Source organism: Castor canadensis, chromosome 10, assembly GCF_047511655.1.
Source record: "Castor canadensis chromosome 10, mCasCan1.hap1v2, whole genome shotgun sequence".
In the NCBI taxonomy this organism is placed as follows: Eukaryota; Metazoa; Chordata; class Mammalia; order Rodentia; family Castoridae; genus Castor; species Castor canadensis.
Window position 1 is genome coordinate 34,658,533 of NC_133395.1, and position 1,153,433 is coordinate 35,811,965.

General features: G+C 38.0%; 1 protein-coding gene, 3 long non-coding RNA genes, 1 other non-coding gene and 1 pseudogene across 13 annotated transcripts; 3 read left to right on the forward strand and 3 right to left on the reverse strand.

Annotated features, from left to right (window-relative positions):
- Window positions 1-123,545: 123,545 nt before the first annotated feature.
- Klf12 (KLF transcription factor 12) lies at window positions 123,546-704,332 on the forward strand. 9 transcript variants are annotated; one of them, XM_020179159.2, is made up of 10 exons: window positions 297,497-297,830; window positions 386,988-387,088; window positions 426,350-426,413; window positions 477,765-477,854; window positions 570,368-570,914; window positions 599,649-599,784; window positions 626,699-626,734; window positions 634,145-634,207; window positions 681,472-681,629; window positions 699,413-704,332. In XM_020179159.2, exons 3-10 carry the CDS (start codon window positions 426,381-426,383, stop codon window positions 699,592-699,594), a joined length of 1,245 nt encoding a protein of 414 aa, XP_020034748.1. In that variant the 5' UTR covers window positions 297,497-297,830; window positions 386,988-387,088; window positions 426,350-426,380; the 3' UTR covers window positions 699,595-704,332. The 9 variants fall into 9 exon arrangements, with proteins under 9 accessions (XP_073899333.1, XP_073899334.1, XP_020034748.1 ...); XM_074043230.1 differs by lacking the exon at window positions 297,497-297,830 and adding an exon at window positions 297,837-298,079; XM_074043232.1 differs by lacking the exons at window positions 297,497-297,830; window positions 386,988-387,088 and adding an exon at window positions 123,546-123,609.
- On the reverse strand, window positions 129,643-142,115 carry LOC141411589 (uncharacterized). The gene is made up of 4 exons (XR_012436429.1): window positions 141,943-142,115; window positions 133,109-133,229; window positions 132,015-132,177; window positions 129,643-130,304 (listed from the first exon to the last, which is right to left on the reverse strand). It is a non-coding gene; the product is annotated as an uncharacterized lncRNA (long non-coding RNA).
- Window positions 704,333-810,781: 106,449 nt separating the features above from the next.
- LOC141413167 (small nucleolar RNA SNORA73 family) lies at window positions 810,782-810,969 on the forward strand (annotated as a pseudogene).
- A 17,972-nt stretch (window positions 810,970-828,941) lies between these two features.
- LOC141413066 (U2 spliceosomal RNA) lies at window positions 828,942-829,129 on the forward strand. The gene has a single exon (XR_012437900.1). It is a non-coding gene; the product is annotated as a U2 spliceosomal RNA (small nuclear RNA).
- Window positions 829,130-968,577: 139,448 nt separating this feature from the next.
- LOC141411450 (uncharacterized) lies at window positions 968,578-999,857 on the reverse strand. Its single transcript, XR_012436197.1, has 5 exons — window positions 999,670-999,857; window positions 985,886-985,983; window positions 975,013-975,110; window positions 974,328-974,566; window positions 968,578-973,789 (listed from the first exon to the last, which is right to left on the reverse strand). It is a non-coding gene; the product is annotated as an uncharacterized lncRNA (long non-coding RNA).
- A 117,965-nt stretch (window positions 999,858-1,117,822) lies between these two features.
- On the reverse strand, window positions 1,117,823-1,127,895 carry LOC141411590 (uncharacterized). The gene is made up of 3 exons (XR_012436430.1): window positions 1,127,769-1,127,895; window positions 1,126,461-1,126,619; window positions 1,117,823-1,118,045 (listed from the first exon to the last, which is right to left on the reverse strand). It is a non-coding gene; the product is annotated as an uncharacterized lncRNA (long non-coding RNA).
- Window positions 1,127,896-1,153,433: the final 25,538 nt, after the last annotated feature.

The window sequence follows — 1,153,433 nt, forward strand, 5'->3', positions numbered from 1 at the left end:
CCATAAAAAGAGAGCTGGAAGCCAGTAATTCCTGAAGTTGAGAAGCATATAGTTGAGTTTTATTCATTTATTTCACTTTAATTGGACAAACAAGGTGGAAAAAAAAGATCAGTTATATAGGACTTTAAGTGACTCAAAGGAGAAATAGCAAACTAAAGCCTAACCCCCAATACTCAAAAACTACGGCAAGAAGGTTTCCAAACTCAGTGTAAGAACTCCTGCCAAATAAAAATAAAACAGGTAATTTTTATCAACACTTATTTTTCTTTAGGATATAGTTCAAATAAAGCAATTACTTAGTTCCTGAAGAGCTATAGGGTCAGTTAGCTTAGGTCAGTTTCCATATCCATAAAATGAATGTAGTAATAAATAATTCCTTCCCTGTCTATCAACTAAGAGTTGCCGGGGGAATTTAATGAGATAAATTTGTCAAACTCTGCAATCACAGACAATGTAGTGTAAGCTCTCCATTCACGTTATTTAATATTTCTTCAAAGGAAGTTCCAGATTCAGTATTTATGCAGAGCATTGCTTGGATAAGATTCGTTAACTGTAGTTGCTACAATCATAACTACATGTCTACTATGTGCCAGACACATAAATCAATGTGTGCTCAATCAATTAACTAATCCCCTATGAAGTAGGTAAAATTCCCACTTTATACAAGGGGAAATTGAGGCATAGACAGATTAGTTTGCCCAACGTTATACTGCTACAGCAGATTTGTGTAAGCCTATCTCTGTGAACTCTACTAGCTCTCTTTGTCTATTTGTGTATTCTTTTGCAAATACTATACTGATTTGATTACCTTGAAGTTTTGTAGTGTCAGTCAACTGGCTTTGTTCTCCTTAATATTCTGGATTTTTTGCCTTCTATATAAACTTTGGAATCAGTTTGTCAATATTTTTCTGGGATATTGATTGGAATTATATTGAATCTATAGAGTAACTTGGGAAGAACTAACATCTTGACAATATTGAGTGAATTTCTTTATGTATATGGTCTTTCCATTTTTAAATCTGTGATTTCTGTCATCAAAGTTTTATAAATTTGCTCATATAGACCCTGCCTTTTATTAAAGGCATTTTTCTCCATTCTTTTTTATTTCTATTTCCTCAACTAAATGATCTCAATCAACTGTCTTCAAATTCACTGATTCCTTTTTCTGCCAGCTTAGTTTCACTATTGAACTTCAGTAAAACACACATTTCAATTTCAGAATTTCTACCTGGTTCTTTGCTATAATTTATATCTCTTTATTGGTAATCTGTATTTGATGTGACAACATTCTTATGATTTTCTCTACTTGTTTAGACATCACTTTTTTTTGTTCTTTGAGCATAGTTATAGCAGCTGATTTTAATGACCTGCTTACCAATTTAAACTTCCAAACTTCTTCAGGAGCTGTTATATTGATTGCTTGCCCCTGTTGCCATACAGGTCATGCATTCTTATTTCTTTACATGTTCCATAATTCTCTGTTGAAAACTGAACATTTTTATTAATACAATGTGGCAACTCTCAAAGTCAGTCCTCTTCTCTCCAGGGTTTACTATTTTTTTGTTGTTGTTTGTTGCTATTGCCTTTTTGGATAGTGACCTTCCCAAACGAACTCTATAAAAATTTCTATTCTTTGACATGTGTAGCCACTGAAGATTCTGCTCAGATAATTAAGTCATTAGTTAATAATTTAGACCAAGATTTCCTTAAAGGCCTGGATCTGGTAAGTTTCCCACCCTTGCTTCGGGTCTTTGGTGAGTGTTTGCGCATACATTCAAAGCTTGGACAGTTTACACTGCCACCTCAACCTTTAATTACTGCTTATATTGAGCCTCAAGTTCAGCCATAGGTGAAAGACAGTAACTTCTCAGGGTGGGCACGAGAACAGTCTTCTGGTTTCCCAGGATCATATGAGAATATTTCAAAGTTCTCTATGTTATATTATGCCCAACTTTTGTTTTTAAGTTTTTTGGTCTGTCTCTTTTTCACTCCAAATATTACTCTTGCTTCAGGTAGCTACAATATTAAACAGTCACCATTGATTGCTTTCAGCATTCAAACCCAGGTCAAATAAAGATAATGTAGAAATGATGTTTGGGAAAAGCTTTAAACCCTCTCTGCCCTTTGCCAGTCACTTCAAATTTGTTAGGGTTTTTTGAGGATACTTCCATTGTAAGGATGCTTGTTTTCCAGATTACCACAGAGCTGGGAGGGAGATTAGGAAAGAAACACGTTAAAATATCAAAAAAAATTTTCTATTCTTACTCAGAGTGAGTTGTCTATCTTGCATAAATGTTCATCACATTGTTGCAAATCTTTGATTAATTTCCACAGTTCTGAAAAAGTTGCTTTTGACCATTCTTGCCAGTGTCCTCACTATTTTTGTGAAAAAGTGGTATTTCATAGGCTCTTGCTTCACCATTCTAAAAGTTATTTTGTTACTATTGAGTCTTACAGCCATATAACAGTACCTATATTGCACTAAAATTGTGTGGGATGATAGAATTTTTCTCTGGGGGATATGGGAGGGAATCCAAGAAAACTTGGAAAAAAGTATGGAGTGAGGTCTAGGCACCTAGTGAATCAATATTATTCAAACCATGAAGGGAACTACTCTTTTGCTCATTTCTATTTTGTTCATTTACTCTTAGTTTCTTTCTTTCTTTCTTTTTTAATTGTTGTTCTGGGTGCAGGTACATTGTAGCATTTACAAAGCTTAATACAATATATCAAATATATCATACTTGATTAGAGCTAACTATTTTCTCTCACCTTTGTTGGAATGAGCTTTCTCTTGCTCCTGGTTATTACTGAACCTAACTGGGGCCTAACTGGGGGTGACTAGAGATTCAGAAAAGATACAAGATAGACAGATAGAAAGTGGGATTAGGTGTGTTGGGCATTCAGATGGAGATGCCCAACCCTCATTGCTTCTTTTCTCTATCTTTATTCTTTAAGGCCATGCTCCTTTACAGTTCTTTAAAACCTTGCTTCTAAAGTCTTCTTTAAAACCTTACTTAAAACCTCTTTCCTTAGACTCGCTCTGTCCCATGTTTTCTCTTAACTGTTCTTTAGCATCAAAGTCTTTGCCCCCAGATTTACACTGTCCCATGTTCTCTCTTTAGCTTTTTTAGAGTCTCAGCCTGAGGCTTGCTAGCAATTCCCCTTTAGCAATTCTTTTCCCTTCAACAATCTTTTCACTTCAGCAATTCTTTTCCCTTCCAAAAGCCTCCCACATGAAATTGCCAAAACCCCAAAATCCTTCCCCATCAAATAGTCATAAAGCAACAGCCTCAAACCAAAGGCAAAAGCCCCAAAACAAAAGCTGCAAAGCAAAAGCCTTGAGTCCTCCTTCAGCAAGTCTTTTATACCCAGTGGTAAACGGGGTGGAGCAGCGGTTCTCAGGGAGCATTGTGACATTGTAACAGGTGAAACCTGCTTTCCAGCTTCTCTGAACGTAAACAACTTAGGAGCAGCTGTTCTGCATTTCCCTCTTCTGTGGCCAGGGCTGTGCCTATCTCCGCCTACAAATAATCTTAGGAAAAACAGTTGAGCTGCATCTCACCTTGCTTATGTCTGTTAGGGAAGGGCTCAAAAGAAAGACAGAGACCTCAACTGAGTTGAATCATGCTTTATTAGCGAGACAGAAGGGCATCTGGTAATCTCCAGGGGTAAGAATGTGAGAGCATGCTGAGTGGGTATAGGCTGGGTCTTTTTAAACCAAAGCAGGAACAAAGACAGGAAGTGGATGTTCTCAGGTGATTTGGTGACTGTTAGTGTGGGAGGTTCCAAGGTTGTTTGTGCAGGCCTGTGGTTTTATTGGGTATTGGCCTGCAGGGGAACTGCAGTAGAGGATCAAGAGATAGAGTTTCTTACATTTCCAAACCCTAGAAGAATATATAAAAGACAAACAAGGAAAGGGGGCACTGTGTTCTCATCTGACTACTCCTGCTGGTTTAGGGCAAAGTGGGGGCTTGGGGGGCGCATGGCTTCTAGTAACACGAGAGTCTTAAATTGTTCCTTTGTTGTAGCATTGGAGATCACTGTTATTCTTTCTTGTAGAAACCTCTGGAAGAGACTAATAAAACAGGGGAGGAAGGTGAGTCCAACGATAATCAAAAGAAGGGGGGTAAGGAAAGGGAGTAGCCATTGTAAGTATGGAGATATGGATTTGTTGGTGTTCTGTTATAGGAGGCAATTTGCCTGGTCCCTGAGTCGTCATGCTCTGTCTTGAACCAATCCCAATTTATTGGTGAAGACCCAACAGTGTTCTTCTAGCAGGTCACAGATACCTCCTTGTACAGCTGTGAGGAGGTCCAAGCCATGCCGATTTTGCAGGACCACTGCAGCCAGGGAGTCTATCTGGTCCTGTAGATAGTCTATCTGTTGTGAGATTTCTTTAAGACTGTTAGTCAATTCCTTAGAAAGTTTGGCAAAATCAGAAATGGATATTTCCATGCCAGCCAAGCCAGTTCCTGTTCCAGTAGTGATCCCCAGGGCTAGCAAGAGGGGGACCAACTGTACCATTCTTTTTGTTTTTATCTGAGCATCAACCTGAGTGGTGACAGGAAACGAGGTGTCCAGGGGTGCAAACTCAAGTGTAGGGGACATATAAGCTAGAGTGCAGGTTCTGGTCCAATTGGTTGGTAAGATGTAGCTCTTGGTCCTGCATACCCAAAAGTGTCCAGAATTGAAGGCACCTTAATGTGTGGAATTGAGTGAGCAGGAGGAGGTCAGAAGGGTGGGTTTGAGAGCAGGTGTTTGGTGTAGGTGAATTTATGCCATATTTGGTGGGAGTATGCTAGTGAAGCAGCTGTTAATGTGGGAATGGTGTTATTGCTGGGGCCCCTGGAATTCCAATCCATTGAGTTTCAAGTTTCCAGACTCAGGGTCCATAATTGTGAGCAGAAGAAGAGTCTGATGTTTGCAGGTGTCATTGGCAGGGAATGAGTATTCACATTCTGGAATAGTTTTATGTCTCCTCCCATACAGTACTGTGAGGTGGTGGTGGGGATTTTGTGTAAGTCACCTGAAAAGGTAGAGGGGTCTGAGAGTCTGAAATAGTTGGGACCAGAAATCTTTATGTTTCTGTGGGCTGTAGGATTTTGAAGAAGGATGGTTGTGTTGCAATGAGAAGGTGGGAGTGAGCCTACCTGTTGATGTGATGGCTGGGATATATGGGAAATGCAGAGTGGGGCCTGATATGCCAATTTAAGATTAGTTTGGACAGGGGTGGTTATAGGTTTTTGTGGGGGTTTGAGGTTTTTGTGGGGGAAGGAGGTCCTGATTTCCTTGATGGCACCTACCAGGAACAAACATCTTCCCCGGATACCAGGAGCTTCCTTTATACTCATTCTGGCTGGTGAGGTGACCAGTCACACAGTGAGACTGGAAGGGTGAAGTTAGCCAGCTGTCGTAGGTGTAGGCAGACCCAACATGGAGGACTCAGGGTGGCACTGCAGTCAAGAAGGAGTGTGGAGGTTAGGGCAACAGTTTGGTGTAGGTATAAGGGTAGGATTGGCTGGGAGAGACAAGTAGAGAAGACATGAAGTAGGATGGTCATGATCCTCATAGTGGTAGCCATAAAGTCAGACACAGAGGCAGAAGGAGAAAAATTCAATTTGGTCAGGGGAGAAATCAGTGAAGGTCCCGAAAAGCCACAGGTCGTTGATTAAGTCGATAGTTTGTGATATTGACAGGTTGAGATTTGAGGCATAAAATTGGCTAAGATCAGAGGAGAGTAGGGTTACAAAGGTATGAAAATGCTGGAGGGAGGTAATCTACGAGATTGTCATTTCTCTCTTTTCCCGGATGGGAGGAAGGCAGGATCTCTTCAGAGAGGTGGTTCCTGTAGGAGTGGAATGGTAAGGCAGGGGAGATTGGAGTTTTAGTTTGGATATATGGACCCATGAGGGGTGGCCCTTAAGCTTGACTGCAGTGGGGGTTGTTAGAATTACCTGTTATGGGCCTTCCCATTTAAGCTTTAGAGAGACAGAGGAAAGAGTTGTTGAAAGGTATATCCAATCCCGGTGTGTACTGGTGTTGGTGAGTCGATCAGGGAATGAGGTTTGGGAAGAAAATAATCAGCATACTTCCAAAAGGCAGGGCATAGATGGGGTAAGAGAGAAAACAGAAGGGGAGCTAAAAGCTTGGGGGGAGGCAATAGGCAAGCCAAACAGCAGGAGCAGTCACCCATACAAAAGATCAAAGGGACTGGTTAGAAGGGACTTTCAAGGAAGAGAATGAAGCATGAGAAGAGCCAGGGGGAGAAGCTTAATCCAATCCAGGTGGAGCTCCAGGGACAGCTGTGTAAGAGTAGCCTTTAAAGTTTGTTTGGTGAGCTCCACTTTGCCAGAGGACTGGAGGTGGTAAGGGATATGAAGTTTCCAGGGAATTTGGAGATATCATGTTACATCTTAGGTGACAGATGAGGTGAAGTCTGGGCCGTTATCTGTTTGTAGAGAAGAGGAGATACCAAATCAAAGGATGATTTACTTGATCATGAGGGAGGCAACAGTGGAGGCTCTTTTATTGGTAGTAGGGAAAGCCTCCACCCATCCTGAAAGGTGTCTATCAATACCAATAGATACTTAAACTTCTTTACTGGGAGCACGTGGATGAAATCTAGCTGCCAATCAGCTGCAGGGAGGAAACCTCTGGCCTGCTGTGTTGGAAAGGATGGGGGTTGTAAGTTAGAGTTAGGATGGGTCTTTTGGCAAATGGAACAGGATCTGGTAATCTTTTGTAAACCGTGAAGGTCTTGGGGTGTCATGTGAACTTGGGACTTTAGGTAGATGGTGAGGGATTGTAGGCTAGGGTGGAAAAGATGATGGAGGCACTGAAGGATGGATTTGGAGTCTTGTTTAGGTAGAATTAGGTGATTTGGGAGGAACCACCAGTCCTGTTCATTTATGGCATGTTGAGAGTTTTGTTCTTCTTCTAGGGAGTAGTGGGTTTGATTGAGGGTGAGGCTCGGTTAGAGAAAAGGTGTTGGGGGAATAGGAAATCCCAAGGCCACTTTTTTTGCTAACTGATCTACCAGGTTGTTGGCCTGGGATAGGATTTTCCATCTTGTTGGTGTCCCCTACAATGGATGATGGTTGCCTGAGTGGGGAGAGTTGCCACCTGAAGTAATTTATCAATTAAGTCATCGTTTATAATGGGGGTTCCTCACTGGGTTAGGAATCCTCTCTTTCTCCAGATTAAACATTAGAGGGAATAATGTATGTATATTTGGAGTCAGTGTAAATGTTAATTATCTTATTCTTTAGCTAGTTCTAAGGCTTGGGTGAGGGCTATTAATCCTGCCTGCTGAGATAAGGGTCTAGGAGGCAGAGTTTTGGCTTCTATCACCTATCAGGGAGGGACGCAGTCATGCTCATTATGAAATCCCTCAATTATTGCATAGCCTGCCTGGCAGGGGTGGGCCTTATGGGAACTCCTGTCAATAAACTAGTCAGGGGCCCTAGAAAGGTGAGAATCTGTAATATGGGAAAAGGGGCTAAGAGCAAAGTCAAGAGCTTCAAGGCACAAGTGGGTGGGGGTTTCCCTGAAAGAAGTAGAGATAGTGGGGAGAAGGATGGCAGGATTTAGCATAGAACCAGTGAAAGATGTCTGGGGATCTTAAAGTAGTTGAACCCCAGAGGCAGGGAAGGACCTCTGATGGCTCAGGAGGTCTGTCAGGGAGTGAGAGGGAAGGACATGGAGGGGACTATGAAAGGTTAATTTGTTGGCCTTTGGGACAATGCGTGAGTCTGTTGCTAGAACTTGAAGGTATTGGGGCCAGCCCTGGAATATTGGGTCCAGTTGTTTGGATAGGTAGGCACTGGGGTGAGGAATGTCACCAGCCTTTTGACATAGGAGAACCAAAAGCTTGGCCTTTATCTGAATGAATATGAAGAAAGAAGGGTTTGGTAGGATCAGGGAGGTAGAGGGAAGAGGAATGGCCAAGGGTCTTTTTTAGGACAGTAAACTTAGGGGAGAGGGATAAGGGGGCTAGTCGAGGTTCCCCTAGGGTCCCTTTGGCAGCATTGTAAAGGGGCTTGGTTATTAAAGAAAAATTGGGTATTCATATCCTAAAGTAGTTAAGTAAACCCAGTAGACAGAGCAGTTCCTATTTGTTAGAAGGCAGTTTGTTAGTGGGGTGTTAAGGAGTAAAGCAAGGCTATCGGGAGAGGTGGAGCAGCAGCCAGGAGAAATGCAAAAAGTCTTAGGTAAGTAATAGATGTGGTTACCAGTTGGGCCTTGGCTTTGGAGACTGGATAACCCCAGGCAGCCAGGGCATTCAGGAGAATGACAGTATGTTGTGTACACAGTTGTTGTGTGGGACTGCAAAGGAGGAGATCATTCACATACTGGATGAGATGGCTGGGGGCCAGATGAAGGGACTGGAGGTCCTGTTGGACAGCCTGTCTAAAGAAATGAGGGCTATCCCGGAATCCTTGTGGCAGGACTGTCAAGATTAGTTGTGATGAAAATGTGTCCAGATCAGACCAAGAAAAAGCAAAGAGAGGATGGGAGACATGGTGAAGCAGATTAGTGAAAAAGGCATCTTTTAGATCTAATACAGTAAAGAATTGTGTCTGGGGAGGGATACTAGAGAGGAAATAGAGGGGACAATAGGGTGTGTAGAGAGAATAGCCTCATTGATTTTGAGTAAGTCTTGTACCAGCCAGTATTGGCCATTGGATTTGCGGATGCCCAGGATGAGGGTATTGTGAGGAGAGTGAGTAGGAATGAGAAGTCCACCTAGAAGGAGCCTAGAAATGATGGGTTTGAGTCCCCTGAGGGTAGAAGGCAGGAGGGGATGAAGGTAGAAGGCAGGAGGGGATATTGTGAGACATTAACAAATGTGGTGGGGTTTTTAAAGGAGATCATAACTGGCTTATGATGTTTGGCCACCCGAGGATGGTCAGGTACCAAACTTGAGTGTTAATGGAGGGATCATTGGGGTTTAAGGGAGAAGGGGATGGGGAAGGAGAAGAGGAAGGGGGAGAAAGGGGAAGAGGAGGAGTACCTCTGGGTTCTTTAGGGGAGTTCTGTAGGAGAAACAGGGTTGTAGAATTTAAAGGGAGAGTATGAAGGAAGGCACCCAATTTATGAAGTAAATCCCTTCCCCAAAGGGGAATGGGGCATTGAGGCATAATGAGAAAGGAATGGGTCAGGACCATTTGTCCAAATATACGTAAAACTTCAGGAGTCTTAGGGGGAAATTCCTGGATACCCAAGACTCCCACTACAGGTGTGTGGCTCTTTGAGGAAGGATCAGACCATGAGGTGAGGAGAGTAGCTCCAATATCAGTCACAAAGGAAAAGGTTTGGCCAGTTACTGTCCCAATCACCCTGGACTCCTTGGACCCCAGAAGTTCTGTCGTGAGGGCTAGGAAGTCCGGGCCTCATCATTCAAGTAGTTGGTAGAGGGGTGTTTCTGGGACATTGGCAGGAGGTACCGAGACTTGGTGGGGTGAGGGGGCAACCCTGTGGGCACTCCCATTTCCAGTGTCCCCATTGACCATAGATGGGGCATGGCTTAAAGTGGTGGCCAGGATTAGGACAGGCTTTGGTCCAGTGGCCAGGATTGCCACAGCAAAAGCAATTTCCTGATGGTGTGGCTGTAGAGTGGCAAGCAATCCCAGAACTGGGTGTTGCCCTGGAAGCCCTCTGGCTGAGGGCAGAAGCCAAGAGTTGATATTTGGCCTTGAGTCTTTTTTCTTTTTCCCACTTGGTTTCCTCATCCCTATTATTGAATACTTGGAAAGCCACATTTAGGAGCTCATGTTGGGGTGTTTCAGGTCCATGCTTTAGCTGGCAGAGCTTTTTTCAAATGTCAGGGGTAGATTGGCTAATAAACTGAATATGAAGGAAGAGGGTGTCTGCCTGGGAGGTCAGGTCTAAATTAGTATATTTAGTAATGGCCTCCATGAGGACAGCCATAAAAAGATCCGGGTTTTCCTCAGCCCCCTGAGTAATCTCTCTAATAGTATCATAATTTACTTGGGTGGGGGCATTCTTTTGCATCCCCTCAAGGAGGCAGGCCACGATTTGATTAATTTGGAGGGGGCCTGGGTTGCCCAGCTGATAGGCAAAGTTGGGTTCAGTTGAAGGGACAGTCTCATCTGCCACTGGGTTATGGGCCGATTCTGGCCATGGAGCTGATGCGCATGTTCTCAAGCCGATTGCCAGATACACTTGCGTTCATCGGGAGTTAAGGTGAAGGTCAGGATATAGTAAATATCAGATCAGGTGAGGTGGTAAGTCTGAGTGAGCCTAAGGAATTCTTTTCAAACTTTGGCAGGATTTTCAGAAAAACTGCCTAGGCAGGCCTCAACCTGGGACATATCGGACATGGGAAAAAAAAACATGATCCCAGATGGTCCCATCCACTCCCACCCTCCCGTAAGGGAAACATGGGATGGGGAAGGGCCCAGGACCGCATAAGGTGGGGGAAAGAAAGGATGGTAACCTTTGGAGTCAGTGGGGCTGTAGATTGGTGCAGAAGGGGATGGGGTAGAAGGGGATGGTGTGACAAGTAAAGGAGGGTACAGAGTTGGGGGTGTGATAGGGAGGTTTGACAAGAGGTGGGTCATGGAGGGTCATGGAGTTGGGGGACGGATAGGGGTGGGAGGCTCATCAGGGTTGAGTGTGGGGGGTTCTTCAGCTGGGTCTAGGGGATCATCAATACTATTAAGGTCTTTTGGGAGGTCAGGAGGTAGGGAGGCAAGGTTAGGTTTTATGATCCCTTTATGAGAAGGTATATCTGATAAAAGAAGTTGGTAACCACCGCAGGAGGAACAAAGGGAGGGTCTCAAACAAAGCAGGAAAAAAAGCCTGAACATAGAGAACATCTAACCATTTGCAAACCCACTGTAGGAAGTTGTCCAAATCTTAGAGAATGGTGGAGTCAAAGTGTTATATTCAGGCCAGTGATGTTGGTTATCTAACTGATATTGTGGCCAAATTTGGAAAGAGAAGTGGATGAGATTTTTGGATTTAAGGTCAGGGGTTAAACCCAGAGTTTTGAGGTTTTTTAGAAGACAGGCCAGAGGGCTGTCACTTAGAATGGATTGTTGAGACACCATGGTGGTGAGTAGGAAGGCAGAAGGAGGCGGAGAGTCAGAGCCAAGGTGTTCCCTGGCTCTGAATCAGGGCAGGAAGGAGGCTATGGATCAGTTCCAAGGTGTCCCCTGGGACTGATTCTAGCAAGCTAAAAGGAGAGTCCCAGCGTCCCTGAAATGCCCATCCAAACGGGGTTTCTGGAACCCGGGAACAGATGGAGTCTTACTCATGGGATGCCTCCAAGAGGGAGATAGGATTCTTACCTCCATGCTCACCAGGAAATGGGCCAGTGGTGGATGTGATCGATCAGTTGGCAAATGGCTTCAACTCCAGAGGTCTATGAAGGTCGGAATGGGAGAAAAGTGGAAAGGGGTGAGGTTGGGGATTGAAGTGCCAGGCAAGTTTACTCATCAAACCAATATAGATCTAGATCAAGCTCTAGCCTTCCCTATGTGGTTCAGGCAAGGAGAGCAGAATCATCCAGTTACCATTTGGTCAAAGTAAGCTGGAGGAGCCAAGGAGCTCTCATCCTGGATTGCAGTGACTAAAAGGAAATAGAAAGTAAAAAGAGAGGGGGAGGAGGAAAAGGGGGAAAGGAATCAGGTGGAAGGAGGCCCCAGCCCAGCGGGAAATGAAATCCCCATGGGAGACTCCTCCCAGGTTTCAGCACCAAAATGTTAGGGAAGGGTTCAAAAGGAGGACAGAGGCCTCAACTGAGTAGAATCACGCTTCATTAGCAAGACAGAAGAGCGTCTGGCAATCTCCAGGGGTGAGAACATGAGAGCTTGCTGATAGGCATAGGCTGCGTCTTTTTTTTTTTGGGTCATTTCTCCCCCCTGCCCCCACCCCCTCCCTTACCACCCACCCCGCCCTCTCCCTCTCCCCCCAACCCCCTCGATTTTTTTTTTTAAGCCAAAGCAGGAACAAAGACAGAAAGTGGATGTTCTCAGGTGATTTGAGCGCCATTAGTGTAGGAGGTTCCAAGGTTATTTGTGCAGGCCTGTGGTTTTATTGGGTATTGGCCTGCAAGGGAGCTGAAGTAGAAGATCAGGAAATAGTTTCCTACAATGTCCAGTTCTCATAGGGTGCTCATAACCCGCTTTCCACACTTGATACTCTTAGTTTCTAATAAAAGTTTATTATTAAAGACTTTGATCTTATCACTGAAATTCAGCTTAATTCAAACAGAAGAGGTGTTTCCCATCACAGTTGGGTGATTATCAACCCATAATTGACTAAAAGCGTGGTGACTCCCTGTGGGAAATCTGGAAGCAAGGAGGGGAAGATGTGCCATTGAAACTGGATTTCAGGCCCTAGACCCAAACTCTTGGATTTCACATGTCAGTTCAGCCACTAGCCCCTATATGCCAAAAGAAGTGATGGTAACGGTGAAAGGCAGGGAAAGGGGGTTTATTATGCCCAGACAGCTATAGGAAGAGGCAAATTAAGCAGATCAGCTCATCTTCAGCCATCTTTGGGGTACAGACTTAAGCTTTAGATTTAAATAGAGGAAGAATTAGGACAAGGGCAAAAGGTATGTGTAAGCAGTCCCAGTCATGAGTATGGCCTAGTTGACCGTGATCTCAGTCCTTGTTCTCTAAGGGTTCCAAAGTACTTGTTAACATCCTGGGGAGACTCTTCCTTTAGGGACATTTTCTCCACCCCTCCTTGAAGACAATTTGTTGATAAGTCCTTTCTTTCCTCGATTCCAAGGTGATTGCAAAGTGACTATAGAGAGAATGGCCTGGAGCAAAGATTAATATAAAATGCAAAACTTTTCTCCCACTTTTAGCCACTTTGTGGGCCCAAGTAAGGAGTCAGTGTTTTTTAGCAAAAGAAGCTTAAGTACTCACTGTGGACTCCCCAGGAGAGCAGAAGGAAAACTGAGGGAGTCTGTTCCTGACTATGTTGGTTTGTTTTCCATATTGCTGTGAGAAAAACGACTGGTAGATAGACTAGACATAAGCATTCAAATTTTTTGCCTTCACAGTGGATATGGACTTCAATTCTACTGCATTTTTATTTTCTTTTTTGTTAGGTAATCTGAAATAAAAACACTATATGAGGAGTTCTACTTTCAAATTTCTTTTAAAACGGTCTATTGAATCTGAAAGTCAAATTTCTACATTTTGATAGAGGACACAGACTTTTTGAAGAATTTTTCACCCTGGGTAAGAAAAATAGCCAATGCAAGGGCTGGGGGGCTGGGGTGTGTTCAAATGGTAGAGTGCTTGCTCAGCTTGCATCAGCCCTTGGTTTCAATCCCCAGTGCTACAAAAAAATAAGAAAGCAATAGCAATGCAAGAAGGTACACAAAACATAAGAACACTGTAAGGTCAGAGGTAAGAAAATTATTTTTTAAATGTTGATTAATCATCTTGTATGGGGCCCATCTTTCTAGGTAGGTAAGATGGAAAGATAAAAAAAGTCACAGTCTGTGTTTAAGGAATGTGCAGTCTGTGGGGGGGACATACACAAACAAATAATTATAATGCAATATGAACAGTGTTAATAGCACTGAAGCCAGCTTCTGGGCAACACAAAGGAGGTAGGAAGTAAACCTAGAGGGAACACTTCAAAGAAAGAAGATCCTTGCTCCACTTTGAGGGTAGTTTTCTCTACACGGACCTGCCCCTGACACACAGAGCAAGGTTTCAGTTCCTTTAGAGTGGCCCTTTGGAGCTCATCAATTTAAAGGTCCTTCCCTGGACTTTACAGCTCTTCCATTTAAGGAGGAAATTGGTGTTACATAATTTCAAATGAAAAAAGATTTTCATTTCACCATCTTATTTGCCCTACTTCTAGCCATATCCATTCCAGAAATGACTAAGTGTCTGGCCACACACATCCGTACAAAGGGAAAGAAGGCATCCCACCTCTGAAAGAAGATGGACAAAGGAGCATGCCCCTCTTATGTCCCTTCTTCTAGCCATCTTATAAGAGTTTTCCAAAATAAAGCATTAGGACATTTGGAGCCATAGATACTACAATAATTATTTCTTTACACCTACTCTGACATGATTTTCTTTCTTAGTCTTCAGAAGACATTTGGAAAATGATGTAAGTATACATTGTTTCTCAAAATTTACTCGTAACATTATCTGTTCACTTTAATATCTCCATAGAACTCTAATTTATACAAACTTCAGGAATTTACATAATATATGCTGGATAGACCTGTGTGAAGTTTGTCTGTTAACTTTTGAGCTCCATGTTTTTCTCAAGATATTCAAATGTGCTGTGGTGTCTTTATTACATATCACCCGCTATTTCTCCCTTGTCCAGTGTGAAGGATTTCATTTGTCTCCTCTTTCCATGAGGATACATTCCAATGCCTCAATGAAACCCTGTAGTTCAATGCCTTTTCCATCTTAACTAAGCATTTGATAAATGGCACCTTGCCTTAACTTTTTTTTCTTTTTATTTTATTGTATAGGAGGATAAATTGTGATATTTATATACGTGCTTACCTTATATTTTAGTTAGATTTATCCCCTCCATCCTTCTCCCTCTTTCCCCAACCCCCATTTTTAGAACAATTTCAATAGGCTTCATTCTTCTCTCTTCATATATGAATACAAAATACACCCATCATATTCACCCTCATTCACCCTTTCCTTCTGTCTACCCTCTCCCATTGGTACCTACCCCCAGAAAAGATTTGTTTTACTCTCTCATCCTTAATTTTTTAAGTGTTTATTGATAGTCCAGTTTGAGTTATGACCACAAAATTGGTATGAATTTTTCTTTCTTTACAATTTCATGGGTAAAAGATTCCTTTTTATCATAGGCCTTAGCAACCTCAGCATGCGATTCTTTTTCTTTCCTTATTGTCAAGAACTTTCATCTTTTCACTTCAAGGAAGCTGGGATGATTTATCTTTATTGTCAACTTGGTTGGATTGAGAAGCACCTAAGAGATTAGTGAAGGACACTTCTGGATATGTCTGCAAGGGCATTTCCAGAGAGCATTAACTAATGGGGATTAATTAATTAATTAACCCACCCTGAGTATGGGCAATACCATCCCATAGGTTAGGGGCCCAGACAGAATAAGATGAGAAAAAGGAGAAAACCTGCTAGCCGAGACATTCTGTTGGCTTCTCAGTTGCCATCCATTGAACAGCTCTTCTCTACCAGGCTCTTCTGCCATGATAAACTAAAACGTCTAAATCCATGAACCAAAATTATTCTTTCCTCTTTTAAATTATTTCTGGGGTATTTTGTCACAGCAACAAAAGTCTGACTAACACAGAAACACTTCCCAGGGTTGTTTTGTTTTTGTTTTTGACATATCTAAATTACCAGCATCACTGTCTTGTGTTTTGAGGCCATTACTAAGCGAAATGAGGATTACTGGAACACAAGCACAGTCACAACAGTGGATCGGTTAACTGAAATGACTACCAAGTTACTAACAGGCAAGTAGCATATGTGGATACACTTGATAAAGAAATGATTCCCATCCTGGGTGGGATAAGGTGTCACGGTGCAAGTCTTCATCATACTGCTCAGAACAGCATGCAGTCTAAAACTTATGGATTGGTGATTTCTGGATTTTTCATTTAATATTTTTGAAGCATAATTTCAGTAACTGATATAGCAGAAATCAAAACTACAGGTAATGGGAAACTACCATATTTTTATTACAGGGATTGTAAATTTGCCTAAAGAGTATACTCTAGCCCTGAAAGTAAAGGAATGGTATACAAAAGGAGAATGGAGGCCCTGCTTGCAGCCTGAGATTCCTTTTCAGAGGTAAAGGCAACTGTGGTACAGTGACCATAGTTTTCCAGTCTCTCCAGAATTTGTTAAGAATATTCTCATTTTTCCAAGTGTAGTGAAGGCAGAGAAGAATGTGAGTCTAGCAAAGTATCTTCTATTCTATGTAAGGTTGCAGTCTGAGGAACAGAGTGCCAGAAATTGTGTGGAGTTCCCAGATGAGTAACTGTGGAAAGACCAGCAACTGAAACCTGCCTTTGCCCAGATAGTGAAAGAGAAGAGAGGCCAAGGCGAGCCATGTTCATTAGGCATACATGGGAGCAGATGAGGGAGACCAGAAAGCAAACATACAGAAACAGGCTCACAAAAGAGACACATCAATCAATCTGTGGATAAAGGAGGCATGCCAGTCTTCACTGGTTGTTTTTCAAAGTCTGCCATATATAGTGATTTAAATACTCCCTGGACCCCAACAATCACCTAATATCTAAAGAAAGGTCAGCCTCCCTAACTGGCTGTAAATCCAGTTCTCATCAACAGAGGACCTGGCATTTCCTTTGTGAAGTCTTCACCAAGGGAAAACAGCAATATTTCCTATAGTTCTTTACTAAAAGTGTGTGTGTGTGTGTGTGTGTGTGTGTGTGTGTGTGTGTGTGTGCGCGCGCGCGCGCGCACGCGCATGCGTGCACACGTGCATATATGTATATGTGTTCCAAGCTACAGAAAAATTACTCTAAGATACACAAAATATACTTGTTGAGAGAATTTGAGAAAACATAAATTCAAAAGGGAGATTAGAGAACTAGGCTCTGAAAATTAAAGAAAAAGAAAACTTCAGATGTCTCATTAGCACATATTAGTTAACTGTGTCTTTAGGGCTCTCCCATGGGAATGAACCCACTCCAAATTCTTTGTTCTGTTTTGTTTCTCTATCTTTGCCTCATCCTTCTCAGAGTTCAGAGTCCCAGTGGATAGCCTCATTTGAATGACGATGTCCATCCCTGCTTGGGGAAGGCAAGTGACCTTTTCAGATAGCTCCACTATATTAGCTAGCTTTTCTTATTGTTGTGACCAAATACTTAAGAGAAATAACTTAAAGAAGGAAGGATTTGTTTGAGGTCATGGTTTCAAAGGGCACAGTCCATAGTCATTTGGCTCTGTGTTTCTGGGCCTATGATGAGTCAGAACATCATGGCAGCAGGAGTGTGTGGCAAAGCTGTTCACCTCATAGTGGAGAGGAAGCAGAGGGAAGGAAAGATCAGCGACCAGGCATAACCTCAAAGGCAGATCCTTAGTGGGCCATACTTCCTCCAGCCCAGGTCTAGCTCCTAAAGTTTCCAGACCTTCTCAAATAGTGCCACCAGCTGGGGACCAAGCATTCAACAAATGAGCCTGTGGGAAACATTTAATATTCAAATTTACACAAGGTAGTTATATTAGGTGGAATTCTGACCTTGTTATTGTCTTTATTTAGAGATTAAGTATGGTATCAGGAGATGTGTTTGTGTGTCAGATTGACAAGGAATGCACTTGTGACGATTAATCTTGATTGTCAACTTGACTGAATTGAGAGCTGCCCAGGCAAATAGTAAAGCACACTTCTGTGTGTGTCTGCAAGGGCATTTCCAGAGAAGATTGACAAGTGGGAGAGCAATTGAGGAAGCAAAGACTCACCCTGAATGTGGGTGATACCATCCAATAAGCTGGAGGCCCGGATGGAATAAAAGTAGAAGTGAAAGTCAGCAAGTTCATGCAAGCTCCATTTTTTGCTGAACCTTTGAATCGCTTCATCAGCATTAAACCAAAGGATATCAAGCATCTCCAGCTCACCCACAGTGGGCCATATTTTGATTGATATTTCAGCCTGCCAATCAAATAAACTATTAGCAGCTTTTTTTTTTTTAACTCTGTGAGTTCGAAATTAAGCCCAGAATCTCTGCTTAATGGGCCTATATTGATAAATTCAGTTTGATCTAATTGTATGTTCCTTTCATCATTATCTCACAGCCTTAAAATCCAATCCCATACACTTCCCCAGACCTCTGCTTGCATGAATTAGAAAACTAAAAAGTTCTTTTGAGAATAGTGCACCTTCTCATGGGTCACACTGTGTACCTTTCCATTAGGCACTCTAAGACTTGAGTCTGGTTATTTGTCCAGGGGCAAAAATATGTGGTGGGGGTGGATTCTGAATAGCATCAACCTATTCTTGCTTGGCAACTCTTGCAGGGAAAGCCATTGTTGTATCCATAGACAAAGTAGAATTAGTTCTTTCAGGTAGAGGTAGAGAGGCCAGTGCCACAGGGGGTAGAGGTAGGAATGCCACTGCCACATCCCCAACAAAATAAACCCATCAGATCCTGGGAATTCAATGTCCCCAGCCTCATCTGGGACATCCTCCCACATATCTCTGTTCCTCTAGAAAACTCTAATATACCCACCAAGTCCACACAATGGAAAGAGGTTACCCCATAATGGAAACTATCATGAAAAGAAGACAGAATAGTAACTGGAAGACAAAATTCCCACTGTTGAGAGCCAAGAATGCAGTACTGAAAACCAAGACCAACAGAATGAAAGAAAGGTATGAATATGAATGCAAAGTTAGGTGAATTAGCCTGGAAGTATAAGGTAACAGGTCAAGTCAATTACTAAAGAAGCAACCCAAGAAAAAAGAAGCTGGGAGAATGGGTTAACCTAAGAAAGATTAATAAACTCATGTTCATCACCAATTCAGTCAAAGGTACTTTGGAACAGAGAGTTGGAGTTGCAGATGAAAGGAGGTCCCTAGAAATCAATCAATGGCAGGGATGCATAAATTTCTCCTTGATACAGCATTCCAAATAATAAAAATAGAAGGATTAAGGAAATAGAAAAAATATCAAATTCTACAGTATGCAATCATTGTCACAGGTAACAGTTATCTTCTTTGGATGCTAAAGTTAGGTAACAAGAGTATGATGAAAAACAACAGTATTTGTAGAGTCACAAATTATCTTTCTGTAGTTACTTACTAATTACAGGAGAAACATTGTAACTTTAGAGTCAAAAAACCTGGCAGATACCACCTTAACCAAGTGACCAAAGTTAACATCACCAGTAATAAGGTGTATTAATACCCTCCCATATGACACACAGGGAAGAGCCCACTATCACTATTGTGATATTCTTGACAAGAAAGAAAAACTTTAATTCTAACCAAATCCTATGAAATAACTAGATAGTCATCTTCAAAACTGTCAGGTTCATGAAACACAAATAAAAAGATTTGCAAATGTCATCACATTGGAATCTAAGGAGACCTGTCTGTTAAATTCATGTGAGATTCTGCATTAGACCCAGAACCTTTCTTTGTAAAAAAGTTAGTGGGACAACTGGCAAAATTCAAACAGGCCTGCAGAAAAGTTTACAGTGTGCATCAACATTGACTTCCCAGTTTAGATGCCCAGACTTTGATTATGAACGATGCATGAAGGAGGCTGTATATAAGAACTATGTGTATTCTTTTTACAACTTTTTGTATCACTAGCTTTAGTGCAAAATAAAAAGTTTTTTTTAATGTTTAGAATATAGAGAAAAGTGGGAAAGAGAGGAGGGAGTGAGGAAGGAAGGGAGAGAGGAACAAAAGAAAATAGTCGTGTTTTCTTCCCATGTCATCTTTGCGTCTATGACTTTTCCTCTTCCTCCAGGCATCTGGATCACTCCTTACTCTCATCCCCTCCTGCATCTCCAATACATACCGCAGTATATGTTATTGAGATGTCATTTCTACTCGAACCACTACTGCTGTCCATATCAGAGGTAGTTTTTGACATTTGAAGCACAGATGCGCAGCAAGGTAAAAACCTTCTAACTGTGCGGTAGTTCCCAATGCTTCTTCTATGGTGGCCAGCTTTTGTCTGAAGTTATTGCTGCTGCTGCTTCTATTGTCTCTGGGTTTTTCCCCAATACAAACTGCAGTGGTGCCACACTATCCTCTCGGTTCCCCACTATTGCCCCTCCAACCAATCTTGCCAATACCAGCGCTCTCCATGTCTGGGTACTTGAACACTGCAAAACTGCACCTACGGCTAACCCTGCTGAGGCAGTCATTCATTCAATGCCTTGATTCTTAATTAAAATAGCAATTAACTAAAGAAGTTATTTTCAAATTTATACAATCATAGTATTTATTAATTTCTCATTCATCCTATAGAAAGAAACTCATCTGATTTTCTAACTTGGAAAGTTATTTTTATATTCCTTTTATCTAATGATTATGAGTGATAAGGGCTTTTCACTATATTTGTCTCTTATGTCTCCACTCTTTTGGCTGAATTAATGCCCAGTTTTAATCATCCTACATATACAAACACTGATAAGTTTGTGTCTGATTTTGTGTATTTTATATTTTAAATCCCCTAAATACAAGAATATTATCAGATTTTCCACTTAGTTTTAGGCTCAGTTCTCATGGTGGGTCCCCTCATTGAACATACTGACTATTTGGAAGATAGCTGGGTATTAGTTGACATTTATTCTAGGTCTGGTTCATGAACGCCAGTTTGTGGATCAAAAGCAACGAAGCATAGAAAATCCTAAGAAGGAGACAGCAGGCATCGAAAATTCTCTATAGATTCTCACAAGAAGTTCACTCGCACATTTAAAGTTTTACCCATTCTATTTTATTAGATTGTATACCTCTGACAACCTATTTCAACAGTAGCTTTAAATTTTCCACGTCTCAATTCAGTCATTAGGATCATCAGTGGGATAGGAGACCTTCATATAGGATCTGAATTGCCATGGGTCATTACCAAACAAAGCAGAGTTGACTGGCCTATGGAGTCACAGAGCTTTTCCTGCTGCTCCCATCAGCACTGTAAGCTAACCAGCTCAGCTAACCAGCCCACTGGTTGCAACACTTAAACACATCCTCACACCCAAACGCAGCCATCACCAGTAAAGTGCATCTGTGATGAATGAGATTCAATCAGCCTTGTGGCCTTCCAGGCTCAAGATAACATTTCTTCTATTGATAGTATCAATTTATAATTTAATTTCAGGTCTGAGCTCTTAAGAGATAAGACTGTTTGCAGAGCGAAAATCTAATCCATTTGAGGATATTGGGCAGAGTTCCATAAATTCTGATGACCACAAGATAGCCTGATTTCCTTAAAACTCAGCTAGAATAATTTCTCCAATGAGTCATAATGAAAATGGTGACACAAAATTTAATACTTGCTAATCCATTTATCCAGATGCAGGGACTCCCTGGTCAGCCTGAACAATATACAAGGGAGGAAGGGAGGGAGAGAGAGAGATAGAGAGAGAAAGAATTTGTACATATGAAAATGCAGGAAAAACATGGCTTCCTTTTAGGGTATTCAGTGAACATTGATTCCATGTCTTTATTAGTCTATTGTTTGCTATTAACTTAAGAAAACTATGCATCTTGTTGTGAAAGTTGCAAACCACAAATGATAAAGAGAGGTCATTATTCGCAGTTGGATATCTGGTTTCTTGTTACAGGGTCTGCCCTCTCTGCTGTTGTTTAAGAAGATCTGCAGCTGTAAGCCCAGCCACCTTCAGCTCTCCTTGACTGCTGAGTCCCTGCTGTTCCCTGATTGATGTAGGCGTAGCCTAAGTTATCAGACAGCACCTGACCCATCCAAGGAGGATAATTTTATTGCATGTCTGGTTAGCCTCTGTCTTGTGCTGTCTTGAAGGCATCAATTCTCTCAGGTGAAGAACACAAATAAAATTTAAGAAATTCTCCCTCGAGCTGAGAGGTTAGGAATCATGCCAAGATTTCTCTGAATGAAGTCACCTCCGCATAATCTCCCAGGCTCTAGCCACCGCTCACAACCGTGTGCGGCTCTTTGATTAGAGGAGAACTAAAGGCACTGTAGAGTCATTCAGGGGTTTGATCGCCAGTCATTTTCTCCTCTGATCCAGTGTCTGTTTTATAGAATAATCCCAAGATGATCTTTGCTCTTCTCTTTCTTTTGCCATTTCTCGCCTGCACATGTGTGTGTGCAAGGGTGTAGAAAATCTATGAAATGACAAATAACCATAAACAATAGGCATTTCCTCTGCCTCTCCTTTTATCCCGACACACCCTCCTCCACTCTGAACAAAGAACTTTTGAGAAACTGCCTTTCTCCCCCACCCAGTGCAGTGCAAAATCATTCAATAAAAATTATAGGGTGGTTTAGCCAGTTCCTCCACTATCCTGTGAATTCTTCAAAGCCCTTATCTAAGGGTGCTGTCTGCATGCTTCTCTTTACTCCTGGCTTCTTTCTTCCAAAGTGCAAACAACAGTGAATCAGCTTGTCAAAACAGTCATAGCTGTGGAATCTAGACCTTGACATTCAGACTCCATTCTCCCTTTTCAGGCCAAGTTTCAACTATATTAGTTCTAAAGCATTGTCCTCCTAAATAATGTCAATGTGAGTCCCTTAAAAAATAAATTTCCCCTTGTCTGAAAAGCTGGACAAGGATTTTTAAAAAACATTATTCACTCTTTGCATGTAAATACTTTAAATGTAAGCCATGAGTATAAAAAATAGTCATTATTAATTTTTTAAAAGCTACCACATTGGTGAGAAATTAAAAAAGCAAAAATTTTCCTAATCTCGAGTTCTGACTATATTTTTTAACGTAGATTAATATTTGCCAGATTGCCAAACAATTACTGAATATCATTGTACTGCCACCCACAAAAGTCAACATATGTTTTGGTTTTAAGCCTATCCCATTCTCTATCTCACTGGGATACTTGAGCTATGTAGCGTAGTCCTCCTCCTTTTCTATTTCATCAAATGGGAATATTGCATAAAGAGATCGCAAAAACCATTCCCTGCCTTCCTGGCTCCTGAGCATCAGAATAGAGCAGTCTCAACTCCTGCCTCTCCTGCTTTGCTATGGAAGAACTTCCAAAAAGGGATCAATCACCCAAGCCTGTCCCTTACCTTTCTTTTCTGTTAACTTTAATTAAATTTATTTTAACTGACACATAAAAGCATGAAAATTGTCCATATTTATGGGATAGTATGCCATGTTCTTCAGGTAGGCATTGTGTAATGTTTAAATCAGGTTAAAAATATCTGTCTCTTCATTTATCTTTTCTTTGTTGCAAAAACATCCAGTTTTTAAAAATATGCACTACATTATGGTGGTCTGTAGTCACCCTACTGTACACAGGTACACCAGAACTTCTTGCCACTATTTTACCCATAAATAAAAAATTTCCCATTGATCAACCTTTCCCCATCCATCCCTCTACCCTCCTATCTCTGCTGATTAATGAGTTTAGAAGCCCATACCTATTTAGACACCAGTTTGACCTTAGAAAGCAAAGTTTCTGTACTACTTTAAGCCTTCAGTTTTCTAGGGCAGAACTCTGCTGAGAAAAACCTATGTTTCCTAGCTCAGACTACAACTGAGTAAATAAATTATAATCCTGGGGTAAAGTATGAGCATATCTTAAGCCACATTCTTCGGAGCCTCTGTAATTAATAAAGTGGGTAATTTGATACTCATTTGCCTGACACCTGTGATTGTCTCTCCATTGGTTAAACTTGAAGGGAAGAATTCTTATATGTTAAGCCTCCTGAAAAGTCCCAATTAAAGCAGCAAAATCTACTTGTTCCTTGATGGGAACAACTAGAATTGAGAGAGGAAGGAAGGAAAAAAGGAAGAGATCAAGGCAGAGATGAAGGAAGGAAAGTTTAAAAAATTTCTTAAACCAGTGAGTTAACTGATGGACAAGTAAATGAATGACTGCTATCATATAACAGAAGAATTTTACATAGATGCTGATTTAAATACAATGATCCAATATTTATTGTATTGTGGTCTATATGTGTCAACATATATGTGTGTGTGAGTGTTTGTGTACATGTAAATGTGTTCGGTCCAAGTTAATTCCATACACAAAAGTACATTTTCAGATCTCAGTGCATAATAGTAAGATTTATTTGGAAATTTTTTATGCACAGTAATCCCGATATCACAAATTTCTCTGAAGTAAGAAAGCTATTCCTTTTAGTTGCCTAAAATCAGACTGTACTTGCATTTATTTGCTAATAGAAGTAAGAAGGTGATTTGGAGCAGCACTCCTGCACTTCTCCTGATTGAGTGCTTGCTGGATGCAGAATACTGATTATTGTGAACTCTGTTATTGACAGTGAATCGGCATAACACTTAAGAAAGAATGGAATCTCATGTTCAATTGTGTTTGTTTATGAACATCATTCATTTATTAAGATTGAAATCACAAGCACTACGTTGATATTTTAATACTAGATTTATTTCCAAATTAAAATGTCTTCAAAAATGGAAACTACTTTGTATGTTATTAGTGAGAGTGTAAACTGGTACACTCTTTTCTTGGAATAATTTGGCAAAGTTTTATCAAAAATCTTCAGAAATAACCACTAAATTTTACCTAGCAACACTGTATTTACAATTCCTCCTAGGGAAATTATGTCTACACCTGAAAACTTATGTCCAAAAAAATTTTCTTTGTGTGAGAATGGGGTTTGAGCTCAGGGCTTTTTACTTGTAAAGCAGACACTCTACTGTTTGAGCCACAACTCCAGTTAATGTCCAAAAGTTTTTAAGTGGGTATTATTTGTAATAGTAGCAATTTAAAAACATTTTCAATGCCTAACAATAGGAAATTTGTTAATTGTTTTCATTAGTAAATCTGTACTTTGAAATACAATATCCCATAAAATTATGAAGTTAAAGGCATAATATACACTTTAGAAAGCAGCATTACTGAAGAATTTAATGGTTTAAATAAATATGTATATATCCAAGATGCCAATATTTTTGCTTCCCTGTGAAGAACTGGTTTATGTAAGGTGGAACACAATTTTCCATGGGTTTTTCAAAGTTTTGCTTATCTTGCAAAAGACATATTAACTGCTCTTTCTTCCAACTGATCTTTCCAAGAATGCTGGTATTGTAAACCACCTTGGAAGCTACTGTCTATAAGTTAAAAAAAAAAAGAAAACAAGGCTCCTGAAGCTCAGAGTTTCTTTCCTGTGATAGACCCACTTTGTGTCTGTGCACCACTGGGCCCTGTAGGTATCACCCTATGGGAATTAAATTGAAATTCAAAAATTGGGTCAAAGCAGGCTGACCTGTTTTGCTGTAATCAACTGTTCTTTATCTCTCCCCTAGAAGTCTCATGTCTTTTTATCAGTATCAGTAAAACTCTGGTGTCTAACTTTTCATCTTATAACTAAATATATAGTCAATGTTACAATAATATGCCAAAAATAATGTCAGAGGATGCTGGTTTTTCATGGCAGAATGACTAGGGTTTGAGGCAACTAAAGACTTTTTTTTTTTCCATTGGCAAACTTGGGCTTTCCTGTGAATCTTTTTCTATGTCAAGAGTCTTATAGGGCTCTGCTTTCAGCTTGGAGCCTGTTGAAATTTCACAAGTTCACAACCACTTTTCATGAGGTTCATGACACGAAGAACTATCCCAACAAAATAACTAGGTCTCTTAGAAAATTGTCATCTGCATTGTCTGACAGGGAACAGGTGTTGGAGTGCATAGGATCAGAGTCAGGAGCCTGCTGCCTTTAAATATAACTGTCAAGTGATCAATGTCCATGGCAAATGGGACTGGGAACAGAGCCTTTCTTTATACAACAGATGAGACTTTATAGTTGCTGGAGGTTATAAATGTTTGTGAATATGGCTGTGTGTACATATGTTCTCTCATCAGCCTCCATTGGAACATAGAAGTAAAATGTTTATGAAAATGTCCTTGTCTGGAAGGAGTTCCATTTCTATAATATAAAGTGAGAGAAAAAGAATGGAGTGTAATCATCTGAACATTTCTTACATTTGTTATCTTCACTGTACCCTGGTACTCAGATACCATGGTTTAAGACAAAGAAAACAACAAGAAGAGAAATTCTCTCTTTGTCTCTAAGTCATTTGGAAGAGCTGAGTCCTCATCCTCTGGTAGGGAACACAGGCTTAGAATAATTAAATCAGTGCTTTTTTTTTCATTCCTAAAAGAATTTCAAAGTAATGAGTCCTATGTAAATCCAACTCATAAGAAGCCCCAATAGGTAGGAGTTGACCTCCAACAATGAAAAAAAATTAATTCATTGTAACTGATCATCAAAAAATCTAATGGAGTTCTCTAGGACACAGTTTCCTCGCATCTACTGTTTCAGACTTAGAGTGGATTTGATTCCAGTGCTCTTCATCATGGCACTATGGATACCCACAGGTCTCTTGATATGACAAGGGCAAAAACCATTAATTCTTTCCACCTACATCCATTCTCACTGTCCAAATGAATAACAGAACTCCAATTTTATTCAGGGTAGAAATGGGTCTAGTTAAAATGACTAGATTTCCCAGCTTTCTTTGCAGTTAGATGTGGCCGTGTGACTAACTTCCCACCAATGAAAAGAGGTGGGAAGTTAGTCACACGGCCACATCCCCTCCCATCTCCTCCCCTTCCTTCTTCCGCAGTGAAACAGATGGAACTCCTGCAGTGATCTTGCAGAGTGCAATTATCTTGCAGATGGAAGACAGCCAACAAGAGCAGACAGATAGAAAGATCCTGGTTCCCCTGTGATTTTGGCTTTCTCCAGACTTTCTCCTCTGAACTTTGTTTTTGTTGTTTACATGAAAGAATAAACCTTGTGTGTATAACCTACTTTGCTAGTTTCTAACTGAGACACCTGACTCTTACTGATGCAGATATGCTGGTCTATACATAGGCTCTTTCTGTATTTCCAAACTATTAGTTCTAAAGGGAACCAGATGTTCTCCAGGGTTAGTCTTTTAGAAATATTTTTCATAAATTTTATCATTTCTTATGCATTAACAATTTACTATAATAAATTCAAATTCTAAAATGGATTAGAAATTTTTACTTTTTTTGTAAATGTCACAGTGTGCCCCCAATACAACAATATGGTAATAAAAAAAATGGTGTGAGAGATAGAAAAAATATAGGCAGTGAATTAACACAGACATCTAGGCTGCTTCCAAACAACAAAATTAAAAAGGAATTCTACATTGTTCTATATTTAAAATGAATGGGTAAGTACTTATTAAAATACTTTCTTCAATGTATCAATGAAGCATTGAGGTGATATGAAATCAGATGGTCTAGGTCCTTGTCCTACTTCTTCTCAGCTAATGGTCTTAGACAAGCTCCTTCACCTCTATGTTTCTGTTTCTTCATTTGAAAATGGCACCTTCTGAAAGGTTGCTATGAAGGTTCCATGATTTAATGTGGACAAATAGCCATAGATAGTGACTGGCATGGGTTCTCATCTATAATTATAATTTTTATATATTCTCTATAATTTCAGATATAGTATATGTGTTACAAAATTTGTGAGAGTAACAATCTTTATTGTATATCTATCAAAGTGATAGAACTCTATGCTTCTGCAGAGAAAGATGAAGTGTATGGATTTGTGCTTATGTGTATTGTAAGTGGGCAGATTAGCTAATCAGACTGTCAAGAGCATGGGAAATAGTCTTCTCACTTTCTTTCTGGCCCTCCTTCAAAGGGTGCCACAATGAATGGATGAGGAAGTTTTTCAATTACTATAAGAAGTAGGCTTTCTTTTGAAGTTCCAAAATTTTATTATCTTTTTTCTGCATAGAAACACCAAAAATATAGAATTGAGGTTTGATGGTAAATGAGATTTCACTTATCTTCTACTATGTTGCTTTGATTTAGGTTTAACTATGTATTCTAAATTCTTAAAGATATCAACATTAATCAATTTGTTTCACTATGTTCATTTTTTAGGGACAATCTTACTCATGTCTAGCAATCTATGGCTATATCACCTGAATCTTTAAAGAAATAATTCATATGGGTCAAGTATTGTGGTAGACCCCTGTTATCACAGTTACTTGTGAGGCAGAAAAAGGAGGACTGATGTCTGAAACCAGCCCAAGCAAAAGTGTGAAAATCAAAACTAAAAGCAAAAGGACTGTGGGCATGGCTTAAGTGACAAAGTACTTGCATAGCAAGCACAAAGTCCTGAGTTTAATCCCCAGTATGTCCATGTTTTCATTATAGTTCTGAATAATTACTTGTCCACAGGAAATAAAATATTTTCCTATAGCTCTGTGTGTTCGTGATGTCTTCATTGCTGACCTGGCTCATATGTACCAGAAACAGTGGGGACATAACCATTGCTTTTGAATGACTTTATTTAACTTTCGTTAGATTTATTCAGTCCTCTCCCTCCAACCTTTACTGTCTCAATTCCAAGATGGCTCTATTAATTTTTATTCTTGTTAGTTTTTGGTATTTCTGTTTCATCTTCATTAAAGGTTGCATACCCTCATATTTATTATTGGCATTCACCCACACAAAAGAATTATCTCCTCATCATAAAATGATGCTCTTTTTTATTAGTTCATAATTGAGCATTGCACAATAATTCCCCTCTGTTCCTCATTCTTATGATTCAGGGTAATTCCACTGATTATTTTCCTTCTTATTTCTTATCAAGCTGGAAATATATTTTTATCTGCTATCTCAAGGAACATCAAGCCATTTAAAGCAGCAGTCAAAATTGTTTGTTTTAATAAAATGTTTCCTTATAAAAATGCTTTCTATTTCCTCTACTTAATCTACTTAGTTCCAATGTATTCAAGTTCCCTTATTTCCAAATCCTTATCTATTGACATCCTTGCCTTATCATGTAACTGTTGATTTTCAGTCATGACTATTGATCATGTTGTTAATATATCCAAAGATTCTGTCCCAAGTCTCTTTGCTTCAATAGATCATATTTCATAATGGGAAATATTTTATAAGGACTAAAAACCTAGGACATTTAGAATCAGGTTCCTGATTTATTATTTCCAAACCAAAGAAACCAGGATCCTGTTCACAAAGTAAAAAAATAATCAGAGAAAAAATTTCAAACAACTTTCCATCTTGTTTGAAATTTGTTGTATCCATCTTTCAGTATCCTCTGTGTAGTCAGACAAAAACCTTTGATTTATGAGACTCCAAACCAGAGTTCTCTTTCTTTTCTTCTTCTTTTTTATTGTTGTGCTGAGTAGGGGTACACTGTGGCATTTACAAAAGTTCTTACCATACAGCATACTTAACCTTTAACCACATCCCCTCCCATACACCATTCCTGGGACAGTTTCAACAGGTATTATTTTTCCATCCACATACATGTGTACAAGTATTTGCACTACATTCACCCTCCATGCCCTTTCCCCACCTCCTCCCCACTCCCTTCCCACGGTACCATTCTTCCCCTCTGCCACCCCCATGCAGGACTTGTTCCATCCTCCTGCTCTCCAATTTTATAAATGAAAAACATATGACATTTTTGTTTGTTTAAGATAGCTACACAGGGAGTTTTCTTGTGACATTTCCATGTATATATATATTGTAACCTGAATTGGTTCATCTTCTCTATTTCTCTTCTTTCTACCTTAGTCCCCTGCTTATGATGGCTTCAACAGGTTTAAAAATTCTATATTCGTTCTTATATAGAGAGTACAGGAGAAAGAACACACTACCTTTATTACCTGGCTAGGGTATGGAAGTATTAGACCCCACCAAAGATGATGTTTAAGCTTTTGGTTTCACTGAAATCCCTCAATAAATATTTTCAACAAAATTACTTATTAATGGAAGATTTGAATATTCTGGGATTTACCAAATTGCATTTACCTTGTTTCTCGATAGCCTTGCTTTGCTCCCATAGTGCTTTCATAATTTATTATAATTGCTTTTATTTCTCTTTCTAGAATACACTTAATACCATGTCATTGTTGTAACAATGTGGCAGGCACAAAATAGTATTTCAGTAAATACTTAAGTGAATGAATGAATGAATATAGCAGAAACTAGCAAAATTTCAAGGAGATAAGTAGAAGCAGTGACATTATGACTGTGGACAATTGCTTGTGTGTTTCAGGTTGATGTTGAATGGTTTCTTTAAGATAAAAATGAGGCTTTGGCATTTGGCTGTTGATAACTTTTAAGACATTCTGCCATTCCCCGTGTCCAGCTCTTCCTGTGTTTCTTCTATTGCATTAACATGTTAATTTTTATTCCTGCCAAAGTAGTCATCTGAGATAAGAACATTAGTTCATTGAAGCAAAAGTACATTAGTATCACTCCAAAAGAAAAAAAGGGCTATGTTCTGTACAGAACTGCACAAAAAGGCACAATTTACATCCTTCTTAAACCTCTACCATCTAGAGCATTTATTAGAATAGCAGTAAGTCTGGCAGCTTTTTAAGGTTTAGACACATTGATATATATTATCATTCTTTAATACTCACAACAACCAAGAGGCAGAAATTAGGAGGGAAAGGTTAAGAATAATGTCAAAGGGAGCCCACCGGTATCTCAATTAAAAACTATGCTTAATTAGGAGTAAGCATATCTGAGCTCTGGTTCTAATTCTTTAACTAACTCCCTCTAGGAATTTACTCAAGTGACTAGGTTCCTGTGAGATTTAAATTTTTTATCTATAAAATGAAGGGCTTAGACTGTGAGCTCAAGCTCTAAAATTCTGTGCATATTTCATCAAAGAAAATGTGTTCCAACCACTCATTTAAAAGCGAGAATTCTTATTACTAGAGATAGAAATACACTAGCGTTTTAAGCACCATGCAGTGGAGGAACTCCCTTCTTATCCCTCAGAAGGGCAAGAAAAACACAGCTACTGGTCACAGGCTACAATGGAAAGAGTTTCTCTCCACCTCTCTACACCTCTCTATTTATGTTAATAGTCAATCTGAGACTTCTAGATAAAACAGTGGAAAGACAACACACTTGGAAATTGGAAGAAGGGTGGTAAAAATGTTTAACAGTATGAAGAATGCATCTCTATACCAAAAATTTTGACATGTATGTGTCTGACCTAAAGGAAACATCATTTACTGTCAACATACCTAGAAAGTTCATGAAGGAGACACTGCAGAAATGGCCCCATATCACGTCAGTACAGTGAAAGCAAGTTAGGGGGCAGTACAGATCTTATAGAAGCAGTAAGGTCCTTCTATGAGATGGAGGCCAGACTTGTTGACAGCTGGGCAGGTTTCCCCCAGAGAGGATGCTACCTAGAGCCAGAAGCACAGCTAGAGTATTTAATATTTGGAGAATACTTTTAATACATGCAACAGAATTATTTTCAAGGGCGGGTAGAGTGTCTATGTAGCATGCATGAGGCTCTGGGTTCAATCTCCAAAACTGCTATGATTTTTTTTCAGCATACATATGTGTATTTATATATATATATATTTATATATATATATATATATATAAAATATTTTTTCAATAAATCATGAAATGAAGCAAATTATAATAATGTCCACAAAAGAATCATAGATATTGAAAACATTACTTTTGTTAAGCTTTGCCCTAAGTGAACTAATTATAAACAAATAAACATTACAGTGCCAAAAGAAGAAATAAGAAATAGAATAATAACTGTAAAGGGAAATAAAACTTAACCCTCCATATTAGTCTGTTGTAGTAATGTATGAAAACATTAATGTTTTTATTCTCAGGCCTTAACTTCTACAAATTTGCAAATATTATCTTCAAAACTATGTATGCATGTTCATTGTTGGTGCAGCCTCATCAATTTACCATTGATGAGTATCATTTACCTCATCAATGATCATTTATCATTGGTCAAAAACTTTATTAATTTTAAGTCGAAAAATTCTTCTCAAGTACTAAAACAGATATAGAAATAAGAAAAATCTTAGATTACTACTGCAGCTATTTATAAAAATCTCATTTTACAATAAATACCACCCACTTCTTTGCTTCTTCAGAATCAGTTCCAGTTGCTCTCACATCTCACTGCAGTCAACACTTTCCACTGAAATAGGTTCCCCAGAAAATTCAGCACATTCTGTTTCCTGGTGTCTGCTATTAGAATGTAGGAATGCCTACTTCCTCCAGAACTCATAACTTCCCCAAGCAAACTCAAAAGATTGTGAACTTCTACCAATTTACTCTTGAAACAAATGCATGTAGCTAATCTCCTGTGTTAGAAACTGACTACATAATTTGGAGTTCTCTGAATTACCTTCCATAGAGAGTATAATGTTTATTCAATGTCAAGTAACTTTAAATGTAAAAATGTGAAGCCATGTATATATTATTAAATCTCAACAGTAACCATTGTTTACAGCCTAGGTGAATGACATTCTTTAGGAAAGGAATGTCTCATAATTAAATCACTTAAACTTTCCTGTTCATGGTGATAATAAAAAGAAGATCTAAGCGTAAGGGTTCTTCTGTCATTTATAAGTCATTTACAATCAGCGCACTCTATTGTTTGCATCCACTCTGACCACTCCCAGAACCCAACCTTTGTAGGCACTCCCCAGCATCAGACCAACTCAATGGATAAAGCCTAGCTCTGAGCCAAGAAAAGAAATGCTGGAGAACTTAGTATAAATTACTTTTTTCAAATCAAAGGTTTTGTAAGAAACAAGAAGTGAAATTTTTCCAAATACCTTGCTTTCAGCCAAATTAAAAAGGATTTGCTGCTACATTAAGATGTAAAAAGAATGATCACAAAGATTAGAGACCTTCAAGGTCACTCCATGGAAGACAATGCAGAACCCCAAACCCAACTTTGGTGATTAAGACAAAAATGCCATTTCAAAGTATTAGAAGAAGGATATAAATGTACTTTAGATATATTTTATCTAAATCTTTATGTAAAAGAAATAAATGTGTTCCCTTCTTTATTACATACACTAAAATGGATTATAAAAAGTTAAATGTGCAAAAAATTTTTCTAAAAAAACCTCAAAACAAGAATGAAATATAGATGAATTTTTAGCAGCTTCTGGGTTGAGAAAGCAATTTCAAGGTATAAAATCAAAGACAGAAACCATAAAAAAGGACTGATACCATCAATACCATAAAAATTAATTTTCTATACTGTAAAACAAGCTATAAACAAAATTAAAAGGCAAGTGACATTCTGGGAAAAACATACATTGTGTCAAATCTGAGTGATAAATGAGCTTTCACAAATCAGTAAAAAGCAAAATAACAAAAAACTATAGTGAAGAATGGACAAAGAATAAGAAAGGCAATTCAGAAAAGTGTAAATATGATTGTCTCCCTAAAAAGTTCAAAAAGGAAAACAAGAAAATAAAACAACAATGAAATAATTTACTCCCCAATTTGGAATTTATGTTCTATCTCTCCAGTGTTGACAAGGGATCAGCAAAATAACTATTATTTGACACCATGCAGCACATAAATCACCCTTTTGGGGAGTTCTACTTGTAGTAAATATCAAAAGCTTTAAAAATATGACCTGTGACTCCACTTCTAGGAATGCACACAGAGGAAGAATTAGAGACCCACACAAGATTTATGTACAAAAATCCTCATTGCCTTGTTATTCTTCATATGAATATAGAAATAATCTAAGTAGCAACCAGACAAGAACGATTAAATAAATTACAATGTATCTGGTAAGAAAATGTGCATTTAGTCACTGAATAAACATAGTATTAAAATATATTATTATGCTTTAAATGTGCATGATTGTATTTGGGTAGAAAAGGCAGAATACAAACTGTTTAGATGAGATGATTTCAAATTTTAATAAACACAATTCCATTTTAAATATTGGTTAGTTTGGGGATGGTATTATGGTTTATTTTCCCTTGTCAATGCTCATTTATACAGTCATTCCTCAGTATCCATGGAAATGGATTCCAGAACCCCACACTCCCACACACGAACACACCTCCCCTTCATTCTTGCAGATACCAAAACCCATGGATGCTCCAGCCCAGTGTATAAAATGGCATAGCATTTGCATATAACCTATGCACATCTTCCAGTGCACTTTACATCACCTCCAGATTACTTATAATACTTAATTCCACAATGTTAATGCTATGTAAATTGTTATGCTGCATTGTTATGGGATAATGACAAGGGAGAAAAGCTGCACCTGTCCAGTACAGGTAGAATTTTTTCTGAATATTTTCAATGAACTTGGTTGAGCTCATGAATATTGATTTCTGTATGTTTTACAATGATCATATACATTTATAATTCAAACTAAAGCAATGAAGAAGGAAAAAATATAAACTTGCTATAATTCCACTGTCTCTTGTGACCATCCCTCCCTGTAAGCAGCAAGTGACACTCTGCCAAAAAGGGGAGATGGCTTCCCCAGGTTTCCTTCCCTCCCAGGGCAGGTGCGCTGAGGTTTGGTCCTGGTGATTTATTACTCAGGTTAGTCTGTGAGATGACATGATTTGCACATACTTGCTCATCACTTGGGTGCTGCATTTGAGATCAGACTCTGTGATGGGTTGCCTTATGTTTCCTAAAAATCCTTATGTTGAAATAATAACCCACAACACCTCAGAATGTGACCATATTTGGAAACAGGATGGTTGCAGATGTAATTAGATGAAATTGTAGTGGAGGAGAAGGGGCCCACAATCTTCTGTTACTAGAGTTGTTATGAAAAGGTGAAATTTAAGTGATAGAGCACCTGCCTAGCAAGTGTGAGGCCTTGAGTTCAAATCCCAGTCCTGGAAGAAGAAAGAAAAGGAGGAGGAGGAGGAGGAGGAAGAGAAGAAGAAGAAAGGGGTAAATTTGGACATAGAAGCCAAAGAATATCAAAGATTGCCCAAACCACCAGAAGACAGGCACAAGTGTACAAAGATTCTTCTTCCAGTTCCCAGTCTCCAGAAGATGAAGACGGCCTTCACTGGGGACTGGGGACCAGGTTCACATCTGTCTATATTTTTCAACAAGACACATATTTCCTCTTTGGTGGCTGGAGTGGGCTCCACATAAGAGAATAAAAATCGGAGGGGAGTCGCTTTGAGAACAGAAGTCTTTTCCTACAGGTACTCCACAGGTACTCTGGCTTCAGACCACAGGCTGGGGAGAAAGAGTGGCCCCAGATGTTAGAGTTTAGGTTCTAAACTGAGTGACTAGTTTTGGTTTCCAGTTTTCTTTCTGAATTGCAAATCTCTCCTATTACCCTCACGCCTTCAGAACAATCTTCTCAAAGATTATAGACTCACTTAACACCATGGGGGATCTGAGTCCAGAAAAAAAGGAAAGGAAGGTTAGCACCTAGGGAGAGAATCCAGTCTGTAGACCACACCTGGGGACAAAATAAAAGCTGTGCTGTGGCCAAGAGAACTTCAGTCTCTAGAGAGCTTTATTAAAGTGGTGGGAGCCCCCAGGATGACTTGGGGCTACTCAGAAAACACCTGAAAAATAAAGTGGGAAAAGATTGGACTTTCTGGACTCTGGCAGGATGGGACTGGTGTCTTTTTAGGCATTTTTTTCTAGTCTCAGAACACAGCAAGTCTGGGGCTTAGTTCTTTTGGACACCCAGAGTTGTTGAGTCGATGTTTCCAGCATTTGTTTTTCAATTTTCCTCCAGAGATTTTGCATTTGTTTTGCAAAATTTTATGAATATTATTTCTCTAATATTGTGAATTATGAATTTTATTCTAAATCATTGCTACTTTTCATAAAAACTAAAGCTTAGTGAGATAATGATAATCAGTATTTACCCATGGAGTGCCACTTTATGGTGACTTGGCAGTGTCTCACATAGGTTCCACATCTCCATCTCCCCAGCCACGGCTCCAGTACAACCCATCGTAATCTCTGATTTAGACTCTGCAGCTTCTTTAATATCCCTCCAACCCATTTTCCTTCTAGCAGTTACATTAACTAAAAATGGTAATTTAACCTTGTAACAGTACAATTAAAATTCTTCAATACTTTCCCAAAGAAAGTGAACCAGATTTGTCCACCTTGACTGTGGGTGAGACTCAAGGGCTGGTGCTGCCATACCCCTAGAACGGTGCTCAGCTCTGTATGAGAACTCTTAGCCTAATTCCTCATTTTCCTTCACGTCTTAAATATAGTGTCACTGATCCTAAATCTAACACATCTCCCTAAATCATCACACTCAGATTCTTCAAGCACAGCTATCCATTCTAATTGTGCATTAACCTGATCATTTATTTGTATATTAATATTCCCCCATTTTCAAGTAACAAAAAGGCATAGAATGCTTTTCTGTTGGGCTGTGTCTAATACACATCTAACACAATTTCTGTTATATTGCAAGTGCTTAGTAAATACCAGAATGAAAAAACTGATGCCCTTAAAATCATACTTTTATTGTTTCCTCAAGAAAACTCTCAAATATAATCTATTATTTTATATGACCAAGATCTTCTTTTCTTTTAGACAGGAGTAAATTCTGTCTACATACTTAAAAATGACATAGAGCAGATCCTTAAATCTAGATTTTTTTTTAACTTCTCAGAAGCTACCTGGCAAAGTTTATTTTGATAAAAATAAAAATGTCCAGGAATCTCTTATAATGATACACTTCACTGAAAGATGCCCAAAATAACCTAATCTTCCACTTCTAGACCTTGCTTGGACATGATTTTATCATTTTTTTCTTCAGCTTTGTATAAGAACTGGTCCGTCCATTAAATTTCTTTTCTCCCTGAAAGAAAACATAGGGCTGGATCTACCTCTGATGCCAACTCAGTATTTAACTGTGGTCCTCAACTTCCTCATTTATCAGATGGGAATAGGATCCAACTCCCTAGCTGACAGAACTGTTTCAAGAATCAAGTGATTTGTTATTAACAAGGCAAAAGCTCTCATAACACAGCAGTGTTAGGTGCAGAACCATACCATAAGCATTTACCATTACGCATTTTATTTCCAAAGATGTAGTTAATGAGATGTCATTGGTGTCTTTATTTATATTCATCCATCTGTTAGTAAGTTTTAAGCTGTAACCAATAAGGCAGTAGATCTAGGAATAAATTAAAAAAAAAAAAAAAAGAAGAAGAAGAAGAAAAGAGAGGCCAGGCATGATGGTGTATACCTGTAATCCCATCTACTCAAAAAACAGAGAACTGGAAGATCATGGCTCAAAGTCAGCCTGGGTAAAATCTTAGTGAGAACCCACCTCAACAAATAAAAGGCTTTACCTCTATTCAAAAGAATAAACCTCTTCCTCTCTGACAATGTTTCCAAATAGAGGACAATGAATTATCTATAATCCTAGCTATGAGGGAGGCAGAGGTAGGAAAAGTATGGTCCTGGGCCAGCCCAAGCAAAACCACAAGACCCTATCTTGAAAAATAACCTAAAGCAAAAAGGTATAGTAGCTCAGTGGTACAGTGCCTGCCTAGCAAGCACAAAGCCCTGAGTTCAAACTTTGCTGATGTCAAGAGACAGAGAGAGAGAAAAAGTTAAAGCAACTTTGGTTAATAAAATATAAGCAATGAATTTGTTCAGGCAGAAATAAATAAATTACCAACTCTGATTTAATGTATTCTATTTCTGAAGTTTATGCAAGTTTCCTTATATATAATCTTACTTTTCAGTTTTGACAATTTTATTAGTAATACTGAAAGATTTTAAACTCCTGTTTCTTTGGCAGTATGACATAAATTGTCATTGCCTATTCCTATTGAACTTTGAGGTATAAAACTCTTTTGCTTAACCAATCTAAATCAACCATGTAATGTAGTCCCCTTGGGTAAAAATTATACCTGAAATATGCACCTGAGTAGAAGAAAGAAAAACATCTCAATTCCAGCTTCTTTTCATTTCGTTTTATGATAACTGATTTATACATTTCTTGGGTCTCCCATTCAAAAGAATAAACCTCTCCCTCTCTCTAATGTTTCCAAATAGAGGCCAATGAATTATCTAATCCCCCATACACATACACACACAGTGTTTATTTTAATAAATTCACAGAGTTCCTGTTATATGACATTACTTGTATATGCTATATTATTCCAATAAATGTATTATTAAATCAATGACAAATAGCAAGCTTAAGTTTTAGGGCCAGCATTCTACATGTGCTGCCGAGTGTTCTACATAAGTTATTTCACTTAGCGCCTGTGTCAAAAGGTTTCCTAAGTCTTCAAAATATTTTTATTGTTGTAATGACAACAATAAATTTTTCACACCACCACTAATAACCTAGAAAATTAATACTGATAAAGACATTTTATGTTTATTGGGAAAACAGTTCTTCATTAAGCCATAAAAAGAAACTCTTAGTCAGTTTCAAGGTTCTTTTCATTATTTAATGAGAGGATTAAAATGCTGAAATAATGCTGAAATGATATTTTAGTTTTTTCATTGTTTTCAACACTAAAAAGACAAGCAATGAGATGATTCATCAGGCAATTTACTGATGCATCAGAATGTCCACCATGAGAGCAATGGTGGGGGGAAGGGGAGGAAAGCAGAATAGCTTGTGTAATTACCTATAAAGACCATTGTGTCTCTCTCCTCTCCTCTCCTCCCCTCTCTCCTCCCCTCCCCTCTCCTCTCCTCTCCTCTCCTCTCCTCTAATCTTTAACAGAACAACAGCAGTAGCAAACACCCTCTGCTGTGTTGTACCCCGCCCCCCTTTTCCTCCCATGGAGTGCAGGTACACTTTTAGAGTACCCCATTATCCTGTTTCATTAACAATACACACCTTAATGTGTGCACACTCAAAGGGTCTGAGATGCTGTCCATTTCCCTTCCATATCTGTTCTTCTGGTAATCTGTCTGCATAAGGACTAGGCACAGTGGCTCATACATATAATCCCAGCTACTCTGGATGCAGAGATTAGGAAGATGGAAGTTGGAGGCAAAAAGTTAGCTAGATCCCATTTTAACAAAAAAGCTGTGTGTGGTGGTGTGCGCTTGTCATCCTAGCTACACAGGAGGACTAAATAGGAGGAAGGATTACAGTCTAGGCCAATCCAGGCAAAAATATGATACCCTATGTGAAAAAAAATTAAAGCAAAAAGGGCTGGGATTGTGGCTGCCTAGCGAGAGAGTTGGTAGAGCAAGCTTGAGTCCTTGAGTTCAAACCCTAGTACTGTCCCCAAACAAACAAAAATCTGCTTTTATCCTTGCTGGTCTTTAGCCAGATATTCTGAATGCTATCCAGCCTTCTTTTATTTGGCATGACTTCTCCACTCTCATCTTTTCAGAAACAAGGACCTTTGGTTCCCTGTCTGTCCTCAGCTTTACCCACAGTATATCTGAGAACTATAATTAGCTACTCTCCTAACATTCTCCAGGGCTTCCCAGAACCTCACCTGTGGCCAGTTCTCTCCACAACTTGAGAGTCACAGTGAACACTGGACCATATAAGCCTTATCAACCCCAGTCACTCTGTGAAGCAGAAGGCATGGTCCCTTCCATATCTTCCCACCCAAGGGAGCTGAGCTTATAGAGTTCTACTCACTTGCAACCCAGTTCCAAGCCATCCTGTGGGACTGGCACCTTCTCAACACAACTTCCTAAAACTATCCTCTGTAGGTTTTCTCCTACAGCTTGGACAACCCTTAGTTGATCTCCAGACATGGGCTCCACTGTCTTTCCAAAGTAGCAGGAACCAGATGTCGTCCAGGGCTAGCCTTTTAGAAACGGAACATTCTGACCCTCACAGATCAAAAGCCCTGGCTTTTAAGAATCTCTCACTGCTGTGAGTCTCAAAAGTCTATTTTGGAACCAAAGGTCAAGGTGCTGACATTTTGTCCTCTATATTCTATGAATCATTCCCCTGGAGAGTGCATATTAATGAAGTGACAGAGGAAAGGTCACAAGGAAAAGAGAAATAAGAATGTCTTGTCAAGAGAATTTCAGTGAACATAATAGAACTTTGATATCTGTCTATCTACTCACCTGCCTACTTAGTTCTACATCTGTTTTTGCAGAAAGCTTCTTTTTTCTTTAGAGGATCAAGTAGGTCCATTCCTCAGAATTCTAGAATGTTCCCCACTCTGTCTGAAGCTCAACTTCAGGAGACACTTGAAGCGTTTTCCCTGCCTTCACTCTTTGGCATTACTGCACGTTACTTGCCATTGAGTTGAGTGGCCACTTTGCTTACTCCCCAAACCACAGAGTTTCGTATGAAAGACCATTGTGTCAAAAGTAATATGCTATTATTTTTTAGCAAATGAGAACATCAAAATAGGTTCTCTTTTTTTTCTTGCCACTAACCTGGGAAATCACACTGGCATACTACTCCAAAAGTTGAATTGTAGTGTCTGAAATGGATTTGGCCATAAATCAGGAACCTGCAATAAAAATTCTTTAGTGCTCCCATCACTATCTCTTCCAGTCTTTTTGCTAACCACTTTCTCCATAGTCATCATGGGACCAGGGCTCTGCAAATTTATCCTGTAAAGGGCCAGAGAGCAGGTCAGGCATGATGATACACACCTGTAATCCCAGCTACTTGGGAGACAGAGATAGGATCAAAGGTACAAGTCAACCTGAGCAAAGTTAGCGCAAGACCCTAACTGAAAAACAAACTAAAAGCAAAGGGCCTGGGGGCGTGGCTCAAGTGGTAGAGAGCTTGCCTCATTAGTGTGAGTTTAATCCCCAGTAATGAAGAAAAGAAAAAAGCAAGTTAGTTTTTTAGGCTTTGCATACTGTCTGGTCTCTACTGCAAATACTCAATCCTTCTGTGTAGGGCAAAAGTCATTTTCAAAAATACATAAATGAGTGGGCACAACTGTGTGCAAATTAAATTATTTACAAAAACAGGTGTATGACAAATATGGCTCACAAGTCAGCTTGTTGACCCCTGCTTTAGGCTATTTGATCCCTGTCCAAAAATGTCCTCCATTTTCAATCCATTCTGCATTCTCTGCTTCATTAATCTTTGGGGGACACAACCATTCCTACCGATGTGACTCAAGCTAAGTTTATTCCTATTTCTTAGCCAGTCATTTACTATCTACAATATGAGCATTAGAAAGGAAAAGGAAAGGGGACTACACAGAACAAAGAATTGGGAAAACTAATCTAACCATATATGCTGGCAAACAGTCCAAGGAGCATTTTCAAAAGATAAAGAAACCTCAGGGTTGGTCATGGTGGCTCATGCCTGTAATCTCTGCTATTAGAGAGACAGAGATTGGGAGGATTGTGATTCAAGGTCAAAAAAGTTAGCAACACCCCATTTCTATAAGCAAGGTCATGTTGGTAATCCCAGATAAGCAGGAGAATTGAGGAGGATTTCAGTTTCAGGCTAGTCTGGGCAAAAAGTGAAATCCAATCTGAAAAATAACCCAAAAGCAAAAGGAGTTGGGACATGGCTCAAATGGTAGTGTGCTTGCCCTGCAAGGCCCTGAGTTCAAGCCTCAGAATGGTATACACATATAACTTCAGCCGTAAACCAGAGGACTATCAGTACCTGAACAGGTACTACTGGACATGACAGGAGTAGATCAGAAGGTTGCCACACACTAGGAGGCCAAATGACCTCATTCAAAGTGCTTTCTTCTCTATCGAATCCACAGATGAGAGTCAAGGGAATGGGACTATCATATAGCCCCTGAACCAGGCACATGGCAGGTTTGTGAGGAATTCAGATGAATTCAGACAGGCCAGAGCCTTGTTTCTAAGCAAATGTACACCATCCAAATAGCTAGAATCATGACAGAACATGGGACCTCATAATAAGTCAAATAACTAACCAACTGAGAATTTAGGAGCAAAGAGAAACCCAGTCCTATCACAGAGCAAACAACGGAAAAATCTTTTCAGGAAGGTAAAGCTGGACATGATGCCATATGAGAAGGGCATGGCCTCAAGAGACAGGCCTCTAGTAGGTTAGCTCTTCAGGGCTCTGTGCCTCTCCTCTTCTTCATAGTGGTTGAACAGGTACTGAGAAGCTGGATGACCCCGACTCATGGGCACAGGAGACGTCACGTAAATCCTGACTTAAAAATTTCACTAAGTGTAACTTCCATGCTGAGCAGAGAGAAGCGCAGTCAAATACTTAGTTGTAGTTTAACATTGAGAAAAATCAAATATCTGAAGATCATTTTATTTATTCACCTGGACAAGTCATTGTAACAAGTAGCATTGATATTTTTTATCTATCCAAATAGCAAATGTTTGACTGTAGAAAGAACTAAGCGGAAAATCAAACCATGATTAACTGATAACTAGGTAGGCATGGAATTAGTAGAGTTGTTTAATGGCACTAGGGTAAGATGACATAGAACATGTCCACTGTTCCATAGGAATGTCCTCCTTTATAGTGGGTCCAGAGCATGCTGTACTTGTCACCTGTAGTTCTTTGCAGGATTCCTCACGGGTGGGACACCTTTCTTAAGAAAAGAAGGATGTGAGGCAAAGGCATATTTAGAAAACATTTCGTTGACTATTGTGAGATTAACTTGCCAACTCTCCTTTTTCCATACTTCGATTTCCACTCAACCCTTATTTTGATAGATGCTGTCTTTAATTAATTCCTACGGACAACTGAGCTGCAATCAAGTATTGTTAGCGGGAGAACCATTCTTTAGCTCTCCCATGATTTTGGTTATCTGTACTCTGGGTTATTACCTATAGTTTAAACTCTCCAGGAATCTTTTGTTTTATTTAATTTCCAAATTAGTAAAAATTTCCACTGTCAATAGGGAGCACCATGGAATGGAACTACAGGTATATGTGGAACACATCAGATTCCTCATTTGATTGGCTAACTGGACATTCAGGGACCCAGCTGTTGGATGCCTGCTCAATGGGTCTTTTTAAAATAACTTAATTCCAAGACTCAGTACACCAAGGGTGACTTCCTGACTCAATTAGTATTGGCTTAGGAACAGATGTGGGACTGAGCCTGTGGGGTGATTAATCGGGGCAGGGGGTTGGGAGGGAGGGTAAATGAGAGAATGGAATTATAGGTCAGCCTCTGGGCCACTGGTGAAATTAGAGATAGCATGACAAAGATGTGCCATGTAGCATTATTGGCACTCCCAGTGGGAAGACAGGGTTGAATAAAGATAAACTGGGTGAGAACAACAGGAAACCAAGTAGTAAGCCAAGAAGTGACTAAGAACTGGGAATCTGTTCTAATTGGGATACTATCTTCACAAGTGGAAAACAAAAAAAGAATGGGAGACTGTAACAGTGAGTGTCTATGAAGGGAATAATAAGTATACTGAGGTCTTCACTGATGAGTTGCTTAACATGGGCAAGTTACTGATGCTGTCCAGTTCATTTGAAAAATGAGAACAATAAAACTGCCTCACAGGGTTATTGTAAAGATTAAATAAGATAGTGCATATAGAGTGCTCATTATAATATCTGACACATGGACTACACTAATAAAAGTGATTTTCTTTTTCTCTAGTGCTGGAGATTCGTAGCCTAGAATAGCCCCAAGGAGAATCACAGCTGTGTGTCAGGGAGACTGCAAACCTCTTCACACTGTTTATAAAAATTGTGTGTTTGTGTGTTCTTCCCAATTTTCAGGAATGCCTATGACAAGAAAAAATGGTTGAGAAGGACTGTGCTGGTACACAGAAGTTAGAGATGATTTTTAAATCTCATTTACTTGTAGAGGAGAATGTGATCCTAAGATACAACCAGACCACGTTCCCACTGATTGAAACTGAATAGGAATACATCCAGGAAAGAATCCCATAATTGTGTCAGTCAGATCTGCCAACATGTTCGGGATAGAAGAGTAATCATGGAACAGAGAATTCTTTGACTGACCAAATACCCTGTTTACATCTGGCCCTTAATTGAAAATTTTCTCTCCTTCCTGGTTTTCCGTGGCCATCATTAACTAAATTGTCTTTGGCCATATAAGACCTGCCCTTCCATTCCTGAACAACAAACGTTACCATGCTTATTCTGGCTTTTCCTGGTCAGGAAACAAGACAATGGTCACTGTAAAGAAAATATAAAGATTCCAGATAACATTCTGCTTCTTCTATTCAGACCACTTGTGATCTCTTTTGCCAATATTATTTACTAGACCATACTTATCACCACAGTGATAGAGAACTGTGGTGATACAAAGCATGCTTTAATTTATAATGAAAACAATCATGCCAAAGAATATCCTACATAATGGCAGCTAAAACAACCCTATCTAACTGACAAGGTGTATAGAATTTCTAACTATTGAAGTTTCAAATTAATATAAAATAAAGAGGAGGTTTGGAAATAACCTATAAACCTTTCTTTAAATGATAAAACCATTAGTATTCTATATACATAATGAAGATAGTAAATTCATTATAAAATTATAAGATATATTTGTGAATTTAAAAAAAGTAATACACATCAATGTAAGTTCTTCCTTTGTCAAAGTTAACATTTCAAGATAAATAGAAAAACATAGAATTAATAAATATGCAAAGCATCATAACTCTAGTCCTTTAACATATTCATGAGCCGATTAAGAAAATATGGCTAACATTCCATTATTGGTGGTGGAAAGTTTGGTTCAAAGAATAATTACTCTGCTGGTTCAAGAGATATATACTGAGTTCTTTCTCATATGTAACCTGTGGATAATTAATGTTTATTTTATGCCATTTAGAAAAATAATTTTGCTGCTATAAGACAATAATAAAGCATTTCTAAGGACAAAATAATGGTTTTTGTGGGTGATTCTCAACACATGAGTAAGTAGTTAGCTAGTACTGTATATATAGAGATATCAATTCTCTTCTTTAAAGGCTGCCCTGTTGTGCATGCAGGCATTTGCATCTGCATTGCTTTGCCTGTCAATCAGTTTTACTCACTGAGCTTTAATGAAGCAGAATCAGGAGCATGGTCTTGGGGAAGGAAAACGCTAAAACTTTCAGCACATCCATTTTTGACTTAGAATCATGTGCGTTCTAGTTCAAATGCATTACAGGTAAACTATACTACTGCCTGTTTGAACTTTCACCCTCAAAACAATTTTTCTTTCAGATTTGATATAAACATCATCAGTTCAGAAATCAGTTCAAATTTAACCAGAATGTAATATCTGCTTAAATTTGCAAATGATGTCAGGAGAAGATTGGATACAATTTAAACTGATAATAGATATAGAGACAGAGAGTTTAACATATAAAACTCAGTCTAACTTTCACAAAGTCGAGAATATGTTTGTTCAGCAGTATCTCTTTTTCCTAGGACTGTATGTGTCATACACTAGGCATTAAACTAAAATTATTTTGAGTGAACTAATAAATGATACAAGTCCTTGAAGATGAATCAGATGGCATGTCACTGAACACTCCAGCAAAGACAAAATGATAAAACTGTAGGAGGGATGTTGTGTAAGAGGATCAGATTTCACTTAAGAATTTAGATTTGCCTCACCTTGTTTATGTTCCTGCTCAATTCTGAAATTCTGTGTCTTCATTTAATAAGAATATGGTGATGATCATATTCCTTCTGACAAAAAAGGATGTTCATTAAATAAGTATTTTTATATATTAAATTGAATCATTAATGCTACCTTAGTTGGGGTTTCAATTTAGCAAAACCAAAAATCAGAATGAGTTTTTCAGCAGTCAAGAAAATTGGAGTACTTGACGTGATTAAGAGATGCCTTACCTAGTTGTTACAGGTCACACATCATTACAAATCAAAACTTGAATATATATAGAATTTTTCTATAGTCAGTGTTGTATTAGGTTTCTTTTCTTTATTCCTCCTTTCTTTAAGTTTTTCTTTAAGAAAAAATCTGTTTCTTATTTGTTTGTGAAGTTTTCAACCTTTCTAATGAAATTACCTTTTTAAGATATTCAAGTAATTTGTACTATGTTGTCATGTTCGGGGACTGGTTTAAACTAAAGCCATAAATATTCAGCCTGACATCACAAAACATCTGCTCTTTTATTGCAATATGCTACTTTTATGATTTTGTTTCAAGAATTCTGAGTTTTATTTACATGTGCCAAATCACATCCTATAAAACCTGAAGTGACTGCTTAGCATTAAGACTTGCAAATAATAATAAGATACATGAAGGCACATGTTATTAACTTGCCCCTATATCTCCCACACAGCACAATAGTTCATGGTCCTAAAGTAATTCTGTACAATAAAGGCAGGGGCCCAGATGCCCGGAGTTCATTCCAGACCTGACTGTAATTTCACACATGCATAAAACAAGTTAATTGTGATAGTTCATTGTTCCAGCTAAAAGACAGAATATATGTGTGAGGGTTGTGGGGGCAGAGGGAGATACATTTCTATGAATATTGAGTTACTCAACTTAAGAAATAAATATGACTTTTTGGACTGACCTGAATCCTCTTTATAACACAAGGATTCCTGCATTTTCCATTTCTGTCTCTTTAATGGAGAGCTTATGTTTCCCTGGTTGCCAACTGAATCCAAGGTTTGACTTCTAAAGCACTATTTTCAAAGGCCTCCTTTACTTGAGAATCCCTGGATTATCAAAAACTCCCCAAACGCTATTTTTATTTTAGAGGAATTGTGTGTGCATGCTTTGTACAGTAATCACAGATTGAAAAAGTACAAGAAAATATGAGATGTTAGCAGCTAAAAATGATGTTTCAAGAACTTTGTGACTGGGAGTACTAAATAATATATCTGCACACACACTGAAAGGGAAGAAGCATGGCCACTGTTCTTTATCCAGCAGTGAAACCACCCATCTGTTTTAAAAATATTTCTCAGGAATCTTTTTTTTTTTTTAAAACAGGATGTCACTGTGAAATCCAGGCGGGTATTTTACTCCCAAGCCTCCTGCCTCCACCTACCCATGCTGGGGTTGTAGACTTCAACCTCAATGCCCATCATTGAAAATCTTACTTTTTATTTAGCCTACTTGATGATGGTTCTAATTTTCAAGCATAGGAAACAAATGGTGATGAATAAAAGCCTTTTACAGGGATGAAGTAATGTCAGGACGTGATGCCTAGTATCAGGGCTAAAAATTCCAAATGCGTTTAATACAGTTACTCCTCTACATCCACTTTTATACCTGATATAAGTTGTTTCAAATCCATTAGGAACCTGTCGCCTTTCACCTCATCCAAACTTTCCCCTCATGTGTGGTTGCCACACAGACTGACTGTATGGCAGTCATCCCACTGACTGAAAACTCAACACACCAAATGGCTGCTGACCTTGATAAAACCTACCAGTCAACACCAGATATGTAAATAAATTCCCTCACCATGAGTTTTCTTTAAACTAGCTAATTTGCAACCCCTACAAGAAAACCTATGTGCATGGACCTTAATGAAGGCAAAGTCTCTCTCTTTCTCTCTCTCTCTCTCTCTCTCTCTCTCTCTCTCACACACACACACACACACCATCCTCATCTCTCTCTTACTCTCCACCTGCTGGTTGAGCTCCTCATCACTTTAGACTCGCACAGGATTCTCCACAGCATCCCTAACCTCACTGAGCACTGTGAATAAATTCTTGTTTCACACATTTGGGGTTCACTTCCTCCTTGTGTCTCACCTGACACACACCTGAACCTAACTTTTCCCTAGAACAGGACTCACCTAGAGAGTAGCTGTCTTGGCTTATGGCCACTCTAAAGAGAGAATTAAGACCAAACTAAAAGTTAAACATAACCATAGAAATCACCACAATCAGGCTCAACAGTTCACTTCACCAATACCAACACCTCCTGAATTGGTCACCAAACACTGAGTTAGAAGATTATAAATGAAGGTCAAAGCAAGGAGAGCTTTACCAAATTGGATTTAGTTGTAAATATTTTCCAAAATTTTTTGAGTTAATGTTTGTTAGAACTTTTTCAGTTGCTGTAATTTCTGAAAAATATATTTGCATATAAAATGTATGTATAAGAAAGGTTTAAATGATGCAGGCAACTTCTCTAAAGCCTTTAAAAGAACTTAGAGTCAAGTTTTCACCATCAGGAGAATTCTTGTAATAAACTAGAAAGTGACTCTCCTAAGAATTACTGAAGTATGCAAAACTTCATAATGCATAGAGCAAAACTTTGAGTGGATACTTAGATTGGTAATCATTTTAATTCATTTTAACATCATAAACGTAAGACATACCCTCTTTCTTTAAGATGTAAAGGTAGTTACAATTTCCTTACAAGAGTCCCAACTCAGTAGTTCCTTGATCAGAAAGGAATAAATCAAGGTCATAATAAGCCGACACCCCATGTCACAAGACCGTCAGAATGTAAAGCTACTTTAGACCCATTATCTCCATGTTTGGGTGGTAATATCAAAACAGGAATTTAGCAAAATGATTGAAAGTTGCCCAGTGATCACTGATCTAGGGCAAGCTTAAACTGAACTCTCCCCACCCCAGCTAAGGATACTCCTGGGAGGAAGTTCACCCATTTGAGCACTTCAGCTCCCACTCTGCATGTCAAGGGATGCTTTCTCTTTCCTCTTTTACTTCTCCCTGTTATGCTCTGCTTTACTAATAAATTTTTGTTGGCTCCTTAAAAATAAAAAAAAACATAAGACACAGAGTAATAGCAAATAGCTACTCTGAAACTTAAGTAAAATATTTACTGATTTGAAAATATTGAACAGAATAAAGAATAATCCACTCACTTACTATATTCCTGAACACTGGATAACCAAACAAGATTCTTATATACTCATTTTATACTTATTTGAAACCTAGTAACTGTAAGATGCTGAAGGAATCAAACCTGGAAAAGTAATGTGACTGGTTATCATTGTTTACATTTCTGCTTTGAATGTAAATGCCTAGGAGCTTTCTGACAGTCCTAGGTAATGTAATGTTCAACCTCCATGCTCAACTCTCTGTTTCCTGATGAGTTGGCAGGTACCCTAATTAGATATCTTATTTCAGGAGCTCTGGATGAACAATTCTTGTTTAATCATGAGAAAGGCCCTGGAGAAAATAAAACTTATATTTACTGCTCCCCATGTGATCAAATGAAGCCTCCAACATTTGTTTATTTTTAAAGTTTCTCCAAAAATATAATTGTAGAGATAGAGTCCCAAATGGTGTATTCCAACTTGTTGTTCTTAAATGCTAAAAATATATTCACATTGTTAGTAAGTGTAAGCTAAGGGGTTTTTTTAATCCTTTTAATATAAATTTAAGTAAAAGCATCAATTTTGTGGTTACATTCCCATATTTGAGTCTCTGCTTTTTAAAATGCACTAGTGATCAACCCAAAATACACACATATGTGTTGATTTTCCCATTCAATAATTTTATTAGGAACCTCACTGTAGGGCTGGGTATTCGCCTCAGTAATAGATCACTCAGCTTGCATCTGCAAAGTCCTGGGTCCAGTCCCCAGCACTGAAGGAGGAAGAGGAGGAGGAGGAAGAGGAAGAAGAAGAGAGAAAGAGGAGGAAGATGAGAGGAAAAAGGACCTTGAACTTTATCCCACAGATTAATTTGCCAAAGTATTTTTTGTAAGTGCTCTACATTTGAAAGAACAAAGTACAGAAATTATTTAATTTGTTGAACCTTACTTACATAGTCTTAAGTTAAAACAAGAATAGCCTAAACTTTTCCTTAAGGCAGGAATATCATTAAGATATTTCAGGAGAAAAAAACAGCAACAAAGCTCACTGTAAATGGACTTGTGAAAAAATCATGCTAAGATTTTTGAACATAAAATCATGATCTTCCAAATATACCCAAGAGGCTTTGAGTTATCTGGGCCAGATTCACCTTGACCAGTCGCCCATTTTCCAGACTTTTCCACCAGTCCACTAAAACAAGCTCTGAATCCTGATTCCATTTAAGTTTGAAAATGCCAACTGCAGCAATTGTCAGGAACACCTTCTAAAAACTTATAGGTAGAAGAAGCAGTAACTTTATGTGCAGTCGAGGCAAATAGGTATCTATTCTTTTTGAACTCCAGAAAAAACTTATACAAAGACATTCAGTTCGAGGTTGAGCTTTAAAAATCTTCAACTGTATGACCAGAACTTCTTTTAATATAAAGCTATGTGTCACTTAACAATGAGATACTTTCTGCAAAATTAACCCTTAAATGATTTTTTTCATAAGGACCACAATGTCAGGAGATGATATAATTTTTTGGGACTACTATCTTATATGGTCTATTGACTACCAAATGTCATTATGTAGCATGTCATTACGCTGAAAGTGAGGTATAACTTTAATGTCTTACAGTAAAGATCCTGCATCCACGACGATGCACTGAGGAAAAGGGCAGCTAGCTTCATTAAGTGACAAAGCACATGAAATAAAGCTTAACCACCTGCCAAAATTATTTCCCTTCTTTCTGTGTATAGCTTCAGTGCTAGTTCAATTTGATATTGGAAAACCCTAAAGAACTTTCTTGTACATATACATGCATGTATACCTGTTGCTCTGCAACCTCCACTCAGTTCCTGGAGTGCCCTTCACACACCTCCTCTTTGCCTGACCTTCAGAGGAAACCATTCCACCTGTTAATCATACTGCCAGAAATCTGACATCAAAAATCCTCGAACTATGATATTGCCACTTTTGTCTCAATCGCATTCCAGTCTTCCTGCTCCTTCCCTTTTGCCTGTGACCCATGAGGTCCCTGCCCAGATCCTCTTCCCACTCCCACTTGGAAACCTTCCATCTGACTTCCTTCAGGTGTTTCACTTATGTTCATTCTTCAGATTCAGGCTGAGGCTCTGTTTTTTTTCTACACTTTCACTGGTCTGTAAATACCAACAATTCACTCCACTCCTGGGTTTCTTGAGATTGCTTATTATAAAGATTGAAAAGGAAAGCATCTGCAGTTTGATTTTAAATACATAAAATCTGTATATCAGAGAGAGAAACTAAAAGGGAACATTGGAAATGTCACTAGCTCCTCTGGTGGGGTTTGTCCTCCTTCCCTGTGTTCTTTACATTTTACATTAATGGGCATGATTTATTTTCATACCAAAATATTACAATTATTTTAAAATAAAAATAATTTCTTTAAAAAGTCCCATATTTCTGGACTTCCTTTTTTTATTGTTTTATTATTCATATGTGCTTACAAGGCTTGGGTCATTTCTCCCCCTGCCCCCCACCCCCTCCCTTACCACGCACTCCGTCCCCTCCCTCTCCCTCCCACCTCCTCAATACCCTGCAGAAACTATTTTGCCCTTATCTCTAATTTTGTTGAAGAGAGAGTATAAGCAATAATAGGAAGAAACAAGTGGTTTTGCTGGTTGAGATAAGGATAGCTATACAGGGCATTGACTCACATTGATTTCCTGTGCGTGGGTGTTACCTTCTAGGTTAATTCTTTTTGATCTAAACTTTTCTCTAGTTCCTGGTCCCCTTTTCCTATTGCCCTCAGTTGCTTTTAAGGTATCTGCTTTAGTTTCTCTGCGTTGAGGGCAACAAATGCTATCTAGTTTTTTAGGTGTCTTACCTATCCTCACACCTCCCTTGTGTGCTCTCGCTTTTATCATGTGCTGAAAGTCCAATCCCCTTGCTGTGTTTGCTCTTGATCTAATATCCACATATGAGGGAGAACATACGATTTTTGGTATTTTAGGCCAGGCCAACCTCACTCAGAATGATGTTCTCCAATTCCATCCATTTACCAGCGAATAACATTTCGTTCTTCTTCATGGCTGCATAAAATTCCATTGTGTGTAGATATCACATTTTCTTATTCCATTCGTCAGTGCTGGGGCATCTTGGCTGTTTCCATAACTTGACTATTGTGAATAGTGCCGCGATAAACATGGGTGTATAGGTGCCTCTGGAGTAACCTGTGTCACAGTCTTTTGGGTATATCCCCAAGAGTGGTATTGCTGGATCAAATGGTAGATCAATGTTCAGCTTCTTAAGTAGCCTCCAAATTTTTTTCCAGAGTGGTTGTACGAGTCTACATTCCCACCAACAGTGTAAGAGGGTTCCTTTTTCCCCACATCCTCGCCAACACCTGTTGGTGGTGGTGTTGCTAATGATGGCTATTCTAACAGGGGTGAGGTGGAATCTTAGTGTGGTTGTAATTTGCATTTCCTTTATTGCTAGAGATGGTGAGCATTTTTTCATGTGTTTTTTGGCCATTTGAATTTCTTCTTTTGAGAAAGTTCTGTTTAGTTCACTTGCTCATTTCTTTATTGGTTCATTAGTTTTGGGAGAATTTAGTTTTTTAAGTTCTCTATATATTCAGGTTATCAGTCCTTCGTCTGATGTGTAGCTGGCAAATATTTTCTCCCACTCTGTGGGTGTTCTCTTCAGTTTAGAGACCATTTCTTTTGATGAACAGAAGCTTTTTAGTTTTATGATGTCCCATTTATCTATGTTATCTCTTAGTTGCTGTGCTGCTGGGTTTTGTTGAGAGAGTTCTTAGCTATACCTACTAACTCCAGAGTATTTCCTACTCTTTCCTTTATCAACTTTAGAGTTTGTGGTCTGATATTAAGATCCTTGATCCATTTTGAGTTAATCTTGGTATAGGGTGATAGACATGGATCTAGTTTCACTTTTTTGCCCGCTGCTAACCAGTTTTCCCAGCAGTTTTTTTGTTGAAGAGGCTGCTATTTCTCCATTGTATATTTTTAGCTCCTTTGTCAAAGACAAGTTGGTTATAGTTGTGTGGCTTCATATCTGGGTCCTCTATTCTGTTCCACTGGTCTTCATGTCTGTTTTTGTGACAGTACCATGCTGTTTTTATTGTTATTGCTTTGTAATATAGTTTGAAGTCAGATATTGTGATACCTCCTGCATTGTTCTTTTGACTGAGTATTGCCTTGGCTACTTGTGGCCTCTTTTCCATATAAATTTCATGGTAGATTTTTCAATCTCTTTAATGAATGTCATTGGAATTTTGATGGGAATTGCATTAAACATGTAGATTACTTTTGGGAGTATCGACATTTTTACTATGTTGATTCTACCAATCCATGAGCATGGGAGATCTCTCCACTTTCTATAGTCTTCCTCAATCTCTTTTTTCAGAAGTTTATAGTTTTCCTTCTAGAGGTCTTTCACATCTTTTGTTAGGTTTACACCTAGGTATTTGATTATTTTTGAGGCTATTGTAAATGGAATTGTTTTCATACATTCTTTTTCTATTTGCTCATTGTTAGTGTATAGAAATACTAATGATTTTTCTGTGTTGATTTTATATCCTGCTACCTTGCTGTAGCTAGAAGCTTCTGAGTTCTGAGTAGAGTTTTTGGGTCTTTAATGTATAGGATCATGTCATCTGCACATAGGGATATTTTTACAGTTTCTTTACCTATTTGTATTCCTTTTATTCCTTCTTCTTGCCTAATTGCTCTGGCTAGGAATTCCAGTACTATGTTGAATAGGAGTGGAGATAGTGGGCATCCTTGTCTGGTTCCTGATTTTAGAGGGAATGGTTTCAGTTTTTCTCCATTAAGTATAATGCTGGCTGTAGGTTTGTCATATACAGCTTTTATAATGTTGAGGAACTTTCCTTCTATTCCTAGTTTTCTTAGAGCTTTTATTATGAAATGGTGTTGGATCTTATCAAAGGCTTTTTCTGCATCTATTGAGATGATCAAGTGGTTTTTGTCTTTGCTTCTGTTAATGTGGTTTATTATGTTTATTGATTTTCATATGTTGAACCACCCCTGCATCCCTGGGATGAAGCCTACTTGGCCGTGGTGAATAATCTTTTTGATGTGTTGTTGAATTCGGTTTGCCATTATTTTGTTGAGGATTTTTGCGTCAGTGTTCATTAAGGAGATTGGCCTATAGTTCTCCTTTTTGGAGGTGTCTTTGCCTGGTTTTGGGATAAGTGTAATACTGGCTTCATAAAAGGTGTTTGGCAGTTTTCCTTCCCTTTCTATTTCATGGAACAGTTTAAGGAGGGTTGGTATCAGTTCTTCTTTAAAGGTCTGATAGAATTCAGCAGAGAATCCATCAGGTCCTGGACTTTTCTTTTTGGGGAGACTCTTCATTGCTGCCTCAATTTCATTTTGTGTTATAGATCTATTCAGGTGATTAATTTCCTCTTGGTTCAGTTTTGGATGATCATATGTATTTAGAAATCTGTCCACTTCTTTAAGATTTTCAAATTTATTTAAATATAGGTTCTCAAAGTAGTCTCTGATCATTTCCTGGACTTCCATTGTGTTTGTTGTTATATCCCCTTTTGCATTCCTGATTCTACTAATTTGGGTTTTTTGTCTCCTCATTTTAGTCAGGTTTGCCAGGGGTCTATCGATCTTGTTTAATTTTTCAAAGAACCAACTTTTTGTTTCATTAATTCTTTGTATGGTTTTTTTGGTTTCTATTTCACTGATTTCAACTCTTATTTTTATTATTTCTCTCCTTCTATTTGTTTTGGGATTTGCTTGTTCTTGTTTTTCTAGGAGTTTGAGATGTGTCATTAGGTCATTGATTTGGGATCTTTCAGTCTTTTTAATATATGCACTCATGGTTATAAACTTTCCTCTCAGGACTGCCTTTGCTGTGTCCCATAGGTTCCAGTAGGTTGTGTTTTCATTTTCATTGACTTCCAGGAACTTTTTAATTTCCTCTTTTATTTCATCGATGATCCATTGTTCATTAAGTAATGAGTTATTTAGTTTCCAGCTGTTTGCATGTTTTTTGTCTTTACTTTTGTTGTGGAGTTCTACTTTTACTGCATTGTGATCAGATAGAATGCATGGTATAATTTATATTTTCTTATATTTGCTGAGGCTTGCTTTGTGCCTTAGGATATGATCTATTTTGGAGAAGGTTCCATGGGCTGCTGAGAAGAATGTATATTGTGTAGAAGTAGGATGAAATGGTCTGTAGACATCAAGTAGGTCCATTTGATCTATTGCATATTTTAGATCTTGGATTTCTTTATTGATTTTTTTGTTTGGATGACCTATCTATTGATGATAATGGGGTGTTAAAGTCTCCCACAACCACTGTGTTGGCATTTATATATGCTTTTAGGTCTTTCAGGGTATGTTTGATGAAATTGGGTGCGTTGACATTGGGTGCATACAGGTTGATGATTATTATTTCCTTTTGGTCTATTTCCCCTTTTATTAGTATGGAATGTCCTTCTTTATCTCATTTGATCAATGTAGGTTTGAAGTCTACCTTGTCAGAGATAAGTATTGCTACTCCTGCCAGTTTTCAGGGGTCATTGGCTTGGTAAATCTTCTTCCAGCCTTTCATCCTAAGCTTATGCTTATATCTGTCAGTGAGATGGGTCTCCTGTAAGCAACAAATTGTTGGATCTTCCTTTTTAATCCATTTCATCAAGCAGTGCCTTTTTTTTTTTTCCATGTGTTTTTTGGCTTTTTGAATTTCTTCTTTTGAGAAAGTTCTGTTTAGTTCACTTGCCCATTTTTTTATTGGTTCATTAGTTTTTAAGTTCCCTATATATTCTGGTTATCAGTCCTTTGTCTCATGTGTAGCTGGCAAATATTTTCTCCCACTCTGTGGGTGGTCAAGCAGTGCCTTTTGATGGGTGAATTAAGTCTGTTAACATTAAGTGTTAGTACTGATAGGTATGTGGTGATTCCTGTCATTTAGTTGTCTTAGTTTGTTTGAAGGTTTGATTGTGTGTACCTAAGTTGAGGTTACTCTCTACTTTCTTGGTTTTTCTTTTCCTGTGGTTTGGTGCTGCCTGTCTTTTCATGCTTAAGTTGGGTTTCACTTTCAGTGTGCAGAATCCCTTGAAGAATCTTTTGTAGTAGTAGCTTTGTGGTCACATATTGTTTTAGTTTCTGCCTATCATGGAAGACTTTTATTGCTCCATCTATTTTGAATGATAGTTTTGCTGGGTAGAGTATCCTGGGGTTGAAGTTATTTCCATTCAGTGCCTGAAAGATCTCACCCCATGTTCTTCTTGCTTTTAATGTTTCTGTTGAGAAGTCTGCTGTGATTTTGATGGGTTTACCTTTGTATGTTACTTGTTTTTTCTCTCTTACAGCCTTCAATATTCTTTCCCTAGTTTCTGAACTTGTTTTAATGATGATATGTCGTGGGGTAGTTCTATTTTGATCTGGTCTGTTTGGTGTCCTGGAGGCCTCTTGCATCTGTATGGGAATATCTTTCTCTAGATTTGGGAAATTTTCTGTTATTATTTTGTTGAATATATTATGCATTCCTTTCGCTTGCACCTCTTCTCCTTCTTTGATGCCCATGATTCTCAAGTTGGTCTTTTGATGGAGTCAGTGAGTTCTTGCATTTTCTTTTCACAGGTCTTGAGTTGTTTAATTAATAGTTCTTCGGTTTTTCCTTTAATTACCATTTCATCTTCAAGTTCTGAGATTCTGTCTTCTGTTTGTTCTACTCTGCTGGATTGGCCTTCCGTTTTGTTTTGCAGCTCTGTTTCATTCTTTTTTCTGAGGTTTTCCATATCCTGGCTGTTTTCCTCTTTAATGTTGTCTATTTTTGTCCTGAGTTCATTTATCTGTTTATTAATCGTGTTCTCTGTTTCACTTTGGTGTTTATACAGTGCTTCTATGGTTTCCTTTATTTCTTCTTTTGCTTTTTCAAATTCTCTATTTTTGTTGCCTTGGAATTTCTTGAGTGTCTCCTGTACATTTTGGTTGACCCTATCCAGTTTCATCTCTATAAAATTCTCATTGAGTTCCTGTAGTATGCCTTCTTTTAAATTATTCTTGTTGGTTTCATTGGGTTCTTTGGCATAGTTTAAATTCATTTTGTTGGAGTCTGGATCTGAGTATCTGTTTTCTTCATTCCCCTCTGGTTCCTGTACTAATTTTTTGCTTTGGGGAAACTGGTTTCCTTGTTTTTTCTGTCTTCCCGTCATTGTCCTTGGTGTTGTTACTGTCCCTGTACTGTGTGTAATTAAGTATTTTCTAGCTTGTAATTATAACAATGGTAATATTTAGAATGGAAGTGTGAGAGGAGATGGAAAGCAAGAAGTTAAAGAAAAGGGAAAAACAAATAAACAGACAAGTAGGAGAAAACAAAACAAGGAATCAAACAAGAAAGTTTCAAAGGTATAAACAGGGAGCATTAGTGTAGTAATTGACAGTAAGCTGAACAGGCATTAGAGAGACAGAGAGAGGATTGAAAATAAAAAATAAAAAGAATAAAGATAAGAATAAAAATAAAAAATAAGTAAATGAAAGAAATACATATATAAATAAAATGAAAAATAGAAAATTAAAAAATTTAAAAGTTTAAAAAACCTCCAAGTTCAAATGCAATGAAGTTTCAGTCTCCAATCTTGGAGTCCGTCTCAGTCTCCAATCTTGGAGATGGTGCCTCAGATGTTGTTCTGTAGTTGTCTCATCAAAGAGGATGCATAAAGTAGAACAAAACTGCACAAAAAAAAAAGAACCCACAAAGTGTCCCAAGTTCAAATGCAATACAGTTTCAGTAAGTTTTTCAGCATGCAGGTGTAGTTCAGTTGTTTTCTCATCAAAGGTAAGGAGAGAGAAAAAAAAAAAAGAGCCTGGGGATAGTTCTGTGAATGGTATCTGCGGCTGTGGCTTGCCTGCCCACTGCTATCAGCCTGCTGTTGCTGGAGGCGTTATTTATGCAGATTTCAGGGGTGAGCTTAGCACTCACCTGGCCCTGCAGGCTTTGTTTACTCAGATTTCTCCTTTGCATGAGCCTCTGCTACAAGCTTTCCCCTTTCCAAGCACACTGGGGGAGGTGACACTGCACCCACTTTCTCAGGCCTGCTTATTTGTTTACAGCTCACATGGGAAGTGGGTCTTCCCCCCTCTCCTGTGTAGTCTTCCTCCCACCGACACTTTTACAAGCTTTCCCACTCCTGATTACTGGACGGTGCTGCTGCTCCTGCCAACCTCCATGTTTGTTTACAGCTCATGTGGGAAGTGGGTCTTCCCCCCCCTCTCCTGTGGAGTTTTCCTCCCTCTGCCACTCTCACATGCTTTCCCACTCCTGATTGGTGGGTGTGTGTTCCTGCTTCCGCCAGAGCCTTTCTAGCCAGGCCCAGCTTGTTTATTTACAGTTCCGGGAAGGATTCCTCTCCCCTACTCTTCGGAGCTCAGGGCACCCCACCCTCTTTGCAATGTGCCTTTATTGTTCTTATTGCTTGTTACTCAGTTTCTCTTTTTTCCCCGGGTGGAAGTCAGTCTGTCCAGGGGGCTATGCTGCTCTGGCCCAGGGTTTTCTGTGGGAGTACCACAGTACCGCTAAGCTCACCTTGTTCACGTCTTCCCAAGCTGTCTGGGCAGGGGTGACTGGCAGCCCCGGGGCCCTCCTGGTTTCTCCGTTTAACGTGAAGTGGAGATGCTCTGCGCAGTCTGGAGGTGTGGAGGGGTCAGAGTTTTGCCTCTTCTCGGTGGTTTTGACTGCAAGGTGTGTCTCCAGCATCTCTCCAAGATTTCACTATAGGAAACATGCTTTCTGCTTCCTCCCTCTAGCCACCATCTTGGAATCTCCTGGACTTTCTTAAATACAAGAATGTTGTTTTAAATAGAAAAACCAATTAAATGACAAAAATATGGCAATATTATGCAATATACAACTTACCTTGGTGTATGAGTTGAAGTATAAATCAGAAATGGAACTTACATAGAAAGAGCTACAAAGAAGAACTTTATGATAGTCTTTTTTTTCTTTGGCTTTGGTACTGGCGTTTGAACCTAGGGCCTTGTGCTTGCTAATCAGGGGCCCTACCACTTTAGCCATGCCCACAACCCTTAATGTTTTAATTATTTTCAGGGAGAATGTCTTGCATTTTGCTCCCCAGACAGGTCTTGGTCCATGTTTGTCCTACCTGTCCCTTCCATGTAGCTGTGATTACAGACTTTGAACCACCATACCAGGCCTGTTTGTTGAGATGGAGTGACTAACTTTTTTGACTAGACTGATGGGAAAATCACAATCCTCATCTTCACCACTGAATAGCTGGAGTTACAGGTGTGAAACCATTCCATTTGCCCATGATAGTCATTTTCTAAAGCTAAGTTAAAACAATATCACAAAATTAGTTTATTCTTAAAGGGGAAAATTGTCCCAATTTTAAAGGATGTAGACATATAATTCTTAGCATGTACACATTTATTTCTTCATGGAAAATGAACAAGGTTATATTTGTATTTTCTACATGCAGTCATAGTTACTTTCTCAAAGTTAGCACTCTTCTAATTTTTTTCTTTCTGCTTTGTTTTATAAGATGCATATTGTAATATTTGTTAATTAACTCAATTTACCCATTCTACAATGTTTACATATGTCAAAACATCAGACTGTATGTGATAAATATATGTAATTTCACTTGTCAATTAAATAAATAATAAATAAATGAAAAGATGCATTGTGACTGACTTTTTTTAAATAATGAGGATCATCAATGAGTCACAACTACACACTCTGATGTGTTGGAAGAGCATCTATTAATCCAATCTATCCCCACATGAAAAACAGAGCTCTCCAAGTAAATGAGGCTGTAGGAACATATAAAAGAAATCCAAAATGGGAATCAAGTATACTTTGGAGTTTCTAGACTTAGTAAGAAATGTGAAATTATTACCCAACTGTTCATTCTTTGGGTGCCCTTTGTTCTGATGTTCCGTACATAAGCAGAAGTCATCCTAATTGCAAAACATTCACTAATGAACTGACACTATTTCCCAGATAACTTTAGTGTCTAGTGATATCATCGAGCATTGGTTTCTCATTAATTTGGGACATCTGATAACAACATACAAATCACTTGCTAAAGGAAATTAAAATTGAAAGACCCTTGAAATATGCACAATGACTTTGGAAAATTAATATTTAGAAAAGCTAGACTGGTCAACAGTCTAAAGAAGATGGACAGAGTGATAACTAGCACAGGATTAATAGAGATATTTATAACAACAAATCCTTAGGACAAAAGACTTTATGATTATGCTGCATAGTTAAACATGAAATGAAGAAGATAGTGTCTTAGGTCTGGGGGTATAGCTCAATGGTAGAGCATATGTAAAGCCTTGTGCTTGATCCCCAGCACTGCAAAATAAAAAATAATAAAACAGATGTCTTATGTTAATTTTTCTGAAAAAATATACCATCCAAAATTAATGCTTATTCCATTCTTAGATTAAGATTTAGCATGTAGCTGGAATTGTAGTGTATTGAATAATATAAAGTTTCATTTTTAAGAATGACATCACAATTAAATTGGTTTTCTCCCTTGACTATTTACTGTGATATTTTGGTCTATTTTAATCTATCCATTTTCTTCTTTTTTGCTCTACTGGGGTTTGAACTCAGGGCCTGGCACTTGCTAGGCAAGTGCTCTGCCACTTGAGCCATTCCTGCAGCCCTTAATTGATATATTTTTTTTAAAAAACATTTTTTTCACATGCTACAAAGACCAAAAGCATGTTGTGCACATATAAACCTCAATAAATACATCTTTTGAGGAAGAGATCATGTGCTTAACATTCAGAATTCCACTTGGAAGAAATTTTTTACAATCACAATTGCCTACCACCTTCCCCCACCTCAGTTCTTAACCTGTTCTCACACAGATATAATTAGCAAAAGAGCTTCTAAAACAGCAAATCCATTAGCATAGTTGATTATTGTCTATTAAAGTGATAGATAAAAGTTAAAAAGTGGAAAAAAGAAATAAAATGGAAGTGAAATTCATTGAAGAGAAATAATGAGGAAAAATAAAAGTGTAAAGATGTACGTTGCATAGAATTGAATTATATAAAGTACCGGTGAAATTAACTTGTCAGTACCAAGACCAATATCTTTGAATTAGAAGTCCGTGAAAGAGACTTTGTTATGTGTCACTTTACCCCTTTTCCTTTCATGTCTTTACTCACTCTAACCTTTCACCCTAAACTGACCTCTGTCCTCCCACGTCTACTTATGAAAAGTCAACCCTTCCTCCAAAATCCAAATTAGTAATACTCCTCCATGACTTCCACCATCACTTAGCTTACAATGGACATAGCACTTAGTTCTTTAACTGTAAATCCAAGTGGTCTTTTTTAGCCAGTTTCATGTTATGTTTGGATAATAATTCATTTGTAAGCTCTCTATAGTCAGGGACCAGTTCTCCTTGGTTGTAATCATGTTGGCTTGCATATTGTCTAAAAGGTACTAGTGAAATGTTTTCTTGAGTAAATGGACAGGATATATATAATTCAGAAGCTAGAACATTACAGTGCAGTATTAAGCAGAAGGAACAGATAGATGAAGTAATCAATTGATCCAACCTGAGACATATTCATGGTTATAAAGCAGCAGAATTTGAATTTAGGAAAGACTTTTCTGAAGCCCTTATATATTATTATTAAGTATAATTTTCTCGCTTGACATCTCTCATTATTTTTCTACTTTATCAATCACCAGGCAAAAAAAGAAAGAAAGAAAGGAGGGAGGTAGGGAGAAAGGAAGGGAGGGAGGGAGGGAGAGAGAGAGAGAGAGAAGAAGGAAGGAAGGAAGGCAGGAAGGAAGGAAGGAAAGAAGGAAGGAAGGAAGGATGGAAGAAAGAAAGAAATCCCTGAAGATGCATTTCTTTTACCCAATGTAGGTGTACATGATTGGTCATTTTTGCTGATCGGAGATTTATAGACAAGTCATCAGACTTCTTTCCCATTACAGTCTAAGTTTCATTTTAGTGTAAATAATTTTTGAAGTTTTAAGGGATTAAATATAGTAGTTATCAAACATAAATCTCTCATAAATTCTGAGAAAAGTCCATAAATCTCTTCAAAGACAAAACTTACACTAAATACCTCTATTAAACTTTCCATAAAAATACTTGCAGGTGGACATTTTCCTTCCTAAATCCTTACTAAATATATTTCTTTCCACTAATATGTTACTAATGATTAAATAAAATACTTCTGATACTAAAATAATCAAAGTATAAGAAAGGAATAATAAACTAAAACCTTGCCATTATGTGGAGTTAGGCATAGCCCAATTCCAATCCCATGTAGTAAAGTAGTATTTTTAAATTAAAGGTAAGAAGAACCAAGGTAGCAAGTTTAATATTATCTTAGGCTTATCATCAAATGTGAATAATAGCAAGTTCCATTATAGTTGAAAGTAAGTTATTTCTGGGGTGATTTTTAATTCAAATGTCTTCTCTAAGTTGTGAAAAGCTGTGTTTCCCTTAAGAAATAAATTTATACAAACTAAGGTCATCTCTGCAGCTGTGTCAAAAAGACCTGGAAATATAATTCACTCTTGTGTCAGCTGTTAGGAGAGTCTCCAGGAAGCAAATGGGTAAATGTCTCAAGTCAATGTTCAATTTTTCTGTGACTTGAGACTCAATATATTGTTAAACATAAAGAAAAGATTTAGTTGGATCTTAATATATTTCAGTCTCACTTGAGCATACACAAAATACGACAATCCAACTGGCATATTTAAAAAATAACTACATAGAGATATACCAGTAATATTTTGAACAGCTAGAACTTACTTCAGATTGCAAGAATGAGTTACTATGAATATTTGGGTGGGAGTCATTTTAAATAGGACTTTCAGACATGTCAGATGTCATTAAACAATTCTTCCTATGTTTTCATTAAAAGAAAAAATTAAGAAATAATCTCTTAAAATAAACCAGGATCATCTGTTTTGGCTTTTAGCTTGTTTTAAACTACATCTGATAATTATTAACCACTCAAGTTAGTAGCACAGAAAGAAGTTTTAAATTTGTCTGGAGAAAAATACTTTAAATGATGCATGCAATTACATGTGTAGCTACTCATTAAAAGCACTTTGATTCACAAAAAAATCATTTTTTGAAAGTCAGTGTTTTGACTATAAGCCAGCAGTTTCCAGATTTTTGACCTTGAGATCCAATTGCAAGCAATGAGGAAAAGCTGAGCACATATTCCAGACATCAGGAAAAAATAGAAAAATATAATGTGGGATTGTGAATCAGACCTTGGAACCAAAAAGGGACATTCGTAGGCAAGCTGGTGGAGTTTAAATGGGATCTTCAAGTTGGTAATGATATTCTATCCATGCTAATTTCCTGATCTGATAAGGATACTTTGTTATAGAAGATGTCCACATAGCAGGGAGGCAGGATGAGGGACATTTTGGAGGCTACTTAAAAAGCTGGACATCGATCTACCATTTGATCCAGCAATACCACTCTTGGGGATATACCCAAAAGACTGTTACTCCAGAGGCACCTGCACATCCATGTTTATTGCGGCACTATTCACAATAGCCAAGTTATGGAAACAGCCAAGATGCCCAGCACTGACGAATGGATTAAGAAAATGTGGTATCTATACACAATGGAATTTTATGCAGCCATGAAGAAGAACGAAATGTTATCATTCGCTGGTAAATAGATGGAATTGGAGAACATCATTCTGAGTGAGGTTAGCCTGGCCCAAAAGACCAAAAATCGTATGTTCTCCCTCATATGTGGACATTAGATCAAGGGCAAACACAACAAGGGGATTGGACTATGAGCACATGATAAAAGCGAGAGCACACAAGGGAGGGGTGAGGATAGGTAAGACACCTAAAAAACTAGCTAGCATTCATTGCCCTTAATGCAGAAAAACTAAAGCAGATACCTTAAAGCAACTGAGGCCAATAGGAAAAGGGGACCAGGAACTAGAGAAAAGGTTAGATCAAAAAGAATTAACCTAGAAGGTAACACCCACGCACAGGAAATCAATGTGAGTCAATGCCCTGTATAGCTATCCTTATCTCAACTAGCAAAACCCCTTGTTCCTTCCTATTATTGCTTATACTCTCTCTACAACAAAATTAGAGATAAGGGCAAAATAGTTTCTGCTGGGTATTGAGGGGGGGAGCGGGAGGGGGTGGAATGGGTGGTAAGGGAGGGGGTGGGGGCAGGGGGGAGAAATGAACCAAGCCTTGTATGCACATATGAATAATAAAAGAAAAATGAAAATAAATAAATAAATAAATAAATAAGCAAAAAAAAAAAAAAGAATTAACCTAGAAGGTAACACACACTCACAGGAAATCAATGTGAGTCAATGCCCTGTATAGCTATCCTTATCTCAACCAGCAAAACCCCTTGTTCCTTCCTATTATTGCTTATACTCTCTCTACAACAAAATTAGAGATAAGGGCAAAATAGTTTCTGCTGGGTATTGAGGGGGGTGAGCGGGAGGGGGTGGAGTGGGTGGTAAGGGACGGGGTGGGGTCAGGGGGGAGAAATGAACCAAGCCTTGTATGCACATATGAATAATAAAAGAAAAATGAAAAAAAAAACTGTGCAACTTCTCTGCAACTATATGAGTGCAAAATGAAAAAGATTTTAAGTTATTGAGGGTAACAAAAAGCTTTACAAAAGTTATATCTACCAATATTAGAAATCTAAAACTTGGAAATATCTAAGGTATGTATTTATTAATTCCTTTTAAAAGCAATAACCATCTAACTACATGTTATACAAAGTAATACTTTATGAAAAACATTTATATTTTCTAAAACAAAAACATTTAATTAGAGGAGTAATATTTTACAGTTTTCCAAATCTCTTTAATGTCTGGCTTAGTAGAAAACAATAGTACTCCCACATCTGTTTGTACATTCAATTTATTATAATTTGGAGGTAGTTTTGGTTGAAGAAATGTAGAAAGTCAAGCTTCACAAATACATTTGAAAATCAGGAGAATTTTATTAGATTTTCTGATAACTATAGATATTTTTCTTTAACACTACACCAAGTTCAACATGTGATGGATCTTAATTGCAAGATGGAATCTGAACCATAAAAATAAACTTTTTACTCTGCTATATTAAAATCTATTAGCCTATCTTGTACTTTGAATGTATTATTCATCCATATGAATAATATGGATTTTAATATGAATTTTGTAGTATCATGTGTCAGTCAGCTAGAAAATCTTATTTATGCAGATTTTCTAAATGTTGAAACTTCTAATTATAAAATGTAGAAAAAAAAACATGTTAACATCCTTACTTATGTCAACATAAAAATCTTTAAGTGCTGAGTTCCAGTGGCTCATGCCTGTAATCTTAGCTACTCAGGAGGCAGTGATCAGGAGGGTCACGGTTTAAAGCCAGCCTAGGCAAACAGTTTGTGAGACCCTATGAAAAATAACCAACACAAAAAAGGACTGGTAGAGTGACTCAAGTGGTAGATCACCTGCCTAGCAAGTGTGAAGCCCTGAGTTCAAGTCCAAGTACCACTCAAAATTTCTTTAAGCAATAATATTTAAAGTTTATATTAGCAAATACATGTCTTAAAAACTCTATTTTTTTTTTGCTTGAGATGTTATGAACAACATGCACTAACACTGGGTTCCTAGGATGCACCTCATTCATTCTTGAGAAATGAATTCTGAAAAACTATAGTTTGTCTCTCAGTAATTCAAGTAAAAATAGTGTTCCATATAAACCCAAGCTCATTGGCTCCCCATTAAAACAATTGCACAAGTTCGTTCTTCTCTACAGTCTTCTCTCTCAGTTCTAGGATTCAACCAATAGCATATGAAAAATAATTTTTTAATGTAGCTGTACTGAACACGTACAGCTAGATTTGTTGTCATTATTCCATAAACAATGCAATGAAACAACTGTTTTCATAGAATTTGCATTGCATTATGCAGTATAAGTAATGTAGAGATGATTTCATGTATAAAGGAGAATGTGCATAGGTTATGTACAAATGCTACTCCATTTTGTGTAAGAGACATGAGCATCTGAGGATTTTGGTGTTCACAGGGGTCCTGGACCCAATCTCCTGAGAATACCAAGAGATGAGTGCAATTATTATTGCTGATTTTTCAAGAGCAGATTCTTAGGGTAAACTGGGTGCTGTTGTTTTTATTGTAGCTTTTTGTATTCTTTTTGGCACTATTGTGGTTAAACTCACGATTTCATACCTGTGAGGTAGGCATCCTACCACTTGAGCCATGCCTCTAACCCTCTGATGTTTTTATTATTGTTTTCTGTAGCCATGAAGACAACTGCTTCTGCCAGCAGTTGGTGCCACTTTCTTTTTCTTTACTGAGTCACCAAAGTTCAATCTACCATGGCTTCTCATCATCAGTGCAAAAGTCAGCACATTGAAAGAGCTGATATATTCTTACTAATATGAAAAATAGTTTTGACTTCACAGACTTCTTAGGGAACCCCAAGGCTTCCCATAGGCCATACTCTAAACCAACAGAAGTCCAAAACCCATCATAATTGCAAAATGTATTGCTCCACACAATAATATTGGGCAATGTTGCAAAGAAGAGAAACAGTTATTGGAGATGCTGTCTGATTGAACACTCATACCTTTCCTGAGTTTATGTAACAGGCAGCTGGAACCTTGTACATTTTCAGAGCCCATTCAGAATGAGTAGGTTATAAAGAACAGAATTCTGTTTTCCTGGATAAAACAACAATGGGAAAGGATGGTGGCATAGAGAGGGAGAAACTTTACATTGATCACATAGGAGGGGTCTCACTGAATGCTGTGGAATAAGCAAACATTGACTATTAGTACAAGTGAGCTAAATACAGCCCTGCAAATATTCTCATTGAATAACTATGTTTATGGTCTACTTGAGCCAGATCTAAAGAGACTATTGCTATCTTCCTAGTAACCAAGCCAAGCTAGTGAGCCACAAAAAAATCTAATCTTTTATTTTTTTAACTCATTGCAAAGTTGAATATATGAAGAAACCTAGATGAACAAAATTCCAGAAAGCAATAAACTTTTTATGTTGTTTTTGGTGGTACTAGGATTTGAACTCAGGGCCTTGTACTTGCTACACAGGCATTCTACCACTTGAGCCACAAGCCCAACCCTGCAATAGACTTTCTATATGGGAGAAAAGACCTGAGGCCTGAGGCTGCTCTTATCCCTAGGAAAATGGCAACAGGTTGAACTAACTAGCCATGTTATTATTAAGCATTTAATGGCAAAATATGGACAAGTGTGACAGGTAAAAAACTTGAAGGAGGTGCAGACACAACAGAAGACTGTGCCCACCTGAACACTTTTGCCAGAATGTTTAGTGTTGTACACTCAAGCCTGGAAGCAGGCAAGGAAACAAGAATGACACAAGGCACGAGCCAGGGCTAGGCATGATGATGCACACCTATAATCTCAGCTACCCTGGAAACAGAGGTAGGAGGACTTCAGTACAAAGTCAGCCTGGGCAAAAGTGAGAGACCCTATCTGGAAGACTAATTAAGAGGAAAAAGGACTGGGGACATAGCTCAAGTTCTAAGCTCTGCATTCAATCCCCAGTACTAAAAGAGGGCATAAGCTAGATGACAGACAGATCAGCCCCAGAGTAATGGAAGAAAATAATCAGCAAGATAGATTTCTATACCTTGCAAAAAATATCTGTCAAACAATGAAAGCAAAGAAAACACATTTTTGGAAAAATGTGAGCTGAAAAAGCATGTTGCCAGCAGACCTGTGCTAAGAAAAATGTTAAAGGAACTTCTTCAAGTTAAAAGAAAAATGGTACCAAATGGAAATTTGGATGCTTAGAAAGTAGAGTGTTAGAAAAAAATAAAAGTGAATGAATGTGAAGAGTTGTTTTGTACTTACTAAGGTTTTTAAAAGAAAAGTGAGAGGTGAACAAAAAAATTCATTGAAAATTTCATAAAAAATGAAAAACATTTAATGCCACTAAATTAGAAAAATTAAAAGTAAAACAATATTAAGATACCATTTCTTATCAGATCTGCAAAAGTTAAAAAGCAATATTTGTTCCTGCTATGGGAACAAATATTTGTATAGATTTCTTGGGGAAAAAATTAAGCAATATTTAACAAAACTAGATCTGTATTTACCTTTTGATACCATGATTCCACTTATAGGGATGTAACTTAAAGATATTTTTCCAAAATTATGAAAATCCATATGCATAGATTTACTCCCACAGTATTATTTCTATTGCAAAAAACCATTGGGCAAATGCCACACAAATAAATGCTACAGGCAAGACCCATGGTGATTGCTAAAGTCAGTGAGCAAAATTCTCAGGAAAAATGATATTAATACAGTTTCAATGTATTACTCTCAAGGTATATTAATTACAAAAAGGAAAGCAGTACATCATAGCGAGAAACCTGGCAAACAACATTTTAGTGAAAGCATCAAATTTAATATGATCTGTAATAAGACATATTGATGTCATGTACACCCCAATACAGTGTACTGGGAAGGGGATGGCATCACTTCTCTAGTACCATATACTCAACAAAGAAGGGCTCCGTCAATCTAATCACCAGAATATATCAGCAAGACTAAAACTGGGATACTCTGCATGGCATCACTAACTCAGGAAAAAAAGTGTCAAATTCAAGAAGAATTAGCATTGATAGGAAGGCACAGAAAATAAATGCAACATGGGACACGGGTGGACCCTGGTAAAGAAGAATGCATTTGTGGAAAACTGATGGAATCCTATTAATGCTACAGTATTATCAAAGTCAGTGTCTTCATTTTAACAATTATGCTTGGTAATAGATGATGATGTAAAGGGAATGTGAGTGAAAATTACATGGATTCTTGTATAATTTTCACAACTTTTTTGTATGTACAAAGTTATTTCAAAGTTAAAAATTATAAATTTTGTTTAAAACAAAAATAGTAACAATTAGTGGAGGAAGGTTTATAGCATATGTACAAATGAAATGTATGAAAATAGTAACCCAGAGGGTATTGTAGGGAAGAAAAAATGTACTGTTGTACATTTATATTAGATGTAAGATCTTATAATCTTAAATTAGTATGAAGTGATATTATTTACAGATATGCTATGATAAGCTAAAGATATATTTTGTTAATATTGAAAAACTTTTAAAATAATAAAGCAAGTCATTATTATTAAGCCAATAATAATAGACAAAATATGGAAATGAGATAAAAGAAATTGGGTAAATAAGAAATAAAACTTAAGAGAACAGATGGAACATACAGTGAATGCTAGACATAAATACAAACATATCAATAATTATTTTTGCAATCGTCTAAACACTTCATTTAAAAGACAAAAACTGTCGAACTTTAAAGAGGCAACTAATTTTATTATATCTATGAAACACAAACTTTCTACATAAAGTCACAAACAATCCGATATATGCTGATTAAACAACATTACGCATGTGTGTGATGTATATGCTAGTTAGGCAATATCAAAGTGAATACGAATAACACAGAATCAAAATTTCCCAGGAAAGTTGTAGCATATCATAGAGACTATGTACCATTTGAGTCTGCAAACTTGAAAACTAAATAAGTGGAAAAAGAGTAAGAGAAACTTATTACAAGAAGAGAGAAGAGCAAGTGCAAGGGCAGAGGTCAGTTAATCTGGTGTTTTAGTTAAGAAAACTAGCATAGCAATGGCATTTATTTTAAGTGAATGGAAAATTAGAAGAAGAATAGGGAGAGATAAGTCTGGAAGGATGTGGAAAGAATGACAGATTGTTACGTATATTTGAATTATGCAAAAAATAAATTTTTAGCCTATGAGTAGACAAACCGAGAGTTTTCTAAAGAAAATGGTGTGATCTGGATTGTTAAAGTCCAGTCTGACAACGTTGGTTAGGTCAAGAGAAGTGTGAAATGAGGGAAAGAACAAACCAGATTCAGGGGGTTCATCTTGGGCATGGGGAAGTCAAGAATAGTAGGCTTATAGCTTAATAGCTTGAGTATACAATTAATTGGGTTATTACTCACATGACAGACTGGTTCTGGAGGGAAAAATAATTAGGCTATTGATATCGCTACAATAGTTGTTAGTCAGTTGGTGTTATTAGGGAAAGATACAACTTAACCTAAGATAAATATAAGAAGCTGCTTACTCTCAGCCCTGCCAAGAACTGGATGGATCACATGCCACCAAATGTGTCTAAACAATTGTACGTGTGTACATATTTCTGAATAAACTGGAGATTGTTCATTAATTTTTCTCCCAACACACTTTTTCTTCATTTTCTATATTTTTTGTTTTGAGTATTATGTTGCTATATTATTTTTCATAAAGGATCTTGACTACTAAAACTACAAGAATTATTCCATTTAACAATATAAAATCATGTCTTTTGTGCAATTTAATTCTTACTACCTGAATAAAGTTTGTGTGCTTGCCTTTTCTATTTGCATTTGTGTAAAAAAAAAAAAGACTTCCTAGTCCTTATATAATAAACTTTTCTGTATTACAAAATACTTTAGCTTTGTCTCTTGTTGAACAGTATACAGTTGGATTTTAAACCTGTTTTGGGAGCCTAACTCAGGTTTTAATTTCACTATTGGACCAGCACAGTGCTTTTTATACCAATATTTAGTAAAAAAATGTTTGTGCAAATACAATTTGTATGAATACAAGAAAAATTAAATGCTGATTTGATATAAAAAGGAACATTTGGAAGAGGTGAAAACTTACTAAAAATCCATTTAAGCATTTTGGTGAGATTCACCATTTTACAGAAATCCACTGAAATGACAAACACCAAGAGTAAGAATCGACTGATGGCTCACACCTGCAATTCTGGTTACTCAAGAGTCAGAGATCAGAAGGATCGTGGTTGGAAGGTAGCCCAGGCAAATAGTTCATGAGGCTCTATATCAAAAAAGTCATCACAAAAAAGGGGTGGTGGAGTGGCTCAAGGTGTAGGTCCTGAGTTCAAACATTAGTACCAAAAGAGAGAAGGAGAAAGAGAAGGGGGGGAGGGGGAGAGAGAGAGAGAGAGAAGAGGTGTCTGCTGTATGTTTTCTAGGCCTTTCAGAAAACAGGTAGTTGTTCCTTTGACTACTTTATGCAAACCCGTGAGATAGGGACACAGTAGATGTTCAGGGAACGGACCTGTTTAAGCAGGAGTACCCCACAAATGTTACATGGCAAGGAAAACTGGGTCTATAACATTACCTAGTACACTGCTTGCATTTCTATGAACCAATAAGGTAAAGGCCAGCTTCTTGCCAAGAGAATGACTGTACTTACTGAACACATTAAACACTCTCAGCACCAAAATTGCTTCCTGAAACTCATAAAGGAAATTTATCAAAAAAAGAAGAAAGCCAAATGAGAAAAGTCCCTAAGTTCAATTGACATCCCAGCCTGCTCAGAAAAAAAAAAAGAAAAAGAAAAGAAAAAGCACATTTGTGAGAACCAATGGAAAGGAGCCTGAGTTCAGCGAACTTTTTCTATGAATTTATAACATAATAGGCATAAAAAATGTACTGTATTTAAAAGTATGCAAAAATCTGTGTAAGTGATACTCAGTATTATATTTGTTTGTTTGGTTTGGCTTTGTTTCCTTTAGCTTAATTTAAAGACAGATTTCTAGGAGAACACATTTTTATTCTAAGCTAAACTGAGAACACCAATAGTGCGACTGCAGCTCAATATTCAAACAGTGGGCTTTTCTTGGGGGAAAAAAAGGCTCAAGTTGACTTAACAAATTTCATTTATTGAAGGTGCATTCTAAGCTTCATTTTCAACTAAGACTCCAGAAACTGACTTAGTTAATTGAGACAATTAAGAATCACCAAGGGTATAATTGCCCCTTTCATTTTGCTTTGGGAAAAAAGAAAGTGATTTATCTCAGAAAACAAGAGCTGAGAGGCTTACAAGGAAAGAGAATGAGGAAATTTTGAATAAAGAGGAACACTAGGAAAACTCTTGTCATCAGCTCAACTCAAGAGATGATAAAAGACATTTAGTGTCTCTCCAGGACAACAGAAATTATAGCATGTTTACAATCCATTGTTTTAAAAAACCCTACAACCTATGTTCTTCTTTGGCAAATCAAAAGATGCTGCTAAACACACTTGGTCAGTGTTTAAACACACACACACACACACACGTGTGTGAATGTGCTAGAAAAACTCATGCTGGCTTTGTTGGAATAACAATATTATCCAAATCAATAATATCAGAAAAGTCACATTCTGGATTATTTAGGGAATGTGGAGGGAATTTTAAGCTACTCTTATTGTTAGCTAGATTAGCATCGATTATCTATACAGATTGTGTCTGTATCATTGCAGAAATCTAATTTTGTAAATATCACATTTGAATACTGTTGTGGCTTCAGTAGATATGAATCTGATATAACTCTAATGATTCAAAAGTATAGATGTACTTGAATATATGAAGTTCAAGTCTTTTATTGATAAAAGATGTACTATGACACAATATATTTTGTTTACTGTTTAAAAGATAGTTACAGTCTTAAATTTTCACAAGATGGTTAGTCATATGAATCTGGAAAAGGTAAGGAATCCATTAAACCAGCCATCTATATTTGCTGTGTCCAGCTGACACCAAAGTACAAAATTGATCCAGATGTTCTACTATTTTGTCTACACAAGGCCACCCATCTGGCTATGGAATCTTTCCATATCAAATTGTTCTTCCCCTGAGGAAGATAAGAATAAAATATTATTTTTTTTGTTTTGTTTTCAAAGCATTGGAATGCCTTCAAGTCTTTCCTTCTGAGATCAACTTTAATTTTATTTTAGAATACTCTGAACTATAGAACAGGTTGGATAACATTTGACTCTTGGTTTGTTAGACCACATTAAAATACTTAAGAAACAAAAATAGTATTCTCTATGACTTCTGAAGTGTTCTGTGCAAGATGTAACATTGCAGAACTGGCATAAGCATTTAGGTAAAGCTTATTCTGCCTGATCTACCCGTGATCTGAGCAGAAATGTGGGAGATGCCCTGTGCCAAGGTATGACAAATGATGCGAACACTGAAGGAAAATTAGATCTATATTCACTATGAAGAATGAAGAAAGGAAAGTGTGAAATTGAAAAAGGCAGCACTTCTGCAGCTGATTTCTCCTGCCAGCTCATCTGTCCCAATGCAAAGAGACCTTCAAGTGAACTCTTTGAAGGCCCGCATGTATTTCAGTGTATCCGTGAGAACTGTTCATCTCCAGAGAAGGTCATATTTAAATTCTTAGATCTTTATTCAGCCAGTGTTTGGTACAGAAAATGAAAGTTTGGTCAGTCTATATAACTTTCTTATAATTTAAACATTACTTTGAATTTAGCAAGAACTAAAAATGTGATAGATATCCCTGTAGACACATTGCACCACATCACAATTTCTTTTACAGATGTTCCTTCAAAATTATTAGTATAAACCCATAGACTGACTGATCTGGTTTAACATTTCCTTTGCTTCATAAGAATACAAATTTCTTTGGCCCTCCCTACACTGTGTAAAGCATACACTGTGAGGAGAGATAATTTGAGTCTCATTAGAATCACAGTTATTACATAAGCTTAGAATGACAACCATTCATGTTTTAAAAAAACAAACATGCAACAAATATGTCTTAAAGTCTCAGATAAAATGCATATATTACCAAAAACTCCATTTTCTAGTCCTCTTATCACTTCAGCCCAGATTTATCAGATTTTATAATTTGCTTCTTGAACCATTAATAAATGAGATGCAATAATGATGGTGTTACTAACGCATAGAAAGTTCACCAAGGAAAAGATCACAGTGAGGGTGGTGACTATGCAGGACTTATCTGCCAAGACAGAGACAGGGATCTTCAGGGCTTTTCCTATGTTTTCTTAGATCCAAGGAGATTCCATTCTTCCCTAAACTCATGAAGAAACCAAAATTAACCTGGAATGAAATTATTGCCTTCATATTGTCTTAGGTCCTCGAAGTGGAGATGTTAGAATTTGGTACCGCCTACATTTAAAACAGAGGACTCTTACTTCTCTTTATTTATTTTTTTTTCATTTTTCTTTTATTATTCATATGTGCATACAAGGCTTGGTTTATTTCTCCCCCCTGCCCCCACCCCCTCCCTTACCACCCACTCCACCCCCTCCCGCTCCCCCACTCAATACCCAGCAGAAACTATTTTGCCCTTATCTCTAATTTTGTTGTAGAGAGAGTATAAGCAATAATAGGAAGGAACAAGGGGTTTTGCTGGTTGAGATAAGGATAGCTATACAGGGCATTGACTCACATTGATTTCCTGTGCGTGGGTGTTACCTTCTAGGTTAATTCTTTTTAATCTAACCTTTTCTCTAATTCCTGGTCCCCTTTTCCTATTGGCCTCAGTTGCTTTAAGGTATCTGCTTTAGTTTCTCTGCATTAAGGGCAACAAATGCTAGCTAGTTTTTTAGGTGTCTTACCTATCCTCACCCCTCCCTTGTGTGCTCTCGCTTTTATCATGTGCTCATAGTCCAATCCCCTTGTTGTGTTTGCCCTTGATCTAATGTCCACATATGAGGGAGAACATACGATTTTTGGTCTTTTGAGCCAGGCTAACCTCACTCAGAATGATGTTCTCCAATTCCATCCATTTACCAGCGAATGATAACATTTCGTTCTTCTTCATGGCTGCATAAAATTCCATTGTGTATAGATACCACATTTTCTTAATCCATTCGTCAGTGGTGGGGCATCTTGGCTGTTTCCATAACTTGGCTATTGTGAATAGTGCCGCAATAAACATGGATGTGCAGGTGCCTCTGGAGTAACAGTTTTTGGGTATATCCCCAAGAGTGGTATTGCTGGATCAAATGGTAGATCGATGTCCAGCTTTTTAAGTAGCCTCCAAATTTTTTTCCAGAGTGGTTGTACTAGTCTACATTCCCACCAACAGTGTAAGAGGGTTCCTTTTTCCCCGCATCCTCGCCAACACCTGTTGTTGGTGGTGTTGCTGATGATGGCTATTCTAACAGGGGTGAGGTGGAATCTTAGTGTGGTTTTAATTTGCATTTCCTTTATTGCTAGAGATGGTGAGCATTTTTTCATGTGTTTTCTGGCCATTTGAATTTCTTCTTTTGAGAAAGTTCTGTTTAGTTCACATGCCCATTTCTTTATTGGTTCATTAGTTTTGGGAGAATTTAGTTTTTTAAGTTCCCTGTATATTCTGGTTATCAGTCCTTTGTCTGATGTATAATTGGCAAATATTTTCTCCCACTCTGTGGGTGTTCTCTTCAGTTTAGAGACCATTTCTTTTGATGAACAGAAGCTTTTTAGTTTTATGAGGTCCCATTTATCTATGCTATCTCTTAGTTGCTGTGCTGCTGGGGTTTCATTGAGAAAGTTCTTACCTATACCTACTAACTCCAGAGTATTTCCTACTCTTTCTTGTATCAACTTAAGAGTTTGGGGTCTGATATTAAGATCCTTGATCCATTTTGAGTTAATCTTGGTATAAGGTGATATACATGGATCTAGTTTCAGTTTTTTGCAGACTGCTAACCAGTTTTCCCAGCAGTTTTTGTTGAAGAGGCTGCTATTTCTCCATCGTATATTTTTAGCTCCTTTGTCAAAGATAAGTTGCTTATAGTTGTGTGGCTTCATATCTGGATCCTCTATTCTGTTCCACTGGTCTTCATGTCTGTTTTTGTGCCAGTACCATGCTGTTTTTATTATTATTGCTTTGTAATATAGTTTAAAGTCAGGTATTGTGATACCTCCTGCATTGTTCTTTTGACTGAGTATTGCCTTGGCTATTCGTGGCCTCTTGTGTTTCCATATAAATTTAACAGTAGATTTTTCAATCTCTTTGATGAATGTCATTGGAATTTTGATGGGAATTGCATTAAACATGTAGATTACTTTTGGGAGTATAGACATTTTTACTATGTTGATTCTACCAATCCATGAGCATGGGAGATCTCTCCACTTTCTATAGTCTTCCTCAATCTCTTTCTTCAGAAGTGTATAGTTTTCCTTGTAGAGGTCTTTCACATCTTTTGTTAGGTTTACACCTAGGTATTTGATTTTTTTTGAGGCTATTGTAAATGGAATTGTTTTCATACATTCTTTTTCCGTTTGCTCATTGTTAGTGTATAGAAATGCTAATGATTTTTCTATGTTGATTTTATATCCTGCTACCTTGCTATAGCTATTGATGATGTCTAGAAGCTTCTGAGTAGAGTTTTTTGGGTCTTTAAGGTATAGGATCATGTCGTCTGCAAATAGGGATATTTTGACAGTTTCTTTACCTATTTGTATTCCTTTTATTCCTTCTTCTTGCCTAATTGCTCTGGCTAGGAATTCCAGTACTATATTGAATAGGAGTGGAGATAGTGGGCATCCTTGTCTGGTTCCTGATTTTAGAGAGAATGGTTTTAATTTTTCTCCGTTAAGTATAATGCTGGCTGTAGGTTTGTCATATATAGCTTTTATAATGTTGAGGAACTTTCCTTCTATTCCTAGTTTTCTTAGAGCTTTTATCATGAAATGATGTTGGATCTTATCAAAGGCTTTTTCTGCATCTATTGAGATGATCAAGTGGTTTTTGTCTTTGCTTCTGTTAATGTGGTTTATTACGTTTATTGATTTTCGTATGTTGAACCACCCCTGCATCCCTGGGATGAAGCCTACTTGGTCGTGGTGAATAATCTTTTTGATGTGTTGCTGAATTCGATTTGCCATTATTTTGTTGAGGATTTTTGCATCAATGTTCATTAAGGAGATTGGCCTATAGTTCTCTTTTTTGGAGGTGTCTTTGCCTGGTTTTGGGATAAGTGTAATAGTGGCTTCATAAAATGTGTTTGGCAGTTTTCCTTCCCTTTCTATTTCATGGAACAGTTTAAGGAGGGTTGGTATCAGTTCTTCTTTAAAGGTCTGATAGAATTCAGCAGAGAATCCATCAGGTCCTGGACTTTTCTTTTTGGGGAGACTCTTGATTGCTGCTTCAATTTCATTTTGTGTTATAGGTCTATTCAGGTGATTAATTTCCTCTTGGTTCAGTTTTGGATGATCATATGTATCTAGAAATCTGTCCATTTCTTTTAGATTTTCAAATTTATTTGAATATAGGTTCTCAAAGTAGTCTTACTTCTCTTTAAAGCCAATATTCAGCTTTTGAAAATTACTCAGATGAGCACTGATCATCCCATTTATGGTTTCAGAAAATCAACATGCTCTGAACTTTTGAAGAAAATAGGTTAAACTTTGGGACAAACTGCTCTAATTTTAAAAACTTCCCTTAAATTCTCTTTGGCTCTCCACTGCTTTGGAGACATCGGTAAACAGTAACCTTAAAATCTGGGCATGGTGGCACACTTGTAATTCTGCCACTTGGGATGCTGAGGCAGGAGGATAAAGAGTTTGAGGCCAGCCTGGGCCACATAGCAAGTTCCAAGCCAGCCTGGGCTATATATCAAGACCCCATCTCAAAAAGAAAGAGAAAGAAAAGAGGGAAGGAAGGAAAGGAGGGAGGGAGGGAGAGAGGGAGGAAGGAAGGAAGGAATTATTTAAAGCAACCTTAAAGCTCAAGTTCATTGTCATGTTATCAAAGCTCCAGAATAAAGTTATTGCCAAGGAGCCTGTTTGGTCGTGAAGATTACATAGGCAAGCTGATTTTTATGGTCACATCCTAAGAACTCACCTATTTCTACATCATTCTTCACTGTTACATATCTCTTAAGAACTTCAATCTCTAAAAAAGCTTCTCTTCATTCCTCTGATGAAACATTAAATTTAAGTTTCCGTGATTAGTGTGTGCCTTCTCAAGCCCACATAACATCTCAGAAACCTTTTGAACAATAAATTCATTGTGTGATGTCATCCATACAAAATTAGGGATCCAGGGAGAACTAGGGTTTGTTGCAGTAAATTATTTTTAATTGTATTTGAATAAGAGTGATTTTTGCAAACACTTTAGCAACGACCATTTCTGCTCTCCAGGATTACATGATTTATTTCCAGCTGGCATGGTTTATTAATTACATTGAGAGTATGGTTGCCTGGAGTAGCAATTATTTAAGTGTATCCCACAGAAGTCAAGCACCCAAGGAGAAAGGGATCGGCATTACTGTGCATTGACTATGGCCAAACCACTCAAGTTAGCACATTACCCACTCTTAATTACTTCACACAGCAATGCTGAGAAATAGGCACTTACTTCCATTTTACAGGACTGTAAACTGAGGCTTAGGAAGGCTTAATAACTTCTTCCATATTTGATATATTGTAAGAACTTTTGTTCATGCCACAATGTACCCCCTGCACAACAATAAAAATGAATTTAAAAAATGTAAAAGCTAATCAATATTGTGACTCAGATCTTTCAGACTTTAAAGTTTGTGCTCTTTTTTACTATAGAAGGTTGTCAAAATAAAGTGGGGTTTAGGAACACAGGTTCTGATTTTAAAAAATGGGATAGATTTTTTTAATAATTTCCAATTTTGAATTAATAATACATTTCACCTAACACATTTTAATTGACTCTTTAAGGCTAGCTTAGAAATAGCAGAGTACAATGTTCAAGAAATAAAAATATAATATTAATATATAGTTTTATTGCTTCAAAGTCAAATTTTTTCTTGCTTCTATAAACATATAGGTATTATTTTTAATGTTCTATTTTTTAACTGTAGAAAAATACTGGCTGCCTTTTACTGAACCATTTCCCTTGTCCTATTGGGTACATACACGGACTACAATTTGAAGCCACCATGGTGTTTAGATGTGGCCAGATGACTGAGTTCTTGCCAAAGGAATGTGGTGAGCATGATTGCCTCATTTCCAGGCATGGTCCATAAATTCTCCTGGATGGCAACACCCAGACCCTTGGAAGCTACATCGTGAAAATACAGCGTCTGTGTGAGCCTAGATTCACAAATAATTGTTTGGGTCAGAGTTCAAAACGCCTGCCAATGCACCAGCATCCCTTAAGTAAGAAATGGACATTTATTATATGAGATGAAGTGATTGAACGTCCCACTGATCACAGAATGGTCCCAGTTTACATCTCTTGTTTCAGTATATTTAACAGCTTTCTGTCTCCATCTCACAAGTGCTCCAGTTTGAATAATAAATATAGTCTCTGCAGTATTAGACCACCGAGATTTATATATGATGACAAATAACAATACTTTAACTAAGACATGGGTTTTATTTGTTTTATGCTGTTTATTTTCTTTCGCAGATAAAGGCTAAGCAGGCTATTTTTATGTTAAAAGCTTAAAAGCGAAGGCATGCACAATAAATTGTAGTGCATATGATTTATTATGTATATTTAAGACTCTGCACCCATTTTTCTATTGTCTCTCTCAATATGCACTCAGCAAACAATGAATATATAGAGAAACAGAAAGCAAGCCTTTGTACAGCTGCCTCCCTGGCAAACATAAGCCAAGGTTTACTGCGTGGCACACAGTAGTACTCAATTAAACATTTATTGATAATACTACTATTATTATTTATGCTATTTTAAATTTTTGTTCTATCATTTATGATTAATTGCTGATAAAATATTAATTGATCCAATTTTTAAAACTTAATCTGATGGCATTATTTAATCAGTGTTCATTACCTATGTCTAAGTAATCTAATTTCTCCAAGTCTGTCCCCCTCCATTGAAATGAGGGATCCATAATGCCAAATAATTTATGCATAAGAGGGGTAGTTATTAGTGTAATTAATTGAGAATTATAGGTATAAGTTTGCTACAGGCAAATTGTATATGGAACCAGTTAAGTTATAGAGACAGCTGTCTTTTTTTCCACATCCTTTAACCTTTTTCTCTCTTTGGGCTGACCTCATTCTATTCCCAAGGCCAGGGAGATGACCGCAATGAAACTAGATCACATCTTCACAGCTCAGCAATCCCAACATCCTAAACCTCCATACCAACAGGTTTAGCACCAGTCTCAGGAAGTCACGCTCAGTCACACCCCATCTCTGAACTATCCTTGAGTCACGAGGATGGATATTCTCTTTGGCCACCTTGATCTGGTTGCAGCAGATGTATAAACAAAGATATTTATACAAAGATGTTCATTATAGTATTGCTTATCTTGGTAAAAATTAATAACAATTTCATATTAAACAATAATTTTAAATTTATGTTATTCTTAAATGATTAATAATATATCCATAAAATTTGAGAATATACAGACAATAACATCATGGCTTTCATGAATATTTAATGGCATAAGAAATGCTCGTGAATACTTGTGTGATGGCTAATTTTATGTGTCTATTTGACTAAGCCACAAGGTACCCAGGTCTTGGATATAGATTACTCTGGATTTTATGAGGATGTTTCTGGAAATGACTAGCATTTGAAGCAGTAGTCTGAGTAAAACAAATTCCCTTCCCCAGCGTGGATGTCCTCAGCCAATTTGTTGGAGGCCTAAGGAGAATTCACTCTCTCTCTACACTACTGTCTTCAAGCTAGTCCATTCTTCTGCTCCTGCCTTTGGGGTCAGAGTTGAACTAAGACTTACATCATCAGCTTTCCCGAGTCTCCAACATGCTAACTGCAGAAGAAGGACATTGTGGGCCAGTTTCTAATTTTAAGTTAATTAGGTAATTTCATTTTTAGTTTTCAAGCTTTAGCCAGTTTTTAGTCCCTTAAAATGCCTTTAAGCAATATTAAACAATTATATATTTTAGCAGCCAAATGCTTTGTGTAATATTTTAACCCACGAGAAAACACACTGATATCTACAGTGGTGTCTGGGGTCAGTCACATCCTACTTCTCATTGAAAACGGAAATCTTCACATCCAGCTTTCTTCGACTTTCCAGGTTTATTTAATTGTCCTTTGGAAGTTATACACAAGATAGAGATCACTTGCCATCAAAGAATACCACCAAAGATCTAACATTAAATACTACCCCCAAATAGGAACTGGATATTAAGGGAAATTCTCTGTAGCTTTGAAACTCTACTTCCTTCCTGAGCAGCATGACAAAGCAATGTGATTATTAATCTCTGTAGCTGTGATATTACTGATTCACAGATGTATTTATCTCTAAGACCCACCACAGAACGGAATTGAAATAACCGGACTACACTAAAAATGTTCCCAAGTGGTGGACGCAGTTTAGACAAATGAGGACATGGAAAACAGGAAGTGATGGGAGGAGTGGAGGAGAAGTGCTCAGTGTCTTTATATATTTAGGGGTTTTATATATTTTTTTTTCTACTTTTTTATTGTGCTGGGGGTACATTGTGGCATTTACAAAAGTTCTTACGATATATCAAATACATCATACTTGAATTCACCCCCTCCATCATTTTCCTTTATTCCCCTCCCCCCATTCCTGGAATAGTTTCAACAGGTCTCATTTTTCCATTTACATACATGTGTACTCAGTATTTGCACTATATTCACATCCTCACCTTCCAATGGCCCTCTCTCCACCTCCTCCCCACCTTCCAATGGGACCAACCTCCCTCCTCTCCAGGAAGGTCCTGTTCTGCACTCCTGTTCTCTGATTTTATAAAAGAAAAAAATGACATTTTTGCTTGTTTAAGATAGCTATACATGGAGTTTCCTTGTGGCACTTCCATGTATATACATATTATAACTGGAATTGCTTCATCTCCTCTATTTTTCTCCTTTCTACCTTAGTTCCTGTATTATGGTGGTTTCAACAGGTTTAGAAATTCTATATTCATTCTTGTATAGAGAGCACATCAATCACATTCATCTTCTTAACTTCCTTCTTTTGCCCTCTCTCACATGTGAACTCCCCTTGGCATGACCTGTTTTACATAATATTGCTTTTTAAGTTTTTTTTTACGAGTGATCTGCATGTCCTGGTCTAAAGTCTCATTTTCACCTGTCATTACAATTTCACTATAATGCTTTCTAAAGGTCATATATAACAGATATGTTTGTCTGTTATTGTTCTAAAACAGTTCTTATTACATGAACAAAATTTATGATCATGAAGCAACTTTATCTTTTCTCACTTTCCTCTGGATTTGTTAGTTTTTCCTCTCAGATGAAATTATAGACAGATCCCACAGCTTTTCCAGTCCCTCTCAGACACTAGAAAAGTCTCATTTCCAATTTGAAAATAACCAGATCAATGAAGTAAGTACAATCGTTAGCATCTTTCAAGTTAAAGCTTTCGGAAACCCAGGTTGATTCAGCCATGGAAGCCATGGTACCAGAGCTCAATGTGTCCAGCTTCCTCCTTTTCTCCCAATTCCAGCATCCTCACCTACAGCAAATAGCACCAGAACAAGCAGAAGAGGCTGTCTTGGGAACTGCATACTTAGGGTGTGATGTGGTCATGGAGTGCCACTGTTCCTTCTAGACTATACAGTCTCATGGGTCATGCTTGTAGGGGGGACTGCTTTTAGGAGAAGGAAGATGCAGTAGTCTGCTGCAGCTCTTTATACAGATTTGCCACTCCTTCTGTTGACTACAGGCTGCTATCCCTCAACTGTGAGAAGTCAAGAATTATGTCCTTTGGAGGTCTTGTTCTTCCAGGTACAGTGCTGTCTGGCCTATGTGAAAACTCATCCTTGCTTATCCAGAACTTTGGTTGAAGAGAACCGTTGCTGGGGACAGCCATTTTTCTCTTTCTTATCAGATTGGGGCCTTCCCCAATACCCACTTTCAGAACATGTATGTGAAGCCATTCAGATGGTTCTCTTAAAGCTTCTTCTGACAAGTCTTTCCTAGGTAATCTTTCTCTTCAAGGAATCTCTCTGTCTTCTCTCTCTCTCTCTCTCCCTCTCTCAACTTGACTGCCCTAAGTTCAAATTAGCAGCAGGAAAGTATGCTCTGACTTTAAGAATGGGAACATTTTATTTCTTTTTGCAAAGCGTTTGTGTAGACTTGCACTAATTAGAGCACTCTCCATCATCTTCTCTATATTAACATGGGTTTAAATGATATGATATTAAATCAAATAATTTAATGGACAAAAGAAACTTTAAAAGTAATTTAGGTCCTCAATTTCAATAAGAGATTGAATTATTTGTACAAAATATCAAGAACAGTTTGTTCCTGGCAGAGTGGAAGACAGAGCACAGAATTTCTCTCAGTCCAGCACAGCAGTATGTTCCTTTCAGCAAACGCAAGGCATATCCACACTACCTCAGAGAGTACGTGCAAACCAGAGCAAGTTAAAGCTGTTATTTTGAAGATCCATGACAGAAACTATTGTTTGTAGTTTTATTAGAATAGGAGATGATCTAAAACTGTATGACTTTCATACATAATTTAAACCAAACTGGGCATACTGATTATCTGACTGAGACTGAAGCTCACAAGAGGGATTTTTTTCAAGTGTTTTAAAGGTGTCATTTAAGATATAAGTCTGATCCTGATAAAACTCTATTGCTACAACTTTGCCAGCAGTAGTTGTCTTCTGCAAACAAAAAAATAAATGAAAATCTTTTACTGTATATCTCTTAGTGAGGAGTTTTTTCTCTCCCCACAGAATTCCCATAGATATTGCAACTGAAACTAAAGACTTTCTGTAGCAGTGATGAGGTATGACTAGCTTTTACACACAGTGAAAAATGTTTCCTATACTTTTTATTAGATTATAAGTAGTGTGTGAACATTTAAAATCACTTTTGTCTTCCCATACACCTAACACAGAATAGATATCCATTAATATGTTTATTTTAAAAATACACCAACATTTAAAGTGTGCATAATTTCTCTTAGAACTACTGCTTTATCTTCTTTAAGTAGTTTATTGTAAGTATCTTAGAAAATCTAAATTTTAAAAGTAACAAAAATCCCTAGTATACTCAGAATATTTCTTTATAAATCATAATACATTTCTTCCAAATTTGACTTTTTACTACATTATGGTACTCCTAGACTATAGAAATTATTGTCCTTAAGTAAACTGTAAATGTGCAAAATTTTGTTTTGCATTTATGGAACTTGTAGAGGATGAAAAAAAATCTTTTCTCACCAATTACTAAGTTCATGACAGAGACCATTAGAACAAAGACACATTAATAAGAAAAAAACTTTATGAATTTATTTAATATAAGAGTCTTATGACACAGAAGCCCTCAGAAATGAAGACCAAGAGAAACAGGGAAACTTTTGTGTTTTGTGGTCGGTTTGATGAAGTATATAGCTACAGAGAAGTGTGATTTGACAATGGGGATATGGCTCTAATAGCAATTAACTTGAGGAGAGCTTAGCAAAGCCTATTTGTTTATATTCTTCTCTGTATCCCTGTGTCCTGTGTGTTCTTTATGTCCCTGTATTTTCCAGGAATAGGGAGGGCACCTCTGGAATGAAAGTCTTATGACCTCTTTCAGGAGAAATGGAGAGAAATAGGCAAACATGACCTACTTCTTCTCAAATGCCAAGGTGCCATATTTGGGGGTAGCATGTTTTGAATCTCATCAAAGTCATACAAAGTTATTGACATTCAATGACTTTCTGAACTTACCTGTCATACCAGTTGTTCTATTCAGAAATACTGAATCAGGAAAACATTTCGTATAATATTGAAGACATATACTGTTTATAGCTGCATGCTCTTCTTTTTACTGGTTTATGATTTGGGCAATTTAAATAATAATTAAATAATTTATCTAAATATTTTCAAATGGAAGCAATAGCATAACATTCCTCATGTGTTGAAAAAGAAAAGTAAGAACTAAAAGCATTAGACATGTTGCCTGATTTCTACTGAGTACTCAATATATCAATATGTACAAAAATGCTTGGTCACAATTATAAAAATGTAGCCATTTTCCACCATGCTGAACTATACCTTCTTGACTTAAAGGTAAAAAATATCACAAGGAATTATATAAAAATGATTCCTAGTGATATTCTAAGCACCACCATATATAAGGAATGACGATAGTCTTTTAAGAGTACATGGTTTTATAAAAGAGACTCAAACGTGCAGTCAAGAACAATTATATAAATAGTTGTCAAAGTCAAAGTTTTTAGAAACGTTGTGGCAGTTCAGAGGAAAATGGGATCACTTCATGCCAAAAAGTGGTAGGAGACAGTCCACAGATAACCTCACTAAAGAGGTTGCAAATGAACTGGATCTTAAAAGACAAATGGAACTTAGAGGAAAACAGAGGGAAAATGATGCTACCACCCAAGGAAAAGCCTAAAGGGACCTCAAGGAGTATTCACTCAGTCTCCTGAAGCTCATGGAGCATGGTGGCAGTCCCGATAGAAAAGTAGGCTGATGGGCAATGACAAAGATCCTAATGTCTTACCAAAGACACGATCTTTATTCTGAAGATAATCAGACTGCATTGCAGGTTTGGATGCACCATTCTGGTAGTAAAATGACAAACGTGGGAAGAAAAAAGTTAGGAGAAAAAAAATCACTGAAGTTATAGGAATAATACAAGTGAAGGGGGTTGAGGGCTAGAACCAAGACTGTGGCCGTGAAAACTGAGAGAAAAGTTGGACTCAGACTATAGATCCACCAACACTAGGGGTTCATGTATCTGTGAGGTACATGGATTAGATAAACAATGTCAAGTGAATGGTAAAGCAGATAAGGAGGAATAAATCAGGAAAAAGACAAAACTTTGGGTATGAGGGAAATAGGGGTAGGGAAAGAAATGATGCTGACTTGAGAAATGCAAAGTTCAAAGTGTTTACAGGAAATCCAATTGGAAATGCCCAGGAAACAGTAGGATATGACAGGTTGGAATTCTAGAAAGAGTAAGGTCAAAAGGGACATATAGATATACAAATCAACTGTATGGAAGTAACATCTAGGACCATGAGAGTAAATGAGATCAGCTCACAAGATTTAGAGTTTTAAAAAGAATTCAAATCAAGACTTTGGAATGCCTACCTCAGAGAACTAGTAAAGAAATCCAAAATGGAGATCCCAGAGAGGTAGAGATACTATCAGAAATATGAAAGAGTCTCAGGAATGAACTGGGGACAGTCTTTCCACCTCCACAGTCACTGCCATAGTTCAGTTCTCTGTGTTTCTTGCCTGAATTTCCTGCATACTAGCATAAATGCTGGCAAGTTTTTGAAAATAAAATATTTCAAGTCCCTCCTTGGCTTATAGTCCTTTACTAATTCTCCAGAATTAAGTATTTGAATAACAAAACAATCCCTTCAGCATCTGCAACTTGCTTACATCTCCCACATCATCTGGCATCATTCTCCTTTATGCTCCAAGTTCTATTTATTTTTCTCAAAAATATCTCTTCTCTCTAAGACTTGACCCTCAAACACACTCCTTTTGCCTAGCACATCCTTCCATAACCAAAAATCCTGTTCACTATTCACTTTCAAGCTTCAGCTGAAGTATCACTTTTTCTAACCTTTCCTGTCTCTACTCATACTCTTTTTATGAGAAACAGAGAAAGAGAGAGAGAGAGAGATTTGAAAGGGAAATATTTGGGATTAAACACTTCTCCAAGGTGTTTTCAGGATATCCTGTAACATGAATTTGTAGCACATTAACCTTAACAATAATTATATTTGCAGCTGCAATGACTTCGTGCAAACATTACGCCAAGCATATCTTATCACATCTGATCTTCTCAACAAGTCTGTAAAGTACTTTAGTAGTTCTTATTTTATAAAGGAAGAAAAACCATACTACCAAATGTATAATGTGACAAATGCATATAGTTATTCATGATGACATTATTTATAATGGTAAAATGTTGGAGAGAACCCAGACATCCATTGATAAAGGATTGGAAGAATAAATTATGACATATACACACAAGGAAATTCTGAGTACTATTTAAAAGTAACAAAGAACCTCTCTGTGCATTTGGAGTAAACTCTAATGTATATTTTTAAATTTAAAAAGGTCCAGAAAATTTGCTTAGGAAAACATTGGAAGAAAGATTAAAAACAAACAAATAGCAATCATATGTGAAAGGTATGGAAATTGAAATTTTTTTGTATATACTTTGCTATTTCAAAACCATATAAATAATGTACATATTTTTAAATCAGAAAGTGAGTTCCCAGGTGGGCTTGGTGCTGCATGATGGTGATCGCAGCACTGAGGGAGGATGATCATAAATTTGAGGCCAGTCTAATCTACACAGCAAGTTTTAGTCCCTGTGTCAAGAAAGAAGGGAAGACAGAGAGAGAGAGAGAGAGAGAGACCCCCTAATAACTAAAAACAAATTGATAAGAGCATACCTAGTTGTAAGCAAAATTAATAACAATGTAACAAAGTATTTATTTTAAGTGACATTAGAACACAATATTTGATTATATATCCAATTTGGGATATTTCCTAAAGACAAAAAGAGTTAAGAAAATATCTGAAACTTTGTTAATCTTACATTCATAGTAATATTGGTGTGACTACTCTAAGATTATGTGTGCAAGTACATACATATATATGTGTGTGTGTGTGTATATATATATATATACTATATGCTTGACACATACACATACAAGAACAATATACATGTCTCTCATACTGAAAACCAAGAATTTCATTGTAATGGAAAAGAAATGAAAAAGTTAAAGAAATGCAAGAAATCAGTGTGATCATTTTTTCTTTTCTGTTTTTTAGTAAGTTATTTTTATTATTGTTGTACTTGGAGTATATCATGATAGTTACAAAGTTTCTTACAATATATCATTCAACTGAATTCACCCCCTCCATCATTCTCCTTTTCTCCTCCTCCCCCACATTCCTGGAATAGTTTCAACAGGTCACATTTTTCCATTTACATACATGTGCACACAATATTTCCACTATATTAAGCTTCCCACACCCTTTCCATGTATTCTCCCCCCTACCATCACCCAGACAGGACCTGTTTTGCCTTCCTATTCTCTGGTTTTGTTTTAAAAAATGGCATTTTTGTTTGTCTAAGATAGCCATACAGGGTATTTCATTGTGACATTTCCATGTATATATGTATCATAACCTGAATTGGTTCATCCTATTTTTCTCCTTTAAACGTTAGTCCCCCTCTTCTGGTGATTTCAACAGCGTAACCTGTTTTTCATAATATTGCTTGTATTTTATTGGGTCTTTAGTCCACATATGAGAGAAAGCATGCAGCCTTTGGTTTTCTGATCCTCCTAACTTCACTTAAAATGATGTTCTCCTGTTCCATCCATTTATCTACAAACAACAAAATTTCATTCTTCTTTATAGCTGAATAAAATTCTATTATATATAAATATCACATTTTCTTAATCTGTTTATCAGTAGTGGGGCATCTTGGCTGTTTCCATAGTTTAGCTAATGTGAATAAGCTGCAATAAGCATGGGTGTACAGGTGCCTTTATTGTAACTTCACTTCCATTTCTTTGGATTTATTCCTAGGATAACATGGCTGTTCATTTTTAGATTTTTGGGAATCCTCCATACTGTTTTCCATACTGGTTTTACTAATTTACATTCCCACTAACAGTATATGAGGGTGCCTTTTTCCCCACATCCTTGCCAATATTTGTTGTAGTTTGAGTTCTTGATGGCAGCAATTCTAACAGCTGTGAGGTAGAATCTTAACTTGGTTTTGATTTGTGTTTCCTTTATAGCCAGGGACCGTGGGCATTTCTTCATATGTTTTTTGTTTTTTGTTTTTTGGTCATTTGGACTTCTTCCTTTGAAAAAGCTCTGTTCTGTTCATTTGCCCATTTCTTCATTGGGTCATTGATTTTTTTAGGAGTTTAGGGTTTGAGCTCCCTGTATATTCTGATTATTAATCCCTTGTCTAATGTATAGCTGACAAAGATTCTCTCCCATTCTGTAGGCAGCCTCTTCAATCTGGTGACCATTTCTTTTGTTGTACAGAAGATTTTTAATATTATGTAGTTCCTTTTGTCAATCATTTCTCTTAATAGTTGAACCTTTTGATTTTAGAAAGTCATTGCCTATGCCTACAAATTCCAATGTGTGCCCTGCTCTTCCCTGCACTAACTTCAAAGTTTCTGGTCTTATATTAAGGTCCTCAATCTACTTTGAGTTGATACTTGTGCAGGGTGGATATAGTATCAGCTTTCTGCATGCAGATATCCAGTTTTCTCAGCAACATTTATTGAAGAAGTTATTTTCTCCATCATATATTTTGGGCATCTTTGTCAAAAATCAGGTGGGTGTAGCTGCATGGATTCATATCTGAGTCTTCTATACTGTTCCACTGGTTCTCATGTCTGTTTTCGTGCCAGTACCATGCTGTTTTTGTTGCTGTGGCTCTGTGATGCAGTTTAAAGTCAGGTATTGTGATACCTCCAGCATTGCTCTTTTTGCTTAGTATTGCCTTGGCTATTTGCAGTCTTTTGTGCTTCCAAATGAACTTTAGGGTTGATTTTTCAATCTCTGTGGTGAATAGTATTGGAATTTTGATGGGTATTGCATTGAATATGTAGATTGCTTTTGGAAGTATAGCCATTTGCACAATATTGATTCTACCAATCCATGAGCACGGGAGATTTTCTACCTTCTGTATTCTTCCTCGATCTCTTTCTTCAATGGTTATAGTTTTCATTGCAGAGGTCCCTCACTTCCTTTGTTAAGTTTATTCCTAGGTATTTTATTTTTTGAGGCTATTTATAAATGAATTCTTTTTCTATATTCTTTCTCAGTCTTGAACTTTTTTTCAAAATATTTATTTCTTAATTATGTTCATTATAAAATCCTGGAAAAATAACAGCCCAGTAAGACAAATCTAGATATTCAGATTTTGGTCTCTAAATCACATTCCCCACAGTCAGAACTGTAGCTTCTTGGAGCAATGGCTCATTCCAGATTTGAAAAATGTTCCAATTGAGCCTGGGAGTCTTTCTATGTGGCAAGAAAAAAGGAAGCTATCAAAGGCCAATAGAATTATTTAAGAAGAACTTGAGAACCAACTTGGAAGGCTCTCTTCAGACCAACATGGAAAAATGAGAATTAAAATGAATTATGAACCAGAAGCAATGGCCCTCAAGCAGCAATGAGCACACCTAGCACTGAGATAGGTTTCTAATATCATTTTTGAAGAAAAAGAACCAGAGTCCTTAGAGAAATATCTTATTCTAGAAAGAGTACAGGAAACTTAACAGGTTAAACCTCAAGCATCTCAGATGCCAGGAAGTAAGAAAGTATCCAAAACAAATAAACAAACAAAGCCTCGTAATAATGGGAGTTTGTCAAATGGGCACAGAAGCCAATCAAAAGAACTCCCAATGGTCAAAGCTGGGAAAACTTAAGCAATAAAATAGTATTTGATTATAACACAAAATATTAAATAAATATCTGCAAGTCTTTAGAAATTCAAATGATAGAATAAATAAAGGCAAATCTCCTTTGGAGAAGAATTCCAAATAACTAATGAAAACACTCTACCCTTAAGTGTGTGTGGCATATAATGACCTCCTTCCAAAGAGTACAGTGTGAAAAGGCACTGGGGGAAATGAGTAACAACAGTTATCAAGGTTAGCTATCAAAGCTGTCTGAGACCATCATGATGATTGTACATACCTTTGATATGATGTGATAAAAAGACTTTTTACCACTATGGTCTTCCTTTCAAAAAAAATTCTCAAGCTAATCATGAGAGGGACATTAAATCCAAACTGGGGAACATTCTACAAAATATCTGACTAGTACTACTCAAATCTGTTAAGGTCATCAAAAGGAAAAGTGTTGGAAAATGTCCACACATGACAAAAGGACATGGTATCCTAGAGGGGACCCTAGAACAGAAAAACACAGTAGGTAAACACAAACTAAGGAAATGAAAATGAAGTATGGACTTTAATTTATAATAATAAATCAATTATAATACTAAATTTATTATTCTATTGATTGTGACTGTGATTAATGTAAGAGATTAATAGTAGGAAGACCTGGTATGGAACATATAAGAACTCTAGACGGTCTTTGAAATTTTGGTGTGTAAAATCTAAAATTATGGACAGATTTGTTTGATACACACAAATATATTGCCAACTTTTTAATTAATGACAAAAAAGAATGAGAGAAAAAGAGGTAAAACCCACTGTTTATTGGTAGAAATAACTACCTTATTATTTACTCTAAAAACTGTCAATTAGAAAAAAAAGAAATAGTCATTTACTTTGCATCCCTGTACAAATTGTATGTCAGGGCAATCAAGTCACCTTAAATGAAATGGGAAAGTTGTTTTCTGAGATGAATTTCAGCTAACACTCATGGTAGGAATGGTAAAATTAGAAACCACCATTGTGAAACCCTCAATGAAATAATGAATTCAAACAATAATCAACAGTGGATGAAAAACTTGGATGAAAGATAGATTGAAACTTTCCAGTGGATAATTCTAACTATCCCATTAACAGGAGAAAATCAGAAGTGGGTTTCTTCATGATATGATGCAGCATGAGGCCCATGGCATCTTCTATTAAGTACCCAGCAGAAAGAAAAAAAAAGTCACATGTTAAATTTACTCAAGCTTCTAGAGCTGGCTTCCACTTATAGAAACATTGTGTGACCCTCATTTCATTATTGCAAAGGATTTGGTCATTACATTACTATTAGATTTAAATAAAGGAGAAAAATATAAATTTTATTGTCTACCTGATAGATTTTTAAACTGTACATAACAAAATTATTCAATTATGTCTGATTCTATTAAACTTGAGCTCCTTAATCTGTGGTGTCAGTCTAATGTCTCTGAAATACTGCTGGTGGAGTGGCTGTTGATCTTGGCCATTAAATGTTCTCAGATGAAAAAACAAATGTTTTTTTGTGACATTTCAATCAATGAGTAGTGAATATTTTCTCACAATCTCAGGTAGGAGATAGAGATAAATAGCAACCTAGCTATTTTTTCCTTTTAACATGAAATAGGCAGAAATTCCAAAGATGGTGAGTTACCAAAAGATAAAATCTAAGTGTAAGATGTAAGATAAGGGAACATGAGGCATCTCTGAGATCATGTTCCCAATGTAATTATTTCCTACAATGTTTTCAGATTTAGATTCTGGCAATGGTGAAAATACTACACAAAGGTAACTTGCTGAATGCCTCGGTTGTGATTAAATTAGTCACTCACTTTAGTATTAACTAATAAATCATTGTTGATTTCTTAGTTATGTATCAGCTTATAATTGTGCAGCACCTGACAGCTTGCAAAGCACTTACACATATATTAACTCATTTTCACCTCACAACAAGCCTCGAAGAACACTTGGATTGTTGTGTTCACTTTATGCATAAGGAAATTGGTCCACATGTGGCCTGGAGAACAGTCTAGGGCCTACTGCAAATGGGAATGGGAAAAGTGGGATCCAAATTTAGAATCTGTAGTCTACAGTTCAGTCATGTTTTTATAGTACCAAGATACCCAATACAAGGAACTGTCCCTGACACAGCTGAGACACCATCTCAGAGACACAGACTCCCACACACTCTAACCTAATCTGTGGGTTACAAGACAAACAAGTGAAATTCTTGGTAATAATATAAGACAAGCCTTCAGGAATGGAGCCAAAACAGAGCAGGATGCAATTCTAGATAAATGAAGAAGAAATGCTTACTGACTTACCTTGTTTTACTGTCAATGTCCTGAACTCCATAAAATATAAAAGGTACATCGTACGTTATGTTGTTAAATTTCCTTACCTATAATAAAATACAACTGTATATTCCCATGTGATTATAATTACCATGATTACCAAAACAGTGTTCAAGTTATGCATCTTGCACAATTCTTTCTTATCTAGACCTCAATACAATCCTGAGTAGTTGCTATTTCCATTTTACAGAGAAAGAAGTTGAGCCCCAAAAAGATTAAAAACCTTTCTATACAAATATAGTTACTACTAAGTGACACTAAAGCTCAGAGCTGTTATGACAGCCACACTCCCTGTCATAAAACTACACTTTACTTCTCCTCTCCACCCCTCCCAGAAAATAGTGGTAATGGCAACATTCTAATGCGAACATAAGTATTTTTTGTTTTCTGCAGATAGAAAATGTCTTCAACTGGAATAATTCATTCATCTAATATATTTATATTGTCACTTCCTTGTGCATACACATATATATTTACATGGCTCGTGCTGAAAAAGATTTGCTACCTAAGAGGGAAAGTGGAAGAGAGGGAAAGAGAAAAAGAAAGGGAGAGAGATATATAGAGAGAGAGGAAAACACAATACAGTATTATCCTACTGCTAGCCTTATGCTATTGGTACCACTAATAGTAATTACTACTCAACACCACAATGTGACCAGATACCCAGTGATTTTAATGCATACCATATGTTAATGTGTTTAATTCTCACAGTTCTGTGATGTCAGATCATTCCACTTATCTGACTAAAAATTATGTTTGCCTCATGTTTCAGGTTAGCACCAAAATTTTCTAATTTGTGAAATGGCATAATAATTGTTCCTTTTATAATAAATCTGAACTTAAATTATAATTTTATGAAAGTCATTATAGATATGCCTATTTAAAGTAATTATCAAGTGTGTAGCTTCATAATTGCCATATCAAATTATTAATTCATGTAATAAATGCCATTGAATATTTATATAAAAACAACTTTAGGCCAGTCATTACCAAGATTACAAAAATGTGATACAACCACTTTTGAGAGGCTGATCATCTAGCAATGTAAGGACCAAACTCATATGCGTACCATCAGAAATGGCAACAGGCCATTTCCTCTTATTTCTCCTGCCTCTCCCTACCTCAGCTATCAAGGATATATCTGCACATTAGCATCCCCACAAAGCAGACTCAGGTCTCCAAGGTGTCCTAGGTTTATGATATTACCCATATGCCTTTTCTTCTTTCTTATCTACATCCTTTTAAACTTCCACTCTTTTCTATCACTTCCCAATTCCAATTTCTGCCATGTGTTAAGAACCAGTTGCACTAGGAACTCCAGGATACCAGAGGCAGACAAGGTGAAATCCCTGCCTCCAATATCTTGACCTGTCTGTAGAGAAAATCAATTCTCAAATGTCATGAAAGGTATTTCGTGTTGGAGAGGTATTTACAGGGTGCTACAAAAGCAGAGAGTGCAGCCTGGTTTTCTCAAGGAAGGAAGAATATCTCATAGGGAACGTGATAGCTAAACAGACCCTCAAAGACTGAGTACCTTGGACAACTCAACAAAGATATTTGGGTTACAGCAGATAACTGTTACTTCTCCTGCTGCCATGCACCCAACGATCAACGTGTCCATGAACACACAAACACACAGGATGTATGAACACTTCCCATTCTCTCACAACTCCTACTTTTTAGGAATTCAAGTTATTAGGAGATCTCCTAATCAGGAACATAATTTATATCAATTACTGAGAATTCTTGGAAGCTGAAGCAGCAAATTTCATTTAAAATGTGGTGTTAAGTAGCCAGTTCTTATGATTGTAGAATTACCAGAATCCATTGGTTTTCACAGCAGACCTACTGGGCTGAGATTAAGTAAACCAATATCTCAAACTTGAGAATACACTGGGATCTACATGGAGACTTAATAAAAAACCTTAGACACACAGGCATTTCATTTTCCTCTGTCCTCATTTCTGAAACCATGGGGATCTGTTAAATCAGAATTTTTGATAATAGAGATTGAGTTTGAGAACTAAGGCATAGAAGCTCCATAGAAGTTAACAGCTTTCTTGTTTAAAAAAAATTAAATTCATGTACATTTCCATTTGAATTTTTTTAAACAATAAAAGGAAATTTATTTTTCTGTGTCTGAGAAGTTTTAGAACAGGAACAAAAATGCACAATCCATTTGCATTTTTACTAAAACAAAACTTTGCTGTTTTGCAGACAGGCCCTTAGAGAATAATGAGTTTTGATATTTATGAAAGGATAGAAAAATTTTCTTAACGTTAGTAAATTAATAATGTTCTAAACCTCTGAGCCACAGGCTGTTAATTTAGTGAGATATTTTCAAAGTTTAATTATATCTAATTATAAATATTTTATGTCTATAATTTCTTAAGGTAAAATTTTACAGAATTTCTAAGTACCAAAAAACAAGCAATTTCTAAAAATTATTAGAACAGAATTTTCTCAGACTACAAATGTTTATTTTTCTTTGTGTCACTATTATTAAATGAACTACATCAAATGTCAATAGCTAATTTTAAAAACTAAGCAAAAATAGGTCAAAATAATTTTGTTGGACAGCTGACTACATTTGTTTTAAAAAGAGGCAGATTAGAAAGAAATTCATCTGTTAAAAGTGGCTCTCCAGATGGAGATGCAACATGAGATGAACTATTTGCTATTATTGTTGCATGATTCAATTACTTTAGTGAATGATTCTATTGTTTTTATCCTGAAGATTTTGGAAAATAACTCAAGGGAAGTTAGCCAGAATTTCAACCACAAAGATCCAAAATTTGTGGTTGATGGAGGGATTTTTGTTGCTGTTGTTTCTGATCCTTCTGGTTTTTCATGAAATACATCACTATCTGAATTTTATTTTTCTAAAGCTCTGTAAAAATTTATCACAGTCCTGAAACTTGCAGCCACACATATTAATTGTCTCATGGTCTGTGTAGGTCAGAAGTCAGCTTAGCTCAGCTGGGTTCCTCATGAGGTCACAACAAAGATGGTGACCTGATGTGTTCTAATTTGGAAGCTTGACTAGGGGAGAATTGATGTGCACATTCATCCTGGTTGTGTTCAGAATTCATTTCCTTGTAGCTGTATTACTGAGGGCCCCACTTTGCACTACCTATCAGCTAGAGGCCACGCTTAAATCTTAGAAGTCATCATTCAAGTTCCCAGCCACACGCTCTTCAAAGCCAACAGGAGAGTCCCTGTCTACTCCACTAGACAGAGTCTAATGTGACATGCCACAATCATGGCCAGGGCACCCCACCATCTTTCTCATACTCCATGTCTTCACACGAGTCTGGTCCTACTCACAGGAAGAGAGCTATGGAATGACATGACTCATTTAGGGCTTACCTCAGTGTGTGTCTGCCCAAGTCACAGGCTTTATTGCCTACTTTTTAATTTATTTTTATTGTCTTCTTTCCCTGTGTCCCTGGAGAGCAAGAAAATCATTTCCAGCCACCTGTTATCCTAGCTACTCAAGAGGTAGAGATAAGGAGGATCACGGTTCAAAGCCAACCCAGGCTTCACAAGACCCTATCTTGAAAAAACACAAAAAAGGGCTGGTGGAGTGGCTCAAGGTGTAGGCCCTGAGATCAAACCACAAAAGAGAAAGAAAAGAAAAGAAAATCATGTCCTAAAATAATGTTAAAAAATAAATCTTCTCTCTGTCTTTTTCTTTTTTTTTTTGCAGTACTGGTGCTTGAACTCAGGAGGGTCCCAGTGCTTAAGGCACTCTACCACTTGAGCCACTTGCCCCACCCTTTTTTGTATTGGGTATTTTCGGGATAGGGTCTTGCGAACTATTTGCTGGGGGCTGACTTTGAACAGTGATCCTCCTGATCTCTGCCTCCTGAGTATCTAGGATTACAGGTGTGAGCCAATGGCACCCAGTTTAAATAAAACTCAGCCACAGAACTATTCAAATATTTCTTTTAAGAGTTACTGATGAGACTGGGCATGGCAGCAAATGTCTATAATCTCAGCTACTTGAGACCATACCCAGGCAAAAGTGATAGAGAACCTGCCTAGCAAGTACAAAGCCCTTAGTTCAAATCCTAGTACTCCCAAAAAATAAAAGTAAAAATACTGATGAATTAACTACCAACAAACAAGCTACAGAGGAAGATACTAGTAATTTCCATAATTTATTTTTTTATGTGCATTTATACATATTGAGTCAGTACCTTGCTGTTAGGTTTCTATCAATTGTCTGGACCTTTTCAGAATCAGTCACAAAGAAATATATTTAATAATTAGACTAATTAGGGTAAAAGCTAAGTGTATATAACAAAGAAGCCAATAATACAACTAAAGTGCAGCAGAAGCTTATTTCTCATACAACAGATAATCCAGCACAGACTGGCTAGGTAGCTCAGTTACACAAAGTCATTCATGGACACAGGTTCTTTCTATCATCTAACTGTGCCCTATTACTCTTCTGTTTGGACAGCACGAAGCCAGGGACACATCTATTTTCCAGAAAATAAGAAGGAGGAAAGAGCCAAGGACCAGGACAATGACATTTGCTCACATGCCATTAACTCAAATATAGTCACAAGGTCACAGGTGACTACAAAGAAGCAATGAAATATAGTCAGTAGCTGTACAACCATGAGCCCAGGATAAAGGCAAGAATGTCCTGTAGAAACAAGAATTTTATAGTAATAGTGAACGTACTTCAGAGTTCCTGACTAAAATGACCAAATCTGGAAATGTCACAAGGAAATTCCCTGCATAACGATCTTAAACAAGCAAAAATGTCATTTTGTTGTTGTTGTTTTTTACAAAATCAGAGAACAGGAGGGCAGATCAGGTCCTGTCTGGGGGTTGGTACCAGTGAGAGAGGGGAGGAGGTGGGGAAAGGGCATGGAGGGTGAATATGGTGCAAATACTGTATCAACATGTATGCAAATGGAAAAATGAGACCTGTTGAAACTGTTCCAGGAATGGTGAAGAAGGGATAAAGCAGAATAGTGGAGGGAATGAATTCAAGTATGCTATATTTAATAAATCATAAGAACTTTTGTAAATGCCACAATGTACCTCCAGCACAGTAATAAGAAAACACATTTTAAAAAAATGAAATGGAAAAAAACCAGAACTGTTCTCTAATGATCTGGGTTGGTGCATCACACCTGGAATTACTCTAGGAAATAAAAAAACTTAGCATTCTTCTTCTTTATATAACTGTAAGAATCTCGTCTTGAATATTCATGGCTTTTAATTTTCAAATTCTTAATTTCCCAAATTGTAGCTAATTGTGATTTACCAAGTATTATGCTCTTGTTTTTACAAGTCTCATTTGGCTTGTTATACACAGTAGAAGCAAAATTCTTCCTCTGTATGCAAACGGTTGTTTTGAACAAATTATATCTTTTGTAGCACAAATTTCCAGACGAACAAAATGAGAGGTGTTTTCCTCCTTGACACAGCAAACCATTATCTTTTCCAACCTGGATATTTAACCTCCTTAAATCATCTTTGCATGTCTTAAGCAATCTTTACTATTGTAATGTATTGCATTTTCATGCAGTGAGTACGTATTTTCAAGAGTCCTGATCCTTTATAGGATCCTTTATAGAGTATTTAAAAGTTAAAAAAAAACACACACAAAAGTAGGATTGTTATTAAGACACAGGATACTATACCTATACATTAAACACAAAGAAAGAACAAGTTTGAAAAGAGGGAAATGGCCCAAAAGACTTTAAAAACCATCAGTGCTAAATCTGATCCTGATGCTCTTCACACACATACATATGTCAGGTTGTTTGAAGTTCACTCAAGAAAGAATGGGAGGAGTGAGTTCAGCAAGGGAAGTCTAATTTAACCTTCTAAATAACTCTGGGAAGTAAGTAGTTGTGGTTCATTTATAGATGAAACTGAAGTTCAAACACTTTAAATAATTGGCCTAAAGCTCTCAGAAGAGGCACAGTTGGGATCGCAATCCAAGACAAGTCTATTTCTCCAAAAGTCCTTTAATTCAGCCAGTTGGCTCTTTTGGCAATTTTAATAACTGATTCAGTTCAGTTCTACTGCACAGTAAACAATTTTTATATTAATACATAATTTATCATTATTACAGTAAAATGTGACTTTATTAGAAAGCCATCAAAGGGGTGGACACTAATTCCAACTGTTGGCAGGGCACACATGTCATGCAGAATAAACATCCTATATGGATATTTGCTCAACATCATCAGATTGAAAGGTATTTGTGCATCCCCATGCAAAGCAGTACACTCTACCCATAAGATTAAAAGTAAATTGAATCTTGGAGCAGACCTGATTTTTTATTGCTTTTCAACTTTTATTTCTAGGACCTCCATACTCTATTCCCACCCTACAAATCCAAACTGTTTTCCATTGTGTCCTCTGTTCTGGTCAACCCATTCTTTTCCCTCTCTTTCTTGATCTCACATTCTGTTTGCTTCTCTCAGATCTGAACTACCTATGCCCTTCATTCAAAACCAATGCCGCTTTTAAGATTCAGGAGACTTCCTGAAAGAGTGTCACAGAGACCTCTCCATTTCTTAACCCTGTGGGTCTTATATTTGATCTTTACCATACAAGATTTTATTACGTACACTCTCTTATGCTTATTTTCCCATTTTGATATAAAGCTTCTATAATCAAGATTATAATTTATAATAGATATATATCCTCAAGCCTAATAGCACCTAGCACTGAACTGGCTATATAGCAAGCGCTCAGCAAATATGAATTTGTTTATTAATCAATTTAGTGGAATCAATTACCTACCTGGGACTGGAAATGTTGGATTGAATTTATTTAACACTGAAGTGAATAGATTACTACCATGTAGTACATTCATTTAAATGTTCAAATTGCTAAATTCTCCTGAAGATAAATATACTAAGAGCCTACCATTTGTTACCACAATTTTAAAAAAATCAAGGCTCTACTTTAGACTCTTCAAGATATGAGATTTATCTAATCACGATAATAGTTCTGACATAGATTTCACTGGCATTTACTTCTTATGAAGTCTCTGAAAGTCATCTCTGTAAGAAGTACCAGGAGCACTTGACTGAAAACTGAATGTTCTCCCTGGCTTCTAGACAGCTCATCATAAATGCTGAGCAGGGGGTAACCCCTAAAATAGTACTACTCAATCTATTTCATTTATATTGCAAGGCATTTGAAAATGGAATATTTTTATGTGCTGAACCAATTTGATTTCTGTGTATGATTTGCCATTCATATTTTTTCTTTTCCCACTCAAGTCTGATTTTAATAGTGATGATCTATAATGACAAACATGTGAATGAAACTGATAAGGAATTTATGTCATTATTACTCTTGACAGAAACAATATGCTAGTATAAGATTTTGTTATTAAATTTTACAACATGACAATATTAGAGAATAAACTGACTGCCTTGACTATATTTATTAAAACAGCTGGAGTAGGTGTTGACAGCCATTAGTGATTATCATTTTCTAGACTAGATATTTCTACACTGCAAATTAATTTAGGGCATTTCAACTCTTATTTGGCCTTGTATCGCCCCCAAGCATAGGACATTGTCCAACATGTATGTGCTTCTTAAGTTTTATTGGGAACAATTATTGGAGTTATGATGTTAATTGAAGCTAATTTCATGAAGGGGCAAGAAAGAAGATGCCTGTCTATGATAAAATTTGCAAGAAAATGCTATCCAAGCAAACTGATCACATCTTATCTTAAATTTCAATCCCCAATAGAAAATCAGTAATGGAAAGTGGGGGGGGGTGTTGTAAATCCCAAGATGTACCATTCTCCTATCTAAAGAGCCAGAATACCAACATTGAACAACCATAGGTCTCAATCCCTACAACAGTTAGAAAAATATCTTTGTGACTCAGAATCATTAAAATACACGGTGCTACCTAAAGTGAACTGAATACATGCTATGCATCAGTCACTTCACTAACTGTTTGCAGGTCTTATCTTGCTTTAATTTCATCACAAACCTACAAGGTGGACAAAATTTTATGTCCACATTGTTACCATGAAGCTGTGGCATTAACCTATAGCCCTCACACTTGGCTTTCCTTCATACTGCCTTTGTTATTTTAAGCCTCTTCCCTCAAAATTTCTCTCCCCAGGACCTTATCTTAGTGCTTCTTTTCTGTTTGCATGCCATGATTTATATTCCAACCTCCAGTGGCCAAGTTTATAGAAACTACCACTCTATCCAGTATGTAACTCAATTCACTTGCCTGCAATCTTAGTGCAACGCATTGTCTTCCCTTGTGAAGTTTTTCATCTTTACATAATATCAGAGTCAATGTCCAACACAGATCCAAATCCTACAACTTTAAGTCTGCCTCTCTTCTCTAAATAAAATGAAATGATAATGTCTGCGTTTGTCTTTGTTCTTTCTCAAGATATAAGCAACCTATTTGTCCCATCCTTAGAACTAAGCTCTGTGTTTTAACCCAGTCTTCTAGATTCATATCCCCATGTGTATATCCCATAAGGGATACTTGTGATGTCCTAGTGCCCACTTTCCCAAGAACCCAGCCAAGTTGGTTCTGCTCCTCTGTTCACTCAGTTCCATTCTCATAGACAGGCAAAGTTACCGCTTAACTCTGGCATGATTTTCTTCTGTCTGGCTTTACATCCTATGTGGATGATACGTTAAAACTCAATATTCCCACAGTGGAAGTATTCTTGAATGAAGCTAGGAGTTTGTGCTCCAAACTTTAATACAATCAACATTCTCTTTCAGCATTCTCTGCAGACCCTCAAACAGATGATGTCTAATAAATCAAGCCAGCAGAGTCATCCTTAAATACTAGGAACAGAGGCAAAATGTGAATTTTAATTACTCTGGGGTTTCCCCTTTATCATTTTCTTCCTTCATTATGCCCTCTCCCCATAAAATAAACAAGCAAAGTCCAGACACTGCCAGGTTTGGCACCTCAATCAAGTCTTCCCTCCTTGGAATTTGTACTACAACATGAACTTCTTTTTTTCTTCTCCATTTTTCTCAAAAGAAACAAACAGAAAATTTACCCCTGGTTTTTACTCAATCAACCTGCCTGGGACAAATTGACATTACAGTGGCAATTAACTTATAACAGCTTCATGCTTTCTCCTTCTTGATAACAGCTATATATTAATGAGGTCCCTTAGAAAGCAAACACCATAAACCAATAGAATATATTCTAGTTCTGTAGTTTCAGGAAATGTGCTAAAAGATGAACTAGAATCAGGGCAATTTCCTTATGCCTCTTACTAAGGTCAACTGAAAACAGCACTGATGTTTGGCCTTGCAGTTGTAATCCCAACATTCATATAAAGATACTCTTTGTTTGATGATGAGAAATTGAAGTTCTTGAGCACTTACTGTATGCCTATGCACTGTACATTATGCAGTTCTCTTTAATTCTTAATAACAATCCTGTGCTGTGCAGTGGATATTATTATCCCTCATTTACACTTAGAGAAATCGGTCCTCTGTCAAGAGTAGGTAGATCCCAGATAAGTAGTAAACCCAGAATTGAACCTAGGTGTGCCTACTTCCCATCCACGGTGTTTCCTCACAGTATTTAGCCTTGTCACTCATTCATGGACATGTTACCTAAATGATTGCTAAACATCACTCACAAACACAGCAAGAGCTTGGCTTATCAGTCACTTCTGAGCAAAAAGATCTCCACGATTAAGAACCTTGTTCAGTTATTTTATATTCTACTGTGCCTAGAACAAACCATGAAAAATGAAGTGGCTGTGGTTGTTAGGGCAACCTAAGTGGTCTACATCCTACTCCCAGAATCTGGGAATATGTTACCTCACATAGTAGAAGGGACTTTGCAGATGTGATTAAACCTATGGACCTGAGATAGCAAGACCATGTTGGATTACACATGTGGTCCCATCCAATCACATGAATCTTAAAGTGAAGAGCCATTCCAGACTTTGAACAAATGGAAAGATATGAAGGCAAATGAGGATTAAAGAAAGATGCAATGTTTCTGGCTTTGAAAATGGACAAAGGAAGGGCTCACATGAGCTATGGATTGTAGGTGGGCCTTGGTATCTGAAGAAGGCAGATTCTCCCCTCAAGTCTGCAGAAAGGAACAGTCTGACCAACACCTTGGTTTTAGTTTAATATGACCTGGGTCAGATTTCTGAGTTACAGAACTGTAGTGTCACAAATTTATGCTATTATAAGCCACTAAACTATGGTACTTTCTTGCAGTAAAACTACAAAATTAATATAGTGGCTTAATATTTATAGATTAAATAAATTAATCTATTGGTTCATTTGCTCTTGGGAGTAGCCAGCTTCCCATGGACTTTGCTAAATCAGGATTTTGTGACTCAATGAGATCTGCATCTATTTAATTTTATTCTATATTATATGTTCCAATTGTTGTTCAAAATACATTAATCTTCTAGGGCTAGGTGTCATGGCACATGCCTGTGATGCACTTGAGAGGTGGAAGCAGGAAGATCAAAAGTTCCAGATCAGCTTGGCCTACATAGCAAGACTCCATCTTTAAAATCAAATATGGATGTATATATACACATATATACATATATATGTATATTTGCATATATATTTGTCTTCAGGTGAGTCAAAAGTCACAAATACCTATATACTGAGAGCTTTGATGGAACTGGTAGAATGGTTCAAGTGGTAGAGCACCTGCCTAGCAAGAGTAAGGTCCTGAGTTCAAATTCCAGTACCACCACCACCAAAAACAGAAAAGGCTACTGACGGCATTGAACTTGATAATACTATTTTGCTCTACATTATCTAATAATCATATAAAAAAATCTAGTGTCAGAACATGCTGATTATCTTTGTCTTTAAAGGGTGAATATGTTTTTCCTTTAATGGTGTTGAAATGAGTCTAAACACAAGAATAAACTAGAAAGATGGAAGTATTCCCACCTCTAAATGGCCTAGTCTATGGAGACAATGATATTCAAATATGACAGTTCAGTTAAGTACATGCTGTAGAAGAAAGAACTATTTCCTTGATAAGTTTGTTAGAACTTGAGACACTCTGTAGACACTTTCACACTTTTATTTGTATTTAACCAAATATTTTTAAATGAAATATTCAGGAGAATATATTCCCTGGCCCACAGATATGGCTAACAATATAAAATATGTACCACTCATAGACCTATTAGACATTTACAGAATTTCTCATCCAACAGCTGCAGAATGCACATTCTTCTCATTTGCAAATGGAATATTTTCCAGGATAGACCATATGTTAAGCCACAAAACAAGTCTCAACAAATTTTTAAAATATGAAATCATATCATACATCTTTTCTGACAACAATGAAAAAACTAGAAATTAACAACAGGAACTTTAGATATTAAACAAATAGCATGGAAACTGAATCACATACTCTTGAAGGAAAAATAAGTCATCAGAGAACATTTATCTAGCAAATGCAAAATAAGTAAAAATGAAAGAAATCATTTGTGAATTTTCAAAGATCAATAATGGTGAACAAGAACAGAAACACTTAAAAGAGAAAGTAAAACATCCAAAAAACATGTTATCTTAAACTAATATATGACTGTTTTTTTTTTTAATATCCAAGGTTTAAGTCCTGGAAGAGAGAAGAGATTTGAAATAAAAGAAGAAAAAAAACAGAGAACAAAGGGAAATAACAGGGAGGGAAAGAAAGCAGAAAAAGAAGTAAATGGGAGGGGAAGGATGAAAAGGGAAGGAGGGAAAGGAATAGAGGCACAATTTAGAAAATTTTAGGAACTGGAGTAAAGGCTATCTTAAAGACCTCTTCTAAAAATACACCTGAGATAGTTTTCTTTGTGAAAATGGCTACCAAGACTTTTCAAGTCACTGTGCTTTCATGAGGTTAGCATTAGACCTAAGCTTATTCTAAAGTCTAACATTTATTTTTATAATCCTTGGGGAGTATTACATTGGGGATATACTCTCTGCCTATATAATTCTTTACAAATTGTCTGTAATAACACTGGTACAATTAAGGATGCTTTCCATCTTTAGCACTCAAACTGCCAATGTGGAGATCAACAGAACAGCCAGGCATGGTGGTACACTCTTATAATCCTAGCTATGTGGGAGGCAGAGATGGGAGGATCATGGTTTGAGGCCAACTTGGGCAAAAAGTTAGTGAGACCTTATCTCAAAAAACAAACTGGGTGTGGTGGTGCACATTTGTAATCCAAGTTAATGGGGAAGCAGACATAGGAAGATCACAGCATGAGGTCAGCTCCATGAGTCCCTACCTGAAAAATAAACTAAAGTAGAAAGGAGTGGGGCTAAGCTCAAAGCTTCAGTTCAAATGCCAGTTCCAGTGAAAAAGAAAAAAAATGAGCAGAATGTAATGATTCAGGCCATTGAGGATTCTTCTGGTGGTTTATGCTGAATGAAAATAAAATGTATGTTTTAAGTAAAAAATGGATATGTGGGGAGGGGTTCCAAAGGAGCTAGCTTTCCCGTGACTGGAACAAGAGAAGGGAGGAGAATGCTGTGGTCCCACAAGTGGCAAAAACTCACCCAACAGACAGGAATCTCTGATAAATAGCATGGCCCCTGATTGCTGAGGGGCTGATCACAAAAAGATGAGGCCTTAGAAAGATGGCAAAGGACTCCCAAGTTCTTGAAGAGGGGTAGCTGGGTGGAATCCTGGTGACTACTACTGCCACAGGAGCTGCAACTCTGCTGTGCCTTAAGACACAACTGCAGCCCACAGATCTATATTTCATACACTGTCAGTTACTCCTGTGTTGTTCAAAATGTAATAGTGGATGGAAATTGCCCTTTGTTCCCTCCTGCCATTGCCAGCTGAGCCAGGGCTTTGAAATCCCAGGCTTCAGAGCTCCCAGAGGTGAAATTCCAAGACCAAACTCTTCTCCCATTTCTAGTACTGCTGCGCAGGTGTCAATTAGATCCAGTGTCCATGAGATAGATCATTGCCTCCATGTCATTGCAAAACTTCCAATATGGTTGCTTTGGTCACCACATATTTAAGGTTTTTGCACACATACACACACACACACACACACACACACACACACACACACATACACACACACGAGTTCTTTCTCTCAAGGATGCCTATGTACATCATGGTACCGGATCAGAGTGAACTTCCCAATCAACTGCATTGCAGCACTCTTATTCTTCTCCTCAGCATTCAGGCCTTGTTGTTCAGTCTAGCTCACTCCATTTAATGCCTTTTGTGTCTACTGCTTTTAGGAGCCTCCATTTTTCCCTCCCTCAATTATACTTCCACCAGATTCAACCCTACCCAGCAAAATTGCACATATCCAAACATCAGAGTTAAACAGTGGAAAGGGATCCTGTTGATAAAGCAGTGGATTTCAGGGATGGGGGCAAGGACAACCCTAACGTAGAGCTGTGCCCAAGATCATCAAGAAAGAAAATATGGAAACCACTGTGGCTCCAGAAGACAGACTGAAAAGAAAACAGGGATAGGGTTGATTTTCTAGAATAACTAGAAAGCAGCAAGTGTGACTAACTTACAGAAGTTAGCTACAAGGGGAGCTGAGAACACTCTGACGATGTTCTCTTTGTCCACTGAGAGAGCTATACACCTTGATATTCTGCTTTACATGCTAAATTTTATTGAATTTTTAGGTGGTCCTGGGGGTTTTGAACTCAGAGCCTTATGCTTGCTAGGCAGGTGCTCTACCACTTGAGCCACTCCACCAGCCCCTAAATTTTTTCATCAGTTTTTTTTTCTATTTGGAGGGACTAAGGATTATGATATGCATTAGTGCTGTTCACCTAATATTTCTGGTTATCTATGAGAGTATATGACAGAATTGAACTTGATTTCTCAGCAAATGAGCTCTTATGGAGTGATGCATGTGAAGCTTTAAGAATGAGTGAAATTAGAATTCATTACACTCTCCTCCAATTTTCGTTGGCCAACAGTCTTCTACATGTGTCTTCTCCATTGGCTTGGGTCTTGGAGTGAACACACGTGAACCAAGGTCTTCAGTAAACAAGTTATGTGAATAAGAAATAAACTTTTGTTTATTTCTCAAGGCTCAAGGCTAATAAGATCTCAAGACCTTTTTTATTATTTTTACTCCAGTATAACTTACTCTAACTGAATCTACATAAAAATGTAACACATGTTTTTGTTTGTAATAATACATAGAAAAGTAATAAAATGTAAAACCCAATCTATAATTCAAGTTATCTAAATAAATCACCTAAAATGAGGTTAATACTACAGTCATCCTACCAGTTGTAATAAACTACAAGAATTACATTCAAATGTTATCGCCTAAAGCCATGTCATGCTTTATGTATGTTGTATTTCATTAACCTAATCTAAGTAATAGATTTAGTAAGTAATAGATTTAGGGGAAAAATAACACTAGCCTCCAATTATATAATTTTAAGTGAAAGTAATTTTTTTAAAAAGCTATGGAGCAAGTATATTGCTAGCCTTTTAGGAAACCAAGAATCACTTGAGGGCCTTTTCTGCCTAAAAAAAATAAGTAGAATTATATATAATGTTTATAAGCAGGACTTGAATCAATCATAGTAGGGTAATTTTTGCTCTTTTACCTCCTAGTCAGAAAAAAATTCATAATCCACCTTTTAAAAATGTTGATCTTTTTAGATGATCTTTTAAACAGATATACACACTACAATCATTCATGTTGAATAGAAGGAAAGTTTCGCTTTTCATAATGTGACAAATGGACCTTCCTTAATTATAGGGAAAAACACGGAGAGAGATACACACATTCTTACAAAAGGGGCTTTTTCCATTCTCAGTTGGATTATGGTGTTCATTTTTATGATGCTATTTGATGCTGCCTAGAGCTTTCCTTGATCATTCCTTGCTTGGTTTGAAATAATTTTTTTCCATTTTTTCATCAAGGATAAAGACAACTGGTGTTGTTATTTAGTCATTGCAACCTCTTTAGATTTGAAAAACAATTCCCATTTATAGTCTGAAACTAGCAGATTTGCAGTATAAGAATCTGCTTCTTTTTATAATCCCTAGGGCCTTTGGCATGAAGTGGTGACCATTTGCAAATCATCTGCTTTATGCTAATGATCTCTCTGCTTAGTCTAAGAAATTTTCCACTGGGAGAATGAAAGGCCACAGTGCTCTTGTATTCTCTTTGGGTGGGCAGCAATGTGGACAGCAGACAGAGTGTGGAAGCTGAGTGTGTTTTGGCAGGGAGCCAAGTTAGTAGACAGTTCTTGGCCACATTGAGAGCTGCTGTGTATTTATCTGTGATTGAAAGATGTGTAAATCTTAGATTGAACAGAAGTGCTTACACACAGTAGTCACCTTGTAAAAATAAGTGATTCTTTAGCTTTTATTTGACATTGTTCTACTATAGACAGATGACCAAACTCTTATGAAAATACCAACTTAAAACACACCTGTGACACTTGTTTCATACCCTTGAAAAAATAATCTCATTGGTTATCTGATAACTCACTCCCAAGATATTTCTATTTATTTTTCTTTCAAGTTCCTCCTTTGAAAGTGGAGATCTAAGAGAGAGGATTAATCTTCATTTTTCTCAAGAATGAGGTTATCTTTCTAAATGTCTGAAGGTGGTCATTATCATAATTGTTACACACAGCAGAGAGGAGCTTGATTCTATTTGAAGATTGTCTGGGGTCCCTTCTTCTCTCCTTCTAGATGTGCAGTTTTACCAAGTATCTTCCCTTCATATCATTACCTATTCCTGTAAAGATTTAAATTATTTAATAAATATAAAGATTTTAGGGAAGAGCCTGGCACCAAGTAACTGCTACTTATGTGCTTTTCATTGTTACTCATAGAAAAAGTAACACCTTATTGCAGAACATCTACTTCCAACACAATCCTCTACAAGAAAAGATAATTATAGTGGTAAGGTGATGCTGAGGATGCTCAAGTTGCCCATAATAAAAGACTCAATTACAGACCACAAGCTGAGAGCCAGTACTTCAACAGAAAAATTAAATAGCACTCCTCCCTTGTAAATCTTTCCCAATCTACTTAATAAACCTTGATCTTCAATATCTATCACAATCCTCTGGCCACAAAGCCTTGGAAACTCACTTGAAGAAAGGCTTGACCTGCATAGCCCCACCTTGACATAATTCTTACAAGTATGTAAAAGGAGTACCGTGGTCACCTCCAAGCACAAGGAATATTGTTAAGTGTTTATTTGACAATGCAACAACCCACTGTCCCCACACTGTAAGAGCATGTCTATTACTGAAGTCAGCAGTGTGTGCAGTTATAAATTGAATAGTATAGTCATCTTTTGTTCTATTTATTTATTCAATTACTCAATTAAGATAAGAACTAAGCAAAGACAAATATTGAGATTTTCATTTCCAGTAAAGGAAAACTTAGTAATTGTTATCATCTCTCTCATTAACGATAACTAAATATGGGAGAATTTTTTTTAATTTCTTGAAAACAAAAATCTAATAAACAAGCAACTTTTCTGACCAAAATCTGAGGAAGTAAAAACCAAAAAGATAAGTCTGGTACTCAAAATTTCTCTGACCTAAGGACATTTATCAATTTGGGAAAAAACTCATCACAACAAATTTGTCCTTTTGGAGATGTCGAAGCCCAGGGTCCCAAATTTGGAACTGATAAACCAAGCCCCAATTTTGTCCCTCAAAACCTGAAATTGAAAACTCAGTGGTATATTTTTACATAAAATTAGATGCAGCTGAAGAGAGAATTCATAAACTAGAAAAAGATAGTAAGGAATTATCCAGAAAGTATGACAAGTTGACAAAGAGAGGATAATATATAATATAAAGACAAAGAGAAGGTCATAAAGAATAAAATAAAGTCAGTATTTAATGATAGAATTCATTCACAGAACTAAGGAGAAACACTAATTCACAAACCCAAGAATCTCAACAATTTGTCTATAGGAGAATGAAAAGCAATCCAGATCTAGTACATCATGGCAAAACTGTAGAAAACAAAGATACAACATAGTTTCCTCCTTCCTCCCCAGAAAGTACATAAAAATTTGGGGGGTTAGGGTAAAGAATGTAACATACATGTACCAGACTTATTTATGGTTTGTTGTATTTTGTTTTGTTGCAGTATTACAAGATCACACCCTACATACCTATCACTTCTTCCCTGTTTACTTAGGTACAAAAGAACAGGTTCACTCTTTAATTAGCTCGGCATACTTTGTGTGTCCCAGGAGAAGGCCCGGGTCTCCTAGTCTCCTGCAGCCCCCCAGGCACACAGAGCAATAGATGCAAATCTGAGAAACCATGAAAACTCTATCAGATCTCAAGAGTGCAAACATATGTCATTTACCTGTCAGAGGTCCTAAAACGAAGATTAAAACAAAAACCCTGCTCAAAGCCTTCTGAAGGAGACACACAGATGGTATCTGTCTACTTAACAGGAAACATTAAATGCAGTCTTCTTAATAAGTACAAATTCAATTTAACAAAATCACATTCAAAATATGTATCACATTTTCATTCTCAAATAAAAAACAAAACTGTATCTCATGATTCCAAATACCTTAGTACCCAGAAGAGTGTGCTACAAATAGGAAGCCGAACATACCTGATGTATAGTATACTTAAGTATAGCATAATATGAAGTTTATCATTTTTCTCATAGCAGCATGATGTATTGGACCCAGGCAACCTCTAGTTCCAGGCACAATCCTGCCATATGTAAGTTGTGTGACATGATGTGATTTTTCTCACCCTGTCTGTACCTCAGTTTCCCTACCAAGATATTGGTGTAATAAATAGCAATGGTATTAAATATATGAAATATCTTTGGGACCAACTTTTGAAGATAATATCTCTTCCCTAACTCTATATAATTCCTTCTTCAGTTACTGCCTTGTAGTGTAATACACTCTGGAATCAGACTCTTTGGGCTGGAGTCCTGGCTTTCATACTGGCTATGTAAGAATGAGTAAGTTAGCTAAATTCTCTATAACCTAGTTTTCCCATATGTAAAATGAAGATGATTATAGTATACAACTTCCAAAATTGTAGTAAACATAAATGAGCATGTAAATAAATGTATCTAAAAATATAACATCAACAATTATGTAGAAGGTAAATTTAAGAAATGACATTTGTAATAGCAGCATGAAATGTAAGATATCTAGTAATAAGTCCACTTTTAAAAATTAATACAACTGCTACCCAAATATGGCATAACATTTTCAGAGAAATTAAATAAATATTGAGGAATATACCATGTTCGTGATTCAGAAGACTCACTGACAATTACCTCCAAATTGGTCTACAATGACAATATAAACTGCCTGCAATACAATCTTAAAATGTATTTTACAGAAACACAAAATCTTTTCCTAAATAATGAATAATAACTAAAACAATCTTAAAGAAGAAGAATACAGGTGGGGGATTTGCAAGTTTTATAATGAAACCATAGCAATTAAGGCAGAGGAGCACTGGTAAAAGGATGAAAATAGCCCAGAAGGGAAAGTTCAGAAATAGAATGAATGACAAAGTCCAAAACAAAATAGAATGCTTGACTTATAATAACTAATACTCCAAAATAATAGAGTGGTTGACTTTTCAATAAATAATGCTGAGCCAATTGGATAGTGATATTGAATCAAATGACTGTTGACTCCAAACTAACAGGACAGAAAGAGTCAATTCAGATGGGTTGTTAATGTACATGTAAATGATAAAAGTCATAATGCTTAATGAAACAATATAAGATAATGCTTAATGAAAACAATATAAGAAAAATCTTATATCTTGTATCAAGATTTTGTAATAGACAAGGATTTCCTAAACAGAACCTAAGACACATTAACTATAAATTAAAATTAAGAAATTCTATTTATCAAAAGAGAACTTTAAAAGACTTAGCAGGTTAACTGCATTGGGAAGAAGACATTTTCTGAAATGTTTATAATCAACACAAATAACACTTTTGCCAAATGCAAAAAGAAACCCCTATAGAAAAATGGACAAACGTCAAAAGTGCTTTATAAGAGAGGACATACCAGTCATAAATAAACATAGGAAAACACACTATTCACCTCACAAGGGAAATGCGTAAGACAATGCTACACATTCTAAATTAAGCCAGTGTATAGAATAACTAAAATTAAGATGGGCAAAACTAGTGTCAGTGAAGGTGTGGAACAATTGGAAATATTGCATGCTGCTGGTGGGAATGTAGGTTGGAAAGAAGAGTTTTGAAAATTTTAGGACAACAGGACAGAGTAGAAGGGAGTTACAAAGCAATGATAACTTTCTGTTTCTTGATCTGCATGGTTGGTTGCTCATTAAGCTGTGTCCTCGTATGTGGGTGAGTATGATTATATATGCTATATTTAAATGAATAATATTTGGTTTAGTTTTTTTACCAGTCATTTCATTTATTTTCATATGTTGATTAGGTATTTAATAGTAAATTGATGGTAGGTTGAATTTTATTTCTTGTTTTCTACGATAATATCTCAAGTGAAAATTTGATCTTACAAAAAATACGTTGACCAAATTAGAAAAAAGATATTTACTAAACTTTTATAATGGGTAATAAAACTGCATTTTAACTTCAGCAATTCAATCATCTTCAGAAACTATACCTGTAAGGAAACTGTCAGCAAAGATAAACAGAAAAATTGACCACACATACTCTCTGATCTTTAAAACTATAAGTCAATCAACAAGTAGAGACTGAGAGCTTATACTATATAACATGAGAAAGTGTAGAGAAATCAAAGAAGCTTCAAAAAGTCTATAGCTGATCTCTTCCTAGGGAATTTGGAAGCTAATGGGAAAACAAACCTCACTCATGTATTGTCAATCCAATGTATTAAACTGTCACACGAAACTAATACTTCAGATTGCAAAGAGGAGGAAAGCATTGTAGATGAGGTCTGGGTAAGAACACATTCTGGAGGAGGTGGTTTAAGCAAGATTTATGAAGGATAAATTTAGGGGATACTGAGTTCCAAAGGCTCAGAGCTATATATGGTTGGAATGCTCAAAATTAAATTGTTATTGTGTAAATGAATCTTGGCTACAGACTGTGTCAAGGTACTAAAGAGCAGACTACTGGAGAGCTTGAGCTAATAAATGGTATGATTTGTTCATTCAAAGAAGAGTTAATCACTCATTCCAACATGTAGCTTAATCTAATTCTGATTAGAATCATAGCTTGTTCTTCCTATGCTTCTCTTACCCCCTTGACAGTAACTAGTCTTCTTGGAAGCAAGCAGCAATTAACGATCATCTTTATTTCTTCTAGAACATCCAGAATTAGAGTATTACACCTAATTTGCACTTAATAGTTGTGTGTTGAATAAATAAATCAATTAATCAATGAAGACAGGTTTCAAAAGGTAGAGACACCTATTGATGAAGATAAATAAATCTAGCGTTGAGGCAATAGAAAAAGACTCACATGTCAATAAATATATATTCATATTTTAGGTTTTTTTTTTTTCGGGGGAGGGGAGGTACTGGGGTTTGAACTCAGGGCCTCATGCTTGCTAGGCAGGCACTCTACCCCTTGAGCCACTCCATCACCTATATATTCATATTTTAGACAATCATATCTAAAACTATGTGCTGTATGTCACTCTGAATTAATTTTGAGATGATAAACTAAAAGAGATAACTGAAAATTACAGGTTTTTTAAAAACAAAACAGATTCCTAGTGAAGATGAGAAAAAAAAGGCTCTGAGTTGTCTGGGGGATGCAGAGAACTTTAAAAAGTCAGGAGAATCAGAGATTGAAGAATTTCTAGCACCAAAAATGGTAATGGATAGCAAGTGCTTTGTATATTTGGGTCTAACTCCTTTAGGACAAAGTAAGTTGACATTTATGTATGCTCACTATAACTGTACTTACTTTTTTGGAAATTAGTAGATAAATCTAGTATTATAATTAGTTTGGGAGCTCATGAGATGAAACATGCTCTGTAAGAAGCAAATTATATATATTCAAGCAGTTAGCTGTATTCAGCTTCAAATCATTACTAGTGAAAATATTCAAAAATATGCAATAAAAAGGAAGTGTTCATATTTCTTATAACTTTTAACCAAGTTAATGATCTTTAAAGTGGTTTCTGGTATATTTAAATGAAGAAGCATAACCAAGCGGCTTTTATAAAAACAGACTGAGTAAATTTTTTCTCTTGACTATGATCAAGTTGTGTTTCCTCTTTGTCTACCAGTGCTGAGATCATTAACTTCACTAACACACAGACAGAACTCAGTGTAATATGTAGCACACAGCAGGTAGTCAATAAATGTTTACTCTCTTCTTCTATGTATTCCAAACCAGGAAAAACATTAGTGAACATATCATGGATCATGTGAAGATTTGGGTTTTTTATACAGATGTTTTGCTTTCACATAACTGATCCTACTAATCAAATATTATCATGTACAATAATATTAAATTGTCTGTGATAATTAAATTTAGTGACAATAAAAATCATGTTTCAAAATGTGCAGTCTTTCATCTTTATCTTCTTGGAATCCCATACATTCCAGATAGTTGTAGTTTTTTTTTAGGGAGTCAAATGCATAATCCTACAACATGAGCATCAAAGCAGCCACTCTGGAACCTTCATCACCCTGGTAGAACTGAAATAGCAAGGAGAAACTACAACTTGTATCATGTATACAAGGGTTATAATGGGAAAGTCTGATGAAAGCCAGGCATCTATACTATCACCCGTGGATGCTATACATAGAAAGAACAGTGAATCAGATATCAAATTAGTCTTGGGATCACAAAACTTATTATGGTTAGTTGGTTCTTGTAGCCAATGTGTAACTGAAACTTACCAAAATGATAAGCACAGGACATACTTCTAACAAGAAAACACTCTCCCATTTGTTGCTTTGGTTTTCATAGGACTCAATATACTAACCATAGTCAATAATATTATAATGTCATATCTATGCAGGTTTCTAAATGTCATAAGTCTAATTTGTATCTCATCTAATTAATCATCATACTGTAGACTACTTTTTAAATTAATGTTTTGATCTAACTAAATAAATATGGAGTTACTAGAAAGCGAACTATACTGCCTTCTGGGTAATTTCTGAGATTGTTTATATGCTGCATTTTATTCCAGGTCAAACATTTTAACGTAATCATTCAAAATATGTATAGCAAGATCTCCATTTATTATGTTCAACAAAGAAACTAAGACATAGTCTATTAAAATGCAAAGTTTCGAGTTATAAATTATTTCCAGTTATTAATGGAAACAGCATAAGCATTGCCCTCCCTGCTTGTGTTTATAACAGTCCATTCTAATACATCTGTCTAACACAGCATGAGCTTAGGCTAAGCAGGCTGACAGTTATGTGTGAGGTTGCTCTTTTTCCCCTCTCTCTCTTTTCTTGACTTCAGTTGTTTGACGGATGCTGTGTGAGGAAGGACATGGTGTTGGTTGATGTGTGGTGAGTAAAGAAAGTACTGCATTCTCAAATAAATGACAGAAATTTCTTCCTGACAAAGAAGTGAACATTAGAAACGAACTCTAACTGAACTTGCAGTAGATAAACAGACCAAAACTGTATAAGAAACATCTTGATTTCCTATGACAAAAATGTGTCCATTAGTCATCAATGAGTGATGATCCCTTGGTAGGAACAAATCTCAATTTTATGGGCATCCGTGCTGCCACTGAAATTCAAAGCTCAGAAGACATTTGCTTCTCTCATGTTGAGTCTGCAACTGAAAAATAAAATCTATGTGTAGTTACCCATATCTGAAAGGCACAATTGGAATACTGTGAGCTCCTGTTGGAGAAGCAGACAATTTGTTCTGGGAACACTATGGATTTAGTCCATAAAGAACACCTGCTTTGAAATATTTACTCAGAAACTAAGAATGCTAAACCTTCTTCTACAGAACACGAATGCCAAGCCAAACTTAAAAAGCAAATTTAAATTGCAATGTCTGAAACCCCTTGTGTGATTTTGAATAATGCCTAGTGTGGAATTAATAACATTATATGCACACTATTCTAAAAAGGTTTAACATTTGATTCCAAAGTGAGAGGAGATTTCTGGAGAAAGTGTAGAAGGAGAAACTTGAAAATTAACTGCCTGAGTCTCAGAATCAGCCTTCCTGCAGTTCAGTGTTTATTCCCAAATACCTGCCCAATTCACTCCAAAGCACCAAGAGCCTTTTAAGAACGTAGCTACGGCTAATTTAGTAAAAGGAAATAATACTAATAGCATGGCTTAAACTTTTTGAAAATGGATGTTTTCCATAGGACAGGAACAGTAACATGTAGTGGGAAGGCAGGTGAACATTCCACAGTCCCCATTAGCACTGAGTACTCATGTGTGAAGAAAGGGAGGTAGCTGGACACCTGCAGTTGCTGGGATTCTCAGATGACAAATGAGAAGTAAAGTTGGCATACTGAATATACAGAAAGAAAAAAGAGAATCAGTGATGTTTAGAAAATCATTTTGCTTTTCAACAAGAAACTTTTTGCAACAGTGGGCAAAATGTCTAAGTTGGGATTTTTATTGACTATGTAGAGAATATTTTTATTTATTTTATTTTTATGAGCATAATATTGTACTGGGGATACATAGTGACATTTACAAAAATGTTCATTATATATCTTAGTTAAATTCACCCCCTCCATCATTCCTTAATCACCCCTCCGTTTCAACAGGTCTCATTTTTCTATTTTCATACATGAGTACATGATATTTCTACCATATTTACCCTTCTTCATGCTTTCTTTATGTCCTTCCTCCTCCCACTGGTACCATCCCCCAGAGAGGACCTGTTTTACCATCCTGTCATTCGTTTTTGAAAAAAGACATTTTTGTATGCTTAGGGTAGTTATACATTGGGTTTCATTATGACATTTCTAAGTATTTATGTATTATATCCTGAATTGGTTCATTCTGTCCATTTTTCTCCCCTTCTTATGATGGTTTCAATAGGTTTAAATATTGTATATTTGTTCTTGTATAGAAAGTACATCAATCATATTCACCTTCTTTACTTCCTTTTTGGCCCTCTCCCTCCCCGCCTCCCTGTTAAGTGTCCGTCCCTCAGCGTGGCTTGTTTTTCATTCTTGTCCTTCATTATTTAGGTATCTGTTCATTGTTCGGTGGAGTTTTGCCTTGATATTATATCTACACACATATTTGCTCATTTTCTTTCTTTTTTTTTGGTAGTACTAGAGATTGAATTTGAGGCCTCATAGTTACTTGCTCAGCAAATGCTCTGCCCTTTGAGCCACATCCCCACCCAACCTTTCTCGGTTAGTTTGTTTTTTAGATAGGGTCACCTGCTTTTTGTCCTACTAGGACTTGGACCACAGTCCTCCTATCTCATTCTGTCAAGTAGGTGGAATTACAGGTACGAGCCCCGCAGTCTAGTCCTAGGGTTGTTTTCTTATTTACATTACAGATCCACAATTTTTACTGAGATTGTATAGAGCTCCTAATTTTATGTTATTGACTTAGAACCTACTATAATTTCTTTTTCCATTTCATAGAACTTTGGTGTATTCTCAGGTTTATCCAGAGAAAAAGAATTAATAGAAATAAGGTATATGTATATGTCTGTGTGAGTGTGTGTGTGTGTATGAAAGAGAGAGAGAAAGAGAGGGAGAGAGAGAGAGAGAGAGAAGGAGAGAAAGGGAGAGAAAGAAGGAGAAAGAGAGAGAGAGAAAGAAGGAGAAACCCCCGGAAGATCCAATGCAGCCTTTCAAGTTCAAAGGCCATCTGCTTGAAGTATTCTTCAGTGAAGTCAGTCTTCTGTTAAGGCCTTGCACTGATTGATAAGGCTTATCTACATTATGCCTCCATAAAGTGCTTTACCCAAATACTACTGATTTAAGTGTTAATCTCATCTAAAATCCATTCACATAAACATATAGAATAATGTTTGCCCAAATATCTGGAGACTGTTCCTTGGCCAAGTTAGCACATAAAATTAACCATCTTGCCTGGCAATACAAACACCTTCTTGAGGTGTTATTGTCCTTTTTATTTTTTTTCTCCAATCTGTTCCTTGCAAGGCTCTTCAAGTAAGTACATTCGTGGCCTCAGGGGAACTTTTGTACTTAGAAATGACCATAAACGGCATGCTTCAGAAGTGATCTTTGAACTGCTCGAATGTCTGTTACAGTTGGAGCCAAGAAACACTAGTTACTAATGTCTTGTGACTGTTTTAGGATTTTCATAACCATGTTCCTAGACTCTACTGTAAGAATCTTTGGAGAACTTTATTTTTACATCATGTTCTCAATCTTTGAGATATAATCTAGTGATGCAATCTTCAAAACTTTTGTTTATTTCTTCAAAGATACTTTGGCTTATATTAAATTTCCCTTTCATTTTTACACAGTTATTGCTTTTAAAACCTTAATTTTTTCTTGCTTTAAAAAAAGCAAATTGGGAGGAGGTGGGGAAAGGGTGTGGAAGGGTAAATGTAAGGCAGATACTGTGTACACATGTATGTACATGGAAAAATGATACCTGTTGAAACTATTCCAGGAATAGAGGAAGAGGGAGTATAAAGGAGAATGGCGGAAGGGGTGAATTCAACTATGATACATTTGATATATTGTAAGAACTTTTGTAATGCCACAATGAACCTCCACTCATCACAACAATAAAAAAAATTAAATAGCAAATTATTTTCATCTATTTTAATAACTCTTATTCTAATGGTGTCTAATCATCTTTGCATTTTGACAATAATTATATTTAATTAATCAATGCATTAAATTGCTTTCTCACCTAGGATATGTATACATTAACTCAAATACAATTAGTCTCATTTCGAAACTTCCACATTACCTTTTCGGCACACCCAGACACAGTCACACACCAAAGCAGTCTTCAGAATTTACTGTGTTCAGCTGCTGGAGTGGCTCAAGTGGTAGAAGGCTGCCTTGCAAGCACAAGGCCCTGAGTTTAAGCCCCAGTACTGCAAAAAAAAACCATAGTTACTGCATCCAGTGCCACCAGACTGTGACTGTGGTGACAGCATCTGAATTCACAGCTTCCAACTGCATAAGGATTGGCTCTTGGATATCCCCTTTGGAAAGCAAAGGTCATAGGCACATAGGAATTTAGAGTGAGAAGAAGTTATCTGTATCAAACTTCCCATCTTCACATGAGTCAACTAAACTCTGAGCAGTAAAGGGACAAGCACAAAGTATTGGCTCTTGTTCTTAGAACCAGAAGCCAAAGACTAAAGATCCCTCACTCTGCTTCTGAGTTGGAGACTGGCAAGGTCAGTTAAGTGGACAGTACCATCATTTCTCTGCTTTAAAATGACTGCTTAGTGCCTCTTAGACAAGACTGTCCAGTGGGTCAATTTTATAATTTCACTTAGTTCAAAAAAACCCAATCAAGCATGTGCCAATGTAAAAGGTAAAAAACATGGTAGCTGCTGTGTGTTTAGGTAAGTATATATTGTTCTCAAGCCTCATCTCCTCTTTACAGAAATGAAACTAATAAGTAATACCTGACTTAAGTTCTCTCTGATATTTACCAGCTATTAAAATTTATGGTCATACAATACATACATAAAAGCACAAGCTAAGTATATGTGGATGACTTTCAAAATTAGATAATTTTGTATCAAAAGTTAGACTGTTCTACTGTGAAAAACCAGATTATGTATGTGAACACCTGTAGAATTTTCACTTTAGATTGTTCCATGTGACTTTAGTAAATTGTGTTTACTTTTAAACAAGCTTCTCCTGGGGCAAAAAAACAATCTTATGTGAGTGTAGAATGTTTATGAACATATATATGTATGTGTACATATATGTGTGTATGTATACATGCATGTGTGTGTATAGACATACATATGGAGAAAAACAGACTCTTAACTTGACCTATAAATGTAGGACAGTTTTTTTAATGTTAAATATTTTAGTTGACCTCCAAGTTTTATGGAAAAATATTTTGCATACTCTGTAGATAAATATGATGTACTAAGCCAGTCTCAGCATCTAAGGAAGCAGAGGTTGGAGGATCTAAAGTTCGAGCCCAGCCTGGGCAAGGTTAATGAGACCCTTTTTAACAGGGGGTGGGAGGAGCTGGGGCATGGCTCCAGTGGTAGAGCACTCGCCTAGCCTAGGTCCTGGGTTCAATCACTTCCGATCTACACTCCACTTAGGCATTACGGGCTGAATTACTCCCTCTCAAAATTCATATGCTGAGCCAGTGGATAACCCAATGTGATTGTATTTGAATATAGTATTTTTAAAGAGGTACTTAAGGTTAAATGAGGTCTTAATGATGGGTTCTTATACAATATGACTGGTATCATATGAAGAAGAAAAAACACTTAGAAAGGCCAAAGTGAAGATGCAATAAGAAGGCAGCCATTTGCAAGCCAAGGAGCCAGGCCTTGGGAGAAAACAACCCTGACAGCACCTTCACCTTGGACTTGCAGACTCCAGAACTATGAGAAAATAAATCTTTTTTTGTTTAGTTACTTAGCCTGTAGCATTTTGTTGTGACAGACTGATACATTAGGATGAACTTTTTTTAACAATAAAGTCCAAACTCTTACCTCAACAGCCTATCTTTACACCTTTCCACTTTTTTTGAAACAAGTTCTCATTATGCAGCCCAGCCTGACCTCAAACTTGAGATCCTCCACCCCCTCAAGTGCTGTGCTTGGATTACAGATGTGTACTACAATACCCAGCCAGCTTTCCACTTTTTCACTCCTTAATCGGCTCATGAAGAACTCCAACCCCTGAATGTCAATTTTTTTCTGACTTTGTTCTTTCTCCTTTAACTTCCTCAGCTGTCCATAAGAGAGTTCCAATCAGTAGGAAGCTCATTTATGTTCCTAGTGACAGCTGGCAACCCAGTCTATCCCTTTTAACAAGCTCTTAACCATTATACTTAATTCTTAACTTATTCTACTTCATGTTTTACCCTACTGTACCTGCCTACAAAAGCCCAAACCTAAATTGATCAAGCTGTTTCATTTCTCCTCTCTCACACCTACTCTGACAAGCTTGCTGAGGAAAATCAAGCAAGTTTAGTTTAGTTTTGCCACAGATTCCTGCTGTCCATGTTTCTGTTCAATTTCCTCCCCCATTTTCCTCAATTTCAAACATTTCACTTCCTTCTTCAAACTCCCTAAGTGTTATCACTCCTGCAGTGACTTTCCCATCCCCTCCTGGGAAGGGAAAATCTGGGACTTTGTGATTTGCCTCCCTCTTCACACTTGAAGGAACAAACTTTTCCATTCCATTCTGGCTTGACAAATGACTTTTTAAAAATTATTTATTCTGTCTCTTTCCTGTCCTGCTAACTTTTAAACTATCTTGATTTTATCTTATTCCAAACAAGAGTCTTTCTTTTCCTTGAACAAAAAAACAAAACAAAACAAATCAACAGCAGTGGGAAAAAAAAACCCTCAACCTTGTGTCTGCTTCCAGGTACCATCCTGAATCTTTCTTCTCCCTCATAACCAGGTTCTACAGAAGACAGCTACACTTGCTCTCTTCAACTCTTCACCACACATTCATGACTCCTCCCATTACAACCGGGCCTCGACACTACCATTCTACCAACCAGGGATCAGCAAATGTTCTGTAAATGCCCTCTTAGGTTTTTCAAGCCATAAGGCTCTGTTATAATTGCTCAGCTTTGTTGGTATAGTGTAAAGACAGACACAGACAATACATAAACAAATTATATGAGCTGTCTTCCAATAACATTTGTATGGCCACTCAAATTTCAATTTAATATAATTTTCATAGACAAAAACTATGATTTATCTTTGGATTTTTCCCAGAAATCTAAAAATATTTTTTTAAAAAATTAGCTATTGGCCACAGGCCAAAAGAAAAAAGAAAAAAAAAAGGTGGCAGGCCACATTCAGCCCATGGGCAAATAGTTTCTTAACACCTGTACTAAACCTATTCATTCCAGCATTATCAATGATCTCAATATTACATAAAAACCAGTAAGTATTTCTTCTGTTCTTTCACTTGACTTTTCTCCATAATTGACCTCTAGGCCACTCCTTTCTTGAAGCTCATCTTTCCTTGTATTCCTTTTCCTCCTGTCTCAACATTCTTTTCCCTCTTTCCTCTCTGAATTCCCTTCTCATCCCATTATACTCTCTCTCTTTGAGTGATTTCACCCACACCCATGGCCTCAACAACAATGATGTCTCCCATCTTTGTTCCTTGATTTCTCTTCTGATCTCTAGACACAGATATAATTGACATTTCTATTTATGTATGCCAAAAGTATTCAAATGGAACCTATGCTAGCCTGAAGCTAGCACATATCCTCAAAGCCTTTTTCATCAGTGAACAAACAATTATTCATTCCTCTAGACCTTTAAAACTTCACAGGTCATCCTACCTTGATGCCAGATGCCTTGATACTTCCATCCTCTGTCTCTCTCTCTCTCTCACACACACATGCATGCACACGCACATAACACACGCCCGCACATGCGCTCACCAGTACTGTCGAATCTATCTCCATCCACCTCAGCATACTTTCTCTACATTTCTCTACCTTTCTCTATGCTCCAAGAGGCTCAACTCTACTTACTCTAACATCCAGATTTCCCACAGGGTTTAGTTTCTTGGAACAGGCCTAGAGAAGTAACAGCTTCCTACTATTGTGGACTGGTGGGTGCTTTACCATCTTTTGTGGACTTCACCCCCCTAGAAACAGTCCTTTCAGTAATCTTTCTGTAGTTAGCCGTTTGAAAGTGCCACCTGGTTCCTTCCATAACTCAAATATAAACTAACTTACATCCCTGGATACAGCCCATTCCCATGCATTTCGGGCTGCTGCTAGACTAATATAGCTTAGTTACAAATCTCACTGTGAGCCCTCAGTGACCTAGAGTGGCTTTCAAGTTCAAGCCCATATCCTTTAGTTTAGTTCACAATGCCCTCCCTATCTATTTATCTAACCTTAGCTTCCACGTCATTCTTTCCTTCCACAAACATGAAACTTTCGGCTGTTTCTCAAACAAACCATACTATTAATTCTCCCCTTGGATTTGCATTCTATTTTCTCTCCATGGAATTCTTTACTTTCTCCTTTGGCTAAGCAACTCTTCTTCAAAATTCAGCTCAAATGCCTCACTTTTTAGAGCTGTCAGTCTCACTTAGATGCCCATCAATGTGTGTGTGTGTGTGTGTGCATTTTTGTATTTATCATGTTTTTAACAGATTTTAATAGTAACTATCATGTTCCTTGCCCTCAAGGAAGAAGGGCAAGGAACATACTTTGTCAATTCCAGCTGCAAAGAAACGTCTGATTGACCTATTCCTTCCTTCATTTACTGGAGGCAAAATAAGAAAGTACTCTCTCTTTCTATCTCTCTCTCATTCTTTCCATCCCTCTCTCTTCTTTCTGGTTCCTATTAGAAATGCTCCTAAATATCTCAAAACCCTTGCTGGCAGAATGACTCAAGAGGTAGAGTGCCTGCCTAGCAAATATGAAACCCTGAGTTCAAACCCCAGTACTGCCAAAAAAAAAAAATGTATATATATATATATATATATATATATATATATATTTATATATATATATCTCAAAACCCTAATCTAGGGTCTTGACCTCAGTATTACTCTACATAATTGTAAGATAACTACAAGTACTAGGTATCAAAAACCTAAGGATCAGTGATAGAAAGCAGTGTCTGGGGGCCATATTTTCAGCAGCCACTCCTTCTCTTGAAGTAGGTAGATTGGCCTCCTCCAAGACAACTCTAAGAATAACAGCATATTTTCAACAGAATTGAGCAGCCCAGACATGCACCAAAAACATATTTCTCATTTCCTAGCCCTGTGAATTTCATGACATGTTTGTTTGTGTGCTATCTGCTTGTCTTTAGGAGACTGAAGAGTCCAGTTCCTTAGGAGAGAGTGGGATGAGGTACTTTGAAGACTCCAATTTCCTCCTGTCATCACCCTGCTCCTTCCCTGCACTCCTAAACTTAAGAGAGGGACAGAGACAGATGGATGGTCAGAGAAATACATAAAGAGAGAAATTGACTAGTAATCACATTTTATTGTCATTTTCTGAATGACGAGTCTAATTGTCTAATTGTTACACTTAAAAAAAAATAATATTTTCTCCTGCATCAAATGCTTCCCTCTCAGACAGTGGAGGTGGGACAGGACAGTAAGTCCATTGCCCCATCTCTTTCACTCACTTAAAGCTCCTAACACTCTCAAATAACCCACATGGTTTTTGTTTGTAAATTACCATGGTAATAAGCATAACATAAATAACTCATAAAATTCAATAAAGAAAAAAACATCTAACAATGAAAATGAATAATTAAGAAGTAAGGACTACATTTGATACTTCCACTTAAATGGCCCCAAATAAATAAATACACTTGGGTTTGCTCCAACCTATGGGTGCTTGTCCTGTTTGCTTAGAGAGAATAAGGACAAAATAAGTAATAGAGAGGAAAATGGACTTATTGATTCAAATATAGTTTTAAAAATAAGAAAGATGCTCTAAGGAGTAACAATGAAAGAAGCCATTCACACAAAATGATACTATTCACCTTCAATTAAAAAAAAAAAGCTAAATGAAAAACAATGATTTTTAAAAAATTAACAAGAAAAAATTTCCCAACAGGTTAGAATGAAATCTAAAACTAGTGACTGAAGTGAGAGAAAGATGCCCAGGAAATGGTTAACCAGGTTTTGACAGTTCAGCCATGACAGCACTGATGTAGGAAAAGTCTTTCTTTCAATGTTTTGGTCATACCCCTGCTGAAGAACCAACAGGGGCTTTCACACAGCACCTTAAAAGCCTGTCTTATCCTTGGGGTTTCTGCAGCCAATGAAAGTTTGGCACGATGATGTAATGCTCCTGAGTTGTGCTTCAGCCCGAGTATGTGGTCACCGGGTATCATGCCTGAGAGCTAGGTAAGTTTCTGGATCATATCTTTCTTTCCAGCCTGTTCCCCTGCGTAAACTAATTTCAGCAGAAAGAGCATTTGTTTCTGGTCTATTTTACTATCTCTGAACAATTTTTTTGAAATGTGGACTGGGTTATTATAGAATTGTAAAGACAGCTGGTAAACAAAATGATGGGATCTTAGAGTCAATTTTCCTCTGTTATTAGTGTGAAGGCTTTTACTCCTCAGCAATTTATCATCACATCGGCGGAAAAGAGCAGCAAACAGTGTTATGTTTTATTTGTTAAGGGAGCTCTAGTCATTTAGCAAACAAGTTTTACTAGAAAGAGATTTTCAGGGAGATGGAAGAGATTTCTTTTTAAAGGTTGACACTGAATTTGACTGGTATCAATAAATAAGTCCCACTGAGCTGTAGGCAGTAGAACAAAGTTTCCGTATTTGTTATAAATAGATAATACATCTGTCCTGCCTCACCGAGTTTAAATCTAAAACAGACAGAGAAAGAGAGGGCTCTTTTTTTTTTTCCATTTTCAGTTAAGTTAAAAACAATGTATAAAGAAAAAACCTAATGATTTTGTGATCTTCGGTGGTCTTAGAGTTTATGAAGTTAAATGAAGAAAAGTTAATTAAAAGTAAATTAGCCATTTCCAATTCATGAATGTGCAGATTCATGAAATTTTTGAAATTGTCATATTTTAAAAATATGAACTCAGTACTCAGCATAACCAATGGCAATGGCTCTTTATTTTCCCTCCTTGGTCGCTTCTGCAGATGTGGAGATTTTAAAGAGCTGCTATTGATATCAATCAAACTGTGTATATTCTAGGAACCAGAAGAACAGAAAAAAAATTACCCAGATAATAAAAGATTTAGAAAATAATATCCTTAAAATTGCTACTGGAAAATGAAAGAAGTGTGGTGGGGGTGGCTAGTAATGCCGTATGGACTCTACTGATTGAGCTATCCAGATAACACTCAGCTTTCACCTTAACCATGACCATACAGCCCCAGACCCTGAGAAGGGCATCTAAAATCAGAGTGGGAAAAAATATCTGGTGCATGGAGAATGTTGTGCAATTTCTAACAAGAAAAGTATTTTTCTCATTTTCTAGAACTTAATGCATGGGGTCTTATTAAAAACTTCTTAACTCTCTAGCTCAAAAGTTATTCTTCTCTACTCTCAGTTGACTTTATCAAGTACACACTACTTCCCACTGCATTTTCATTCACAGCACATTACAGAGAACTTAACCATTTCCCTACCATGGTTAATAGATGCTTCCCTCCTTATAGAAAATGATTTTCCTCTCTTTATTCCACAGTTAACTCATTTTTCTCTCACATTACTAACTTCAGTGCAAAATAGTTTAGATTCTAAAAACATTCTATTTAAAAAATATTAGTCAGAGGTGGCCCAAACAATGTGTACAAATATGAACAAATGTAAAAACAATAAAAAGAAAATTAGTCAGGATAATATAAACATGACTCATTTTCTTTTTTTAAACCACAATTTTCCATGTCATTGCTTTGTTGCAGTAATTGTTACTCAAAGGAGTTAGAAGTTAAAATTCCACATTTCATTTACAGCAATGCTTTGATTTTTGCATCCTAAGTTCTGAATAAGACAACACTGCTCTAGAATGGAGTGAATGACTAAATGGTACTTTAAAATGACTGATAGAAAAAGCATTTCAAAGAAAGTAAAGCAGTATGGATAAGGTGGTGAACCAGTGAGAACAATGTGGGATGGCCTGGTTTTCTGATACATAAGTCATTGGTCCTTGGGGCGTTGGTGTGAAAGCCTGTGCCTTTATCACAGAGCTGTGGTGTGGCTCGCTGTAGCTCATTAGGCTTGGGTTCCCAATGCCTACAGCACCAAGCTGGAAGGAAAAAGGAAATCAGTGTGGAGCAAAACACAACTCATTAGTCTGCCAAGTTGCCTTCAGAGAGGCCAAGGAGGAATCTGTTTGTGGCTCTGTTTGATCTAGGAAAGCTCTGTGATCCTTGCTCTGAGATGCAACTATGCAGAAAATTTTGGGACTTTTGTAAACACTGTTTTATAAGAGAGCTGTCACTTAATAAACAATTGGGGGGAACTGAAATCTGATAGGAACCAATAATACATCCTTGTGATTAACTAATCCTGAAGACAGAGTGGGCCTCAAAAAAGATAATCCAAAGTTAATCTCTTTGCATTTATGAGGTCAGAAGATCACAGTTTAATTCCACCATACCTGAAATCAGAATGATATACCCATCCAAGAGAACAGCTATAAGATTTACAGGTTGACAAAGTCTGGGAGCCCAGAAAACAAGTTATTGCACAGGTAAATTTTTCTGTAGTTACTTTACAAATGTCATAAGATAAATATTCAGTAAAAGTCACTCACTATTAAGAACAACCTTTTAAAATATTATTTTTAAGATTGTTTTAAAAGATTGAAATCATTTTTGAAAATATTATTTAAAGATTTCACTTTCCATTTCACCAAAAAGTATTTTTTCATTAAGTAACACCATCTTTCATAAATAGAAATGGTTTAGGATCATTTAGTTTTTTATCTATGTATACAGTGGAGAGGTAGGCATACTGGATACCATTAGAAGAAAAAAATGAAAGAGGGGAAAGGATTTAGCTCTGTCCCCCAATGTGAATACTGGAAAGAACTACCCCCCAGATGCATGAAAATGTGGGTATAGGAGGAGGGGTAGGAATTTAACAATCATGTAAATTATCATTTCATAGTGAAGGTCCACAGGGCACCTGCCATGTGCCAAGCACAAGATGAGATGCTGGAGGTACAAAGAAGAAGAAGGTACCTCAAAGAACTTTCCTTGAATTTTCAAAGTTTAAAGGATGGGACAGATATTGTTCATGCCTCAAAAAGTAGAAGTACGACAAAAAGAAGCATGACCTTAAATATCAGTTTGCCAAGGGTGGCCCCAGTTCACATCTCTTATCCTGGTATACTTAGCACTAACACTAATGGTCATTCTCAAGTGTCCTGGTTTGGCTTTTACAAGTGGGGAGCCATTATAAGGTTTAAAATGTAAGTTAAAGGAGGTGTGCCATCAATCCAAGCCAGAAAATTATAAGGATTGGACCTAAGGCAGTGGTTCAAATATTGCCCTTTTCCTCCCCTGTTCTTTTGGAAACAGCACCCTCACCTCTGTGGAAGTTTCTCCTTTCCCTTTGCTGGGTATCTCTATGAGTCAGTAATTTGACAGCTTCTCCAAACAAAGGGGTAGGCATGTGGCCAATGAGTCACATGGAACGTAGTCCCTTCAACAGAACAGTGATAACAGAGAAGACAGAGGGAAGATTAGAGATCATTCAGTCTATCACTGATGATTGACAGGGCCATCATTGGTCTGCTATAGAGACCCCATAACAACATGGTCTTTGTCAACTGTGAGTCAGTTTCTTCAGCCTTCCTTTAATTCTCTGAGTTCCCTCCTCCTACCCCCCGGCTACTGATGAACACCCCATTAGCTTAAATCAGCCTGAGTTCAGTTTCTGCTACTCCCAACCAGAGAGCTCACTATGGTGCCATTGTCAATACGCTATATTTCTGAATCAAGGGCCAGAACTAAGGAAAGAGGGGTGATATACTATCCAGCATCTTCTTTCTCACTCTGTATCTTAAACCCTTGCTTTAGTAAGTGAAGTTCAGACTACCCTTTCCTCTACCACTTTAATACAGTTCTTAAGATGCTGTTTCTACTGCATTGCTTATTTTCCAATCAGGTACAATCACTCAGAAACAGGTTTGCTCTGTAAAAGATAATTGAGAAGCTCTGCTTCTGCCACTGACAGGTGACTAGCCCAGGTTTTCTGCTTCCTTACTCCTATGATGGTTCCAGTACTGCACAGGAGCTGCAAAACCAAAAGACTCACATTTCATTTAAAATCAACCAAACCAAACCATTCTTTACAAATAGACTTTTTCTTAGAGGTTATGTGTCAGTGAAACAAGCATGTGAGGGTGACCAGAAGTCAGTCTTTATTTTGGGATTGTTCTCCTTTAAACCATTAGAGGTTTGGAGCAATGCCTCTGTAGTTAGAACAGGGCTGGAGGGTGCTGGGCGGTCATCACACCAGCAGCTCACTCTAGCTTCAGGTAGGGGGACAAGGGAGACTGGGGAGGGCAAGACTGCACACTGCGATTGGCTGGATTTTGATGCAGCATGCACTTGAACGTCCTGAAATATGGTGTGCAGAAGTCTCCACAGATGCTCCTTGCTGCAGTTCTTGAAAGGCAGGGACGAATTTAAACTGGATTTTGTGAAAACAAATGACATCATTCCTGCATACTCGAAAAAAGCTGCAGCCCCAATGGAACGTTTTTCCGTTTTCTCCTCTGCTCTTTATGTGTCTGACTGCAGGGCTTCAAGGTTTTGTGCTGCACGTTTAACTGGCTAAATCTTTCAGGGAGTAACCTTTCATCACTTGCCTATAAAAATAATAAAATCCAAGAAGAAAATAGAGAGAGGCATGGAAAAGTTCATTGAAAATCACATTTAATCTGCATGTAGCTGTTATCTGAAGCCATGACAGCACATGGGAACAATTCTAGTAATTCGAAGGAAACAATAACAAAATGTGTATTGGAAATTATGGCGCTGGTCATTCTAGTATAGTGTTCAGAGCTGGTGAACAGGAAGACTAGGATTTCCATTTAGGGGATTTTCTGGTTTCACATTTTTAATTGCAGAAGTAATCAAGGATCTGAGACAATCAGCTGTGGACTAGACTGAAAGACTGTTCTAGGTATTATGCTCCTCATTGTAGAATTTTACGAAAATTAAATTAAAAATCAGGTGAGTCAGAAAGGTTTAATATTTTATTCACAGCAGAGTCACGTGACTTGAACAGGGATTAAGAAGTCATTTAGGGGCCAGGCATGGCAATGCATGACTATAATCCCAGCTACTTAGGAGATGAGGATCCAGAAGATGACAATTCAAGGCCATCCTCATCAAAAAGTTAATGAAATCCAACCAACAAGTCAGGCATGGGAGCATGTGCCTGTAATCCCAGCTATGTGGGAGGCAGGGCTACAGTCAGAGGCTGGCCATGAGCAAAAACATGAGACGTTATTGGAAAAATAACTAAAAGCAAAATGGGCTGGGGGTGTAGCTCAAGTAGTAGAGTATCTGCCTAGCAAGTTCAAGGCCCTAAGTTCAAGCCTCAGTACTAAAATAAATAAAATAGAGGAGAAGATAGTCACTTAGAAACACAGTAGCAAATCTTCGACATATCAAAACCTAATGGAAATTTTCTCATTAGGACACCATTTTTCTTAATCATTGTCCTAAGCCAAAGAATGTCCCTGGACGTTCCTTAATTGTCAATGGCAATATATAACAGCAACTGTATGGATAAGTGTGGTGGGAACTCACACAATCTCTGATTTTCTCAGTCCCATTCCAGGAACCCAGAACTTACTGTTGATTATCTATAAGCCTGTTTCCACAGATAATTCTGAAAACCAAGGGTTTTTTTACTAAGCATGATTATTAAAATCTTTTTCATTCAATTGTCCTCATTATCAGATAGCAAAAGAAAATGAATCTCAAACCACAAAGATGAAGTTTCTATAACCAGCTACAAGAGATGACTTTAGACTAAACCATGGGCACATATCTTCTCCTCCTCCAACCTGCACTGATTTATGTAGAAAGCAGAGGCAATGGGACAATGGTCTTTCTCTTGGAAATGAAATCATCCCAGGGAGAGGTTTTGTTGTTGTTGTTGTCATTATTGTTTTGGATTTGGTTCTGGATCTGGGGATTGAACCCATGGCATTACACATACCAGGCAAGCCTCTAATACTCAGCCACACTCTCAACCCTTTTGCTTTGTATTTTTGCTTTTGAGATAGGGGCTGCTGCTACCTTTGTCCAGGCTGGCCCCAAACTCCCAATCCTCCTGCCTGTACTTCCTGAATAGCTGGAATTACAGGCATGAACCAACAGGCCTGGCTCCAAGGTGAAATGAAGAAACAAGTTCATATGTCCATCTCTACCCCCACTCCCCTTAAACATGAATTTTACATCTTTGTTCTTCATGCCCAGTTCCATATAGTTCCTCTGACCTTCATACTCAGAGTTTATATTTGACTAATTCACTATTATTCATGCCATTGTGAATTGAATGGTGGCTACTGTGTAGACCCACAGAAAGTCATATGCTGGCAAACAAGACCACTCTCTATAGAAAACAAAGATAGATTACTAGTCTATTTGATTAAATAAGCAATTCTTTATTATCAATGGTGATAGAAATTTTCCATTGCCCTTCTTTTCAAATTTTTTCTTTCATTCTAAAATAAACTTTTAAAAATTTTTGCATAATTTATTTTTTTAAATTATCTGAAATTATTACTATTTTTAAAAGATACTCTGTGATCTCTTCTTACAGGACTAAAGGTGTTTTCCTTTCTCCGTAGTATTTTTTTTCCATCAAGGGTATTTTGTGCATGTAGAGAGTCAGCTTTTATGCTTCCTTGGCTGGGAACAGGAGGAGAACTTTCCTGCATTTCTCTACTTCTTTCTGAACTTCTAGTTATCCTGTCATCTTCTTTCTGATTTTGTCTTTCCTTCACCTCTTCTGAACTGTTAGCTCTGAAGAAATAGAGCTAGAGGCTTTGTTGCAGTAGGGGCAAGGGTCATCCTTTGGCTTAAAGACATTTGAACCTCAAAAAAAGAAGTAGAAAATAGGAACACTACTTAATAATATCAAAACTGTCTACAGCATATCCTTTTAAAATGTGTCCTTCTAGCACTTAAAGTTATCATGGTTTAGTAAAAAATTGGGGAAGTATTAGGAGATGATAATTGCTGTGCAATTGAAGATAAATTGATATTATTTAGAGAATACAATAGAAATTCTGCAATTAATTAAATTTGTGCAAAATTTGGAAGAACCTCCAAATGGTTAGCATGATTAATTAGATTAGTTTCAATTTATGGGTCAAAAAAATAAAAAGGGATTGAGAAAAGAGTGTGCAAGGACAGGAAATCACTTGCAAAGCCTGGGACAGGTCACATCACTCTTCTGCTCAGAATTTTCCAGTAGCTTCTCATCTCTTTCACAGAAAGCCCAATTCTTTACTAAGGCCTAGTTTTCCATCTGCATTCTGTTCTTCCTTCCTGTGAGACCACAGCTTCTCCCCTCCCCTTTCACTCAGTCAGTTCTACCCACATTAAACTCCCTGCTATTTCTCAAACAGTTCAAGCAAGTATCAGCCTTAGGACCTTTGCATAAATTACTTCATTTATTACTTCAGCCTGGAACTGAGTTCCTCCAGATGGCCACATTGGAGTTCCCACGCTTACTTCAGATCTCTGTTCAGATGCCACCTTTTCAGTGAGGCCTTCCCAACCACATTACATAAAGTAGCAAACCTCTACTATGTCAATAGCACTTGCAGCTTCCAGCATTTGATCTTTTTCCAGAGCACATAGAATACCTGAGATCCCATATATTGCTGATTTGTTTATTATCTGTCTTCCCCACCGGAAAGCATGCTCCATTAAGGCATGGATTTGGCTTTGCTCACTCTTCCATCCCCAAGTGCCACAACAATGCCACCACAAAAGAGAGACTCAGCAAACATTTGTTATTTAATGTACCTCCAAATTTTAAGAACCAAGGCCATTTCATATTTCTAAGACCTTTGTTTTTGTTTCTTCACAAAAGTCATATTTAACTTTATTTTCACATCTTAAATCTGTGAAGTAATTAGACATATTTAACACAGAAAAGCTTCTGATATTTAAATTATACATTGATGTAACACTTTCCAAATATAATCCTCCTCTTTTTATTATTATACTTTGCTATTTACATTCTGTCCTTGTTTCTTAGTTCCTTGCTAAATACCTGAAAACATAGTTGTTCTCTGGTCTTTCCAGCACACTCTCACCCAATAATTTCTTTGCTCAGCTTAAACCTGCATCTCCTTTGGCTTTAGCACCAAAAGCTCTATTCCACTCTCTTAATTGCACATAATAATTATACATATTTATGGGTTGCAGTGTGAGTTAGCATACATATATATCATGTAATAATCCAGAGACTTTTAGTTTACCTGTCACCTGAAACATTTCTTTGTGGTTAGAAACTTCAAATTTTTCTCCTCTAGTTATTTTGAAATATCCAATACATCATTGTTAGCTACAGTTACTAAACTGTGCAATAATAGAATGCCAGAAATTATTCAACTATCTATCTGCAATTTTGTACCCATTTCTCAATCTCTCCCTATCCCATTCTTCATCATACTCCCCAGCCTCTGGTAGTCACAATTCTACTCTTCACTTTCATGGGATCAACTTGAGATTTCCACCTGTGAGTAAAATCCTGCAGCATTTGTCTCTATGTGTCTGACTTATTTCACTTACCATAATGTCATCCAGGCTTCCTTATGTTGCTGCTTAGAATAGGATTTTATTCTTTTTGTGACTTAATAGCATTCCGTTGTGTGTCTGTAGCACGTTTTCTTTATTCATTCATTCATTGATAAACACTTAGGTTGTTTCCATATCTTGACTGTGGTAAATAATGCTACAATAAACATGAGAGTGTAAATACCTTTTCAACACACTCTTCATCTTTACATTTCATTTGGAGGTATATATATATTTGGATTGCAAGATCATATGGTGGTTCTGTTTTTAAGTTTTTGAGGATACTCCATACTGTTTTCCAGTATAGCTAAAACCACATTTTTTCCCCACCTCAGAAGCCCTTGAAATCATGCATTATTTACTCTTCACTCATTTCTCTAACTTCTTCCTGCTATGGTCCTACCCTTATTTACTACACTGCCTTTTCTTTCCCTGCTGGGAATTTTGCTCTTTTGGGTTATTCAAACTGTTGTCTTTTAACAAACACTGTGGACCAAGAGTCCTCATGTTACTGAATTCTTGTGTCTTCTTTTGAGCACAGAAGTCTCTAATCTCAATTAGTCATGTAAAAGATTACTGCAGAGAAGCTGGCCTAGTCCCTTCCTTAACAGTAATAAGTTAAGAAGCAGAATATGTTCGACACAGAGCTAAAGGTTCACCTGTCCCTACCCTGTTTCTTCACTCTTTGTGCTTTTTTTATTCTTAAGCATAAAACTTTTCACAGAGCTCTAAATTTTCAAAGAATTCAGGACATTGTACTTCTCCATCCCCTGCAGCTTCATAAACTACCTGATAACTCCTTGCCATTTTAGCATCTCTTCTTTTTCCCTACTTCTAACTTTCATAAGAGTCTGAAATCTGTGTACAACCACTGCTGCTCAATAGAACTTTCCACACAACAGAAGTGTTTTATTCTACATCAGCACAGTCAAATACAGAAACCAGTACCACATAGGCTATCTAGAGTTTGAAACATAGCTATTGCAGCTAAGGAAGTACATTGTTAATTTCCAGAAAAGCATCTTTAATTAAGAAAACAATTTTCCTACCAAACATGGAAAAATTTTGTATTTTACATTGATACACACATTCAAACACATGTCCTTGTCTTTTCTTGCTCCAATGTCTACTTCCAATGTCTTTCAGGCAAACTTCTTAGAAAAGCATTTGAATGCTGTAAAACTACTTTGACAGCTAACACTCAGGTATCTGTAGAGAGAAAGTACACATTTACCACCAATAATATTATAAAATCAGGACTTCATGTCTACTTTGAGTTTAGAACCTTCTTTGTTGACTCTGTTACTATAGCAGAACTTATTTCACTTCATTTCTCTTGACCACACTGCAGTGGTACTTATAGCTTGGTTTTCCAAATGGTAAGATTCTGAAGAGGAAGAGACAGTGGCACAGAGACTTTGACAGCCTAACTTCCAAAATGTCACAAATATCTGATTACATAAAATTTTATTTCTCCTATTTTTAATCAATGTTTATTATTCCCTGTCATAACTTAACACTAGTATTTTCTATACAAGAATGAATGTAGAATTTTTAAACCTTCTGAATTCACCATAAGAAATTGACTAAGGTAAAAAGGAGAAAAATAGAGGGGATGAACCAATTCAGATTACAAAACATATATACATGGAAATGTCACAATAAAACTCCCTGTATAGCTATCTTATACAAACGAAAATGTCTTTTCTCAAACACAGAAAACAAAAAGGTAAAATAGGTGTTGTACAGTCGCAGTCGGCACCAGTGTGTGTAGGTGGAGGGGACACAGGAAGGAGTATAGGAAAATGAAAATGGGAGAAATATCATGTACTCATGCATGAAAATGGAAAACTGAGACCTGTTGAAAGTGTTCCAGAAATGGGGGGAGGAGGGATAAAGGAGAATGATGAAGGGGTGAATTCAATGATGATATATTTGTAAGAACTTTTGTAAATGTCACAATGTACCCCCAGGGGCAACAATACTAATAACAAAAGAGAATAAAATTAACGGTTCTGTTAGCAATACTGTGGAGAAAATGTAAAAGGCCAAACATCATACTCACCCAACTTAAAACGTGTTCAAGGTACTACATAGAACTTTTTAATCTTCACTTTTGTATCTTTATAACTACAGAAATCCCTCAATGTCATAGGTCATACCAAAGTTTTATTTATTTTTTCCTCTTTGTATTTTTAGGTAAGATCCTTTTTATGCTACTCTAGATACCCAGTCTGCACAAGGTTACCACAATGGTACTACACCAGTGAGCAGCTAGACAAAAATCTGTTGAAAGCCTAGGGGGCAAATGGCAGTTGCCCACAGCTCTTCAGTGCTACAGGGACAGTTCAGGCTTGCATGTCCTATCCTGCAGATTTCGTACAAGGGGTGAGATAGTCCCTTAACAAAACAAACTGGAAACACAACACTACGCATCCCAGGAGAGTCAGAATACAACAACATATTAGAGGTTCTGAGAAGTCCAACAGCAATGAACTCTGTTGGCTTTTTAAACTCAGAATTTATCTGTGTATTTGGCTTTAAAATACTTTATATCTTTCACCTGATATCTCTTAATATCCCATGGAATTAGTGCTTCAGGAAATACACTTGGAGAAATCTGTTCTAAGCATTAACCTATTTCTAGAGAAGTTTCCTGTTTCCAAATATTCTGGCATATTCTAGATATCAACATGTTAAACCCTGCAGAGCTGCTACAATGCTAGGTATATCTAGGATGGAGAGTTTCACAAGGAAGGAAAGAAAAAAGGAAAGGACTTAACATCATGTCTCCCCAGCTCCCCCCTTGAGAACTTTTCTTACAGTTCACAGTCGGTTTAGCAAGAGACTTCAAACATATCTGGGATCACAAGTACTCAACAAGCTACAAATTCGCCATTCATTGTAGGTGCAATTATCTATATGATTATTCCTTACATCAGTAGACTCTTGCAGAAAAATGTTCCCTACTAAACCTATCTAGGAAGTATACACACAGCAGTTTGCATTGTTTGCTGGGTTTGAGCTTGATTTCTACGAGACTAGGGAAATGAGTGCTACCTAATTTCGTCAAGAGAGTGATATGGGTAAGGATCTCCTATGGAACCATTATGTGGTAAAAATGAAAAGTAACTTTAAAAGCCAAAAGGGCAGCTTTAAAATAGCTTTTCCCTCAGAGGCAAGATTGCTTCCTGGCTTCTTCAAAACAATAAGTGAAAATGAAAGGATTTAGAAGGTGTCTGGATTTTAGAATTTTACAGTTCTGAATTATGTTTTATCTACCTCCAAACCACTTAAATATGTGATTCCAGCAGAGATTACCTTTATCTACCTCACAAATTCTTCTCTAGCAAAGATCTCTATCCATGCTTTTAATCTACATTAGAGAAGAAATTGAAACCAGACTATGGCAGCAAATTGCATAATACCATACGGAAGGTAAGCATGGGAGGAGGAAAGATAAAGTTCAAATCCCTACCGTTACAATTATAAACTTGTAATCATACTACTTTACTTTTCTCTTTTGTGGTTTTGTTTGTTTTTTTGTTTTTTCTGCGGTACCAAAATTTGAACTCAGGGCCTTGGGCTTGCTAGGCAAATTCTCTTAGCACTTGATCTTTATCTCTAGTCCTATTGTTTTCTGAATGCCAATTTCACAATCTGTGAAATGGGTGTTATAGTACCTACAACAGAGGATAAATTGAGGGCATCAGATGAATTAGCACATACAAAGAATTTAGGATGAGTTCTGAAAAATAATTAAAATATGTTAGAAAACAGGGATTCGTATTCTAAACTATGTAGTTCTAAGAATGTTTCAGAAATATTTTTGTCTGTATATTGTTTCTGGACTATAATCCCCAAGCATACATGTCTCCAAACTCTATACCATATTATTCCAGTCCTTTCTAATAAAAAACAAATGCTTGAGGCACAAAGGATCACAAAATAAGAGGTTTGTGCCGTGGAGAGGTCACTGTCAAGTTGGAGGCCACAATCCTGAGCACAGATCATGGCACCACACCCTAAGAGGACGTCAGGACAAGCACACTCTGGGAGAGACATGACCACAGTACATTGGGAGCACAGGAAATGAGTGACAAATTCTGCCCAGTATGAAGACTTGGCCTTTTAAGGAAGGCAGCAAATGCAAGGAGATGTGCTGGGTAGAGGAGATTGGGAAGGCCTTTCAGGAGATGAATCAAAAATGGCATGCTCAGTGGGGCTGGAGAATGCATGTTATATGGCCTGTGGGGAGTGGAGTAGAGGAAAGACAAGAAGACAGAGGTTCAAGAGTATCCATGTAAGATGCTGAAAAAGTCAAAGTTGGCCAGACTGGAAAGAAAAGGGCAGGGTGAGTAATTTACTCAACATCTAGTATGGCTGGCATGGTACTGGGTGATTTCATAACAACTTTATAACTAAATCATACGGCAACATGATGAAGTTAGTAGGACTACCACTTTGTAGACGAAGAAAGTGTGCTTCTCAGAAGGTAAGCAATTTGTTCAAGATGCCATATGAAGAAATTGAAGCTGATTGGATTCCAGCCCAAGTTTGTCAAGCTGCAGAGCCGATGCCAACCTCTATTTTAAGCAAGAGGAGCCAGCAGGGGGCTTTAATCAAGCAAATGACCTCACCAAAAAAAAATTTTTGAAAGGAAAATAAAGTGAGAGAATAGAAGATGATGAACTGGGCAGAGGTAAGGCTGGGCCTTGGGAGGTAAGTTAGACATTATTATAGTTTTGCAGGAAAGATGAAGAAGGCCTCAGCCAAGGCAGCCCCTGGAGGGGGAGGAAAGAGAGAAGCATTTCTTAGAGCGACTCCAAAAGGCTTGGTTACCAGGTGGATGTGAATATATCTCAGAATAAAATCTCTCAGCCTAGGTGTGAGGGAATGTCTGAGGAAGAATATTAAAGACCTCATTCAAAATCTTTATGTTAATTTGAAGAGCAGAACCAAATGTAAGGCATTATGTTATCTTAATCTGTGCTCCCCCAGGGTGCTCCCATAGAGCAGCCCCTGACTTCACCTGGAAGTTTGCTGGAAATGGCAAACCTCCCCACACCCACTCTAGACATATTTAAATAATCTGCTTTTTTACCCATGATTGGCATATGATCAAATGTACCTTAAAGTTTCAGAAGCAATAATCTAAGAGAACTAAAACTGAGTGTCATGGAAGAAGAAGGTATCAGAAGAGAGCCAAGTACCTTTAAAAATGGGATCTTAAACCCAAAATTTTGACCAAGAATCTATAAGCTTTCAAAAGCATTCTGGCTAGTCATGATTTTGTTTAAGATCATTTTTATTGTGTTAGGAAGTTTCTAGGGTTGGAAATGTAGCTCAGTGGTAGAGTTCTTGCCTAGCATGTACAAGGCTCTGAGTTCAAACTCCAGCAATCCAAAAAGAAATTTTAAAAAAAAGTTTCTAGACGCAATTGCAGACACAGGTGCTGACATGGCTGAGATATAAAAAGCAGATGCTTGGGCAAATTTAGTGTTTTATAGAAGATTGCCAAATCCAAGCTGTATCAGAATGATTAGGTAGCATTTGAACCACTTATTTAGAATGTCAGCAGAGACGATGCTTACATAAGCTCTGTGCCATCTTATATTGTCCTTCAGTTACTGGGGAAACAGAAATCTGAGAGTCTATTTTATTATCATGATTGAGAGAGACAGAGCAGGAAAATCTCAAAATATTCTATGAGCTTTGAATCAGTTCATTGAATGCATATATGAGTGTAAGTATATGCAATGTTGACAACATCTTGAATTCTTCAATTTACTATTCTGCTCTCTAATTGTTATTGATTCCAAGTTTCTAAATGGTGCACAACAATTCATGAGAATCAAAGCTATCATGAGTAGGTTTGGGAGAGCTGAGAGGGGGAAAAATGTCAGAGCCCAAACGGGTACACTAGATAATAAACCTCACCCAGAAGCAGCCCTGGAATCTCTGCCAGACCACTGGTCCAGCTTTCCCCACCTCAGATACTCTGATGAGCACTGGAATTCTTTCTGTAGCTAGATTTGGTGGCGCATCCCTATAATCCAGCACTCAGAAGGTTGAGAAAGGTGGAGAATGAGTTCAAGGCCACTCTGGATTACAAAGCGAGTGAAAGCCTGTCATTAAAAAAATAGACATGGAAAATTACATATTGTCATTTTCTTATAATTTAATTACATACTTGTGATGGGCAAATTGAAATCTTTCCTCTTGGCTCAATAAGGAAGGCTTATATACATCTCAAAGAGTAGAATGAGGAGGGTGTTCAGATGCCTTCCTTATTAATTGTGCTCTTGTGTGTGGTATTGCTAGCCTAAAGAACTTACAGTTTCCAATGCCATCACCCTTGTGATCTTGGTTGGCTGACAACATTTTTTGAGACTTTATTAGGTCCAAGCATTTTTCTAAGCTCTAGGTCCCAGAGGTATACAAGACCACTGCTCACATGGACTTAATATTCCAGTGAGCAAAATAAATAATAAACAAGTGAGAAATACAACCATAAAGTAATGTTAAGTAGTGAAGAGTAGCAATTTAAAAATTATTATGGGGGTAAATCCATAATAATTTCATGCAAGTAATAATTTAAGGTATAAGATAATATAATTTTATACCATCTAGCTAACCCCTCAGTAGGCTCTGCAGGCACTAAGCCATGATACAGTTAGAAGACACCCCAATTTCCAAACTAGTTGGACATAGCTACTGATATTGAGATGTGAATGTTCAAAAATACTTGCTACTTTCTATTTCTTCCTAATTTATATCATATCTGCTAACTTGCATACTTGCTTTTCCAAATTTCTTTCATAATGCACAAGTCTAGTCAGAAATCTCTGTTCCATCCATATCACCCTTTCTCATCTCATTCTCCTACAAAAGAACCTCTCCCACTTCTCCCTGCCCATTCAAATCTAACTGGAGCATTTAATATACTATCCTGGCAGTGAAAAGGATTAAACTTCACCATATATGTTCCGCTTCACAACTGGCTATGGACAGCTTGACTTTGTTTTCTGTGTCTCTGAGGATCTAACTTTGCCTGGAATGACTTGCCCAGGGCCTCCCTCACCACCATGGATTCTGAAAGTTTTGAGTACCAACATTTACTTCTGAACTCCCAATCATGTTTGTATCTCACACTGCCCAAAATATTCCTTTGATTCCTTCTGTTAGTCAGATAATTCCTAACTTATGCTAACTGATTTATTTGTCACCTTCAGTACAAGGCAATATGGTTTTCGAATCTGTTTGCAAGAGTTTCCTTGGCAAAGCCCAGAAATCTGAATGACCTGAGGCATAGACTGTAATGATACAACCACTTAATTGATTTAAAAATAAAACTCATTCAGAACAAAAATAAACCAGGTGGATTTCCCTTTCTCAATGCCTTCTATCTTATGAATTGGGAAAGCTTAAATTTAGTTGTTTTTTGGTATTTTTGTTTGTTTTTTTTTTTAAGAAAGCTCTGCTCCGTGGCACAATATATTGTCACAGAGTGAATAGAAGAAGTTATATTTAGTTAAAACCGTGGCACAATATTAAACTAAGCATTCTATTTTATGATCACTTCAAAACAAGTTCTGCTCAACTTGTTTTTTTTAAGCAAAACATCAGACTTTTCTTATGCTGCTTTCACTCTAAAAAAAGGACCCGGCACCAGGGAGCAAATAAGTCAGGTATACATTATGAAGGTTGTCATATTTGTTTCAGGACAACGTTGTTTAAGATGCTCTGCATTCTCCAACACTTGGTTGAAGTGAAGAAACCGAAAAAACATCTGAACATGTAAAGAAACTGCAGTGTTTGAAACTCCCCAGAAGTACTCAAAATGACAGGGTTCTTAACCAATAAGATGTGAGATTCAAGGAACACATTGTCACCACTCAGCAAATAATAAGAAGCAGGTATAAGTATGACATCACTGAAAAACCTTCTCATTGGCGGCTGCTCTGTGTGCGGTTACTGTTCTATTTGTGGAAGCAGCAGCCTTATTCAAATTAACCTTTCCACCCGAGGGAGGAGGGAGTGGTGAGTAATACACTGCAGTCTTTTCCCTGAAGGTGATGTGCTCCCAAATTCACTTTACATTGCCTTTGAGCAGGCAAAATAAAAATAAACTCAGCTGTGGCAGTGTTTCACAGGGATAAGAGCTGCCCGAATTAGATCAGGTCAGTGGAAAGAAATGGAAAGGAATCTGTGGCAGAGTTAAAGCAAATTTCTGAATTTTTCTCTTTGCTTTTATTCCTTCTCCCTTCTTGTTTCTCCCTATTTCATACCTGGACTCAACGGCTACGGAGACTGACCTTGGTGTCCCTCCAATCGGCCATTTGAGGGAGGAATTTCTTTGAATACCAATACCTCTAGCCTGTGCTGTCTGGAGGTCTAGCAGACAGGTCAGATTAACGGATGGTTTTCTGGCATTGCAGAAATACTCAGGAGTAATGAGACTGATGAGATAGTTTAATCACATTTATTGTAGACTGTGAGGAACTGTCATTCTGTATCCTGTTACTGTTATATAAGATAGGGCCTCCAGCTTTATCCATGACACACGGGAGGGCCTGCTCTGTTTTGAACTTCGTACTTTATTCTAACTTATGAGAGCAAGCTCCAATGCAGGAAGCAGTACTTCAACCATAAATCTATTCCCTTCTCTTGGTCTCCAGAACTCTGCACAACTTTGCCTAAATAAAATGTTTTAGGTTTTCGGTCTTATTTTATTTTACTTCTTCCAACCACTGTTTCACTGACCTTCCTCACCTATGAAGAGCTTCAGGATATAGGCCTTGTACTTTGAATCTCACTTCATAATATTGGTACTTTTTCTTGTTTTCGATATTTGTTTACATTTACTTCCCTTCCTTTTTTACCTCCTTTCCTACCTCCTAGCTTTTCTACTTGTCAGAGTCAAATTAAAAATGCAAGTGACAAAAGCCTACACAATGTTGACACTGAGAGCTTAGAGCTTCCCTTGCTGCTTCTATTTACTACTCCACCAAGAGTCACAAACAGAGTGACCATGTCACCAGAAGGACATTACATTCCCATTCAGTTGCCACTCCAGCGGGTCTCTCTGTACTTGTTTGTCTCCTCTATGATGCAATTAATTCCTTAAATGTAGCTGTGTATTGTAGCTACTGTTGGGTTCTGAAAAAAACTATCAAGATTCAGAAACTTAGTAGCTTGTATGAGGAATGTTACAGCACCATGTGTCCGTCACTGCTATTTCTGAAAGGGAATCAATAATGCAGGAGAAGGCTGAATGCAGAGGAGCACTGGGAAGCTTACTGGTCAGCAAAGAGCAGATGCTGCTGGGAGGACAGGCAGACAGGCAGGAAGAAAGACTCACAGGCTCCACGTCACTACCACAATGGGGCTGAGGGCTTGGCCCTACCACACCCTTCCACTTTCTGCCAGGAATCACTTCAAGCTGTTCAGCTCTCAGTGTGTAGAGCCCATCTTAGCACAGCTCTCTGTGTGTCGCTGAAACCCACCAGCTTCAGGTTTCTTGACTTCCATTTCTTGACTCTGCACCATTCCCTGCCTAATCCCAACACTTCCTTTGAAATCAGACTTTCCTGCCCACCTTGCCAGTCACCCCTGGAGAGGCGCTCCGAGGTCGCAGTTTGACCTGGCATCGTACACAGTTCCAGTTCTTTATGTCTGAATGCTGCATTGTTCCTGTGTTGAATGAAGTTTGGAAAATGACTTTCAGATGTGATATTTCCCCGCTGGGCTTGTTTTACCCTCTTGGGCTGCTTCACTGCCATTTGGAATCCCCTAAAACTCATCATCTTTGTTTGGCTGAGGATAAAAATAAAATAACATCCTAGATGATGTGGACTGATATAAATTTGAAATGCTTCAGTTTAAGACCACTACCAAATAATTTAATTATTGGCCTTACCTTTTCAATTTGTCTGTTTGCTTCTTGTGTGGTAACTCTCAAATCCACTGACTTATTTTAGTCAATGTCCACAAATTACTGTGACCTTCTTTATCTGAACTCTGATCAGAAAGACGCCTAGTTCTCCTCAGTTTGGGGCTGTATGTGTGTGTGTGTGTGTGTGTGTGTGTGTGTGTGTGGTTCCTCCCCACCCCCTTAAACCAGAAAAGTAGCTGCCGAAAGCAGAACAGTTGTCATGGCAACCTCTTGGCAGCTTCCTCAGCGAGTAACAGTGTTGATTTCCCGGGCGGGTGGGAGGGGTGGAGCTCTAAGGAGGTAAAGGAAGGTTACTGTGCACTTAGTTAATATGCAAAACCACTTATGCAGTGCTGGATGAGCAATGAATAAGTGCAAACAGAGCCATGCTTGATCAGCTAACATGGACTTTGCACACAAGTTATCTGTCCAAGGATGCAGACATTGGCTCAGAAAGAAATTTTGCAATTGGACAGTAAAGGACAGAGGAGGTCACACTACAAGAGGTTAAACATTATTTTTGTAATGGTTGGTGAATATGGAAAAAATAAACTGAAGCAGGGGTGTAATTGCCTTGATCCTCTTTGCTTTGTTCAAAGAAAAACATAGCAATCTAAATTACAGGGATAGTGTTTTCCCTGAAAATCTAACATACTGAAGTTCAAGTTTGCATCAATTAAACTCTATGTAAGATAAACCAATATGTTCAGATATAAGCAAGTATAGCATAATTTGGTTTGTGCTTGAACAAAACATACGGCTCAAGTAGCATCTTTCACCTCGAGTTTTCAGACAAAGGCGCAGCTTAGCAACTTGGGGTTGGGCTGGGGGAGTACGGATTTCTCTCTCTCTCTCTCTCTCTCTCTCTCTCTCTCTCTCTCTCTCTCTCTCTCTTTCTCTCTGTTTCATATCTCTGTCTACTCTCTCCTTTCCCTTCTCTCCTCCTTCCTCTCTCTTCTCACCTCCCAACTCACTTTCATAGATCCCTGTTTGCTTCCTGGGGCCTGGACAGGTTGGAAATGTTTCTCCCTAGAGAGAGTACTATGGAGTCGCCAACACTCAGTTGTGCCTGAAGAGGTCACCTGCATGAGCAATGAGCAGACTGGCTGTGAAGCTAAGAAGCTGCAGCCAGCCCTCACCTTATGGCCAGCAGCTTTGCATGTTAAAGAAGAGACAGGCTGATGGAAAGCCTGCAGCAGGAGCTGAGGTCTGCCCAGCAGGTGTCACTAGGGATTTAAAGCTTGCTAGGCCTTTGGGACAAGGGCTGGGAAGTAGGCATGGAACGATTAACGAAGTTTCCTTAAAAAATATTTTTGAGAGGCTATATGTGAAATAATTCCAAGGAGTTCTCCCTGCAAGAGAAGCTAAAATAGTAGCCACAGTTTGGTTTGTATAATTTCTAGACCATTCTCTCCAAGGCTCTAGCTCCATTTCTGAGTTTCCATTCCAAAAACCAGATTGGGATAAAAAACTCACAAAGGACACTCTGAATCCAAGAACAGGGAAATATGCACACAGTGCCAAAGCCAGCTCATAAAATTATTCTGAGGGTGAAATTTCTGCTTACAAAATCAGGCTGTATGTCCTGATGACATATACGTTGATTTTGTCAGTCGTCTCAGAATTAAGATCAGAGTCCACTTTAAAAATGCAGGTACCCCAGAAGGCTCTATATTATTAAGGTCAGCTTGTATTTTATGAACGCTTTGTATTTTTTAACAAACCAAGATAAACACTGTGTCTCACTTTTCAAAAACTGCATTGAAGTTATTATCAACAGTTTATTTTCTACACCTAGGCATATGTGTATATTTTTTCCCAAAAATTAAGAGTTAGGTAAAATTCATCTCCACTGAATACTCCTTCACGGTTTCCCTCTTTGTCTTCTCTTCTTGGAAGCTCAATGTTTTAAAAAAATTCATCATGAATTTCAGTACCTTCCCTAGCTTAGATTTTTTAATGTAATTTTTCCTCCATCCATCTTATATTATTCAAATAGTGGCATCTACCTTGCTTCGATCACTTTATATTTCTAAAATATTTTGTACTTTTGACCATGGGTACTGTAAGTATATACTACCTCATATCCATATGACATGATGTACCCACTTAGAAGGAAGAGAAGAAAGGAGAGAGAGAATGAAGGGGTGAATGACCTTATTACCAACACTTTGCATCTTATGGTGAACTCATGAATCCTGGTTATCTTCAGTTTTCCTTTGGAAAATGAAGGAGGGAGCAGAGAGTGACTAGAAAAGGAGTCCTAAGCTTGTATGTGCACAGGAGGCCTCCTTGTGCCTGAGATGACAAGTTCGGGGCCTGGCATCTGAAATGACTGGGATTCATAGCTGGGAGTAGAAAAGCCAGGAGCAGAGATGTGAAAAGAAGTGCATCAGCTTTGGGCCTCTCCAAGAATGACCCGGGGCATGCTTAGAGAGCCTCGGTGAGTGTAGTTTTATCTTGCAGTCTAAACCAAATTTCCATCCAGCAGATATAACCCTTCTCACTTCACATATTTGAGAAATTGAGTCTCAAAGACATTGTCACATGGTCACCTGGCATTACATAGCAAAACCAGCCCTAGAAACCAGGTCTCCAGTTCTGCTACTGATTATAACTACAGCCTGGGAAGAAAAAAGAAAACCACAGGACACCATATGGGATTGTCATGCAAATAATCCTTTGTTTTATGTTCTCTCTCATGGGATTGCCCCATCATGCAACGCCATCAAGGATATTCCCGCAAATGAAAACCCCAGTCTGCAGTTATGCAATTGTGGCAAAATTTCATTAAGATCTTAATCAGTCATTATATTTATTTCTATTTTATGAGGGAAAGAATAAATAACTCTAGTGGTATTGATGTCTACAGGCCCATATTCTAACCACAACTCTAGCCATTTCTCTAATCACTTAACTGATGTTGTTTTAATGAGAGTTATTGTTATTATGCATTATTAATAAAAGACCACCATTACTATTAATATCACTTACAAAAGATTCTGTAAAGAGCTTTGAGACTCTAGATGCAAATAACAAGAAGCCAAATTCTCTGTGGTGTTAAAAAATCAGGTAGGTCTGGCTATACACATTTGATCTTATAAAAATGTTATAGAGGGGATTCAGAAATGGATTTCACATGCCCAAAAAAAAAGCCATGAACCTCCTGAATTGATGAATGTGTAATGTGTAGCTTGCACTCCTTCACATACAGAGAAATTTAATGGTGAGTTGAAACAAATGTTTAGAAGCCTCTAATTTTATGGACATGATGGTGGAATTTATTAGTTTACAATTTAAGGAGCTTGGGTTTACCCAAAAGATCATATCCATAATGGATAAAAATAAACATTTCTATTTTCAAGTAGGATATGGAACATTGGATAAGTAAGAATACTGCCATAATTCTATGAGATATCCTAATATCTCATATTTATACTAGGGCTTCCTAGTATATTTGAGAGCTGGGAACTTGGAAGTTGAGCAGAAAGCCCTCTTGAAAGCATTTCCAAGGGTACCCCCATAGAAAGGTCTCTCCTCCTTTCAAGCTTGCCACAGTCCACAGGCGTGGAGCCTCCTCTGTCTCTTTCCTGGGGAAGGATGATCAGAAGCCACTAGGGCACAACCAGAAGGGACAGAACTCTGGCTGTCACTTTCCTACTACCTACATGGAAAAGGAAGACTGAACTGTGTGCCCATTGCCTTGAAGGTAGGGATGAAGTTAAGGACCCTAACAAAGGGTCACTTTAGCAGAATGGGCCAATTTTGTCACGTTTCTAGAAGTCCTGTGTTCCACAAACATCATCACAAGATTTGCTCTTTGAGAAAGTGAACTTATTCCACAGTGCCTAAAGGTTACATTTTGACTAATATTCACATCTTATCCAAAGCTTTGTTTCTTAGTCTGTGGTAGGGGTTAGTCAAACTGGGGCTTGAACTCAGGGCCTACACCTTGAGCCACTCCACCAGCCCTTTTTGTAATGGGTTTTTTTGAGATCAGGTCTCATACGCCATTTCCCCGGGCTGACTTCAAACCACAATCCTCCTGATTTCTGCCTCCTGAGTAGCTAGAATTACAGGCGTGAACCATCAGCACCTGTCTCAAACCCTGATTTTTTTTTTTTACCTAGAATTGCCTCACTATAGGATTTCAGGGCATAGATAAGCTGGATGAATAGAGACCATAATGGGTGAGCCCACCTGCTATAAGATCATAGTTCTACCTGAAATTTTTCAATGGCACCAAGAAACATATAATACTTTTGCCAAAAGCCTCAATCTCAATGAAACAGAAATCATCACTTGAATTTTCAAGAAATGCATACGCTTTAGCTCTTTTTAAGTCCATAATTTAATCTCATTTGAGTCAAAAAAGTATCATGATCCCTGATTTTGGTGTTGTCATTTTGTTGGGTCAGGGCTCAAACCCAGAGCCTCTCACAAGCCAGGCAAATGCTCTACCCCTGAGCTATGTCCCCTGTATCTTCTCCCCATTCCAATAGATGTAGGTACAGAGGCACAGGGGCTGAAATTAGAGGAGAAAAAACAGAATTATTCAAACTACAACCCTAACTCCCCTGGCTTCCAGACTAATACTCAGTCTACTCATTAATGTGTGCTCCTATTAATTAGGAGCTCAAAACACCTGAGAAGGAGTGTCTGCTTGGGAATGTGGTATGAATCTTTAGTTTACACCTTGTCTAGATAAATTGATTTTTCTTTTATTAATGCAAAACTCATGGGTTATTGCATTGGTCTTATTTGCATTTTTACTTGTTTTGCTCTTTCTGAAATTATGGCTCAGCAGGTAACAGCAATGAGGTTTTCACAAGTTTGCATTATGCCAATAATTTCTCCCTAGTAGTTATAGTAATCAAAGGAAAGCATCTTATTTGCATTAGAATATTCAAGAAGTAACCATTGAAAAGATATAGTAAGTATTAAAACAAGGTAGTCTTGAATTTTGGGGGAATTTTCTACCTGGCTTAGATGATTGGCATAGAAAGGGCTTTTCTGTGCAACTTGTATTCTACTTTTCCTTTGATTCCTCTAATTGGGCATGTTGTGGACTAGTGTGCATATTATTTGTTGGTAAGGTAGAGAAATTTGGTGAGTTTTAATGTTTTAAGTCACTCTTTAAACTAATATTCTGGCTAAACCATTACAATATATCCTCAAGAATCGAGACCTATTTATGGCTTGCTAAAATAAAAGCTGTCAACATATTGAAAAGCATAATCTGAGTGTAATGAAAATGGAACACTAGGATGTTAGAATTATGAAGTATTTCATAAATCACATAGTCAAACATGCCTGTGGGGAAACTGAGACCTGGAGAAGTTAAGTGCTTTGCCCAACATCACACAGCATCAACGACAGAACTGAAACCACAATGGAAGTTCCCACAGTCTGAGACCATCCTTGTTTCATTGCCCTTTCTGTTCAGTTTTGGTTCTTTGGTTCACTCTTTCTTCTTCCATTGAAATTGTTACTTCCAGACTTTCTCTTGTGCACATGCTATTGTATGGTCACCCATAGATCTGAAATTCCATCACATTGCCTTTCCAGAGGAGCGCCTTCATCACACTGAGCCAGGATGGTGTGCAAGGATCTTAATATCATCACCCTGTAGGCCTAGTGCACATCAGACTATTAACACATCTCACCTCCTCCGTCCCCACCCCTGCAGGGTGACTCCCTGGAAAATGCTGACAATATCATGTGACCTGAACACAGATCCAATTGCCAAGATCCACAAACCATATGGCAGAGAAAAGCACTGGACTTAAAAGTCTTGCAACCAAGGCCCTCTTAATAACATTCCACCTGCTTAAGTATGCATAATCTTAAGGCCAAATTTTTTATTAAACTGTGAGCTATGAAAGTGAATATTAAATTAGGATTGGGGAAGGAATGCACACTCCTTCGTAGAAAAGCACTCTTGTTTCAACATTTCTTTATGAAGCTGTCCCACTGAGGGTTGAGTTCGTTGCTAGGGCTGAGGTTCAATTGCAGGTACCCTTCCCATCTTCCACCAGCCTCCTCTAGCAATTGACTGACCTTACTAGTGTTGACTGAGCTGAACTTTGAGATGATCCCCGGTGTTCAGAAGTTGAACTGTGCTTCTAAAAGTACGTGAGGAGAAAAGGCATTATTTGTAAAGGCAGAAGGGTGACTTCTCTGGCAAGAATGTCCAAGGAAATCTCTTAGTTGCAGAAGCTAGCAATGTTTAGTAGGAACAATTTTGCCTGTACCTGAAGAAAATGTCAACAAAGTTTCCATTTATTTCAAACCACTGTGAGAGATATTGAATTATTGTGTAGAAAAATATATTCCTTACCCACCAAGAAGATTGCAACAATCTTCCAAAATGGAGAATGTCTTGTAAGCAAGCACAGAGATCAAAAATTGATTTATGTGTACCACTGAATTTATGCACATTTCACACTATTCATTTTATAGCATTATTCCATTACCTTGACAGAAGAAAATACTTCTCTGCTACTAAATTCAAATTCTAGCTCATTTAAAATATATTTATCATTTTTACATAGTTAAAATATAGATCCTAGTACTTTATTTTTATTTATCTAGGACATGAACTGATTTTCTCTGATTAATAACTAAATATCATATCCAAGTTTTAAATGTCTTTCATCAGCACTTGCCATGACAAAGAACTTAACATTATACAAATCTTCACTATTCTCAAGCTTTGGAGAAGGAGGCAAAAGTAACCTTTCACCTTTTTCCTGGACAGTAATTGCAAAGTTACTTCATTATTCCATAATAGAGAGCAAACAGAATTCCCAGCAAGTTCAGTTTCTACTAGAAAAGTCCATGAAGTGTGGTAAGAAACAGCAAGTAGGCTTCTGAAATACTTTTTTAAAAAATAAAGAAGAAAGTTTTAAAATTATTTTTAAAGGAGTTTAAAAGAAAAGAAAAATGGGCACAAAAATACAACACAAAACAAAGCATAAGCATACAAGACCTATGTGGGAAGTAGAAGTGTACAAGAAGTATAATAACTGATTAGTAGTGGATTACAAATAGATTTTACCCAGTGTAAATTAGTCGTGGGAGAGAGAGTCCAGTCACATCAAAAGTAGTGGCTATTGAATTGTGGCTTCAGAGAAAGTTCACATATTCTTATATTTATTTCTCTTTTCTTTCTTGGCTTTTATATAGTATTTATCTGAAAACTGAGAGTGTGGTTCCTATATGCTGCTCAGTTTGTTTTCAAAAGTCTGTTAGGGAAAGGAGCAGATAGGATTACTCACAAAATCGCCTTTCTATGATTCTCACAGAATACCTTCCAGTTCTGACACCGACTACAAGATACTAGCAACTTGCAGAAAACTGGAGAATGTGCCCAGAGGTCATATTTTAATCCCAAGATGTTTCCCAGTGTCTCTCATTGTCTCCCCTACCACACCCAAAGCTGTACAGTTTTCACTACCATGAGATAGAATCCTCATACAGACTTGAAAATTTCCAGGGTGTGTTTTTATGTTAATTAAGGGTAAATCTGTTAACAATACAAGCTCACTTCCCTCACCATAACCTTTATCAACAGCCTAAGGAACAGATTTTATGTTTAACCTATTTCCAGTGGTTCAGGGGCTTCAGTATTGGGGATAGCAGGGATAAAGCTGGCCATCAGACTCTATCAAAAAAGAACATTAGATCACATCAGGTGTAGTCAAGTTTTGGACGTCAGACAAATTTCTTACCTTCTCTGAGCACCTGTGTCCTCATCTATAAAGGAAGCATGAGACTGACTTGCTCTTACCTTCTCTGAGTAACTGTGTCCTCATCTATAAAGGAAGTATGAGACTGACTTGCAGCATTAATGTGATGATTGATAATTTGTTGTAGGATGCCACATAGTTGAAATTTAATAAGTGATAATAATTATTATTATGCTTACCAACTATCAAGGAAAAATTTAGAAAGGAAGATGTGTGTCCTTATTTCAACCAGGAGATATCCCACAGTGGCTGGTAGAGAAAAACATTACTACTAAAGCCCATTCCTTCTCTCTTTGCCCAGACTGGGGAACACTTCCAGTGTTCTATACTTAAGATAGAAACCTCATGCATCTCTTAGCTTTCAGACTTTCATCTGCTCTCATATATTTGCCATGGGATACAATCTACACATAGGCTTATATAGGCAGATTCTCTTTGCCTGTGAGAATAAGTCTAAGCTTTTTAATACAGAATTTGAGGATCCTTGAGAATCTCAGACCAAATCCTTAACAACACTTCACAATTCCCATTATGCACTCCATGCTCTTTCTCTATTGAGCCCCTCTTGGGACAGCCCCCTGCTGTGTTTTCCTATGGCATGTGTTTTTGTTCCACCTAAACTCTCAGACCAGAATATCTTCCACCTTTTTGTACATTGGTTACAGACCTATCCCATTACTGTGCTTAACATGCTGAATTAAACTCTGCACTTTAATTATATTCCTCAAAGAGCACTCATGACTAAAGAAAATGTCATCAAATTTCTGTTTATTTCAAACCATTGTGAATGATACTGAATTATTGTGTAGAAAAATATTTTTTCATACCCACTAAAAGTCAGAGTATTCTTTACTAATGTGAAAGGTTTGTTTTTGAGGAGCCCATTAACATTTCTTCCATTCAGCTAAGATTCTAAGCACGACATGATCCAAATATAATACATTTAGAAAGAACTGTCTAGTGTCAACTAAAGAGCACAATGGGAGCTTCCTACATCTCATTGTGGCTTAATATCCTTGCGTTATTATGGAACAGACTGTCCTCCAGGGGATTTAAAGGACAGGTAGATACAAGAACAGAAGAGTGTGTCTAGAACTCATTTAGGCAGAGTAACCTTACCCATTAATACATAGGATATAGCCCAAAGAATGTGAGCTATGTCTGATTTCCCTAGAGTTGATACACCAGAGTTCCCTGGGTGGTAGAGAGGAAAAGAAGTATTTCCTCTTCTCAGCAGAAGCAGCTGAAATCTCCCCTCTACAGGAATAAGAGGACCTGGAGGATGAGCATTCCTTCTTAACAAGGACACTCTACTATGATTATGTAAAGGGATATTAAAATGAGACGCTCTCTCTGTTTTGACTGAGGCATGAACATAACAGATTACATATTTCAAAGAGAGATTTGAAAAACTTAACATTGCATAGCAGTTAATTATGCAACTCCTGAGATGACATCACGCCTTTAAAATTAGGAGGAAATAGCATGGTGGGACACACCTGTTACCCCAGAACAAGAGAAATGGAAACAGGATTAAAAGGTCAAGATCAGCCTGGGTTCCACAGCTATGAGACCCTGTCTCAAAAAACAAACAAACAAACAAAAATGTTAAGAGGAGCTGACACGCTAGGGGAGGTCACATACAAGAGGGGGAGGGTAAAAGAAGGAAGTTAACAAGGTGAATATGGTTGATGTACTCTCTACACAAAAATGAATATAAAATTTTTATATTTGCCAGCTACACATCAGACAAAGGACCGATAACCAGAATATATAGGGAACTTAAGAAACTAAATTCTCCCAAAACTAATGAACCAATAAAGAAATGGGCAAGTGAACTAAACAGAACTTTCTCAAAAGAAGAAATTCAAATGGCCAAAAAAACACATGAAAAAATGCTCTCTATCTCTAGCAATAAAAGAAATGCAAATTAAAACCACACTAAGATTCCACCTCACCCCTGTTAGAATAGCCATCATCAGCAACACCACCAACAACAGGTGTTGGTGAGGATGCGGGGAAAAAGGAACCCTCTTACACTGTTGGTGGGAATGTAAACTAGTACAACCACTCTGGAAAAAAATTTGGAGGCTACTTAAAATGCTAAACATTGATCTACCATTTGATCCAGCAATACCACTCTTGGGGATATATCCAAAAGACTGTGACACAGGTTACTCCAGAGGCACCTGCACACCCATGTTTATTGCAGCACTATTCACAATAGCCAAGTTATGGAAACAGCCAAGATGCCCCACCACTGACGAATGGATCAAGAAAATGGGGTATCTATACACAATGGAATTTTATGCAGCCATGAAGAAGAATGAAATGTTATCATTCGCTGGTAAATGGATGGAATTGGAGAACATCATTCTGAGTGAGGTTAGCCTGGCAGAAAAGACCAAAAATCATATGTTCTCCCTCATATGTGGACATTAGATCAAGGACAAACACAACAAGGTGATTGGACTTTGATCATAAGATTAAAGCAAGAGCACACAAGGGAGATATGAGGATAGGTAAGACACCTGAAAAACTAGCTAGCATTTGTTGCCCTCAACGCAGAGAAACTAAAGCAGAAACCTTAAAAGCAACTGAGGCCAATAAGAGAAGGGGACCAGGAACTAGAGAAAAGGTTAGATCAAGAAGAATTAACCTAGAAGGTAACACACATGCACAGGAAATCAATGTGAGTCAATGCCCTGTATAGCTATCCTTATCTCAACTAGCAAAAACCCTTGTTCCTTCCTATTATTGCTTATACTCTCTCTTCAACAAAATCAGAGATAAGGGCAAAATAATTTCTGCCAGGTATTGAGGGGGTGGGGGAGAGAGAAAGGGGGTAGGGTGGGTTGTAAGGGAGGGGTTGGGGGGAGGTGTGAGAAATGACCCATGCATTGTATGCACATATGAATAATAAAAAAATTAATATAAAATTTTTTAACTTGTTGAAATCACCATAAGAAAGGAACTAAAGTAGAGAGAAAAAATAGAGGAGATGAACCATGTCAAGCTATAATACATTTATACATGGAAGTAACACAAGGAAACTCCCTGTGTAGTTACCTTAAACAAGCAAAACGTCATCTTTTTTTTACAAAATTGGAGAGTAGGAGGGTGGTTCAGGTCCTGCAGGGAAGGAAGGGTTGGTACCAGTGGGAGGGGGAAGGAGGTGGGGAAAGGGTGTGAGAGAGTGAATATAGTACAAATAGTGTATACACATGTATATAAATGGAAAAATTATACTTGTTGAAACTATTCCAGAAATAGGATGGGGGGAAAAAGGAGAATAGTGGAGGGGGTAAATTCAAGTATGATATATTTAATATAATGTAAGAACTCTTATAAATGCCACAATGTATCCCCCAGCACAACATTAATAAATAAAATGTAAAGAAAAAAAGAAAAAAGAGGAGCTGACAAATGTGAGCTTGGAGATTGAGAAGGGTTTTTGGAGAGCTATTACATGGCACTCATCTTTGGTCTTAGTCAAAAGAGAGGGTTTTAAAGGCCCAGCATGGTGGTTCACCTGTAATTCCACTTACTCAGGAGGGGAGGTAGGAGGATTGTGTTCCCAGGCCACAAAAAAAACCAAAAAAAAAAAAAAAAACAGAAAAACCAAAAAAAACCATAAAGGGCTAGGTGTAGCTCAAGTGGTAGAGTACTTGCATAGCAATCACAAGGCCCAGAGCTCAAAACCTGTACCAACAAAAACTAAAATGATTTTTTTTTAAAGATAGAATGATGGTTTTAAAAGGACAGCTGGAAGAATTTACTATCTGTCATTGGTTGCTTGGTGCCAATGGACTGGTGCATTGATTCTTACTTGGCAGGAGACGGTAAGGGGTGGAATAGGGGGTTCCTTTGTAAAAGAATGAAAGAGAATTGTTGCTGAATTGACATCAGTAAGCAGAACAATAATTTAGAGGAGTTCGGAAGGAGAAGGGGTTAGGTGACAAACACATGAAACAAAAACAGATATGGCTACTTTTCACCTGGGTCACCTGAAGTACTAACCTAGAAAGCTACCAAAATAAGAACAGACCTAACCAGAGACAAACTGTCAGTACCACCAGAAGCCTAGGGTTGAGGGAGCAGAGATTGATCAGCCTAAATAGAAATAGAAATCTTCAAACATTAGTTGGGACAACAGGGGGAATGCTGGGAAGATGGAGAAGAAGCTCCAGAAAACCACGAGAGCACCTGTAATAGAAAGTACCAGCATGAAGCATCCACTGAGACCAAAGAACAGCACTGCATGCATGGAACACAACAATTAAGAGGTGTAGCTTTCCCTAGCCTCTCTTTTCTTCTCTCTCTCCTCTTTCTCCCCACCAGCTATGGCCCTGAAGGGGAAAGAAAATTCCGTGACTAGGAGGAGGTGAGGGAATAGATGTGCAAGGCAGAAAGGGAAAGACCATCTAGACTCCATCACTCAATCTTGGACTTCAAACTTGAGACAAATCTAATGCCTGTGAGAGACACCTCAACTGGACAGCAAGGGCATTTTCTGACACTCCATGGGACATGACCTTCTAATTACTAAACTAAAAGCGGGAGGTTGTGCCTTATGACTGAATTTTAAAACTTACAGTTTCTCACTGAGTTTTCCTCCTGGGGAAGGGAATAGCCCTGCAGAAATCATTTTAAGCAGCTCTAGGAAGCAATCTAGAATTGCTTTCGATAATATTCTCTAGTCATGTTTGTTTCAATGGATGACTTCTTGTTAATTGTGCACGCCTCTCTACCAACTCTGGCATCCCTGATGGGAGCTACTCTGTCTTGTAATTTTTTTGTATTCTCAACACCTAGTCTAGAAACTGGCACATGCTTAGCACTAAGTACTTCTTAGCTTATACAAGGGAGAATCCTATGACAACTAGGGAACAGGTAAAGAGAATGACATGATTGTAAGGAAAGGGAGTACCACATTCTTTTGCATAGATCAAGAAGACATCATGAAAACGGTCGCATGTTATGTGACCATGTAAGACTATTACCATTCTACCAGGTACTTATTTGGACCAGCAGAATTCAAGAAAGATATGACAGCAGGAGGAAAAGTGTAGAGCTAAGGATACACAGTAATGCTCAAAAACAGAAGAGGTGACCATGCTATGGACGGCAATGTGAAGACGTGTATTACCATGCAGGAGGACAACCATACTAAGACTGGAAATGCCAAGGCCACCAAGATGCTGGCAGGTCCCAAGACAGAAGCAGATGAAGTTTATTCAAAGAAAGTACATGAAGAAACACAGAGGCCCATCAAGGATGGTGCTACAAGCATCGTCCAGATGGGTCTGCAGATCAGAAGTAGCAGTGTCTACCTAACCTTAGAGAGTGAGTTCATTTTCCAGGCATAAAAGGACTGTGCTTCTCCAATCATCAACTTCTGCATGCAAAACAGAATTTACTCATCCTAACTGTGGAAGTTAAAGATAAGGCCACAAGAACAAAAGACAAGGCTCAAATACAGAGAAGCCACTGAAAAAGTATGAAAATGGAATAGCCTGACAGATGAGGTTAGGCTGAATCACACAAACTAGATTAAATAAGACTAAGAGTCACCTATCCTGTATACACTTGATACCCCAATTCCATAACCTAGTTATTATCTTGTTTTGTTCATTCAAATGTTTGACTTTGGTCTCTCACTGATACAGATGCTACTTCAGAGAACAGAAAGGCAAGGCTGTTAAGTAATGGTGGTGAAATCTTTTGAGGGAAATGGCCTCAGTTAGTGGTCACAAAAAGTTATTTCCATGAAGGGGCATGTTATAGACCACTGGAATGCCTATATTTAAAAGTTTCCTTCTGCCACCAAAGATCACTTCTCACAATATTATTTATTAACTCTTCAGAATGATTTAGAGAGAACCAGTTTATATAAGACTGAGAAAATGGAAAACAAAATAAAGAGTGAAGGCTCTGGAGAGCCAAAAGACTTTAGGCACTTAGAAACATCATCTGCTTTTTGTGTTGCAGTGAATCTGCCCTGAGAAGGTTAAATATAGACCACAAGGCTAGGAGGAAAATAGAAATCACTAGGAAAGTCAGGAAATAAAAATACACTGAATGACTATTTTGCACTATATGCTATGTAACTTACCTCATTTAATCTCCATAAAAGCCCTGCAAGAGATCATTGTTATTATTCCATTGAGAAAACAGGTTAAGTAAATATACAAAGCAATATATGTTGCAGAACCACGATTTAAATCCACATCTGTCCAAAATCAAAGACCTTGATTTTCCACTATACCAAGACACTTTTATGTACAAAATGCAAGAAGCAAAAGAAATAGAAAAACATGAGTCATTCATATAACGGTTTATTTGGGGAAAACTACTTTTTATAATATTGAAATCAGGTTAAGATAACACTGAGATATATTAAAATCATAGAATAAATCTAACAAGTAAGATTTAGATGTGATAAAACTTTATTAAATAACTTTAACTAAGGCTTGGGTTACTGACAGTATTGTACAGATTTTCTTATTCAACATAATTTGAGTAACTTATTTCAACATCAAAGTCAATGTGATTTTAAAAACTTAATCCTATTAGCTTCTATAGAGAAAATAAATGCCCCCAAGAAAAGGCAAGAAATTTTTGAGAAAAAAGGAATCTGGCTAACTATATTTCAAATGTATTTTAATGATTTAAATAGAATTGTATTTATGCAAGAAAAAATAAAAATGTAAGGAAAACAAAATGAAAATTCCAAGTGTATACTAACTCTAAGTATACATAAGGATTTAATAGTTTATGCAAGTTGAATTTTCTAAAATGAGCTTTCAGATATAGAAAAAACAGATTATCCAGCATATAATTTGAAAGAAACTGATTACACTATAAAAATATTTATCTTGTTAAAATGAAAGGCGAAGACCCTGTGCAATATGCCCCAGATTTTCTCCCTGACTTCATCTCATTCTGCTCTCACTTCATCCTAGTCCTCAAACAACACAGAAAAGTTTCATCATTTGCATTTGGGGTTCTTTCTGCCTGGAACATTTCTTCCCCAAATATGCCTGGGGCTCTGTCTATATCTCCTCAGATCTTTGTTCTTCCCCTCCCAGGGCCTGGTCATAAATCACTGAATGATGATAGTACTAAGAGAGAAAGTATAGGTTGTATTTACACACCCTTGGAGTATAAACAGTTTCCTTAACCACAGCCCACAAATTACTGATTAATAAATTTAGCAATATAAAAACTTAAAACATGTTTGTTCCAAATATGTCATAATTAAAAAGGAAGAAACAGCTAAAAGAACTATATTGCTAACATGCACCAAACAAAGGTTAATTCCTTTCCTACAAAAACCTATTGCATATAAGAGAAATGCCATTGTACAAATGAGCAAAGGAATAGGACAGAAAATTCTTACACACAAGTAAACACAAATTGCCAAGATATGAAAAAAAGTCAAACTCACTGATGAGAAAAGAATTAAAATAAAAGAGTGAGACACCAAATTGGCAAAGACAAAAAGAAATGATAATATACAACATTGGCAAGAGTGAGAAGAAAGAGACTTCTTTGTCCCATGTAGACACACATATAAGAACAATCTTTGTCAAGTGAGTTGGCAATCTGAATAAAAAATATTTAAGATATTTACCTTTTGACCCTAGAATTTCACTTCTGGAGCTTGTTCACAAGGAAACAATTAAGGACAGGTGGAAAGATTTAACTACAAAGATATAATAAAATGGTAATGAGCAACCTTTAAAGGAATAGGGAGTGTGACATGAGGCTCTGTAGTACTTTCCCCTCAGTGACTGGGAGAGAGAGAGAGGGGATATAGGAGCCGATTATATGTAAATAAGCCTAGGTCTCTTTTTCTTAAGGACCATCTGGAAGTGGCAGCTGCACTGAACCTAAAAGAGGAAGTAGTGGGCTTAAGCTTCCAAACAGGGATTTAGGTTGAATATAAGAAGTATTTCCTTACAAGATTTGTAAACATTGGTACTGGGGAAAGAGGGAGGTGGTTTACTCATATCTCCTGGCAGTCCTGCAGAATAGATTTTTATCAAATGAAGATGATTTTTGGTGCATGCCTACAAGAAGCAGGGTTTGATTTAAATCACGTTCAGCCTTCTGTTTAAAATGATACTGTAATGTCAGCACGTTTGCACATAATGTAATATGGAACCATATTAGAGTAATTGTCATTTCATCTTATTAAAATATAGTTAGAATTATGTTTATTGCCCAAATGAAATTAATTGTGTGGCAGGAATTAGGAAGAGGAATCTTTCTTCAACCTACCAGTTTCCATTCATTACATAATCCCAGTAATATTTAAATTCTTTGAGGGATCTTGGCATTTCCTGAGAACTGCAAGATTGAAACCACTTTATGGACCAAAGAAAGGCCAAAGTCCTTCCAAGTCCACTTTCCAGTTTCAGAACGAGTAATCTTTCTATGTTTGCAACTCCTTCAGGCTTTTCATAGCTATTATTGTTAGTATAGTATTTTTTCTGAGCACTTAAGATTAAGGTTATAAAAATTATTAGGTACAATCTTATTAGAGTTTAACAGAATTGAACATAACCATTGTGAAGGTCTGTTATAAAAAGAAAACTTCACAAATATGGAGAAACAATTTGTACACGCTCAAGAAAAAAAAGCTGGATATCAAAACTGTGTCACAGGAATAGATTAACACTAAGTCAGTTCTAATCATTTCTCAAGGCAGCACAGATACACTTACCAGGAGAAAAAATGAGCCCAAGGAGAAAGACTATAAATTGCTTATGTGGAAAGGAGAAAGAATATTACTGCATTATTTACAGCTAATTCTCATTTTTCAAACAAACAAAATCTGGCACTGATCCTTGAGTTTCATCATAACTATAGGCCACAAAATAAGGATTTCTGGAATGACTACCTCGCAATCATTTCTATCTATAGACATTTTTCCAACTAGAAAAGAAAACACTAAACATGAGTGCTATTTGAAAGAACGCCAGTAGAGCAGAGGCCTTCCAGGAGGAAAAGAGCCTCTGCCTTTGAGGTTTCCCAGGCTCATATGACCCAGTTTACTTAATTTATTTTAAAGCAAAATGCAGTTTCTCCTTAAGTCCTAACCTTTCCAGTTAGTCTATCCTTTTCAAAATTCCCTTTTGCTTTATTCTTTGGCCACAAACTGGCTCATCTTGCTCAGAAATCCAGGAACCTGGCATATTAAGGTCTTTTCTGTTTATAAATCAGACCTCTCTCTTGGCTTCAGGCAAATTTTCTTCCTCCAATTGCCTGAACTCAACCTGACAATATTCCTTGGATCGCTCACTCTCTTTTCTGGATACATGGCCTAATTATAAATATTTATGATTATATTTTTCAAAATGTTCATTATTTTTACCTTTCTGATAGATGGAGAATCCATTCTTGTTTCTTCTCATTCTTCTTACATTCTACAAGTGTGTCATAGATTTCTATCTGTTTCTTCCTGGGTCACATCTGACTCTGAGCCTCCTTTCTAGTCCTTCATAGCCAATATCTGCAGTCTTTTCTTCAATTCTCATGTCTAGACACATTCTGTTCTCAACTACTTTACTATGATAACTGTCATACATATAGCATGCAACATAAAGTTTTACTCACTAGCACTATGTGTTCTCAATCTGTACAATTATTTATAAGATTTGTTACACCATCCTCCAAAGAGTTTTAACTTTGTTCTTCAATGACAATCTAAGAGAGTAACTATAGTAGGAATTCCAACCAACAGAACATGATAGGAGTCCTAATTCATCCTGCATGAGTATTTAGCCATTATACAAATACCTAGTTCATTGAGTATCTATTAATCACTTGTTAAATTGATAGGAACAACAAAATAAGTCTCAGATTAGATAGCAATTTATTTGACAAGAGTAATTATAAATATTTCAGCAGAAGTTAAAGAAAACAATATACCAACTTTCTTTATAATCCTGATTTTTATTTATGATGGCAGTATATATAGCCAAATATAAACTATATTCCCAGACTCCCTTGCAGCTAGGACTGGTAAAGGAATACAATTCTGCCCAATAAAATTTAAAAGGAAGCAACTGGAGGGGCTTCCAGAAAAGCTTTATAAAAAGAGTTTACTCCATTGGCATTAGTTTTTATCCTTTATTCTTTACCCTTCTTCTTAGCTAAACTCTGGTCACTGGGCCCATCAGAATAAGAACTGTCTTAAAATCATGAGGAAGAAAGCATATGTTTGGATGGAATGTTAACAGCCTTGATTGCTAATGGTACTGTGCATAATACACCTAGATTACTTATCTCCAGATTCCTTTTACACGAGACAAGGAATTTCTTTTTATGCCTCTGTTAGATTCCTATGTCTAGCAGCTCAACATATTCTTAACTGACAACAATTTTTATATGAAATTTCAAGCAAACAAAGACATTTCAGGAAGTGCTGACAGTCCTCTGGAGTAAAAATTGTATCATTACAGATGCTACTCATTATTTTTTCTTAAGGGATTTTTTTCTGCTTCATAAATGTCTATTCTCTATGATATGAAAAATTTAAAAAACTGCAATTTTTGATGTTTTTTTTTAACTAAGTGTTGATCATGGTTAATTTAAGAAGAAAAGAAAATAAGATGATTAGAAATTTCAAATCAATGTTCAAACTTTACCCTCAGCTCCTAGTTTCTCTATTATTTCTTGTATCAGATGCTTGCAAACAACAAAAAGTTACTGTAACTAGACTAAGGAAAAATAAAAGGTGGCTCCCAGAATTGACAGGAAAGTTAGATGTAGTGCAATTCTGAGCCTCACTACACACAGCAAGGTCAAATAGGTGAAGAGTACAGTCCTCCACAAAACTCTCACTTCACACACCAACCACAAGCTCCAGGGTTCCCAGGCCACCTGCATGTCTATCTAACTAGCTACAAGTTTAGAGCTATTCTCTCAAGATCAATCATTTGCTAGAACAGTTCACAGAACTCAGGGCAAGTGGTATACTGTGATTAAATTTTAGTATAAAGGACACAAATCAGGGCCAGCTAAATGAAGAGATGGATATGGTATAGTGAAGGAATGTCCCAAACACAAAGCTTTCACATCCTCAGGTGTGTCATGCTCCCAACTGATACCACGTAACTCAAAAGTTCAAACCTCTAACTATGTGTTTATTCTTTCTGGCATTGCCAGGCTAATCCAAGTCAATAACTAGGGGTCTGCCATGAGTCACCATGTTCGCATAAACTATCATGTGTGACCTGAAGAGTCCACCAGGAATAAAAAAGACACTCATATCATATAGGAAATTCCAAGGGTTTCTCATTCCTTCTTAGTAACCAGGATAAAGACCAGCCAGATTTTATGTGACACTAAAAAACCAAGCTCAGGAAATTAGTAATAGCCAGGGTCAGAATCAAGACCATTGAACTGAAATGGCCTTCTTAAGACACACCAGCCACCTCTGTAGACTTCTCACAGAAACTCCATTGACATCACTACAACCAGAACTACACATACCAGGTGCCAACAACACCTACCACCCCTCTCAATACGACAGCACATGGCCTCGATTCTTTGCATCACTTCTCCCAAATTCAAAAGTCTGACATATGAACAATTCATGGCATCTTATTTAGGTGACACCCCCTAGATCACAGAGAAAGAGGAACATTTACTCAGGCAGATTTCTGAGGTTGTAATAAAGACACTGCCTCAAATAAGGGAATTCTTATAACTTAGGAAATTGAGTCCTTGAGCAGCAGGAATATGACAAATTTCCCTACACCACAACTCTTTCACTAATTAAAATCCATATAAAGTATACCCTTGTCCCAAAAATGTGCTTCTGCAAGATATAATGATATCATCTCTTATATAATTAAAATCTACTTTTTAACTCCTACAACAAGGAGACTATCCAAAATCTTATTAAATACAAATCCAACCACATGTCTCAGATCTCTAAGTAATTCCTTCTCTAATTTTCCTCTAGCCCATAAAATATTGTTCATCCTCCAAACTAAATATGTTCCATATATAATAGTCATATCAATAAGCAGAAAATAAAAGGTAAGTGAGTTAAATATATAAACACGTACATGTATACAGGAACAGAGACTGAAACAGGCAAGTAAGATATTGTAGAAGAGACTGCAGGACTTAACTGTTCAAAATTGAAGATACGCTGACCTTGCCTACTACTCTTTCCGTATTCCTTTAGCCATCAGCCAGCACAAAAGTTGGTTGTGTAATTTTATATCTGGAATTCCTGAGAACTCTTTGTCCTGGATGCTGCTACTATATAGGACTGAAATCACCTTTAATCAATTTTTTTTACAAGGCATAGTAATTCAGAGATCTCCACCCCCGTTCTTATCTCGGTTGCTTCAGTCTATAATCCTTTCTGCCTCCATTGTGAACTCCAGTTTTTCTTCAGTGTCAGGATTAATCACCCTGGATAGCATCACAATCCACTTTTTCAATATACTCATCTCATTGCAGGGAATCTAAAAGACCAAGTAGCAATCTCAGCCTCTCAAAAGAACTTCGTTATAATGCCAGTGTACACCTTCATCCCTTGCTTACTAAATCCTCTAAGTCAGGAGTACTTGCATTTAGCATAATTTCTTTAGTACGTTAGGAGATGTAATTTTGAGAAGTATCAAACCTTCTTCCCCATACTCATATACTCTGTCTATGAGAGAAATCATTCCATTTATCACTCTCCTGAATAGGCATTTCGGTCTCACAATGGGTTCTTCTGGACCATAGGTAGCATTCAAGAATCCATTCTGAAAGTGACTGCTTTTGGATAATAAGTGACATGATAAAATTAATAATCTCAGGAACAGTAGCACATCACCTGAGTTCCTTCACTAAAACTACTGCATAGCCAGAGAAATGCCAAACATATTTTTGTGAAGGTACCTGTTGAAACTATAATCAATGGAACTTCTAGAAGCACAACAGTCAAGACAAGAAAATCCAAACCCTGAATGTTTCCTCTACCCTCCCACCTTCAATGGCACAAATACTTGATGGAAGCCATCCAAATGAAACTGTCAAAAGTTCCACCCAGACTTCAATTCTAAGTTCAGAGTATACCAATTCTACTGGAAAATTAAGCTTTCAGCAACGGTCATGGTAAAAGAATCCTTAATGTAGAGAAATCTCAGTTCTTGGTACATTATTGCCTGTGGCTGCCATAACAAATTACCACAAACCCAGTGGCTGAAACCAACATAAATCCCTTCCATCACAGTTCCTGAGGCAAAAAGGCTAATGGAGGTGTCAGGAGAGCCTTGATTCTTAAGAAATCTTTAGAGGAGTCCTTTCTTGCTTCTTCAGTTTCTGGTGATTCAGGTGTTCTTTGCTGTTGACTGTATGACTCCAGTCTCTGCCTCCATATTCACATGGCCTTCACTGTGTCCTTCTCTTTCTTAAAAGGACACTTTTCAATGTATTTAATGCCCACTAAAATAATACAGCTGATCTCATCTCAAATTTTGTAACTTAACTACATCCACAAAATTCCTTACTCAATGGCCACATTCAAAAGTTCTGAGTATTAGGAAGTGGTTATATACTTGGAGGGCCACCATTAAACACACTACAATAAGTTTCATCACTACCACCATCATTCATGGGATCATTAATCGAGCACTGAGAAAAATGGAAGAAGAGGCAGAAAGGGAGAGGGGATTATCATCTATCCTCACCCTTAAGAGACTGTGGATAAGCACTTGTACACTAATATTTTCTCATTCTGGGTGCATTCCAACACATTTATCCACTGCCCTCAACCAAAATAGTCTTGTTATTTTCCAAATTTCTAACCACCTGCTCAAACTATTAACCTTTACCCTTTGTCTTTTGTTGTTATTTAACTCAATTTGTGACTTCTTCCAGGAAAGTTAGGCAATAAGATGTGCCTCATTTTAGAACCAACATTGAGTTGAGTAGTGTAGTGAGACTGCATATATCCACCATGTATGCTGGTTCCCAGGAAATCAGCTAGAACCATCCATAAGCTGGACTATGTATCTCTGTCTACCTATCTTCTTACCTTCCTATCTATCCCTTTATGAATCTACTTATTAAGCTTCTCATGCTACTGACTAGTCATTGAAACCTGTCCATGAAGTCATTCCTATAGTTCTGAGAGAAAGCAGCAGGGCAGCGTGAAAATACACATGGGGAAAAAGAGCACCTTTGTTCAATGTAACTTGTGCATTCAAGATTGGCTTGGTTCCATTCCTGTATGTATTATTCCATTTGATGAAGTACTGCTGTGTATTTTATTTTTTGGTCAATGGTTTCTGGACAAGTTCATAATGGAAACTCAAGTCACAAGGTCAAGCATCTAGTCTTCACAGAGGTCCATAATAATTCAAGATTTGTTTCTCAAAAGAGGAATAGTTACTGTTGAAGAAGTCAGAGATTTTATTACACAAATAACATTAGGAGTCTTAACTGTGGATTCACTACTAGGACTGCATAAAACATCCCAATCTGCCACAAACTGTTCAAGCAACATTGAATCTGCTAGGTCATATGGGCTGCCAGGTCGAGCTGATTGTACTACAGCCTGGACTGATTGCCAGGGGCTGTGTTGATTGGAGTTAGTAAAGAGACAGCATCTGGATCAGCAGCTGCACCTGGAGGCACCACCTAATTTAGCTTATGATAATCTACTCTCATCCTCCCACACCCATCTGTCTTCTGCATCAGCCTAATTGGAGAATTAAATGGAGCTGTGATGGAAATGACCACTCCTTGTCGTTTCAGTCATTCGCTGTAGCACTAATATGTGAGTTTCTATAGAAGTGTTATATTGCTTTTCATATACTCTTTTAGTAAAGAAAGTAAAATTCAGGACCTCCATTGGACCTTTCCCTTGATAATGATTCTTACTCATGAGTTCAAAAACAAATGTAAGAATGTGGTCAATTGCCCACAATTCCTTCTTCCGCAACACACACATGAAACACATGGGGAAAGAAGATGTACCTGTAGGTCCCACCAGGCTTACCATGAGATAGACTTGGGCTAAGACTCCATTTATCAATTAAACACCGTATACTTCTTCTGTGACCATTGTGACCCATGGTACCATTCTTCTTTGCCAGAAATGCATGATTTGGTGCCACTAACCCCAAATAAGTGAAAGGTCTGCATATATTCCCTTCTTCAGAATATATTTACACCAGGAAATGACCAGAGGCCTGGAAATGGTGTTTACTGTGTCTTCCTTTTGGCAAGTTCTATCTACAGACATGGAAAATTTCATGCAGATTTATTAGGAATTTTGTGAGTTGCCCACACATTTCCGATCTTTAGACTCCATGTTCAATAAATCAATGTAGAATATCCGTGTGTGTGTCTATTACAAAAAGCGTAAACACCTAGCCTCTGGAGGTTAACCATCTGGCTTTTCTTCTAGTCCTGCCCTCCAATACCATAGGAACTTTCACATCTCCAGTGTAATCAGGAAGCCCTTTTCCATATTGGAAATATCCCCAACCTACAACACTCACATTCGCTAAATATTCTAGTGACTCCCTCACCGAAGTATTTCTCGAAGCTTTAGTGAAGAGCAGTCTCAGTGTCTATTTAGGGAACATGGTGTGCAGGTGAGATTTGTATTATAAATGCAGTCTTTGATACCTTCTGCATATTGTGGCAAATAATTTATGGCATCTTAACTTTCTTTACTCTAATCATGTTTCAGTTTAGCTCCCAGTCAGTCAACCTAACTAAGCATTAAAACTATCCTGAACACAGATAATTACATTTTTAAAACCAGACTAACCTAAATCTATATTTCTCTACTTTTTGACTGGGCAGGTTCAGAATTTCTTCTATGTGTTTTCCCCCTAGGTATTTTATTAAATAAATTGGTAGATAGATTTATTTTGCTGTAAAAAAATATTATAAAGATAGACATCACAATTGAGTGTGCTGAAATCCAACTCTAGTTATTGATTTGAGATGAAGGGGAGGGAAAAGGGTTAGGACCTGAAGAAAACTGACTCGAGCAAGGGAGAAACAACCTCCTGCAATAAAGACAACTTGAGCTATTTTGAATACATCAACTGGCAAGGGAAACATAAAGATTTTGGCATTTGTAACTATTTCAAATACTCAAAATCCTCCCTAATTCAATATCCAGTACCTCATCCTGTCCCATTTAATACTTTAACTTCCCCACATGAAACCTGGAGAAAAAATGTATTAAATAGTATGCTAACTTGGCAGCTCCTGATCAACCTTTCCATTTGTTTCTTTGATATCTCAGCTCTACGACTGTCGTATTCAAAGGATTCTACTAGCATCATCAGACAGAGGCTGGGGTATAAGTTTATGACTTGAGAATTTCCAATGTGTACTGGATTCCAAGTGATAACATGAAGGTATCTGTTTCACTACTGCTCACCAGTCACCACTCATTATCTTTCCTTCACTGATTACTACATTTGTACTTTTAGCTCCAATTACGCCACATACAATCTCAGACTTCCCCCCTTTTCCCTGCGTTCTATAGAATCTACTCCTAGAACCAAGTTCCAAACTAGTTACAGTTCTTGACTTCCTAGAAAAAAAATAGGCTCTGGACATAAATGGGGGGGTGAGTTATTTGGAAGATATTGATTGAATACTCTGGAATCAGTAGAAGTGAGGAACAAGATTTTAAGATGGTCAACAACTCATGGAGCATCATATTAGCTGAGTATAGGTTTACATGCCCAGGTGACAGGGTAGAGGAAATATGATGGGGTAGAGGTAACTTGTACTTGTCCTTTACCCCCATCAGCTTTCTGTAGAGAAGAAGTAAATTCAGTGTACTACAAAAAGAGGGGAGGAGACTAGATAAAGGTGCTCTATAGCACTGTATGAGTGTAGCATAGACTGCCTATAAACTGACAGATATTTAAGATAGCAATGATTAAAAACCTAGTTCTATATGCCCTTTTCTTTTATTATTATTATTCATTTATTCACATTTACATACATTGTTTGGGCTATTTCTACCCTCTGCCCCCCACCGCCTACCCTCTCCCCTCTGCCCCCTCTCACTTCCAGGCAGAACCTGTTCTGCGCATTTCTCCGGTTCCATTGAAGAGTAGAAATAAGCAATAATAAGAAAGACATAGCATTTTTGCTAGCTGAGATAGGACAGCTATACAGAGAGATTCTTAGCATTGCTTTCATGTACAAATGTGTTACATCCCAGGTTGATTCATCTCTAACTGATCTTTGCACTGGTTCCTGATCCCCTTCTCATGTTGACCTCTGTTGCTTTAGGGTTTCTGTATTAGTTCCTCCGGAGTGGGGACATCAAATGCTTTCATGTTTTGGGTTTTCTATCTAACCCCATACCTCCCGTATGTATTCTCTCCTTGTCATGTAACCCAAGTCCTACAACATTGCTGTATTTACCCTAGATCTAAAGACCGCATATGAGGGAGAACATACAATTATTGGTCTTCTGAGCCTGGCTAACCTCACTCAGAATGATGTTCTCCAGTTCCATCCATTTACTTGCAAATGATAAGATTTCATTCTTCTTCATGACTCAGTAAAATTCCATTGTGTACAAGTACCACATTTTCTTGATTCATTCATCAGTAGTGGGGCATCTTGGTTGTTTCCATAACTTGGCTATTGTGAATAGTGCTGCACTGGGTGTGCAGGTGCCTCTGGAGTAACCTGTGTCACAATCCTTTAGGTATATCCCCAGGAGTGGGATTGCTGGAACATATGGCAGGTCTATGTTTAGTTTTTTAAGGAGTCTCCAAATTTTTTTCCAGAGTGGTTGCACCAGCTTGCATTCCCACCAGCAGTGTAAGAGGGTTCCTTTTTCCCCACATCCTCGCCAACACCTGTTCTTGGTGGTGTTTTTGATGATGGCTATTCTAACAGGGGTGAGGTGGAATCTTGGTGTGGTTTTGATTTGCATTTCCTTTATGGCTAGAGATGGTGAGCATTTTTTCATGTGTTTTTTGGCCATTTGAATTTCTTCTCTTGAGAAAGTTCTATTCAGTTCAGTTGCTCATTTCTTAATTGGTTCATTGATTTTAGGAGAATTTAGTTTCTTATGTTCCCTGTATATTCTGGTTATCAGTCCTTTGTCTGATGGATAGCTGGCAAATATTTTCTCCCACTTTGTGGGTGGTCTCTTCAGTTTACAGACCATTTCTTTTGATGTGCAGAAGCTTTTTAATTTTATGAAGTCCCATTTGTCCATCCTTTCTCTTAGTTGCTGAGCTGCTGGGATTCTATTGAGGAAGTCCTTGCCTATATCTATTTGTTCCAGAGTGTTTCCTGCTCCTTCCTGTACTAACTTCAGAGTTTCAGGTCTGATATTTGGGTCCTTGATCCATTTTGAACTGATACTAGTACAGCGTGATAGACATGGATCTAGTTTTAGTTTCTTGCAGATGGATAACCACTTTTCCCAGCAACATTTGTTGAAGAGGCTGTCTTTTCTCCATCATATATTTTTGGCCCCTTGGTCAAAAATAAGGCGGGTATAGTTGTGTGGATTCATGTCGGGTCCTCTATTCTGTTCCACTGGTCCCCTACCCTTTTCATTAATGTGTACCAATAGAAGTCAGAATCTTTACCCCAGAGTTCTTTTCTTTTAATGTCTTACACACAGTAGCAACATAAATGTGAACAAAGTCTTTAATAGTACTTTTTTCAATTTCACTGAATTTTGGATGGATTTTAGCAGATGACTTTAACTGGATCTGGTTTTTCTCATGCTTAGTAAAAGTAAAAAGAAATCCATGTAGCATTATTTTATTTTTAAATAGCTTTATGAGTTAGAAATTAAAAAGTATTTTAGCAGAAGTATAAAGAACTTCTTTTAGTAATTATTCTCTTTTGTAAATGAAAATGCCTTGTTGTCTTTAATAATATTCATTTATTTAATCATTTGTATACCAATATTTTAATTGGGGGCTATTAGGAAGTATTTAGCTTTGAAGCTAGTATTTGGTTTTCTAACACTGAAATTTTATTTTCTGCTGTAGTCTCAACCTTTTAAGATTATTATGAATTAATGCCCATTAATAATATTGGGGCATTTATAGCATGTCTACTATTATTCATACAGGATGAATTCCTAGAATGGGGGTGCTAACTGAACCTGTATCATAAAAGTATTCTATGGAAATAGTTTCTTGGCACTTAAAATATTCTTTCTACAAATCCAATGAAATTAGGATACGTCTCAGGTCCTAGGTTCTTCCGGTCAGCATTCACATGACATTAGTTCCTCTTCTTCACCTACAACTGCAACATGAGCTACACCTTTACCATGGCAAAGATGAAATAACCTCTAATTCTCTATCATTTATTCAATTCTACTTGACCAATTCTTTATGGATATCTCAAATCAATATAAAACCTGCATTTTTCATTAATCATGAAATTGTTTCTTTGTTTCCTTCCAAGTTAATTACTTACACACTCTGTAAGCCACAATTGTTCATAATTATAGACCAGACCACAAAAAATATGGCAAAAAAAAAGAGAGATCCCAAAAACAGTGAGTAGCACACCCTCATCTCAGGACAGACGTCACAGCACAGGGCTGTATGATGCTCATTGACAGAAAATGATCAATGCCATGTGGCCAGATAGGCCTCTTTAGCTAAGAGCTTCCAAAAACATCTGGAAAGCACTGTTTACCAATGTACCATGATGGATACACATCTATACATATACTGATACACATATGTATTTCCAGGAAAATACTTCAGAAACAAATAGCTTTATAACAAATCAATACCTCACAAAGAAACAAAAAGTGTATAGCTACATTTCTTGGTCTTCATATATATCTGTATCTGTAGGAAGTGTTAAAAGACACTAAATTTCAAATGATATACATGTATACATATTTATATGTGTGTGTTTATTTGTTCTTCATATATTTTTAAGTGGAGATGCATATATATCTGTATATATACATATATAAAACATCTTAGTGCTTGATATTTTGGGCTTTATCACAATCTGGTTTTTTCTGTAGATAATATTCAACAAAAACTAGTAGCTTTTTACCCAATTTTGTTTGAATACGATTATGCAAGTGAAATTTCCTGTCTTCCTCTATATAGTGACGAAAGTCGTTTTTACTTTGAAATATATTTTATTTTCATGCTTCTGTTTAGAAAAAAAACCTGCATATGTATTATAGAAATTGAGTCCATAAACATATAAGATATATCAATGTGAATATGACAATGTTCTTCTTTTCTGTTTATTATCTAATTTTGTGCTTTTGCCAGGAAAGCACAACATAGTTCAGAGGAGGTTTTTTTCTATACTGATTATTGGTATTATTCTAGTAAATGTTAGGTATTTTCAAAACTGTCTCTCCTATTTTAATGATTAACTTATTAATTTATATTGTATTTTTAAATTTTAATTGGCATTTTTCCTTCTAGTTTTCAAAATTAATGACTGTACATCTTATGCTGTCTTTTGTTCTTTAAACTAACTTGTTTTCCTTGGTGTATGAATGTTATTAAAACCAGTTGTCATGCATATCTCATTATTTCAATTTTTCCCAACATTTCCTACATATTTAAAATTAATGTCCATTTTTTATATCTTAATTACCATTTCTAATCACAAGACATTTTCCTTCATTGTTTTTATACCTAAAATACAACTTTATTAATTAGTCTTTCTCTAGCAATTGATTTACTCTATTTGAATTGTTGCTGTGATTCACCTGAGAGAATGCAACATGCCCTTGGAGGTCCAAGATATTTTTTACCAAAGTATATAGGGATGTAGCTCAGTAGTAGAACACTTGCCTAGATGCAAAAGACCCTGAGTTCCATCCCCAGCACTACAAGAAAACAAAACACAAAGCATGAGAGACCTTGGACTTGTTAATTTGGTATACAACCATTTTGAAGCTATTCCTGTAGGAGGTGCATTGGATTCAGCCTTTTAGAGGGCATGCAAGAGTGAGTCTCCACTTTTATTTATAAATTCATTAAACTGATCAGAAGTAATAGCAATGATTCTTTAACATCTCAATCAGCCAAAATGACATTGTATATTCTATGTTTCAGCACATTTTAATCACTCATACTTCATCCCAGTCACTAGGCCAAGTTTTAGGACTGCAACAATCATGGTACTAAGTCTATTGACCTTTGGAGTGTATCCTGGAAGGTTAGCGGAGCACAGAAATAAGAATGCTGAGCACAAGCAAGGGCGAGCATCACACGCTTTTGGAGCAGGCAACATGTAAATCCAGTCTAATCGTGAGATCAGTAAAGACTTCTGGGAGTGAATGATGTTTACACCAAGAAGACTAATAACACTGAGAAAGCAAAGCAAAAGGAGGAGAACACAAGGACTGAATAGGCGCTGGCTAAGTAATACTGAAATTGGTGCAACGATGACCTTTGGAAGGAAATAAGCCCTAAGGTGGTATCTAACTCAACCTGAAAAAATGTTAATGTATTCACTATGTTCCATATGAAAAATTCTGTGTAGTAGGAAGCATATGAATTAGTGTACGGAAGAACATATTGCAAGTGGAAGGAAGAGTTTGGCAAGAATGGAAGGCAAAATTGTAAGTGTCTGTTGTGTTTATCATAGAAGAGAACAATAAGTAACATAAATAGGGATGCACAAAGATGAAGAAAATCAGTAGAACCTTTAATATATAAGGGACTACATCCTAAGAGAGAGCTCTCCAAAGAGTGAGAGGGAAAGGAATTGAAGGGAGATGGGGAGTCCTTGCACAAATGCATTATTGCCTGGTTCAGGGTAGTCAGCAGATGCTGTTGATGTCCTGCCCAAATCCCTTTGGCATCCCCATTCCCATCTCCAAACACACCACCTGCTACCTCCCACAAGCATCTGTGACTCTCTGCCCTTGGGCTTTCTCTGACCACAGAGGCATGCATGGCCTATCAGGGCACAGGTCTGAAGTTTGTTAACTCCCTTAACAAATGAAAAAATGGAAGTTAGTGTATTATTGCCCCAGTTATCTTGCTCTAGCACAGGGAGACATCTCTGATGAATCTTCTATTCAATCTTCCAGAGGTCCCAGAGAGGAGAAACACCACATATGTATATTAGCCTCTTCCCTTCTTTCTATCATTTTTTGATTCTTATCAGGCTTTCTGGGATCACTCCAAATAAACTACTTGCACCAAATCCTTGTACTTGGGGTCCACTTAGGGGAAGCTCAATCTGCAGTTACTAAACTAGCCAATTCAATTTTCCCCTGGTGACAGAAACAGAGCTACTAAACTGCCTGTGTACCCACTGACTGAAGAGTTAGGGACCACATCAACACTGACAGTAACAAACATTGTCCTGTCCTTACAGAGAGTTACAGAAATATAACTTTTAGTACAATATGTAATTGTGCTCAAGTTACTGGTCTCAGCTGCCTTTTCTTACTATCCCACAGTGAATGAGCACCCAGGAATCAGGATATCTCTACATTAATAAAGACACACCTAATTGGATTACTCATTTCATACAAAGGGACCTATGGCTAGGGAAAAAGACATGACTTCAACAAAGAAGTCATGAGTGGAGGTCTGGAAATAAGATCTGGTCTCCCTGTCTCTCTGTTAAGTGTACCCCTTCCCCAGTTGTCTGGAAGAAAACCTTCAAAAACACCAGGAAGCTGTTGTTGTACTATCCATCTACACATATAGAGATATGGCATATAGAGATATAGACTCAAACAAACCGCTTTGAAGGAAGCAATCTTTATTGCTTCCAAAAGACCAGCTTTTTGGACTAGAAAGTCATAATTCATCAAATTCTGACTTTCCCTCTTGCTATGTGGTGTTTGGGAAAGATAATAGAAGTTAATGTGTAAGGGAATCATTTCAGAACCCTCTGGTGATAATAAGGTATGTATCTAGGTGACCTTGGCTATTTCTTATTAATACAGGCAAGGCTATTCAATTAATACAGAGAATAGCTGTTAGCTACTTAACAAAACAGCACTTCCCACAACTGAGAAATAAAAATAAAACAGGGAAAGGTAGGTTAGAGCTGAATACTTCTAGGAAAACTAAACAATGAAGACAACCAGCATTGCACCACTTTGGTGAATGCTAGCACAGTTGGATTCTGGATACTAATTTGGGTCCACAAATCACATGTGTGAAATGCATCACCTTTTATTAACCTATGAACTCAATTTCCCTATCAAGCTCACAATACCCTAGGTGACAAATCTTAATTTCCATCAAATCGTGACTTTCCAGGTTGTGTCTAAGTTTCTGGGGGTCTTGCAAAGTGCCCGAGCATCAGGGAGGGTGAAGTTTGGATCTTGGTTATCAGTTCATCCACTTCCTGCCCCATCCAGCTCAAACTGCCCATTATGCTACTTGAGGTATTCTGGTTTCCTATGCCATGTTTATGTACTCTGGGCCATGTGGGAAAATGGTTTGCTTTTCCTCATGCCATGCTGGAGGGGATGAGAACCGTAGGGATTGGATGCAGGTCCATCTGCAGGGACACTTCATCTGCTCCCACGGCATGGAAAAAACTCAGGGACCTTACCAATCACTACTCAGAAATGGGGCACTGGTTTCCTGCGTATTGGATTTCCAGCCACTTTAAAGCTCTGGGATTCAGGCCACAGACAGAGGAGTTTCCAGGGAACAGCCAACTCCAAAGCTCTTACCTTCCCCAGGCCACACATCTCTCCATGTATAAACTCAACCAAGAAAACTAAGCCTAGCTAATTACAGATTCTTCCAAATCTTGCTTTGTGTTTTGATCCCAGTTTTTGAAAAGCCCCCAAAGCAAAATTTTTACAGTTTTCTCTCTGTTTCTGATGCCTTAAAGATTAGCAGCCTAAACAGAGAAGATGTCATGGATTAACAACTGCAACAACAAAAAGTAGAAGATTAATGAGCAATTAATATGTGAAAATATGTCTCCAAAGACAATGATGCAAAGTTTAATTATTTTTCTATCATTTCATGTGTAATATAAGATCAAAAGTTGATTAAAACTGGGGCTGGTGTGTGACAGTGTGTTTCCCTGAAAATATAAGGTTATTTCCAAAATTGCATAACAATTATGAAAATATTAGAGAGAAGTACTACTCAGAATCTTCCACTAATAAAAGCAAAGCGTAATGCTGACAATTCATCCCCCATCACCACCACTGAGCCACAGTACTGCTAGCCACTGAGAAGCTAAATTCACTGAGAAGCTGAAAGCAGCACTATCCCATCCAGGATAATTTACCTTCTGAGGTGTGTGTCCCCTGTTGGTCATTTAATTACAACTGTTTTACTACACCAATCTTTAATACAGTCCCTCCCAGTTGAGATGAAAGTACTCAACTTTCATCTTCATGACAATGAGAAAGACAAGTTGCAGTCTCTTGCTTTGTAATGAAAGGGTACCAGACCCACAGAGCATAACAGAGGAAGAGCTGGGACTGGAAGTCTGGTGGCTTTATTTAAGTCACACGTTTTGCCTTGTTCTGTTTGTATTTTTTCTTGTTTTAACTCTGTGGGCTGTTCTGATTCCAGTGTTACCCATTATCAGAGATATGTTTCTCTAAGAGAACCAGATGTCATCTCAGTAGACAATGGTGTTAGATTAGAGCCAAACAACATTTTATTTGAATTTTATGGAAATACATTTTTTCCTCAGTAAGCAGCAACAGTCAGTGGATGGAGGTAGTTTTCCTTACACAACGATCTCATTTGGCAAGAAAGCATTTCTTAAAATATAATTTCTAGGCTAGAGACACAATTTTAATTAAGTAGAAACCATTCAATATAATAGAAGCTACAAATAACTGTTTGGTGAATATCCTTTTCAGGTCAAAAATAATTTGGTAAAGCAACTTCCTGAAGTTATATCCATTTTAGGTTTCACTACATTATCCAACTGAAAGCTAAATGAAATTCTGATTAGTAGCCTGCTGCTAAATGATACAACATAAAAGGCTAAATGTAATTTAATTGACAAGCAACTAAAAACTCAACTAGCTTTCTACCTTAAGCAAATGAGTATACTTCAAAACAATGACATGATCTCATCATTAGTACCAAAATTATACTCTGGTACAACAAAATGCTGAGTAAATTTGTCATTGTGCCCAAACGTCTTTCCTCATTAACTGGGAGACAGACTTGTTCTCCCTTGCTGCGATGTAGGTATTGAGCACCTGGGGACAAGTTATCATGTTAAGCATCATGGGGCCTCAGGACCATAAAAATTGTCTCTTCCTGAAAGTAATTTGAAGCATTTGTTAAAGAAAATGTGTTTTTTTCATGATAAATTTCTAAACATAAATTGTAGACATTAGAAAGAGTACCCAGATAGGAACTAAGGCAGCCCACTCTTGCAGGCATCAGTCTCTTCTGACATCCTCCTCCTTCACCGCCTTTTAGCAATGGTCCAGAGGGTGTCATTCTGAGGGAAGAACTGTCTGCCTTTAGCTCCATGGTCTGTTTGTGGCCACATTATCATTTCTTTTCTTATTCATAACACAGGTGAGTAAATTCTGAACATTTAAGTATGGTTTATTAACAACTAAGGGATAATAACTCTCAAACATACTGTGACACAAAATGGGATAGCTTAGAACACAGATGTGTTTTCTTCATTTAGAGCACTGCCTTTCTGCCTAGCTCCGAGTCTCATTCCACATGAAAGTGACCACCTTTAAACTTGACCACTTTGGAATCACATCCAAGGACTGCTTTGCTACATAGCTATGCAAATTTCAACTTATAAATATTTATTATTCTTGGAAAAATTGCACTGATAATGCCTCCCTTATTGGGTCCTTTTTTAGAATTAAAAAATAATAAATACTTAGCACACTGCAGACCATAAGTGGGCAATAAATGGTAATTACAACAGTCATGCATCTCTTACAATGGGGATATATTTACATTGTTAGGCCATTTCGCCATTGGGAGAACATCATAGAATGTACTTATCCAAACCTAGGTGGTAGAGCCTACTACACACCTGACCTCATGGTATAGACTATTACTTCTAGGCTACAAACCAGTACAGCATGCTACTGTACTGAATATTGTAGGCAGTTGCAATACAATAGTATCTGTGTATCTAAACATATATAAACAGAAATGGTTCAATAAAAATAGTAGGCGGTTGAAATTTTTCAGCCCCATTATATTTTGTGGGACCACTCTCATATATGTAATCTGTTATTGATCAGAATGTCACTATGGGACAGGTATGTGGCATACACCTATAATCCCTGCACTCAGGAGACTGAGGCAGGAAGATTATATGTTCAAGACCAACCAGGCTACAAAACAAGACTCTGTCTCAAAAACCAAACAGTAATTTTTATAAAACGTTGTTACGTAACACATGATTGTATTGTCATCATTGTGACAATGGTCAGCTAGAATCATAAAAGGTAGAAGCTGAGTGAATAGAGCTCCCTCTCCACTTACCTAGAGTCTGCCATCTTAATTTTCAGTTATTGCTTCAGAACCTTCTTTGTCATAAGTAATCAACACCGAGAAAGCTAACTCAGGAAAGACTATGATCACATTTAGCAATAGGCATTCTGATAGGCAAAAACAGATTAATTCTCTCAATAAAATAAACAATTCTGCATCACACACACACACACACATGTTGAGATAAGTTAATTACAAATGCATGAATGGTTAAACAGTAATTAAAAAAAATAATTCAGCTGGTGGCTCACTCCTGTAATCCTAGCTACTCCAGAGGCAGTGATCAGGAGGATCATGGTTTGAAGCCAGCGTGGACAAAATAGTTTGTAAGACCCTATCTCAGAAAAACCCTTCACATAAACGGGCTCATGGAGTGGCTCAAGGTGTAGGCCTTGAGTTCAAACCCCAGTACCACAAAAAAAATGATAATTTAAATCTTCACATGATTAAATATCAAACACAAATTAGACCAGATTTGAGGGAAGGAAGGAGAGAAATGAGAGAGAGAGAGAGAGAGAAGTGTTAATTTAAAAAAAAATTCCCTTGTCAAATAAGTTTTAGAAACCCTGATTTAGAAAGGACTAAAAAAAAATAGTCTCTTACTGCAAGACTTTACAAGCTATAACAAACTAGTCTACATTATGGAGTTCAAATAGTGGGTACAGAATTTCTAGTACTGCCCTAATCTATGTATGCTGGGCTTTTGCAAATGTGTCATTTTAGTGGTAAAAATACTTTATGAATCTGTGTCCTTTGGAACATATTTTGAAAAGCACTGGTAAATTCAACAAAGCATTATTATTCTAAAAGACAGTTCTGTGAACTCTAACACACTGTCAAGTTTTAATGGAAAAGAGATTTAATCACCTTAAAGAGTAGATAGCATAGAGCATTCAAGATAGGAATTAAGAGGGAAAATTGAAAAAAAATAATATAAGAGGAAAATCTAAACTTGTATTTAGTTATTTAAATGTATTTTACATATTTTTTTATTTAGTTCTCTCCTGTCTTTATTCACTGATGATTTTAACGTCTAGAAAGGATTGGAGATGGGACTCCCAGATGAACACTTTCCTCTCATGACCACTTAGCTACCACATCAAAACAGTCCTTAACACATCATAGATTTTAAAGCCCTACTATGCTCACAGATGCTGGAAAGGACGGCACTGGGGTGTGCTTTGTAGACGACCTTGCTCCTCCGTTGAGATCTGATGATTCAGCAAACAGGGCTAGTAATTTAACACCAGAATGTTAAGACCCCACTTCTTTAAATGATGGTTTTAATTAATGTTAATCTGAAAAGATACATAAACACAAAGTTTGATCTCCATTATGCTCTGAAAACATATATATTTTGATAGAAAATGATTGGTGGGGAAAGAATGCCAGGGATTCTAAAGTCAAAAGTTATAAACAAGGATAATCTAGACCTGAGTTTTTTTTTTTTTTTTTCATTTTTCTTTTATTATTCATATGTGCATACAAGGCTTGGTTTATTTCTCCCCCCTGCCCCCACCCTCTCCCTTACCACCCACTCCACCCCCTCCCGCTCCCCCCCTCAATACCCAGCAGAAACTATTTTGCCCTTATCTCTAATTTTGTTGTAGAGAGAGTATAAGCAATAATAGGAAGGAACAAGGGGTTTTGCTGGTTGAGATAAGGATAGCTATACAGGGCATTGACTCACATTGATTTCCTGTGCGTGGGTGTTACCTTCTAGGTTAATTCTTTTTAATCTAACCTTTTCTCTAGTTCCTTAGACCTGAGATTTTTTATCCCGTGCTGGAATACTCTGTCCTAGCAAGGTGATTCAAACTTCCAACTTATTTATTTCAAATTTAGAAATAAAAGAAGGAAGAAAACAGAAGAGAGAAGGAAGGGGGGGAAGAGAAAAGGAAAGGGAGGGAAAATCCCCTAGTGAAATGATTTAATTAAGATGGTTTAAAAGGAAGAGTTGTCCTACAGAACCATGGCGACTGGTAAATAATTTGCATTAGTACCACTGAGCCAGTGCCTATGGAAAGTCATTGTTAAGTCTTCAAGGATCCCAGCAACTTCAGTGGAATTATCCTCAGTGGCCCACCTCCCCACCTCCTCATTTTCCACATGGCATTTAGGCTCTGTGACCGGCTAAAGGTCACGTGACATGGTCAGTCTCTTATTGTGATCATTGTGCCCTGGCCAAGTGGTGCAAGCAAGGCTGAATGTAAAATGGTGAGGAAAGTGGTGTATTTGAAGCAGAGCCTGGGGCCAGAAAAGTGTACCATAATTCAATGGGCAGCCGTGCAGGAATAACCACAGCCCATGTCATGATGTCTGAAGAGTGGGAAAAACCAGCTGGCCCTGCTGGCAGTCCCATCTAAGGGTCCTTGGAAGGCCAGAGCCCAGCAACGAGAATCATCACAGGGCAAACAAGGTTTAGGAAATAGCATTCACAACATTTTTTCAATATGGTTTGTTAATAGCTAAGAGAGAAAGAAAAATAAATAAACATACAGAGAAAAAAAATCCTGGTACAAGACAGTAAACTTACTCAGTCCTTGTGTGAATCAGTCACAACAGCTGTCAATTTCAGCCTGGCCCAGCCCCCATCCCAGCCCTCCCCGCACCCAGTGATTACCTGCCATCTGCTTTCTCAGCCACTCCCATCTGAGCACCAATGAGTAACTCGGGCTAGCAGAATTAGAAGTCTGGAAACTGCCCAACGCTGTCTTAAGTCATTGAGCCTGGAGGTCAACAGAAGCCTCTGTGCCAGGAAGAATATTACATTTCAGATTCTCTCATGTCACAGCCAGCTTGTCCAACTGACCCTTCAGTTCAAGTCAGCAGGGCCTGGTCCTCTAGCAAGAGACTTTCCCTCTATGGGGAATCAGGAACCTACCTCTGAACACTAGCCAGCCAACTGGTGAGTCAGTCTTTCTCTTCTGGTGAAGGAAGGTAGGAAGACTGAGGGAGATGGGAGAAGCTAATGCCCAAGAAGAAAGTGGCCAGGGGCAAAATGGCCATTAGGAACTTAGCCAAACAAACTGTGGTACAAGCCAAGGGCCAGGTAAAAACCTGGAAAGTAAAAACCATTCTACAAAAAGTTAGAAAATCACAAATGAAGATTTCCACAAAGCCTCAACTTAGGGAGCCAATGATATGGATACCTGTCTAATTTATCCAGATATGAAAGACACCACACTTAGACCTGTGATGACGAAGCTTTCATTCAACCTGTATCCTATGGCAGGGTCAGACAGAGCAGCAGGCACTATACCCAGAGGTGGGACATCCTGAGTAACCTTGAGAAAACTGGCAAAGACTGTCTTTTCTTTGTTGTACTAAAACAGCAAAATTTTTCATTATTTGTTCTTTGAACATTGACATATTTTCTCTACTTGTTTTGGCACATCTGTCTTTTTCACTGCTTTTTCTGTGTGGTGACTAATGCACATAATGGTAGGAAGAAAAATATAAAGTTATGCAATGCTGGCTTATATTGCAGTCTTGATATTTTTTCAAGTTTGATGTAATGGGACCATCAGTCACTAGTGAGTTAAAATGGGTACCTGACAGATGTAACATGGAGCTGCCAAATTCCTTACACCAGAAAAAGGCTTAAAGCCCTCCCCAAGAAGTCTAGCTCAGGCCTGCTTTGTCCTTCCTTATTCCTCCAGTCTCTAAGGCTCAAACCCGCTCTCTAGCCTCCTCTCCTACATCCCTTCCCTCCTGAGTTATCCCTGGATCCCTTTAGCACACCTTCCCCTTGTCCCCACCCTATATGCTAAAGACCTTACAGACTATCCCTGTGTGTGATTTCAAGATCTCTCTGGCATAAGGTGACAGTGTGGTCACCTGCACACAGATCTGCTCCTTTTCCAAGCACCGGCTCTGTGTTTGCCAAACTCCCTGTTCTGAGCTCCTTCATCCCCTGAGGAGCTAATCCCACCCTGAATTCCTCAGCATTCTCTCCCAAAGCCTGACTCCTTCACTGTGTCCCTCCACTTACTTACTAGTTCTGCTTTCCCATGGATCAGATTCTCTTTCGCTTTGCACTGTCATGCTGACCTCTCATTGCTCTTTCTAAACTGAGTACTCAAACGCCTATCATAAATATGTCTCATCCTTGGGCCTAAAATAAAGGTTTCCAGCAAGGCTATTGGAGCTGCACAGTTTGGACATTGTTTAGTGACCTGGACATCAAAGAGTCACTGCTCCTTCCCCCATCCTCAGGAGCCTCCCCAGTGAAGCCCCCAGGCTCAGCCAACTTCTAGGAAATCTGCTGACTCTATTTACCTTATTAGGGAGTAACCGAAGAAACTCCTTCTCATGATTCTTATATATGAAAAAATTCTCCAAGGATCCCATACAGCATTCTGTTTTCCTTTTTGTTTGTGGTTTGTTTTTTTGTTGTTGTTGCTTTTTATTTTTGTGCTGGGTAGGTACATTTTGGCATTTACAAAAGTTCTTACAATATATCAAATATATCATACTTGAACTCACCGCCTCCATCATTCTCCTTTATCCCCTCCTCCTCCCATTCCCGGATTAGTTTCAACAGGTATTATTTTTGCATTTACATACATGTGTATACAGTATTTGCACTGTATTCACCCTCCTACACCCTTCTCATCCCTCCTCCGCTCCCCTCCTACTGGTACCAACCGGGACCCCTTCCATACCCCCCAGGACCTGTTCCATTCTCTTTTAAATCCTCCTCAAAAGAAAAGCATGAAATAACTTTTTCAAAAGTGTTTCTAAAGTATTAAAAAGACAAAACCAAAAAAAAAACTACTGATCAGAACTTTCAGGTTCCATATGTTTCCTCCAACAGAATCATAGTCCATGAAAACCAAATCCAAAAATGAGAAAGCTGGTTGTTTTCCCTACTGTGTTGAAGCTCCACCCACCCATCCCTCCTAAACCCAGCCCCTGCCCCAACCAATGTGGGGAAATCCTGAGAAGCCTCACATCAGACTAATTCCCTGCTCACACTGCACCAGGGACCAGCTTTCTGCTCTCTTTCAGCAAAAGTTTGTTGCATTGTATATGGGGACTGGGAGCGGGGCGGGGCGCTCCCGATTTTAAAGCATTTTCTGTGTGGTAGAAATGCCAGCACTGACATTTTCTAAAGCATTAGATATTTGCTGTTCATTGTGGTGAGTTCTTCACATCCATTTCAGTGCTTGATCTTTGTGGCTTTTACCTAAAGTAGACAATACTATTCACACTGTAGATTTAAAGGGAAAAAAGTGAGGCAGAAATAGACAAGTCACTGGCTCATCACCACAGCAAGTGAAGTGTCAGAAAGTAGTTTTGGACCCATGTTTGTCTTGCACCAGTGTTTATGAATTTTCTCAGTTTCAAACAACCTACTTTCATTTTTATACTAATCTTACTTTGAAATTATTTTATTAGCTTACGTTAACTATGAAGTTCCATTGTAATGTTTCTGTACATACACAAATGTACTTTGAGCATATTCACCCCTTTGTTTTTCTGTCCCAGCCCCAGTCCCCTCTTTTTTAACTTTCTTGCAAATTTTAGTGGGTTTCATTATGACCTTTTCATACATGCATGCAATGAACTTTATTCTCCTCACACATAGTCTTTCCTTTCCCCCTCCTACCTCTTACTGCCCCCCCCATGGCCAAATAGTCCCCTTTTTATGCTCTTGCCTTTTTTTTTTTTTTAACCTAGATTCCACATATAAGAGAAAACATGTGACCTTTGTCTTTCTGAATTTGGGTTACTTCACTTAACATGATGATCTGTAGTTCCATCTGTAGTTCTATCCATTTTCCTGCAAAGGACATCATTTCATTCTTCTTTGTGGCTGAATAATACTCCATCATGTATATAGGCCACATTTTCTTTATGCATTCATTCGTTGTTGGGCACCAAGGCCGACTCTATAACTTAGCTATTGTGAATTGTGCCGCACTGAGCATGGGTGTATAGGCATCTCTATTGAGTGCTGACTTATATTCCTTCGGGTATATGCCTAGCAATAGTATAGCAGGGTCATAAGGTATTTTTAGGTTTTTTTGAGGTACCTCCACACTGATTTCCATAGTGGCTGCACTAATTTACATCCCCAGCAACAGTGTGTGAGGGTCCCTCCCCCATCCGTGCCAGCATTTGTTGAAACACCCTCCTTTCTCGCCACCATGTCCCATCTTTCTATTTCACTCTTCCAGCCCAATTATGCTATGCATCCTTTACCCTCCCCAAAACCCAAAATCTATTGGTCCTACCAATTTTTCCCTCCTTACCGCGCTTGAACTCCATGGTCATTCACCCTAAACACACCTTGATCACACCCTTGGTGCTATTGTGACTTACTCCCATGGCATACTAACCCTTGCTAAGCCCAATGCTCTACCTCCTCTGTGTCTTTCTCCACCGAACCCAGCTGCTTACAACTGGAGAGAAACACATAACCAAGAGGATGGGTCTCCTGTGAACCACACACTTCAGATCAGGTTTTCATGCTGGACAGTTATGATGGATGCATATGTGTTTAAATGATTAACTGTAACATAAAACCAAACAAAATAAGCTCTATAAATTCCCAAGTATTTCCAGAGATGAAGCCAAGTTTCTATACTGATTATTGGGCATCAGTTGAATTGCACTAATTGATGAAGGCCATTTCTCCTACAGTCCTTAAGCACTCTTCATTCTTCTAGATGACGTCAGAACCTGACTTTTAGAACCAATGTCCCCACTTTTGCTCAACTAACAAAAAACAGAACTTCAATGGGCATTCCTGTAGTATGAATGGTCTTTATCTCCAGATTCAGAGCAAGGTCGGCAGAGGACGAGCTGGCTGCCTGCCAGGGTCCTTGTCACCAACATTCTACCCTCAGCATCTCAGGATCAAAACTCAAATGGTTTCAGAGCACTAGGAGTGAATACTAAGAGTGAACACAAGCTCTCAATGTAAAATCTCACAATAATCAAACTGGCAAACTAGAACCCAACTATGAATAGACTTTGCCATTACAAATTCTCCAATATCTGTATCGGCATAACCAGTTCTCCTCCCTTACATGGAAAGTCAAGTCATAATCAGAAGATTGTGGGGAGTTTGTAATCATAAGAAGGTGGTACCTTAATTTAGCTCTTAAAGCATTAATCTAAGGTCTTCTAAGGCACCCACTGCTATAGTACTGATGACCTCACCCAGAGGGAATTCTGACATGTTGAGAGGGAATGACCCCCATTCCCTCTCTTTTGCTCTGTGTTTGAATGAGCACTTGTCAGTTTTGGCCTCTGTGATCCTCCCCACCCCTCACCATGTATTGAAAATACCTTGAATAATATAGATTCATTCAACCTGGTTATCATAAATTCTCACAGACCTGAAAATCATTCTGTCTGTTTAAGATATTAAGATCTAATATCTTATTCATTGGCTTCTTATGTAAATTCCCTGTTCAGTTGTGTTCCGCTTATTTATAAATTCTCAGGAACCCCTTTCTATAGCCTCCACATAAAGGTATCAGTGGCGGATTTCAGAATCAGGAGATGAGAAAAAACTTCACCTTCCTTCTCTATCTATGCATGGGGCTAGTATTTTTTAACAAGTACCAAGAAACTGATTACAGAGGAAATTTCAGTTAATGGTAGCAAGATCCCCGCTCCCCCCCCCCGGCTACGTATCTCTCAATATTTTTTCAAAATGTTATCATTACATTGAAATACTACATTTAATCCATGCCATCCTTGTGCACCATAAAATCTGTAACAAGGAAATTATTTTCTGTCATATTATTTGGTTCAAAGCAATCTAAATTCATCTACATCATCAAGATTATTTGTGATATCATTTTACTGCAGTGCAAAAAAGCAAGATATCAAAGACATTGTTTGCTTTGTCCTTTCTGAATCTTCAATTTATTTTCTTTGAAATCTGGACCCCTCCAAAATGTAAGTTACTGCCTCCAAACTCATTATTAGGACAATAACATAATTTTCACAGAATGCAATAACTATGGATGTAATTCAGACTACTGATGTCTATATTAAGATCGTATTTTTCAACTCCAAGAGTCTCTTTTTAAATTAATTACAAAAACCAGCTTATTCCTCTGAGTATTTAGAATTTTTAACATAAGCAATTAACTTCTCCAACCCTCCTTCATTTTCTTTAACACCGTGAACTACTGTTGTTAGCACTGCGACAGATGAACTTTCTGGTGTTTGCCACACACACAGCAAAACCTCTACCACAGCTCTGGTTTCTATGTGTCTCTGTGCCTCACTGCACTAAAACTCCCTCTCCTTGGAGGCTCCCTGCACACAGACTTGGATTTTTGATGGAAACACCACCAAGGTGATCTTTACCATCTGCCTAGCCTTTCTGGGGAGCCACCACAGGTCCATGTTGGAGGGAAGGGAGCTGATACATCATCCCTCATGTTGGCCTGGCAATTTTTCAACCCACCAAAACAGTAATCTCTGGCAGGCAGCCACTTCCAGTTTTCTCAGACACAGAGAGAGTAGTTCTCTTGTATTTTAAAAAGGCAAATGCTACCTTACTCAAACTAATCATTACTTAGAGAATGACAGCAAAGAACTGTAACCATTTTCTGTCCAAAGGACAGAAAAGTAGTATAGAAATGGGCTGTCTTCATAGGAAGCCACCCACCTGCTCACTCAGCACAGCAAAGTGTTATTTCTGCTTCATCTTGGGTGCAGCATTAGATAGCACCCTTGTACCATGTGGTCCGCCCATGAATGTATGGAAAGGTATGGAACTGTCATTCATTTAAAGCAGCATGCATCCACTTAGACACAGATCTGAAATAGTTTTCTATTTCTTCTGATATTTATGACTAGAGTTGTGGGGCATTTGGAGAAGACAGGACTGGGTGTTATAACAAAGTAGGAGGATTAGGGGCTGTCATCAAAGAGGGCTGGGAAAGAGGAAATTTTTAACAATCACCGACAAGTTGACCGTGGGAACGTAAGTGACACGCTTTGCTCTAGAGATTTGAGGTTAAGAACAAAATAATTCAACCACAACGGAACTGTGAGAATGATTCATCTGGTAAACATCCTGAAGTAGATGTTTCAGATAGTCACTCTCATGAAAGCACATTCTGTTTTTCTAACCTCAACATACAGAAATTTACAACAATAAGATCATGACGTGCTTTGTGTACATATTGCATACCCAATTGCAAAACTGTGTACCAGTTCCTGCATACACATTCTGGCCCTACTGCTTAGCACTGCAGATCCTAGTCCAACTGTGGAACACTTAATCATATTTCAAAACCCATGTCAATGTATACTTCCTTAAAAAATGCTCTGTCACTGTCACTACGTTGTATCAGGAGGTGCCATCCCCATGTGCCCAGTTCTGTCTGTTGATAATCTCATGTCACTGCAATAATTACATTTTTACATACTCACCCTGTTCTACCTTTAGATGGTGGGATTGCTACAGCTAGAAATACGCCTCCTTCCCTTCGCATTCGTTGTCTTTGAATGTCTGCATAGCCAACAAATGATGAAGTTTTCCTTTCTTGAGTCCTGACTTGTCCTTTCCTCTAAAAACCTTTCTTGTTTCTGGCTTCATTCTGTTAGCTTTTGTAACGTGGATGGCTTTCAATGCACTTTGACACATTGAGGATTGCTTATTACCAATGACTGGACATTGACAGTGTGTCACACAGTGTTTTACATGATTTGCAGCAGAATCTTATTTATGAGGCAATTGTTCTTACCCATGCTGTATAGATGACAAAAACAAGATCCAGAAAAAAAATTAAAATCCTGGACTTTTGTAAATTGCAAACACTCTACAACTTGAGCAATGCCTCTATCCCTTTCTGTTTTAGGTTATTTTTCAGATGAGGTCTTGATTTTTGCCAGGGGCCAGCCTTGGACCATGATCTTTAGAACTATGCCTCCTATGTAGCTGGAATTACAACTGTGTAAAACCATACCTGACTTGTTTGCTGAGATGGGTTCCCACTAACTTTTGTCCAGATGGCCTCTTAATTTTAACAGGTTTTATTATTTTATTTTCCTACATGCATATAAAGTACTTGGATCATATTCCCACAGCATTCACCCTCTTGTGTCACTCTCTGCCTTCCCACTGGCAGTTATCATTTTACACTTATATCATTAATATTTTGTTAGGTCTAGTTTCTGTATACGAGAGAGAACCTGCAATGTTTATCTTTCTAAGTCTGGCTTATTTCACTTAACACTCTAATTCCATCCATTTTCCTGACACTTTTAAATAGTAGAATTTATCCTTATCATATGATAATCTGAAAATGCCTACAGAACAAGCTGCCTTATAAAATATCCTCTGCTCTTAAATCTAAAAGAATACTCTAGACGGAGATTATTTTTTTTATTTTGCTCATCTCATAAGTGAAAATCCCAAAGACTGAGATTATTATTCATCTATCTTCATCTAGAATACTTTATCAGCTGAAAGATTCCTGTATACATTGCACATGCAATTTTTAACTGAAAATTGTGATGGTTTCCCAAGCTACAATACATAGAAAGTGAAGGAATTCCCTTTTATTATTATAGGTGATGGATCCAAATAGACAAATGTGGTTCTAGAAGAACTGGTAACAAAACCTCCCTGAGGCACTGCCATTATCTTCTTTCCGTGGATATGTGATAGAAGCCTCAGCATCACCTCAGCAGTGACAGCTGCCCATCACACGAATGACTTTCAGGGCTTATAGTGAACGGGATAGGTTACAGCTGCTGGGCCACAGGATTCATCTGGGATGTCTTGTGCAAAAAAGGTCTTGTTACACTTTGGCTGTAGCCATTCGGGTAAAACTTGGGAATATCAAATGCAGCTTCCTGAGAATATGAGCCTGTGATTTGCTCATTTATTTCCTTCATGTAATGGGTGATCCTTGTGTATAAACCAGGTTCACAGTGGTACAGTTAAAAACTGTAGAATCAGCGAGGTGTGATAACATATGCCTGTAATACCAGTAGTTGGGAGACTGAGGGAGGAGAATTGTTCACTGCCAGCCTAAGCTACATAGTGAGACCCTGTCTCAAAGAACCAAAAAAAAAAAGAACTGTAGAACCAGAACTAGAATGAAATTATGTACTCTGCTATTTAGCTCTCCTGGAAAAAGGAAAGGTGATACCATTTTAATTGTCGGCGTACATGGGATGGCACAAATAAAAAGTACTGATGTCATACAGTGGTGGTCTATCCCTTTAATAAAAAGTTTTAAATAGCACCTAAAAATACTGTTATCCATACAGGTTCAATTTTCAGAGGTTAGAAGACCTCAAAGCTAGCTAAGGACTCTCTTCTTGGGATGGAGAATAAATTCCTCAAAAATAGTTATTGAACATCTTTTAGATTATTAATTAATTATATTAATTATATAGAGGTATGTGACTTTGATAGAGGACATGACAGGGACTGGGGAGAGGGGGTGGCTCAAGTAGTAGAGCATTTGCCTAGCAAGCTAGAGGCTCTGAATCCAATCCCAACACCACACACACACACACACACACACACACACACACACACACACACACAAGACAAAACAAGACCAAGACCATTACTGATCACAGGAATAAACTATCAAAATCAATTTTAAGCAGCAAAAGCTGACACTACCAAATGGATACATCCATAACAGAGTAGTAAATCCTGTAAATGTAATTGACCACAACTATCAATTTGAAAATAGAAAATCTATTCAGAAATGTGTTTCAATAGCATACGGTCTTCTGTCCACCTTGGGATATAGAATTTACTGTTGCTATTGTCATGACTCTTGTTGTTTAATGACTCATTCTCTAGGAGCCACATAGTGAAATTATCTCTGCCTTCTTCCTTCCCACAACTTTCTACAACTCTTTCCTTTGATGGCAATGCTCTGAAAGAAGATGATTATTTACAAAGGAAGATAAATTTATTGATGTTACTCCATCATCTTGTTGCACCATGAATTCATCTAGCAAACATAGCTTCTAGAAGTTTAATTTCAAAACATTGTACTATCAATTCAGGCCAAAAAATTAAATACTTTTGAATACCTAATTTTAATAAGTAAGATGCTTTCTGCCATTTTTTCCAGAATATACAAATATAGTATAATAATGAAAAACAATATGAAGTTAGATATCCTAGAGAGTAGACATTTTTATTACAGGATTTAAAAGATTGGTTGAGGCTATTTGCAAGCATAAAACAGGAAAGCCAGGATTCCAGATTCTGTATCGAATGACGTGTGCTCTGACGATAGTGTGAAGGAAAGAGGCTCTTACACATGTCCACTTCATGGTGCCCTACAATGTCAAAGTTTGGCCTTCACAGGAGATGTTTCCAAAGGCAACAAACATTGTGAAATCACATGTTGGGTAGATAAAATATATGGCTTAACAGAAAGAGCAAGATATTTGGAGGAAGAAGATTAAGTTCAAGCCCAATGCCCCAAATGACATGGACATTGCAACCTTGGGCTCATCCCTTACCTGTTCAAAATCTCAATTCACAGATCCGCCCTACTTTTCTACATATTGGTTTTGTTTTTCAAATAAAATTATGTTAAGAACAAAACAAGGCACTGTTAAGATGTTTGAAAGGTTAAGAAAAGGGTATTAAATAATTGACGTTTCTTCCTCCTCTTTCTTTGCTTAGTTTTAATTGTAAATATTTATGGAGTACTGTTATGTTCCAGTGAGAAATACTGGAAATATACGAAAAAAATAAGATGGTCCCTGATCTGAAGTAGTAATGAAGTGATGTGATCTAACTTAGGTTTTATAAGGATCATTCTGGCTGCTCTGAAATGAGTACGTGTGACAAGTAGGTAGAGAAGCAGAGATATCATATCAGTAAGAAGTGGTAGTGGCTTAGACAAAGGGTGCTAGCAGCAAAAGTGGTAAGAATTCAATTAAGATGAGGACTAATAACTGAGTCTTACATCTTGCATGGCAAAATACACCAAGTCTAATCAAAGTAAAGAGATCAAGGGAGTTCACATCAGGATAAAAATTCCACTGGGCTTATAAGAAAGATTTAAGAGGAAAGACAACAGGAGATGAAAGAATGAAAGGGGGGAAAGCACTAGGTTTAGAGAGGCTTGCTTTTGGAGCTCGGCACAATTATTTGACGGTGATGAATGCATGCAGTATCCACGAAGTTGGGTCAACAAGACTGTGGTGGCTCATCCCAGGTATGAGAATCAGGAAGAAATCTGTCTCCTCAGTCATTTCCATGCAAAACCAGCTGTAACCTACTTGACTAGAGGACTAATATCCACACAGTGGAACTGAAGAGTCTGGACTGAACTAGAAGATTCCACCCTTTGAATAGAAGAGGTGAAATATATACAATTAGACTTATCATTTATAGAGCACCTACGCTTGTCTAACATATTTAATCTTCAGAAGAAAAACTGAAAAGATGTTACCATCCCATGCTAACGGTGAGACAAGTGCTGCTGGGAGAAACCGTTAACACAACCACGAACCCCATCTTCTCACAGTAAGTAACTGGACAGGATGAGGATTTGAAGCTCCTGTATTCATTCTGACATGTTCTGAAGGGCCATGAAAGCATGTCGCATTTCAAAGATGGAGAATTGGAATTAGGTAGAAACCCAACATTGAGAACACTGGGGAGAAAAAAAGTAGTATGTATAAGAAACAGAACTGAATTCAGTTTAGTGACGTTCTCAGCCTTCCAAACCAAATTCACGGCTTCCTCACGCTCAGCGATTGGTTGTTAGTGACTCCCAGTCTGTGCCTTAGAGGCCTAAGAAAAATTCCAAAGTAACAGTTACCTTTTAAGTTTTGAAATTGAAAAGAAGTAGTTATTATTTTAGATAACTTTTAAAGTATTAGTACGGGTGAATACTTTAATTAAGAGCATCATCATAAGTCCCGACCTCTTTTAAATTCTCATCCTTTCAAGTTTGATTGAAAAAAAATTTTTCTACTGTGCATCACCATCTCCAGTACTTCTTTACTTTTATAGGCAGCCGTGCACTCCAGGGGGATGAGGAAAACACAGAATGCTTGCCAAGAACAGGTAGAACCTCTGAACTCAAATATTCAAAACCACAAATAATGAATCTAAGGAGTCAGAGGAACATTTTTCCTTTTCTTTTTCTTTCTTTCTTTCTTTCTTTCCTTCCTTCTTTCTTTCTTTTCTCTCTCCCTTCCTTCCTTCCTTCCTTCCTTCCTTCCTTCCTTCCTTCCTTTCTTTCTTTGTAGGCCCTGATTTTACTCTTCAGGAACATATTCTTCAGAATATTTAGGGACATGTTGCTTATTACATGTCTTTGCTTTGGTTCAAAGGTTTTCTTCCTAAAGATTGGCCCCTCATAAACTCACACTAGGGTGACATGACTTTGGCAAGGAGCTACTCCAATCCAGGAAGCTGGAGATATGGCAACAAAAGTAATTTTGCACAATACATAGTGCCATCCCAATTGGCAACATTGAAGAGGATTGTTCGTGTCCCTGTTTTACTTTTAACATTTTCTGCAGTATTGTGTGTTTTAACTTACGGATTGTTTTTTTTGTTTTTGTTTTTGTTTTTTTTCTGGGTCAAAACTCAGTTTATTTCTACGAAAAACTGGAGCACATCTGTTCTTTTTTGTGTGTGTGCTTCTTTTTTTTTTTTTTTCCTTTTTCTTTTATTATTCACACGTGCATACCAGGCTTGGTTCGTTTCTCCCCCCTGCCCCCACCCGCTCCCTTACCACCCACTCCACCCCCTCCCTCTCCCCCCCAATACCCAGCAGAAACTATTTTGCCCTTATTTCTAATTTTGTTGTAGAGAGAGTATAAGCAATAATAGGAAGGAACAAGGGTTTTTGCTGGTTGAGATAAGGATAGCTATACAGGGCATTGACTCACATTGATTTCCTGTGCGTGGGTGTTACCTTCTAGGTTAATTCTTCTAGAACTAACCTTTTCTCTAGTACCTGTTCCCCTTTTCCTATTGGCCTCAGTTGCTTTAGGGTATCTGCTTTAGTTTCTCTGCGTTGAGGGCAACAAATGCTAGCTAGTTTTTTAGGTGTCTTACCTATCCTCACCCCTCCCTTGTGTGCTCTCGCTTTTATCATGTGCTCATAGTCCAATCCCCTTGTTGTGTTTGCCCTTGATCTAATGTCCACATATGAGGGAGAACATACGATTTTTGGTCTTTTGGGCCAGGCTAACCTCATTCAGAATGATGTTCTCCAATTCCATCCATTTACCAGCGAATGATAACATTTCGTTCTTCTTCATGGCTGCATAGAATTCCATTGTGTATAGATACCACATTTTCTTAATCCATTCCTCAGTTGTGGGGCATCTTGGCTGTTTCCGTAACTTGGCTATTGTGAATAGTGCCGCAATAAACATGGGTGTGCAGGTGCCTCTGGAGTAACAGTCTTTTGGGTATATCCCCAAGAATGGTATTACTGGATCAAATGGTAGATCGATGTCTAGCTTTTTAACTAGCCTCCAAATTTTTTTCCAGAGTGGTTGTACTAGTTTACATTCCCACCAACAGTGTAAGAGGGTTCCTTTTTCCCCACATCCTCACCAACACCTGTTGTTGGTGGTGTTGCTGATGATGGCTATTCTAACAGGGGTGAGGTGGAATCTTAGCATGGTTTTAATTTGCATTTCCTTTATTGCTAGAGATGGTGAACATTTTTTCATGTGTTTTCTGTCCATTTGAATTTCTTCTTTTAAGAAAGTTCTGTTTAGTTCACTTGCCCATTTCCTTATTGGTTCACTAGTTTTGGGAGAATTTAGTTTTTTAAGTTCCCTGTGTATTCTGGTTATCAGTCCTTTGATGTATAGTTGGTAAATATTTTCTCCCACTCTGTAGGTGTTTTCTTCAGTTTAGAGACCATTTCTTTTGATGAACAGAAGCTTTTTAGCTTTATGAGGTCCCATTTATCTATGCTATCTCTTAGTTGCTGTGCTGCTGGGGTTTCATTGAGAAAGTTCTTACCTATACCTACTAACTCCAGGGTATTTCCTACTCTTTCCTGTATCAACTTAAGAGTTTGGGGTCTGATATTAAGATCCTTGATCCATTTTGAGTTAATCTTGGTATAGGGTGATATACATGGATCTAGTTTCAGTTTTTTGCAGACTGCTAACCAGTTTTCCCAGCAGTTTTTGTTGAAGAGGCTGCTATTTCTCCATCGTATATTTTTAGCTCCTTTGTCAAAGATAAGTTGGTTATAGTTGTGTGGCTTCATATCTGGGTCCTCTATTCTGTTCCACTGGTCTTCATGTCTGTTTTTGTGCCAGTACCATGCTGTTTTTATTGTTATTGCTTTGTCATATAGTTTGAAGTCAGGTATTGTGATACCTCCTGCATTGTTCTTTTGACTGAGTATTGCCTTGGCTATTCGTGGCCTCTTGTGTTTCCATATAAATTTCACAGTAGATTTTTCAATCTCTTTAATGAATGTCATTGGAATTTTGATGGGAATTGCATTAAACATGTAGATTACTTTTGGGAGTATCGACATTTTTACTATGTTGATTCTACCAATCCATGAGCATGGGAGATCTCTCCACTTTCTATAGTCTTCCTCAATCTCTTTCTTCAGAAGTTTATAGTTTTCCTTGTAGAGGTCTTTCACATCTTTTTTTAGGTTTACATCTAGGTATTTGATTTTTTTTGAGGCTATTGTAAATGGAATTGTTTTCATACATTCTTTTTCTGTTTGCTCATTGTTAGTGTATAGAAATGCTAATGATTTTTTCTATGTTGATTTTATATCCTGCTACCTTGCTATAGCTATTGATGATGTCTAGAAGCTTCTGAGTAGAGCTTTTTGGGTCTTTAAGGTATAGGATCATGTTATCTGCAAATAGGGATATTTTGACAGTTTCTTTACCTATTTGTATTCCTTTTATTCCTTCTTCTTGCCTAATTGCTCTGGCTAGGAATTCCAGTACTATGTTGAATAGGAGTGGAGATAGTGGGCATCCTTGTCTGGTTCCTGATTTTAGAGGGAATGGTTTCAGTTTTTCTCCATTAAGTATAATGCTGGCTGTATAACCTGCAGATTGTTAAAACATGAAAATCAGCTGTACTTATCTTTGACTGGCTTCCTGTGCGTAGTGTTCTTAATATTTAGTGATGGATTTTCAAATGATATTTTAAATTATTCACTAAGCAAGGAGCATCAGTGTTTGGTTTCTCTTATTTCTCTTTTTGTTGAGTTAAAGAAGACCATGAAAATTATTAATAAAGTACTAGAATTTAATCTGGGCACTGAAAAAAAAAAACCCCAAAGAGCATAAAGAAGCTATGATAAACTTAGTTATCAAGCGTTCTGATTTTGGGAAATGGTTTTGATTTTAAATCTGTTTTTGCAATGTTTCCACTTGAGTTCATTATATAGAAACAAATTTTGTATTCAGACAATACAGGCACCATCATGTGAGTAAATAGCCACAAATTTTGAAATGAGAAACTCAAACTCCCATATAAACTCTGTTACTGATTCCTCTGTGGCCTTGGAAAAGTAATTTCACATTTCACACTTTAGTATTTCTTTATCCATGAAGTGACTTCAACTGGCCTTGCAGACCTCAAAATCATGTTCTATCCTAAAATCTTATTTGAGGGGAAAAATAATTCATTGATATTATTTAAAGGATTAAAGGAATGTAATCCATTATTTTAGAATATAATATGTCCAGCTCTTACTGGTTTGCTTTTATAGAATATATAATTTAGATCCTAGTCCAATTTGTGACTTTTTTTCCAAAGTCAAGTCTTAAATTGTTTCAACTATATAACACAGTTTTACAGTTTTCAATACGTTAGTGCATGAGTATGACAAAATGTTCTACAGCAAAATGTAGTAAAAGACAGAAAACATTTCTCAAGCATAGATAATTCTGAATCTCATCCAAGTAGACAGGTAAAATAAACTTAAGGAGAAGAAAGCTGATATTTAAAATTGGTAGAGATACAAGTATTTCTGTAGAAATAACATCTTATACTTTCACAGCAATCTGTCTCTTTTTTCTTTCTTCCAAACACATTGAAAAAGGCATTTCAAGTTACTGATTAACTTTAACAAACTGATCTTTGGTTCTGTCAAAGGTTCATGAAAATTGACTAGATATTCTTTGATCAAACAGAAAAACTAAAAAAAATGAACACATTGTTTAAAAGATTAGATTCTCTATTATCTTAATATATCAACCCACATCTCATTTGTTTGAACTAAATTTGTTTGTTCCTTTTCCCAAAGAAATTGTAAAATTCTAAAAAAAGAAAAAACATTTTTTATTTCTAAATATGTGACTATACTATGTGTTCCTTATCAGAGTAAACTATAAATTTCCATGAGTTGCCCTCTTTCTCCTAATGTTTTCCACACTAGAATGAGGCCAGGGTTGTGAGGAACTGGTCTTTCCTATTGTTAGTCTGGGTTTTAAATGGAGGTAAAGAGGGAAAATCTTCAAGCAAGAAGTTAATTTGATTGTGAATAGGACAAACTTTAGTCAGGGGGTCAAAATGAATATGGCAAATGACAATTAACGTATGTGAATTTATAATGTTAAAGAGACAAAAATAGGGGCAAGTATAGACAATTTATCTACCATTATTGTGCAATTATTCTGTAAGAAACATCAAGGTTCAATTTGGAGAGATACAAAAATGACTAAGACAGCCCACTTCTCAGAAATTTGATGTAATACTAACCACAAGTCCTCTAATTTAAGGCACAATGTGGTTTAATGCTATGATAAAGGTACGACACTCTGTAGGAGTTCAGATTGCTGGCACATGAGCAATCAGAGTTGATTATTTTTTCACTGAAGCCCATAGCTTTTAACATGATCTATTTGCAAGTGGTTCCCAAACTCCATCCCTAGTCTTTCTGCCCAGCAGAGTGCATATTTTGTGTTTTTATTTTTTTTTAAATTTTTAACAACATACTCTGGATATAAGCTTTTTGTTTCATCTGGGCTTTGTAAATGTGTTCTGTCAATGAAGTTTGTCTTCTCATTTTCTCTAATAATTTTTTTCTGAACTGAGAATCTTACTGTAAATGAAGATTAGTTTTTAAATCATATTATTATTGCACTAAGGGTACATTGCAGCATTTATGGAAGTTCTTACAATGTAACTTAGTTAAATTCACCGCCACCATCATTCTCCTTTATCCCTCCTCCCTCCATTCCTGTAATAGTTTCAACAGGTCTCATTTTTCCATTTTCATAGGTGAGTACATAATATTTCCACTATATTCACCTCCTCCACCCTTTCCTTATGTCCTCCCTAATCCCACTGACACCAACCCATAGATAGTGTTTTACCTTCCTACCCTTTGTTTCTGAAAAAAAAGACCTTTTTGTTTGCTTAAGATAGCTATACAGGGAGTTTCATCATGGCATTTCCATATATGTATATATTATATCCTGAATTGGTTCATCCCCTCCAATTTTTTTTTTCCTTTCTATCCTTTCTACCTTAGTCCCCTTCTTATGGTGATTTCAACAGGTTTAAAAATTCTGTATTCATTCTTATACAGAAAGTACATCAACCATATTCACCTTCTTTACTTTCTTCTTTTACCCTCCTCCTCCCATTAGAGCCCTCCCCTTAACATGACCTGTTTTTCATTCCTGTCTTTTGTGGTTTAAGTGTGTTCATTGCTCAGTAGTATTTTTGCCTTTTAATTATACCTGCACATGCATTGTGCTGAAGTCCATGTAACACCCCTCCACTGTACTTCCTCACCCTTTCCCCCATCCTGTGTTGTTTAAGTTTTCAGTGTGATATTTTGTACTGTCTACTGAATATGTTCACATAGATGTCCTACATACATCCAAGAACAATCTCATCTTCTACTCTCTATGAACCTACTTCTATGCACTGTCTTTCAAAATTCACTCAGTCTTTGAAGCCAAAAATTCCAAAAATATCTATCATTAACTCTCTATCCAAATCATTAGCAGATCTTGCCCATTCTTGCTCAGAAATCTGTCTTGAGAATAGTTTGAAGTCAGGCATTGTGATACCTCCCGAGCTCTTTTTACTCAGGGTTGCTTTATCTATTCAAGGTCTTTTGTTGCTTCCATGTGAACTTTAAGATTGATTATTTTCTACTTCTGTTACAAATATCATTGCAATTTGGATGGTGAGTGCATGGAATATATAGATTGGTCTTGATACTATAGCCATTTTCATAGTATTGATTCTGCTGATCGAAGAACATGGGAGGTCTTCCCATCTTCTAGTGTCTTCTTTGAGTTCTTTCTTCAGTGTTTTGTAGCTTGCACTGTAGAGGTATTTCACTTCCATAGTTAAGTTTATTGCTAGGTATTTTATTTTTTTTTAGAGGCTATCATGAATGGTACTATTTTCCTGATATCTTTTGCTGCCTATTCATTGTTGATATACAGAAAAGCTAAAGATTTTTGTATATTTATTTTCTATACTGCTACTGCTGAAAATGTTTGTGAGAGCTAAGAGTTTTTAGGGTGTTTGAGGTACAGAATAATATCATCTGTAAATAGGGAAATTTTGGCTTTTTTTCTTATTTGAATTCCTATTTGTACCCTTTTTATTTTGTTCTCTTTCCTTATTGCTCTAGCTAAGAATTCCAGCACTGTATTGAATAAAAGTGGAGAGAGTATACACCCTTATCTCATTCCTGACTAGAGAAATGGTTTCAATTTTCCCTATTTAATACAATGTTGGTTGTCAGTTTATCATATATGTTAACTTATGTTAAGGTAAGTTCCTTCTATTCCTAGTTTCTACAGAGCTTTTATCATGAAAGGATATTGAATTTTGTGAAAAGCTTTGTGTACACTATGGACAAGATCACGTGGCTTTTGTCCTATATATACTTATGTACTGTATTATGTTGTTTATTTATTTATTTATATAAATTGAACCATCCTTGCACCATTGGAAGGAGATCAACATGATTGTGATATAAGATCTTTTCAATATGCTGCTGAATTTAGTTTGCAAGTTGTTTTTAACATTCGTATTATTATATAATAATTGTGCAGGATAGGATTGTTGTGACATTTCCACATATCCATATAATGTACCTGAGTATGCATCTATGTTCATCAAGGAAGTTGGTCTACAGTTTTTTTTGTCATGTCATGTGCTTATCCAGTTTTGGTATGGGGGTAAAACTGACTTCATGAGCTGGTAGTATTCCTTCCCTTTCTATTTTATGGCATAGTTTGAGGAGCAGTGGTGTTTGTTCTTCAAAGTTCTAATAAAATTCAGCAATGGATCCATCCAGTCCTAAACTTTTCTTTGTTGGGAAATTCTTTATCAGTATTTCAATTTCATTATTCATTATAGATCTGTTGATTTTTTTCTTATATCCTCTTGGTTCAATTTTGTTTGGTCATATGTGCCTAGAAATTTATCCATTTCTTCCAGATTTTCCAATTTGTTGAAGTATAAATTTTCAAAATATCCTCTGATGATTTTCTGAATTTTAATGTGATCTATAGTAACATCTCATTTTTCATCTTTAATTTATTAATTTGGGTGTTTTTCTTCTTCTTTTGGCTAGTTTATCTAAAGATAAACTCTTTATTTCATTGGTCCATTGTATTGTTCATTTTGCCTGCATTGCATTCATTTCTGCCATAGTTCATTTTATTTCTTTCCATCTACTGGTTTGGGGATAAGTTTGTTCTTGTTAGTCTAAGATCCTGAGGTACAGCACTAGGTTGTTTATTTAAGAGCTCTCGGCTTTTCCAATGTATGCACTCATAGCTATAAACTTTCTTGTTAGCATGGCTTTTGCTGTGTCCCATAGGTTCTGGTGGGTTGTGTTTTCATTTTTATTTGAATCTAGGAATCTTCAGAGCCATGCTAACCAAAACAGCATGGTACTAGTGCAAAAACAGACACATAGACCAATGGAATAGATTGGAAGACCCAGAAATAAGCACACACAGTTAAAGCCAACTGATTTTTGACAAAGGTGCCAAAAACATACATTAGAGAAAAGACAGCCTCTTCAACAAATGGTGTTGGTACTTCTGGATATCCGTATGGAGAAGACTGGAGCTAAATTTCCATCTCTCACCCTATACTAAAAACATTCAAAATGGATCAAAGGCTTTAAACTGTGAAACTATTACCAGAGGAAAACACTAGAAGATACTGACACAGACAACAACATCCTGGATAGGGAGAGCAAGGATTGACAAATGGAACTGCATTAAACCAAAGAGCTTCTGCACAGCAAAGGAAACAGTCACTAGACTAAAAAGACAGCCCACAGAATAGAAAATCTTTGCCAGGAATTCATCTGACAAGGGATAATAACCAGAATATACAAAGAGTTTAAAAAGCTAAACTCCAAAGAAGCAACAACCCACTTAATAAATGGGCAAATGAATTGAACAGACAATTCTCAAAAGAAGTACAAATGGCCAATGAATACATGAAGAAATCCCTAGTCACAAAGAAAATGCAAATCAAAACAACACCAAGACTCCATCACACTCCAGTCAAAAAGGCTATCACTAAAAACACAAACAACAAATGCTGACAAGGATGGGGTCAGGAAGAACTTCTACACTGTGAGTGGGAATATAAATTAGTGCAGCCACTGTGGAGAGACCTCAAAAACCGAAAAACAGAAGTACTATATGATCTTGCTATATCAATCCTGGCATATTTTGAAGGAATTTGTCTATATACAATAGAGATTCCTGAGCACCCATGTCTGTTATGGCACTATTCACAATAGCCAAGCTATGGAATCATCCCAGATGCCCTTCAACTGATGAATGGATGAAGAAAATGTGGTATGCATACACAATGGAGTATTATTCATCCATAAAGAAGGATGCAATTATGCCATTTGCAGGAAAATAGGTGGAACTGGAAGTCAACATACTAAGTGAAGTAAGCCACATTCAGAAGGACAAAAGTCCCAAGTTTTCTCTCATATACAGAAATGAGACCTAAAATATATGTGTGTTTGTATGTGTATTTGTGTGTGTGTGAAAAACATGATTGTGATGGTGGAACTGTTTGAGGAGGATAAAGAGAAGAGGGAAAGAGAACAATGGGGGGATGAATAGCATTGAAATACATTGTGTCTATGCATATGAAGATGCCATAGGGAAACCCACTGTCACTGATGAAAATAGGGGGAAGGAACACAGGGAAATGGAATGTGGTTAATCTGATCGAAGTACAATGTGTGCATGTGTGAAATACCATGGTGAAATTCCTTTGTACAATTAATACACACAATAAGAGAAAGAAACTCCTCTCAAGATGGTCTTTCCTATACCACTGCTTTTCCTTCTTTCAGGTCCCTATCAACTATCATCTGGATTATTCATTAGTCTTCTATTTAATCTTATTGCCCTCTCCTCCTTAAGTCACCTACCACACAGTCTCAAAGACATCTTTCTTTGAAAAAAGAAAAATCTATTTCCATTACTTATCTGCTTACAATTCTACATAAAAAACAAGACCCAAACTCCTGAATATAGCCTATTAAAGGGTGTGTGTGTGTGTGTGTGTGTGTGTGTGTGTGTGTGTGATACTGGGGTCTTAAACTAAGGGCCTCGTGCTTGCTAGGTAAGAACTCTACCACTTGAGTTGTACTCCCAGCCCTTGACTTAGTTTATTTTTTAGGTAGGGCGTCATCTTTTTGCCCAGGCCAGTCTTGGACTGTGGTCCTCTTACCCCTGCCTCCTGAGAAGCTGAGATTACAAGCATGCACTGCCATTCTCAGCTCGGGTTTGTATTTTTTGTTTTTTGTTTTTTTTTTTTTGAGATAGGGTCCCTCTAACTTTTTGTCCAGGCTGGGCTTGAACTGCCATCCTCCTATGTCTACCTCCTGAGTAGCTGGGATGACAGCTATGAACCACCACACCCAGCCCCATGAAAGAACATTTTAAATTTTACCACAATACTAGTTACCAATAGCTATTCAATATGCTCCCAGTTCAGCTGCATTGAACTTGCTACCATCTTCTATAGCTGACTCCATTATGAGGACTGCACATGTCATTTGCAGTGTCTTGAATATTATCTTTTTCTAAGCCTGAACATTTCCTTATCCTTCAAGGTACATAGGAAAAATCAACTTTTTCCCTAACTCTCCCTGACAAAACTGGTTTTCCTCTATATCCACAGAACACATTGTTTTTCCCTTTCTTTTTGCATTTACTCCCATTATATTGCAACTTTACCTGTTTATGCATCAGAGCTCTTCCGATAAACAAAATTCTCAAGGGTAGGGACTGGATTTCATTGACCTTTCTAGTTCCCATGTCTCTAATTAGCCCTGGTAAATGGCATGTGCTCAATAAATGAATGACTGATTATCACTTTTGGATGCCGTACAAACAAGTAATTACCCTTTAGGAATATTCAGAATACAGGCCAGGACTACACATACACTTCATGGAGAAGAGGTCGGAAGTAAATCTCATAGCGAATTAGTCATTCATCTGAAAGTCATGTTTTGAAAGAAAACATAACTGTGTCCTTGGTAGCAACATAGTCTTGATAGCAAAAAAATCAACTAACATCTTTACCTTAATGTGGAATTAAAACTCTGGTTGTGGAGGAGAAAGTAAGGACACTCATTCCCCCTCGTCATGGTTATCTTCTTTGCGGAGGCAGTAACGAACGCTCTGGAAGAGGATGAGGACATCGAGGCCTCAGGTGCAGGGAGAGAGCACTACATACATAATCCATGCTGACTCTCAATTTCTCCTGAAGATGCACGGTTAAAACATTTCCCTCTCTGTGTATGGTTGCAGTGTTATGTTTTAGCTTCTGCTTAATTCTAGTATGTCCTTGATATCCTCTGATTTGTATGTAATCAAGGAGAAAGCCACTTAATAGTAAGAAGGCTTGCAGTTGACTGAAAGTGCCAGTTTTCCTGAATATTCTGTTCAAATAAAAGGCAAAAGTGGAGCCAAGATCCAAATGTTGCACCTTTCCTGTTTATGCAATGTCTTCTTTTCTCATTCATCTGAGCAACTAATAATTTGAGTTCCAATTACTTGCATATTCTTGAAATTGTGTTCCTGATGAAGTTAAACTGGCATCTGGCATGCTTGGTAAAATTACCATATTCACCTTAAATTTAACTTGTTTCTCATAATAGTTATTCATTTCAGCAGTTACTAAGAGCTACTTACAAGACAGTTTGAGAGACAAAATGGCAGCAACTGAAAACAAGAAAGCACTTCCACTCTAGTAGAGCTTTTCATGCATTGTGTTCCCAATTATTTAATGGAGATTTAAAAGTCAATTGCAAGCAGTTGCATGCTGGAAAGAGCTGTGGCTCTTATGCATAACAAAACTGAGAAAGTGTTCAAGTGCTGGGAGATAGAGGAACAAATGTTTCCTCTTTTTTTTTAATTTCCATTATTTAGCATCAATTCATCACACTGTATGGTGTGATAAGTAGGTTGGTTGGTTGACTTAATATAGTGTGTTGGACTCTTCCATATAGAAAATTAACAGATCGTACGTTTTATAAATCTCACTAGTTTAGATGTGAGAAATCCAGTAGTTAGAGGTTTAAGGCTCTAGGAAACATGTTTGCATTATTCCTTCCTTTAATCCCAGTAGGTAGCCCAGGATCCATTCTTGCTAGAATGAATGCATGAATGAGTAATTCAAGCCTCTTTATGTTTCTACAGTTGATCTATAGAAGTGTTGATTGCATTGATCCTAAGTTATGAGTTCATTTGTATTGGAAACTACATGAGACAGCATGAGATTATTTGAGAAAATGTGATACCTCCCTAGGTGAGGTGAAAGGTCAATCAATGTTTGTTTTTTAGTGGAAATGCACAATAGAAGGAGCAGACAGGAGGGGCAGCCATCATTTCAGTCCTTAATTACATGACGTCCTCTTCTACCAAATGAGTGAGTTGGCCTAAGAGACATGACATTGTGGGCTTCACCCTCCTTCCTCCACAGAAGTCAAAATATGGGAAAGTTAAACCAACTGAAACATGTGGATTTGCACAAATAGTGAGTGTCACTTATTGTTCATAGACTCATTTGGAAATTGTCTTGTGTTCTTAAAGATCTGAGGAATCTAAAGTAAATGAATGCAAATGCCTAGTAACTATACTAGGATGCAGAAATCATGTCATGGGAATCTAAAAGTAGCAGATGGAGATGACTGGTGACATAGCTCAGTGCTAAGAGTGCCAGCCTGGCAAGTGCAAGACCCTAAGTTCAAACCTCAGTACCATGGGGGAAAAAAGGAGTCAATGGGGACCAGGCTTGATGGTACATGCCAGCAGTTCCAGCACTCAGGAAGCTGAGACAGGAGGATCATGAATTTCAGGCCAGCCTGGGCTCCAGGGTTCTCAATAGATTCTGATAGGAGTTCTAACCATAGACTCTTAAATTTTTTATTTGCATCATATACAGTTCAATTATCTTCATATAAAGTCATGCATTATAACGTAAGAACTCCATTGTATATTATTTAAACTGTAACCAAAGAGAACTGAGTCATTTGTAATACTACTGTTCACTCACAGAATAACTTACCTTCTTTCCTCTTTTCCATCCAGAATATCCTAACCAACAAAATGAAGTCCTTTTAAAATTTGCAAAGCAGCACAAAAAAGATCCAGATGTTCACAGAAGGACAAAGGGTGGGAGTAGGATGTTCTTGTTTCTTTCTTGGCTTCTTTGACTCAGAGTATTTTTTCTTTGTTAAATCAACTAGGATTAGCAGTTTCTTTCTCGGTCCTACAAAGAAGAATGTTATTTCTCAAAAAAACAATAGTCACTTTCATTTTAATTCAATTATTGATTCATTCAACTGTTGTTTGACTTTGTAATCTATATCAGGTACAGTGTTAGGTTCTAGGACTATTTTAAGGAATAAGACCAACATGATTACTGTTCTCATGAAACAACGTATTTTCTGCTTTGTTACACATAAGTTTTATCTGTTTTTAAAGAATGCAAAATTTATACACCATTATTTAATCTGTTAAATTTCCTATTTGAATAACTATCAAATCTCTCCAAATTTACCTAAAAAGTCAATGAACTTATTAACAAAATTCCAATATGACTGTTTCAGAATTTTCAACTGAGTGTAAAATTGTTTTGGAAAAGTAAGTGCTAGGAACTAACTAAGTGATTTTTAAGAGATAGAATAAGAGGATAGAGCCTAGAGGTCATAAAATACAACATAAAGTAGTTACAAAAGTGAAGTGGTAGTAAAGTAGTAATGCAGGTGCTGATGATCAAATCAATAAATAGAAATAAAAATTTCAGAAACAGATTAACATGCTTTGTAAAAGATAGAGGAATTTGAGTATTTACTCTGTTCCTGCCCATGAAACTTACCAAAACACCTGAAAATCCAAACCATGAACTACTTTATTAATAAAACTAAAATACAGTGTGTTAGTCAGCTTTATGTTAATGTAACAAAATACCTGCGATAATCAATTTTAAAAGAATAAAGGTTTATCTTAGCTTGTAGTTCAGAGTTTTCTGTCCATGGTTAATTGCCCTGTTGCTTCTGGGCCTTCAGTAAGGCACAGCATCATGGCATGCAGTTTGTGATGAAGCAAGCTCCTTACCTCATGGCAGCCTGGAAGTTAAAAAGATAGGAGGAGGGGTCAGCATCCCAGTCTCCCCTTCAAGGACATGCCCTCAATGACCTAACTCTCTCCCACTAGGCTCTTCCTCTCAAAGGTTCCACAACATCCTAATAGTGCCACAGCAGAGAACAAGCCTTTAACATGTGGGCCTTTGGGAGACATTTCTGTTCCAAATTATTGAACAGAGAATGCTAAATATTAATTTGTTGTCCTTCAGATCTTGTTTAAAATATAAATTTCTTGGAAAGACAATCAGAGGGCCCCAAGAGGCTGACCAACTTTTTAAACTGAAATTACACAACTTAAAATTATGGATGGGGAAGGACAAATTACCAACAAATGGTGGGCAGATAACTGAAATGCCTATGTAGACACCTATATGTTTTCTCTCTCCCCTCACCCACCTAGTTCAACATTGGTGTGGTAGAACTAGTAGAGCAGAGATGAGTTGCCAAAAACATGACTTGTGAGCTATGAGGTAGCTCCTAAAGATGTGAGCTCCTACAGGTAAGGAAGGATGGGGTCTCCAACAGGGTAGTCTTCAGTAGAAAATTGTCTTGAAACAACAAACTCAAACTGAAGCTGTTGTTTCCCAAGATCATGCTGGCCTGAGTTAATATGTCGGCAGGTAAAACTGCCTCCTTCCAAATCTAATATTGACTGTATTTACATGCAGGACCAAGTCATATAAAATGAGCCTAACAACCTGCTACAAAAAGGTATTGCCCACAGTAAGAATACAACAAGAATATAAGAAAGAAAAATAGAAGAATAGAACTATGTAAAGAAGCATACACTGACAATTTCTTCATTTCCATGTTAGAGAGTAAGTGATGTCTTTAAGGATTATGCTAAGGAAACTAGGTATAAGAAAATTACTTAGTGCTGTATGAGAACTACATACAGACTGTGGAGCCTCCGTGTGACCCAAAGAGATGGGCAGGGAAAAAATAGAGCTAAAAAGGGAAAAATAGAGCTGGAGGTGTGGCTGAAGTGGTAGAGCACCAGCCTAGTGAGTGTGAGGCCCTGGGTTCAAACCCCAGTACTGCCAAAAAAAGAAAAAAATGAGAGAGAAAAAAGAAAAAAAAGTAGAAAATAAACAATTAGAAACAGAATGCACAACTACTTTTTTAAAAAAACAACTAGAGCTGGGTATATAACTCAGGATTAGAATATTTGCCTAGCAAACACAAGGCCATGGGTTCAATCCCTAGCACCATAAAAAATTTAGCTTAATTCAATTTAATTAGAAGAACTAAAAAGACAAGTTTTCAGTAATGGCAGGCTAGACAAATCAGAACGACTAAAAGGTAAGGTCAAATATTTTGAAGATTTTGATAATGAAAATATGCTCTATACAAAATGAAATATTATTCATCTATATAAAAGAGGGACATCTTGAAGCATAACACACTCGTGCTTTAGGCATATAATACATTTTGTGTTCTTTTTAAAAAATAAAGAAGAATGAAATCCTGTCACTTGTTACCACAACGTGGATCAACCTGGAGGACATCGGGCTGATCAAATAGCCAGACACAGAAAGACAATGCCACATGAGCTCATATTTGAAATGTGAAAAGTTGATCTCATGGAAACACGGCGTAGAATGATAGTTACCAGAGGGTAGGAGTGAAGAGATCAGGGAGAAGTTGATGAAAAGACACAAAACTCCAGTTAGACCAGAGGAGTAAGGTCAAGAGATCCATGGTATATCATGGTGACTACATTTCACATGCATAAAAGTAGCTAAGAGAGTATGTTCTGTATGTTCTTACCAAAAGGGGAATAAGTAAGTGTGGTAATACATGAGTTAGATAGCTTGAAATCATTCCACAATACATACAATATCAAAATATCATTCATGTTGTATACTATAAATATATGCAATTTATTTGTCAATTAAATGAATAAATAAAAGCACTGCTTTAAAAATAACTAACTAAAAATAAAATGCAACAATTTTAAAGATTCTTGTTAACAGTATTGGGGAGATAACAGGTTAGTGACTTATTTTCAAGACAAAATCCATAATGTGAGTATTCAATAAAGTAAGGAAAGCACCCAAAGCCATTATTCTATATTATAGTAAAAATTGACAATATAAAGCATGAGTTTAATTACAGGTAGATATAATTAAATAATTGAGGGCTCAGGGCATGGATCAAGTGGTAGAACACCTGCCTAGCATGCACAAGACTGAGTTCAAACCACCAAAGAAAGAAAAAAAAGAATTGATATTCAGAAGTTTCATTAAAAAAAAATTACCAGAACAATGCACAGAGAGACAAGAAGTAGAAAATACAGAAGAAACAAACATAGACGTAATAAGAAGTTTCCAAAAGAGAAAATGGAGGTAGAAGCAATATTTTAAGAGAAAACTAAGTTCCCAAATGATGAAAGACATTAGATTTAAGGATCAAGTTTAAAAAGTAAAGGAATACATTTGAGCATGACTATAGAAAACCAAAGACAAAGACTTCTGAAAAGCAGCCAACAAAAATAGGTTCTTCAAAGAACAGTTACAATGAGAATCTACTTTTCATCAACAGCCAATTTAGAAAAATGTGAAATGATTCCTTCAATGGGCTAATCTGAACTCAGCACACAGAAGTATCATTAAAGAATAAGGACACATGATAAAAGTGAGAGCACACAAGGAAGTGGTGAGGATAGGTAAGACACCTAAAAAATTAGCTAGCATTTGTTGCCCTTAACGCAGAGAAACTAAAGCAGATACCTTAAAAGCAACTGAGGCCAATAGGAAAAGGGGAACAGGAACTAGAGAAAAGGTTAGATCAAAAAGAATTAACCTAGAAGGTAACACCCACGCACAGGAAATTAATGTGAGTCAATGCCCTGTATAGCTATCCTTATCTCAACCAGCAAAAACCCTTGTTCCTTCCTATTATTGCTTATACTCTCTCTACAACAAAATTAGAAATAAGGGCAAAATAGTTTCTGCTGGGTATTGAGGGGGTGGGGGGAGAGGGAGGGGGCGGAGTGGGTGGTAAGGGAGGGGGTGGGGGCAAGGGGGAGAAATGAACCAAGCCTTGTATGCACATATGAATAAAAAAAAAAAAAAAAGAATAAGGGCTAAGCTAATAATCCCAGCATTCAGGAGGCTGAGGCAAGGCTTACATAGAGACACTGTCTCAAAGAACCAAAGAATAAGCAAATAAGGAAAAAGGTTAAATGTGCGAGATAGGGAAAGTTGATTAATAGGCACTAATTTACAGTTAGATGGGAGTAAGTGTACAGCATAACTATACATGACAATAATGTACTCTACATTTTAAAACAAAAGAAGAAAGGATTTGGAAAGCATTCACCATAAAAAGATGATGAATATTAAAGGAGATAGAAATGTTTGAACTGGCTTAAACATTCTATAATGTATACATATGCATACCAAAATATCACATGGAACCCACCTCTAAGTACAATTTTCGTTTTTCTCTATCAGTCAAAAATAAATTTAATTTCAAAAATGATAAATGCTTTTGCAGGTGTGGGGGGGAAAGAATAAGTATTAAATAATAACATTTTCAGAGACAAAACAATAAGAAGACCCACATTGAAGAAGTTCTTTTGTAAAATTGTTGTTTTTTTTATATAAAATATATCCAACCATAGTTCCTGTAACTCCAATCCTGGGAATTTTTCTCTAAGAAATACTAAGCGTGAAAAGATAAGTTTACAAGATACTCATGGTTACTGATTTGTGCATTTTATAAAAAAAAAAAAAAACCTTGGGAACAAGTAAAATATATATCAACACAGGATTATTGAAATAAAAGATAATTTGCATAGGAGAATTATAAAGATCTTTTGTGCTCACATGGAAAAATAGTCTCAATACCACCATAGAAAAAAGCCAAACGCATTATGGAGCAGCATGTTTCATTTGATTCAGTGTAGAGATAATAATTATAAACTTTTATTTGTTTTAAGTTTCCATACTCATAAAAGTTGAGAAGAGTTTACATCCATTCATTATTCCTGTGGTTCCGGATAAGGGAATATTTTCATATTCTCTATTTATACTCTTTGCTATTATAATTTTTTCATTTGGAAAAAATTAAGTTTCTTCTGGATTACCCCACATTTATTGAGATCTTTACTATAAAATGACATTTATGCGGTCCTGCCATCATGATCGTTAGACTCGTTATCTCATTTGGTTAGGCTGTGGTGCTAATGAAGCCTACCCTGAAGCTTTCTTTCCTATCTAGGTCAATCAGCTCTGCACAGAGAACAACATGACTCTTTTGTGCATTATCTATTCTCCCAAGGAGTCAGGCTCTCAAATCTACCTGAGTCGGAAGGCAAGAGACATTGTGCGGCAGCTGCAAAAAAATAGAAAGTGAAAAAAGCAGCTCAAAGGATGGGAACCTAAAGAGTGAGTGCAGGTGTATCACTTTCACACACAAACACCGACTCATATCCTACCCTCTTTGAAAAGCTGACCTTTGCTTTCTCCAGACCACATTTCCCAGGTTTAATTAAAGTCAAATCACAACTAAACTGTGCTAAGAACTTCACATTTCTTGGTGCTCCCTGTTATTTCCTCCTACTTCCTGAGCTTCGCAATGTTTCCTCTTTGTCTTCCCATTTTCATTCTCATGACCAATAACCACACACACACAAAAAAAAAATAGAGGCAAACCAAACCACTACCTATTGTTTCCAAAAGGTGTTCCACTTTTTTTCAGTTATGATGAAGAACATTAACAATTTTGAGATTTAATCTCACAATTTTTTTCAGGCTTTCTCTTTACTACTTAACTTTGCAGCAAGCAAAACCTGGTAACACTTTTTGGAGTTTGTCTGATGTAGAGCCTGCCATATAAGCCTAGAGCTATGTTCCAATCTGAGTGTGTCATTGTCAGTTTACAATAGGAATCGCAGGAGGAATTCAGCAGCGAGTTGGGTTATTTATTTGGAATATGTGGAAGAGTTGGGGTTATACATTCCAGCCCATCACTGGAAATCATGTAGTATGTAAAATTCTAAACAATTTATTTGTGAATTCCAGAAAGAATCTCTAGCATGTGACTATGATGTAAGATCTGTGGCCTTCTCCATGATTCTTTTTCAACAAGTCTTTGTGTTAGCAACTAACAGTGTTTCAGTCTATTTAGGAAAAGCACCTTAGATTTTTAAATAGTTGTACTATCAGTCCTTACAAAGTGTATATACATATATATATATCATATTTAACATTCTAATAATCAAAAAGAAAATAAATAACCTCTTAGAAATTTACAGGAGAGGGTGAATTCAAGTATGATATATTTGATGTATTCTAAGAACTTTTGTAAATGCCACAATGTACCCCCACCTAGCACAACAATTTTTTTTAAATCCCTAGATATTTCTTCCTGGTGACTATGGAAGAAGTGTGATAAATAAAATAACTCTCAAGATTGTTTTTTCTTATAAACTGCCTGTTAAATCAATAATTAACATGAAGCCATAAATTTCCATAGAAAATTACTGCAGAGGTAAAAGTGCTGAGAGAGAAATCATTGTCAACCAATCATTTTTATTTTTAAAACTTTCCCTCCCAACAAGGTTGGTTAGGACTGCTTCCACAGATGATTTTAACTATGAGGAAAAACAGTCCAGTTTCTGAAACAGTCCTGATTAATTTAAGCCTGCTGTCCTTGTGCAATTTTCTTTTTCTTTTTCTTTCTTTTTTCTTCTTTTCTTTATTTCTTCCTCCATTTTTGCTTTTCTTTTCTTTCTTTTTTCCTGTTTTCCTTTCTTTGCTTCTTTATTAATTTTTTGACAATGCTGGGGATGGAACCCAGGACCTCACACACGATGGACCAGTGCTCTACCACTGAGCTACCCTCCAGCCTCCTCTACAATTATTGCTAGCACTCCTTTTCACTTCCACAAGTTGGAAACATCTTATATGATCACTCTAATTTAAAATGTTTGAAAACTCCTTTTTACATCTTCCTCGCCATGTACATTTCTCTTAAAAATGGCTGACAAATGGAGAATGGAGAAGCACCGTCCCATCTACTCTGGTCACGCACCCAGAACATCGACTAAAGCTCGGTCAGGGCTACATTCTTCCCGGCTCTGAAGGACGCTGCATCTTGATCAGCATGGGCCAGGCCCTTGGCCCCTTTCTGTGTACTTGACCCTGCAAATGAAACATGCATTGACATGGATTAAGATGAATTAAATAACTCTCAGCTCTGGATCTCCTTCTTCTTCTCTATTCTCCTAGGACAGAAGTTATCATCTCTTTAAAAGGAGATGGCTAAAGCCAATCTTGTCTTCCAAATGGAAAATACATTCCAAATTTCACAGTACTGGTAGAATCTGGTGTCACGTGTGAAGTCTGGTGTCTGCATTTGACTCTGTTTTTCTTGTAATTTTTAATACCAGCTAACAAAATGCATACATTATTTTCCCTCTACTGATGCTATTAAGCACTTACTGACATACAACAGCATATTAAATATGTGCTGAATATGGACTAAATTACTCTATATGAGAAAATCTGGGCATTACCGATATAGTTTATAACAAGCAGGATTTAGTTATGATAGCCTCTTTCTAATACAGTATATATGTGCAGAATACTCTACGCGAGCACTCTACCCCTTGAGATTTGCCCCCAGCCCATTTTTGGTTTTGACATACGTTTTTTTCTTTCTTTTTTTTTTTTGGCAGTACCAGGATTTGAACTTTGGACCTCAAGCTTGCTCAGCAAGCATTCTGCCACTTAAGCCATGCCGCCAGCTCTTCATTTTGCTTATGAGACGGTGTCTGGCCACTACCTTTGCCTAAGCTGAGCTTAAACCTGAGTCCTACTGCCTCTGCCTACTTCATAGCTGAGATTAAAGCTGTGTGCCACCACACTCACCCAGCCCGAATGCACAATATTCTTGATTAAGTTTCATGCATATTTCTAAATTTATATTTTAAGATGCTTGAGGATCTAAGCATGACACCCTCCCTCACACGCACACAGAAACCATGAAGGACAATATTAATATGTTTGACTAAATGTATTTTTTAAATTTCTACTTAGACATGGGAAATGCAACATTTACATGGTTTTTTTTTAGCACCTAACCCCACTGAAATGAAATTAAAAGGATTTTTGAAGTATAAATTCACATAAAAGACAACAGCAGGACCAGGTGCAAGCCAAAGGCCCTGAGTTCAAACCCCAGTACTGCCCCACAAAAAAGAAAAGGTTAAAACTATTAAAATTATTATCCTTAGATATTTAAAGGAAGATATTGCATTCATGAAATAATTACAGGATAGAGAAAAAGAAATGCTCAGATAATCATTTCATTTATACTGAGAAATAAAGCTAAAATTAAAAAGTTAATGTAGGAAGATAAAGTGGAACACTGCTACCACAAAGCATAATAAAAAGATTTTTTAAAAAAGTAATTATTGAGGCAATTAGCTAATCAGTTCAAGACATAAAATACACTACAAATCAGAAACCAAGGAGAATGCAAACTGGGTGTGGTGGCACACCCTTGTAATCACAGCACTAGGAAGATTGAGAGGCTACATAGCAAGACCTTATGTCAAAAAGAACCAAGAAAAAGGGGGAGGAAGGAGGAGGAGGAGGGAGAAAGATGAGGAAGGAAGAAGGAGAAGAGGAAGAAGAAACAGAATACAGTAGGGAAAAAGAAATACAGAAGGATATTATCAAAAATTATTTCAAGTTAGGTATAGTGGCTCAAGCTTGTAATCCTAGCTACCCAGGAGGCTAACATTGGAAGGAGCTCAGTCTAGCAAGACTCTATCTCAAAAATAACAAAAGCAAAAAGAGCTGGGAGTGTTATTCAAGTGGTAGAGCACCTGCCTAGCAGCACAAAGCCCTGAGTTTAGCCCCCAGAACTGCAAAAAAGAAAAGAAAAAAAGAAATTATCTCCAAATTGAAGAGTATGAGTTTGCAAAAGGAAACTCTATAAACTAACAGGGGAAAATGACTATTTTAATGCACATCTCTATGACATTTTGGAACACTGGGAATGATCAGTGCTTTCAGAGAGAAATAGATTTTGTAAGGAGAATCTGAAATCAGAGTATCACCAGCCAACTCTCCAGCTGATAGGAAGTTAGAAGGTGAAGAAGCAATGCCTTCAAATTCCTGAGAGAAATTTTTATTCTAAATAAAATTTTGTTCCCACCCAAACTATCAATCTACGTCAAGCTATGGAGCACCTCCCAATGGATGTTCCTAAGGGCCAGTGAATAAGGGGGATGTTGTCATTGACAAATCACCATATGTGCTTGACCCTATTGAAACTAGGATGCAAGAGGATCTTATTGGTCCTTATTGGAGAGGTTGATATAGTGAGTGTGATGTGTAAACCTAAGCAAACAAAAAATTAAAATGAAGCAATTACTAACTTTAAAAAAGCAAAAAATTGCATGATATAGAAAACATAAGTATACTACATGGTTCACCTCTAAATAATATTAATATAACCATAGTAACATAAATACTGATCAATTCAACAAAACTACTATAAAGTATTACAGTGATATAATACAAAGCATGAGATGAAGAATGCTAAATCCTCATTTTATAAGAAACATATAAAAACTATAATAAATTAACAAGATAATTGTTAAAACAGAAGTACAGAATATGAGAAAAGAAATGTCAAAGAGATTATGAAAATGAACAAAATAAGAAATTTAGGGTTCAAGGAGATGTTTTTAAATATCAGCCTTATAAAGATACTTTTTGTTAATTAAAGTATATACATGCACAACCTAGAAAGAATAAAAATAATGTTACAAATACAAGAGAAATGAATTTAGAAGAAAGAAAGAAGCCAAGGAGGGAGAAAGGGAAGAACATTTTTCCATGTATTTTATTTCATCTATCAGTTAAAGGATATAATCCATAAGGCCAATTTTCTGTGATGCTAAAACACTATTTGATAAAACCCACTATCCATCGATGATTAAATGAAGTAACAAAGAAAAAATTCATAGAAAAAAAGGAAAGACATTTTCTTTACCTGTTAAAAAATAGCTAGCAACTCTATGGTATTATTTATAAGATGTAAATAAAAATAATTTCTCCCAACATTAAATTCATTAATCAATTATAATCATAGCTTATGCCTCAGATGAGGAAAATCATATGAAATGATTATCATGAAAAATAGCTACAGTATATTGTTAAATTAAAAAAAAAAGGTGTGGTATGCTCTTATTGTGTGTGTCTGTATGTGTGTGGGGTACATGCTATCTGTTCTCTCCTATCTGATATATAAAATACAGACATATACACATATAACACACTTAATACTAAAAAGATATATATAGCAGGAAATATATATATGTGTGTAGGTATAAATAGCATTTTTGTATAGTATGTGCATACAGTATATATATATATATGTAATATATAGGTAGAATATGTGTATATATGCATATGATATACTTAGCACTAAAAAGATATAAACAAAATTTAACAAAGGTTATCTCTGGGTGGAAGAATTATAGATGACTTTTACTTTTGTTTAAAGAAATATGTATGCAGTGAATTTACTGAATATTTCTATAATGCTATATTTATATTTTTTTATTAATACCACCCTCATTTAGATTTCAGAAACTTTCTTATTCTTATTTGAAAAATATTTCCTAATAACCCATCTTCTTCTCTTTTCCTTCTATCTTTATCAATAAACTGCCACTGTAACCAAAAAAAATGGAATTAAAATGCTTATATTTATATCACTTCCATGCATTGTTGTGTACTTCATAGAAGGATTAACCCTGAGCAAAACATTCTGCTTTGTACCTCCATTTTAGTTTTTCAAGGCTGTCTCACTATCTGCTATTCTCTTCACACTAGCTGAACAAGAGAGACTCTACAAAAGCTATTCTGAATTGATTTTTGTGTATTTTTTCTGTTATTTACTTTCATCAAGATAGCTAAATTTTATTCATCTCCAAAAGTTGACGTTTCCCTTGGTTCTGTCTGGAGTCCTATTCGTTTTATAAATACTAAATTTCTCTTATATTGTGCTCCTGTGACATCTGAGCATACCTCAGTTTTAGTGCTGTAGAAGTTTTCTCAATGAAACTCCAATTGGTAAACCTACACCAAATTGAGAATGACCATCCCTTTGTAAAACACAGAGGCTGATGTTCAAGCCTGCTCAACTCTTTCAGCCTCTTGCTCTCATTTGGTATAACCATGAAATTCTTTTCCTGCCAGTAAAATGGTATGTTTACCAAAAAGTTGGTAACAATTCTTCCCACACTATTTTTCATTGTTATTTTAATTACATAATTACATAATTAAATTGTATGTTAAATATTATGTGAAAAAAGTTGTTTCTTTGAAAAACACGTGAATATTTTAAAGACTGAATAAAGATGAGTTGCTAAAAATACTACTACTGAATTAAGAGTTGGAAAGACAATTAAAATATTAGTTTAATATAAAACTAATATGATCTAGTAAGGTCTGCATTCATTATTTGGCAAGCTTTTTAGATTTTTCAATCCACTTTAAAAGTAAAAACATGAAACTATTTACCATAATTATGTTTGTCGTTTATGTAAAAAAACGCATAATTAACAGCAGAAGATCCTTTTGCAAAGAAAAGACCTTGACTTATAGCAAAAGATCAACGAAAGAGTGTACAATGTTGTTTTAAAATAAGAAACTAACAGGTATTTTTAATTCCTTCTTATAACCAATTTTTATGAGGTTAATAAACCAACTTCTGGACCAAACTGGAGTACATGAAAGAGTTTCAACTGGCCATAAAAATCTTTTATTTATACATCTTCCTCCCCTCCTGGAATGTTTGCTCCTGGAGAGCAAACACTAGACACTGGTCTTGTTATTCTTTATTCTCCAGTACCAATTAAATACTTGGGCTCTTAATAGATGTTTCCCTCTTAAAATCCTCCAATGGCTCCCCTTGAATAAATAATCTGATGTCAATGCCTCGATTCTTACATTCAAATTTTCCTGTGAAATTTTTATTAAACTCTATAAATCCAAATTGAAGCCCTTAGGCAAACTGTTCTATTTAACTTCCTTTAAAAAAAAACTTATTTATCTGGATCTCCTTATGTAGTTCTTCCATTTAAAATGCACTCTGACTAATTTCATGTGCTATCCAACCATAAACCTAACTAAGACAGTCCTGTGCACGCAGCATTCCTCTGAAGTGTTTTCCCTGACTCCTCAAGCTAACACAGTGATTCGTTAGTTTCATATTTGATACTGAAGTACCAGTCATGATAACACTCACTGTGGAAAATCTAGGGACTGGCTGAAAACCCAAACATTGACTAGCAAGAACCCCAGAGGAACTGATTTGACATAGAGCTAAATGTGGAAATTCAGAGATGCTGCTGAATAGCCAAGACACAGCATGTAGCTATGTTATAGGTTAAGTCATGATTTTTTTTTAGAGTTGTGATTTAGGTAAAAGTTAGCCCAAAATTTCCAAACAGCCCAGAGCACAAACCAAACAATTCTAGGCTGAGCACTACAATATGGATTTGAGCAGAAGGCTATCATCACTCCTGAGGGGTACTGGGATCTCACAGCCATGGACCAGAACTCAGACACTATTTGTGCCACCTCACCACACCACGCCACGCACTGGGTGTGACTCTTTTCTCCTAACCTTGCCTGGTCAGGGTTACAAAGCCAATTCGTGTAAAGAGAAGTGCAAAAGTCAGTCAGAATAGACTAAGAATTGTTGAGTCATTAGACAACAAAGACTTAGAGGTAATATTAGCGCTTAATGGGAATTCAAAGGAACACTGAATTTCACTGGACAATAACAGAAATAATTTGTCGTGGGAACCCAAGAAACCAACTTGCCTTACCAGGTCCCACTCCTGGAATAGTAACCTAATTTTAAACCAGGAAGACTAGAGAACTGTGAGGCTGGCACTTAAGTTATCTATACTTCCTCTTTGGAAAAGAGCTTAACTTGTATGGAGGGTATCAATTCAGCCAGAGAGACTGGCTAGGACGATAGAGGAGTAAATAGCATAGCCTCACAGTTGAAACCAGCTTAACTTAGAAATAATAATATTTCATAGCACAGCTAACCCAGAAGTTAATTTGCCATTCACCTAAAATAACTTGAAAAATACAGCAGACCTTATTCTTTGAACAGGTTTTGATGGTAAGCAGTTGAGTGGAGAGAACCATAATTTTACTCAGCCAACTAAGCAGCTTTCTCATTCACCATAATAATTAAGAAAAATGTGTTAGGTATCAAGGTTTTAAGAACATATATCTGAATTCCTAGAGAATGTAGTTTCCTGTGGCTTGATCAAAACCTGAGTCAACTACTATTTAGATTCATTAGCTATTAATTTAGGACATAAATAAAGTCTTTCTAAACCTGTTGCAATGGTATTTGAGCATTTTTTTTTCATTTCTGTTTCAGAATTCTGTCACATTCCCCAAGTACTGATGTCAGGAATACATTTTAACACAAATTTTACATATACAACAAAAGTCTATCTTTTTCCATAAAATACTGCCTGGCTCTGGACATTTTTTTTTACAGAGTTACAAATCAATCTCACATATTTGATCAAAGTAGGAAAAAAATAATTGTCAATTTTGTAGCTTCGTTCTTATCTCTTTTTCTAGTCATAATATCATTTTTAACTATTAGTTGCCTCAAATCTTTCTAAATGTAGGCAGATGCAAATGACAATATAGTTAATAGCTATTGAATGAGAACTTAAAGTAGGCATTTTATAGTCCATTATTTATTCTAACCTACACAAAATTCTACCAAGTATTTACTCTTAGAATTGCCATTTTACAAATGAAGAAATTGCCATTCTTGGAAGCTAAGTAACTTGACTAATATTACACAGGTAATAACAGGTGAACCTGGGAATTTTTAAGCAAGCCTTAAATTTTTAAGTTGTACATTTATCCAAAGAAGTATATGTGTATGATACTAAAATGCCCTTTCCCCTCATTCCTTTATGCAAAATGATTTTCTTTTACAGAAGTTTGTTGGATGTTAGTATATTAACCAATGTACACAGTGTCCAGACGTTGTCAGACATGGCTAAAAATCAATCCCAGTGCTCAGAAGCTTTTGGTAGAGATTAAACATTTTCCAATTAAAATGACAACTTTTAATTGAAAAATAAAGTGGACTGGGTGTTTAGTCCTCAAAATTAGCCTATGAAATTCATATGTTGCAGGAAGGAAATTAAGTGGTTCTCTCTGAAGTCACAGACAATAAGTTTAATGCTGACACACAGAATCCAGTATCTGCTGAATACAAATGGGGTTTCTGTCATTGTCCTTGGCTGTGAACATATTTTTAATATGTTTGTCTATGTGATAAGATTGTGATTTCCTTAAGTGTTGAGACTTTTTAAAAATATTTCTGTATTGTCACAGTACCTGGTGCAGTTTTTGTCACTGAAGATTATGCTTGATTGAAATGAGATAGGATCTTTTATCCATAGTCAGTGTATTCATAAAATCCTTGGAAAATTTCAGATCTTTCACAGCACTTAGGTTACTGCAAAGATAATCAAACTACAATGCACTCACAATTCCCATTCCCAGTGCAAAATAAAGCTCTGTCCCTTTCCCTTCTTCTTCCTCAAAGAAGAGTATCATATGCTTTTTCTCCCCCTGTAGTCCTAGGGGTCAAACCCAGGTCCTCGCCCATGCCAGGCAAATGCTCTACCACTGAGCTACACAACCCCAGCTACTCACGTGCCTTGCTTTGTTGTTGCTGCTTGGTTGGATTTTTTTGGTTTTGTTTTATTTTGTTTTTTTATGACAGGGTCTTGCTATGTAGCCTACTCCGGCCCCAAACTTGAGATCTTCCTGCCTCAGCCTCCCAAGTGCTGGGATTATGAGAGACACACCACCATGCCTGGCTTTCCATATGCTTTTTCTTTTTTTGGCGGTACTGGGGTTTGAACTCAGGGCCTCACACTTGCTAGGCAGGCATTCTACTACTTGAGCCACTCCACTAACCCTTTTTTGGTGTTAAGTATTTTTGAAACAGGATCTTGTGAACTATTTGGTGGGGGTAGTTTCAAACCACAATCCCCCTGATCTCTGCCTCCTAAGAAACAAGGTTTATAGGTATGAGTCACCAGCACCCTGCTCCATATACTTTTTAATACAGTTCTTTCCTAGATTCTAATAGTACTTTCCCATTACATTAAAATTTTTTTATCAAAGGATTTGCTGATGACTCATTATGATAGGGAGGTAGATTCTTGAAAGATTATCACCTGAATTTGGAGGCTCTGATTTCTGCCTTTCAGCAAAATGAGATACTATCTCCAAAAATACTAACGTTAGTAAAATTTTCAAAAAATATGTGCCTGCTTTTTAAAATATGCTTTCAATTTTGTAGTACTGTATTTTTCTTTCTTTAATTGTACCAAATTACTAATAGACTGGTCACCAAAAGCTCAAATCCTTAAAACATCAAATTGCAGTGTTCTGAATTGCCTGTGGTTTCAAGATCATGTTACAAAGTTTGAGTCAGTTCTCTATTGAGATTTCAAAGATAGAGTTTAGACAGGTTTCATAGAGAATAGATAATATCTTTGATGTGTTTGGTTCTAATAATTGAACTTTGCATGTTCACATTATTAATATAAAATATGATTTCAATGCTTCTCACCTTTTGACCCAAAAAATGATGATCTTGAATTTGTGAACGTTCATTATATCAAAAATAGAATTAACTCCTATGAACTTAAACTTATGACTGCGTTTTTTTTCTTTTTCTTTATTCTGTAAAGTCTTCATCCTGCATTTTTGGAGCACTGAGATAAAGCTGTAAAAATGTCTGGTCAGGCATGATGACACACTTGGAAGGCTGAGGCAGGAGGATTGCAAATTTAAGGCCAGCTTACATATGAAGACCTTATATCAAAACAAAGTGTAATTCAGGGGCTGATGGACTCACCAATAGAGTACTTACCGAAAATGTGTGAGGCCTTGGGTTTGCTCCTCAGGCCTGCAAAACAAAAGTTTAATTCAGTAAAGAGCAAAATTCGTAAAATACTTTTCAGAAGGATACTTAGAATTCTCACTAGTTGCCTCTGTTGTACAGCATGCAAGTAGCATAGCAAGAATTGTATTCTCTATTTTCACCATTGTTTCAGGTGGCTAAATAATTTGCCCTGATTTAAAAGATCATGATCAGATAAAAGCAGAGCAGTGAAATAAGCATATACCCTAGTGGTTTGAAAATAATGAACAGGCTGTCGCTTGGTCTGAGGATGGATAGATTTCTCCTTCTTCCGCTTATTATATGTAACCTTCCATTTCTGTCTTAAGGAATTCGGTCTATTGTTCTTTCCTGCCCCATGTTACAGGCTGTGTATGACTTTAGATAAGGTTAATAAAGCAGAACAAAAGTGCTAATTAGTATATTATTGGCAAGGAGGCAGATGCCAAATGTTTAGAAACTCTAAACAGACTGGCTTTTGATTCATAATATTCTGGGTTTTGTTCTAATACACAAGATTAAATGAATTGTCAATGTGTTAGGTTGTGTTTTGTTTTGCGGTCCATAAGCCTATGCATAGTGAATGTGCTGCCTACAAGAAAAACAAACTGTGGGTCACACTGCCAACTCTTCCTCTAGGCTTATCTGTTCTCATTCTAGAACCAACACTTTCTCTTTGCTTGATAGAAAATTCGCAATGCAGCTCATATCCCTTGGATCAGTAGATGAAGAGAAGGGATAATTTGTATAGATTACTCAATTTCCTGTGGGTGAATGAGAACACAAAGAGAAAGAAAGACCAGAGAAGAAGGAAAATACCAGAGTAGCCAGAGGCAAATGGGCCACTCAAAAGTGGTTATCTGGAATGTAAGTAATGAAACCTGAGATAATTGTTTGAAACTGAATGAGTCCATTGTTTTATGCTATTTCAAAATATTCAGAAAGTCTATAACCTCTAGGTAAAGTCAATGTTTTTGTAACAAAGATAACCAGAGCTGGGCATAACTATCACTCCTTCTAAAAACACTCGAAATATAATTATTATAGTTTGTGTTTAAAGTATATTCTGTAAATCAGCTATTGTAGTTTTTGATGTATTCTAAACTAGGAAGGGGGCCTATAGTGGATGAGTAATGAAAACAGATGGAACATTTTTTTCTTGACCGTTCCATGCCTACATTTTATCACGGTTGGGTACGGTGGTATAAACTTGAAGTCCAGATTAATGAAATGCCTCTTAACCAAGAATAGAAAGCAAAGAACAAAAGACAGAAGCTGATCTCTAGCACAACTATTTCATTCAGATGTCATATTCATAAACTTGCCTTTATTGTCATTTACCTACAAGACAACTGGACATCCAGTTCCCCACATTTGGAAGCTGTTAATTACCAGTGGCACAGTTCATATTCTCACTAAATAATCATGAAATCTCTACAGTGTGGAGGAAAACCCTTCTTTTACAACCCACTTTGGCCCTTCACCTTGGCTGCAGGCTTCAAACTCAGCTAAGCACATCTTCAACTTCCCTGTCCTGAGATGAATTCCAGTCCCTAGGTGCCTTTGTTTCTGTTGACTTTTCAGTTTTATAAATGATACAGAGAGAGCCCAGTCCTTTCTGTCTGTCCATGTGAGGGTCAGAAAATAGAATTTCACCCTCAATTATGTCCGTATGCTTTTTGCATTCATGTGGGCCCAAAAGTGTGTTTGCTGAGTCAGAGGCACTCACTGTCATATTTTAGACACTTTTTTCTCTGAACTCTATACACTTGGGTAGGACTTTTCCTATCCAAATCACACACTTTGGTGCTCACATGTTAGACTGGATGTCTCACAATTCTGTTTCCTTCTTTGCCTGCCCTGGAAGGTCAGTAAATCTCAGGAGTGAAGACTTTGGGGGAATGAGTTACTTCTCATGTTACACCAGATTTAGTCACAGAGAATTTCATCTGCCAGTTCTCCTTCTTATGTTGTTATTATGAATACACTAGGTTGGTCAATTCAACACAATGCACTTATGATTTCCCTCTACTCTGAGCAAATCTGCTGTAAGTCCATGTCGCTTAGGGAATTTGTCCTCTAGCTAGCATAGATGACCACTAGTGAAACAACTCTTAGGATATTTACAAAGCAAAATATAAACAATAACCAAAAAGAAATATAGTATAACAATGCCAAGATTGAGGGAAGTTTACTTTCCAAATAAAACTATAACGGGTAAATGGGAAGATAATGCTAAAGTCATTTTCTGCTATCAGCTTATGCCTAGTGATTTGCTTTTGACTGGTTTCTGGTTTTGTAGAAAACCCTTTGTAGAAAGGGCTGGAGACCTCTCGAAGTTTGCAAAAGCAGCAAGAAAGGAGTGACTAGCAAAATGCTCACCACCCTACATAGCCCAAAAATGCAAAACATGCAGTGATGGTGGTGTGATCACCCAGCCAACCTCAGATTTCTGAAGTTCTTCCAGCAATGCCACACAGAAACCAGGGTCTCTGACTCATCCATGTAATAGCCAGATTCACACACAAAATAGAACCTTCATCATGTTGTTAAATCTGAAAATTGCTTGAGCTTTAGAGACCAGTTGGGTTGAGTTTCTAAAAAATCTGAATGTGTTTAGTAAGAAAGATTTTGTGATTGAACAACTTCCAGACTTAAGGGCAAATGAATTAAGAAGAGTAATTTTATATGAGAAATTTTAGAGGTATTTTTGTATTTAGCCAGAAAGGTGTTTTGGTTGTTTGTCTGCTTTTGGGGGATTTTGGTTGGCTGGAGGTTTTGGTAGTACTAGGGTTTGGACTCAGGGTCTTGTGCTTGCTTGGCAGGTGCTCTACCACTTTGGCCTCGCTCCCTTTTTGCTTCAGTTATTTTTCAAATAGTATCTTACAATTATGCTCTGGCCAATCTGGACCACTATCCTCCTATTTCTATAGCTAGGATGGCAGACAAACACGACTGCACCCAGCTCTCATTGTTTAAGATGGGGTCTCACTAAATGTTTTGCCCCAGCTGTCCACCATTCTCCCAATCTCAGCCTCCAGAGTTGCGAGGATTACAGACATGAGCCACAATGCCCAGCTCTACCCAGAAATTTCTTTTGAGCTAGTAATTGCAAACACAATACCTTTCCTGTAGCCCAGGAAACTGAGGTTGCATTACCTCAGTTTTTGCAACAATGCTAAATAGCATGCTTGTTCTCCAGATGAAGTGAGGTTGCCCAACGTCATATGTCCAGTATAATAACTAGGATTTAAAACCAGAATTGTATCATTTCAAAGCCTGTTCTATAGCAGAGATAATGACGGCATGGGAGAAGGAGAGGGATGTATTGTAAAATCTCCATTCACATCCTCTGACATCTGTACATGCTTCTAGAGTTTCCCTCTTAAGCTTTCAGAAAAGGAGGATAGTCAATGTAGTGTCCATATCTTTTCAAGATCTATCTGCATCTACTTATTCAAACTGTGCTGCTTCTGAGGCTCCACTTAGGCACTGTTCAAATTAGAGTCTTTGAGGACTGAATATTCATAAAGCACTTTTACATGGGGATAAACTGCCTCCTAGATTGGTCCATGGGAAAGGGAGGGTGGTACATAGCTTGCTGTCTCTGTAACCTGTCTGCCTTCTCCTTGGCACCCATGTTTCTGCTGTAATTAACTTCCAGTGCCCTATGGCTAAAGGAAAGGCATTTTAAACTTTCTTTGCCAAGAACAGTTGCCTGCTGCCATCTTCCACCAAGTTGAATATGGATTTTCACACTGCATAGAATGATAACACTTCTTGGTTTTCAGCATTATAAATTTTGATGGCAACTGAAATTCATTGCCATTACCTTTAATTGCCTTATCCTAAAAGCCAGGTTGTCCTAGATGCTATCAACAATCATAGCGAGTCATAATGGTCTTATTAACAAAGTTAGTAGGATACTGATGGTTGATATTTACTATTCATTTATAAATCTGACAAGAGGAAATATCCTTCAAAAGAGGTAATGTTCCCTCCAAGAGATGGCTTGCCACCACCTTCTTGTATGCACTCTTATTCTATGGTAGAGAGAGCAAAGTTCCCATGACTGAGATCTACAATCCATGTAATGATGACTAAGTCAAATACTCCATCCAGCTCTCTACTCTCAGCTCTAGATAAATATTAGCATTTGCAAAGATATTAACCCTCAGCTGCCCCACACATTCTTCAAACTAAAAAGTGCTCAGAAGATATATCAAAATGAGCTACTTCTGTTGTATTTCTTGTCTTTCTTGACAGAACCCTGTCTAACCGATTCATCTAAGCCAGAAATCTAAGAATTTGATAATCACCAAGTTCTACTCTAGCATTTTTATCTCCTAAATAACTTCCAGTTAAACTCTTTCCTACCAACCTGTCTCTTGCCACTTCTTTTTGTTGGCAAACTCATAACTGAACATGTTATTCCTGCTGCCTGCCACACCCACCCAGCATTTCCTTTCCTTCCCCTTTTAGAAAAGAAGCAATAATTCATTTTTCTGCCATTAAATGGATCAGAGAAAACCTGTGCCCCAAGTGTCACACTGGTGATTAATATGGTTGCCTAACTTAGATTCTGCTCAACAGAGACAGCCATATCTAGTAGATTAGTTCCTTCCACTATTTGAATCTAGAATGGACTAGGAATAGCTTACCCATAGGAAAAGGAGAGCAGAGAAGACATACTGAGTGAAGCTAAGAAGTTTGTGTGAGAAGGATAGAGCGAAAAGTTGGTCTTTGGAGGAGCTTAAGCATAGGCAAGTTGATTAGTTCAACATATATGAAAACTCATTACTTATTATAAGGAGATTTGTTCACATGCCTTATAACCAAAAAAGAATATGGTTAATATAAATGGAGGGGTACAGAGTAGTGTTGAAGCCCCACTGTCTAGGAGGGGCATGCATTTGTATGTAGGGTTGTGGAAGATTTGATAACTCCTTCCAAGATGGAGGGGGAGACATCCATTTGCAGCAGAGATAAAGTGGATACTGACTGCACCAGCCACAGTAAGGCTGTGATGATTTTGCTTTGAAGTAATTCCAAGGAAATGAAGCAAAATTCCCTCTCCCTCTGTGTGGTTCTCCGAGCCACTGCCCCTTCTGAAAGAATGGGTTCCAAGTTTTTAAGAGGCTATTTTACATGGTGGAAATATAAGAGATATTTGAGATTATTTCAAATTACTTGTATTTTCTTTTCTTCTTCTTTTTCCCCCCAACTACATGCATGCATTGGTTTGGGGATAAAAAATGAATAAAAAGCTGAAATGAGAAGACAAAAAAAAAAAAAAACCCAGGAAAATGAAATACACGAACACCAGAGCTGGATGACTGCCTCTCAAACGATTAGACAGGCTACAGTAGAGGAGCACATGCTCCGGTCCCAGGTAGCCTGGCCGAGAGCAGATAAGGAAACACAGGACCACCATATGACTTGGCTTCAGAAAACCCTTTCTGTTTATAACCAGTTTTCTGAGACCACTTAAAATCAGATCCAAAACTAATAGTTCCCACTGCTGAATTGCAATGTCAAGCTGAATTGTCTGACTTGCCAGGTTTCTATGGTTAAAATTAATGCCCTGCTTGGCAAAGACTGTCATACTAGCAACTGGAGCCATCTGAAAGGAGCCAGAGGAACCTGGCTTTCCTGACTCCTGAGTCCCCTCTGAATTACATCTCTGCATTCATCTGCTTCTCTCAAGGGTGGAATGAAGTGCAGGCGGTCATGAGGGTTCAAATGCAGTCCAGTGACGTGCAGAGTATAGGTTAAAAAAGGAATATTTCAAGAAGAAATTATAGGTGTCTCAGGACAATGGGGGAGAACAGCATAAGGATACGCAGACGTGAATTTTCCATCCGCTTAACCAAGGAGTACATGATTTGAGAAGATCAGCTGGAGACGTGGCTTAAATGGTAGAGCTCCTTCCTTGCATATATGAAGCCCTGAGTTCAAACTCCAATACTGCCATAATTTGAGATCTAAAAATTTATTCCAAGCTTTGGATGGTAAACAAAGGGAAAAAAGAAGCAATGGCTTCTTCTAGGTAGGCACATTCTGAACTCTACGGTACCTTTCAAACAATTTATGTGACTGATGCAGACATAGATCAGGCTTTCGGACAACAAACCTTTACAAGAAATTTGAATTTGTGATAGGGTTGTGGCAAACTGAGGAACTAAATGGATGAGCCCTCCCAAACAATCATTGGGAGCTGTAGTCTATACCCAATGACTCCTGAGTCAATTATCTCCAGCCGGTGCTTACCCTGAGCAGCAGCCTTCTGTGGTTCCAAAGGTTTACTGGGCTCAGCTGTGAAGCAATCAGCCCCAGTGAAGAGTCAGGCCATCAATGACCAGTGTGAAAAAACAAACGAAAAAAGGTTTTAAAATGATGCAGAAGATAGAAAGGGTGAAATAATTATCTCTCCTGTACCCTACTCAGCTGTTCTAATAGAATCCCAATTTGGAATTCTCTTGCTCATAAAAAATAAATCTAATAAAAGAAGTCTGATTTCTCAATGAGGATTTGCAGGTAGTAAAAGAAGTCAGCTACTAAAAAGCAAATGTATCATACAAGTATAGCTTATTAAATAAAATAGTAGCATCCCAATTGGTATGGCATTTCTAGTGCATAAAACTCATAACCTATGAGCCCCAGAACTGTAGAAGGAAACCAAATAACAGCCATTCCAGTAAAGATCACCTTGGTGAGGACAATACAACATGCAAAGCACCTTGTAGAATTCAGAATCAAGGGAACTGAGAGCAGGGGCTGTATCTCCACAGAGGCTGAATGCGCATCTCAGACATCACATCAGCTGGACTTGATTTCCATTCCAGTTTGCAGGTGACACGATTTCTTTTTTCCTAGGGAGATCTGAACACTCTGGTTTCTCTTTTGATCTTATAAATAGTCCACCTTTTACCAGAAAGGTCTGAGTGAATCTGATGTGGGTACCAGAAGGTCCTGACTATCTCACCTCTTTTGCAAGCAGGTCTTACATTTTTATCTTCTACCATTTCCCACTCCACTCTACCTGCCATATAACTTTTGGAATGATATTTCTAAAACAGAATCCAGTCTGAGTGTTCTGCCTTCAAACCCTTCTGTGCACCCAGTAAGATCCTGCAGACTCTTTTAGTTCTTACTCTAAACACAGCTTATCAAGTGTTCCGTGTTCAGTCACCGCACCCTGTCAAGTCTCTCAGGCCTATGGACTCTATTGCTTTGCTAAGCTTTGCCTCCCCTCCTTGATTTCCTCCTCTGGCCTGCCTGAATCTCCAACCAGCTTTGATGAACCAATTATACAAGATTCAGTCCAAAAGATCACTCCCTTCTCCCTGAGGAGGCCTAGAGAAAGTGAAGATGTTTTCCCTCCCTTCATCTTCTAAAGCTTTCTGCTCTCTGGTTTTATGGTAATGACCACAGCATTGTCTCCTGGTGACACTTCTGACTTTCCATTTTAATGCAATCCCCTTAAGTGTGGAAAGAATCCTCTTTAAATCTGAAAAATTATCTTAATTATCTTTGAATCCCCAACACCCAGCACAGTTACTAGGCTGTTATAGATGTTAGTTAAAAAAATGATTAGTGGGCTGAGTTGTAAGCTCAGTGGTAGAGGTCTTGCATAGCAGACTCCAGGCCCTGTGTTTGACCACCAGTATCAAAAAAAAAGGAAAGAAAGAGAGAGAGTGAGAGAGAAAGGAAGAGGGAGGGAGAAAAGGAGGAAGGGAAGGAAAGGGAGAGAGGGAGGGAAAGGTAGAAAGAGAGAAACAAAATCTGACTAGTCATCATTATCTACTACTTGATGTCGCCAAAAGTCCTAGGTGATATCTAAGAGAGAACTTTCGATTGCTGAAACGAAATCTCAGTTTAGAGTTAAGGGGCAGATCACTCTCACCCTTGTATCCCACCTTTTTGGGAAGCCCAGCAAATTTTCTTAAAGGATTAATTTTGACTGTCCTCTCCTGCATTTCTTTACATGACTTGGAAAACTTCCTGTCTATCCACTTACTCAGGACTTTTATCACTAAACAACATGGCTATGATAAGCATATAATTCTGTTCACCTAAAATATTGGACAATGGAGCTGTGGTTAATGCCACCCCAATGGAGAGCACTTCTGCAGATCCTATAACATCCTAATTCTGCACGAGTGCCTATTTTTGAAATGTAACATTCTTAAAAGTTCCATTCAATATTTCACAAGCCTTTATTAAGAGTGTTCTATGCTAGGCATGATTTTTATTGTCACAATTTATTGAGTGTATGGCAGGGCCAACATTGTATGCCCTAACAGTCAGTAGTAAAAGAAAATATAGTGTCTTTACTTTGTCATTTACTCTAATTTTGCTCTCATGCTTTCACACTGCTGGGTAATGGGAGACAACGTGACTGCTGAGTGGCAGGTGTAATCACTTTTGGTCAGTTATTCTGGAGTAAATCCTTGGCCTTTCCAATCCTCTACAGCTGCATCCCCTTGGTTCTGATATAGAGACAGCCTGGAGCCATGTCCAGAGATTTCAGGAATGGATGAGCATTGTGTCCTCATTGACCTCTACAGTAATGTCCTGCCACTCACTGTATGTCCTGCGGGGCGAAGCCGCTGACATCTGGTTAGCAGACTTGTGGGCTGTTACTGTGATTCCACCTCGGCTTGGCTCTCAAAGTCACTGTGGGCCTGACTCTAGGGCCAAGCTCTACCTCTAGCTTAAGTTGCCCATTATGCAGCAGCAGGGATCACTCTGCTCTTGTGCCCACCGCTGGCTCCTGGGTTCCCCATCCAGGTACTTTCCATGCTCCCTGATGGTCAAGCACATAATTATGGATCCCTTCCATGGTACATGAGATGCCAGAACGCATACAGAAGTGAGAAGCAGAACACCCTCACTAGTCCTCTTATAACATATTCTGTAAGACAACACTTCTCGAACTTTCTGTGGTTGCTTTTACCCCTTAAATCCATTACACCGATATTTCTGTAAGATGCAATGAAACCTAATTACTAGGAAAAATAAAAATCACAGAATGCTCAATACAAACCCCAGGTTTTAAAATATTGTTGTTGGAGTCAACAGGCATAAATTTAGTTTATAAATTGCTATGAAAGTTTCTAGATGCTTTTTCTCCATTTCAGAACTTCTCTGTGGATAGAAGGTCTTCAGAAAGGATAGCATGCCAGAGCATTCTTTCTGAGAACCACACTGTGGGTAGGACAAGCCTAGCATGTACCATGTTGGAGTGAGCATTTCTCCCAGGTGCTATCTAATCTTCCAGGGAAGAGCAAGTTCCACTGTTTTGGGATTCTGCACAATTTCCCTTTTATGTTTTTTCTAATAGTCTTTAACACCACACCCAACTGTATTTGCTGTTATCACACCCCAGGGCTTTAGCCTCAGAGGTAAAGCCAGGACACATGCCTTTACCTGCCTTGGTCTGGTTCACAGTCTGCCTCCCTACTGTCTCCTCTTGTGCCTCTGCTGGGGATTTAGATTCCAAGTTCCCTGTCTATGTTTTTGATATTTGAACTAGAAGGGTTTCTTTTCCTTGTCTCTCTGTGTCTCTCTCCATCTCTTTCTTTCTCTCCCTCTCACCCTCCCTTCCTCCTTTCCTCTCCTTCTCCTTCACTTTTACTCTCTCCTTCCTTCCCTCCCTCTTTTTTTTCAGCATTAAAAAAAAAAAACCTTACTCTCCAAAAGGCTCAGCTCTCTTGCTAGGGTTTTTTTTTTCCTAAGTTGGCTTTGAAAATCAAGGCCTGTCAATGCCCTCTTTGTTCTCTATGGTATCCGCCCTCCTCCTGGAGAGACAACTGCCATTGACGAAATGGGTGGGGAGCCTCAGAGGCAAAAAGAATTTACAGGATACGAAAATATTTCATAAAATGCCTGTTACATTTACATCTAGGTGATAAAAATAGCAATAGTATGAAGGATTTAAAAAGTCTTCCTCACTGTTGAATTATACTTGCTTAATAATCACATAAAATTATGATTTGGATGAAAACCCTTACAATATTCATTTACTATATACCCATCTCACCATCTGACAGGAAGAGTATTCATGTTTTATATCTTTATGTAGTCAAAGCCAAGAATAATGTCACTAATATAAAATAAAGTTAAAATTATAAGCATTTAGTCTGTGTGTTAGTGTCTGTGTTTGTGTGAAAACACCTGGAAGAATTAGTTTTTAAGTGAATGCTCCTTATGAGCTCTGGAAATCTTAACTTTACAAACTAATTAATCTCTGCTTTACTTTCATGAAAATTGAGTTGCCCAGAGGAAATTGGGTGGTTCTTTCTCAATATTCTTACATTTCAAAAATTGCAATTTTGTAACGATGCCTGCAAATTACATTATATAATTCAAAATAGGCATCAAAAGAAACTAGAAAATTTCAACAGTGTTTGTATGTTTTCTTTGCCTGTTGATTATTTATTGTAACCATATGAACAATTCTAGTTATTATTTCTATTTCAATAACTAATATATATTTGGAAGTTGCCATAAAAACCATAAATTCTAGTTTTCTGAGACTTTACCACTTTAAGCTTAAAACTGAATGCTAGTCGTACTCACCTTACTCTGAAATTTTTGCTCAGGACCTGGAATATTAAAGAAACCAAGTAAGTTCTCACCAAATTAGTAAGTATTGGGAATGAAATCTCACCTGTCCCAAACTTCTATTGAGCGAACTTTCCCTCCAAGTACAACCATTTTAAATTAAACTAAATTAATAAAAAGATAGAGAAAGCAAGTACTTCTTTACATTTAAATTTATTTCTATTATATATATAACAGTGATTTCTTAGGATATCAGCCAGAGTCCAGATAGGAAAAACATGACATATTCACACTGTATAATTTGGGGAGAATTTAATGAAAAGGTAACTTTCAAGACTGTGGTCAGATGTAGAGACCTAAAAAAGATAGTGCAATGCCATGGGGCTGGTTACAAGGTGACATTGTTAACCATGTTCAGGCCAAAAAGTGCCTTAAAACAGGGCTAGGGGGCTGGAGACATGGCTCAAGTGGTAGAGCACCTACCTAGCAAACTCAAGGCCCTGAGTTCAAACTTCAGTCCTGCCAAAAAAAAAAAAAAGGTCAAAACAGGGCTAGGTATGGTAGAGCAAGTCTATAATCCTAGGTATGTAGGAGATGAAGGTGGAAGATTACACAAAAACAAGACCCTATCTGAAAATAAGCTATGGTATAAAGACTGGGGGCATGGCTCAAGTGGTGAAGTGATTGCCTAGCAAGTGCAAGGCCTGGAGTTCAAACCCAAGTTTCTCTTTCCCCTCTAAAAAAAAGCTGGCAGAGCAAAACCCCCAGGATGGAGAAAGCATAGAGGGAGAACACTTAATAAAACCTGAGATCCTCAGAAAGAAACAAAGCCAAAGAACACAAACATTTCTTTTACAAATACCAGTGGCAGGTTTTTTTTTATAGGTTGGGGAGGCCTAAGGTATGAACTCAGAGCTTCACACTTGCAAAGCAGATACTGTACCAATGGAGCCAACACTCCAGTCCATTTTGCTCTGGTTATTCTGGAGATGGGATCTAGCAAACTATTTGTCTGGGCTGGCCACAAACTGCAATCCTCCCTATCTCAGTCTCCCAAGTAACTAGAATTATAGACATGAGCCACTAATGCTGGGTTTAGGAATAGCATTTTAAATAACCTCAAGTATAGTCTTCTTACCCACTACTACTGGCACCTCCCCTCTGATACTATCTGTGCAAAGTGGTACAGTCAACCCAAGGTCCTCCACCCTGCCAGAAAAGAGCCCAGGAAGAAATAGCTTGTCCTTCCTCTCTTTCCTCTTTCTGATCTCTAACTGGTATTCCTCACTGGCAAATTCAACCTCTATCAGAGGCTAGCAAAGCCTGCTGAGATGTGGTTCAGAGTTCTAGTTTCCAGAGGAGGACAGAGTAGGAAGAGAAGCTACAGGGAGCAACACAGACCTGGAACACACCCAATATGCTATCTTGCAGTGTGTGCTCCAGAAGACACACAGTTGCATGTGTGCTGTTTAAAATATTTTACAAAATATATGATATGCATGTATGTAAATGTCAGATGAAACCCCTTATTGTGTACAATTTAACATATGCCAATTAAAAATCTTTTTAAATTTATTAACTAATTAAATAAAATATTTAATACCTGATGCTTGCTTTAAAAGTATAAGACTTAAGGAGGCAGAGATGGGGAGGATCAATGTTTAAGGCCAGTCCATGTAAAAAGTTAGCGAGACTCTATCTCAACCAATAAAAATGTGGGTGTGGTGACTCACACCCATTACCAGCTAGGAGAGAGGTACAAATAGTAGGATAGTAGTCCAGGGCAGCCTGGAAGAAAAAAGTGAGAGACCCTATCTGAAAAACAAATAAACAAAAGGGGCTGGGAGCATGACTCAAGTAGTCGAGAGCTCTCAGTCCCAACTCCTGCACTGCAAAAAATGATAAATAAGTAAACAAATAAAGTATGAGAGACTTGATGGCAACACCCAGGGTGTGCAGTTGTGTGGTGGCAGTGGTCCCCAAGGCCATGCCATTCTGAATTGTTGTGTTACTTTTGTTCCTATGATGATAACCGTCTTCTCATTACACTCACCTGAAGGTATTACATAACTCTTTAAAACCATTTTGCCTCATTCATAGTCCAACGCAGACTAGATAAGTTTTTCTGAAGATCAGCATGTAATTTAGACATTTGGAAAATGATTTGAAATGTTTCCCTAAATATTTTCAGAAAAATCAGTTAATTTTGTAGTTTTAGCCCAAAGTACCTGTTTTGTCACTGAATTCACCTAGCATTCACAACCTTTTTCACACAAGTAATTTAAATTGTTAAAAAAAAAAAATCATGGACTGCCTTTCTAGTTGAATTTCAGTTGAGATGTGTTTAAGGCCACAGCTCTTCCTCAGTGTTTGATTTTTCTAATATTTGATTTGTTTTAAAATTCTGAGAAGTGCTGCATTTATATCTGCTGGTTCTAGCCTTTTAGTGAGGCAAATCAGGTTTTACCTTCACTTAACTCATTGGTAATTTGGGATTTCTTATACGAAGAATAGAATTTTGTACTCACGGTAGATGGATCATTCCTTACCTATAATGTGATACTTTCTTCTCATATTATCTGTGCCAAGTATCACACATTCTTGGATTGTAATGGATAGGTCATGTTTGTGGCTGTCAGTCATAAAATAGCTCCTTAAATTTATAGACTGACCTTCTTTATGATTCTTGATTCCCAAGGGAAAAAACCAGGATTCCCAAACTCAGGCACATCCCTAGATTAAGACAATCATACTCATACAAATAAGACTAGCTTTCAAAGAGACAAGGAAGACAGACGACTGCAGGAGAGCTCCCTTTTCCCAGCAGGCATGATGAAGCATGGCACTCTGGGTAGGGCTCATAGCAGTAAGTGTCCTTGCTCTGCTTCTTATTGTGGACTCTCCTGTTCATGCCCAGAAAGGATTCAATGTATTTCCTAGCTCTGAAGCCACTGTGCCTCATTTTCTGGCCCTCTCAAAGATCCTATAAAGCATCTTTTGTTTCGTTTTGTTTTGTTTTTCTTTTTCTGAGACAGACTCTTACTATTAGCCCAGACTGGCCTGGAATGGACGGACAATCCTCCTGCCTCAGCCTGCCATGTGCTGAATGGTTATTTAAGAAGACTTAAATAATTTTAAATAAGAAGACTTAGGTAACTTAATAATTTTCTACTAAAAGTAGCCAAATTAAGCTCTGCTGCTTGTAATTTTTTTAAAATCCAGGTGGTACACATCTTAATACAATCTTATGAGCAATTCTGACTGATACAGAAACTGGAACTTGGAAAAGTGAAAATCTAACGTCAACCACAAAGGCACCTTTCTAGTGCCAAAGCCCATGTTAGCACCCTCTCCAAATCTCCTCTGGTGTGCTACCTAATTCATCTGAACAGTCAACAAACTCTCATGCAGAAGTGAGTCTGGAAGGGGTAGTTTTGAGAAACTTGAGGCAAGAAGACACTATCAGTCAAGAGGCCTTCAATACAACCCATTACATGAAAAGAGTCAGAAAAGTGCTCTCGATCAACATAGAAAGTGTAAAGGTGCTGCCTACCTCAAACTGAAACCCGTCAAGTTGCTTTCTTTTGCTTCCTCTTCTCTTTAAGTGTGAAATTCAGGGGTCATTTAGGCCCCTCTTGGTCTTTGGAATATGACACATACTTGCTGTTAGCTATGACTTGAATGTGTTTCTTTCAAAATTCAAATATTGCTAACGTGATTAGGAGGCCTGTAGACTGATTGGGTCTTGAAGTCTCCTGCTCCCGTGGAATGAGATTAGGTGACCTTGTAAAAGGGCTTGAGGAGGAAGTTTGCCTAGCTTGCTCTTCTGCCATATGAGGACACAGCATTCCTCTCCTCCAAAGGATGCAGCCCTCAACATGCAATCACACCCTCCAGTGCCTTGATCTTGGACTTCGCAGCCTTCTGGAGTATAAGAAGGTAAACCTCTAGTTTTTATAAATATCTAGTCTCTCACATTGTGTTATAGCACCACAGACTAAGATGATGCCCACTAACTCCTCAAGATGTGATGAGAAAATCTTTTTGTAAGATTTGTTTCATTTGTATTCACTCTATTCTGTTTCCTGAATCATGCCTATTCTTCTCTACGAACAAAAATTGCCTCCTTCACCAATTCTCACCTCTACCGCCATCCTAAAAAACAATTTTATCAGAGATTTGTAAGTACAATGAAGTATTATATCGTAAGCACCTTTCCCATATCTTGTCTTTCCTTCTCTTCTCTCATCCTTCCTTCTCAGAGTGACTTCAGTCCTCCGAATTCTGTTCTCTTCAGGAAAAAGAATAATTGAATCTTTCCCTTACAGCAAAGTTATACAGACTGTCCTCAACTTAAAATGATCACTTAACAGGTTTTTAACTTTAAGATGATGCAAAAAGCATAACCATATATCCATTATTTCTCACTTCTGGACATTATTAAATTAAAGTAAATATTCAATGGCTTATTATAAAATAGTCTTTCAGTTAAATGATTTTGCCCAACTGTAGGCTAATGTAAGTGTTCTGAGCACTTTAAGTTAGGTGAGGCAAAGCTATGATGTTCTGTGGGTTAGGTGGATTATCTGCATTATAGAAATGTAATATTTTCAGTTTATGATGAGGTTATCAGCTGAGATGCATTATAAACTGAGAAGCATCTGTGTATCCCAATCCATCAAATGTGCAGCAAAACAAAAGATCACCACCCACTTAATGAAACCCATTTTCTCCAAAAGTGTCTAATAAAAGATAAGCAACCAAGCCATAGAGAACAAACATACATTTTTGTTGCAAACGCAAACAGCATTTTGAATTATTTAGTAGCATAGTACTCATGATCGTCAAGACTTGAGAGAAGGGACCAGAACAAAGGAAGAGAATGGAGGGGGTGGGGAGGTTGGGGGGGCTGGGAGGATGGGAGGAGCAGGGGGCAGGGGGAAGAAATGACTCAAACAATGTATGCATATGTGAACAAATGAATAAAAATTTAAAAAAAAGGAAGAGAATGGACATCCTAAGGGTAAGTGAGGCAAGGAGGAAGAAGCTGAGGGAAGGAGCAAGAACTAGACATACAACCTGTCTTCTTCTGCATCTTTTGTAGTACTGTGGTTAAAATGCACCACCTCATGCTTGTTAGGCAGGTACTCAATCACCTGAGCCAGGCTGCTAGGCCCCAATATTTAACTTTTTTTTTTTGGTGGGACTGGGGTTTGAACTCAGGGCTTCATGCTTGCAAAACAGGCACTCTACTGCTTGAGCCACACTTCCAGTCCATTTTGTTCTGGCTATTTTGGAGATGGGGAAGGGGGGGTCTCTCAATTTGCCTGGCCTGGCCTAGAACCAAGATCCTCCTGATCTCAGCCTCCTAGGTTGCTAGGATTACAGGTGGGATCCACCAGTGCCTGGTTTTCTTCCGCATCTTTACGATCTCTTAAAGCAGGAAGCATCCTTAAAAGAAAGTGCTTTCAATCCGGTTGTAAAGGAGACAACTGTGTATCCTGTGTATGGATCTGTGACGAAAATATGAGAGATGACAGCAAAGAGTGGGGAAAAGAAAAACTTTATGTCAGCATAATTGTTTCTTTTGGATATCTACGTATTTTAAGAATTTTAAAAACAACCATTTGCCCAAAACGTCCATGGCACAAAAGCAATTTCTACTAGTGCCTTTTCTTTCATGTAACCCATCCAAATGCAGGTCATAGCTTCACCATCAAATTGGCAACTTACACCTATTTTATAAAATAAGTGTGTCAAACTATTGCAATGTAAAGTAATGCACCTGATTTCTCATGCCACATACAGAAACCCATTCATTCCCTTTAATCACATCTCACACTATATGAAACCAAGACACAGTAAACAGTCATAAATCACATTACAGAGCCCCAGTCCTCTCCACCTCACAGTATCCTTCTAGCCCATCCAATGGGGGTTTTAAAATGTTTGGAAAGTGATTTTTTAAAGCAAACCCAGGGGCAGTAGTAATCATTTGAAAGGGAAAATCAGGAACCCTACACTAGTTTAAACAGTTGCTTCTATTCTAGGAATTTAAGAATACTGTGGTTTTTTAATTAAATAACCATGCAATGTAGTTTGCCAATGTAGTTTGAAGTGAAACGACCAGTTACAGTATTTTTGTAATTTTAACTAATGGACTGCTTGATTTGCTTCTCTCTCTCACTCTTGCTCTCTTTCTTTCTTTCTCTTTCTCTCTCTCTCTCTCTCTCTCTCTCTCTCTCACCGTATATTAATTGTACAAATATACCCCCTCTATTACCCTTTCTTATCTGCCCTTGCTTGGTTTGCTTTTATTGTAGGTCCCATGTTGGCAATTTGTAGTTTTTTTTTTAAGAGAGGATCAAAATTTGGTCAGTATTCAAAGGCATTCCTCTTGATTTGTTCTCCTTGGGGAAGGATAAATTCCTCATGTGCTCATCAGCGGGCCGCCTTTTGTTTACAAGGTTTCGTTATCATAAGCGTGAATGTGTCTATGGAGGTTTTAAAATGGACCATAAACCTAAAAGCCATTGATGCCCAGTCAACACAGGTGATTTGAATTGAAGGGAGAAAACCCCCATCCATCACCATTTCTTTTAAAAATGAGAATCATAAAAATTCCAGAGAGGAACTTTAAATCATTCCTGTTTTTAAGCTAGAGCTTGTGAAAGTAAAAATATGGTATGGGGAAAAAAGGAAAAATTTTACATCTTATGGATACCACAGACCAACCCCTGAACTGGCCTTTCCAATGCTTTATGAAATGTGGCTTTCTGGAGTGATGAGGAATTGCCTTTTTCTTTTTCTGAGTCAGGGGCTCTGTACCTCCTAACAAGTCTTGTAAATTGACCTGTGGCTGGGACTCTGCAGCCACCCAGTGAGAACTTCTGAAAACCCCAAAATGTCTGATGTCCTTGTCTCAAGAGACTGGGACCCTGGGTGTGGAAGCCTGGGGCTCTGGTTAATTTCCTTAGATGGTAAGACGGAAAAGGAGAAATGAACTCCTTCCAGGATTGCAATAGAATGCATGCATTGCTGGTTTGTGAAATACAAATGGAAAGAAAATGAATAGACAAAACACTAAGTGTTTTTTTTTGGGGGGGGGAGGGTGAGAGTTCAAAGCTTTGGGCATTTATATTCTTATGGCGCTAAGAGTGGTCAAGAAGAAAAATCCTATCTTGTGATAAAGCAGCAATAAAGAAACCTCAGATGTGGCTTCCCCAGATAGGAAATGCTAAATCAGCCACCTGCGTGCCACAGACGCCAAGCTCTTTGAATTTCCTTGCTAACTCAAAGCCAGAATATACTGCTTGTCACATGCTTCACATAAAATCCTCTGAAAAGAGAATTCATTAGAGAGAGAGTTCACAATGTAACGAAGCAGACGTTTATTGCTCAAATGATTGCTGACCTGGCTTTTTAGTTATTTTGATTCACATTGTAGGTACCCCAAGCTTCTGGCTTCCAAAGCAGATTGAGTGTAAAGTAATGCACAGTAGTGCTCTGTGTTTTCAGAGGTCACGAGAAAAGTAACCTCAGACTCCACCACACATCTGGGAAGCCAAACGTAAGTGGAGGAAAAGGTTTTCGACCACAGAGGGAAGCAACTGTCACAAGACTCCCACCCTTTCTTCTAGAGCAAGAAAAGTGCTCACGTGGCCATAGGAACATTGAACTCCAGCTCTCCAATTCATAAACTATCAGTAGCCTCAGTTACTTCTTCAGGAAAATATAAATTACAATATTTACCTTATAGGTATTCTATGAAGATTTAATAGCTAACTCATATGAACATCTACCTGGAACATAAAATAGTCTTAATCAATAATAGCTATTATTATTGTTGAAAACTCTAAGACCCTCTGTCATTCCTTCCTTGAGATGATAAAATGTTACTCAAGGAGACAGGTTAGAAGCCAAAAGGATGCTTCATACATAAAAAGTTTCAGCTGAAAGAAATTAAAAAGCCAGAAGGACAATCCAGGCAGTGTTCAGAACTCAGTCCCACTCTTAGTAAAGAGTGTCACCCCTTAAAGGTGTCAACACATTAAAGCACAAAATTCATGCCTGCAATGATGACGGTGAATTAGAAAAGGAAACATTGACTTTAGAATAATATGTACGAGAAGGCACAAGAAATATGCAACATAAATGATTTCTGTAAACACATTTCAATTAAAAAAAAAAACCATTGGGGCTGGAGGTATAGCTCAGTGGTACAGCATGTGCCTATCGTTCTTGAGGCCCTGGGTTCAAAATTTTAAAAAATTGTTTTAATTTTTTAAAATTAAAAATCCTATTGCTTCTTCAAGAAATAAATTCCAAATTTAACTTATACTAAGGTGTCATTTTTTTACCTACTAGATTTTCAAATATTGACAACATTGGTACCTTGTTGTCACAGATGGAACTAAAGGAACATTTTTATATACTGTCAGTAGAAGTGCATATTGGTACAGCCAATTTCTGAGAGGATAATTTAATAATGTCTGTGAAATTACAGATATATACTTTTTACTTCCATAAGTCCACTTCAGAAATTCATACTAAAAACATGCTCGTGAACACATGAATTGATACATGTGACAAGGTTATTTTTTTACAATAATATTTGTAGTAACAAAATATTGAAAATGTTAGCTAATAATATAGTAGGTATCCCATAGGTTATTTAACTCTACACTGCACATGTAATAGAGTGGGATTTGCACATGGTAAGAAAAAGAATGTAATAATTCAGCAGCAGAGCACTTACCTAGCATGCTTGAGGTACTGGGCTCAATCCTTAGCACACAAAGAAAAAGAAGAAGAAAAGAAAGAACGAACGGAGGAAGAGAGGAAGGAAGGGAGAAAGGGAGGAAGGGAGGAAAGGAAGAAGGAAGATGTGAAAGTATGTGTAGTGTATAAATGGATGGCTAGATACATACATGAGTATATTATTCACATATGAATGAAAAATCTCTGCAGTGATACACCAGAAATGAGCAGCGCTGGTTGAACTGAGTGGCTGGAGAACTGAGATGAAGGAGGTATCTTTCATTCTTTTGACCTCTTGAATTGTCAATCATGCAAATGCATTACCTAGTTCTAAACCAAAGAAAAACAAAACCTTTTCACTTCTAAAGTTAGTACTCTGAACAATAGAAATAGAAAGAAATAGAAGAAATAGAAGAGGACTGGCCTTGGGGGATATTGAGTGAGGACAAGTCAATGCAAAGTGAGATACATGAAGTAAATAAGGCAGGTGACTCTCTGTCATTGACCTCAATAGAAAGAGAGAAGCATCTCTATGTTCTCCCAGTGAAGGACAGGTGTCAGATAGAGACATTGCTTAGGAAAGAAAGCTATTGATCTAGGATGCGTTTTTTCTTTCCTGTTATCTTACAAAAAATGGATCAAAAATTGGTTTCTCAATTTTCTTACCAGCCTTACCATGTCTTTTAATTCATCTATGTGTGTGGCAAATAACATTTTTCCAAAATGTTTGTGCATTGTGAAGCAATTGTTCTGCAAAAGGATCTGCTAGAAAGTTCCACAAAGAGGTATGGAGAATCTCGAGAGTCATTTTTATTCTTGCTTACTCAAAAGGCACGAGAGTATTTCCTAAGTCTTTTAAGCAAAAAAAAATCACTTTTAAGTGACTTTTTAAAGTTGAAGACCTATTTACAGCCCATGGAAAATCATATTCAAAAATGTTGTTTTGGAGGAACTAGGTCTCTTAACTGTACCAGGTTTCACTGTCATGTTTTGCTGGGTATAATATGTTATACCATATTTTAAGTTTTTTTTTTTTAAAGGCAAAATGACTTTAAAATGCTTTCATTATATTTTTTACTGACTAAAGATTAGGCTTAGAAACATAAAACTTTGAGTTATCAAATTTGATTATTAACTTCTTGGTATGTCGTGGTTTGGATCTAATTGTTTGTCCTCCAAGGATCTATGCTAAAGGCCTGGTCCCCAGAATGGTAATATTTGGGAGTGGTGGAATAAAAGGTGGGACCTCCTAGTAGGAGGTCCTTAGGTCATTGGAGGGCACGCCATCAAAACAGATTAAGCTAAGTCCTATATGCCTCCTTGGTAGTTCTTATGTGTGCAAGAAAGTTTATAAAAGGAGCAAACCTGGCCTCCCCCTGTCTCCCTGCTTCCTGAATTGAGATGTGATGTTTCCTTCCAAAGATGCACCTGCCATGAGGCCCCCTTCAGAGGCTGCACTATGATGGCAGCCTCCAAAGCTCTGAGCTAAAGAAACGGCTTTCCTTACCAAATTAGCATGTGTCAGGTATTTCATTATAGTGATGAAAAGCTGACTAATGCATTGTATTTTCAGAAAATTATTATCACATCAAAGTACTGTTTTGGTTTTGTTTTTAAGAGAAAACAAAGATTTATTAGGATACCATCAAAAGGGGAGAAAATGTCAGGCTGCTAGAATTATGGGCTTAGCATCCACATTTTTGTCTTTTTATGTGTGGGGGGTGGAGGGGATGAGGGTTTGAACTCAGGGCTTCACATTTGCAAAGCAGCCACCCGACTGCTTGAGCCACACCTCAGTCTATTTTGGAGATAGGGTCTCTTTAAGTATTTACCCGGACTCTGATCTCAATCTCCCAAGTAGCTAGGATTACCACATAGAAGAAATGTAATTCTGGTATGAATTTTCTATTGGACAGGCTGGATAATACAATTTTGATATGTTCTGTTCATTGGTATATCCTCAACTCCTAGAATAGTGTCTGGCACATAGTAAGTAGCTGATAAAACACACTAATTAATGTATTTAATACAAAAAATAATAATCAAGTACACCAAACACCACAGCTATACTAAACCACTTTTCTTTTCTTTTTCTTTTGTGTTAAAGACCATTCCAAGTGTACTCCCAGACCTTGTGCTGCCTCAAAGGAACAGCATTTAAACACTGTCTTTTTTATGCAGACATTTTTTAAAAAGGAGTAACTGTCACAATAAATTCTGGTCATTAGGAAGTCACATGTGTTACATTTAATAACTAATATTAAGTAACTTTATTTTCTTCCCACTACACACCTAGAGAGGGACCTAGCTTGGATTTGTCAGCATCTAAAACCAAGAAATGTGTCAGAGTTGGGATCATGTCAAAGTCAGACAGTGCCCAGCAGCTTGGCATGTCACTGTCAAGACCAGAAGGAAGCTCGCTGAGTCATCCTGGCATCCTTCTGGGGACAGGAAAATGTTATACAACCTCTCTGGCCCCCAGTCATCCCTGGGGCAAATCAAACAGGCAAATTAATTAAGTCATACTTTCATTCAGTCATTCGTTAAATATTTACTTGCTGTCTACTATGTTTCCCACGGAATGCTGGGTATTAAGTCATTCCATATAGTCTCCCGAATAACAACAAAATATGGTGAGTGGTTACTATGTACTGAGAATTGTGCAAAAACGTTACATGATGTCTCACTCAGTCTGGCAGCAACCTTCTGAGATAGCTACTCTTGTTTTCATATGTTACAGCTGAAGACACAAAGGCACAGAGAGGTGATGCAGGCTGCTCATGATCACACAGCTAGAAAGAGATGGTAGGATTTTGAATGGGCTAACTCCTGAACCCACAACCTTAACCCCTGGACTCTACCCTCCCTAGAAGTAAGCATATTGCACCAATATTTTTACATAAAGGGTGCTAAAATTTCTTGGACAACTTCTATATGTGAACCTTAGTTTATTTTTGTGTGGTATGTCAATGAAGCAATAAACAGAAGGAATTAAAATTACAAAGCTCCTTAGCTAAATTCCTGAGTTTCAACTCAGCCTCTTACTGGGTATGTTCTTGAGCAAGTCATTCTACATTCTACCTCTCTGTGCCTCAGTTTCCTTGTCTGTAAGAGGAGGAAGAGCATATCAGATGGGGCAGTATTCAATGAGTTAATTATATAAACACAACACTTGGACCATGACTGCCATATGAAAAGCACTACATATCTTAACTAATTTTTTTTTGGTATTCGGGTTTGAACTCAGGACCTCAGGCTTGCTAGACAAGCCTACTGTTTGAGGCACTCTGCCAGTCCTTTTTTATTTTGTGTCAAGTATTTTTGAAAAAGAGTCTTGCAAACTAGTTCCCCAGGCTGCCTTCGAGCCATCACCTCCTGATCTCTGCCTTCTGAGTAGCTAAGATTACAGGCATGAACTACCGGTGCCTGACTTTAAATAATTTTTACTTAGTTAAAACATGGCTTAAATAAACAACGAAACAATTTTTTAAAAATAGAGAGAAGTGGGAAGGTTAGAAGAAAGCTAAAGTCCTCTGTCAGACCCTGGTGGTTCTCTGCAGCCAGTATCCACAGCTCTCAACATCATCTGGATGATTTGTGTCTGGACCTCGGATGCTGCTGGTCTCCATCAATGCACCCTCTGCCATCACCCTGTGGAGAAGTTCCAGCCACTGGCTCAGGTTCCAGGGCTACCAACAGGGTCTTCTAGGGATGAGGATTCTGGTTCAGACCTCAGCTATCCATCCTACTACCTAACAACCAGACTTTGGTTAGGTCTTCATGGCTTCATAGAAACATCAGGGAAGGGCTAGGGAAAAGGACGTGGGAGGAGTAAATTTTAAGTACTGTGCATGATACAGTTTAAAATGAATCATTTCTAGTCTCAAAGCATCATGGTTTCCTATAAATCTCTCCTAAGGAAAAAAATCTTAAGAGAATGTGATAATTAGGATGTGTGTGTATGTGTTATTTGTTGTTTTCTCTTTCAAGAAGACTCTGGTGATTGCCCTATGATTACACATTTAAAGGCTACATTATCAGCTGTGTAGATAAAAACCTCAGAACTCTATAATGCATCATTAATCATCAGTCACAGCAACAACCCGAGCTCATCTCTGCTTGGGACTCCAGATGACCCACAGCAAACTTCAGAGGTCTTACCAAAGTCATTAGTCTAGCCAGTGTTAGCACCATTCCAAGCTGAAAGTTCCAAGATTGTTATCTGACCCTCTGCCTCTTCCCACTCTTCAATGCAATAGTCCAAACTTCTTTGACCCTAAACTACACTAGCCCTGTAGTCATAATGCATGGTAATCTGCTAGTGAAGGTCGCACACCAGACTGTCACTGATCAAATTGGAAATAATTTTTATTAACGGACCACAACATTTACTGATGAAGTAGTAGTGTACACAGCAGCCTCCCTCTGTCTTTATTCTACTTAGTGACCTCTGTGATGTCTAATGCTTATTGCTACAAATTGTCATGCTGTTTAATAGCATTTGGAGAGAAGAGAGAAGGATCTAGACAAAGAATTTCTTAACACAGTACTAACTGAACAGGAATATTTGTTTTGTTATTGTTTGTTTCTCAATATAGTTCAAAGAAAATCTTGGCATACATCTAAATGCTATCAGGAACCTCGACTCCATCCTGCTTGACAACCTTTACTCTATCTTGTGTGACCCAGGTTAGAATAGGTTAAGATAAACCTTAAAGAGTAAGTGCCTAGTGGTTGGGCCATGTCTGCCTACACCACTAGTACCTGGTCTAAAGGAGTACTTCATACATACTTTTTATAGTGGTGAAGTGTTTGCACCAAGTCACTATGTTAAATGAGTGACAGCTTTATATTTCAATAATAAAATGTCCAATCTAAGGTATATTTACTAATGTAACTGATGATTTTATACTTTTAGATAAACACTGTAGCTTTTCTATATAAAAAACTGAATGCAAAATATTATTTAAAAACAAAATGATAAAATATTTTTATTTCTGGTTAGGCCTACTGGCCAAGAGAATTTTCAGTTTTTGTGTTTTGCTTTTTTAATGCAGTTAGCACTGGGAATTGAACCCTGGGTCTTATGCTTGCTAGATGTGTACTCTACCACTGAGCTAATATCCCTGGTCTCCTATCAGTTCTTGTGTTACTGAATGTTGTGTTTCTCAGCTCCAGTGCAGATGAACCCAGAGCCTGTTGTCGATTGCACTGAACTCACATGCATAATTACAAAGTCTCCAGTAATTATGGTTTATCTGAACATACTTTTAATCATTTTATAATGGAGAAAATATTTGCTGGAGGAAATCTTCATCAAAACATGATTTGCAAGAATGTTGGTTCTTTCTCAATGCATATCACTGTGGTCTGTAAACAACTGTGTTGAATATTACAACATCCTTGGGAGATAGTCAAGTGGGAATATTATATTCCATTTTTTTTTTGGTAGTTTGGGAAAATGAAAGCCTATCCTGGTTTATTGTGTCAAGTTAACCACACTTATTTCTGGGCTGTCATAGAGGTATGTCATCCCTGCAAGTTTCTGAGCTCTAGGCTGACTAATACTTTAATTATGTTTTGGGAAAATATTTATAATGGATTTTCATGGCAGAAAACTTAGCACAACATAAAGAATAAATATCTGTCAGTGATACCACTAAAACATTTTGGGGTTTAAAAAAGATTATATTTGGTGTTTTTTAAACATCATTGTACATAGGAGTCACCTGGGATCATGTTAGAGATTCTGATGCAGGAAGACAAGACAAGATCTGAGATTCTATCAGGTTTGCAGGTGATGCTGGGACTTAAGAGTTTCCATGCGTCATACATGGAGCAGCATGGCCTCTACTGATACCTGCTGCTATAACTTTATTGGAATGCAATATACATGCTCTTAAAATTTTGATAGTTTTCCCAAATATATTGGTGGAACTGTTTCCTTATTTTTATTAAACACCCTGAAATGGGAAATTGGTGCGTAGTTCAGCAGTAATGATGGTTTTTTTAATAACCAAACAAAAAGAATTCTTTCTGATTTAAGAAGGAAGGTGATGGGTTTGATCACCAGCTCTGCAATAATAAATAGAAAGAAAAGAAAGGAAGAAAAAGCGAAAAAAGTTGTTTCTGAATGATCAAAGGAGATTGGTGATATATAGTATGACTGACAAAGGTGGTGGAATTTAGAAAAGAGAAATGTCTCAGCAAAGGGACAGATAGGAAAGTTCCATTGAAGACTAAGAGACCTGGAGAATAGTGCTTACCTAAATACAAATCCATGACACATCAGGAATTCCAGAAATGGGGAGAAGACACAAGGCCCACCAGAAAGCTGGGGTTTTTAGGTACCGTGCTCCTTTAACAACATGTTATTTCCTACGGTAAGCTACTTGATATTCCAGCTATCCACCAGATAAACAAATTATTTATCAAAAGGTCATGGTGCTCTAATAGGATTCAATAGTACCTGCTTCTTTTCTACCTCATGTACAGATTGTTTAATAGAATTCACTTTATCACCATGAGGAAAATAGTGCTAGTATAGCTTGTCACCCAGAAATAGAAACAATCATTTTCAAGCGCTAAACTTTGACATAAAATTTTTTCTGATGAGACTGTACTTGAACCAGTATGCTTCATCTGTGAATGTAGCAAAAAGTATACAGCTTAAACCCATTTTACCACTTGGCTTGCTATATCCATCTTTGGTATGTTTTCACAAAGTAGAAGAATTATTATATAGATTATTGCATAGATATTTTAATACCAGTGCAAGAACCAGAGATACATGCATTCACTCTCTTTTTATTTAACAAAATCTGTTGAGTATCTAACAAGGTGCTGAGGAAAATGGTCTTAATTCCTACAATCTAGCAAGGAAAGAGCTTCAGAAGTAAATGAAAGCAACAGTGTCATAACTGTGATGATACTATAGTGCACAAGGCAGGAGTGACCAGGCCTACTTGAGGGGAATCAAGGGAAATACCAAGAAGACACAACAGCTGAGAAGATGTGAGTGGCTACTGCAACTCTGCTATACATCAGGCATTGTGATAGCAGCTGCAGGAAATGTAGTACGATGTAAAAATTTAACATGTACTTAATAAGTGTTCATTGAGCCTTGCATTCCATGTAATGCAATGAGTTAGAATCTCTACTTTCAAGGAGTTTATGATCTGGTTGCAGAGACAAGACATATACATGACATATACATGGGGATGTGCACATGTGCTAAATGAATATAGTACAAATAGGTGGCACAGGAGGGAGAGAGCACCATGATGGATATCTGGTGATAGTGGAACTTCAAGAGGACCTAAGTGAGTGGGAAACTGTCTGGCTTAGCTGGAGAGAATGACAAGACAAAGACACAGGCATAAGAATTTATCACTTAAGTTGTTACAGGTATGAAAAACAGCATATCCAGGACAAACTGCCTTAAGCAATAAAGGAAATTTGTTACTTATGGAGCTAAAAGGTGCAGAGATAACATGGGTTTTAATGAACTTGAACGAAAGGTCTTTGGTCCATTTCTCATGATTCTTTCAGTTCTGCCCTTCTTGTCTCCTACTGTGTTGTTTTTCTCAACAGAGCCGAAATGACTGCACCATTATCAGAATGTAAAAATTCCGAGTCACAGCACTCCCCTCACAACATGCCTGACTTTCATCCCAACTGGACTGGCTCAGGGCGTTCCCAGCCCCAGACCTGTCCCAGTTTTGAAGGATGGATGGTACAGATTAATTTTTTCTCTCATAGAGAACATCCAATCCAAAACAAGGGAACGGTGGAAGGTGGGAATGGCTACCAGGTAGGCAGTCAATGGCTGGTGACTATCGCTTATTCACAAGATGCTCCTCTGCCTTCTGGGCACAATTATTCCCACCCTTCTTTGTACTCTTTCAGCCAAGTGCCACATTCAAATGGCTTGTGAATAACCACCAAACCCAATTGTTTACATTATGTGTGGTTCCTCTAGTAGGGTATGAACTTTGTGGGAGCAGGGACTGTTCTTATTCAGCTTTTTATCCCTATACCACGTAAAATGTAGGCACATAGGAGAGACTCAATACAACCGTGCTCTTGAACATATTGATGTGAAAGGGAACTTCAACATGACTGGTAGGCACAAAAGCAACAGTGGACGGAAGTTAAGATCCCACTAGACACTTAAGGCTTGAGTTGAAATGGTTTGGTCAAAGGCAGCATTTTCCAAGTCGTGTTCCAAGAAATACTATTCACATGTGAGGCGCTTGGAAAAAAGAGTTAATGGTCAAAATAGTTTTGGGAAAGACTGCGTCCAGTGTCCACCCTCCACCACATAGGCACATGCCCCTAAGGAAGTCTGTCTTGTTATTAAGATTTTGGACACCTATCATGTTATTGGGTGTGTGGTGAGGTTTAGGCTTAACGTGTTTAACCAAGGAAGTCCCAAATTTATCCCATTCCCATGCTCTACCGTGTCTATCAGTGTTTTGTGGAAGCAATGACTTGGTTTTTTATAAGGAATGCACCACTGATTCTAATATGACAATGCCATGAGCATCACTCTCCCTGTGCATTCCTCACAGAAAAACAGGATTTCTCTTCTTTCTTGTGTACGTTGTACATAGCAGTTTGAGGGATTTGGGGCTTCATTCAGCAGCTATTAAAGACATGAAAGGGGCTCCTCACCCCATACATCCCTCTTTCCACCTTTGCAGAGGTAACAGAAAGAGAAGTAAATCCTGACACCTCCCCTCACATTCACTGAAACCTGGGCAGACCACCATACTTGTGGTACTAACTGGACCCACGGAACAGATTTGAACCTGGTGTTCCAATGCTACAGTCAGCTTGTCCTCTAATTCTCTTTGTGGCTAGAGAAAGTAAACTACTCCTGGATAAAAGTGACTCTAGCTTCATGTGTGTAGCTCTAAAAAAAGATTCCTCATATAGGATGACAAAAGTGATAACTAATGAAAGAAAAGAAAATTATTTCCAATTTGTTTATATATTCCTTTTTAAAGTAATGAGTTGGATTCCTCAAATAGGATGACAAAAGTGATAACTAATGAAAAAAAAGAAAATTGTTTCCAATTTCTTTACATATTTCTTTTTAAAGTAATGAATTGGGCCTCAATTTGTTACTGTGGAAAGTATAATACAGACAGAAGCAGGAAGAATTGTATGAGATACTTTTGCACTCATCAACAACCAATTACAACATTTGTCAATTTGTTTTCATATGTCCTCCAACATTTTTGTTTGTTTTCTAGGCTTGTGTGTAGCACACTGGGGACATTATGCCATCCAGTGTGATTTCTTTGCTATGCATCTGTGACAGCTAAGGCAGACATACAGCACAGAATGTGTCACCCCACATCTATAAGCTTGCCATTACTATACCAAAAAGCATTAATAATGATTCATTAACACTACCTAATACTTCACATTTAAAATTTGAAGATTTTTTCAAGGATGCATTACATTTGAGTAGAGTCAAGTAGCATCACGCCCCAACCAAAGCTCTCATGTATTTGGTTGCTCTCTCTGTGTCGGTCTCAATTTTCAGGCCCCTATTCCTCTTTTCATTTTTGGTCATAATTTTTGACTTTATTATTTTTCTTTTATGATAGGCTTATTTTAAGACTTTTTTTCAGACTCTCATGCTCAGTCAACTAGGTATTTGGGCAGAGTGCATAAAAAATCAAACGGACCTAATATTCTAACTTTTATATTGTAAATGGCAATATTTTTGTCCTCAACTTAATAGGGAAAAAATAAGCAATGAGTTCAGGAAGAATAGTTTTTGAGTAACAATTGTATCTCTATATATATAAGCACACATTTTATGTATACACACCACACAAATATACACATATACGGTGTACATATGTATATGTGTATATATATATTGTCATTCTTATGAATGAGGCAGGACTCCAGCCTAATCTCTTTTTTTTTAACATTACTAGGGACTGAACACAGGGCCTTGTGGACTCTACCAGTCATATCACTAGTTCTTTGTTTTTTTCTGTTTTTGAATTAGGGTCTCTCTAATTTTTTCCCAGGCTTCCAACTTGCTATCATCTTGCTTTCATCTCCTGAATAACTGGGATCACAGATGTGCAACACCACTCTGAGCCACAATACCCATTCTTGAGGAAATGAATTAAAACCCTAAGAGTGCTGAGCTATTATGTTCTTCTCAAAAGATTTGCCTGCATCCAACTAGATTTCTGGATTACTTTTTATTCTCTTTTAAATAAAGTTATTTTAAACTGATTAAAACACATTTTTCTTATTAATGGAGTATACATGATGTTATACATGATGTTACAATGAATTGCTTTCGAGTTACTAGATTTTAGAAGACAGCACCCATGTGTATTTCATTGTATACATACCATGACTGTAAAGAAATACACACACACACACACACACACACACACACACACACAAACTCATGATTTTCAGAAGCTGAATCTGGCCTTCTTGTAGATTTTTCCGCTTAGCCATCCCTGTTTCAGAAAAGCTATATGCTAAATGTGTCACTTCATTGGCAAAGGGAGTAATTTCTGAGCCTTTATTTAGAAAGATGAGAAAAGAAAGATAAATTGTGAAGAGAATTAGTAGCTCAATCTTCCAATTGCAGGTATTTCCATTGATTAACTGTCAGACCAAGCATTTCCCTAAACTCAGCAAACCAACTCAATCTGTCTTTTGACATATTCTTTGCAATTTGTTAAGGCCTTTTGTCCAGTCACGAACACTAAACACGAACAATTAGTTCAAATGTGATTTGTAGATTAGAATTATCTTCCATAGAGAAATCTGTACATTGCATAATTCCACAACTCACTTACTCAAAACTCTTATAACAGCCAATGAATATGCCAGACAGTCTCAAACAAGCGTGCAAATGACATGTGACAATGTCTTTATCATCGTCATCCAGATTTTCTGCAGCCATGATACCCCTTCATACTCTGAACTTAGTTCCCTGCAAGCCACTCCCTTCCAACATGAGGAAGGTACAAGTTTATTATGTAATCATTCAACGTTACCAGGTGCTGACTGGGGGGACTGTTGGGAAAGAACAGGTTGTACACCTGCAATCTCATTTCTTAGGACATATTAAAGTAATTTTTAGTTAAAAACTCTAGTCACTCATGGAAACAGGAGGGATGAAATTGTCACTTTTTCAGCCACATGGAATATGCTATTTTCCAGTGTTGATCTTGATAAAAGCAACCTCAGTATTGTGACCTGCTAAAAAACTAGAATTTAGCCAGCTGAAAGAAGAACCATGGCATCAATACATCTTAAAATGGGGGTCAAGAAGAAGTGAAATTACTGACCAAATGGGTAAAAATCCTTCCCCTAACATAGAGCCTAATTTTTCAGGACATCTCCAAAAAAGATTGGGTGGCAACATTCATTTGAATCATTTTATTTCTACATTTTGCCTCATACTAAAAGGAGCATGTAAAATTGGTGCCCCAAGAAGGCAGTAATAAGTGAAACACCTCCCTTGTTATAATGCCATTGTCAGAGAAGTAACTGTCTTTCCTGAAGCACAGATGCAATCAATCATACTGAACACCCATGAGAGTCACCACATGGTTTTATTCTTTCTGTTAATAGACATGTTTCTTGGCCTTTGCAGCTGTCTAATGGACTCTTGCTGTCCACACAAGACTTTCCTCTTTCTTTTTCATCTTGGAAAGTTGTAGGTCTTTGAATCTAAAGTCTTTGGCAAGAGAGGTCTGAGTGATGGGTCTGATGTTCCAGGCTGATGGCCTAGGTTTGGGCCATGACCAACGGAAGAAAAAAAAAATCAAAGGTCTGGAGACATTTATTGTATATAGAGCAGACACAGTAAATACTTACTGACCCAGCACTGACTGTATATAATAGCCATAATCTCAGTTTTGAGGGATAAGGCAGAAGTTGTAGTTTTAAAATGTAAAAAGAAATTGGGTGACTAAAAAGCATCAGATTACTAAAAGTTAACAAAATTAGGGATGTGACAGAAATGGGATTCCAGTATTTCTACTTGATTACTAGTGAAACAAGGTATGCCCTAAAGACCCTGGGACTGGAGAGGGTCAAACAGAAGAACTCTTGCTGACAGAGACAATGTCTGGGGCTGAGTCTCAGCCTATTGGGTACATAGAGAAATAGGAAAATGTCCTCAGGACTTAAGGAGATGAGCTAGTGCCTATCCACGAATGAAATAAGTACTTTATTATCATATATTAGTTATACAAAGGGGTTTATTGTGTTATTTCCATACATGCATATAATGTACTTTCACTATGTTCACCAGCTCTATTACTCTTTCTTCTCTCCTCCTTTCTCCTCCCCAACCCCTTTTTTTTGAGGGGGGTCCTGGGGTTTGAAATCAGGGCTTTCCACTTGTGAGGCAGGTGCTCTGCCACTGAGCCGTGCTTCTAGACTTTTTTTTAGTGTGAGAAAATAAAACCCCTAACATATTTAAGACCAGACTTTAGAAATTTCAGTTACTCGCAAACACAATCCCTAGGTGTATTTCGTTCATATTATATATAATATCTCATTAGCATTTGATGATGTAAAATTCTCTTGAGTAGGAGTTACCTAGCATCAAATCTTTTTGATTTTTTTTCTCTCCCATTTCCATCATGCATCCATCTCCCATCACCACTAACCAAGCCTTTCTGGCCTCTCTTCTCAACGATGGCCTTGGATCAGCTTTTCCATATCTGACTGTTTCAAACACCTTCTGACGATTCTTCCTCCTTTCAGTCTCATTCATTAATTCGTGTCCTCATTGACGCTGCACTGAATGTCAAGCACAATAGAAGATTCAGGGGGAACAGTAGTGATGTAGACACGTGTGGTTCATGTCATTAAGCAGCTTGGGATCTTCCTACTTACTGCCACCAGTGATCTTCCCAAAGTACAAATACTCCTTATTTAAAATCTTAAATGACTTCTCAGAATCTTTATGTAACACTAAACCTTTAAATTTCATAGACAGTATTTGGGAAGCTTGCAATATGCTAGCTCTCCAGCCTCACCATCTTACATCACCTTCTTATTTCATGTTCCTTGTTTTCAAGTTAGCTACAAAGTATATGAAGTATCTCGTGCAGGGATAAGCAAAATTAGACACTTATAAAATGAGGCTTGCTTTCCTCAGACATACCATATACTTTCACACTTTTTGAGTTTGTGTGTAATTTTGCCTTAAAATCCATGTTCACTTTCCCTCCCAGAAGACCTTCTATTGAGGGTTTAAGACTCAGTTTCAGTGGTGTGAGCTCCAGAGGTCTTTGATGATGTAGACAATCAATTCTCCTGTTTTGTGCTTTACTTCCATAGCCTAGAACAGAAAAGTTATTAAAAAAATGTTGGAAAGAAACTTTCATAACTACACTTAATTCACATCAGTCAGGTCTCAAATAGCTGATCACTGATAATAATGCACTGTTTGAGAGAGACTGAAGAAGATCCATTAGAACTGGCTGTAATGAGAAGCTGACTGTAACAGCTAAAACATTCAGCTCTAAAATGGCTACCTGTAGTGGTAATATCTAATGCAGGGAGGGCAACCAGTATAATCAATTTAATATTTACTAAGCTCCTAATATGTAGACCTAGGTAGAGCAACTAAAAAAGTGTGCAGATTGATATAAAGTGGCTTTTTTTTTCTGGGGAGTTGGTGAAATGCAAAGGTTTAAGTGTGATGAGGCAATAGAGTTGAGATAATAGATAAGAAAATAAGTGATCAAAGGGAAAAGGAGAGGATGACGGAGGTGAATATGATTGAAGTACATTATATATGTGTGAAAGTAGCATAATAAAAGCCACTAGAAGTGGGGAGAAGGGAGTTAAGAAAAAGTAACCAATGGGATGAATTTCATCACAGTACATTACATACATGTGTGTAAATATAATGCACCCCTCTGTATCATTAGTTTATGCTAATAAAAATACAAAAGAAGAGTTTAGATGAGATAAGAAGAAAACGAAAACTCAAAAAAATCAGAAAAAAAGCAAGTGATTAAGCAACTGAATGTCTCCATGCAAAGAACTGATGTAGAGGATGTAGTATGCGAAAATGCTAAATGTTAGGAATGGGAAATCTGAATTGACTGTTTTAGTATCAGAAGTATCCCTGGGGAAGAAAACACCTACCAGCTAGTCATGGGTGCGGAGTGCAGTAAAGACTGTGAGTTATTGGCAGTGAGGATGACAAGACACCATGAGCTTAGAATGTTGGGCATTTGTCCCCATTTACAGACAAGCCTTCCAAAGGAAGAGCTAGACTTGTCATGAAGAGAAAGTATGTGAGTCCAGTGAAAAATCCTGCGTATTTATAGAAGATTACCTATGGAGAGTCTTAGAGGATAGTAGAGTCAACAACTTATCACAGGACAAGGGTATTTACACAATGATGGAGGACAAGGTTTTAGAAGCAATATTGGGCATTCCCTCTCCCTCCATCTTACTCATATGTACATGTACCAAGGTCTCATTTGAAACAGGAAGACTGATTGGTTTTAATTGAGATGACTAAAGGAAAATACATTCTTGGGAGAAAACAGGTTTAACTTAATCTCAAGAAGCTGTAATGGGTCTTCAATGCAGATCATGAAATTCATCTTCTTCTTCAAGTAATATTTCATTAAGATGTAAAATACTGTAGTAGGAGGTTCCAGAGGAAAGAAAATACAGAAAATCATTGACATAAAATTATGGGGAGAAGCGATAGATAAAGAAACTTACTTTTTGGCACAAAGGAAGGCTGTGAAGCACAGGACAATTGGCTGGCATCAAGGTTTTAAGGAAACATATACAACTAGAGCTGCCCATGGAGGCTGCCTCAAGTTGAGCTGCAAGTGTGTCTTGGGACAGGCAGTGTTAAACTTCTGTGGCCTTTACTCTGGGCTTATGTGTGAACAATTTTGAGGAATTGTTATGGTGTCTCTAATGAAATTCAAGCCCAGTTGAGCTGGAATTAAAATTACATCATCTCCAGATAACTATTTCCTGGCAGAAACCTCCCACTGAGAGGGGTGACTTAAGATTTAGAAGGAAAGTGCTGTGGCTTGGATTGGTTCTCATCTTGGGGATGCTCCTGGCAGCACCAATCAGGGATGAGATCCAGGCAAACCACACTCTCACTCTCAAAGACAGAAGTATGTCACAAAATCAACTAATCATAGAATTTGAAACTTGGAAAGCACAGAAGAGGATCTGTTGAGTAGGTTAACATGAATTGTAGATTCTAACTTTCTGTTAAAAAATAGTACTTTTGAGAGAATATTTTGAATTATTGAAAATGACAGCATGAAATACTTATCACTCTTTCTTTCTGGCTGTCCACTACCTGAGTTACTGCTCCAATTGGAGAAGCTTCCATGTTATGAGCTGCAGTTAGAAATGAATGCCAGAAGGTCAGGCATGGTGGCTCATGCCTATAATCCCAGCTACTTGGGAGGTGGAAATCAAGAGAATCATAGTTCATGACTACTTTAGGCAAAAAACTAGGGAGACCCCATCTCAACAAGTAAGCTGGGCATGTGATCCCTACCTCTAATCTCAGCTACAAGAAGCCATAGGTAGGAAGATCCCAATTAAGGGTGGCCCCAAAAGCATGAGCAAAAACACAAGATCTTTTCCAAGAAATGACTAAAGCAAAATAGGCCTGGGAGTATGGCTCAAGTGGTAGAGCACTTGTTTAGCAAATATGAGGCCCTGAGTTCAAATCACCAAAAAAAAAAAAAAAAGGAAGAGAAAGAAAAAAATTAATGCTAGATCCTCATCTTTTCAGCTTCCATTGCAGATGAGGGAATCCTAGGCTTAGTCAGTGAGATTGACATCTGGAATGCAGAATAGAAATTAAATCCTTCTTGTGGCAAGGACAATGAAGGCAAGATTAATGCCCCAGAGCAGCTCTGGTAGCTGGTCAATGGAAGCACTCCATGCTAATGCGTCAGCAGTGTGAGGTATGAAATGTTAAACTAGTGACAGTGGAAGCTGTGCTGTCACCAAGTGACATGGGCCACTTTCCCTCACTAGACTTTTTCTGATCCTGGCTTTTCATCCCCATACAATTCCTACATAATATCTGTTTACTAAACTCGATTTCTCCTTAAATCAGACAGATTTGGTTTCTTATTCTAGCAATTAAAAACACTACTGACATGGATGTTTGAACCAAAAGTGGGGATCCTGAAAGTAGGAAAAACTAAAATGAGGACCTGAGGTGGCAGTGAGGAATCTGGGAAATTAGGACTCTTTTTATGAAGTTGTGAAGCCATCAGTTAAGTTACCTGTTGCCCTTAAACAGAGACCTGGGCCCCAGGAGGCACTTGTCTCAGACGAAAAGGTAGGAACATCAGTGGATGCCTTTCTGTGAGGTTCCATGCAGAAGAGGCAAGTTGTAACTGAAAAGCACCACCTTACAGAGGACAGTCATGGATTAGCAGTAACCGATACATTTCAGCCAACAGACAGCTTCATCTTCCAGCCTGTCTTAAGCAATTTTTATAAAGTTGCTTCTTTCTGCCTGAAAAAGAGAAAAACACAGATGGAAAAGATTGGATTATGGGTATTGCCTTCCCACCCAAAGTTATTGTTTTAAATTGCCTCAGGGCAGAGGTCATAAATCTGAGGTCTAAGAGGACCGGCATCACGTGGAAGTCCCTGGCATGGAGTCAGGAATTCTCAGACTCACAGTCTATTTCTAGAAAAGATCGTTGGCTGTTATTAGCCATGGAATTGACTGGAAACACCTGAAGCCTACTGAGTTCTTACAGGAATTGTATTACCGAAGAAAGTCCAAGGTTAATAAACAATAGCCAGTGACCACTGGGACATTAAGGCAATTCCCTGAGCTCCTAAATGTTCACCAACAGATTATAGACTGCTAAAGCTCTCTAGCCCTGGCAACCTCTCTTTCTCCACTGTCCATCTCCAGTGCTTTACCACAAAGAAGATTTATATTGGCCTGGGTACAGTAATTACCATAATAAATAAAGCCAGTATAAAAATGTCTCACATACAATAGGAATTTCTGTCTTTCTTTTTTTGGTGAGACTAAGCTTTGAACAAAGGGTTTTGCACCTGCAAAGCAGGTGTTCTAACTCTGGCACCACACCTCCAGTCCATTTTGTTCTGGTTATTTTGGAGATGAGGTTTCACGAACTATATGCCCAGGCTGGCCTCGAACCTCAATTCTCCCAAGTTCAGCCTCGCAAGTAGCTAGGATTGCAGGTGTGAGCCACTGGCGCCTAGCTAGGAATATTTATTCCTTAATTACATTATAGAAGCGAGCCAGTTTAAAGTTAAATGGTGCAGTCTTCATCCATGTGGTAATTTGGGGATCCAGGCTGAAAGAGGATCAACTGAATTTAGTTCCTATATTTTAAGCTTACCAGGCATCTCTACTTCAGTAGGCTTGAAGAAGGAAAAACAACAACACATAAGTACACATACTGGCAGATTTATGGCCCTAGCCAGCAAGTGGTAAATGACACTTCCACTAATATTCTACAGGATAAAATTCAGCTTATATAGCTACAACTAAGTCTGGGAAAGGTGGCCTAACAGTGTCCCCAGGAGGAGGAAGAAATAAGTATTGAAGTATTCTACTTCTGCCAAAAAAGAAAAAAAGAAAAGTAATTCTGCTTCTGGGAGTAGAACTGGGACTATGCAATTGGGTCACCAGATTCTTCTCTCTACGGTCAAGGTTGGAAGTCATCCAACAGAACGCAAGTGTTGTGGACCAATGGCTGTTGTCAGCAGTTTCCTATTGTCTTTAGAGTTGATTGCAGGAAGGGGAGAGATTGGGGATGAGTTTATTCTATTTCATATTATATTTGCTAGTGATGAAAACTTGTTTTTGAGTCATATTTTCATAGGCCATAATGAAAAAAGTAGAAAATAAAAGGCCAGAAATCTTAGGTATAGAACTGGGTATTCACTGGTGATCAAGGGTTGCCTTCCTTTAAGGATACATGGGTACATTTTATGTAAACATGAGTGTACTATATATTGAGATGTTGGTTGGACCAAGGATGGCCCTAAAGAGACATTTTTGATAACTAGCCCAAAGTCAGAATAAAAATTTTGTTCAGGTGAAAAATTCTTTTCTTGACTATTCAGTCGTGGTGATCTTTTTCCCTTTGCCTGAGAGAAAGGCAGCTTATGCAATTCTGGCCATTGGAATATTAGGGGAAATCCAATGCATGGCTTGAGAAAAAGATCTCATTACTGAAAAGATCCATTTGATCTTGCCTATGCATACAGTGTCTAGAACTATACTAATGTTGTGTGACCAAATGACAGCCAGACTGAGGTGACATCAACAGGAGTACACCAGAGCCAATCGATGGAGAGAATCTCAGTTACAATTATAATGTTATAAATCCACTGAATGAACTAGCCTTCGAGCCACCCACTAAGGGCCTCTAGCCTTCTTACCTAGGATAATACATTTTCATTAATGCTTAAGATATTTTGAGTCAAATTTTCTGTTACTTTTAGCTGAAAGTCTCTAAATCCAGTTTGTATTGCTATCACACAATACCATAGACTGGGTAATCTATAAAGAAAAATGTATTTCTTAGAGTTCTGGAGGCTAGGAAGTCCAACAACAAGAAGGTCTTATCTAGAGAGGGGCTCCTGCTGTATCATCTCACGGCAGAAGACAGAAGGGCAAGAGAGAGCCAATCTCACTTTTATCAGAAACCCACTCTCAAGACAGCAAGCCTACTGCTTCAATGTTATATCAATCTAGTCATGAGGGCAAATCCTTCATGACCTAATGACCTCTTCAAGGTCCCACTGGGGGATTAAGTTGCATTGTGGATTAAGTTTCCACCATGTGAATTTTGGGAGACATGTTAAAATCATAGTAAGCTCTTCAATAAAGAGCCTTGGTGCTGTCTACTCCAAATCCTCCATAGCACACATGGGGAATCTAAGGTTGATGCCTCATCTTAGAAAATACATGTTTTGTAGCTGGCAAGTGTACAATATCCATTGTAGATGAAGCTAGCATTGAGACACATCGGTAGTGAGCAAGTGTGTGTATCATGAGGATAGCCAATTTAGATTGGTTCATGTACATTGTCTAATCAGTTCTCCTTATAAGCGAGAACAACTGTTTGATAACAAGTCAGCTAATGTCAGTGGTCTGGGGCTTGGGTATGAAGTAGGCTGCAATTTTTTCAGAGCAGAACCCATTATCTTGGCCTTATTAGGATGACAGGCTAACCATCAGAAGTTATGCTCACTCTGAGAGTAAATAACTTCATTACCAGCCCTGTGATGAGGAGGGAATTGAGAATTCTCCTTCAGGTTCTATTATACAATAACTATTGCTTTGGACAAATAAATAGCAGCAAAAATCAAGCTTTGCAGATGTGGATGGCTTACATGGTATTTTAAGATCCAGTGCATGCCTTTTGTTTTTGTTTTATTTAGCAGCTGAACATTTTCTATGAATGTTTCTGAAGTTACTGCAGATCATTTTCTTCCCCTTCTATTCTATTATACTCTACTTCCACCTTTCAATTATTGTGAATATGTAATGATGAAAATAACTACTATAAATAATGCATTGACTTTTTATATCATCTCTCCAACAAAGAGAAAAATTCATGCTGAGCTTCAGGGAGAACTGGGTGGCAGCTGCTGTAGTGTCTCAACAGGCAAAGATGTGTGAACTGTTTGGAAAGAAGCAGTTTCTCTTCCTTTGGGGAAGAGAGCAGAGATGTGCATAACAGCCATCTTGGTGCTCCAGAGTCCCTTCTCTCACCGTTCCCACCCCCAGCTTCCATCTCTTGGTCACTCTCCTGAATGAATGTGCATGGCACATCTGAGAATGCCAGGAGTGGTCTTCCTTCAGAGCTTAAGAATCTTCTAGAAGATGGTGGAAATAACTGCAAGGATTTGTATCACCTTGAGCAGAATATATGGTAGTTTTACTCCTTGAGGCAAGGCACTAATTCAGTAAAATCTTAGCTCACCTTATTCTTAAGGGATGAAACATTCTAGAAACAACATGGGATTTGCAATCAAGAGACCTGGGTTGAAGCCCCAGCTCTATTACTTATGACCTTTTGTTTTTCTTAATACTATAGATTGATTTCAGAACCACTGAGCTTTTCTGGGGGGAGGTGGCTAGGACAAGGTCTCACTAAGTCCCCAGGCTGGCATCAAACTCATGATCTTTCTTCCTGCCTCAGCCTCCTGGGTAAATGAGATTACTGGTGTGTGCCATTGGCCTAGCTCACATCGGAGCTTTATCATTTGCTCATGTAGCTTCACTTATCTCTGGAATTAAGTCATCTGTTAGGCAGTTATTCATTAATTTATTCATTTTCTCACACTATCCTCTTTCAAACATTTGAGGCAGATTAGGAAAAAAATATATACATATGTATATATACAATAATCACTAGAAGCTCATGAAACAAAAATAGAAAATCAGGACAAAGAGAAGAGAAAGGGTACCACTATAAAGGTTGTTATAGTGACTAAAAATATTCATCATATTAGGATTTGAGTTTCCCAACAGCCATAGCGTGAAGAGAAAAATGAGGTCACATACACGTGGTTTACACTAAAGAGAGTGAATATCAATTCCTCTGCAGAGGTACGTCATTTTCTTAGTACTGTGTTCTCAAAGAAATTCAGAACTTATCAGCATAATAATATCCATCTCCCAGGGTTAAGTACATGCTTTAACAACTTACAGTGGCGATAGTTATTAGTAATAAACTAGTACTCAATAACTAGCATGTAAATCTTAATTCAACCTATTTTCAGACACTGAAGTTGAAAGCAGACAGCAAAATTATAACATTCTAATTCTTTTGATCAAAAGCATTTCTGTAATCCGCTCTCCACTTTCCTGCCTTTCTGAGCAGATGATCAAGGGCAAAATTTCACTGTTTGAAGGAATTTGAGAGTCCATCATTATAAATATCAATGTGTGTGGTTTGTAGTCTTTAGCTATGAATGAGAATGTGAGGAAATATGTACCGTGTGAGAATGAATGGGAAGAACTCTACCAGTGGATCTGACACTTGCTTTCTAGGAAAAAAATCACCAATATGTGTTTGCGTTTAAACAATTTGACTCTCATAAAGGTGGAGTGAAAATGTGCAACTGTTGACCCCTTGGGCAGTGTAACACAGCTGCTTTTCTATAAAACTAATTAGCAAACCTGAAGTTGAAGCAAGCAGACTTCTCCCCAGTGATTTTCTCACCCTCCAGACAATCTTCAGGTTCACCATGTCTCTTCCTCCTGAACACCAGTCAAAGCATTATCTTTTGTTTTTACATCATAACTCAGTGGACAAGGGGCATGTTCTCGTCAGTTGTCATTCCTTTGTTACTTCATTTACACAGTCTGGGGGTGGGATATGTGAGGAATATACTTCAATACTTTAAGAAGTTGTCCAAGGGTAAAGGGTGGCTTACCACAAAACTCATCAATGGTATTAATGATATCTAACAGCTGCACATCTTGAAGCTCACAGAGTGTTTCCTTGCACAGTTGTATTGATTTCTCACCATTAATCTGTGTGCTGGTTATTCTTTCATCTACTTTTCAGATAGAAAAAGATATACCTGGATTTGAATTTAGTTCTGCCTCATATTAGATATGGGAGCTTAGACTACTTATTTATTTTTATTTTTCTGAGGCAGAGTCTCACTATGTAGGCCACACTGGCCTCAGTCTCTCGAGTGCTAGGATCCCCACATCTGGCCTAAATTATTTAATACTTTTATGAATCTGTGTCCTTACCTATCAAACAGGAATAAAATACCAACATGAATTAGATCATATCTATAACTCACCTTTCACAATATCAGATACACAGAAGGTAGATAGTTATAGTGATTATTATTATTATTATTGCAGCTACAAATGGCATCATAAATTATATATTAAGATGCTATAATATCATTGAAAACCACCACCATCTTCTTGTAAAATCATTTCTTGAGTAACATTACTTTCTTAGTAACACTTTGGTTCATAATTTGAATTAATGGATAATACTGGTTTTACATTAAGTAAGTCCCCAACAGTAACATTTTTCCCCAGAATAAATCATAAAATCTTGTAGAATTTATTCTATGAAGCTATTAAAAGATTACTAAATCAATGGAAATTGCTGTCTCCCACTGTGGTTGGTTTGTGCTCTATTCTCAGCTAGTATATGCAAAACATTTACAATGTTCTAGGACTGTAAATTTTAACCCCTAATATTTTTATATTGTAAGAACTTCAGCCATCATCACACAAAACCTTTTCTGCTTTGATTCATCCCAAAGCCATCAGATTAGCCTTTCAACTAGAACTGTCAAAACAGCCCTTCAGGGTGGCAAACTATTTATAGGTGATTTATCTGAAAACAAGCCCAAATGTTTTTCAGCAGCCTGCTAATTTGCTGAGTCTTTGTCACCAGTCATTTCAGTTTCTAATAAATGCCTGATTTTAAATGACCAGTGATGGCCTTGAAAAAGCTCACACACTGTAGACACTGTGTTTGCTGATCTACCCTGGCCTTTTCAGACAGCTCTAGGTCAGATGTGGGAGCGCTTTGATCTTTTTACTTAAAGGCACATGGTCTCTGTGTCAGGTATCACCAGTGGACTATTTCACAAGGTGTTACACCCATGTTCACAGAGGACTGAGCAGAAGTTAAAACTCACAGTCAGTGTTAGGTGCCCACAAGTAAACATGGAGAGTCCAGCTGCCAAGCTGCTTGTGCCAAAAGAAGGTTGTAATACAGGGAGGGAGATAAGACACCAAGCCAGAGTCCAGTCAGGGGTCAGAGGCCAGGAACAAGCTACGCAGGAACTAAAACTGCCATCCCATGTTCAAGCTGTTCATGTAAGACCACTTGCAACAAGAGTGGCATACAAACTCTCTTGGGCTTAAAAACAACTCACTTAATGATAATGTCACCTCGATTTGTAGGAAATGAAATGTGTATTTCAGTTTTGGTATAACCATTCCAATTAATTTCAGAACAATTTGAATTTCATGAGGTTTCTCATAAAAATTTACTGTTTTAAAATAACTTACAGTTGTTTAGCTAAGTTACCTATTTTTCCACTTTAATTTCATATTTTTTGAAACATTCTATAATAAATTTATAGATGATTCATTAAATGCATCTATACTGAGTGTCTTGAATTCTTTAATAAATATTTTAAAAATAGTATTACTATATTAAGTCAATTAACAAATACCTTGTTTGCTATCACTTAATGAGGCATTGCTGTTTTGATACTGAAGATCTGTTATGATTTTATGAAGCACACATCAGGAACAATGAAGTTCAATGGAGGATTAAATTCAGTGGAGGAGTAAATTAAACATGAGATTAAAAATAAAGTCACAGTAACTGACATATGTTAGCTACTTGGTTAATACAAGTTTCTTTTAAAAAAAACGAGAAATTCATTTTCAGTCTCAAATTGACTTAGTTGATATTTCATGTACCTTAGACTCACCAGAATTTTGCTAACATTTCATTTCACTTTGAATCTTGTCAACTCAGTTTTGATGTAGAAAGATAAGGGAGTAAAGAAATATTCCTCTTCAGACAATGAGAAGTTAGCATTTATTTTGTTTATTTTCTTAATTCCAGTTAGAAACAACCTTTAGAAAAGGAAACATTTCCACTTGACCTTAAACTAGTTCCTGTGCACCTAATACCAAACCACTAGCCTTCTGTCCTGTCCTTTCTGGCCTCTGTAAACAAAGGAGGGAGGTATACCAGATGTTCCAAGGATTGCCTCTTCCCAAGAACATACTGTGAGTGAGAAAGCCAGTTCTGTTATGCTCCGGTGCATTCTTTGCTTGAGCACCTCTGCATGCAGGAGCTGGCTAGATAAAGAAGCAAAGAAAGTGGCTCAAAGAATAAGCAAAGTTCAAGGTCAAAGCATGTGAATGTGGAAGTGGAGATTGGAATTCATTAGGATGAAAAAATTCAGGAAGAGCAAAGAGAAAGATCAATACACCGTACTGGTTTGGTGAAAGAAGAAAATATGGTTTTGTTTGTCTGCATCTGCTTCTGCCTAATTGCAAAAGCCTAACATTGTCCACAAATATCTCCATAGAGAGAGAGACTGGAAGAATCAAAGTGTGTGTGTTGGGTGGGGGAAGAGATGAAAGGAGCCAGGCGATATAAACCAATGAGATATTTCATTGATGAGAGAAGAGACAATTGTTTGAGCATATTACCTGAAAGAGGTTGAAGAGGGTGTGGAAGAGTATCAATGCACTATTATAAATATCCAATTTGAGTTGGTATGTGTTTATGATAGTAAATTAGAGAATTTAAAGAATGAAAGAAAACTGAAAGGTAAACCAAAGTAAGGGGGGGGAGAAAAAGGGAGACCAGTGCAGAAATAGGATTAAAGATAGATGTACAAAGGAGAAATATATTAAAAATGAAAATCAGGAGAACTTAAATGTTGAGGTTCGTGCTGCTATTATTGTTGAATTTTTTGGCAGCACTAGGATTTGAACTCAGAACTTTGCACTTGCAAGGCAATGTTGTTGTTTGAGATGGGGTCTTGCTGTGTCCCCAAAGTTAGATTCATGCTTCTGAGCTCAGGAGTGATTCTCCTACCTTGGCTTCCCAAGTACCTGGGACCATATGTGTGCATCATTAACCACACCTGACCTAAGTGTTGGTTCTCTACTGGACATGATCATTCCACTCTTCAGTGTTTCTTTCTAACAATTACTTATTAGTTGCAGTCTTACACTTGATTTTCCTGGAGCCTTTCAGGCTCCTGATCATCCTCCATGAAGCATACAATTTGTTATCTTTTAGTTTCTAGAAAGAAAGTATTTACATAAGTTGACACATAATTGACCATTATGTTCACCCTCCACATGCCAAATGGGGACACAACTACAGGCAATGGAGCCTTGGAAGCAAGGGCAGTGGCTTCACGCTCTGGCATAACCACCTGAAGCTGCAGCTACTTTGGAGATACCCAAGCCTGGAGCAGATCAAGGCAGTGAGTTACAGCAGAAAGGAAAGGAAAGTGGCAGGCATCGTGTGGTCACCAAGGTTCATACCTGCAAGTATGTGTGAAATGTTTCTAGAGAACTCAGCAATGGACGGGGAGGGAAAAACCCTAAAAGTAAGAGTAGGTCTTCACCCCAAAAATGCAATTTAGTGATCACTATTGAGACCCTCGCTTTACTCATCTGGTGTGATATGGGCAAGAGTACTTTGAGCCATAATGATATTGGACATGGTGGGGGGCGGGTAGAGGTTCATAGTTTCAGTGACATTATTCCTGAATTTGTGTGCTTTACTACTTAGCACTGTGAGAACATTGGAGTCAACGGGATTTACCACTGAGTACAGAAATTTTTACGTGTGTACTTGGTCATGATTTCAACTCAAAATGACTTAAGAAATTAAATAAAATGTATCTTCAGGGAAAAAAGTGCTTATAAATTAGCTGAAACCACTGTGCAAGTGATTCATCCCAAACTAACAACTACCAATTAAACACCATATTCAGGGCATATTCCAGATCTCAAGTGTCACAGTCTTTCTGTGATTTGCCTACACAAGGGTCATTAAACATTTCCTCTCTGCTAATAGAAACACGATTTTGCAGTGACCAGAGATCCTGTGAGCTCAAGCAGTTGTACAACCCTGACACAGATTCAGGGAATGAGTCCCTATTAGCTTAAGCCTTTCATGATAATCTCATTCTTTTCTGTTAGTGGTTGGACAAGAGATGACCTGGGAACCAGTTCCGGCCAGGGAAACATGGAGAGAAATCTGGCATTTCCTTTTCAGTCTCAAAAGGAAAATACAAGAGCTTAGCCTTTCCTGTTTGTGATACTAATGTGAAAATGCAATGCCTGGAGAAATGGCAGCTGTTTTGCACACACGAGACATTAAGTTCAACCATGAAAATATAAAAAGTCCACTGAAAATGACAAAAATTAGGCTCCTGGGTGATCCCGTTTTATAGCTGAGGCTATTTCGGTAGCTGCTAACTCCCAGACATGTCGCTTGTGTAGGCCACTGCTTAGTTGGATTAACTCTAACTTGAAACCAAAAGCATTCAGCCTCTGGATCATATCTGGACTACGCAATGTATCCATAACCTTCACTGTGGCTTTTAGGCTTTAAAGAGACATACTTCTTCAGCACTATTAAATAAATCACCTCAAACTAACATTTTTAAAACTAATTCAGTACATTCTGTTATCACAGATCCAGCTAGCTTAAGCATGACAAAGTTGTTCTCTTATTATATGTTAGCACTTTCCACTTGGCTAATAGAAGAAAGCATAAATGAGAAACTTAAAACTTGACTAAGTTAAAATAAAAACACAAGTATATGAATAAATACGGGTATGTAAAAATAACATTTCTGTACTGGCTCCTGACAAATTATTCTAACTAAAATCAATTGAAGAAATACATAAAGTCATAGCTTCTTAGAGAGTACAAAGCCTATAAAAAGCTTTCACTTTACATGCAGAGAAAAACAGAAGGCTTAAGTGATCTATCGGTGATCCTTCTCCTAGACAGTGACAAACAAAACTGGAAAACAGTCCTTTCAGACCAATGTTTGTCCTAGTCTATTTTATTGACTTCAAATGGAACAATAGAGACAGTCATAATTTTTGAAATCTTGGCACAGAAAGTAATGGCCAGGCATCCTTTCCCTAAGGCTTGAGTTTCTGTCACCTTCAACGTTTGCTTTATTGCTTCCTGCTCTTGTTCTTCAGTACTGTACTAATAATTCTTCTTTTTTCACTTTTCCTTTCACTCTCATCTACTTTTTTACTTATCCATTTCACTCTTATCTCTGTTCTACCATATCATCCATTTTCTCTTTTTATAAATTCATAAAACTTTACCAATTCCTTTACTTTCATTTGCTCCTTTCACTGTAGTTTCTGCCTGGTTTTAAAAATATAACCTATGCTCATGTTTAATATCTTTTCTTACACACATCTTTATTCAGTGCACACTCTACCTTCTGATTTATCACTTTGTTCAGTATATCCTGATGTTTTCCAAGGTTAGCAGAGCAGTGATGGTCAAGCCCTGGGCCTGGCACTTTCACCAATGCCACTGCATTTGCAGTTGACCTGAAGGCCTCTGCCAAGGGTTGAAAATAAAAACTGTGCACGTGCTGAGAAGGTAGAAAAGAATTAAACATGCAGAGTCCCAAGAGACAAGAGAGCAAAAAAGAACAGAAACCAAGGAGGAGGCGAAGTCAACGGCATTGAATCTTGCTGTGTCACATACATTGACAGAGGAAGACGATTGGGTTTTCAGTTGTTAGAATTGGATACCAAAGGAAGACATGGGGAATCCCAAAATTAAACTTCTGGCTTAACTTAAGAATCAAACCTGAAGAGCTCAGTGATAGAATAGAAAGAACCTGGGTTAAAGGTTAAAGACACAGAGACACTGGTTGAGGTATCTCTGGTGTTGCTCAATCTGTGTTCCCAAACAAGAGGACTCTTTTGTAGTGTCACTCATCCAGTGTGCTTGGTAAGGAGGGGAGCACTAGAGAAGCAACAGGGAGAGTGGCAATATTATTTTTGTGAGATTAACAGCTGCACAGCTGTCTTTACAAAAAAGGTTTCATGGTCTTTTGTTCCAATTGTGGGTTTGGCTGGTGATTCTGCAGTTCAAACCTAATTCTTTTAGAAATGATAGTAATATCTTTTGCTGCCACTTTTGGAGTGCTCCAACCAATCGTGGCATTTGTACAGCTTATTAAATGAACTCTGAGAACCAAAATTTATTTTAGCCACCTTTAAGCTTAGCTACTTGGAAGGCTGAGATTGGGAGATCAAGGTTCATGGTCAGCCCTTGCAAATAGTTCGAAAGACCCTATTTCCAAAATAATCAGAGCAAATGGACTGGCGGTATGACTCAAGAGCCAGGGCACCTGCTTTGTAAACATGAAGCCCTGAGCTCAAACCCCAGTCACACAAAAAAGAAAAAAAAAATATTATGTATATACACAATGCATACAATTATGATATATAATACATATATATACATATGTATACATATATTCTTTAAAAGAAGTTGCTAAAATGATAGAAATTATGCACACACACATCTTTTAAACAGAGTAATATAAATAGTCTGACTCTGGATTAATCAGGGAATGGAAGGACTTTACCATTTTGAATATTTCCTATGGTTTCTCCAGACCCTTGACTTTTTACTTCTGAGCACTTACTGGCATGTGGCTTGCTAATGTATATAAAGTGATGAAGAAAAAAGATGTGAGACAGAATGAAAATTAGTCTCAACTCAAAACCTAGGTGTGGTGGTGCATGTCTGTAATCCCAACCCTTGAGAGCTGGAGGCAGGAGGGTTGTGAGTTCCAGGCAAGCCTGGGCTACATACCAAATATGGTCACATTCTGAATTTCCAAGTGGATGTGAATTTGGAGCAGAGTGGTGAGGGAACAGGATAATGTTATATAATCCACTAAAGGTGATAACAATTTTTTAGAATAGGGCTCAGCAAGCCCAGCATGGTGTCACATGCCTGTAATCCAACACTAGGAAGGTGAAGTAGGAGAACCATAAGTCCGAGGCTAACCTTAACTATATAGTGAGACCCTGCCCTTACACAACAAAACAAAGGGTTTGGCACAGAACAAATGTGCAGAAATCATAAAACTCTAACTCAACCACCTTTCCCTCATGAAGCATTAGCATAGTATGCTCAAAACACTCCTTTGTCAATTGAACACACACAAATTCCTGAATGTTCCAAACTGATAATCATGTCCTGTCCTATGGAACCATTCCACAGGAATAGCCTCCTGGTTACTTCACCTGTGTTTCCATTATGGCTGCTCTCCTGCTCTGCTCTGCTCTGCTCTGGAGGCCGCCTTGCTAAGAGCTACTCCCTTCTCTTGCTTGTCAGAACTTCTCTCATTTCCATAGAGAGGTGAACCTTGTGTGCTGCACATATGCTCTAAGACTCTAAGGAATGAACCTCCATCCTGATTTCTGAAGGTGGCACTTCAGGGAAAAAGCCAAAACTCTACATGTCCTTTCTTCTTTTCTTTCCTGTGGCACTTATGTAAGAACTCTGTTTGTTCCTTGCTCTCTGCTCTCTGGAAATGTCTGGCTATTTACAGGGATTTGACTGAGAGCTGCCCTAACACACAGGAACTTCACCATAGGTAAGTTTTCTGTTCCCCTTTCCCAGCAACAAGAATTTATCCATTGTTTGTATTTACGAGCATCTAGTTACAAGAGTATATAAATAAGGTGGCATGAGAAACCTACTGTCTGGATGTTTATGAATGACTATCAGTAGATGTTGATGGGCCAAGGAGGTTTCCAGAGATGCAGAATTTCAGTATATGAAAGGGAAATACCATGTATGGAAGGCATACCCTTAAGCCACAACCCTAAAGAAAAAATTGTATTCCTGACTTTTACAAGATCGGTGTGAATGGAGCTAATTCACACTAATCAAATTTCGATGCATTCATAAGCCAAAATGCCAATGTATTAATTTATACTGAAAAATATAACTGCCAGGTGAACTGCGGAAGTCACTTGGACTAGTTGGAAAGGTACTTTCTCAATAGAAATGTCTACTTGAAGAAATGATTTGAAAGTCGAAGCTTTCTTGTGATTATTGAATAAGGGTGAAATAACCAAATGAGCTTAAGGTATATAGCAGCTTACCTCCCTCGGGGTTTCACTTGCTAAGCAGACCCCAGTGTTTCTCTCATGTTGCTCCAGAGTGCATTGAAGCGCTCATGGGAAATGCACTCTAGCCAGCTCTCAACTTTCACTATCCCTTATTGTAGACACACGTTTCTGTGATGACGTTGAACTCAGTACGGGAATTTCCAGTTTCCTCACTACTTACTTCCTTCCTTTATTTTTCAGGACATTTTTAGGTTCAATTTTTCCTGATAGAAACCTAGGTAGGTATTATTATCTTACTTGTGGCCTGTGTATATGATGTGTCCTAGTATGAAATTATATTATTATTTATTATTATTATTTTGGAAACAAAGTGCTTACAGAAGACCACACTCATTCGTTTGTGTATTATGGTTGTTTTAGTCATTCTGAAAGGTGCACCCTTTCTGGAACCTGCAGTCCTGTGTGATCTCCAACATTGAGGTTCCAGGGCACGTGTGGACACAGGATCTACAGTGTACATAACTCCTAGAAGTCACACGACTGTGTGGAAAGTACAAATGACTAAGGTTCAGAATACATATCTGGACTCAAGTCTTAACTCTGCTCAAAAGTATCTGAGGTGTTGGAAACTCATACCTATTTTGTCACATTTGCATATGGAAAGAACTGGGGTAAAATCCAATCCTTCTGACAAGCACATAGTCGGCACTCATACTTGTTGAATCAATGAATCAGCTCTAGGAACACTTTTAACTCTTAAATTTTTATAAATTTGTTTTTCTCTAACAGTTGTCCTTTTAGTCATTCAGTGAACGCTCATTACAAATGGCCTATGTGTCAGGCAAGGTCACTGACTATGAAAAACTCATTCTATCCTATTAATTCCAAGCTCTTTTCCTTCATATTTTTAATCCTTTATCCGCATTCCCACTTGGTCTAACTCTCTATATTCACATATGAGTTTCTTTTCATACTGATAATCTAATTGTCTCTTTAAAACCAACTCCCTCTCTCCACATTTCCCTTTCCTGTGATTGCCTCAAAATTTATTTCTCTCTGCAACTCACTCATTTTGATCCTTTTTTCCTCTCAAGAAGCCTGCCTACTGCTTTGTATTCCAAGTTCAGAAGTTCAGGAAGAACAGATTCTAACAGGAAAGCAAGAGAGTGAGTAAGGGATTTCAGTGGTCTTCTGCTTATCTGATCACAGGATGTGAATTTGCTGCCTCTGCAACACTGTCCAGTCCTTCTGTCTTCTCTGTCTTTGTGTTGGACTCCTCCAAGAACCCCAACATCTACCAGGTCTCCTCTATCTTCCCCCCTCCTTCTGCAAATCCCCTACAGGGTGGCTGGGAAGGAATCCAGCCAAACATCCTGCGGCCACACATATGTCTTCACTCCTGCCCCCGCAGACTTCGCAGGTCGCTGCCCTCGCACAGACCTCCCTGGACCACCCACAGGGCCCTCCCTGAGCTTGCCTCCCTTGCTCTCTTTTCCAGTCATGCCCAAACATGCTCAAGCTGCACCCCATTTATTCCACCAAGGTCATTATGAAGGAAACGTTAAAGAGGAACAGGATTCACGTATTTTACATCGAATAGGAACAATCCTACAGCGTGCAGAAGAAGCAGCAGCAGCTCACAGTGATGACCCAAGAATGAGGCCAGAGGTACAGGAAATCTAAGTGATCACAGGGAGGGCTGTTGTGAGTATACCTAGTGTCATCTGAGCCACCAGATGTCTACAGATTCAGGAAGCTTCTTCCCTGATCCCACTAACCAACACCCAAGAGAACCAGAAGCCCACACCACTAAATTGCTTGTGCTCATCAGTTTCCTCAGCCCTAGACAATTGGCCTGTCCCAGTATGTTGACATTTTTTATTTGGAATTTGAGGGCAGGATGAGGGTTGATGATGGGTCTGGGGTACCACTCAGGATTTTGTAATGGACCCATAGGAAGCCTAAGGCATCTATGGCAAAATATGGCCATATGTTGGTCTCCAATTACTACTTTGAGTTTCTCTTCTTTGGCCATATACTAGTATTTGTCTCTCAGCATATGGAAGCATAGCTAAGTGCTGTCACCACCCCCGCCCCCCCAACACAGAGTTAGATCTGTTTTTTCCATATCATCAGCTGCAGGTCAGGAAGATAATTGATTTTGCAGGTGACATCAGCCTTCTTTTGTAGGCACTTTGACTATAGGATCAGGTAAACCAGTGTTTGATCGTGTAAGCACTGTCAGTTCCATTTTAGAAATCTGTCATAAAAAGATAATTGGGGAAAAATAAAAGAGAGTATTTATTACAAAAATTTATATATTTTCAAACTTCGCTAAGGCAGCCAAATATTTATTGATTAATGAAATAAGTTACTGAACATTCATATAATAGAGCACTAAGTAGCCATTAAAAGTGTGTGTCTTTGTTCATTGATATAGAAAGTCCCATGTGATTGATTTGTAAATGAAAAAAAAAGAAAATGAAAACTAATATGAATGATCTTATTTATGATAAGTTTAAACTGACATACACCCCCATGCACACACATACAGAGAACGGTGCTGGAACTTCAGGTGATTTCAAACTTTTTCTTTGTTCTTTAAATTTTTTTTTATTGTTTTATTATTCATATGTGCATACAAGGCTTGGGTCATTTCTCCCCCCTGCCCCCACTCCCTCCCTTACCACCCACTCCACCCCTTCCCTCTCCCCCCCACCCCATCAATACCCAACAGAAACTATTTTGCCCTTATCTCTAATTTTGTTGAAGAGAGAGTATAAGCAATAATAGGAAGGAACAAGGGTTTTTGCTGGTTGAGATAAGGATAGCTATACAGGGCATTGACTCACATTAATTTCCTGTGCATGTGTGTTACCTTCTAGGTTAATTCTTTTTGATCTAACCTTTTCTCTAGTTCCTGGTCCCCTTTTCCTATTGGCCTCAGTTGCTTTTAAGGTATCTGCTTTAGTTTCTCTGCGTTAAGGGCAACAAATGCTAGCTAATTTTTTAGGTGTCTTATCTATCCTCACCCCTTCCTTGTGTGCTCTCGCTTTTATCATGTGCTCAAAGTCCAATTCCCTTGTTGTGTTTGCCCTTGATCTAATGTCCACATATGAGGGAAAACATACAATTTTTGGTCTTTTGGGCCAGGCTGACCTCACTCAGAATGATGTTCTCCAATTCCATCCATTTATCAGCGAATGATAACATTTCGTTCTTCTTCATGGCTGCATAAAATTCCATTGTGTATAGATACCACATTTTCTTGATCCATTCGTCAGTGGTGGGGCATCTTGGCTGTTTCCACAACTTGGCTATTGTGAATAGTGCTGAAATAAACATGGGTGTGCAGGTGCCTCTGGAGTAACCTGTGTCACAGTCTTTTGGATATATCCCCAAGAGTGGTATTGCTGGATCAAATGGTAGATCAATGTCTAGCTTTTTAAGTAGCCTCCAAATTTTTTTCCAGAGTGGTTGTACTAGTTTACATTCCTACCAACAGTGTAAGAGGGTTCCTTTTTCCCTGCATCCTCGCCAACACCTGTTGGTGGTGGTGTTGCTGATGATGGCTATTCTAACAGGGGTGAGGTGGAATCTTAGCGTGGTTTTAATTTGCATTTCCTTTATTGCTAGAGATGGTGAGCATTTTTTCATGTGTTTTCTGGCCATTTGAATTTCTTCTTTTGAGAAAGTTCTGTTTAGTTCACTTGCCCATTTCTTTATTGGTTCATTAGTTTTGGGAGAATTTAGTTTTTTAAGTTCCCTATATATTCTGGTTATCAGTCCTTTGTCTGATGTATAGTTGGCAAATATTTTCTCCCACTCTGTGGGTGTTCTCTTCAGTTTAGAGACCACTTCTTTTGATGAACAGAAGCTTTTTAGTTTTATGAGGTCCCATTTATCTATGCTATCTCTTAGTTGCTGTGCTGCTGGGGTTTTGTTGAGAAAGTTCTTACCTACACCTACTAACTCCAGAGTATTTCCTACTCTTTCCTGTATCAACTTTAGAGTTTGTGGCCTGATATTAAGATCCTTGATCCATTTTGAGTTAATCTTGGTATAGGGTGATATACATGGATCTAGTTTCAGTTTTTTGCAGACTGCTAACCAGTTTTCCCAGCAGTTTTTGTTGAAGAGGCTGCTATTTCTCCATTGTATATTTTTAGCTCCTTTGTCAAAGACAAGTTGGCTATAGTTGAATGGATTCATATCTGGGTCCTCTATTCTGTTCCACTGGTCTTCATGTCTGTTTTTGTGCCAGTACCATGCTGTTTTTATCGTTACTGCTTTGTAATATAGTTTGAAGTCAGGTATCGTGATACCTCCAGCATTGTTCTTTTGACTGAGTATTGCCTTGGCTATTCGTGGCCTCTTGTGTTTCTATATAAATTTCATGGTAGATTTTTTGATCTCTTTAATGAATGTCATTGGAATTTTGATGGGAATTGCATTAAACATGTAGATTACTTTTGGGAGTATAGACATTTTTACTATGTTGATTCTACCAGTCCATGAGCATGGGAAATCTCTCCAATTTAAGGTGATTTCAAACTTTTTCTTTGTTCTTTAAATTTTTTAAAGTAAGATGAATAGTTTTTAGGAAGTAAGAGAAAATACATAATTAACTGTCCTTATTTTGAAGACAGAACAGACAGAAGTAATAGACATTCTAATCAGACAGGGGTTCAAATCCTATTCCAGTTTTGTGACCCTGGGTGACCCATTTAGCTGTGTTGAGCCTTAAGCACCTCCTGCACGTAATTATTCCCTATCTAGCACGAAGTTGCTTTGGATACTGTGTGAGAGTGTGGCAAATTCTTCTGAAACATCCAATATACCTTTCTTTCTTTCAGAAAGGAAGGGCCAGAGCCCTTCCACCAATAAAACAACAATATGGAAACAGGCTCAGAACCCCAGCACAGAGAAATAGAACACAGTGAGGAAAATATGGCAGGATGAACAGTCATATATTATATTTGTCTTTAAATTGTAAAATAAAGTGTTATTTTTAGAAGGGACAACAGATTTGAAAAACAAATGCCATTTAAAAATGCTCCTTTCCTACTTTTTTGCATGTTTTCATATTATAGGTATTACTCAAAATAGAATTCCTTTAGTTTTAATAAAAGAATAACTGAACCTCAACTTCCAAGATCTCCAAATAAACCAAGTTCACAGGGCACAATCATTCATTCAACAAATGTGTTTTTCCCCCACATTTTTCTAGGCACTGAGAAGATAGAGTGAGGGAAAAAATTATTATCTTTTTTTTATTTACTTATTGCTTTTTAACTGTTTGATCATTCATTTATTTTTATTAGCATATATTAGTTGAGTTTGTTTGGAACTAGGTAATGCATTATTATCATACATTATAATCAAGGGAAGAAGTATAGTGTGAAACAACCAAAACTAAGGAACAGCTGAGGAAGATAAGTTGATATTGTGCTATAGTGTTGACTATCTGGGAAGCCTACCACACAACAATTTGGCTCCAAGGTATATTCCCAAGAGATATGACTCAAACACATATAGCCAAATGTCCAGAAAATAATGAAGACTGTCTGTTGCAGCACAAAAAAGTGAAAACATCCTGAAAGTCCATAAACAAAACAATGAACTAAGAAACTGAAGTCTTTTCTGCAATGGTGAAGTGGATATAAACTCCAACTGCATGCACTGTTGTGACAAGTCTTTGAAGGGTCATGTGACAGGAGGGTATTTTCCAAAATGGCCAAATCCTTGTCCAGAACTGTGCCATCACACTCTCCTCCATCTCCCTCATCAAAAGGCAGAGTCTGTGTCCCCTCCCCAGCTCAACCTGGAGGGAGGGAACAGGGAAATTCTTCCTTCCCTAGCCTTCTATTCTGTTCAGGCCATCAAGGATTGGACAATGCCCAATGACACAGGGACATTGTGACTCTACTGGGTTCACAATGCCAAAGAAAATCCCATTCAGAAATACCCTCATAGAAACACCAGAAACAATGTTTAATCTGGGCACCCAATAGCCCATTCACCTGACAGGTAGAATTAACCAATGCAATCAGTTGAGGTCTGGTACTGCAGTATGTTTCTGCCTATTTCTTTTGGTATCTTTTGAAATTTCTGTTTTTATTACTTTTCGTCTTTCATTTTTTGGGAGAGGATAAAAATTTATATCTGTGCTGTTAACTATGAACCTCATTCCTTCCATTTAATGTTGATTGGCCTGAAACCTGCTGTATCTGATACTAAATGCCCAGATTTCCTTCATTTTTCTTTGTTTTGTGTTAAGGTTTTCAATTCTTTCACTTACTTTTTTTTAGTTATCTTTTATATGTAGCATAGCTTTGAGTTTTTGAGATAGTTTGAAATCTTTCTTCTTTTGTACAGATTGAAACTTATGATATGTTTTAATTAATAAGAGAGATATCCTAGTTCTGTTTTCTGTTAGTTATTATCTATTTATTCAGTATCTATGACTCCAGGCATTCATCACATCTATGTCACTCTTGTGATACATATATATACATGTATGCATATATATGTGTATTACTCGTATATTTTTATTTCTGTGTAGCTTGCAAGCTAATGGGGGAAGGAGAGAAATGAAAGAATAAAATGTGATATTGTATTTTCAGTTTTATTGGTCATTTAAGTCAATGTGGTCTGTTTATTTGTCTCTACAAGTTTGCACAGTTCTCTTATTATTTGGAAATTTCACATTCCAATGTTATGCCAGTGTAATAATTATAACAATATAATATCTTTAGTTTTCCATTTCTTCAGACAGCATCTATTAACTTTCTATTATGAGCAATGATAAAATTAGCATGTTTCCTGTTTCCTCCCCTCCCTTTCTCTATTATCTTTCTTTAGTGTTTAACATGAATGGTTATGAATGCCAACCTTCCTATCTCCTGACTCAGCCATTATAGAGGAAGCCACTATCAAACTGATGCTAACTCTCATCCCTTTTCCTCTCCAAATTTTCAGTTATGTACTTTCTACACATGAGGATATTTAACGCATATATCTTCTACATCCCCATGTACCATTACATTTGGTTTAATCTTTAGACTCAATGCTCCCAGTCAATGCTTCAGGCAAAATTTCCCAAGTCATCTCCGGTAATTTCACCAAATAATTCATTTAAATAATATCCCCTGTGGTGTTCTTGGTTTGTAACTGCCTAACCTGAAAGCTGGGCTTGGGGCATTGCTGTGATCTCATCACTTCAGAAATAGAAGCAGTAGTCTAGACTGCATAGTGAGACTCTGTCTCAAAATAAAAAGGAACAAAGAAGAAAAAAGAAAGAAGGGAGGAAGGAAGGAAGGAAGAAAGGGAAGGGAAAGAAGGGAAGGGAAAGAGGGAGGGAGGAAGGAAGAAGGAAGGAAAGAAAGAAGGAGGAGGAAGGAGAAAAGGAAGGAAGGAAGGGAAAAGAAGGAAGAAAGAGAGAGAAGGAGGGAAAGAGAGAGAAAGGGAGAGAGGAAGAGAGGGAGGAAGGAAGGAAGAAAGGGAGGGAGGGAAGGAAGGGAAAAGAAGGAAGGAAGAGAGAGAAGGAGGAAGGGTGAGAGAGAGGGAGGGAGGAAGGGAGGGAAGAAGGAAGGAAGAAAGGGAGAGACGGAGGAAAGGAGGAAGGAAGGAAGGAAGGGTCTTGTTTTTAAAGATAGTTTGGCTGAATGATTACTCCTTGGCTTGTACTTCCTTCTGGGAATACTATGCTGTATATTGTTCAAACTGTGCTCTTTATCTGCTCATAGATATTTCTGTTCTTTTGCACATTTTCCCTTCTTAAAACTGTTTTTTATCAGATTGTACCAGCCCCTTAGTGAGTGTTTTGCTGCAGGTCACGAAGTCTGGAAGTACAGACTTCCAAAAACCCAGCAAAAAACTTTGTCCTTCTGTGCCAGCACAGAGGTTGATACTTTTCTCCCATGGTAGCTCATTCAAGTGACTCTCCATTATGCTCTGCTTCTTTTCCTATCTGAGTCACACTTGTGAACAAGTGATGGAGTATTCTCCCTCTGGGCAGAGCTTCAGAAGGTGTCTTGGCCTGAGCTCTGTAATCCCCTGGGCTTCCTCTCTCCACCCCCTCCTCTGGCTTTTGTCCATTCACACATGATGTCAGAACCAATAGATTACATGTGTACCCTAATTCACAAAAGATAACATTTGTAAAGTCAGGTTTTGCTTCCTTTGCTTTTTGCCTATTTCCCCCCTTGGAGAAGAAGCAAAAAGCAGACATATACAAAGCTTTTCAGGTCAAATATTGCAAAGCACCTTTGGTTCACAAGAACTAGATTTCATGAGAGAGAAAGAGATGTGTGGGTTAGAAAGACCCAGAGTTTGGTTGACACAGCACAGATTTTATACCATAAACTATAATATAGAAAACCCTAAGGATGATTACAGGGCAGATCCCTCCTCCTAAAGGGGAAAATAAAAGAAGATAGCAGGAATGAATTGATTTGGAGCAAACACGAGTAGATAATGCAGAGGCCTCTGAGAAGTGCCCAGAACTTTTACTGGGGGGGAGGGAGCATTCTCAGAGCTTAACTTCCCGGATGTAACTTGTATTGCAAAGTGTATTTTAGAGCACGTACATAGCATAGCATCTTAAGAGTAGAAAAGAAAGACTGAAGAAGAAGGAATGTTGGTCTATACAAAAAATTCTCATGATCATAGAAGTGGCACAACCCAGAGAGGCCCAGGACAGTGAGGACACTTGAGACAGTCAGCCACGAAAGGACTATAGTTTCAGCAGTGTATCCCACAGCACTATAGCAGGGAGTGTCAGGATGAGTTGCAGCTCATTGGAGGTCAGCAAGTTCAGAAGAAAGTCCTTGGGCTGAACACCCCTCCCCAATGCCAGGATGACAAAAAGCAATGGCTTTCATTTTAGCACAGATTATCTCAGAAGAGAAGAAGAGAAAGGAATATTTAATTGGAATTGGCAAGGGACAAATTTCAATGATTAGTCATCTTGAGTTGTCCTTTTGTCAATTTCAAATGGGACTAACAGTACTGAACTAATTTTACTTTTGGAGAAACAAAGCGCTAGCATTTTGCACACCTTGTTAAAGACTATAAAATTTTAGACCTTCTACATGTGGAAACGTGCCTAAAATTCCAGGGAACATTTATGAAAAGCATACTTGCCCCATGAACTAACTCAGAACTTAGACAAGAATTGGAGCAAGTCAGAACCATAATCCTGTGAGAGAACTGTATGCTGAAAGTCAAAAGGTTGGACCCCCAAACTGTGATATAGGTATACCAAGCAGCTATTAACAGTTGGCAGTAGAAAGGAAGTGACATAGAGTGCTACACTTATGGCCATTAGCTCTGAATGTGAAATGCTAAAAGAGATACAGCTCTTTCTCACAGAGAGAAGGGTGATTTCATGGGTATCTGCTTCGGCCATAAATGGAGGAGATGGCAGGGTGTTTTAAGAGTTTGAGTTTGGAAGAAGAAACAAGACACTGTGTTTAAATATGAGAAGAACCCCCAGTTAGTGATGCAGAAGCTATCACTATCAGGATCCAGCTTGGGATCCTGGAGAATGGAGATACAATGGTACACAAGAATGCCAGGGCCGTGGACCATGGGCAGTCAGTACTCCTGGCAGCCAATGAGTATTGCAGGAGATTTGGGTTGGGGTCCTATGCATCATATCCCACAACCCTAAGTGAAACACCTGCCTACTCTCACTGCCCCAACTTCAGGGAAACCCATTCTGTAGGATAGACTAAGCTTCTTAGCAGGAGAAGAGGAAGGAAGCAAATTCTTGGTAAAGCCATGGTGACCTTAAAAATGGAACAGTGGCAACCTCACTCATGGTCCACGTGGAGCTCTACAATCTCAGAGACTCTGGGGAGGGGTGGAGAGGAAATGGATGTATAAAAAAAATTTTAACAGAGATCTAGCCACTATACTCTTGGAAAAACATATTTTCTCTTTGGATGCAAAAACATGTTAGAGAAGTCAGAGGATCATAGTTTTGAAAATATAACCAATCCAATTTTTCTAGACAAGTGTCTACTTACTGGATAAATAGTATTCATTGCTTCCAGTGACAAAAAATTTATTGTTTCTTTATTATTATTATTATTAATCATTATCATTATTATTGCAATACTGAGGTTTGAACTAAGAGCCTTGCACTTGCACTTGCTAGGCAGGCTCTCTACCATTTGAGCCACACCCAAAGCCATATTTTGCTTTATTTAGTTTTCAGATAGGATCTTGAGTTTTTGCTTGGAGCCAGGCTTAGACTGCAATCTCCTACCTACTGTCACTGGTGTTACTGCGAATATAGTCATGAACAACCATGCCCAGCTTGTTGGTATTAACTTTTTTCCTAGGCTATCCTTGAAACCAGGTCCTCCTGATCTCTGCCTCCTGAGCAGCAGGGATTACAGGCATGTACCACCTTGCCTGTCCTGTTTGTTTTTAAATTTGAAAGTAGGGATTTAAAAATTCAGAGCAAGCAAGTAGGAAAGTAAGTTTATGGGGGCCATTGTTAGAAACCCAAGATGGTGAGCAGTAGGCTCAAGAGGTTCCTAGACCCAAAGGTTCAACAGGTTGGCTTCCATAGGCAAAGCCCTCCATATTGCAAGTGTTCTGTAGAAGCTTTAGTCCAACATTGTTTGAGGAAAGTGTGTGGATTCTTGGATCTTTGAGGTCTCTAACCTATGTGTAGTGTGTGCACTGAGACAACAGGAGACCAAAAGAGACTTCTTGTTTTCAACTAGGAAGATAAAGCATGATCTGATGCCCAGAAGCCATTTGACGACTATGGCCACCACAGTGACTGGAGCACATGTTCAAGTCCAGGCAGAACCAGTTATGACTTGCTGGACTGAACAAGCATAGAGATTAACATACCTGGGCAAGAGAATCCATTCTAGGTCAGGAGGACATTTTTCCCAGTCCCTCCTTCCACCCTTTTGATCCCTGTCTTAGCTCAACCCCTGGCCTCAAAGAGAAAATCATGAACTGACATTTTAAATGGACTTCATTGAACTCAGAAATTTTCTGAGTAAATTTGAACTGGCAATTCAAAACTATTCACCCTCAGAGACACTGGAAGCTCATACATTAAGGTAATTTGAGTTATAATGGAGTGGGAAGGGACCTTTTCTCTTAAACATCCAAATTTTGTAACTGTGTGAAAATTAAACCCATCATATATGGTAAGAGTGAGAGATGGGTGTAGGAATGCAGCTCAGTGGTGGAGTGCTTGCTTAGCACATGTGAGGCTATGGGCTTAATTTCTAATGTAAGAGGGAGAGAGAGAGAGAGAAGAAAGAAGAGAGAAGGAAGGAAGGGAGGGAGGAAGGAAAAGAAGGAAGGAAAGAAGGAGGAAGAAAGGGAGGGAGGGAGGGAGGAAAACACGCTATGCTATGGAAAGACTGACAGGTGTAAAGCAAGCATTTAATAAAGGATAGTTATTAATTTTTATCATCAATATGTTTTATCTTTCTATTTTGTTTGAACTTATGTTTCGATTCTGCTCACCTGTAGGTCTCATGAGGTCTTTCTTTAAAGCAAGCATCTTTAAATGTTCTGTAAGTTTGTCAGTGAGCACAAATGTACTAGCAAAAATATCACTGATTCTTAAGAAAGTAATATAATGGTAGGAAGGTGGTAGGGTAAAAACCCAAAGGAAAAAGCTAATGTCTTGATAGGGAAACACTCTAGAAAAGTGTACCTGATTTGTAATTTTTCCTGGAAATGAAAAAAAGCACATTAGGGTCTGAAGTCATACATGAATTATTTGTACTAGACTGACAAATAATTAATAATGAGAAACTTAACTTTATATTCCTGCCAAGAAGTTTGTCTTAATAATCAAAATTTTACAAATGGCTTGGTAAGTCTAGGATCAGAGCAAATGTATTGGGTGGTCTTCAGGTTGGAGCCTGGGACACAGCTTTCCTCCGTGAATGGACTGTCCTATCATGGGCATATGTTTATATCCTCTGGTTTGGAAAATCCTGCCCAAAAGGAATCATCTTATGTTATTAATCTTGTTATTCTCTGGGATTGCCACTACTCTTCCAGTGAGGCTACCTCATTGTTCTTTTCCACACGCATTTTAAAACACGTTGCTAATTAATTAGATTATTTTTTATTCCTAATATTACTTTCACCAGTATATAAGGAGCTTTTTGTTTAATACCATTACTGCAATGTTTTCAGATCACACTGGAGAGAAAACTTTGGTCAAACCCATTTCTTGATTCATGTACATTCCAGCCAGTTCTTAACTTAGCCAGAACCTCTTACTATTTCCTTTACTTTCTACTAGGTGTAATAATTCCTCTTAGTTTGGGGCTTATATCATTTTGTGTTTTGACTAAATGCCTGATCACATTTTATTTTTATCCATCTGAAATTAGGATTTTAAAGTAGAAAATTGTAATAATACAAAAATGCCTCCTTTGAGAGTTGGGGATTGATTGCTCAATGGTAGAGCCCTTGCCTAGCAGGTGCAGTGTCCTGGGTTCAATTCCCAGCACTGAAAAAAAGAAAGCCTCTTCCAAAAATGTCATATTTTTTCCTGCTATCTTGATATCCGTCCTTCAAAACCATTACTGTCCAATCTTCTCTCAGAATACTAAAATAAATTCTCAATCCACACTTGTAATTACCTAAATGGGCTTCCATTCATATAACTAATTACAATAAACTCATCACTATTATAAATCCAAAAATTAACACCATTATTTTCTTATATTACAGTTCATTTCATTCATAATGGTAACTGAAAGCTCTTTTCATGTGTGTGTGTGTGTGTGTGTGTGTGTGTGTGTGTGTGTGTGTGTGGCAGAGTCTCACTGAATAGTCCAAGTTAGCCTTGAGCTTTCCATTCTCCCATCTCTGCTTCCAAAGTGCTGGAATTACAGGTATAAACTGCTATCCCAGCAGGGTTTGTTTTTTTTTTTTAATTCATGGAAGCAAAGCCCCAATACTGAAAACACTATTGTTACATGTATAAGGACATAGGATATTTGGGTGAGATACATTCTTCAATAAATATTAGACAGGTATTAATTCGTTCATTCAGCAATTAATTTCTGCCAAGCATGGTGGCCACACCTATAATCCTAGCACTTGGGAAACAAGCTACACAGTGACACCCTGTCTCAAAAAAAGAATTAATTCAGGAGGTATTTATTTCCGGCTATATTCCAGGTGCTCTTCTAGATAACCCAAGTACAACAATGAACAAAAGACACAAATGTCTGTCTTCATTGCGATTACAATCTAGTGAGAGGAATGAAATGTAAATAAATTCTGTACAGAGAAAACTACCGTGGGCAAGGGAAATAGTGTGGCATGACTTGAATATGGTTTGACCCCTCAGAAACTCACGCTGAAGTAATATTGTAGGACACGGGACACACTAAGGGGAGGCTGTGCAAGGGAGGGATAGGGCAGGGGAAGGAAACCAAAAACTTGAATGAGGTTGAGGTGCTCACTGTACAGGAATGAATATAGACATTTTAAACTGGCCAGGGCCACCATGGGAAGTGGACTGGGGAGAAGTGAAGAGGGCTGGAAGAAGTGAATCAATTGGAGCTGTAATACACATAGGCATGGGAACAACGCAAAGATATCTTTATCTCCAACTAGCAAAACGTCATGTTTCTTGTTTTATCTTTTATGTTTTTTCTTCTACAAAATAAGAGAACAGGAAGGCAGAACAGGTTCTGCGGTGAGGTGGTGGGGAAAGGGGCAGGAAAATAAACATGGTGCAAACAATGTGTACATATGTATGCAAATGCAAAAATGATGCCTGTTGAAGCTGTTCCAGGAATCAGGGGAGGGGGGATGAGGGATGATATTTTGATACATTGTAAGAAACTTTGTAAATGCTACCCACTGAAGAAAAAGAATAAAGAAACTCATGCTGAAATTTGACTGACATTATGGCAGTATTGGAGGTGCGGCCTTTAAGAGATTAATATTCATGGGACTGGATTATTTACCTGGTGCTTGCCTTTCTATTTCCCTCCATGAGTTGAAGCAGCAGGAGGTCCTCTCCAGAAACCAAGCAGAGTATGATGTTTTGATCTTAGATTTCACAGCCTCCAGAGCTGTGAGCAAAAATAAACCTCTTTTCTTTATGCACTAGCCCATCTCAGGTGGTCTGTTACAGAAACAAACAGATTTAAAGCATGGGATTAGGTGGGTATTTTTCAAATGTTTGAACAGAAAGTCCTCATTGATGGGGTGAGCACAAAGCAAAATTGGAGGAAAGGTACCAGGCAGCTGTACAGGGGCACAGTGCAGCACGCAGGAACAGTGGCAAGTGCACAGCTCAAGGGCAAGAGGCCTGATGTGTTCAAGAACATGAGGACCAGAGGGGCTGGAGAACATTGAGGAAGAGGTGGGGGATAGGACTGGAGAGGTTACAAGTAGCTCTGATATGACTGTCTTGGCAGTATTTGGAAGAACTTTGCTCATAGAGTGAGAAGGTTAGCCATTCTGAGAGTATTAAACACAGGAGTGGTGAGATACAATCTGACTTTTGTCTGGAGGAGAGTGAATTTAAGCGGCTTTGTAATAATCCAAATGAAAGATGAAGGGCTGTAATAATGGAGGTGAGAGAATATTGAATTGTGGATATAATTTGAAGGTAGAAGTCAATAGGATTTCCTGATGTACCATAAATGACCTGTAAAAGACTGAGTCAAGGATGATGTTAAAGTTTTTATACTAACCACTGATGAAAAAAGAAAATTTCTGTTTCCTGAAGTGAAGAAGACTACAAGGCATAGATTTAGGGCCAGGATGGGGTCAGGTAAGATCTGGAGTCAAGTTTATACAATTTGAGGTAGCCATTATCCATATGGGTGTAACTGTTGAGTAGGAAGTAGAATTTACAAATCTAGACTTATTGGCACTTTAAGATACACATTGGAGAGTTAGTAGCATAAAGAACATTTAAGGCCAGTTCCTTAGGAACTCACTAAGGGAGTGGGCAGAGACAGCTAAGAGAGCCAACAGCAAACCTGAACATTCCATCACTGAAAAAATCAGAGAGATGGACACTGTGGTATGTGCCTGTAATTCCAGCTATTAGGGAGGCTGAGCAGGAGGAATTGAGAACCAACCTTGGGAACATATGACTCTAATAAAGGAAAAAAAAAGTATAAGGAGGGTGTGGAGAAGATAGAGGGTATGTTCTGGAAAACAAGAAAGAAAATGCTTGAAGGAGAGTGTTAAACTGTCTTCCTATCAGTTAGTGTTTAACTTTACCTTCTTGACCTATCAGTGTCAAATGCTGCTGACAGTTCAAAATGATGAAGACAGAGCACTTACCTTAGATTAAACTATGTTCTAGATTTACTTGTTGACCTTAACCATTGCAGATTTGGTGGTCAGGTAGGGATGAAAGTCTTATTGAGTTGGTTTAAAGAGAGAATGAGTGAAGACAAATTGAGTACTATAGAAAAAAACCCCCTCCATTTTGGGATATGCATTTCTTTTTATGAAGAACAGACAAGTGGGATAGGAGCTAGAGGACACTGTGTGGTCAGAATGCTTTTTACATTTTGTTTCTAAAGCTAGGTAAATTACAGCATGTCATATGCTGAAGGGAATGATTCACTGGAAAAGGAAAAACTGGTGATATAGAAGTGAGGAAATAATCGCTGGTGTAATATCCATGTGTGGGTGAAAAGATAAGAATTCTAATGCCAAATGTGGAGGAGGTGGCCTTAGATAGACAGCAGGGAAAGGCAAAGCTGACGGGCAGCAAGGGTGTGCCAGTGGACGTGTGTGAATATATTGACTCCTGAGGATTTAGGTTTTCTCAAGGAAATAAGAAGCAAGGCTATCAGTGGATGGAGGATGAGGAGTTGAAAGTTTGAGGTAAAACAGGAGTTGAGAAGCAGTCAATAGCATAGAGGAATGGTGCAGAATTTCTGGACAGTGCTCATATCCAGATGCATTTTTTTATCTCAAGTTCCTTGGGAAAAGATTCCCAGAGTGTTAAAAAAGAAAAAAAAAGACCTATGTTGAAAAGATGAGTGATTACATATTTTGGGGAACCAATGTATATAATGTAGCCCTTCCTTCCAGAGTTATAATGTAACAAGTTAACAGCCTTGCTCTTCCATCTACAAGGGGCAATGTCTAACTAGATGAAAGATGCAAAGCTTAAGAGACCCTAGGTGATAAATTAGGGAGAAGTTCACTAAGATTATCTTGAAGCTCCTTATTCATGAACCATAATGGGATGTATATAAAAAGCCTTAATGACACCGATGTAATCCTAGCCACTCAGGAAGCAGAGACCAGGAAGATCACGGTTCAAAACTAGCCCCAGTCAATAGTTTGTAAGACCCTATCTTGAAAATACCCAACCAAAAACAGGGTTAGTGGAGTGTCTCAACTGGTAGAGTGCCTGCCTAGCAAGCATGAGCCTGAGTTCAAACCCCAATACTGCTAAATAAATAAATAAATAAATAAAACAAAATGAAACCCTTAATGGCAATTAGTCTAATGGGAAGAATCCCGTTCCTAAGACCCAGGAACCCAAACCTGACCTGCACAGACTAGGTCATCTTGCAATTCTTCAACACACAGGTGCCTAAAAGTTCACTGGCAAATGACCTTCACCAGTTGTGCAGACGGAATAAACAGTGAATTCTGAATTCTCCTCTAGAGTTAGCCAACCAAGGAACAGATCTCAGCTCCATCTTTTACTGGCTAACTTGAAAAGAAGTTAACCTCTCTGGGTCTTATCTTATAAAATGGAAAAGGAGATAATACTCTCCTCACTGGTTATTTTGAGGAAAAATAAGAAAACACGACACCAAATACTTGGTACAGTGACTTTTACACATATATTATAAGAAGAGAATGCAATCATTGATAGGAAACAGTTCTTTAAATGAAAACTCATATGAATTTGTAAAGCGGCATTAGTTCTTTGTTAATAGTACAGCAAGGAAAATTAAATTTGGTTCTAATCCATTGCTCCTTACTGCTTTAAAAACCAGTATCTCTAATCTGTTTTTCTTTCCCTTGTATCTTGACAACAGTCTGTACTAGAGGTTTATCAAGATTGTATTGCATCGCTGAAGAAAGAAATGACTTTTCTGTTGGGGATAATAATAGTAATAAAAGAATATTGTTTTAGATCTATGGTCTAGCATTTCCTTTACAAGCAGGTATTGCTCCTGATGGGAAAATAAAGGTTACAGAAGGGTTAACTGACTTAGCGAAGGTCAATATCATGGCACAATCATTCTACCTACAGAGCAGCAGGAAAGTCTGTACTTCTGACATATTTATAACTCTGTGGTTAAGATGTTTGCTTTACGCTCTTTTTTATTCAAAGGTCTCTGACCGTTTAAACCTTTCCCCTTTTAACTTAGACGTGCCTTGCTGGTTATTAATGACCTTTAAGTATCTACTTTATGCTCAGGTTAAGGATCTACCAATTTTCAAAGAGTTCTACTTTGACAAAATTCCAAGATAATTAAAGCAATTGTTTGTCCTTTTTTTAAAAAAAAAAATCCTCAAGTTAAAAAAAAATCTTTCTTTAGATTTGAAATTCCAAAAAATCAGTTCTTGCTTGTTGTAAGAAGACAATTCTCAGACCAAGTGATGCTAAGAATAAGAAATACAGTACACTTTGCATAACCATGTAAAATGTGTTTGAGTGTGGATATTATTAACCTTGAACCCTTATTCAAGACCAGGCTCAGAAACAGGAGTTAAAAAATAAAGTCTAGGTTTTATTACCAAATCCATGCAGAATTACATATCTCCTTTATAACTTTGATGCTTCTAGATAAAATGGGAAAATATGTTGCTGCTGCTTGATTACATGTTACTAAATAAAAGTGATATTTATAAGTGATGCTGGGGTTAAATTATATAAATATTTTTATTAGCAAATGATTGTAGGAGATACAGATCCCAAAGATAGATGTGCATGAATGGACACACGTCAGCACACATGCACAAAAAGAGATAGAGTTACTCATGGTGGGTGTCTAGACTTTCACAGCAGACCCAGCCATATGGTTCTTGTCTCAGCGGCTGCCCGGCAAACTCATGCATGTGGATAACAGGCAAAAAGCCATGTAAACAACGAGCATAACTCATAATACAACAAAGAGGCATGCTAATAGCAAATTGTATCTCTGTAATGAATGCTACTCAAACTTTTTAAATGTGTAATTTTGATAAATTAATAAACAATATATTAATGTAATCATCCAATTGAAACAAATCAAATGTTTGATGGTAAAGGACTTTATAGCATTTCAAACTGTAAGTTATTATAGCCACATCTGTTCTCTGACTTTCGTCTAGTTACCTTCATTGTAACCCCTCTGTAGTCAGCAGGATAGGCCCAAGTGAAATACTGCCTGATAGACAGTGGTTAAATTCTATGAGATGTTTTGTTTATTTTTTCACAGGAAACAATTGTCTCTAACTTCAAAGAAACAAAGAAGGGGTTTTAAATTATTTTCTCTTAAAGGTTAGAAAAAAAAGAATTAACCTAGAAGGTAACACCCACGCACAGGAAATCAATGTGAGTCAATGCCCTGTATAGCGATCCTTATCTCAACCAGCAAAAACCCTTGTTCCTTCCTATTATTGCTTCTACTCTCTCCTCAACAAAATTAGAAATAAGGGCAAAATAGTTTCTGCCGGGTATTGAGGGGGTGGAGAGGGAGGGGGCGGAGTGGGTGGTAAGGGAGGGGGTGGGGGCAGGGGGGAGAAATGACCCAAGCCTTGTATGCACATATGAATAATAAAAAAAAAAAACAAAGATAAAAAAAAATTATTTTCTCTTTATGTAATAAAGAGAATTTATGGGGGTGAAGTAGGTTAGTATAATGAAGATACAGAATTTCATTCATACAGGAAAATTTATATATGTTAAAAGTAAACCTTACGTTTTACCTGATGTTCTCTCCTGAGAAAACAGTCACGCTGCTTAACTCAATGAGAAAAATATTTAATAATTGATGAGGATTTGTGGAGTTGAGGATTGTAAACAAGACAGTATTTCAATAAAACAGCTCTAAAATAACTAAATAGACTTCCTCTGTTGTATTAATTTGCTCTTTCTATAGCACCTATCATCTTAATACTGAGGCATGAAAGTACCAGGCATAGTATGAGGATGAAAATATGATTCTACCTAATTTTTCTTTCTCAGTGAGTTAAAATAGACAGTGTTTAGTCATATATATATATTCTCACATGATACTTTGCTTGGTTCCTGAGACTAAAAATGCCTTATGGACTGCAAATGTGCAGTGCTGATGTGAAATAAATGTGAAGGTGGGGCACTGCACTTCTTGTATAATGACTCAGTGGTTTATTTAAATATAAGCAATATACAAATATGTAGATATATTAATGGTAATTAATAGCAATGTGTTCAATTGTTCTTGTCTTAGTTTCATATTTTCTCTCTCACACACAGTCTGTCTGTCTCTCTTAGTCTGTCTGTCTTTTTGTTTGTCTCTCTCTTATCACAGCTTGAGCCATGTATCCCAGGCTGACATAAAAATCACCATCCTCCTGTCTCTGCCTCTAGATAACTGGGATTACAGGCATGTAGCATCCTTGCCTGGCTCATTCTCATTTTAAAGGAAATTTTCATGATCTTATAATAAAGAGGCGAGTTCTCAAGACACATGGTGATCTGTTGAGCCTGTTTAGGTTATCAAACTCTTATGCCAACAAATGTCACAAGGAATGGTTTATATCATAACACTTAATGACAAAACGTACAAAATCTTACATTTGAAGCTCCAAGGATAAAGTGGTCTAAAAGCATCAGTTGCTCCATTTCTTCATTTATTCAATGGGCATTTGTTCATTCACAAGAATTTATTGAGTGCTTGCTACATGGTAGGTACATTTCTGCATGTAGTGAACATGCTAGAAAAATCTTTTGCCCCTATGGAGTTCCTACTGTAGTAGAGTTGGGCAGCACAGGGACAATCACATTGTATATTAGATGGTGATACGTAAGCGAGAGCACACAAGGGAGGGGTGAGGATAGGTAAGACACCTAAAAAACTAGCTAGCATTTGTTGCCCTTAATGCAGAAAAACTAAAGCAGATACCTTAAAGCAACTGAGGCCAATAGGAAAAGGGGAACAGGAACTAGAGAAAAGGTGAGATCAAAAAGAATTAACCTAGAAGGTAACACACATGCACAGGAAATCAATGTGAGTCAACTCCCTGTATAGCTACCCTTATCTCAACCAGCAAAAACCCTTGTTACTTCCTATTATTGCTTATACTCTCTCTACAACAAAATTAGAGATAAGGGCAAAATAGTTTCTGCTGGGTATTGAGGGGGGGGAGAGGGAGGGGGCAGAGTGGGTGGTAAGAGAGGGGGTGGGGGCGGGGGGAGAAATGAACCAAGCCTTGTATGCACATATGAATAATAAAAGAAAAATGAAAAAAAAAAAAAGATGGTGATACGTGCTACACAGAGGAACATAAAAGGGCAGGAGGACCGGGAGTGCTGTGGGTTTTCCATTAGTTTGTTGAGGCTCATGTTGAGGAGGTGAAAAACCAAAGGCCTTGAACAGCAGGTTGCACAGATAAATGTTAATACATGTTGGTTTATCATAGAGGGAGAGGCAGGTAGGTTGTTTCCATTTTTATTTGAAATTGAGAATGGGATTGTATTTGACTTCTGTATAAAAGCTCTTTTATGAATCAAATAAAAATAAAGAACTGGGAGACCTGAATCTTTATGGATAAATTAAGGAATATTTGTCTCTGCCTTAGAAAAGAAAGCAAGGAGAGATTGGGTTAAGAACAGGAGCAGGGATGGGGAGAAGGAGAAGGAAGAAAAGGAAGAAGCAGGAGGAGGAGGAGGAGGAGAAATTAGAAGGAAAAGTGAAGGAAAGAGGGAAAGAAAGAAGGAGGGAAGGAAATTAGTTCTTTAAAAGTCTACTTAAATTATTTTGAGCCATATATTGTTTTAAGTCATAGATGTACTTCAACTATGTGTAAATTCTCACTAGGAAGTTGAGTTGCTTTAAAAAGATGTATACCAAATCTAGCAAAAGTAATAATCTGTATAAATTAAATTACCTAGTTCTGAATATTATGTAGAACTAAAATATAGAAACCTCATATATTTTAAAAGATTTTTTTCTTGATAAAAATCTTTATTATTTTGGTATATTTTAATAGCAAACAAACAATAAATTATTTATATTAAAAACACTAATAATTCTAGTTAGTACAAAAGGAAAACAATTATAGGATATCTGCAATATGGAGGGCACTTTGGAAGTTACTTCCATTTATCCATCAAAAAGTTCTGGGGACTTGTGTGTTGGGTGCTGATTTAAGCACTTATGGGATGCCTGAGAAATGATCATACACAATTTTCTTAATGTGTAGGTCTCTCTACCTTCCTTCTGCACACACAGAGGAAATAAAAGAAAACAGACAACACTTTAAGACCCCTCATTAGTTCTTCACATCCTTGTACAGAAGGTGCAACCCAGTTGTACCTAAGCAGCAATGAAACCCATAGAAACTGCCATCAAAGGTCACACAACTGAGCAAGGAAGCCTGGAGTCAGTTTGAGACTTTCTCATACATTGGCTGCCTGTTCAACACTTGAACATGAAATGCAAATGTAGCTTATGTTTTGGGAGACACAGATTTACCTAATTGTGACTTGCTTATCCACTGTTTAAAAAGTAATGTTCACTTTTCAAACACATGTAAGTTGATGGAGTGGAAAAATGAGCCATAACCAGACTGTACCTAGATGAAGCAAATCATATTTTGCCTTAGGTAAGTCACACATGAATTAATCTAAAGTTAACTACATTATGGTATGTGTACTTTAATTATTTATTGAGTACAACATATGAAAACATGTTAACAAACTTCACAGAATTTCTTGAAAATATAGTCTATGAATTAATGTCCTTAAAATGATGATGGCAATAACTTGTAATTTTTTCTTTTCTTTTTTCTCATTTTTGCAGGGTTGGGGTGGGAGTTTGTGGCTGCACTTTGAGCTCAGGACCCCATGCTTGCAAAGTAGGCACTCTACTGCTTGAGCCACACTTGCAGCCCTAACTTTTTCTTTTTTTAATTGTTGGCAAAAATTCAGTAAAGAAACTTGGTAATGTAATATTTTCCAATTTATGACTAAAACATTATGTAAAATTATATGGCAAAGATGCAGATGTTAGCAGTAGTCTCAAATTCCATGCAAGAGCACAGCTCCATGTCCACTCTCCTGGGATTGGTTTTGAAGAAGACATGTGACCTCAGTTCTGGCCAATGAAATGTAAGCAGGTGACATGGGTGAGGTTTCTGTAAAGCTTTCTAAAAGGAACACACTACATCCTTGGCCTTAGCCTTTTTCCTTTTCTTCTTCCTTTTGTGTGTGGGGTGGGGGAACTAAGCCTTTTTCCTTTTCTTCTTCCTTTTGTGTGTGGGGTGGGGGTAGTGGGAAAGTAAGATGAGCCTGGGGTTTTGATTACCACAGAGCAGCAGCAGGGAGGTGGACAAAAATGTTTATCTTAAGCTGTGATTTGTGAAGTTTTCTGTTGTTTGCTAATCAATGCCATGCCCTTCCTTCCTCTTTTCTCCCCTCCTATTTTCATTTCATTTTATTTTATTCTCAAGCTTCTGGCCAGGTTTCACTTCTTTCTTTTTCTCCATTGTTCCTTATCACCTTTCTAATTAATTTTAGCTTCAACTATGACAGATTTATTTAGATGACTCTCAAATTTATCAAAACTAAAAACCCAAACTAAATCCTCCTGAATTAAGGCTTGAAGCATGAATAGTTTCCTGTTCTCTTTCCACTGTATCCCTTCTTCAAAACAAGTTGGTGAGTTTTAGGGTGTGAATTTGTAATATCTTTCACAGCTGCTCTAACCTTCATTTTCCATCAGAGCCATTTGACACCAAATTTAGAGTTCTTGGCCCAAGCATCACCAATGTCTCATTTACATTACGTTCAACCTTTACTCATCAAAGAATTAAACTTCAAGCCATTCCTGTTTACCAGCTGAAGGCATTCTATTTTAAAACACTACCCAATACTAGCAAGAACACAAGAACTCGCAGATAGGTGTTATTGCAAACTGGTAATTTTCTTTGAAAACTAATTTGGCGGTATGTTTTTAGAATAGTTAAAAAATTTCATATTCTCTATTTTAATGACACCACAAAGGGGAAACTATCTAATAGACTTTTTTCTTTTAACAAAAACCTAAGATGTTTACCATCTTGTAAGTGCAATTGGAAAAATTTGGAAAAAAAAATCTAATGTGATGAGGATAAGTTAAATGAATAATGGCAAGCTATTGTTAGGAATAATAATTATTATGAAGACTTGAAGGGAAGATCAAAACATTAATAAGATTGGAATAAAATGATACATCTCAGGTCATAAAGTAATTATTCTGATATGGGACAGGAGAGGGATGCAATGGAAATGACCATAGTGGGAGTACTGGAAACATCTCAAGCTAAGTAGTGTCCCAGGAGCAAACTCAACATGACATCACATAGACTACTTTACATGTATGACACATTTCACATTAAGAAATAAAACTATTTTATTCCTTTTTTAAAGATTATTTTAAGTGCAACCTTCTCCACAAAGTGTCCCTTAATGTTTCCAAGTAGATGTGACTTCATCCAGAGTATTTAATTTTACCTCATATTATAGTTTTAATTGCCAACTCTCCCCCCACCATGCTGAGGATTGAATCCAGGGCCTTGCACATGCTAGGCAAGCACTGGACCACTGAGCTACATCCCCAGACCTATTTATAAGGACTCATCTTCTTATATTTACAATATCTATTGTATAAACATGTATATGTAGATATGTATAACATATCTGGATATGCATAACATGCAATTGAAATGGCAATTTATAAACAATCTGTACTGTAGCTGAATCAACTTATTTACATGAGGGTTGATTTCATTTGTAAAATTCAAAAAGTAAGTAGTTGTAATTCAAATCTCTTATGCCTCAGCTTATTATATATTAAAATGCAGCTTATCCTATTATAGTGCAGCTCCATTGTTTATAACCTAGCAACTTGCAAAGTGATATTTTAAAAACACATTTGTTGAGAATTTTACATTTTGATTTAAATAAAATTAAATTTTTATTTAATACAATACACTGCCATATGAGTCTAATAAAGAGTGAAGAGCAGTGTCACTGACTGAATAATTTTAAATGACTAAACATGCCAATGACAATGAAATTAACTAAAAATTCTTTAATATTTTCTTTTACGTAAAAACTTCTATCTTTAAGGATGCTTGAAGAATGTTGCCAAAATTAATATTCAAAGGTACTTATCAGCACATTCCAGAGTTTTGTTTGTTGTTTTCAATTTGTGCACCCAAATGGAAATTCAAGCTTTCTGAAAAATGATATTTTCAGGTATTTCATTCTAATTTTATATACTATAATCACTTTTTGATTCAACAAGCATTAATGACTTATTATGTGCAAAACAGTGTGAAGGGTAAAGGAAAAGCTAAATAGGTACTTAAGATGCAGCTCTTATTTTCTCGTAATAGGTGAGCCAACCATAGTTGACAGAAGCAGAAAGGTGACAGCACAATGAAACCCACCAATCACTGTTTGGAAGAGGGGAGAGAGGGGCGGGGGACTGGGAATGTAATGGAGGGGTGAGCTTGTTCACTGTATGCATGTCTGGAATTATCACAATAATCCCCTCTTATAATTAATGTATGATAAATAAAAATCAAAAAGGTAAGGAAAAAAGGTTAACAAAAGAATGAATGAGGGAATCTACATTTATCGGTTGCCTACTTGGGCCAATGCGTCTCGCACTGGTCCACAGACACATCTAACAAATGTCAATCCTTCAATGTGAGGGAAATCTTTAAGTAAGTAGAAACAACTGAGATAGAAGGTTAATATAGTTAGATGGGGCTGACGTACTTTTTCCATTACACTAAAAGAAACTCTAAGGGAGACTTTTTTTTTTTGGATGAGGGGATGGGCTATGACCCCGTGGATGTGGAAAGTCATGGAATAATTTAGGAGGATTGAACAGGGTGAGACAGAGGTGAACCATTCAGTAGAGTAAAGGCATCTGTGTGGATGGTGCTAGAAGGGGAAGAATAGGATATGAAAATCTAAATGGTGTCCTTACAGGTCATGATATCGTACAGAAACTGATTTGTATCAAGTTGGGTTTATAAACATAAGTATGCAGTAATTAAGTCTTTGCCTTGGGAAAGGTGGGATGTATCTAAGGAAAGGAGCACCAGAGGTGCAGAGCTAAAGGAATGGGAGGGGATGAGATAGTGAAGATGAGGCTGGAAGAGATGTGAATGAAAGTGACTGCAGGAACTTGAAAAACAGGACCCATCCAAAGATGTGATGAAGATTTTTAAACTAGAGGAACCAAAACAAAGTTATGCAATGGTATTTTTTCTAATTTTCAGATAGCTTATAGTCCAAATCAAAACATGTTCTTTGCTATGTAATCACATAATATCACCAGCTGTTTGCATTTGTAGGAAGATTCTTACATGTCTTTTTCATACTTGACAGGGAAAATCCTCCTTTGTAGCATATTATTTAGAAAATATGGTATGTGAAAAGTAGAACCACTGAAAACCTAACAGTACATAGGCACATTTAGCCCTCGGGAAAAATCAGTTCTGAATTTATTAAAAAGTTATTTATAGCTCTGGGAATCACTTTTATTTTCACTCCAATCTTTCAACAAAGTGTTTACTTCCGAAATCGGACTCTATTTTCCTCCATCCCCACCCAGAATTACATGAGTGTTAAATCATTCATGCAATCTTTGTCTTCACTAATCCAGAGAACGCTAAGTGTACACAGACACTGAAGAGAGTCTTTTTACCTGATGGGAATCAGGGTGTGGTACAGTAATACCCTGAATATTGTAAAAGATTTTTCTGTCACATATATAACTTTTCAGAGTATCATCACTGGCTAAGTATAAGATCTAACAAAAAGTTTGTAGGTAGGTAACATTTGCTTTTATATTAACTTCTTAAAATCTCTAGTGAGTTTTGTGATATCATCTCTATTGGGTTGGATATATTATCTGCTTTTGGGTGGTGCTCTTTTTTTTCTTTGGGACATTATGTTAGGTAAAAAAAAATCCAATGAATGAATCATGTCTAAGATACTCAGAAGAACAACTTTCACTGTCTTCGATAACTCAAGTCTTCTTTTGGGTATTTTGAAAATAAAGACTAAGTAAATGAGTATATAGTATTAGGGAAATGGGCCCTCACCCTTGACTCAAATAATCTTTTTTTTCTTGGTGGTACTGGGGTTTGAACTCAGGGCCTTAAAATTGGTAGGCACTGGCTTTTCTATTCTAGCCACACTTTGAGCCTCCCTTTTTGTTTTATTTAAATTTTATTTATTTATTTTTCAAACAGGGTCTCAGCATTTATGCCCAGGTGGGCCTGGACCTCAACCTTCTTATTGTACTTCCAAGGTAGCTGGGATGACAGATGCATACCACCACACCCAGCTTATTGGTTGAGATGGGGGGGTCTTTCTTTTTGCCTGGCTGGCTTGGAACTGGGATCTCTGCTCATGAGTAGCTGCGATTACAGTTGGAAGCCACACCAACAGGGGCTCATATTGGTTATAAACACAATTGAAGTGTCTTACAGGGCTAGAGTTGGCAGAAACTTCCAACCCTGAAATTGTAAGATTCTCTAATTTGTCTTTACGCATTCTCTTACTTTGTCAGAACTGCGTATTCTTAGTAAAATAATTTTGCTGTCTTTTTCTGATTTTCACATCCCTGCAAACACACGGAACTAGAGTTAAAAGGTCTGAACATCAAAAATGCACATAACTTTGTAAGCATGGGATTGTTTTTCCCTACCTCACTCCCTTCTGTCCGTCCGCACCTTAAGTTTTAAGTTACAGAGAGGAATGATAAGAACTGCATCAGAACTGTATGCCTGTGCATACACGCACTCACGCACGCACGCGCACACACACACTCAAGATCTCACTCCCAACATCTGTGCTTTGCCAGTTCTTTCATTGCTTTTGCTTTCTGCCACCCATCCCCAGTTCACATAATGAAGTGATCCTGCTTTCTAGCCCTGGATTTTCCTTCTTTCTCTTTTTACATCTGGGGAGTTGCCTTATTTTTACTTTTCTAATTCCTTCTTAAATTGTCAACAATTTTTTAAAAAGCTGCTAGCACCTCCCCCCACCCTAATACTTGATGTACTTACCACACACTCGCTGTCTCCAGACTCTAGATATTAACCTTGACCTGCCCTTAATTTCCTTACCCCTCTGGAATGGATTCTTGGAGCTTATTTTCTGTCTTTCATCATTCTATTAACATGCCTTTGGCTGTTACCATAGAAAGGGAGTGTACAGTTTGCATTTTCTACGTACAGAAGCATTCGCAATAGAATGTATTTATGGTCGGTTCGCCACTCAGCTCTCTGGAAAGAGCTGTTAGCACAAGAACAGCCACGATGACATAATTTCTTATAGCATCCCTTCCACCCTTACAGTTAAACTCACTTCCGTCGCTCCCTGCCTCTCCCAGCCCCACCTACAGGAAAACTTTACCATGATTCTGGTAGAGGCAAGTTTTTCGTTTAAAAACTGCACATTTGTTGATATTCTACCGTTTTTCAAACTTGTCTTTTCCTGTTGTTTCTATCCGGATGCAGAAGCGTGGAAAGGGGTGTTCACCCTCTGCCCAAGATCAGAGCACAGGGTGGGGTCTGCAGCTGTGTTTCTTGGAACAGAGACCTCACCCTAGCAACTGACCCCTCCCTCGGCCTCCAGGTTCCCTTTCCTTTTAGGGTCTGAGTCCCTTGCCTTTCTGCTCCTTTCCCGAGGCTACTTCGCTCCAGGAGTGTTCCATAAATTTCATACACTTTCTCACTTATCTCATTTGTTCTTCTTCGAAACCTAAGACCAGGGCAGGCTGCTCCTCTGAATCCTGTTTTATTCCTAAAACGCAGGCCCGTTGATTCATCCCATTAGGACTAGAAGAGGGCGTGGGACTCCTGCACTAGGTTGGACCACCTTTCTCATCCTCCTGTATAAAAACCTGGCAGGGGGCAGAGAGCGCACCGGACAGCCCCCCGCCTTTGTTTTCATTAGTAACGCTCATCGGGCCTTAAGTCTTAGGAAAATGCCACTGTGCCACACTGATGCGGAGGCTGGCTTTTCCTGGCTTGAATTTGCTCCTTTGCTCTCGCTCTCATTTCCTGTTTCTCGGCCTCTCCCTTGTTTCTCTCCCCACCCTACTTCATGCCACAACACTGCAAATCTTTCTCCCCAACACAAACTTCCCCTTCAGGCCTTCCACCGCCGGCCGGTTTCCCACGCGGGTAGGCTCAGGGCCACCGGGCAGGGGGGCGTCCGGTCCACCCCGGCGTCCCAACGCGCTCACCTAGGCTTGCGAAAAAGTGGCGCCTGCGGCCACAGATGATCAATGACCACCCCTGGGGTCCCCCACTCCCGCACCCCGCCCCCGTCGACCCTCGGGCGCTGCGCTGACCCCGCGCCCTCCTCCCTCTCCCGCGCCAGGATTGCGAGGATCCGCTCCCGGGGTGCGCAGGCAGGGGTGGGGGCGCCAGGGAGGCGCGCTTCTCGGGGCTCCCCTCCGGCGCGCTGGGCAGGGGTCCACGGCTCCCGCTTCCTTAGCCCCCTCCTGCGAGTTGTCTGCTTTCCTAAAGAAGTGGCGCGGGCGGGCGCCCCATCTCCACGGGTGGCGAGACGAGGTACGCGTCTCCGCCTCGCCCCCATTCATCCCGCCAAGGTGAAGCGCGAGGAGGAAGGACGCCCCCGCCTCGCTCGCAACGTGCATCGCTCCCAAACCCAAACAATGATTTCCCGGGCGTCCTTGCCCAGCCCTCCGCCGCCCGCTGGGCTGTCCCTGCCCGGACCCCATTGTTGCCCGACCCGGAGATGCCGGGCGTCCGGGGACGGACCCCGCAGCCTCAGCCCGCCGCCGGAGCCGGCTCCGCCCACACCTTTCCAAGTTAGCGGGCGGGTGAGCCGCGGGGACAGCGCTGGCGCCCGGCCCCCTCCCGGCGCGCCCCCACTCGGCCGGGAGTGGGGAGGGGGCGGGGGCCGCGCGCGCTCGGCGCTTTATTTGTCTCCGAATTCTTGTCCTAAGGCTGCTTGGCACGCTCGGACACAAAAGAGGGGACTTTCTGGCGGCTCCGCGCGAGTCCTCGCCCTGCGAGTTGCAATCGGGGGGTGACTCCCGCCTCGAGCCCCCGAGGGCCCCCTCAGCCGGCGGCTCCCACAGCTCCGTGGGCCATGTGTAGGTTATTTGGGGTGCCGCAGAGAGGTGGTGCAGGTGACAGGGACGCGCGGCCGAGGCCCGGGGCCAGGGGCGGGGGCAGGGGTGGGGCGGGGTGGAGGCTCCGCGGACCCACCCCCCAGCCGGCGGCCCGGGCGGCCTGGCGAGGGCCGGGCAGTGGGTGTCGCCTTCTACCTCTGCGTGCGGGGAGGGGTTAGTTTCCCACAGGGGATTTCAACCATCACACTCAGAGCCCGCCTCCTAATCCTCGGGCGGAGCGGCTCGGGGGCCCCATTTTATGGCAATAAAGCGACTTAGCGCCTGCTGAGCGAGCCCCTCCCCGCCGCCGCCCCCGCCCTCGGCCCCACCCCGGGGCTCGCCCGCAGCGGCGGGGCTTTGTTTCTGGGGAGGAGGACTCGGAGCTCTTTTGTTTGGGGGTTTGGTGTTTTCACCCCCCCTCCTCCCCAGTCTCACCCCACCCCACCCCACCCCACCCCCCCGCGCCTCTCCGGTTTCCTGAGCTGCGGGCTGCAAGGGAGGAGAAGCGGCGTCCTGCAACCCCCTCGGCTGGGCCCCGGGGTAATTCGATGCGGGCCTGGCGAGGCTCCCCACGCTAGATCGGGGCTCGCGTCTCGGCAGCCTCCACCCACCGGCCCACCCTACATTTAGCGCATCATGTGATCCGGGTAAGTCATTTGCAAGTACAACAGTTCCCTGGGTCGCCCCCCATTCATTTCCTGAGAACTGCAGAGAGCAGCTGAGAGGTTCTGCGTGTGCGTGTGAGTGTGCGTGTGCGCGGGTGACGCCGTGTGTGTGCGAGAGTGAGTGTGCGCGCGCGCGAGTGTGAGAGAGGGAGAGAGAGAAAGGGCGAGAGAGAGGGGGACTCTGTGTGAGGGAAAGAAAACAATTTCTCCTGCTCTGCAGCTTCTGTTCAGGTCTGTGCCGATTCCGTTTCTTATCAAAATAAACAACCCCCTCTTTTTTTTTTTTTTGTCATCCCAAATCAGACCGTCTTCTCTTAACATGCTTTATTTTTCCTTCTGTCATCTGCTCAAGTTAAATCATTTTGGTTGGTCTGTGTTCTTACAGAGGTGGGGGAAAGTGTTGGGGAGCGGGAGGGGGTCGGGGAAGGGCGATGCTATTGCATAGCAAGTAGAGGCGATCGGATTCGTGGAGAAGAAAGAGGAAGGTTACTTCTCCCACTCCCCTAAAATTTTTAAAAAGAACTTAGCAAGTAAGGCGAATTAAGCAAATGTTTTTCCACCCGTAGTGGAATTGTTGGTTGCCGTGTTTGCCTGACAGTTGCCACGGATGAGAAATAAAACCCTGGGCTGAATATGGGGGGGGGGGAGGTCGTGGGAGTAGTTGGTCCCCAGAAATAGATGGGTTGGATGAATAGCCGCACGGGGCCGAGCGGGCTGTGTGTGTGCGCTGGAGAGAGTGGAGGGGAAGGGGTTAAGGCGGAGATGACACTGCTGGCATGAATAGTGGTCCTGGTGCTACATTCATTATTGTCTCTGGTCGTAATGATGTGTAACTGTCACTTGCTACAGTGCCTGGTCCATGGAAGTAGCCACGGGCCAGCCCGTAATTTTCAATTACGGGAACCTGGCCGGAGTTGACAAGGGGCAACTTTGCAGAGCCACCTGGGTCGGGAAGCCCTCGGAGCCGGCCTTGGAGCCACTTCTTGCCTTACCAGCTCACTCCGAGGGCTTGGACTTGACCTCCGCGACATTAGTTGGTGCTTATGTTAGATGCTTTCCCACAGGGAGAATTCATCCTGCTTTTGTTGGGTGGAGAGCTGCCTACTAGAACTTTGAAAACTTTTATCTTTGGGGAAAAGGGTGGGGTGCACTCAACAGTTTAGTTTCGCAGTGCATTTGAGGCAAAAGCTCAGAAAAAGTACCAATTCCTTTGTTATATGCCCTGCAGCTTCCCTGCTCCCTTCCCCCTGCTCTTCGAGTTTTGCATACTTTAATAGTAATAGCCTTAATTCAGCTGATAAAAGCCGACTCTGTTGAGTTAAAGAGTATTAGTACCACGGAATGTGTAATCTGGATAAACAGTTTGTGTGGTTAGTATTGTCAGCTCTCTAATTTAACTGTACAGATGGCGTAAGTATCCTTCTCTACGGATTGTTTTAAATAATTCCACTGGCTAATAGAATTCTCGGACAAGCAATAAGCTATTTTAACTCGGCGTTAACGTTCTCTGTCTCCCTGTAACACCCGAGAGAGACGGGCCGCTCTATTTACATTTAGTACGTGTGCATCTAGTTGCTTCGTAGACACCTGCCAATCAAATACACGTCATCCTGCAAGTCCACCTAGACGCCTGCATGCCCTCTTCTCAGTGGAGGATAGAGTTGTTTAGATAAGAAAATGCGTTGAAATATATTTGGTGGCTTTTAGCAGGCAGCAGCTTGCGGTGGGAATAGGAATGGTCACTTTGAAGAGTGACACTGTAAGAAATGCCTTTGAAATAGGCATTTAATTACAACAGTGGCCACCCCCACCCCCAAGAAAAAAAGGCTGGTTGTGCTATTGGCAAATCTCATTCATATGTTGTTTACATTTTTAAAAACCACATAGAAATTGGCCACGTTAAAGGGGTATACTTTCAGGCTAGAAAAATTGTAACTACAGAACCTTAGTAGGAATAAGATGTTGAAAGACGTTTCAGTTGCAGTTACATCTTTATTGTTGCAGCCTGGTCAGTGTTGGTTCCAGATTGAGTATATTAAGCTCCTTTGAGTTGGGAATCTGAGCAGGGAAGTATTGGCAGAAATACGTGAAAGAGGCTTATTATTCTACCAGCTCATAATTATTACAAAATACACTTAAACTGGGAAAATTGGAATGTTTTCACGTACAAATTTCATAATTTATGAATTAAAACTGTCTAACTGACATAGCCATGTCATGTTCAACAAAACATTCTTGAGGCATTTCTGTTTATTATTGAAGTCCTTCAGTTATTTATCTACTACTTAGTAAGGTATTTTTAAAAGAAACTTCAACCAACTAAACTTTATTGGGGAATGCTTTTTATTACTGTTTGTCGAATGAAAATTGTTGTACTAATGAGCCCTTAACACCTCCTGCCCTCCAAAGTGCCTCTTCAAGAAATGAATGTCCTTTTGGAGGAAAGGGTCCTGGTGTAGCATTTGAGACCTTGACCTTAGCAACTCTTGGCTGGTGGTTGTTTACTGCAGCTGCAGTCAATGCTTGTACTGAAAGGGGAGGGGCTGCAAACTGTCTCTCCCAGGCTCTGAGGGAACAGAAGGGATGCTTGACATACAGTCCCAAGGGCATGCATCAGGCCTACATGTTGCTAGAGATCTCTTCTGGCCTCCTGTGAAGGGAAATACTCGTTTCATAGCGTCAGAGTGAGTCTTGGAGGTTACATCATGAAGCAGGCTGTTACCAATTGAATGAAATAATTTGATCTTAAACGTAGGTGTGTTTTGTCTCAGCAAAGATGATTTAAATGCATAGGTTGTAGGCCTGTACTGTGGGCATTTTGAATTGGAAATGTTGGTTAATCTAGAGTAACCTTGCCCAGTGAGGTGATGTCAAATAGTTGAACATATAAAATATGTTCCATTATACAAGGTACAAATTAAATAATATTAGAATAATTACATTAAATTGGGATGTCATTTTTTTATATTTGCAAGAAACATTCTTCTTAGAGTGTCAAGTTCATAAATCTACCTATAGTACAAAACTAGTAATAGTACAAATTTATTTGAATTCACATACTTTATTTGAGACAGGGTCTCACTATGAGCCCAGGCTAGGCTTGAACTTGTACTTTTCTTGTCTCAGACTCCCAGGTGCTGGGATTCTAGGTGTGCACTACCACACCCAGCACAAATGTATTCTTTTTCTTTTTTTTTTTTCTTTTGGAGAAATGAGTTTGTCCACTTGGGCTTCTTGTAGATTAATGAGCAAGAGCTAAAAAAATCCCAAAAGAGTTTTACTCAATTGATATCATTGTTATCTTTTTTTGTTTAGGAAATGACTTTGTTTTTGTAAGTTTTGAAATGGATGCAGTTGCCTGCCACTTATACTGGCTGGTTTGAAATACCTATGTTTTTGCCCAATGTTCATTTATTTTATTTTAAAACTCAAAGTTTTATATTTTTCAGCTTAAAAGGTATGCCTTACTTTCATCGGTAAATGTGTACAACTGGTAAGGGTAAAAATATTAAGATGAAATCACTTGCAACACCCAAAACCATGGCCTTAACTCAGCCATGCTTCTAGAAGCAAAATGGGAGTAAACAGATGGGCCTTGCCCTGTGCGCAGAAGGTCAACGGCCTTCTGATCTGTCAGACCTGCTTGTCTTCTAGATCCCAAGCCCTGCCAGAGAGCTGTATGCCTTCATCCTGCCAGAATTCATTTTCAGGATCTTCATGAGCCACACCCCATTTGATCTCAGCTACTGAGTTTTTGTGGCAGATAACACATGCTGTGGATTAAATGGTTACTTTATATATTCGCAGTAATTATGTTAGGAAAGGATTTTGTTTTGGGTGTTTATTATTACAGAGTGGCTACTTGAGTAGTCATACTGCTCCATAAAAATTTGTTTTGGTCTGGCAGTAGATTATAGGATATTTGCCCAAAGAATTCTAACTCTGGTATGGGCTTTCTTCCTTTATTTTTTCAATTTAGAGTCACACTTTTCTTTTGTTGCTGGTCTATAGTTTTGCATTTTTATTAGTGTACTAATTGGACTGGTCCAAACAGCATTATGTCTGGGTTGAGGGGAGTAGCAGAAAAGCCTCATGGTTGTCTCACTGCATGGAAGGTGAGAGGGGGAGAAATTGGAGAACTTCCTTTCCCCCTTCCCCCTTCCCCCTTCCCCCTTTCCCCTTCTCCCTTCCCCCTTCCCTTCCCTTCCATCATGGAGGCTAGTATGATGACTGTCTGTTGCCTTTGACAGCCAGAAATTGGGTCCCAGGTACATTTCCCATCCTTTTCAATGTGTGTAGCTTTTGCAGTCATTTTTGTTGTGATACACCATTTGTATATGTACATATGTATACATATATTTTGTATATGTATTTATGCATGTGTCTTTATAGTCATCTATATTGGTATCTATTGGCCCACACCATATACCTTATGACGAAAAATTAAGTAAAGTCACACACATGTAAAAAGGAGAAGCATTCAGAGTCTGAGTTTTTTCAAATTCTGTGTTTAATAATGGTATTCTTACTTTGAGATTAACAAACTAATTCATAACCAAACAAAACCACCCTGCCTCAAAAAAGACAACAAAGATATATTACTGTAAGAAATGAAGTAAAAAAAATAAGAAGACTTCCATTCATTTCATAATCACATGTCCTCTGAGGTCATGTACCTGGGAATCAGAACACATTTCTGGGGCAGAAATGTCTCAGTTTGAGTCTGCTTTCCTTGTTACCAATTCTGGATGACCTTGGTCAAATTTCTGTAGTATGGTGAGGTTAAATGAGGTCATGTGGGTAAAAGTCACTTGGTAAAACTATGAAGTACTAGTGTGGCAACTGATTTGACAGGAAACTGCTCATGCCCTCTGCTATCTACCCAGCCAGTGTCCCCACCAAAAGGGATGGCTTTCCCAGCTTCTGGAAGCCAACATATAAATGACACTTATGGAGAAGGAATTTCCGAGTGTGGGCTGGCAGTCAAAGGTCATGAATTCCATTCCTGTCTCTACTACAGATTTGCTTTGTGACCTTGAGAAAGTCACTTTATAAAAGTTACTGGGTAATTGGTGTAAAAGTTGTTGACTATTAAGATTTATGTAATGTAGGTGAAGTACCTGAACTTTCTAAAAGAAAAATATGCATAATATATTTTACATAATCGCTTACAGAAAATTGAAAGCAATTGAAGGTCAGCAATGATGATTTAGAGATTAGTGTTTATCAACTGGTCATTAAACATGTCCTGGTTTTTAAAAAATAGAATCGTTGAGTTTGTGATGTATTTTAGAAGGAAATTGAACTATTGATCTTTGATAGTCTGTTCATTAGCTGTTTCATACGTGACTTAAATGCATAGTAAAGAAAAGTAGATGATTGGGACCTTGTATGTTTATTTGAAAATATATTGAACACATGTTTTATTTAGAGTTATAGTCACATTTTTCTATCATGTACATTTCACTACACATACAAACTTGAGAAAATTAAGAACAAAATAATTTACATTTCACCCCAAGTACGTTTTCTCCAGCTGAAAAGGGAAAAACAAGTTTCGAAGAAACAGATGCTAACTACCTCATGGATGTAATTCATTTGGCCTCTTTCTCTGTCACAAGTACATGCTTCCTGACTCCTGTGCATGTCACAACTATCACTGTAAACACCAGCATCACTTCTGTGGGACTCTTTTATTTATCATCTCTTGCTTTAAGAATGTGCTGGGTTCTAGGCTATATTCTCTGGCTACATAGCTTGTGATACTCCTTTTGATTGCTTGTTGATTGCCTTGTTACCTCCTAGTGATAAATCCTTGAGCGCAGGAAATGAATATTCTTCATAGTTATTTTACTGGTATCTAACCCAGTCCCTAACGTGATGACTGATGTATATAGTAAGTGCTAAAATACTCAATGAAGGCACAAATGGAGGAGTAGTCACTGTCCAGTGCATATGGCTGTCCTTTCAGTAACTAAATGTCACTGTCATGATCTCTTCCTACTTAACTCATTTACCTCTAACTGAATGTATTCTACAGCACCAGCCATTTCTTTAATTCACTGTATTTTCCTGAAAGGTTTTATTTTTTTTTGTGAAAAGAAAGCGTGTAGCATAGGATTTGAAACATCTAACTACTTAGCTTTAGTGGTCTTACAAGGGGAAGTTAATTTTCCCAGTCTCAGTTTTACTCACTAGTAAGTAAAAAGCACAAAAACAAATAATGTGAACATCACAGAATGTTTTTAAAGATCAAAATGTGCATACATTACCTAGCATAGGACTTTATACATTTTTCTGTGCTTAAGAAATATCAGTGTGGTCCAGTGTGACGATGCCGCTCTTAAAGCACGAGTGCTAGCAATAAAATGAGGTGGCTTCTCTTTATTGCACATCTGCTAGAATAGAGAGGTTAGGCTTTGGACTGCTCCTGTTAGCTTGTTTAGCAAGTCTCTTCAGTAAACAGGGAAAGGTAGCCCTTGGCGCTTGTAGAGTTGACTTTCAAATAACTGGCCCACGCACTAGGTCGTGTGGTGCCCCTAACATTCCCTTTATACCCTGGAGTTTGGCTTATTACCATCATGTGATGAATGCATCTTTGGAGCTATTGTGTATCCCTTGCCAAATAACAGCCTCCCCAGCCCCCCCCCCAGCCAGCCAGCCCAGACACTTTGCCACTTTTGTTAATCATTTAAAAAGTTATTTGGAAATTCTATGGCTTTTACCGTCCTCATTTTAATGAAATGAGTAGAAAAAGGGAAAATGAAAGGAGGAGGAATGCTTCTTATCTCGATGATCAATTGAGATTGCGTGCTGAAAGTGGTAAACCTATTAAAATTGATTAATGAAGTTAGGTTGATGGATTGTGAAAATGAGTGAAGTTACAGAATATATAACCTGCTATTTTTAGTGACTGTATTTAGTAGGATATATATAATTACAATTTTAAAAAATTTCCTTTTTTTCTATGGGAATAGATTTTATAATTTATGTCTGGTTCCTTGACTTTTACATATTTGAATTTGATATCAATTCATTGATATTTGTATCAATATATTTTGCTGTCATATAATATGTACACCATAATATAGTGAAAATCTCATAACATGCAGTGCTGTTGACATTCTATTATATTCACCACGCTATGTCTTATATATGCTTTGTTACTTCTATTTTACAGATGTGGAACCAACTTATAAGCAAAGTTAAGCAGTTTCATCACAGTCAATAGCCACTTAGCTTTAGTATGGTGATTTGAGCGTTTAGAAGTCCCCTGAACTTTTTCCTCTTGTGTTACGTTTATCTTCTACTAACATTAAATACAATATTCCAGGTAGTGCCAGTGGCTCATGCCTGTAATCTAGCTACTTGGGAGGCTGAGAATGGGAGGATCGTGGTTCCAGACCAGCCCAGGGGAAAAAAATAATAAAGTTTGAGAGCCTCCATCTTAATAGAAAAAGCTTGGCATGCTGGGGCACGCCTGTCTTCTATGGTAGGAAGCCTAAAGCATAGGAGGATCACAGTACAGTTCTGCCAGGGCAAAAAGCAAGATCCTGTCTCAAAACTAACCAGGAAAAAAAGGGCTGGCAGCTTGGCTCAAGCGGTAGAGCACCTGTTTAGCAAGCAGGAAACCCTGAATTCAAGCCCTAGTACTGCCCCCCTCCATATATGTATATATGTATTACATGAAATAAGCTACATATATATATATATATATGTATATATATACATATATATATTTGATGTAATATATATTCTAGAGTTCGCAAGGAATATTATGAATATTCTTCATATTGGAAGAATGAGAATGTTTACAAATAACTATGCTTAGTGACTGTATCACTTTATTGGTTATAGACTATATTGATTTACTACATTTACAGGCATACACTTTATTATAATACTTACTTTAATAAAGAGGCCAATTATTTGTTTGCTGATATGTGTTCTAAAACAAATTATGAGACCTAAGCCAAAAATTATTTTAGAAGGAAACTGCTTTCGGATGTTCCACGATAGTGATTATAAGTAAATTCTGGCTAATGTCCATTCTGCTGGTGGATGACGCTATTAAAGTTAGAGGCATAATAAAAGTAATAAAAAGCATTTTTATAAAAACACTGTACTTACCAGTTTGACCTGTAATTTTTTTTTTTAGCCCCTATGTACATGAACCATATACAAAAATAGGTAAGAATCCTCACTAATGAGATAAAAATTGAGAAGGGGAAGTAAGACTAATGAACAAAATGGTGACACAAAATAATTTGTGATTAGTGGAACAAGTGCTGTAAGTTGCTTTTACAAAGTGCGGGGGAGAAAACTGTGTTTATCTGGGAAATCAAAGGTTTCAGTAGATATGTGACCAAACTCCTTTATGGAAAAAAATGTACTTTTTTTTTTTTTATAGAAAAGAAGAAACAAACAGGCAAACAGACGAATGAAAACTAAAAGCCGATGTGGGCAGCTGTGGTGTTTTCCCAGCTACTACTTCTGTGAGCTTTTAGAACTGATGGCTCTATGGTGTTTTGGCTAACTTCCTTCATTTGCCATATCACCAGAAATGCTCTCTTCCAAAGTTAGACCCTAGAGTCGACTTGGTCCATAGGGCATGCAGTGTTATCATGAGTTTACAGAAGGCTTTTTTGAGCTATGAGAGCAAAACAAAAATAGAATAGTGAATGATTAATAACAGTTCAAAAATCATACTTTATATATGAAGCTCTCTAATGAAGTTCTTTTATATTGTTGATAGGATCTGATATATAATATTTTACTTATACCTCATAGGAATTTTAGCCTTGACAAATTATAGGAATGCAAATTTTTTAAAGATAAGAAGAGTGGAAGGAAAAACTTGATAAATAGCTATATTGCTCCAAAGTTCACAATCAACTACAGTTTCCCAGAGGTGTTGCCAGAAGGGTTATTTAGAAAGAAACTTGAAGTGGGTGGATACTTCAGGGGTGACATCCAAGAATGTGCATTAGCTCTTCTCTGTAGGTGTAAATATGGGAAACTTGAGCAAACACAAAATTTTTCATTTAGAGAGATTGTATAATGAGATAAATGAACTTTTAAGGTGTCTATAAAAAGCATTAATGGATTTCTTATTTTATTCTGAATGCTTTGTTAAGTATGGTGCATCGTGCTGTACCAGTGATCTAGGCTGAAGGAGTTACTTTGTGCTTTATTTATAAATAGCTGGAAAATTAAGAGTTTGCAATACTCGAGCTGGCAAAAAAATTTTGCTTAATGCTTGTGGTCAGACTAACTTTAGTTTGATCATAATATTCCTGGTAGAGTGGTGGGACATGTATTCACCATTTTATTTTATTTTTTAATTTTTAATTTTTGAGACAGGGTCTCCCTATGTAGCCCAGACTGGCCTTGAACTCACCATCTTCCTGCCTCAGACTCCTGAGTGCTGGGATTACAGGTGTGCACCACCATGCCTCACTACACATTTTATTGATGAGGCTATTACAGAGAAGGGAAGATTAACTGGAAGGTGGCAAAATCAAGTGAAACATATTCTTTCCATTTCTTCCCATCACTGCCTTTCTTTTATTTAGTCCCAATAAACCAAAACTTGAAAGTTCCGATGCACAAGAGGTGTCACTTTCTGCTGTCTAGCTCCTATGAGACACATGCCCAGTGAACGTTGGGCATGCACTTTATAATGGCATTGAAAAGGTCCAGCTAGCTAGGCAAAGTGGTGCACACCTGTAATCTCAGCTACTAGGGAGGCCTAGGTAAGAGGATTGTAGTCTGAGACTGGCTGGGGCAAAAGCATAAGACCCTATCTGAAAAATAACTAAAGTAAGAAGGGCTAGGAGGTGGCTCAAGTGGTAGAGCACTTGCCTAGCAAGCCCAAGACCCTGTGTTCAAAACCCCAGTAGAGTCAAACATGCCACTCCCCCGCCTGCTGCAGAAGCCCCCTCCTATATAGCATCCCAGAGAGATCAGCTGTGGAAGCAGATAGAAAAACCAATACTCCAGAGAAATGACGGAGTGGTGCTCACTTACCATGTGCCAAGGCTGGAGTTAGGCCCTGAGAACGTGGAGGACTTTGTTCTGAAGATCTGGAAAGAGCAGTGTAGCTACACTCAGAGGAAGGCCACTCTAGTGCATTCTAATCCTTCTGATCTTCATAGGTCTTCCATGTGTCTACAAAACACCCTAGATAGTTTAGGTTTTATGCTTTAGTCTTTTTAAAATACGTTTAATCTTATCAGAAAAATCTTTTTCCACTTAAGCATGTGCTTTCACTGTTACACACATTTATTTTCATTAAATGTGTATGGTATGTATGGTATGTTTTGTCTGTCTGTCTATCTATCTACCTATTATCTATCTACCATTTGTTTGCTTTTTTTGACCCAGGGTCTGGCTGTGCTATGTAGTGCAGGCTGGCCTCGAACTCATCATCAAGCCCCAGGCTTGCCTTGAATTTGTGATTTGCCTGTCTTGGGCCTCCTAGGTGCTGTAATTACAAGTTTGCTTGACTACACCTGATTGTGTGGTACATTTTAAAGGTGTTATTTCTGTTAATGTTCCAACCAATTCACAGATAAGTACTTCTGGTCTTTAAATTGAATTTTTTTTTTTACTTACAGAACTCTCATTTTTCAAAGGAACATAACAAGGATCCCTAGGAAATAAACTTGGTTTTGCAAAGGCTCATTTTGATTGCAGTGTTAGTATTTACAAATTTATCTTTTTCCTTCAAGAGTGTATAGATGTGTGGAGATGTTATAACTCATTTTTTTTTGTGAATTCCTTTCTCTTTCACTTAGCTCCCCTTCCTCTTGGTGACAGTAGCATGAGAACTTTGATGTATTCTTTTATATTTTTCTCCATGTCTGTACGTGTTAGGAACAGGTACACGTGGTTTTTTGGTCACTTCTTACAACAGTGAAACTATTTTTTAAAAATAATTTTCATTCAGTACTGCTGAAAAGAAATCTTTCTACTTGGATGGTACAGTTGTAATCCATTAAAAATGTAGTGGCATATTCTAAAATATGGTTATTCCATAGTCTTCTCAATCATTGAATAGACTATTAGTTGATGGACAAGTCTTTGTTTCTAGTTCTTGTCACGAAAGGCAATGTTGTAGTGTCTTTATAGTTATACCCTGACAGCCCTATGTAATAGATTTCTGGGGATACTTGTCCATTCAGAATGGACATGTGATTTTACTTTTCGCAAATGTCTTGATGTTGCTTTGTAAAGAATTAACAGTTTCCATTTTTACAGACAAATACCCTTCCCCTAAACGCCATCATTAGTAGTTGACTCTGTGTCAGTCTGATAGTTACATAGTGGCATCTACTTTTTACTTTAATTAATATTTCCTGATTGCCAGTGACTTTGAACATCTTTTCCTTTGTAGGCAAATTGGGATTGTTACAAGAGTTGTCCTTTCATATTCTTTATCCATTTTTTCCTCTTTGATTGTTGTACTTTTGTAGGAATTTTCTACATTATAGCCATCAGCCATTTGACATCTGAGTTGCAAAGAATTTTTTTTAAATGAATGATCTTTTGTCTCTTGACTGTTCATTAGGTGCCTCTGATATATAACATTTAAAGTTTTTATCAGTTGCTTCTGTCTTTGGTGCCCTGCTTTGTTTTAGGTTTTTTTCCATTAATAAAATAGACATGTAGTCTACACTTATACTTAATATTTCTTTTCATTTTGGTCATTGATCCATTTGGAATTTGTTGTATATGATATAATATGGGGATTTCACTTTTATTTCCTTTCAGATACTTATCCATATCATTGTATCATCACTTTCTAAATACTGTGTCCTGTTTCTAGAGCATATAAATTCTACATTTGTCATATTTCATGTTCTTGTGTATCCTCTAGTACCAGATACTTGTCTTTCATAAATGCTTTTTCTTTGTATTCTCAGACATGTAAGTAACATTCATGTGTAAGGAATATTTTCTCCATCCTCCCACCTCCCTTGGGCAAAAATATATATAAAACCCCATTGTGATTCTAATTGGGATTGCACTAAGTTATATAAATCTTGGGATAACTAACATTTTAATGTTATTTGTAGTGTATTATATTATCCCAGTTCAGGAATGTGTATAGTTTTTCCATTTGCTCATCTTATATTTTATACTTTAAAAATTAGTATTTTATTCGTAATGGTCATTTCCTCTTTAATTGAATTTATTTCTAAATGCCTTTAGGTTTTTGATAATTTTATGTCTGTGAGATAATATGGTTTTCTTTTTTGGCCTGTTTATATAGTGAGTTACAGTTACTGATTTTTGAATGCTGTACTAAACTTGCTTATATAAGTCTTACTTAATCCTGGTGTATTGTATATAGCTGAATTTGATTTACTAATATTTTGCCAAGGATTTTTTTTTTTTTTTTTTTGGGGTTTGAACTCAGGTGAGCCACACCCCCAGTCCTTTTTACTTTGGTCATTTTTCAGATAGGGTCTCTTGTTTCTGCCCAGGCCAGCCTGGGACAACAGTTCTCTAGTTTATGTTTCCTCCTGCAAAGCTCAAACCTCTGATCATTCAATTTTTCTTTTGATCAATCTGGCTAGAGGTTTATCAACTTCACTGAAATTTTTACATTGCCTGTTTTGGTTTTATTGATTTTTTTTGTTCTTTGTTTTTCTATTTTCTAATACATTGATTCCTGATCCTTATTATTTTCTTCCTTCTGCTTCTTGTAAGTTTAATGTATTCTTTTTCTAGTTTCTTAAGATGGAAGCTTGGAATAATGATTTACGCCCTTACATGAAACTATAATGCTAAATAAACATGGTATTCTGAACACTGCTACTTTAAATTTTCATTAAATACATTTTCTAATTTTCATTGTGATTTCTTCTTTGACCCTGGATTATTTAACACTGAGTTGTTTAGTATTCAGATATGATCTTTCCTTTACTGATTTCTAGTTGCTATCCTTGCTTTTCAGAAAACATACTTTCTATGTCCTTAGTCCTTTAAATTTTTGCTGAGATCTAGTTTATGGCTTAGGGTATGGTGTGTTTTGGTGACTGCCACATGTACAGTTGAAAACAATGTATCTGCCTTGCTGGTTGGAGAAGTCTATAAGTGGTCAAGTTGGGTAAAAATGTTTTTTTTTTTTGGTGGTGGTACTGGGGTTTGAACTCAGAGCCTCACACTTGCTAGGCGGGTTCTGTACTGCTTAAGCCACTCCACCAGCCCCTGTTGCTTGTGGAGTGGCTGCTTTTTGACTACTTGTTCTTTTGAGTATTAGAAAAGGAGTGAAATGCTGTTGTGAATTTATCTGATTCTTGTATCGTGTCAGCAGCTTTTGCTGTTTGTATTTCAAAGCTCAATTATTAGTTCATACATGTATAGGTTGTTAGATTTTCTTGGTGAATTTGCCTCTTTGACATTATGTAATATAACTTTTCCCCTATAAAGATGATGCCACTTTTAAAAATCCAATCTTAAATATCGCCAATATTTATATAGGGTGATTTGGCCAATTACATGTAATAGAATTTTGTACAATTAGGTTTTTATCTTTAACTTGATACTCATTTTCTCCTTTTTTATCCCCTTTTTCCTTTTTTTTGGCTGGATTTTTACTTTTTTTTTTTTTTTGATGGTACTGGGGTTTGAATTCAGGACTGTGCACTTGCTAAGCGGGTGCCCTACCCCTTGAACCACATCTCCAGCCACTGGATTATTTTTAGTGTTCTGTTTCATCTCCACCATTGGCTTATTAGTTATATCTCTTTTTTTAAAAAAACTGTTTTTAGTGCTTAGAGTTTATAACATGCATCATCAACTGCTTACATTCTACCTTTAAATAATATTTTACTGCTTTTTTAATGATGAATCAGAGTCTTATAAGAGGATATTGCCATTTTCCCTATTTGTTCTATTTTCTTTATATATTTTGCTTATATATTATAAACTAGAAATTTTCTAGCTACAGATTTGTTTTAAACTGTAAATTAACATAAAGGAATTTAAAATCACCCAGGTACAGTGGCTGAAACCTGTAATCTTAGCTAAACTAGGAGGCAGATATTGGGAGGATTGTACTTTGAGGCTAGTCTGGGCAAAATGTTGGCAAGACCCCATCTCAACCAGTGGCTGGGCATGGTGGTAAATAGATGCAACCAGGGGAAGTTCTGGGCATAAAGCCAGATCTATCTTAAAAATTACCAGTGCAAGCCAGGCACCGGTGGCTCAAATCTGTAATCCTAGCTACTCAGGAGGCAGAGCTTAGAAGGATTGTGGTTTGGTCAGCCTTGGCAAATACTTTGCCAGATCCTGTCTCGAAAATACGCATCACAGAAAAGGACTAGTGGAGTGGCTCAAGGTGTAGGCCCTGAGTTCAAAACCCAGTACTGCAAAAAAAACCCCAAAAAACAAAAAACCAAAAAACCAAAACCAGCCAGTGCATAAAGAGGTGGAGGAAGTGGTTTAAGTGGTAGAACACTTGTCCCTGATTTCAACCCCTGCACCACCAAAATAAATAAATAAATATCAGAAAAAAGTGCTTTTCATATTTACTCACATTTTTGCTAGTTCCAGGATTCTTTATTTCTTCATTTAGGTAAAAAATTCTGTAATTTTACATACAGAGATGCTCATTCCGGGTGCCTGGCATGTGTCTGACTTTACCTACAAAGGAGGCTGAAGCAGTGGGATCTCTTGTGCCCTGGTGTTCAGGGCCCAGGGAGACACAACCAAGCCCAAACAACAAAACAAAACGGGAAATGCTTTCAGTATTTCTTGTAGGGCAAATCTGCTGACAGGGACCTTTCTCAGGTTTTCTTGTCTGAAAAAGTCCAGTTGCCTTTGCTTCTGAACTATTTTAGCTGGGGATTGAAATCTGGATTGGCAGCTCTCCTCTATTTCTTAAAAGCTCCTGCTCCACCATCTTCTGGTTTCCATGGTTCCGAGGAGATGATTTTTGACATTCTTTCTTCCTCTTATGGAAGTCTTTTTTCTCCCCTCTGGCTCTTGTCTGCATTTTTTCTTTAGCTTTGGTTTTCGGCAATTTTAATATTACATGCGTGTGTGTTCTAATTTGTAATTATCCTGCTTTGAATTCTCAAGCTGTTTTAATCTGAAGTTGACTGTCCTTGCTAACTTTTCTTAAATTTTCCTGCAGTCTTTTCAAGCATTCCTTATGCCCACTTCCCCTCTCTTCTTCTGTAAAACACTGACACATGTATTAGACTGTTTGATACTGTCCCACTCTGTGCCACTCCACCATCTGTTTGATTTTTACTTTACTTTCCATTAATTCATCTTCAAGTTTTCTAATTCTTCCTGTTGTGTCCAGTTTGCTGATACAACGTTATCGGTGTAGCATTTTCATATGACTTTAAAATATTTTCCACTCCCTTGGTGAATTTCTCTTTCTGTGCATGTTTACCTTTTCTCTAGATTCTGTAATCTTGGATATCTTAAAATTCTCTCTCTGATAGTTTCAACATCTTTGCTGTCTCTAGCTCTGATTGTACTAACAGCTTTATTTCTTGACAGTAAGTAATTTTACTTGTTTTTTGTGTCTGAGATCTCCAAGTTGACCATCTCTGTGTTGTCTTTGGTGCAAGTTTACTCAATCTTTTACCCATTTTTAGGGTTGTTGTTGAGTTGCTGGCATTCTTTGTATATTCTGCATATCAGCCATATACCTGATACATGGTTTTTCCTCCATTCCCTGGACTACCTTTCGCCTTTCACTTTATTGTATCTTTTGGTATACACAAGTTTTTTCCTTTTTGAGACAGGGCATCACTTTGTGGTCCAGGCTTGCCTGGGTTTTGTGATGCTCCTGTCTCTGCCTTGTATGTGCTGGGATTGCAGGCATGCTCCACTGTGCCCAGCTCAAAGTTTTAATTTTGATATAATTCAGTTTATTTATTTATTTTTGTTGTTTTTTCTTTTGGTGTCATGTCTAAGACATCATCAAACATAATGTCATAAGCTTTTGTCCAGCTTTTTTCTAAATGCTTTACAGTTTTACCTCATTAAGTTTTTTGGTAGCTGTTGCCATGCATATGTTTGGCTACTTATAACTCCATGACCATATTCTCCATTAAATTATTGTTTCTTTTTCCATTGATTGCCTTTAAAATTAAATTTATAATTCATCCTAGACTAATGAATGTTGTCATTCTTGTCTATTTTTTGAGGGATGGTTTTGATGAGCATGAGTTTATTGTACCATTTACTTTCTATTTTAGTGTCTATTTTTTCTTTTTAATTTGTTTGTTTTTTAATGTGCAGTAGATTTTTTTCTCTCCCAGATTCTGGATTTTTCCTTTTAACCTATTTTATACACTTAGAGCTGGTGGAGTAGCTTAAGTGGTATAGCACCTGCCTAGCAAGTGTGAGGCCCTGAGATCAAACTCCAGGACCACCAAAAAAAAAGTTACATTAAATATAATACTTTATATCTGTTTTTCAAAAAATAATGATTTTTGAACTTACTCATTTCTTTCTTGATCTTTTTCTTAGGGTAATTTAAATCAAACTGATACGTATTTCCTTTTATTTCCTACTTGACCTCTGACAATTTGGAAGCTCCACCAGACTGTGATGTATGACTAATGGTCAATATTACTTCTCTAGTTTCACGTTTAGAGTCACCACTAGCTCTTTTAATACTGATGAAAATACTTTACTTCCTTAAGGTACCTATTTGAAAAACTTTTAGTATTCTGCCTTCAGCAGTATGTTTTAGTGACAGATACACACATCTGTGATGCCTGCTGTGAGTGGCCCCTGTGAGATGGGAGACCTTTGGTTGTATGTACCTTGCATGACTGAACATCACAAAACTACCTGTCTTCAGGTGCTGTTTGTTTTTAGTTATTTGAAAACAAATAGCAGCAATGTCTGCACATATGAATAAATGAATAAATAAAAAAAAGAAAACAAAATAAGCCACTAAGAACTCTAGATCAGTTTTCCCTCTTCTCTCCCCTCTCCTACCCATTGGGACCTTTGGTATACTTTTTCTTTCCCTCACTCTCTTATATCTGCTCAGTTTAGCTTGAAATTTTTGCTACTCTTTTTTGTCTTAGATCATAATCAGAATTTCCCTTCATTTGCAAGTCCTTATTTAGTGATTGTTCTGTACTACCCAGCTCATCCATTTTTGGTGTAACTGTGTACTTACGTAATAGCTTATTTCCTAGTACTTTTTCCTTTTTTCTTCTGTTCTCATGTGCAGGTCTCAACACTGCTTTGATTCACTTGTCATTTGGTTGAAATGGTTCAATATTTTTATTATAAAAAGCTTTTTTAGTGTAATTATCACTGAATTCTTTCTTACTCAAAAATAGTTTCAAATACTTCTCACTCAAAGCAGTGAGTAGCCTTTGGATTTGTTTCCTAGGTCAGTATACCCACCATATTTCTGGCTCCTGTTTCTAGTAGTGGCAGATTCCAGTTTGATTATGTTTCTTTTGCATTTCTTGTAGATTGTGGGTTAATTCCCCATCTACCCTTTCCAGCAACCTCTCCTTCACTTCCCTTTAGAGTGAAATTGAAAGTGCTGTGTGTACTGTCTCAGCCTCCTTTCAGCTGGAGCAGGGTAAATGAAGTGTAATTTATGGTATGCTGGATGTTCCTGGGAAGTAATAGTTTCTTGATAAAATAGGACAGATGCTTGAAAATGGCAGATTTGATGTTTGAGATTATAGTGTCTACCTTGTAAAAATGGGTTGACAAATACTTGAAAGAAAGTCTTCATAATGCATATGATACAAAAGCCTAAAAAATGGGAGCACCTGGTGGCTTTTTTGGGGGTGGAACCTCAAGCATACTAGGCAAGTGCTCTACCACTTGAGCCAGTTTCCCAGGACTTTTGTTTGTATTTTGTTTTTTGCTAACTTTGCCTTGGCTGACCTTGAGCTTTTGATCCTCTTGTCTCTGCCTCCTGGAGTAGCTGGGATTCCAGGTAGGTACCACCAAGCCTGACTTCTGATGGCCTTTTGAACAACTGAACCATCAGCAAATCTGCTTTCAGAAAAAGAAGTTCCTATTTAAGATCTTGGGGTTAGGTTAGGTTATTTTTCATCTGTAGCTGCTGCATTTCTAATAGTTCAAATAGCTTGCTTTCTATTTTGTAAGATTGTATTTTGTTATTGAAAATTGTCTTTGGAATTTAGGAATTTTGCTAGAGCATGACTCAACATACGTATTTCTCATCAATCATCTCTTATTTATTATGACCACTTAAAGCTGTAAACATTTGTCTTTGGGGCAAATTAATTTTTCTCCTGTGCTGCTGGGGATCCAACTCAGGACCTTGCTCAGCAAGCATTCAACCACTGAACTATATCCCCAGCACTGGAGAAGAAATTAAAGGAAATACTATTGTCTTTCATCTGTTTCCTTTTCATTTTTCTCCTTTAGCTTCCTCTTATTCATAGTTTGGTTTCTGGGATTTTCTTCAAAGTACTGTATCTTTTTCTCTTTTCTTCTTTTTAAAAATCATTGTAGTTTTGCTTTGTTCTTTAGAAGGTGTGTGTGTGTGTGCCAATGTGCAGCCTACTGTCTTAATAAATTCACACCTTCTTACAATAAAGGTCATTGGGAGAATTGACTTGTAAATTGACTATTGGAGATGATAATGCATCAAAGAGACTTGTTTATTCTATTTGCACATCCAGTTTTAAAACTTTATTGGTCATAATTTAATAAAGTCAAGTTGTGTTTGAAAATGCATTTCTCCTTCATTGCCCACCTTCAAACTTAGTCAGCTACTTTGTAACTTCATCCTCTTATCTACCAACCAATGGATTTACTTCCTGGATGGGCAGTCATACTATTCTTAGGAAAAGACTACTTTTTTTCAATTCAGAAAAATACTGAGCTTTCCTTTGCAACCTAACTAATGAAGTGCTTACTTATGGACAATTTTTGTGTCTGTTCTGTGATCCTGCAGGATTTTATTTGACATAATTACATATATGGTATGTTCCTTAACATTATAGTCTACCAGAGTTCACAACATTCATTAAAAATACCTTTACTAAAGAAGGCAGGCTGGAAAGACATTTTAAATGTTTTTTAGTATGTTGTATTATGAAAAATTTAGATATATAATTTAGATATATACAGACTTAGAGAGAATAGTATAAAAAACCCTCATGTATCCAGATTCATCCTTTAAAAGTTCTTAACATTTTACTATATTCTTTCATATATCTCTTGACTTGATCATCCTTTACCTTTTCTTAAAATGCTGTAAAACTAATTTGAGATGTTATATAATTTTACCCATGAATACTTCATTGTACCTTTCTAGCAGATAGAGATGTCAAAAAAAACCCAATACCAAAACAACCAATCAAATAAAAGCTAATAATGCATAACCTACCTAAAAGAATTACTATGTTGTGTTTGTCAAGGCCAGGGAACCACATTGGTGGGGTGCTATGTTTGGATTCTGCCAGTTATTCCAGGGTCTTATTTCTTAATGTCTTATTTCTTTTCCAAGATACAAATCAAGTACTATGTGGCATTGGGTTGTCCGGTCTGCCTAGTTTCTTCTGTTCTGCAGTAGTTTCATCGTTTCTCTTTTCTATAACCCTAACAGCTTTGAAAAGTTTTGGTTGTCTTTTTTAAGAATATCCTTTGATTTTAGTTTGTCTGATGTTTTCTAACGTTTAGACTGGAGTATGGCATTTTAGAAAAATACCATAGAGGTGAAGTGCCCTTCTCAGTGTACCATATCAAGAATATCATTATCTCATATCATGATATCCTTAAGATCTCACTTATGATTTTAGTCTTGTTTACTCAGTTTATGTTGTGTTTGCCAAGTTTCTCCCTGTAAAGTGATTTCCGCCCCCCCTCTACACTCTATTCTTTAGATACAAGTTACTAAGTCTTACCTTCTATTAAGTTAGTGGCTTGGGGCCACTGTGAGGGAATCATTCTATTGTCAGCCACCAAGTTTGTGATAATTTGTTAGAGCAGCCACAGGAAACTAACAAACCCAGTATAGGGAAGGCTGTTAAGCTGGAGGTCCAGAGTTGAACAAGACAAGGTCCTTGGTACCAGGAATTTTAATTTTCTTAAAAAAGAAACAAAAACGTAGTAAAGCCTTACAGTGTGGAGCACCACAAGCATTCAGAAGACAAGCATTGAAGGTTCAATTCACTTTGATCATTTGCAGGACTTGGTGGAGTCATTGAGGAAGGAACATTTGGTCTGGAATTGAGTAAGGCGTAAGAGAGCCTGAAGAAAGGGAATGGAGGTGACAAGGAAGGGGAAATGTCTGTGAAATAAAGTGTCCTCCTCCTGTTACCCCACCTAGGAGAGGAGCAGCCCTCCCTCTGGAACCCTCATACTTCACACATTAAGAGTAGAACAATTTCTTGAAGATTTTGGTAACTGGGAGATGCTGTAACTCAGACCCTAGTAGTCTGTCTCTGCAGTAATTATTCAAAAAAAAAGAATTTAAATATCACCTGCTACCCATGCTTCATCACTTGTTTTTCTCACTAAGTCACTTTATCCATTTAGCATGATCTCAGTGGCCACAGTGGTAACTTTTTATACTTTGTGACAGGGTCAGCCAACTTTTGTATAGGGGCCAGACAACCATATTTTAGGCTTTGCTACAAAAGTAGCTTCCTTCCTTCCTTCCTTCCTTCCTTCCCTCCCTCCCTTCCTCTCTTCCTCCCTCTCCCTCTTTCCCTTCCTGCATCTTAAAATGACTCCAACAGGTTCCAGTGTTCCATACTTATACATGTCACATTCACACATTTTTAAGAGCCCTTTAAAAATGTAAAACTTATTCCTGTGAAGCAGGCTGTGCAGAAACTGCTTGGAGGCTCTATTTGACCTACAGGCCAAAGTCTGCTGCTCCCTGTTCATGATAACATATTAAATTAGGGACCCCTTTTTCATTTTTCATAGGAGAGTCATGGGTTTCTGCTATAACAACCAGGTATTACATATGAATAATAAAAGATCTGAGCCAAAGTGTGATGGGTTGAAATTTATGGCTTTTTATACTTAAACATTGAAAAAGTTTAGAAACATCCAGAAAAAAATACTTAGGTTTTCTATGATATGTCTGCCTTGTTTATAAATAGAACTTTAAAAAACACATTTCAAAAAATCTAACAAGAAAGAGTAGGGCATCTGAATTTTTTTCTCCATCCTCTACAACAGAATACATTCCTTGCTCAGTAACTAATAGCACTTTTAAAAGGCTATCCTTCTTTCATTGGCACAAACGTTTTTTCCTGTGCAGGATGTTTCATTGAATATTTAAAGACACCTTGACAAAATTTTGATCTTTAGGGCGGACGAGATTAAGTGGACATTTCAGGTCATTGTCTGAAAAGAGCTTTCTTATTAGACTGCTCTTTCTGCAGTCAGTTCCTGAAGACATCAGAAAGTTCTTACAGCTTTAGTAATTGTCAGCAAGTTGCATTAGGATTATTTAAATTTTTTTAAGGTAATTTTGGTTGAAATACCTGAATGATGATTTATTTAAATTTAAGACTTTCTAGGATGATTTAGTTCCAACAAACAAGTATGTTAGCTATTATAAAAACTTCACACTGAGTTTAATGTGAAAAGAATATTGAGTGTTTCAGAAGGTGTCTTATGCTTCATTCTTCCTTCCAGACTACAGTGCTGTTCCCATCTGTCCATTTTTCCCTTACTGAGTACATCAGGCTCAAGTGAATCAATAGAATTTGCTAAAGATAATGTACTTACAGATTTAAATTATATTTTGAAGTCAATCCCAAATGCAGAATTAGAATACTTAGTGTCTTCTTGTGCTACTCATATCCTATTTGTAGGTGAGGGTGGACCTTGTGTCCCTACCCTGAGGCTCTTTCTTATTTTAGCCATTCTCTCACCTCACAGCCCTGCTCTCAGAGTGAAGTCCCACACCAATTCAACCAAGTTGAGACCAGCCAGCTGTCATAAGATTGGTGAAGTTGCTTAAAAATATGTAGAATCACATTTTTTGCAGAATTTTTGTTTAGTTGTTCAAGCACTGTGAGTATCACATCATCCCTAAAGTGGAGCTGGTATCTATGCTGTGTTTATTGCGAGGGTTACAAAAATTATGTACAATGCATATTTCAGTGCTTGGCACAGAGATAGTAGCTGGTGTTATTATTACTCTTCAGGCTAGAGGAAGAGGCAGCACAAGGTCTTACTGCTGAAGTCAGTCTGGGAAGAACCATAGTCTTGGAGGTGGAGGCTGAGCTAATCCTTCCAGAGCTCTGGAGTGCTCTGTACAGGAATGGCCTCTGAACCACACCTCAAGGGTGGGTTGCCCTGAATGGGTGGAGGGAGAGGAAAGGGCTGTCCAGACACAGGAAGCAACTTGAGCTCAGGGTGAGGCAGGAAGTGTCGGGTGTGTGGAGGGCAGAGGTCCACTCTGGCCAGGTTAGCCCACAGAAGTGCTTTCTTTGGAAACATCTGGTACTTTCAAAGATTCAAGCCTACAGAGAGAAATGGGATGGTTCACACGAAAAATCTAGTTTCTTGATTTCTCTTAAAAAATTTAAAAATATTACCATGATTGGTTGAATCTTACCACCTTTCCTTAGATTTAATTTAACTAACATTCTAAAGACATTTTAGTGTAGTTCAGCTCACATCTGCTGTTAATTCTCTTTCAAAAATGACTATTTTTGTCACTTAATTCTTGCATATGACATAGTTGTTTCATTTCTCCACAAACATGGTATGGATTCCTGGTTTACTCAAAACTTCTTTCTTTTGGTTTAAGTAAAATTTAGCAGTTTTTATGATTTCAGCTCCATTGATTTTTGGTTTTTTTGGCAGTACTCATGTTCAGACTCAGGGTGTCGAGGTTGCTAGGCAAGTGCTCTAGTCCTTTCTTGCCTTGTTTTTCAAATAGGGACCAACACAGCTGGCTTCATTTTTGAGCTAGAGTCTTGCTAACTTTTTTCTTTGGCCTGGGCTGACCTCAGACTGAAATCCTTCTGTCTCTTCTTCCCAAAAAGCTGGGATTACAGGTGGGCACCATCATGCCAGCCCACCCACTATGGATTTTCATATTTGTAGTTACTAGTGTGAGTGTTCTTTGTGCTTTTTTATTTTCAAAGTAGTTACTATGGTATGTGTACATTCCTATAGGAATTCTTGATTGACTTAAACTGACAGGTCTATCACGTCAAGTGAGTATCTTTTATTTACTTATTTACTAAGAGCTGTAATCAAGAATAGATTTGAAGTTTTATGTAATGCTTTTGAATACCTTTTATTACGCTTTTCCTTTTTGAAATATTGACCCTTTGCAATCGTGGTATGTTCTTTTAAAATCATAGATTAAGAAGTCTTCTGCCTATGCTCCAGAATAGTTCCTGTAGTATTGGAACCATCTGTTCTTTTAAAAGTTGCAGGGGCTGAAGCTGTGGCTCAGTGGTAGGGCACTGGCTCATGCACACAAGGCCCTGGGTTTGAACTCTGGCAACACTGCAAACACACATGTATACACACACACGTACACACACCCAAACACATGCACACACATGCGCACACATGTACACACACGTACACACACGCACTCACACACAGACTTATTGTAAAATGTTGGTAATTATTTTTTAAATGTTGGAAAAGTTTGTTTCTTTTATTCTTATTTTTTATAATTAATTGATTGTCTGGTCCCCTGACTGGCCAAATTTGCTCATCAGTGATTGTCCAGTCAGTTTTCCTATTTCTTTGAATCAATGTTGATATTCATGGTAACTTTCAACAATTCCCTGGCTATTTTTAAATTTAGTAGCAGAAATTTTAAGTTGATATGTTTTTAAAGTTTCCATTTGGTAGTTAGAAGACATTCTTAATTTCATGATTTTTATTCCTTGGCAGTTGGTAAATTTTGATTGAGTCTTTTAGGTTATAACCTGAGGTAAAAAGCAGAGTGACTCTCCCTAACCAGTGTTTCACACAGCCATAGTGAGATATTTTATCCCTCAGAGATTTGTAAGGAATTACATTTCCCAAAAGTTGGGATCGAGTTAGCAAGTTTTAACTTAACTCCTTGAATTATCCCTGGACTCCCCTTGTAACACAAGCTCTGGTTAGTTGTGTACGTAAGTTTCAAGGCCAAGTTTTAGGTCATGGCTGAAGTCTTTGGGTCTGAGGCACTGCTGTTTCAATCAGCGCCCTCTAATTCCACCTGGAATTAGAAGTGAATTTTTCACTTGATGGAACTTGCCCTTTTCCTTCTGGGTCAGTCTCCATCTGGGTCCTTTCTTCTTTGCTCATAGTGCAGCGTGTTCGATCCTCTTCATCCAGTCCTTGGACTACTTTGCTGACTCCAGCCTTGACACCTAAACGCTTGGCATTTCTCTTCTTCTTTGACCTCATTTGTGTATCCGCATCAGAACCTCCTGTCCTGCAGTATCCCTACATATCAGCAGGGAACAGCATTTCTCTTTTTGGGAAAGTTGGTTTTATCACTGTTTTTTAGAGCAACTTTTACGTACTTTGGTCGGATCTCCATCTCGACTTGGTTTCTTTGGGTTTCTCTTCATGAACGAAGCTTCACATTTTTTATGTGCTCACACTTTTGCTCCCCTTGACCCACTCATTTCCAAGTGGTGTTTATAGGTTAGAACACAGTTAGCTGTCTGGGCTACAATTTTAATGCTTCCTAATAATTGATGCTCTGCAAGTAGCATTCCTATCCAGATCTTCATATCCTCCCCATTTTCCTAGTAGCCATTTTTTTTTTTTTTGTTCAGGCTGACCGCCAACCTTGATCCTCCCATGGCTTCCTCCTGAAGTGCTGGAATTATAGATGTGTACCACCACACTCAGACCCCCATAATTTCTTTTATTGGTTTTTTAATATTCATGTGATCTATTTATTTTTGGTTTTCTATTGCATTTTCTAATTGTTTATTCCAAAGTGATTGGGTTTTGCATTTAGGTATAGATTTCTAGTTAGAAAATTTGGCAAGTAATTTCTGTCTTTTGATTTTATTGAAAATTCTTTATCACACAATATATGATTGATTTAAATAAAAGTCTCATGTATGTTTGAAAACAGTGTGTTCACTTTTAGCTTAAAATTTGATATAAATATGTTAACTTTTGTCCTTTGCTGTTGAGTTTTACTGAGCTGCTTGAAGAAAGTTAATGTGTAAGTTTTTGAAAGAGTAATTGAAGTAAGTAGGAATGTAGTGATTTTTTGATTTAGTTAGAGTACTTAAAAGTTGGTCCAAAGAGTTAAGAAAACCAGAATGATATAGATGTGGATAAATTATTTTTCCTATTGCAGAGAAAATGTTAGGTACATAAGCATATATTCATGAAGATGAGTAACATACATTAAATTGGAAGGAAGTAATTTTAATCTCTAGTGAGTATTTAGTATGTAATATATTTAGTTCCTTACAAGGAAGATGAATAATGCCACAAGTGAAGAAGTATTTTTTAAAGGACTTAATTTTTTAAAGGACTTAACAGTATAGTGAAGTTTTTATAGCATTTTCATAGAGTAGAAATTAAGGGACCATATGTGCAGTCTGTAGGCCTAACCTGCATTACCAAGACAAATTGTCTAACATGACATCTCATAGGTTAGTAAAGTTTTGCCTTATGTTGCTTATTTCTCCTAAAATTTTGTACAGAACTTCTGTCTTCACCACTTTCTTGTTCTGGAATTGTAAGGTCATTTCCCAGTTTGTATTCCTTCTCTTTGCTCTATATCAACTCTGGCTTGGACACACCTAGATGCACCATTGTTCAAGTATAGGGTAAGCCTTAAGGGCTTGTAATGGCTTTCCTTGACTTCTGGTTTCTCACGTGCCATTTATTTCTCTAAGCTGCTATTTGTTTTTTAACTACTTGATGTATATGAATGTGTCTGTGTGGGGAGAGAGAGATATAGAGAGATTGATTGAGAGTGCTCAAAACTAACACTTAAGGAAAACATAAGATGAACTAAGAAGTTGATGAGTCAGTATTCCTTTTTCTTGTTATTTCTATAGAAATTCTGTCTTGGCTTTCAACTTGTTGATTTTAGTATAGTGATACTACCATTGCAATTTTGGTTGGAAAGTTGGGAGACATTGATTGCACAGGGACCCTATCTAGAATATTTAGAAACTGAACCCTGAGTTCAGGTATGTCACATAGAGTCATGTGCTTTGGTGAATATAGGTGCTCCCCACCACCCTTGACTTGCCAGCCTTCAGAACTGTGAAAATAAATTCCTATTATTTATAAGTTACCTAAGGTATTTTGTTATAGCAGCCCAAATGGACATTTAGCTTTTTTCCTTTGAGTTTTTTTGAATTGGAAATAATTTTCTTGTAAAGATTTTAATGTCATAATATAGAGGAAGAATAAAAAAAAATTCCATGAATTATTTGGCATAGATGTGTTGTAAGGACAGTGAAGACATGGATTTGATTTACTATGAACCTTACTATCTTTCAGACAGAACAGCATAAGCTAACTCCTTGAGCTGGAGCAGGTGTCTGGTGATCATATGCTTTCCTGGCAGTTGTTTCGTTGATTGTTATTTGATTGGTGGTCTTGATAACCAATGAATACAGTTCATACTTGTATTAAGTATGCAGGAAATGCCATTTTTTAACGAGAAAGTGAACATTTAAAATATTTTTAAAATTTATATCTTGTAATTTAGATTGACTAAAAGAAGTGGAAAGTCAGGTATAAAATGTGCTAAATGGACCTCAGTTTTAAAATAGACAGTATTCAGCTCTTCTTATACTGAAGTATGTTAACTAATTTTCACCAGCATTCAAAATAATAAATGACCTTTTTAGTAAATTTTTTAAGTATTTGAATTCACTTTTAATGTTTAAGATGTCCAATTAAAAATTGGAACAGACTGATATTGAAACACCTGTATTATCAAAGCAGTCTGAACTATAATTTTAGAAAGGTGCCTGCTTAAGGCTCTGCAAACATTTTCTGTCTGCAGGTAAATCACAGAGGAGGCCTTAAACATTTCCCAAGCATCAAATGTGATTATGAAATATAATTGACTGTGAGTGCCTTGAGGACAGGGACTATGCTTTATAAATAGCCTTGAATTCCCAGTGATTGTGGTACAGCTATGTAAATTAGGGACTCCATCAGATTTGTAAAACTCAATTATACCCTTTCTTTTTAAAGCTCACTAGAAATGGCCATCTTGTAGGTACCATGATTTTATCACAATAAGACGAGGCTGAGAACATTGTTGGCTGGGTTTAAGTCCTCTCCCTCTTCCAAATACATGATGTGGACATTATTTTTCCTTACTTTACAAAAGCCTCCTTCCTCTGCTCATTTGGAGATAATTAGTGTGTCTTAATTTTTTCCCTTTATTTTTAGTGCATGAGTATTGAATTATATGAATAAGCACCTTATCCTTTCATGGAAAAGATTCTTTTAGAAACTCTGTTTAGGCTAACATGGTCAAACTAGGAGCCAAGTAATGCTGTCTGTTCCACTGTATGCTTGGTGAGGTAACCCAAGAATTCAGCCTGGGCATTCCATTCCATATGAATTTACTCTTTACACAAATACTTTTTCCCTCTCTTCTTTCCTGTTCTCTCTCCCAGTTGCCTTCATGGTATAATTTCTCTTTCTCCTTTACCTCCTCCTCTTCTTGGATAAACCTACAATATACCAGCCCCTTCTTAACTGTGGTTTCACATTCTTTGGTTTCAGTTACTTTCAGTCAAATATTAAATGGAAAATTCCATAAATAATAAGTTTTAAGTTCCCTGTACTGTTCTAAGTAGCATGAAGAAATCTCCATCCTGCTGAGGACATGTGTGATCCTACTCTCCAGTGCATCTATGGTATATGTGCTGCCAACCTGTTACTCACGTGGTGTAACCATCTCCATGATCAGATCTTCACATACCATCTTAGAATCTTAATGCTTGTGTTCGAGTAACAAGTAACATTACTTAATAACGGCTCCAACACGTAAAAGTAGTGATGTTGGCTGGCAATTTTATTACAGCATATTATGCAATTGTTCCTTCTTATTAGTGATTGCTGTTAATCTTTTACTATGCCTAATTTATAAGTTAAACTTGATCATAGTTATTATGTATCAGGAAAATTACAATCACATAGTAACATACAGGGCTTGATACTATGCACAGTTTCAGGCATCCATTGGGGGTCTTGGAACGTATCCAGTGTGGATAAGGGGGGTACTGGAGCATTGTCAAAAGTGTTCTGTATTGTTTGATGCTCGAGTAGACTTTCACATACGATAATGATCTGATTATATTTTCCATAGCTTTGCTTTTGATTTTCCTTCATTAATATTATTGATTTTTAAAAGTTAAGTAAATAGCTATCATCAAGTTAGGGATAGTTAGGAACAAAACCTCTTCTGTTTTGAGATACAAAATACATAGTTATTTTTTAGAAAATAATTCTAGGTTTAAAATTGTGAAGTTACTAAGGAAGCCAGTATTTTCTTAGTGAGTGTCTCTCCTGATATTTCATATAGACCATCATAACTGTATAATTATTTCTAATTTACTTAAGAAATGGTAAATACAGTCATTCAGAGATAATAAATACAGCTATTGTCTTATTTTTATGTTATTTGTTTTTTTTTTTGGAGACAGGGTCTTTAAAAAAGGTAGGTCTGAAACTTGTGATCCTCCTGCGCCAGCATCCCCAGTGCTGGGATTATAGGACTGAACTACTATACCCAGCTGCCCTTGTTTTATTAAGCAAAAGAACAGTCCTCTCTTATTAGCAGTGAAAGTCATTGACTTCTGGTATGCTTGGCCCTGGGAGGGGGTGGACCAAATATAATGGTGATCCAACCCATGGTGGACTGAGTAGTTTATGAGCTTACAGGGGGGTGGCACATGCTGGGCTCCTTACACACTTAGTAATGTTTACTAGTGCAACTTGAAAGTAGGAGAATTTGTGCACTATTTCATCTCCTGGTCATAAATCTTGGTTTTCTATTGTGAGTCTATTTTCTGTTGCTTCTTAAAATAAAATAAATCTAATGAACTCAGAGGTTTTCAGATTTGATTAGGAATATATAGATATATTTTTTTTGTGTGTGTCTGAATTTAAAACCAAATTAGGAAAAAGGTTTCTTGATAAAACATTATTGGTTCCTGAAATTGTACAGTAGTTCAAGCAATATTTCATTCTTTGAGACTGGGAGAAGGGTGGTACCATTCATAGAAAACAGAGATGCAGAAACATCGGGGAAGTAGGTACAGTAAAGGTGACATCTGACTTGATGCGAAACGTTGGGTCCTGCTTATTCAAAATTTTAGGTGAACATATTCACGTATACTGAATGGTATTAAATACCAGTTAAACCAGAGGATACGTAAGTCAAGAAATTGTGGTACCTTGTGCGTCTTTATGCATTTCAATTTATGGGAATGTGCAGAAATGTCAGGCTGTAAAGTTATGGTGAATAAACGCCGGCCGAGGCAGAACATGAGTTTAATCACTCACCAAATAGCTCTACCTGTCCACAGAGGAATAATGATGCACTTCTCAAAACTGTCTAGAAACAGAATGTACAAATTGCTGAAATAATGTCCTAAAAATATGCCCAAGTGTGATGACTCACAAGCCCTCAAAACATCTTATCTGGTAAATTTCCCATCCCCTGTATGTTTCTCTATTTTTTGTATGGGTTGTGTGTTTGTATTTTAATAAAGGATAAAATGGACTTTATAACCCTTACTTGGAAAATTATTCTAACTTTTCTAATACTAAATGTACTTTTTAGAATCTATTACAATGTTAGGTTTCAGTTAACCTCGTATACTTGGAATAAATCTTGGAGCATTTCCTTTTTTGTTTCTGAGTTGTCATGTGAACTGGCGCTCTGCACGTTGTGGTAGTTATATATAATCTTGGCACTTTATTTGATAGCTCTGTAGTTGATGAAGCCTGTTGAGATTAGGCATTGAGATGTGGCTCGTCAGTACATATGCATAGTGATTTTAAAGTTGTCGTCTTAGTTGGGGATCATCTCAAGGAAAATGAAATATTTCCTTACTTTTGGTTATTTGTATTTTCCCCTCAAAATAGCTTTACAGCCAGATGTAAGTAGTGCATTATCATATACCCAAAAACCTTTAGATGAAGGTGTGATCTTTGTTCTTTAGGATTCCCTGGGATGTGTCAGGCTGCCAAGGAGATTGTCTGTTGTGGTCATCAATAGCTTGTGTCCCTGCTCCTGGGCCACTCATTGTTATTTTAGATATGTGTTGTCTTTGAATGGACATTGTCCAGCTGCACTGTTGATAACATTTCTTAGAACTAGACTAACATCTTTGACCACAGAGGGTTTTTTTTTTTTTTAGGTCAAATTATTATTTTAATTGGCCACCATGAAGTAAAGCCTCAAATGATTAGCTTAAAGGGTACTTCTATTTAGCCATCTTAGAATTTCTTAACTCTGGAAAATTGTAATAGTTGGGTCAAATTGTACCGTTTCCTATAATGAGACTTGTGATAAAATTTTTGAAATAATTAAAAAAATTGCTTACTAAGAAATAATTTAAAATTTATAATAAGTTCCATGAGGACCTCCCTTGTCAACCATGTTTGCTTATGTAGTTCTCTCTCACTGTAATTGGTTTTTCAGTGAGACATTGGACAATAAGCATTAGACATTATGCCTATCATCTTTAATGCTCTAGTGTGTCTTTGCCCACAGAACACGTGTACATAATGATATTGTAGAGTTCCAAGTCAGGAAGTTCACACTGATAGTACATCATCCAATCTACAGGCCATATTCACATTTCACCAACGGTCTTAATCCTGTCTCTCTTCCCTTCTGGTCAGGAACTCATGCAAGGATATTTATTGCAGTTTATAGCCCTGTCTCTTGATACTTGTCAAGCCTGAAGCATTTTCTCCATCATTTCCTGTTGATGTTCTCCACAGTTTTAAAAAGCAGGCCTGAGATCCTGTATCATGACCATTAGCCAGTGGTGATGTTAATAAGGATCTTCTATTTCTGTGAGTGTCCGCTAGGTTTCCTTTCCTTAAAGGCACCATTTTCCTGTTGGTAATTGTTTAGTCCTATCAGGGGAAGTAAACTGAGGTTACACCAATATCCTTTCCCTCATCAAAGCTGTACCCACCAGACTTATCCCTTCACTTCCTCCTCTGCCTGCATTACCCACTGCAGTGATTGCAGTGATAGTTTCCAGGTGGCGATTTTCATTTTCTATCATTCTTTTTATGTCATTCTGGACCCCACTTTATGGAAGAACTTTCTCTTCATTTATTTATTTTTCATATATTATACTTTATTTGATAAATAATAAAATAATAAATTTGATGAATAATAATTTCAATTATTGTGTATATTTCACATACTCCTAGTTTACCAAGTGGATTATTCTATTACTATTCATATTTATTTTAACATTCATATTGTCCTACATTTGCTTAATCATTTTCCTCCTAATTTCACATGTCTATGATCTGTCTCTTCTGCCTGTTTGTTGTCTCCGACTGCTCCAACTGCTGTGCCCCGTGTTCTTGGTCTCCATTAGATTGCTGCCAGTGTACATCCATACTGCTGGCTATCCCCTTCAGTATCCTGGTGCTTGGTGCCAGTGGGCATGCTTCCCTGTAGGTGTGCCATCCTTCTCCCTTAGTATGTCATGTCCTTGGATGCTGCTGGGCATAAAATGCGATAATGTTTCATGGTTGACTTTGAAAATCATGTAGCATATTATACTGTATTACCATTGCATATTTTTCAATTTCCAGCTTAAATAAACATTTTTTAAATGAACACTTAGCCTATGTTAAAGCAGCATGGTAGGTCTACTACAGGAGTGAAGAAAATACAGATTCCATACAGACTCCACATGTGTGGAACCATGCCTAGTGGGTGAAACTGCTGAGTTACATAGGATGAACTCAAAAATGGGAGGAATAAGTGTGCTGGAGGTACATTCCTTGTGCCCTGCACTATCCTGTGTGATTTACTGAATGAACTGCTTGTATTTGGGGGAAGGGGGCATATGCATGTGTCTAAGTGTAAGACTAGCTAAAGAAATGCTCTGAAAGTTACAGCATCTGAGTGTAAGATCAGCCCTATAATATGATGATTTCACAAAGTCTTCCTGTCTTGAGAGAGAGGGGAATATGTCATTTTCCTAAGCAAGGTGAGATTTTGTGTTGTAAAGTGTTCAGGAACTTGTGGGAATTGATATAGGGCAGTGATTTTTCTAAAACCATTTATGCAGTGATAAGGCATATAAGTCCATAGCAAAAAACAAGTCATAAAATAGCCCATTTGAACCTGCACAAAGCTAACATAGTTTAATGAAACTTTACTTTGTAATAAAATAAGACCTATGACATATAATGTATTAGCATCTTAAGGATTTGAAAATATGAAGTGTTCCATGTGAACTTGTTTATTTTTTTGCTCAAACCTTTTTACATTTTGGTTGTAATTGCATAATGCTAGTTAAATGCTACATACACTAGCTAGCAAAATATTCTCTGAAACTGTTAAGCCTATCATAAAGACTGCATAAAAACTTGAAAACAAAGATTATCAAGGGCTGCTTTATATAATAATTTTTTTCTGGTGGTATGGGCTAAATGTTTGGGAAGTATTCATTCCTGCCTTGGATTAAAATGCATATATGAGGTTTGATGCACCTATTCAGTAAGTGGACCTCTAGGGTATTAGGTTTAAATAAAGAGGCATGGACTTGAAGGAGCTTTAGAAGTTTTCTTTCTTTTGTGGACCAAGTAACTTGCACTATGTTCTAGAGCTTGAGTTCGGTAGAGCCAGGAATCAGGATAGGAATTTAGTGCTCAAGAGCTCTAAGTCAAATCTATACCGAAGGTGTTAGTGTTTCTGGGTTTGACGGTGCTTTTAGTTGTAATTTTATTATTATTATTTTTTATTATTTGTTAATAATAATTATTTCATTACCCAGTAATTATTATTTTTATTATTATTATTTTTTATTTTTTTTTTTTTTATTCATTATTATTTTTTATTTCATTACCCAATAATTTACAGCACCAGACTTTTGCCAGAAGGTAAGTAATACTGGTTATTAATAATCACGTGATCCATTTTAGCACTTAATAAAAATGTACGTAAGGGCTCTTCTGGGTGTGCAATTCTATAGTTTAAGTAGAGAGTTCAGTATTACTGTCATGATAAACAGAAAATCTGAATTGCCTTTAGTATTATGACTGCAATGGTCGCATTTCTGGAATCAGATTTTTTTTTGATCAAGTACACAGAGGAATCAGCTTATGGAAATCACAGTTGCAGTGTCTAAATATGTACGTGATAGTAGAGTGTAACCATAGTCTATAAAAGTAAATTTAGCTGGTTGATTATTGCCGTTTTTAGTGTCTTTCCTTTTTGGATTTGTATGTGTTATTAGAGGAAGAGAACAGAAAGTGTGGTGGGCCAGTAGTGTATCTGTAAGTCAAAAGGAATATTTAAAAATATACTCGGAGGAACAATTTGTGGAGCTGGGGTCTGTAGGGTGGGAAGTAATGAGTTGCTGCTTAGAAAAAATTGCCTTGAATTGCAGACATTTAAATCATAAAAGCACATGAATATATGTAAAACATATTTATATTTTAAAGCATGCTGTGCAGTTAAATGTTTGGGAAAACACTTGCACATTAAAATGTGCTAAAAATGTTGGGATGTCTGAGTCTAGATAAACAGCAAATCCCAGCAGCATATGTAGTCTGTGGGTTTTGGATCAGGGTGGTGATGGCCTAAAACTTACTGTGATTTGATGATAATGGTGTTTAAAAATTTGAAGCTTTTTAAACATATTGTATATTCATGTGTATAATTGAATGTCAGAGCAAGCTTAGCTAATGTGGTCCTAGGGAAGATGAACAGGATAAAATAATCCATCATTAGAGTTGAAAGGTCATTTGAAAATGTTTGTAGAAGTGACCATCTAGTGAACCTTCTAAGAATGTCATGTCTGTGTAAACCCTGACAGATGAGAACTCAGAAAAGAAACCTTATATTGGTCTTTATATTGGTCAGAAAGTCCTTCAAAAACTACCAGTTTTGTCATAGCTCAACATAGTTTTTGGATTCTCTAAACAGATAAAATTAGTCCCAAACTTGGTATTTTGCATTCATTTAAAAACTGTGTTCATATTTTCACAATTTGAATTTTAAGACTTGGAAAGTATAGTTCAGGGAGGGAAAAAGATCTTGAGTTTAAACTAAGAAATATCTGAAGTTCCTAACAAATCCAGGTTTTAAATTCTTTTGTCACAAACTGCTATGACTGTTTTGGGCATTTACTGAACTAGAGCATAAATACTTTATAGCTTTTTGGAGCTCTGTGCAGTCTTCCATTCTGTTATTCTCGTTACACATTAGAAGAGTCAGGCTGAGAAATTGGCACCCTATCTCCTCTCATTTTGCTGTGATTGTCAGTGGTTCTGGAAGGTAATTTCTTTTCTTTTAATAAGCAGTAACCATGTGTGTGAGCCAAGGATAAAAGGAAAACGGCATTGGTAGAGTTTCCTTGCAGTAGGTATTACCTACTTAGTTTCCTAGGAAACAGAACATGATTTACAAATATTGATTTGAAAAGGCTTGAAGGAAAACCGAGGCCCTTGTTTCTGCCATTAAAATAGTTTCTCTGAAGAGATCAAGTTAAATAATTGAGTCTTGAATGGCCATATTTTACTTAGAATGCATCTTGTATAGTAAGTGATTCTGTGAATTTTGGTTTGAGGTTCACTAGGATTGTAATCTTTGGTGCTTGTCTTTGGTTTGCTTGCTTTATTTTCTCCCTCCCTTTCTCCCTTGCTTAATGTTCCCTCCCTCCCACCCTTGGTGCTGGAGATAGAACCCAGGGCCTGACGGGTGCTGGAAGCACTGTACCTCTGAGCTACATCCCAGCCCTTGTTTTTCACTTGTGCTAGAGAAATAGGGAATTTGTTTTTATTGTAGCTTTCTGTGGTCTAGTTGGTTACTCTGTGGTTTTTTGATCAGTATACTGAATGCCAGCAAAATAGACAGTGGGTACAAAAGAAAGTAAACATAAGACAAAGCTTAGAGTTTGGTGATGGACTCATCTTGTCCAATTTATGGAAAACTTTTGGACTTGTTTAAACTTACCTTTCAGTATCATCAGTTCACATGGAAGCTTTCTGAGCTTTTGTAACTAAAAGGAGAAGAAAAATTTCAGAAACAACTTCTCAGCACTAGCCAGCAAATAAGCATGGCATAAAGGAATTGTTCACACTGTGTAAAAGTTGATGCTGCTCAGGACTGCACACCTAGCTCATGAGATGGGGAGACTGCCTCCTCCATCAGAGGATTCCATGAAGGTATAAGAATTACAGGGCGAGTGTATGTGTGTAGAGCTGTGTGTCCTTGGCATTATCAGAATAACTTCCTGAAGATAGCCCAACACACTCAGGGCCATTCTGAAATCAGATATTAGGCTGGGGAGAGGTGGCTCTTCCAGAAACCATTGTTCAAAATGGCAGCCCAAGTCACTGAGAATAGTTTCAGTTGTTTGAATTCAATAGAGTCTTTGTAAGGAACTGGAAACATGTAATGCAACCTGTAAACATTTTCCTTTAAAATTATATTGAAATAGGGCATGAAAAATGTTCATTATAACAAAAATTCACCCATCTCAGATGACTTATATTTTGAGGATTTAAAAAAACTGAGGTTTCACCGAATAGTTTTATTATCTTAAACCTTTGAAATTCCTAATCTGAAATCTCATGTGGGATTTAAATGATATCTGAGAAAAGACATGAGTCTGAAAGAAAGGAAATGAACTCTACTTGAATATTTGACAAATGTGAACTTCTCAGAGGATATATGATCGAAGTCCACAAAATGCAGACTTTATTATGGTAAATCTCAGAAATCTATTAGAATTGAGTTTTCTCATGAAATTTGGAAAGATAGTACAAAACGAGAAATAATACTGCATAGTGAGCAGGATAATGATAGAACATCTACATATATGAGGTATTTTACATGGTAGCTTTACAAATGTATTGATAATAAATGATGGATTTAGAAGATTTTCTGATTGTAGGAAACATTTACTGAAACATTCCTTTGTGGCAGACAATGTGCTTGTTTTGGGGAATTCCTAGCCCAGTTTGGTCCCATAGACCGTACATTCCGGAGAAAGGAGACAAATCAGTAAGTAATCCATAACGTATATACTGTGGAAACCCATTGGACTTTGGAATATTTCTTCTCTCCCACATAAGTGATTACAAAATTTTAAAGCCAAGATCTATAGTTTTCTAAATAGTTTACTAAAACCATTGTCCTTTGCTTTCCCAACTGCCCAGGCATTAAAGTCATATAGCTAACTTGGACAGATGAACAAGATTTTAAACTTTTTCTCCTATATATACATGTGGTTTGTGAACAGGTGTCTATGAGCATAATATATATATATATATATATATCATATATATATATATATATATATATATATATATAATTTTTAGAGTGAATTCTTAACTCCATTTTCTTTTTATATGTGATTGTATATTTTGGAAAACTTTAGATATATATATCATATATATATATAATTTTTAGAGTGAATTCTTAACTCCATTTTCTTTTTATATGTGATTGTATATTTTGGAAAACTTTAGATTCAGAGTTTAACACTGGAATGTTCTTTAAAAATTTAGTATAATTCTTTCAAGTTATATAATAACTATATTATGGTTACTTAGAGTTTGCAGAGTTCTTTTTCATTAAATAGAACTCCAGTTTTGCCATATCTATGAGCTTCACATTTGAGTTTTTACCCTTTGTGCTGTATTATTTTGAGGAGGTGTATGCTCACACTGTTAGAACTATGGAAGTGAGATTCGGATAACATATTTGAGATGGAAAAAACTTGTGCATCAATTTCTGGGTGCAGCTTTGAGACTTGATTCAATATACTAAGGGAAACCATAGTTTATCTTTCTTCAAAATTAGCCATTTGAGCACTGTTGGCTCCAAGATTATATTTCTGCTCCATTTATCCACTAATACTTTGTTTTCATTCATATGTTGAGAGATATTTGGGTTGCTTTCCATCTTTTAGCTCTTGTGAATAATGCTGCTGTGAATATGTGTGTAGAAGTTTGAACACCTTTTCTCAATTATTTTGGGTACACACCTAGCAGTAGGGTTGCTGGATCAGGTCATAATTTTATGTTTACCTTTTCAAGGAGCTGCCATCCTGGTGTCCACAGTGGTGCTATTATTTTCATTTTCATTCTCTCCAGCAATGAAATTGGAGAGTTCCAGTTTCTCCACAACCTTGTCAGGGGCTGTGTTACTGTTACTCTTTTCTTGATTATGGCCATCCCAATGGGTGTAAAGTCACATGTCATTGTAGCTTTGATTTGCATTTCCTTAATGACCAATGTTCTGCAGTATCTTTTCATGTACTTGTTAGCTGTTTGCATCTTCTTTGGAAAAATGTGTATGACAGTCCTTTGCCAATTTTTTTTCATTAGGTTGTCTCTTTGTTGCTGAGTTTTAGGAGTTCTTTATGTATTTTGCATTCCAGGCCCATAACATCCTGTAGAATGTCTTTTCATTTTCTTGGTAGTGTAGTATCTTTTGCCTAGAAGTTTTTAATTTTGATGGGGCCCAATTCATCTTTATTTCCAAAGACTTGATTTGTGTTTTAGAGTAGTTTCAGGCTCCCAGGAAAATGGAGGGAAATTTAGAGAGGTATCTTTATACTTCCTGTTCCCATTCATGTGGGCCTCTCCCATTATCAACATTCCCCCTCCAGAGAGATGGGTTACAGTTGATGAACTTAATGCATCATTATCAGGCAAAGTAAATAGTTTACATCAGGGTTCATTCTTGATGTTGTGCATTCTGTGAGTTTGGGCATATATATAATGATTCTATCGACCATTAGTTCACTCAGAGCATTTTCACAGTCCTAAAAATCCTAGGTATTCTGCCTGTTCACCTCTCTTTCCCCATCAACCCTTTTTACTTTTACTTTTATAATTGGCACAGCTTTGAAGTAACCAAAATGTCATTTAGTAAATAAATGAACAAATAAACTGTGTGCATTTGATAATGAAATATATTTGTGCAAAAAAGAAATGGCTATGAAGCCATGATAGACATGGAGAAGACTTGCATTCATATTCCTAATTGGAAAAAAACTTCTGAAGAGGCTCCATGCCATATGATTCCAATCATATAACAATGTACTAAAGGTGAAACTGTGGGACAGGAAGAACATCTTCTTGTGGTTTTGTTGTCATACTAGAATTTATTGACATATCAGAGGTCATGAAGATATATCCCCTGTGTTTCAGTTCTTATATTTAAGTCTTTGATTCATTTTGAGTTGATTTGTATAAATGGTATGAGGTAAGGGACCAAAATCATTCCTTTGCATATTGATATCTCAGAGCCCCTGGGTTCAACCATGAAGTGTGATGTTAGCTGTGGGTTTTGTATACACTTATATCATGTTGGGGAAGTTCCCTTCCATTGCTAGTATGAGTGATTTTTATCAAAAAAAGGGGTTGACTTTTGTCAAGCGTTTTTTAATTGCATCTTTTTTCTTTTTTCTGGCAGTACAGGAGATTGAACCCAGGGTCTCACACTTGCTGGGGCAAGCACTCTACCATTTGAGGGATACCACTGGCCCTTTTGTTTGTATTTTTATTTTTCTTGAGATAGGATCTTACTAGTTTTGCTCAGGCTGACCTCAAACTCGGGATGCTTCTGCCTTAGCCTCCCAAATAGCTGAGATTGCAGGTATATACTTCACCTGGCCTTATTGCATCTGTTTTTTACTTTCTTGGTATGATGAACTAATTGATTTTTTCAAATGTTAAACCAACCTTGCATACCTGGAATAAATCAAATTTGGTCATAGTATGTAATTATTTTTATATGTTACTGGATTTGGTTTGTGTTTATTTATAATTTCTGCATTCATATACATAAGTGATACCTGTTTTTAGTTTTCTTGTAATGTCTTTGTCACAATCATTTAAAAATGACTGAGTGTTTAGATTATCTAGTTTTAAACTTGGCATTGATGACTGCTGTAGCATTTCCCCATTTAGGGTTTACCTAAATGGGTAATGTATATTTTTATTAAATAAAGTGGCCTACAAATGAGCAGTCATCACTATCATATTTTGAATTGTTTATTTTAGGTTTGGAAAGAGAACACGATAATACCTATTTTAAAATTGGAGTCACAGAATTTATTGTATTTATGGACCTAGTTAGTTTTCCACTCTGCCTCTCTCCCCACCCTGTTTCTTTTCTTTTGGGGTGGAAGTATTTCTTGACTTCATGTGTAAGTGTGTGTCTTTACTCATCATTACACACATTTACACTGTTACTTGAAAAAGCAGTGAATGTCTTGCGGTGTGACTCAAGTAAAGTGAATCCTATGGAGGTTAAGCTTAAATTTATTTTTATGATGCATGCATAAGAATTCTAAAAATATTTATCACCTTCCTACTAGAAGTAATAAATAATTTACTACACAGTTTTCTTATTTCTCAGGAGCTTGGACATAAAGTGATATTTTCACTATAATCCAAAAATTAAACCTCCCCATAACCTTACAATTGAAGTTTATGTTGTTAATTCTAATTCCTTTTGAGTAATTTTAATCTTTCAAAGTCTTTCACATTCAGGATCACATCTGGTCATCATCAAACCCCTGTAAGGAAAAGATAGAGTTAATATTTCCATCTTCCTTTGTCAGAAAACAAATTCAAGTACTACAAAATCCTCCCATTTGCAAGATGTGCAGAATCCCAGTCTGTGGTCTTGCCTGCATATCTGCTGTATACATACATGTACCGTCTGATGGCTGTTCTTCAACCTCTACATGGCCCTCCACATTCTCCTTTTGTCCTTTGGTATACTAGAGTTCAAATACAGCACTAGCTAGCATTTTACCAGTGCGATAGTTTCTATGGTGCATTAAATTCTTCAAGAGGGTATTTATCCTTAGTGGAATTTCTGAATGGAAGGTGTGATAAGTAGAAAGAATTGCCTGGTCTTTGGGCCTTGAAGGACGTGTTTTTTCAGTTAGTGATGGAAATAACACCTAGGGCCTTGTGCACGCTCCCAGGGAGCAACCTCCCCAGCCCTTGTGTTTTTATTTTGTTTTTGAGATAGGATCTTGCTACTGCCTTGCTAGGATCAGCCTTAATCTTGTGATCTTCTGCTCTGTTTCCTGACTGCTGGGAGTATAAGCATGCACCACTATGTCCAGCTTTCATGGATTTTTTTTTTTAAATCAGACTCCTATCTCTTAGGGGACCAACGATGTGGAGAGAGAGCAAGACCATGGTTTGTGTTTCCTCGTCTGTAGAATACCCAACCCCTCCAATCACTTATCCATATGAAGTTTGTAGGAATGAGCGTGTATGTTGGTAAAAATCTAGCTTGGCTCATGGCCCTCATTGAGCTCTCCTTGCTGAGAATGCCCTGGGTGCACCAAACGGGTGACTTCATCTTTTTCTATGTCTTAACTTTTTGTACAGTGATTATGCTTCTGATAGCCCAATTTTGGCTTTGTTTCCATAATGTACTGAGAAACACCAATTATTTATATATCAGTATCTTACACCTGACAGATGCTCTCATTTGCTGCCACGATAGAAGAACTAATTTCCTCTAGTTTAAGTTTAAAAGACTTGAGGCTCAGGAAATTTGAAGTGACTTGCTTGGAATGACATAGGTAGAATCTGGCACGACTGGGTCTAGAAACTTGACCTCAACCAGATTAAAGTCCTGAGGGGCAGGAAGTGCATGTTAGCCAGTGTTTTACCCCAGAACCTGGTGCCAGTCTTGGCACATTACTGGAGCCCAGATATGTGTTGAGAAGATGTTGAGTCCTCTATACACACAGCTGACCACTGTTCTGCTCCTGTGAGACTGCTGAAGCAGAGGATGATGCATTTCTGTACATGAGCCTCTCTTCCCAGTGCTCAGGGAGCATCAGTTGCTTTCATGGGTGAGAAAACACACAGGAGTTTGGTTTGTAAACCATTCTACTGTCTTGTCTTGGACTATGTAACTTCTGTTGGAGGCTCTGGGTAGGCATTCAAGTATTGTGTTTTGCTGGTGGTTGAGTTTCTGCATCCGTGCGCTTCACTCTTCTTGTTCTTATCATTATTACTGTTTTTTTGAGGCTGAGTCCTGCCCCTGCTTCCTGAGTGCTGGGATTCCAGGTGTGTGCCACCATGCCTGACCCCCACGTGTTTCTGATGGCAGAATTCATGTAGTTACTGCTTGGGATCTGAAACTAGCCCCTTAGCTGTGCTTTCTACTGCTGGCTCTCTAGTTGTGCTGTAGAATTAACTCTAAATGAAATCATTTGCAACAATGTCACAGTTTTTCACTATCCTCAGTGGCACAAAATGAATACTTTAGACAGTATGTGTTTTGGAAGATACAAGAGAGTGTAATAGATTTAAGCCTTTAAGACAAAAACCTAGCAGGGTATCAACCCCTTCCTGTGCTTAAATTATTAGTGATTTTTTTTAGCTAATAATTTATTTAAACAAAAATTGGTTTTAAAATTTAAGTCACCATTTAATATTTATGTGAGATATTAAAAGCTCCGTATATCTTCTATAATTTTGAGTATAATTGCATATGAAGGAATAAAACAGGCTAGAAGTAAAATTGTCTTTAAAATGTACTTTTTCCTCATTGAAGGAAATGGTTTGCTTAACTTAGGAGGGGTAGCAGGTATTAGCAACTTCTATTCCAATATGGATACCTACCTCTTTGCTTGGAAGTTTCATCTAGGATAGAATGTGTTTGTTTCCCAGTTGACACACACCAGAATTTCTTTATGTCACGTGTTAAAATGCAGAGACCTTTGCCTAAGCCCAGGTGACTAAATCAGCACTTTTGAAGGTACCGGGAACTGGCATTCTTATCAAGTCCCCATTTGGTTGTCATGAACTCAAGGTTAGAGGCCCACTGGCTAATAGGTTACAGCTCAGTATCAGCCTTTCAGAGAGTCTCCACTCTATGTTTTTGGCTGAGAAATTCTGGGAAAATTATTATTATCATTATTTTCTTGTGTGGTACTGGGGATTGACCCTTTGGACCTCATGCTTGCTAGGCAGGCACTCTACCACTTGAGCCACTCTGCCAGCCCATTTTGCTGTAGTTATTTTCCGTGTAGTGCCTCACTTTTTGCTCGGGCTGACCTCAGACCAAGATCCTCCTTCAGTGGCCTCCCTTGCAGATGGGATCACAGATATGCACTACCATGCCCAGTTTATTGATTAAGATGGGGTCTCAGTAACCTTTTGTCCTGCTGGCCTCAAACTGTGATCTGGAGTGTCTGGGATTACAGGTATGAGTCGTGATACGTGGCCGTAAATTTTGGAAAAATTCTTAGACCTCTCTAAACTTTAATATTTATATTGTAAATGAGGATGATCAGTAGTGTTAGCTACCTCAAGGGGGTGTGAGAATTGAGTGACTTACCTGTGAACTAATTAGTCACATTTGGCACATAGTAAGTATCCAAGGACTGCTATTCTTAATGGCATTGGTGACGGCGCTTGTTGCAGTAGTAAGTGTTAGGTCTTACTGGGCCAGAACCACTGGCTTGCCGGTTTTCTGTTCATCTCTTAACATAATATGACCCTTAGGGAAAATCATTTTTACATATGTCCAGGGAAACACAGCAGACATCTAGAACTCTTCAGTAAAAATGCTTTGAAAGAATAAACAGTGGAATATTATTCTCTGATCATGCTGCTTTGATGGTAGGAAGTTTTCTGTGTTTTTTTCTTTCTCAGGGTTTGTGTCGTTCTCTGAGGTTTGGTCTCCTTCTTCCATTTGGCTTCTATCTCCATCCTCCCCCTTCTCATGAGGTTTTAAACTGCTCATGAGGTAGAACTGTAGTGTGTTACTTGGGGCCGATGTTTATTAAACTACCCCACCATTTAACATTTGTCTTAAAAAAAAAAGCTTCCATTAAACAATAATGAAAGCACTTTATATGCCTCTTGATGACTATTTTTGTTAGCACACTGACTCTCCAGTAAGAGGCAAGAAAGTTCCCATCCTGCTTTCTTGGTATTTTGTGTTGTTGGCTGAAAGAGTTTTATTGTTTGATGGAGTAGATAAAGTTCCCCTGATTTCCTCCTTCCTCTAAATTTGGAATACACCTACAGTATTCTTTTTGGCTTTATTGTTTCTTAACGCGTCTATTTAAGTACAGTTCTAAAGCTTAAATGGAAAACTTGCTGTGGCTCAGAATACCGAGTATAAACGGAACAGTCGATTGGATTTTATTACCATCTCCCTAACCATGCGGCACCCAGTGGTCCCCCGAAACATTCACTAAGTGCTAGAGACTTGAATTTTGCCACCATCATGATAAACATATACTTATTGCTTCTAGTGATCAGTAAACAGAATGCTGGGAAGAGTTGACTTTTATTTATTTATTTGCTTTTGTGTGTGTTGTTTTGTTTTTCATTTTTTGGCAGTAGTAGGGTTAACTCGAGGTCTCATGCTTGCTAGGCAGGTACTCTACCACTTGTGCCACTTTGCTAACAAAATTTGACTTTTAAAATTTAATGGGTCCTTCCTAAAACTTTGATGTTTGGGGCAGTGGGAACCTTGAGGTCAGAGGTAGCCATAAGGACAACAATCAAGGGGAAAGCTATCACATCATTGAACAGAACAGAACAGAACGATCTCATGCCTGGTCCTACTGCATCTGTAACAGTGAGGACCTTCTAGTGTTTTGTATTGAGACTGCTGTGAAGTTGAGAAAGTTTGTAGCCCTTTTCCAGGGAATAGATGACTTGATGTCCTTTCTTCATTTTCCTTTTATATTTCATCAGAAATCTTTAAATGTGCCCATTGTCCTTGACATTTATTGGGTTGTGAGGCATACATCAAAGTCACCAAGTTGAGTCTATTATGTTTTAATAGTGAGCCTCACATACTTCTTATTATAAGATGACTTTGCCATTTAAAATATTCTTTAGAATAATGCACTTTCTGACAAGCACTTTAGTATTCTTTGCTTATGTTCACGATTTCCCCCATAGTCCGTAGTCTCCATTTTTCACTTCCTACCTCACTATATTCTCTGTCAGAATCTCATGTTGAGTTCATTACCAGGTTCTCCAAGAAAGCCCATCCTGCTTTCCAAAATCAAAATGAATGCTGTTTTTTTTTTTTTTTTACATTTTAACTTATGTGCTTTGAGACATTTTGCACAGACATCTGTTTCCAAGTTATTTCATGTAAGTGATAGATCTAATTGAACTTATGAAAATACTATTATTCAAACATTTTTTGAGCTTTATTCAAACCATGGTAGAATCATAGTTGAATGTAATACTTATTTCCAGTGCTTCCCACAGATTTTGACTTTTATTGTTTTTTTTGTGTGTGTTTTTGTTTTTCATTTTTTGGTGGTAGTGGGGTTTAAACTCAGGGTCTCATGCTTGCTAGGCAGGTACTCTACCACATGAGCCACTCTGCCAGCAGATTTTGACTTTTAAAATTGAACCCAGAGCCTCACACATGCTAGGCAAGTGCCCTGCCACTGGTCTGCATGCTCAGTCCTTCTGACACTTAATTTCATTGCTGACTATATAAACTTTTGAAAATAAACTGTGGTCTCATTTACTTAAAACACTTCTTGAACTTGGATTTATGTACCTTTCTGTGCCAGAGCACTTAGAGTTTGTAAGTGAGAATGTGTTCAATGAATGCGTGTTGAAATGAATTCACTTGGCTTTGTCTAAAATGACCATTCCTTTGTATAAAACACTTAATAATCGATGATCTAGAAGGGACGCCTGTTCTGTGGGCCACACCTTTTAAAGCCAGGTTATTTGAGTCGTCTGTGTTCTTTTCCATGTCCTTGTCAGATAACCTAAGTCAAACTTCTTGTCTTTAAGTCACAGGTCCTTATGTTTTGGCTCTTATGCTGGGTGACCTTTATCTTTACTTTGCCTGTACTTGTTTTATTTTGCTTTACTTTATGACTCTTTAATAATTCTTTTGTTTTCTGCTTTTTGACTCCTTTTAAAAAATTTTAAAAAATCAATCTAATTCTTGCCTGAAGGCCTGTCAGTGTGTTTCCACCCTGGAAAAAATGCTCCCTTGCTTTGTTTGTCTAATCATGGAAAAAAAGTCCTTTCCTTTGGTTGAAGTTATATTTTGTACTTGCAAAAGGTCCAGTTCAATCACAAGAGATAAAAGTTACACTGACAACCTTGGATGTTCCCTGCCCTTTTGCTAGAAATAGCAAACTAGATACTCATCTTGGACAAAAACACATACATGTTCATCTTCACTAAAATCATCTTGAATTTGGTCATTCTTAGTGAATTCAGCTCAGTGTAGAATCTGGAGGGTGGAGGGAGAGGCCGATGGTTGGAAGGGAAGGGGGGGATGAAGAGAAATGAAGAGAGGTGCTGATGAAGCCTTTTCTTAACTATCTTTTCTGATTAATATGTAAAATCTTATCCTTAGAGATTTATAATCCAGTATAATTTCCTCATGATACAGTTTTTTAGTTCACTTTTACTTTTTTCCTAACCAGAAGAAACTTTACATGACAAAAGGACATTATGAAATTAGAAAGCCCAATCTGTGAATATGGTAAAATATTTTTAAAGCATTGTATATAAACATGTTGTTTATGTAAATATTCCTTCCTTCCTTTCTCCCTCCCTCCCCCCTCCCTTCCTTCTTCCCTCCCTCTCTTTTTTTCTTTCTTTCCTCTTTTTTTTTTTGAAGTACTGGGGTTTGAAGTTCTGGCCTCACGCTTACCAGAATTGTGCTGTTAACATCTGAGCCACACCCCCAGCCTTTTTTGCTTTTGGTAATTTTTGGATAGGGTCTCCTGCTTTTTGCCCAGCATGGGCTTCATACTGCAATTCTCCTACCTATCCCTACCTCTTTTGCTCATGAATCAGTAGTTTTGCTGCTTAACATTTTATGTAAAAATTCTTTTGCTTTTTGACCTTAGCTCTTTTACATGATTTTGGGCATGTATAAACATTTCTTATTTTTAGACTGACTCATTAAGAGGGTTGGAACATGAGACATTATAGTCTGTATGGCTGAAACTGGCCACTTTAATAATTAAGGAAAGTTACATGTTTTTTTTTGACATTTCCCTGGCAGGAGTGGACTAGGGGAACATGGTTTTGTAAATCCATGGACAGAAGCTTTTCATGTTGTATATAACAATATGTATTTGTTTCTGCTGTTTCAATGAATAATTCAATAAAAACAATAGCTTTTCTGAGCTCGTATTCCTAGTGCCTAGGATGATGCCTTGAGTGGGGCACATCCATAATTGTTATCTGCTGAATGAATGGTGGAGTTACTAAATAAAATGTTTAATTGCATAATGTGTGATGATTTTCAAGGAACATAGGAAAACTGTAATGGCATTAAACATGGTCCTTGTAATTATCTTGAGTTAATTTACCTTAAGGTAAATGAAGAGTACAGGACAAGATCAGTGCCTATATAGGGAATGATAATCACTGAAATCTGCAGTACTTATGGCAGTTTATCATAAAAGAGGACATAGGTGAAGGGGGCAGCAGCTCTGATAATGTCCTCTTCTAATTACTGAATACTTAACTTTGCACCATTTATTGTGACAAGTCTCAGTGTCTTCCTAACATATCTGTGGTTATTAACATCCCTGCTATTTCTCCATGATGTAATCAAGGTTTATTATCTTGCTCAGAGGGAGGTTATGAGAACTATCAGTCTTGTATGCTTGTTGCTTAAATTTTTTACTAGTTTTCTAGAGTCATCTGGGCTAGAATTGGTCCTGGTTGGTAGTCTGGTTCTAGAGATGCTCTGGCCACCTGGATTCCCAATGGAAGTCATGGGGCTCATCCTAAAGCAGAGTGTGGTGCTGTCCTGGACCTGGGCAAGTACCTGCAGGTGTCAGTTCAGTGATGACAAGAGTATATATTTTAGGGAGGCTTTCAGGGGCTTCCTTTGTCTCTGGCCTCATCAGTTGCAGTACTGAAATCTACCCTTTTTTTTAGTGGCATTTTCAAGCTGATTAATTTTCATTATGGGAGATACTTTGTGTATACCTATAAACAGTTATTAAAACAAAGGACGTATTGAACATGGCGACCACCAAGTTTGAGTTAATTTCCAATTTGGAGAGTAATATAATTGATAGATTTATGCTGACTCTGGATCTGTCACCTGGGAAGCATTTTATAAATACCAGTTATTGTAGCCCATCTAAATCAGTAGTTTTGTGATGGGGCTCAGAAAATCTTTTATCTAATATACCCCCTTTCCCACCTCTCACTCTCTCAACAATTTTTAAGCGTAGGAACTGGTTTAGTTGTATTTGTGTATATTCAGTGTTGTGCAGTAGACTTGCAAACCTTTCATCTTTTAAAGCTGAACTTCTATACCTAGTTAAACAACTCCCCATTTTCCCCTTCTTCCTGCCTTTGATGACCATGACTTTCTGTTTCTGTGAATTTGACAAATTGAGATACATAGCATAAATGGAACCAACCATGTTTGGTTTTTGTGATTGGCTTATTTCGCTTAGCATAACATCCTTAAGGTTCATCAAGGTTGTAGAATGTGTAATATTCCTTCCCAGAATATTATTCCATAGTGTGTATATTGTCTGTTCATATTTTGATGGACATTTGAGGCATTCATCCTCTTGGCTATCATAGATAATGCTGCTGTGAAGTATGGGCATGCAAATATCGCTTCCAGACCTTGCTTTCAGTTCTTTTGGTTGTATATCCCAAAGGGAATTTCTAAATCATAGGGTAGCTCTACTTTAACTTTCTGAGGGCCCCGCCATATTATTTTTCATGCAGTTCTGCTCTTTTATAAACCAACCAACAGTGCACAAGGCTTAACTTTTCATGTCCTTGCCAACATTTGGACTTTCTGTTTTTGCGTAGTAGTCATCCTGATAGGTGTGTGGTGTCAGGAAATATTTTGTTGGTGATTCTGATGGTAGACAAGGTGTGTGAGCCTGGGTCACATCATAGCTTGGCGTTCAGGGACAAAAGCAGTGCCAGTTTGAGGAGACAGAGTTTTCTCTCCTGCCTGAAGAAAGAGAACTCAGTGTTTCTGCAAAGTTACAAGTTTTTGAGGAAACTTTACCTTATTAAGTTAGCTAATTGGCTGGGTTAAAGTTAGTTTCTTTCTAAAGAACTCAGCTCAACAGTTTTAGTTTTGTCATTCTTCTTTGCAGCATTTTTTCCCCCATGGGAGTTTAAAGAATTATTTTTCATTATGATAATATACATATAAATTTGCCACCTTAACCATTTTAAGTGGTATTAACTGTGTTCACTACCATCATTCCACCTCATTGATATTTTTTCATCTTGCCAAACTGAAACTCTTTACCTATTTAACCAATAACTTCTCATTCCCTCCAAGCCTGCTAACCTCCATTCTACTTTCTGTCGCTGTGAATTTGTACTTTAGACATCTTATGTAAGTGAAATCATGCACCTTCTGTCTTTTTGTGACTGGCTTCTTTAAAAGTATTTGAAAATAACTTGTGCCACATTTTAAAAGTGTTTCTTTGATACACGTTTACTGAGTGCTTCTGAGAGGAATAGAATACTATATATATATATATATATCTTAAATCTGTGACCCATGTTCTCCCCCATCCTCTATCCTCCCTGCCATACTTTTATTAGGTGGTACTGGGTGTTGAACTCGGGTCCTCATCTTTGTTAGGCACCCCACCAGCCCTCTGCCACACCTTATAACATCCCTGACGGCAGTTTTGCATTATGTAATAGTTACATGGCAAGGCTAGACGGGTGTGGAGGCACCTGTAATCCCTACACTTGAGAGGCTGAGGCAGGAGAATATCAAGTTCAAGATTGGCCTGAGACCTGTCTTTAAAAAAAAAAAAAATCAGGGTTTTTGTTTCTTAGTTACACATAAAATAAGTACATTTTACAAAATATGACAACTTCACTGAAGGTAGGGTAGGCAATTTCTGGGAAAGAAAATGAGTTCTTTAGAAATCAATCATTTAGGGATGTCCTTACAATTTCCAGACTGTAAATATTTTATTTGTTTATTTATTGATTGATGGTACTGAGATTTGAACTCATGGCCTTGTGCTTGCTAGGCAGGCACTGTACAATTTGAGCCATGCTCCTAGACTGTAAATGTTTTAATTTAGCTCACTAACAGAGAAGCTCTTTGGTATCATTAATCAGTACATTTGAGTCATTACTCTGAATGATTATGCTTCATTTATTTTGTGTCAGAGTGTTTTCCACACAATAATAGAGAATAAAAGTACATCATTAATTACAGTTGAGCAGCTCACACACGTTTCTGTATGTGTATAAGTATACACATATATATTTCCATATTGTCATATAGTAGGGAAATTTAATGTAACAAAAAATCCCTACAAAAGAGTTGAAAATTTAATTATGAAATTCATAATAGTTTATAATTATGCCGTATAACATTTTAAAATAATGCTCAGAAAGCTTGAATAAACATTTCACAAACCCAAGTCTGTTATTTCTATATGGAAAGCACTTTTAGTAATCTAAAAATCTATCTTTTGGGGTAAGAGTTCCAACACTTTGGAGAAAAGTGCAACCTTTTTGAAATAGGATCATTTAATTTGCAGAACCTTACTGTGATGGAATTTATGGAAATAGAGACTAATTATTGTAAAAATATTCAACTGTGTGTTGAAATTTGCATTTTCTCCTTTCATATAAAAGTGGAACATTCCACTCTTAGATCTGAATAAATGCTTTAAACAAAGTCACAGGATATAAAATTAACATGCAAGAATCACTAGATCTTTTATACACTAATAATGAACACACTGAAAAAGAAGTCAGGAAGGCAATCATACTCACAATACCCTAAAAAAAATTACCTAGGTATGTTAAAGACCTCTATAATGAAAACAATAAGGCACCATAAAAGTATAATGAATAAAAACAATTGTAGAGACACTAGAAGATGGAAAGACCTTCCATGTTGGTATAATTAATATTGTCAAAATGACCATATAACCAAAAATGAGCTACAAATTCAATGCAATCCACATCAAAATTCCAGTAATACTCACAGAAATAGAACAGTCCTAAAATTCTTATGGAACCACAAAAGACCTCGACTAGTCAAAGCAATCCTGAGCAAAGAGAACAATGCTGGAGCTATTACAATAACCTGACTTCAAACTCTGTTACAGAACCAAAGTAACAAAATCAGCATGGTACTGACACAAACAAAGACAAGTAGACCAATGGAATACAATGTAAGACCCAGAAATAAACCTCATACAACTTCAGCCATCTGATTTTTGACAAGGAAGCAAAAAACATACTTTGGAGTAAAGACTGCCTCTTTAACAAATGGTGTTGGGAACACTAGATTATCCACATGCAGAACTGAAGTTAGATCTCTGCCTCTCAACCTGTATAAAAATCAGCTGAAAGTGATCAAAGACCTTAGTGTAACACTTGAAATCTTAAAAGTACTAGAGGAAAAACACAGGGGAAATATTTCAAGATATATTCATAGGCAATGACTTTCTAAATAGGACTCCAGTAGCTGAGGATATAAGAAAAAGACCAATGGGATTGCATCAAATTAAAACATTTTTACCCTGCAAAGGAAACAATCAGCGGAGTGAAGAGGCAGCCTACAGAATGAGGGAAAAATCTTTACAAGCTATTTATCAGACAGGGAATTGATATCCAGAATATACAAAGAACTCAAAAAGTTAAAAACCAAAAGAGCAAATAACCCAATCAGTAAGTGGGTAAATGAATGGAACAGGCACTTTTTGAGTGAACTAGTACAATTGACCATAAATAAATGAAAAATGTTGTGTCTATAGCCATCAGGGAAATGGAAATCAAAGCTCTATTGAGATTCCATCTCACCCGGGTCAGAATGCCAATCATCAAGAAAAGAAGCAACAAATGGTGGTGAGGGTGCAGAGAGAAGGCAAACCTTATACACTGCTGGTGGCGATGCCTCAAAAAAGTGAAACTAGAACTGTAAAGTAATACAGCCTATACCACTTCTGGCTATATGCTCCAAAGAATCAGTTAGCTCACTATAGAGACACCTGCACAGTCTTGCAATTAACCTAGATGTTCACCAATGGGCGGATTGATAAAGAAAATGTGGTCTGTTTACACAGTGGGGTTTTATTTAGTTGTAAAGAAGAATGAGATTATGTCACTTTCAGGAAAATGGGTGGAACTGGAGATCAACCTGTTAGGAAAAAATGCCAGTCTCAATGAATTTATGAAAAAAAAAGGGACATGAAAATAAGAGGGGGACTATTATAGATGTGCGAGGGGAAAGAGGAAGAGGAAGATAGGGGTCAAAGAGGAGGTGGATGTGATCAAAGTACATTTTATGCATGTACAGAAATGTCAGAATGAAACCCATTGCTTTGTACAGGTAATATACATTAGTAAAAAAGTGAGGAAAAATGGACTTTTCCTGATAAGAACCACTGTACACCCACTCTTTCCAGTTCCCGAACTCCCATTTCTTCAGTAACTCTTCCTTCTAGCCTTATCCTGGTTGGCTGAGACTCCTGTCAATCCACAAAACTAACAAAGAAGGCACACATGCAATCATTGCAGTATTATAAAAATTTACTTGTTATCTTCTTTGTTCTAAAAGATATGAAAGCAGCAAGGCCACCAGGCTTAACTTGAGTTTAGAGACTTCTCAAAGACAAATAAGCCTGTCTCTTGTAGAAAAGAAAATACATAGACAAGAAAATTTAAAAAGTTTAATCCTATAAGAAGTGGGTGTGGAGCGAAGTTTTGCAGATTCTTGGAGATGGTAGTAATCTCTGAGAACTTGTCCCTTCTCTTTTTGTCACAAAGCCAAAATAATTTCAGCACTATTTTTTAAACCAGTAAACAATTATCAGATGGCTTCTGACACAATGGCATCAGCTTATTTTCACAATGAATATGTGGATTATAATTTTAGTAATTTGCCAGAGATACTCATTTCAGAAATGATGGAGGTCACAACTAGTATTCAGGACTTTTGGCTCTTAGGCACATTTCATTAATAGCACATCACACTTAGTGATTCACTAGCAGTCAACATTTCAGCTTCTGCCCGCTCCTCATTATGATACTGTAAACTGTGGTATTTTAATGTTAATTTTATACTTTCAAATTTTTGCTATAAGTTATGAGGGTTTTTTTTTCTGGTGATATTAGGGTTTGAACTCAGGACTTCCACCAGCTCAGGTTGTGAGTTTTAAAAGCTGTTGTGGCCCAATATTTTCCAGTATGGAATGCATTGTTGGTTTTAGCAGAAGATGAGAAATGTGTGGACATTAAAAATTGGTTAATGTTAAGTTTTGTGGAATACTTATAGTCCATGTACAATTTGGATATGTCCTCTCCAAAATTAAGGTGTTGAAAACTTAATTGATAGAACTAAGATGTGGGGTCTTTAAGATGTGATTAAGTCATGAGGGCTTCTCCCAGTGTGAATGGGAGTTTTGGAAAGGCTTCCAGCCATGTTTAACTCACTTGCCCTTCCATCCCACAGCATGTGAAGCACAGCCTTTCTCCCTTCTGGAGGATGTAACATCAAGGGACAACTTAGAAGCAGAGAAAGGCTCTTGCCAGATAAATGGACCTGTCAGTGCCTTTATCTTGGACCTCCCACCTTCCAGAATAGGAAATACATTTCTGTTCTTCATAAATTACCCACATTCAAGTATTTTGTTATAATAGCACAAACAGACTGTGATATATAATTATGAAAACACTTATTTTAAATATAATTTAGGGAAATTTAAAAATTCTTTTTAAAAATATGGTAACTATATTGAGAGGTCATTCATATACCATATAATTCACCTATTTTGTGCATGCAAATTCAGTGGCATTTACTATATTCACAGACTTGTGTAACCATCAGCAGAATTAATTTTAGAGCATAAGCAACTCTGCTTTTCAAAGTATATGTGGTATTCAGAGACATTTGGCTTGTTTTCAGTTTTGGGCTATAAAGAATAGAATTTGTTTAAAAAAGGTACAAGTAATTACAACAAAACAATTAATCTTTGAATTAGTGTCAGAATTATGTTTGAAAACCTTTCATTATATTGTAATTATTTCTTAGACACTTAGAGACAGTTTCTGCCCAGCGTGCTGGGCTGGGAAGTTTTACTATTTTTATAGAGAGCTAGTGTGTGCATTTGGCTCTTTTTCTTGTTATATTGGTATATTACTATTTCTTCACTCCTGTTGTGCATTTTGGTCAGAAAACAGAAGCCAGTGGTGTTTGTTAAAATAAATGAATTTCGTATATTGTGGTTGGAGGTACAAATACATACCTGGTTATTAAATGTAGGTTAGATTTCTGTCTTAGTCCATTAGGTTCACAACAGATCGTGGACAGAACATTTACATAAAGTTTTCTTTAACACTAGAATTATGTATTGAGCAGTGGTTCTCAATACTTGATACAGATGGGAATCGTGAATATTTAAAAATATTAGCACCATTACCTATTCCCCAGAGACTGTATTTAATTAAGAATTTGATCTGGCATGGCACTCAGGTGCCAGTAGCTGGCAGATTTAAGTTGACAGCAAGCTTGAGAACCATTGTTTCAGATTCTTACCATAAAAATTTTAGTAACAGAAACCTGCAGCTAAGTTTTGTCCTTCAAGGAAAGGGACCAATTAAATCATAGCTAGGTTAGAAAATGGGGAATGAGCCCTGACTAATTCACCAGCCAGCACCTCTGAAACTCATTTGCCACATCTATGGTTCATCTTTGTATCCTCCATACTTAACAAGTACCTACCCTACAGAAGAACTTCCTTCCTGTCTGTCTCTTCTTTCCTTCTGTGGCATTTATTAAGTGTTCACTGTCTGTTCCAGCACTATTTCATACCTTGAGGATATAAACAAGTCTGGAGTCTTCTTGCATTCGAATTGGCAAAGATGCTTAATAAATATTTGTGGAATTGAGTGGAGTTACAGCTGGGTCCTCTTGGTGTACTTCTGTGCTGTGTGCCTCAAATCCTTTGTAGAAATTATACCTGTTTGATATTCAGGAACACTCCAAGCGTTGTATGTTGCTTCCTCACTTGTCTGTGTCCTTTTTTTATATTCAGGGACATGCCAACACTGGCCTGGCTTAAACCATCAGGACATTTTTTTTTTTTTTAAAACTAGTAACTTTGGTCATAACTTCTCCGTGAATCACAAGCTCATCTAAGAACCCACCAACTCTGAGTTTTGGGTACAACTGGGGTCAAGTTAGATAATAGAGAAAAGGGGTACTCTGACTGGTTGGTGTCAGTCAGAGAAGTTTGTCGCAGAACTTCTATCACTTGATCTGCAGGTTTTAGAGTTCAGCCTTCTATTTGGTCCCCAGCAGGTTTCCTTCCCTGGGATAGGGGAGGAGGAGGCACACCATGATCCCTTACCAGTTGTATAATTCTCACTGCATTTGATTGGCTCTCCTGCATGTCCCTACAGTTGCTTAGATATTTTAGAGTTGACTTATATGAAAAAAAGAGTATTTTTTTTTTTTTTGGTGGTACCAAAATGTTCATGCAAGCACAGGTCTTTAAGAGTAAGAAGACAGTAGCACGAGGGGTGTCACTTTGTTTTGCTTTGCTTTTAAAATAGTGATTCTTTTACGTAGTTCTTTCTAACTTTTCCTGACTCTTGTCACATATGTTGTCTAAAGAAGAGTTGAACAGACCTGCAGTGCTGAGTTACATGTATTGCAGTTGTGCTTCTATTGGAAGTAAAATAGGGGAGAAAGGAGGCTTGCAACGTTGATTACCATGGCATTCCTTCTCTTTGAGTCTTTGATGTTACATTGGCATGGCTCAGTTTGTACATGTGCTGGCAGATAATATTAACTGGAGTCATACATGCTGGACATTCTTTGGGAAAATATTTTCAGAAGTAAGCTCTGCTTTTCCTTTGAGCAGGAGGTGATGGAGTGCAATCTCTGAGGTCTTTCCCTCCCACTGCACGTCCTTCTGCATTCTTGCACAGTTTGACTTGGTTATTCTATTTTGAAAATACTTTTTTCTGTGGACATGTCTGTATTGGTGTGTGGCTTATAAGAGATTGTGTTTGTTTAAGTATACCAGAGGAGCTTCTGTGTGGCCACCATTAGGACACAGATTCCTAATTGCAGTGGCTTTACGCCAGAAGTTGGTGCAGCTGAATTCAAAGGAGCAGCACAGCCATTGACTATTTTGTCTAAAAACAGCATGTGGACAAAGCGTTTCCTTAAGCAGGGTGAGCAGGATTTAGAACTTCCTATGCCTCAAAAAGTCTTAGAGAGATTTACGGAAGTGCAAAGGTCAGTGTTACTGCATAGGAATCCCTGCTCCTTCCAGCATTCATGGCAACTGACTTTTTAAAAAAAATGTGATATCTAAAAACAAACTAACAAAAAAAATCCAAAACAAGATAATCAGTTAAGTAGATGGTCACATTAGTTACTTAATGTCAAAGGATTGTGGCAACACAAATGCTGGTTAATTTAAGCAAAAGAGAATTTCAAAAATTGTAGCTTACCTCATTGTGATCTTATGCTATTTTAACATGTTATTTCGTTTCTTGTAGATTGGTCTTTTATATCATTTTGTGTTTTTTGACTCTACAAAGGTCTTAGATAGAGTACAGATGTATGGTTGGCAAAAATTCATTATGCATTTTTTCACAATCGTATTTTCATTAATTTTTCCCTTTAATGAGCACGTACCATGTACCAGACAGTGCGTTAGGTGCTAAAAGATAGTAAACAGCATTGTAATATGGAAACAGTTAAGTAGTGAAGTGAAATATAATTTGTTGTGAATTCCAGTGGCACAGATCTGCTATCATGTACTTTATTTCTTTCCTTCAAGTTAAATTTCCTTCTTTTCGGTGCTGGAGATCTCCAGTTAAGTTTCTTTTGTAGAGAGAGCGTGGGGCTAATAAGGGGGACTGAAAATACTGCTGAATTACTGAATTCTGCAGTAATTACAAAATTACTGCATTCTGTTTTCTTTTTGCATTCTGTTTTCTTTGATCTATGTTTCTATGGTAGATTGTTCAATTGGCCCAGGGGTAAGGAATGTTTAGGAGATGCTATTTTTAATTTTTATTTATTTTTTTTTTAGTTTTTTTTCCTCTGGATTTAAAAAAATTATTCATTATTCACATGTTTACATTGCATACATTGTTTGGGTCATTTCTCCCCCCTGCCTCCCTCCCCCCAGTTCCAGGCAGGTCGTGTTCTGCTGTTATCACTAATTTTGTTGAAGAAAAGACACAAGCATAATAAGGAAGACAAAGCATTTTTCCTAGTTGAGTTAAGGATAGCTATACAGAGAGATTCCTAGCATTGCTTTCATGTACACATGTGTTATGACCCATGTTGTTTCATCTGTGACTGATCTTTACACTGGTTCCTGATCCCCTTCTAGTGTTGACCTCTGTCGCTTTAAGCTAACCACAGTCTTGTGTTTGAAGTCCATAGTGGGGTTGCTCCATTTCCACAGTCCACTCATTTCTTTTAATGACCACTTGTTGAATCCATTTTAGTTTTCCATCATTCATTTAAAAAAACTTTGAACGATAAAACTTTAGTCTTAGAGATTAAAGAATTATTTTATTTAGGCTTACTGTTTGCCATGTAAAATTGTACTTAGTTCTTTTGTTTTATCTTATTTATATTTCTCTGAGGTTTTAATGAGAGATTCCTGGGTGTACCTAGGCTAGGATAATATGGACAGATTGTGTTGAGAAATGAATCCATGGGAAGTAGGATTCTATCTGGTGTATGTTTTTAGACTAAAACACCAAGTTATCTTTATATAGCACCCCCCACTGTCACGCTCAGTAATCATAAGTAGGGTCATCTTTAATCCACACTTTTGGAAAGGTGTGGTGGTCTTCATTATGACAAGCATCACTGCTCTATAAAGGGGCAGTTGCGTGTTGTATTTTCAGTTTCATTTGGAGAAGCCTATATTTTGTTAATATGTGCACATAACTTGAGCAGTAAGAGTGATGATGCCTTCTGTGAATAGTTCATAGTGACTCTTGGACTGCTTTCCTAACTTTGTTAATAGCTTCCTACCTATGATTCTATAAACTTAAACTGACATTTTTCCTCATTAGCCATCTTTTACTTATCCATGAAGGAAATGTCACACCCACTCTCAGAAGAGCCTCAGTAAATCACCTGCATTGTTCCCTGCTCATTCCTTCTGTCAGAACCAGGTGACTCCCTCCCACAGATGAATGGTGTGTCACCCAGACAATGGATCTCTGTAAATCAGGAACTTCCTCTACCAGTTTGGGGCCTCTCCTTGCCCTGTGCTATCCCCCTCCCTCCTTCTCACTCTGGAGGGCGTGTCCTTTGGGATTTTAGGCTGTTGAGGAAGCTGGTCTTTGTGAGCTGGTTCCTGATTCCTTGTTGACTTTTCCAAGGGTAGGCCCTCTCCAGTTTCCTCAAAAGCTTTGATCTTCACCGATTCTTTCCTCAGGTGAAAATCTCTAAATTATATCATGTTTTTTGTTTGTTTGTTTGTTTTTCTTTTGATACGGGGTCTCACTACAGAGCCCAGTCTGGCCTTGAATTTGCTGTACTTCCTTTTCAACCTCCCAAGTACTCAGATTAAAAGTGTGTACCACTGTGCCCAGCCTGTGTACTGGGGTTTGAACTCAGGGTCTGGCACTTGCTAGGCCGATGCTCACTTGAGCTATGCTCCAGGTATTTTTCCTTTAGGTTATTGTTTCAGGTAGGTTCTCACTTCTTGCCTGGGGCTGGCCTTGGGCCTCAGTTCTCCTACTATAGTCTCTGATGTAGCTGGGATCACAGGCATGCCACATGCACAGCTCATTTGGTTGAGATGAGGTTTTGCTAACTTGAACTGCAATACTCCCGATCTCTGCCTTCCAAGCAGCTGGGTTACAGATCTGAGCCACTGAGCCCAGCCCAGGTGAGCTTCTTAAAAGAGCTGTTTTCTGCTTCCTCGTCTTCCCTTTACCCTCCAGCACAGGCACTTAAAGTGTGCTCTTGCTACAAGATCACGCTTGGCCCATACTCTCTTAAGTGCTGACTGTAGTGGTTGCTAGAGGTGTTTTATTTAACTTTGCTTTTGCATTTGACAGGGTTGATTGCTTATCTCTTCCATTTCCTACTCTTCCCAAGTTGCTTCTGCTTCCTCTCTCTTTCCCTTTTTTTCCCTCCCTTACTTCCTATCAGAAATTTCTTGCTCACAGTTCTCAGGGCTGGAAGTCCAGAATGTCACCATGGTCACCAGAATGTCAGCATGGTCATGTTTTGGTGAGAATCGTCCTCTGAGTTGCAAATGAGCAACTATTCCTTGTGTTCTTGAGAGCGAGAGTTCTCTGAAGACTCTCTCTGTTCTGCCCACGTCTCTCTCTCTTGCTCTCTGATTGGTACAAAGGATTAACCTGCACTCTGAGCATGTGGTCTGCTGTTGAACCTCAACCCCAATGTGGGCTCTCGTTCATAGGGGCACTAGTTCCATTCTTGAGGGGTCTGCCCCCATTACGCTACAGCATCCTAAATGCCTTACCTCCCAATAACATCACATTGAAGGTTAAGATTTCAACGTACAAATTTTGGGGAACACATACATTCAGCGCACAAAAGCAAAAAGACTGAAATCTTGACCTTCAGTGCCTTATGTTTGCTACAGTAAAAATTAGAACTTCAAAAAGGGGCACCGAAAATGGACATCAGGTGGCTTTAGGTCACCACAAAAATAGCTATAGGAATCTTCCATAGAAGCTCTTTTTAAAAACCCATTGCTTCTTCCTTTCTGACGATCACTTATTAGTCTCTCCTTTTTTTAAAGTTGGTACTGGAAGAGTTTCATCTTTTTTCTCTTCTTTCTATATTTGCCTCCATGAGTGTGTCCATTTATTTCAGCAGCTTTAAATTCCCCCATACAATACTGAGACCTTAAATAGATACTTTCACTTTTCCTGAGTGCTAGATGTAGACAGATAGTCAACTTCTAATTAATAATTCTTTTCAGCTATAATAGATAACGTTTCAAACTCATGTTCCCAGCTGTATTCTTTTCTCTGTTCTTTCAAAATGCCTTCATTTCGCATTTTTATTAACGAATCTTTGACCAGAAGGTGTTAAATCCTTAAACCTGGCAGTCATCCTTATCACTATTATCCCTTAGCTCTTTTATCTCTCATTAGTTACCAAGTCATACTCATTTAACCTATCCTAATATTGTTCTTCTATTGTTCTATTTTTATTAGGCCCTTTTCCATAATCTCATAATTGGACTCTTTCTATATTATATCCATCATCTTTTAAACTGTTGGGAAAGATGCTACAATGTAAGTATGATTTTGCCATTCTTTTGTTTAAAGTAAAATGGTTCCCATAGTTTGTGGTGTGAAACTCAGATAACTTTGTGGTCTGGCTTCTATTCAGTCCTTACCCTCTCTCCAGTATTTGGGAATTTCTGGTATCTAGGACCTTGTGGTGCTTTCTTGGTGCTGTCCTACCTTTGTACATGTGTTGCGTCAGAATGGGGCTTCCCGCCTAGTTTATATCACCTGAACTCTTTCTTCAGGCGGTCACTGAAAACCACCATCAATTCACCCTACTCTCTCCAGACCAAGTTATTTTCTCATCTGTGCTTAACAGAACACCTTTACCTGCAATGCTTCGTGTGATGTATATCTATTATTTGTTAGATCTCCTTTTACCCTGTTATATTGATCTTATTACTCTTGGTATCTGTTGTCCTAATCATAGTTTCTGGCACATAGTAGGCATACCAATAAATACATTGGAGCTTTATTGACAAAATAAAGAAGAATCAGTGGTTAGTCAAAACGTTCAATAAGGTAGAGGAAAATAAAGATACATACATAGCTTAAATGTTTTATTCAAAAATAAACTTACACATTTGTTGGGCAAACTTTGGATGTAGGGCTAAGACTTTTCTTCCAGTATGGATCCACAAGTGGAGTTCAGTGTTGTCTTTCTTCACAAAACTATTCTGGATTGTCAATTATTTCTAAGTTGTTTCTTTAAAGTGAGGTAAAAACTGTAACATATCTGAAGTTTATTTTTCTTACTGTTGTACAATTACAATGCCATACTTTATTCAATGGCAGTTTTATAAAACTAGTATTTTATAGTACACTGATCTTTCAACATCTTCCACGTAGTCAGTGTATTGTTTATGAAAGAGATTATGCTCCTTTTCATACTCTCATTTCACTTCTTTAAGTACTATATCATTTAATTAAATCACATCATTATGGTAAGATATTATTGCATACACGGGTTTAGGATAAAAGCTACTATTATTAAAAGTATGGCTCAGCTGACGGGAGCAGAGGTCTTTAGTCTGCTCAGAGAGGGCCAACTAGTTGCAAACATTCCAGGTGCATCAATCCATATGCTGTACAAAGGACTTAGAGATCATTGGTTCATCTAGACAGTTGGTTAAGTGGATGTTGGTTTAAAGGATCCCACCATATTTGTCAGATTAAAGCTAGATGGATGTTTATCTCTATAACTTGGCATTTTGGTAACTAGAAGAACTGAATACAAACTTGCCTACCTTCCTGCATGTTCTTTCCCCAGTATCATTTATAAAAGTGTTAAATAAGACCAATTTGAGAACCTGTCTCCTGGAAGTCTTCATGCTTATACATCTGATTCTCTGTCATTTATCTGCTTTAACTACAGTGCAGTGTAATTTTTAAAACTAGTCTTTGGTTTTAGTGTACAGTGTGTTAGCTTTTTGTTGCTGTGACAAAATCCAAAATACCAACTTCTAAGAAGTAAAGTTTTATTTTGGCTCATGGTTTCAGTCCCTTGTTGCTTGGCCTCATTGCTTTGGGCCTGTGGTAAGGGAGTGCCCAGAGGAGACTGCTCACCTCATGGCCCAGAAGCAAAAGGGAAACAGGAACCAGCCAGGGTCAGAAATGTATCCTCCAAGGGCATGCCCCAGTGACCTAACTTCCTTCCACTAGGCCATACCTCCCAAAGGTCCTACCATCTCCCAGGAACTCCCCAGGCTGGCCACCAAGCTTTTAACACATGGGTTATTGGGGCACTCCAGATCCAAATGATAGCATATAGTAATTTTTAAAACTAGTTTGCTGTCAGTTGATGGACTATAAAGTAGAGAGTGCGTTCTGCCATATTATATCATTAATTTCTGTTTTTTTTTCCCTCAATATTTTTTTTCAGTACTTGAAAAGCCTTCATTTTGAAAATTCAGTGGATAGGCACCTTATTAGCAGCTGCATCCTTTTATAATGTATGATTCACATTATACATTTGCCTCAATAATTATGTATTCTACCTTGAGTCTTTCAAGTCAGCAAAAGCCAATCAGGCTTCTGTTTTTGTTATATTTAGCTTAATAATTTATTTTCTTGCTTAGGTTAATCACTGATTTATTTCAAAAGATGTTAGTTGCATGTTTCTTTTTTTTTTTTTCTTTTTCTTTTTTCTTGTGGAGCTAGGGTTTGAGCTTGGGGCCCCATGCTGGCAAGTCTACCACTTGAGCAAGGCTCCTAAGCCTGTTTGCTTCAGTTATTTTTGGATAGGGTCTCGAGCTTTTGACTGTGATCCTCCTATCTATGCCTCCTCTATTGCTGAGATCACAGGTACATACCCCACACCTACCTCTTTTTCTGAGAGGGGGTGTTAACTAACATTTTGCCCATGATGGCCTCAAACTGTGATCTTCCCAGTATCTACTTCCTGAGTAGCTGAGATGACGGGCATGAGTTATTGTGTCCGGCTCTACTTTTCTTAACAAAGCCCAAGGAAATTGCTGTTTAATTTTATACACATACTGTTTTTCATCTTATGTACATGCTTTGCAAAAATCCTACTTTATTTTCAGAGATTTTATCTAGTTAAACATTTTTTATTGTCTTTGGAGCACTTTGCAAGGTTACTCAAATTCTTTCTTACAGGTTTGATGATTAGTTTGTACTTGACCTGCTACACTTTGTAGGTTTCCTTGTACTCCTTGATAGAAGGACTCTCATTCCAAGTTTTGAAAAGCAGTTACTTATGTCCTTGCCCACCCTGCCTCCTAAATCTCTGCCCAGGGCCCAATCTTTTTGATCATTAGCAGACATTTATCTTGGGCTATGGATAAGGTCTTCAAAATACCTGTGGTTTATTTGCTTAAAGTTGCACATTTCCTTTAGAAGAATAATGCCCCATTTTTAAGAGGTTACTTGTGACCTTCATAGAAATCTTCCAAGGCCACAGTTGATAATGTCATCCATTTCGGCTGGACCCTTTTCCCAGCTGAAAAAAAATTTTTTTTTTTTACTAATTTTTACATAAGTAAAACGCAGAGAGAGGTGTATAATTGACATTATGTATCGCAATTATTTTTCTTGGGCTTTTCTTTTCATATTCTTACTAAAATTATTAAAATATTACCCAAAAGTATTATAAAGGTAGTTTTCCATAGTTTGACAGTATAGGATCTTTCAGTATATATATATTTATATATATAAGTTGTTGATGGCTATATTTCCTAATAAAGGAGAATTTCTTATGGGTTAAGAAAAGTAGGACAGACTAACAGATTAAGTAGCTTAAGTAAGAAAGCAAATGTTCACATATTCACCATATAGGCTTTTTAAAACTAACACAGTGCAGTATGAAACCACAGTCATTGGGTTCTACATTTCTTCTTCATATTCACATCTTCTCAGTATTGCCTGTGGGTCAACAGCTCTTACACAATAACCCACACTTTCTGATTATGCACCTACTTGCTCCTGAATCCAGCCTCCTTTCATGTCTCCCCTAAAGCTTTTGTGCCTGGGTTTCCAAGGACATTGTAGGTGCTTGTGAATCATTGCATCAGCTTGTTACCATGAAGACCTCCTCCTTCTCTGTCTCCTGTTTGCTCAGATCCTCCTCTACATGAAATCCCCAGAAGGCCTTACCATTGCTTATTCTCACTTCTGTAAAAATCCTAATTTTGTGTGTTGAAAAGGAACATTCATATCTGTCTTACTGTCAGTCCGTAAGCAGAAGACAGAATGTCCCTTTAGGTCACACTTTGTAACCAGAGTCCCAAGCCACTTCCCCCACATCGCTCCTGTATGCATTATGGGCTAGAAACAGAATTTATCCAAGACCAAGGACATAGAATATTATTCTCTGTTCCTGGTTTCTTTGCATATCCATTACCTTCCCCATAGTGCAGAGAACAGTACAACACAGACAACACTAATCCCCTCATCCCCAAATTAATAAACAAAGGTATTCACACAAGTGGATGTCTGTGGGCTCACCAAGTTTCCACACTGTCGTTGGACTCATACCTTTCAAGTCCCTGGGAAGAAGTAGATACAAATGAGGCTCCATTTAAATTACCTCACAATAACATGTTTCATTGGTGTGGTGGTGCACACCTCCAAACCCAGTATTTGGGAGGCTGAATGAGGCAGGAGGATCATGAGTTTGAGGCCAGTCTGTGCTACAGAGCAAAACCTGTCTCAAAACAGAACTATACATATATGTGTGTGTATTAAGTTTTATGTATATGTTAGGTTTTAGTATATATATGTATGTATATATATATATATGCCAATATGAATGGCATATGTAAGTTAAATATGAAGTATTATAAAGTATGTATTTTTGATTGGATGAGATAGAATAATACAATCATTTGTGATATGACACATATAATCCATATACATTTAAGTACATATGTGTAAGTCATATATACGACTCCAGCAGCCATCAGCTATGGAGTGGTATAGTGTGGATGTGTGAATCAGATGAAGAATGGTAGAACTGTGTGTATATGAATCACACTGTAGTATAATGTGTATATGAGTCATGTAGACAAGTATCATATATATGTGAATATAAATCAGAATAATTATGTACCTGTATATGTATGTATAAGACTGAGAGTAGTGCAATGGGAAAAACATAGGATAAAATAAAGTTTAATGTTGATCCTAGGATGGTGACTTAACACCTATGTTACTGTACAAATCATACCACCTTGCTAGACACTATGAGCAAAATGTGAGACTTGTAGTTCTACCTAAGTTCTTTTAGAGTTCTAGAACTTGATGGTTAGTGCAGTTGCCATTATAAACGACTCAGCCTGTTTCATCACTATGAATTATTTTATCTGTAATAACATTTGTAGTTGACCTTTCAGCATTTGAACTCTCCATGTGTCTTTGTTTATTAGCCTCAATAGGAGAGATGTGCTAAATTTCATAATTGCTTCTCTGAAGTGTGCCCCAAATGTTCCAGATTAATATAATTAAGGGAATCCAACAATTCATTTGTGCTACCATTAAAACCAAATTTTCTAAATCATGGATTCATATGAAAAAATACCAGTCCGTGTGTCATCTTTTTAAGGCTAGGTAGCTACATTTACTTAACTAAAAATGGTTGTGTGAAGTTTTTAAAGGTCATTTTAGTGTTCACCTCATCTCTGTGGACAGTTCATACATTGTACCTGCCACATACACAATAGTCCACAAATGCTTGTGGGATGAACAAATGATTGTAATTTGATTTTAAAATTCACCCTCATATATGTGCTCATGTGTTCTCTGAGAAATTCTCAGAGATATTTGGGACTGGTGGGGAGATATCATTTCTTATCATTACGTTTGTAAGATGTCAGTGCTTCTTAGATGCTGTTTGTAATTGTGACAGAGAGGAGTTGAGGGGTGCTGGGAATGGGGTGTTTGGTGATTTTCTCTTTTGGGGACAGAGATTGTACCCCTTGTAGAAGAACCATCTTAAAGCAGTGAACCAGATTATTTCATTAGTGCTATGTCCATAGAGTCATATGGGAGCTTTTTCCCTGGGCATAAATCTTGTGTCCATAGGGCACTGAAGCAGTTAATCTGAATGCTGTCTTTTGGAATCAAAGTGCAATGTGAACAGAACACTAAGTTATGACACTGGAACATCAGAAGGACCTACTTTTCTCAGAATATTCTCTTACTAATATGTGATAGTTGCAAAAGGAAGTGAAAAACTAAGGGAAAATATAAACGCTAAAATAAGATTTGATTATGAAATACAGAAGAGCACCTTTTTTATTGCATGAATGCCTTACACTTTTTTTGTGTGTGTTTCAAAATCCTTCCAACATTAATCACTGTACCTTGCTGGAATGGCAAAAATGATCTTTTAAAGGCCCTCTGTCACCTTGTATGGATTAGTAGTGGTAATTAAAATTTTACTTTGATTGACCTCCTTACTTTTGGTTATACAATAAATGTGAGAAATAAGACTTTCAAAAAGTTTGGCTTGACTATCAGGTGTTGCTAATATTCTTGAGGTCAGTATTTGGTCCTCAAATGGATGAAATACAAATATGTTATATAAGGTTAGCTTACCTGGCAGTTTGGATGTCCCTGAAGTTTTTGGATGAGATACTATAGTACAGACTGGATGCTTGGTGTTGGCTTTAGGTGACCTCTTTTAGTTCACAGCCGTTTTAAAGCATTCTGAGATATTTGCATTAAGTTTGTGCTCAGAAAGGAGACTTCTTCTAAACTCAAAATGAAACTAAGCATTCATATTAGGTGTTGGTGGGGAAAGAAAAGACATCTTCCCCTCAGAGCAGACTGCATTAGTGTTCTGCCAACTGGCCTGTTTGTGAGAACTAGTGAAGTCATCAAGCTTGAGCTATTTTAATACCCTGACGCGGTGCACCGAGGCAGCTGGAGGTGCTGCACCAAGGAAGCCTGAGAGAGCTTTTCAGAAGCAGCCCATTTCTCTGCTCACCCATAGCATCTCTGTGTTGCAGGTCTGGGCCCTTGGCACCTCCAACAAGCAGGAGGACCCACAGGTTCGCCAGCCTTCACAGGTGATCTCCAGCCTTGTCTCACTGTCAGGAGACTGGCCTGTCCAAGAGGATAGGTGGCCTTGATGGTGATGGTGAGAAGCTGGAGCAGAAATCTTTTGTTTATGATACACTTTTCCTCTTTCTTCCTTTTTTTTTTTTTTAAACTCCAAAAGGTCAGAAGTGTAAGGGCTGCATTTTGCTGACACAACCCTGTAGGAGATTATGAGCAAAATAGAGGAAGTAGAATATATATCATATGTAATTTATCAGCATATTGAAGGCCAATCAAATACTGTTCTGGATAGTAAATTACGTCAGAAGAATCTCAAAGTGGGACTCAGGGAGGAAATATCAGCAAATTGCATTTTAAATCCTTATGAAAATTATGTATCACTTGTAACAATTGTTTTGTAATCTAAGTATATTTTAATTTTCTGGCTGTGAAATGTGCCTGTGGGCTCTGTCACAACAGGGCCCTTAACAATCCTTAAGAAAAGCATAAATAAGTTTTTTTTCCAGTACTGGGGCTTGAACACAGGGCCTACATCTCGAGTTACTCTGCTAGCCCTGTTTGTGTTATGTATTTTGGAGATGAGGTCTTGTGGAACTATTTGCTGAGGTTGGCTTTGAACCACGATCCTCCTGATCTCGATCCTCCTGATCTCTGTCTCCTGAGTACCTAAGATTACAGGTGCGAGCCACCAGCGGCCTGCATAAATAAGTTTTTGATTGATTACAGGTTCATCTACTGGATGCTCTTCCAACCATTGGAGAACTGGTCTAAAAGTATACAGAGAGTTTCATCCCTTTCAAGACTCAGCAAAAAGTCCTCGTACATCACCCAGAGATAAATTTAAAGATAATATGGTATCAAGATTTGAGTGTAAGAAATTAACTGTTTTTCGGCTTCACTGATGAGAATATATTCTAGACGCAAGAGGTACTCTTTGATGAGACAATTTTTGCAGTAGGAAAGCAGCAAAGCAGGCACTCTGTAGCATGAGTGCACTCAAGGGTTAGGACTGCAAAAGCTGCCAGGATTCAGCCCTGATTTAGCAATGACAAGCCAGAGACAGGAAGCTGCCTTGTTTATTAGAATAGGGTAACCACAGTCTCAGACAACTGGGGAAGATTCTGCTGGTACTTTCATTATGAATAATAAGCCTTAGTGCAAAAAATAATTTTTTTTTCAGTAAAACTGTATTATTAAAGCTTATGTAGCCTTTTCTTCTTAAAATTTATGGTTAAAAAGGTACAAGCTTTACATTCTTCTTCAGAAGCAATTAAAGATTTTACAAAGGTATATAAAGTCAAGGTATGAAAGGGCACGTGGCCGTGATTTCTGTAGTGCTTAGGACTTAGCAATAATGCAGTCTTTATTTAGGAGACATTTACTTAGAGGTTGTTACTGTGTTCAGGGGGAAAAATGATCAGAAGAACTTTGGGATTACCAGGAAGGTAGACCAGGGGAGGCAGAGAAACTTCATATTATATGATTGAGTTTGAGGCATCTTTTGCAACTTTTTCAACTACAGATGAAGAAACTGAGACCCCCAAAGTGATTTTTTTTTTTACCTGAAGTCTCACAACCTAGTAAAAGTTAGATGGAGGTAGACTGAGAATTTAATAGGCTTACCACTTCTGGTAAATTAGGGGAAATTGATACATTTATATTAAGGTTTTTTCTGGACCGGATTTCTTTTGTCTGGTATTTGAAGGCACTTAGAGAGCACGACATTTGGTGTAGTGATTAGAGGCCAGGTTCCAGAGTCCACCTGTGTTTGAATCCCAACTTATCTCTTACTGCTTTGTGACCTAGGCAAGTCACTTCATTTGTAAAATCAACTTAATAATAGAACTTAACCGAAAAGGAGTGTTGTGATATTTTTTGAAAGAAGAGACCTGGAATTCTTAGTGTGGTACTTAATACATAAAAAGTAGAAAATATATGAACTATGGCCCTGTTGAATGATGTTATTTTTATCATCAGTGCCTCAAGGTCTCAATTCAAAGGATGCATTTTCATTACATTTTGCTCTGTGATGGTAAAGCTCCCCTAATCTCTGTATACAAGAAAATAGTAATGTTGTGCCAGGAATAAGGCTCAAGAAGTTAAAACCTGTGAATAGACGTCACTGAACATTTCAGAGAGCAAAAAACAGAAACAATACAGAGTTCACACTGGCAGGCCTCATTCCTGGTCATTTTATATTTAAAACTTTTCTTCTTTTTCTCTGCTGTATTTGGATGTATGCTTTTATATGTATTATATTTTGGCTTATATTTAAAAGATATACTTGTGAGAGAGATTCCTTTCTGTCCATTTTATAGAAGAAGAAACTAAAATTCTGAAAAACTTCCCAAAGATTACGGAGCTAAAAAGTGGTTGGATTGACTCACTTTTTGTTTTCCTTTCTTCCTCAGTCATCAGAGACTTGCCACCACTGTTCTTCCTGGACTTCCTTCCTTTTTTGTCTTCTCCCTCTGAATGTTACCATCCCCATGTTTAATTTTTTCCTTATTTCCTATGTGTTTAACAAAAGCAACTCAAGATGTTGCTGTCTCTAGTTTTTGAACTTTGTGGTCCATTTTAAAAGCACATTTTACACTTTGATTTAAATTGTTTTATTAATTTTGTTGTATCATTTGAAATGTGTGGCTGTTGAGTTAGATTCACCTTTTCTGTGTCAGTAACTAGGGATGAGGAAAGGAATTAGTTTCAGTTGAGGATCTGGAAGTGACTTACTGATGCACATCTTTAAAAATTTTCATTTGTAGCCATGTCTGCTCACACTGAGTGCTCTGGCTTCAAAAGGTGCCACGGTGGCCACTGTTCCAGGTGCTTTCACATTGGATTCTCAGAGTGCAGACCATGCGTCTGTGCTCTGCTCTTTGGGAGTGCGTTGGCTTGAGGCTTGGGCTGGGGGCTGCAAGCAGCTACACCCTGCTGTGCTTGCATTCCAGGATCTTGACCTGACTGTCCCTGCTCCTGTTGTAGTTTGTACCTACCCACACATGAACACGGCCCCTTTCCCTTGCTCTTTTTTTCCCCAAAGATCATGTGTAAACTCTGTAATAATAAGCAAAACCGAAAAGTTCAGAAGTTTGGAAACAGAAAAGTCTGAAATTAAATATTAAACCACATTTTTAAAAAAGTGCCTCATTAGGATCCAACAGCTTGTGCCTGGCTGATTATCGTGGTCAGTTGATCATTTCCTCTCTCTCTCAGCAACTTAAAAAAATCATTCTGAGCTCTTGGTGTGGCAGAGCACTACAACTTTGTCTGGCCCTGTGCTTAGCCCCAGCGTGGGCCCCTTTGGCTCATGTGAAGACCCATTAATATTTTCCCCAGGTCTTCCACTCCCTCTCCAGGCCCCACAAGGGACATGGAAACATGCAGATTTATTTTTCCACTGACATGAATTTCACTCTCCTCCTTCCCAAAGAAGGCCAGCGTGGATTCTAAATAGTTTTCCATTCCCCTTTTACATGAAGAATTAAAGCCAAAGCCAATTATGGTAAATTCAGCATTTTGGTTGAGTAGATTTTAGGTAAGCTGAAGTTCACTGTAACTTTGAAATAACATTATTTTAGTTTGACAATACAATCAGTAACACAATTTTCATTTTCACACATTTCTGAACCTGTTTGTAGACCACAGCATGGCAAATACATAGATTAAGTTTCACTTTTTCCCTCTGTGCAGGGAGCTCTTCATGTTCAATTGAATTCTTACCCACTCAAAGGGATGTACTGCATAACTCCACACTTATTGCCATGGAAGTTGAATTTCTTATTCATCACACACCATATGCAGTGTTATTAATCTTTACTGTAAGTAGGATGACAAGTGAGCAATAAAAGCCAGGCCTTAAAAATCTTCCAGCAAACATACAGGAACAAATCCCCTAACAGATGCTTTAGAAAGAAGTGACAGCCAGTGGGATCTGGGTTACATGTATGTTGCATAACTGATGGGCTGGTGTCTGTGCCAATATGGTCCTTGGTTTTCTTTGCAAATCACACTGTGGGTTCTCTGTCCTTCCCTCCCTCCTTCTCCGTACTCCTGTGACCTATTAAATAAACTGCTTAACTCCAAACTCCTCTTTTCCTTCTCAGGTAGGGTGCCTGCAGATTTCTCCTTATGAGGTCCCAGGTATACCCAGCCTTCCCTGGGCTGGGCTGAGGGAAGTGCTTCTTCTTTTTTTTTTTCCTTGCCATAACTCTAAGCATTTTATTTATTGTTGGGTGGGCGTACATTGTGGCATTTATAAAAGTTCTTACAATGAATCAAATATATCATACTTGAATTCACCCCTTCCACCATTCTCCTTTATCCCCCTTTCCCCAATCCTGGAGTCGTTTCAACAGGCATCATTTTTGCATTCACATACATGTGTACACATTTTTTGTACCTTATGCAACCTTCTACCCTCTTCCCCTGTCCCCTCCCCCTCCCATTGGTACCATTCCCTACTGGGGGTGGAGGAGAGGGGGCAGGAGCTGTTCTGCCCTTTTCTGATTTTGTAAAAGAAGAATAAAAAAAATGATGTTTTTGCTTATTTGAGATAAAGGTTTCAACACAGGGAGTTTCCTTGTGACATTTCCATGAATGTATGTATTATATCCCCAACTGGTTCATCTCCTCTATTTTAATTCATTCTGTCTTACTCCTTTTTCTTGGTGGTTTCAGCCAGTGCTGCTCAGTGCTTCTTGACCCTGTTTCCTCTGCCTTTGTTGCCCACCTGTGCATATCTGCTTTCCATAATGTCACTCATTCTCACTCTTGACTCCTTCTGAGGCCTTACCTTGTGTATTTATTTATTGTGACCCCTGCCCAATGCTTGGTGCCAGTTGCTTATTGGACACCTGCTACATGGAACAACTGAGGGCTTAGGGTAAATTCATGCTGTTGTGTTGTCTTCCCCCAACTCTCATTCCTTTTTCATCCTCTCCTATGTTGCATGACGAAAATCTCTGAGGGACTTATCTTGGCTTTTTGTGTCCTGAGTTGCTGAGAGTTCTGGCTGCAGAGAAGCTAAGATCAGCCCAAAGACAGAAGAAAGCACCATGGAAAGTATGTTAAGGGGGGCGGATTGTGCCTACAGTTCTTTTCTATACTCACGTGTGAATGGTGGTGAGCACTACATGTATAGAGACCAGACCTGCTGGGGCACGCTTTGCTGCTTTCTGTTGCATTTTGTAAAGAACCAAGAAAGTGCTGTTTACACATCTCCATAGGCACTCTGATAGCAAGGTAAGTATGTTGTTTGGGTTTTCGAGACAGTGTCTGCCTCTGTCACCCAGGCTGGCCTGGAACTTAGTATGAAGCTTAGGATGACCTCAAACTCTCCATCTTCCTGCCTCAGTCGGCTAAGTACTGGGATATAGGCTGCTACTGGCTAAATAAATGTCCTTCTTCTCTCCCTCCGTCCTTCCCTTCCTTTCTTCTGAGTGTACTGGGGTTTGAACACAGTGCTTCCCACTTGCTAGACAGGTGCTCTACCACTTGTGTATTTATATCTTACTGTAATCCATCATTTTTTTTCTGATAAATTGCTTGCAGTTGGGATTTTGCTTTTAATTTAAAAGCATATAAAGGTATGGATTGGATTTGAAAAATAAATCTGAATTTCCAATTTATTGGAAGAGCATTTTCGTGAGAATACAAAGGGCAGAGTTTGACTTAATAAAGCTTGAATTTGTAATGTTGTGAAGGGCTGGTATCCTGGGGCTTGAGCAGTTTTATTCAGTGTGTCATATCCCGCTAGATGCTCTTGAGTACATTTAACTTCTCTGTTTCAATTTTCCTATTTTATGATGTTAATGATTGTAACAATTTCTCATTTTCTTCATAGAGATGCTGTGATGTGTGATGTTCTTCTGTGATGTTCTGGTCTAAATGTCATGTGCCATTACAAAGTATAATATGCTAATGAAATTTTTGTTTAAGAGAGAAAGTAGTGCTGTTGATTGGCAGAGACAATGGGAAAGGGACAGAGCCAGGAGTAGGGTATTTCAGAAGTTTATGAGGCAGAAAAAAGCGAATTCTATGCAGGGGTTGAGTGCCGGTTGCCCTTGAGGTTTTTGCCTCAGCTGTGGCAATGGGAAAGATGGCCAGAACTGGGAAGGAGTGACCTTGTCTAGAGGCAGAAGTGTTTGATGCTTTGTTCATGATTGTGGTGTGCAAGTGTCGCTGCCTGGCACGTTGACTTTAAAACTTAGGAAGGTGGAATGAAACTTGCTTCTGGGGACGAATTCTCCTGTGTGGTTGATTCATTTGTCCTGGGTGATATGATGTGGGCAGCGTGGATGAATTACTTCCCTGGCTATTAACTTCATTCTCAGCTTTGATATTGTTATTTCCTTTCTGTGTAGTGCCCCCAAATTTATGTTCAGTGTAAATAATCTCTCAAGAGTGAGATTCGTAGAACACTGGAGGGGGAAAAAACAAGAAGAAGATAAAGAAAAATCTTTCAATAGTTGATTGAAAAATATAATTTTTAGAATTCTCTAATGGAGAACAGGTGAGGAAACCATGAGACTCTCCACTGAGATCCAGTTGTCCTACTGAAACCTGGATTGTGCACACGTTTGTGATGCCAAATAAGAGATACTTTAAATTTAGGCTGCTGTCCCATTTCAGAGCAGAAAACCCCTGATTTTTATAGTATATCTCTCATAATCACTGTGAGAAGAATCTTCTTGTGTCTTCTTTTTATGTATTATGTGGGAACTTGGGCATAAAGGCAAATTAATTTACGTCACACACCTTGCAAGTTTGGGAGCCATACTTGGAATTCTTATCTTCTGACTTAAAATCCCCCTTAATCTCACTTCCATTTGTTTCTCCCTGATCCTAAGTCTTTCCCACTCTTTCTCTTTTGGGGGGTGTGACTGGTGATGAGTGATGACAGTGTTATCGGTCCTCCGGTGTTGGTGGTCAAGTCCATCCTACTCCTCAGGTTGTGCTCCACCACCTTGACTAGTACCAAGAGGCACCTCTTCTCCTTTACTTTTTATCTTTATTCCCCACATCAACTCTTCATCCTGTTGTCACGTCCTGCTTTTTACCTGCCAATCACAATTTCTTGTGTGCAGGAACTATGACCTTGAATGGGCAGGACATAGTGTAGGATTGTTGGTGGGGTTTGTGTGCTAATTTTAATGAACTGTTTGATGCTGTAAGTTTCTTTTTCTTACAATTATCATGCCACACTGTGTTTCTTCAGTTTTGTCTTTGTTGCACTTAGTTCTTACTTTGGTGTTGTCTTCCATAACATTCACTTACCACATCTGACTTCTTTATTCCCCACTGTGAACCTCAGGTGCCTTCAGCTTCCATTACACCAATTTTGGATATTAATCCCTTATCAGATGTATGGTTTACAAATATTTTTTTCCCATTCTGCAGATTTTCCCTTCACTCTATGAGCAGTTTCCTTGGCTGTGTGGAATTGCTTGAATCTGATGAGCTCTCATTTCTGTATGTTTTGCTTTTCTTGCCTGTGTATTTGGTTTATATCCAAAAAAAATCATTGCCATATCAGTGTCATGGAGCTTTTCTCCTCTGTTTTATGTTCTCATTATTGTTTCCCATTCAGCACTGTCTGATTCTCCTCTCTGTGCATTCAGATGCAGGAGGTATGTTGTCATATTTATCTTCTTGGGGTCACCAGGTCAGCTGTGCCGTGTGTCTGGCTCTCATCCTGGGGGGGTTCCCTAATCATCCTTTTCTTTCTTGCATGTCCTGTCTCCTCCCCTCATAGTTTATTCTTTCTTCACTAAGCATGTCCTCCTTGAGGAGGTTTTATGAGAGATACATGTTTTGGAGTCTTGTATGTAAAATAGCTTTATACTTGGTTGATAGTATAGCTTGGATTCAGGATTGGAAAAATTTTCCTTTGGAATTTGAAAGCATTGCTCTATCCTAGTTTCCATTTGGGTGCCATTAAGATTACTAATTACCTCCATTTTTTTTCCATTTTCTTTTTCTCTAAAATTTTATAGAAGTAACTTCTTGTTCTAAGTGTTTTGAATTTCTCAATGATGTGCCTTCTTATGGTCTGTTTTCATCATGTTTTGGACGGTGTTCAGTGGCCCCTGTCATCTTGTAAATTGTAATCATTCCTTTTAGGATTATATTTTTCAAATACAGAAATCTCTTATTATCCAAATTGATTTGTTTCTTGTGTTGAGGTGTCAAGTGACGATTAAGAGATGTGAGGATTGGAGTAGTGTTTTCTCCAAAGAGTAGTGCTGTAAAAATTAATCTTCCTCATCTAATCCTGAGTTCAGAGAATGAGAGTTTAGGCAGGCAGGGAGGTCCTGTTTGGTTGGTGTTATCCTCATGTTTATTTTTTTCTCTTCTCCTTCTAACTTTCCTAGTCAGATGTTGGATATCCTGGGCTGGAATTTTAATTTTGTTATTATTTTGCTCATATTTTCTGCCTTTTGCTTTACTTATTGAACGAACATGTCCTCATTGTCTTACCTATCCTTTTATTTTTTCATTATCATTTTCAAATTTCTATGAACATCTTGTTCTGTGAATTATCTTTTTCCTAAATGACATTCTCTTTTTATTTAATGACTGCATTAAGAATGTCTGTAATCTTTGATTGGGTCACCAACCATCTTCCTGGGTGTGTAGAGCTGGGTTTGTAGAAGTCTGTGGATTTCTCAGCAGCTTTCTGGCTGGCAGCTATTTGGTGAGGCAGGAAGTGTCTTCAGGTTTGGTTCTATGGCTCATTGGGTTCTCTGTAGAAAGACCTTCCAGACTTTTGCCTATTGATGTAGATAGGCTGCCAGTAGCTTGTAGCCTGAATGAGAAGTGATTGGACATCTCACTATGGTTTCCTGCCTGACTCTGCTCTCAATTTGATTTCCTCTCCATGTGGTGTCCATGGTCTCTCAATGGGGTCCTGTGCTTTACTCTATCCTGGAAATAAGCTGGTGGTTGTTTAGGGCTGAGGAGAGTAGTCATCTATCTGTGTTCATTTGAGTAGGGTATTTGGACAACTGACTCATTCTCAGATCCACTGTCAGCCAGTCTTCCTCTTTTTAGCTAAATATTTACCTCCATTTCCAGAGTCATGGAGAGCCAGTGTTTCCTAGATTCTGGGAGGTTTTGTTGGATAAGGCAGGTTGCTCTAAATTTTCCTTTCACAATTGGTTTATCTACATTCAGCTTTCTAGGGTCTACTAAAGCATTTACCTTTCTTCCGTTTTCTTTTTTTTTGCTTTTCCAAAAAAAAATTTTGTTTGTATTGACTCATCTTACATTCTATACCTAAAGGAAAATTTATTTGGATTGGGGAGAGGGTGAAAGTCAATGTTTATATGCTCTATGTGTTCTCTTTACTCAGATGCCATCGTCCTGTTGGCCATTTGAGTTTGCTTTTATGTCAGTCATTTATCTTTATGTTTCACCAGGTTTTTCTGTTAGATTTCATGTTTTATTTCCCTTTACTGATATGTGAGTTTCTGTATCTAGTATAGATCTTAATTTTCTTGTTCAATTTGTATCCTCATGTTAGTAACTTTGGACCATGTGATAAAGCTCTACTTTCAAAGTTTTAATGTTCTAAAATATTAAATTAGTTGTTAATTATGTGTCATTGCTATATAGAATACCCCAAATATATGTTCTTGTGTGATTGAGCCTTACAGTTCTCAAGTTTAGAAAAAGAAGTCATTGAAATAATACCTGTTACGTGGCCTATGATTTGTATTTGTGGTTTGGTCTGAAACCTAGATGTGACTGGCTGATTGTCCCCCACTCTGTTCCTTCCTTCCATTTCCACTAATAAAGGTGACATTTTCTTTTCTCTAGATGTAGCCAAATAAGTTCTAGCCAGTGGACTATAAGTGGTTGTAGAGTATAGCCACTTCTGAGAACCCCCCCCTTTAAAAACACCTGCTGCATTCTCTTTACCCTACATTTCATCCTTCTTTGTTTCTGTTGCAATGAATGTAGATACAATGGCTGGCAGTCCAGCTTCCATATGGAACCATGAGGGTGGGATCCAACCCTAGGAATGGTGGAGTTGTGAGCTGTAGTACACATGGGTTCTAGAAGATGGGGGATCACCAACTTCCATACCAGCCCTTGATTTCACTTTGCATTCTGACTGGGAGAGATGGACAGTTCAGTTATGCCTAAGCCACTGTCCTTTTAAGTTTACTGATACTTGTAGCTAATTGTGATCCTAACTGGTAACCAGTTCAGAATTGCTGAATCAAAATGGTTTATAGTTCATCGTTCTTGTGGAACTGGGATATCCAAGAAGTAAAGCTGTTTTTAAGCACAGCTGCATGCAGCAGTTTAAGTAGCATCCTTAGAGGGCACCTCCTTTCTTCATGTTCCAGTTTTATATTCTCTGTTTATTATGTATTCAAGCTTTCTAAATGTGTCAATAGGATAGCTGCTGGCCGCCTCTGCATTCTGTCATAAAGACATAATCTCAGAGAAAGAGTGGGCACTTTTCTGATAACTTAGAGTTGGTCTGGTTACCCATTTCCTAATCCAGTCAAGGGGACTTGGGAGAATGGCGAGACAGGCTTGTGTCATGTACTCACTGCTGGTGAGTACATGACAGAAAGGACTTGTTACCCAACATAGGGACTAAGTAGACTTTCTGTGGAGTGGAGAAGGTGTGAAGATAGATACATGTCCAGTTGCATTGTATACAATTAGACTTCATATTGCTATGATTTAAAAACCAATATATATGTTAATTTCTTTATAATCTTTCTGGTTTTCAGCAGTTTTTTCCCAAAGACAGCAAAAAATGTTAAAATTAATAATTTATGAAAATCAGTGCTCACCTAGAGATAAAATATAAAATTAATACATATAATGATGAATAGGAAAGTACAATATATTCTTTTCCTTTATAGAAGCCAATAATAAGGTGATCAAATAAAGATATCTTGGTTAAAAATTATAATAATGTTTTCTGAAGAGAGAGCATTTCTGTTAGTGATAATTAAGCTATCTTATTAGAGTGTTTGCAGTGTATCTGAGCAAATGACTCAACCAAGGTGAGGAAGAAATGGCCTTGTATGATCATTTCTAATTTGTAATTTCTTACAAGTAACTTTCTTATGTGATCCTCTCTCGGGGACACACCAGTATCAGAGTTATTCTGTTTCATTTTGTCTTCTAAAATGGGAAAATAAATTTCTAGTAGCTCCCTGAACTGAAATGGAATATGTTGGTTCTTTTCCCAAACAAATGGAAAAGTAAACTTATTAATACATTGAAGGTGGTTATAGCCCACGAATATTTAATCTTGTGTGGAAGTTCAGGCAGGCAGTTTTAAACACAGGAGTTCGGTATACCCTACCCTCAGTTGTCCCTATTGCTAACTTCTGACATTGGAACGGTACACTTTGTTACAATTAGTGAGCCAATATTGAGACATTATCCTTGAACTACAGTCCATATTTTATTCAGATCTCTTCAGGTTTTACCTGCATTCCCTTTTCTGTTCCAGAATCCTATCTACCATACCACATAACATCTTGCCACATCTCTTTGACTCCTCTTGTCTGTGATGTTTTGCCAGACTTTTACTATATTTGATGACTTTGACAGTATGAGGAGGACTGATCGAGTATTTCATGCACTGCCTCTCAGTTGGAATGTGTTTGACACTCTTCTCATGATTATTCTGAAGTTATGGGGTTTTTAGAGGAGGACCAGAGAGATAAAGTGCCATTCTCATGACATTAAATCAAGGGGTGCATATTATCAAAATGACTTCATCTCTGTTACCGCCTGAAATAGGGTTTGTCAGGTTTTTCCACTATAAGATTATTCTTTTTTTCCCTTTTCTTTCTGTAGTCCTTGGAAGTCACTGTGTATACCCCACAATTAAGAAGTGAGGATTTAGATGCTAGCTACTTAAGTATGAAATATACACACAAATCATTTGGAATCCTGCTAATTTGTCTCATGTCCTTTGTTTAACCTGTTCATCTATCTATCAAATCCCTTTTTGTATGGACTCATGCATATTTTTGTATTCTGTGGGTTTATAATCCAGTACTCTTCTATCCTGACATTGTGCTATTATTGTGTTTAAAATATAAGAAAATAGAGTATTTCTCTGCTATGTGACACTTCAAAAATGGTACATACTCATGATGTGAGCTCTTGCCCCAGTCCTAGAATCAGTGATTTCCCTAAAGAACCCTGGTTCTTCTTATTGGAACATGATATTAGAACCAAGATCTGAGTACCAGGTGTGCTCATTGTTGCTGGGGTGTTGTAAGGCAGACATTTTTATTTTACATTTTACAGATGCAGAAAGGAGTATCCCCAATGACGACACTAGTAAAGTAAGGGGGTACTTGTGGTGAGAGTGGGGAAAAAGGGGTCTTGTTTCCCATTCCTCTTCAGTATGGAGCTTTTTCTCTCACTGATAGTTTTGCAAGGAGCTTTATTTTCCTGGGCAGTCTGATGAGTCATTCATGTAAGGTTAAAGTGTAGAAAAGTTTTTATTAATACTCTGAGTGGAGGAGTTACTTATTGATTGAGCACATCGTTCTTTCAGGTTTTTTTTTTCTTTTTTCTTGCAGTTTTGCCAAGCAGGCATAGAAGTGAAACATGGTGCAGTAAAGAGTATTATATATTACCTAGAAGACTACTCAATGCAGTAAAATAGCTTAAGTTCCATTCACATGACTTTGAAATGTGCCGTGCTCTGAGTTCAATTATTTGGACTTTCTGATGGGAAAAAAAAAAGAATATTGTATATTGTTGGTAGCCATAAAATAGATGCAGAATTCTGTATAAATTACCAATAAAGGTGGAATACTTTAGGAGTGTTTAATGGATTTAATAGTCTCTCAGTACTTGCTGTGTAGTTTATGCAAATAGATCCAACTTTTTACAATTTAAATCTTCTTGGAAATGTACATATTACTTTGAATGGAGAAATAAAATTTAGATTTCTTCAAGGAACTCTAAAAGAAGTAGTTCAACTCACTCATATATATTTTTTCTAAATCCCTTTGAGCTAATTAATCCTAATGTGTAGAAGTGGAACTGGGTAGTTTTATTGGTTGTCATGGTCAAAGACTAAGATAACTGGGCAGTTCTAGTTTACCATATTTGAATGAACTCTCAAGAAACAGTGAGACATTACGACAGCAGAGTACACACTCCTCTTCCTCCCCCTCATGGATTTCCATTTTTCTGTTACCTCTTAAATGTTGCAGGGAAGTTTGAATCACTTCTGTAGTTGTCTCAGTTACATTACTTCTGTGTTATTGCAGACAGAATGCCATTAGATCAAGCGGCAATGAATTATCTTAGCCTTGTCCTCCTTCTGCATCCTCATGTTTAGTCATCGCTAAACATAGTCTACTCCTTTAAGCATTTGAGTGCATTAATTTTTGATGTTTGAGACGATTTAATCTGTCAAAGGATGAGGGGCTTAATTTTATTTTCCTTCTGGCCATTAGAGGGATAATTAGAAAAGCTTGAGCAATGCTAGACCCTTATTTCATCTAATCTTTCAAGTTTACAGACTTAATGAAAAATACTATTTCATGAAGGGAATCTTAGTTTAACCTTGTGAAGAGTTTTTGCAGTCAGACCTTATTTAGCACATATGGAACCTTTTTTAAATTTAATCTGTCAACCCCTTCCTTCCTTCCTTCCTTCCTTCCTTCCTTCCTTCCTTCCTTCCTTCCTTCCCTCCCTCCCTCCCTCCCTCCCTCCCTTCTTCCTTCCTTCCCTCTTCCTTCTTTCCCTCCTTCCTTCCTTCCTTCCTTCCTTTCTTCCTTCCTTCCTTCCCTCTCCCTCCTTCCTTCCCTTTCCTTCCCTTCCTCCCTCCCTCCCCTGTCTGGCTGTTGTAGCCCAGGCTGGCCTCAATCTTGTGGTTCTCTTGCCTCAGCCTTCAGAGTGCTGAAATCACTAGGTGTGCCACTGTACTCAGCCCCATCTTTTTCTTTGCTTCTTCCTCCTTCCCTTCCTTTCCTTTCCTCTCTTGCTTGCTTCTCTCTTTCTCCTCCTCCCCTCCATCCCCCCTTTCTTCTTCCTTTTTTGTGTATTTGGATAATCTTGTGAAAGATCCTCTTTAGTCTTCCTGCTTACTTGAATCTCTAATTTTTATTCTCAGGGCCTCCTACTTTTCTGTCTCCTGGGATATCTAGGCCCTAGAAAGGCTTCCTACATATAGAGATTCATTGTGGTGTGTCAGTGTTAATTTGTACCTCAGTTAATGCTTTCCTCATATTCATTCAAATGCTTTACGAGTTCCTGTTCTCTGAAGCATAGATCTTATCTGTTTGATTGAATGACACATTGCAAATATTTAATGTTACATATTTATGAGGACCTTCTAAATTATTTTATTACCCTTTTGGACCTACTTATTGGGTCTTACTTAATTGATGTTAAGACTCAACAATCTATTAAGTCTTTCAGTCAATTCAGACTGAAACTGTAACTAAGATTCTTACAGCCCTAACTCCAACCATATTCAACATAGCTGAGTCAAGTTAGGCACTCTACTGGTTTTGCTTCTTTTTACTTCTTTGGGATAATCTGACCTTTTGCTGTCATAATTACAGTTAAAAATGTGGAGTATTGCTGGCAGAATGAGATACTACAAGGTCAGATACATTTTCAGGGTTGAATCCTCCTGCTAATTGCACTTGAGACGTTGTCTATTAAGAATTTACCATTCTTGATTCTAAAGTAAATCATGATTAAATTATATACATTGCAGAAGATAATAGGAATTTTTTCAGTGCATATTTAGTGAAAACGTGTTTTATATGAAGGCGGTTACCTGACATGATTTTGCAAATGGTGAAATTAAAGCACAGGTTGTTTTTGTACCTTGCATATGCCTACATAATATGCAAGAGGTGGAGATAAGATTGGATCAAGGCAATCTGACTCAAGAACTCTAACAGTTTTTCTTCCCCCTCTTCAGTTTGTGTACAGATACCGAGTGTAAGTCTGTGACCAGGGGAATTGATTCACCATAACTTTAATTTTGGATTCTTCCTTTATTAAGTTGAGTTGCTCATGGATGTTGGTAATTTTGGTAATGAGTTTTAGAAATCATGGTTATTTTTATGTAAATAAACTATTAAAGTTCCCTATTTTACACAATGCTTGCATTTGAGAATAAGTCAGTATCTTAACACAAATGTCTAAGTCAGTGCTATTGAATAATAAATATTTAATTCATTATGTTCTGTGTACATTGTCCCAAGTGAGGCACAGTTATTACAAAAAAGGCGAATGAGATGCATCTTTGAATGGAATGAGACAAGGCAAGTCTTCATTTCCATTAATACTTGCACAGTAAATACTTTCATGCATAATTATACTACAAGGCATATGAAGGGTACAAAATATCATGGGGATTCAAAGGTGGCAGAGAAATAGGGCATAATTTCTCTGAGGAAGTTGTCTTAGAACTAGGTTGGAAAGGAGACAGATTTTTGTCAGAGGTATTAAAAGGAATGATATGAGAACAGGTGCTAAGGAGTAAAGGCATGCACAAGTTCTTTGGAGATATATATGTGGGGGCAATAACTTTAGAGATGTGGTTTGGAGTTAAATTGTGGATTTTATTTAATACCACTCCAGACAGTTGTTATAGCAATGCAGATGGGAAAGAAGCGATTACTTGGAGTCATTCTCGGGCAGAATTTATGAAACTTGGCAACTAATAGAATGGAAGGGTCTGAGTGAAGGAAGGATCAAGGTCATTGTCAAGCTTTTGAGTAGAGGAGACTAGAAAGGTGGCTAGAAATCAGAAGAACTGGTTTTCATTCTGTTCTCTTTGCTGAGACAAGGAATATTGCAACATTTTGTGAACTTTTTTTGTTTTTGGATGACCTCAGCTATTGGAAAACTGGTTTGTATGACTTAATATTGTATATAGGTTATGTGTTAAAGGAAAGGAGATGCTCCCTAAAGAAATCATGGTGAAAATGCCTGTTTGTGCAAGGCATGTATTATATTCAGTGTGTCAAAATGAACTATTCTAAGCCTTTTAATCAATCTTTTGTTCAAAAAATGGAAAGGAGGAGTATTTGTTAGCCACACTGGTTTTGCCAGTAAGTTTATAGGACTGGAAGTCCATTTCTTGACATGACTGAGGTTCCTGGGGGTTTCTGGAGGCTGTTTGGTCTGGGTCAGGACTGCAGGTGTTGCACACATCCACTTGGGACCTGAGTCTTTTTCAGGGGCAGTGAGTGGTCTGTATTACCTTGTACAGAGTCCATGTATAAGCAGAGGGAGCACAGTCCTTCTTGGGAGATGTTCTCTGCATCAATCCTGTCTGCTTTGAATGACTGCTTAGCACTCTCTATGCTTGGTGCATGGTAAATTTTTAAAAAAGTAAAGTGATGATGAGTTATGCCCATAGTCTGTGGCTCCCACATCTTCCTGTTTATTAGTAACTCAGTGATAGAGAACTTTTGACTTAGCAAGATGATGATATTTTGATGACTGCTTATCAGAGATAATTTGAATCAAGGGTCCAATGTATCTGATTTACATTTATATTATTCATGTAGTTGAATATTTTCAGCTAGAATATCTATTCACAATACCTCACTCTGACATTTATGAGTTTTGTGTTTGAATAAGCAATAGTTTATTCAGCAACAGGTGGAAGGTACTTTATGTGAAATGCATGGACATTGGCTTAAGAGTAAAAACTGTGAGGCATTTCAGCAAGGTTCTTTCTGGGTGTCAGCTGTCACTCAGTGGAGGCAGCATTGTCATATTAGCCTCTGTTATCTTGAGTCCAGTGATTACATTAGCTGAGGTCAAAGGAGGGTGTAGAATTTCTACCTTTGTCTTAATTGCTTTAAGTTTTGAAACCTAATATCCCTACTGTAGTTTTTCTGTTTTCTCTCATTTTTACAAGTGATCCTTTTTGTAACAAATCTTTAATAAGACCAAAGCACAATAATGCCATTATATGTTTTTTATATTTTTAACTGAATTTTGTTTTTTTAATGTAGCTTTTTTTTGGTACTGGGATTTGAACTCCGGGCCTCATGTTTACTAGGCAGGTGCTCTACAGCCTGAGCCACACTCCCAGCCCTGAGTTGTTTGAGTGCTAATAACATAAAGCATTTTTTCTCCTGGGTACTTCTCAACCTTTGGTTAGATGTGTTTAACACTAAGCAGTAAACTTAGCTTGAACAATTTAATGAACATTTCTACAGATGTATCTCAGAAAGCAATTTAAAAGAAACATTGAGCCTTTGTAGCCCCCCTTTTCTATGAAAGTCTACTTAATTTATTGAACATTTCTTTGCCCTTCTGTTAGAAATAACTTCAGTAAAAATTTCTCCAGAGTTGAGATTTTAATGTTGCGAACCTTAGGTTCATGTGACTGTTTAGATTAGTCATGTATAATCCTTTATTTTGTGAACAGAATCATGATTGCAAACAGTTTCGTTAATGTAGAGCTTGATGATGTGATGCCTGGGCCAATAGCAGATGCCCGCGTTCTTTTCCTTGTGGACTGTGACCTCTTTTCCTTCCTGCACTGACAGCTGTGGAGGGCAATGTCTAGGCTGAAAGTTCCTCAAGATCAAAGTTTACATCATCTTCAGTCAACACTCGCATTTGGGTGCTTATGTATGTGTGTAGTCCTGTGCAATTTTGTCACATGTATAAATTTGTGTGACTACCAGAATCAAATTACAGATCTTGATGAGGTTCCAACTCCATAGTGTTTCCTTGTGCTACCCTTTCGTAGCTCTCTACCTTACAGGAGGTTTTTGGTTTTTTTTTTGGGAGGGTACTAGGGTTTGAACTCAGGCTCTCATGCTTGTTAGGCAGGTGCTCTACCACTTGAGCCACTCCGCCAGCCCTATAACAGGCCCTGACTTTGAACTTTGCATTGGCTCATGCATGAAAGAGAATCATAAGATGTTTATGTTCAGGAAGAGAGAGCAGCAATTCTTGCAGTTTTGACCTTTCCCCCGCCATAGACCATTCTTCATCCATGATTACCTTCCATATTTTCTATTTTAAAAAAGAAACTCAAATTTTAAAATTGGTTTCCCAGAGTTAGGACTGTCTCCATTATCATAATCAGACTCCACCCCATTCCCATTAATCAGAACCTGGCAGACTGTTCAGACCATTATTTTTATCATCTAGAAAGTGCGTAAAGTTGTAAAACACAAATAGAACTTTAAAAGTCAGAACCACAGTTTTAATTAGTTAAGTACTAGCAAGTGCATCGTAGAAAAGGTCTGTTGAGCAAAAAGTGATGTAGTTTCATGCACCACATTTGGTTGGTGCAATTGTGTATTGTGCATAATGGAGGCTGCTAAGGTAGACACGTGGTGGGCCTAGGGGTGTCTGAATATGTTCGGGGGTTGTAAGAAATCCATCTGGGAGTGACTACAGTAGACTGGGATGCAGGTAGAACCACTCATGTTTCTATGAGGAATATAAGAGGAATCTTGATGTAGAAGGGTAAAGCAGGTGCTTCTATTTTTTCCTGTAAGAAATAGTTCACATTTTTGAAAATGAAAATCTTGTATGTCACAAAGATAAAAATAGACAAATCAGACAATTTACACTTGGGCCATAAAAATGTGTCAGTGAGGCCTGACTTGCTGGGAGAGAAAGCTCTGTTTCTGTACCCACTTTCCTCACTTAATTCCTTCATGTTTCCTGGCGCTGGGAGAGTGAGTTATGGAAAATTCTTGGGAATTTCATTATTGGGAGAGAAAGATCATTTTCTGTTGACTAACTTCTTCTGTTCCTGCCTCCCCCCACTCTTCTGTGCCACCATGGAGCTGCTGTCAGGGCAGTAGCTAGGAAGAAAAACCTGTTTCAAAAAGAATAGTATCCAGGTGACACTCCCCCCACCCTTGGGATAGGGAAGGTCCTCCACCTCCTCAAGTTGAAAAACCTTCACCCTGTCCTGGGAACGCTGTGTTCCTGCGGTTGTGTTCATGCGTGCTCCTGTGTGCACTGTGAGTAGTTCTGGGAGCCTGGGGGTGGGTGTGGGGATACCAAGTCTGGGTGAGTTTCAGGCATGGCCTTTAAAAATAGCTTGTTCTTCATTTTGGGGAACATAACCTTCCTGTTCCAGTTTATTAACAATGAATTTTTAACTTTTACATTAGGTACCTTGGGATTTTTTTTAAAAAGTCTTTTATCTTTGCAGAATTAGCAGTCTCTTTAGAGGATTTATCTGTAAATGGGAGAGAGATTTGCCAGTCATGTAAAATAATAGTCCATCATAAAAATGGAATATTTAAACATGAGAATAGAGTGTTAAAACATAGAGTGGTCTGATTTGATCCAGCAATACCACTCTTGGGGATATACCCAAAAGACTGTTACTCCAGAGGCACCTGCACATCCATGTTTATTGCGGCACTATTCACAATAGCCAAGTTATGGAAACAGCCAAGATGCCCCACCACTGACGAATGGATTAAGAAAATGTGGTATCTATACACAATGGAATTTTATGCAGCCATGAAGAAGAACGAAATGTTATCATTCGCTGGTAAATGGATGGAATTGGAGAACATCATTCTGAGTGAGGTTAGCCTGGCTCAAAAGACCAAAAATCGTATGTTCTCCTTCATATGTGGACATTAGATCAAGGGCAAACACAACAAGGGGATTGGACTATGAGCACATGATAAAAGCGAGAGCACACAAGGGAGGGGTGAGGATAGGTAAGACACCTAAAAAACTAGCTAGCATTTGTTGCCCTTAATGCAGAGAAACTAAAGCAGATACCTTAAAGCAACTGAGGCCAATAGGAAAAGGGGACCAGGAACTAGAGAAAAGGTTAGATTAAAAAGAATTAACCTAGAAGGTAACACCCACGCACAGGAAATCAATGTGAGTCAATGCCCTGTATAGCTATCCTTATCTCAACCAGCAAAACCCCTTGTTCCTTCCTATTATTGCTTATACTCTCTCTACAACAAAATTAGAGATAAGGGCAAAATAGTTTCTGCTGGGTATTGAGGGGGGGAGCGGGAGGGGGTAGAGTGGGTGGTAAGGGAGGGGGTGGGGGCAGGGGGGAGAAATAAACCAAGCCTTGTATGCACATATGAATAATAAAAGAAAAATGAAAAAAAAAAAAAACATAGAGTGGTCTGAGGGAAACTGGTGAAGGTGTTAGAGTCTCCTTCAAGATGGTTGATAGGAGGTGATGAATGCTGGGCTTTGCAAACAGGCTCAGTCATGGAAGCAGGGCCTGTGGCTTGCTTGCCAGTTCACACGTGTGCCAGATAGGCTCAGATGTCCTGGGTTCAGTTTCTTCCACTTCTTACTAAGTTGACTTCCTTCCCTGTTTATAAGTCCCTCTCTTACATTAAAGTTGTGAATAGTTAAAAAACAAAAGTGAAGATGATTTAAAAAGCTTCAATAACAGTGTTGCCTGTAATTCTAGCCCTTGGGAGGCTAAGGCAGGAGGATCTTGAGTTTGAGGCCAGTCTTGCCTATGTGGTGAGATCCTTTCTCAGAAAAATATCTGTATAGATTTGATTTTTTAACTCTTTGATTAACAGTCTTAGAAATCAGCCTTCAAATTTCTTCATGTTCATTTTTAAACTGAAGAAGGTCCAAAAAGATCTCTGATATGGATGTATTTTTAGGAATGACACTGAAACAATGTAGCCGGCCACTCTGAGATGACAGGTGCATCCCCTTACAACTCAGCAGGAGTGAATTTTTAGCTCTTCTAAAAATTTGTGAGGGCAACATTGAACACTGTCAAAGAACTGTGTACTACTAGCTTTTTGTTTGGCTTTAAGACTGTATGCTTTTCTTAGATAAACAAGTGGAAGTAAAATAAGAAACTATACTATCAACCTTCCTACCTTCCTAACATATTTTTTGAGTATGTATTTAGGTGACAGTGGCAATCAGAAATAATCATCACCTTTGTCATGGATCAAATAATCAAATTAATATAAATATACAGACGTTCCCTGGCTAATGATGGTTTGGCTTACGAGTTCTCATCTCTGCAGTCACGAGGAACTGATGCAGTTGAAATCATGCTTTGTGTTTTGATATTTTCCTGGGCTATTGACATGTGATCCCATACTGTCTTGGGATGCTGGGCAGTGGCTGGGCACTTCAGCTCTTAATCAGCCACCGCCTCACAAGCAGAAGCTATAGGTGCTCTATTCTGTACTGTGCTGCTAAGCCAGAATGTTTGGTAGGTTAGATATATTAAATGAATTTCAGGTACTTTCAACTTACAATGAGTTTATCAGATTGTAACTCCACCATCAGTCAAAGATCATCTGTCTGTATCACTTCCAACTGAGTCCTGCTGTCAAATGGGGGAAAATTCAAGGAGTGCTTATAGCAGGGACCCAGTGAGGCCATTATCCCTTGAGGAAGTAATATTTGAATACAGCTATGAAATAAGTTATGGATAAACAAGTCTGGAAAGCAGAACAGAAGTATATGGGTTGTGATAAGTAAACCAACTTATATGATGGGTCTTTTTATGGCATTCTACTCTGCAAGCTTAGATAAAGCCTCTTCTGTACATCTTAATATGGTGGTTTGCCTAGGTCTTATGGTTTGTCTGACCTGAGATGGTCTTGGAAATAATACTCTCAAGATAGGGAATGTATCTCCCTAATATTTTCCTTCTTAGAGATGAAGCCAGGGCTGTAAGGATGTAGCTCAGAGGTAGAGCGCTTCCTGGCATGAGCAATGTCCTGGACTCAATCCCCAGCACTACAAAAGCAAACAAACTCAATCAGAAATGTGTGTAAGTTACAAAAGTAAGATTTAAGTGAATATTTTCATCAAAATGGACTGGAGAAGAAATTTCAAGAGTTGACTCCAAATCCAGAAATCATAACTTGGAAATACTTATATATATTTAGCACCTTAGAGATAAAAGCCTACTTTTATAATAAAAATTTTGTCAATATAACTATAAACTGGAAAAATTTATTTACAGTATACAACAGTATACTGTTTACATGAAGAAACCTCTTAACTAGAGTAAGGCAGTTGCCCTAATATAAAGGTAGGAAGGTATTTAAGCAGTGATTTCACATGATAATGTATGCAAATGTATATTTAATTTGACTGGTGGTCCAAAAATACATGAAAACTACAAATTTCCTTCTATCAGTTTGGGTAAGATTAAAAGATGGCCATACTAATGTTGGAGAGGAGGAGGAAGTTGGGAATATGCATGGATGTACGCTGCTATAGCATCTGTTAAACTTACGCTTTTCTGTGGAAGTGTGCATAAATGTTCAAAAGGTGGTTGCCTTCTTTTCTTGTGGCATTGGAGTTTAAACTCAGGTCCTTGTGCTTGTTAGGGAGGCACACTATTGCTAGAGCCACTCTGCCAACCAGATTGTCTTCCGACCCAGAGATCTTACTTCTGGGAATTTATTCCAAAATATAATTACAAATATGTGCAAAGATTAGCTGTAGTTATATTCACCAGATTATTGTTATAATTAAAAATCATGAAGTAATCAAAATGTCCTGTGGGGAGATACACATTGGGGACATTGAGAGAAGGTGCACTAGACTTCCATTAAAATGCAAGTTTTTTGAATCCATTCATGTGGAAGTTTGTCTATAAAGTATTGTTAAGTGAAGGGAGTAGATTTATAAATAGCATTTATATCAAGTTTTCTTAGTAGCATATTAAAAATTTCTATATGTTAGATACTTTGCTAAATGCTTTTTGTTAATTATCTCATTTAATAATTTGTATTTTAGTGTTAGTATTACATTATAATTTGGTTTGCGTTTTTAGTTTTTAAGCTTTTATTAGCATGCAATAGTTGTACAGGGGGACACACTGATATTTACATATGTGCTTACAGTGTATCTTAGAAGAACATGGTTTGGAATAACGTGAGTTTTAGAAGGGCAGCCAGCACTAGTTTTAATTTATATATAGTGTGGAGTTTTGCTTGAAGAGGAAATAAAGAAAAATGAATGATTAGCATATTTATTTGGCATTTTTAGTCGCAGCCATGGGCACTATTAGGTAATTAGAAAGTGGTGTTTGCTAAGGTACCTTTTAGGCTAGATACAAAGAAATGGAGTTTTAAAGAATCAAAATAATTGATTACTGAACATGTTAGAGTTTAAAATTTTAAATAATTCTGGAGAACCTCAAAAAGCCTATTTAAAGGTAATTTTATTTTTATTAATCAGCCATCAAGTGTTTACTGCATCCCAACCATTTCCAGGAAGAAAGAAGAAACATAGAATGCAGAATTAGCAACCTAAGTGTGCAAACAAAACTTCGGGAAGAGGTAATGCTTGTTCAGAACAGTAAATGAGTAGGCGGTAAATTGTGAAACGTTTAGATGAAAATATAAAAAATACAGGCCTGGGTCATAGATGAGTGCGAATAATAATCACATGTCACAGAGCAGGCACTTGGGGAAAGGAGAGTGGCCGTGGCAGTAGCTGGGCGTGGGGAGCATTCTGCAGACCAGTAGCCTGAGCAGAGGCAGAAGGGACAGAGAGGGGACAGAAGGCTAAGTCAGCTCAGTAGGTGTTGATGGAGCAGCAGGAAGTGAGGGAAGCCATAATGTAGAGAGCTTCTGTTGTGATGCACACTGTGGAAAGTCTTCCAGATAAAATGTCGAAGCCCTTCTTCCAGGCTTAATTATGCTGCTTAGCTGCAAGTTTCTCTTCAGTTGCTACTCAAATATTAAGGAAAGTCCCATAATCAAGTTCATACCCAATAGATAATGGATTCAGAAGTTCTTATTACATATCGCAGGTTTTATTTCCAGTTTTCAAGCTGAATTTTTTAAAGGATATTAACAGGATTCTGTGGATTTTACATAAGAAATAATGAACACATTAGACTTGTACACTTGGAACCCAGTGCTTAATGAAGAAAGTCTGTTGAGTGGGGCTTTGGCTTCCCACCGCCTATAATAATCCCCAAAGGGGTTATTCTTAATTATTTGCCTAAAATAATGAATAAAAAGAAGAAAATGAAGGCTGAATTAGTAGCTTAGCCTAACATTTTATCTGTTGAGATATATATTTATTACTGAATGAAAATTGAAAACCACACTTATTTTTCACATTTGTACATTTGGGAAAAGAATCATACAGAATACTAAGATATCATTTTAATATTCTTTGCACTAAATCTCAGTTTTCTTTGCAATGTAGAAGACTAGCAAGATTAACTATTTTGGTATTTAAGTTATTCTTTTTTAGTACACATCTTACAAATAGAAGAAAGTTGGGTCTGTGACTCTGCAGGCAGCTTGCAAAGGATAGATACAACAAATAATAAATTCTGGTGTGGTAAAGATCACAGCTGATTGACAGAAAGGATTCAAATGATATTATTTTTATTAAAAAATAATAACCACTTGTGTGCCCCATAATATACCTTTAAAGAAATAAAAAAAAACTATGATGATAGTTACTCATAAATTTAGAATTAAGATGAATCCAGTTCTCTATACCTGAGACTGCCCAGGTCAAACTGATCTGTTATAATCTATGTATACTCAGTGTGCATTCTAGGTACAACTGGTAATTTAGAACAAAGCAGAAGGCACATTATTTGTTGGGTATAAATCTAATGCACAAAGCTAAACACAAGATATTATAAATCACAAGAATGAATTATACATGACCTATAAAAGTCAGTAATATTGCCAGAAGACAATTATTCAAGCAAAGTATTTTGGATAAAGTGGGCAAGAGTTTTGAAAGAGCATAAAGATGGGGACTGGTGGATCCAGGAAAGGTTTCTGTCTGGAAGGAATGGCAAATCGTTGGACCAAGTCTGTGAACTCACCTAGTCTTGGGCTAATCTTTGTAGTTCCAGAATAATGCACAGTGCCTTGGACATATTAGTACACAATTTTTTAAAAAATAAATTGTCTCTTAGATATTTTGAAGTAGAAAATTACAACATTCAGGATGCTGTAGCAGTTTGATTCCTGGCTTAACCATTGCTTCCAGATTTGTGCTGTTAGTTGAAATCTTTATCATCTAACTTATAATTTCCTTGTCTGCAAAGTGGGATATAGAATACATATTTCAAAATTTGTGGTTTTAATAAGTCTTGCAAAACATTTAGTAATGTCATCTTAAATGTTACTCTTAAATAAAAGAGATAGGAATATGGCAGAATGCTGCTTTTGTGGTTTATATTAACATATAAATGTATTCTTTATGGTCTGCTATAAGCTTCTAAGAAGTGACACTGAGTGACTTGAATATTATCTCTGGCATATGATTATTTGCTCTTGAAATTCTGTTAATTGGAATGGGGCCAAATTGGGAGAGTGTGTGGAAAGGAAAGCAAAGGACAGGTTGGTGGTGTTCTGGTACAGTAGTACTCTTCAGACCTCTTCTCTTCCTCATCTCAGTATTTAAGAAATTAGCAAAGGCCTTTCTTAAGGAAGGGTAGGATAGATAGCCCTTCTTGAATGAAAGAAATTATTATTTAACTGGACTAGGGATTGATCCTGTATAATGCACATAGACTCTCAATCACAGAGAGGCAAAGAAACTGATGTATCACTGGGCAGAGTACTCTTTGTTCCCGGCATTCTTCTGATAGCCACTTTCCTGACTCTTGTTTTTGTTTTTCTCAGAGAGAATCTCTCTGCCCTCCATGGGCTCTGTTGTTGGTAATCTTATGTTTTCTTTCTTGCAGTGAGCCCTTTGCTGGTTAAAACAAAACTTGCTGCCTCCTTCCCACTTTCTAGTCATGACTGTTTAGTTCTAGCCTGTGGTGTCCAAAGCTCAAAGGGCATTTTGACTTGTATGGGAGGCCATCAGTGAACTCAGGTAATTCATAACAAATCATCCCTTAAACATTTTTAGTGTCCTATAGAACAATCTGCTGGGGAGTTTTATGGAGAAAATTCATACTTATATATATAAGAAAATACAGAATTCTGAGCAATTTAGAGCAGACTGTGGGTGAGTTAGTATCTATGAGAGGCACAGTCCTTCCCGCAGTTCTTCACTTCAACTGCTTTGTACTTGGCCTTGTCTCTGCACTTAGCCATGGCCCAGAGGTAAGATTGAACATACAGTGCTCTTAGGGCTTTGAGCTCTGAATGCTAACTCATAGGCACCAGAGATTTTTTTTTTTAGTAAGCATCCTTCGAAGGGGCTGTTGACTTTGGAAAGCAGGGTTCCTCCTAGTGGCTGATCACTGACCATCTGCATAGGAAGAAGCCTATATAGAGATTCCTGGAAGCAGATTGTAAGAGGGATGCTGGGTGCCTGAGGTACTCCAACCCATTATTAGGGTCTCTAAATACTTCCCTTAAAAATCGTATGAGACTTGGGCACTGAAGAAAGATGGTAAATATTTGTCTGATCAAGTATATGTTGTCATATTATTTTTGGTGTGATCAAGTATATGATTGAGAAACATCTTCATATGCATTTTATGATTTTAAAAATACAGCTTCAGCTAGGCACCAGTGGCTCACCCCTGTAATCCTACTACTTGGGAGGCCTAGATCTGGATGATAGTCGTTCAAGACTAGCACATGCAAATAGTTCATGAGACCCCCATCTCCAAAATAACCAGAACAAAATGGACTGGGGATGTGGCTCAAGTGGTAGAGCACCTGCTTTGCAAGCACAAAGCCTGGTGTTCAAACCCCAGTCCCACAAAATGAAAGAAAAGAAAAGATACATGTTAAAAATGGAGTAGGTAAAAGAAATAAAAATATAAAGCAAAGTAGACAGCTAATCATAATGAAATTTTCTTGTACTGTTCAGCAGTTCTTCCATTTCAATAATAGATTATGAGCTGGTAGAGTAACTCAAGTGGTAGAGCTCCTGCTTAGCAAGCATGAAGCTCTGAGTTCAAAACCTCAGTGCTTTCAAAAAAAGAAAAGGAAAAAAAGAATAGTTTCAAAACAACTGAGAAAAACCAAATCTAGTGTGGTTTTATTAAGAAATAGAAATGCTGGTTTTGTATGTGTTATAAAAGTTTTTTTCCTTTTTTAAGACACAAGTATTTGGGGAAAGTATGCAGGATAGGAACAGGACTTTGTTAAAATTCTAGTTCTGCTGAGTCCATTCATTTTTGATCACATATCCTTTATTTAACTAACCTTGAACAACCTATAATTCCTACCTGAGTTTCAGTTGCCTTACCTGTAAAATAGTTACCAAAAGGAACTACTTCGTAGTGGTGTAGTGAGAGGGATGTAAATGAGAACAGTGGAGACCCTTGGCAGGAAGGGAAGTTTGTACTCACTCAGTGGTAACTAATATTATCAGCGATAATGGAAAATTCCCATTTTAATGTGGTTATTTCTCTAAAGCCTTATAATTGGCCATGTAAGGCGATGTCCCTTGTTTAAAACATTGAAAATTGTCTTTTCTCCTCTCTTATTAATGTAAGCTTATATAATGATGTTACTCTCTTTCTCTTAAACACTGAGCAAAATGCTTTGTAAAAATTGCATTAATGTTTTAAAAATTAGGGCTGGTGGAGTGGCTCAAATGGTACAGCACCTGTCTAACAAGCATGAGGTCCTGAGTTCAAAGTCCAGTACCACCACAAAAAACTATACTGAATATTTAAAAAAATTAAAGTACTTTACACCTAAGGTCCATGTTTGTTGTATTTTTATTATGCTAAGAAATTCTAGATATAACTTTACAATCATTATAGGGTTTCAAAAAACATCGCTATTTGAAATCTGCGTCAGTATTTTAAAATGTTAGGATATGTACTTACAAAAATATGTAAATACACTGTATTTATAAGTTCTTCTAGGGGTGCAGAGCACTTCAAGTGTTAGCACCTGCCTAGAATGCATAAGGCCTTGAGTTCAACCTCCAGTTCTTCTGACTCCTATGCTCCTTTGTGTAGTGGCCTTCCATCATCTCCCTTTTTAATGGAGCTCTTATAAGTCTTTTGTTTTCTCCTAAAAAAAAAAAAAGAAGGTTCTTCAAAGACTGTTATGAAATTATGATAGTAGTGTAAATTAAGATGGGAAAAACCCTTCCTAAATCACCACACTATTCTTAACTTGGCAAATGTTTTTGTGTATTTTACTCATTCTTCTTATACAGGTCATTTTTACTTATAATTACATGGTAAGTTTTGCCTTCATTTTTCTTAAGTTTACTTTACTGAAGCAGGATAGTAGTCCATTTTTTAAACCATAATCAAATCAATCATTTCCTTGTAATAGGTTATTTTCAGTTTTTATGTCATAAATGGTATTTCAGTGAGCTTTTCATACTTAACAGTTTTCCTTTGGTTTGTCTTAGGATTAATTTTAGAATGTTGTTACTGGATCAGAAACTATCTGTTTTATTTATTTTTATTATTTTTAATTTTGACTTACAAAACAAAGTTCCTTTCAAATGAGTTCTGATCACTGATATTTCCGGAGGCAACACACGAATAAGTTTCTTTTTATCGCCTTGTAATGATGGATATAATGATATTATTATAAATTGCCTAATTTAATTAATGTTAAGTGATAGCTCACTTTTTCTTATTTCTTTATAAGGAAGAGAAGTGACTTTGTAGAGATATGCTTAGTTTTGGACTGAAATAAATGCTCGTGTCTTGGAATAATCTTGAATTAGTAAAGCAGTTGTAATAAACCTACATGTTGTTAGAACTAACTTAAAGAAAAACTTATAATACATTTTGTTGAGTTTTGGTGTGGGAATTGAATATAGGGCCTGCCACACGCTAAGTATAAGTCCTACCATTGAGCTATATTGCCACTTCCACTGTTGACTTTTTATAAGTCCGAGTGCTCATAATTGAAAGTACATTTACACAATTGAAACACAGTCACAAGATGGTAAGTTCTTTGAATTAATAAAAAAGGAAAAGAAAACCTTTAAAATGTGTTTCTGTCTTAGAGATTCTATTAGTCACTATTTGATTTAGTGTAGTATTTGCTTTAAATTTATACAGTTTGAAGCACAATTCTCTGAATGTAGAATTGGAAACCATTGTTTTGTTTTCATGGGTATTTAAAAATAGCCTTAAGAGAATCTTTACCTTATATTTTATGAAGCAACTCTTCATGTCTTCCTCCTTAGGTATCTTTCTCTTTTACCTCATATTAAGACAGGTCTTAATATTTTAAAAACAATTACATAAGTCATTCATACCTGACTCCCCCTCCAAGACAAACTGTAGGCATGTTAAATAAATAAAAATAGACAGGTGGGGAGATTTCTTGAGGTACACATTAGGTGATGGAAAAGAGTATGTGTGAGAGATCTAAAGAGAAAAAGAAATTAGGAGGACAAAAATATGGAGGAGAGTAGGTTTGCTCTGAGTTCTCATTGCCTTCTTCACAGATTCCCCTGTAAACTGTAAGGTAAGGTAGACCATCGGAGTTAGGTTTGTTGATAGACACTTGAATTTGAGTCACACTAATTCTGCATCTTCCTCATTTCACTTTTCTATTTTCTTCAATTTTGTTTTTACAAAAAGTGCTGTGTAACTTTCTGGTTCTTTCTGCCCTGCTGATGCTGCAGGCTCAGCTTTGTAGCTACTTGCAATCAGCATGTGACTTTACACCTCAGGGGCACTGTTTCCTGTTAGAAACCCTGAGCTGGCCCGGACTTAAAGGTGGCGATTAACACAGGAAAAGACCTGAAAAACTGTATCAGGGTACATGGCTGCATTGTGCGATGAGTTGATCCCATCTATGTGGACTTGGTGTAGAAATGAATTCTTGAGCTCTTTTCTGGACCTTTTGGCTTCCTGTGCATCTGAGAGAGGGTGGTTGAAACCCTAAATTACTGTAACCTCTTTCCAAAACACATATCACAGAAGATTAGAATCAGTTCAGATTCACCTGGATAGAAATCACTGTGAATGACCTTGATAAATACTTAAGGCCCAGGCAGGTTTTGGGAGTTTTTTAATTTAGTAAAATACTCATAACACAAATTAACTATGTAAACTGTTTTATATATGCATTATTTATTTCACAAAGCTTTATAACAAACTTAAAGCTTTTCACACTGTGCAAAGCACTTCTGTGTGGAAATTTGAAGATGAATAAGTTCTACTTTTTTCTTCAAGGAACAAAATTACATTTAATCCATGTATTTTCATAAAACTGTCTAACATGACAATATGTGAATGCATATGTAATAAGGTGAGAACTATTCCTTATTTTATGGTAGGACTAACTCTAAATATCACTATTTTAGTTTTTATTTGTGATAAAATATATAAAATTTTACCATTTTACCATATTTAAGTATTCAATAGATGAAGTTTCTTCATTATGTAACTTGATATTGAAGGGAAATGTCAAGTTTTAGTAGAATCATGAAATTAAAAAAATGGTTGGTTTGGAAATCTTTTACTTTTTCTGAAGTTAAAAATAACTTACTGCTTTTCCTTTTCTACTCTTCTTTATTTGCTACGCATATGTTTTGGTAATTGAAATACTGCCATACTGTTTTAAACTTATTTTTTTTCTGCACTACAGAGATCTTTGTTTTGCCCTCAAGATCTTAAAGACAATTTTATTCCATGAAAAAATTTGAAATCCATGTGTAGTCATTCTTAATAAAATATTATGAAATTGACCATTGTGGGTAAATTTCAGTTAGCATGAATTATGATTATTAATAAAGTCAAGCTTTCTGAGATAGAGTACCCAAAACTCAAGTGTTTTAGTAGAAAAATCTTAGGAAGTCTAACTTATTTAAGGAAGTAAGATTTTCATTTTACCAAATAAAATTGTCAGTGCTATTATGGGGTCTCTGAGAGTAGTGATTATCTGGGAATTTAAAAATCACTGGAAAGTATATGCTTTTTATATCTACTTGGTCTCATAATTTAGCTGTAACTATAAGCGTTTGGTTGTGTCATTTAACTCCAGATGCATGTTATTTTTCTTCATTGATTGATATTTTGTATTTGTGATACTGACTTTTAAAAAAAGCAGTGTGTATTTTTTCTTTTTACAACCATTTTTTAGTGTGTATTACTTGTGCAAAATGTGTTTCATTATGACATTTTTATACATGCATATGATGTACTTTGATCATAATTACTCCCCATACACTAAGTCTTTCTCTTTTAGTCTAAATTACTTTGAGTACTTTTCATGCTCTATATGTATCAGTGATTGTTGTGTGCAGGGTAAACCAATGGCAACAAAGTGCCAGAACCTTTGCATCTAATTGATTTTGAGAAAAAAACCTAGCTTCTCAAACTGTTCAGTTTACTAATGTTCATAATCAATTTTTAGTATAATTATGAATCTTCCAAGTGACCTTAAAGTTGTTGTAGCAGTGGGAAGGTAGCAAATATAGCATTTGGACCCTTCAGCTGAGTGGATTAGTAACAGAGTTCTTTTCTTGGAAAATAGAAGTAGTTGAGAAGGAATGACATTTGCATAAAGGCACTTCCTTTTGCCACCTCTGAATTTTTTTTAGAAGTATGGTTTAATCTTACTCCTGTAATTAAACTGCTTTAAGCTTCTTTCCAAGGGTCACAGCCAAACTGAAGGATTTATTTCCTTGCCTGGCTTTAAAACACTGCTGTCAAACAAAGTAGGCAAAGGCAAGCAACAGAGATACAGCCCCCTTGTGTTTTCAGTGTATTTGCATTTACTTATGACTTCTAAGGTATTTTAAATTCCCAAAGGAGCTGGCTTGCTTTAAACTCTATTATATTAGTTGTTACCTGAATAGGTTTGTAAGAGATCAAAGTAAGTGTCAGCTGAGTAAATAGAAGAGATTTTTTTTCTTTCTGAGCTATGTTATAAAGGGAGATTTATTTATGTTTAGAACCTAACATAGTGGGGAAAACATTGGGTTATTAAAATTTGAGAAGTGTCAGAGAATGTGGATGCTATTTTCTGTAAAGGATCAGATATTTTGAAATTAGAGATGAAATAGTTTAATAGATTAAAAAATCAAGAAGTTTCTTGGAGTGACTTCTAATTTTCTGTTGGAGAAGAGACTTTTTTTGTGTGTGGTGCTTGGTCTTAAACCCAGTTACTGTGCATATTAGGCAAATGCTCTACCACTGAGCTGCACCCTCAGCAATGGAGACTGCTTTTCTTTAGGTGTGTTGGCATTTATTGGAATAAAAATGGGTTTAAACAGATGATTCTGCTTATCTCCCTGAAAGTGGCATTTAAATGAGTGATTCTAATGTGCTAGCATCCTGCGGCAGGGCGGTCATGGTGAAAGGTGATGGAAAATATCAGGGAAACCAAACTAACTTGTACCTATGGATTTATGATTTGATCAAAAACATTTTTGCATTTTTACATATGTATATATTATGTGCATGTTCCCTGTCTTATCAATGATTGCTACAGACATTATTAAGGGCTCTTTATGTATTAAAAAGATGTTTTGTCTCTCTTTTTTTTTTGGTGGTGGTACTGGAGTTTAAACTCAGGGCCTCACACTTGCTAAGCAGGCACTCTACCACTTAAGTCACTCTGTCAGCCCTCAACAAAGAAGTGTTTAAACATGACAAAGTGATATACTTATTTCTTTGATTATTGGAAACAGGAGTTCCTTACTAACTGTATCTATTTAGTATAATCTCATACATAAGCACATAACATATTAGATTATATGAACTGTATGCTACATTTGATGGGCACCCAAGGTGCTAAACCACTTGGATTTCCTGTTTTGCTCCTTGGTAGAGAAATTGGAATTCACAATTACAATTTCAAATATAACTGGTTGAGATATATTTGTTACACATGGGTAATAGTACTTAACAGGTGGCTAATGCCAGCTAATTAGAATATAGTTACACACACACACACACACACACACACACACATGAATGACACACATGTGAGGAAGTATTTGAGTTTTCGAAGGAATTTTTAGGACATTACCATAGCTCTAACAACATAAATATGGATCTGAAAGTTATAGGCCAAATACAAATTTATGTTTCAGTTTGGGGGTTGAAAAATGGCTCCATTGCATTCATGCTGAGGAACTATTATGGCTAAGAATCTCTTTCCACTTTAGCCTCGTAGAAACACTCTAAACCTTAAGTCCATTTCACATGCTCCTTTCTTTTTCTGTGAGGGTGCCTGAAATTTGGCCAGTCTGCGACCTGTTCACAAGTAATGGTCATCCTTTCCTGATACATCAGGTTAAATAGTGGACCCACAAATTTTATTTCCTTCTTGGAACCTTAGAATGTGAACTTGTTTGGAAAATGAGTTGGTTGTTTTCAATGTGATTAGTTAAAATGAGGTCATACTGGAGTAGGGTGTGCCTTTAAACCAATATGACTGAGTTTTTAAGAGGGAGACATAGGGAGGGCACTCCAAAGATCGGAGTGGTGTGTTTACTAGCCTAGGAACACCAATGACTGCTGGCAATACCAGAAACTAACAGAAAAGCATAGAACAGATTCTCTCCTACAGACGTCACAGAAAAAATGGCCCAACCAGTGCTTTGATTTGGACTTTGAGGCTCCAGAGCTAAGAGAGAATAAATTTCTGTTGCTATAAGCCATCTCTTGTGTGGAACTTGTTCTGACAGCCCTAGAAAACTAGTATGCCTGCCAGTAAGTACCCTACAAGAATACAGTCTCCGTGTTTTTGTATTGCAAGTCTGTCCTTGAAACAAGTATGTTATTTCAAAGTTCCCGCAGGGTTAATGCTCAAGAAATGGCAAAAGAGTAACTTATAGAAGAAATTTATAATAGTTCAAGGAATTCCAGAAGCAAAGCTGCGTATGTAGTTGATGAGCCTTAGTTTTCAGTCATAGCTTCAGTTTGGTGTCTTGTGGGGAACCTTTTCCATCCTGGGACCCCATCTCCAGTGATTCTACTTTAATTGGTTTCAGGTGGGGCCTAGCATCTCTATAACTAAAAGCTGCTCAGTGGAATCTGGGGCTACACAGTGAGGGTTGAGAATCACTGGTACGAAGCAACAGGTCAGTCAACAAGTCTAGAGCAGTACTCTAAACCCTGGCTGCACAATGCGATTGCCTATGCCTGATTCACAACACCACAGAACCTGGTCATTGAGTAGAGATGCAGATGACTCAAAGGGACTTTTAAAGCTCTTAGTGAATTCTAAGGTGCAGCCAGAGTTGAAATATATTGGTCTAGGTGAGGTGTGGTGATGCAGGCCTGTAATCCTAGCTATTTGGGAGATGGCGATTAGGAGGCTGGTGGTTTGAGGTCAGCTCAGGCAAAAAAGTTCATGAGATCCTGTCTCAACCAGTGGTGGAGAATGGAGGTGTACTCCTGTCATCCCAGCTATGTGGAGAAGCACAAATAAACGATGATCACAGTATAGGCCAGCCTGGTCATAAAGTGAGACCCTATCTCAAAAAATAACCAATGCAAAAAAGGGTTGGGGGAATTGCTCAAGTGGTAGAGTGCCTGTGTAGCAAGTTCAAGGCCCTGAGTTAACCCCTAGTCCCACCCCCAAAATTATTTATATACACACACACACACGTATGTTTACACATATGTATATAAACATATATGTGTCTAAAAATATATATAGCAGCTGCATCTGAGCGGGGGTTAATATGCATTTTAGATCTATACTTCTTCTCCTTTTCAATGTTCCAGTGACTGTTGTACTGTTAAGTCCACATTAAGGATGAGAATAAAAGTATAGCTTGTAAAAGTCAAAAAGATGAGGGGATTCTCAATGAGAAGGAACAAAATAGGAAAGATGCCCTCTGGCAGGAGAGGTGGTAGAGACATGGGCACTATTTCAGGTCAGTGAGTATTTCAGTGTGAAGAAGTCCACTGTAGAGAGGGCACTGGGGGAGTGTGCACGCATACATAATTGATATAGACACTTACTTAGCTAGGGAATAATTTTCTTATAATAGAAATGTGTATATATAACAAATTCTATTTTTTTTTTGAGATTCTGTTAGCCAGTATATTGTATGATGGATGGTTCTATAGAAGCTCATTCCTTCCTTTCTTTCTGTCTGCCTTGTACTGTCCAGATTTATCATTTACCTCTATGTAGTGTTTTTAATGAAGAAATGTGTTAATACCTCTGATGCCTTGCTAGTGACTCATTTCCAGTGTCCCAACATTGCCATTTCTTACATAATGACAGTATATTTGAAATATATTAGAAGATATAAAAATACGAAATTTAGTGCAGGTCTTTTTCACATAGAAGGCTTGGAACGAGTGCCTCTATATTGACTTTCCATCTTGCCTGGCTCCTCTGTCAAGGCTGCATGCTTGGCTAGCCTCCTGGTGATCATAACTTTGTTCCTTTGCATCCTTTGCTCTGCTGCTGGGTTGGCTGCTGTTGAACTCTTCATAGGCTGTGATCTAGCTGACAATACCATTAACATCAGTCCTTCTTATTAGTGAGATTCTTAGAGATTGGTTTCTGTGATGTACACTGATAGCAGTTTGTGAAAGTAGTAAAGGCCATAGGTCTCTAACGTTCTTGTATGTCTGCTGAGCATCCTTATTTTAATTTTCATATCCTTTGAGGTTTATGATAGCACTTCTGTTTTATTTATTTGTGGGTGACCGTCATACATTATAATTCAGCACTAACCAGCAAATAGCTCTCTGAATAAAAAGTACTGACTTGAGTTTGCTGATTTTTTTGATACAGATTTTCGGACTGATTGCTTCCCGCTACAAGTGTAATCATGATGTTGTGAAGAGATGGAAGCAGGCGGCTCTTCCTGGCCTGTGCTGGCCAGCTTCAGCCCCTGTCTGGATCTTGTCCCTCTTGCACCAAAGCTAATGTCCTTTCTATTATACTGCTGCCCCTGGTCACTTTGTAGACCTTCTCTCTGGAGGGCATCATGTCCCTTTGTAACCTCTTCCATTAAAAGTTTCTTAGAGTCGTGAAATTTTAACCAGCTCTCGACTTCCAGGAACCTTATTGCATTACACAAAAGTAGAACCAGTGGACTAGGATTTATTTTAATAAATCATCTTTTTCTTCTTTGTGAGAAAAATATGAATATGCTACCAAGTCAAATGCCTGATCATTCCAGACGTCACAATTTAATCTACGTATTAGTAAAAAATCAAACTGACTTTACTCATGATACCAACTGTTCTTTTTGAGTTAAGTTCAAAATTCTTGTTTCTTTCCGTCCCTCTTTTTTCTCTGCATAACCATCTTTATAAAGTAGGACTTACTTGACACAGCTGTGTGGCAGCAGATTTGAATTGAGTATGAATCTTGGTGGTCATGAAAAACCACAGGTGTGGTGTGGCAAGTGGATCATGAGTTCCCAGCACACTGGGCTGCGTAGTGAGAGTCTGTCTCAAAACAAAAACAAAAAATTCCCACACAAACCCAAAAATAACAACAAAAAAATCCGTGAGATTTTCAGTTGACTGGTTTCAAAATTGCAAAGGAAGGGGCTGATGTTCAAATCTCCTTCTTTTCTGTATTTTGATGGAAAAGTCTAACCAGTTATCTAATCTTCTTCCCTTTCTTTATTTCTCTCTGGTTGTAAATCTCTGAAAACACATGTCTTAGATAGTTTTCATTTTTCCTGGTTCTGGCTGTAATACTGACTTTAAAAATTGCGATGTATTCTAAATCATTCCAGTCTGTCAAATTTCCAACTAAGTCCTCAAGTGTGATGTATTAGGTATCACCAGGGTGGCATTGCCATCTTTAAAGGATTTTCCCTGCAGTGAGTAGGATCCTGTTTTCTGTCTTCAACTGAGCTGTGATAAGATGAATGGGGTGGGGGGGGGAGTTTGGGAGCCCTTGGCTCTATTGGATTATTCACATTTCCTGCATCACTTTGGTTACATGAAAGTTAATTTTGTTCACGAGTACTGACGATGAAAGGAAGTAAATGTTAGGGAACAAAATTTCTGAAATTGCTTTCTGAAGTATATGTACATGAGAAGACATTTTAGTGACTATAAACTATAAGGCTGATAATGTCTCTTTTATAACCAAATTCTGCGTAAGGATAATGTTGGTTTAAAGGCAGCCTGGATTTTTCTTCTTTTCTTTCCCAGCTTGTTAAACCCCTGTGAGACATGGCCACAGGCCATCGAATTTCAGTTCCCACGTAACAGAATGTCATTTTGTATTTGATCCCTAAAGATTTTGGAATTGTTGAGATTTTATGACTGCCTGACACTTACACTCAACGTCTAAGCATGACACTGAGCAATGACAGCATATGGACACAAGGACTGGAGTTGATGTTACTGTTATGGAGGTCACTGAAAGAAAAGATGGGTGTGGGGGTGTAGGGCAGGGTTCAATGTAGTTTGCAATCTGGTCAGTTTATTTTGGTTTTGCTTAGGCAATAAGGAAATAGATTGATATCTTCTCAAAATGTTAAAATTGAAGTATTTTCTACAAGGAACAGAAATTTCCAAGAAAAGAACTTTTATTTCTTAGTCTAATTATCAAAAGAGATGTAAAGTCACATTGGTCTGTTCCTTATTTTTTATTTAAACCTAATGATGGATCTTTGGTTGGAGGGGACTTACAATTCCAAAAGGACATATTTTGAATTAAGCTTCTTCACAGAGAAATCTGATGTTTAGAATGAACACTGTAAATGGAAATAGCTTTTTTTCTCGGTGATAATTCTGTGATTTATGATGAGTATACTTATCTAAAGTGAGTTACAATGAAATGGAATTAAATACAATTGTTTTATGACTGAAAACTCTTTTCAATTTGAAGTCTTCATTTAAACAGAAAATGTATAGATACACTAATAGAATTTTGTGTGAAAGAGTTGAGAGTTATTTTTGGCAAAATCATTGTTTTAAAAATTTAACTTTGGTAGAAAAGGCCAATTTCAATTTCCAAATATTTGTATTTGACATTATATAGATGAAGATTTTAATAACTTACATTTCTATCTATAAGTAAATATTCCTAAATAGTCTTAAAATAAGACTTTTCATTTGGCTCACTTGCAAAGTGATCTCTTGATCCAAAAAATGTGGATATCTAATGATGTTGATATAAATTAAAATGAAGTATTTTCTTCTCCAGGCTTAAGAATAAGCATATTTAATCTGCACACATTTTAGTTTTTATTAGATGAGTAAAGCATACCTCGAGATTGGTTGTTTGCTTTTATCAGTAAAACAATAAAAACATGGAGACTTCCAGTGCAGTATGTCTTGCTAAATCAGCTCTGATTTGAATGTGCCCAGTGAAACAGGACTGATGTGTTCAGCACAAATTACTTTTGTGGAAGATTTGAACAGTGATCCATTCCCACAGGTGGCTTTGCCATGTTTAAATTTGATATAGTGGTGATCTGGTACATCTCATCAACAGTAGGGAGCTCCCTCTCAGCCACTTGTGCACCTAAATCACTTTTGTGGAAGAGAATGAGTCATGTATTGTGAATAAGAAAGTAGGTGTTGGGTGTGGAGAGATGGGGAGAGGTAGAGACATTTTGAAACGTTTCTGATAGCAAGGGATTTGAAAGTGAAGAATATATGTGCAGAAAAGTTATTATTCATTTATACTGACAAAATACCATGGAAGTTTTCTTTACTGTGGACATTGCCTATATGTATATGTACACATACACACACACACACACACACACACGCACACACATTAAAAATAAAGTGAAAAGCAGTAGTTAAAAGGACTTTCAACCATTTTCTTTCTTTCTTTTTTTTTTTTGCTTTTTGGCTTTTTTTTTCTTTATTCATATGTGCATACATTGTTTGGGTCATTTCTCCCCCTTCCTCCCACCCCCTCCCTTACAACCATTTTCTTATGACTGGTTATTTGAATTCTGGGTTCTCACCTTCGTCCGATGACACTGTTCAGAAAGGTAGTGTGAAGCTGCCTGGCGAACACTGGGTGATCCGGTGTGCACCCTTCCTTCCAGTCTGTGGCAGTCACCAGTGTGCCTTGCAGACAGCTCTGCAGCCGTCTGCTCTCACGCTTGGTTGCTTTTCTTCTTCTCTAGGGGTAGACAATCCATGAGATGTGAGTGCCTCTACTTTTCTGAGTCTTTACTCTTTGAACAATTACTTCCAACTCAGAATATTTGCTTGCGATTTATGTGGAAAGGTAAATATAAACACACTCATCATTTCTCTCTCTTTTGACAGTTAATCAGCTTACCTAGGGGAAACAAACTCTTTCCTTCATTTTCTCCCATTTGCATTAAAAAGATAATTGCCCTGTTTTTGCTGTTCTGTCACTTTTTATGGCAGTGTTAAGTCTGTGATATGGTTTACTGCATTTAACCATAGACTGAAGTTGGATTGCCTGATAAAGAGTTAGAAATGTCATCAAGAGATCTCAAATAGAATCAAGTTACTGGTCTAGGGTCAGAGAATTTCAGACTTCCAGAAGTTGTGTGATTGTGCTGACTTTGGCGTCTTAAGGTTCAGGGTATTTTATTCATTTATTTTTAATTCACCTGTAGATTATGGTTTGCATGTGGGAAATGCATTTATTATAAGCATACAAATGGATGAACTCCCGCAAACTGAACATAGCATACAGAGTCCACCCAGACCAAGTCATGAAGCAGTTCCACCAGCATAAGAGTCAAAATCTGCCTTTTCCATCACCACAAAGGACTATCTGTCTCTCAGTGTTGCAGGCAGACAGCATGTGCTCTTTTGAATCTAGCTGAATCCATTTTTACTGGTCTTTTCTTCACTGCTGTCTAATATTTCATTTTGTGAATTTGTCCAAAAGCTTTCACAGTTCTATTTTATCTATTTTGTTACAGATGGACATTTCAGTTGCTTCTGGCTTTCAGAAGCTGGAAATATATTGCTATGAATTTTCTCATAAGTGCCTTTTAGCACAGAATATACATGTTTTATTCCCAAAAGTAGAACTGCTGAATCTTAAGGAATAGTGTCTCGCTTTGATAGATACTGCCTAACAGTTTTCCTAAGTGGCTCTCCCAGTTTAGACTTTGTCAGCAGTGTGTGAGAGTTCCAGATGCTTGTAGTCATTCTCACTGATCTCAACCTTCTCTCTCACTTTTTTATTTTGCCATTGTGTATTTATGTCTCATCATTTTAACTAGCATTTTCCTAATGGTCACTATTGATGTATAATGTACCCGTGGATAGAGACATTGGTCATCTCTTAGGAGAAATTTTCCCAAATTGTTTTGTCTGTTGAAAAAAATTATCTATTTCTTTTTTCTTTTGTTCCTTAAAAAAAATTGAACCAAAGTCTAAGTCCAGTAGAATATCTGGTATAGAAGCTAAGAATCCTGAAAAACTCACTCAAATAGACATGTTTGTTCATTTGTTCAACCCGGTTTCATTAACGTCTCTGTGTTCACATGGCTTTACAACATAAAGGGGAAGTGGCTGCTTAAGGACAGCCTAATAAGTATTAGGGAAATGAAAGAATATGAAGGATTCTTGGTGTTTTGGCAATTAGGGACAAGAAGAGAGTCTAGTGATAACCTGGCATGGCACTTAATACATTCTGAGTTTAATAAGAAAAGCCCCCAGGAGAAAAGGAGCCAAAGTTTAAAATAAAAAGTAGAAGTGAGCCAAATGGAAATGTGGATGAGGAACAGTGTTTCAGACAAAAGGAACGGTGTACACATATTCGTGTTCAAGATGCCAAAATGCCTGAGGAGAGGAAGGGTGTGTGTGAGTGTGTAGGAGGTGTTGTCCAAAATGTCTTAAAATATTCCACAGTTTGGTTCGTTAGTTTACCGAGCACCTCTCATGCACCAAGCTGTGTGAACCAGGAGGATGCTGGAGAAGAGAAAAGTAATAGTAGCACTAATGATAACTACCAAGGTTCACTAAGAGCTTAGTGGGCGCTGGGTGTGTGCTGAGGACTTAACTTGCATTATTTAATTTCGTTCCCATAGTCTGTTTATGGCCCAGGGCCTGTTACTCATTTTCTATAGCTGAGACTACTCGGTCTAGAGAGGCTAAGTAACTTCAGCAATACCTTAATGCTCACTGAATTTATAATTAAGTGGGGACTTTAGCCATTACACAAAAGGCCGAGTGTTGTGGTGCATATCTGTAATCCAGAACTTGGGAGACAGAGACAGGGAGAATCACAACTAAAGGCCAGCCCTCTGGGGAAAAAGTTAGCAAGATCTCATCTCACCTAATAAGCTGGGCATGGTGGCCTGTGTCTATAATCCTAGCTACGTAGGAGGACTATGTCTTTGCAGGCCGATCAGAGTCAAAGGCAGGACTCAGGCAAAAACTCCAGACCCTAAGCAGAAAACAATTAAAACAAAAGGACTGGGGCATGGGTCAAGTGGTAGAGCATCTGCCTAGCAAGCATGAGGCCCTGAGTTCAAACCCAAGTATCACTTAAAAAAAAAAAAAGATGAAAATGTACCAAGAATGAATTACACATGCAAAATGTGTTAAGGGTTGGGGCAGCATTAGGTTACATGGTCTGTTTATGAGAATATACAGAGTCGCAAGGTTCTGAAAGAAATAAAGACTAACCGGTTTAGCATTGTTTTAAATGTATGTCGGATGCTCCGTTTATTATATATTATACGAGTACCACATGTATTTATTATATTTTAACCATACTTCTATCCCAGTTGTGCTAATGAGGGTGTATGAGCCCAGACTTTGGTCAACAAACTTGACTTTGACTCCTACCGCCACCGTTTACCATTCACCCTGCCCTCACAACTCTTATCCTCTGACTTTACCTGGGAAAGTGTTGTCTTATGTTCCTACTATCTTCATCTCAAATTTTGTGGTCCTGTGAGGAAAAGCATATTCACATTTGCTTTGGGTTTTTTCCTGAAAGTTTCAGTCCACTGAGCACTAACGAAAAATCATTTGCATACCGAGACCTTGTAAAGTACATACTCTTGGACCTGCAGAAAAATTTTGGATTGAACCGAAGGGACTGAAAATAGGAGGTTATAATTGAAATGTCAGCAAATATAACTTTAACAATTGCAGCTGATGCCTCTGGAATATTAAATATACCTGTTAACTTCATTTTCTCTTCTCAGTATATAAATTTTAATATGCATTTCATATCTCTCCTGCCACATTTCCTGTATCAATAGTCCCCTGTGGCAACTTTATCTTTGAATACAAACTATTCTTGTTCAATATTTGAGCAGCGATAATGGTTTTCTTCTATAAATAACAGCCTTAGTAGCCCAAACTGCAGCCAGAATAACTACCTTTTGCAGGAACCATAGTGCTTTACATTCTAAATGGCACCTTTAATGTTTTATTCACTACCAGTAAACAGGCGCAGGACCCGTGATGAAAACTGTGTGCTAGTGTGGAGTGGGTAAATCTCTCACCGTGCTACTGGGGTGTCCTCTATCCATGGGGATGGCGTTCCTGAGCTGCTGGAATACCATGTTTTGGGACCTTCTAGAACATTTTGACAGTTCAAGTTATACTTGAGTAGTAATCTAAATTGCCCAGAGCTGACCAGAACTCCTAATGATGGAAGAATCCTTGAAAAGCTTATTTTTTAGAAGTGATTTAGAAGGTTTTTTGTCTCCTCTGAGGTTCACTCAGTAGTCTGCTTTTCCACATTTTCCCTAGAAAAGAAAATTGTTGAAGTTGTGTGGTTGAAAGTAGCCTGCTGAAAGCAGGAAATTTAGTCTGATTCTCTTGCTTTACTTTAAATTCTGTGAGTTTTCGAATCGTATTCAAAATATATGGTTTATTTTCATATAAATTGTCAAAAAACAATCTGCAAGAGAAATTGACTCTTAATAAGCACCATGTTTTATTGTGTGAATTTATGTTCCTCCTGGCACCCCATTGGCAGGACCCAGATAAGTCTGGGGCTCTGTAGTTGGTAATTTCTTTGTCTTTCTAGATACTGTGAATCATGAACTGGCTGATGTGCACATGGTGTTTGTTTGTTTTGCTTTTGTCAGTATAGCTGTTTAAAATAATTCAGCCCATATTTTAAAAATTAGGATATTTCATAAGTTAGTACAGAGTCCTCATATCACTTGAATATAATTCCAGGGCAGTGGTTGTCAGGAATGGGGTAGCAGTGACCTTCTCTAAGAGGACATTCATTGACCCTGCCACTTTCTGTCTCACGGTGGCTGCCTACACGCCTGCATTTTAACTTCCTGCGCCCTGTGAGTACTTAGATTTATAACTCCCACTAAGTCAGCCTGGAGCTTCCAACCTGGTACAGTGTCTATGGCTTAGACACAGGTGGGCCGATTTCTTTAGACATTTGAGGATGATATGAAGAATTTAGGACGCATTGGATTAGCCTTTTGGTAATCACACATGGCCTGATACCTCTGGATGTCTCAAGGTGAAGGGTTCAGGAAATCTTTTTCAAATGTGGGCCCCTCCTGAGCTCTAGAAAGCTGTCAACTTTCAAAGGCTCCTATGCAGACACAGGGGAAGTGAATCCATGTGTTCTTTATAATGTCCACGGTTTGGATTCATCAGTGAGTCACTGTCTCTTGGACACAGCCCTGCTTATGTTGCCTCATCAGGATGGTCCAGGTGACAGCGAACTCACTCATAAAGTCCCCTCTCTACAGAGGGCAGGGATCTTTGGAAGAGGTCATGTGTTTCAAGGCACTGGCTTTATAAAACTCAATGAGTAAAAAGATGACTGATCAGAGGATAATATGTAGCTCTTTTTAGGGACTGCTAGTTGTCTATAAAAGAGCTGAAGAGCCCTGACTTTCCTTAAATGTGCAAGGAATTCTACCACTTTTATACATTGTGAAAATTATAACCTCTATTAATTAAATTTGTTTACTCAGAAGAATGCCCGAGGAGACTCTTGCAAGGAGTGATGGCAACATGCATATAGACTGGATGAACATGCTGCTGTCAGTAGATGTGACATTTAGAAATTAGGAGAATTGTTGGGCCTGAATTTCAAAATGGCACTGTAACATAATTCTTAGATGTGTTCATCTTAATGATGTATATTGTCCAGTGCATTTCCCATTAGCAGTGGAGTGGCTGTGTGATGCAGACTAGGTGACATTATTTTATCAGTTTAAATACAGCTATGCTTCAGGAAATAACAGTGGACTCAGAAGTGGATGCTGGGTTCTATTTCTGGTCCTCTGGGACACGTTTAATTTTAATAGGATATGAAGATTATGGAAAGCCCTTGACATTTCTGTTCAGGCATGGCTGTGCATGAATGACTGTGCTTTGGAAGATGCATGCAGTACTTTTGAGATCACTTTGCAAGACTTTTCAGAGAAGGGAAGATTGATAATCTCGTGAGATAAAAATCAAGCATCAAATACATTCAGCACAATTATAACTCTCCAAGGGGGGAGAAGACTGTGCTAAATTAACAGTACATCTTGTGATGCATTTGCATCTAGATACATTAAATGCTAGATTAAACAAGGAAACATGCCTTTTGAGAGTTTAGTGGACAAACCGGATATGTCATTAAGGGCTATATAAAACACAATAAAAAGTCAGTAAAAATTCCCAGTGTGTTGTATATGGGGTTGCAATGTGGGACCTTAACCAGTACTGTCCAATGAAAATACAAGTCAGATTGCTTAAGTAATTTTAGAGTTCCTAATTGCCACATTAAAAAAAATGAAAAGACACAGTGGAAATTAATTTTAGTAGTATATTTTATTTAACTCAGTATATACAAATATTGCTTCAATATTGTAATAAGCATACTATGATGAACGAAATATTACAAATTGTCTTTCGACAAGGTCTTCAAGGTCTGGGGTGTATTTCATACTTGCAGAACAATGTCATTAGACCAGCCGTGTTTCAGATGCTCAGCAGACACACGGCTGGAGGTTGCTGGAATAACTGCAGGCAGCCTTGCCCCTGCGCCTTTTCGGTGTTGTGAGCAGAGACTGTGTATTGCTTGCAGTCCAGCGTTCATGGCAGCGTTTTAAAAATGTGACATAGGGGCTTTCTGAAATCTGGAATCCTTTATGTTTAACTATACACAGGTTTAGTGGGCAGGGAGGAAGGAGTTTAAGTCTTTGATTGAGTGAATGTGAGGAAGGCACAGGTTTCCTAATAGGTAAAGAAAGGAGAGCAATGATATCAGAGAGGCAACAGAAGGGAGAGTGCAGAAGTTATAGAAAGTTGAAGTCCAACTAATTCTGAAATAGGTCAGTTGTATTCTAAAATAAGTGTTTGGAATTATCTTTATCCCTGTGTTTATTTATTTGTATCATATAATTATGAAAAATTGTAACCCAGTCTTCTGTTGCCTCTCATTCTTTGTAATGCAGCTGTAGCCTAGTAGTATCGCTTAGTTCTTTTTTTTTTTTTTTGGGCAGTACTGAGGCTTGAACTCAGGGTCTTCACCTTGAGCCACTCCACCAGCCCTATTTTTGTGAAGGGTTTTTCTGAGAAAGGGTTTCGTGAACTACTTGCCTGGGCTGGCTTCGAACCGCGATCCTCCTGATTTGTGCCTCCTGAGTCTATAGGATTACAGACGTGAGCCACTGGCGCCTGGCAGTTCTATGTCTTAAAAACAAAAATAGTATTTATCAATATGAAAAATAAGTTATAGTGACTTTTCCTCAAATGCCTTTTGCAAATTGCATTTCCTAGGTTCTCCAAACTTAACAAACATACTGTTAGGTAGGCATTATTTTTGCCATTTTGTGGAAGTATGAATTTTAGAGAGATCGTGACTAGGCCAGGGTCATATAACTTGCCAGCAGAAAAGCAGGAATGTGAATTCAGGCTATGGGATACCACATCTGACCCAGCATCTGGAGGAGAGTTAAGTGATTTAAGGGGACGTAAGCACTTCTGAGCAACTCTGCCGTTGTTGGTCAAGTCTTACAATATGCCTGGGTTTGGGCTGTGTGTGCCACCCTGTGTGGAGTGTTCTTGCATTGTGTCTCTGAGAAAAGTTCCATTACGAGCAAAATGCACTGGCCAGCCTGAGCTCCATTATGCTTTCATTTAGAGCACTCAGTCAACAAGACACACATGGGGAAATGCTGCCAAGAGAAGAGCCAGGTGATCTCTGTTGGTGGCTCCTGGTCCAGAACACTGGGCTCCTCAGTGGCTGCCTGGATCCGGCCAGTGCTGCAGCATGGAGTCTGGGGCACTTCTGAGATCTGCCACATCTGTCACTATATATGTTTGTTATTGTCCATACATATGGTAGGCCACACTCCAGCAAAACACAGTCGTGCAAACATGCTGTTTCTGGAGTTGATAAAACTACTTTATTTATCCCTGTGCCTCTTGTTCCCCTCTGTCATTCATTCTAATTGATGCCACAACAACCTGGCACACCATGTCCACGTAGCTCACAGCCCTGCTTCCAGGGAGAGGCAGGATGGTATGAGGGAAAGAGAATGTTCTTTGGGATCAGACAAAAGTGAGTTCAAATCCCAGCTCTGCTGTTCCACAGCATCCCACTGTTTCTTCACTTGTGACATGGAGGGTCATATCCTTTATTCACAAGGTTACCATGAAGATTACTTGAGATGACGTGTATAAAGTACTTGCCACACCGCCTGGCACATACCTACTTACGGATTGTATTTTTACTGCTGAGACACTATTGTAAATAATAAGCTCCTTTAAATTACTCAAGACAGAGTGACAGATACATTTCTGAGCTACTCCAAGTGGCTGTGGTAAAACTGTAGGGAAGAAATTATTTACAGTTCCAGATAAACTCTGCTATAATGCCATGCCTTACTGAGCCACCCTTAGAGCAGAAATCCTCTCTGCTCACCTTCAGAATTCACGGCCATAAGTCCATCCTTTGCAGCTCGAGAGGATCACCTGGCTACTGCCATGTCCACAGGCTTAGCTGGGAAATTAATAAAATATTTCACTCCTTGACCCTCATTTTTATCTCCTAGGAATTTCACTGATATTTCACAATATCACCTAGTAAAGTTAAAAGGGAGTGCTCGTTTACAGTTGACAACAGAGTTAGCCATTTCCTTCCTGCCCAAAGCAGGTTGGGAGCTACTGGGAATGAGGTTGGTTAAATTTTGTGAGTTTACCTGTGTAGAATTAGAACTTAAACCATGCTGACCAACTTATTCTAGCTCATTAAATATGCCTTCCAGATTTTTTGGGGGTGGAGAGATGAGGGTTTGGAGTAGTGCACCCTGGCCTTGAGCTTACCATCCTCCTGCCTCAACCCCCGGAGTGTTGGGTTACAGGATTGCACCACCACACACCTGGCCTAACTTGTGTTTTTTTAATGTAGGATTCGACTTTATAAATGCAAGAAGACTTTTGAAGATCTTTAACTCCTTAATTTCAGAGATGAGAATGCTGAGGCCCACAAAATTTAACTGACTTACCAACTGGCACATAGTATTTAATGGTTGTGTTGTAATGTAATTAAAGAGAAATGAATTTTGCTTTCTCCATCTTCAGTGACAAATCTCGCCAATTCAGAGCAGATCCTGTCAGAGGGGTTGGAACCAGTGGGAGTGGGAAGGATTCAGAGAAAGGATGTAGGAGGGTGAATATGGTGCAAATTCTGTGAACCCATGTATGTAAATGGAAAAATGAGACTTGTTGAAACTATTCCAGGAGTGGTGGGAGGAAAGATAAAGGAGAATGATTGAGGGGATGAATTCAAGTATGACATATTTGGTGCATTGTAAGAACTTTTGTAAATGCCACAATGTACCCCCAGTACAACGATAATAAAAAATAAATAAATAAAATAAAAAACAAATCTCACCTGTCTAACAACAGAAATCCCCGACAAGATGTATCCTATAATTGTGTTGATAACTGCTGCCACGCAAAAAGGATTTTTCGAGAGCTGGAGTAGAGATGGCTTTCAAGGTGCTTGCCCTCCTATGACTGAGTGGCTCATGAAGCATCTTGTTTATCAATTGTTAACCAATTGGAGTGAGTGACTCTTGAATCCTGGACATCCCAGTATAATTTGGGTAATCTGACTTAAAATTATAAATTGGTCCAATCAAATTCTCTTTGGGGAATTTTTTTTTGTTTTTTTTAAGAAATAAAATATGTGCAAAAATGACAAATCATAAATGAGTGCCTGGGTAAATTGTTATGATTGCACACATCGATGTCATATCCATCAGGATAAAAAGTGGAAACATTCCCGTCCCCAAAGTCCCCCTTGTGTTGTGTTCCATGTATTGTGCTCTCCAAGTACAGCTACTCCTTTGACTTCTGTCACCATGTAGTAGTTTCGTCTGGTCTGTCTTTGTAAGTGGAATTACAATGCATGCAGTTTTGTAGCTGGTTTAGTTTTATTTCACATTCTGTTTATGGATTTTACCAGTATTTTCTCATGTGACAGGTGGTCACTGCCTCTCATTGCTGTGTACCATTTTGCTATTTGAATATGCTGTAACCCACTAAACCAGTCTACTCTTGTGCATTTGGTTATTTATAGTTTTTGGCTATTATATACAATGTTACTATAATATTCCTGCATGTACTCATTTTGGGGAATATATGAGCCCATTCTTGATTTAAAAAAATTAAGTTTGTTTTTTACCCTATGGTGCCAGGTATTAAACCTAGACCTACTACTGAGCTGTGTCCCTAGCCCACCTATTTTGATTCTGATACTATTTTATTATCTATTGTGATTAGTGTTTTTGATGACCTATTTTTTGAACAAATCTTTGTCTACCAAAACACCATGAGGATATTCCTTATTTTTGTTTTCTAGGAGATAGATTTTCATGTATTATGGTAGGTAAGGGTTAAAGTTCACCCCCTGTTATGAGGTGTTCAGTTGTCTGAACACCATTTATTTAACAGATCATCTTTTCCTAGTGCCACCTTTATCATAATAAAATGGCCACAATCATAATTATGTGTGAGTATATTGATCAATCTGTCTACACTTGTGCATCAATTCCAAAATGTCATAATCATGAGAATTTTATAATAGGTCTTGATATGTGAGAACATCAGTCTCCCAACTTCGTCCTTTTTCATTAAGGCCTCCTTGGCTATCCGTTCTTTACATTTCTATTTTAAATTTAGAATCATTTTTCTGTTCACCACCCACAAGGTCCTAACTGGTTTTTGTGTGTGTGGGGGGGTTAGTATTGGAGTTTGAGCTCAGGGCATCACACTTGTGAGGCAGACGCTGGAGCCACTGGTTACCTTGGAGATGAGAGTTTTGAGTTTTGCCCAGGCTGTGACAGGATAACAGGTGTTGGTGTGGCACTGCAGTCCACCTGATTCAGCTCCCCTACGTAGCTGTGATGGCAGGCTCATGCCACTGCACCCAGTTGCATTGGTTGAAGTGCCATCTGCGGATCTTTTTGCTCAGGGTGTCCTTGAACTGCTAGCCTTCCAATCTCAGCCTCCGAAGTAGCGAGCCACTGGTGGAGCCCAGCAGGCCTTAACATTTTTAACTGGTTTTGGATTGTCTGCAAATCAGTTTCGTGAGAATTTACATTACACTTCAGCATTGAGTTCTTCTACTCACGAACATATAAATCCCTCCATTTGTTTATGACATCTTTAATTTTTCTTAGTAGTGCTTTGTTTTTTATATAGATGCTTTTAACGTCTATCAAGTTTACTTTAGGTGTTAATTGTTTAATGTTTTATATGTGTTTTGGCTTTTAAATTTGCATAATTTTTTATCTAGACTTGGTTTTGTATATTTACTTTGTATTTATTAATGTATTAATGTATTAATTCTGACATTCTAACCATAAATTATTCATACTTTTACTGCATCTTCATTTTTTCTGTGTTTTCCATGAATGACAATTATATTTTGAAACAATTTTTAATTGTTTATGCTTTATGACACTGGCTAGACCTCCAGTATAAGCTAAATTGGAACCGTAATAACAAATATTCTTTTCTAAAAATTTTTTTATTAGTATATGATAGTTAAACAGGGTGACATTTCCATTTTTATATGTATTATGCCCCAGTTTGATTCATCTCCTCCATTATTCTCCCTCCTACCCTTTTCCCCTACTTCAAATAATTTCAACAGATTTCAATGTTCTATATTCATACAGGTTTAGAAAGTATGTCAACCATATTCGCCTTCCTTTACCTTACCCTCCCCCTTCTGCTGTTACACTGCCCTTAATATGACCTGTTTTACATTACTGTCCTTCATTGTTCCAGTGTCCATTCTTTAGTGGGGTTTTGCCTTGGTATTTTGTATATTGTATATTGTACTTTTAATCAGTCAAAACCCCTCTGTTTCTCTTTTGCACCCTTTTCTCACTTCCCTGTATTGTTCAACAGTTTTCAGAGCGTTTTGTTGTGTCTTTTTTTTTTATTCATTTATTCGTATGTGCATACATTGTTTAGGTCATTTCTCCTCCCACTCCCTCGCTTCCAGGCAGAACCTGTTCTGCCCTTTTCTTCAATTTTCTTGAAGAGTAAACATAAGCAATAATAAGAAAGAGAGCGTTTTTGCTAGTTTGAGATAAGGATAGCTATACAGAGAGATTCCTAGCATTGCTTCCATGTACAAGTGTGTTACAACCTGAATTTATTTATCTCTACCTGACCTCTTCTTGTTTTTTTAAAATTTCTTTGGAGAAAGCTTTCAGTATTTCAGCATAAAATGTGATGTTAATGACTTTTAAAGGCTGTTTGTTCTGTTTCTAGATTTTGAGGTTGATTTTTCTAAAACACTGACAGTGTGTTGATTTTATTCAACAGTTTCTTTTTCTTCTTCTTCTTTTTTTTTTTGGTGGAGGAGCCTGTAATGCAGGGGGCTCTTGGCTGGAGACAGAGATGAAACCTTTTCTAGTGGGAGGAAAGGAAACCTCTGCCTTCTGACTTCAGGGAAGTAAAAAAAAAAAAAAAATTAGAACTAATTGGAAAGAAGTGATAAATTCTTGAGATCTAGAGTAATGTAATGAAATATTTCAAGTATTTTTTTAAGTATCTGGTTTGTCATGTGCACTAGAAAGAGCAGAAACTAGAGTAGTAGACACATTAGCATCTGATTTGCTAAATGAGGTGGTAGAGGAAGATCGTTGAAGTCAATTTGAAGAGTGTTCTGGAAGGAATAAGATCCAAAGTTTTGTTATATGTTGGTAAATGAAGATGTTAAGATCAAATCAAAGGTAATATTCCAGCGGTTTGATGTTGATGGCATCACAGAGTGAAATGAGAAGCAGGGAGGATTTTTTCTTTGAGGGAAAAATTAAGACCTCATTTGGGTTATTGAAAATGGCACTGTCTCCCTCACCAGGTGGTAAGCTGTTGTTTATTAGGGAAGCAGTCTTGATAGTAAATCTCCAGGTTATGTTACAATACCAGACAAGTGATATGATGATAAATGTGAACTGAGTTTGAGTTAGAGTAGGAAATTCAGCCTACATGTGTTCATTTGGGGCTTCTCTATGGAGCTTATTAATTGAGACTTCCAAAGATACCGAACACAGAAAGCACATCTTGAAATTAAGGATAATCTTGGAAGAGCCGATCATCTCCCCTTTGTAGGGGGCTAGAATTTTGAAAATATATCTAATGGTAATGGTTAGAGAGAATGGAGATAAGAATCAGAGAAGTCAATGAAAGGGAAGAGAATTTCTAGGTGCAGGTTCTCTGTGATACCAAATGTACACTTGTAGATTTAATGAGCTTTGATCACATGACTAAGGAAGGATGGAAATTGTTCTATATCAGCATCTAAGTAGCACTAACTTAATTGATATTGATATCAATATCAATTGAAAATTTTTTTTGTTGGTACCAGAGTTTGAACTCAGGGCCTTGAGCTTGCTAGGCAAGTGCTCTATCACTTGAGCCCCTCTTGCAGCCCCCTGAAAATTTTAATGTTGGAGAACAGTATGGGATGAGAACTCAGATATGGTGAGGGATGGTAAGACTCTGAGCTCAATAAAATCTTTTTTTTTTGGTGCTGGGGACCGAACTCAGGACCTTGCACTTGCCAGGCAAGCGCTCTTCCACTGAGCTAAATCCCCAGCCCTCAATAAAATCTTTTAAAAGGAATAGTGGCACAAGACCCTGGGTTCAATCCTTAGCACTGTCAAAGAAAGAAAGAAAATAGCTGAAGTAGTACTCTATGGCAGAATTCCTTTTGTGCACTTGAAAGTTAGAACATGTTGAAGTTTATAGTTTGTAGGTAAAACTAAAACAAATGCCCTTATAGAAGTTAGCAACCAGCAACCTTCTGTGATAAGGGAAATGAGAATATTTTGGCTAAAAATTGCTCTCTGAAAGAGCTGTAGCTATGCCTTGCTCTAGTGTGCAGTTGATTCATTTCCATGCTGATTGGATGTTCTTTTCAAGTTAAAGCTGAATGAAGACCCATGTGCACACTTCATAGCTCTGTTTCTGATTCCCAGCACCTTGTCATCTACTTGTTTTTCATTCTGCATGCCCTGGCTCTGAGGAGGTGACATTTCATCAGATGGCATAGCTGGTATTCACCATTCCCAGATTTATGGGTGCTTTTCCAAAGCCACCATGGCTTTCTAAATGCTATCTGAGTTCTTTATCTTTGATTCCCCAACGGTAGACGAAGACACTTACTATATAAGTGAGAGAATTAATGAATACATATGATTAGGGTTTTTTCAGTTTTTTGTATTTCCTTGTTAATATTGTTCTTTCTGATGCTTTTTTGGGGAAAGTTAACTATTGGAAAACATGAACTGTCTTCTCAGTTCTGTCTTTTTTGATGGATGTAAGCTCTTCATTAATTTTTTGAGATTGTTAAATGTTGCATTCATGTTAGTACCGTCAGAATCAGAAAAAGATTTAATTCAATTTAGTTACACTTAAATACTGTGAGCTGAGGAAAGCATTTTGTAGAAATTATGATAATTTACTTTCTGAAATTATGTACTTTAATCAGCTGTTTTAGGTAACAGACTCAAGCACAGGTCAGAAATATTCCTTTGAAATGTATTCTCAGAGGTATTTTATATAAAGACAAGTTCATTTGTGGTGTGAAAAATTATATTCCCTTTGTGTCTGCATATATTTAGAAATCCTTGAGGAAGCATGGGTAAGGAAGACTTCTATTAAATTCATGAATTTTGGGTTTCTTGGAGAAAGTTGTATAAAAATCCAAAAGTTTTGAAAATCTCTAAAATTGTAAATAATGATTAAGGAAAGTATAGATTTCTAAATAAAGAAGAAACTTAAATCATTGAGTTTATGGTAATATTGGCAAAATTTCAAATGAAATCTAAAATTTACAATATATTTTCTTTTTCTTTATTGGAAAAGTGAGGTATGCTTTTAGCTCAGAAATTCTTTGTATTATTTTAATGTCTTTCTGAAGAAACCATCAAACTCTTTTGTTGAAATTGGCTTTCTTTATCAGTATTTTGCACGTGTGGAGGCACCTCACCCTTGCGCATTGAGTGAGGAGGCTATACCAAGTTTATCAGAATTATCATGCAATATTACTTAACATGAAGAGCCCACTGGCAGTATTGAAAATCCTGATTTTGCTGCTGATTAGGTGAGTTGTGTCTAAATTCAGAACGGTTTTCCACCTACCCCACAAGGTTGTAAGGAATACAGATTAATGCATGATGGGGTTGATAGAGCAGACTTAGCACCCAGAAAATTACTGTTCAGTATTTGCCAGTGCTGGGCCTCCTACTTCTACTGCTTCTGCTACTGAGCTGACACCATTCCATTCAGTGAGAAATTTGAATTGAGTTGTTCTCAGGCAAGAAATGTTTCTTCCCTATCTCCCAAGATATATGTGGCCATCTTTGGGAATAAGGTTAGAGAACTTAAAGGATTTTTGAAAAGCCCAGTGTTTTTCTTTTAAAGATCCAAATTAAAATGTAGATCAGGATATTTCAGTTGTGAACATTTCTTAAAGTTTAGAGTAGAAGCCAGGCGCGGTGGCTCATGTCTATAATCCTACTCATCTTTGTGTCACTTCTTTTTAGCCTCTGGTTTCCTTCAAATTCCCATCATGTTCCATTCTTTCACAGGAGCTCCTATGATGTTATTAAAGGTGGCATTTTGATGTGGGTGAAAGAATCATCACTTAATCAGCTATTTTTCTTACAAAATGTGAATATCAATTCTACATAACTGATATTGCTATGTTTTATACATGATTTAATTAATCTATGTCAAAATACCTACCAGGTCAGTGTCAAACGTAAGGTAATCATTTAAAAGATGGTATATGTTGTTATAATTATTTTACTTATTTACGTTTAGCTAACCTTTGTTGATTGTAAGCATCTTGAAATCAGGGACTGATTCTTCATGCCTTTGGTTCCTGACTTGTGGATGCTGTACAGATGGGCTAATAACAATATATTTACAATCTAATGTATGTCACTATTATAAAAAAGTGACTTTCATTACCTGTTAGTTGTTGAAGTATAGTATTTTCTAGTTTTTAAAGGGGCCTCTTTTGGTCCTTATAAACAAGAATCAACCTGATAAGTTGTTTCTCATTCTCAACAAATATTATCTTGATTTTCCGGTATTTAGTTATGAGAGAAACATATAGCTAAGCAATCCATTTAGCAGTCTATTACTTTGCTCATCATTGAAAAATATTAATAGGTGATATGTTTATTGCGATTACTTTCTGTATGGCAAGATTATAAGCTACATCAGACAAGCATGATGTCAGAATGCACTCATGGAGTATTGAGCTCAGCTGATCAAATCCTTTATTCAGTAAAGGCATCAGCAACACATAAGATTTATTAAAAATATCAAATACTCATTTCTGTATCACTGTGTCACAATGTCAGTAAACAAATTATTTAGTTCTTTGATTCATCTTTCATATTATCATAAAATTTACTTTTGTTAAAACTTCTGTGGCCTCAGATATGTGAAGGAATTAAATATAAAATTATCTTAAAAGTACTTCATCTGATATTTTCTAATTATTGCTAAATATTTTGAGAATGCAAATTTCATTTAAATGTCAACCATAATCAAGTGTGTGCCATTTGTTTTCTTACTCAGGTTTTACAGTTTGATGGAATGTTTTCCCATCATCTAATAAATATTTGTTTTATTCCACATGAATTAATTCAAAAGTGGATAAGAGCAACATATTTTAATCAACTATTGTGATGGACTAGAAAATAAATTTATTCCCTTAGCAAACTGTTTATTTTGCATTTGAATGGGATTTATCTTGCTTAGCATTGGCAGATTAAGCCTACACGGCAACAATTAGTAGGAAAACCAAGTATGTATGCTGAGTAAGTATGCATATTGAGTAAGGCAATGTATTTTTCTTCAGTATGTCATAGGTCTTCAGTTATAAAGTTTTGAACTGTTTACCTCCCTGAGCATCTAGCTGTGCCCACTCAACACCCATTGAAGTGCAGTAGTAGAGAAATCTTAGGTTGGGTGGTCCAAGTATTTTTAATTGATACCAAGTAGGTGTTCATGATTGTTTTCATTTGCTTTCAATATTTTAAACTTGCTTTTTTTAAAAAAATGAATGCATTTTACAACCACATTTTACTTATATATAGTGTAGGGAAGTGAGCTAGAGATGAAGTCGTAGCTGGGTAGTCGCCCTTTCACCAGCTTTTCAGAAATCCCAAAGATTTTAACATCGTCTCTTACATAATGGATAAAAACCACATCCTGATAGATGGGATTCAGAGAAGGATGTCAGTGTTCTTCATCTGATAATGCAAACAAGTGTGTGACCAGGGTTGTAACTACTCATGTAGTTCAAATGCTGCATGCTTATGGTTACATTTTGTTACACACTGTATCACAGAAGTTAGACATGCAAAGGAGAATTTAATTATCTTGTCAATCCTTTGCAGTGTAAATCAGATTTTTGACTATGCAGTCTCAAAAAAAATGACAATTATCCTTGAGCATAAGTAGAGCATAAATTACTTTTCAAACCGTTATATTGAGCACAATATGTGTAAAAGAGGTGCTTAATTCATTTACTCTGGTTACTGTCTTTGGGGCTTTATTTATTCACAGGGTGCACAGAGCAATGTGGTGTGGTGCAGTAAAAGCTGAGGACAGATGAAAAGAGTCATTTCCTTCCTCTCTTTGAAAAAGGGCAGCTTATTCAGTCAACTCTGTTTTTAAATGAGTGCTCAAGCTTCCAGGCATCCCTTATTCTAAATGGAATCTTGATTCATTCTCTCTTTTTTTTCAGTGGCCTGGGGTTTGAACTCAGGGTCTCACACTTGCTAGGCAGCTACTCTTGAGCTACTCCTCCAGTCTACCTCTTGAGCTACTCTGCCAGTTCTGGGTCTTGATTCTTAAGTTTGTCTTTGAATTTCTTAATTATTATTGGCTCTTTTTCCCCCTAAGAATGAAGAGTTCCTAGATGGAAGCATGATTGCAGGGAAACATAAAACTGGAAATAGGGGAGGATAGTTCACAAATGGAGAATTTTCAATCAATTTACATCCCGTTGGAATTCTAAGGGAATTATTATTAAATATGGGTGATTAATGACCTTTGAATTCCCTGTCTCCTGAATCCATTTGCTGTTGCATCTTTGAGTTCTCTTAATGGATGAATTGTGAACACCATAGTATGAAATTGTAGGGTGGAATCCTAGTTCTCTGTATCTCCAGAGCATCCTAAAAGAAACACAGTCATGACTGCCACATTCAGGAAACTTGGTCTAAGGTCTGAACTTCAGCTAACCTCTTTTTATTTGTGAGGAAAGTTTCAATGGAAAGAGATGCTGTGTACTTGATTATAAATGTAGGAATAGGAATGGGACAGACATTTATCAAATGACTGGTGTATACATTATAGACATTCTCCCTTTTCAGTATTCCTTGAATTAAAAAAAGGTGGCTTATGGCACCTGTTTAACACTTCTTTCCCCATTAAGCGTTAATTCTGACATCGGTTCTGTCTGCCTTTCCTATCTGGACCTTTGCCATGATGATGCACACCTTTTTTTCATGAAGTGAAACATGCCATTCTTGCATGTGCAGTTCCTAAGTTCTGGGTCCAGTGGATTTCCTGAAGTTTCTGGATGGGCACCTGGATTGCCTGATGAGCCCAAGGAGATGGCGTAGAGTATCATGTTTGGGATTTTTTTTTTTTTTTTTGGTCTGGAGGAAGGGCTGGAATGTTAGAAAGTAGGGGTATGTTTATAAAATATGTCCACAGTGATATTTTTTTGACTTAATAGTATAGCACATTTGTACCAAAAATGGAAATAAAGGATCATCTTATTATGAGAGGCATGTGTATTAATGTAAACTTGTTTATATTTAACATAGACATAATTTTCTATGTTAAAAGGATCTGGCCAGGTGCAAGTGGCTCAAGCCTTTAATCCTAGCTACTTGGGAGGCAGAAATAGGAAGGATCATGGTTCAAGGATAGCTCAGGTAAATAGTTCGTGACACCCCTTCTCCAAAATAACAAGACCAAAATGTTAGTCCAAATGGTAGAACTCCTGCTTTGCACATGTGAAGCCCTCAGTTCAAACTCCAGTTCCACCAAAAAAAAAAAGTATCTGAATATTAGTTTGCTTCTTCCTAGAGAATAGTGTGTGTCCAGTGGAAATGCACGTCTCTTTTTCAGTAGTAAGGTATGTCATGATGTAAAAGTTCAAAGGAGAGACTGTAGGTGTCACTTGTCACTTAGCAACAAGCATTCAGCTTTGTGTCTTTAGCTTCCCTTCTTTTTAAGTCAAAATAGCTGTGAAAACATAGCAGTTAGATTTGCATTTATCTCCAGAAATATTTAGATTAACCTTCAAATATTTTTAGTTCCCAAGATAACTGACTGTGACAGATGAAACAGAAATAACTTCAGATAAAAAAAAATCTACTTACATGGTAGAAGCCTTGGTACTTGGGGCAAGGGAATCTGGGACCTGTTATATAATATCCCAGAGCTAGTCACACAAGGCCCACACGTGAAGTTTCCTCATTGTTTTTTAAGGTTATGGTAACTGAATTGAGTATGTATATCTTTATTACTTGATTTTTTTTTCTTTTTTATCAGTACTGGCAAACACAAGATAACAGTTAATGAAGCAGTGATTTGTGAACCTCAGTCTGGAAGACAGAATTCCAAATGGGGTTTCTCTAGAAGGACCAGAATCCAATTTGCTTGAACAGAACAGCTAAGTTACCTTTAGGGAGAGAGTGTCACATTCTGACTAGTCAGGTATCTGTAAACACTCCTAAATTGTGCTTCTCTGTCTCTCTTTAAAGACCCATCAAGGCAGGTCTAGAGGAACTAACAGCAAGTGGACATTTTGTCCTGAAGTATTTACTTATATCTATTTATTTACCCATTTCTTTTGACAGCATTGAGATTTGAACTCTTGGCTTCATGCTTATTATGCAGGTGCTCTGTCATTTGATCCTTGCCTTCATCCCTTTTTGCTTTAGTTATTTTTTCAGATAGGATTTGAGGCTGACCTCAGATTGAGATCCTTATACTAATGTCTTCCTGGGGAGCAGGTGCACACCTGGCTAACTGATCGAGATGGGGGTCTTGCTGATTTTTTTCTTGGGCAGGCCTTGAACTGCAATAATCCTGATTTCTGTCTTTAGAGTAGGTGGGATTACAGGTATGAGCCACTGTACCTAGCCCAGTCTTGAAGTACTTAAATATATTAAACAGTAACTTTTAAAGATGAGAACTTGCTAATAGATCACTTAAGATGTTATGAAGAGCCAACAACCTGCTATCGTAGACTAACATAATATCTGTACCCATGAAGTAGTTATTACAACTCCTTATTTCTTAAAGTGGACAGCATCCATTCTCATTATAGCCAAGGCCATTTCTGTTATCCAGGGTGTACTGTCTTTCAATTCTAAAGGAAGCTGGAGGATCATGTGTGGAAACTTTAAGAAAGAATAAAAGGGAAAGTGAAGAACTTAGAAAACCATTCTGTATTGCTTGTAGCTACCAAAAAGAAATGGCTACAAACTGGAATTTCTTACCCCTCACATAGGCTTCCAAGTAGTGATATTTTTGTTTAAAAGCAAATTTAAAATTCTTTCCAAAATAGAGGTTTACACCTGTTCTTATTTCTCATGTCTTTGATACTGAAATATGTGACTAATCCTTTGCTGTCCTTTACCTAATGACATTTGAGAATATTCTTTGAAGCCAGGGAAGTGAGTACCACCACCATGTGTGATGAGCTTTTTAATGAGGTCACTGGCCTTCATTTAAAATGCCTGTGCTCTGGGAAGATTTACTGGATAATTTCAAAACATATTTGGCAGAGCTCAGTACATTTAATTTGGAAATTGGTGAGAGGATAGCTGTTATTGGAAATATGCAGTTTTCCTATTTTTTCTATCATGGTGTGGTTTTGGTAGGGATTTGGGAACAACTTTAAGGCCCCCGAGCATGAATAAAACCAGAGATTCATCTGTACTGTCATTTGGGTGCCATTTAGGGAAATCTTTCTTTTCCTTGTTAAATATTTTGGCCATTGGTTGAAGAGTAACAATTCCTATATGTATGGCTCTGAAGATTTTAAGAGATTACTGTATAAATATTACTTCACTTGGGTAGGCAGGGAAGACAAAGCAGGAATTATTATTGCCCCTGTTTCTGTAGAGAAGAAAGTTGGGCCTTGATGATGCTGAATGAGTTGTTTAAGGCCACCCAGCCAGCCGATGCCAGGTGAGACTACAGAACTCTAAGCTGTTTCATTTACTTACCTTCATTTGTGCTGCTATAAGTATTGTATGGAGGTGATCCATCAAAAGATGGATATTGAACACTCTTAGGAGTTCAAAATGATGGAAAACAAAAATTAATCTTGTACCAGGCCCCCTCCAGCTTCAGAGCATACAGAAGTATGCATTTAAATTGTAGGTGATTGCAAGGCTACATGCTAAGATAAGCCATGAAGAGTCATGTACTAGAACTTGGGACTGAAATATCCATTTCATAAGGACCCTGACTTTATCTAAAATATACCTCTGATCAGTTTCATCATGACCAAGTAGATTCAAGTGTTCAACTCACAGAACTGCTTTCAGAATAAATGATAGCATTAGGGTATTTTTAATTCCAAATATGTGATACTGTGTTATGCATAGCTCACATAATTTAATGATTAGTTTAATAGATGAATTGTCCCTATAATGTAGATCATATAAAGCCTAAATTACTTAGGTAATATATGTAGAAAGGAGCTTTGTGTATTTGATTTTTTTTTTCTGTTTTTCATTACTAGCTTCATTTATTCATTCCACAAATGTTTACTGGTCTCCTCAAATTTTTTACACTCTGAGGATGAGAATGGCATTGTGGTAGCTTTTCCTTCTTCTGGCAGAAATAGTAGTGGGCACAGCTGAGTACAGTGGTGGAGGAAGAGGGTGCCTGGCTGAGGAGTTCTCTTACCATGCTTGGGATCTACAGTGGGTGCCCCTTCCTGGTCCTCCTCCTGGTTAGACTCTGTGTCTGTGCACAGCAGACATCTTTCCTGGTTGCACAAAGGTATCATCCAGGCTAGCAGAGATCCTGGTTCATAGAAGATTCACATGGAAGGTTGTGTAAGAGTTATGGTAATAAAAATCATAAATTATTAGACAAAAATTAGGGAGCAAATACTAATGTATTACTGCAATCTATTATGAAGAATTTTAGATGAAACATTAATATGGTTAAAATCATAGTATAGTTGTTCCTCAGTATCTGAGGAGGGTTTGTTCCAGGAACCTCCATGGATACCAAGATCTGAGAATAGTGAAGTCCACTATATAGAATTGCAGTGTATTTCCATGTAACCATGTACCCCCCTCCTGTGTATTTTAAATTATCTCTAGATTACTTACAGCACCTAGTACCATGTAAATGCTAGGCAAATAGGTGTCATACTGCACTGTTTAGGGAAAAATGATAAGAAACAAGGTCTATACATATTTGGTGCAGACGAAATTTTTTTTTTTAACTATTTTTGATCAACAGTTGGTTGAATCTATAGATGCAGAACCTTAGAGATATGGAGGACTGACTACATATTTAAATATGAGAAAAAAAAAACCACAGAGCCACATTTTGAAGTGTAATGAAACAAAATGTAAGTTTGAGTCGGGCACTGGTGGCTCACTCCCATAATCCTCGCTACTCTGGATGCAGAGATCAGGAGGCCCTAATTTGAGCCACTTTGGGCAAATAGTTTGTGAGGCCCTATCTCAAAAAATACCCAACACAAATCAGGGATGGTAGAATGGCTTGAGTGGTAGAGAGCCTACCTAGCATGACTGAGGTCATGGGTTCATACCCCAGTACCATCAAAAAATTAAAATAAAATAAAATAACAAAATTTGAAGCCAGTTTTGAAGTATCTTGTACATTTCTCTAGGAAGTGGGACCAATTGGGTTAGATATATTTTGAAAACTAGAAAGGCCAGCCCTTTTTGCTTTAGTTTTTTCTGACAGAGTCTTGTGTTTTTGCCCAGGCTAGCCTTGAACCACAGTCCTCTTGATCTCCACCTCCCTAGGAGCTCAGATAACAGGCATGAGCCAGCATGGCAAGGTGTGTCTTAGATGAATTTTAAGTACTTTAAAGGTTTCATAATGTAAAATGGAAGAATTGATCTCTGAATTTCAAGAGAATATTTCTGGTCTGCCAGTATAATAATTATTTTTTAATAGAATGTTGCAACATTAGGGGTTATGTTTTGATGTGTGTGGAGACAGACAGACAGACAGAGAGAATCAACATTTTGTTTGCTATGTTTCAAAATCAACATTTTGCTATGTTTCCCTTAAGGCCTTATGAGTGAGAAAATTCTTGCTCTGTCCAAATGTGTGGAAAACATATAGACAGGAAACCAAGCCCATTGCTATGGTACATAGACATTGGCACAGGGCACAGAATCCCAAGGCGTGTCCCCTCTTGAACATAATTCCAAACCAAAAAAAGGGAAGGCAACTGTGCCTAATAAACTGGCTCAACTGAATGCCAAAGAAAATTTTCCTCATGAGATGGAAATTCTGACCCACGTTATGTAATGCTGAGAGAATAAATAGAAAGAATTGTAAGATACATCCAAGTGGGGCAAATGGCCTATTGTAGTCGGAATTCTCCAGTCCAGGAATATTTAATGATGTTTGGTGAAATCCAAGTTGTCCTAGAGATTTGGGACGTTTTACAAACTGCATAAATATTTATTTTAATTTTTAAGAAGTGACATGGATTGACATCAATTTTTATAAAAGTACTTGGGGATTCGCCAACATGGAGTCGACAAAATTTATTCATTTTAATTCTTCTGCACATTTGTATTGGTTGTAAAGGGAAAAGTGATCATTTCCTTATTAAAACATTTCTTTAAAAAGTTCTTAGTTGTGAATTCTCTTTCCTGTAGTAAACTCACATACAACAACTTTTGCTATTTTTTCTTCAGCCTTCTCTCTTATCGTACCCCTTTCTTTTCATTCCTCCTTCATATTTATCTCTGACTTTGTCATCTTGTACCCACAGCATTGTCATCGTGTCATAGCTGGTGTTCCTTCCTCTTTCCCGTCATTCCTACATTTTGCCGCTATGTGGCTGTTAAAGAATAAGTGGAAAATAAACAACGAAGCAAGACATTTCTCAACTATTGTTTTTATCATGTCACTCCAGTAATCAAGAGCTTAAATTACTGTAGGATTAAGACTTTTTTCTTCCAATCAGAGAACATTATCAATTTTGTAGAACTTATTCTCACTACATCTTTTTGGGTTTATCTTGTAGGATCAATGTGACTCTAAAGTCAAATGGATGAATGAATACCCATATGAAGAGGAAAACAATAAAGGTTGGTTATTCACACTGTATTCCCTAGTTTGGTACTTAGGGGCAGTTATTCTCATTTGATAGTTTCCTTTCTGACCGAATATGAGATATAGGTCAATCATTGTACACACACGTCTATCTATAAAATTTAATTTTTCTTTATATGTGTATATTTTTTTTTATTATTCATTGCTGTGCTGGGTGTACATTGTGACATTTACAAAAGTTCTTACAATAAAATATATCATAGTTGAATTCACCCCTCCATCGTTCTCCTTTATCCGCGCTCCTCCCCCGTATTATAATTTTTCTTTTTAACAACTTAGATATAAAGACATTATAGGGAAATGGCTTGTCTTTGTTCAAGTGTAACTTGAACAAAGTTACATTCTTTTCCAGAACTTTAAGGTGTTATTTTAAGAATTAGCTTTCTAGGCTGGGCGGTGAAGCTCAGTGGTTTATTGTTTGCCTAGTGTGTATGAGGCCTTGGGTTTGATTCCCAGTACCACACAAACGAAACAAACAAACTTTCAAGTGAATATTAAAAAATGGTGGCCGGGCACCAGTGCCTCACGCCTGTAATCCTAGCTACTCAGGAGTCAGAGATCAGGAGGATCATGGTTCGAAGCCAGCCTGGTCAAATAGTTTGTAAGACCCTATCTCAAAAAACCCTTCACAAAAATAGGGCTGGTGGAGTGGCTCATGATGAAGGCCCTGAGTTCAAACCCCAGTAGCAAAAAAACAAAATAGCAAAGAAAAGGAAAACCACTTAATAACAACTTATCACTGGTACCAAAAGAGCCAACTTATGTTTCATAGGCACCAGTTCTTACAACCATAGTCCTAAACCTCACACTGGATGATGCATAGTTGCTGTCAATTGCTGTCCTGTTTGGCTCTGGAGTTGCAGCTTTCTTCAAAGACATGGGCTCACCATGGAAGTTTTTGACTTTGGTTTCTCACAGACAGACACAGTTAGAGGTGTGGGAAAAACCTATGGATTTCAGTGGTAATCAAATGCTGGGCATTGTTTTATTTGTGGTAGTTATTTGGGCTGTTTTAGTACTTTGTATACTAGGTAGATATAAAAATCAATGGTAATACTAAGGAAATTATAGTATATTATGTCCATTTTTTAAATAAAGTTTTTATGCTGAATATACCTGATACAGAGGCACACATGCCTTCTAACTCTTCATTTGGCTACACAACACATGCAGTTTCACGTATTCCTTCCCCCATGACTCTCTCTACTTTCAAATAAGTGTATGTCCTGCCATGTGTTTTTTTTGCCAGCCCATTTTCATAGTGCATTACAAGTAAGTTTCCATGTTCCGTCTTCCACTTAAAATTGTCTTTTTCCATCTTCACTGCTAAAGTTTTACCTCTCTAGTATTTGTATCTGTAAAATTTTCAGAGATGGGTTTTCAATTCAGAACTGCTGCCAGGGAAACTTACGTGGATACCAAAAATGCCCCGCCTTATTTTCTTAGTATCATCTGTATGCATGCATTTGCTTAGCGAAGACAAATTGCCTTGGGTCCTTTTTGTGTGTGTGTTTGGGGGGGCGGGGGGGAGAGGAAAGGGGAAAAGCCTGATTTGGGATGTTTGTCAATTCCCATGGTGTAAATGCTCCCACTGTGGTTGGCTTGAGTGGTCTATTAACTGGCTGGCAAGATTCCTTGTAAGTTAACAATTGATTTTACAGGCTAGAGATAAACTGGCTCGAGGACATTGCTGATAATTCTGTTCATATTGTAAAATTCAAAACTGTGTGTTCCTTAACAGCTGTGGGCCAATGTGGTAATTTTACATTTTCTTACTTCATCTTTATACAAACATGGAAATGTTCTGTAGCCAGGACCATGCAAAGCATATTTAACCCTCTCCTTAATATATGACACTGATATAGTTATTACTCTGTTTTTATTCAGTTGTCATTAAATTTTCATGTTTGAATGGTTCACTGTTAGTTTTGTAAATTTATAAATTCTAGCAGTGGCATTGTTCTGTAACTAATTTTATGCTGACAACTGCGGAATGATGGCAGAGAGAATTATCGTGTTACTACTTTCCCTGAGGATAAACTCTGAAAATATTATCATGATTAACTATAATATATTATGTGTGATTTCTTTTAAACGACCATGTCCCATGGCTCATTAGTTAGAAGTTCAAAAGTCCTTATAAGGGTGGAAGCTGTATTTCTCTTAATGTGTTGGTCCATTTGAGTTATTTTTTTTCTTGCTTTTTTTTTTCCATAATTTTCATCCATAGTTACAGTCTTGTTAGAATAGAGAGTACTTGATGCTGGATCTTAAGTCTGCTTGAATCTGTTGCTGTTTTAACGAAGTCTGATTCAGGGAGAAAATCGGAGAGTCTGAAATTCTATGTGCCCTATCTTTTAAATATATTGACAAGGTCAATATTAAGATGAAGTTTTTAAATGTCGCCATTGGAAGCAATGTTACTGTAGTGTGCATAATTGCAAAGGGATTTGAATATGACTCTTAAAACACTTTTATACCCTTCCAGTTTGCCAGTGGTGGTAAACTCTTGCCACGAACCACAGAGCATTGTGTTGCACCTTTCTGCTTAGGTTCTAAAATGCAGATAGCCTACTTGGGATTTGTACAGTTTCTATTGTGTCCAGGAGTCTTGCTTCCAAGAGTGGTCTTCATATGCTCTTTCATTTAAAAAAAAACCACATTTGCATTAAGTTCTTCCCTTTACTTACTTGCATCGCACTTGAGTTTGTCCCTAAACCAGGTGCCATTAGAAAACATCAAATAAATTCTAAAACGATCCCAGTCATCCATTATTTCTTGCTCACAAATACCAGCATAAACGCTGGTGAATATACTGCTCAATGTATTTCAGCGGCTGGTCTCCCTGTGAAGATGGTGGCTGTTATGGACCTGGCTCCTTGCTTTGCTTCCATGATTTTCCAGCCATTTCGTGTGTTTGCTCGGTGCTTCTCAGCAGCTGGTTTAGAGCAGATGTTCAAAACATGCATTTGTATATACGTTAGGCCAGCTCGTCCAGAGTTCACACGAAAACTTTGGGACTACATCTGATGAACAGATGCTTAAACCACCCAGATTAGCAGTGGGGTGACTTTTAGTTTTTGTTTTTGGAAACTAGGAGGACAGTAACAAGCCTCTCTGAGAGTTCTTTCATTCCATAGAAAAAGAGTTTGTTTCATAGTGATGAATATGTACACTATGGTTACATCAAATTTCCTTTTCTTGACGTTCCATGGCCTACTTGTCACACAGCAATCCAGCTTCCATTTTCAAATAAGTGGCCATCGGTGCTCAGAAAACCACAATTCATGTTTTTTGTTTATGTTTCTTTTTTTCTTTTCTTTTTGTTGGAAACGGGCTTACTATGTATGCCAGGTTGGCCTTGAACTCACAATACTCCTGTTTCAACCTCCTCAGTTCTAGAATCACAGGCATGTGCTTCCTGCCTGGACCATCACAGTTCATGTAAATGAATTGTGCTGTCAGCACTGGGCTTTTGTAAGTGTATGTATGAAGGGCAGCTGCCTGGCCAGTGAGTGTGGAATCAGAAAAGGACAAGTCTCAGCTCTGCAGTTAGGTCTGCGTGATCTTGGACTGATGATTTCTCCTTTGTGAATTTTACTTTTCTCATCTGCAAAGTGGAAGTACTGATACCTGTTACTACCATTTCAAGAGATATTTTCGAGGCAAAAGAAAAGAGGACATGTTTGTAAAAAAGATTTAAAGCTGTGAAATCCTAACAGGGTGTGTGTGTGTGTGTGTGTGTGTGTGTGTGTGTGTGTGTGTGTGTGTGTGTGTGATATTGATGTTACTGTTTTTATATCATGAGACAAGCATTCATGACATTTGTATGATTTAGCTCACAAAGGCAAACACTTTCAGAACTGGAGTCACCCTCAAACACCCACCCAGGTCGTGTGTTCTACAGTGCACCTGCTGCACTGCCACCGTCTGTAAGATGGCTGGCTATTTAAGGATTATTTGGAATACACCTGTCATTTCCTACTTCACATTGCACTCTTCCTGTTTCCAGACATATATGATTGTATTACAGGTTCTTCCTTTTGTTGAACCAAATCAATAGTTTTGATAATGATATAGATTGGTAGGGACATCTCTGTATTTATTACAATATTCTCAATTAGGTCACTTCAACTTTGGGGACTCATTATATTTTCTGGGAAATGAGCAGAATTATATACAAGGTTTTGAGAAAGATTATAAAATTGTTGCTGTGTAATAGCTTTGTTTGAGAAGGTGATGCATTGCATTTTAAAAATGCGAAGACTGTCACCTCTCTGTCTCACAACATCTTATAGTGTTTGGATGTCATCTGCGGTGACGTTGTGCATTTATACAGCTAAATAGGCCTGGTTTTATGAAAAAGAATCATATTTATACTTTGTATTTCCACAGAAAGAGGACTGCATTTATACTTTGTATTTTTAACAAAGACTGATTTGTCAGTTGCTTCCAATGTAGTGAAGAAAAAAATTGAATTGAAATGAAGGGTCTGTTGCTTTCAAATTAATGTCCTTTTAATAAATGATGATATTAACAGCGAGGAGGTGGGAAAAATTCCTAAACTTTAAGTTCTGATAATTTCTGTTTTTCAAGATAACTGAATTTGGCTTTAAATAGAATCTTTGGGATTTTGCTATGAAAGTTGGGAAAATCGATGACATTTCTAATTCCCTTTTCTCCCTGTCCTTTAAAGTTAAGGTTATTAAAATTTACTTTGATGTTTTTTGTTTTATAAAAAATTATTTTATTCTTGACTTATCATGCATTAATAATACAAGGGCATTTCATTGTGATACTTCCAAACATGTGCATGGTGTTCGTTAAAAAGTTTACCTCTCGTTATACTCAGTCATAAAGAAAAATGAAATTGTGTCATTTGTAGGGAAGTGGATGGAGAAAAGCCAAGCTCAAAAAGTCAAACATTGCATGGTGTCACTCATTTGTAGAACCTTAGACCTAAAATGATGATGATCTATAATAATAATAGGACATGAATGCATATGGGCGATAGCCTGGGGGATCAGTGGGCAAGAGATGGGGAAAGGAAAAGAAGTGAGGGATGAAGAAGGTGGAAGTAACTGCATCTACACATATGAAGACAGCATATGGGAATATAGTTTCTCATTATTAGCTGTTGTCATCAAAGCTATTTTGTATTACTATTTATCTCAGAAATGTGGGGACATGGGTTTCCTGTTATCTGTCATTTGGTGTCACTGTGAAGATTAAAACAAACTAATCTTTCCCCTTGGTCTTGTCCAGATTGACCAGGGACTATTTTTATAACCTAGAAATTGGGTAACTTTGTCAATTAGATCTTGTATCAGTTTTTTTCTTGGCTCTTGTCTATGAACTCTGACAAGTAGAGTCAGTTTTTTATGTCAGGAGATTTAAAAATTATGTTTAAAGGATACTTGTTTTGTTCTCTTCCTTAGTAAGTGAAAATGTGTCTAACTTTGCTCCACATCTGTACTCTTCTTGTTTAACTTATTTTACTTACTGGGCTTTCCCACTGAAGATTTTTTTCTTCCTGTGTTTTCAGTCAAGTTCTTATTTTTTGTTCCCAAAGTGACTTTCATTTCCGTAGTCTTCATGACTGCGTCAGCTTATTTTTGTTTCTTCTATATTATCTTCTGTTTTATCGTTTGAACCCATGTACTCATTCCTGAACTTACACTGTACCGCTTCCTTGAATTTTTTTTTTTTAAAGAAAGATCATTTTGTCTGATTCTTTCTTTCCCCCCCTGTGTCTATGAAGAGTTACTTATCTAAATTCTTAATCTTTTTGCTTGGCTAATTCTTCCTGTGATGTTTGTTTTTCACTGGCCTTTGGCTTACTTTTATTTCTTGCCTTTAATAGTTGCTGCTTTTATAGACAGTTCCCAGGTGACTGCTGTCTGATAATTACCCACCTTTACACAGGGCCAGTCTTGGCCAAAGTACAGTGTGAGCAGGGGCAGAGGTGCCCAAATCTTTGATTTGAGTTTGTTATTTCAAATACTGTCTAAATAAAGATGACATTTCCAAAGTCTCCACTGTATTGCAACGTCCCTTAAGATAAGAGCTGCTGTCTTCCTGTGCCACTTCCAGTAGGCCCCCTGTGGAGGGAGCTGGGCTCTGTAACATGTGCTGTTTATGGACTTGCTCTCTTAGCACTGCTTTCTCTGATTTCTGAGATATTGATCTGAATTCACTTGATTATGCCAGATGTCTGTTCTAATTGGAAGGTCAGTGGATAGGCCTATCATAGCTGTGATTTGTACTTTTAGAAAATTGTGTCTTGCTCAAGTTCTGAGGAGGTATATGTCAGGCTCCCAGGGGAATCACAGAATCACACGATTTTACAGGCACCCTTTGATTGGCAATTTGAATTTGTGACATTTTTTACTTTCACTAAAAATGTAGTTTTTGTCCTTTCCTTTTCTTTCCTGAACTTGCTATTTGCTTTTTAAGTTTTCAGTGGGTTTTATGTACTTATTTACTTACTTTACTTACTTACTTACTTATTTAGAGACAGGGTCTTACTGTGTAGCCCAGTGTGGCCTCTAAATTTCAATTCTCCTGCCTCAGTATCCATAGTGAGATTACAGATGTGATCCACTATACGTGGGTTGTAAAAGAAAGCTATTAAATGCTTTATATATTGCCATCTATAATAAGTGTTCTTTTAACTGTATTTAAGAGACACATAGAGAGTGTTTAACTTGCTGTAATGATTAAAGACATGGCTTTGAACTTGGATTTCTGGTTTTAGTCCTGGTTCTATCCCTGCTTAATCTTGATTCGATATTTCAATTGCCACATTGGTGATATAGGAATGATGATGATAACAGTGCTTGTCCCTTAAAATTATTTTCAGCTGCTTGGGAGGCTGAAGTGGGAGGATCACTTGAGCACAGGAGTTAGAGACTAGTGTGGGAACCATAGTGAGACCCTGTCTCAGAAAGATAAATGGATGGATGGATGGATGGACTGACTGACTGACTGACTGATGGATACACGGACTGAAGGAACGATAGACAGATAAAACCTAAAACAGACATAATGCCTGGTAGTTATTTGTAATCATTAAAATAACCATTTTTTAGAGTTTTAACTCATGTGAGTTGTGTTTAGAGTGTAATTTGCTTCAGGAAAATTAGCTACGCAGGCTAGTGTTTGTATATTATCTTCCCTTTTAGTACATTTAGTAAAGTAGGAACCAGCTATTGAACTAACATAATAGTTACTGATTTTAGGGTCTGAGTGGGGACTTCACAGATCTTCATTGATAAGAACAGACACATTTCGTTTTCTCTTGGAGAAAATAAAATTCTTGAAGACACTGGCTGTGCTATGATAATTGGTGTATGTATTGTTGGTTCATTACCAGAATTTTGGCAACTCTTGTCCTGTAGTGTAATTAAATTGAGCAACAATATTCTTACCATTTATTATTTGTTAGACATTGGGCTACAAAGGAGAATTGTATTTATTTCCTGCTCTCCTAGTCTTCATCAGCTCAGGGATAGGCAAGTAAGAACTACAATTTGATGTGATTAGTGCTATAATATATTTAACAAAGCCCTGGCAGATGGGTCATGGTTTATGAAAAGCTCACAAAAGTGCTGTTTGATCTAGAGCTTGAATGACAGTGACATTGACTGAAAGAAATGGAACAAGTGTCTACGGCCATACCACCCTGAACACGCCCGATCTCGTCTGATCTCGGAAGCTAAGCAGGGTCGGGCCTGGTTAGTACTTGGATGGGAGAAATGGAACAAGTAAGAAAAGTTGCAGAGTAGTAAACACAAAATATATTTACTTTGGGCACATAAATGCCCTGCAAAATTATGTCTTGGAATTAAGGGTAAATGTGATATGTCAGTCATGGTATTAAACAGTATTAGCCAGAAACTTTTAAGACTCAGTTATCTTTACAAATGGCACTTTCGCTCCTCTTCCCTGCTTCTCCCTCTGCCGCTGTTTCCCCCCTCCCTTACTTCTACATTTTTGTTTCCTTGCACTAGATTATAGAGGTTCTTTAGCTAAATGGTGTGTCATTGTACGTAGAATATCTTATCAATGTAGTCTGTATATTTGCCAGAACATTTCAAGAGCGATTGTAAAAATGTTATGAACATAAATATTTTAATTATTTATTTCATGAGAATCTTGTAGTATTAGTGATAATTAAAAGCATTTATTGAAGCTTATCTGTCTGGTTTATTTGATGTGGTTCACATCTGAATGTTATTATTACTCTTATTATGAGCGGGTTCTAGTTTTTGAGACAGTCTTACTTCATAGCCCAGGCTATCCTTGAACTCTTGAAGCTCCTGCCTTAGCCTCCTTCATGCTGGAATTCTAAGCATGTGCCACCATGCCCAGCCTGTACATTGTAATTTTTTAAAATAGCTTTCTTTTTCTGAAGCTGGTGTTAGTGAGAATTTCATACTGTTCTCTAAACAGAATTTTGTTTAATAAAAATATGAGTAATTATTGACTCAGTGAGTACAATCATTTATCTCATATATAATTCAGTCTTCAGTATACCTTATACTCTAATGGAAAAAAGGCTTATAAATATTCAAGTTAAGAGCCAATAGATTCTGAATCTTCAATATGGTATCTTACCTGCATGAGTCTTTACAGCAAGAGGGTTATTTTCAAAGTGAATTTACTCTCACAAAAGGTTTTATAATTTGTTTTCTGTGGCCATTATAATAAATCACCACAATGGTTTTCATAGAACACAATTTATTATCTAAGTTTATTATCTTAGGGTTCTGACCGTCAGAAGTCCATAATGGTGACATGGAGCCAAGATTAAGATGCTCGCAGGGCTATGTTCCTTTCTGGAAGCTGTAGGGTGGCCTCTCCAGCCTTGGAGGCCACCCATGTCCTTTGGTCCTTGTCCTTATATTCAAAGCCTTGGTTAGGTCTCACTGTCATCTCCCTGCTTCTGTTCTTCTGCCCATCTCTTCCACATGTAAGGACCATAATGATCATAATGAACTCACCTGAGCAGTCCATGTTACCTCTGTAGTTTAAGGTCAGATAATTGCAGCCTTATTTGCATTAGTAACCTCATTCCCATCTGCCCGTGCCTAACAGCAGTTTTAGGGCTTAGGACATAGATGTCTTCACGGAACCATTAATTAACTTCTAGCCTCAGGTTATGGAAAGAACATCGATGACTGAGCTTGTGTCCCTATTGTCATCTATGTGTGATTGGAAGTTTTGAGGGAGTTTTCATTTTACTGTTTCCATTCATATTCACAAGTTCATAGTGATTCATGTCAATCAACATAGGTTTTTCTTTCATGAGATTTTATAGAGAAAATGTCCATTCAAATCATTTTGAGTCTGCTAACTAAATTAAGCAATGCTGTTATTAAAATTTCATGTTAACAATCTAACCTAATTTTTTGTCATATGTGGAATTTAAAGGAATATGCAGGTAAATAACCTCAAATCTTCATCTCCCAATAGTAGATTTCTTACCACAGGTTCACATGACAATATATGTATTTCTATGCGCCTTCAAAGCTAGGTGAACCTTTAAGAGAATTCATCAGACCTTTCAGCCTGGCAGTATTCATTTCTGTATGTTGTGATTTGTAGCACATATGATAGAACTGACATTCTAGTTTCAGAAACATCTGACTCCCTGTTTTGCTAAAAGTTCCTTGGTGACACAAATGGCTACAACCTGTACATCTCTCAGCAGTTGTCCAGAAGCCATGAATACAGTTTAGTTAACACCTGGACAGCAGCTGTCCATTGGAAGTAGCAGGTGGGGGCTAGAGCCTTTCAGATTAGTGACAGACTGCAGATGTCAAAGAAATTTTTTCAGAAGAGATTTAAAAAATATTATCAAAGTAGGCAAAATTCTGTATAGTTTTTTCATTTAATCCTTCTCCACAAAGCAGAGAGTGAGAATTTCTGAGGGGACAGAGTATATGAAAGGGAACTTTGGCTATATCCCTGAAGAACTCATTTCATAAGAGCACTAATAGCTGGGCCCAGAGAACAATTACAGAGCAGTTGGTAAAGAGAAGCTGAAAGATCAGGAGCAAACTTCTGGAAAGCTGTCTCTGCCACGAGCATAAGGAAGAATTAGAGGACCTTGTTACAAGGACAGATCCTGGGTTTGTTGATGGCCCTCCCGCGCAGTGATGTACACACTGATACCCACTGGCGTTCTACTCTGCACCCTCTGGCCATGAGGTAGTCCCTTTCCACTGGTCCATCTTTGTGCATCCACATTGAAGATTGTGGTTCCAGGGATGATTGAGTATCCTTTAGGATGCAGTTGGAATCTAGAATCTACCTTTTTATCACTTGTTGCTGAAAACCAAATCATCCCTGGTTTAGCAGCTTAAGATCAATACTTTGCTCTTGAAACTGCTCCTTAGGCAGGGCTGGGTGGAGCTAGCTCTCTGCTCCGCTCAGTTAGCTGCAGAAGTGGCTCTAACACTGACTACTGGTAGTGTATGAAGTCTCATTGACAAGTTTGTCACTAATGTTAGTTGTCTTGTGCAGTGTCACCTGCTCCCTAGGATGGATCTCTTCCAGGTGGCTGGTGTTTGCTTTGCTATACAAATGCTGCCCTCCAAGGGAAGCTGGGTGGAGAGAACTTTAGGTGGAAGCCTGTCACCCTGGGAAGTCATGCCACATTGCTTGCCCTATCTAGACCTCTTCTAGGCAACCACAAAGACCTGTGCTTCATTTTCAGGGAGAGAGGAAGTACGGCTCTCTGATGGGAGGGTGGCAGGGGTCTGGAGGAGCATGTGTGACTGGAATCATAGTACTGCAGTGAGCGTTTCTGGAAAGTCATGTTAGTCACATTCCATCTTCAACCTGGCGGGATCCTTAAGATTGTTTTTTTTGGAAATAATTCTACCAAAGTCTGTATAAGTCAGGATTTGATGAGAAAAGCAGAACCATGGGAATGGTCTAGAATGTAGAATTTATTACAAGGTTTGTCTGCAGATTACGATAGAAATTAGTGAAGCAAGTAATGTGCGGCTATGGCTTGTATATATTTGGAACCAGACTGAAGTCAGCAGGGCAGACAACCAGGAAGGAGGGGTGGGCATGAAGAGTGGGGAACAAAGAGGGCCTCCTGAACACACAGATTTCTCACTGCTTACCATCTCTAGCTTCTGCCGTCACTGGGGATGTGTTGGAGATGCTGGTGCCTTCACTGAGCAAAATATGTCATGGCCTAAGACTCAGGGAACCTGATGAAGGGAAGGGTGTGAGGGAACTAACCCCTTCCCTGCTCCAGCCAGGAGAGCAAGCCTCTCAGTGACAACATATGAGTTGTGCCCACAGCCCTGGCCAGCATAATTAGGTGAGATGTGCACTGGTGTTGCTTCTTCTGCCCTCTAAATCCCACCAGAATGCCTCTTAGAACCCAAGAGCTGTGGAAGTATGCATGGAAGGCAGTTCTGGTGAATGTGGGTCAAGCTTAGACAAGTAGACACTGTCCAAATCTGGCTCTGAGTCCCAAGTTCTCTTTCCTTTCTCACTTACAGCTCTCCTTCTCCACCCTTCTCACCAATGGTGCATTAGAGATCACAGACCTGCTTTGATTCTGCCCCTTTTCTTTGTTTTTTGCATTCCTGTCTGAGGGCCTGAAGCTTTGTCCCTGGGATCACAAAAAGGGACATCCTCATGTGACCAAGGTACCATACACCTGAGTTCACTGTATATGAGCTTGACTCATCTCTCATGAACTCACAAGGATATCTGTGGTCTTTTTCTAATGTGTTACTTGACTCAATCATTGTTCTTGGTCATGGCTGGGACTGCTCGTCTCCCTGGACTTTGTATCTTGATAGTCTGTCCTTTGATGCCATAGACCAGTCAGGCTCAGGCCAGAACCTCATGGCTGGGGTGATTGAGAGCATGGAAAAGAGAAGAGACAGCATGGAAAAAGGCGGATTGATTTTGCACATGCTTGAAGTCCATTTGAACATTATGGGTGTATCCTGGTTGTATAGTTTATGATGAATTCATGAGCCACAGTAACAGCAACAGTTTGTAGTCAGACTGGATGTGGCTTATGCGGTAGGGCTCCTGCCTAGCAAGCATGAAGCCATGAGTTTAAATCTGTTTCACCAAAAAGAAGAAAAAAAATCATTTACAGTTTATATTCCAGAGTGCTACAGTTTATAATCCAGAGTACGATGACTTGTGAGGGCCAGCGGCAAGTATGTTTGAAGAGAATTTGGCAGGAAGTAACCAGAAGGATGCAGTTGCTGGAGAGCTTCTAATTCAGTGGGGTATTAAGATGGGGTTCCTGAGCCAGGAGGCAGTACTGCTGGAGGGAGGAGCACAAGGACCACATCAGCAGCACTCCTGAAGTTGAACACATGCTGGCATCGAGAAAGGTGGTACCCAGGGCAGCTTCTTTGCAGCAGGACTGAAATCCCAAAGAGTTTCTTATCTCAGATGTCAACACTTGCATCTTGGTGAAATCTCACTAGAATGAGGTGAGCTGTGGTATAGGGCTAGGGAATCCTGTACACTGAACTTCTGGAACAAAGATAAAGGGAGCATTTAGTGAGGAAAGTGATAGTAGATGAGGAGGGTATTACTCTTGCTCTGGTTTCAGGGAGCTACAAGAAAGATACACACCTGTCATTCCAGCCCTCAGAGTCTAAGACAGAAGGTAGCAAGTTTGAGGCCAGCCTGGGCTACGTAGTGACACCTGTCTCAAAAAACAAAAACAAGAACAACAACAGTGATAGGAAAAAGAAGAGAGAGAGAGAAACTTTGCTCAAGATCCCAGAATTCCATTACTGACCCTAGAAAGGACTTGACTCCAGCTTGTCATTTAGAGTGAATTGAGAGGTTGTATATGAATCAGTCAGAGAATAAAAGCAAACAGGCTGTTAAAAGAAAGAATCAGTTCACTAGTAACATATACCAGTTTATATTTAGATGTTATTCTTTCAGCAACTCGTGTGTGTGTGTGTGTGTGTGTGTGAGAGAGAGAGAGAGACAGAGACAGAGACAGAGAGAGACAGACAGAGACTCTAGTTTGTGGGTACATGCTGCTAGGTTTTCTTGTGTTTATTTTTTGCAAATAGGTCTCACTATGTAGTCAATCCTGGCTTCAAACTTGCTGGGTAGCCCAGTCTGATCTTGAACTCACAATCCTCCTGCCTCTGCCTCCCGAGTGCTAGGATTATAATAGGCATGTCCCACTGTGTCTAACCTATGGTGCCTTTTTTTTTTTTTTTTTTTTTTATGAACCAGTTACTTTTAAGCTGAATTTCATGTAATTCAGTGTTTAAACCAGGAACCCAGAAATCAAGGCACATTACCTGGTTATTCCTATGTGGACTCACTTCTTTCAAGTGGTGAATTCTCCTGAGGGTTAATAATACCCAACTGCAGATTTGAGAGGTGGAAAATGCTGTCTATAGAGAGCATCACAGTTATGCTTATAAATTCCTTTCTTCTCCATAATACATTCATTCTAAAAAAGGAGAAAATTCAGGACTCTGGCTTCCGGCCAGATTTGTTCCTTCCATCTGTGACAACCTTTATCAGCCTATGAAATACTGAGGGACTTGCCTATGGTTATACAGTAGTTATAGCAAAACTGAGTATTTCTTATCTCTGTTTTATAGCACTTATTTCTGCATCATTTCTAAAAGTTCCATTTAGAATAAAAAGACTCCAACAGAGAAATTATGGTGGAGGTGGTGCTTGTGAAAATACCTGTGTGGGAGGAGAGGAATTGAGTGATTCTAGGTAGAGAAGTGGTAAGCCCAGTTTATTTTTTTGTGAAGAATTAAGTGATAGATTTTGTTTATAATTTCATTTGGTTCTGTGTTAGAAATAAAATGCATCTCAAACACTTGTGAGTCTAACTGGGTTATGATTGCAGCCCTATTTTGCCTCTCAACTCTCATCACAGCATTTGGAGACAGCTGAAATATCACATATTCCAGGATGGACCTGGACCTGGAAATTCTGTGTTAGGGATTTCTGTGCCACTTGATTCTGTCCTCTTTCCTTGTTCTAAACAATTATCTAAGACTTGCTTATTTCTTGTTCTGCCATTGTTTAACTGTGATAGAAAAGTCTCATTCTTTCTGAGTGTAAATTGGGTCCAACCATGTTGTGAGTCTGAAGTTCTATAAGAGTCCCAACAGAATCCCCTGGTAAGAACAGCTGCTCTTTCCACTTTATGTGCAAGATAAGAGGGGAAGTAACAAACATAGAGAAAGGGCTTTTATGAATATTAGTCTGCACACTTGGATAGTCCCGCAATTTTGTATCTAGTAATCTAGCAACAGTAGAAGATGTACTAAACTTACATTTACTTTTTTTTTAAAATTCATTTATTCATATGTACATACATTGTTTGGGCCATTTCTCCCCCCTGCCCCGCACCCCCTCCCTCTCTTTCCCCCACCTTTCGCTTCCAGGCAGAGCCTCTTCTGTCCTTTTCTCCAATTTTGTTGAAGAGAAAACATAAGAAAGACAAAGCGTTTTTGCTAGTTGAGATAAGGATAGGTATTCAGAGAGATTCTTAGCGTTGCTTCCATGTACCTGACCTCTTCACTACTTCCTGGTCACTTTCCCATATTGACCTCTGTCATTTTAAGGTTACTGTATTAGCTCCTCTGCAGTGGGGACATAAAACTCTTTCAAGTTTTCGGTTTCCTACCTATCCCCATTCCTCCTGTATGTGCTCTCCCCTTAGCATGTGACCCAAGTCCAGTAACATTGCTGTATTTGCCCTAGATCTAAAATCTGCATATGAGGGAGAACATACGATTTTTGGTCTTCTGAGCCTGGTTCACCTCGCTCAGGATGATGTTCTCTAGTTCTATCCACTTACTTGTGAATAATAAGATATCATTCTTCTTCATGGCTGAGTAAAACTCCATTGTGTATAAATACCACATTTTCTTAATCCATTTGTCTGTAGGAGGGCATCTTGGCTGTTTCTATAACTTGGCTATTGTGAAGAGCACTGCAATAAACATGGGTGTGCAGGTGCTTTGGGAGTAACCTGAGTTGCATTCCTTTGGATATATCCCCAGGAGTGGGATTGCTGGATCATATGGCAGGTCTATGTTTAGTGTTTTAAGAAGCTTCCATATTGTTTTCCAGAGCGGTTGCACTAGCTTGCATTCCCACCAGCCATGTATGATATTTCCTTTTTCCCCACATCCTCATCAACACTTGTTGTTGGTGTTTTTGATGATAGCAATTCTAACAGGAATGAGGTGGAGTCTTAGTGTGGTTTTGATTTGCATTTCCTTTGTGGCCAGAGATGGTGAGCATTTTTTCATGTTAAACTTAACATTTACTTTAAATGCAGAGAGAACAAAAAAAATCCCTTTGAGTTGAGTGTTCTCAGAATATCGCTTTACTCACTTTTCCTTATGCTTTTTGGATTATAAATGAAGCTTCAATTTTTGCTTTTAGAATAAAACAATTGCTTGTGTGGTATGATGAGTATATTCCTCAACCTGACCAACTGAGCCATGTTTTTCAAGATCAGTATTTTTGAAAAATTTTAGTTAACCAATGAAAACGATTAATCATTCTAGTTGAAAGAGATACAAGTTATTTGATAAATACCAAAATAATGGGTGTAAGTCATATGTATAGGATATGATATAATGGAAAAAAGAACACCAATTTAAGAAATAGATTATTTCCAGTATTTTTAAGGGCTCCTAGTTCCAGAAATGACCATTAATCATAAAGTTTGCATTATAATTTCCTTACTTTTTGCAAAACTTTTTCATCATGCGAAAGTACATCTTCAAAGCTGTATTGCTTACTTTTTTGTTTGTTTTGGGATACTGTGTGATTAGTACCAGGCTGTTTATGTTCTGTTTTGATTTGCTTTTCTTATGCCATCTTTCCATTTTTGATCCTTTTTGTCATCAGTGTGTATAGGTGAGCTTATTACTCTAAATTAAATGTAATTCTGTCATATGACTGTACAATAATTTGGCCGTTTTTTAGTCGTGGACATTTTCACTCAAACTTTTTGCTATTTTAAACAGTGCTTCTATGAGGAGTCATTCAAATGCTTAGTGGTGCACATTTAGAAGAGTTTAGAATTGCTGTATCCTAGAGTAAGCTCATTTTCAACTTTGCAAGAGAATGCCAGTTTTTTTATCCATGTGGTTGCAACAGTTTTCTCTAAATTGCACTGTTTAATGGCTCCATTGGTCTCCATACTTACAGGTCTTGGTGTCTGCTGACATGTAAAGGTTTCTCAATCTAGTGTGTGTTAAACAGCTATTACTAGAGCTTTAATTGAACTTACCTGTTATCAAAGTCCATGAAAACTGAAACAATACTGATTATTCCAGTTTTCATCCTTTGTAAAATTCTTTTTTATGTCTTTTGCCCATTTTTCAATATTTTTTGATCACTCACACTCACTAAAATGTTTGGGAAAGACATGTTTTCTCTATGATTATGGAATTCATTTTTATTTTTAAAATATCTAATATTTTGTTGAATTCATAAATACTATTTCATGCTTTTTCAATCTAACTTGATCATGATAATATGTTATGTCCTGCTAAAGTCTGACCAGTAAGACTTTATATGTTTGTATCTATTTTCCAAAGTGAGATTGGCCCCACAGTTTTTATAACATTCTGGCTGGGCTTTACTATCAGTGTTAAAATTTCTCTTGTCTTAATAGAACATGAATAAGTAGAATGATCTAATTCTTAAATATTTGATATAATTCTGTTGTAAAACTGTGTTTTCATGAGTAAAGTTTTAAGTTGAAATTCTGTAAGATATTTGGGTTTTCAATTTCATCTTGCATCAGTTTTGGTAAATTGTATTTAATCCATTTTTAAAGTTTTCAAATTTAACAGCATAAAGATTTTATTCATTAGCTGGGAGTGCTATAATCACAGAGTAGGTGGCTTAACAACAGAAATTTATTTGCTCACATTTCTGTAGGCTGAAAGTCAAAGATGAGTATTGATAAGATTGATTTCTTCCTGGGCCTCTCCTCTTCTCTTTTGTACATGGCTTTCTTCTCCTGGTGTCTTTACTTGGTCTTTCTTCTGTCTACCTCTGTGTATTAAAACCTCCTGTATTTATAATGACACTGATCATACTGAGTCAGAATCTTCTGTAGTACTTCATTTCACCTTAACTATCTCCTTTAAAGGCCCTACATCCAAAAATACATTCTTAGTACCAGGGTTTAAGACTTGATCTTGTGAATTTTGTGGGACAAAATCAGCCCAATTACAAAGATGTTCTCAGTCGGCCATTACTTTTTAAATCTTGAATATTTGGTAGAATTCCATATTTGTGTCTTCCTTTACAGTTTCTTTATTTTAGAATCATTATTTTTAAGTTCCTCATCTCCTTTTATTTCACTTGATAAATCTCACCCAGAATTTGCTATTTTGTAGTCTTCAAAGTGTTCCTTTTTATTTTGTTTTTATTGTCTCTTGCTCTACATTGTCAGTTTTTGTTTGTCCTTATTTCTCTTACATTTTGTTTGAATTTATTCTCATAGTTCATGTCTTCTAAATTTACTTACTGAGCAAATTGATCTTTAATTTTTTCCTTCCTTATTCTCTAAGAATTTTAATATATGCTTTTTCACAAACTTCAGCATTTTAGCAGTATCTATTTTTTTTTAATTCACTTTATTTTTAGAAGAGTTATGAAAAAAGCCTTCATAGACATCTGTGTGTAGGTTTTTGTATTGACATATGTTTTCAACTCCAAAGTGCCCATGCTATTTTTATTCCTGCCAGCAAGAAACAGGAGTTCCTGAGGCTCCCCTTCTTTGTCAGCATTTGGTGTTGTCAGTGTTGTGGAGTTTGACCATTCTAATAGACAGGTAGTGGTATCTCATTTTTGCTTTAATCATTGCTGATAACTCAATCCATTTGTGCTTCTGTAACAAAGTACCTCAGCTTGGGTAATTTATCAAGAACAGAAGTATACTTTTTACAGTTCTGGAAGCTACTACTCCAAGATTAAGGCCCTGATGCCTGCTGAGGCATTTTGCCTCCAATATGTTGCTTCGTTGCTGCATCCTTAAGTGGTGGAAAGCAGAAAGACAAAGGGGTGAATTCTGAAGCTTCTTTATAAGAGCTTCCATCCATTCATGATATAACAGGAGATTTGAGACCAGGGTTCTTGTCCCACGAAAAGGAAGGAACTCATGTACAACAAGAAAAGTGTAAAGTCTGAGAGAGTTTATTGAGATAGAAAAGTGTGAAGTGGGAGAGTAGATTCCCCACAATGGGGGGGGGAAGGTCCCAAGGGATGGTCCCCAGATAGGGTGATCTAAGTTTTTTATCATTTTCTCCTGGGCCTTGCTCAACCTCTATGCTAATTAGGTGTGCAGAAAGCAGCATTTTGGTTGGCTGTTCCTGCAACGTTCTGATTTACTGGTCGTGATCTTCACACCACATTTCCTGCCTTTCCTTCTTTCTACCCTTTAAGGACACAGGGAGGTCATAATGGAGATTTCCACGGCCTTTCCTTCTGTTTCACACTTACTCACTTCTCCAAAGGCCCCACCTCTTCAGATCACCACAACAGATTGAATTTCAACATGATTTTTGGAGGCGATACCACCTTCAATCACTGCACTCGATGACATGAGGTGCAGCCCAAATCATTTTTTCTACATGCTTCAGGTTGTTTTCTGATTATTGTGTTTTAAGAGTTCTCCATTATTGTGTTGGCTTTTCTGGGTTTGCTGCCTTTCTATAATAAATTTTGCTGCTTATTGAACAACTTGATGGAATCCCATGATTTTCAGTGTGAGGTATTTTCTGCATCATTCCATTTTAATTATTTTCAATATTCCATTATAACTTTTTTCCATTATAACTCAAGACTGAGTCTGAGTTACTTACAAATATTAATTTATAAATGTACTTTTAATTATTTTCAAATATTAAGTGCCAACCTCACTGTGTTATGTTTATGGCATGTGCTCTGCTTGATACTAATTCTTTATGGTCTTGGCTGGTTTAATGGTGATTTTTATAATTGTTTTATATGTTTGAGAAGAATGTATGTCCTCATTGTTATATACATCACTTTTACATTTGTTTAGAAGGTAAAACTTCATAATTGCTTTTTCAATCTCTGTAATGTTGATGATTTTTGGTGGGCTAATCTCTCCAAGACTGAAAAAGTTGTTTAAAATCTGAATTGCACAGTGGCTCTGTAAGTTTCTCCTTCTATTTCTGTACATTTTCGCTTTACATATATTAAAGTATTCTAAATAGTGCGTACTCAGACTTTTTAAGTTAACCCTGGGTCTCACCGTATACTGATGTTTCTTTTCCTTTTGTCATACACTTTAACCATATGATTCTTAATGTCAGAATTTAATATATGTACTCAAGCCTGAAGTAACTTTCTTTTAGCATTGGGAAGTTATTCCATTCCACTCCCTAATCAGAGTCATTTCAAACTACAGCAGTTTTAAACTATAAAAATGATGTAGGCTTCTGTATGGAAAATTGGGTTGGAAGGTTGCAAGAATGGTGCAGCATGAAATGAATCTGTCCTGGCTTGGCTTCAGGTGTGAGTGCCTGATGTGGAGATAAAGAGACGTTTATTACATTTTTCCGACTGGGAATTGGCAGGTATGATGACTGAATGTTGAAGCTGATGTGAAAGGGAACATGTAAATGAAGAAGCTTCATTTTTTATCTAAAACATCTGGTTCCTTGAAGTTATCCTTTATCAAGTTTGAAGTGCTAGAGGGACAGGCTCCTAGGTTCATTTTTCTACCTGTTAAAATGTACTGTATCTGAGTGTACTATATCCGAAGAATAGCTTTAATAATTGTTGCTTTAGAGAGGATAAAAATAAGCCTGATGTTTTTGCTGCGAAAGGTCTATGCAGTAATTCCTTACCATTTTAATTTTTTGATGATTTAGCATGTGTTAGGATCAGAGCCACTTTCTTGGCTTCCAGTCATCCATGTGATGGGTGTATTGTGTCTCTGCACTAGGTTTAGTAGTAATCACGGGCACATTGATAGGCATTTATCTATGGAAGAGCTTTGGTAAGAGACGCATAGTCACATGCTTCATAGCAATGTTTTGTTCCGTGATGGACCTCATAAATGACGGTGGTACTATGAGACTATAATAGAGCTGAAAAAGTCTTACTGCCTAGTGATTTTGTCCCTGTCCTAATGTCATAGCCCAGTGGATTTCTCACATGTTTGTGGTGATGTGGGTATTAAAAAAAACCTACGGTGCTGCCAGTCAATTAAAGTATAACCCAGAGAGTTAGATACAGTACTTAATACTTGGTAATGAGAGCAAATGACTGCTCCTGGTTTCTGTGTTTCTATACATTTCATTCTTCTTTAGCGTGTACTCTTACTTACAGTTTTTTTCACTCTAAAACAGTACACTGTGCAACACCAACCACAGACTCATACAGCTCGTGTTCATGTGTCCCTCACATGCATCACTTCCTCTTGTATTGTTTTATTCAGCATGGCCCCAAGAGCACTGGGCATGTGTCTATACGTAGAGTTTGTACAAGGAAGTCACCTAACAATTTCTCAGGACCTCACCCCACTGCTAAGCCACATACAGCATTGCATGGTTCTAGGACAGTGCCTAGCCAAGTATATCCAACCTAGATTTGAAAACAAAACAAAACAAAACAAAAACCTTTCAAACATTGTGGAGATTAGCCAATAAAATGAAGCTTAAACTGAATGAGACTTCTAGACAAATTAGGAGCTATGGAAAGAAAGGCAGAAATAAGAGATCATGGCCAAGTTGAAGAACTAAGAAAAGGTCTTACGACTGAAGAAGTGCAGTATTTATTTTTAAAACAGTGAGTAACTATTGAGGAACTTTCCAGAAGGAACTGGCATGATAAGATTGCACATCAAAGAACCAAATGTATATAAAAAGTATCGGATTGAGAAATAAAGTAGGATTACCAGAGGAGAGATGTTGGTGTCTTGAGGTGGGTCCAGGCTAAGGGTTGAAGATAGAGGAAAATGGATGGGTTCAAAGGATATTTAGGAGATAAATGAAGATTTGGTTGTTGAATATATATAGCTTGAAAACAGAAGAGAAGTTTGAAATGATACCAAAGTGTGGATTGGACACATGGGTGATGATGGTACTGGGAAAATAAAGTTTGCAAAATATGATATCTTTTAAGCCAGAGATTCTGTGTATATTTTTAATAGGGCAATGAAACTTCTAGAGGTGTAAGGTTACTTCTGTATTACATGCTCAATATGTAGTTCATAAGAATTTTAGATTTTTAGATGAAAATGCATCTCTATAATGGAAGAATTAAGATTTTCAAATAGGATTGTATGATAAAGCCACAGTGGAAGATGAACTCTTATGTGTCAAGTTTTCCTTTTACTGATTTATTGAAAAGTTAGTAATTTTATTACCTATGGGTATAGAACTTTTTCCTTAATTCTCTAAAAAAGAAATTTGTACTGTGAATGCTATTATTCTATAGCAAGTGATATTATATTTAAATCAGTTTGAGTCATCCCTGATTCTTTGCATTTTAAGTTATTTTAATGCATTTCTTAGTCAGCTAGATTTCACTGTCAAATACTTTTAAGAAAATAGCGTAAGTCTGACATGCTCTGAGATATTTTATGTTTGAGCGTATTAATCAGCTATTTTCATATCTCAGGTCAGGTTGACTTATTAATGAAGTAAGTGGATCACATTTTCCCACCGAACTTTGTAGAAATTTAGTGGTAAAGTAGTCCTTTTGGCATTTAGTCCTACACTAATGAGTCATTTGATTAAGTTTTATTATCAAATAGTTCATTTTATGAGTGTCTTATGGACTCTGTGTTCTCTGATTTCTTTCATGTTTTAAGTATCTATTTATTTAAAGAATATAATATCGTGTAAAACTCTTGAGCTGCTCTTAGAAATTTGTAGGCATTGCTTGTTTGCTTTTTGGCATTGAATGTTTCTATTTAGAAGAATGTGGCCAATCAGATTTTCCCCCTTGACTGTGAATTGCTCTTTTCTGCCTGAACACCTGCAGAATTTTTTCCTTTGTCTTGAAGTTTAGTGAACCAAAGATTTTTTTCCCTGAAACACTGTTGTTTTAATATATTCTTTAATTATTACTTACAGTATTTTTCTAATTTGGGTTTTTTTTTCTTGAGGATCAGCAGTTTTCTGCCTTTGGTCATGCCTCTTTTCTCCAGTGTAGTTGTGCTTCTCCTCTTTATCCATTGGAATTAATTTAAGTTTTTCTTCTGTATTAATAATTCAGTTTTAACCATGTCCCTATATTTTTAGCCATGTTGTCTCATTTTCTACTGGTTTTATTTTAGTACTACTGAATGGACAATTTATTTCATCTTCAATATGTTTTATTGGCTCTGCAAAATCTTTTTAATTTCTGTCATTTCATTTTTTAGTCTCTGTTGATGGATCCCCCAGCCCCACCCAGAAGTCCTCCTGCAACATGAAGCTTTTAAGTTTTCAGATTGTGTTTATTTTAGGATGTTCTTCCTTCCTCCTCCTTTTCCTTCCCTATCTGTCTTACATTTTTTCTTCCTTTATGTCCTGTTGCATGTGTACATATTTACCATATCATTCTGTTTTCGCTTGTTATGATGAACAGATATTCTCTTTGCTATGACATGTTGTTGGTTAATTCTTCTTTCCTCTTTGTTACTGTAGTTAAGACCAAGTTATTTTTCCTTTGTGGCTATCATTTCAGAGTTGATTATTGTCTCTTCCTTTTTGCTGTAATTCAAGGTGAGGCGTGGGATGGGGCTATTCGGAGGACATGTTGGGCTGATGTGCAAGACATGTTAATATGTAGTTGCCACCCCCACTTCCTCTAGCCATGAGTGGACTGGGATGCCCTTCCAAAGAAGCATCAAGTATAAAACTTGTAAATGTATGCAGACTGATTTTGCAGCTCTCAGCAATATGGCATTAGGCTACTTCTTAGGGATCTTGTGGTGTTTTGTATCATATGGTGGCTTTTCTCCTGATCATTATGAGCTTTCTTGCTTAGATTTTTATTTATTAAAGAACTGAAACTTTCTCCACAGGGTAATTAGTATTTAACATTATCTTGGGGCAAGTAGCACCTTCAATATTAAACAGCCAAGTCATTTTCCACATTTTTAGGGTCAAATATATTCAGAAAACAAAAAGTTTTATATTTCACCTCTTTGTATATTGCTGTTTCACCATTTCCTTGTGCCAACATAGAAACAAATAACTCTAAAGCACCTATCATTTTAAATCATTTCCTCATTATGCTTTCTGATTTTCTGTCAGCATGAAGTGAAGAGATACTCATAACACAGGTACATAGCTGTATGAAGCAATTCTCTGTCCAGTGCTCTCGAAAGCATCTGCTTTACCTTGTCATGTTTGTCTCAAGGTAGGGGATGATGCTTTTTGTTAGTGATATAAATCCAGTTCTCACTTGGGCAAAACACACATCTTTACTGCACTCTCGGTGATTCATTAAGTCTCTAGAGTGTAAAGGGGCAGTTATGGGTCACACGAGGGCAAGATTTCAGCCAGGAGTGTGTCACCTCCTATCGATCTACCAGTCATTTCTTTCATTTATATTTGAAGCTCCACTGTAGCTGTGATTACTGTGAACTCCGTCTGCAACCTAGTAGCTGAGGAAAATAAACTGAAATTTATAAACTTTGCAAGAAACCTGAAGTCAAATGCAGTTTGTGTAATACTCCATACTACTCTTGAGATGATCAGAAGGAAAGTATTTGTAATGTGTATTAAAATTTACTATGTCTGAGGAACCACTACACTGTTGTAAATTATTAATCAATCATTTTGATAATTTTATTAGTTGGATTAATTATTGAAGTTAAACTTTGAAGCCTGTTTTAAAGACCTCAAATGATTCTTTGATGGCATATTTATAGTGAAAATGTATCAGGCTGAGGGAAGAATTTTCTTATTGCCAATGTTTCTTTATCCTGATCAATCGAAATTCATAATGTTAGAATACTCTTAAAATTGTTTGCACAGTAAGTATGTTTATCAGATTCCTCTGATTTTATATCCCTACATATTAAGTTTTTCCTCCTTTTCTCAAAGCATCCCAGAATTCTAAGGTTTTCTTTGACATTCACTATAACCAGTCATTTCTTTCCCTAGGTGTCATTTTGTATCCTTTGGTTTTTTCCTTTTGGTTTGATTCAGTAAACATTTAATGATTATAAAGCACCAAAAATCTGATTAATTTGGCTAATTGAGAACCAGTCAATTCATAAGTAGAAAATAAGCAAAGAAAAAAATTTTAAGCCTTCTTTTCCCCTGCTTTGAGTCACTTGGTAAATTTAATTAAAATTGTATGAGCTCTCTTTATTCATAGCTCATATTATCACTATGACTTCAGTGTTTTCATGGCTGTCAGTAGTTACACATAAAATCTATTAGTGGTGATGAAACTGCCCACTAATAAGATGGAGTTTCTTGTTTTGAGCCTCAGTAGAAATATTCACCACACGTTTCTTAACCAGGGGCCTAAGAAGAATCAGCTTTATAGTTTGCAGTTTAATAACCTTTTCCCGTCATGGACAATATTATCACAGAGGTAGTACTGAACTGGAAGGGGTGATGTGGCCTAGCTAAATTATGCATGCATCATACCTGGGCCTGAGAAAGCCATCTGTCGCATCTTGGACTGTTACAGCACACTATGTGCCTACACTAGGGGATGGCAGAATGTACCAGCTCTATTGGGAGTTGATTGCAGAGTTTATTTTGTAAAAGAAGTTCATGGAGGGGTGGTGGAGTGGCTCTTGTGTTAACAGCGCCTACTTAGCAAGCACGAGGCCCTGAGTTCAAACCTCAGTGACACACACACACACACACACACAAAGTTTGTGTATTTGGCTTGCACTGTGAGTCTCTCCAAATCTGCATAAAAAACTTTTAAATGTGTTTATAATTGATTGCTTATTAAAAGCCTATGAGAAGCAAAATTGCTTACTACTTATTTCATTGCATCTGCCCCCATGCTTGACATCTGCTTTTATTGACATACACATTTTTTAAAAAGTCCAGATTTTTTATTAGTGTATCATTTGTGATATTTCCATACATGCACATAATATACTTTGATTAAGTCCACCCCCTGTATTACTCTTTCTTATGTCACGTCCCTTCCTCTTTTTAAAAACAATTTAATAAGTTTTACTATTATATTTCATACATGTATATGAAGCACTTCATATTCACACCCCCCTTCTCCCTCTCCTTTTACTTCCCATTCCCAAATAGTGCCTCCCCATTTTACACCGTGCCTTTTTTTTTGTTTTTTTTAAGGTTCTTCCTGTACGAGAGAACATGCAACATTTTTCTTTCTCAGTCTGGCTTATTTCTGTTAACATGATTATCTCCAGTTGTATTCGTTATTCTTGCAAATGACATGTCATTCTACCTCATGGCTGAATAGTATGCCATCGTATCCACATTTTCTTTTTCAGCTGACCAGTAATGGACATCTAGGCTGATTCAACAGCCTGGTACTTTGTGTAGTACTGCTGTGTAAACAGGGGTGTGCAGGGACCCCTACCATTCCTGTGAATTTGTGCCCAGGAGTAGCAGGATTATATAGTAGTTCTATTTTTAGTACTTTGAAGATCCTCCATACTGGTTCCCATAGTTGATGTTTAAGGGCTCCACCTCCCTATCCTAGCCAGCATTTATTGCTTTTTGTTTTCTTGGTGATGATCATTGTGAGTGGGGTAAGATTGAATCTCAGTGTAGTTTTGACTTACATTTCCTTTATTAGTCCAATTCTTACACCTTGCTCACATCTGATAACATTGTCTTCTTCTAGAATTGATGTTTATAATGTTTAACATTTGTAATTCATACAAATTTAACTTTGGAAGCCACTAACAACTTTTCCATTTTTCAAGGATATTGTGCCTCCATCAGGATTAGCCTTTTTTCCTTATGCAGCTTATAAATTTTGTTTTAACAAAAATATTCCCTACCCCTTTGCTGTTTCGATCCCTTGATTTAACCCACTAAAATGGGTGCTTTTGATAGCATCTGTCCTGAGAAATGCTTTCCAAAGAAAACATTTGTTAGAACATACAAACGATTTATTTGGGTACATCTAAGAGCCTAAACATTCGATTCAGCTGCCAGTATGTGCTTTGTTGGCTAATGTTTCTCCAGTGTTTCCACATTTTCATAGGCTAGCCGCCAAGTTGTCCAACAGTCTGCTACCTCTTGGGGGTGGAAGTGGGCGTATGTATGGGGAGTTGATACCACGAGAATGCTCCTGTGTACAGCCAGTTGGCAAATGTTAGGACTGGCAGAAGTTGGTCCCACCCACCTGGAATCATATAGTACTAGGCGTTTCCTCAGGCTGTTCATACTGGCTTGAGGAAGGCCATGCAAATCCCTTGTAAGCATTGACCCAAGGAGATCAGAACTTAGGTTGGGAATCAACACAGCACAACTGAGCTCTAGTACAGAGATGATAAAAATACTTACATATTGCTTTATGGTTTTTAAAGTGCATTACCACATTGTCTCATTTGATTAAGCAAAAAATATTTCTGAGGCAACTGATATCTCCATTCTTCAGATAAAGAATTAGTCACAATGCTGAAAGTGTTGTTGCTGTGATTTAAATCCTTCTCATCATCAGATTGTACCAGAAATAAGACATGGGCTGTGGAAGATGGACTTATTTTAATGATGGCCAGAAAGAAGAGTACCAGTTTTGGTGCAAAATAAAGAGTTAAGGGTAGTCCTCCCCAGATGAATGAAATCTAGGCAAGCCCTTGGGTGTAGAGTGGAAAAACTTCTGGTAGTTGTATATTGTTGGGGATATTAGAGGGAAAGCTAGAAACTACCCACAGTTCTCTTGGCTGTAGGGTAAAGGAAAGGGAATTGCACATAGCCCCCAAGCCACCCAGACTTATAACTCTTTTTATCTTCTGTAACTTCATAAATTCATTTTAGTCCGGTCACTGTAGATTTTCATTATTCATAGTAGTTGTCTAGGATGTGCCTTAAGGTCACTGAGGAGCTATGTTCTGTGTTCTGACCCCACATCAGTGTGGATCTGTAGAGAAATGAAATCATATCAAGACATATGACATCTCAGAGGTGACTGGGGAGAGGGAAGAGACACACACTGTGGTGTGGGGTTTTCAGGCACCTGCTGACGTTTCTGAGTGCCCATTGGATGGAAGTCATCTATTGGAGACTCCAGAAAACAAAGGACAAGTAAACTCCCTTGTCTTCAAGAGTTGCAGAAATATTCTGTAATTGTGCTGTTTTCACAAGCATCACATTTTAGAAAACTTTCTTAAGGACTTCTGTCATCTAAGCAAATAATATAAAGAGCATCTCTGAATTAGAGTACTCATTTGTTCATTCTGTACCCAGATTGCCCTCATTCATCGGCGGCAGGGGGTTGTACAGGTTTGTGCTCATAGATGACCTGAAATAGAACAGGAACAGATAACAGATAATTTGCACTGAGAATACTAGATAAGGCAGAAGCATATATAGAAATGTAGCAACCTATCACTAATAGTGTCTTCACTATCTAGAAAGTTAGTTCTTTCTGGTATTGTACCAGTGATGGGAATTATATAAGTAAGCCCTGTGTAAAAGATATGTAGACGTCCCAAGGTATAGCCCGTCACTGACAAGAGAGCACATTGCATACATGTGTTTCTCTTTTGCTTAACTTTCCATGCAAATTTAGCTGGTTTGTTTTCCTGGTTTCAAAGTATACAACAGTGGAGAAGTTGGAATACATGATGGGAAAAGAAATGGACCAGGAGAGCCCATTTATCATCTTTCTTAGGCCCAAAGATGTTAAGTGATTTATCCAAGATCGTTCCACTAGAAATGATGACCTAAATTAGCGTAGTTATAGGGTACTGTCCTTTTTGTTCTACCACAGGGCAGAGCAGCATCTATAAAAAGAACAAGACAGGACTGAGATGTCACAGCCAGCCAGACTCTCAAAATGCAGATGAGAGAACTCAGGATGTACAGCAGTTTCAGCTCATTTCATGTAGACACACTTCATTGGGTCCTGAACTCATCTTTATATGCAGCATTGCCTGGTCATCCAATTATTAATCTGAATCGTCAAGAAAAAGTTAACTTTTGTCCTTTCCCCTCTGTGTAGATTATATTGGGAATATTTCCATCCAAGTCTTTTATATTTTCTTTTTTAAGTTTGCAATAAGAAAACTCTTCTGAGCACAATAGTCCTAAGAATACTCTTGAGTGAAGCCCTACTGATGAAGGAGCAGACGCCTCCTGTGACCAGATTACTGTTTACTAAAATGACAAGACTTAGATGTTTGGTGCAGAGAATAATACACCTGAAGTGCTGCAAAGCCTTTTGTGGGTCAGAGCCCTTGATTCAAAGTTGATGACCAGGTCTCCTCCTGGTGGAAGGCATGAGAGTCTTAGCAGGAGTTACTTCTATTGCTTTAAAGCTTGACCGTATCTTGGAACTGATTCATTAAAAGCCTGTTACACATTGTCTACCTTGTTCTAGCTTTGAGCACCACTGTACACTGCCTGTTTATTTTTATTTGTCTTTAAACACATCTCAGCCGGTATTTTGCTTACCATTTGTAATATTTTTAGCTGAACAAGTAAGCATGCATAAGTACCACAATTTTCTTTGTCTCTGTTCAGGATATTTAAGTGACTATAATTTGTTAAAATTTTTCCTTCCCATAGAAAAGTTAGACAAAAGACAGTTGTGTGCTGTAGAATATTAGCTAATATTTTGTTGGATTTCCTGAGTAGTGTGGTGGCAAGTTGCCGGACACAGAAATTCAAGGTCGTTGACTTTTACTGCTGGGTGGAAGATGTTAGGGTTACTTTCCCTTGCAGAGGATCACTGGTCACTGGGTCTAAGGAATTGACTACTTTGTGTGTCAGTAAGTGGAAATTGTATTTTGGCTCAGTCTTTTTGCACATGGAGCTGCAGGAGGCCACAGAGGTCAGGACTGCATTCAAGCTGGCCTCAAATGAGAGTTGGCTATCCTTTCTTACAAATCCCCAAGGCAAAGAGAGACTGTGACCTCTGTTGACTGCACATTTCAGAGCCTCACAATCACACTTGTGAGGAGTTCCTTCTAAGCCTCCTTTCTAATCCTCTTTCACATGGTTTCTTTTGTGTCTTTAAAAAACAAAACAAAAACTTTTACTTTTCAATTTTAGTTTCTTTTTTAATCAAGATAATGTTTGTTCATTATACATACATTGGAGAGCCATTAGAAAACATGAAAAGACAAGCAGAATAAGACTATCCTCATTTTAACTATACTCAGAAAAAGGAGGTCACTTCTTACGTTCTGTGTGTTGATTTTTATATTTAAGGATATCTAGTAGAAGTCTGTGTATGTCAGTGAGTACATTTCTATGTCTTTTGAAATGACTGTGTGATACTTTATGTTGGAGTTCTGAGATCATTTCTTTTTAAAATTATTTTTATTTTATTTATTTATAATTTCTTTATTGTTGTGTTGTGTGGGGGTATGTTGTGGCATTTACAAAAGTTCTTAGAATAAATCAAATATATCATACTTGAATTCACCCCTCCACCATTTTCCTTTATCCCCCTTTCCCCATTCCTGAAACAGTTTCAACAGGCCTCATTTTTTCATTTACATACATGAGTACACAGTATTTTTCATTATATTCACCCTCCCATGCTTTTTCCCCACCTCCTCCACCCTCCCACTGGCAACAGACCCTTCCTCCCATGTAGGACCTATTCTGCCCTCCTGTTCTCCGATTTTGTAAAAGAAAAAACCTTTTTGTTTGTTTAAGAAAGCTATACAGTGAGTTTCTTTGTGATACTCCCGTGTGTGTGTGTGTGTGTGTGTGTGTATGTATATTTTATAACCCCAATTGGTTCATCTCCTCTATTTTTCTTCATTCTACCTTAGTCCTTTCTTATAGTCATTCAACAAGTTTAAAAATGCTTCTGGACCTCCTTCTTTCACCCTTCCCCTCTCGTGTGTGACCTCCCCTTTCTTTAACCACTGTCCTAGTTTTCCATGTTTAGGTTGCTCCTGAGATTTAGTCACTAAGAACATTAGGGAACTAATTATTATTTTGCACATCCATAATTGTTGTCTTCACAAATTCCAATAGCTGGAATTTTTACAACACTAGGCCTGTATATTTTTAAGGCTTTTTATTTTCTGCCAAATTGCCAGCAGTTTTGAGTATGAGAGTGGAAGTCATTGCAGCTACACCACAGCAACTTGCAGCCTCTAGTGTGATTCCATTCACCTCATTCCTTTTGGGGAGAGTGATATATTCATTTACTTTGGAAAAGAAAAAGAAGAATGGCGAGAAATAAACAGGAGTTTTGGTGCAATGTGCAATTATGTGTGTGGATATTTTCTGCATTTCCTGCCCTTGGGATGTCACCCTTCACATTATTCCTTCATGGTCTGTGCACAGTGAGATCGATTTTAAACATCCATGTAGACACAGGTGCAAGGTCTCTGAACGGGTCACAGCTAGGGTTCCCACACATCAGACCTGCTTATCCTGCAAATCCCATTGCTCTTTCTGCAAAGAACTGTACCAAAGTGATTAGAGGCTGAACTGTGTATGTTAATGAAAAAGGTGAAGGTAATACTGTTTCTAAGTTTTAGGGAAGAATGAAGAAATGGGCCAACAACAAAAATAAAGTATGCTTTTATAATTAAGTATTTCTTCTGGAAATTTGATGAAAGTATTTCCCCTGAAGTCTTTAATTTGAAATAAGCATTTGGCAAGTTTATCAAGTATGAAAAATGCACTTTCAATGGCAGCATTTGTCTATTAAAATTTAAAGTATGAATATGACGGAAATAATATGTACGTCATGTATGAAAATGGAAAAATTAGACCTGTTGAAACTATTCTAAAAAAGGGGAGAAAAGGGGGTAAGGGAGAATGATAGAGGGGGTGAATTTAACTAAGATATATTATAAGTGCTTTTGTAAATATCACAATGAACCACTGGTAGAACAATGATATGATAATAAAATTTTTAAAGCATGGCAATTTGATTTACATCACTGTGTGTGTGTGTGTGTGTGTGTGTGTGTGTGTGTGTATATTTGTAACATATCTATACCAAGGATATTGAATCCGAAAGTGGTATTTTTTTATTGGTGTGGTATATCAAGTCACTCTGGTCACTCCAAATATGTTACAAGTGTACCTGAGGTGTTCATCCTACCTGTTGTGCAGTAGAACCTTGGCCTTTTCTGTGGGACCAGTTGGGACAGACATACTGCTTGCAGACCTGTTTTAGCCTTTGGTCCCCATGGAATATTCTGTGCTAGGTTCAGATCAACCCTCACGTGTCAGAGCATCCTTAGTCTGCCTCTTACACTTTCCTCTGATACCATCTTGGGATAATTGGGAGATCCAAAAAGTTTCTGGGTATACACTAATACTAGAGTGACCTAAGATTCTCCCGAGTGCTTCTGAAATTGTATGGTAGCTTTTCTGTCTTCAATGCCCTTTGCCCTGGGTAGGAGTCACGAAGAAGCTCACTGCTGCAAGGACCTGATTAATAAGGTTCGTGCTTTCTGGCAGACTCTATCTCTGCATCCTTGGCTGTGGTTCACGTGAATGTGAAAACGAACTGAATGCTTCAGTTTCCCCTTAACCGTAGCTAGATCACTTTCTCATTGTGCATTATTTGGATGGAAGATTCTGAGTGCTACTAAATCAAACATTAGACATTTATCACAATACATTACAAAGGACATACCTGTGCTTTTCAGTTAGTTTCCCTGTTCATTGATGTCACTGATAATACACAGTCAAAATAGGCCCTCAAATTGAACTTCAGGCTCTGCTACTGTCAGGTTCCCCTTATAATCTCACAGTGATCTGTTTTCTTCCTATCTGGCCTTGAGGGGTGGAATTGTTTGCTCGTTCTCTGAAGTGTTTACATTTATAAACCAGAGAGCTTCATGTTAGCATTTGAGTTGTCCACCATCCTTGTTTAGAAGTTAATAGTTTGTAGAAATGTAGACAGTTTTATCAAGTGATTATAGATAGATGCATATATTAAAATTTCTTTTTTCTGTTATTAAAGTCTGCCTAATTGAGTATTTAAAGCGAAAACATTGATTGGCATTATTAGTGCTATAAGTACTAGGTTACTGGAAGACTCTTTCATATAAAAAAATGGATCTGTGTGGTGGTGCGTGCCTGTAAGCTTAGCATGCATGAGGCGGAGACAGAAGGAACACAAGTTCAAAGCAAAACAAACAAAACTGGAAAGGGAAAATGGAATTATTTTGCTGATGACTCTATAGCCTAAAAGACAACTTGTTAGAAGTAGTAAAATTTAATTACTTAAAACTATTTTTGATGTTTATTTAGTGTATTCTAAAATTGGAAACAGATGGAAAAATTCAGATTAGTTGAGATAGGGTGTCGGGTATCAAAACCTGTGGTATTTTTCCGACTAGACATTTTTCAAAGATATAAAATCCAAATCATCACATCCATACACACACACATCTGTATGCTTCTGATGTCTTCTGGTGTAAAAATGACTATTTTATAGTTTATTCAATTTCATTTTTGTCTTCTACTTAATAAGTAGAAATCATAGGTGCCTATCTTCTTTACATCCAGGAGAAAAGATTAAATACCGAATCAAATATTTGCACATGCTGCCTAATATTTCAAATTACTAACTAATTCCATGTATTGGTCTTGACAAAATGTTTAAAACACATGTAGGGAGTTAAAATTACATTTGAAGGACCAGTGCATGACTCTAATCACAGCTATTTGGGAGGCACAGATCAGGGGATCACAGCTTAAGACCAGCCTGGGAAAAAAAGGTAGTAAGGACCTTCCCCCCATTTCAACAAAAAGCAAGCTTAGCATGATGGTGCACCCCTGTAAGCCCAGCTACATTGGAGGTATGGGGAGGAGGATCATGGTCTAAGCAAGGGTGCAGGCAAAATCAAGATCTTACCTGAAAAACAACTAATGCCAAAAGGGCTGGAGGTGCGTGGGTCACGTGGCAGAACACCTGCCTAACAGACACGAGGTCCTGAGTTCAAGCTCTAGTACCCCCTCAAAACAATTACATTTGAATCTCTGACATAGTATACTTAAATGATATAAAATGGTATAGAGAGAGGTCTATTTTTTCCAAAACTCTTGGGGTAGTACCTTGCTACTTTTCGTAGTTCTGTAGACTCGGCAGTAGTAATTAGTTTTAGAAATGTTATTCTTGCAAATGTCTAAATATTACTCCTTGCGTCCTCTGAACATGGTAAGAATTACAGTATTGAAATTTTCATTTAGTTATTTGCTTTTGGATTATCACTATACAGAATATATTCTTTTTGTTTTGAACTTTTAAGATGGAATTTGTAATTAAATTTATGAGTGGAGTTCTAAAATTATTAAAACTTATTATTAGAAGACTTTTAGATTCATAGCAAAATTAAACAGAAAGTAGAGAGTTCTCATCACACCCTCCTACCCCACCTCTCCTGGGCACAAGGACACTGAAGGGCACAGCTGCAAAATCAGTGAACCTACACCGACGCATCATTTTCATTCAGGGCCGTAGTGTATGTTGGAGTGTATTCCTGGTGTATGTTTATAGGTTTTGATAATGTGTGTAATGGCAGGTACCTGCCATTTTAGTATCACAGAGAATCGTTTTGTTGTCCTAAAACTCCTCTGTGCTCTTTGTAATCTCCCCTCCCTGCTTTCGTCCTGGCCACCACCAGTAGTTTACCATCTCTGTATTTTGCCTGTCACAGGATGTCGTTTACTCTACATCATGCGGAATGTGGAATATGCACGAAGTTTCCTGCATGTCTGTTCATGGCGTGAATCTTGTTAATGTGAATTGCATCGCTTTGACTAGATGTACCGTCTATCCATTTGCCTACTGAGGTTTCCCTCAGATTGCTATCATGTTTGACAGTCAGGAACAATGCTACTGTAAACGTTATGTAGTCATAATTTTTCAGCTCCTTTGGATGAGTTCCAAGAGTGTGATAGCAGGATCCTGTGGTAATGATGATTCACTTGTAAGTGACTGGCAAACTGTCTTCCCAATGACTGTCCCCCCCCCCCCACCAACTGAGACTCCCTGTTGCTCCACATGCTTGTCCTCATTTGCTGTTGTCAGGTTTTGGATTTTGGCCGTTCTAATAAGTGTGTATCTTAATGTTTTAATTTGCAATTCTCTAATGATATGAAATGCTAAGCTTTTTAAATACGTCTGTTCAGGTCGTTTGCCCTTAAATAATCTAACATAAATTTCTTTTTTTTTCAGCATGAAAATTTATGTTATATAAGATTGTAGACATCACTGTAGAAGTGAGAGGAGTCCCCTATGACCCCCCCTGGAGTTTTTAACTCTCAGAGTTGCCCACGCAGCCTGGAGCAGTCTATCCTGTTTGCTCAGGTCTTCCTGTGGGGCCCTGCCTACAGAGGAGGTCTCTGCTCTGGTCCATTGTCTTTCCCTGTGTTTACCTGTTGTTGTCTCTAAGTTTGGGACGGAGTTTACCCTGTGACCTTACAACTCTCATGCATCTAGGACGAATTCTTGATTCTCCAATTTGCATAACTTTTAAGTTATTATTAGGGCCTACTGGTGACTTCTAAACTCTTTACATGCTGGACAGAATATTTTTAGTTCTTCCAAAAATGCATCATTGGTGAGAACCTAGTTCTTTTGGCAGTAACTCTCTAGGAATTTTCTCATGTAATTTTTCCAGTATTGTTATATAATCTGAGAGTTTGGCTTTAATGATTAAAGGCCCAGGAGAGGAAGAGATCTGCACAAAGCACAGAGTCTAATTGTGATAATTACAGGAAAAGATAGTTTGGTGAAAAATCTGACAAATATAAACCTTATTGCTTCTGTATACTTTCCCAGACAAGAACAAAAAGAGATTAATTTTCTGCATAACTAAAATTTTTGAAAATACAGTCACTGGCTAATGTGTGTCATGGGGTACGTGTTTGGTTCTTGTTTTCTCTTTTCCAGGATGCTAGCTACTTGGCACAAGATGATGTGTCCATTTGTCGTGGAATTCCCTAGAACTTAGAAAGATCATATCATTCCCAGATTACATAACAATATACAGATTGCTGTATAATGAAAATATTGCAAATGTCCACTAACAGCCCACTTTAAGTAGCCCATAGATTCAGTGCATCTGTTTCAGCTTCACCTGAAGGCTTTGCAGGCTTGTATTAGTTAAATTTTAATTGTAACGTGTGTCTGCAGGAGGGTGCTTGTGAGCATGTGTGCTCTGCTGGTTGGAGAGCTGGTGTTTGCGTGTCCACCTGCAGCCAAGATAAGAACTTTGATTTATTTCCTCATCATTTGTTTTCTTTTAGCCTGCTTAGCTTTTTTTTTTTTTAACCTCAAATTTGTAACTGTCAAGCATTTCTTTTAATTACATAGAAAATATATCAGATTTTTTAAAAATTGAGGAAATATGGCAAAGCTAAAATGAAAAGTGTCATTCTACATTCTCTCAGTTCCTGTTTTGAGTGTAGGTCGTTTCAGTGCACCCACCCCTTCTGTCCTCCTCTCCTTTATAAGCATTGTTTTTAAGGCGATGGGATCATGACTCATTCCTGTGTAAAGTGGAGTCCGATTTTCTAAGTCTTCTTTATGACCCTGCCTCAAAGATTGCTGAAGTTTCACCTCCACTGGAGAAACTCCTCCACTGCACAAGGAAGAAAATTCTCCTCTGACTCAAGATAACTTTGAGTGGGCTGGAGGAAGAGATGGTAGCAAGGCAATCACATATGGAACAAAGAGTATTGGGACAGTGAGGATTGGTGGAAGTGACTGGCCAAGGATTCTGGAAGCTAATTCCCCATGGGGTAGCAAGGGAAAGACTGCTGTCTCAGAGAAATGGTTGATGATGTCATTGCCTTAAGGGAAAACAGTTAGTAGAGCAATGTCTTGCCTGCTTCCTTTTTTTTTTCTTAAGGGAGTGTGGAGTTCAGGAACCTTGGATATGGCGTGGGTTAGTTAATTGTGCATGCCCATGGAATGTTCAGCTGGAGATGCTAAGGGGGCACTCGGAATACAGCACTGGATCTAGAAAGAAGGAAGTCATGGCTGAAGATACAAAGTTGAATCGCAGCAGTGACTTGCTAGAATCTAATTGGATGATAGATCACCTGCCTGTTTTCCAGCAAGGACAAGTACAACCAAGCTTGTGGGTTGGGAAGTTCGTCACTGCTTGGGACTGGATTGTGTACTGAGGTTGTTCTGCATCCCTGTATTTTAACAGTCAATGACACTCCTCCAATCCACTCCCTACATATTCCCTCAATTTCCTGTATTGAGTGTAGGCTAGAAGGATAATCATGGTAGCAAACTGGATCGAGATCCACTGAAGTGTTAGTATAGAGCAGCTTTGCCAAAAAGACTCAGAATGCAGTCTATGTATGCATCTTAAATTTTATAGTAGATACTAAAGAAGTTATGATTTTTTAAATGTGTGCTAGTAGATATTAGAAAAGTTAAATTGCTGTTTAATATTTAACCAATATAGCACAACTATTTCAACATATAATTTATTCAAAACAAATGACATTCTAAATTCTCTTTCATACTAAGTCTTCAATATCCTGTATGTAGTATACATGTAAAACACATTTACATTTGGATAGTCACATAGCAGCTGCTTGGAAGTTGCTTGTGTCTAAGGGATACCTAGGCACCACAGGTGTAGGCTGTGCAAAGGAGCTGCCCGTAGTAATGGAAATTAATTTGTGGTGTGCCTTATCAGCATGCTCCCTGCCTCCTAAAAGCAATTCTCTCTTTATTCTATGACTAAAACTGAAAATTAAGGCCAGGAGCTGGTGGCTCATACATGTAATCCTAGCTACTTGGGAGGCTGAAATTGGGAGACTGCAGTTGAGGCCAGCCCCAGTGAATAGTTAGTGAGGTTCCCCTCTCAAAAATAACCAGAGCAAAATGAACTAGAGGTGTGGCTCAAGCTCTAGTGCGCTTGCAACACAAAGCTCTGAGTTCAAACCCCAGTCCCACCCCCCCCAAAAAAATTAAAAATTAAATTACTGTGACTCACACCTTTTAACTTTTTTGTGTAAAGGTCTAGTTTCCCTGCTTTCTTTAGCACTTTAATTTCTATTACCTGTGGTGTTCTTTTTAGTTTATTGGGGCTACATATAACAACCATGGAATGCATTAACATTTATGTTATTAAAAGATTCATTTCTAATGAAATTATTTTCAGTTCATACTGTGAAATACTTTGTGCTTGACATATGTGCTTCATAGTTCTATGAAGAAACCCAAAGTGTAACAACCCCATCCAGCAAATCAGAGCCAAGAGTACAAACTCTGTCTTCTGATTCCTTGTTGAAAGTGTAAATCACCATTTTTGTTTCCTTGAGTAATTACACGTACTTACATTGGGGAGTCCGAGGTCAGTTTGGTAGATTCTCATTGACCATATCTAAAAATAGGACCAGAGACTCCCCTGTGCTGCTGTGCTAGTGTAAAAATTCCTGCCATTTCTTTCAGTTCCTGTTGCTTGAACTGATGGCACATTCACAGCCCCTTTCTGGAATCTTTCACTTGTTGACTGGGAAAATTTGGATATGCAAAAAGGGTAGAGGGAATTCAAATAAGATAAAGTCTTCCTATAAAATGTTGTTAATTTCCCAGCCAGGGAATTTACCTGTGAATATTCTTTATATTAGGTATTATTATCTTTTAATATTGAGGTACTGTTTATACTCTTTTCAGACAGTATGATTCAATATAACATTAAAATTCTTTCTTAATGAATTCATAATCCAGTAATTATAAAACAGTGATTCTTAAATGAGGCACTGCTATTTCTCTCCCTTATAACATTTGGCAATTTCTGAAGACATGTTTTTTTTTTCCGATACTTGGGTTTGAACTCAGAGCCTATACCTTGAGCCACTCCAACTGGCCTTTTTTTGTGATTTTTTTTTTTTTTCTTTTGTGACAGGATCTCGTGAACTATTTGCCTTAACTGGCTTCAAACCACGATTCTTCTGATCTCTGCTTTCTGAGTAGCTAGGATTATGGGTGTGAGTCTCAGGCCTGAAGACATTTTTGATTTTCACAGCTAAGGGAATGTGACTGGGATTTAGTGGTGGAAACCAGGGTTGCTGCTGAACACCCTATAATGCACAGGACACTGCTTGTGGTGACAGTGTCCATAGGGCAGATACTGACAAGCCCTGGTCTAAACGATTATCTGAGTTACAGCAATGGTCTTCCTTTAAGGGCAGATTTACTTGTGTTCATAGGAAGAGCTCTTTCTATGAGCTACATGGATGCTGACCATATATCAGATAACAGAAACCTCCTGGGGATAATAAACTATACAGGTTCAAAATTACCCTGTTTCTGTTTTTATGGGTTGGATTTGTTAAAAGGCTGGCAGAAGTAACCAAACCTGAGTATGTAATTCCTCAGTAAATATTGTATTCTAAGTTTTCATTGAATGATTTTTGTTTCTTTTCTTACTTTCATTAGTGAAAAATTTTAGAATTAGAGAAGTACTCTTAAAGGGAAAATAGGTCTGGATTTAATTATTTGTGTGTGTGTGTGTGTGTGTGTGTGTGTGTGTGTGTGTGTGTATGTGTATGTGTGTATACCTGTCTGTCTGTCTCTAGGATAGGGATGGTTGGTGAAATGCAGAAAAGCAGAAGTCAGTAGAAATATCACCGTGGTGATCAGAGGCATGTGTGTAACGACAGGGAGGTGTCAGGAGCACTGGATTCGTTTGCCCTCCATGCAGACTAATTTTAGAGTTTTAGCAGCTTGGATTTAATTTTTGTCTGTGTATTCCTTTTGTCTTTCTGTAATAATTTTCAAAGTTTTCCAGAGCTCCAAGTAAAGAACACTTTGAAAGCAACTTCTCTAGTAATGTATTCATTAGATATGTTGCAATAGTAAATATTCTTTTAAATAATATTTAAATAGATTATTCATTACTGAGTAATCACCGTAAGGAGAGCCAGTACAGCCTTTTTATTTAGCGCTACATCAAAGATAGCACTTAATTGCTAGAAAGGGCTATCAGACACTTCATGGTTGTTTTTAGTATTCAGAAAACATTAAATGCCCTCATTATTATGCCCATGAAGAGGTGGTTTGTGTCCTTATCCAAATGAATAGATAAAAATGGTTCATTGCTGTTATATATGTAAAATGTATACCAATTCTGCATAAGTCAATCTTTCATAAATTCCTTTCTTCAGTTGGTTTTTGAAACAAATCTGATATTTCCATTCTGATTATAATAGTTTATATTGAGACTCTATCACATAGAACTTGGTATGTTCTGTATAGAGTTAAAACCAGATGAAGGCACTCATTCCTAATAATAAATTTGGTAAGCATTATGTTAGTATGATTACTGCTACAAGTGAAATTATTTAATGTGCTAAGCACTTCATAATGCATTATCTCTTTGAAATCTTAAGTGAATTCTGTGAAGCAGAAGTTTATCAGCATGTTTACAGACGAGAAGAGTAGCACCATGAGAAGATCATATACCTGCTGGGTGGGAGTGTAAACCAGAAGTCTGATTGCCAGGCCACACTCCTATGCAATATGCTATTCTTACACTCCTGTACCATAATGAACTGTACAGAAGCCAGCAGAGTAGTGCACATCTGTAATCTCAGTTACCTGGGAGGCAGAGGAGAAGATCTTCAGTTGGAGGCCAACCAGGGCAAAGTGAGAGAGGCCCATCTCAAAAATAAATGAACGAATGAATGAATGAATAAATAAATAAATAAATAAATAAATAAATAAATAAATAAATAAATAAAAGCAAAAGGGCTGGGTGTGTGGCTAAAGTGGTAGAGCATTTGCCTACCATGTGCAAGGCCCTGGGTTCAATCTCCATTATACCTCCACCCAAGAAAAATATATACAGAAAAAAAAATGTAGAAGACAGATACTTTAAAAAGGTAAAAGATAAGGCAGTCAGAATTATTGAGGATGATATTGGGGGCAAAAATGAAAATAGAAATTTAATAGTGTTTTGTCTTATTTTTAAAACATTTTTATTAGCATATAAGAGTTACACAGGAGAGTTCATTGTGACATTTCCATATATTTGTACAAGGCATCCTCTCCATTATTCTCTACCTTCTTACAGTGACTTCCATATTCACACGTGTAGAAAATTCATTTACTGTATCCACCTTCCTTTTCCCTCTTTATTTATCCTCCCCCTACTGTTATTACCCTCCCCTTAACATGACCTGATTTACATTCTTGTCCTTCCTTGTTTAGGTATCTGTTTATTGTTCAGTGGGGTTTTGCCTTGGTGTTTGACCTATAAATATATTGTACTGTAGTCAGTATAACTCTCTTTATTACTTTTCCTTACCCTGTCCCCTTACCCATATTGTTCAGCAGTATTCAGTGCATTTCGTTGTATCTTGTTCCTACACAGAAACTCTGTAGCTCCCTATTATTCATACTCTTGTCACTTTCTTTCCCTCTCCCCTAGTCTCTAGCAATACTTCCAGTAAAAACCCTAGCAGTACTGCCAGTAAAAACGTCTAGTGAGTATTAAGTATATATAAAATTTAACTATTACAAAAAACACATTTAATTATTGCAACATAAGCACGTGGAAAATCGTGAAATTAACAACCAGAAGTGGGTAACCTAGTAAATAGACTACATTTTGAGTTGAACCTTAGTAATGTGTTTACTGCATTCCTGGGATTAGATTATTAACTGAAAAAAGGAGGAAAGAACAGCATTCTTGTGTGTCTGACAATTGTCTAGGCAACCCAAGCTATTGCTACAGTTACTTTTGGTATAGTTTTTTAATACTGCCTACTTTGTTATGCTTTCTCTCTCTCTCTTTTTTTCTCTGGTACTGGGGTTTGAACTCAGGGCCTCACAGTTGCTAGGCAGGCACTCCACTACTTGAGCCACTTCACCAGCTTTTATTTATACCTTTTAATGACAAGATAAACACTATAAAGCCTTTATGTGGTTTCTTAACTCTCTTGGGACAAAATGAAAATTGATGGTCATTTGCTCAGGGGTTTCGAGGAAGATATAAAATCTGAACTAAGGGATTAAATTAGAAATTTGAGATTGAGTATAGATTCCTGGAGAAAAAGATAAAACCTGGTTTTCTGGCCACTGAAGAGCACCTTAAGGTTGTTCATTCTCTTTTCTTATTTCATTACGATTTTAGAAGAATAACAAGGATTTTTATTTCTCTTAATTTGTTTTTTTTTTTCACTCCAAAGAAAAACATTTATTTTCGAATATCCAGCACCAAGAACATGATTTCCTTGTGAGAATTGAGGTTTTTTTTTTTTTTTTTTTTTATGGTCTTATGATTGCTAGGCAGATGCTCTACCTCTTGAGCCACTCCCTCAGCCCCCAAATGGTAATTTTCTTTTTTTTTTTTTTCATTTTTCTTTTATTATTCATATGTGCATACAAGGCTTGGTTCATTTCTCCCCCCTGCCCCCACCCCCTCCCTTACCACCCACTCCGCCCCCTCCCTCTCCCCCCCCAATACCCAAGAGAAACTATTTTGCCCTTATTTCTAATTTTGTTGTAGAGAGAGTATAAGCAATAATAGGAAGGAACAAGGGGTTTTGCTGGTTGAGATAAGGATAGCTATACAGGGCATTGACTCACATTGATTTCCTGTGCATGGGTGTTACCTTCTAGGTTAATTCTTTTTGATCTAACCTTTTCTCTAGTACCTGTTCCCCTTTTCCTATTGGCCTCAGTTGCTTTAAGGTAATCTGCTTTAGTTTCTCTGCTTTAAGGGCAACAAATGCTAGCTAGTTTTTTAGGTGTCTTACCTATCCTCACCCCTCCCTTGTGTGCTCTTGCTTTTATCATATGCTCATAGTCCAATCCCCTTATTGTGTTTGCCCTTGATCTAATGTCCACATATGAGGGAGAACATACGATTTTTGGTTTTTTGAGCCAGGCTAACCTCACTCAGCGAATTCCATCCATTTACCAGCGAATGATAACATTTCGTTCTTCTTCATGGCTGCATAAAATTCCATTGTGTATAGATACCACATTTTCTTAATCCATTCGTCAGTGGTGGGGCATCTTGGCTGTTTCCATAACTTGGCTATTGTGAATAGTGCCGCAATAAACATGGGTGTGCAGGTGCCTCTGGAGTAACCTGTGTCACAGTCTTTTGGGTATATCCCCAAGAGTGGTATTGCTGGATCAAATGGTAGATCAATGTCCAGCTTTTTAAGTAGCCTCCAAATTTTTTTCCAGAGTGATTGTACTAGTCTACATCCCCACCAACAGTGTAAGAGGGTTCCTTTTTCCCCGCATCCTCGCCAACACCTGTTGGTGGTGGTGTTGCTGATGATGGCTATTCTAACAGGGGTGAGGTGGAATCTTAGCGTGGTTTTAATTTGCATTTCCTTTATTGCTAGAGATGGTGAGCATTTTTTCATGTGTTTTCTGGCCATTTGAATTTCTTCTTTTGAGAAAGTTCTGTTTAGTTCACTTGCCCATTTCTTTATTGGTTCATTAGTTTTGGGAGAATTTAGTTTTTTTACTTAGTCTCAACTCATTAGTACTCTTTCTTCAGTCCATGATGGAGACAAATACTCAACAGCCCAGGTTTTAGAAAGTTAATACATTTTGGCTTTGATAAGGAGCCACTTGACATGATTATAGACAAGAAAAGGTGGAAATTTAAGTCAATAATCATTTCCATTGTTTCCTACAGAAAACAAATGACTTAATACCTGGTAGTAATCTTATTTTCTCTAGGCTCAAAAGACCAGTGATTTTATTTCATTATATAGTCCATGCAGTATTGTGTATCTTGTTTTTAATTTCATACAAATGACTTCATAAAAGGAAATGACCAATAGTTACATTAATATATAGTTCTAATACTTCTACTTTGGCAAATATTCTGTTTTTGCTTTTGTTTAGTTTTTTTATTTATTTTAGTTTCATTAACCTTGATAATCAGTAGAACTGGTAAATTACACCAAAAACAGTAGCATAAAGCAGAGTTGTTTTTCAAATATGCATCTAATCAGAGGATTGGTTCATATAATCTTTTAATTTTATTTTTAACCAATCTCATACTTTCTTATTTGGATAGATTTGACTTTATTATCCTCTGTTACATGTTTCAAATCTACTCATTTGAAGAGAAAAACCTCCCCTCAGAGTAAGCAAAATGTATTGAAATTAAACAGTAAACCCAAATATGCATGATGCAGGAGTGTAGTAGGGCCTTTAAGGGATAGAGGAATAAATAAGACAGTTTTCTTTTCCTTCTGTTTTTCCTGTCTCCACTTGAAATGCGAAAAACTGAGTGCCATTCTTGACACTCTATCTCATCTCTACACCTACTCCATCATGTCCCTCATCATCACGGGCTATTTGTTCTTCCTTGGAACTCTCTCTCAAATACTTTTCTGCTATTTTATTTCCCCTGCTACTTCCTTGATTCGGGCCTCACTCTTCCCTTGGGCAGTCATGGTGGGCTATGAGCTGGTTATTCTCTTCTCTATCACTTCTTATAACTTTATAAGCCATCTTTCCAATTGCCTTCTGTACTGTTTTTATAAAAAAGCTTAAAACACATTAGCTTTTTCTTAATAAGCTTTTGTGATTCACATCACCTATTGTGTTACACCCAAACATATTTCTTCCCTATTTACTACAACTCTGTTAAGACAAGAAACCTTTCTATCTTGTTCACTCTCGTCCCTAGGAACTAGCACACAGCAGGCATTAAAGAAATATTTTGAATGAATCAATGAATTACCATAACAATACCTTTCTGAGGTTCTGGTCCATTATTTTTCCAATGAATGTAATATTTGGACCATAATAAATTCACTTTTCATTCTTCACAAATAGGAAGATTTCATAGCTCGTAGATTTTTCTCCTGCTCTTCCTATCTGTTGAAAACCACTTTGTCAACTCCTACTCTCAGGAGAATACTTTATTGATCTTATATTTATTTTTCTTTCATTAGCCCAGCTGTTTACTGAGGACACACTGTGTATTCCACACAGGTATAAGTCAGGGGATAGGAATACTGTTACGAATGAGAAGACAACTCCATGCCCTCCTGGTACTTATATTCTGGTGTAATAGCAATGAACGATCCATTGGGTATGAGTACTGTAATGACATAGAACATCCATAGCCCTGGAAGTGGAGCATATTTGAAAATGTAGCCTACGCAGAACTGTAGAAAATGGGCTGACTAAGTGGTTGGAGGCACCTGCTCTAGTCTCAGTAAGCATTTGGTGCCAACTTCCTTCAGCGTGTGGATGTGGTTGGTTTGCCTTTGCCTGTTGTCATGTCAGAAGTCTACAGAGTAGTATAGGGCACTAGTGAGAATAGCTTGTACACTTCCAGAGTTAGGCAGCTTTGTAACAATGCCAAGGAGCTCTGTCTCTAGTAGCAATGAAAACTAGATTTCACCTCAGTGTTAGAATGCTTATTTCTTCCATAATCTTGGCCATGTTTGTACTCCGTCTGAACTTCAATAATTTTCTAAAATAGACATTTCACTGGTTTATTCTAAATGGCAAGAGTAGTGCCTGGTTCTCATTAAGTGCTTTATTTTGCATGAAATCAACATATGAAGAAATGAGTGATGTGGTGAATACAAGCAGATGAAACATACTCATAATGTAAGTGATCAGTAAATGCTTTTATTATTGTTATTGCTATTTTTTAGATTAGGAAGTGCTGTGATCATATTACCATTGTGTCACTTGTCCTAATTACCTGTGTGTAGGGACTCTACTGCATTGGCCCTTCTGCCTAGACTCATGGTACCCAAGGAAGGAGGCGTGGGAGACAGGCCAGGGCCCCTGGGGAGCTTTCTGATTCCTACCTGCTCCTGTTTCCTAGCTCTGGATTCTATTGAGGCTGGACCTGAGCATTAGTTTCTGCCAACCCTGCTTCCTGGAGAGGATCTTGTTTCTGGCTTTCTTTCAACAACTGAACTTAAAACTCTTGCTATCTTCACCTGACATCGAGCCTACTGTGTAGACCTTCCCAGAACCCCAGACCTGCTCTTACTTACTGCATCTCTCTCTGGAATGTTTTTACACACACACACACACACACACACACACACCCTCCCTATAGGATTTGACTGGTGATGGGATGGAACTTTTCTTGCCATTGCATTTTCCTGGTTTCTGATCACTCCTGTTCTCCAGTTCCTACTTGCTCCTGGTACCTCCCATGCTGCCTCACGGTTCACGAATGTGTTTGGGATGGAATGAGATGACAGTGGCGTTGCAGATGCCCTTGCTGCCTTCTTGTAGCAAGACCTGGCCGATTGTTAACCCCCAACTGTGTGCAGTTATACAGAGTATGAATGACAGAAATACTTTTCTATTACAGGTTGTTTTAAGGCTGGTGTGGAAAGTGTTATTTGGAAGCTCAGATGTTATTTTCACCACCTTCTGCACAATAAACAAAGGAAAGAAAATGTGCATCTGTTGTTTCTAAAAATATATGGCCATGTGTCTGCTAGTGATGGGGATATGTTCTGAAAATGCGTAGAGGTGATTTTGTCATGGTATGGACATGCTAGCGTGTGCTGGCACACACCAAGATGGCCACAACTTCACTAAATGACATTGTATGTGATATGTCTGAGACATTGCTCCCTTGTGCATGGCTTTATTGAACCCATTTGAAAATGCCTTTAGTAAGTTAGAATTTCAGATTTCACTTTGGGTTGGCTTGGTCGCCCATTTGAAAAAAAAATCATTTGTAACTCAAGTGAGAACTTCTGCTTTTCAGGGCTAGTTTAGCATCTGGACTTGTAGCAAACATTCCTAAAATACATTTGTATAAACTGTACATAGTTGTGGTAGTTTGGCATCTCAGTAATGTAGGACACTGGATGACCCTTGGTATCAGGACATAAGTTGTTATATTACACATAGAGTTCAACTAGACTTTATCAGAGACTGTGCTCTCAATTTGAGATCTTTTTTTGGAAGGGTTTTGGTTTAGAGACTAAAGAGGGTATTTCAGAATAATGTATATATAGATCATTGAAACTACCAAGGGGTTCAATTGAGGGTCCCAACTGGGGCGCCCTCCACAGTCTTGGATCATAGTTTTGTTAAGAAAATAGCCACAAATGTAATATCCATTCTCCTAATCTGTGAAGGAATAAAAGAGGAAAGTGTGCCATTTAGGCTCAAATGAAAAAGTGTCTGAACTAAATCTCATTTTCTACCATTTTAGGTACTTTTGTTTATGTTCTCTACAAAATTGAGTCACCAATGAGGATATATGAACATGGAAATGTATTCATTTACACTGAGCCTTAGCAATTATAAATGAAATATAATGCCAAATAGAAGATAGAGTTATTGTGTCATCTAAGTACATGAAGTGATTGTGAAAATATTGAATGAGCTTCCAAGGGTGTGAACTTTTTCAGAACTCTATATAACCAGATGAGATTACAATAGATTTTCTGGATGTTGAAATCAGGATGGAACTGACTTGCTAAATTATGAGGAATTTTAAGGATAGAAATAATTTCATTAAGTTAAAAAAACATTGAAAACTTGCTTTAAAGAGGAAAAGTGAATTAGCTTTGAAACTAGAGGCTGATTTGACTTATTATTATTCACTCATTAGGGATCAGTGATCAGAGTGGTTCCATTTATTTCCATGATGAAGTCAGCTCACCCTGGGAGGAACTGTGACTGAGGTGCCCATACTTTTCCCCATTTTTATGTAAGGAGAACATATTGATAGTGAGGGTGAGTAGGTCGGCGGGTAGATTGTGGTTGCTGATGCAGATTGGGGTCAGATTCATTGGGTTTAGAGCAATGCCTTCCCACTTCCTAATTGTGCCACCTGCTTGTATCTCAGCTAATAGTTCCATCAGCCTCTTGGAAGGATTACGTGAGCACCTATCTACACAACTCTTAGCATGTGGTCTGGCCCATAGTAAATATACAAATATTAGATACTATGTTTGTTATCAAGATGATAATAAAAGGATTGATTTTTCATTCCACTGTATGATTTGTTGCATGGCAGGAGATAATTGAAATTGTTACCTAGGCATCTTTCAAATCTGTTAGGTTTGTTAGCCCCTTACCCAGAAAAGGAGGCAGGGATTTATTGATTCATGTATATTTCAGCACATGTTTTGGAGTTAGTTGTTAACCTGTTATTTAGTTGTATTAGTGTGGCTGTGATAGGATTTGAAAAAAACATGCGATTGTTATTGTTTATTGTTAAGATGAATTAAGAAAGAGGAGAGAGTTAGGTACTGGTGGTCCACATTTGTAATCCCAGCTACTTAGGAGACTGAGACTGGGACAGTTCATGCCCAGCTAGGCATCTCAACCAGTAGCTGGGTGTGGTGGTTCACATCTGTCATCCAACAAGGCTGGGATGACATCATAAATCATAAGTAGAAGGATCACAGTTCAGGTTAACCTGGGGAAAAAGTGAGACCCTATCTCCAAAATAACCAAAGGAGGCAAGGAGGGCTGGAAGCTGGAAGGGTTGCTTAAGAGATAGAATGCCTGCCTAGCAAGCATGAAGCCCTGGATTAAAACCTCAATACTGCCAGAAGTATTTTTTTATGCAAAATCCTAACTTGTCTGTAATCTGATTCTGTTGCTTTTTCTATAGTCCTCACAGGATGTTAAGGTGAATCACCTGGCAGGCATGCTTGCATTATAAACCTTTAAGGATCGGCTGTCAGAGTGCCTCAACATTTGGTGTAGTGAATTTTGAACCACTCCTCATCTGTTTCTTACATCACTATTTTAACATAAATGGGCATGGAGCTAGGTTGTCTCATGACCTACAGCCAAAAGGGAAAATGATACATGCCCAACTGAACATGCCTTGCAGGGAAAGAGAACAAAACAATACCAGCAGATACCTTTGGCCTAGGAAAGGAAACCCTGTATAAAAGTTAAACTGTTGAATATTGACTGGCCAGTTCCTATTCCAACTGTGAAAACTGGCCCACAGTCAGGAGGGAGAGGAAAAGCATTGTGGGGGTGGAGGGGCATGTTGTAGAAGCTGACCTAGGAAGTTGTATGCACTTTTGAGTTACTGTCACTGTAGAGCAGTCCCTTCTTGCTGCACATGCTATTCTGAATATTTTGAGATGTTGGGAACAATCACCCTGTGTTTACATGGTTTTAGACTAGGCCAGCTGGGTAATGTTACCAAATGTTCTCTGGCAAATAGGAATATCCAGGGCACCATTCTCATTCAGGGTGCGTGGAATTGGGTCAACAGCCAACTAGCACATCCTGTGATAAATTTAGCATTAATTGATGAAATTCACTCATAGGAAATAAATAACTCATACACTATATATGCATGTGCATAAATATGCATATATACCCCAACTTATAATTCTGTATATTGATATAATACCAAAATGTTTGTTACAACATAACTACACAAAGAGTAACCTGACATCAACATTGATGACTGTATATTTTTATTTACTTCTTGGGAATCAGTTGAACTAATGATTGCACAGCACATTTATTTTGATTAAGATCATAGCAAGATATGTTAGACAGAAATTTTAAATTATTAGATCCTATTACATATTTTGCAGTCCATAGTCACCTGAGATTGTATGTATCTGATGTTAGGTTAATGAGATAAATCTATCAGCATTTTGTTCCAAGAACTCATCTTCAATGCAGTATAAAAATCCTGTGCACTGTAAAAATCCCGTACAGGTTCCTGGATGATTGGAACATGCCGGTGGCACTCTGTTGCTGTTTACACCATGCAAGGTTAGAATCATGAACACAGCGATTAATGTGCCACACATATATATGCCTGAAACTTACCGCCACTAATTATCAATTACCGCACTAATTGAAGGAGTTTAACCACTCAGGCTTGTTTCCCTGGCTGTGAACATTGTTACTTACGTTATTTATTTATTGTGGCTGTTGCTATAAATGATCCTGGAAAATCATAGAGGTAGAATTATTTCCAGGGAAAACTCACTTGTTTTTTTTATTGTATTTTCTTTACTTTGACATGAAATTAAAATGTACATCCTGATGTTTAACACATGTAAAATTATTCAAGATGAATGGTGAAAATTGTGAAAACTATCATGAAAACATAGTGGTATTTAATTGTACTAAATTGAACATGGACCCAGCCAGCTTTCCATGATTTATCAGTTTTTAACTTCAAAGACTCTGGTTGGCTTGCATTTTCTAAACTAATGAGTTTATCAAAGCTAGAGAGGAAAGTGGTTAAAGTATATCAGCTGTAAATTGGTACAAAGCACTAAAAGGGGCATTAGCCTCTAATCAGATTCTAACAGTTCATTAAACCTGCCTTTCTAGAACAGCTCTTTGTCTTTTCTCCTGCTTTCCTTAGGCCTCCCTTATGAGGCATCTTCTTCCCTTTTTATCTGGGCAAGACCTCCTCCAGGATGGGAAGCAATATCAACTCATCCTTCTTTGTCTACTAACCAAACAGCCTCTGGATGCTTTGTTAAGGGGGATAGCTCAAGCCATTGTGAGAGGCTGGGGAATAACAGTGGAAGCCTTTTCTGAGACTGGCAGCCAATGGCAAACCAAGCTGGCTGCTTCCAGCCCTGGGAGCAGGGACAAGTTAGGGTTTGAGAACCATACCCCATGTATAAATAACCACAGGCCTACATGAAAGGATTTTAAGTTTGTAACAGATAAGCTGAGCCTACCAGCAGTAGCACAGTTCCTTAAGCCCTAAAGTGTTAGGGTATAACCCCTACCCCAGATATGGACAAGTCAAGAGCAAAATCTGACAAAAATTGTTATTATTCCAATTTTGAAAAGATTGCATATTTCTAAGGAAAGATTATGACAGTAATTTTTTTCTTTTTTATTACCAAACAGTCTACATGGTGTGGACTGTCTATCTGCTCAATAGTTAACTTTGTTAAATTTGCTTTTTCTTTTTGTCGATCTCTGAGAACAAATATTTGTGTTAGGAGGCTCTATAAATTTTAACTTCTTAGAGTAGTTTTCTTAAAGAGTAAAAAATTTGAGAAATAATTAGAGCTTCGCTGTACTGCTCTCTGTTGGTATTATTTGGAAATAAAACATTTGTGATTTTTTGAAATAAGAGTTTTTATTTAGCTATTGCATGAAAAGTAGATAAATGAATGGTGAAAACATCGAGGTTTAGAAATTACCTTTTAACTTTTGTCAACCCGAAGGACAAATATTTAGGAATTTTTTAAATGTGTAATACAACCCCTTTAGTGTCGCAGTTACATTCTGTAATTGAGCAAAAATAACTCTTCTAAAAACCCAGTCAAATTTAGTCATATCAGTTTCCTAGTTAATACATGAGATTACAGTTGGCATTCTACACACGTTTTAAAATGAACCTGTGGGCCTTAAGGGAGCACTGAAGTGTGATTTTCTGATTGCCTATATAGCCTGCTGACATCAGAAAATTCCTAATGCAGTGAAAATTAGTAGAAAATAATCTTGACTTATTATAAATATTGTTTGAAATTCTATTGAGTCACAATATAAATAAGTTTTTCTTTTCAGACATGGTAAATTGATCCAAACATATGGTAAATTGATCCAAACATATAAGAGAACAACAACAAAATAATGTGCCTTAGGTGTGACTTCTTAAGAATTCACTCTTAATGTAAAACTTATCTAGGTTGTTTTTAAAATAGTTTGGGAGATTGATATGTAGAAATTTTTATTTGGCCATAATTGCCATGACATAAAAATTAAATGAGTCTAGAATTATATTATCTTGCTCTTAAATTATTTATCCTTTGAATGTATATAGATATATATATATATATAAATTATTTTTATCTGATTTTCTTCTTTATGGATGTCTACATACAGCACAACCTTTGAAACCAAGGAAGAGAGAAGCTTGCTTTGTATTTCCTTCCACTGTTGAGAAAGTGTGATAAATTGTCCCACTCCCATATAAATTAATGTAAGGTTTCCACACTCCAGTTTATTACCATCTGACCTCCAACCCAGGAGTCAGAGAATCAGACTGGTTAATTCAACTTCTTGGTCATTATCTCAAATGAAAGTTCAGATTGGGGAGATAATTGGTTATGCTGATATTTTCATTTAATTATACTTCAATGCTAAAGAATTAGACTAACAGTAGAAAAGGTACTGCAATGCAAGAAGACTACCAGGTGTCCTCCTTTGATGCTTTCTAGTTCAATCTTTCTCTCTTTTTTTATTCTCAGAATATCAACACCTTTGAGAACAGAATGTTAATGCTTGATGGGATGCCGGCAGTCAGAGTCAAAACAGAGCTTTTGGAATCAGAACAAGGGGTAAGCAAAAATTTCCAGTGGCCCCTCCCCCCTTATGACAGTGTCACTCATTTCTAGAGCATTCTGAGGTTTGCCAAACATTTCTGTTTTTTCCCTGCCTAACTTTTCTCTCAAGTAAAAAGTCATAGAAGATTGTGGTTGACTCTTACCCAGGTACACCCTCAAGTATCACTCTCTTGGAAGAGAGAATATTCTGAAGCTAGGAAAGACTGATGACCTTTTAAGAACTGTATGTCTGTATTTATATTTGTGAATGTTTCGAAAGCTACTAAAAATCCAAAACAAAGAGAAAAGTACTAAAATAAGATGGAAATGTGAACTTCAGTGTCCAGATCAAGTTAGGAACACCAGAGCACAGATATGCAAATGTTATTGTTGGTTGGATGGATTTCTCTTTTGACATTTGTATTGCCCCCGCCCCTGCCCTTTTTTTTTTTTTTGCCATTCCCTGAGGACTAGGGGATGGCTGAGGAAATTGAGACCAGTGAATCTGACAAGTACCTATAAGTAAAAGAAAGATTATTTATCAGCCAAATGTATGAATTAATTTATGGACTCTAAAAATATAATAAACTATGGCCACAGATTTTATTTTAAAGGACATAGGGCATTTAATAATTATTAAAATTTATAGCTTCTGTGATTAAAAGCACAAGGTCAGTGTAATTGGTCACAGCATTGGCTCACCACATTATTTAAAGAAGTCACTGCTCATGTGTTCAGTGCACATTGACTACTTATTTTACTAAACCACCTCCACTGCAGCAGCACAGATATTGACAAAAAGACATGAATATATTTATACATATATTCTTTACCTTATTTCCATTTCTCTTACTAAAAAGGTGAATCTAAAAATTATCATTGTTTTGTTCTTGAACAATTAAAAGAAAATCTGAATATAGATAATATCTTACCAATATAGCATGAAAGTCATTGTGGTTAAGCTCACCTGTGATCTTCACACCCCTCCTCAAGAATTAGGGTACAGGTTATTAAAAGGATTTTGTCACGATACCTGAGGCTGTGGATCCAGATGGTAGCAGTTAAAGGGTCTCCTCCATGGTGCCTGGATTCCTCAGCAGTGTGTAGCATCTCAATATAATTTCTCCTTCTGTGTACAAAACAGATTCCCATTTTGGTAGAAGATGTCATCTCACCTTTATATTGATCGCTGATTGTTGTATATCTGAAATGCAGTTTGTAACATATATCAGCCAGTAACACTCCTGCATTGTTCGGTACTTGTATAATGACCAACTCCTAAAGATTCAGCCCAGCACTAAGGCAGTAGAGCAGCATGAAAGAAGAAATGACATGGCGGTCACTGACATTATTTATCCGTAGACAACATTCAGAAAAAGTCATGTGTTCATCTGGATTTTCTAGCCAGACTTTTCAGGTTAAGCGTAATATATCCTCCAAAGCTATCTAGATAGCTTTACCCTTGATTAATTAACCTAACCACAGGAAGAATTTGTTCTCTTTCTTTGGTGTTCTGTTTTCTCAATTCATTTCATAAAACTGACATGCATTGTCATGAGTTTAATAAAATTAATGCATAATCCATTTGGATCACAACTTCTCATTCAGAGAAGATAGCCTTTTATTGCTGATGGAAGAGGAAGTGAAAAAGCAGTCTGTATTTAACAATATTACTTTTATTTCACAATATTTTCTTCAACCGAAACAGCAGTACATCCATTCATACTGGTCATGTTGGAGGAAGGCAAAAAATACAGAAAGTCTACAGCCAGAAACTATGACTTGGGCCGGTGGTTAAAGCCTCCTGGCAAAGCCTCCTGGCATTGCTGTCAGCAGTCTGGTGATCTTTAATAATATCCTATAATGCCTTCCCCTTCACTGTCATTTTTCAGTTTCAAGGTAAGATTTGCATGAAAAATTTACGTGTTCAAAAAATAAAAACCAGTACTTCAGAGGCTTTACAGCGAGTTGGAATCTTATATCACATTGTTTACAGAAAGTGCTTTTGTTGTCCTTAGTTAGAAAGGAAACATTTGTGGGTTCCTAAGTATTACTTCATACCTGTTCATTACTATCGATTTTCTTCTTTGTGAATGGAGTGAATGTTAGTATTTTAACTCCATTTAAGTTGTGCATATTAGAGAGACATAGAAACTTTTAAGAGTTTTTATTTACTTCTTAAATATATGACAGATATAATTTCATTTTCTTTTACGGTAAAGCTTGAAGAAAAGCAACCTGCAGTGTTTAATGAAATGAGTCATGACTTAACTCTTTATGGATACAATAATTTATAGAATTTTAAATTTCCTTAAAATAAAAAATAAAAAAACTTGGAACTTGGAGTTTTCATTGGAGGCAGTAGGGTAGGTAGTAAATACTATGTAATTCCAGAATCAAAGACCTATTTTTAGATAAGGATTACTAGAATTGTGAAGATTTCATAACTCTTCAGTTACAATTAAAGGCTAGTTGAGGTTTAATTCTTCATAAGAAAATGTAGAAATGTTATGAAATTTAAATAAATAATGTTACGTGATTATGGGCTTTGGTAAAAGATGGTATGTGTTGTAGACACAATGAACAAAAAGTTATAGATGCCACCAGTGTTACAAAAGTCAGTAAGAAAGCCTGAAGTTCATATATTGGTTGAATTTATAACCACTCTGCCAAAATAAGATTTCAAACACTGTTTCAAGACACAGACATGAACCTTAAGTATTTGGGAAAGAACATTGGCATTTTTTTTCCCCTGCTGCAAGCAGTGTTTTAAAGATATCCTGCCCTACCAGGACCTTCTGTTTCCATGCACCACGAAGGCATATGTTTGTTCTCTTCTGCTGGATATAAATAGTCCCTCGTGTCTTCTGCTGTCAGCTGGTCTGTGCCTCACTCCTGCCCCTCCATGGAATTCAGTAGCTGATGAGCCAGTTTCAGAGCTTAAAGGAAGACTGTGGACCAGGCCAGACCAGGTCTCTGAAAAGTTCTGGCTGCCTTGACCCAGTTTTATGATGTGTGAATGTGGTCATGTCTCTTCCAACAGACTGTAAGCTCTTAGAGGGCAAGGGCTATTTCTTTACATTTCTTCCTTTGTATTTCTTGTAGTCCCTGGTACATGCACAGTGACTGTATGATTTATTCAACTGTCCATGCATCATAACTGACCTGGTGAAAAATACAAAACCAGTCATCAGTTAGCTATAAACCTGCTGTATCTAACTCATAGCGTGATTGTGAACGTGAAAATCAAATGCAAATACTGGAACCATACATTCTCATTGGTGGCAGAAGTCTTGTACTGTGACCAAGTGAACTGAACAGTATGGCGACATTTGGCACCAACTCTAAGTGCTTTCTGTTTAGAGTTCTATGACTTGTGTTTTGAGTTACATTTTTAGTTTTTAGATATCTCTGTAGATTATCACTGCAGTCTTCTGAATGTGACTTCAGTTTTCTTTAAGCTCATCAGTCATATAGCTCATGCTGCTAAACAGTTTGTAGGAAGGCCATGTGCTCTTAAGATATACTTCAGGAGCACAGCAAGGAGTGCTAGTGTGCCTTTGCCTGTGACCTTTGGTGTATGTGCCCTGCTGTTACAAGAGCTTCCTAAATGCACTCAGCCTTTGAGTGTTGTAAAATGTTACTAAGCAAAGGACTACAGCAGGAAGAAGAGTAGGGGACTAGTATACCCAGAGAAGTGGAGGAATGTTGAAAAAGGGCACCGCCTCAAAGACATATGTGTGATTGTATTCTTGACCTTGAGGTTTACCAATGGAAGGACACTTGGAAATTCCTTCGAGTCTCCAGGCCTCTCTGTCATCTGTACAGTTTGGGTGCTGGGGATGAGAACTTCCTGCTCAGGTTTAGTCTGCAAGGAGTGAGAGAAAGTCTCCTTTTTCCTTTCCTTTCCCTTTCCCTTTCCCCTTCCCCCCTTCCGCTCTTTTCTCCTTCCCACCTTTCCCTTCCTGGTGGTATTGGGGTTTGAATTCAGGACTTTGTGCTCGCTGGTCAGTTGCTCTACCACTTGAGTCACACCTCCAGCCTGACATCTAAGGATGTGTTCAGGAGTCATTCTGCAGTGAGGTACTTAGACCTGGAAGAAGAAAGGCCAAGACTTTCATGTGCCACAGACTTGAGTTCAGATGCTTGTTCAGCCAGGTACCAGCTGTGAGGATCTTCTTACCCTGTCAACCCAGTTGTCCTCAGCTGGGAAGTGCAGCCAACCCCTCTGCCTCACAGGAGCCTGCCACACATGGCAGATGGGGATTAAACATTTTCCCCTTGAAGAAAAACAGGAAGAAACCATCCTGTTTTGTTGCTTTTATTTCTGTTGCTGGACTTTTCATGAGCTATTTAGTACACGTGACAGAGTCTATATTACTCTGTAATTCTACAGGTAGTTTTAAGGTAATCTTATATTGAAAATCATTTCTTTGATTTTTTTTTTTGTTGTTGTTGGTTCTGGGGAATTAATTCAGGGTCTTGGGCTTGGCCAGTGCTCTAAGACTCGAATGACACCCTAGGATGTTTTTGCTTTAGCTATTTTTCGGGTCGGGTGGTATCTGCAACACCTCTCCCCAGTCTCTGACCTTAGCTCCCATGTATGTCTCCTCTGTAGCTGGGTGTGTACCACCACTCCTGCCTTGTTCTTCTTTTTTTTGGAGAGGGACAGTACCAAGGGTTAACCTCAGAGCTTCACAGCTGGCTTGTCCTTGGAGATAGAGTCTCACTAACTTATTTTTGTCTGGACTGGCCTTGAATCAAGATATGCTCTCCACCTCCCAAGTAGCTGGGATTATAGTTGTGAACCACTGTGCCCCCACCTTTAATTTTGAGTTTTATTGAAGTGTATCTTCTGATTCACATACCTGAAAAATACTTAAGTATTTACAGATGAATGTTAATGTGTATTTTTTGCTGCAAGATAAAATGGGTAGGGAGAATATATATGGTCAGAGATGAAACAAGTGGCCATGATTGTGCCATTATTAAAGAATGGTGATGAATGAAAAAGGAGGCTTTTTTATTCTGCCCATATGTTTGCAACTCTATAGGGTATGGTGTTTAAAAGAGAAAGGAAGCACTTTGTAATAAAAATAGAGTAAAACCCTGTAGGTATAGGTCTTTAGAGGAAAACGAGTTACTTAGTGTCAACATTGCTCTTTTCTTAAGACCGTAGGGTGGGAGCTGAGCTGAGACTCTGCATCAACCTTGACAGTGCTGAGCCCTGGTTACCCTGCCTTCTAATCTGTACACCTATAGAGAAGAATGGCAGTGATATGGTAGAGAGGGAAAGAGAAAGTGTTTCTTTCAACCTGCAGTCCTCCAAGCAGTCAAAAATTGAGTGGTGAAAGACCTCTCTGTGTTACCACTATGGGAGAGAGCCACAGACCACTTTGTCCCCCATGTACCTGAGATGAATACAGGGGTTGGAGCTGACAGTTACGGATTTACATTTTCTACTCTTATTAGCAGAAAATACCAGCCTTGCTCAGAGCAGAGATCCTTATAAGCACCCTTGTTTTAGACATAGGATTAAAGGAGGACAGTGAAGACTCAGTCCCTTCCCTTGGGGCAGCCTGCAGGCACATTTACAAACCATTCTGCAGGATTCTTAGTAAGATGTTGAAGATGTTTCTGTATCACAATGAGCTGAGGAGCACCAGGGAGCAGCTGCAATGGAACTTCTGGAAGGGAGAGCATGTGCTGTATGTTACTCAGTATTCCTCATCAGCTCAGTCCAGGAGTTTCTGAATAGGCAGTGCTCAGTAAATACCTGTTCATTCAGATAGTGTTACTGTACGTGAGAGTCTGTTTGCCACACGATAGAATGGAGAAGATTTTAAGAGACTGGTACTATTGTGAAAAGGACCCCAGTTCTTTGGCTTCACAAAGAAATATAGACAGGTGCAAATATTATAGCTGAACTGGAGATTCAGGGCAATTACACTAAAATTCAGTACCATTGGGGGGAACAAGTCGCAGCAACCAACCTTACTTTTCCCCTTTGTAAACACCTATGTTTAATTTTGCACTAACGATTTAATGCACATCTTCGTGTAAAGGCCTAGTAAGACAGTGTTACTTTAATGGCTTTATTAGAAGTGAAGAAAAGGCATTTATTAAAAATGCCACTTGCATTGCCCTTTAACGGGGCCTCATTATTTGCCCTCCTACTGTGGAACAGGCACCAGCATTGCTAGTAGATTGGTAGACTTACCTTGAAAATGTGAATTTGCTTATCATTTAATGTTCTCTGATGACCCACAGCTTGACATCTTTAATCTATAGTGAAATCCTTGCATACCAGTACCTAGCTTCAAAGAAAAGCAGATGCAGAGGCTGTTTTTGCTAATGTGAGAAGACCATTTTTTTTAAGCAGAAAAAAAAAAAACTGCACTTGCAAAACTCATGTTTTAAGCAAGAGCTATCCTCCAGTAAAGATGCAGACTTGCACTGATTTTAATAATGTCAGAATGGCCAATAAATGTATTAATAGAAAGAATTGAAAATCAATGAGCTGTGGTAGTAATTACAGATAGTACCCCAGGGAAATATAACAGGCAGACAAATCCTTTCCCTCAGGGGCTGCCCTGGGCACAGCTCTGAACTTGATAATTCTGCCCTTCCTCCCTTCAGCAGTCCACTTTCTCCTTCATCTTTATTCTCTTGTCACCCTCAGTCCTGATACCCCGACCCTCCCACGGTGCCGTAATGGTTCCATATACCTACAGATGGCCTGCTGTAACTGCACAGTCATTAATTGAGGAGAAGTAAAATGCTATGCTGCCCAAGAGGTATTTTCATTTTTATAGGGTCAGTGCTTTGTAAAAAGGAATACTTCTTAAAGAAATTTCATGCTCTGAGTAATTTGCAAATTTTTGAGTTGAGGCACATTAACCTTTTCCACATTGTTTGAGCTTATGCAAGATCATGGTCTAAGTTGTCTACTTGTCCTTGCTGTAGAAGGAGAAAATTACTATGAAGCATGTATTTTTCTCTATCTAAAAGTGTTTTCTTTTTCTTTTTTTTTTTTTTAATTTCGTGGGACTGGGGTTTGAACGCAGATATTCACACTGTTGTTGCAAAACATCCCCTTTACCACTAGCCGCAACTCAAGCCCTAAATATTTTTTTATGCTAACATTTGTACACTAACTCAGTATATAAAGTGCCTCACAAAAACATCCTTTTTAGCCCTTGGAGAACTTTTGTGCGCGTGTGTGTGTATCTCACCTGTAATGCCAGCTACTTGGGATGCAGAGAACAGAAGGGTCTTGGTTCAAGGCCAGCCTGGGAAAATACTTAGTGAGATCCCCATCTCAATAAATAAGTTGGGTGTGACGATGTTCCTTTGAGCCCATCTAGGGGGATAGTAGGATTGCAGGCTGAGATTGGCCCTGGGCAAAAACACGAGACCATACCTGATAAACAAAGCAAAGGAGGACTGTGAGAGTGGCCTAAGGGGTACAGCACTGTGGGTTCAAACCCCAGTGCTACCAACCAGGAGTTGGCCTAACAGTCCCAAATGCTTATCTACCTTAGTGACCCTTTGATTAGATGTTATATTATCTCTGTCAGTAAATAAAATTACAGATTTCATATATCTAAGATTACAACCCAATAATAGGCACAGAAGAGGGGGTGTGTCTTGTGAATTAGAATCATTTCACTGCTGGAAGCTATCTGTCTTTGTGGCTCATTTTTGAGAATTACGTAACTAGTTATCACAACAGACTATCACATTAGTAGATAACAAAGATTTAAAGCAGATTTTATGAAAATTTTTGTTCAGTAGCCAAATTAATACAAATTTACCCACAGAAGGACTGAGGTCATTGTACCACGTAGTAGCCTGCAGTAGTTGTGGCCTCTGTGGCATCACTCTATTTCCTTAATTTCATGAGATTCAGGCAATATTTTTATACACATGTTTGTTTTAACATTGTATTTTCACTTAACAATAGATAAAAATGTGCACAAGCAACCTTAGTTGTCACATGGGCAAAGTTTTATTTCACTGTGTGCCTGTCAATATCAGAAATCAGTAGATGGAGAAGAGCTGACACCACCTATTACTTATTAGCTTCAGCTTCTAGAGAGCTCTCCATCACAGTATTTTGAGAACCCAGAATTTTACAAATATGGAACAACATGAAGATTTCAACAAGATTTTTTTTTTTCACTGCTTCACAAATTATGACTGTTACACTGAGGAAAATATATATGTGCTTCCACGGCCTTTGACCTAGTGGCATCTTTGGTCAATTTAATGTCTTTCTGAGTGGTCATAGATATTTCTGTAGGAGAATAAACCCATGCTCTCTGTCACTGATCAGTTCTTTTTGTTTTTGTAAGGAAATACTGTCAAAAGGTTTCCTTAGTAAAGAAAGATGTACTTCATCTCATCAAATGTCAATGAACTATGAGATTCAGATGACTCATAGTCACCATGATTAATTTTCTCACTCCCAAAATTCAATTTCTTTACTATGTTCTTGTCATAACTAATTATCTTTTTCTTTGAAGCCATGGTGATAATAACACAGAGGTGTATCATTCACTTTTAAAGCCTATGTCCACTAAGTATGGCAATCTTCTGTTAGTCTTTAAATTTTAGTTATTTTTCTTAGCTGTTGTTTTTTTAGAACTTCAGTTATGCAGTTTTTATTTTCAACTTAAAAGAAATTAATGCAAACTGTGGGTTTAAAATCCTCAACCTCCCTTGGCTAAGTCAGTTATAATGAGGGAGTAGAACAAGCCTCTTTGATTGTTTTGTTTTGTTTTAAGTTTCATATGAAAGAGAGTATGTGGGTCCTTTACAAGTGGATTATCAGCCTGGCCTTGGTGGCTCATGCCCGAAATCCTAGATACTTGGGAGGCTGAGATTGGACACATCACATTTCAAGACCAACCAAGGCAAATACTTTGCGGATCACATCTCTAAAATAGCCTGCCTGTGACCTGCGTGGATATGCTGCGTGAACCTGACTAAGAGCAGTGGGGAATGAGAAATAAGACACACACAGACATATAGACATAAAACAGAAACCTGGGATCAGGAGGGCTGCACGTTCCTGGTGGGAAATGTGAGCGCCTACCTGAGCCAGAGTGTTTATTTTATAGGTCAGTACAAGGAAAAGACTCAGGCAAAAATCAAGCTTTAATAATTCTTTGATACAAGGTAAAAGGAATGAGGTTTGGTGGGCTAATTTTCTTAAGGTAATAGAAGCTTAATTACAACACCTCTGTTCTGCAATCATCAAGGCACACAGGACACCTTATCTAAGATATTGATTAATCTGGCATCAGGGAGTCTCCTAAGAGTTCTGGTGCTTTATCTACTTTTGCATTAGGGGGCTGGTATGCAGACACAGCAGGTTGTATTCTTCAAGGAGATGTGAGAACAAAGGTCAAGACACCAGGTACAGGGAAAAATATGGTAGAAGAGGCTATACAAACTTCTACCATGGACAGGCTGTGCAAATGCCATTATATCCCAGTCCAGGGTTCATGCCTGGTCTCCAACAATAGCCACAGCAAAATGAACTGCAAGTGTGGCTCAAGTGCAAGAGTGCCTGCTTTGCAATGCAAATCCCTGAGTTCAAACTTCAGTCCACCAAAAAAAAGGATTATCATTATACTATTGTATGTGCTTTAAAAAGAAGCTGAATGTTTGGGGATATTTTCTATGAACAATGCAGTTGCTACTGGTAAATTTTAGGGACCTGGCAGCCAGAATGTTATTTTCAACTCATACACTTGACCTCTTCATGTACAGGATCATATATTCCTCCTTACCCCTCCCACAACATTGTACTCATTAAAGTAGAATCTGTTTATATTGCTAACATCTTCATCAGCCTTTCATCATCAACTATGGTAACATGATTTTCATAGACACTGCCATCAAAACCCTTAATGTGTATTTATTTATCACATCGTAAGGTAGGAGGAGTGTCTCCATCCATTCACACTGAGTGATCCTATGCTCTCATTTCCTGTCCTCCTTCCCCTCCCCCCACCATTCCTGACCATAGTGATTTCTGAGGTCTACATTTCTGCATTTAAGTGGAAAATTTGTCTTAATTCTCTTTGGGCTTCCACTGTTAGTATATTCACATTTCTATGCAGTGTTTTTAAACTTGCAGAAATGTTCCTGAGAAGGATGAAACATTTTCTGGTATAATAAAAGATATAAAATTAAGCTATAAAAAATGAAATAATATACATAATACTTTGCATAGTAAACTATGTTTTAAGTAATAAAAAAGCATCTGCTCTTGCATTTATTTTTGTTAACATGCATTGCTCCTTAATTTTATGGTATAAAATATTGTGCATTTGAAAATTAAAATTCATGCCCAGTTATTCACAAGTTGAAAAAAGATTTAAGATTAATCGTTCTCCAAAGTGGTGCAGTTTCCTGACTCCATTACAGGAAAAAATGGTATTGTCAGTTTATACAGCTGTGTAATAATAACACATATTGATACTGTCCTATTGTACTGCTAATAATTGACATTTAAAAATATATGTCTTTAATTTATAATATTGGACTTTCTGCAGAAATACTGTCATCATAGGTGCTTTTCTCTCCTTGAACATAAAGTACTAGGAAATACTGTACTTACAGAGAGCATTTGAAATATTATTCAGAGACATATGTGGCCATGATAATTAAATGAGTGATGTCTTAAAAATAATTTCCTGTTCCCCAAATTTAAAATATCTACGATTTTTTTTTCAAATTTCTCTTTCCAAACAGGTGAAGGAAGCATCACTACCATTTAGAATCTCCACTGTTTTCGAAAATGATCCTTAGACACGCAAAAGAATTAAAAGAGGCAAAAGTAGTGTGTGATGTATCATGTGGCCAGCTTATTATCAGCTTTTATTTAACAGTCATTTGCTTTTTCTTGTGGGGAAAAAGATCAATATTATTAGACTAGAACATTTTCAAATGTTTGAGAAAAAAATCAAGTGTCTGATCCTTGCAGGTTTGAATTAATCATCGTTAAAGTACATCTTGAAAAATGTCTTGCTGTTATAAGGGATCCCTGTGTTGCCTTTTTTAAGGAGTAAAGTGTTTCCAAATGAAGTGACGTTTCAGCTGCATGAGCCAAACCTCGTGAGTCTGACTTTACGTCCCCAAACCTTTCACCCATCATTGTCAGAGTTGGTGTGGCCCTTTGTGAGCACCTGCCTTCTTGTATCATCTCAACATTCTGTTAGTTTCCCTTAATGTGATTCCAGCCCTCCCAAGGTAGAACTTTTTGGGAAAAAGTCCACATTTCCTACACTCTCTTGCTGGTAGGGTATGGCCATGTTCCCAGTGAGTTGCTGCGTGAGAAGATGGGTGCAGAGGGGCTCGACGCAGGCTGTCTGTAACCGCAGTTCTGCTGCCCCAGCAGACACCGGGAGGCAGAGACCCAGAGTACTTGGCCTTTGTTCCACCATGTTGTATTCAGGTCTAATTCTGTGAACTACCAAGAGAAAATCAGTCTCTCTGTGGCTCTCTCTCTCTCTCTGTCTCTCTCTCTCTCTCTCTCCACCAAAATCTATCTAAAATTAGTCAAGGTGGATTCTGTTGTTTGCAAAGTGATATTTATTCACTTTCTTGATAAATATATCAAGTTGTATCTCAGTGGCTTTGGAATAAGTGTGTAGATTCTGGAGACAGACTGCCTATATTTATGTTCTGGCTGTGCTACTTCACCTGTGACTTGAGTAGGCTACTTAATTCTTCTGCCTCAGTTGCTACTTTTGTAAAATAGAAATTTTAACAGTATCTACTTCATGAAGTTTTTGGGAAGAAAAAGTTAATATATGTAAGATTTTAAAGTAACAGCTATCATTTCAACCTGAAATACCCTCTGTGTTCCTTTATTGTAGTCATGGTTATCTTGCACAAAGTCCCTCTTCCACAAATTATTCCTGTGATCTCTCTTCTCTGCATTTTTATTGAGTCTATTTGTAATCACTACCCACCTAATTTAGTGCTTAATTGAGGTCATATCTTGTATCTTGTGTATCACCTGTCTTCTCAGCTTGATTGCATGTACATTCATTTGTTAATTTGGTTTCAGGAATGAGGTGGGTGGTTAGGAATGATGGTGGGCCAGAGTTTGACTCCAAGATTTGCTTGGAAATTGATCCCAATTTCCCAGTAAGAACAAATGAATGAAGGGTTCCATTTATGTTTAGCTCTTTGTTCTTGGTCACTTAATTCCTAGTCATCTTGCAGTAAGCATCCCACTTGATCAGTCAGGATAGCTATAATTAACAATGGTTAGGTTCAAGGTCACACAGCCCTCTGTGTGAGTCAGTCATGGAAAATCATTGACTTTTATGTTTTTGCTTTGTTTTGTTTTTGACAAGTCTTGAAAAATCATTTTCATCATTTTATTTCATTTCTTGAAAACAACTTATTGTATTAGCGATTCTTGACACTGATTTGGTTAATCTAGTTTATTTGGTGCTGGAAAGGTACTTGAACTGCTCATGAGTTTGTAGTCTGAAGAAACATAGTGACAAGTATTATCTTGCATCCGTTCGTCCCCTGTATGTCTTGTATCGTACGATGTTTGCCTTGGTTCAGTGAAGATAGAGCAGAGTATTGTGAGCACTGTTTTTCACACGACAAATTGGAACATCATATGAAATCACTTGCCTGGAGCCCAGAAATAATTAGTGGCTGTTGTGAGGTTATAGCCCAGAGTTTCTAACACTTAGCCTTCAGCTAAGGCATTTAATTGCCTGCATCCTTCATGTGCCAGGACCTGTGCACAGTCGGGGATTTCAGTGAAGAGTATAGATATACAAGCTCATGGACTTAGATGACTCGGAACAGCGCTGGCATGAGGAAGAGCTGGTCTGATGACGTAGGTGGGAATGGAACTGAGTCCTGTTGGTAAAAGTGAGGAGAGGAGGTGCTTGAGTGGAAATAGTGTGGGAAAACATGAGTGGACATGGGACTTACCCTTGTTCAGGCTGACAGCTGACAACAGATATTTTTGAGTAAAACAAGATAGTCATTCTTTTGCTTGGACAACAGAATTCTCTTACCTACAATATAAAGAAAGAGTATTGGTCAGGTACTGATTTATTATTATTATTATTATTATTATTATTATTATTTTTGGTCAAATTTGTGGTGTTGGCGCCCAGCCTCTAGGGAGCTCCCTTCCCACTGGATTTATTCATTTCTCTCTTTCCCTTCCCTTCCCTTCCCTACTTTCTCCTTCTTGCATTTCTCCGCCTCTGTGGTACTGAATTTTCAAGCCTATTTAACTGTTTGACAATTCATTTAGATAAACTTGGAATTGCTGATACTTGTTCACAAAAAAAGCTGTGTGTTCTAGTTAAGTAGTAGACATTTGAGTTCATGCTTCACACCCTTTCAAGTTCTGCGTGCCATTTTGTTTATCTGGTATGACTTCATTCTAATTCTGTGTAAACACTTTGGGGAGGATACATGTAGCTGCTTTGGGCCATTATTTTCACAGAGCTAGGGAGGTGTTTCAGTTGATTTCCAAAAGAGGATGTGTGTGATTCTGCAGACCCTCCATTTTACCAGAGTCGTAGAGCCCTTAAGATGTGCCTGAATTTGGTTTTATTCTGCCTAGCCACAATTGTTTGGGTATTTCAAACAAAACAACCACAGGCGTTTAAACCTCAGCTATGAATTCTGTCTGTGAATTGTAAGTTAGAGAGATGTACACTAGACCCTTGGTGTCTACAGGAGGCCACAGTGGAGGAAGAGCCACACATGCTCAGGATGGATGCAGAGTCCAGTGCTGTACTGTGGACGTTTGGTTCATTTTCCCATGATGCCACCCAACTTTCACTAAACACATGCCACCCTTTTTGTTTGTTTTATTATTTATTTATTTTATTGTGCTGGATAAGGGTACATTGTGACATTTATAATGTTCTTACAGTGATCAAATATATCAGCTTGAATTCACCCCCTCCACCATTCTCTTTTGTCTCCCTCCCCATTCCTGGAACAGTTTCAACAGGTATCATTTTTGCATTTACATACATGTGCACACAGTATTTATACCATATTCACTCTCCTATACCCTTTCCCTACCTTCTACTGGTACCACCCCACAGACAGGACCTGTACTGCCCTCCTATTCTCCGATTTTGTAAAAGAAAAAAAAAAAAAAGCTTGGTGCTGGTGGCTCACTCCTGTAGTCCTAGATACTCAGGAGGCAGGTCACGGTTCGAACCCAGCCCGAGCAAATAGTTCGTGAGACCCTATCTCGAAAAAACCCATCACAAAAAAGGGCTGGTGGAGTGGATCAAGGTGTAGACCCTGAGTTCAAGTCCCAGTACCACAAAAAAAAAAAATGACGTTTTTGTTTGTTTAACATAGGTACATGGGGAGTTTTGGTTCCTGGTGACATTTCCGTGATATGTATTATAACCCAAATTCGTTCATCTCTATTTTTCTTTCTACTTTAGTCCCCTTCTTATGGTAGTTTCAACAGGTTTAAAAATTCTATATAAAAATTCTTATATAGAGAGTACATCAATGATATTCACCTTCTTAATTTCCTGCACTCAGTCTCCCCCTCTTGTATGTAGAAATGTCACCTTTTTTTTTTTTCATGGACTTGGGTTTGAACTCAGGACTTTGTGATTGCAAAGCAGGTACTCTACCACTTGAACCACATCTCCAGTCCATTTTTCTCTGGTTGTTTTGGAGATGGGGTCTCACAAACTATTTGCATGGACTGGCCTCCAACCTCTCCCTAGCTCAGCCTCCCAAGTGTCTAGGATTACAAGTGTGAGCCACTGGTGGCCAGCAACATGTCCCTTTCAACAAATCTGAGATTTTCACTTGAACACTGCAATTAAACACATTCACTTTTACCTCACTTTTTGGGCACCATTTGCCTTTTGGGAGGCAGATTTTCACAAAATGAAGGGCAAAAAAAATATTCAGTAGATCACATAACATCTTAAACACAATTGACAATAAGACAGGACTGATTGAGAGCTTCTCTCTGTCCACTGAGCTACATAATATGCACATAGGAATTAAAAATATTTGCCTTGAAATTTCTCTTGATTTAAAAAAATATTATTAATTGACTACAGTTGGTCAAAACTGCGTAAAATAAATCTGCCAATAAGGAAAGCTTACTGTACTCTTATTCATTTTACAAAGTAAGTTATTCTCCTTTAATAACTTTGGTTTTTTTGTTATGTGTTAAACACTACACCCACTACACCAGCTGTGATGATTTTATTAATTCACTGAGAAGCTAGATTACAACAAGTACTACAATCATCACTTTCTCAAGAGAAAACTGAGAAGTTGGGATTTTTCTCAGGTGTCATGTTGTTAGCAATCGTTTCCAATGAATGGCCAGACATACTAGTGTTCCTGTATGGGATGGATGGTCAGAGATGGGCGAAGATAAATTGATGGGAAGATACTTTTGGAAACCTGGGGCATGGAATGCAGCTTTTCCTCAAGATGACATCTCTGGGTTCCCATCCCAGACCTCCCAACCAGGAAAAAACAACCTATGCTCAACAAATTCCCAGGTTATTCTCATGCTTACAGCTTTTCCAGAGCTCTGCTACAGAGTGATCTAAGAGGGGACCTGGTTCATTTGGCTTCTGGGTGACTGTGACTTCTGAGATAATACTACTGAAATCCCAGAACCTCACTCTATAAAAGAACAATTGAAGGCTTCCCTTAGTGACTGGGACTCATGGGGAGGAGAGCTTCCATTGCTGCCTGGCTGATGGTTTGGGACCCTTAAAGCAGCTGGTGGGTTCTGTAGCCTGAAGACATCTCAGCAGTTTTTAGTATCTGAAATAGATTAGTGTATGCATATAAATTCTGAATGGCATGAATGACTGCTTTGAAACTCTGAGCACTGTGGCTGAGGGGTTGCTCTGTAGGTGGTGTAGGAGTGTGAAGCTGGAAGTGGCCCAGTCACTTGCTCCATCAGCCTTTGAATTTTTGCAGAGCCCTGAGTCCCGATTGTCAGGGTTGTGTTTCCAAGTTCCAAGCCAATTACCAGTGAATCAGGAGGAAGATTCTTAACTGTTTTTGAAGAAGTCATTCACATTTTAGTCATTGACATTTTATTTTACATCTTCTCTACTAACAGAGTGAATGACTCATTTAGAAGTTAAAAAAATACTTGAACTGTTTAAAATATTGATGTTAGAAGTGCCATCATTTCGAACAGGAAGCATGAAAATTGACATTTAAATGATGTCTCCAAAGATCCCATATCTTTTGTATAGAATGAAAATTGCTATTGGAGTGAACCTCTCCAATTCGGAGTTCATCTCTGAATGCCTAGCAGCAGGGCTGCACTGCCTGGTTGAGTGCACATAAAGCCACCCTGGGGAGGGACCTTAGGTTAATATTCAGCCCAGGCTCCCCTGGCTGAATTTTTTTTTTTTTTTCTAATTACTCCTTCGGAAAGTTGTCTCTTTTCTAATTTTTCAAAAAAAGTTTGAACAAAGGGCTCTTGGATTAGCAGAAATCTTTAAAAACACCTAAGACAATGCTTGAAGTATATATTTCCTTTTAATTTGTTCAGCCCAACTAGAAATCTGTGGCTGTGTTCTTGTGATACAGTGTCAAGCATCTTCCATTGTGTGGGCCTCGTATTATCTGCTCTCCCTAAAGGATCAGATGAGTGAGCTTCTGTCTTGTTTGTAAGAAAAGATGGATCATCTTCCCCCACCCTCAACCAAACAAAACTATTGGGATAAAAATGATAAAATCTTACACACAGTCTGGGTCACATCCTTCCCTTCCCAGTACCCCTCAAGTTTTCCAAAACCCGGTCTTTGATATCTCTCGCAGTGCAGCTTTTGATTTCTGCAGTTTCCATGGATGCTGCAATGTTAAGTTCATCTTCTGTCTTTACTACACTTGAAACTCTTGAGGGATCTGACACCAGGACTGCTGAAAGAAAAAGGTGAAAAAGCAAACACATGCAACCTTGGTCTGTATTTCCTACGTAAAATCTTTAAGCAACGGAGGGCAAGAATCAAGTACCGTTCAGTGTACGTGAAACATGAAGGTTTTATTCCTTGAAAATAATACCATTATAAGTAGAATGCAATTTCTTTGAAATTTACCCATGGATTAATGCAGCTAAATGGAAGAAGTACCAAAACACTTCTGGGTAATGATAGAAAACCCTCAGGTTCTTTGCAAGGCTCAAACCACATGACTTCCCTATTGAAAAAGGGAGAGAGAGAGAGAGAGAGAGAGAGAGAGAGAGAGAGAGAGAGAGAGAGAAAGATTTTGTTCAATTAAAGCGTAATGCTGTTTCTTGATTCTACAAACACAGGTTCTGAAGCCTCTCTTTTCTCTATAACCTCTAGGTGTGGTTATGGACACTTAATATTTCTTTTCATCTTTTACAAATGGGAAGGATAGCTCCTCCTTCTTAAGGACTTGACGGGGATACAACACAGCTGAAATAACCACAAAGAACATGACATCTGGAAACTTACAGCATGGGTATTCAATATGTGTGTTATGTCTACCCTAGGGGAGGCACTTTTAAAATACTTGATTTGTTTTCAAACTTACCAAGCTAAAAAAATCTTGAGTTTATATTAGGGGGATTCTGTTGAAATTTGCCAACCAATGGATTCCAGCTTAACAAACATTTGTTGTAAACCTTTAGTATAAATTACTACATTTGATTCTTACAACTGTATTTCTAATTGAGGAAATTAAGTCTCTGAATGTCTAAGTGTCTATGTGATCACAGAGCTTACTAGTGTTCTTTCCAATATTTTAGGAACATTTTATGATAGATATGAGACAGGAAAAAATATAATGTGAAAGTATTCATGACCTCTTCCTTTTGTGGTAGGTGTTTGTTATGTAGAACCTGGATAAGAGGAAAAGAATGATTTTTGAGGGAGCAGCTAGAACTGAAAATCAGGAAAACCAGCATGGTTTTGATTTTGGAGAGGATAGAGAACTGTTCCGAGTGGGAGAATAATCTATTTTGAAAGAGGATGTGTGTTTGGGCACAGAGGAATTGAACATAGGAGTCATTAAATGTTCTGACAAATTTGGGTAGAATTAAAAAGTTGAGTGGATGAGGACAGATTTGTCAAGTTGCAAATTTAGCAAATGAGGAAAAGGAGAATTTTAAGAGCTTATGCATTGCAACCACGTTTTAATTGGTAATGTTTTGTTGAGAGACTTCACTGAACACTTAAGTTGGTGTTTGAATATTGTACTGGCCTTTCCTTGAGTGAGATACTGCTATGCCTAGGCATAGAGCTGCCTGCCCACACTTAACCTTATAATATATTTTTAAAAATAAAGGCACAAACACATGTAGACTGCACACACATACATTTGCATATATGTGAATAGTTACATGTATATAAACATTGGTATGTTTCTTTATATAAATTCATACACATTCATCAACTACAAATGCATAAGCAAATGCTTGTGCATGTATAAATTCTTATGTCTGTCTTGTACATTTGTATATAAATAAATTTGTCTTCACAAACACCAGATACTTCTTACAGTTTGGCAGTACTGAGTTTCTCAGAATAGGCTTTTCAAACTAGTTTTATACTTTTCTGAGTTTGAAAGGGCTAAGATGCCAATGGTGGAGCGTCTCTGTAGCTGGGAGAGGTCTACATGGCGAAATCCTCACTGGACTCTGGCATAGTTACTGCTGCTGGGTGCCCTTCCATTAATGGAGGAAATTTAGGGGAGAGAAATACAGATAAGTAAATGACAATAGCAGTCGGCTTGACTTGCTGTCAGATAACGGTTCAAAAATCTAATGGTATATCAGTCTGTTGGAGGGTAACCCTGATGTACTGAAAACCACTTCACATGAGAAAAACATTCAAAGCATGGGAGGGTATGTTTATGCTGTATTGATTATAACGTCCAGATTCCTGGATGCATTTAAGTGCAATATAAAGGACTGGTTCACGACAGTGTGATATGTTATGTTGATGTAGTTAGGAATTGGGGGGAGAGTAAAACACATCAAACATGACATAGTATCATTGGACCCATCAGGACAGAACTGTGAAGTGGTGTGACCAGTTTTAATTTGGACTTAATTGGTCAGGGAATTTAGGCTTTTGCTGTTTTTAATGGATTCATCTCATTTTCTTTCCATTCTAGATTTAGAAGTTAGAGAAAGACATATTTCTTCCTTATATCAAGATAAGTGGTGTCAGCAGAGACAATCTGGGCTGTGTCTATGCAGTCTACAGGGATCTTAAAAATGAGTCATGTGACTATAGTTAGGTTTATGTCTTGCCATAGTAGTCAAAACTCTGCCATGACATTTTGATTTAACTCATGGGTAAACATTCTAAAGCTATTCTTGGTATGTCTTAGATAGCTCCTCTGGTGTTCTGGAAGGAATGTCAGAACTGAATCTATGAATATTCTTCCAATTATGAGGTTTCCTAAAAATGTTCCTTTGAGTATTCAGGGACTTCCTACAACACGGGCAGCCCTGCTAGGAAGACATGCTCCAAGTGTGATCACTAACTCTTTAATTACAGGGCACCCAATTAGCTTGACACACTTATATATTCTCTAAAATAGGATTGGTTTTCATAGTTGTCAAATTGACTCAATGCAGAAATAATAGTGTGTTTTAGATCTTTAGGACTTTGGCAGCACAACTCAAAACAGAGGAATAAATGAAGAAGCGTTAAAGAGCCTAGTAGTAGGATTTTGAACACGTCAGTTGAAACCTCCGATACCAGTTAGGGTTCCCTTAGCTATTCTAGGGTTCTGGCAGGAGAAATTGAGTATCTAGCCAAACTCCTGGTCAAACTCAGAATCAAGGGAGAGGAAATAAGTCCCTGTTAAGTAATTCTCTTACTGGCATTCTTCCTTTCTTCTTTTCTGGATTGTTAAATAGCTCTCAACCAGTGATCATATGTAGTTCTCACCTCAGAGTCTGAAATTCTTCTTGAGTTTACTTCTTTTGTTGTCAAGTATTTAAAATGTACCTAAAATAGCTCTGTGTGAGAGCTCTCTTCTGCAGTACTGAAGGAGGAGGCGAGAAACACACAAGTTAGGAGCAACTTTCCTTGTCCTGTTCATCTTCATCCTGAACTGGAGAATTGCATTTTTCTAGGAGCAATTTAAGAGAGAGATCAGTAGAAATATTGCCTCAGTAGACATTCCAGTGGTGAATATCAAGGTGAACATTGCCATGGAAACACGGATTTGAGTAGGAGTAAGAAAAATTGCCAAGGGAGGTATATTTGGAAAAATTGAAGGAAGGGAAAATAAGCTTTAAGTTTTGATCACGTAGAATTGTGCTTGCCAAGTCAGCACTGCCTTGAAGCTGTGCCTATGGTCCTTTTCACTCACAGTCTTGTGAGTGAAATAACAAATAAATATCAAATAGATAAATAAATGATAAATAACTAATGAAGAAATGAAATTAAGTAAACTGTGCACTTAAAGATTAATTGCCCTTCTATTAGACTAACCTTTTTAACTAGACTAAGCCCTTACTGACATACAGATCGGGAAAGATTTTTGTTTTTCATTTTTCACCATGCCTTCACAGTGAAAGAGCTCCCAGATGTTGTTTGGTTAGTACTTTTTATACAGTTTGATTTTTAAAAATGCTTTCTGAGTATTATGCACCAAGTCTTGACCTGAATGTGCCAAAGACACCAAATAGCGTAATCGTCTTTGATACAAAGAGAGTTTTATTCTCAGATGGCAGGATGAGATTGCAGCAGGGAATAAAGATTTTGGTGAATGTTTGTTACTTATGTCTTAGATTCAGCACTTTATCCATGTTATTTCATTTAGTTCTTCTGATAACCTAGGGGATTTGTTATTATTATTTTCCTCTTCCTCAAAAATACCGAGTATCAAGAAAGATCTGCCAATGAAGCTGTGATAACTACAAATACATGACACTTATCACCTAATGTAAACGAAAAGCTGGGCTTTTAGTATACTAGCTTTACATTGCCACCATATGTGTTTGGTAAGCAGTGTGGACAAGTACAAATATAGTGGTATTTAAAAGTAATAAATCTTTGAAGATGGGGTGATTATATCTGATTTAGAAGATCTAGAAAAACCTCAAGGTAATGACACCTCATGCAGACTATGACAGACTTGTCTAAGGATGAGAGAAATCAATCTGTGCTGGAGGAATAGTACCAGAAAGGTGTTGAGATTCTTTAATAAAATAAGTGTGTATTTCCTCATAAAAACACTCTGCATTGAGTCTTTTAGTAGCACTTGTAATCATTTTTATAGCAAATAAACTGACATTAGGAAATGGAGTGTTTTCTCTTAAGTCAGGGCCAAGTAGACCCTTGGTACACAATGCATGTCCAAACTTGAATAATATGTTTTTGATTCAAATTTGATCAGTAGTTATGGAGTTTATAGAGACAATCATTGTTTGACCTTGTTGATCAGAAGAATAGTCCAAGCAATACCTGTGTCATGTTCTGCCTTCAAATAATTGATGACTACATTTCACTGCGTTGAAAACGTGTTAGATGTATCCATTCACTGGGAACACAGGAAGTTAATGATTAAATAAAAACAATAACCCTATTGAAAAAACTCAAAGCCATTCCTTACACTTACATCCCTGAATGCTAATGGCAGACATACCAGCTCTTCATCTTCCATTTCTTTGTTAGATATTAATATATTAATTTGTATGACCACTGTCTGTCACTGAAGCTTCTGCTTCATCCTCCCATCCATCAAAGTTACATGAGAGTACTTAAGCCTTCATTTACAAAGTGACTTAACTGGCTAATTCGTTATAAACCTTCTTAGAAGATTCTTATTTAAATATTATGATTGCAGGTTTTCATAGGTGGAGGCAGAGAGAGCTGCAGTGACAGTGTTTATTTGCATTGGCTTTATAAAGCACTGTATCTAGAGCACTGCATTTGCCATAATGACATCAATTCACTAGTGTTTCTGCACTTTTAGACGTGGGCCTGCTGAAGGTTGGATGTTTGCAGAGGTGGTGATCTGTATGTTTCTTCTGCCACAGTGAGAGAAAAACTTGCCAGGTGCTCGATATTTCTGGTCCTTTTGGTCTAGCAGTTCTGGAATTCAATAAATCTAAGGTGTTAAAAAGAAAAAAAAGCTATGGCTTTTAATTAGTTATTATTTCTATGAGTAACTATATAACACCTTAGCCAGTGGGTACAGTGTACAATTATTGATTTTTAAACCTTTCTCCCACTGTCTCTCTCTTCTTCCCTCCCTCCCTCCCTCAGTGTGTGTGTGTGTGCATGCATGTGTATGAAACAGCCAGCTATTCCCCAAAAATGGAGTACTGTTTGTCTATTTCACATAGGATTTATGCTTCCTAATTATGACAGCTAAAATAATTTCAAGCCTCAACAAAAAACTTTGCAGATCAATAAGAACAAATAAAACCACAAAACTTCATGCTTTAGGTAGAGTATTAAGACAGAATCCTACAAACTTCAAATTACTTATAAGTGGAAAAATAAACACCACTTTCCAGAAAAGACGTTTCTCAAGACTCGCTGTCCAGTCTTTGTAGAGAGTGGGTTGCTGGATAAATAAATAAATAAATAAAATGCACAGAAAGGGGAAGATGTGATTGAGCCAAAATCAAACCTCCCAAAAGACAAGGTGAATCCTAACTTCAGAAATTTTAAAAGAGGCATAGGACTAACAGAGCACTGAGTTCAGGGAAAGGATGTGAATAAATTGTGGACCTTAAGCAGGCAGCTTTGGAAAGGCGCCACTTCTAGTGGCAAAAAGGCATGATGGGCTGGCTGACTGGTGACCTCTAAAAATAGTCAGGTCTTAATCCCAGGAACCTGTGGATGTTCCAAAGGGGACTTTGCAGATGTGATTTTGTTGAGGATCTTGAGATGAGGCGATTACCCTGGATTATCTGGGTGTCCCTGAATGAAATAGCACTTGCCTTTTGAAGAGGGAAGCAGGAAGAGATTGGAGACAATGTGAGGATTGATGCAGTGCAGCCAGGAGCAAGGCACCAGAATCTGGAAGGAGCCAAGCATGAATTTTCACCTGGAGCCTCTGAAAGAACCAGCCTATTAATAGAAAAAGTAGATGGGAAATTGACCTTTGAGCATTCTGTGGTGAAAGCACAAGGAAATCTAGGATCCTGAACCCTCCCCCCACTCCCGCCGACAAAAAAAGATGAAAAATTCAATGGAAAATACAGCACAATTCCCCTCCATCACCCCCTCCCACCAACCATTTAATAATTTTTGATTTTTTTAATTTTAGCTGAAATAATGACTAAAACTTACATTAACAACCCCAGCCCACTATCCTTGTTCATGAAGTGCAGGTGTAAGTAGACTTTAGAACTACTCTAAGAAGAAAACAAAATGAGAATCAAAACCTGTCACCTGGTGAAAGTTTTCCTCAGCTCCTATCATAAACAAGAGAGAAGTGTAATATAGCATGACAGAATGAACTAAATATTAACAAACAGTTATTTGGGACTTTGGGTGGGGGAAGGAGAATGTTTAAACCAAAATTTGAAGTTTAAGAGTAGAAATGGACTAAGTAGGAGAAAGAAATAAGCAAGATTGATTTTAGATTTAGGGAAGAGATGGGAAAAATGAATAAATTATAAGCAACAAAGACTAAGGAGGATCATTGAAGAAATATAGGCAAATAACTAAGTGAATATAAGATAAAAGGCAAAAATGGTCTAACAGGAGTTGTTAAAATAAAAGGCAAAGTAATTCCTATCTTGTGTATAGTTGGAACCTGTGAAGAAGAAAAACATGGAAAAAGAGCTATTATTTAAAACTAAATCTACAGAACTTTCTTGAATAAAATGAAGACCCTAGTGTAGTACTGGAAGGGATTTCTAAGTACCTAGGAAAACCTCAGGAGATCTATACACATCCTAGTAAGACTAAGGAACTTCAAGAAAAAAATCCTCATGGCCTGTAGCACACATTGTCAACCTGTACAGCCTGGAGCTAGGAATGGCTTCTGTTTTTAAGGACTATGACAGAAAGGATGTATGTGGCCCACAGTGTTCAAAATATTTGCAACCGGGGCCTTCAACAGAAAATGAGAGCTGACCCCTGGCCCTCAAGCAAGAACAACCCCAGATAATAAGGCCAAGATACTTAGGCTGGCTTCAAAAGAGGCAAGAATTCAGGAGCTCAAAGATAGAAAGTATGAACCAAGGTGTTTATATCCAAGCTGTTTATCAGTTATCAAAGGTAAAGTAAAAGTTCTCAAACTCTAGGATGGCACAACTCAAACTGCCCTAAATAAAGACTTTAAGAGGATGAGTGAGGAGAGTGGTACACTTGTGGCAAAATGATTGACAGTGAACATTTAATATTTTTACTTACAGATCTAAGCCTGGAAAAAGATGGTATATGAGTAGATTCATATACAAGTGTTCTGCCAGATGTGAAAAAAAATTAATTAAACTTGAACATGGCCTGTGGATTAGATACAATTATTACTTCAGTGTTAACTGATTTTGGTAATTAGATTGTGATTAGATAAAACAGTACACTTGTTCTCAGCATATATAAACCAAAATATTTATGAATAAAGGAGTAATATATCTGGAAATATCTCAGATATTTAGTTAAAATGATTGCCTATGCACACGTATGTGTTTGTGCCTATATGTGTGTGTATATATATATATGTATGTGAAATGTAGAGAGGTGGGTGATTAAACAAATGGTTATGATGTACAAATGGATATAAAAAGGCAGCAACTTGAAACCCATGTAAAATGGTATATGGGTTTTTTTTGTAATTTTTATATAAGTTTAAAATTATTTCATGGTAAAAATAACTCAAAAATGAAAAACAGAGAGTCATGAGAGATTGTAATATGACAGCCCTAATATCCCCTGCATTTTTCTCTACTGAAAAGTGAATATGAAAATAAGTGCCTGTCAGGATTTGGAATGTTTTGTTTGGTTTATTGAGAGGATGTCACTATGTGGCCCAGGTTGGCCTCGAATCCATGGTCTTCCTGCCTCATCCTCTGGTGTACTTGCATTGCAGGTGCTCATCACCACACCGGCTTTAGTTTAGATCTTAAATGTTACCCAAAGATCATATTTTGTAGGTTGGGTCACTGTCCTGTGGCGATATTGGAAGGTAATTAGCAGGTGGAGCCTAACAAAGGAAGGTAAGAAGTTGGAGTAGGGCCTTGAGATAATATTGGGACCCTGGCCCCTTCTTTGTTTTCTTTCTCTGGCCCCCATCCCCTCTCTCTCCCTGCTCTCTCCCCTCCCCTCCCCCTCCTCCCTCCCTTCCCCTCCCCTCTCCTATCTTTCTCTCCTAGGCTACCATGAGGTGAGCAGCTTCTATCCAAACACTTCTTCTGCCATGGTGCACTGTGCTGGCACAGGATCAGAGATACAGGGCCAAGTGACCATGGACTGGCACCTCTGAAACCATGAGACAAATAAGCTTTTCCTTTCTGCAAGTTGACTTTTCTCAGGCATTTGGTCACAGCAACAGAAGTGTGACTAGTAAGAGGTCCTTCATAATGGTGCCTTTTAACCATGCATACATTTTCTGGACTCCTGCTTATTGTCTAGAGCAAGCAATAGAATATGGCTTTTTTGATACTTACATCTGTAACTTTTTTCTTACTGAATAAAAAATTATTTGACTCATTTAACTTGCATTTATTGAGTGTCTACTAGTACACTGCTGTAAGTATAGTAGAGGTAGGGCTTAGTGAAAATGTCTCATTTCAGTGAAATTCTAAGGTGGAATATACCCAGTGAGGATCTAGTCCCAGGGAACACTGGGTCTGTGTGAAGTGGCAAGTCAGACTGATGTAGAAAGACCGGGAGAGAGAAATTCAAGGGATCAGGAAGCAGATATCAGAACCATATCAGAGAGTGAGGGATGGAGATGTCAGAACAAGGGTGCTCAGGGTGCAGCACCCTGAGGTGAGGGTTCATTGATTAATGTTGGGAGAAGCAAACCAGTCAGCTTACAGACGCAGGGCCAGACTGACCAGGGACCAGCAAAGAATAAAAGTAAATCCATTTGATTCATATATGTGCAACCTAAAATATTTCTTATAAACATTTGACTGTGCTTTCCTTTTTAAACTTTTTATTTTTAACAGGAAAATGTTTATAACGCTGTTTCAAAGATAATCATAAGTTTCTGGTGCCATGTTTGAGACGTGACATGTGCTCCTTACTTTGTAAAGTTTTAAATGAGCTGCACTTAAAGCAATAACAGCTGACGATTAATTCATGAAATCTTTTCTAAATAGAATGGAAAACCTATGTCTTATTTAAAAGATTCAAAAAATTTACTTTTTAATTTTTTTTTGCCAAGTTCAAATCCATGGCTTTGGTCATTGCTGACGTAAAGGCTTTGCTTGCTAACCTGCCTGGTTCGGTTCTGTTTCTAATGCCATACTCTGGGCACCCTGGGGGAATGAGAGCTTCTTACTCATGCTGAGTTCACAGAAGGATGCTGTGCTGCCTGTCTGCTGACCACCAGGACAGACAGACAGACTGAATGGAGTACAGACCGCCATTCCAGTTGATTAAAATTCCAGCAAATCCCAGGAGTAATCTGGATTCCTATGGGTAGGCCGTGGCTCTTGAGCACTGTAGCAGTTGGTTTTTCCTGGAGTTATATAGATGGATTACTCTTAACACTCTTAAGAAAACTCTTAACACTGCTTGCCGAATTCTAAATGAATGATAAATGAGGTATAGAGGAGGAAAAAGAGTGAGTGACAAAGAAAGAAAAGTGCACAAAAAGGCAAAATAGGAGTTCCGCTGTGCTGCCGACACTGCCTGATTTGAGATTTAGTCCTGGGATGTGGAGATGAGAAACAAGCCGGGGCTTTGAGAGTTTACAGTCAGAGGAGATGGGCACGTGTGCTGTGCTTGGGAGGCGCTTAGGGAAGGTCAGTTGGAACCTAAGTTAATGCCATGAAGAAGTTGGGAAATGATACAGGGGAGAGAGGAAGGAATAAATAGCTTGATGTTAGAGAAGGAAGGTGAAACCTAAAGAAGTAATTTAAAAAAAAAAAAGACTAAGAATTAAGAAAGAACTTTGTGTTATGAAGATATATATATTAGTTTCCTGGGGCTGCCTTAACAGGTTGCTATAAACTCTGTGCCTTAAAACATCAGAAATTCAGTATTGGAGGCATGCCTCAAACCCTAGAGCACCTGCATAGAAATCAGGAAAGTTCAAACCCCCAGTACCACCAAAGCAGCAGCAACAAGAACAACACCAACAAAGACAGAAATTTATTTTCTCCTACTTCTGGAAGGTAGAAATCCAAATGTGTTGACAGGCCCATGCTGTCTCTGAAACTGATAGGTCATCTTTCCTTGTCACACTAACTTCTGTCAGTTACCAGCAGTCTTTATTTGTATCCTTGGCCTGCTGAGGTATCTGTCCAGTCTGTCTCCTTCCTGTGCATCACTGTGTATCTCCTGTCCTCTTCAAAAGACACAAGTCATATTGCCTTAAAGGCCCTTCCGTAGTCCAGTATGACCTCATCTTGTCTGGTTAATTTGCAATGACCCTGTTTCCAAATAAGTTCCCCTTCTCAGGTATTGAATTCACTTGTCATTTTGGGAGGATATAATTAAACCTAAAGAAGTATCCATAAAAGAGTAACTGCTCCTATTGTCCCCTGGGAGGAAGACTCTCAGTGGTTCTGAATAGTTGTGGGCTGAAAACCAAATGGTATTTTTTTTAATGGCCTGTGGAAGCAAAAAGGCAAGCATGAACATGCTGAACTGAGAAGCAGAGCAGCACACATTCATACCTCCAGCAGCCCTCATTATGTAAACAATTGTCCACGGTTTTCCTGAGGAGCTGTGTAGAAGCTCTTTCAGAAGCTACCTTTTGGGAGGTATTGTGAAGGGAATTAAGTAGGTAGGCCTGCAGCAGGTCTTTGGGGTGGGGCGGACACCTGCTAAATCATTGTACCTTATAGAAACAGGAAAGGAACAGAAACACTGGAGTGAATGGCAGGGTCTCTGGCCTCCCAAACAAAAAAGCTTCTATTTGCTTTGGAATAGTCATAGAAAGAAAGCACAAAGACACAGTGTACATTTCTATGGTTGAAAACATAGGGAATGAAAGTTTTAGTATAGAGCTTGTATTTCTTACCTGAATATTTTTCTTGTTTCTGTGATTCCTAGTGGAATGCTTATTACCTTGTCAGTACATTTAAAAATATATAATACTTCATTTAGAGCAGAGGAATTGAGACCGGTGCATATGCACTTCTTCAAGAACATTTCTGTGAGCTTGAAACCCTGCTTCCCTACATGTTCCAGCTGTTCACCCTAGGACTGTATTAAGATCCGTGGTGCAAGTGCAGTATTAAGGCCATGAATTGTATCTTCAAATACTACCTTATAGTTCCTCTAAATTTGTATTATTAGACGAAAGTCATCTTTTCTTGGTGGTCATTTTTTGATTGCCTTTATGAGTAAAAGTTGAAATAGCTTCCTAATGTAACACTGCCTTTTTAATGAGCCATGAGGTTTAAACAAATACTCATTTAACATCATACCACATACTCATACCTTTTATTAACTATCTTTAAAAATCTTATTACTACCTCGGCATGGTGATACACTTGTGTAATCTCAGCACTTTGGAGGTGGGTGGCAGAAGGACTTTGAGTTTGAGGCCACCTTGGGCTGTATAGCAAATTCAAGGCCAGCCTGGGGAACATGGCAAGACCCTGTCTCAACCCAACAGCAACAAAAATTTATTGCTAACTTTTTGTGTGTGTGTGGGACTGGAGTTTGAACTCAGGGCTTTGTGCTTGCAACATAGGTGCTCTAATGTTTGAGCCACACTTCCAGTTCATTTCGCTCTGGTTATTTTGGAGATAAGGTCTCATGAACTATTTTCCTAGGCAAGCCTGGAACTGCAATCCTCCTTATCTCAGCCTCCCAAGTAGCCATAGGATTACCGGCTTGTGCCACTAGAGTCTGGCTACTGATAGGATTTTTGATTGACAAATCATAATTGTATTTATTCAGTGCCACCCAAAGATTTTGTACTCTATGATAAAGATCTTTTGTATAAGTCCTGCTTCTGCTCATCAGAAACAGGTCTATTGTCCTCTGTGCTGTGAGTGCTACTGGAGAAGAGGAAGCCTGAATGATCCTTCTATTCTGGTCATTGTTCCAATGCCAACATAATTTAACTGTACCTGGTGTCAGCATTGGCTCGGTTGTTCATTCTGTAAATACCATGCTCATACCATATACCTGGTACACTTAAGGGAGTAGGGATAAAACAGTCATGAGATCATTTCTTGGGAGTGGGATACATAGCATAGTGATCCACAGCTCAGTGTACATCAGATGCAGGTGTGATAGTCCAGTCCACTTAGCTTACGCTCCTTGCTCCAAACAGTCACTTCAGGGGCAGAAGTGAAAGGCCCAAAGCTGTTAAGTGTCAGCTTCTTCAGAGTTTCCCAGAACTGGGCAGTTTCATAATGAAGAAAGGGGAAGATGGTGAGGAGGTCCAGAGAACCCTCTGGTCACTTGAACATCAAGAAGGCAATACTTCTAGAATATACAAATTTTGTGCTCCAGAAGATCATTCATTCTAATTGTGCCTTCCAGAAAATTAGCTTGCAAATAATGCAGAAACTCTGAACTTCCTCTCCTGTCTGCTGGGTTAGCGCCTATGTAGAGTGGGTAAGTGTTTCTTGTCGCTAGTTCCTCGGGCTAGTTATGTTTCATCTTTAGATTGATGTTCACTTTGGCTTTGCTTCATGTCTGTTCAGTGTCTTCGTTCTGTTCTAAGAGATGTTCAGGAATGCAAATTCAAATCAACAAACCTTCCAGTGGCAGGGCCCCCAGAATGTGACCTCCTACTGTGGTCAGAGCCTCCAAGTCAGCTCTTTCATCCTGTCCTGATCCAATTGACTCCTTGTCCTTTAGTTTCAAGAGAGGGTTTGAATTCATTTTAAATTCAATTCTTATTGTTGATTATGAGAGGATAAAAATTGGTATGTCTCAGGTTCACTTTCCACAAAATAGGTCAAGTATGTATGAACTATAATGAAGTAATTTTATTACTCATCATTGTTGGATTCACAGAGCTATCAGTAAGCAGAGAGAATTGTCAATAGCACAATAGTTAATAAACACCCTTAAAAAACAAAAAGGAAAATGAAAACATTTATGGGGGTTGAAGATTGATCAGGAAGGGTGATTTTTGGGGGTAGTGGGCAGTTCTACGGTTTGAACTCAGGGCCTCATGCTTGCAAAGCAAGTGCTGTACCCCTTAAGCAACTCTCCCCAAACCCTTTTTACTTTAGTTATTTTTCAGATAGGATGTCATGTTTTTTCCTGAGGCCAGCCTTGGACTCTGATCCTCCTACCTTTGCCTCCCACATATCTGGAATTACAAGTATGCACAACCACTTCCTGCATGTTCCTCAAGAAAGGGTCTTGGTAACTATTTTTTCCCCAGACTACCCTCAAACCATGACAATCCTCCTATCTCTGCCTTTCAAGTAGTTGAGATTACAGGCATGAGCCACCATGCAGGGCCTAGGAGGGTGATTTTTTATTAGATTTCTGATAGGGAAACATTGAGCCAAGACCTATAGATTACACACTAGAGTAAATCAGGCAGATATTTAGATTAATGTCATTCCAGGCAGGTAGATCTGGAATAAAGACCAAGCCTAAAGGCCTGAAGGAGGAGCACGCTTTTGTGTTTTAGGAATATTAAAGAGGTCACTCTGTCTGAGGCAGAAGAGCTAGGAGAGAAAGGTGAGATTGATAAGTCTAAGGAGGTTGGTGGCTTATAGGGGACAGGGAGGGAGCAGCAGATCATGAAGTCACTGAAAGGGCTTTGGTTTTCATTCTGTGGGAGCCTGGAATGTAGGTGTTTTATTCAGAGAGAACAGAGAGATCCAGTGAGCAGCAAAATGTAAAGGAGACCTGGGCTGTGACCAGATGTTAGTGTGTTCCTTGCCATCCAGAGTCTGGTTGTCCTTTAGCAAGTGACTTAACCACTCTGGGTGTTGGTTGATTTGCATTGTAGGCTGTAGACAAGTGACCTATAGGATCTTTTTTTTTTTTTAATCTTTGATTATATAGTTTTGTTCCATGTTAAGTTTTTAAAACTGGAAACCAAGGAGAGGGGAGAAATAAATGTTGGAATAAGTAAGCTCCCAAGGAAAGTGAATGGGGCTGGGTTTTAAGACTAGTTAGAAATTAGTTTGATAAAAAGCAGTGGACATGATAGTGTCATCCATATATGGAAACTGCTTTGTGACTGCAGACAGAATATGTATTGGACATGAAAACCCATGAAGAGACTTTTCACTTCAGGTGGAGCAAGGCTCCTGGGGGAAGTGTGGGTGGAAGTGTGTGTGAAAACAGGCAGTGAAGATTAATATGCTCCAGTGAACAAAGAGCCATTCTATATTTTAGAGTAGGGACTGGCAGTTTGATGTCACTGCTTAAGAAATAATGTAGACTTTACTTGCAGTGTTTAATCAGTTCCAACTAGTGTGGTTGGTAACTCCAACTTTTGGTGGGTTGGTATGGTGCCAGTACTGGAAAATCTCTTAAAAATCAAACCTTCCTTGTCCCTATACAAAAATGGAACAGATGAGTCCAAAACAGAGCGCAGAAGTAGGATGGTGATTGTGCTGAGGGTGTGTATGTGTAAACACTGCTGTGTGGACACCAAGACGTGGCAGGCAGTAAGGAAGGGGGCTCCAAACCTCAGGCACCATCATTACCTTGGGATGTTTGGGATCTGCTCACTACAGTGTTTCCATAAATGGTGTCCTCACTCCTGGCAGAAGCAGACAGAAGGGCTCTCTCAAGCATGAAGTCTTTAACAGATTTAGAGCAAGTGGATCACAGTCACTTGTCACCCATTTTAAGAGGATGCAGAGAATTGTAGTGAGAGTTGGTCAAGACAATAAAACTGCACATTTAGACACTTCCAGGGTTTACCTATTTGCATTAGCAGGTGTAGAAAGTAGAATGGCTGTCTGCATGTTTAAAGAAACATAGGATGGGCCACAAAAATGACTAAAGAATGAAAGACTTTTGGCAATGACAAGGAAGATCTATAAATAAATCACATGGAACTACACAAATGGAAAAAAAAAATGAAATAAAGCCTCTGGCTCTTCTGCCATGTGAGGACAGAGCAGCAAGTTACATGTTAGAGGGAGAAAGCAAGCCCTCTCCACACACCAAATTTCCTGTGTCTTAATCTTGAATCTGCTAGTCTCCAGAACTGTAGGAAATAAATTTCTGTTGTTAACAGATCACCCAGTCTAGGGTATTTTGTTACCGCAGTACACAGGAACTGAGACACCTGGAAATACCCTCATTTCTATTGGAAGGTTACTTTGTCTGAATATATCAACCCGTTGCCTTCTGGGTTGCAAGGCTTCTGATGAGAAATCTGATGAGGACCTTATTAGAAAATTATGACGAAAGCCCCATAAGACGTTAATAACGTGCCAATGGTGTCTAGGGAACCGAGCATTTTGTTATGATGGCACAATGTCATTGAAGTGCTCCCATTCTTTGGACACCAATTGCTCAGTGTTTAAAGAAAAAGAAATTGAATACCTTGAGGATAGATACCATGAGGTCCTTAAAACCCAAGAGTTACTACAGATTTTCAGACTCAAAATGAAAAGGCCATTGAAGCATCCTACTGGTTTTAATTTTTAAGCAAATAAATTGCATTCTCCATGGTTCACTAAGCAAAGCTTCTGGAGTCCTTTATCATTATTGTTGCTATTATTATTACCGTCATTATTGTTATTAGAGTGGAAAAAGTTCTCAAGGCCAAAAAGTAGGCCAACCCCTGTGGGTTATCCCCAGCTATTCCATTTCTTTCTCTGGTCTCATAAGGAGCCAGTGTGACTGAGTTGTAAACACCATCTATATAATGTCCTGGTCTGTGCTGAAATTTTGTCCTTTTTTTTTTATTCATTTATTTGCATGTGTATACATTTTTGGGTCATTTCTCCCCCCTGCCCCCACCCCCCACCTTTCCCCCCTACCCCCCCCGCCCCCAACTTCTAGGCAGAACCCGTTCTGCCCTTATTGGATTTTTATCCTTTTTTAAAAAATATTTTATTTATTTATTTATTTATTTATTTATTTAAATTTATACCTTATGGATAGTTTATTTTTTATTTTTATTTTTTTATTATTTTATTATTCATATGTGCATACAAGACTTGGGTCATTTCTCCCCCCTGCCCCCAATCCCTCCCTTACCACCCACTCCGCCCCCTCCCTCTCCCCTCCCCCCCCACTCCCTCAATACCCAGCAGAAACTATTTTGCCCTTATTTCTAATTTTGTTGTGGAGAGAGTATAAGCAATAATAGGAAGCAACAAGGGTTTTTGCTGGTTGAGATAAGGATAGCTATATAGGGAGTTGACTCACATTAATTTCCTGTGCATGTGTGTTACCTTCTAGGTTAATTCTTTTTGATCTACCCTTGTTCTCCTGGTCCCCTTTTCCTATTGGCCTCAGTTGCTTTGAAGGTATCTGCTTTAGTTTCTCTGTGTTAAGGGCAACAAATGCTAGCTAATTTTTTAGGTGTCTTACCTATCCTCACCCCTCCCTTGTGTGCTCTCGCTTTTATCATGTGCTCAAAGTCCAATCCCATTGTTGTGTTTGCCCTTGATCTAATGTCCACATATGAGGGAGAAGATTTTTGTCCTTATAATTGACTGGTGACCTGTTAGACTCACACATAGCTAGCTTGTTTGCTGTTGTTTTGGTTTGGTTTCTTGGTTTTGGTTTTGATTTTTCCTCATTTTTTCATTTTTAACATAATTATATGGGGAGTTTCATTGTGATATTTCCATATATACATGTATTGTACCCTGGTTTGGTTTATCACCTCCATTATTCTCCCTCCCTCCCCCTCTCCTTGAAATGACTTCAGCAGCTTTCAATATTCAATATTCATATATGTATAGAAAGTACCTCAACCGTATTCACCCTCCTATACCATACCCTCTTCATTTACTATCCCCTCCTGCTACTCATACTCCTCTTAAACATGATGTTTTATGTTGATGTTTTTATGTAAAAATGATGTCCTTCATTGTTTAAGTGTCTGTTCATTAGTCAGTGGGGTATCTTACCTGTGAATATCTTGTGCTTTGGTCAATCTAACCCCCTCTATTACTCTTCCTTATCCTTTTCCTCTTGCCTTGTATTGTTCAGTTTTCAGTGCATTTTGTTGTGTCTTGTACTACACAGATGACACACATTTCAGTACTATTCACTGCCTATCATTCTTTTTCTTATGTTAGCATTGTTACCTATGATGTTTAGTGAAAGTGGTAAGGAAATTGTGGGGCATGGCCTGTCCTTGCAGCCAGCTTCTTCAAGAAGGGGTCCTGAGAATGATTAGATGGGATATTTTTGGCCAGGTGAAACTGGCCCAACATTGCCTCATGGGGACCCGGTGTCTGTGACAGTCCTACCAAGGGAAAGTAGAAATCCCACTCATAATATATCTGAAGTGGATGTATTGATGACTGCAGATCTCCTCGATATTATCAAGCTGTTCCATAGGATGAAAACAACGGAGCACATCTACTTTACGAAGGGGCAAGTGTGCAGGTGGAAGAGACTGCATTGTATCTGACAGGCCCACTCTCTGCGCCAGGAGGAGGCTCTGAGAATGTTCAGACTGATGCCATGAGCTACTGCCATAAGAAGGGCATCGTGCACAGAGATCTGAAACTGGACGATATCCTGCTGTCCTGCTGAATGCCTTAGGCAACATCAAGGTCAGCAGCTTTAGACTGGACACCTGATTCATGACCAGGCAGAAGCTAGCCAGGCTCTGTAGCACTTCCCTATTTTATTCCCCAGAACCATTCCTCACTGGCCACAAGGTGGACATCTGAAACTTGGGTGTCCATCTATACTTCATGGTAACAGGGTCCCTTTCATTTAAAGCAACCACCTTTCCATAGCCACAGCAGGTCTGGAACACAAACTACAATATTCCATTTTTCCCTTCTGCAACTCTGCAAAGCATCATCAGGAAATTAGTAACCATTGACTCCAGGCAGAGGACCACACCAGAGCACATTATGGGGCACCATGGCTCAGCTATGGTGAGGAATGGTCACCAAGTCATTCTAACAAGATTCTCCTCAACCATCTGAACCCAGTCATGGTTGTCATGTTTGACATGAATTATGACCCACAGGACGGAATCCACAAATCCTTGCTAAACAAAATATTCAATGAGGTGATAGCTGCTATCTCATGCTTCAACACCAGCCATGCCAGGGGGTTGACTATATCAGCCAGGATGAGTTGGTGCATCCAGGAGTTACACCTTTGCTATCCCCTACAGATACTCCACCTTTGCTCTCCAGTGTATCTGCCCTTCACCACCTTGCCCTCTGAGCACTGCCTAAAGACAAAAAGCAAAGAGGGCAGAGGGTGGCAGAAGAGCCACCATGCCTGCCATTCCTCTCTACAGTCTGCAGATGAGGACCCCACTCCCAGCATAGTCCCCTTGTGTGGTCCCATGGCTCCTCTGCACCTCCTGCATGGACAATAGTGCGTGCATGTTTTGAGGGGAAACAGTGCAGCAAGTCCTCCCAGGGTACACCATCAAAACAAAACTCCCTCAGTGGGCAATCCCATAGGGTGACCATAAGCACAGCCTGCACCCATGACACAGAGAACTGCAAATCCTCACACCATATAACATCAAAAGAAAACTCCCTCCCTCATGGGCAACCCCATAGTGTAACTGCAGCCTGTGTCTGTGACCAAAAGCAGGGCTGGAAAAGGGTGACTGGGAGGGTTGCCCCCAGTACTCTAAGAATATGCTGCTGCCTGCTGGCCCAAAAGAGACATCCAAGATTCAAGAAAATAAGTGGCTCCAGTGGAGGGGATGGGCCACAGAGGCAGACACAAAACCAGTGGAAGATCCAGTAGACTCATGTATCTAGGTGTGGGGGTCATCCAGGTAAAGGCTCAGACAGCTGCAGAATGGAGCCAGGCAGGAAGTCCAGGCTGCTGTGTGCTCAGTACAACTGGCTCAGAAGCCTCTGTCCAGTGCAGGAGGGAAATGTACAAAGTGCCATGGGTTTCTTCACAAGGGATCCAGTCAAGAGGGTACCGAATACCACACTAGCATTCTATGCAGAGGCAGGTGAACTGAAAGGACGCCCAAAGCTGCATGAAGATGGGCAGCTACCCTGCCTCACCTGGGGAAAATGTCAGAGATTGCTTTCTGGGGCAATTCCCCCGCCCTGCTCATTTCCATTCCTTCACCTGTGTTTCTGGGACTGGAGATGATTCTTAATAAATTACTGTTTCTCACATATCTTATGATAAAATTGACACTGCTGAAAAAAATGAAGGAGTTTAAAAGCAGACAAGTCAGGGAAGGAGGGAAAGGAAGAGAAAGAGTGTCAACAATATTATAAAACATAACATCTGTGCAGGTAGAGGATATAACAATATGTACTGAAAGCTGTTGAAAAATGGGGGGTGGGAGAGAAGAGGTAAGGAACAGTGATGGAAGCAGTTGAATGAACCAAAGTAAAGTATAGCAGGGATACATCGAGGCTTTGAACATTGACTTAAAAATAATGAAAGACAGGACTATAAAATAGGTACAGTGTGTGGTAGGGTTATTTGTGGTAGGGTGGAGGTTGAACAAAGGAGAATTTCATATACTTATACAATGAACTTCATATACTTATATGAAATAGAACAATGAAACTTCTTGCAATTGCTTGAAGTGGGGTGCGCAGGGGATGGAGGAGAGAGATGGTGGGGGTGATCTAACCAATGTACAATGTGAGCCTATTTGGAATTGTCACAATGAATCTCTCCTGTACAATGAATATATCCTAATAAAATATTTTTTAAAATAAGATGTTTAACAAAAAAAAGGAGCCAACAAGTCACAGCTAAGGAGAGAATTGGTAAACTGGAAACAGAGTAAAGTTACCTAGAGGGCAACAGAAGAGAAAATGGAAGTATGAAAGATTGACAAGCGAAATGTGCATAATATAAAAGTCTCAAAGGACAGAGAATGGAGAGGAGTGTTAATATTGGTTGTAAAACGCATGAATTCAAAGATTTAGGATATACAGAATATCCCAAATATGCTAGGCAAAAATAAGAATTTGGGTATCAGAAAAAAACATATTTAAGTTTGTTTCTTCTTAGAGTATTTGAGGGACTTACAAAAATGGAAGTGGTCACATTGGCTAAGAGTACCATAATTATAAAGTGAGATGATGGTTTTAATTAATATATTAGTAATGATAAAGAGGCAGTCATACATATTTTGAGTCAAAATCTCCTGGGGTAGAATGAATGATCTGATGGAAAAATTCAGGAGAGTGAGGGAAAAGATCAAACAGTGACTTTCTGGGTTTTATGATTTTAACATAGACATTAAGAAAATCAGTGGAATGGAGATGAGATGATTTGTGAGAAGTGGCACATTTGGTTTCATATGGATTAATTATGTTTGGGAGAATGGTATAGTATGTTGAAATGAAAATTCAAGTGGAGAAACCATCCTTGCAGATATTTTAAATTTTCTGATGGATGTTGTGGGGAAAATACTTAAATACAAACTTTAGTTTCATCATATATCCAGAGTTGAAAACATCAGGATAATTTTCACTGCAGAATTGCGTATGCGTTGCAGTGAGATAATAAAAAGAGAATAAAACAGTGTCAATTCCATTACTGAACTAATTGGAAATTAAGTTTCTGGAACTGAAATTTTCTTGTTAACATGAATTAACAATGGCAAGAGTACACGAAGTAGTGTTTATAGAAATTTTTGGACTTTGGCAGAAATTTGTTGGTTTCCCTCTAAATTGTATATTAATAAAATTACTGTACTGTTGCTTATCCAGGTTATTAATTTAACAATGAAGCAATTAGCCAGGATAAAAACTCATTTCAAAAGAACCTCATAAAATTAAAAACAGGTTAGTGCTGCTTCAGAGTTTAAGCGTAAAGGACAAAAAGCCTTCTACTTACATAAAATAATTTGACAATCTGAGGTGGCAGTGTGTAACACAAGCACAATAATAAACTACAGGTTAAAATTTGAGAAATGAATGGATCCTCTAAAGGAGAAAAAACTCCCCAACACCTCTTAAGTTATATTTAACTTTTGCTTTGTAATAATTGCATGAAATAAGTATATATTAAACATCAGGTTTAAAAGTTTTCTAAGTGTTAGGTCTATGCAGCCACCAAAATATGCAAATTAGATGGAAGCAACACTTCAGATAGCTATAAAGTTCAAATTAACATTGTTGTGATGGGGATGATTATTTTTCTGAATGTAAATGTTGACATCATGAAGGGTCACTGGTTGTCAAGGTAGAGCTTCCTGTGTCTGACAAACCTGGTCTACTGAACTCTGGGTATTCCTGCTACTTTCTACTCTGAACTATTCGGAAACCACCACTATGGCTCCCACCAAAGTCATTTTGGTCTGTGGTGAGCCCTTTGCATTACTGTCACTTTCCAGTTAAACATTCCTAGATGTTAAAATTGTATCTTAATATACTGTTAGTGCAATGATAAAAGAACTATTAATAATCTCAGACACTGTAACTACATGATAGTCTGTAACAAAACGTTCCAGAATATAGTTATATTGATTCTTAAGATCAACACTGAAATGAGTGATGAATGTTTTACCTAATAACAGCTAGGTTTTCTGATTTTTATATTCTTTGACTTTTTTGGACCTAAATTCTGCCATGAACTACTAGAATCAACATTAAACTAAGTTTAAAAAGGAAAACAAAATGAACCACATGAGAAACTACCTTTTCATCTCTTGGTGAAGTTTATACACTTAAGAAATAGTACATTATTCTGCTTTCTCCAATAAAAGATGCACTTACTATCGATTAAAAGATCCAAGAAAACAGAAACAGAAATTTTTGGGAAATGGTTGCTATATAAATCAACCTGTATATACCACAAAACACACGTGTTCTTTTGCTGGGGGTATAGGGAAGTAGACTTTATTAATGAGCCTTAATAACTGTAATTAACATGTTGAACCTTTAAACATGACTGACTTTCTTTCTGAAGGCTGTGATTGAGAATTTTGATTGCATATTTCTGATCTATTTAGTCTGCTTTTATAGTATCATTTTTGTTTATAACTACATTGTCCATGTTATAATTGCCATTTTAAAAGTCTGATTATGTTCATCTTTGAATTTCTTTTTTTTACTAACATATCTTTAGCTGGACTCTGTTGTAGATTGAGCCCAAGAGCAGTGGAAAATTTCGAAGCTTCTGTGGCATTCCTCACACATTCCGTGATCTTCCTATTTGAGAACATTATGACTTGAATGAACTTTTATAAATAATTTCTCAGTCCTATTCTGGAGCAGAATTTAGTGATCTACCTGTTTGAGAAGTTCATGACTTGCGATGTGAATGAACTTTTACAAGTACTTGCTCAATCCTTCTCTTGAACTTGGCTTTAGGTGCAAACACTATTACTCCTCAAGCTAACATTAATATCCCGGACAGATGGCCAAATTCCTGTTCTTTTAGTGTATGTCTAAATATTATGTCATTTTCTATTCACCTTTATCTTCTTTGTACTGGTCTAATTCCAGGCTTAGTATGCATTTGTAAAATGCTGCGATTAATAAGTTTTTAGACTGTGGTTAATTTTAGTGTTTATTGCTTATCTCTGGATGTGACGATCACTTCATCACCATCTCAGCATGTACAAATGCCACACACAGACAATGGCTCTAAAGTAATGGCATTGCTTTAAAAATTAATGTGTCAATTACATATCAGCTGAATGAGATATCTTTTTTTTTAGATCATGTTACATAAAAACCCTTGTTATCACTGATGAAAAAGTATAATGTCTTGATATGTGAGCCAACTTTTTTGTAAAAATTTTGTCAGTGGCACGAATCTGAATTAAAGCAGCTGTGGCTTGGTAGGGTATACTAAGAAGAATGTATGGAGGCTTGCCTTTGCATCTCTCCAAAGGAAGATTGGATTCTTCTCATTGGAAGAATAACAGCATTCATGGTCATGCTGCTGGATGAAACTTATTTTTAGGTTTCTCTTTATGTTTGGCTTTTTCCTGTCCCAGTTATAATCCTGCCATTGGAAGTCATGTGGGATTTTATGTCTCACTGATAATCATCTCAAGGAGTTAAAATGAACTCATTGAAAGTAACACTAGATCTTTAGTACTTACACAATTAGGAATTACATTTGAGAATAGCATTGGAAAACTAGCAAGAAGTGTTTTAAATTCCTGTTTTAAGAGTGTGTACTGGGAAGTTTGTTCATGGTTAGTCCAAAGAACATTGCAGAATGTTTTTGTAAGTGGGCCCTTTGTGTTAAATAAAGTAACACCTAATGTAAAATTATAATGAGGTCCTGAAAAGAGTGCTCTATAAACTTGGGGAAGTCACTAATCTTCCTACACTCCCTTCTGTTGTAGTGGAAGTGATGTTCTTATGCTGTCTCCTCTCAAGGTGACTTTTAGAAATAATTGAGAGAACGTTCGTCAAAGGACTAATTACAATGCCTGGCAATCTCGAGCCAAACAAAGGAGTACGTAAAGTGACTAAGAAAAAATGCCTTCCTCAAAGTAGTTGAGCATTAAATGTTATTTGTTTGCTTTTTGTTTGTTTAATGTTCTTGTCTACTGTCTTTTTTGCAGTACTGGGATTTGAACTCAGAGTATATACCTTGAGCCATTCTATCAGTCCCTTTTGGGATGAGTTTTTCAAGAGAGGGTCTCGTGAACTATTTGCCCAGGCTGGTTTCAAACCATGATCCTCCTGATCTCTGCCTCCCGAGTAGCTAGGATTACACAGGCACCTGGCTGTCTCTCTTAAACTATCTTTTATATGTAGTTAGGATTTTATGTTTGAATGACCTTAAAACTCACATTTGCAAGGTGTAGCACTGTACATGTCTGAGCTCTATTTTGTACCAGTGTTCTCAAACTGTTTATTATTTCTACTGAAAGTATTTACAGTTATGTAAAATGAATTTCTATTTCTTAGCCATTAGTATACCTCAAGGCAGTTCATTTGATTCTTTTAAAAGCAACCTGTATAAAGCAGAATTATAGCCCCTTTTCCTACCACCCTCAATTGATGTTTCTTAACATGCCACTCCCATTTGGGCTGAGGAGAATTGTTTTCCTCTTTCTAACCGTGGACGCTAACTTTGCTGTAGCAAGCTGCTGTCTCCAGAGCTCAGAGTAAGGAAAGGGATCTGGAGGAGTTTTTGCTGGTCTTTATTGCTTTGCTGCATTAGGGAAGTTTTCACTTGAGCCAAGGGAGCCAGAGCCCATTAGTCAGGGGCTGCTGTCACTGAGAAGATTTGTGTTCTCCATTTGGGGGACTGTTTTAAAACTAAGGACTATGTGTCATTTATAACCATCAGGACAGGGTGAGTTATCCTGTAATTCTGGTTAATATGTATATTCCCAACCCAGTCTCAGTCTCAGTCTCTCTCTCTCTCTCTCTCTCTTTCTCTCTCTCTCTCTCTCTCTCTCTCTCTCTCTCTCTCACACACACACACACACACACACACACACACTCAAATAGCAGGTTACCATGAAGATAATGTTTAGTACAAGGGACAAGGTGGCCTGAAGATGGTTTCCATGGCAACAGAGAGCCCCTCCCCTACAGATTTGTCTTCTAAAGTTGATGCTATTTATTAGAGACTGCCTGTTCTACAGACTGTAATTATCATTAGGTAGAGAAAGGTTGTTAAATGTGGGTGGACTGCTTGGCTAAAGCTTTCTGCCTGATTTGCTTAGCACAGCTTTGAAAGAGATTTCAAGGGAATATTAAGAACCTGAGTTCATAATACTGCTTGTCTCCATAGGTGTGGCCCTGGGTTATTTACTAAATGTGAGTGAAGTTTCTGATCAGACAACATAAACAGCAGCACAAAAACGCAATGAAAAGCAATCAGCCTATGTTAACTGATTTTAGTGTATCTGCACTTATATTTAGAGAAGTCAATGATTTCTTTTCAGTGAAGCTGCCTTTGAATTGGGCCAGTTGTGTTTGGGGTATTTTCCAAGACTTGCAGCCTGTGATTTCGATCTATCTTCTGCTTTGCCACTGAAGCTCAGAACTTCCAAGATTTTTCTTGGTTCTTGGCATAAAATTAAAGCAGATTGGCCAACAGAAGTCTCCCCCTCATTAGAGTGTGTTTCAGTGTGTTGTTTCTCTGTACTTGTGGTCACAAGCAATACATCTGAAAAGCCCAGACAATATCCTTGCTAAAGGAGAAGCAGGAAGAAATTTCACTCATTTTGACAGTAAAATGGTTTTGCTTTACTTTTTTCTAAGAAAGGTGTCAGTTGCAGTTTTGCACAAATCTATTTTTAGCATATGATTAGTTTTTCTAAGACCTTAGAAATGATGAGAGTTCTGTATACCTAATAGAATTTTTATGAGTAATAATTGTAACTGTGTAACACCTTATTTGGAAACGATGTAGTCACTCCATTAATACTTAGAAATTTGAATAAATGAACTTTATTAAAGTTTAGAAACATGCTTTGATCATTTAAAAATTATTAAAAGATTTAGAATACATTTTTATGTTTTATTGACACTTGTTTTGATAGTTATTATAGCTGGCAATAAATAAAACATTAAAAAAAGAAGCTACTAGAAGCACAATGGTTTTGTATATTGAGTATTATGGAATAACCTAAATGAGTTTTCTCTTCATTATGTGGTGATCTAATTAGGTGCCAAGTCTACTGTGGAATATCATAGTTTTGCTGGATAGTTTTATTTTCATGTGTAGACTGAAACTCTTATGATGATTAAATCTATCTTCAGTTTATTGAAAAGTCTCACTTAGGTGAAGTGTAAACATGAAATGATATTCTGTATTGTTTCTGAGTCTACTAGGTTCCCATCCTATTCCTTAACTGACATCTCATTTCCTATAACTTATTAATGACTTTTTTTGGTGCCATTGAGGTTTGAACTCAGGACTTTGCACTTGTTAGGCAGGTGCTATATCACTTGAGCCATGCTCCCAGCCCTTTTTGCTTTAGTTTGTGTTTTTAGGTAGGTCTTGAGATTTTGCCTAGGTCAACCTCAGACCAGATCACAATCCTCCTACCTCTGCCTCCCAAATAGCTGGGATTATAAGGCATACACCACTACACTTGACTTGCTTTTAGAGATGAAGGTCTTGCTAACTTTTTGCCTGGGTTGATCTCCAACTGCTGTCCTCCCATTTCTGCCTTCCTTGTAGCTGAGATTAAAGGTGTAATCTACCATGCTTGGCCTATACTTTAGTCTTATACCCAACTTTAAGCTCTTCTCTTCCCTTTCTAAATGGCTCAGAGTAGGGAAGTAAATCCTGCTTCTTTATCTTTCTATTCCTTACTTTGGAATGTGCTTCAGGGCCAGGGTGGGACATTAATGGCCTCTGGGTCATTTCTTTCTTTCTTCTCTTTCCATGAGAATGGAGGGATGAGGGGAATGAAGGCAGTAATGGAAGACACTCTGTAGTCTTACCTGTCTTGCTCTAGTTCTGTGTTGCAGGTGGCTTTAGTGATGTGGTGGACTCGAGCAGATGCTACCTTATTTTCTACCTTCTCAAAGGACTTCCCATAGCAGGACCGTCTCTCTGTCTTCACTTTGGGTTAGCAGGAAAAAGTGCTACATGTCTCCAGCGCTGTCTCTGTAGAACGAGGCAGCTACAATGTGTAGTTCCCTGAGGTGGGACACCTGGTGCTGGCGTGTCCTTTTTCAGCCCTTGTTCCTGGACTGTTGCCATCAAACTCACATTGCATGTCCTCTTTCTACTGGAACTGCCTTGTAAGTTGCAAGCCCAGCTTCTAATGCAGTCAGTGTCTCTTAGCACTGTCCTGTTGTTGTAATGCCAGAAGTGGGGAGTACAGGCTGTGCCCTTGTCCTGACCCTCTTTTTCTTCATTGGCCTCTAACTTCCTTCTTCCCCTTTGGCTAAATGGAAGGATGCTTAATAGCAATAGCGTGTATTGCTTACGTATGTTTGACAAAGGACTGAGATACAATATTTTCCCTTCTTCAGGTACTGTAGTACCTACCACAGATTCTAGTGCCATGCACCCTATTTATCTTTAGTCAGGTAAGCAGCTAATCAGTCCCCCTCCTCCTCACCCTCCCTTCCCAAGCAGGTGACAAATGACTATGGCTTTCTTCTTTTTCTCCTTAATTTTTTCCTTAAGGACTTAACAAGAAGGCCAGCGCTGGATGATGGTTATGAGTAGCACGGCTTTTTCTGCCACAAGTCTTAAGGGAATTTTGTGGCCCTTGGTATTTATGACTCTCTTTCAGTAGGAAATGGTTTATCTATCTTTGTTTTCACCTTGAATTAGTAGACCAATCTAGAACTTAGGAAACATTTACAAAAATCTTGTAATAAGATTTCCTATGTATGGGAAAGAGATGAGGGGAAGATAGAAAGAGCATGAGATGGGGAGGGAAGAGAGAACTAAACTAAAAGGAAATACATGGTGCTCTCCTTTGTAGATGTTGCACACGTTTGTAGATGAAAATTACTTACACGATCACCCTTTGAATATAGGATAATTTACTGTTTTGAAATTTTTTTGTTTCTTTTTCTTTGCCTGAAACAGATCATACAAAAGGGGCAGGAATTCCATAGTCAAAGGAAGGGAAAAGCTTTTATAGGAAATACACATCTTACCCTAAATTTAAAAGGTCAAGGTATGGCTCCTGGAGGAAGTGAAACTATGTAGATGCCTTGAAGGAGAAGTGAAGTTAGACAGATGAAGGGAATTAGAAGGAAAAGTGTTCTCTGTCAAGGACAAGTGTCTATTGCAGAAACAAATGGAGACAGAACATTGAATATTGAAGAACTGAAAGTCCAGTTGGGTGCAATGGCTAAAAACTGTAATCCAAGCTACTCAGGAGGCAGAGATGGGGAGGATCTCGGTTCAAGGACAGCACAGGCAAAAAGTTTGCAATACCCTAGCTGAACCAATAAAAAGCTGGGCATGAAGGTACACACCTTCATCTCAGTGACATGTAAAGGTCAGCCAGTATATAAGCAAGAGACCCATCTCAAAAATACCCAAAGTAAGAAGGACCAGGGGCATGTGTCAGGTGGTAGAGCACCTGCCTAGCAAGCCCAAGACCCTAAGTTTAAAACCTAATACAACAACAACAAAAATTGAAAGTCCAGACTATCTGGATCTTAAGGGCAAGTAGAGGCTCAGAGGAGTGATTTAAGAGGAACAAACAGAAGCCAGCTAATGAGGAGAATTGGCAAATTATCCTGAGAGAATTAGAAAGCTTCTGAAATGTTTTAAGTAGAAGCACCATTTCGTGAGACTTGTGTCTTGGAAATATTGGTGGTATGTTGGCAGGTGGTCATTGGAGAAAGAGGAGTGTGGAGAGATAGCCTAAGAAGCTACACAGTAATCCAGGGGTGATAGGATGGTGGTCTAGACTAGGGTGTGTGAAGATAGGCATAGACAAATTGGAAAGCAATTCGGGATATGATATGACATAGTCACCATTTAAAGACCCGTAGCATGTCTGGGGTGAATGGCAGCAGTCAGGAAGGAGGCACACATTTCTGTCCTGGAATGCCAGGTATTTTGTACTGTATCAGATGATACAGAGCCTCACACTCGAGGAAGACCTGATTTGGGTGAGGAAAATGGTAGATTTTAAATGCTAGATACAGTTTCACATGAGTGGGGCCATAAATCTAGAGATATCAAGTAAGCATTTGAGATATCAAAAAATACCTGGTCTCTAAATGTACATTGTGGTTGGAAATCTGAATTCATTATCAATGCTATTAGCTAATTCAAAGTAAGAATAAAGCAGTCTGCTTATATTGACTTGGTGTAGTATTTGGGTTAGCAAAGCCACTTTCTTCATTTGAGGCAGGTTCTTTTTTTCCATCAAAAAGGATCATTACATGATTTCAATATCTTTAAATTTGATATTTCTTCCCTCTGCTGTAATTCAGAAATTATAGGGTAATTTTGCCATGGGAAACAAATGTAGAGTGGTGTTTGAGTATATGTAAATGTGACTACCATATCAAAGATGGGCAGGCTAGATTGGTTCCATTCAGGACAGTTCTGTTGCCTTTGGGGACCAGATAGAAAATACAAAAGCCTTTACCCACGATAAAAACTTTTATGTGTTTTGAATTTTAAAATGATAAAACACATCTAATAAAGAGAAAGTTTCAAAATGCCAGATTCTCCAATCTGCCATTTTCCTTCAGGGAACCACAATAACCATTATAATATAGCAAGAGAAAGGAGGAGTCCATACTGAGGACCCATAGGTGCGGATTTTATAACTTTTCATGAACAAAAAGTTTATAGGTTTTAGGGTGAAGAACAAAATGTGAGGAGTGCTGCTGTTTGTGAAGAGGAGAGCCTAGATTCAGAGAAACTTTCTTCGGCACAAACAATGCTTCAAAGAAGAAATGAATTAGGTAGATATGAGAACCCCTTCTAGGCTTAGCGTGATGTTTACATTAACTAGACGCTCATGTGTTAAGCTGAGCATGTCCCACTTCCACTGCCAGCTTTTTATATTGTTCCAATCAAAGGCTTGGATGCTCCCTGAGTGTATCAGAGAAGAGCAGTTGTCCTCAGCATGTTGCTTGGCCCTAGTAGATATTCAGAAAATATGAATTCCCTTCCCTCCCATTTACATTGCTTTTGAAGAAGTGCAGTTCTCATGAGAATTGTTTAACATCATCAAAAATGATTTCTTACCTAATGTTTTAAAGTCAATTAACTGGGAACTACTTGTTCAATATAATCTGCTCACTTATAATGAACATGTAGGAGGCAGCATGTTTTGCTTGGTAGCAAATAAACTTAATATAAGCTACTTCTGTGAGTGTGAAGTACACCTGGGGCCTGATTCCTCAAGAACTCATCTTCTGCTGTATCACTTCACATTGTTGCCATTTATAAAATTGTATGGTCTTTTCTCACTGACTACTTCATCATGATTGTGCTTCTGATCCAGGGCTGTAAAACTTGCTAAGCTAATATCAAATCCTGTTTTCTGTTCCCTCCATTCTAGCTAGCCAGGCTTTTATTGTTCTGTCTCTCATTCCTCCCTGGTGTATCCCTGATACCCTGGGCCCCATCTATCTATTGCCACCCACTCTTTATTTGACACATGGCTCATAAGTCACTCTGTAACCTTTCTCTTCAATGTCAGCATGCCTAACAACCCACTCTGATGTTCCTAGGACAGCTGGCATAGATCAAAGCACCTGGTTGCTTTTTCTAGTGTTTCAAGTCTTATATATAATTCCACATGTGAAAAGTTCATCATCCAAACCACAAGCGATACAGAAAAATTATAGTATGCGAAAAATGTTACCTGGTTATTAGAATAAGCTCTTACCTTAAGACTGGCTGATACTTCTGCATGCCATGGGAAAAAATACCCAACTCTGGGTTTATGCTGATGTATTATCACTGCATTAATGAGACCAAAATTGTTCTAGTCTTCAGCAGTTATAGGGGTTCATGAATCTGTAAAAATCAATTCTTTCACAGAGAAACTAGACTTTGAATAACCTCAGCCATCTAGAACCAATCTGGAACCTGAGTAAAAGCAAAGATCCAGCAGCAAAACATACATCTTCTCACATCTGGTAGTGACAAAACCACTGAAAATGTGTTGAAGAACCTCAGATTCAACTCAGGCTGGGATGACCTCAAAGAAAGAAAGACTTTTATTTACTGACTTTATTATAATGCCAAGAAATTTTAGCTGTAAGCCAAGAAATAGAAGAAGATTAAAAGGAAAAAGTTTTTTTAAAAAGAATTTTAAAAATCCATTTTTTCTTTTATTATTCATATGTGCATACAAGGCTTGGTTCATTTCTCCCCCCTGCCCCCACCCCCTCCCTTACCACCCACTCCGCCCCCTCCCTCTCCCCCCCACCCCCTCAATACCCAGAAGAAACTATTTTGCCCTTATCTCTAATTTTGTTGTAGAGAGAGTATAGGCAATAACAGGAAGGGACAAGGGTTTTTGCTGGTTGAGATAAGGATAGCTATACAGGGTATTGACTCACATTGATTTCCTGTGCATGGGTGTTACCTTCTGGGTTAATTCTTTTTGATCTCACCTTTTCTCTAGTACCTGTTCCCCTTTTCCTATTGGCCTCAGTTGCATTTAAGGTATCTGCTTTAGTTTCTCTGCGTTGAGGGCAACAAATGCTAGCTAATTTTTTAGGTGTCTTACCTATCCTCACCCCTCCCCTGTGTGCTCTCGCTTTTATCATGTGCTCATAGTCTAATCCCATTGTTGTGTTTGCCCTTGATCTAATGTCCACATATAAGGGAGAACATATGATTTTTGGTCTTTTGGGCCAGGCTAACCTCACTCAGAATGATGTTCTCCAATTCCATCCATTTACCAGCGAATGACAACATTTCATTCTTCTTCATGGCTGCATAAAATTCCATTGTGTATAGATACCACATTTTCTTAATCCATTCGTCAGTGGTGGGGCATCTTGGCTGTTTCCATAACTTGGCTATTGTGAATAGTGCCGCAATAAACATGGGTGTGCAGGTGCCTCTGGAGTAACCTGTGTCACAGTCTTTTGGATATATCCCCAAGAGTGGTATTGCTGGATCAAATGGTAGATCGATGTCTAGCTTTTTAAGTAGCCTCCAAATTTTTTTCCAGAGTGATTGTACTAGTCTACATCCCCACCAACAGTGTAAGAGGGTTCCTTTTTCCCCGTATCCTCGCCAACACCTGTTGGTGGTGGTGTTGCTGATGATGGCTATTCTAACAGGGGTGAGGTGGAATCTTAGCGTGGTTTTAATTTGCATTTCCTTTATTGCTAGAGATGGTGAGCATTTTTTCATGTGTTTTCTGGCCATTTGAATTTCTTCTTTTGAGAAAGTTCTGTTTAGTTCACTTGCCCATTTCTTTATTGGTTCATTAATTTTGGGAGAATTTAGTTTTTTAAGTTCCCTATATATTCTGGTTATCAGTCCTTTGTCTGATGTATAGTTGGCAAATATTTTCTCCCACTCTGTGGGTGTTCTCTTCAGTTTAGAGACCATTTCTTTTGATGAACAGAAGCTTTTTAGCTTTATGAGGTCCCATTTATCTATGCTATCTCTTAGTTGCTGTGCTGCTGGGGTTTCATTGAGAAAGTTCTTACCTATACCTACTAACTCCAGGGTATTTCCTACTCTTTCCTGTATCATCTTTAGAGTTTGGGGTCTGATATTAAGATCCTTGATCCATTTTGAGTTAATCTTGGTATAAGGTGATATACATGGATCTAGTTTCAGTTTTTTGCAGACTGCTAACCAGTTTTCCCAGCAGTTTTTGTTGAAGAGGCTGCTATTTCTCCATCGTATATTTTTAGTTCCTTTGTCAAAGACAAGTTGGTTATAGTTTTATGGCTTCATATCTGGATCCTCTATTCTGTTCCACTGGTCTTCATGTCTGTTTTTGTGCCAGTATCATGCTGTTTTTATTGTTATTGCTTTGTAATATAGTTTGAAGTCAGGTATTGTGATACCTCCTGCATTGTTCTTTTGACTGAGTATTGCCTTGGCTATTCGTGGCCTCTTATGTTTCCATATAAATTTAACAGTAGATTTTTCAATGTCTTTAATGAATGTCATTGGAATTTTGATGGGAATTGCATTAAACATATAGATTACTTTAGGGAGTATCGACATTTTTACTATGTTGATTCTACCAATCCATGAGCATGGGGAGATCTCTCCACTTTCTATAGTCTTCCTCAATCTCTTTCTTCAGAAGTGTATAGTTTTCCTTGTAGAGGTCTTTCACATCTTTTGTTAGGTTTACACCTAGGTATTTGATTTTTTTTGAGGCTATTGTAAGTGAAATTGTTTTCATACATTCTTTTTCCGTTTGCTCATTGTTACTGTATAGAAATGCTAATGATTTTTCTATGTTGATTTTATATCCTGCTACCTTGCTATAGCTATTGATGATGTCTAGAAGCTTCTGAGTAGAGTTTTTTGGGTCTTTAAGGTATAGGATCATGTCGTCTGCAAATAGGGATATTTTGACAGTTTCTTTACCTATTTGTATTCCTTTTATTCCTTCTTCTTGCCTAATTGCTCTGGCTAGGAATTCCAGTACTATGTTGAATAGGAGTGGAGATAGTGGGCATCCTTGTCTGGTTCCTGATTTTAGAGGGAATGGTTTTAGTTTTTCTCCATTAAGTATAATGCTGGCTGTAGGTTTGTTCTATATAGCTTTTATAATGTTGAGGAACTTTCCTTCTATTCCTAGTTTTCTTAGAGCTTTTATCATGAAATGATGTTGGATCTTATCAAAGGCTTTTTCTGCATCTATTGAGATGATCAAGTGGTTTTTGTCTTTGCTTCTGTTAATGTGTTTTATTACGTTTATTGATTTTCATATGTTGAACCACCCCTGCATCCCTGGGATGAAGCCTACTTGGTCGTGGTGAATAATCTTTTTGATGTGTTGCTGAATTCGGTTTGCCATTATTTTGTTGAGGATTTTTGCATCAGTGTTCATTAAGGAGATTGGCCTATAGTTCTCCTTTTTGGAGGTGTCTTTGCCTGGTTTTGGGATAAGTGTAATAGTGGCTTCATAAAATGTGTTTGGCAGTTTTCCTTCCCTTTCTATTTCGTGGAACAGTTTAAGGAGGGTTGGTATCAGTTCTTCTTTAAAGGTCTGATAGAATTAAAAATCCATTTTTAAGTAAGAACTATTACTCCATAAGCCTCTCAATAAATATGATAGAATGCAGTAGGCATTCCTTAAAAAAGTTCCAAAGAACAAACTTATTTAACATTGGAATGGATTTTTTTCCAACCAATAATCAACAGTATATTTAATTTAAAAAACAGAGACAGGATAAAAAAAATTCTATTAGCTTCAGAGAAATTGATTGAATATCTCAAATTAGAGAAAAAGGTGGTTGAATGATTTGAGCTTATTAGTAGAGTAGGCATGCTAAGGAAAATCGTGTAACTATGCTTCATTAATAATTAAATTGAAAATAAAATGACATCTGTAGTGACAACCTGTGATAAACTACCTGAAGATAAATGTTAAAAGAATAAAAAGCTAACAATATTGAGATATCTAGCCTTTTAGATCCTGTGGCACTAGAGATTGCACCTCCCGTATGTTACTTACACTGCGTCATTTTGTTTTAATCGTGGCACCCACACCTGTGTACATGGTGCACTGGCACACGGCCAGTTCAAGTTCCTATCTTTAAAGTGCAAACAGTGTAACAGATTTTGACTGAAGTCTCAAGGTCTGCATGATCCATTCGCTGCCCTTTTCTTGAGAGCTCTTTCCAAAGTTCCCAGGCCAGTTGATTCAGTGAGATACATTGAGAGACAACTAGGCAGATTATAAAATAGGGGCAACCAGGACACCTGTCCCAGCCTCTCTTGCTGACTTGGGCAGCTTTGTTCTGTTATGGCTGCATCTCTGGTTACCCAGTTCCTGGAGCATCCCTTACTGTTGGATGGAGCCAACCCTGTATATTCACATCCCTTCCCTTTTTTGCTAACTTGGTTTATTTTACTGTCCCTGGTTGGACGTCTCAGCTATATTACAGTAAACCTGCATTAAATTTCCTCTATTTAAATACCGATCAGGGCATTTCTGACCATTTATTGACTGGATACTGAATTATACAAGCATACTATTGTGGTTTTCTTTATTTAAAAAAAATCTATATAATACAATACCTGGCACATAATAAATACTTGATCAATATTGTTGATCAAATGCTTTCTAAAACAATGAGGCTGAGAAAAAAAATGAGCTGGTCAAATTACTTGCAGATATTCAGTCAACTGAAGCTAATGAGAAGATCCACACTATATACATAATTAAATCATATGGGTTGTGTGTATTCAGTCATTGGAAAAAAGATTCGAAGGTGCTTTCTCTGACCCAGTGCTAATTAGAATAGCATTGAAGAGCATTCGGTCACAGATTTTTGGAAAAATGCCTTTTTAAAATAAGATGTTAGATAATCAACTTTGGGGGCTGTTAAGCAGTCAGGAAAATCGGAAACAAAATTTTTTTTTAAATGTGTAGTTTGACTTTCAAATATTTCTCTTCTGAACAGTTTATTATGAACAAACTAAAAATTGTGAATTTACATTATCCTTTTAAATTACAGCAAAAGCAGTATGTTCTTGTGATGAGAAAAATTCCAAGTGGGTTGTGGCTCAAAAGTAGTAGCTTCCCTCCATCCATCTCCTTTCCCATAAATGTAACCAAGGTATGCGTCATTGTAACTAAGACAGTGGTCTGTTCATGTATTAAGAGTGTGAAAATTTCATGTTACTATGCAAACTGACTTTCAACTTCTATTCTTACTAAACAGAATAACTTATTCCTTTTTGTCTAGAAATCCCAACCATACCATTTTTCTAAGTAGTTGCTTGGCACTCTGTGGCATGATTTATTCATCAGATTCCTTATTGATGGGCACTTGATTCTTGACGTTGGCTTTAATCTGATAAGATACACACCTCAAGCAAAATAAGTAGAGCTTGACTGTTTTTGCCATAGTTTCAAAATATTTCTATCTTACTTAAATATGTGCTAGTGTAGATAAAAATGTTAGTAGCTATAAAATTTCTGTGGCTGTCAAATACACCTGACTATATATGCAGACATTTGATTCGGGCATCTTTTAAAATCTTCGATAGAAGCACTTTCAAAATCACTTTTCTTACTTGAGAGTAGAAATGCTATCAATTGCTGTAAGAGTTTAGCGTTCTTCTAAAGAAATAAAATCACTTCATAGTTTTGCTAAAAATCTTTCCTTTCCGTTGGTGTCTTATTATTTTCATGGGCTATTCCCAAGTACTATTCCGATTATGAAACAGTGTAAGAGAGATTTCTGGTGATGAAGAGAAACTGTAAATTTTAAAATAAGCCCTTCCTAAAACATCCAAATTCAAGTCTTGAAGTTAATACCATTAAACAGTGAACTAGGCCATAAAATAAATCCTTGCCATGAAAGGGCTACTTCTCATAACAAGTGAAATATGGTGAGCAAGTGCTAGTGGTAAGTTAACCACATGTGGCAGTAGTGAGGAAGGGTTTTCTAGAAGGGTGATCACCACTTGGGAAATTTTTACTTTGGTTTTTGAGTCATATTTTCAAAGTGACTTTTGTAAATGCAGTGAAGCCTCCCTAGTTAAGCTTTTTAGAGGTAAACAAAAGGCACAAAGCTTGACAGACCACAGCAAAAAGTCAAGTTCTGAGTCTTCAGAAGTTCCCTGTAGTTCGATGGGATTTCTTACAATTCGAATGACATAGAAAGATTAATAAAGCATAAAAAACTTATTTTGTGTAGAATAGATGTTTATTTCATTGTAATGCCAATAATACATGTACTTAGTGCTTTTCCTTTCTCCCCCTTTTTTGAACAATTGTTCAAAAACCATATTGTTTTTAAGAAATTTAAGTACAATAACTTCTTTTTGACTAACATAGTTGAAAGAAGAGACTGTATTGTTCTACCGATAAAAGATTTTATGAAACAATAAAGGGTAGAATTATGCATGCTGTAAGGGTTGTTTTCTGTGCTTTGAATAGCAGCAAGATCCAGTTTCATCACCAAAAGCCTTCATAATTAGAAGAGTCTTAAATGATTTTGTAAAAACTCTTGTAATCAAATATTAGACATCTTAAAATCAGTTTAGTCTAAATTATTTTTATCTAAAAATTATAGCTTCTCATTAGATATATAAAGGTAATGATTAGTAATCAGTATTTTGTATAAACAAAGTAAATTTATAAAAGGTCAAAATACATGTTGTCACTTCCTGTCATACAGTCCTTTAGTTTTGCTTTCCTGAGAGGATTGTTTCAGAAATCATTTTCTTATTAATGGGAATAAAATTTGCCTAGTATCAGATAAATATTTATTCTGGAGCTTACAGAGCTTTTAAAGTTGTTTCAAATTAACAGGTGACTAGGACTAATTTCTTTTAAAAAACTAAAAAATAGAAGAGAAACTGTGAAAAAAATGAATATTTTTAAATGAAGATACTATTTATTAGCTTTCCTGGCTTTTATTTAGTATATTATCTTTAGTGCTGTAGGTGACTTTAAACAATTTATGTAGTTCAAAGTTGTCACGTATACTTTTTCAGCAGCATATATATCACCAATTTCTCTTTCTGTTGATTTTGGTTTTTTATTTTATGATAATGATAATTAATGATTTAAGTATGCATGTCCTGATCTTGTAAGCATTTTTGTTTGGTTGTTTTGAGGGTTAATAAACCCAGGGCTTCATGCGTCCTGGGCAAGTACTGTACCAGTGACCTACAAATCCAACCCAAGTGAGTGGGTTTGATATAGCTATAAATTGAGAAAAAAATTAGACTTTGTTTACATTTTGAAGTATCCAATGAATTTGTTTCTGGGTCTTGTGATATAGTTACTGACCTTATACAAAAAGATTCCTCCTGTACCATATTGTTACTAGTTAATTTTGTCATTTGGTTACTGCTGAACACATCTCCTATCATTGGGCACAGATTGATGCAGAATTAAAGAATATCCTGGAAGGTAACACGAAAATTAGAGATTCTGTGTGCCTCATGCTCACATATAAAATTGTTTGGCCTCTGTACTTGACTATCTGATCAAATCTCCAATATCCAAACTACTGTTGGTATATCGAGGGATAAATGCATCTGGAGGCTGGAATCTCAGCCTTGTCTTTGTGACACCGCAGTAGAATGGTACTTTAGTCCTTTTCAAAATCTACCTTCATGATACCCCTACAAAACAAAGACAGTGCCGGGCGCTGCTGGTGGCTCACACCTATAATCCTAGCTACTCAGGAGGCAGAGGTCAGGAGGATCACAATTTGAAGCCAGCTCAGGCAAATAGTTCCGTGAGACCCTATCTCCAAAAATCCTTCACAAAAATAGGGCTGGTGGAGTGACTCAAGGTGAAGGCCCTGAGTTCAAGCCCCAATACAGGGGAAAAAAAAAAAAAAGAGAGACAGTGATTCCAACCTCCAGCACCACCACACTTCATCAAAACTCTTTCTTGAGTGCCTGACTTGTCTTAGTAGGCAACACTAGCTTTCCTCAATTTCAAATCCCAGATCATTCCCTTTGTTCAAGCACCTTCTACATCCAAATATGTCTCCTACATCCATTCTGTCATCTCATTGCTCACACTTCACTAATAGTCTCCCAGCTGCTTTTTTCTCTTGACTCCCACTTTCACCCACTCCAGCTTACTCTCCAAATAGATTTTTCTCTCAAACTTAAAGCTTTTTAATCTCTCTCTTTTTCTCAAAATAAACATGACTTTTCGTTTCTAGCTTATTGTTCTTGCTTGTCACTTAGTAGGATGAAACTTGAAAGAGAGGATTCAAGGATCATGCCTTAGAGTTGTGTTGCTCTTAGGTAAATGTTGATGCCATCAGGATATGTGGAAGCCCGTAAGAGGAGATGCCTTTTGCAGAGGTGAGAAATTAAGAGTATAAGTTTGTTAGATTTGGGTGCTAACTGAAGAACTCAGTTGACCATTGGCTATGGGAATCTGTATTTGGAGAGGGAAAACACATTGACTTGAGGTTACCTTAGAGAGTATAAAGACAGGGGAAGGCATTAAGAGTTTGAACACAATAGGTAGCAACAACAAAAAAGGTGAAGTAGATTGTCAGAAGTTTAGGCAAAGAAAGGCTAGAAAAGTACAGTGCCAATAAAGGCCAAAAGAATCCAATACTTTAGGGAAGAAGTGATTCCTCAGCAGTGTTCATTACTAAAACATCAGGAAAGATGAAAATGAAATAAATAACAGATTGGTAACCAGGAGATCATAACTAGACTTGGTACATGAATTCTCTAGTGTCAGAATTATGGCCAAAAGCTCTAGGTGGCTACTTGTTTAAATTTATATTGGTTCCTGTTAAATAAAATCAGTGACACCAATCATATTTTAAATGTTCAGTAGCCACATGGAACTGGTGTCTAGTATGTTGGGCAGTGCAGATGTAGAGCATTTTCATTGTAGAAACATCTGTTGACTAGTGAACAGAAGAGGCACAGGCTCTGTGTGGACCCACCTTCCCTTGTCTGAAAGGCCCCATTTCCAAGAGGAAAGGGACAAAGCAAGAAGACCACCAACACAGGGCCTTTGACGGCACTGGTTCAGTGTGGTGCTGTAAAGGGGTCCTGCCCAAGATCAGTGAACATGAAGAGGAGTGGTTAGAATGTTCCAGAAGAGTAGGAGTGGAACCAAGTATCGACAACTCTGGGTCTACAGATGATAAAAGTGTTATCACAAATCTTTACTTTCGTTGAATGTTGTTTTTTTGGTCGAGGACACCAGAATTGTGCGACTTTGTGTAGTCTAGGACATTTTTGTTTAGTAAGCGATATTTATGCAGTCTGAGATGAGTAAGATTCTGATCCACAGTCAGATATGTCCTTCGGCTGAGAGAGGAAAATAACAGAGGACAGATGTATGTCAGACAGAGCAACATATTTAATCCCCAGAACAACTTTAGGAGGTAGTTAATGTTACTATCTTCATTTTCTCTTTTGTGAAAAGAGTTCCTTCCATCTTATTTGAGATAGATAAACTGAGGTTTGGTTGTGCATATCTTTAGCAGCCAAATAAAGATGCTAAAGTTTTACTAAATCATCTGAAAAAGACCTCTTAGAGGGATCTGTTAAATTTGGGGAAGGTGCCTCAGAAAGACTGATGCTTTTCCAGATAACTTTTGTCTGTGGTTAAGTTGGCTACCATTCCATTTTATCAGAGTTGTTTGTTTTGTTTTGTTTTTTGGTGTGACTGGGGTTTGAACTCGGGCTTTGTGCTTGCAAAGCAGGTGCTGTACTGCTCGAGCCACACCACCAATCCTTTTTTACTCTGGTTATTTTGGATGTGGGGAGTCTCATGAACTATTTGCCTGGGCTGGCCTTGAACTGTGATCTTCCTGATCTCAACCTCCCAAGTAGTTAAGATTACAAATGTGAGCCACTGGTGCCCAGCTCAGAGTTTGTATTTTGTAGTAAACTTGCCACTTGATGCAAGTTGGAATGTGATTTCTCTCATGCATTTTCATATAGCATGTGCCCTATATTTAACATCCTAAAAAAAATGTTTTCATAATAACGTGCTTAAATGAGTTAATTAATTTATTAACTGTTGCAGGCAAATACCCAACATTTGACACTTTGTTCCTTACAATTGAATTAACTATGTGCATGCCTGATTTTCACACTGAATGATATGCTCTTGGAGGTGAAGATAGTTGTGTCTTTGCTTTATCCTGGAATGCCCTGCCCAAAGCCCTCCAAATCACTAGGCACTTAATAGATACAGGCTGGACTAAACTAACCACCTGTTACTGTTGCTGAATCAGTTTCAGGCCAGCAGTATTTCCTAATCTGTTTTTCTTTTGTGTTTGATCTTATGGTGTCCTTCCCTGTCACATCTCTCCGGTGTATAAAAAAAATTAAAAAGAAAAAGAAAAAAATAGAAAAATCCCTAACTGTACTACCTTGCAGACCTTCCAACGGAATGTCATTCTATTTATGTAAATAAGGCAAGTTGGCAGTTGGGCAAGGACATTGAAAATATTTTGATTTCTGCAGTGCTATGACACATACTCCTAATTTCTATATGGTAAGAACTGGTTCTTTTGAAACTGATAGAATAACTCATTTTCTCAGATAAATAACTGCTTTAGCTTTCAATGAGTTTACTGCTGTTCTTATTGAAACTGCTGATTAATAAAAAAGATACATAGGAAAGTGTAATGTTTAGTAGGTATCAACAAACATCAGAATTCATAAAAAGAGGTGTTAGGGAGAGAATGTTAGCCATAGAAGTTCTTTGGAGAAAGATTTCTTAATTTAGCAGTCCTTCCCTCAATGACTGGTAAATTTTGTGTTCGAGGATGATTGTCCTAATTTCACAGAGGACAGTTTACAAAGACACTAATACCACAATGCAATGAAAAGAAAACTAAAGAACAAGCATGACGCCTGCTGGAAGGACTACCTGAGCAAGGGTGGTTCCCTGAATCAGACTACATACCAGACTGGTGTCTGTCTCCTTCCAACGTTTGCTTTATAATATGAATGATGGGCTCAGTTAATGTGTAACACTTCTATTGCCTCTGGTTTGAAATTTACAAAAATATTTGTAAGATTAACTATCACAACATAAGAAGCATTGATTTGGGATTTTGTCAATGGCTCTTATAGCCCCAAAACTGTTGATTTTTATTTAAACCTTTTTGCAGAAAATGGGCTGATGGCATATGACAGATTACTTAAGTGTCCTTTTATCAGTAAAACAAAGTCCTGAGTCTATGAAATCACTTTCTGTACCTGACACTTTTTATGCAGTCTATTTTTGAAACAAAAGTCTTATGTGGAAGTTTTAAAGACTATTCCTATGTTTATTCACTAAGTTCATTTACTTGCTTTGTTAGAATATTTAATTCCTTAAGTTTGTTTATATTCAGTATAATAAAATTACAAATTTTTGTAATTCCATTTCAGTCCATATGTCAATGTATTCTGGATGGCCATAATTTGTCTAAAAGTCAAAAATGACCAGAATGAAAATGATTTAGGAAGATAGAGTTCTGCAAACTCCAGAAAAGGTGTCTCTTTGAAATGTTACAGAGTTTTTAACCTTCAGGGTCCATCTGCAGAGGATAGTATTTCAAGTGCCAGTGATGGGTATATAGGCAGCTTAAATCAGAAAAGACAACCGGGTAAGAGGAAGAGCCAAGCTACCGCTGTTGTGAACACATATAGCATAACACCCACTCACTTTGCCTTTTAAAATATACTGAGAGCAAAATTATCTGAGCTCACAAACATTGTGTTCCACAAGTACTTAGCTTTAAACTTCTATTCATTGTGTAGACAAAGCCACAAATGAAGCTATTTATTTTGGGTTATACTGATGCACATGACCTAGTTACCTGTTTATTGTATGACTTTCGTTCATGCCATCTACATAACATCATTGAACACTGCTAGAGTCAAGAATTAATTCTGCCTCTCCATTAGTAAACTGTGGACGAGCACTCATGGTCTTGGACTAGGGCCATCACCAGGACCAGATTTCTAAAGTAAATAAATTAGAATCAGAAAGCCAGTGTGGAGAAGTGTTAGGTTTTTTTGCTGTAAATTAGGTCTCGCACACCATGGGGACTTTTTAGCTCTGACATGTGACAGTGATTGTGTTCTAAGAGGTCATTTTGTAGCTCTTCCCTCTTAAGGGAAAAAAATGTACCACACTGAAGAGATGAAAATAATTATGTTGCCACTTCACGCTTTTGACCAATCTGAGGCAATATTTTACATATTACATCCTACAAAAAGTGGCATTTGATGATTTCACATGGATGCCAAAATAGTTTATAAATATGAAATGTAAAAATGGAATAGTTTCCCCTTATTTTCCTTTTACTTCTACAACATGCTTAATTTCTATTCATTTTTAACTTGGCAGTGACTCCAGAAACTTTTTGTTTTTTGATCTCTAGAGAGCATGTTAAGGCATTAATAATTGTAAATAAATACCTTCAAAAGTTAATCTCTTTTAGACAATAAGCATTTTTAGACATAAGGCTTGATTAAACTTAGATCCCAGCTTTGTTTTTAATGTAATAATAAAGTAACATATTGTTAATAATATCATCTAGGACAAGAGATGTGGCTGAAGTGAGCATCTGTCAGCAAGCACAAGACCCTGAATTCAATCCCACTACTGAAAAAAATGACCGATTCCTTCTAAGGACAGAAAGTCTTACAGATTTTTTCTCTTTAAACAGATCAAGGTAGCTTTCCATTCCATAGTAATTCCAATAATTGTACTAGGTTTCTGATTCAAACAACCACAAAAGAAACCCCATGAAGCAAACAAAATAAACAAAACCCAAAAAGCACTACCCTTTTAGAATACCCAGAATCTGGAATCTGCACCTTGAGGGTGCAGTCCTGTTCATGCACCTGTGAAAGAAAGATTCCACAGGTCCTCACTAGCCTGTTTGTCTTAATGGTAGGCACAAATTTTACCACACTTTTGTTTTCCTTTGTAGCTCTTAAGGTAGTTTTGAAGCCACAAATTTGGAAGTGATTGTGAGAATCATGGCTGGAAGCTTCTGGAAGCAGAAGGAAGTGGCAGAGACACCTCCACCATTGGTTGGAGGCAGTGTCTCATAAAGACCAAAGGCCCTTCATAGACATTTAAGAGGAGTAATCCTTTATAAATTCTTTCCCTAAATTTAATGGCCTGTGATCACTGATCATTTTACTATGTGGATTTGTAGTATGAGACAGTAAACCAAATTTGAATTCCCTCCTGACTCATTTAACTCTCTTAGTCTGAACCTAATGCTAATTAAATATATTGAAAAGTTAGTATGTGTTCATTTGGAGGAGAAGTGCAAAGTCCACAAAACATTTCCTTTTCTCAGGAATGGCTATGTAATTGAAGTGGCAAGGATATAAATAGAGACACACAGGTGCACTATGTGCCCAGTTCTGGATGACGTGAGTCGATGTGGATCTGGAAGGAGGTCTCCTGGTGCACACTGCACAGGAGGAGCATCCTGTTAGAGATGGCTATGAGCTGAGTCTTCCAAGAGGAGCAGGCATAGCCAGGCAGAAGAGAGAGAGCCATGCTCCAGGCAGAGGGACCTACATGAGTGGTCACTGAGAAGCAAAGGAGCAGACTTATTTGAGAACTGTGGAGGAGTTAAGGACCTCGTGAGAATGTGGAGTAGAACAAGGATCAGAAAACTTGTTCTGTAAAGGACTAGACAGTAAATATTTTGGGCTTTGTGAGATACGTGGGTGATAAGATCTGCTGCAAAGATTCAGCTCCACAGAGTAGTGGAAGAACAGCCCTAGATAATATATAAATGAGTGGTTGGGGCCTGGTTTCATGTACTCGATTTATAGAAATTGTCTGTTTGGATTTGGCCCACAGGCCCCTGTGTTTGGAGCATTGATGGAGAAAGAGGCTGCGAGGAGTAAGACTGCTTCAAATAATGTAGTGTTTGCTTTGGTCCATATCTTCACAGAGTTTATCTACCTGGCCTGGTGTGGATAGGATTAAATAGTTTTCTGTACCTCTGCTTGCCAGGACATGTTTTTCTTTTAAATATTGTCATTTTATATGTGTTTCAGTATTGGATCTATTTTCCTATTACAGATAATATAACATTTGCTAGCTTAGAGTTAAATATAGTACTATGATTACCTTCCTATCTTTTGTTATATATATTTTTTTGTATCTTAAGTGCTACATTCAGTTTTGGGTTTGAAAAGACTATCTCAGGGTCATAACGGGAGGCTTTTACAAGCAATGATATCTGTGCTAGCTCATTTGGGATGAGTGGGATTTTGCCAAGCAATGAAAAGAAGAAATAATACTTTGGGCTTAACAGAAATTAAAAATAAATAATTAAATTAATAAATAAATAAATTGCACTGTAATATGGAGTGTCAAGTCGTTCAGAGTGTCAGTAAACATGGAAATTGTATAGGTTTATCCTTTGGTTTAAAGAGTCTTTTAAAAATATATATATCTTTTATTCATATGTGCATACAATGTTTGGGTCATTTCTGCCCCCTTCTCCCCGCCCCATCCCTCTCCCCCCGCCCCCTCCCTCACCCACCCCCACCTCGCTTCCAGGCAGAAACTGGTTTGCCCTTATCTCTAATTTTGTTGAAAAGAGAGTATAAGCAATAATAGGAAGGAACAAGGGTTTTTGCTAGTTGAGATAAGGATAGCTATACAGGGAATTTATTCACATTGCTTTCCTTTACATGTGTGTTGCCTTCTAAGCTGATTCTTCTCAAGCTGACCTTTTCTCTAGTTCCTGGTCCCCTTCTCCTATTGGCCTCTGTTGCTTTAAAGTTTCTGCATCAGTTCCTTTGCATTGAGGACATGACATTCTCAGTAGTTTGGAATTATTTTGCAAACTAAGAACAGTTTTTGCTCTTCTATGGGATCTGTTTATCTCCAACACAGTGAAAGTGATCTTTTCAAATCATCGATCTGAGGCTGAGGATGTAGATCTTTGGTAGATGGCTTATCTAGTGTGCTGTAGGCTCTGGGTTCAATCGCCAACACTACTGAAAAATAAAATAAATAATAATAATAATAAAATCACCTCCAAACACAAATCCTATGGCATTACACTTGTGTTCAAAGACTTCCCTTTTCAAAATAAAATTCAAAGTCCTTGCCATCTCCTAAAGGCATGATGAGCCAGCTCTTCAGTCACCTGTCTGACATGGACTCTTCCCAGATATCTTGCTGCACTTCTGTGGCTCTCCTTGGAATCTTTTCAGTACACCCAGGCTGCTGCTCATGGTTTTCAAGTTCTGCTGTTTGGAACACTCTTCTGAAAGAGGTCAACTTTGTTTTATTCAGGTTTCAGACCAACTGCCTTTATCAGACAGGCCTTCTGTGAATACCCCAATGGAATGGTTCCTCCTCTCATGTAACTCCATGGCCTCTGGCCCTGCCTTAACTCTTCTTGTTAACTAATCTATGCTTTAGAAAAGTAAATCTGATGTCACTGTAGAGGTTGGACTGCAAAGTCATTGAGATCCATGAGCCAAATGACAAGGTAACTAGAACCAAGTTTGAGGAATTACATACAGTATGAAGCATAATTTAGGTCAGAAATATTTTCAAATAATTTTTAAAAGTTTCATATTTTTGTACCTTTTAGTTTTACCTGCTTGGCTCCATGCCATGCCCAAATGAGAAATTCTAATTTTATGTAAGAAATACTAAAATTTTAAGGTTAAATTTTATGTCTATATGGCCCCTTTAGGAAAAAGAAAAAATGTTTCCTTTTCATTAGCCTCTGTATAATTTTATGTGATTATCCATATAGAAGATAATTTTCTATTGCAAATAGAGGTTGTAGAGTAGGTAATTTAATTAAATTTACTTTGAGTTCATGGTTGTCTAAAACCAGGGATAAAGTCAGTATAACTGATGACCCATTAAGGATCTAAGATTCCTAAGAAATATCCATTAATACTGTTCCAGATTTGAAGGTCAAGGAGAAACGCCAGTGGAGTTATTACTCTTTTATCATGAAGTTCTTTATGTCAGCTTATAAAATAGTAAGAAAAGTAGCAACTAGGTGGGAAATAAGAAGGATGTATTGGATATATAAGCATCTGTTTGAGGAAGCAAAATACTGCATATCCACAGATGAATAAGATACCAAGCAACTAACTGTTTCATGCCTGGTAAACTCTTATGTGTAACCTGACTCCTTCTGGGGCCCAGCGTAAGACTGAAATTCAGACAAAATTAAATAGACACAGAATGTTCTTTGGCATTCCTAGGTGAGAACTTAGCAAATTTTTTTTAAATTGTTCTATCTACCATATATCACAGGGCAACATATATTGAGCTATTTGAGAGAGAACACTTCAACACACCATTAACTATAATGTAGTAAATTTTTCAGTTCTGTTCCTTGAATTATATATACCTAAAGAAAAATCATGCTGGTCATTTTAATGTTGTATGGTAGAATTTTTATTCAAAACTGTCTAGTTTTGATGGTCTGTCCAGTTCTGTCATGTAGGTAGTACTTAGTATTCTGGGTCTGCTAGATTTTTTACTTGGTATCTACTTTATTCAGAATATAAGGAGATTGGACTGGGGGCATGGCTCAAGTGGTAGAGTGTCTACCTTGCAAGCATGAAGCCCTGAGTTCAAACCACAGTACTGCCCAAAAAAATCAAAATATAAGAGGTAACCTAGAATTATGAGAAATTGTTATTGATGGTGCACATTATAGTAATAAAATGACCTTTAGAGAAATTACGAGAACAATTTTTTTTTATTATTCATATGTGCATACAAGGCTTGGTTCATTTCTCCCCCCTGCCCCCATCCCCTCCCTTACCACCCACTCTGCCCCCTCCCTCTCCCCCCCACCAATACCCAGAAACTATTTTGCCCTTATCTCTAATTTTGTTGTAGAGAGAGTATAAGCAATAATAGGAAGGAACAAGGGGTTTTGCTGGTTGAGATAAGGATAGCTATACAGGGCATTGACTCACATTGATTTCCTGTGCGTAGGTGTTACCTTCTAGGTTAATTCTTTTTGATCTAACCTTTTCTCTAGTTCCTGTTCCTCTTTTCCTATTGGCCTCAGTTGCTTTAAGGTATCTGCTTTAGTTTCTCTGCATTAAGGGCAACAAATGCTAGCTAGTTTTTTAGGTGTCTTGCCTATCCTCACCCCTTCCTTGTACGAGAACAATTTTTAAAATATCAATAGTTTTGGTTTGATTGGTTGTTCCTATAGATAACATGACTTCCAGCAACATGTATGACTAGGTACTCCAAAGAGTTACCTTTCACCATCAACAAATCCTACACGTGCACACATGCATGTGCTTCTTCATGAGGCCATAAATTAGAATTACCCTGAGATTGGTGTCAGTACTAGAGCAAGTACTGATTGAGGTCACAACAAAGTAGGATTTTTATAACTAAAACATAGTTGACTTCGTGGATAAAGTATATTGCTAAAACTGAAAATAGTATAAAGCCAAAAACTTTATAAAAGCAGCAAGAAAAAATACCATTTTACAAAGAAAAACATTGACAGACAAACCCAACTTCTCAATATCAACAGTGGCAGCTCAAAGTCAGTGAGATGGTGTTTTTGAAGCTGAGAGAAGTCCACATAAAAGTGTGTCTTGACTCACTACAGTTCTGTGAAACACTTCCCAAAATTTGGGAAAAAATAAGGGCATTTTTTAGTGCAAAATTACATTTTGAGACTAAAAGTAAAGGCAGTTCATTCTACCAAAAGATTCTAACATACAATACTTGAAAGAGAAGCAGAGTGGTCCATAAATGATGATCTGTAAAGGAAACTGGAATGTTGATAGAAATGTTGATAAATACTTGATAAACTCATGCATTTTTTTTCCTGGAATGCTGATACTACTAGCACTTGATTTGATGGATTTTTAAAAAGTGATAGGACTAAAATACTGGACTAAAATAGCATTTAGATTTAGAGAAGACATTGGGAATTAACTTCCTAATGTCCTTATGTTTTCATCTAAGGCTGTTAATTATTCTTCGTAAAAAAAAGAAAATCAAGAACTGTCAAAAGAAGAGTATAGTAAACTACTATAGCAAACGAGTAGCAGGAAAAAAAATAAAACAAGCAAATTTGAAAAGCAGTTCTCTCTTTTTAAATCAGAGAGCAAATAAACACAAATACAGAAGGAATAGAAAGCAAAAATTTAAGATGATAAAAGTGAACCCAAAGATCACTGATTATAATAAATGTAAATTAACCTGGTAATGTGGCTCCTGTCTCCCTGAACCCAGCGTGCATGCTGTACATAGTCCCTGGACTGTCACTTTGGTGGATTTCACTCCTGTGATTAGGTTACATTACATGGCACAATTGCCTTTAAGAAAGACTGATTATCCCAGTGGGCCTCATGTAATCCTAGGATATGAAAAATTAAGATGACTAATGTTGACAGAGTGTATTAAACAAACTCAAGTTGTTCTTGGTTGTGTTTTTATTTTATATCTCATCATTGAAATGCTTGAATAAAACATGATATTTAGCAATGGCTCTAAATATTTGCAGCTTTATAAGGGAAAAGAGCTGTGTTTACGGTTCATTTTGAGACAGAGCCTTGCCATATTTGCTTGACTGGCTTGGAATTCCTAGGCTGAAGTGATCGTTCTGTCTTGGCCTCCAGAGTGGCTGAGACTATGGTGATATACCTCCATGCCCACCTTGAAGGGCTATAATTCTTAAAATTTCACCCTAGCTAATACTTTATCCAAAAACATTTTATTGAGGTCTTACTTAAACCAAACACTGAAAACTTTAGATGGTTAACAGTTCTCCTGTGTTGGTTAATTTCAGTGACTTGAAGTACTTTGAATTGCCAATCAGAGTAGGATATTTGCCAGGGTGGCCAGTGGTATTTGGAGTAGGACATGTTTGTCGGAAAAACATGAGGTTTTTCTAAGCTTTTGTGTGAAGACAGTACTCTTTAGTAGAGAAATAAAAGTCTGTTTTGGACTAATTACAATTCATAATAGAATACATTCCTCCATTCCTAGATAAATGAGTTTATCAGGATGTATTTTATTGTAAAAAGAGCATCATGTGATTTATTTTACATGGGTATATGGCTTTCTAGTAAGATTCACTAATTGACCTGTAATCTATTCTAATTTAGTGCATGTGTAAGTGCTTAAATTTACTGAGCAGACACAAATTTCACAGGGGCTTCTCCCCATGTTCTCCTTACATCCCAGCTTGTTCTTTTTCTGTTGATAATATGAATGATTTGCTTAGATAGAACTACCTGTTTTCTCCATAAAAAGCAATATATCTTGTGCCCATAAAGTAGTTCCAAGGTCAGATATTTACAAAATCTGTAAGTACATTATCTGAAATCATCACAGTATGAGAAAAACCTCAGCAATAAAAATTCTGAACAGCTACTTCCTTAATAAGTAGCCCAGAGCCCCGAAGGCTGCACTTGACCTCATCAGAATTCTCCCTGTGAATAGCCCTCAACCTTGCCTTTTCCACTGCAGGTGTAGCCTTTGGTTCTTTCACTTAGTTTTTCTAAGCAAGTTCACTGCTGTATTCATTTGCATTTTTAATGAATTATTTGCTTCAATGCTTTCTTTGAGTGGTGCCATATGTTTACTATTCAAAATACAAATTCTAAGTGCCTTTGCAAACTGGATATTTGGGCTTTTGAATGCGTCATCAATGTGACTTATGTTCAGATATTTTTGAAACATATTGTTAGTTAATACATCCTACTGATATTTCACACTCAAATTTTGTCTCCTCTGGAAGTGTATTGAACATTTTCATATTGTCTCCTTTATCTGAAGCATATGTAGAACACAGTCAATTTCATCTACTATTTTTTAGACTTTTGTCTAAAATTTTCAGGCGGACCAAAGGTTTATATAGTTTTCAGAAAAATATTCATGAAAACAAACATGGAAATAGGAAAAGAATAATAGAGTTTTAGTAAATCACTTCCTAGTGCTTTGATGAAGAAATATCATTTTAGTCAGTTGTCAATATAAGTTGATTTTAAGCTATTATATGTAAGATGCATATGACATCTCAATATTACAAACACAACAGCCATACCAATACTACCCTCCCCTCATATCTGACAGACAGGATATTTGGGAAGTGCCACATCTGTTTAAAATCAGACTAATGAAGTGCTAGAAATCTCAGACCACATTTAATAAAACTTGGTCAGGAAGCTTCTCGTAGTTTTTTGACTCATGATTCCCATAGTAAGTTTCATGATTATGCTTATTCTCTCTTTTGTTAATTTTTAAAAGTTGAGTTCACTAAAGTCATTTCTTTGACTACTTACTGAAATTCTCATTTAACAAGAGCAGAGGGGAGTACAAAATTGGTTAAACTGATCATTGATTAGTTTGTTTTACAGACCATTATCAAATGACCAAGCTAATAAAACTAGTCATTTAGATCTGTTGCTAAATCCATTAGTATGCTAAGGTAAATAGATATGATTAATTTTTCACCTTTTATTTTTTAACGTGATTCATCTTACATTCATCATCATATACACACAAACACACACTTATTTGACATAAGAGAGATTCTCTCTTTAGGCTTAAAATTATGAAAATATGGCAGAAGATATGGTCAATTCAATGACCAAAAGAATATCCAAGATAGGAGAGAAACTCCTAACAGCATCAGCCTCATTTCACTCATTTATTCCACTAACATCCCAGGTATTTGGAATGTAGCACTGAATGAAATAAAACCTGTGCTCTCATGAAGATTCACTTAGTTCTTCTGTGTCTGACAGTTCTGTTTCCTCAGCCAAGCCTAGGTCTTCCATTCCTAAATATCTGACTGTGTTTTTCAGAGCATTTTTTCAAAGTCTCTGAGATAGTCCTTAACAGCCACACTCCATCACTCACCCCTACCACTTCCATGCACACTTACGACGATGCACACTTAGCAAAGTCAAATTACCAAATTTAAAAGCAGACAGAATGGACCAACCAGTCCTAATGGATTCTGGCTGTAATCAATAGCTTATGATCCATTATGATCAGAGGTTTCTTAGAGACTCTTGGACTTCCTGTTTGGTTTCAGACATTGGTTGTGATTTCCTACCACCTTCCTAGTTCTCCTGTAAGTAGTTAGCCCCCTTATACTCTGAGGAGTCTTAGTAATCCATAAATAGTCCATCCATCTCCAAAAGATTGAATGTTAAAAATGCCAAGTGAATCTAATAGTTTGATGTTTTTCATTTCTATTTTTCTTTATATGTGTCACTCATATGAAAACCTACATGAGAAAATGAGCTACTAAATCAGTTCTCCCAAGGTAAAGGTGGGTGATGCTGACACATGAGAATGTAGATGAAATTTTGAAATCTGCAGTTGTATGGCCAGATATATAGGAAAACCCAGACTAGAAATCTTTTGATTCACTATGAATATTGCATGGCAAAGTGAATCCATTCCCAATTTGGGGCACAGGACCAATCACACAGCCTTCATCCATGTTAAAGACATAGCTTATAAGAAGAATAAAAAGATTCTCTGGGAAACCTTGCTTTGATTCAAGCCTTAATATGATTATTTCCATGAATCCTATGAAGATTTAATAATCCCTCATATCAAATGATACCAAATGATCTTGTGTATTCTTTAAACCTGTGTACTTCAGTCTTAGCAAGCTAGTAGACCAGTGAGAAATTACAGAATCATTCTCTTGTTTATTCATTTGGCAAATGTTTATTGAATGTCTTTCCAAACTACAAGGAGCTCACAGTTTTCTAAAGAGCTCTACATACACACAGGCAAACAATTTTAATACAGCATGGCAAGTGGAAAAATTGGTTGGACACAGCATATTATGGAGTTGCGGAGGAATGCTCCTAAGGGAGCAAAAGTCAGTAGTGGGAGTGTTTCATGGAAGGGCTGTCTGAGCTATATCTTAAAGCTGTGTAGGAGTTAGGAAAAAGTAGGGTGTGAATACAAGTGGTTGAGAGAGAACTGAATGTAGAGGTATATGTGAAGGGTCCCGATGTGTCAATAAAGTAAGGAATCTGCATGCAGTTTTAGGCAAGCAGAGTGGAATATGAGGGGTGAGTGTGGCACTGTGGAATTCCATCTGTCATCTGTAGTGGGTTTCAGGAGCCTAGAATGCATATGTTTGGTGATGAGTAACTGTGCATCTTCCCTCCCCCTCTTTGCTTGTATTTAAAAAAACCTGTATTCGTATTATTTATTTTCCATTCTCCTAACAGTTACATCAGTGAGTGTGTTGTACAGGATACAGTGACCACTCTTAAGTATTTCAACCAGGCAGGAATTTGAATGCTTATATAGCCTATTGAAGAGAGATAGGAATGGAAGATGGGTTTGCCTCACTCCCCTTGATTTCAGAACACAGCGCCATCACTTTGAAGCAGAGCTACCTCTCCCCTGATCACTCACTTGACCCTGAGACGTTGAGTGCTTTACTCAGCAGCTTCACCAATAAGGAGGTGGTCTCCTTTTCACCTTCACCTTCTGGTCCTTGCATGAGGACATCTCATCCACAGAACTGAGAAGCAAGAAGGAATCTTGATGGTTTAGCTCCCATGCTTTAGGGAGGTACAATAAAGTTGTGGCAGTGGATGACAAGCAACCTCGCGTCATATCTAGTACAGTACTTTGTACTTGTTTATATAGTGTATAGCATGTTAACTTTGGAGTTTTTTTCCTGATCCCAGTCCTGTGTCCCCCCCTACCAAAAATAAACTACTTTCATTGTGATGGCAACCAGAAAGAAAAATCAAGGCAGTCAACGAAAGAATGAAAAGTTCAGAGAGTAGAAGGCCCATGGTGGGGCTAAAAAGAAAAGAAATACCATGAAAGGAAAAAGAAATGACCAGGTTTGAAGGAAATCTTTATTGTAATTAATTTTAGATTATTCTCAATGATCACCCTTTTACCCTAGTTTCTAATTTCCACTTTAACCTTCTGAATTTCTACTTTAATCTTCTGTTTTTATGTACTTCTACCTCACCAGGGGTCTGAAGGCAAATGCCTTGGCACTGGATTTCATAAAGCTGAATGGCCATTTAAGTAGTTATAACTTTACTCAAACATTCTTTCTTTTTTTGGTGGTACTGGAGTTTGAACTCAGGGCCTCATACTTCTTAGGCAGGCACTGTACCACTTAAGCCACTCCACCAGCTGAGGTGGCCGTAACTTTAAGAGGATATTTAAGGCACCAGTCTACATACAAAAACACCACACCTCTGAAAGTTACCATTTGATATTAAAGCTGTATGGATCCGCTGTCCCTTTGATCAGTTTAAAGATGTTCTTTGTCATCTTCTGGATTTCAGCATTTTAATTAATAAGTCATTCTTTCACTAGTATTTTGATGTCATTCACATACTACTTTTAAGTAGTTTTCTTTGAATCTATGTTGCTTGGGATTTAGAGAGATCCTTGAGTTTGTGGTTTGTGGCATAATGTCTTTGATCAGTTTAGAAAATTCTTTGTCATATTACTCTGGCCTGTTCCCTATTCTTGCTCTCCACGACCTTGCATATCAGGCCTGTACTATATGTTTTCATCTTTTTTAACATGTCTTACTGTTTTCCATACTTAGGTATCACTCTGACCAGTTCCAATTTTGGAATATGATATTTTATCAACTTTTAAGTATCTTATAACCATTATTTTGAAGTCCATGTTTGATGATTCTAAAAACTATGATTGCTTTTAAGTTTGTTTTTTATCACATAGTTCTTTCCTCTTAGTGTTCACTAAAAATTTGGAGCAGTAACAGTATCCTGCAATATTTTACAGTACTTTGGAGAATACCTGAAGTTGTGATTGTGTTCCAAAGAAAAGGAATACAGAATGACGGCTGCTCTTGTATGCTTCTTTGTTTCTCAAATCTTGGCTCTTCAAGTTTTAGTTGATCTCTGTGTTTAAAGTGTACCTTTTCAAATCTAATCTAATTTTGTTGTTGCTAGGAGGTGTGTTGATCTAGGCAAGTATTATGCATATCATAACGCTGAATGACCATTTAGGCAGACACAGATATCACTTTAAAAAGATGTTAAAGACAACATGTCAAACACACAAACATGCACACACATGCACCTCTGGTAATTCCCTACCTTAGGTAAGTTGAAATTTGGGCCTTTGATTTTCCCATATTCATCTGTTATTTTTCCAAATTATTTCCCGTGTATTTTCCATCTCATTACCCTGAATCCCTTCCATTAAACCTCTCATGAGAAAGTTTTGCAGTTTTGTGTGACTTTTGTAACAACAGTTAAAAAGAAATAAAAGTGCATATGGTCCACAACTGAGAGAATGTGATCGTTAGAACTAGTCACATATTACAGTGTCACCTGACTATCAGGAAACACTAGGTCAAGTTTTCAATGTAGGCAATCAAGTTGACATTAATACCAACTCACTTTGCAGACTCTGTTTTCTGGATGGGGAACTTTCTAATCTATACATGTGTTTAAATTAGTAAGTACATATATATTTTATCATATAAAAAATTTCTCAAGGCTGTCCTTACACCTATACTAAGAGAACTGAAGCTATTAAACCTGTTACTCCTTAATTTTAAATTGGATTTAAAAATATTAATATTCAAGGTTGACGACATCGAATCTTTTTTAAAATCCTTACTTTCAGGGTTTTTAGATACAGTTTTATTACATATATGCATTTTCCTTCATTATACTGTGATCCTCTCATGTACATATTCTGGATTTTTAGCACATCCTGAATGATGGAGTTTGTATTGATTGATGTTTCTGTTAAAACAAAATTCTGGCCTGGCAGTCAGACTAACTGAACTCCTTTCCTATTGAAAACCCTTTCGATTGGATATATTGTTTGTAGTCAATAATGCTACCTTACTCGTGTGTGTTTAGTGATTGTATAAATCCTTTCATTCCGTCTTTTGTGAATATGTATCCGCATGCTGTCCTCTGTTTCAGGTTGAAAGCTATTTTCAATCTGGTAATAATTTCTCTGTATTTATGAGAAAATGCAAGCATTAGTCAGTGTTCCCATGAACCAGCTCCAGCTCCATTTGATACCACACTGCTTATGCTATACTTTTCTCCTCATCAGTAAAGACACTGAAAAATTTTAATAGGTTGTTAAAACTCCAATCTAATAATATAATCCAGTTCTCCAACAAAGCACAGATGTAAAAGATATTAATTCCTAATTGAAAAATAAGAGCAGGGGATAATGCCATCTGTATGTCACCGTTACATGATCAGGGTATCTCATGTCCTTTTTAAAATTAAGAAAAAATTACTTAATTGTTGCATTGCTGTTTAGAGTTGCATTAACAACCAAAAGAGATTTTAATTCCTCACTTATCTTCCCCTATAATATTGTGATATGTTGTACAGTAGAAATAAAGAGCTGGAGAACTGGTATAAAAGGTATCATTAATTGTATCATCCCATGTAACCCATTTCTACAATGTATCTGCAATTCTAAAATCCTTAAAATCCTAGAAAGTTAGCTTTTTAAAATCTTGTGTAGAACTAAAACCTGAACTGAACTGAAGTGCAGATACTTACGGTCTTTAAGTCAACTCACTGTAAATGCTTATTTATTTCGTCACAGAGATGTTCATTTTCCCTAGTATCCATATCTACCCTAAACCTCCTGGCAGTGTGAGATTACCTTTATAACTCTTCAAAAGTTTGAATTCTGAAACATATACAATGCCATAAGTTTAAAGCAAGAAACTGCGTTTTTAGTATTTTAGTTTTTGTAATTTCATTATTGTGTATTAATTGTACAGATGTGCTTCACTGGCATTCCCATACATTCATACATTATACTCTGATCAAAATAGCTCCCTCTGTTACTCTTTTTTCCCTGTCCTCCTTGATTTGAGCAGTTTTAGTGGGTTTCCTTATGCTATTTCAGAGAGACTTACTGTACTTCCACATTTGTATTGTACGAGATCATGAACTTATTCTGACATTGGATCCTACAGTACACTATGTCATTTGTTGCAAAATCAAAGCTCATGTCATTTTATGAAAACCAAATTGATATAAATGATCAGATTTAATAATCCCCCTAGTTTTAGGGCTAGGGTAAATGAGATAATAGCTACAATAAAACATAACAACTACAACTTAACTTTGAGTACTTTGTATCAGGTACTGTGTATTTAATAATTTAGTTTTCAGAACTCCCCTTCAGTACTATTACAGCACCATTTCATAAGCGAGGAACTGAAATTTAAGAAAGTTAAGAAATTTGCTTATAGTCACAGAATGAGGACAGAGCCAGCACACAAACCTAAGTCGTTGGAATCTTCAGTGTGTCCTCTTAATTCCTTCACCACATTATTATATGTCATCCATGAAGTGCAATTTTACTATCAACTCTTGATTATGTTTTTTTTTTTTTTACTGTACTGGTGTTTGAACTCAGGGCCTCAGGGTCGCTAGGTAGGTGTGCCACCACTCTGCCCACTCCGCCAGATGTAGATGTTTTTGAGGTAGGGTCTCACTTGGGTTTTTTCTTTTTTTTGCCTAAGCTGTCCTGGAACTGCAATCCTCCTGATCTCTACCTACTGAGTAGCTAGGATTAGAGGCATGAGCGAATGGCGCCTGGCTTGACTATCTTTTTTTTTCATGTCTGTTATCTACAGGAAAAAAATACAGCAAATTCACTTCCTTTTGTCATCTAGCATGTATCTGGGGTCCTCCTTCCTGCTGTCAGTTGGCCTGTGTTCAAGAACTACAAATGGATTTTAATATGAGCCTGTGGAAAAAAAATACAATTATGGTGGTAAATCTGCAGGAATCACATAATGAATTTAAAACCCAACATAAATGCTTTTTGGATTATCTGTCACTTGGGATTGCTTATACTGTGATCCTTTCTATTACTGTAGATAATTGAACATTGCTCTTTTACTGCAAATGAAATTTCTCATGTTAAGGAGAAAATGAACCATGTAAATATGAGTTTGCTTATTTATTTAATAATTAATTTGTGATTTCATTATGGGAATCATTTAAAAATCAGAACACACAGAGTAACTATCTCATGGGAACCAAACTTTTATTCTTTGGATCAGGGAAGTCATTAGTGTACCTGACTCTCCCTTTTTCTGTTTATTCAACAATAAACAATCAAGTAACTTACAGATGTGTTTTACAGAAATAAGGAAAACTACTAAAAGAAAAATAATTCTGCTAAGATACGGTTGTGAAGCCTCTGAAAGCTTTTACTTAACTTTTGGTCCCTTTCTTCTTTAGTAAACAATATAGTCTTTAAATTACACGAAACAAGATGAAAATGTATTACAGAAGTGATGATGGTGCTTTCAGTCTCTCCTGGTCTGTAGGCATACATTACAGGATCCAGCACAGGAGTCATGCTACGTTCATACTGAGGCAGTGGATGACTATGTTTTGGCATTGTGACTTTGCACCTGTAGCACCATTGCCACATTTCTTGACTTCTTCAAGACTCAGTTTCCTATTCATAAGACATTGAGATGTTGTGAAGAAAAAGCAATGCACTGTAAGATCTGAGTAATATGTCTTTAAGTGTTAAATTTGCATATCTTCATTCTTTTATATGCAATGAACAGGATTCAGGTGTGCAGCTGGGATTTAACTATCACTAAACATTTTATGGGTGGAGGTCCAGAATCTTTACTGGAAAAGCAGGTTCTTAATGGATTTGGATATTATCTGGTACATTTGTTACTTAAACACTCTGATGCAACCCCAAACATCCATGATTAAAACAACAAATATATCTACATTCTTTTCATGCAGTGAAACCACACGTTTGAAAACTATACAATAATTAAAAGTGAAGCCATTCATACACATAAACGTCAGCAGGTGTAGATTATGAATACCTCAAATATTTTTGTGTCTGTTTGTAGCACACACATATACGCCTCTCCTAATTTTTCAATTCACTACATGTGATGAATTCTCAAGAATACAAGCATGCTTGTATTTACATGTGTATTTTTACCAGTAAGTTTTATTTATACCAATAAATAAATCATATTCAACTCACCTACAGAATTCACAGGCTCATATTTGGACAGTCTTGGTATATTTCTGTGTTTAACATATGGAAGAATTAGAAGAGGGTAGTAAAGAAGAATCTCATAACTAGAAAGGGAAACATGGCATTACAGGAAAAGTGAAGGTAGGAAAGGATGGCAACTTAGTACAGGTTTTCTTGACCTTGGCACTATTCAGATTTTGTCTTTGGTGTGGGAACTGTCTTGTCTTCCCTTCCCTCAGTTGTGCTATGTCTCCTGGGGGACAAAAATCACTGTTCCTTTAGTAGAAATAAGAATACCAGATATGTAGGTGAAGTTGGGGAGTAAGGTGGAGTAAGAGAAGGTTATAAAACAATAAGCAAATAGGGGAGGTTAGATAGAAGTATAGAATGAAATATGTGGAAAGCATGCACTCGAGTGTGGAAGGAAGTCTACAGGTACAGACATCAGACAGACCCAAAAGATTAGAGTAGGATCTTTATTTGTTACCATGGAATGGAAAATTAACAAGAATCAGATATGTACACTTCTCACTGTATCCAATTAGAGGATTTATAATCTCCCTGTCATGCATTATAACCTGATTTTTAAAAAAAATATACAGAATCATAACTAAATTAGGGAATTGGGTAGACATTAAAACTAAATTTTGGAACCAATGGAACACTGTTTTTTAACTTTCTGTTACTGGGATGTATTTAAAGATTCTATGAATTTTCCAGTTATAAAAATGGTAATGTATTTCAAATTAGCAACAATACAAAGTGTGACCCTTGCATTTGGTTTTAGGCCCATGGGATAGACCTGTCTTTCATCACTTCTTTTTTTTTTTTTTTCATTTTTCTTTTATTATTCATATGTGCATACAAGGCTTGGTTTATTTCTCCCCCCTGCCCCCACCCCCTCCCTTACCACCCACTCCACCCCCTCCCGCTCCCCCCCTCAATACCCAGCAGAAACTATTTTGCCCTTATCTCTAATTTTGTTGTAGAGAGAGTATAAGCAATAATAGGAAGGAACAAGGGGTTTTGCTGGTTGAGATAAGGATAGCTATACAGGGCATTGACTCACATTGATTTCCTGTGCATGGGTGTTACCTTCTAGGTTAATTCTTTTTAATCTAACCTTTTCTCTAGTTCCTGGTCCCCTTTTCCTATTGGCCTCAGTTGCTTTAAGGTATCTGCTTTAGTTTCTCTGCATTAAGGGCAACAAATGCTAGCTAGTTTTTTAGGTGTCTTACCTATCCTCACCCCTCCCTTGTGTGCTCTCGCTTTTATCATGTGCTCATAGTTCAATCCCCTTGTTGTGTTTGCCCTTGATCTAATGTCCACATATGAGGGAGAACATACGATTTTTGGTCTTTTGAGCCAGGCTAACCTCACTCAGAATGATGTTTTCCAATTCCATCCATTTACCAGCGAATGATAACATTTCGTTCTTCTTCATGGCTGCATAAAATTCCATTGTGTATAGATACCACATTTTCTTAATCCATTCGTCAGTGCTGGGGCATCTTGGCTGTTTCCATAACTTGGCTATTGTGAATAGTGCCGCAATAAACATGGATGTGCAGGTGCCTCTGGAGTAACAGTCTTTTGGGTATATCCCCAAGAGTGGTATTGCTGGATCAAATGGTAGATCGATGTCCAGCTTTTTAAGTAGCCTCCAAATTTTTTTCCAGAGTGGTTGTACTAGTCTACATTCCCACCAACAGTGTAAGAGGGTTCCTTTTTCCCCGCATCCTCGCCAACACCTGTTGTTGGTGGTGTTGCTGATGATGGCTATTCTAACAGGGGTGAGGTGGAATCTTAGTGTGGTTTTAATTTGCATTTCCTTTATTGCTAGAGATGGTGAGCATTTTTTCATGTGTTTTCTGGCCATTTGAATTTCTTCTTTTGAGAAAGTTCTGTTTAGTTCACATGCCCATTTCTTTATTGGTTCATTAGTTTTGGGAGAATTTAGTTTTTTAAGTTCCCTGTATATTCTGGTTATCAGTCCTTTGTCTGATGTATAATTGGCAAATATTTTCTCCCACTCTGTGGGTGTTCTCTTCAGTTTAGAGACCATTTCTTTTGATGAACAGAAGCTTTTTAGTTTTATGAGGTCCCATTTATCTCTGCTATCTCTTAGTTGCTGTGCTGCTGGGGTTTCATTGAGAAAGTTCTTACCTATACCTACTAACTCCAGAGTATTTCCTACTCTTTCTTGTATCAACTTAAGAGTTTGGGGTCTGATATTAAGATCCTTGATCCATTTTGAGTTAATCTTGGTATAGGGTGATATACATGGATCTAGTTTCAGTTTTTTGCAGACTGCTAACCAGTTTTCCCAGCAGTTTTTGTTGAAGAGGCTGCTATTTCTCCATCGTATATTTTTAGCTCCTTTGTCAAAGATAAGTTGCTTATAGTTGTGTGGCTTCATATCTGGATCCTCTATTCTGTTCCACTGGTCTTCATGTCTGTTTTTGTGCCAGTACCATGCTGTTTTTATTATTATTGCTTTGTAATATAGTTTGAAGTCAGGTATTGTGATACCTCCTGCATTGTTCTTTTGACTGAGTATTGCCTTGGCTATTCGTGGCCTCTTGTGTTTCCATATAAATTTAACAGTAGATTTTTCAATCTCTTTGATGAATGTCATTGGAATTTTGATGGGAATTGCATTAAACATGTAGATTACTTTTGGGAGTATAGACATTTTTACTATGTTGATTCTACCAATCCATGAGCATGGGAGATCTCTCCACTTTCTATAGTCTTCCTCAATCTCTTTCTTCAGAAGTGTATAGTTTTCCTTGTAGAGGTCTTTCACATCTTTTGTTAGGTTTACACCTGGGTATTTGATTTTGTTTGAGGCTATTGTAAATGGAATTGTTTTCATACATTCTTTTTCCGTTTGCTCATTGTTAGTGTATAGAAATGCTAATGATTTTTCTATGTTGATTTTATATCCTGCTACCTTGCTATAGCTATTGATGATGTCTAGAAGCTTCTGAGAAGAGTTTTTTGGGTCTTTAAGGTATAGGATCATGTCATCTGCAAATAGGGATATTTTGACAGTTTCTTTACCTATTTGTATTCCTTTTATTCCTTCTTCTTGCCTAATTGCTCTGGCTAGGAATTCCAGTACTATGTTGAATAGCAGTGGAGATAGTGGGCATCCTTGTCTGGTTCCTGATTTTAGAGGGAATGGTTTTAATTTTTCTCCGTTAAGTATAATGCTGGCTGTAGGTTTGTCATATATAGCTTTTATAATGTTGAGGAACTTTCCTTCTATTCCTAGTTTTCTTAGAGCTTTTATCATGAAATGATGTTGGATCTTATCAAAGGCTTTTTCTGCATCTATTGAGATGATCAAGTGGTTTTTGTCTTTGCTTCTGTTAATGTGGTTTATTACGTTTATTGATTTTCGTATGTTGAACCACCCCTGCATCCCTGGGATGAAGCCTACTTGGTCGTGGTGAATAATCTTTTTGATGTGTTGCTGAATTCGGTTTGCCATTATTTTGTTGAGGATTTTTGCATCAATGTTCATTAAGGAGATTGGCCTATAGTTCTCCTTTTTGGAGGTGTCTTTGCCTGGTTTTGGGATAAGTGTAATAGTGGCTTCATAAAATGTGTTTGGCAGTTTTCCTTCCCTTTCTATTTCATGGAACAGTTTAAGGAGGGTTGGTATCAGTTCTTCTTTAAAGGTCTGATAGAATTCAGCAGAGAATCCATCAGGTCCTGGACTTTTCTTTTTGGGGAGACTCTTGATTGCTGCTTCAATTTCATTTTGTGTTATAGGTCTATTCAGGTGATTAATTTCCTCTTGGTTCAGTTTTGGATGATCATATGTATCTAGAAATCTGTCCATTTCTTTTAGATTTTCAAATTTATTTGAATATAGGTTCTCAAAGTAGTCTCTGATGATTTCCTGGACTTCCATGGTGTTTGTTGTTATCTCCCCTTTTGCATTCCTGATTCTACTAATTTGGGTTTTTTCTCTCCTCATTTTAGTCAGGTTTGCCAGGGGTCTATCGATCTTGTTTATTTTTTCAAAGAACCAACTTTTTGTTTCATTAATTCTTTGTATGGTTTTTTTGGTTTCTATTTCATTGATTTCAGCTCTTATTTTTATTATTTCTCTCCTTCTATTTGTTTTGGGATTTGCTTGTTCTTGTTTTTCTAGGAGTTTGAGATGTATCATTAGGTCATTGATTTGGGATCTTTCAATATTTTTAATATATGCACTCATGGCTATAAACTTTCCTCTCAAGACTGCCTTAGCTGTGTCCCATAGGTTCCGGTAGGTTGTGTTTTCATTTTCATTGACTTCTAGGAACTTTTTAATTTCCTCTTTTATTGCATCGATGATCCATTCTTCATTAAGTAATGAGTTATTTAGTTTCCAGCTGTTTGCATGTTTTTTGTCTTTACTTTTGTTGTTGAGTTCTACTTTTACTGCATTGTGGTCAGATAGTATGCATGGTATTATTTCTATTTTCTTATATTTGCTGAGACTTGCTTTGTGCCCTAGGATATGATCTATTTTGGAGAAGGTTCCATGGGCTGCTGAGAAGAATGTATATTGTGTAGAGGTTGGATGAAATGTTCTGTAGACATCTACTAGGTCCACTTGATCTATTGCATATTTTAGATCTTGGATTTCTTTATTGAGTTTTTGTTTGGATGACCTATCTATTGATGATAATGGAGTGTTAAAGTCTCCCACAACCACTGTGTTGGCGTTTATATATGCTTTTAGGTCTTTCAGGGTATGTTTGATGAAATTGGGTGCGTTGACGTTGGGTGCGTACAGATTGATGATTATTATTTCCTTTTGGTCTATTTCCCCTTTTATTAGTATGGAATGTCCTTCTTTATCTCGTTTGATCAATGTAGGTTTGAAGTCTACTTTGTCAGAGATAAGTATTGCTACTCCTGCTTGTTTTCGGGGGCCATTGGCTTGGTAAATCTTCTTCCAGCCTTTCATCCTAAGCATATGCTTATTTCTGTCGGTGAGATGAGTCTCCTGTAAGCAACAAATTGTTGGATCTTCTTTTTTAATCCATTTTGTCAAACGGTGTCTTTTGATGGGTGAATTAAGTCCATTAACATTAAGTGTTAGTACTGATAGGTATGTGGTGATTCCTGCCATTTAGTTATCTTAGTTGTTTGAAGGTTTGATTGTGTGTACCTAACTTGATGTTACTCTCTACTGTCTTGCTTTTTCTTATCCTGTGGTTTGGTGCTGCCTGCCTTTTCATGGTTAAGTTGGGTGTCACTTTCTGTGTGCAGGATCCCTTGCAGAATCTTTTGTAATGGTGGCTTTGTGGTCACATATTGTTTTAGTTTCTGCTTATCATGGAAGACTTTTATTGCTCCATCTATTTTGAATGATAGCTTTGCTGGGTAGAGTATCCTGGGGTTGAAGTTATTTTCATTCAGTGCCCGGAAGATCTCACCCCACGCTCTTCTTGCTTTTAATGTTTCTGTTGAGAAGTCTGCTGTGATTTTGATGGGTTTACCTTTGTATGTTACTTGTTTTTTCTCTCTTGCAGCCTTCAATATTCTTTCCTTAGTTTCTGAACTTGTTGTTTTAATGATGATATGTCGTGGAGTAGTTCTATTTTGATCTGGTCTGTTTGGTGTCCTGGAGGCCTCTTGCATGTGTATGGGAATATCTTTCTCTAGATTTGGGAAATTTTCTGTTATTATTTTGTTGAATATATTACGCATTCCCTTCGCTTGCACCTCTTCTCCTTCTTCGATGCCCATGATTCTCAAGTTTGGTCTTTTGATGGAGTCAGTGAGTTCTTGCATTTTCTTTTCACAGGTCTTGAGTTGTTTAATTAGTAGTTCTTCAGTTTTTCCTTTAATTACCATTTCATCTTCAAGTTCTGAGATTCTGTCTTCTGTTTGTTCTATTCTGCTGGATTGGCCTTCCATTTTGTTTTGCAGGTCTGTTTCATTCTTTTTTCTGAGGTTTTCCATTTCCTGGCTGTTTTCTTCTTTATTGTTGTCTATTTTTGTCCTGAGTTCATTTATCCATTTATTCATTGTGTTCTCTCTTTCACTTTGGTGTTTATACAGTGCTTCTATGGTTTCCTTTATTTCTTCTTTTGCTTTTTCAAATTCTCTATTTTTATTGTCTTGGAATTTCTTGAGTGTCTCCTGTACATTTTGGTTGACCCTATCCAGTATCATCTCTATAAAATTCTCATTGAGTACTTGTAGTATGTCTTCTTTTAAATTATTCTTGTAGGCTTCATTGGGTCCTTTGGCATAGTTTATCTTCATTTTGTTGGAGTCTGGCTCTGAGTTTCTGTTCTCTTCATTCCCCTCTGGTTCCTGTACTAATTTTTTGCTGTGGGGAAACTGGTTTCCTTGTTTTTTCTGTCTTCCTGTCATTGTCCTTGGTGTTGTTACTGTCCCTGTACTGTGTGTAATTAAGTATTTTCTAGCTTGTAATAATAACAATGGTAATATTGAGAATGGAAGAGTGAGCTGAGATGGAAAGCAAGAAGTTAAAGAAAAGGGGAAAACAAATATACAGACAAGAGGGAGAAAGCAGAACAAGGTATCAGACAAGAGAGTTTCAAAGGTATAAACAGGGAGTGTTAGTGTACTAATCGACAGTAAGCTGAACAGACAATAGAGTGACAGAGAGAGGATTGAAAATCAAAGATAAAAAAAAATAAAAAATAAGTATATGAAAGTAATATCTATTTATAAAAATGAATTAAAATAAAATGGAAAATAGAAAATTAAAAAAAACAAAAAAAACCAAAAAACCAAAAAACTTCCAAGTTTATATGCAATGCAATTTCAGTCTTAATAATTTGGATGTCCGTCTCAATCTCCAGTACTGGAGTTGGTGCCTCAGATGTTGTTCTGTAGTTGTCTCATCAAAGGGGATGCATAAAGTAGAACAAAACTACACTCACACACACACAGAAGAAAAAAAAAAAACCCCACCAAGTGTCCCCAGTTCAAATGCAATACAGTTTCAGTAAGTTTTTCGGCTTGCAGGTGTAATTCGGTTGTTCTCTCATCAAAGGTAGGGAGAAAAAGAAAAAAAAGCGTCTGGAGGCAGTTCTGAGAGTGGTATCTGCAACTGTGGCTTGCCTGCCTGCTGCTCTCAGCCTGTAGCTGGCGGCGTTATTTATGCAGATCTCTGGGGTGAGCTTAGCACTCACCTGGTCCCACAGGCTTTGTTTGCTCAGAGTTCTCCTGTGCGGGGGAGGGGGGCCTCTGCTACAGGCTTTTCCCTTTCCAAGCACTGGGAAAGGTGACACTGCCCCGCGTTGTCAGGCCTGCGTGTTTATTTACAGTTCACGTGGGAAGTGGGTCTTCCCTCCTCTCACAAGCGTCCCCGCTCCTGGTTGCTGGCGCGCCCCGCTCCCGCCAGAGCCTCTCCGGCCGCCCGGCTCGTTTATTTACAGTCCCGGGAAGGATTCCCTTCCCCCAATCTTCAGCGCTCAGGGCGCCCCACCCTCTTTCCAGCGTGTCTTAACTGTTCTTATTGCTTAGTACTCAGTTTCTCTTTTTTTCCCGGGTGGAGGTCAGTCTGTCCAGGGGGCTATGCTGCTCTGGCCCAGGCTTGTCTGTGGGGGAACCGCGGTACCGCGAAGCTCACCTGGTCCGCGTCTTCCCAAGCCGTATGGGCGCTGGCCACTGGCGGCCCGGGGGCCTCCTCGGTTCTCCGTTTAACGTGAAGTGGAGATTCTCTGCGCCGGCTGGAGATGTGGAGGAGTCAAAGTTATGCCTTTTCTCGGTGATTATGCCTGCAAAGTGTGTCTCCAGCGTCTCTCCAAGATTTCACTATAGGAGGGTCGCTTTCTGCTTCCTACCTCTAGCCGCCATCTTGGAATTCTGTTTCATCACTTCTTTGAAACAGTACTTTGTCATAATTTGAAATTAGTCACTTGACACCCTGTAGTGAGAGGAACGAATATAATGGCATGTGATCATTTAAATGCTCTTTAAAAAAGGAACGATCCAGTGGGAACTTTCAACTGTAATTTTTAAATATGGTATTATTAAGTTAATATATTTACAGTTCAAGTTTCATAGATTTATTAACTCTGAGAACTGTTAGGGGTTGTGGAGAGCAACCATAGCTTTTCAAACAAGCTCTGAGTTCTTACTTTACATTGGGGACTGTGACAGGTGTCGGGCCTCCGTAGAGGTGGATAAACATGGTCTTCAGGGGGCTCACAGTCTGGTAAGAGAGACCCACAGAGCTCAGAGTGTTTTGGAAACATGGAATAATAGTGATACTTATTTCAGAATGGGTGGGATTTGGGAGGAGTGGAGGAGATAACCTACCTGCAAAAGCACAACCATTTCCCAGTTAGAAATGGAAGGAAGAGAGATGATGAGTGATGTGGTCATAAAAAATGGTAGTGGGCTAGAACTCAGGCCCAACTCACTTTACAAACTACATTGCACTACCTCTCCATTATGTTCCATTTACAAAAGTTACAATTTATTGGACTACTTTTATCAGGGAGCATGCATCAATTGTCAAGATAAAATAACATTTTTTAAAAATTTTCTCTGTTTAATTTCAAAAAAAAGGATTAAAGAAATAAAGATGATAACTTATTTTTCCACTTGCATTTCTAATTGTTCCTGTTTTCAAATCTAATAAGACACTCTGTTTGGGGTTTTTTTTTTTTTATTTTATTCTACCATCTTTTTTCTTGTTCCTTTCAAACTTGTATCAAGAAAGCCTGACCAGTGTTCAAAAGGCAAGATGCTATTCCTCAGTGAACAATGACTTTTCTGGTTGCTGTTATCCTAAAGCCTGACTGGAGAATGAGCTGTATCTCTTATTTAGAAATGAGCTTTATAATGTGGGTCACTGCTACCTGCCTCATGCCATTAAATTTGTTCTGTGCGGTATGTATCAGGAAGTGGGTTGCAGCTTAGCAAACTACCCCAGCAGTGTTCATTTTCTTTGGTCTTAAGTTGGGTATTTCCAAGCACAAATTTCACATGAAGCACGAGATAAATTCTTGATGCCATAAGCTCTTTTCTTGTCTTCTGAAGACAATAAGGACAATTTGTCTTAGGAATCACCCTTATATTCAGATCACAGATCCATGTGACATTGTGTAGCCTTGGGCAATTTTTTCAACTTCTGTGAGACTAATTTTTCATTTATTTAAAAAGGGTGGAAACATTACTTATAAATATTTGTTTTCTGGCATTTCAAAATAATTAGTAGAAACCAGTTTTACAGTTACAACAATACTTATTTGAATGTTTACTGTTTTTGTTTGTATACTGGTGATTTAAATCAGTGTTTCCTCAAATTCATTTTTATGCTCTCCATTCTTACAGAATGTAGGATTGAAACATTTTCCATTACTTACTCATTTCATTTTTTTCTGAGTGTAGCTGTTTAAAAAAGTGGTGAAAATATCATAAGGTTTTTTTTGGGGGGAAAGGGTTAAAAATCCTTCTGTAGAGTCCTCAGACTTATCATAGTGCTGGAATGATTAAATAGTAATGTTCACTAAACATGTATTGCTTGACTTTTCATCAAAAACAGAAAAGACTTTGTGGTACCCATGCATGGGTCTGGAATTTTTTGCAGTGGTTTATCAAATATAGAAATGTTTGCTCAGTACATTATAAAGCAGCACTTTCGGATTTCCAAGGAGCAACATGGTTTTAATCCACTGGGATTACTGGAATTGCAAACCTTTAATGATCAGTTGCACTTGCCTCATTTCCTTAGTTTCATTCCAAATTATAGGTGAACATATACATTAATTGCTGTGAAATATCCACGGCACCAACTTAATACTATCGTATTAAATCCCTTGGAAAAATTGAGCTTTAATAGGATTTGGTATTTTTTCCTAATTACAGTATATAACATAGTTATTTTCTTTTAAAAACTATGATTCACTACAATCTAGGACTACAGAAAAGAAAATTAAAAACTATAAAGGCCTCTCTGTCCTTGTTGGATTTTTTCCTTAGAGTATATTTTGTACTAATAAAAAAAATTAAGATTCAGAGAAAAAGAATTATTCATGGCGAGGCAATTAGAAACTGATGCATTTATAGAAAAATTTTTGTTCACAGATTTTTCTTTCTGAAAATGTAACATTAAAAAGTTGCATAGATTCACTTTAGGAAACAGAAAAATGTAAAAGAAAATTTTTAAAAAGGAAATAGGACCACTCGCATGTTCAGCTAATGGAGAAACCAATTCATTAACAGGCTCAAGTGTTTTTCTGCTTTTTTTTTAATCTTCATGTGTGAATCCAAATGCTTTGGGGGACAAAGTCAAGCCCACTCCCTACATGCAGTTTTGTATGCTAACATTTTTTCACTTGGCATTGTACAAACAGTTTTCCAATGCCGTTGAATATTATTTCTCAAATTTGTCCAGTCATTGGACTCACATACAATGCTTTTGAACTGTAGAAATTGTGTCTGCATCATACCTGTTGCCACTGGTACCTGTCCTGTGTGCCTTTAAAATGTCTCATAGAGACCGGAAGTGGAGGAGCAAGTCTGTGAGCCTCCCGCACAGGAGGCTGAGGCAGGAGGAGCCTGAGTTAGAGGCCAGCCTGGCTTATGTATTAAGAGCCTGTCTCCAAAAACCAAAACCAAAAAGAAATGTTTCATAGACAAATCCAATTCACAGCTTGTGGTTAAAAATGTTATCCCAAACATGATTCTGTGTTTATGCCCTCTTTCTTGTTTCTGATTTTTTTTTTCTGCTATAAATAAGACAAAGCTAAGCATCCATATATATTTTTTTTGGTCAAAATCCCAAATTGTCACATATTACCTAAATCCAAGTCTACTTTCTCAGGAGGAAAGTTGTATTTATAATCAACTTAAATATGTAAATTCACTGATAATTTTTACACCAGTAATTGTAATTTCATATTAAATTACAAAACAAATTAAAAATCACCTTTTATATAAACTAGTACACAAATGTTTAAATATTAAATTTTTCTAGATATAAATTGTGTGATATTATTTCATTCAGTATTTTTGCATGCAACTTTAATATCAATGTCTGTTTCCTTAGCAAGCCACTTTTTAAGCCTTCTGACCAAGTGTTCTGGAACATGCACGTGACTGTTGCTCAGTTTACTTGAGATACGGATAGTGTGGATGTCATTGCAGACTGTGGGGGCCTTGAGATTTTCTCCCAGAGCAGCCTAAAGCACTTAACTTGCAGGGAATTCAGGTGGTTGGTTTATATGGGATCTTCCAAACACAGTGGCTGTCTGTGGAAAGCTTCACAGTACCAGCACATAACATTGTTAGGTCATTCTACAAAATCACGACTAAAACAGTATTAACTTCCTTCTCTCTTCCTTTCTCCCCGCACCTTTTCTTCCCCTCCCCCCATATTCTCTTTGGTGATTCCTGAAAGTCAACAGCAGTATTTGATTGAGGATTTTATTTCCAAGTATTATTTTGATTTTCAAAATAGAGTAATTAGGGGTATATTTTAAGTAGACTGAGTATATGGTCACTCCCTCTGTGCTTAAGAGGGTGGGGGCTGGACCGAGAAGAGGATGATAGTGCTTATAGCCTTAAAAATGTAATTGTTGGCCCTAAAGGTATTTTAAGACTTGAGTCATAGTTCAGCAGCATTCCTGAATGTGTGCACACTCGCTGTCTCCTGCTCAGTAATACTGTCTCAGTTTTACAACATCCTGGTCAGCATTGCTCTTACTATTTTTCCAGGCCTCATTTTTGATGAGTAAGTTAAGTGTCCCAGGCAAGAGGAGCATTTTGCTGAGATTGCCCTATATCATTGTAAATTACCATGACTAGCCATGTTCTCAGCTGGCTGAAAAGGTTCCCTTTTAGGGAACATCACTTCTCTTTACTTTCTGCCTCCCTATTTCTGCTTCCATCTCTGAGGCTCCAGCCTGGTCCCCCCTCTGCTTCTGTGGTTGTTGTAATGGGTGGAGTCAGAGGCCTTCATTTGTAGAATTCATTCCATGTAATGTGTTAATTATGTACAGCTCTTGCCTTGCAGCAGATGTGGGCAAAACAGGACCATTAAAACTCCCTGTGACCCTCCCAGAGCCTCAGAAAGCCAGCGTGGTTAAGTACCCCTTTTACCAGGAAGCCAAAGGTTGAGGCTAGAAGTGTTGGTCTGTGTGAGGTCATTTCACTAATTTTATATGGAGTTGAAAAGGAATTGAGTCCATTGCTCATGAGAAGGACGTGGGTCCTTTAAAATCACTGCGTTTCTCTCTGTGATCTTCCCAGGGAAAGATGGGAGGTTGGTTTCTCTCAGCTTTACCATTAGCCTTGCTTTGGCCTGGAGGTTCTGGCTCTTGAAAACTGTTTTCTATGAGAAGACAAGCATGAGCAGGCTTTTTTAGACCACTGGCTTCCTTTCATTATCCCAGAGGTATAACCTCCATTGCAAGTGGACCTTCCTTTAAAGGAAGAAGGTTATAGTTCTGCTCTGTATTGTTTGTAATGAGTCCTGGTTTTCAAATGTATCATTTGATTATCACATCCACTTTGAGGTCAAGTTTTCTTGTCTCTGGAATTTGATATATTTTGCCTCTGTGAGATATTGTTACAAAAACAACTATTTATGGTGAACATTCTGTAAAATCAAAAGCAAGGCCCATCTGGTAGCAAAGATTAATGTGTTTGAGAATGACAAACATTATTGCATATTTTAAAATATGTAACTAGCACAGAACATTTGCCTTGGGCGCTGGAATGAGATTACGGTTTAGAAAAAACATTTAAATGAACTTTTATCCCTCAAAAGTGTATAAAACATATTTTCCTTTCATGTACAGTAAAACTTTAATATTGTAATTCATCTACTGAAAATAATATGAAATTTTAAGTATGAGGTAAACAAAATAAAGTTTTAATAGTTACTGCTTCTTTAATTTATAAATATAATTGCAGTTCTAGATTATTAATTTTGCATATGGTAGACAGAATAAAAGACAAAAATATGGTCCTGTCAACAACATTAGTGGTGAATTTTAAAAAGCAGGCTGTATTTTTTACTACAGATTTAGATTTACAAATAACCTGGCAGAGAGTATAGTAGTGCATATGGTTTATGCACCTCTGTATATAATTTCTCCTATTAATATCTTGTTTTCCTGTGGTATTTTTTGTTGCATTTAATGACTTAATGAACTTTATTGATACATTCTTCAGTCAACTCCATAGTGTCCATTCAAGCTCCCCTGTACTGCACTGTAGAGTTCTGTGGGGTGACACATACACAGTGGTAGGTATCTGCAGTTTCACATAAAGTAGTTTTATGGTCTCACCTAGGCCTAGGTGTTCATCATCCCTCCTTTCCTTCCCTTACCTCAAACCCTTGGCAAACCACTGAGCTGTTTTGCCTTTTCCAAAATGCAGTGCAGTTGAAATGGTAAAGTTTATTTTTAAGGTATCTTGGCATGCTTTCTGAGGTTCAGTTTAAAAGCAATTATAAAGAATTAAACTAACTTTCTGTGCTTCCATTTTGACCTTTGTGTTAGTGACATTCCTTCATTTGATTTAACCAAATGAGTAGAATTTAAGTGGTTTACGATCCAAAATATCTTGAGCACCAGTTTCTCCTGTAGTAAATGTGATAAGTAGTCATCAGTTCTGTTCAGAGTCTGTCATTCATTTGCTACATGTTTGTATATTGACATTTGTATTCAAACATGTTTATCCATTTTTTCGGTCCTTAAGAATGTCTGCCTCTAACTTGGAAAATACATAGAAGAATCCCCATTCCAGCCCAGCTTCATAACACACGTGTCAGTCAAACCAGAGCTTAGAGTTTCGGACAATTGTAGATATAGATTTTGGTTAATGTGGCTAAATAGTATGACTTTTGAAAGCTCTAGGATGTAAGTCATGGGAAAATATAATAAATAAAATGTGAGGAAACTTTGGCAACAAAGTTTCATTTCAAATGTAAAAGCATAAAATCATAAATGTAAAAGCAACAAAAGTTTCATTTCAAATGTGAAAGCATAAAATCATAAATGTAAAAGCACAGAGTTCATTGTCTTAGGCATGTGTTCTAAATTTTCATAAGAAATCAACAATTTTTTACATTGACAATAGAGATATTGATATAAAGCATTGGAATTAAATATTCATTCAAATACCTTACACTTACATGTGGTGGATAATGCATGTAATACTTATAAAATCAAAGTTTAGCTCCTCAGGATAATTTGGCTTGTTTCCTTTTATTCTCTCATGTTGACATTTTAGAGGAATTATCATTTATCTTTCTTTAGTATACTTTAATTTTTTCTTGGTCTGTTTCATAAATTTATATTTTCATGGCATTTTTATGTTTAAGACTTTGCCCCTGAATGTGTAAAGAAGGAAAAAGTCACCAAAAAGAACTCAAATTATGACCATCAGGACACACGCAAGACAAATTTTGAAAGACGGCCTTCTGTTTTCAGTAAAATAAAAGAGGAAAGTGAAGCGTGAGGTCTAGCTATAATCATGTTAGCGGCTTATGTTTAGGGTAAAAATAGCCAAAATCGCATGGTGCTTACATTAGGTACAGCGCTCACATCTTTAAAATTCCACCTGTTAATGAGGGAAACTAAGTCACAAAACTAAGAGTTGTATCAGCTGTGTGTCATGCTTAAAAAGAAATTTGCTCTTTTATTTAAAATATACTGGCATTTAAAGAAGTGCAATATACCTTAAAAGGTCACATGCCCACAGTATAGATTCATTTTAACTCATTTTTTGCAGGAAGTACATAGTGAGCTTTTTAAAGTACCTCCCACTAATGGTACACAGCCTAAAAATCATTAAACTGATTTCATACTGAGACCCAAGAAGCAAATGTGCTATACTGTTTCATCCATGGTAAGAGTGTTAAGAATGATCACCGCCCCAAAACAGTTACTTGAGTATCTTTCTATATCACCATCAAAATGTATGTGCCCCGAAGGGTGGATTGATACAAGCTGTGTATAATTATGAGTTTAAGAAATCAGAGTAATCAGTTACACACTCACTCTACCAACTGTTCAGTGATCTTCCTGAGGGTCAGTCTAATAAACTGAAAATATAGGGAAAAAACCTTGTCAAATGCCTGTCTTCTGTATTTCATGAGAAATTTCTAAAATCAGAAGTGACCTCTAAAGATTACTTGTTCTGCTGTTTATATAACATGTACCTATTTGGTTGTTTGACAGACCTTGTACCTCTGCAGTGACTATGCTTGTGAGATCCCCCCATCAGTGCTTATCTTAGACTGTGTTCAGTGAGTCAGGGCACCTTTGAGATAGTTTTACTGATAGATTAGGTACTATTGGAATTTTTAGTTCTAAAAAAGGAGAGTTCTGTGAACTGCTTGTCTTTCACTATCAGAAATGCTTAATGCGTGAATCTCCACAACAATTTTACAAGTTTGGAGTTAATGTGACTCTTTTACAGACTGAGAAGCTGAGATACATAGAACTGTAGTGGTGATACCAATGTGGAACTGCCAATAAGTAGCAGGGTAAACCCAAGACTTTGGGTTTCAAATCTGACTTTCTCTCTATAGTGTCACATAACAGGCTCCAAAACAAAGATTTCTTGTCATGGTTAAGACAACGTATATAATGTTAGGCAAGTCAATTTGTACTCTTTTTCCAAACACTGCCGTGAAATTGTTTCTCAAAAAATTGCAAAAGCAAACTGGAACATAATTCATTTAAGTAGTGGATAGATAGCTGTGAGCACAGTCTGTATGTGTAAGGAGTGCATCTCTAGAAATCCCTGGTGCCATTAAAGATGACACAGCCAGCACACAAATCTTGGGTAACATTAAGCAGTATATTATTCAAATGATCCTCAACCCTGGTGACTCCTGAGAATCTCTGGAGGGCTTTCCTCAGATAGAGTGGTGTCAAGACACATTTTTCTTTTAAGACTTCCAGGTAATTAAAATACACGACCGGCATTAAAGATGGTTTTTAGCCACTGGCTGACAATAACAAGATTCAGCTGTTGGTAATGGCTGTCTGTGGGAAACACATCTAGTACTCTGGCGCTAACACGTGGGAGGTTTTGGATTCTGTCTTATATTCATTCAACAAAATGCTAAAAGCTGAAGCTGAATTTTAAAATGTTTGTTCAGAAAAAGAAAAGGTTATGTGATTAGAAAAGCTCAAATGTGGTCCTCAGAACACTTAAAAGACATATCCACTAGAATGTTATGTGTAAATTTTTTATTAACTAGATTATTTTGAGTAAAACTAACTTTCAGACTTGTACATGACGATATAATCATGTTGTATTTACCTTATCACACATATTGTCTTTTATGAAGTGTATTTTTATACCTTGGTGGACTTTTGTGTGTATTTTATACTACCATTTCTTAAAACTTACTTGAAAAATTTTAAGTTTTACTGTGGATCCTTTTAAGGGATATTATAATCTTTTGGAAAATGAAATTATTTGCCTCCTTGACAAAACTCCAGTGCTCTCATGAAACCTTTATGCTTTAGAAGGAGTGCTGGTTTTTGTTTGATTTCATTTTGTTTGATTTGTTGATTTTTGTTTGGCATTTGGTCCTTTGTTAATGCTTAGAATGAGTATGTAGGTCCTAGTAACTCCTGAACCAAACATGAAAGGAGAAACCTTGTAGTGAGTTTTTCCAGTATTATTGCTGGGTAATATTTTGTCTCCAGATTTTGATAGCATTGAGTAAGGGTAGAATCATTTACATCCTAGAAGATCAGATCTAGAAAGGAATGCTCAGCGTATCCAGCGAAAACTGGCATTAGATCATAGCAGGAAACTGAGACTCATTAACATAGTGATGAATCAAGCTGACAAAATGATTTTTAATTAAATAAATTATGTTTCTACAGCCCTAAGTAGATAATGCTTTGTATTCAAAACTTGTCTTTTAAAGAAGATTTTGGGTAATTTGCTGTGCACTTTCAGATTACTGTGGCCTCATTTTTCTCCCATAAAACACTGGCTTTAGTCTATTTTAAACAATTGTGTTATGTCTGCCAGTGGAATGAAAATGCTTTATGATAGAGGACTTGTCTTATTCTGTTTTGTACTTTTGTCCCTTCGGTTTTAATCTCTGGGACTGTCTTAGAACAAGTCTTCAAAATCTGGGAAATTAATTTATGTCCCAGTTCAATGTGAGAAAAACTAATAAACTTTCAAGTAATCGATCATGCAGCTATGAAAACTATGATTAACAAAGATAAATATGTGTTCCATTTTCCTCCCTACAGTCTCCAAACGTCCACAACTACCCCGATATGGAAGCTGTTCCCCTGTTGCTAAATAATGTGAAAGGGGAGCCACCGGAGGACTCATTACCTGTAGATCACTTCCAAACACAAACTGAGCCAGTGGACTTGTCCATACACAAAGCCAGGACGTCCCCTACCGCTGTTTCATCCTCCCCAGTCTCCATGACAGCATCTGCCTCCTCACCGTCTTCTACTTCAACCTCTTCATCATCTTCTAGTCGTCCAGCCTCATCCCCAACTGTTATAACGTCGGTATCTTCAGCATCGTCTTCATCCACAGTATTAACTCCAGGACCCCTTGTTGCCTCTGCATCTGGCGTGGGAGGCCAGCAGTTTTTGCACATTATCCACCCCGTACCGCCTTCAAGTCCCATGAATTTACAGTCCAATAAACTGAGTCATGTTCACCGTATCCCCGTGGTGGTACAGTCGGTGCCTGTTGTCTACACAGCTGTACGGTCACCTGGAAATGTGAACAACACTATTGTAGTGCCGCTTTTGGAGGATGGGAGAGGCCATGGCAAAGGTAAGAAGACATAAAGCCTTGATTTATTTCAATACTAGACATCAACTGTTCATCTTTTCAATGGATGGGACCTAAATTTGTTTGTAAACAGTGTAGTCACGGAAGGTCCGTGCAGAACCAAGTGGATCAAGTGACTAACCATTGAGTACAGTTTAGAAAGCACGTTTATCTGGGTGCATTTTTAAGTTGTACCTGGTCTGTATTTTTATTAATCAAGTCAGGATTTGTAAAATAATGGCCATCTTTAAATGCACAAATGGGAAAGGTGTGTATGGTTATATGGTTACGTATGAAGTGAAATCCCTCAAAGAAACGAAGAGAAATAAGGATATGTCTTTTTTTGTTGTTTTTAGACTAGAGTTTATTTGGATGACAATAACAAGTACCATGAAGTTACAAGGCCCTAGGTCTGATAATTCACTTTTGGGAGCTTTGTTAAAAAGGTTACCATTAAAATACTTCTATAGTTAAGTGTATGGCTATAAAAGTGTCAGGTAGTTTTGAGTTTTTATCATCTTAAAAGTCTAAGTTATTATTTTAAATAACAGGATGACTTAATATAATGGAAATATTTTTAAATGAAATGTTAATACTTCCTTCTAGGGTTTATAAGGCAGGAAGATATTTGCTACTTGACTGTGTGTAATAATACCTAGTATTTAATTAAATTTGATAGTTATGCAGCCAGTCATGAAGTTGTTTCTTACTTCTAATTTTTTTTGTTTCAAATTTTTACTAGAGGGAATGATACCATCATTCAATCTAGTCTTTCTTCTCTGCCTTTGAATCCCAAAACTAAAGTACCCTTCTATAGAAATGTGAAATCCCATAGTCATTGGCTCTTTCCCTTTTAAATTGAGTACATATATATGTAATTTTGTCTTCAGAACCTGAAATAATGCTAGACATTGTTTTGCCACTGAGTTATAACTGAAGCCCATAATTAAAATATGATTGACAAATACATAAGCCACTGTCTTCTCATAAAATGCTACTAAACACGAAGTTTTGTTTCTTGTACAAGGAAGAATTCAACAGAGAGAGATTATTTTTTATTTCAAATTTAGAAAAAGTTTTACGGTATGATTTGTGCCTGCCCTGTTGGCAAGTTATTATTTTATCTACATTGAGTTTCTTCATAGCACTGAAATAAACTTCACCTTCCTAGGTGAATTTAGGAATTTTAGTTTGAGAAGTTAAAATGTAGACATTCACTCTTATTAGACAACCTCTGTCTTTTATGGAATTATGGACCAGGGACTAGTATGTGGGTGTTGTGAAAGTGTAGAGACAAAAGAGGGATTAGGGAGCCTTTTCATGGATTTTCCTGAAGCTAAACCCCTGAAATTATGAATCCCTCACATTGAAATGAACAAATCTATTTGAGTGATAATAGCATGACTGAAGGCCAAATCAGGTATTTTCCTTCACAATACAGAGAGGTGATTATAAGTGTTTTAAGAATAAGAAATTAACAAGTAGTGAAACATACACCCTTATATGTTCATTATTTTATTTATGTGTGTGTATACAATAAATCCAATATTCTGTGATATCACTTAAGAAAAACATTGTTCTCATGCTCATAACCCTTTACACAATTTTGACTCATTAGTGAAGCAAAAGAGGTAATTTTTATTTGACATTATTTTTTATGGGAGAAGTTTTTTCAGTTAGTAAATATAAAATATATAATTATATAGCTAAAATTTAACTTTCTAGAAAACGTGTCATTGCAGAGCTTGAAGACTCATGCTGTAATTTGTTCTCTATGTGAATATATTTGTTAGTTTCACGCAGTATATTTAACTCAGTAGTTTTTCAAATAAAAATTTATTTAATCATGAACCCACTGGACTGTGCTATGGTCCTTAGGGACGTGAGGTTTGAGATCAAAGTGACAGTCTTGGTTCTCTCTTATAGCTGTGATGTCAGGAAGTTGTATAATCTCATTAATCCTTATTGTCATCAGTGATAAAATGGGAATCGTAATAATCTCTCCTAAAGTTACTGAGAAGGGTAAGAGCATAACATGAATGTCTAGCCTTGATCAAGTATCAAATATTTCCACTTATTGTTCATTATTATTTTTCCCAGAAATTATCAGAAGCAATAATGCTCAAAATTTCTTTCTTTTTCTTAAAAAATAGGCAATTATAGGGGGAAAATTACTGAATTTTAATTGCCATAGTCTACAAACATTACTATAACATCTTAAAGTTTTCAATTGTTTAACTGATTAATTAGATAAAGTGTCTAGTGGAGGAGGCTTGCATACCTCCCAGAAGGAGTAAAGGAAAGGGCATTTCAGTGATTCCTCAAATCTTTTGTTTTGCAGCCAATGAAATGAATGAGAGATAGAAGGAGCCCCTATTTCCCTTCCCATTTAAGACTTATATATCTGGTATGATTGAGCAAAAGAAAATATGATATGGGAGTTGGATTTTCAAAATGCTAATAATAAAGACAGAGTGTAACTCATATAATTAGATGACCATAATGGCTAGTTTCTTTTAAAATTGGTGTGACATATCTGGTCTCTGATAGGAAAATAGATGACCATATAGGAACACACAACACAAAGGACTGTGAATGTACACTTCCACATGTAAGCTAATGTATCATTCAGTCATTTGTTCATTTAAGCATTTATTGAGTGTCACTATCAGGCATTATTGACTTTAAAGATGTAATGTTGAACAAAGCAGATGCTGCTTCTGTCTCATGGGTATCAAAGCAAACAAACAAATCACAGAAATAATTAAATAACACTTAACTATGGATAGAGTTGTAGTAAAATATACACCAGTCAGTTATTTGCCCAATAGGAGTGTAGTTATAATCACAAAGAGATAAAATTATATTTGATAACAATATTTGCACATGGAAAGAAGCAATGTTCTGACTGTGATGCTTAGAAGAGGGTGGTGAGGGTTTGGGGAAGTGGTGGGTTGAAACTTCCACAAGGGACACTTGAGTAGCTAAAGCATATGAAAATCCTTTCTGATGGTGCTAAGAACCTTGGCCCATCCATCCACCTGGGTAAAGAATATATATTGGCCTAAAGGAAGGGAACATTTTTATCTAATTCAGAGTATATAGATATCTCCGTAGGGCTTTCAGTGTAGTGTGAGATTGGAAGAAAGATGGAACAGTGCTCTGAAAGGTAGAGTAAATGAACATACTTTAGACTAGAGCTGTGAGAGGGGGATGGGAGAGCAATCTCCTAAGGAAGACATTTTCTCCTTGACACCAAAAAGGCAAGTAACACTCACCCCCCAATTGCTGAGAGGTACAGACCTCCCCATGTAGGGGGTGTTTTGTTACCACAGAAGCTGAGACTTGATATCTATAAACAAGACCCTCAGGGGACTATACGGCCTTGTAATTTTCACTCCAGGAATTTCAGACCAGCCTCAGGAAGTTTGTGCTACGTTTCCCAGGAGATTTTCATTGTTTTTTTAATAGATATTTAGGGACAGAAAAGCATTGAATGCCTAAACAAATTACAGGCAAAATTGTCCTTGGTTCATTATTGCCTTGTAGAATTCTTCTTCCTTCTAGCATGTAAAGTGCATTTATTATAAGCTAAGCACAATTCTTGGAACTGGAATTCCAAGAGGAGCCAGTTTCTGCTGTCATGAACTTTATGTTCCAGTAGGAGAGCCAGCATTTGTTAGATGGTGTAAGTGCTAAGAAGGAAAATAAGACTTAACTAAAAGGATGAAAAGTTAATAGGAGAATGCAATTTTAGGTATAATCAAGGAAGACGTCTCTGACAAACCAGCTTTGGTGATAATAGCTGGGAATGACCATTCCAAGAAAAGAGAACTGCAGAGTCAAAGACACTGAGATTTATATGACCTGTGTGAGAAAGAAAGAACACCAAAGAGGCCCTTAGGACTGGAGGAGAGTGAGCAATGGCAAGATGGTAGAGATGAGGGTTTGAGGGGTAGGCCTCAGAGACCAAGGTGTACGTTCTTTGGTTTTTGTACTAAATCAGATGGGAAGCCACCAGGACTGAAACTTTGAGAAGGAGTGTGAGTTGCTCCCTTTTGCCTTTTACAAAAATCATTGAGCCTTTATATATAGTAAGGAGTATAGGGCGGGAGTGAAAATAGAAAGGAGACTGGTGAAGTTTGAATTAGGAGTGGTTATAGGAAAAGGAGTGGAAGTAGAGATGCCTTCTAGGTTTTCTGGTGAACTATGGAGCAAACAGTGGTGCTCTTACTAAGATGAGAAAGAGTGGTGTTGAGAAGAGTCTTCCCATATCCATCACGCCTGTTCTACATTTGAAGGAAAAGCATGAAATGGGAGTCGGATAAGTGAGCCTGGGGCACAGAAAAAGGAGGTAGTTGCTTTGGGAAAAATAAATTTGGGATCCACGAGGGTAGCAGAGGTACTAATGCTATGAACTGTCATGGGTCATCTTGGGTGAGAGCCAGAATAGAGAAAGGAAGACTGAGCAGTTCAGCACTGAGAGCTTAAAAACAGCAGAGGAAATCCAGTACCGCTGATCTGCTAGTGAGGGAAGTAGAAGAATGTTAAAGAGAATGTAAGTGAAATTGTGGCTCAAGGAGGGAGTTGTCAGTTGTCACCAAATGCTGCTCTGGAACTGAGTAAAATGAAGACCAAGAATTGTGTATTAGGATTAGGTGAGGGAACTTCATTGGTGACAATGAGGAGCACCATGTCAGTGGAGTGAGATGACAGACGACTGATTGGAACTCTTGTTAAGATGGGAGGTGAAGGAAGGAGACACAGTCTAGACAGCTCTGAGTAGTTTGTAAATAGCTGTGGAGACATTCTGGGATGGCTAGCTATCATGGAGGGACTTTACAAGTGGGAGATAGCACAAGAACAATCTAGTAGAGGCAAATAGTCCATGAGACCCTATCTTGATAGAACCCATCACAAAAAGGGGCTGGCAGAGTGGCTCAAGGTGTAGACCCTGAGTTCAAGCCCCAGTACTGCAAAAAAAGAAAGAAAGAAAGAAAGAAAAAGAAGATGGATAGGTCTTTAGAGGGAAGAATTGGAGAAGCAAAGTCCTTATTAATTACATATATTATACTGTGGAGTAACCTATAACTTACAGTTAGTCTGAATTCCAAGGTTTATTTATTATTTTGACAAAATTGTTGAGAAAAGATAAATATTGAAAAATAAAAGGAAATGCAAAAGCAGATAGTAATGATTTAGGATTGACAATGAAAAGCATAAAAATAAAAAGTTAAGTAAAATTTGGGTTCCACTGGTAATTGTAAATACAAAGACAGAAAATAATGATATGGGATTGACAAAAAAAAAAAGCAAATAGAAGTTAAGTGAAATTTGAGTTTTACTGATAATTCTGAAATTATACAAAAACTAATATAATAAAGATCAAATATTGACTAGTGGAATACACAAAACAATTCAATATGCAACATATATCCCAAAATAATTTGTAATAGTTTTTAAGGGCAATATTTTAATATTAATAGGGATGACATTTTAGAAATTTGGGATAACTAAAGGGCAATCCATGATCAATTTCAGAAAATTCAGCTAAAGAGCTAAAAAATATGGACTTACCTCCTCCATCATGTCCATACCTGAGCTGGTCATTTCTCCATCTGGCCAAGGGAACAGGAAACCTTGATGCCCAGGAATGACAAAGTCTGATTGATCAGTGGCTTTGGAACTACTAGGGCTTGAAAATTCAAGTACAGCTGGGTGGGTATTTCATGTTGCCCAGTTTTCTTCCCTAACTACTTTCCTGTGCATCATTTTAGCCTATGAAGATGACCTGTTCTTTCTCCTCATTATCATCTTCTCCTTATCCACACAAAAATTAGTCAGTTGCCCATGTGACTGTGATAAATTAGATTATCTAGAAGCAAAGAGCCCTACTCCAGTTCCTTATACAGCCATATTTTCTTCATGCAAATGCAGTACCAGCAGCCAAGTCTACTGGAATTATATAAAACATGTTTATTGCATCAAAACTTATTATTAGAATAGTGTGATATTTAAAAAATAACTTATTATAGGTTATGATTTGTTATTCCTGATTTTAAAAAATTGTGTGATTAGATCCAAGAGTATAAAATACTAGTTCCTAAAATATCCAACTAGAGAATGTTGGTTCCCCGTTAAGAATCCAACCCAATTTGGGTGTGTAATTTCTTTCGTCACTCCTTTAAAAGAGTGCTAGTTTCTTTTATATCTCAATGTGGACATACAGTGAAGAACTCTCCATAGCATCCATTCAGGAGTTCCAAAGGGATGTGGCTGTGAGCAAATTTGAAATACTCACACTCCATTTTCTTCCTATAGGCTGTTGCTTTTCGGAGCAGCCTACAGGAAGAAGCCACAAGTGTATTTTTAGTCTTATGCCATTTATATTTGCAATAGGAAATAGGGTCATCAAGTGAATACTACAAAGCTTTGGAAAAATGGCCTTCACTCCTGATGCACTGAATGTCCTTAGAGACTGACTCTCATGAGACTCGTCATTTCAGGTCTCACCATTTCACTAATTTTCTTCTGTCATCAGCTTTCCTACTTGTCAGTGTTGATGTCTTGTTTTAGGTCATGGTTCTTGTCACAAACTCACTTCTTCCATCTACCTTACACATGACTGTCCACTTTTAGTTCATCATTTGGTAGAATCCTGGTGTCATCTGTCCATATGACCAGAATAGTCCTGGGCAGCTGACCTATGCTTATGTGTACAGTTGTCTTGGCTTCTATGACCGAACCACTTCTCTTCCTTTGGTAAATTTATTCTCTTCTACTTTTATGTGTAATAACTACTAGATACAGACTAATACTTTAATTGTGTATTTGCTTTTTATGAAACAACCCTCGAGTTACTTATGTCCTTTTTTTAAATGATATTTGTTGGAAAGTGAGTCTACAGTTTATTGCTGTGCTTTGGCTTATTATTCTTAAGTAGAGACTTTTATAAGACTGAGGAGTTTCACTGCTACCACTGTAAAACAAAGGCTTGTTAAATGGTGAGACAAAGATAGGAAGTCTGTATTTGTGAAAAATATAATTTCAACTAGAAGTTCTGATTGCTTTATTTTCTATAGTACATTGGTGATCTATCGTTTGTTGTGGTCTGATTTTCAACATAAAATTGAAAGTTATTTGTATTTTTTTTCACTTCTGGGCGTGCACATGAAATTGAATAGATTCTACCAAAAAGTTGGCTTCTTACACTCTTGGTTATCTGAAATGTCTGCAGTCTGTTGAATCCACTGCTTCACCTGGCATAAACTGGGTAGGTTCTAAGATTCGCTGATGACTACTGGTTCAGAGAGCAGGCAGAAGCTGTCTGTATTATTCTAAGAGAATTAACAAAAAAGAGAAACTGGTAGGTGAGCTTGGTTGTCTCCCTTGCTCACTGAGTGCAATAGCAAATACAAATAAAAAAGCAAAAAGAACCCAGAAAGTAAAGTATGGGTAGCTATAGCAGTATATTCTAAGATGTAGATGTTATTAAGGAAGGGAAGATAGAGACAAATGCATTTGTTAGGTATCTAACCCTAGAGTAGACTTTTGTATTCATTCTGTTATAAAGTGATACTAAGAGCAACTGAATAAAATGGACCATTTTTATTTGCTAGGACAAGTTTCTCTTGTAATAAAAGACCTAATTTATGTTTAAATAAATTTCTGCATAAATGTTGTATTTTTACTAATATAGTCTTCTACCATAGTCTCCACGTTGATTTTTCAGCATGCCTGAAAAGACTTCTCTAATATTTAGGCATAGACTATTACATACTGGATTTTAATGTACATTATCTTTCATTTCCTTTGTGAATAGTTTTATTTTGAAAAAAAAAAAAGCATTTTTTTCTCTCTTAGAATAATGTTCTTCTTAAATATAACGTTCTAATTTCACACAGCCCAGGTACTGAGATGTATCAAGGGAATTTTTACTTTACATATTATATTTCAATTATTTATAGAATTATTTGGATGATATTTGGGTATCTGTACTCACTCCCAGAAATACACACACACATACACACATTTAGCTGGCAAACAAACACTCTACCCAATGACTTACAAGGCCTAGGGGAACAAATCAAAGAAGGAAGAATATAAGATCCAAGAGGCAAACTTGGTTTTACAATCACTGCCAGCACTGTTTTAAATGGCTTTTTAATAATTAAGAACTCTGTGGCTCTGGATTCTGTCCCGTTTCTTTTTTTTTTTTTTTAATTCCCTTAATAATTCTTTTTCTGTCCCAAACTATCCTACTATTTTCTCAGCAATTTCATTCTGTTTTCTACAGTTCATGGAGAATTGATTAACTGGTATTTTGCTTTGTATTCTGTAGGAAAAAATCGAATTGATATTTATCAATCTACTAAATAAAAGAAGAGGTACCAATTTACAGAGTAATACTCGCACATCACTTCTTGTGCAAGGCACCTTCGTGTGAGCTGACATGCTGCTTTGGTCATTGACCAGTTGTGTTTTTCACAATTAGGTGGCTTCACTATCTTTTTTGTCGTCTAATGACTAGTTCATTTATTCAACAAATGTTTTATGAACCACTTATATGGTCAGCTCTAATTTGCAATACACTGAAACAGTGTTGCCCACAGTCTGGATCATTTCCTGTTGGTAAGTCTTGAAATCAGTTCAGTAGTTTACAGCTAGTAGTTTTTGGGGGAGAGGAAGGAACATAACAGAGGGGTTATTTACAGGTGAAATACCATGGCAAAACTCCTTTGAACAATGACTGTGAGCTTAAATAATGAAGGATATGAATACAAAACCAGTCCAGTTAGGGAAAGGGGACAGGATAAGATAAGGAGAGGTTAAAGAAGCGTGAATAGGATTAATGTACTTTATATACTTGTATGAAAAAAGGACATTGAAACCTGTCAAAATCATTTTGAGTAGGGGGAAGAGGGATGAGGGTAAATGAGGGTGGTTGGGATGAACCTAAACATGATATTTTGTAAGCATGTATGGAAAGGTCACAGGGAAACCCCTGTACAACTAATATATGTTGATAAAAATGTTTTGTTTTGTTTTGTTTTTAATGTGAAATAGAGCCAGGCGCCAGTGGCTCACTCCTGCAATACTAAGGACTTGGGAGGCTCAGATTGGGAGTATCATGGTTTGAGGTCAGCCCAAGCAAAAAGTTAGAGAGACCCATAGCTGGGTGCAATTGCACGCACCTGTCATCCCAAGCTACATGGGAGGCTGAGATCGGGAAGATTGCAGTTCCAGACCTTCCCGGGCATCAAAGTTCATGGCCCCTAGAAAAAAGCTGGACATGGTGGTGTTTGCCTGTCATCCAGCAACAAATAAGAGATCATAATCCAGGCTTGCCTGGGTAAAAAGTGAGACCCTATCTCCAAAATAACCAGAGGAAAAAGGCCTAAGGACATGGCTTAAGCAGTAGAGCACCTGCTTAGCAAGTGTGAAGCCCTGAGTTCAAACCCAGTAACGCAAAAACAACAAAAAAAAAAGTGAAATAGCATAAAGTAGGTTAAAAATACCTGAGAACATCACCCAAATAAGTATTATTTTATGAAACTGACTTACAAACCTCTTTACAGAATCACATATGTGGTATTGTGTGTCTATGTGTGCGTGTGTGTTTACTGGGTCATGCTAAAATGCAGTGCCTGTCCATTTGAATGAGGCTTTCATACCTTGAACTCTCCTCTTTCCCTTCTTTCTTGATTTCCTTTAGAAGGTACCCACTTTGCCTCCATCTTTTCTCTGCCCTCACTCCTCAGTTTCTCTCCGTTTCCCTGTTTCTCCTTTTCTTAGTTGTCATTCTCTTATCTCCTTTCCCTGTCCTTCACTATTCTACTGTTTTCTGAATCTTGATTCTTGTTTCTCTTGGATAAACAGAATCACCAATCCCAGAAGTCATATTATTACAGAAGAGACCTATATTGAAAATGACAGTTTTTGTACTGCCATCTAGTGGCAGAGTTTTAGAAGAATGTGACAGCACAAAAGGAACTGTAGTTATTTTTTATAAGATTATCCCTAGATTTTTCCAGCTAACTTAGAGTTGTAAAAGAATGCAGTGAATTTGCCCCTTTTAAGAAAAATCTCAAACCTGAATTTGAAACTTAACTTATTTACTTTGTTCTTAGAGCTCTAGTATATGAACTATTTTAAGACCATATTTAATTTGGCACAGAAAGAAAAAGTGTAAGTCCTACCCACTTCTACCCTCCAATAAATTCTCCTGTTTTCTAACTTCTTATCCTGTACATTTCTGTGTTGAGTCTCCTTAGTAAAATTAAAATTATAACTTCTGCATATCTGTGCAGTTCTTTAAAAAAATGTATGTATTGTTTGTTGGCTAAACCATGGCATAGGTGTTCCAACATATATGTAATTAGCAAGTTCTGCTGAAAGCTGAACCCACCAAACAAGGAAACCAGTGTCTTTGAATGTCACAGAAAGAAAGTAAAATTAAACTGGAGAGTTATGTCTTGGGAATAATTCAGGAAGAAAGTTTGGTAAACCTTGGAGTATTTGTCAGAGCAGCTCCCTTCTCACTAGCCATGGGTTTAGGAGTTCAGTAGAAGCAAGTCAGAGTTCAAAAGATAATCCTATGGTGTATGGGTTTCTCACTTTCCTGAGGATAGGAAGACCTAGAGAGGGGCCCTACAGGAAGGATAAGCCCCTCTTGTGACTAGAACTGTAGTTTATATAGGTATGCTTTATAAGCATTTATTAGTTGTACAGAGGGGTTTCATTGTCATTTATATGTGTACTTACAATGTTTCTTAATTAGATTAAATCCATTTATATTGTTATACTCATTTCTTTGATACAAGAAATTGAGATTCTCTGAAAATTCTTCACTAAAATTTAAGCTTCATGAAAGTATCTTTCAAGCCCTGTTAGCTACTATTTCCCCAACATTTGTATAATTCTAGTAAATGCTCAATAGATATTTATTGAGTGCAGAGATCAATGAACATGTGGGTGCATTAGTATAGCCTGCAGTAGGTTCAGTGTTTTGCAGGAGATACTTAGGAATGCTGTGGCCAATATTGATTTGCAGTCCTAACCCCTAAGCAAAAAGATACTGTCCTTTGCATTACAAAGCGGAAAGTGCCAAACAACATAAAAAGCAGCAGGTTCCTACCACTCCACCACTCCAATCTGTTGTCATTCCACCAAATGCCTCTCATGTCCCAGCTGTGTGCTATGACTGTTCTCAGTGACATTCTACCTTTGTCTATGGAGAAAATGTCTCTGGCAAAATACCTGGTTCAGTGCTACCTTTTCTGGGAAGGTACATCTTAAATTGTAAAGCAGTTCACACACACACACACACACACACACACACACACGCCCTCTTCTCATTGCCTGATCCCTCACCCAGTGTCAGACACACAGTAACTACGAGTGTTTGAAGAACAATTGAACACCATCCCCAAAGCTGCTACTACTTTCAGTCAAGGCGCCTTCTCTAGTTCCCTCATGTTCTTGAGTACATATTGTTTCCCAAGTTTGTTTTATTTCATAGTACTTAATATTAAAGAATAATGTTTGATAATACATTATAGATGTCTGATATAATTTAGGTTTTAGTAGTTTTAGAGTTGAACCCCTGCAAGTGAGAAATATTCATATGGCTTAATGGGAAGTCTAGTGGGAAGATAGTGCTGTATGAAAATTACAGTCACTTCTTATTTATTCTTTTCCTTTTGGGTTAAATATTTTACCTGTGAAAATAGGATGAATAATGGCTTTGATTGGACCCAAGCAGTTAATAGAGTCAGATAGTTTTCTTGTATGATAGTAACGCCCATTTCACTTCCCAGTCAGGGTGAAACAAATTATGCCTCCTACCCCATTGCAGTTAACTGTGTCAGCATCGTGGTACCATAAAATTGGAGAACTGTGGAGTATGGATAATCCCACTATAAATTGTAATAAAAATTACCCTTCCAGACTCTATATTCTCTCCATTAAGCTCATACACACTGTCTCTTTGTACATAAAGTTTTATGAAATAAATCGACCAGTTCTCCTGTCCTTACCAGATAGCAAACTGTTTTGATTTAAAAGCTGGTAACAGTAGAATCAGTTTTTGGTGTTTTCAGTGTGTGTTAGAAACATAAATTTCATTTAACAAACCTTAATAGAAGGAAAATGCTACCTTTATTTGCACCATGCAGTTAAATATCTCTGTGAGTGTGAATAAATTATGTGTCTACTGTGGTGGGCCCATTTGTTGATTTCCCTCCTCAGATCTTCAGTCTTAACAGTGTATTAAGTAAACCCAAGCACAGATCTCAAATATCATTGTGAGAATTGCTTCTAATCTTTCTGTGCTTAAAAGGAATTGTCTATTCCTTGATTGCATTTTTGTCTGTCCTGTGCTAAATTGAAGGGCTTTCCTAATCATGTCCAGTGTGGCCTTTGTCAGAAGTGAATGTTTTAAATCAATCCTTTATAAACACAGAGAGCTTTTAAACTGAGGAAACCTTCTGGAGACCTAGCTCGTAAATCCTCCAAGAACAAGAGCTACTAGACGCTGGAGGAAGTCGTACATTATAATGAAGGTAAAATAGGTGGCATTTGAGGTGAAAGTTGAAGAAGAATAAGGCCCTAAGAGTAGGTAGAAATATTCCAGACCAGAGAGTAAATAATGGGGCCAGAGAATGGAGGGTGCATAAAAAATGAAGAACAGTGAATTTTGCTGAAATGTCCGCTGTAGGATATTCTTATGCACACATTCTGTATGTGATATACATGATATAAAACACACATTGTCTGTGTGCTGTTACTACCTTTAGGAAGGGATCTGAAATCTTCCCTCTCCAAGGGGCTTTTAACTCTTAGCTTAGATTTATTTCTTACATTCTTATGAATATGATTTTCTAGTTGTACATAGATGTAAAATAGCAAAGAAAAATAAGTGGAAGGAAGATTTCTCAATAGTTTTATAACTTGGGTCCTCTAAAATGTTTTTATCAGCTAAAAACATAGATTTTTTATGTATCCCATAGCCATGAAAATTTGTGACACTTCACTTTAGTTTTCCTTATTAAAAGAAAATACATCTTTTTTAAAAATGATTTTTTCATTACCAAACTATAGATGCCAAACTACTACTCAGATTGGGAAAATCCCTTTGCACTTAGGGACACTAAGGGCAAAGAAGTGGCAGCCAGCAAAGATGTCAAAATTATCTTTAAAGTAAGAATTTGAATAATCACAGCAAGGTCTGCATGGAAGCAAATAGGTTTACATAGCTCTTTAGTCCTTGGAGAAAAATGCTTTATTACAGCGTCATAATTGCTTTAGAAATAATGACTATTAGTAATGAAAGAAAGGTTAAATTTTTGCCAGTCTATTTGAAGAAGACAGCAAACTGTGTAATAAATCTTACAAAGATGTTTATTAAAATCATTTAGATGATAACTAATCATTGAATGTCTGTATATTCTTTGTGCTTTACATATGTTATCTTTGAACCCTAAAATAGCAAATAAATAGGCATTATGGCTTATTTTCCACAGATAAGAAAACTGACACTCAAATAACTTCCTTTACCCTTTAAAGACACAGCTTAAAAGTGATAGGTAGCACTGTCAATCAAATCAAATTTTTCAATGCTTCAAAGCCATTTTGTCATACTTAAACTTGATGTGTAGATGATATACCTTAATTATCTAGAGAATTTATCAATATTAAATACCCCAACTCTATATTTCTTCAAATAAGGTAACATTTTATTAAGTGCAGAACATTGTATTATAAGATAATTTGCTTTTTTCTCAAGGTTTACCATGTATTGCATATTAAATCTGTGCATATAACCTCAAATATGTGCGTCTGAGTTTGAATTGCATGAAGTAATTCCATGAATCTCATGTATGAATGGTGTAAAGTAAACACTGATATTATAGTGTAGGATTTTGTGTTTCCATTTCTCTCGCAGATTGCAGCATGAGAAAACAACAGCCTCAAGCTGTAGGTTAGCATTTCTAGGTGTGGGGAATTTTTGTCAAAGTGTGGTTCACTGAGCTTCAGAGATCGACAGCTGTGTCATTTTTAGACATATCTGGTCCCTGCCTGGAGCTCTTTTGAGCAGGAAATTGGTTAGAAAGATACGTGCAACACAGATACGTCTATTCTGTCCTGCCTCACTCTGATAATGGTTATTTTCCCAAAAAAGAAAAAAAAACACACAAAATAAAGACATAGCCAATATTTATTATTGTTGTTATATTTATTTTTCTTAGATTAATGAGTTCAATAAAATTCTGAGCACTAGCCAATAGGTAATAATCATTACTACATTACAGTTTTAGAATTATCCTAGATTATATAGCAGATGTTCAGAAATGCTTTTTTCAAAATTGGAAGATAAATTCCAAAAAAAAAAAAATGTATGTTTGGTTATGGAGGATAGCTTTATAGTAAGAGCTGGCATGTTCCCATTTTTATTTCAGTGTCTTTTTTTATGTTTGGTTTCTGCAGTTCTTTTACATTTGCTAAGCTTGTCAAAGAATAAAATTTAATACCTTGCCCGCTGTCCAAAATGTGTTGACACCATGATATGTCAAAGTACATTCAACTGCATTCCCAAAGTTATGATTTTACTGTATCACAAACTGTTTATCAAACAGCAAATGAGTGGTAGGTGAGAGTGCAGTATTCAGTAGCGTTATTGTGCCCATGGGTATAATCTGCAGTAACAAAGACAGTATAGCCTGCAATTGTGTGTTCATTATCTCATTATCCACCTTGCAACTAGTATAAATCTTAACAGGTCCTTTTGTTGCTTCCTTGGGTAACTGATCATTTTTACTGTTAATCTCTATAACAAGCCCCAGATTCTTAAAAGTAAACTCACTTTCAGCCATAACTTAAACTAGTTTTAGCCATATAATTTGGTGCAGTCTGATATAAATGGAAGACTACTTTTTTCCATTTACAAATCTAAATAAACTAATAACTGGTCATTAAATATTTTTCAGTGTTATGCTCTGTGTTTATAATTACAGTAAGCATTGAGAATGAAGTCATGCTTATTATAGCAGGAGTGTGCTATCACAGACTCCAACTCTACATGCTAACTCTTTACTTATTCCATGCCTTATCCCAGAAAAGATATAAGGATTGTCAGTCTCATGATTGCTGTTCAGTCAGTAATTCAACTATTCGTTATATAAATATAAATATCCGACCAGTGAGTTTACTCAGAGAAGCTTTGCAGGTTTGTAAAGTTCGTAATGCACTGTCCATCTGATACCCAGGCAGGTTAGAACTTACTCAAAGTAGAACTTTGCTAGGCTTACATCTATAAATATAAATGCACACATTCACAGAGACCTATGTATGTGGAAAAGTATATATATATATTTAGTCATATACAAATACCATTTTTAGAAACTATTGTACTTTATAACTAAAAGAAATTAGTTGATGTTTATTGCAAACTTTTTGAATTCTATTCCTTACAATATTATTTAAATGAAAAAGAATCTTCATGTTTGATGTTTCTTTAATGCTCTCTGATTCATTTGTCAAAACTAAATAAAATTTGAACTACCAGGTTCAAAACCTACAAAATAAAAAATCTTTAATTTCCATTTTTTTTAACCTTTTGCCTTCTGCAGAAATTGGCTGTATTCCTTCCATTCACTTAATAATTTCATTAGTGCACATTTCTAACTTAACCAGTATACTATATAGGCAGAACCCACAGGAAGCCCATAGTCAAATGGATAAAGCAGACCAAAAATACCTCCCCCAATCAGCATAATGAGACAAGTTCCAGTTTATCTGTAAGATAAGCAGAGGCTCCTGCAGGTGGACTAGAGAGAGAGAGAAGCAGTCACTCAATAGTTGAAAGGGAGGATTTGTGACTTCAGGAGAAGGCTGCTTCTCAAAGGAAAATATTAGGTACAGAATTCAGGTTGACATGAAACTGAGCACTTTTAAAAATGCAAAGCCTTGTAGGTACATACACACACACACATATACACGCTTCCTGGTAAAGACGGAGGTGGATTTTATAAGTATATAAATAGGTTGATGTGACTCAAATGAAGAGTATTTATAAGAAATGGAATTAAGGCACAAGGACTCACAGGCAAGCTAAGCAGTTAATAGCTTCTGAATGCTACAGGGAGACTCAGGAAGTTGGAAGTAGGTGGGTCACATTAAAATCTGTGGGTAGCAGGATGAATATAGTGAAAAACAGAGGAAAAGGACAAGTTAAAAGGCCATTTCTGGAAGGCAGAGAAATGAGAATTCCTGAGGATCTACGTAGAGGGAGTGTCAAAAGAAATATGGTAGGACTTACTGGTCAGCTGGATTTCAAGAGCGGAAGAAAAGATGAGTCAAGGACAGTCCCTGGGTTCTTGTTTTAGAAACTGGGACATGTTGAGGAGGTTCAGTGGATTTTATTGAGATGCTCACTCAGAAAACAATGCTGAGTAGAGAAGTTAATGGAGCAAGAAAGAAAAGAGAAGTGAATTAAAGATTTCAAAATGTATCTTAAAATACATCTGTAAGAGATTGGAATGCAGTATTCAAAGAGATTTCTGGATTTGGGGAAATTAAGGGAGATCATGAAGTTCAGAATGTAGACCAATTAAGTTAATTCCACATGTAGACACACAGCAGTGAAATTGCCAAGCATGAGTCATAAGGAACATCTCAAAAGATGATCAGCAAACAAATTTAAGAATGACTGTCAGTACTAACAAATGCCAGAAAAGCAACGTAACAGTCTCTTCTAAAGTAAAATTCAGTTAATAGTTAACAGCAAAGTTAAAATTTTTTTCAAGTATACATTAACTTAGAATTTACTGCTCACATGAATTTGATGAAAGGTCTACTGAAGGATATTTATTTCTAGGCAAATTTGCTAGCCAAGCGCTCTGTCTACAACTTAAGCCATATCCGCAGCCCATTTTCCTTTCATTTGTTTTTAGATAGAGTCTCTAGGGCTGGCCTTGGACAATGATCCTCCTACCTATGCCTTTTGAGTAGCTGGGATTATAGGCTTGTACCACCATGTCCCCTCTGTTTTGAGATAGGATCACAATATGTAGCCCTGGTGCCCTGAACTCCCAAGTGGTGGGATTGCAACCATGCCTAGTTTAAGGGTATACTTTTGGAAAAAAGAGAGAGAGAGAGAGAGAGAGAGAGAGAGAGAGAGAGAGAGAGAATACATAATGGAAGGAGAGTTTAGAACTGGTTTTTAATATTCAAAATATCTACATAAAGATAACTTTTAAGTAACTATTGACAGTAAAACATGAACCAAAATTCTAGTCTGAAATGATAAATGAGGAAGGTGGGAATGTTAATGGGTTCTTGTGTTTGGAAGGAGAGTACAAAACCTTGAATGACTTTAACTTTAGAGAGTGTTAAGTCGGCAATATTAAATCATAGTGGATGGCTGTGGCATATTCAGACACCAATGGTAACATAAATGGACTCAGTCACTTTGGAGAGCAGTTGGGCAAGATATAGTCGAACTGGTGATGTGCTTACACACATCAGGTTCGGGTGCATACTATGAAGCAACTTGACCCAACATTGTTAATATGAATATTTAAAAACTTAATTTTCCATCACTGCAAAATAATCAATAGTTGTCCATTTAGAAACTAGAATATTAAGCAACGATGAAAGTGAATGAGTACATTAAATCTCATGTTAAATGAAATACATGAAATCTCATGCCATGTTAAGTGAGAAAAGCAAAATATAAAACATCCAGGTGTATTTGGGAGAGGAGAGAGAGTATTTCTATATAGCCCAAGCTGGCCTCCAACTCTCAATCCTTCTGCTTCTTCCTCTTGCTTGGATTACAAGTATGGGCCCCCACACCTGGCTTTTGTAGAAAGTTTTTAAAAGAGCAAATTCATGCAGACACTGCTCATTCATAAAGATGAACAGGAAGGCTACACATCAGGATGCTATAAAAGAAGCATCCAGGAACAAACCTGGAATTTAAAAAAATCCAAAGTAACCTTCAGCTCTATCATTTTGCTTTTTTAATATTTTGAAGGAGTTGCTTACAATAAACTATCAAGACTATTTTTAATGTTCTAAGAGAATAGTCATTATATGTATGTTCGGAGTTACTTAAATACAAAATAACTTGACAATGAAAGACTAATTTAACTCAGCTTTATAAACAAGTTCATATCACAGATCAAGGACTGGATCCTATGCTAAGTGGTTCTTTATATTTTATTTTTTATACTGATAGTTGGACATGGGAGGTGGTGGAAGAAATAATTTTCATAATTTGGAGTCTCCCCTCCAGAAGGTGAAAATGTGATAAAAATGAAGAATTAATTTGGCCCCTAACATCGGGTTTAACTGATAGTGTATCAGGCACATAGGAAGTGTACCTATTCTTTTAGGTAAACTTGGTTGAATGGTAAGAAGACACCCAGGCTCAGCCTGGGTAAGGATGGTAAGGAGACACTCAGCTTGACCTCAGGAACAGTAAATGTTTGGTGCTGATCTATCTTGGAAGCTTTGGTCAAGAAAACTAAAGAAGTTATGTTCAGAATGCATACTACTGTATGCTGTTATAGCAGCGTACTGTACCTCTGAAAAGTTCTCCAAACATAAACATCACTGGTTTTTACCAATAAAATTCTGAATTTCTTTGTTGCTATAGTAAAAGGAAACAACATCAAACTTTTGTGTTTGTTTCCCAACCAAGAATGCCAAACTTCAGCCCCACACAATATGGTGGACACTTGCGTGGGAAGGCCCAGTCCTCATCCTCCCTCCTAGCCCTGTCTTCCATGGGAAAGCAGTCTTCTCACAGAACCAAGATGGGCTTTCATACAGAAGTTAGTGTCAATCCAGTGTAAAGTCAGGAAAACAAAAATGACTGGAGTGTACCTCCTTTTCTGTGCTTTCAGCATATCATAAAACATGGTAATAACAGTGTTCTCAAAACTTGTTCACCTGGCTAATTAAAACTTGGACACAGCAGTGTAACACAATTTAAACACATGAGTTTAACACAATAGACCCTGGGACTCACAGACATGACATCTGAGACATCTGCTTTTCACAGATCTGTTATGTGCAGTGTATATATTTTGTTGAGTTACAAGTTAGGATCACGTCTGTAGGAGTTAGCATATGACTGAACTGCCACAGCACCAGGACTCAGATCAATGCTGCTGTGTTCTCTGTCTGGAGCCCACACCGTAAATCTTGTAGAATGTTGGATGGATAGGGTCCTGTATGTGTGTGTATCAGTCAATCGAACCAAAAACAAAATTTACGTAAAAAAAATGTGATGCAAGCATGTGCACAAAAATAATGTATCACAGTTGAGCTGGGGTTGTTTCTCTACATTTTCTAGCACCTGCCAGCATCAGAGAGAGAGAGAGAGAAACAGAGAACAGGGAGTGTCTCAAAGTCTCTCTGGGTGGAATTACATGGTATAGGGACACATGTGCCCATCCCCAAAGGCAAGGGAGGAGAGAGTTTGAAGAGGATGCCAGAAGTGAAAATGAAGAGGCATAACACAGTAACATTTCAGTTCCCAAATTAGAAGACTTTTGGTCAAGACTTTTTGGTCAGCCATATGGTCAAGCATGGTATGGGTCTACTGTCTTTCTAAGAGGACAAGTTAAATCGTTTTACATATCAGGATTTACCTTTAATCTAGCATGTTTAAATGTGTTCTAAAATGAGGAATAGAAAGTGAACTAGTTGATGGGGATAGAGGGGAACATCAACTTTGATTCTCAGTGTGGCGCAATAGTTCTGCATACCAGTTGTTCTTAACCTTTTTACCTTTGCATGTGTGCATATGCATGTATATGTATGCATGTGTGTATGTATGTACATGTGTGTGCATGCATGTATTTTATGGTGCTGGGGATTGAACTCAAGGTCTCAGGCATGCTAAGCAATGCTCTACAACTGAGCTATGTTTCAAGCCTGCTTCTTTATTTTAAACTATCAAAGAACATTTCTTGTAACTCACTTACATGCCCACTAGCTGTGCATAGCAGAGCTGATGGAGAAGCAAAAGTAAGTCCACGGCAGACTCTCTGCTCCCCCTTAAATATTTCCTATAACTAAAACACCTTAGACCAGGGCCATGAGTCATTGCTACTTAAATTATTATAATAAGTCTCAATTTGTGTCTTAAAGGATTCAATTTTACACAGTCAGCAAGCCAGAAAACACAGACAGAGCAAAAAGACCAACTACATGAAAGGAGGAAAGTGAATAAAAGGGCCTTGGATTAATGCTAAACTCTCCTTCTCTGTGCATTATATATGAAAATGAGTTGGTGATCTCAATATTCCTCATATATCTCAGGACAGAGTCACTTTATTATTAGGTGTTGCATGTCTTCTCTGCCTGAAGTGGATTCGGTTTTGAATAAATTGATTGGAGGTGGTTGACTTGGGTTTGGAGTGGATGAGTGGGAAATGATGGAGCCTTGATACCCAGAGCTCCTCTGCCACTTAGGAGAGTCACAGAAGGACACCAGGCATGGTGGAAAAGCCTACTTGTTCATGGAATTTATATGAACTTTTTGTAAATCACAAAAGCCTTTCGTGCTCCAAGACAAATTTCCAGGGAACACGTGACAATTATAAATCTGTGTTCATTTTCATTTTACAAACAAGAAAAGTAGTTTTCATCATAATTCTTTAGAAAAATGAAACCTGAGTTGCTGTTGTGATAATCCCAACAAATACTAATTTTTTAATTATGTTTTAAATATTTGCAGTTTCTAAGCAGTAACTCATGGTATAGAAGTGACAAATATGTGAAGATATTTAAAATGATTCCCTCAAAGGAAACAGAAGCATGGTAAATGTAATTTAACTGAAAAGTGAATAAAATTATAAACATTTTAATTTCTGAGTCATCCCCTGGCCTTTTCAAACCAAAAATCTAGTAATCTCAGACTTCATAGAGTAATAGAAATTTAATGATGGTGACTTTCCCTCCACAAATGTTAATGTTAGAATGTAACTCAGAGTGTAATTTTTTTAAATATAATGGGAATCAGAGACTTTTATCATTTTTTTTGCAGATTCTTGCCAACTGGGAATTCTGCGATCATTTTAAGTAGAGTTCTACATTTATTACCATCATCTTCATCAGTAAATACTCCATTTTACAATGTACAGGGGAGAACAATTGGCATGGCTTCACCTCTCAAGGAACACTCAGAATCATAGGGGATGTAAAATAAGTGTGTACTTAACCACAATTTGAAATAGGAACTGCAAAAAGTACAGAGCATGGAGTGTTTTTTTGTTGTTGTTGTTTTAAGGAGAGATTACATTTAGTTAGAACGTGAAAGGAAGGCTCATGAAGTTATCAAGATGAGCTGGAAAATGCTTGTGAAAGGCTTTTGAAAATTATTTGTTAAATGGGAAAATTTTAAGATTTCAAGGTGAGGAATGTTTTAGGAAACTTTTGCATTCATTTGGAGAAAATCTGTAAGTTCAATGTTTGTAGCAGGATTTGAGGAGAAGTTCATTGGGAAGCAGTAAGCAAAGAAAGGAAGACACCCCACTCCAGAATGATTGTGAGTGCATGGGGAGGTTGGGGACCAAGGACAAATGAATGAGAGTTAGGAACATGAGGGCTCCATCAACCAAAGGCAGAAACCAGAAGGAAGAGTAGAACTTCAGTTCGAGATGATTTTGAACATGCAGGGAGAGGTTTAGTCAGTAGGACACTGGAAATATGAAGTTTAGGGGCGAGGTTAGATCTGGGAATGTGAATTGGTAATCACTCCAACTGAGATACTAATTAAAATTGGGGAATTGTGTGGAGCTGCGGAGAAGCTGATCAAGAGACAGAAAGAAGAGGGTGTAGGTAGTGAAGCTAGGAGGCAGACTGACATGCAGGGTGATACAGAAAGATGAGAATGAGGAGGGTATAGGAGGACAAATAATCAGAGTGAGAAAAGGACCCAAGAGAATGGAATAGTGTATCACAGAGTCACAAACACATTCTCTGAAGAGCCAAATGGCATTTTATGGCGAGCCAAATGGTATTTTCAGTGCAACCTACTTGGTCCTGCTGCTTTAGCTCTAAAACAACCAGATATGAAATAAATGAGCATAACTGAATAAAATTTTATTCACAGAAACGTGCATGAAGTCCCATGGACCTTAATTTGTCCACCCCTGAAGTCATGGGATGGGGAGAATTATAAGAAGCAGCTGGAAATGGAAATGAAGAGGGATGACCACCAGTGTGGAAAACTGTGGAGAGGCCCAGCTGCAATATAACTGAAAAGTGGCCTTGCACTAGGGAACTGAAACAACCTTATGAGGTTATTTTTTAAGTATAATGGTAGCAGGAGCAATTACACTGTCAAGTGTACAAATAGGAATTAGGGAAAAATGAATAAATTGTGTATCACATCTATACAGTACCAACATCCCAGGAATTATAAAATTGACTAAACTTTTAAATCTTCATTTGGAGTTATAGGAACAAGCACAGCTCTATGGAGGCATACAGTCTTAGGAAGTAAGGCTTTGTTAAAACACCAGCAATCAGACTGGGGCTCTGGAGAGCTGGTTCTAATCTTGAAGTTCGCCGTCCAGCTTGGGTCAAGCTTTATCGGCTCATCGTTTGTCTTTGATGTGCTAGAAAAGTCAGCCATGTATTTGCACAAGTGGTATTTTGAAACCAAATGAGGTCAAAATATCAGTTGTACAAATACACTATTAAGGACATGCTTCCTAGCCCTTCATGTAATAAAGTCTTGGGTTTAATTGACTATGGTGTATAGCCACCATGAAGCAGTGAATTGAAGAGGAAAAGAACTGGTACAGTTTTTAGAGAATGTAATGTCATTAATGATTCCAACATGTGTACCAACAGCTGGGTCCCTAGGCTCATATAGCCAAAAGGATCCTTTATCAGATGACATAATTCAGATTGTATCATTCTTCTGCTCAGTACCATCCAATGACTTTCTCATCCAGAGCAAAGCCCATGATCAGTTCCCTGCATGACCCCTCCCCCTATTCTGTTCCACTCCTTTTCTCTTTTTTTTGGCTCCGCTACAGCCTCCTGGCAGCTTCTCAAGCACACAAAATATGCACCTACCTCGGAGCCTTTGCAGCTGTTGTTTGCTGTGCCAGGAATGCCCCTAGCCCCAAACAAAAACAAACCAGCCCACGTCTGCAGGCTTCTCTCACTCTACTCCTTCAGGTCCCTGCTTATATGTCATCTTTTCCAGAAGACTTTTCTTGGCCACCATCACTAACATTGTCTACCTGCCTCTCAGCAACCGCATCCGCCTCCCCTGCTTCCTTTTACTTGCTGGCACTTGTGTTGTCTGATACAGTATAAGTTTTCTTTTATTCATTTACTGTCCATCTCCTCCCACATATAAAGGGAAAACTCCTTAACTTGAAAAGTCCAGGAGATGGTGTGGGACTTAGAAATAGCGTTATATAAGAGTAGGGCTGAGGAAGTGGTACATTTACTGTCAAGATAAAACAGCAGTGGCAAGGGAGGAAACTGAGGATTGGTAGCGTGAAATCATTGCCAAAGGTCAGTTGGTTGCAAGTTGTGAGGCCAAGAGTTACCCATGTTTTCTGAAGCCAGAGCTCTGTCATTATCCTAGGGAAGGTCTGTGCCTCTCCTTTCCTGTAATGAAGGGGGACTGTTCCACCCAAAGTTGCCATGAATTTTCACCTTACACATCTTCCTTACTCCCCTTCCCCACTCAAAAGAAGACAACAAAAACATTCATTTTCCTTTCTCTTCCTCCTTCCTCCACTGCCCTTATTTCTAGTGGAAAGCAGCAGCTCTTCTGCAAGCCAAGTTTTCTCTAACTGGGACATGTTTCAGCCTTGGCAAGGCAAACAAGTAGGACATCTGGAGGTACCAGGCAGCCTGTGAGTAGCTGAAAGAGGGGGGAAAAAGACAGCCCAACAGCAATACCGTGGCTCTGCCCAGCTGCCTTATACCCCTTCCATCTGTGGGTGCCTCTCAGCCTTCCGACCCTGTTGGGTGGGGAGGAAGGGATTCAGTGCTTCCTTCTGGGATTCATTCCATATGTGTGTGTTGCAGTCCTAGGGATCAAACACAGGCCCTTGTGCGTGAGCCTTAGTACTGAGTCACATCCCCAACTCCTCATCCTTGTTAGGAAATGTTAGTCCATAATTTGTAAGACATGTTTGTGGATGGCTGTGTTATACATATCTAATACAGTATCTTATGGAAAAACTTCCTTTACTCTGAGTAGCTGAATGGACTTACTGTTTCTACAAAAGATAGAAGAGTGTTTAATCTTTTGACAGTTCCTGGCTATGGGAAGAGGTGTTGACAATCTCCTTTGTGTCATGTGTGTGTTAGCCCACTGTGACATGAGAAAGAAAAGTAAAGTTTCAATGTGTTGTGTACACTTCAGTTGTTGTGTGAGTTGAGAAGAACCAAACCTAGGATGTATAGTTTTGGTTGACTACATTCCTGGGAGGATCCACCCAGATATGCTTCTTGTCAGGTATGAGCTAGAGAGAAGGTATGGTAAAGCTTGGTTAGTTTGAGCAGGAACATCAACCTGACGGCCCCTGAGAATAAAAGACTCCTGTTTGAGTACAGGAGAAGAGAAGTAGCCTCTTCCAATGTCAAAACACCTGCAAATATACTGTGCATATTCTGAATTGAAAAGTAGGTAATGTAGAGTGTGGTGTGTCACTATTATTTTTTAGTATCCCACTTAAGCTTTAGTCACTAAAGGCAAGGTTGCACTTGGCAGGAGAGTAGATAAGAGTAGGGTAGACTGACTCTTGATTTCAGCAGTAATTTTTCTAGGAAATCTCTGGAATGATGTTAGGCAGTAAGGTTGTGTACTACTGCCTAAGAAATCACCCCCAAATTTAGTAGATCAATATAGCAACTGTTTTATTTGCTCACAGTTCTGTGGGTCAAAAGTTGGGGATGGTTTGCCAGGCAGTCTTCATGCTGGTTTCACCAAGGGCCCCACATATGGCTCTAGTCATCTGGTTACTGGAATGTAGCTCACTTACATGGCTGCCAGCAGAGTACCGTGTTTTTTGCAGGCCATCCCAGGCTTCTTCACATGGTGGCAGCTTCTAAAAACCAGCAAGACAGGGGAAAACCAATGCACAAGTGCTTTTAAAGCGTCTTCTTGGGTCACCTTTACTACTGGTCCAATGACCACATAAAGTTATAGAGTCAAGCCCAGTAATTGTGAAAAGTGGTTACAGGGAGAGTACTGTATTGGAGGGTCTTAGTAGTAACAATCTATCATAGATAGGCATTTGAAAATACGTAGGTCCAGTTAACTTCCCGGAATTTTGTCACATGGAATGAAAGTCATACAGTGTTACAGAACACCTCAACTCTAGGGAACTGGATTTCCCCAAAATGCCTGATACCTTTTTCATTTCAGAGAAATAAAATCTCAAAGGTAAATTCTTTCCAGGTGTTTATAGGGGAAATATATATGTGTGTATATATATATACACACACACTTATGAATATGTATGTATGTATGTTCTTGTTGCCCAGATAACTTATGTTGTCTCTAAATGAGTTCCCCAGAGAGTTAGTCCTTTCTAAATGGGCTTAGATATGCAAAGACTAATGGAGGTTAACTAGGGTAGATGTCCCTATTCCACTTTTATTAAAAATAGAGTGGAATTATGCAAGTATGTAGATAAGCAAATCATCTGACCTAATCAGCAATGCAAATTTTAAAAAGCCTTTCTAATTACTTCCTCAGCTTGGCTGAAGGTATGGTTAAAAAGAGTTTCCTAGCATGATAGTAGCAGATGTATTTCATAATATTTATTGAAAATATTGGAAGGAAATCTTCAATTATGATACTCCTAAAAAGTACATCAGAAAGGATATCTTATTTAACATATTGTATGCTTTCATTTATATATAAACATAACATAATTTAGACGATCGTGTAACAACTCTCACACAAGTCATTTGAAATGTTAGCATTGAACTTTCAGAGACAGATTGCTTCTTGGTTAACTGCCTGGATCTTCTTGCATTGTGTTACAAATGTTTGCGAACCCCAGTTGTCTTAGACAAAAAGAGACCATTGAAATATTCTCATTTCTGTGGCTATTGGCTGATTTGATACCTTCCTAAAGATGTCTTAATGCATGATGTTTCAACAATTGTAAATGTTGCATTGTTGACATTTACAAGTTTCTGTGACACCACACAATATGGAATTTGGAAGCCTGGATAGATTTGGTATTCATTTTTTGGCTGGCTTTGAATAGTTATGAACAGCTGTTAAATGAATCATTCTAGAACAAGATTGCCCAGAAAGAAACTATGAAATGCCTGTGTCTCCCCCAAGTCCAGGACTGGTTATTTGTCACCTTCTGTTTTAGAAGCTACTTGATGTCTTTCTAGTGTAGTCAGGCATTGCTTAACAGTGTTTCAGTTTCAGTAAAAAACAGACATGTACAATGGTGGTCCCCAATATTACACCTAGACCACCTTTGTAGCTGTCTTTGGTTCATGTAAGTATCCTCTATAATGTTTGCACAAGGAAGAAGTCAACTAACAACACATTTCCCAGAATCTGTGTTGTTAAGTGACCCAAGACTATGTTGTCCCTGTAATATGAGACAGACTGATGCAGCTTCTGTTGACCTGTTGTCAGAATAAGTCCTAAATGGTATGGTGCCTTTGGTGTCATTCAAATGGCTGGATGGTTACGCTCTGTGTTATCAGTTGGTGGTGGAAATGTTTGCTTTGCCCTGCACAGTTTCTTCAACATCCCTCTTCTGAAGCATCTTCTCTAGAGACTGGATAGAAAATAAACAGTCTTTTGGTCCCACAATGTGTGCTACAAAGTGAACACTCAAAAGTGCTTAGTGAATGTTATTTCATAATTCTAGCATTCGAGGAAGAATGCTGTGTTTGAGGAAGTTGTATGTGGAGTCACATGACAGTGAATTGTCTTATTTGAGGACAAGGCCAGAAAATATGGATGATCCAATGTGTGACTGAATTTCTTTATTAGTGACTTTGAAACTAAGACATAATTACACAACTGTATGTCATAAAGCATAATGTCTTGATACGTCCAAACTCTTTAATCTCTAGGTTAGTTTTTCAAACTAATTACTATTGATATTTTAGAGTGGTGAATCCTCTGTTGGAGGACTGGCTGTCTTGAGTACTATACAACATGTAGCAGTGTCCTTAACTTCTTGTCCACTAGATGACAGCAGTGTCCCCTACCTCTGCCAAGATTTTACAAACAGAAATGTCCCCAGCTACTGCCAAAATCTTTTGAGGGGTGAATTTCTACTTGGTTAGACTACTGCTAACCATATACAACAATTGAATTAATTCAACCAATGTTTACCACGTTCTTCCACTGTGCAAAATGCATTTTGTTTTATTTATATGTATTTACAGGCACAATGTGTGTCAAATGCAGTAGCACACGCTAGGTTCAACAGATACCAGTTCCTTGATCCCAACTGCAGTTGGAAATTCGTGGAAGCTCTCTAGGTAGAGTTTTTCCAGCCATATTAAAAATATTGTGTGCAATCACAAGCAATTTCCTGTTGTTAAAAAAAATGGAGAAATGTCAGCATTTCCATGTGGTTCTATGTAATACACCATAATAAAAAAAAAGTAAGACAAAAGAAAGGTATCTTTGTCCTGAGTATATCCAAATGTCATTGTAACCATGATTTGAAGTACATTTTGCTTTTCCTTTGCAAGTAGGGGTGGCTTTACATACAGTCACCTTTCAGCAATCTTGGGTGGATCTGGGTGGGTTGGAGTCATATATTTTTACAATGCAGCTGTGTAGCTGGTGTAGTTCTTTCAATTAAAAAAGGTGCTTATTTCATGCTGGAGGCAAGGGCTGATGGAAATTCTAGAGAGTGGTTGCTAATGCTGTTCATAGAGAACAGGAGGCAGAAATGAAATGTAACTTTAGGGAAATATGTGTTAACATATCACACATTGACAGTCAACCTCTCGTCGAAAGGTTCTGACAATCCAGGTCAACCAGGTCGGAACGTCAGTTTCTTTCTCTGGATGTTCACAGTTGGAGGAGAATCCTATCTGGAAATGCTTTTAAAAAATGCAGTGAGGATGGAAATGAATCCCACTTTCTAGCACATATAAACAGATCTCAGAATGGCTGCCACCTCTGCCATTTTTATGTGCTCAGATCTCTACTCACAAGTGATGAACTGTGAGACAACAGTTCACAGAAGTATAAAAAATATCTAAAACTTTACTTAAGTCATGCCAACCTTGTTTTTTTTAACTTATTATGAGAGCATTACACAAACATATCTCCTCTATTGCATGCTCTCTACTATCCAGGGAAAGTGCTAATGAATGGTGACCTGGCCAGACTTCTGGCAGCAGAAGCAAGTAGGAGAAGGCAGAGGATAGACCTCAGCTACATAATCAGTTTTTGTTCACCCAACAGCTGGTAATATTGTAGATTTTATAGTTTCTATTCTATAATCATACCTGAAACTCTTGGGAGCTGATGTAGGTTTTGTGAATCAAATGAACAAGGGAAAAAGCATCAGTAAGTCATCAGCACATAAAATACATAGTATTCACTAATTCCTGTAACGACTAGAGAATCCCGCTTGTGTAATATGCACAGAAGAGATATTCTGTGCTTGCTGTTGGTCCAGGACAAGGTTAACTTCTGCACACTAATTTTAATTCATTATATATGCCTTTTTTTCCCAGCACAAATGGACCCCCGAGGCCTATCTCCCAGACAAAGTAAAAGTGACAGTGACGATGATGACCTGCCAAATGTGACCTTAGATAGCGTTAATGAAACTGGATCTACGGCCCTTTCCATAGCCAGAGCAGTACAAGAGTAAGTATCACATTCTCAGGATGAAATAAGAATTGCCAAGGTGATCAATGGATAATGGGAGCTGGCATCTCCAGTTCCCCAGACGTGTCATTCTAGCTCTGAACTGGCACACAGGCTGCATCTTTCCATTCAGCCTGTGCTTTTCGAGAGCAGATTAGGCAAAGAATGGAGTGTCTTAAAAGACTTGTAAGTTTCTGTTCTGTTTAGGTACAAGACCTCTTTGCCTCTAACACCCCTTCATCTTTCTCAACTCTGAAAAACAATTGTTGTTTTTGAATGTCACTATCCAGTTATTATTGTCATCATTATTATTCATGTACAAAATCAGAGGAGATAAAATGTGGCAAATATCCACATCTTGTTTTGATAGGAAATTACAGGATAGCTTTTTGGAAAATTTAAGTTTGAAAGATAATATATTGGCCCCTTGAAAAATAGGAGTCATATGTAATTTTTAAAGGAGTTTTTTATCCTTTTACCCATACTACAGATTACATTTCTTCCCTTGTTTACTGAAAATAACTGCTTTTCTGTCATTGTCAGTACTTTGTCTAGAATTGAACCTGTGCTACTCCATGTATATTGTTTTTCTGTAGGATATTCTTTTCAACTTTCTTGAGATATAATTAACAAATAAAATTGTGTATATGAGTCTTTGCTCTCATTTCCTGCATAGGGAACAGGAAATGTTTCTCTTTCTTTTTCACTCCCCCCCCACACCCCCCTGGGCTATACCTTATCCTGTTATACTGAAATAAATCCTACTAAAACTTAAAAAAACCAAAAACCATGTATATATTTAAAGGGTACAATTTGCTGAATATGTGTGTGTATATATATATATATATATATATATATATATATATATATACACATTTATATATATATAAAAGATATATATATCATTTATGTATATTTATATCATATACACATTTATATATATATATAAATGATTACCACAATTAAGTTAATTAACACATCTACCACCTCATATAATTACCTTTTTTTTTTTGTCAGTTTTGGTGAGAATCCTTAGGATCAACTTCTTAGCAAATTTCAAGTACACAGTAGTGGTATTAACTGTAGTCACCACATGAGATCCCCAGAACTTACTCTTTTTATAACTGAAAGTTTGTACTCCTTGATTGACATCTCATTGCCCTTTCTCTTACCCCATCTCACAGCCTCTGGCATCCACCATTCTCAGGGCCCTTAAGCCACACCCCCAGTCCTTTTGCTTTTTCAGTTTGTTTTTAGATAGGGTCTTACCTGGTCTTGAACCATGATCCTCCTACCTCCTTCTTGTGAGAAGCTGGGACTATAGGTGTGCACCCCCACAGCCAGCCCAACTTTATATTTTTGGATTCCTCCTATGCATGATATTTATCTGCTTTGATCTGTGTGCACATTTCCAAGCCCCAGCCTGTTGTATGAAAGCGCACATGCCTGTCTGTGGTACTGTCATGAAAGTAGCATGTATATATTAGGAAGCGTCAGATTTGTTATTCGTGCCAGTGTTCTCCTTTAAAGGATTAGTAAAAAATATACTGAACTATCACCTGGGAAGTTCTAGGATGCCAGGACCCATCCGTAGTTAATAAACCATCATTTGAGTCTGAGTATGTGCGTGTATACACTGAGAAGTGCTAAAATTCTGTCTAGATAAAGCAAAGGGAACATTCTGCAGAGAACTCTTAAGTGTAGACTTACCTCAAAACTTACAATAATATAGGAAGAACGTTTTATTTTAAGACTGATGTATAATCCTTGTTTTTAAGTCTGCACATGCTTAGCTTTCAATGTATACATTCATGAATTTGTCTTTTGGCTCTTATTTTCTCCTTAGTTCCTTAATCCATATGACAGTTTCATTATCAATTTCTCTGTGTATCTCAATGCCTTCTGTTAATTCAGATGCTACAAAAATAACAACAAAAACCAACCCAAACATTCCAGTGTATTATGATCTATAAACTAATGTATTAAGGAATTAAAAAAATAAACATCAGTTTAGCACATAAATAATGAGAGGATTTGAAAAGATGCCTCTCCATCTCTACTGCACCTGTAGAACTCCCCTAAGGATGGCTGCAGGGAGAAATGTGTATCAAAGTTTTCTTTGTAATAGAGATAGCAAGTTTTAAAAACCCTGAGCAAAACTAACTCATGTTTTGCCTTTCCAATTAAAGACTAAAGAATCTAAAGCTTTCCCAGAGTCAGGGATGAGAAGGGGAAGATGATCTGAGGAATAGGATATTCAGGAAGATTGACCCAGGGAGGATGAAACTGCCTTGTCTGAGCCATCCCTTATGTTGGGGACTGCTGACAAGATGCTAAACCACAGGGTAAATCTCTCCAGCTGCAGCTCTTTGTCCTTTTCCCTTACACAAGTACAATCTTGCTTCATGAGTAGTTTGAGTAGTTTTTTTAATTTGGTGCCTTTTTTTATTGACATTACTACGTATTGCATAGATCTTAATATGCTTGTAATTTTTCTCTAAATGTCCAGTGCCATGCATTTTACTGATTTTTAAAATGAACTTTTATTAAATCTTAGGCTTAAAAAAAGGTTTCCTTTGATTTGATATATAGATGTTGTCAGCCAAAATGCATTTTGTCCACAGATATTCAAATGTGTCTGTCTTTAAATAAAAGAGAACATTGCTCAGCAGCTCATGCAGCCACCGGAGGCCACCTCGATTTATATAGATTTGGGTAATGAGGATACCAAACTGAATGCTTAAACCCATCATTTCAGCCATTTTCATTGATTTACTTTATTCCCGTTTATCATCCCAGTCCATGAGTTCAGATGCATTGAAAACAGCAACCACAAAGAGACCCATAAAAGGAGTTGAAGGCATGGCTCAAGTGGTAGAGCGCTTTCCTTTCAAGCACAAAGCCCTGAGTTCAAACCCCAGTTCTCCCCTGCTCCCCCAAAGGAGACCAATGAATGGGCCCTCTCCTTTTCTAATTTCAATTTTGTAAATACTGTCCATATCAGAAATCATGTACTCAATTTCTGACAAGGCCAACTTCACTCAACATTTGTTTTGTTTTGGTCTCAGTTCTTCCTCCAATGATAAAATAGGGTCATTACCCATAACAACTTGACAAACATAATTATGAAATAAGTGCTTAGAGAAAGAGGGGTAAAGGTACATGATTAGATCAAATTATTATAATTAACTCTAATCCTAGTCAGAATAATCATGTCTTTTAAAGAGGTAAAGTCTGTGTTGCCCAAAGACTCTAATTTCTGTGCCTTTTCTTTCTTTCTTTCAATTCCAGACATTCATAATCCTCCTTTTTTAGTACAAGCAGAATAATCAAGTCCCATTATACTAAAGTGTAAACGAATTCTGTCTTACCGGATTCAGCAGAAAGAATAAAGATCTAGATATAGTAATTTCAGAGGAGTAAAGTGGAGAAGGGGAGGGCTGCGGGTGAAGGAAGGAGGTGAGGAAGCTAGGTGTGCCTGGTCCCAGGACCAGTCCTGCCAGGACTGGTGAATACAAGTTGCTATCTAGTTCACTGTACTTCTGGCTGGCCTACCATCTGCAGTCTGGATGAATTCTCATAGGGGACCAAAAGCAAACTAAGTTAGCGGCGTTAGCAACTTTTGCTTTGACTAGCATCCATAATATCTGCACATGTTAGAATGATATTCCTGAGTGACTTATTGTTGGCTTTATTTAAGATAATTGCAATACTTCAGTGTCTTCATTCCCCCATTTTTATAATATGGGTGGTGCAAAGTGCCCTGCTTCATGAAGAAAAACAATTTGTGAATTTATGGAAGTGAATACATTTATTCTAGTCCTTTTTCACTAAATGTTCTTTGAAAGAACAGACATGGTAGCCAGTTCGATATCCCCCTCCATCCTTCAGATTTTCCCTGCAGTTAGTTCACACAGTACCATTCTTGACTTAGAACGTTGCATTCAGTGATCCAGGGAAGTCAGAAAACTTGGGTGGCTTTTGTGTTTTCTTATTCTAAATTTCTAGAATGGTCAACACCCCTTCTGGTTTTCTAAATCCCCTTGTGATGATTGTGTTAATGTCTTTTAAATTGCAGTAGAGAACAGGACTAGAGATGAGTAGGGAAAGGAAGCAAAAAATGTTACTGAGAGCATAACTCTTGGCAGATTATAGGATAACTCATATAGCTTTCACTTAGTTTACCTCTTGATGCTATTTTTATCCTGCAGATGAAGAAACAAAGGGCAAAAAAGGTTTATTCTATCCTTAGAAGTCCCACAGCAAGTAATTTGCAACGTTCATATTCAAATCCAAGTTTGTCTGGCTGCAAATCTGCAATTCTTCAAGAAGGGACATCTATATTACCATTTCTATGTTAGGGCTTTAAAGTCTCTGTACTGTAACCATCTTAAAATAGCCCTTTTTTATTTTTTTGAGCATAGAACTTGTGATATATTTTTAGACTATCTAATTTTCAAACTCATTGTTACTATATAATCTGGTTTAGGGAGAAAGAATTCTGTGAGATACATTCTCAGAAATACAAAAAAAAAGATTGAGCTTCTGTAAATCACATTATGTTGAAACATAAGGAAATAAAATGCAACATTTTAGAGTACACTTTAGATAAACTTTATTGTTACTACTGTTTTTAAAAAACCATTGCTGGGAAAGAAATGGGATTTCAGGTATGTGTTAGTGTAGCATATATGCTAATATTGCCAAGCCTTGAAAGTGAGCATTCGTTTTGGAATTGCTTTCTGCCCAGCCATAAATGGAAAAGCTGTATGAGGATTGAAAGGGTCCTGTCATCTTATTTTCTCTTTTTGACTGAAAGATTTTGAAATGTTGGGTTCTATCTCTTCTCTCCTGGTAAAACCAAATTGATTTGTGTTCTCAGAGAAGGCCAGAGGGCTATATCGTTTCAGATTCTCCTCTCAGAGGCTTCCAGACTTTGGGAAGATTAGAAGAAGCTGTGTTTTCATTTAATAAGCCTAATGCATTTGCAGTACTTTCAAACCCCACTTCAGGTCCTACAAGGAAATATCTTTTGACTGAAATCCTTAGAAGGGGAGACTAGCCCTCCAACAGTGACTGAACATCTTGCCTGGTGTCCTACTGCTGGGGGAAAAGAGGGGTGATAAATCAGTGAGGCAGTCACTCTTGCCAGGGGAGATAAGTGCTATGAGGTTCCTCTTTCTTTTGAAGAAGGTCAGAAAAAGCCCTGATTAACTATGAATGGTTTCAGATAAAATCTAAAGTACATGGTTAGCCATTAACAACCCAACAGTCTTCTAAGCCTGATGAAATTAAAGATAGTGATGACTTAATAACTCAGTCCCTGGATATTTAAGAACAAGATGGAGACCATATGCCCATCTACAGTCCCTTTCATCTGCTTTGATGGAACAGTGTTGGTCCATTTTTCAGTAAGAAAAGTATAATCAGGTTTGGCTGATCATTTAATACCCGAAATATTCCTGGAAATGCCAAATTAAGTTATATATTCATTCAGCAAGTGTTTCATTCATTCATTCAACCATGTGTTTCATGCTGGAGATTCAGAATGAGTGACTCATCTCCTGACCACAGGGAGCTCATGGTCCCAATGATAAATTGAAGTCCACTGGAATGATAGCATGAGGTGCTGCTATGAGAGAGCAGAGAGAATGCACCTATGTGTAGAAGAAGGAGTGTACTTATGTGTACACATCAGATTGAACAGAGAAGAGTATTGTCACATGGTGGAGAAGTGAAGGAAGAGAAGGAAGATGGAGCTTCTTGGATAGGTAGGTAGGAGCTTGATTGGAATGGCAGTGGGGAGCCGCCTATGGGTGTTAAGCAGAAATGGCATGATCAGCTTTTTGTTTAACGTGTATCAGTCTCAAGAAAGCTGGGTGTGGTTTTGCAGGTTAAGCAGTATCCATCCCAATGGGTGCATTTACCTCATCTTGAAGGTGAGCAGTACAACCTTGGTGTGCACAGGCCTTACAGTTGGACACAGAAGCTTGTGGACAAGCACTATACATGAACAATATCTATATTGGCTTTCCAATATGTTGAACTATTTAAGAGCACGTAACATGTGCCTTCTTTTTATCTCCAAAGCCAGCCCAGTGCCTGCTCAGGTCCTTTTTTGAAACATTAGGAAAACACTGAATAAAATGCATAATCCTGATCTCATGGTGCTTATTCTGTAGTGGAGAGGGTAGACAGAGACAGACAATAAGCATGCAAATACGTAATGTGTCTGAACAAGGTAAAGGTTACAGAGCTAAATAAAAAGAGGAGAGATGGAAGCTAGAGGCACAGTTACTGTTTCATGTAAGATATGCAGGGAAGAACCCTGGCAAGATGATGTTTAGGTAAAACCCCAAGAGGTGTGAGGACAAACCACAGGGATGTATCTAAAGGAAGCACATCCAAGAGGAAATAATAAGTGCAAAGAATCTGAGGCAGGAGCCTTCAGGAATGAATGTGTCAGTCTCACTGACGGCTTCAAGCATGAGTTATAATTCCTTAATTTTACAGAAGAAACTGAGCTCCGTGTATGCCAACTGACTATCCTAACATCTCTTGAGAGACTGTCAGAACTGAATCTCTTCATCCACATTTACTTTTCCCTCTGTGCTCTTAAACTTAACTTTTTCGAAGTAAATCCGCAAACAGTTGTTCAACCCCACCCTCCACCCAAATCACACAAAACATTATCTTTTTTTTATTTAACAATTTATTTGAACAAAGACTGACTCATGAATCAGATAGCACTCAGAACCAAAAGAGAGTCAGAGATCTTTTCTCTGCCATGCTGCAGTGAATATTTATAAAGAAAATACTGAAGCAGACAGAAATGCCTTGATTAGTTTTGGATGGGTCATGGTCTTGTCAGGTAGCTGCCTGTGATTGGTTGAAAATCAGCTACTTACAATTGGTTGAGACTTGGCTATCTGATACAAAATTAGGCAGCTAAGTTAGGGGTTTTTTTTCTTTTTCACTTACAAGTTAAATTAGATTGCAGATTATTACATAAAAATCTAAAATGCAGAGACATTCTTAGGTCAGTGGCCTTCTCTGTATTTAATTTAAAATACCCAAAGGATGAGCAACAGCAAAACATTTTCTTTCAAAACACTTACTTACTTTGTACTTCTTTTAGGCCTGGGTGCTTGAAATCTAGTTATGTATACATGTAGGAATTTCTTCAAAGAAGTATTTTTCTAAAACACACTCACATACACGCATGTGCAAGAAAAAATATCCATATTAGTATGAATGTTATAAATAATAATCATAATAACAATATATTCATATCAGTTTATTCTTTCAGACGAGATTGGGTGTATTCAGGGTAGTATAGCTGTAGACAGTTTATTCTTTCAAAGTGGTTTCATTAAGCATATCTTATTTTTTTCTTCAATACATAAAATTTCCATGGCCAAGTCAAAACTATCTAGTCCTGGAGACCTTTTTTATACAGTATTTATCTTCTATTAGCCATTAGGCATTTTTTTCCCCTAAAAATGGTGTGGCTTTATTCCCATCTGAAAGCTTTCCCTCAAAATTTTTGGACATGAATCTTTGTGATCATTAAAAGATATTGGGTACATTTGCATAGGTGATCTCTGTGATTGACAGTTTGTGCTCTATGCCAAATGCTAACAATCAGTTTGACCCCCTCCTCCATGGATTTCTTTTTTACCTTCTTAACCATTTGAAATATTGAGTTAACTGTTGATTTGTTTTTTGGAAGTGCCATGCCTCATTGTGTTGTGAGTTTATTAGTCCTTGGTAATCAATTTAAAAATAGAAATAAGACTTTGTAAAGACAAAGTTTTTGTTTTTATTTTATATTTTTAAGTAGTGGATTCTAAAGTTGTATCATGGGCAGAACTAATGACCCATCTTACATGGTTGTGGCTATTTATTTTTGCTACTTTCAAATCATGCTTATAGCTTATTTTAGTGCTAGTAATTTCTAAGAATTCATAATTTAAAATATGGTTGATACTTTATGAGATCATACAGTGTGCCATGAACTTATTCTGAATATTACTTTGTGGTTTCACCCATTTCTTCATGTGAGAGCTTCCTGTTGCTGTATTCTTGCCATATGTTCTTCCTGTAATCATGCTGCAAGTTTATTTGCACTGTCTCTATTTCTTAGCTATTAATTCCTAATAGGTGGAGCTAGTGAGTGTAGGTAGTCATTTCTCATACATTTTTGATATGTGTTGACATAAATACTCACTGATAATGTTGAAATATTAATAAGTCTCATTACAAGTTCCCAGAACTATTCATCACTATTTCATTTATAAATATAATCAGTGAAAGTACACATGATGGAAACCAAGCAGTCATATATTTGGAATTGACACAGCTCACCAAGATACAGTGTCTTCGGTTTCCAGTCAGATCCTCTCGACAGTCTTTCTCCTGACTATTCTCCGTGAGTTATAGCCATAGTACCATAATTTTTCCCTACTTTATATCATTTTCCAACCCACTTGAAGCTTATTGAATACATTTGCTTACATGCATCAAATGGAAGTAAAAAAATTGAAGGATATATCTTCATAGAGAGCCTGTTGCTCGCTGGAAAAATCTGGTGTAGATAGGCAAAGATCGGTTGGACACGAGTGAATCTTACCAGACTGGTGTTTTACTTGGTCCTCTCCATCCACTTTCCCAACTACATGCCAAGCGCTGTCAGCCAGCTGCAATCTAATGCGTCATGACTCTTCTAAGAATTAGCTCCCAAACCATGTACACTCAGTGTAAGAAAAATGCCTACAACTTTGAAGAATACTTCTGATTAATATAATGTAAAACTACTAGTGTCAGGGAAAGAAATCCAAAATTCATGTTATAAGCTAAAATAAAAATCTGCCGTAGTTTAGTTTTAAAACTCTCTGATGTGTTTTTAGTGTTATTTTATTCCTACTTATGAAAAAGCACATCTAATATAAAAACTGTTTTAATGTTTTGACATTAATTTCATTGTAATAAGGTATTCTTAAATAAAATGGTCATTTTATCATCCTGATTTTTAATGTGAGACTATGTCAGATATTTCTAGATAAAATTCTGGATCGTTCTTAATTTGAATAATGTCTCACAACTAAGGCCATTGTTGGTAGGATCAGAAATACATACCTCCCCTAAAAATAGGGGGCAATAGCAGACTGATGACTAAAGTGCCAATATATCTGTAAAGAAAGACCCTATTAACAATTCACATGAACTAATCTATTCATCTTTCTAATTTAGTTTCCTAAATTTTAGCAAACTGTAATGGTATTCTCTTAAAAATTTCAAGATGTTTCTGGTAGGTCTCCTAAATTCATTTCTCTGGACTCACATACTAGCTTTTAAAAAAATCAGTAATAACTGTACATTTATTGTGTCTTGATATCATAATATAAATCCTTATCTCCAGGTCTTAGACTTTCAGAAATGTTTTGTCTTGTGAAGTATAATGGAGCAGAATCATAAAATATAGTGCATGACAGGAAGCTCATTCTAGTGTGTAAGCACATCTGTGAAACATAGTCATGTTCAGTCCATAAACTTAAATTCACATTCATTAACCTTTCATAGCATATAAAATAGCAAAAAATACCATCTTCTTTGCCTTTCCTCCCTGATTTCTGAAATTATGTAGCTATGGAATATAATGATGACAAAACAACACAAACAAAATATAAAATTGAAACTGTTATCCAGGTAATCAAAAATAAAATCTTTGAGCTAGAATATCATGATCTTTAGACAGATAAGTGTTTTGGCCTTCCATTCTGCATCCTTTCTCTGCTTTATCATATATATATACTATTACAAGTGTGACAGAAAGGAAATGGATCCTTGTAGCTGAAGTATCTATTATCTAATATAAATATATTAAAGTAATTTTAAATTATACACTTAGAGAAACTTATAAAAAAAATGCTAGTAAGAATTGATTAGGAAAAACAAATGACTTTTTCAGTCAAGAAATTAAAATAGCTTCTTGTTGTCTTTTATTGGGTGGATTTCATTGTGGGGCTAAAATATTATTTTTTACTACAATTTTAAGAGCATACTATCCAAGTAAAGTCAGAAAACCTGCAATGGTTTTGTAATAGGAAGACTGTCCAACAAAATAAGAAATTATTCTGTTAAAAACCAAAACAGTTATGGAATTTAAAGCATGTAACTGCTTTATATATGAACACCACTCTAACTTTAAAAAAAAATACTTCTTTGGTAAGAGCTTTGGACTTGGCTCTTTACTCCTACACACACTTTCCCTACCTCCTTCTCTCTCCCACTGGTACCAACCCCTCCCGGCCTCCCCAGGCAGGACCTGTTCCACTCCCCTGCTCTCCAATCCAAATACATCTTTAAAACCCATGGGTTTACTAGCATTTAAAAGAGATTACATAGTTAAGAATCATTTACAGGGCTAAGTAACAGTGGTCACATGCCAAAGAAAATCAGGAAGAGTAAGTCAGAAGTTATTGAAGTCACTTAGACATAAGAACCCTGGGTCTGAGCGCCAGTGTTGGCCTTTGAATAATTACCAGTAACCGTCATCCTAAGTATTGCGTCAAAATGTGATGTTTTATAACTATTGACTTGGTTATATATTTCACAGTGTTCTTAATATACCATGGATGAATTATCTCATTTTACAGACTCAGGAAAGTGAAGCAATATACCTGGTGTATAACTAAGTATGGATGTTGAGTGAAAAATGAAATATTCTGTCTACTACATGATTAGTGGTATAAAGGAAAAATGGATAGTGTTGATGGTAACTACTGAAAAAGCTAAGCTGAGGGAAGAGGAACAGCCACACCGCTAAACTGCGTGATTTTCAGTTGTCTCTCCATCCCCCAGTATCCACAGTGAACACATCTGCGGAGTAACCAGTAGGCCAAAACTACTTAAGACAAAATTATGTCTGTACTGAACATGCACAGACTTTTTTCTTGAGGTAACTTCCCAAATGATACAGTATAATAGCTATTCATATAGCACTTACCTTGTTTTAGTATTATAGCTAATCTAGAGATGATTTAAAGTATTTGGGGGGATGTGTGTATCTTCCATGCAGATGCTACAGCATTTTGTATAATGGACTTAAGCAGTCAAAGACTTTTGTATCCATTGGGAAGTTCTAGAACCCATTCCTCAGAAATACCAAAGGGTGACTGCGGTAGAGAGGGGTACTGAAGGAGTTTGATGTAGTAATGAAACATCCAGCTGGAGCTCTCTTGATGATGTTTGGAGATCCAGAATTGGAATTGACCAGGAAGGACCAGAAATGCGGTCAGTGGTGTAAAGAACAATTATTGAGAGGTTTTTAGGGGTTTATTTATATACAATAAAGCACTACTTTTAAGGGTACATTTCAAAGATTTTTAACAATTCTTTGCCCTTATATACAGACCATTGCTACTACCCAGAAACTTGGCTCATGCCCTTTGTAGTAAATTCTCTTCCCAACCTCCACACAGACACTTTCTGTTGTGTGCCACCATTGACTAGTTCTGCCTCTCCATTTATGGAATACCATGCAATATATCCATTTGTCTCAAGCTTCTTTCATTGGACACATGTTTCTGAGACTTCTTGCTTGCTGTACTTTGCTAAGTAGAATTCCGCTGTGAAGATGTAACATACTTTGCTTATGCATTCACTTCTTTTTTTTTTAAGTTTCTTTGCAGTGCTGGGGATTGAACCCAGGGCAAGCACTGTACCACTGAGCTACATCCCAAGCTCTATCTGTTTATTTCTCGATGAACATTGGATTGTATTCCGTTTGGGACTTTTATAGAAAGGTTGTATGAACATTTGTGTGCACCTGTTCTGCAGATAATATGCTTTCATTTTTCTCAGATAAATGCCAAGGAGAATAATTGCTGGATCTAAGACAGATTTGTGTTTATCTTTAGGAAATAACAAAGACTTTTCCAAACTCATTATATCCTTTTACATTTCCACCAGCAGTACACAGGTGCTTCATTTGCTTCACATTCTCAACCACCTTTGGTATTGGTAGTCTTTATTTAAGGCATTCAAAGTGATTGTTTCATCTTTAAAGTAGGATTTGTTCAATTCAAAACAACAGGAGCCAAGTTTGAAGGAAGCTCTGCAGTGAAAAGACAGATAAAAGTAGAAAATTTACTCAAGGGGACAGACATACCTTAGAGAAGCACCAAAAAATCCATGCTATTCCTCCGAGGTTCCGAGGAGAATAAAAAATGAGAAGTCTGTTCAATACAGAAAAAAATGACCTGGAGATGGCACTAGATCTAGTTTTGAAGAGGACATTTAAGCCAGGATGCAGCAGGCTAACAGAAGGAATTGTGACTGGTAATTGAGTAGGAACCTAAGATTTTGAGAAAGCAAATGTAGAAATCTGGCTGTGAAAGAGATGAGAAAAGTAAAAATGACAACTGGAGTAGTGATGGTTATGTATGTAGATTAGAGATAGACACACATTGGGGACAGAGTTTGAGACTGTTTTTCACATAACTGTGTTTGAAAAAGCACTGTAATTATGGCATGGTTTTGTCTCTGTATATAGAATAAACTTGCTTATCTGATAATTTTCTGGATAAATTATGATAGAAGCAATTACAAAGTTTTATCCATTCAAAATGTCAGATATTATATCCTATAAAAGGTTTATTATTTGCCAAAGCCACTTTTACCTCTTCCTCTCTGTTTAACTTTCATCTTAGGTACAATATCTTTGTCTTCTTATCCACATGAACTTCCACATGAACTTTGAAATTTTCCTTCCTTCTTTTGATCTTTTAACTTCAAACATGAACAAATATTTGTCCACTATAAAATGAAAGTGTAGGTTGAGTGTTGGTTCATTCAAATGAGAAAATAAGGAGACTTTCTCTATCATGGCCCTTTCATTTGCCTTCACCATAATACTTTATAGCTCTCTACCTTCCCATCTCTTATTATTTGGAGACATGAGCTCTGAAGTGCTTTCTAGAGTTCTGTGCTTGTAAAGCACCTAGGCACTACATACCTGGAATTTATATTGCATGTAATAAAGATTGTAAAACCACAAATTGTAGGTGAACATGACTGATTGATCCAGCAAGTCCTTCCATGTCACTGTGAGTGAATGCCTGGCTCTACTTATAGCATGACCAGCACCAGAAAGGAACTATTTCATCATCACACTTCATTCATGCAGCACTTACTGTACACTGGCCATATGTAAGACACCATGATGGGTTTGTAGAGGAGACAAGTAGGGAATAACATCTTTAAAATGCCAAAAATGGTTTCATATTTTGCCCACTATGAAATCTAGGGTATTTACAGCCAAAAGAACATTTCCAGTAAATTAAAAGTTTTCCTATGCATTTTAGTGATTTCTGCTACCTTCCCTAGAGCAAACACACTTATTGAATACCCAGAGTATACCAAAAAATCACCAGGTAGGAAGGTCAATATTTGTCATTTAGCACAATTTGATTCTCATTTATACATTTGTTCTTTTTTTAAATTTTTATTTTATTCATATGTGCATACAATGTTTGGGTCATTTCTCCCCCCTTCCCCCACCCCCCTCTCCCCCCACCCCCTCACTACTCGGCAGAAACTGTTTTGCCCTTATCTCTAATTTTGTTGAAGAGAGAGTATAAGCAGTAATAGGAAGGACCAAGGGTTTTTGCTAGTTGAGATAAAGATAGCTGTACAGGGAGTTGACTCGCATTGATTTCCTGTGTATGTGTGTTACTTTCTAAGTTAATTCCTCTTGAACTAATCTTTTCTGTAGTTCCTGTTCCCCTTCTCCTATTGGCCTGAGTTGCTTTAAAGTATCTGCTTTAGTTTCTCTGCATTGAGGACAACAAATGCTAGCTAGTTTTTTAGGTGTCTTACCTATCCTCACCCCTCCCTTGTGTGCTCTCGCTTTTATCATGTGCTCATAGTCCAGTCCCCTTGTTGTGTTTGCCCTTGATCTAATGTCCGTATATGAGGGAGAACATATGATTTTTGGTCTTTTGGGCCAGGCTAACCTCACTCAGTTCACTCAGAATGATGTTCTCCAATTCCATCCATTTACTAGCAAATATACATTTGTTCTTTAATAGTCAGTCCTTCATTGAAATCATCAAGTTAGAGTTTGGAATTTAGAGTTTCCACAATAAAACTGTGAAATAATCTAACAATGGTATGGTAGAGTGACAAACAATATTCAGTACAATGGTAATAATGATTTATAAGCAATGCAGTAAAAGTATCAAGAAATGTACATGTGAGCAATACTGCTCATAAAACAGTAGTTGTTCAGAAAGGGAGTCCAGGTTCAAGAAAATCATTTACAGGCCCAAGGTTGCTATCGTTATTACAGGCTAACAAAGGATTTTGTTACAAGCATTCAGAATGAGAAGGCAAGAGTATGGTGTCAGAAAAGTGATTATAATGATGCTTTTTAAAGCAGTACATAGGTTTTATGGATGTGTTTGGGTTCATTTTAATAAAATTTAATTATTTGTAAAATTGTACTTACAGAAGTGAGCTACCAACACTTAACAACTTGGAGCCAGTAAGTGTTTTCATTTGTACCTCAAGATTGTCTTATCTGGGAACAGATCACAAAAGATCTCCTCTTCTTCCTATAAATGAGATTCCCAAGGGGGCAAACATAGGAATTTAGCCCAGCACCTGTAAAGGAGTAAAACCTCAACAAATGTTAGCTGTTGCTGCTTTCTGCTATCATGCTTTTTATTATATACCATCGGTTAGAAAGGCTGTCACTTTGTACTAGTTATGTTCAAATTCATGTGTGCAGATGTCCACTCACATAAAATTGCTCAGCTGAGTACATTCCTAGAGCACTATGTGCCAGACTCGATTAAACCTCAGACAGAGTGAGGCCCACATGTTCACAGGGGCCTGCGGCAAACGCCTGGCCGTCACTTGGAGAACCACAAGTTCATGTTTTGCTTGTGCAGCCATGATCATGTACAGTAAATCATTGTGTTCTAATTGTCTAATGTGTACGATAATGATTAACAAGATACAATTTTGTTAGAAAGTATTTTTTATTCACTTGGAAACCAAAATTTCTATTACTGTTTTTTAAGTTTCTACATCATCATATTATATTGAAAGACATCACTATTGCTCAGTGTACAGACCTTAAGTATACTTCTCAAGCAGTGTTCACATGTTTTACACTCAAGTTATTTTGAGCACTTATAAACTTTCCTTTAGCCCTTCCAACCAGTGATAATGGAGATTATTTTAGCACCTCTCCAGCTGGTGATAATCTGGATTATTCTACGGGAAGAGGCTTCCGAAAGTGCGGCACTGTTCCCACCAAACCGTGAATTTCAGTAGACCCGGAGTCTTTTATAATTTTACCATCTAAGTCACATAAACACAAAGTAAATTGGATGTTCCCATTAATGTTACAAAAATGTTAGATACTCATATTTATTAACATAAATATTATTATTAATATCTTATGAACATATCATTGCTCTTTTTATATTCACTTTGTAATTACTAAAGACTTTCATAAAATAAATTTATTATAACTAAATACAGCTCTTATTTTTTTGTATTTTGGGATTCTGTATATATGTTACACAAAACCTCATAGAACTAGCAGCTTTCCTCCAGAATGTGGGTATCTGTAAAATGTGTAAAAGTGGGAAATAATGTCTGTGAGCCTGGGGAAACACTTGAAAATGGCTCATGTGGGTCGGTGGGTTGCCATGTTTAGTGCATTCTGAGTGCTGGGATTATAGGCAGCACCACCACAGGCTGCTGAGAGTCTTTTCTGAGAATGCTCTGGCATGATGCCGATGAACTAGATTCTCTTTTGATGCTTGTGTTGTTTGGTCCACAATGCTCATAATTCCAGCCATTTTGGTCTGACTACTGGATAGAATTTTATATTCCTTTACCTCTTCCCTTTATCATTTCAACAGAATTGCAGGATGATTTATATAAATATATCTAGTATAAGTTAATTGAAAAAAAAAAACAACCAAGCAAAAAAGTTAAGGCCTAGAAAAAAAAAATGCATGAACTGCACAGAAATGTTAACACCTAAGCAGATAGAGCAAAAGGTTCTGTATACTAACTAGAGGCAGTTACCTAAAATATACATCTAAGGTTTTTCTCTGGATTAATACCTACAAAATATTACAGTAAAAAGACAGTAAATCTTTTTGAGTTGATAGTTTGAGATGACAGTCAATGTGGCAGGGAAAAAAATGACAATTCAGATGAAATATGACAGCTGAAATTCTACAGTATCTCTTAATTTTTATTAAAAACACTATAATTTCAAATATATCCTGGGATAACAGTGTAATAGTAAATTGTAGCTTTCATTGCATGTGAATATACACTTGCATTAACGAAATCAAGTAAAAGTTTTTATTCTCTGGTTTCATCAAATGTGTGAATTACACCCACGTACTACTTTAATTTCTATCATTTTAATTTTCAAATTGCTTAACAAAAGAAGAGTAGAAATAAGTATTTTAGGGATCATGGAAAGAATGAAAACAAATTTCTTTAAAATTTATTTCTGGCAGGTAGAAGGGGAAAGGAAAAGAGGAAGTAAAAAGGGGATAAGAAAGAGGGAAGGGTTGAACATGATCAAATTATATATTATACCTATGTATGGGAATAATGTAATGAAACCCTTTTGTACAATTAATATGTGCTAATTAAATTTTATTCCTGGTAAATTTGAAATGCAGAACTTATTTTCCAAGGGACAGGTTTCTCCTTTTCATCAAAACATTAAGATCAGAATAGAAAATTTTCTACCGATGGCAATGTTATTTTCATGACTTGGAAGAGACACAGTGTGAGTTAGTGGAGGCCCAGAGCTGGGAGTCTTTCCTTTTCAATCTGACCATCTTGGGGCTGGGTTGGCTCTGGCTCCATTGTGTGAATTCACATAGGCCCGGCTTCTGTATCTGCACCATGGATCCAAAGACACCTGCTCATTGTGAGGAGGGCAGCCTCAGCACTAGCTGGAGAGTTCTTAGTTACTTAGGAAAATTGATCCCAGGTGCACCGTATCAGTTATGAAAATGCTCTAAGCATGCTTTCTTTGACACAGGCACCATGCCCAGCTCTACACGCAGCAGAGACGATGTGATATAAAATTATATGCATCTCTGTAACTTGGTTTTGAGTACTATCCAAAAGAAAATTGGCATTTATTGTTGCAAAATAATGGCAGCATGGGTCACTTTACAAAATACTTGATAATGAGAAGAAATAATGTACATTCTAGTAGCAAACATTACAACCACCAACACAAAGTACAAAATAAAGTTGTAACAAATATATTGACAGAGAAGACTTATGTAGGTTATGACCTACATTTTAAAATGTTAAATTGTAAAAGGAATTGTAAATTTTAATGTTTGGTCTAGTGTTTTAATGAAAAGGACTATATATAATTAAAGCCGTAAGACATTAATTTAAAAGTAAATTAAGGATTACCTGGAAAAGTCAGAGACAAAGACATTTAAAAACCCATTTTTGTAAGCTACTGTGTATTGCTGGATTGCTTTTAGTTTGTGATACAAAATGTGAAAGCTAGGTATTTGTGTTAGCTTTCCATAACTACAACAGATACCTGAGATAATTGAGTTGTAAAGAGAAAAAGATTTACTTTGGTTCATAGCTGTATCAGTTTAGTCTATGACTGATAGATCCCTTTGGTTTAGGCATAGAGCAGCACATCTTGGTAAAAGTGTGGTAGAGCAAAACCTCTCACCTCGTGTCAGGGAAGCTACAGAGAAAAAGAGGAGGGGTTGGGAATCCTCTGTCCTGTGGGAGGCCATGCCAACAATGGCCTGAAGACCTCCTACTGGGCCTTAACTTCTTAAAATGTCCACCACTGCCCAATAGTGCCATGCTGGGGACAAAGCCTTTATTACATGCAACTTTGGGGGCCCCATGTTCCTAAGTATAGTAGTACTGTTATGTAAACAGTGAATAGGAAGGAAGGTAACATATGTTGTGCAGTGCTGTGGGCCAGGTATACAACATTCTGCATTTCTTTTGACTCCTACAACAGCGTTAAATAAGTAATGGTATCCCCACTTCAGAGATAAGGAACCTAAAGACAAATAAGTCTGGCAATTTGCACAAAACCAGAGATAGAGTGTTTTGGAGCAAGGGTCCAAACCAAGCCTTGTCTGATTCTGAAACCTGTCTGCTATACTCTAGAAGAACATGAAAGCTCATAGTTCCTGGATGCTGTCTTCCTCCATGACCCAGCATAGGTGGTGAAGGCTCTTATCCTCAGTAGGTTAGGGCTGAGGTTGGCATGGGGCCCCAGGAACTCCAGAATTGCTTTCTAATTCTGCATTCTCTCAGGATGCTGGGGGTGGGGGGCCGGGGACATGCTTACCACCGGTGCTCTCTTCTGTTTGACAGCCATATTGTGATACCCAAAAATTCTCTCAAGTCCTCAGGGTCATTTCCAGAATATAAATGTAGTAATTATTGCCTCTGTTCCTGCTGCAGGACTGCTATAAGGAGCATAGAGTCTGTGAGAAGGTGTGATATGACTCTGAGATACCTCACACACGTGGAGTGTCACCATAGTCCAGCCCCTCAAGACCAATGATTGAAACTATTTATAGGAGCTGGGGATGTTGATCAGTGGTAAAGGGCTTGTCTAGCATGCAGGTTCCTGTCCTCACCACAGCCACGGGGGTGTGGGGGGGGAATAAACTATTTGTGAAAAACAAAGATATGCAAACCTTCCATTTATAGAATGTGGTTTGTGAAACTGTAGTATTAAATCATTATAAAAAATGAAGTCTTAGTAGTTTTAGTTTTATTAATGACTCAGACTCTTAAAACTCAAAGAAAATGCTTTCACAAATAGCAACAAACTATTCTAAAATGTACACGAAGTATGACTTTTTCTTTAGAGTGAATTCAGCAGAGTTTGTTGAGACTTATATCCATGATGTTCACTGGACAGACATGAAACCTGAGCAGTTTTCACTAGAGTTTATTTGTGTCATAATTAGAATGTATAGGTGCGAGTTTCATACTATATAAAAACAAAAATTTAGTGACAATGGTTCCCATTATCTATTTGATGATTCAGTTTTGAATTGAAATATTCTAAAACATGCAAAATGAGATAAGAGCAATTTAATGGGAGAAACATTCTTTTAAAAAATTACAAAGCTGGCATTTGATTAAAGAGCACAAAGGTGGAGTCTGTGTGTCATGTGTTCAGTGCAGACCGGTCCCTTACAGAACTGTCTAGCAGTCACTGTGTACCACCCAGTGTTATCAAACTTAGTGGTCCTAAAACACATCTGTCTACACATGCATTTGAAATGTTAGTGGATTTATTGTTTTTAATAGGCCCTCATTTTGTCACTCCATAATTTCCTGAATGACAAAAAGAAAGGAACAAAAAGACCCTCCAAAAGGAATGACTCATTCGAGTTGAGATGAGCTAGTCTCAGCACTTCAGACTCCCTGTTGTAACTTCTAGTTAGTTGCTTTGAAACCCAAGATTTGAGAGAGTTTAGTTATGATTGAGTCCCCAAAAGAAGTACAATTGTCTGTACTGACCAGATTTTCTATTGTGGCAATTACCAGGGAAAAAAAGTATTATAAAAGACAATAGAAAACAACCAACTACAATTTTGCCTATTAAAATTAAGTTAAATAGGAAAAGACTCAGAGTTTCATACTGAGCAAGAAAGTATAGGAAAACCATGAGAGATTTATTCAGTTTTTTTATTAAATAAAATACATATGGACTAGTATGAGGACTAGCATGTCAATTTCCATCCTCCTTTCCATTGAAATCACTTCCTTGGGTCTTACTCATTCTGTTCTGTCTTTTTCCTGATTTCCTTTTGATTTAAAACTGCTTGGTATTTTGATATTTCTACCTCCTGGGTACTAGAAATTTTAAAGTTGGCAAATTGATGGCTCTTGTAAGTTAAAAAAAAAAAAATGCTCTCTGAATTTTTTTTGAAAGTAAACAATGACCCATTTCATTGAGTTGTCTCCCAGTCAAATTTGTATCTTTGAGAACAAAAGTGCCCACTGCATGTGCTCTGGAATCTAAATACTTGTGTTTAGATCCCGGAGGTACCATGCACCAGCACAATGATTTTGGCAAGTTACCTGATTTCTCCAAGTTGCAATTTTTTCATATTTAAAGTATGTAAAGAATCTAAATTGCACAATGGTTCAGTAGATTAAATGAAACAACATTTGGCAAATAGTTAAGTGTTCAAGAAATGTTCACTTGAAAAATTAGTCTATCAAATAATCAATAGTTGGATAAATTATCTTTTGAACACCAACTTTGCAAAGGGACTGTATTTTACCCTGGTGAGGATACCACTGGAGTATCCATATTCAATTTGGGTATAAATCTTGCTTCTCTCCCTACTTGAGTGAATAAGCTGCATAACTTCTTGAAACTTGTTTCATCATTTGTAAAATGGAATGTTTTCAATGTCATATGGTTATTTGGGGAATAAAGTAGAAAGAGTACCTGGTATAGTGCCCAGAAAAAAGTTAGGTACTCATTAAGTTAGTTGTATAGTTGTTGTTAATATTGACATTTAGATTCTTAAGGAATGAAAATTATAGATACAGCATATGAACATATATGTATGTGTATATATGTGTATATATAAAGAAATTTTCAAGAACACAAAGCCACAAACGAAAATATGTACTCTGACCATACAATATACCCTATCTGTTTACAGGAGGTAAGTGGGAAAAGAAATGAGTCCATCTAGGGGCATCCCAGGATGATTTTATGGCAGAAGGAGAATTCTTTCTGTACTTGGAGAGAGAGATAGGATTTGTCTGTCAGAGACAGAAAGAAAGGCATTTGCCATGAGTGAAATAAGCTGAAGTGCAATAGCAGAAAAATACAAGCCTACTTGGAAAAGGCTCTTTAGAGAGACAGAGTGAAGCAACATTGGTGAGTTAGGGCCAAACATGAAGGTCTTTTTTTTTTTTAAGTGCTGGCCAGCTCACTGGGGGTCTTTAATGTCATATTGCCGAGTTAAATAAGACAAGTAATTTATGCAGGTGTTTTAGGATTTCTTAATTGCTTATCTCAGAATCTGCTTTTAACAATTTATGATGAAAGTAAGTTATTAAATATTATTTTGCTAACAGAGCAGCCAGAGTGCATTTCTAACAAAGCAGCTGTCCACTAGTTAAACCTCTAAATGCAACTGGATGCTGGAATCTCCTCCCAGCTGCCCCAGAAGGGCATGGTCTCTGCTGTCACATTTACTGAAAGACCTACCTCTTTAGACAGGGCTCCCTCCCATGCTGCTCACAATTCCCATGCATTAGCTTAGTGGACGCTCACTTACACACAGAATGTTAGTTGTGAAGGCCTCTGGAAAATGTGGGTTTTAGTTTCCCATGCCCTTAGGATGCCAGAAAACAAGGGAATGGGAAAGGAATGGATGTTAAGTGAGCCAGCTTCCAGTCTCTGCCCTGATGGCTTATCACTTAGTAATGTGTCAGATGCACTGGTTATACAACATCCAGCAAATCAGGTAGCAGCTTCTTTGTTTAGAGGGGTTACAGTAGCAGGAGAAAATAAAGAAGAACTGAAACATTTCCAAGAGTGAGTCACCAAGTGATAAGGATTCCAAGGGGCAAGAGATAAGTTAACAATGAAGTTAACAATAGTTTCATGGCTTTGAAGTCTAGCAACTTGAACAATACTCATTTACTATGAGAGTATTTACTCTCATACTATGAGAGTATTTACTCATTTACTATGGGAATATTGGAAATAGATGGAAAATAAATTTGATTTTAGATATGCTAAGTTTGGGTTAATAGCAGGATATCTAAATGGATATAAATGGTAAGGATTGGAAACTCAAAAGTAGTTAGAATTTGGGCAGGATTTGAACCAAAAATGTAACATTGATAAATACCAGTAGAATGTACTTCCATAGAGACTAAGGAGAGAGAAGGTAAATGGGGAGTTAAAGAGAGAGACTAGAAGTATCTCAGAAATACTGGAGAGGGATGAAGGCAGGAGGCAGCAAAGAGACATGGATCCCAAGAGAAGCACTGTTTTCAGCTCTGTGTACAGAGAGTGGGAAATCAGCAAATCAGTTACTGAGGTAAGTTTATGCTGAATTACAATGAATATTAAAGTAGCCAGATCATGAGGAAAGAGAGAGAGAGACAGACAGAAAGAGGCCTCAGAATTAGTCAGGTGTAGACCACCCCTTACAGAAGTTCAGAGGTTACAGAGATTGTTGTAGGACTTTTTTTTTCCTTCTTTTTACTTTCAAAAGAAATGTACTCTGTATATCACTGAAGGCCAGGGAAAGAAACCTAATAAGCAGAAGTGATTTAAATCAGGCATTTCTTGTCAGAAATAAAAATGTCAATGTCATTTTTGAAAAGCTACTGTTGGAATTCTAAATAAATTCAGCAGTGTCCCATGGGTTTGTTATGTTGAAGGTGGTTTGGAATTAGCAAACATATACATGAAATTTAACATGGCAGAAAATGATAAGATGTGTCTTTGTTAATCCTATGTCTAGTTTACATTAAAGTTCACAAAAATATTAAGATACTATAAAATACAGTGGGAAGGCCTACTTTGACATTGTACACATATATTTCCAAATTGCCTAGTAGTGGGTTAATTCATGGTAAAGGTAGGGCATACACAAACCATCGTGAAACTACATTGGCATCCTGTAGTAACTCACCTTAACAAAGTAGAAATACTGTATTTTTAAGCCATTCAATCCTCAGGCTGACACCTAAAATATCCACAATCTAATCTTTCCTTGATGTTTGCAAACAGGGGATCAGGCCTGTGCACAGCATGGTATGCATATGTGAGAGGAAGGACTGGTCCAGTTCTCTGCTCGTCAGCACTGATCTGCATGCAGAATGCAGTACATCAGTCTGACTGATTGTCCAATTTTGCCCTGTCCAATTTGATGATGCTTCTGTAAATATAAGTCATGATTAAGATACACACTGGCAAATTAAAGCTTCCGACAAAAGTTCAGTGAACTTTCTCACTCCCATGTCACTACCTCACTTGATGTACAGTCAACATCAAATTTGAAAACATACAGACTCAAGACTGAAGTCACTTTGCAACCACTGGATCATACTTCCTAATCAGCAGATAGTTTATGTAGTCAGCTTAACATTAAGTTTCCAAAACACTGCTTATTCTGGGTTCTTAAAAGATGTAGTCTTCCTAGTAACAGCATGTTGCAATACTCTGGTTTCCCTTTATTCTAAAATTAAGCATTTAAATACTTCATCATGAAGAATTTCCTTGTTAGGAGTAACTGGAGCTGGCTGTTTTGAAATAGTCTTTGTTGTAGTCTCTTAGCATTTAGCTTGTCAATACCAGGACCCAGAGAAATAGGATTCTCTTACCAGTTTAACATGGCAATCCATTACAAGGGTGTGTCTATGTTAGACCCATGTCTAGTTAACTCAGGGGAAAGTTAGACATGGGTACATGGGACAGCCATGAACAGACATCACCACTGCAATATGGGGACTCCATTAGGTGAGGACAAGATCATCAAGCTAAGAATTATATAAAAAACACAGTACTCCAAGCATTATTCTGAATGAGGGCCTGTAGTTTTCCCCACTATAAAGATAGGATGTATAAGCCAGGGAAGACTGGATTTCTCATTAATGGACTGGACCACACAGCTAGTAAGTGGTAAATCCTGGATTTGAACCAAGGCAGTTTGGTTCAGTGCTCATACTCTCTTATTTAGTATAACAGGAAATTTAGTATAACAGGATAAAAGTGGGGAGAAGTGGGGGGGAGGGAGAAGCATTTCCTGCTCCCCATGCAGGAAATCGGTTGAGCTTCTGCTCTTAACAATATACTGTATACTCCTTCCAGGAAATTTCTCTGATGTTTAACTCTCTAGCCTGGAAAGACCTTCAGAATAAGAGCAATAATTTTATAAATTTAATGCCTCACAAATCACCTGAACAGGCAAAAGCAGAAATGAAGAAAATGTTTCGATTTGTTGTTATTTGTGAATACTAAATTGTAATTTTATCACTTGTACATTTAACTGAACCATGTTGCTTTCTTTCCCAAATTCCCAAGGTAGCAATGCAAGAGTAAAAACATCACTTGCTTCTGTTTGTTTCTTTTATTGTTTGGTAATAGACAGTTCTTATGCCAGTGGTTTGTATGTTGATTATTTATATCTATGGAATTTTTATTCTGTTTGATTCTAGGTTGATTCTTCTTATTTCTGCATGTGTCTCAGAGAGACTGTGAAGGATCTTCCTTTCTCTGTTTTCAAAGCAGAACCAAAGCTAAAAAATAAGAATGCATTCATGGGTAATTTCCAGACCTAACCTATTTTGCATAACATCTGTATTTAATCAGAGACTACAAATTTAGGCAAAGTGATCTAATCATGTTTTGTAAATTCAGTTTGTTTTATTTAAAAGAGAATATCAGGATTGGAGATTTAAAAATGAGTTAATTCTATTTTATGGCTATTCATCCATTCACATTTTCTAATAATGTTGATTGAGAGAGAATAAGTCTAACAAAAAATTGCAGAAATTTAAATAAATGTTTAATTTACAGACTTTGAAAAATTGTGATCTCAGTCATTGACAATGGTGTTACATGAATAATCTTCATGGTTGGACACACCATATAAGACATCTAAGGATTGTGAAAGCCCAGTACACAGTACTTTGAATAGTAAATTGTATGCTCATTTTTCCAAACAATAAGCAATTCTCCAATTCCCTGACACAAGTAGGAATTCAATTCAGTTCCAACACAGACTTGTAAGAGTTTGTACAGGTCAAGTTCACGGTTTCTCAAGACTGCTCCCTTTGCCGCTATAACACATAAACACAGTCCCAGCCTACCTGCACTTCTGCCTAGCCAACTGCAAATTTGGGGGTTCCCTTAATTCCCACTCAAGTTCAGTAACTGACTGGAGGGTCTCACAGATGATGAGAAAGTGCTTTACTTGTGGCCACTACTTTATTATAAAGGATACAGCTGCTGTGGGAAAGAGATGCAGAGAATGAGGCACCAGAGGGCATTCTGGGCTGTCAGACCTCTCTGGGTGCTCCACCCCTCCAGCACCAGTGTATTCCCCAACCCAGCTGCTCTCCAACTCCAAACCCTGATCTGAAGGGGGTTTCATTTCATAGACCTCACTGATTAAGTCATTGGCTGCTGATGATGGAACTTACTCTGTACTCCCTGCCCCTCCCAAAAACTGGGAGGTGGGGCTGAAAGTCCACCTTTCTTGTGAGCAGCTCCTGAACCCATCAAGGGGCCCCGCCATGTGTCACTTTTCTAGTATAAACTAAAGTATGGTCAAAGGGGCCTTTTAGGAAAATGCACTCCAATCACTTTGGAAATTCCAAGGGTTATAAGGGCTCTATGCCAGTAACCAGGGCAAGGACCAAATACATACGGTTTTTATTTACACGTTTATGTAGACTGATATGCATATTAAAACATTTTGAAATTCAAATTAGATGGTCATATAAACAACCCAGACTACTCTATCTATGACTCCTTATAAACATAATTCCCACTTCCAAACAATGTTAGTATTTGATAAGCCTGAAACTTTAAGTCACTGAATTTGACTATACACTCTAGCTTATCTCCACTTAATGTTTTAAAAAGTGTAGTTGCTGCTTTGTTCACAAAACAAACAAAGAAGGATGCTGTTTAAGAGTGTGGCATGAGAGTCTGTCAGCCTGTACTTGAGTTTCTACCCTGCTGTGTGTGTGACCCTGGGCTAAGTCTATAACCTCTCTAAGATTACACTTCTCGTTTGCAAAGTAAAATGATGACATCTACATCACAGGTTATTGTGTGGACAAGTGAGGCTGCCTGGTAAAACTTTTAGCCTGCTGCAGGTTCATAGCCAGCTCTCACTCACTTTGAAGACAATACTTATGTGCATGTGACTGCTGAGTGTCATGGCACTCTGCTCTTCCAGGGCTGTCATTCAGTTTTCCCTCTGAGTCATTTTCAGCCTTTCCTCTGCATGGTTGATGGAATTAGTTGGCTACTTCCCCAGTGAAAAACTGGGGCTGGTGTTTTCTTACAGAGAGAAGGAGGGGAAAGTAAGATCTAGATATTAGTCTTGTTCATCTCTGGTCATTCTGCATAGCACTCGCCAGTGAATCCTTACATGATCCTACATCTCACGTTATTCCTTCCAGTGGTCACTCACTTGCTGGAGAGAGACCTCCCAAACTGCCTCCTACTAAAGATACCACCCCTTGGTATCTTGCTGTACCCCTTGCAGGAACTTTTTCCTTCTAAGATGCTGATACTCTCTCCTGTTTGCCCTCTCTTCCTTTTTGCTCATAATTCTCTCTTCACCTACCTGCCTGGCTCCCTCTCCATCTCTAAGCCAAAGTTGGGCCTTATGAGCCCAAAGCTATTAGCTTGAAGGGAGTTTTATCTCCTTTGACATTTTGCGGGGGAGGGGGGAGGGCAGGTGGAAGAGGGGCAGTACTGGAGTTTGAACTCAGGGCCTCACACTACCAGGCAGGTGCTCTACCACTTGAGCCCCTCTACCAGCCCTCCTCTGACTTCTTTAAGTAATCAGTGTTTCCATTATTTCTATATTGTCTGGTTATTTATTTTCATGGGAAAAAAAACTATTTGGAGATGTTCTGAACCTTATTTTTGTTTAACCTTTCTTAAACTATTATCTGTTATTATATACTAATCCAAGTAGACTATTAACATTTTTTAAGATCAGGTCCTATATCCTAGATTACCTTAAAATTACCTACATTGATTGGCAGGTGCATTGAATGTAGTAGTGCCTAATACGTTAGAATCAATTCTTTCCTATTTATCTTTTTTTTTTTTAAATCACAGCAGTGATAGGATGCCTCATAAGCAACAAGAACAAAGGTGAGTGACCTATCTCAAACATCATTAACTAAGCCAGATGTCCTCTGAGTTAATGATGTTATTAATTAATAAGAGCCAATGTGTGTTTGTGCGGAATAAGCTCTGTACCTTCTTTGGGCTGTGCTACATGAGGCAGTGTAAATGGAATACCGGTGACCAGAAGTAGGGCAAAGGAGGAAATGTGAATTTGAATGTGACCCCTGTGAAGGATGCTGCTCAACTGTGAGAGTCCTTGTGTGTCTAGAAAGTACAGGAAGGTAGTGGGTCCACTGGGATTTGTCCAGTACTATTGGTGGCCAGCCTGTGATACTTCTAGTTTCCTGGACAGTTTCCACAAGTACCTCGATCTTTGTAGGAACCAACAAGTGATTGGCAGCTCCTACCTTCGCAAGCCAAGTACTGTAATAAGGGGCTACGTTTAAGTTCGTAGGTCATGTTCTGGAAGACTTTTCTAGGCTGCCCGTAAGAGGACTACCACCATAGTTTTGATGGCTCAGATGGCTCTGTGGTTCAGAACTGAAGCCACCTCTTGGATACCATTCCCTTTTGTTTTTTTGGTGTCCACTAAAAGAAAAACAAATCAGGATTAATATACACATAGATACGTACACATGAATCCTTTCTTTTAAACACGTACGGATAATGGTTGTATGTAATAACCAGATTGGAGTTTGCTAACAGTTGGGCTTACATTGGAAGTGAACTGTTAAGTTACGTTTTTGTCCTGTAGACACAAAACTGACTTATCTTTAAAATCTAGTTTATGCCATTTTCATTATATTGTTTGCTTCATGCCTGTGAACCAAATAATATAAAGAATTGTTCTGCTGCAAGGAGAAATAGTACTATAACAGCTTTTCGAAAGAATGCTGAATTGGAATAGGTCCAGTTTGAGTTGACAAAATGCCTAAGTTGTATATTTTGTTTGCCTGTTTTTTAAGCCAACATAAAGATTCTCAAAATCAATGAAGCCAAAGACAGCAAAGGCATTGAAGTAATTCCCCACCTACTTCCTACTCTTAGAACATCCCACACCAGATAAGTACAATTTTGTGTTAGATAATAAAATTCTTAGCTCATACTTTCATGTAGAAATTGTGCACATTATTTAATATAATACACATATTCATAATTCAGTTTGATGCATTTTTGAAAAGACTAGTTTAGAAATAATTCCACAATTATAAAATATCTGAGTATTCTTATGCAGAAACATGAAAGCTAATTCATAAATAATTATTGGTATTACTTCCTTCTTACACATAGTTGCATTGAATACAAGTTCTCATGAATATTCAGGCTAGCCCAGATATTATTTTAGTAGATACTACACCTGACCAAATAAAAATAAACAGTGTGATTTCAGTGTTTAAATTAAGGGGGCATTTTTTATTCTCAGTTTTTTATCAACCCAGTGATTAGATGACCATTATAATACCATATATTTGGGGATAAGGGTGTAGCTTAGTGGTAGAGTGTTTGCTTAGCAAGCTTGAGTACTGCAAGCTTGGTTCAAGCCCAGTACTGCAAGGTGTGTGTGTGTGTGTGTGTGTGTGTGTGTGTGTGTGTGTGTGTATTTTAGTATATGTGCTAATAAGCAAGCATTGTATATATGTATGCACATATTTTAAAAACATACAATACACTATTGAATAAATATATTTTAATAATATCTTTGTTTCTCTTTGTACTTAAAATTCTCTCATGAAAAGACATTGATGTTATTTTTAGAAAACTGGCTGGTCTTAAAATACCGTATATAATTAATGTTATATTGTTTTTTTCACTGTTTACTGTAGCTCTTATTCTAGTGCCTTAATACTTAGAGAAGATAGGGTAAATTGCTCTAAAAATATTCTAAAGAATAGTAATATCCACTTCTGCTATATTTCCACAGAAGGGGCAGGTCAGAAAAGGCAAAATTTGGTGCACAATTATAATGTATTCATTAATCCTGACCTCATCTCCCACCATCCACACTTGCTGTGGGTCAGCGACACTGGACGTTCTTCCTCCATTCTCACCTGGCTGGTTGATGCCTACCTCTCAGAGGCCAATCTCAACCTCCCGGTCTGGGTCAATGTGCTCTTTGTTATCCTCCTATGAGGTACTTAGCCTGTGTTAGATGAGGACTGCATTTGTTATGATGCTTGGTTTATTCTGTCCATCTCCCCAACTGAGTCAAGAAAGCAACTCAGGAATGGAGTAGTCAATTGTTTGTGAATTGAAGACTGAGAGTTAACTGCTAGATTTGAAAACACAGAAGCTGTGGATGACTGTGGCAAGGGTGGTTCCTTCAGAGGAGGGCGGATTCAGACTGGGTCAGACTGGGTTCTAGAGGAAATAAGAAGTGAGGAAATAAGGATATAGCTAGAATTAATTTCTGCCACCTAAAACTTACATGTGTTCTACATTATGCATTTAAATAACAAAGCTAATACAGGAAGGGACTTTCACAAATAGTTAAATGGTGAACAAACTATATTACTATGACTGTATTCCTTTTAAGTAGCTGCATGCTTAAGTGCATTCTGCACTTGACAATGGTACATTCTGAGAAATGCATCATTTGATGGTTTTGTTATTGTGTAAATAGCATCGAGTGTACTTAACACAAACCTAGGTGGTATATTCCGTATTCCATACCACACATCCAGGTCATATGGTATTTGCCATTTCATATGCCATCTGTAAAACATCATTGTATAGTGCAGGACTGTATTTAGTCCCTTACCGGTTTTAGTTCACTTTATAGCTACTTCCAGTTTTGAATGTTCTAGAGGGCGTAAATAAGTGCAAAATTGTTCATGAGAGCCCCGGTGCTGACCCATTTTACTGCACCCTCTGGACAAGGATAGAGGGAATATACATGAGTGTGTGAGTACTGGGTAAAAACCTGGAGAACACATCAGACATACCTTTGTTTACGTTCTGACTTCACTGTTCAGTAGCTGGCAAATGACCTACCTTGATCCAACCCTATGGTCTCAGGGTGAAATATTGACAATATGATATGTGGGTAAATTAAGCTAAAGTATCTAAGCTTGGTATGGTGATGAACACCAGCACTCTGGAGGCTGGGCATAAGGATTGAGAGTTCGAGGCTAACCTGGGCTACATAGTGAGTTCTAGACCTTCCTTGGCAACATTCTGTATCAAAAACCAAAACAAAAAGATAAAGTGTCTAAGTATTTCACACAATAGCATGCATATAGTGAGGGTTCAGCAAATGAGAGTAAGCCATATCTTATAAACCATGGTTTTGAGTTCATCTTCTGCATGCGTTCATTTCTCTTTGTTGTTTCCTCACCGTTAGTAAAGATGTGTACGAATAGTATGCAAAATTGCAGGCTCTGGAGAGCACACTTGTAATCCCAGTCATCTGCGAGTGGCTGGATATTTCAGTTCCATCTTCCCATCCCTCCCAATTCCATCAGCACTATTGGTGGTGATAACTAAGGTGTTTACTGCTTCCAGGGTACCTTATAAGCACTGTTCTAAACATTTGATAGTTTGAACTCATTTTAATCTCACAGTCCTAGAAGGCGGGCACCATTGTAGTCACACATTGCCTAACAACAGGGCTGCATTCTGGGAAATGCATTGTTAGGTGATTTCACCATTGCTAACACACATCAGTGGATACTTACATAAATACCGTATACCAGGTGGTACAGGTCTATCACTGATGGGGCCTCTTGATGCAATCAGGAGACTTGGTACATGTGAACTGTCTGAGGCTGCTGCCAGGGGAATATAGTATACTGTGTCAAAAACATATTTTCTAATAAGTAGAAGTATTGCACTCTAAAATAATGATCAAGTCCTTTATGTAAAATGCTGTGGTGTTTGCATATAACCTATGCACATCTTCCTGTTTACTTCAAATACCTCTAGATTATTTATAATACTGAATAAAATGTAAATACTATTCATAAAAAATTAAAATTTTAAAAAGTATAGAATGGTAAATACCTAACCTGGTAACATAGTCATTGTTATCATTATAATTGTTTTCGGAACCATTGTGTACTGTATGTTTATATCACAGTAGTGCAGTGGTTGTGTTGATACCTGTGTCAACATGTGAACAGTGTGTTATGCTAACACGTTATGACGGCTGCATTGTCACTAGATGATAGGGTTTTTATCAGCTCCATTGTAAGCTTTTGAGAGCATTGTCCTATATGTGGCCATCACTGACTAAAACATTGCTTTGTAGCAAATAACTATAGTACCTCCACTTGTACAAATGAGGAAACTGAGATACAGCACATTAAGTAACTTGCCCAAAGATGACACTGTTAGCAAATAGTGAGTGTGGGATTCAGTTCCAGACAGTCTGGTGACAATTAGCACACTGTACTGCTTCCTTCCAGTCATACTTGGGATGGTAAAATTGGCTTTTGAATTGTCACAGCTTTCCTGTGATGCAACTTGTAAGGAGACAAGACCAGTATCTTTGCCCAGCAATTCATTAATAGTCCATAATTGTGTTGAGGATCAAGATTTCACAACCCAACTCCAGCCACCAGCCACTCAGGCAGCCTTCTGAAAACACTGAAAAAGAAAGCAATCGTATTCTCTTAACTATAAACATTAGTCATTAAGGTACAGGATTTGAGAATCAGTTATTTTTGGTGCTTATAACTAGAGAACAAAGAGTCATTTTTATATTATGACATCTAAAAAGTTCTACGTACTTAGCAAGAAAGCTAAATTAAGCGTTGAACTGGGTGGAATTATAAGCATATTCTGGACCCCAGATGAGTAAGTGCGTATAAATAGAATGATGGATACACTGGTATACATGCCCTTCCTGGCATAACTTCCTTTTCTTCTACGTAATGTGAATCACCAAATGTGAGCATTTCCATGTGACATAAGCTATCAGTGTCAGAAGAGCACATTGCAGGATTCAATATGTTACACAACAACCAGGATTCCCCTTCTTCATCCTGGTGGGGTTTTTGTTTTTTGTTTTCTTTCTTTTCATATCCAGCAGTTAGTACTAAGGCCTGAAACCTTTAGTTTTAGAACAAAGTGGCATAGCAGTAATTGAGCCTGTGTGAAGCTCAGAGAAGAATAATGAACGTTCCCTGCAAGCTTCCCGCCTAGATGCAGGTGCAGGAATCAGGAGGTTTTGAATAATGCATGACATGCAGATTAGGTGGTGCTTTCTCCTACTGGGGTTTTGACTTTGCTACCTGCCTGGCTGCTATATGTGGAAAGAAGGCAGATGATATTAAAAGCGTAACAATTTAAAGACCAAGCTCACAAAAATTCTACAGATCCTTTTGAAGAAGTAAAATTTAAGCAGTAGCTGAAGTGCAGTTATCAATATATTCCCTTTGAGGAAGAAAATATTTGATTCATCCTTTCAGTTTAAGAAACCTTACGATTATTTGGTTATACACAATCAGAAGTTCTATTCCTAAAACTGCTAAGCCATTATGAGATTTGCGCATTTGTGGTATTTAATGTATGATCAGTGATTTTTTTCCTAAGAGATGCAAATGCTTACAGAATATTTATTGAGGGTTAAACAGTCCTGCTTTCTCCACCAATGTGTGATGTGTGCAATGAGCAGCATCCATGAGAGAAGAAGCCATCATACACTTCAACCGGTGGAATTTACCACAATGAAAAGAAATCGTTTCCTGGTACTTTCAGTGTTAAGAAGGGCGCGATAGAGGGATGATAGTTGAAAGGACATAGAGTGAATTTAAAACCTGAGTGCTTGGGGCTGATCACTGCTCCACTTATTATCAGCAAGGACTGACACCTGAGCCTGAGGAGGGTAGAGGGGAAGTTCAAGAGGATTTCCTGCATTTTCCTGAGGGCAGGGGCTTTATCTGGGGAGAAATTTTTTGGCTCAAATGTCAGTTTTGAGGATTATATTTCAAGCAGACAGAAAGAAGAAGAAAAAGTAGTTTTGCTACCTTCTGTATTGTCTTTCTCATTTTTATTGCTCTCTCTCTCTCTCTCTCTCTCTCTCTCTCACACACACACACACACACACACACACAGTTTGGGTAGTGGAATATGAGCTGGCTTTGATTTCTAGCTGAGTCTGTCATTTCCGCTAGGCCCCAGTTTGGCCAGATGCCAAGACCAACAGGTGATCCTTGTAACTGCAAAACAGCAGGAAGTGGGCCTTGCTTGAATGAGGCAGTTCACCAGAGGGGCTGGCTGGCCTCCCTCCATCTTTCTGCATAATTAACACCCCCTCCCCCCACGTGGAGCAGAAAATCTGTGCGGAGCAGCTCAGCTGCAGCCACCATTGAGAAGCCTGTGAGGAAAGAATGTTAATAAGGGGTGTTGGAAGAAATCAGCCTTCCCAGTCAAAGTGCACTCTGGCTCCAGGATTGGGGAAAGACTGCAGTTCGCACTCTTGGAAGGGGCTGAACTGTCTTTTGTGTTTGACATGATTTTTTCACTCACTGAGCAGCAATGAGGAACCAGGTCCTCAGAGCTGTTGTTTCTAAGTGGACCTTAAAACCAGATTAAAATCCCTGTTTCCTTCTTTCCTTCCTTCCTTCCTTTCTCCCTCTCTCCTGCCCTCCCTTCCAATAATGTTTGAAGCAGAATAAGATAACACAAGCAGAAAGACTGTGTAGGCCTTCTTAGGATGCAGGAAGTCAGCCACAAGGAAGCGGGAAGTAGTACATTCTTCTTTGCCAAGCTTGTGACTCACAAAGGTGGAGGTCCAGCAGCTAGCTTCTGATTGAGGGACATCAGCTGTTCTTGGAAGCTTTGAACTCCAACCTTGCATGACTTTAGCCCTGAGGCTTGTAGAGTCTTATGGGCTTCACTTACCTGGCTAAAATTTTGAATATGATTTTGCCTTTCTCAAATTCAAATACTGAGCATCATTTCTAGAAGGTCTTTCTCCTAGAAATACCTATTGACCTGTTCTTCCTCTCCCACTCCCATAGGTTTTCCCCCAGATATTCAGACAAAGTTGTCTTGCTCTCTAGGGTTTCAACTCTAGGAGCTGACTGGAGCGGGCACTTCGATGTCTTTGTGAACAGGTGTAAGGAGGGCTCATTGAGAGCAGGCACCATAACCTTTTACCCACTCACATACCTGGCAAGAATTGCATCTTCAGTATCTGTGGAGGACCAAAGGAGTGCTTCAGTTCCTTGAAACTGGTGGTCCTGCCCTAGGGAGCTTCACCATGAACATACGCCAAAACCTTGTGATCTTGAGAGTGATAAACAGGCACACATGTTTGCAGGCCCAGAAATTTAATTGCATCCACTTTCTAAGAGATGATCAAGTTGTCAGGAGTTTGATAGGAAGCAAACCTAAAAGATATTATTTTTAAAGCAGATGCTTTTTTTTTTTTCTCTTTTGTACAAGAAAATCTGCTTTTGCAATGACTGTCTTCCTCTCATCTGCCTACAGGGTACATCCGTCCCCAGTATCAAGGGTCCGAGGAAATCGTGTGAATAATCAGAAATTTGCTTGGTGAGTATGCAGACTCCTCTGGGTATTTGTCAGTTTTGTGGGGCGTTTTAGTAGGAATGTGTTGAAATTGAGAGAATTATTACTGTTGCCCTACAAAGAATACATTTGTGTCCACTAAGTAGACCTTGTGGTGTCCCTTTCTAAATAAATATTTGTGTACTTTCCAGCCAAAACTTCACTTCCCAAAAATTGTAAATGAAACACTTTTTTTCCTAACAAATATGACCTAATTTCCCAGGATTATCAATTGTTGCCTTTTAAAAGAATGTTTCTATTTTTGTAGTAAGATTTGGTCAATAGCTGGTATTTTTTCAGCTACCAACTTTAGCTTCTCATGAAGATTTCCACAGTTAATTTGTCTGTTATGTTAATTTTAGTGATTACTGTTTAGATGATTATTTTCTTTCTTTTTAGCCTTAAATATTTTAGGACTTTTTTTTGGTTTTTTGTGGCACTGAGGTTTGAACTCAGGACCTCCCACTTGCTAGGCAGGCACTGTATCACTGAGCCATTCCATCAGCCTTCTTTGCATTGGTTATTTTAGAAACAGGGTCTCACTTTATGCTGGGACTGGCCTAGACTATAATCATCCTATTTGGGCTCCCCTGCTTCACTAAGATGAAAGGCATGCCACCGTGCCCAGCCATCGGTTGAGATGGGGTCTCTTGAACTTTTTGCTTGAGCTGGCCTTGAACTGTGATCCTCCAGATCTTAGTTTCCCCTGTAGGTAGGATGGCAAGTATGAGCTACCACACACAACTGATTAAGATCTTTTTTAACTAGTTCTTAAACAAACATATAAATGGAACTTACCAGAAATGACCTGAAAAGTTATTTTAACCACAAACCATTTGGTTATTGATTCTCTGAGGAGACAACTTAAAGGGTTTCACAAATGTTTTATTTATAAATTGGTTCAAAATCCATATTTATTTACATTACTCCATTCCACAGAGTTAGCCTTTTTAACAAATAATGTTTCATAAAAATAAAAGGAAAGGAAGAAATGAAAAAGAAAGAAGTTGTGAAAATTCACAAATCTCCATTATATTTCCTTGGATTGTGCTTAGAATGGGGTTTTGATTAGAAACTATGGTTGTTTTTTTTTTTCTTAAGTATGGGAAGATGATTACCAAAGATTGAGCTTCCAAATTAATTTTATACTTAAATCAGGATTATTTTTAGACACAAAATAATGACACTTTGAATTTGAATGGTACCTAATCAGCTCCCCCACTTCCCCCACTAAATCTAATTAACCCTCACAATAGCTTGCTGATGTCGTTAAATATTATGCTTTTCTTTTCCACAGAGGGGGAAATGGAGCACAGAGGATACAGCCATTTGCTTACACACTGCCTAAAAGCAGGGCATCCTTCATGGTCTGTCACAATAACCAAAGCATATTGTCGCTGGTCAGACCTGGAAAGCTGAGAAAATAGTAATGCTGACAGTTACTACATAAAAGGGAAGGGAGAACTCGGGTCCCTTTTGGGCTGCGTGGAATTTTTAATCCTGCTCGGCACAGGGCATGTTGTACTGAAGAAATGTCATTCCTTGTAGAGAATGAAAGCTGCTCAAGTGAGCAGTGTGAGCCGGGGTATCAAGAAAAAAATCGTCTGTCCCAGACCCAGTTTCTGCCACTTGGCTTCCAATGGCTTAATGTGAAAAGCTGAGGAAATAACAGATTTTCTTTTCTTCTCTTTTCCTTTCTGCACAATTGGAGTAATGATAACGTGTTCCTGCATAATTCATAGCATGTCATTTGATTAGTAAGTTTTTATCTCCAGTAAAATAGTCCATGAAAAGTAAAAAAGGGCTTTACTACTAGCCTTGAGAAAATTCAACTTTTATTTATTTAGCATTTATTTACAGTTGCAGGCACTGTTAAAAGCACTAGATGAGAAAAATAAGTAAAACATGGTTTCTATCCTCAAGGGGCTAACTGGCTTGTAGGGGTGGCGAGTGTGTGTGTGAAGGTAGAGAGAAACATCTCCTCCCTTGATGTATGCACAGATGGCATACTTGCCTGTGTATCGTGTGAGAAGCGTAAAGAATATAATACAGTGGCAGTAATATTCTTAGGAAATGTATTTATAGTGCAGTGTTCAGAGAGGGAAATTACTGACTATATTTAAGACCGGTTTTAGAGTTTAGTAGAGAAGTGGAAAATATAAAGGAAGGAAGAAACTGAGAAAAATCCATTCCAGAGAAGAAAGCTTTTGAGTAAAGTCCCAGAATTAGGGAAAGCAAAGAGTTGTTCTAATGTGTCTTCTATAGATTGAATCAGAGATACAAAGAGTTGGAGACATTTCTAAATTGACCTTAGCAAGAATGTATACAGATTTAGTACATACTTTATTTGGTCAGGAATTAGCTAAAATTTCTATTACATATACTACCTTGAATCTTCCTTAGATAAATACCGTGACTATGGTAAATAGAAATAAATCACCTGGCTAGGAAGAAGCCCCATAAATCACCTAGCATCTGCTTCTAGTGAAGTGATAAACACTTGATTTTTTTTTTTGTGAAATATTGGCTCTGGAAATTTCAGAAAATTAAAATACTCATTTAGCAGTAGAGAGGAAGGTAAAGGGGTAGTTGCTTTCCTCAAACTAGAAGTTGCAGATAATTTACTGAATTAACTGTCAAGTTCATAACCAGCTTGCCTGTGTCTTGAGTTAGATCCTTAAATACTATACTTGAGAGTTAGGAATGATGATTTGTGATGTTGGGTTAGTAAAGTGGTCCAATCAGTTAAAACTCTTCATCAACTAAGCAATTCCAATTCAGCAAAAGATGAAAAGACTTGAATTTTCACTGTGAAATTTTACATAGAGCCCACATGACTTTTGGAAGGCTCTGGAAGTCAGTGGCTGTGGTTGACAACGTTTATCATTGAGTAAAGAAAGTTTAAATTTAAGTAGTGTTTTTCTTTTCATACTGTTGATCTGAGAGGTGACATCCGCTGACCTCTTTCATGTGGTGACATTTCTTCTGGAGCTGAAGAAATGTGTGGACAAGAATGTCTGTTCAAGACAAAGAAAATCTGCTCGAACAGAGAGAAAATGTGCTAAAGGTGCACATATCCAAGGAAGAGATGAGAATCCCCAGGCTTATGGGGTCCAATGACAGGTGTTAGAATGCAGCAGGTTTGAGTTACGGGCTAACTCCCAGAAGGGCAATAAGAACTTCTTTCAGGGTATATTAGTGCCCCGGTAAAGAATGCCATGTCATTGTGTGACTCATTTAGAATAGAATTTACCAAAGGTAGTAGTCAGTCCAGATATAAACTCTGCCCATGAGAATATGCCCCTCCACTTAGTGCCACCACACTGTGTAAATATTTGTTGATTAGACCAGTGGTGACCCTTTGGGTCATAGAGAATTACCTTCTCCATGTCGTACATCAGATCTCTCCACCTTCTTTCACCACTGGCCCTATGTGGAGGTGACCACATGTTCCTTTGTTCAGTAACTGTTGTAAGGAAGAGAAAAAAATCTTTTCCTTCTATCCATTTTAGGTACATTGGTTGGGGCCCTGTGTGGTAGACTGATAAAAGACAGGTTAACAAGAGAAAAGAGAAGAGAAGTTTATGAACACATGCATTGTCCAAGCCCAGGGGAAGCCATGCCCCAAGAAGAATAACTTGGACAGGCAGTTAGAATTTAGGCTAGTATGGCAACATGACAAACCAACAATAACTTTTTAGAGAAGTGACAAGACAAAGAAAAGGATTTTGTACTCCTAGGGAAAGCAAATTATGGGAAGGCAAAAATATGAAAAAACTAATGGAAGATGAGGGCTAGTTTGTAAGATTTGTTGTGTATATTTCTCAATGAGCAACATTGATTAAGATGAATAAAGATGGCACTGTCGGGGTGGCGGGGGGCAGGCCACAGTGGTTCACATCTGTAATCACAGCTGTAGAGTGCTTGTCTAACAAGCATATGAGGCCCTGGGTTCAATCCCGAGTACAAAAAAAAAGACCCTATCCTTTCTGATGAAAAGGGGGAGAGCAGAATTTTTTTCTCTGTTCATTTGAGTTGCCTTCAGTTTCTAATAACTCTTATACCAAACTGATATATTGGGGTGGCATATTCTGCTACCTTTCACTAAATAACCTTTTTTATTTGTTTATTGCTTGAGGGGGTGTTTTGTTTTTAGAGGGTCTACTACTCTTTGTTAGATATAATAAGTGCTTTGCTTCATTTGGGGAAAATTCCTTACTAGAGAGTGGAGTGTGAAGATAGACATTTTTTCCTTACAGATCTTTTGCTTAGTTATTACATTCTGATACCAAACTCATAAGAGAGTGGTCCTTTCCAAGTCTCATTTCTGTGTTTTATTCTAAAGGATATAAGAGAAATTGGGAGTGTGTTTTGGTGGTATGTTAGGCTGGAGCAGGATGAAAAGGGGTTTGGTGAGGAGCTTCTATGAATTGGACACTGAAATTGATTTAAGGCTCTAGAAACTTCTGGATCAGTACAAGCATCCACCATGCACATCTGTGTATTTTACTCTTTGCTTTCACCTCCGTGCTTCTCACTCCAAACTTGTAAGTTTAAAGGACTTGGGCATTAATGGCTGTTTGGTGGTGGTGGTGATGGTGGTAGTAGTGGTTGTGTAGTATCCCCAAAACCTGCCAAGACCTGCTACCGAACAGTGACAGTGGGTATCATGCAGTAGAGACTTTATGGGCTATTTTTATGGTGACATAGAGTATAAAGCAGTTCTGCTATTAATAGAATTGACATCAGTAAAACAGAAGTAATTTTCTCTAACCAAGTGGATTGTGCTCTACCATGATTGGTTAGGATTTATTTCTCACCAACAGGCCTGAGATTTTATATAGTCATGGACACAAAGTTTTAATAGAGTCTCTATGCAAATTATATATTCTGATGTAAATCACATTTAACACTCTGATGTGTAAAAGTCACAAATTTCTGTAAAGGTCAGGAGGTGCCTTTCCACCCTTTGATGTTTTAGTGTTGGATAGACAGTGCTACAGTGAAATGAAATATTTATATACATGCTGTTGAAAATGTTACAGATGGCTTTGTAGAATCTCTTTGAGGGATATAACTGGGATGCATTTTTGCCATAAAAATCAGAACATTCTTTCCTGTGTATACTTTTCTCCTTAATAGAGGAAGGCACTAAAGTCATTGTAGCCATCAGACGCCTCTCAGAAAGCTGATAGAAAGCCAGCCCTTTAAGGAGGGATGAGCATTCCAAATTGCCAGTTTCAGAGCTATGAAGAAAATGTGTCATCACCTGGGGTCAGCCACCTCACCGATAGAAGTGGGGGCCTCAGGACAAACACATAACATGTCAAAGCTGGCATGAGTCCAAGTCCCCACACACCTGTCTAGTAGACTTTCCACCATGTGGCTGTTGTCTACAAGTGTGGAGAGCAAGAGAAATGCTAAAGATTGAGAGTGAATGTTTAACTCGTTATGAGCTTAAGCACAAGGCTCCACCTGAGAAATCCCGGTTAGATTGGCATGCCGGGCCAGCAGGAGTAGGAAAGGCTTGATGCTCACACCGCCAAAGCTGACTCAGCCCCTTGTGGACCCTTGCCTCCTGCTCCATATTTGTAGGTAATGTTGTCTGTCTTTTAATTATCAGCCTTCTGCTGCCTTTCTTCTTGACATACGGAGGAAAAACTTATGAGTGGGCTTTAATATGTAAAAATCCCAGTTCCCAATATGCCTGGTGATGCTGTTTTGTAGGTTTGGTTGGTTTGGGTTTTGTTTTTACATTTTTCTTTTTTAAGCCCATTTGTGTTGGCACGTAAGTAATAAGGAAATTGCCTTTGGTTTGGTTTGGAAGCACACTCTCTCCAGTGCTTGATAACAGATTGAGAAAATGGGCCACAGTTGATAAAATTATCAAAGCTACTTGTGTGTTCTCTAGATATGTACCAAAGTACAATAAAAAGAAAAAACCCCAGGTGAAGCTACTTCTTAAATCCTTACAAATTCAAATCATTATTTTTATCTTAACAGCAGTGTCAGCTATTTAATTCTGTAATACTTCAACCACCTCCTCAAATTTCACTTGTAACAATTCTACATACTTTAAACTTGTATTCCATCATCCAAATTGACCTTATTAAAAAACCTTGGTCTAATTTTCTTAAATTCTCTATCACCTAGAACTTCAGCAAGAGACATCCATGGTAAAAGTAGGTTGCAAATCCTGCTGGTATCAGCTGATTTTGTCTCTAGTATTGCTTTAGTCACAATAAAGGTGATATGGGAGAGAAATTAGATTATTTCCTGTAATTATTTCCTTCATTATATGAGAATTAGGGCTATAAAATCATGCTGAGCTATAAAGGTCACCTATTCTAAGATACTTTTTTCTATTAAAAGTCTGAGTATTTTGTTTTTGCCAACTTGCAGGTCAGAACCATGTTTGTGTTGCCCTGAAAATCTGGTGTATGAACCAGTATGATATGTCAGTATGTTCTTTGTTGGTTCCTGGCATCTCCTCCACATTGCAGCCAGGCAGACATCTGGGTCATGTTAACTTATAGCGTGACCGAAGATGTTAGTTCACAGTTCAAGACAAGTTGTTTGGAATTTTGGGATTTGTGGCATATTTTCATGTCATTGTTACTTTGGAGTTGGTTTTATACAGCAAAAAAACATTTGAAATTCACAGAATCAGGAATCATGATTTACTGCAGAAAAGTTACATAAACCACTATTCTTACAAATTTTAAATTATGTAACATGGATTATCCTATGTCACAAAATCCTCTCCCTTTTAAACTTGTTCAAATGTTGAGCTTTAAAATAATGGATGTTATAATAAGACATGAACAAGGAGATCCATTAAAATATAATGCAGTCCACGTGCTGGTGGCTAACCCCTATAATCCTAGCTACTCAGGAGGCAGAGATCAGGAGGATCACAGTTCAAAACCAGCCCAGGCAAATAGTTCAAGAGACACTATTTTATGTGATGGGTATTTTCGAGATACCCATCACATAAAAAGGGCTAGTGGAGTGGCTCAAGGTGTAGGCCCTGAGTTCAAACCCTAGTACGCAAATAAATATATATATATGTACATATATATACAGTACTATTTACATTATAATTAACATCAAGTTAAAATAGAATAAGATTTTATTTTACATGTATGTAAAATGTATTCTTCTTGCTTATTCAGATGAGTTGGTTTAATTTGAGGTGATAAATATTCAGAATAGAAAAAAGGCCAACGAGCACACTGGCAGGATTTTAAACTGGGTTTACTTTAAATTCACAGCTGAGGTACAAATGGCTGACCATGAGTCACTATATTATTTTTTTTACAAAAATTTATCATTTATTCTTTTGCAGTACTGGGGTTTGAACTCTGGGCTCTGCACTTGGCTCTGCCACTTAAGCCATGCCTCCAGCCCCAAAAACTTATTCTTAAATGTACAATGGACCCCAAGACAACACTTCATTCTAGCAATAGATTATAAAAGATGTGATGCAAGGAGTCCAGATGTTTGAATAGTAATGGAACCAAGGGTCACTATCATCTCCAGAAACAACTTACTCTATGCCAGATTTTATAATTCCACCTGTGGCTGGGGTCCTTCCTTAGCATCAAGGCCTTTGCCTTTAGCTCCTGGAGTTTCTTCTGCTCCTCTTTTTGTCTGCTTGAAAACCTTATCTCCCCCTCCTTCTCCTTAGGCTGTCTCTGGGGCAGACATGTCCCTGCTCTAGATGCTGATCCTCAAAATGTACTCTTTCATAGTGTTATTGAGTACATACATTTGGGCTAAAAATTAGCTATTAGTTATAAGCTATAGCTATCTTCTATACAAGTATTTGAAGAATAATGACTAAAATTAGAACCCAACCAGAAATCCTAATGTGTCCATGCATATTCTGAAAATGCCACTCAGGAAATATAGCTCAAGGGATCCCTATAGGAATGTCCCAGGTACCAGCAGTTTTGTTTTTGACTTTTCTCTCAGTCATTTTTGCAACGACATCTTTCTGGCTGTGGAGACTTCTCTATACCACATAGACAGTCAACTAGCAAATTTAAAATCAAATATATTCTCACTCTCTGATAAGTTTTCTCAGCTGACCACTAGTTTTTTCTAGCCTTTCCCCTTAAAACTGGCTATTTATGACATTTCTGGGTAGCACGAGTATCCTCATAATTCACACATTTCTTTTAATCCGTTTTAAGAGTGCAGTAGATCGTGTGTTTGTCAGACACCAGGATTATACCAGTCACAGTTTATAAGCAGCTGCAGCCCTGTTGGGATCCACTGTCCACTTATAGCCATTATCTCTGTCTAAATTTTCATTCTATTTAGTGTCCTTTATCAGGTGGGGTTCTGTTGTTACAAGCAAAGAGACCTAACTGAATCTCACTGCCTTAAGGAAGAGGTAGTTTTCAGGACACCATGGTAGACTATAGAGTAGAAAGAAAAGCAGAGGAGCAGGGCCTGCGGAAACACAGGAACCAGGACAGCTCCCAGGGCCCAGAGGCAGGATTTCATATGCCAGCACAGGCCTAGAGTACATTGCTCCAACTCCTCTATGTCACCTCCTCAAAATCACAATACTGGAAGCCAGAGCATGATCACAGATGACAGGTCCAGTTCCAGTGGTGCCCTGTCCTTGGCCAAGGGAGGGAGGGCACCTTGGTTAACAATTCAACTAAGGCCACATGAGGAGGAGGGGTTTTCCGAAGGAAAAGGTGGTGTTAGTTCCAAAAACTGATGGAAAAGATTGCGCTTCATAAAGTGGTGCCACCGGTGTGCACTGAACGTCACCAAGGGAAGTAGCTTTTAGAGTTTTCCTTTTGAGGCCATAATTTCTTATATTTTGTATGATAAAGGTGTCTGTCATTAATAACTAAAATAAGATCAGAAGGATCTTGGTTTAAGGCCAACCCAGGCAAAATGCCTGAGACCCTATCTGAAAAATAGCTAAAGCAACAAGGGTTGAGGGTGTGGCTTAAGAGGTAGAGGCTTACCTAGCAAGTACAACAGCCTGAGTTCAAACCCCAGTACTACCAAAAACAGAAAAATGTAAGTAGCTTCTTAGCTTCTTTCAAGCCTTGCTGTTACTTCTGAATAGACATAATATAAAGATGGTTATTCAAAATAGACCAGACTCCCTCCACCTTGAAACTTAGAGAGATCCTAATCTCCAGGAACCTTCATTTCTCTAGAATCTGACATTGAATCACATATTTTAAAATACATCCTTAACCAGGAGTGGTGGTGCACACCTGTAATCCTAGCACTCAGGATGTTGAGGCAAGAGGGCCATGAGTTTGAGGCCACCGTGGACTATGTAGTGAATTGTGATAATATATAAAATAGGCAGCAAACAGAGGAACCTCCTGTGAAATGCAGAAAATAGCTTGTGTCTACAAGCTTGGGGTTTTTTCACTAAATTTCTCTTTATACACCTGTACTTCACTGTTTCTCTTATATGAACAAAAGTATATCTAGCCTAAACTATTCAAATTATGTCATGGCAAGAGTCCCTAAGAGATAAAGCTCTTTATAGGATCACCTTGGAAGAAAGTACTTCATAAACCCTAAGTATTAGCCTCCAATCAAATTTCGGCTTTGTATAACAAGAATTTTTTACTACCACCCAGGTGATTCAGTGACAGGCCTAGCATTTATTACAGCCTCGGATAAGGCTATCATTTACTTCAATTCTCTTGGGCCTTTCTTAGCAATAATTTAGAATCCTAAGCCCATGGGTATATTTGAGATGGACTTCAGTTTGATACACTTAATAAGATGTTCCAGAAGGGGCATATGTTACATCTAAGCAGAAATGTTTAGGAAACAGGAAGCCAGTTTCCATGAAATCCAAATAAACCAGAAGGGAAACTCTGCTATCATTTTTGTGTGATTATTAAATCCTCTCCTCTGTAAGTTATGTGGAGCACCTTTATAAACGGTGTACCAAGTTGCATCCTATAGAAAGGCAATGATGAAAATCACCATAGGATTAAATTAATGCTCTTATAAAATAGGAATCTCTCCATTTTCATCTATTTTCCCATTCCTCTACTCATTGCTTTTTTTTTTTCTCTCAAACCTCTATAAAGAAAAAGAAACATTGCTTTTCTTAGCATCTGCAGTTTGTAGGAATGGGAAAAAAAAAAAGAAGAAAAAAGTACCTTACTATTATTTTTCACTTTAGACCTGAATTATTTTATGCTGTAGAAAGAACCCTGTAGCTTAACTGAAGAATGGACTGATTTCTTACAGTGAAAGTGACTTACAGTAATCTTCCCCAAACTGCACAGGCAGTGAAGTATTTATTTGTTAAAGACAAGGAAGTATGGAATGACACTGGAAGTAGGAAACAAAGGCCAAAGGCAACCATGTGAAGAACAGAAGAAAGTTGCTGCCACCTAGAGGTACAAGTTGATACTTTTGAGCGTGTACTGTGAATAATTAGGAAATGGTCTTTAGAGAAGACATCCTAAAATTTAAAACATTTAAAAAAAATCCTAAACCTGAAATGTAGCCCAGTGACTTAGTCTCCACCTCTAAGTGGGACTAGACTCATTCCATCCATCCCCTGTCATCTCCCAGTGATACTCTGCCAGTATTCTCCGTGAAGTTTTAGTGACCCTAAATGGACTTTTCCATTTTTTGCCCATAGTAGCCTTGTGATCATACAGCCCTGAGTCACTGGGAATCCTCCTTCTCTCCAGTAGGGTCACAGCTGTAGAGAATGCTTTGTCTACCCTCCATGCTAGCTTTTTCAACTTTTCTCTCAGGAGCTCCACCAAGACTGCATTTCTGGTGAATTTTGTGGTCAGTGCTGGTGTCCTTTCTCCCAGGACAGGGCAGGTAATACAGGAAACCAGAGTGATGAGAGTCAAATATCCTGAGAACACTATTGAGGAGGGCAGGCCTGAGTTATGCTCAAACCTACAACCAAAGTTGTAGTACTAGCCTCCAGAATAATGCACAGTTTGACCTACTGTCATTTTAGTTACTAGGAACAGACTGTGCATAGCCCAGTTTTTTTTTCATATTAAGACATTTTTAGTGAAAAATTCTTCCCAATAAAGTCACCTAGACAGCCAGAAAACTTGTGCTGCTGCTTTGGAACTGCTGTCTCTCTTTTCAGGACTGCCATATTGCACCACCCCAAGGGGCACTGTTCACACTGTGTTCTTTGTGACAGTGCCTCTTGAAGCACTAAAGCAGAACACATTGGCAGGGAAAGGTGGGAAAAAATGAAGAGATATAATCTATGTGTAAGTTTACACGTCTGCGTTTCCTTTCTTGAGTAAGAGACTTGATTGAATTCTTGATGGTTGTGATCAGGTTTTTAGGGGCAAAGGGTTTCAAAAACTATCAGAAGCTACCAGCAGTATATTTTAGCAAATAAGGATAACAATCAGTGTTCCTTGTTTATTTTAAGCCCTTCTGTTTTGTAGACTACATTAGCTCCATTTCTTCTCTGCTTAGCATCCATGTGTGCCTTCACTTGCCCTTTTTATTTTCTCCTGACCTGTATTTAATTTTAACCTAAAGTTTAAGAGTTTAGAGTCTAATTCACTTGCAAATCTGATGCCTTTTGAAATTACTAGAAATAATTTACTCAATAACATCACCACTTGTCCTTCATTTCGTAAAATTATTGTGCCTGGTTTTTTTTTTGGCAGTAGTGGGGTTTGAACTCAAGAGTGTGAGGCAGGCACTCTTACCACTTGAGGCACTCCACCCACCCAATTATTGTGCCTGGGAGATCCACTTTTCTGTGCCCTGGAGACACTGTATTCTTCAGGACAAATGAAGCTCCTGGTCTCACACAGCTTACCATGGAGTGCAGTAAGATAGACAGCCAGCAAATGGTGGTGGAGATGAATTCACTGATAAAAAGCTATCAGGGATGTGACTGGAGATGAAGCAATTCAGAGGACTTGATCAGAAAAAAACCTCTTGAAGGTTGTGATTTAAAAGTTTAGCTGGAGGACAAAAGGGAACCAGCTGCAGGAGGATCCTGGGGAAATTATTCCAGGTGCTAGGAACAGCTCACACAGAGGCTTTAGATGGGAACAGACCTGGAATATTCAGGAACAAAAAAAGCAAAACATGGTCAAGACAACGTCAAAGAGGTTTTCAGGAACAGAAACAGAAAACTGCATTGGGGATGAGTGCACTGGGGACCATGGGAAAGATCTGAGCATGAATGACTGGTTGACATCTCTAAGGCTTAGCCTGGCTGCTCTGTGAGAAAGGCTGTATGGGTGGAGGTGGGGCTGAGGAGTTAAGGGGGCTGTGACTGTAACTGAGGAGCAGGATGGTGCTGACTTAGCCTAGGATGGTATCAGTGCCAAGAGAGCAGTGGGTGGAATGAGGGTGTGTTCTGAAAGCAGTGTCAACAGCAATTGCTTAGGGAAGGAAATGAGGAAAGGAGAAGAATCAAGGATGACACCTAGTTTTTGTGTGAGCAATTTGTGGTGGTGGTTGGCAGCTTAGAGGAAGGAGTAAGTCTATAGGTACAAATGTGGTCACCATTGGCATATCAGTGATATTTATGGAAGACACATGTCAATGATGATGTGTGTATGTGTCTATTTGATGATGGACAGAAAAGTTTTTTTTCAGATAAAGAGAATTTGAGGATAAAAGTTGTTACAATGAGCTGGTAGCTCTAAAAAATGCAGACACAAACCACAAATACAAAAGTTATCATGGTGCACCTGAGGCAGCCTGCATATATCCTCGTACAAAGATCTGCATGTCCTAGTCAGTTTCTTTGCCCCATTTCCATAGCCTGTTGTCATGATGTCACCTGCCCTCGTATGTGTCTGGCCCAGGGATTCCTGTTAGAGGTCCAACTTCAACTGAATGAACAGTTCTTAATACATGAGGGCCTATTTTCCAAAACATCCAAGTACGATGATCTCTTTCTTCCATGAGAAGGAAGGGCAGTTGAACTGGTTTCCTCATAGCCCCCATGCTCATTTTTTCCCCATTCTCCATCTATGAAATCACCCATACTAGAAAGCTCAGTAACTCTACCTTCAGTGAAAACCAACATCTAGGTGTAGCAGTCCTCCTAAATATTTCTTGGCAGTGTTGTCTCTTCTTTCCCCCACACACCCTCATCATCTCTTATCTGAAAATTACATTAAGTTCCTTACCGTCTCTTCCCATTCAGATTCTTTCTTCTCCCCAGAATCCAATTCTCACCATGCCTACAATGATCACTGAATGGAATTGATCCAGTCTTTGCAACCCTGCTGTGTTTGGCCATGAGTGGAAGTCCAAAGCCCTAACACAACATATGAGGCCCTTCGCATCACACAGCTCTTCCTCCCTAGCCAGTATCACTCCCCATCACTTTTCCCATCTTCCATGGACCCTGTGTTCTGGCCACACTGAACTTGTTACATCATCCAAAACACCTTGATCACTAGGGAAACAAATTCTGAAAAACCTCAACTTAAAAAATCTCTTCTCTGAAAAGATTTCCCCACAATCCCCCACTCCATTAGCCTCCTTTTCCTCTCTGGTTTGATGTCACTGTATGAACCATGTTACCACACGTACCACAATGGCCAGGATTTATTGGTCTGAGTATGATGTTCTACCCACTTTCTCCTCAAGACTGAGGTCCTCCAATATGGGGATCATCTTTTCCAGTATGGGGAGCACAAACACATGGTATAGCTTACTCGGGGCACATTGATCACTGAAATAAATACATATTTTACAGTATCTTCACCTTATTGGGAAAACTAAAGCCCAGAAAGTCTTACCCAGTTTCATTCACATTTGCAGCAAATTAGAGTTAGATTTAGAACTTCACTCTCCTGACTTTGGGGTTTCCTTTTTTTGATGGATATTTCCCATTCCTTACTCAATATCTTAAGAAAAGAAATACTCAAATTCAGAAGGCAATGAGAAGTTTTCTCCTGTTAGAAACATTTAGACGTCAGTTACATCATCTCTGCCCTTTCTCCGTGTATAATTGTTACGCTTGACAAATATTTGAAGAGTAATAATGGAACACTATTCTGAATCTCAGCAGCTGAGACTTGAGACTTGTTCTGTCACTCTCTAATTATGTGATCTGGGACAAGATTGAGTCCCTCATGCCTGCTCTTGCCTATTTATTTTACAAGGATGATGTGATAATAGATGGAAAACACTGTACAGAAAAGAACTTCTAGCCAGAGAAGGCAAGATGCTGAAAAATCCCTCAGTGATAGTGTTTATCACTTTTCATTTTTCTCTTAAACCTTCTTTATTAATGCTTTTTTTAAAAAAATAAATAAATTTTGTTAGGTTCCTCTTCTTTCCGTACTTCCCTAAACGATACACTTTTTTAAAGGATTAGGATTTCAATTCTTACCTCCACTTGACTTTCATGGCCTTCCCTCTGATCCACTTGATCCTGGACTTAATTATTAGTCTTACATTCACACTCTCTTTGCTTTCTTCTGCCTAGCAGTTCATGGTTGAGTGAAAAGAGCTTGATTAATAAAAGCTTGCCCTTTTATATTTCCTTGTAATTAGTCCAATAAAAAAGGATTGCCTCCTAGATGGACTTTGTGTGGCTAATTTTTTTAAACCCTTTGTCTTTTGGGTGTTCTAATTCCATGACTTGGTTTTGTTTGCTACTGATGTGTATTAATGGATTCTGAAATCAGTCTTGTATTTCGTACTGCCATGCCTTCTAAGCCACAGCACCTCAAGCATCACAACTCTAGCAATAGGATTTGGAAAAAGATATAAATGCCTGGTGTAGCTTTCAACAGGATTAAGGCATGTAATATTTTCCCATGAACAAAGAATGAGTATCTGTTTTTCTTGTACTAGCTGACTCAACAGGTACCACATTTTAAATGGCAGTGTTCAAACTGTCGATCCATGTTGTTATGAAGAGTTCAATCATTTATCTTCCCAAGCGCTAAGAAGCTTTGCCTTCCCCCAAGAATAAAGCAAGCCATAGGCCTGTGATCCCAAAGCACATTTGGGGAAGAGTCAAATAATGACAATAATCTGAAGACAGTTCACCCTAGAGGAAATGACCATCAAAGCAAATCTAATGGTGTAGCTGGCCACAGAGGGAACTGTAGCCTCTAAAATGCTGAATGTAGATTTTTATTCTCCAGTAATTTTTAAGGCTTTTAAAACTGGCCTGTAGTGCAGTAGTGTGTGAATAAATACAAAAGAAAAAAAAAAACAAGAGTCCACAGCAACTCGATGAAAGAAGCACAGGCTTTGGAATCAAGGGATGCTGGTTCAAATCCTGAACCCTATTGGCTTTTGGACTTAGGTCATCACACTCCTCACTACCATTTCCTCTGGAATACAATACAACAAAAACATCTCTTTCCTAGATGGCACAGGTCTATAATCCCAGCACCCAGGCAGGAGGCTCAGGTAGGAGGATCATGAATTCAAGACCAGCCTGGGCTATACAGCAAGACCCTGCCTCAAGAACAAACAAACATACAAACAAAAATTAAATATTTCTTTTAGCTCATCCTGCTATAACAAAATACCATTATCAGGATGCCTTAAACAACAGAAATTTATTTCTTACAGTTCTAATTAGAAAGCCTGGCATCAAGGCCAGTTTGGCTGCTGGTGAAGGCTTTCTTCCTGACTTGCAGAAGGCAGCATTCTTCCTATGTCTTCACAAAATGAAGAAAGAAAGAGAGCTCTGGTCTTTCTTCTTGTTCTTATAAGGACACTAACCCCATCCTGGGATTCCACCATCATGTCCTCATCAAAATCTAATTACCTCCCAAAGGCCCCATTTCTAAATACCGTCACATTGAGGGATAGACTTCAGTCTATAATTTTAACTTTCAGTCCATAATAGCATTAATTTAGGTTAAAGGTGTGGACAGAGCAGGATCATCTATGTTATTTTTATTAAACTGTCAACTCTTAATCATCAGCTCTCTTAAAACCAATCATCAAAGCATCATCTGTGTCTGACTTAGCCTTCTGTATGACAGAGGCATCTGATCCGGGATTAGAAATGGGCCCTGGAATCAATAATTTGCTCCCTGGCATGCCTGGCTATATTGCTGGTAAATAATTCATCCTCTGTGGTAGAAGTAAGTCTCCAGAGTGATTTTCCACAAGCCCCTCATTTCCATCACTTCTCTCAAAAGGGGAACAAGCCAGATTTCACCAGAAATGGATAGTGTACCTTGTTAGAACCACTTTTCAATGACATTTTACATTCTTAAATTTTTTATAGTTTCACACAATTTCCTGAGTATATCATTTCATTTATTTCTCATAACTGTTCTGTGAGGTGTCCTGAAAAATGTTATTGTCTTAATGTCTAAAACAAAGAAAAGCATAATCAAGCATGGATTAAGAGGTCTGTTTACTTATTTCATAGTTCAGTTACTATATATTAACTGTGTAACCTAAGGCAAATTATTTACTGTGTCGGTACCTCAGCTTCCTAATCTATAAAATGGACCTCACTAGTAATACCTGTCTCAGTTGTGTTGAGGATTAAATGTGCTAAATAACACATAAAGCTCTAAGGACAGTGTTTAGCAAACTCATAAATGTTGATTACTATACAGGTATACAAAATGAGTTTATAAAGTGCCAAAACTCATACATAGCTAACCTTGACTTTTCCATGATGTCCGTCTCATTTACTCTTTCCCCTTGGCATACCTTTTAAATGTTCTTTCTCTCTGAAGTTCTATCCTGTTTGCATATCCTGTTTGGTAACAGCGTTCTCCATACCTAAAGCCCTCACCCCATTGCCTGATGGCAGCTTAGATTCATTCCCTTCTTCTGGGTCATGTCCACATCTTTTATCAGGGCCCTCAAGTATGTGCATGTGATCAGATGTGTGTTATACCTCTTTTAGATTGTAAGCACCCAGCCCTGGCATAAATCCTGGCACACAATAGGCATTCAATAGATATTTCCTTATGTGTTAGCTCTGGGAGTTAACCTTGTTCAGTATAATGGAACTCATAAGTAGAAATTACTTACATTTTTTTCATTTATGTTTTAAAGGAATGTGTCAGTGCTCATAGCCTTTGCCCTTTCATTGCTTCTCCTCGTATGCTTTAATCATGCGTGGAAATAGAAAAACATTGAATGAATACAGTCCCATGTTTGTCCTCATGTACATGAACACATTCCCAATTTTAGTTGCTCAGTATTTCCATTTGTTGGTTTCACTGGCACATTTTACCAGCCGTATGTTACTCCACTGTTAGAATCCAAATTTGTTTCTGAGTCTAAAAGACCCATTTCGAAGTCACCAGATATTCAGTAACAGCCATTTGCCTGGTGTGTGTAACATGGCACTACCGCTGAGTGGGACACTCACATCCTTGAAATGCAAACATAATTCATTGTTTATCAGGTGACCAGCAACCAACGTTCTCTAGCTCTCTTGATTCAGCTGTGTACAGTATGCCCTTGACTTTCAGGCTTTCAAACTGACCTGGATAAATAAATCCAAAGAAAGAGAGTCCAAGGGACTCAATGGGAGAAAGTGGCATTGCATGAAATCAGAATCGTGGTGCTGTTTGAGCATGAGGTGTTCCAAAACAGTGCCTTGGGTTTTGTACATTGCTGCTTATTAATAGATTTGGAGGTTGTGATTGTAAAACTTATCTATGTGTGGAATAATAACAACTGTTGACAAAGGAGCATTTCTGTTTTCTTTTTTGCACCAAATACTTTGACCTACTATGTGAAACACAGTAATTCTTGTAAGTGATGTCTCCACAAAATATAAATCCAGTCATTGTCACAGCATGGGAATAATGTAATTTTTGTTAGATGCATGTTAAGGATAATAATAATTATGTTTATTATTTATAAATCTGCATAAGTGTATATCTTCGAGCATGTGCATTAGGCCTCATTCCATTTAACTTAAATGTCACATGACATTGGAGGAAGAAAGCCAGAGCTAGCTTCTTCTAGGCTTGTGACTCAGCCCAACTCATGGTGAGCTCTTCCTCAACTTCATGATTTTAGTTACAACTGGGCAAGAGAAGTGTCACCACTTTCCTACCTAAAATATATGTTCTTGTTGAATGTGCATTTGCAATATGCATTTCATTACGTACTCATGGGTCAAAGAACATGCATACAAGAAAAAACTATTCTGTGATTATATATGGTAATGAGCTATGATGAAAATGAATGCCAGTGCATAAACCACAAATTCTTATAAATAATACATCATTTATCCTATTAAACATATAATAGCTACAGTGTTAAGTACTCGCAAAAGTGACCGGTTATATTAGCAGTCCTTCATCCAGAGGATCTAGCTGACTAAAACCCAAAGGTTCTGTACCTCCAGGTGCAGCCATGGCCTGAGGAATCAACACTAGGATACATAAGTGTCAAATTCTTTTCTGAAACACTAGCCCCTATAAAAGGTCAACCCAGTTGGCCACCCTCACAAATTAATGAGCTGTCATAAAGTAGAGGCACACATAAATGCTCACCTGTGCACGTGCATCCATACATCATTCTTCAGCTTTTTCATGTCGTAATACATGTTTTTGAAAGTGATGGCCATCATTTTATCAGGTGGTCCGGGGCAACACATGCTGTTCTCCTTTCTTGTAGGCCTCCAAGTGCCTGCCTATGTCCCCTGCCCTCCTGGGGCTTCAGTGCAGTTCTTACTGGCCTCTGCCTCTGGCTCTGCTCACCATCGCTGCCACCTCCCTCCTCCCCATACAAGATCAGACCCATGAGCTGACGCAGCTTCAGAGAGTCTGTTACTCAGACCCCAGTCATCTACCCCTCATGCACTCCTACCACTGCCAAAAGGGTTTTTAAAGACCTGTTTTGAAGAGACTCCCACCCTACCCTATGAGACCTATACCTACCCTATAAAAGTGCTACTTTATTCATTCTCTCATGAGAAATTCACAGCCAACTTTTGGGACATTCACATCAGGTACTTTGGCCCTCATTTTGTTAGTGATGAATATGAGGATCCAAAATCAAATTAGTGATTTGTTGTAAATAAGAAGGCCAGTGGACATCAGTCCTGGCACATCGCCATCTGCACTTTCCAAATATGGCATTGGATCTCCTAATTCTGCCCATGCTGTCCAAAGTCATCCTTGTCTGTAAATGGAGAACTGCAAAGCAGACACTAGCTCTATTTTACTTCAGTTGGAAGATGCCGTATGTCTTGGCTTTTAGGTTTGTTCAATGTATGGAAAAATATGTATAGACAAGCTTAGCCTACATAAGGAAAATTTAGATAAATATGAAAGGTACTGTGATTCTTGTGTGTGTGTGTGTGTGTGTGTGTGTGTGTATGTGTGTGTGTGTGGTACTGGGGCTTGAACTCAGGGCCTACACTTGAGCCACTCCACCAGCCCTTTTTGTGAAGGGTTTTTTTCAAGATAGGGTCTCTTGAATTATTTGCCCAGGCTGACTTCAAACTGCAATCCTCCTAATCTCTGCCTCCTGAATAGCTAGGATTATAGGCGTGAGCCACTGGTACCTGGTTTGGTACTATGATTCTTGAATGTGCTTTTTATTATTATTATCATATTATTGTTGTACTGAGGGTACTTTGTGACATTTACAAAAGAACTTACACTTTATCATAGTTGAATTCATCCCCTCCATCATTCTCCTTTATCCCCCATTCCCCAACATGTCTCATTTTTCCATTTTCATACTTGAACATTCTTTACTAAGCCTTTTTAAGATATAAAGCCAGTAGCTTCCTCTATCTACAATATTTAAAACATAATTCTGTCTGAAAGAACTAGTGAATTGTAAGAGTTCTCAGTGTATTTCTAGTCAGATGATTTTTCTCCTTTTCTTGGAAGCCACAGTTCTCATAGAAACTTCACCTTTAGTTTTTCTCTTTAACACAGTAGTGTTTTTGAAACTAGCATGATTATTCTGAAGTTATCAGTGGTTTTGAACCATGCTAATACCAAAGCAGACTTTTAAAATATGCTTCTTGGATCAGCTTTTACCAAATAAACATCAATGCACATAAACCCATGACTAGAACCTAATTTGCATGTCGTAGCTTCTGGTCAGCTTTCAGCAGCTGTGGGAAAGAAGTTTCCATGTAATTTTAACTGAATGAGAGCATTTCTTCTAGTCCTCCCTCTTCACTTCCTAGATGCATTCAGTTGCATTATGTAGTAAGTCTAAAGGTAAATTCAGGGTCTTAAAACAGTAGTCTGTTTTATAGAATATAGCACTGATCAGCAACAATTTAAGTCTACATAAGAGTCAATCCTGAGGGAAAGCCCTCTGTCAGTGTTCTGAAAGAGTAATAGTAACAATGTGTAGCCACACAACATTTGTCATTCTTGTAGGAATTTGCTTAACTCCTCACTCCCAGTTTCATCTTTTATTTTTTTGTATTTTTTATCACTACTAGGGTTTGAACTCAGGGCCTTACATTTGCTAGGCAAACACTTGAGCCTTCCCCTCAACCCTTTTTTGTTTTTAGTTTATTATTCAAATTGGGTTCCACACTTTTGCTCAGGGCTTATACAGACACCATCCTACCTATGCCTTCTAAGTAACTGGGATTACAGTCAGGTGCCAGCACACCCAGGTCCAATTTGCTCATATTTTAAGCCTAAATTCTGGAAATACTGTACAGTGCAGCCTGGCATGGGAGAAATAGGATCTACTGCAAGATAAACATATCCCCAGTCCATCATATATGCTCCTTCCTGCATCTTTAAAGTAGAGAAACTAATGGAAAGATACAGGATTTTCTTAAGAGAAAAGAAGACCAAAGAAGCACAACTACAGGCTAACTTTTTCTTTGTGCTTAAGACAGCATGGAACTATGGCTGTGCCCAATCTAATGAGAGGGTGTTAGGGAAGAGCTAAAGAACAATCATCCTTTGAGCAATGGGAAACTGAGCCATATCAAGTCCCTCAAGGACTCGTTTAGTACTCTCTTTCGGCCATAAGGGTTTTTCCCACCCCAGTGCTGGCAACTGAACCCAGGGCTTGCACATGCTAGGTGTTCCCAAAAGGAATTACTGAATTGTATGAGTGAGCTTTCATTTCAAGGTATCCACTCTCCCCTTTCATGTCCCCGGCACTGTGAAGACCGATGATACTCACAATCACCGTCTTACCTCGTTCTCTTCAAGGTTATTTAGTCTACTTAAGCTTTATTTTTCTCATCAGTAAGATGGAAATAATAATGTCATCATGTGGAAGTGATGAAAGAATAAAATAAAATGATGCATATACAATATTTAACATACTGTCTAACAAACATTAAATTGCTTTGTAACTATGCACTGTTGTTAACTGTTAGGATTTGAATACCAAAAAGTTCCATGAAAGGAAAATGACTATTTGTAACGTTGTAAGTCTAGATGGCAATCCATATGCATTTATCTTTAAGTTTCAGGTTTGACTGAAGTAAAGCTGGCAAGTAATTGCAGAGATTTGGTTTGTTTTCTGCTTTTCCAAGTGAAAAACTGTGCATGTTTCACAGAACACCTTCAAGAGTCAGGAAACTTCTCCAAACCTAATGCAAGAATCTGAAATATAAATAAGCACTACCCTTTGGTTCTTTTTTCCCCTTTGTTTATATTTCTAAATATCCTGATTTCATTAAATTGATTTTGTTGTTTCTGCCCAACAAGAGAATCTTCAGCAGGGTGGACTTGAAGTTAGCCATGTCAAAAGCTCTATGGCCTCTGTTAAAAGGCCACTGTGAGGGGCTCCAGGAAGGTGCCATCCCTTGGCACTTGGGGGTCTGTGCTGCATATGTTGCTGATAGGAGTGGGGATGATCTCTGCCTTGCTCAATGTCACATCCCCAGAGCTTGGTGCTGTGTTTAGCACTTAGTGAGTGCACAAATATTTGTGAAGCAGTATGTGAACAACCAGTCTCAAGAGATATTATGAAAAATAACAGCTTTTTATTTTATTTAACCTTATATGGAGTATTTTTTAAAAGCAGTATGTTGTTTGTGTAAAGTCAGGCTACTAAGAAATACACATTTATGATTGAACCTTATTTTAGTGGCACTAGGATTTGAACTCAGGGCCTCACACTTACTGGGCAGGTGCTCTACTTCTTGAACCACTCACTCCTAAGCATAATAATGTGAGAACAAAGATGAGATTTGCAGTCTTATTATATTAGCCTTACATACTTCGAATAAGCCAAAATAATAATCCTGAGGAATGATGGCAGGGATAAACCTTACTAAGATATATTGTAAGTGCATAGGTAAATATCACAGTGTATCCCTCTGTTCAACTATTGCATGCCAATAAAAATTTTAAAATAATAACCCTGAAACTCTGATACTTCCACAGTGGTGGACATAGTGGTATAAGGACCATAAGAATAGTTGAATCCAGTGGATTGCAATAGAAAACTTTGTCATTATTCTCTACAAATCTATCCTGCAAGGAAACCAGAGTCTAAAGCTTTGAAACCACGAATATATTTGACCAATCCAAACTTGTCCTGGTCTGGGAGCATTGTCAGTGTGACCCTCCTAGAGGTAGGGGCCAACCCTAACAGGTACCATGTGCTTGGGCAAATCCTAGGGTGCCACTGCAGAACTTGTGTGAGCTTCCATCCATCTCCTCTGTGCCCCTTTCGTTGATACCTTTTGTCTAATTTGGCTTTCAGTTTTTCTCTTCTGAAAGGTTCAGGCACATTTCTTTCTGTTCCATGGGAACTGTGTCAGGATAAATTGGAACCTTAAAAATGAATCAAAAGCCTTTACAGGGCACTTAACTCCTCAGAGGAAAGATGAAAGAATGCAAGAAGTTGTTATAAACTTAAAAAACAAAGGCATATGTGAAAACATCCTTAGTACTTTCAGACTGTCCCATTTTAAGCCTTATGTTTTGCTTTTTGATCCTGAAATCCTGAAGCCTGTCTTCAGGGTGTGTGAGCCGCAATAGCACTGGGTGGGCTTTTCCTCCTTGGTGTCTTGTCTGCCAGACGCTGCTCTGCCGTTCCTCCTGTGCATTCCTGCAGATCTCCCTTACTCACTTCCTCCAGGGCCTTCCACGCTTAGACATATGTTGGCACACAAAATACATTCCCCTAGTACGCCCAGAGGCCGTTTCAAGAATGCTTTCCCTAAAATCTGCTTCTCAACATGAAAGCACATTTGGCAGAGAAAGCCTAAATAGTTGCTTTGAAACAATAAATCAAAAATTGAACTCATTTAATAATACTAAAGTATGCATGACAGGGCCCATTCTCAATCACTCTCTGTGACAGTGCTTAGGCAGGTTTCCCTTGACTTGGTCAGTTCAGGCTACTCTAACAAAATACCCTAGGCCTGGTGGCCTATAAACCACAGAAATTTATTTTTCATGGTTTGGGGGCTAGAAAGTCCAAGATCAAAGTGGTGTCTGGGGAGGGCCTGCTTTCTGGTTTATAGATGTCACCCTCTTGCTGTCCTCACCTGGTGAAAGGGGTAAGGCCCTGGGGCCTCTTTACTCAGGGTACTGAGGGTACTGGTGAGGGCTTCACTCCTATGACCTAATCACCTCCCCAAAGCCCCACCTTCTAATACCTTTACCTTGAAGGTTAGGATTTCCACAAAGGAATTTGGGAGACCAGACACCTCACCATAGCAACAGGAAGCTCTTGACAGTGATCTAGTTCCTTCTCATCCCTGTTTATGGAAAGCCTGCTTGTTATTGTTACCCTTTGAAAGCACACAGGCATATCCCACAATCCTGGTCACACTGAGTAATTTGACAAGCGCTATGCCCTCGAAGCCCACCAGGCCACCTGTGGGTGGACAGTTAACTCTGTATCCCTGTGCATGTTACTCCGTTTTTCATTAACACACTTCAGAAGGTAATACATTTCTGCTGAAAGGAAAAATTATGATTTGGACTTGGAAATTAGACAAGTTGGAGAAAAAATTAAATTATCCAAGAATGTGCTAACCCCAGATAAATTTGCAAATGTTTTTATCACTGGCAAAAGTACTTTAACGTGTTTTTCTGGTTATTTATCATCATCTCTCTGTAAATGCAGAATGATTTCAGAAGTTATTAATAGTTTAAAGTATTGTAAAAGTCCCTAGAGAGTATCAGGTAATGTAGTAAAAAAAGAGAAACACAGTTCTATTCCCCAACCTTTGCCCCACAGCACTGATTTCTAACCTTGTTAGAGACACAAAACTTCTTAAATTTGTAATTGAATTTGTATTTTTACTTCTGCATCTGGCATGGACTATATAACATGCATTTTTTAAATTTGATTTTTGAGTTAGTATACATTAATAATACAGGGAGGTTTCATTGTGATGATTTCATACACGTGTACAGTGTACCTTGAGCAAGTTTATCCCCTCCATTATGTTCCCACTCCTCCTCCCTGTCCCTGCTTTTTCAAACAGTGTTCTGTGGGTTTCATTCAGCTGTCATCATTTATGCAGACATGTACTTATATCCACGTACGTATGTGCATCGTGCACTTCAATCCTCTTCACATCTCAGTACCCTTTCCTTTACCCTCCTCACTCCTGCTCATCTCCCCCAGTCACCCATATACATCCAATACGACATGCATTCTTTAAAACTCAAGTGTGTCTGAGCCTTTTGCAATTTCCCATGAGGCAAACAATACCCTAATATATTCCTAGCCCAAAAATAATGTTCTCTGAGGCTATCCAGCCACCAAGCACTGTGTTCAGCGTTTTGCATGTGTTAATCCTTACTACAACCTGCAAGTTGTAAGCTATTTGTCCAGAATTGCACAGTTAGGTGGGTGGGGCCGGATAATCAGCTGACTGGCAACATGCACTTAACCCCAAGCCATCTTCCTCTTCTAATAGATGACCAGTGGGCATCATGACCTGAGGTATAATGAAAATCCTCATAGTTACATTTTGGGGAGCCTGTTCTTTGTAACTTTTCAACTGCATAACTACTCTTGTCATATCCTTCCATGTGCATAGATTGTGTCCAATATTCACATTTACTTTTTCATAACTTTGTTACTGATATTGTTCCTCAGATATAATACACATTTACTTACCCATATTTGAAATTCTAAAGAACAGACATGGTGTCTTTTACTGCTTGTCTGTTTTCCACAAAAAGATGGAAAACAGCTATAGGCTAAATGCTTAAATATGTATGCTGAATGACATGGGTTTAAGAAAGTTAGGTAATCTTGACTTTAATTATGAAGTTGTTTTTTGCAGCTGCCCAAATGTTGGCGTCATTGGTTTATAGTCACATTAATGCCAAGGTACATTTGATCAATCTGGTTATCTACTAAGAGGGTCTGGCAGAATTTTTTCCTAAGGAAGATACCTAATTAGTTTCCATTGATAGTATGTAAATTCTTAATCTTTTCACTGTACAAAACAGCTTTTTTTTTCTTTTATTCATATGTGCAGAAATGTTTGGGTCATTTCTCCCCCCTTCCCCTTCCCCCTCCCTTATCTACCCCACCCTCTCCCTCTCCCTCCCACCCCCTCACTACCAGGCAGAAACTATTTTGCCCTTATCTCTAATTTTGTTGAAGAGAGAGTATAAGCAATAATAGGAAAGACAAAGGATTTTTGCTAGTTGAGATAAGGATAGCTATACAGGGAGTTGACTCACATTGCTTTCCTGTACATGTGTGTTACCTTCTAAATTGATTCTTCTCGAACTAACCTTTTCTCTAGTTCCTGGTCCCCTTCTCCTTTTGGCCTCTGTCACTTTAAAGTATCTTCATTAGTTTCTGTGCGTTGAGGGCAACAAATACTATCTAGTTTTTTGGGTGTCTTACCTATCCTCATACCTCCCTTGTGTGTTTTCACTTTATCATGTGATCAAAGTCCAGTCCCCTTGTTGTGTTTGCCCTTGATCTAATGTCTACATGTGAGGGAGAACTTATGAATTTTGGTCTTGTGGGCCAGGCTAACCTTGTTCAGAATGATGTTCTCCAATTCCATCCATTTACCAGCGAATGATACCATTTCATTCTTCTTCATGGCTGCATAAAATTCCATTGTGTACAAGTACCACATTTTCTTAATCCATTCGTCAGTGGTGGGACATCTTGGCTGTTTCCATAACTTGGCTATTGTGAATAGTGCTGCAGTAAACATGGGTGTGCAGGTGCCTCTGGAGTAACCTGTGTCAATGCCCATGATTCTCAGGTTTGGTCTTTTGATGGAGTCAGTGAGTTCTTGCATTTTCTTTTCACAGGTCTTGAGTTGTTTAACTAACAGGTCTTTGGTTTTTCCTTTAATTACCATTTCATCTTCAAGTTCTGAGATTCTGTCTTCTGCTTGTTCTACTCTGCTGGATTGGCCTTCCATTTTGTTTTGCATTTCTGTTTCCTTCTTTTTTCTGAGGTTTTCCATATCCTGTGTCTCTTCCTCTTTAATAGTGTTTATTTTCATCCTGAGTTCATTTATCTCTTTACTTATCGTGTTCTTTGTTTTACTTTGGTGTTTATACAGTGCTTCTATAGTTTCTTTTATTCTTGTGCTTTCTCAAATTCTCTATTTTTGTTGTCTTGGAATTTCTTGAGTGTCTCCTGTACATTTTGGTTGACCATATCCAGTATCATCTCTATAAAGTTCTCATTGATTACTTGCAGGATTTCTTCTTTCAGGCTTCATTGGGGTCTTTGGCATAGTTTATTTTCATTTTCTTGGAGTCTGGATCTGTTTTTTCATTTCCCTCTGGTTCCTGTACTAATTTATTATTGGGGGGAAAATGGTTTCCCTCTTTTTTCCCTCTTCCCATCATTGCCCTTGCCATTGTTACTGTCCCTGTACTGTATGTAATTCAGTATTGTCTAGCTTATAATAATAACAATGGTGATATCTAGAGTGAAAGAGTGAGAGGAAATTAAAGCAAAGAAGGTAAAGAAAAAGGAAGAAAAAACAAAACAAACAAGCACACACACAGACACACACATACAAAAAAAAACAAAGCCAAAGAAATAAACAGGGAGAGATAGTGTACTAATCAATGGTGAGCTAAACAGGCATTAGAGAGACAGAGAGAGGATAAAAAAAAAATCCCCAAGTTCAAATACAGTTTCAGTTAGTCCTTCAGCATCCAGTCCTAGTTCTTTCATTGTCTCATCAAAGGAAGAGAAAAACAAAACAAAACAAGTCTGGAGACAGCTTTGTGAATGTCTATCTGAGGCTGTGGCTCACCTGCCACCTACTGCTATCTGCAGTTGCAGGCTTTATTTATGCAGATCTCAGGAATGAGGTTTACACTTCACCTAGCCCTGCAGGCTTTGTTTATTTAAAGTTCTCCTGGATGCATGCCCCTTTTGTTTTCTCCAGGATACAGCCCTACCTGCCTGTTGCAACTGTAGTCTTTTTTATTATTTAGAGTGTGCGTGGGGAGGTGCTCCTCCCCACTGTCCAGTGGAGCATGCCACACTTTAGCTGCTGTTACAAGCCTTGCCCTCTCCAAGCACACTGGGAGAGGTGGCTCCACACCCACCTTCTCCAGCCGGCTTGTTTATTTACAGTTCGCATGAAGGAGTGCCCCTCCTTCCCACCTGGGTGGAGCGTGCCACACTTCAGCTGCTGTTATAAGCTTTCCCCTCACTGAGTTTGCTGGGCAGGTGCCGCCACTCCTGCCTTCTCCCCCTGGCTTATTTACTTAGAGTTCGATTGTGGAGTGCCCCTTCCCCACTTTCCGGAGCTCAGGGCGCCCCGCCCTCTTTGCTACTTGTCTTTTTTTTTTTTCAGCTGCTTGTTTATTATTCAGTTTGTTTTTTTCTCTTTTTTCCCTGGGTGGGGGTCAGTCTGTCCAGGGGGTATGCTGATTTGTCCCAGGGTTGTCTGTAGGACTACCGCATGCCGCTTAGCTCACCTAGTGGTCTGCTTCTCCCAAGCAGGGTAAGAACTGGCATCTGGCAGCATGGGAGCCCTCCTGGTTTCTCCATTTAACATGGAGTGGGGATGCTATGCATGGGCTGAGGGTGTGGAGGAGTCAGAGTTTTGCCTCTTTTTGGTGGTTTTTCCTGTAAGGTGTATCTCCAGCATCTCTCCAAGATTTTACTTTAGGAATCATGCTTTCTGCTTCCTCCCTCTAGTTGCCATCTTGGAATCCCTGTACAAAACATCTTTAAGATAAAACTAAATGAGCTAGTTTCACAGATTTATACATATGTACAGTGACCATGGGTAAAATTAGACACAGTCAAAGCCTTGCTATGCTACATTGAAGTGTATTTTAATTGCCCAGTAAACAAGGAAAATTAAACTAGGAATTAGAATGCACTTTGTATCGATTCGTATGTATTTTACGATAACTCATGTTTAATTCTTTGGTGTTGGTCTAAAACATTATAACAGAATCATATAGGAACATAGGATTTGAAGGGCAGGAAAGATTATTTAGTTTCACTGTGAAGTGAAGAAACCAGAATTCTATAATGCTAAATGACTTGTCCCATTAGATAAGAATAACAGGTTTCCATTGTTGACACTCATTTGTAATGATTCTTGAATGTTTAAAAAAAAATAGGCTATTTCAGTAGCTAGTGAAGTAAAATTGAAGAATAAATAAATATGATTCTGAATAAAACTCTTCTCAATTTGTGATTCCGAGAAAGGTTACAGTTATAGCTGAAGAAAGGGGAGGACATAAAATTAGTAGGATCCCCCCATGCCAGTAATACGTTTGGCACATTGGGCTCCATAGTGACTTGTTAGGGTTGTGAGCAGGTAGCTTTCTGAAGTGCCTCAGAAGTTGCCCTCAGGTAATCTAGAGAAGAGAGAAGAAAAAATACTCTGCCCTAATAGGATGAGAAAGGGGAAAAAAATCAGAAATCTACTGGTATCTACTCTTTTCAAGTAGAGCAACACTATATATATTTAAAATTGGTATATAATGAAGAGAATTTCAAACAAGGAAATGTCTCATTTATGACTCAAAAGTAAAAAAGATGAAAGCTAGAAACTCTGTGATATATATTGGAATACATTTATTATTTTTCCACTGGGAAGCCCTTTTGTTTGGGTTACTCTTTGATAATAAGCGTCAGTACTTCATTTTGTTGCCCTGTCTGCTCTTTGAGTGAACCTGACTTTGCACTTGTGGTGTTAAATGTTCTGGAACACTAACCACAACACAGCCCATCAATCCTTCATGGCAACAGCTCAACATGTATGCTGTTATTTGGGAGCCATAAAAACACATGAGAATAGTTGCACATTACCTATTATATAGGCATAGAAAATGCTTGGTAATATATAAGGTTCCTGCTTGACAATCTGATCTTTAGCACAAGTACACGTCACCTGACACTTAATAAACTTGTGGCAATTATGCGAAATGATGGGAGAATTGTCAAATGATGAATATCTTAGGATATGAATTATTTTACTGACACCCAGAGTCAGATAGGCTTAAAATACTATAGTTTATGTCGGCATCTGTAAGAATAAAATATTTATGGTGTTGATAATTAGCTCCCTGAGTTAGGAGGAATAGATTATAATTTATAGAAACTCCAGGCTTTCTGGATATAATATCCTTAATTAATGTCACAGGTCCATGAAACAGCTCTCAAACTCCATGACCATTTCTCCTATAAATGAATTATGTTCTGTGGATTTTGATGGCTGGAAGGTAGGTCTTTGAATGGAAGAGTGAGGACATACGATAGAGCAACTAAGGAATTTCAGTCCATAGGGTGTCAGGGTGGCCTGGGTAGAATTCCCAGCCTGCTACGTCTTGCTGTGTGACCTTTGGCAGGTTGCCCTTCCTGAGTTCCTTATCCATGAAGTGTAAATTTCATGGAACTTAGACATAATGTGTATTAAGCTTCTAGCACCATTCTGCACGTAAGGAAAGGTTTCCTGACGTTATCATTCAGAGTTCCAATAGGTATTTTCTTAGCTGATCAATAAACGGTAGCAAAATTTCTACCTTCTTCAAAAGGTGGAAAAGGTATGTCATTTTTATACTTAACCATCAAATAAGCTGTGGCATCTCTTATGAAAAATGACAAAAATAATTAGATAAGATTCTTAATCTTAAAAATCATAAGCTACTAAGTCTCTAGACACCTATAACCATGCATTCTTTTAATAAGTAGAATCGATAATTTTATGCAAAAATGAACAGGAAAAAGTCTGCTCACCACATGGAACTTACATTCTACTGAGACAGATGGATGTTAAGTACACACACACACCATATCATGTTAGGAGTGGTGAGAGATATGAAGACAGACAGCAATAGATATGAGAGAGCCGGGAGAACCTGTGTAGATTGGATGCTGGGGATGTTCCCCTGAAGAAGTGAGGCCAGAAGCAATGTGATAATGGTGAAAATAGTTCCAAGTAAAGGAATAGCAAGGATGAAAATGCACAGTTGAGATGAATAAGCCATGATCCAGGAGCAGTTACAAGGCCATTATAGCTGAAGCAGAGGAGGTTAGAGGACGCATGACCCAGTCCCAGGGTTCCTGCAGGGCCTTGTAGGTGGTGTTGAACACTGGGCTGAGTTCTAAGTGAAGTGGGAAGGTGCTGCAGAACGTTACTTCTCACATGAAGAAGACTATGGGTATTGGCATAGCTTTTATTTAAAAATAAGAGCAAATATCAAGTGTTAGCGTGATGAACACTGAAACCTTGGGCTTTGCTTCTAGAAAGTAAAATCATGCAGCTGCTCGGAGAGATTTGGTGATACCTCAAAAAGTGAAACATACCATTGCCATGTGACCTAGCAAGTTCATTTCTGGATATTTATGGACCCAAAATATTGGGAAAAAGAAGTGAAATTCTGCTACTTGCTACAGCATGGGAGAACCTTGAGAAGATCATGCTAAGTGAAGTGAGACAATTAAAAGGATAAATATTTTATGGTTTTACATGTATGAGGTACCTAGAGTAAGCAAAATTGTAAAGACCCAAAGTACAGTAGAGGGTCACGTGTGTTTGCACATATCTGTAATCCCAGTTTAGAGGAGGCTGAGGCAGGGTTGAGAATTGGAGGACAGCCTATGCTATATAGTGAGATCTTTTCTCAAAAACAGAAAAGAAAGTGCAGTAGAGATTCCCATAAGTTGAGGGAAAGGATAGGTAGTTACTTTATAAGGGGAACAGGGTATCTGTTGGGAATGATTAAAAAGTTCTAAATGTCAATATTGGTATGATTGTACAACAATGTGGATATGCTTAATTACACTGGATTATACCCTTAAAGATGGCTAAAAAAGCAATTTCACTGTATGTACATTTTGCCACGCATCAAAAAAAAGTCTGCGGAAAGGGGTTCCCAGCCCCCGAGTGGGAGGGGGGGTGAGCAATGATCACAGCGAGGGAGACAGTGGAGGCACATTCTGAAAACTGAACAACCAGCTCTGTTTCCTGGAAGTGATAGAAGGACAGCAACAAAGGACATCTGTTTATCTTCCAAACTGCCGGGGAAACATGAGGAAAACTGGGCAAGGAGCAGAATCTGGGAAATACAGCCTAAGTTCGGCTTTAGAGGTTTCAAATTAGAGTTGTCTAGTGCACAGTGGAAGGTCAGGAAGATCTGAATCCTGAGGGAGAGCTGGGTGGCACGCAAAAGGTGGCACATGAAGCCCACTGTGTGCGCAAAACATGGGCGTGAACCAGATGCCCTAGGAGAAACGTGACCTTCAGCATGCAGAGGTCAAGAGAGAGAGATGCTCGCCCTTAAAATTAAGCAGCTGCCTCCCTCCCTGCCAACCAGAATGCTGGGTGTTGGAAAACCACGTTGTAAAGGGGCAGCACCCACCACTTCAGATCTGCGTTCTTGGACAAGTTACTTGACTGAGCCCCAGATCCCTCATCTAAATTATTGAAATGGGGTTAATGATTGAGGTTAGCACAAAGTGAAACGAGTATTACAGTCATTTCCCAAACACCCACTTGTTCACCCAAGAGATCTGATTTTCATAATTCTGTTCCTCTTTTTAGCACTCTGCAGGATATAGATATTATTGCTTAATGGAAAAAATATAAAACAAAGTGTAGGAAAGCCACTGAAATTTTCTTATACACAGCTCAAAATGCAACAGCAAGATTCTTACTCAGGTAGTTCTGATTTTCAGGTCATCCACTCTTCCCGGGTCCTGTATTATGTGGACCATTCAGCAACTGCCCGAGGCCATAGAAGTATTGGAGCTTGTCCTGTCCTTCCCTCCACTTAAGTTCATCTCTTTGAGGTCCTGAAAAATAAACTCCTATAATTAAAGCCAATCAGAAAAGCAATCTCCTAGGTCATCAAGTATGTAAACTGCCAACTATAAACTTAGTAATATCCCTAAAAGAATTTAATGAATGTTAATTGACTGAATAAACAAACACTATGCATTTTTAGTCTTAATTGTCTTTACAAAGTACCTGGCCTTTAGAATTACACATTGGACATCATTTAATGAAATTCCATTACCATTAAATTTAATTTATTTTATGAGCTCTCTTTTATAAAATCCATTCAACTTATCCTCAGAAATACTTCTTTATTAGCCTTTCAAACTATTACTTATCTAGAACATGAAAAGAAAGTGTCACCCTATTGTCCTTTAAACATAAATCTGGTGTTTACATACAGATTCATTTCACTTATTAGCTTCTCCTATTGGGCCATTTTTCATATGGCTCTAGGTTATTGACATTACTATTATCCTGGTCACCCAGGCTAGGTGACCTTTCATTCCTCTCTTCTCCCTTATCCCCAGTTACCAATCAATCACCAAGAACTGACAGTTTTACTTATGAAATGCCTGGAAATTGGTCCCCTCTGATTCAGAATTAAGGACACTACTTTGGTTCAGATAGAATCCACTTAGACGACAGTAATAAATAGCACTGTAATTGATAGAGGCCTTGACTTTTAATCATTTCCTCACCAATGAATCCTGCTTTTATTAGCCAGAATTTTCTTCCTAGACCTCAGGAAATAAAAACAAAATCATGAGCTTACAGGACCTACCAAATGAACTTCTCTTTAAGCAGACCTTCCAAGTCCATCCTACCTGGCCGTGGTCATCCTATTTACCCTGTCCTTCCCTACCCACCCAGCTCGTGGGTACCCTGCACATTAGAAAGTCTGGAATGAAGATTAATTGTTTGGTTCTTCCGCTCCATAATCAACAGTTCTCTCTTCTGCTTTCTCTTTACCACGGACACCTTCACACACCATGTTCCTCGAGACTCACTTGCTGGTGCTCTTCATTAAGCTTGCCCTCTTCTTCCCAAACAGAGTTAGACACCACCTCCCCTGACTCCCATATTACATTATTACGCCTGCCTTTATCACCTATCACTTTTATGGCTTATATAATTATGATTTGCATGCATAATAACTTGGAGAAAATTTTATTATCTCAACAGCTGGTGCCAAATTCTTCTAGAACAAAACTCTTGGTATGGAAAGTGTACTGTTAGAAACACTTGGAAGTAGACTAAGAGCTGACCCCTCCACACTTGGATGTGATCTTTCCTCTAAAGTTTTGATTAGAGAAAGCTGCTCTGCATAGGCAAGGGAAGGAGTTTGCAATTTTCCTCTTCCTTAACCTAGCCTGGGGGTGGGGGAAAACCAGAGTATGCCAGCAAGGTGAAGAGATCCTGTGACTGGGTGGGCCAGTGAGCAGCACAGAGGAGCCAAAAGCAGTTTACAAATAGAGTGAATGCTAAACAGAGAGAGCGAAGCTCCAGGAGTTTCTTGGCCTCTCTAGTAAAAACAGCTACCAAACAGTCAGATGGTGTTATATGGGGTTTTGTTGTTTGGGTTTTTTGTTTGTTTGTTTGTTTGTTTGTGTGAGGGGGCGGGGAGGTTGGTTGGTTGTTTGAGACAGGGTCTCACTCTGTAGTCCAGGCTGTCCACCATCCTTATCCTCAGGCTTCAGGCTATGTTCTTGATGTGCAAATTGAAGAAAGTGCTGAATTTAGCATCCAAACTAATGCTAGATGCCAAGGTAGCTCTGAGAACCTTAATTTGCATACTGTATAACTCCCCATATCATGGGATTGACTGAAATTTGCATCATTTTCACATATCTGAGGTAGATAACCAAATCCTTCACTTTACTAGACTACAGACTCCATACAGACAGTGTGGCATGGCCACTTGCTTTCCTATGGGGACTCACAGGAAATTATTATTTTTCGTCAGTAGCGTTAACATGAAAAATGCCTGTGGTGCGTCTTACTGATTGTAGCAGGAAAAGGCCAAGTAAGAAAGTATCGACAGGGAATATAACATTTTGCCACATTGTCAGTAAATATGGTGTAGAAAATTTACTGTTGTCATCTTGACATACGGAAGATTTTCCATCTTTCCATAAGAAATACGAAGTGTAGGAAGAGAGGGAAAGACTGGCGCTGCTAAGGCCATCATTTCACTTAACCATCCGAAGCTCCCTTCTTCTCAGCTATAAGATTGCCAGTAACAGTGATCTACCCTGCTCGTCTTAATGTAATTCTGTGATAATCTCCTAAATTTACATGCATTGTACTACATGCAGTGTTTTACAGTACACCCGAGTATACTGTACACATTACAGTACATGTTGAGAGCTGAGCAGAAATATCTAGCAATATTCTCATCCTGAGAAATGTGGACAGTTTTACCAGTAACAGAAAAGAATGAAATTAGTACAATAAACCTTGACATTGTACTTATAAATAAAACTTTCGAAGTACTTATATAACCTTTCTTCTCGGGCGAATAGCAGGCAGATCAGGTCTGTGCATTTCATAGGAAGCATGGTCCCGAGACTTTGATGGAATGAGTTCTAAGTGAGAACCAAGACCCATGGAGATGTCAGAAATGGCAACCGTGTGGAAGCAGTGAAGAGCAAACCTGAGGCAGACAAAAAAGAATAAATGTCAGCAAAGGTCTGCCACAACATAGTAGAAAATGGTTCTTGGTGTAAACATGGAACTATGGATCTCAAGGTCAAAGAGCAGACCAGAACACTTCCCAACGTCTTCTATGAGGACAGCATTGCCCTGGTGCCAAAACCAAAGACAACAAGAAAACTTCACCAATATGTGTTATGAATACAAACTCAAAACCCCCCAAGAAAATGTGAGTAAACAGAATCCAACAACATAGAAAGATTCATATACCTTCCAACCCAGATATGAGTCTGGTTTAACATGAAAATCAATCAGCATAGTACACCACAGTAACAGATTGTTATTTCAATACATGCAGAAAAGCATTTGGCAAAATCAAACATCTTTTCAGTAGGAATAGAAGAAAATGTCCTCAACCTGTTAAAGAGCATGTATGAAAGACTCAGCTCTAACAGACATAATGATGAAAGGCTGCGTACTTTTCCCTTAGATTTCTGGAATAAGACAGGGATGTCCACATTCCCCATTTTCACTCAACATTCTAGCCAAAAGCAGTTAAGAAAAATAAGTAAATCCAAATTGGAAATAGAGAAGTAAAAGTGTCTCTATTGGCAGCTTACACGATCATGTACAAAATCCTAAAGAGTTCCCCAAATACTATTAAAATTATTCATCAAGTTTAGAAAAGCACCAGGATACAGCATCATTATACAAAAACCAATTGCATTTCTATATACTAACAATGGACAATCTGAAAATGAAATTAAGAAAACAATTCCATTTATAATAAAATTTTTAAAAAATACCTAGAAACAAATTTAATGCCTAGGAATAAAATATAAGGGCTGATTGCTGAAAACAAAAACAAATTAAAACTTTATTTTGAATATAAATAAAAAGACTTTTGAACAAAATTTAAAGACAATTTTGAACTTAAATTATAACATTTAATGTAAGATGACAGTGTTCTAAAAAGTTGGTCTACACTCTTGGGGATATACCCAAAAGACTGTTACTCCAGAGGCACCTGCACATCCATGTTTATTGCGGCACTATTCACAATAGCCAAGTTATGGAAACAGCCAAGATGCCCCAGCACTGACGAATGGATTAAGAAAATGTGGTATCTATACACAATGGAATTTTATGCAGCCATGAAGAAGAACGAAATGTTATCATTCGCTGGTAAATGGATGGAATTGGAGAACATCATTCTGAGTGAGGTTAGCCTGGCTCAAAAGACCAAAAATCGTATGTTCTCCCTCATATGTGGACATTAGATCAAGGGCAAACACAACAAGGGGATTGGACTATGAGCACATGATAAAAGCGAGAGCACACAAGGGAGGGGTGAGGATAGGTAAGACACCTAAAAAACTAGCTAGCATTTGTTGCCCTTAATGCAGAGAAACTAAAGCAGATACCTTAAAGCAACTGAGGCCAATAGGAAAAGGGGACCAGGAACTAGAGAAAAGGTTAGATCAAAAAGAATTAACCTAGAAGGTAACACCCACGCACAGGAAATCAATGTGAGTCAATGCCCTGTATAGCTATCCTTATCTCAACCAGCAAAACCCCTTGTTCCTTCCTATTATTGCTTATACTCTCTCTACAACAAAATTAGAGATAAGGGCAAAATAGTTTCTGCCGGGTATTGAGGGGGGGAGCGGGAGGGGGTGGAGTGGGTGGTAAGGGAGGGGGTGGGGGCAGGGGGGAGAAATGAACCAAGCCTTGTATGCACATATGAATAATAAAAGAAAAATGAAAAAAAAAATAAAATAAAAAAATAAAAAAAATAAATAAAAAGTTGGTCTACAAATTCCATGCATTCCTTGTCCAAATTCTATTTGCATCTTATTTTGCAGAAATTGATAAGGTGATCCTTAACTTCCTATGGAAAGGATCCTGGAAAAAAAAGAGACAGCACATTTGGAAAACTAATGCTTTCCTAGTTCAAAATTTATCTTACAGCTATAAAAGAAAGACAGTGTAGTACTGTGACAATTGTATACATGTCAGTGTAATAAAGGTAAGAGTCCAGGAATAAGTCTTTCCTTTTATGATTCATTGTTTTTGACAAGAGTGCAGAGACAAATCAGTGAGGAAATAATATTTTCAACAAATGGGGCTGGACAACTGGACATCCACATGCAGAAGAATAAAGTTTCTTACGTCATACACAAACATTAACTCAAAATGGATCATAGATCTAAGGCAAGAGCTAAATCTACAAACTTAAAAGAAAGTAAGAGTGATCTTCGAGACTTTGGGTTAGCTGAAGCCATCTTAAATGCAATGCCAAATTTATATTCCACAAAAGAAATAATAAATTAGCCTTTCACAAAATGTAAAATACCGTGCTTTACCAGCATGATAAAGAAAGTGAAGACAAGCCACAGAAAATATTTGCAAATCACATATCTGAAAAGGGATGTATATCCAGAATGTAAAACAAAAGCTTAGAACTCAACAATAAAAATACAAGGCAATTTAAAATGGGCGAAGTATTTGAATAGACATTTCTTGGAAGAAGACACGCAAGTGTCCTGTGAGTGTCATTAGTTACTGGGGAGATGCTAATCAAAACCATGCCCTTTAAAATTACAGGCAGGCGTGATGTGTCAGCATGGAGGTGGAGCAGTTGGATCATTTTTTACAACACTGGAAGAATGGCAAAGTGGTACAGTCTCTTTACAAAGTAGCCTTGCACTCCTCAGTATATTAAATACAGTATTAGCTTGTGACCTAGTATCCTTGCTCCTACGTATATAATCAAGAAATTTGAGAATATACATCTATATAAAAACTTTCATACAATAATCATAGGTGCACCATTGAGAATAACTAAAAATAGAGTCAGTGCAAATGTCCATCAAGTAAGGAGTAGCTAAACAAAATGAGATGTCCACACACAATTAAATATTACTTGACTATAAAAAGGAGTGGAGTATTGATGCATGCTGAAACATGAATAAACCTGGAATACTTTTTTGGCTTTTGCTTGTACTGAGGATTAAACTCAGGGCCTTGTGCTTACTAGGCAAGTGCTCTACCAGTGACGCACGCCCTCAGCTCTGAGCCCTGAAAACTGGCTGCTAACTGAAAGAAGCCAAGCACAAAACGCCATACCTGGTGTTATTCTGTGTCTATTAACTGTTCATGATGGACGCTCCATAGAGGCACCAGGCAAATCAGCAGGAAGGCAAAGTGACTGCTGATGAGTATAGGGGTTTCGACTGAAGTGACAGAAATGTTTTGGAGCTAAACTGAGTTGATGATTGCACAATATTGTGAATAGACTAAGTGCTATAAATTATACTCTTTGTGTGGGCGGCTTTTGTGTCACGTGAATTATGTTTTAATAAAGCTCTTATTCGCCAAAAAAGAAGAAAGAGCACAATGCTAAAAGGTGTAAGGGGGGTGTCTGGACCTTGGGCCAACTGTACTCTCAACTAATCGTCATGAAAACTCCATCTCGTAGTTACTATTAAATACACATTTGAAATACGAGAATCTGAAAACCAATGAGATTGAATGTTCAAGACACCATAGCTAATAAATTACAATGAGCTATGAGTCGTGTCTATTTACAGACTACATATTCTGTATGTTTTTCTTCCACAGAAATCGGGATTCTTATTTTGTGTTCCTTTTTAATGATACGGGCTTATTAATGAGACACAGTTTGATTTAGAAGTCTACAAATTGAACTCAGATTCAAAGTTGCCATGACTTTTCTCCACTTTGTTTTGAAGAGCAGAATGTTCTATGTTTTGTTTCTGTTTCCTTGTGTACCAATTAATAATAGTTCACTTAGCTCAGGAAGGATTTCATGATACACATTTAAAAATGATTATATAAAATTAAAGTCGCATAAGTTTTGTTTCAAATCTTGAAAGTCAAGTGGAAAACAAACACACTAAATCCTAGTTTCTTATTTCTGAGCTTCCTAGCAACCAAAGCAAAAAGGTAAATGGAGTGGTGTTTATAGTTCTATCTGATGAAAACAGAAATTAGTATTGCCAAGCAGGTGTTCCTTCATAGTAAGAAAGAATTATCACACAGATCTTTCTACAACCTCAGTGGAAAAGTCTTAGCTCTTGAAATCAGAAGCCCTGGTATCTGATTCCAGCTCTGCCACTAGCTGTGTGCTCTTGGAATAGTGATTAAGCATTCTGAACCTGTTTCCTCATCTGCTAAATGTCTTGCAAATACGAAATTATATCATATTAATATGTTTCTCTACTCTACCAACATTAATTTAGTACAGTGTTTGGAGATTAAGTAAAGTTTTTAAGAAAAGAAACAAAAGTAGGTAAAAATTCTCCCCTTTCTCAAAGGGGCAAGTTTCTATTTTTCTCCAAATAATCAAATATATGACTATTTTATGTATAAAATACCTATATTTTATACCTATGCCTATTTGTGACACCATGCTGTCACTTTAACCATGAAAAAATCCTCATGTGGAGCCCTACCAGTGAGTGCTACTTGGTCATGTTATTTATATATCCTTATGTGAGCAATAGAAAATTTAAATAATTTATGTAAGCTTAAGTACCAGATAGCTGATATAATTTCAGTGTTCTCTAATAAAATAAATCTCTAGTGTGACATAGAGCTGGTTAATGATCAGCATAAAAATAGATGGAAGCTTGTTTTGATGGCTATATCAAAAGTGTTTTATGGTTGCACTATAATATCTCACTGGAACTGTACATTTGGAACACCTTATATCTGTTTTATAAGGTGTTATAAAGCACAAAGTATCATTATATACTGTCTTCACCTGGGGTATGACCATAGGAGTACCTTATTAGCTGTGCTATCTTATAAGAAAATCCTTCTAGTATGGAAAAATGAACCAGTTCCTAACCCAGTTCTGCCCTAGAACAGTGTTCGGTGAGGCTCCAATGGATGTGCTCACTAAATTCCTCAGAGGGTACAGATGCTCCCCACTCTCACACCTCCCTTTCTTTTCAACCTTTCAAGCATATATCGATAATAAAGAGGCCTGTGTAAGACCATATCTTCACTCTTGAGTAACTTAAAATTTATCTTTAGTCAAATAAAGAGAATTTATTTTCTAATTCACCATGGTTCTAGATGGTCATAAAACCAGATGTGTTCAAGAGCCACCTGGGTAAGGATAAGACAGTCATAAAGTGCTGCTCTTCTAAGGCAGTAGGGCTTGGTAGGGCCTGCCTTCAGGGTATTCTAATTAAAATAATTCCCTGTAATCCTGTAGTGACCTAGAAAGTTTTTGTTTTGTTTTTTTAAGTTCTTATGATTCACCAAGCTATAATTTCTGGCATATAACATAATTTAAGCCCCAGTGTTTTCTGAAGAATGTCTGTGGAAAAGGTCTTCTAACTACATAAGCAAGTCTTCCATTCATGTTCAGTGAAAGTCAGCAATTGACACTTTTTGAGAGCTCTTGTTTCATCCTACATTTTAAATTAACTTTGTGGGGTAAAGTCTTAGCAATTCATAAAGTGTTTTCTCCCTCAAGTAATAATTTGAATAGATACTGTATTTCTGAAATAGATCTTTTTTGCTCTGAAACAATCCTCTTTCAACTGGTAGTCGAATTTGATCATAAAACTTTGATAATAAAACCAATCATAGCTGGTGCCATTAATGATTCATTTTTTTCCCCATTTGATTATCATTAAACTTTTTCCTTAATAGAGCTTATGATCTTACTCGCTGAAATATATTCACCCAAAAAAAGACTGGAAACATAAGCCTGTAATAGTTTAGAGATTTTTAATGGTCTAGAAAATGATATGGAAAAGTACTTAATGGCAACTGGTATAGTTAAGTAAAATTATGATGTACCACGAATTCATCCTCAGTCTCCCAACCCCCAAAAGGCTCATTTGTAAACCCAGCTAGTAGGATATTTTGTTTATTAAAATAAAACAGTAATTATAAATGTGTTTGGGGCATGTTCTGTTTGTGTTGAAAAAGTTCCAAGCTCTAATTTGAACAAATTCTGAGATTGAGCTTTTTGACATGTTTTAGCAAATGTATTGCTCTTGATTTATATATTTTATTGAATCCAAAGCAAACATGAAGTGGTGTAAAGTCTTAGTCACAACTTCTGGAATGGGTAACAAGTACTAATATTAGAATTTCAATCTGCTTGATAGTTTTCCATAGGATACCACAGACAGGAATGAGAAAACAATTTCATGCAGGTGAATGTTCCCTGTATCAGAATGCAGCTACTGTGGGAAAATATCTAAAGAGCACCTTTACCCCAATTAATGTCACAGACAATTGTAGTGTGGAAGAAATGAAGCTGCTGCTTCTGAGCGCCATCTGCTGGCTGAAAGAGAGCTTGCATGATAACCTGAATGTGTGGCTTGCCCAGGTGGGTGGAATCTCTTCCTGAGATTATGTCAGTCCTTGTTAACTGAAAGCTTCTTCCACTCTTGCTAGGCTATAACTTTGATCATTCATTCCCAAAGTGGTGTTTGATTTACTAACAACAAAATTGTTCCATTTACGTGCATTTTGGGCAGAAGCTAACTCAGAATTTCTGATCATGGCTTATTCAAAATAATGTTTTTTAAAAATTTTTTGAAATCCATAGAATAGACACTTTTTTAAACAATGCTCCCACTTTCCTTATCACATTAATATTTGGCCAACTCAGAATACTTTCTGGTAAAATTGTGGATGAATTGGAATAGCGAGGAAGGAACTAATTCTATGGTATTGATGATCACTGTCACATGCCATGCCAACCTCCACCTTTACAAAACATTTCCTTGTGAATACAAGGATGCTTCACAACAATTTCAAGAAAGTTGGGGGTTTTTTTGTTTTGTTTTGTTTTTTTGACCAGGTGCCAGTGGCTCACGCCTGTAAATCCTAGATACTCAGGAGGCAGAGCTGAGGAGGATCACGGTTCAAAGCCAGCACAGGTTATTTAAAAAAAAACAAAAAACCCATCACAAAAAATGGGCTGGTGGAGTGGCTCAAGGTATAGGTAGGCCCTGTGTTCAAACCCCAGTATCGAAGGGAAAAAAAAAGTATTTTTTAAGTATACTGAGTATCATCTCTTTGGTAGTGTTTATAAAATAATGTATCATAGAATTCTCAAGTGAAAAGTACATGTTTCTTGAGCTTGCTGTCAAGCTACATTCTTGAATGCTTTTTATTTTTTTTTTTAACCTAACTGGGTCAGAGTAGAAATTTAAGTGATACAGATTATTTTGTGTTCATATTTTACCCCATGCTGGTTTCTAATGCCTGCATCTTCCTCTGACTCCCTGTAAAGCAATAGTTAAGATTGAACTGTGGGGTCAAGCGCTTGGGCCCAGATCACTGAGTTTGTCTTGGCTTAGACCTTAGCCTCTCTGTGCCTCAGTTTCCTCGTGTTTAAGATAGGATTACCAATGGTACCAGCTGAGAGGGCAGTTTTGAAGCTTAAAGCACATTCAGCAGAGCCTGGCACATACTAAGCATTCTATAGATATCCACTGTCATCATTGTCCTCAGCTGTGCCACTTGGGAGTTCTGTTGAGATGGTGTTTGAATTTGCTCTAATTTTTAAATTTTCAGTGTTGTATGTCCTCTTCCTAGCCTTGAAAGAATATCTTGAACTCTTTTTTAAAAAACTCCACTAGGAACTCCAGTTTCAGTGAAGGGCATTTCATCACACGAAGGTCACCCATGACAAATGGTCTTTTATTACCCTCTGATTACAGTTAACCCTAATTTCTTTCATGGCAGCCATGCGGCACCATCCATTTAAATAGAGCTATTTCTTGATGTGACTTGTCGAGCCTCTCTGGGTTTAATTCTAATTTAACTTGCCATTCCAAGCGGGACTATTGTCAGCTGAAGTCATGAATCACTCATTTGTTCTCTCTAGATCTAATTACTACCACGTGGTGCCCAAGAGGTCCCTCAGGCATGGGTTCACTACTCTAAGTGGTCTAACCTTCTAGGGAAAGGGGTGGGCCACCAGTTATTGTTTGAATAGTACAGATGTGTTTGGTACAGAATTTGGGAACACAGAAACAACTGTTTTACCTCAGCCATTTTGATCACACCAAGATTATTGCTAATGATTACTGGAGAAATCCTATGTATCAAGTCGTTACTTACACATTTCCATTCTTTAGAACAAGTTCAACTTTTGAAGCCCAGAAGTGAGGTTGCATGCATTTGAGGGTATCTCAGGTACCTTCTTAACAGAGGGTATGTTGCTGAGAGAACCTATGCACGGCAGAGTAGGAACACCCAAAGTGTACTAAAGCTGTTCTGTTCCCAAACAGGCACACTTCTAGGTAGCCCCAGACTGAGATGATACAAGATAACAGTGCTGTGAGAAGGATCTCCCCTTCACCCTTCCCTACTTACCTAGATGCTAGCTGGAATCAAAAGGAAGATTTTGTTTCTTTCACTTTTCAGAGTCCTACACAGATATCACAGTGGTCTTACCCTGAAATTTTACATTGTAAGCAGTGCGTTAGAATGCCATGCTTTTGAATTTAGGGTAAAAAACTAAGGACCACATATAAGGATATGTGCTTTAAATTGTTACCCAGACTCCAGTAGCATTTAAAATAGGAACTTGGGGAAGTAGGTATAAGAATGAGGAATTCACTTTTTGTTATCTTAAGACTCAACAATCAAAGGATCATAGTGAGGATTCATTAACCAATTAAAGATTATTTGAAATTAATTAATTAACCTTAGGGACACCTGACTAGATTCATTTATTCTTTCTGTTTAGTGAACATTTCTTAAATGCTGACAAAGTCTTAGATTCTAGAGATTCAGAATGACTTGGTACCAGTACCTTATGTCCTGGTACTGCTCTGACCCATGACCTTCACTCAGCAAACCCCCACTCCATAATTGTCATCCGTCTACTGTTCCTGTTAACTTGGAATCATGCTGAGGGCCAAAGCCAGTGCTCCTGCTTGGTATCAAATTGTTCTCTCCTTTTCCTGGGCTCTTTGAAATCTTCCACATCTCTGGTCCTCTTTTACCTCAGTCCCACTTCCCTTCTCACCTTTCTACAAAGAGATGAAGTCAATAGTCCTGAAAGGCACAGTTTAGACAAGGATTCCTCCACATCTTCTGAAGATGTCACTGCCATTTAAAAGTGGGAGCTAACAAGTAAACTTCTGCAACTGAATGTCATTTCAAAGCCAGCTTTCCTGGATACAGTTCCTCACTGCCCAGACTTAAGTGTTTTAACATTATTTTTATTGGACACTTATCTTTAGGTGGTTATTCTCTGTAATGTTCAGCGGTATTTTGCTTTAGAATAAAAAAAATCAGAGAATAGTAAGGCCATCCACTTAACACGCCTTTGCTTGTGTTTCTTTGCCTGCCGTTTATTTAATGGTGGATGGACTGCACCACAGCATTGATTCATTGGTCCCTTAAAGTAGTTAATCGGTTTGATATCAGATTTATTTTTTACCTCTCTTGGTATACACAAATACACTTGTACATGTTAATGGCTAAAAAATTAGCTCTAGAAATAAAAAAATGTACAAAATAGTGTTCTGATTATGGACTTAAGTTTTAATTTGAAGGAAACAAATACCTATCATATTTTTTTATTTTTAAAAGATGCCAAACATCATACAGTACAATAAGTCATAAGGTCCCAGTGCCAAAATCCATGTTTATTTTCATGACTGCAATATCCAGGAAATGAATTTCTGTTGCCCTGTCATGACACAGTCTTTCTTGTTCATGGGAATCACATCCAGTGCCAGCATGTACCTTGTCAGGTTTCTTTCATGAGCCAAACCAGTCACACTATTTTGACTCTTCTCACAATAGACTCCAGTCCCTCCAACTGAGTCAATTACGTGGAAAACCACAAATCCACACTGATAGATACCAAGGCTGAAAAAAGTGGCTTAGCCATGCATAGCGTCTGTTCTTTCACTCCAGTGTAGATCTTACATAAAACAGTTTGAAACACAGTTAGGGAAACAGCATTTACGTTTGACCTTACCGAATAAAAATGGCTTTGGCTACCTAATCTGTGATTTGTCAAAAGGAAAAGGTACATTGAAAACACAAAACAGACTTAGGTATGAGACATTCAGAAACAGTTTACTGGTGTACTTGTGCAACATCACAAGTAGTCAATGTGTCTGTCACTTAAGAAACGGAGTTTAAAAACTCTGGATGAATGTTTTTGAATTACTCTCATGTTTCATAAGTCAGGAGTCAGCAGCTATAGCTCAAAGGCAATACAGCCCATTGATTTTGTAAATAAAGTTTTATTGGAATTGTGCTTTTTAGTTTAGACATTGTCTATAGCTGCTTTTATGATAGGGTTTCAGAGTTTATTAGTTACAACCTAAGACCTTATGACCCTCAAAGTACTTGCTATTTAGCCTTTTACAGAAAAAGGTCACTGACCCTTGATCTAAGTTGAAATGTCCTCTGTTGCAAAAATGCAGTTATTTTAGTACCACTGATAAAGAAAAAAAATTCTAGTTAAAGTACAACAAGCCATCAATTGCAAGAAACATCAAGTTTTAGAAATATTAAAGGTAGGGGGGGAGAGGTAAGGGAGGGGGCGGGCGGAAGCGGGGAGAAATGACCCAACCATTGTATGCACATATGAATAAAAGAAAAAATAAAATAAAATAAAAATTAGAAATATTAAAGCATGAAAAATGCATGTAAAAATTGGTAAGTTACAGTAAATAGCACTTCAAGTAAATGAAATACAGCATGTGATCCACTTGGGTAAATCTCAAATGCTTGATGTTGAGTGAAAAAAAGGTGGCAGGGGTAAAAGTTTGTAAAATGATGTCAACAACATGATGTTAAATATATGGCTTTTAAAAACCCACAGCAATATTATGAATTTCCGTGAGAGCAGATATGTATAGGTAACCTAAAAGAATTGGAAAACCCTAAAGAAAACTGAAGCCAGAGCTATTCCCCTGGGAACAGAAGAAAGGAAGACAAAGGGTTTCTTTATCTGTATCTGTGATGTTTAGTTTTTTTAAAAAGATGATTTATTAATAAAAATGGATTCTAATTTAGAAATATAAATCTATACAGCAGAGTTAATAATAGGTACAAATGTAAAAATCCTAATTTTTTAAAAAAAATTTATTGTGCTAGGGATACCTTGTGGCATTTACAAAAGTTCTTACACTATATCAGGTTTATTATACTTTTTATCATTTTTTCTTTTTTTTTTATTGTTGTGCTGGGTGGGGGGTACATCGTTGCATTTACAAAAGTCCATCATTTTCCTTTAGCCCCTCTCTCCCCTATTCCTAGAATAGTTTCAACAGGCTTCATTTTTCCATTTACATACACATGTTCACATTTGCACCATCCTCACTCTCCTATACCCTTTCCCTACCTCCTCCCCCTCCCACTGGTACCAATCCCCTCAGGAGGACCTGCACTGCTCTCCTGTTCTCTGATTTTGTAAAAGAAAAAAAAGTGACATTTTTGTTAGAAAAACCCTAATTTTCAAAAGCATAAAAAATGGAAAAACTGAAAGTAAATATGTCAAAATATTAGTAGTGGTGGAAATAAGAGTGGTTCTGTGTTTATCACATTTCACTATAATTTTAAAGAACTTCATGGATAAGTAAGAAAAGATGTGTCATATTTCTTTCTGTCTCAATCAAAGGAGATTAAGGTTTGAAAAAGGTACATGTTAATCAATTACCTGACATTACAAACTAATCCTGTTTTTCTACTGGAGCATTAAGATTAACAACTTGCAAGTCAGGGCCAAACTTCATAGTTAAAACACTTTTTTTTTCATAATAGTAGTACAGCTAATCTTTAAAGACAATGTACTTTATTCTCCCCCACAAGAAACCACCAACCAGGAAAGTTAAATGTCAGGTGAATTTTGTTACACAGAAATAGCTTGTCATGAGTCACGTTATTGATGTACTCATGTCATTTCTTTCAGCCTGACCTCACTTGTTTTGAAATGTGGATTGTGATTTTACACGATTTTATATGTTATTGTGTAGAACTCAGACCCTCCTCTTACTTATCAAATGTATTCACTTTGTCATTTGCTTATAGCAGGGCTTCCTAAAATAGTCTCTAGAAAGGACATTCAGAAATTCAAAACTATGAGGTTTTAATTTACTGCCATGGGATGGTTTCTTCTAATTGGATGATTTACTCACCCACCTTTGCTTTCACCTAGTTTTAGTTTTACTTTGTTGTGGTGGTGTGGTTCAGTTTGTTTTTTTGGGATGGGGTCTCATTATGTAACCCGGGCTGGCTTCAAATTCACATCCTTCTGCCTCCGCCTCTGATGCTGGGATTACCAAAAAGAAGTTGTGCTGTCTACTTTTCAGGATGAGAAAAATGAGATATGTAATCTGTGGAGTCTGAGCCCCAAAAACTAAGCACAAAAAGAGAGCTATACGTCTCACCACATAACTCACTCCACTTTTTCTTCTTCCAGTTCAATTTCACCATTTAGTATTGAGAGCACAAGACGCCAGAGACGGTCTGAATCCCCCGACTCCAGGAAACGGCGTATCCACAGATGTGATTTTGAGGGATGTAACAAAGTGTACACGAAAAGTTCTCACCTGAAGGCTCATCGGAGGACACACACAGGTACAGCTCCACAGGGCTTCTCACCTGAGGGTCAGTGGGAGCTAGAGAGGCGTCCTGCTCCACTCTGGAGTCACAAATATGCCATTTTGTACTCACCCATCATACATCCATCTTGAATTTAGCTCCTTTCTTCTGTCCACACTGAATTTTCTTTTTAGTTGAAACAAACTAAGTCTCAGTGTACTTTAGAAACCAATGAAGTATGTTTTCTGTGTCACAGGGCTTTTAAAATGGTGTGAGCACAGTAGTGTAGTCATCTTCCCCTTAACCAACTTCACCACTTAATCATTATGTAATTTACCCTCACGGCACATTAAACAAGCTCCATAAAACGATTCTGCTCTTTTAAAGCTAGAATCTTACCAGCCAATACTGGTAGGTCATATATTCCCTCTTTTCAGTTCTCTTCCTCCAAGTAACAAACAAATAAACAAACTAAAAACTCAAAACAAAATTGACATATACGTAGTACTGTGTGGAGTTTTAAAAACACTTCCACATAATTCTATATGATTCTCAGTGGTTTGGTTTTTGTTAGTTTTTTTGATATAGGGAGAGGACTTTTAGTATTTACAGCTTACAGAGAAAAAAAGAGTGAGACCACAAGTGACTGACTGACTTTGCCACCATCCCCCACTCATCCCTCTACTCACCTACCTGTCTAGGAAGTGAGCTGATAAGCCATCACTTGGCTACTGTCCAACCCATCCGTCTACCTTCATCAGCAGGCACCCCTTGGCTTCCCAGGCTTCTGGGTCCTACTGAGTGCCAGAGGGAGGCACTGGCAAAAAAAGGAATGTGAGAGAAGGGCCCACAAGCACACTGCCTTTCCTAGGAAAAATGACTAGTCACTGAACTGAGTGGTGCACAAAGAAGTGGCTAGAACAGGGAAGTACATTCACACACTTTCTTGGTAAAACATGCCACAAAATAAGCAAGCCCAGTCCAGTGCCCCCCATTGATGGGGACCAGACTTTAACATCTGTGTCTCATGGGGAGCTTCAAGTGTAATAGGTTCTCCTGCAGCTGTGTATTCCCATCTCAAACATATCAAAATAACCCTGTGATGTAAACCACTTCCCAACTTACATAGCAAAATGATTTCCACCAGACTTCTTTTCCATTTTTTCAGCCATGTTATTATGGAAGACTGTTTCCAAGGCTACATTACACGTTCATGACTCCAAACCTTGAAGCTGGATGTCATTGGTTTGCAGTGAAGTTATGACATAGCAGACTCTCCCAAAGTTACAAAAAAAAAAAAAAATGACAGAATCTGGGGTTTGCTTTAGTCATCTAATATACTTTCAATATTTCTAAGATGATGGATTCAAAACCTTTTTCAAATTGACTCTTTCTTGATTTCTCTCTTCTCCCAACTCTTTGCTACTTAATTCCAGATTCTTCCCTATCCATTGATTCTGAGCTCACCCACAAGAGGTTTCCATCTGTTTCTTAGACACTGTTTTTATTTGTATTTGTTTATTTACTTATTTAAAACTTTTTTTTCAGTGCTGGGGATCAAACTGAGGATTTTTTGCATGCTTTACAAGTGCTCTGGCACATCCCCAGAGCTACATCTCCAGCCACTTCTCTTAAATCAACGTCTTTATCACTAGGGCAAAGAATGAGTTTTAATCTACTCCCATCCTAAGAGTAGATTGTGAGCACAAATCAGAGCAGGCAGTGTAGTCAGGCCATACTACTAACTTCTTATATTAAGGGATCATTTCTGTTTTTAAAAATTATCTATCTTCAGTCCTCATGACATATTTTGAGTTATTCCTATTCTCTTAAGCTTTCTAGAGTACACATTTGCCTCATTTTCACACAAACATCTCTGTTTCACTTGTCCAAGTGTTACACTGTGAAAGAGAGGTAGGTTTTTTAATCAAGTACTATTAAAGGATTTAACTCTGTGTATTATAGGATCATGTCTTACAGATTTTAACATATAGCATGATAGGAGAAGAGATGTCATTTATGTACCAAGTTTCAAAACAGTATGAACCTTGAAATCCAAAGCTAAATTAATGAGCTTGGCTTATTAATAAAATGAAGCCATAGACATTGAAGATCACTTGGACTTTATATGTCAGAGTGTAGCATGTTTCTAATTAGAGGAGCCCCTTACCTGTCATCTCACAAGGAGTAAGTCACTGCTACCAGCATTCTGGACACTTCCACATATTTTCTCGCACTTGATCCTTACAGCAACCTGGTGGCTGCAGCTGATAGAATGTCTTTGTACACGTGTGGCATGTGACACTTTGAGCATTGTTCCTACTTCATTAGTTTTCCTGCCCCTCATTACACACTTCACCTAACAGCTTCTTCTTCTGCAAGACAAGTTGGGTGAAATTCCAGGGCAAAGCCTGGTCTCTTAGAATGTGTAATCATCTCTGATGGTGCTGATGGTCTGATTGAGGATAGGACCTCAGTCGCTGGCCCTAGCATAATTCTTAACACTTTCCTGAACCACGGCCTTCTTCATTTCTCCAAAGCAGACACTGCCAGTTCTCTCAGCACTGCTTTCTAGATACACTCCTGCTTATTGCTGTCTTTTAGTTTCCATACCACACATTGTTCATGGACTTAAAAATAAGGTTAAGTCTTCTGCTTCCTTCTGCCATCTAAATCAAGAACTGCTGCCAACTAGACCTAGCTTATCCTTTGTACCTATGTCTGATTTCTTTCAGACCTAAACATGCAATGTTGTATTGTTGTTGGAGCTGTCTCTCAAACGTGGCTTCCCTTGGAAGCAGTGTGTAGGCACTGACTAGAGGCACAGGACAGATCATCATCCTGAGGTTTGCATGAAGCTTTTCCATTCTGGGAAATAATTACTCTATACCCACTGTATTGATTCGGACCCGTTATTTTAATAAACTGAAATATTCTGAAACCTCTCTCGGCCCGTCTTGAGTTGTGTATGTTAGCTCTCTCCTTCAGCTTTTCCGTCCTCCAATCCAGCCTATGGATTTGAGGGAAGTACCCGCAGACCTGATCTTAGAGCTCTCCACCCAGGTGGGTGTTGATTCTTTAACTAATAGCTAAGAACCCACCTAATTGTCCTTCCTCGGGCCCATACTCGTCTATTTCACAGCCACATCAAAATGCCCTTGTTAAATTCTAGGTCAAAACCAAAATGTGCCAAGCGCATTCATTCACTTAGCAGAGCGATAGTTACAGTTGGCCCTCAGTATCTGAGCCTTTTCCACCTGGATGGATTCAATTTCTCTTGGGTTAAGTATATTAAAAACGAAAAGTTCCATCTGTACTAAACGTACATGGACTTTTTCTTAACAGTATTTTGTAGCAATGTTGTGTAAAACCTATTTGTGTAGCATGTCTTAGGTATTACAAGTAATCTAGAGGTGATCTGAAGTATATAAGGAGATGTGTGTTGGTTATGTGTAAATGCTACACCCTTGGCATGGGAACCAATTCTCTTGAGAAGCCAAGAAATGATTCTGTTCTGTGCAGGCATAGTGTGCTGAACTATCAGTCAAATAACATTTGTTGTTGTTACTGTTGTTGTTTTAAGAAAAGGTCTTGATATATAGCCCAGGCTGGCCTTGAACTCTCTCTGTAACCCAAGCTGCCTCAAACTCCCAAGTGTTGTGACTATAGGTAGGTATGTACCACCGTGGCTGGCTCAAATACCCTTATTTTTCAGTAGAAACCACGAATGAAATTTGGTTTATTTTCTGTAACTGGTTCAGAGTGAGCCATTCTGGCTTCTACTTCATAATTATATGCAAGGTTTCCTAACTTCATGTTCAAAATAAAATCAACACAGGTTCTATAGAAATTCAGGTTGGATTGCATGCTTTTAATAAATATCTTCTTAGCCTTACCTTTGCTTCAGGCATAGTGAGTAAGTCACTTGTGTGTGACCAATAATAATTAATGTGGAGTTCGGGATTATACCAGATGACTTATGAAAGCCACGCACGCTATGGGAGGGGAGCAAGCAACAAAGAGAAACTCTCTTTAGAATGTCACACTCATTTTGCCTTTAATACTTGATCTTTCTGTGATTTATTAGTACCTGACCAGTTGTCTGTTTACTTAAGACTTAATAAATTAAACGTATTTTTCAGAATATAAGAGAGGAACATTTTTAGATATTAGCAAGGAATTTAGAGTAAAAAGGAAATCCTGAGGAATGTTTTTGTATGTAAAAATAATTGAATGTATTTTTGTTAATGTGCAATTTTGAAAATAACATGAAGATATGGCCAAGTATTTTGAAACCCTTTTACTGTCCTGCTAAAACACCTGCCAATGCTAAATTGCTTAAGACACATTGGAAAAGAGGAGAATATATCTCATCAGTAATAGCACATTTTTGTCATACTCACTGGTCTAAATTGAGTGTCTCCTACTGTACATGACACAGTGCACAGTATATTTAAGTGAATATGCAGGATATTTAAATTAATATAATCATTCAAATCTGCATTTTAGAAAAATTGGGGGATTGTTTAGCATTCTCACTGTTTCCTGAAAAATAAGTGCTATAATTTTCTAAAATCCAATACAAGTAAATAACACTGAGGCGTTAGTGATTCCTACAGCCACTAGATGGAGCACGAGACCCAGCTGTGGGGACTGAAGAGAGGAAACCAGATTTTATAGGATGTATAATATTAAAATGGAACATGACTACGAGTGTTATGTAGAGTGTTACAACTTAAAAATGAATAAAAAGACAAAGTTAAATTTAAAACCAGATTTTTTCCCTTTATTGTGTTGGGGGTACACTGTGGCCTTCACAGAAGTTCCTACAATGTATCAAATACATCATATTTGAATTCATCCCCCCATAGCTCTCCTTTACTCTCCCTCCCCACCCCACCCCTGTTCCTGGAATAGTAATAACAGAATTTTTTTTAAGTAATTGCACCATGTAAAAATATTTCCTTTCAAATGAATGTGCAAATGTTTTATAGCCCAAATTGATATCTTACCCATTATTAACTCAAGCTCAAGAGCTAATCTTGTTTAATATTCACGTTAATTCATTTGAAAACTATATACTTCTAAATCTTAATCATTAGTAGACACTTCTCATGGTCACATTTCTTATGTACCCAGCTTCATCAAAAATTATTCACGTGAGAATTTTCACGTAAAGTTTACCGATGTGGATGCTTAGAAGTATTAACCAATTCTAATTAGACAGTTTCTTTACAAATGAAGGAAACTACACATTGTTTACTAACACTTCCCTTAATGAATGAAGCCTTTGTGAGTAATGTCAAGTGCTATCATTATTTATTCTATATTAATTACATTTCATTATATATTTAAAGTACACATACACATAAATATACCCACTTCTCCACACATTAATCCTAACTGCCTGCCAATTCTGTGATTTTTTACTTTGTTCTCATTTCATCAGTTCTTGCTGCTTTTCATGCATTTCTTGCTGTTAACCTGACAACTTTGTTTACTGGATGATAGTGTGGTTTGAGGAGATTCCTATATAGAGTACCTTGGGTTTTGTGACAGTTTACATCTTGGTGGCCTTTGGTTCACAGGTGCTTGTGGCTGCTGTATCTTTCCTCTAGCTAAGTTGGGAGCCACTCATGCCTTCATAGTGGTGTCATTAATTAAATAAAGCTCAATTTTAGACCCCTCACCTAGATTTGTTGTTAGATAAAGCATAACCCTAGTGATGCCACGATATCCATGGTTTAAGAGCAAACTGACATTTTTCAGAGAAAAATCCCCTCTACTGTGTGTAAGTCCTAACCAAACAGTTAAAAACATAAGAACTATATAATTGCCTCAGTCCATTTTCTATTGTTGATAACATAGTACCACAGACTGGCTAAGTTTTAAGGAAAAGAGAATGGGTTTATTTTGGTTCAGTTGTAGTCTAAGTTTGAAGGGTCTCATCTGGTGATGGCCTTCTTGCCCTTGTTGACAGAGTCCCCAGATGGCTGGAGCAATGCAGGAGGCAGGGAGGGAGTGAGAGACCTGGCCATACTGGATTCTGTGCAGCCCCCTTTTAGAGATAGTTCATTGATCCATTAACCCATTAATCCATAAATCACATGAATGGATTAACCCTTCATGAGGGCTCAGCTTTGGCCATCTGAGGGTCCCACCTTTTCTCATCTCTTTATTTCTTATAATAAATTTCAACAAGAGTTTTGGAGGGGACACAGCAATAAGTAGACTGCAGCAATAAGTAGGTGCTGAGAAATAAGAAAATATGATAGAAATATTAGTAAATTTGAAGCCAGGAAACAAAGTTTTATCCTGTCTTTGGCCTAACTGGTGATCCTAGAGAACCTATATGAATTTAGGTTTTCTTTTATAACTTAGAACACAGATATACCAAGTCTCATTATATAATTATTGCATGGGTTCCAAGTTTTATAGCCCAAGTAAATATAGTGACTAACACATTATATAGGGAGTCAGTGGTTATCTGTTGAATTTAAACTAATGTGCATAGATATAGGTATTGATACATGTTATTGTGAACAATAGGCTCACAGCAAAAAACATGTCTGGGTAATTTAGTATATACTCAGTGAGCTGGAACTATATAATCCCTTTACTTGGAATCTACTAAATTTAGGATTTATACAATACAGATGTTTTGGGTAAAGCTAACTCTTGTTTAGTCAGCCTTTTTTGTCACTATTAGAATAAACAATCTTTTAAGGAATGTATTTTGAATTCTTACTAAAGCATTGCAGTCTTCCATTTGAAAGGGAACATTCATAAACAAATCTAACTGAACTATTTATTAAGCATTTTCTATGTCACTGTAGAAGTTGTTTTTTCAAAAAGGCAGAAAGAGGCAAAGCCCAGTCTTCGAGAGCTTGTCCACATGGATGGCAGATAAGACTGTTCACGCAGGTGAACATAACAGAGGGCAAGCATGCAGTAGTACCAGCACCCATCCCTCCACCCTGAGTGAGTAATCTCCAGAACACTCTGCAGGTTACAGTCCCTGTTGCCACTGTTGGATGGCAAAAAGGAAGGGTATGTGGAAAACATGGAAGCAATAAGGACAATAGCCATGGCTGCTGATCATGAGGAAAGGGGAGGAAGACTGAGGACTCCCAGTGTGTGTGGTAAGGAATGCTATTAACAGAGAGACAGACCACAGCCAGAGGGAACTGATATTTCCTAACAACCTACAGTGTTCCATGCATGGAGCTCAGCTCCGCAAGTGATTTACACACTTTCATTGCCTATGTAAATCCCTAGAAAGGAGCAGAGTTAGAGCACCTGTCCATGATCAGGTGCTGAAAAAGCTGTAGAGCTGGGATTGCAGCCCTGGTTTCTCTAGGACCTGTGCTGTTGTCATTACACCTGGTCTCAGACAGGTTTGCTAGTAACCTTAACCTGCCTGCCTCACCTCTTCATACAGCCTATTCTTACCCCTGTCTCCACCACGTACCCGCCTAGTTAGCCTTGTCCATCAGGTGCATTAAAGATAGCAAGAGAGTTTAATGGTCTTTGAGGCCTTTCATGAAGGTCAACTGGTCTTCTTCACTAGTCTACTATAATTTTACTTATTAGAAAACCAGTGAAAGGGCTGGTGGAGTGGCTCGAGTGATAGAACACCTGCCTAGCAAGTACAAAGCCATGAGTTCAAACCCCAGTACCACAAAAAGAAAAGAAAAACAATGAAAAGACCCAGACCAGAAGCATTCAGCCTTAAGTAAAATTAAATAGGCAATTCTTCAGTGCTTGCTTGGCGCATAGCACCTTGCATACTAATGAGTGCACTATAAAGATGAAGACAGAAAGTAGCCCTCACTGTAGTGGGGGAGACAGCTCCACAGGCAGTCTCCCCCATGGAAGGCACAGTAGGAAAAGCAGGAGGGATCTGAATCTGTGCAAGTTGCCACAGCCACACAGAGAATTGGTCGCGCCTGGGAGGATGTGGGAGTATCTCCTTCGTAGACAAGCTAACACATTATTTAGTACTACCACAAACAAGAAAACTCTTCCATGTATCTTCAGTCTAGAATAGTAATAGCATGCTATGAAGGTCTTATAAGTATTGTACTTCTTTTCATTATCAGGGAGGGGGTTCTCAGCCTTTCAGAGAGTTACTGATTAGAAACGCATAAAATAGATGCAGAATGATCTCAGCGTAGGTACCTGTGCTGTACATATTTGATTCAATTTTGTTATACAACATTTACCTTACTGAACTGATTTAAAAAATAAATTGATCTTTTTCCATACACTTAGTAAAGGTTTCTAAAACAACCCACCAATTTTTAATACATTAATACAGTTAAATAAATATATTACTAAAAAAAGTTTTGTTTTTTAATTCTGTTTATGTTAGCCCATAAATGATCAATGAACCGTGAGAAATTAAAATTACAATGGGATCTTCGTTTGCTTTTGGATCAGTTTTTAAAAATGAAATTACTAAAGATAAGGAACTGTGTTGGAAGAATATATATTCACCCTTGAGGAATATAAAACATGTTGTATTCATAATGCTCAAATTAATTCAATTAAGATTCTTCATAGCTAAGAATAAAAAGAAATATAAAATAAATTTATTGTCTTAAAAATTAAAATAAATGACTGTATGTAGCTCTGTAGTAGAACCCTTACCTATCAAGGCTCTGGGTTCAGTCCCTAGCAACACACACACACACACACACACACACACATACACACACACATACACACACACCTACATGCACACACACGTACGCACACGCACACACACATACGTACACACACACACAGAATTAAAATTATCTTCTTCTGAAAAACAAAATACAAGGCTAAATTACATATCAGGTTACCTGTATATGGCACCAGTTTTAAGTGAAACCTTCCGAATGTATTTTTCTTTTCAAAAATGTAATTCATTAAATTAGAAAAGATCTTAGAATAAATAGAATGTGAGCAATTTGCTCTGTCTCACAAAGTAGATTACTTTTTGTTGACTACTATGTGTATGTTTTATTTTTAAAGGAAAAGTAAGTATTTGAATTACAGCGGTTTCCATTCAATCAACAAGAATTTATTAGCACAGAGCACTGTTAGGCCCTGGGGATTCAGTGATGAAGAAGAGGGTTAGAAGCCAGTCTCAGTACCGCTTGCTGAGCAGGTGGGTAGACAGGAAACCTTCCATCTGTGTGGGATGTGATGAGCATTTTGATACAGTTGTACCAGGGTACTGTGGAACCAAAAAGGGTTTCTTTCAAGGAGTTGGGCATGGTGTGACACACCTTTCATCCCAGCACTTGGCTATTGAAGCAGGAGAATCTAGAGTTTAAGGATAGCCTGGACTACGTAGTGAAAACCCTGTGTCATAACAAAACAAGTTTTCCTTCAGTATTAGAGCAAACAATAAACAAAAAGGGGTAGGGCATAATACAGAGAAGCAAAAGCAGTAGCTGGTCCCGGAGAAAGATGGCAAGAGCCTAAAAAGAGGGGAGCACCCCTGTGGGGATAAACTGGAGAGGACTGCTGGATAGGCATTTGGAGGGCAGAGCTGGCAATGACGTAATGCCCAGTCCTACGTGTAGATGGAAGAATCCAAGAAATGTCTCCAAGCAGAGAGATGGGTGACTTAGTACCCAGTAAACTAGATTACTTCCTCCTGGCCAAGCAATAATTTAAGTGGTGGATACTGACTACATTTTTGGTTGTGCTGACATTACTTTCAGACCAACCATTGTCAATGTCCTGTACCTTCTCTGGTACTTAGGAGAGAGACTGAGGTGTGGAGACTTAGAAGTCTTCCCTTTGTAAGTTGTGGTAGAAGCTGTGAGAACCAAGGGGAACCTGTGCAGGTGAGAAGAGAAACTCAACATCTTGAGAAACATTTATGTGACAGGGAAAGGAAGACGTCTCTGTGAAAGAAACTGAAGAAAAGTAACCAGACACATAGGAAAATACACGTTGTCACTGCTTAGAAATATAAACTCAGAGCAGCCAAACAAAATAATGTCCTTTGACCCTGAGCTTCTGCTTTCAGTAGAAGTACTTTTTATTGTGGGATATTTTCATTCCTTTATATTTTATTTCTGTGTTAACAACCATATTGTCTGTTCTATAAGTTGTAACTCAGGTTCTCAGTCTGCTTGTCCAGTTCTAACCGAATGCCTAGTTTATTAAAGCTGTAATTTAAAATGTTGAAAGCAGTATCAGTAGTGGTTCAATCACATGCTAACTGGGTGACAGGGTGAAGAAAAGCTAGTTATTGCAACTGGTTCACCAGGCAGACGTTAAACCTAAATGAGTTAACATCCTAAAGCTCTTAGAGCAAAGTATGGTGTGTAGAAGGTGTTTGATGTTTTAGCAAATACTGTTTTTATCAGAGAGATCCATTATAGAACTGCATAGGAAGAGACAGGGGAGCCACTGGGCCTCATCTACAAATAATGAAAAATCAGTTAATTCCATCCAGACAATTCAGGAGAGTAAAGACTAACATATTGATTGGTTGGATCAACAAGACCAACTAGACCAAATGTCTATAGAATACATTGCTCAGGTTGGCATATACTAGATATAGATCTAGATATAGATATATAGATATATATATACCTATATATATATCTACCTAAAATGTTTTTAAAGTCAGAAGCAGGATATTTACCTGAAAACCTTTATCCACTCCTTAAAAAAAAAGCAGGATCTATTTTTAACATGTCTTTGCAAAAATACAAAAATCTTGGCTTTCATAATTATAAAATGAAAGTCTCTTTATTGAGCACCTAGTATTTGCCAGTTACGTGACATGTGTATTTTTGAGTTTCACAGCAGTGCTGCAGGAATAGGTAGTATACCCATTTCAGAAACTGCATTTTAAGTTCAGCACTCCTGCCTAGGATCCAGTTGCAGATGGTGACTGAGCTATTCATTCTGCTGAATTTTAAAGCTCCAGGTAGTTTATGCTACCTTAACTCATGAAGAGGGAAGGTAACCTGGTCTATACCTTATGACTCCCGCCAGGGGCCTTTGTAGCCTTTGTAATCTCAGCTCTTTCATGGTCTCAAGGTTTCTATTTCCTCATCTTGAAAGTACCTAATTTCCTCCCAGATCTAGAATTCTGTGAACTTTCATGAACTAATGTAACAGATACCAGAAGACAAGATAGGAATCTTGATTCTAGCTGGGGTTTTTTTCCCCTCATATGCAAATACCATTCCTCAAGTGAAACAGATTGTCACAGCAAATGTGTTGAGCCTTGAATGTAATGAAGCTCATTTGTCAGTGTCTGGGTCCTGTAACTTTATAAAAGTTAAACAGGGACACATTTCAGAAATGCACTTCTGAACCTAAGAAAGTACCTATGCTTCCTGTTGCAAAAGGTATTCCTTTTCAGTTGCTTGAGAAAGTAACAGAGAGAAGCAGATGAGAACCTTGGTGTTTTGTATAGCAGGGGCCTTCTGAAAGTGAACATTCCTCCCCATGTGTTGCTCACACATCACTTTAATATGAAAAGGTGCCTGCCTTTTGTCTCCCTACACAGTCACCTTTCAGGTTCACATGGTGAAATGGGAGGCCCCTGAAAAAGTTATTTTTGTTTGGTGAGTTTTGGGAATCCATTCAATACCTGGTGTTTTCTTTAGACTTGATTATGCCTTCTGCTGGATAAATGTCACGAAAATGTGTTGAGCAGCTCTTAATCCTTTTCTTTAACCAAAGTGGAGACAGCCTTCTCATAGTAAACCAGTTTGTGTTGACTGTTTCAAGAAAAAACTGTAATGGGAGTTTTTTATTTTCCCAGGAACTTAATTAATTAGTGTCTCAAGACACTTGTTCTAATTGAATATGTGAATACTCTGTCTCATAAAAGCTGCTGCATGAGCAGATAAATTCGTATTTAATGTGAACTCCAAACGTGGGGTAATGATTGTGAGAACAAAAAGTGGAGTATCCAACCCCTTTGGGGGGAGGGGTTGTTTTATTTTTTAGTTTCTTTTTTAAGAGTGTGGTGACAATGATCAGAAACTGCTACTGAAGCACTAAAGAATTTGTCATGGGACACGGAGAGAATCACTGCAGAACTGAAAACCTAACAGTTACTGCATCCCATAGAGTGTGTGGTGTCACGTGGCTAGGCACCAATTTTCTTTTTCTTTCTTTCTTTTTTTTTTTTTTTTTTTTTGCTGTAGATATTTTCAAAAGGGGTCTCACATTTGTGTGATCCTTCTACTTGCACTCACTGGTAGCTGAGATGACAGGCGCTTGCACATGCCCAGCTTTTTTATTGGTTAAGGAGGGATCTTGTGAAATTTTTTGCCTTAGATCTCCACCTCCCAGATAGCTGGGATTATAGATAAGAACAACTGTGCCCAAATAATTAATTTTTCTTTTTTGGGGGGGGTGGTGATACCAGGGTTACAAATCAGGGCTTCGTGCTTGAGAGGCAGGCACTCAGTGCTTAAGCCTTACCTCCAGCCTTGATTTTTCTTACACTTACACATTAAAAATTTGCATGTTTCTAAATAAAAATCACATACCAAGACCTATTCCTAAAAAAAATACTATGCCTTTTTCTGTATTTTCACTATTTCACAGGATTAATTTAAGAAAGCATAGTTGATGATATCATATTGAAGTCAAAATTTCACATTATTTTGTGAAATATTAAGTACATTTCCTAAGATTTTGCTGAAAGGGCAAATGTACTGTATATATATATATGGATTGGACAAAGGAGCAAAGAAGGTAGACATGCTACTTTTATTTTCAGATTATTTCCAGAAAGCACAGTTTAGAATAACACAGTTGCAGAATTCTAACTCAAATGAATTCAAGGAAAACTGACTATTCCTAAATAACTTCATGGAACTCCTATTTACTACACCAGTGTTCATCCCTGTACAAAGCCTGTTTGTAGTAGCAGCCTGGTCCTGAGAAGTGCCTGTCTCCTTTTATTGTTCAAGCCAACTCTTTCCATAGGAATATTTTCATGGAAAGTTCACCTTCCATTCAGTCCCTTCCACTAACTTTTAAAAATTAAATTTAACCTTCTGTTCTCTAGCAGGTTTTTAAAGGAAAGCAGACAGACATGGAAGATTCTATTCTTTATTATATACTTTTAAATAGCTTACAAACTTATCATTTTAATTAGTTTTTTACTCCCATAGTGAAGTTAATTCTGGTTATCTTAATGTGTTCATAAGATTGTACCACTTAAATTCTTTCAAAGCATCAGCATAAACATTATATATGAAAAACAAATGCAGTTGTTACTAAAAACTGTTTTTACCCATTTCTAAAACTTGACTAGTCCAAAGAGAACATTTAATGACTTACTGATTTTTTTTTTTAATGAAATGCTGGATTCTGGGTGGGTACAGTCAATAGCCAGGTCTCTTTTGAATGAGGGCAGAAGTCAGTTCCTTGCCTAAGGGGCTCTCTCCCCTAGTGCCCAACCAGTCAGCCTCTAATTTTGAAGAGAGGTTTGGTCATCTTTTTGTTTTTCCTCCTATCTTTTTAATAGAAGAATCATGCTTAAATTCCAGTTTTATGAATGAGGCAGTAGGGACAATAAGTATTATGCTTAAGATTTTTGGGTTTTAGATAGTAATAACGAAACTATATATTTTATGAGGAAAACTGCCAGGGAAAGTCATTTATGACTCAGATAATGAAATTTGCTCTTTTTTGATATGCTTTCCCCTTTCCCTCTTCTGGAGAAGGCGTGCAAGCTTTGTACCTAACCCTCCTATGAGCTTGTGTGTCTGTTTCATTGGTTTTTAGAAGGAAGAGGGAGTACCTGCCTCTTGTATTTCCAAGTCTGTTCTGTACTGTACTTGACCACACCTCACAGGCTGTTCTTCAATTTTGCACTGTTCAGACAAATCCTTGCTGCCAGTCACTTTCTCTACCCTCTCCCTTTAAAATATCCATCTCAGAAAGGATTTCAGACATCTGAACTCTGATTCTGTGATTTTTTTTTTTCCCAAACCCTCTCCCAGATTCAGTAGAATAAGTTACCTCATTGTGGTTCACAGTGGCTATTTTAACACATTGTGTTTGAAGGAGCTGGAGGAGGAATAGGGCTGCATCATTGCATGGAACCATTGCCTGTGGTTACCAAGTAAAGTCTAGAGAGGCATTGCTGACCCGTCTACCATTCTGCCCCTCACCTTCAAAAATTAGGTTACCGTATTTTTTTTAATGAGCAGAAGAGATCCTGAAGATATTTTAGAAATAGATAGAACTGATCCTTATCTCAACTAGCAAAAACCCTTGGTCCTTCCTATTATTGCTTATACTCTCTCTTGAACAAAACTAGAGACAAAGGCAAAACAGTTTCTGCCTGGTAGCGAGGGGTTGGGGGGGTAAGGGAGGGTAAGGAAGGGAGCCACGGTGGGGGAGGAAGAAATGACCCAAACATTGTATACACATATTAATATAATAAAAAAAGAAAAAAATAGATAGAACTGGATGAGTCTTAAAAGATAGTTACTCGTTTCCTCTTGTCCAGCGCTCTTAATTTAAACTATGTGCTATGAAACAGTTAATGTATGCAGACACAGAAAGACAAATACGACATGATTTTGCTCATATGTAGAGCATAAAGAAATTATTCTCATAGAAGTATGGTGTCAACCAGGGAGCAGGGAGAGCATGAAGGAGGGAGAGATGAGGAAGGTTGATTAATGGGTGGTTACAGTGAGGTAGGAGCAAGGTGCTCTGGTGCACTGTTGCACACGTGAGTAAGAATACATAACATAATGTACATTTCAGAAAGCTACCAGAAAGGAGTTTGAAAGTTTTCACCACAGATAAATGATAAATATTTGAGGACTTACATATATTTAACCTGGTTTGAATATCACATAGTACATACATGGCGACTGGGAACATGGCTAAAGTGGCTGGGCGCTTACCCGAGTCCAATCCCCAGTACTAAAAAAAAGGTATCCTATAAATATGGTGGTTTGTATATCTTGGCTTAAAAGAGAATTACTTAATTCATACATAACTGTCTCCCCAGTGGCTTAATGACAAAAGAGAACAGATTTACAAAAAATACTTATTTTGAAAAGTGAAAAATAATAAGAGAAATATCATAATGTTTATTACTGAGAGGACTTCTAAAATTTGAATTGATGGTCATAAGGTGAGAATATTTATATCACAACCAAAATATTCCCTCATTCCCCATCCCAAACTAACAACATGTAATGTACACTCCAGTTCATTAAACTAACATAGTCAAGAAGTCTGCAAAAAGCAAAAGAGCCACTCAACTCTGCCCTCACTGGAAAATAGCCAAAACTATTATTAACTAATAGATAGATAGATAGATATAGATAGGTTAAAAAATATTGTGACTATGTTCCAATAAAATCTTATTATATGAGCACAAAAATTTAAATTTCATAGTTTTCTCATCTATAAAACATCCTTCTTTTGATCTTTTTTCAACCTTTAAAATTTTTAATATGGGAGCCATTGTTGACTAACCCTTACCAAAATAAAAGTGAAGGTATGACAATTACCACTGTGAGGAATAAATTAGAGAATTTTCTGTTCCCAAATTGGATGGGCAAGGAACTCTACACAGCAGTCAAGATGATAGCCTGTCTCTGCTTTGGGCTTTGCCTGCTTCCTCTTGCCCCTACTCATCTTCGGACTGTCAGTCTCAGAGCTTCTTCCTCTGCTGCTTATAGTGGTAAGGGCAGGTCCAGCAGTCTTTCTACTTCAGAGGCACACATAACTGAGCAAGGCTTTTCGCCCATTAAGAAGATCTCTTGTTCCTTCCTTCTGCACCCTTAACACTCTCTGTGGGTGACTGTATCACAGCATGGGACGATGCCTGTTGATGTCAACCAGGTCAGTGCACTAGAGATGGGAGTGTTTTTGAAAAGTTTAATTTATTTATGTCAAGCTCAACAGTAAAACTCATTCTCATGGTACATGGTACAAATTTCAGAAACATAGAGATGGCATTCAACATGTAAAAAGCATGTCATTTATTGCCATTGATACCTTTATCATAGATTTCCAGTCTGGAAGTTGGAGGTTTTGCTGATTTTTGTTTAATTTCTTTCAATTGCTAGTCAGGAGACACTTGGAAATGCAGATTTTCACTCCTGGAAACAACCAGAATGAATTAGAAGTTGAGGTTTTGGATCAATCCAGTCAGAAGACTTTTCTTTGAAAGGAATCCTTTCAGAGTAACCTAGGGCTTCCTGTGAGGCACAATTAGTGCATCAACATTTCTAGATTGAACGGGTCTGAACTGCTTATTCACTCTCTTCTGAAAGGGCCACTTGATCCCAAAAGGACCCATACAGACAACATTGATTTAACAGTTGAATGAAAATTGTTCAGTCTAGTTTGGTCTAGTTTTCCCATGCAGGCATTACCTGTACATCTCATTTATAGGGCTTAGTAGTTTCCTGTGTGTGTGTGTGTGTGTGTGTGTGTGCGCGCGCGCATGTGTGTGTGTGTGCACTCTGCAGTTCTATTCATTCATGTACTTGCTTAGGACCTATTCTAAGCTCTGGGGATATGGAAATAGTAAAGGTAGGTTCTTTGACCTCCAATCCAGCAACTGGTAGAGAAGAAAGTCATCAAAGCAAAACCTTTGTGGAATGTTGTGATATCAAATTAATGGCAATAGGAAATAAACTATTTAAGAATATTTTAAAAAGTAGAGCAATCCCTGTCTGAGAATGTGACATTTAGATAGGGTAAAAATGATTCATTCCTCTATAATGTGGTGAAAGGTACTGGATTCAGAGCCACGCATGTCTTTTTGCTGGCCTCGAGTCAGTCACTTTCCTACACTGAGGCTCAGTTTTCTCCTCTGTAAAGTGGTAACAGTACTCACTTTGCAGCTCCAAATGTTAGTGATCAGCAAGTGGCACCTTTTCCTCTTTTAACCAGAGCCCTGTGCAGCTAGGAAATTCATCGTAGGCAATCAGATGGAAGGGGCAGAAGGAGATCAGTTTTATGGGGTTGTATGGGGACAGGGCTTTCATTCTAAAAGAGAGCCAGGAAAACAGTGCACCTGGGTCAACTATTGTCCTGCTCCCCCTGGGAGCCCATTTGGACATGGATAGTTAATCTCTTCCCAGCACAGCCTTTACATTCTGTACTGTCCTTGCAAGTTGACTGAGGGGCCTGGTCAAATTACGCACTTCTTAAACTGCTTTTCGCAGTGACTTTCAGCACTATCTGGGGATTCCTCAGGCTCACCTTAATTTTCCAGCCCTGAAAAATGTACTTACCCTTTACACTAAGGTATCTAGGATTTTTTCCCAGTGGAAATAAAAGGTGAATGTTACTAATGATATGTGCCTGATTTCTGAAGGTCCTGGAGTGCTTTGCTTTTTAGAAGCTTTGTGCATACCTTCAGTGACTAATAAATGGACATGTGACCTAAAACAGCCTTTAATGCATCTAAGTGATGCAGATAAAACAAAACTTAACTAAGTACCCTTAGGATTGTTTGTGGCTCCCAGACTTAGAGCCAGATCACACTTGGTAGAGCTCTTTTTAATCCACTAGTGGTGAGTGTACCCAGTGGCAATCAATCTATTCCCGTTGATATTTTGGCTACAAAATCTCTCCTCCTAACTGAAATGCAAGGGTTAACTCATTTACCTCATGTCACATGATTGAAACCCTCACCTGTCTGACCCTAAACCCGCCAGTGATATGGTGAGCTTTCCTGACAAAGATTTGCAAAATTGAAAACTCATTGAGAACAATTCCCAGCACACAATCCTGGCTTGGTTGTTGTGGAAAAGTGATGGAGGACCACAACTGTGTGCCTTTGTGTCTTCCAGGAGAGAAGCCCTACAAGTGCACCTGGGAAGGCTGCACCTGGAAGTTCGCCCGTTCAGATGAACTGACGAGGCATTACCGGAAACACACGGGAGTGAAGCCATTCAAGTGTGCGGACTGTGACCGCAGCTTTTCCCGGTCAGATCACCTGGCACTGCACCGTCGGAGGCACATGCTTGTGTGAGGAAGGCGCCCTGACCAGCTGGGCGTAAGAGCTGGATCTCTTAGAGGCACCCAATTCAGCAGGGCTGAATCCCCCTTCACAGTGTTAACGCAAAGGGCATCACCATCCCACGATGTCTGAAAGCAGAGCAGGTACAAGAGGGAACACTTTTCCTTTCAGTCTGAAGGTAATCCCCATCATGACTCCAGAGAGATGTCTTCACGCTGGCCTGGGAGTTCAGTGCCACAAATGCTGAAGAGACAGGCATTGTTTTCCGTGCTGTGTCCTCTGCCATTAAGAGATGTTTGTAGCTTGTACATTTTCTGAGCTGTCAGACATTTTGTTATCAATATTTTAAAGGTCATCTACCACAAATTGATGGCTAGAGCAAGACCTTTTAAATTTGGATGATTCTCCCAGCATCCCTTCCCCCTTCCCCTACCTTAGCCCTTTTATACAAAATTTTAGTTCCTATCTAAGTAAGCTAGAACACACATCCAGTCTGTTACCAGCAAGCAGCATGAACATAGAAAGGAAGAAGCTGTTGGAGAAGTTCCATTACCTGAAAATAAAGGCACACTCAAGCAGCCCTTTGCAGTAGCGATGGCAACCGCTAGATATCACTCGCCACTTGTCATCATGCCATGCCCTGAAGAAAACCGACATTGAATCTTTCATTTGTTTGTCGTTGATTGTTTTTGTTCTGTTTTGTTCATCTGTTTGAGCAGAGGAGCAGCCACATTTCAGTTGAAGTCTAGTCCTGGTGTCTGTCCTGGTATGGACTGGCACAGAGCTGTTCTGTAGTTGAATAGGAAGAGCCTGTCTAAAAAAAACTACTGCCCCACTTCAAATTGCAGTGTTCTGTCACCTAGGCATCATCTCTTCCTGTCCCTAGTGTTTGGTTACAAGGAATCAGGGCAGGGGAGGGGACTTTCTTAGACACGCTGGCACCAAGGTAAGAGTGGGGGCTGCCCAGGCAAAGTGAGTGAACATGAAAACTCAGACAAAGCAGAGATGGAAATAATGAGTCTCTTGAGGACAAAGCAATAATGAATAAAGGACTTTCCTACAATAACTTCACTGAGGACTCACGTTACCAATTTTCATACTTACTAAAGGAATTGTAAGAAACACCCCAGCATTTTAGACGTCTTGGTTCCATTTACAGCTCTGAGGTAATCTTTCTGCTGTTTGTTGTCCTGCTTGGTTGAGTACCACAATTAAAGATTATGCTCCCCTTTTATTTGAAAACAGTTATTTGGTAAGTAGAAAGGCAAGGGAGGCATAAGCCAGGAATTAACTCTTTGGCTAATGGGTCAGATCTCCGTGAACCTGAGTCGGTAGAAAGGCAGTGTCCCCATGGAAAGCCTACCATGGTGCTAGTTTCCTCTTCTGGAGAGCCCAGGATAATGACTCTCCAGTAGGTTCTTCTCCACAATTTCATTTTCTAAACTGTGCTGGGACCCAGTGGTCCTGCATTAGCATCTATCTGCAGGGATGGTGAACTTGCTGTAGGATACTGAAGTAGAGTCCCGGTTCCATTGACCACTAAAACTAGGGGCCTTCTGCCACTAGAAAACATGCAAAGTAGACAGGAAACAGAGCAATACATCACCAAACTAACATTCTTTCACAAAAATTATCATATTTTTCCCCACAAAAAGCTGGGTTTTTTCCCCAGCTTTACGTGGCAAAGGGGCTTGGTGAGATTTGTTGTTGTTGTTGTTGTTGTTAGGATTTTTTATAGCTTAGATATAAAAGGTCTCCAGCAATGACCTTTGCAATATATTTTAATTATAAACACTTGATTTGGGGAATTGCACAAATTAACCTCACAATATTCCTAGCTCATTTTTAAATGTTTGAACATTCTGAAACAACCTCTGGTAACAGAATTATCCTTCTTAGGATCATCTTCTTGTTCAGATAATCTTATTCTGATGAAGAAAGAGCTATGAACATTGCAGCAAAGATGATATGTGTTGGATAGTATTAAAAGGAATTTTAATAAATGTTCAGGCAATAGTATAATGATTTGCAGGTCAAATACTGGTTTCAAGAAATATGTACTTTATATTTTCTTCCAGGTCTAAAAAATTCATCAGGCAATTTCCCTAAAACAAGGGCTGCAGTTCTATTGATAAATAGTTTCTTCAGCTACACAATCTGCTACCCACCAGCCAGTGGGTTTTTTACCAACTGGAATATTTTTATCTGTACTGTATGCAATTCCTACTTCTCATTGCCTGTGACCATTCAGAGTAGAAAGGGGTTCTTTATACATGCCAGATCTACTGGTCAATGGGAAATAACACAGTCGGGCAAACACAGTCATGAACGATGAACCACCCCCTACCCCAACCAGCCGCAGAACCAGGTCATGGAGGACTCACTTAAGTGGAGTGTAGATTTGAGTTCCTTCTGCCTGCTCATAAGAAAAGCCAATCCTTTTTTCCACTGAGAACTATCTCAAGAGTATTACAATATATGGTTTTTAGAATTTCTTGAACTGACAAACAGTGCAAGCTTCCTGAGTGACAGCTTCATTTAAATTTAGCACAGAATTAAATGGGCTGTACCACTCTGATAACATAGGAAAGATTTGGGGAAGTGAGCTTTTCTCTTCACCTTTAGAAGTGGAAACTAGAGACTGAGATGGTAAGTTAACTGATAAGACCTGCTAGTGTGACACCATTTCCCCCTCTTGACATAGCAATGCTTTTAGAAGGAATCCAAGCACAAATAGGTGAATGAGTCCCTAATCTAGCCCCAGAAACAGAAACTTACTCTGGGCTTTTCTTGGGACATAGAAAATTCTCCTTGGTGAGTTTCCTAAAAGTGTTTCCTGTGAAAAGGAAAGTGGTTTGGAACAGAAGGAGCTAGAATATCTCTAGGCTTAGAAAAGCCTCCAGTCCATCTCATGGGCATTTTAGCCTCTTTTGAAAAGCACAGTGTATGTTGAACTACAGAAAGGGGATAGACTCCTGAAGGACTTGTCAATGGTTCCCTCTTTGGTTTGAACTTTGAAGGTGTTGAGTTTGCAGCTAGGGTATGAGCACGGTTGGAACTTTCAAACTCATAGCTATAACATTTAAGAAGCTGCAGGAGCCCCTACCTTCTCTCTGATTGTAGAGATTCATTAAAGGGAGTTATGTTATGTGAAGGTTTTAATAGACTCCCTTATAGTCTAATCTTAAATTGTTTGGAAAGAGATTCACACCTCCCAACCCACCTCCAGCCTCCTAACGTAACTCGTGTGTGGACTCTGCCTGATAACTTGTCTTAAGTTCTATTAAGACATTTAGGCTGAGATTCTTAATGGCTTACCATAAAGATGATACTACTGCCTTTACAAAACACATAGGACATTTGTCTTCAAAAGCAGGTGAATACCAGTAACATAAATCACATTTAAAAAAAGAAAAAGAGCACTTTTTATTCACTTTAAAGTTTAAATGGAAAGTAGGAAGATGGATTGTCCGGGGGGGGGAAAAAACTTACAAAATGCTACAGTGTTTACAAATGCCAGTTGTAGGTGTTTTAGAAGGGCCATTTTCATTATGGTTGAAATTTGGAATAGCTTATGCAAAGATTGTGTTCATTTTTATACAACTTGTTTTAATTTCAAATTGCCACTTGTGTTTTAAACGTAAATATAATTCTGCACTTTGAAATCAGTTCATTAGAGTGATAATGTGTATATGGATAAAGATGCAGTATTCCTTGTTCTGTACTTTATTTATCTGTACTGACCAAAGCTGCAATTGAATAAATCTGGTGAGGTGAGGCCTTCAAATGTATTAATATGCCTTTGTTTATGCTGTTCTGACTGCTTTAGCGATGTAGCCGTGATTTTGTTATAAAGCTGTCTTAACACTTACAGTAAGAACTGACAGAACTTAAGCAGTATTAAAGATACCAGCATCCACGCCACAGTCTGCAGAGAGGGACTGAATTGGAGATGACCAGTGAATCATAATAGGCCGAGGAAGCCTTAATATTCATAGCTCATCATCCACTTTCAGAATCTGCTCTTCACTAATGCCTGTAATCCTGCCAGGTAAATGTTTTCTATCAAGCAACATCAATGACCAAGTCTCTTCCTTTGGTTCTTCTGAGATAGCACATCTCATATAAACATCTCTTCAATTTGACTTGATTTCCTTTAGAAAAAAGGGTTGGTCAATCATGTCTTCCATACTACCTTTCTACTTGTCCCCACACTGCCTTCCAGTCACCTGGACAGACACCCCCAAACACGTGCACATGGGTACACACATCTGTATATGCAGCAGTCAGTGATCTAATAAAGATCCACAAAGAAACTTTTTTTAAAAGAAAGAATTTGTAATAATCCATGCTATCTAGAAATGTAAGTTATTAGGGACTCAGCTTATGATACTATATAACTTTGCCTGCATTTTATAGTAAGAAATGTACATACAAATTAAAGATGCTATATTTTCACATTTTCATTATAAAGTAATATCTGTTTAGTGGCCCATGTCCATTGGTATTTTAAATATGCTAAATATTGAGCAATTGCAATAGAAGTTCAGATTTTCATAAGAAAATGAAAAGGAGGATACTGCATCTTTAAAAAATAGAATGAAGATATTTTACTGTATTCGTAACATATGTGATGGTGGAAAAAGTATTTTCAGACATGCAAATTTTACAGAGGTTGTAAATAGTTTGATGAAGTATGTTGGAGGTAAGAGCTTCTAGTTTTCATCACAATAAAAAGAAATCTTGTTCAGATATGCCTTGTGTATCTTACACACAACTAGCGATATTGCCATGGGAACTCTGTCCTACTTTGTCAGGGCATGTTCTTTGTGTTCTGTCACAATGGAGTGGCCACTTGGCCATGGTTTAGCCAGAATGGTTTAAAACCCAATGAAGTCACTTCAAGTTGCTCCAGATAACTGATTCCAAACTCGTAATGTCTTTTCCTGCAAAAGAAAAAACAGAAATCTACTCATGCTAAAGATGAACATTAGCAGTTTTTCTCATTTCTTTGTTATCTTCCTCCTCAACAAGGTGGTTCTCAAAAAAAAAAAAAATACAGGTGTTTAAATTCCAGATGTTTGCTTTTAGGCATAGTCGCCTGTTGACAAGATTAAGTGCAGTGGATATGGCCACATGTTAAATGAATCTATACTGGCAACAGAAATAAGGTAATGCCCATCTTCAGAAAGGAATTAAATGCTGAAAGTGCCTGTCAATAGACATGACCAATGAGATTCTCCTCTATTTTTCTCAGCAATAATTCTTCATCAGATGGAGTTTTTCCTGCACATTTTGAAAACACATATACACAGAGTAAATATATGCACTAGTAAATTCAATCTGTTCACATATCCGCAGTGGGGAAAAACGGCTTTGGTGACTTTTAAGCCTACCTAATCTTATTTGCAATTAACATTTCTTAGCTTTATTTTTCCTACTTGGACAATGTAAGAATATAAATGTGAACGTTAAGATTTTCAGTGAATACTGTGGTATGTGACAATTACAATTTTCAGACAAAAATTGGACAGTGATTTGCCCCAAACTTCTGGAACAGTATGTATGATTCAAAAAGTTTTGCTCAGTTAAAAACACCAATTTATTTAGAGCACAATTCAAGGCTATTTGTCTATCATATCAAATGCACAAATCCATCTTTACATCTCTCCATTCTCTTTTCTCCTAATATTTTCTGTTATCATCTTAAGAACCATTTTGGGATGGACAGTGACAAAGTGATTTTTCCCCCAAAAGTCTACTGAAGTGCTACTGATACTAAGTCTATCCTTTAGCCAGTTTTGAAGTTAGTCCTGAAAATTACCTGATTTACATTCAGAAATTCACAAGTTTTCCCTAAAATTATTTTGTTGCTAAAAATGGAGTCGTGGATAGAAATGTACAATGAGACTGTGTAAATCAACATGAACCCTGGAAATTCTCCAGCTCTGCCAATGCAGAGCACAAATTCACCCAAACACGATGTTGAGGCTATCAGCAAAATTATAGTCTTTCAAAGCCAAACATTTGGTATGGGCAATTTTAAAAGTATAACTGTTATTAAACCCTCAGGCTTTACCTGGTGTAGACTACCACAATGGACAGCATTCTCCAGGCCTAGACCACAGGCCTAGAAAACCATCCCATGTTTCCTCCTACAAGTTTCAGAAAAGAGGAAGGGAATAGGAAATGCACCAGGGTAGGGGTGAAATAACCAATTAGATGTCAAAAGAAAGCCTGTGTTCCTTGCTCCCACTGAAATTAAGTCTTCTGACTGGGTTTCTTTTCTGCATGTTGTCTCAAAGTACCAAAATATCCTGAATGGTCAAAAATTCAGCAAACCATGAAAATAATATGTCTTCTTTATTAAATCTTTCCAGTGTACCAAGCACTATGCAAGGCAGTTTGAGACAGGTTATTGCCAGTCTGTACAACAGTTCTACATTTTATGGATGGGAAACAGGCACAAAGAGGATGGCTGAGGTGTCTATGGATACTGAAAAAGTAAATGGCAGAAGTGGGAAACCACCTGGCTCTGGTGCTGTCTTTTCCACTGCACCACACTGTGCATGTGTTCCCAGCAGCCATCCTTCCATATTTCCAACTTGGTTGTATTGTGTTTTGGGCACCCTGCACAAGTAGTTTTCATTTTCCAAGTGAAATATCAGTGGTAACATAATGGTGAAGTATTTTAATTCAGACCTTCTAAAAATTCATTTATGAAGGATCATTATAAACAAATAGCAAGAACCAGATGTCTCCTGAGTTTGTTGTTTTATTCCCAAATGTTTGGCCTAGAGCTCCAGGATCATCAAAACTCTTCCCCAAGTTGGTTCTTTTCAATTCTGCACAGTTCTTTGTATGAATAGCAAATGCCTTTCCACCAACATAGACCTGCTAGAGTCTGTGTAAGATGCATTGAGATCTTTACCTCTGAGGAGCTAGTTATTAATATCAGAGCCCAGTCTTGCAGGTGTTGGTAGGGTGGTGATCACAAAAACTCAGATGATGATGGATGAATAATTCCTTTTCAGGTTTCTCACTTAACAGCACTGCATTGGAACGTTTTAAATAGTCTTATAAATAATTTGTTTGTAGTATTGTTAGTTTAATTGAGTTTTATGTGAGAAGCTGTCTAACATCAGAGAAATGAAATCCCTCCCCTTCTGTGTAGAACAAGGTCTCTGACAGTATTGATTCATGGACGCACTAATGGACTTCGAAAACATTAAGAGAATGTCATTTCTCATAGTGGTGCTGTTTCTGAAAAATGAATCTCCTGAATTATGATCTTTCTCCCCATTACTGGCTGGGGGAAGAGATAAAACCTGTATAAACAATTTCTCTGCCATGCTGAAAGCAAGCGTCCATGTGCACAACCTCCTACAGACTCCGACTCTTCTCAATTTGTTTCCCCCAGCAATAATTTCTCAATGACAAAACCACCACTTTAAGTGAGTTGAAAAGAGGTCAATAGTGGAAGTAGTTACATCAATACTTTTTCTTTTTGGATTTCATCTCCAGAAATTTGAAGTGTTTTAGACAACAGAGTTTGTCCTTTTGTGCAAAGAAAGAACCAAAGACTCCTGGTGTGAATTATTCTCTCTTACTTTTTCCAAAGCAGATTTCACCTAGACTTTCACAGAGATTCATTTTTGTTGAGAAAGAGAAGTGAATAGAAAGACAGAATTTGGGTCCAAATATAGCAGTGAAAAAATTACCCAGGCAATCAAAAAGTGAGACATTTTAGCAACATACTAACACCTCCTCTTTCTACTAATTTCATGCTGTAAAGGTACAACATAGAATATAAAAAACACTTCTGCCCCACTCCTGTTTCTAGTGTTCCCACAGTAAAATTTTGTGATTGCATTGAGATCATAGTATAACATTTTTTTCCTTATACTGTCTTACATGGGATGGGTATTGTTGAACTGGGGCACTGGTGCCTATATGCAAGGCTCTTTCCTATCAACTTGTCTGTCCACACTTTGTTGTGTTTAAAGATTCATTTTTAAAAATCACTGTCCCCTCCAAGGGATGGTGGTTGTACTGTTCTGTTCACGTCTGTGTGAGACACATTGCATCACATGGCAAATCAACTCTGTGGGTGTAGATAACTACTTAAAACCAGCTTGAAAACACTGTCGTATGTATTATGTCATCCTGCATCATGATGCAATTATGTGTATCACAATCATTCTTTAAAAAGAGAAACCAGCAAATTCATGTTTGTCCATAGAAGAATGTACTCAGAGATTTCTATGTTGTGAAACAATGAGAACAGACCACCTTTAAGATACCCATCTGACACTTAAAATGACTTAGTTACAATTAGTGGTAGTCTAGACGTTTTTCTTGGTGTGTGGGGTCCACTCAAACGTCATATTCCTTTGACCAAAGGTCATATTTGAAAAAATACATGGGAACAAAAAAAAACACCATCTTTGGCCAAATCAAGCAGGCATCTCTTTTCTTTTCCTTGACACTTAGCATATTATACATGGTGATTGGATCACAAGATCTTTCTGTGTAAAGATATAAAAACATCCTTTAGTTTACAAAATAGTTATTCTAGGCTTGAAGCCTCCAAACAGCAAATTGAATAGATGAGCTGCATCTAATTCCCTTTATGGATGTAATTTTACAAAAGATTCTTGGGTTTCTGACCCCAGAGAGCTCGAGTGCCCTGAGGAAATCCTACACATTAAGGGATAAAGTCCCCTAATGATACTGGCAAGCAAATGTGTTGAGTTCTTAAATCTTTGTTTGGTTTTCTGTTCAGAGTTTCAATTACAAATGAATTTATTTCTCCAGCTTAAAGATCTAATTTCCTAATAGTTTTCTCGCATTTATATACTCTGTAGTGTTTAGGCAACCCCTGTTATAAGTTTATTAATATTATGTAAGTGTTGTTCTTGTATTTATGTATAGTGTATGTATTGTAAATATACTCAGAGCTTTTTTCCTTTTACTGTAAAATGGTGATTTTTTTTTTTTGCCCTATGATAATGTAAAGGGAGACCCTCCTAATGAGATTCTCTCAGAGGATGATTGTTCCAGTCTATTCTCAGAGATTTAAATGAACAAGTGTTATCGTTTTTAATGGTGTCTCAGACATATTCTGTTGGTGCATTGCTTTTCTGTATTCAACTTTCCTATGAATTGAGCTGTGAACCGAAATAGAAGTTTAAACCTTTAACTGTATGCATTTGTATAATTATCTGAATGAAGGCATGAAGGTTAAATAAAGCATTTTGTATGGAACAAAACTCCTTAATTATTACTAAGGCTGACTCAGACACTTTGGAAATCATAGGTATTAACCATTCTAATTAAACCTTTGTTATGAAAAGTTTTACCACTTATGTGTAGTAAATTGAAACACAGACAAGAAACACTCTATACTTTAAATAATTAAGATTTTTATGTTGTAACAACCAGCACCAAAAAGGGGATGCCTAATGTAATATTTTGATGAATGTAAGGCTAAAAAGTGGTCCAGAAATGAGATGAAAGATCTTTCAGAGCCTAGCGTTGAGTCCCATGATTTGTGACTTCTTCAGACATTGTGTATCATTTAAATGTAGAATATTCCATGTAGCACATGCTAAGGCTAGCTGATTTTTTTAGAATTTTTTTTAAAACCTGGACTATGAAGGCTTTTCAAAATAAGATTATTAGAGTATAATATCTTTTTAAGTAATTACTAAAATAAGCTCTTAAAAAATCTGTTCAAGTTTCTCACTACACTGTGTCTTTTAGTTGAAGATCTAGAAAAATACATTCTTCGAAAGGAATGGTAGGAAATATTCCCAGACAGTGTCCTCAGCATTAATTTGTTCCCATTATCCATTACAAAAATCTTCAGTTAGATCCTATCCATGTCCTACTTTTACAGATGAAAAGAATGAGGCACTCAATTTGCCAGTTTGGTAGCAGGGTTAGTATCTTTTGCCACTAAAGGGATATATGTGTGTCAAAGACATGAGAAAGATTGGGAGGTGGAGAGCAAGGCATGAGGTGTGAGAGAATAGCAAGGATTATCACAGAAAAGTTCAACAGATTATTTGATTATGTATGTATAAATAAATATAAACCCAGAAAAATGTCCTTCATATTCAGCAAAGAAAAAAAATCAAAGATAAATAGATTGTGGTTCACTTTACTACTGACCCAAATCCCTTTCCAAATGAACACTGAGTTCTGGGACATTGTTCTGTTATATTAAAAAAAACTAGAGAGTTCCATCTAATCCCACCCCTTCACCTCATGGGGAGGCGCAGTTCACTGTTGCTTTGACTGTCTCAAACCTAGCCTTGTGTGAACACTGCAGAGTGGTCTTGGAATGTCATTTCCTCTCCTAGTGAAAGCCTCCTGGGTACTTTCCTGGTGATTACAGTGCCAGCCTTACAAAAGAAAAATTACTCACCAAAAGATTGTATGTTTCTTAACATCTGAGGCAGTAAACCAGTAAGTCTGATTTTACTAAATTATTTGCAGAGCTTTTAGTTGTGCCATTTTAGAAATACTCATTTAAGTCAGGGACCCATAAGTTATAAGTCTACCTTCTAAATTCTCATGAGGTATGGTAGTGCATACAAGGCTGACCCTGATCCATTTTGTTACTTCACTTTGGATATGACTTTTTTTAAAAGGGCAAGTTGGATGTTAGATTTATATGTCTTTGACCTAATTTTCTTAGCGTTCTCTTCAGGCCACACAAGCAGCCAAACCAGCTCTCCAGCTTTGATTTTATTTGTGTTGTACTTCAACCCAAGAGGCTTGGTCAGACAATAGGCAAAAGAGACAAGTCTCATGGAATATACCACCTGATATTGTTTTATTCTCAAGGTAATTTACTTGGTGATATTTCTTCAGGCAGGTGATTCCTGGATGCTTCAACAATAGCTGGAATTTTACAGGTGCTAGATAATTCATTAACTTCCTGAAGCCTCATCTGTACCTGGGTGTCTGGCCAAAGCTGTGATTTCTAATCTAAACATTGATGGTTTCATTGCTTCTTATTTTCTCCAATTTAATAACTAGGACACAACACCATGAAATAGTTAAAAGTAAAGAAAAGCAATGTGCCTGAGATTAGAATACCTTGAGACTTTATCCAGAAAAAAAAAAGTCAGTGCTAGAACAAAATCACATTCCCTAAAAAGTTATTTTAGTCCCCAGTGACCACTGAGGAGTTTCATATTATATAGTTCATTGTCTTCCCACCAATGTGACATGATTTCATTCAACACAATGAGCTCCTTGTGCTTTGTCCGTGTGCTGTCTGGATTTAATATATTTCTCTCCCAGCAGTGTAATAAGTATAATTTACATCACTTCCTGTTTAGTCTAAATTCACCAATGAACGCCTACACTGCATACACTTGAATGATTGTGTATTTCTGAAATAAATTACATTTTCCTTATGCAGGAACAACGTTTACATGATCTGTTTTCTAGCTTCAGTGCTGCAGGGTGTGTGTGTGTGTGTGTGTGTGTGTGTGTGTGTGTGTGTGTGTGTGTGTGACAGAGTGAGAGACAGAGACAGAAGGAGAAATCCAGCTTTAGAAGGCTATGATGATATGACATCAGTAACATCAGACTTTAAGCAAGTATGCTAAAAAATAGGTTTACTCAGAAAAGCTTGAGAATTGTGTAAACACACATTGTGAGAACCCCTTCCTCTTATTAGAGCTATGGTTTTCATGCACATTATAATCTGTTATTTTGGAAAGGATGTCAAGGCGCTGAAAGTCTGTACGATGAGCTACTGTGATGCCCAGGTCCCTTAGAGCTATCAGTCTGTCCCAAAGATAGAGGTCAGTCCAGAATCTCAAGGGTGGCCTTGCTATTGCCCGAGACTCTGCTGTACTCATAGGCTTGGCCTCAAACCAGGCATGAGGTGGATGTGGCCATGGAGGGTTAAAGATTATTGCTAATTTTCAAGGTCCTGCATGCTTGCATAAGTGTGGTTTGTGTACTCCATTGCTGAATTGGAAGGCTGTGAACCCTGCTTCACATTTCATGGCTGATTTGGACCTATTGCTTTGTAACATGCTCAGTATGAACCGAAATAGTCATTTGAGCACTGAGATTGACTCTTTCAAAATATGTGTATCATATTAAATAGTTCAAGTGAGCCTTTTAATTATATTTGATATATTTAAAACATGGGGAAAATGGTTAGAAAATGACATAAGTTCTACTTACTCTATTCAACCACTCACAGTAAGTCCAGCTATTATAATTATTGATAGTAATTTTATATGCATAAAATAAAGAAAAACATATTTGAGTTATTCTTCTGTGATAATATACCAATTCATATAGGGCATAAAACATTGTACCTAAGACAAAATCCTTGACCTGAAGCAGGTTTCAGCCTATTGAAAGAGACAGATAAATGCAAAATTCCTACAGTAAAAACTACCAATGGAGAGACACTGATAGATCTTGCTAAAGTGTTGTAGAAGCTTAAAGACAGGGAGAGTAGCTCTGCAACACAGGCAAGCCACTGAGCCTCTGAGTCCCCTGCGATGTGTGGTGTATGGATATGGTCAGATCCTACTTCTACCCAGTGAAAACTCAAAGCCCTTCCCAAGATTTCTGTGAACCTTGAAACCAGTGCAACTCTGGGGAACGGGGAGATGGGAATGCATGCTTTATCAAAGTCACCTCACTCTTACTTTATGGATCACTTCAAGGTCCAAAGTGTGCAGTCTATGCTACCAACCTCTTCCTTGATTTATAAGAGTGGAAACACACACATAAATTATGTACACAGTTTTCACACTGCAGTTTTGTAATCCCTTAGAAGCAATGAAATCATTTAGTAGGTGAAGATATGCATTTTCAAAAACTAAACAAAGTTCAGAATGGGATGGAATGGAGTGGAATGGCATGGAATGGGATGGAATGGGATGGGATAGGATGGAGTGGAGTGGAGTGGAATGGAATGGGATGAAGTGGATTGGAGTGGAATGGAATGGGATGGAATGGAATGGAATGGAGTGGAATGGCATGGAATGGGATGGAGTGGAGTGGAATGGCATGGAATGGGATGGAATGGAATGGAATGGGATGGAATGGGATGGAATGGAGTGGAATGGGATGGAATGGGATGGAATGGAGTGGAATGGCATGGAATGGGATGGAATGGGATAGGATGGGATGGGATGGAGTGGGAGAGAAAGAAGATGAATGAATAGCTTTCAGTTATGTGTACACAGGCATGCATGTCACGGTGCACAGTGTAAAAAGTTTGGACACATCTAGTTAACTACTTCATCTCTGTTCTTCGCCTGCCCAGCTCCTCCCAGGGCAAGTCCAGGGACACTCACTTTACAGACTAAGCAGTTTATCCTTGTAATGGTTACTTTTGTGTGTCAAATTGGCTAAGCCACAGTGTACATATTATTTGTTGTTGCTAAACATTATTTTGAATGTTTCTATGAAAGTGTTTTTGGATGAAGTTAACATTTTCATAGGTGGATTTTGAAGAAATCAGGGTAGATTATCACCATAAATGTGGGTGGGCTTCATCAAATCAGTTGAAATCTGACTAGAACAAAGACTTGCCTCCCCTGAGCAAGAAGAAGTTCTCCTAGCACACTCCCTTGGACTTGAACAGCAATACTTCTCTGAGGCTCCAGCATGCCATGCTACTTTCATCAGATTTTGGACTTTGCAAACTTCCACAATTATATAAGTCAATTCCTTGAAATAAATCTCTATGTACAAGTGTATGCATACATCCTGTTGCTTTTGTTTCTCTGGAAAGCGTTAATACATCTATTTGGTTCTGGAAGCTGCTGCCCATGGTCCTGACCTCAGAATCTTACCTTCTTCCCTGCATGGCCAATCAATATATTTTACCCAACATAGGTACATCCTGCCTCATGCAAATGCTAGTTCCAGTAACAAGTTTGTAATGGAGATATTAAGGTCAGCTTTATGAGGGTGTGGCACTTGAACATGAAGACAGCTTCAGTCTGGGGGTCAGGTTAGATGATATGCTTCAGTGCAAGTGCTCCCACTGGCTTACGCCACAAGGGAGACACCTGATTCCCATAATGGGAAGAGCAAGGGTAGCACAGTCTCTTCAAGATTGAGTTGTCCAGTGATTCCTGTTCTACTTCCCTGAATCTTGTCAGCCATTCCCTTCTGGAAGCTTCCAGAATTATCAGGCCTCACACTTCAGTATAAGCTTGAAAAATGAAGACAGACATATGTAGGAACTCTCCAAGAAGCAGAAGCAGGAAGAAAAACCCATTAGCAAACCTCTCCTCCCATTTCATCAGTACAAATTTGAGAACAAGCATGTTAATGAGCTAGTCCTTGATGAGGAAACCCACAGGCCAGGCCAGTTCCTTTGTGTAGGAAGTTAGGATCAACTTTTCCTAAAGTTCAATAGCCTCATAAGAAGGGAGAAAAATTGGGATTCACTGTGAGTTGTCTAATAGTTTATTTTGAAAAATTAAAAACCTACATAAATGTTCAAACTCCAGCAATGCACCTTCCCCAGCTCCATTTGCAGTATCCTCCATCTGCACAATTTTTAACTGTTCAAGTACAAATTGTGGACGTATTTTGAGCTCACCCCTGAATACTTCGGCATCTGTCATCCAGGAACACAGATACTTTCCCATCAAAGCTGTAAAATGTCTCAATAATGTTCTTTACAGATTTTCAGTTGGAGGATCCAGACTCCAACAAGGATTACACAATTGCTGGGCTTCAATTCTCTTTATCTTTGTTTTAGGTTTTCCCTAAGACTTTGTTTGGTTTGATATTGGTGGTTCATGATAATGCAGTTTTAAGGAATCCTGGCCGTTTGTTTTGAAGGTATACCTCCACATAGGTTTCTTTGTCTCCTTGTAAACAGCTTCAGATTAAATTGTTTTAATGGCAACATTACACAGCTGATGTGACCTCCTTAGTGCATTGCATCACAGAGACATGATGTCAGCTTGCCCCATAATTGATAATGCTAAGTTTGATCCCCATTAAAAATGGAATTTACCTTATTCTTCAGTGTGGGTTTTATTATGTACTTGTGGTTTTATGTCCATAATCCAAAACACTCTTCAGAAGTTACTGCATTTCAGAAATAAATATATATTTGTTAAAGTGGCAAATCCAAAGTTTAGTTCTACCTTAACCTTTTATTTCCACTTACAAATGTTATTACTTTTATAAGTCTAGCAAATATAACAGTATTTTTAAGAAACTTTTAACAAATTCTCTTTGATAGTAAAAACTGAATTGGTAAATTTTGTGAATTTTCTTTCTTTTTGAGTCTTAATGGATTAACAATAAATAGTGCCAAGAATTAAATATTTGCAAATTTTTTAAACTTTAAATACTATTATTCTTAAATTAATCCTGTGTTTCAGTTTTTCATGTAAACTTTGTTAGTTTTAACTTAAAAGTTTTAAAATTTAAATAATTACTTATATTACATATCTTAAGTTAGGTTTGCAAGATTAGCTTTTAATGGGCCAAGTTTCTCTTAGTTATTACAAGTTAATAAAGTATCAAATATGTGCTGATTCCTTATGTACAAATATTAACCTTGTGATTTTGATTCTCAAATATTTTATATTTAGATATAATTGGTCTTTGCATCAAAGGAAATAATTATTAAATTTCATATAGTTTGGGGTTTACCTTCTCAGATGGTTTAAGTTGCAGAAGAGCAAAATTCTCATCTGAGACACTGATATACTGACCTCAACAGAGATGGGAAAATTAAGGAGCTGGAAATAAGAAGACCCATTTATAATGAAGAACAGAAAATGTACAACTTAGCAAAAATGAATATGTAGCTCATATCCCTAGAATAAATTGATTTTTTTACCTAATTTTTTCCATATCCTCAGGATATTCAAGTCATATATGTGTACTTCCAATTCAATTCTGATCAACAGGATTTGTTTTCATTTAGTTATTAATACATTTAATTGTATCTGTATATCCCTGTAAACTTTTTTTCATTGGCATCAGTAACTTTGTAATTTTCCCAAGAAATTTCAATGTTTTACCAACACCGAGAAGATTCGCCTTATATTAATAAGACAAAACCAGACATGAGGATGTTCTACAAAGATTTTTGCAAGCAGTCAGCTTCAAGTGACTAAGTGGAGGAAGAGCTCCACGTCAATATGATGGTCCATGTTGAAGTGTTTGTTAAGACATGACCATCGCACACTTTATTGTACCAGATCCAAGCGCTTTGAGTGGGATGCATCTTAGTATGTGTACCTACAGCATTGTCATCAGTTGCCTAAAGTGTGATCTCCAGCACAGCTCCATGTTGTCTGCAAGGGGAGAGGATTAGAGAGATAAGGAAGGATTGCATGATCCTCCACAAATTGAGGGATTGTGGGAGTTTTTTAAAAAGTATGGGGAATAAAGTTCCTTCTGTGTCAACTCTCTTTTCTATCATTCTTCATCATTGTGTGTAAGTCAAACAGATTTGATAGAACCTGTGCCTTTTGATTTCCTGATTTTTTGGCTCCTGGATTTGTTCTCATGAGTGGTAGAAGGCAAATGACAAAATCAGAGAAAAAATCTAAAGTACTGAAAGAGAAAGAAGATGAGAGATTATTATGTGCCCTTAATAATTTAAGCATAACTCCTTCGTCCTACAGACTTTTGAATATAATAGAACCTTTCCTTAATATCTTTTCTATCTGTTAGAGACATAACCCTTACCAATATTAAAGTGACTCTGGTCATTGAGATATAACACAGGGGTTTTTAACTGGGGATAACTTTTCTCACCATGGGGCATTTGGAAATGACTGGAGACATTTCTATTTGTCATAACTGGAAGTAGGATGCTATCTGGGGGATTCTAGTGGCTAGAATCCCAGAATGCAATTAAACAGCCTACAGTGATGGGGACACTCCCAAAACAAACAATTCTTCTTTCCAACTGTCAATAGTATCAAGGTTGTAAAATCCTTGCCAAGGTCATGTTAAAGATGTTAGCATCTCATAAACAATCAACATTATCTACTCTAACCTGCAGAAATTGCAAAATGAACCATGGACAAAGGAATAAATGGATTGACATTTGGACAACTTCAAGTACTTGTATACTGTCCCAACAATGGTCAAACATCTGTATTTGAACAAGCTTTTGTGTCTGAACCTATGCTAGAACATCCTTGCTGTTGTGTCTGTTTGGTGAGTTCTAATTTATTCTTTCCCTCCTCTGTGAATTCTTCCTTGAGTCATTTACTAATCTGGCCAGAAAGTGATCAGAGTTTTCTTTAAGGCCTTAAACACACCTCAAGTATTGTACTTATAACTCTCTAACAAGCTGATTACATATCTTCTTCTTGGCTTGATTGTGAGATGTTTGAGAGCAGAGATTGTTCCTTTTTCATATCTGAGTCCACAGAAACTGACATGTGGTAAACACTCAAAATATAGTTGAGAGAAATTTAAGTTATCTAATTTAGAAATAGGACTTTAATAAGGAGAGAAATGGTAAAGTTACAAACATACTTCAGAGCTGGATCACAGATATCTGAAAGACTGAACTCTGGAATTTGGACTTTGTTATTTAGGTAATAAGAAGCTAGTGAGATGTTTCTTCATAAAAATGAATGTTCTAGTAACATTTTTAAGAATTAGGTCAGATTTTAAATGTATTCACACTCATGCAAATATGTTTTTTTCTAAAAAAAGAAGCATAAAAAAGTAATTCCCAATTACAAATTTGTTCAGGGCTGGGGATATAGCTCAGTGGCAGAGCATACGCTTTGCATGTGTGAATATATGTATATAATATGTATATTCTATAGTGGTGATGCACCTGTAGTCTTAGCTACATGGAAGACATAGGTAGGAGGATAATGGTCCAAGGGCAGCCCCAGGCAAAAGCATGAGACCTTATCCAAAAACTAAGTAAAGCAAAAAAGGGCTGGGGACATGGCTCAAGTGGTAGAGTATGTGCCTAGGAAGCCCAGGCCCAAAGTTCAAACTCCCCAAAACCATCCTCCCCCAAAAAAGAAAGAAATGTATTCCATAATTTTGCACTAGAATTTTCCTCACATATACTTTATGGTAAAGTTCCTTCATTCAGAAATTAGAACATAGGCTTTTTATCAAGCTATGAAAACTTTTTGCAAAAAGTGCAAACACTATTAAAAATACAAGGTACCATTTTTTCCTAGCATTTTTGCTCTGACTTTCTGACTAGCACCAGATTACCTTCCCATTCTTACTTCAATCCACAAAGTCTTATGCCAATTAAGAAACATTTCTTTTAATTTCTTTGATTTTTCTTCCAGAAGAAAATCTTTAAGTCAATTCACATTTAGAAAGCTCTGAATTTATACCATACAAAAGCATATACTCATATTTAGAAATGGCTTTGATTTGATTATTTGATTAGGATTAGATATTAAAAACATGGTAAAGAAATGTGAAAGGTGGAATAGCAGCTGATATACAGAATTCACTGCAATCAGAAAATAGTTTTCTTCAAGTAAAAATAAAAAGTGTGTTGATCAAAGCTCTTACTGAGTAGGTAAATGAGAAACGGAGTTCTAATCAGTACTGTGAGTTCAGAGCATTCATGTGGATCAGTGGCTTGCTCCAATATAATGGGCACCCAGGAGCAAGAAGGCTTAAGACTACAATACCCCCTCCCAGCTAGGGCAAGTGGGAGCAGGTCCCTCCTCACACCACTTACTGTTTTCTTTGTTCTTCCAATATCAATGTGCTGTGCTCTAACACTGCCATTTCCTGTCCTTTGTGCAAGATTCTGTGTTACTAGAATCTCTCAGCCCAGATGGGGCCTAAAAAAGTTTTGTATTTCCTATTTTGTCCCCTTCATTTTCTACATTGATTTGGCTGTCTTCACTCACAGAAAACCAAAACAATAGTCTCTTTTTTATGATATGTGACTATCACGAATTTATTCACTAAGATGCTGACAGCATCATATGAAATATTTGAATTTTCTGTATGTGCAATGAACTGTCAGTCTCAAGCTGGTTGTTTTCTACCTTAACCTTGGGGAGCTTCTTACTTTGCCGTTTTCTTCTTCCTTATCTGGGGACTGCCATTTGTAAGTTGTCACTCATACAAGGGAAGGGGAGGTATTTTCTGTGGATCTCTATCTAGTATGTGTGTGTCTCTATTAAAATCTTTACGACATCAAAGACGACAAAGGAAACCTCTTGACTTTTTTTCATTGTTTAATCTCATGCAGTCTGTGTGTATAAAGACTATCAATGGACAGAAACCAGTAATAAAGTCCTAAAGAAGATAAAAGCACAAATAGTGAAACCAGGTATTTGTAAAGCTCTATAAATCTGTTAACCAGAAGTTGCAGTTTTATCTTTACATACAGGTAAGTCTCAAGGTTAACAGCTCCATAAAGTTCCATACAAGCAGTGGCGTTGGGCGTCTCTTCACTTCCTTATCAGCTACAGTGGGGCTCCCCAGTATATTTCCACTTCATTTGAATGTCTTATGGTTGAGCGCTTCCTCTGCCTTAGATTCAAGAAAATGCTATTGGCCTTTTGGCCTCAGTTCACAAATACAAAATGTCTCAGTTGATGGTAAGTGGTAGGATGATGGCATTTTTGATTCCCTAATGAGAGGGGAAAAAGGATTTTCCGCCCAAATTTGAAATGGATTCTTTTCTATATGTGCCAATTAAACTAGGTAGAATGTCAAAACTGTGTTTTTATGACAGTATAAGGAGGAGATAAAATACACTGACAAGGCTGGAGTTTTCCCTATGGAAGGTTATGATAATGGAAAGAGCCTTCAGTTGAAGACCAAATGGAAGTGGTTTTAGCAATGCCTGAGGAGACATCGCTAACCCTGGAGGTGAAAACACTGCCTCCCCGCGGGGTAGGAAGGCATAGGCCTGGTAATGCATTCCAAGTACAAAGCACAGTCAGACCTCTCAAGTTCACTGAAGGAAAACTTGTTCCTCCACAAAAGGATAACTGCAATCAATTTCTGCCATCTCCACCATTTCTTGTTTCCTCCCTAAGGGAGCTGGGGTAACTTGTCTGTTTCATTTTCTTCAGTGAAGGAGGGAGCCCATGCTGGCTGCACCCCTTACCAGGCTCAGAACATTCTGTTGTAAGGACTTTCAGGTTCTCTAGCAGAGTAAAGCAAAAGCCCTTTCCTTACCATCATCACCCTATAGGAGATTGGGAACCATTTCTCCTTTAATCTCCTAGAAAGTGAAGGAGATGTTTTTACTTGAGGACATGGGGTTTAAGATTTTGGGCCAAAGGATAGCACACCAATTTAAGTATAAGCTCATACTCGGCTTAAGCCCACACACATTAGTACCTACTTTATGTGAGGATCAGCTAAATAGTCCAGCTCCCCATTAACTATATTCCCTATTTGTTCACTTAGTGTTTGAAATTACACATTAGACTTCATCTATTTGCCTAAGGCTTTTTATCACTTAGTAAATTACCTTGAAGGGCAAAAGTCACATGTTAGAATGAATGTATCTATAAATTTATTTTGAAGACCAGGTTTGGATTAAGAGAAAGAATAAAGATGGCATAAAACACAGACTCCTGTTACTGTGGAGGTTGCTGTATTTGTTGGTCTGATTGAGAGTTATACTAGCGGATAGGGGTAGAGGGAAAAGTCTGCAAAGGTACATGAAGGAGAGAGAAAAATGCTGGAAATAGTCTTTACCTCATTGATGATTTTCCTCTGGGAAATTCTGCATGCTATTTAACAAGAAATACACAGTTGAATATAAGGAATTTTCCAAACGTTCACTAGTGCACAAGAGTTCACACAATCCAATATTAGAATGGACTATCCCATATAACATCTTATGGAAAAATGTTTATAAAAGAATTTTCCTACAAATTGTGCTATTGAAGGCTTATCTGAAGGTTCTGGGCAAATCGAACCTATTTAGTTTTATTACTCAGTCAGCTAGTTGGCTAACACTGCCCAAAAGTTTCCTTTAAACATTTAAAAAGCAAATGGGAAGAGAACTAGAAATACAAAAGCATGAGTTGGGAGAATTGTAGAGTGACCTTTTTTCCGTGAACCTCTGTTCTTTAGGAGCATTTAATGTCTCTGTGGGAGATGGTTGAAAACTGAACAAAGCAATAGTAGAATAAATAAAAACTTTAAAAATACATTGCTAATACCTTGCCAGAAATACCTACATTGAGCATGTCACATGGCAAAATACTCAGCGTCCTTTGTAGCTTGCTAAAAGATACTGTCATTTGGAAAGGCACATTTTTCTCCTTGACCTTGAGCACAATTTTGATGCAATAATATCAATATGCTGACACTCAGAAGGATGGATCACCACGATGTAGAAATTCAACAGATAATGATACTTATTCTTCAGGCATGTAACACATACATTTATTTGGCGTACAAAGTCCAGTTGCACCAAACATCTCTTCCCTGCATTAAACGAAACTGCTCAGCCACATCCGAAGGAAATTTTCCTGGTAGGAAAGTGGCTCAAGCAGTAAGAGTGCCTGCTTAGCAAGATGAGGCCCTGAGTTCAAACCCCATTGCTGCCAGAAACAAAACAAAGGAAAATTTCCTCTATTTTCTGCCCAATTTTCTCAAGAACACTGATTGTGTCTTTTTTATCTCTGTATCCTTACAAGCCCCTTGCCCAAAGCCTTGAGCACAGAATGAACTTGCAACATAAGCAACGTTTTGGGAGCATTTACCATAACTCATGCTACGCTTTTAGCTTCACACCATTGTTTACTTTTATCTGCTCAACAATCACACTGATAATATTATCCCATTTTACACATAAGGAAACTGATACCTTAACATATCTGTCCATGGTCACACGACTAGTAAATAGCTCTAGAACTTAAGCCCATGTTTTAACCAGTATATGCTAGTGAACTCATCAATTGAGCTATACAATAAGTAAAGAAAATACCACCCCACACCTACACAGAAACCATTTTTCTGAAGAAACAGAAACAATTTTCACATTATACAGGGAATCTCAAGATTCAACGAGGCTGATGATAAACGCAGCCCTGGTGACCAGCCTTATAGTTTACTCTCATTGGTCTGAAGTAAATGGATCAGGCCTGCTGATTTCAGATTATTTATCTATAAAATAAGGGGAATGCATGGCAATTTCTTCCTCGGATGATAGCTCATTCAAATAAAATATGGTGTTTGAAGTTTGGAGTTCTGCTTATTTCTCTCTCAATTTTATCCCATTCAACCATAAAAAGGTACCTCTCTGTGGCTCTAATGAAAGCAAAGGACAGGATTTGGGAACATTGTTGCCACTTACCTAATTAAAATAGCTGGTCTTTTATTTGCAATGAGAGAAGCTATTTCTTATTTCAAGACGATGGAGTTCTAAGAAAAGTACTGAAATAAGTTCATACATATTTGGCCAAACTTGTCATCTCTTCGTTGTTGTAGATGGGTTCCTGATTTTTACCAATGACCTTTCATTCAACATAAGAGTGAATAAACCCTGGACTTTCCCAGATTAAAAATATACATAAACCTGGAAGCAGGCACCACAAAGTATCACTGGGTAAACATGATAAAATGCAGAAGTAGATCATTTACATTCAGATATTTGCAGAAATTAGCTATCCTTGAGCAGCAGATTCTGTTCCTATAGCTTATGCTTTCACTTTATCGATGGCTACCAATCAACATTTCTTGTCGTATGTGGGTTCAGCATTCAACACACAAAGGCCTACATTTTATAGGTGTGAGCTATACCTCAACCTCAAGGGAAATGGTGTGATTCCTTTCGTCTTGCATGTAGACTTTAATTAGGATCAACACTTTGTTACCTGGTCAGTTCACAAATTAGCCTTCCCATACTTTTGTTCCTTGTAGTCATCTTTGGGTTTTTTTTTTTTCCATAACTTTGTGAAGCAGCTATTGTTCTGGAGAAGAGAGTGAAACTAATGTCCAAAAGAATGGAGATTTGTGTGGGTGGTAGTAAAGGAGTAAATGTTAACCCAGTTTCTTTTCTGTTTCCTGCCCTTGGCTAATCAAGAATTAAATATAAAAAGCAAAGGATCTAAAGACATTACACCTACATTTTAAAAAGAATTTGATCAGCAAAGATGGTGGCAAAATGTTTGCAGAAATGTGAATGGAATTTGGAAATACTCTAAGAGCTATTGGCTCCCACACATGAAGTACTTGCTCTGTGCCATTTCTGCTGTGTGCCTGATTGCTTCATTTAACCCTTATTTATCCACACAAGACAAACATTACTACACCGATTTTAGAGGTAAAGACCCTCAGAATGACAGAAGTCAGAGACACACACAATGAGTAAGAGGCAAAGCCAAGCTGTCTACCCCAAAACCAGGATCTGAATCACACTGTGGTTGTGTATAGGGATCAGGCAATCCACTGGTAGAATCTGTGTTCTGTGAAAAATGGCTCTACTTGTACAATTTACTGTTTTTCTTTATTCAATAGTAAACCAATGGTGTTCACTACATATATCTAATTTAATTTCCCCCTAATCTTCCTATGTCTATAACATTTTCTTATTTTATTTTGGTGGCTTATGATTAAAGGAGTTCCTTTAAGAAGTAATTATGAAAAGTTCAATAAATATTTTGGTAAACTGTTCTGTCAGATACTATGACAATCAGTAAGGAAGTAAAAGACACAATCCTTACCACAATGCATTTATTCAGCAAACGCTTATTATGCACCCATTTTTAAAAACCAGATCTTTTTTTTAATTGTTTTATTATTCATATGTGCATACACTGCTTGGGTCATTTCTCCCCCCTACCCCCACCCCCTCCCTTACCACCCACTCCACCCCCTCCCCCTCCCCCCAATACCCAGCAGAAACTATTTTGCCCTTATCTCTAATTTTGTTGAAGAGAGAGTATAAGCAATAATAGGAAGGAACAAGTGTTAAAAACCAGATCTTGTTTAGGCACAAGCAATGAAACTGAATCAGTGTGTATAACTGATTTACCATACTCAGGAAGACTGTAATTCCATGAGGAAGCAGGACAGAAGAAACAAAGTGGAAAATTGTGAGAAATGCTCTGGTTGCCACATAAGAATATGGTGTGTGTGTGTGTGTGTGTGTGAGAGAGAGAGAGAGAGAGAGAGAGAGAGAGAGAGAGAGAGAGAGAGAGAAAGAGATATGATTGTGATGATGATGATGGTGATGATGATTATATGAGATGATTAGGGTACCTAATCCAAACCTGGCCAACACAGAAAACTTCTGGAAGAGGTGACACCTTCAGGAGTCATGAAAGGCTAATACAATCAGTCATGCATAAAAGGAACACAAATAGGTAAAGAAACTGTCAAAATATCCTTATTTGCAGATGACATGATCCTATACCTTAAAGACCCCAAAAACTCTACCCAAAAACTCCTAGACATCATCAACAGCTATAGCAAGGTAGCAGGATATAAAATCAACTTACAAAAATCACTAGCTTTTCTATACACTAATAACAAACAAACTGAGAAAGAACATATAAAAACAATTCCATTTACAATAGCCTCAAAAAAAATCAAATACCTAGGAGTAAACTTAACAAAGGATGTGAATGACCTCTACAAGGAGAACTACAAACCCCTGAAGAAAGATCCAGGAAGACTACAGAAGGTGGAGAGATCACCCATGCTCATGGATTGGTACAATCAACATAATAAAAATGGCTATACTACCAAAAGCAATCTACATGTTTAATACAATTCCCATCAAAATACCAATGACATGCATCACAGAGATTGAAAAATCTACCCTAAAATTCATTTGGAAACACAAGAGACAGCAAGAAGCCAAGGCAACACTCAACAAAAAAAGCAATGCAGGAGGTATCACAATACCCGACTTCAAACTATATTACAAACCAATAGCAATAAAAACAGAATGGTACTGGCACAAAAACAGACACGAAGACCAGTGGAAAAGAATAGAGGACCCGGATATGAATTCACACTACTATGCCCACCTTATTTTTGACAAAAGCACTAAAAATATACGATGGAGAAAAGACAGCCTCTTCAACAAATGTTGTTGGGAAAAGTGGTTAGCCATCTGCAAAAAACTGAAACTAGATCCGTATTTATCACTCTGTACTAGTATCAACTAAAAATGGATCAAGGACCTTAATATCAGACTCCAAACTCTAATGCTGGTACAGGAAAGAGTAAGAAACACTTTGGAAGTAACAGATATAGACAAAGAGTTCCTCAATAGAACCCCAGCAGCTCAGCAACTAAGAGAAAGTGTAGACAAATGGGACTTCATAAAACTAAAAAGCTTCTGCACAACAAAAGAAATGGTTTCTAAATTGAAGAGACCACCCACAGAGTGGGAGAAAATATTTGCCAGCTATACATCAGACAAAGGACTGATAACCAGAATATATAGGGAACTCAAAAAACTAAACTCTCCCAAAAGGGCTGGTGGAGTGGCTCAAGTGGTAGAGTGCCTGCCTAGCATGTGTGAGGCCCTGAGTTCAAATACCAGTACCACCAAAAAAAAAAAAAATTAAACCTCTAAACTCTCCCAAAATTAATGAACCAATAAAGAAATGGGCAACTGAACTAAACAGAACTTTCTCTAAAGAAGAAATTCAAACAGCCAAAAAATACATGAAAAAATGCTCACCATTTCTAGCCATAAAGGAAATGCAAATCAAAACCATACTAAGATTTCATCTCACCACTGTGAGAATAGCATCATTAGAAATACCACCAACAATAGGTGTTGGCAAGGATGTGGGGAAAAAAGAACCCTCGTACACTGTTGGTGGGAATGCAAACTATGCAACCACTCTAGAAAAAATTTGGAGGTTTCTTAAAAATCTAAACATAGATCTGCCATATGATCCAGGAATCCCACTCCTGGGGATATACCCAAAGGAATGTGACACAGGTTACTCCAGAGGCACTTGCACACCCATGTTTATTGCAGCATTATTCACAATAGCCAAGTTATGGAAACGGCCAAGATGCCCCACTACTGACAAATGGATAAGAAAATGTGGTATTTATACACAATGGAATTCTACTTAGCCATGAGGAAGAATGAAATTAGCAAGTAAATGGATGGAACTGGAGAACATCATTCTGAGAGAGGTTAGCCAGGCTCAGAAGACCAAAAATCATGTGTTCTTCCTCATATATGGACTTCAGATCTAGGGCAAACACAGGAATGTGGTTGGACTTGGGTCACATGATTAGGTGAGAGCACACAAGGGAGGTATGAGGATAGGTAAGTAGCCCAAAAAACATGATAATATTTGATGTCCTCAAGGCAGAAACTTTAAAGCAACAGAGGCCAATAGGAGAAGGGGATCAGGAACTAGAGAAAAGGTCAGTTTGAGAAGAATTAACTTAGAATGTAACACATTTGTACATGTAAGCAATGCTAGGAATCTCCCTGCATAGCTATCCTTATCTCAACTAGCAAAAATGCTTTGTCTTTCTTATTATCGTTTATACTCTCTCTTCAACAAAATTAGAGATAAGGGCAGAACAACTTCTGCCTGGAAGCCAGGGGATGGGGGGAAGTAATGGCCCAAACATTGTATGCACATATGAATAAATGAAAAAAAAATAAAAGCAAAGCAAATGGAATTAAAAAAAAATCAGTCAGCCATGATTGATAAAGTTGGGGGGAAACAAATGCATTGGTCTAGAAAAAAGAGATAAAAAGCTTTGTGGTTTCAAAGACACAGTAACATTAATTCAGTGTGGTCAGAGTGTGGACCAGTGGTCTCAAGTGTGCAGACAATTAGAAAAACCCAGTGAGCTGTGAAGACTCCCCAGTGCTCAGGTTGCATTCTACATCTGTCGATCAGAATTCCCTCTGGGCGAGATGCACTCATCGGTAACTTGCAAAGTTCTCTGGGTGATTTCAATGTGCAGTCAGGTTGAGGAGCCAATGGTGTACAGTAGTAGTTCTCAAAGAACTCTAGAGGATGGCAGCATTGCCATCATCTAAAGATGCAGATTCTGTGAATTGTATTGGAAGAGTGGCAACAGAACCATTGAAGCAGATTGCTGGGTCCCACCCACAGGCTTTCTGAAGTAGTGGATCTGAGTTGGAACCTGGACATCTGTATTGCCTAGTTCCCAGGCAATGCTGATTTTGATCCTGCTGGCCATGGAGTCACCCTCTGAGAACTGCTGGTCCAGAGCCATGATTCTCAAACTCTACCTAGGTACATCATTAAATGCAGATTCTGATTCATTTGACTAGGGTAGGGCCTGAGTTATTTCTAACCAAATTCTTTGGCAATGCAATGCTGGTGGTCCTCTGAGGACACATGGAGTGCCAGGAGACAAATAGACAGAGTGGGAAGGGTCATTTGGGACCACATCATGAGAACTTTATGGTTATGATTGCTATAGTGTGGATCTTGAACATTTCCCAACGGTCCAGGGCTGGCCTCATCCCCAGGTTGGCACTACTGGGAGGTGACAGAAACATTAAAATGTACGACCTTGTCAAGGTCTGTAGGTCATGGGAGCCATGCCCTTAAAATGGATATTAGGATCTCAGCTCCTTTCTCTCTCCTTTCATTTCCCCTTTATAAGGTAAGCAGTTTCGTTCCACCATATATTTCAACCATGGTGTGCTGCCTTGCCACAGACTAAAAGCAATGGAGCCAATTGGTCATCACTTAAACCTCCAAAACTGTGAGCCCAATAAACTTTCAGTCATTGTGTATTTGTTTTATTTTGCTTGTTTTTGAGATAGGGTCTTAGTATGAAATCCAGGCTTACCTTGAATTTACAATCCTCTTGACTCAGGTTCTCCAGTGCTGGGATTACTGTAGAATGCTACCATACTCAGTGACTTTTACTCTTTAGAAGTTGATTTATTTTGCATTGGTTATAGTGATGGTAAGCTAACTAACAAAACAATGATTTCAAACCATCTTAAGAAAATAAGGTAGAACTCTTGGGGATATACCCAAAAGACTGTGACACAGGTTACTCCAGAGGCACCTGCACACCCATGTTTATTGCAGCACTATTCACAATAGCCAAGGTATGGAAACAGCCAAGATGCCCCACCACTGACGAATGGATTAAGAAAATGTGGTATCTATACACAATGGAAATTTATGCAGCCATGAAGAAGAACGAAATGTTATCATTTGCTGGTAAATGGATGGAATTGAAGAACATCATTCTGAGTGAGGTTAGCCTGGCCCAAAAGACCAAAAATTGTATGTTCTCCTTCATATGCGGACATTAGATCAAGGGCAAACACAACAATGGGATTGGACTATGAGCACATGATAAAAGCGAGATCACACAAGGGAGGGGTGAGGACAGGTAAGACACCTAAAAAACTAGCTAGCATTTGTTGCCCTTAATGCAGAGAAACTAAAGCAGATACCTTAAAAGCAACTGAGGCCAACAGGAAAAGGGGACCAGGAACTAGAGGAAAGGTTAGATCAAAAAGAATTAACCTAGAAGGTAACACACAAGCACAGCAAATCAATGTGAGTCAATGCCCTGTATAGCTATCCTTATCTAAACCATTAAAAACCCTTGTTCCTTCCTATTATTGCTTATACTCTCTCTACAACAAAATTAGAGATAAGGGCAAAATAGTTTCTGCTGGGTATTGAGGGGGGGAGCGGGAGGGAGTAGAGTGGGTGGTAAGGGAGGGGGTGGGGGCAGGGGGGAGAAATGAACCAAGCCTTGTATGCACATATGAATAATAAAAGGAAAAATAAATAAATAAATAAATAAATAAATAAAAAGAAAATAAGGTAGATCAGTACTCAGTAAGCTGGGTAGGAGAATTGAGAGTCCAAGGCCAGCCTAGGCTGTGGGGAGTGGAGTATGAGAAAGCTATGAGGACATAAGCACAGTTGTACTCAATATTCTGCAGGCTGAGATTTGGCACAGCCCCAGCCACAGAAGAGAGCAAGAGTAAGATGCAGAGCAGCTGCTTTTCCTAAGATGTTTATGTCAAATAATCTGTAGGCTGAGATTTGGCACAGCCCCAGCCTCAGAAGAGAGTGAGAAAGCAAGCTGCAACTCAGCTGCTTTTCCTAAGTTGTTTATGTTCAGAGAAGCAAGTTTCTCTTGTTACAATGTCACACCCTTCCCCAAGAACTGTTGCTCCACCTCCTTGTTTACCACTGGATATAAAAGACTTGCTGAAGGAGGATGAAGGGGTTTTTTGCTGAAGGAAAATTGCTAGAGGGAAATTGCTGAAGGGGGAAAATGAATTGCTGAAAGGAGGATTTCTGAAGGGAAAAGAATTGCTGGAGGAGAATTGCTAAAGGGAAATTGCTAAAGAGGGGTTGATAGAATTGGTTGGCAGCTTGCAAGGGGACTTCTGCTGAATGACATGGCTGCTGTTGTTTGTCTGCAAGTCTGAGGGCCGAGACTTTAAGAAAGCTAAAGAGAGAACATGGGACAGTGCAAGTCTAAGGGCCAAGACTTTAAGAGAGATTATGGTAAAGAAAAGCTAAGAGAAAACATGGGACAGAGCGAGTCTAAGGCAAGAGACTTTAAAGAACAGAAAAGAAGACTTTAGAAGCAAGGTTTTATAGAAAGACTTTAGGAGCAAAGCCTTAAAGAATAAGAGTAAAGAAGCAAAATAAATGAAGAGAATAATAGAGAAAAGAAGCAATGAGGCTGTTGTGCATCTCCATCTAAGCACCCAACACACCTGACCCCAACTTTCTGCATGTCTGTCTGTGTATCCTTTGTCCTTTCTGGATCTCCCGTCACCCCCAGTTAGGTTCAGTAGTAACAGGAGTGAGAGAAAAACTCACTCCACTAGGCTTCACAACAAGACTTACACACACACACACAACAAGGTAAGTTATGTCATATAGTGTTGGTTGGTTTCTTCCATCACCTTACTTTGCCTTCCATAGCACTAATTTAAGCCTTTTAGAGTCATGGCTAGCAATTAAGGACACAAACAATAACAAATGTTGGCAAGGATGTGGGGAAAATAGGAACCCTCATACATTGTTGGTGGGAATGCAAATTAGTGCAAGCACTGTGAAAAACAGCATGGAGGCTCCTTAAAAACTAAAAATAGAACTACATTTGATCTAGTGATACCACTCCTAGGCATAAATCTAAAGGAATGTAAGTCAGGATACAATAAATACATTTTCACACCCATGTTTATTGTATCACTGTTCATAATAGCCAAGCTATGGAAATAGCCAAGATACCCTACAACTGATGAATGAATTAAGAAAATGTGAGCTCTATATATATTTATTTATTTATAATTATTATTATTCAGTCATAAAAAGAATGGAATTGTGCAGTTCACAGGTAAATGAATGGACCTGGAGATCATCATGTTAAGCAAAGTAAGCCAGATTCAGAAAGGCAAAGGTCAAATGTTTCTCTCATATGTAGAAGATAGGCCTAAATGATAAATGTATACACAAATGCAAATATGATCATATACACATATAAGTACAGAACATGTTTCCAACAGTGGGATTGTTTGAGGAAAGTAGGGCAGGAGGGAAAGAAAAAGAGAAACTCAGTGATTAATATTGAAACACATCACATTTTTGTAGCAACAAGGCACAGTGAAACACACTGAAAGCTGTTGAACAATACAGCATAGGGGAAAAGGGTAAAGAAGAGTAAGAGAGGGCGTTAGACTGATTAAAGTACAATATATTTACAGGTGACATACCAAGATAAAACCCCTTTGAACAATGAGCATGCACTTAAACAATGAAGAGCAGGGATGTAAAACAGGTCATGGTAGGGGGAGGATATTACTGGGAGAGGAAGGATAAATAAAGAGGGTAAAAGAAGGTGAATATGGTCAATGTACTTTCTATACTTGTACAAAGATGGGACAATGAAACCTGTCAAAGTCATTTAAGAAGGGAAGGGGAGGATAACAGTGGGAATGAACCTAACTGGTATTCATTGTATCCATATATGGAAGGTCACAAGAAAACCCCCTGTACAACTATTAAATACTAACAAAAATGTTTAAAAATTAAGTACATATCCTGCAAAAAATGAAAGAAAATAAGTAGCCAGGAGTAATCAAGGCTACATTCTTTTTTTGTTTATCTGAACAGAGAGAGAGAAAGACTCTTGACTGTGGACTATAACTTCCTCCTCACTCAGTCTTTGGTTGGTTCAACTTAGTCACCACATTCACAGCTTCCATCTCTGGATCTTCATGTTTTACTAGACCTCTGAAGCAAGTAAAAATTCTTAAAACCACTTTACTGCTGTAAAGCAAGAGGAAAAGATTGGTAATAAATGTTGAGAGGCAAATCAAAAGAGCAGTACAGGCCATGAATGTAATTTTTTTTCCTGAGGACTTTTGGGAACCATTGAAGATTGTAAGTAGCAATATCAGACGTGTCCTTGAACAAAATAAGTTGGATTTGGAGGTCAATTGCTTGTAGTTAGGCAAGAAAGCCAATGAGGATGACATTCCATTAGCAAGAGTTAATGATGGTTTCATCTGAAGCCTCAGTATAGAAAATGAAAGAATCTAAGAGAGCAGGTGACATTTTGATGTGGGTTAGGAAAGAGAGGACTTGGAGGCACATGTTTCTGACTTTGATCAGGAATATAATAGGAAAAGGTTTAGGCCAGCCATGGTGGAACATGGTGGTGGTGGGGGATGTGAAACGAAGAAGATAGACTGAAGGTGATGGGTTCAGTTTTAAACACACCAAGTGTGAAGTTTCCTGTTAAAATGGTTCTAAAGCAGTCAGAACTGTTTATTTAGGTCTGGACCTCAATGAAAAGAACAGGGATGAAGATTTAGAATGAGGAGTTTTCTGTGTTTATAGATGGTAAGATAGGGTGCGGAAAACAATTAAGAAAGAGCTGTGAGGAATCCCAGCACTTAAGGGAGATCAGAAAAAAAGGACATTCATGAAAGGGACTGAGAAGGACCAGGAAGGGATCAGAAAGACCACAAGAGAATAAGCTGTTGAAGATGCTAATGGAAGAGTTTCGTGGAGGACCCAGAGTGCCACAATAGAGACACTCTGTCATGGAGTGCAGTTAGCACAGCAAAGTGTTTAGGGAGTTTTGTCACCATGACTTACTTAGATAATATACATTGAAGTGAATATACTTAGAGTGGAAGGGAGGAATGAATGACCTCAAAGAGAGGAGTTGCCAGGTAAGGACAATATTTCCATGATGAGTCAAGGGCTGTATCTATGGGGGGAAATATGGAATTTTTGTCAATTTGTATGAAAGAGAAACCAAACCTGGAAGAACCATCACACTTTTGCAGGGGTGTTCAGAGCTGGCTCATTTCAGCTCACAAGAGATCTGAGTTCACCTTTCAACACTGTTAAGAAACATCACATTGGTGGTGAGAGCACTTCAGCCTAGAAACTGACAAATGCTACAAATCAATAATTCTGTCCCCTGGAGTGCCAGCTGCTAAGTATTTACTACCACACCACACTGCTGCATATAAGTAGTGTTTAAGAAACTACACTGGATATTTTTCAAGCTTTTTATCTCCTTGCCGCTTGGGTAGTTCCTGACTTCAAAAGTCCTATTGAGGGACAGAGTCCACCTTCTACTCACAAAGCCAAATGATCTGTGGGGACATATGACATCCCTTTCTAGACTGATTCTGAAGAGTGAATGACCTCAAAGAAAGAGAAAAGAATCAAAATGACAGCAGTCACCTCTCAGCAAAAGAGGCAACAACATGATTTTCGAGCCATTGTCACAAGGGAAGTTTCCCATTGCAACAGCAATATCCTCACCATAGGTTTGGGTTTTTCTTGGCTTCCAAGTTTCCTTTCTTTCTTCTTCTGCCCTCCTGAGCCTGAGTCTCTGGCTTGCCCTCTTCATTTCTAAGCTACCCTAAAGTTTTCGGTATATTTTTCTTTATATAAGCATGTAATATTCTAAGAGTTAAACAGATAAACGTTCCTACATTCATGGAACTTAACTTTTGCTCAAACAACCCAGAGACATTCTCTGTTGCCCACAACTCCAAACTCTGATTACTAGGGAGGTATTACCTGCAAATCTCAAGGATGCCCACAGTTATGTCACAACTGGTGCCCATAGAAACAGGCTCTAAGATGGAGTTTAGCCTGCAAGGTGTCCTTGGATCAACACTGATCAGAAAGAAGGAACCAAGATAGGACAAGAACAAAGTTGAATGGCAAAGTAGGCCCAAGAGCAGCCTCAACCAACTCAGGAGAGCTACAGAGATAGAACTGCTCATTGGAGTTGCCTAAAGCTGGGCCACAGTCCATAGTCAGTAGATGTGGGCCACTGGAGGAAAGGCATGACCTTGGGAACTTTGCAGCATTGACAATCACTGAAGGAGTTACCAGCTGATGATGCTGGCCTACAGCTCTCCTAGCAGCCTGGGCAACAGGAGAATCTGGGTGATATATCCCAGTTCTCTTTCACATTACTGCTACTCAATATTCATCTCCCAAACAGTTAAACAAACAAGAAAAGAAAATGGCATAGAATGATCAGGCCAATAAAAAAAAAAAAGGAAAAAAATCATTTGCAGTCAGTGAGGTCATATGCATAGAAACCTAAGACAGTAAGACTTTACAAAATTACTTGGAAAGTATCAACAACAAAACCCAATAACCTTCTTCAGTATTAGTAATAACCAAGTAAAAACCATAAAGAAAAGATCCAATTTACGATAGGAATAAAAGCTCTAAACAGATATAAGGGAATGTATTTTAGAATGATATGAAAATGATGCAAAGGATCATCATGAAGAAATTTAAAACATTATCAAAAGATAGAAAGGAATACCTGCATACATGGAGAGATATCCCATTTTCAAGGAGAAGACATAATAGCTTAAAAAGTGTCAATTAGTCTAACATTTAATGCAGTTACAAACAGATTCCCAACACAATACTTTCATTAGATTCACAAATTAGTACTAACTTCCACATGAGAGAGAAGTAGTCTAAGAACAGTCAATTCTATTCTGGGAAAGAAGAATTTATAACAAGTAGTAGAGGTAGAAATTGATCCCAGATAGTTTGACTAAAGAATCTGCAAAGGTAGGAGACTAACAGTTGACTGGAAGAAGATCCTTTCTACACATAGAAAAAAAGATTATTACACAGAATATATTTCTAAATACCATCTGTAAATCAATAAAAAAAGACAAGCACACCAACAGAACAAATAGGCAAGAGATATAAATAGGCCACTTAGAAAAGAGAATTAAACACAGTGGAAAAATGCATGAAAAGATGTCCCCTCCCACTGGTGGTAGTAGGGATAAGTCAAAATCAAAATCATATGAAATGCAATTTCACACCTGCATTGGATAGAAAGAAAAAGGTTGATAGGTATCAATCAATGAAACAGAAAACAAAATCTTTCTTATCATACTGATAGGAAAGGTCAGGGGTAATTGGGCATTATTTAATGAAGTTTAAATAGCTGTACCTTCCATATTTCCCACTTATTACCCAAGAGCTTCTCATCAGAGTTACCTATGGGACTTTTAGGAAACAGCCCTGGGGGTTCTATTTTAATTGGGTTGGGATAGGACCCTTGAGGACCAGTACCATAGAGAAACTATAACACATATGCCCAAGAAGGCAGTGCCATGTGTATAAAAGCATGCAGGCCACATGGTTATCCACATGGGAATGTTGAATAGATCGTGACATCTGTGTGTAACAATAGGTAAATATGTATATGTGTGTACACAGATACACACATGTAAATGAGAGGAAAGAAAGCTGATGTCTATTTGCCTGTTAATGGAAAAATGAGAAGATAGAAGAAGTTATATGCAAGAAAGATTGACTGCTGAAACCAGTTCCTTGATGAGGGAGCGTGCAGCCAAATCACAAGTGGAGGTTCCCTTAAACAAGGAGAGGGCATCTGTTCTACTGGACACGAGTGAAAGGGTCAAGAATAGAAATCCACATTCATCCTCTTCCAAGGTCATGCTGGAGGGCAGGCAGGTAAATGCCCCCAATGGTCTATTTTCTCAGGGAAGTAAGGCAAATCCACTGCTGAGGAGTGACAAGGAGGGGTAAGGCAATGAGCAACAGCATTTCTAGAACTCCAAAGAATTTTTAATGAATTTTTATCGTTTTTCAATTTACTTGTTGGTTAAGTTGATAAAAAGTGTTTTCATCTTTAAAATTCACATTCTCTTGAATTTTTTTGAAGTTCAGAGTCAAGTTTGTTGCTTACATTTTACTAAGCAGCTGGCATTTTGTAAACTATAGACAGGACAATCATTTGCGAAGGACTCTATTTCTGCGTGTCTTACAAGATCAGACACACAGATGCGTCTTTGAATAATGTTACTCAGCTAGACTTCATAGCTTCGTACAATGACTTCACAATTACTCATGGACAAAAATAAATGTACTCTGGGAACACTATTGACATTTTCAGCTCTATTGATCTTTAAAAATGGAACCAAAACAATCGAACCTAAGTCAGGATGAGAAACCATACTTCCAGACTCAAAACTGAGGCCACATGTCTTTTCCAAGGGTAGACAAAAGGTTTGAGCTTTCTGAATTGGCTAGTCAGCTGCATATGGATAGAATATATTACACAAAAGACTCAATAACGTGACTGCAGTTTTTGAAAGGCCCAAAAGGAGCAATTGAGCTAATTTTGGCACCTGCTACTTTATAAGAAAAGAAACTATGAGAAAGGGGAGATCTATCGCTGGAGACCGATTACTGACTGCACATACAGTTACTGAAGGGCTCTTACACTCCACACCTGCAGTATTGTGGGAGATAATTATTTTATTCTTTGCTCATTAGAACAAACAGACCTCCCAGAGAGTAATGTGCATTCTTGTATTTTTTTGTGGATTTATGGACTCAAAAGTATTGAATACCAAATTTTCTGTGGATTACTGAAAAGGCACAGAGGGATTCTAGAAGAGACTAGTTGTCAGAGTCCAGGCGCCTTGTAGCCAAGGAAATGGACTTAATTTAATCCAGGTGACTGGCTATTCAACAAAATCTTTTCTTAATTAGTGGCACCTTGACCTCTTCTTGTGGAGTCTCTTTCATGATCTACATTTCTTGCAACTAACTAGTCTTATTTTCCCACACAACTTCCCACAGCTGAATCGTGATAGGAAACCTATTTTAAAAAAACAAGTTTCCTCAATTTGAAGTATATCCCAGTGGCCAAGAAGAAGTAGTTGTTCTCTGTATGGAACTACCCTTGATTTTATGAAAATAATTTTCTCCCCCAAAATTAAGATTGTGATGGGATTCTTGGATCGTCAGTAATCTCAGCAGCAATACACTGGTAGCAAACAACGAAATAAGGAAGCGTCTTCCATCTCGGGTGTGGATGATACAATGCCAATATGGCGCCCACGACTCTCTACCCATGGTTTATGCACATCATCCCAGCTATATAGTCAAACCGTACTCTAGGTACTTCTGTGGAGGAATTTTCCAGACATAATTTAAGTCTCTAGTCAGCTGTCTCTAAGTTAAGGAGATTATCTTGACTGACCCTGACTTTACTAGGTGAACCCTTAAAAAAACCTCAGAGTTATTCCCATTGGCCTTAAAGAAATAAACTGCCATGTTGCAGAGAAAGCCTGGTAGCAGGAAATATTGAGGAATCTCTAGTTCTTAATGCTTTGGTCCTTACAACTGGAAGGAATAACTAGTGAGACTGAAAGAGGACCTTGGCCCTCCCATAAGAGCCCTGCCCTAGCTGAATCTTGCTTGCAGCCTGGGCAGACTAAGCAGAGAATCTAGTTGAGCCCTACTCAGATCCCTTCCCTACAAATAACTGTATTGTTGCTTCTTTTTCCTTTTCTTTTTCTTGCAGTGCCAGTGATTGAACCGAGGACCTCATGCATTCTAGACAAGTACTTGACCACTGAGCTACACTGTGGTCCTAACTGAGTTGTTTTGAGTCACTGAGTTTGATGGATTTTGTTATATAACAAAAGAAAAATCAAATGCTAAGGGAATGCTGTTGTAGCTTCTTGACTTGAAGGCAGAAAATTTTATGTGGTTTTATAGTTCCCAGGGTATGTGGAAGCAGCTTCAGGATGAAACATTCTTTTAAGAGAGAGTAACTTCCAATGGTCATCTGCGCAGTATTGTCAAATTTCCGAGTTAGAGAAATGATACAGAAAATTATCTAAGTCCGAATTCTCAATCTTTTTCCTACTCTGGCATGTGATAAAGAGGTTCATCTTCGTGATTTTTTTCCCACGAGAGCATCCAGTTCAATTCTCACCTGTAGGCAATAACTCCACACTTTTTCTCCCTGACTAGCAAAGCAAATGTTTGAAAACCACATTATAATAGTGATAATCTCGAATCCATTCTGATTTATTCTTAAACAACAATTTTTTTTCAATTTTTGAAACTTAAGCTGTTAATATACTTGTGACAGGCCTCAAAACTCTTTCTTGAGCTGGTGGAGTGGCTCAAGAGGTATAGCACCTGCCTAACAAGCGTGAGGCCCTGAGTTCAAATCCCAGTACCACAAGAAAACTGTATTTCTTCATCAAATATTCTTTGCCTTATTCCTCTTCTCTACATTCAAAGAAGATTGAGAATCTATTGTATAAAGGATTATAGGAAGAACAGTAAAAGTGGCATCCTATATTTACTATCTAAAAACATTCCTGATTCGGTCAAGAGAACCTATGATTATCAAGCCCTTTTCCACCCTTAGTATAACTTCCTTAGCTTTCTAGGCATTTCTTGTTCAATCAAAACCCACGTTGGTGCAATTTCAGGCTGTAAGCTTTCCGAAGCTTCTCTTATTTGTCACTGCAATATACACAGTACTCAGTAAATATGGTTTTGGCTGAATGAGTTAAAGAAAGTGCCCCAGGAGAATCCGTCCAGAAATTTCTGAACAAAGAAGACAGCTGGTTATAATCTATTCACATTTTTCTTGCAGACCTGCAAATAGAAAGACTGAGGACACTGAGCAGTCTCAGAATTGGTCTAAGTGTGGTGTTGTCCTGACAGTTGCTAGACAGAAAGAAGACATAAGACAATCTAGGAAGGCTCCATGGGAGAAAACAGCAGAAAGTAGAGTGAGCTTTCTGCACTTCTTCCTAGTCTTTAAGGTGATGGAGGAGTCAGGAGGAGCATGGCCACGGGTTAGAGGACATAAATCTAGCTGGAAATGCCAGTTTGGCAGACACAGACGCTGTCTGGAAGGGACGTGTTTCTATCACTTATCCTTCACTGTTTCTGCACTGAACCGCTGGGTTGCTGTTCAACCTGGAGTGTTTAGAACTGGGAGAGACCAGAAGAAAGTCATTTTTTGGGGTGAGGATCATAGAGACACAAGTTTCCTTTCACTTTACAAATGCTACTGGCGTCAAACTCTGAGATCTGAGAGAGTTTCACCTCATTCTCCCCAACCCACTACCAACCTCTGCAGACACTCCAGGGTTTAGGGAAAAGAGGGCATGGCCAGCATGGATGGATGGAAGAGATAGAGCACCTAGCTTGGTTGAAATGGGATGGGCATGCTTATGGCACATTGCAAGGAAATGGTGGCTGGTGGGATGCAGGAGTGTGGCCCAGGAGGAGAGGGATGGTCCAGACAAGAGAGGGATGGCACAGGTTCCAGAAGAGGAGTGGTTGGGCAATAAAAGCAAGAACAGGCTGAATAGGATGTGTCTATGGGGAGAGGGTCGTGACTATGGTTAAGCATAGGGGCAGCCAGGAAGGTGACCTTGGAGGGAGCAGGACCGTGGGCGCGGGAGGGGATGTGCCAGTAGAGACATAGGCATGTCTCTACTTTGATCACAAAGGTTTGGCCTCTCCAGAACAGACACCAGGGCTCGAAGGGTTGTGGTTATAATAACACAGGAAGGACTTCCTTAGAGGCATGGGTGTGCACACAGGTGAGCTCGAAGAGCCAGTCAGTCCACCACAAGGGTGCAATGGGAGGGAGGGGTATGCTGGGAGCAAAACCAACTTTGCCCTGACTGTAGTGTTAGGCAGAGCACAGAGAACTGGCTTGGAAAAGAGGGGTTTGATAGATAGGCAGAAGAGGTGGAACCAGGCCAATATAAGTGTGGCTTGGGGAGCCGAGGGGAGTGACTTCAGCAGGATGGCTGGGCTGTGAAGAATGCAGGGCATGGTGGAATAATGGTACAGACCACAGAGGGGAGAGTGAATAGCTCTGAGGGAGCTAGACTGAGTGTAGGGTGGAGCCATAAGGATGGGCCATGGCTCCTGCAGGAGGTGACCACACTAAGCACAGAAGGCCGCTTATCTATATCTACCACAATTCCTTGACTCTCACCAAAGCCCCTGATTTTTTCACAATTCTCTGTTCTCACCCACAATTCTCAGTTCTCTCCTCCACCTAGTCTCTCCCATAGCTGCATGTCTCCTCCACAGTTCTCAGTAACTACTTTCAGAGCATGGAGCTATCCATTGATAACCAGTGCATGGCTTCAGGAAGACAGGGATTATGGGGCAGGAGAGGGGGTAGTCATGAAGGAGCAAAGATGGTCTGGTGGAGAACAAAGGGGCATGACTCAGACATACGTGAGGATGTGATGAGGATGTGACGTGAATGTGACAGGATGACCCTTGGAAGAGGTGAGTGGAAGAGCATGGTTCTTACCCAAAATTCTATTTTCTCCTACTATCCTGTGTTCTCCCACAATTCTTTTTTACTTCTCAGAATTCTCTGTTCTCTCCTATTGTTCTCCATTTTGTGTGTGTGTGTGGTACTAAAATTTGAACTCAGGGCCTTGCGCTTGCTAGGCAAGTGCTCTACCACTTGAGCCATGACTCCATCCTTTTTGCTTCAGTTATTTTTCAGATGGGGTCTCATGCTTTTTGGGAGACCATGATCCTCCTACCTGTACCTCTCATGGAACTAGAATTACAGGTATGAGCCACTATGCCTGAATTATTTTTTGATATTGAGTCTATGTCAAACTTTTGCCCCAGCTGGCCTGGAACAACAATCCTGCCATTCTCTGTCTCCCAAGTAGCTGGGATTACAGATGTAAGCCACCACTCCTGGCCCTATAGCAGCCCATTCTTTCCCACAATTCCCAGTATCTCACAGAATTCTTTGTTATCTCCTGTAGTTGTATATCTTCCATAATTCTCATGACACCTAACTAAAGGGTTGTGGCTGTGCAGGTAAGCTGTGGCCATGACACTGCCTGGGACAGTAGTCTTAGCTGGAGAGGGAGGTTTGCAGCACGGTGGGAACGGATATGATGACCATAAAGGAACAAAGTGGCATTGCTGTTGTAAAAGTGCCCAGAGCTGTAGCTTCTGATTTGGGAATCCATCCTCTCTTGCTCCTTCCCTTTCTTTCTCCTAAAGCATCAAATTCAAGAACAAATCCATCGCGCATTTCTCTTTCCATCCCACCTTCCATATACAGTTGTTCCTCAGTCCCATGGTGGTGGGGGAGGGGAAGGAATCAGATCCAGGAGCTCTTGAGGATGCTAACATACATGGACAAGCAAGTCCCTTCCTTAAGAGGGCCTAGTATTTGCTTATCACCTACACACAGCCCCCTGCATGCTTTAAATCATCTCTGGACTACTTATGATGCCTGATGTTATGTAAATGCTACGTACATAGTTGCTATACTGAATTATTTAGGAAATCATGGCAAGAAAATATTCTGTACATATTGTATACATCAGAGGCCTAACTAGTACATGTCAGCAAAATGTAAAGTTTTTATTGAATGCATGGATACAGAGCTTGTATACATGGAGGGTCAACTGTATTGTAAAGTGTGTTCTTTCTGTATTTGACCTTGAAAGTCTACACAATAGTATCTATTCCATAATTAGACCCAGGGTTACTGAAGTATTGAGGTTGTTCTTCACATAAGCTCTATAGAGATTGCTGCGTTTTGGGAAATACTATTGTTGAAAACAATTACTCCTTTCAGCAAATATTTGTTGACTGATTGTTGGTATTAGAAGGAGAAGGGAGGTCACCAAGTGGCTTTGGCTCTTTTGCCAGGAGGTCATTGAGGTGTGCCCAAGAGGGACAACAGAGGGATGACTCCACTCTTAGCACTTTGCTAAAGCAGGAAGCATGGCCATTCCCAGACTCAAGTGATGGAGAAAACAAACTCCATCTTTGATGAAAGGACCTGCAGTCGTCGTGTTGCCGATGGATAGAAGTGTTTGTTGCCATTTACTGCTTACCATCTGCCACTATCTGGGCCAGCTTAGGTTCTTTCACATGGCAGTTGTCACAGAATTTGCTAAAATGGGTTCTCTTGGCTGCTACTCAAGGACATTTTGCCACTGGTCCTTCCGCTATTTGGGGATCTCCAGATTCGTACGTAGTGCTGAGCGTTCATCTCTGAGCATGTGCAAGGAGCATCTCTCAGTTCCCAGCTGTCTCCCGGAAGGGTATTTTGCTCTTGAAAAGCCTCTTCTCCCCTCAGTGACACCCCATAGATGCTGCTCTCCTCGTGGGCATTTAATTTCCTTGATGATACCAGCTGAATGTCACCAGCACTGAAGTTAGCTGGTGTATCAAGGCATTGCAAGGAGAAAGCCATGCTCCAGTGCTCATGTTACTCTGGCTTTGTGGAAGTCTAGCCCCACCTGTGCCTCAGTGTCTCTGCATTTTGGAAACATACCTCATTTTACACTTTCCACACAGCACGTTTGTCACTCCAACCAACCATAACATCCAGGTGGCTGTGGATTGAGAGGTGTAAGAAACAGTGAATGAAAAGATGAATTTGAATTTGTTACTAATCCTTCTTTACCTATCCTCATCCAATGAGTAAGGCTTGTCCACCTGACGCATGCTCTTATGGTGGGTTTACCACTGCTGGTCCTTCAAGATAACATCAGCTCACCAGACACTGTGAGACACATCTGAACCTGAGGCTAGGAAAGGAGCTTCCGTGAGAAGTCCTTGGTCCATCAGTCTCACACACCGAACTATCTGTGTCCACTACCATTATTTACACTTGTGCCCGCAGCTGGCATTGAAGTCTCCCCAGCCCTAGGAGGTAAGTGCTACTAGGGTCCCTCATTGGTCTGTGAGAAAACTAAAGCTTGGTAAGAAATTAAGAAAGTTGCTGTGACTCTCAAAGCAAACACATGGCACAGCACCCATTCACTGAATGGCTTTCCGTTATATTCACTCCTCTAATGTGTGTGTGTGTGTGTGTGTGTGTGTGTGTGTGTGTGTGTGTGTAAAGTTTTGATTGAAAATTTAGCTATTATGAAACCAATGCTGAAGAACTGTTATTTCTTTCTGCTACAAAAGGACAACTAAAACCAACCCTTGTAAAGAAAGGAATTCTCTGTTCTTTCTTTTTCCTTTTTTTATTTATTTTTCATTGGAAGTGCTGGGATTTGAACTCAGGGCCTTGCACTTGGCAGGCAGGTGTTCAACCACTTGAACCATACCAGCAGCCCTATTTGCTGTAGTTATTTTTCAGATAGGGTCCTGCCTGAACTGAGATCCTCCTACCTATGCCTCCCACATAACTGAGATTACAGACATGAACCACCATGCCTGGCTTATTTGTTGAGATGGAATCTTGCTAACTCTTTGCCTGGCTGGCCTCAAACTGCAATCTTTCCAATCTCCAACTCCTGAGAAGCTGGCATTAAAGGTGTGAACCACTTGCACCAGGTCCTACTTTAGTTATTTTTTCAGGTAGAGTCTCATTTTTTGCCTGAGGCCAGACCGAAGCTGCAATCCTACTCATGCCTCCCAAGTAGCTGGGATTACAGGTATGTGCAACCACACCTGACTTATTTGTTCAGATAAGGTCTTGCTAACTTTTCACTTGGGCTGGCCTTGAACCGCTATCATCCTGTTTTCCATCTCTTCCGTAGCTGGAATTACAGGTGTGAACCACTGCACCAGGCTAAGGAAAGAATTCTTAAAAGGAAAACTTCATAGATGGATATCATAAAAACTGGTACCTGTCTGGTTTTGAGCTCTGTACATTCTAGGATAGTGTGGTATAGTACTCTTAAGTGTGCTTGTGTGTGTGCCCAAAGAGGTGGTGGCCTTGCCAGAAAAGAACTACTCAGGACGCTTTTCCAAATTTCAAGTGCATCAGCTGGTACGTAAGATAAAAAGAGCTTGAGACATGGGTTCAGATCTCCACTTCTCTCTTCTGAAAGATGAGTTACATTACCTTCCTTGAAAGGTTGTGAGTTCTGAATACATTAATGTATCCAAAGCATTTCAGGCCTGGACCACATTGAGTTCTGCTCAAGAAACTACAACCATTGTTATAACTCTTCAATCTTTAGAAGCCAGGTAAAAATATAAGTAATTATTCTAATACCATAACTGAACACAATGGGTTTGCATTTTGGTAAAAGCAAAGCCAAAACAAATACAGCCAAGAAATAAGAGTAGAGAAAAATTATGACCTAAATAGAGCTCGGGAGGTATTGCCAAAGTAATTCCCTCCTAGAACCAAGGAAGCATGGGGGTTTTATTCCAGGAGCCGATGCCTCCTCACACAGGAACCACTTTAGGGTGGGCACAGTCCCCAGCACACTCACTTGAAAGCCAGAGTTCAACAAGGAAAAGTGGCGGACACATTTTTGTGCATGCTTCCTTCAAGGTCATGGAGCTCCCTGTGCAAGGTTAGAATGATGAACAGGAACACTTGGGCACCGTCAGCTTGCGTCATAAACATGGCAGACAGGACTGCTTCTGGGCACGCTCTGCTTGCATCATAAATTTTTAGCTGAGAAAAAGGAGAGAATACTTTGCATATATTTTAATGTAGGAGTTTGCCCTTCCAGGTGCCTGCCTCGCTAACAATACTGAATAAAACTGAAAACTTTCCAGTCAAGGAACCCTGCATTCTCTCTGCATCCCTCTTTATACGGTTGGCCACTGTGTTCCTAGGTTGTTTTCTATTTTGTTTTCCATATTTTTTTTCAAATTCTCACCCCAGAGGTTCCTAGGGTACTTTTCATTTGCCCTGAGAACAGTCACTTACCCTTTTTCTTTCCTTCCCATTTTTCACATGCTAGTCCATAGGCACCATTCAAATGGGTCTGATAATTGCACTGGTTCTTAAAGACTTTCAACTAGTAGAAAATGCAAAAAAAAAAATCTGAACAATATTTGCATAGATAGGCTTGCTGCTTGGTGTGTCTGGCACACAGGATATTACTGGGGAAATGTTTTGTAAGATAATTATAGGCGAAGTGATAAAGACCAGTGAATCCAATAGTAAGAAATGCAGATTTTCCTGTAGGCAGTGGGAGCTTTTTGGAAATAACTGGAGAGGCAAATGACATGACAGATGTGTATAGTGTAGGAAGGTGACTTTGGCATCCATGCAAAAGTTAAATAAGAACAAATTGGGACCAGAACTTGAGGTTAATGCAGTGATCCTGGTGCACCATGGAGATGATCTGAGCCAACGTGGAGCAGTGGGAAAGAAGGAGACAGGATGGCGTCAAGAAGCATCTGCCTGGTGGAAAACATTTATCCAATATTTATAAAGTGGCTACTCCATTCTTTTAATCCTCGATTTCCTCATCTTAAAAATGGGTACAAAATGATATACCTCAGAAGGCTGTTATAAGAACTGAATGATTGTTGAAAAGTACTTAGGGCTCACTGGCTGCAGAGACCCAACAAGTTAGGGTATCTGTTTAGAAAACTGTGACACTTCTTGTGAGGAAACCTGGGAAGAGGACCACATTGATGAGCAAGAGAAGAACAATGAGATCATTTGGAATTCCAAGAAACTGTGTGACCTCCAGGTGGAGATCTGTGGTCATTGCTGGCTCAGTGGGTGTGAACTCATGAGAGGGACTTTGCCTGGAGACGTGGCTTTCAGAGGGTAAAGGCAGGAGTAGGAAACTCAAGCCATTTTTTTCCACAGGTGGTTCATTCATACTGAGAAGTCTCTTCTCCACTCTTGCCACACAGTCATCACTGTTTCCCTGAAACCAAAGGGGAGGCTCATTAAACCATAAAACAATTCGATATTCACCAATGCTAATCCCCCATCCTTTAGTGCAGGTGCACAAACCTGATTCTAAATGTTTGCCTCTCACTCTGAGGGCCATAAAACAGGTGTCCTGGTGGAGGCCTGGCTGCAGAAGAGGCTTGCTGGACTTCCCCCTGTTATCTTCATGACTCCCAAGTCCCCCTGTTAAGTTTCCATGTGTTGGTTTCTGTTTTCCCAGCTCTCTTTGTGTCTTCTTCCCTTTTAAAAGGTGTTGGGAGAATTACACACCTCCCTCATTCATCCACCTGCAATATTATTGTCCCTAGTTTTGAGGGGCGTGCTTGGGTTTAATTGATTCCTTGCCTTGCACGCGACTGTCCTTCAAATACACATCTGTGTGTGTTTAAACTTGGCTGCACGATGGGCTCACCTGACAAGGACACAAGGGGATGGTGTCGGCGGAGGAATCCTCCCCTCCCCTTCCTAGGCATGTTCTACAGTTAGTTGGTTTTGGGGAGAGGTGGAGGAGGGGACCATGGAGCCCAGAGCCAGGAACTGAGTGGGAAACTGCACACTCCTGCATTGCCTGCTGTCTGCGGAAAGAGGCCACACCACCATGAAGATCTGACATCCCCTATGTCTTTGTAGCTTTCAAACCTCCACATAGAAAATCTTTGTCTGGAGCCAAGTGTGGTGGTACACAGCTGTAATCCCAATAATTGGGAGGCTAAGGCAGAGGGATCACAAGTTCAATGCCAGCCAAGGTTTCATAGCAAGATCCTGTCTTGGGAGGAAAAAATAAGAAGGAAAAGAAAAATTGGAGAAAATCTCAGTTTGCTAACCAAATCATTTTCTTGTTGAACCATAGTTAAGTGTTCACACTATCTTTCTTATTTAGGTTATCCCAGGATTTTCTCTAAATCTCAGTGTCTTTCTCTTTCTTTATTTTGCAGTCCTGGGGTTTGAACTCAGGGCCTCATGCTTGCTAGGCAGGTGCTCTACCACTTGAACCATTCAACCAGCCCTTTTTGTGTTGGGTATTTTTGAGCCTTGGACTGCAATTTTCTGATCTGTGCTTCATTGTGTAGCTGGGATGACAGCTATGCACCACAGTGCCTAGCCATTGATTGAAATGGGGTCTCATGAACTTTTTGCCCTAGGTGGCCTTGAACCATGATCTTCCCAAATCTCTGCCTCCCATATAGCTGGGATTACAAGTCCCACCATACTCAGCCTCTAAACCTCCATTTCTTGAAGATATATATTATACCCAATCCCCTAGAATTCCAGGATGGGTTTTATAACCTGTATCTATCGTTATCTATTACCTTCCTTCTGTTTTTTGGAAGCCTTCATGCCTACCCCATTCCTCGTGTCCAAAGATTGGCCATTTTCATTTTTCTCTATTTGCCATTGAAAAGAGCAACTGAAGGTGTGAGTGGGCAGGAGGAATTCTACCACGGTGTTAGACAACTCAGGAACCCACTCCTCTTCCAAAATTCTCCTCCCACATTCTTTGCTTGCTCTTGTCTGAGTGCCTCTGTACCAGGTCAAACACTGTGAACCACTTTCTTCCACCCCTAGCCTATCTTAACCACCTGAACTAATTCTTCCTTCTACTCAGATACTGAAACCCCTGAGCAGTCTCTGTGTGCCAGTTCAACATCCATTTTTCTCCAAGGTTGGACAGATGTACCCTCCACAGAAGCGGACTCTGTATTGTCATTGTCTGCCCACTTGTCTACGTTCACAAAGCGACCATGAACATCCCCTCACACACACACACCAGGCCACCTCAGTGTCCTCAGCTCTGGCCTGAATAGATGCTGAATAAATATTTGTCAAATGAATATTCATTTTTTATAATAAATAAGATGTTGTATATTAATACTTTGCCTATACATAACCTTTATCTATTCTTACTTTTATCCTCTTAAGATGCTTTTTTTCCTCCTAAAGTCATTTCATAAAGGAATTATCTATTATGTAAAATTTCTTGTTCAAAGCCATCATAATTTGTCCATCTTTCTGTCTTAAAACCAGAATCACTTTACTTTCTCTTATTTCTTGCACATTTTGAAATATTTTGGGTATGTCTTTATTCTTACGTACTATCATAATTATCTTTAGCACCCTAAAACCAGTGTCCTCCAGGAGTGTGGTAAGTTGTCTGAAAATTGTAGCAGTTTCAAAATGCATATCTTCACCAAGAACTGTGAGAGTATCTATGGAGCTCCTACCTTCTTCCCACCCAATTTTATTTTAGAACTAGCCACCATTTCAGATGGAAGTTTGTTGAAACTAGCTGTGTTGAAATCAATAAAAGCAAAAGTTAATGGCTCGGTACTATATTTCTCAAATGAACTTTAATTTTTGTGATTATAAAGCTACAACTACAAATTTGCCAGAGAACTTTCTTTACTTTCTTAAATTCTAATACCAACTCCTTTGCACTAGAAATAGCAGAACATCAGTTTTACTCTATCCTGGGTCCATCCTCCTTATCTAGAATTTGAATGAGGAGGCCTTTGTGACTCTTAATATCATTCCATCATTCCTTCATTCATTTATACAGGAAACATAGGCCTGGGATGTGACTCAAGTGGTGAAGCACTTGCTACAAGTATGAGGCCCTGAGTTCAATCTCTGGTATCTCTCTCTCTCTCTCTCTCTCTCTTTCTCTCTCTCTCTATATATACACATATGCACACACTCACATATGAGTTCATAGGTATATGCTGTTAGGTGGTAATAAATGCAGCAAAGGAACATTGGTTAGAGTATGGAAGCAGGAAATCCCAGATAAGGGGTACTGTTTCAGACTGGTTAGTTTATATGGGCCTCTCTGATATGTGGCATTTGAGCTGTACAAGTGGGTGAGTCCACAGAAGGCATAGGCATAGATGTGTGACTAGAAAAGGTAAGGGAAGATAAGACTGAGCCCTAGGGCTTTCTAGATGGACTGGGTGAGTAGTGTCAGTAAAGACTGCAGAGAGAACATCATGGAGGAAGGAGGATGACCAGACGTGGAGGATCAGAAACCTGGAGGAGAAGGGAGTGACAAGCTTCCATAGATGCTGCTATACTTGGAGTGAGATGAGGACTGAGTGTTGACCATATATTGAAAGTTATGAGGGCTGGAGGCTCAAGAGGTAGAGCGCCTGCCCAGCAAGTGCAAAGTCCTGAGTTCAAACACCAGCACCATAAAAAAAATTGTCTGAGGACAGGTAAGACACCCAAAAAACTAGACAGCATTTGTTGCCCTCAACGCAGAGAAACTAATGCAGATACTTTAAAGCAACAGAGGCCAATAGGAGAAGGGGACCAGGAACTAGAGAAAAGGTTAGATCAAAAAGAATTAACTTAGAAGGTAACACACATGCATAGGAAATCAAAGCGAGTCAACTCCCTGTATTGCTATCCTTATCTCAACTAGCAAAACCCCTTAGTCCTTCCTATTATTGCTTATACTCTCTTTTCAATAAAACTAGAGATAAGGGCAAAATAGTTTCTGCCTGGTAGTGAGGGGGTAGAGGGGGAGAGGGAGGAGGTCGGAGGTGAGGGAGGGGGCTTGGGGAAAGGGGGAGAAATGACCCAAACATTGTATACACATATGAATAAAATAAGTAAATAAATAAAATAAAAAGAAAGTTACGTTCCCCAAGATATCACTTGTTCCCTCCAGTCCTCTACCACTGGTCTATACAGGCCCCGCTCCTCTTTATCCAAGTACGGTGGAGCTTAGGGGACAGTGAGGCTAAGACCTTAATGATCTATACACAGGAGGACACCATTACTGGAGTTCTGAGACACTTTTTTACTAAGCCTGTAAAATGATACCCAGGCATCTTCTCTGCCTTGGCTCAAAGCCCTCTGGAGCCTCTGTCATTTCCCATGTGCCTTGACAATGGAAGCGGATAAAGCTCAGAGTCTAAAGCCTCCTCCTTTCCAATTCTACTCCTCTCCAACTTAAGAAGTCCCTGTTTAGTGCAAGAATAATGGGGTGGGGTGGAGTTTTGTTGTAACTCTTTCTGATACATTGTTTATAACCCCAATTCTATTAATTTCCTTTGGGGACTAGATTTGATTCAAAACCAGAGCTTGCTTAAGTTTTCTGCTAACAGCTTTCTCTGATACAAATGGTTATTGAATACAGAACAGAGTTAGCAGACAACAAAACATACTGGAAGTGAATTTTATTTTTGTCTCAATTTCTTTGCTTCTTTTTCCTGTAGGTATTCTTCCTTTGTCTTATGTGAAGCAGAGAGCATGTGTTTTGACTCAGAAGAAAGGAAAGCTCTTTTCCAGCTCCTTCCTGTAATTTCTCTTCCATGCAGGATAAAGTTTGATTTCGATCTGTCTGTGCTGAAGACTTTGGATTGACCATATTTTCTATGGGATATTGTCAACCACATCTTCATGTCCCTCTTTCTCTGTTGCTTCCAGGTAAAGGCTAGAACTGCTCACTTGAGGGAGGGTTCAGGCTCTTACGGTTTTGCTTTAGTTTTGTCTCTTTCTTCTTTGATGTGTCTTCTTTTCCTCCTATTTGGTAGCCAACTCAAGACTTCAGCTCCTACCCATCCCAGACCATCGTTGTCTTGGACACAGAAGCAAACATGCTCTTTTCTGCTTTTTGTTGTTGTTGTTTGTTCATTCTTGAATTTCATTTTCCCCTGATGTTTACAGAATGACATGATTTTCAGAGTAGAACTGAGTAGTGGCTGAGTTTGGAGTGGCCGGAAGAATGAAGAAAACAAAAAATTGTTCTTACAGGCTGCTTAGAACCAAAGTTTTTTGTTTTGCTTTTTTTTTAATTACTGATATATAATTTGCAGACGTAAAACTTACCTTTTCTTGTGGTACTGGGGATCAAACTCAGGGCACACACTCTACCACTTGAGCCATACCCCAAACCCTTTTGTTTTGTGTTCTATTTTTGAAATAGAGTCTCACTGACTCTGTCAGGTCAACCTCAAACTCAAGATCCTCCTGCCTTCACTTCCCACAACCACCAAAATTTAACTACTTTTAAGATCCACAATTCAGCAGCTTTTAGCATATTCAGTGTGTTGCACAACTATCACTTTCTAATTCTAGAACATCCCTCCTCTCCAAAAAGAAACCCCTTACTCACTGTCACTTCTCAAGTCTCCTCCCCCAGTCCAGGATGATCACAAATCTATTTTATGTCTCTATAATTTTGCATATTGTAGACATTCCATTTAAGTGGAATCAGACAATATGTGGCTTTTTATCTCTGGCTTCCTTCACTAAGCATAATGTTCACGCCTTAATAGAGGGAAAAAAAAATCTTCTGCATTGCCCTGTCCAGCTCATTAGAAGCCGGTATTGGTGATCAGAGCCTACAACTCAGTCTATCAATATGCATTAGTGTACCTTTCATGCCTTGTATGCCATTCTCCCAACAATTCCAGGGGACCTGCAGTGGAGCGTGGCTGAGACTAACTGGTATCTGGGTAATCTAGTATATTCTGAACATAATACTTTATTAATAAGAGTATCCAAAGGATACACCAACCTCATGGGAACAAAGTACTTTAGTGGCTTTTGTGGGAAACACTTTCTTATTATCTATTTTGAGTCATTATGCCTCAATAGGGTTTTTTCATCCCAAATCTTAGTCATGTCTCTCAATGTTAAAAATAAATTAGTACAAAAGCATGATTGGAAGGTATAGTCATTGTTATTTTTATTTTCTATACCTTTGATTTTTCTTGCACCTAAATCTTCCAGGATGTTCACACAATGGCAAAATCACTAACAATGCTTTTCTCAGCAGGTGTTCTTGTCATTAAGTGATATATAACTGTATATAGTCATTAAGATTAATTTTTTAAATCATGGGTTACTATTATTGACTACTTCTACCAGTGAACCTAATCAAACTCCCCCCAAAATTATGTAATAGAACAACAAATCAAATAATCAAGTAAGTCCAGTCTCACTCAAGAGTGTCCCATTTCAGCTTTGGAGGTAGCACTGTTTTCTAAAAGTCCCTGTTCTCTTCTTTCTCATCCACCATTCCAAGAGGCCGCACCTAACATAAACAAACAAAACAAAAACCAGAGTGGAAGTTCAGTGGCTCAACTACATACCCATTTATAATCTTGAACAAGTTAATTAATGTCTCTGAACCCCTTTATCCTCTTATGTAATATGGAAGATGTAATACCACCTCCTAGGTATTTGGAGAAGTTCTGCTAGAGCACTATCTGTAAATGAGCAGCAAAAGGTCTTGCATGCTAGGCACTCAGTCAATAGTAATTCTGAACTCTCTCACTGCTATGGGCTGGGCCCCTCGAGGAGACCACCCTGGCTGGTGTTGAAAAGACATGTCCCCAGGAGGGCACTCAGAGAAAGCAACACAGCATCAAGCTCCATTAGCACAGCTTTTCTTTAGGAACTCTATTAACTGTTCCCTTCTTTTTCAATCTCAGTCAAGCCAACCACATCCTCCATTTCTCCCTGATTTCCTCCACCTTAGGCACATTCTTCCCAGGCCCACATATGCAGTTCCAGTGTGGCCCTCTCACATTGAAAAGTGACTTCACTTTCTGCCACTATCCTCTTACTAGTTGGGACTGCCTCACCACTCCTGATTCCTTACATGTGACACTTCAATACCAATGACGAAAGATCAGACAGAACCATCAACATCCTATCTTTCCTTCTCCTCCTTTACATTTTTCCTTTCCCTGCTCTTCCTACCTCCCATCTCAACATATTCCTTTCTTCCATTTTTTAAGTTCTCTTTTGAGATTTATGTGGAAGAAAATAATCTTAAGACACAAAAGATCCCGTTGTCTAAGTACTTCCAGAAATGACTGCTTAGTGCAAACTCTGCCAAACTGAAACTATAACAGTTTTTGGCACTCACTGAAGTTTATGTAGACAACATTAAACAATTTTATCCGTGCATGAGGAAAGGTCCAGAGATAATTCTTATAGAAAACCTGATCTCAATGTCAAGCATCCCATAATCAGCCTCCTGAGAAAGTATTTCATTCTCCATCTGAATATGAAGTTTGGTCAGCTTTATTAACTTCCTTATACCTGCCACACACTATATAACTGGGATCCAAAATAGAAGGGTCTATCTTCAGCCAGGTGGTTGGCACAGAATCTGTGTTATGTCCTATGAAAAGCCCTGCCCTGGCCCCAAGCTACTGATATTCAGGCACTAACTTATTCCCAGGCAGTCTCCCATCCAAGTACTAACCAGGCCTGATCCTTCTTAGCTTCCGAGATCAGAGAAAATCGGGCACGTTCATGGTGGTATGGCTGTAGACAGGCAAAGACCTACAGTCCCAGGCTGTAGACCATGGGAAATTTCAATAAAATCTTGGTTTTGCAATACATAAAATAGATAATGTTTGTTACCTCAAATGTTCATATGAGAATTTGTATAGTACAATCAAAGCCTAGCACATAGTGAAGTGCTCAGAAAACCATCAGCTGTTATTATTGATGTTGATGGAATTGTTACTGTTTTCTAAGATGAAAATAGAGGAATTGATTTTTGACTAAGAAGTAAAAGAATGTGTGTGTAATATGCAAAGAATACATGTAAAGAGGCAGGGGTTCTAGGACTCTGGTGTCTATATCTGTATCACTCAGAGAGCTTATCAAGTTGCTGCTTCCAGCTCTGTCGTTTCTGTCAGTCTGTCGGTCAATCCAGGGTAGGAAAGGAAAATTTCCATTTCCTAGCTGATTCTGCTGTGACTAGTCTTGCTCCATACTTGGAACAGCTCTAATTTACAGTATGCCTCTCTTAGAAAGAGTGAGTGATTTTTAGCAATGGTGATACAAAACATGGCATATTTTTCTACCAGTTTTTTCTGAAGAAGCAGAGTTGAGAGATTGTTCACTTATTTCCAATGCCCTGTATCAGTTTGATTAGTATAAATCTATTGCATAGGGATTTTACTGTGATATTTACAACACGCATATCATGTACTTTGATCAAATTCACCCATCTATGTTACTCTTTCTTTACCACTCTCCCTCCTCCTTTTTAACAGTTATTGCTGGGTTTCACTGTGCTATTTTCACACATATATGTAAAGTACTTCTGTAATATTCACCCACATCACCCTCTGCTTTCCCCTTCCTCCCACTGGCTGATTCCCTCCCTCCTAAACAGACTCCTTTTATAATCATGTCATATATTTTTTAGGTCTAGATTCCACATAGGAGTGAAAAAATGTAATATTTGTCTTTCTGATTATCTACAATTCCATCAATTTTCCTACAAATGACATAATTTCATTCTTCTTTATGGTTGAATAATACTCCATTGTACCACATTTTCTTTATCCAATCATCAGTTATTGGGCACCTAGACTGGTTCCATATCTTGGCTATTGTAAAGAGTGCTGCTATAAGCATGAGTGTGCAGCTATCTTTCTTGTATGTTGATTTATATCCCTTCAATATATGCCCGGGGGTGGTATGGCTGGATCATACGGCAGCTCTATTTGTAGTTTCTTGAGCAGTTCCATACTGATTTCCATAGTGGCTAGACTAATTCACATTCCCAGAAACAGTATATAAAGTTCTTTTCCTCCCACCCCATCCCCCACCCTGCATCTTTCCCAGCATTTGTTGTTGTTTGCTTTCTTGGTGACAGCCATTCTGACTGGGGTGAGATGGAATCTCAGTGTCATTTTGATCTGCATTTCCTTTAAGGTTAAGGGTGTTGAACATTTCTTCAGATATTTATTAGCCATTTGTATTTCCTCTTTTGAGAACTATCTGTTCAACTGATTTGTTCATTTATTAATTGGATTGCTCTTTTGGCACTTAATTTTTTTTGAGTTGTTTTATATGTCGTGGAGATTAGCTCTTTGTCTGGTGAAAGTTTTTGAAGATTTTCTACCATTGTGTGGGTTGTCTCTTCATGGTGGAAATTGTTTTCTCTGATGTGCAGAAAGTTTCTTCTTCTCTTTCTTTCTTTTCTTCGTGCTTGCTAGGGAGGCAATGCTCTACTCAAGCCATGCCCCTAGCCCTTTAGGCTTTGGTTATTTTGAGATAGTGTCTTCCTCTATGACCAAGCTGACCTGGACTACAATCTTCCTAGTCATGCTTCCCAAGTAGCTGGGAAAGCAGATGTGTGCCACTGCACCAAGCTTTGATTGGTTGAGGTAAAGTCTCTTGAGCTTTTTACCCAGGTTGGCCTTGAACTGTGATCCTCTTGATCTCTGCCTCTCAAGTAGCTAGAGTTACAGACTTGACCCCCTGTGCCTAGCAATCCTATTTGTCAATTCTTGTTCTTATACCCTGAGCAATTTGAGTCCTATTTGGAAAGTAATTGTCTATGCCTATGTCTTTTCCTGAGGCTTTCTTACAGTAGTTTCAAAATTTGGGGTTTTACATTTAGATCGTTGATCCATTTTCAATTGTTATTATCACTACTTAGAGCTAAGAAAAAAGTACTGAATCAAATATGTTGAAGACTCACAGAATTCTTAGAAATCACCTTTCTTAAACTTAACACAAATAGAGTTAAAGAAATTTCTCAAAGTCACAAGAGTAACTGGCATCAAAGCTGAAATTAGATGCTTTTTTGAATATTCTCTTCCTATTCCCTAAAAGCTAAAAACATGGCCCTGGTGCTTATAACATAATGCTATGTACAACATACCAACTATGTTAGTAAGAAAAAAGTTATACAAGAAAGCTAGCAGGCAGTATAAATAGACTTTCTGCCATACTGATTTAGAGCATTGTATGGTATTTATAAGACAACTTAATTTCTATTTCTCTTGGTGACCTGGAACTCAGCCATTATTCTTTTTATCATATTACTTGATGAGTGTTTTATTGTATGAATTTTGGGATATATTGTCAGAAGAACAGCTGACCCTGTTTAATGGAGTTTTATTCTGAACTATATATTTTTATATTGCTAAACTTTATTTTTAAAAGTTCAAAATTTCTGGAAATAAGCTCCTTTTAAATTTTCTACAAGAATATAATTTTAATTCTTTTTGTAATTCATCTCTCAATCAGGTATACACTGACCTTGTCATTTTTCTTCAGGTCTAATAACAAGGAAACTAAAAAGTTCATAGAAAGTAAATAAGAACTGCTACTAATAACTAGAATGCATTAAAGAGAATGATAGAGGCCTGTATATATTTAATGTCACAAATTTTAGAGCACTAAGTGTTTAAATTCCAACAGACAAACTCATGATGTGACTTTTTTAGCCACGGAAATTAGACATTAGCCTCAATTCAGTAATTCTGAACCTGGTCACAAGGGATCTATTTTGCCTGATACAAATGAGTGGAAGGAAGTATAAGTCACGGTGGCCTACGTTACTTACCATAAACATATGATCACAGAATTTCAAAGGCACCAGAACTAGATAAAAAAAAACTGTAGACATTATCCCCATAAAATTGTTTTAATCAAATAAAGTAGCATTTCTAGAACCAAAAGAGAACATGGACAATTGTCCCCCTTACTTTTCATTATATGGATGAGGAAACAAGTCCCTGAGAAGAAATGACCTTGCCATGATCACACGGCCAAACCCTCAATCCTGATCTGGAACTTTTCTCTGAAAAGCATAGCATTTTGTAAGCTGGGAATTTTTTATATTTGGTGTTAAGGCAAAGGAGAAACTACAAAGTCAATATAGTCTATTCCTGGCTTTGGCGTTTCATAAGCCCATATCCTGGAATGAGACAAACTTTTGGAACAATGAATAATGATGTAAGAACAAGACTTTCTGCCCCAGGTAAGTTAAAGATTATCTGGGATGAGGAAGAAGCTCAAAAGGCAGAGCAGACTTTACACCTTGTTTGATTCTGGGAAGGGAGTTTGTGACTGGCATCTTCAAAGCCAAGTGCCTAGGGAAAGAAGGTGCCATAAGACACCAGAAGAAGTTGGAAGGTCTAAGAACAAAGTGGATCTGAGTTGCTAGCCCTTTTCATGGGAGTGAGTTTCCAGCATTCACAGACTTCATAACGGAGCAACAGTGTGTGCAGACAGGACCAGACAACTCACGAGTTCAGTGTCCTAATTCCTCCGCTCAGGAATGGAGGATGGGCAGAGCATAAGAGTGGAAGATACAGGAGGAGTCTGAGTATCCAAACAAGGAGATTTGCAGCAATGGTCCAGACAACACACTAGTATGGATGTCATCCCTCCCTCTAGCCCTTGCCCAGGCCTCAACACTGTGTAAACACCTCAAATTTAGACGTGATACTGAGAAATGAAAGTGCCAGGTGACTGTTGGGGCAGAGGACCACACTGTATTAACTGAGATCAAACTTCCAGCCATTTGGCCAAATGGGGAATAAAAATAGATGTGAAATTTAATTATGAAAAATAGTAAAGTTTCTTATACAAAGAGTTTGTGGGTGAGTTTTTCTCTTCTTTTTTGCTTGCTACACACATTACTGTTTATTTGGCATGAATGCAGTTTTCCCAAATGGCAAAAAAGTTGCTTCTCTGAATTCAACTTAAAAAATAATTTAGTCCAATTAGTTGGCATGTAAAGTGGCTTTAAATAACATTTAAAGAAACATGGTAACTCCTCTTTTAAATGAAAAACTGTTGTGAATAACAATTTATATCTTAAAATATTTTAATGTAAAACTTGTGTTGTTATTACATTTCGGATTTGAAGACCAACTCAGGCCCCATACATTCTCCTCTCACATCCTGTGTTAGGAAGTTTCCAGAAACTGCTGCAGTGGAGGCCTCCAGAGAAGACCTCCCAGCTTCCTTTGGGACACACCCCTTGCTCATTGCCACATTATCTTTTTTTTTTATTGTACTCCAAAATGTCCTTCCCACTTTCCAATATTATTATTTACACATTTCTGATGTTTATTCCCTGGTGCATGCAATTCACTTTCAACTAACATTCAGTCATGCTCTTGAGAGTTACCATTTGTTTCTTTTCTTTTTCAAAAGTGGACTCTGGGCCTAGCTCCTTTTTTGTGTGGGAGATGACAGGAAGTAACATGCATCAGTAGTTAAATGGACTCTCTGGATCCCTCTAGTTCCATCTCCTACTGGCTTTTGATCTTTAGACAAATCATACACCCTCTGTATATCTCAGTTTTCTCATTTATAACAGGGATGTAATGATGGTTCCTACCTCATAGAGTTGGAAGGATTTAATGTAACTCATGTCAAATTCTTACTACAGTTCTGGCAAATGGCTTCCAAGAAATGTCAACTATTTTATTTGACCTGGAGCAAGGAATTTGCCACATCTCCCTCCCCCCATTCACCAATGTTTTTCTTCTTCCTCTCTTTGTGCTATTATTCCTTAAATGCTTGTTGAATATATTCGGAATGAAGCATTTACCATTTTCTTTCTGTTTTCAGCTCTATAAACTTTAATTAAACCCATACCACGTACCAGACACCACAGCAGTGAGATAACAGAACAGATAAAATGTAGTCTCTGTTCTTTCTCTTACAGTGCAGGAGAAACTTCATTAATAACTTCACATTTGCACGTGTTGAATTAGGAGGATGCACTGAAGGTAAGTCACTGAAGGTCTCCTGGAGCAGCCAACCATTGGAGTGAGTCCTGAATCAGGGGAAGAATGGTGGCAGGTGCTTCCAGGCAGTGGGAAGGAACTGGAAGGAAGAAACAGCATGAAGCCATGGTTTGTGGGGGAATACTCTCCATCTAATGTTTCTGGAAATGAGGGCAAGAGTTCCAGTGGAGGTTGCATACCTTATGTCTAAGTAGAAGTTATAAACCAGGTTAATAAATGGCTACATTAAGCAAGTTTTATTCTCCTACCTTGAGAAATAAGGGTTCATAATATCTTGGTTGGCTGAGTTACATTGTGAATTCTAGAATTTATTAGAATTCCATCCTAGACAAATGAAATTCAACAACACATCAAAAAGAACATTCACCACAACCAAGTAGGCTTCATCCCAGGAATGCAGGGGTGGTTCAACATACGAAAATCAATAAACGTAATAAACCACATCAACAGAAGCAAAGACAAAAACCACTCGATCATCTCAATAGATGCAGAAAAAGCCTTTGATAAGATCCAACATCATTTCATGATAAAAACTCTGAGAAAACTAGGAATAGAAGGAAAGCACCTCAATATTATAAAAGCTATATATATCAAACCAACAGCCAGCATTATAGTTAACATAGAAAAACTGAAACCATTCCCTCTAAAATCAGGAACTAGACAAGGATGCCCACTATCTCCACTCCTATTCAAGATAGTACTGGAATTCCTAGCCAGAGCAATTAGGCAAGAAGAAGGAATAAAAGGAATACAAATAGGTAAAGAAACTGTCAAAATATCCCTATTTGCAGATGATCTGATCCTATACCTTAAAGACCAAAAAACTCTACTCAAAAGCTCCTAGACACCATCAATAGCTATATCAAGGTAGCAGGATATAAAATCAGCACAGAAAAGTCATTAGCATTTCTATACACTAATAATGAACAAACTGAGAAAGAATGTATGAAAACAATTCCATTTGCAATAGCCTCAAAAATAATCAAATACCTAGGTGTAAACCTAACAAAAGATGTGAAAGACCTCTATAAGGAAAACTATACACTTCTGAAGAAAGAGATTGAGGAAGACTATAGAAAGTGGAGAGATCTTCCATGCTCATGGATTGGTAGAATCAACATAGTAAAAATGTCGATACTCCCAAAAGTAATCTACATGTTTAATGCAATTCCCATCAAAATTCCAATGACATTCATTAAAGAAATTAAAAAATCTACCATTAAATTTATATGGAAAAGCAAGAGGCCACGAATAGCCAAGGCAATACTCAGTCAAAAGAACAATGCAGGAGGTATCACAATACCTGACTTCAAACTATATTACAAAGCAATAACAATAAAAACAGCATGGTACTGGCACAAAAACAGCCATGAAGACCAGTGGAACAGAATAGAGGACCCAGATATGAAGCCACACAACTATAACCAACTTGTCTTTGACAAAGGAGCTAAAAATATACAATGGAGAAATAGCAGCCTCTTCAACAAAAACTGCTGGGAAAACTGGTTAGCAGTCTGCAAAAAACTGAAACTAGATCCATGTATATCACCCTATACCAATATTAACTCAAAATGGATCAAGGATCTTAATATCAGACCCCAAACTCTAGATACAGGAAAGAGTAGGAAATACTCTGGAATTAATAGGTATAGGTAAGAACATTCTCAATGGAACCCCAGCAGCATAGCATCTCTTATGCTAACTAAGAGATAGCATAGATAAATGGGACCTCATAAAACTAAAAAGCTTCTGCTCAACAAAAGAAATGGTCTCTAAACTAAAGAGACCACCCTCAGAGTGGTAGAAAATATTTGCCAGCTACACATCAGACAAAGGACTGATAACCAGAATATATAGGGAACTTAAAAAACTAAATTCTCCCAAAATTAAGGAACCAATAAAGAAAAGGGCAAGTGAACTAAACAGAACTTTCTCAAAAGAAGAAATTCAAATGACCAAAAAAACACATGAAAAAATGCTCACCATCTCTAGCCATTAAGGAAATGCAAATTAAAACCATGCTAAGATTCCACCTCACCCCTGTTAGAATAGCCATCATCAGCAACACCACCAACAACAGGTGTTGGTGAGGATGTGGGGAAAAAGGAACCCTCTTACACTGCTGGTGGGAATGTAAACTAGTACAACCACTCTGGAAAAAAATTTGGAGGCTACTTAAAAAGCTAGACATTGATCTACCATATGATCCAGCAATACCACTCTTGGGGATATACCCAAAAGACTGTGACACAGGTTACTCCAGAGGCACCTGCACACCCATGTTTATTGTAGCACTATTCACAATAGCCAAGTTATGGAAACAGCCAAGATGCCCCACTACTGATGAATGGATCAAGAAAATGTGGTATCTATACACAATGGAATTTTATGCAGCCATGAAGAAGGACAAAATGTTATCATTCGCTGGTAAATGGATGGAATTGGAGAACATCATTCTGAGTGAGGTTAGCCTGGCCCAAAAGACCAAAAATTGTATGTTCTCCCTCATATGCAGACATTAGGTCAAGGGCAAACACAACAAAGGGATTGGATTTTGATCGCATGATAAAGTGAGAGCACACAAGGGAGGTATGAGGATAGATAAGACACCTAAAAAACTAGATAACATTTGTTGCCCTCTATGCAGAGAAACTGAAGCAGATACTTTAAAGCAACTGTGGCCAATAGTAGAAGGGGACCAGGAACTAGAGAAAATGTTAGTTCAAGAAGAATTAACTTAGAGGGTAACACACACACACACAGGAAATCAATGTGAGTCAACTCCCTGTATAGCTATCCTTATCTCAACCAGCAAAAACCCTTGTTCCTTTCTATTATTGCTTATATTCTCTCTTCAACAAAATTAGAAATAAGGGCAAAATAGTTTCTGTTGGGTATCAAGGGGTAAGGGGGGGAGAGGGAGGGGGTGGGGGGGGCAGAGGGAGGGGGTAGGGGGGAGAAATGACCCAAACATTGTATGCACATAAGAATAAAATAAAAAGTAAGAAAAAAAAAAAAAGAATTCCAGCCTAGAAATGTAATGGGAAGAGAAAGCTAGACTTCAGCCCATGGTCAAAATTGATATATTAAAACTCTTGTCCCTAACTTGACAGTGTGTGGAGATGGGACCACGGGGAAGTAATTAGGTCCTGAGAGTGGGGCATTAGTATCTTTACCTTAGTTTGCCCCACCCCCAGGAGGAAACCAGACAGAGAGCCCCAAAGAGACAACAGAATGTCCAGTACCTTGATCTTGGAGTTGCCAGCCTCCAGAACTGTGGGAGACAAATTCCTGTTGTTTATGTCATCAAGTCTGTGATACTTTGTTATAGCACTTCAAACAAACTGAGACATCACCTTCATCTTTTCTTGCTCTTCATCCCACTCTTATCTCTTTGAAAATGATATTAATATTTGTCTCTTGGACAGCATACCTCAAACTTGCCCAAAATTATGATCTATACTTCAGAGCATGAACTCAGGGAATTGACCCATACAAGCTCTGGTAAGGAAAATGGGATGTTTGTCCAGGGAATTTGGGATACCAGACATCGGTAGCATGACCCTTAAGAAGGAAATTTGACTTGTGAGTTCTGCTTAGCTGCATAGATTCCTCATCTGTGAGAAGAACCAAGTGCATCAGAACAAAGTTCTCTAAAGGGTGAAGCTCAGAACAGACACATTTGGATGTAGAAGTGGTACTAAAGACTAATTATACTTCTCCATCATGAGCACATAAAGAATAAGGCAGAGAGGTCTAGGTGTCATGGTGCATACCTATAATCCCAGTTATGCACGAGGTGGCAGTAGGAGGATAAGGGAGGCTGGAGTGGGCAAAAAAAAAAAAAAAGAAAAGATCAAACTATGAGCAAAAGGACTGGGGGCATAACTCAAGTGGTAGAGCACTTGCTTAGCAAGCATAATGCTCTGAGTTCAATTCCCAGTACTGGAAAAAGTTATGTATATGTACATATATACACATGAGGGAAAAGGTTGGGGGACTTCATAGGATCCATGCTATGGACATTTTGCATTAAGGATAGCTGAACTTAAATCTGTTAGATATGTAGAATTCCTGAAAAGTTGTATGCAAAGAGATGATCATGATTCAACTCTTAAAAAAAGTAAATTATTAGCTGTAGTTTGGAGGATAGCTTGAAGGTCAAGAATCAAAATAAAATAGGAATAGAGGAATGTGTTTTGGAAGTCCAGTGAGAGAAGAAGTCAAATTCTGAGAAGACCGGAAGATGGAATTGACAAATGATTTGAGGATCAAATTAGAAAGAATTATTGATTGTTTGGAGATGGGGAGACTGTGAAAGATAGAAGGCAGAGGGGACCAGAGGATGATTTGCATGTTTGGGTTCAGTGGCTGTGTATTAGTTTTCTACTGTCATAAGAATTTACCATACATTTAGCAGCTTAAGACAACACCAATTTATTTCTCACAGTTCATCTCAGCTGGATTCCCTGCTTAGAGTCTCACACAGTTGAAATGCTGTTGGCAGAGCTCCTCCATCCCCCATTTCCAAGATCATTCAGGTTGTAGCATAAATTCAATTCCTTGAGGATGTAACACTAAGATCCCTGTTACCTTGGTACCTTTTGACCAGGAGCAAGCAAGTCTTTGCTCCTAGAGAGCTTTTGTCTCACTTCCAATCTCTCCTTCCTGCTGGGTCTCTCTTCTTCCTTTCTCTTCTGCATTCTGCTTCTGCCTTCTTCTTCTGTGATCAGAAGAGAACATTTTCTGCTTATATCACATCTGGAAGGGTCCTTTTGGCATGTAATGCAATGTTACCAGGTTTCAAAGATTAGGGAATAGACATCTTTAGAGGAGCATTCTGCCTACCATAGACTGTAAAATATTTTGGAGGTTCAAATTCCAAGACTGGCCACGCTGCATGGGTTTGACCTCTGGTGAGGGTGAGAGTCGGTGGTACATCTTGGTGAGAATGTGCAGGAACAAATGGTCACATCTCAAGCAGGAGCAGGGAGAGGAAGGAAATACTGGGTCAGCCTTGCTAGTTTTGTAGCACTCTTCTTATAGGAGTTTAATGAGATGCACTGAACTATCAAGGGGTAACACACAAATTCCCATATTCCCCTAATGACTTAAAGACCTCCCCCTAAGTCCTCTGCCCCCGAAGTTCCACTATCTTCTAGCAGCACCACTCTGGGAACACAAACCCTTGATAACAATTATGCCTTGGGGGATGCACAGACTATTGCACCTGGTTCAGGAATAGTGTGTAGAGGAAACAGGAGATGGGCATCACTATGTAACTTACACCTTTAAAATCCCATTGGCTTTTGTTAGCCCTGTCTTCAGATATTTCTGAAGTGTGGATTGTGATCATCAGGTAAACAGAAAGTGTGATTTATTCTCACTTTTCATATGCAGTGATTCAGATTTTATTAGATTTCATGATTTCTTAAAAGCATAAAATTGTCAAGACTTCTTTAATCCTTGTGTGGGCCCTTTGAGGGGGAAGATACTGTGGTTATTACATGTAATAAGCAGGGCATTATATGATGTAAATATAAGGAAATTTCTGAATCAAAAATTTTCCATCTTTGCCATGTAAATCTTCTGGATCATTCTTACTCTAAACAAAAATTTCTGATTCAAAATACATTCAAAATAGTGTATTAACTATTTTCCTAAACCTTATGTATTTCCTCTGGGAAGTTAGTGAAGTTTTTTTACATTTTGTGCATCGTTAAGAAGTTACCACTTGGAAATTTTACTTTTGTCCAATTATTACAGCTCATCACAATTTGTGCCAACACTGACTTTCTTTTATCTATCTTCAAGGCTCTGGGCCCAGATCTGGAGTGGTATTTGTTATCAGAAATACTCCTTTGGGAAATCTAACATAGTTTCCTCATCAATGCTAAGTTCTTTTCTATTAGATAGATAAAATGGGCATAAAAAGATACACGTGCATTTTTTTGCAGCAGTAATGGTGAGCTACTTTCCTTAATAATCAATCAGAGTCCCCAACCTCTCTGGAACGCTTGTAAGGAGACAAGGAAGATAAACATATTATGGTCACAGAAACATTCTGAAACTCCCCATGAAACATTATTTAGCATATTGTCAGTTACACATCACTATTTCTCATGGCTATATTTTTTCTATACTGGGTGGCTTTCTTATACTCTCCTTCTCCTGTCTTATCAGAGATTCTGTGGAAAATTACTTTAGATAGAAAAAGCCATTGAAACCTGGAAAACTGGTAAAATAGCAAAATATTTTTGCCTTGTTGATAAGAAAATTGGGATAATATACCTCTTTCTTAATCAATTCATAATCCTGGGACACTTTCAAATATTTTAAAGCAAAATATGATCAATTTACTATTACATTTGTTTGTTTACTTGAGGCAGGATCTCACTGTGTAGTCCAGGCAGGACCTAAACTCATGCCTTTTCTACCTCAGGATTAAATTATTATTAGAAAGCAATAATAATAATATCTGCATACTTACAGAAATAATTTTTTGAAAAGGAAAATATATGTTAATGTATTACCTTTTTTAAGGGGAAATACTTATTTTAACTAATTGCCTTAAAACAAATAACTGAAAGAGTTAAGAATGTGTCTTGTGCATTCTTAGGCAGTTATGAAAAGTTAAGACTAAAAAAAATCACTGCTGTAATAGTGGAGAGGTCTGGACAGAAGAAAGTCTTTTGGCTGACTCTCAGCAATTAAGAGGGTGCTGAGTTCCATCTTCTAGAATTGCTGAAAGTCACGGATGATCAGAAGATGGAGAATGAGAGTAATACAGACACTAACACCTGGCATTGATTTCTGTTGTCATCAGTACCTGCTCTGAGAGCCATTTCCAAATCTCAACACATTTCTGTACTTCATAAGGCACTTAGCAGACCTTATATCCCAAGATTCATGGAGCAAATGCCCAAATGGGCACAATCCATACCCGCAACAATGTTGTGGATGGATTAAAAAAGAAGAACACCAAGATAGTGAAATATCAAACACCAATAACTATAAATGTACATCTCCCATGTGAATGTGGAAGTCACTGGGTTTTGTTTTGACCTGGTTTTTCACTGAGCCATACAAGAGAAAAGCCTTACCACTGTAAGGAGTGGATATCACATAAATAATAGGATTATTCTTCCTATCTATCACTAGGAAGAGGTAGATTGGACATCCAATCCAAGAAAGTGAACATGATGAGAGATGTCAAATTTGGAGGATTTAGGCATCTGTGTAGGAGTTCTCACTACTAGAAAATCCCTTGCCTTTAACAACTAGAGTTCATTGAATCTTGGAGAAAAAACTAACAGAGATCCTTCTGGGTTGCAGATCCTTGGGAGATTTTTTTTTTCCAGTCCCTAGGGATGCATGGTGACTTTTTTTTTCAACAGTATCATTTTTGCATTTACATATATGTATACTCATTTTTTTGCACCATAATGTTGACTTAATATATCTTGGTGCATTCTTGCAGTGGTCATGAATGTCTCAAAAAAAACCTTTATATCTCTCATTTTCTTGGTCTCTTTCTTCTCTCTCTCTCTGCCCATGCATATGTGGGTACATGGTAGGTGTGCAATAAAGTAACCCTTATCCATTTTATCATTTTCTGATTAAGTCATCCCATTGCCATGTTAGCCTATATTCCCCAATAATCACCATGTGTCTTATCAGCATAGATAACAAAACAACATTTACCACCAACTTGCTCTTAGAGATCCTTCTTATCTGTTTTCTTGTGAGCTTTCTGATCACATTAAACAGAACATAAGTCCTTGAACACTGAAAATAATTCCAGATAAATCTGCTGCTAAATACCTTTGTACTAAAGGAGTCTTAGATTCTGCCCCTCCTCATGTCCTACACTGGTAGATCAGAGTAAGATAAGAATTCATTTCTCTCACATGCCACCTAGGTAGAAAGTGAGTACAAAACATTGTAAGGCAAGAGAGAGTGCAGCTTATCATTGTTCAGAAGGTAAGCACAAGCAATATAGAAACCATTTGTTATAGTGAGAGATCTATCTGAAGAACACAAGGAGAGAAAGGAATTCAGCTGCTTTAAATAGCAGCAAGCAAATCTCCTTCAATTACAACAGAGGCCCACTCAGGACTTGACAGTGTGTGGAAGGATGTTGAGCACCATGTCAATGGGTCCAGAAGTTCAAGAAGCAAAGACCCAAGAAGACATGTAGGAGAAATACAGCCTACCCTTTAGCTGGAAGAGGTGTTCAATATTACAATTATAGTACCTAGAGTCAAACAAAGTCTGTGTTCATTTCTCTTGATTTTGTTCATTCATTGATGGTTGGCTGTCAACCACATCCAAAAATCAAGATTAAATGCCAAGTGAGTTGCTTCATAAATATTGAAAGGCCAAGACTCACCACAGGTGTAATATAATTCATTGTCTGAACAGTCTGAGATTAAATTCTGTTATGAGTTGAACGGTGTTCTTTCCTCCACAAGAGGTATGCTGAAGTCCTAATGGTCAACTACCACAGAATGTAACTTTATTAGAGATAGGATCTTTACATGTGTAATCAAATTAAAATGAGGCCATTAAAATGGACTCTAATTCAACATGCCTGGTTATAAAAAAAAAAGCAAAATTTGGACACAAAAATAGACTTACTTAGAAGGAAACAAATATGAAAAGATGTAAGGAAAAGATGGCTATCCAAAGCCAAGGAGAGAGGCCTTTGTGAGAGCTTTCCCTCACAGCCTGCAGACTGAAATAACCCTTGATAACTTCATTTTGAACTTCTGGACTCCAAAATTGTGAGGCAATAAATCACCATTGCTTAAGTCACTCAGTGTGTGGTACTTTGTTACAGAAGTTCTAGAAAATTCATACAAATTCCACTCAAGTTTTATCTCTGTAGATTACTTCACTCCAAACAGGAGAAATTCATAATCATAAACCCTATCTCCATAGAAATCAGGAACAACTCCTGAATCCCCACATTCTTTACACTAAAATTGTTTTCTCCTTCTTTTTATGGGAAAGATAAAATTACACGCAGAGCACTGGGTGGGGGCTGTTAATCAGACCCTTCATTTATCTTGAAGATATTCTAAAGAATCTTGGATTTCTTGTTACTTTCTAGCTAAGTATATTTAGGACATGATTTGATTTCTATAGACCTTGGTCTTGGCCTAGAGATATAATTCCTTCCTCTAAGCCTTCCTTTGGTTAAATTAAACATTGTGTGTGATATGCCATGCATATACTAGGACCTTATACGTGTTAGTTCTGTTTTCCTTCTGGTCCACCTTTTCCACTGACCAAATTCAACAAGCACACAAAACACAGGTGCCTCTCTGTTACTCAAACTCCTCATTTATAAATAAGGATAATGACAGAATTTACATTACTTCAAATGTAGTTAGAAGGATGTGATGAGAAAGTGCACAAAAAGCATTCAGCACTGGGCTGATGTGTTGGAGAACCCAGGAACTATGGCTAGCCCTGTACTAATCTAGCATTATCCAGAATTATTGGCTCCCAATGGGAACAACAGCTACCACTTAGTAGCACATTCACAACTGTCCATCTGATAATAAAAGGGGGACTGGTGGAATGGCTCAAGTGGTAGAACACCTGCCTAGCAAGCATGAGGTCTTGAGTTCAAAACACTAGTACCACCAAAAAACAAAAGGCCAACAGAAAAAACTCTAACAAATTAAATTAGCGATTATTATCCTGTGTGGTTTTATTCATTATCTATTTGTACAGCTAAACCTTTATTTTCTTGTGTCAGGAACTGAACTCAGCACATACTGCCATTCAAGGAAGTCAATATTGCACCTTAGCAGTCTCTAAATGCCCTTTATGTAAAAATTTCTTGCACACAATGGAAAGAAAAGTCCCTGGTAAAACAGATGTGGAGATTGAGGAGTTTTTTCTGATTTCTATAGAAGTTGCTCCTCAATTTGGAACTACTTTGCCTGCAGAAAAAAAGATTAAATGGAATTCAATGTGTCCTGTGAGTCTAAGCACCAGCATCCAAAGCTAGACCCTCAAAATTGCATCTCAGTTAGATTCCAGTTAATTCTCTTAGGAAATAAATCTGCTGAGTGACAAAAACTGCTATGTGAAATGTTTTTCTTCTTGATTCAGTTCTATTAAATGACGTGGCTGAGAATGTTCACATGATTATTCTAATTTCCATAATAAAGTTGAAATGGGAAAAATAACACAAGCAATTTTGAATAAAGATAAAATAATGAAAAGAAGTTTTGACAACTTTAATTTCAGGTATACCTTCATATGCAGTTTCATGGCTTTGAAGAAACTATTCTAGAAAACATTTTTTAAAGTCTACTCACTTTCAAAATGGAAATATTAACCAGAATTCTTAGATAACCCAAATCTTCATTTTGTTTCATGTGTGGAAGAACAGCTCATATTTAGGCAGGAAGAAATGATTTCCTGAGCAAAGCAAAGTATGCTGCCCAGACAATTATGAATGAGCATCAGAAGAGGGAACTCTCTCATGAGCAATGTTCTCTGGGTACCTCTGTTGCCATGGGGATGTTGGAATGGAAGACAGTGGGCATTTGTAAGAGTCTCACGTGAGGCAAAGAACTTTGCCAACATTCCTGTCTCACTCCACTCCTCCAAAATTGGGCTGCCTTCTTGCACAGGTCAATCACAAGCCTAACAAAGTTTTATTCTTTTTTAGTCTAAAGACAGCTTCTATGTTTGAGATCTCCCATACATCACTTGGTAACTTCAACATAACTTGCTTCCTCATGGAAACTTCTCCTCAGGTTACAAAGTACATGAAAAGAAGAGGGAAGGGTGTGTGGTGAGTGGGTGGGGAATTCCACTCTATGGTTGGTTCACTTGTATAATTTCAACAACAGTGACATTGATCAGATTTACTCCAATGGGAAAGTTACAGGAGATGGAAATATTGCCCAGCAGTATAGGCTGACTTCCACATCTCTATTTTGGGAATAAATACTTCTTAAGAAATCCTTGAAGTGAATGATTAACACACAGACAGCCAAACAAAGAGCCAGATTTGCAGACCTGGGCAACAGAGCTGTGGTATTTCCCTTCTCTGGCTGAGGTTGAAGAGGGAAGCAGGCCCTTCTAAGTCCCACAAGATATAATTTCCCCCACAGAGCTCCAGAAAGTGGCAACTCTGATTATCCTGGATTTTCTACAAACAACCTAAAAAGAAATAATGCTTTACTATTTACCCAGATTGTTCTAGGAGTTTTTAAAGGGCAATTTCATTCCAGCTAAGAGAGCATTTCTCAACATATTTAATGAAAGTGTGGGGCAGGTGAGATATAAAAATCAAGAAAGACTGTATCATATAATTTTACTGTGTGAGCAGCCTTATGAAATTAACAAAATTTTGTTCTACAAAAGAACAAAAGTTGAGAACATGAGAGAGGCTGAGTCAAGCCTATTAAAAACAAAACTAAGCAATTTAAAGGATTCCCTTTCAGACTTCATGTACAGCCATCATAATACACATCCAACAGCCAGAAAGAGGGCAAGAATTTAGCAAACAAGTTTTGGAGATTAAGAGCTGGAGTTAGAAACTGAACTCTGGTACTGCTGTGTGTGACCCTCAGTGGGTATTAATCTCATGGGGCACCCATTTTCTCCCTGTGAAATTTGAACAACAAAAGGAACTTCCATCTTGGGTTTTTGAGAATATTAAATGAGCTGATGCCAATAAAGCATTTGCTACGGTGCCTAGTGTATGGTAGGGTTAATAAATATTAGCTACTATTATTCAAACATACAGGAATCAGTCCTCCTGGGAATGTTTGTGGCTACTCTAATAGAAATGTGGAATGTAACTGTGTATGGGTATTATGTATGTATATCTATGTCTGTATATACGGCTATTGTAAGAATCAGCTTAGGTCATGTCTTTTCTGTCAAAGAATTTTTATCAGTAATAACCACCTTATGCTCACTTCATGGACTCAGCTTAATATGATAAAAGTTTCTATTAAGAACAAAGAGTTGTTATCCTCAGCTAGGCCAGCACAAGTATTCTGCTAGATGCCTGGTTCCAAAGATGAAAATCAAAAACAGTTATTGCTTCTCTAAACTTTTAAACTTCTTTGTTCAAAAAAGCCCCCTTCTAACCTGGCCCCTTTCTAATTAGCCAATCATGTAGACTGTGAGCCTAAAACCTGCCTAATCCAGGGGCAGGAGAGGGACAGCATGGCATCAGATAAAACCTCTGTGAACTTTCTACCTGGTGTGCATACCTCTCACACTTCCTAGTGAGCATCCTTCTGCAGAAGTAAATTTTGCCTTGCCTATTGACTTCTGAGTAGTGTCACCAATACCTTAAAGATATTTCTAACAGTGTAAGGGCTCGCCTGAGGTTTTCATGTTGCCCAGCGGGCTGTGGATGCCCCTTCCTCAAGGGAGATGTGTCTGCCTGCCTTGTTTGTAGTGGCCTCAGGGCTGGGGAAGTCCACTATCTCTGTGGCTGACAGTGAACTTGAGATCAAAAGTCAATTGGCAATGCTGGGAAAAGAGGCCAGCCTGAGCAAGCACAACAGTGGACCAGACTAATTCCATGCACAGGACCAAGGTAGGAAAGTCAAGTACTGTCTTGGTGGTTGGGACATCCTGGAGAGAGGCTGTATGGGTGTGACTGCGACTTGTCCCAGACACAACATAAGTGCCAACTCTAGATTCCTAACTTTGGTAGTCCATGAGGAAGCCAGTGGAAGAAGGAGGAAGCACTTTAGGTAGAGTATAAGAAATCCCCATCACAGGGGTTGAATATTCTTCCAGGGATAACACAGCCAGGATTTTAGGAAGGGAAATAAAAAATTAACTTTAGGAAAGGCCCCCAGGAAACTAGATCCGTCTTCTATTCCTCCAGATAGCCCTCTCAGTCTCATGCTTATCCTAGGATAAACACTTAAAAAATGAAAATGATTAAATATTGTTCTTTCATTTGGACACAGGAGTCAATATTAAGACCATCTGTTTTCTGGCCAAAATTTGGCTCTGATAAAGACTGAGTTTGCCAAGTACTCATAGAATATGTAACTGATAAAATCCCAGTAAGCCAGGAAGAAATAGATTCTGTGCTGGCAGAAGGAATCTATGACTTTGCTCCTGCTTAAAATGCCTAAGACTGAAAACCCTAAGTCAGAAGAAAAAGCAAATAGGAGCCCCTTGATTACCTTCCTCCCCCTTTTGGACCCAAGGGCTCTGACCCTGAACCATGGATCCTACCAAGAGCCCTTGATAAATCTAGAGGTAGGATTTGAACTAAATGAAATAAACTTTTTAATTGACTCTGAGTGGCTTCCTTATCTCATATCCCCCTCATATGCAGTTGTTATCTGATAGCTTATTGGCTTCTGTAGAGAAAAGAGAGGGATTCAATGTCTCTTTATTAAGGGAAGCCCCTGTAAGATAGACAGACAAAAGTAGTCTTTCTCTTCATCTCTGAAGCAGGAACCAAACTTTTGGGCTGGGACTTAATGTCAAAATTGGGGATAAAATTAAACATACATCTAAAACAGATTCAGATATCTCTCAACCCGTTATCTCTGATGAAAGAACAACAAATTCTACAGAGGTCTGGACTAAGGATGAAAACCAAGGAGGACTAAAATTCCTTCAATTCATATTTAACTAAAAAGTTCCAGAGTCAGGAGGACATAGTATCCAATTCCTTTGGAAGAAAGGCTGGGATTGCAGCTTATCATTGAGGGACTACTCCGGGATGGTCTTCTTAAACCCTGCATGTCCCTTTACAGCACCCCAATCCTCCCGGTTAAAAAGCCTTACAGCTTTTACAGATTGGTCCAGGATCTAAGGGCCATCAACCAAATTGTGCAAAGTAGACACTTGGTGGGTCCAAATCCTTATACGCTCCTCAGCAAGATACCACGTGATCATAAATGGTTTAGTGTCATAGACTTAAAGGATGAATTTTGGGTCTGTCCCTTAGCTGAGGAAAGTAGAGATTTCTTGCTTTTCAATGAGAAGAACCACAAATGGGAAGAAAACAACAATACTGATGGAGACTTCTGCCTCAGGGATTCACAGAATCTCCTAACCTATTTAGACAAATCCTTAAACAAGTATTGGAGGATTTTAAACCCTCCCCCCCACACACAGATTAAGTTACTCCAATATGTAGATGATTTGTTAATCTTGGGGGACAAAAGGAAGGGGTTACAGAGGCAACTGTTGCCTTGCTTAATTTTCTGGGTCAACAGGGACTGAGAGTGTCAAAATCCAAACTACAGTTTATGGAGAAAGAAGTTAAATACTTGGGGCATCTTATTAGTGAAGGAAAATGGAGACTAAGCCTAGAGCAGTTTTCTGCAATAATTAGTACATCTCTACCAACTACCAAAAGAGAGCTAAGGAAACTCTTGGGCCTTATGGGATACTGTAGATTATGAATAGATTCATATACCCTTAAGACAAAGGGCTTTATTGTAAACTTTTAGATGAAGAACCTAACCCTCTTCTTTGGAAATCAGAGGAATTACAGTCCCTAGACACCCTAAAGTGGGCCCTTATCACTGCTCCAGTGCTAGCTCTGCCCTCTTTAGAAAAGCCATTTCACCTATTTGTAACTGTTCATAAGGAAATAGCCTCCATTACAACCAGTTAGGTTACCCATGAACATCAACGACTCCCCATACCTAGAGAGGCACAAGGTGTCGTTGGTGTCAGGAGACGGGGGCCAGTCAAAAATGGGACTCAAGTCCCAAAATTAAAAAAGTACAAAAGGGATGACTTGAAATCAAATAGCAGTGGGCTTCAAGTCAGTTCTATTCTGGTGGTCCACAATTGATAAAAATGTAGATTGGGTCAATTATATCTATTATAACCAACAGAGTTTTGTTAACTACACTAGAGATGCCATCAAGGGATTAGCAGAGCCATTAGATGCCATAGCCAAATGGCATGGTAAGACAGATTAGCCCGAGACATGACTTACCAAAAAAAGGAGGAGTTTGTGTGATAATAGAAGGTCAATGTTTTACTTTCATACCCAATAATACAGCCCCTGATGGCCCCATTTACAAAGGTTTTACAGGGATTAAATACTTTTCCCAATAAACTTGAAAAAAATTCCAGAGTAGATGACCCATTTAACAGCTTGATGGAACATTGGTTTGGAAAATGAAAAAGCATTATGGTATCCATTTTCACTTCCCTGATAATTTTGTTAGGAGTAATGACCACAGTAGGGTGTTGTATCATTCCATGTGTGAGATGGCTCATCCAAAGATTAATTAAGACTGAACTCACCAAAGAGACTCCCATCTCTTACTCAGACAATCTCCTCTTATTAGACACTGTCAAACCAGAAAGTTAATTAATGCTAGCTAAGTTTTAAAAAAAGGTTAATAAAGAAAAGGGAAAATTATAACAGTCAGCTTAGGTAAGATCTTTTCTGCAAAAAATTTAATCAGTAATAACTGCCTTATTAACTTGTTTCCCATAAGCTCACTTCATGGATTCAGCTTAATCTGATAAAAGTTTTTATTAAGAACTAAGGGTTGACTACAGAAAGCAGTATGGAGATTCCTCAAAAAACTAGAGATAAAACTGCCATATCATCTAGTGATAATGCTGTTGGGCATCTACCCAAAAGAACATAAGACAGGATACAGTAGAGACACCTGTACACTGATGTTCATCAGAGCACTATTCACAATATCCAAGCTCTGGAAACAACCCAGATGCCCTACAACTGATGAACGGATCAAGGAATTGTAGTATACATACACAATGGAGTATTACTCAGCCACAAGGAATAATGACATGTGGTTTCAAGTAAATGGATGTAATTGGAGAACATAATGTTAAGTGAAGTTAGCTAGGATCAGAAACACAAAAAACAAAAGCTGCATGTTTTCTCTCATATATAGAAGATAGATCCAAAGATATACTCAAAAGCAATCATGATCATATACAAACTCAGAAGCAGAACATATTTGTAACAGTGGAACTATGCTATGGAACTCAGAGAAAGAGGAAAAGGAAAAGAGAATGATAGAGTATCAGTAATATCTCATACCATAAGATGTGAAAGTAGAGGAGATAAGGATGTGTATTGAAAGCTGTTGGAAAATGGGGGGTGGAAAGGAAAGGGATAAGGGAGAGTAATCGAAGGGATTAAACACTCCAAAGTAAAAGTAAGCACACCCACAGTGGGCATACATTGAACGTCAACTTTAATATTAATAATGAAAACCAGGACTGTAAAATAAGCAGTGTGTTCTGGGGGCAGGGAGGAGGACAAGGGGAAGGCAGGAGGGTGAAGGAAGGAGATTAAGGTGACAGTATATGGTTGATGAACTTCATATACCTATATGAAACAGAACAAAAAACCTCTTGCAATTGCTTTGGGTGGGGTGTGGAGGGGGCTGAGGGGGGAGATGAAGGGGGAAATGTAAATAATGTACAATATAAGAATGATTGGAATTGTCACTTTGAATCCCCTCCCAGTATAATGAATATATCCTAATAAAAATGTTATTAAAATGAAAAGAACAAAGGGAAAGAATTTTGCTAGATACCCTGGTTCTGGAGCTGATAACCAAAAACAATTATTGCTTCTCTAAACTTTTAAACTTCTTTATTCAAAAAGCCCCCTCTTAACCTGGCCCCTTTCTAATTAGCCTACTGCCTGGACTATAAGGCCCAAACCTGCCCGAACCATGGGCAGGAGAGTGACAGCATGGCACCAGATAAAACCCCTGCAAACCTCCCATCCAGTATGCATACCTCTCAAACCCCCTGATGTGCACCCTTTTGCAGAAGTAAATTTTGCTTTGCCTATGGACTTCTGAGTAGTGTCATCTCTCTCGTGACACCCCAATATCTAAAAGACATTTCTAACAATATAGATATCTAAAATGATGATGTCTGCACTTTGGATTCAGCAAATCTGGACTTGTCTGCAGGATAACAGAGATGAGTCCTTGAAGGCTGACTAAAGTGAAGGGGGAAGCAATGTTGCTGGCCCTGAAGCAATGCCCAATGATGTCTTGAACAAGTGGTCTGGTTAGGCAGAAAGCTTTTACAAAGCATGTCTAACTTAATTTGTGTGCAGGGACAATGAGACCATCTTTGCAGCTGTACAGGAGGCTTGGTGGTTTTTCTCAGAAGTCTCCATTTGCAGCAAGAATGTGCTGAGAACAGAGGTGACAAAAACAACCAAGAAGCAGAAGCTCTAGAGAATCCAAGATGGTGACTAGGGTACAGAAACAGATAGCATGAGCTCCATGACTCTAAAACCTCCCTGAAATGTTGGAACCACACATGGCAGAAATAAAGCACCACCAGAATCAAACCTTTGACACCCTGAACCCCCTAGCCCATTGAAAGCTTCCCCACAACACATTACATTGAGAAAACTTGAGGGCTGCCACTGCCACCTCAGCTGCCAAAGCTGGCTCCAAACCTGCCTCCAAGACATTTGACAGACCAAACAGGTGAGTGCCACACATCACGTGGAATCCCCCTAGCCACTCCTGGGATAAACCAGCACAGTCCCTGGGAAGACTGACCCCCATTTAAAAAAAATCTGAATAACAAACAGCAAACTGTAATCTACCACAACAGCAGAGGGGGTGGGAATGCTGAAAGGGGGTGGGGCAAGGAGCTAATCTCAGTGTGAACTATCAATAAACAAACAATGGAAAGGCAGGAAGGCTGAGAGCAGGTGGGCAAGAAGCCACTCCCCGAAGCAAGGCAGATAGTGGATCACAGAGCTCATCTCCTGAGCCAGTGAACAGCACCCAAAGTCAAACTGCCCCGCAAAATTGAAAAACAGTGAACAGTAATAACACACTGACTGGGGGGAGGGGCTGATGGAACACTGACCCTGCCCAGAGAAAAGAGGTGGGGCAAAGAATTAATCCCCCAGAGCAGAAATTCCAGTAAACAAGCAAGTGAACAGCCACCTCCAAATCAGGGCAAGTAGTGAACTACAGAGATGATCACCTGAATCTGAGGGCAGCATTCAAACTTAAACTGCTACACCTTGCTGGGGGAGAAGCTGACAAAGCAGTTGCAGCTGAAGAATAACACAGCTATCAGCTGAAGAAATCAATATCTCTGACCACTCTGGATGATCTAGAAAAGCTATCTCACCTCACAATTTCAATTTAACTGGTAGACAAAAGAACTAAACATTACTCACAAGCTAATCACCTGGTGAGACCACATTAGAGCTTCTATTTTTATGACAATACCAAGACTGGATGCCAGAGGGGTAACTCCAGAACTTAAACTAAGACTAAATTCTATTGTTCCTAAACCTGTGTTTTTCTTTTTAATTAATTAATTTGTTTGTTTTTGTTTTTTTGTTTGTTTGGTTTTTTCCTGTTGATTTCTTTGGGTTTTTTGTTGTTTGTTTGTTTTGTTATTGTGGGTTTTCTATTTTTATTTCTAGTCCTTTTATCTTTTTTTTCTTTCTATACTACCAACTTAACCATCATTATCTTCTCATCCCTACTCTCACCCCCTTCACTTTCTCTCCTTCTCCTGTGCTAAAATCCATTGCTCCCCTCCCCCAAAACTTGTTCTGCACCTTCTCACCCACTCTCTCCCCCAGACCTTACCTTCCCCTCCCATTCTCCCCCAACCTGTCACCAGACTATACCTCCCTCCTACACACTCATCACTCACTGACCAACCTACTATACCAACTTTACACAGCCCCAAACCCGTGCAATCCCTATCACAAGCACCCTCTACTACAACAACAGAAATACACCCAAACACACATAGGGACCACATAGGGACCCCCGCACAGCTTCCCCCACTCACCCACCCCACTACCCACCTCCCCCTTTAGTGCCACCATATCCAACTCCTCAAATTTCTATAGCTAGCCTTACAAACATTAACCCCCCAACTCCCACTGCTTATAGATATTACCACCAAGGGGTCTTCTATATATCATATAAACTACTGGTCAGGCATTAAACCTGTGAATTAGTTATTACTAAATTATACCCAGACCAGGGACAAAATTGCACAGCATCCTAGATAAAAACCCAAGACAGCCACAAAACAAAAATTGAATCAAGGGAAAGAAAACAGGTTACTAAAACCACTAAATAACCTATCAAGAGCATAGTTGCACAGTACCAAGTGGAGCGATGGAAAGAAGAAAAAGGGATGGAAACCACTCTCTCCCCTCAAAATAATTTAATACAGGATTCAGAGGGAAATGAAGAAAATGGATACTCAGTTCTGACTCCAATAAAACAAAGATAAATGACACCAAGGAACCCAGGAATGCCCACAAAAACACCTTCAAAGAAGAAATCCTGCAAGTAATCACTGAGATTTTCATGGAGATGTTACTAGACATTGTTAACCAAAATGTACAAGAGACACTCAAGAAATTTCAAGACACCAAAAATAAAGAATAAGAAGAAACAAGATAAATGAACTCATAGGAGCCCTAAATAAACACCAAAGTGAAACAGAGAACAATATAAATAGAGAGATAAATGAATTAAAGATGAAAATAGAAAATATTAAAGAGGAAGTGACCCATAATATGGGAAACCTCAGAGAAAAGAACAAAACAGAAACACAAAACAATGTTGAAAGCCACTCCAGCAGACTATAAAAAGTGGAAGACAGAATCTCAGAACTCGAAGATAAAATAGAAATTAAAGGAAAAAATGAAGAACTGTTAGTCAAGCAACAGTTTGACCTGTGAAAGGAATATGCAAGAACTCACCAACTCCATCAAAAGACCAAACTTGAGAATCGTGCACATTGAAGAAGAAGAGGTGCAAGCAGAAGGGATTTGCAATATATTCATTCAAATAATAACAGAAAACTTCCCAAATCTAGAGAAAGTTATGCCCACTCAGGTACAGGAAGCCTCCAAGACACCAAACAGACTTGACCAAAATAGAACTACCTTAGGACATATTATCATTAAAACAACAAGCACAGAGAATAGAGAAAGAATATCGAAGGCTGAAAAATAACACAAAAAGGTAAACCAATCAAAATCACAGCAGATTTCTCAATGGAAACCTTAAAAGTAAGAAGGGCATGGAGTGAGGTATTCCAGGCACTGAATGAAAATAACTTCAAGCATATAGGATACTCTACCCAGCAAAACTATAATTCAAAATAGATGGAGCAATAAAAGTCTTCCACAATTAGCAGAAGCTGAAACAATATATGGACCACCAAACCACCACTGCAAAAGATTCTCCAAGGAATTCTGCACACAGAAAATAAAAGAAATCAAATCATGAGAGGACAGCAGTATCAAACCACAGGAGAAGAAAAGACAAGGAATTGGAATGTAACATTGATTCAGCTGCACACAATCAACCATTAAACAACAAAAACAACTAAATGACAGGAATCACCACATACCTATCAATAGTCAACAGACTAACTCCCCCCTCAAAAGTCACCATTTGGCAAACTGGATTAAAAAAGAAGTTTCAACAATCTGTTGTTTACAGGAGCTCCTGAAAAATCAGCAGACAATTGATATAGAAACCATTTCAAATACTGCATTATTGAGGGCCTGAGGAGGGCTAAGATGAAGCTTCTTAATCTTCACAACAGGGACAATTAAAGTCTCTGGTGGCCTTTCTTGAATGATGCAAAGATTCTTTACAAAAGCATACCAACATAGTACCAGAGTCACAGGAGGAGGAGATTATCCTAAAGGATAAATTTCTTACACTATCAGCCCCAGATATCCGTAGAAAACTCCAAAAGCTGGTGAACAAGGGGAGCAAGAGCTTGGACCAGTTGGTACAAGCAGCCACCTCAGTGTACTATAACAGGGACGTGGAAAAGGAGAAAAAAAGGATAAGCGGCAGGAGGCTTTGAAAGCTGCACTACAGATGACTGCCTCTGAACCAGGTCCAAACCTGCAGACCTGCTGGAGGTGTGGACGGGATGGCCATTTCTTAAGGAAGTGCCCCAAAGGCCAAAGAAAGCACCTCTGAGACTGTGCCCCATTTGTAAACGGAAGCATTGGAAGACAGGCTGCCCCTGGCTCTTGGCAGAGTCAGGTACACAGCCATCCAAGCAATATGGGCCTGGGGCCTCCCATCCAGGCTCTTGTAACCATCGTAAGAACTGAGGAGCTCCAGACCATGCTTACTATTGAAAAGTGTGAAGTCAGCCTTCTCCTCAATACTGGAGCCCACTTTTCAGATATCCCTTTTTCTCCTGGACCTAGATCCCCCAACAAAGCCACCGTTCAAGGTTTATTGGACAAGCCTCTAGAGCATTATTTTACTCAGCCACTTGCCTGCTCCTAGGGAAATCTCCACTTTTGTCACTCCTTCCTGGTTGTCTCAGACACTCCTAGCCCTTTGCTGGAGTGAAACCTCCTGTCCAAGTTGGAGGTCCAGATCCTTCTGCCTCCAGGGGACTACTTTTGTGAGGTGCAGGTGGATCCCACAGTGTAGACAGATGGACGCATAGTGGGAGGGGCATAAACTGGAGCTCTGTTCTGAGTTCATCTAAAGGACCTCTCTGTTTCCCTACCAAAAAATAGTATCCACTGAAGCCAGAATCCATGGAAGGGTTAATTCCCATTGTCAAAGAGTTAAAAAAGCAAGGACCCCTAACTAAATGTTCTAGCCCTTACAGTACTCCATTCTGGGGATCAGGAAGTGATCTAATAAGTGGAGACTGGTTTAGGACCTCTGCCTAATCAGTAAGGCAGTGGTCTGTCTCTGCCCAGTAATCCCAAATCCTTATAGGCTTCTGGCTCAGATACCTCCAGATGCTACCTACTATTCTATCCTGGATTTAAAGGATGCCTTCTTTTGCATCCCTTTACACCCTTAGAGCCAGCCTATTTTTGCTTTTGAGGACCCCACTCAAAAGGCTGGCCAGGTTACATGGACTGTCCTCCCTCAGGGATTTAGAGACAGCCCCAATGTCTTTGCACTGGCTCTGCCCTGAGACCTAGCAGAATGGGAGTACTCACAGACTGCCCTGCTGCAGTATGTGGATGACCTCCTCCTCTGTGGAGCTACTGAGGCTCTCTTAAACTTCTGGCTAAAAGGGGCTATAAGGTGTCCTGGGAAAAGGCCCAACTGTGCCAGAACAAGGTCATATACTCATTTTGGCGAAAGGAACAAGGACTCTAGGAGACGATAGGATACTTTGGAAATTAGTAGGTATTCTGTTACCATCTGTACAGGGAAACTTTTTTTCAAACTCTTTCTCTGGTCAGGCTCTCACCTACCACACCTTTGTTTCTTTCTTCCCTCCTTTGTTCTCTCTGTGTCCTGCTTACCTCTGTCCTTTTCACAACCTGCTTGCTTCCTTGCTCTTAGATGTGTACCCTCTGTGCTTCATCAACTCCACATATAAAAGGATGTAAGTGGGCAAAAGTCCCTTTTTTGGGCCAAAAGTTTCAGCAAAGCACTCTTTTCTCTTTCTCCACTCTTGTCCTCAAGCATTCTATTCACAGTGCCACTTATTCATTATGGGCATTTATAATTCTTGTTAATAGTAATCCAGAGAGTTGCCTATTTCTACACAGGTGATGATATTTACTAGTTACCTATGTTACCCATTCTGACTTTTCCTTTACCCAAAACCTTAAAGCAGTTGAGAACTTTCCTTGGAGTGACATGCTATTACAGAATTTAGATCTCAGGATATGCAAGTTTGGCCTGACCCTTATATCAAATCCTTAAAGAGGCCCAAAGACACTCCCAATGTCTTATTGAGTGGGTTGACAAGGCCATGAATGCCTTCCAGCAACTAAAAAGGGCTCTAAGTAGGGCCCCAGCCTTGGGTCTACCTACACAGGACAAATTCCAATTACATGTTTATGAAAAGGGAAGACTGACTTTGGGAGTAGTCACTCAGCACCATGGCCCAACTCCACAACCAGTGGGCTATATGAGTAAGGAGTTGGATCAAGTATGTCCTGGATGTTTACGGGCAGTCACAGCAGTTAGTCTCCTAATACCTGAGGCTCAGAAACTCATTTTAGGCAGAACTCTGACAGTATACACCCCACTTGACATGAGAGGAATTCTAAACTCTAAAGAAGGATGTGGCTATCAGACAGTTGTCTCCTCAAATACCAAGCCCAGCTGCTAGAAGGATCAGAGATAATTTAAGGGACTTGTCAAAACTTAAATCCTGACTCCTCCTACCAGAGGAGGAAGGGGAGCCCACACATTCTTGTGAAGAGGTACTTAAGGAGAACTATGCTGCCCAACCTGTCCTAACTGATCAGCCTCTGGACAATCCAGACTTGATATTGTACACTGATAGCAATTCATTTGTCAAAAATAGTGTCAGGCTTGCTGGATTTGCAGTAGTGATGGAGTTTTGTCACTCTGGTCACTCTCCAGTTAGGTCTTCTCTCTCCCAACACCAGTGCTCAATTAGCAGAATTGGTGGCCCTTACAAAGGCCCTGGAATTGTCAAAAGACAAGAGAGTCAGTATCTACACAGACTCTAAATATGCCTTAATCCTCCATGCTCATGCAGCCATTTGGAAAGAGAGAGGGATGCTAACTACAAAGGTGTCTCCTGTTAAGCATATGCAGGATATACTTGCTCTCTTGGATGCTGTCCTGTTGCCCAAACAGGTATTAGTGATCTACTGCCCAGACCACCAAAAGGGGGGAAAAACAGATGGCAAAGGGAAATAGGGTAGTGGATGAGGCAGCTAAAAAGGCAGTCTTGAAGGAATATTGTGCAGGCCCCCCTCTGTGGGAAGGATCTCTTCTCCCTTCTGGGAAGCCGCATTACCAACCTGAGGAGGCTCAGGAGGCTTCAGAACAGGGATACTAGCTAGATCACTGTGGCTGGTGGATTTCTCTCAAGGGAAAGCTGTGACTCCCAGGGGTCCTTCAATGGAAGATGTTAAAGATCCTCCACCAGCTCCATCACTTAGGATTGGAAAATAAGATGTTTAATGGAAAGGGCTAAGGGGTGCTGCTCAACAAATAGTGCAGGGATGTGAACTATGTCAAAGGACAAACCCCAACAATAGATTCCAAACTCCAGGGGCACAAAGGCAGGGTCTGACCCTGGAATATTGGCAACTGGATTTTATACATATGCCAGGGGTACCCAGATCAAAATTATTACTAGTGTTGATAGACACAGTGACAGGATGGGTGTAGGCTTTCCCTTGCAACACAGAGTGGGCCAAAGAAGTGGTCCATGTTCTAACCACAGAAATGATTCCTCAGTTTGGTCTTTGTAAAAGCCTGTACAGTGACAATGGGTCAGCCTTCAAGGTAGAAGTAACTCAGAGATGGTCCAGGGCTTTAGGCATAGATTACCATCACCATTGTGCCTGGTGTCCCCAGTCTTCTGAAAAGGTAGAAAAGACAAATGAGATTTTAAGGAAACATTGAACTAAGATGGTTCAGGAAACATACTCTCCTTGCACCAAATTGCTTCCAATTGCCCTTCTAAGACTAAGGAACACCCTGGGCAAACAGGGCTCGAGTCCTTTTGCGTCCCTATACAGCAGGCCCTTTCTCAGCAATGATCTTCTTCTTGATGAGGAGACAGCCCAGCTGGCCTCTCATGTCACCCAACTTGCTGAGTTTCAGCAGGTGCTCTCTGAGGTCAATCAGGGAATCTACCTGGGAGACCTAATTCTGGTGAAATCCTCTGACCCTGCCTGGAGCTTAAATGTGCTTCCTTGTGAGGATCCCTTCCCAGTCATTCTGCTACAGCAGTGTGGGTAGCCAGCATGGAATCTTGGATCCATCACTGAAGAGTCAAGCACTGGAATCCTCCAGCAGCTGAGTCAACTCCACCATTGGACCTAGAATCAAAATCCACTTCCTTCTTGAACCTTTGGATGGACTGAAACTCCCCTTTAAGATGGATGAGCCAACCCATTGAGATAAATCCACCCCATGACTGCACTGCCTGCTCAGTTACAATACCTTTTATTAGACTTATTTGTGTTACCAATAGCTGTTTTGGGATTGGGGTTGGCTGCCACCATGTCTCCTGATTGGATGGTGGCACACAAAATAGCACTAACATGCACCTTCTAATTACTCACCTCATTACTTTGGGGCTTAGTCTTCTGGCTATGCTAATAGTTTTGTTTAAGGGAGATTAAAAACCTTCAATCCTTGGACAAAAATGTCTTTTTTAATCTCTCTTGAGCCTTCAACTTTCCAAAACCCCACTACAAAACTGTTGGATTTGTTATGAGAGGCCAACAGTCACTCATTTATCAGTGTGAGTCTGAGTAAATTTACCAATAGTCACTTCCTCCCCAATGACCAAGCCAAAATATTTCTCCCAGATACTAGACACGATTAACCAAAAAGTACAAGATGCACTCAAGAAATATCAAGATGCTACAAATAAAGAACTTGAGAAGACACAGAAACAACTAAACGAACTCAAAGAAGACTTCAACAAACCCAAAAGTGAAACAAAAGACACTATAAAAAAAGAGAGATATGAAATAAAGAAGACAACGCAAAATATAAAAGAGCAGTTGAACAAAGATATGGAAAACATCAGAAAAAAGAATCAAACATAAATTCTGGAAATAAAATGTCCCTTTAGTCAAACAAGAAACACAGTGGAAGGTTACTCCAGCAGACTAGAATAAACAGAAAACAAAATCTCAAAGCTCAAAAATAAAATAGAAATTAAAGAAAAAACAGAAGAACTCTTAGTCAAACAGCTCAAGAGCTGTTAAAGGAATATGTAAGAACTCAGTAACTCCATCAAAAGACCAAACCTGAGAATCATGGGCATTGAAGAAGGAGAAGAGGTACAAGCCAAAGGGACATGTAATATATTCAATAAAATGATAACAGAAAATTTCCCAAACCTCAAGAAAGATTTGCCTATTCAGATGCAGGAAGGCTCCAGGATACCAAATAGACATGACCAAAATATAACCTTTCCATAGCATATTATCACTAAAATAAGTAGCACAGAGAACAGAGAAAGAATATTGAAATCTGTAAGATAGAAAAAACAGATAAAGAACAAAGGCAAACCCATCAAAATCACAGCAGACTTCTCAACAGAAACATTAAAAGCAAGAAGAGCGTGGGGTGAGATCTTCCGGGCACTGAATGAAAATAACTTCAACCCCAGGATACTCTACCCAGCAAAGCTATCATTCAAAATAGATGGAGCAATAAAAGTCTTCCATGATAAGCAGAAACTAAAACAATATGTGACCACAAAGCCACCATTACAAAAGATTCTGCAAGGGATTCTGCACACAGAAAGTGAAACCCAACTTAACCATGAACAGACAGGCAGCACCAAACCACAGGAAAAGAAAAAGCAAGACAGTAGAGAGTAACATCAAGTTAGGTACACACAATCAAACCTTCAAACAACTAAGACAACTACATGACAGGAATCAGCACATACCTATCAGTACTAATGCTTAATTTTTTTTTTCAGTACTGGGGTTTGAACTCAGGGCCTCATGCTTGTGAGCCAGGTGCTCTACTACCTGAGCCACTCCACCAGCCCCTAACGCTTAATGTTAATGGACTTAATTCACCCACCAAAAGACACCGTTTGACAAAATGGATTAAAAAAGAAGATCCAACAATTTGTTGCTTACAGGAGACTCATCTCACTGACAGAAATAAGCATATGCTTAGGATGAAAGGCTGGAAGAAGATTTACCAAGCCAATGGCCCCCGAAAACAGGTAGGAGTAGCAATACTTATCTCTGACAAAGTAGACTTCAAACCTACATTGATCAAACGAGATAAAGAAGGACATTCCATACTAATAAAAGGGGAAATAGACCAAAAGGAAATAATAATCATCAATCTGTATGCACCCAATGTCAATGCACCCAATTTCATCAAACATACCCTGAAAGACCTAAAAGCATATATAAATGCCAACACAGTGGTTGTGGGAGACTTTAACACCCCTTATCATCAATAGATAGGTCATCCAAACAAAAACTCAATAAAGAAATCCAAGATCTAAAATATGCAATAGATCAAGTGGACCTAGTAGATGTCTACAGAACATTTCATCCAACCTCTACACAATATACATTCTTCTCAGCAGCCCATGGAACCTTCTCCAAAATAGATCATATCCTAGGGCACAAAGCAAGCCTCAGCAAATATAAGAAAATAGAAATAATACCATGCATACTATCTGATCACAATGCAGTAAAAGTAGAACTCAACAACAAAAGTAAAGACAAAAAACATGCAAACAGCTGGAAACTAAATAACTCATTACTTAATGAAGAATGGATCATCGATGCAATAAAAGAGGAAATTAAAAAGTTCCTGGAAGTCAATGAAAGTGAAAACACAACCTACTGGAACCTATGGGACACAGCTAAGGCAGTCCTGAGAGGAAAGTTTATAGCCATGAGTGCATATATTAAAAAGATTGAAAGATCTCAAATCAATGACCTAATGATACATCTCAAACTCCTAGAAAAACAAGAACAAGCAAATCCCAAAACAAATAGAAGGAGAGAAATAATAAAAATAAGAGCTGAAATCAACGAAATAGAAACCAAAAAAACCATACAAAGAATTAATGAAACAAAAAGTTGGTTCTTTGAAAAAATAAACAAGATCGATAGACCCCCAGCAAACCTGACTAAAATGAGGAGAGAAAAAACCCAAATTAGTAGAATTAGGAATGCAAAAGGGGAGATAACAACAAACACCATGGAAGTCCAGGAAATCATCAGAGACTACTTTGAGAACCTATATTCAAATAAATTTGAAAATCTAAAAGAAATGGACAGATTTCTAGATACATATGATCATCCAAAACTGAACCAAGAGGAAATTAATCACCTGAATAGACTTATAACACAAAATGAAATTGAAGCAGCAATCAAGAGTCTCCACAAAAAGAAAAGTCCAGGACCTGATGGATTCTCTGCTGAATTCTATCAGACCTTTAAAGAAGAACTGATACCAACCCTCCTTAAACTGTTCCATGAAATAGAAAGGGAAGGAAAACTGCCAAACACATTTTATGAAGCCAGTATTACACTTATCCCAAAAACAGGCAAAGATACCTCCAAAAAGGAGAACTATAGGCCAATCTCCTTAATGAACATTGATGCAAAAATCCTCAACAAAATAATGGCAAATCGAATTCAGCATCACATCAAAAAGATTCTTCACCACGACCAAGTAGGCTTCATCCCAGGGATGCAGGGGTGGCTCAACATATGAAAATCAATAAACGTAATAAACCACATTAACAGAAGCAAAGACAAAAACCACTTGATCATCTCAATAGATGCAGAAAAAGCCTTTGATAAGATCCAACATCATTTCATGATAAAAGCTCTAAGAAAACTAGGAATAGAAGGAAAGTTCCTCAACATTATAAAAGCTATATATGACAAACCTACAGCCAGCATTATACTTAATGGAGAAAAACTAAAACCATTCCCTCTAAAATCAGGAACCAGACAAGGATGCCCACTATCTCCACTCCTATTCAACATAGTACTGGAATTCCTAGCCAGAGCAATTAGGCAAGAAGAAGGAATAAAAGGAATACAAATAGGTAAAGAAACTGTCAAAATATCCCTATTTGCAGATGACATGATCCTATACCTTAAAGACCCAAAAAACTCTACTCAGAAGCTTCTAGACATCATCAATAGCTATAGCAAGGTAGCAGGATATAAAATCAACATAGAAAAATCATTAGCATTTCTATACACTAACAATGAGCAAACGGAAAAAGAATGTATGAAAACAATTCCATTTACAATAGCCTCAAAAAAAATCAAATACCTAGGTGTAAACCTAACAAAAGATGTGAAAGACCTCTACAAGGAAAACTATACACTTCTGAAGAAAGAGATTGAGGAAGACTATAGAAAGTGGAGAGATCTTCCATGCTCATGGATTGGTGGAATCAACATAGTAAAAATGTCGATACTCCCAAAAGTAATCTACATGTTTAATGCAATTCCCATCAAAATTCCAATGACATTCATTAAAGAGATTGAAAAATCTACTGTTAAATTTATATGGAAACACAAGAGGCCACGAATAGCCAAGGCAATACTCAGTCAAAAGAACAATGCAGGAGGTATCACAATACCTGACTTCAAACTATATTACAAAGCAATAACAATAAAAATAAAAATAAAAACACAAAAACAGACATGAAGACCAGTGGAACAGAATATAGGACCCAGATATGAAGCCACACAACTATAACCAACTTGTCTTTGACAAAGGAGCTAAAAATATACCATGGAGAAACAGCAGCCTCTTCAACAAAAACTGTTGGGAAAACTGGTTAGCAGTCTGCAAAAAACTGAAACTAGATCCATGTATATCACCCTATACCAAGATTAACTCAAAATGGATCAAGGATCTTAATATCAGACCCCAAACTCTAAGGTTGATTCAGGAAAGAGTAGGAAATACTCTGGAGTTAGTAGGTATAGGTAAGAACTTTCTCAATGAAACCCCAGCAGCACAGCAACTAAGAGATAGCATAGATAAATGGAACCTCATAAAACTAAAAAGCTTCTGTTCATCAAAAGAAATGGTCTCTAAACTGAAGAGAACACCCACAGAGTGGGAGAAAATATTTGCCAACTATACATCAGACAAAGGACTGATAACCAGAATATATAGGGAACTTAAAAAACTAAATTCTCCCAAAATTAAGGAACCAATAAAGAAATGGGCAAGTGAACTAAACAAAACTTTCTCAAAAGAAGAAATTCAAATGGCCAAAAAACACATGAAAAAATGATCACCATCTCTAGCAATAAAGGAAATGCAAATTAAAACCACACTAAGATTCCACCTCACCCCTGTTAGAATAGCCATCATCAGCAACACCACCACCAACAGGTGTTGGCGAGGATGCGGGGAAAAAGGAACCCTCTTACACTGCTGGTGGGAATGTAAACTAGTACAACCACTCTGGAAAAAAATTTGGAGGCTACTTAAAAAGCTAGACATCGATCTACCATTTGATCCAGCAATACCACTCTTGGGGATATACCCAAAAGACTGTGACACAGGTTACTCCAGAGGCACCTGCACACCCATGTTTATTGCGGCACTATTCACAATAGCCGAGTTATGGAAACAGCCAAGATGCCCCACCACTGATGAATGGATTAAGAAAATGTGGTATCTATACACAATGGAATTTTATGCAGCCATGAAGAAGAATGAAATGTTATCATTCGCTGGTAAATGGATGGAATTGGAGAACATCATTCTGAGTGAGGTTAGCCTGGCCCAAAAGACCAAAAATCGAATGTTCTCCCTCATGTGTGGACATTAGATCAAGGGCAAACACAACAAGGGGATTGGACTTTGAGCACATGATAAAAGTGAGAGCACAACAGGGAGGGGTGAGGATAGGTAAGACACCTACAAAATTAGCTAGCATTTGTTGCTCTCAACGCAGAGAAACTAAAGCAGAAACCTTAAATGCAACTGAGGCCAATAGGAAAAGGGGAACAGGTACTAGAGAAAAGGTGAGATCAAAAAGAATTAACCTAGAAGGTAACACACAAGCACAGCAAATCAATGTGAGTCAATGCCCTGTATAGCTATCCTTATCTCAACCAGCAAAAACCCTTGTCCCTTCTTGTTATTGCTTATACTCTCTCTACAACAAAATTAGAAATAAGGGCAAAATAGTTTCTGCTGAGTATTGAGGGGGTGGGGGGGAGAGGGAGGGGGTGGAGTGGGTGGTAAGGGAGGGGGCGGGGGCAGTGGAGAGAAATGAACCAAGCCTTGTATGCACATATGAATAATAATAAAAAAAAATATAAGAAAATCAAAATAACCTCCTACATTCTATGTGATCACAATGCAATAAAGCTAGAGCTAACAACAAAAGGAGCAGTAGAAATTATGCAAATAATTGGAAGATGAACAACACATTTCTTAACCATCAGTGAGTCAGAGAAGAAATAAGAGGGGAAATAAAAAAGTTCCTGGAATTTAATGAAAATGCAAACACAACCTATCACAACCAATGGGACACAGCAAAGGCAGTCCTAAGAGGAAAGTTTATAGCCATGAGTACATATATTAAAAGGACAGAAAGATCTCAAATAAATGACCTAATGCTACATATCAAACTTCTAGAAAAACAAGAACAAGCATAACCCAAAATAAGCAGAAGGAGAGAAATAATGAAAATAAGGGCAAAATTAATGAAATAGAGACTTAAAAAACCATACAAAGAATCAACAAAACAAAAAGCTGGTTCTTTGGAAAAAATAAACAAGATTGGCAAGTCCCTGGTAAATTTGAATAAAATGAGGTGGGGGAAAGACTCAAATTAGTAAAATCAGAAACAAAAACCAAGGAAATTCAGGTAATCATCAGGGATTAGTTTGATAACCTATATTCAAATAATTTAGAAAATCTCAAAGAAATGGACAAATTTCTAGATATTTATGACCATCCAAAACTGAACCAAGGGAATATTAACCACCCAAACAGATCTATAACATGTAATGAAATTTAAGCAGTAATAAAGAGTATCTCAAAAAAGAAAAGTCCAGGACCTGGCAGATTCTCCACTGAATTCTACCAGACCTTTAAAGAAGAACTAATACTAAACACTCCTTAAACTTTTCCATGAAGTAGGAAGGGAAGGAACACTGTCTACCTCATTCTATGAAGCCAGTATTATACTCATCCCAAAGCAGGAGAAGGACACACCCAAAAAGGAGAGCTAGAGGCCAATCTCTTTAATGAACACTGATGCAAAAATCCTCAGTAAAATAATGGCAAACTGAATCCAACAACACATCAGAAAGATCATTCACCATGACCAAGTCAGCTTCATCCCAGGGATGCAGGGATTGGTCAACATATGCAAATCATTAAATGTAATATAGCACATTAACAGAAGCAAAGACAAAAACCACTTGATCATCTCAATAGATGCAGAAAAAGCCTTTGATAAGATTCAACACCATTTCATGAGAAAAGCTCTAAGGAAAGTAGGAATAGAAAGAACGTACCTCAACATTATAAAGGCTATACATAACAAATTTATAGCCAACATCATACTTAATGGGGAAAAACTGAAACCATTTGTCCTAAAGTCAGGAACAAGACAAGGATGCCCACTCTCCCCACTTCTATTCATCATAGTCCTAGAATTCCTAGCCAGAGCAATAAAGAAAGAGGAAGAAAAAATAAGAGGAATATAAATAGGCAAAGAAGTTGTCAAACTATCCCTATTCACAGATGACATGATCTTATACCTTAAAGACCCTAAAAACTCCACCCTAATACTCCCTAGGCACTATTAACAGCTTCAGCAAAGTAGCAGGATACAAAATCAACTTACAAAAATCAATAGTACCTTTTCTATATACAAAAAATGAGCAGACTGAGAAAGAATGTAGGAAAAACAATACCATTTACATTAGCCTCAAAAGAATCAAATACGTAGGAATAAACTTAACAAAGGATGTGAATGATCCACAAGGAGAACTACAAAACACTGAGGAAAGAGATCAAAGAATACTATAGAAGGTAGAAAGACCTGTGCTCATGGATTAGCAGAATCAACATAGTAAAAATGGCTATACTGCCAAAAGCAATCTACATGTTTAATGCAATTCCCATCAAAATCTCAATGACGTTCATCACAGCAATTGAAAAAATCTACCTTAAAGTTCATTTGGAAACACAAAAGACTGAGAATAGCCAAGGCAATACTGAGCAAAAAAAGCAATGCTGGAGGTATCACAATACCCAACTTCAAACTGTACTACAGAGCCATAACAATGAAAACAGCATGGTACTGGCACAAAAACAGATATGAAGACAAGTAGAACAGAATAGAGGACCCAGATATGAATCCACACAGCTACACCCACCTAATTTTTGACAAAGGTGCCAAAAACATATGATGGAGAAAAGGCAGCCTCGTCAACAAATGTTTCCCGGAAAAGTGGTTATCTGCCTACAGAAAACTGAAGCTATATTCATGCCCGTCACCATGTACTAGCATCAACTCAAAGTGGAGTAAGGACCTTAATATCATACGCGAAACCTTGAAGTAAGTACAGGAAAAAGCAGGGAATACACTGAAGGCAATAGGTATAGGCAAGGACTTCCTCAGTAGAATCCCAGCAGCTCAGCAACTAAGAGAAAGGCTTGACAAATGGGACTACACAAAATTAAAAAGCTTCTACACAACAAAAGAAATGGTCTCTAAATTGAAGAGGCCATCCACAAAATGGAAGAAAATCTTTGCTAGTTATACATCAGATAAGAAACTGATAACCAGAATACACAGGGAGCTCAAAAAACAATACTCCCCAAAAATCAAAGAACCAATAAAGAAGTGGGCAACTGAACTGAACAGAACTTTTTCAAAAGTCTAAATGGCCAAAAAACACATGAAAAAATGCTCATCATCCCTGGCCTCAAAGGAAATGCAAATGAAAACCACACTAAGAATTCTACCTTACTCCTGTTGAATTGCTACCATCAAGAACACAAACAACAACAAATGTTGGCAAGGATGTGGGGAAAAAGGAACCCTCATACAATGCTGGTGGGAATGTAAGCTACTACAACCACTCTGGAAAACAATATGGAGGCTTCTTAAAAACTAAACACAGATCTGCCATATGATCCAGTAATACCGTTCCCAGAGATATACCCGAAGGAATGTGACTCAGGTTACTACAAAGGCACCTGGATATCAGTGTTTATTGTAGACCTAGTCACAATAGCCAAGCTATGGAAATAGCCAAGATGTCCTAATACCAATGAGTGGATTAAGAAAATGGGTATTTATTTACAATGGAATTTTACTCAGTCACAAAGAAAAATGAAATTTTGTCATTCACAGGAAAATGAATGGAACTAAAGAACATCATCTTATGCAAAGTCAGTCAAGCTCAGAAGGTCAAAAATCACATGTTCTCCCTCATATGTGGATTATAGACCTAAAACAAATGCAGTAATATTATTGGACACAGGTCACACATTAAGGGGAGAATGTGCACAGGAGGAATGTGGAAAGGGAAGGAAACCTAAAACTTGAATATAGTTGATAAACTCACTGTATAGAAGTGATTATAGTAACATTAAACTGGCAGAGGCCACTATGGGAAGGGGACTAGGAAGTAGTGAAGAGATCTGGTAGAGGTGAACCAACATGGGTTGTTGTAATACATACGTGCATGGAAGCAACACAGAGAATCTCCCTGTATAGCTATATTCATCTCAAACTAGCAAAAACATTATGTTTTCTTTTTATCTTATATGTTTTTTCTTCAACAAAATTGGAGAACAAGAGGGCAGAACAGTTCTGCCTGGAGGCGGGGGTAGGGGAGGTGTGTTTGTGTGGCTCAAATAATGTATGCACATGTAAGTAAATGTAAAAATGATAAAATTAAATTAAAAAAAAAAACTTCTCCCATGCTGTGATCCCTCTTACAGGAACAGTCTCTCGACACCTAGATCACCTACAGTATGGGAACAAATAAAATCCTGGCTCTCCTCTGTGAATTGGTTTATTTCTTTTCTGGGTCCCATAATAGCCATAATTTTCCTGCTGATCTTTGGGACCTGCTTTCTAAATCTTGTTGTTCAACTTGTCTCCTCTTGCCTAAAAAGGTTTAAATTAAAGATGCTGATAGAAATGAAGACCACATATAACCACAGCTCCCTGGATGGTCCCCCTCATGGCTAGGCCTGATGCTACAGGTCCCCACGTCACCTCTTTTTCAGCAGGAAGAAGCTAAGACAATATTGTTAGGAGTGGGAATTCCCTAACAACAGTTAGGGTGGCCACTGAGGGGGTACTTGTAGGGAGAGGTGATGCTGCTGACCCTGAAGCAATGCCCAGAAAAGTCTTGAGCAAGTGGTGTGGTGGGGCAGGAAGATTTTGTACAGCCTGTCTAACTAAATTTGTGAGCAGAGACCATGAGACCATCTTTGTATCTGCAAAGGAGGCTTGGTGGTTTTTTTCAGAAGTTCCCACCTGCAGCAAGAATGCACTGAGAACAGAGATGACAAAACCAACCAAGAAGCAGTAGCTCTAAATGCATACTCTTGGGAACAGTGAACTTTGGAGGGAAGGGGAACAAAAGGAGAGCTGAAAGAGCAATAAAAGGGGAAACCCAATGCTGAAATGGGTTCCACTGCTAGTTTCTCTGAGTATCCTTTTCTTTTGCTTGGAGGCAATAAAGAAAACTTTGCTTTTACCTTGCCAGTGTTCCTATCTTTAATTTTTTTAAAGTATTAGAGAGCAAAGACCCACAGTAGCCAAGTGCCTCAAACCCAAGCATCAAAGGGACCAAAAGGATATGAAAAGACTCATTCTAAATAATAAAGAAAGACTCAAGATACAGAGCTGATGTTGCAGATGGAGAAGAGACTGGGAGAATCATACCATGCCTACCTCTCAGGTCTTTGACCTACCGTCTAAGAGTCTTTGGCTAAAGGGATGATATGTCAATAAAAATAACTGGAAGGGGGCAGTGTCTCACTAAAATTTGCCTAGATATAAAAAGCAAAAAGTAGCATCTCTGTTCTGGCTAAAGCAATGGCTAAAGACTTTGCCTGGAACTCTGGAGGATGGCACCCATCCTCCAGAGCAATCAGCACCCTATGTTAGTAACCTTGACCCGGATACTTTGGCAAGCCCCAGCTGTAGTGTGGGCATGGTCAGTAGGCACTAGTGAAGGAGACTTCCATGGGCACCAGTAACATAACTGGCATGGTTGGTGGCATTGCATCAAAGGATATCTCTACAGGGACTCAGAGTAGGAGCAAAGGGAATTATGACTATCATGTGGTAAAAAAAGGACCAACAGATTGAGCACAGGTGAAACCACCCTGAGGAGTTAAGATTCACTGTGCTGGTTCTGCAGTAAACCTTAGATGAAGCACAGCAAGTCCTATATACTTGAAACTTCTAGTTTCAAAGGTTTTCATATTTATTTAATGGAAACCTTTGTTTAAAGGTGCACATTTGCAGATCCAGTCACAATCTTCCTATGAAAGGAATAGAAGCACATACTTTTGCCTTAATTTTGAGCATGGAAGTACAATTGTGAAATAAAGTAAAATATCATAACATAAATCTATTCAAAGTCACAAGTTGAATAGTCTAACATCTGAAATGAAACTGCTAAATATCTTTTGCTTAAGTACATGTTAATATCAGAACATTATGACTTTGTTTATTAGTTTTGAAGGTGTAATGTGTAAAAATAAACTTTTTAAAAATAAACATTAAAAGTTATACATAATAAAAAATTGATTTTTTTTCTTTATTCACTTATTCATATGTGCATACACTGTTTGGATCATTTCTTCCCCCAATCCTCCTCGCTTCCAGGCAGAACCTGCTCTGCACTTATCTCTAATTTTGTTGAAGAGAAGACATAAGCAATAATAAGAAAGACGAAGCGTTTTTGCTAGTTGATATAAGGATAGCTATACAGAGAGATTCCTAGCATTGTTTCCATGCACAAGTGTATTACAATCCGAATTGATTCATCTCTGCCTGACCTCTTCCCTACTTCCCAGTCACCTTCCCTATATAAGACCTTATTTAAGGCTGGTAGAGTGGCTCAAGCAGTAAGAGTGCCTGCCTACTAAGCGTGAGGCCTTGAGTTCAAACCCCAGTGCTGAAAAAAGAGAAAAAGATCTTACTTAAAAGAAACTAGAAGTTTGTGTGTGCTCCTTTCTTTCTCTCCTCCTTAGTTCATGTGAATCCTACTGCCTCCCTCTTTAAGTACCTCTTTGTCATATCCATCTGGCCTTCTCATCCCACTGCCCAGCCCTGTCTCCGCTTATCACTTCATGCTTGGCTGGTTTAACAATATACTTTGACCAAATTTCCTCCAGGATCTCAGCTCCCCTTTGTATGTTGAATCAGAGGTGCTTGTGTCAAATAATCTTTTCAAGGATATTTGTGTAGACAGACAAGTTGCCTCCTTCACAGTAGAAGCAGACAGACTTGTCACTGATTATAAAAGATTTAGGTTCTCTAAATTCAAGGTCCCTTTCCTGTAAACTCAACCAATTGCACATGCAAGTGTCACATTGCTGCCATGACATCATATTTTCTTATAATTATTTAGTATATTTATTTGTCCCATATACTCTGTAATATATTTAAGAGTGAAAGAAACAACTTGGCTTCAGTTAATCCATTTCATCTGAATGAATACTCCAAGATAGTATTTTACTGTTTCATCCATAAGACCTCACATTTTCATTCTTTTTGATATCATAAATATAGCCACATTCTATTAATTTATAACAAGTTTTGGAAGTTGTATTATAATGCTGTAAACTCAGTGTTCAGCACAGATATGAGACTATAACACCAGCTGTCAGTCCAGTAAAATGAAACATAGAAAACAAAGACTCTCCTACAATTATATGGTCAAAAAATAAACTTCAAAACATATTTCATTTTCTCTGTATATTTTTGACTCATAGATACATTGATAGAGCATTGTTAAATTCATTAGCCAACACAAGTATAAAAATGTACAAAACTTTTATAACCAATAACTTGCAGCATGATAATATCTAAAACAAGACCAAAAGTCTAATTCAGTGGCCAAGAGAATTGCAAAGAAAAGTTGTAACTTATTTTAGTGAGTCTTAAATGGATTTGTAGTCAGAAGAATCGAAGGTAATTAAGTAGTCTGTGAAGAACATAAATATCATATAATAAATTTTATTCAGAGACAATGAGAATGAAATAGGAACCCATTCAAATAAGCTCAACTGGTTTTTCAATTCTTTCACATTTTAACCCTGAAGAAATCTAGTGACAGGACCAAACCTGTTCTTTAACCAGTCAAGCAAGTAAAAAATATGATCGATACTGCAAAGAGCAAATGTAACCCCAGCACTCCTGGCCTTGACCATGACTGTGCTTCCTGGACAACAGGAAGGACATCTCTGTGAGCAATGATTTAACACTTACCAATGTCTGGTTTGGCACTTTCTGAGATCTAGTATTTGCCTACTCACTCCTTTTCAGATTCTTAATGGGCTGAAAAATAATGAGCTCGTCAGAAATAACTTCCTGATGCACTTCAAAAATGTGTCCTTTCCTTAATCTACTGGTAGAATAATGTAGTATCAGCTATTTTCTGGTTTCCCACTTCAAATTTCAAGATATTATCAAGATAATACATTGTACATAGGAATTGGAGGAGTCTGGTTCAATCAGGTTCTAGAAGTGCCTATTTTCTGGTCTGCTAACTTCCTACACCAGTCCTGGTGGTAGCTGTTAGGTTGGGACACCCTATCTGTTCAGGCCTCTTTAATAATACTGGGAGAACTTAACAGACAGAACAAAACTGGTTAGTTCAACTGAATATATCTCTCCTATTGTAGCAATACAGATACACTAGGCAGTTAGCCTAAGCATTAGTTCTATATATTTAAGACAAATTACAAATCACATATGGGGCTATTCTTGTTTTAACCCCTATAACTTTTGACAAAAGAATTGGTGTCATGTGTACTTGGGCACAGCTAAAAGAATTGGTGTCATATGTACCTGGGCACAGCTAAGAGAAAAATCGTTGTTCTATTCCTGTCCAGATTTTCTTTATGATCATCCATGATGGTTTTATGACATTCATTGCGATCTTTTGTATTGTTTAATCTTCTGTAGTGTTTAATTTACCATCTGATCCTTTATCGGGACTTCCTTCCAAATGGCAGAACAGTGTCAGACTCTGACCACACATAATCAAGGTTCAAACTTCAGATTCTCCACTCACTCACTAGCTGTGTGCCTCAGTTTCTTCATAGACAAAATGGAGACAATAATATCAACCATGTAGACTCATTGAGGGGGTTAAGTGAGTTGGCATATATAAGAGGTTATATTGGAGCTTGGTACAGAATGGGCAACATATAAATATTACCTATTATTTATGTGCCAAATCGTCAATCACATAAAGCCCATTGATGAGAAAAGGTTTGAATAACATGAGGCCGTGTAAAAAGGGGAAAGGGTGTGGAACAGAATTCTGTGGCTCAACTTTTAACTCTTGTGGATTACTTCTCTGTGCAGAAATTCTTCTGTGGATGGAAAGATGTTTCTGAATTCTCCTTCTTCAACACATAAAAGTGTCCACAGAGGTCTTATTCAATCTTGTGTCCCTGGGACCTAGAACAGGACAGAATATTTAACAGACACTTAGGAGGCATTTCTCAACCAAAAGTTGCTGGCAGTATGCGTGGAACAAAGATTCTATTCTTTGACCTAGATCTATTTCTTTCTCCAGTCTGGGGAATAGTAAACCCAGTAGAAGATCAAACCAAAAGTTTAGAGAACACTTGTTGGACAGTCCTGGAGAGAGAGGAGGCTGTAGGTAAAGGTATGATTCCAACAATCTGTCCAAATGAGAATGTCACGAGAAGCAATGAATGCAGGACTCAGCTTGAAAGGCAGTTGACATTCTGTGTGATTACTGCAAGTGCACCCTGGATAGTCCTCATTGTTGTAAGCTGCATCTCCAAAACTGTGTGGCATTGAATTAGAAAGAGAGAGAGAGAGAAAGAGAGAGAGAGAGAGCAAGCAATGAAGTTATAGCTATTAGCAAAGCTGGATTGGAACTCCTAAAAATGTCAAGGAGATCTTAATTGTACTTTATATAATGGTCTCCTAGGCTAATAAGATATGATCTAAAACCATTAGGTATGAGAAGGTAAACATTTTAAGAGCACTTTTTTTTTTTTTTGCCAAAAGGCTCTTCATCTTTATTTGACAACTCTCACTTGGGCTTGAGGTAAAGCATTGCAGTGTTTTGAAATAACAGATATTGTTTGTGACAGAGCGAATGAGGCCCCACGGTGCAGGAGCAAATGCCAAGATAACGCTTCTGGAGAAGGGAAGTCTATAAATCTGATTCTTAAGTCTCACATCACCGCTCTCTCTCCAGCCATCTCCCCACCACTGGCAGAGGGGGTGGGCAGGTATTTTTAAGAAGTTGTTAGCATGTCACATAGCATGCAAGTCCAAAATGCTAGGAAACATCCATTTCTCTGACAAGCCTCAGAACATATCAATCTATTTAATCTTAGAAAGGACTGAGGCTCATTCTCTCAAGGTCAGAATCTTGCCAGCAGAAAGCTATATATTCACTTTTTTCCCCATGAGCTTCTGGTCTAAGACAGTAGATCCTTGAATGGGTCTGGCTGTGGGAGGTTTTACAGAGTCCTTGCTCTCAATTATGGCTGAATGTCACCTGCAATCACAGAGAGAGGTCAATGTCACCTTCTCTATTAGCACCAAAGTCTGATCCTCTGTGTCTGGCTCACAGATTACACTTTTTACCTAAGTTCCTAAATAAATGCTCCAGTCAGAAATGGCCAGTGCTCCAATTTTCAACTTAGTACTCTTTGGAAACACAGCTTAGAAGTCATTGTTGGGACTTGTGGACTTTGGTTCCAGTTTGTCTCAGTCTTTGTATTCTGGCAAGCAACCTACTGCTTTTTTGTACCTTTACTTCTCTATTTGTACAAGGGGGGAACATCACCACTAAATGCAATTTGTATAGTGCTCTAGGACACCTGCACAAATTGTGCTGTTTCAAACAGATATTAAGATGGTGTTTGTTTAATCTATTTCATAGCCAGAAGAATACTTTCCTTAATGCTGGTCAGGCAGTGTTTACCAAAGTGTGCTTGTTTCATTAAACATTAGCTCTTTGGGATTAGATGTTACATGAAACGAGTCTACTTTTGTCAAACAACTGTATGAATCCTAAGTTAAACAAAGTTAAACAAAGCCCTTTGCTGCGGGACTTCTCAGAGCCTTTAATATGCTAATGAGCATTATGAATTTCCTACAGAGGTATGGTATGTGGTTTTTTGCAAACCTATTCATATAGCATTTGTCCTTTTTTCCATTGGGGGAGGACACTCTTCTTTTGGAGTTTGAGGGAAGATTTTTATGAAAAGCTTGGCAGAAGAATGAGCACCATTACTAAGTGCAGTTCACAAACCTTGAAGAGGAAGTACCTTTTTGAAAAACAACTCTGTTCTTTGAATATTATATCAGACACTACCTTAGCTGACCTGCGCTTAACTAACTCACCAGACCAGCTTTTCATCACTGTGAAACACACTAGGTGACCATTCAAACATTCAAAATTGTTAGTTTCGTGGGTCAAAATTGGTGGAATACCAACACTTCCATGTATTTCTACTTAAATGTATTTTCTATTTTCAGCTACCTGTGTCCCTGGTTGGCTAAGCTCTCGGGACTAGTAAGCTAGATTCTAGTGCCTGAATTTAGCTTAAGTGCCTGCAAACTTACACTCCCACCACTCGAGTCATGTTTATCCTGATAAGTTGTGTTTGATTCGAAACATTTTTATGACAGTTATGCTAGTGTTTATAATTACATAATTTAGTTGAATATTATATAAACCCATAGAATATAAATATGAGTCTGGAAAAAAAAGTTGGTGACACTGTGAAAACTAGATTGAATGCTTGTCAAGGTTCATTATGGTGAGATTTAGAAACTGTCATTAGATGAGATTAGGTGAACACTTCTAAAAGATTAGGGAAAACCTTTTAAATTGTGGGATTCTGTGCTATGGATTTTAAGTGATTTTCAAATTTTCAGTGCATGATAAATAAACTGAAACTGGAAATGAAGGATAACATGTTAGGGATATGGTTTATGAAAGAAAGAGTCAAGATTCCTATCAGAAGACCCATCCTGAAAGAAATAACTTTGACCCTATCTCAAAAAATGGATGACTATAAAGGGATTATATCCAAATACTTTCATAACTCATCTGGGTTTTACATTGACCAATCAGAACAAATGCCTGCATCACAGAAAAGGATGCTCAGCTTTAAATATTCTACAGTGATCTTAGTGCATGCTGGCTGAATACCAGTCCTACCAAATAAAGTTTTATGTTAAAATATAATAACTTGATAGTTTATATCATTTTTAAATGATTGCTTCCTTGTTTTAGATACATGTTTTGATTATCTGATCAAATGTTCCTCTAGGTCCCCTCAGATCAAAGTGTCCCTTAGACTACTACTACTGTCAACAACAGGACCTACACAGTGTGGTTTCTAAAGTACTCTTCACATTCATTTTCCCTTAACAAAAATCAGGAACTAAAGGAGGTTGGTTCCCATAAGCAAGTGTACTAGAAGAAGCCTCTTTGAAGCCTCCAAAAAAGCAGATAGGGGTTACATAAATCATTTCCTTGTAATCTCAATCACTTGGTGAAAGGAAAGGTTCACAAAGAAGTAGGAAAAAAAGGTGAGGGGGGAGGAGAGAATTGAAACCTAGATCCAGGTTAGAGCAGAACGAAACTTCTGAATATCTGCTGCCAGGAGGTAGTTCCTGGCTATAGATGGGCCTCAGTTGGGGAATTTGAAGAAAATATGTGGGGAATTGTGCTGGGTGTGTGGCTGCCTGGATGTCTTTCCATAATGAATGTTAACCCACAAGAGCAAGTAGAGGACAGTCCAGCCATGTCTCTGAACCACTGCCTGGCAGCTCAGAAACTGGGATTCAATCCAGGCACAAAAGAGAAAAATAAACTCAAATTCTCAAGTGACATAACCCTAGTAAGGCCTACACACCACTGCTAGTTTTAAATTAACAAGTGCCCTTGGAGGCAGACAATAGTGATCAACTACAAAATAATGATTTTGTCAAATAGAATTTATTGTTGTTATTTTATCTTTATTTTTCTTAAATTCTTCTCAGTCATTGCTTCTGAGATACTAGTTACTGGTGACCTGTGCCAGGAGGGATCTGTGAGTTCAAAGCTCCCATTGCTTCTGCAGGGCACCCAGCAGTCAGAAGAGCCAGATGCAATGCCACCCAGGCCAGAGAGTCTAGAAGGTGACCCTACCCTTGCATGGACAGATCCATGGCTTCTGTTCTCTGTTGCCAGTAAGTCTCCCCATTCAGCCAGAACTTTCTTGAGGAGTGAATGGAGTTGTACAGCATGTGGAGAGGGAGGGTAAAGGAAGGAAGTTAAGAAAGTGAATATGCTGATGTACTTTCTCTACAAGAATGTAGAATTTTTAAACCTGCTGAAATCACCATAAAAAGGTGACTAAGGTAGAAAGGAGAAAAATAGAGGGCATGAACCAATTCAGGTTATAATACATAAATGCATGGAAATGTCACAAGGAAACTTCCTGTAGAGCTAGCTTAAACAAACAAAAAGGCTTTTATTAAAAAATGGAGAACAGGAAGGTAAAACAGGTCCTTTCTGAGGGTTGGTAACAGTGGGAGGGGGGAGAATATAAGGAAAGGGTGAAGGAAGCTGAATGTAGTGGAAATAGTATGTACTCATGTATGAAAATGGAAAAAATGAGACCTGTTGAAACTATTCCAGGAAAAGAGAATGATAGAGGGGGTGAACTTAACTATGATATATTGTAAGAAATTTTGTAATGTCACAATGCACCCTCAGTACAACAACAATATAATAAAAATAAGAATCATGAAAGATTAAAGAGTATACTAACTATACTTGTCAGAAGACACCAAGGGAAGTCTCAAACTTAAGCTTCACCCTCTGTACTGCAACCTGGGGAAATTAGACTTCTGTGTAAATGCATGCCTTTTGTAACTTATTTTTTCTTTCTACCTTTGAGCTGTACTGTCTATATCTATATTTACAATACTTGCTATATTAGAAGCTAGGATTTTTCCATGATAGAATAAGCTATAAAATTAATAATACTATATACTCAGGAATTATTTCTAGCTGACAATACATGAATAGAAACATTTTTTTAAATATACAATTATTAGAAGGTAGAATTTGCTACAGGAAAATGTAAAAATCGAATAGGGTATGAGGAATTTGCAGTGTGGGGGTGGTTGGCATGTCTAGGTATAGGTTACAGTATCAACTAGGAAAATCAAGATAGGCCTCAGTGTAAAGGTAAGACGTAAGCAAAGAGTTAATAAAGATATAATACATAGATGCATGGAAATGTCACAATGAAACACTCTGTCTAGCCATCTAAACAAATAAAAATGTCTTAAAAAAAAACTGGAGATTAGGAAGGTAAAACAGGTCCTGTCTTGAGGGGGTTGGTACCACTGGGAGGGGGGAGGATATAAGGAAAGGGTGTAGGAGGATGAATATGGTAGAAATATTATGTACTCATGCATGAAAATGGAAAAATGAGACCTGTTGAAACTATTCCAGAAATGGAAGGGGGAGGGTATAAAGAAGAATGAGGGAGGGGTGAATTCAACTATGATACATTGTAAGAACTTTCATAAATGTCACAATGTATCCACAGTACAACAATAATATGATAAAAAAGAAGATAAGGGAATAGATACTGGGAAGAAAAACCTTTAGGCAGAAGAAACACTAAGGCTCTAAGGCAGAAGATACATGGATGTGGTCATTGAACATGCTGTCCTCCACAAATAATTTTGAAACACTGAGTCCAGTGTTAATAGTAACACTGTAGACAGAGAGACAAGACCAGAAGGTGTACAAATGCAGAATAATTACACTGTTTATGGTCTCAATAATAAGAGTTGCTTAAAATATGGAATTATATATTTCAATGGGAAATAATACTGACTATGCTACCCAGCTTGGAGAGTAAGTGTCATTGGAGAGGATACAGAAAGCGGAATTAACAAATGCATGTGAAATCTTAGTGGCTTTTGTAAAACTAAAAGAAAAGAAAATTTCTTTTTTATACAAAGGAGACACTTCCATCTCTCCAGAACAGCTCTCTTCAAAGAGAGCTCAGGATCCGTGCTATTTCCATCTTATAACTCTGCTACATTGACAAGAAGCTGCCATGATACTCAGAGCAAGAAGAGAGAGAAAAAACACACTGTCCTCTTACCACATTTATGACATTTATGCTTAAGCTCATTGGCCAGAACTAGTCATGTGCCTCAACCTAACTTCAGGGCATGTTGGGAAATGCAGTCTTTTTGTGTGCTCAGGAAAAGAAAATGAAAAATGGACTGAGAAAACATAGTGTTGCCTCTCATACAGAAAAGAGTGAATGAGAATGTAATTAAATTTTTTGCACTGCTAGGAAGGTTAATCTCTACTTGAACTAGCTTCAAAGAAATAGGCTTTAATAGGAAAGTTGATAGTAAAGTGAAATTTTTGTTCTATTTCTTATTTTAAATTGTTTAGGCTTCTTGCTTCCTTCCTTCTCTGTCTTTTGGGCATTCATTGCTAACTTTACCTCCTCTTAAATGTACTAGCCAAACTGAACAATCAACAAGTACATAAACTTATTGAATTAAGGGATAAAGGCTTTAAACTCAATCAGTCCTGACACTTGTTAGTTTTATTAGAGATTTGATGAGGGAAGAGATAAAAAATAAATGTGTAGAGCATTCTACTAATAACTAATGATTTAATTTACCATGTCTTTCATCTTTCCCAAAGCAGCCATAATTAAGGGATGGTGATATCATCATCTATAATAACACCTCTATTTGCATCTCCTTTCAACTTCACAAAGTCTACTTCATCTGTCATCCCACTGTATCCTCACAACTGTGCAAGGATGATAAGCCAGACATTATCCCTGTGTTACAGATTAGGAAATGAGAAGGCAGCAATGTTATATGAGCATATTCAGATCCTCAGCCAGGCTTGATGTTGGCGATCTCCTAGTTCCTCATACTGTGCTTTCCTCCTCTAGAGTGTAGAGATCCTTTATAAATGAAGAGTATTGTTGGCAGCAAGATGAGAGCGTCCCCTTTGCAGTCTTTAACATGGAAAAATCTGAGCTGGACATGAGCATGTAATAAGGGCATAGCTTAGAAACCATTATGTTCTCAGAAAATGCATTTATAGAAACTATTCTGGATGTCAGTGGGATATAAGGCTTAGCTGTACAAAGAGGGTCTGTTTTTTCTGTAAAAGGCCAAGTAGCAATGTTTTAGCTTTTACAGCCATATGGTCCCTGTTGCACACTTATATTGTTATTGTTGTTTTGCAGTATTTGAAACATGCAAAAATCTACTTCACTCACAGGGAACTCTAAAGTAGCCTACAGGTTGGCTTTGTCTTGTAGGCCATCATTTGCCGGCTCATGGACACAATTTAGCACATTGTGTCCATGGTGGCCACTCACCTGCTTGTGCTGCAGCAAAATTGGTGCTTACCGCTTCTCTGCAGGCCTGTGGCCTGCCTTGGGACTAGTTTGGTGATTTTCTTTCAAGTCACAAGTTGCCTCCTTTCAGGTAAGATATGCCACATTTTGTCTCTAAACTCTTTTGCCCTGCCAGATTGGCACCTGCTGTCTCCTCTCTTGTAATTCTAGATTCCTCACTTGGCTTGTGAAGTGTTTTTTGAGCTTCCCTAGCTGTGAGGCAAGATGCTTCCCTTGGGTAGAAAGCTGAACTTGCTGCCCCTTTGCTGATGTTGGGCTTCTCCACAAAGCCCTTCTTAACTCCTTTTATAAACTTGTCCCCTCCTCTCTTTTTTTATTCTTCTTACTATATCTTGTTAAAGCCAACAAGGGTGAAGGCTGGGGTTATGTAGTTATGTCTGTCTAGGGCACTGATATTAGAGTACAAGAAGGTCACTCATCTCAGGCAGTGTACTCAAACCTAGCGTGAACATTTGCAGCTCAAAGCTTTGCAATGACAATCAATCACTTTCCGTATGTTTCTCCTAGGGATTTTTTTTTTTTTGGCTATTTTTTTCCAGGCAGGAAAAATATTTGTTCATTAAACAGATATTTTCTATTTACTATAAATCAGGTATTATGAGAGATGTGAAAGTATGAAAAAAATGGCCCATGGAGTCTGATGTCTTCAAATGAGGTAGATAGAATATGGACTTCTGATAAAAATCCTAAGTTCATAGAGAACACAGTATGCACCAGCTTGTTAGGGAATCTTAATAAGAATTAGGAAGGGAGTCTTCATTCTTCAGGGGAGCCCTGCCTGAAAGATGTTAAAAAAGGTAACATCTGAGAAAAGCACAAGAAACGTAAGAAAAATGGTCAGGAGGAGAGGTAATATGTGCACAGACACAAGGTAGAGTATAATGGGATATCAGAGCACATAATGTGGGATTTAGGAAGGAAGGGTCAGTGATAAGTATCCCAGGCAGAGAAAGGTGCCAAAATAAACTCCTAGTAAAGGTGTAAATTTTGTTTGTTAATAGTGAAAGCAGCAGTGAGCAATAGTGGCCGGGTAGTGACACCATAGGGTGACTTTGAAAGAGCTTAGGGGCTGTGATATGGAGGTTGGGCTAACGTGGAAGTTGCACTTCAGAAGGTTATTACAGTTGTCCAGCAAGACATAATAGTGTTAAAGCCATAACAAAGGTGTGGCAACTGGGAAGAGATTCAAGAGATGATTAGGAAATGACAGGACTTGGTGACTGGTGATGAGTATGAAATAGAGAAAATCCAGAATAATCTCCAGGTTAATGGTTCAGAAATTGGGAAACAATGTTGTAATCCAACACTGGGAGACAAGAAGGAGGACCTTGAGTAGCTAGAAGATTTATTCCATTTTAGACATGCCACATCTGAAAGTCCTATGGGATGTCCAAGTGAAGATGATAAGTACACCGTCAGAAAACCAGTTTGAAGGTTAAAAGTAATGAGTTGGATGGAGATATTCAGGAAATATTGGTAACTAGTTGCTGGTTGAGTCCATGGGTATAGATGTGACTATCCAAGGAGAATGTGGAGCTTGAGAAATGTGTGACATTGCAGAAGACAGGAGTAAAAAGAGTTTGAGTTCGGTGAGATAAGGATGAAAACAACATTGACTTTGTATAGAAAATAGATGATCACTTACTGCTTATTAAAAACAATACATTAGAGTGGTGAATATGAAATCTTGACAAGAGTGATTTTTGGCTAGTGAGTAATTAAAGGAGATTATGTGAATATTGGGTATAACATCTATGAAGCACTTTGTATATGGTAGAGTTGTGCAAATATAAAATATTCTTCTACCGATGTCTAATTTAGGTATAGCCTCTAGACTTGGGCCTATCTTTTGAGATAACCCTTTTATAGTATATTTAATTTCCATATATTAAAGATAATAGAATCATATGCAATAGAATCAACAAGTTTATAGTAGACTGCAGATCAACACCTATCCTCGTCACAAATCTCCTCTATAAATCTATCCATCTAAGATAGGGAACTGATTATCTTAAAAAGACTCCTGTGCACTTACAGAATCATTTTAGTTATTAGAGGTCCTATGAGATTTTCTGTTTTTATGCCCTTCAGCCCCTTCCAGATCTGAACAGCTCATGAGCTTTCCTCTCTTGTTGGCAGATAGAACTCAGACACTTGGTGTCCTGTCACCAGTCACTCTGTTCCCTGGGATCACCCCATTCTTCTTTTCCTGGAGTTTGAAGAAGAAACATCCTTGGGTCTCCTTCATTTGCTTTTTCATGTTCCCGTTTCCACAGCTTGAGGAAAAATATGGAATGATACAATCTCCACATGTGGAGTACAGATAGAAGATAGCATTTACAAAACTCTTCCAACTGATTCTAACACACCAATCCTCCACTTTAGCAAAGAATCAGCAGCATTAGCTTTCCTCCTTTCGTGCATCATCAATAGAAGTGAAAACAAGGGCTAGAGTGTGGCTGAAATGGTAAAGCTCCCGTCTTGTAAGCATGAAGCCCTGGGTTTAAACCCCAGCACCAAAAAACAGAGAAAGGAAGGGAAAGGAAGGAAAAGTTAGAGAAGAGAAGGGAAGGGAAGGGAAAGGAGGAAAAAAGAGAGACAAAAGGAAGGAAGGAAGGGGGGAAGAAAGGAAGGAAAGAAGGAAGGAAAGAAAAGAAATCTTACTTAATCTGTTATGGGCTGAATTATGTCCATTATATCCTTTCAAAATTCTTATATTGAAGGCCTATGACCTCAGGATGTAACTCCATTTGGAGACATTCTTCAAAGAGACAACTCAGTTAAAATGAGATAATGTGTTGGGAGAGGGAGGCTGATCCAATATAACTGGCATCTGAATAAGAAGATATTTAAACCCAGGTACAAGGGGAAAACCATGTGAAGACATGGGGAAAAGATAGTTGGCTATCTATAAACCAAGGAGAGAGGCCTCAGAAGAAACTAATCCTGCTACCACCTTGATACCGTATGTCTCCAGAAGTACGAGAAAATAAATTTTTATTGTTTAAACCACACAATTTGTGGTACTTTTTTATTGCAGTCCCAGCAAACAGGCAGAATTTAATTGAAACATTGATTACACTCTGTGACAGACATTTTTAAGGGCTTCTAAGCATTTTCTTTGTTAATCCTGTCTGGAATTGTGTCGAGTCAGTTTGTAAGATCAATTTTCTTCATCCATGCAAAAACTGTATAATGCACATATATTCAGACTTTCAGTACTTCTGCTCTGCACAGACCACTAACACAAGCTCTTTCTGTATCCCGGATGTAATCTCTATGGGCAATGAGATTCAAGCTCATTAGAGTAATTGCATACTCTCTGTTTATCCCACAACTAATCTCAGGCTTCAGTTGTCTCTTCTCAAGTGTGTTCCTTCTTTCCAGGGAGTCATGTTGACAGAGTTGCTGACGGCAAATTAGAATGTAACCAAGTCCATCTTCTCTCTGTCATCTTTCACAAATAGTAGGTTTATGGAGGTTTTTGTTCTTATTCTGAATACATTCAAATTTGCATGTTTTTGGATTTCTGTTAGTCTTATCCTGGTCTAGGCTTTACTCAGTATACTCTTCTAACAAGTGAGAGGCATTCTTCACATTTTTGGACTGTCTCTTACCTTTTAAATGGTGGAAGCATTGAACTTGGAGTCAAAACATAGAGTGCCATTTATTAATTGTGTGACTGAAGTCGAGATGCTTAACTTAAGTTTCTTTATCTGTAAAATAGAACTAAAAAAGACCCTGTAGTAGAAGGAGAACCAATATAGAATTACGATGAAATTACATAGTCTATACAAAATACTTTATAAATTGTATATTTCTGATACACATAAAACCTTTCTACTGTTATTACTATTATTATTAAACATATTGTTTTGGTTCTAAGTTCAAGAGATACTTATGAAAATCAGTCTCTTCATTTATTTTTCATTTTTTGTTTTTTAAGAAACTCATAAAAAACATCATGTAGGAAAAATGGTTTTTTTTTTTCCCCCTACTCTCAATGTCCCAGAAAACAGTGCCCCTTTTTGGGAGCAGCCAATATTTTTTATGGGTGCTCCCAGAAATATTCTGTGCCTATCTGTATGTGTCTCCCCTCCCCTCCTCTTTATGATGGGACTGGGATTTGAACTCAGCATTTCATGCTTGCAGAGCAGGTGCTCTACCTCTTGAGCCACACCTCCAGCCCATTTTGCTCTGATTATTTTGGAGATGGAGTCTCAGGAACTATTTGCCTAGGCTGGCCTCAAACCATGACGCTCCTGATCTCAGCCTCCCAAGTAGCTAAGATTAAGGAAGTGAGCCATCAGCTCTTGGATTCTCTGCCCTTCTTTTTAACCAAGTAGTAACATAGTTCCTTTCTATCCCACTGTCTTTACTTCCTCTTACTACCACTATTTGGTTACTGGGAATTTCCTCTTCTCAATCTCCTCCTCATACTAGCACCATATTCTCTCTCCTGGGAATTTCCTCTCTTCTCTGAGTCATCTCCCACTTAAATTCTCTGATTTGCATTCAGAAATTTCTTTTCTCTCAATTTTTAAAATCTTTCCTTTAATAGGTCTACCCTGTACACCTAACTTTATACAGTTTGGTGACAAGTTACTTTCCTCTCTAACTTTCAAAAGAAGAAAAGAAATTACCACCTTTGGCAATAAGAAATGTTTGGCTTTAATAGAGCCAATGAAAAATCAGTTTTGTGTAAAGGTGGTGTCTGAAATCACTTTCTACTGCTGTAACAGAACACTTGAGGCTGGGTCATTTTGACTCATGGCTCTGCAGGCCAGGGAGTACAAGAGCAGGATACTAGCGTCTTCGTGGCTTCTGGTGAGAGCCTCGCGCTGCTTTAATTCATGACAGAAAGTGGAAGGGTAAGGGGACATGTGCCAAAGAGAAAAGGGACCCACAGTAGCTTACTTATTTCTGTATGAGAGGATTAATCCATTCATGAGGGCTCCATCCCCTTGGACCAAACACCTCTTATTAGGCTCCACCTCCTAACACTGCTGCATTTAGAAATTAAGATTCCAACACATAAAATCTAGGGGAGAAATTGAAACCAAAGGAAGCGATGTTTTAATGAGCTCGTGAAAGGCACCATGGCAAAGTGGGAAGAGGTCATGATACAGAGTCAACTGCTTGACACTGGCTTAGTTTCTGAACTTTGCCTCACCGAGTCTCCATTTCCACAACTGAAAAGTGGAACAATAAATAACCACCTCCAGTGTTACATTACACATTGCACATTTAGTGTCTGGTGTACCCCACAAGCTTCTTAAATACTGACCCACTTCATTCTAATTCTACCCTACTGTATCGCATTGACATTTTCTCACTTACAAATTATTATCTGGAGCAAATTCCAAATCATAATCATAAACATTTCTTCCTTATCTACTGAGTTCACAGGACAGAGTGAGAGGGCAAAAATACAAAGAGGGAAAGACAAACTCTTCTTTTTACGAGGTGATTACAATCTAATTGGGGATGCAAAACATAATAACTGGTACTACACAGCCATGTTTAGAAAATGAATGAAATAACATAGAGGAAAAAATAGAATGAGAAAGACTTCAATGTAAAGGAATGAGGAATGACATCATGCTAAAAATGCAAAATACTACATTGTAGTATCTAGTGCTTTTGTTCGAAAATTATGAGTAGCTCAATATTTAGAGGAGAAGGCTCAAATAAATGTAATGAAAATAACAATTTATATATATATATATTTTCCCTATTTTTCCTAAGTGAGGAAAATACTGCAAAGGCTTGTGGCTGTGGAACACAATTTCCTTTCAATGAGAACTTAAACTATCCATTGTGTTCATCTATAAAGCATTATACACAGATACAGAATGTAGCAAAGTTACTAAATGTTTGGCTTAAATTTGAAGATTTTGCTCCTTTTCTTTTGAATTCAGTGGAGTAAATACCAGACACAATTGGACAGTCAATGGAAACTCATTGCTTGTTTACACAACTACATTTCTATAAACTCTTTCTTGTTATTGAAGCTATTTGTTCAGAGTCTTAATAAAACACAGCTTATGACTAAGACAGTACTTATTTAAAACAAGAACCAAATAAACTTGCCTTGATCACATTCATGAGGTAATTCAATTGAACTATACTGCATGAAACTCCCAACACAATAGCCCAAATCTCTGAATGTAGCAGCATAATCAGGGTGGAGAATTTATTGTGGGGGTGATTAAAAATTGCATCAGAGAAATAATGATCTGTCCTTTAATTACTTTCCTTTGTAGTGAGCTTAGATCAATATCAACTGTTTGTTTTATTCAAGCTCTTTTATTTTTCCCCTCTAAAGAAGACATTGCGTGACTGTGCAAGTACAAGAACTAAGAGAAACTCAAGCACTTGGCAGAGAGGGTAGAAAGCATGATAAAAGTGACAGACGTTTGGTCCCTGCAAAGAAAGGGTTGTACCTAACAGTCCATCCAGAATGAGAGCTGGAATAAGATCATCTTTTGTCTAGTTTTTATACAAGTATGGTAAATTCATGAAAATGGAAAAGTTTGAAGTTATATACAGATTGGTGATAAGTGAATTTTCTAAGGGTCTGTAACTATCCAGTGGAGTAGCTTAATTAGTTGCCACTTCAATCTTTCCCTGGGTTCTCATTGTTAGTGCCAACTGTCATTATTATTGTTGTTGCTTTATTTTTTGCCAAGGAAAATGAGGAAATGAATATTAGCTTTTTAAAAACAAAAGATGCTCCAGAAGCAAAGCCTATTTCCCATCCCATGCTAAGCTGGAAAGAATATATGGAAGGGAAACAAAACATCCTTTGAGGGTGGCCTGCATGGAGGGCACATCTTGTGATCTGCTGGGGACATTGCACCTGGTTCCCAATACTGATACCACAGGCAAATAAAATCACACACTTCTTTTGGATGTGACATCCTAATGAGGTAAGGCATTGGATTTAAATTGGATTCCTTTTAAATTGGATTCCTTTGAGTAGGAAATTTTATGTGTTATTTGGAAGGTAATTCAGAAATAGAGTAAGTGTTAATGCTAATACTACAATGGACATAATTCCTCCTTAGGATGGCAGTAAAAGTGTCCCTGGCTGCCTTTAAGGAGTTGTTTCTCTGCTCTGGGGGAGTCACTATTGTTCTCATAGTTGTCAAGTGGCTGCATCATGCTATCCTGGCTGATCTCGGTCAACAAGGGATTTCTCTCTTGTTTTTGTGGCTTCACATTTTTCAACCCATTGTAGGGCAGAGTAAGGAATTAAGACCATTCTGGGGAAGGGGTGGGTGCAGTTGTGTCTGAGTCCCGGCTTTGCCACTGACTGGCCATGTGACTTAATTGCTCTGAGTCCCAGGTTCCTCCTCATTGCCTTTCTCGTGATGTTGTTCTGAAGAATAAGAGAATATGCTAAAAGTGGTAGAACAACCAGCACTTAGTATGTGTTCAGTAAATGCAGGCATTGTTAGTCTTGGTACACAATAAAGACTATTAAGTCAGGTTTAATTCAAATGCTCAGAGAATGAAATATTTTATACATGACTAAGAATTTAATGCATTACAATGTAGCTACCCTGAGAGGTCACTCTCCCCAGGCTCTGTCCAAGTGGTGTATAGGAACATAAGGCTTTGCCTGCGAAGTGCAGTCCCTTTCCATAACACTGGAGAAGAATCTGGGTCATGAGTCTGTACCTGCATGTCCCTACGACTTCTCAGAGTCCTGTAGATAAACCATGTAGGAAACAACATATGAAAAGAAAAAAAGAATTAAGTGCAAACTTCTTTTTGTCAAAATCCTTATGAATGTTACTCCAATCCTTGCATAAATATACTTATGAGATTTCCAAACATTAGTATAGTAAAAATAATGATGATAGTCTGGCAATGCCTCTGGACAGCTTTCTGAGTACAATTGATCAGTTTAAATAACACTGAAAAAGATAGGGGAATTAAGAATCAATATGCATTAGCCCAAGCAATCCCCTTAGAGATCTTTTTAATTATAATAGATACCTTATGTAAAAGATTTTGTGACCTACACAATTTACCTTTAAAGCAGAAAACAACATACAAATCCAACTGGACGGCTCCAGTTAATTGGTTATAGCTAATTGAAAATTTACCATACATCTCAGATTGTTTACACTGTTTTGCATACTCATACCCTTTGAAAAAGAGTTTTTAGATACATTTATCAAAAAGTGACATTTGAACTTTTCTATATTTTCCATATAAAAGATGGAGGCTTATAAGTCACAGCTGAGATATACATATTCAGAAATTTAATAACTTGCTTGATAAACAAGAAAAATTAAATTAAAATTTTAACTCAAAAAGATAGAAAAGTAGCAGCAAAATAAACTCAAAGGAAGCAGGAGGGAGGAATTCAGAGGAGTAAAAGCAGAAAATAATTAATTAAAAATGGAATAAATAGGATCTATAAATAATCTAAGATCACCTTCAATAAAAAATACACACCAAATCTGATTGTTTTTATCAAGATAAATATAGTAGAAATTTAAATACCCTTATAAATAAGAATATATAATGATATATAAACCTTAGACCAATAGGAAATTAAAAATTATATGAGGACATTATCCATAATTCCTTGCTGTTCTATTTGAAAATCTTAATGAAATGTATAATTTTCTCAGGAAATATATAAATTTAAAAATGGAAACATGGAAAGGTTAGAACAACTACAACAAAGAAACAAATAACCACAAAAGAAATCTGCAGACTGGTTCATTGGCTCTCATTTGTAATCCTAGCTACTTGGAGGTAGAGATTGGAAGGATCTTAGTTTGAGGTCAGGCTGGGCAAAAAGTGAGACTCCAACTCAAATAATAAGCCAGGCATGGTGGCACACCTGTGATTCCCAGCTATGTGGGAGGCCATAGGTAGGATTGTGGTATGAGGCTGTCCTGGTGCAAAAACATGAATCTTTACCTGAAAAATAGCTAAAGCAAAAAAGGTCAAAGGGTCTGGGGACATGGTTCAAGTGGTAGAGTGCATGCCTAGTACAATCACAAGGCCCTGTGTTCAAACCCCATTACCACAAAAAAAATAAATAAAATCAACAACTCGTCAAAGAGTTAAACCCTTTCCCACACATCTCATAGGTCTTATGGTAAATACTTGAAAATATTTTTAGAATAAATTATGCTTATGCTATAGAGAGCATAAAATGCACATTACAGTTCTTCCATTGCATGTGGCTGGCATAATCTGCTACTAATACTTGACAAAGATAGCAAACAGAAATAGGATTAAAGGATACAAAATTATGAATGCAAATTAGCTAATCCATTAGAGCATTAAAAATATATTAGACTTTTTAAAAAGGCATTCATTGTAGAAACACATTGGTAACTCATCACTAGGCATCTAGTAGCATAGTTCACCACATTGATGGAACAAAAAACCACAAAAACACATTTGTTATAATAAATGTTACAAATGCATTGGTAAAATTAAACACTGTTTCATTGAAAACTTACACGTAAACTAGAAATAGAAAGATGCTTATATAATATGCAAAGTACATCACAAATCAAAGCCTGTATTGTTATATAAATGGTAAAAAACAAAGAAACTTACAATATAATCATGCCTAATATTTTTCAATATTATTCCCCACCCAATGGGGAAGAAAAGGCAAGCAAAAGAAATAAAAAATAAATCTCTTAATTATATAAAATTATCACTACTTATGGAGGATAAGATTCATTATACAGAAAACCTGAGAAAGTCAACTGAAAACTATGTAGAAGAACTGAGCTCAGGAAAGATGTCACATACAAAATAAAGACAGTGAAGAACTTCCGTGCATGCCAACATTAATTAGTGGGCAGCCAATGTAACTTTGTGAGCATCTAATAATTTTTTAGAGGTAGGAACATTTGAGTAGAATAGCCAGAGTGTGAAAAGAATGACTATCTTTAAGTAAAGAATTATACATTGGGATGGCATATCTAAATTAGTTAAGATCAGAATATGATAACTTCCTTTAGTGATGAATGCAACAAACCAAGCAACTCATACATTACTTGTAGAAATGTAAATAAATACAACTCTACTGGGAGTTTTTCTGAAATTTATTTCAAAATCCATAAAATACACATATTTTTGATGCAGAAATACCCTTTCAGAAACCTGTCCTAAGAAAATAATAGAAATGGATCCAAAGATAAGGTATGTTTAACAAAGCAATGTTTATAATGGCTAATACTTTATTTATTGTTATTTCACTGTGTTACAGTAATGATGACATTATGTCCAATGGGTATAGGTTGCAAATGATGGCTCCTGAGTTGCCTCAGTTTTACCACCTGTAAAATGGAATAAGCATTCCTTCCTCATAGCCTTGTGTTCAGATTAAATTGATAATATATGTGAAAGCTTATAGTGCACTGCTTGGCATATCAAAGCCATTTAATAACTGTGAGTACGCAGTACCAATTAGAGGACAGGTTAAACAACAGTATGCTATAGATAGCCTATATTACATTAACCATAGTGGATATGCAAACAAGACCCAAGAGTGCAAGATTTTGTAAGATTTGTGTTTGCTGAAGTCTTCAGACCTTATATATATAGCAGTATAACCTCTTATTTTATTTATTTTTTTGCTAATTTATTTTTTCTTTTATTCTTTTTACATTTACTTACATGTGTATACACTGTTTGAGCCACCCCCCACCGCCCCGCAATGTGGGTTGCAATACACATGTGCATGAAAGCAATGCTAAGAATCTCTCTGCATAGCTATCTTTATCTCAACTAGCAAAAACGTGGTCTTTCTTATTATCTCTTATGTTTTCTATTCAGCAAAATGGCTAATACTTTAAATAACTTAATTGTTCTTTGGTAAAGATTTGGTAAGAAATTGCAGTGAATATATTACTACTCAGCCATTGAAATGTATGTTATGGAAGATCATTTGAGAGCCTGGAAAGATATCCACATGCACATTCACAAACAAACATATCCTGAACCCAGGAGGGCTTGCTGACCCTGTCTCTCCCTCCCTCCTCTTGTATAATGGTTTTTATTGGAATTTCAGAGAACTGTGATTGGCATAGAAGGATAGGTTCTGATGAGTACACAGATATGTGAAGGTGAGAGAATAAAGGGAAAAGAAATGATAGCAACTGGCCCTTTCCTGTCTCTTTTTGTCTACCTTGAGCCCCACTGGAAAGAGGGTCAAAGTTAGACTTCAAAGCAACCATACTGTACAGCGCTGGTGCTATAGTGGTGAGCATAGCTGCCTTCCAAAGCAGCCATATTCATGAGAAGCCTTATGAGCTCGGACACTACCACTGCTACTTAAAGACCCTAGTGACAAAGAAAAAGAAAAAATACTGGTAAATGGCCAGTTTCCCATTGCATGGAATCTTATCTCTCAAGAGGGAACACAGATGGAGGCTACTAGCAGCAAAAGTGGAATAAGCACTGGAATAAAAGACTTGATGCTCCTAGATCTTATGGAGCAAAGAAGGGAAACAGACTTTGTTCTACTTTTCATTCTCCCATAAATCCTTGGATAGAGTACTTACCATGATAGCACTTAGGAATTTTGAGTTGGAGGACTGTGGACTTAACAGTTCATATGACAATAGCTTGACTGTATTTATGTCACTTTTGTCCTAGGAATAGAATTATAGTCTGGCAGTTACTTTGTTTCAGATAATATGCAATTCCATTGTTTTCTGGCTTCCATCATTTGTATTGAAGAGTCAAATGCAATTTCATTATTGCTTCTTTATAACTAGCATTTGCTTCTTCTCTGGATATTTTTTCAATGATTTGGGGTTTTAGTAGTTTTACTATGTTGTGACTCAATGTAGTTTTATTCATTTATTTTTGAGTTTATAGTGCTTTTTGAATCAGTGGCTTGAGGGTTTTTGTTAGTGTTAGAAAATTTAAAACCATTGTTTGTCTAACAATCTTTTTTCTCTCGTTCTTTTCCTTTTAGGAATTTACTTTCATTTTTTGACCATGTATACTAGGCCTTTTGTATTCTTTGTTACGTTCTCTCAGTCTCTCAGTGTCCTTTTCTGACCTGTCTTCTACTTGACTAATCTCTCTTCTCTTTTTTTAATCTGAATTTAATCTAGGATTAAATCCATATTTTAAATTCTTTTTTTAAAATATTTGTCATACTTCTCAATTCTGGAGTTACTTTTTTCTTGTAGCTTTCACTCCTCTGCTGGAATTTTCACTCTACCATCTCAATTATCTTGAGCACATTAAGCCCAGTTGATGTAAAATCTGTTTCTGAGATATTTAATTTGATCAACTCTAGTTTTACTTATACTGTGTACTTTTTCTTGGTCTTTTCCTTTACTATACCTGGAAACTTGTGATTGAATTTTGTGGGTATTACTTTTGAGAAATTGTAGAAGATCTGCATGATATTTGGAGAATGCATTTTTCCTTCTGGCAGACAATGAGAATATGAACAGACCACCCTAATCTGGCCTGGTATCAAAAGGAATCTATGCTGAGTGAGGTCTTCTTTGTAAAGGCTCATCTATTTCTGGTTTTCCCTTACTTTTATGGTGTATCCCCTTCAGGTCCTTACTGAAAGTCTGGGGTGTTTATCATGGTCTCTCATCTTTGGTAACCCCTACATCTCAAATTCTGCCTACCCATACTGTGACACTATTGAAAGCACTGCTTAATTTCTTAGCATATTTGTCACATTTACTTCCTCAGTTTCTAGACTGTTTGGAAGCCTCCTTCCCAAAAGGGAAAGCAGAATCAAATATTTGTCTCAATGGTAGAGAACTTGCCTAGCAAGTGCAAGGCCCTGCATTCAAGTCCCAGTATTACCAATGAGACTGGAGGTGTGACTCAAGCAGAAGAGTACCTGCTTTGCAATCCCAAAGCCCTGAGTTCAAGCCCCAGTCCCCCCCCCCACACACAAAAAAAACCTGGCCAAGTACTATCAAAAAAAAATTTAGCTCATTTTTCTTCCTCTGGGATTTTGTTCACTTTCTTGTAAGATACCATCATAACTGAACTACAGTTTTTGCCCTTGAGATTACTGAAAACTCTTTTTAGCTTCTTTGCCAGTTAACCTCTTATTTATGGCTCAGTTTCTCAGCAAAGCTGCAAAGGAAAAGGTAGACTTACCTTCATGTCTTTCTCTTCCCTTTGAAATCTTGGATTCTCAAGTTATGGCTGTATTGGGAAACTTCTGTTGCCTTCAAACAGGTTTTATTTTTGTATTTTGTTCAATTTTCAAGTTATTTTTGGAGGAGGGCTTGTTTGATAAAAGCTAGTCATTTACAAGAAGGGAATATCTTCCTTTCCTTATATTCCTATTGCTAATCTCTTAGCCAGTCCTTTTGGCTCTACCTACAAAATATATTCAAACACTCCCCCACTTTTCAACATCTTCTCTGTTATAACTTTTGTCCAAATCACCTTCACATCTCACCTTTTTACAGAAATAGACTCTACATTTGCCCCTATTTCAGCTCTTGCTCACACAATCTACTTTCAATACCAAAGACTAAATGAGCGACTGAAAACTTAAGTCATGCTTCTGTACACAATACAACCATGGTAGCCCATTTCACTTGAAGTAAATTCCATCGCCATTATTGTGGTGTGACAGACTGTATTTTCCTAAGATGGCCATACAATGTCTTCTGTCTCCTACACTTTTCCTAGAACTTTATCATTTCTCAATCAAGAAATGGTGTCGGTGTCTGTGTCTGTTCTTGTTGAACCTGGCTAGACAGTTAGGCTAACAATAAGGAGTGACTCTGACTTCTATGGTTAGGCCACATATGTGTTATGCATTTCCTCCTCCTTCTCTTGGGAAACTCACACTTAGAAACCAGCCATCACTTTAAGATAGGCATCATGAGGAGAAGAAATGAGGCCCATGGTCCATAGTTCCAGATTACAGATCCTACCAATTATCAGGCCTGTGACTAAGCCATCAATTAAGTGGAAACTCCAGCCCTTCATCATGCATCCCATTTTATGCCCTGTAGAGCAAACATGAACCATTTCTACAAATTCCTGAATAAATTGCAGATTAAGTGCAAAATAAGTGGTTGTTAATATTTTAAACACTAGGGTTGAGGGCAGCTTGTTATATAGAAATAAATAACTGATAGACTTGAGCTTCTTACCTTTTAAACCTCACTTCTTCTACATTTTCTCTCATCTACTTTACACTGAACTTTTGTTTGAACATGCCAAGCATTCCTCAAGCTCAGGGCCTTATGCATGTTCTATTGTGTGGCTGCAATATTTCCCCCTTGTTTTTCTCCCTTATCTCCTTCATGTGCAAGCTCAAATACGTTATAACTGAGAGCTTTTCTGACTGCCTTGGTTTTCTCCATAACACTTATTATCAATGAATATATTGTATTTATTTCGGTCAATTATCTGTATTTCCCCATAAGAAAATTAACAAGAAGGAACAGGATTTCAGAGCCCCAAGTGCTGATAAGAGAAAAACAGTGAGGAGTCAATACTTTAAAAAAAATGAATTTATTTAAATTTTGCCTCATTGAACATTTCCATTATTCATCTCTTTTCAATGCATACACACTCATTAAATGAGTAGGTTCTTTACAGACATTGAGGATTCCTGAGAAATTTCAGGCTGCTAGATGTATTATATTCAATTGCTTTTTCAAGTAAGCACATGAACTTAGATACATTTGCATCTATGTCCAGTTTGCCAGTTTCCCAAGTCCAAACTCCGTTACGTCTTACAAGTGGTCAGGGATCATCTTTACATTCCCTTTCCAGCTCTCTTCTTTTCACTGGCACTAGCCCCTTCTCCTGCCTTGCTATTCTAGTCCTGTAATAGATTCCTTTTCCTATCTTTTAGAGAGGCATAGATTGTACAGTGGCTCTAGCTTATGTTCTATACATTCCACCAAAGACTGCAGTTTCTGAAGTTGTCAGAGTGACGGGATACTTAAATCCTTTCCTACTCATTCTCTATTTTCTCCCTCTAGTTTTCTGTCTACTTTTCTTGCCTGGGACAAAGTGTCTCTCTGGTTCAATGGATCCAAAAAGTATCTTTCTACTTAGATCTAAAATCTACTCTTCTGTATTTTATAACCATATTATATAGTCTTATTACCATATGTAATTTCTCCCTTGAACATAGAGGAATATAATATCAATAGAAGTCATTTGATTAGATCAAGGATACTTTTGTTCTCCAGATAATTCATTGATGGGTGTGTAAAAGGAACTGTAGCAGAGAACTTGCATGAAAACTGGCTGAATCTGTTTACTTGCTCTTTTTGAAAAGGATCTTTCTAGAAAATATTTGTTTTTAGCAATAGATATGAAGATCAATGTGTCTTAAGAGATAATAGAATCCAACCAGCTTACAACTCTCAGCATTATAGCTCCAAAAACCATTTCCAGTTTCTTTATTTTTCATAAAAAATATGGATAAGTATTTATTTGACTAAAGAGCATCTGAAATAGAAATAAAGAAATATTCCAGAATAGATTCTGATTCTTTTCTTCCTCTATTGTTAAGGTTATACAAAAGGGAATTTTGTCTTGTTGCTAAATTTCTTTATAAGTCAAGTTGTTATTCTACATCTCATCTACTGGATCAAAAGATTTTAAATACAGAAAGAAAAAAAAAAGAGATTGAAAGAGACTGCCCAAAAAGTTAGATTGCTAATCGTGGAGAAAAACTACAAGAATATATTACATGAGCAAATCCTTTTCTTATATAGTTCTATGTGAAATTACCATTGGAAAAACATGTATCTGAAAAAATGAATTTTGGGAGCAAAACACTTAACATTTAAAAGGTGCAGAGTTTAAAAAAATAGCAAAATGGATAAAATAGAAAACAGAGATTCAGTATAACTGAGTTGTCACTATACCTAAAAACAAAGGTTAGTAAATTTCATGCCTATTTAAGCCTTAGAAATCAGGTATTACCCATCAGATTAACTGAACACTCCTCTCTTACATACTGGTCTTTTTTTTTTTTTCTTTTTTCATGACTACAGGGGCATCTTAAAAGATTGGGGGTACCTGCTGTTCCTTGGCTTGTTTTAAGATATTGTTTAAAAATTCTTTCATAGGTGCTAGCAATTTATTCAAAAGAACCACTTCAAACTCAACAGTTTTCCAGTTTATACCTCAAAGGGAAAAGGACTGTTTGCCTGAACTCCGTTGATTCTGGTGTAAGTTGCAACAGCAATCTTTTTCTCACTACCTTATATTTTTGCAGTCCACTCTCAAGACTGAGAGGCTGTGGGCAGAATCTCTATTGACATAAACTCTAATTTGCTTTTCTGAGCTTCTGACTCCACTAACTTTTTTATCAGAAATTTTACCAACCCCTTCCCAGACTGATGATAAGTAGAAAATGGGCTTTCTTCTTGGTTAGGAAAACCTCAATCCAAAAGGGAGCTGTGAGAAAGAAGTCCTCTCTAGGAACCCCTTTCTGTGATCCTCCTCAGTGGCTTGCTGGGGTCCCCCTTGCAGCCACTGTAGCAGCTGCTCATCTTTGTCTGGAGTGAGTAACGCCTACCAATAGTTGAAAATATCACTCATTTCCCTGTAGCTAAATCTTCTGCAAGATTGGCTGCTGTTTCTTGCTTCTTCATACAGCAAAGAATAGCTGGAGCCCTCTCAGGAGCCTCCCTCTCCCTTACAGTTTTGAGCCCACTAGGACCATGCAAAGAAAGTCTGTAGTCTTGTAAAGTTACTTTTGAACTATAGTGTATGTGGTGCTGCAAGATATTACTTTTAACAGCTATTTCACACTCATTTATTATTCCCAGAGGCAGTTCCTAGATCCTCTAACTCTCTTTTAGCTTGGTGTGAGCTTTTAGATTCCCCAAGGTGGCTCAGCAAGGGCAAGGCAGTGGAGAGCCCTTCATTTCCTCCTAGAAGTGGTGGACCTCACATGACCAGAGTATTTGTCAAACAAGCCACAATCCTCTCCAGACATTCCTCCATAGGGCACAGGAACAGCAAGTACCCTGAGCCTAACAAAAATCATCAGGTATCCTTAGTTCCTCAAGATAAGCATGCAAAGTAAATTCTTAATATATTATGACAAAACTTTGTGTGCACACATGTACTCTGCAATGTTTGCTTATGTGTATAAATGCACAGAAAATATTTACTGTTCAGATTTGTATGACTCTGTGTATGTACGTGTGCGTGTGTGTGTGTGTTGCAGTAAAAATTTGGAAATGCCATTTACTCTTTTCCTGTCCCAGTAAGTATAGTTATATCTAGATCTCATAACCAAGATAGGGGTTTACATCTGAAGTCTATGTCAGAGCAGAAGAGTAAATAAAGACTATGGGGACAGGAAACAGCAGAGTACAGAAGAAGCTCATAGGGCTGAGTTTGAACAGAGGTTTAGTGTCTGCTGTGTCATGGATACAATACTGACTTTGATTACTTGGTTTGCTTAGCTAGAAAATAAAAGCAACCATAGATAGATAGATAGATAGATAGATAGACAGATAAATTAGGTAGGTAGATCTCCATTGGTATAACAAAGGCACTCAAATTACTCTCCAATGGGGTATTAAAATATGCTGTTTTTCTGTTTCACTGATCTGAATACCTTTCTAAGTCCCCATATGCTCAGTAGTGACATGATATTGTAGACCAATTCAGTAAGTGTTTCCTGATCAAATAATTTTAAATCTCTTTGGACAAATTATTACCATCGTTTGGAAAAATGCATAAACTCTTTTTTTTAACTTGCTATCCTTCGTTTCTTTCAAGGATAGTGTTGGGACACACAGGGAAGTATGGTTCAAGTGACTTCACGGGAGAGGAGACTGAGTCCTCAATTGAAGGAATGTATCAGGACTAGTGACAGATACTGCCTTACTGGCTCTGATCCTGTGTCCGTGCAGAGTCTGGGAGTTTCTGCTGTTGAGGTTTCATGCTTATGTAATTTGTATTCTGGCCTCTCAGTTTGACACAGCCTAACTATATTCTCCAAACACATGGCCCCTCTCACCTTCTTTATTGGATGGTTGTGACCCCAAGTTTGTCCCTATCCACTCTCTAACTGTTGGCTTTGGCACCAATTTTCCCTACCAGGGTCACTCCAGTCAACTTTCTGCACCTCAATTCTTAACTAACCCTTGCAAGAACACATGGATTGCGTATTCCACTTGAGGCTGCCTTGTGTGTACAACCTGCTCCCTGCACAGTATACTAAAAAATGTCAGTCTGCAAGGTAATTTCCTCTCAGATCCTTCTGGTTGGCAGAAGTCCTTCTGTCCTGAGTGTTTTTCAAGGTGTATTTCAAGGGTGTATTTTTCCCTTACCTCTTGAACTTCAATGCGTAGAAGGGAGTTCAGGACAGTTTACCTCTCTCTGCCTCTTTTCTCACAATACTTGTGCTAGAAAAGGAAGATGTACCTTTCCCTCTTTCTCTAATGGCAATTAAATCACAAAAGATTGGCTCAAAATAATAGAAGTTTATTTCTTATACATACACATTTCAGGGTAGTGTTGGAATAAAGGCTTGGTAGTGTTTCTGTTTTCTATTGATACATAATAAAAGTTTCCCAAAAGATAACAGCTTGGCAACAATACCTATTTTTAATATATTTCAGGATTTTGTGGATTTTTATGCTCTCCTGGACAGTTTTCTGCTCTACATGGTGTCAGCTGAGGGAGCTCAAATGGAGCTGAGGATATCCCTCCAAGATAATTTACACACATGCCTGGCAAGTTTCTACAGGTTTTTTTGAGGCCACTCAACAGAGCTCATTAGGCTTCCTAATAGAATCGTGGCTGGGTTCCAGGAAGCCTGAATGGGAGCTCCAAGCCGACTCAGAATGACACTACATTCTGTTGAATAATCATGTCAAGAGGTCAGCCTAGGTTTAAAGGAAAAGGAGGAAGAGATTCCATCTCTTCATGGAGAATGGCATATACTTACAGGAAAGGAAGGACTTGGTAGAAGCCATCTTGGAAAATAAGCCGCCATATGCTCCCTGCAGGGTCACACTCTGGCAGTTGCTTTGCTATGTTTAACGTGTAGTTTCCTAGGTCATCCTTGGGGCTTCCTTCACCCTAGACATCTGGAAGGAGGGAGCATGCATGGGACATTTCTGAACTTGGCCTGAAAGTGGTGCAAAGCGCCTCAATTTTCTTTCTGTTCATTGGATTTCATCACCCTTGACTGGAAAGAAGTCTGGGAAACAAAAGAGAACAGGGTTATTGGTGAGCAGGGACCACCACACACTCTGTAATCAGGTCAACCAGGCCTAGCTGCTGATATGGTATATAGGAGGTAAGAAAGTTTAGAAATTCTATCTTTCTTGGAAGTGACTAGTTTTTAAGCCTATTTTTTCATGGTGAGTTTTAGTTTTTAAATCTACTTGGACACTGAAAACTGAGCAATGACCTTATCTCACAATGGCAGCCCTCTGCCATGGGTAGGAAGTGCTAAATAACATATTTAGAGGCTGTAGAAATGCATCTGAAAAGACTTAACATTTTTCCATTTTCATCATGTATGCGTTCATAGTAAGATGTACGTTGGTTATCAGACCAATGTACACATCGACATTTTTTGATTTTAAAAAATGTAGACTGCAATATTTTAAAACTGGCTTGCTCTCTCTTCTTTTGGCGGTACTGGGGTTTGAACTCAGGGCATCATGTTTGCTAAACAGGTGCTCTACCACTTGAGCCACTCCACCAGACTGAAGTTGGTTTGTTCTTGAATACCAATAGTAGATCTATTTTCAAATAGATCCAGGATGCTAGAGAAGCATCATACTCACTCTTCAGCCCTTTCACCCTCCCCAGAGTAAATGTTGACTGAGCACCTACTGAATTTGAAGCACTTCTTTCCATTCTAAGGATTCATCTGGAATGATCAAATCCCTTTGTTTATGAAAGGTACATTCTGTTGGGAGAGTTGTGTTCTGGTCAGCTTAGGCTACAGTATCTAGATAGATAGTTAAACTTCATAAACACTTGCAGAATGGGAAGACTTGAATTACTATAAGCTCTAAGATGCAGGTGACTTAGGCTCTTTAAGTTTCTAGGAGGAGAATGGTTGAAGAAGTGAATTCATGAATGATATATTTGATATTGTAAGAACCTGTGTAAATGCCACAATGTACCCACATACATCACAATAATAAAGGGGGAAAAAAAGAGTTCAAACCCCAGTACCACCAAAAAAAAGTTCCTGGGGGAAAAAAAAAGCATACCTAATCTTATAAAACATGTTTAAAAAAAGAAAACTGAAAAAATTTAGTTCTTACTATGTACTTATTACTTATGCATATAGGACTAATATGATGAGTATTATCAGAAATGTACAAATACCTCCAGATGGGGCATTTTTCTCTCTTTCCATTTAGTTGCTACCTTAACAACAAATTATAGTTGTTAATAAAAGGTAAGGTATATCATTAAAATGAATATTCTAGGGAACATATTCTAGGAAAATATTTTAAAAATTGTTTTAACTTAAAAATACTGAAATATATTCTTCAAAATTATTTGGGGAATTTATACAATTTTAGGGAATGTCTTAATAGCTTTATGTATGTAATTACATCTATGGTTGTAATTGCTTTCGTAATCAAACAACTCTTTCATAAATATGTGTATAACAGTCAGATTGGTGAAAAAAAAATAATAAAATCACCAAGCAACTCTCACAGAACCTTTTAAATTTATTCCATACTCTAATTTTATCCAGCCACTCAATGATTTGTAGGAAAAATGAGGCAACTGTAAATAAACTTCAACTCAGGCAGTATTACAAGGTTTGCAGGTTGCACTATGGAAAACGAGCACTCAGAATTATTCCATCACTGAGCTGCCGTGTCACCTTGAGCAGGCTCTTTTACTGTCTGCTCCTTAATCATTTACCATCTGTTAGATGGGAAAACTTCCTCCAGGGTTTTATAAAGATTAGATAATAACTATAAAGTAGTTTCTGGAAAAAAGCTCTTGGCAGAAGTGTAATAGGGATAGATAATAGTTTATTATTAACGGACAAAATGGAATCAAACTATCCAACTTATGGGAAGCTGGAATGCTCAGAAGTCTAGCTCTTAGATTGGTCACAATAGACGGGAATCAGTAAAACTTGGGGTGAACATGGACCACAGAGATGTCATCTACTTAAATTTGACACCTGTGCTCTTGTGGAAGTCACAAAGAGAAAAATTTGAAAATAAATCCTTCAAGCATACAGATTTAAATTTCTTCGAGAACAGATTAATTAAATGTACTTGTGGGGAAAAACAGTTTTATTTAGGAGTTACTCCTCCTACTTGTAGCCAGAATTTCCAAGACAGATCAATAGCCAGGGAAGGACAATGCACAGTGGAGACACTGTACTTTACACTGGAAATTTTGCCTACATAGTGGGTAAGTCTCAGCGTGATTTTCCAATAGCAGCCTTTTGAAGGAAGGGTAGCTCCCGTGAAGGAGATAAGGTCACTGAATCAGAAACAAACGGGGGTTACCTGACCTACAGGTGAACTTAGATTGGGGAACAAGGCTCTAGATAAGATCACCTCACTGAGAGCCAACCAGGAAATCTCCATCGGAAAAATGAAGATATCATATTCTTATAGGACCAGTATATTAATTTGCCTTTATGTTTATTTTAAGAGAATCCCAATGAGAACATGATGATACCCAAGGAGACAGAATTCTACAGATGTGTGCTGTAGGTGTGTTTTGAAAAATTTCCATGTGATTATGTCTTTATTTAAAGATACAGGCTCCCTTCTTCTTTAAAGGAATCCCATTGTGTATTCTTTTGTAATAAGCAGAAACCTTTGGCAAAGAGAAAATCACCAACCAATTGATTGTTCTAGGTGTAATATTTGCTTAAGGTGTGATATGTACTAATGGTAGTAAGAAGTCCTCTATATAGTCAAATATAGTAAATCAATATTTATATGGGCTCCTACTATATTGTAAGGTATTGTCTTTGTAAAGTCTTAAAGAATACATAGGGCATCAACTCTCATTGAGCTCACAATTTAATGTGGATAATCTCTGCATAATTCTGTGAAATATAGCATAATACTATATGTTTTATTTTAAAAAATAGAATCAAGAAAAGATTTCTAAGGAGCTGCTATTTTAAAAAACAGAATCAAGAAGAGATTTTTGGTGGCTGGAGGTGTGGCTCAAGAGGCTGAGTACTTGCCTAGCAAGCACAAGGCCCTGAGTTCAGTTCCCAGTCTGCCAAAAAAAATTCCAAGAAAAGATTGCTAGGGACTATGTGTGGTGGAGCATACCTGTAACTCCAGCTACTTGGGAGGTAGAGGTAGGAGGGTCATGGTTCAAAGTTGCCTGGACAAAAGTGCAAGACCTTGACTAAGAAGTAAATTAGAGCAGGAAGAATTGGGAGCATGGCTTATGCGGGAAGACCTGAGCTCAATCCCCAGTACCACAAAAGAAAATATTACTAGCTGCGTAAATTGACTGATGAAATCTGAGTTGGACCTGAAAGAATGAAAAGGATTTTTAACAAGTAGAAGAAAGAAGTAAGGGTATTCAAGGCAAAACAAAACAAAATAAACCTTGCCAGCTAAAGCAGTGGTCTGAAAGCCAATTTTACTCTATACAGGAGGAATGTCATAGAGTGGCTGGGTCACGAAACTGTGATGTGGGGAATATGAACTCAAGGGTGTGTCCACTGTGATGAGGAGTTATTATTTCCCTTTATTGTGCAGATAACGGAGGCTCACTGAATGTTCTTGAACATGGAAATAGTGTCATTAGATTTGTGTTTAAAACAATTAAATAGCAGTGTGAAAATGAATTGCAAAGTAGAGTGTGAACAGAGTAAATGAAGCATTTATTAGGTTAACTGGATAATATACAAAAAAACACTGAGTAAATTTATTTTTAAAACTACTAAATGTAATTTGCTATTATTATTATTACAGTTGAGGAAAGAAATGAAACGATGAGTGTCTAAACTGTGGAGGTTTCCAGGGCATAAGGAAACAGCAAATAGTTGAGAGACATTTTAGAGATAAGAATGGTAATAAAAATAAACATTTATTGAGTGATAGTATGTCCTAAGCATTATTCTAAGTGTACCGAATGCAGTACTTTAATCCTTATAATTCTTTAAGAAAAAAGGTGAACCATTTAAAAACTCTAGAACCCGAGATATAACGCAGTTCCCAACTGATAAGTGCAAATTGAAGAGGTAAATTCAGGAAGTCTGTCTCTAGATACACTCTTACAGGTACATGAGGAGATGGTGACTTTTATATAGCAGGAGATAGCAGGAGTAAAAATGATCTAAAGTGCTTTTTTAAAAGTGTTTTTTATAAACACTAGTGTTTCAAAATGTTAACAGATGTTATACAAGAATGAGGGTCTAACATTAAATAAAATAGTGAGATAAACAAAATAAACATTTTTTTTTTTACTGCAGGAGACCTAAGAGGCTTTAGAAGTTTAATTTCCATTGCAAATCTGCAAGGGTGTGTGATATAATATGCAAAATTTCACAGACATGCTTACCCATAAATTTCTTTTAGAATCTAAGCTTTGGGGGTTTAGTGTTCCTGCAATATAATTGGGAAGCTACCGATAGGGACATCCTCTTGGGGGCAGCAGACACAGGAACAGTGGTGCTGTAGATGAAATGGTAAATTTGGTTCGGATATCTTGAATGTCAGGGGCCCAAGAGGAAGATGGAATAGAATGATGTGGATTTGAATGTTGAGAGATGGACCAGAATTGCAGCTGGAGCTGTGCGAGGGCTTCATGTGGGTGATGATGAAGACTAGAGCTTAGTGGCAATGGCGGAGATTGCTAAGGGGGGAGAGACAAAGAGAGGGAGACCAAGAAGCCCATTTTGGATGCTGCCTATGTACAATATCAGTTTGTAGAGGACTCCCTTAAAGTTTAGTTGACTTTAATTTAAATTTGATATTTTATTAAATTATTTCGAATGGCAAACTGTTAATTTTCATATGTAAAACTAAGTTATAGACATTCTTCTAGTACGCATATTTCTCCAGTATAACTTATCCATTGGAGCATGAATTTATTAATTTATAAAAATACTAGCACAGTTGATTTTGAGAGACATGGCTTCTAAAATGAATACAATGTAACTCAACCTTCAGTGCAACTTTAAGTGATGTGGATCCATGGTTAGTCCTCCAGTGTCACTTGTCCCAGTAATTGCCTTATACAAATTTAAGAAAATAATCTTATTTTCTAGAAGTGAATGCAGCCTTGAATTTTAAACAAAAGGTCTCCTATTAATTTAATTCATGGCAACAGAGATATTTCTCAAACCAAAGAGTTTCAGGAGGATCTATTTTAGCAGCAACATCTGTGAATCATTCTAAAGAGTTGCAATAAAAATAAAATCATATAATATCCGACCAGAAATAACAGGAGCCAAATTGGATTCTTCCCTGGAAAATGAGCTTCAAATTATGTTTTAAACCTATAGCCTTTTAGGGGGAAAGGTAAAAGGTCATATTTAAATCAGGCAAATAAATAATTGAGACCGAGATTTTATTCAAGATATTTTTCCAATGTCAAAAAAAAAAAAAGATAAAATTAAGGAGAGAAAAAAGTATAGGTATTTTTTCCACATTCTCCTAAACTTTCCCCAGCTCATTTCATCTGCCTTTTCTAGATGACCAGAGCTAAAGCTACAGCTCCTGTTTCTGTAAGTTCTCTGCTTATAAAATCTTGATGGCTCTTCACCTTGTAGAGCTTACAGTCTAAGCCTTAAATGTAAATCAGGGTCTTATAGGTCCAGGCTTTTGTGTAGCTTTCCAGCCTGGTCTCCTGTTGCTGGAAGATTCCAGCCAACTCTACTGCTTGTTTACCACACAACCCCCACTTTCCTCCTCCTTCTCATTTGCTTATGCTACTCTATCTGCTTAGATTCCTTTTCTTACCTGACTGGCTCCAGATAGACATAAATCTCTTCTTCCCTTTTCTCCTACATCATTTCATATAGAATTCCTAACACACTCAACCACTTTCCAGCTTGTATCATTGTTACAGAGAAAGGCTGTATGGTGTGGCAGGATTCGTGCTGCCTTGGGGACAGGCAGACATCAGTTTCAAATACCATCTCTGTCTTATTAGCTAAGCAGCCTTTGGGAATTCCTTTAACCTGGCTGAGCCTCAATTTCCTTATCTTTAAAGTGGAGAAAAACTGTCATGTGCAAGATGCATCAGCACTCAGCTTGGCACACAGACATTACTAGGCACTAATTCCATTTTCAGTATAGCTTAATCCCATTTTTTGCTTTCCAAATAGGTATATTATTTCATTCAATTGTTAAAACAATAAAAGACATAATGTATACAAAACACATAGTACAGTTCCTGGCACAGAGTAACCTTAGTAAATGGCAAATTCATTATTCTTCTTATCATTTAAAAGTATAAACCTCAGTAAGTAATGGCTTATGTATGATTCATCTTTGAATTTCAACCAATGTTTAGTTGTTGCTCAACTACTTTCATGGTATGCTTTCTTCTGTGTCACCAGGATGAGATTTGTGAAGTATGAAATCATGATTTAGCCAAACCCAAAAAGAGTGCATGTGGTATATTTTATTTCTAAAAGAATTAAAATGAACAAACATTTGTAAATTTAGTGGCTGATTAAACACCAAAAAGCTTAAAGAGCACAGCACAAGGGAAAACAATTTTTGAAAGTTTCCTTCTTTAAAATAAAAGCACTTCTTGCCTTTTTGGCTAAGATCAAGTATAGTATCTGTTCTTATCAGATTACTGTCAAATACACCCTCCGAGGACAAGGCATTAAATGGATTTTTGGAGCAGGGAGATGGAATAGCAGCTTGATCCATCCATTCCTTCCACTGATCTGGTATTGCAGTACCTCCAGAAAAAGGTGCAACTCCTCATGGGACTTAAAACAAAATAAGAAAGGACACATAACATAAAAATTACCACTTTAAAGTATACAGTTCAGTAGTGTTAAGAATACCAATGTCGTTATGAATATTGTTGCACAGTTCTCTAGGTCTTACTAATTTGAAACTCTATACACATTAAAAAGCAACTCCCTTCTTGACTCTCTCCCCAACCCTTGGCTACCACCATTCTATTTTCTGTTTCTCAAGAGAAAACATTTTAAAAAAGAAAGAGGAGGATTCTATCATAACTACTTCATCCATTGATTACCATTAGGAGGTGAAAAAACAAAGCAAAACCAGAAAATAGAGATTTCTCCCTAGCCTAGACAGTCTGTCACATGCTGAGTTAATGAGACTGAAACTTGGAGCTGGCCAGTCCTTGGCCAGGAAGCCAGGGATGAATATCAAGTCCCCTCTAGGAAGCAAGGGGTGGGGCAGTGCAGCAGGGCCAGAGTCAGTCTCTAGGTATTAGAACAAAGGAAGGCCAAGAGTTGAATTAGGGGAATACCTCAGAACCACAGTCTGAGGGTAAACATGGGACACTAATAAGAAGACTGGGGAAATGGAGAAAAGTGATGAAGAAGGAGGAGCAATGAACTTAATTCCTTGGTTGGGTCTGACTGCCTTGGGTCTTTCTAAAGGGCCCGTCATGGGACTCTAGGGCAGTACTGTGAAGGTTGGATGGCATGTGCCCCAGGTTGGCTGAAGGAGGCATCAGATGGGGAGAAGCCCCTCCCCCTTCCCCTTGATCAATTGACGCATGTAAAGAACTGAGCTTCATAAATCTTTTCACCTGATTTCAGCAGTATAAAAATATGTTGGAAGAGTTATGGAGAGATGTTATGAAACATGAAACAAAACAGGATTTGTCTAGGTTCCACCCACTTTTAGATAGGCCTGCTGGGGAAAAAGGGTGCTTAGGGAAAAACAAAAAAACCCAGAGACTTCTAAACTGAAAATCACGAGTCCCCTGTTTTTCCAACTCCACCCAGTCTTTTTATATATGACCTTTGGCTGGTCTAATCTACTGGCCTTGGCTTCACTTAGGATCGATTTCCTTGTAATTTTAAGGACTTTGTATATCAAGCAGATTCATTGAATAAAACCAGATATTTTTCTTACCCTTGTATGGTGACCATTTCAGTGTTTTGATTCTCTAAATTGTTCCAAGATCTTATTAAAAGTTAACGCTCAGTGGTGCACCTATCTGAAAATGAAAGCTAACCCAAAGAGCAAAACAAAATGAACTTTAATAAATGATTTAGCTACTGTAAGTAAATCAATTGCTTGATCATGCAATACTGCAGGGCAAATTTCCTCCATCATATCTATCTTCCTCAGAATACCATGATAGTCTGTGTGCACCAAGAGGAGAGTAGAGGCCTACAGCAGTTGACAGGCTCAACAGAGAGATGAGAAAGCCTCATTTACCTGCTGTAAAAGAGTGTTATAAACACAATGATGCATAGACACTCAGTGCTTTTGTTCTTGGACCTCATAGTCTAATGTAGAATAAGGGAGCTTATATTATAAGGTGAAATAAAGTCCTAAAAATAATCTACAAATGAAATAAGATAATGACACTCCATGAGAAGTTATAGAAAAGTAATAAAAAGCAAAAGTGTTATACAATGAGACAGAGTTAGAAAAGAAATGCCCCAGAATGGAGAACCAAATTTTTTGTAGTGAGCAAGCATGTGCTTATAATTTATTATAATGACGTATTGTACTTCATCCCTATCTTCTGTTTGTGCACAGTCAGCAGGATGTGCTCATACTGTATAGTCTCCGGACTGAGGAAGAGGATTGAATCCAGTCATCTTCCCACAGCTCTGCCTTGACCCTTCCTCCTCCTTCCCTGCCTAAAATCCTTACTTTCTTGTCTCCTTGTGCCTTAGTTTTCTATCTTTGCTGTAACAAATTACCACTAATTCACTGGTTTACAACAATAAATTGTCACGAATGGTAGTACACAACTGTAATACCAGTATTCAGGAGGCTGAGGAAGGAGGATCTCAAGATAGAGACCAGCCTGAGAGCTACATAGTGAGTTCTAGTCTGGCATTGGCTATATATAGTGAAACCCTGTCTAAAGAGAGAGAGAGAGAGAGAGAACAGAGGGAGGGAGGAGGAAGGAAGGAAAAGAGAGAAAGAAAGAAAGAAAAAGAAAAGAAACTAAATTTGTTAATTTACTATTCCAGAATTCCAATACAGGTCTCACTACAAGGTGTTGGTGTAGTCACATCCCATCTGAGGCCCCAGGGAAGAACCCACTTCCTTGCCTTTTCCAACTTCTAGGGGCCTGCACTTCCATGGTACATGGTCTCCTTCTTCCATCTTCATCCATCTTCAAGGCCAGTGATGTAGCACCTCCTTGACCCTACTTAGTAATTACATCTTTTTTTTTTCCCATCACAGCTGAAAAAAGGTCTCCATTTTTAAGGATTTAAGTAATTAGATTGAGTTCACCTGCATAATCTAGAATAATCTCCCCATCTCAAAATCTCTCTACAAAATCACTTTGGCCATATTTTGTAACATATTCCAGGGATTAGAATCTGGACACCTTTGAAGGTTATTATTTCACACTGAAGTAGCTAGCGATTTCAAGTTCCTTATGGGAAAATTAGTCTGCCATCTCTGAAAAGACTCTCATTCCCTTAGCTATTGGCTAAGGGTATTCTAGAGAAAGTAGTGAAATTCTAATTCACAGTGAAGTTGTAATGACTGACACAGTCTATAGTTTCTTGAATCATTGGATTACAAACCTTAAAACATCCTTTTTATGATTTAGATTTCTGGCTGTGCTAGGGATCAGTCTATGCTTCTTGATTTCATCTACACTGTTCTCTTTTGAGTAATCTCATAATGGGGATAGAAGACAGAGAAAATAAAATTTAGACAGTTTCCATTGGGACTGCAATATTTTGCTTTCCCTCCCTTAGCCAGTCCCTTCTGTTTGAAGCTGAAGTCTAAGCAATCCTAGTAGGGGCCTGGCTTTAGCACCTAAATGACTGAAGAGAAGTTTAAAATAGGGAAAGTATGCATGAAATGCAAATTCCAATTTTAGCTGGGCGTGGTGGTGCATGACTATCATCCAGCATTCAGGGGGCTGAAGCAGGAGGATCAAGAACTTGAGGCCAGCCCAGGCTATATAGAAAGACACTGTCAGTAAGAGGGAGAGAGAGAGAGAAAAGAAAAAAGAGAGAAGGAAGGGAAGGAAGGGAGGAAGGAAGAAGGGAGAAGGAAAGGGGGAAAGGGAGAAGGGGAAACAAGGAGGGAAAGAGGAGGAAGGGGGAGGAAGGAAGGGGGAAGAAAATGGGGGAGGAGGGAGAGAGAGAGAATGATCTATTTGATCTTAAGTCCCAATTTTTTTAGAGTCTGATTTTTGGTAATTCATGTAGGACATGTGGCACTTTGCATTAAATTGCCTACCTTTTCCTCAATTCCAATTTCCGCATACCTCATCCCCATGTCAGAAACAGACTACAGCCCACATCAGCACCTAATGTTATGCTAGGCTTGTGGCATGTGCCCAGGGAGTACTAGTTGAATAAATGATTTCTTGTCTAGGTGACTGAGTTATGACTACTGTGTGGCAGCAGCTACCATTTATTGAATACCTATTCTCTGACTAAGTCACATTTCACATATTTCCTAGGTCTTCATTTGTTGTATCTCTTCAATTTTCCCAACAATCTATAAGGTTAGTATTATTGGCCCTATTTTAAGACTGGAGACTTTAAGAAGCTTGTTCATAGCTACATAGTAAGAGAGCCAGGACTGCAAGCAGGGTCTGTCTGCCACCTAGGCCCATTGTTCTTTGTGCCTCTATACAACTCTTCCTCTTGACATTTCTGGCTCAAGTGAGAAACCCAGGATTAGATCTAGGCGATGAATCTCCAGTCTCAAGACTGTATGATGAGGTGAGGTGAAGAGAGTTAGGGTCAGCAATGGTCCTGGGCATGATTATTGGCAAGGGTGGTTTGGGAATCCACCATCTCACATTGTCTACATTTGATACTTTAATCATGCTGTAATGAACATGTGTAGATTCAGCAAAGGTGAGGTGTTACACTTTTGGCTGTTTTTAGCACTCTTTTGATGGATACCTAACCTACTGATTGTTGCTCGTGTGTATGAGCATCTGCACAAATATTTTAGTAACAACTTTAGATTGGAATGAAACCTCTTAACTGGATCCTCCCTGGGTGGGCCTTTGAGAGACTCTTCGTCTTCACCTACCGCAGCTCCCTCTGCTACTGCTTTGTATAATTCAGAACTGTGTAATGGATCCTGGAGGAAGTAAAGACAGTTCAAAGTGCAATGACATACACTGATACATCTTAGCAATTTTATGTGCTGGGTATTTGTATGGAAAGTTTAATTGAGATGTTTTTTTAAAAAGCTCTAACCTATAGCAGAAAAGATGATCAAAAAAATTCTAAGTTCAAAATTTCTATTTTGAAATTCTTTGGGAAATATCAACCTGCTCCACAGGTACTCCTGGCATATGTTGAGTGTCCACCAGGTAATTCAGCAGCTGTTAAATTGCTCTGCCTTTAGATCTCTAGAAGGAAACTGGGAGACAGCCTGGTGACCAGGTGAACTGTGCAAATGCAGAAGCCACTTGGGATTGCGCCAATGTTTATTCCAGCTTGTGCCATCCATTTAGTCTTTCTTAAGAAAGCTAGGTTTGTATTATATGTCACAATAGATCATTTTCCCTTATTTCTTTAGTTTGTTTGTTTTTTCCAGTATTGGGAATTAAACTCAAGGCCTCACACTTGCTAGGCAAGTGCTCTACCATTGAGAATGCCTCAACTCTTTTTCTTTTTAAATTGTCTTTTCAGGTAATGTCTCCCATCAACTTTGCCTGAGCTGGCCTCAAACCATGACCATTCTATCTCTACCTCCAGAGTAGCTGGGGTTACAGGCATGTGATACCACACCCTGTTGCTCTAGTGTTTGTTTTAAACTCAGGGACAAGTTGTAAAGATTTATGTTTCATCCTTGGATTTTCCACCAGCATATTCACAAACATCCCTTTTCCACAGTTTTATGATGAATAGCCAGTTCATAAAAACTACCAAATGGTTTTCAAATACCAAGAAATAATTCCACCATGTTAATCTGTTACATGCAAATTTTGTACTTTGTTATAGGAGTGGAAGTATGTAGTTAAATGAGCCCTTTTGGAGTCCTATCAAGATATGTTGTGTGGAAATAATATTTATTTCAATAAGCACTTATTAAGAATCTGTTAGTCACTGGAAGCCATGTTGGACACTAAAGATACAAAGATGAAAATTGTTTTCTAAATGAATCAGTCAGGACACTGTTTCTCTTGAAAATCAACAAATCCTTGGCCTTCAGTTTCTTGAGGCACATACAAGGAATTATAATTTTCATAAGTACACATGAGTATCTGGTTATTTATATGACAGCATTGCTGATAAAATAATTTAGATATAGCACTCTAGTGAGAATTTCTGGAATCATAACTAAGCCAATATTTAACTATAAAATAATAAAAAAAACAGAGCAGTAAAACTGAATTGGGCTAATTCATGATAATTAATCTCTACAGTGTTATCTGAAATGTTATATGCCTACACAAAAGAAGAAAATAAAGAAACACATTTGCAAAGAAAGAAGGAGCTGGGAGATAAATGGAGCAGAGACTCCTCATCGGGATGATGTTTTTGCTCTATTCATATCCCTCTGCTGCACCGGCTTTGCTGGTTCTTTGTGTTGAGATGATGGCCTACAGGATGCCATGTGATGAAAAGTGAAAAAGTTAGAAAATTGAACACTAGAAGGGGTAGGGAATAGGGTCAGGAAGGAGGAGAACCTAGAGAAATTTATGGAGGTACGGGAATATACCCAGAAACTAGAAAAATGGAATGGGAGAGGTAAGAGTATAGAAAAAGAGCCAATCAGATAAGAAGGAGAGAGGATTGAGCTAAAGAAATGGAGTGATAATGACACTGAGGATGTTAGAGAAGAATAAGAGGAAAAGAGGAAGAAGTTAAAAAAGATGTTTAAAAGTGGAAGACAAGCTTCAATGAGAGAGAAAATGAAATACAGTGCTGGATTCTGGGATCAAATATTTGTTGGTACCACAGCAATGGACAGCCTAGTCATAAACTTGTTAATAAAAGGACAAATTTCAGTCATGAGGAAGGGTCTTCCTTCTCAGTTATGTCTGTGAGTCAAGCAAAAATAGTTTTATTGCATCAATTGTCCAGGAAAACAATCTGTATCCTGCTGCCATCTTGGTCTTGACCCATGGCTTCATTTGAGAATAGGACAAGGTTCTCTAGGCTAGTGAGGTTGAGGCTAAGTTGACCATACTCAGTAGAACTGCAGCCCCACACAGAAGGGTGCTTACTTTCCCTGACTATCCATAACAGCAACACAAAGTAGACCTCTGCCTCTTACTTTGAGAACAGTGACTACTCAGCAATTGCATAGGAGAATGAGCAAAAGCAAAGGATACTTAATAATCCTACTTGGCTGCCATATCTCTTCCTTAACTCATAACCCCCACCCAGTGAAAACTGCCTAAAGAGAACATTATCTTCAGACTGCATTAGAATGTCAATGTCTGGGCATGGTGTCACCTACAGGGCTGGATGGCATGAGAAAAAAAAAAAAGAACCTTCTATTGTGTGTTTATTTAAAAATGGGCACAATTTGGTTTGGCTTTTGATGGTACTATTTTAAATATAAAAGTGAACAAAGTAAGTGTTTGGCACTTTGGTTGTTTGTAAGATAATGAATCACAGGTACTTTTGTTGTTTGTGAGATAATGAATCATATCATGGGTTAATCTTTGCATAATATTGTGACTGCATTGTGAGAGAATTGGCATTAATTTTAATATTGATTCTTCCCACCACTGGACATAGTATACCTCTCCATCTTAGAGCAGCTTTAATATCTTTCAATAATTGTATAATTATTTCTAAAATGGACCTGTACACTTTTGTTATATTTATTCCTAGGTATCTTACATTTTTATTGTTAATATTGCAGTTTTTAAAATTACATTTTCTGGCTTTGGAAAACATAAAGACAAATTGTTTCTTTTTTGAATAATGATCATTCATGTTAGACTCTCTTTTATTTGTTTCAGATTTCTGCAGATTCTCTGGCATTCTATGTATAATCATATCATCCATATCATGATAGGATATCATCATATCGTCCATAATAATGACAGACTTTTCTTCTTCCTGTTTATTTATTTACTGGTTTTATTGTGCTGGATGGGACTCTAGTTTAAGTGGTTATAGTAGGCAAGTTTTCCTTTTTCCTTGTTTCCATATTTTAAAGGAATGTTCTAAATTTTTTCTAAAATTTACAAGGTCTGTTTGGGGTTATTTAGAAGACTCTTATTATCTTGATGAGGAAATCACTTTTTTTTAATTATTCATTTATTCATATGTGCATACATTGTTTACTCTTATTCCTAATTTTCTTAGAGTATTTATCAAATCAGAAGCTGCTAAATTTAATCCATTTCTTTTATATCCATTAGGATAGTCACAGGATTTTTCTTCTTTTAATCTGTAATGTGGAAATATTTTTAAATAAATGCATTGGTCTGATTAAGAGAAGGTTTACATTATTATGAGGAAAAGAAGAATGAGTTACAGTTTTTCCTTCTAATGTCATACTTTTGGGGTTTAGTTAGGTATCAAGTTCTCCACGAACCCATAAATAAGGGTTAGGGAGCTTTCTCTCAGCTTTTCCTGGAGCAGTTAGATATGAAAGGAATGACCCAATTCATGAATAGTAGAATTTGTAAAACAGTCTGGCCAGTGCCTGGTGTGTGTGTGTGTGTGTGTGTGTGTGTGTGTGTGTGTGTGTGTGTGTGTGTGTGTTAAGAGTTGTACTACTCAGGTTATTATATTCTTCATGATTCAGTTTTGATAAGTCATTTTGTTTCAGGAAATTTCCTATTCACTCAAGTATGCAGGTTTATTAACACAAAGTTATTAGTATTTTCTTATTATTTTCTATCTTAGCTGCATCTGCAGATATGCCCCTCTTCTGTACTTCTAATATTGTGTATTGTTTCTTCCCCAGTTTTTATTGAGAAATATCACAAAAGATTTATCTATTTTATTAGACTTTCAAAGAATAAGCTATTGATTTGGTGTTTTTCTCTAAGACAATAAATATTTTTATTAATTTCTGTCCATTCATTTCTTCTTCCCTTTTGTTAGCTGTTTTTTTAAACTTCTTCAGTTAGCCTCATAACTCATTAATTTTCAACCTAATATAACATTTAAAGCTCAAACTTTTATTACTGCTTTGATTGCTTCCCCCCAAATCTTGACATGTGATATTTTTAATGTATATTTCAGTTCTGAGTATTTTCTAATTTATATTTCTCCATATATATGCAAATAGTTTCTGTATATTGGTTTCCAAATGCATGGGTTTTTTATTCAGACATATTTCCATTCCCAGTTTCTAAGTTGTGTTATAATCAGAAAACATAGCTACCCAGAGCATGTCACAATTTCTAATTTGGATGAAACTGAAATGCTGCTAGTTTGATTGTAGTCCAAACTTAATACATCTGTTATATTTCTGAAAGGAAAGAGCAGAATCCTGCATTCTTCTGGGATGCATGAAAGGACTGGGGATGTTGAAATGACCTGGTGACACCCTCTATGGAGATTCACTCTTTTAGACCTTCCTTGCAAGCTCTCCATCTTTTTTCTTCTCATGCTGGTCAAAGCTCCTTGCTCGTTAGAGTCAGCCACTAATTAGTTACAAACTATAAAATGTTCATTTTTGCACCCTAACCTCAGGACACTAAATGCTCAAGCCAGCAGAGGACTTTCTCTGCAGGCTGTGCCTAAGTTTATTAGCATTTGGGAAATAGTGATACCAGTAGGTCAGTGTCCTCAAATGTTCAGGAACTACTCAAAAATAGACATAACTTGACTTGTAGGCAACAAAGGGCTGAAGGTCCTAAAAGCTTTTTTAATTTTGAAAATATAAAAGCCTATTTTTATTGCCCTCCCCACAAGGGAAACATCCGAGGGTCACCTAGTTGGATGGGAATTTGAAATAAAGTTGTTAAAGTTACTGTCTGTGTTCTTTGGTTTTAGTACTGCAAGTGATTTTAGAGTCAGCCAAGACTTTTATTTAACAGCTGGGGCAACTGAGTCCTGCAAAGTTTTAGGAATTTGTCCCGGATCAATGTCCCTTGTTCCTGGAAAATCTTGAAACAGGATGCAGTGTTTTGCCTTCCTCCCCAGGCTGCCTTATTTGAATGTTCTTTGTGTCATTTCTAACTAAAGACATTAGTTTTTCTTTATTCGATAGCTCAAAATTTAGCTTGTAAATATCCTTATGAGCTTCAAACTTGGCAGTGTTGTGAATCCTGCAATCGAGTAGAGGGTGGGAATTTTCCATATTTCTTGGATTATCAAAGGCTGAAATCAATGACATATGATATTGTTAGAAATCCTCCGGTCCTGGCACGATGATGTTAAATGTTTCCATTTTTGTTAGAAGATGGAGCAGGCTTCTTTACTCATGGGAGCAAGTATCAGATATGATGTGAGATCAACACATGGACCCTCAACAGCTGGTATAGATAAGATAGAAGCCATCAAAAAAAAATCTAATAATGACAAAATTCAACACAATATATAAAACAAAAGTGTATGCTGATGGAGGTGAATGAAATATCAAGCCTAATAACTCTTAAGCATCTGAGATTATCTTTTGAGGCATGATAAAAGCTGGTAAGATCTTTTATTTGAGCTGTTCAGCTCATGACTTTTTTTTTTCTGGACCATGGATGGAAAAAACTGTGGCAATAGGAAGAAGAGAAGGTAGGGCCAGGTAGATGGTGAGCTACATTAGGTGTGTCACAGCATCCTAAGTGTATCCAAAGACCATTAAACAAGAAGACGCCTCTAACCAGATTTAAGTAAAGAAGTAATTTAGCTAGATTTGAATTTTAAAACAATCACTCTAGCTAAAGTGTGAATAATCAACTAGTAGTGTGCAAGAAGAGTGGAAGAAAAATCAGTTGGGAAACCATTAAAATTCTATAAGATAAAAAAATGAAGAGGATCTAAATTGAGGCATAGAAATGCAGTTGGAATTGAGAAGACATGATTGTGAAATGTTAAGAAGGTAAAGGTTTGAGCATGAAAGATGAAAGAAAGAGATATGTTTTAGAAACTCAAGTTTGGTCCTGGGTTCTTGGTGAATGGACAGGCTACTTGTAAAACTAAGAAAGATTTAGGAGCCTATTTGGGAGGGAAAATAAGCATTCATTTTTAATCATGTTGAGTTCAACTTACTTTTGATGGAGAAGAAACTGACCTGGAGATATGCTTTAGAGACTGCTGAGGGCTACATAGGGAAGGGATGAGACTTTCTAATGAGAGAGAGTCCAGAGGAAAGAGAGCCAGGACAGAGCCCTAGCAAACAGTAACACTGGGGAGTGGGAGTATAGGGAAATGAAGTCCACTATGGGAAACTGAAAAGACAGATAGGTAAAGGGAGAAACGGAGATTGGTATTCTAGAAAACAAATGATGACACAGTTTCAGGAATAACAGTACTAAATATCTCAGAGAAGTCAAGCAAAACAGGTACTAACCTCTGAGGACTTAAACACTAGGCTAAGGAATTAGAGGTATTCTCCCAAACACAGAGTGAGGGTGTTTCTAGAGCAGAGTAGTAAACTCGGTGACGGTGATGATGAGCTAGAAAAGGCAAGGGAAAAGGTTGTTAGAACCCTGATTTGAACCCAAATTTGTAGTGGCAAGAAGAAATTGAATACACTTGATAATCAGGATGTGAAGATAGATAGATAGTTGATGATGATGATGAAGAAGACGATTGATTGATTGATTGATTGATAGAATTTTTGTCTGAAGTACCAAGTTCACTCTTATAATAATTGGAATATTTTTTTGGTCAATGTTCCTTTTATCAAAGCCACTGAGTTAAATTCTGACAAATTATGCTAACAAATTCTGAACTGCTCAATTGTTGTGCTATTAGTTACCCACATCACTATCATCCCATGGCAGATATATCACAATTCAGTGAAGATTTCTATTGGATGGGCTAGAAGGCATGCTGATCCCAACAACAGCTCAGTTTACACTCCTTCGTCCACTCTGGGTTACTCTACATTCCACAAATCATCCAACTGTTGTTCACCCAGAATGAGTTTCAAAGTGATCTTCCCACGATCTTGGCATCATATCTTAATGATTGTGCCTTCTAGGGCACAATGGTCAGGACCATTGTGTCCAAGCATGGACCTCTCTTGAGGGTGAGGGGTAGAAGGAAACAGTGCAGCTTGTGCTGCAAGCATTACTGAGTCACACTTGGGCAGGGTGGGGGGGGCTCTCTGTCTTTCCATGTGGTCCACTTTTCCCTTTCACCTTTAATCTCTGTCTTCTTCTGTCTGATTCTCTCCATCTCCAGTCTAAGTTTTCCTTTACTTCCCAGACATTCTTCTCTTTCCATTATGTCCTTGCCTACCTGTGACATTTTACATTGCATAAGGACACTGTTGAACTGTATACTAAATGATGTCACTGAATTGCTATGGTCCTTTCTCTTTGATGATGACTTTTCTTCCCAGGATCTCATTGAGATTGGGAAATGAGCATGTTTTTGTTTCATGTATACTTTGGGAATGTGAATCTCTCCTTCCTCTTCCTGCTCTGCTTAGACATGGTTGCCACACATAACCCTCTCATGATTACTCATTCTTGCACGCAGTGAATTTCTACTACTTCAAGCACACAAAGATTATAGTTTATGTGCACACAGAATTGCCATTCAGGGATCTATTTTGAGTTAGGATGGATGTCTCTCAGTGCTCATTACATCATAGGCATCTTTCTCATAAAGGGAACACTATCAAATCATCAAAAAACTATTTACCATAGACTATTTAAATCTTGGCTTATATATAGTTCTGGCACATAATAAGCACTCAAAAGATATTCTTGAGATGACTGAAGAAATGATTATTTTGGATCGTTATTATTAGAAATATTAAAAACATATTAAAGTTATTTTATAGAGTATATCAGTTCTCCAAAATATTTATTATATCTTTTCATAAAATCATAAAGATAACTGGATGCCCTGTGGGATTATTTGTTGCCTTTAGTTCATAGTAATCTTTATAGAAATGTTAAAGATATTAATTCGGCGCCTTGAAATTTGTGTAGTTCATGGACTTTTTTCTTCAGTCTTCCAGCCAAACGAGGGAGTAGCCTGGAATTTCAGTTGATTACCCAGAGTCCTCAGCTATGTCTCCCTTCTTACCTCTGAACATGCAACCCCAAAGTCACATAACCTCATCATTTATCCCCAGGACACAACTTAGTGTGTGTTTGTTTATGCATTGATCTGTAATAAGCCCACAGGAGCTCAGTAATTTAAAATTTGAAATAAATAACACCCATGGCCAAGAGTTGTCCACAAAATGAACTTCGTCCTACTATTTTCATAAACCTCCAACCCCCACCTGCTGACTTCAAACCTCTTTCAGCTTCAGGAGAACCAGATGGTCTTCACCCTGTGTATTCCACACCACCACTCTGAGCCCCAGGAAAGTGAAAAGGAACATGCTTCAGTGTTCACTGCCAACGGCGCTCCACCAGGATCCAGAAGCCTGGGAATTCCACCCTGGGGAAAGACAGCAGGAGCTTCCAAGCCAGATTCACCTCCCACCATGGGAGGTTGTTTTTAATTGTTCTTTGAAGAGCCTTTCCAAGTATTTAAAGTCTTCTCCGCCCACTCACAGCAGACTTTGCTGGACCCTGGGAGCAATTATGGTTTCTTTCCTGCTCCTTATTATGGGGGCGCTGAAGTTCTGGGCAGAGCTTCTTTTTTCCACTCTCTCTTCTAGGGACAGTACCCAACCGACTCCAGATGTGGTGGTGACAGCTGAGATGTTTTCTATGGCAAGCCAAAAGTCACTTATCATTCCACGGCAAGCTGAAAGTCACTTATCATTTTCAAAACATCCCTGGGAAATTTGTGTGTATGATACCCTTTCTTTTCTGTACTAGCAGTGAACATGCTTTAATCAGCATTTGAGTAAACACGTCCATTAAAATTGGCTGAAATATCAAGCCAAGTAGTCATTAGACAGATGGGTAGTCAGCCCATAAAGTTATCTTTTCTCCCCATTTTACCTAAATTCAATGACAGTTCCCAAGCTGGAACCTGTACCTAGCACTGTTTTAAGGGTTTAGTATGCACTGATAATTTCAATCTCACAACAATACTTGTACCTGTTGACACTGTTATTTATCACCAAATTTCAGATCAGAAAACTGAGGCTAACAAAGGTAGAAAATGGAAGGGATTTAAAGTATGATCTATCCAAACCTAAGGTGTGCAATCTTCACTTCCCCATACTTCCAAGACAGAACATGGAAGAGCCTGTAGGAGCATTGATGGGCCCATTATTTAGATTAACGTATCTTTTATCTAAATAAATGGCCAATTTCTTTAGATTAATAGTTGAATTTTGAAGCTTACATAAATTTTCATGTAAGATAAAAATTGTTTCTGCAGCAAGAGTAAACCTTTATTATTTAATTTCCATTTTGAAATAAGTTGTCTTTTAAAAAGTTATAAAAAGAGTACATAGCTCCTCCTGTACACTCTTCTCACAGCTTTCCCAAATATTAACCTCTGACAAATAGCACAAACAACAAAATCACAAAATCATCAGTGACAATGATACTATTAACCAATTGACAGATCTTACTCAGATTCGCCTGTTATCCTACTAATAGCTGCATCACTTAGTCTCTGTGTCCTCAACTATTAACTAGTGTATGTAGTCACTGCTGCAAATATCCATCACGGTTTTTCTGAGGCACAACGAACATAGTACATATGAAAGTGCTTTGTAACTTATGAACTTATATCATGCACCAAATATATCTGACTTTGACTCAAATGTAAAATGAGAGGCCACAGGTTGACAGATGACCTAGACTTCATATCATACTTTTTCAAGTTCTCATTGAAATCACTTAAAAGAGAGATTTAGAAATTAGCCTGTAGTCAGCCAGGCAAGAGCATTTCTATGCTACGACTTACTCTCATAGACCTCCCAGAAGAGACCAGATCTTTTTTGATGATTCCAGGGTTTCTGCTAATCTGAGATTCCCTATACCTCTCATTTAAATTAATAAAAATAAGAGAGAAATCACAGTATGTTTGGGGATTTGGGATTATGGTACACAATGTAACATTATGGTTTCTCTTTAATTTTGCATATGTATTAAGTATGTCCTGACTCATTAACAAAGCAGGACAAAGCAGTTACATTCTTTTATATTTCCAGTGAACAGCCATATGACTTGTTAGTGGGAAGTCTAGCAACTCACTCTTGAGACCTTCCCAGGAAAGCATTCCCCTCCCACACACATACCGACCCTTTGTTAAGTTTAAGCTTAAGAAGCTCAAAGCTTGCTCAGTCCCTTGGAGGAAGGACTTTGATCCTGGCACTTAAGCTCTGCCTTTTGTACCTAGTGAACATCGCTGATGAAATTAGCTCTGCACTGTGCCAAAAGTGCCCATGTTCAAATATGTTCAGCAGTTGCACCCAAACCACAACAATATGCCAGGATCTCGAGATCCAAAGGAATTTCAATCTCAGTTACTTTTTCCCCTAAATCAGTCTCCCTCTGGTACAGTCCAACGATTGCTGCCTCACATGCCCCATTCTTTTTGGTATACTTTTCTTGGAAGCTCTTGATGTCTTCTTTATTGCAGAATTTTGTCTACTCATCCTTATTCACTCCAAAAGGTAAGCAGCGGCTGGAGTCCTTTTTCCTCGTTTTGGTTTCTGGGTTCCTTAGGCAAATTCATCTGATTCCTCTTTAGTGACCAGCCATGATGTCTAAGAGATGTGCTGAGGAAGCAGTCTTGGTCAGGCCACAGAAGATTCCCATTATAGACTTCTCTTTGGCAAAGGTAGCCCAACAGAAATCCTGTACTTATGGACCTAAGAAAATCATTCTTGAGATCCTGGGAAATGGTTTGTTGCATGACTATTTACTAAATTCACCAGTTTTAAAAAAAAAAGAATTGTCTTAAGTACTTATTACACAACAAGTATGTACAATTAAGTATTTGAGCCTAAGATACATGAGTATGAAATAAAATCACATTTTCTTTTAAAGTTCTGAACTGATATCTTGAGTCCTGCCTACTTGGGTTCCATAAATTAGTCAACTTCCAAGTGTCTTTGGGTTGTTTCTGGGAGGAAACCCTGGGTGCTTTCACACATTTAGTCAAGTCTCTTTTGCTCATCATCATGCATTTTCTCATCTGGCTGGAACTTTGCTTCCTTCGTGCTGATAACCCCGATCAGGTGCCTTCAGGACTGGGTGTAGCTATTCTGTACTGATGACCAGCAATACCACTAGCTCTGTATCCTCTGAGAGGGGACCCTGCTCTTTCCTTCAATCAGAGTCCAGGTGGTACCTTCTAAGGATAGTTTTTGGAAAACAGAAGGGACTGTCCACATACAGAATAATTTACAGAGTTGTACCTTAGGGCTCTCATCCCTACAGTTAGGACAACATTCTTCAGGGAGTCCCTCAATAATACTTCTCTGCTTCCTCCCAGTATGGTGCCATGTGGAAAAGCACAACCAACACCACTTTTAATAGGTGTGCTCTCTAGTATGTCTGCTTTACTTGGCCCTTGTAAGGTTTCAGAGAGAGGAGAAAAGGCCCCTTTCTCTAGACATAACAGTCTAAAGCAAGTTCTTACTTGCAATCCCAAAATTCATCTCTTCCCAGGAAGATGGACAGTGGGTCATTCACTACTTTCAGCTGCCACCTTAGACATATGGTCTTCTCCAGTGGTCACACCCTCTACCATTTATAGCAGACCAACTTTAATACGTTTCTCCAAATGTGATTATTCAGTCTTAAGTAGTCAACAATCTTTCAGAACAAGTTGAGCACAGCCAAATTTCTTGTGTCTTCCAGCACAAAGTAAAAATCAGCTACATAAATGGCTGCAACTTTCCTGGAAAGTGGTGAAGGAGAACCTCAGACCAAAGAAAGAAAAATTGCTCTTCAAGTCCACTCAATAATAAACCCTCTAGAAGAGATGAATTTGGCACAAAGAAAAGATATATTGGTCTCAAGATAGCAAGTGCTAAAACACACACTAAATCTACATTAACAAACAGAAAGCTTCGCTTCTAGCTTGAAACATGTGAATCTAATTAATTTCACTGTATTCAATTTCCCCTTAAGAACTCAGATTAACTTCTGTGCTATCTTTCCTAAGGCAAACATGCTTATTTTGGGGTTTCACTCAGCTTGCTATGTAAATTTGAGTCTCTATATCTAAAGGTAAAATGTGGCCTGCAACTTTTACGTGATGGTTTTCCCTACTTATATATTCATTAAGAATTTCTTAAAATCTAAATTCTCTTTCCACCTGGAAAGAGAATAAAGCAGGGCCTCCCTCTGGCCATACATTGACCATTGTCAACTTCATTCATTCATATACTTATAGTTGCCCCCTCTCAGTCTATCAGAGTTACAGGCACAGAGAAGGTTCTCAAGAGTCCAGGAGTCCTGCCAGAACTTGGTAGGACTCAGAAGCACTCCACGTTAGCATGCAGACTGAAGGATGTCTACAGGAAAGAAGAAGGCTCAGAAAGGGCCTAGTATGGTCACAGTCTACAGTGACCCAGAGACAAGTGGTACTTCTTTAAATTCTTTGCTATAGTTTGAAAGGGTTAGATGATGGTCTCTATGGTTTCTTCAAATTCCAAAACTCTGTGACATTATAATATTCTTAGTGACATCTCATGTAACCTTGTAATTCTGAAAAAAGCTTTGGGAAGAGACTGGTTTCTGGCCAGAGGAAGACAGCCATGGCTTTATTAAACCCAGGATATGCTAGCACGTAGGCATTTGGACCCTGAGAGGTAACTAGACCTGAATTTTACCAATTGTCTTCCTGCATCTTTAGAGCACTGAAACACTCAAGGTACTTTTAGAGTAGTTTATTTTGACACAATTAGTAAGAAATTAGCTTTCCTTTTTCACCATGGAATTTAAAATTTGATGTAATAAGTTACAAAGTACTGAGTTTTGTTTCATTATGATCACATCCCGAAAATGTCACTGTGCTTAATGACATTAAGAACAAAACTTAGTACATTTAACATCCAAACTTTCTGGCCTTAAAGAAAAACAACTGCACTTATATTCCAGAAAAGCTGAAGAAAAGATAATTTCTCTTTCAGGTGATCATGTTTATATCCAGAACAATGCATTTCCTTGGAAGGAAATTACATGGTCAACACAGTTTGTCTTGGGGAAACTATTTACTTGCCATTCATATTTATAAATATGAGATAAAACTGAAATAGATCTCTTCCCAATTCTCTATTTTGTGATGCATTTGCAAAATACTACCGTGTTCTGGAAGTCTGTTCTTCTATCGCCGCCTGTTAAGGACATCCTTAAAATAGCTCCAGTATTCATTAAAGCTTCCCTACGTCAGCTCTAACATGCCTTATCATTATTCTGTAATTTATAAATTTATATCATGCTAAGCAATGCACTGCTGTTTGGCTTTCATTAATTCAGTTTTGTCAACTAAATTGTAAAACTGAAGTTATGAATCAAATCTTAGGCCTCTTGATATAACCCAGACTAATTTACAGAGCGCTGAGCAACAGAAGGTACTTAATTGACTCAGGCAGAAAGAACGAACAGGTATTCACACCTAGGCTAAGACACACATAATATCTGTTGCTGTCCTGTGCCTGTACTAACACCAGAGTGGGTTAGCATCTTAGAGACGATGAATACATGGAAATGAAAAACTCCCAATCTGCAACCAGAAAGCGTATCAGCTCCCAGAGCACTTATTTATTTTATTTTATTTCTTTATTTCTTTTTTCTTGTAGAGAGTTGTAGTGCTACTGCCTAAGCTAGCTAGGACCTGATCAGAAAATGTAGGTCAATTTTGGAGGATATAGTTTTAATTGAGGATTTTCAGATCACTCTTGAACTGTGTTTTGAGGCTGGTTCAAAAATAGTTTCTCTTCTGACTCAAAAACTTTGGATCTGTGAGGACAGGGAAGGTAAGTGGCATTCTGAATTTCTGAAAATTCTACTGAGGAATTGGAGGCAAGGAGATCCCAGTTCAAGGCCACCCCCAGTAGAAGATAGCTATACCCTATCTCAAAAACAAAAACAAAAAGAGGGTTGAGGGTGTAGATTAAATAGCAGAGCACTTGCCTACCATGCATGAGGCCCTAGGTTCAATCTCCAAGATGGCTAAATAAGTAAATAACTATAAAAATTTCTGAAAATTGTATTAGGGTAAAAGGACTTTCTGGTGTTACTGTGGGCTTTCTGACTTCACACAGTCCTAAAGTGTCAAAGGAGTAATTATTGAATACAGAGACCAGGGTACAGCCAATAAATGCAAATGCGGTTATAGGGGAATCTGAGAATATAAAGGGGGGTTGTAGCCTTCTGGAATTTGAGGCTAGAAAGCTGTGATAAAACAGGTGCCTTCCTCAGATGGCATACCCGTATGAACAAGGGTATGCTTTAAGGCATTGTTGAAATAACAAGACAGTCCGGGAAATTATATGTACTTGTAGCTGCTTATGAGTTATTAAAAGCCACACAAATGATGTAGGATGTATGTCTCTAAGAAGAGTTTTTCCAGCATTCCCCAATGTTTGGAAAATACCACACTAGGAGAGGCTATGAAAAAATATTGTCACAACTGGATTGCAAACCCATTCCTAAAATCATCACCATGCGCCTGTTTCAATTTACTACCATATTCTCTGGACTGTAAAGAGGTGAGATTCGAAAATTATTTCAGCCATCCACTTCATGCAGCACTTCTTTCAATAAGATCATTTTTATGTTTCTAATGTAAATTACTCAAACCAAAAAGATCTTTCTTTCAGAAGATTTCCATATAGTACTGGTAGTTTGTTCCTGCTTCATGTTTTAAACATGAGACTGCTGCATAAAAAATTTTCTGTCAAGTGAACAAGTTCAATAGGAAATTAAAGACTTATTTTCTTCAGAGAGAAAAATGTATGACAGTTGTTATAAATAAATATGCAAATGCACTTCTCATTGCCAAGATTTTCCAAAGAAAGCTTCAGTTTGCTCAAACAATAGGCTACCTCCTAGATCTTCCAGCTCCAGGAACTTGTGGTCTTTCATAAATATTAGCAGAACAGACCTACTCACAAGGCTGCACACCTGACCATGTGATCTCAAACACACAACGTGCCCTCATCACTTCTGGGAAAGGCCAGTCTGACTTTGTTTATAAGTTGGACATAATGAAAAAGAACAGAGGTCCACTTGTATTTGTTGTCCATATTGTCACCAGCAACTCATTTAGCAAACTCCATTTATTAGCAATGCATGATAGGAACCAGCTAATAAGAAAAGGAACTTAAAATATTGCTCATGTGCATTCTTAATGTAAGCAGACAATTATTACCATAATCATTGATTTCATTTATTTCACCAATAGTACCTCCCAAAAGGCTAATTGTATGAAACTATTTAGCCATGTAGATATCAATCAGGGCTAATTATTTCTTTCCTTATTACTGAAAGCCTCAGCTTAATTCTTACTGTGTGAACAAGTTTTACATTTTTAATCTGTTTCTTCCATGTGCCTCTGGCAGTGTTTGGTTCATGTTTTGTTCAATGTATACTAAAACTTTGATATTTCTCATGGAAAAAAAGCTATAACATGTACCAAATGTCTTACTAAGGACAAATTATAGGAATTTCAAAGACTTGACTGATCTTTTTCTGCTGATCAGTAGTATGGATCCTACTATCCTGACTGTAGTGAAGATGATACATGACATTTCTAAAGCATCTGCCTGGAGGAATGAGGGCAGGTGGCTTTATAGAACATACATGTGCTGGTGTCCATGACTTCCAGTAAGTCTCACATGAATCTCTTCACATTTTATTATTTTTTTAGCCACATATTCTCTGCCATCTCCATATTTATCCTTTATGGGACTCTTTCTAATTTTAAAGCTATCATCCAGGAATAGCTCTTCAGCAAAGAAGTAAACCTGGTTAATGTTTGATTGGAAGACTCATGATAGGTTAAAACTTCAAATGACATTTTCTGCATACATCCAACATTTGAGAGGACTTTAACAACCAGACTTGCTTATGGCTTTTCCCTGGGTTGTCTAAATAAGAAAACAAGTCTACAAAGATGGTATAGCTGAAAACAGTATAAGGACAAGGGACTCAAGTCAATGAGGTAATTGAAGAAGAGCCATGACAACCAGAATTTAAATGAGCAGCTTTACATTTTTATGTCCCAGCTACTCCTTGGGAAATCTTTCTGGCTGCTTTTTCTTCCTATTAGACTAGATAATGTGGCTGCAAATTATATCCAACTGAAAGGAAATTGGCTCATTCACAATACTGTATGAGCAGACAAACTCTGGAAGGACAACATTGAGAGGAATAGAAGAACCAAGCAAAATATACACATGCATGCAAACTTATACACATGAATTATTCTCTTTCATTTCTGCTGTGGTAATGCTAAGAACCCACTTTAAAACTTTCATTTATTTACTTTATCATTTTTACAATTACTTAAATGTAAACCTTTTAAAATAAAAATTTCTCATTAACTTCATATTATTCTAAATTACTTTGTGATTTATTTATGTGTACTATGGTGCAAAAATAATTTTGAGGGCTTTGATATCTTTCTCCACAGTTCTTGTGTGGGGAACTGTCATGTTCCCCAGGACAGTAACAGAGTAGAAGATTCCTTCCCTCCAACTGGTGATCGGCTTCACAGAGCTGAAAGTGGATGCATGAGACCATCATGGGCCTTTCCATGGGGAAGAGACCCAGGTGCCCTTTGGTTGAATCTGCTGTAGGTATGGTACATAAAAAAGGCACCTGTCCTTCATCTACATGCCTATCCTACTGTGCCTCATGGATTTGGAGGTCCACTGTATCACATGCCCAGTGAATTGGGAAATGGGGCGATACCCTCTGCAAGACGTGTATATGGTGGCTTTGTGAGTGAATCTCTGGGACTTATGTTAATGTAGGAATTGCTTTCTTCTCTCAATTGTTGGCATCTCACATGGGCCATTCACCCACTCAGTACAAATTAAGTCACCATACAGTTGACACAGTTTGCTTCTTCTTGGTGCTGCTGAGCCAAGCAGAGTGGACAGGCACATTTGCTAGCTAGATGGCACAAAGGCAAAACAACTTTTCACCAGTGCAAAATGTTCCAAAAGATATTCACTCTGTTCAATGGACTTGTGAATTCATTCTAGAACATAAAAGAGGGCTGACAGAGTTGCTCAGGTGGTAGAGCACCTGCCTAGCAAGTGTGAGGCCCTGAATTTAAACCCCAGTGCCACAAAAAAATTAGAACATAAAGGAATACAAAAATCAAAAGTCCCACAAAAAATGATCTCCCAGACTGTAAATTTTTTATGTAAGACAGTTCTCGCAAGTCATAAATGGCAATATTTGAAAGTCTTAGGGATAATTATCCTTAAGAGCCTCTATCTTTAAAAAAAAGTATATACCTTGTTATGTTACTATAGTAATAAAATCTCAACCCACTAAGGTAACTTCCCAAACAGGTCAGAGCTTGAACTTCTGTGTTGTATACTTCTAAATACAAAGAAAACAGTAAATTTATGTATCAGAGTTCAAACTGTACAAATCTGACAGCTTTGAGGACTTTAAAAAGGGACTGAACCAACTTCTATAAAAGGAACGTAGTCCTGATTATTTTAATTCACGCAGTATTACAACTGAAAGGACTATTTGGTGATTTATGAAGGGCATGTTTGTGGACTGGATTTGGAATTTTTGCATGAAAGGTGAATTTGTGCTCAGATTGCTCACATCTTCAAAGACCCATGAATTTGGCTGTAGGTACATGCAACATTTGGTTTGGAAATATATGAAAGAAACACTGCTATGCCTTAAGAACATGATTTAACTGTTGATTTGTTTTGATATATAAATTTAATGTTTTAAGTTATTTTATGTGTGCTACTCATGTGTATCTGCTCTGGAGGCATCATCTCACTACTTTAGAAGCTTCTGGAGAGCTGAGATTATCTCCATTTAACTCTCACCAATTAATAGACACCAAAGGCTTTTTAAAAACTTCAAAATGATGAGTGCCTAATGCCATGATATCTCAATTGTAATTAATCTCGTGTGTTGTGAACTGAATAAAGACTGAAGGATGCCAAATGAACTATCGACTGTCTCTGCAATGACTACCAAATCTGTCCTCTTCAAAGAACAGGATCCAAAAAGAGAGAGAAAATGTAATTCCTGAAATAAAAAAAAAATCTAGTTGAAGAAGACAAATAAACACAGGTGATTCATCCAGAGACTAACTACAAAACAGTGTGTGAGCAAGTATGATTGCTTAGTACACACTGTGCAGTTGCTGAAGATATGAACACATAGCCATCAGCTCTGGACAAATGGTTGTCCCTTTCCCCTCTTCTATGCTCCTCCCTTCCTCTTCTGCCCTCCTCTTACCTGGAACTTACTGTCTTAGAGCACCACCATCTCTTATTTGAATCAATACAAGCGAGACCAATGGAACCACTATTGTCCCCTCTTTGAAACCTTAATGCAGCTTATTTCCTCTTGACCAAAGTAACAACTCTTATCATAATAACCTAAAGAAGGGGAAGATGGTTGCTAGGTCAGGTGACCTTTCTTGGTGCCTCCCAAATCGTTGCATACTACCAAGAGTACAAGGTCAACTATGTTGTTATGTGAAGCACAGAGCAAACGTTACACTCTAACCTCAGCCTTGGTGAGGAGAATAGCAATTTGCCTCAGGCACAAAATTAAACTTGACACTAAAAAACACAAAATTGAGATAAATAATATTTTATGTCTTTTTTTGACAGTAGTGAGGTTTGAACTCAAGGCTTCACACTTGTGAAATAGGTGTTGGACCACTTAAGGCATGTCTCCAGCCCAAGATAAATATTTTAATGGAATGCTTTTTAAACAAAAATGAATGCAAAACTTCCATGATTAAAATGATGCCAAAATTTTAAATATATTCAGAATCAGTATTATTGATTTTCTCTTTAGCTTCAAGCTCCAGTATGACTTGTATGGCAAGCACACTGTACTATGTTTTGAAAATTCGGTTCGTCGTGGACTTTCTTGCATTACTCTTAACTTTAAAATATCTCATCAAAATACTATTCATCTTGATCAGTGAAATTTTGTTGCCCCCTTAAGTTCTGCCCTTAAGGTAAGTGATTCATTTAAATTACCCTTGGCCCAATCTTACTGAAAGATTGGTATGATAAACAGGAAAAAAAGAGAAGAACTTTGTGATGATGAGTACACTTTCCAGTAATGTCAGATCATTAAGATTGAGTTTTCCTGGAATGATAAAATGATAAAAAGCCAGAAGGAAAATAATAGGACAAGGATTTAGTTATACATTTGGAAAGCCTTACAACCACAAGAGGGCATCAATTAAAAACCTGAGAGGATATGTACACCAAGAGAAAACAGAAAAGCATCTGGAAAGAAAAGAAAAGAAACTGAGGACTAAGCTGAGGAAGAGTTCTAAGTGACAGATTTTTCTGTACTGGGCAGCATGATGGGATCTAGAATAGGGCTCTCTAACTTGTTCCAGAGGCCTCTGGGAATGCAGACTATTAGGGTCATCTATCAAAACGGTGTTTCAGTGGATTTGGGGTGGGGCAAAAGAATTTGCATGTCGAAATATAAATAAAAATGTCACAGTTGAAACACCCTGTATGTCTTTTTTTTTTTTTTTTCCAGAAACAGAGAACAGAAAGGTAAAACAGGTCCTGCTTAGGGGTTGGTACCAGTTGGGAGGAGGGAGGATAAAAGGAAAGGGTGTAAGTGGTTGAATGTGGTGAAAATATTCTGTACTCATGTCTGAAAATGGAAAAGTGAGACCTGTTGAAACTATTCCAGGAACGGGGGGAGAGGAGATAAAGGAGAGTGATGGACAAGGTGAATTCAACTACGATATATTGTAAGATGTCTCAGTGTATGCCCAGTACAACAATATGATAATAAAAAAACGTGAAAAAATCCCCAATGAATTGATTTCCTGGTGGAAAAAAAGAATTTATGTGTTCCACAAGTTCCCAGAACATACTGACACTCTGGTCCAAGGACTGCAGGTAGAGTCACTGGCTAGGAAAGACCGACTTTTCACAATGGAGAAATTTTAAATTTTATATATTAAGAAAATCCATGGGCAAAATCAAATTGTATCACTTTTTACTACTATAAACTCTTCAGGACCAGACAGCAATGGCAATGAATAAAGCTAGTTGGAGTTAGAGACCAGAGTGGTAGGGATTACAAACTAGAGATTAACGGCCTAGTCCAAAGGTAATTGAACTTCAATTAAAACAAAACAAATTACTGTGAGATAAGCAGTGTGGACCTTTGACATTCTGGGCCCAGCAATTGTCAGGAAACCTGTATCTCCTGACAAGGGGTCTGAAGTCCTGGTTATTTAAAATTTCATAAGGGGAATAATCAGATGCCTGAGTAATTAGTTTGATCCTTACAACTGAGGAGAAAAAAGGAAAAGTTTGTCCAAGTGACACAAATAAAAGCTCATTAATAAGTAGTCCCTTACTGCTGAAAGGACTGAGAATTGTCTTGTAACCTAGGAAGCTTTGAAGGAGGTCCCTAAATCATTCGTGATTGGAAAAAATGGAACTACCTGAGAGTCACCTATATTTGATTAAGCAGAGACTAAGGAATAGCGCTGTTCTCCATCTTCCTAAACACCACAAATCTTGGGGTCTTTTTAAATCCCAAGGTAAAGAAAGAGAGCCCTGAAAAATCACTGAGTCTGGAGTGCTCTTCGGTCTTAGAAAATAAAAAATTCAACCTATATTGACTTAGCAAGATGAAGAAATATGACATTTCTAGCATTCCAAGTGCTATAGAGAAACCCATTATTTCTTTGTTAGAGAAGACTGTGTGCCAACACACTGCCTAATCTATAGTACTAGCTAGACACCTGTTGACTTTCAGAGTAATATATGGAATCCATTCTCTCTCCCACATCACCCCAAGAATTGGCTGAGAAGCCCTCAGTTCCATTCCTGCTGCCTTCAGCATATGATAGAGTGCAACCTGTTCTCCATGTTGCAAAGGGTGAGTCAGCTGAGAATTATATAAGTTTGGAGAATGCCAAGCAAGTAACCAACAAAAGACAATGTCTCATAGTTAGCCATGGGTGCTGAATCTCAGCATAAATCAGCTTCCAAGCAGGCTTCCGGAGCCCCATTTCTAGCCTCATAAACTTTGGAGCAAAGAGATTCAGGACAACTGTGGGATAATAAAATGAGTAATAAATTGAAATAACTCAACAGAAGCAGGGGCTCTGTTCTGAATGTCTAGTGCTATGTTCTGAATGTTTTTATACCCCCTCAAATTTCACATGTTGAAATCCACTCACCAATGTGATGGTGTTAGATGGGGGCCAGTGGCTGGTGGAGGGGCTCAAGCTGTGCGATAACCTGCCTACCAAGCATGAGGCCCTGAGTTCAAACCTCAATGCTTCCAAAAAAAAAAAAAAAAAAGAAGATGGGGCCTTTGGAAGGTGATGGGATTAGTGCCCTTATAAAAGAGGTCCCAGAGAGCTGCCTCACCCCTTCTGCCATGTTAGGGTGTGGCCAGAAGACACCATCTGTGAAACAGATAATGGACTTTCACAAACACCAAATTTGCTGGTGCCTTGGTTTTGGACTTCCCAACCTCCAGAACTATGAGAAACACATTTCTATTGCTCTTAAGGTACCCAGCTCATAGAATTTTAGCATTGCTCATGAAGAAGAATGAAATGTTACCATTCGCAGGTAAGTGGATGGAATTGGAGAACATCAATCTGAGTGAGGTTAGCCTGGCCCAAAAGACCAAAAATCATATGTTCTCCCTCATATGTGGACATTAGATCAAGGGCAAACAGAACAAGGGGAGTGGACTTTGATCATATGATAAAACGAGAGCACACAAGGGAGGTATGAGGATAGGTAAGACACCCAAAAAACTAGATAGCATTTATTGCCCTCAACGCAGAGAAACTAAAGCAGATACTTTAAAGCAACAGAGGCCAATAGGAGAAGGGGACGAGGAACTAGAGAAAAGGTTAGTTCAAGAAGAATTAATTTAGAAGGTAACACACATGCACAGGAAAGCAATGCGAGTCAACTCCCGGTATAGCTATCCTTATCTCAACTAGAAAAAACCCTTGTTCCTTCCTATTATTGCTTATACTCTCTCTTCAACAAAATTAGAGATAAGGGCAAAATAGTTTCTGCCTGGTAGCAAGGGGTAAGGGGGGGAGAGAGAAGGGGTGGGGTGGTTAAGGGAGGAGGTGGGGGGAAGGGGGGAGAAATGACCCAAACATTGTATGTACATATGAATAAAATAAAAATAAAGAATTTTGGCATTGCTGCCTAAATGGACAAGGATGGCAAGAAAGTGACAAGCCATCTCCAAATCTGGCCCACCATGAAACTCCACCACACTCACTAGCTTACATGTTTCCTATGGCTGCTTTCAAACTTCACTGGCAGAGCTGATTAGTTGTGACAGACACTCTGAGGACTACAAAGCTAAAATATTTACTATTTGGCCCTTCACAGAAAAAGTTTGCTGTAGAAAAATAGGAATTCTCTAAATTCACCTGGATTGTGTCCAATTTAATTTTATTTACAGCTTTATCTCAGTGCTGTCTGGTCATAGTGGTAACTGTGGACAGATTTGGGAGAAACCCATATCCCTGACTTGATGAAATCTGAACACCATCAGATGGTGCCTTTTAACTGTTTTTTAGCCTCAGACTCTAATAATTGTTCCCAAACTTTAGATCTTCCTTTTCCTGTAGCTGAGTTCCAAGCTGGCTGAATCAGTGCCACGGTCTTCCCACAGTTGTCCTATAAGTAATGAATTGTTTTCAGGCTACTGTAGGTGGATAAGATGAAGAAATTGACTAGTTTGTCATCTTAGCTCCATGCATTTCTTTCCTCAGAAATCTTCTCAATGGCAGTGGCCTGGTGTCCTCATACTCCCTCTTTCAGTCAAAACTTGCCCTTATAAGACAACATCTGAAAAACCCACTCACAGTAAAATACAAATAATATATCAAAGTTCTGGAAGCATCAGCAAGTATGTGGTGTGAGTAACTTTTTCTTTTACTCTTTCTCTTCCTGAGATGGGATATAAAGGCACAGAAAAAAATAACAACAAGTTGGCTAGAAGTTTCCTTCCCTCTGAACCACATCTTCTATGCTTAGTTTAAAACACAGAAATACAACATTGAAACACTCAGAATGCTCAACAAAGTGTAGACCTTCAAGTCCCAACCTTGACTTGTTGAATTAGAGTATCTGGATTTAAGTTCCAGGAAATTTCATTTTCAACAAGTCCAATCCCCTCTTCATGAGTCTTATATTAAGGGAAGTTTGAAAACTACTGCATTATACTGTGTGCAATTGTCTACTGCTGTCTTTCCCCATGGACTTGTATCTTGATAAGCAGCTCTAGTAGGCTGGCTGTTCCAGGTTCTTACTTTGTTCAGTCTGATTGGTGGTTAATGGCCCCTGACTTGCCAGTGGGCTGACACATTCCTCACTGACGGGAGCTCGTCTTCAGGTAATGGTTCAGAGTATACAGGTATGTTTCCATTTATTTTCACATTAACTGCGCAGAGCAGTTGTCCTACTATTAGGTAATTGTTAGTATGTTTCAAGGAAGTTACTCAGTCTCCTTAATTGTAAAGTGAGGACTTTAATAAACTTTATATCAAATGGTTGTGGGAATTAACTGAGATAATGGACTTAAAGTTCATAGCATGTAGGAAGTGAAGAATAGATGGTAAATGTTACATACACATGTATGTAAGGGAAAAATAAGATCTGTTGAAACTATTCCAAGAATGAGGGGAGGAGAGATAAAGGAGAATGATGGAGGGGGTAAATTCACCTATGACATATTATAAGAATTTTTGTAAATGTCACAATGTACCCACATTAGAACAATCATAAAAAAATTATTGTTAATTTCTGATAAGAAAATTAAAGCTCCAAAACTTTATTTGATAGATCAATTATAAACCTTATATCATGAGGAGAGCAAGATTTGGGATCCAATACTCTTGGGATAAGACTGTTTTCTTCCCAAAGGTTGATTTATCATGGACCAAATAAAGCTTAAACTTCATAGCTCCTCGTTTGCACAAATCCCTTGTAAGATTGTTTGAAGGATCATTTAGTAAACAACTTTTATAATATTTTCAAAAAGTAGACAATTTAATCACAACTGACATAGAAAACATCTCTTACTGGTTTTCTCTGTCATAATTTATCATTTTCTATTGGCATTAGAGTCGTCACAGCATTGTAGGATTCCAGTCAAGGAGAAATTAAATCGGGGGCGCTTTTAGCTTAGATTTAATTGAATATTTTAATGTGGTTTTCAATCACTACTGAAATTGCATTATTATTAGCAGTCTCAAAATATGATTGGCTTCTAAGTTTAATCCTACTGAACATTTTTCTGCCCACATGGCCTTATGACACAAAAGTACGCAGATTTGTTCATACCATATGAAGGCACTGGAAATATGTCCACAGGCAAAGCAAAGTTAGTTGTGCATTTTGTGCACAGAAATTCATACTAGAAGCTAGTGTGGCAAATTCTTACTGACAGCAAAAAAGTGAAATTATCAACAGAAGTTTCAGTTCTCTCTGATGCAGAACAGAAATTGTTTACTGTCAGAAATATACTTGGTCATATAGTACATACAGTGTGTACAATTATAAATATTCCATAGTTTCTTTCCCTTTTTTGACAAAAATTTCACAACACAGAATTTATGAAAATTTCTTCATTCCTAAGTCACAAAAATGCAGTAGAACACATACTAGGGACTATGTGTTTGTCACATGCTGCATAAAGTTCACCTCCCCCAAGACCTTGCTGTAGTTTGGATGTTCAATGTTCCCCAAAGGCCCCTGGGTTAAAGGTTTGGTGCAGCATTTATAGGGGGTGGAACCTTTGAGAGGTGGGGCTTTGTGAGATATTCTTAGTTCATTGGAGATGTCCCCTTAACTGGGAACTCTGGGACCCTGGCCGCTTCCTCTTTCTTTTTGGCTTACTGACTGTGAGGTGAACCGTTTTTGCTCCACCATGCACTCCTGTCTGATGTGCTGCCTCACCACTGGCTCAAAGCAATAGGGCCAATTGATCATGCACTGGAACCTCCAAAACTGAGCCAAAATTAACCAAAAAGGTGACTAAAACAGATCTATAACAAGTTAAGAAACTGAGTTAGTAGTTAAATATCTTTCCTCAAAGAAAAGTCCAAGTCTTAATGACTTTACAGTTGGATTTTCTCAAGTATTTATGGAAGAAATAATATCATTCCTATTTAAATTCAGTCAGAAAATAGCAGGGGAGTCATTTTATGAGTCATTATTACCCAAGCAAAGACATCATAAAATGAAACTTATAGGACATCCAAACTCTAGCAAGGTCTTAGGGAAGGTGGGCTTTGTAAAGCATGTCACACACACACACACACACGTACACACACACATACACACATACACATACCCCCCCTACACACACGTGTACACATACCCACACACACACACCCATGAACATAGGCCTTACTATTTTTACTCCACTTTATAGACCAGAACACTGAGGCACTGAAAGGTATAGTAACTTCCTTAATAGTAAGTTTCAAATTCAGGGAATCTTTACACTCATTTTCTGCACAAGGAGCAGCAACTATTTCTCCCTTTACCCCATTTTGCCCCACTTTTATCCTATTATACTAAATGCCTTTCCTAATAAACCTTACTATTACTTTTATCAAAAAGTTTCAAATTCAAGAAACTTAGTTTCAAAGTCTTACTCTTATTTATGAATTAGCATTTATTAATTGTATAAAATGGGGGGCTTCATTGTGACATTTCCATACATGAATGTACTCAAAGACTGCAAAAAATTGCTTTTCATTATACACATAGAATGGTTAGCTAAATTTCAGTGCAAAACTGCCCACTTCATGGCCAGTAAGCAAAAAAAAAAAAAAAGGGGCCAGGTCCCACAGTCCCCTTTTGGGGTATGCCCTCAACAGCCTAAACTGGGAATATCCCACTAGGCCCCAACTCCATCTCTTAACATGTAGCCTGTGTGTGGGTGTGTTTGTTTATCTGTGTATGTGTATGTATGTGTGGGAGAGAGAGAGATGTGGAACGTTGGATGGGATTGGAGAAGGTTAAAGCACAGAGCTCTGATTTTTATACATATTGCCCACTGTTTTATGCAATTTTGTGTGGGGAGGTGTGTATTCAATAGTACATCTTGGAGTTGGGACTGTCCAGGTAAGTTTCAGTGCAAAACAAAATTGTGAGGTCTTTGTTCAAAAAACTTTAAGAACATCAAGAGAACAAACTCTCAGTATTAAAACAAGCACAGGTTTTTAAGTGTAGGGCCATATCCAAGGAAACTCCAATTCTGAGCACCCATGGTTACCGGCTTACGAAGTCAGTCCTTTAAGGAATTCCATTTGCCTTGAGCTCCTGTTACAACCACTACTTCCCACTGACTGATCATGAGTTGATCATAGAATCAAAACCCATCCATCTTCATCCCACAATCTAGAGACATGCAAACTTTCTTGTTAAGGTTGTCACCTTATGAGAGAAAGGCAGCAGGCACACCCACGCAGCTCCTGCTGTTGACAAAGGCAGAGAGAAAACCTGAGCCTGTTGCAGACATACATGAGCAGAGATCTGAAGATTAGAAATCGTCCCTTTGCAGCTACCTTGCCTCTTATCTTTCACTTTATTTTTAGCAAGATGATATAGGTCACCAATATTGATGAGATCAACAAACTAGCACTAAATTTTTCCCCCAATCCCTCCCCTCACTCAAGCCCAAATCATTCTAACCACAGTCGTGCTATACTATCAAGTAGAATGTATTAAGCTGTTTTACTCACACAGCATGGAAAAATTGGGTGTTAGACTCTTTGCACCATGTCACATCCTTTGAACTTTTTCTTGCCTTTTTAGGGAAGACAGAAACCATCTTAAGAGGGCTGGTAGAATGGCTCAAGTGGTACAGTGCCTACTTAACAAGTGTGAGGTCCTGAGTTCAAAACCCCAGTACTGTAAAAAAAAATTACACAAGAAACCATCTTCAGAGCTTTGGCTTAGTGAAATGCTTCTGCCAGGCCATTCACGGAGTGAACACCTGCACACTCTTTCTGCCCTGCTTTGCTCCTAGCTCTTCGGCATTTCCCAGCTGATGACCTATACAGAGTGATTTGGGGAATTAGTTTGACACCTTGTCCACAAACTGACTGAACAAATAGCTGACAGCAGGTTAAGGCTGTCACTAGAATGCCTACAGAACATGACCTATTGGCTAGGCAAAGAAAATCCAATTCCAAGTCATCCAAAAGGTTGCAGGCAAGAAAAAAAGAAGCCAAGAGAAAAATTTCCAGAACATTTCCATTAGAAGCATGATGAAACTTGTTGACTAAGGTAGAAACATTATCTGGGGCAGGCATTGACAATCTGGCACAGGTGACGAAACTGACAAACACACAAGAAACTAGCACAACATTATCTGTAAATTGGTTGTGATTGAACACTTCATATCATCAAGGGAATAGAGGCAATGAAAGAAAAGCCTTCTTCCTCCGCAAAGAAAAGAATTGCTGTCAGAAAGGGACCAGGAAATAAAGGAGAAAACTGTCTTCAGAGAGATCGCTCTGCATTCTGTAAAGTACATATTGTAAAAGGAAAAGGGAAAAGCAGCTTGATTCTGAGACTCTATTCAGTGTAATTTTGTGTAAGCCGTTCTCTAAGGAGTGAGATTGAACCTTAATCAGTCAGCATGTCTTCCAGATGGCTCTAAGTGTGCCTCAATCTGCTTTTTAAGGGAGGGTGGGATGATTCCTTACAATGAGGAAAGGCGCATATTGAGATTCGATCAAAGCATTTTGCCAATACATATTTATAACTTGAAGAACACTCTTGGAACGGTTTGTAAGGGTTTTCCCTTTACCCATCCTCTGCCTGGCGTTTGTTGGCTCCTGATTTCTGAGCCAGTGGCATATTTCAGCAGAATTCTGGTTTTTGAGTGGCTAAATGGCAAGTCCACAGCTTTAAAAAAAAATGCTTGTTGAATGAATGAAAATAAATAGAAGAGATCACATCCCCATATCCAAAGGTGTAACAGATGACAGAAGAATAGGAAGCTGAGGGAGGAAGGCCAGGTTGGTTGCTTCAGAGAAAGGCAAGGAACCAGAGTTCCACCTTTGCCTATACAGAATAAAATGATTTGATCCTGTGGCACTTCCAGTTTGTGAGCGAGTTCAGCAGTTTTTCTTATAAACACAGCATCTGGGCTTTAAGTAGAACAATGCTACTATATCAACAGTGAAGTTTCTGTTGCCAAGGAGATGCTGGTAGAAAGGATTCCTGGCCATTGCACTGATCCACTCATTCGTTTGTTTACTCATCCAAGTGTTTGTTGAACATCTACTTAATCTTAGCCATTGCACCAAGATCCTGAGATATACAGGTGAATAAAGTAACATGCTCTGCTTGCCCTCCTTTCCTTTACAATTTAGGAAGGATAATTTAATTACAATAGCATTTAATGGGATCTATGATGCCATTATTATAGGTGCACATCTTGCAGGATATTTAATCCAAGCTTAATCCCAGAGAAGAAACAAAAAGTATAGATTTGACCCAGCCAGGCAAATGGTGGGGAAAGCCATTCAAAGGAAATAGCATTTGCAAAAATGGCAAAGGCAAGTCCAAGAGCTAAAGAGAATTCATGATGACTAGAGGTAGAGTTGGCCATGGGGAAGACATGGGAGCATGGAATTGGAAGGGTAGAGAGAAGTCATTCTTTCTTTTTTAAACTTGGACAGGGATCTACTCTAACTGTGCTACCTGCAGGATCAGCAGAAAGTGGTGGGTCTCTGCCCTCAAGGAGATTGAGTCAGTAGCAAATTCTCAAGAGCCAGGATCTATCTATGTCAAGTCACCATGAGCTGGGAGATGTCCCAAAATGATACTGAGTGCTGATTCAGAAAAACTGGGTTGAGAAGGATGAGAAATCTCATTTTTGCATGTAGGTGATTATAGCTGTGACAGGGAGTGTGCATGTGTGTGTGTTTTAAACACACTGAGAGATTCTGGAATTCCCTGCATTCTACCAACATGCAGGTGATCTAAGAAATTATTAAGCAAAATAACATCTTTTGAATCTAGAAGTGTTGCGAAGATGCATAATCTATCATGGATCTTTAAATGAATAAACTGAAGCTAATATCACCTTCTAAGCTACTCATCATCATGCAGAGAAAATGGTGATTTTTAATATTTTCTCTTTGGTATAATTTTGGTGGGCTGATAATGGGCTTTTTGATAGGGTCTTTCCAGAATTCCAGCTGGTAGACTTCTGTTCCAACCTTAACAGAGCTATGAGTTCTTCAGAATATGAGTTCCTTAAGTAAAGAGCTACAACCAATTACAACTAAACAAACAAACAACTTACAACAATAACTTTGAAAACCTCTAATATAGTGGGGAGGTTCCCAATCTCAGATCGGAAGTTATTACTTCTGGAGTTATTGCTTCAAAAACACTGCAAATACATGTTTACCAAGCTATGTCTCCAGACTAAAAAAGCAAGTTTATGAAGATCTTTGTGCCATCTTTTAAAAATATATTCATTTAGTTTTACATTTTAATAAATAGAAAATATATAAGGGATCTTTAAGGGATTTGGGGTTTTTTTGTTTCTTTCTCTGTGGTACTAGGATTTGAACTCAGAGCCACATACTTGCTACTCAGGTGTTCTGCCACTCGAGCCACCTTCCCAGCCCTTTTTGCTTCAGTTATTTTTTTCAATAAAGTCTTGGATCTGGCCTGGGGCTGGCCTCAGACTGTGTGATCTACCTACTTACACCTCCCATGTAGCTGAAATTACAAGCACATGCCACTACCCCTGTCCTGGTCACAACATATCCTAAAGATATACCTGAGAGACAGCATAAAACATTTTAAGCTTAAAACAGGTTCCTCATTTTCAGGGAGAAGTCCTGCTTGCTCTTTATACCAATGAGAGAGCTTATTCTTGCTTTTGTTCTAACCCCTGGGTCACTTTTAGGCATACTGCACACAAATAGAGGATATAATTAAGCCAGGCAGAATTTTAGCTGGTCTGTGTAACGTGCCTATGTGCTGTCATCCACCTACACAAAGTCCCACCAAAATCCAAGCGTGTTCATAAAAAAAGAACATATCACTCTGCCTGCAAAGATGTACAGATCTGTATCTTAATCTCAACTGCAGCAACTTTCCTTGGTCCAAATATCAGATAGTGTCATCACCTTTTCCACTGCATGATACTTTCGTGCTGTTCTTGAAGATGTAATTATTCATGTGACTCATTGCAAGCTCTCTGAAATTCCTTTTGGAAGTAGGTGTGGCATGAATAACAACAAACTAATTAACTTGCAATATTGTACAAAACATGGATCCCTTTATAAAGTAAGAGTTCTTAAAAACTTACAGATACTTTTTTTCTACGTAATGTTTCCCACTAGGCCTGAATCCAAAATAGAAAAAGGAACATCGTTTTCAATGCCAAGCAAACAAGAGTAATTCAGCCCTTATTGGACATTTCGTAGGTGCTGGAAAACGAAGACAAATTAGAATTGCGTGCCATGTCCTTACTCTTCATTGGGTCAGAAAACAGTGGGAATGGGGCAGTAGATGTGGCCATGTTCACGACTTCAGTGTTGCTTTTGCTTAGAGTGTTACAGAAGCAAAGAATGTCGAGAAATGACATTTTTATGGCATTTAGGGAAGTGAAGAATAAATCAAGCAAGTTTGCCGCATGAAAGAGACATTTGAAATGTCTTGAAGGATTAGCTGTAATTTACTGTGCAAAGAGAGAGGTTACTATAGGAAAAAGGATCAGTCTGAACAAAGGCACTACCCCAATTTTCCTTCTATTCTGTGGCTGTTTTATTAGCTCTTCCTCTTTGACCCATCCCTAAAAAATTAGGGTCACTCAGGACTCTACCCAGGGCCCACTTATCATCTCACTCTCCAAGCCGGTCTTAAGCAATTCCTTCCACACCCACGAATGGCTTGATTCCTATCTTTATGCTGATGACAACTAAATGTGTATCTGTAGTCCCGATCTCTTTGCATAACTCCACATGAGTATAAGCAAACCCTTGAAGACACTTCTTCTGTAGTATCTCTCAGATACCTCAAGCCCAACATGTTCAGAACTGAATCTCTCTCCTTCTCAGACTACTCCTCTAGTTTTTGTTTTGGCTACTGGCACTACAATCACCAGGTGCTCACATCAAAAACCTAGGACTCATCCATGACTCCTCCATTTTGTTTACCTATGGCCCCCCTCACCTGCCAGGTTCTTTTATGACAGTCTCTGAAGTAGTTCATGAATTTATTCTCTCCCTCTGTCCCTGATCCTTCCATCTTACTTTCAGCCATAGTCTCCATGTCCTAAGTGACCGAGTAGTCGTTAGTCAGCAGAAAAGAAGAGGGGAGCAAGAAGCACTTGGAAATGGTAAGTGCTGGAAGTGAGCCCCCGAGGCTAAAGTATGGTACCAGGTATTGGCAGTTACAGCGAGTAGCAGTGTCTGAAAGCAATAAACTAAGCAAGTCTAGAATCTGATACTCCTATGTGGTAGGGAGGCATCATCAGTGCTTCTAGAAAATCCATTTGTCTTAGATTAGTATCTTCCTCTCTATGGTCACAAGACCAGGAGTAATGATGGACATTTCTGATGTGTAGGAGGTAAGGTCTTCTCCTCCTTTCTAACACTGATGAGTCTTACTTAGGGACACAGTGACAAATATGTGATGCTTCTGTCCTCAAGGACTCAATAAAAGTTAAATTATTGAGTGAATCATCTCGTTTTCTTGCTTGAAAAATGTTGGCAGTTAGCCTTTGTCCCTTTATCTTTGTGCATGTTGAATGAGTTTGTATAGCTTGTTGTATAAAAAGAAAATGTCAATTCTTTATATGTCCCATTTGCTGCAAAAATGTTTTTCCTGGTTTCATATGTGTGTGTATTTGTGTGAGCACATTTGTCTACACGTTCCCTAGGCATATTCTCTTCCAGACGTAGCAATCTTTCCTGGCTTGGCATAGGCCCTGGGCCCTTGGAAATCTCTGAATGGACCCAGGAAAGGGAGTCAGTCCAGAAGGGCCTTCCAGATCATGCACAGACCAGGACTCAAAACTAAATGCTGTCACTCATGCAGGGTTTTTCACTTTAAAGGAAAACAGTTCCAACATTAAGAAGAAAAAAGAGTTTTCAAGCACAACATACACTCAGCTGAACTTTTGGAAAAAGTTTTTAGTATAACTCATTTCACTTGAGTATGTCTATTTTCAGAGTAGCCATTGTGCCAAGGACAAGTTGATCAAGTGACTTCCCCTAAGTGTTTTGGCAAGCCACCCCCATGACACGCTGCCAGTTATCAACAGCACAATCAAGTTCAGCGGGACCTAAGCCGAAGCCTGCAAGACTGAGACCACTGTGCTTTGAAAACAGGCCCCCGGGTGCTGGGCCCTGTTTAGATGTCAGTCTGAATTCTCTTTCATTCAGTTAAAACAGCTATTTATTTATTGTTATTATTAAAGTAAATCATGATGAATATTAATGTTAGAAAAGGTGGGGATGAAAAGTAACATTCTTTTCCAGTCCCTCAACTTACCCCACTTGCATAAGTATACACAATATATACTTTTTTAATCCAAATAACTTTACAGAACACTGTTCTATATTTTGTTTTTATTCACTTAATGATATATGCTTTATATGTTTTCATATATAACAACAATCTATATAAAGCTAATTTTTCTTTGATAAAAACTACAATACACTGATATGCCTCTAGCAAATTTAATTGCAAGGAGAATTAATACAAAATCAAGGAAATATAGTTGCCAGCCTGAAATCCCAGCACTTGGGAGGCAGAGGCAGGAAGATTGCAAGTTCAAGGCTAGCCTGGGACACCAGGACAGACCTTGTATCCAAAAGCAAAACAGAACAAAATCAAGGAAATATGTCAGTGAAATAACTAATAACTATAGGTAGAAAGAAAATGTAAAGAATTTCAACTTGGGGAAACGTATCGCTATAAAAATAAAGTTGATTGTTAACAAAAATGGATGATTTTTCAAGAAACTTTCAAGTAATCTGTAAGGTTCCCATGGAACCAGGGATGCAGAGGTCATTTTAGATTCAGGATGTAGTAAGTCAATTCACTTGTGAGAGTTGCTTCTTTCCTAACAAGATATTACACCTCAAATAAACTCATTGTGCTGTGTCTAATAAGTGCCTAGCACTTAATAAACATTTATGGAATGAAGGAATCCACTATGTAGAGTGAACCCGTAATTAAGCTTGAGAGCTACCTTTCTGAAGTGCTCTCCTTTCTGGGAATACCATCCATGGCTCCTACGACAGTCTCCAACTACAAGTTGGATGTTAAAAATGTCTTCTTTCATTTAGCTCTATTGCCATTAGGTATAGTAGGAACTTAGTTTCATGACCATCCTTATACTTTTCTATCCCAAAACTAAAGGGATAGAAATGAAATCCATCCTTGGTTACATCAGACCCCCTTTTTCTTCCTGCTGGTTAATATTAATGTCTGTGTGTGTGTGTTGAGGGTGGGGGGATGTAGTATAAGGACAATTAAGCCTTGTGACTGGAATTAGGTCAGTAAATGAATCTTGAAATATCTTTTGCATAAAATTTTAGTCTTTATATAGTTCTTAAGGTAGCTCCTTATCAGTTAACAATTTTAAGAGACATTGCTGCTGCTATGTTAAGGTGTTTAACAATTACCACTTGCTCAATCTGAGGCTTGTTCACTAGCAAGGAGAATAGGAGCCATTTCCACTGTATCTAGCAATGAGGCCTTTGGGGGTGTGCACAGACAAGAATGAAAGTAGAAATTAGATTTCATTAGGTGAGGATTTCATCAAATGAAGCACAAGAAAAAAACTGACCATTATAACTGGCTGGAGAACTTCATCAGTAAAAGATGAAAAACATGTACATCTCACTATTTCAAGGAGGGGAGCAGCTCTCTCTTGTGTTTTATTATGTGGTTTAATTAATAGAGAGGACTGGAAATCAAGACAGCTTGGTTCTTTTCCCATCATTTGAATGCTTTCACATTGCTTTTTCTGACTTTGGCTTTTTAAGAAAATTGACTGCAACTTGATCAAAATATCCTCCATGTGCAGTGGTTTAAGAGCACAGCTCTGTAACCACCATTAGAGAACAAGCAATCTAAGTAAGTCATTACATTCTAAGTACTTCTTAATTCAGAAATCAAGGAACTAAATGTAGGCAGGAGATTTAAAAGTCCAAGATGATATCAGCTTAAATGAGGCTTCTGAAGTTACATTGTAAAAAGCTTCTGCAGTATTCTGTTATTCAACAGCTACTTGGAAAATTGGGAGCCATGCAGGGCAGACAAGAAAGGGCACTTTCTCATTGCCTAGGACTTGCTACAGGTGAGACTAATTTTATTTTATTTTTTTTGCAAGAGAGGTTGTCACCCCAATCCCTTCTCTCTTCTCTTGCCTCAATGATTATAGCGCATGAGAGAGGAGAGTTAGTCAGGATCAGGTCATCAGACACCTCCAACTACAACCTTGACCTCCACCATCCCCAGGTGACAGATTTGCAATGTTTAGATCAGGGGATCTTAGCTCTGTCCGCACACTGGAATCGCTTGAGGCATTGGAAACATGAGTGTTGCCTGGTTATAATCTGGACCTTTTAAATCAGAATTTCTGGTGTGAAAGCCCAGCTATCAGTATTTTTAAACGTTCCATATGAAATTCTTACATTAATGGGGACAGATAGTAGATCCTTGGGAGAGAACATAGAGCATCCCAAGGCTGATTGTGACCCAGGCTTTGCTTCTAAGACCATCGGTCTCTAGGATGGTAGCATTAGCCATGTAAGGAGTCCTGACTCCCCAGGGAAGCTTGGCTTGCTGTTACAACTTTGGGACCAAACTAAATGTAGAAATGAGTCCTGCTGTATCCCTCTCTCCCTCCAAGGCTGAGGTGGAAATAGCTACATCCCACACCCCTAATTAAAATCCAAAGCCACATGGTGGATAGAAGCCTAAGAAGTGCCTACTACTTCAGATGTAGTTCTTTCTTTAAAACATATTATTGTTGTTCTAGGGATGCATTGTGACGTTTGCAAAAGTACTTACAATATGTCCTAGTTGAATTCACCCTTCCAGCATTCTCCTTTAACCTCCTTCCTCCATCCTGGAATAGTTTCAACAGGTCTTATTTTCCCATTTTCATACATGAGTGCATATTTCCACCTCATTTACCCTCCTATACCCTTTTCTTATATCTATTCCCTCCACTGGTACCAACCCTTGGAGAAGAATTTTTTATTGCAGTTCTATGTGCCTTGGCACCTCAGCATCTTTGAGTAGGATTGGCAGCCCATTTTCTAGATGAGGAAGCAGTGATAGTTCCAAGAACTTCAGTAGTCAAGACAAAAACACCCATCTGGGAAGTGGCCAAATTGGGATTGAAACTTGAGTTTTTCAGATTCCTAGTCTGGCTTTTCTGTTCTATGCTACAGCTATCCTCATGATACCGTCTGTGGGCTGCTTTACCAGTGAGCAGTAACACATCAGATGTAAACAGGGACTAACCTGGTTCATCCTCACGATATTACAATCATTTTCTCTGTTCTGAAACATGGAGCTGAGGTTTCAGACATCTTGATGTTTTTAGTAAAAAAATAAAGCTCTCACTTTTTGGGAGGTTGTAGGGATCAAACCCAGAGCCGAGGGCATACCAAACAAGTGCTCCACCACTCTGCATCATCCCCCAGCCCAAAAGTCAACTCTCAAGATAATTGAATAATGGATAAAAGAAATGCTTCTTATCAAATTTAGATTTACATTTTCAAATTAAGCTGCTTGTGCCAATACATACTCTCTCACACTGCTGGCTGTTTTCCTCCTGAACTGGGGAGGAAAGAACAGAATTCCAGGGAGGAAGGGGAAGAATAGCGCATAGGATTCTTCGGCATAGAAACTGCTTCCTTATGTCCACCCTCTGAAAAATGAAATAAAGAGAAATCCTAGAGATCTTGAGAGAAAATTAAGGATGCCTGCTTGCTTCATTGTGCTTCCATTAATTAAAGTTGATTTATAGTCTGAAATTCTTTTAAATGAATAGAGTTAAACTTTATTCTCCTCTTAACCTGAATTATTTTAATTATCTGAGATTGGAAGTTTAACTGGGGCTTATGAAGGAGTGATTTTGGAATGGTGGCAATCCTGAGTAAGAAAAACAGGGAGCCAGAGAATAAATAAGGTAATTGGAGGTGAAGATGAAGAATAATGTGTAATAAGTAATCTTGTTCTTTGATACATTTTTTTCAATAACAATAATGCACTCAACTAGGCAACTCCCAGATCTGTGTTTCATATCTTCAACAGCTCTGATTATTTAGAGCCCAGTGTCATTAAATATTTATGGTATTGAATAAAATTGATCAAGATAGGGAGAAAAGACAAAAACCAATTTGCAGCCTCTCTAGCCAGGGCTGCTGAAGTAGGATGTGAAGTCCAACCAGTGTGCTGTGAGCTCTCCATGTTTGTCGGCCAGGTAGGGACAAGGGGGACACAAAAGGCCTTGAGCAAGTCACTTGCAGCATGGAGGCTCAACACTTTCCCCCTTTGATGCTGGGGATTGAACTCGAGGCCTCAGGCGTACAAGGCACACATGTTCTACCACTGAGCTGTACTCCAAACAACCCAGACAGTTATATAACCATTTTTTTTTTTCTTCTGGTATTGGGGTTTGAACTCAGAGACTACACCTTGAGCCAGTCCATCAGCCGTTTTTTGTGGTGGGTTTTTTTGAGATAGGGTCTCATAAACTATTTGCCTGGCCTGGTTCAAACCACGATCCTCCTGATGTCTGCCTCTTGAGTAGCTAGGATTACAAGTGTGAGCCACCAGTGCCTGGATATATAAATATTTTTATTTCCTGAGTAACATCAAATGAAAAAATGATGGAAAACCTTTTGTACACAAAGAAACAAGAATTGCTAGTGCTGATAGTATAGTGGAGAGTTAAAGTATCTATAGTGGTTAAAAGAGCTTTAATGTCCAGCTTCTACCTTGTTCAGTCCATGGTCCCTACCCCTACCAAAGATCTAATACAGCTACAGGTAGACAAGTAAGGGCTGCCATAGAAAACTCACAGAGTTCTTTTTTCAATACCAGACTCCCGGAATATACAACATTCATGGAATATTATTTAATAGGTGGCTTACAAGTACATTATATTATACCTTATATTTGAGATCTGATGTAAAAGAAAGCATGAAAAATCTGAGCTTTTTGAAAATAGACTGTTATAGAGGGAGACACATGGCAATTAAATATATCCATATATATCAGTTAGATATATATTTGTCTGTTGAACATACATGAATGCTTGGCCATTAAAATAAGTACAAATATTTGAGATTTTCAAACATCAGCTCTTTGAAGAAACAGAATGCCTTAGAATGTTCACCCTATTACATACGCTAGCAAATAAACATAAAGGCAACTATTTAAGAATGAGCAGCAGGGCTATGCTGAGTAGAAAGCATGGCATTCTAGGATTACAATTATAATTCTACTTTTACAAAATTGGACCTTTCAGCATTGTTAGTGCTAAAGTGCCTTTCTCTTAGAGGTTCTATAAAAGAATGACGGTATATTGAATGACCTTTAATTATTCAGTTTCCTTCTAAGGACAGTGATCTGAATTCTAGCTCCAACTGTGGGTCAGAGACTAAATAAGAGAAACACAAAGAGAATAGCAGCCAAGGAACAAATAAATTGAAAAACACAAGCACCTGATCCATTTCCTTCAGACAATTCCTATTACTTTGTAGAGCCTCTATATATTCATCACCCCCCTCTCCTCACCCCACTTTTGAAATAAACATGTCTAGTAACACCAGGTGTGAATGACAAATTTGAATTTTAAATTTCGAGGGGTTCTGAACACTGATGGTAAGAAGCAGGCAGCAACCAGAGAGCAGAGTATCACCTTCCGACAACATAACCCACCTCCAGCTCTACAAACCTGGGCCTTGACCAGAGGAGGCTGCAACATGGCAGCCCTAAAGCTGTTCTGCTGCAGCTCTCCAGACAGAGCAGAAATGAACACACGTGTAGCTCAGCATTCCAGATATGCAGCAGCGGGCATAGTGACCTCCTTCCCACACACGTGTCAGAAAGATCCCATGCTCTCTCCAGACCCCAGAAGGAGCAATGAGATCAAGCAGGTAAAAACAGCACCTTGACTTAACATGTGGCGTCAAGATGGTCTTGCCCAGGAGTAAGCTGCTTTTTGTAGTTTACAGCTGGCCTATATTTTAAGTTTGGCCTGAAGACTTCTCTGTACATAGTGCACTGCAACCTAACTTGATGTGTAAATAGACGATAACCTACTTTTGTAAGGAGCAGCCAACCTATCACAGGTGGCCAGTTGTTTGTGTTCAAAAAGAGCTGCAATCAGTCTGGTTGTCTCTATACTGCACTTCCCTTTTCAACACCTCATTTCCTTTTCTCTGGCTATCAAAATAACCTGCCCATGTGATAGGAAAAAATTCTGAACCATTTTTGGTTGGAACTGGTACCCAGCTTTGGAATCTCAAATACAGATCAATTAAGATCCGCAAAGCCAGATTCATTGTGATTCTTCCCTTACCACCAGCATGCAGCACCTGCAGCCCAATCAGCTATGGAACACACAGTGGTTTTTTGGGAGCTGGGCCATGTGTCCTGGATGCATACACCCCACTTCACGCAAGGGCATTTTCACCAGAGGGCATTCTACCCCTTCCCCTATAAAACAAAAACCACATTCCTTTAAAGTAGGAAGTACAAGCAGGAGACAGTGTTTCTAAGCCCAAATACTGCAAGAGCTAATATTTCTAAGACTGTGGACAGAAGGTAAAGAAAGGTAAGTTCAGAATTTATAAAGAGGCTATACTCGAACAATGTTTTCAAGTTCAACGTAAGGTCAATAGAGTTTGCTAGGTAGGAGAAACGTGGAAATAAATGTTCTTTCTCTTTTCCAAGTGATTTGAGGAAAATATTCACTCTGAGAAAGCACTTCCTTATGCTTCTCAAGATGAAAAGAAGGTTTCTATTTATGTAGCATCCAAATGTCCTGGTGAGAAGAAAAACTTATTTGTCAAACACACTGAACCTACCCACCCATATTGACTCATCCACTGTCTCAGATGCGCTCTGCAATCCAGAATCTTTAAAAAGGAAAATCACATATTTTGTTGGTGCTTCTTCTCACATAGTTACTTATTCTGACTTTTGTAGCTTTGCATTTTTTTCCTACTTCAAAATGCCACTTTTAAAAGACTTTGGGTTTATTGTAAATTTCCCCCCTTTTCAGGCTCGGTTGTACAATATGGTATGTGTGTTGGCTTGTAATTTTGGAGTTGAATTTATGGGTCTGCTATAGTTCAAATGATATTCTATTTTTGTTCGTTTTATTTTTGCCTGGGCTTGATATGTTTTATGAGGTTCTTTCCTATAGTACTGGCATTCATATCTGATATAACCAAAATTGTCTCTTATTTAATATTCTTTCAAAGTTTCATATCGAAGTATTTTCTTTTCTTTGTGTAATGTTGAGCTTGGTGTGTGTGTGTGTGTGTGTGTGTGTGTGTGTGTGTGTGTGTGTTAAATATCTGGAAATACTTCCTTCCACATTAGAAACTCAAGTTTGCAGGAAATCCCTTTGGGAGAATTTAAATGTGTATTTGAAGGCAGAGAAGAGCAATAGCCCACACTGGGCCTCCTGTCCACTGAGTCCCTCTAAAGGACTGTGGGGGAAGGGATCAGGTTGGCATGAAAAGACAAGGTGGGATCCTCCACTTCTACCCTCCAAAGTCCTTACCTGTGCTTTCCTTTTTCTGCTCTAGTGAAGCATTAGCTCATTGCTCCCATTAGTAAATGGTCTGCTCTTTTCTAGTCTTCCCACGTTCATGGTTTAATCAGCCAACTGCCAGTGCTGAGATATCTTCTACATGTTGACTATCCTTCCCAGGAAAACTGGAAACAAAGGACAAAGTGGTAAAGAGGTTTATGGAAACAGGGCAGGTCAGAAGGACGGGGCCATGGAATAAATTTTTTCATCTACCACTCCACCCAAAGGAAGCTATAAAAAACCTTAACGATTCCTCAGGAGACCCTCCATCTAGTCTCATTTGCCTCTAACTAGCTATATGTCTTTTCACAAGTCACTCCTCCAGGAGAGATTTTCAGATAAGCTAGAGATGAAAGTGACAACAGAATCTTCGAGTCCACCTCCTGCTCTTTGTAATATGGAAATAGGAAGCTGGATAGTGCGTGACTTGCTGTGATCACATTTGATTACAGGCAGACTGCCTAACTCTCAATAAAATCCGTATTTTCTTTTCATCACGTCATAGTTTCTCTCACCTGAAAAACCTAGTTAGTGGAAAGGGAGCTGGGAGGAATATTGCTAAACTCCCTTGAAGTTTTAATGTTCTGTCAGTCCTTGGTTGTAGGAAACTTGGTTAAAGCATTTTGGGTACAGACAATACTAATTCTTCTATCCTTTTCCATTTCTCTCCTCTTCCCTCTCCCATCTCTCCACACCCCATCACTGTTTTTGTTTATGTTTTTTATAATCCCCTCTTTCCCTTCAATTCTTCGTAATTCTGACCTCGGAAATATTTTATCAGCAATTATAGCTTATTTTGCATAGCTAATTTCTTTTGGAGGAAAAGTCCTAGAAATAACCAATTGATAAATAAAAATCAGGTCCCTTCAAAGGGGAAGTATTTCCAAAAAACAAAAAAGCAAAAAAACAAAACTTTGTTTGAGAAGTGAATAGGGGAGGATATTTTGTTTTATATGTTGAGTTTCAGAGTTTTAACCATTTCTATGAAAGGATGCTAGAAAGAAAAGTTAGCAGGCTTGCTTCTGGAAAATGTGGCATTCTAATTCAAGTGTTGTCTAGAAGAAGATAAAGCAGAGAGTACTCATTGTACTAATGTGAATAAGATGAATGACACCTAAATGGCTTTTCTTTGCATCACAGACCATGGTTAAGTGTTTTACATGCATTTGTCACTGCTATTAATGTAATCACATAAAACTTTCTCTTGTTCTCAAGTGCTTTTAAAGTGAGCTATTTGAGCTTTGGATTCTACAGGGTTTCCTTCTTCTCTTCAAAATTAGCAAAGGTAATATGTAAGCCCTCAACCTTTTTTTTTGGTTGTTGTTTTTAATGTAAGAGCAGAATATGTAGTTGCTCTGTAAATTGAGAGCTACAATCTTTCAAGGGCTGTTGCTCTGTTGCTCGTAATTGTAATAAAAATATCCTGAGAGAACCATAAAGAATGCTGTGAGTGTTGCAAACATCTTCTGTATTATATCATATTAATTGCAGATTGGCTACACAGGCCTTCCTCACAAGCATTCCTCTCCTACTCAGGAGCTCATAGCTACCTCTGGGAGAGACCCTAGATCCTGGCTGCACCCTGCCCACAGGCAAATTTGAAATGGAGACTGGATAAAGCCTGGCTTTGCCTCAGTGCAGGTGTCTAGGGCTTAGAGAGCTATAAGGAGGGTGGGCTCTCGCAGGATACTGAAAAGCTTTGCCTTACACCTTTGTTGTATTGCTGGCCCCACCCACAGCAATGGACAGGGCACCTGCTGCCTCTCTTCCTCCTGTCTGCCTTCACCAGAAAGACCTGAGTTGGAACTTGGCTCTCAAACTGCTTTTGCTGAAAAGCACTGACTCCTTCTAGTGCCCACGAATTAACCAATAGCAGGAGAAAAGCATGGCATCTGTCCTCCATTTTGTATCTGTCTCTGCTCTATGCCATTCTCTGTGCAGTCACTTTGCAATCATCTTAGATTCCAGAAAGGACGGAACTAATAACATCCTTATGACAAGCAGCTAGAGCCACCTGAAGCTGCTACCTTTCCACTGACGAAATTCATATCCCTAGCCACAGTAATCCTCTCAAACAAAAACCAGACTACTCCCTCCAGGTGACAGCTTCCCAGAAGGGGACCAGACCACCAGACCACTTGCTTGACCAAGATTGCAGGCTCCACCAGTCACAAGACCAACCAGACCACACCTATGACTGAACTGTTTAGCTACGCCTGTCCCTGCCCCTAGTTCTTTTGCCTACTTAAACCTATAGATCTTGTCTGTACCATGAAGATGACTGAAGATGAGCTGAGTGCTTACTCTGTCTGTTCCCACAGCATCTCCCCAGCCATGTAACAAAACTTTCTCTGCCTTCACCACACCTCTTTTTTTGGCGTTTGGAGTGGGTGGCCCAATCTGGCATATTGAATTTCAGGGGTTTGGGCTTTTGGTCCAAAACCAGGGTTCCACTACCATCTCCTGGCACTGTGGCCTTGGGCAAATTGCTTAATGTTTCTGAGCTGTAATGCCTCATATGATAACGTATAGGGTTCCACTGAGCAAAGAGGCAGGCACATGGGATCAGACACATGGATAGGTATTCATTCTGCCCCATCCTACTGAGGACAAGGAAGTTACACAAAATCCTTGAAAGCCCTTTAGACTTTCTTACTCTCTTACAGTTGAGAAGCAGGCTTGTTTTTGTCTTAATTAAAAATTATTTTCAATGTATTCTAAGATTTACAGAAAAATCAAACCTTGCTCTGCCTCAACCTTCACCCACGTTTCTCCTACTAATATTTTTGCACTAGTGTGGTACACTTGTGACAACTGATGTGTGAAGTGCAAAGTTTACATTAGGGTTCACTCTTTTGCTTGTACTTCCTATGAGTTTGACTGATGACACATAACCAGCATTGTAGAATCATACAAAATAGTTTCACTGCCTTAAAAATTTCCTGTGCGCCACCCTTTCATCTTTCCTTTCCTCTTGACCACATCCCCCAATTCTTGACAACCACTGATCTTTCATTGTCTCCGTAGTTCTTCCTTTTCCAGAATGTTGTATAGGTGGAATCATAGAGTTTGTAGGCTTTTCATATTGACATCTGTCACTTAACAATGTGCATTTTTTCCCTCCAGGTCTTTTCGTGGCTTGATAATCAGATCGGTTATCCATTCCCCTGTTGGAGGACATCTTAGTTGCTTTGGCAATAATGAATAAATCTGCTATCAATATTTGTGTGCAGGTCTCTGTGTGGACATAGTTTTCAGTTCATTTGAGTAAATACTGCTGAGCAAAATTGCTGGGTGGTACGAGAAGCGTATATTTAGTTTTCTAAGAAACTGCCAAGCTGTCTTCCAGAGTGACTGTGCCATTTTGCATTCTTACCAGCATTTTTCAAACACTGAAAAATTCCTTAGATGAAAGGTCACATTTCTATTACTAGGCACAAACATTTGCAAATCTGTATTTTGTTTGCATTCAAAAGTTGGGGTTATTTGAATTTCTAAAAGACTCAAACTTACATTCCAAGAGCTCCCTACATCTGAAAGTTATTTCTTCCTATTATAAAGAGTATAATGGCTCATGTGGGAGAAAAGTTATTACAGGCATGATAAAGTCAAAAAAGTATTAAAAGAGCAAATTTTTAGATTTTTTTTTCAAAAAATTGGAATCTAACATACACCAAAAAATGGCAAATCATTCACAAAATGTGGGAACCATAAGACCAATGAGGAAAATAGTATTTCAACTGAAATGATCCTGTTGTATGGGTGAATCTAAGGATATGTCAAAAAAGAGAAGGAAAAATAGATATTTTTTGTGTAGCTAAAGTGTATTTTGCATGTTTAAATTATTTTAAGATTGATGTTTACTTGTGCATTACTATATCTTACTATGACCCTAAGCCAAAAGTATCAGTATAAGAAATGTCTAAGTTTTTACAACCTTCTCATGAGACAGATTAAAATAAAGAGAATCACAAAGAAGGAGAGAGCTGGGGATGCAGCTCAGTGGTAGAGCACTTGCCAAGCACAACCAAGGCCTTGAGTTTAAACCACATCACCTTCAGAGAAAGGCAAGACAGAGGGGAGTTGAGTGGTGACTATTTGGGGGCTTTATTATTGGTAGAAGGGATTGTCTTTGAGAGATTTTTCCACAGGTAGTGGAATGATTTTGCATAAAGTACAGCGGCTCCTCAGAAAAAAGCATTGATTAGAGAAATCCCAATTTATGGTTGGTCAAACAAAACCCAGGCAAGTGTTTTGATGAAAATTCAGTTAGCCAAGAGGTCTATAATTTGGTGAGAGTAATGAATTGCTGGTTGTTCTTGTTTTTTAATGGTCATGTATCCTCTAAATTAGAGAGCAAGTATGTCTACTTTCTGGGGCCATGAATCCAAGTGAATTGAAGAAGACTGAAAGAAGGAGCCAATGAGACATCAGTAGGTAAAGTGGCCAGTACTTGAGGTAGACTCCAGGAAAAAGAAGAAAGGACTGGGCTACAACAGTGAAGGGTCAGCGATAGCCATGACTCACCCAGTAGTATGATAGGGCTCCTCCACTGGTCTTCCATCTGCCCTTCCCCAGGGCTTTCCTAACCTCACAAGTCTCATAAAGTTCCTTTGGCCATGTGACCAGCAATGCTATTCCTATCAGAATCATAACTGGGCATAGACTGGTAGGCTACAAGTTTAAGCAGAAGTTTAACTTTTCTTTGGGACAAAGAAAAATGGAGGCTAAAAATCCTAGGAGAAAGTGATTTGAGAAAGCAGAGGTGGAGAAATAGGAGAACAAAAAGCAAGAAACTCAGTTGAGTTCAATCTGTTCACACCTAATTGAGGATTAAAATAAAATAACTTGTCATTTCTAGTATATATATGCAGTCTGAAATGTATCACAAATATGGACCGATTTGTAAAAATGCATTTTTAAATTTTTAACCTCTGTCTACTTAAGATAATGTTTCCAGGTGGTTAGAGGAAAAGAATAAAAATCATGCTGGCTGGGAATGTTCCCAGTTTTGGAACTTGGCAGCTTTTGCTGTTTCACTCAAGTTCTCAGGTCAAAGGAATCAAGAAGAAGAGGTATTCATGTAAACACACTCTGTTTTTCTGTGAGTAACAAACCTACTCCAGTTATTTATTTTAGATTTGCAAAAACATTCTCATCCAGTAGCTTCAGGGTATGTCACCATATACAAATTGAGACTCATTAGAAGAAATTTCTACGTATTGCAGTCTTATACAATAGCTTTCTCTCAGTCCACTGTAAATGTTAATAGTTTATAGACAGGTTTCAGTGTTCTCTAATTGCTGATGAATTTTAAAAATGCCTTGGGCCACATCTACCATTCAAGAAATCTCTCATCGGAAGGAATTTTGTTTTTCTTTTTGGTTTTTTTTTGAGACAGAGTGTTAGAGTTCAGGCAGGCCACATAGAAATGGTCCTCCTGCCTCAGCTTCCAAAGAACTAAGATTACAGGTATGTACCACCATGCTGGGTGGCAGGATTTTTTTTAAATGATGCATTATAGATTGCAAAGTAATTTTTCCTGCACTTTCTACAATCATTTTTTCAAAGGTTATGAGGTTGTTTTCTCTGCAAGTGTGTGCTCTTTCAACAAGCTTATCATCCAACGTATCTAGTGATGAGTGAGACCTGGGAAATCTCATCCACAGCACTGGACTCTTAGGAGAGCTGCACTTTGCTTTGCTTCATTTAGAAAGATGGACCTCTGTGGTTACTCATCCAGATACATTATGGATAAAAGAATTTGCATTAGAACTCTGACACTGCTTCTCTTTTAGAGATGGAAATCTCCGAATGAAGTAATGCATCATGGGTAAACTTTAGATGGTGAACATTTTGGCCTTTCCAGATGTCATCACTGTTTTGTCAATAGGTTTCAAATATTTGCTTCTGGTGTTATAAAATTGAGATTTTCATGGGCCACTCAGAATGTGCTAGAGATGGTTGACATTTATGGGGCACCTAAGGTATGCAACACATGGTCCTGGATTAGTACTGTTTTCACTGCAGACTGTAGAGTCAAATATTATTTCTCTTTTGTCAAATAATTATTTTCCTTTTTGAGAAAAATTAAAGCAAATAAAGCAATTCAAGAATGGTCGTAAGGCAACATTTAAACACATGCAAAATACTATAGTATGATCTCAGACAGGAGCAATGCTAGATATAGAATTAAGAAGAAACTAGAAAGGATTGGGCTAATTTTGATGGCTTTCTATACTTGAGTTTGGCCTGGATTTTGATGGCTAGGTAGAAAAGAGGAGGCATCACAGGTGAAAGAAAGACATGCTAATGCAGGAAGGACATCTAGCAAGTCTAGGACATGAAATAAACATGAGTGCACAAAATATGAATTGAACAAATGGACACCACTAAAGCATGCTATTTTAAATGTTTTTGAAATTATGTTTTGGGTTTAACTTTTTCATATGTTAGTTAGGACTTTGGGGTTTGGATAATATAAATCAACTTGAGATAGGTAAAGTGGAAAAATGATTTATTATGTAGATACTGGGAAACCCTTAGAACCCTAACAGGTATAAGACAATTAAAAGAACCTATAAATGAACATTCACTGTAACAGTCCTTCACCAGAACTCCCCAAGCCCCCCTCACTTCCTGTCAATGCTTTAATCACATCTACCTCCTCCTTCTTTTTCACCTGTTTCTTTTCCTTTCTTCCATCTTCTCAGACTATTTTCTGAGCTCCCTGGTCTATGTGGCACAAAACATAACCCAAGTGTTTGCATCACCTCTCTCTCCTTCATCCAGAGCGAGAGTAGACTGTCTGAGCCTCTTCAAAACTAACTAACTAATCAGCTGCTAGGCTAAGCTGATTTCAGGTGCTTACCCCTGGACAGATAAGACCAGAGTCTCATCATTGTCTCAATGTATAAAGATGACTGCTCCAGTGACAAGGTGGATGGGATTAAAGGATGAATGCCAAAGAAAGAGATGTCAGGTGTACAAATGTGTCCACTATATTTATGTGTCTAAATTCTTGTTATTTTTACAATCTCATTATTAATTCCACTGGATTAATTCTTGTAACAGCTATAAAATACTTTGAGAATTAGATTGTTGTAATGAATTGTTAGGAAGCCTAGATATGTAGTCTCTAGATTTAGGATGACAGGTTCTGTGGCCTTAGTCAGAGTACTAAGAGAGTTGGGGTGGCCTGAGCTCTGGAACTAGAGAATAAGGGGTTGAGGAGTCTGGCAGTTTACTCATCTTTACAGAACAGACTCCTCAGTCATCTGCTGTCTTTACTAAATAACAGATTTACTATTTGATCAGATCAATTTGACTAACCAAGTTGATTATTAAAAACAGATTCTAGATATAAAAGATAAAATAAGACATGCTCCCTCAAAGGAAATTTAAAAGTTCTTACATTAGCTAAAATTCAAAAGGTTAAATGTTCCATTTACATATTTTTTTCCTGGAATTTGTTCTTGATTTATATCAGAAGTCATCCTTCTTAAGAACTGAGAATAATAGTTAAATGCAATTTTTCCTTCTCATAAATCTTTTTTTTTTTTTTTGGCAGTACTGGGGTTTGAACTCAGGGCCTCACACTTATAAGGCTTGCTAGCAGGCACTCTACCACTTGAGCTACTCTGCCAGCCCTATATTTGTGTTGGGTTTTTTCAAGATAGGGTCTCACAAACTATTTGCTCCAGCTGGCTTCGAATTGAGATCCTCCTGATCTCTGTCTAAGTAGCTAGGATTTCAGGCACATTCTCATAAATCTTTTTATTGTCATGTCCACTATCAGAATATTTTAGTAGACCTTGTTAAGATTTTTGTTAGATTGACAGATATGCAGTTTTCTCTGTCCCATAACTTCTTTGTTCCCACTGAAGTAGTAGAAAAGCCACCAAGTAAGCTAAATTTTCATTCTTGTCAATGAACACTACACGAATACGTTTTAACATGCCTTTTCAGCATGCCTGGAAGACCACAGGAGATGCACTGAAATGTCTAGAATTGAGGATAGCAAATAAAACTTTTCTAGAAATCAAGCTAGCAATGAACAGAGCTCATAAAACATACATTCCCTGCTCTGCTTTCAGCACTGGACTCATAGCTTCTCTTGACTCTAAGTCAATGATGCAAACAAATACTAGGAAATCCAAGTAAAATGGGTTTCACAGCTTCAGCATCTATCGTAAATTGGTGTCATGTGGTACCACATAAAAAAGAAATTCAGTCTCAAGATATAATTTAATTCTTCCCATGACAGAGAGCATTAGGATTCATTTAACATTACTTACGTTACTTATTCTTCCTATGAAAGAGTAATAAAATAATAAATCTGCATGGCTGACTGAATATGGTTGTTGCTTTTTTTTAACAAAGGACATATGCAAAAGAGAAAACAATCAATTAATAGTTTGAAGGACAATTATGTGGAACATTAATTATGTATGTATGCCATAAAAATAAACCTTTACACACATTACAATCAAATCTTCTATTTCATCAGCATCTTCACTTGCTTGTTCAAGGTGAAATAAATTCATCTCCAGCTTATGTTTCTTACACCTAACAAGTGTGGGGCTTGGGTCCTCTTTATGAGTTTGAGATTGACTTTGGGATTGTTCTTTGAGTAAGCTAGATGTAAAAGGAGCAACTCTCAAAGCCCAAGTCCTATACTGAGAGTTCTTCAAGAGAGAGAAGACAAGAAGAGAAGCTAAGATTTCAAAGGCAAACAGACTAGGCTGCATATCACTCTGAAGGAATGAGGATAGACATGAAGGCTGTGGCCTTAGAAGGCAGAGGGAGCAGGAAGGGAGCATGTCCTAGAAAGTAGGCTCCTTGGAGGGAGAAACCCATCAACTAGTTTGCCTCTGTGACCTCAGTGCCTGCAATAATGGCTGACACATTGTAGATGCTCAGTTAATGCCCATGGAATAATAAATGGTTTTCTGAATAAATGAATGAATGAAAGATGAATTTGTACAATTGAGTACATAAACTTGATATACCTTTTATATCAACTTCAGTAAGTGCTGCATAAAATGATTTTTAAAGTATTTGACTACACCAGAATAAAAATATGCTCAAGGTTGGGGCAGGGTAGGGGACAAATGCATGAAGGAGAAGCCATGCTAAGAAAAGGGGCCTTCTCTTCATCTTTCATCATAATTATCTCCATTATTATTGCTGTAACTAAGCCCCTGTTAAGTGTACAACTTGACTCCCACATGTTTTTTTTTGTAAGAAACATTTCACAAATAATACAAAGTAAGATGTAAGGTAAGATGTATGTCACCATCATAATACATATGCCTTCCCCATTAAACATATTTCTTGAAGCATATCCTTTTCTATTTACTGTATTCTAGATTTGGAAAAGTTCCTACTGACAGGATCAGACTCCTGCCACTAACGTGTGACTCTATCCTTATCTGACCCAATGCTATGAACTCACGTCATGTCCTTCCAAGTATGCACCACCCCAATTAACCCCAATTAATCTAACTTTCTCTCTTGTCTGCATTGTACATCATTTTATTTCCTAAGTTTGGCTGTTTATTTCCATATCTGGATACTCTGTTCCTATTAGTTGCTACTCTTACTTTTCAAGTTTTAGTTAAAGCTGCAATGCTTCCCAAAACTTCAGTCATCACAGAGTTTAGAACAAAGCCAGTATTGCAGGTAGTCCTCATAGCTTCTTTCATAGCTGTCATTTCATAAATATTTACTGATTGGGTTTTTTTTTTCCACAGCTGTGGTTTTGTGAGTCAGTATTTATTTTCAAAGTTGTATTTAAGGGCAGCTATAGTCTCCAACACCAGAGACAATACCAGGAGTAGGTGAAATGTCACACATTCTACATAGCACATCATGAGACACAATTTTCTCCAGACTTGTGAAGCAGAAGCACAGGAACACCAGCTACAGCCAATAAGTTTTGTTGATTCCAATGTTGGAAATTATTTCTAAGTTTCTTGTCTTATATTTTTCTTTGCCTTCTCTTTCTGTCAAAGCACTAGTCTAGTAGTCAGTCACACGATGTCGGGACATGATGTCTTTGCTCTGAGTTGGTGAACTTTGCAATGACTTTTTCAGAACAACATCTGGCTGTAAGAAGGACTTCCCAGACAGCTGCAATGGAGAGTGACAACAGGTTACCATGAGTTCAAACTGCTATTGGGCTCTCTGCACAGTGACTTCCTTTCTGAAGTTTTTTTCCTACTCTGTAGCTGTCTTTGTCATAAGCTCTAAGTTGTGATGATGATGGCTTATAATTAAAAAGCATTTTCCAGATGTAGCCTTCTGCCAACTATTTAACTTTCCTAGCACCTCATTGATAAAAAGATGGTTAATATCTGTAACACAATTTGCTGAGAATGTACATTTCTAGCTTTTGGTTATAGTACCATAACATATACCTGAAAGCCCTCCTGCCATTAACAATTATGAACTCTGGATAAAATATGAAACACAATTCCCTGAGCTACTTAAGAGCAGCCAAAAGTAGGCAGAAAATGAGGGTGAAATGATCATTGACACAAGGGAAGCAAGCTAGATGAGACATGTGTTTTCCTGCTTTTCTTTTTAGGGTAATTCTCAGTCTAAGCAATCTATAAGGTCTAGTGCTCAATCCAAGAGCTCAATCCTGTGCTGAGAAACTGAAAAAGCAGCAGAGCACCTGGAGATTAAGGGAAGAAATTATGCAAATGAAGCAGTCACCAATGGGAGGAGATCACACCAGACACCTTTGGATTCTTGCTAAATTCCCTTCTGAACCACACAACTGGGAAAAAAGACTGCAGCATATTCAGTCCAAAGCAAATGCACAAAGGCTGGGTGAGCTACACGGAGATTTCAACATCTGCCCCATCCTGGGGAGATAGGATTTGGCTACAAGTCCGACTAAGTTAAGAGGGTTTATTAAACATCTTGGACTTTCCATTAAAACCCCAGAGGGCCACACCTCAGAAGTGAAAATCACATCCCAGAACAAAGATCAAAACCGAAATAGACTCACCCTAAACACAGCGCCAAACTAATACCAAACATTCACAGGCTCAAGGTAAGCCATCAGTAATTTAACTTCTTGTTTAAAATATAATCCTCTTTTACTCTGTAGGAAGCTGCAGAATACACAATGTTTATAATGCATCATAATGTAATCCCAGTGTAAATTTCTTTTACAGAAATTATTAAATATACAAAATAGAAGTTTCTCATTGCCGAAAATAAAATGAATCAGTAGAAACAACCCAGATCACTCAAATGCTAAAACTGGTAGTTGAGGGCTTCAAGATAACAACAAGTGTATTAAAAGATCTTCAGGAAAAAGAATAAAGAGATGGGTAGGTTTCAGAAGACAGACGGAAATTCTAAAACAGAAATAAAAAGTACATCTAGAGTAAGAAAAGATATTGTCTGAAGTTAAAAAAGCATTGTTGTGTCCAGATCAAATAATGCAAAGGATGAGTAAGCTTAAAGACAGGTCAATAGAAATGATTAAAACTGAAGCACAGAGAAAAAAGTGATTGAAAAAAAAAAGAACAGACTATTAATAAATTATACAACAATATCAAGTGGTCAAAAATACATGTACTTAAAATCCCTTGAGAAGAGAGAGGTGAGGGGGGAAAAACATCTGAAGGAATATTAGGCAAAGTTTTTTCCAAATTTAATGAAAAAACATCAACACACAGGTCCAAAGTCTATGCAGTGGGGATGCAGTCCAGGGGTAGAGCACCTAACTACAAAAGCACACTAAACCCCAAGCAGAATGAATTGTACAGTAAAGACATCCACTACAACCCAAAAATAAAGTCTTAAAGGCATAAAATGTGGAGAGAAACATATTACATAGAGAGAAACAACAAAGAGAATACATTTAACTTGTTTTCAGAAGGAGTCTCAAAAGTAATAGGATGACATTATTAAAGTGGTGAAATTTTAAAAACCCTGTACACTTAGAATTCTAAGTAAAAATGTGCTTTAAAAATGAAGGCAAAAATCAAGAAAGTTTCAGATAAGCAAAAATAGAGATAATTTGTTGCCAGCAAATTCATCACAAAAGAAAGGGTAAAGGAGCTGTGCAGACTTGAAGAGAATCAAGACCAGGTGGGAGATCAGAATTCCAGCATGGAATGAAGGATGTAGAAATACAATTATGTGGATAAATAGAAAAGATTGTTTTCCTCCTTTCTGACTATCTAACTGATAACTGACTCCAAAACAAAAATAGTAACTATTTTGTGGTTAGTTTACTGAAATCTTACTTTATACCAGGCACTGCCCTTCATGTTTTATAAATACTAATTTAGATAATCTCTGAAATAACAGAACATAATGAAGAAATGTGTACAAGCATATCCAAGGTCACAGTCATAGATAATTAAGAATGTAGTGGAAACAGCAGTCAGCTCTGGGGAGTGAATTATAGATGTATTTGCCCTTAAACATATCTATATTTCTTTCAGAAAAGCAAAAAATTGAACAATACTTTATATGCTTTGAAGTTTTATCTTATTTTTATATAATGAAAACATGTATACATTGAATTTTTTATTTCACTTGACAATAGACACTATTAAACTTTTTTAAAGATTGAATTATATATTACAGTATAACTGGTTAAAAGTCAAAAATAAAATTGTATATTTTGGTGGGTTTTAAACAATAAAATTTTATCTAAAAATGAAAAGAAAAAGAAGACGGGGTTGTAGTTAAAACATGAGTTTTGAACTAAAAAAAACTAAATTCAAATCCTGTCTTTTCACTTAACAGTTAAATGTCCTTGGTAAATGAACCACTTGTTTTAAACATTAGTTTCCTTATTGAAAAGTATGCATAATAATATTTCTTAAGTTGTGAAAGTCAAAAGAAATAATTCATGTAAAGAAAATTATCTCAAAGCTGATCACCTACCAAGTTCTCCACAAATGATATTTTTATGTGATCTAGCACTGGAACTCAGTACAGTCTGGATGGTGATTAGTTACCACCATCAAAGGTAACTAATACCTTTGATGTATCCATCTCTGTCTCCTAGAAGGACAACTCTAACCCATGAAAGCACAAGAGGAAAAAAAAAACCTCCTCCCTTATCAGGGAATTGAGAACAGAGAGAAAAAAATGCTATTTTCTTTGCTAGAAGACATCTGCCCTGAAATTTGCTAAACATGAGGTGGAATTATTTATTTTAAATACCTTTAGATATTCCAGATTCTGTCTCATACAGATTTTTATGGTTTTGGTAGAGCATCACACTTTCTCTACCAAGAAAAATAAACATGCTCTCACCAAAGACCTGAATCTCAGAAAATGAACCATATCAAGCATTTGAAATTGTGAGGGGCAGTATTTTTCCTGTTCTGGATAATTCTGTTGGATTTTTAAAAAATTTTTCTTAAAAAAAAAAATCCAATCCACCTGATAACCCAGTAAAATTTCTGTTATGATTTATAGATTTCTATTTTGTGGGTTTTTTTTTTTTTACAACCAGGCTTGAACCCAGGGCCTCCAGCATGCTAGGAACTGCTCTTATCTCTTATGTCATTCTCCGGCCCTTTTGTTTTTGAGGATCTAGTACTGCTTTTGCCTGGGCTAGCCTTGAATTCTCAATCCTCCTGCCTCCTCCTCCTAAGTAGCTGGGATTACAGTTGTGAACCACTAGTTTCAGCTCCTTTGCGGCTTTTTGAAAGAGAAGCAGGAAGGCCGCTTCCTATCTTTGAAAACACACATTTCCAACTAATGCTCACTAAGTATAGTAGATGCTACTGAATTTTAATAGATAGTATTAAAATTTTGTCTATTTGTGACACTTTAAAATTCAGTTCCAGACCCTTATACGACAAAGGCGTTAATTGCTTCATGCATTTGTTTACTGAAAAATTCAGTGAATCTCTACATGCACAGCATTATGGGAAATGCCTCAAAAGACAGTCATCCCAAAATGACAATCAGAAGATCATCAGAGTCTGAAGTAATGGTGTATATTCAGTGTGTCATTTGCTGTGACATAAAGATTTGGGCAAACAGAAATAAAAGGGTAGAGAATTCTGGAATGGCTTCCCACTGAATTGAGTATTGAAGGATGCAGAGGAGTTAGTCAGATCTTTGTTCAAGAAATAGTTAATAAACACACAAAACACACCAACATATGTAAGAAGCACAAAGTGTTACTGTTTTGAAAGTAAAGCAACAGTATATTAGGTATTAAACATGGCAATTTTAAAATTTAGTCTTTGGGTCCATATTAATTTGCTATAATATTCTTTAGAATGTTTATTTGTAAATAAATAAGCCAAAAATAAAAATAATATTGATATGTGTTGCAGCTCGTGTCTGAATTTCTTCCGTTATTAACAAAAAAAAAAGGAGCACCTCATGAGTTACTTTGGCATCAACTGAGTAACATACATTTTGTAAGATGAGATTAAATCAAGCAACTTGAGAAAAGGAGAGATGACTAGAACTAACAACATAGGGCCATTACTACACAAACCTGTCACATATTTCTGGTTTTGTTTGGATTAATTTAGGAGGTACTCTTTAGTTTTACTTTGGCTCAAATTATAAAATAGTTTCATGTCCTTTTTATTTCCTTTGAATTTGTTTCTCACAGAGGACGTGCTGCTTAAGAAAACAGGTGTTTCAGCACAGTCCCTGGGAGGCATCATTTAGGTTTAAAGCAATTTTCTTCAAGAATCTTGTAAAGTGTGAATCCCTTGTTTTGACACAGGTTAGTAGATGATATTTACTTGGATTTAAATGAACGATGATTTGTCATAAAAAATACCCATGACTCTTACACCAATCTGTTGAAACTTGCCAACTCTTTGAAACCACTAATGATGTCAAACTCCATGCTTTGGAGTTGGAGGACTTTTATAATATGGAGTAAAATCTACAGAAAATCATCTTGCCATGTGAGCCCATCACTGAATCTCTCCTTAGTGAGTATAGTTTGTTTCTCACATAATCACAGTAGAATTACAAATGCCATGGGTATTCTGCATGTTTTTTTCCAGTGCTGGGGATCAAATGCAGTCCTTGCACATGTTAGGTAAGCGCTCTACCACTGAGCTATACTCCCAGGCCTCAATGCATTTTTTTAAAGGAAGACCTAGAAGGAAAGAAAAAGCAACATCTTGGTTAGTCTGTTTTTTTGTTTTGTTTTGTTTTGACCCTTCTAAAGGAACTGAAAAGCACTGACATTACTGAGTTGATCCTACACTAGAAAACTGAAAACCTTGGTGTCATTTAGCTTTCTGATCACCCGGTGTAGAGTATACTTTAGGGTGAAAGCATTTTTTTTCAACTAATAATTTATCCCTAGGATTAGGGATAAATGCTGGGTAACAATTTAACAGGGATTTGAGAATGGGTAGCTAGATCATGGCAAGTCCAGGCTGCCAGGCTGCCGATGGCTCACTCCTGCAGTAGGAACTGGCCGTGCTTCTTGTTTCTCAGTAAGAGAGGCAGGGTTAAGTTTAACTGTAGATTCTGATGACTTGAAAGGTCACAGTCCTCTCTGGGCATTTTCTCAACCATTGTGATTAACCCAGAAGTGGACCATCCATGCTTCAAGACAGGGATTGTCAGTGACCCAATGCCTTCCACACCCTTTCTAGCTTACACTTGAGTTGAAGAAGCTGCAGAAAGAAAACTATCTTGAAACACTCCTTTCTGGGAAGGCTGGTGTCCTCTGAAGGACATCTAATTACTTGTGTCATTTACTATCAAGCTGTACTCTCTCCTGTAGTTGGACTTTTATTAAAGCTAAGAGCTTTAAAAGTATATATTCAAGTGCCTAGACATGTATTAAGTAGTTGGATACAGTCTTAGAACCATCATGGGTAATAACAATGATTGGTCTGCAAAGGAAAATGTGAAATAATTTTTATTTGCTCTGAGTACAACTGTCTGAAGTTAGGACTTGGCATTTCCTTGTGGGAACCTATTATGGGGATGTTCTGCCAAGATAAAGGAAGGAGGAAATAAGTACCGCACCCCAGTAAGACTATATGGAGGTTTTTAAAAGCATTCTTAAAAATAGCTTGTCTGATGATAGAATCAATTGACCTTAAGGAATATTTCCAAATCATACTGCCATGAGGTGTTAGTTTCCAAATTTATATAGCTGTCATTCTGACAGTAGTCTCTCTTCTAGGATTTCCCAAATCCTGCTCCCAGCTCTGCCGTGGGAGAGAGGATAGTTTCCATGACCAACGTGCTTTGAATCAAGCCTCACAATTATGTAAAGAGCCCCAATCCTTGCCTTTACACCCTGAAAATGTCTAGAGCCATCTCTTATTTGAGCTTTTTCTTCAGAATACTGTTAGCACTATGACAAGAAGAGATTGCTCTTTCTGAGGAAGCATCACTTATAATTTTGGAATGATTTGTCAGTTAAAGTCACAATTACTATTCTCTAAATCGACAGAGAAGTGATATCCTGAATCACGACTGACAATAACCCCTCTTCTAACGTGTAAGTGACAGATAAATTGCAAGGGAAAAACTGATTTCTGAACTTCCCTTTAACAGTCTCCCTTGATGAATATATATGAACCAAAACTCTATTCTGAAATTCTGAAAGGTCTCTTAGTCATTTCAGGCTGCTATATTAAACAAAAAACAATAGACTGAATACTTCATACAATGCAACAGTTTATCTCTCACAGTTCCGGAAGCCGAGAAGGCCAAGATCAGGGCATCAGGAGATTTGGAGTCTGATCGAAAGCTCATTTCCTGGTTCACAGATGGATAGCACCCTCCTGCTGTGTCCTCAAAGGGTGGATAGAGAAGGACTCTGGTCTTTTAAACCTCTTCTACAGGCACTAATCCAACTTAGAAGTCTCCACTGTATAACCTAATCACCTCCCTAAGGATCCCACCACCACATTGGTGAATAGGTTTCAACACACACATGTGGGGTATACAATATTCCAAACATAGTAGTCTCCTATGATTGTCTTAGTCTCCTATTCTCAGATGTCTACCTTCATACCATACCAGGTGTGAAAGTTCTAGGTAGTTTGAATGAACACTGGTTACCCAAGAAAGGCATACATCTTTTCTGATCAAAATGTATTACAATTCTGTTAGCAGTGTGAGAAAAATATGTAATACAATTTTAACAAGATGAGGGAAAGAAGTGGAAGAAAAAGATTAAATCTCTCCTTCTTATAGATGTAACTACTGGCCTTTGATGGTAAGTCCTTGTCACACAGGGGCCTGTTTTACTGAACTGAAACCAACATCAGTGCCAGAACAGAGCCATTCCTATGGTGGCTACATCCACGTGCTGACTTAATAGATGCTTTGAACTCACATTCTGTGCATAGCTGGGTGGCTACTCTAGGAATACAGAACACAGAGATCTCTATCCCAAAAATAATTTTATCAGAGTTGTATAGTAACTAATGATAAATACAATTTCTATTACAACACAGTCTGAACTCCTGCTTCACCTTTCATAAGCTAAGATTTCATAGAGAACATTAACGAGGCAATATTGTTTGGACATTGAGTATTATTATATTAATCAACTAAAAGAAGAAATTAATTTTGCATCTGAAATGAGCAGGAGCTAATTCACCTTCTCATGCATAGGTCTAAGGGCTAAAAATACTTGAAAGCAAGGTGAGTTTTCGAGCTCTAAGGGCTCGAAAGTAGCATAATGATGGATTCAAGCAATTTTTCTAATAAAGTAAATATTACTTAAAATATATCATTTATTTCTACCAAGTCTAATGTGGATCTCTGATTTTGTTATACATTTGTAGGTGATGATTGTTCATAAGGCAGTCTTTTTATTAATTTGACAGTAGTTTTTTGCTCCTCTGATGCCCCAGGACTATGGTAGGTGTTTCAGAGGACAGGAAGGCAAGTTAAACATGGTCTTGTACATCTAGGATGGGACGACCATAGGAAAGAACAGCACTGGAAGAGACTGCAAAAGGAAAAAACACCTTAGGAGAGAAGATTTTTGAGACAAAAAGTCACCTTGGGCATGTTTCTGCAGGTGAAGCTAAAGACACAGGACATAGAGCTTTAGCAGAATCTTGGAGGTACACCTCTGTTAGAATGGCTAGCATCAGGAACACCACCACCAACAAATGCTGGTGAGAATGCATGAAAAAGGAACCCTCATACACTGCTGGTGGGAATGTAAGCTGGTACAACCACTTTAGAAAACAATATGGAGGTTCCTTAAATAACTAAATATAGATCTGCCATATACTCCAACAATACAATCCTAAGGATATAGGCAAAGAAATGTGAGTCAGCTTACAACCAAGGCACCTGCACACCCATGCTTATTGCAACTCTATTGACAATAGCCAAGCTATGGAAACAGCCAAGATGACCCACAACCAACAAATGAATCAAGAAAATGTGGTATTTATACACAATGGAATTTTACTCAGCCACCAAGAAGAATGAAATTTTGTCATTTGCACGTAAATGGATGGAACTAGAGAATATCATCTTAAGCAAAGTTAGCCAAGCTCAGAAGACCAAAAATCTCATGTTCTCCTTCATATGTAGATTAAAAGCCCAAACAAATGAGTAATATTATTGGACATGGGTCACACACTAAGGAGAGACCATGAATGGGAGAAATAGGGAAAGAAAAGGAAAGCTAAAATTTGAATGTGGTTGATGTGTTTCCTGTTGAGGAGTGAATATAGTAATCTTAAATTTGCAGCAGCCACTATGGGAAGGGGACCAGGAAGTAGCAAAGAGTAGAGGTGAATCAATTTGGGTTGCAATACACAAGTGCATGGAAGTAACGCTAGGAATCTCTCTATATAGCTCTCTTTATCCCAAATTAGCAAAAATGTTATGTCTTTCTTATTATCTCTTATGTTTTCTCTTCAACAAAATCAGAGAAGAGGGCGGAACAGGTTCTGCCTGGAAGGGGGAGTTTTGAGGGGAGGTGGCACAAGCGATGTATACACATGTAAATAAATGTAAAAACTAAAATAAAAGGAGGGGAAAAAAAGAATCTTGGAGGTAGAAAAAGAAGTGCTTGATATGATAGGCAGAGATCAAATTAGAAAAGAAATACAACTGGAATCTGTTGTAACAAATGCTTCAAAATTTCTTGAGATGGTGGAAGGAGAGTAATTAGTAAATAGACCTCAGTGTCTGCTTTTCCCTTCAGGAAGATGGGTTGCCAATGCTCAAAGCACAAGTGGCTGGAGAATGGAAGAGCTGTGCACAGAAGGTGAGTCTTGATGGAAATGGATGTAACAGTTGATAGAATGCTTAGTGTCAATGTTCCCAATATTCTTGGACCTCAGCTGTTCCAACAGCCTAGCCAAGCCTTCCTCCCTGCTACAAACAGCAAGTCAGGTTTCATTAGTGAGGTTATCATCATTACGCATCATGAAGGGCACTGTTTATGCTCATCAGTGTGTCATTACCACTCACCAGACTGTGTTCTTATGAACAGTTTCCACAGCAATCAGGGGCCTGTTACTACTTGTTATCTAAATAGAATTCAGGAAGACAAGCTACTGTATCTGTCAGGTACAATGGACTGGACTACATAAGAAGAAGCTGAAACAGGTTACCAAGGCAGAATCATTTTAGGATAGTAAATGAGCAGAGCTTCAATCTGTTTTAAGAAAAGATTTTATTTTGTCTATTATAACATCCAAAATATTGAAATTGAAGAAATAACATCATTCCTATTTCTAGTATATAAGGTCATTATAATCTATTTGGTTAAATGTATTGGGAAAATAAACATAGCAGGTAGATGAGGTACCCTATTCCTCAGACAACATAAATGACAGACTTGTTTGCTGGAAAAATACATTATAGGTCTTTAATCATCCCAGAGAAAATGTGAGATGATGACAGAGATTAGACAAGGACAATCTCCAAGTCTTAAAAGAGAGACAGCATGTGTGGTGAAGACTAGGGTTTTGGATTCAGACAGTGGTCCTGTTTCATCCCAATATTACGACTTTCATCAAGCTAGTGAACCTCATTTTCTTTGTCTGTAAAATGGGGCTAATGGTACATTACAGGATTTTTATAAGGATTAAAAATAATATAGAGAGAGTGATTATTATTATTTTTGCTTACTCATACCCTGGTATATAGTTCATTAGTTATTAGCTTTTATGTTTACTGTATACAAACATTCTAATCCTGTAAATCCCTAACTAGAGGCTTACAAACATTTCACAATTACAACAAACAAGAAAACATACAGATAAAAAAATGTAAACACAGGCTTTAAAAACCTTTCCAAGTGGAGGTGTATTCCTATCAAAATTCCATGTTTTTCTATGCCTATTCAGGAAAAAAAGCAAGAAATTACATCTTAGGAAGACTCCAATTAATTGAAAGAGAGCTGGATCAAAGAGTGAGGTATAGTATCTATGATTTCCTACTTCTTGGAGATATCAGAACATTTAAAAGAGTGTTCTATCTAAATAAAGAATTTCAAGAAGAGTTTACAGTCAATTATGACAATATCCCTACTTATTTTAAAATCTTTCTCTAAATAGAGTAGTCCTATGCTCTGGTTGCTTGGGCACTAATAATTTATTCCTGTTATTCTGGCATAATTAATAGCACTGCTTATAACCTTTCACTTTCAATTATATACTGGTTTGGAGAAGAAATACAGCCACTGTACATAAAGCATTTTACACTTCTAGTTTCCTGAGAGCCCAGGTTAGATGCAACATGGGTACTGCACATTTATCCTGCTACCTGAATAAATTGTATAGATTGGTACCTAGAACATGGAACATTGTTCATAGGAAATTTTCAAGTTCACCTTTTAATAGTGGATTATAATATAGCCAAGAGGATAAAGCAAGACAGATTTATAGGGCTAAGAGATGACCAAAGCAAATGGAACCTGTGCCTGGTCACTGGGGGATAGGCACTGGTAGGGAAGGTCACTGGTGGACAATCACTAATGGCCAAAGAAGAGTGGATCACTTGGCATTGAGGGGATACTTTGGACACTTTGGAAGCTCATTCTAACATTCATAAGAAATATGAGAGAAACTTACTTTAGTTGAGGAGGAAGAGTTTTTTAAATCTAAATATTATAGTCCCTCCCCCGAATTGCTATGAAAATTCAATAGTTCATTTTGAACATTTCAGATTCTGATGTACACTGGAGATGAGTTCATTGCATAGAACTAAATGATGATGTGCCATGGAATACATCAGTGTCTGGAATGCTCTTCTTTTCTCTCTCTTCTCTCCTTTCATCCTTTCTACAATATAACACAATGTATAATACTAAGGAGGAGAGAGAAAGTGGGATTATGCCTTCTGCTAGTTAAAAGTTTAGGCTTCTGAATTAATTCTAGCTTTTGAAGAAATTAAAATCAATTATGTTGGAACCCATGTAAGTTACAAAATGATAAGTTAATTTAAACATCATAAAGTATGAACATACTAATTTTTTTGATGCAACTACATCACAGTTAGAGCTCTAAAAACTGTGCTTTTCAGTATCATTCATTTACTCGTCTTACTTCATTGAACGTATTACTCCAGGCAAGACAAAATGAGTATCTTGGCATGGAGTGAGGACAGAGAGAAAGAATGGGTGGCTGTCAATGCCAGATAACAGAATGAAGATTAAGTCTAACAAATCCTAGGAAATTATGATCACAAGGTAACTGTGAATCGTAAATGTTCATATCTTTCACAGACTTGTCATAAATAATCTCTCATGAGTGAAAACTTCTGTCAATTCTGTGTTTAAAAAATATTGCCCTGAAATCCTCTAGTAATCCAGAAACCCCCTTTTTCATTAATCTATTAATGTTTCCTATGACTGATTGTCCAAAGAGGCTTGCATATACTCATACATTTATTTTTTAAAAAATTAGTTGAGAAGGCATTTCTGAGCATGTCGTCCAAAGGCAGAAATCATTATGGGTAGTATTTACACAGTTGACTACATAAGAATGAAGACTTATATAGAGTAAAACCTAATATAAACGAAAATCTAAAAAGAATATGTAAACTACATGATGGAAAAGGTTACTATGCTCGATACTGTACATGATTTCTCACAAATCAATTAAAAATCATCTCCCATAGAAAATGGGCAAAATTTAACAAGGAAATTTACATAAAAGACCTTCAAATAACATGTCAAAAAGGTATTCAACTTCATTCACTAAGAAATTCAAATTAATATAAAAATAGGATACAGGGCTTTCTATCTAGTATACCAAAAACAAGATTTTTAGAGAGATAATGCCAAGACACGAGGGTGAAGGAAAGAAGTCATTTTCATACGGTGTTGGTTAGTATACGCCAGTACGGGTTTTCTGAAGAGAAACAGATGATCTGTATTCAATGCCTTACCAATGGACACATCCTTTCACAGGCCAGGCCCCTTCAAGGATTACTCTTTAGAAATAGATTGGAGATGGACACAGAGTATGTGATAAAGATTTCCACCACAGGGAGTCACTACTGAGTGAAAACTGGGAACAACTCAACTGTCCATCAATACTAAATTAATCAAATAAATATGGTACATTTATATACAGAATGTTCTTCTTTCATTAAGGATGTAAATTTATATTTAGTCACATACAAAAAAAATCCAATATATATATATATATATATAGTTGAAAAAATAGTTACAAAAAGTTATTCAAAGTACACAGTATGCATTTTATGGAATTATCACGAGACCTCCTCAAATTAATATTGTATGCTAATTCAAAATTAAATTAGACTAGAGAAAGAATGGATTCATATTAGGTCCCTAGTCTTTCAAAGAAGGGAATACTTCAAAATTATATCAACAGTCATTTCTTAGAGATGGAGTTATATAGTACTTTTACTTTTTTCTCTATATCTGTCTGTATCTTCTAATTTATTTATAATCAGAATAAAAATAATGAAAGTTTTCTGCTTTCATTTTCCCATTATGAAGGGGAAAATACCCTAGTAAATAATTTAAGATTTTCACTTAGATGGATGCAAAGTTTAATACTCTGCCCAGCAAACAGCCATATTTATATATTCTAATCCAAACCTACCTAAATGGAGAACGTCCACTGTACTTGACGATTCCAGACAATAATAGGGAATTTTTACATCTGAAGGTTTGTGGGCCTCTGTGAAGAGAAGGGTTTCTCAAAATAAGGGTCATATACATGTCACCATGTAATATACTTTATGGACTGGAATTTCATCTGGAAGGGAGATTTCTTAATATTACCATATTACATTATGGCTATTCTGAAGATTGACACCTTTTGGGTTTTTTTCTCAGCCTTGTCTCTTCTCACTCACCAGCATGAAGTGAGCCAGTTCTAGGAAACTAGGAGAAAGAATAATTGGTGGGAATTGGGAGGAAAGGAAATTGTGACAGCCACAGCAAATCTTTCAGGCCACAGAGGGAGAATAATGCCACCAGGCCTATAAATTTGGTGCTAATTTTATCTGTGGAAAAATCACAAAAATGAACCGAAATGCTTCTCCTTCTGCTCCATGTACAAATATTTAAGTCAAGATTTAACCTAAAGAGGGGAAAGTATGAGACAAATAAATACGTGCAGCTAGCTAAGTCCCTCACAAAGGGGCCCTCAGTGTTTCTACCCAGCAAAAGAGCATAACTCTTGGCTCCTCTACTGAAATGATTCATGAAAAAAAAGTTAAAAATGTTTTCTTAAGAAGCAAGTCAATGTGTCAGAAAAATATGATTGTCCTAATCCAGTTTAACTTTTAACCTCAATAAATAAGCAAGAGAAGTTTGCAACCTGAACCTTTCTTAACAGTGAATGTTTCTCTTCCTTCCTGCTCCTGAAGAGTTTTTCTTTTTTTATCCTGGGGATAAAGGAATATTATAATTCATCAAAATTTCATCTCTATAGGAATTTGGACACCCCCAAAAATGAGCTAGTGAAAGAAATCATAAAACTATTTTTATAAATTTTTTTTTTTTTTAAAGAGGCAGGCACCCATCTAGTTTCACCCTGGGTAAGAGTAAATGCTGGGCTCTCTATGAGAACCTCTCTCTCAGCAAGAGCAAAGTGGATGAAGTCAGGACACCTTGCTACCCCTGTGCCACCCAGTCATGCAGTCCTAGGCAAGTCTCTTCATTCCTCCACATGTAAGAAATGACTAGATTGAAAAATCTCCTTTGTGCCTTACAGTTCTAAGATTTAATTGTAATATACAACTGACCAGAGGTGGGAAGAGGAAGGGTACAAACCAACATGCCCACTTTTTAAATCAAAGTAGAAACACAAGTGCATGTATAAGGCAAAGACTGGAATCAGATCCAATGAAAATGGTTTTGATTGCATTTTGCAATATTCTACAAACAGGTCCTTTACTAGCTTGTATCAGTGTATCCACCCAATGTGGCTTAAGTTTTTACTGTCCTTAAGGGTGTCTTGATTTTCATGTAAATCAGCTTACTACTTTTTCCCCTTTAAATTAATCCTTTTTTTTATCTTGCTTACTTTTTTTTTTCCTACATCAAGACATGAAGCTGTTAGTGGTTTATTTTTATTTTTATCTTTTTTATCAAGCCATTCAAACTGTGGACCAAGGGAAATGGTATTCTCCACAGAGAGGGTCACAGGAGTTGGGTCTTGCTTTAAAATGGGAATTTCTGGGAAGAAGCCAAGAAGACTCAAAGATCTATGTTCCACTTTTCCTCTGCAGATGCCCCCTGGGAAGTTGATCCCGTTTGTCTTTCTAGTAGGTTCTCCAAATCTCACCATGTGTCTTTGACAAATTCCCAGGCTGCTGACCTTCTTTCTGAAAGTCCTCATGACTCTCTTAAAGTACCTGAAAACTACCTGCTCAGCCACTCTACCCAATCCTCCAAACAAAGGTGCATTTGGGTGTTTTGGAGTCCTGAGATATATACAACTTGGAGAATCCTTTTAAAGACAGAGAAAAGATTAAAAAAAACAAAATCCATTGCCAGTAAATGGGGCAAATATAAAATGCCACCAGGCACACTGGTCCTGTCCTCAGCTCACAAGGTTCTCTGCAGCCTCCTCAGGAGGAAGCTGTTTTGTCCTCAACATCTCCATACTTGGCAACCTGGAGTTAGGGAATGGTGCTATTTGAAGTCACTTATTTTCTTTCTTCCACCAGAAGTCACTGCTCATTTGACATTAATGCCATCAGACCACTCCCCTACTCTTTCTCCTTGTTTTTATTTCTAAACTTCCTCAGCCAAAACAGGTTTTGGCTCACTCAGGACTGTTCTTCACATAGTGTCACTTCACACTTATAAGAATGATCCACCTAACACCACTGTCCCCATCTTTAAAAACTGCTCTTTGAGTAGGAAATACTCTGGAGTTAGTAGGTATAGGTAAGAACTTTCTCAATGAAACCCCAGCAGCACAGCAACTAAGAGATAGCATAGATAAATGGGACCTCATAAAGCTAAAAAGCTTCTGTTCATCAAAAGAAATGGTCTCTAAACTGAAGAGAACACCCACAGAGTGGGAGAAAATATTTGCCAACTATACATCAGACAAAGGACTGATAACCAGAATATATAGGGAACTTAAAAAACTAAATTCTCCCAAAACTAATGAACCAATAAAGAAATGGGTAAGTGAACTAAACAGAACTTTCTCAAAAGAAGAAATTCAAATGGCCAGAAAACACATGAAAAAATGCTCACCATCTCTAGCAATAAAGGAAATGCAAATTAAAACCACGCTAAGATTCCACCTCACCCGTTAGAATAGCCATCATCAGCAACACCACCAACAACAGGTGTTGGCGAGGATGCGGGGAAAAACGAACCCTCATACACTGTTGGTGGGAATGTAGACTAGTACAACCACTCTGGAAAAAAATTTGGAGGCTACTTAAAAAACTAGACATCGATCTACCATTTGATCCAGCAATACCACTCTTGGGGATATACCCAAAAGACTGTTACTCCAGAGGCACCTGCACATCCATGTTTATTGCGGCACTATTCACAATAGCCAAGTTATGGAAACAGCCAAGATGCCCCAGCACTGACGAATGGATTAAGAAAATGTGGTATCTATACACAATAAATTTTATGCAGCCATGAAGACGAACGAAATGTTATCATTCACTGGTAAATGGATGGAATTGGAGAACATCATTCTGAGTGAGGTTAGCCTGGCTCAAAAAACCAAAAATCGTATGTTCTCCCTCATATGTGGACATTAGATCAAGGGCAAACACAACAAGGGGATTGGACTATGAGCACATGATAAAAGCGAGAGCACACAAGGGAGGGGTGAGGATAGGTAAGACACCTACAAAATTAGCTAGCATTTGTTGCCCTCAACGCAGAGAAACTAAAGCAGATACCTTAAAAGCAACTGAGGCCAATAGGAAAAGGGGACCAGGAACTAGAGAAAAGGTTAGATCAAAAAGAATTAACCTAGAAGGTAACACCCACGCACAGGAAATCAATGTGAGTCAATGCCCTGTATAGCTATCCTTATCTCAACCAGCAAAAACCCTTGTCCCTTCCTGTTATTGCTTATATTCTCTCTACAACAAAATTAGAAATAAGGGCAAAATAGTTTCTGCTGGGTATTGGGGGGGGAGAGGGGGGTGGAGTGAGTGGTAAGGGAGGGGGTGGGGGCAGGGGGGAGAAGTGAACCAAGCCTTGTATGCACATATGAATAATAAAAGAAAAAGGAAAAAAAAACTGCTCTTTGATTCATGTCTTCTTCTAGTCACCACTTCAATTTCTGGTCCCCTTCACACTGAATCACCTCATAAGAGCTTCTATAGTTACTGTCCTTACTTCCTCACTCCCCCACCACCAGTTCTACCCTCAACCCTCTTCAAACAAGAGAAAGGTTTCTCAGGTTAATACTGACTCATATTTCAAAAGTCAATCAGCCAGCCCTCTTTGTCTTCACCTGCTTATCAGCCTAGCAGCTGTTTATTCCTTCTTTTAAAAAATGCTTTATCTTTTGATCTCCATGACACCACATTCTCCTCACCACCTGGCATGTATTCTCTTCCTCCCCTTGCTTGACTCATTCTCTACATATGGGAGCCTTCCCTCCTCCTCCCCCTCCCCCCCCACTACTCCCCCCACTCCCCCCACTTCTCAATTATGATTACCAGCCCTTCTCCTCTTCTTCCCCACTACAGAGATGTTTCTTCTGGTCCCATGGCTCTAAATGCTACTTTATATACGTGATTCCAAAATGTGAGCCTCCACCATTTCCTCTTCCCAAATCTCCATATGTATATTAATCTGTATTAGTTCCCTGGAGCTGTAGTAACAAGGTATCATAATCCAGGTGGCCTAAATAACAGAAATATATTATCTCATTGTTCTGGAGGCCAGAAGCCTAAAATCAAGGCATTACCCAAATTATTCTTTCTGAGAACGTGAGGGAAAATCCACTCCATTCTTCTCTTGTAGTACCTAGTGGCTGTTGGCTTATCTTGGCTTGTAGAGAACACACATCCCCTGTCCTCACATCCCCTTCCCTCTAAGTGTCTCTGTGTCCAAATTTCACACTTATAAGGACACTCATCTTCAGTTAGACCTCACCCTAATAATCTCATCTTGATCATTTCAAAGACCCTATTTCCAAATAAAGTTACATTTCTAATTACAGGGAGTTAGGTCTTCAACATCCTTTTGGGAGGGTTGAAGGGAACACAATTCAATCCATTAAACCATCAAACTGCTTCTCTGACATTCCTTTTGAATGAGAATAGCAAACTTAATATGTACAAAGTAGAAATGGTGACTGATGCTTTCCCAATTAGTGTTTCTTTAGGCTTCTTTAACCTTAACATGTGGTGCCACCACTGAATAATCTAAGTGTCATCCTAGTAGTTCCCTTTCCCTCAATCCTCGCTGTCAAGACCTCAGTAAATTACACTACAGCTTTATTATACACTCTAATCACCTTACTTTGCCTCTCTATTATCACTTCACTTTATCCAAGGTACTATCATATCTCACCTGGACCACTGAAATAGTTGCCTATTTCCACTTCTGGCCCTCTTTACAACCTAGACTCCATTCCTCCACAAGAAACTTTGGCCGTAAATTTTATTTATTTTGGGGTTATAGTAATGTGTATACATACTTGAAAAATACATAGTATACAAAAATATATGATAATTTTGAAAAACTTCCATAAAAATAGCAGTTTCTTATCCCATTACTTCTTACCCTTTATTTCCTTATTTCTTGGTATTTACTTCCCAGTTGCTGAAAAGATTAAGCTACTATTTCTTCACTGATGAATTTTTTTTAACTTTTATTGTTTTATTATTCATATGTGCATACAAGGGTTGGGTCATTTCTCCCCCCTGCCTCCACCCCCTCCCTTACCACTCACTCCAACCCCTCCCTCTACCCCCCTCCCCCTCAATACCCAGCAGAAACTATTTTGCCCTTATTTCTAATTTTGTTGAAGAGAGAGTATAAGCAATAATAGGAAGGAACAAGGGTTTTTGCTGGTTGAGATAAGGATAGCTATACAGGGAGTTGACTCACATTCATTTCCTGTGCGTGGGTGTTACCTTCTAGGTTAATTCTTTTTGATCTAACCTTTTCTCTAGTTCCTGGTCCCCTTTTCCTATTGGCCTCAGTTGCTTTTAAGGTACCTGCTTTAGTTTCTCTGCATTAAGGGCAACAAATGCTAGCTAGTTTTTTAGGTGTCTTACCTATCCTCACCCCTCCCTTGTGTGCTCTCGCTTTTATCATGTGCTCAAAGTCCAGTCCCCTTGTTGTGTTTGCCCTTGATCTAATGTCCGCATATGAAGGAGAACATACGATTTTTGGTCTTTTGGGCCAGGCTAACATCACTCAGAATGATGTTCTCCAATTCCATCCATTTACCAGTGAATGATAACATTTCGTTCTTCTTCATGGCTGCATGAAAAAACATTGTGTATAGATACCACATTTTCTTGATCCATTCGTCAGTGATGGGGCATCTTGGCTGTTTCCATAACTTGGCTATTGTAAATAGTGCCGCAATAAACATGGGTGTGCAGCTGCCTCTGGAGTAACCTGTGTCACAGTCTTTTGGGTATATCCCCAAGAGTGGTATTTTTGGATCAAATGGTAGATCAATGTCTAGCTTTTTAAGTAGCCTCCAAATTTTTTTCCAGAGTGGTTGTACTAGTTTACATTCCCACCAACAGTGTATGAGGGTTCCTTTTTCCCCGCATCCTCGCCAACACCTGTTGGTGGTGGTGTTGCTGATGATGGCTATTCTAACAGTGGTGAGTGGAATCTTAGTGTGGTTTTAATTTGCATTTCCTTTATTGCTAGAGATGGTGAGCATTTTTTCATGTGTTTTCTGGCCATTTGAATTTCTTCTTTTGAGAAAGTTCTGTTTAGTTCACTTGCCCATTTCTTTATTGGTTCATTAGTTTTGGGAGAATTTAGTTTTTTAAGTTCCCTATATATTCTGGTTATCAGTCCTTTGTCTGATGTATAGTTGGCAAATATTTTCTCCCACTCTGTGGGTGTTCTCTTCAGTTTAGAGACCATTTCTTTTGATGAACAGAAGCTTTTTAGCTTTATGAGGTCCCATTTATCTATGCTATCTCTTAGTTGCTGTGCTGCTGGGGTTCCGTTGAGAAAGTTCTTACCTATACCTACTAACTCCAGAGTATTTCCTACTCTTTCCTGTATCAACTTTAGAGTTTGTGGTCTGATATTAAGATCCTTGATCCATTTTGAGTTAATCTTGGTATAGGGTGATATACATGGATCTAGTTTCAGTTTTTCGCAGACTACTAACCAGTTTTCCCAACAGTTTTTGTTGAAGAGGCTGCTATTTCTCCATTGTATATTTTTAGCTCCTTTGTCAAAGACAAGTTGGTTATAGTTGTGTGGCTTCATATCTGGGTCCTCTATTCTGTTCCACTGGTCTTCATGTCTGTTTTTGTGACAGTACCATGCTGTTTTTATTGTTATTGCTTTGTAATATAGTTTGAAGTCAGGTATTGTGATACCTCCTGCATTGTCTTTTGACTGAGTATTGCCTTGGCTATTCGTGGCCTCTTGTGTTTCCATACAAATTTCACAGTAGATTTTTCAATCTCTTTAATGAATGTCATTGGAATTTTGATGGGAATTGCATTAAACATGTAGATTACTTTTGGGAGTATCAACATTTTTACTATGTTGATTCTACCAATCCATGAACATGGGAGATCTCTCCACTTTCTATAGTCTTCCTCAATCTCTTCAGAAGTTTATAGTGTTCCTTGTAGAGGTCTTTCACATCTTTTGTTAGGTTTACACCTAGGTATTTGATTTTGTTTGAGGCTATTGTAAATGGAATTGTTTTCATACATTCTTTCTCAGTTTGCTCATTGTTAGTGTATAGAAATGCTAATGATTTTTCTATGTTGATTTTATATCCTGCTACCTTGCTATAGCTATTGATAATGTCTAGAAGCTTCTGAGTAGAGTTTTTTGGGTCTTTAAGGTATAGGATCATGTCATCTGCAAATAGGGATATTTTGACAGTTTCTTTACCTATTTGTATTCCTTTTATTCCTTCTTCTTGCCTAATTGCTCTGGCTAGGAATTCCAGTACTATGTTGAATAGGAGTGGAGATAGTGGGCATCCTAGTTCCTGATTTTAGAGGGAATGGTTTTAATTTTTCTCCGTTAAGTATAATGCTGGCTGTAGGTTTGTCATATATAGCTTTTATAATGTTGAGGTACTTTCCTTCTATTCCTAGTTTTCTTAGAGCTTTTATCATGAAATGGTGTTGGATCTTATCAAAGGCTTTTTCTGCATCTATTGAGATGATCAAGTGGTTTTTGTCTTTGCTTCTGTTAATGTGGTTTATTACATTTATTGATTTTCATATGTTGAACCATCCCTGCATTCCTGGGATGAAGCCTACTTGGTCGTGGTGAAGAATCTTTTTGATGTGTTGTTGAATTGGGTTTGCCAGTATTTTGCTGAGGATTTTTGCATCAATGTTTATTAAGGAGATTGGTCTATAGTTCTTTTTGGAGATGTCTTTGCCTGGTTTTGGGATAAGTGTAATACTGGCTTCATAAAATGTGTTAGGCAGTTTTCCTTCCCTTTCTATTTCGTGGAACAGTTTAAGGAGGGTTGGTGTCAGTTCTTCTTTAAAGGTCTGATAGAATTCAGCAGAGAATCCATCAGGTCCTGGACTTTTCTTTTTGGGGAGACTCTTGATTGCTGCTTCAATTTCATTTTGTGTTATAGATCTATTCAGGTGATTAATTTCCTCTTGGTTCAGTTTTGGATTGTCATTTGTATCTAGAAATCTGTCCATTTCTTTAAGATTTTCAAATTTATTTGAATATAGGTTCTCTAAGTAGTCTCTGATGATTTCCTGGACTTTCATGGTGTTTGTTGTTATCTCCCCTTTTGCATTCCTGATTCTACTAATTTGGGTTTTTTTCTCTCCTCATTTTAGTCAGATTTGCCAGGGGTCTATCGATCTTGTTTATTTTTTCAAAGAACCAACTTTTTGTTTCATTAATTTTTTGTATGGTTTTTTTGGTTTCTATTTCGTTGATTTCAGCTCTTATTTTTATTATTTCTCTCCTCTTTGTTTTGGGATTTGCTTGTTCTTGTTTTTCTAGGAGTTTGAGATGTATCATTAGGTCATTGATTTGGGATCTTTCAGTCTTTTTAATATATGCATTCATGGCTATAAACTTTCCTCTCAGGATTGCCTTTGCTGCGTCCCATATGTTCTGGTAGGTTGTGTTTTCATTTTCATTGACTTCCAGGAACCTTTTAATTTCCTCTTTGATTTCATCAATGACCCATTGTTCATTAAGTAATCAGTTATTTAGTTTCCAGCTGTTTGCATGTTTTTTGTCTTTACTTTTGTTGTTGAGTTCTAGTTTTACTGCATTGTGATCAGATAGTATGCACGGTATTATTTCTATTTTCTTATATTTGCTGAGGCTTGCTTTGTGCCCTAGGATATGATCTATTTTGGAGAAGGTTCCATGCGCTGCTGAGAAGAATGTATATTGTGTAGAGGTTGGATGAAATGTTCTGTAGACATCAGCTAAGTCCATTTGATCTAGTGCATATTTTAGATCTTGGATTTCTTTATTGATTTTTTGTTTGGATAACCTATCTATTAATGATAATGGGGTGTTAAAGTTTCCCAAAACCAGTGTTGAGATAATAAATGCTTTTAGGACTTTCAGGGTATGTTTGATGAAATTGGGTGTGTTGACATTGGTTATATATAGGTTGATAGTTATTATTTCCTTTTGGTCTATTTCCCCTTTTATTAGTATGGAATGTCCTTCTTTATCTCGTTTGATCAATGCAGGTTTGAAGTCTACTTTGTCAGAGATAAGTATTGCTACTCCTGCCTGTTTTTGGGGCTCATTGGCTTGGTAAATCTTCTTCCAGCCTTTCATCCTAAGCATATGCTTATTTCTGTTGGTGAGATGGGTCTCCTGTAAACAACAAATTGTTGGATCTTCCTTTTTAATCCATTTCGTCAAGCGGTGCCTTTTGATGGGTGAATTAAGTCCATTAACATTAAGCCTTAGTACTGATAGGTATGTGGTGATTCCTGTCATTTAGTTGTCTTAGTTATTTGTCACTGATGAATTTTAGACATTATCTATGAGCTTGCTCTTATAATTGGTGAGAACTTAGCTCTTCCATACGAGCATTTCCCAAGTCTCCTCTCTTGGGTGACTCCCAATGTTATTTTTTCTCAAAGTAACATTATTAATTTTTTAAACTAAGTTATTAGTGCTTCATTATTTTCTTCATTTAAATTTTTTTACTCTAGATCCAAGTAGATTCCTTTTTTGTGCATATTTTTGTATTTTGTTTGTGGATGTGAGTAATTTTTCAGACAGTGCATGACTCTAATGTCTGAAGATAATTTTATTCCACCATTAAACCTAAGAATAATTTGGGTATAAAATTTTAAGTAGAATGCAATTTTCTATGGTACTTTGTAAACATTTTTCTATTATCTTTTTACAGTGGCACCACTGAAAAGACGAATGATATGGTAAATCTTTCTCCTTTCTAGCCTGTCTGAAAGCTTCAACAAGACTGTATTTCAGATAATGTGTCTTGAGGTAGGTGAGTCTTACTTATTCATTACCCTTGGAATTTTATAAAACTTGTCACTATATATATTCCAATTGGAGGAAATATTCTTGTATAATTTTTTCATAATATCTCCTGTCTTTTCTTAGTGTTTTTAAATAGTCTGAATTATATGTTAGATACCCCACAAGTCTTGAGGTTTGGGGCTTTTTTTTAATTCCATCATTTTCTTTTCTTTCTACTTTTTGTAAAATTTCTGCAACTTTATTTTTCATCACTTTTCTTATACTTTTCATCACTACTTCCTTTCTTGGTTGCTTTCTTATTTTTCCTGATCTTGTATTAGATATGGAATATCTTATTATTTTAATGATACTAAAACTTTTTTAAAAGATTATACTGTTCTTCAATGTATCTGTTTCCTCCAGGATTTTTTTCCAGTTTGTTTTTAGCTATCTTTCAATATAAGAGGGATTTTCCTCAAATGTCTGATGACTCTTGTCATCAGTCCTCTAACCAGGACTGTTCAGGTGGACTTCCCTGTATACTGAACAGTCAGGGAATTATGGAAAAGTATCTTCTTTGTGATTTTCCAATGTGTTTTGAGAGAATTTTCCTTGCTGATAGAGTATAGATCAACACTCATGCAACCAACATGTAAGAGGGATTGAGAATTCTCAGTGTGGAGTAGATTAATTACAATCAATTCCCTTTCATCCCTAAACTACACATACCCATCCTTCTCTCTGACTTGTGCCCTGAGTTCTTAACCACTTAATGGCAATTCTCTATAGAATACATTCTCCTTTTCTTGCTTTAGAGGATATCATCATGCTGCATGACTGAGTGGGGCATTTGGAGATTATAAACTTCACATACAAACTCTCATCCAATCCCTGTTTTCAGACCATAGACCTACCTACTCTTCAAGGTGCCTTAGCCTTCAAGTCCCAGGCAGTAAGAATTGACTCACTCTTCCTTGGTATTCTCCTCTGCACATACTTTAGGTTACAATTACCTGTTTCTATCTAAACCAGTTATCATTGTTCTATTCCTCAGTTTCTAATTTCCAATAACAAGTGGTAATGTTTTAGTAGCTATTGCTGTCCTCATCTTTTCACATTGCCCTTAAGTGTTTATTCCATTCTCATTTTTTACTATTATTTGAGCAAAGTCCCTAGTAAGGGGACAAAAACACACTTGGGCAACCAACTACGTTTGATATCTTTAACCAACATGATTATTTTTTTAAAAAGGTAAACTAGACCATATCACTTTCCTTTTAAAATTCTTCAAAAGCTTGTTAAGGGAGGGGTGGGGGGAAGGGGGGAGAAATGATCCAAACGTTGTATGTACATATGAAGAAAAAAAAACTTTTCAAAGGCTTTTCATCACATTAAGACCAAAAGCCAAACATGTTTCCATGGCCTCTGAGGCCCCGTGTGCTCGGGTCCTATTTGTTTATCTTATATTTTTTTTGTTTCTTTGACTTACTATACTTCAGCCTTCTGGTTACTGAAAGACTTTGTCTTCAAATCTTCACATTGACTATTTCTTTTTGGTTCTCCAAGGGCAAGCCCAGGCCACCATATGCATCAGCATCACTTAAACTTCTTAGAAATGTTGACAATGGAATGCATCCCAAACTTATTCAGATTGAAACTCTGATTGTAGGTCTCAACAATCTAGATGTTGACCAGCTTGCGTTGATTTTGATAAGTATCTGAAAACTTTGACAGTTACTACCATAGCCTCCTACTTGTTTCTGAGCCTTTTCCTAAGCTTCAGCTCTGGCATTCCCCTGAGTCAGTCCTTGGTAGACACCATCTTTTTTAGCATGATCTTCTGCTACTTCCTAAGGCTCCCATGTCTTCTTTCCTTAGTGCCCTCACTGCTTATCATTCCTGCCTGGAAATTGTTGAAATCTCTTCTTTTTTTGTTTGTTCATTTATTCATATGTGCATACATTGTTTGGGCCATTTCTCCCCCCTACCCCCCACCCCCTCCTTCTCCCTCCCACACCCTCCCTCACTTCCAGGCAGAATCTGTTCTGCCCTTATCTCTAATTTTGTTGCAGAGAAGACATAAGCATAATGAGAAAGACAAAGCATTTTGCTAGTTGAGATAAGGACAGCTATACAGAGAGATTCCTAGCATTGTTTCCATGTACAAATGTTTTACATCTCAAGTTAATTCATTTCTAACTGACCTTTTCACTAGTTCCTGATCCCCATCTCATATTGACTTCTATCGCTTTAAGGTTTCTGTATTAGTTCCTCTGCAGTGGGGGCATCAAATGCTATTATGTTTTGTGTTTCTTACCTATCCCCCTACTACCGGTGTGTGCTCTCCCCTTATTATGTGCCAACAACATAAAATTGCTGTATTTGCCCTAGATCTAAAGTCCACATATGAGGGAGAACATACAATTTTTGGTCTTCTGAGTCTGGCTAACCTCGCTCGGAATGATGTCCTCCAGTTCCATCCATTTACTTGCGAATGATAAGATGAAATCTCTTCTTTAGTCTAATTGGTCTTTGAGGTACATTTAATTTTTCTATATCCCCAAAAAAATAAAATTGTTTTTTAAAAATATTCACACTTCTATATGTGGCTTGATTAGTACAAATTTATTGCTATTACTTGTGTTTTGTCTTGTGTGAATCATCATTGCCAGTTTAGCTGTTTGAAACCTTTGTATTTGTATAAATATTAAAGTTCCTTTTTTTTTTTTTGGTGGTACTGGGGTTTTGAACTCACAACCTCATGCTTGCTAGGCAGGTGTTCTACCATTTGAGCCACTCTGCCAACCCTAAATACTAAAGTTCTTTATGAAGGGTTCAAAGGTTCAAATATTTATAATTATAAATATTTTCTTGCTCTGTTGGTTTTTTAAAGCTTTGTTTTACTATTTTTAATGGTAATAGAATTTAAAAGTACTGTAATGCAGTAAGTTGGAGACAAGTGAGTGACTTTTTCTATTGTTCAATAATTAGGAAATTAATATTCCTACGGAATTGAAATTAATTCTATATTGTGGTTTCTAGTGTTTTTCCATGGCTTAAAAATACGTAACACTTTTCCTGGTTCATTTTGGTTTATGGTATAAAGTACCATAAGGTTAGTTATACCCAAATACTTATTGGTTAATAATTACTTTCTCAATTGGTTTATGAAATCTCATTTTTCAGAGGCAGTAGAGTGTAAAGGTTAAGATGTGGGTCTGGAGCCCAACAGCCAAGTTGATGAAGTTAGCTTGGGGAAGGTGCTTCAACTTTTGCTCCTTCCTGTCTCTCTTCAGGTCACATGGAAGATGAAATGAATAAATTTAGCATCCTACACATAGTAAGTGATCTGTAAATGCTAACTAACTCGTTCAGTTCTCTTTCTGGCCTTTTACCAACAACACATACACTTATTTTTGTATCATTATCATATTATTTTAATTATTGTTACTTTCCAAGTCTAGACTACTTCAGAGTAGTCTTTTCTCATCACATTTTTCTCATAAATCACAAATAAAAGGTATTGTGTTACCTGATTGACTTGGCCAAGTAGCAAAGGAGCTAGTAGGTAACCGCAAAGCATCTGCAAGAGGAAATAAGGAAGAATTTGGAAGTTGCCATTCCAGTCAGGTGGGCTTGGCAGGTGGGCAAAATGAATGTGTATTCATAGAGGAAGCCAGTTTGGGGAACAGAGGTAGGGCTTTAAATAAGAGGAGGTGGAGAAAAATACTTGTCACTTAAGAGGTGCAGTGTGAGTGTATGCATATGAAAACAAAGTAAAAAGGCAAGAGGAAGAGGGAGAACACTAAGTCATAGGAAAGAGGACTACTCAGTTCAACCTACACAGCTCCTGCTATCTCTGTGACTGGAAGTGGATCCAGCTAAATCCCTTAGCACTCAAGTAAGTAGGCTTTGCTCCTACACAGCCAATGGCATGAAAGCTAGAAAGCACAACATGCATTTCTGCATTTAGTGCTAAGCTATAGTCTATTTTGCATACATTTTTAAATGCAAAGCTACTGATTTTTTTTATTGGCTGGATATGTAAGATACTATGTTTTGCTCTAAAACTTTGCAACTGCTTTTTATTGGTGCCTCTGAATAATTCTCAATATATACTTCCATGAATTTTTAAAATTATTTGCACCATTTCAAACTTAGCTAGAGCCCTTGACCATTATTTCAGAATGCTCAACCCTTTTGGCATTACTCCACATTTGAAATTATGATTGGTGTTTCCCAATAGATTTCTGCTCAAATTGCATCTCGACTCCTAACCTTTATTTTACATTATCTAAGCGCACATAGAGTTACCTTCAAAGAGGGTAGATGCATATTGCATTGGAAAGCTGAGTCTGATCTGTGAGTTTGTCTTAAGGCCGATTTATGCCACTTAAAGTAATCCAGTATGCGCTTTTGGTAATTGAAATCTTTCCATTACCCTCACTCCAGCCCATTTAAATATTTCTCTTTCAGATGCAATTACGTCAGGAGGTGAGCCAAATGGTTTGGGAAAGACGGGCATTTCCTACAAGATGGCTGTTGGCTGGCCACCAAAAAGCTGGTTTGTGTTCAGAATTCTGAGTCCAATTCTCTCTGTAAGGTTCCCATTTAGGGAGTATGATCAACCTTCCGCTTCATTCTAGGACAATGTTCAGGAAATGGGTTGACCAATGCTCTTGGTGGCAACCATCCAGAAAAGGTTACCTTAGATCTCTCCATTGCTTCATTTCTTGCTACAAAAATAATTTCTCCCTTGCTTCTTGTCTTCAACTTTAAATCAAGTCTCTCCACACTCTAGTAGCAATATTATATACTTTTAAATATTTTTAAACCTCATAGATATAATTTTATCTTCAGTGGAACCTTACCCCATAATCACAAGTTTGAAAAGATTGGTTTTGGATATTAACAAACCTAGTAACTTTCTATGCTAATGGATCAATGGTGCCCTTTTAATATACTTAGACAGATATTTATTCTGTATATTTATATATGAACCACAGCATGCAAACTAAATAACTCAATGGAATGCACACAGAAAAATGAATGATTCTACATTCTAAGAATTGTTTTGTGAAAAGCTTCTCATTTATCTCTCAAAACTAACTCATAAATCCACACTTGGGTGATGCAATGAAGTTATATTTAACTCTAGAACTCTCTCTACATGCCAGGTTTCAAATCTGCTTCTAAGTAAATGTCCTTTTGCAGATTCATTATGACTATCCCTGTCTTCGCTCAAAACAAACCTATTATAGATGCTCATTTCCCTTCTTCCCTTGACTTCTGGCTGTCAGATTTACACCTTTTCCAATCCAGGCTATCTTGGCTAATAGCAGAGATATCACAGCCAAGGATAGGGAGCTCAAGCCTGACAGAAGTTGCCAGAGTACCGAACAAATGTTTTCTTATGGGACCAAGAAATGGTCCCAAATAATGTTATAGGTGAGGTTTATAATGGGGCAGTGGAAGAATTATCAATAAATCACTAGCTGGAATCTATGATTAATAATGATTAATAATAGACCAGCTTTATTGAAATACAGAAGGTTCATACAGCCAAGTCACCCAGACAGATACATACCAATGCCAGCCCAGGGATTTGAGATGAGAGAGGAGAGGCTGTGTTGCTCCTTGGCAACGTGTAAAGGTTATTCAGCAAGCAGGCTTGTCATATGTGAGTGTATTGGTGCAGTAGCCATTACTTCTGTGCTCCAGGATGATGTACTTAGAAATCCTACTGAAAATGAATTAAGTTCTTAGCCCAAATTAGCCCCACAAAGCATTTTTAATGAAATACAAACCATCTCCCAAACAGTACCAAAATGTCTTGAGTACCTTGACTCAAAAGATATGTGCTAGGAGAAACTGAGTAGCTGTTGTGTGCATAAGTGACAGAAATGGTGTGTGGCATCTGTTTACCTGATACCTTTCATGCATGCTAGCATCTATATTAAAACGACACTTTAATTTTTAGAAAAACAGATGTTTGCATGTTCTGTGGGCTTCATGTTCCTGAGAACTCTGACATTTAAAAACAGAAAGTGAGCAAATTTTGCTCAGTTTATAATAGGCAACAAAATATACCCTTATACATATAATAGTCCCCCCATCCATGGTTTTTCACAGTCTGAAAATATTATATATGGAAAATTATAGAAATAAACAATTCCTAAGTTTTAAGTTGTGTGTTGTTCCAAGTAGCATGATGAAATCCCATGCCATCCCACTCCTCCCAGCCTGGGATGTGTGTCACTGCATTGTCCAGTGATCCACGTGTACCTGCTATCTGCCTGGTAGTCCCTTAGTAACCACCTCACTTTTCAGATTAACTGAAACATATTGCAGTGCCATCTTCCAGTAACTTTATTTTACTTAATAATGACCCCAAAGTACAAGAGTAATGATGCTGACAATTTGGATATGCCAAAGAAGAACTGTCAAGTGCTTCCTTTAGTATCATCTCACATCACTGCAAGAAGTAAAGCGAGTAGAATACAATATTTTGAGAGAAACCCATTCACATAACTTTTATTGTGGTGTGTTGTCATAATTGTCCTATTTTTATTATTAGTTATTGTCTTTCATCTTGTATTGTGCCTCATTTATAAATTAAACTTTACCATAGGTATGGTTATGTAGGAAAAAATACTAAGTAAAAGGCTCAGTACTATTCATGGTTTTAGGTACTCATTGAGAATATTGGAATATATTCTCCATGGATAAGGCGGGACTGACTACTTACAACAGAAAGTGGGGTGGGGGGCACTGTAGGCAACATTAATGAGTACAGTGCTCTATTCCAACCCTGAGGTATAACATGCAGTGGCCTTGAGTCATTTAATTTTGGATGCCTCTGCAACAAGTTGGAAATCCTAATACTGATGCAGCTTTCAGAGTACATATTCTCTAATTCAGCTTTAAATATTTCTGAAAATATAGTCGTTACTGTTTAGGTACACAGTGTCCCCTCCAAAAGACTCATGTATTGAAGGCTTGGATCCAATTATTGAGCAGTGATTGGCTCATTCGGGCTCTGGCCTAATTGAGGGGGTAATCCATTCATATATTCAGAATTTGATGGTGGTATTGGAGGTGATGGAAACTTTCAGAGGTGGGGCCAAGTTGAAAGACGAAGGTCACTGGGGGCTATATCTTGTCCCAGGTTCCTCTCTGTCTCTCTCTGCCTGCTGGCCACCATGAGGTGAGCAGTCTCAGTGCTTGCTCCCACTACCTTGATAATAGTGGAGCCTCATCTTAGACTCAAATAAGTGGAGCCAACAGACCAGAGACTAAAACCTCTGGAAATAAATCTTTCATCCCTTGCATTGTTTTAAATTTTTTTCTTCTTTTGTTAGCATATAACAGTTACGCTAATATAATAGGGTGATACATTGTGATATTTGCATACGTGCTTATAATTTATCTTATTAGATTTACCTCTTCCTTCTTCTCCTTCATCTCCCCTCCCCGCTTCTTACAACAATTTCAACAGTTATCATTCTTCTCTCTTCATATATGAATACAAAATACATCCACCATATTCACCCTCATCTACCCTTCCCTTATGCCCACCCCCCTTCCACTGGTACCCATCCCAGAAAAGACCTGTTTTACCCTCCTGTCCATTTTTTTTTCAACGTGTATATTGATAGTCCAGGGGTGTTTCACCTTGGCAGTTTAGGACTGTATATGTCATGCTTTAATCAATTAATCCCTCATTACTTACTCTTTCTCTATCACTGTGCTTCCTTAATATTCAATAGCTCAACATGTGCTACATTTACCATATTCATATATAGATGAGTTGTTTCAATATTTTTCATTCTCTAACATTTTATTTCCCTCTCCTGCTTCTCATAGTCCCTTAAGACAGACCCATTAATACAATCTTGTTCTCTCTCTCACTATATGTGTGTATATACACATATGTATGGTCGTATATGTATTTATACATACATTTAACTTCTAAGTCTAGCTTCTACATATGAGCTATCCTTTACATTATTATCTAATGCATTTGGTCACAGCAAGATAGCCTAACTAACACAGTAGCCTAATCAAATCTCTTTACTTCTTTTTTTTTTGTTTTATTATTCATATGTGCCTACAATGCTTGGGTCATTTCTCCCCCCTGCCCCCACCCCCTCCCTTACCACCCACCCCCTCAATACCCAGCAGAAACTATTTTGCCCTTATCTCTAATTTTGTTGAAGAGAGAGTATAAGCTGGAACAAGGGTTTTTGCTAGTTGAGATAAGGGTAGCTATACAGGGCATTGACTCACATTAATTTCCTGTGCGTGTGTGTTACCTTCTAGGTTAATTCTTTTTGATCTAACCTTTTCTCTAGTTCCTGGTCCCCTTCTCCTATTGGCCTCAGTTGCTTTTAAGGTATCTGCTTTAATTTCTCTGCGTTAAGGGCAACAAATGTTAGCTATTTTTTTAGGTGTCTTACCTATCCTCACCCCTCCCTTGTGTGCTCTCGCTTTTATCATGTGCTCAAAGTCCTCTTTACTTCTTAAGGAATAGTAGTAAGCAAACTTGAGCCCTTATCTAAAATGCTAATAACAGGCAGTTGAGTCCAACAGGATGACTTTGGACTAGAATAGAATTCCTTTTCATCAAAATCTTTATGAATTTATTATATTATTGGACCCAGAGTCCAAATAAGTGAAACAACATCAAAATAGCAAATTGTATCCAATAAAGCCCAATCTTTAACAAAGGAAACTGATATCTCAGGGTTTAGTCATCTGGGCTCTTTCCACCACAAAACCAGGGCAGCAATCAACTTCACAAGGCCCTTGGGGAAGCCCCAAAACAGGTAGCTGCTACTGCCTGAAAAGCAGGTGAGTGGGAAAGGCTCTGCTCAAAGTTCCAGGTCAAAAAGAATTAAAGTGAGCTAACTGTAGATACCTGTATACCCATGTTACTGTGGCATTAGTCACAATATCCAAATTATGGAATCAGCCTAGGTACCCATCAATGTATGAATGGAGAAAGAAAATACGGTATATGAACACAATGGAGTATTATTCAGACACTAAGAAGAATAAGATGATGTAGTTTGCTGGAAAATGGATGGAACTGGCGTTTACTGTGTTAAGTGAAATAAGCCAGACTCACTAAGACAAATATCACGTGTTTCATTTATGGAAGTTAGGGAGATGAAAAAAACAAAAATTATGTTATGAAAATAGAGGGGAGACTACTAGAGGTGTAGAGAGAAAGGGGAAAAAGGAGATGGGGATAAGAGCAATGAAAGGCTGAATATGATCAAAGTACATCATATGCATGTATGGAATATCCTAATGAAACATCTTTCTTCTTTCCTCTTACAATTAATATACACCATAAAAAACAAGTTCTTGATTAGCCTGCCTGCTCCCTGTGAGTCCAGGTTACTTAGAAACTGGCTGAAAAGCTTAATTATTGATCACTTTTACCTTATTTATTCTTTTATCAAAACCTGGGAATGAGCCATGGTCTCTTTCTATTTTAGACTTTGCTAGTCAAAATTAATTTTTTGGCTTTATTTAAAAAGATAATGTCTTTCTAAGAATGGCTTTCCAAAATCAATTAAAGTACATTCTTAAAAAAATTTAAACTATCCCAGCACAGCAAAAAGAAAAGAAAATTAAGCCTTTCATTTTAGATGGATACTTGGTCTGTGAAGTATTGAGTGATTTAAGTCTCAGTTCCCAGAATGATGAACTCCTCTTCTGTTTGGCAGCTGTAGGTACAGAATGAAATACTGTGCTTGATCATTACACATGAGCATTATTTATGAAGAAAACCCACAAATTTTTTTTTCTTTCTTCTGTCTTCCCATTCCAAGGCTGATCCCTGACACTGAGGTGGGAATTCTGTATTCTCCCTCAACAGAAATTGTTCCAGGGAAAATCTGGAAAGATCATTGAAGAAATGGACCCTTTCTCAGAAAGCTGAAGTGAAATGAAAATACAAAGTTAAACTATCCAGGTGAGGAAAGACAACACCTGGGACCAATTTTCAAAGGATAATTCTGATTTAGAGATAAGGCGTTGGCAGCATCTCCATATAGGTGTAGAAGCTGCACTTGAAGCAGGCTCTGTGACTCAGGTACCCTGAGAGTCAGGTACAAAACAATGTCTTTTTACATGCTTGACCAGGGCCCATGACAGGACCCTGCAGGGGAGATGAATACATTGCAGATACCTTACCCATTCTTTCATTCATTCACTCATTCATTCATTTCACTAATTTGTCCATTTATTCTTTCATTCATTTAGCAAGTCCTGCACCAGGGCCTCTATTGTGTGCTTCAGATACAAAGGTGAATGCAAGATAGTTTTCATCTCTACTGAGTGCACAGCCTAGATGAAGAATAATATATGTCACTAACTATAGTACAGGAAAGTGAGTATAATAATAAGGAAAAGTATAAAATGATTAAGCAGAGCAGAAGAGGATCACTTGATTTAACAGAGGAGAATTTTGAGCCAAGTCTTGAAAACTGAGTTGGGGTGAACACCAGTCCTAGCTTGAAATATGATGGAGGTCCAAATAGCAGAAACATGTGGACATGCATGACTATGATATGTGGCTTGGATGTTCATATCCCTCAATGTGGCCATAGCATGGGACAGTTTAGGGTGTGGAGAGTCGTGGCTGCAGAACTGGAGAAAAGAGGATTTCTGTCTTCACTTGGTACTGAAGATAAGGGTGGATCAAAGAAATATTTCAGACAAAGAAATGGCATGATTAGATAAGTAACTTTTTAGTTTTTTGCACTTTTTCATTTTATTGATTATATACTATAATATGTAATAATTCTATAATATTACATGATATTATAATTGCTTTAAATAGCTTAAATTTTTAAGAATTATTTTGTTTTTTTTGAGACCGCGTTTTACTATGTTGCCTAGGCTGGCCTTGAGCTTGCTGTTTAGCCCAGGCTGGCCTCAAATTTGCAATCCTCCTGCCTCAGCCTCACAAATGTAAGGATTACACCCATGAGATACCATGTCTGGCTAATTTTTTAATAAGTTTTTTCAAAGTTTTCAAGTTTAACTTTCAAAGGTAGTAATTCACATTTCCAGAAACCAAAACAATCGAAAAGGTGCACAATGAATTTTTGCATATCCATTCCTGCTTCAAAACATCCGTTTCAAACACTCTATCAAAAAGATAACCATTTTACTAGTTGCTTAAAAACATAAATTATACATACATTAATTTTCCTCTTCTTTAATATAGTTTTCTTCCCAGTTCTGTACTTGCTATTTTGTTTTCACTTAATAATTTATCTTAGAGATTTTTCTATATCAATACATAGGAAGCTTCCTCAGTCTTTTTAGAACTTCTAGCATTTTTAAATAAATACTTTTAGAGTTGTGGGCACAAGGCCCTGGCCCAATCCCTGGCATCTAAATAAATAAACAAGTACTCTCATTGCAATGTAAAAGAATTGGGGAAAGGGAAGCAAGAATCTATGCAAGAAATAGTAGCTCTGAAAAAAATGATAGCTCTGAGAGAGTAGAGGAATACCACGGAGACAGTTCACAAAATTTTAGGACAATTGGGGAGAAGGTGAGGTCAACAGAAGAATCAAGCATGACCCTTGGATTATGGCCTGGGCATTCAGTGAGACAGGATTAGGTGATGAAGCATTTACTGAGAGAAGGGACTCACTGGAAGGGCAGGTTAGGATGGAAAGACCAGAGGAAGATGAATTTCTCATATGTGGCATTCCTTGAGCCATTTGTCCATCCAGGTAGAGATGTCCAGTAGTCAATATGGACCTCAGAAGAGAGGCAGAAGGAGAGTTTCTAATCATTGGAATATAGACTAGACAATAATTAAAGCTTTAGACATGGGTAAAGTCACCTTGCAGGAATACAGAACAAGAAAAGAAAATAAAGCAATGGAAGAATCCTCTAGTTGAGAAGTTAGAGAGGGGAGGAGGAAAAGGGAAGAATAGAAATATAATGTAGGGAATGAACTTGTTCAAAATATACTGAATATATGTATGGAATTATCACAATAAAATCCCCTCATATTGATGTATGTTAATTCAAAAACTAATTTAAAAAAAAGAAGCAGTTGGAGGAAGAGGAATCAACACTACTTGACATTGGAATAGCTTTTGCCAAATCCTATGCTGTGGAGCGATTCATACAAGAGGGTGTGTGTATGTGTGTGTGTTTGTCCATGGTCAAAAGTCTCAGAAGTCCCCACTATACATTAGCATTTTAAAGGCTGGTAGCACCTTTGGAGCTCATCTTTGGAAACTATAAAATCCAAATGTAGAAAGTACTGCCTTAGAGCTGGAGAAGAGGCCCCAGCACTGACTCTGCATCTTATAAGAGCTGCCCTTAACCATTGTCTGACTATTGACTTTCCCACAGAATTAAAAGTTCCCACATCTGGGAGGATAGGTCCCATCTCACCCTCACATCTGGACCATTCTCTGGATATTTCAGATCCTGGAGTTGGCTCTCTTTATGGCCCTAATTCTACACCCAGGTGTCTTTGGGCCCTCATCCAATTTGCTGTCCTGAGGGCAAAGTACACAACCTCTGGTACACACATTGGTAAGCCCAACTTGTGGTTAAGAGGTGACTGTTTATGGAGAATATGGAAGAAGCTAGGAAGGGTGAACCTAGGGCATCCACAGAGATATGCTTGAACATCTTCATGGTGTGGGTGGGAGCTAAGGGGTGGATGAGGAAACAGACAGATTAAGGGCCAGAAAATGGGGTTAGCATCCCTCACCCCACCATATTATGCAAAGAATCTGGAATTCTGAATTCAGACTGGCCCTGCCAGGCCACTGTGAATGTAGATTTGTCAAGTTGGTATACATATTTGCCACGTGCTAGTTAACTTGATTTATAACTCACAAATATGTAGACATATGGTATACGGGCCACCATTTGTGTTCTTGAACAAAGTTTATGGGTTGGCTCAAATGGAACAAATGACAGCCAACGAGGAAGGGTGGAGTAAGTAACACATACAGGAAAGAAACATTTTTAAACAAATTTGAGGAAAAGTCAATTATTCAGTCAACAGCCCATGTTCTTGTCTTAGAGCTATGAATTCTCATTAGTTCCTTTATTCCTTAAAACAGTTGAGTTTTCAAAAAGAGTAAGAGATCACATAATGAGTTGCTGAAGATTATTTCTCAGGATCATCCAAATATCACACTGTGTTACTTCTATCATACCCTGCTGCCTTAAAATTGAGAATAACAGTCTTTTTGCTTTTACAAAATGAAAAGAAGCATCCCACTGGGACAAATGTATGCTCTTAAATTCATATGGTAGATTGGAATCTCACAATGTAGTTATGAAAAGCCATCTGTTATTTCAACCTGCAAATCATCTACTGAGGTATATCTAGTTTACAAATAAGCAACTAAACTCCAGGTCACTTCTTAGATACAATTCTCTTGCCAGGAAATTTACATGTTAGTGGGCTACATGAAAAAAATCATTATTTAGCATTGACATTATGCAGCTGTAGTTAGTAACCTGCTGTTACAGCCATTCAATTTACTGCATATTTAGAAAGAGAGAAAATCATGCGTATATATAGCGTTAGTACATTAACATAGACGCTCAAAAAAACCTAACACCACACAAAAGAAAACTTATCCCAGAAAAGGGTTATTTTGATACCATGGACTGTTAATGATAATTTCTAAATACTTTGTATAAATTTGAACAACATTAATTAAGGCTTTTGAAGGATTTATAAACTGTCTTGCAGAAGACAAAATGCCTACACTACAGATCATGCCTGACAGACTAACTGCTTGACTTGCTAGATTGAAGAATAAGAAATCAGTACATGGGCTGGGGATGTAGCTCAGTGGTAGAGCATCTGCTTAGTAAGTACAAGGCCCTGAATTTGATCCCCAGAAACAAGAAGAGAGAGAAGAAAAGAGATCAGTACCTACCCAGCTTGACCAGAGATCATTCTTTGCCTGTGAAAATGGATAAGTTATTTAGAAAATAATTTAGGAAAAAGTATATAATAAAAAGAATTAGGGACAAATTAGGACAGTACCAAAAAAGCTTACAGAAGTAAAATATTTAACAGTTATTAGCTCATCCCAACCACAATGCCAACTGAGGAGTCCTTTCTCTAATCCTGTAGCATTCAAAAAATCTAGAGGTCTCTTGTGTGCACAAGGTGGACAGGCCTCAGAAACCAATATAGACTGTTCAGGCCATAGAAGCAGAGGCTCAATATGTCCTTGATTTTCTGGGGGCCCAAAGCTGCCTAGGAAAGCTCTTGAATTCCTACCATAGTTGGGTTCACATTAGACTGTTGTGTGTGAAACAATACCCTGTTTCTTCCAAACAGTGAAAAATGGGGCCCTGAAGTAAACAGAGAGTATCACTCAATTCCCATGCCAGATTCCAGAGGGCCTGAGAACTATGGACAGTCACCACTGACCTGGTTCCCCTCACGCTTAAAGCCCTTAGTGCTTTGCTAGATGTCAAGGAAAAGACTGCTTTTGAGACCCAAGCCACTATGCTCTGCCATGAAAGACCTGGTCTCAGCATGAAAGTCTCTGGGCCAGATGAGAATAGCAGCAGTGACATTAGTCAAAAGCAGCAGTGACCACGGGAAGGATGTGGAGTGAAAGCCACTAGAGCTTCCATCCTTTGTTCCCCTGCTGGGACTCTGAGGGCACATGCAATTGACTAAAACCAGCAAAGTAACCAAGAGGATACTTGACTTATGAATAAGCCCTCCTAAAACTTTGTTAGAGATACCTGGGGAATGGGCCCTTTGGAAAAGACAGGATCTGTCTGTTATTTGAGACAGGCTTAGAGCATTGAGATGTGAGCATTTGCTGCAAATGAGGTCAAATATTCACCAACTAGACTAGTCTGGAGCACACATAGCTTCATACAATATACATACATGCTATATAATATACAAGCATGCATACTGCATAGCACTCAGGGCTTCACTCTTGTGAAGCAGGCACTCTATTGCTGGAGCCACACCTCCAGCCCAAATCTTTATTTGATCTTTGGCAATATTGGGGTTTGAACATATTGCACAGTATATATAAAATTAAGGTGTACTTTTTCCATCTGATCTCTCAGTATTCAAATGGAATTATAATTTGTCTTGAAATGAATCCTTTCTTTTTTTTTACTCATTTATTCACATATGCATACATTGTTTGGGTCATTTCTCCCCCCTGTCCCCCACCTCCTTCCTCTCCCGCCCACTCCCTCCCTCACTTCCAGGCAGAATCTGTTCTGCCCTTATCTCTAATTTTGTTGAAGAGAAGACATAAGCAATAATAAGGAAGACAAAGCATTTTTGCTAGTTGAGATAAGGATAGTTATAGAGAGATTCCTAGTATTGCTTCCATGTGCAAATGTGTTAGAATCCTCTCTTTAATGCCACTTCAAGGTAAATGCATACTATGTGTGTGCCTATAAAACATCATTCAGCATATTTATTAACCAGAACTGCACTACTCAGAGCACTTGGTGAGTGAGTCAGATATGATCTCGACCCTTGTGAACTTTATGATCAATATCCACTCCAGCCGGACATGCTGGTATATGCCTGCAATCCCAGTACCCAGGAAGTTGAGGCAGGAAGATTGCAAGTTCAAGACCAGCCTGGGTTATATACCGAGACTCTATCTCAAAAAAAATCCATTCCAGTTACTCAGAATGTCTCATGAAAATCTCAAGTTTAAAGAATGCTGGTTTCTTCCTATTTGTTTTATACATGTATTTTATACATGTTTCTAAATTTCACTGAAGCAAAACATACCATACCAAGTGGTAGGATAGGGTCAGCTTTGTGGGGGCATGTGATCTCTGCAGTCACAGAAGTTCTAGTGCTTGGAAGGGCCTCATGCTAGATTTAATGTCCGCTACCATAATTTAATTTTTGTAATAATTTATACGTGTGTGTGTGTGTGTTTGCAGTACTGGCATTTAAACTCAGAGCCTTATACTTGCTAGGCAGGTACTCTACCACATGATCCATTTTCCCTAGTCCTGTAATAATTTTTGAATAAGAAGACTGCACATTTTCATCGTACACTGGATCAGAGCCTAGAAGCAAATTTTGTGGCAAAAAAGTTTTGCTGCTATATGTATAAGGAGTGTATTATTTATGCAAAGTGGGAAAAGGTTCATGGGTTAGGGTGCCAGACTTATCATATAAACATGCAATACCAAATATTGCATATTAAGTATGTCCCAAATACGGTGTGGGATACACTTATACTAAAAAAAAGTTGCCCACTATTTATCTGAAATTCAACTGTACCTGGGGTATCCAGCAACTGGCAAGCCTTCTCACAGGGTACAGGTGCTGTCCATAGCATGCAGTCTCAAGTAACTGCTAATATTACTCTTTCACTCTTCAGAGCATCTTAGTTTATAAACTAACCAGTGGGGTCCAGGGGCAGGACCTGGGAAGAATCTGGATGCAAATGGATAACTGTGGTCTGAAACCTCTGAGACCTTGGTCTCTTGCTGTATATAAAATTGTTATTTTTGCAGTATTATAGTTGGAACTCAGGGTCTTGTGGTGGTCAGGCAGACACTCCACCACTTGAGTCACACCCCCAGTCCTTTTCTCTTTTTTGCTTTGGTTATTTTCAAAACAGGGTTTTGCATTTATGACTGGGCCAGCCTGGCCTGGGATCTATCTTCCTATTTATGCTTCCATACAGCTGGAATGGCAGGCCTGCACCATTATGCCCAGCTCATTGATGGAGATAGGGTGTCACTAACTTTTTGCCTAGGCTGGCCTAGAACCTTGATCCTCCTGATCTCCACTTCCCAAGTAGGTAGGATTACGGGTTTGAACCACTGTGCCTGCCCTGATTTTTTTTTTTTAGTACAGTGTTTTTCTTCTGTTTTGTCTAGCCTGTAACTTAAATATTCAATGTGTCAAATGCAGGTTTTTCAAATCAGTAGTTATTCAAATGGAAAAAATATCCATACCTTATTGAGTGCATAAAAGTAACAAAATGTTTGGTTTAGAAAAATGGGCTTTTAATCTCTTTGATTACGTAAGTCTTTGAGACAGTTGTTTTTAAAAAAAAACTCTGCCTTGGTTTTACTGAGAACAAAGACTTTTTGGGGGAAGGGAGGGCACAGCACTGAGGTTTGAACTCAGGGCCTCGCTCATGCTAGTGCTTACCTGTTGAGACACACCTCCAGCACATTTTATTTAATTTTTTTATTTCTTTTATTCATATGCGCATACAATGTTTGGGTCATTACTCCCCCCTTCTCCCCGCCCCCCCTCCAGCACCTTTTCCTGTAGGTTATTTTCCAGATAAAGTCTTGCACTTTTTGCCTGGGGATGCCTACTGCATAGCTGGAATTATAGGCAAGCATCATTGCACCTGGCCTGAGCCAAGGTTTTTTTTTTTTTTAAATGTGAATGGCAATATAAGAATCCTTTCAAGCTAGAAATACAGGAAGTCGTTACTTGCTTATGGTGGGTCATAGCTAACATATTACACTGAAATTGCTTCAACAAATATTGAGTCCTTCCTCTATGAAGACACCATGTTATGTACTATCCCTCATAAAATACTTGGAACTACCAGAACATAGAATCCCTTCCTCAATTTTTGTGTGCTAATGGCACTGAAAACACAAGGGGTGATTCACGTAAGAGTAATCCATATTAAAATTTAAAATGCATTAAAATTAAATAAAGGGCACACTTCAAGAGCACATGTAATTTACATTTGGGTAATGAGTGAATAGATACTTCCTTTGCAGAATTTTCCCTTGGTGTTCTATGAGCAATGTCAACTCTTGATGCCTTTAGCTTATAAATGGAGAGCAGTCATAGAAGCAGAATTTTAAAATGCAATTTGCCTTGTCTTTTTTCTCCCCAGAAGTCTCTATTGTATGCCTCTTTATCTATTCCTGATAGCATCTCCCAGTTAGTTACTGGTGGTGGTGTGTGTGTGTGTGTGTGTGTGTGTGTGTGTGTGCACGTGCACACATTTGTGCTTGAGTTAGGAAAAAGAGTGGAGCAATGTGGTAATTTTTGAGTTGTTGCACTCTATCCCACACACACTCAAAAGAGGATTTCATTAAGACATGGAACATCTCACAAATTAATGAGACCCTACTGAGCTCCAGGAAGCAGTGTGTGATAGTGAAAACGGGAAATGTAGAAATTCTTACAAGTCAATGTGTTCACAGAGAAGAGAGCAGCTGAAACTGCCTCTTTAGCAATCATTTTGGACCAGACTTAAACTACAGCCCTGGTTCAGGTGGTAAAATGCAAGAGATGTGGCATTCCGGGAAAATTTCCTCTGCAACTCCTTGGTAATTATTCTAGCTCTAGGGAAACCCTGGGTTTTGACAATTCTCCAGGAAAGGGAGGTGGGTAGGATGACAATGCTCCCCAACCCCCAGATGTGCTGAGGGATTTATCTGCCCCCTTTGCCACTGGTCTGAAAGCAGTTCCAGAAATCTGCCCTGGCAAGATGAGGGTGCTAGTGCCAGAGCCACCCCATAAGAACCTCTGTGCAAATTTGGAAAAGGCACCCCATCCAGGCAGATGTAGCCTCCCCTTGGTGTGTGTGGTCCAATGAGCATGGTGCAAGCTGAATTTTAGCCCCACCCAACTCCTTTCTTTGCTGGGTGCTCCCTTGCAGGGCACAGCCTACATATACAATAGTTCTGATTTAATACTGTTCATTTGCTGTTCTCGCTTCAAAAATTATGGAAAAAACAGCAACCATTAAATGTTTCAAGCTTAATATTTGCAATTTTCAGCAGTGACTTGGTAACATTCCATTAAGTGAGATCTGCTGATAATAAGCCCCCTGATTATATGTCTCGCTTCCCAGTTTGCCATATCCTGTCTGCTTCAGACACATCATTACCGAGGTTATAAGCAGATATGTCCAAGATAAAGCCTGACTTTAAGATGACTCCCATAGTGGTTTATCTGTAAGACATGTCAGAAAAGTCCTCCATTGTATCAAATTATTTTAAGCCTGTCTTGGGTGACTTCATGCTACAATCCCTACCTATTACAGTCATCAGATCCTTAAATAACCTTGCAAAAAGAATTGTTAATGCACTGTAACATAGTTCTAGGGAATTTCTCATGACGCCTATGGGAGTTACGAGAAGTGGAAAAAAAAATACATGTAAGGTAAAAGGTTAATTTAGCACCATGCTGGAATTAAGCTCCTTTTCAGCTATTCTACCAACCAAACCCATTCCTTGCTCATTTCTCTGTGGGAGAAATGTCCTTTGCAAGGGCAGCCATGCAACCTTAAGGCCCAGAGATGGTCCTCTCCCCAAAAGGACAAGAGGGAAGGAAGGAGCGAGAAGAAGGAAAGCAGGTATCTTGATGACTGGAAAGAGTTCACCACATAGCAGAGAGATGCAAGTAGATTAGTCCAATTCCTCACCATTTCTACACTGCAGCCTAGCACTGTGCCAGAACAAATTCTCAATGCATGCTTGCTGAATGACTGGGGGTGGGAGGTCTCTGAAGCACAATGACCTTGTGACATACAACCACTAACCAAGGGCACAGTTCTTTAAGAACTATGGAAAAGTCCTACTGGCTTCTAGCTCATGTTTGGTCCACACCTTTAGACCAAGATGCTGGCACTATTTTCTAAATTCCCAAATGGGTTATGCTTTTCTGAATTTCAGACACAATGAACGCCTATGATCACATGTGCCTCACTGCATAAACAGATCCTAACAGGTTTTTTTTTTTAAATAATAGCTGTTTAATTTACAAAGAATGTTGCTATTATTAAGGACATGTTGGTTCCAATGGATTAAGGCAGATCATCACATTTTATAAACTGCCAACATGTAGTGACACTTGCCTCTTTAGGATGAGTTTCATCAAACTGAAGTGCTAGTTTCTGGTATAATTCAATCCATTTCAGTGAGTCACAGAGGGTGGAGTAAAATGACAAAGTCCTCTAGCCCTTCAGTCAGAGTTTTTCATGTTCCCAGGTGATTATGCATTTATCTTCTGACCACAAGAGGTGCTATGTAGAACCATGGTCCATAATTATCACTCTGCAACTGACTTTTATGTATTCTAGACCTGCTCTCACATAAACATATTGGATCAGAGAAAACAAATAAAACATAAGACTGTCATTAAATGAAGGAAGTTTGCAGGGGTAGGGTGGGGGAGAAGATATCATAGCTGAGCCAACTAGAATTCTGACCAAAAGGAAATGCCAACAGCCTGCACCTCTTAGGTTCATGATGTACCAGCTGCAATTACTGCCTGTCATAAAGGGAGGCAGAACTCTTGCCAGACAGAGCAAAAAACAAAGCTTCTACTATATACAAAGTGTATAGGAATACAAATATAGAAAACTAAATTCTATCACTGTGGAAAGGAGATATGAGCCTTTCTGTGCTGGCAGCTTGTTGCACTGGATAATTGAGTTTAGACTTTTACTTTACTTCTTCTTCCACACCCTTGCTTTTTTGTGTAGTTGGTGTTCTTTGACATAGTAGCCTTTACCAGTACAAGACCTCCAGTAGACACCAAAAACTTTGAAGAGTACCAAATATGTATATGTACTATGTTTTTCCCTGAATATGCATACTTAAAGCAAAATTTTAATCATAAACCAGGCACAGTAAGAAACAAGTAACAAAAATAATAGAATAATTGGCTTGGTGCCAGTAGCTCACACTTGTAATCTGAGCTACTCAGGAGGCAGAGATCAAGAGGATTGTTGTTGGAAGCCAGCATAGACAAATAGTTCACAAGAACCTATCTCAAAAAACCCATTTCCAAAAAAGGACTGATGGAGTGGCTCAAGATGTAAGCCCTGAGTTCAAGCCCCAGCACTGCAGAAAAAAAAATTAAAACAATAGAACAATTACAACAATACAGACAGTATAATAATGCTATAGGACCCATTATTAAGTAAAACAAGGATTACTTGAACACAAATACCATACCACCAGGATGATCTGGTAACCCATAGGGCTTCAAATCCCAGGCAGGACGGAGTGGAATGGAATAATATTTCATTGCACCACTCAGAATGGCACACAATTCAAAATTTTACAATTGCTTATTTCTGGATTTCCCCATGTAATATTTTAACTGAAATCTTGGAAAATGATATCTCAGGTAAGAGTGGATTACTGCACTTTACTACTGTACTTTTGACCACACTTCATCCAGTTACAGAAGTATGATAAGGAATTAATGTCCTTGAGGAATAGCTAAAAAAAATCCAGAGAACACCAGTGTGATAGTTGAGAATCTATAACCAGATACAATAATTTAATTAAGTTATATACTCTCTGTAGTATTTCTTGCATTCAATATATGTTCCTTTAAAGTCAAAAGCTGTTTAAATTTGGACAGATTGATTTTTAATAGACTGTTGATGCAATGTTTGCATCACAAATCAAATAGAGCCATTTCTTGAGTATGCATGTTAATAAAGGAGAGCAGTAACATAATAGTTGAAAATGAAGGCTAAATTTTAAAAAGAACTATGTATATTTCTCCTTGAAAAGAGTTTCTGGATTTACACTTATCAGCAGATGAGCAAAATTCGGAGGATTTGAAATTTTCAAATAATGTAACAAAGCCCCTATTCTGAAGAAGATGGAAGACCAACCAGCCAATCTCACCATTCCATCAATTGCACTTCCTTCTGGGCCCTCAGTCGGTATAAGAACCTGGCAGTGGCCAGTCAACATTATGCATGCCTTGAGCAAAACCAAATGAGATAGTGGATATGGGCAACTGCAAAGTATTAAAACTTTACTATCTACTTTTATATATCAAAAAACAATTACACACCACCAACACCATAAGAGTGTTCTTGTTAACCCTGGGCGTGGGAGAGCAGGAAGAATGCAATTTCTACTATGACATCCTCCTACCACAGTTATTCTAACTTGAGCTCTTTTGTAGAGCTGCATTTTGAAGAGCAAGAAAATACGTGACAAGTATGCCATATTTATGTTTCATTTTGATTTTCTTAATGCGAAAGGAGGCTCCTGCACAATTTTAGTTTTGCAAAGATGTTATGTGCATATTTAGTCATTTTTGTCTCAGTGCAAAGTCATATTTCTCAAGTTCTTTTGCTCAGAGTACTAGTTCTATGAGATGGTAATAGATTCACTATGAAGTTAGGTTTTTCAGATCAAGTAAGTTTGGACATATTTCCTTCTGGATAAGTTTCTTGGACTTTCTTGATGAACACTGTCATATCAAAGACTCATAAAAGCTTTATTGTAAAGCAACTTTTTTGCTGAATCCATTGTTTTTAAACTTCTTTAACAACATAGTGGGAACATCCACAAGCACCTGTAGAACTAGTATCAACAAAACATATTTTTAGAGCTGATGGAGTGGCTCAAGTGATAGAGTGTCTGCCTAGTAAGTGTGAGGACCTGAGCTCAAACCCCAGAACCTCAAAAACCCATATTTTTGAAATACACTATTGCTTAAAGAACAATAAAAGTGGATAAACTATTATCTGTATGTAAAAAAGAATCCAAACAAAAAGTACATCTAGCACTTCCATATTTCATATTGACAAAATTACAAGCCACTGTAACAGTGAATTCCTGATCAAGCAATGATATAGCTTTAAATGAAAATGGATGGAATAAATATATCTTTACACATTATTTCTCTTGAGTGGCCGTTTGCTCTCTTGTTAGACAAATAATATGATAATAATAGTTTTCCTTTAAAAATAGTTTGGATTTAACATTGAGTACAGATTATACTTTAAGAATTAAGAAGCTACAATGCTGAACATAATTCATGACGTTGTGAATTGTATACTAGCTCAAAATTTCTTCCATTGATTTTCATTCTGCGATCTGTTAAAATACTTGAGGTTTTTAAAAGTTGCTTTTCTTCCAAATTCTCATGATCAAAATAAAGATGTTCCATGAGCACATTTTCCTCAACTCTTTTGGAGTTTGAATTTTTCGCAGGATCTCTGTTATAGCAAATATTGGGTCTGTCTCTCCCTTTGTCCCCATGATGGACACTTCTGCTTTCCCAGGATGAACCCTCCAACCTGTGTCCATCATTCCTGATCTCTTACACACAGGAGAGATTTCTGATTCCTGTGCTGTAGCAGATCTATCCCCTTACCCCAGACTGGGTTCCTCTTCCATACTTTTACCCCTCAGGGCCCCACCTCTCGCTCCAGCCTCCACTCTCAGCACAGCTAGAAAGAAAATAATAAAGGGCTAGAGCTAATGAGAAAAAACTACCTATTTTAGTCTGCCAGCTTGTTCCATCTTCCAGAGAATCATCAGCGTATACTTTAATTTACATTTCCTTAGCAACCACCTCTGATCTGCCAGCTGCCCACCATGATACATTTTTCCTGAAGATTTTGGTAAAAATAGTCAATGGAGAAGAACTCAACTCATCTTCCTCTCCCTCCTTCCCTTCCTCTTTCTTTCTTTCTTTCTTCCTACTACTTACATTAGAGCTTCTCTGTAGAACCTTGAGACAAGGTTGTTGAGAGTCTTTCAAGGAGTCCATGAGATCAAAACTATCATCACAATTTCTTCGTTATTTGTGTTTTCACTCAGATTCTCTCATGAGTTTGTATTTTTGGAAACTTCCCATAGGTTTCTATCAATCCAAATCTTGAAGATAGTGAAATAATTGTCCATATTCAATTAATCTAAATTTCGAATGTGCTACAATTGGCTCTCTGTATCTCTGAGTCCTGCATCCATAAAGACCAATCATGAATAGAAAATATTCAGAAAACAATGTGTCTGTACTAAACACGTAAAGACTTTTGTTTTGTTATTATTGCCTAAACAATGCAATGTAACAAGTATTTTCATAGCATTTGTCTAAAGTATACAGGAGGATGAGTGTAGGCTGTATACAAATATCCTGCCATTTAGTAGATGATACTAGAGTACCCAGAGACACTCGTATCTGTGGAAGGGGGTCCTAGAACCAATTCCCCATGAATACACAGGGACTGCATTCACTGTTGCCACAACCCTGTAAGACAGATTCTATGTCAGTTTTGCTAATGAGTGAACTGAGTTTCAGAGAGGTTATCTTTTTCATCTTTGGACTGCATAGTCACACATGCCTCATAGTCAGAATTAGAGTTGAGGTTTGTCACCAGTGGTTTTACCAAATAACCAAAGTAACATCTGCCTCAATCATTACATTATTTTCCTTTTAGAAAAGGCTATTGGCTGTATAAAGCTTTCTCTTTATGTATTCTTTCCTTCTAAATTGTATGGTAATAAGTTTGAGTCTTTACAGGTAAAGAACTGGATGCCATGCTTTATTCAACTGTCAGTAGATACAATTGCCTACTAATTTGCATATAAGAATTCAATTAGAATAATACATTTTTTTGATCAGAAAGTTTTTTTTATCGTATTTGGTGTTAAACCTAAGGCCTTGAGCATGCTAGGCCAACTCTCTACCACTTGAGTCATACCCCAAGCCCAGGACTTTTTTTTTTTTTTTCCACAAAGTAAGAATTTCCAAGAACGGATACTCTCAAATGATGAGATCCACTCCATCATGCTAGTTACCTGGCAAGATATACAAAAATGGAGCATGTTTCTGAAGGAGGTTTGTTTTATGTAGTTTTCAACATTTTAAGAAAGAATGACAGGACTGTCACTTTCTATTACACTTGTAAATGTAACCAGAGGACAGTGAACAATGAAGTCCCCAAAAAATAAACAAAAGTTTCAAAAGCACATCTGAACATCTCATTAAGATCAAAGTATTCAGTGGTATTTTTTTGAGATTGTGTTTTACATGTCAGAGTGTTTATTTTTTGCCTTATTGATCATTCATCTGCACCAGCCAATAAGACTGTCTTGGTCAGATGTCTGTAAGTTCTCCCTCAAAAAAGAAGTCAAAAAATGGTTTTTACAAGGTAGTTATTGAATATGATCAGTGCACATTATATGCATGTATGGAAATATCACAATGAGACCTCTCACTTTGTACAATAAAAAAACTTAAAGAAAAAAGCCAATTAGGCCTCCATAGTACCAGCCCATTGATAAAATCCATCTTCTGCTTACCCGTCTGGCTGTCACGGACGTCAGGGTCATGTATATTAGTTTGTTAATTACCCTTACATTAGCTTCATCTGTATGGGCAATAGTTCTCTTTTAATGGTGGCACCTGTTCTTTGACCATTGCTTTTGTTGACAATAAAATCTACTGCATACTTTTAGTCAGGTAATATAGAAGTCATTTAATTCTCTGTGGTGTGTCATACCACATTAGAAATGGCTAATTTGAAAATTGCTTTTTCTAAAAAACTGGGCATTACTGAGTTTGACCAACTCTGACTCCATTTGAGTAAGTCACTGTATGGCCTCCCTCAGAAAGTTCACTGGGGCCCATTGTTTGCGGTATTATTGACTTAACATTCATTAAGACACTCATAAAAACTTACTTCCTGCATGTTCAGGGCATAGTGTTTAAGCTGTAAATATGGCAATATGGGTGTAAATATTGGCTTAAAATTCTTCTTTGAGTCATTTATTTCCTTTATCTTATTGACTCTAAATTGCCATTCTCTTCTGTTTAGCCTGGCCCTCTCCCAGTCTCCAAATGTGCTTTCTGAATTCCCAGTGGCTGTTTGGTTGGGATTCTTCCCGTAAGAGTCAGGGGGCACCGAACTAGGATAATTTTTGTTCTCACTCTGTTCCAGACACTGCATAGCGGCTGAGCATGAAGACGGCACTCCACTGGGATGACCTATGATTCTTGGCAAAGAACAATAATTTCACTGAGGGAATTCACTCTGGTTGATGGGTCTCTAGCATTTGTCAAGATCTCTGTGGAAACAAACATTCAGAGGGTCTTTGTAGAAAAGTCCAGAAATAATTAAGTCAGAAGATCCTTACCTCTAAAAAATGTCAGGTTACACTTAGGACTCTCTAACTGATGCCCTGGTAAAAATGATTCCTTTTCCCAGCACTTTCCCTTTTCCCTGTTAACTCAGAAAAATACAAAAGAAAAGTCAACCAAATCAAGGCATAAAATCATTTTTACAGCTGAATAAGCTTTATCTTTCGTTGTTTTAAAAATGAAATAAATGGAAAAATATTTGTTGGAGAATAATAAACACACCCAGGTATTTGCTGCTATTCTAAGGCTGGGCTGAGATTGAAGTGGCTCGGGAAGACCACCTGTGTTTCTTGGTTCGAACCCAGCAGCGCTTCAGAATTTGTATAGTTGGTTTCAGTCCAGAGACCTGGCTACATTCTTAGATCTCTTACTCAACATGAGGCACCAAGATCACTGGAAACTTTAACAAAAATATCAACAACTGGAAGAGCCAGTGAGCCTATGGTTTGACCCTTAGCCTGCACACCCTTACATCAATCTCTTTCTAATCTTCTGGGAATTAGTTCACCCTTGAAGACAGGAGAGGGGGCAACCTGAGGGTACAGCTGCTCAGTCCCCCTGAGGAGATGAAGAATCTGCACTCATCCCAAAGCACACATTTAGATGCTTGCTTTACAATCTGCTTTCCGCTTGGCCAAATGGACGCCTCCATAATAACTCTAAAAGCATCAAAGAAAAAGCAGCACAAGCTTTGCAGCCTTCCACTATGGAATCCAATAAAGGAAACATAACTCAAAATCGTTTCAGAAGCAATTAATAAATTGCTACTGAAAAGCAGCTCCTCAAGGAAGCTTGTTCCTTGGCCCAATAATCTAAAACACATCTTTGGAAACAGTAGCTGAGGAGGAAGGAAAAAGATAACATCTTATTTTCCACTTCTCCTTTTGGTGGACTTCCAGATAATCTGAATACTTTCTGAAGTAGTTATTTGGGATGGTTTTATTCAAGTTTCCAAAAGTCAACTAAATTTAACTATTTTTATCTAAAGAAAATGATAAGCCATGTCACTTTCAATAGGTGAAAGAGCAACTATAAATGTAGTGAGTATGATGAGTGGACAGTGTACCTTTTATCTTAGCACCTGGTCTCCCCAGTACCCACCTATGTGACCTTGAACATGTCATGTTTCTCCTCAGAGTTCTCAGATAAAACAAAAAGGTAGGATAAGATTCTAGTTTTCCACAGAGCATTTCATGAATATACTGCATTCATAGGTATTATGGAAAGAAAGAATTTTATGCTTTTTTATGTTTTATGTATTAAACAAAGTTAATGGAGTTTCGCAGCAGGATTTCTCACACCTTTCACATACTAGTTGTCATTATAAGTGCAGAGTTATGACACACAGCGATGTCTAAATTTACTTGACCATGGGACTTTTATTTTAGAGCATCACAGGAATGGTAGGATCTATGGACTTCTCACTCTAAGATTCCATTTTTCAATCTGAAGTGACTAATGGCAAATTAGCATGAATGCAAAGGTCATCATTTCAGTAATTATTAATCACCATTGAATGATGTAGTTCACAGGTGGATATGTGGGAACATGGAAGAGAGTTGATGGTATGTACAAAATCCTACCTCAGTGGGAGGGGGTTTCCTAGTCTCACCTATTCTCCTTTACCTCAGGGGGCTGACCTCCTGTGCGTACATGGCCTTGGCTGGACAGATAAGGCCTCTGGTTTATCATAATGTAAAGTGGTCTTACTCATCACCGCTATTACTCATCGTGTCCTGTTAGTCTCCTTGCCTTCCGTATGAAGCCACATAAAGTCTAAGTAATTGTCAAATTCTCTTTTTCTACTCAGCACTTGTTAGCCATGTAACTATCATTTATTTTCCAGAAAATGAAATAAATCTCATTTAAAAAAATATCTTATATAACTAGTCCCTATGCTCTAAGTAGAATAGTTTCTTACTCATGGATAATTGGCCAACACTCTAAGTGAATTTTATAAGTTTTTCTCTTTTCGGGATTATAATTCATGTATCAGGGCAGAAAAGCAACAATGGTAAACATGAAGTGATTGAATTGTCTTCCGACACAATCTGTTAGTGTATTTTCTCTCCTTTGTTATCTATTTTTCCCAAATTGTAAAAGGTATAAAAATGACCTGTGGTGACTGTATATATATATAGAGATATATAGAGATATAATAAAGAGTATAAGGTTAATTAAATTTCTAAATAGACTCATAGACTCATATGATAATTATAAACAAAAATACATTAGAAACATTGTTCTTTGTCAACAAGTATTCATGTACTTTAATGATTAAATCTGGTTTTGATTGTGCAGTCAGTCACTTATGTAACACGCTGTAGCTATGAAAACACTCTTCTAGATTTTATAGCGTAGAGTGGAGTCCACTGCTGGCTGCAGCTGCCACACACTGAATTCACTGCCATATTTGAACAGAGGCCACACTTCCCATGGTTATCCCTGAGAGACAGAATTTCTCAAATGGGCAACTTCCCTACAACTATCCAGCTGTCTAAGACTCCCCACCCAAACTTCCTTCTTCCACTTTCTCCTTCACCAGCGGGTGACCTGCACTGTGGTCTGATGGCTTTCCCAGCCCGTTTTTCATCAGTGACATTTAAGCCATCTCTGTGTAACTAATATTACCTAGATTTTTGCTTTGTAGAGGATTCAGGCTAACATGAACCAGTTCCTTATGGTTGGAAATTTAGGCAATTTCACTTTTTATATTTGTTTTTGATAAGTTGCATTGCAATGGAATTTCTTGTAAGATCTGATACATTATTAATTAATACTAATAGTCTAGTAATCTCATAATTATACTCCTAAGAGTGTAATTGCTGACTGCATGAAAAATATATATTTCAGGGCATTTGATACACATTAGAAAACTACCTTCTAAAAGTTACTACACCTCATATAACTGGAGAAAATTACTTTTTTCTGCTGAGTTCTTTGTAGTTTCTCTTAATCACTTTTGAGAGGGCTTTACATTGTAAAGGCAAGAAATTTAATGAAAGAATTTTAAATGTTAGCAAAAAAAATTTTTTTAAGACAGGGTCTCACTGTGTAGCACAGGCTGGCCTCAAACTCTTGATCCTCCTGTTTTAGTCACTCCAGTGCTAGGATTATAGGCTCCTACTACCATGCTGGGTAAATGTTAGCAATTTTTTTTAAATTTTTTCTTCATTTATTCACATCTGCATACATTGTTTGGGCCATTTCTCCCCCCACCCCAACCCCACCGTCCCCTGCCCCCTCCCTTTTCCCCCAACTCGCCTAGCTTCCAGGCAGTACCTGTTCTGCCCTTATCACTAATTTTGTTGAAGAGAAGACATAAGCAATAATAAGAAAGACAAAGTGTTTTTGCTAGTTGGGATAAGGACAGCTATACAGAGAGATTCCTAGCATTGCTTCTATGTACAAATGTGTTATAATCCAAGTTAATTCATCTCTTCCTGACCTATTCACTAGTTCCTGATCCCCTTCCCATATTGACTTCTGTTGCTTTAAGGTTTCTGTATTAGTTCCTCTTGCAGTGGGGAAATCAAACACTTTCATGTTTTGGGTTTCCTACCTATCCCCATACCTCCTGTATGTGCTCTCCCCTTAGCATGTGACCCAAGTTCAACAACATTGCTGTATTTGCCCTAGATCTAAAGTCCACATATGAGGGAGAACATATGATTTTTGGTCTTCTGAGCCTGGCTAACTTCACTTAAGATTATGTTCACCAGTTCTATCCATTTACTTGTGAATGATAAGATTTCATTCTTCTTCATGGCTGAGTAAAATTCCATTGTGTATAAATACCACATTTTCTTGATCCATTTGTCAGTAGTGGGGCATCTTGGTTGTTTCCATAACTTGGCTATTGTGAATAGCGCTGCAATAAACATGGGTGTGCAGGTGCCTCTGGAGTAACCTGAGTTGCATTCCTTTGGGTATATCCCCAAGAGTGGGATTGCTGGATCATATGGCAGGTCTATGTTTAGTTTTTTAAGAAACCTCCATATTGTTTTCCAGAGCGGTTGCAATAGCTTGCATTCCTACCAGCAATGTATGAGGATTCCTTTTTCCCCACATCTTCTCCAACATCTGTTGTCGGTGGTGTTTTTGATGATGGCTATTCTAACAGGAGTGAGGGGTGTGGTTTTGGTTTGTATTTCCTTTATGGCCAGAGATGGTGAGCATTTTTTCATGTGTTTTTTGGCCATTTGAATTTCTTCTTTTGAGAAAGTTCTGTTTAGTTCAGCTGCCTATTTTTATTGGTTCATTGATTTTGGGCGAGTTTAGTTTTTTAAGTTCCCTGTATATTCTGGTTACCAGACCTTTGTCTGATGTATGACTGGCAAATGTTTTCTCCCACTCTGTGGGTGATCTCTTCAATTTAGAGACCATTTCTTTTGTTGTGCAGAAGCTTTTTAATTTTATGTAGTCCCATTTGTCCATCCTTTCTCTTAGTTGCTGAGCTGCTGGGGTTCTATTGAGGAAGTCCTTGCCTATACCTATTACTTCCAGAGTATTCCTTGCTCTTTCCTGTACTAACTTCAGAGTTTTGGGTCTGATATTAAGGTCATTTCCACTTTGAGTTGATGCTAGTACATGGTGACAGGCATGGATCTAGTTTCAGTTTTCTGCAGGCAGATACCACTTTTCCCAGAAACATTTGTTGACGAGGCTGCCTTTTCTCCATTGTATATTTTGGGTTCCTTTGTAAAAATTAAGGTGGGCATAGTTGTGTGGATCCATATCTGGGTCCTCTATTCTGTTCCACTGGTCTTCATGTCTGTTTTTGTGCCAGTACCATGCTGTTTTTATTGCTATTGCTTTGTAATATAGTTTGAAATCAGGTATTGTGATACTTCCAGCATTGCTCTTTTTGCTGAGTATTCCTTGGCTATTCATGGTCTCTTTTGTTACCAAATGAACTTTAGGGTAGATTTTTCAATCTCTGTGATGACTGCCATTGGGATTTTGATGGGAATTGCATTAAACATGTAGATTGCTTTTGGTAGTATAGCCATTTTTACTATAATGATTATACCAATCCATGAGCACGGGAGATCTCTCCACTTTCTATAGTCTTCCTGGATCTCTTTCTTCAGGGGTTTGTAGTTCTCCTTATATAGGTCATTCACATCCTTTGTTAAGTTTACTCTTAGGTATTTGATTTTTTTTTGAGGCTATTGCAAATGGAATTGTTTCCATATATTCTTTCTCAGTTTGTTCGTTATTGCTGTATAGAAAAGCTAATGATTTTTGTAAGTTGATTGTGTATCCTGCCACCTTACTGTAGCAAGGTGTCTAGAAATTTTTCGGTAGAGTTTTTTGGGTCTTTAAGATATAGGATCATGTCATCTGTAAATAGGGATATCTTGATAGTTTCTTTACCTATTTATATTCCTTTCATTTCTTCTTCTTGCCTCATTGCTCTGGCTAGGAATTCCAGTACTATGTTGAATAGGAGTGGGGATAGTGGGCACCTTTGTCTCATTCCTGATTTTAGGGGAAATGGTTTCAGTTTTTCACTGTTAAGTACGATGTTGGCTGTAGGTTTGTCATATATAGCCTTTACAATGTTGAGGTAATTTCCTTCTATTCCTAGTTTTCTTAGGGCTTTTATCATGAAGTGGTGTTGGATCTTGTGGAAGGCTTTTTCTACATCTATTGAGATGATCAAGTGGTTTTTGACTTTGCTTCTATTCATGTGTTGTATTACATTTATAGATTTGCGTATGTTGAACCACCCCTGCATCCCTGGGATAAAGCCGACTTGGTTGTGGTGAATGATCTTTCTGCTGTGTTGTTGGATTCGGTTTGCCATTATTTTATTGAGTATTTTTGCATCAATGTTCATTAAGGAGATTGCCCTGTAGTTCTTCTTTTTGGAGGTGTCTTTGTCTGGTTTTGGGATGAGTGTAATACTGGCTTCATAAAGTGAGTTAGGCAGTTTTCCTTCCCTTTCTATTTTGTGGAACAGTTTAAGAACTGTTGGTGTTAGTTCTTCTATAAAGGTCTGGTAGAATTCAGCAGAGAATCCATCAGGTCCTGGACTTTTCTTTTTTTGGGAGACTCTATTGCTACTTCAATTTCATTTTGTGTTGTAGGTCTATTCTGTTGATTAATATCCTCTTGGTTCAATTTTAGATGGTCCTAAGTATCTAGAAATCTGTCCATTTCTTCAAGATTTTCAAATTTATTAGAATATAGATTCTCAAAGTAGTCTCTGATGATTCCCTGGATTTCTGTGGTGTTTGTTGTTATCTCTCCTTTTGCATTTCTGATTTTACTGATTTGGGTTTTTTCTCTCCTCATTTTAGTCAGGTTTGCCAGGGGTCTGTCGATCTTATTTATTTTTTCAAAGAACCAGCTTTTTGTTTCATTAGCAATTATTGACATAAATAATCAATCCCAAATTCAGTAACTTCAAGAAGTGAATTAAACCTACTGTCATACACTTAAACTTCCCCTCCCCCCACACAGACAGGCACTTGCAGTATCTAGAAAATATCATACATGGCATTATTAAATTGGACAAAACAAAACAAAAAATTTGTCTTTTGGAAAAACTCCTATGGAGACAACAGTTTTGAGGAGCAGCTCATACAAAAGACTGTTACTCCAGAGGCACCTGCACACCCATGTTTATTGCGGCACTATTCACAATAGCCAAGTTATGGAAACAGCCAAGATGCCCCAGCACTGACGAATGGATTAAGAAAATGTGGTATCTATACACAATGGAATTTTATGCAGCCATGAAGACGAACGAAATGTTATCATTTGCTGGTAAATGGATGGAATTGGAGAACATCATTCTGAGTGAGGTTAGCCTGGCTCAAAAAACCAAAAATCGTATGTTCTCCCTCATATGTGGACATTAGATCAAGGACAAACACAATAAGGGGATTGGACTTTGAGCACATGATAAAAGCGAGAGCACACAAGGGAGGGGTGAGGATAGATAAGACACCTAAAAAACTAGCTAGCATTTGTTGCCCTTAAAGCAGAGAAACTAAAGCAGATACCTTAAAGCAACTGAGGCCAATAGGAAAAGGGGAACAGGAACTAGAGAAAAGGTGAGATCAAAAAGAATTAACCTAGAAGGTAACACCCACGCACAGGAAATCAATGTGAGTCAATGCCCTGTATAGCTATCCTTATCTCAACCAGCAAAACCCCTTGTTCCTTCCTATTATTGCTTATACTCTCTCAACAACAAAATTAGAGATAAGGGCAAAATAGTTTCTGCTGGGTATTGAGGTGGGGGAGCGGGAGGGGGTGGAGTGGGTGGTAAGGGAGGGGGTGGGGGCAGGGGGGAGAAATGAACCAAGCCTTGTATGCACATATGAATAATAAAAGAAAAATGAAAAAAAAAAAAAAAGAAGTGAATTAAACCTACTGTCATACACTTAAACTTCCCCTCCCCCCACACAGACAGGCACTCGCAGTATCTAGAAAATATCATACATGGCATTATTAAATCGGACAAAACAAAACAAAAAATTTGTCTTTTGGAAAAACTCTATGGAGACAACAGTTTTGAGGAGCAGCTCATATTGCTGGTAAATCCTCTTGGTGAGCAGCTCACAGAATCTGGCTGGTGATAGCAGAGGAATTTTGTGTGGGCATGTGCATTCGTTTTACTTTCCAAAATAATCCCATCTGGACGCATGAGAAATGTCCTATCTGTTTCAACTCATTAGGAGAAGAGACTCAAGCAAACACACTCTCATTTTACATGCTCAGTCCTCCAGAAATGAGTCATCTTTTTCAATTTGCTCTACCAACTTTGGAATGGAAGAAGATCCACAAGTGTTTTCTGAGTTTTCCATTTATTTATAGCTTAGAAAACCATCCTATTTTATTGGCTGACTCTAAATCAAGCCCCCTAAAACAATTAGATACTTGGGGAGTGGGAGGGAATGAATGACTTAAAGCTCAGCTCTCATTTATTTTTATCAATTCTTCAACCTTTGTGGTCAAGGAGACAATTTCACTAATTTAATGGAAAGTAGCCCTGTGAAAAGATACCTTTTAGAATTCCTACTTTTTTATTCTCTGAGTTTCCAGCCAAAAAATGAGCTTCAAAAATGCACTTTTTTTAAAGTTTGAAGTATTTTGAAACAGGGTCTCACTATGGAGCCCAGGTTGGCTTCAAACTCACTGTGTAGCCCAGGCTGGCCTCAAACTCCTGATCCACCTGTCTCAGCTTCCAAGTACTGGGATTGAGAGTGTGTACCACCACCCCCTGTGAAAGCATACTTTAAATAAAGTTTAGAATATGTCCCAGTTGCTCATGAAAACATTGTTAATTTCCTGTTCTCTTCTACAGACAACTGCTGATCAGCTCCTGTATTTTCAAGTTAATAACAAAAATCCTACTATGCCTATAATGGACTAGACAAAAGTTGTGAGAGGTTACTATGAAGGTATGGCTCCCCACCCTTAGGGTCTCCATAGCTAGTGGAAAACAGAAATGAAAATGCCTGAAAACCATTTAGGTCCATTTAAAAGCTCCAAAGTATCAACTTACTTTTAAGGGGCACTAATAGAGGGAGCTTAACATTTGCATTACCGACTTGAGCAAAACAAAGGAAATGAAGCCATGAGCCTATTAGAAGGACCAAGACAAGATGCAGACTTTCAGAAGATTACATATTCCCAGAAAATGCATGCCATTTGAACTTTCAGTGTATCTCTTTGAAGCAATAATCTATGAAGATTAGTGAATTAATATTTTTATGACAAATTCCTCCATTTTGACTCTGATTACTACACCATTAACAATAGTGGCATGTGCTCTGTGTGTGTGTGTGTGTGTTAATTTTAATTGGATAGAGCATTTTTGCTAATAAGCTTCTCTTCGGTCCTGAGAAAATGACAATAACAACTGTAGAAGTAAAGCAACACTGCGAAACAGCACAAAAATGCACAAGTATTAAAATATCCACAAATTATAATGAGGCTTTTTAGAGCCATGTGATCTAAACAACATTTTCTCGGTTTAAATTATGATGGAGGCAATGTACCTGTTTTTATCAAAGCCCAAATTGATAATAAATGGGAGACAAATGCTGGACGCTGGCCCCCCCGAGTTTGGATTAGATGAGTCACTGTTCATGTTCTGCCCGAAATTGTCAAATGGACAGGCAATATTAAATGTCATCATACTTATTCCAAAAATGGGTACATGTTAGACAAAATAATGTCAATAATGTCAGCAATATTTAAATAAGACACCCATCTTCCTCCATTTGCTAAGTCACAGAATTAAGAGGAACCCAGGTGTAAAGTGCTATACAGAGATTGGTGACAGAATAACCCACTGAAAAATGTTCATGTCCTAATCTATAGAACCTATAGAATGTGTCCTATTGCATGGCTAGCTGCAGGTGGAGTCAATTACTTATAACTACATTAAAATAAAAAGATTACCTTGGATTATCTGAGTGAGCCCAAAGTATTCACAGGGGCCCTTACCATGATAAAAAGGAAGGATCCAAATAAGGAAGGCATTGCAACACTCAACTGGCAATCACTGATGTTGAAGATGGAAAGGACCCATGAGCCAAAGAATGTCTTTGGGAATGAGAGATACAAAAATGGATTCTTCCTTTGAGTCTTGAAAAAGTAATGTAGTCAGCCCAGTGAAAGCCATTTCAAACTTCTGTCCTCCAGAAGTCTAAGTTTGCATTGGTTTGAGCCACTGAATTTGTGGTATTTTGTTACAGCAATAATGACAATAATAGACTGTGTAGTTAGCTCAGCCATTTTGAATTTTCAGAGTTGAAGATGTATGTGTGTGCATGCCCTTATGCTTGTCTGCGTGTTACTTGGTTACTATATGTAATATATGTATACACAAACACATATACTGTGTATGTATTGTGTATTTGTAGTGCTACTGAGTCTGAGTTTTTAATTATTTAAGGCAGGCTAAACACCAAATTCAGATAAAGTTCTGATTAGACAGTTCTATTTAGGTGAATATATTCCAGAAGTTGTAATGTAAAATTTCTCAGAAAATCTCAAATCTTACGATGTAGCTCACTTCTGGCATTTTTGAGAAGCCCTATACACCAAGAGACTCATCTCCGGGGACATGAAGCCTGCTGGTGCTGGCTCTTTCAGAAGAGCAGCTCTGAAATTAAGCTACCTGGGTTCCTCTTAATTCTGCAACTTAGCAGATGTAGGAAGATGGGTACCTTATTTAAACACTGCTGACATTATTGACATTATTTTGTACATCTGTTACATGCAGACAGTCACAGTACTTGATTTCTACGATGATTAAGAGGATTAAATGAACTAATTCATTTGCTTGCAGCCTCACACATAATAAGCACTCAATCAATGGCATCTACTAGTAACTTAGTTTTCTCTATTCAACTTCCCAATTGCTTCTTTTAAAATAATAACTTTATGAAAATGGAGCAATGAGACCTGATGAAACTGTTCTGAGAAGGGGGAGAGGGAAGATAAGAGAGACTGATGGAAGGGGGTGATAAATCTAACTAAGATATATTATAAGCGTTTTTATAAATGTCACAATGTACACCCAGTAAATAATGTGCTAATAAAAATTAAAATAAAAATAATAAAACAATAACCTCATAAGAGTATAGAAATATGCCTATTTTTTCAGTAAATAAATAAGTAGATTAAATGTCTTTATAACATACATGTTTATTTCCTCACCAGGTCTACCACGGTACCTTACAAAAATTGTTGCTCAACAAATAGCTTCTATTTTGTTTTTTTTAAAAACTAAAATTCTTAGTAAAAATGTGACTCAGGACATTATTACTGGGTAGGACGGTATTTATGTTTCCCAAAATTACAAAAGAAAAAAAAAGCAGAATTAGACACTTGAGCTCCAATGGATTTAAGAAGTTTATAAAAGGAATGTAGGTCATTTTCTTAACTCTTTCCCAAGAATTTCCTAACCAGATTGACCCTCTTATTCCCACCTACTGAGTGACAAGGGGTACTCCTTTCTCAGTTTTTATTCCTCCCCACTTTGCCCTGCTTTGCTAAATAAATCTGCTTGCTAAACTTTAAAAAAAAAAAAAAAAAAGAACTTCCTAACCAAACTATAGAGATGAACTTTTTTTTTGTTTCTTTGCATAATATTGGAGATTGACCCCAATTAGAAATAATATTTATGGGGATTTTGAAAAAAAGAACACTAATACTGGCAGCAAAACATAGATTAATAGTCACATCAAGTCTATCTTTTATTTCCATCATATTATTCTACAGAATTCATGTGACTCCTAATTAATTCAAAGCTATAAAATACAAGATTTGCGTGCTCATTGAATTTCATAAAAGCAATAGAATATGTAATTCAGCATCTTACATGAAATTAACACATGATAATGATGCTTGTTTCTGGGGATATTAGATATTAATAACATTGTTTGCTCATGTAAGCACTAAATGCTTACTACCCATTACTTCCATTCTATGACACTAAGTTCTACAGGTTAATTATAATTATATATAATTATATAAATAAATTACCAGTTTTTCTTGTCTTTAATTGGGTCTTCTTTTATTTGAAAGAGGCCCTATCACACTCATTAAATTCATAGCCTTCTTTAATTAGTTTAACTGTTAAACCTTTTCAATTATCAATTCCATGATCTCTTGTGCTTAATACTGTCTTTGATATCGCATACCTGAAGTAGAATTAGGATAGGTTTTCACCAATGATGTGATGTAAGGAAAATGTGGATTTTCATTCCCCTTCTCAATAACCTATCTTTTCTGTTGAGTATCCTTTATCCCTATCACCCCCATCACCAGACCATCACCATCATCACCTCTCTTGTCACTGTTACCACCACCATCATCACCAAGTGCCTCATATATGTTTTATTCTGGCTTATTGATCTACTCTTGTGGCTTGTGAGGCTTAAGCATCCCCCCAACGTAGACTAAGCTGTCACAAAGCAGACATGGTCTCTGTCTTCCATAGCTGTCTAGCCTCATTCAGTATTTCTTTTCTTAAAATTTCTTTCATTAGAACTGGCCTGCTTGCTGACTCCTCTGTAATCTGTCCCATCTCTATACATTTGTATGGACTCTTCCCAAACCCACCAAGGTGCAGTGCAAGCATCAAGTTCTCCAAGAAGCTTTTTGTCGTCTCTTCCCCACCTATAATTTCATTTTAAATGCCCTTATTCTACATACCTTTTAAGTTCATTTTCACTGTCTTCCTTTTATTCTAATATTTTATGTATTCCTCATATTGTATGTTTGTGGATGGAATTAATACATAAAACAATTTATTGTGTTGATCACAGTCTAATTTGCAAAGTTAATTTGCAATAGAGGTCTCAGTATTCCTGTTTATAGCTCCCTCACCCTTTTACAGTAAGTCTCACAAAATAGATACACACATGCCTCCTAATTGAAAATAGTGATAATATTCTGAAGAAACTTAAGGAAAGGACTGCCATGAAAAGGGCAAAATATGAGAATATGTTAGAGCAGCAATGTTAAAGAGAAGGTAGGTATTTACAAGATATAACAGACCAACTGCTCTGACCTTCCCACCTCAACCTGATATTCTGAACTAAATTAAGAGAATTTAAAGTGTCCCCATGTCTGTGGAGGGGAAATTCACAAGCCTTGGTCTTAAGAAAATGAAGAGGTCATCTCTTTACCCTCATTTGAGGACACTATAAACTGTTCTGAGAGATGAGAAAGAGGATGGCTTTCTTTACCATTGTCCTCTCATGTTCTCCATCCCTTCCCAGTATCTAAAGTCCTCACAGGCTCATAGAACAGAAATTGCTGCCCTGTTGGTGGCACAGTAAGTGACCACATAGTGGTCAGTTCTTAAATGTCCTGGTACCTTTATTTTTTTTTAGATGACTTAGATTATTTTTCTTCTCTTACTTTTATGGGGACATTAGATACAATAAATTCCTGCTCTTACAAAAACATTTTTTAAAATTTTAAATGAAATGGAGCCCCCAAATTTAAAAATCTGAAGGAAGAGCTTAAAGACATTCTGTATTTCCTGTTTCCCTATCACACTCTATCACTTAGAATTTGAATGAAATGCTTCTTTTTCCAGTAAGTCTTTTTTCTGTGGTACTGGGGATTGAACCCAGACCTTGCATTAGCTAGGCAAATGCTCTACCACTTGAGCCACACCCTCAACCCTTTTTTAATTTTGTTTTTAAAACTGAATCTCACTGCCTTTTTCTCTGGGCTTGCCTTGAACTCAAGATCCTATTGCCTCTGCCATCAAAGTAGCTGGCATTATAGGTATGAACCACCACACTTAGTTCAAGATTTCCTTAATCATCCCAAATGTGATCCCTTTCCCCTAAACCTTTATGAACACCATACGTCTTTCTCTTAAGTTACTTATAATACTTATGAGTATATCATTATCTTAGTCAATCAAATGCTTCTTGAGAACAAGAACTATGTCTTATTTATCTCTGTATACCATAATGCCTTTAACAGTTATTTTTTTCATTGAGTTACTTATTTCTGACTATAAAAATAATGTATGTTCTTTTTTTCTGCAAGGCAAACATTCTACCACTGAGCTATAGCCTTAGCTCAGGTATGTTTATTGTTTTCATTTTTAGGGGGAGAATTTTTTATTTTTTATTTGTCATACATTAATAATACTGGGGGATTTCATTGTGATAATTCCATACATGCGTACAATGTGCTGTGAACAAGCTCACTCCTTCCGTTATATTCCCGTTTCCCCTCTCCCTCTTCCCTGCTCTTTCAGATAGTGTTTGGTGGGTTTCATTATTCCTTCTTCACATGTATGTATGCAGTGTGCTTCTATCCTCTTCAGCCCTCAATATCCTTTCCTTACCACCACTTCCTTCTCTTTAAACCTCCTCAGATAGTCCCCCATATACATTCATGTCCAGTCATCATCATCATCATTTTAGGTCTAGGTTCCACAAATGAGTGAAAATATGGGATATTTGGCCTTTTGAGCTTGACTTATTTCACTCAACATGATGATTTATTTTTGTAAATTTAGAAAATAGAATGTTTACAAAGGAAAATTTAATCACCCATAACTCCAGAGACAAGCACTGCTCATAATTTAAAATGCATCTTTCCAATCCTTTATTCTTTTATTCTATCAGTATGATATCATTCCCAGTGTGACACTGGAGAATCTATACCCTCCCCTGGTGATTTTAAATGGACTGTATGGTTGTAGAGTGGGAAGAAAGGCATGTATAATATGGTGCAAAGAACTTGGCCTGAAGAATGAGATTAATCTCAATTTAAATTATGGTTCTAGTACTTTCTAAAAGTCACTTCACTACCTAAAATCTCAACTTCCTCATCTGGAAAAAAAAACTGGGAAAAATATGTACCCCATAAGTTTATTAGAAAGATTTGAAGATAAGAAGACAGACACTCTCTGGAACAATTCTAGCATTTCCGGAAAAAAAAAAAGGCATTGTGTTTTCAACTTAGCAACTTTAATTGGAATGGATCCCATATTTACCAAATTTAGAACCTTTAAGTAGTTTGGGATCTTAGACAAATAGTAAGATTAGTGTATATGCGAAAGGCTACTCAGACAATTGTGTTAACATTAAGTAAATGAGAGATCAGGGCAGTAAATATTTATAGCAAATACAAGCCATGGAACACTCTTTTGTGTCTTATGAGTGAAGAATGACTCATGCTTACCTGCATGTTCAGACAAAGTGGAGTGGAGGAAGAAATCACTGTTGTCCCAGTTACTCTGCAAAGCTTTGGGGAAGAGGTGAAAATAGGGGAAGGAAGGGGCCTGGTTCAGCTAACAATAGGTGGCGTTTCCAAGAACAGGGCTTAAGAACCAAAGGAGAAAAAGGAGTTGACTAACTCATCTAAAAAGAGGGAATTGAAATTAGGGAAAAAAGCAAGGAACACTTAACCTTCTCATGGGGTATGCTTGCACAATCTCTCTGAGATTCATTCTGTCATTTACCCATCCATTCATATCTATTCAGTCACTTAGCAAATAGTTAGCTAGGAACTATATGCTGGCAGCAAGCTCAGAGACCCACAGCATAGCAGGGGTGTAGTCATGAAAAGAAATGTTTTTCTCTCTAAGAAACCCTCCATTAACTCCTCTATATAATAAGAGATTTGACTAGATAGTTATGTACCTCTTCCATTTCCAAAAGTGTGGTTCTGGATATTAAAACTCACTTTGTCAATTTGCAATATACAGTTTGACGAAGGTCACCAAATATGGAACATTACCCGTTTCCAACATTCAGAATGTCTGACAACCCTGAAAACCCAGCTATTACCAACATGTGTACATGTGCATCCACTTGTCCCCACAGACCTAATCACACACACACACACACACACATCTCAGGGTGGCACTAAACACTCAGAAAAATGTGGATATTAGGAAGTCATCTTGGAAAATTACCATGGGATTAATATTGAAATCAATAGTCAAATAATTGCATCAAGTATTTGCTCTTTTTTATGTAATAAAAATAACTAAGATGCTACCCTTTAAGGACCAAATTTTTGGCCTATTTCTGTCCAGTGGCTGATTTCTCTTTCCTTTGGTGTAATTAAATTATATGTAGTAAGGGCTTCATCATGACATTTGCCTACATGCATATATTTTGATACTTGCTCCCTCTATTACTCTTTCTTATGCTTCTCTCCTTCCTCCCCTTATAGGCTGCCCCTCCCCCCTCCCTAGTTGTCCCCTATTTTACTTAATGACTTTGATTTTGTTTTGTTTTGTTTCCCAGTAGCTTCCATAAATGAGAGAAAACATGTGATTCCTGTCTTCATGGGGCTGGCTTATTTCACCTAACATTATGATCTCCAGTTCCATTCATTTTTTAGCAAACAACATAATTTCACCTTCTTAACAGCTGAGTATAACTCCATTGTGTGTATATACCATATTTTCTTTATCTATTCATCTACTAGTTTCCTTTTAAATTTATGAAATAAAGAAAATCTCCCATATTTCAAATGCAAACCCAATGTGCTATGATTTTTTTTTAAATAAAAAATTCTCAAGTAATTCCAAACCATTTAGTGCTAAAACTGCAAGCATCTCCCCCATCTAGTGTTTTGAGTCACTCATTTCAGATGTATTAGTCATATTCCTTAAGGCTGAACCTCATTTTATTAATTTCTGAACATTTCTCCTCATATTAGGGTATCTGGAATTCTGTAAGAGCATTAGAACAAGATCAGTCTGTTCTCAACGTGACAAATTATACGGTTTCTATGTGAACATTGCCCTTCTCCATTCAGAGTCAGAAAGCATGAGAGTTGAGATGACTCACAGTTTCCCGACACTGGTAGAACTAGTTTCCTTCTACAGCCCCTGAAACACCATCAGAGTCAAACTTCCTTAGTTGAAGCAAATTCTGGAATATCACATTTGAGATAAGGGAGATAACGCTAATAACATATGACCTCAGTACAAGTTTAACAATAGAATTGTATCATTGAAATCCATTGGAGCTGAGAAAGCCATTTTGCTAACCCCCATGCTGCCCTCAGACAAGTCAATACTTAAACTTTCTTGGACAGATGGGTTTACATCAAAGTGGCTTAGTAATGTGAATTTTGGTGAGGAATACTAACATATAGAGACGTATTTCAAATCAGAGAGTGAGTCAGATAGAGTCATCAATGGCATGGCCAGTGCATAAGAAAAGCCCATATGCCAGGCTACATTTCTCTACTTAACTGAAGTAAGTAATATTTTCCTCAGCAGCAACAAATTCTAAAACTATACTTTTATGCTATGTGCTCTTCTTTGTTTGACACCATGAGTGTCAGAACCAGAACCTTCCTACTCAACTATCTGCAAATGTAAAAATAGATTCAGTACATAGGGTGGTGGGAAGAAAATAGACTTCAAAGTTCAACAGACTTGTCGACTTTTGGTAATAGTAATTACCAAAATAAACTCACCAAGTTAAGCTTAAAATCACCCCACAGCAAGTATCCCCAACACTGCCCCGACTGGGCCATCCTAGATTCTGTTACAAGTTTGCCAGCTTCGGAACTGACACAAAGAAGAAGAGTCAGAGTCATGTCAGGATAAGCTTTTGCCAGCAGTCCACCTGGGCTTAAGCAATATGGAGGCAGATGTCAAAGTTTAGTAACAACAGTGTCATCTCCTTCAAATCCTTTCTGAATACAGGGGTTGCATATATGGAGAAATAACTATCAAATTGCAGAACTGCGAGGCAACCATAAAAATTATGAAAAGTAGGAAGAGAGTGGGTCTTAGGAAGAGAGTGGGTCTTGGAGTCGGACAGGTCTCTCTGACACTAGTTGTGTGGTCTCCACTGGGTTTCTGAAACTCTTAGCTTTGGTGTCTTCACTGTCATGTGGAGTAATAACAGTTGCAGAGGTTTATTCTGAGGATGAAAAGACATAGTGTATGAAAAAATGACTCGAGGGTTCCCAGACCTGGGCTGCTCTATGGATGTTTGCTCCTGCTGTGCACAGATACACTGACTCGGAACAGAATTTGCTCTATTGGAAGAAATAGAAAAAAGGGGAAGTAAGACAGACAGAAAAATATTAGTAGTAATGGTAATAAACTGAAAGGATGGGTGGGAGCTAACCACCAGCCTAGTATTGATCCAGACTTAGAAACTATAGAAAATAATTTTTCAATAATGTTATGAAAAAGAAGAAATAAGAGTTAAGGAAAAGCAAAGAACTTTGTCCTTTATCAAACTGATATCGACTTCACAGTGTGGAACCCAAGCAGAAATACAGTGATGATTAGACAATTCAGGTAGTCCTAGTATTGCCAAGTTAAAAACAGAAAAGAATACAATATATATTGTGGGCTTTTATTCTAATAATAATAGTAGAAAAAAATATCATTAAAAAAAATTTGAGTATAAAAGTTTATAAATAAGAAAATTACAATCACCAAACTTATCTGGATATATATTATTCATCTTTTTGTTTATTTAGTCAACAGATATTTATTTACTTATTTATCCAATAAATAAGCCAGAGAATGTTCTAAGTAAATAAAAACAAACAGTGAACAAAAAAAAATGTGTTTGGCTCTCAGAGGGCTTATGAATATAAGAGTATTAATGAGGAAAGTATGAATAAGTAACTTGAACACAAATGCTTTTTTAAAAACTAAAAGACTGTGTAAGGGAGAGGGGAAATAGTGAGTCTTTTAACATGGGTGTATACATGGGAGATGACAGTAAGACAAAACCCTCAGGAGGCGACAGCACCATGTATGCAGAGCATTCTAGGTGAAGGTAAGAGTAGGTTAAGAGGAAAGAGATGTTTGTTAGGACTTAGGAACACAAGGCACTAGTGTGGCAAAAGTTTGAGGGGAAAACTGATCGAGGACAATTCATAGAGAGCAGAAAAGCTAGTCAGGAAGGTCTCCCCAGCCCAATCCAGATCTTGATTTGATTTGGGAGGCTTTCAAACACAGAAGTGACATGATCTACAGATTTAAAATGCACTTTGACTCTGGCTGTTTACTGAAAAAGGAGGAAGGAGATCTGATGTGAAGACCCCACTTAAGAGACCACTGTAGTCATCCAGGCAGGACATGGTGGAGGGGTAAGCCATGGGAGATGATGGCTAGTGATCAGATTCTGGATGTTGTGAAAGAAGAGGTGAATGGATTGACTATTGCATTTGTTGTGGGCATGGAGGAAAGAAATAAGTCAAGAAAAATTCCCAATATTTTACCAGAATGACTGGAAGAATGGATGTTTTCTTTGTCAAGATGATGACTAAAAGAGGAAAAGATTTTAGGGATTGGTGGCTGAGAATAAAAAGTTTTGGATATGACCAAGTCAAGTTTGAGAAGACTAAGGTGTATATCAGAGATAAATATAACACATACGTTAATACCAAAGTGGAATGGTATGCTTAACTCAGTTCTCCAATATCTTGGGAGTAATTTTTCCTAATCCTAAATATTCTTTGAGAGCATTATTTTAACTTAATAATATTCCCTTGGTGTATGTTAATATTCATCTACTTTCACATTAATTATTATTATTACATAATACTTTAATAAAAACCTTTGACAGCTTCAGTGACTCGCTCCTTAAGGGACTCATCCATTATAGGGTCACAGTATGAAATCTTTTAAAATTCTTGGTAGATAGTGAGTTGCACTCCCAAAAGACTGACAATTTAGAGTTTCACTCTTAGGATCTAAGAATACCATCTGTTTGACTATATTTTTGCCAAAATAGAACATCATTTTTAATAGTTTTTCTAATTCTATAGGTAAAAATGGTCTATCAATATTTAATTTCCATTTACCTCATTTTTACTGAATTTAAACATTTCTTCATAAGTTCATATACCTTTTGAATTTTTTCTTTTTATTTATTTTTATTATTGTTGTACTGGGAGTACATTGTGACATTTACAAAGGTTCTTACCATTGATGATAGTTAACTTCACCTCCTCCATCATTCTCCTCCCCCCCATTCCTGGAATAGTTTGAACGAGTCTCATTTTTACATTTTCATACATGAATGCGTAACATTTCCACCATATTCACCCTCTTACACCCTTTCCTTATATACTCCCTGAATTTTTTCTTTTGTAAATTATACACATGTATCCTTTCAATTGATTACTTTTGAAGTTTACATTTAATATGAAATAATGACAACTGTAATAGTGGTAGCTAACATGAATTGTATGTGCTAAGCATTATCCTAAGCAAATGACATATATTAATCTTCACAACCTTATTATTAATACTCAGTTTAAAGATGAGAAAATCTAAGATTAAAAGGTGGAGTGACCTGCTTAAGGTTATACAACTAGTCAGTGTTGAGCTGGGATTTGAACCCAGCCTGACTCTAAAGCCCACCAAAAGCAATCATATCAGTAATTTGAGAAGAGAACAAATTCAGAGGTCATAGAACAGCTTGAAATGTAATATCTGAATTTACTCAGTTAAGAATTCACTAGGACAATTACCTCCAATTCAGGAAGGTTATTCTAGCACTATTAGGGGCAAAAGTTCACAAAAGTAACTAGTGAAATTCAAAGGGCCACTTGAAGCCAACGTCTAAAATGTAAACTAAAATGTCACTCCAAATAAGGCTGATTTATTTTCAGTAGGAAAGTTCTACCAGTTTTGAATTTATCTGAATTATATAAAAATTTTAATTCCTATATTTTAAGAAGAAATACTGGATGGAAAATATGGGATACCTAAAAAATGCTTTTGATGAATAATTTCTTAATTCTGTTTTCCAGAATTAAATAGTACTTAGACTTATTTTTTTTTCCTGTTTCATAAAATATTCTTAGAAAGAACAACTAGGTGCCTTCCTTCCTTTCCTATAAACAGCCCCTGGCACATTCTTTTCTTTTCTGAAATCTGCAGTGAGCAGTGAGCTTGACTGGGGCAGCTGAGGATTCGTTAAGATGACTCTTGCCTTGTAGGATCAAAGTCTCACTCCATTTAAGTAGGTGACTGTGCCCATGGCGGTGAATGACACAGGACCAACTCTTCCTGAGGAAGCACAGACTGGGGAATTCAGATAGGAACACTGCAGGTTGTACAAGGCCTTTGTCAAAGCCTTGGGAAGACTGCATTTTCTCTAGGATCTGGGCAGTGAGGGACAGTCAAGACAAGATCTCTGGCACCTCAGAGAGAGTGAAAAGGAACCAGAACACTTCCCTACACACTAGTCTTGCTTATAAAGAGAACAAATACAGTCTTAACTGATTCCTGGATTGACCATCAAATCCACTAGAAGACATACAAATCACCCTTGAAAAACCATATGTGATGAGGGCAAGGGAGGTATGCAGGACCCTGGTGACAGCCCTGAAGGCAGTTGAGTGTCACTGAAGTATCCTGCCTATGACTTGGGAAAAAAATGGATAGGAATGATGCTATATGCTTCAAGGACTGCTGGACACATGCTCCCCTCTGAATAGCAAAATGATATGCATTTTTACGAAGCAACTGAGTCTCAAGAAAACTGTTTAAGAAATCTTGTAGTCAACCATGAATTTGTGGGAATTAATGATTCTTATGATAAAAACAGTTACAATTTGATAAGCCTTACTACATCTCAGGTATCATGCTGAACATTTCACATGGGCTACCTCTTTTAATGCTCACTAATAATATCCAAATATCCAAGGGTGAGATATATATACACACACATATGTATAGTGTGTATATATATGTGTGTGTGTGTATGTATATATACTTTTATAAGCCTATGGGCAGAACATAAACAAATGAAATAAACAAGTTACCTTATATAATTACTTTAAAATTCAAAGAGTTAACAAATGAAATAAATAAATAACCCTCACTGCCAAATGCAAAACCTAGCTCTAAAATAAAATGCCTTGGGTGCTTAGTAACATATCCACGTTTGCAAAATATTGAGAAAAGATAGGAAGTCAGGCATATAGCACACCTAAAATGGTATTGCCAATAACTTTTATTGCCACAATAGAATTGATCCACTTTTTTGAAATTCTGAAGACACTAGACAGAACAATCTCTGTGAAAGCTCTTCAGTCAACAAAAGTGATTAAGTCTTTTACCATCCATCTTATTCACAAGCACCCCTGAGAGCAGTGTGCCCACTCACAGTGATTAGTTAGTGGGTCAGCCTGAATCATAAGAAAGAATGCACCTGACTGAATCACCAATTCCACTTCCTGTAGCACCTGGTTTTTCTTGGACCGCTGCCATTCACAAAGGGCCCCAGCCAAAGCCCATTTAGCTTATGAAATCTGATAAGGTCACAACCAGAGGTAGCGTGGCAATGAGCTTCACTGAAGTGCTGGTGCAAGAGTCAGGAGATCCATTACTATCTAAAACCAATGTACATATACCCATACAGTTTTATGATATAGTCCCCAATCATTTAGACAGAGCCATTCTCTTGGGACACCAGAAAGCAATACAGGAAACTACTAATATATGTTTAAGTAAATACTAGGGTTATTGCATTTCAAAATGACTGACGTACAAAGTATCTGATAAAACTGACTGCTGAACTTGTGAGTCACCAGTCCCACCACTGGTCTCCTGTGAAAATTAGTCTACTTGCTACGCAGTCCAGAAGCCTCTCAGCACCTCCTTCCCCCAAGATTCGGCCCATTCTCCTTGCTTCCACCCTCCAGACGACAGAGGGAACTCTCATCTGTGTGAGCTGAGGAAAAATGTCACTGGAAGAGTAGTCACCTGCATAAATATATTTAAAGTCATACTTTTGTTCCAGTTTGAGGAAGACAAGCAATGAGCAAGGGAATCAGATAAACGTCTACTAATCTGTACTTACCGTTATGACTATCTCAAGATGTGAAAATTAGATTCAGGTCTCCAGTATTGGCGTACCATTCAGTGAGGCATCTCTGATGAGCAGGTGTACACTGTCAGCTCATTCACAATGAGACGGTCAGCCTGCAGGAACGTTGGGCTGATTGAGTTGACAGATCAATGTACTTTCTTCCATCATGGAGCCATGTGGAAAGCAACTTATCTGAAGGGTGTGGCATGAGGAGTCTGGTGGAATCAGAGCATGGATACTGAGCTGATCATTACTACCAGGAGACACACAGGCAATAGAGGAGACTCCCCTGGTCATTTTGACTTCTGTGACTCGGCTTTTTCTGACTTCAGAGTTGATGAGCCATGTTAGCCAAAAAGCTTTCTCCAAAACAGGAAAGGAAACATATTCTGGGTTCTATGTGCTTTGTTACAACACTACAGTCACATTCTAGTCCTTCTTTCTGGCATTCCTCCCCAGTGTATGTTGAGTGAAGTATCAGTCATTCCCAAACTTTCCATTCACCAAGTATAAATGGCTAATTATGTTCATTGGGTAAGAATTTCACAATTTTTACATAAAGGGAGGTTCATTTTTTTAATGGTCATCTTATTTTCAAATTCTTGGAGAATAGCTTGTCATCCTCTTGTACACTGACTTTAGCTTTTAATTTCAATTCAAAATCCACCATCAAAATACTACCAAGAACTGACTGGACTGTATCCATTTCAGACAAGTTTGTCTATGTGTTATTGTATTTATTAGAGCATTAATTATTTTTGGACACACACAGGCACACTTAAAATTGTCACAAAATTCCCTGGCAAGTTGAAAGTGATGAAGAAGTCCTCTGCTTGACAAGGACCTTCCAGTATATTCACAAGGCTTTGACTATGACCTTGTATTTCTGTTTTAAAACAGTGGTTTCCAAAATTTTTGTTGAGGACCAGCAACTACATTGCTAATGGGCCATGCCTGATTTGCTGTCTGTTCCTTTTCCTGCATTGTGGACAAATTCTTACTTATGTAATCATGGCATTTAAGTACTAGATGAGACCTAAAGAAATTCCAGCTAAGCCTCTGCTTCAACCCAACACCACAGTCATATCACTCAGGGCTTACCTCGCCAATTCTTCCAGATTTCCTGGAGCAAAGACCCACAATTTCCCTCCCTAGTAAGTTCTAGAGTTTAATCAAGATGCTCTTTCTTGTGTGTAAATATAAGCTTTCTTGTGGTAATGTAAGCCCATTTCTATTTCTGATCTCTATGGAAATACAGAACAAACACCTACTTCTTTAATAAATAGCATTCCATAGGCTTGAAACACTTAAGTTATCCCTAACTGCATTTTTTCCAAATTAAATTTCCCACAGTCTTCTTTTTTTTAATCTATTCTATTTCACAACACTTTAATTCTTTGTTTTTCCCTGGGTGCTTATCAAATTCTGTAAATCCTACTTAAAATACAGGGAAATCCAATCATACTTAAAATGAAGTAATCATTCTCTAATCATAGCTCCAAATATTTTATCCCAGCTCTTGTATCATCAAATTTTGACTACCTCTTATAATATGTTCTCATTAGGCTGGAAAAGAAGCAGCTATGCTGAAGACCCATCTTTCACTCTGCCTCCTCTTCAGCTTCAATTTGGGGTTACTGATGCTCAGAACTTACCTTCCATATTTCCCCTGAATTTTAGGCTACTTGCTTTCCTTGGGTGGGAATCATCAGTCAACCCAAAATAGGGTGTTTCATCCTTCAACCCAAATTCAAAACTCTTCCAGTGAGCCATTGCCTCAGCAGTTGGAGCCAATTCAACATTATGTTAAACACCAACTGTTTTCTTTCCTTTCTTTTTTTTATTCTTTCTCTTTCTTTCTTTATTACTTTCTTTCTCTCTCTTTCTGCCTTTACTTCCTTTCTTCTTTCCCTCCTCCCTTCCTCCCTCCCCACTTCCTGCCTTTCTTCCTTTTTTTTTTTTTTTTTGCAGTACTGGGGATTAAACCTCAGGGACTTGTGCTTAATAAGCAAGTGCCCTACCACTTGAGCCACCCAGTCCTTTTGCTTTTGGTTATCTTACAGATAAGTTCTCAAGCTAGCTTTTCCCAGGCCAGATTCAGACTGCAATCCTACTACCTCTGCCTCCAGAGTAGCTGGGATTACAAGTGTGTACCATCCTGCACTGCCCCCCCCAAGTCTTTTCTTTATGGTCTTTCTGGACAATGCATACACCACAAGCAGCTTCAACAAGTGAGCAGATTATCATCATTACTACTACATGCTTTTATATCAGGAGTTAACCAAATGATTTTCACAATCTAGTCGAGGCGATACCTTGAAATGAGAAACTTGTAAGAAAAAACAGAGGTCCTTGGCAAAGACCTTCAAAATGACAAAGAAAATAAAAGAGAAGTGTTGTATGATATTCATAGTTTTTGGTCATTATTGCTATTTTTCATGAAAATTCTTGCAGTCATAATGAAAAGAAGCTAAAGTATCAGAGAAGTAATGATTAGGAAACTAAGAATTAAAATGAGGAAAAGACCAAACTTAATTTAACTTAAGTAGCACATCCTCATTCCTGTATCATGAACTCAAGCACTTGCTCAGGCTCATATGGTCACATATTAAGATATACAGCTTAGTGCTCAAGAGCACAGGTTCTAGGATCACTTTGTATTCAGTTACTGACTTTTCCACTATAAGAATTCTGTGATACATCCATGTTTATTGCGGCATTATTCACAACAGCCAAGTTATGGAAACAGCCAAGATGCCCCACCACTGACGAATGGATTAAGAAAATGTGGTATCTATACACAATGGAATTTTATGCAGCCATGAAGAAGAACGAAAGGTTATCATTCGCTGGTAAATGGATGGAATTGGAGAACATCATTCTGAGTGAGGTTAGCCTGGCCCAAAAAACCAAAAATCGTATGTTCTCCCTCATATGTGGACATTAGATCAAGGGCAAACACAACAAGGGGATTGGACTATGGGCACATGATAAAAGCGAGAGCACACAAGGGAGGGGTGAGGATAGGTAAGACACCTAAAAAACTAGCTAGCATTTGTTGCCCTTAACGCAGAGAAACTAAAGCAGATACCTTAAAGCAACTGAGGCCAATAGGAAAAGGGAACAGGTACTAGAGAAAAGGTTAGATCAAAAAGAATTAACCTAGAAGGTAACACCCACGCACAGGAAATCAATGTGAGTCAATGCCCTGTATAGCTATCCTTATCTCAACCAGCAAAAACCCTTGCTCCTTCCTATTATTGCTTATACTCTCTCTACAACAAAATTAGAAATAAGGGCAAAATAGTTTCTGCTGGGTATTGAGGTGGGGGGAGAGGGAGGGGGTGGAGTGGGTGGTAAGGGAGGGGGTGGGGGCAGGGGGGAGAAATGAACCAAGCTTTGTATGCACATATGAATAATAAAAGAAAAATGAAAAAAAAAAAGAATTCTGTGATAAACTTTTATAAACTTCAACTTCCTTTTTTCCCTTTTTAATATCTATCTCTCATATATTTATTATACATCAAGCATGTTTGTAATTCTTTACAAACATTGATTCATCAAATCCTCAAAACAACCCTACGAGGTAAAAGTTATTTAAAAAAAAACCCTTGTTGAGAATGGAGAAATGAAGACTCGAGGTAATAGCTCAATAGTCCAGATACCTGGGAAATGGGAGATTCAGTCTCTGAGCCAAGTGGCTTGGATTCAGGCTCTGTTTTTAACTAGCATTGCTAGGATTGTCACTGAGACTAATAGGAATAACTTTCAGTTGCCTAGCAAGCATTGAGTACTCAATAAAGTGGTAGGGTTGTATGTTGACGTGGAGGTGGCAATTATGATCCTAATGATATTTTCCAAAGTGAACAGACTGTGTGACCCATTGTGCAAAAGGTGACTTCCAGGAGTGTGGTAGGAAATGGCATTGCTGATCAATAGGTGGAGCTCTCTCCTCTAATTGTATAGTTACTCCTCCCGCCACCATCTTGCCCTGCTCTGTATTGAGAAGTAATTGTATGATGTTGGATATGTCAAATATTAAATGGAAACTCCATCCAGCTTCATCATAAAATCTTACACAGAAAGTCTATGATAATATCAAAAGTTTCTGGAGAGACCTTTGGTTCCTTCTTTTTCTCTTTTCTCTAGTGTTTTACTGAAACAGAGTATAATGCAGAGTATAAGAACACTAGAGTATAAACAGAGTATAAGAACACTAGGATTTGAATTCTGCCTCTACCAGTAACCAGCTACGGGAACTTGGACAAATTACTTTCTCTGTCTGTGCATTGGTCTTGTTTATTGGGAATACTGATTATATCTGCTTAATAGGATTGTTGACAGGAGCAAATGACTTGATTCAGGTAAAGTATTTAGGGCAATTCCTGGCCCTTAGAGAGTATGCAACAATTATGAAGCATCATTACTACACACAAACCTTCACAGAGTACTTGCATGGACCCAGGAAGCCACTGAAGAAGATCCTAGAACTATGAGGGCAAAAGGCAAAATTAGGCATCAATTATCAGCTATGCTACTTAGAAAAGATTCAGCCACAGCCATCAGGAGCTCAAAGGAAAGGAGGGAGAGCAAATAAGCAGAGAACCTACTGTCACCAGTGCCATTTGTGGAGTGACCATTCATTCATTCAGTAAATGCTCATCAACACACTCTGCTCAGTGCACAGTGCTAGGTACTGACAAAATTAAAAATAAAAGTAAGTCAGATGTGGATTCTAACCTCTGACAATCAAAACCTAACTCAGGACAAGAAATATCATAAATAAATGATAGAAACAGAGAATATATATCATAAGAAAGGGGCAAAATTCTTTTGTAGATGACATTAATACAACCATCATAACATTTATCAGACAAAAGCTGTTAATGTGATATGGTCACATTTGAAAAACTGTTATCAGTATTGAAGATTATCAAGAAATAGACTGGGTGAGTGGGATGAGATGTATTTTTATTTCCTTCTTTTGTTTATAATAGTATTATAATAAAATATTTTAATAAGAGAAATATCACTAAAGAAAAACTACCAAGTGCCTGCATTCCAGTCCTTCGGGCAGGGCATTCAGTGAAAAGAAAATGAATGGGCAGACATGAGACAAAGGTGTCATCCTTGCTCTTACTTGACCTCAAACAATTCATTTAACTTTTTAATAACTTCTGTTTGTTGTATACAAAATGGGGATCACAATAACTGTATTGCAGCAATCTCAAGGATGTTAAAGAGATACAATGAAATAGTAAATAGGAATGTTCTATAACAAAAATTTTGCCCTAAACAGGAGGCCATATAAACCAAAGCAATTGAGTTGATAGTGCAGAAAAAATGGCCTAAGACTTCATAATTGGTAAAACAGAGCTTGTTACACTGGGGAAGCACAAATTCTGTGTTAGTTTCTGGTCCTGAATGTTGCCAGGGCAACCCCTTTGGATTCTTATTTCTGGATCCTCTCAATAGTAGGAATCATGTTTTGTATCTGATAAAGATTCAATTAATATCATTGATAAGATTGCGCTTAGAAGTTATAATGATTTTAGCAGCTTTGGCAAATAAATAAATAATTGTTTATTTACTAATAAATAATAAAGTTATTTATAAATAAATTTATTTAGCAGAAATAAATTTGACTCTCATGCATTTATAACAGTTACCAATTGACTCTGCTCCCATATCTGAGCAGTTATTTATTGAGCATTACATTGTTCTCTGTACATTTTTCCATATGCAGAATATAATATATAGAAAAGAATATAATTCTAAATAGTCATAATTTTAAACAATGAAGTCAATGACTGAAAACTAACTGATTTAACTCTTGTTTCCTCATCATAACCTTTAGACAGCCTCGTACATGGTACATGGTAGAGACTTCTTGCTGTTTGTTGAACTGACCTGAATTCAAATTCTTAGGGCAAGAACTTGAACCTGGACTTTCGGTTACTAGGTAGGCTACTGTTGTTTTGGGATTTGTGTAATTCACATCAACATCCATATTTCATTCTCTAACAAATGAGGCTGATAATTTAAACCATCTGTTTAATTTGAAAATCTGGTATGAAGATTTTATTTCAATGCTGTTAAACACTTTGCTATTCTCAGATGGTAAAAGACATAAGAGCACAAGATGTATGACTACTGATTAAAATGTTGCCTCTGAATTTACCTACCAATCAGCTGTAAGAAAGAATAAAGATAAATTACACAATCTCAACTTTTTCATCTCAGCTTTCTCTTTTTAAGCCTCTACGTACAAACCCAGAGCACTCTTCTCTATCCATCCCTTGCCAACTTAACATTGAAGTTAAGAGTGTAGACAAAGAGAGGAAGGTAAGAGCCTACCAGATGAAAAGTTTACAGAAATAAAATATTTATTTCTGAAAATACAGAAATAAAATATTGAAGTATCTCTTTTAGTAGTTTAAAATGATCATTGCTATCCTTAATTCCACTTCAAAAAGAGGCAAAAGGCCAGCAGGCTAAAATCTCATAGTTCTAATAAAACAAAGCATACAACTAATGTAAAAGATGCTAACTTCTTGAGTGTTTTGCCTAAAACATCCGTAATGTCATAAAGTGATCCCATTTGTTATCCTGAGGTATTAACAGGAAGCCATGTGTAGAGCGGGAATGCCTCAACCTACGCATGTGAGCTGATTTTCCTACTCATGGTGCCAGTTTGACACTTTAAAGGAAAAGGGAAACTTGTTTCTTCTCCTTATCTTTTTAATATTAAACTTACAGTTCAAATTCCACAGTACAACTTTTCAAAGACCCCAGTATGCATGGAGAGATAAACAGGATAATCATGAAACTCTACGGTTAATTTCCCAAATGACTAGAAGGGAGCCATTTTCACTTGATAAGCTATGACTTATGTGGTCAAGGACACAAGATATAATGGCAGCAGAATAAATATTAGAAACAGCAAGTAGATCTAGAGGTAAGTATTTTTAGAGTTAGAGCTCTGCCAGCCATTAAAGTTGAGGACCTAGCAAGAGTATTTGATGACTTGGTAACTATAACTGTAGGAAAGTCTTTAGCAAATCCACCTGCCACTGCCACCTCTCAGACCCAGCCCCACTTTCTCCATCTCTACAATAGGACTATTTTTACTAGCTAACAGAGATATCCAATGAACTGCTCATGTGTTATTGTATTGCAAGAGTTATTTGATATTAATGCTTTTATAATTTTTAAAAAATAAACCAGATGATTGAAAGTGCACATTTGTGTGCTCAACTTCTAGAGGAAGGAGGAATATACAAAATAAGAGGAAAAATTGTTTCAAAAACTACTATAAGCAGTCTTCTGTTTAATTTGGTGATTGGAAAATAGGATCATGCTAACTCAAAATACATAAAAATTCTAGAAATTCTTACTTATCAGTGGTGGTTTAAAAAATAAGTGTATTACTTTAGTTAGATTTTCTTATTCAATGGGGATTTTCATACATTTTACTGGTGATTGTCAATTTCCCCTTTTTCCTTTTCTTTTCTCTCCTCTTCTCTCTTCTCCTCACTCGTTCTTTCCTTCCTTCTTTCTTTCATGACAAGATCTGACTATGTTGCCCAAGCTGGCCTCAAACTCCCAAGCTCAAGCAATCCTCACCCTCTTGAATATCTGGGACTACAGTAGTGTGCCACTATAGTATCCCACTAATTCTCATCAATGCAATACACAACCTTGAACCCCTGATGGAGATCTTAAATCTCTGAAAACTCAGGAAGCATTTTGGGATCTAGCAATACCTCAGTATCCTTATAACAAATTATGGTAATCGTGACCTACATGTGAAGGTTTAGAAGATACCGAATTAACAGAATCTCAGTTACCATTGCCCTAACCAAATGCCCTGTATTTCTCCTCCTCCCCACACACTTTTTCCATTACTTAATGTTAACATGTGTATTTCTCATTTGTCTTCAGTAAAAGCAGATTTCAGAAAAGTCAGGATGAAAGTTCTACATTCTTGGAAAGGAGGGGGATGGACCTGCTGGCCTCTGCAGCCTGTAATGAGCCATGGGGCCTTGAGTGATTCCCTTAAAGCTTAAACTCCCTGAAGCTTAGGCTCCTCATTGATATCAGATTCCTCATCAACTAAAGAAAAAGATACCAAAAGTGACCTCCTTACAACTTTCACATCCTCTGATTTTATGACACTCAGATATAGAAATATACTCACAGAAATTTTTTTAAATATAGCTTAGTTAGAATCAGGAACCTGGATCTTAGTTATTGATTCCACTAACCAACTAAGTCATCCAGCCAAATTAAACCCCTTCTGAAATAGGAGGAAGAATAGAGAAATTCAAGTTTTAAAAGCTGAGTGGTTTCATGCAAGTCACTTATTGACCTTTCTGAATCTCCATTTTTCTCATTTAAAATGTGAAAGGGCCTGACTAATCTCTGGAATCTTTTAGCTCTAAGTTTCAGTATTTCTGTGTCATTGTTACATATTTTGTTTGGCCATTTCTATTTTCCTGATTATTCCCATAACTATGGAGGTCCATTTTCCACACTAATCATTATAAAATTTGATTAATTAGCCATAGGTAACTTTTGATCTAGTCATCTGTGGCTCTTCAAAATAATTGAAATATTATCCAGGTGTTTTGTTGCCAGGCAAATGAAATCTTGCTTATAATACATTTCATTCCTTTTACATTTGTTGCATTTGAGTGCAACAAATTCCCATTGATCTTCACCATTTTCTTAAATAATGACTAAATCTTTTAATCAAAATATATTCCACTTTAAAAAAAAAAACCACTTACCTTCTTTGTGCTTCTTTAACCATAAAATTGTGGCCATAGACACTTACCTGCATTGTGGAAGGGCTTTGATGACTCATGACATTGGTAAGGTGCATTGAGGTCCTTAATGGAAGGCACTCCATCTGCTGTAGAGTGTAATTAACATTATGAGTTTACCATAAGAAACATAAGAGTCATTGTTAAGGAGCATCACGAGGGCTGCCTCAGCCTTTAGTCATGGACACCTCTGATGTCCATGATGTTGAAGAAGGTAATAATTTATGGTAGCTCCTAAAAGTAGCTTGGACATGTAAAGAGGTAGTTGTCTTAAAACTCAGCAGTCTTTTTATTAATTAGAGGAGTAGCCATGGTAATATATTCAACATGCTTTATTTTTTCTGTAATTAGCAAAACAATTAAGTACCATGCTCTAAAGGAAGTGTTAGATTCTACGGAAGCTAAAGAAGGTAATATTCATATAATTTAGGCAACTATTCTTTAGGGAGTTCAGTTGTTGTGGAGCTGGGAAATACCTGTTCCTTTGGTCAAAAGTGGAGAGATGCCTCCTTTTCCATCTTTCTGTGCTGTAATTCTACAACACACCACAGCAATGTTGGAGGGAAAGTCATCTACTCTGGAAATCTAAGACTGATTGCCAAGGTAAAGATTATCTTAATTTCAACACCCTCTCTGGAAAATAGAGAAAGCTCTGGGAAAATCTCAGGGATCCAGAGAATGGCTGTTAAATCATTACTCCTGATAGGTCAAGCCTAACTGCGTCACACACATCAGGTGCATGTTGAAGATTCCTGATGTTGATGATGCTGCTGAAGATGGCGTGGCTGATGGGGACATGTGATTGTTCTGGTTACTTGAACACCAGGGGTAAATGTACTCACAAATGAGCCGTAGCTGACAGTTTAGTGCCTCTCATCTCCAATAAAATTGGAAGTAAAAGAAGGAAGAAAATTCCCATTCTTACTCCAGACATCATTGTTTTGGAGGTGGGGACTTCTAATATTAGAGAGACAAATAGATGGTGAGAACAACTGGTGTGCTTTCTGAATAATTAGCCAAATTCATATTTATCAAAATATAGTTCCAAAACAACACATGAAGTAATAAAACAAAAATAGTAATAGAATGAGATTAAATATTATACATAGCCCATTAGTCTTTACCATGTTTGTGGTATCATTCTATTTATTAGAATAACCTGATTCAAATTCCTGTAAAAATATTTCAATGTGGGGGCTGGAGTATGGATAGAGGGATGAATAGGTGGAATACAAAAGGTTTTAGGGTAGTGAAGCTATTGTGAATGTGACTATAACAGGGGATGATGACATTATACACTTGTCAGACTCCAGAGAAGTGGACAACACAGAGTGAAACAAGATGTAAACTGTAGAGGTTAGTTAGTAACATATCAATATTGGTTCATCCATTGTGAAATGTACCATACTGAAGCAAAATGTCAATAAGGAAACCTGTGGAGCTTGGGGATAGGAGGTTACTGACACTCTGCTTCATTTTCTGGACTCCTAAAACTGCTCCTAAAAATAAATTGATTCTTTTAAAAATAAAATAATTGCCTATTCTAAAAAAAAAAAAAAAAAAGAAGGGAAAGGTTTCACCTCACTGTGTATACAATCAATCAGGCTGGAGTTTTGAAAATACTAGCGATTATTCCCTTATTACAGAAGCAGTCCATCAAAAGCAAGCCTGATGACAACTACTCTTCAACGCCTCCACACGTGACATGTTCAAAGGAAGCAACAATGCCACAGAGTTCTCCATGTATTCTGAATCAGAAAATGAATTAATGTGCCAGGTTTTAGATCAGTGATGAATTCTGTGAAATTTACACCTCTACTCCCTAATCCACAACAGAACATAAAATACTTTACATCATCTAAGACTTCTGTGTTTTTGGTCAATGTAGATAAAAGGTAAACAGGGAAGGAGGACCATTAGACCAAACAGATAACTGAAACTGAACTCTCCAATCTGGAGTTTTGTACATCTTATTCTAGGAATCTCATAAACCAAGATTTAAATGTCATAAGAAAGTGGAAGCTAATACCCCATTCTTTAAGTTAAGTCATCTAGAATCAGATGGTTATGGTATACCACCACTATTTCATGTTTATGCTATGCCTTTGTGTACTGAGTCAGCTGATAACAGGTAGTTCAATTATGTTATAAAAGATAGTGCCAGTTACCAAAAACCACTGCGTGAAAAAACCATTTTTTGGGCTGGGATTTGTATTGGGGTTTGAACTCAGGTCTTTGCACTTGCTGAGTGGCCACTCTACCACTTGAACCACACCTCCGGCCCTTTTTACTCTGGTTACTTTAGAGATAAGTTCTTGCCTGGACTGTGATCCTCTTATTTTAAGTTTCCCACCAAAGCAGGGATGACAGTCATGTGCCACCATACCCAGCTTTTTTTCATTAGGATAGGGGTCTCACAGACTTTTTTACCTGGGCTGGCCTGGAACCACAATTCTCCCAATTTCAGTTTCTCTCATAGCTAGGATGGTAGATGTGTACCACCACACTCAGCTATTGATTAAGATGGGGTCTTGTGAACTTTTTGACCAGCTGACTTCAAAAAGTCAGATCTCAGCCTCCCAAATAGCTAGGATTACAGACATGAGCCAGTGGTGCCCAGCTTCACTGTGTGAAAATTTTATGCATCATGAGGGTCCAAAACTTACACACTCTAAACTGATTACATGCATTTGTAGAGACACCTTCATGGTCCTTCTCTAGAGACTCCTGTCTTTTAAGATTGTGGAGTATCATTGAAGCATCACTCTATAGTGCAAATCTGACTTTGCAATACCTCCAGGGAGATCTAATTTCCTTTATTCTCAGAATCCCTTTACCCAGGGATTTCTCCTTTCTGTCCCTAAAACATATGCTGTGCCCTGCCGCAACTCACAGTAATGATTTGAAGGACAACACCCCACCAGTGGTGTCCTCATTAGTCTTTCTGTGGCTCCAGTCAATGCCACCTATTAATTTACTTATCCTTTATTCACTCCCTCTGGTCTTTATTTATTTTTTGGTGGTACTGGAATTTGAGCTCAGGACCTTGCAATTGCTAGGTAAGTACTATACCACTTGAGCAATGCCTCCAGTCCTTTTTGCTTTAGTTAATTTTCAGTTAGTATCTCATATTTTGCCCAAGCCAGCCTGGGATCACAATCCTCCTACCTATGCCTCCTATGTAGATGGAATTACAGTCATGCATCACCACACCTGGTTTATTTTTTGTTGTTGTTCTTGAAGTGGGGTCTTGATAACGTTTTGGTCCTGGCTGGTCTTGAACAGTGATCCTCCCAATGTCTGTCACCTGTTCTTATGCTCATTCATTCACTCATTTAATCACATACATTCAACAACATGTTGAACACTTTCTACAAGCTAGACACCAGGCTATGCTTTGGAAGATTATAAACAATAAAAGAGATGTGGTCTCTGGTCTCATGAAGATTAGACTCTATTCAGAAAGACAAACACATTATCACACAAATGAGTATTTAATTAAAGTATTCATAAACATCATACAGGAAAGCATCTGGTTCCAAGAATGTGTGAAAAAGAAGGAATGATGATAATGTCTGAGTGAGAGGTGGTCAAGTGAAGAAGGTTAAGCCTCTCATGTTTGTCATTTGCTCTAAACTGTCTTCAACATGCTGGAACCTGACAATCATGTATCTCTCCTCTCCAGAACAAAGTTCCATATTCCTTTTAAAGATACAATTAGCTAATTCAGTGAATTCATTGTAGTGCTGATATGCTGGGGAAGAGCCTCTTTGAACAGTCCCCATGTTCATGTCACAGAGGCATCAGGACCCTCTGGCATCTGTTGACCAGTATCTCTAACTGAGGGAATGTGAGGTCAATTAGAACTGGATAGCCCAGGCATGAGCTGATGTTCACAGAGAGACTCATGCCTCACTCAGCTCCCTCCTTTATCTTTACTAGGGTCACATTTGACAGTGATCTCAGATCCATGTCACTAAGCCACAGATGGACATTATTGGAGCATGCCAGGTCTCATAACTAGAAGAAAGTCCCTGAGAAAAATCACAGTGACTCACCTTCCTGATGGTCACCTCAGGCTACCCTTTGTAGAACTTCATAGAAGGTCCTTATACTTATCTCCTAGCCTTGGGCCACCTAATGAGATAGTCTTTATTGAAGCCATAAAAACCAAAGGGTTCCTGCATGATATTGATCAGCCAGCAGCAGGACACATCCAGGCACAAAGGACCCTCTAAGTATCTTCATTCTACACAGATCAGATCACAGGTGACACTCACTCAATACTACTTGTTGGATGCCCAAAAGTCTGCATTTGACATCCCATTAGTCACACTATCCTTACCTCTTAATCAAAATGTATCTAGCCATTGTATGATTTTCTCAAAATCTATCTCTACAGTTGATTGTCATATCAACTAAGAAATCAGCCAGTATAATTATACAGGACAACTGGATTGGTTGTATTTTTATACAAAAAATACTCTCTCTCTCTCTCTCTCTCTCCTTTCAATTTTTCTAGGCCTTGTTTTTCTTGTGACTAATATGAAGGGGTTGAACTTTGAGTTCATTTTTCATTTTTCAAAATCTATCAACTTAAATGGATTATAAAACTTGAATCTAAGATTATGGCTCCTATTGATGTATTTCTCCTTCCAGGAATTACAATGATGATAGGCTTGTAACTCCTCCCAGCCCTGGGTCAGTTAGCATGGTATGTCATGATCAGTCTTTCTTTTCTTTTCTCTCTCTTCCCTTCTTTCTTTCTTTCTTTCTTTTTCTTTCTTTCTTTCTTCTTCTCCTTCCTTCCCTCTTTCCTTCCTTCCTTCCTTCCTCTCCCCCTTGCCCGTCTTCATTTCGCTAGAACCTTCCTGCATCTTCCTCCTTCTGAAGTTCCTCAAATGTATCTTATTTTCCACCTCAAAGATGTGCATATCCTGTCATTTCCCCTGGAAAAAGGTTTTGACATACTTTATTTGTCACTTTTTCTCTCTGTATTTAAGAACATTTCAAACACAAATAAATAATAGCGAATAATATCACAGGCATTCATTTTCCCACAGTTCAAGATTTAATATTTTTTATTATTTTGTTGTTGCACAAATGTCTTTCAAAGAAGAAACCTGTTGCAGACCCTGCTGAATAGTCTACCTTTTTTTTTTTTTTTCCCTTGGAACAATAGCATTTTATTCCAAGTCACCCCAAACATGTTGGCCACCCTGGCATACTTGTCCCTCGTGTAATCCTGGTGGTTAGAGTGGCAGAGTTGGTATCAAGAACATGTGGTGATGAACTGTCTCCGTTTATACAGTCATGGTTGCATTCGGAAGTTGCGACTAATGGGTTCCTTGAGGCTTTTTCTCCCTGCTCTCCTTTTCTATTGTGATATACTATATAATTTTCAAAGATTTCTGTTCAGACCGAGAAAATGCACATTGTGAAATTAATGAGATGAATCAAAGTCAATGTCTTGGGTCTGGGTTTTCTTTTGTGTGTGACACTGGGATTTGAACTCAGGGCCTCATGCTTGCTAGGCAGGTACTCTTACCACTTGAGTCACTCTGCCAGACCTTTTTTGTGATGAAAATTTCCAATATAGGGTCTTGAGAACTATTTGCCCAGGACTGGCTTTGAATGAAGATCCTCCTGATCTCTTTCTCTTGAATAGCTAGGATTACAGGCGTGAGCCACCAGCACCAGGCTCTAAATTAAGTCTCTTTATAGAAACATCAGAATATGGATTTTATACTAATTTAATAGTCTACCTTTATCCTATCTTCTTCCCTAGAAGAAAACAATGTGTGTCTTTTGCTGTTTTCTCACATGTACAAGATGTGCGGACTCATAAATATTATTTAGATTTTTTTCTGGGATTTTCAAATCTGCACAAATGAAATACTGTGTATGGTGATTTGCTATTTGTTTTTCTTCTGGTCAACATATTTTCTGGCACCATCTCTGTTGATAACATGTAGAGCTAGTTCATTCAATTAAGATCCTATTTCCATCATGTGAATATATCATAATTTAGTGATTCACTTGAGAGTAGGTTATATACATGAGTAGTATATGTACATTTAGGTATTTACAATTTTATGCTTTTATAAATAGTACCACATCCTCTCACATAGTCCCTTATGAGGACTATGAGTTTCTTTCAAGAACATATGCCTAAACATATTCACTGGGTCACAGGTGCTACATATCTTCAAATTTACCTGATATTTGCAAGTCACACAAATGACTAAGGATTAGTTCACAGACTAGTAAGGAATTCCTAAAAATGGGTTGGAAAGAAACCAAATGATCCAATAGAAAGTGGGCAGAGGTTATAAATAGGCAAGTGAATAAAGAGAAACCTTAGTCGGCTGATAATTGTTAGAAATATGTTCAATGCAGTAGTGTGCCGGGGAAATTCAAATGAAACAAACAAACGCCAGAGTAGGTCACGGTTTCCTGCATATCAGAGTAACAAAGACTAAGGCTGAGGAAAGAGGAGTCATACTGAAGGAGGATAATGGAGTGACTTACTCTCTCTGGGCCTTTGTTATTTCATCTATAAAATGAAGATGATTCCCAGGGAGCCTCTAAGTCCTAAACTTCCTTGCCCTCCTCTCTGTGTTTCACTAAATATGATTCTACCAACACTGAACTCAGGGACATGGAATGACAAAGTCTCACCCTGCAAGTCTGGCTCTGCTTTGCTGTATTCATTTGTTCCTTTTTTCCCCAAATATTCATTAACTACATTCTAGATAGTGGACATTTACCAAGTCATCATCCTCACAGAATTTGTGGGAAAATGAAAATAGAAACTCCTAAAGAGACAGTCATGTTCATGGAGATAAATGTTACATGTGCAGGAGTGTAGAAGGGCAACAGGAGGCACTATATCTCAGAGTCAAAACCCTGGAGAAGGATTCCTAAAAACAGCCCTGCCTAAAGGAGGTTGAGTGACCTCACCCAGATATAAGGAGATATCTGGAGGTGTGGCTCATAAGGAGAAGCAACCATAAACAGCCTAAGGCAGTGAAAAATATGAAGGGAAATCCAGAATTAAAAGAGAGTTTGAAAGAACTAAAAGACACTGAGTAGTTGAAGGATGGCATTCAAGAAATGAAGGGGAGGAGTAAACACAATCTAAAAACAAGTAGGCTTTTATAAGCTATGTTAAAGGGCTAAGATTTTATCCTAAGAGCAAGGGGGAGCCATTGATGGTCTTCAGGAGAATATCAGGTTGGATTATAATTCAGAAAGTCTTCAAGGCTGACAAGTTATCCAGATAACAATCCAGGCAGGAGATGACATGGAGCTATATGTCACATAGGCCAAAGGGGGTGGAGGGAAATGGATAGATCTAAGAGATTTTGGAGAGATGGAATGAATAGGACCTGGTTTGACCAGGTGTGTGAGTAAGAAAAAGCAAAGGATCCAAAGGACTCTCAGGCTTATGGCTTGAATGGTGTGGTAAGGCAGCACTATTCACTAGATATAGGTCACAGATCACAGAGCAAAGGAGGTATGCATCTGATGATGGCACTGGGCAGGGTGAGTTTGAAGAATGTGGAAGACACCTAAGTGCAGCTGTGTAGTAATTAGTTGGATAAAGGACACTGAAATCCAAAGAACAGTATTGCCTCAAAGATTTAGATTTGAGAATCATCACTATAGCATAGGCAATTGAAACTCCACTAGTAGATAGGATTATCTAACTAGAACATCTAGAGTGAGATTTAAAGGCAAAGAAACTAAGATGACAATGTCAGAGGGGTAGGAGGAAAAAAAAAGAGAGAGCAGTTGTACACCTACATGCAAGTACACTTGAACATAGATGCAATTAGCAACAAGGTCAATAGCTGTGGAAATCCACAAGAATTTCTACCTCTTAATATGGTTACCTATTTACCTATTCTTCTTAAAGAGTGGGCTTGATCTTCATGGCTTTTCAGGAAAATTCCATGATGGCCTCTCCCAGTGTTGGCTATAGGAGATCAATTTATGGGGCACTGGGGCACTGGAGTGTATAGAATTTGCCTCACAATCTCTAGAGTCTTTTAGGAGCACCTGCTCTAGCAAAAATGGTCATTTCTGGATTCACCACCCTTGTCACTCCCATTTGCTTGGTCTTAGTGCAATAGGCAGCCCCAATCAACTTCTTCTGCAGTGCCAAACAAGAGCTACTGGTATTGACATACAGAAAGGAAAGGAAAGCTTTCTTCTTAACATCTGGGGAAACTTCTTGGATGTAGAACGCAAGGGCACAGATAGAAATTTAGCCAAAATAATGGAGACATCTCTGCAATTTTAGAAGAAAAAATAAGTCAACTGGAAATCATGCTGTGGCTTGGTACAAGATATATCAAGGACTATTATCTCTAAAAGTACAATTTCCCAAAGACTATGCCAGCATTGCTGGCTCTGAACTGTCCTCAAAGAAAAGTGGGGTTGAAAAAGAGTTCCTTCTCTTCTTCAAACTCCTTCTGGTACTATTTACACTGTGTTGCTCCAGCCCAGCTACTAACTAACCAAACATACATATCATGATGAATTGTCAGATCATCTACATCTAGTCTGGTTTTTTTGTTTTGTTTTGTTTTGAGACAGGATCTCTCTATACACCCCAGGTTAGCCTTGAATTCATGACCTGCCTACCTCAGCTTCCCAAGTGCTGGTACTACAGGCATGTACCACCATGCTTGGCTTTCTCATGAATTAACCATTCTGGGTCTCACAGGCTTATTTCAAGTCCTTTGTTTTATTTTTATTTAACTTACTCAAAAGGTAACTTGGCAAAACAACAGACAACTGATTGACTATACCTTCGGCCAGCATTTTCCTTTTTAAAAGATAATGCCACTATTCAAATAAAGGCTCTGACACTGCAGCTTTAATTTTTAAAAATACAAAATACAAAAAACAAAAAAATCTCTGATTTTCATTTTTTGTCTTCCTAGTATAGGTTGCACATATTACAAAGGTGATCACATGTGACAGCCTGCAATAATTGTGCCTCAGTGAAGTCAACAGAAAAGCAATATCAACAAAGCAAGAAACAGATGAAGGGACAGTGAAGAATGTGGACACCTAAGGAAGAGGAAATAGATTCTTGCTCTCCTGTAAGTATTTCCAAGATGAGCGAGAGAGAGCAAAGAAAACACGATGACAATATATGTCAAAACATTGAAGAGTATGTTTTAAAAGATTAAGAGGAAGAAAAGGGCAGACACTGTCTATAAAAATTTTCAGTCATGTTTTCAACTCACTCATGGGTTTGAGGTGGTGAAAGGTCCATAGGCCGGGGATTTATACATAATCAGATCATTCAAAAACATATAAATGGCTGCCAGAGCAAAGTACAATGTTCACTTTTGAAATCACAAAAAAAGCTTTGTTTTCAGCAGGCTGAATCGACTAAAGTTAAGTTTCAGTGAAGCATGTTTTTGCTTTGGGTGTCATTATTTAGTTTGGCATCCATGCCAAGGAAACCTTTTTCTTACTTCAACTGTTGTTTTTCTTCTGCTGCTACAACTGTGAAAGTCGAGGTAAGATCCCAGTGCTCCATATGTAAATGAGAACTGGCTCCCTGTTTACCTTTGATTCTGATAAAGGGAGCGGGGAGTGGGGTGCACAGGGTCTTGATTGCTTGCCAGGACTTGTAAAGCTGATCTTGTGTGCTTGTCTCTTGAATAATCTGGAAAATCAAGTTTAGCTGGTTTGATCAAAGCATTTGCTAGTCAGTTGAGAACACTTGCATGCAATAACTATAGATACAGTATACATGGAGCAGCCAAAGGCCAAAAAGCTAATAGCTCTGTCAGATATGAAGGATTATGTACGTTGTGTCTGTGAATACCAAAGGAAGGAATTCTCCATCTTAATATCGTACTGGTGAGACAGTCAGACAAAAAATATTCCAAATCTTAGGGACTTAAGCCATGACGAGAACGTTTTTCAGTCTTGCTGCTATCTGCCATTTAAATCCCATGTGGAGTGAGGGAATAAACACCACACTTCCTACTCAGGGTTTGTCCTGAGAGAGGAGAGCAGTTTTAAATAGCTGAGAGGTAAGGTGAGATCGCCTTTTTTTTTTTTTTTTTTTGAGTCCTTTTACATCCAAAGCTTCTCTCCACAACACCTTTAGAGATAAGATGATGAAGTTGGGCCTGGCATGCCTTCTTTTTCCGACATCCTCCTTTTGGGCAAGTTGGTCACATGGGACGCAACTTGGTTCTTCTGCCAAGACATGATTCCCAGATGAGAAAACTGTATGTTTTGCTGTGAGAAATCAGAAAAATGAAAATTGAAAAGGATTTACCAGATCATCTGGTCTTTCTCATGTAAGACTGGAACTCACAGGCTTATTTCAAGTCATGTTTTTATTCTGATTTAACTTACTCAAAAGGCAGTATCTTTCTTGGCAAAACTATAAACAACTAATTGCACCTTTGGCCAATATTTTCCTTTTTAAAAGATACTGTTAAAGCATGCCACTCCGAGACCTAGTGTGAGCAAAGAATATTCTGGATTCCTGCAAGAAAGAGTCACTTTGACTAATTATAACTTCCTAACATGGACACTTTTAGTTACTACTGCATACACACACACACACACACACACACACACACACACACTTGGCACATTGACCTGGCATTAAACTAAATTACAGGCACAGTGGTGACATATGGAAACGAATCTGCCAGTACAAGTCACTGAGCGCTATGTGCTGTACACAGTAACAGGCAATGCATTATTCAAGTTTTGTACTAATTAAAGAACTCCTTTGTTGCTAAGAATCAGTGTATTAAAAACATACGTTCTTATTAAGCGCGTTCCCAACAGTTAGAAAGATGAGAGGTGGATCTCAGGTTTCAGGGACCTATTATTAGGTTCTCCAAGTATTTTCTTAATCGCAAGTACTTTTGAAGAGGAGGCTGGGAGTCCAGATCACACAAACAAGGTCTGATTGTGTTTTCAATGGCGATCACTGGGTTTTCTTCATCTACTTTGTTTTTTCTTCTCACTCCACCAAATATCACTTCTCAGAATCAGGACCTGAACCAAAGTTAAACATCATAAAGAAATTTACTTGGTACGGATGGACTTTTATGGACTGAAAGCATTTTTACAGTGTAATCTGCATTTTTTGTTAGTCCTTGTGGAAAATCCCCTATGATTGAGTGGTACTTAAAGACTTAAAAATACACATTTGCCATGAAGCTTTGAAAAGTTGAAGGGAACAAAGAGGAAGTAAAATGCATATATCAGTCCCTTGTCTCCAGAACAAAGGATGGCTTTTATGGGTGGGTGCTCCTTGGTCTCCTCCCCCTGCCTGGCCTCCAGTTCTCTGCCCAGCAGTGAACAAGGAACGATCCCACCAGCTGTTCCTTCCCTGCTCCTAGGACCCCTCCCAGATTCTCACTCCCCATCCTTAGTTCCCTGTTTCTGCCCAGATTCTCCACATCTTCTCCACCCTTCCCAGGTTTTCCTTTTTAGCACACCTTAATTTCTCAAGGCTCATTTATTTGATCCACTTCCTCACAAGGCGTTCTGATGAGCCTCAGGTTCCACAGGTACTTCTTCCCCTCATCTGAAATGGCTGACACAAAGATCCTTCTGTCAGCTCCCCAATAACAATTAGCTTTTTTTTTTTAAACCTGGTATCCTTGTTTTATTCATTTTTTTTCTTTTATTATTCATATGTGCATACAAGGCTTGGGTCATTTCTCCCCCCTGCCCCCACCTCGTCCCTTACCACCCACTCCGCCCCCTCCCTCTCCCCCCCCTCAATACCCAGCAGAAACTACTTTGCCCTTATTTCTAATTTTGTTGTAGAGAGAGTATAAGCTATAGTAGGAAGGAACAAGGGTTTTTGCTGGTTGAGATAAGGATAGCTATACAGGGCATTGACTCACATTGATTTCCTGTGCGTGGGTGTTACCTTCTAGGTTAATTCTTTTTGATCTCACCTTTTCTCTAGTACCTGTTCCCCTTTTCCTATTGGCCTCAGTTGCTTTAAGGTATCTGCTTTAGTTTCTCTGCGTTAAGGGCAACAAATGCTAGCTAGTTTTTTAGGTGTCTTACCTATCTTCACACCTCCCTTGTGTGCTCTCGCTTTTATCATGTGCTCAAAGTCCAATCCCATTGTTGGGTTTGCCCTTGATCTAATGTCCACATATGAGGGAGAACATATGATTTTTGGTCTTTTGGGCCAGGCTAACCTCACTCAGAATGATGTTCTCCAATTCCATCCATTTACCAGCAAATGATAACATTTCATTCTTCTTCATGGCTGCATAAAATTCCATTGTGTATAGATACCACATTTTCTTAATCCATCCGTCATAACCATTAGCTTTTTAATCCAAAGCTCCAGAGCCTCTCTTTATCTTGTTTTCTGGCTCATGAGTATGAAAAATGTGAGTAAATGAGAGGGAGCTCAATGTCACTCTTTCTCACTTACACTTTGATAGGTTTTTTTTTTTTGAGTGATCAAGAACAAGGTAAAGTTGCAGTTAATTTGCCAGATATTACATACTTCCATCCCACAATAGCATAGAGCATTTGAACATTCCTGCTCATGTGTGAACAGTGGAAAAATTTTAAGAGCCACACTGAGGTGTGCTATCCTCACCAATGTTTACTAACTCTGTCCTACATTCTGGCCTTCTTGGACTTTCCTGGGAGATGCTTATGGCAAGTTCCTTCTTCTCTCTCTCTCATCCTCCCTCCCTCCTTCCCTTGCAGCATCCCAACACTCTCCTCCTCTGTGAAATGCAGATTGCAACATGGGAAAAGTCAATCCAACTTCAAGCCTTTCAACACTGGGCCAGCAGATGGAAGAGCAAAGATTTAACTTCTTTTCCCCTTTCAAAACCAGATTCTTTCTAAATAGCTTTCTCACTGTAGTAGGCAACAAAAGAATTCTATATTTTCTCATACAATTATAACTTCAAGAACCTTCAAGTAGGTTTTGAGGCTTCACAACTTTTTTCATAGACTCACTTTCCATGCCTTCTTTTCAAGTATCATTTTATAGACTTGCCAATGACTGTGGTCAGTATGTTCTTATAACAGGATTTATTCAGTCACAAATTCACTTACATTTGGAAGCTAATTGTGGATTTTTACACCAGCAGAATCTTTCTGCTAATACCTACAACCTATAGCTCCCCAATTGTGAAATCCCCAGTTAGTCATTCAATTCTATAGTTATTAAGATACTGACACATAGAATTATTTAAATAAGAGTTTTCTTTATTTTGTATTGGCAATAATCTCTATTATCTCATAAAGTTTTCCAATGAACTTGTTGAATCTATCACCAAATAACATAGTTTCTTTTTGATCATATATTTTTAAATTTTAAGTTTATCAAAGGCTTATTTCCACAGATAATCCTGAATTTAAATATAAAATATGACTTTCTCAGGGACTTTTGAAACTCAATATGTACTAAACCAAGTTATTATTTTTCTCTTAAATTTTATCTAATTCTATGACCATTTCTTTGTGAATTCTGCCCAGCCCTTTGCCGTAAACCCTATGTTTTCCCTGAATCATAGATGGGGATTGTAGCTGCCTGCTGCCTATCTCTAACTAAAACCACCTTGCCAACAGTAGATCCTAAATGAAACCCTCCCAAATCTGCTGCTGTAGCCTCAAGAACTCTAGGCAGGCACGGTTCAAGTGCCAAGGAGGCACACAGAACACAGGATGTCTGCTGCCTGAGAAGCTGGGTGAAAGCTTCCCCTGTAGACATTTATTGGAGCTGATTTTTGAAGGATATACAGAAAACACCCCAGAGGTCATTTCAGGCACAGAAAAAGAACATTATTGAGACAGAATCACAAATCCCACCATGCTCCTGCCTCGTTTCTATTCCTGTTGTCCACACCCTCCACCAGATGTCCATCAAGAGTTCCCTGGACTTCATACTGTTTCTTCAGCTCCAGAATCTTCTATGTCCAACTCATCACTCATATAGTCCCATCTCTGTAAAGACTCTTCTCTCTCTCTCTCTCTCTCTCTCTCTCTTTCTGTCTGTCTATGGAAGTTCTACCCACCATTAACCTCTGTGAAGGCTCCTGGCTCCTATGGATAAAATAGATGGGCTTTCTTTTATGCCCTCATATCATATAGTATTTGTGCCCATATTACACTTAGTTAGGTCTTTGTCTACCTCCACAACCAGAGCACAAACACCTTGAGAACAGGAACCATATCTCACTTAGCTGTTCTTCTCTACTGGTGCCTGACAGGGCTTTGTATGCAGCAGGCTCTCCACTGTTATCTATTGAACTGAACTGAATAAATGGTTACTGAATGAAAAAAATTACACATAATTTTATCTACACAATTATAGCTAAGCTGATACAGGTGGGTACTCTGCAATTCTTTTTGTTTCCAGGTCTCAACTTGCTGTTGAATCATTTGTAGATTTCCTGACAGATTATTTTTTATATTACTAGGATTTAGTGGTGTAAAATTATGAACTAGTAATTTGACTTACTGTAAAAGTTTTCCCTAGTTTTGTAATCTGTGTACAGGGAAAGTTACAGCTGCGCATTATTCTTTCTTAAGTGAGTAAAGCAATTTCAGTTTCAGGGTGAGATTTTTCCTTTTGCCTCTAGATGCCTTAAATTCAAAAGGAATGATCTCATTCTCATATAAGAGGGAAAACATTGCACAGTAGATGAGTGACTCTTGTGCTGCACTAATTGTATGTCCCTTACTAAAATAAAATTTGCATAATCTCTGTGTATAAACTAAGTGATGTGATCAGATAATTGTATCTTCTGCTAAGTATTTAATAACTTAAACTTGTCTGCAATGAATAAAACCATTACAATGATGCTATTTCTATGTGGATGCAGCTGATAGAAAATAAATGAAATTTATTATCAGGGAAATTTTATTTACCTTAACCTATTTCTGTGATGGAGATGACAGAGACTTTGTCTCCCCAGCTTTTCATCTGGGGGCTTTTTTCTTTTCTTTTCTTTTTGATGGTACTAGTGTTTTGAACCCAGGGCTTCATGCTTGCTATGCAGGCACTCTACTCCTTGAGTTACATACCCAGCCTTTGTTTTTTTGGGTTTTTTTGCTCTTGTAATTTTGAAGATAAGGTATCATTTTTACCCCAGGTCAGCCTAGACCATAATGAACCTATTTTAAGCTTCCCACATATCATTGGGATGACAGGTGTGCGCCACTATGCCTGGCTTTTTTCCACTGAGATGGAGTCTCACAAATTTCTTTGCTGACCTGGAACTGCAATCCTCCCAATCTCAGTCTCCCACATAACTTTGGAGGACAGGTGCATGCCACTGCGCCAAGCTATTGGTTGAGGTGGGGGGTCTCATAAACTTTTTGCCTCAGCTGGCCTCAAACCATGATCTTCTTGGTCTCTGCCTCCTGAGTAGCTAGGATTACATGGGAGTGCTACATGAGCCCAGCCTGGATTTTTTTTTTTTTTCTAGTACGTTGAACCCACTTGTGTTGATGGACTGTTTTCTGTCACTCTCTCCTGTATCAGCCTTCATGTAAATGATGTGTTGTTCCTAAACCACTGAGATCACAATTTCACTTAGGTCAGCCCTATGCCAGTGTCATGTTTTTATTCATTTTTGCATTTTATTGTACAGTCTATGCTTTTTAGATTTCAAACAAAATCACATGCAACAAATTCCTAACAGAAATTAAATAATTAATAAGCCATTCTCCCTTACCTATATGTTGACTAAATATGAACTTAACTCGAAATAAGAGAGTCCTTTGCACATTGAATTAGGCCAAAAACTAACGAACAAAGGGCCTGGCAAATTAACATGAAAATGGAATAGACTCAAGTGAAGAACTGTGTAACAGGCTTTTAAAACTCAATTAGTACGATCCAATCACAAATCTCATTGATTTTAATTAATGTGTTAGTCTCTAGTAATATAGTCTTATATAGCTGTCAGAATTCTTAATCTAATCTGCTTGATATATCAGAATTTTTCATTACCAATAAAAGTAATTTTCTCAATAAAAATAAGTATTTTCAATTGTAAACAGTAGAAATTTATCTGTTTTGTCCATCTATCAAATTTAGAAAACTTGCCTTTTTGGTAAAAGTGAATGCTCCAGTATGTTTTAGAACATGCTTCAGTCATACAAAATATCTTTAAGTAGGTCCAGAGCTACTTTCACCAAAAATTCTGAAATAGTGTCCACTATGGCTATTTTGTTGACCTTGTTCAGAATACATAGGTAAGAGACTTCATAGCTCCAAATAAAAACAGGTTTTGGCCTTTGAAACATGTTGCTTAATTTATCTGAGGAGTATGTTATTCCCTATTCTGTGCACAGCAAGATTGGTTCAAAAAAAAAAAAGTGTAAGACAAGTATGATCCTTGACCTCAAAGAAATCATGATAATCATATAAAATGAATGGCAGTGGTCAAAACTAACTATAAGAGATCAGGGTAAGGAGTAATGTCGAAGGTAGAGAGTAGAAAATGAGTTCTTTGACCCTTTTGATTGATGACAGAAAGTGGAAAAATTATAAAATGCTTGGGACTAATCCTGGTTTGCTCAAGTTCAAAGAAAGACCTTGTGGACAGCAGTAGGGAGAATGTATTGAGGAGCAGTAGTGAGAGGTCCAAATACCAGTGTGGGGCATCAACAAGGGGCAGGAATAGCACACTGTTATGGTGGACAAAATAGCTGGTTTTTCAAATGGTTAAACCCTATTCGAGTCCATTCTCCACACTCACCACTGAGCTCCATGCCTGAGTCCAGGCTAAGATCTCAGGAAAATAATTTGAACCTCCATGAGATTAGCACTTAGAAACATCAAGTACTTTGAAAATGCAAGATGACAAAATTGTTATTAATGATGTTTCTAATGAGTATATTAAAACATTCTACTGTTTAAGACTCTCCAGAGACTTCCCTTTACACTTACAATAAAATCTAAACTTATCGTGATCTACAAACAATAATGAGACCGGGAATCTGCTCCTCTCCGGCTTTGATTGTCTCTGTTGCTCACTTCTCTTCAGCAGCACCCCCCTACTTCCATGCACCACAAAAGTCCCAAGCTCTGCTGGTCACCTAAGCTTTCTATTTCCTCTCTCTCTCTTTCTCTCTCTCTCTCTCTTTCCTCTCTCTCTCCTCTTCCCCTCCCATCCTTCTCAGTTCAGCCAGTTGAAATCAACTCAAACATGTCCTCAGAGAGGTTTTCTCTAGGCTCTTTATTTAAAGGAAGGAAGAGCTCACGATTGCTCCAGTCCTCATCCTATTGTGTTTCTTCATAATACTTACTATGATCTGACATTACTTGACTTATGTATTTGTTTCTCTCTTGCTGATTGGCTCCTGCCAATCTCTCTACTCCATCATTCTCATTCCAATTGAGCAAAAATAACAGCAAACTTTGACTCTATCTCTTTCCAGTTGTTTCCCTTTACTGCTAACATCATTGAAAGGATTTCCATCCTTGCTAGCTCTATTTTCTGCTCTCGCATTCTGTCTTGGACTTACCCCAGTCAGGCTCTGTGTTCACTTTCTGTCACTGTGACAAAATATCTGAAGTAAACAACTTAAAAGAAGGAAAGATTTATTTTAGCTCACAGTTTCTGGGACTTAGTCCATGGTTAATTGGATCTGTTGGTTTGGGGCCTATGGCAAGGCAGAACATCAAGGTGGGAAGTTTGTGGTAGAGAAAAGCTGCTCACCTCACAGCAGCCAAGAAGCAAAAAGAGAGAGAAAGGACCCTGTAAGAACATACTCCCTGCAACCTAACTTCCTTTTGCTAGGTCTTACCTCCTAAAGATTCTACCACCTCCCAATGAACACTATTAGCTGGGAACTAGGCCTCTGACATATGAGGCTTTGGGGAATATTTGAGATCCAAATCATAACAAGATCCCTGGCCCCCTACTCCATAAAACTACTTTTACCAAAGCCACTAAAAATCCTACATTGCCAAATCCAGTGGACATTTCTCAGCCCTCTCTGCCTTTGAGCATAGCAGCTGACGACACTGATCATTGTATCCTCCATAGCACGATCCTTTCCTTCAGCCACCTGGGCTCTTTTCAATTTGTTTTTCTGTAAACTCACAGGTTGCTCTCAGTCTCCTTTGTTAGGTCCTTACTATCTTGAAGGTCAAGAAGTCAGGCTCAATCTTTGGGCCTCTTCTCAATCTACACTCAATCCCCTTGACACCTCCTTCAGTTTTATGGCCTTAAAATCATCTCTATACTGATGGTACTCTGTTACATGTTTTCAACTCAAAGATGTATCTACTGGGCACCTCCACTTGGATGTCATAGGACAACACAAACTTAAGATTTCTGATCTTTTTACTTCCTGCTACAGAATGAACTACCAACACAGTAATGGTTTACAATGACAACTGTATTATTGTAGGTCACAAATTTGGCTGACTGGATAACCCTTCGCTCTCATGGCATCCACTGGGTTACTTTGGAGTACTTAACTGATAGATAGACAAGTCTAGAGGACCAAGATGGCTTTCCTCACATATGTGCATGCTTGGTTATATAATCTGCAGGATCCAATGTAAAATAAAAAACTTCAAGACCACTTATTCAAAAATCACTAAGAATTTCAAGAAGATAGTATCAGGGCCCTCCCTATGCGACTGTGTGGTTATGTTAATGGAGTCACATACTCTGGAATCATGTAGTAAGCAGGCTAAAATTCAAACTCCTAACCCCCCTCCAGAATGACCATATCAGAATCTCTAACATTTGATTCTGGAAATTGACATTGTTAACATGGTTCGTGTTAAGTTTGAAACTGGTGTTTCTACACCCAAGCATGCTACCTACAGCCTAGGGCTTCCAGACATCTTCTTCTCTCCTTTTCCAATTTCCAGGGCTTGGTTTGCCCTCTCCTTATCATACTTCAACTTCAATCTTAAGCCTTGATTAAGTATGGATGACTACCAGCACATTGTCCCTCTCCTAAAAATATATTTAACCAACATGAGTTCTCTAAAGGTAGAATATTAGGTGTGTTAAGTTTTCTAAGTGATCACTTGCAAGCTGACCAAGGAATGATTGTTTCAGAGGGAAGGTAAGTCATTCTGATTCTTGTTTGTCTAATTCCTATGAATCAGACAAGTAATGATTACTTTTAGTATTTCATTCACCCACTGATTTATCTCATCAAAACATATAGCAAATGCTTACTGTGAAGTAGAATGGAATGGTTTTGATAATTAAATAGGGGACATTTATGAAGCTCTAAGGATCTTCAGTACAGCAAGTACAAAAGCTGCAGCTACTTGAAAATTTGTTCAAATGTTAGTTACATTGGATTCAGAATTCATGTGAGTTTGTATCTTATATCATATGTGTATTTGTTTTCATAGAAAAATAATGTCTGAATAATATTTAAGTTATCAGGTATTGTTAGAAGGCTTCATCAGTCCTCCCCAAACACATTTTCTTCATTTTTGTATCAGGCTGGTGTCCCTTTCCTAATTTCCTTGTCAGTTACAAGTGACCATTAGATTGAGGGGTAGTCAATGAGTCTTTTCCAGACCTTTATTAATACTGTTCTCTTGATCCTTTCCCCTCCAGCTGGCTTTATTCAAAAGACCATACTGACTTTGGAGACCACATGTTGCACATGTTGAACAAAACAGAGCCCCAACATAGAAGGAGCCTGGGCCCTGAATAGCCCCATAGTGGAGAGCCGTGTACAATCCCACCAATATGTTAGTGAGAAAAGTTCTTCATGACTGTACCATTATATAACCACAGGCTTTGTCACAGCAGCTACCCTTACCTTAACAATGTAAGTATTCCATTCTTCCTCAAAACATTTGAGGGTTATTGATGTGCCTGGAAGATATATCTGGTTCATAACTTCAAGCAATTCCTAGCATATCACAGCAAAGACCTGGCAAGTACATACCCTCCTTTCTGAGGAGTATGGCACGCCGCCATGATTCTGCCTTAAGATGCATGATACTCCTGGCCAGTCGAAAGTACTAAATAAAAGTCCACTCTCCTGAAAATGATCACACTGTTAGAGTTGCCAGAGCCCTTGGAGTCTCTTCAGGCTTCTAGCAATAAGATCTCCTATGACCTAGTTCAAGAAACTGAGCAAACAGCCTGGCAGTCAGCCCCACAAAGCCAACAATGGGCCTTCCTCAGGAGTGGCATGGCCTTGTCATTGCCACCACCAGCTGCCGTGCTTCAGCACTAGATGTCGCATCCCCTCCCTGTAGGAAGTCTTTCTTTTCTAGACGGTAACACAGGCTCTGCCATCCACAACGTGGATGGATGTTATTTGGAAAAAAAACCCCAACTGATTACTTGGCAGTCAACAGCATGGTGCCGTATCCTTGTGGCAGTATAGATTTTTAAACATTATTAAAGTGTTAGGGAGTACTTAGCCTCTCTTTGCTATTTTATATAAGGAACATGAGACAGTGGAAAGTAAAATGACTTGTCAAAAGCCACAGAGTTACTGGCAGAATCAATTCTGGAAGCCAAGAGTTCTGATGGATTCTTAAAGCAATCTTCTTTCTAATATCCAACAGTGTCTGGATTCTTGTGTGAAAATATCTATCTGGACATCAAATATCACAGAACTTCAATCATCATCATTTTACAAAAGGATTGGGCATCCTTTTGTAAGAGGGGAAACTATCATCTGGATAGTTTCTAGAAACTGTCAGTTCCCACTGACACTCTGTTTAAGACAGAAAAGCTACTCCCAACTGCCAGGTGTGGATTTAAACCTTCCAGCAGAAAGACTGGTTAGATGACAGGTGTCTTGAAATGCAGTCCATGCGTTTAAACTATGACTGATCTAAAGTCTGCCTTCTCTTTTATTTGTCTTTCTTCAACCTCCCAAGGGTATTTCTCTTCTCATTCATTATTAGTAAAGATTTCTTTATCTGCTATATTCTTTGAAGCCTCATCCTTGTGAAATGTTACATGTAATAGTATTTGAACTGGACGTGGTGGTACACACCTATAATCCCAGTACTTGGGAGGCTGAGACAGTAGGATCAAGAGTTTGGAACCAAGCCAGTGGAGCTAGTGGCTTGCACCTAGAATCCTAGCTAATTAGAAGCTAGGATCAGGAGGATCACGGTTCCAGGCAAAAAGTTTGCAACACCTCATCTCAATGGAAAAAAGTTAGGTCTGGTGGAGTGTGCCTGTCATCTCATCTATGGTGGGAAGCGTAAAACAGGAGAATTGCAGTCTTCGTCAGCCTGGGCAAAAAGCAAGATTCTATCTCCAAAATAACCAGAACCAAAAGGGCTGGAGGCACGGCTCAAGTGGTAGAGCACTGAGCATTGAAGCCCTAAGTTCAAATCCTAGTGTTACCGCCCCCCCCAACACACACACACAAAAGAGTTTGAGGCCAGCCTGGGTTACATATCAAGTTCCATGCCAGCCAGAAATATAGTGAGACCCTGTCTTAAAACAAACACAAAACAAAACAGTATTTCCTTGGCTTGCAAGCTGTTTCCTTTCACAATAGCCTGTCCCATGTCGCCCGGTTGGTTTGTCAACTTAGGATGTTTGGTGATAAAATGCTGACACATTACCTGTTTACATGCCACCATGTCACTTTCCAATTGGACGACTTGAAAATAAGAGTTTATTATTCTCTGGATCATTTCTACTGTCTGTTTGAAGTTCTTTCTGGGCAATGCAACTGGTTGTTGATTGACATCAAAATACTCTAAGCTGTTGTATCCACCTGGTTTTGTTTTTGTTTTTGTTTTCATTTCTTCTTAATTTCTCATAGTTCCATCTGATCAGGAAATACCAGTTTTTCTGCCTTCAAAATGTGGGATAGTTCATCACTGAAAGCAGCCTTTCTGGTTAGCACACTTTACCTTGAATTTGCCATTGCTCTTGTTAACTTATTCTAAAATGCTCTAACGAAACACTGATGCTTCCACGACTCACCACAGGTTATTAGAGTGCACAGTGTTGAGTATCATAGCAGATCGTGCCTTTGCCCACCCCATAGTGCATGACACGAGGCTGTTCTTTTGCCATCCTGAAGATGAACAGAATACCATGATAGTCTCTAAAAGAACTTTCGTGTTCCTTTTATTGGTTCTTGTTTTTTCAATACTCAACTTGGAGATAATTTCAAATTTCACTTCTCCAAGGCCAATAGAAGTTCCAGTTAAAATCAGCTGTTTTCATTGTTTTCCCTTCCTTCTTATCCGACAGATAGAGTCAGCTCTTTGCCTTCTTTCCGTCTGTCATCGTCCTGCTTCGGGAACTCACTTCTGTTAGTCCCTGCCTCTCCAGCACATTCAGGCTTCCCCACCAAATGTTCTGTCCCCTCCACAGCCAGAAAACTCCAGTTTCTCACCTTGAAGTCCATCTGCCTCCCTGATGTTTACTGTCGGCTTTTCTAGCCTTGTGATCTCCATTTCTTCTCACTCTGGTCTCTCTCACCCACCATTGTATCTGAAACAAGGAAACAGCCTTTTCAGAGGTTCACATGGGCCCTCTTTGGACAGTCATGGGCTTTAGTGCCTTCCCTGGGCTCCTTGAAGCTCAAACAAGTGTTAAAGTGTACAAGAGTTTTCATACGTTGGTGGATCAACCCGGTATGTGGTCCTGTACTATGTGAGTCTGCTATTTCCCATGAACCTCTCCTCCCACCCCTAATTAACACTTTCCTTAGAAAGGAAAGGTGCCTGGCTCAGAGGAAAGCGCTTAGCCTGTTCCTTACCTGCCTTCTTGACAGGCTTCTCTCTCTTTTCTCACTCCTCTAAGAATGAGGGTCTCCCAGGTAATACAACCTCTGCTCCTGCACTTCTCTACTCTACCTCAGCACCTTCACTTAATCCTAATTGCAAAATGGTATATCTAAAACTAAGCCCCACCTTACTTCTGACAACTGTCTGCCCCTTTACACTTCTGCTAAAGGGACCACCATTTCCTAACTCGGAAGGTCAGAATCCCAGAATAATCTGTGTAGACTTCTTCTCACCTTTATTCCCATACTGGTGTTCAATTGGTCATGAAACCATGTTTTCCTTCTATACAAAATCTCCTAGATTGAACCCTCTGTTGTTTGTTTTTACCCATACAATTATAACTTGAACATTTACTTATTAATGTAAGACTTAAAGTGACACCTTCATAGCATTGGCTTTGCCTATAACACCATTCCCCTCTGCACACATATCACACATTATTTTCCTATTATTGTTTCTTAAGGCAGGTTTTCATTATGGCATTGTCCACACCAAAAACCCCTCATTACCTATAGATACATACCAGTCACATTGGACTAGCGGAGTGGCTCAAGAGGTAAGCGCGCCTGTCTAGCAAGTCTGAGGCCCTGAGTTCAAACTCCAGAGCCACCAAAAAAAAAAAAAAAAAAAGTGTGATCGTATGGGTCACATTCCCTAATTTGCCATTTACTAAACAGCACTGTACTAAGCCCTTTATTTACACATTATATCAATTATCACACATAGTTACATAAGGAGCAATTATGATAGCCCACATTTTATAGATGAAGAAGTTGGGTGTTAGAAAGAGACTTTCTTACCGAAAGACAAATAATATATGAGTATTATAGGGATGACCCAAGGCTCAAAAGCAGATCCCAATACTCAGGATATATGGATTTTTTTGCCTTGGACACCAACTACTTTTCAGACTAAAACTCTCACTGTTCCTTTTCCACAAAAATATAGCTGGCATGTCCCTGTTGCTGTGCTCACCACTTCCATCTACACAAATGCTATGGGAGCCACCAGAGATCATGTCTGCACACATGGCTTTCCTCCTTTTTGAATCTTTTTTGAATCTTTTGTCACCCATCACTTCTTTGCTTCTCGATAATGGGTTTCCAGTAGCTGTGTCTTATAGTGTTGCCTTGTATTGCCATTTGACTCAAGGTAATCAAATGATGTACATTGATGATTATTGTCTCATTAATTAAATTGTAAGGAAAGAAAGTTTTCCATGTGTTTTGGACTCACCCCCTCTCTTCTACTACCCAGCTCAGTGCTTTGCTCACGCACATGCTAGTCCATGGATAGCAGTATAATTTTGTTTACTTTTTCCTGTAAGAATAGTTATGTATTTCTTCATAGGTGACATGAACTCTGCAATTGTGATCTTGTTGCCTCAACAGGATGAAAAATGAAATTATAAAACTGACAGGTATGATGGTGCAAACCTGTAATCTCAGCTCTCGGGAGGCTGAGGCAGAAGGTCTTGAGTTCAAGGCCAGCCTGGGCTACAAAGTATAATTCTGTCTCAAAAAAAAGAAAGACAAAGAAAAGGAAAGGAAAAGTTGTAAATACTTCCCAAGAAGGTTGCAGAGTAGAAAACATATACGGGTATAATGTCTAATACCACATAAAGCATACGTCTGTTCTATAAACTTCTGTAGTTTAAAAAATGAATGACTACTGTAGTATTTTTCTATTTAAATCTCCTCTTAGTCCTCATATGAAAGTAACCAATGAGATGAACTATTTTACAAGCATTAAAAACCTACCAGGGTCAAAAAGAAGTCACATTAGACATTCAAAGAATCCAAAAGCAGAAAAAAAATAAGCATACAATATTTTACCTCTCTTTTAATTTCCTTTGGTTACATTCAGTAAAATTTTGATTTCATTACTTTTTTGTTGGTAGTAGCAATAGTGCAGAAGATGCATTATTTCATTAGGAGAGTCTCTGGTTGATGAGAGAACAGTGTTTGGAAGGCAAGTGGAGAAGCAGTTCCATCCAGGGTCTATAGGTCTCCATAACCAGACTCAACGCTCCTGACAAATCCCACACAAAAATGTTCCTTTCCACACACAATAATCTATCAGTTCAGTTGGAAATTTTCTGATCAAAAGAATGAGTTAATCATCTCTGAATCTTATTGTTTTGTCACCACTATTTTCCTCATTCATTCATTCATTCATTCACCCAAACCTATACCAGTCTCTCCCTCCTTACTGCAGTAACCTTACATCAGTTCACCTGGATTTCTCTAAAGACCTCATCTCTGTTTTGCTCCTCACGTCAAACCTCAGAGCCACAACAGAGACCATTCTCAATTATATTCAAGAATCACTTCTCCTGGTTTCCTTTCATCTACCTGGAGTTAGAATTGAGTTTAAACCCTGGCGTCTGGCACATTCTGACTCTTGCTTTTCTCGCCAGCTTCTCTTTGTACTTAGTCTTCCTCCTTTATGATTTAGAGAGCATCAAGTCTTTCTATGCTATTGACCTTTGCGATGCCGTAGTTGGACTTGAAATACAATAGTATATGGAAACCATAAAACTCAAACAAACGCTAGAGTACACGAGGGTTTTCCTGTGCTGGTGGATGAGCTGTCACTCCAGCTATCTATCTGAGTCTGATATTTCCCATGAACCCTTTCTCCCTCTATAAATCTTTCCCTTAGAAGGAAAGGCGCCTGGCTCACAGCAAAGTGGTTAGCATGAAATCAACAGTGTCTTTAGGGATTTGCCCATCTCCACAGTGCAGAGAACAAATTCTTACTGTTTTTCAGGTTTCTGTGAACTTATATAAACAGTTTCTCAGACACTAAGGGACAAAACTCAGATGTAGTGATAGAAAACATCATAGCACAAAAAGGCATTCAATTCTCTCAGAAACACTGTTATGAAAGGCATAAACACTAGGTACAGAAAGTTCAGTAATCCTTTTCCTAAGGGCAATAATAGTTTTTATGTTACAGAATCAAATGGTTGCTCTTTATTTAACGGCTGAAAATAAAGTGCCAGTTTGGAGAGGAAACAAAGTGTCACTCGTGTCTGAATGGAAGGTCAGCCTTTTCCCTTCTACCAGGCTTCATCAAAATGTACTGACAACATAACCAGCTCTGGTTTGTCATTTTCCCAGGTCGTATATCTTTGCATTGGTTGAGATTCTGACTTAATCACAGAAACCCATCATCTTACTTAATCCTTGGCTACTTTAGCTATCTCTGGGAGTCCTCTAGGGAAGCCAGGACTCTGCCTGGATTTAGCACCCTGCTGAGCCTTTGTTTCAGAATTCATGGCTCCTCTACGTTCCCACAACGCAGCAATATAGATAAGCAAGAAAATTACCTGTGACGACGACATACTTCCTTAGAAACGAAAAGGGGGAAGGAAACAAAGAGACCATGCTTTGCGTTACTTCACTTCAGGGATCTCGCATATAAACAACACTTATAAGTAGATATTTTTAAAAGCAGATTACTGCTGCCATATTGCAGTCGAGAACACCGACCCCACCAGTGAGGTATTTTGCCTAAGCTCTTAGAACTATTCAGTAACAGAACCAGGATTGAAACTGACATGCAAAGTACGTGCTCTTTCCCTTCCATGTCACTGCTTCCCAGAAAAGCAGCACAGACCTATTGTGACAGAGTTAATGTCTAGGAAACAAGACACCCAAATATAGAAACAGGCTCTTTCCCAGCCTTGTGGTCTTTTTAGATCCAAGTAGTGAAATAGAGAACCAGCTTCCATTCATGTTCCCCACTGGTCATACAATGATACTATCCTCCAGCTTCTAGGTTTAGATATTTACAAAAGATGCTTTGACGTAACAAAATCACCAGAGCAAGGAAGGTAGTAAAAGGAAGATATCCAACTATCAAAGTCAAACTATCACTGATTGTCCATTGTACGGTATCTTTAAAATCAAATGAAGTCCTTTCTTTCAGCATTGTATTGTGATGAACAGTGAAGTACAAAGGAATTACTTCTGTATTATCTGCACTGATATCACAAGTTCAGACTACAATCCACAGAGGCATTCTTCATAAACTTAGTAACTACTGATAAATTCAAAAGATTAACGTATCATTGGCCCTGGTTGTTGCTTAGTTATCTCATCTCAAATGGCCCTCTCCAAACATTTATTCATTCAACGAGATATCCACTGTGTAAGTCACACTGTGGTAGGGAATACAAAAGATACACCCTGTGCTATATACCTGCAAAATTAACCAGGTCTTAAATCTCTACTGCTCTCACCATAACAAAAACAAACACCGTCTCCCATCTGATACACTGCAACAGTCTTCTCATTGAACTGAAATCTTTTGAAACTGGAAATCACTATAGCGCACCTCTACTTAAGATCTTCCAATGACTGTCCTTCGCAATTACAAGAAAGATCAGTGGCAGTGTCTTGCTCTACAACAGCTATGTGATCCGACCCCTGAACGTCGGATCAGGGGTCGGCCTTTACCCCAGACGTTCCCTTTGCCGGAGTCCTCTTGCCCCAAATCTCCACATCTGGGTTTCCCCCATCATTCCTGTTGTCTGCAACAGTACTTCCTCAGGTAGATACCTAATGCCTCCATCTCAAGTAAACTCTCTACAACAGTTCCCTCTCCACTAATCTATAGGGAAGTAGATAATGCATGAAATAATTTTAAAATTATTTAGCACTTGCTTCCATCACTATAATGTCAACCCTGTGAGGACAGGAAATTTATCCACTTTATCACCGACACCAGAACCTAAACAGAACCAGCTCACTAAGGTGCTCAGTAAATAACTGCTAAGAGCAGTTGTGGTGGTTCCTGCCTGTAATCCTAGCTACTAGGGAGGCAGAGGTAGAACCCCAGTCAGAGGTCAGCCTGGAAAAAAATCTCAAGACCCTATCTAAAAAAAGAAAAAAAAACCCTTAAAACCCAAAGAACTGGGGGTTCAAATGTTAGAGCACTTGCCAAGCAAGCATAAAGACTTGAGTCCTCAGTACCATTAAAAATTAGGGAAACATTTTAAATGTACTTATCAAACCCTAGTCCCACCAAAAATAAAAAATCTTAAATGCCCATATCAAAAACTTGAACTTAAATTTTTATTTATCTCAACAAATGCACTTTTAGGTCTCCATTCTGGAGATTCCTTCTACATGTTTACACAGAAATATCCCTAAGGGTCTTTGTGGCAACACTGCTTTCTATAGCAACAAACTACAAAACCTAAATGTCCTGGAGCTTAGTGGCAAAGCACTTGCCTAGTGTGCACAGGTCCTGGGTTCTATCCCCATCAAGAAAGAAAGGGGGGAGGATAATGGCAATTTTCATACCAAGAAATATAAATGCAAAAGTTAAAATGAATGCTCTCATACATGTTTTCAAGATATAATGTTTCTGCCACAACAAATAATGAAAACAAAGAAGCAGATGGCCCAATTATTCATGTAAGATGGTCCTGTTTATTACAAATAAAATTAAAAAAACCATATATTTGTGTATTTGCTCATATGTATGTAGCAAAAGAGGTGATTCGCTGAATTGCTTGTGGTAGTTACTTCTGAGAGAGGATGAGACGGTAGAAGTGCAGAGGGTATTAAATAGATCTTTGATGTGTCATTTAAATACTGTATGGTTGGCTGAATCTGAACTTCTACCATCTTAACTAAGGAACAAATTTGATTTAGATAACAAAGGATAGTTATCTAACTTACATAAAATTAGAATTTTAAAAAGGCATATCAAACACTACTAGCAAAGTCAAATAAGTAGAAGTTGACTGGTTTTTTTTTATGTTATAACTCTGTTTATGAAAGCTATGAATATTTAGTAATTTGGAGGAGGTGGGCTAGAGAATAGATAAAATGTTCTGTGGAGTGATTGAACTTGAGCTAGTCATTGTAGATATGGCCGGATAGCTGCAAACAGAGTCACCCAGGCAAAAGCCACTGTGTTAGCGGACTTAGGGGACTATGGACATTCACGTCAGGTTCATGACTTTTTAACAGAAGCTTTACATAAGTATAAACACCAAAAATAACCCCCAAGATTTCCAATATTATATTTTTAAAGTCAAATTTTCAGATTATGGTAAAAGAGATGATTAAATATATGGGTGAAATTAAGTCTAGATAAGGTAAGATTGTTACAAAGTATTAAGGCAAACTGCAACCTTTCTGCAAATTTCAACCTTTCTGTCAGGTGACTAACGTATCTACATTGATATCAACTCTGCACTGGCCTGGCTCAGCCAAAAATTAATAAAACAGGCAGAACTTGGAGATGACTGAGAATTTCAATGTGATTTCATGATGAATTTCTCCTGAAGACAGCAATGAGAAGAAATTGAGTTGGATATACAAAAAGAGGCAGTATCTTCTGGAAAACATCTCAAATTTGAAGATCTGAATAATCATAAATCTTTAAAAAGTTATAATTCACATACCATACAATTCACATATGTAAAGTGTAAATTCAATGTTTTTTGGTAGGCAATAGTCCCCTTTACCCATGGGGATATGTTCCAAGTTCCCCAGCAGATGCCTGAAACTGAGGATAGATAGCATGGCACCCTGCATTTACTATCTTTTCTCCTATCCATCCATACCTATGATAAAGCTTAGTTTATAAATTAGGTATAGTAAGAGTTGAACAACAATAACTTTTTTGTTGATCTTAGCGACCTCAACCTACAATCTTTTTTCTTGTCTAATTAAAGCCAGAACTTTGATCTCTTCACTGAGAGGAAGCACCCTACAGCATCTCATTGGCATATCTGAGCTGTCAACATTGTTGCCGCTAAACTTTAGGGTCATTATTAAGTAAAATAAGGGTGACTTGAATACAAGCACACTGATACTGCCACAGTCAATCTCATAACTGGAACCTACTTAAGGAAAATTGGGCAGGTAGCATATACAGTGTGCACATGTGGACAAAAAGATGTCAACACTGAGGTGGGACTAAGTGTGATGACACAAGATTTCATTGTGCTACTCAGGGTAGCACACAATTTAAATTTTATGAATTGCTCATTTATGAAATTTTCCATTTAATATTTTCAGACTAGAGTTGACTGCAGGTAGCTGAAACCACAGGAAGTAAAACTACAGCTAAAAGGGGAAATCTAAGATAGTCACAAAATTGTGCGGCCATCTCCACAATAATACAACATTTTCATCACCTCCAAATGAAATCTAGCAACCATCCACATTTGCCTCCAATTCTCCCCTCAACCCTAATAAAAACTTTCAAAACAAAAACAATGGACTGTGGGAACTATGAAAAATAACATGGGAGAATAAAAGGCAAAAGCAAGTGCAAGAAACAGCAGCTAGCAGATGAGGATTGGAAAACACAAGTGAGCCATAGGAGGTGGTGAGAAATAAACTCATATTATTCACTCAAAATCCGTATTCCAGCAAATATCCTTCTTAATCAATAAGGCTCATTTCCTGGACTGATAATGATACTCTTATAAGGAGGGGAAACTTAAAGACAGCATTTAAAAATATAATACTATGCCCTGTTTAAACATATCTTGCCATAAAATGAAACTAAATTATCATCCTGTTGACCACATAAAAACCATAGAATATTTCATTACTTAAGATGTACTGAGGTGTCAAAGTTGAGAATTTTTTATAGCCCCCAAAGAAGACTGCAGTCCTGATTTTCTGAGATGTTAAAAAAAATTATATCCAATATTTTCCATCATATTGTCAGGAGTACTTACTATGTTGCACAATTCAAACATTTTAACCTGGGAAGACTTCTTATTTTTATATGGTTTTCTTCCTCATCAGATCCAGTGTTTCAGGAAAGATCTGTCAGGGACAAAGGGTCACAGAAAACCATTCTGACATCTTGGCCTCCCAACCTCACACGTTTAGGGAACATGCTGAAGTTAATGTTAGCCCTCCCAAGTTGAAAGCTCTGACTCAAATGTTGCCAGCTGCAATCAAACTCCCGTTCATCTAAACTTTTGCACCTTTCAAGACAACAGAAGTCTAACTCTTTGGAGATAAGACAAGGAAAAAATACCTAGAAGAACTTTTCCATGAGCCTGATTTTCCCTGGGGAGAAAGACAAGGTGATGGTACTTTCTCAACTTTTGAGATAATTGCCACTGGATGGAAAGGAAGAGAAACTGGTGCGTAACTGGAAAAATCTACACAATATGGTAGAATTGCATATAGGAGAGCAATTGTTAAGGAAGGCTACCTCAGACTGTGTTGCTAGGTGGTTGATAAATAAAAACAAACAAGTTTGACTGCAGAGGAACCGAGTCTGAACATGACTTCTTGGACAGGGAAATTAATAAAATGCCAGTAAGTGAGGTAAGAAGAATGAGATTAAACATGCAAAGTTTACTTGCATTTTTTTAAGCAAGTGATTACACAAAGATAGGTATGGTGAGAAGTCACTGGTATAGAAAATGGGAGACCAGGAAGATGAGAGGAAGTTTGTTTTAAAGGTGGGGTTAAAAGGAAAAGGTTGAGCCTGTGTCACAACTATCCATGTATTTGTTCCTGTACAGTTCTATGGAAATGGCCTTAGGTCCTTGGTACACAAATCAGATATTTGTAAAAAAAAAAAAACTGCACTTTGGAGAAGCAACCAGGTTTTTCTTGCTTCTTACAAGATGCCAGGACAACACACCTGTGAATAAAGGCTACTTGGATGACTACACTCACACTAGAAGATTCACACCAGTAGGCAAACAGGCTGCACTATACAGCTCCCATTGTCTGCAGCAGAGAAGCCAATTTCCCAGGCAGCCTGGTGTTCAAGACTTCCCCCAGAAACCTCTCCAAAGGTAACTCCCACCACTCTAATGCAAACCAACTGCTTCATTCATCAAATTAGCAGGCTCACTATCACTCCCTCAATCTCAGCACACATACTACTCTAGCCCGTCTGAAGCACAATCCTTACAATGCTCCATCTTTCCAAATCTGATTAATCCATGAGAAATTTCTCAAGTCTCATCTCCTTCCTGAGACTTTCTGACTCACTCTAGCTTAAAGGAATCTTTCTATCCTGGTACCTATTCTCTGTGATCTGATGATAGCCTTGTGTTTTATAGTTCAGTTTATGATTATGTATTTTATCTAACCAATCTGATTACAAACTTCATAAGGACAGGGACTAAGAAACATTTGTTCCTGTTTTTATCTCCCTTGGGGCTTAACACACAATCAGTGTTCAAAAATGTTTGTTGCTCTATATAAATTTTAAAAAGAAAAGACAATATATTGGGGAAAATGACAATTACTTAAAGAAATGCAAAGAAATGGCTGACACTTCTAATTTCAACATGAGCCCTCCTTCACACAGATGCTCAGGGAACCAGCCTGGCAAAGCTCTGTCTTCTTCAACAAGTGGCTTCCAGGGTCATTTTGAGGCCTTCCATCCTGACCAATCAGAAGACAGGGAAAAGTGGAGTTCTAGCACCAGGACTTTCCTTTAGATATGAGTGGGAAGTTCCACACATTGTTTAACCAAGGACCTAGCTGCAAGGGAGGCTGGGACTGCACCTGTGTTAGGCTCCATATCTCAGCTGTCACTTTGTTACTGGGGAAAAAGGAAAAATGTGGTTTCAGTGGGTAAGAAGCATCTTCACCAGAGACACCCCAAACACCTTCTCCATCTGCACATCAAAATTTTCAGCTAAAGAGAAAGCATGTCTGTATCTATGGTAGAATCAGCCTTCAGATGTAATGTCAGCACAACCTGCAAACTCCTTGTAACATAGGGATGAATCTTAACTCTCCCTGTCCATATTTCACTCTGGAGTGGCCAAGAACCACATTTTGGGAGCTATGCACCAAGGAGAATTAGCTCTCTCTCTCTCTCTCTCCCCACCCTTTTAGTGATAAAGAAAATCCTGGTCCCCTAACCCTTCCTCATGAGCCCAAGTGACAGAAGACCTCTACCTGTCAGCTCATATACCACAGCCTGGGACAGGTGAGGACCAACCCTGTTGCCATGGGCCAAAGAGATTGGAAAGTCTTAGGTCTTTTACTTTCCTGTGGTATTATGTCACCACAGCCACACTCACTAAGCTCTGTAATAGATATGCCCAGACTCCTGGCCCCAGCTCAGTCATTCATGTTTAAAAGCAACCTATCTACTACTCAACTGACTTTAGAATTCAATTCTAAAACATTTCTTGATCATGTGTTATAAACAAAGCACTAAGTGGATACGAAAATTATAAAAAGCCAGAATTTTTGCCCTAAAGTTGTTTAGAAGCCCATAAATGAGACAGATAAGAGCAACTAACTCTTTTGCAAAATACAATTAAAGCCGGGCACCAGTAGACCACATCTGGAATCCTAGCTACTTAGAAGGCTGAGATCAGGAGGATTGCTGTTCAAGGCCAGTCCTGGCAAGTAGTCCATAAGACTCCATATATACCAGAGCAAAATGAGCTGGAAGTGTGGCTCAAGTGATACAGTGCCTGCTTTGCAAGTATGAAGCACTGAGTTCGAACCTCAGTCTCACCAAAAAAAGGAAAAAATGAGCAATTCTAACTCAATGAGCGAAATGCTAAGAGAGTGTGACCATAAGAGAGTCAATTGAAAGTAGACAGCCAGGGAAAGTTTTGAAACATATGGAGATAAAAATATTTTCTGGAGGAGGTTACATTTGAACAAGACATAAAAGGATGAGTAGAATTTTAACATGGGGCAAAGAAAGAAAGCAAAGGCACAGAGGTGCAAGAATGGGTGAGACCACTGAAATCTGGTTGGGTGCATGCAAGGCACAGACAGAGACTTGGGGTGAAGGAAGTGTCAGGAAGGAATTTGAATGCACACAAAGACCTCCACAGGCAGGACCAATGATGACTGGGAGTGCCTGAAGAATGCAGGAGCTTGGTTGAGCCCTGGTAGAGGGAGGACACCTCGACTGGACCTCTATTGGTTGTGAAAAGGAAAGATGCAGAGGCAGGAAGGACAAGTGGGCTCTCATACTAATAGTTACTGAGCACCAACTAGTCAAGCACCAGGGTCAGTACTTTATTTGCATTTTTTTTTTTTTACTTATTAGGAAAGTTCTATTATTATCATGATATGACAGTTGAGTAATGACAAAAGCCATACATTATGCCCAGAAGTGGGCTTTGACACCCTTCTATGCTAACTACAGAACTCAAGTGTTTTGTCCCCATAATCCTATCAACCTGACACTCAGAGAGCACTGAATAGATTTGTCACTGAAGACGCAAAAGAAGATTCTTAGGGGGCTGGGGATGGCAATTCAGTGGGACAACACTGAGAAAGGCTCTAGGTCCTATCTCTCTCTCTCTCTCCTCTCTCTCTCTCTGTCTCCCCCCTCTCTTTCTCTTTCTCTCTCTCTCTCTCTCTCTCTTTCTCTCTCTCTCTCACACACACACAAAGACTCTAAAACTATGACTTGAAGTCATCTGAGATTGAGAGAGAAGAAAGAATAATTAACTATTTTTTTGAATGACTAAAAAGAAAAACTATAGGAAGTGCAAACCATCCACAGGAAAGCTGACATTTGGGGATTAAGGAGAAACACGCAGAGTGGCAAGGTCTGGTGTTCACATTCGTTGATACCCTGTCTTTTAGCTAAACTCAAGAAAATTGAGCAGTATGTGGACAAACAAGGCAGGACAGCAAGTAGCTGCCACAGTGAGCTACGATTAACTGATCTGGAAGAAAAAGGCCACTTCACTGGCCTGCATTATACAGACAGCAATAAATCCTTTTGACTGAAAAGAATTTTGGTTCAATTTTAAAGCTGTGTATTATCTTTTTGTGTACCAAAATATCCATATATCTTGGGAAAGTATCAAAAGTTATGTTTTTCCTTTCATAGTGTGGAATGTAAAATACCCACTTCATCCTCCTGGATGGCGCCTAGGTGAATGTACTCCTTGTTATTTCACGTAAGCTGCTAAATATCTAGCAGAACTAAATTATGGGCTCTTTGCACACTGAGATTTTCCACTGTAGCTTCCTGAGCACCAAAGCCATCAATGTGATCCCAACCTTTCTATTTCATAAGGCAGGTTTTCTTCACGCCAATGACTGGCCACCCAGGGGTCACTAGACCCTGAAAGAACCCATTTTCTGTATGCACTAAGCCAGTGGAACAAATAGAAACAGAAGGACAGCCCCAGTCTTGGGTAGACAAAATGACAAACCAAAGCCATCTGCTAATGTTATACTTTCTTTAAAAAGACACTGGCAATTTAAACTATCTAAGGCTGTCACTCCATGACCTTCAGTCTGACCCAGAAACTGCTTTCTCCAGAAGTGTCCCACCCACTTCACAAAAGCAGAATGACTCCTTTCTCTTTAAAGTCTTTCCACTTGCCTGCAATGTGTATTTCAAGTTTTTCAGGTGAACCACCTGTGTCCCCTAGTAAGGAATGAATGGGGGTAGAACTCAAATGCTTCAAAAAAAGACGCACACACAAAAACAACAGTTCCTTTATTCAGTTATACTAACTTTCTCATCACATAGAATGAACAAATACAAGTCAGACATTAAGGTTTTTATCAAAGCACAGAGCTGTCAGGTTATAAGAGAAGATATTTGCCAAATCAGAATGCATAAACTTTTGGTATAGAAACTAGAGCACGAATTAAGCTCACATCACTCAAAAAGAGCTGAATGCATCTGAAACTAAAGTACACTGTCAGCCACCTCCACTAGCTCCAGGCGCTGATGCGTTGATTAGCTATGCAAGAAGCTACCTGCTATTTTAGAATTATATGAAGTCACCTCAGGGTATCTACAAGCTTCTCACGCACAAGATACTGACTTTTTTTCTCCCTCCTTCTTCTTGGCGTAGAGCACAATTGTTGCTACATCCAGGCAAGCACTGTATCATAGATTGTAATTGCATAAGCTATCATTAAAACAACTTGCCCGCTTGTAGAAGAATAAGTCTGCAAACAATAACGATTTGTTGCTAAACCCCCTATGAATAAAAGACACTAAACTTTTTTTTTGTAGGTAGTAAATATTCACCTAAAAAATTAGGAGGCTAAAAGCTTAATTTATTTTTAAAAAAGAATTTTTAAAAATAATAGAAAACTTTCCTTCTATCCAATCTCTCTTTTCTCTCTCTTAATAAATTAACTTTTCTCCTAAAACAGTAACCAAATGTATAGGAACAAAAGAAGAGCTCACATGATAGGTATCTACAAAACGAAGCTGCCAGTGTACATAGTGTCACACGCACTGTGCAGTTCAACATGTTTCTACCTGAGGTGCATAGATTCTATTTTGATACTAGACTGCTTAAAAACATTTTTAGATGAAAATGTGATCATGAACGTGAGGGACCGACAGCTCAGCCTTCAAAAGCCAAGGTGAACAAGGGCTTTTGTATACTTTCCCAAATAAATAAGTTAATACAACTCACCTTTGACCTGTAATGTCCTTAATCTTTCAGCCCCAAGCTTCTCCTGGGAAGGTGTGACAATTCTGAAATTGAGCTGTGCCAAAAAGAGTGCTGAACACTCAGTATGGCTTAGACCGAAACCACCTTAATCACTCACCTTTCATCTTCCTGAGTTCCAGTGTGTAACTATGCAAACTGTGTTTAGACTCTGAAGGCTTCACCTCCCCCCCACAAAACTTGACTATTCACATAAAGGAGAAAAGAAGCAGATTTCTTTCTCTGTTCATTTAGCCCAGAGGCATTTCCCAGTCCTAAACTGCTGGTACCAACCAGACTCCTGATCTGCTCAGAATCCAAGTCCCCACCTGACCTCAACCTAAACTTGTGATCCCGCTCCACAACCCCTCACCCCAACCTGCTCTCCTCCATGTGTGAGCTTATATGGCCTATAAGTGCAGTTTTCCCTGAGGCCTGAATGAAACTTCCTTCACCACACACAGTTATAAAATGTGCAACTTACATTTCCACGTGTGAAATTTTCTCAAGCAAATCTCTGACCTGGAGTAACCGAATGCACCTTAGAAACAAGAGTCTACTGCTTACTCATCAGTCAACACCATGAACCACAAAGTGTTCTCCTCCATCCAAATCACTGTGGCTTACTTAAGACACACCTCCCAGGGCCTATCATGGATGAACTGAACTATGGCTATGCAGCAGGATTAACTTTTGTCTTTGGGGTTTATACAAATAAAGACGGTGAATAAAATCCCAAGTTCCACTCCTATGATGGGAAGTCAGCCTGGCTGGTTAATGGTCCTGACTGAGGCTGGTCTGATCACAACACATAAGCTCTAAAAAAAAAAAAAAAAAAAAAAAAAGTAAACAAAAAAATATTTAAAAAAAAGACATGAAATAATTAATGTTCTATAGAGTTCAAAACTTAGCCAGATGCGAAGTGCAAATCTGAAATCGAAGTTCAACTTGATTAGTGTGTGTTTGGGGGAAGAAGAACTTGCTAAATCTCTGGGTGAGGCCAATGGTCCAGGACAAGAAGTTGAGTGGCTCAGAAAAACAACCTCCTTTTTCATCTTTAATTTTCCCTGCCCAGCTAGGCTGATCCCAGGGCTCTATGAGCTAAGAGGCATCTGGTAGCAGGCTACTCAGAACTTCCTCTACTAATATGACCTCAGCTCCAGGGAACAATAGATGAATGTGTTTGAAAGGCTCCCCTTGTCCCTGGAATCAAAGAAAAACACTTTGCCATTGGCTAATTGCTTATTTATTCACTCAACAAATATTTATTCACAGTATACTAAGTTCTTGGGTACATGCATCATTAAACTGGGAACACACTAAAACAGGAAACCCTAGCTAAATAAATGTGGGTTTCCTTCTCTCTCCTCTCAGGGTAAATGCTCTCGAATTGCAAACAACTGATGAATGATTGCCATCATTTGAGGACTGCCTTTCATGACATTCAAGCTATCACACAAAGGGTTACAGGAGGCTCCAAAGCACTGGCTCTTTTCTTGAGTTAGTTCATTTCCAAATGGATACTGATAACTTGAATTCAGGTAAGACATGCTTCTGGGTCTGAGAAGAAAAACTTCTTATACTTTCAGAATAGGCTGTAGCATTTCTTGACACCGTATCATTCCATTCAAAAATAAATTAAAATGTTTTTTTTCTCCTTGGTCTTCAGGTGTAATTGGGCACCTGTTAATTGTTCTTTCTTTGCAATGTACAAAGTGACACGATAGATTTCATCAGAAGTACTTTATTACAAAATCAACAGGTAATAATTACCTAAGTGACTCATAATAAGATGTAGAGCTGTTCTTAGGCTATCTAAAAAGGAAGAAAAGTTCATTAAAGTTCAGTTGCAGAGAATACAAATGTAAAAGCTTAGATTTTTAGAAATTGCTCAGTCTCATGCAATGTATGTTCCCTGAAAATCTGACTTTTACCAAGACTCCGAGAGTTCACAACTAATTCGTCATGTGGGGGGAGCAAATTAGCTCTAAGATGGGAATCAAGCATTCTCTGTTGACTACAGAACAACAGCGGTTGAGTTAAAAGTATTTATTATTTCTGAAGATATACTCAAGTATAAACATGAACAGGGATGCTACCTAAGAGCAAGGACTCCCAGAAGGGTCACTGAGGACCAAGGCCTGTACCAGTCTGTGTGGAGTCTCATGTGAGATGTCACTTCCCTAGCTCAAACCAAGTGGGAGGGACTGGAGGCTGAAAGGGGAAGAAACCATCATTAGGTAAACACACACTAGCAGAAGTCTTTTCTAAAATGGATCGAGTATCTTTAATCCTGTATTCTGGCCTCCAGATGATTTATGGCTCTTATTTTCTTTTTCTCTTTCCTTGTAAGGCTTGCCAAAATACACTTCAACTTTGCCTTGGAGCATGCAAACACAGAGTTCTGTCTTCCCTGATGAATCGGATTGGTGCCAAGTGTAAGCTTTCATGACAAAATTATGTTCCATGGAAGGGACAAGGTGATAGTCTATAAGACTAAGAGAAGCACCATTGAGTATTCTCTCAACTGTTAAGTTTACAAAATTATGACCTAGACCATGATCCTCACCCCACACCTACTAATGGCTTCTCTACTCTCCCACCATCCCACCATCAACTCTGGCTTAGCTATAAAAGAAAAATGGCACATATATTGAGACTGACTTGATTTGTTTGGGACATGGCATTTAAAGTTCTGCCCCACTATTCTTTGACTCTGCTCTATTTCATATGACAAATGATTGTCCTGTCTGCATTCTCTAACCTATCCCCTCCTTCTACCATAAGTGAAGTAATCTTATGCCAAATTGTGAATTAGACAAAGCATGTCTCTGTCACCCAGTGACCTTCATTTCTGAACTGTTCTCCATTGCCATCCACCCCTAGCTTTCCAGAGCTTCTTGGCACCCAAGCTTTCTTCCAGTATGAATATCTAAACTGTAAGAGACCTTCCTTTGGTCATTCTTTTCATGCCTGCCATTATAAGGGAAGACTCAAATGTCCCCTTCTATCCCCAATCCTGTACCCTGAGTTGCTAGAGCTGCATTGTGGACAGTTTACTGGACACCTTCCCAGGACTATCCCCACACATCTTTCCTTATAACCTAGTCCTTATATTGAGTAGCGGTCTCCCTGTTCATTTCCTCCATCCTATTCTCTTTGCTTTCCCTACCAAAGTATTTTTCAATTCCTGTCTCTACTACTTTTTACTCAACTAGTCAACCAGTATTTGTAATGTGCATACTCTGTGCCAGGAACTTTGCTAGGTTCTTGGGCTATATCAGCAAGAAAAATGGGAAACAATTCTATTTTTTGAAGTTTACATTTTAGTTTTAGGAGACCACTAATAATGATAATCATGACGATAAGTAATGCAAACAGTCTCTTAGAAAATGGAATTTTTTTAAAGTAGAACAAAAATAAGAAGATTGGATGTGTCAGTGAGGATGAAATTTTAAACAAAGAAGCAGGTACCTCATTGAGACATGATACTCAAGCATGAGGGCATCAGCCATGACAGCATAAGGAAGAGGTCCCAGCAGAGGGTCAGCCAGTATACAGGTTCTCTAGTGCGAATGTTCCAGCTACATTCAGAGAAGGGCATGGAGACCAGTGTGGCAGGAACAGTGAATGAACAGGAGAGTGGTGCAAGGGACCAAGGAGGAGCCAAGGCCAGATAAGGTCAGGTCCTATGCACAGTGTGAGAACTTGGCCTTTACCCTACGTCTAATTGTAGGAGACGTAAGGGTTATAGAATTTTATATTTTACTTATAAAAAATTTTTTCTAGCTACAATATTGAAAACTGACTTTAAGGGAGCAAGAATACAAGTAAGAAGGAGGTGATTTCAACAATCCAAGTAAACAATAAGGATACCATAAACCAAAGTGGTGTTCATAGAGGTCATAAGTGGCCAGAAGCTACATAAATTTTGAAGGAAGGTCTAACATCCTTTAATTTTGAAATAGTTTTAGACTTGGAGAAGTGTTGAAAAATATAGTTACTATATAACCCACTACTTAATATTCAGATCCAGGAACATTGATACAATACCATTAGCTAAATTATAGATTTCCTTCCATTTCTCCAGTTTTTTCCCCAAATGTCCTTTTTCTGTGCCAGTTTCCCCTTCAGGATCCCACATTGATTTTAGTAGTTGCATCTCCTACTTTAAGAATTTGCAGAACAAAGATAGGGACCCATTCTGTCTGATCCAGATGAGGGCTTTTTCCCACTGCTCCATGCTGAAAAATAAAGTAGAAATTCTACAATGAGTAGAAGTTATGAGTAGAAGAGAGAAACACACTCAGTTGAGATTTGCGTGGAAAAATCCGCAAGGCTTTAGCTTTTGCAACATGGAGGGACTTCTAGATGGATCTTGTACTATATTCTTGTAAGAGTCCATTTTGACAGTTTAATACAAAGAAAATCTTCAAGTAGATCATTAAACACTCATGGCACAGATACCTGTGAAGTTCGTCTTCAGGTCAAGTTTACAAACTTGTTTATTTTCAGTGTTTCCTCCTTGACCCACATTTTAGCTTTGATCTCTCCTGTGAGAGGGGTAGAAAGAAAGACTGAAGAAATCTACACCACCAATGTTGTAGGTTGTTCAGAGTTCCCTACAGTGGAAGCAGTAGAACTGGCACCCAACCAACAAGAACCTGGTATTAGTTAGTTTTGTTTCCTTCTGGTTTTGCAGAAAAAATAAGAAATCACTGGAAGACAAATGTATATCAGAGACTTAATGTCTGCATTACAAAGTTGATTTCTAGAGAAGCCCCAATCTACCTACATTTGAGGTTCAATTAGCTATATCATCTATAACTACATTTACTCCACTACACTGTGAGAACTCTTATCTTTAATCATGACTCAGGGGCACTGCAAGATAATCATTAAATGTATTCGCTAAATTATATTTACTAGGGCAGAAAATTACAATGACATACTTCAGAAAGTTTTTTAAGGAGAAGTGGAAATTTAAAAATGATTTTCCAGTTAATCTTCAATTAATTAAAATTTTTTACTGCATCATATCTCTGAAGTTTGTGATGGAAGATACCATTAAAATAAGTGTTTGTTTCCACATAATTCATTTTAACAAACATCCATTCAAGGCCAGGTGTGTTGTTCTGGCCAGTGGTACAGGAAAATAATAAAGAGTACTAGCATTGGAACAGGGTAATCAAACTATGAAACACTGGACAAATCTGTGTTTGTATGACCTATAAGCTAAGAATAGTTTTTAAGTGTTTAAATGAATAAAAAGCCAAAAAAGAAAAATATTTTGTGACATAAGAAAATTATGGGAAATTCATATTTCTGTGTTCATAAATGAAGTTTTCTTAGAAACATATCCACACCAGTTTTTTTTTTTTCTTCAACTGTGATGGCTGAGTTGAGAGGTTATTTTATGGGAAATGTTCACCAACCCTTGCTTCTTTCATAATCTGCAGTGGGATAAGGATACACACATCTAGTTATATAGGTGTCCTTATAAATAGAATAAGTGCTGTAATAGAGGTAGGGAAACAATAGGGAAAATTATCCCTTCTACCTGGAGAAGTCTGAGTTTATGAGTATTTTTAATGACAATGAAGGCCATGAAGGTGATGAAAGGAATTCTAAGCCAGGACAGAAAGAGAGAAGAACAGGGGTACAGAGAATAAGTCTATAGTGTTTCTGCAAAAGTTCTGTATGTGTGTAGAAAGAAGTGGAAAATGAGATTAAGAAAGTACATGAAATTAGATTAGGATTTCAAATCCCTTCAAAGATTACTATCTCCCATAAACATGGTCATTAAAGACTTGAAAGTAGAAGTGCTTAATCAGATCTGTGTTTTAGAAAGATAACTAGCAGGAGGTTAGAGGCAGGAGAAGGACTGAAAGAAGGAGAGGAGAGACAGAGAAGCCAGATAAGGGGTATTGCGACATCCCAGGTTAGAAATGATGATCCGATCTAGGACAGGAGTGGGGTGGAGTCACAGGTGCAAGAGCATTTCTGATCATTGAATTGGTAACCGACTGGATTTGAAAAAAAGTGTCTGGAGAGGAAAACATCATCTGAGTATGTGTCCTTGTAGAAATACTCCTTGTTTTCTCATCCTTTGTTCCATCCCCAGTGTACAACAACGCATCAATGAATGTCATTAACCAAGACATTGGTTTTGATAGAAATGACTGGTTCTTTTCTACATCCCCTTTCAGGAGCGCTAAGACAACAAGCTCTATTTTCAACAGCTTTATCTTGGATGTCAGGCTTGAGGTGCCTATGCACATACGGGTAGAGTAGAAGACATTTTAAAATATGGGCATAGTGCTCAGCTGAGAGTCCTGATGAGGGAAAAGGTACACAGCATGGAGGTGCTAGATAAACCAGTGGAACCCATGAGAATATTCCAGTTAATTTGTTTTAGCACTGTGCCTGGATGCTTTTTCTCTTGTTAAACATGAAATAATCCTATTCAATTGAACAGACATTGCATAGTTTCACAGCCTAGATTCCTTGTTCCATTTCAAAGATTTAGCAACCACCCTGCTGCCATGATCTTTTTAAAGCATAACTATACTGGGTAAGAGGGAAAGAAAGGAGCACATGAACTATTTCCAAAGCATCATTAAATGATTGGCTATATAATACTACAAAAAAACAATAATAGTTTTCTTAGCATTCAACAATAGCACCAACAAATTTTAAATTGAGTTTAGGACAGAAAACAAATATAAAATGTATAGGGCATTGCACCTAGAATTTGCTTTACGTATGACATTAAGCATTCAGCAAACTAAAACTCTTGATTATACAGCAACTCTGTGTATAGACTTGTTGCACCTTACAAATAGTGAAAAGCAAAGCAGAACTCCCATTGCCAAGTTAGTTGGGTGTGTATCATCTGCAGTTGAAATTATATCGCAGAAACCAGTAGAATTTGGTTTTCCTGTCCCAGAGGGTGACAATGTGGGGGAAGGGGAGCAGGAGGGAGGCAGGTTGAGAATCACAATATTATGAAAAGTGAAACTCATTTTGATACTGCTAACTTCTTGGTTATTAATTCAATAGCATGCCTTGTACATTCTCAAGAGAAGAATATTATTTGATGCTTTTCTTACATTTACTTGATCCCAAAGTACTTTCATTCAAAACTTCTTGTACAGCAAGTCCACTGTAGAACCCAATTTAGGAAATAATAGGTACTTTTCATAGGTACCTCACAGACCCCATGCTGTCACCTCCCTACCTCTGCCTATTCTAGTCTCTCTAGATCAACCCTCCTCTCTTCTCACCTCTCTTTTCTTCTCTTCTGTCTCTTTCCCTGGATCACCACTGCTTCTCCTTCCCATTCTAGCTTAAACATCTGTTCTTCAAGGATACCTTCTGTGACCCTCTGACAAAACTAGATAAACACAGTTCTCATGACTTCCCTGACCATACCGCTCCTCACAAGTAATTGTCATTGTTGTCTATGTTCTGTCTATCCTCCTATAATATAAAGGCCATGAAGGCAGACAGCTTGTCTTTCTGGTTCCCCACTCTATCTTCAAGGTCTATCTGGCACAATAACTGGATGGGAGAAGAAGCTCAATGACTGTTGATGAGTTAAGTGATTAGTGAAAACCCTTCCAGCTTTAAAGTTTTTGAGTTTATGAGTTAACTAACCAACCTCATGTTACAGCCATCCAACATAAAAAAAGAAAGCCAACTCTCTCCTGATTCAGAGTGGAAAAATGTAGCCTAAGATGATTTACCAGTGAAAACTATACTTTAACTTCATATTTCACTCTATCTTTATACTATTTATAAACAAGGCAAACAGAACTCAAAGCAGAGTGTTTGTAGTTTTTTTTTAAGTATTTTAATGAGGTCAAGTGTGAACAATGAAAAATCTCTGAAAAAAAGAGAATAAGTATTTAAATATTAATGGCTAGACATAAAGGAATAATGGATGACTCCATTGACATAAAGTTCAAGGTGGATAAAATGAGGATCCAGTCACAGAAATTAGAAAATGCTTGGTTCAGTGGGGGAGGAGGTTGACTAGAAAGGAGCATGAAGAGGCTTTCCATGATGATACCAATGTTGTTTTGAGTAAATATGAACATGAATTTGTAAAATTGTAAAAACCCAAGGCTCTGGAGCACCAAAGATGTATGCACTCTGTTATGTAAATTATACTTCAATAAATATGGTATTTTGCTAACTTTATACCAAGTAATTCAGATATCATTAAATAAAAGAAAATAAGTTATTTATTGATTCTCCAATTTAAATCCCTTCTGAACTAATCATTTTGATTAATGAATCACCTAAAATTCTGCCATCATGAATCAGTGATCTTTTCCTGGTTAAAAGTGCCAGCAAAACTCAAACAAGTCAGATCAGTACATGCCTAATAAAAAGTAAACACACATGTAAATCTCAACTCTGCTAGGTAAGATTACCCAGGACAAATATTTCATCTCCAAGGCAAAGCCTAGATTGGCTCAAGTACCAAGTGATGCCTCTATCACTGCCTCTTCACAAGTACAAGAAGGAAAGATCCAGGAATTACAGACAGAATTTCACATATACTCCCCTCCATCCCATTCTACCATGTACTTGGAAAATATCCTTATTTTGTTTTTTGTTATAGCCTTTTACCACTATCATAATCATATTTTGCCTTTTTTGTTTTTAAATATTCTGTACTCATTTGGAAGAATTCAAAGTAAAGAAAAAAAAATTAAGTCCTTTTGGAAATATTGTAGGTTTTCTATAGGTATCACAATATTGGAAGTGAAGGAGTGAATTTTAAAAAAAGAAGATTTGACAGGGGAGAAGAAGCTTAAGCTTTCTCTATGTCATTCAAGATAGTCCATAAATGTCACATTTCTGATCAAGCCCAAAAAAGCCCTGAGTACACAAGTAGGTTACATGAAGAAGTGATTAAAATGTGTATATCCCCATTCCTGTTACACTGTCTTCCCTCACGCAGGCTGTACCCATGGCCTAATGAGAAAAACATGAATTGATGTTGGAATAGAAGACCCAAGCCTAGTTTGCAGATGGTTCTGTAACACTATGCAATTTTATATAGCAGCCTGTTTCTAAGACATTCTTGAGAAACAGTAGTGAAGAGAAATCCTTCCAGTGGATACAACTTCAAAGTTTTTCACTTTTCTTGGAAGTAGAAATGGCCCTATATACATTATATATCAATTGATGGCCTATGTCCAGTGGTTTGGCTGGATGGTCAGCTAAATCTTTGGAAAATTGGTAACAAGGAAATTTGGGCATTAGGTTGGTGATGGGCCTCTCCAAATAGGCAATGTATGTTCTATACAAATGTTTGCTGAACAATAACTGCAACAGAGGAAGATTTTAATTAGCAAGTAGATAGGATACCCTGCTTGGTGCATACCAATCAGACTCTCCCGCACAATCTTGTCACCACCCAATGGGCTCATGAAAAAAGTGGCTTATAGTGTCAGGGATGGAGATTATGAATGACTCACCAACATGGACCTCCACTTACCCTGGCTGACCTGGCTAAGGACACTACTAAGTGTTCAACTGCTAACAGCAGAGACAAACACTGAATCTCAAATATGGCATATTTCCTAGGTCACCAGTCAGCTACCTGGTGGCAGCCTACCTACACTGGACTGTTTCCATCACCGAAGTGACATGGAAGAGATACTTATTAGAAGAGATACTTACTCTGGCTACCAATTTACCTTCACTGCAAAAAAATGCCTCTGCCAAAACTACCATTCATGAAATTACAGAATGCCTACCCATAGTCATGCTACTCCACACAGCACCATTTATGATTAAGTAATTCACTTCATAGTAAAAGAAGTGTGGTAATGGGTCCATGCTCATGGAATTCGCTAGACTGTTTTCCCATGTTGAAGCAGCTGGTTTGACAGAATGGAAGAATAGCCTTTTAAAGACTCACTTATAGTGCTAGCTGCCTAAAAATACCTTTCAAGGCTGAGGCAAGCTTCTCTATATGGCATATATGTTCTAAGTAGTGTCCAATCTATGAAGCTGTTTCTCCCATAGCTAAAATTCATGAATATAGCAAGAAAGGAAGGAAATGGGAATGGCACCGTATACTACTACCCCTTGTTACAGTTTGGATGTAGTTTGTCCCTTCCCAAACTCATGTTTATATTTCTTATTGTGGTGGTACTGGGGAGAAGGGCCTTTAAGGGATGAATAGATCATTAAGGGAATTAATGATCTTCTCAAGTGACTGGAGTACTTACCATGAGAGTGTATCATTATAAAGCAAGACTTCTCTCTCTGTTTTATCTCTTCTGTATGTGCCCACTTGCCCTTCTGCTTTCCATCATGAATTGAAGATGCACAGTGCCATGCTTTCAGATTTCTCAGTATCCATAACCAAGATCCAAAATAAACCTCTATTCTTTATAAATTACTCACTCAAGTATTTTGTTACAGCAACAGAAAATGGACAAAGATACCCTTAATAACCCACTAGCAAAAGTTCTCACAAATTTATGCTATGCTGGCCTAGAAGTCTTGACTCCAAAGGGATGAATGCTTCCAGTAGAAGACACAACAATGGTTTCATTGAATAGAAAACTGCCACCCAGCCACTTTAAGATGCTCATGCTATTGAATCCACAAACAAAACAAAGGGTGGATTACTGGGTGGGCTGAAGTGAATTTTTCTGACTACCAATAAGAAATTGTACTCCTTCTCCACAATGCAGCTAAGAAACAGTATGTCTGGAATATAGGAAGTCCCTTAGGGCATCCTTTAGCATTATCATGCCCTGTGATTAACATCAGTGCAAAATTAGAATTCAATCCAGGCAAAACTACTAATAACCCAGACCCTCCAAGAATGAACCAAGGTGGAGCTAGATATATCTAGATGTAAATCTAGGTAGATAATATTCCATGTAGAGTAGAAGCAAAAATTCCTATTAGAGTTGTCTCTCAGTACCCATGTGGATAGGTTCCAAGTCCTCTAATGGACACTGAAATGGACAGATGCTGAAGTCCCTTATATAAAATAATATTGTATTTGCACGCAACTTATGCAAATCCTCCAGTATGCTTTTAAATCATCTCCATATTGCTTATTATATCTAATTCAATGTAAATAGTTATTGTATTGTTTTGAGAATGAGGATAAGGAAATAGTCTGTACATGCTTAACACAGACATAATTTTTTTGAAGTATTTTCGATCCACAGTTGGTTGAATCTATGGATATGAAACCAACAGATATGGAGAACTGACCGGATATAAGTTTGAATAAACTGTTACGAGGTCACAGAGAAAGGAAAAACTTACAACCTGGGAAATTTACAACCTTGGTAAATGAAGTAAAATTAGATTGTTTATGGGTCAGGAGGATTTTCCAAGGCATGGAAGGTGGAATCATGGAAGGATGTGGGTGATTCTGGAAAAGTTGAATAGCTCAAGGAGACTGAGTGGAGGTGTGGATTAGAATGTGGATGATTACTTTGGAAAAGAAGGCTGAGATTGAATGTCAAAAGTTTGTGTTCCTAATTAAGGCATTTGTAGTTTTATCATGTAATGATAAATGAGATAATAATGTACTCAAGTGATTATCATGTTGACTGGCACCTATTAAATATAAATAAATATAGATGTTCCCAAGCCATAAAAATCAGTGACAATAGGTTTTTTATTTTAATGCCATTTTGGTTTGAGTATTCCAGATGTTAAAACCCATGAAGATTGAAACTGCTTCTTTCTTACTCAACAATGTATGTTCACACCTAATAGAAGGCCTAACAAATTAGTATTCAGTGCAAAATAATAATATTTAAAAAGTGAAAAAAACAATAGTAAATCAACAAATATCTTTACAAAGAGAAGTGATACAATAACCTTTGCTTTAAAAACAGAACAGAGAAAATACTCTGACATTTTGAAGCTAGAAGACAGCCTTATATCATTATAATAAAATGAAGCTAAGAGAATAGCTAAGGAAATAGTGCCAGGAATTTTCCAGAAGTGATAAAAGACACAAACCCTCAGATATAAGAAGTCAAGTAAGTCCTGTGCATAATAAATAATAGAAATCTACACCTTGACTCACCAGAACTAAACTACAAAATATAAGGACAATGAGAAAATCTTAAAATGAACATGAGTAACCATAAAAACCATTAAAAAGTAAAAGACACATTACCTATGAAAGAACAGCAATTACATTAACTTCTAACTTATCAAAGCAGTAAAGGAAACAAGAAAACTGTTAAACTAGAATTCCCAGTCAGACATTTAAGATATTTTCAGACACAGAAAACACAAGAAAATTACCTTTGATAAACACACTGTAGTGGAAATCAGAAAACTGAATAAAAGCAATGCTCCCGAAAGGAAGGTGTGAGATACAAGGAGAAACAATAAACAAAGATATTTTAAATGTGAGAAGCTTTGAACAAATGTTGACTATATAAAACAGCAATGATAGTATCTACTTTATGAAGGAGATAAGATTGATTCCAGAAAAGAGGCAATTAGATTTAATCTTTCCAAAGTCACTGTATTCTTCTGAGTGTGGTACAGATATCGATTAGCTACAGATTTTACTGAATGTCTAGTTAACCACACTAAAATATTAGGGCTAATTAGCAAATGGTAAAGGAAGAAGATGACAAATGTTTTTAAAGGAAGAAAAAAAATCTCAATCCAAAGAAGTGAAGAAGTAAGAGGAGAGCAATATATGTTATAATATATATACATATATATATGTATTTATATGCAGTATAGATAAGAAAGCAAGGTATAAAATAATAGAAATGAGTTTAAAACTTATTGATCATCACAATGAAAGTGCTGAAATCATTTTAAATTGGACCGAAATCCAATTTATAAATAAATATTAGCAGGATAAATTCTTTAAAACTTGTGTTGTATAATATCTATAAAAGAATCATCTAAAACACATGATTAAAACTTTGAAGATGAAGACATGAACAAAATTATATCAAATGCTAATCTAAAAATCAGACAGATTTTTATCAGAAGAAGATAACTTTATGGCAAAAAAAAAAAAACCTTTGCTAGAGATGGGTTGGATAGAAAGTGCACCATGCTGGAGAATTTTAAACTTGTAAACAGTTAATCACATCTTCGAAATAAGTGAGAGAAAAGGCAAGTTAGCTGTATTGCTTTCAGAGCTTTAACATGCCTTTCATTGTATTTTTTAATGAAAAACACAAAATACTTTTCACTGACATGTAGATTGGAATAGAATTGCATTTGATCTAATGAATTTATAAAGAACTTAGTGCCTTAGTGAATAGCACATTATTTTTCAATACATAGAAATATTTCCAAACTGATCAAGTAACTTGAATTTTACAAAGCAAATCTCATTGGATTTCAAAGAATTATAAAAACAAAGAAAATTAATTTTTAAAGCTTGGGGGAAATTTTAAAGCTTTTAAAATTAGACATGGTCAAGACAGAAAATACAATAGAAATTAGACTTACAGCTAAGAGGATTAAAAATACTGTATGTCAAAATTCTTCAGATATAACTAAAGTAATACTAGAGAGGAATTTACAACTTCAAATCCTCATATTAGAAAAGAAATACTAAAAACCAATCTTTAGCAAGAAGCGCCATACCACCTACTATGCTATTGCATGATAGACTATAATAGCAAACATATAACATACGTTAACATAGCATATAATTAACATACTACATTACATGTTTCAAAATAACTAGAAGAGAGAACAAAGAAATGATAAATGTTTAAAGTGATGAATATGTTAAATTCCCTGACTTGATCATTATACAATACATGTATCAAAACATTACTCTGTACCTCATAAATATGTACAATTATTACATGTCAGTTAAAAACAAAATAAAACTTTAAAATTAAAGGGTTAAGTATCCAATATTAGAAATTATAAAATAGAATTTCTATTTGATATGAGAATTACACCACCCCAAAAAGGAAATAATTAAAATTTGATGACAATAATAATAAAATAACTAAAAAGTAATAAGGAAGGGGGACCATAGTAGGACCGGGTGAATATGATCAAAAAACATTGTATGCGGTATCATAATAAAGCTCATTATTCTGTATAATTCATATACACAAATAAATAATTATTTTTAAACAAAAACAAAGATTAATAGAAAGGATGAACAAATCCAAACCTGATTCTTTGAAAAAAAATGTAAACAGTTGACAATGTTAGAAAGTGATCTTGAAAAAAAGAGAGTGTGTATAAAGAGGCAATGTAAGAAAGGGAAGACAAAATAGGATTTTCATTAATACATTAGGGAAAAGTATTATTATCAATTTAATCCTAAAGGATCCCAAATTCACTTGGGGGACAGAGGCTTGAGATACTACTTTGGATCAGATGTCTTGTGAGATGGTAACATGGCTTACGTTCATCCAGCCTGAGAACCAAAAGCCAGATAATCAGGTCTTTTCCTACAAATTCCAGTGGGATTCCTATAGACCATGGCTATGGTCAACGTGTGCCTTCTCACAGTCCTCTTTTCAAGAGCATTCTCCCCGCTTGCCTATCTTATCAAGGTCAAAACTATGAAAAAAGACAATCAAAGGAAAACATTCCCTTCTTTGAGTGATCAGCTTGAGGGATGAGGCAGTAACTTTACAATCATGCCCGTTATCCTGCTTGTAGAAAAAGTGATAAGAGTAGAAGACAATTAGTGACTTCTTTTTGTTCTTTCTGCCAGTTTTTATTCTAATTTAACAAATGTATTCTTAAGCCAAAATAAATGTCTAATTAATGTGATTTCATTATAATGGAAATAGTTAAAATTATACCTTAGTTTATATCTACTCTTTGCTGAGAAAAATAGGTCAACAGTTTGAACTATATTTATTTCCTTCCAAACAAAGTATTGTGAAGTTGCTTGGTTAACTTTTTATTGGGTTAAAAACACATTATCCTTTAAAAGAAATACATGACTAAGTCTTTTGTAAAAACTCAAACTTTAAATGTTGAAAATTGAGGAAAAAATTCAGTGGATTAACATACAACCTTTCACGTAATGAACTTAATTGTTTATAGACATTCAGATTGAAGTGGCAAATATTTCACCTTCTTCCTTTCAGCTGAAATTCTGCAACTTGTAGTTAGGGGCTGTTACAGCAGGAAAGTTTCTTGGAATGCCTGACATAGTGGGAACTAAATCACTAGTTCTGCTTATAGATTAAAGTAAATACAGGCTGGGATAAAAAGAAACAGGAGGCTGCAACACAGGTGTGCCTTGGGAGACAGTATCAGGCAAAGACACATCCTGGAGTCCAGGTTCAATGTCCTAGTCCACTTCTTACCAGGTGCTCTACCATGCACATGGTCCTTAGCCTCAGTAAGTCTCAGTCTCCTCTTCTGCAAAATGGGGATAATGGGTATCTGCTGTCCAGTGACTGGAAGGAACAAATGACAAAGTCCAGCAAAATCTTCTAATATAGTGGATCATATGGGAGCATTCAGTGAGTTATTATTATTATTATTATTATTGTCCGAGTCATCTCATAAAGCAGTTTGGGTCTAACAACAGATTGTCACATGGTGTATACTACAGAGGCAGGCCACACATGTTACCTGTGTCTCTGATCATATAAACAGAATATGCCTGGTGTCATTATTTATAATTTTTATTAAAATGTCCATGGGGACATACCTAAACTGCTGTGCATAATATTTTCTTGTTATTTCTAAAGACATCTTCTACTTGAAGTTTACTTTCTTCTTCACATAACCTAGTCTAGAGGGTGATAATTTGACAGGGAAGTCATTATTTGACACCTATCGTTCCTTGCTCAGTGTCCTGCTGAGGCTGTCTCCTGGTCACCAGAGTGCAGGGTCAGTAAGAATATTCACATGGACACAAGAATACAGGATACAAAATGCATCATGTCTAAGTGATCTTGACAGAGATGCAGTGCAAAATTACAAAGAATCCCAAATAAGATTTCAGCAAAAGCAAAACACATGTGAAGAAATGGATATGCTAGGCTAATGAGCTATAGAGGCAATTATAATTCAAAAACTCCTTCCTTCCCACACCAGAGAAAATATCCTAGAGCTGGAACATCTTCCATCCTTTCTTACCACCATATCCCTTCTAGAAGGTGGACTGGTCCCAAGACATTGGGGTCAGGGTAAGTGGGGGTGATCTGTGGTACAGACCTTGTCCTAAAAACCTAACGGGAACTCAACCAAGTTCTGACCCTGCTGGGAGTGAGATACTGGGAGGAGGAGGAGGGGAAATGATACTATAATATAAATATGTCATTCAAAATATCTGAAAGTTTGAAGAGATTCTCAAGAATCAAACCTTCCATCTACCAATAGATTGTATTACTGAAGTAAAACCCTAAATCGCAATTTTAAAAATGTGCATTTGCACATGTAGTTCCCTGCATTTCCACATACACATTTTCCTTCATTTTAGATGTGGACTTTTAAAAATATTTCACACCAATCAGGAAATCAGTTAGGACATTGGGTTCAATGTCTGCTGAAATGTCTACTGCCAATCATAGATCTGGAATCCTATCTCAGAAAATAAAGACCAACCTCCTCTTAGATGTACTTAACATGTTCTCACTTCAAAATCAATCACTTTCACTGAGCTATGGAAACCGAGAAGTCTTGTGATGGAATTCTCTGGAGACACATGCTGCTTGGTGGAGGGGGAGAGGGTTTCTTTGCCCTTCCAACACCCTCATGTAGAAGGCAGCAGACTAAGTGTCATGACAGAAGGCACAGGTGCAGGAAATGATCCAAGAGGAACTTTGGGTATTGGGGATGGGTCTGAAGAAGAAGATGAAGATGAAAAAAAATTTCCTGAAGTTTTTAGTGACTCCACTAAAAAGTCCTATTACTGCCCTCCTTTCTCTCCCATCTTTAGGAATTAATCCTGAATTTCAAAACTTCCTCTAAATACCTAACACTGACATGTGGAAATGTCACCTTCCCTCCCTAAACTTTTAGGCCTAAATTAGAAATTTTTAACTCTCACATACACTATCACTGCCTGCCAGGTTCTGTGTTAGATGGAATTAAGATAAAATCTTAGTAAGGATTTAGCTGATGTATGTATATGTATGTACAGTGCCCAATTTACACCGTAAATGTTTTTTGACTTTGCAATGGTACAAAAAGAACACCCATTCAGTAGAAGCCATATAATCATAAGCTATGATTTTTGTCTCTTGGACTAGCAATGTGCTATGATGCTGGGCCACCCAAGCCACTACACCCAGACAGTCACCAATCAGAAGGGTCATCAACACATACTGTACCCTATGGAGTATTGTATCCAACCAATTACACAAGCTAGTCAACACTTTATCATAAAACATGCTCTGTGTTAGATCACTTCGTCCAACTGAGGCCAATGTGTTCTTGTCAAGTTAAAGGGTAGGCTAGGCTAAGCTACAACATTCAGTAGATGAGGTGTATTTGATACATTTCTGACCTGACAATATTTTTAACTCACAGTGGGTTTATTAAGATGCAACCCTGGCATAAGTCAAAGAGACTATTCATTTCATATTGGACAAAGCAAATTAATATATCTCATAATTTAAAGTTCTGTCTCTATTGCAGATTTATTGCTAAGATGGAAAACATTATTTCAGAAACATCAAAAAGTGAATCAGGGTAGACATTCTCCAATATAAACCACCTCGGCCTGACATCTGTTAACACGTGGCTATTATCCACCTAAAGCACTTGAGCAATCTCCAAGTTTTGCCACTAATATTCTCTTGCAGGTAAGCCAGGCAAGGATGTATTTTTACTCCAACTCTTTAATATGTTTAAGGAAGTGTTTTTCAGTGCAATTTACATGAAAAAAGATAAAAGACCACAAACTTTTTTTTTTTTGCTAAAAAAAAAGTCCATTTTCTCAAAACATACAGTCAGATGAAAACACCATTGCTAGGACCCAGATTATTCTTAGGACAACCTCCTAAAACCTAGGTATAATAAGAAAAAAATCATTACGAAGTTTGATTTTTTTTTTTTTTGGACATTCTACCACAAGCCTTGTTTTCTTTTCACCATTAGCAAATTTCAAGGGCCGGAAAGGATGGAGGGTAAAGTAGCAACTTCCGGATGCCATCTCCAGTGCTTATCTGATTTAATGTCTGCCTCTGCCAGCAGGGTGAGGAGGGATGACATTCTTTGCCATACATCTGTGCATCATTCTGACAGTTGTTGCTAATTGTTTTTAGGATGTTCCATAGCTGGTTTGTATTTTAAGCAGAAAGACAGGAACATGTGATTCACCTGAAAAAAATCAGTAGTCTGTGACTCTGATTCACCCTGGAATTTTACCCTGCAAATACCACGCTAATTTTGTTTCCCAGAATGTGATCTAACAGTGTGCATAGTTTACACCTAATACCCAGGCCCAGACAAAGATTAGGTTGCCACAAACTGTAGAAATTAATTTCAGGATGCTGAGGGCTGTGTTTGACCTACAAAGGACTATGGGATCAGCCCAGTGTTTCAAAACATGTACTCACCCAGAAAATCCTACCATTGATAAGCCCTTAGAACTGTTCTCAGAAACAAAGCATTTATACTGGGAGATTGCATTACTTAAAATAAATGGGTCTAGAAATATGTGAGCATATTTTAATTACAATTCTTTTCTGACGTGATGAAAATGTTCTGGAACTGAAAAGTGGTGATGGTTGCACAGCCTTGTGAACATAGTTGCTGCTACTGATTTGCACACTTGAAAATGGCTAAAATGGTAGATTAATGTTATGTATATTTTACTTCAATAAAAAAAAAAAGATGGGCACCGTGGTTCATGTCTGTAATCCCAGCTACTTAAGATGGGGAAGTAGGGGGACCAAGGTTCATAGTCAACTCCAGGAAAAATCACCAGACTCTTTCTGAAAAAAAACTGAAAGCAAATAGGGCTAGGGGTATGACTCAACAAGGCCCTGAGTTCAATTCCCAGTACTTCCCATATAAAAATAATAAAAAAGAAAGAAATAAAAATTAAGCACCTTTTAAAAAATTTAAGAAATGTAATGTAGACTATTCAAACTAAAGTACAATGCCACATATAACTAGTGTCTTCATCTCTTGCACACAGAAAAGGACACGGGAAGGAAGTGGAGCACCACAGTGCCAGCGACAGGCCAGCCCAAGGCTGTGTCCCCTGTAAGGCCACAGCAATCCCTGAAAAGATTAGTAAAAACCACAACATTGTCACATAGAAAAAAACGTTTGTTTGATTGACTAAATATTTCACTTTCCAGGCAATTGTGGTCTTAAAATATGCAGTCTGAGAATTTAAGAAGTTTATGCTCTTACTCTGAAACACAGTTACTTTACCTTGCATTGGCTACCTTCCCCATTGCTTCATCTCCACGGTGATCATGATGACTCAGTGAACACTGCAATTACTTTATCAAACTATCTTATTTTCCTTATGTACCACCTAAATCAATAAATATATTTTGCAAAAAGTCACCAGACCATAGAGCTATAATAATACTAGCTGTGTAATTTGGGATCAATCCCCCTTCCTGGAGCCTCAGTGTCCTAAGCTGTAAAATGGGAATCATTATGCCATTACCACAGAAGCAAACTGAGAGTGAAATAGCGTGAAAGTACCACCTCTGGCACACGAGGAGGATCCAAATATTGTCAAGAACATGAATGAATACAAACTAAGGAACTGGAGAGAACAGGGAAAGAAGAATGCCAGCCATTTTTTTCAGGCAACCAAATTCAACACATGCTTTCACCTGATCGGTGGAAGCTTTTATGCAAAGTGGGTGTGGAGATTTACAAGATTGGGCCTGAAATTAACTGATACACTCAGACATACTATATGTCGTACTAATTCTAAAATAATCAGAGCAAAAGTAAACAAAATGAATATACAGACAAGATGATACAGGAGAAACCACATATGGGATAATAACCACCAAAACTGCAATCAGCATGCAACTGGGGATCACAAAACATTTGTTTGCTATGGTTTCTTTCCTTTTCATGGAAACAAAAAGTTTGTTTTTCTTCAAAATAAAAACACTGGTTAGTGGGTTTGAATTGATTTTTTTTTACTCTTTGTGTAAAAAGGTCAGAGTGACTATCAACTCAAGTATGAAACGGTAAGAGTTTCCGGCTGGGGAAATTTGATTATTAAACAAAAGAAGAGGAAAAAAAGACCACCTTGGATCACTGAAGACAAAACAAAGTAAACACACCATGTTTCCAGCTTGCATGTCAGAAGGAATTTTGTGCGCTTTGGCCTGAGCGTTGGAGAAAGCATTTTGAGAATGTTTGTTTCCCTGACACACAGAAAGTTATTTTTTATATCCAAATAAGTAAGGAACATAACTCGGTGACCAAAATTTTAAATAGAAGGGTAAACAATTCATGAGCGTGTCTCACGGTAACTTGACTAAACCTTCTAATATTAAGCTTGCACAATGGCTATGACAACCTGAGTGATGCCAGGGAGACAATATTTTGCTTGGATCCATGGCAACGTCACAGTCGTCACACTTAAAGAACATCAGGTCACATTTACCTCATCAGGTAAAATCTAGGAAGGGTTACTGCAGATCACGAACGTCTGGGAGTTAATGAATTTATTGAAAACTCACTTCTCATTCTTCTAAATCATAAATTTAGTCCTGACCTCTAAATTACATTTTCTTAAGAATCTGTGTGTGGGTTTTTCATTTTAATATATTTGCACTGATAGATCATGTCACTTATTTTGAAATTAAAATAGCTTCATTTTCTCTGTACAAACGTCATCTGCCTTAGATTAGACTCTGGAGGAGCTAAATATTTCTTGCCTAATTTCAACAAGACACCTAAAATCAATTCACCCATATCTGCTCATGATAAATATTAAAAGTTAATGTCTACTTAAACCAAAAAGTATACATGCCATCAGGTTCAATTATTTGGATGGCTAAAATTATAATTCTGTTAACCTACCTAAGAAAAAACACAGATTTTTTTAGATGTCAGCTTTTAAGAGAAAAATTATTTAATTAAGGTTAGTTTCTCTTCTAAGTTACTTCTTTGTCTTAAAAGAAGATGGAAGAGATATTAAGGATTTCATATATATATAAGACTTTATCATTAAATAAATGAAAATAAAATGTGAAAAGTGAAGGAATTCCAATATGATTATATCGCCAAGACAATATTCATTGAAAAACAGACTCAACTACTTGTAGAATTTAGAAAGGGAAGCCTCAGACTCTCAGAGACTACTCCTCTAATTGGAATTCATGCAATAAATCTTTCCTGTTCGCTAAATTTCTTAATGGAGATAGTTGTACACTAGCCTCAAGTCAGAGAAGAAGTTGTAAGAGTGATAATAGCTTACGTTTGCCTGGCTGCTCCTTTTAATATACTAGAAAATCTAAATTATTTCATTTATCTGGGCTTGACATGGTGGTGGCACTTAAGGAGGGAAGTGACTTCCTCACAAATGTTAAAGCTTTTGAAGGTATTTTTATTTAAGTAATAGAGATCAGTAGTGTTGTGCCCTTTTTAAAAGTCGCTCAGTGGTAGAGCACTTGCCTAAAAGTTCAAAGAGAAATAGATTGTTACCACAGCTAAAAGTATTTTCTTCTTTGAAAGAAACACTGCTCTATTGGAAAGCTTTCTAACAAGAGATCCTGAAAGTACGAAGTGAGCATGTTCTCTTTCCTCAGCCACACAAAGAATCCATCTAACTAGAATAGGGCTTCTCCATCAGGACATTTGGGACTGTCACCACTGGAGGGGAATCTTCTGGCATCTAGTGGGTGGAGGAGGCCAGGGATGCTATCAAACATCCCTCAATGTACAAGACAGCCCCTCAAGACAGATTATCCAGTCCAAAATGTCAATAGTGCCAAGATCGAGAAACTGTGAGTTCCAGTAATATAGGATAAAAGCAGCTAAACTTTCTGTAACAGCCAGGTCACAAATACTTCAGGCTCTGTCACCATATAGTCTCTATCACAACTATTCAATCCTGCATTTGTAGCAAAGGCAGCCACAGATAACACCCAGGATTATCCGGCTAGGCTCCAGGAAAATCTCATCCACAAAATGAAGTGGCTGGGCACAGTGGGCCCTCCTGTCTTAGTCTGTGGTCTCCTGATATAAGTCATTTTTCCCTCTAGGGATTCCTCTAACTCATATTTCTAGAACCAGAAAGATTTCCATGACTCTTTGATAGTAGAAATCTAACTTCAGGCATCACATTCAAGGTGAGACAAGATGTCTAAGTTCTAGCAAGAAATCTGTAGAATAACACAGACATTTAAAACTTTACTGTGTATTTTAAAAGGAGATATTTTCCCACTTTCAGTTTGTCTAATAGCTTAAAGGATTTGACAACAGTCACTTTAAAACACCCCTGGCCCTCCAAAAAAGACAAATGAACAAACTAAGGTAGGCACAAACTGTTTCTCTAAACCAGAGATTCTTGTTTTATAAATTATGGTGCCATGGAGAGTCAACAAATATATTTTGGGACGTTATGTAAACTTGCAAAAATAGCAGGCAAATGTTGTGGGGATATACATATATATACATACATATATAAAATATATATTCTCATGATGTCCTTGAGCCCCTAAAAGTGTAAGATTCACTGATAAACCACACAAGGTCATTCAGAGAGCATGTATGGAGAAGGAACCACTCTGAGGCTGCCAGCGTCATGGAAAGGCACTGGTGAGAGCAGATTTGGTTCTGTGTCTTTGACAGACTGGACTGCTTGTCACTGATTGTCACCTCATTTTTGACCAACTGGCCTCAACTTCATGTTACATTCAGTTTGGATATAGGACAAAGGCCATCTCTGAATCTAAAGTTTTAGTGTCTGTAGTATTTGTTCCTTTTTACTGTCTTGTTCCAAAACCCATCTAAGATGGCTTGAAAAGGTAAGACATATGAGTGACATGTTTTTAAATGTTTTAAAAGTAAGAAAGCTGTAATTCTAGCATTCAAAGTCTGAGGCAGGAGGATCATGAGTTCAAGGCCAGCCTGGCAAGAAAAAAAAAAAGTTAGAAAGACGGAGGCAAAAAGAAAATATGCAGGGACATAAAATAGTGCCATTAACAGAAATGTTTCTATTACAAAGTCCTCAGCTTACTATGTCAGACATGGCTTTGATTTCTTGATGCTTGTATTCCCTAATCTTTAGAACTGAAATAGATGATTTGTACATGACATCTTCCTTATATTCAGGATTTATCAGTGGTTTGGTAATCGGTCCCCAAACATTTACTAAATCTCCATTGTGAGTATAGCATTTTATTAGGCGGTATGGTGAGTCAGAAGTAAGAGTTTCGCCTACTGAATCATTAACCTCATTTCCTGTATTAAGTGTGCCTTTTTGAGAGGTTCTTCTGTCATCTGGCCCCACAGTAATTGGCTTATGAAATCAGACTTAAATTATAGCCTAACTAAAGAAAGTTCATACAAGTATCCTCAGAATGAAAAGGAAAAGAATGAGAGAAAGAATGATAAAGACAGAAAGAATAGAAGAAACAGTACAGTACACACTTTGATGAGACAAGACATAGTAACTTAACAAACACTGTTTCTTTTAGACATTACAAAACACTAAATTTGGAAAATACTAAGTGAAATAGATCTAAAATCGGAATAAAATTCTACAAAGCTTCAACACAAGCCATTTGGTCATCAACATGGAGAAACATAAAGGGCATCTTTTCCCTGGAGGAAACGGTGTAAGGAATATAAGGCAAGAAGAAAGGGTGAAGGATTTCTCCATTAACACTACTGTCAAGATAAAACCATGCTGATCGTATCAAAACACATTCTTCAAACATCACAGAGCTCATTCTAAAGGTGCTCTGCAAGTGGAAAGCTTTGATTTACTTGAATAGGGAGTACACACACACACAGAATCTGAATCTGAATTTCTTCTTTTTGCTTTTTGGTCAAATTGCTGACTCATCATGATGTGCATGGAGGATATAGACATTCCTTAAATTAAGGAACATAGCTACTTCTTGCTGTGGTCCAACAGGAAAACAGAAAAGCTCCAAGCAATGAGAACTTAGTCTCTATTTTTATGGTTGTTACCATGTAGTCACAAACAAAAATTGATGATGAAAGAATTAAGTTAATCTATCTCGTGCAAAATCATTAGTCACTTCCTAGGTTCTGGAGCTCCCTAAAGCACAGAGAGAATAGAATTTCAAAATATTATACTGCTAAGTCAGTTTTATAGATATCAAGTTTGTACAGGCACATAAATCAGAATCTATTCAAAGTAAGGAGCAGATGTTTGAATTACTCCAACAAAGTAAAATCATCTTCTCTCTTATATGCTACAAATCCACAGCCTTTTCATAAGTATGAAAGATGTAAAATAGACTGAGATTCAACAGCTATGCAATTTATATTCCCTTTGAGTTCTTAGCCAATGTGGTGGAACCTGAGGACATTGTGCTATTTATTTCCATAGCCGTGAAATTTATTGCAAGAAGTCCCACTGCATAGGGAACTAGAAGTAAGTAGAAACCAAACCCACAGATTTTATGGTTTGTTTGCTTTTGGGTTTTGAGACTGGGCCTTGATATGAAGCCTCTCACTCACTATGCAGCCCAGACTAGCCTCAAACTCATGATCCTTCTGTGTGCTAGTGCGTACTACCACACATGACTTCACTTTTTTTTATTTTTTTGGCAGTACTGGGGCTTGAACCATTCCACTAGCCCTATTTTTGTGAAGGGCTTTTTGAGATAGTTCTCATGAACTATTTGCCTGGGCTGGCTTCGTACCTCGATCCTCCTGATCTCTGCCTCCTGATTAGCTAGGATACTTTTATAATAATGATAACAATCTTTTTTCTTGGCATTTTCTTCTAGTTATTCTTCCAATGAAAATAAGGAGCAAGGTAGAAAGGAAAAAATGTAAGAATGTAAGAGAATTCAGAAAGGCCACAGAAGTCATTCTTGTTCCCCCTCTAGAAACAACCTGCTTCAGGCTATTGAAAGTGTGTTCCTTTCCTAATAAGCTTTACTATCATTTTCACTATGAACAAACAAGGCCACAGAAGAGGTCTTATTTGCCATTATTTTTCAACACACTATATTCTTTTTAGCTTTCCATTTTGCCTCATAAAAGGTAGGGCTTATCAACTTTCATACAGTTTGGGTACATTAAGGTATATAACTATAAGATTAAACAGAGTCTGTCTAAAAGATATAAAATGAATATAAGTGATGCTGTTGCTAGAGCTGTTTCTAGCTCCATGCTTACATGTTCCATCTATGCCCCATGATGCGAGATCACAGGCAGCAAAGACTTTTCTATTATTTTCACATGGACTGAGACTTGAGCTTTCTTATCATAGACTCTACAAGTATATGTCACCCAAGCAACACGTCAATGTGGTTCTTATATTTTGAGTTACTTTTGGACTTAAGGAAATTACCACCCTTATATAGAATGTAAAATGAATCCATCTTACATTGAATCACTATTTTTAAAAAATCTTAATCAGAAATCTTCAGCATTGGATTATTTGGGTTTTTTTCTTTCTTTTTGGTATGGAGTTGAGTTGCTTATATAGTCTGGATATTAACCCTTTGTAAGATGCAGAGTTTACAAATATCTTCTCTCATTTTATAGTTTGTCTCTTCACTCTTGATTGTTTCCTTTGCTGTGTAAAAGTCTTTTAGTTTGATACAGTCCCGTTTGTCTATTTTTGCTTTGGTTGACTGTGCTTTTGGAATCTTATAAAAAAAAAATCAATGCCCATAACAATGTAATAGAGCATTCCCTCTGTGTTGTCTTCCAGTAATTTGTAGTTTTAAATCTTACACTTGAGTCTCTAATCCATTCTGAATTGGTTCTGGGGTGATAAGAGTCTAGCTTCCTTCTGTGCATATGGATATCCAGTTTTCCCAGTACTGTCTGTCGTTCAACTGACTGTCCTATCACCATCATGTGTTAAAAATCAGTTGACTCCAAATGTGTGAATTGATTTGTGTCCTATATTATGCTAACAAAGATATTGTGAAAATTATGTTCAATAATTACCTAGGATATTAACAAAATAATAAATCAGTAAATTTCTAGCGGTAGAAAAGATTTTCTGCAGTTTCATAATTATTCTTTCAGTGATACTAAAATTATGAGGGGAAAATCACATTTATCTGTTATAACACCAAAAGAGAATAAGATTCTGAAAATATTGTTTAAAAATATAAGGAAATAGGGGGGAGAAATGACCCAAATATTGTATGCACATAAAAAGAAATAAAAATAAATAAATTTTAAAAATGGCCTTTTATATCCACATGTGAAAAAAATATATATATCTATTTTTAAAATATAATATATATATATAAATAAAATATATATATTTAAAAATATATATATATTTATATATATATATATTTTTAAAATATATATATATATAAATATATATATATTTTAAAAATATATATATATATAAATATATATATATTTTTAAAAATATATATATATATATATATGGAAATTACAAGGCAGGCACCAGTAGCTCATACTTGTAATCCTAGCTACTTGGGAGGCTGAGATTGGGCAGATCACAATTCAAGACCAGCCCAAGCAAAAAGTTAGCAAGACCCTCATCTCAACCCATGGCTGGGCACATTGGCACGTACCTGTCATCTCAGCTATATCAGGAAGTGTAAATTTGAGGTTGGTGGTCCAAGCAAAAAGTGCGACCCTATCTCCAAAATAACCAGAGCAAACAGGGCCAAAGTCATGGCTCACGCAGTAGAGTGCTTGTCTAGCAAGCTTGAAGCTCTGAGCTCTGCCTGCAGTCTCCCCAAATAAAAATATGTTACAAAGTCTCAAGGTACTTACCAATTGGAATAGTTTTATAGCATAAACATGGTCTTTTCCACTAACTATGAGAACTGTAACTATCCTTCTTAAATCTTTTTGTCCCTAGTGCCACCTCAATAGCAGACACCTACTATTGTTTAATGAAAAAGTAATAAATGGATGAATGATTTGGGCATCAGCTGAAGTCATGTCCTTCATATCTGAAAAAATGTTGTGGCAGCCATCAAGTATGCACTTTGATGTTCTCAACCTCAGGTGTGATCACTGATTCAGTCATTGCTATCTACACTCTTCTATCAAGGTTGTGTTTGTCAAAGTGACTGGAGCAGGGAGGAAGGCAACCAAAGCCAAACTAACTAAATGGTGTCCTACAATCTCTGTCTCCCCCTGAAGATTTGGGTGATTTGGCTTTAGGCTTTGCTAGGGTGAGTCTAGATTTGGTCCCAATCTTGAGTCTTTTCTGGGTTCCTGGGTGTTAACAAAGTGATCTCTCCTCTCCAGCAGGGCTAGACCTTCACTATTGCTCTGCATGCCCTTTTCTCTCCAGGACTGACTATTCTGCTCTCACTCATATGGTAGATACTCTCTAGTATGTTTCAGGTGGTCCAACCCTGCACAGACTAGCTGTCCTCAGCCATTGATTCAGATATGACCCCAACATGGGTTCCTGGACCTTCTTGAGGGCAAGTGCTCTCATTTCTGCTGCCCTGACTCACAGATTCCAGCCATTTCAAGTATCCCAAACTGATGCCTATCTCCTAGCTCAACAGAACCCCCAGGTTCAGCTCAGACTCCACTTCTCTGTCCACAGTAGGGAAATTATTCCTAAGCACGGTATTGGTAATGGTAAAATGCATCACATAAGAGTTCTTCTCTAAGATCTAGCTGCCTGAAAACAATGGCCTCATATATTTCATCCGATTTTATAGCTACGAGTAGTGGGAAGGCTCAGTCTGTACAGAATACTCCATCATAGAGAGAAGTAGCACTGAATTTAATGGAAAAGAAAGGGATGGAACAGGATGGGATAGGATAGGGTAGACCATATGGCAGCAAGCCACTAGCAAAGGTAAATTACATTTTTGTGAAAACTTTTACTTCAACTAAATAGATCTATATGTGTGCTGGATATCATTCTGTGGTTCATAGTCAAAAAAGTTTGAAAATCCTTGAACCACATCAAAACACTTGCCTTGATTTCTTTAATTATTTTTATTTTTATTTAATGAGAATTTTTTGGGATAAAGGTCTTACTATGTATCACTATGTACCCCACACTGGCCTTATACTCATGATCCTCCTACCTCAGCCTCCCAGGTTCTGGGATTATAGGCATGTGCTGCCATGCCTGGCTCTTGAATTATTTAAAACAGAGTTAGATTCATCTCAGACACATGACCAATTCTGAATATGGCTTTCAGTATTAATATTTTTTAAAGTCTAATGTTTTCCACCCTCTTACCAAAAGTATTCCAAAATACTTATATAATGTAACTCAGAGTTTTCATACAGAAAAATAAGCCTATTACTGTCATCCTTATAATATCTTTGAGGGGGGACACTATTGGGGTTTGAACTTAGAGCCTTATGCCTGCTAAGTAGCATTCTGCCACTTAAGCTATGTTGCTGGCCCTTTTGGTTTTAATTTTTTTTCCAGATTGGGCATTATATTTTTGCCTTGGACCACCATCCTCCTACTTACACTTCCTATGCAGCTAGAGTTGCATGACAGCACTGTCGTGCTCAGCTTGCTTTTTCGAGACAGATTCTCACTAAGGTTTTTTTTGCCCAAGCTGACCTCAAACTGTGATCCTCCCATCTCTGCCTTCTGCATAGCTGGGATTATAGATGTGAGCTGCCACACGCAACACCTTATAATGTCTTTTGATGATTATCATCTAGACCTCAGCTTCTTACATTTTCATATGTGTCTGAGTCATCTGGGAATCTCGTTAAAGTGTAGATTATAATTCAGTTAGCCTAGGCTGTAGTTTAAAGGTCTGCATTTCTAACAAGCTCCTAGGGCATGCCAGTGCTGCTGCTCCATGGAAATTAGAGGAGCAGGAATCTAGAACAGAGGTCAACAGACTTTTTGTAAGAGCCAAGGCACTGGCCTGTCCATTGTAGTCTGCTGATTTAGACTACCCTGGCCAATAGAAAGGTAGGAAGTTACAAGCATCATTTTGAATTTGCAAGTTAGCTACCTTAAAAAAAAATTGGGTTTATTTTTCAACATACACCCAATATAAAAAATTGTTAATTAGTTTACCTGTTTCATACTAGTTTTTTAAAAAGTTTATTTTATAGCCATCATCAGCAGCACCACCAACAACAGGTGTTGGTGAGGATGCGGGGAAAAAGGAACCCTCTTACACTGTTGGTGGGAATGTAGACTAGTACAACCACTCTGGAAAAAAATTTGGAGGCTACTTAAAAAGCTAGACATCGATCTACCATTTGATCCAGCAATACCACTCTTGGGGATATACCCAAAAGACTGTGACACAGGTTACTCCAGAGGCACCTGCACACCCATGTTTATTGCGGCACTATTCACAATAGCCAAGTTATGGAAACAGCCAAGATGTCCCACCACTGACGAATGGATTAAGAAAATGTGGTATCTATACACAATGGAATTTTATGCAGCCATGAAGAAGAACGAAATGTTATCATTTGCTGGTAAATGGATGGAGTTGGAGAACATCATTCTGAGTGAGGTTAGCCTGGCCCAAAAGACCAAAAATCGTATGTTCTCCCTCATATGTGGACATTAGATCAAGGACAAACACAATAAGGGGATTGGACTTTGAGCACATGATAAAAGCGAGAGCACACAAGGGAGGTGTGAAAATAGGTAAGACACCTAAAAAACTAGCTAGCATTTGTTGCCCTTAACGCAGAGAAACTAAAGCAGATACCTTAAAAGCAACTGAGGCCAATAGGAAAAGGGGACCAGAAACTAGAGAAAAGGTTAGATCAAAAAGAATTAACCTAGAAGGTAACACCCACGCACAGGAAATCAATGTGAGTCAATGCCCTGTATAGCTATCCTTATCTCAACCAGCAAAAACCCTTGTTCCTTCCTATTATTGCTTATACTCTCTCCTCAACAAAATTAGAAATAAGGGCAAAATAGTTTCTGCTGGGTATTGAGGGGGGGAGCGGGAGGGGGTGGAGTGGGTGGTAAGGGAGGGGTGGGGGCAGGGGGGAGAAATGAACCAAGCCTTGTATGCACATATGAACAATAAAAGAAAAAGGAAAAAAAAAGAAGTACATAAAAAATAAATAAAATAAAAAGTTTATTTTACCATATGTCATATTTTTATTTCAACTACATTTCCAATGCTCAACTCCACATGTTGCTAGCAGTTACTGTGTTGCACATTGCAGATCTAGAACAAAAGGTTTCTTTGGCAGACATCCTTTCTGATCTGCTCCTTATCTCTCACCCATACACAGTTGATATTCTAGTCACACTGTATTGATTCTATTCCTTGACTATATTGTTCTATTTGAAATACCCTTATCTCACCTGTCCCCTACCTGAAAACTTTACTCACCCTTTCCCTAAATTGATACATTTATAGTATAACTAAATAACTTAATAAGGCACTAGAAACTTACCAAGAAAATTATATAATGTTACACAAATGAGAGCTGATGCTATTATTTCACATTTTTAATATTAAAATAAACTGATAAATTAATGAGTAACTTATCTATTTTAATATTAATAATAAGATTTTATTATAATAGCAATCTGTTCTAGATAGGAGATTTTTCCTTTCTTCTGCAGGGTTTTTTTTCCAAAACCATCTAAATTATGTTTGTTTAATGGGACTACATGAAACTAAAAACTTCTGAACACTAAAGCTTCTGCACAGACTAAAGATGTAGGCCACAGAATGGGTGAAAATTTTTGCCAGCTATATATCTGACAAAGGATTAATAATCAGAATTTATAGGGAACTCAAAAAACCAAACTTCCAAAGAATGGATGAAGAGGCAAATGAACTGAACACAGATTTTTTTTCTTTATTCATATATTCATATGTGCATACATTGTTGGGGCCATTTCCCCCCTGCCCCCTGCCCCAACTCTCACCCCCAACCCCCCTCATTTCCAGGCAGAACCTGTTCTTCCCTTTCCTATAATTTTGTTGAAGAGTAGACATAAGCAATATTAAGAAAGACAACGTGTTTTTGCTAGTTGAGATAAGGATAGCTATACAGAGGGATTTCTAGCATTGCTTCCATGCACAAGTGATTACAACCCGAATTGGTTCATCTCTACCTGACCACTTCACTAATTCCCGGTCACCTTCCCATAGTGGCCTCTGTTGCTTTAAGGTTACTGTATTAGCTCCTCTGCAGTGGGGACATCAAACACTTTCAAGTTTTGTATTTCCTACCTATCCCTATACCTCCTGTATGTGCTCTCCCCTTAGCGTGTGACCCAAGTCCAACAACACTACTGCTTTTGCTCTAGATCTAAAGTCTGCATATGAGGGAGAATGTATGATTTTTGGTCTTCTGAGCCTGGCTAACTTCACTTAAGATTATGTTCTCCAGTTCCATCCATTTACTTGCCAATGGTAAGATTTCATTCTTCTTCATGGCTAAGTAAAACTCCATTGTGTATAAATACCACATTTTCTTAACCCATACATCAGTAGTGGAGCATCTTGGCTGTTTCCATAACTTGGCTATTGTGAGTAGCGCTGCAATAAACATGGGTGTACAGGTGCCTCTGGAGTAACCTAAGTCACGTTCCTTTGGGTATATCCCTAGGAGTGGGATTACTGGATCATATGGCAGATCTATGTTTAGTTTTTTAAGAAGCCTCCATATTGTTTTCCAAAGTGGTTGCACTAGCTTGCATTCGCACCAGCAGTGTAGCTATTATAACAGGGGTGAGGTGGAATCTTAGTGTGGTTTTGATTTGCATTTCCTTTATGGCCAGAGATGGTGAGCATTTTTTCATGTGTTTTTGGGTCACTTGAATTTCTTCTTTTGAAAAAATTCTGTTTAGTTCAGTTGCCCATTTCTTTATTGGTTCATTGATTTTGGGAGAGTTTAGTTTTTTGAGCTCCCTGTATATTCTAGTTATCAGTCCTTTGTGTGATGTATAGCTGGCAAATATTTTCTCCCGCTCTGTGGGTGGTCTCTTCAGTTTAGAGAACAATTCTTTTGTTGTGCAGAAACTTTTTAATTTCATGTAGTCCCATTTGTCCATCCTTTCTCTTAGTTGCTGGGCAGCTGGGGTTCTATTGAGGAAGTCCATGCCTATACCTATTGCTTCTAGAGTATTCCCTGCTCTTTCCTGTACTAACTTCAGAGTTTCGGGTATGATATTAAGGTCCTTGATCCATTTTGAGTCAATACTAGTATAGGGTGATAAACATAGATCTAGTTTCAGTTTTTTGCAGGCAGATAACCACTTTTCCCAGCAACATTTGTTGAAGAGGCTGTCTTTTCTCCATCATATGTCTTTGGTGCTATTGTTAAAAATAAGGTGGGCATAGATGTGCGGATTCATATTCAGGTCCTCTACTCTGTTCCACTGGTCTTCATGTCTGTTTTTGTGCCAGTACCATGCTGTTTTTATTATTATTGCTTTGTAATATAGTTTGAAATCAGGTATTGTGATACCTCCAGCATTGTTCTTTTTGCTGAATATTGCCTTGGCTATTTGCGGTCTCTTGTGTTTCCAAATGAACTTTATGGTAGATTTTTCAATCTCTGTGATGAATGCCATTGGGATTTTGATGGGAATTGCATTAACATGTAGATTGCTTTTGGTAGTATAGTCATTTTTACTATGTTGATTCTACCAATCCATAAGCACAGGAGATCCTTCCATCTTCTGTAGTCTTCCTCGATCTCTTTCTTCAGGGGTTTGTAGTTCTCCTTGTAGAGGTCATTCATATCCTTTGTTAAATTTACTCCTAGGTATTTGATTTTTTTTTTTTGTAAATGGAATTGTTTCCATATATTCTTTCTCAATTTTGAACTCAGTTTTTTCAAAGGAAAAAGTACAAATGACCAAAAAAAAAAAAAAAGCCACAAACACGAAGACATGTGCAAAATCCCTGACTATAACAGAAATGCATATCAAAACGACACTAAGATTCCACCTCACTCCTATTTGAATTGACTATCATAAAAAACATACAATAACAAATGTTAGTGAGAATGTAGGGGAAAAAGAGCCCTTATACACTGTTGGTAGAAATGTAAATTAGTACAACCGCTATGGAAAGCAGTATGGAGGCCCCTCAAAAAACTAAAACCAGAATTGCCATATGATCCAATACCACCACTCATAGCATATATCCAAAGGAATGTGAGTCAGGTTATAATAACGGCACTTGTACACCATGTTTATGCAGCACTGTTCACAATAACCAAGCTATGGAAAACAGCCCGGATGGCCTACAACTGAGGAATGGATTAAGAAAATGTGGTGTATATGTATATATGATGGAATTTTATTCCATCATAAAGAATGAAATTTTGTCATTCACAGTTAAATGGATGGAACTGGAGAACATCATCTGAAGTGAAGTTACCCAGGTTCAGAAAGACAAAGGTCAAATGTTTTCAGTCATATATGGAAAATAGACCTAATACAAACACATGTAAATATATGTATTTCCAAAACTGGGACTGTTAGAAGAGACTAGGGAGGAAGAAAAGGAAAAAAATGATAGTGTGAATAATAATGAAATATATCACATCTGTGTAGGAATAAGACACAAGAAAACTGTAAAATAATGAAGAGTAGGGGAAAGGGAGAGGAAGAGTTGCGGAGGGAGTAGACTGATTTAAGTGCAATATATTTACAGGCAAAATCCCTACTGAACAACCAACGACACTTAAACAAAGGACAGGAATGTAAAACAGGTCATGTTAAGGAGAGAGAGCACTGGTGGACGGAAGAAGGTAAATGAAGAAGGTAAAGGAGTGAGTACGGTTGAGGAACTTTCTACACATGTATGAATATGGAACATTGAAACCTGCTGGAGTTATTTTAAAAAGGGGAATGGGATAGGAGGAAGAATAATGGAGGGTAATGAACCAAACCAGGGAATAATGTATGTATATATGGAAATGGCTTTTTTTTTTATTATTCATATGTGCATACAAAGCTTGGTTCATTTCTCCCCCCTGCCCCCACCCCCTTCCTTACCACCCACTCCACCCCCTCCCTCTCCCCCCCACCCCCTCAATACCCAGCAGAAACTATTTTGCCCTTATTTCTAATTTTGTTGAGGAGAGAGTATAAGCAATAATAGGAAGGAACAAGGGTTTTTGCTGGTTGAGATAAGGATAGCTATACAGGGCATTGACTCACATTGATTTCCTGTGCGTGGGTGTTACCTTCTAGGTTAATTCTTTTTGATCTAACCTTTTCTCTAGTTTCTGGTCCCCTTTTCCTATTGGCCTCAGTTGCTTTTAAGGTATCTGCTTTAGTTTCTCTGCGTTAAGGGCAACAAATGCTAGCTAGTTTTTTAGGTGTCTTACCTATCCTCACCCCTCCCTTGTGTGCTCTCGCTTTTATCATGTACTCATAGTCCAATCCCCTTGTTGTGTTTGCCCTTGATCTAATGTCCACATATGAGAGAGAACATACGATTTTTGGTTTTTTGAGCCAGGCTAACCTCACTCAGAATGATGTTCTCCAATTCCATCCATTTACCAGCGAATGATAACATGGAAATGGCTTTAAAAATAAAAATATATAGCTGGTGGAGTGGCTCAAGTGATAGTGTACTTCTTCGCAAGTGTGAGGCCCTGAGTTCAAACCCTGGTACCACCAAAAAAAAAAAATAGTAATGAACACTTCCCTTATTAGGTAAATATAACAATTTTAAACTTTAATAAATAAATAAATATAATCTAAAATTTATTTGTGTATAGCCATAATATCTTAAATTTGTTTGATGTCATTGCTTCTGGGCTGGGTTTTAGGTCACGTAGTAGAGTGCTTACCTAGCATGCAAAGGCCCTGGTTCAATCCCCAGCACTGGAAAAAAAAAAAAAAAAAAAAAAGAGTATGCAGTCACTGCTTCTGTTTAACAATAGGAAAGCTAAGATTTTCAGGAGGTTAAAAAACCTTGCAATGAGTTCAGATAATATATTGAAGATTTCATCTTTTCAGAAAGTGTTTGAAACTACCTGGAAGAGAAGTTACTTAGAAGTTCAGATCAATTGAGGTAACTTTTGAGATGGGAAGGCATATTCCGGAGTATTATATACTCCATAGACTACTATTCTGAATTTAATTTCAGCTTTTGTCCCCAAGAATGTGACAATATTACAAACTCCCAAGACCTCAGTTTCCTCATTGTGAGGTGACCATCACAATAATATTGACGTCTCAGGTCAGACTTCTTACATCATAGTAATGACCAAATAATGGAAACATACCTTGAAAATTTCTTTGGAAACTTTTGTTTCTATGATCTAAACCCATGTTTAACAAAGTCAGATCTTCCAAACCTTGGAAGTTTGACTGCACTATGGCTTGTTCTCAGAATAAGTGCAAGGCTGTGTATTGTGAATCAAACGAGGTATATTGTGATTTGGAAATCAGTTTAATTCTATGAACATTGGCCAATGTCAGCAGTGCTCACCTCTAGTTGAACATTTCCAGGACATTTTTAAAGGTGTCAAGTCCCAACCAAGAATATCATAATCTTAGGGGGAGGAAAGGGAGAATGTGCCAAACATAAGTAATTTCTCAAAGTCTCCCTACTCCCTTCCAAGCTATTCTAATATGTGGTCAGGCTGAGAACTACTGAGTCCATCAGCCTCAGGCTCTTTATTTGCAAAATAAAACTAATCCTTTACTCACAGATTATCATAAGGATTAAAGGAGAGAATTGTTATATAAATACACAGCCCATTCTAACAAGAACTCTTTCCTACCCTCATATTCCTTTGACTAATTCCCCTACTTTCTACCTAACAGTTGGAAACTAGAGCTCTTTTCCTATCAGATGGCATTTTTTCAATGAGTCTGTTTGTTGCATTTAGTTAAAACTGATCCAACCCACATCAGGAATACTACAGATTTCTTACCTGGGACATCAGACCCAGAGTCTCCCTAAGCAGGGATAGGATATTAAAAGATTATTCTCTCTCCATACTAGCTGTATAGCCCCCCAAAAACCTCCCAGAAAAATTTCTCCTTTCCCTTGAAAATACTATGACTTTAGTAACTGGCAGCACACCATTCCTTCATCACAGTCTCCTGGAATGTCTTTAAAATACATGGTCCTGGGTCCTCCCCTCAACCTACAGAATCAGAATCTCTAGAGCTGTGATCTTTGCAACTGCATTTTGAGCAAGCTTCCCAGATGATCTTTATGCATGTTAACATTGGCATTGTGGAAAGGGGTAATTGTAGACATGGTCATCAAATTCCTCAGGTAACCAGAGTTAGTAAAGCTACTGAAGCTCGTTCTTTTGGTTTTGAGGGGTTTGCTGTTGTTTTTAACAAACAAATAGCTCTCTGCTTTCTAAAATATTTTCTTGACCTTGAAAACTTGACAGCGTCTTAGGGCTAAAAGGGCTCTAAAGAGCATCTGACTTAATCCTTTGTTTTATAAGAAAGAAAGGCTGTAGCTTTTCCCAAAGTCACTAACCTAGTGACACCATACGCTTTGGGGTAAATACCTGCCAACCCTTCTTTGAAAAGGTAAAGATGTTTGCATTGGTGGATCTGTGCAGATGCAGTTACATGCTGGCCAGCATTTGTTCATACACAACTTTGCCTCCTCCCCATCCTGCCCCCTGTTAAAGACAATTTCTTCCCCTCTTCCCCAAAGTTTGAAAACATGTACCTTGTCACAAATTAGGAGAATGATCACTTGCTAAGGCAAGTTTCACATGGAAAGCAGATTTCAAATACATAACTGAACAAAAAAAAAGATATTTCTACACTGGCTATAACAGATTTGGAAACGATTTACTCTAAAACACGGGAGATCATGAGGGCAAAAACACACCTTACATGAAGGTAAATGATTGTTGGAGCCAAGAGGCTGCTAGGCCATGGTCTACACAGGTGACCCCAGCTCACTGACTCCCAGATGGATGCAGAAAGTCATCGTGAAACCCTATCATGCCCAAATTCAAAAGGACCAAGTCAATGAGCAGTGGAACTGAAAACACAGGTTTTGTTAGAATGGCAATCCTTCTACACTCATAGCTTTGGAATTCGTAAGTGTACATCTACAGATAGATGAAGCATTATGCTTGTTTACTTAGGTTGGCTTCCTACTCTTATTGCTTTCCTTTTTATTATGAAGTGTTTGTACGTTTCTGAAGCTTGATTCATTAAGTAATTGCCATCCTCCTATCCGGGTCATTGGTCATATTTATTGCAAAAGAAAAATACAAATTATTATTCAAGAGCAAATTCCACATATTTTCCATGTCCTAAACTTTTCAACCTCTTATTTTGTTCAGGGCTGATTCGTTCCAAGGAACAGCACATTCCCCAGAGGTAATCAGACTGAAGCAGGAGGGGAACGGGGCTGATCCTCAACAGAGAAGTTAAAAGGGTTTTGTCTTTTGCTGTCCTTCGTATTAGGCTTTGTTTCCTAAACATTGTTAAGAGGTTTTTTAAAAAATAAACTTGTGGGGTTGAATTGGATAAAATCATCCCAACCCTTAAATCGTGGGAGAATTTGCACATACACACACTCAGACACACAAATATATATTTCCCTTTGCTATTCTTCATGAAATAAGTAGGTCATTGTTTTTGACAATTCATTTCACAGTAGAACAAAACATAAATAAGACATGGCAGGGTGAATGGATCACATCGTAACTTAAACTGCCCCTTATTTGAGAACCCTGTACAGTTTACAAAGTAATGAGGTGGCCGCGGTGTTGCGTACAAAGTGTTCCGATTGTAAATAATGTATACAGCATGCCCCTTGTATCTTTCGCTTTTGTTTTTGCATTTCCTTCTCTTTTCTTTCCATGACAGCCATGGTAGAGTCTAGATTATCCTTTTGTAATTGTGTTTCCTGAATGGCTAACTGAAGCTATTTTTAAAAACTCATGCAAAATAAACAATCCAGACTCTTAAAAGCCAAAGGCTATTTGATGCCCTGAAATGAATGAGAAGAAAGGATCCTTTCACCTTCTAAAATGACCTTTTCTTAGAATAGTGAGAGGACTCAGTCAGGGAGTGAAGGAAGTGAACCAGCATTTACCAAGGGCTTACTACCAGGCATTGAGTTAGGGGCTTTATGTACAGGTTTTTTTCCTCATAACACCTTAGAAGGCCAAAATTATTATCCCCACTTACCAGGTAAAGACCAAAGACTCAGAGAGGTAAAGTGACTTACTGAAAGTATAAAACAACAAATGTAGAGGATGAATTACAGTATAGACTGGCCTACCTAACACAAAAGGCAATGTGTTCTTTTTACACTGTTCAAAGATGACTGTTTTTTTCTTTGCAAAGATAAAAATCATCATGGGATTTTTTTGTTGATTGCTTATTTTGGTTTGTTTGATTAAGTTCTAGGTCATTTAGTTTGCCAGAAAGAGAATTAAAACCATGGAGTCATAGTTTCCTCCAGCCCAGTAAGGTTTCTTTTAAACTTCAAATTAGGGGGACCAGTTATCTATTGAGCCCAATTACGCCCCTTGGCAAGACAAAAACAAATAATCCCATAAGGCATGTGCACAGCCAATGAGATGTTTGGGAACGCATTGACAAAGAGGATGTGAGTAGTTGCGATCATGAAAAAGATGTAGAATGTACTGCCTAGGTCCTTTTGAAAGGTACCTCAGTCCCTTTATAGTCTCAGGGCACATGCAGTCACTTGGTTGCACATTGGCTATTTCCTGACCCTTGTTGCTGTTCAGTAAGCTGATGACACCACGAACTGGGATGTCTTTCATCCAATCTAAGAGCCTCACTGGATCCTAGGCCAAGAGAGGCCACATGGGAGCAGCCTCCAGGTGAAAGCAACAGAATCCTTACACACCTGCTATTTTTGCTTTTGTTTTTAAAATATGTCCTTTGACACCATTGTAGGTTGCCAGAATGCTTCCAGTGCTCTGTATAAGTGTAGTGAAGAGTGTAAGCTCTGGAATCAGACTGACCCAATTTTATATTCCCCAATAAATAATTCATTCATCAGATGAACCTGCCCAAGTCTCGGTGACCTCATTTGTAGAACAGGGGTGATATTATCAACCTTACCACATTGTTTTGTAGATTAGAAGTAATGGAGGTAAAATACCCGGAAGATACACAGGCAAGAGGCCTCCCATACCTTGCTAGTTACTTTATCTTTAAATAATGCCATGCCTAAAATGTTAGTGTCTGAAGGAATCTTGGAGTTTATGCCAGCAGCTTTACCTATGTAAAATACAATTTCTAACATTCTTAATAGATATAGTTTGAACACTTTCTCCTTTGAGAGACCGTTTGGGCCCTCTATAGAATCTGTAAAGCAAAAAAAGATAAATTAGTTAATTTTCAGCTATATGGAGAATTACAAAACAATGAAGTAAGGCTGGTCAGATGGATTCAGATTGTAAGAGGCAAAGTATAGGTGAGTTTGAGCAAGGTAGAATAAATTAATCAGTCAAGTGTTAAGAGTTAACCACCTGTGGCATGAAATGTGTTAAATTTCTTGGAAGAAAAAATGCTTTTACTCTCACAAAGTAGCACATTAATACTACAATTAAATTCTTAAGTGTTTAACTGTCTTGGCAATTTTGTTGTTCATGGTTTGATATAACAAACTTGGAGATTTTCTTTTTTATAGTTATTGAACAAATGGGCTCTAAATATGGAATGATTTGATGAAATAGTCAAAGATTGTATTATTTGATGTTTAAGACATTATTTTCTAGCATTTCTGTTCTGCTTTATCTAACACATTCACTCAAAATTTAGAAAATGTTTCTTTCAATGGCGTCAGGTTCTTGGTTAAGTCAACAGACATTCTGGGCTAGTACAGAAACTCAGTTGAGCTTCTGCGTTCAAAAGCAAACATCACGCCAAAGATCTTAGTCAATGGTACACACACTGACACACATCCTGAAATCAATAACTTTGCCAGTTTCCAACACTTGGCATTTTGTGATCTTTGAATCCCATCTTAACCATTGTGAAATGCTTCTGAGAATATACTCATGCCACCAAATGATAATGGGACTCACAGACTAAAAATAGGTAAAAATTCTGAGTCATCTAGAAATATGTTGATCTGTTTCATTTCTATTTAACTTTTGTCTGAAAATGGATTTAAGTTTAGGGGCATGTGCACTTGAACAAGATGAAAGTACTAAGGTAACTATCTCTAAAAAAAATTATCACACTGCTCAAGTCACATGAAGAAACTGAATTTGTGCTACTTAGATCTTATTCACTAATATGACTCAACGATATAGCTTGTTAAGGGAATTATAGAAGTATAACTAAAACAACTATCGAGACTATTGATGTGTTGAGTTTTTATTTTCAACATATAATTTGTTTCCTATGCAGAGAATATTTTGGAAGTTGAAAAAATCAGCAACACTTTGATTTGATTTCCTCTTCACTTACTATCAAAATAAAAAATTTCATTCCAATATGAAAAAAAAACAATAGAACAAGTCTTCTGAGGATCAGCTCCTAATTCAGAGAAGGCTGTCTTCTCTCTGTGTCCTCACATTCTAGAAGAGGTAAGAGAGTTCTCTGGGATTTTTTATAAGGGCATTAATCCCACTCATGAGGACTTCACTCTCCTGAACTAATTACCTCCCAAGGTTTCTTCATCATACAGTCGCATTAGGGATTAGTTAGGTTTCAACACACAAACTTTTTGGGAGACACAAACATTCAACACATAGCACCTGTCCTTCCCAAAATTCGTTCTTCCTCATCTTACTTTAGATAACCTTTCCATTCTCATCCATTGCTTTTTGTTTGTTGTTTGGTTGTTTTTTGTTGTTTCTTTGTTGGCTTTTTTGTCCTCAGTACAGAGCTGTACATGAGGAGAAAAATAGCTGATCTTATCAGTGAAAAACATGACAGCTGTAACCTGCCCATTAAAAATGAGATGTAGCTGGGTGTGGCAGAGCACACACACCCGTAATGCTAGCACGCACAGGCAGAGGAAGGAGGATCATGAGTTTGAGGCCAGCCTGGGCAACAGAGTGAGACCCTGTTTTGAAAAAACCAAAGGTTGGGAATGCAGCTCAGTGTTAGAGCTCACCTAGCATGCATATGACCCTGGGTTCGATCTCTAACCCAGTATTTGACTTTCCTGTGATCTTTGGAAGACTTGGAGCCAGTCAGAATGTATCAAAACAGTCAATGGTGACTGCTGACCAGACCATGAAGGACTGGTGTGCAATAATGACATGGGACAGTGAGGAGCCAAATGAACCACAGTTCCTGTCCACTTCCTCTTCCACCACCTCACCAATAGAGGTGAGGACAGAAGACTTAAGAGCAAGAGCAAAATCCAGGACTTTCTGCCAACAGGCACATGGGGACTGTATGACTATATTGGTATTCCAAGCTGATAAGTAGATAATATAATTTTTAATTATTTATAAAGTTTCCCTAGTATTAACCTAAATTGTTCTGTTGCCAGATAAGTATTTTCAATATAGTTTGTTTTTCTTTCATTTCAGGAAATGGGTAGAGTACACATTCCTACATACATGACCCTAAGCAAGTGAAGGTTTTAGTCCAATCATGGACTCCTCTGTCCTTGTTGTTTTACTGAGCCTGGGTCACACATTTGTGTTGCCTCTTGGCCCTGTAGACTTTTGAATTTGCCAGGTCAGCTCTAGAGTTTTCAAAGCCATTTCACATTGTTTTCCTTGTTCTTCACAATAGCCCACACAGGAAGGTTGTGCTAGCTACTCTCATTCTCCCTTTTCAGACCAGAAAATATGGCTTGAAGAGGTTAAATCTTTGCTGATAATTATCACACTTAAATAGCGAGTCTAGGAGTCAATTTCTTTTACTATAAAATATTGTCTTTCTAAATAGATCAGAGTGAATGTATTCCAATCACCTTGTTCTCCATTGCTTTGAGTCCTCATACATAGTTTTAGAATATTAAAAGGCATAATAAATGACCAAGTAATTGTGAGAGAAAAAGAACATTATTACAATTGCTCGGTTAATGTTTTCAATGAAGCCAGATCACATACTGTGAATAATTTGTGCCAACGTCCTAGGCAAACACATTTTGAGAGCTATAAAAATGATGTATTGATATCTTAATTACTCAGGCATGTGTTCCCAATCCTAGCCAGCTACCTTCACTTAACTTTAATTGCCAAGAGCAGTTGTCTCCACTTACAGAAAAGCAGAGGGAAGAGAAGATAGAGCAGGCATCAGAAAGACAAGGAAGAGCCTCTTGAAACGTTGAGGACTGAGCCACCTCTAGAAAGGCCATCCCCAAAGACCTCAGTTTTCTGATCCCAGGCTCACAGCAAATGACTGTCCTTCGTCATCACTGAATGAAAACAAAGCTGATCCCTGCATTGAGCGGACTTATCTTGTTGAAATCAAAGCTCACTTGAGTCTGCAAAACCCTTTTTAACAAACTGTTAGTGTTTTGAAAGACTCTATGAATTACTAAGCAACTTATTTTGAAAAAATTATGGTCCAAAGCATTGTTGTACCAAGACTGGGTGAGGGGAAGCGTTGGGATGCGTATACTCCAATGAATTTGGAGCCCTTTATCACTGACCTTGTTTAGAAATGCAGAAAAGCAGATTGGCTTTTACTAGGTTTTAAGGCTCCACAGATGGACATTGCTAATCCCTCATTACCAGCGCCCAAGGTGACCCAATCCACCCTCCCAGATCCTCCCATTTTGTTGCAAAATGGGAAGTGTACGCTCATTAATCTAAACACTAAGACCAGCACCTTGTATCCTTAATGATAGTGCTGGCAAATGTCAGCGGAAATAGAGCGCTTATGGAACTGAGGATAATAGAAATTTAACTTTGAAGCTAGTGAAAGCTTCATGAGAAAAGAGTGAAATACTCTAATTTATTAGTGAAAAATTATTGAAATTTTGATATTAGATTCTATGAAAATGAAGATCTGAAAACATGTAGTGCTGGCCTTGAGGAAGCTTTCTAGCACCACTTTGATGAAAGAGATGATACTTAATATCAAAGAGGCTTACTAGAGCACAAAAAAGAGAACCTTTAAAATTTTCAGAAAATCTGGAAGTTTCCTGAAAATCTCTTAATGGTAGATGTATCATTTACTATTAAGACAATTAGGTTTAAATCATTTCTATTACGTGAGCTAGGTGTGTGTGAATGTATGAAGGGAAATAAAGAGGAAGACAAGATGGAGAGTTCATGCATCAAACTTCATTTACTTTGGATATAGCATAAGGAAATGGAAAAAATTCTTGGAGAAAGGAGCAGGCTAATAATCTATTGAATCAACACTGCAAATAAATAAAAATGGGTGCTTTACTCCTGAATTAAATTTCTAGTGATGGAATGAATCTAGTGCAAGACCTCAAAAATACCTATAATCAAATTGTACACAAATGTTGAATTTGGAGATTAATATTTCTCAATACAAACTTATCCTTATCACTGTATCACACTTCCAAAAAGCATTTCTAAAAATGTGACTATTTAAATAATATGCAAAATCAATACATTAAAATCTTAACAGTTTTTACTCCCCAGGTTAGAAATTCCTGCTAGAGATATAGGAAGAAAGGTTTGCCTTTAAAGTCTTGAGCTTGTACTCCATGAATGAATGAAGCTCTAAGTAGCAAGCAATTATCAATACACAAGACCCAATTCCCAGGAATAAACACAGGCCAACCTAAGCAAGAAAAGAATCTCCATTGGACTAAAAGAGGATTTGAGCAGCCCTGGGAACTTTAACAGCCGGTCTCTGTATTGTTAATGGCAGGATTGCTGTAGTTCACTGCAGTGTGTGTAACCCTTTATGAGTTCATAGTAGCCTAGTGCAATGAGTTTTAGGGCGGGGTGGGCACAGAGCAGTTTTATAGCAATTATCTTGTAGAAATCTGCTCATTCCTTACTTATTTTTTACTGCTGCTCAACATTGACTCAAATGTACAAGCATTCTCTTAGATCTCGCTTAAACCTGCTCTGGAAAAGATTAACTTGAAACACAGACATTGTAATATATGTGTAATAGAAGAGTCTGCTGGCAGCCATTTTTGTGTCTTTTTCACAGAGTAGGCAACATCACATTAAATGGCTGAAAATTTCTCAAGTATTTATAATGTAAATTTGGAAAAGAACTCTGTATATGACTTGTAAATAGTTTTAGGGTATGTGTTAGAATTATGATTGTATATTTTAGCATTTGCCTCTTGAGAAATAAAAAGTAAAGATAAATTACCTATTTTATTATTTTAATAATTAATTCTACATGTGTTGTGTGGAAAAGCCAGAAGAATTCTTCCTAACTTCAGAAACACAGACCGCTTCTAACCATTCAAGATAGAATGAATTCTCTTCCAGAAACAGTAATCAAATACCTAGTATACATCTCACAGTAAACTAGATACCAATAAGCTGTACTTCCCAAACTCACTTGAACTCCTAACAGAAGAACAGAAAGAACCAACTCCATGGCATTGAAGGAGACAGATGTACTTTCCTCAGGAAGGATAAACTAGGTTATGCTGCAATAGAAAACATTTTCAACACTTGCTTAAAATAAAGAAAAAATCTGCTTCTCACTTCCACTTCCCATTCATCATAAGATGACTGGGGAATCTCTTTAGGTTTATCCTCATTTTAAGATCGGAGCAAATGGAACAGTCACTGTCTGAAGTACTGTAAACTACTTTGACAAAAGGACATAAACTCAGACTGGCAGAATGACTCAAGTGATAGAGTGACTGACTGCCTAGCAAGTGTGAGGTCCTGAGTTCAAACCCTATAGCACAAAAAGAAAAAAAAAAGGATGTAGGCTCTAGAAGGCTTCACATTAGTAAATTAATAAATTATATGCTCACCAATCATTAGCCAGAACCAGACATCCAACCTTAAGAACCAAGAAGGTTCATCCTGCATAGAAAGAGTAAGCCAGTCTCAGTGAATGACATCTAACCACCCTAAATTATTCAATTTTCACTCAACTTTATGTAAATCTATTATTATATGAAAAAGTTTTAAATTACCACTAAGAAAAATGGACAACCAAAACAAATTTTTCTTCTATGGCTCTCAGTGCATACAATGGTCAAATCCTTGAGGACCTTTTTAAACATGCACAAACTTTTACAGTGAGAAGTTAGTGAAGTAATTTAAACTGGACTGCCAAATCATCAGAATTTTACTTTGAAAAGATCACTGTGTTTGTCAGTGAGGGATATGTTTAGATTGAACAGAACCTCTTTAAACCAAAGGCAGATCAATTAGCAGGCCTAGGAAATCCAGAGATGATGATGAAGCTGAATGAAGATTTCACAATCAGATTGCATTGAAGTAGATCGATTTGAGAAATATTAAAGCCAAATCAAAAAGATTATGGAGGTTAAGCAAAAGGAAAGTTCTAGGATGTTTCTAAGTGTTCATCTTTTTTGGATGTCCCACCCCCATCAATTATGTGACAGAATACTGAATAGATAGATAGATGGCAGTTCCATTGATTGAGAAAGGAATAAAGATGGAGGAGCTGATGTAATAAGAGATGGAGGACTGGAGATGTAGCTCAGAGGAACAAGAAGGAGGAGGAAGGTGAAGAATAGACAAAGAGTTCAGTTTGGGGCTTGTTGCATTAAGGTACGTGATAGACATGTACAAACTCAGATACCAAAGCACTCTTGGGAAAATACTCTGCCCTATTTTAGCAATCCATTCCCCTGATTCAGAAGTGGACATGTGCCCCAAGCTGAGCCAATCAGAGCTTTTTCTGGGATTCCTTCCCTGCACCCCATTTAATCCCCCTAAGTTCCTTTAAAGATGCTTGGGCATTTCAGTACAATCCCATTTGAAAGGCTGGCAAAAGCCTATAGCTGCTGGTAGCTACAATTGCCACAACAGGAGAAGAGGACGCCTGAAATTAAACCCACCCAGAGAGAAAAGAAGACAAGATGTTTAATGACAGTATGTAAATTCCTGAGTTCAACTATGTCCATCCACTATATAAAGTAATAGGATCCCAGTTTAGTTTAAGCTACTCTGAATCAGCATTCTGTCACTTATAATTGATGGGAATGGGACATCCAAAAAGGATGACCTAGAAGTCATTTGAAGCCCTGGAAGCCCTTGGAGCTCCTTGAGCAGCTGTCAGGGATTGGAAAGAGAGAATTTCTATTACAGGAATATTCAACTCAATCTTTCAGCTTCCTTCTGATTCTAAGAGTCTAAGAAAATGTACTTAGCATTCCTCTAGAAAAAGCCTTCCCTCCTCCCTTCTCCATGCTGAAAATACTTTTAACATCATGCTTTCATTATTTCTTCCCCTGATAGGTGATTATTTTTAATGATCTACTTACCAGCTTTATGACTGGGAGATGGGCAAAAAGGAAACAAGAGAAGTAGCGAGATACTGTTCAGAAGAGAAAATATGCTAATTTAGCACCAATCCTAGAAAAACCTGTAAGTTATGTGGAAGTGATTTCCCATATTCGTCATAATATTTTCTATTAGCTCCAGTTAACTTGAAGAATATCAATCCTGCGCAGACTGATTAATGAAGTGTGATGTTTACATGTATGTGTGAAACAGAAGATTTACCAACAGCCAAAACTCTACTCATGTGGTCCTAGTTCTGGGGTGGGGGGCAGAGCATTGCATTTAGCCCACATGAACGGCTTGCTACTGTCCAGCCTGTGACATGTGCATGGATGCCCCTCCTCTAGGCCCTTCTGAGGGCTAAGCATCTACTGGGATCATCTTGATATCTTGCTCCTCTTTTCTTCCAATAACCTCTCTCCCCAGTGTCTAGTACAGAATTTTGCACTCAACAAGCATTAAAATGTAAAAATCAGAATTTTCTGTAATACTCATAATCAAATGTCCTTATCAGAAAAAGAAATCACACAGATGATTTTGTAATAAGCAGAATCCAAATTAGTCATTCACGGTTTCTGCTGATCATATTAGAATCACCACTTTTGCTAATCATTACCATCACCTCTACTCGGGGGAAAAAAAAAAACCTCAAAATACCATTGGCTTTTTCCGCTAAGCAATATTTTAAACATGAAACAGCTTAAAAGGGAATAAAAGCCTTTAGCTGGAGATGATTCCTTATCACAAACCATTTCCTCCAAGTGACTCTTCTTGCTGGCATTCCCTGAGAATTAAACTTTGCTTCTGCTTGTTACCTGATGCATGCGTTGCCTGCTTAAAAAGTGTGTGTGACAGAGCTCCATGTATTCACAGGGCCCCAGGAAACGTGAGCACACAGCACCCTCTGACTCAACAATGACGTGTGCCAGGTCACCCACCAACTACACAGGGCCACATTAATTGATTCAGAAAACTCACACTGATCACAGGAAAGAGAAGCAAGTCAGCACCCAGTGAGCAAGCCCTCCCCTAAATTAATCATTCTCCCTTTAACAAAGTTGAGTATATTTGAGTCACAACCTGGTGACACTATGAGATCTTTAGAAGAAGGATACATGCAAATATGAATGCTAATTAAGGCAAAGCATGGAGACGTTCGGGTAGTTGGGGGGTTTCTGATTTCACAAGTTGTCCTTTCCATGTAATCAGGTCCATCTGCAAGCAAGGCAGTATTCTCACTTCATGTTCCCCTAGGTTGATTGTGGAGTGGTTAAAAAAAAAAGGAGGGGAAAAAAGGAAGAGAAGGAAGAAGAGGGAGAGAAAGGGGAGCAGGAGAATTACGTTAGTATTAAGTGGAGGAGGAGAGAGAGAATGAGAACAAGGAGAAAAAAATAATATGCCTTACATTCACCAAAATAAAGACAATTTTATGAAGTTCTTTGTATAGTTAATGTATATTGATATTTTATATAGACTTACACACCTGCCCATTTATAATGTCATTGCAAATAACATGACTCCAAGAGTAGGCGATCTGCAAATGGTCTACAGATGCTGTCTAAACACAAAACAACTACTAAGACCTTGGGAGTTGTCCAGTGTGGTGGCAAAGAGCTCTAGCATAGAAGTAAATTTTCCTGGGTGCCTTTAAAGTGGAATCTCTACCATGTGTGAATTTTAACATGCTGCTTAAGCCTGAAAATGCCCAGTTTCCTCATTGGTTCATCAGAAGTAGTAATGCCTGTCTTCCTGGATTTCACTAAAGTTCAGATGAGATAATGTCTGTTAAAAAAAAAAAAAAAAGATTAGCAAGAACCTGGCATCAGGTAACTAATCAATAAAAGAGAGCCAGTATTATCACTATGAAAACTGTAGAAACGTTGACTCTGGCTTCAGATAAGTGAGATGAGGAAACTTCTGCACACGTAGAAACAGATTATTTTATCTCCCTTTCCTTTTGCCTTTCCAACTCTTCAAAGCCAAGTTCTGGGAGCTGAATGGCCTGCAATGGCCATTTAGTGGGTGAAATTGCTTTCTTTATTATCCTAAGTTACAGTACTGGTACATTTTCGATGCTAATAGACCCTTCAAAGCGGACTGACATTTACATTGGTTTTGAAGATTCAAAACCTTACAAGTTTCCATAGAGAGACCCAAATATTCCAAAACCATGAACTACTTGTAAAAATAAAAAAAGTCACAGAGAAGTGCACATTAATGTCCTCAAAAAAAAAAAAAAAGAAAGAAAAGAAAAAAAGAAGAAGAACATTCTATGTTGCAAAACTAACATTAATTTAGAAATGTTTCCTCAGGCCAGGAAGCAACTTAAAGTGACTTGAAGCCAGTTGGATAACTGCTGTTTAGAAAGTGTCAAATGAGATGTGGCCAAAACCCTCCTTTCTACCTCTAAGGAGACTTTGGAATAATACCTAGTTGAGCTCTTACTGCACACCCACCCCATTCTAAGCGCTCTACATGTGTGAACTCGTTTCATCCCTGTGGCTAGCCCATGAGCTAAGTAAGTGCTATTTTATACCCATTTTTATGGGTGAGAAAACTGAGGCACAGAGAGATTAATTTGCTTACTTGAGATTACTCATCTAGCAATGGATAAGTCAGTGTTCAAACCAGATGGTGTTACACTTATCCCTGGGAAGGATTATCACCCATAACCACTGGTGAAAGTTGGAAATGCTAAGTAGAATTTGGAATTATTCTGGATTGCTAAAAACCTGGGAATTATTGTGAAACACTGGTCCAAACTGCACGAGTATTAGGAGAAAAAACTTTCCTCTACTCCTTGGGTCTGCTGCTTGGGGAACTTCAACGAACTGGAAGTAGATTAACAGGAGAAAGGACCAGATTTGCTTACATGGGCATGAGAGGGACCCAGCAATGAGCAACTGGCAGAAGAACACTAGGTGAGGGTTTGTGGGTATCGATGTGAAAAGGGTGGTTTTAAGGCTTCCATTGGAGAGCACGGAAGGTTCATGGAAGGTTCTATTGTGTTTTTTCGGTGCCCTTGGTAATAGCCAGCCTGTCTCCACGGCAACTGAATTTGAAGGAACCTTGGAGAGGGGCTAACGGCATCCAAATTTTCAGAATTCTGCTTGATCAGATAAGGGGGAATTCTGATAAAATTTCATTCTGCACCTTCTATAGCACCAATGCTATCACTTTAAAATAATCTTTACACCAACTATAGGGTTATGAGTGGATTCCCTTGCTAACGTAGTCACCTATCGATGGGGAACAAGCACAGATTTGCTGCCTTCAAAATAAATTTAGAACTGGTTGCAGTGGTGCATGACTGTAATCACAGCACTCAAGAGGCTGAGGCAGGAGGACCTCGAGTTCAAGGCTAATCTGGGCTACATAGCAAGACCTCATCTCAAAAAAAAAGAAAACATCAAAAAATTCAAATTAACACTGGGTACCAGTGGCTCACACCTATAATCCTAGGTACTCAGGAGGCAGAGATCAAGAGAATTGAGAGTCAAAGACAGCCCCAGAGCAAATAGTTCCAAAGACCCTTTCTCAAAAATAACCAGCACAACAAAGGACTGGTGGAGTAGTTCAAGCAGTAGAGCACTTGCCTAGCAAGCGTGGGGACCTGAGTTCAAATCCCAGTACCACCAAAAAAAAAATTAAATTATTTTTAAACAATCTGCATCTGTAATTAGTTCATAGATACTGTGTTTGAAAGTCAATTATAGATCAAACGTTACACCTACAGGAATATCATAGTCACGTAATATTCATTAAATTCATCAAGGTAGTACTGGACCCATAAGAGGTATCAAATATACAGTTGATACATTGTAAGAACCTTTGTAAATGCCACAATGTACCACTACCAGCACAACAAAGAAAAAAAAGAAATAATTAAAAATAATAAGAAGTAGCAAATAAATATTTGCTAAATGAATAAATGAATCTCTGTAAATACTGTCTTATGCTGATATGGTAGGTTTCCATATATGTGTCTCTATCACATACTTGAAACGTTAATTTGTTTTTATTTATGGATGGACATAATTACAGTGAGAATTACAGCTTGGAGTTAATTAAGGAACTGTGGAGAAAAGACATGTTCAGTCATCTATGTTCAAACACCATTGGTTTAAATCTCATTGGTACAAGAAACACATATTTTAGAGATTTAGAAAATTTTTATAAGGTACTGACTCCATCAATTATGGAAGCTGAGAAGTTCCTCCATTGGCCTTCTGTAAGCCGAAGACCCAACAAATGTTAAGGATGGAAAGCCTGAGAACCATAGAGCTGATAATGTAAATTCCAGTCTGCAGATGTGAGAAACAATAGCACCAAAAACTGGGGGGCAGAAAAAACAAAAACCAATGTTCCAGCCCAAATTGTCAGCAGGGGTGAGCAAATCAAACCCTCGCTGCCATTTTGTTCTCTTCAGGCACTTAAGGAATGACACAATGACCACCTACTCTGGGCCGATTGTCAATTACCTGAAAAACACTTGAACCTACAATCCAAAGAAACATCCTAATTTCCAGAAATCATTGAAAACTGAATTCACAGAGTGCCTGTGAGAGAATGTAAACCTGGACTTTGGAAGCCCACCAAGTGGGCTCATGGCTTTCCTGCCTACCCAGGCTTAGTGACTGTCTCAGGCAAATTACTAGTTTTCTGAGCAGTAATTCTCTCAGTGCGTGGTTCTAGTCAATGTAGTTCACTGATCATTGCCTGACATGTTCACCAGAATGTAAACTCAAAGAGAACAGGGATTATAATTTTTTTTTTTAGTTAATTTTGTATTCTGCAATGTAGTCCCAATACTTGTCCTGGTATCTGTGTTTATCAAATATTTGTTGAGTTGGTGAAAGAATAAAATAAAATACTCCTGGAAGTGTTTCCTTCGTCTACATTAATAAGTCTTTGACGTCTGCTAAAACACATGTTTTGAGGAAGGAACCAGTTTCAACTCCTGCTGTTCACTGAATAAATGAAGGATGAAAAAAGTTTGAGGAGAGGGACAGAGGATAATGGTCTCATGTATTAAACCAAGGACAAGTTTTTCCAATAACATTGGTGAACACTAACATACAATTGCATCTGTCGTATACATTTCAAAAACAGTGAATAAAAAGACCATAAACTAGGAGGCTTAAGGTAGTCTAATCTCAGTAGTTTTCTAAGCTCAGTGCACAGATAGATCATAGTCAGAGGTGGGTGGGGATGCTGTTTAAAAGACAGATTCCTGGTTTCCACACACAGACGTTCTAATTCAGTGAATCCACTTGGTACCCAGGAACTGGCTTTCTTCACAGTCAATGGCAAGTGCTCTTTGGCAGGTAATCACTGAGCCACCTTTGAGGAATCTTGAGAGTAGCATCAAAGAGGAAAAGGAGAGGTTGGAGATGCCAAAGTCAACGTTAGGGACTTTCGGGTTGTGCCAAGGGCTGGCCCTGGTGGGGAGGCATAATTAGTGTGGGTAAGATGATTTCATATCTTTGGGTGGAAAACCAGCTTAGCATGCCAAAGATCAATATTGTGTTTCATCTGAGGTTCCCTGTTCGCTTTCTCCTGCCACACCTTTCAAACTGTGCTTTGGGGAACAATAACAAGCCTGTGTTATCTGGTTTCATCAGAGCTATTTCTTGTGGATATCCTTAAAATTGTGTGTTCATTGTTATACAAATGTAAAATTGTGATCACAGTGTGATGGAGAAAAATAATCACAGATATTTACTCTTCAATCTCTTTTCATGAATGTTCTATGTTTTAACCTCAAAAATAATGTTTTATGTGACAAATTTCTGCTCAATAGCCTAAAGTGGCTCATATTTTTCTCTAACTCTCAATGTTAAATTCCATAAGGGTTACAGGTGGAAATGGGAAGCATTTCTATTACCATTGCATCTTCATTTTATAAGAAAGCAACATGGGTCAGAATAAAAAGGGAAAAGTTAATCACAGTGAAAATAAAAACAGTCTGGTTTCTGAATCCCTTTACCAAAGACAAGACATGAAACAAAGTGGAAGGAGAATCGCACAGAGTAGCCCTTGCCTGGCTATTTGGCCTTATAAACCATATGAGCTCTCTGACCCTCCTAGTGGAAGATGGCATTCCATCGGATGAGCAAAAATGTCCTGTCACAAACTTATCTTGATCTGTCTTTGTGATCCCATGCTACTTTTAAAGAATTTAACAAAACACAGCAAAAGAGAAATGTAGCTAATTCTTGAGTGTCTCTTCTAATAAAGTATTACTCACTTCTGCAAAGTATTCAAAAGCTATGTCTATCTCCTCACAGTTTTATGAAGGTTTAATGAAGCTACAATTAACAGGTCCAATACACAAAGACCTGAGAACCTTCTTTTAGCATTCGAAACATTCATCTGCCCTAAGCTCTCCATCTTGGTTTCCTTCTATTGCTCACATCGAATTGGGAGAGTAAGGGGTATGGAAAAGCAGGCAAGAATTAAGAAGATATTTTGCTTTACAAATTCTTTCTGCTAGCTGAGTTGAATATAGAGATAAACTCAAACCTTTTTTTAATTTTTTAATGGATTACAGATCCAATTAACACAAAATCACCAATAAATGGACAACTAGTATTGATGGAGCACTTACAGAGGAACCAGAACTAAATTAAGCACCATAGGAAAATCTGAAGAACAGTCTCCCCGCTTCATGGAATTTATAATCTATTTATTGAGAAAAAACCTTAACATACCTGAGATATATACAGAAAAGTATCAACTAATCTGCCTCACTATAAATATTTCTTGATGGATGAAAAGAAATAGTCTCCACAAAAAGCATCTTTACTCCATCATCTGTATAGCCAACAGAAGGAAAAGATGTAAATAACCCCCATATTGATTGCACCACTGACTACCTCATACTTCCCTCATCCCACTGCTTGAAAGCCAGAGCAAAGTAGTATTTGCTAAGAAGGCAGTATGATGGTACTTAAGATTAAATTTCAGAGATAGCTCACAAGCACTTTTTAAAAATCTGATTTTCAAATCCTCCAGGGGAGTTAACTTTTTAAGAAAAATACTTCAGTGTGTTTTTGAAATCTTTGTGTCCTCTAAAGAAGTATTTTTCAATCAAAATACTGGATAAGAAACAGAGCTTCTTAATGGCAGTTTTGTATTGTGCTTGAAAATTAGCTAGGAAAAAAGACAAATCCTATGGGTTTTGTCTTCTTAGAGATTTTTTTCATAAACAAAAGAGAAGGTCCTTATAATGGAAAACTAGTTCCAAGATATACAACTTAAGAAAAACATGGGAAAAGAATTATTGTTCTCCAAAATACTTTCCTTCCTTCTCCTTGTCCTAAATGGATATTGTAGTGGGTTTTTTCTTCCCCTCTTCCCACCCCCACCCCGCCATGGAACAATAGACTTATTTCCACAAAATAAACAGCAAGCAATCAAAAAATACTTTTCTAATGGAAGACAGATTAAAAAAAGAGAGAGAAAAAAGGAACTCCCTAACAAGAACAAAAGCTATCTCCAGCACTGTAGTTCATATTCAAATGGAAGAAAATAAAGTGAGCTTTTAACATAATGATTTTACTGTTTTCACATTTCAAAACATGTGCCAAACAACTCAGAGGTGCTGGAGCATGCGGGAGGAAGTTCAGAATACAACGCTTTTTGGCATCCTGGCCTCAGTGTGCCAGAGCACAGAATGATTATGAAATAAAAAGTTGTTCCTTAGGTGAGGAGGTGTGTCTGCTTGTACTTTGAATACCAGAACTTCTTTTGAGCTCTGTTTTCAAACAGGTGATCAGAACATTTATCACAAATCTAGCTGTGGTTAAAACTGTGCAGTAATTTGTAATAGTTCTATTCGATGAGCACCGGTGTACACCAGGGGCTTACACAATATTGAACTCAGACTTCACAATAACCCTACAAAGGTAGACACTGCAACCTGACAGACAGGGATATTAAAGCCCAAGTATTTAACAAGTTAACCCCTCCTCACACAACAATAAATGGATCAAAGATGTGAATACAGTTATTTCTGTCTCAAAAGCATTGCCTCAACCTTCCTTTCTTTCCCACCTCCATCTATCCTGAGTTCTTGCACTTCTCCAGGATCTTCCTATCATGGAAGAAATAAAAACAATTCACGAAACTTGTTAATGATTTAATGTGTTATCTGTCCAAGAATCGTGCTGAAGAGAATAATATTTAAACTTGGGTCTCTCGTGGCAACATTTCAAAGCATCTGGAAATGAAGGATTTTTTTAAAGCTGAGGTGAAACTTGGCCACACCTCTCAAACTACCCCCTGTAGGGGCACTATGTTGCATAGCCCCAAGGTCAAGTACATGGGAGTCTAAACCAATGGTGGACCATGGAGTTGTAGAACACCACCAACGAGGCTGTGTAGCTGCCCAGACCAGATCCCAAGGAGTCATCAAAGGTTAGCAAGTAAAGAGACTTTATTGATCATTTCAGCCAATGTCTGCTTATCTTACAGAAGAGAAACTGAATCCAAGGAGGTTAGTAATTGCTCTATTAATAACAGATCCAGATTTAGAAAACAGCTTAGCTGGGGGACAGAATAAAAAGTAGGGGGAAAGTGAAGAAGCCAAGGTTTGAAAGTAATGTTTTTGGACATCCAAGTTGGCACTACAGTTGCTACTTAAATCAACATCATTCCAACTAATTGACAACTCAAAAAGCTAAGGATTGACCTGATAAATCAAATGAAATTTACCTCAAAGATGTAGAGCACAATCATAATCCAGGTATTAGGCTTTTTTCTTGTCACAATAATGTAATGAATATTTCAACTCAAAATTTCCTACCTCTACTATCAATCTTCCCAAGCTTCATGGTTCCCATCATTCCTCTAGACTAGGGAGTATCTGTAACTTCAGAAGAAAAGTGAACACTTTTAGAAATTCCACTTGGTCTCCTAACTGCATAATTCAGACTAGCAAGCTTCAACTTTGCTGTAGTGGTTTTGAAACTGCGGTTGCTTAGGTTTCTAGGGAAGAGTTTTGGCAGTTCTAGAAGCCATTGGATTTACTGATTACCAGATTCCCCACTCTCGAGAGCGTTCTTGAACTCCTGTTCTCCTGACCTAACTGGGCAGTAATGGGAGATGCAGAAAGGCCAAATGATAGACAAACATGCATAAAGTTGGGGTCAGGTGTATTGGACACATGGATGGAAACACACAACAGCCTCATAACTCTTTTATTCTATTAACTCTTCTTTTACTTCACTTCTTTTCTTTATTCTTTAAGGCCTTACTTCTTCATTATTCTTTAAAATCTTGCTTATTTTCTATTCTTTAAAGTCTCTTTCCTTAGACTCTCTCTGTCCCATGTTTTCTTTAATCCCTCTTAAAAGTTCTTGCCCTCAGACTTTCACTGTCCCATATTTCACCAAGACACTTAAAGTCTCAGTGCTCAGACTTGCAAACAACAGCAGCTGTGTCTAACAACTGCATTAACATAACTCTTAGAGTCTTAGACCTTAGACTTGCCCTGTCCCATGTTCTCTTTAGCTTTTCTAATGCCTGTGAATAAAGTTCTCAGTGCAGAAAGCTGCTCTGATGGAGACACACAGCCAGCAGGAGTTGCAGTGGCAGGCAATCAAAATCCCCCATCAAAAAAATCCTTCCATCAGTCCCCCATCAAAAAACCTTGCATCCTCATTCAGGGAGTCTTTTATATCCAGTGGTAAACAAGGAGGTGGAGCAATAGTCCTTGGGGAGGGGGCGAGATTCTGTAACAAGAAAAACCTGTGTTCCTGCTTCTTGTGAACGTAAACTTAGGAAAAGCAGATGTGCTGCATTTTGCCATCACTCTCTTCTGCAGCTAGGGCCTGGCCAAACTCAGCCTGTAGAACATTGAGCACAACTGTGTTTAGGTCAAGTTCTCATAGCTTCTCATAATCTGTTCCCCATACCCCACCTCAGGAGAGAGAGAAACTACATCACCAGAGGAGCTAAGGTGACTGAAGAGGAGTTGGGGGCTGGTTGCCCTGCCTGCCTATCCTTGTCTTCTTCATCCAAACCATGACTTCAGCCTAGACTGTCCTTGCAAACTGCTTAGAGAAAAGTCCATAGAATATCAAGTTACACAGAATTCCACAGCTCCTGAAAGCTACAGAAAGCATTCCCAGAGAATTTTCCACTATTTACAGATAGTAATCGCAATCACAGTGGCCATGAATATCAATCTGAAACTGCTGAGCAAAACATGGACAAGTTAAGCACAGGTTTTTATCAAAACAATGCTACTTTGTAAAAAAGAATGAAACAGAGATGTTGGTATGAACACTAATGCAAAGCTTAAGAGCTCAAACTGGGGAGCCTAGATTTATGAAGGATTTAGATTTAAAAAAAAACAAAAACAATAATTTTTCAGGGACGCCATTGGCTGATTCTTCCTTTTACTGTGCAGCATAGGGGAAGGTACACTTTACAAATTGGAGTTTAGAACCACTTTTAATCCTTTTTGTTATGCCTCTTCTCTAAGGGATGTCAGCACCAACTTCCTTACTAAAAGAAAAAGGCAAGAATGGACAAGATTTTTAAAAGATAGAAAGGTACTTTATCTCCAAATCATAAAAGGCGGCATATACAAGCTGATGTGTTCCACTCGCATTTCTTAGTAATAGGTCACAATTCCTTGGGGATTGAGAAATCTTTCAAGAGCATTTTCATACGGAGAGAGTTTGGAAAGTATGTGCTGGGCAAAGCACTGCCTGTAGTGACAGTAGGAAGACAAGGTGCCAGTGGGAAATGTGTGGGCATTCCCATACACTTCCCAACCAGGAAGTGTAAACACAGACGAGAGAAACGGCCTACCCTTCCACACAGCAACATGAACAAAGCATTGCCAGAAAAGACATGATGATCACCACAGCCTGACTTCAGCCCGATCTTTTAGTCTATCCTTATGGGGTGGACACACAGTTGACAGTCCTCCATGAAGTCAGAAATGTTTGAAGTTATTGTTTTATACAATTAGTATATGCTAATAAAAATGTTTTTAAAATGTTTACTTGAACTGGAAAGAAAATTGAATTAACCTCCTGAAGACTAACCCCAACAAGCTATTAAGCACCAAAGACACCATGTAAAGTTGTACTTGCAGCCCCCTCCACCATAAAACACCCCCACAAAATGCTACTTCATCTTAGAATATAAAAAGTTCCCATATCATCTGTGACATGGCTCATCTCTTGAAAGAGGATCTTCCAGAGGCTAACAATTGTTTGCTGAATTACTGAGATATTTCAAATTCTTCACAGATGGCACATTGAAAAGATGTGACTGCCAACAATCCCTTCTATAATTTTGAAATTAAGCCTATACTATTTTCAATTTTTATAGGAAAGATTTCTCTAGCTAATATTTTTTCAATTCAATAGTCATTTACTGGGCTCCCATTATGCATTAAGTATACAGAGAGAAGTGGTTCTTACCAAAGAAGAGAAACTAAAGCTGTAAACAAATACATTAAATGTGTGATATGTTATGAGAAAAGTAAACATAGGGTGGGTAAAGTAGAGGTGAAGTGGTGACAGAACAACTGAGAGGATTATTAAAACCAGGCTTCCTAAGTAAAATTTCTTTACTAAAAGAATTCTCTTTTTGTGGGCAGCAGTGGTTCACACTTGTAATCCTAGCTGCTTGGGTAGCTCTGACATAGGGTCATTGATCAAGCCTCAAGGCCAGCCTGAGCAAATAGTTCAAAAGACTCCATCTCCAAAATAACCTGAGCAAAATGGACTTGAGATGTGACTCAAGTAGTCGAGTGTCCGCTTTACAAGCACAAAGCCTGGAATTCAAACCTAAGTCCCACCAAAAAAAAGAAAAGAATTCTCTTTTAGCTATTTGATATGGGTTACTGATGGTATTCCTGACTACGATACTAATTTCCTACATAAGCCTCTCCTTCAAATGTCCAGATTATAAATTAATGCATCATTCAACCATTGAACAATTATTTGGGCACCTACTATGTGAAGATGACTCATCTCTTAATTTTTATACCATGAACCAATGGTTTTATGAGCCTCAAGTTATCCAGAAGATTTCAATCCTTAAGCAAAAATATCTGAGTCTTTTGCTTGTTATTCTTTGTTCAATTCCCTGGAAAGAATTCCACAAGAGTCTGGGTGAGACATCTAAAATAAAAATAAAAACCACCTTACTGATCCAGGGAAATTTTACATCAGCATATCAAATTATATCCAAATAGCCAATATGAAAATTGCTATCCAGATTTCATAGCATAACCAAACAATAACAAGAAAAAAAAAAGTTCCTTCAAAATATGATCTAGGTAAGATAACCAACAATGTTTATCTTCCCCTGAGCTATTGTGATGATTAATAAGATAATGTTCAGAAAAGACTTTGAAGGAGTAATGTAATGTTCTTTGAAGCATTATCATTTTTTTATTAATGAGTTTTGATTCTGACATCTGCCAACTGTACTACAGCCATGGTAAACCATGGTCATCCTCATGAAGGAAGGGAAATATGAGACAAGAAAGCAGATAACAAAGAGTGGCAGATAACACTTGCTCCAGGAGAAAGGCAGATCCTGCTAAGCACAGGACAAGTCGTCTGTAAATAAATCATCTTAAAAACAATGGCGAGGGTCACACAGTATTAGGACGTGACCAAGGCTGGAAAAGAAAGAAATACATCCCAGATCCACATCGGAACAATTAAACAGTAACCAAGAGTTGCCTACACCAATACAAAGTTAGTTGTATTGTGTTCATTCAGTCAATCATGTGTGCTTATACCAAACAGTAAGCCTGTCTATGTATCAAGCAAAGTGTCCAATGTGGGAGGTATTAAAAGAAATACAACAGCTCCTGTTTTTCAGGGGCATGCTTTTCAGTAGAGTCAGGAAACATAAGTGTTAGAAATGCAGGTAAACAAATAGCTGATACTGGAGTGTTGTAGAGTATATGAAAGAAATACATACAAAGTAAAAGACTGACTCACACAAAGAAATGCTCCATTTTCAAGAGAGAAAAATAATTGGGAAATTTCAAGAAAGGCTGTCTTTAAAAGATAGGACAGAGAAAGGCATTTCAGGAAGAGTGAACATCCATCACGCAGATTACCTGTGATTGGGCCCCCACATTGTTCTAGTGACCACACCAGCCACAGTGACCTTGGATACGAGTGGTCCACAGTGAAGCATAACTCTTGGGCAGGTGACAACCACCAACTCTAGGAATTATGGTTTATTCTAAAGCATCAAGGACCTCTGGAATGGCTTTCATTTTAAGGTAATATGTGTAGGGTCATATTTATAGTTTGGAGAGACTGCTTTACCATTAGCATGAAATTTGGATCTGGGAGAAGGTTGTGCTCAAGGCCAGTTAGGAGTCTGTCATAATTGTCTTTGTGAAGGACTCCAATGGAAGGTAGCAGAAGGGACAATATAACATAGGCAAAGGAAGTAGCATCACACCTGGATGCTGACAAGAGGGGGAACAGGGAGTGTCATGGAATTTCTTCCCATGTCCATGTTTTGGGTAACAGGTAAGGCAGAGAAGAAAAAGAAAGAGTCAGTGGGTCAGGAAATTCATGTTTTTCTTACATATTCTTTAGCTTGGTGACTGACCTCAACACTCAGCCTGTCCCCAAGGAATCTGTGAATCTCAAACCATACTCCTGTGGCAGGAAGACAAGAAATGTCAGGCAGCAACTCCAGAAATAATTCTCTCTGGGCTTCTTGTTTATGAATGCTGCCTAAGAATATACATTCAAATAGGTGAAGTAGCTTTAGAGACAAATTTTAAGCAAAGATTCAGTCACTCCCCTTTCAAATTCCTTAATGGAGTTAAATGAAAATAAAAGTTCGGATTAAGTTCAGAAAACTTTAAAGCACTTTTTAATGGTGGGAATTTAGCAGTAAGAATTTCAATTTCCTTACTTCTTACTTTGTCTCATGTGTTAAAAATTAATTTTAATTTTGTAAGAATTAGGAATTTTAGCAGGTGGTATTTATACTTGCCAATTAAAATGTGTCAACAGTAATAATCATCTCAAACATCTCAAAATGACAAGTACAGCTCCTCAGCATAGATATTACAACATGAAGAAATATTCCAGTATAATGGTAATGATAGTCTACTTTTAAACAAATGAAAGGTCCAATCTTTTTTTAATTTTAGAACCAAAAACTTAGGACATCATAATATAAGACTTCATATTTCTATTAAAATTAGCGTTTGTGGGGAAACTCAAAATGCAATTTGCTAAAATTTGATTTAGTATTCTCCAAAGTAAAAAAAGAAGATGTGAGGAAATCATAGTAAGCTGTTAAAACTGCCAAGTGCTGTTGTGTTAAAGCATGATTTAAAATGCTTAGGAAAAATTTTAACATTGTGTAAGAAGTGGGAGGCAAGTTGCAAAATACTGAAAGAGGTTAGCCAGGAAACTCCAAATAAAATAATGCATGGAGCAAGATACACTGAACGTCCTGAATCCTTCGTGAATGTTACTTTCTCTCCTACCACCCCCTACGTGCTCCCATAAGGAGCATCTCCTCATTTTTTTCTTCAAGTTCAGCTTTGCAATAAGAGTAAAAGGACACTGGAATTTCAAGTCTGTGAAAATAAAATTTTCCTCTTCTTGCAAAGAGATGCAGAAGATTTTAATCCTAGTACTCAGGAGGCCAACCTGAGCTATAGAGAGAGACCCTGTCTCAAAAATCCAAAGGAGGAGGAAGAAAAACAGAAAGAGGGAAGATAGGATTAAAGACATCCTCACTCAAGTAACACTGGGAGAATTAGGAAGTAATAGATTCCTTCTCCCATACTCCTATTTAAAATGCTTAAATAAAAGCAACAATCAAACCAAAATGCAATCCACTCTTTGAGTAAGAACAGCTTGATGAGTTGCTGCTTTTAGGGAAAAAAATTTTGAAGCAATGAAAGAATGTTTCCTGTTTAGTCCAGGTAAGAAAAACGGCACTGTCATTGAAAATATTTTGATAAAATTATTGATCCATCTTCACCCACGTTTGTTTATGGCTTATTGATTTCATCAACAGCACCACATCATTAGGCATCCATATAAATAGCCATTTTCCAAAAAAAAAAAAAAAGAAAAGCCATTTTCCCACTTTATTTGCTGGTGTTAGGGCTTCAAGAAGCACAGAATGTGTGGCTAAAAGCAACAGAAATTCATTCCTTATGATTCTGAAAGTCCAAAATCAAAGGGTCTGCAAGGTTATGCTCCTTCTAAGACTGTGACCACAAACCTTCCGTGCTTCGTCCTAGCTTGCAGTGGGCAGCTTTCAATCTTTGGCATTCCTTGGCTGAAGTCATTCCAGTCTGCCTCTTTCTTTTTTTTTCAAACACTTTTTTTTTCTTTTTTTTTTTTTCCTTTTTCTTTTATTATTCATATGTGCATACAAAGCTTGGTTCATTTCTCCCCCCTGCCCCCACCACCTCCCTTACCACCCACTCCGCCCCCTTCTTCTCCTCCCCCCAATACCCAGCAGAAACTATTTTGCCCTTATTTCTAATTTTGTTGTAGAGAGAGTATAAGCAATAATAGGAAGGAACAAGGGGTTTTGCTGGTTGAGATAAGGATAGCTATACAGGGCATTGACTCACATTGATTTCCTGTGTGTGGGTGTTACCTTCTAGGTTAATTCTTTTTGATCTAACCTTTTCTCTAGTTCCTGGTCCCCTTTTCCTATTGGCCTCAGTTGCTTTAAGGTATCTGCTTTAGTTTCTCTGCGTTAAGGGCAACAAATGCTAGCTAATTTTTTAGGTGTCTTACCTATCCTCACCCCTTCCTTGTGTGCTCTTGCTTTTATCATGTGCTCATAGTCCAATCCTTTTGTTGTGCAGTCTGCCTCTTTCAAAGAGCATTCGCTCTGTGTGCCTCTAGATACAAGTGTCCTTTTTCCTAACGGCCTCAATCACATTAGGTTCGGGCCCACCTTAGTTCAGCAGGAAGCATGACTTCACTGTAATTTGACTATACCTGCTAAGACCTTTTTTCCAAGGAAAGTCACAGTTGCAGGTATTGGGACTTCACCATACCAAATAGCACTTCTCTTAATGATATCTCATTCTGATCCCATAGTTGTTTTTTTTTCAGTCCCTCATATTGATCAATACAGTTTCATTTAGATTTGTAAGATTCAGTCCCATTGACAGGTGATACAATACTTCTCCACCCAATCAGACTATTCTGACAGCCAGAGGGACTACTCTGCTTCTTCTCACACCTTTCCTTTTCCTCAGAGTTCAGTTGGCTTGTGTAAGGTTAAAACGTAAGGAGAGGAGAATGTAGATGGCTTCGTCATATGTTTGTACTCAGGGAGACTTTGGGGGGCCCCAGGAATGAACCTGATGACAGGAGCAATATGGACTCAATGTGGGCTTGAGGTGGCCATTCCCCTAGGCAGTGGTGCCTTTTTTGAGATTCAGGTAACCCTTAACTAATAGAAATACTTGTTTTCTCTAAATGGCATGTCTTCTTACTCAATGCTGTTGTGATCCCCAGAAAACTTGAACTCCCAATCTCATCAATCTTCCATAGCATCCAGCTCTAAATCAGCAAAGAAAAGATTCCTTCTATATGCATCTTGGAAATGAGGAATTTGAAGTGGATAAAACTTGACCTCTGTGGCAGGCAAGGGGAGATATCTATATGATATATATTCCTCACTGCTTCCACAAGAACAGAACCCCAATTTTTGAGTGATATAACAATGTGGCCAGCTGAATGCCTTCCCCTAGTATCTCTTATAGCATGGGCTAGTGGGAAATAAGCAGACATTGGGATTCTGAGATAGTTTTTGGTTTGTTATTGGTGGTACTGATGTTTGAACACAGGACCTCAAGCTTGTTAGGCAGGCACTCTACCACTTGAGCCATTCTGCCATCCCTCCTTTGTGTTGAGTATTTTTGAGATTAGGTCTTGTGAACTGTTTGCTGTGGCTGGCCTCAAACCAAGATCCTCCTGATATCTGCCTTCTGAGCAGATAGTATTAAAGTAATAAGCCACCAGCACCCAGCCTAAGATAGCATTTGAAGCACTTTTGGCTCATGTTTCCATTTCCTGTTTTCCTCCCTCAGGTGTCTGAAGAGCAGTTGGCCATCTTGGAACACACAGTATAAGGAAGAAGGAAAGATCAGAAGTGCCAGCCTTAATATCATCCCTTCATTGAAAACAAAGCCAGTAGCAGCTCACCTTCAGCAGTCTTATCTACCATGTAAGAAAACTTACCTCCTGTGTGTGAATCCACTATTAGTTGGGTTCTTCATTACATGAAGTCAAAATACTCCAACTTGAGTCCCCCATGCCAAGTGAGTGAATGCTGGATCCCTGCTGGGATTGCTCCCACCAAATCAGGAAGGAAATAATTATTAGTCTCCCATCTCCCCAAACTGAAAAGTTGTTATTTATTATAAGCAAAAATACCCTTCTGGGCCCTGAATTCAGTTTTTATATCCCAGTCAGTCTTTTAAAACCAGCCTGCAATGTTGTCTGTTAACCATATTTTCCTGAGGACTTTTATGGCTGTTTTGGCTGGTTGTAGCTGTTTAATGACAATAATAATCCAGGTCACCTTACATCTTTATTACAGTGCAGGATCCTGATGAGTCTTCCCTTGGCTTATCTGAATGGGGAATGAAATTATATAGACAGTATGGTTATATCCACATGAAAGTCAAAATTAAACAAGTAAATAAATTTTTTAAATGCCAGAAGGGCAATCTATTAAAACATTAAAGATACTTATTTTTGGTAAGTGGAGATTTTTCTACATTTAAGTTATCTACTTGTTTGTGCCTTTTATAATGAATATTTAAAACAAGATAAAATAATATTTTAAGCTAAAAAAATAAAATCTTAGGGACTCCCTCCTACCTCAACTACAAAATTTGTACATTGGTGCCAGAAGTCTGGGAGAGATTAATACACCATGTGTTAGTAATTTGCTGCATGACAAAACGGGATTCCTTGTTATTGTGTAGGGGCAGATTACAAAAGCACCTCCAGAATTCCCTCCTTCACCCAACAATAGCCACATGATGCCTCACCTGTGTAATTCCAGCTATCTTTTTTTTTTTTTTTCAGTACTGGGGCTTGAACTCAGTACCTTCACCTTGAGCCACTCCACCAACCTAATTTTTTGTGATGGGTTTTTTTTTTGAGATAGGGTCTCATGAACTATTTGCCCTGGCTAGCTTCCAACTGTAATCCTCCTGATCTCTGCCTCCTGAGTAGCTAGGATTATAGGCATGAGCCACAAGCAGCCAGCAATTCCAGCTATCTTGGCTCTTCTGGGGTGAAATCTTCTTACCTTCATTTTCCTTGAAAAATCAGAAGAAAATTTTGAAGTTTCATATATTTAAAGTTTTCTGATATAAAAAGCAAGGAACTACAAAGTCTACCATAATTTAGTAATCAGGAAGGGATATTTACATCCCCTGAATTCTCATCACTGTCGTCTAAGAACTGATACTTTGAAAACTGCTTTTCAAATTTTATTTTTTTAAATGCTATAGTGCCAGGGAGCTCAAAAAACTAACCCCTTAGAGAATCAATAATCCACTGAAGAAATGGGAAAATGAACTGGACAAAATTTTTTCAAAGGAAAAGGAACCCTCATACATTGCTGGTGGGAATGTAAATTAATACAACCACTGTGGAAAACAGTATGGAGGCTCCTCAAAAAACAAAAAATAGATCTGCCATATGATCCAGCAATACCACTCCTAGGGATATACCAGAAGGAATGGAAGTCAGGTTACAACAAAGGCACTTGTACACCCATGCTTATTACAGCATTATTCACAATAGCTAAGCTATGGAAACAACCAAGATGCCCCACTACTGATGAATGGATTAAGATAATGTGGTATTTACACACAACAGAATTTTATTCAGCCATAAAGAAGAATGAAATATTGTCATTTGCAGGTTAATGGATGAAACTGGAGAACATCATCTTAAGTGAAGTTAGCCAGGTTCAGAAAGACAAAGGTCACATGTTTTCTCTCATATGTGGGAGATAGACGCAATACAAATATAAGCATTATCATATGTACATATAAGTATATACAGAATATGCTTCCAAAAATGGGACTGTTGGAGACTAAGGGAAGAGAGAAAGAAGAAAAGAATGATAAGAATGAATAATAACAAGATAAATCACATCTGTGTAGGAACAAGACATGACAAAACACACTGTTGAAGAGCACAGGATTGGGGGGAAAGGTCAAGGAAAAGCAGTGGAAGGGGTTAGGCTGACATAAGCACATTATATTTACAGGTAAACAACCAAGACAAAAATCCCACTGAACAATGAACAGATGCCCAAACTATGAAGGTCATGCTAGAGAGAGGGCACTAGCAGGAGGGGGAGGGTAAATGAAGCAAGTAAAGAGGGTGAGTATGGACCATGCCTTTCTTTACAAGTTTGAATATGAATATGGAACATTGAAACCTGCTGAAGAAACCATAGAAAGGGGACTGGGGTAGAAAGAACAATGGAGGGAATGAACAACTTCCGGATCTAATACATGTATATATGGAAATGTCACAGAGAAACCCCCTCCATAACTATTGTAAACTAACAAAAATGCCTTTAAAACAATATGAAGGACTAGAAGGTAAAACAGTTTCTTTCCAGGAATGGGTATAGGGAAGGAGAAGGGAGGGCATAAGGAAAAGATAAAGAATGGTGAATATGGTGGATGTACCTTTACTTGTGTTTAAAAAAATCAAACAACAAAACCTATTGAAATTGTTCTAAGAAGGAGAGGAAGATAAGAGAGAGGAGGGAGGGGCTGAATCTAAGATACATTGTAAATACTGACATAAATGTCACAAAGTCCCCATGTAAACAATAATATGCTAATAATAAAAAAACAAAAAAAATTTAAATAAAATGCTATCAAGCTTTAATAGTTTATTTTAATTTAGCTTTTGAAATATATTTTTGATTATGAAGAAACTCATAAAAAGTTTTTTAAAAAATGAATTTTGCTTCTATATCAGATCTTCCAACATACTCCGTGAAGGAATTTATATCAGTGTTTGCTGTGAAATCTTTAATATTGATGAACACACACAGATGTATGTTTTATCTTTGACATATAAAAATGAAGTTTTTGTATACACTCTTCTCTATCTTGCTTGGTTCATTTAGCAGAATATTTTGGAAACTTTTCTAATTTGTACATGTAGATATGTTCATTCTTTTAATCAGCTAAGTATTAATCTGTAGATTAATTAATTACAGAGTTTTGGACATTTTGATGGCTTCTGATTCTTGTGAATAAATACGTTGTTGTAATGAAAATCATTTTAAAATACACTTTTTGTACATTTATGGGAAAAAGTCCTACAACATGTAATTGATAGATCAAAGGATACATGCATATTAATTTTTTATTAAAACTGCCAATTTTCTCTCCAAAATTTCTGCAAGTGAGTATTCTCATAATCAATGGCCCATTAATTTACCCTACATCCTTGTAGGGTACCTACATCCTTGTAGGGTACCGTTTTCATTATCTTTTCTTTTCCTATTGCCAATCTGAGAAGTGAAAAGAGACATTTTATTTTTAAATTGCATTTCTTTTAAATCTTTTAAAACTGTGATAAAATCAATGACAATAAAAAATGCTAACTCCCAAATTTTAGCATATTACAGCTCTCTAACTTGTTCATTTATCCCATACAGACCTGCAAATTAAGCACTTGCTGACAAGTTTCTGCATGTACTTGAACTTGTGTATTCATCACTTTTTTTTTTTTTACAATTCACATCTTCAGATGACCATGTATTCCTGGATCATGTGCGCTGGACAGACCTCACCATTATATCCCATCAGCCTCTATGGTCATCTATGTCATGAGATACCTAACCATCTTAATATAGAAAGTTTAGTCCTTATATTTGAATGCTTTTAGTTTATCTGACTTATATTTATGAAAAGTTTGCAAATATTTTTTATGCTTTGGGGTTATACACACCCAATTTCATTCTTTAAAAGCTGCCTTCTTGAGCTGGTGGAGTGGCTAAAGCTGCCTAGCAAGCTTGAGGCCCTGAATTCAAACCCCAATGCCACCAAAAAAAAGGAAACTGGTTTTTAAAAACTGCATTCTTAGAATTCATGATAGCTAAAATATGAAAACAACCTTAACATCCATCAAAAGAGAACTAATTAAGCTAATTCTGTTTATCTATTAAATATATTATGTGATGTTAAAAATGAGATCAACCTAAATATGAGATAATAAATATATCTCCAATGTCTATTATTTAGTGAAGAAACAGGTTGAGAAAATTTTTACACTATTTTTTTTCTTTTGTGTGTGTTTTTTATATTATAGGTCTCTTTTGTGTGTATGTACATGCTTTTATGTTACAGATCTCTGAAAGGATTATTTCAAAACAATGTTGGCCACAATTGGTCAACGATGATTGGCTCTGGTGAGAACACTTGAGGACTAGGGAGTAGAGGTGGAAGGAAACTTACTTCTCACTGTGTGTAATTTATGTAGGTTCATTATGTATAATAAAAGCATGATCTACCTCTAAAATAACAACAAAGTTAAAACTCAAGTTCAATCCGCACACAAACTGAAGTGGTAGACTTGCAGGATGCTCCCTCAACCAAGGAGGAAGTGACATCACCACTCAAACGCGGCGGGATAAACAGCATCCGCTTATAGTCTGTACCTACAGTAGCTCCAGGCCAGAAATGAAAGGTTGGGGTGTCTGCAGTGGCACAATCATTTTGAGTCCAGGATTTGGTATTTGTTTGGGACAAACATGAGGTCTTCTCAAACAGGACAATGTGTGAATTCCTATGACCTGAAGCAACAGCTAGTTCCCAACTGTTTGCTTACTTGGCTACCACTCACTCTTCGAGAAAAGTGCAGAAGGAAGACTCAGTAATATCTAACTTAATATGTCAAGGTCAAACATCTGACATTCCCAACCCTCAGGAACATATTTATGAAGAAGTGTAGGAATAGGCCCTGAAAAAGTCAGCTGTACACAAAGCCCACAAGTTTGTAAGCGGTATAGAGTCAACATCAGTCACTTATCCCGAACATTACTTGTTAATTAATACAGAGAATTAGAAACTAGATACACTTATAGCACATCCAAAGGTAAGATGCAATAACTAGCACCACAAAAAGAAATAAAAATTATACTTAAAAGCCAGAAGAACTATTAGAAATATAGCAGTCAAAAACATACAAATTTTACCTCAGAAAAATTTTAATAATACCATAGCACAGTATGGTACTGTTAACTATGCGCATATTTTTGTACAGCAGACCTTTTTAACTGGCATGACTAAAACTCTATGTCCACCAAAAAAAAACTCATTTCCCCTTTCAACTCCTGACAATCACCTTTTCATTTTCTGTTTCTAAGAGTTTGATTACCTTAGACATCAAATGTAAGTGAAATCATGCAATATTTACTTTCTGTAATTGTTTTTTTTTCTCTTAACATAATGTTCTAAGGTACAGCTATGTTATAGCCTATACCAGGATTTCCTTCCTTTTTAAGGCTGAATAATATTCTTTTGAATGTGGACAACACGTTGCTGTCACCCATTCATCAGCTGATGGACATGCAATGAACATGAGTGTGCAAATTCCTCCTTGAGATCCTTTTTCAATTCTTTTGAATGTACACCTGGAAGTGGACATTCCTGGCTTGTATGGTAGTTCTGTTTTTCATTGTGTTTTCTACAGTGATTGTACTATTTGCAGTCTCACCAACACAAGGGTTGCAAATTTCTCCACATCTGCACCAAGTCTGTTTATTTTGATTCTTTGGTAGTAGCCAGTGTAAGGGATGTAAGGTGGTACATCATTGTGGGTTTGATTTGCATTTTCCCTTTTAATTAGTCATGTTGAATATTTTCTCATTTGATGTTGTCCATTTTGTCTGTCTTGTTTAGAAAAACATCTGTTTGAGTCATTTACCTAATTTTTAATCAGATTATTTATTTGTTGTTGTTTTTGAGTTATAGTAATCCTTCATATATTCTGGATATCAACCCCTTATGAAATACATGCTTTACAAAAATTCCCTCCTATTACATAGGTTGTCTTCTAGTTTTTAGTTTGATATAGTCCCATTTATCTATTTTTTGCTTTTGTTGCCTATGTCTTATCCAAAAACATATTGGTGTCTTATCTAAAAACTGCATTGCTTGTTCCAGTGGTATCAACCTTTCCTCCTGTGTTCTCTCCTAGGAGTTTTGTAGGTTCATGTCTTATGTTTAGTTCTCTTTGTGCGTGTGTGTGTGTGTGTGTGTGTGTGTTTGATATAAGAAAAGGGTTCGTTCTTTTGCATGCAGGTTTCCAGATTTCCCAACACCATTTGTTAAAGAGACTACCCTTTCCCCATTGTGCAGTCTTAGCATCCTTGTCAAAGATCATTTGACCATGTAGAGAAGCTTATCTCTGGACTCTGTATTCTACTATTGGTTCACATGTCTGTCTTTATGCCAGTACAATACTGTTTTGATCACTGTAGTTTTGTAATATGCTTTGAAATCAGAAAGCATGAAGCCTAGGTGTTGCTCTTCTTTCTCAAGATTGTTTTGGCTTTTTGGTGTCCTTTGTGATTCCATATGAATTTTAGAATTTTTTTCCTATTTCTACAAAAGTGCTGTTGAAATTTTGATAGGGACTACATTGAGCTTATTTAGTACTTTGAATTTATGGCCATTTTAACAATATTAAGTCTTTTATAATCGACAGACACAGGTGTCTTTCCATTTATTTGTGTCTGCTTTAACTTCTTTCAGCAATGTTTTGTAGTATTCAGTGTGCACATCTTTTGCCTCCTTAGTTAAGTCTATCTCTAAGTACTTTATTTTTTAATATTTTAAATCAGATTGTTTTCTTATTTTTTTAAATTGATCACTGTTAGTGTATACAAACACAATTGATTTCTGATTTTTGAGTATTGGTTTTTGTATGCTACAACTTTGCTAAATTTGCTTATAAGTTGTAACATTTTTGTGGGAACTTGTCTATAATATAAAATCATATCATCTTTGAAGAGAAATAATTGTACTTCTTCATTTTGAATTTGAATGCCCTTTGTTTCTTTTTCTTACCTAATTGCTCTGACTAGGATTTCTAACAGTAAGTAGACTAGAAGTGGCAGGAATGGGCATCCTTGTCTTGATCCTCATCTTAGAGGAACAGCTTTGCTTTCACTGCTTGTGATATGAGCTGTGAGTCTTTCATATATGACCTTTATTATGCTAAGTTAATTCCTTCCTAGTTTGTTGAGTGCTTTCTATTATGTAAAGGTGTTGAATTTTGTCAGCTGCTTTTCTGTACTGTGATATCTTGTGATTTTTACCCTTCATTCTGTTAAGGTGGCATATTACATTAACAAATTTTGGTATGTTGAATCCTGCTTGCATCCCAGAGATAAACCCCACTTGGTTGTGGCATATACTCCTTTTCATATACTCTTATATTCAGTAAGCCAGGATTTTGTTGGGGATTTTTGCATTTGTATTTACCAGGAATATTGGTTTATAGTTTTCTTATGGTATCTTTGGAGCAAGCAAATGATTTTTCTATGTAATGAAAAACACACTGCAGCCTTGAGAGTATTATGTTATTATAACAGGTATAAATTAAGTTTATAATAGTGACCCTGACTCATTAAAGACACTAAGCAATTTTCAGCCTCTTCTATAAGAAGGCAAGAAAGTACATTATCACTTCTGACAATAGTGGTTATTTTTCAAGGATCAAAATTAAAAAGAATATTGTCAGCTACCTGGCAAGGTCCTTTTAATGCTAGATTAATAAAATGTAACACTGGGGCTTCACCACATCACAGTAGCTCACCCTTGCAACACAGCTATTCTAGAAATTGAAGAATGCCACAGAAACCAGGCTATGGTGTGTGGTTTTAAACCTGATTTACATAAGATTAAGAAACTTTAGCTTATAATGCATCATCATTCATGTAGAAATACTCACAGCTCCTGACACAGTGTACAGCAGTGGCAAGCTGTTGGAAACAATCTACCTGCTTTGATCTCTGCCCCTTGATTGCTGTGAGAGTCTTACACTTGTTTAGAAAGCATTAAATAGAAATTATCCATTAGTACTTCCGTCTAAAACTACACAATCAATTTTGGAATACAAAGAAAGGACCTTTTTTGGCCTCTGAAATGAATTCTTTTCCCCCTCTACATTAAACATTTGTTTTGCTAATTTTTCTGCATCTCTGCTGATGGTATTTCCAGTTCAGTTGCTAATGTAGTTTTTGGTCTTTAAAGCTTTTAACCTTTCATCTCCAGCAATTCAAGTGAGTTTAAGAAATCTCTTTCACTTTCTCTATGTCCAAAAATTGATCTTCAATTAAACTTTCTTTCAAATAGCCCAACCACTTTGTTACATGTGGTATACTCAGATTGAGAAGCTTTTCTCTTTTATTAGTATATGTATAAAATAGTGGGTTTCATGTGACATTTCATACATGCATATAATGTATTTTGATCATATGCACCCCCCATGACCTTCTAGTTCATGCTCCCCTTCCTGTCCCCAAATAACGCCTTCCTGTTCCCAAATAGCCTTTCTAAATTGTCTATTTAGAGATCTTTTCAGAAGATCCCTAGTTAACGTTTTCTTTCTTAGCTTTCCTTCCTTCCTTCTTTCCTTCTTTCCTTCCTTCCTTCCTTCCTTCCTCCCTCCCTCCCTCCCTCCCACCCTTCTCTCTCTCTCTTTCTTTCTGAGGGCATGTTGGAGGGTGGTGTTAGATGGATGGGGGGCTATTGAATTTGCATACTGAGTGCATTGTAGACATAGGAAAAAAGGTTTCAAGACATCATATCCTTGGGTTTCTGTCTTTGGTTGGTTTTTTGCTTTTTCACAAATTCTATAGTTTACATCTAAATTTGAAAGCCTGAGATGGGGGATATCTTCACATGGTTATTCACAACTCTGAATCACCAAGGTAATTTTTTTTTATTTCCTTTATTCATATGTGCATACAATGATTGGGTCTTTACCCTCCCCTTCCCTGGGCCCCTATACCAAGGTAATTTTTGCTAGAGATTTTAGGTATGAAGCTATTCTCTTCATGGCAAACAGCCTAACTGGGAAGCTTGATCATCCCCTCGCTCTTCACAAAAGTCCCAGTGAACCAATATTGAGTCCAGTTTAGGTTCCCTTGTATTCCAGTGATATAGCAATGTAATTCTACTTCTAATGATAAAGAAGTTGTAGAAACACCTTTTTACCATGTCTTTCCTCTTTTAAAAAATCCACTTTCCAAAATTCTGTGGCACATTAGCTCAAATATATCATCCTTGGGTGTTTCTTTGGGGTTTTAATTATATCCATCTTTTTATAAAGGGATTTTGAGGTAGAGCCTGGCACATTCCATTCACGCACTGCAGTGATTAATTCCTATTGCTGTTCAGTCACTTGTTATTTTATTTTTAGGGGCAAATTTATAGCAAGTCCTGGATCACATGTACAATGGTATTTGAAGCATCTGCAGCTGCTCACATAGCAGAAGTTCCAGGCTACATTCCTGTTGTGAATCATAGGTTTGTGAGGATGGTACCATGAGTAGCGAGAAAAAGAATTAGTCTCATGGAAGTGTGCACACACTTACACATACATACACAATTGTTAGTGTCCTTCAAGTGTCTTATCAGAAAGATGTCACCTTCAAAGAATGCCATTTAGACCTTGTCAAGTAGATTTTTGAATGAAGAATCTTTGAAATCCCTGACACATAAATCCATGCACACATCTATGTACATCTAAATGTTGCATAGACATGAGAGAGAGAGAGAAAGAGAGAGAGACAGCATAGTAGATCCTTCCAAATGTTAAAATTCTATGCTATATTTTTCTCTATCATATTCCATCCTGGGTAATTTCTATTAGAGACATCCTAGTGAGGTGTGTGCCTTAGCACTGCTTATAATATGGTAATAGAACTTACCAAGACCTTTCAGGTACAAGCACCATGACCTGTTTTGTATCCATATAGACTCAACTCACACACAAGTCATATAAGTAACAGTGTCCATCATAAAAGTTCACCATTCAGACCCTTGCTGAGCTTGAGTCTTGCAGGACTATTTCCTAACTTAGTGGCCTTGAGCAAGAGCTGTTATCTGTCTGAGCTGCCATTTTCTCTTCTGGCTACTTTACAGGGCTGCCGGGGGGATGAAACAAGATAATGCACATAAAAATGCTTAGGACAGCTTGGGGCTCTTGATGAGCTATTAGGACATACAAGCAATTTTTGCAATTCTGAAGGAGGAGGAGAGAGGAATGGTGCTTAGGTAATGCTCTAGACTGAGCTGAGTGGACAGGAGAGCCAACATAGAAGCAGGTGCACTGGAGACATGAACATGTGTCTGTTCAAGTAGTACCCAGCAGAACACTTAAAATTCCTTCGTGATGGTATGATCTTTGAGGATGAAGACCTTTTCAGCAAAGATGGACTCCATCTCAATAAGAAATGGATAATTGTCTCAGATGGAGAGTGGCTACAATAGAGAAGAAGGCACTTCTGTAGACTTACTAGGGCTGATTGAATGTATCTTGCATTCAGAAGCTATGTAGGACAAAGTTTATGCCTCTGAACAAAAAAATTATTATGTGGCTCAAAATAGAAAAACATTTAAAATTGCTACAAAACATGTTTATAAGTTCACCTTAATAAATATGGTATCAATCACATATAATATAAAGCCAAAGAAAGTGGGGAAATAGTTCAGTTTGTCCTCAGATCTATCCCTGGGGTTCAGTACACTGTATATACTCAATAAAATTTTGCTGAATGAAATAATTATGTGTGAGCTTAGGGAAATAATTAGAATCTGGTAAGTTCAGTTATGAGAAGCATTCTAGCATGTTTGATTTTTGAATCCTGGTTATAGGATGACAATAATGTAGAAAGAGATGTGGAAAATGTTTTAGAAATAAAGAAAAGCACAAGGCTAGGCATGGTAACTCATGCCTGTAATCCAAGCTACTCAGGAGGCACAGATTGGGAGGATCATAGTTTGAGAAAAAGAGAAAAGGTCTCAAGACCCCACCTCAACCAGTAAGCCAGATGTAGTGGATCATTATAGAATCCCAGCTACTCAAGAGGCAGAGACCATTGCAGGTCAAGGTCAACCTGAGAAAAGACTCAATCTCAATCAATAAACTGAGCATGGTGGTACATGCCTGTGGTCCGTAGGCCAGAGGTTGGAAGATCACGTTCTGAGGCTGACCTGGGGCAAAAACTCAAGACCCTAGCTGAAAAATAACTAAGGTAAAAGGTTTGGAGACATGGTTCAAGTGATCAAGCACATGCCTATCAAACACAAGAAGGAGGAGGAGAAGAAGGGGGAGGGGGAAGGCCCATAATGAAAATGTATGACATTCTCCTTTGTAAGAGGAGGGAATTTTGAGTTGGATTAACTCTGTCCTGCCATTGTGCTATAAGCACTGATCAGAGTAAGCATTTTTTTTCTCACAAAAAAGAAGTCTGTCCATAAGTCAACAGACATAGCTTTATTTTTCTAATTAGTCTCCAAATTCAACCAAGTTTGACCTTTGTTCATTAGAAAGGAACCATCGGAACAGGCATTTGGGGTCAGGGAGGTCTGTGCACAGCAATGATTCTCAAGAGGGAGGACTTTCCCACTGGAGGATGTTTGACAATGTCTGCAGATCTTTTTGATCAGCTCTGCTTGGGGCATTTTTTTGGCATCTAATAGCCAGAGATAATTGAAATACATCTTCCAATGCCCAGAACAGGCCACATAACAAAGGATTAGCCAGTCCAAAATGTCGGAGAAACACAACTGTTGAACAGTGGATATGTTCAGTTTGGATTTGGTGGGTATATTTTTTTGGTTTGTAGTCATTCCCCATTGTATAGAAAGAATATCCAACAGCCATTGTCCCTTCATATCCCGTGTTGCAACACAAAGAGGCAAGGCCAAAAGTTGGTTTGATCTTCAAAAGTGGAAATATCTGTTAGATGGTCTATGTGTGTGGGTAGCAGGAAAGGAGCAAAGATTAGAAGGAAACTATACTAGTCTGTGAAATTCTTCTAGATGTCAGACATGTAAAATTGTAAGGTGATTTAATTCTCATTAACATCCAAAGATGTCTCTTGTTAGAAAGATGCTCAAAAAATGAAGCAAGTGTAATTATACTCTCAACATATATTTTTTCCCCTTCTTGATAGGAATTGCACAAAAGAACTTATCAGAAATCCTGTATTTGCAGGACTGTCTTAGTCAGTTTGGTCTGATATGACACAATATCAAAGACACAGAGGCTTAAAGAACAGAAATCTATTCCTCATATTCTTGGATGCTGATAAACCAAGGCCAAGATGCCAACAGATTTTGTCTGGTGAGGGCCCACTTCTGGTCCCAAATATGGCCAGCTTTTCTCTGTGTGAAATCAACCAGAGAGACCTCCTTTACCTGGGTACAAATTCCATTCATGAGGGTTCCACCAAAAGCCCTACCTCCTAATATCATCACATTGGGTGTTAGGGTTCCATATGCAAATTTTGTGGGGACATAAACATTCAGTCCATTACAACTCTGTGGTAGTAAATCTATGAGTTTTAGACAGCAATAACAACAACAAACACATTTTGAGCTACCTTTAAAAGAAAAACTAGATTATATTTCAGTCTTTCTGTAGAAAATAATTTAAAGTATTGTGGGAAAAGGTGATTAAAAATTATGAAGTCAAAAAAGTACAGGTGAAAGTATTATAGAAGTGTCAGGCAATTAATAGAAATAATGCCATGTTTCTGAATTTTGTGGTGCTTGTAACATTTGTCATATTTAAAATCTTCTCATTCACAAAACATACTTACTTTTTTAACTAATTGTTTTGGTCGGACCGGGGTTTGAACTCAGGGCTTGGTGTGCTCAGGAGCTCTACTCCTTGAGCCATGCTTCCAGTTGTAACTATTTTTTCATTTTTAATTTGTTTTTCTTAAATAGAGGTCCAAAACTGCATAGCTTTGGAATTGCCCAATCACTCTGGGCTGTATAGTTCATGCTCCAAAGGAATCTGTAGGGAGATCACGTGAGCATGTGTAAAATCTGTGTACAGTCATCCTTTGATATCTATGGGGGATTGGCTCCAGGACCTCCCTCCCCTGCAGATGGCAAAAACTGTGGATGCTCAAGCCCCTTGCAGATGGCAAAAACTGTGGATGCTCAAGCCCCTTGCACAAAATGACACAGCATCTGCGTTGAACCTGCACAATATAAATGCTATGTAAGTAGTTGTCACTCTGTATTGTTTAGAGAATAACGGCAAGAAGAAAGTTTGTCCATGTTCAGTACAGATGCAAATTCTTAAATATTTCTGATCCACAGTTGTTTGGTTCTTTGGGTGTGGAGTGTGTAGATACAGAGGACCGACTGTATCTAACCTTTGCTTTTGCTTTTCTTTCACACTAAGCTCACCCAGTCCGGGTCCTTGTCAATCCTTAGACATTTTTTGTTGTTGTTTTGTTTGTTTTTGTTTTTGTTTTTTGTGGTACTGCAGTTTGAACTCAGGCCTACACCTTGAGCCACTCCACCAGCCACCAGCCCTTTTTTGTGATGCATTTTTTTGAGATAATTTCTTGCGAACTATTTTCCCCTGGCTGGTTTCAAACTGCCATCTTCCCGACCTCTGCCTCCTGAGTAACTAGGGTTACAGACTTGAGCCACCAGTGCCCAGCAATCCTTAGACTCTTATGGGAGCCTCAGACTGGGTTTCATGGCTCCATACGCTACTCCTTAAGTCCAGTCCCTCCTGCAGTCCCAGCCTACTGAATCTTCATAAAATACAGCTGTATACACACTGCACACCCAAGAGCAAAGAGAGAGTGAGAGAGAGCGAGCCCTAGACTAGACGAAGATGCTCCCTTGGCCTGCATCCTGATGTTGTGGCAAGGTCTTCTAGTGGCCTTGGCTTCCAGATCACAGAGCCCTGGAACAACATGGCATTGATGGCCTTCTTCAGCTCCTACCCCAGACCTATCCCAGAGTGCTGTCCAGTTCAGGGCAGTATCTACCGATGCCTTCTTATATACGTGCAAAATCATAAACGCATTCCTACTTTTAATCAATCCAATGTCGCTATGCATAGTGCCCTACAACGTCATAGCTGCCAGGGAGGAGACTGGTGTATTTTGCAATTCAGCCTGCTACAAATACAGCTGGCTCCAAGCTGGTGTCTGGTCAAAGAACATGAAACACAGAGCCTCCTGCTGGCTGGCCATCTGGGGCAATTATTTCCCAGTTCCCACAGGACTTCCCTAAGGAAGTTCTGTCCTCCCAGCTAGTGATGACCCACCCCACTAATGCTCATCTGCCAACAGCTGTCATCCAGACTCTGCCCGTGTGGTGACCTGCAGGGCTGTGCTGGGAGGAGAATGGTGTCCAGATGCTCAGATAAGCCAGGTGGGGAAATGACTGGGTACTGAGGGGAATGTCAAGGAGAGAAGAGGAAATGACTAAGAAAGAATAAGGAAAAGGGCTGTTCAAATAAAGGTGGGAAAGAACTATTGTCTATGCAAATATCCCAGGTGAAAGTAAAACTGTCCACACATAGTCATTTTTCAGAACTACTGAAAAGGTTGAATTACACATAGAGGTGATAGCGACACATGTGCGTGTGTGCACACATGCACACAGCCACAGCTTCACACACACACATGCACACACACATGCACACACACATGCACATACACATGCACATACATGCACGTACACACACAGCTTCTTCCTTACTGGGGGCCAAATTGAGCTAACAGCTGTCACATGAAAGAACAATTAGTATATTTATGATTTCTTATATTTACTCTTTCATTCCATAGGCTGCTTATTTGTTTTGCTAATAGATTCAGGCCCCGATTACAAGTTATTGATGGGCATTCACAGATGTCTAGATTTGACAAGTGTGTTTGAATTTCACAAGTTTTAAGTGTAAGGAAATACAAGGCAGCCAACACTCTCAATTCTAACAGGCCCGAGGCTTTATTTAGATTCACCAAGAACAATTCACAGTTATAATTCGAGGTTAAAGAGAAAGTGACTTCATTAATTAGTTAATTGTGCCACTCAACTACCGACATTAGCTTTTCAAACATATTTCTAACAGATGTGGTATTTTAAATGTTTGGAAATCATCAAACAAGGATCTGTATGAGTATTTAAAACACAAGTCAAACATTTTGTTTCTGAAAGAGCCAGCTCTTGATCTGCTTAGCAAAGCTCTCTGTTTAGTAATACATTTATGCCTAAAATTGATCCTCTGAAAATCCTGAGTTTCTGAAACATATGGAAACATGCATTTATTGTCCAGGACCAATGAGTCTGATAAAAAAAATTACAATAACCGGAGAGAAAATAGTTTACTGTCTTTGAACTTTACTGTTGCTTTGCTTGACCCTCTTTCAATGTGACATCTTAACAACTTGAAAAATATAGATTATAGAGGCTTGACCGAAACAGCAAATGTTTTCTCAACTAATCCCCTGAGAATTAAGCCAAGTAATTTTAGTATACAGAAGAAAAAAAAAAAACATGATAAATTACTTGAGATTTAGCTCAAAGGGGTAAACATTGTTCGGAACAACTGTGAGAGAACAAATCTGAACTGAAAATAAGAAGCAATACTTGGTCATTGTTCTTTATAGGTTAGGACAGCCACCTAGGTCTGAATGCAGATTTCAGACCTTCACTTTGAGGTGGTGAATTAATTCTTGTCAAAGCAGGATGAAATCTAATTTTAAAAATCAAATTATTCCAGCGATTGGGTCAAAGGTTGTGAGTTAGATACACCAAACAGCTATGTTAAATATTATTCATCTCATGACAGGGAACAACTTTAATCTCAGTTTATGATGTAGGATCTATTGTAACCAAGGACCAAAGGTATAAAATCCCAAGGCCATAGCACTTCCAGTGAACAGGCATGGTAAGCTATTTCTTTAATGGACTTGGTGGGCAAACACAATAAAGTTCAAACATCCACTTGCACTTGGCTCGCAGCATTGGCTCTCAGGACAAGCAAGGACAGCCAATGGCTAGCACAAACGATGAGGGTTTTGAAATCCACAACATAAAATGTACAACATGCATTATTGCTTTTAGTCAATACACCCCAAAACCCAGGATTATATCATTTTATTACTGCAATATACACTTATAAAAAAAAAAAAAAAAGGAGAGACCCACCCAATTTCAGCCATGTTCAGAGCTGAGTTTGGCTACAGGCTGCCTCTCCATGAACTTCCACCCACTAGAAAGAGTCATGTCCCAAATGCATGTCTTTTCCATATGTACAGTCCATCAGCTCTGCCATCACAGTGTCACAACAGCCCATAACACTTGTTTCCTTAAAAGGTTATTCTTATGGAATGCAGAACATAATTCATTTAAAGCTAACGAATGCATAATCAAACATTATTTTTTAACGCTAAGGACATTAAGTCTCTGGTTTTGAAAATGCCAAGAAGTCTCATGATAGCTTTCACATTCAGCTACAAACACTAAGCTACAAGCTCTCCCTTTTATCTTCCTCATAGTACGTCATGTCTGATTGATTTCTGAATTCGTTAAGCTACTCTGTTCCCTTAATTTTCCTATAATTAAGTTGTAAAATAATTGCCATGTTCATTAAGCGTCATATAATACTTTATATATTCCAAGCGTTTTGCAATCATCTATTCTACAAAGTACAGTGTTCTATCAGGTTTTATCATGTTCTATATTCATTCAAGAATTGTATTTCACATGATCAGATTGGGGGAGGGATATATCAGTATTAGGGGCAAAGGCCGATCTTTAGTCAGTGTGTTCACCTATTATTTGTTTGTGTCCCTTTTGACCTTTGTGCAGACTAAATATACCATATTTTATTAGGAGTCAAAAAAGCCCTGGAATAGAACAAGAGCAGTGTCTTTTCAAGGAACCCTACATTCAGTGGAGCACCCTGAATAAGATCTGAGCTCTATCCCCACCCAAGGAGCTCAAGTTTCAGGAAGAACCACCCTAAATTTTCTCCGCTAGAAACTAGTCACTTTCAAAGCGTGAAAGAAACCCAAATGACCATAGGTGTGCTAGGAAAGTATTAACAGGTGACATCATGACATTTCCAGGTGATATATATTGCATGCAGTCATGTCCCACATAACAACAGTAAGGCCAATGACAGACAACAGTGCCCCCATAAGATTATACCATCCAGTGACATTGCGCCTGTCTTATTTTGTAGACGTATACTCTATGGTGTTCACACAAAAATGAAACCAGCTAGCAATGCATGGGTGGCATATGGCAATGTCAGGACCTGTCCTTTTTTTATCCAAAGGTGTATATCACTATTTCTTTTTGCAAAAAAGAGAATCCAACCAATGCATTCACTCTTACTCTCTCATACCTGGGTAGTGTTGGTGGGTATTGGTACCACAAAGTTCTCTAAATTTTCTCCTATTCAGGAACAAAGGCCCTCGTTTTTCCAGACCTTTCCAAGCCAGTGACAATGTAGTTATTTCAGGGTCAGCTCCACATTGAAACTGCAGTATGTAGTACACAAAGAACCAAACTAAAAATGCTAATGAATGTCACTGCTCCTTGTATCACAATAGAAGGTCCTGGTAGGCTCAGTCTTTGCAACAAGTCTGTTCCCTGAAAATGCTCCTCCAGGACAGTTTCCGTCCGCATCCCTTCCTATTCAAGTCATACCCCCGTTCCTTAACTCTCTCAGTCTTGTTCTCCCACCCCAAGCCTTCCCTTGAGAAATATGACACTTTCTGTCTCCAGTAGGAACAGGAAGTTCTGCATTCTTCCTTCATCTAATGAAACCAAGCTGCACCTCCAGCCCAAGCTGTAAAGTCAGGAAGCTCCCTTCTGTTAGATGGAAGGAAAGACACAGCCTCAGGTCTCAGATCATGAACAAAAGTGAATGTGGAGACTCCTAATTTTCTTCCTATAAATAAATGTCAACTAAGAAGAGGTAGGACTGGAGGTGTGGCTCAAGTAGAAAAGCACCTGCCTAGCAAGCATGAAGTCCTGAGTTCAAATTCCAGTAAGGCACACACACACGAAAAAAGAGCATGGTCTCATGTCAGTTGAGGTAAAGATATCTATCCTATTAGCCTGGCTTTGGTATTGTGTGTTGCGGTATAATGAGCCTGTATTTTAGCATAGGAAGACCTGAAGGCACTTTCCAATTTCCTTCATTCGTCTCAAGAGTTTATTATGTCAGATAAATAAATAGGTTGATATAAGTGGTAGATGACAGGCAGACATATCTTTTTTCTTATTTATTTATAAGGAGTCAGTTGTTGCCTTGTTCAATCAATGGGCTTGAGTGAGTGGATTAGTTCTTCCTGAACATGGTGATTGATCCACTGGTGTCTCAATCTCTCTCTTTCTCACTCTGTCTCTCTCTCCCTCCCTCCCTCACTCTTTCTCAATCTCTGTCTCTCTCTCTCTTTCTCTCCCTCTCCCTCTCTCCCTTCCTTTTTACCTCCCTCCTCTTCCCTTCCCTCCAATATTTCAGACACAAGGATCACTTTAACCTCAACTAGCAAAATCCATGTTTCCAAATGAACAGAAAGTCAGTCTGGGAATGAAGCCAGATAGATAAAGTAAAGCACAATTGAAAGATGGAGGGAGAGGGATAGACAAACAGATAGTTGATAATTGTTTCACTCTAGATCAGTCTTCAAGAAGCCACAAATGCCCTTTTCTGTTCTGCCAAAACTGTGGAGGTTTGTACTTTCTACTTTATCTGTATTTCCTTTTTTCAAGTAATGACTATCTTTTACCTATGTGATTAAAAAAAAAAAAAAACAGCTTCCATATAAAAACCATTGAGTAGAGCTGGAGAGGTAGATATAGGTAATTCCATGGAAGACCCTGGTCCTCCCAGATCCCACTTCCCATGATGAGAAAGCCCAAACCCCTGGGCCTGCTTCTGCCACAGAACTCCTCACAGTTGATTCCAGCAACTGTATACTGCCTGCCTTATCTCTAGACAAAAGGTTCCCAGGGCAATGGCCAGGTCCTACTCAATTTTGCAATCTCCAAACACAGAACTACACCTGACTCAACAGTTATCACTCATTCTGAGTTACTGACTTTCTGACCTACAAGACTTCAGATATTTATAATCTCATTAGAAAAACAAGAAGGCAATGAAGAAAGTCATGTGCACCTTTCAAAGCAACATAGCATCATTGCCAGATTGACATTTCTAGAGCTTGTAAGAAAAGGAACGAAGGAGAAAATCTACTGAGGAGAACTGTCCTCATCTACTTTCAATGCTATTCCCAGACCAAATCCATCCTATGGAAAAATAGTGGGATTCACATACATAACTTCACAGATGTGAAATGGAGCATATAAATCCCTTGAGTAGAGTGGCTCAAGTGGTAGAGCAAGCATAAGGCCCTGAGCTCAAACCCCAGTACCACCAAGAAAATTAAAATGAAATCCCTTGTGCTAAAGCTATCCCTACATAAATAATTTTAAATTCTCTCATACCCACATTAAGAAAACAAGTGAAATTAAATTTAGTAGCATACAATATTTAACTTAATATATCCAAAATATTATTGCTCAACATTTCATTAATAAAAATATCAACAATACCTTGTTTATTTCTACTAAATCTTTGAACTCATTGTGTGTATTATACACTCACAGCACGTCTCAGTTCTGACGAGACACATTCATGTGCTCAGTGGCCACAGTGACTGTTGGTGCCATACTGGAGAGCATAGGTCTGTACAATTCAAACTCCCAGGAGTTTGACCCAATGTGACAATCCTTAAGTGGCTTATTGCTATCCAGACGCACACTTCCAACATGCTCCCTGCCTTTTCTCTGATGGAGATGTAGGGTTACAAGATAGGAGGTAAGACACAGATGTGAATTCCAGTTCCCGACACCATGGCCCAGAGTGAGGGCTCCAGATATGGTAGATCAATGTTGAGCCTCCCCTCTCCACTTTTCCTGAAGGTCCTGGTTTCCTCAAAATGCCAGCAAGTCTCCATCCTTTATCATTTTTTTTAAAGTAAATTATAAGAAATCTAAGCAAACTGAGACTCTCTGAAGCCTTAATGAAATGAGAAATCAGCAACAAGGATGTACCTTCAATTGTCCACAACTGTTTAAAACGTGGACTTGAGAGGCAAAGTTCTTCCTAAGAACTGGAGAATATCATCTTAAGTGAAGTTAGCCAGGCTCAGAAGCCAAAAGCCACATGTTCTCTCTCATATGTGGAATGCAGACCTAAAACAAATACAGTAATATTATGAAACACTGGACACACTAAGGGGAGGTCATGTACAACAGGGTTAGGGTAAAAAAAAAGAAACTAAGAAGATGAATATGGTTGATGTACTCTCTATACAAGAATGAATTAATACAAGAACAATGAATTTTTAAACTGTTTGAAACCACCATAAGAAAGGGACTAAGGTAGAATGAAGGAAAACAGAGATGAACCAATTGGGGTTATAGTACATACACACATGGGCATGTCACAAGGAATCTCCCTGTAGCTATCATTATCTTAAACAAGCAAAAATGTCAGTTCTTTCTTTCTTTTTGTTTTTCTTCTGCAAAATCAGAGAACAGGAGGGTAGAACAGGTCCTGTGGGGGAGGAGGAGTGGTGCAGGGGTGGCGGCTGGGTGGGGGCATTGGTACCAGTAGGAGGAGGTAGGATGTGGGGAAAGGGTGTGGGAGGGTGAATATAGAGCAAATACTGTGTACACGTGTATGTAAATGGAAAATGATAATTATTGAAACTGTTCCAGGAATGGAGAGGGGGAATAAAGGAGAATGATGGGAAGGGGGAATTCAGGTATGATATATTGGATAAATTTTAAGAATGTAAATGCCACAATGTACCCCTACCCAGCACACACACAAAAAAAGTTCCTCCTAAGAAACTTCCTGTGAGAAACAGGACCAATGCAGCTTCCTTGGCTAAAATCCCTTTATTTTTATTGGGTACCACAGGTTTGGAGTAAAAAAGGAGATAAGTTTCCCCTGGCCTCTACATATGATTGCTGGCCTGAGAGGTTACATCCAGGGACAATCGGAGAAATCTTGGATGCCTTTAAGAAAATCTTCATGTGAAGGTTAGAGACTCTATTTGTAAGATTTCCAGAAAATGATGTATCTGTGAAACACTCACATTATGAACAACCTCAGTTTTTGCCATCAGAGGAGGAAGGCAGCCCCTTCCATCGGATTTCCTCCTCAGTGTCCAGTCACCATTTCTGCAGAAACAGAGACCTGCCATGGCCTCAGATAAGAACTGGACCTTGTTCCAGTAAATAGCCCCAAGCCTAGATCTCTCTTTCAGGTAATAAGAGGCTCTCATGAAGGGACAAGATGCAAAATCCTACATTAACTTATCACTCTCAGGTGGATTCAAATATGGTTGACCAGAGATGGAGAAAAGAGAATGGAAGAGAGAGGCTGATATTTCTTATCACACAACCAGAGCTCTGGACAGAGTCATGGGAGCTCAGCTTCTTCCTTCCTCTGGCCACACACAAGACCATATTTAAATCATTTCAAATTGAGGAGGATGTGTTTTTCTTTATTTTTTTAAAGACCTCTAGAGGAGATAACATCCCTCAGTAAATTATTTCCTGATTCTACAACCCTCAAGAAAATGCTCCTTAGCTCTATGTGTGGTTAAGATCTCAGCCACAGCTATTTCCAGCCCTTCTATGCTTCCAAGGCTCTGAGTTCCTATTAAGAGCTAGGCCCATCTTGAGGGGATCCCAAGACAAGGAAGGCTCCAGACCCATCCAGCTCAGTAGAGAAGATAAGCCTCCCACACAAACACTTTCCATCCAAGATAGGAAGTGTTGAGTGAAAGAAAATAATGTGCCAGACAGTTCCCAGGAGGGAACTCTTTGTCCTCATGAAGGATGGAGAACAGCTGGCCTCCACCCCACTTGTTTGTCTTGTGTAATCTCTGTCTTCTCACCTTCTATTTGCACTTCCCATCATTTCTTAAGGCTGTCCATATTTTGAGACATATGGAAGACACACATCCTATCTGATAGCAGAATATTCACAGCCTCCGTGATTAAATGTCACATACACAGTGTGGGGATGAATATGGTTAGTGACTCTGGCCAGCTGCCCAGATGGCCACCCCACCTGTCCCAGAACTTTTCTCTCTCTCGCCAACTTTGCTTCCAACCTGCTATATTAAAACTGAGAATAGAGATAAAAAAAACAACAACAAATATTAGACAGTTAGGTTGTTTTAGCTTATTTGGTGTTAAATAGCATGTGCCTTTTCTCCGACTCTCTTGTGACTTTTGCTGTCCTAATAGGAGTGGTCATTTGTCACATGGGACCCCAATGTTCACATACCATCTGCTGTATTTGTCTTGCCTCCCCAGTCAGTGGGTAATTGTTCTTTATCCTTTTCTGTCTTCCTTGCTGCCAACTATGTGGCCCTTAATAAAAACTTTATTTGGTCAAAAGAAATCAGAAATAAGACTCTGAGAAATCAAGGGACTTAACCAAGTTTACACAACCACCTGTGATGGAGTAGGGATTTGAACTCAGTTTTTCCACATTCCCTCTTCCTTCCACTAAGGAATGTTCCCTGTGTGCTCATCAGACCCCACCAACTCCATGATCAGCTGTGGCTGTTCTGATATAGTTTCCTGGAGACCAGTCTTTATGCCATCTTATTTACCCCCCAGGTCCTTTCCCCTTTGCCCTTTTGGGTTGAGTGTGTGTGTGCATGTGTTGACCTATGCAGAGAAGAAAATCATCAGCTATGGAACATGGTATGAAGGAAAACATAGAAATGTGAATACAAACATTAACTCAAGGTGCAAACCTAGAACTAGCAGGCATTCTAAGACATGACTGCTTCTCTCTCTCTCCTGAAATGACACTTAGAGAGTTTCACAGTTTTAGCAAGAAATAGTGCAGGTGTTGCTGGGTATGATGGCTCACTCCTATAATCCCAGTACTGGGAAGGCTGAAGCGGGAAGGTTATGAGTTCCAGGCCAGCCTGGACTACATAACTGGAAACGGTCAAAAAGAAAGAGAAAGATACAGGAAGGAAGGAAGGAAGGAAGGAAGGAAGGAAGGAAAGAAGGAAACAGCACAGTTGATGACAAATCTTGGCACCCCAACCACCTAGCCGAGTCCACCTGGGTCTGTCATGCACCCAGAACCCAACCAAGACTCTGTAGATCACATGAGGCCTGCAAAGGACAAGCCACAGAAATCAGAGGAAAAAAATTAAGCATCCGGTTAAGCCTCAGACTCATGTCAAATTTGATGAGGATCAAGGAAGACTTGGCTTTGTCCATGATTTGTGTTCTTAGTTGTAAAAGGCAGAGCTGACCAATGCAGAGAAATGTCGCTGCTGCTGTACTTTAGGTGCCAAAGGTAGGCATAAAATGGAGGATGTTAAATAAAGAATGCAGATCAGGGAGACAGCCCATGAATAAACAAGCACTGACTACAACTAAGTCTATGAATAAGATCATGAAACTTGACACAAGAGTTGGAAAAGGTGAAGGGTCTTCTTCAAATTAAAGTATGTTATATGCTTGTAATCCCTGCTACTCCAGAGGTAGAGGCAGAACAATCCTGAATTTGAGGCTAGTCTGGACAAAGTTAAGGAGACTCTATTTCCAAACCAGAATAAACAAAAGGACTTGGGGTGTGGAACTAAAACTTCAGATTAGTAATATTTGAGAATTGAATTGGTGAGGGAGAATCCGTACTTACTTGTTCTTGATATTCATAATTAGTTTTATGTATACACACACACATATACACAAATATATACTCTTTAAGTTGACCTAATCATAAAAAAGTAGAAGTAGAGTGTATAACTTTGTATCTCTAGAAGAGGAAATGGAACAAAAACTTATAGTAAAACTTTTTGAAATAATGCATGACAAATAATTTTTGTAAAAACTGACCTGGTATTTTCACTTCCACTTACATTCCTTTGTACTAAATTTAACAACATATATGACTTTCATGACTTTTTCATGGGATCTTTTTTTATTTCAAATAAATCTAAGATTAAAATATTTTTAATGAGATGAGAAGAGAAATTTAAAATAGTAATAATACCCAAAGGTGAATTCCAAATTGGGTGTGGCTTCCTCTGGTTTAAAGTCATGTCATTTGGAAGGCGGAAGGAGAGTCATCTTGGCACAGATGACTGGCAGTGGTAACAGAGTTCTTCACAGGTGAGGAACTGTGTTGATTGGGAATATCCCAGAGAAAATGCTGGGTGTAAGTCAGGATACCAAAGAGATGCCCTGGTATAACACAGGACTTGACCAGAAAATTAAACTCTTACTATAAGAAATAGCCAGGCTTGAGGGGATGGGGTGAGACCAGAGAGAAGGTAAAGGAGAGGGGGAATAAGGAGGAATTACAATAGCGTGAACGTGAAACACATTCAGTAGAAACTGTACTATACTCCACATTTTGAATTTTGATCTTTTCTTGGTTAGCAATATGTGGTAAGACACTCCCACAGTACTGGGCAGTTGCAGTTCCCAGTCAGCTGTGTGATTACTGGGGACACAAATGGTGCTTTACCAACACTGTGTTGCTAACTATAAGAGTCTATAGGTTAGGTGTGTTAAATGCATTTCAACCTATGATATTTTCAATTTTCAAGGATTTTGGGGGATATAACATCCTTGTAAATAGGAATTACAAACCAAGCAGCCTGCTTAGAAAAAAAAAAAGTCAGTGAAAAACTCCCAAGAACCAAAGGCTTTTGAAAAATACATTACTATGTATTTAATTTTAATGATGCTAAATTTAAACTGTTTCTAAAACAACTCCATTGCCCCCAAAACTTAAGTGAGTGTCGGCTAAGCACCCAGTTTGGAATGTGGAAAAGGAAGATTTGGGCAAAATCCTGTGTGGACACACAGTGTATGAAGGGGACAGCAAACAGATGTGGCCAAGCTATGAGCTGAACTCATTAGCAGGAGCAGGAAGCCAGGGCCAGAGTGAGCTGGGAGGGCCTCGATTCAGCAATTCCCTCAGACACGTGGAAAGACTGAGTCTCTCACTGCACACAGCTAAGGGATTTGAGCCGAATCCCAAAGGACAGGTTGGTCCAGAGTGCCTTTTGGATACAGGATGCATAATCACTGAGCCCATCAGGATAACTGCAGATCAATCTTGGAGATGAAAAATATGTACTTTGGAGCTTTTTCTATGACAATAGCAAAATTAATGCTACCAAATTAATTGTAACACATTTTAAATGAAAAAATGCAATTAAGTATTTATATTAGTTAATATAACAAAATAAGTTTATAAAGAAAAGGAATTATAAATTTCTAAATAATTGTATGGTACTGAGCCTGCAATGCAGAAAAACAAAAGGAAAAATTAATTATTAAAGATTAAATGAGAAGAACAGAAAAATATGTAAGGCTTATGCCTGATAAAATAGTGGCTTATTTTAATATTTCCTAGGAGAGGAAACCAATGAGTCAAAAGGACAGAGATTTCTGGTTAATGAGAGATGAAAACTGAATGTGATCCAAGTAGTAGAAACAGAAAAGAAAACATTGAGAAAGACCTTGGACATGGATTTTGAAATGAAGACAAGGCTTCTAGAAAGCCTTGCACCACAATGGGACCAAGAGAAAGAAAAAGGAAGAAGGAAAAGAGAATAAGAAGAGTTCTTCCTGATGATTCAGGTGTGATTAGAAACTCAAGGCTCCAAGTGCTGCTGTGCAACTGCCCTCTAGAACGGCTGAAGGCAGAAAATTCCTCAACCTCCACAAACCAAACCATCCAGAGGAACTCCCTTTCCACTGGTACGTGATGGGTCAAATTCTCACCAACGGCAAAGGCTTGACATCGGTCCTGCGTGAATTCCGTCCAACTTACTAACCCTAGAAGGGTTATTTCCAACAGCAAGCCATCACCTCATCACACGGCCACAAGCCTGGCCTTACCACTGCTGGCCACACGCTTTACGTGTGACAAATGTCTGTTTTTCCCCCAACCACTGCCTCATGCAACGCACTCAACAGATGGCTTTGTTAGATGTTCAGAATATTTAAAGTCGTTATTTCCTTCTACTTGAGGTCAAAAAGCCAAAGTCACTTGTCTGCTGTAGGTCATGCTCAGATTTCACCTTTCTTGAACCTGGACTCCTCATCTATAGGATAAGGAAGTCTGAGGAGTGGCCCTAATATTGCCTTCCAGCTCTAGCATTCTACAACTGCCTCATTTTAAGGACACAATGGCATCTGCCCCAAGACAAGTCCCCCCAGCTTCCTATTTCCAGTAAAAGCAAGAGAAGAGGTGGAGCGAGATCTGGTTAAGAAGCACCACCTAGAAATTGACCCTTGAAGAACCCAGGTTCTGCACCTTGACTCCCCTGCTTCTTCCCTCTTGCTTTGCTCTCCTCTCTGAGTTGGCATTTGTCACATCTCATCTTCTCTGGCTCCTGCTCCTTCCTATCTTTCATTGGTAGCTCCAACAGAGACCTGAAAGTGGCAGAGGAAAGGCAATTGTTGTACAGTGAGAGAGGAATGGTGGTCTTGATGTGCTCCAGGTCAAGCAAACATTCCTCCTGAAAAACAAAGCACTTCCACTTCCAGATGCCCTCCCAGTTTCTTAAGAACACACTCCTACCAATTCACTGTGCAGTGTTCAATGTCCATGAGCATCTCCAAAGGTCTGTGACTAAAGACACTGGAAATTTCTCAAAAATCCTCCTCCACCCTGTCTCCCAAGTCAGACTATTATTATTCCAGTAACTGTCTGCAACTTCAACTCTGGCTAGAAGACAGGTGAAGTTTCCCTTACATGAATGCTGTGTTATCCATGGAACTGTTTTTTACGCATGCTCCTTTCAGTGTCAAAAAATTATAAAAGACCCAATGGTATTTAATCAAGAGCTAGACACTACGGTTTAACTCCTAGGTTCCAAGTTAGTTTTTGACTCATGCATTTATGAGACTCAAGGCTTGAAAACAACAGAGCTACTGGTGATATTAGAAGTGACATACCTTTTTTCAAATTATGCACATCAATACATGCAATACTATGATGACATCCTTTTCAGTTGCAATGAAACAATTCTCATTGATGCCAATGGATGTGTAGTAGTCTCTTAAGATACAATGCTATGCTGAAACAGAGACCGGAACGTTGCTAATTACAAAACTCTTTTGTGCAATGTGGGATCTTTGGATTTGGGGCTCTTCCTTCTGGTTCCTTCTCTGCCATATTGCCTAACAGGCTGGGAGAAGTGACTCTCCATCCCCCTTATAAGCTGAGTTTAGGATGGTACTTGAGGATATTGTATTTTTTATCTCATGCGCAGATACACATTTGGCAATTGTGCTTTGGGAAGATAGACCAAAACACCACCTAAAGACAAGAATATCAGTGCAACAGACAGATTTGATTCCAGGATAGATCGTGTGCTCGCTAACTGTGCTCATTTCCCTTTCAAGGCATAGCAGAGTAATTGCCTCTAAGGAATGCTAAAGCCAGATGTCATTTTTTTTCTCACGTCAATCTGCTGTGCAACATCACCCAGTCTGGTAAAACTTCATCTACAGCACGAGAGAATTTTTTTAGGTTTGCTGTGACAGCAAAACAAAAAACTAAAACTACTCATAGAACTCCAAACTAATCAAACCACATTGTACACTTAATTATTTCTATTGTATCTTTGCATGAAAGAACTATAGGAGGGTTTTGTTTAGGTTTTGCCAATTTGCATTAAGATTTTGATAGATGGTCTTCTGTTGCTTTTAATAAAATAGAGCTACTCCATTTGGGAAATATGAGCCATGAAATAAATGTTTCATCATGTTTTTGTTTTCTAGAATCCTAGTCTCCTGCAGAATTCCTATTGTTCATACCCTTGGAATAAATTACTCCAATCAGACCACATAGGAAGAAAAGTTAACTCCTGATTACAAAAGGGGCCAGTGCAGAGGTAAACTATTCATCAGTGTTACTTTTTAACAATTCTGTTTACCTCATTCTAACGCAGGTTCCCATCAGTCACTCATTCCTTCACTCTTTGTTTTCTGCTGAAATCCAGGGTCCCCTGAGAGAATGTCTCCAGTGTCCTTCCGATAGCTTTATCTGGCTATTATGATTTGTCATTGTCAAGCCATTCAGGCCTTTGGCTTTGGTCTTATTTTTCTTGCAGGTGTCAAAAATGCAAAACCACAATTTATAAAGTACAAGATGACAGAATCCCATTTACACCGGGTTGTGAAGTGCCAGAAGGTAACTTTATTTAAAACATCACAACCTTCTCTCCAAAGGAGTTGCATGAGTTCCAGGGTGGTCTGAAGAGTTGATTCAAAAATAAATGCCACTGAAGCAACTTACAGTTCCTGAGGCCAAACATCCAGATGTGTCAATAATCTGTGTAAATTAGAAACAGATGTAAGCCCTTGTTGAAAAATAAATATAATAGAATTGTTTCCTTTTGCCTCCTTATGCTTTCACACACTTGAATTTATTCCTTCCACATTTTTTGAATTTGTTCAGATTTTAAAACAAAAATAATTTCTATTTTTCATATGGGGGTGTAACTATGTAAGAAATACTCCAACAAAACAAAAGAACACTTAATTTTGTGTCTCATTTTAAGCCCAGTGGAGCTAATCCAAGCACAGAGGCTCCCTGGAGTCAGGTGACAATTCACAATCTAGCCAGATCACGTATTCTAGATCACTGTCACCATGTAAATTAATTACCATCATAAAACCAAGACATTTCCCATAGGTTACCCCAACTATGAGCTCAAACAAACATTTCAAATATGGTAGAATTACATTGCTGACAGCTCCTACTGGCTTCCATTTGACATAACTGCAGCCTTGTTTACGGCTAAGAAAGGTGTTTTGTGTCTTTAACATCATTTTTAGGAGTGAACTTGCTTCTTCAAGCTCATTAGGACATGTCAGGTTGGAGTGAGAAACGTGCATCTGTGCTTGGGAGTTTTGTGAGAGAGGTGATTGTCAGTAGAGAGAGCCTTGCAAGACAGACATCAGAGATTTGCATTTCCTGACATCATAAATACCACAACCAAATGCACAAAATTGCTCATTACACCACTGACATTGATTAGAAAAACTGAAGTGACTTCAGAGTTCTTAGGTACTGGAGCCCCTGGTACCTATCAGCCATTTTGTCCTGAAAATAGGATTCAGGGGGCAGATTCAGCTACTCAAGTTCTCCATGAAAAACAGCACCTCCTCACTCTCAAACACCACTGAAAACACTAATAATAGTCACCTTCCCGTCCAAAGGAGGACCAATAAAATTAAAAGATCAGTCGGTACCCATATTCAGCTTCTCAGTGATGCATGAATTTTCTGTCATTGCCAATCCCAATAACTCAGCCGTGCTTATACACTACAGTGCAGTGCTGTGTACTGATTATGTATGTCCAGGGCTAAACTCTGTTAACAAAAGAGCAATGTTTGCATTTTGATGTCTGAAAATTTTGACCCCAGCTAAAATAAGAAAGGTTTTCCTAGTCAGGTGCTGAGGGTTCACACTTATAATCCCATCTACTCGGGAGGCAGGGATCAGGAAGATCAAGTTTGGAAGCCAGCTCCAGGCAAATAATTTGTGAGACCCTATCTCGAAAATTCCCAACACAAAACAGGGCTGCTAGAGTGACTTAAGTGTAGAGCGCCTGCCTGGCAAGTGTGAGACCCAGAGTTCAAGCCCCAGTACCTCCAAAAAAAAAAAAACAACTTTCCTTCAGGGCTGTTATTCTTCTGTCCTCCCTTTCACTCCACTATGAGAAAATATTAGATCTCATCCAATGACCACTTATTCACAGAACTGTGAGGGAGACAAGCAGGTGTCCAATTCAGAAAATGAACCCTTTTGAAGATAGGGATGTTGTGAGACAGAGCCTCAGGGAAAGCCCTTTAAGGAAGGCTGCCTTAAGCAGCAGGTACCCTTTGCTCAATTTCCTCCTTTCTCTTTCCCCTATCTGAGTCATAGATGTAACTGCTGGTGCTCCAACAACTATTTTGTCAGCCTAAGGATAAAGGAGGGCCTAGCCCCTGATAAGTAGGGAACCACCACATAGCAGATCAGCTTGCCTTCTCCTGGACTTAATGAGATAAATGCAAACCATTATCTGTAGATGACATGAATTAACAGACCTGGTTAGCAGCTTCAAATACAATTTCTGATACTCTCTTAGACAGTACCAAGCTGGGTTTCACCCAACCATGTACTCACCAATCTATTACTTATTTCCAGCTTTCAGAAAATGATTGTTTTCCCTCTGTGTCTCAAGCCTCATCTCTGCTCAACTCTTCTCTAGTGGAAATAAGAAATAGTTATCCTCTCAAAGATGACTTGGGTGGGCCTGGTGGGGTGGCTCAAGTGATAAAGAGCACTTACCTGCCTAGCAAGCATGAGGCCCTGAGTTCAAACCCCAGTACCACCAAAAAACAAAAAAAAGAAAGAAAGAAAAGATGGCTCCGGTACTTCCACTATTTTAGCCTTTGCTTGAAATGTATTTATAAGCCACTCACTTTTCAAGAGATTTACATAGGCAGTTTATTACCAAGCTAATCTGATTACTTAATATGGGTTATTGGGCTGGCAGAAGAGATCACGGTAGGAAATAAATTTAGAAGTAAAAATACAGAGACACTTGTAACATGCCAACATGCTAAAGAGATACAAATACAATTCCTTCCATGCAATTCTTTGTTAACTTCATGTAAACCAACAAGCACTTTTTAAGTTTTTTAAAACATTTGCTGAGGATGATTTAACTGGAGTAGGATTAAGTAACTATGACAAATTAAAAAGTTAGCTTTTACCAGTTTCTTCCCTGACCAAAACACAACAAATGAAAAGAAGTTAGAATCATGCCCTTTAAACCATAGGTTTCTTCTTTCAAAAACCCATCCCCATTCCTTACTGAAGTGGCTCTTTTATTTGTCCTGTTTATTGTCATTACAGTACCAACAAGTGGGGTAACATGTGCCATTGTTTGGGTCACTCTGTGCACGCTGACCCCATCTGGCAGGCTGGCTCCTGAAGACTGTCTTGCTTTCAACACAAATGTGAGATCATCTTTTGCACCTGATGCAAATCTTAACCAAACTGAGCACTGGGCTCCAACTGTCTCTTATCGATTTCCCTTGCAACTCTGGAAACTGGGTTTTTGTCTTTAGCAATCTATAAATTCCCTTTTTACTGATAGATCATCCAGGAAAGAAAGGAGAGAAGGGGGTGGGGAAAAGGAAGGGAAAAAACTGTGCCTGCAAAACAAATTTGTTGCTATTGAGCCAGAAGGACTGCATCCAAAGCAGTGACTCACCATGCTGAGGGAACGTCGTCTTGCCTAATCAGAAAAGGCAGGTGGCCAAATGCACACCTGCCCACAGGTAAGAATTCAGTTCTTCCCAGGACTGCAGAGAGCACGGATTTACCATGCAAAGGTGCAGCCTTGACTCTGTACCCTTGTATGGCAGTGATCTGTCCCCCTTTCGACTGTCACTTCACAAAACACATGAGGAAAGCCACCGATGCTCAGGGAAGTCAGAGGCTGACAGCTCGTGAAACTCACCTGGGCCTCCGCCTCCTCCCTGAAAACTGTGGATTTTCCTTTCGGTATTCCCATCTGGTATGGGAAGTGATGCTGGTATCATACCTTTAGTATCTTTTAGGAAACTGCCCTAAAACAAGTGTGTTCAGCATTTTAAGACATTTTAATGTATCAAAAGAGGTACTTGGTTATATGGTCAATGTCACTTCAGTTTCAACTTAAATGACCTTAGGAAAAAATTATTTATGACATGCACTACACTTCATCTCATCTCTGCCATTTCATGGGGTATTTTTTTTTGTTGATGTCTCTCTGGTCTCTACCTCCATCCCAGAGCACTCTTTCGAAGAAGTGACACAGCATAGTGACTAAATTATCAAGCTTTGGGACCAGACCGTTAAGTTGAATCCCAGCTCCTCTTAACTCACTGTGTGACTTTGAATGAATTGTTTAATCTTTCTCCTTCAGTTTCCTCATCTGCAAAAATGGAGATAAGAGCCAGATATGATGGCACACATCTGTAATCCCAGCACTCATGAGGCAGAGACAAGAGGATCGAGAGTTCAAAGCCTTCCTGGGCTACATAGCAAGATCTTGTCTCAAACAAACAAAAAAGGTATAAACTAAAATGACCACCATATTCCAGTCATTCTAAGAAGGGCATTTTAATGTCTGTGACATCAGGATGTGTCTTAGACTTGATGACACTTGAGATTTGATGAAATAAGCTAACAATAGTTCTAGTCTGGTTGTGAGGATTAAAACAGTTAAAACACCTGGCACATCCCTCGTGCAGCAGTATTTGACACACACCGACTGAATTTTCAATAAAGGCTAGCCAAATGTATTCCAGTCATGGACATCGCCTTTCCATTTTTCATTGTCTCAGACTCACTTTTCCTTCAAACGTGCTTATTCCCCTCTATTTTTATCTGTTTCATGCCAGTCACACCCTCCAGAAACATAGAAATCATGGCTGATTCTTTCTTCTCCTTGGGTTCCTCAGTTTTGCAGTTCAAATGTCCCCTGTCTTCCATCTTCTTGCCATGTGCACCCCCACTTTGCCATTATCTCTTACCTGGAACATGGCCGCTTCCAGTCAAAATCCTACTTTGATGGTACTGGGGTTTGAACTCAGGGCCTCATGCTTGCTAGGCAAGCACTCTACCATTTGAGCCACATCCCCAGCTGGGAAAATATATTGAGAAAAAAAAAATCAAGAAAGGAGCTGGGGACAAGACTCAAGTGGTAGAGCGCCTGCCTAGCAAGCAGAAGGCCTTGAATTTAAAAACTGTAGCACAAAAGAAAAAAAAAAAAATCAAGAGCAGAGGGGAAAAAACCCAACTATTTCTCCTCAGCTGCAACCATCAGTTTCTTTTTCCCTGAAATGCACCTTCCTCTTGTTTCTCTTTCCTAGAAAGTGCTGTCACTCTGGTAAACAATCTTCACAGCAGTGCCCTCAGGCCAGGGCACTGATTCTTCCAATATTGACATCAGTGCTCTTTATGGGCACCTGATAAATGGGTATTGTTCTTACTCCTCTTGCAAGGCTACATCCCTTAGTGCACTGCCCTGTTTTTAAGGAAAAGGTGACAAACTATCCAAATGCTGTGAGGAACAAAAATTGCGTATGTGATAATAATAAAACAATGGAAAATATGGACAAACACCAAACCTCAAGTGCTTTCTGATTTAGATTGCTTCTTAAATGCCTGCTTTACTGTGAAAGGCACTTGCGCAAGCACTTTCTCAGTCTTTCAACACAAGGCCAACCCCACTCCGATCCCCAGACACACTCAGGAGTTAATTTTGAGTTCATAAGGCAAAAACAGTGTACCAGGAAAGTTCATTTATTAGTTACATGTAGAGATTAGTTACATGTAGAGATCATGGGTAAGCCTTTCCCATGATGCATGTCAGTTAAAAGTTTGGTCCAAGGGTGGACCCATTGGACTAAATTCTCCTCCTCAAAACCTTGCTTAGCACTGATTAGTGAAAGACCATAAGTGACATGAAAGAAAGTGCATGTCCAATAGTGACAACACATTGACACTGTCCTTGCATGGGCCAAGAGCTTCTATGCGGTAGGAGAAAATCATGACAGGGGATCATATGCTGCCTTGAAAATGCAATGACATACCCTGGTTGGTTTAGAGGGGAAGAAAAGGTTACAGAATTAACATGCCTTGCAGAGTGGGTCTTATCAGGCCTTCACTTGGTGAAGCATCTTTGACTGAGCACAGGGCAATGACCCATAGTGGGTAGAAGTGGTTGCATGCCAATGTTAGAAAAAAGAAAGGTAGCTATTTCAATCCACTTTGGGAACTATCTGAACTGTAGTCATATTCTGCCATGGTTGCCCCTGAGGTGTATTTTATCACCAGGTCCCACAGGGGAGATAATTAAATGAAAGACCCCCTATGGTGTCATCCTTTAGGTCGCTGCCTCAGAAATGCATTCTCAGCAGCTCAGTGTTGTAACCAAGTCCCTCTGGCAATTCTAGCACTGAGCATCTCCACCCCTTGGAAAGAATCCAAGTCAGAGCCACCTCCTGCTAAATCCTGCTCTGTAGTCAGTTGTTCTGTGCTTTAAGCTGTACTGATCACCTTGGGAAGTAAGATTCCATTTGTCTTCAGTGCAGTTCTCTACAAAGGGAGGGTAAACAAAAGTTTGACCTAAAAACAATATGGCAGACCAAATTCTTGAACCACTATCTTAATTTCAGGAACATTGCTAGGGCTCACCAATATTTCCCATCCTTCTCCCAGCCCTGGACATTTAGGAAAATGACTCTTTCCATGTAGTGAAATGTGACATAGCCATTTAGCTTGTTTTGGCCAATGAAGTATGAAGCGGAAGTGATGGGTATCATTTCTGAACAGAGGCTTCAGGAGTCTGAGATTCTTTATGCTCTCTTCCCTTGCAAATGCAGAGAGACAGGTTTCACAAGATCAGAGGGCCTGAAAGGTCACTTGGTATCACCTAAAGCTAAAGTGGAGTTAGTATGACAAAAAACCAAAAATTGTGTTGTTATAACTGCATAGTCTACCCTGTGCAGATAACATTGTATCTAAGGAAGTAGAAATTATTTTTGTAGCTTTTATACTTGTCATCAATACATGTTAAAGCTTTCAAGGTTATCCAACTCCCAGAAAGAAACTTACATTCTGTTTCATCTAAAAAGTCAGAAAGTAGTGTTTCCATTAATATTAGGTTATTATAATATAACAAAATCCCTTGCTATAGTTCATAATTTTCACTCTAATTAACGTTCTGTACATTGCAACAAGAAAATTGAGCCATTGCCTAGTGTGATTGCAATAATGAAGCAAGGTCAAGGTCATAATTAACTTAAATTATAATACAGATTCAACATGACCAACTTGGCCTCTGAATCATAAAAATTAGAACAGCGAGCATCTATGCAAATATGCATTGGGCTAATTCTTTAACAAATTGTTCAACATTCATTTTAATACTCTAATCTTCCTGAAAATAATCATAATGAAGTAATTCCCCCAACTTTTAAGTTATCCAAAGGGTATACAAGTAGGATTTTATGGCAAATTCATACAAAAAGTATTTATTGAGCACTTACTTTGCTGTTCAATTGTATTTGGCTCTGAAGATAAAATGATGGGGGAGGGGAGGAAAAGAGCGAGAGAGAGACAAATTTCCAATCTAGCATCTTCTGTTGCTCAGTGTATGCACTACTATTTTCTCTTTATGTTTTGAGTTGTGAAAATGGCATCAACAAATTTTGATAGTAATGCTGTGTAACTTATCTATCTGCAAATCTCTATTATCTGAGAATTAAGAAGGCAGTGATAAGAGTCTTTAAGAATTCAGGGTGGTATACTGATGGCTCACACCTATAATCCTATCTACTTGGGAGGCTAAAATCTGGAGGGTCACAGTTCAAAACCAGCCTTGGTAAAAAGTTTGTGAGACTCCCATATCAACAGACAAAAGCTGGGCATGGTGGTCTATCATCCCAGCTACAGGGGGAAGGTTAAAATAGGAAGATAACTGCCCAGGCTGGCCTGGGCAAAAAGCAAGACCCTCTCTCCAAAATAACCAGAGCAAAAAAAACCTGGAGGCATGGCTCAAAGGGTAGAGTGCCATCCTAGCAAGTGCAAAGTCCTAGTTCAAACCCCACTACTGCCAAAAAAAATCAGACTTAGAGAGAGTTAAAAGGCAAATAATCTTTGTCTTGTGTTATTCACTTGCTTAAAGATTTATGTATAATATGTCATCATCACAAAACCCATGCTGGAATATTAGAACTGTCCCCACTCTATAGATGAGGACATTGAAGCTCCAAGAGGATAAAGAACTTGCCTAGGATGTAACAGCTGACAGATGCAGGATCTGAATCCAGTCCTAACTTTAGACCTCAACACCTTAAGCATTGCATCACACAGCATTTCGCAAAGTCTATGAACTACAACTCTTGGTCTCCAATTCCAAAAGACTCCCTGGGGCCTTGTTCCAGGTCCTACTGGTGTCTAACACACCACTCTGGATTCTGTAGTTAAGGAATTTGGAAAGGACACAGCAGAAGTGTTAGTCTAGGGCCTCAGCTGGGAAGACTACACACTGGAGAGCAGGGATTCCCAGAAGAGCAGTTTGGGAGAGGGATGAGGAGATGAAGGGAATCATCTGGGGTGTCTTAATCACATGTGTAGAGGGTGAGGCTTGTGGGCTTTACCCCACCCCTGCCCAAGCTGTTCACTGCACATGTGGCTGGGCTTCTTCACAGCATGGAAGTCCCAGTGCAGTCACATCTCTCACTGATGGCTCAAGACAACAAAAGGCAGAATCTGCATCGGCTTTTAAGACCCAGAGCCTCTGTTCTGCCATATTCATCACAGACTGGCCCAGATATAAGCATATAAGGTAAGCTCTTGATGGAGCTCAAGGTCATGGTTTAGTAATATGGTATGGGAGATTGTTGGCAGCCATCTTTGGGGAAGGCCATGTGCCATAAATCCTGATATGAAGTCAAATTGCTCCTCTGTCCTTTCTAATCCACCCCAGGAATACTCAAACATATCCCAAGTGGAAAAATAGAATAAATAAGAATACGTAAATTTGCCTGCCTTCAACAATAACCAGCAATCTGTTGATTTGCACCATAAATGTCAAGAATGGCTAATAAGGCAGGAATTCAAAATAGAAATGTTAACCAGGCACCGGTGGCTCACACCTATAATCCTAGCTACTGAAGAGGCAGAGATCAGGAGGATTTCGGGTTCGAAGCCCTGGCAAATAGTTCCCAAGACCCTATCTCAAAAAAACCCATCACAGAAAAGGGCTGGCGAGTAGCTCAAGGTGTAGGCCCTGAGTTCAAACTCCAGTACTGCAAAACAATAAAAATTAGAAATGTCACTGTTACCATAAGTCAGAAACAGAAAAATTATGGACACCAGATAAGAAAAACTCAATTATTCAGGCCAAAAATTCACACAGCTCAATAACCACCTGGGTATCCTGTATTCTTGCACTGAAAAACATCCGGGTTCTAATAGTGACTCTACCTATCTAGACGAGGTTAAGTTTTTCCTACTATGTAGGAAAAGATTTACATTAGGAAGAGAACACATTAATGCAACATGGAACAACCCAATTCTCAGTGCATTTCTGGATCATTAGCACTCAAATAGAAAAGGTACACTCTTGGACAGTTTGTTTGAATGAGAAAAAAAAAAGAAAGGAAGAAAACACACTGCTGTTTGCATTTTCTAGAGCTAATGCCCAAATTCCACCACCATTACCAAGCTGGCACACACTGCAAATTCAAACAACTCTGAGCTAGTGCATGTACAACTTGTAGACAAGCACTTGTTCTGGGCATTTGCTTTTGACCCTTATCTCCCAAGGCTATTAAAAAAAAAATTTCTTATACCTTGAATTCCAAAAGCAGCAAGAACTGATGGAATATTTGGAAACATCCAAAGTTCAAAGACAATGTTTGGTTTGTCCCCAAATAATTTGCTTGCCTTACACTAATCTGTGTCAATGCATATAAAATGTCAGTTTGTTTTGCTTAAGGTATGGCAGCCGACAGCTGAGGAAAGCCAATCACAGGTCAGAAGACTGGACTGATCATATGGAGTACTGGCTCAAGAGTTTATCAGTAGAACTAGGTGCTGATGACTCATGCCTGTAATCCTAGCTACTTGAGAGGCTAAAATTGGGAGGATCGAGGTTTGAGGCCGAGCCAAGGCAAATAGTTCACAAGACCCAATCTCCAAAATAACCAGAGTAAAATGAACTGGAGGTATAACTCAAGCAATAGAGTGCCTGTTTTGCAAGCATGAAGCCCTGAGTTCAAACTCCAGTCTGACCAAAAACAAAAACAAAAGTTTGTCAATGGAGGATGACTGACAAATTGTAGAGTCACTAATGTGAAAGAGGCATTTGATAGGCTTTTGAAGCACAGTGTTGATCTTTAATCTCTGAACACTGTCAGCTATAAAGAACACCTAAAGAGAAGTCTCTTCTCCCAGGGCTCCTTTCCATTCACAACTTCAACTTTCAATTCTCACAACTTCTAAAACAATGTTTCTCATCTAGCAATAGCATCACTGACCAGTTCTTGAATAAGCTGTTGTGTAGAATTCTTTAGAGCAGGAATAACCGAAGAGATGTGGAAAACAGGTAAATAAATAGGAAATCAGAGCACACAGGGAGGAGTGACACTAGGAGGAAAAATGTAGACAGTGAGGGTCTCTCTGGTTAAGAAGAGTTCTGTAGACATCAAAAACCTCTCACTCTCACCCTGAACCTCCATCCAAGTCTCCAAGACTTATCTCTCCTTGTTCATTACATACGTCTCCCCTAAAAGGATAATTGTTGCTTGTCTTAGTGGCTGGAGCCCTGGGGCTGGGACTGCACTGGGGTTGGACAGCTGCTGCCATGATGTGATGGCTGATGGCGAAGGTAGAGGCCTGAGAGAAGGCCGCCAACTGCACTAGATCCTCAATCTCCAGACACCAGACAGCCAGAAACAAACCCCAGCATCAATAGAAAGGTTTTCTGAAAAATATCAGAACCCTAGCTTGTATTTTTGTTATTGTCAGATTTACAACTATGTTTTGGCTTGATGAACATGGTGGCATATAACACCTTTTTATAATATAAAGATCATATCATCCAAAAATAGAACACTTTCAAGTGTCATCATCAAAAGTATAGAAAGAGAGTGACAATGAGACCAACTGTACTTTAAAATAAGATGGCAGAAATCAGTCAAAATATACACAAAATCACACTGAATATAAATAAACTCAACTATACCATTTAAATGACAAAGATTTGATCATTTGCTTATTTGTTTTAAAGACAAATTACAGAGAAACAACTACAAAATATAAAGATACAAAAAGGTCAAAAGTAACAAAAAATATAGACAATGCTAACTCCCTAAAATTAGGGTCATAAAATTAACATAGAACAAATTAGAGTTTAAAAAAGAAAGCAGCTGAGTGTGGGGACACACATGTATTCCCAGTACTACAGAGGCTGAAGTAGGAGGATCTCAGTTTGAGGCCAGACTGAGCTACATTAGAGCCCACACCTCAAAAACAAAGGAGAAAGGAGGAAAACAAAGCATGGTGAAGATAAGATTGTCTCTATGACAGATAATTTTTAAACACATTAAATTAATCAGTATTGTATAATAATTCTGCATTTGTTCACATCTAATAAAGGAACTTGAAAATTTATGAAGCAAAAAGTCACAAACTACAAAAATGTATCTTTCATCATAGCAAGCGACTTCAAACACATCTCACTTATTGACAAGTTAATCAGACAAAAAATTCTTTAGAAAACAGATCTCAATAGAAAAATCAATGAGCTTGAATTAAGGGACAGAATTGGAACCCTAAACTCAACCATTAAAGAAAAAAAATTTTTTTGGTGGTAATAGGGTTTGAACTCAGGGCCTCACAATTGTCAGACAGGCGCTGTACCACTGAAACCACTCCGCCAGCAAGAAAAAATATTTTTCCAAAACACACATGGAAAGTTTAAAAACAACGTCCCAAAAAAAATTTTTCATCATATTTTAGAGAAAGCACATATGCGGGCCTGTTCTTAAACCACACTATAATCAAGTTATGCATTAAACACAAAACTGAATGTTAAAACTCATACAACTGGGTGGGCAGGGGATATGGCTCAGTGGTAGAGCATTTGCCAGCATGAGAGAGAGCACTGCTTGATCCCCAGCACATAGGAAAAGTTCAGAAACACACTCCCAACTGTGTCTTCTGCACCTCATTGGATGCAGAAAAAAATCATATAAAAATTATAAAATATTGACTAACGATATTTTTGTCAAAGCAAAAGCTCAAAGAGAAATATGTATCCTTAAAATAATTTCATTATGTAGAAAAAAGGGTGAACATAAATAATCTTTGAGGGCTGGAGGCATGGCCCATGTGTTACAACAGCACTTGCCTAGCATGGGTAAGGCCCTGGGTTCAATCCCCACTACCACAAATAATAAAATCATAAACTTTAAGAAGACTTGTGCTAACTTAATAAAATACTTTTAGCTTGGTCCATGCCCCCAGCTCCCAGGAAGAGCTCCCCATCACTTAAAGTAGTAGCTTTAAGTCACAATTGGTGACTTGCTACTGAAATACAGCCTTGCTCTAAAGTCACACTCCAAAGATTTCTTGGCTTGCACTTACTGTGGGGAAGAAGAAAAAAGAAGGAAAACTAGGATGGATTTTTTTCTAAAAACAATATGAATGGGTAGAGCACTGGGAAAACGATATTTCTTTGATCCTTAACTGAGCAGTCATCAGTCTCTAGCCCAGTCAGTCAGCCATGCATGACCACCCAGCCTATAACCATGGTGCTGGTAAACAGGATGAACTGTATGCCACATCAGTCAGCTCCACCCACACACCAGCTGAACTCCTATCCTGAGCTCTATTTAAAGACCAAATTCACTAAGCAGTGTTTGGCAAAAATCTCTTATATTATCTCAGTTTCCTTGTTTGGTTTCTTCCAAAGTAAAACTGTGATACATTTCTCAAATTCTTTCTGGTGATGATGAGATGACAAAAATAATATAACACAGTCTACTGGCTCTTGCTCCTGGTTGTTATTTCATGTTAGTGTCTACCTAAGAGAGACGCCATATAAAGGAAGTACCTAGAAAACACTGGCAGCAACCTGGATTGAAGATTTAAGCATCTCCGAAGGGGACACAGAGTGAAATACTGAATAGATTTGAAATCAGAAGGATAAAAAATGAAAATCATCCAGGCAGCCAACACTATCCAGACCAGATGCAGTGGTACGTGCCTGTAATCCCAGGACTCAGGAGTCCGAGGCACGAGATCTTGAATTATAAACCAAACAAGGCTACATGACAGGACCCTGTCTCAAATTAAAATTAAAAAAAAAAAAAAAAGGCTGACGGAATGGATCAAGTGGTAGAGTCCCTGCCCAGCAAGCGTGCGGCCTTGAGTTCAAACCCCAATACCGCCAAAAATAAATAAGTAACTCTGTCATGAACTGGATGAATCAGGCTAACAAACCACAGGCCTCCCCATCTGGGTGGTATTTTTGGGAGACCATCAAAGGGCACCGCCCTCCTCTCAACTCTTGCCATAGTGTGAGAAAATCTAATAATAACAGTCAGACCTTTCTATTCTGGCTCTGCGTCTGAGCAGGCCTGCTGAAACACAGGTGCCATTTGTGAAATAGATTTGTCGCTGCTCATCTGAAAGAACAAGACAGAGCTCAGTTGAGTTTTAAGGTAAGAAGTGAGGAAAATACCACCTAATGGATGACTTTGGGCTTTGGACTTGGGTTAGAAGTTCTGCTTCTCTAGTGGTGTGACCTTGAGCAAGTTACTTAGGCCTTTGGAGGCTGTTCCCTTATGTACAAAACAGGGACCAAAAATATCTATCTCACCAGGTGAGGTGAGTTTTAATAAGCACTTGTGCAGTGTGGATGAGTGGGAGTGATTATCAATGAAAGGAAGAAGGAGAGACCTGGGGTGTGGGCCCAGCAGAGCAGAGCAGGTCCAAATAGGCAGCCAGGGCCGGACACGTGGAGTCCACTAAAAACATCATAAGAAGTAGCTGAGAAGTAGGGAATGCCAAAAAAGGACTCTCAGACTCAGAGCGAGGCACTGCTGACTGTCCAGAGTGAAGACAATTCAGGCCCAGGTCTGGCCATGTGGAGTTGCTAGTTCAACCCTTGGTCACTGAGTCTTGACTGGCCACGGAAAGCAAATTGCTTCCTGTTACATAGCTCGATTTCCTAGACAGGACCAATCGCCTGAATGCTGGATATAAATTTCAGATGAAAGCGGGGCATGTTTCCCAGTAATGGACCTTTCCCGAACTCTTCACGCACACACAGATTTATCGTAACGCTGGGCACCCATGCCAAAGGTTGCTTTGTGTTTGGTAGTGTTGCTTCTCATTGCAGGAGGATTTCAGTTAAGGACCTTTGAAGTGGGAGCTTGAATCATGCATCTATAAATTCCTCATTTTCCACAGTTATTAAAACACCCGCCAGTGCCAGGGTATCCCATTGTTCATTCAGTCCTTTGGCACGCCAGTGTGGGGGTGGATGCCAACCACACAGCAGCCACAGGACACAGACAAACAGTAGGTGAGACAGCAGGCGACGCGAAGACGAGAGCTTGCGTGCCAAAGGGACACTTGCTTGGGACAAGCCGTACCGTCTCTGCTCAGAGGTCTCAACGTCTTGGATGTGTTGGAAACTCCTTTAGAACTGGCAGGAAAACAAACCGAGTTTATCAAAGGATGGCTCTCTGCACCTACTAAGCTTTCCATTTTTAAATAATAGTAAAAGCATTTATCCGTTCCCAGTTCTTATCGTTCCTCCTCTATTGTCTAGCGCCTGACCAAGGCCATGGGTCAGGGAGAAAGTGCTCAGTCAGGTGTCCTAAGGTCATAATGGAAAAACATCTTTACAGTTTAGGAGACGAACCCTGGCACAGAAATAGGAGTTAGAACCAGAACAACATGTTTGCTTTAATTAGTTCTTTTCTTTGGAGTATAAAGCATCTTATACAGAGTGCTTTGTTCCTACATACACCAGATTGCCACTGCTAATTAGTATTACAATGCTTTCATAGTCATTTTCCCAGCCAGAGAGTTCAAAACTCTTCACCTACACTATCTCTTTTTTCTCCAAAATATCCTTATGAAATAGCTGGAGGAAAGCTATTATTATCTCATTCCAACACACACATAAATCAAGGTAAAACCCAAGATGTTTATACAGTGCAGAGCCAGAAACTAATAAAACTAATTTTCACTTGTAGTTTGTGGAATTGGTTTCATTAGGCCCAGGGTGGCACCTGCTACCTCACCCACAGTCATCAGTTTTCAGTAATGGAACCAAAACTCACTGCCCAGGCCTGCATGGCAGAGGTGACTCTGGACCAGGGAGCATTCATTCATTCTAGGAAGGACCAGAGACCTGAAATCTGTCATCAAAGGTGCCACTAACAGGCAGATGGAGGAATCAATCAAAACATGCCTGAATTGTCCAACCCAGAACAAGTGCACATCGACATTTTAGATAATTCTTTTGTGTGTGTGTGTGTGTGTGTGTGTGTGTGTGTGTGGTACTGGGGTTTGAACTCAGGGCCTACACCTTGAGCCATTCCACCCACCCTTTTTTGTAATGGGTTTTTTCAAGATAGGGGCTCGCAAACTATTTGCTCAGCCTGGCTTTGAACCACGATCCTCCTGATCTCTGCCTCCTGAGTAGCTAGGATTACAGGCTTGAGCCACTGGCACCCAGGTAGATAATTCTTAAGAGTAGAGGATTGTCCAGTTCCTTTTGAGATGTTTAGCAGAACCTGAGTGTCTATCCACTAGGTGCATGCTAGTAGCACCCTCTCCAGCTGGGACAACAAAAATCATCTGCAGACATTGCCACAAGTTCCCTGGGGAGAGGGAGAGGACGGAGGTGGACAAAACCATTCCCTGTTGAGAGCCACTGATCTAATCAATCAAACACTTAAGTATGAAAAATTCTAAGGCATTTCCAGAAGGAAACATGACATCCAAAGGGCACAAGAAGAATGGACTGCCTATCTGTTCTGCATGTGGCCCTAGTCTCCTTGTGAAGAATCATGTCAACCCAAAGGGAGGGTTTGTCTCTGGAAAAACTCTACCCTGTAGATCAACTGTGCTGCTTAAAAATACTGAGGGCAGAAGCTTCTAGACATCATCAATAGCTATAGCAAGGTAGCAGGATATAAAATCAACATAGAAAAATCATTAGCATTTCTATACACTAACAATGAGCAAACGGAAAAAGAATGTATGAAAACAATTCCATTTACAATAGCCTCAAACAAAATCAAATACCTAGGTGTAAACCTAACAAAATATGTGAAAGACCTCTACAAGGAAAACTATGCACTTCTGAAGAAAGAGATTGAGGAAGACTATAGAAAGTGGAGAGATCTCCCATGCTCATGGATTGGTAGAATCAACATAGTAAAAATGTCGATACTCCCCAAAGTAATCTACATGTTTAATGCAATTCCCATCAAAATTCCAATGACATTCATTAAAGAGATTGAAAAATCTACTGTGAAATTTATATGGAAACACAAGAGGCCACGAATAGCCAAGGCAATACTCAGTCAAAAGAACAATGCAGGAGGTATCACAATACCTGACTTCAAACTATATTACAAGGCAATAACAATAAAAACAGCATGGTACTGGCACAAAAACAGACATGAAGACCAGTGGAACAGAATAGAGGACCCAGATATGAAGCCGCACAACTATAAGCAACTTATCTTTGACAAAGGAGCTAAAAATATACGATGGAGAAATAGCAGCCTCTTCAACAAAAACTGCTGGGAAAACTGGTTAGCAGTCTGCAAAAAACTGAAACTAGATCCATGTATATCACCCTATACCAAGATTAACTCAAAATGGATCAAGGATCTTAATATCAGACCCCAAACTCTTAAGTTGATACAAGAAAGAGTAGGAAATACTCTGGAGTTAGTAGGTATAGGTAAGAACTTTCTCAGTGAAACCCCAGCAGCACAGCAACTAAGAGATAGCATAGATAAATGGGACCTCATAAAACTAAAAAGCTTCTGTTCATCAAAAGAAATGGTCTCTAAACTGAAGAGAACACCCACAGAGTGGGAGAAAATATTTGCCAGCTACACATCAGACAAAGGACTGATAACCAGAATATACAGGGAACTTAAAAAACTAAATTCTCCCAAAACTAATGAACCAATAAAGAAATGGGCAAGTGAACTAAACAGAACTTTCTCAAAAGAAGAAATTCAAATGGCCAGAAAACACATGAAAAAATGCTCACCATCTCTAGCAATAAAGGAAATGCAAATTAAAACCACGCTAAGATTCCACCTCACCCCTGTTAGAATAGCCATCATCAGCAACACCGCCAACAACAGGTGTTGGCGAGGATGCGGGGAAAAAGGAACCCTCTTACACTGTTGGTGGGAATGTAAACTAGTACAACCACTCTGGAAAAAAATTTGGAGGCTACTTAAAAAGCTGGACATCGATCTACCATTTGATCCAGCAATACCACTCTTGGGGATATACCCAAAAGACTGTTACTCCAGAGGCACCTGCACACCCATGTTTATTGCAGCACTATTCACAATAGCCAAGTTATGGAAACAGCCAAGATGTCCCAGCACAGACGAATGGATTAAGAAAATGTGGTATCTATACACAATGGAATTTTATGCAGCCATGAAGAAGAACGAAATGTTATCATTCGCTGGTAAATGGATGGAACTGGAGAACATCATTCTGAGTGAGGTTAGCCTGGCCCAAAAGACCAAAAATCATATGTTCTGCCTCATATGTGGACATTAGATCAAGGGCAAACACAACAAGGGGATTGGACTATGAGCACATGATAAAAGCTTTAGCACACAAGGGAGGGGTGAGGATAGGTAAGACACCTAAAAAACTAGCTAGCATTTGTTGCCCTTAATGCAGAGAAACTAAAGCAGGTACCTTAAAAGCAACTGAGGCCAATAGGAAAAGGGGACCAGAAACTAGAGAAAAGGTTAGATCAAAAAGAATTAACCTAGAAGGTAACACCCACGCACAGGAAATCAATGTGAGTCAATGCCCTGTATAGCTATCCTTATCTCAACCAGCAAAACTCCTTGTTCCTTCCTATTAATGCTTATACTCTCTCTACAACAAAATTAGAGATAAGGGGAAAATAGTTTCTGCTGGGTATTGAGGGGGGGGGAGCGGGAGGGGGGGGAGTGGGTGGTAAGGGAGGGGGTGGGGGCAGGGGGGAGAAATGAACCAAGCCTTGTATGCACATATGAATAATAAAAGAAAAAAAAAATACTGAGGGCAGGCTTTCAAATTAGCTGATAAGGGAGCTGGAGGCGTGGCTCAAGCAGTACAGCATCCACCTAGCAAGCACTAGGCCCTGAGTTCAAACCCCAGTACTATCAAAAAAATTAAGTTACAAATTAGCCAATGAAATGAAGTTGGAACTAACAATGAGTACAGTGATTGTCAAAACTCCATGTTCAAAAAGATCTTGAGGGCTAGAGTGTGGCTCAAGTAGTAGTGTGCCTGTCTAGCAAACATGAAACTGTGAATTCAAACTCCAGTACCATCAAAAACAAAACAAAAAGCCAACAACAGAAAGATCTGGAGTACCTCGAGCAATGGAATGAATTGAATAAAATGCTCTTTAGCTGAAACAAATATAAGCAGACACATTTTCTTCCAGAAACCTCAACTGTGGAATACAGTGTGGAGATAACAGGTATAAAGCAAATACAAATGTGAAAAATAGATTTAATAATTTTTGTCAGCAGTAAGTTTAATGAAATTCGAGTACGAAATTGTAATGCCCCTGACTGACACCCTAAAAAATGTAATGAAATTCTAGTTTCCATGAATAGAAGTATAATATCTAGAATGAGAGAGTTGACAATCAGTCCTTATAAATATTGCATTGAGAAATTCCCAGGTGAATTACTGTGTTTGGTTCTTCTTAGAGCCTGTGAGAAAGTAGAATATACGCAAGGAATAGCAATCCCGGGATGGTGGAAAGGCTTAAGTGGTAGGAGCACCTGCCTAGCAAGCATGAGGCCCTGAGTTCAAACACCAGTCCTGTCTCCCTCCCCCCAAAAAAAAAAATCAAAGAAGAATAGCAACCCTGACTAGGAAGAAGTTTGGAATCAGGCCATATGAGGAAGTGAATTTATAATCAGGAGACAAAAATTATACAAACACAGCTATGTTTTGTATATTTTATGACTTCAGTGCTAGAACAGTAAGCAGAAGTTACAGGCAATCAAATTTTCTTTTTTGGTAGGAGAGGTGGGATTGCTTTTTTATTATTATTATCACATATTAATTATACAGAGTAATGGGTTTTATTGTGACAATTTCTTACATGTACAAAACATACTTTGATCATATCTACCACCATTTCCCTCCTCTACCCCATCCCTTTCTTCATCTCTAATTGTTCCCTGTCTACTTTCATGCATCTATTTTTAATTTTTTTTAAGGTTTCACATAGGAGAGAAAATGTGATGTTTGTCTTTCTGAGGCTTATCTCACTTCACATAATGACCTCTAGTTGCATCCATTTTCCTACAGATGACAGAATTTTGTTCTTCTTTATGACAAAGTAATACTCTGCTGTGTATATATGCATGTTTTGTTTACCCATCTGCTGAAAGGCATCTAGATTGATTCCATACTTGGCTATTTTGAATAGTCCCACAGTAAACATGGGTACACAGTTGTCTCTATTGTACGTTGACTTTTAAGACTCAACATTGAGCTGGTGGAGTGGCTCAAGAGGTAAACATGCTTGCCTAGCACATGTGAGGCCCTGAATTCAAACCCTTAGTGCCACCGCCAACAACAACAAAAAGAATCCACTTAGAGTCTCTCATTAAAAAGCAACTTTCATATGCTCAGTGTTGTCCAAAGATGTTCCCTCAGAAGGAAGTAGGCTACCATGTTCTCTAACACAAGCCAAATGGCTACTGAACAAGAAACCCATGTCTCTATAAGCTTTCATTTTTCCTGGCTGTAATTAGTGGTAACAACAATGCACCTTATGAGCTACTGAATGGTCACTAGAAGGTTCCTCAATAAATTACATCCATGACTTGTCACTTGGTTCTATAACCTGCTTCCCATCCTTGTATCAGAGGCTGTCCATCATATGCAATATGCAAAAATCTTTAGCTATTACAAGGAGAATGGCTATCTAGAGCACATTGTTAGAAGAATTATAAGCCCAGAACTCCGTTTTTTTATTTACAAAGTTTAGGAGTCACATGACTGCTTCTGTTTTCAGGATATTGTAGACACACAGTATAACCAACTTTTGCATTTTCCAACTTGCATTTTCATTAAAAGCTTCTTACCCAACCCATGTGAGCCACACAAATCACAAACCAGAGCAACTGAGAACACAGCACCCCATGTACCCCTCTCCAAGTCAACACAAAGAGCTCACTTCTGTATCTCCATGGCATGCATGCATACTGCACAGCCACCATGGGAGAATGCAGGGGATCTCCCACAATCCCCAATTTGTGTGGCTCTGCAGCAGGTGTCAGCTATATTAACATCACAACAAATGTCCTAACCTTTTCTCATGCCAGGATCTGAAGTGTGTCTAAGCATGAAAGACTATAATGCTACCCCAAGTCTCAGAATAACTGGGGAAAGAAAAGCCATCGTAATTTGTCTTTGGTGTACGATCTGTAAGAAATTATTATGCTAGCTCCCAGCAGCATTCTTCCTTTGATGGAGGGATTGTCCGGCCATCATCTGAAGCCAGCATGCCAGGCCAGGTTTTCTTCTGTGTGTGGAGCAGCCTTTCCTTCTTTTGCTTAAAACTGCAAAGAGTCAATATCCTAACCTGCTTTGCCACCAGTCCCTTTAATGCACCATGTGCTCTAGTCCATGATGGGACAAAGTGTCTGGGGCGTCATGAACGCCCAGCCCTGTGGAGTCAAACAGGAATCCCCCTTGCACATGCTTTAACTCTTTTTTAACTCTTTGCTTTTGTTTTTGGTTTTTTTTTCTTTGCAGTGCTGGGATTGAACCCAGGGCCTTGCCCGTGGTAAGCAAGTGCTCTACCGCTGAGCTATCTCCCCAGCCCTTGGTTTTTTTGGTGGTTTTGTTTTGTTTTGTTTTGTTTTGTTTGAGACATAGTCTTTGTATGTAGCCCAGGCTGGCCTTGAACTCACAATCCTTCTGCCGCTGCTTTTTGAGCACTGGGATTCCAGGTATATACTGCCACGCTCTGCAAATCTTTGCCTTTAATCATGCTTGTTCTCCAGCTGGAATGCTGTCCTCTCATACCCCTTCTTCAGAACTGGATTCAAACATGATCTCTTTTCTTACCCTTCCAGCTGGCAGCCACTCAAATCCCTACTGAAATCTACCTGAAGTTCCCAAAGACATATAAAACTGTTTACTTTTGTTTTCTAATTACTTATGCATTTCCTTGTGACAGGGGCTCTGAATCCCCTCCCACCCAATATTCACCTTACACCTTGATAAAATAGCGAGACACATCTGTCCAACTAAGACTGTTGTAAGGTGGCCATATGACTGACTAAACCTTGGTCATTCATATGTAATGTAGAGCATACCCAGAAAAATAACGTAGAGCCTTCTCCTACTTCCCACATCGTTGTGTATGGAAAGTGAATGTGGTGATTGGAGTTCCAGCAGAAAAGCTGAAACAAAAGAAAGGTGCAAACACTAATGTCACTGTGGTACCTTTACTCCAGCCTAGACTGCCTCCCTCCAAACTTTTTCTACTTGGGAGACAAATAAGCTTAAATATTATTTAAGCCACTGGTACCTTCTGATCTCTGATACTTTCTCCCCGGCTAATTCCATTATTAAATTTTAAGCCAAAAGGAGCTTGTCGCCTTAGCTAAAATGTAGAATTCATTTAAAGGTGGCAGTTAAGTGACATGGGAAGGGACAAAACTACCATATTTGGGACCTGAGGATCCCAATAAACAGCAGGTAGCAGAGCCCTATAAGGCGCCCACCAAAGTGGTGGCATGAATGAAAGTGGCAGGACATTTTCAGAATGTTGGTGTGTGTTGTCTGATTCCTGCTGCTTTCAGTAAGATGCTACACAAAAGAGATGAATGCTGGGTACCTGGCCAGTGTGCCAGCGGTGGAGGAAATACAGTTTGGCTAAGATTACAGTCAGCACACTAAGTTAACAGAGAGGTGACTGGAGGTGTGGGTGAAGAGGTAGCACACCTGCCTGCCTAGCCAGTCCAAAGCCCTGAGTTCATATCCCAATACCTAAAAAACCCCCAGCAATTTGGAGCCTTTTGAGGCTAGAAAAGCTGACTACTTCTTTGCTCCAAAGTGAAGTCATTGTAAGCCACGGCCAGAGGCAGGAACCTAAGTGCCCTTCATGGGAGACAGAACACCACCACCCCTTCCCTTGCCCATGTGGCACTCCCTCTAGGAAGGTTCTGGCAAATGTGAAAGCAGCTGATTAGCAAAGATCCCCAAGTCTACTATTCAAATTGTCTTGAATTAATTTGGGGGAGGGATCCTAGTTAAAGCACAGAGGCCAGTTTAGAATAAGCCAAGCCTCCAGGCTCAAAAGCCATGTGAAGACAAGGCCTCTGGTCCGATTCCTCACGCATAGACTGGAATAATGGCGAGTGCTTAGGAAACACCTCAGGTGTTCAGGGAATCAGACTCCCAGTGAAACATGCCTAGTGTCATAACAGTCCAAGCCTTAAAAACAGTCAATCCAAGTCCCCAAACTTATGCCAAAAAGATGTGGGGTGCAAATGTAGCCCCTCAGAAAAGTATGCTCTCTAATGCCCCCAGGAAAGACCCCAGAGGAGAGGGAACAGGAAGAGCAACCTTGAGGACAAAGCCAAGGGCACAGAGGACAGTAACCATGCCAATCGCTGCACTGCCAAGGCTGAAATCTTCGCCACTGTGGCCTAGCAAGAGCGAAAAGTTGCTGTGGCCTAGTATCTTTGCTTGTCACTTTTTCTGCATGGATCTCACATGCAGTCATTATTTTTCTATTCCACCATTGAATACTGCTTGTGATATGCAAACTGTTTTTTTCAGATTCCACACTGGAATCTGAGATCCTTGACCTTGAGCTGCAAGCTCTGTGTTCACATTGGGGTGCCTCTATGGGTGAAGGATGAGGAGAAAAGATGCATGTGAATATTTGAGGAGGCAGACTGGAAGAGATGGATGGTTTCCCACGCACCCCTTCTTTTCAACAGGACCTTGAGTGTTTGGGCTGGGCCCACATTGCCTTTTGAACAGACAGTGGGAAAACACTTAATGTTTTTGCTAGAACTTTTCGTTAATGCCAGGCGCTGGTGGTTCATGCCTGTAATCCTAGCTACTCAGAAGGCAGAGATCAGGAGGATCATGGTTCAAAGCCAGCCAGAGCAAATAGTTCCTGAGACCCTATCTTGAAAACCCCTTCACAAAAATAGGGCTAGTGGAGTGGCTCAAGGTGAAGGCCCTGAGTTCAAGCCCCAGAACTGCAAAAATAAAACAGCCAGACACTGAGAGCGGGAATTCTGGCTACAACTCTACTGAAATGTCCAAGGGAGAATTAATGAGAGCCAAACCAAGCTGGGGGCAAGGGAAAGAGAAGAAAGGAGCTGGAGAGAAAGACATCAAAGGGAGCTGGTGTTCAACTTAGTGATGAGGCCAGGAGCAGAGGACAGGAAATATAAAATAAAGCTCCATGGTTCCAATTAAATGTCTAGTGAGTGGCCACGTAGGAACAGAAACAAGGAATCAGGAGGAAGAGCAAGACTGTATCAATCGAGATCAGCTCTAGCAGTGAGCTGCTGGCAAGACATACAGGTTGGAGGGTTGGGCTCTATGGCTTACACCTGTAATCCCAGCTACTTAGGAAGCCAAAATCAGGAGAAGAGCAGTTTAAAGCCAACCCAGGCAAAAAATTATCAAGACTCCATCTCAGCAAAACAAGTCCAGCATGGTAGTATGCACCTAAAATCTCAGTGACCCAAAAGGCATAGGTAGGAAGATCATGGTCAGAGGCTATGTCAGGCAAAAACATAAGCTCCTACCTGAAAAATAAACAAAAATAAGAAGGACTAGAAGTGTGGCTCAAGTGGTACAGTGCCTGATTTGTAAGCACACAACCCTGAGTTCAAACTCCAGTAGCACAAAAGAAGAAGGAGAAAGAGGAAGAGGAAGGAGGAGGAAGAGAAGGAGAGGAAAAAAGAAAAACCAAGAGACTCAGGTTGGTCTCTGACACACACTGAGTCACTAAAGGCAGAGGAAAGTTGACTGCAGAGTGGAAAATGACCCACTAAGGACAGGAGTTAAGCAGAGACGTAGAAAGGAGCACAGGAAGGAGTAGAAAGCCAAGACCTATCGCGGTTCGGAGTTCAAGTTTGAGAGACATTTCTGTGTCTGGTCAATCACAACTAGAACACTGTTCCTCAAAGTGTGGTCCGTCAGTCTACAGTCACAGCATTAGATGGTGTGAGGGGCTGACTTGGGTGTTGTGTCTTCCCTCAATACCAGAGTAGGTGAAATAAATGAAATAAAGAGAAAATGCATTAAACTTCTGAAATTTTATTACGCTAAGCTCATGTGTTCCCAAGTTACCACATTAAAAATATAGCCTATGTCTATGAATAAAAAAATTTGTATGTTGAACCTTTTACTTCTAGTACCTTGGATTGGGACTGTGTTTGGAGACAGTTTATTTAAAGAGATAATTAAGTTAAAATGAGGTGGTAAAGTGGATCCTAATCCAATATGACTGGAGTCCTGATCAAGAGGAAACTTGGACACAGAAGAGCCAGCGTGGGTAACCCTATGAAGTGGAGGCCATCTGCACACCAAAGAGAAAGACCTCATGGAAACTAACCCCACTGGCACCTTGATCTTGGAATTCTAGCTTCTAGAACTATGACATAATAAATTTCTGTGTTAACAACACCCAGTCTGTGGTAGCTTGTTATGCTACCACATATAAAATTCCATTATACGGAATGGAAACTCAAGATCCACCCCCAAACCTACTGAATCAGAAACTCCAAGGAGGAGGCCCAGCATCTATATCTTAACAAACCTCCTGGGTGATTTTAATGCACTACTAGGTTCAAGAAACACTGGTCTAGAATATTCTTGCTCAAGAACAAAGGAGGTTAAAATAAATGATTTTTTTTCTTTTTAGTCTTATTTTTTCAATAAGTAGAAAAAATTCGTTTCATTAAAACGAATTCAGAGTTAAGTGTGTGTTGTGACTATAATCCCAGCACTCAGGAAGCTGAGGCGGGGGAGAGTACAAGCTCGGCCTAGGCTATATTGTTGGATCCTGTCTCAAATCAAAAACTGCTATTTCAATTAATTTTTGGTCTTCACAGGAAACTTTTTTCTCAATCTACTGTAGCTCTTGATAACTGCAGACTCTGTCTCCCCGGAACAGTGACTTCAGAGGCTGAACCTGCAGGTAACACGCTCTGACTTATGTCCCTCAGACTCTCCCGTTGTTTTCAGATGTCACAATTTTTGGTTCTAGTCGTATCTGAGGAAACCACATCAAGGCAGGTCACTACTGGTGACATCAAACAAATTTGATTTTTTTTGGATCTCAATTCTAGACCACTTCCTGTTCTTCAAAAAAGGAGAGTTAGTCATTTTCCCAGTACTCTGTTGTAATAAAATACAGACTTTCACTTTTTTTGTCCTCTGCCACCAGCTCAAACAGGGAAAATGCTCCACTTGACCACAAACCAGCCTTAAACATGTGCTCAAATATAGAATGAAGGCATGCAAGGCTTCTGGCTCAATAAATGTCACTTATATTAAAGATATTTTGAACTATCATCTATCTAGTCGCCATAAATTTAAATAAGTAATCAACCACGGTGATACACACCTATAATCCCAGCTACGTGGGAAATGTAGATTGGGAAGATCATGATCCCAGGCTGATCCCAGGGGTCAAAACCCACAAAACCCTATCTGAAAAAAGTGACTACAGCAAAAAGGGCTGGAAGTGGGGCTTGAGTGGTAGAGCCCAGCAAGCATGAGGCCCTGAGTTCAAACCTCAACACCACCACCAATAATAGTAATTTAATAAGTAAGTAGACTAAGAGTTCTATCCTATTTTGTCTCAAAACCAGTAAGTGTTCATTGTCGTTTCTCTAGCTTCTCAGATCCTACTCAAAACACTAAAGTGTTTCTTTCTATAACACCCTGCCTCAACGTTTCTATTCAAAACTTCCAGTGTTACAAGGGAAAAGCCGCTGGGACAGAAGACTCACCCTGTGATCACCAGGGAAGCCAAAAGGCTTCAGATGGCTCAAGTGGTCAACACGGTATTGTTGGCAACCCACATCTATCCAACACTAAAACCTGAACTGAAATAGTCACTATTAACAAAATTAATGCATTTGATGTTTTAATGAGTCTGGGTTAATTTGCAGCAATAGATAAAAGTGATGAGGCCCGCTCCAAAGCAAACACAAGATTAAATCACACAGGAGGAGAGAGGCTTGGTGAAACAGCTCTGTGCTGGAACCAGGGCTGGCCCTGTGGCCACACAGTTTTCATCTTTACTGCGCTCTGTGGTCACCTAGCTCCTGGCTCTTGTGCCCCAGGAGGAGTTGCCAAGCCAAGTGTTGCAGACTGTGGCTGAACTCAGGGAAGTAACTTGTTCCTGAACCCACAAAGCCATGCAAGGCTGACTTGTGCCCCAGGATCCTTGATGTTAACTGCAGGCCCTGCCTGACACCTCCCTCCACTGTCCTCGTCCCCCTGGTGGAGCCAATTGGCTCACCTCAGCTAGGTACCCACAGGCCTCCTTACTGACTCCTTTTAGGGGAGACGCAGGGGCAGGTCCCACACGTGACAGGGAGGCTGGTGGGCCTTCAACCCGGTCAACCACAGCTATTGAAGTGAAGCCCAAGCCCCTTCAAATGCCCATGGGAGGCTCACTGTTCCTATTCAGATGACTGTGACCCTGGCCTCACCATGTTATTGAGCACACACCTTCTTCTAGCCTGGCCTCTTCATCACAGAAGTCACTCACTCCAGACACTGACACTGCCTGAGCCATCCCCAAAATGGCTCTATGTTCACAGTGTCTTCCTACTGCCAAGTTTCTCTCTTGGTTGTGGCAGGTCGGAAGATAGCTATTGAAAGCCTGGGGCTGGGGTGTGGTTCAGTGGTAAAGCACACTCCTGGCATCCTCGAGGTCTTGGGTTCAAGTCTCTAACACTGTAAAACAAAAAGAAAGAAAGAAAAGAAAAGAGGATGACATTTTCCTTCCCATTGTTAAGCTGCCCATCTATTCTGGAAGAGCAGTCATGGTGAGTGAATTTTCCGATACTTGTTTGCAAGAAGACCACCACTCCCAAGGCAGGGAGGAGGAGGTCAGAAAGCACTGTCACCTTTTCTCATCTCATATCCTAAGACATTACATTTTCACTGTAGAAAAACAAAGTGGAGAAAAACTTCTAGATTGGGCTGAAGAAGCAAAAGCATGATAAAAGGGAAAATAAAGATGCTAAATGAGCCAGGCATGGCAAAGCATGGCTGTAATTCAGCACTTTGGAGAGGAGGCTAGAGGATTTTGAGTTGAAGGCAAGCTTGGGCTACACAGTGAGACCCTGCCTCAAACATTTTCAATTAAAAAAATTAAAAAGATACTAAAAGAAAGGTGAAACAAAGAAGAAAAATGAATGAGTATGGATTTAAAGAGCCTAAAACTGAGTTGTGAGTTACTCAAGGGCAAATCTAACTGGGTTTTGCTTAAGCTATTGTATTTACCACACAATATGTATTTAGCACCAACAAGCCTATCCTGGACTGGTTGAGAATCAGATAGCTCCAGTCCCAGCCCTTCTGGAGTAGTACTGGGAGACAGAGACCTCAAAGACAGTTACCCACACACCTACACAAAGTCATGGGGTGGGTGCAAGGCATCATGAGAGTGTAGCTGAGTGATGGTTGGGGTAATTGATGTGGAAGGCTCTCTGACAATGTGACTCTTCAACTAACTTGAAACCTGAGCAGGACTGAAGCAGGTGTGGAAAGAGCAAGAGAGGAGCCTGAAGTCACCAGAAGGCCGTGTGGCTGTGGAGCAATGAGCACGAGAGAGGACAGGAGGGCAAGGAGACAGATCATCAGGCTGTCCTTGTGGAACTCAGGAAGTCAGGGGTTTTTTTCTAGTGATAGTGGAAGGCCACCTTCCATTTCAGCTGCGAGTTTGACTTTGAAGTTGACCACTAGTGCTACTGTTTGAGGAGAAGGTCGGACAGGGACCAAAGGAATGAGGAAGAACCCAGTAAATGTCATGAACCCATTCAATGTGAGAGGTGAAGGTGGCTAGGACAAGAGGACTAACTCTGGATAGATTAAGACATACCAGTTAAAACCCTAATTCATGTCATCTATGTCCTGCTTCGTCATGCTTCACACCAAAATAAAACTCCAAACTCTTGCCACAAGCTATAAGGCCTCGGCACATCCAGCCCCCGCATCTTTCACCACCTTGCATGTGTCTTGAGTCTTTTGTGCACTGCACTGCACTGTGCTCCACCAGTCTTTGTCTCATTCATCTGCAGCTTTCTTCATCTGCAGCACTTTCCCCCCACCCCCACCCCCATCAGCTCAAGGCTCATTCCTCACTCTTCATGTCTCACAATGTCTAGACTACACTCCTGTCACCTCCAGTATTCTCCATCACATCAGTAGCTATTTACTGAGTGTCTATGTATTAGGAATGAGCACTGAAAGATGCACCAGTGAACCAAAACTCTCTACCCTTGTGAAATTTATGTTCTACTAAAGGGGAAATGGCAGAAAATAACTAAATGTTGACACTTAACATTTACATTATAAGTAAACCACAGAGTGTTGCAAGGTCAGAAGAGCTATAAAAAAAGGAAAAAGGAGAAATGAGAGGAGGAGGAGAGTAGGCTCAGATTAAATGGGAGGAAAAAGGTAGAACTCAGTAGCAATCATACTGGCCCCCAAGTCTGTTGTCTTTGTGGCATTTTGGCCATTTTTAATTAACATATTTGCTACTTTTGCTTGTTTTGTTTTTATTTTTTGTTTTTGTTTGTTTGTTTGTTTTATCTGCCTCCCTTTCTCTATCACACACACACTTGAATGTAAGTTCCATCAGGACAGAGGAGACTGATGTGTCCAGGTCATTCTTATGTCCCTAGACATTGGCACAAATATTTTGTAGAATGACACAGTACATGACAGAAGTAAGTGTTTAAAATGTTCTCCAATCACCTATGTATTACTAAAATGCTGGTCACACCATCAAGGAAGATCAAGATGACTGGTGCAAACCAAAGGTAATGGTTTTACAGGAAATGCAGTATTTACTTGGCCCAGAACCACAGAGCAAAGGTTTCTGCCTGCTCACCACATATTCTCTTCCTTTTCTCTGGCAACAAGCACTTCTTATTTTGTGAGAACTCTTCCTTGCCTGCTCTTGTTGGCCAAAGTTTTTCACTATGGTGGCTACAGACTGGACTTTGGCATGGGTGTGTGCGACTAAAACAAAGGCAGACAGAGCCTCCTGAAGCTGCTGGTGAAGTTTGTAGGGGGAAGCTCTCTCTTTCCACTGAGATTGCTCTGTATGAACAAGTTAGGCTTATGGATAACTGTGACCCTCTGTGGGAGAGTCTGAGAAGAAGTCAATGCAGAAGAAAACAAGGATAGAAGAGAAGAGAGAGGAATGCATAACTCCTAGATCCATTCATTCCCAAAGTCAAATGCAATCTCAGCTCCTTTTCAGTTGTTGCTTACAGCTAGGATCTTCAGAAAATATATGCAATGATCAAAATTTAAGGGCATGTAATGAGGAAACTGAGAGGCTGTTTTATTTCTTCTCCATACTCTCCATCTTCCAATGAAACAAGCAAGTGTTGAGTCAGTATCTAACAGGCTGCTGACAATAGGCCATGATTAATTCAATACAAAATAAAGATCCGTTCATTGAGTTCACTCAAGTGTCTACTATTTCCCAGGTTCCATGCTGTAGTTGGGTATAGAATGCTGGCATGGGAGCCAAGTCCTTCTCCTTATTTGGAGAATATAAACAGTAATAAATTTCACAGCAGGTCATAAAAATGGAGAGGCTCATGGTATAAAGGAAGTTAAAAGAGGAATACACAGCAGAGTCAGGAGGGTAGGAGGGGTGGGGTGCTCAGGCCAGCTCTTGGAGAAAGGGATGCCTAAGGCAAGATCCAAATTATTACTAGGGTTATGTCACAGTAAGGCAAAGGAAGGATGGAAAAAAGTTTTAGATAGAGAAGAACATCTCAAAGACCTAAAGGCAGACAATCATAGGTCAGAAATGTTTATACCCCATGGAATCTGTAGCGTCCTGGGGTCTCCATGGAATAACCTGTCACATGGCCTTGTAAAGGTCACACATTCATAGATCAGCATCTGCACCTGGTGACATGTTCCCTTTTTAAAGTACACACTCACAGCCAGGTGTGATGAGATACCATAAACCCAGAGGAGGATCATGAGTTTGAGGCCAGCCTAGGCTCTATAGTGAGTTCCAAGTCAGCCTCAGCTACATAGTGAAACCCTGTCTCAAAAAACAACAAGAAGCTGGATAAGTAATAAAACACACACAATTTTACCCAATATTCTATCTTTTCCCATTTCTCTTGTTTGTTTGTGGGGATGGGTATTGGGGTTTGAACTCAGGCTTCATGCTTGCTAACCAGGCATTCTACCACTTGAGCTCCTCTGCCTGCCCTGTTTTCCTATTTCTTTATTAAACATGTGCAACTGCATGTGTTGCTTATTAACAATGTAGCATTAATCTCATTACAGAGTAATACAAATGATCGTACTTCTATCAAAAGTTCCAAATGTCTTAACTGATGAACTGTGTTTGCAACTATATTAAAGCAACTCCTGTATAACCCACTTAAAGGCGAGCTTTCCCCTACATAGCACGTAGTGTAAACTATACAAAGTTATGCCTTACACCCTTGATAGAAACGTAGAATCATACAGTTCAACAATAAGGCTCCATAGAGATGAAGTGATTGTTTTGTATAATAAGATCATATATCTTCCAGCTGGAATAAAATGAGATTCTGAAAACAAAGTTATTATATTGTTAAATGAGACATAGAAAAGACATTTCTCCTCCTTAGAATGTTTGTTTTGAATTTAAACAGAAAATATTTTTATGGGAACAGCAATAATAACTTATGAACAATTCTATTTCAACAAGCTGTTTTAATGAATCAATATTTTTGCTTGCAAAGAACATTCTTCTAACATGATTTGTTAATGTTCTATAAAATATCTTTTAGTTGGAATATTGCACCACTACTTCCATTTTGCCTAGCAAAGGACAAATCATGTTAATTTTTTGCAACCTATGCATCTGTTTTATATGGAAGATCACTATTTCTCACTTGTTAAAAATATATACAAAAGCAAAAAAAAAATAGAAGCCTTCCAAAAACTCTCTGGGTAGCCGTATGCGGTGATACACACCTGTCCTCCCAGTACTCTGGAGGCTGAGAAAGGAGGATTTTGAGCTTGAGAACAGCCAGGGTTACCCTGTCTCAAACAACCAGCCTGGGTATACATTTAACACTACTACCAATTTTCTGGGGTTCTTTAATTGAGCAATCAATCACCAGTCTAATTGGCTCATGTTAATATTGCTGTCTGCTTTACATAGGAGAGATTTTGTTGCTGTTGGACACATTTTCAGGAAATGACGTAATGCTCATTTTTCCCCTAAGAAAGTGAGCTGGGGCATGCTCAGAACTGGCTTGATGGGCCATTGTTTGAAGGTTGAGGGAGGTGGTGAGTGGTATGATGAAGCCAAGATAAGATTGAACTCAAAGGCTAGCAGTGCCCACACTCAGAGTCATTGACGTCAATCAGACTTTGACAGAAGAAAATACTATCCTGTAGGATGTGGTCTCTGGATTAATAAATCATTATTGAGCATACATATTGGCTTCCCTTCCTTATCTAGCCCTTCATATGAAAAGTGTCCTCCTGGCCAGGTGCCAGTGGCTCACACCTGTAATCCTAGCTGCTTTGGAGGCTGGAATCAAAAGGATCTTGGTTTGAGGCCAGCCGGGCAAATAGTTTGTGAGACCCCATCTCCAAAATAACCAAAACAAAATGGACTGGAGGTGTGGCTCAAGCAGGAGAGTGCCTGCTTTGCACACACAAAGCCCTGAGTTCAAACCCCAATCTCACAAAAAAAAAAAAGAAGTCTCTTACTCCTCTATGCTCCATGTCAAAAGAGGTTGAGGTGGGGGTAAAATCCTTCTTTATACCAGTTGCCAAACATGAACTGGACACCCTTCAATAGCTACTGCTTGAAGGCAATCAAAAAATCCACCAAGTGAATTGACAGGTATCTCTGTTAATGGCCATTTTTCACACTGTGTGTTTTGGGTGACAATTTTTCCTAAGACCAAGGCTCCCATTCCTTTCCTGAAGTCCTTGTTCTAAACACATGTGAAAGGAATGAACTCCATTCCTTGAAGGCTCTAGGCCTTTCCCTTTCTTAGATGTTAAAATTAAAAATCTTAGATGTTACTAAAATCTGAACTTCTCAAACATCCCAAACTTTCCCCTAGTGCTTAACCAAGAAAGTCTCCCCAGGGGGCTAAAGGACAATCAGGAAGCATTGAGGTGCTGGGAGACTCACGGTATAATGAAGCCACCCCAGCATAATCAATGCAGCACTGGAAATTATTTTATTCTTTTTAGCATTACTAAGCAGTTCATTTGTTAATTATTGTGTAATCACTAATGAGTTTGTCCACTGCCCAGTTCCACCTCACTGCTCTGCCTTGATGAGGTACAGAGATGCATTTTATCAGCTTTACTTTAAGGAAATGGATATCTAGAAGATTCTGTGGAAGTAGTCAGTGCTCCCGCTGTGACACCAGGGAAAGAGGTAGCCCAAAACCCCAATCTTCATCATGTTTTCTATCTGGAATATCTCTGAACTACTTCCGGCAACACCTTACACACACAGTAAGCCATTCTACCCTCAGTTTCTACATCCACAGATTCAACAAACTGAGGATGAAAAATGCATCTAACCTGAACATGCCCAGGCTTTTCTTTTCTTGTCATACATAATCCCCTGAACAACATAGTACAGCAGCTATTTGCATACTATTTACTTTGTGTTAGGTATTATTAGTAAACTGGAGATGATTTAAAGCTCACAGGAAGATGCTGTAGGCTATATGCAAATACTATGCTATTTTACAGAAGGGACTTGAGCGACCATAGCTTTGGTGGGGGAGGGGGCGGGATACCAAAGGACAATGTATTTGCATGGCACATTCACAGTTACCAAATGATTTCATTGGATTTATCTTATTTCACCTTAACAATGGCCCCTGAAAAGGGCACATCAGATATTTTATCCCATATTTGAAGGAGGAAAATGAGAATTTAGAGACACCATATCTGTTTCCAAGTCAAGACCTTGAATCAGCAAGTCTGACCAATGGCAGCCCCTGGAAGAAAGTCCAAATGAATCCACTGCTCACCATCCCCACAGCTTGGTGTGGCCCGAGTCATTTCTTTCACTTTCACTCCTACAGTTAGGACCTGATGACTTCCCTGCTTCCTTCTTCCCCTTCGAGCACATGCTGCCACCCTGCTCTTTCTTATCATTCATCAGATCATGTTACTACCCTGCGTGGTCTCTCCAATGGCTCCCGTAGAATTCATGCAAAGCCCTCTGTCATCAGTCCATCTCCTGAGCACCACCTACTGCAGGGGAGGCCAGCGCATGGGGCTTTCCATTCCTGAGTGAGCAAATTCAACCCACCTGAGAGGCCGATGTGTGCTGCTGTTGGTCTAGAATCCCCAGGTCCCTAGGGCTCCTGCCACTCAGGTCCAGTTCACATGGCACATCCTAGACCTTCCTTGACTAAATCACTCTGTATTACCAGGTTACCTTGCTGTATTTTTGGATAACATACCATTTGAAATTCCCTTATTTTCTCCTTTCCCTCTCCACACTCTAGATGTGTGAGAACTGTTACTTGAAAGTTCTGTTCCCTAGTAGCTTTTTTTTTCCCCTCCTTAAGGGTGTGGCTATGTCGCCCAGGCTGGTCTTGAACTTCTGGGCTTTCAGCTTCCTGAGTAGCTGGTACTACTCACGCTTCCTGCTCCTTTGGTATCCTTCATCCACAGCGACTTGACGTGTATGCAATGGACAATCAATACAATCTTTTGAATGAATTAATGAATAATATGTGGAGGCATTTTTATATGTATTCTATAGATCTACTTATTTAGCCATATGGATAAACATCATATATCTTATGAATTGTCTATTGATGGGTGATTGGGATATTTTCAGGGTTTTTTTTTATTGTAAACCAAACAAAAACAAATTCCTTTTCTTTATATATCCTTGAACATTTACGTAAGTATTTCCGTACAGTCAATAAGAATGAAGTTCTTTTTTTTTTTTTTTTTTAAGTGGTACTGGGGTTTGAACTCATGCTTGCTAAACAGGCACTTGAACCACTCTACCAGCCCTTGGATGAAGGTTTCAAGGGTTTTCTTTTGTAGAAACAATTTGTAGAAAATAAATGTAGTTAGGCTTCATGGTTCACATCTGTAATCCCAAGCACTCAGGAAGCTGAAGCAGGAGGATCAAAGTTGGAGGCTAGCCTAGGCTACATAGTAAGACTGTCTCAAAAAAAAAAGGTAAAAAGGAAAGAAATTTATTTCTCACAGTTCTGGAGGCTGTGATGTCCAAAGCAGATGGGTCACATTGATGAACAAGAGCCTTCTTGTTCATCATCCCACGGAAGAAGGCATCACATGGTAAAAGAAAGGGCTGACTTTGAGTTTTGATAGTTATGACCAAATAAGCACTATAGTCACTCTTTTAATACTCCTTTGGTATACTAGGATCACATATACAGTTTGTTTTCCAAGATATGTAGACATCCCCTTCTACTTCCCTCCTAATATCCCCTATCAATACATATAAATAAGGTTGTACTTATCCATAAAATGAAAGATGTGTCAACTTTCTATTTCTTGTGACCAAAGTTCCAATAATAATTGATAACTTGTCCCATGCTTCCATGTACTCAGAGGTAGAACACACTTATTAAAAACTGCTAAACTTAATTTGTAGATCTTTTCTAAACAGAAATTTATAAGATGCTATATGCATTTTCAATAATCTGCAGAGGCTTTCAGTCTCTCAGTTTCATTCCGTTGCCCAAATCATCCCTTAACAATATTTAAATCATCTGAAAAGATGCTGGTCTGGAAACCTGATTTTTCTCACCTCTGTAATTACCCCCAAACTGACTAGTAAAGAAAGGGAACTGGAATACTTGAAGAATTAACAAAATTGACTTCATTATCTTGCCCAATTAACTCTTCTTGTTTTTTGCAGTTGAGGAAAATGCCTCAAGGGCTCTGTCAATCCCTTTTAAGCCTCCCAAGTAAATCCAAATTCTCATTTAAAGTATTCAAACGAAAATTAAGCTAAATACGGCCTCCTGCTTGTCCTGCTGGGAGAGTTGACACTCTCAAATTTCAAGTTTTCAGTCTCTTTTCATGAAAAGTGTTTTTTAAATCTCAGGGCGATGGAATCTTTTGTAATTAGACTCATCTCACCTTTCAAGAAAGTTCTCTGCAACTTGGCTGAGGTTGTTTTGCTTGTACCAAAATAACAGTCGCGACACCTTCATTCTCCTCCCCTCAGTGCAGGCCACCTTTCAGTCACATGTTCCTTCATCACACAAGTGGATGGACAGCACCATATTGCCTGGGTGTCTATGAATGTAAACAATAATGATCACTCTGAAAATCTGAAGTTGACCAATCCCAATAAACTCATTACTTGCTCCAGCAGGAAAAAAAAAAATTGCCAATAGAAAAAACAATGACTTGAGGTTTCAACACTGAAATATTGGTTTTTATTTGATACATTTTTGTGTGATGATTTTTTTTCATTTCTTGAAAAAAATAAGTTTCAATAAAAACCATATACTTTTTCTGTGTGGCTTAGTTATGAAACACAATTTCACATAACTAATAAATCAATAATTTGGTTAATCTCTTAATCTTCCCTTTGTATATCAGTGACAAAAACATGTTGGTTGATTTGTTATTTTTTCTAAATTTGTACATTCTATGCTAGAAGTAGCCAATACATTAAAATCATTCTAAATTGTTTCCGGCTTACCTGAGCCTCATTATCTAATGTTGAGCAAAAACAAGAATGAAAATAAATCACTTCAAACTGTCCCATGACCAAGAGGGTTCACACTTGTGCAATCCCAGTGGTCCAGACCATCCAGTGTTTATGGACTTCCCCAGAGAAGGTTGGGAATTTGACCCAGTTGGGAAAGAAGTAAGTTGAATTTCCCAGATGATCCAGACTAAGCTTAGAAAATGATCTCAGTTCGTGGTCTATAGTAGTCCTACTTAATTTTTTTTTATAACATACAAGAAACATGAAATTTTTCATCTTGCATTTTGAATTGTTTCATTCATCATGAAGGAGGTTGACCAGATGTCCCTATGGCCCTTTCTTCCTCTAATCTTTCTACGTGAGGATTTGTGTTGATCCTCTAAACATCTGCTAAGCATTTATTGTGTACAAACAACATACAAAGTATCTTAAGATACTTAAACGGAAAAGGACCTAAACAGCTTACCTTCCTGAATCCAGATAATTTTACTTATACACAACCATGAGTACAGTCTATATCTCTTAAACTTCTCCAGCCTTGTTGACTGTCAACCATCCACCTAAAAGTTTTTAAATACATTTCCATTTCCTGTGCCCCAGAACCCTGATATCACTGAGTTCTCAGTCATCATTGGCTACCAGTATTCTACCAGAGAAGCTTAACTCTACCACATGTTTCGAGAAACTTCAGGTTGACTTTCTGGGTAGGGTCATTACTGAGCACTTACCAGCTGGTCCTCCCAACAGCATAGTGATCTTGGAGCCACCTGTGCAATGACTGATAGGTTCAACACCTCAGGAGGCTTTCTTCTGAACTTGTGCTCACACTCACAGTTCTTAGAATCTAGTGTAAGAGACAGGCAGCTCTGATGAAGTGAGGGCTATAGACACTTCAGGGGCCAGAAGAAGAATCTGTTTTTCAGAATGGCATGACCAGGGCTACGTGGGAAAGGGTGAGGAGAAAGATGGAAAGTACATTCCAAACAAAGGAAAGAGCAGTTACTGAACAAATATTTGTGCTAGACACTAGAAACACTGGTGGTGCCAGTATAATGTACTCATTATATTCTGTTCAGGTCTACAAAGGCACAGAACAGATTATATCCTAGCTACTGATATTTCTCAACTCTGCTCTATTGCTGGGTAATGTTCTATGCACTATACTTATTATGATTTCTCATAACCAATGAGTGAACAGATGCAGAGAAGCCAAGTGTCTCACCCATGGTCACACAGCTGGTAAAGGGTAGAGCCAAGCTCAAAGCCAGGAAGACTGGCTCTTAACCATGGAAGACTGGCCACTCCTCTCCTACCAGACAGAAATCAGTAGTTGAAGGTGGGGAAAGATCAGGGAAAGGTTTTTATAAATGGCTATTGAATAATTAGTAGGACTTAACCAGGTAAATGGGACAAGAAGTAAAATGTACAAAAGAAGTACAACTTGGAGAGAGAACTCTGACCAGAGCACCAGCCACAATTTCTATTATAGATATCACACCCCTGAGCTCTTTCAGCAACAAGGCCATAGGGCTTAGTGATTTCATTCTATGAACAAGAAGAACTAAGTGAAAAGTTTTAAGAACAACAGGTTAAATTTGTACTTTTAAAAGATCACTGGGGTCAAGTATGGCAGTTTATACCTATAATCCCAGCTGCTTGGGAAGTGGTGAGAGGAGAGTCACAGTTTAAGGCCAGCCCAGACAGAAAGTTAACAAGACCCCCTATCTCAAAAAGAAGCTTGGTGTACACCTATAATCCAGTCACTAGAGAGACAAAGGTAGGAGGATCTCAGTCCCAGGCCACTCAAGACAAAGTGTGAGACCCTATATAAAAAACAAACTAAAGCAAAAAATTCGGGGGCATAGCTCAAGTGGTAGAGTATTTGCCTAGCATGCATGGGGCCCGGGGTTTTATCCCTAGCAGCACAAATATATAAATAAATAAATAAATAGATAAACAAACAAATAAACAAACTTTTATATATATCTGATTCCTTTATATTATTTGAATCCCTTATATAGAATACTGGTTATTTTATTTTTCATACACAAAAGTGATTTTTTTTTTCTTTAAAAAATACAACAGTGATTAATTCTGGATGATTAGAATACAGTTGATTGTTCTTCTCTTGGATTTTTCTCTATTTTTAGAAATTTCAAAAATAAAAAGGGAAAGGAGAGGGACCAGAGGGGAATCAAGAGACGGTTACAGGAAAGAGTTAGGATGAGAGATGCTGGTGACCTGCACTCAGAAATAAGGAGAAAAGACAGACGCTCAGCAGGTGGAGTCCACAGACCATGACAGTGTTTGGATAGAGGGCTCCAGGACCTGAAGAGCTCCCAGTTTCTGGCTTAACAACTTATGGTGGTGGTGCCATCCACAAGCAGGGGAACCTATGGAACTGCAGAGCTCAAGAGAAAGGAGTGAGGGTAGTTGCAGACTCACAGGCAATAGGGTGGCACTATGGCTGGTCTGCAGACCTTTCTAACATTTAGGTGACATTCCTCCTGGATTTTCCCCACAGTTCTCTCATCACTGATTCAGCATTTTTTTCTAAAATCCCTATGTAAGTCGGCTTTTGAGCCTAGGTATTCCTAAGATACTGATTGTTCAGAAAGTTCCCTTTTGTTTCTAGAACCAGGACCATGGTACATTTGTTAAAACTCAGAACCAACATTGCTACACTACTATTACCTAATTTTACACTTGTTTTCTTCTTCTCCTTCCTTTCTTTTCTTTTCTTTTCTTTTTTTTTTTTCTTATTAGACAATGTTTTGCTATGTAACCCAGACTAGCCTCGAACTTTGATTCACCTGCCTCTGCTCCTGCCCCCTCAACAGTTGGGATTATAGGCTTCCACCACCACACCCAAGTTACTCTTTATTTTCTCTTTGCCTCATTTTCTTAAACTTAAGTTTCACTTACTTTTGACTTTATGATAAATGTACATTTTTTTCTTGAGACAAAGTCTCCTTATATATCCCAGGCTGGCCTTGAACCTATAATTCTGCTTCAATCTCCCAATTGCATGTGCTATCATGCCTGGCTATATGTACTTTCATAAACTCTTTTTACACTAAACATCTTGAAAACTGCCTTCATAAATTCTTTTAGAAACAAGACAAAGTAAAATGAGTAAGTGAATAAGAACAAATAAATCAGTAACTGACATGTTTACTTTTCAGGGTACAACAATTCATCTTCCTCATGTGTGAGCTCTACATTAACTTTTCAGCATCTTTTTCTGCCTTCCTCACACTCCCCCACAAAACACAGGTCCATTTCCTCCTAAAAATATGTATGTAGTTCCCTGCGTAAATACTCTGGACCTTTCATCTTCACAAGCGTGATCTCATTTGGTCCTCCCGCAGCTCACAAAAGTTAAATTATTATTATTTTGCTGTACTGGGGTTCAAACTCAGGGCCTACACCTTGAGCCACTCCACCAGCTCTTTTTTGTGATGGATTTTTCTTGATAAGGTCTTGTGAACTATTTGCCCAGGGTGGCTTCGAACTGTGATTCTCCTGATCTCTGCCTCCTGAGTAGCTAGGATTACAGGCATGAGCCACCAGCACCCAGCTACACAAGTTAAATTATTTGAGCATGTTGAAAAAAGTAAATGGTGAGCCCAAATATGAACTCTGGTCAGTCTGATTCTAAGTTTTACAGTCTTTCCTCCACTCCACTCAACTTTCTGATTGTTGAGGGTCTGGCATCTAACAGAACCATAACACCCTTGAGCTCTTTATCATCATAAATTCCCACTGCCACACCAGCTGGAATATGCCTGAGCCATACTTCTTCAGCGGGTCACCCTGTGTCCATAAATCCTCCATCTCCATCTTTCAACTCTTTACCAAAATAAAATTTATCCTTGACATTCAGTGGCATATTCACTGTTTTCCAAGCTGTTTCTATCTGTTTAAATTTAAGGAATGACCAATAATAGATTTATTCAAGGCCTCAACTATCAATTCTTGAATTTTCAGATCTCTGTGGAATATCTCTGCTGACTAATTTTACTCTTGCCCTAGACATCAGGTTGTCGTGACTAAAAATTAATCTCCCTTCAATTACTACTTTATTTTATTTCATTTTATGTTATTTTATTTTTAGTGGTCTTTGAGTTTGAACGCAGAGTGTCATTGATGCTTGCTAGGCAGGTGCTCTATGCTTCCAGCCTCAATTACTCTATTTGTATCAGTGAGGTAATATCTTCAATCACTCAGAATGAACATCTTAGATGCTTCTTTTGAATAGATAAGATGGAATGATAGACTTTAACAGTCACTCCCCACATCAAAAGTTAAGATAAGCCATTGCAGTCACCTGTCTCCACCTTAGTCAAAAATAGATTTCCAGAATATTTTTCAGCCACATAAGATAAGTGAAAGAGCCAGACACAAACAGTCACAAATTACATGGTTTCACTTACATGAAATACGCAGAACTGATGAGCCCATACAGGAGGAACGCAGATTAGTCCTTGCCAAAGCCTAAAGAGAAGAATGAAAGGAACTGTTTTTTATAGGTGAGGGGTTTTACTTAGGTTTGATGGAAAGGTTCTAGAACTAGACAGAAGTGATTTTTTTTTACAGTGCAAATGTGTGAATACCACTAAATTATTCACTGTAAGAGCTGATTTTAGGGCAGAAGATGTGGGTCAGTGGTAGTCTTGCCTACCATGTACAAGGCCCTTGGTTTGATCCCTAGCACTACAAAAAAAAATTGTAATATTTTATCTTATGTTATGTGAATTTCAGCTCAATGCATTATTTTGTTCTAAATAGACTTCCAGCAAGTCCACCAGCTCCCAGTGCTTCACTGTTTCATTGTGTCCTAACCTCTGCTGACAAACTCATCTTCCCAGAATACCACTTTCATTAGGATCCCACTATAGCTTCCCTTTACATACAGACTAAAGTCCTGAGACCCCAAGTTTCCTTTCCATAAATACCCCTATACGTCAAAGTCATCTCTTCAACAAACTTCAAATGTGCCTCCTGGCCTCATCTCTCTGACAGGTAGTCTCAAGGTCCATTTAACACTCTCTAACATGGGCTTTACACCTCCTTCAGCTTGCTCTTGCATCTCTGTGCATCACTGATATCTCCCTCCTCTGGACTCTTTCATATTTCAGACATTGGGTGCATTCCTGTAACCCCAGCACTCGGGAGGATAAAGCAAGAGGATACCGAGTTCAAGGCCAGCCTAGGTTCTATAGCAAGACTCTGTCTCAAAAATGAAGTAGTGCTTTTGTCTAATATGCAAAATACGCATTGCCTAGCAAGATCATAAATTCCATTTATGGCAAAACACCATGTCATTAATTCTCATACTGCCTGCTTCACTTTTGGGAATATAGGAAGGACTAATAAATGCTTCATTGATTACTCATTAACTACTACTCATCTATTTCTCCCACTCCTTCTGCTAAACTATAGTATACCCTTTGTTTGGAACAATCCCCAACCTGCTCCTTGACATCCTTACTTTTTACTTCCTTATTTAGCAAAAAATAGTTGCTCTAATTTCAGGGAAATTGACTATACGCCATCTAACAAAGAAGCATCATTAATACACAGTCCCAAGATCTATAAAATTGGATAAAATGTGCAAGCTACACTAGCCATCCTTCCTTCATAGGAAATCCTTAGAATTCTGTAGAAAGAACAGATAGACACAGGTGAGAAAACTGAAAGAGACTTAAGGAATGATGTTTGGAAAACACACTAATATATGTCTTCTCCACTAGAAAACAAACAAAACCAAAAATAAATCATGAATTGGAAACACTAAATCTTTTGTATAACCAACTAGCCCTTTGCATCCCTCTTCCCTTTCCCTGTGCCATGCATTTATTATCTGCATAAGGGAGGAAACATTAAAATGCTGAAGTTTTGATAAGAGGTTCTAGATGGATAAAAGAAGGACATATGGAAATCAGACAAGCAGAGGTTCAAAGAGAGAAGCTGGAGTGAAGGGAGTCATTATAGACTTTGGGCTTGCAATGTCTAAGTTGTTATAAGCCTGATGAGAACAAAGATGAGACCAAAAAAGGACTTGGTGTGGCTCAAGAGGTAAGAGCACCTGCCTAGCAAGTGTGAGGCCCTGAGTTCAAATTCCAGTGCTACCAAGAAAAAAATAAAAGAATAAAGACAAACCTAATATATCTTCCAGTTTTAAGCATCTTTCCTTCCTGAGAAGTAAGAGGTCACAGCTGTGTTCGTGATGTCAACCAATAAAGTTGAAGTGGAATGTGGGTAGAAGCAAGATATAAACATATCAACACCAGATAGACACAGATCCAAACACAGTGGGAATCTGATAAAGACTAAAATCAGCATAATAAAGGGATTGCAATTATCTCTAATATCAAAGAGTTGCCATTTTCATAACATCACAATTATGTCATTGTATTGATAGAGTGCATGCTGATAAAGTCCATAAGCTTTGTTGTTTTATACATCTACACATATGCTTTTTTTCCAGGATCAACATTCTTTTTGTAATGTATATTTTATGTTATATTTCATGAGCAATTCTAGTTTGGCTTCAAAGGAACATTTTTCCACCCACATGGGAAAGCCTGCCAAACCTACAAGGTTTTGCAATAATCTTTTGTAGTGTTCTTTTTTTATCAAAGAATCAAGAAAATATTAATTTTCTTTCTAAAGAAAGAAGGATACTTCCCTGCCAAGCACCCAAGTTAAGGTGTGATGTAAAATGAACTATCAACACAATCTGTATGTTCTCCAAAGACTTCAATCAAGATTCCACAGAAGCTGTTACTTCAGTGAGAGGTGTAGGTAAGAAACCTGAGGTGAGAAATCTCATCCCAGATTCCTTAGACCTTTTCATGAGCGAATACATAACTCAAAAGACTTGATACCTTTTTTCCTAACCAATTTATAAGATCCGTCATTTCATTCTTCACAACCCCAGGAACCCTAAGATGCAGTGGGAGGGAACCTTTTCTCAACAGACTACCTACACCATAAAAACAAAACAAAATCACTGAAATAAACAAACAAAAAGCCACCCAGGCTTGAAAAGCAGACATTACTTGGTCTTGACTCACAGACAGAAAATCACCCCTAGGAACTACAAAGTACCTTTATTTCTTGAGGTTTAAATATATTTAAGAGCTAACTAGCAAGGTGTGGCAGCATTCAGGAGGCAGGAGGATTGAGAATTTGAGGCTAACCTGAGCTATGTAGAAAAACTCTGTCTCAAAAAACAAAAGCACCTATCTACTTGGGAGGCTGAGAGTGGGAGGATCAGAGTTCAAGGCCAGCCTAGGCAGAAAATTCATGAGGCTTCATCTCAACTAATAGCTGGGTGTAGCAGCACACACCTGTCATCCTAACTGTGCAAGAGGCTGAGATCAGGAAGATCATGGATCCAGGCCAGCCTAAGCAAAATCTTCATGAGACCCCCATCTCAATCGATAGTTGAGCATGGTGGTTCACTCTGTCATCCCTGAGATGGCAGAAAGCATAATATAATAGGATCTAGCCTGAGCAAAAAGTGATAACCTATCTCCAAAATAACCAAAGCAAAAAGACTAGTGGCGTGGCTCAAGCTGTAGAGTGCCTGCCTCGCAAACACAAAGTCCTGAGTTCAAATCCCATACAAAAAAAAACCCCACAAACAACAACAAAAAGCGCCACTAGGGATAGGAGCATAGCTGAGGTGACAGAGTGCTTGTCTAGTACATGTGATGCCCTGGGTTCAATCCCCAGTACCGAAAGAAAAAGAAAAAAAAAAGCCACCATAGCAACAGTGTGAAGGAGAAAAAAGGAGAGAACAAGGGGGAAAAGTCAGAGAAGTAGAATCCATCAAGAAATTTAGTCTCAAGGACACACTTAAAGCTTGAGATATCACACCCAAGTTTTATTTTTTTCCAAAACCTCTAGAAGAATTGTTTATGTAGAAATTCTGGCTGACAAAGTGCCCCTGGGAAGACACTATAGCTTAAAATTTAAGATTACTTAAATGGTAAATACTAGCAGTATCAAACTAACACCCTTCTAAAAAAAAAAAAGGAAGTGAAATTCATTGCAGAAAACCACACCCAACACTACACACTAGGCGCAACTCAATCGACTCACAACGAGAGGATCATCCTCCCAAAGCGTAGATGACAGATCCATATCCTCTGACTGAAATGATTCCACTTGGAGGATAGAAATCTGCTATGCATAATGAGTCATTCCACTGTGTTTAATTTTAAATCTGAAACTCATTGTCAATTTAAATCACATAGAGTCTAGAATGCAATGATAGGTGGCAAGCTGGCAAAGGAATGAGGCCCACACCAGTAACTGTGTATGAGCAAGTGAGTGTGTATGTGTGAGTGTGTGTGTCCCACTTGTGAACATGACAGTGTTGACAAGTGAGGCCACATTTCTGAGGTTCCTTGCTTAATCAGACTACTTGATCAAGCCATTATAGGTATTTCTATTTGTCAATGAGGACATTAAGATGAATAATGAAGGTTCATCCAAGACCACATAGAAGACCTAGTTTCCCTACAGAAACTGAGCTCCATGTTGGAAGGAGGAAATCACCCTGCCTTTGTCAGATCCATTTACCCACTGACTACAAAATTCCCAGTGAGCACACTCCACCAAGTAGCAGGTCATGCAAGCAGTGGGCATCCAGCCACTGAGTAACCTGGCCTGCTCTATCCATGAGGAACCTTCCTTGAGGATGCCTGAGAAAAGCACCAGTGCTGCTGTCTAGTGAAAGCTTGTAAGAGAACCACTGGGCAAATCTTACAGCAATGTCATTCCTTCCCTTTGTGGGAAAGAGTACGAATACCACCTGACTGTCAATCATTTCCTTAGACTTACACATCTCCCAGGAGAGGACAGGGTAGACAGTGTGAGTAGAGGTCAGACTGGCATCCTTCTCTACAGGAAAATGAAGTCCAACTTCATGTTATTTTACAAGACTTGTTTGCATATAGGAAGCTTGTTTTGGTTAATATTCCTCAATAGTCGATGAGTTCATAGTATTGTGCTATGAAGGGATTAGAAATTCTAGTTGGCAAATGAAGAGAAAATGAGAAGTGACTTGTCTTTGGCCACAATGTGACTTGAGAAAACTCCATACAAATTAAAAAGTGGGAAGTGGGAATATGGCTTAGATGTAGCACATAAGCTCAGCACGCACAATGCCCTGGGTTCAGCTACAGTACAAAATATCAAACAGTGCCTAAAAGGTTTTCATCCCACTCTTGCAGGTGCGAAGGAAATGTCTGAGTCACAGTCGTAAGCTCTGAGATGTTAAGGCCACACACATATGGCTGTAATAGTAGTTTCTCAGTGAGGTCAGTTGTCCACAATCCAGATTTGTGTGTGTGTGTGTGTGTGTGTGCGCACATGCTAAGTACATGCTCTGCCACTGAGTTACACCTCTCCTCATGGTTCAGGTTTTTATAAAGTGCACATGAAGCAGGCAGGCAGGCAATATGTAAAAAAATATTTTTTCCACTTTGTGGGCACTTTGTGAAGCAACTGCATAGGCATTTAATAAATCTTTATTGATCTGAATTCTAGATTGTGGGCATAGCTTAAGTGGTAGAGCACCTGCCTACCAAGTACAAGGTCCTGAGTTCAATCCCCAATACTGGAAAAACAAAAAACAGTGAATTAACAGTATCTTAGTAAAAGATATTTTAAATATCTTATAAAATCTGCTAAACAGATTTACAGATTTAAGCCCACAACAATAAAGAAAATAAAGGATGGAAGAAGCACTCTTGAGCAGGAAATTTTAACAAATTTCTGGGGGCAAAAAGCAGACACAGCAATGGTTAACCAGTGAAGCTAACTCGTTTTCTAAGAGATGTGTGGCTCACTCCTATAATTCTAACTACTTGGGAGACTGAGATAAGAAGGATCAAGGTTGGAGGCCAGCCCAGTCAAATAGTTCACCAGATCCCATCTCCAAAATAACCAGAGCAAAATGGCCTGGAGGTGTAGCTCAATCAGTAGAGCACCTGCACTGCTAGCTTGAAGCCCCAGTCCCACCAAAAAAAAAAGTAAGAATGATCCTCCTGTGATCCTAGCTCTCTGGAGGCTGAGGCAGGAAGATCTCTAGTTCAAGGCCAGCCCGGGCTACATATTGAGAACTTGTCTCCAAAAAAAAAAAAAATGCATTGAATTGTACACTTCATTTTTTTATGATATACTTTTTTTTTTTTTTTTGCAGTACTGGGGCTTGAACTCAGGGCCTTAACCATGAGCCACTCCACCATCCCTTTTTGTGATGGGTTTTTTGAGATAGGGTCTCATGAACAGTTTACTTGGGCAGGCATTGAATCATGATCCTCCCGATCTTTGCCTCCTGTGTAGCTAACATTACAGGCGTGAGCCACCTTCACTGATGTATGGTACACTTAAAATAGGTGAATTACATTTCAGTAAAGATCAGGAACCAAAGCCAATGAATCACCACTTCTGGACAGAAAGGACCCATCAAGCAGTGGTAAATGAATTTTAAAAGCCCTCATCTGAACAGATAGCTGGAAATTTCCAAACCCCAGAAATTAAGGGCAGATTTGAAAGTCTTACAGAGATTTCCATGTACCAGAAAATGGGACCTACCCTGGGGAAGGATGTCTCTTGGGCAACACTGGAGACCATGGAACTGGAAGGGAAGTGATTTCCACAAAGAATCCTTTGCCGTCCATCAATACTATAAAACAAACATAAATCAAGGAAGACTGGGAACAGTCTTCCCTTACATCCTCTACTAGAATTGTAATTGTACAAGTAATCCCACAAATATGGATGAAAAAAACAAGAAGGAAAAAGCTAAAAGATTAAAAAAAACAACCATAAATGGATGGAATTGGAGAACATCATTCTGAGTGAGGTTAGCCTGGCCCAAAAGACCAAAAATCGTATGTTCTCCCTCATATGCGGACATTAGATCAAGGGCAAACACAACAAGGGGATTGGACTATGAGCACATGATAAAAGCGAGAGCACACAAGGGAGGGGTGAGGATAGGTAAGACACCTAAAAAACTAGCTAGCATTTGTTGCCCTTAATGCAGAGAAACTAAAGCAGATACCTTAAAAGCAACTGAGGCCAATAGGAAAAGGGGACCAGGAACTAGAGAAAAGGTTAGATCAAAAAGAATTAACCTAGAAGGTAACACACACTCACAGGAAATCAATGTGAGTCAATGCCCTGTATAGCTATCCTTATCTCAACCAGCAAAAACCCTTGATCCTTCCTATTATTGCTTATACTCTCTCTACAACAAAATTAGAAATAAGGGCAAAATAGTTTCTGCTGGGTATTGAGGGGGGGAAGAGGGAGGGGGCGGAGTGGGTGGTAAGGGAGGGGGTGGGGGCAGGGGGGAGAAATGAACCAAGCCTTGTATGCACACATGAATAATAAAAGAAAAAGGAAAAAAAAAAAAAACAACCATCAAAACAGTGCCACAACGTTTGGAGGAAATATCCAGATTGCAACTGGGGCCAAAGCTTCTAGAAGAAATCCAAGTTTATCTATTTCTTTCAGGAACTGGATCTAATCTTTGAGCATGAGATAAAGGTAGAGAATCATGTGAGTTTAAAAGAGTCCCAATTCTCAGGACTAGGGAGGTAGCTCAGTGGTAGAATGGGCGCCTAGCATGCCCAGGTCCCTGAATTCCATCCCTGGCACCTCAAAAAGCAAACAAGCAAATCCTTATGCCTCATTACAGACATCTCCAATACTAGGAAACCAATAGAAAATGTCTAAAATGGAAATTAACTAAGTATATGATTTAGTGAAATAAAAGTAACTTAAAATAACAAAATAAAAACAGTTAAGAATCAAATGTGGATCCCTCCAATAAACATTCTTAGTAGAGAAAGGTGGGGAAAGGACTGTGGCTTTTCATTAACTTGCTACAGCATTTCTAAACATAATTATGGATGATTTTAACAAAAATTTAAAAATAGTTAATAATTAAATATCTCCACTCACTCATCACTTTCCACAATGCAAAGTACAATGTTAACATACAAAGGGAGAGATAGATCTGAATAATTTATAGTTTCCATGAGGAGCTTATAATCTTTTGAGGTATAACCAAAATATATACATTATGGAGTTTGATAAGTAGAAATAAACATTAGGAGAAATAGGACACCTCCCTCCAAAAAGGTACAGTGGATGATTAATTGTGCCAAAAAATAAAATGAAGCTTATGAAAGAGGTGACCCCTACAGTATTGGCAGAATTTTGATAGATGGAGAAAGGAAAAAGTATATTCTACCTTTTCCTACAATACATTCCACAAAAGGACAATCGTTTGTAGACATTCCTAACTAAAAGCCAATTACACCTTCCAGGAAGGACCTGTTATTTTTGAAATACTCATCTCAAGAGGAGAAGAAATATTCAGAATATTTTGCTAAGATCAGACTTACCTGTACCAGAAAATATTTTCAGAGCTCATGAGTCACTTAGTTACTTAAAGAATAAAATCCTGAGAAAAACAAGATTATATTGTGTGTCAGTGACCATGAAGATTAAATTCATTTACCTAGAACAGTTTCTGTTGACTTAAATATACTTAAAGTTGACAGAGTTCTCTGATTCTGTAATTTAAAAAAAAATAGCAGAACGTGTTTCATGGAAAAATATTTCTATTGAATCATAGTTTGAGCAGTGTTCCCTTTTTGTTTTTTATTAGTGCATGTCTTGGTCATTCCTAACTTCAAGCTTATTTTATTGAATGTTTAAATTTCTAAGTAACTCTATCACTGCATATACCAATGAATTTGACCTATGTATTTTATTTATCATTGTTCTTTTAAAGAAGTTATATTTTTTTTCCTACCTAAAGTTATTTTGGAATCAAATCAGTTTAAAACTAAATACATTTTGCTTTGAAGTCATTTAGGGAAAAAAGTCATGAACTTTTGGATTAAAACAATTTGTTTTTGTTACAAAATATTTTTTAAATAATCCTACTTTTTAGCACCTGTATGTCTTTTAGTACTAAAATATAATTAAAATGCTGTAATATTAAAAATTGGAATACTTTAAAAGTAATAGATTAAAAAATAAAATAAATAAATGTAGCAGATAATTACAATTTTTAAATACTGTATTGTAAAGTTTCATTAAAATCTCTATTTATTCTTCCACTTTACGTGCTTAATCTCAGCCACTTTCACATATCAACCTCATTTACTCAGCCAGAGATAAGACTAGTGGGAAAGAAAAAGAGCACCTTAATATTTCAAGTCAACAAGTACTTACTGGGTCCTGCGTTAGACACAGAACTATGTAGGTGCCTGGGAGAATGGAAAAGCGGTGTGGCATCTGATCTCTGTTCTCAGTCTTGGAGATCAAAGAATGGACAAAGAATGGCAAACAACTCAACATGGAAATAAATGCTCATGGGGGGTGCTCACAGAGAAGGAAGGACTCTGAGCTGGAGTGGAGGAACCCCTACTCTCCCAAGAAGATCTAGGCTGTGAGCGCTGAGTTTAGAGGGTTCAGGTGGGGCTGGGGGTGTAGCTCAGTGATGGAGGCAGGCCTCACATGTGTGGGGCCCTGAGTTTGATCCCCAGCACTGTGAATGAGTGAATGAAAGAATGAATGAATGAAGAGCGAGAAAGAGAGGAACAAAGGAGGGAGGGAGGAAGGGAGGGAGGGAAGGAAGGAGAGAGGGAGGAAGGGAGGGAGGAAGGAGGGAGGGAGGAAGGAGGGAGGGAGGGAAGGAGGGAGGGAAGGAAGGAGGGAGGGAAGAAGGAGGGAGGAAGGGAGGGAGGAAGGGAGGGAGGAAGGAGGGAGGAAGGAAGGAGGGAGGGAGGGATGAGGGAAGGAAGGAAAGGAGGAAGGAGGGAGTGAGGAAGGAGGGAGGGCAGGAGGGAAGGAAGGAGGGAGGGAGGGAGGGAGAGAGGGAGGGAGGGAGGGAGGGAGGATCCAATGGGGTAGAGAGAAGCAAGCACAGGTGGCAACAACACGAGCATAGCAGAGCAAGAAGGAGCACACGTAGACCCTCAGTATCTGTGGGACCGCTTGACTCATTTTCCCCAGAATGCATCCTAACTTTGACTAACTTCTTTGAGCAAATCTTAAATTTTCACTTGATCACGTAAATTGCGGACATTAACATTTACCTTGCTTTTGGGGCACCATTTGCTGTTTAGGAAGCAGGTTGTTACCAAATGAAGGGCAGGGAAACAGCAGATGACACAATGATTTCAACACAGCCCACACTGATGCTGGCAGTTGTCCCTCATCAGTTAAGCTGCTTAATGCATACACGGGGATTTAAAATTCTTGGCTCTGAAATTTCTTTTGATTATATATTTCTTTATTTCTTTTTGACTACCTTTGGTCAGAACACATAAGACGGCTTACTGCACTACCTTTCAAGTTCTAGGTTGACCAAATTGAGACAAACTCTTAGGAGAGACAGAGATATGATTGGAGTCTTTAGTAGAGTTTAGCACGCATTCTTGCAAGTATAATGCAGACAACAGAAGATGTCAAAATGTGAGAAACAAAGAAATGCCACAAAATCAGCTTTTGGGTCAATTAATACTGTGACCCTGTCAGAATAAAAATTAGGAGAACTGTAGTATAGAAGGTTCTTCAACTTTCCACATGGAAGGTGATAGAATCTGAACTTTTTAAAAGAAAATTTAATTGGGAGGTTGTAAAGCTGAGGTGGCTCCAGTGCCTTGTTCCTGTGTAGGCAAACCAAAATCCAGTTTATGTAAACAGTAAAAGAAAGCAAGTTCAACTGGTAAGAAAGTCTAGCCAACCTCTACCAAGAGACTTCCAGCTTTGACCAGTGGAATCTATTTTCTCTGTTTTGCTTCTAAGAAACTTCATCAATGTTCTCTCTTGCCCACTCCCACCCCTAGTAGAGCCCTGAAGCACTTTCAGTTTGGTGATTTCCAATAAACTCATCAAAACTTTAATGTGCCTGAATTTATCTTTTAATAGGATTGTGATGGCAGAAAAAAAATAGAAAAGAAAGCACAAGTATGAAACAAAATATCAAGGAAAGAATCAGCAGGACTCACGCATTGCCTAATGTGACACACTTCTTGTTTGTATATGTCAACAAAACTCTGAATTTCCAATCTCAACATGTTCACAACTGAGCTCAGAATCTTCCCCCACCCAAACCTGCCCTTCCTTCCAGTTCCCTGTGTCCATAAATGCTGTCTTCTTCCATTTAGTTCCTTAAACCAAAAACTAAATGAAGGAGGATGTCAATCCTTCCCACTTCCTCAGGCCTAGCTCCACCACCAACTTCTACTACTTCCCTAACAGTCCTCAAACTAGCTCTCTCCAACAAGCTGTATTTTCTTCCAGGCCACTATCAGCTCTTGCACGAATTATCACAAGACTCCTCAACAGTCTTCCTGCCATTGGCCAATACATCCTCAAACACACAGCCAGAATGTTTCTAAAAAGTTTAAATCTGCTAGTAGCAATACCATCATTTAACTATTTCACACACACAATAAAAAGTAGCTTCTTAGCCAACTGTGGAGGTGTACACACCTATAATCCCAGCACTTGGAAGGCTGAAGCAGGATCTCAAGTTTGAGGCCAGTCTATGCTACGTAGTGAGACACCATCTCAAAAATAAAACGAAAAGCACTGTCAGTCGTGTAGCATCTGGGGCTCTTTTTCCTGTACAAGCAAAAGCTGACATTCCACTCCAGCGGATGATTCCTTGGTAGCAGTTCCCTCTTCACTTGTCAGTCCACCAAATCGACCTGCCCTTTTCCTTCATGTAAAGCTTATTCACTGTTAGGCTAAATTTTCGTAACTGATGCCTACGTACTTTATAAACCCAAAAATTCAACCCTTTAAAAGTATCTAAAATAGTACTCAATACCATCAGTAAAGTGACCTCTAAGAATTTTGAACAATGAAGCCAGCCCAGCATATAGTTCAAGAGACCTATCTCCTTTTTTTATTATTTTATTATTCATATGTGCACACAGGCTTGGATCATTTCTCCCTCCTTCTCCCAACCCCTTCCCCCCCACCCCCTCAATACCCAGAAGAAACTATTTTGCCCTTATTTCTAATTTTGTTGTAGAGAGAGTATAAGCAATAATAGGAAGGGACAAGGGTTTTTGCTGGTTGAGATAAGGATAGCTATACAAGGCATTGACTCACATTGATTTCCTGTGCGTGGGTGTTACCTTCTAGGTTAATTCTTTTTGATCTAACCTTTTCTCTAGTTCCTGGTCCCCTTCTCCTATTGGCCTCAGTTGCTTTAAGGTATCTGCTTTAGTTTCTCTGTGTTAAGGGCAACAAATGCTAGCTAGTTTTTTAGGTGTCTTACCTATCCTCACCCCTCCCTTGTGTGCTCTCGCTTTTATCATGTGCTCATAGTCCAGTCCCCTTGTTGTGTTTGCCCTTGATCTAATGTCCACATATGAGGGAGAACATACAATTTTTGGTCTTTTGGGCCAGGTTAACCTCACTCAGATTGATGTTCTCCAATTCCATCCATTTACCAGCGAATGATAACATTTCATTCTTCTTCATGGCTGCATAAAATTCCATTGTGTATAGATACCACATTTTTCAAGAGACCTATCTCAAAAAAACCCTTCACAAAAAAGAGCTGATAGAGTGGTGCAAGATGCAGGCCCTGAGTTTAAACCCTAGTATTGCAAAGAAAAAAAATTTGAACAAGAACATTAAGATTATCCTGTGAACCAAGTGTGGTTGCACACGCCTGCCATCCCCAGCTACTCAAGAGACAGATTAGGAGGCCAGCCTACACAAAAACAGCCAAAACAAAAAGGGGTTGGGGGCATTCCTCAAGTGTAGAACACCTGCCTAATGAGTGAGGGCATGAGTTCAGACCCTAATACCTCCACAATTAAATAGTGTATGAACTATCTTGTGAATACTAGGTATTTTTGTCTTGCGGGGTTTCTTTCCCCAACAAGAGTGACAAATTCATTGTAAAATAAATCCTACACTTAAAAACAGCATGGAGGCATAGTAGCTATTACTTTTTTTTCTTTTCCTTCTTCCTTTTTTTTTTTTTTTGTTTGTTTTCTTTGATCCTTTGGTAGTACTGGAATTTAAACTCAAGGCTTTGTGCTTACTAGGCAGGAGCTCTACCACTTGATCCATGCCTCCTGTTTTTCATCTTTGTGCCAGAGAGCACCACTGACCTTCTGGGTCTCATGAACCACTCCTATTCACCAAAATGCCCTCAAAATGGTTCACTGCACAACATCTCTAAGAGAGAGGAGATGCAGGCTGCTGAGACCTATGTCTCTTCTCCTGCCCCTGTGCAACTGGACTTCAAGGATATTATTTCTCCTTGGCTACCTGCCACCAAGAAAGGGGTTAAGTGTTCCTACCCACTAAAGATGGATGGTGAACTCAGGGTCTATGTGGTCCAGGCAGGTAATGCAAATAAGAGAGGGAGAAGAAGTCAAAGGGAATGTAGCCCTACAAAGAGCATGCCTGCCTTCTCAGCTCCAACCATCTGATAAATGATCCAATTTAGAAATGAGCCTGGAAATAAGGACTTATAAAATAAATAAGTACGCTGGGTGCCAGTGGCTCATGCCTATAATGCTAGCTACTCAGAAGATCAAGAGGATCATCATTCAAAGCCAGTGCGGGGCAAATAGTTCTCAAGACCCGATCTCAAAAAAACAACCATCACCCAAAAAAAAAAATGAAGGTGGGCTTGATGGAGTGGCTCAAGATGTAGTCCCTGAGTTCAAACCACTGTGTAGGCCACACAAAACTTATGAGACTTAGTCCATAGCCACCAATTTGCATATGGTACCCTGATAAAGGTAACCTCCATCAGTAATTTCACTAGCCACAACTTCTGTACCCATTCCTACTCTTTGGCCAAGAGCTATGCTGACTGATTGGGACAGTGAATGTTACATTCCTCCTGTGCAATGAGGCAAGGAGGTTCGAGATCTCTCCTCATGCTTAGATTACTAATCTCTCTCTACTCTGTGTAACTGGGAACTGAACAGGGCTGCACACTTGCTGGGTAAGTGCTCTACCACTTGTACCACACCCCCATAATTTTAGGTGTATTTGTTGAACTTTTTTTTTCTTTTCTGCAGTACTGGGGTTTGAACTCAGGGACTCATGCTTGCTAGGCAGGCACTCTATCATTTGAGACATGCCCCCAGGCTGAAAACTTTACTCTGTGGTGTTTCCATTAAAAGACGTGTTGTACAAGAAAGAGTAGGAAATACTCTGGAGTTAGTAGGTATAGGTAAGAACTTTCTCAGTGAAACCCCAGCAGCACAGCAACTAAGAGATAGCATAGATAAATGGGACCTCATAAAACTAAAAAGCTTCTGTTCATCAAAAGAAATGGTCTCTAAACTGAAGAGAACACCCACAGAGTGGGAGAAAATATTTGCCAATTATACATCAGACAAAGGACTGATAACCAGAATATACAGGGAACTTAAAAAACTAAATTCTCCCAAAACTAATGAACCAATAAAGAAATGGGCATGTGAACTAAACAGAACTTTCTCAAAAGAAGAAATTCAAATGGCCAGAAAACACATGAAAAAATGCTCACCATCTCTAGCAATAAAGGAAATGCAAATTAAAACCACACTAAGATTCCACCTCACCCCTGTTAGAATAGCCATCATCAGCAACACCACCAACAACAGGTGTTGGCGAGGATGTGGGGAAAAAGGAACCCTCTTACACTGTTGGTGGGAATGTAGACTAGTACAACCACACTGGAAAAAAATTTGGAGGCTACTTAAAAAGCTGGACATCGATCTACCATTTGATCCAGCAATACCACTCTTGGGGATATACCCAAAAGACTGTTACTCCAGAGGCACCTGCACATCCATGTTTATTGCGGCACTATTCACAATAGCCAAGTTACGGAAACAGCCAAGATGCCCCAGCACTGACGAATGGATTAAGAAAATGTGGTATCTATACACAATGGAATTTTATGCAGCCATGAAGAAGAACGAAATGTTATCATTCGCTGGTAAATGGATGGAATTGGAGAACATCATTCTGAGTGAGGTTAGCCTGGCTCAAAAGACCAAAAATCGTATGTTCTCCCTCATATGTGGACATTAGATCAAGGGCAAACACAACAAGGGGATTGGACTATGAGCACATGATAAAAGCGAGAGCACACAAGGGAGGGGTGAGGATAGGTAAGACACCTAAAAAACTAGCTAGCATTTGTTGCCCTTAATGCAGAGAAACTAAAGCAGATACCTTAAAGCAACTGAGGCCAATAGGAAAAGGGGACCAGGAACTAGAGAAAAGGTTAGATCAAAAAGAATTAACCTAGAAGGTAACACCCACGCACAGGAAATCAATGTGAGTCAATGCCCTGTATAGCTATCCTTATCTCAACCAGCAAAATCCCTTGTTCCTTCCTATTATTGCTTCTACTCTCTCTACAACAAAATTAGAGATAAGGGCAAAATAGTTTCTGCGGGGTATTGAGGGGGGGAGCGGGAGGGGGTGGAGTGGGTGGTAAGGGAGGGGGTGGGGGCAAGGGGGAGAAATGAACCAAGCCTTGTATGCACATATGAATAATAAAAGAAAAATGAAAAAAAAAAAAAAAGACGTGTTGTATCCATCCTCCACCTCGGTCAGGACATAGTTCTGGGCCAAGAATCATTTAGGATGACATACTCTGGGAAATAATGCCTTCTTCCCTTGTGAAATTTCCATTTTTCTATTCAAAGACATTTCCTTTTATCTAGAAAAGTCTGCTTCATATTTGGAAGCTATTCCTCACTTTCAAATTGCTCCTTAATAAAGTAATTTTAAACAATCTAACACATTCTTAACCAAGCACGTATAGAGATATATGACTTCTTTTGACAAATACATTAACTTAGCTGGTACTTAATTCATCTTCTCTTTTTCTCTCTCACATCTACTATTGGAATAAACCAATATTCTCTTGAGACTCTCCATATAACAAGTTTATTACAGAATGCTTAGGGAAGAACTTTATGATGCAGATGGCTGATTAATAATGGTTCTTAATAATGTTAAATTAATTTAGAGATATAAATCTCTACCATCTTAAATTCCACCAAAATAATAGCAAAGGAATTTGTCTAAGCATAAACCCAAAAGAACAACAACCCAAAAAAAAGGAGATGAAACTATTAAACAGACCAGAAAGATTAGCAGTAAATGACTTAGTAATCTCAGAAAGCAAGCAGTAGGGAAAGTCAAAAATGAATCAGATTCTACTAGAATTCCCAGAACTAGAATTTGTAGTAATTCTTAAACTGAGTGTGCAAAACAGGCCTAAACCCCCAGAGAATTGGTTGAAAGTGTGATTAAGAAGTAATTAAAACTCCTCTCTTCCTGACCTACTCCAGGGGAACACCATAGTCTTACTCTCTGGAGAGGAAAAAGGGGAATCTATGAGCTGGGTGTGAGCCGTGTAGTGATGCAGACCTGTAATCCCAGTTACTCCAGAAGTGGAGGTAAGAGAATCTCAAATTTGAAGCCAATCCCAGGCAATGTTAGCTAGACTTAATCTCAAAAGCAAAATATGACAAAAGGTTTGGGGTATGCATGGTTCAAATGGTAGAGTGCTTGCCTATCATGCCTGAGGCCCTGAGTTCAATCCCCAGCATATATGGGTCGGAGGAGAGACCAGAAGACACCAAGCTAAATCATGGGCAATGGACCATTCTGTAAATAAAGAGATTAAAGGAATGTGCACTCAGTGGACGCTGAGACCCCAAGCCTCTTCTCTCACCCAGCTGCTGAAGTGCTGACAGCCAGAATTACACTCCTTGGGAAAGACACCAAAAATAACCAAGCCACATGAAAGAACTCACCACCCATTTGCCTCTCTGCTTCCACAGAGTCAACCAACTGCAGCTAGTGAGGGATTTTGTACTGAACATGCACAGACTGTTTTTCTTGTCATTATTCCCTAAAGAATACATTGTAACAACTGTTTCCATAGTATTTGCATTGTATCAGTTGTTAGTTCAACACCAGCCTTGAGATAGATGCTTTAAAGTATATAAAAAGATATGAATAGGTTGTAGACAAATATGCTGTTTTATATAAGGGACTTGCATACCTGTAGATTTTGGCATCCATTGTGATTCAGCAACCAATTCCCTGAAGACACCAAAGGACAACTATATACACAAAATAAAGACATGATAAAACCCAGTCTGTGATATTTTTTCTTAATTCTGTGATATTTTTTTCCTCTAAATCAATTAAGAGTATATTGTGTACCTGCAATTTTTTTAAAATAAATTCTTGGCCTCAGTTGCTTTAAGGTATCTGCTTTAGTTTCTCTGCATTAAGGGCAACAAATGCTAGCTAGTTTTTTAGGTGTCTTACCTATCCTCACCCCTCCCTTGTGTGCTCTCGCTTTTATCATGTGCTCATAGTCCAATCCCCTTGTTGTGTTTGCCCTTGATCTAATGTCCACATATGAGGGAGAACATACGATTTTTGGTCTTTAAGGGGAACAGGTACTAGAAAAAAGGTTAGATCAAAAAGAATTAACCTAGAAGGTAACACCCATGCACAGGAAATCAATGTGAGTCAATGCCCTGTATAGCTATCCTTATCTCAACCAGCAAAACCCCTTGTTCCTTCCTATTATTGCTTATACTCTCTCTACAACAAAATTAGAGACAAGGGCAAAATAGTTTCTGCTGGGTATTGAGGGGGGGGCGTGGGAGGGGGTGGAGTGGGTGGTAAGGGAGGGGGTGGGGGCAGGGGGGAGAAATGAACCAAGCCTTGTATGCACATATGAATAGTAAAAGAAAAATGAAAAATAAATAAATAAATAAATAAAAAGTGAATTGCTAAAATAAATAAATAAATAAATAAATTCTTGGCCTATGCAAGGCAAGTGTCAATAATGGAAAACTCAACTCTATGCCAAAAGAGACCCCGAACCTCTTTTAGGGCTTCTTTGTTAAGTCTGAAGAGATAACCGAGATGTTTAAGAAGACATCTGATCTAATAGAAAAGGAAGAAGGGGGGAAGGAAACAATGCAAAGGAGGCAGAGACAATGCAATAAGGACCCATAATATTCTCAGAAAACCAGGCATGGTGGCACAGGCCCATAACCTCAACTCTTGGGTTATCATGAATTCAAGGCCAGCCTGAGCTACATAGGAAGACCCTGTCAAAAAGAAAGAAAGAAAAGGAAGGAAGGAAGGAAGGAAGGAAGGAGAGAAGGAGGGAGTGAGGGAAGTGAGGGAGGGAGGGAGGAAGGGAGGAAGGCAGGCTAAAAGAATCAATTGTGAGGAACATAATACACACCGACACCATAGCTGCCATATAGTAGATACTTCAATATTTTTATGGATTGATCAATGAACCAATTAAAGAATGTTACAAAAATACCATCAAAATCTTTGTCAAAAGACAAAATTGCAACAATTTAGTTTAAAGAACTTAATGAGGGAGAGGGAGTTGGGGATGAAACTCATGGGGAGAACTCTTGCCTGGCACATGCAAGGCCCTGAATTCCATCCCCTGCACCACAAAAAAAAAAAACTTAATTGATTTCATTTTCCAGTCTAGTATCACTTCATTCCATAAAAGAAAATAAGTGTTATAATGAGCCACAGAGAAGAAGTTGGTTCAGAAAAGGGCTGAACAGAGCAGAAATAAAAACAGGACTGGTCATTTCAAAGTAACTTTTCTTGTAAGGTGGGCACAGGGAGACACAACAATAGAAAAACAACTGATTGATTAACTTTGGGTTACTTCAGCTTATCTTTTTTTGTCTTTTTATCTTAAAGCAGAGGGAAATCCATTATCGCAGCAATTGAGACTGGCCTGTTTGGGAAATATGCTATTATCTCTATAATCCTGGCTTCTCAGAAGATCAGGTAAACAGCTTAGTTTCAACCTGGTGATGTGGAACTTTAGCATGAGTGACTCCATTTTGGTTTTTAGCCTGTTCTGTTGGGGCCTAGTGCAGGAGCTTAGTCTAAAACAATAGCCTCTTGCAATTTTTATTTAACATCTTTTAAATTTCAACTTCTAGTATTTGTTCATGTGCAAATTCCTATCATCAATTTAGTTACAAATAGTTCCTGGCATAGAATAGATATTAAGCAACGCTTGTTTTTTTTAATGAACAAGCAAATAAATGTTGTAAAATAATTTATTCTAATTCATGACAAAATTTGAAACAAAACACTTTGAACTCCTCCTAAGTCTCCGATATACTTGTCTTTCTCTGCTACCCAAACAGCTTTCAGCGTCTTTCTTACATTCTTCTTATTATTATATAGTCAAGAAAATCTTGCTTTAAATTTTATTACATCATCAGTGCCTTTGCATTAAAAAAAAAAACTTTAAGAAATGATTAACAGGGCTGGAGTTTAGCTAAGTGGCAGAATATGTGTGGGGCCCAGGTTTGATCCTAAGCATAGCTTAGGAAGGAAAAAAAATATGATTAGCACTGTGGTAAGCATCCAATAATAGCAGCTTAGATTAAGGGTGTGGCTTAGGGGAAGGAGGCATTCTTCACAGGCCCTGGGTTCAATCCCCAGCACCACAAAATAACGATTTCTCCCGCACCCAAGAAAGGGACAAGACGAATGTCTCATAAAAGGCTTTAAAGAAAAGAGAAGGCAGTTTTACTAAGGCTGGGCTGATACACGATTCTGTAGGATGATACCACTTGCTCTGACCTCAGCAGGGCAAGAAGTAGACTGAGAAACAGACAGACAAACCAGGTACACTTGTGACTCCTCACCCGGGTCCCTTTGCCTAGTTTCTTCAGTTGGACTGGAATGCTATAAATTTCTAAAACACCAGACACACCCAGGTTCCAATGCAAGTACAAAAACATGTTCCACGGCCAAATCCAAATTATTTTTGTATCATCTACCATTTGAGATTATGTTCTTCCTTTTTTTTCCCCTCGGAGCAGATAAGCACGAGTCAACCGTGTAGTTATTAACTAGGAAAAAGAAAATGGGATTCATAGGTTTACAAGCACTGTCACAGGGTCACCATAGACTAGTAAATAGAAGAACTCTGGTGTCACAGCCACATCTCAGTCAGTGACCTGTGTGGGAGCGTGAGTAAGTGCTTACCTTTGTTCACTGTGAGGTGAGAACAGCATGTCCTTCCTCCTTCCTAACATGCCGAGAAAACTGCAAAGATAACATCTTAAAATACCTGGGAAAAACGATACCATAGAAACGGGATCTAATCATCAACTCCACGGTAACATATATTTTCTTCATATGCAGCACAAACAAAATTCTTTTATAACACAACCCCCAAAATTTGAAAAGCCAGGGAATTGTTATCAAGAGCTTTAGAGAAAATAAAATTTAACCTTCTGCTGTGTGCATTTGTTTGGTTTAATAAACATTTCACATATTCAAGTGAGAGAATATTTGCTCAAAAATTTTATTGGCCATGCATGGAGATCAGAGGTGGAGCTTGTGCTTAGGTGTGAGGTCCTGGGTTCAATCCACAGCACAATAACCATCACTACCACACCACTAACAGCAAAAAGAAACTTTCTCCTCAGCTCCTAGCCAAACACCTTAACCAACAATTAGAACTAAATCTTTGCAAATAATATATAAATGTTCTCTGAGGTGTGGAGCAAACAAAAATGTATAATTTTAAGGGATTTTTAAATTCGAATTTCATTTTGTTTGTTTTTATTTTGGTTTGGTTTCTGCAGTACTGAGGTTTGAACTCAGGGCCTCATTCTTGCTAGACCAGCGTGCTATCATTTTAGCCACTCTGTCAGTCCCTAATTTCATTTTGGAGCTGGGCACCAGTGGCTCACACCTATAATCCTTGCTACATGGGAGACTGAGAATGGAAGATCAAGATTTGAGGCCAGCCTGGGCAAATAGTTTGAGAGACTCCATCTATAAAACCAGAGCAAAATGGACTGGAGGTGTGGCTCACATGGTAGAGCACCTGCTTTGCAAATATGAAGCTCTGAGTTTGAACCCCAGTCCACTCAGAAAAAAAATATATAATTTCATTTTGAAATTTCAAAGCCAATAATACCTTTAAAATACACTTTAAAAATAATCTCAAGGCCAAATATGACAATATGGACCTGACTTCATAGAGTGAAGGCCCTTACTGGCTATTAGGTTGGACATAAAAATTGAAATTTTAACTTCTAAACTACAAGTTTAGATCTCAATGGCAAAATTCCAGTAAGATTCCATGAAAAGTGTCATAGATAGCTAACTACAGGTTAGGCAGGAATAGTGCATGTTCAACACTCTTGTCATTCTAGAGTGCTGCATTGAAAAACTTCTGAGGTCACATCTACTTTCAGCCATAAAGAGGACTGTGATCACCGATAATGCCTGCCACAGTCATAAAAATGGGGAATGTGTACTCCATCTCTGGAATACAAATCAAGTATCTCTTAGCAACGACAGTAATACGTTCATTGTTGGTTGTCACCGTCTATCATAGATATTATTTATATGAGTCAGGGATCTCAAAAGAGACAAGGCCATTCTATAGCATGTGTACAGAGAAAAACATATTTGAAGGAATTCGTTCATGCAACTGTGGGGGTGACAAGTCTGAACTCTGGAGAGAGCCCAGCAGTCTAGAGACCCAGAGAAAAAGCAGCTATTGGAGCTCGAGTTCCAGGACAGTCTGGAGGCAGAATTTCTTCTTTCCCCGCCCAAGGGCTTTAATTTTTTTCTCCTTATAGTCTTCAACTGATTGGATAAGGCCCACTCACATTATGAAGGGCAATCTGTTTTCCTCAAGGTCACCTGATACTTTTTTTTCTCTTTTAGTTTGTTGCTGTGCTGGGGACTGAACCTGGGCCATTGCACATGTGAGGCAACTGCTCTGTCACTAGCTACACTCTCAGCCTGTGATCTACTGAAAAGATGCTAATCACATCTTTTTCTTTTTCTTTTTCTTTTTTCCTGGTGTTTTGAGACAGGAACTCCAGGCTGGCCTGGAGCTCACTATGTAGCCTAGGCCAGGCTCCAACTTAGTCCTGCCTTAGTCTCTAGAGTGCTGAGATTACAGGCATGTACCACCATACCCAGCTGTTAATCACATCTTCAAAAATATCTTCAAATAGCCCCAGGCTAGTGTTTAACTAAAATCTGGGTACTTTGGCCTAACCAAGTTAACACATAATTCTACCTATCCCAGAAAGAACAATTTTTCTTATTGAGACTGAACCAAGTGCCGGCCCTATGATCTTGGTTTTTCCCAAATACATTCCTTTCACTGTGGCTCACACAGTCCTCTGACGCACAAATGAATATGTGCACACGAGCAAATCAGGAGGAGATGTTAAATACTTTCCTAAGGTCGAGACAAGTAATTTGAGGGAAGTTGAAACAGATTGAAAGCTCAAATC

Coding starts and splice junctions, on each gene's coding strand:
- Klf12 (XM_074043232.1), top strand. CDS start 426,381: ATGAATACCCATATGAAGAGGAAAACAATAAAG. Junction 570,915..599,648: donor TGGGAGAGGCCATGGCAAAG/GTAAGAAGACAT, acceptor TTTTTTTCCCAG/CACAAATGGACCCCCGAGGC. Junction 626,735..634,144: donor CATAAGCAACAAGAACAAAG/GTGAGTGACCTA, acceptor ATCTGCCTACAG/GGTACATCCGTCCCCAGTAT.